At 35.9% G+C, this 1,153,433-nt stretch overlaps 19 protein-coding genes and 5 long non-coding RNA genes across 61 annotated transcripts; 13 read left to right on the forward strand and 11 right to left on the reverse strand.

Moving 5' to 3' along the window:
- Nucleotides 1–32,366: 32,366 nt before the first annotated feature.
- Nucleotides 32,367–520,701, forward strand: LOC143144970 (neural-cadherin-like). Its single transcript, XM_076307878.1, has 37 exons — nt 32,367–32,939; nt 109,670–111,033; nt 112,359–112,403; nt 115,237–115,428; nt 117,475–117,721; nt 119,467–119,686; nt 120,231–120,507; nt 122,317–122,912; nt 123,675–123,821; nt 125,722–125,913; nt 131,714–131,904; nt 148,857–149,046; nt 151,523–151,705; nt 166,773–166,962; nt 498,375–498,518; nt 501,810–501,925; nt 503,578–503,742; nt 505,250–505,387; nt 505,787–505,973; nt 507,559–507,792; nt 508,700–508,872; nt 509,371–509,520; nt 509,648–509,953; nt 511,272–511,545; nt 511,631–511,839; nt 512,681–513,013; nt 513,097–513,303; nt 513,890–514,161; nt 514,243–514,448; nt 514,906–515,048; nt 515,573–516,184; nt 516,738–517,038; nt 517,621–517,810; nt 517,888–518,129; nt 518,808–519,023; nt 519,120–519,275; nt 519,999–520,701. Exons 2-37 carry the CDS (start codon nt 109,740–109,742, stop codon nt 520,106–520,108), a joined length of 9,048 nt encoding a protein of 3,015 aa, XP_076163993.1. The 5' UTR covers nt 32,367–32,939; nt 109,670–109,739; the 3' UTR covers nt 520,109–520,701.
- Nucleotides 520,702–530,864: 10,163 nt separating this feature from the next.
- On the forward strand, nt 530,865–541,936 carry Hppy (MAP4K3-like protein hppy). Of its 12 annotated transcripts, XM_076307073.1 has the most exons (22): nt 530,865–530,924; nt 531,361–531,682; nt 531,758–531,815; nt 532,335–532,490; nt 532,645–532,877; nt 532,960–533,223; nt 533,315–533,510; nt 533,580–533,680; nt 533,812–533,876; nt 534,373–534,456; nt 535,881–535,919; nt 537,171–537,224; nt 538,194–538,261; nt 538,525–538,671; nt 539,223–539,398; nt 540,149–540,353; nt 540,423–540,606; nt 540,735–541,024; nt 541,124–541,207; nt 541,274–541,366; nt 541,459–541,585; nt 541,661–541,936. In XM_076307073.1, the coding sequence occupies exons 2-22, from the start codon at nt 531,569–531,571 to the stop codon at nt 541,758–541,760; spliced, it is 2,838 nt and encodes a 945-aa protein (XP_076163188.1). In that variant the 5' UTR covers nt 530,865–530,924; nt 531,361–531,568; the 3' UTR covers nt 541,761–541,936. The 12 variants fall into 12 exon arrangements, with proteins under 12 accessions (XP_076163188.1, XP_076163187.1, XP_076163189.1 ...); XM_076307072.1 differs by having other exon boundaries at nt 530,878–531,682; XM_076307074.1 differs by having other exon boundaries at nt 530,878–531,682; nt 540,735–541,012.
- Nucleotides 541,937–550,398: 8,462 nt separating this feature from the next.
- On the reverse strand, nt 550,399–639,667 carry Gefmeso (Guanine nucleotide exchange factor in mesoderm). 4 transcript variants are annotated; one of them, XM_076306472.1, is made up of 12 exons: nt 639,125–639,667; nt 558,661–559,182; nt 556,722–556,933; nt 556,549–556,649; nt 556,314–556,430; nt 556,006–556,156; nt 555,456–555,794; nt 554,512–554,607; nt 554,299–554,428; nt 554,069–554,226; nt 553,889–553,993; nt 550,399–553,796 (listed from the first exon to the last, which is right to left on the reverse strand). In XM_076306472.1, exons 1-12 carry the CDS (start codon nt 639,204–639,206, stop codon nt 551,568–551,570), a joined length of 4,242 nt encoding a protein of 1,413 aa, XP_076162587.1. In that variant the 5' UTR covers nt 639,207–639,667; the 3' UTR covers nt 550,399–551,567. The 4 variants fall into 4 exon arrangements, with proteins under 4 accessions (XP_076162587.1, XP_076162590.1, XP_076162589.1 ...); XM_076306475.1 differs by lacking the exon at nt 639,125–639,667 and adding an exon at nt 607,573–607,873; XM_076306474.1 differs by lacking the exon at nt 639,125–639,667 and adding an exon at nt 582,153–582,565.
- Nucleotides 605,974–612,996, forward strand: LOC143144243 (uncharacterized). The gene is made up of 4 exons (XR_012991381.1): nt 605,974–607,627; nt 607,809–607,854; nt 607,941–611,565; nt 612,627–612,996. It is a non-coding gene; the product is annotated as an uncharacterized LOC143144243 (long non-coding RNA).
- LOC143144770 (uncharacterized) lies at nt 625,400–631,401 on the forward strand. Its single transcript, XR_012991511.1, has 3 exons — nt 625,400–625,588; nt 625,660–625,978; nt 631,244–631,401. It is a non-coding gene; the product is annotated as an uncharacterized LOC143144770 (long non-coding RNA).
- Nucleotides 639,668–644,613: 4,946 nt separating the features above from the next.
- Nucleotides 644,614–657,784, forward strand: LOC143143957 (fatty acyl-CoA hydrolase precursor, medium chain). Its single transcript, XM_076305827.1, has 4 exons — nt 644,614–644,839; nt 647,568–647,841; nt 653,947–654,056; nt 655,067–657,784. Exons 1-4 carry the CDS (start codon nt 644,684–644,686, stop codon nt 656,390–656,392), a joined length of 1,866 nt encoding a protein of 621 aa, XP_076161942.1. The 5' UTR covers nt 644,614–644,683; the 3' UTR covers nt 656,393–657,784.
- A 309-nt stretch (nt 657,785–658,093) lies between these two features.
- Rap1 (RAS oncogene family member Rap1) lies at nt 658,094–707,931 on the reverse strand. 2 transcript variants are annotated; one of them, XM_076305828.1, is made up of 5 exons: nt 707,157–707,930; nt 681,611–681,725; nt 662,162–662,437; nt 661,294–661,575; nt 658,094–658,326 (listed from the first exon to the last, which is right to left on the reverse strand). In XM_076305828.1, the coding sequence occupies exons 3-5, from the start codon at nt 662,342–662,344 to the stop codon at nt 658,237–658,239; spliced, it is 555 nt and encodes a 184-aa protein (XP_076161943.1). In that variant the 5' UTR covers nt 662,345–662,437; nt 681,611–681,725; nt 707,157–707,930; the 3' UTR covers nt 658,094–658,236. The 2 variants fall into 2 exon arrangements, with proteins under 2 accessions (XP_076161943.1, XP_076161944.1); XM_076305829.1 differs by lacking the exon at nt 681,611–681,725 and having other exon boundaries at nt 707,157–707,931.
- A 1,033-nt stretch (nt 707,932–708,964) lies between these two features.
- On the forward strand, nt 708,965–710,263 carry Pex10 (peroxisomal biogenesis factor 10). 2 transcript variants are annotated; one of them, XM_076306825.1, is made up of 4 exons: nt 708,979–709,232; nt 709,354–709,415; nt 709,489–709,740; nt 709,811–710,263. In XM_076306825.1, exons 1-4 carry the CDS (start codon nt 709,160–709,162, stop codon nt 710,126–710,128), a joined length of 705 nt encoding a protein of 234 aa, XP_076162940.1. In that variant the 5' UTR covers nt 708,979–709,159; the 3' UTR covers nt 710,129–710,263. The 2 variants fall into 2 exon arrangements, with proteins under 2 accessions (XP_076162939.1, XP_076162940.1); XM_076306824.1 differs by having other exon boundaries at nt 708,965–709,415; nt 709,811–710,253.
- A 237-nt stretch (nt 710,264–710,500) lies between these two features.
- Edtp (Egg-derived tyrosine phosphatase) lies at nt 710,501–715,160 on the reverse strand. Of its 2 annotated transcripts, none has more exons than XM_076307325.1 (7): nt 714,126–715,160; nt 713,343–713,451; nt 712,712–713,268; nt 711,940–712,259; nt 711,400–711,862; nt 710,968–711,306; nt 710,501–710,874 (listed from the first exon to the last, which is right to left on the reverse strand). In XM_076307325.1, the coding sequence occupies exons 1-7, from the start codon at nt 714,176–714,178 to the stop codon at nt 710,706–710,708; spliced, it is 2,010 nt and encodes a 669-aa protein (XP_076163440.1). In that variant the 5' UTR covers nt 714,179–715,160; the 3' UTR covers nt 710,501–710,705. The 2 variants fall into 2 exon arrangements, with proteins under 2 accessions (XP_076163440.1, XP_076163441.1); XM_076307326.1 differs by having other exon boundaries at nt 714,952–714,968.
- A 1,290-nt stretch (nt 715,161–716,450) lies between these two features.
- Siz (Brefeldin-resistant Arf-GEF family protein schizo) lies at nt 716,451–824,008 on the forward strand. 6 transcript variants are annotated; one of them, XM_076307748.1, is made up of 10 exons: nt 775,804–777,550; nt 781,022–781,081; nt 799,395–799,783; nt 814,162–814,506; nt 815,174–815,717; nt 816,129–816,488; nt 816,611–816,984; nt 818,063–818,718; nt 819,077–819,418; nt 819,755–824,008. In XM_076307748.1, exons 3-10 carry the CDS (start codon nt 799,596–799,598, stop codon nt 820,024–820,026), a joined length of 3,081 nt encoding a protein of 1,026 aa, XP_076163863.1. In that variant the 5' UTR covers nt 775,804–777,550; nt 781,022–781,081; nt 799,395–799,595; the 3' UTR covers nt 820,027–824,008. The 6 variants fall into 6 exon arrangements, with proteins under 6 accessions (XP_076163861.1, XP_076163865.1, XP_076163866.1 ...); XM_076307747.1 differs by having other exon boundaries at nt 775,804–777,528; XM_076307749.1 differs by lacking the exon at nt 775,804–777,550 and adding an exon at nt 780,542–780,687.
- On the reverse strand, nt 721,338–724,548 carry LOC143144527 (uncharacterized). The gene is made up of 2 exons (XM_076307032.1): nt 724,369–724,548; nt 721,338–722,979 (listed from the first exon to the last, which is right to left on the reverse strand). The coding sequence occupies exons 1-2, from the start codon at nt 724,546–724,548 to the stop codon at nt 722,803–722,805; spliced, it is 357 nt and encodes a 118-aa protein (XP_076163147.1). The 3' UTR covers nt 721,338–722,802.
- Nucleotides 813,144–816,560, reverse strand: LOC143144881 (uncharacterized). The gene is made up of 3 exons (XR_012991550.1): nt 814,885–816,560; nt 814,745–814,807; nt 813,144–814,641 (listed from the first exon to the last, which is right to left on the reverse strand). It is a non-coding gene; the product is annotated as an uncharacterized LOC143144881 (long non-coding RNA).
- A 2,919-nt stretch (nt 824,009–826,927) lies between the features above and the next one.
- On the reverse strand, nt 826,928–828,430 carry Sod1 (superoxide dismutase 1). The gene is made up of 4 exons (XM_076306743.1): nt 828,194–828,430; nt 828,016–828,112; nt 827,312–827,499; nt 826,928–827,220 (listed from the first exon to the last, which is right to left on the reverse strand). The coding sequence occupies exons 1-4, from the start codon at nt 828,254–828,256 to the stop codon at nt 827,110–827,112; spliced, it is 459 nt and encodes a 152-aa protein (XP_076162858.1). The 5' UTR covers nt 828,257–828,430; the 3' UTR covers nt 826,928–827,109.
- Nucleotides 828,431–829,010: 580 nt separating this feature from the next.
- Nucleotides 829,011–831,275, forward strand: LOC143144335 (NADH dehydrogenase [ubiquinone] 1 alpha subcomplex subunit 7). 2 transcript variants are annotated; one of them, XR_012991399.1, is made up of 4 exons: nt 829,011–829,186; nt 829,611–829,789; nt 830,961–831,150; nt 831,228–831,275. XR_012991399.1 is itself a non-coding variant. In XM_076306641.1 (3 exons), the coding sequence occupies exons 1-3, from the start codon at nt 829,118–829,120 to the stop codon at nt 829,984–829,986; spliced, it is 315 nt and encodes a 104-aa protein (XP_076162756.1). In that variant the 5' UTR covers nt 829,015–829,117; the 3' UTR covers nt 829,987–830,099. The 2 variants fall into 2 exon arrangements, 1 of the variants encoding a protein (XP_076162756.1); XM_076306641.1 differs by lacking the exons at nt 830,961–831,150; nt 831,228–831,275 and adding an exon at nt 829,920–830,099 and having other exon boundaries at nt 829,015–829,186.
- Pi4kiiialpha (phosphatidylinositol 4-kinase III alpha) lies at nt 829,918–839,994 on the reverse strand. Of its 4 annotated transcripts, none has more exons than XM_076306635.1 (22): nt 839,881–839,994; nt 838,323–838,716; nt 837,734–838,248; nt 837,343–837,658; nt 836,527–836,751; nt 836,263–836,449; nt 835,952–836,162; nt 835,596–835,850; nt 835,169–835,518; nt 834,672–835,092; nt 834,504–834,611; nt 834,234–834,440; nt 833,883–834,159; nt 833,315–833,807; nt 833,116–833,251; nt 832,683–833,015; nt 832,308–832,595; nt 832,002–832,229; nt 831,576–831,922; nt 831,223–831,499; nt 830,733–831,139; nt 829,918–830,657 (listed from the first exon to the last, which is right to left on the reverse strand). In XM_076306635.1, exons 1-22 carry the CDS (start codon nt 839,968–839,970, stop codon nt 830,432–830,434), a joined length of 6,291 nt encoding a protein of 2,096 aa, XP_076162750.1. In that variant the 5' UTR covers nt 839,971–839,994; the 3' UTR covers nt 829,918–830,431. The 4 variants fall into 4 exon arrangements, with proteins under 4 accessions (XP_076162750.1, XP_076162748.1, XP_076162751.1 ...); XM_076306633.1 differs by having other exon boundaries at nt 835,169–835,521; XM_076306636.1 differs by lacking the exons at nt 837,343–837,658; nt 837,734–838,248; nt 838,323–838,716; nt 839,881–839,994 and adding an exon at nt 837,120–837,175 and having other exon boundaries at nt 829,921–830,657; nt 835,169–835,521.
- Nucleotides 839,995–840,273: 279 nt separating this feature from the next.
- On the reverse strand, nt 840,274–842,489 carry LOC143144333 (zinc finger HIT domain-containing protein 2). Of its 2 annotated transcripts, XM_076306639.1 has the most exons (6): nt 842,352–842,489; nt 842,003–842,059; nt 841,349–841,646; nt 841,002–841,262; nt 840,699–840,902; nt 840,274–840,623 (listed from the first exon to the last, which is right to left on the reverse strand). In XM_076306639.1, the coding sequence occupies exons 2-6, from the start codon at nt 842,050–842,052 to the stop codon at nt 840,300–840,302; spliced, it is 1,137 nt and encodes a 378-aa protein (XP_076162754.1). In that variant the 5' UTR covers nt 842,053–842,059; nt 842,352–842,489; the 3' UTR covers nt 840,274–840,299. The 2 variants fall into 2 exon arrangements, with proteins under 2 accessions (XP_076162754.1, XP_076162753.1); XM_076306638.1 differs by lacking the exon at nt 842,352–842,489 and having other exon boundaries at nt 842,003–842,193.
- LOC143144334 (uncharacterized) lies at nt 842,244–843,379 on the reverse strand. Its single transcript, XM_076306640.1, has 3 exons — nt 843,037–843,379; nt 842,750–842,891; nt 842,244–842,673 (listed from the first exon to the last, which is right to left on the reverse strand). Exons 1-3 carry the CDS (start codon nt 843,191–843,193, stop codon nt 842,358–842,360), a joined length of 615 nt encoding a protein of 204 aa, XP_076162755.1. The 5' UTR covers nt 843,194–843,379; the 3' UTR covers nt 842,244–842,357.
- A 7,092-nt stretch (nt 843,380–850,471) lies between these two features.
- On the reverse strand, nt 850,472–942,289 carry Ih (hyperpolarization activated cyclic nucleotide gated potassium channel Ih). 8 transcript variants are annotated; one of them, XM_076306650.1, is made up of 14 exons: nt 941,888–942,289; nt 929,963–930,233; nt 884,496–884,659; nt 879,314–879,450; nt 877,734–877,877; nt 873,066–873,140; nt 867,058–867,165; nt 857,148–857,297; nt 856,230–856,448; nt 855,508–855,654; nt 855,311–855,428; nt 853,831–854,119; nt 852,608–852,743; nt 850,472–851,882 (listed from the first exon to the last, which is right to left on the reverse strand). In XM_076306650.1, the coding sequence occupies exons 2-14, from the start codon at nt 930,223–930,225 to the stop codon at nt 851,736–851,738; spliced, it is 2,097 nt and encodes a 698-aa protein (XP_076162765.1). In that variant the 5' UTR covers nt 930,226–930,233; nt 941,888–942,289; the 3' UTR covers nt 850,472–851,735. The 8 variants fall into 8 exon arrangements, 7 of the variants coding, with proteins under 7 accessions (XP_076162765.1, XP_076162762.1, XP_076162757.1 ...); XM_076306647.1 differs by lacking the exon at nt 873,066–873,140 and having other exon boundaries at nt 941,888–942,288; XM_076306642.1 differs by lacking the exon at nt 873,066–873,140 and having other exon boundaries at nt 853,843–854,119; nt 941,888–942,021.
- Nucleotides 942,290–968,987: 26,698 nt separating this feature from the next.
- Nucleotides 968,988–1,043,910, forward strand: LOC143144337 (uncharacterized). Its single transcript, XR_012991401.1, has 4 exons — nt 968,988–969,185; nt 1,008,003–1,008,115; nt 1,008,197–1,008,255; nt 1,043,862–1,043,910. It is a non-coding gene; the product is annotated as an uncharacterized LOC143144337 (long non-coding RNA).
- An 8,643-nt stretch (nt 1,043,911–1,052,553) lies between these two features.
- On the forward strand, nt 1,052,554–1,061,543 carry LOC143144678 (uncharacterized). Its single transcript, XR_012991480.1, has 3 exons — nt 1,052,554–1,052,694; nt 1,052,936–1,053,238; nt 1,061,134–1,061,543. It is a non-coding gene; the product is annotated as an uncharacterized LOC143144678 (long non-coding RNA).
- A 13,169-nt stretch (nt 1,061,544–1,074,712) lies between these two features.
- Oga (O-GlcNAcase) lies at nt 1,074,713–1,084,541 on the forward strand. Of its 4 annotated transcripts, XM_076306097.1 has the most exons (14): nt 1,074,713–1,075,032; nt 1,075,192–1,075,243; nt 1,075,336–1,075,669; nt 1,075,748–1,076,192; nt 1,076,267–1,076,847; nt 1,076,919–1,077,239; nt 1,077,310–1,077,484; nt 1,079,359–1,079,412; nt 1,080,780–1,080,865; nt 1,080,947–1,081,116; nt 1,081,201–1,081,396; nt 1,081,467–1,081,626; nt 1,081,704–1,081,846; nt 1,084,331–1,084,541. In XM_076306097.1, exons 1-13 carry the CDS (start codon nt 1,074,963–1,074,965, stop codon nt 1,081,838–1,081,840), a joined length of 2,781 nt encoding a protein of 926 aa, XP_076162212.1. In that variant the 5' UTR covers nt 1,074,713–1,074,962; the 3' UTR covers nt 1,081,841–1,081,846; nt 1,084,331–1,084,541. The 4 variants fall into 4 exon arrangements, with proteins under 4 accessions (XP_076162212.1, XP_076162211.1, XP_076162213.1 ...); XM_076306096.1 differs by lacking the exon at nt 1,084,331–1,084,541 and having other exon boundaries at nt 1,081,704–1,083,887; XM_076306098.1 differs by lacking the exon at nt 1,084,331–1,084,541 and having other exon boundaries at nt 1,076,282–1,076,847; nt 1,081,704–1,083,887.
- Nucleotides 1,081,758–1,093,493, reverse strand: LOC143144903 (uncharacterized). The gene is made up of 16 exons (XM_076307785.1): nt 1,093,337–1,093,493; nt 1,093,185–1,093,242; nt 1,092,958–1,093,094; nt 1,092,384–1,092,644; nt 1,090,222–1,090,242; nt 1,088,021–1,088,106; nt 1,086,988–1,087,449; nt 1,086,674–1,086,863; nt 1,086,326–1,086,481; nt 1,085,914–1,086,058; nt 1,084,588–1,084,692; nt 1,084,438–1,084,520; nt 1,084,310–1,084,374; nt 1,084,183–1,084,232; nt 1,083,987–1,084,104; nt 1,081,758–1,083,890 (listed from the first exon to the last, which is right to left on the reverse strand). Exons 1-16 carry the CDS (start codon nt 1,093,491–1,093,493, stop codon nt 1,083,816–1,083,818), a joined length of 2,169 nt encoding a protein of 722 aa, XP_076163900.1. The 3' UTR covers nt 1,081,758–1,083,815.
- Nucleotides 1,089,192–1,094,490, forward strand: Spt5 (Transcription elongation factor subunit Spt5). The gene is made up of 11 exons (XM_076306095.1): nt 1,089,192–1,089,527; nt 1,090,243–1,090,325; nt 1,090,394–1,090,649; nt 1,090,719–1,090,951; nt 1,091,028–1,091,526; nt 1,091,603–1,091,954; nt 1,092,038–1,092,624; nt 1,092,705–1,093,057; nt 1,093,141–1,093,542; nt 1,093,623–1,093,798; nt 1,093,895–1,094,490. Exons 1-11 carry the CDS (start codon nt 1,089,304–1,089,306, stop codon nt 1,094,135–1,094,137), a joined length of 3,408 nt encoding a protein of 1,135 aa, XP_076162210.1. The 5' UTR covers nt 1,089,192–1,089,303; the 3' UTR covers nt 1,094,138–1,094,490.
- LOC143144905 (uncharacterized) lies at nt 1,094,463–1,102,088 on the forward strand. The gene is made up of 12 exons (XM_076307786.1): nt 1,094,463–1,094,485; nt 1,094,946–1,095,090; nt 1,097,498–1,098,032; nt 1,098,395–1,098,496; nt 1,098,600–1,098,669; nt 1,098,746–1,098,917; nt 1,099,604–1,099,685; nt 1,099,751–1,099,870; nt 1,099,946–1,100,105; nt 1,101,190–1,101,417; nt 1,101,828–1,101,897; nt 1,101,955–1,102,088. The coding sequence occupies exons 1-12, from the start codon at nt 1,094,463–1,094,465 to the stop codon at nt 1,102,018–1,102,020; spliced, it is 1,773 nt and encodes a 590-aa protein (XP_076163901.1). The 3' UTR covers nt 1,102,021–1,102,088.
- The last annotated feature ends 51,345 nt before the right edge of the window (nt 1,102,089–1,153,433 follow it).

Genomic DNA, 1,153,433 nt, shown 5'->3' on the forward strand with positions numbered 1-1,153,433 from the left:
GGACTAGAAACATACAGTGTCTCTGATAGATTATTACCTCACAGATTGCTCGAATGTTTCCGTCGATGAATCGGTTATAATTAAATTCGATGCACATTTCACGAGCACTTATCGTCGAACTTAGCGCGAAAGAGATTAATCATTGATTTCCAATGACAAATTATACAACACCCGCAAGAGTTTTGTGCGTGACGTTACGGGCTGCATAAATCTATATCCCCTTAACCTGTACATTATAATTACTAATTTCTACACAGGGAACTTTGGCACGGCTTTGAACGCGCTTTCGTCTATACGTTCCGACGATCTAATTAATTTCCATTTCGCACACGCGCGTTAAACTTTACACCGGCCCGTCTGTCGCTAAACACACGAATTTCGGTTAATTCCGGCGACGAAATGTTTCTGCTCGAAATTCGATTGCGCCGCGTTAATAATGCCGTCGCATTCTTCCGTCTTAATAATTAAATCCGCAGCCGACGGTGTTGCGGGAAATTCGTTGAACCGACATCAACCAGATCCGCCTCCGGTTCCTTCGTGCTCTTGTTAACTTCTTTCCAACGAATTGTACGCGGCGACACGACAGAAACATTACACCGGGATCGCGGTCGATAATTAAAACGAACAACGAACGACAAAAGCGGCCTGCAATCGGCCCAAAGCGATTTCACCGCTCACGATGAACGCAATTTACTTCGAAATCAAGTTTCCTGAAATACTCTTTTTTTTTACTTGCACGAGAAGTGAACAAACCGGACCGTTTGTTCGTTGTCGGCCATTATTCGGGTAGACTTTCCCGATCGTCGCGTGAAACACAAACGGACAAGTAAATATCGAGAAAGGGTTGTTTGGAAAGTTATTTTGCTTCTTTTGGTGAAAATGAAACACGATTTTTTTAGAACGTATAAAGATTTTATTAAATTATATATTCTCCATTTTGGAAAACGAAATGAGTTTCCGGACGACTCAGTAATAGTGTGTGTATATTACAGAAAGGAAAGAGCGCGTGTCATGGAACAATGAACGTGAAAAATAGAAGAATAAAGTATTCATTCCCGAGTCAATCTGCAAAACAGTCGCGAGAAATTTCTAGCGTTTTACCGGCGATAAGAAACACGGAAAGAAATAAAGAAACACCTTACGTAATTATATAAATTGGGAAACTCGACTTTCGATGGAATCTGTACACCTTATGCTGTATTTCTGAACCCTTTTGGACCGGATTTTAGATAAATTGTAAATTTAGGAAAAATTGTAACTTACTTGGAAACAGCAAAGATAGATACACACAAGTTGTTGAGAAACATTTACCACTGTTTCGAGTGTATAGTAATTTCTGCGCGCTGTACAAGCGAACATTGAGCACAGAGAGTTAAGAATTATTTTCTAAGCACTTCTTCACTAATTCTAACAATTATTTACTCGTTTCTTAGGTTTTGTGTCGCGAACATATTTTCTACACAATTGTAAAACATTCTGAAGTTTAACCATGGTAGAAAAAAAGTTTACGCGACATGCAATCTCACGTTGAAAGGACTTTAACGTAAACGATTTATTTCGCTAACCATTCATTCAGAATTTGACATTTACTTCGGGGTCATCCCATGCCAAATCGATCACTGTACTCCAGATACTCAGAAATTTTTATGAAATTGAAATACGTTGTAGACACGTGAAATTAAAGGGAGATGATGGTTCATCGTTTTCCTGGTTTCAAATTTGTATAAAAAAAAGGAACAGAACTCGTCAAAATTTGCGATATTTGTCCACTTTTGCGAACACAGATTGTACAAATGAATTTTTATTGCCGAAACTATCAATCGTATCGAATATTTTTTCCAGGTCGAACGAAAAAATTCTTATTTCCTAAATTTCGATTCGAAGATTAGATATTAAAAATCTCGGGAAAAATATGACTCGATTCTGTGAAGCTTCCTCTACAAAATATGTCGTTTCTAGCGCGATTACATGATAATTAACATCTTGATTCAGGTAACCGACACATACGACCAATTGTTCCGGTCAGCGAACCGTTTGCCTCTCATACATTATCATTTTAATGAGGTGCACATTGAAATTGGCAGGTGTTATGGTTATTTTAATGCTGTCATTTGTATCCGAAGAATAATTTTAACGACTATTGCTAAATTGATTTCAAACAAGGGATGTGTATAAAACACTTTAACGCGATTAATTTCTGTTTTCATTTTACTGCCCTTGCATTGACTTAGAATCTTCTGCATAGGATTGATAAACCGAATGGATATTGGGATTTTACCCGACAAAATAAAATAAAACTATTAATAGATTATTAGACAAAATAAAAATATTAATTATAATTAAAATAACCACGTTAGAAATGACATACTTTATAGAGGAAGCTTCAAAAAATCAGGTTATTTCTTTCGTGAAACATTTTAACTCAATTTTGTTCCTTCATATGTTTCATAAATCTTAACTCATTTCGACGTAAAATTTACAAACAACACGAAATTGTTTATAATTTTTACGTTGCCGAAACGACTGATTGGCGCGGAAAAAAATTTATTCCGAAAGATCGACCATTCTCCATGGAAACGAACAAAAAAAAGAGAAACTCGATACATCGTTTCGCTGATGAAAATTCATTCGTGCAGTCCAGTTTTACGAGAATCGACAAAAATCGCACACTTTAACGTTCCGAATTTGTTGAATAAATTTAGAATCGACAAAAGTATGAATTAAAGCTTCCATAATTTTATACAGACGACAATCATACTTCAATTTCAACGAAGCACATGATCTTGAGTACGAGAAAATCAATCGGATTTAATGTAGAACGACTCTTTGATAGTGCAAATTTAAAAAGATTGTCTAAAGTTAATTTCGTCGACGTACACCCCCGTTTACAGATATTAGGACATTTACAGGTTTGGTATAAAAGGTGATATTCGATCCAAGTTGTATAACTTGTGTTAATTTTGTAAAATCGCATTGGCAGAAGTATCTGAATTCATTTATTTGGCGTTTACATAACTTAGTTCTCCCATTTATTGCATTTACGTTATTGAAAATCTACATCGCGTCAATTTAGGTTTCTGTTTATATTTATATGAATTTATCTGTGTCTTTTCTAGTATGGCACAACGTTCGAGATAGTGAAAATGAATATCTGAGAGAACGATTTCGATATTCCTCCACCTGTTTCATTTGAATTCTTGCGCGTTTGTATGTTTGGTAAATTAAGAAAAATGACAGCAAAGAAACGTTTCGAAATTGTAACTATATCAAAGGGTGGTTATTTTGTAAGGGAAACAAAGCAAAAGATAGGAATTTTAAAGTTTTCGGTGGGACACAGTTTAAAAAAGTGTTTTTATACTGGAAGATATACTTGGGGAAAATATTGAGGACATCTCAAGAATATAACGAGTGTTTATTATCGCTCGAATTACAAGTAAACGAATAGACGAAATTGTTCTTGAATATTAGCTGAAATGATTGAACATTGCGATGAACCAATTTCCGTTACAACCATGAAGAGACATCTGCAAGAAGATGGTTCTCGTGCCTATATAGCAGTAAAAAAGTCTTTGTTAAGGCAACGAAATTAAACAAAAGATTGGAACGGGCTAAAGTCCATGGAAATTGGTTAGTGGAAGAGTTGAAAGACGTTTTATAAACAAACGTCTTCGGTTGCTGACGACGAGTGCTTGTCCGTAAGAAATTACAAAATACAATGACTCAAAAAGGCATTGTGTCTGACGGGGCAAATGTGACTGATGATTCAATAAAATTCAACGGAATTTTGAAAAAAGAGAAATATTTAACAATTTTAAATCACTCTATACCATCCGAACGACGATTAATTGACTATAACTTTACGTTTATGCAGGATAACGTTGCGAAGTATAAGGTGAAGATTTTTGAAGAATATTTGCAAGGATTGCAGAATAATAATTAACTGAAAATAATATGTCGACCTTCTTAATTACCAATCTGAACCCAATTGAAACAATTATGGAGGAATTAGACCGGAAAGTTCGGAAGCTCCGTTCAAAGTTGGAATTTGAATTTTAGAATCATTTATCATACAAAATGCATGGAATCAAAGAACAACAGAGACAATAGAAAAACTAATATTATGAATGTTATTGAGAAACGCGATGTATACATCGATGAAAAGAAAATTTGATTTTATTATATGAAATTGAGATTTTGACTACATTATTGATTATTAAGAATTTGTATCGTCCAATGTATCAAACTAGATGACATTTCTGTTAGGTTTTGGTAGTTTCGTAATGATTTTCCAAGTTTGACCAATTTTTTGCAAGCGTCCCAGTACTTATGGACGGGGGTGTATATACCTACATTATAGATACCTACGTTGTATGTCTGCTTAGCTCGTTCTTGTTGTTCTTATAAGCGGAACATACCCTCGAATTTTCGGACTCCATTTACCCCCATATATCATTCCCGAAGGCAATGGAAAACACGGGCGTCTCCCGTATTTTGTGCTTCACGTGAGCTAGGGTCGGTGTTATCTTCGTAGAGACTCCATTGTAACACAGTCCGCTAACGAACACACACAACCAACTCATTACGCCCCACGAACCTGTATTATTATTCACATTGCGTGATAGCGGTGATTGCATTTGAACGACCGTAAATATTCCGTCCCGCGAAATATAGTTGTATTATAATTTTTTGTTAATCTGCAATACGTTGCGATAATACAAAAGTCATTCGGTAAAATTTATGTTCTCCGAAAATTAAGAATGAGCACAATGTTTATATAAATCGATAAAGAGTGCAAGAACATTTGTAACACTATTTACAAGAATTGATCTTCTGGTAAAAAATAATACAATCGATGAAATTGAATATTAAATTCGAGTGTAGTATAATTAGTAAAGATTGAGTTTTTATTAAATAATAGTAATACAATCGGCAAAAGTCAGTTTCATATTCGTGTATAATATGTTTAGAATGAATGAAAAATGTGACGAAATAAATAAGTTACTGAGAAGCAAGTGTATTTTAAATAGTTTGATTGCTGTTCAATTCTTTATTTCTTATTCTTCTAATATTTATTAGACGATTCATAATATTTATTCGTAAATGCTTTTGAGTCTTGAAATTTATAAACATCAGCATCTTCGTATACTTCGTAAAATGAAATACGCTTGCAACTAACATCAGTATTTCTTCGTAAGTGTTGAGAAATAATAATGCGTTTATAAATAATTTAAATTTTTACCAAATTTGACCGTCGTGTGTATTTTACAAGAAGAAAGAGAAAATTTACTTGTGCGTTTGTTGTAATATATCTCCAATACTAAGATGTACCTAGGAAGGTAGCATTTGTTTATAAAATAAAGTATTGCCGGCAACCTGTAATATATAATATTTACATCATTACACATTACATGACATATTGATAGAGTAAAGTGTATCTACAATTTAACGTCATTATATTGTCATTAAGAAAATGTATATTAGCATTAGTAAGTTATATATTGTCATTAAAAAAATGCATTTCTTTAAAATATGTTAAATTTGATTCATAAACTTGAAGCATTCAGTTAATATGTTTTTTATCTTGTGTTTAACAAATATTATCTTTTCTTATTAGTAAAAAATACTTTACTATTCGTATTCAACAAAAATTTAATACCATTAAATTCTTTAATGCTATAAAATAAAATTCATATATCAGAGTTGTTAAAACTATGGACGGTTAAAATTTCTCGAGGTTGTAAAAAATGTTGAAAAACTTAAGATATGTTTTTCATTATTTTGAAATATCAGAAAATTAAAGAAGTTTAAGAAGCAGGGTTGTATTATATAAAAGGTTTTATTCAAAAATCCACGAATTCGCTTCAAATTTCAAGTAACATACAATTTGAAACCGGTGAGTACTTCATAAAATTAATAACTAATTTCCTCCATTTGGATTTTTTTTTTCTGATTATTTCGGTCAAGTAGAAATGGTAGACTATGTACAATTAGTATGTTGTACTTTTCTATTTGATTCATATATTTTATTGTCAACACATATAACAAATTTAATTTTATTATATATTTCTCATACTTGGACTATTTACATCTAACTTCATTGTATTTTTTAATTATTTTTCAATTTTGATATTATTGTATCTTACAAAACAGATCGTATACGTTTAGCGTAAAAAATTTGCATATCAATATTAAACAGCATAACCCGTTTAAACCATAGTGGTATAGATTATTCCGAAGTATAAATTATTTCTCGATGAACGATTAGATTGTAACAACTATGTCGGAAAATCAATACCAACATGGAATAGACGGTGAAGGTAGATATGTATTTTAATCCGAGTTATTACATTATAATACAATCCAAGCTATGTAGACGTTCTTTTGAAACTATTATTGTAATTAATTACAACGGTTTACTTACGTTTATGCCGTTTTACGTTGAGTGAAAACTTTTTATAGACTATTTTACTTCTCCCGTACTTTTCGTTTCACGTCACAAAAGATAGAGATCTAGGAAAATTTGTTAAGCCTCCTATTGTATATCTGGAGAAACACTATTGTTTCTTGCGTAATTATTTTTAAGTGCACAATGGTATGCTTTTATAAACAATACAAATGGAAACGTCGCTTGTACATCTTAATGACTTCTAAACAGACTCAGAAGGTTGTCGTCCCTAAGTTATGTAGCCCATGAAGACAACAAAATGGACTTCTGTAACTTGATGATATCATCATTATTGGATCGTTCAATTTGAGAAGTTAGTGGTATTGGGTTCTACGATTCGATAATTTTATGGCCTATTGTCACAAGCCTAATATCGTTACCAGGCTGTCGTATAATATGGAGAGATGGTGTAATTAACTTTCACGATTAGTTGATAGGTCAATTTTGTTAAACCTGACTCGTAGATAACATTTTATAGTGAATACTTGAAGAGCTTATTTCGAAAATGTTTGAAATCTAAGAAATACGAGGCTGAGAAAATAACGATTTTTTAATTATTATTTGAAATGTACATTTTCACTATGTAGAATGTTAGAGAAATGTACAGAGAGAATCATTACACTCGGTTAAAAAATATATAACGACCACTAATAACGCAATGAAATAAGAAATTAAGGAAATAATACATTTTGATCATTATACGAAGAGATAACATTTCAGTTTAACTTTTGATTCGTGCAGAATTTTTATAAATATTGATTGAGAAAAACCACATAAATGTAATTAATGACACGCTAAAATAATTATACTTAGTATTGCAGTTTTCGCGGTTTTAGAAAATACTCTCGAATAAAAGATCATCACAGAGTAACTTTCATTAATTCTCAATTCTTTCACAAGATGAAATACATCGACGGTTGAATACAAAACATTTTGCACATAAAATACTATTTGATTTGAAACACAATGAAAATAACTATATGATTGTAAATAGTTTCTTTTTTTTTTATAAAATAAATACTTTCAATATTACAAACAAAGATGTATATTCAGAGATACTCTGGAGAAAACTTTTCTAGCATGAGAACCTTTATATTTGATTAAATATGGATAAAAATATTTGGAAATAATGTATAACATGTATTCATATCTGTGTACATATTTTACACTCTGCATTTACAATTTATCCAAAATTTGTTCGACAAAACGAAATAAAAGATCAAAAATTAGTCGAGGAAAGCAAACTAAAAGCCAGGTCCAAGAGATTAATTTCCTCCCTTGCTAATTTCGTTTAATTTTCTGTTGTTTTCGTGGACATGATACATTAAAATCGGTATACGCGAAGTGAGGGTAGGAAATGAAAGGTGACTTTCGTGATGAGCGACTTTATTCTACGAATAAAGGCTCAGTGCTTTGTATACAATGTTTGTTCTCCGTTCTCAGGATCGTTATTTCTCGTTGAGACTGCAAAGAGGAAGGATCTTCATAGCAGTTCCTTTTTTACCTGATACTCCATTCGTCCGCCTAGCCCTTACTTCTGTGTAGTTAGGTGCGCTTACTTTCAATGCCTGTTCACTCATACATTACGATCCACCCTTTCCTGTAGCTGCATTTTGTTTCTATGTTCATTTGCTCGAACTGTGGGATTACGTTTCATTTCATTTCCTTCGAAATCAGGCGTCCTGTTCATTTTAAAACGTAACTTTGGCAACGTTTATCAGCGTTAACGAACACGCCAGTATACTGGAAGAGAATTTTGTTATAATATCGTATTTCATATTTGTATATAAAATATAATATAACGATACTCTGTGCTGCACAGATGCTTATTAAAATTGTTTACGGCGCGTTTAATATTTACGAAACGTTGTATTTGCACATTTTAGATATTTCTTCTCTTTTCAAAGACTTTCATTTGCATTTTTACTCCGAGAACCGATTCTCCATGATTTAACAAACAGAGTTGTATAAAATTTATGTCTCGAAAATTACAGTTGCTTCAAGAACCTATAATCGCATAACAACGGCAATTTTTTGATTCGATTAATAGAAGATAATTTAGAAAAAGATGCACCAGTTAAATATTTCTCGAATTATCTATGAAAGACGTAATGCATCGCTGTTGTTTTGTTATGGTGAAAGCGATCGAGCATATTTGTGAATTTTACATCGTAACTCTTACAAATTTTAATACAAATATTTTCATTTCACGTGTGGTCAACAATTTTCTTTACTCACTGATAAGATATAGTATCGTACTGTTGTTTGCGTAGATATTTGCGGTATTCTCGTAAATTAAGCTTTAATAACATATAAATATAATTCTAATCTACAATGGTGGTGTTGAAATTAACTTCAATGGTGTCAATAAATGGTCTATCTCTTTCATACCATTCGGGATAGGTGGACCACATACTCGATAGCGACAAAAGTGAAGATGATTTTGAAGTCTGAAGTAAAAATCAATGCATTGATTGAGGCGAAGATTGTTAAGAAACAAACGAAACATGTTTGTTCTCGCTGGCTCCTCGAGAAATGTTCTGAATTTCAAAACATTTGATTATCATGGGAAATAATGAAACCCTATTATAATTACCTCGGTAATTATAATTATAGTAATAGTAATAATAGAAATAACAATGTTCTACTCAATAAAATAATTTTTTCGATAAAAATAATTGTTAGTGACCATTTTACTGCAGGAACATAACTTCCATTCAAGCGTTCACGACAACCAGAGGAACGAGGGAAAGATGAACATAGTTTAAAATTTTATTTTTCTCTTTCCGTAACGATTTCTGAAGATATCGTATTACGATAATTATATATTGTTGAGAAGGTAATTAACTGCAGAAAATGACGAGTCTGATACTTAGTATTCTTAAAATATTTAATTTCGAGACGTTTTTAAAAATGTTAAAAATGTTTTCGAAATTACTCTACAAAAAGTATCATACTTGGAAATTGGCACACAGTACAGTTCAAATAGGTAAGAAAAATTCGGAAGATTTAACATGATTGATCAATTACTAATTTTCGTTATCGATTAAATAAATCAGCCGCAAGTATATTTCAATTGTGGATGAAGAATTGTATTCATTTCAGTTGGTAATCACTATTTAAGTTAGTTGTTTCAAATTGCTCGAGATCATAAGTCTGTTTTCCATGATATACTGTTTGAAAGGGTAGTTCTTGGCTTTGTACGTGCATGCACAAATCTCTATTATCGGGATACTGAATAGAGATCCTGTTCAGTAGATTTATGCCTGTTCCTACTTCTGACGTCCTAGTTATACTCTATACGGGTCGCAAAATCGCACAATTCGTCTTATAGCTGAGTCACTTCTATTATCTCACTAAAATCCACGAATGTACCATGCTTCAAAGTATTTTCTAATCACCTGCGGCGGAAATGACGTTAAAGATTAATATTTTTCAATCTCTCGGACAGATATCGACTTATTGTCGATTTATTAAACGTAAACTATTGATAAAACTTTCGGATCGACATAAGATACTCTCGAGGACTCGGCTAAATTATTAAACTATTAAAGTTCGTACTATACATTTGCTAAAAAGGCACTAGTTATCACAGATATACTATAATGTAATTAAAATGAGTAATTTATTGAAAACGTTAATAGTGTATTGACTCAGAAACTAAATAAGAAAAATGAAAAGTACATAACTAACATTGTTGGGAAAAGATCACTGCAATTATATGGAATTATATAAAATACATATTACATATATCGTAAAGCATTTATTTGAGTTTAACCGATCAATCGGTTCTAACGACAGGAAATTAATACAAGTGAAACGCATTTATTGTTAAAGCACTCTTCATTTGCGATTTTCTACCCAAGAATATCATTCTGTGTATCATATCAATGATACTATTAGAGTCTTGAGTAATCTCTCACTTTATGTTTGGAAATTATTAACCTACAATACAGATTAAAAATATAGTTTATATTTAGTGATAATTCACAGATTAGTGATTATTTTTGCACAATTACTTCATTAATCGATTTTAATGAAAAATGAAAGAACCCTACATCATAAACGAAACACCTTATCCGTGTATAAGATTTCATTTCGTCAAATGCATTGTGATTGTGGAAAGATTACTATTTGAGTATAAAAATCTATTATTGATTTGTCGGCGTATTAATGTATCTTTTTCTTGATGCAAACTGAAACTTCTCAACAATTTAATTAATTATAGCAACATTTTTTTTAGCGATTAAGTGATTTAAGATGATTGGTTCACTATCGAAACAATACATATGGTATTTATGTTAAAAGAAATTTCAATAAACGGGCAATAAACGTGGAAAGTCGACTAATCAAATACTCTGAGAATTTGTCTACTCTGACAAGAGATTATGTATACATAGACAGCACTGTTCTCGCTGTGCGCAATGGACTAGTTAAGGTTAATTTCTACGTTCGCCTAGGAAATCAATTTACATGTAATTACCTATCTGAGCTTGCCAATCTTCTTAATTGAAGAGCCCTCTGCGAACAGGAAACGTAGATGTTTAGGATAGCTGACGTAGCCTTGATGAAGGACTGCGCGTGAAGGGGCATGTCTTCCGGTTTGCTGCACCCCAAACCATATGGTAAGCACAAATATTCACAGAGTTAGTTGCAACATTTATACGTTTCATCAGTTTCTTGTATCGTCTTCCTGATTAAGACAGCGACACGTAAATGTACTATTAACCTATGATCAAAGATGGAACAAATTTTATTCGAATAATACGTGACAAACAAGACCAACGTATAGCGATGTATCCGATTCAGCAGTTAGATTTTTATTTATTTATTGTAAAATATTTCACTTCATAATACAAATTTTTATTTTTATTCACCAAGCAATGCATAAAGTATTGTTTATATTTTATTCGTTATTTGAATTCTGTGTCTGGATAAAAATATTGCTCATCACTGCTTGTAACATATAAATTGTTGATTCTTTAAATTAAAACAAAGTCACAGTGTCACAGAGCAAATCTTCTGATAAAAGTATTCAACATTTGTATCGAGGCATTCTTTTCAGAATATTTTATTGTTTTTAGTCGGTTTTGAATATCATCTATATTAAATTCTGAAGTTCCAATTTCTATGAATTTTAAAAAGATATTGTGTACGATTTTTCGATTTTCTATTTGTCAATTTACCTCTCTGAAAAAATTATTCAACCGACAGTGACAAGTGATATTTTATAAAAGATTACCACTCAGAATTATGGGAAATAATTACATATGGAAATATATTAAAATTTAACAATCCATTCGACGTTTTAACCGAAACGGATCAATATGGAAATACAAAATGATCTTTAATCTAGCATAAACATTAACATTGTATAATTGAAGTATTATCCAGATTAACTTTAAAAGCAGGGAACATTTATATATTCGTTAAAACGAACGTGGTATTCGTTCATTGAGAAAAATATGTTTTACATATATACGTATTTTCTCGTGTACTTACAATTTGTACATATTGAATGCAAATGCATCACAGTAGTTAAAATGAACGAAAAAAGTTATAAAATCTGGAATAAATATTTCCATGTTCTACCTTTTACGAAAGTATTTGTTTCTTATCTTCGAGTCAAAAGAATCGATTTTTGTTTACATTTTCTACAAGTGTTTAATGTGTAGAATATGCGTGTCAAATATTATCCTGTCATCAAAATTGTTGATTGGACCAAGTGATTAACTTCTACAAGTATTACTTGTAAAAAAATCCATTTAACAGAGTTTGTTTTCATTTTTGTGCAGAGTAAGCATGCCGATTGAGGGAATCGGTTCAGTTACTTTCGAAATATTTATGCCACGTGGTTTAATAATGCAGTTCGAGAAATGTAAGTTTAAAGTTTAACGCAAGATCATAAGTGTGTAAGAATTTTTTTCTTTTTAATTTTTATCGAGTGAACCAACATCAGGCCTACACAGCAAGCCGTCTGGAAACTCTGGAATGTTTATTCCTGTTTGTCTGCGGAGTATTTTTGCGTCTTTTGTCGTACGTTCAAAGCTTGGCTCGATGGATTAGGTGGTCGTCCTCTGCGGCGATATACTGATGAGCATGTAGCCCCGTAGACATATTCATGTCATGTATAAACTTCGATAAAGATGTGGCTACATTGAAGACCCAGATGGCAATGGAAGCTGCCAATTCGAAGATAAGAACGCCGCCATTGATTGTTTTCGAGATAATTTTCCAGATCATCTTATTGAAACTTATTATTATTTCGTGTGAATTCATCAACACAGCTCCCTAACAAAGTATTCATACTGAGGTTTTCGTATAGTGATCGACTAAATTCTAAGACATCCTGAAATAATTTCATGTAGTTCAGTTTCATTAATTCGGTGTTATACCATTGTGCGTTGCTAACTCTACTACGGTTGTATATCATCAGGATATTTTTCATGTGTGGTTCTTTGTCCATAGAACGATAGTGATAAGAAATTGCCCAAATTGTACCTTTCTTCGTCTAATTACAATTTTTAACACTTCTAACGTTTGATCTACTATTCCGCGTAATATTCTTATGACAAATAGCTCATCCTAAGATGTGTATAAGAATAGTTAGGTGAGAGTTCCGGATGACGATGAGACACCAGGAAGCCAGCAATCAGTAGCGAATGTTCGAATCGCTGGGGAAGGCTCAAATCTTTCTCGTTTATTATTCAATAATCCATCCATCAATCTTCAAAAAATGTCTTAAAAACATTCATGGAATATTCTTGAGTCTGTGTACCTATAGAGAGTGTCTTATCCTGTTGAAGTGCTAAACTTAATTGCTTTATTCTAAGAGTCTAAATAAAAGAAAAATGTTAGATAAACATAGGTTATCTAACGTTTGACACTAAAAATTATAAACAAGATTATTCCCACCGAAATTCGAAGGGAATAATAACAGACGAGGTTACCGCGATATAATGGTGGAATAAATCAGCAATATTTACATTTAGGTTGTTTCTGCAAACCGTGTTTACTATCTGGAATCATTGAAGCTATCAATATTAATTTCTACCGGAATCATTAGTAAGTATTTGGGTTTCGTACCGAAATACCCCGATTATTTATAAGTGAGGAATATGCAGATATGCACATCTACGGTTTCTGCAATGGAAATGGTCACGATGCAGTGAGGGAATACTAACGCAGATTCGCTAATGGAAAAGTACCGTGTCGCAAAGTATTTACAAAATGTCACACACAATTGCGGCGGATAGAGTCATTTAAATAATTTTCTAAGGAAAATCAGTTTAACGTAGCTACCCAGCAACGACATTGTTTCTTAAGAGCATTAAATTTCTTTAACGTTGCACCTACTATTTGACGATAGCTGATAGTAATTACAGTTTGCACAAAACTACACGTAAATATCACTATACTTAATTCGAACTCTTCGAACTCCATATTTTTGTTTATAATTCTTCAATAAAGTGTTGAATAATCAATGTTTATAGAACATTTCTTTCTTATTTAGTTCCATAGAAATAATGATAAAAATTGGCACCGTAAACCTGGGAGCTTGTATATTTATGTATGTACTTTAGTGATACGTGAAAAATCATTTCGACTCTTTGAAATTTGCAAATGCATACGGCCCTTTAAATAATTTACATTTTAATCTGAACGCGTATTAACATTTGATATTCAATCAAATTTAATTTAATAGGGAGGAATAATGTTCTTCGTTATGTATTCACCCTTGTATTAATTCGCGTTACTGCAAACACATTATTCAATTTTACGCTAATTTTTTCCTTTATTATTATCTCTCTTCGTACTTTATTATTCTTTGTTCGAAGTATGCTTTGTAGGATCAAAGAGAAATGCGTCGCGCAGTCTTTTTGTAACAAAAAAAAAAAAAAAAAAAAAAAAGGAAAAAGAGGAAGGACACAAACACGAACGACGTCTAGAAACATGCACGAGCGCATCGTGCTCCTTTCACGATTACATCGGATGCTTATGGATATCGTTTTAAAACATCTGTTCCAGGCAGGTTCGCAGTAAACGAAATGATTTCACTCGTGGATTCTTAAGTACAATGATTCTTTTGTGGACCCCTAAGATATCGTAATATAAAAATCATCTTGTTAAATGTAATGGTAATAACGATATTGCAAATTACGAATTATGAATTTTAATTTTGTACAGTTCCAGAACGAAAATTAAACGATAATAAATGATTAAATATAAATTATGTAATACGATTACGAATAACGAATAACGAAAAGAATGGAATAAAATAATAAAATGAGAATGTCGTTATAAATTTTTTATTTATGGATCAGTTAAATAACACTGTAATTTCACTCTATCGCAAAGTTCTACTTGTTGAATTTATGACATTGGTTAATCTCACATTTTAACCGTTTCAGGAGCTGTCAAGCATTACGAAAGGTGTAATATTATTTTATAGTTTCGAAGTATTCTTCTTATTTTGTAACAATCTATCGGAATTAAAAATGAAGAATAAATTAAGTAACATGATATATAATAGAATATTAGTAATAATAACAATTGTGAAAGTAAATAATAATATACTTCTTCACAGCATAAAATTACTTTTCTCTATAATGAAAAGACACGCGAAGATATAAAATAAAAACTATATTATCCGAGCAATATTGTAACGTAAAACGTAACGCGTGTTCTCTCGATGCATATTCGATAAAAACTGATCCCCAAAATGCATTTCGGTCTAAAACTAAACAAAAGTCTGTCATTGGCCTCGGCGAGAATTCGAAAAAGCTTCTCGTGTCAAAGCTACTTAAGTAAACTAAATCTTAAATAAACTAAAAAAAGGTTATCCCGTACTGGTACATTTCTTAGAAATATATTTCACTGTAATTCGACTATCGTGTCTGCAGAAACCAAACTTTTAAAATCATGCTTCGAAAAATATACTAGTAACCGAAATATCGATATCGTGCAAATATGCACTACGCGGCAATCAACCGTATTAATAAACACAATTGTCTCTATAATGCTTACAATTAGTGTACAGCAGCTATTGAAGCGTTACGTTCGAAAATCTATTAAATTTTTCCAACCGCTCGATCCACGATCGTAATAATCCTGCTATGAGATTCTTTGTCGTCAATCTGGAGCGGGATCGGCGTGGTACAATTACGAAAGATCACACCTGGTCTGTCGTGCCGCCTTGAAATTATTAATCAGAAATTACAATCGCGTCCAAGTAATTCCACGTTACATACCATATTATCGGTTTTCATCTCAAACGGATTATCCTCGCGCCGCAATTATACGAGATTCCGCGCGGCACTCGCGACGTTGCCGAGAATTGTCTTACACAGCACACCGAATACCATTCCGACTCACATTCGGCTCGCATATACCCAACTTCCTGTTAAATCTCTTCACGCTCATCGATCAATTGTCAACTGAATTAGTCAGTTTTCCTAGCAAGAGAAACGCTCCGCATTGAGTCGAAAGAACGACAGAGATCCCAACAGCGAACAGCTTTCTCGTCGATCGTTGGACATGCGGTAGCAATTAGTTTTACAAGAGGGAGAGATACAAATCTCGTGTTTGGATTTGATTCCCAATAGCGAACAGCTTTCTTGTCGATCGTTAGACATGCAGTAGAAATTTTTTACAAGAAGGAGAGATACAAATCTCGTGTTTGGATTTGATTGAACAGCGTTCACGTGTGTAACAGAAAAGCAACACCTTATCCGTGTATAAGATTTCATTTGGTCAAATGCATTGTGATTGTGGAAAGATTACTATTTGAATATAAAAATCTATTATTCATTTGTCGGCGTATTAATCTATCTTTTTCTTGATGCAAACTGAAACTTCGCAACAATTTAATTAATTATGGCAACATTTTTTTTAGCGATTAAGTGATTAGTGATTGCCCAAATTGTACCTTTCTTCGTCTAATTACAATTTTTAACACTTCTAACGTTTGATCTACTACTTCGTGTAATATTCTTATGACAAATAGCTCATCCTAAGATGTGTATAAGAATAGTTAGGTGAGAGTTCCGGATAACGATGAGACACCAGGAAGCCAGCAATCAGTAGCGAATGTTCGAATCGCTGGGGAAGGCTCAAATCTTTCTCGTTTATTATTCAATAATCCATCCATCAATCTTCAAAAAATGTCTTAAAAACATTCATGGAATATTCTTAAGTCTGTGTACCTATAGAGAGTGTCTTATCCTATTGAGGTGCTAAACTTAATTGCTTTATTCTAAGAGTCTAAATAAAAGAAAAATGTTAGATAAACATAGGTTATCTAACGTTTGATTGAACATTCGATTGAACAGCGTTCACGTGTGTAACAGCAAAGCAACGTTTCGAAAGATCCAATGGTTCTCCTTCCAAAATTTGTGTCTTTCATGATCTGACATCGTTGCACAAATACGTTTAATGTGTTCGAGATACTTTGCCAGAAGATTGCATTTTAAAAGTTAATTTTAGTAGCGCCTCGACGAGTACACAAGGACTGTGGTTTCACACTTCGAAGACGTTTATGGGTTTTGAAACGTATTTTAGGACGGTAGCTCGTGACCATGGTCCAATGCGGTTTGAGAATTTACGATTTGACGTGGAGTTTAGGAAGCCGGTTATGAATATCTGTGAGTCACTATTTCTGACTATCGCACCGAAAGTAATTCAAAATTGAACACAACTACGAACTTTATACTCGAGAAAAAGCCATTTTGGAAAATAGGACGGGTCGGTAACAGAAATATGAAACTACCACGTTTACAGTGTTTAACAGGAAACACATCAATGTGAGAATGTAAATTGGTATTTAACCTAACTTAAAGCGAGACGTGTAAATGTAGTATCATCTGTATTAACCTTGACATATGTAGAATAGCAGTGTTGTTTGTTAAGCTTCATTTGATTCATATTCATCTTTCCCCAGGAAATCACAATTTGAGTTTAATGAGATTATTTTGCAGCAATCCAAATTAATAACAATACAATAGCAAATAGTAGTCAACCTTTACACTTTAATTAATTTGAAACTATCAAAATGGCCAAGATAATTCTAAAATATATGTCACTAGGAACAGTGGAAAAGAAAATTGCAAAGAACATGCTGACTTTTTACATTTTTACTGGAACTGTGGAATGTGATCCACTCTTGAATAAAAACCATCTGGTGCCAAAGCTTGAACAACTTATCCTGTGAAAATAGTTCGTATGCAACGAAGCTTCTTCTGAACTTTCCGTCCTGTTAATAATTAAATGAAACAATGAATTTCGAAACTATCCTTTCGAGAACTGGATCTGCGACCACCTGGTAATAAAATATTGCTTATTCGAAAAGTCATTTCGTTTTCCAAAATGGAGAATATATAATTTAATCAAATATTTATACATTCTAAAAAAATCGTGTTTCATTTTCACCAGAAAAAACGAAATGACTTTTCGAACAAACTAATAGATAAGGTAGTAAAGTTTTCGATATTACAATATTTTTCTGCGCTCTTCTACGACTAGTAATGTTTTGTTTATTCTGGTTGACATCGATCAATTTGCACACCATCTTTAGATAGTCTGCTGGACGATTGATTGCATATTCTTAATCACTTTGTTAACATGCCTATGTGATCTGCTTCACAATATTCTGGAATTTATATTCTTCTCTTAACCTATCGAATTCTACCTCTGAGCATTTCCAGGGACATTATTTCTCTTACTCTTATGAATCTTTAAGATTTAGCCGGCTTTGCAGCGTGTGTTAATACGAGTCACATAGGTATCATATATTCGGACAGTATTGTTGACGAATAAAGACGTTTTCAATAAAATCATCGATGAAACAAAATGCATTGTCGTTATTCAAATTTGAAAGATGCCGACATTCGAGGTCAACGTTATTATCAACGAACATCGTCTACGTGTGCTCTTTCCGATCTGAAAATGTATCAAGTTCTGAAATTCTGCGAAATCAGACTTCTGCAAGTGTGTCAAACGTCTGACGCGCGAACGGGAACTAAATGACGGCAGCATAACGCTCGCTATTCGAATCAAAATTGCGAAACTCTCACGCGCCATTTGCACGCGCGCATAAATTCGATTCACACGAACGTTGACGTTCCTGTTCAATTGATTTTCATTGTTCCGTGAAAGCCGTGTAATTTTTATCGTCTGAACACTTGCGTTCCCGTGAAATCCACAGACTCGATGGTTGTCGACAGATTTGAAATAGATCGTTAGAAAATTAACGGAGGAAATTATTGACTGACTCTTTAACGGATGAATGATTTTTCAATGAAATTGAAAATGGTCTGAATTTATTTCAATCTTTTGCCAATCAATTGTTCACCTCTTCTTACATACCTGTTCGGTTCCTATCAGAAATAAATATACATAATGCGTTTGTAAGTTCTATTTTTGATGTTTTTTTAAAATATGATGTCTGATATTAAGTTCAAGAAATATTTATACTTATACATAAGTGGGAGTTGCAACACACATTAGAATGTTATTTTTACAATCTAGTTCGTACTTACAACTACATTACTATCATTATTACAATATTTTTTTGAACGAAACTTGAACTTTAATAAAGTTCATCGGTTAAAAATTTTGTAAGAAGTCGTTAATCGATTTCACGAGGTACTAATGAAACGTTACATTTACAAAGCCACGGTTTACTAAACGTTTAATCTAAACTTTGAAAAATTAATAAATTGTGTTTAATGAAAGCTTAATTCCAGGTACCGAAGAAAACTCGAGCAACGTAAAATTCAAAGTAATGGTAAAGTTGCACGAATGAGAAAAATATATTTTGTTAAAGATGAATATCGATTGACCCTAGAGTAATCTAGTGAAATTCAACCGATTCCAGATGACAAACATTGGTATATAACTAATAAAAATATAGTACTGTACTAACTTTTGTCTACTTTTCAACTGTCTCACTATGCAGGTGTCAGAGCATTGTTAAAACCGGTATATTTTTCATATAAAAAAGGAAAGTGTAGTGGGATCCATCAGACCCCAATGGAGCCCTGACGACATTTTTTTTCTTCAATGTAAGTTTATGTATAAAATGTATACATCTGTATTTAATACTTTATTTATTATGAAATATTTTTATATGTTTACACTTTAGTAAATATCACATATTTGTGAATATTCTACAAAATATTACTGCACATTCTTTATATGAATCAACTCGATAAGGAACTCATCGATAACGACTAAGCCAATGTAATATAAAAATGTATATTACTCTTATTAGATCATTCTATCTCTGTCTCACTATGCGATTTTACTCTATATCGTTATATAAAAGTTACTACTCATCGATCAAAAGTTTGTTTCGTTTACTTTACTATAATCTAACCACAATTTTATATTAATCAAAACCGATCAGTATTACAAACAAATCTGACCAGATGCAATATGAATAAGCAGATACCACATTTTATCATAAAAAAGATTATTAAATATGTGTAATACATTTTTTCCTCTTGTACCCTATTTACGAAACCGTAATCAACAAATTCTAACATATCGAAAAAGAACATATGTACATCGTTTGTATAATATTTACAAAAATGTCTCTCCAGTTAAACAGAGCCCCCAAATTAAATACGTTGGAATTTTTAATCAAACTGTTCTAGGTTCAAGTATATGTTGAAGTAACATTTCAATCTGAACATTTTGTTTTCGATTTCTATTAGTTAATTCTCTGATCGTTTCAGTTTGCCGTTTATGTGTTTTTAAGTTTCACGATTTCGCCAGTGGCTGCGTATATGCAATGCTTTACCCCTCGATCGGTTTTGCGAAAACCATTGCGGTCGACGCCTATTGCTCGCCAGTCAGTTCATTTGTGGCATCGAACAACTTGGCTCCCAGCGGTCAAATTTTCGTGAAACTTGATATCGTTGTGGTATCGATAAAGCTGCTATCGCAAAAATTCGTCGGGCGAATCCAGTTTAGATTGCAATTCGATCGTTTTGGAAGAAGGCCTCTATAAATTTGTTTGAAACACTAGTCGTTGAACTTTTATCGGAATTCTGAAACCGATTACGCGTATCTCTGAAAGTACATTCATTTCGATACGTTTGTTAAGATTCTAGATAACTCATTGAGCTACCTCATTTACTTTCGCAAACTCTGTAAATTTCACCTCGTTTAAAAATAAACAAACGTTAATTGAAAACGAAGATGAAAATGTTCCCCAGATTCGATAACTGGTTTTTCCGAATCAAATGTTTCCTACTGAAACCTTACCTCGCTTTTTAATTTCGCAACTTTATTTTTACGTTGGTCGTTAGACTTGCTGTGAATAGAATCAATCGGTCAACCAACCCTATCGATCTGTCCAAGAGAAGCAAATAACTAAAATACTTCACCGTCAAAGCTACGTATTAACCATTCCGTGTTGTCCTTCGGTCTAATTTAACCCTCACTCGATACAGCTAAATTAATCCTTACAAGTTTGTCCACAGGTATGAACCAAATCGAGTTGTTCTTTGAAACAATTAACTGCACGGAAGTCAAATATTCATTCAATCGTTCAATCGACTCTGTTAAACGGTTCTAAACATTGCTCTTTGAAAAACCACCATAAATGGCCGTACGAATGAAACGCTTCTCGTTCACCGATACTTTCTGTTCCCAATTTCATCAATCTCTGATTAACTGCACCGTCTACCCGGGGTCACGGTTCAAGTCTTGACGAGTGCACCTCCTCGTCGGATCCGTGACGACGGACTTGTCCTGAATAATATTTCTTTTCCTCTCCATTCGAACCCTCGCGGACTTTCTCCTCTGGCTGTCGTAATAACCAGTGTTTCTCATGCGCGCACGCTGAAATGCTCTTGATCTTCAAAGCCAGGGACAACCCTTTACGCGCAGACGGAGTAAGCTGGCACCGTGAAGTGGATGAGGTTGCAATATTCAGATGCCGTTGGGGTGGATTTTCTCGTCCGTGGCGGATGCCTCGACTTCAAGCAGCCAGGGTCCGTGCAGAATACTTGGCCTCGGTGCGGTGACATCAAGAAATAACTGGTTTTGCGATTGTCGTTCTTTAGTGTTCCGCAGCTGACAGCGTAACGTGAGACACAATAGGAGAAACACTTTCCAGAACTTCTTCAATGCACAGGTTCGAGCAACTACAAAAGTGGGCCCCGATGGCTCTTTAAAAGGCACGACGCGATTCCTCGATCTTCGTTTCTTTAAGTTTGTCTAAACCAGATCGCATCTCGGAACGGTTTATTTGTAACTGAACGAGCGAGAGAATTATTATAAGAATAAATACCGTGCGAGGGTTTTATTTGCCGGTGCATTCAGGCGAGAGAAGGCTCGGAAGATATTCTTACGCGGAAACAGTCTCATGCTGCTGAAGAACTGCTCGGTACAGTTTGTCCAGGCCACCCTTGCGTTGGACGACAATTGTGCTTGTCGCAATTGACTCTTCTATGGAGTCATTGTTTTCTCTTCTTTATTATAGCAACTAGAATTACAACTTTGTAATCGAGTAATATTTTCCTTTTTTCTTTTCTCTAACAATTGAAATCACTATAATCATATTATTTTGCTGTAAAGTATATAGTATCGAATACAGCGTAGTAAAACGCAGGTAAAATTCAAGTTGGGCATGTATCATTTTCTTATATTATTGAATTACAATATTTCATAAATAAATGTACAGGACATTATGTACCGGTGTTTGTTTTTATAGAACATTTAATAAATATTTTTTCACCGGTAGTAAAATTTCATTGTGAATATCGTGTGATTTTTATAGATTGGTGTAAATTCGAGATTATGAAATTTGATTAGTGTGTTTGTGTGAAAATTTAGTTAATTGAATTGTTATTTCACGATTCACTTAACGTGGCAAAGAACGTCGTTATGTGCAAATTATTATTTATTTAGTGACTATTTTTCGAGTTGATTTGAATTTTAGAAAATTTCTTGAATTAGAATTTTATTTCTTCAAGAGAAAATTACATACATGGACAAACAAGTGTTGGCATTGTTCTGGTACAATTTTGTTACTGAATATGATTGCAACAATATTCTTTCATGCTTAATATAATTGCGCGCAAGCAACTTAGTTTTAGAATTGTAGTATTTTTTTCAAAAAATACTAAACTGCATTTAACCACTCTTGATTTTATAACGTTGAAAACTCAAGAGTGATTGAAAAATTGGAGATCAAAATTTCTTCAAACGTTATTTAAAGTATTTTACACTTTCAAAAAAAGAATGTCACACTTTCAAAGTTTCAAAAGGAAATGCACTTCTAGCATTTCTTACAAGTCTTTCGAAAATTTAAAAATTTTGTCGAGATATACAAAATTAACAAGACGCAGTGTACTTTTAAATATTGACAAATAGGAAAAACAAAAATAATATGTGAATTAAAACCTGATATGCCCCTACTTTCGTTGATACAGGTGTCGGTATATTATGAGTACAGATGTACTCATGTGTATTTACAGGTGTATAAATTATGAGATATGTATGCCGAGTTATATAATTCGTCCTTTTATTCACAAATAATTATCCTTATATATGTTCAAGGACATATATATCACAGTTCATTTGTCAAAAGTTCAATACGAATAAATAAATTCAATGATCATATACAATACAAGCATTTTTGTTATTTAACGACTAGACATCAAATTGTAAAACATTTTGATCATTTTCATGAACGTTCCATGAATAATTGGACTAATCACACACACATTGAAGAATAATATCAAAATGACTAAATAACCGACATAAGTGTGATACTGATAAGTACTTCTCGTAAAACTACAATAATTTGTACAATAAAAATTTGTAATCAGAACGAAGATCAATATGTGAATTAATATTATACATATATGCAATAACCTCCTGTTGTATTTTCATAATCCACACATATTTTCTATTTTTTTTTTTTTAATAATAATTTTTAATAAAGCGCAATCTTACAAATTTTAAATTGTATTTAGGGTCAAGAATATATTAAATTAAATTATTTTGCAAAAGTACTTCGTCGTTCCTAAACAATATTCCCTAATTTGAAAAACTAACTGAGAACCATACTGTTCTAATAACGAATTGTCATGTAACGAATTGCAACAAAAACCATGACTAATTATAAAAAAAACACACTGTTACAAAAATGAAATCCATGAAGAAGCATTGCGTAAAATAGAAATTATTATTTCTTTAAAAATAAACTCTATCGAGAAACAGTCCACGAATGATAAATGATCCTTTCCTGTAAAGTAATTTCGTTGGAATGCAACGAATCGTATCAAGCAGAAACATTATCAAAACGAGCTAAAACGGGAAACAAAAATGCCAACGTCACTCTCTCGCGGGATGTTATAAAATTCAAACTCAAAGACTGCAATCGCCATATTATGTTGGTACTTGTATCCCGGACGTTTTACCAGTCAGTTGGCCGTCGAAGGGAACTTGAAAATCGTGGTGCCCGCATCGCGACGCTTTGAATTCGCGAGACCGCGACGACGCCGTCTGCTGGGGTGCTGAATGCGAAGAACACCAGCAGCGACCCCGGAAAAAGGGGGAAAGGAGGCGGTTGGGCGTTTTGCACGAGTGAGCAGACCGCGTGTGCCGCCTGCTGCATCCTGTGTTACGTTTTCCGTCCGTGTGCGGCGAATGTCAATAATGGAAGTCGAAATAAAAGCGGTGGCTGTGTGCGGAACTTTTGAATATTATCAGAACTCCCGAAGAAAAATGTATGCGCATTCCGACGTACCACGGAAGCCGGGAGATTTCTCCGATATTTGTGAGTTGTTGCGGGACACGTGCACGCCTGTCGTCTGGAGAGTATTATGCTCTCGTATGTGACGTCGATGTTGTTGAAATTTTTTTTTATTAGGTTCACTAGCAAGTTCGCTTCGAGTTTTCAGCGAAACGTCACCTTATGTTTACACGAACAACGCCCGATGCGCGCACAATCCCAATCCCTTGTCTTCGCGTCTTTTCAGACGTTGGTACTTGCACTGCATTAGCACGAAAACTCGTACCTCCGGTATCTCGGTAAAACTCGAACATCGATATATCGACATCGTCCGTGTACTTCGTTCACGAGTCTTGTGATATTCTCAATCGTACGCTCATATTTCGATCCGTTTGCACCAGGAGAATCTTTGCTGTTCAATTGATAATCATTTTATGAAAGTATTACGAAAATTAAAATTTTCGTATTCGTTATTGTATCTTCGTGGGAGTATTGTCGATGAATTGGTGTAAGTAGACCGAAACAAGTTTTTAATCGAACGATTTGTAATTGTAACGTATAATGTTTCAAAATTGTTTCGGATAATGTATAATTAAAAATAATAAGAACGAGGTCGTGTTTCGATATACCTTCAATTATTCGGGAAGAGAATTCTATCTCTTAAAGTCTAGGAAGTCTTCCAAATTTTCAAAATTCAAAGTAATTCGATCAAATGATCGGTAACCGTTAGTAATAATCGTCAATTGATGATGATTTTATCCAGAATATTCTAACGTTTTAATAGTTTTGCATCGAAACAAATCTCTAATGAAATATCCGCTGAACCTCTGTGCTCGTATTCAAGGATATTTATTAAAAACGGAATTCGCGCATTGTCGAGTGCTGCTTTCTTTAATTTTTCCCAATCATACCATAGAACGTTAAAAGGCGTGAATATAAAAAAATATTTTACGACCGTTTTCCGCGTACGACAAATCATTTTTTGACAATTAATTTTCAGAGGATCGGAGTACCGCTTTTTCCCATTCCAGCGGAATTGAATTCCAACCGAACGCGTAGGCATTTTCGTTGCTCTAATTAAACGTCCTAGTTATTGTTCGTAATATTCTGTGGCTGGAGTTTCCATTTAAATGCATGGGGTGTATTCTATTTGCATTTAAATGCCGATCAAGACATCTGGCTGATATCGTCACGACGTCTCGCTCAATATCGAGATGAACTGCCAGCATCGATCACGTATTTCTGTAAGGTGTCAAATCATGCTAATGCTACGGATGACACTTTGACGTTTAGAAAGTATTTTTTCCACTTTATAGCCAGTCGACCCTATAATCGATGTTTGGTCAATCTTAAAATGGTCTTTCTAAACATAACTATTACTCGGATATAATTTTGGAATACATCGTGAGCTCAATATCGATCAATGAGTGACGTCTATTAGGCATACACAGTTCACTTTTTGCTAGGACCTGATACGATCATTTTAAAAAATCAATCTCCATACTGTAAACCTGGCTGAAATCCTAATTCTATAAAGTTCAGTCTCCGTTTAATTTACGCAGATAGAGTTAGACTTTGAATAAGTATTTGAGTATATTAGTCAGAGTTACGCAATAATCGGAGAAATAAGCAGAGATATTATTCACGAAAATATTCTTGCAATTGATGAAACGTTCCGCAGCTTTATCGCAAATATTAATCACGTTCCTTTGAATTCCTTTTACTGTTACCTATACGTCTTGAATCAACATCCATTTTTGTCCATTGAGATAAAAGGTATTCGCGGTACGTCTTATAAGTTTCTTCGGTTAACTCGACGCGGATAGAAACATGCTAAAATAGACTGAACTGAGCCGATAAAGTTTCATCCTGGACCAAAGGTTTGCGCGAGTGTATGATTTGCATACATTTATGTTTGCATGCGGGTGTGTGTGTACTATTGCGATGAATGGACATCTTTGTTAGGAAAATATTTTCGTCGAATTACAGGGATTATTATTGATTGTTAACATTTATCAAAGAGGCTGGGGAAAATTAGGATGGTAAAAGTAAACATTAAACTGATATATACTAAGTAAAAGAAGAACACTAAAAAACAATTATTTTATAAGTTATTACTTCGAACAAAATTGAATAATAATAATAGTAATAGTAATAGTAATAGTAATAGTAATAGTAATAGTAATAGTAATAGTAATAGTAATAGTAATAGTAATAGTAATAGTAATAGTAATAGTAATAGTAATAGTAATAGTAATAGTAATAGTAATAGTAATAGTAATAGTAATAGTAATAGTAATAGTAATAGTAATAGTAATAGTAATAGTAATAGTAATAGTAATAGTAATAGTAATAGTAATAGTAATAGTAATAGTAATAGTAATAGTAATAGTAATAGTAATAGTAATAGTAATAGTAATAGTAATAGTAATAGTAATAGTAATAGTAATAGTAATAGTAATAGTAATAGTAATAGTAATAGTAATAGTAATAGTAATAGTAATAGTAATAGTAATAGTAATAGTAATAGTAATAGTAATAGTAATAGTAATAGTAATAGTAATAGTAATAGTAATAGTAATAGTAATAGTAATAGTAATAGTAATAGTAATAGTAATAGTAATAGTAATAGTAATAGTAATAGTAATAGTAATAGTAATAGTAATAGTAATAGTAATAGTAATAGTAATAGTAATAGTAATAGTAATAGTAATAGTAATAGTAATAGTAATAGTAATAGTAATAGTAATAGTAATAGTAATAGTAATAGTAATAGTAATAGTAATAGTAATAGTAATAGTAATAGTAATAGTAATAGTAATAGTAATAATAATAATAATAATAATAATAATAACCACAACCATAATAATAACAATAATCAAAAATCAACGGAACTTACACTTGCTACATAAATTACAAAAATATTTTGATTCAATACCACACTCTTGGTTAATAAAAGTACTTCAGATAGGCAAAAGAAACCAGCAACTGCAATAACTTCTGAAACAAACCATGAAAACCTGTAGAATAAGAATCTACACAACGACCAAAACACATAAAATAAAGTCAGATCCGATAAATATAAAACGAGGTTTCTTTTAGGATAACCCTTTGAGTGTATTATGGTTCTGCATATTCCTTAAATCACTATCAAACGCACACAACACAAACTACGGACATGCCGTAAAAATAGACAATACCATACACCATAAAATAAATCACCTCATGTACATGGACGATACTAAATTATATGCATCGAATACAACACACACGAGAGAAATTCTCGGAATAGTTGAAAACGTAACAACAACCATAAGAATGGAATTTGGTGTGAACAAATATAAACAACTTCGCATAGAAAGGTGCCACTGAACCAAAGGAAACGAACCATTAACACTTAATAACGAAATATTAAATGACATGGAATAAAAAGGAAACATACAAATTCTGGTCTTCCAACAAAATACACAAATGTATCATACACAAATAAAATCACACCTAAAGTATACAAAAAGACTACAAACACTTTTGAAAACGAAAGTAAACTGAACAAATTTACTCAAAACAATAAATACATACGCTATACCGATCCTCACATATTCCTTCGGCATCATAAAATGGTGAAATACGGATTTTGAAAATGTCCACATTATTACAAAAACACTCTTAACGAAAATTACACACACATGTAAATAAAGTTAGAATCACAATCAGATAGGGGTTTAGTAAATTAAATCACTCAGAAAATACTTTCATAGCAAATAAATATTACTCCGCAAAGTCATAGCAACACCTAACAAACAATACATGCAGCTGGACTTAGAATTAGCTATACAGATACATGACAGTGACGAATAAAATGAAATACAGTATCATCAACACGAAGTATATTCATTGTCAACAAAAAAACTACGCGGAAAACTCTGCTACCATGTGAAAAAAGAAGAATAAACCAAGAATACATATATAAATGGTTGAAAAACAGAAAACTCTTTTCAAACAAAAGGATTTATGATGACTGTTCAAGATCAAGTTATTGCAACCATAAACCATCGTAAATGTGTACTTGAAGACACTAATATGCAGGACGATAAATACAGAAAATGTAAGTAACAAAGGAAAACAATAGATCACATAACAGGAGGATGAATACATGAACAGATCCAATATTGTTTCTAATATAATATAACAAGAAAGAGCCCGACAATACAACATAATCAACAATTAAATGCAAAATATGTCATATTACAAATACATACTCGCAACCATACTAGAAAATATGATACACAAGCTATACTGGGATTTGACCATACATACAAATAAAACGATAAGGAATAAATGACCTGGCATTATTTTCCAAGACAAAGAGCAACAAATAACATATCTAATAAATATAGCCATATCAAACCATAAGAATATGCAGAACAAATATTAGGACAAAATAGAAAAATATGTACCACTGACAATAGAAATAGAAAGAATTTGGAAACAGAAAAAAAGTATACATAGTTCCGTTAATAATGTTCGCAACTGGAATCACAGCACATACGTTTATTAAAAGTCTTAAACAATTAAATATTAAACGAACAGTGCATCAAACCATACAGAAATCTATGGTACTTGAAACTATAAAAAAGGAAGAGAGTTACTTGGTGCAAGCCCATACTTTATCCTAAAACTAACCAGGAAATACTGAAGAAATAAAATAATAATAATAATAACAATGCTACTGCTGCTGCTGATGATAATAATAATTATAACAAGGATTACTTTATTATATCAGGATTGTGTTTAAATGAAATGAAGTAATGAGTGAAAAAAGAATGAAAATCGAAGAAAACAGATAACTAATGCAGTAGAAATAAACGTTATAAAGAATAAGTGTTGTATAAAGGTGAGGTATAATTACAGATTGTTGTTAACTTAGTCTCAAAAGCAATAGAATAACAATGCAATAAAATAGTGTACAATACAAAAAGGAAAAGAGAAAAAAAGAAAAAACGAAATAATTCTTTTTTGCTATATTACAATTGCATTAATTAGAAAGAAAGAAAATAGCAGAATATAAAGTGCAGAAACAAAGTAACAGAAAAATAGAAAGATACATGGTCGTGCTTCAACTAACTGACTAGACTGTAAATCATTATTTACGTTTATAAAAATAACGTCGAATGATTTTATAGTTTATGGATTGTTAATCTACGATCTGTTAAAAATGTTGGTGAAACGTCAAACACAATATTTCAGACATGTTATCTCGTATCAAAGAGTTTTCGTTCCGCACTTTTCATTCATTTCGTCACAAAAAATTTTTTCTTTTTGGGGGTATCATACCGCGCTTGGCAAACCACATTGTCAGCAATACGTATATACTCTGTTTCTCTTTTTCATTCATAAGGAATATATTTTTTCAACTGTTTACTCCACAGGTTCATTGGTCAATAGGTCATTCATTGATTCAGTAAATTTTGACGTATTGTCAGAAACCAGATTGATCACGAAGTAGTGTTGAAATACGAGAACGGTAAAAATAAGAGTAAAATGTTTTGCTTCAGGTGTCCGGTAATAAAAAAAAGGGATAGCTATCGTACAAGTAACGTTGCCGAGTGTGCACACGTAACGCGTAGAGTGCCTCGAACAAGGGTTCCTTTATACTCGGCTGAAGTTTTTAGTTTTCTGATCCATTTGGACAACCGTGAACGGCTATTTCGAGAAATGGCTGGAACGGACTTCCTTCGAACGTTTGAAGCGATTAATCGAAGAGATACAAGGGGGACTTATTTTACGAGTTACATACGAGTATATACTTTTGACGTTCGGACCAATTCAATTCAATTTAACTTTCTTATTCTACGAATGGTATTTGCATTCGTACTTGAGAATTTCAAAAATGGGAAAAGTGTTGCTGTAATGTGGGGAATTTTTCTTTAATTATTTCATTTAGTAAAATAAAAGCATAGTACAACAAAAATATCATAGTTTCTTTGATAAATACGAGTTTGGTTTACGTAAATAATAGTTCGCATTTGCATTGGGATAATTTCATATTGTAAAAAGTATTGTTAAAAATAGTAAAGGAATAACTATTTAAGAAAGATAAATCGGAATAAATTACATAAATACTGTATATTTATTCTTAGCAAATAATTTTTACTAGTACGTCTTTGTTCGATAAATTCACGGATCGTATAATATCGTCGCAATAAAAATATTGAAGCGAAATGTTGCATTTTTATACGAATTAACCGTGTAACGTTTATTGCACGCAGTATCGTAAACTTGCTAATAGGATGGAATTTATCTCTTCTCTTTTTACAGACGCAAACGTTATGGAATTAAACAATTACGAGCTACTTATTTTATGGAATTTGTCGTACCATACGGATATGAAAATAACAAATAACTCGTAATAAAAAGTGGACACCTAATGTGATAACTCTTATTTCACGGAAAGGCATTGTTCGTTGTTCCTTTCAGGGATCTAGAGTTACAATAAGAAAAATGATCAGCACTTCTTCTTCCGAGGCAATTTATTTTCTCCGGTGTTTAATTTTACTATTCTGAAAAACAGCGCCGTGCTTTCGCTCTATGATCGATTGATATTAAATTTTCTTACCGCGATGATATAGGAATTCATCGAATTTTAAGAATTTTCGCGAGACGATCGTTGAAAAGCTCTCAAGATTCGCGGCACGTTCGCTGAAAAATATGACTTGGAAACTTTGCATTTAATTCCTAAAAGGTCATGCGTACATTTTTTTCCAGTGTGAGCCAGTAAATTACCAGCAGTTCTAAAACTCACGTTTAACGATCGGCGCATTCTTCTCTTTGAGAGCATCGAACGATATAACCAGATTCGTTGAAATGGCTTTCATCTTCGATAAGAGTGCGTCCGAAATGTACGAAGATTTATACATTCGTGAAACCCTCGAAAGTGTTTGTTCATAAAAGTGGTAAAAATTGAATCGCATCTGAAGAAAAGTCCAGTCGAAACGATCGTGCACTGTATTGTTATGTATCGACAATCGAATCGGTACAGTTAAATACCGTGTTTAGTAGGTAGAAATTGATTACGCTGCGCCACAATAGACGCGTAAGGTACATCGAAACAATAACAATATGCGTTAATCGAATATATCATTTTCGAACAATACGTATCGACGACGATCGGATATGTTCGGAACGACTGATTCTCTCGGTTCTAAACTTTGTTCTCTCGTTATTACAATTGAAAGATACGATAACTAGAAAATGTAACATTTATATCGTCCGTACGATATATACAAAAAAACTATGTTTTCTGCGTCCTAAAAGAGGCCCAAGATTCGAATATTTCCCCCTAAAGACACGAGGAGCGCAGGTTCCTTAACCATGGGCGTAGATCGGACCAGCGGTGGAAAGACCCCGGCGCGCCATCATCAATCTCCATCCTCTTGCCGACCTTATCGCAGCTGGCCAATATTTCACGCGTAGGGCCCCGAATTTCTCTGAAACTCCAATCTCGCTAATCGCCGAAAGAAATCACAGGTGATCGTGAAACATCGAGCCCCCGATCTCCGCTCCCGATCGAACTCGTGACATCGCGATCATCTTTCGACGGTTAACGACACGATTCTTCTCGAAGGAACGGACCTCGTGACGCAGCATCGTTCTAATCTCCATCCCCGTTGGCACACGGTGGGTCGAGTGACGCGCTCGGTCAACATTAACGACACACGCCAAGTGCATGACCGAAGCGCACAGCACGGGTCGTGCGTTCGCGCACCCTGCAGGGTCGAGGGGGTGACGGTGACGTTGACGGCGACGGCGACGCGACGCGACGCGACGCGACGCGCCTCGACGCGACGTTCACGGCGTCTGGGCGGTAGGGCGGTAGGGCGGGGAAGGACGGGTGGGGGTGTCGTTGGACGGAAAGAGAGGAAAGACGAGCGAGAGGGTGAGGATGGAGGTGGAGTAGAACGTCGGCCGAGTGCGTGGTAGGGGCAAAGAGAGAGTGGGGAGTTCGCACGCCGACCGGAACGGCCCCACCGAGTTTTATCCAACGATCCGGGAGGCTCGTCGAGGTAGTGGTCCGCGCCCCACAGCCGCGACAACTCGAAACGCGTGTCATTGTCGCGCGCGTTCGTTCTCCGTCTCTTGGCTCGTTTCTTCGGTTAGGAGTTACTTCCGCCAAGTAGAAAGATCGCGCGTCCGCGCGAGACCCGCGCGTTCTCGCGTACAGCGTAACGACTGGCTTCAGTTATCGAGACGGACACCCGGCTGTTGGGGTGGCGAGAGTCCTCTCCTTTCCGGTGAAGAGAAGAGCGCGCGATTCGGATAGGACAGCGAGCCGTTCGTACGTTATCCGCGAGGTGGTGGACAATGAAAACAGGGTAGAATCTTTGAGAGGGGGATTCCTCTCTCGACAGTGTCGTCGTCCTCGTCGATTCAGGATTCGAAGTTGCGGGACGAATATTTCCAAGAGTCTCTGGGTGTACCGGTGCGTGGTGAGCTTGTGCCGGGGCTGGTTTTTGCGAACACCCGAACCCCGGTTGAACGGACGGTGAACGTAATTCGAGTGTCGTGGTTCGTTTCTTCGATCGAATCCTCTATTGGAGCACAGGAGGGCCGCAAACGAGATCATCCCAGCGACGATCGGGCAGGTGTCAGGGCTTTCGGGGGTGGTGACTGACCCGTGCCCTTACGTGCCGATTACGAGCGTCCCCGGGGAAAGTAGACGCCTTGGGATAATCGCACCTGGATCGCGTACGTATTTCCCAACACACCTGGCTCGCGCTACCTAGTGCGGCGGTGCCGTGCTATGGCCTCTCTCCTTAGGTTCTCTCCTACACCCCCAAACAGGTTATTGATTTTGCCGAAGTAAGGAGGCACGGATGTAGCCCGTACGCCCTGCGGCCTGCGACCTGCTCGTTTTTCCACCCCTTCGCCTCTCTTGTCTCGCATCCTCTTTATTTCTCGATCTCTCCGTCTCGCTTGTCTGTCCTTGGTGCTTGCCACCCTCTGACGGCAGGCGAGTTTTACGCGATCTTTTGACACAGTTTGAGATATACATATATATATATATATGTACGTACAGCAGGATGTCCCCTTTTCATTTTTTGCATTTTATCTTCTTTCTCTTTTTCCCTGCTACCCTGAAACATCTCCCCGCGCTCGCATTCTATCTCTCTCTCTCTCTCTATCTCTCTTTTTCTCTTTCTCTCGTTCGTCGAGGGTTACGATGGTACAAAGTGCGGGAGAAATTGTCACGCGATCGAAGAACGATGACACGAGACTCGCGTCGTAAAACGCCGAGTGTCGCGCCAATGCGTTCTTCGACTCCGGAAACAGCCGGTGTCGATTCCCTGAAGCCAGGCCAAAGCCGTAACGTCGTGCAGTGCACCGTGTCACTGAACTGTTGGGCCAGACTGTGCCAACGTGACTATACACGAGACAACGGCCAGGAGATTCCGACTGACAGCGGATCGATCAGCGGTGAACTTTTCACTACGGGAACTTTGCGGTTCTTTCGCGAAAGCGGCGCCTGGTAGTAAATCAATAGAAGCCACGTGAAGTCGGGACAGAAGATCGCGCTCCGGTTCTCCGTCTCTCGCCTCGTCACCCCCATTTTCGCGTTTCTTTCGACGCTCGGAACGTGTTCGCGCGTTTCGCGAATTTCGTCGAACGGGTGCTCGATCGATACGAATGGGGTGGTTGTGGGTGGGTCGGGTGGGCCGAGTTAAGGGGCGAAGGGGAGGGAGGTGCTTCGCATGCGTTTGTCTTCCCACTCGGGACGCAACAAAACGATTAGCGGGGGGAGGGAGGGGGGAGGGGGCGATCGTTCCGATAGCTCACTTGGTTGAATCGCGCAGACAGTGGTTGGATTACGTGCGAATCGCCGGAGAAACTTCGTCGGTCCGTTCCACTCCGAGCCGCTGTGCGCTCGTCAATTATGTAAGATTTCCCGAATTTCGGTTTATCGATCGGTCGGTAACCAGCGACGCGCTCAATTTTTCATCGCTCGGTGCCGCTCGAAACTGTATTTCTGGTTGGTTCGTTGAACCTGGTGTATCGGATAGTCGAGTCTTATTTTAGCGAGCCGCGACGCGAGCGTAAATTTCACGCCTTTTACGAGTCGGCGGGGGTGAGGGGGTATCGTTCTCGTTCGCGGAGTGACTCTTCCACGGTCGCGGTGTACACTTTTATCGTGTCGCTCGCTCGTTGTGTACAAATGAAATTCTTGAAACGTTCCCGGTGAAAAATACGGCGATGCTCGGAGTCGAACGTTAACGGAGACGCGTGACGATTACGCAGACCACGTAAAGAATTCGGGAAAACGTTTGAACGCCGCTTGGCAAATTTCTCGCCCCGCCAGGGCATCTTTGATCGAAATAGGGCCAGCTCGTAGGCGTGTCCAACCTGGCCTGTCCACGGAGGAAGACAACCGTGTTTCCACGCAGACGGACGAGCGTTAGTTTTCTCGTAACGTGTTGTCCGGTTAAACAGTATCGTATTTGTTTCAACTAATGAAAAGGAGAGACGGAGAGATTAACGAAGATTAGATCCAATCCGGGCAGAAATTATTGAGTTGTCACGTGTCGGTGACTTCATCATCGTCGCATTGATTTATCTCTTCGTAGGTAATCGGAATGTTTCTCGAATACCTATCGACGCGTTAAACACAAGGAATTGTTTCTTTAGAACGATACACGGTAGAATGATACGTAAAACACATGAAAAATAATACTGAGATTGTTTCTAAGATATTAATCGGGGAAAACGAGATTTTTTTAAAAATTCAAAAGGTTGTCGTCTTTAATAGTATCGCGATATATTTGCCACGGGACAAGGTGTATTAAATCGTCATAATTTTAACAGTGTGTCCATAAACGTCTATGTTCGAGAAATTGCACGGTTAATACCTTTTCTCGAAAGGTTCTAATTTTAACGAAGACACGAAACTTTACTTTATTCGCCAACTAAACGGAACGACGAGACCTGTAATAAATGAATTATATTTCTCGTCAATCGAAGCGCAACAAGACTGTATTTTGAATGAATCGAGGTTGCTCAGGTCGTTCGCTCGAACAAAGTAACAGACTGTACTTTCACGGTAACAGATGGCAAAATACGGCCAATGAACAAGCGACGCGATGTGCTATGTATCCATGGAAGCCCGCCAGTCCCGAAATACGACGGAAGTAGCGTTCCCCGTAGAAGAACGTTTTTTGAACGGTTCGTAGCTCGTTCCAGTCTGTTCGCGAAAATTCTGACAAGCTGACAGGGAATCTATCGACAAAAAAGCTCGACTGCCGACCATTTCTTGCCGATCAGCGCTGAACTTGCGGTGCAAAGAAACCAAACGTATACAAATCGAAGGGCAAACTTCAAAGCTTCGAAAATTATTCCTCGGAACTTCTGAAAGAGTAGACGATTCATTAGGACTAGCAACTGGCGACTACATCTCCAGAATCTGTGGAACTCTAAGAGGACAATCACGATTTTAAGAAATTATACAATATTTATTGGTCCAGGTTTCGCTCGTGGACTCGTCGATAAGACTGACCTAGCAAACCTTAGATGGGAGTAAAATTCGACCGATCCTTCGGAGAATTTCATGCAAGATGAATAAGATCAATAAGATCTCGATCTTATCGATGATCATTCCTTCCTATCGAAATTCCAAACCTGAAACGAATGACAAATGTAATTCACTGGGCAGACGATTGTGCTTCTAGAGTTCTCTATTAGAATTCTCTTCTTTTTACGTTTTTATCAATTCGTTGGAATAATAATGGTCTTTCTCTCGGATCGGTCCGATTCTACGACAAAATACATTCGCCCGAAGCGACACTTCGTTTAGAAAACTATTTTTTGCACGTCGAATCAAATTTCACGGAATATTCGCAATCGTCGGTTAGCATCGTTTCTTGCTCCTGGCAAAAGTGATCCAAGCACGAACCGAGCATAGAAAATCGCGGGCAGACTTATCGGTAGGCGAATTCATCGCCACATGCAAACGCTGCGTGCTCCCCTCTTAGCCCCGAGACACCCGTCTCGTGGAAATAGGTTCTCCATTTGACACCGGCGTAGTACACGCTCAACGGATACGAGCGGCCGTGTGTGTGCACACGCGCGCACGCGCGCACGCGCCGACGTCCGCGTGGAATCCTCGCCTACCCCGAAGGGCCTCTCTCTTTCTCTCCCCTTTCGCTCTTCAGGCTCCCTTCGGTTAAAGGCTGTTTAACGTTTGCGTGCGACCAGCTTTCTAAGCGGCTACTTAGGTCGAAGTTCATCGTTTGTCGGGGCGACGATCGTGGTTACGACGGACGTCCGGTGAATCGCGATTGCTTCGTCTCTGGGATAAGAATCCTGAGGTGGTTAAGCAGCTTCGAGCCAAGGCACTTCGAATCCGGTAAGATAGAGTTACACGGCCAGTATTCGAGGTTTTGTCCAACCGGGACGCAATTTTCGCGACAGACGACTCAAATCCGACTTGGTGGTTAATCCTCGCGTTCGTTCCCACATCTTGCGCGAAGTGTGTGAAAGTGGCTTTCTCAGCAAGGTGTAAACCGATTTTCGGCAAGACAGTGTTGGTGTCACGAGTGTACAGATTTGTATCGGTACCTTGATCGTCGTTTGACTCGATAGATTGGTTGCCAATGGTCCGTATACTTCAGCCGACGACGAAACGAACGATTTAGCGAAAGCAGATTTTGGTACCTTTGACAGTTTTCAGTGTCGTGTAGTGAACATTGACAATTGCTACGATTGTCACCGCGTGTAATCGTTCGAAGGGTAAAGGTACATACAACGGAAATTTGCTTAGTACATATGCTTTAATCGGTCGCAACAGATATCGTAAAATCTTTTCTCGATGATCGATCGAGGAACGGACATTTGAGAACAATGTTTTCTCAAAAGGAAAGAATCGAAATCTAGTCGAAAGATCATTTTTTCTTTAAAGTTTTCCGAGAGAAAGAACCCTGCTATAGAATTTTACTTCGAGCTACGAAGTCGTGCAGGATCCTTGAAACTGATCGAACGTTTCGAACATCAAACCCTAGAAAGAAAACAGATGGATTCCTATTTTCGAGATCCTTGTATTCAATATTTCGCTGATTATATTTTCGAGTGCTACGAAATATTTCGTTGATTATATTTTCGAGTGCTACGAAATATTTCGTTGATTATATTTTCGAGTGCTACGAAATATTTCGTTGATTATATTTTCGAGTGCTACGAAATATTTCGTTGATTATATTTTCGAGTGCTACGAAATATTTTTCTGCTTATATTTCTGAGTGCTACGAAATATTTCACTGCTTATATTTCCGAGTGCTACGAAATATTTTTCTGCTTATATTTCCAAGTGCTACGAAATATTTCGCAGCCTATATTTCCAAGTGCTACGAAATATTTCGCAGCTTATATTTCCAAGTGCTACGAAATATTTCGCAGCTTATATTTTCGAGTGCTGGGAAATATTGTTGCTCCTTATACGTTTGAAACGATATCCCCCGGCGTTGTGGAAAACGTCAAAGGCGGCGACAAATCGCCATTTCGTGGCGTCCCGTCAGAACAGCCCGAATCCCTCGGAATACAGGGGAAATTTACTTTCTTACCCCTCTCCCGAGAGAAGTTCAAGTTCTTCGCGAGGGTGCGCGCCAGGGCGCAGCCAGTCTGCGCAACCATGGAGCACCGCCACGATGGGGTAACCGCGATGTCGATGGTTTCATGGTAATTTCATAAAAGATTTACCGACCGTCTGGCATCTGTCGTTGTCGTTGCGACGCGGTTATCTTCGTTGACGCGACGGATACGGTCCGCGTTGCAATTCACCGGGAATCAGGAACAAAATTTACATAGTTCGGTGAATATTCCTGCTATCTGTCTTGCCGTGTCATAAACGGGCCATAGAGGACCTTCTCAGAGACACTGTGTCTGGTCCCTCCGTAGGGACGCGCCTAGATACTTCCGTCGTGTTGGAATCGTCGCGCGAAGTTTTGAGGACCGTTACCGGGAATGGGCGTTCCTCTGTGTCCTCGATCCCGCGGCTCGCGCCTCGAGCCCGCTAATTAAGGTTCATTGTTATTTGTGCACGCGCGGGACTTGAATTTTACTTCCTGTTATCTGTTCGCGAATTGCGAAAGACGCTTCCTGTGCTTCCTGTTGATTAAGCTCGTCTTAACGACGAACAGAGGCTCTCTTCATCCGTTCCCGATATCTTGGATAATTTGCAATTTCTTCGCTTATTTCGGACGACCCTCGCGGGAATTGGACACATTGCGGGTTATAAACGTACCGCGGTTATGAGCGATGATCCGAGCCACAATAACAGAACGATGCGACTTGGAACAGTGGAACACTTCTCCGTCTTAGATCGTTCTATGTTTTGGATAGAAATAACTATCAACAACAGGAATTGGAAAATAATACGAAAATACAATTCTTTTTTAGATTTACGATTTTTACTCCGGAGTTTTACGAGTGGTTAGAACTCTGTGCGTGTATTTGTCTATGTAGAATTTCATTTTCAATGAAACGCTTGGAACCATCGAAATGATTATTTTGGTATTCCGGGTGTTTCACAGATTCGTAATAAAGAATATTTTATTGCCAGTAGCTTTCACGACATCGTTACTCGATATTTCGACGCCATTATTACGTTCGAATATGTACTCTGTCAACTTTGTTTTCCAGCATCACGATCGGGGTTACTTTTCACTGTTGAAGAAAAATGTTTTGAGTGTAGAAGGAGTATTCTTCAAGAATATGCTCCGTTGGAACGATAGAGCGTTCGAATGGCAAAACAGTGGAATAATAGAGGTTCTACAGTACCATAAGAAAGTGCTTTTGTAATCGTCAATATCTAAAAGGAACAGTAAAATATATTACAAGATTTAAATATTGCAATTTATAAAACGTAGGTTTTTCGTAACAGAAAATACACGATTTGAATTTTTCGAGAAACGTCGCAATAATAGTAACTTGAACTCCCTCCCACATCAGTATTGCAGAGAACGAAAAGTGGCCAAATTATCGAAAGAAGCTGCAAATTTGACTAACTTTGATCGTTACAATAACAGCCTATCAGCGAGAACCATAGTGTAGTGAAACGAAGTAAATGATAACTGGAACAAAATATGGAAATTCTGATCCAAACCATGGCTAACAATAATTAATAATGACTTCTACAAGGAGTGCATTGCCTGAATTTTACCAAGACACGAGCAAGTTATAGACTCGAGAGTTATAATAGAGACTCACTCATCAATACCTTCTTTGCAAAGAAGAACCCTCAACCTGCGAACTATACAAAGTGTCCCTGATAGTGGATCGCATCATCTTGGACTGCACAAAGTACATTACAGAACGTCTAAAGTGCAATATAAAATCCGCTCTGAAAGGTAACTTGAAGGACAACAACACTATAAGTTGTACACTATAAGTACAATAAGTTGTAACTTATCTCAATCGATAATAATCCACAAAGTGATCGATGCGCCTCTAATTAATCGATTAAAAAAAATTCACAAACACGAATACACATGTTCCTTTCGGTCTGAACAGATCTTCAAACTTTTTAAGGCGATTGACATTTAAAATTAACGAATAGCACATCTGCAGTTCCTGTCTTTTAAAGCTATATCTTAAAGCGTCTATAGAATTTCACAGGATTGTAGTATCGTAATAATCATACGTGTGATGCTAAGCTAATTAGGTTAAGAAACTTGTGCTTGACATCTTGAACTTTCCTCATTCGATGAGGACAAGTACTAGTTACAGATTTAGATGAAGGTTGTTTAGGAGCAATTCAGAGATGTATGTATAAATACACGTGGAAAATGTATTAGTTGCCTATTTCCAAGTAGATTACAAAACTATGCTAGTACTACAAGATTAGTCACTACTTTATTTAGGATCCGAGCTTTTTTGCAAACCTTTCATTATTATACGTACAATTACGTTTTGTCAGCTTTCATTTGTGCAAAGAAGTAAAACAGTACGAATCGTTAATTTTCTTCCAGACAACGATTATTTTATAGGTTTGCGAGCTTTGTAGACATTGTAGGATTTATGTTTATTACGATACTCTTAGTTGTAATTATACTATAAAATTTACTTGATAGGCGATGAGGTAATTGAAAACGTAAGATTAGTAGGTTTCTTTGAAGAGAAAATAAAATGATGGAGAAGATTTCTTTTAAGCAGTAACTTTCTCCAAAATGATCGAAATTGGAAACTTTTATAATTATTTATATTTTTATACGTTATACTCAGTTACATCACAGGTGTAAATTATAATGATTGTACACGTGTAATAGGGTTTTTAACTTTATAGATGAATATTTGAAGTTCATAATGCTTGGCATATTTAACGTGTAATGTTTCTTACCTGAATTTTTTGACAAATTTTTATACACAAGTTATGCAACAATGATTCATACATTTCTTTAAGACGATTTACATCACAAAACTATTTAATAGCTATCTATATATTTTTAAATTCGTTGTGTGTCACTATAGTAGCATCATAATATAGCAAAGAATTCGTACTTGCATTAGAAATTTTTGGGGTTTAATTAATTTACCATATGCGATAACAAATGTTCACAGTGCAATTTTAAAACATAATAGTTCAAACAGTTTATTTTGTTCAAATCAAAGAATGTCGAATACTTATTTAGTTAACGAAGATTTTGAAGGTCATTGTTCAAAATTGCTTAAACTTATAATGATGATAAATTAATCCTCTCTAATAATATTTTAACATAAACACTTAAACGGTTGTTTATATTTTATTCAGTCGTTTGATGAAATAATTTTGTATTTCAGTGATAAACCTTATCATACCATTTTTTAATCTTTTCTCTCATATATTCCCTAATGTTTCCTAAGAAATAGTTACATAATTGCTTTTTAAGATTGTGCAATAACTTGGAAAGAGTAAAAATAGAGGAAACAATGAAACGTTACATTTCGTTCAATTTATTGTATCGGTTAATTAATGCTGGAATTGCCGTGGTTATAACTTGCTTATCACTTAGAATGTTCTGCAGTAACATGAAACATAGATTATTTCTCTTATAATTACCATTAAAACTGTACGCTCTCGAAACTCGGTGCATCTTGTTTCACATGAAATACACGAAAGCTTTTCCTATGCTTGCATTCACGTTGTTCTGCAAAAACCAAAATGGACGCCATCTCCGCGCGCTATACGTGCATAATACGTTATAGATACGCGCGAAAGAAAATTTTACATTTAAAAGTTTTACCAAGTACATTAAATTGAGATTTCCACGACACTGAAAGTAACGTTACTTGCGTCAGTAGTTTTGTTCCATTAACCGAAGACTAGTTTTTTCCTTTTAACCTTACATCTTACTTGAAACAATAAATTTGACCGAAAACGAGATATTTACGAATCGATTAATTTGTACATCCTGTTCTTATTTGGTGTTTGTTCATAATGCTCTATCTAACATTTAGGTATGCACATATTCCATATTTTCAATTTCAGAGCATTTGCGTGAAATATTTATTGTTTTCAACACTGGATTATTTTTATGCATTACGGTATGTTATTGTACAAACGTCAATATAAGAACATTTTTTCTGAATGCTCATCTTATAGGTTGTAATCATTTTACATTGATTGTACAAGAAAGTGACGAACATTTTGCAATTACATTGTGCTTTGTTTCACCAATATGTGATATAAATTATTAAAACTCTAGTGACATTGTCAGATTGAGCATCGATCAATATTTAGCCAAAGTAAAGAAACAAAATTGAGCAACTATTTGTTTATGCAAGGCGCGGTAAATGCAAGCGTGCCTTTCTTCCTTAGTAAGAAAGTAAGTAAATATTTACATTACCATTTGCATTTGTATTTATGTTATTCTTTTTATTGTATACACATTTCAAGCATTTTTTTTCGATTAATTTTGAATCACACATACAATTAAAGAAAGGAAAAGTAATCTTCGTATCTCTTGAAAAGTACAAGTAAATAATCTAAATAAATAAGAGTCAACATTTTGTCAAAAATTATGTTTTGTGAATAGAAAAAAAGCATTGAAATTTTATAGCAGCATTTATATTAAACATCTTGAACATCTATTTTATGTAATGATTTAAAATTATTTAAATAAAACGTTGCTTTTTATTTCATCCTATGGCATTCTTCTTTTTCAAAGTTACTTTACACTGATTTATAATATCTCCTCTTATAATATATCTGTTTTAATTTTTTGTAAAGAAACATAAAATTTAGTAGGGGTAAATTTAAAAACAATAAATTTACTATTACCTATATAAAGTACAGTGCATAACAAAGTTTTAGAATCATATGTGACCGTTATCAAATATCATTCACGAGTGAGAATAATTAATTTAAAATGATTTTAATGGTACTAATTCGTAATGTTGTAATGCTTCCATAAAATAAAATATGAAAAGAAATAGTTATATTGAGCAGCATATACAAATATTTCAAGATTTTAATCCATATTCATGTCTTCTTCGTAAAAATTTTTCTTAATTATACTTGAAATCAATCCTCAAACACGAAAGTATTTCCTAATTATTCGTATGTTTATGAATGAATTAATAGTCGAAAGTTTCACGTAACAACAATACATGACAAAACTTGCTGGGCTATTAGATGTTCTCATAAGAAAACATCGCTCTGAAATCCCATAAAATTTCCTCAACGATTATAGGAATTGTTTCTGGGTGACAATAGAAGATATGTTGAATAAATAATATAAAATTTTACCACCAATTATATTCTCATGGTAACCTGGAGCATTATACTTTTAAAGACTTATCGTGTAGTTTTAAAACATCTAATAATTTAAAACCCAACCATTTCAAAAGATACTTCCATGTATTTCTGAATTTTAATCTACCTTCCGGAGTCATTTTTCGTCGCGATATAATTTTACCATAATCTTGCACACGAGGACAATTTTTTGTAACGAGATGATACTAAGGCACGAAGTTCCAGTGGCTGGACAACCCAGCAAAAGAAATCTTTGGTCCGGCTGAAATCCTGGAAAGATTTAAAGCTCGAGAAATGTCGCGAACGCACCGTGCGTTGCACGCGTACGCTCGTTTTCTCTTTGTTTCACTAGCGAATTTACGAACCCGTATTTTGCATAGCGCCGTTGAAATATTTCGTTCTTTATTCCGCAGTAATTAGAGCTGAACGAAAGCACGACAGAGAAATGTCATCTTTTCAGGACAGAATTAATAGTTTAACGACGCTGTCTCTGTTCAACTTAAATTAAGGAATAATCCTTTTAAGTTGCTCGTTTCGTATTGCGGCGAGTACGCTTTTAAGTGTTTCCGTTCGCCTGGACAAGCGAAATTTTTGGAATTCCATTTTACATTTCCCGCTTTGAGAGTTACTGTTATTTATTGCTACGAAAGGAGATCCAACAAATTCCTTCTAAACTGAAACTCAGCTTCGAAGTTCTAACTCTCATAGAGTTCTTGCTTCCACGAATCCTCTGTCGTGATAATTCAACGTTTCGAATTGTAATAGGCAGCATTATACGTATTTCGATGTTAGCAAATACTAGGTCGCAGGAATGAAATGACCACTAAAGGATTTTATGATGATCGCCTGCATGCGGGGAAATTCTTAATTGTATTCTTTTCTTTTAAATATTTAGGAAAAAAGCTAAACATGTGACAGTATAATGAAAACGTACGATATACTGGAGAATTTTGTGTCGACACTCTAGGTCGAGGAATGTGTGTAAACATTTCAGTCTTGACGATTATGAAAGGGAACTTGACAATTACGTGCAAACGGTGTAGAGAGAGGAAATTTGATTTTTTATATTGTAGACTAACGCCAGATCCTTAAAGATCTAACACGGCCACTAGAACTCAAGTTGGCTGCAGTAGTCAAAGTAACATCCTACCATTGACATTGATTGTGAGCCTACTTTGAGCCCAGAATGAAGGAAGTAAAATAAACGCAATAGCCAAGCGTAGCTACACTACGCCAGTTGTACAGCTCCGATTTAGCAGAAGTTGAACTAACAATAAGTGTTAGGTTCAGTCGAGGAACTCAAAAATTCGATTTTTCACGAGTTGAACCAAATGTTCAGTAAAGTATAAAGTTCACGTATCTATATTTCAATATGGAAGAAATGATATTTCATACGTTACAACTCAATACTTCACATCCAGTAAAAACTCCACTGGAGCAAATTTTACCAAATGGGAAACGTTTAACTTTGTCCTTTGGTTCTAATTTAAATTGTCCTCTAAATTTTTAATGTGGGTTGGAAAAAATGCCTACCGCGATATATTATCGTTGATATATTATAGTCTGTAAAATATGGTCGCCCAGCTATGATTGATGCTTTTATCTACGCTCCTTACGGAAATGAATTTGAATATTTTTTCCTTCGCATTCTTGTAGATAATCTATGATGCTTTTGCAATTTTTAATGGAACGATGATTAACGACGATGTATGTTTCATTTTCTTTCACAAATTATTATTTAGGTAAGATTGTCGTTAAAATTTTTAACATCGATTTCCATGAATGTTCCCCACTTTCTTCTGTTACTTATTGTAACGTAAGATGTTATAACCCTTACGGTTATACATATTTTTCATTTCTGAAAGTCGATCAGAATGTTAACAACGAAAATTTTGTATTGACTGTACTTTGTTTTCTAGAATTAAAACGAATTTAAATCGGAGTACAGCAGATTTTCATATCAAATAATATATTACATATCTTAATTTTGTTTATTTATCAATTTTACGTAATACGTAAATAAACCATTATTTAGTACTGCATAAGTATTACAAAAGAAGCGTGCTATTTTGAGGTTAGAAATGGACGAAAGAAGTAACTAATATGCTCAAAGAGGCGAAGTCAGTGACATAATTACCAAATACTTTTATTAATTAACAAATATTTCCTCATTTCATTCGATACAATAAAAACTCATTACTCTTATTTCTACAAGTATTGTGTAACTCTTGATAATAAATTTGATTTCAAGTTTTATCGAAACAAACGTGAATGCATAATTAATAACAAACGAGTACAATGAAATAATGTCGTTTGACGTTTGAACGAAAAGTATGTGCGCGGTGTGTTCACTGTGTTTACAGAATTAACTGTTAATTAATTATACTGTATTGTGCCTTTGTAAATACAGCTTTCGTCACGGTTATGAAGTATTATTTTTGAATAAGCCGCAAAAAAAGTTCATAGGCGTAAATGTTGCATGAAATCGATACTCACGGTCGCCATTCTTTGAACGATGAACTTTGAAGACACGGTGAGTCATTGGTTCAATTGATTCGCGTACCATCGCTCTTATCAGATGAATAAGCAATTAGATTTGCAACGACGTTTAATTTATCGTCACAGTTTGTTCCCTTCCTTGCTTCCTTCGTTCGTTTCACGGTTAATAAGACCCATTAATGAATAGGGATCGTTAACACATTACCATTACGTTTCAACAGTCTACGTATACTATGTTATATACGAACACACTTCGAACGTGATATAATCTTTGCTCAGCTTTTAGTGATTTTCCGTTGTAAGGTAATTGTATAATTTTAACGCAACTATGAACTTAGATTTACATTCGACCAAGTTGATTTACTACTTGAAAGTACGTTTGGAGATATACGTAGGGGAATGTTGCGTGCAAATTATGCGCAAGCTTTGACCCGACAAGCGCAACACGAGTAATCTTGCAAATCCATGTTGTACGAGCGTTTCCAAATTCATATGTAGCATGGAAAATGTGTTTTACGTACACATAGTTCTCATTTTATGCAAAATGAAACGTGTAGAGTATCTTGATTACAGATTTCTAATTATTTTTCACGTGCCGTGTTTAAAGTTTGAATTTTATATAAATATAAGTATTATATAAATATTATATAATACTTATATAATACTTATATAAGTATAAGTATATTATATATAATACTTATATAAGTATAAGTATATTATATATAATACTTATATAAGTATAAGTAATATATAAGTATATTATATATAATACTTATATACTTATATACTCATATAATACTTATATAAAATATTATATAAATATACGAATATAAGTATTCGTGGAAATTCAAACGTAACGAATAAAAATAAATCTGCAAAGTATAGTTTCTTTTTTAAATATTAAGAACGATGTAATATAGTCATTGAACTTATTATTGGAACAATAAAAATTACAGTATTCTCCCCAAGTAGCATGAAAATTACGTCGATCGTCAACTTTCGTATCTTCGTATAAAGAACCAGTTAAAATAAAGTCCATTTTTCTAGACTATATTTTCATTTGAAACCGAAAAGCGTTCAATTCTTTGTTTATACATCTGCATTTACGAATGTCTTCTTTTCCCGACGCAGACAGGTGCAGTCGTTCGAAAAGGACAATCGAGAGGCAGAATTTTTTCTTTAAAAACTGTTACACGTGTAATGATTTTCGTTAAGAAGAAAGCTTTAATTAATTAATCGAGATTCGAGGGAAGAAAATCTTCTTTTATGCAACGAGAAAACGCGAAAACTGTTTACCAGTATTGTGGTTTTTTGACAGAGGTTTTCAGTAACCGTGCTCGTGGCTTGCAATCAGCCCCGGTTTAATTGCCTCGAATCGAGCGTTTAATTCTTTCTAACCAGCAATCGCCGATAAATTAAGCACAGCCAATATCGAGAATTGAACGCCTCGCTGGTTCATTCAGGTTAGCAACATGCAATTGTTTAAGACAATCGAGGACGTAAAGCCGATACACCGGTCCGTTGTTTCAAATTGTTGATCAAGATTGCAACCAGAGATTTGTCATTGTCTAGACGACGTTAACTACGCGAACCGTTACGATTGCAGCTCACGTAACAGCCATTGTTAACCCCTCGTGGTACGTCGAGGTGGTTTCATCCAAAGAACCGAAGCGAGGAGCGGATGGCCGCCTTGGCAAATAGTCGTTGCCTCGATTACGTCGAGTTGTTACGTTGCACAGTTTTTCGCGAGCAATTTACCGACGGGCGTCCTTTGTATTTGGCCGACTAAGAGGAGCTTGAATTTCCAAGGGTAAGATCGTCAAGATCAGTCAACGGAACGACTCGTCGCGTCGCGATAGTTCATTCGGCCGAAGTTCGTACGGTGTTGCATCGTTTCGTCAAAGAAGCGTTGTCATAAGTTGCTTAACGATACATCGGTCTGCCGGTTAAAACTAACTGCCGTAGCTACACTCTTCGTTGTTAATCCGTCTCACAAGGAAGAAGTTGAAGCTAGCGAGAGCTGTTTAATGATACAGTACGTTCTCACTGTTGTCTTTAGTTTCAAGCTCTGCAAATGAACGCGACTTACGAAGTGCTGCTGACTGTGCAAAGTGTGATTATAAAGTGTAATGCGCCTGAAGTGACGTCCTTGTTCTTGAGAAATTTCACTGCAGAGCAGCAGCCCTGGAACGTTCGATAGAATTGGTTAGGTGTTCTTAGGCAACGGCTCATTTCTTGAAGAGGGGAAGGAAAATAATGCGATCTGTTGAAAGATATCTGTCTCGACTGTGCTTCCTTTAGCTTCAACTTGGGTAAATTGAACGATAATGCGTCGGAAATAATGCCTCTTGTTCTTGAGAGATTTTACTACTGACAGTCCCTGCAATATTGTACGGAATTGGGAGAGTTAGGTATTTTTCAGTGTTGACTCCTTTCATAAGGTGGATATACGTTTCATGTGTGCTTCATTTAGTCTTACACTCTGTAAATAAATGATACTCGTTAAGGGTGCTGAAATTATATAATAAAATGTAATGAGCCAGAAGTGACGACCTTGTTCTTGAAACACTTTATTCCAGAAAACGAATGTAGTTTTTGGTACATTTGGTAAATTTCAGAGTAGTTTTAGTATCAACTTATTTCATAAATAGGGAGACATTGTAACGTGTTTAACACGCGTTTTAAACGTGTTTTATTTTTTTAGTTTAAACCTATGCGCATGCTGTTTCTAATGCAGTATTGGAAATGGGTGTTATGATTGTAAAGTGTAATATGTTGACACGACATTTCTACTTTGAACAAATTTGGTTGTAGAGAAGAAAGATAATTTATATAATATTTCACAGAATTCGTCGATCTTGATGTTTGTTGACAATGTGATTTAATTCGTGTTTGATATGACTTTGTATAATTTTTTATAAGATAGAAAGAAAACGAGCAAAAACCAAAGTTCCTTTTATCTACTTTATATTTCGAAAAATGACACACACTGTGTAACGTGTTAAAGTACTCGTACTTAAATGTATACTCCTGTGTATGAAAATATTACTGGACGAAAAGAAGAAAAATCATTTGCTTAATTTTACAAATAGGATAAACTTACTACATTTTACGATTCTATTTTCAATCTTAGCGAATATATTCTGCTTCAAATATCTATCATTTATGTTTAATCAATTTTCCTACGAAAAATGATTTAATTATTCAATCATTTTCTGTTACAAAAATTATTAATATATTATTTAAAGCAAAGATCAGAGTTGTAATTGAAAAGTAAATTTTGATGTGCTTCGATCTTTTGTTTAAATGTATCGTAAATACATTAAAGCAAGAATTTACACAGAATGATACATATTTGTCCTCGGTGCGATTGACACAATTTCCAATTTGCACGTATGAGACAAACTTGTTACAAATATTACAAAAATACTTATACACGATGATTTATGAAAATTGTAATCACTTTAGATTTTTGAAATAGAAACAAGTAATAGCAATAATTAGAAATTTCAACCGAAATAGGCTAACAATTGTGAATTGTCTTCTGTATAGATATTTGATTCTTCATTATTTTATTTTAGAAACAGATACTATAATAAATAGAAATTTCAACCGAAATAGGCTAATAATTGTGAATTGTCTTCTGTATAGATATTTGATTCTTCATTATTTTATTTTAGAAACAGATACTATAATAAATAGAAATTTCAACCGAAATAGGCTAATAATTGTGAATTGTCTTCTGTATAGATATTTGATTCTTCATTATTTTATTTTAGAAACAGACATTATAATAAATAGAAATTTCCACCGAAATAGGCTAATAATTGTGAATTGTCTTCTGTATAGATATTTGATTCTTCATTATTTTATTTTAGAAACAGATACTATAATAAATAGAAATTTCAACCGAAATAGGCTAATAATTGTGAATTGTCTTCTGTATAGATATTTGATTTTTCGTTATTTTATTTTAGAAACAGATATTGATATTAATTAACAACTGGCAACCTTATCGTTTCTGAGTTTTGCCACGGTAAAAGGAAATTACGATACTCTCCGCGATAACAATCATCTAAACGATTACCACGAGAAGAACTCTCATTACCGTTCAGCCAAGAACCAATTTCTTTTTATACAATCATCTGATAGCTTCTTCAGTGCCTCCCACGATCGTGAAGGGGAAGAATAAAATCCTGTGGCTTATAAAGAAGCCGCAACTTTCGGATCGTTAGGTTTTTACTCGGTCGGAAAGACCGAGACGATTCTTGCAATCGCATCTATTTAAACGATCGCCACTCTAAGAATGGAATTCGCTCTCATAAAGGGACAAAACATTGTTACGAAGTTCAAATAAAATATGAAATAAAAGTATACCCCATTGTACGTTTCTTTGCGATAACTTGCACGAATTCGATCAAATATTGTGAAATATCGACTTCACTCGTTGCGCGCTAATACTTTTCACAAATACGCGAATAGAACTAATTGAAAGAATATCGATTTAGCGAAGATTTCATAAAAATATTGTTTTGTCACGCTGCGACATATTGCCATCGGAAGATTCACATTTGTGCACAAAGAATTCTTAGTTAGACGGCATACAAATTTCTGATGTATAAAAGCATTGGAAACTACTATTCTATTTACATCGTTATTATCACTGAAGAAATATGGGTCAGGGAAGAATTGTGTACTTTCAAACGGAATGTAAGAAAGATCAAATGAAGTCTTTGAAAGTGGAGTTCTGGAGGCAGAAGGCAGCTATAGTTTTTTGTTTAATGAAAACGTTTGGTGCTTCTTCATAAAAGAATTGTAATGTTCGTATTGCATCCAATCATCGCGTTGTTCTATAGTCAAACTTGAGCTACAGAACGCTGGTTTTCAGAGATAATTCATTCCAATCTACGCTGTTGTGCTACACAGAAATAGAGGGAACGGAAGAAAAATATTTGAAGTTATAAAAATGTCCACATAGGTTCTCAAATTAATATTAAAATCAGAAATACGAAAACTAGTGTGGAACAAACAGAAAACAAGGAATACGTTTTAACAGTGCGTTATTGTATCTATATGCATATGTGCGTACACAAAAGTATTATACTAATTGTGTACAGAATGTTCCATCTTCTTGTCTCCCATCACTGAATTAATTTATCGATGTTAATTTATTTTTCAAATTTCGTCAAGTGTTAGTTTTAGTGTGTGCAAGTCGTTGAACTGTTTGTTTCTCGGAAAGCTGCAAAATGTTACCAGAGATTTTATCGATACTCGCACCAGCTTGCATATTATGTTCTTTGTCAAATTTGACAAACTAGTTGTACGTAATATAAATTTTTTTAAACTCTTGGCCGTTTTACACTTTGAACCGATAGGACTTTGAACGATTCGTACAATATCACACAGAAATCCGTAAAAATTTACAATACGCTTGATACAACCTATGAAAAATAATACAAGAAAATACTCGTTTTTCAAGTTGTACGAACGAGGACAAATACCCTCTCACCTAGACACAATGGATTTTCCAGAATCAGTCCAAATATTTAATCGACCCAGCGGTGCAAAAATCATGTTAAATATTTCGTAAGTTCCTCGAAGTTCGGAAATTCGATTTCATTTGTACAAAGTTTTCAGTTTCGAGATACTTGATCCCTGGAAAATTCAATAACGAACAATCGACAGTTCCTTCACGTTTGTGAACTAAAGTTTCATTAATGAAATAGCATTCACTTTTAATCAATATAAATATATACATTAATTTAATTTATAAATTGAACACGCAACGTTCCGTACATCGAAACGGTAACTGTCAGTCCACACGTGTCTTCCGCGTAGTCGATGATTGTGATACTCCAATGATTGTGATACTCAGTCAGCAAAGTTTTCCCATTCTTATTCACTCAATAATTAATATCTCGTTCGATTATTATTATCTCGTTCGATTATCATCTCGTTCGATTATTATCTCGTTCGATTATTATCATCTCGTTCGATTATTATCTCGTTCGATTATTATCATCTCGTTCGATTATTATCATCTCGTTCGATTATTATCATCTCGTTCGATTATTATCATCTCGTTCGATTATTATCATCTCGTTTAATTATCATCTCGTTCGATTATTATCTCGTTCGATTATTATCTCGTTCGATTATTATCTCGTTCGATTATTATCATCTCGTTCGATTATTATCATCTCGTTCGATTATTATCTCGTTCGATTATTATCATCTCGTTCGATTATTATCTCGTTCAATTATCATCTCGTTCGATTATTATCTCGTTCGATTATTATCATCTCGTTCGATTATTATCATCTCGTTCGATTATTATCTCGTTCGGTGGTTGTCCACGACCTTGAACGTAGGGTGTAAAATTCCCGTGGTTCGACGGTTCCTTCGTCGAGAAGTTACGACTCGCCAGATATTCGTATTAATTAGGGTACGTGTCCGCACGCGAGCCAATAACGCGTCGAAGGGTGGATAGAACCGGCGGGCGGGGTGGAATTCCCCAAGCTGCGGTGCGTGTCGTCCGGGACAATGAGCAGGGGTGTCCGCCAGAGGGTGGAACACAATGAGCCGAAGAGTCGAAGAGGGAACAGTTACGCGCAAGGGAGTCGCTGCAATTTTGTAAATAGGGAATAGCGTCGGATTATTCTAGGTGGCGATGATTCAATCCGGGGTGTAGCGGCAGCTGTGCACCGTCGGGGTTAAAGTTACACACAGCATACGAACCGGTGTTTCCGTTCGGACGGTAGTAGTCATATCTTTCACGATAGTTTGATCGTTTGTCACGACCTCATGCGGGCGAACGAACGCAAGCGGGAGAACGATTTCCGCTTCTGGGAAGTATTTCCCTTTTTAAGCAGTTCTCATCCGTGGCCCGAATCCGAGTGGCCGTTCGTGTATTGATTCTGGAAGCGGGTATCGATCGAGCGATAAGATTGCCCCGCAGCGAGCAGAGAAAAGACACCGAAAGAACAATTTTCAACAGGGGTATCCGGAGATCACGGGACGATAACGCGTATCGAACAACGTTTCGATTCAAACGTGTATTGTTTGTAGTAATTGATCATTCGACGCGATAACGAAATTCGGAGAACGTTGGTTTCGGTGTTTGGTTACTCCTGGCTGGAGCATCGGTGTAGGATTCGTCGAGTCGATGAAAAGTAAAGTTGCAAGTGGAAAGTTCAAGTTAAAGGTAGTTAACGTAGCGCCCCGAGTACGTACTTTCTTCAAAGGGTAATATTAACATTTTTTTTCTTCGTAGCTACACTTGGCGAGTAAACGTGTGCGAAATGGTTACCTCGATTACGTAACGATTTATGTTTCGTTTTATCATTTCTCTTTTTTTTTACCTTCACAAGGATATTAATAATCGAGCGTGTGAAATTATTCCCGAAGAAATTAGTACATAAGTAAGACTCTTTATACCTTACTACCGTTTTAGTTCAATTCCTTTCTTTTAATCAAAATTACCACGAGTAATTTTTACTCGTCGTTATCATCTTTCAGATTCTGAACTCTCAAACCCTCGTAGTTCTTCCGTTATTTACGATTCGCATACAAATCAATTTTTTGTTAACTAATTACAGTAAGTCTCTGTAATTTTCACTGCAAGGAGAAATGCTCTTAAGGTGCACTCGTTTCAACAAACTGAAAACACGATCGAATAAAAGAAAATTGCTTCTATGGAAACGTAATTTCTCAAGTCGTTATCAATGCTTTCCAACTGTACGTTCAATTTTTTAATTCCATCAGTGTTATCCGTAACATCTCACTCGTCTAGCGCGACACAATCCCTCGTACTAATTACACCTTAATAGCTGTTATCGTTTGCCATCGCGAGTCCCAACCACAGCCGCAAACAAGCTACGTCTATTTACAACCAGCGTGGCGCGACGACCCCGGTGTATAAATAAATTCTCCGCCTGAAATACACCGAATAGCCTGAATAACTCTAAACATCCCATTCAAATCCGACTTTTTCCGTTTCCATGGAACGTCTCGTGTGCATTCACACCGCGAAGAAAGAAAAGGTTAACTTATGCCGCGACGGCCACCGAATACGCGGAGCCGATTTTACGCGTTCCTCTTTGCGAATTTTTAGACGGAAACGCCGCGGGAACCTTCGAGAAGCTTCGGGGAGTTTTACTTATAAGAACCCGCACGTATCGATCCCAGGAGAGCGTGAAATATTATTTCTATGGATCGTTTGTACTCGTATTGTTACAATTTCGTCAGTAGTTGTACTTGTTTAAACTATAATGGTTAACACTTCGGCAGTCCTGCCGAATTTTCTTCACTATTCGAAGTAAAACGCAACATTTCCTTTTTTTCACTGTTTAAATGTTTAAAGACATTTATGAAAATGTATTTTAACTATTCTTAAATTTCATACTTGTCCTTTTATTTTATTTTTTATATTAGTCGTTGCGCACGATTTTATTTGTTAATTTAACAACCGTGTAATTTAAGTTAATTCGAGAGCGGTTTTTAAATGGTTAGAAGCTTAATCAAATTTGTTATTGTGTTTTTCGGTAAGATTATTAACCAAAGTTACATTTATACGCACTTGTTATACATACGTGAGACACGACATTCTTTTGTATTTCAGATATTTAATTAGTATATTCTAAACTATGAGTTGGGTTCTGTGAGTTTTAATTCGAATACGAGATGACGAATAGAAACAATGTATAATATTGAACAAATTCTTGATCGATCAAATTGTTACCATAACACTACATCTTTTCATAACTTAAATATGGTTGATATAGTATGTGTATTAGATAGAAGAGATGTGTATTACTATAAATACATAATATAAACTAATAAAACTAATAAAAACTTAAATAAAACGAAAGATGAGCGCGAAACAAGTTCATTTATTATTTATAATTGTAGACAAACTAATTATTTATAAATTCCTAAAATGTACTTTTAAGAAAATAAAAATCTGATTTGGGGTAAAACCGACAATTGGAGTAATCACAGTATGGGGCAATATTGAACGAGTTAATAATCAAATTTAATTGTTATAAAATTCGTATACCCACAGATTATTTGACTAAATATAGTTGTTTTCAGTACAGAACACACGACAGCTGCTTTTGCTAAAGATACTTTCTCACTCTTAAAATCTTCTACCGCTCTTATTAAATCCTCTATTTTGTACGTTGTTTCTGTTTTTCGTTTACAATTTCGTGGTACCTTAAAACAATTTTTAAAACACGCAAAAATATATATTAATATATGTTTTGGAGTAATATAGTAAACGTTTGAGATAGCTCTCTAGAACCATTCATGAATACTTCATGACGTAACAAAACTAAAACATAATTTATATTAGAGGTTAGAAATGTGAAATAGAAAATACATGAATATAAAGTACTCAGTTTAAGTGGTGTTTATTACAACTTATACGAATCTTAATTATATAATTTCGATTATAAAAGCTATATAACAATTAATAACAATGAAAAATTACATGAAAAGCGATGGAAAGTTTGAATTGCTTTTATCTAGTGCGGTATGTGCAACATCTCTATACTTATTTATTGCTTGGCATTGGACGTGTTTTCGAATGTTGACCCAGTAGAACTGCTTTCATTTTCTAATAGACTGAAATAGCTGCGTTCACGATTACCCTGAGTTTGTTTACCCCACTCACTCTACGTCTTTCCTTCGGAAAATAATAGGGACTTTTTTTACAACAACGATATATGAATGGTTACCTCAGTCACGTAACAATTCACAAAGATATAAATAATTAAGTATACGTATTGATTATGTCTGTATAAGTTGCATATTGTTTTCTATTATTCACACTATTAATGATAAACCTGAAACCGATAAAATGTTACTAAAACAACAATTTATTAAAGCAATTATTTAGGCATCTTTGTACCACAACAATCAATCAACTAATACCATCGACTTGGTTACATGTTTCTTAAATAATAAATATGTAGTTTTGCGTGTATAGAAAGTACACGAAAAGATATTTTAAACAACAACTGTTTAACCGAATAAATCTTAGCTTAAATAAAAGTGTACGCATCGTTCACAAACACATTATTATTGTCTCTTAGTTTCAGAATAATTAATTCGCAGCTTTTCGCAATTTCGAATAAATCGTTCTTTTTGTTGCAATAGAATAAATATCTTACGAGTGAGTCGATATTTCCTATTTCCTATTTTATGTAGTCCATTATAAAATCCATTTACTTTGTAAAAACTAAATACTGTATATAAATCTTCCTTGAAAATGAGGTAACAGAAATGATTTACATTCGTCTCATTTTTTCGTTTCTGCATACAACAATTCAATTAATAATTTAAACATAAATTTATCGAAGCGAGGATCAGCTCGGTACATTTATACTCGATTTCAAAATAGCCGATAGCGATCAATGAAAATAATACACGAATAATAAATAATTTAAATCTATGAAAATAAAATGTATATATATTTGGCTCTTGTCGCGTTTCGGAAATACGATTTTATTATTGCAATAAAATCTGGAGCGTATCTGGACTTAAAATTTAAATTGTTTACTTGGTGGATTTTTTTACGATTTATAAATTGTATTTGAAAAGTGTTTTCTTTCAGACAAATTTTCAATACAATCTTTAATAATCGAAATATTCCTTTCAGTGCGAATTTGGTTAGAAAACTAAAGAGGAAATTATTCAACACACCCTCTAATTATTCGCAAACAATGAAAAGTACGACATTTCGCTTACCTTTACTTTCACAGTAAAAACGTATACGACAAAAGTTACTCCAACAGAAATTTGGAAACTTTTTCGTTCTACACAAATTGTCAACAGAATCGGTAGTAACCGAGAGATATCGAGCGACTCCTCTTGCCATTAATACCCTGCGAGGGTGAACAGCAGCGTTCTATTTACGCGTGTCCGAGAAAATAAAACGAAGGTTGAATACCCGAAAGCGGTAAAATAATTTGTACGTTGAAACAAGCCGGTTTCCAAGCCCGGACAATGTCGGGTAATTCCGCTAGCAGCGAATCAAATTTTGTCCGAATGATAATATACATTGAAATTGATTCGAACGACGAACCAACTCTGGCCGATCGCAGCGTGCTTCTACGGTGCATCGGGCTTCACGCAGCGAAGATTTTTGCACGTCCGTGGCGCGGGCATTATAATATTGGTCACGCCATATGGTGTCGAGGAGCCGTAAAGGGTCGCCGGTCCTCGAGCTCCTGAAAGCCGCTCGCTTACCAGTCCTTCACCTTGGGTCTCGAGAGGTCGCCATTACAAGGAGATCCCGCCCTTTTATTCGAGCCATCGCTCGGGTATTCGCGCGCGTTCTCATTTTGCGCGTACGTGCTCTCGCGACGCGTCGAAAGATCTTCGTCTCGTCCACGCTCCCCAGGCAATTAACGCTTTTCCAACCCTTCTGCGAGGGTTCATATAAATGAACGGTAAACGCTGTGCCGCTGATGGAAATATGTATCGACTACGTGGCCCGTGCTCGGCCACTTTTTCTTTATCGAGGAAAGCGTTATTTCCAACATTTTCTGGAGTTCTCTGGAAAACGTTATTGCACATTCTATTGTCTGTTCGAACGTTTTAATTGCTTCTGTAGTGTTACTTCATTTTATCGCTAGTCGTACATGCGTTGAATACTTTTTTTTTAGTGACTATTGATACTGTTTCAATGGAAGGTAACAGTATCGGTGAAAATTGAAAATAAGTCTACAGTAAATTGTAAACTAAATTTTTTTTAATTTTTCTTACGTGTTTACGTAATGAAAGCAAACGTTCTTTTTTTTTTACTGTCGAAAAGATGAAAAAAGTAGTCACGACTCGATTAAAAACAAGATTTCAGTTGACTTTTAACATTTTAACTACTTGGTGGGACTTTTTTGCCATATGTCAAGTGATTTCTTTTTTTCCGCAGTGTAGCTTCAATGCGTCATAATTAACAGTCGTGTTTGCAGCTCTTTATTTGGGAGCGTTGCACAATTCTCGTTTATTTTTACATAGTATTTAGTCAGTTTAACGCTGTTGCGCTAACTTTAGAAAATATTGTGAAAAAAAAAACTGTATATGATTGACTTACGGCCCGTATTTGAAGTATTAAATGAAAACAGAATAAGTGAAATTTGTTTTATAAATTCGTATTTAAATATTCTTTTATAGAATTTAATACATCGAAATCTGTTTTTCCTCGACGAATAGCAAATCATTCGGAGAAAGAGAAATAGTAAATACGCACAGTTCATTTATTGTTACATTTTTATAAACAATATGAAATGTTTGTATATACGTATATAAAGGAAACAAATTGATAGAACTTTTGGTAACACTGGCAATTGAATAAATGATCAGAATATCATTTTCCTGTTTTGTTTTTTATTGAAATTCTCTGTACAAATACTAGTATACTCATTAACACAATTTGGTTTATCGATGGTATTTTTGTCCTAAAAGTGTTCTTGCAGATACAAATTATCTTAGAATGCCTTCCTTTCTTAAGGAAGTTTGATGCTATTAATTACAATTAATATAATTTCAATTTTAAGAAAACTATAATTTATACTTAATACAATTTAAGAGTATCTCTTTATTATGGTTCTCGAGTTCTTCTTATTGTTCAATTTCATACTTTTTCGTAAAGTTGATCACATCGAATTAAGTTAAACGACAATTCTAAAGAGTATAAGTCGTTTCTTTAATAATCGTTACTATTAAACAGAAAACCCTATGCGTTTAAAATACCTGTGTCTAAACGAAGCGGATAAAACATCTAGCTCGCTACACAAGTATTCAGGGATCAGTCGATTCATTAGCCCATTAAACAGGGAACAACGCGTCAGTATAATAAAGTATTTAATTATTTCAATAATTAAAGTTTCTCATATCCGAAACTCAATTTGAATCTTCATTTGCATTTTAAAGCGATATATGAAGTACAATTCCCGCTTCGTTAAATACGTTGCAGTTAACTATGAGAGAGAGAGAGAGAGAGAGAGAGAGAGAGAGAGAGAGAGAGAGAGAGAGAGAGAGAGAGAGAGAGAGAGAGAGAGAGAGAGAGAGAGAGAGAGAGAGAGAGAGAGAGAGAGAGAGAGAGAGAGAGAGAGAGAGAGAGAAAGAAATTGTAAGCTTCATTATTTTCCTTCTTGATCACTCTCGTCAATAAATGCAAAACTTTCTCTGCTGTGCAAAATATTCACTCTTACGGTCCGGTTCGGTCTCAAAGCTGACCCTTCAAAGGGTTGAATGGCAGAATAACAGGATGTGAACACAATCAACGACGAATACGCGACGTAAAAGGCGTCGGACACAATGACGCCGTGGACACGGCCGGGCTTCAATATTGTTTTCCTTTGATCCTCGCCTAGGAAGGTTAATTATTAAAATAACTAATTTCCCTCATGCCGCAAGAACCGAGAATGTCGTTGTGATACGTTTCGGCAACCGAGTATAACATCGAACATTATAAATTGCAACCGCCCATAGAAATTTCATCCGCGATCGTTTTATTCTTCAGGAGTCTCGCTTGATACAATATCACTCGTAATTCGCGTAGAAACGAAATGAAACGTAACTGGTATGACAATGTCAACAGCCTTAGCATTTTAAAGTGTTTAGGATTTTACTCAAACAATTAGATTTGCTAAAGAAACGTGATTTAGTGATTTAGTCGTTAAATCTATTAAGGAATTATTATTTCTTATTTCTTTCGTTTTTCTCAAATATTTGAGACTTAACCAGAAAGAAAGAATGGATTTTAAATGTTTTTTTTTCTTGTTAGATATTACTTGCTATACAAAATTATGTTTTTCATATTTTAAAACGTTGTTATAAACACATCTTTTTTGTTGCGTAGCTTGGGCCTCAGTGAGAATACAGGTGCTTTGTAGATGTCCACCTTGGTTTCAGGGTGATCATAAAAGGTTAAAAATGGAACAATTAGGTTCCTTAAGATTACGTGCACACAGTAGACTACAATTGTAGTTAATTTGTTTATCGTGTGTACATAATAATGGACTCGTAAAGAAATGTTTTTTAGCCTACTTTTTCTGACTTTTTTGTAGATTGAACAAATGTTATTTTCGATATTTGGATGATTTTGGTCCATTGTGTGAAAGTTCGTTTGCGGTACATTGGGTTTAAATTTCAAGGCGATATTTTGAATAGTTCTCGTTCGATCGCTTTTTCAAGCGCGAGAAAATAAATTTAATGTTAAAACAACACGTTTAATGTTGTTATACACTGCATCATACACATATAGCTATACAGGGCGGGTCGTTTAAGTGGGAACACTTAAATATCTCTCGTTACTTATGGATCAATGAAAAAATTTTTTAGCACAAAATTGCACTGTTTGAAGGGGCACGTGTAAACGGTAACATCATTCTTTTTCCAAGGTCATTTTTTTCTACGAGAATTTTAGATCATCCATATTCTTTTAAGTGACATCCTATATCCACACTACCGGTTTTCTTAGACCTTGTTGTTACAAGGAAGTACTGAAGTTGTTCGAGATATTTTAAAACTACAAGAAATTGAATGAATACTCGCACTTAAATTATAAACAACTATAGCTCACACGAACTTCATTATTTTCGTCTGTAGCTATTTTTCGTCGTGTGCATCTTTTCGATTGTTCGTTATCATCTTGAGAAAACTGTTTAATGACTTGATACAATAAACAACGCTATGAACGTCATCTAAAATACCGTAAAGCGTATAAATTAACAGCATCATCAGTATTTCATCTGGATTCACCATAATTCAAAATTATTCCATACATAAATACATTTTACCTTGCCTGGTATATTCTTCAAGTAAATTGACTATTTTATCAAAAATATTATTTAATACCGAAGTTCGATTTTGGGTTAAAATGACCCTAACAGTGCACAAGGTTTAGACTGTTTACTTGTGATAGAAGATGCGTATAATAAATAGTAAATAGAAGATGAAAATTTATTGTTGTACAAACGCACTGTTTATCTCAATCGTTGGTTTTCAATAAAAATGAAAATCATATCAATAACGTATTTTCACCAAATTTAAGTTCCAACTTACAAATATTGAAGCTCTTAATGACGAGAATCGTAGAATAAACAAACTTTTTAGTACAAATACACGAATCAGTAACTGTTTGATAACATTGAGCCATATTTATGTATATATTCCAAGATTGAATGCTCGGAACAGTATGTCTTCAAGCTGTGCAACTTTATCCTGAAGAGTTTTTCCACAGAACCATAAATAACGGAGGTATTTAGGTGTCCTCGTTTAAATGGCCCACCCTGTATATCTATACAGTGCTGTCTTCATTGGCCTGTATCTCGGCCGATTTTTGGAATTTTAGCTTCAAACTTGCAAAATACATTCTCGGAGCAATCGGTCTTTAAAATGAAATAAACAAAGAAAAATCAAATTTGTCGAATCCCACACAGTAGAATTGACTCTTAAAATCGTTCAAATACGTTGGTGTTTACTATCATTTCTGTCAAGATTCGTGGATCTGATTACAGAAACTTTATAATCGTAAAGTAAAAAATATCAAACTTTTACTCTTCTAATTCGATAACTTTGCTTCGAGATAGCATTCCCGAATGGTGGGGATGATTTTGTGATACAATGAAAGAAATTGTAGAATTTCGATTTCGAAGAATTCCAAAGCACCTAACCGAGTCCGTTATGTCCATCTGGTCGTGCACATTAACATTATCCGCGATCGATGCATACAATACGCATATGGGCGACACACCAGTCAACGCGTTGGCGCGCATCTGCTGTCTTCCGCGTGGTTCGTGGTTACGCAGGAATCACGGCCGGAGTTGTTTTATTAATGAAACTCGAGCCCCCGCACTGGGTTTCGATTACGGCTGCGGTCGATACGGAATTTCATTTATGGTGTAACTAGCGACGTTACGAATTTCCAAGGAATACGTCGCGTAAGCGCGTTACGACCAAATTTTCTCGATCCACTTAGCTTCAGGATTCTTATTACAGCGATATCGCGGAAGATACGAAGCTCGCGGAAAAGTGGATCAGAGGAGTTTTATAGCGACACGGCCTTCTGGTGCTCGGGAAATTTCTGCGGCATTACTTTCTTTGCTCGCCTCGGGAATTTTTCGAGTATATTCCCGTGACGTTACGAACGAACGTGCGGGTGACACGCTTAGCCGAGGGTAATACGACGTTTGCCACATCCGGGTTAGGTCTAAGCACTAATTAATCGATTGGCCTTCGATGGTGGCAGTTTCGGACGAAGCTGGTGCGGTTTCCTACGTTACACGATAGTCTACTAGAAATACCTTAATGTCTTCTCGATGTCTACTTTAATCTCTGCTATTAGGTCTTTAGAAAATGGATCATTTTCGAGGGCTGACGCAACGTGATTATATACAATAGTTCTTGGGCGTCACTCATTTGTCCAAGTTGTCAAGGTCATTGGTATTTTTGCTTCTTTTTTTTACTATACGTTTCGTTTATCGTGGACGAGTAATAGCATGGTTATGAATAAAAAATAGTTAATATCTTCCAAACACCTCTTCGACAGCACGTTTGGTTTCCAAATTTTCCAATAACATCGTATAGATTATAATACGGTTGTAAAATACAATGTTTGAATAGCACTGATACGTTTAATCAAAATCGCGTGTGCAATGAAAAATTATTAATTTTTTCCCTTAATACCGCGTTAAATGTTTCATCGAATAAATGATATTTAATTGTTTTGCTTACTTCCGCAATAATATTGCTATGAAAATTCAAACTTTCCGGGGGAAAATATACGAATGCTCTTTAATGTAAGCCTTTATTTATTACACCGCCAGATGGTTGAATTAGTAGCGACTTTTTAACGGAAATTCGAGTTTCTCGTCCGTCCTGTGCAATTTATCAAACGAATTGCCACATTTAACATAAGTCCGTATCTTTTCCGTATCGACATTCGCCACAGTCCCCGTTTCTGATCAAGTAATTCTTCTTCGGTCGATTCGATCAACTGCTTGAGTGCTCGCGACTGAAAAATTTACGTTTCAGAGTCCCCTAACCGACAGTGATACAACGAGCCAGGAAAGCAAAGACTGAGTCGCCATGGATAATCAATTTAAATCAAACGTGTCGTTAAAATCGCAAGTCTCGTCGAGCGAAACTGGCATGGGGTCAATGAAACGATTCACGTGGAAATCGTTTCCCTAAGGAGCGTGTAGAATCCCATAAATCTCCACCTCGTGACTCAGCGTAACCCTGTTCGGGTTACGCCCAACTATCTTTTCTGCTTTTTGTGTTCCCATCCGGACGAGGCATCATCTTTCCATCAATTACCGTGATCCATCGAAATACGAAATAGGGCGGGCTGGGTAGAGGGCTGTATGCACCAGGATTCACTAACAACTGCAGCCAATTTTCGTTTATCGTCGATTGAAAACAGTTTATACGATCTTTATATACTCGTAAGAGAAAACTTAAAAGAGAAAAATCAAAAGTGAGAAGATATTTTTTTCAACGAGTTATACTACAAATCACAGGTATCGATAAATTTTTTAACACGTTCGAGACGTGTTGTACACATCACATACATATGTCTCGATGATTTTTTATTTTACATTCGCATAAATCAATCGTCAGCCAGAATATTTAGTTAGTTTATTTACTGTATTTGATTTTTATATAATTAGAAGTATATATTAAATTATATATTATTACTACAAATGTGACAGTGGTAACGAACGTGTCGAAAGATACTTCCTTGGGCTATATATTTTCCAGGTAAATGATGTTACCAGTAGACAATCGTACCATGTATTTTTAAAATTGAATAAGGAAGGTGTAAATTAATTTTTTGTAATTTTTCGACAATTTCGAAAACGTTCGAAACAGATGATATTTACCAGTTTAATAATTCGAGTGTTATACATTGTTGAGATGTTTATATTGCAAAATAAGCCTTAACGAAAGAGACAGAAATGTCTTGTACGCTTTCTCGCAGAAATTGATATTTATAGTTAAAAGTTTGATTCTTCCTTTGGATATCGAACAATAATCAACTCCCGAACACACAGTGGAGCAATGAGTGGAGCGCATAGAACAAGAATTCTATTATTAGTTACAAATATAAATTGCAGAGGACAATTAGATAAGGCTCTTTTGTCTCTTCTATCGAGAAGTATACATTGTACAATGTTTTATCAACATAAGAGCCCATACATTTTAATACTTAACCTCTAAATTTCTTAAATGACACGTAGAATTTTATGATGTGAAACGTGATTCGTTAAAAAAACGTTCTTCCACTTCTCGTGAGAAGTGAAGCTAACCTAAAATCGCACGAGAACATTTTACTTCAACGATATAATACATGACAGCGAGTCCTCCGTAGTTCGTAGTACAACTGAAAGGTGTGTGATTCCTCATCCAAAAAGTAGGTCGAATATGTGGAATAAACTTTTTCTGTGCGAGACCTCATCGTCAAAGGAAACGGTTTTGAAGATTCGTCGGGTACGCGAGCACCTGACCTGAATTTCGACTAAAACGAATCCGAGTACAAACCTACATCTGTTTGTGTTTATTGCATTGACAAAGTCATGTCTTGCTTGATTTTCGCTGACCACTTCACGAGCTTTTCCGCGTAAATCGAGAAGCATGTTGTTTAAAACAGTTCCTTCGTTTATCCGACAAAAGTAGCGCTTCACATTGACGGTGTATTTTACTACGAGTGAAACCAATTTCATTTTGGTTATCATCTCAATTTTAATCCACCACAGGAATAGTGTGTTTTCTAAGGAACACTCGATTTTCCTTTATTAAATTTCCCAGGAATTTCGGTCTTAAAAATTTAACAATCTCGTAACTGAAGACTCCATGAAGTAGATAAAATGAAGTTTGTGGAAGCTGAAAGAGTTGGACGAAAATTCGACGTATTATTCATAGCGCCGCAAAGTGATTCGAAAATAAAAAATTCTGACCGAAATACGTGCGGATTCAATATACCATTGGAATTCACCTGAAAGTAGTAAATTACATTAAAACTAAAAATTCTGTTCTTCGCGTGTTTCGATAAATATCTTAAGGAAGTAGAGAAAGAAATTCGATTTTCATTTTTATAACTGTTTCAATAATACTCGGAATAAACTATATAGAATACGTTTTATTTAATTTGAAATACAACATTCAATTATTTATATTAAAAATATCTGTAATAATTCTATTTTTACGAAACAAAAGAATCTACATCGCTATTACTATTTTTATCAGAATTTCCTTTTCCATTTCCGTTATAAATGTAATTCTCATGAAACGCCTATGATACATCTCCTTGCAACCATTTGTTAAAAATATATTGTCAATAAATTTCATTTATTATACACGTACAACATAGTACTGTATGCAAGATATGCGTGCTGTATGCTCTGTCACTGAGTTATTACAAATTCATAAAAAGTGGAATAACATATACTACAGCTGTTTCATATCATAACATGTTATGGACATTTGGGGTTAATAATTTTAACTAAAATAAAAACCGGACCTTACCGGATAACCGAGTAATTTCTATGCGAATATTTGCATTATGTAACTCAATTCTTTTTATTTCCCGTATAGCTCGATATAACATTTGAAAAGTAACTTATCTTCTGGCGAAGAATTCGTAGTAAAATAAGAAACTCACGCGAAATTTCGTAAGAACTCTGCTGTGTTTCCTTGAAAACAAGAATACCAAAATAAATTATATACATAAAGTTGTAGTTCGAACCGATATAATGATCAGTAGAGTAGACATAATCATGTTCACGCTAGTTTTACACCAATGCTTATAACTCGTCAGACATCAGAATTCGATAAATCATAAACAAAATTACGTATTTGAGAATTATATTATATACACGTACACACTGTGCGCTGGATCAACATATAATATCATCTCTTCCTAGAAGACCTAGTATGTTTGGGTAAGGTGCTAAATTACAGTGTGTCTGTCGAGAATTCGACTAATTGTAAGCCCCCGCTATTATTCTACCGTCTTTTGTGATCGACGAGACGCCATTCTTGGATCAAAGATCGTTCACGTAAGAAATTGCAATAAAATAACCGATCTCGACTAAAACGTGGAACGGACATCGGTCATATTCGTAAGTCACGAAACTCGATTACTGTTTCTCGCTACTCGCTGTTACTACCTACGCTTTTGATAGCTACGTAAGACTAAAAGAAACCGATCCCCGCCGCGTTCGTCGAGCATCACGTTTCGTTTCTCGACATTCCAACACGATGGTTGCTCGTCGGATGGAAGCTCTATTTATTTTATTACAAGAATCCTAATGCAGCTACCGCTGTGAGACGAAAGCGATGTCGGATGTTCGTCTTCGTTATAGAGGGGCCACTGTGCTTGTTAGAAAGAGCTTTACTACAAGTGCTAGTTTAGCGATTATAGCGAGGGAGCCCTTGTGTATATACAACTCCTCTTCTGTTTTTTGTGCCTGACGATAAGTGGTATTCTTATGTGCTTAGAAGACCGAGGTTGAGAGCCATTAAAAGTCCGTGAATCTGATTCGAGGCTTCGTGGACCGTCTGAAAAAAAAAAATAAACGGTGTCAATAATACACCGTGTACGAAACCGCTTAATGCAAATGATCAGGTGACCGAGGCCTGTGATTTGTTCCACGATCTAAGTGTACGGTAGAGAAGATCGAACTTCCGCGAAGACGTGCACAGTTTTTGATAATGAGATAAATAGTGTAACGAAACATTTTTTAAGTCAGTTCAATCCTTACTTTATGCGCCATAATAACGTTCGTTATTAAATAAGTAATGTACAGTTGTTCGACTTGACCACCTAGAGTCATATTCGTCAAGAGATAAATTTTTATCAAGTATAATTTGTGGGTGAAAATATTTCATAAAGTAGTCTATGACACCATATCGCAATTTAGCTTTGTTTCGAGGTCCAATTTTTCTGAACTTTCAATCATATTTGGTTCAAAGTGAGCCATCGCAAATGATTCCACACAGTTGTTCGCGAGTAACGTTTCATTGCTTGTATGATTTTAATGTTTTGTGAATCTTTTCAGTTCGTTCGATGAGAGATCATTACGCGTGAAAAATTTTTAATAGCATTTTCTGCGAAGAGGGGCCAGTATTTGGACGAAATAGGACACACGTTCGTATGAATTATTGTATTTTCATTCTTCCTACGTATTGAATTTATTCACGATGTCTACATTTTATAAAAAGTATTGCAGAGTCGACGTTTTTTAAAGTATGGAATCGTTAAAGTAGGAATTCCTCCAGCGTTGGAATCTAGGCAAGGGGGATGTAAACCGAGTAATATTGTAACAATATATATCGGTAACAGTCCTTGCAATATGCGAGAATTACACCATATTTCGGTGGCTGACATTAAATGACGTTAACTGCCGAGGACCAAACAACTTGATATTGATTCCTAGCATCTCGACTACAAGTACGCTTTGGTCTAAGTGTTTGAATGAATTAGATCTGAGCTACGAGTGAACCATTACCGAGGTCGAGTGGACTTCTCAAATAGGCATCCGATATTTCGAATAGTGTAATCACCCACAAAAGTATGCATCTATTCCATGCACTTAACATATTTTACGTACTTGATCAATTTCAAAGTTAGAATTTTAACACTTCAAATCAACTTGAATACAAACCTTAATTAACATACTTTAAAATAGCGTGCATTCGACGCAGAAATTACACACAATTTATTTAAAAATTATGCTAACAATATGCACGAATCTCGTAAAGAAAGTCGTTCGATGTATGCATAATAGATTAAAATTTAATAAAATGAAAAGGATATCGAAATAAATTTATACAAAATAAATACTGATTTTGCACAAATACTTATGTATGCGTTTTTTTTTTTTTTTTGGTTACTTCCTCGGATAAAAATACCTTTTTCGATAAATTGTGTAAAATTTTTCCATTGAATGCATCTTCAGCTAAAGTGGGTAAATTAATTCAGATTTGTATAAAATTGAAATAAAATTGATCGTTTTAACTTTCGTGTTGATTGAATACGCAAATTATATTACACGTATAGGGCAGATGGATATTTTTAAGAATAACTGCATATACAGGATGCCTGTTTTATGCCAGTACAGTGAAATACTTTTTAACGAAAGAATATTTTAACCAAAGTTGTTTGGTTTGACAGGGGACGTTATGTGGTGTAAATACTTTTATTGTACCAGGTATGGTGAATGAAATTTTAAAATCAATTAACTTTTCATAATGGGATACTATATTTTTTTATACATGGTATAAAATAATAGTGTATGTTAGAACGAATTCAATGAACTACTGGCGAAATTATTTTCGTTAATGGACCAACGCAATAATAAGGATTGTGTGATGATTCGACTCCACAATTTTTACAAATTGACGTCCTTTCAATGACAGAAATGACTTCGTCAGCAACTCGTTCAATTCCTGATGTAAGAATGCACTAGCAAACAGTTCTTCTTAACGTAACTTGCTACATGTAATTCAAAAAGAATTTCATTATTTCTTTTTGCTCACACTTAGTAAAACGCATCGTAACGCTACTTAGCGTTTGAAGATCATTTCGTTTGGTACTTTAAACTCTCCTTCCGTTCTTGAAATTGATCTATGTAGTCTACTTAAGTGTCTGTCAGACAGTTGGGTGTCAATTGGTTTAGATGAGGAAGTCGAGTTACTCGGTTGATGTACAATAATATTTACAGTTTTCCCAATGTTTTCGATGAAATAGTAAACCAGATCAATTGTAAAAATATTATAAATAAACAGAATTTTTTAATTCTATTAATTGTATGGTATGTGTGTGTGTATTTATATCGTGGGCCAAAATTCGTGGTATAAATGGGCATTTGTTGCCCTAGAGTAAGATTCTATGACTCTAAATAAGACAAAAATATACAGTAATAAAATTGCATCGAAAACTTCGTTTCGGAGAAAAATTCATTTGAATGGATTACATTTTAAACGTTTAAAGTGTCTTTTACACATCTTAAGAACGCATTAACAGTAGGTAAGTATTAATAGTAAACAATGCCTGATATTGTACCGATCCAATAGGAATTTTTATACAAAAGCAACTATTAGTCCCCTGTAGTGAAATCTGTAACACTAGTTATCAGTTAGGCACACGTGTGCTAGATTGATTTTCAAATGCAGTTTTCTCGAAAAGGAAGCCTTCGATGCAATTTATTATTTCATATTTTCGTCTTTGAGTCATAGAATCTTGCGGACCATATTTGTACCATAAATTTTAGCTCCCTGTGTGTATATCTTAAAATACAATTACTTGCAATTTATCTTTCAGTTGAAATATGGAAATTCTTTTCATTAAAAATTAAATAAAATGAATATAATATAACTCATAAAACAAAACACATTTTCATCCTTTATACAACATCGTATTCAGTATAGTATACGAAAACGAACTATGCTAAAACAATAATTTCTCGATAATTATATAACGAAAGCTTCCGTTTCATTGAATATCCATTATTTCGTTGGTGCAGAGTTGTTTAAAATGTGCCCCTCGGTATCGAACTAATTCATTATCCTATTATTTACATTCAACGGCTGATATAATTGTCGAAATCGTAAACGCAATAACGATTGAATAAAATTTCAGAAATAGTATTCTCACGATTCTGGAAAACATTTTATGTGGCAATAATAAGTAGAGTGGAAGCTTATCGCGCATCGAGAAAGCAGAATGAATAATAATTGTTTCTTCGCCTCGTAAAAGCAGTTCATGTTCGTACTTAAAACATGTTCGAACTTTGAACTATCATGCAATATTCTTTCGTGTTAAACATGAGCTACTATAATACAATATTTACAGTTTCTCCAGACGTACAATAGACATTTCGGTAATATTTTTCATTTTGCGATACGTAGACACAATATTCTACGACAATTTATTCATATTCAAAATTACGTTTTGTCAATGTTAAAAATTTATTTTTCATTTTGTGCTTGTAGTTAGTGGTGAATCTATCTAGAATGTTGGTAATTATTAGTGTTTATGTTAATCTTGATGGTAACTTAACGATAATGCTATTTAAAAATCATCTGTAGAATCAACTGTTTTTTTTTTTTTTTTCGTAGTTATTGCCAGAACTTTCCTTCGGATTATAAATCAAGGACCGAAGCATAAGATGCTTTATTCTGAACAGTTTTATATTAAAAATGTATCCAATTTTCCGTTATGTGTTTGTATATTCTATTTAAGAAAAGTTTGTGTAATTTGCTATTATACGCAGTGACGAGTAGTAGCAAGTTGTACTGTATGACTTTTTATTGACTTCAATTAACTATGAAACTGTCTCTAAAAATATATTTACGTCTTCGGAAATTCTGTTCCGCTGAAACGTGTTTTACAATGATTTTTTGAAAAAATAAGGAAAAAGTTACAATATTAAAATCTAGAAAATACATTCTTTGAGTAAAAGCAAAATTCTTTGAGCATTATATATACAGAGATTTCTTTAAATGGAATACTCTAGAATACTCTAATTTTTATATCAATTTGGAATACTCCAAACAATGTAAATATGTATAATGTTTATGTTGGTATATGTGCCGAACATTTTGTACTGAGCTGGAAAAAATGCTAGCGAAACAACACAGGGGTAACAACACAGTAAAAGTAACAGTTAATGAATTTCAGCATTTATTAAAATAAATTCAGCAACGATAAATGTTTCTGAATTTGTTCTGAACAAATGCTTCTACAATCTTCAGTGATCTTGAATGAGATTGTCTGGTACTATTCTAAAATCGTCTCGGCAACGATTATCGGGCAGTGAAAATAAAACTATAGTATTCCATTTAAAAGAATATCGGTGATCTTAAAACCTCATAAAAAATATAACTGGACAAAATTCTGTTTCACCATTACATATACTCCCCGAAACAATGTAATTTTATTTTGACAAATTTCTTTATAAGGCAATAAATAATCGAGGTATTCAAGGTGGACAAAGTTTTTATCCAGTGTATAATTTATCCATCGGGTTACAAACTTAAAATATTTGTAACTCTAGGTTTTTACTTCTATTGCATTTGACTTCTGGAGTCATTTGGGGTCGTATTCTTTCGAACTAAAATTTTATTATACTTGCGTAAGATGAATGTTTGTATCTATGGAAGAAAAATACTAGCTACTATTCATAGAAGAAACTGGTATAGTACAGAAATAATAGAAATCGCATGACTGACCGCATACTAAGAGTAACCGATAGTCTTACCTAATTAATGCACGATAAGGAATGTAATTTTTTTTCTCAAACACGCCACGAATAGCATACTTGGAATTCGTTTTCGTGACTCTTCGATTCGGAGCAGTGTATATTATTACCTGTAAAACAATAAATAATCGAGAAATATGCGGGGCGAGTCGAGACACCGGAAGTTCCAGAGTTAACATCTAAGCACGTGCTATTATACAAACTTCTGTCAAGCTCATCCGCATGGGTTTTAACGCGTACCAACTGTATTTTTCAGGCCCGAAACGTTAGAATTTCATAACAGAATTGTACATCATCCGTTGAACTCTCACGGAGAGACTTCTGATAGGAAGATGACAGCGTTTCTTTCTCCCGGTGAACATGGCGCGACTAATTATAGAAAGCACAATCACGTTTCGGGCATTTGTTCCCAAAGTGTCCTAACCCTGTCCAGCGAGAACGATCTAAATTCGGAAAGTTTTAAATGCTGTAGCGGGTCCTGGAACTTTGCAGATTAACTGTCGCTAACAATAACAGCGACAGTAGTAACTATGGTGGCAGTAGCAACGACGAGGGTGGTTTTAGACGCATGCAACCGCTATCGATTGACATCCCTGCTTGGTCCTCTCCGCCAGTACCGCCATAGTAGACACCACCACCGGTGCGGCAGCCTCTAGCTTTCTCTCTCAATCAATTCGAGTAGTTTTCTTCCTCTTTCTCCATCCGCTTCGCTATCTGTCTACGTTTATCCTGTGCCTTACTCTCCATCGTCCTCCTGTTCGGGGATTTCCCTCTTCTGCAGCGTCTTCGCTGTCTTCTTTCAGGGTGAAATCCGCGAAGATTCTCCATCCTCCCCTTTACCTCGTTTTCGTTGCTCTCGCTTCGTCCATTTGGCATCTTCTCGCTTCCTCTGCTATCTCTTCCTCGTTCCGTCTTCTCTTACACCCCGTCTGTCTCTTTCGTCCCTCTTTCTCCGACTCGTGTTCTCGGGTTCCACCCTCGCGCTTCTCGGCTCTTAGCGTTTTCCTGGAGCCACGAGAGAGCCTCTCTCCGTTTCGTTCCCTCCGTCTAGGCGTCTTTTTCTGGCACCGAGCCTCCTCCAGCCAGCGCAACGCGCCACCTTCGCTCTGACCCTCCCTGTCCCTTCTTCTCGTCCCTTCTTGTTCCCGCAGTCCCGCATCACGCTCGAGAGTTTGTCGTCCTCGCCGTCTCGCTTAGCTCTTCGCCGCGGGATTTCTTCCGTGAACCCCCGGAACGAGGGCTCCCCTTACGTCAAGAGACGACACGGAGAGGGAAACACACCGTGGGGAGACCGAATGATCGAGCGAGGGGAAGACACGGCCAGAGAGAGAGAGAGGGACGAGATTCGAGTGGGAGTAAGACCCGTAGAAAGGAAAAACTGAGAGGGAAAGGGACGACAGACAAAGGGGACGTCCTCCAATCGGGAGCTTCCGAAATATTTTACAAGCTAAACTGCGCCGGCGGCTTTTGCACGCCTCTGAGAATCGATGTCCGAAGATCAGACGCTGAAGACTAGCGACGACCACTCGATTCTCTGTGTCGCCGGTTTTCACGCGATTTTTAAAGGTATAGGGCCGCGTATTGCTTTAATTTTAAACGTCGTGTCAGTCATAGGTGAAATAATCTGACACTGTACATATCGTTCAGACTGCGTCACTCATCGGTGACAGTCTACTTTTCGTTCAGGCCGTGTCTTTTTATACCATTTCTTGAATTTTCGAATTATTAGACACCCATTTGATCAGACGTATCAACTGCTGCTTTTCCTGTATTATTATCCAATACAATTCTTGAACGTAAAGTTCTTACCAAAGGAGTATTTTTATTGAGCAATTTCTATGCTGAATCTAAATCCGTGTACTAGTTGTCTGTGCACAACGTGTGTTCCTTATTGAATACATCTCTACAATCAGACATTAAAACATTTCGTTTTCGGAATATTACACAAGTCTCCGGCTGCCAGCATATCGGTGAAATCGGATATCGCGGGTTAAACGGAAAGTAAGACAAAACAGGCTGGGCACTTAACGTGTTAAAGGACTCGAATTAGGGCGTCTCGCGAGTCTTGAGAATTGCGACGTCAACTTGGCACGGACATCATTTTCTACCAGGGGAACTTTACCCTTGTTCAACTTTCGAATAGTTGGTAGGAAAGAAAAACGATTTTGGAAAAACACGATTTAAAAAAGAAACACCTCTACAGAGGTGTGAAAATTGTTAGACTCTCGGCACAATGTTTTCGTATTTGCCAAATTTCCTAGAAAAACGACGAGGATCGCGATTAAAGGTACATGATTCGTTTGGAAAAACACACACGATTGTAAAATATATTTTCTTAAAGATCCGAGACCCTTATTCTGAGGCAGGATTATGGTCAAATTAAATTCTCCGAATGCTCTGTATTCGTCAAGTTACAATACAAATGAGATATCAATCGATACGATATTGATACAATTTATTTTTGTCGCACGAAGAAGCTATAAAATTTGGTGAAAGATACGAATTTTTCGAACTTAACTCGGGCACTTACATGGTTCTCTGGAAATTCATAACTTCCATGCGTAAATAAACTAAATGATACTGTTCGGAAGACATCGAATAGATATCGATATTTTTATCGAAGTATCAAATAGTTATCGATTCTGTTTGATACTGTTCGATATTATCAAGTTATTTCATGAATCCTTCTGTATATTATATTCGGTAAATTATATTCGATAATAATCGCATACAATGATTTCTTGTCGATAAAATAATTCCTCGTATAGTGTTTACGAAACACTAGACGACTTATTTCAAGAAATTTGTTTAACGTCAATTTCAATATGTCTAAGACGTTAAAGAATCTGATGTCCAACAAGGTGTCCCAACTTTGGAATAAACGCAGTCATACATTTTGTCGATACTAGCATCAATTTACGTAACATACTCTTTGTCAAGTGCAGAAATTCTCAGGAGGTTCGTTTTTAACTAATAAATACGCATGGTCTTGTTCAAACTCGTTTCAAACGATAGAAAACAAAATATGAAGCATCGATGTATCTCTCTGTTGATGTATGCCTAGGTTGAGCTAAATGTTTGCACAGTTACGAAATGAGCCGCATCGATAGATTCAAATTCGCGAATTGGTATCGATATCATTGACACGGTATCGTAACCATCGCCATTAATACGTAACCAAGAGCAACGAACGATTTCCAATGCAAGCGTCTGGAAGCCTGTACACCCACCCTCCGCAGCAATCATCGCGAGCAAACGCGACCCAACAGCGTCTTGAGGCCATCGCCTATCGAAAGGGTTCGAGTTGGTTTGCCTCCACTCTCGAGTTGGGTACCAGTGTTGCATGTTCGACAATCGATTAACGCATTGACTCCCGCGTCATCCGTATCCGAGTGACGCTTTTTTTTCTATTTACAAAGGATCGACGTCATAGGCATTTGAAAAGATATTCCGCATGATGTAATAAAGCTATTGAATTGTTAAAAAAGTGATATGGAAATGGTTTATTAAGAAAATTATTCAGAATGTAAAACTTGAAAGAATTCTATGCAAAGTGGTCGGTCAGGACAATTTGGACGAGTTGTTGTTTCCTTTAAATTGTCTCGAGCATTCGATCGGTCCGTTCGACGCCTTTCATTTGTATAACGAAGTTTGCACGCTCGTCTAATGCTTCTTCCGGAATCATGTGTTTCGTCGATAAAATTCTCACGTTTGGTGCAGTGGCATTTGTGGCCTGACGGAGATTTCATTGAAAACGCGCGCGGCAGTCAACGTGTTAAAGGAGAAAGTACAACCCCTTGACCGTAAGGCCGGAAAAAGGGAATTTTCGATTTCCGATTGTCTCGAAAGCGCAAGCCCGTCGACCGCGGCGTTGCGTCGCGTCGAGTCGAGTCGAGTCGTGTCGAGTCGTGTCGAGTCGTGTCGAGTCGTGTCGTGTCGTGTCGTGTCGAGTCGAGTCGCGTCGTATCGTGTCGTGTCGCGTCGCGTCGTGTCGAGTCGCGTCGTGTCGTGTCGTGTCGTTCCGTCGACCCCATTACACCTTCCGACGGCTCGCGACCGGAACTCTTGCCGATCGTGGAAGAGGCCGTCTAACGAGGCGTGTCTCTCGACGGAAAACTGGGTTAAGTAGCGAGAAAACGAGGCGGAGGCGGAAAAGCGTAATTTTCGTCGGCTCTTTCTGTGGAAATATCTTCTTTGAGGGTTGTAGAGACGGTATTGGTAACGGTGGAACGTAATTCTACTCTCCCCGCTGGTTTCCCTTGAAATACACTTTTTTCTGGAAGCTCACCTTTCTTTCTACGAGGGGAACTGATTATTACGTTATCCCTTGACGTGTATTCGTTCATTTTTCCGGTTGGTAGCAACTTCTTTTCATCCCAGATTGGAATCTAGGTAGATGATAATAATTTAATTATCGAATATCGCGTTGGTTTAAAAGCAATTACCGATCACTGTAAGTTATGTTTCTGATGTGTAGTATAAATCTTATTCAAATTGAACGTATTAATAGTTACACATGTGTAATTATTTATTTACATTCTATGTTACGTATAATCACGTACATATACATACGTATATTCACATGTTTTAAATCGATTGGCATTCGTATATTCATTTCTGTTTTTAATTATACTTCGTCGAATAATTTTGTCTTTAGGTAAAATACAATTTTGTATAGTATATCTTTTCATCATTTAAATAGCCCTTTACGGTAGTTATTATATTATTCCTCCGACATATTATTAGTAATGATAATATATTTTAATGTACTGCAAAAGTAGTAAGAAATATATATTCGAGGAAAACAAAATTGCTAGGAATAAAATTACCGTGCCCTACTCGTTTGAATGCTGAATCAACGAACTAAAAATGTTACTAAGAATAACTAGCAAGAGTCACTTACAAGTAGTGTTATTTTAATTTCGCTCTCGATAACAGGTATCTGATGAAATTATATGTATTTGTTAGTACTAAGAACAATAATGAGTATTTTTATTAATTAAAAATTGATGTATTTATTGATAGCGAGAAAAATAACAATCGTTTTTATTATATTATTTTGGAATTTATGTTTTTTTCCGAAGAGTGTCAATAAACATATGCGATTTCGTGAATAACTATTATACCTTCATCAATATACATTTCGACATTAAGCAAGTGAACCTTTGATAACGTATAGATCAAACACTCCACCTCAAAACTGCACATGCACTAATTTGCAAGTCATGAGCAGTGAGCAGTTAATACGATTAGCAATACACGAGTATTATATCAAATATCTTAAAGTTACAATATGACAATTCTGCAAACACCATTGTGCAAAACTTACATCGCATCTTTGAACTATTCACAGAGAAGTTTCAAGGTTAACGAAAAAAGAAAAAAGTTTTGTTACCTAAAATTTACATTAAATTGCGTAAAATTCGCATAGATGGACGATCTTATTTATGTGGTATCTTTGTTGTCTTACTAATATGTAAATTAATTTTGGTTTACATTTATTCAATTAATGTGTGTAAATTACTTTTTAACATTAATATTAACCTTACATGAAGTTAACAACAGTTAGGATCATATAATTATCTATTTACATTCTACATTTTGTTTAATCGTATTTGAACGCTGGGTTCTTTGCAAATATATTTGTTTTTACATCGTTAAGTTGCATCTTTAAATTATAACCACTCTTGATTCTATGTTTCTAAATTATGCAACTCCTTGCATTGTAATTAATTGTCCTGAAATGATATATTCAAAGTAGACCGTGCGTCTTGATTAATATTTTGGAAGTATTCTATAACTAAACGCGTCCATTAAATCATTTTTCATTTAATTACATTTTTGAGATCCCCAATGTAATGTTGGGATTCAAATTCGGGGCTAAAAAATATTGAAAATGTGTTTAAAAGAGATGCAAGATTTGTGACAGTGTTTATTATTTAGTTGCCAGATGCGTTTAAAAAGAAAAAAAGAAGAATTGATTACGGTAACGTGTGTATAAAAACATGAGTTTAAACTATAAGTATCTTACGAACACAACATTGTACAAAGAAAGGCAAAACACAACGTTTTAGGGCCGAAGTTTGATAAATATAAGACATCTGTGCAGGGTCCCCTTCAGACATAACACTGTAGCCGTCTCCCTTTAGGTCCTAGGATTGTTCCAAATATTTTTCACACATGTATTTGAAGGAATCTTTTTCTGTGCGTTTATATGTCATATAAAATTGTTGATTTAAATCCCATAGAGGAATGCAATAGTTTCCCTAGTACATTGTCGTACCAAAGATTTTTATTCATATTACGTAAATTATTTTGTAGAAAAATATTTGACAGTAGAAAGTACCCAATGTCTCGAGTGTTGCAGATTGCAAGTCAAACTCATATCTCGGTTCACAGCGGTGGAAGTGTGTTGTTCAATTTAAGCAGGGCAATCAGTAATGAGGTTCAATCTCGGGGATTTTAACTTAAAATGGAAAAGTTACAGCGTAGCAATTTCGTTCGCGATGCGTTTCAAATTGTGTTTGCGGTCGGAAGTATTTTGAATGACTTCAACAAAGTTAGGAAATCGCGGTTAACTCGTTTGCCAATACATTTTGCACACTCGAAAATTAATACAAAGATGATACATAATAGAACCAATTACACAGAAATGTATAAAGTATAAAAATAACAAATATAAATATAATTCATTCTGTCTCTGTTCCGTTACGTTTTCGGTATAATCGTTGTCCATGCTGATTCCATTTTTCGTAGCTAAAATTAATAGTTTCGTACAAAGTTTCTTTACGATTAAACTTCGCTATGTGCAAAATTTGAGATTATTCTTCGCGAGATTCAAGGACAGGAGATAACATTAGAGTTTGCTCCATATGTATTTGAATTTATATAAAAATGTTAGAAATGTCACGAAATTGATTGCTTGTGTTTAAAGGCTAAAATTCGACTTCATTAATATTGCTTCACAAAGTTAGAAAATGTGAAATTTAATGGATCTATGAAGATCTGCTATATGTCTTTTACGAATGCAGTTAATCATAGAATGAAAACAGCTAATAAAACATTGTAAAGAATGTTTTAACCACATTGAATCGGGTTTGTAAAATATTATATGTTTTAAACCGAAAGGAGGAGATCCGGAAGTAACGTTTGGGTCGGGTCAATATTTCAAGATGTCGTGCATACTTGTGTCGTGAATTATTTTTATGGTCCACCGACGTTGAACTTTTCTGAATATCGGTGGAAAGTTTGTAACTCTCTTGTTATGTTACGGATCTACAGTGGAGCAAAAGTAGTAGCAGTGCCAAAGATATCACGTATTAAAATTGTTAGTCTATATAACAAAATATAATATTGGAAAGGAAGAACTCGTAAATAAAATTGCACGAGTCCACCTGTTACTCAGGTCACGCCTAATTAAATATTAAAATGAATAAAAATCACGAAGCATAAAATTGGATACGATTATGTACAAACAAAAGCCAATATATGAGCATTACAATTGAAAAGTATTAAGTAAGGATTTCATTTCCCTTCATTTTTACCACATTTGTTCCTATTTCATTTCCCTTCATTTTCACCATATTTGTTCCTATTTCATTTCCCTTCATTTTCACCACATTTGTTCCTATTTAATTTCCTTTCATTTTTATCACATTTCTTACACACGAGCAGTAGGAGATTATATCTATCGAAAGACAATTATTAACGGATCGTATTGATTAAGAGTACGTTGGGAGAGTTAGATTAACAATAAATTTTACAGGTATTTTCGAATACACGTATGTAGGATTCGTAAATATTACAATTTTTTCAGTTTCTATTCGAAATCATACATCATTATTTACTTCTTTTGAGATATTCTCTCTCGAATACTATTCTCATATGTACTAGATTGTTCAATAAGTTTTGTCGTTCGATAAAACTTACCGAACAGTATAGCATTAGTTTGCTCGATATGTTTTATCGAACGACAAATCTTACTGAACAGTATAGTATTAGTTTGCTCGATATGTTTTATCGAACGACAAAACTTATTGAACAACCTATTACGTGCCCTTTGTTATCATATACTTTGTATCAAGGATTTTCAGTGAATAGAATTTATTTATTATCACGAACAAAATGTTTGCAACTCTCTCGGTGACCAGTTATCTACACGTGGTTCATAAATCTGGGTAAATTCTGAAACGCGGACAGAGGGATATGTTATGCGTCTAAAATAGAGCGAACATACTAGCTGTAACTGAGATATATGGCAGCAAAGGAGGATGTCTGGAAAGCACGAAGCGCTCCTTGTTGCCAGAAATCTCTTTTTGCGTCTTTCGTCCCTTTTCTATGCAATGTACGAGTAACGGACCAGAAGAGGTAGAAATTTACAAGGATTTGGGGTGCATTTTTATTTGAAAGCATCCCTGTGTTTGCCTTCTTACCCTGAGATTTAAAGTCGACTCCTTGAGATTGCTGCTTGAAAAGTCTTTACGAGTTTGCTCTCGATTTATTCGCGTGCGCCTACGTTGAATATTTTCTAGCAAAATGTTATACGTTTTACAGAAATTCGTTTTTCATTAGAACCATTAAAACCTTTGACGTTCCTTTAACCAATGAGACGTATGTGCAGCATAAAACGTTCGAACATTTCGTACTGAATTTCATACTCCATTAACGAAAGTTTGTTTTAATATGAATTTCTTTTTTGTTTTAACATTAGAAAAATGATACCTAATTTTATTTATTTAGCTCACTGTATCGGTTCTTTCGTCTGCTTTCTCTTTAGCTGAATCCGTTATAAAATTCTTGCTTCAATCGAGGTTCTGAAAATGAAGCTGTTTTAAGTGAAATATTTTGAAAAGTTGTTGTCCTCGTATCCTCCTATTGAATACCACACTGTAAGAATTACATATTCAGAATGAAATAAAATTGTCATATTAATCATTTCTTTAATTTCTCTAAAGCTCAATACTTTTATCATCGTTAAATATTTTGCTATGATATATGTGCAAACTGTTTTGGAAGTATTTGGATATATGAATGAACTGTTTCTGTTATTTTATACATCATAATTTCAAACAGACCTGGAAGTTTTGAGAAATTTTCAAATTAAATAATTTTCAAATTACTCTTCTTCTATATTATACGTTTACATTATTACTATTTCTTACAAACATTATTGCACGCTTACTATAACTGTTACTACTAATCGCTTCTCAGTATCGAATTATTGTTATGGTTAAACTTAGTAATTTTAAGGTATTGTACATACAATTAATGGATAAGTGTTTACAGTTATAGTCAACATCTTCTTATCTCCAAAACTCAGAGTGTTTGTACGAATTAATAAAGTGTTCATTAAATCGTTCGACAATAACGAGATGGAATTCAACATGTAACGTTCTACGAAAATTAAAGTCAATAAAAACTAAAATTAGTGAGGAAGTCAATGCATTACATATAAGTATTCTTTGATGAAATAGATTAGAGAATTATACACGATTATATCTCTTATCTTATTCTTACATTGCTGGATCTAAAGCGAAGAATGGAAATATTATCAAAAAGACAGTAATTCTAAGAGTGAGTTTTCTTTGGTTTTGCTTTACACAGGAATTGCAAATTTGCAAATTCGATTTAAAGATATTTTCCCTTGTAATATACCTGACATTCCATCACAGAATTCAGTAGCTGCTACACTTTCACACCCTCAATTCAAAACTTGATGATCGAAGGTTGTATCTACTACAAACAAAGATGACGTAGCGATCATTATTTTTTCAAACATCTACATCCATAAGTAATTATCAAAGCAACAAATGTAACGTCGGATTCGGCGAGTAAAATACAGGAATATACTATCTTCATCGTTTATACATAGTAATCAAAGATCTATATTAAAAGCTACGCTTGAAGTTTCGAGATGGCTTTTAATCATTTTAATGTAGATTTATTAGTCAGAACTGACAGAACAAAATAAAAGCCACGAGCTCAATTTGAAATTGATATCCAATTTCTCCATGATGATAGGAAAAATTTAGGAGCACTTCGTGATCATCCATTAATTAAAAAAATATTTTTATTATATTTATGAAATATGATACTCTTTTCCTATATTTGATATCGATCGAGAATTCTGTTAAAAGCTATTTTTATAAGAAATGTTTTCCATGACAAATAACACTATAGCAGCTTGTAAATGTCAATAATAATATGTAATATAATGGTTTATGTTTTTATATAATTATTGTGGTCTTTGCTTACATATTATCATAATAAGATATTAATACGTGAATGTAACAAATATTAGTGTTAATAATACCATTACACACTTACTACGATTACTTTTATGTTTATTACCGTTATTATACAATTTTGGATGTTACATGAAAAACAAATTTTTAATTAAAAAAACTGTTATTTTCTCAAATAATCAACTTTCACATAAAATTGAATTGACCAAATAGAGGCCAAAAGATCTATCGAAATACATTACTTACGAAATAATAATTAACATTATTTTTAACTATTTGAAATGAATTTCTCTTAAGTCTGCTTTCAAAATAAGTATTCACACGAAAAAGTAAATACATTGCAACATATTTTGTTTCGATAAATGGCAATATTGTTCATTCGATATTTTAAACTTTTTTCATACGTTTGACGATGTTGTACTCTTCGCACGACAATCGAAACGTACATTAAGTCGTCAAAGATTTTCAAAATATTTAATTACAGAAGAAAGAATACCTGTCTGTGTCCCTTCTTCGATGTGTACAACCTACCTTATTCTACTTAACGGAAAACGAAGTTATTCTATAATTAAAATATATCGCTGATGCATTATTGCACGCGGGGAACAGGTATCGCCAGAATGATAGGTTCACCTCGTTGAATAGTAAAACGATTTTTTCCATGAATTGCTTCCGTTTCCAGTCAAGGCAGAGTTAAAGTCTGTGCCAGTTTCTCGAATTATCGAACGTTCCTAAAAATAGTGTCATTGAATTTTACGTATTGATAGATTCGAAGAATCGGGGTTCACGAGAGAGTACAACGACCTACAATCGTTTTACGTCACAAATCGAGTATACGCGTACTATCAAGCTAAACAGGTACTCACGGTAGGAGTTTCCTCGAGTGCACTCGATAGATACCGATACTCGATAAAGGCTACCAGAGGGATGTCGGGCGCCGCATCGTCATTACATTTTTTATGATCGTTATCGGAAGTTATCGCCAAGACTTCCCCTGAAAGCTCATTAGGGATACTGACAGACTCTCAAAGTGTTCTTTGAACGTATCGTATCAAAATTCCCTTGCTAGTCAAAGGCACGACGTTTATCACTGGGACACGGACTTTGGCTACGATGTTTCGGTAGATTCTTGCTGAATCTCGATCGAGTTACGAGTTACGCGAACGAACTTCTCCTATTCCTTCTTTGTCGTTTTACAGAAAATCGTTGTCGCCTTTGTAAATCGGATAAGTGTTACGATTTCTCACGGAGAGTATTTACTAACCAAAGTTACAGAAAGTCGCAATAACTACGCAAGTATTCTCATAGAGCTGGTCAAATGAGACTTTTCTGTAATTGTTAACCCACCTGTATCTTCGATCCAAATATGAAGCTTGCTTTATAAATTAGAAACACTCAATTGAAAGTCTTTCTGTAATTGTTAATCCATTTGTATCTTCGATCCAAATATGAAGCTCGCTTTATAAATTAGAAACACTCAATTGAAAGTCTTTCTGTAATTGTTAACCCACTTGCATCTTCGATCCAAATATGAAGCTTGTTTCATAAATTAGAAACACTCAATTGAAAGTCTTTCAAGCTTTTGCTTGAAATCAAGTGTAAGAAACAAACTCTTCTTTATATTTAATCCAAAAATTGTACGTATTTCTGAATAGAATCATTTTATGCAATTTTATAATATATAGACAACTAAAAGTAATTGTGCGCGGATTATTCCGGTTAATGATGCAAATCGGTTAAACTAAATCGTTACTAGTAACATCGATCAGTTTATTTACGAAAGAACAAATTAACGATGCGATGAAAAGTATAGAAATCAGAGTGTAAAATGTTTGAACAGTGACGGGCATCACTTAGAGTGATAAAATGTACAAACGATTGAATAAACACCCTATTCGCTGTAAATTGTTCTAGATCGATGCATGTCAGTGACTAAATTGTGTTCATAAACATGGTGCAAAAAAAAGTGGAACCTACACATATGTACAACATATTTGTGTAAAATAGGCCTGTTGGAAAATATGAACAGTAGGTTAAAATATCTCTCCGAGAAACAGTTTTCAGGAAAACGATCTTTATAATTTTTCATAAAGAATAAGAAAGTGCATTATCCTCTTTAAAAGAGCAATGCAACTACGCTTCACAACTACGTGCATATATTTAAATCAATAACGATGACACAAGAATTTAATAGTCTCAGAGCTGTATAATTACATTTATACAGTACTAGATGACAATACTACTATAGTATAACTGTAATATTTCTTGACAATAATTCCAACCACTAGTGTACTCAAGTAAGAGTGCTACGAAAAAAGATAGACAATGTGCCACATTTCGTGGAATTCTTATCGCAACATTGTTTGTGCTGCGACAATATTTGGTTGATTGGCTTCAACAATAACGATCTTCGAAATATAGCATTTATTGAAGGACAACGATACACATTGCCGTGTTACGTCTCCGATACTTGTAACCCTGTCGATAGTGGAGTCAAATATAAACACTTGAGAGCCGCAACTGGCTAAGCGTCTTCTGTTTCTGACTTTCAGTTGGTAAAGTTTCGTTCCAAACATCGGACAGAATGTTTCCGTTCTGAAATGGTATTTCTTATTGTTTCTATCTCTAATTAAATTACCGTTTCACCAAATACGTGTATACCGTGCGCGTTTTCCAACCTTAAATCTACAACAGTATTTTCCAGGGCAACGAACTCAAAACGTCAATATTGCTGAATACCTATAGGGAGCCGTTGTTATTTCTGGAGGAAGAAGTCGATCGCGCGTGCCTGCCCGATGATCGTTGTCTCCCTCGTTCACCGAACGTTGCGACTTGCGCTGCAGCCTGTAACCCCTCATTAACCCCTTTCAACGATTCGAGTACCCGCGATAATAACCCCCGTTATTACCGGTTTTTTGGGCTCCCCACGTTCGCCGTTAAACGCACTCTTCGCCGACCAGACGGCCACGTCACTTTCTTAGAAAACATTGCCCGTCTCGTTAGCATGCGATACTTGGTCCTCTTAATTGGCTTAATTAAAGTCTCCACGTTCATTGCTAATCACCGACACGTTGTCCCTCGACGTCCCTCGAATTCATTCATTTTTACGGAGCTTGAGGACGGATACCATGTGCAAGATCAAAACGTGAAATTCTGTATTCAGAAATGTTTTCCATAACGAATAACACTATAGTGTTACAACTATGTTAAGTTAATTTATAACACTATAGTGTTATAAATATGTTAAGTTAATTTATGACACTATGGTGTTATAACTATGTTAAGTTAATTTATGACACTATAGTGTTATAACTATGTTAAGTTAATTTATAACACTATAGTGTTACAACTATGTTAAGTTAATTTATAACACTATAGTGTTATAAATATGTTAAGTTAATTGATGACACTATGGTGTTATAAATATGTTAAGTTAATTTATAACACTATGGTGTTATAACTATGTTAAGTTAATTTATAACACTATGGTGTTATAACTATGTTAAGTTAATTTATAACACTACAGTGTTATAAATATGTTATGAATAACATATTTACATCTTGTAAATGTCAATAATAATATTTAATATAATGGTATATGGTTTTATATAATTATTGTGGTCTTTGCTTAGATATTATCATAATAAGATATTAATACGTGAATGTAATAAATATTAGTGTTAATGACACCATTGCACACTATAATCGTGGATAATTCTCCAATCTATTTCATCAAAGAATACTTATATGTAATGCATCGACTTCCTCACTAATTTTAGTTTTTATTGACTTTAATTTTCGTTGAACGTTACATGTTGAATTCCATCTCGTTATTGTCGAACGATTCAACGAACACTTTATTTATTCCGTATTCTGTTTTGTTGCACAGGATAAATCTTCTATTTTAATTCTAGAGTAGTTCGGTGGGATACGATGGATCCTTTTTTTTTAAATTAGTAAAGTGTTTTAATCGAAGGTATGGTTCTGAGTACCGAAGAAAACACGAGTATTGTCAAATTTAAAATAATGTTGTGCAAAATTGTGAAAACGTCACTTCGTTAAAAATGAATATCAATTAACTCTAGGGTAGTCTGCCTCCAAATATTAGTTTATAACTGACCAAGATATGACGAGTATGTACTAGCTTTTGCCTATTTTGCAACTGACTCATTATGCAGGTGTCACTGTATTACAAGTGTTCTACAAGGTGGTACATTGTTTGCATTGAAAAGTAAAAATTATTTTCCAGCTCGTTGGACTTCAACAGAACACTGTCATGATTTTTTTTAACTAAATAGGAGAAACTAAACGACAATTTCAATAGTTGTCTTCGAGTGGTCAAAAATTCCATATATTTGATGTATACAGATACTAATGTAACATATTGGAAGAAAATATGAAATTAAGTTTCTTCCTATTTTCAGAGATTTCCAATAACAATCTCATATACATACAATATAATAATAATTTCATGCCCTTACGTCTAAAAATTTGTCACTTAATGCTTCTAGACAAGCTTATGTTTAAACATAAGGACGAGTTCTTAGTGTTCATTTTATGCTGCTCATTTTAGTCAGAAGTTTATTTCTACATTGTTTTACATCATGTTGTGAATCTGTATTAGTTCTCGTAAAGTTTTAACTACAATTTTAACTTGAATCATTTTTTCAATTTATAATTCATAATATATATATTCTCAAGGGTACCAAATTTACATGGTCAAGATGTTGAATTCTATTATAAAGAAAATAAATTGTCGCTTTTATTAGCAAGGAAAGAAAATTAAAAGAGCTATAATTGAAAGAGCAAAAGAATATATTTGGTTGATTCTTACATTTAATACTTACGAACTTGTCAGTCGTCCGTGTTATTTATTTATTTTCTCGTGTTTTAGGAAATCGAAGATCCCCTACACAGCTAATAAATTGATTGAAACGTCATTTTAAATTTACACGAAAATCATACGGGTACGCCCACATGCCTCCGATGATAGCAACGGCTTAAGTCGTTTCAGAATTGTATACATCGTGGTCTCCAATAAACGACAGGAATGTTCCTTTTAATATGGACTCGCCTCTCCAATTGGGTTCCGTCCATACTCTTCAATTATTCTTGGCTGCGTACCCTGTAATTCTCTGGACCGCTTACTGAGAAGTGTGAGTTATTAATCTCGGATAAAGGAAGGTGTAACTTACACCACAGCTCAAAGTTGTACGCGTTATTGTACACTACCGTTCGAAACTCCGAGATTACCTATTTATTTTGTACAGTGGATAGAGTACGTGTAACTGAACGTAATTTTATCGCAACGGTAACGTTTAAAAGAAACGTAACTTTGAAGCTTTATGAAAAACTGACGCGGAAAGACATGCTCCTAATTACGTCCCTTTGAAATAAAAGTTTCTATCTAAAACTTTTTATATTCATGAAAAATAATTTTTATATCGAAGGAAGTTGCGTCTGTTGATTCAACATATTTTCTCTGCAATTTTCAATTCATTTTATTGTCCATCATAGGTATTACAAAATATTTCTTTAAATTATGATCAACTTCCTTCGTTTTCTTCGTTGGTTCTAATTACAGCAGTTTTTATTTTGTTATCGTTGCGTGTTTCAGTCGGAGCAATCATTTATTACAATTGTTTCAGATCGTGACTTTTTGATCATTGTGAAGTTTATACTCTTACATTCTTGAATTTACTCCAATTTCATATGCTATTTGTAATTAAAGAGATAAATGAAAAAAATATTTCAGAATTTAAAAATAATTCGTACTATTATTGGGTTGTTTGGAAAGTTATTTCATTTTTTTTTGGCGAACATGAAACACGATTTTTGTAGAGTGTACAAACATTTTATTAAATTATATATTCTCCATTTTGGAAAACTAAATGACTTTTCGAACAACCCAATAGATGCTCGAATCAAATATTAAATCGAGATATCAACTCGAAAGCTCGAAACCTTTCAGAAGAAGTTTGCTACATTAATATTGAAACATAGGACAAATTATATAAACGTATCTTTACACAGAAAGATTCATTTATGAAAACCTAGCGATACAAAACTAGCGATACGAAGCTTACGAAATTATGCATAACAATATTTACACGCTGTCGTTTCTTAATCTCTTCAGGGGATGAATTATTTCCTTTCGTGACCGACAAAAATGAAAACTAACATTGTCCCGCGATAACTATCGTATTTATGTGAATGTTGCCATATTGTATCACTACTACCTAAATTTAATCATGACCATTTGTCCCAAATTTTAATAATGCTCGTGTTACGGTACTCAAACTTGAAAATCGGTATCCTCGATGTCGTTAACAATGAAACAAAAATTAAAAGAATCGAATCGAATTTTCCATCTTATATATTAATACCGTTGAGTCAGCGTAACCTGTCGTTCGACAATTTTTCGCAGTGACGGAAACGTTTCGCTGGCCGTGCTGAAATTTTATTTGAATTTCCGGTTCCTGAGTGAAACGTTTAATTGCGAAATAATCAGGACCACGACTGTCCCGCAAATTCTGCGCGTTTAAATGTCGAGAGCGAACGATCCGATGTGTGTTCGTCGGTGAACGTCAGTCGCAATAGTTTTCGCAACGTGGGCGTTGCTGTATAACTGGCGTTCAATTTGAAAATTGATACTGACGCTAACAAACGACCTGTCGATTCCTGCTGCATGACCAGTCCCAACCCCTCCCCCCTGCAACTGTGTCTCACCGCCCCCCCCCCCCCGTGTCACCCCAATTTGCCGGCAGCTCATTTCACGTATCCTTCGAATTCGCTGATAACCCTTTTTCGATATCGTCGTTACCGATTTTCGATGATTTAATTGGCGGACCGTATCGTTATAGGGATTCCTCCGGGCGTTACTCCGGACCCTGTATTAATTTAATGCTGCGTTGGCCGGGACGATGGTATCGATTAATACTTACACGAGACTCGAGTAGCGCGGGAGCAAAACGCAAAGGACGCTTTAAAAATATCTTCGTTTCGAGGGGCGCTACGTTAACGACAATGAGGAAAAACACACGATAAATATAGACTCGAATCGACCTTTTCCTAGGTGACATCCCCTGTTTCGGTCGAGGAAATGTCAACTCGGTCAGATTAGAAAGTCGTTGCGGGTGTTGATTTCGTAGCCCGATTTCTAAGAATCTCGGAACAATACTCAGGAGTTGCGCGGAGGTCCGAACATGAACCAGTGTATTCTATTTTGCTCGTCGTTGCTTCTACAATAAGAACGTAGATACGTAATAAAAACTGTTGGGTATTACATTTGGAAACTTTCGGTTTCTTACAAATTTTCGGTGCTGTCGATAGTAATCGAGATAACCCAACCGTTCTTCACTTGAATACGTACCTATGAGATTCGAATAGAGTAAAAACGAAACACCCTTCGAACTTTGAGGATCGATTTCATCCCATTAATGAATTCGAGCAGTATAAAAAGTATCGTATTATTTATTAAGACATTGGGTACATATTTCTACAGTTTCATCAGTTTTGAAATTTTCTTGGTAAGTTTGTTGTACTGTAATACTGATAGATCTGTCATTTACAAATTTATCTTTTATCTTCTTCAAGAAGAAACTCGTTCGAACATATCCTTTCGAAGTATCTGTTCGTTTCTCATTAAACTATTTTTAATCGATGCTCACTCTCCAAAATTGTCCTTGTTTGTAAATTTTAAGTCCAAAATGAATTTCATTTAGAATTCGAGAGTAAGTTGATCAAATGGTCTCGAGTGCTACCTTGGACACACGTGTCATAGATTAATTGCTCTTGCTTAATTAACCGCGAATATTTGCAAATTTATCTTTTGTCTTCTATCAAGAAGAAACTCGTTCGAACATGTCCTTTCGAAGTATCTGTTCGTTTCTCATTAAACTATTTTTAATCGATGCTCACTCTCCAAAATTGTCCTTGTTTGTAATTTTCGAGTCTTGTTTGTAAATTTCCAAAATGAATTTCATTTAGAATTCGAGAGTAAGTTGATCAAATCGTCTCGAGTGCTACCTTGGACACGCGTGTCATAGGTTAATTGCTCTTGCTCCACATTTAACCGCGAATATTTGCAAATTTATCTTTTATCTTCTATCAAGAAGAAACTCGTTCGAACATGTCCTTTCGAAGTATCTGTTCGTTTCTCATTAAACAATTTTTAATCGATGATTAAATGATGATCGATGATCTCACTCTCCAAAATTGTCCTTGTTTGTAAATTTTAAGTCCAAAATGAATTTCATTTAGAATTCGAGAGTAAGTTGACCAAATCGTCTCGAGTGCTACCTTGGACACACGTGTCATAGGTTAATTGCTCTTGCTTCGCATTTAACCGCGAATATTTGCAAATTTATCTTTTATCTTCTATCAAGAAGAAACTCGTTCGAACATGTCCTTTCGAAGTATCTGTTCAATTCCCATTAAACTATTTTTAATCGATGCTCACTCTCCAAAATTGTCCTTGTTTGTAATTTTCGAGTCTTGTTTGTAAATTTCCAAAATGAATTTCATTTAGAATTCGAGAGTAAGTTGGCCAAATCGTCTCGAGTGCTACCTTGGACACACACGTCATAGGTTAATTGCTCTTGCTTCGCATTTAACCGCGAAGCACTATCCGCAACGTCTCTCCGTTAATAATTTCCACGTACTCGGCAGTGAAAATCGAAATTCTATAAATTCCGGCCCGCTTTCGGACTTACGCGAATCCGTGGAAGTGTGGGCGTTGAATGGACAATCAAATGTCGTTTCAACGTGAGAGCCTTCTGGCCGCGGATTCGCGAGCAAACGTAGGTTGAAGCAATTGTTTCCCGACCGGAACGTGTTCCCTTTTCGTAGTATCGCGTTAGCGTTTTCGAGCCGGCGCGTTGCGTCGCGTCGGTGCTTCGTTCTTTCACCGTTGAAACCCATAACTGTAATGAAAGTTCCTGAAAGTTACCGAGATGTATAAAGATTCGGCCGTTGCGACGGCCTGCTCGCAATATACGCGGCGTTCTTTGCCACGTGTAAAAGCCTTCTACGAGTTTAATGAAAGCGCGACAATCTTTGATCCTTTTGTGCCAAACATTTGTAAGATCGTAACGATGAAATTTGGAGTCCTTCAAAGGTAGAAAACGTCACAGAGAAATGGCATTGTGACCTTGTTTCGGTACAAAGAACAGCGGAGCTTCGCGTGTGGATCGTTTTGGTAACCAGTCGCGGGAATCTTTGCGTTAAGGGTCGTACATTTCAACCGTGGAAGCATAATCGAACGTTTCAGAGGTAGGAAGGCTAATCGAGAATAGCTCTAGCGTCGATTTAAGTTCGCGTATAACAACGATCAGTGATAATTGAACGAACGCGAACAACGGATTCTAATTACAATTTAACGAGCGCAAATCCTTAAATTGTCATAACATTTGTTCGCAACATTTTCGTCCGCTCAATTTCGTTTCGATAACGTCGGAGTATTTGAAATCGCGTCTGCGTACCGTGATAATTATTTAAATTGGATTAACGAGGCTTCGTTCATTTGCGTTTTAACGTTTTAAAAACTGCGTTCGTTTAAAATACATTCCACTGCCCGCCATATTTTACTTTAATTATTTAACGGAGAAAGGGGAATATACTTTATCCACTGTTATTTACATTCGTATTTCACGGATCGGTTCAAGCAGTTTGTAATTGATTAATTTGATATTTGTAACTCGTATGTTTTCCGCTTATTGGGAGCTATGGGTTATTAAAAGAAACAACTGTGACCTACTATATTTTACTTTATATTTTATTTCTCGTTTCTGCTTGAACTTTACGCGGCGCGAGACAAAACTCAAGTGTAGAAGAGATGCAGTTAGATGCAGTTTTTCCGAGTCCCCAAATTCTTATTTACAGCGTGAAGTAAACATTTCACGCGTTTCTGGAACCTCGACGCATAGTTCAACCTCGTGCACGTTTCTCTCAACAGATGAACTTTTGTACATAAATACGTTTAGACGTATTTTATTTTCAACACTGCTAATTCGTTACTCTTGTTTGTTATGCGCGAGACGATTTCTCACTGCCGCTCGTGAATGTGTCTAATATTTCGCGTAATGTTTCGAAATGAAAATTAAAAGAGCGATATAACGATATTTATATATATTCTGATTTTCTCCATTTCAATCGTTTTTCTCATTCTATATTACTTCATTCTATTCTCACTACGTCGCTTTCCAAATTAAGTTAATAACAGTATCGAACTACATTTTATTTGTGCATTCTTATATATATTAATTTATTGTATTTCTACTTCTATACATTAAATTTTCTCTCCCTTTCTTTTCCTCCATTCAATATTTAATTACTTCATATGTAATTTTAATCCAACAAAGACGTGTAGATGTTACTGTTTTTATTATTAGTATTATTATTATTATTGTTGTTGTTGTTGTTGTTATTGTTATTGTTATTATTATTATGGAACAAAACAATTCTTCTACGTTACAATTATAAACGGAGCATAATCTGTAGAACACATATAATACATATATAAATAATTTTATAGATTTGAGGTTGTTCTTTATATTTTTTTGACAAACAGAAATTAAATTTTCACAATATCGACTTTCAAATGTAAATTGTTTATATCCGACGATAACTGTCACCTATTGAGCGTATTGTCAAATACAATTCCAGCTGCATTCGTAGTATAGTCGATTCGATTAAAGTTCTAAATTAATTGTAACTATTTATATTCGCATCTTTTTACCGCAAAAATTACCCTGGTCGATGATTCTAATATTATACTTGAAATCGTTCCCACATCGGTTTCCTTTATCATTCAACTAAGGTGTCAATTATGCAGACTTGATTCAAAGAAATTCTATTTACAGTCAATTGGAATCTATGCTTGTCTTCATTTTTTCAAATGATCCTGCTATTTTTATATATAAATATTTTTAGTATTGTTATCGTAATCAAATATTATTACAATTGATACTGCTGCTGAACCGCTTCTTTCTTGCGATGCATATCATGTAACTTATGCACGAATTTAATACTAGGTTCAATTCGGTCGAATAATATTTTGTATAAATACGACTTGAAAAGAGGAAATTATTTTAGAGTTCATGAGTATCCTAGTTTCGTAATTTAGGATGACATTTTGAACAATTTTGAATTCAATGATACAGTACAAGTGTTATACCATTATCTATTTACTGGGATTGAACTATACATACCAAAATATTGCGTAAGAATTTTTATAATAACTTTATATTACCAAAAATATTTTCTTCCCAACTTGGGAAACTAGTTTGTCAAAACAAATTAGCTCGTTGCATTTTCAAACGTAGTATCTTGTACGAACACTATGTATTTTAGAACTGAGTGTCATTGATAAAAAAATTGGAAAAAATGTTTTGCTTCTTTCGTGTAAAGTATTGAAAAATTATTCACAGCAGCTGGTAACGTTAAGTTCTTCTAGAATTTTGGTAAACTCTCGACATGAACCTCATACTTTACCGAATGTTATGTTTTTGAACAAGGATGACACCGAAAATGCTCAAACTGTAACCGATGTATTTACGTGGTATTTCGAATTTGTCATTGACTCTTGACAGCTCAATTCGTATCTCTAACGTCTCTATTAGTATCAGTGACATCTTTTTGTTACTTAAGAGACTAGACTTTAATAAAGGTTCCAAATTGGATGGTATTGTGTCCAAACTGTTACTAGAGAGCACAGATTGTTAAAATTAACTGCGTACAGATCTGGACTCTATATGACCACGCTGTGACCATGATTACAAACGATCACGAGTTTACTAAAAGTAAAATTCCCTGAATCCAGAGAAAGTTCTAACGATGTGCTCTTCCTTTTTAAACTAATTAATAACATAGTTTGCTGTCCATAGTATCTAAACAATATAAATCTCTACGAACGAAACCGAATTTTTAAATATGTGCAAACTTTTCTCTTTAATCGCTATTTGTTTAATTTCGGCTACTCGTATCCTATTAATCGCATATTCGTGCCTGCTAACTCTTTCTGGCTCTATTTCATCATTTAGAAATTTAATCGTTAAATTGGTATAAGAACTTTCTGTAATTCATCCACTTTCTCCTCAATATCTCCACCAATATTTTTTCCAATTTTTTTATCAATGACACTCAGGTCTAAAAAACACAGTGTTCGTACAAGATACTACGTTTGAAAATGCGACGAGCTAATTTGTTTTGACAAACTAGTTTCCCAAGTTGGGAAAAAAATATTTTTGTTAATATATATATATATATATATATATATATATATGTGCGTGTGTAGTGTATATTAAACATCGAAATAAAAAAGAAAGAGAAAGTGGATGGATGGGATATGCACTAATGGGATTTCATCTCGTTCAAATGAAAATACAAATGAGATAAAAATAAAAACTACTTCTTAATTTCGAACCACAAAATCGAATCCGATCGATCGAGGTTTCGGTGTATCTTGTAAGTCTGAAAGGTCAACCATCGATCGCCATAACCATCGAATTGTATTTCAACTCTAACCACACACGCTTTATCGTATTAATCACCGAATGGCAAATATTTCATTGGTCGATTTCGTTTGCCTGCCGGCAAATAGACGCACGGTATGAATCAAGTCTTAACCACGTACCATCTCGTGCCTGCGGACTACGTTTCGCGCCGGACAGTTTCGCGAAAACGACGATAATTTACCTTCCGGCCAGTTATTAAGTTCTTCCATACCGCACAAATCACTTCGTTCAGAACCGATCCGAATCATCCATCGGCTCGAAGGTTTCTAATTCTTGCGACGTTACACACGTTACGATTTATCGTACGATCGGAATACCCCGATACGACGACACGAATTTTCACTCGAAAATTCATTCAGCTCTCGAACCGACTCGTATAAAACACCGTGTTAGATATCAAGAAATATACGTGCTACGAAGCAAACACGTTCAAACGAAACGGAAACATTCACGTACGGTCCTTTTCGCTCGTGTACATATCCTACTAGTCGTAGTGAGTATTATTCAGTGTACGCTTTCACTAAAGTCTCTAGTAAACTTGTACATTTGCCACAGTTCGCGGATTAACATATTCAAAAGCGAGTTGGAAAGATATGAGCGATCAGATTGTACATATATACTTGTTTCTGTCACGAGCCATTAACAACTCGTCAGAAAGTAAGTACGTTCTGTAAAATGTAAAATAGGTTACAAAATTCTTAAGTGGAAAAGAATTTCGAACTTTAATGAACGATCAATTACTTTACTTATCCGTTACTCGTTAAATAAAAAGGAAAATTTGAAACGTAAAACGAATTTACATTTGATATTGACGAATAATAAGATTCGTTCGAATAAACGTTCGATTAAAAAAATGTGGCGAGTAAATTGTCGTACGTTGTTCGACGACTCTTCACTGCTATCAATTCAACTTGAAAATAGATTACTATACTATAGAGAACACTGCAAAAGTTATCAAGGAAGAATGGAACAGAACTTGGAAATCCATGGATAAAATGATGGACAATTTCTATTCATGGATAAAGCAGAATAATTTTAGTAGAAAGGAGCAGGTAATATTTATATGACGAACAATAGGTCACACAAGAGTAATATACATACGAGTAGATCCAGCCATTTGTCAAATTTGTCATTTGTAAAAGGTAATAAAAAGGTAATTACATTCTTCAAAAATATAAATCTATTAAACAAGTTCTAATACATAGATTAAGTCGCTAATAATCAGAGATGGGCACGACTTTATTTGAACAAAGATGATAAGAAAACAACCGTATAACTATTAATTCGCAACGTTTATTCGTTCCAATTTGTTGCAACGAACAAACTTTCATTCGTTCAACATGAAACATAATTTGATCGTATACTTCAGATTCTATTTATTATTGTCCAAATAACGTATCACAAGTTCTTTATCTTTTGTTTGTTATTCGAAATTTGCATCTAGATTCCATGCTCGTAACAGTCATAAACAATTGGTACGACTTTACTAACTTTTCGCTCCTTAATTAACGAGTGACAGAAAAAGCCATTCCGCTGGACAATCTTACAATTTCTTTGGTAACAATTGTATTGATAAATGAACAAAGTATTGCAAAAAATCGAAGAATTGTCCGCAACGATAAAAGGATGTATATATCTCGCGTATTTCTTCAATTTGAACATCTGGGATAATATTATTAACCGCGTTTGAGTACTTCCAAACTCAGTATTTCAAGAGTTAAACGTATACAGAAGGAGCAAAAGAATGCTGTCCAATCATGAAGAATAATGGTGGTACGGAGGGTGTGTTTTTCAATATTTAGAAAATCGTTCGAAGCGGAGCTCCGCGAATCGCGTGGGCGCGCGCACGAGCCCGCCATCGAGCGTCGTCGACCGATGATAAATCTTCCCCGTTAATAGGCTTATGTCACGGTTTAATGCGAGTTCTTCGCATTCACAGCGATCGGAGGGAAAGGCTACACGCTCGGTCTCGTAATGCATCGTGTAAGCGGATTGCAACATCGCGAGAGACCGTACTCTTCGTTGTCTTCCGCGATGAAAACACTTGGAAGGTTTCGGTCGACCGACCGATCGCGATTCATCGCGATATGCACCTGCAGCACCGTCTTCGTGAATATAAATGCGATCGGTGCCACGATGTCGATTGTGATACACGAACTGTTGTACTGTTAACGCGCGCGAGATTCCACGCATACGTACATCTGCATTTCATTTAACACGTGGCATTTTCAGTGCGCGCGTATTTGTGTTTTTTATTTATTGCGGGGTAAAGACCGTGTACACGTGCTTGTTTAACATTTTTTAATATTGGAACAAAGAGCTAGTTCAATTCTCGGCCAATGAACAGTGGTTAAAGCGGATTCAAAATTATTCTTCAATTTTTTCCTGTGGCTATGCACTTATTCTCGCAGAGCCGAAGTCGGTTTGGGTTGCAGTATTATTCGTGATAAAAAAAAATTTTGCGATAACAATTGAAAGGTAATCAATGTCCACGTTTTATAATACTGTACATTTCTTCCACTTGTTGCAATACGTAACCGTACATTCTTATCTCTATGTTTAGGATATTTTTAAAATAATTTTGTCAGTTATGACTTTTCGAGTCAAAATGAATTCAAAATTCCATCGCTTCTTTGAAATTTCGCTCGATCTGTAGGAACATTTTTAATGAAACGGTTTTCAATGCGTTAAGATGGACGTTATACAGTCTGCTGTAATTAGACAGATTGTGCAAATAAATTGCAGTTGCAGTCAAATCTTAATAATGGAAAATTATTAAGTGATGTAATAGTTTCATCTTCATTGGTGATTTGTATTATACAGAGTGGGTCTCCTGAAACAAAACTTACGAATAATATTCTTAATTTTGAAGATATGAACAAATTTTGCGGCCGTAATTTGTACGATTTAAAAGGACAATTATAATACGAGATGAATTTATTTTCAAATTTTCTTTTCGATGCTTTCAAAATTTTAAAGAAGAACTAATCGTGATAAATATAACACTTCAATTTATAAATTATAATTTTACGAAGAAATTACAGTTGATATCCTTTCAAATATAATAAAATGATCTTTTTATGTTTATATTATTTTACATTCCAACGGATAAATTGATTTGTTTCTTTTTTATCGAGCACTTTTGATACAATAACGATTTCTGGGAATAGATTAAATTCATAGATATTGGATGTCAGAATTTTCATATTTTCCTCTCGATACATCAAATTCAATTTCGTTTCGTTAATACAAATACCGATATTTTTCAAAAACACTGTGATGATTGTTATATATATATATAAAGGTTCGAGTTCAGAGCGATGTATTTAAAACAGTTATGGATTTGATTGAAAATATTGTATAATTGTAAAATTCACCGATTGACAAATTTTACAATACGGAACTATTTTTGCAATATAAAACAAGTAAATAAAGAGATAAAATTTATCAAAGACATTCGCGTTTTACTTTTAACAAAATTTGTGATTCCATTTTTTCGTGTTTCGTTAATTTTACTTTTAATAACTCCATCTCGATTTTTGTAAGTGCAACATTAATTGCTTATGTTTTACAATAAAATAAAAGTACAAACTGCATAAACTATGTACACTTAATAGTAAATTTGCATGCTAGGTAGTTCATTAAAAATGTAAACGTATTAATTCAATGACACAAGACGTTACAAGTTGATAAAGGTATACACATAAATACATCATTTTACAATTTATCAGTTTTGTAAGAGTTCTGTACAATATTATGAAAAGGTGTTTCTTTAAACTCTTTGAAATACTTATAAGATTTAATCCAGGTCAGATGATGCGAGGCATCATAAGTAATATGTTCAAGTGTCAAATTAGGTCAAAAGATTACCTTCTATTACCAGTGACAGATCTAGATTATCAGGGTCTAAAGTTAATTACTTTATGAAAATTTATAGTATTTATTTTCCTATAGACTCTCTCTTCGATACATAGTTCAGCTAAAAAGAAAATTCTATGCATACAGTATTGTCTGAGGGACAATTCTCAACAAACAAGTTTGTAAGAATATCAAATTATTCGATTAAAAATTCTACTTTCTCATTCGATTTGACAAATGTATCCTATATCGTTAACAACAAGTTTGAAAATATTAAGTTTCTTTATAAGTCTTCTTTATACGAATTGCATCATTCTTTATAAATAAAGAAATGTTTTTCGATGCTTCTGAATAGTAATTGAATTAAAATATGAATAATTAAGAAACTTTTCGAACGTCTATCTACGCAGAAATTCAAAGTTGAAGTTTCGTTAGTAAAAACATATTTACTAATTATAAATAGCATATGTGTGAGTATTTTAATAAAACTATTATCAACAGTATACACTATATTACGGTAGGAATTTTGATGTGTAAAAATATATTGCTAAACGTATTAATTGACCAAGCTGACGCTTTTGCTATAACGCGTACGCGTCCAATCTAGAGATCATCCTTTTATCTATTTTAAAAGTCACTTGCCAAGCGGAAAATAACACGCTACGTGGGCCACTGAGGAAAGCAAGAATGGAAATAATGTGAAAAGCGTATCGTAAACCTCTGATGCTGCACTTTGCTAATATCTCCACGGTATTCGCCGCATAATGGCGTAATAACTTAATCTCTTTCAGTTTTTCAGCATAAAGCGTCGAGTCTTATTCATAATTATGGATTACTCGAGATGGAAAGTAGCTCGAAAAGGGAAAAGCGTCTGGCGTGGAACACATATCTCTATGAAAGTTCGTCGTTCGAATGGTGAACATTTTATTCAAGTTTTTCATGCATCATAGCGAAGATTCTATCACAGATGAGAAATTAATTAACCATTAATATTATTTTCAAGTATTTTAATACATAATGAATGCTCGACACAGACTTATATCGTAAAAGTATTCTTCTTTGCTACATGTACCATTGTGTGGATAAAATTTTCTTTTATTCGAAATTGTACCCAGTTTGTGCTTCGAAATACACGTCTTCTCACTTTATGGAAATTGTGGATTTTGTACAAGTTGTACATAAAATAAATTTGTATGAATCGATCTAGAAGTGAATTTAGAGATCAACTGAACTAACCAAGAAATCATACAAACACACTACAGTGGCTTATGTAAGTCTACATAGTTGATTTCATCACGAGCGTTTCTTTATCAAGTCGTTCAGTAATTTATTTATTATTTGTTCGTTTCAACTTCGTTCTCGTTTAAACGTATTTAGATCTGACTCCTACCATAATTGCGGAACATTTAAATCCGACTTAAATGGGCTAAGGAAATTCGGAACTGTTGGTAACTTGCATCATTTGGCCCATCCTCTTTTGTTCTTTCAGAGGCTCAATTCACTGAATAGTGCTCTGTCCCATTTCTGGCTCTAGTTCCGTGTTCCAACTTTGCATCACGGAAGTCGGATGTCGCTTACAAGTACATCTCGACTCGGAAGACCGGTGCCGTGAAACGAACCGAGTTTTTTTTTTAGAGGATGCGGGGCTATCGTATCGTTTTCCATGCTTGAGTCCCGCTGGTCCCAACTGAAGGCAGTCACTTAATACGTTCAGTGGAGGGATTAGGTGTCGTGTTTCTACGGACTTGACCGTATAATACTAACTCGACCCACGACTGTACTTCAGTGATGGGATCAAGTTCACACGTAGGTACCTACTCGTGGGTATCAACCAATTCAACACCTAAGTATCATTTCGTTAGAATTGCGTGCTCTCGGAAAAATTAATGCTTCCTGTATATACAGAGTGTTTCACAATCGAACGATCGAGTATTATAATGAAAATATTAACTATGCAAGCAATAGCAGGTTTATTGGCGATGCATTGTGGTAGATGCAGTGATTTTTATCTAATCTGTTTATTCTGGCCTAGTTTAGAGTTTAAAATCATAGAAGATGATCTATCTCCCAACTCTTTGATCCTGAGAGTCACGATAGGACAAACTTGTATGAAAACTCGGAGAGAGGAGGGGAGAGGACGTTTTAAACTAGAAAATTGAAATAAATGCATTTTGTTTAGTTTTTAATGCAACACGAACAAATTGTTTCATTACCAACATTACAAAATATTCTTTTACACAGCCGTTATATAAAACTCCCTAATTTGAATTGTCAACCATCCAAGTACTCTACAATCTGAATGTTCCATAATATTATTTCAACAGAATATAATTTTATAAAATACCCGTCTCAAGTGATTACTAACAATAAAAATGTCTTCGTGAGGAATCTTCTAAGCATTTATCATATTAGAAAAAAAAGGTTGAATGGCCTATGGCATTAAATGAATGGAATTTTACATAGTTAAGTATTTAAAGTAACTTAGAGGACCTAGCAGCTGAAAATATGTAGGATTTATAAATTTTTAAGAAAACCATTTGTTCGTATTTGTCTTTCGTTTCCGCAACTCTGTCATTACTTATCTTAAATGTAAAATGTTAAAATGAAAATTTGCTTCATCGAAGAACTGTGCATTATTTGAAAAAGTGGAGATTCTACCTTACTCGTAAACGGTTCAATGTACTTGGTGTTAAATTCTACTTACAAATACATTATATTGCATCTGCAGAAGTGATGTATACGTTTGTGTTTCGATATTACCCACGATATGCTTGATGCTATCGCTATCCACCACATCTGCTCCCGCTACGAGTGCTGTCCCCAATGATTTGCAGCATTAGATGATACGATACTTCATATTTGTCTCTCTATGTACAGTTACTTTTCAGTCGTGTTCACAGGAGTCGTAGAAACATCGGATGAACGAGAAATCGATTTACGTTATCGTAGTGCTCATTACTGTTTACAGTATTTGAACTGCATTTCACGTTTATATATTTCCATTGTATGACTTCAGAGTCTCTAAGGGAATGATTCAAAGGGACGTATTAGAATTTTGTCACGAAAGACGATAAAACGAGTGTTGTGACGCAGCTATTCTCTTTTTTGCGTTTAGATTGAAAAACGCTGTCTTCTTTTGAGTGTTCTTGCATCATTTGCGTTATTTCAAACAGAGGTGTGCATAATGTTTCAAATATTTAGTGCTTTAAGTGCGTAACAGTTTAAATTCGAGATACGAGATTAAAATACAGAGTAACTGTTTAATACTTGTCACTCGCGCGAACTGTGAATATACGTGTTGTACATAAGCACATAATACTTGTGTCTACTCATACAATATGGGAAATATTGGAAACGTGGAATACTTAAAGTAAGTGTTCATTACAATATCAGAATTGGGATTATTAATCATCTTGAGGTAGAAAGAGTGTTTTATTTATTAGTTAAAATTGAATTTTAGTGACCATTTTATACTAAACTTGTCTCAGAACGTATCTGTACATTAAAGCAATTAAAAATTTCCATATTTTGTCACAAGTTCTAATTCCAAGGCAAGCTCCTTTACAAACTTAACAAATGATTTGTTTATTTTCGAAGAACATCTTGTCAGCAGTTTATCTCGATTAAAAAAAGAATGCATTTACGATAAAATTCAGTTGTACTTTGTAACTAAATTAAGTAACAATTTTTCACGGCTCTAGTAACATTTTGTTTTTCAAAACGTCTTCCAAGCATCTTATACATTTGCTCGTTCCTATTATTTTGTATAATCATTCTGCCAATCAATGTAACATACAGAGTAGTTTGTTCCTGAAAACGTGCACTTTTAAAAGTGCATACTGTGATCATTACTAAAATAACTTTTCGTAACGTCGATTAATGCAAGTTCGTTCTACCTGCTTCAAAGCTGTAACGTCACATACAAAAACTAATTACTTTTTTTAAACATCCGTTCAACTTTTATGCAAACAATTTTTTAATATCGCTGATACTTTCTTAAATATTTCCTTGAATTTATTAAAACGAGGCACTTTATACAAACATGTTTTATTTTTATAATTCACAATAAAGTATACAATATGCGACACGATTGAACTTGTTTAATTATATTTTTCTATATACAATGAAAAAAATACAGATTTCTTTCAAAAAAACTGAAGTAACCTTAAAATGTCTTCGTTAAAATCCTTTAAGATTCTTTCGTTTTTGTTCCATCCTAATTCGAAGTATTCGTCGATAAAAACGTATATATAGATTAAATTAAACGTCCCTAGTGTTTTGCATATTAAGTTCAACCCTAGAGCCACATTCCCGCGTCTACAATGCGCGACGGTGGAAATTACACACGAGACGTCCTTTCTGTAACTTTCTTTACGAACTTTCTTTAAGAAGACACACTTTTTAAGTTCTACGAACGCGTTCTATTCTCCATGCATACAGCAGGTGTGGTTTAACACACGAACGGGGAAAAAATTGTAATTCTGAAATGTTTGGGCGTGTAACGAAATTTGTACGTTCTTTGAAACGACACAGAAGCTCGTGCGTTTGAAAAGCGTCTGAAAAATCCACGCGAGCGAAAATGAAAAGAAGCAACGCGGCCGGAGCCGAAAAGAAATAGCAATCGTTCCATCATTGTCTCCTTTTGTAGCTGAAAATATCAATGCCCTTGATGTCAAAGTTCGCGCGACCAGCTCCCGTGCAGACTGGTTGTTCACCAGAGAGACACCGACGCAATGAACAATGTCCGCAACGTTGCACCGGAAATAAGAACCGGCGCGTACGAGTTGACCATTGTCATTTAGTAACCCCCCCGTTCCATTTGATTCTATTCACGCCCCGGGAGGACCGGACGTGAGGTCAGCCGCGGCTCGTTTAAGTTCGAAACTAACTTCATCGAAAAAAGACCCACAAAAGGACGAACCTTTTCCGTGACAAGGCACAACGACGTTTCGTGTTCGAGTTCCTTTCAATTTCCTCATTAATTTCTACTTTAGGAAGCACTTGAGCAATCGAGCCTCGCTTGATAGTCGGCATGACTCTGTAAACAAAGACTGGGTGGTCCAGGGTGGAATAGACGCGATGAATAAATAAAGATGTTGACACTTGCGTAAGCTTGACCGCCAGTTCCATAAGATAATACGAGATACATCGTTAGAGTTATCGAGAAAGAATGAAATAGAACTTCGAAGTCCAAGGAAGTAACGTACACATCGATAAGATTACAGACAATTTTTATTTCTGGATACAACAGGATAACTTTGATAGAAAAAAAAGGAATTATGGCATGCCCTAGAATAGGTCGTGCAGGATAAAATACGCAAGTATCTTATAAAAGATACAGACTAAATTACGTTTCAAACGTGCGAAAGGAAAGATTTGATTTACAATCGAACATTTTTTAATCTCAGAGGTACGAAAGAGTGAAGATTATTTTCCGGATTATACGTAGATATGAAGAAATTACGAACTATATCGAAAGACCAAACTCTAATATATCGAATAAGTTGCTAATAACCAGATAAGAATGTATACATAATTATGTACACATTATTCGAATAAAATTCTACTCTTCTCTGAAATATTGTAGGAACTTTTCTCAATGGGAATCTTTACTGCTCCTATATATTTATAGTTTTATATTATAGGTTATATATATAAATTTATAACTTGAAATTCATTGCAAAGAAACACTCAATTTTCAAACATATTTTGTCAGTTTCGTTACCATCAGAACTCGCTAAAAATAAAGCTAATTCGGCAGACTAAAATTCCCATTTTCAAAATTAACCGTTTTAAACTGTCATGGAAGTTGATCGTCTACAACCTTTTTTGTGGTAAAAAAAAAAAGATTCTTACAGTATCGAATGAACAAACAAGTTCATGATCTATATATAAATCGGGTTAAAATACAATCATCGTTTCATTTTCTCGAATCTACTGCAGAATTATACTGTTTCACCCATGCTACGCAACATGATCCAAAACACAATAATTAACCGCGTAACATTCGCAATTCCGTGTTTCACGTCAAATTAGCAGCACGATAATCACCAAAGTATCGAAATGTTTATTTAAAGCTGATCTTGGCACTCCACGGATTTTCGAAATTATAGCCTATCTACCGTGTGTATGCTTTTATGCGAAGAAATATCAGTGATATCAATTTTTTGTTAAATTGTATCTGTCCTTCGGAACCATTAGAATTACGATTTAATATAAAGTAATGAAATGGCTGGTTGCTCTCTTCGTTGAAAAATTAAGAGTAGAATTACAGTAATTCCTCAAACGAGATACTTTTTACTAGAATAACACGTTCCTATCTTAATTAGTGTTCCCCATACATAAATTTGCGCCTTTGCTCGCTTTTCTTCTTACTCGTTTTCTTCTAATTAATTTTCTTTTGACATCGACACACGAGCAGCAAAAAACTCACATTTTCCTATATTTCCAGAGAAAATAATTACAACTTTCATACAGAAATGTGCAATCAACGTATAGCGGTTCGTTCGCGACATTCTTACATTTCTGTTCGCGCATTGGGAAGTATTTAATTCGACGATTCAAATTCTGATTTTCGTTCGTGTGCAAATGAAAAAAAAAAATTATTTATCTTCTATCAGTTCGTGATTTTCACGTAGATAAAAGTTTGTCCCACCTTTGCTTACACGTTAACACTAAACCTACCAAGCGGGGTCAAACGACTCCTTTTGAAAATTTACTTTAAATTCGTACATTTATTGTTATTTCTCTCGGTCATTTGACTTTCCGTAAATTCTTATATCATCCGATTATTCAATTTCCCACTTTTTGTTTTTCTCGTAGCTTATTTTTTACCGACAAAAATTCTTTACCTACCTTACGCACCACGGGGGGTCATTCGACCCCGTACGAAGTTTACGTATTTTATTGCAGTTTTCCAACTGGAACCTTAGTTCTAAATTCATACTTAGGACGCGATGAAACCAGACTGACGTCAATACCACTCAGCGAATTTGTCGCGATGAAATTAGTCGAACCTTTCATCAACTGTAGGAGAAATATTACAACCGACAATTTTTTTACGACTTCATCTTTGGCTGGAAAATTATTGGCGAAAAGGGCAACGTTAGTGGGAACAATGCGTGCGAACAGGGGGGAATTGCCCACACTTGCATAAACAACGAAAGATAATTCGAAACTTCTTTCAACAATGACATACAAATCAAATGACTGTACGCTAACGATTTATAAATCAAAACCAAGAAAAAAAGTAGCAATATTGAGTAGCAAACGTAAAACCGTAAAAATCAAGAACAATAGAAAGAAGACACCCGAAACAATCAGTTACTGTAATAAAACCAAATTTGGCGTCGATATAGTTGACCAAATGGCGCGAAAGTATAGCGTCAAATCGAAGTGCAATAGATGGCCCGTACAGGTATTTTTCAATATTTTGTATCTGGCCGGAATCAATTCGTGGATACTCTATCAGGAAACAACTGGGTTGGAGCTATCGAGGCAATCTTTCCTGTTACAATTAGCAGACGAGCTTGTTACAGAGTTCCTCGAATTTTGCGAAGAAGAAAAGGAAAATCAACGAGAAAGAGTATCGAGCAGCTCCAATAATAATTCTCAATCCAGGAAAAAATGTCAAATAAGATTGTGCGCGGGCAATAAAACAACACAAACTTGCATAATTTGTAAAAAATTTGTTCGCGGGAAACGTACGAAGGAGAAACCCATCCTATGTAAAAAATGTAATTAGTCGATTGTTTTGTTCGTAACGATAAAAATATGTGTTTCATTTTATACGAAATCAGAAACGATGTTGCAAATTATTTCCTTTAATAAATAAAGAATTTTTTACGAAAAATCTACGTTTACTTCATAACGGGTCAAATGACCCCCTATGGTAAGATTAGGTATAGAAAAATGCCGGTACGTTTAGTGTTAAAGCGATGTCTCGTGTATATGTTCGCGTCTTGAAAAATAGAGGAGGCAATTAGTTTTTTGCGAGGCAGTCTATGGCATCGGGCGAGTGTCTCCCGTATCGCGGCACAAATTGCTCGTGTAAATTATTTGCGCTCAGCTAGCAACGGAATGACCACAATCGCGCGATCGGAAGCCCATGGAAAATCGTACCGGTTAATGCGAAAATTGCTCGTTGCGCCGGCATTATGTCGCGGGCTGACGTGTGCGTGGTTGTACGACGCGCGCTGTATACGCGCGGTCTGTTTAAAGGCAGACATAAATCTGAATCAGGGGACGAATTACGCCGGTCGAAATAATTTATCGCCGTTTCGGTGCTGTCAGGCGTCGTTTCTCCCGGAGTTTTCGCCGGATGATCGGCATGGGAACGCGACGGATTACTTAGGGCTAATAAATCGCATCGTACCTTCGACCCTCGAACGAGGGAGCCACATCGATCGTGAACCTCGCGAAAATAATGTCCCGATATTTTACGTTTTCCTTCGCCGACGTAAATAAAAAGAAAGTTTCGTGAACTTTACCTTCGGTTCGTGTCGTATAAGCGAGATCCCAGGGAAACTGTTTCTCGCTGGAATGAAAACAACGTCGGTCATTGATATAGAGTGCTCTTTGTCAAGTTGTCAAGATTTTTTTCTCGCGTTAGATTCTTGACAAATTTCACCGTTTCCTGGAACTGATCACGCAGCATTTGAACTGTGTCGTAACTCGTTATTTCTCATTCTCTTCCCCGATGTACACTGCTGTTCAAAAGTCTTGGAAAAAATGTTTTTCTTTCCGCGGTCGAATCTTAACTTTACGAACTTTTCTACGTTTCCTTATGGAATGAATATGTTGGAACGAATGCAACAACCATCTTAAGAGTGCCAGATGTCGATGTCAGTTTTAAGAACTGTCTCCGTATTGGCACGGAATTGTGTATTGGCTTTTCTTTTCAGTCGAGTTCCAAGTCCAGAGTCAGAAAGACCACACGACACTGTCGTCGTTCACATTAAGACATATATCACTGTATACACATTTGTTCGAACTTTATATTCTTATATGTACAATAGCTATACTACTAGATACGCGAGATCCCTGCATATTATAATAAACCAGATATTATAATCTGAACTTTACATCAGAATATATACACAATACATGAAGTTGATAATAGAGGTCATTTTGAGCCAAATCGAGCACTTTCTATATTCGAAGTCATGAATTCACATATTTCAATTTCATCAAAATCCCTAAGTTTGTTTATTCTGAATATGTAATGAATTTTCGCAAAAATGGACTGCACAAATTAATTTTACCTTTAAAGCTATCAACCGTATAGATTCCCTCCTTTTTTCTTCGTTTTCGTCGAGAAGGATTGGTTTCTAGCAATAAATTTTACTTCGGATCGAATAATCGTTTTTTGCAACGTAGAAATTATAAATGAAATCTTATTTTGAAAATTTGTAATCGGATGTCTGGCGTTAAAAATCTCGGTAAGAATATGACCGGGTTATTTGAAAGTTGACCTTCAACATATATCATTTTTAGTATGTTTATTTCACAATTAACATCCGAATAAGTTGTTACAAATTGCGGTGGGTCCCGTTTCAAGTATGCAACTGACCCATGCGACCAGCTGCTACGATCAACGAACCGTATCGTTCTCACATTATATTATTTCGATGAAGTCCACAATCGAAATCGGCAGGTGTCATGGCAGTTGCAACGATGCCATTTGTACCTCCGAAACAATTTTAGTAACCCTCCCATATTAATTTCAATAAAATTCACGCATAAAACTCTTCAATGCGATTATTTTGTTTACATTGTTACCTTTTATTCATCTAGAATCTTCGACATAGAAATAATAAACCAAGTGGTGGTTGGAATTTTACCCAACCAAAGTTTTTGCCCAAAATGGTAATATACTTATGTTTCTTGAACTCTATATATTACTAAGTATCACATTTGAAGATACTTGTATATATTCCTATGGAGCGGTACTGCTTTTTGTAAATTCGTGAATTAACTTCTTCTCTTCGAAGAATATCGCTGAAAATGAATAATCACTTTCTTACTCTTACAAAAGATGTATACATATGCGATAATTATCGTATGAAATTACTGTGTAATAAATACGAAACTGACCGAAACGTTATTATTCGAACCAGAGCCATTTCAATGGTCACCAGCAGTAAATTCCGCAAGTATATTGTTTCTATATGTAGAAAATTATTCAATAATACGTAAATCTTAGAATCTGAAAAATGAACAATCAAAGATGTAGATCACGATCATAATATGCTGAAAAGGAGTTCAGTAGATGTAGAAAGTACTTCCAGTAACAACCTAGAATACATTAATGAAACAGTCGTTCGTTTAACGACAAATTAATAACGTGAAAATCTATATTCTTACAGTTCTTCTGAAATTGTAGAATATTCGACAAATTTGCAGAGAATTTTGTACTATTTGTCAATAATACAATTCGCTGACCGTAGCAGCTAGGCGTATAGGTCAGTTACCTGAAACTAGATCCACCGTGACATTTAATAGCTCATCAAGGTGTTAATTACGAAATAATTACGCTAAAATGACGTAATTTATATGAGAAGTTTCTCAAAGAATAAGGTCGGATCTTGGACTCAAAATTTGCGAAATTAGAATTCGTTTATAATTTTCACGTTGCAAAACAATTGGTCAACATGAATGAAAATTTATCAGCTGAATACGGTTGACAATTTCAGTGATAAATTTTCATTTGTGCAGCCCATTTTTAAAAAATTAAAAACTCTGACGTCTTGTAATCTTTTAAACAAATTGCAAACTAGCAAAATGATGACTTAATCCTCTCCCTCGTCAAATTTAACATAGTCTGCAATGTATATAAATTTTATCAAAATCCTTGATCTCGTGTACAAAAAGCGGCAATCGATTTAGTATGGAATAACTGTAATTGTGTAAAAATGTAATACATATTTATAGCTAAATTTATCGAATCGAATTTTAGTAAATCATGCGCAGGCTCCAACCAAATTGTCATTTTTCTTGAAAATAGAGCACCGTACGAAGCCAATTTATTGTATATTTTCAATTTATTTTTGAACGCTGAATTACCTCCTTATCGATTGCACCACTCATTGCGGAGGAATCTTTACAAAGGTGAACTAGTTCAGTCCAACTAGTTGGAGAGAAATAGAGATCAAATTTCAAGTTACCTCTCTGTCAGGTTATCATCGGCTCAGATCCAAGCCTGTGACTATAAGAGTTATCGAGAAATCCAAAAATATTGTACATTATTTTTGAAAATACAATGTTGATAATATTTAACAGAAAAAATGTACTTAAATTATAATTACAAATTTATTTGTATCGAAAATTACATATAAACTTTTTAAATTTCGAAAATGTATACGTATAAAGAAAAATTCGTGTACATCAAGAAATTATTAAAAAAAAAAAAATTAAGTCATCAATACAAAAGATTCATAAAACATTGCTTTTATAATTTTAAATAGTTTTTTAAAAAGCATAGCAGCTCTAACGAAGTATAAACCGATGTTCCAATTTTAGTTGTGACAAAGTGACAAAGATTGGTATCGAAACAATTTTTTTACAGAGCATTTAAAAGCTGTTGTATATCCTTTTTTTCCGGTGGATTCAAAAATACGAAATGTCACAGTTTTAGTTTTTAGTTTTTTATACTTTTATTACTATACATTTATTTGTTACTTTTAACATATTAATCCGTAAAAAAGCAATTTCTAAACACTACAATTTTTCGTACAACCATGACTATTTCATTATTGCCTGATCGTAAACCTCTGTAATGTTTATAACTTCGATATCAGAATCGCTGGTTGAGAATTCATTTCGAATAGTTTATTATATTCTTACCACTAAATTTCTCGAGAAATACCCTATTTATTCGTTGAGAGCATACGAACTTGGAATCGTCGCGTAATATATAACGTAGAGAATAGACGATCCCCGAGCGATTGTTTCCCTTTTCTTTCTTATCGAAAAGGAAAGCGAGTCAGAGCGTCTTAAAGACAAAGTATCGATATTTGATCTTGTCTCGTTTCTCGTTTCAGTCTCTTTGACTCGCTCGAATCAGTAGTCCATCAAAAACGATAAAGAATGCATCAAAGTTTCAGCGTATCAGATCCATTACTTATCGAATAAATACTATACGATAATTTCTCGAGAAACGAAGAATTGCAATAAAATCGTAACCTTTTCTCGAGAAAAAGTACTGTTACCTGACAGAAAGTAGCAACGAAATTACCTTGAATTCTTGAAATTAACCCACCGTATTAATTTCATTCCGCAAATCTTCTATTCGTCCCTTTGTTTCTCTTTTCAGGGGATGTCAGCACTCATGCTGTAGTAAAAGCGCGAGCGTACTGAGAGCGGAGCGGACAAGCGGCAGCACGATGTGGCGCGTACTCGCCATCGCTGTTTTTCTGGTGGCCACGTCGGGGGCCGACAAGGTGGCCGTTTTACCCCACGATGTTTTCCCGGGCTACGAGGTGATGCAATTCGACACAAAACGGCCGTCGAATTTCCATCTGATGGAAAACGGTTTCTCCGAGTTCTTCACCGTGCTTGGGAACGGTTTAGTGATGACCACGTCCGATTTATCGCCATTGATCAACAAGCCTGTGAATCTGATCGTTCTCGAGGAGCTGGCCAACGGCACCGAAACGCATTTCCTTCATCTCTACGTGATCAATCGTCAGGACATGATGTATCTGCACGATCATCTCGGAGAAGGGGACGTGACCGAGAATTCTGCGATTGGCACATTAGTCGAGGGTTTTCGCGTTCTACGGCCACGCGGTAGGGTTCCTGTGCACTATACGATCCTACCCGACAAAACCGGGGCGAGAACGTTCGCTCTGAGACAGGAGGACACCAATCAGACCGCCTTCAACCTAACGGTGAATAGTCAAAAGACAAGCATCCGTGTGGTGACCGCGAAACCGTTGGATCGAGAGCTGAATAATCTTTACACCGTTGCGATACACGTTTACGGTGAACACTTGTTCCGTCCATCGTGGGTCGACGGTGTTGTACACGTTTTAGACGAGAACGACAACAGCCCGGTATTCGAAAAGGAACGTTACACGTTCGAGGTCAGACCGACCAACCTGGACGCGATTCACAAGAACATCGTGACTCTACCGGGTTGGAAACGTTTCTCCATGGTGGGCAAAGTCCTCGCCAAGGACGCAGACGGTGACAAGGTCGCGTACAAATTGATCACACCCAGTAGTCTGTTGATCATTGTCCCTCAGACCGGAGAACTCATGTTGGTCGGTGAACCGGAAACCTCGATGGACATGGACAGCGAGTGTGTGGTGATCGTCGAGGCTCACGATATACGGACTCCGAGTCGTTCGTCCGAGAAACCGGCCAAGGTTGTTGTCAGATTCCTGACGTCTCAGCCGATGGAGCTGGAGGTGCACCGGATACAGAAACGAAGGGTTACGAGAGCCGTCAGACCAACCAAGAAGGTAGACTTCACCGAGGCGGACGGCGATGTCGAGGGGAAAATTGTGTTTCATCTGGAGAAGGAGAACGAGAAGGACACGTTCAAGATTAGGGACGAGAACAAGTGGGTCACCGTAGGCTCTAATGGATCTGTCATTGTGAAGCAGAAATGGGATTACGAGGAGCTGGGCTCGGAAAAGACCATGGATTTTTGGGTGACCATTACGAATCCAGGTAATATATTCTAACGACAATGAACACGTATTTTTCTATCTTCGTGAACGAAAGAGTCGGTAATCAGTTGCCAGTATTGTTCTACGAGTAAGTTGATTGGATTTTGAGAGTGACTTTCTTAAGTCTCAGCAACAGAGCCAAGTAATGTAAACGCAGTCCTTTGCACTCGTACGCTGTACTTGACACGGTGTTGCAGTTTACTGCAGCAGAGAATTCAAATTTGTAGGTTTCGACCTTTACAGGTATATTTTCTTGTCATCTTATAGTTCTGTGTACCGCTAAGATGAATCTCTTTAAATCTTTTTTGCGTTACACGACCTGGTCATGTTCATACTATCGTATTGTACGAATCAGTGACCAAAAGGGTATCTGAACTGGATTAATACTACGATTTATTTTTTAATAATTATCCGAGATAGCAGAAAATTCATAGAATTGCCGAAAATTTACGAAAGAAGTTAAGAGCGTTATACACGGTGCTTCTTTTTTTATCTCGAGCATTTAAAATAATATCGTTATCCGCGCTCGAGTATACTCGAGCGTAGAAGTTAAAAGGTTAAGTACCTATTCCTGAACCAAATTCGCGAAATTCAATTTGGATTATAATAACATTGCCACTTGTTAGAATTCATATACTGAAGAGAGATTTAACTTGTTTTAAAATGCTTAAAATTTCGAAAAATACAGTGCATATTTCAAATTCAATTCGAAGCTGCTTAAACACGATGTGCAAGAACTACGACATCCAAAGGGTTAACATTATTCGCTTGTGTCACGATAGTCATTATTTGTAGGACAATTCGAGAAGCGTAACATTAAATGTCTTTAAACACTTTTAAGTAAGTATTTTTTTTTCATTAGAAATACACTAATAGCAATTTATACGTAATGTGTTTCGAGTTTTAATGGACATACTTCGAAAAGTTTCTTACCAACAACTACCACAATATTCACCTTTTCCTTTCAACCGATCACGTGTCTTATTTCAACCAAAAATGCGTTTGATTGCCTTTTCGACAATCTTCGTAAACTTTTCCCTTATTTCGAGTGAAATTTGTCCGTTAAAATTGGAAACATTCGGGTATACGATTCAATCTTACGATAAATCTATATTATCCATACATTTAAGACGGAATACCACCTTTCGAGTTGATAAGAACGTTGACAATTGTACGAAATTGAAATGTGAAATTTTAACGACTCGTCGAAAAGGAAAAGATATTTAATCTCTCGAAACGGAGAAGGTGGTGTACCTCCCTTAATGTAAACGTATTGTACAATTTCGTTTGATTAATGTTTATTTTGTTGGTGCCTTACGACCGAAGAACAGTGCTTACAATACCCGCCGTATATCCGGTGTCCATTTCACGGTACAATATTTTATTTAAATATTCGCTTCGACAAACATTCCGTGCATTCGATCGTTCATCCGCCTTCACACGTTTATCTGTGCTATGGCTCGGTTCTGTACGCCTCTCTGATCGCTCTCTGGACCCTTCTTCTGGTACGGGGATGGTAACTGTGCTTCTTTGCACGTCGTACTATTATTCGATCAGCACCAATCGCATAGAAAACTAGTCGTAGAACGTAAGGGAGGCACGGCAAGAAATATTCAGCACGAATTTCCGGCGCGGGCGTCACGTGCCGTCGGCTCGCACGTGGATACAATTTCCTTTCGGGACGGGCAACTATTTGAGCGTTTGTTTCGCATTGTGCGTTGAACGCTAATTACAGCTGGGCCGGGAAGAATGGCCGGGACCCACGTTACGCACGAAGGGACCGAGAGGAATTAAATTACATATTCCGGCGTGTTTAAACGTTATTCAGTCGTGCGTTGATCGCGAAATTATTACGTTGTCGCGAATCGTGCCAAAATGTCAACGAATGTTCTCCAATTAATTTTATTCTTCTGTAGTTGCGCTGCAGAATGATTTTTTTTCACCTCCTCGGGGATATTAACAAGGGTCATTCGTTGGAAACGATATACGATAATAGCTCTGAAATTTTTTACGAAATTCAGTTTCGAGATTTATCGGTACGATACATTTTTATGCTAAAGTTAACGCTGGAAGAATAAAGGGAACGAAATATTCCAGTTATACTAAACAAAACGTTAGAAAGAAATGTAACCGGATCTTTATCGAACCGGTAAATAAAAGTATTAGTCCTGAAGCTTCGTTTTTATTGGATGTTTTTAAAAAGAAAAAATAAGTCTTTGTTCCTTTGAAATATTTACCTTTAACAGAAAACAGTCGTATCCATTTTGTAATTTTTGTAATTTATCCTTGCTTTAAGTCAGCTTCGGTGACAGACAATGTTTACAATATTGAAAAACACTAAATAATGTAATCGAGGAATGGTGTAAAATTTACAAAAGGAATAAAAATAAAATGAAATAAAGCAACTTTTCTTGATTATGAATGGTCGTGGGTATCGATAACATACGTCCATAATTTTTAATGCAACAGTAATTACTCTTTTCGTAAATTTACCCTTTTCCCCGGTTATTTTGTCAACAAATACAGTATTTTTCAATGTTGTATAAGTATTTTGTGCAGCTCTAATAATCGCGATTTATTCACGATAATTTTAACGATCCTCCGTATTCAAAGGATTGATCGTTAGTTAATAGAAACTCGATGACTCGATACAATAATTTTTCTTGCCGTGTGTCCACTCTTTAATTATCTTATACTATCGCTTTTACTAATAACGAAACTTTTTCTTTTCCGCATTCTCGGCATCCCACAGGATTTTCATGTAAGTAGAAACATGTTTCATCTTCATTTTCATTATTCGTACAAACATTTTCTATATTTTAAACGAGAAGCGAAGTATTTTGCAACGGCTTTGGTAGCTGGTAGTTTGCGTAGTACGAAGCAATTAGTTTCGCGCACCAGACGTTAATTCGAATTAGAGCTTGCAACGTAGACCGCCATTGCTGGTTTGGCAGTGTTTATTGGCGGTGACGGTGGAAGATGTACGTTAAGAATTCAAATTTCTTTTCCGTCGAAACGTTAAGAATGAAATGACATTGCAGTAAATCGGTTGGGATTGGATTCGAACGAAAATTCAAAGGATTCGATTGTCGTCAAGTTATTAACAGAAACGAGTAAAACACCAGAGACTAGTTCCAAAACATTGTTACCGTCGTGAATCATTCTCGACTCGCGTTATTACTATAATTTCACGCATTCGTTACGAACAATTTTAATTATACGAAGGTTAACAGCTTGTATTTAACGTTTTCAAGCATTCTTTTGTGCTCGACTTCGAAATACTATGGTTTAATCTGAAATAAAATTCTGTTAACGGATAAAGGAACGTTCGCCTAGAAAATTGTATTTTGAATTTTCATTTATATCGGAAGAACGTTTCGAAGAATCGGTCGAATAATAAATAAAAATGTGTAAAAGTCCAACATTTTAATATTAATTTTTCGGATTATTGGAAGAACGTTTCGAATAATCGGTCGAATGATAAATAAAAATGTGTAAAAGTCCAACATTTTAATATTAATTTTTCGGATTATTGGAAGAACGTTTCGAATAATCGGTCGAATGATAAATAAAAATGTGTAAAAGTCCAAAATTTTAATATCAATTTCTCGCATTTCGCGTTCTTCATAGTTTTGCATGTTTCTCTATTTATCGTTGGCACTATTTTTATTTCACGTTAAATTGTGTATAACGTTTTGAATACGACGATAAAGAGACGATCGACAATTTTGAATTTTAATTTTGCAGATCAATCAGATCCTTGATGATACGAATACAAATAAAACAGATCGGTACGAAAACAGGAAAATTAACTTATATTAACTTCACGGTGTGAACTCTGAAATTGATTTACAGTGATCTTGTCTACGATGTTTTTTTTTCCGTTCCCATGGAACAATTTTGTAATGCAAGATTCTTTTCAATTCCGATGGAAATCGACAAATCAAACCTTTGGAGCATGCAGCAAAGCGCGTTTCGTAACATTCGTGGTATGATACATCGACGTTTCAGCGTATTCTATTCTACCGTGGATCGTGAAATTTCATTTCGAAGTACGCGTTGAATTTAACAGCCCAAAGGTCAAAGCGTCGCTCGAGATAATGTCAAATGCTACTCGGTCACCGCCTTTGTGCATTGTTCACCATTTTCTGTCAATGTGCGTAAACATGGCAAACGCATATCAATAATCGATCGACAATTACAGACACGGACAATCAGCGTGTCATTATCAACATAAAGGACGTTAACGATGAACCACCGTACTTCATAAATCGGCCTCTGCCAATGCAAACGGTCGTACAGCTGAATGCACCGCCGAATACTCACCTGTTTACCCTTCAAGCCAGAGATCCTGACACTGACCACAATATTCACTATTTCATCGTACGAGATCGGAGTACGTATTGAATCTGTTATTACAATCTTACTGGTTGTTAATCGGCGCGTGAGAAACGCTCGCAATTAGCGAATGTTTAATCAATTTAACGTGGCATCCACGAAACAGGTTTAGGCAGTTGGTAGATAATAGCAGCGAGAAGATTTTCTTACTATATTTTAACGTTTATCGTAACGGTAGGGAAGAGGTTTAATAGTCAAAAATTTGTTGTAGAAATCGCTAGCGAATTCAAACATTTTTCGTGTATTTTTGTTTTGGTGAATTGTAGTCGAGGAATATGTATGTGGATGAACAACAGATATTATCCATATAGTAGCTATTTTCTTGTATGATTTCTCTGATTGCCAAAGACTCGTTCAATGTCAATTTTTATACGTACGAATTATTACTTTCATTTGCAAAATTGTCTCAATTGCGAGATGACCGAAATTTTTTACGAAGAAAGAATAATTTCAATGTTTTTCTTACGATAAGTCATTACACGTTCGAAACTAATGAATTTTGCTCGAAACATTTTTACATTAAGTTGGTACGAAGTAACTGATGTTAAACAAGATAAATTTCTTTATTTGTTGCAAACTAGAATGGCCCTGTGAACGATGTAAAATTATAAAGAAAATTAAATATTTGTTTACGGTTGTATAAATTGTACGTTTTACGTTAGTCGAATTCGAATGCAAACGAAATATAATTGATACTTGTGTGGTGTTATTTTGTATTATATAAATGTTTGTCGAGTTAAGCTTCTCAGAAAACGATACTTCTGCTTATTCTAATTAAATTAAAATACACTCTGGAATATAATTTGTTCAAAAACGTTGGAAGTTTATTCAAGAAATAAGAAAAATAATAATGTAAAGTCATACTCCTTCGAAACAGTTACATATAGATTGAATATTTGTTTTTCATCTATCTTGCAATAAAACATGTCTAGAATTTTAAATTCTATCTACGATAAAGTTTAAAAGCTGCTTTGGATTGAATAGCAAACGGTTTGTACGCGGGTCGATGGTATGAAAATTTACAAGAGAAAAATATTACAATTTTTTGAAATACTAATATTTATAAAATTAAATATAGAATTCCATGCGAGTCGATGATATACATTTCGCCTATCGATGAAAATAAAATGTCCTATTCGGCAAATTGAGTTTACAGAAATAAAATGTTGAAAATGGAATTTCAATAACTGTATCGTCTATGTGAATTTTTCCTTTGAGCGTAAGAATTACGTCCCAGAAAATGCAAACCAAATCGAATTGAATGTCGAGTATTAAAGCGAACCAGAGTAACATATGGAAATTTCGATTAATAAGACTTGTCAGAGAGGAAGATACGATAGCAAACGAACGTTATTTCTGTTTTTACTTAGTTTTGAAACGCGAAGTGTCGTATTTTATTTAAAAATAACTTTCGAATCAATTTTCAGTCAATATTTATTTAGCTACATACTTCGTGTTGTTGTTTCGTTTAGAATTTATGTACAAAAATCTTATTTAATGCTACTATAATCTTTAATTATTGTAACAAGCATACTTCCAAAGGGTATTAAAAATTTTCCAAATTTGTAAAATACAATATTACAATTTGTTCTCGGTGTTACGATAAAATATAATCACAAACAATGAAAATATCTGTTTCGTCATCAGTAACGGTAATAACATTCAACGTTCGGAATATCTACTATGCTTCGACGTAAATTATTTCAGTCGTTTCTTTCGCAAACAAAAATCTGTTGCACAATTACGTTAAAATTTCTAAATCGAAACTAGTAACCACACTGAACAGCAATGAATAACGACTCGTGAAAATAGAAACGCAGGATCCAATAATTATGATCGAATGGAAGATCTATAAGAGAATTTCTTCTCGCTCGGACACCGTTGTACTTTTCACTTATTACGTGTAATGGTTTCAGTCGCCGCTGAAACAGTTCCCCATGAAATATCCACGAGTTTCTCACATGAAACATTGAATCCCCCGTTCGATGCCAAGTGCCATGGAATTATCCGGTTGAAAAATAAATGGTGGCCGTTTTGCTTGCAGCTGGAGGTCGTTTCGAGTTAGACGAGCGATCCGGAGTTCTACGCACCCGAGGGACCGATCTATTTCAGTTGGACATGGAATACGTTCTGTACGTGAAAGCAGAGGATCAGAACGGCCGTGTAGATGAGAAGCGTTTTCAGTCGACTCCTGAGGCGCGGTTATCGATCGTAGGTGGAAAACGCGCACCGCAGTTCTACATGACGGCGTACGAGGCAGAGATACCGGAAAACCAGAAGAAAGATTCCGAGTTAGTTGAACGTCTCTCTCAGATTACGTTGCGGCAAATCTTTCCATGATACTTGAATTACGATACACCTCGTATACGAAAACAGAATTTAAAAGCGATAGTTTTCCTGAAATTGAAAAATTGACAACCCTTGTATATAAAATCGTTACCATAGACCTTGTATACAAAAACAGAATTTGAACGCGATATTTTTCGTGAAATTGAAAAATTGACAACCCTCGTATACAAAAATAGAATTTAAACGCGATATTTTTCGTGAAATTGAAAAATTGACAACCCTCGTACACAAAATCGTTACCATCAACGCGATATTTTTCGTGAAATTGAAAAATTGACAACCCTTGTATATAAAATCGTTACCATAGACCTCGTATACAAAAACAGAATTTAAACGCGATATTTTTCGTGAAATTGAAAAATTGACAACCCTCGTACACAAAATCGTTACCATCAACGCGATATTTTTCATAGAGTTGAAGTTAAAGAATTGACAACGCTCGTGTATAAACATTTTTCATAGAATTGAAATTCATGCAAAAATTACACACAGTGGAAAAATCGATCAATTCGCACGAAAATACAACAAATAGATACCGCACAAAGCACAAACACGTCACACGAGAACGTTACATTTCATCTAAAATTTCGGCACAAACCCATTCGTATAAAAATTCAACAAATATGTACCACATGAAATAGAGAAATGCGACATTTTCAAAAAAAAAACGCATACACTGCTCGAATTACTTATTTCGTGCAAAAATGCGATAAATGCCTTGTAAACGTAACATTTTTCATAAAATTGCAAATATCTTTTTGCGAATGAGCATTTTGAAGCACAAACGTTACAAAAAAGCGGTAAAATAACGTGTATCTAAAATTTACTTTATCCAATACATAAATTTCATTTTAGTTTAAGGGATTACGACCGTGCGAAGGGTTGAAGAAGATGGTAGTTTTGGAAAATTTTTTTAAGACAGCTGTAATTTTACTGAATGTTCATTCATTACCTAATAGTACATATAATACATTAAACTGTCATTTTTAGTTTATCCCCCTATCGTAATCTCTTAATGAATTGTTGCATACGTTTATAGAGAATTTTTCGATATATGTACGTCTAAGACTGTAAACGTATGTTGTCAAACATCATTCGTTAAAGTTTATTTTATCGAGACAGCTAATAACATGATTTCGATAAAATTCTTTATACGTAATAAGATAAATTTACTTTAAGTTGAGTCTGGAAACGTGATAGAATTTTAGTTAAAATATTACCAAAGAGAGTACTTCTTTGTCTTTCGTATAAGAAAACAAAAATATTTTTCCACTAATTATCCGTTGAACATTAATACAGAAATCACAGTTAAGCTAGAATTTAATTTTTTCTCACTCGTTGATATTTTATTGTTGATATTACATGCGAAAATTCCCACTAATTCTTGGAGTTTTTTCTGCTGTTAAAACACAACTATACTATCAATGCTAATAAATGTATATGATTCAATCGTTTACATATTACGAAAACTAAATGAAAAGAAACATACTTCTGAACGAATTTAGATTCAAATGCACAATTCAATTTCTTTCTATACAACCCAAATATATTGCAGTATAAGAATGGTGGAGTTACTTACAGTTTGTCGGTGTCCCTGTTATCGGCAGACATTGTTAAATTTAAAAGAAGAATTGGAAATAAATACAGTAAATCGTGCGAGTAAAATGTATCTTGCAATTCGTTTCAGTATCATATCGGTGAAAGCAAAATCGTTCGCTGATCGTGAAATTCGGTACACTCTGAAGGCGCAAGCTCAAGGCGCAGCTGGAACATTCAATATCGGGCCAACTTCTGGAATCGTGAGACTCGCTAAAGAATTAGACTTCGAGGATTTACGTTTCCCCCACGTCTATACTCTAAAAGTGACAGCTACAGAAGATTCCGGCGGTTTCTCAACGTCCGTTGAGGTACCTCATCTTCGTTTTTCTCACACATTTCATTCGGACGTTACACCGCTGCAAAGATAAAAAAAGGGAAGACAAAGTTCTTGATTTATGTGTCAGAGATGAACGAAATTCGTACCTGGAAACAAAATTTTGAACAACGAGTAAAAAATGAATAACTTTTCATTCTTCAATCGGTGAATAAAAATTTGAATTTGAATTAGAGAAGAGAAATACAAATTTAATTCGAATGAAATTCTGCCTATTTGTTTATAGAAATATAAATACGTTGTAATTAATGTGTCAATTAACGTATTAATAACAGACGTTTTTTAGATTAAATTACATAGAAGAAGAAAAGAAATGTATACAATTTTATCTCTAAATGGAGCTAAGGGCGTTCAACAATGTTGGACGTTCGGTAGTTGTTTCGAGAAAACGTTGAAGTGAATTCGCGTTATAAAATACTTGATAGTTAGAATTATGGTAAAACGTAGTGAATAGAACAAAGACTGATTCTCGTGCCCGATGTAAATTAAGGTCGTTGATATTACCACGTTGTTTTCAGTTAACCATTCGAGTCTCGGATGTGAACGACAACGCACCGAAATTCGAGTTGCCGGATTACCAGGCCCACAATGTGGACGAGGACATTTCGCTGGGCACAAGTATACTAAAAGTAAAAGCAACCGATGCAGATTCCGGCGCTAACGCTGAAATAGAGTATTTGGTGTCGGACGACCATTTCAGCGTGGATACGAACGGAATCATTGTTAACAATAAGCAGCTCGATGCGGACAATAACAATGCTTACTACGAATTTGTTGTCACTGCCAGAGATAAAGGTATGCCTGTACTTTTGGAATTGTATTAAAGTAATTGTTCGCGGAACAATTTGTAGGAATTTTATTGTTATATCATTCTTCACGACGCGAAAGAGGTATCGTGATTGTGAGTGTAATAAAATTTTATTAGGACAGCGATGCCTGAAAAATGTACCAATACTTGGAAACAAATAAAAGGACGATATATGTGTGTTACTACTTGGTGAATAAGATTAGAAATTCGACGAAAATCAAATAGAATTTGTAAAAATATTTTACAACATGGTAACGATCATTCTTGCGTAGATAATTGATTTATACAATTTTAAACGGATTTCAATGGAAAAATTAGACAATATTTAATAATGTTGTACGATAGCTTTAAAATTTGTAAGTTTCTAAATTTTCAGTTAATTATTATTTATTTTATTCTAGCCAAGTATCGTAGGGTTGGAATTAATTTATATGTGCAAAACAAAAGTATTTATGAAACGCATTTTTTTAAACGTTGGTGGTATAGTCTTCTAATGGCATAAACGTTTTCAATTAAATTGGAAGCTTCCTTGTTCGGAATAAGTAAAATGAGAAAAAAGAATAGTTTCAAATAAATTGACAAGTTTATACATAGATATACATATGTAAATATGTATACATATCTATCATGATTTGAAACATTTTCCTTTAACGTGAAAAAGTTGGAGTTCTTAACCAATATACTGTAAGAATATAACTTGTACAAGTATTTTAGTTAGTTCTTTAATTGTATTTTAAAAGTTAAAAGAAAACTAATTGCAAAAGAAAATTAGTTGAAGCTTTCATTAAACTTTCCGTATCAAAGTTATTAAATTAATACTTACTAATGATAACAAAAAATAAATTTGAGTCCTCTGTAGAATTAAATAATTTGATGGAATATATTATAGCGTGTTTTTTCACATTAAACAGAATAAATTGTCTCGATATTTGTTAAAACTTCATTTTCTATATCGTGTGATTCAACTTTAACTAAAAAATGGTATCAAATCTTCGATAAAGTTTAACAAGAAATCGCAAACCGTAAATTTGATAAAATAATGTCATAATTGTTGAAGATTTTTCTACTTTATACAACGAAAGATCTCAAAGATTTGTCCAATATGATAAAAACTTTTCCTTTCAACAAGTTTTATTCGTAAAATATTATGAATAATATTCTACACTATACATGTAACGAATATTCCTAAGTTATCGGTGATCCGCAATATTTATCGTAACTATCTTTTTTTAACGTCAATTAGTCTGTTTCAATAGTATATCGGAAAAAAACATACACTATGAACTACAAAGAATTCAAAACTATTGATACTTCTCTACAAATGACTTTTATAATATCAGTGCCCGATTCATTTTTAAGGTTTGATCAAGTTTGATCAATCTTCTCTAAACACTGAGTTTCTTTTCTCCTGGCATATAAGTACAATTTCTATTCATGACAAAGTCTGCAAATTTACTATTCCAGCAATGTCTGTTTTATATTCAGCGGATATCTGAATCGAAACCATTTTGACAATATTTTACATACAATTCCCGAGAAAAAAAATCCTAATCTAAAGACCTAGCGAAAGAAGAAGTTTCAAGGTATCTAATGGAAATTTTGTCTCCTTCGTTCTCCAAGTATCTCAATTTGTTACTTCCCACTAGTTCTCACTAGTACTAGTGGGATAACTCGACTGTTAAATACTCGACTGTTTAACAGTCGTTACGTAATTGACACAAAAAAAACAAAGCTAGTTCCAATTATTGAAATATCATCTTAGCGATCTTCCAACTGATTTCGATCCACTATTTCAGGCGAGCCTCCCAAGACCGGAACAGCGACGGTGCGCATATACACGAAAAATAAAAACGACGAAGAGCCGAAGTTCTCTCAGCAGGTGTACACACCGAACGTGGACGAAAACGCTGGGTCCAACACACTCGTAACGACCGTGGTCGCTTCGGACAAGGACGGTGATAATGTACAGTTCAGATTCGTCGGCGGGAACACCACTTCGGGCCAGTTCGTGATAGAGGAGATCACTGGTGTGATCCGACTTCACAACAAAGCGATCACATTGGACAGGGACAAGTACGAGTTGAACGTAACTGCCCTGGACGACGGTGCTTGTTGCCCGAACGGAAAGACCACTACGCACACCAGCACAGCTGTTGTTGTGGTTTTCATCACGGACGTAAACGATAACAAGCCAGTTTTCAATGACTGTAGCATGTATAACCCGAAAGTCGAAGAAGGTGCTCCGAACGGTAGTACTGTTATCAAAGTGCAAGCCACCGATAAAGATAAAGGCGTCAACGGGCAGGTGAAATACTCGATCGTTCAGCAACCTAATCAAAAGGGAACGAAGTTTACCGTAGATGAGGAGACTGGCCAAGTTTTGACGAACAAGGTATGAATCGATTCAAACCGGTGATTGTGGAAGTGTTAATATTACGTAAGGTGAAACGGTATCTGTTTCAATTGTGTAAAAAAAAAAATGTACGATTAAAGAGTATTGTTGAGAGGAGAAGGGATACTTGATCGACTTGTAGTATCGAAAATTGAAATTATCTTTTGTTTCTGGGAATTATTTCCAATGACGTACCGATAGATTTATGCTTTTGTAATCCTCGTTGTTTCACGTAGTTCTTTAATCGGTGACTCGAGTTTCTTTGACGATTTGAAAAATTACAAATGTGAACATTTAGGAATAGAGATATGTACTTATGGTTATTGATTCTCAGTGCAGTATTTTTAGAGTTACATTAAAATTGTTTCGAAATCTTTATAAAGGTTTGTGTCAATTATATGATATGTAAGATAGATTTTACATCTGTTTAATGGTAGCTTGAGTTTGTCGTGCAAGGCTGATTTAATTTTAATCGGCAGTTTATAATAAATTTGGTAATTTGACATTGAGCTTTAACCATTGAAACAGTGAATGTTTTCGAAACTCAAGGTGAACGTTATTTATTTCGAAAAATTTCGACCATACGAATTTTACATATTCTTTCTGGTGCACAATGTATAAATTTGTAACAAGCGTGTGATTTCAATTACTAAGTGTATTCAAACTTTTCACGACGTAAGATGGAAGTGTTGTCGATCATCGTTGTATTATTTTAAACTGAAATAACGGAAACGTAAAATTATTATATTTTCATATTTTTAGGTATTCGATCGTGAAGGTGACGATGGGAAATTTGTATCCGTTACTGTCAAAGCAACGGATCAAGGTGAACCTTCTTTGGAAGGAGTTTGCTCTTTCACCGTTGAAATCACTGATGTCAATGATAATCCACCCTTGTTCGACCGTCAGGTGAGTAAACTTATCAAGAAATTGTTATTAACTTCACCAATGGTATTATAGATACAGTACTAGTTTAGTGGTTGAAAAAATTGGAATCGAATAGTGTAGGAAGATCAAATATTTAGACTGGATGAGATTTATTTTGAATAATTGTAAACAATTTTACGAACAAAAAAATCAATATGAAAAACCATTTGTAATAAGAATCACCTCGATATATCCCAAGCAAAGTCTCTATATTCTGTCTATTTTTAGCATCAACGACGTAATATTTCTTTTGCATTTATTTGTCAAATATAAGAGATAATTATCTGAATGATAGTACATTTTTATGAATTAAGTACAATGTTAAATACAAACGTTATCTAAACGATTAAACTTAGCGAACGCTTATTAAACTTGAACAAACCTATTTAAACCGTCCGACATTTTATTTCAATATATATGTATGTAGTAAAGCAGCATTTAATTAAAATACAAAATAAAGCTGAAAACAACACGAAATTTAAAATCTAATTCTGTTGAAGAAGTAAAGAAAAGTATTTTCTTTAAATTGTATAACTACATTAAGATAATAAAAAAAGGAACAGAAAGCAGAATATTTTACTTCAATATGACAATTGTTTACTGCTTTATAAACATGTCGCGCGTAACTACTTCAACAGCGAAACCATCTATTTGTCCGATTTGCATTGGCCCCGGGTTTCATTTGTACAATTTTCTATTATTTTCCGCTGTAGAGGAATAGTACTAGTGGGTGTTGTTTCATTGCGAAAAGGAAGAGCGGGAAAGAAAGAACTAAAAGAGAAAATTACCTTTTACATGGCCGCATCTCGTCATTTGATGCTCTTTGAAATCTCAAGTAGTAACTAGCAGAGAATCCAAATGAGCGCATTTGAAAGAAATGCAAACTCTGAATAACCGTGGCATTTCTTTTTGTACTTTGCGCGCAGAATAAATTAACGGATTTTTGCTCGCGATAAACAAAAGGGACTATGGGTAATTTGCGTATTATTCGTATGCCACGTGTCAGTATTTCGCCCATTGTTGGTGCAATTGACCTTTAACACGAAATAAATAAGAAACGCAGCATTCGGATACACAGTCGATGAACGTAAACATTTCGTGATGTTTATGTAGGTTTTCTTGGGTACGATTTATAGAAAAAAATTTCTATCATCCGTTTCGAGAATGAAAATGATCCCAATTTCAAAAATAAATATCATCGCGTACGTATTTAAAATTTGTTTTGGGTAATTAAAATTAAAAGAAATAAGTAGGTGTATTTTCATGAAGAATTCTCACTTTCGAGGAGTATTTTTATAAAGTGTACGACCAATTATACCTCAAATTTCTAGAATCGTGATTAGTAAGAAACGGTGAAATATTACAAATTAGTAAAAAGTATATTATTTAACTACTTCGATCGAAATATTACAAACATGAAATTATTATATTCTAATAGTTTTAGATGTTTAAAAAAATTTTTTCATTTCTCCGTTTATCTAACTGTATGGAGTCACTTGTAATACACAAAGTACATATGTATATTACTTAGACAAATTCCCTTTGTACATACTTTTAAGTGTAAAACCGGCAGTAATGTCATTATTCCAACTCACAAACCCAAGATTGGATTTCTACCGATAGTTCGTGTTTACCTATCTGCGATAAAATTTCCATTGTAACTTTCCTTGTTTGCAGATCGACAAGATTGGTAAAAGATTAAAACCAATTCTTTTGACGGATAGCATTATTCGTTTAAGTATTGCTCGTTGTAAAAGTACCACCGAATCACATTCGCGGATGGCTTTGAAAGGAAATTTATCCAATTTGAAAGAAGTTTACCCTAGAGTTACGCCCCCCTGTCTCTCGATGCATCTGCAACTTGGTTCTTATCTGTTTACAGAAATATGTAGAAAACGTGAAACAGGACGCGAGTATCGGAACAAATATTTTAAGAGTGTCGGCATCGGATGAAGATGCCGACAATAATGGTGCCATAACCTACTCGTTGAGCTCGCCCAGCAATATCCAGGACTTGGAGTATTTTGAGATTCAACCAGAGTCTGGTTGGATCGTCTTAAAGAAGCCTCTGGACGTGAGTATTCTCATTGATGATAATCTACACATGCGTTTCTCTTTAACAGTAACAACAATAATCGTTTTTTCGAGGACTGCCGTGTGTTCTCGAGCAAGAAACATCTGGTCCTTCGTTCGTCTTCGATCATTTGTCGTCAGTGTTCACCATTTGTAGCGCCACGAAACATATTGTCCAACCTGACGGACCATAGTATGTCAGTTTAACGCAGCATAAACGATAAATAACGTGCAATGTTATTATGAAAATTTGAAAGAAAATCTCGCTCGCTGCGAAGCATTAACTCAAAGCCGAGAACGCACGCCACGTTCTCCAGCATTATTATGCCCGTACATATATGCACACACATATACGTACACTTAGGCCTGTTCCTATATGTGCGTGTGTATGTACATATCTGAGGATATATATATATATATATATATATATATATATATTATTTATACAATATGAATACAAACTTGAGTGTACACCTTCTGCCGATATATTGTACGTTTACGTTGACTTACGTTCTTTAACACGAATCCGTTTTGTTGCTGATCGGATAACTTATATACTAATATGCGTTTGGTCGGCAATTATTTCTCTAATTATCACAAATATGCAACGAAATGAGTTTCCTTTTTACGGCACATGTATAGAACTTTTTAATTCCCATTGATATGCACAATGTGTTCACTATGGTAAATACTTAGCTATGCCTGATTTCCTCAAACGCTTCATGTACCTGAATCGATCGACCGTTCGGGCTATTTTTGCAACAGAACACTCTCTCTCTGTCTCTCTCATTCTTTCTATCGAGAACATGCTCGCGGCGCGAGTACCTATTAAAAACAATGGTTCCAAATCGAACTTTCGAACACCTCTTGTCCAGTTTTGTTTCATCGCCGTGGTCGGTCGCCGGCGAACGTTCTCTACTACTTTTCGTTTTCCAATTGTTTCTTTTCTTTTTTTTTTTTTTTGTTTTTCTTCTTTCTCGTCTAGTTTTCGTTCGATCATTTTCTTTCTTTCTGTTGTTCCTTCAAAATTTCGGTTCGATTGTCTGTGTTCCGTTGGCCGTTCGGTTTCGCGCCCGTACAATAATAAGAGAATCTGTCGTTTGTTTTCTTTACTCGGATTGATTTTCCCGCGTGATTTTTCCAACCTAATTGAATCGAATACGGATCGCGATCTTCTCGAGTAACGCTCCGGACAAACTCGACCGGTACCGAAACGAGCGTGTGCACTTTTCTCACTTTCCATAACCTTAGCCAAGGAGAAAGATGTCTGCGTATTTTTGTTCCCCTGTTTTTTTGTTCTTTTTTTTTTTTCTACACGCGTCACAGAGCCGCGGAGAAACAACGGGAAGGAACGAACGAATAACAGAGCAAAAGGAAGGGAAACGATCGATACCCAACTAATTACCTTTAATTATTCTCCTTAAACTAAATACTAATGTGAATGTTTTTCAAAAGGGAAGTGATGTTTTTTGAACTTCCAGGAGCAGGTGGGAACGACATTTTTTGAGCCCCACGTACGGTGTACTTCAACCTCTACGCATTTTGTGGTGCATCAGACATAAACAATTTTTGAAAATGCTTGCATATTTTATATGAATGTGTTTTTGATTCCTTTACAGGAACGGATCTCGCTCTCGCTCCTACATCCTTCCTCTCTGCTCTCTGCTCTCTCTCTCTCTTTCTCTCTCTCTTTATTTCTCTCTCTCTCTCTCTCTTTCTCTCTCTCTTTCTCTCTCCCACTCTCTCTCTCTGTTTCTTTTTTTCCCAGGTCCCAGTTACTCTGTCTCTAATTTTTTTCATTACTACTATCGTTTTCTTCCGTTCCGTTCGCCTTTGTTCATCTACTTCTCTTATCTTGCATCGTGATTCGCGTGTGTTCCGCAAACTTTTGTCTTTTGATTTTTGTAAGAAAAGCTATCCATCGAGGAAGAGTCATTTTTACAGTTTGTATTTTGTTAACACCGACATCGATGAATACTTTCGACGTTTTTTCTCTAATTTCCATCCTCTTTTTCATTACGATTCGATTACCGTTTTCTCGTTCGTTTGCATTTTGTACACTTCAAATATTTTTGTTCGTTTCTCGTCCTTCTTGCTCTTCATCTGTCTGACGTTTCCCGACTTTCGTCCCATATCTTCCCGCAAACCACGACGTGACTGACAATGAGCAAAAAAAAAAAAAAAAAAAAAAATAATAAATAAATAAATAAATACATAAATAGATAAATAAATAACAAAAAGAGAAATGAGAGACATTTTTTGCCGAGAGCGCAATAACGATAAACCGTAAGAAGTCTGTCCGTGGTGTGACATTTTTTCTTCTGTGATTGGGGCGGCATACCACTGTCGTAACGAAACAGAAACTAAACGGAATAATGCGGATCTATAATATACACGACGAGCCAACGTAATAACCAAAAAAAAAAAAAAAAAAAAAAAAACAAAAAAAAAAACAAAACTAATCCACGGTAAAAACGTCCATCGGTTTTTGAGTGTCGTTATAAACGAAAGAATCAGACGAGGGGTCGTCATAATTTTTTTTCCTTCTCTCTGTAACTCCGACCACTCTCCCCGATCCATCCCCCCTCCCATCACCGAGCTCTCTATTTTTCTCTCTGTCTGTTTCTGTCTCTCTGTCTGTTTCTTATTTCTCACGTCACCCATGTCCTCCCGATGCCTCTTTAAACGCATTCTTGCTTGCATGACAAATGCCTGCATTGGTTGATTTCGTAAAGGAACTAATTTGAATTTCTTATTGTTTATGTTTGTGTTCATTGCACCATTTACTTTCTTCGGATTTGATGATGACAAAAAAAAAAGGGCTGTTTTCCAGTAAGTAGGAACAACATTCTTGTGTTTTCACACTTTGCATCGAGAACACAGTATAACATGATAGCATTGTTATACCAGCGCAAGAAAAAAAAAAAAGAAAAAAAAGAAAAAAAGAAAGAGTATAATATTCGTTGCAGTATACTAGAGCGCCTTTCCGTTCGATTATTCAGTGTGTAAACTTATCGTTTCGATTATTTTGTTCGCCTTTGTTGTTGTTCTATGATTATTGTCACTCGGAGACGTCACTCTGTTTTTCTTTTTGTATCGCTATCACTTTCCGTCTCTCTTTCTATCTCTCTGTCTCTTCACTATCTCCGTCTTTGATCAATTTCTATTTTATTCTTACGTTTATAGTATTTGATTACCAAATACGCGCGATCTGTACGGTTTTTACGTTTTTGTTCGTCTCTTTCTTTCATAACGTTCACTCGTGTCGCCGCGCTTTATGTTCGTTCTCTTGTCCTGGTCTCGAGCGTATCCGCAGGTGAAGGACCTCTTCGATATCAACTATCGCCGATAACGATTTTATGGACTCTTGTGACACGTAACTAAGATTCACGATTCTCGGAGATCATTTCTTACAAACGAAACGAAACCAAATTTACAAACTCTCGGAATTTTTGTTAAGAAAACTGTCGACGAAACACGACCATTCAACGGTCGGTACGTTTGTTACCGATTCGGTAAAAGTAGGTTGTATAACATTCTTAAGTTTTTATTCGAGTTAAACGCTACGTAGAGTCGCACAGTGCGACGCACATCGAACGAAATATCAGATATTCAAAGTTAACCGTGAACAGTAAGTTTTTATCGAGAAAAGTGAAACGTTATCGGCGCAGAAGATTGTTCACTTTCGCTGTTCTCGAACATGTCCTCGAAACGACCATGAAATTGTTTCGCAATGTCACCCCTTTCGAAAATTGTATAATTTTCTTTTCTGTGCGCGTAAACACGAGAAAAACAATACACATAAGTATATCGGGGTAAGTATCCCTTACAGGAAACTATGTAACGATAGCGTTCACGTTAAGAAACGATCGAACGTTGAATCGACTGCGATCGGCCGTACGGTACCGCAACCCATGCAGAATTGACTCGATAATCAGCGAAATTTTCAGGTCGATCACAAGATTGGCAGACGCGTCGCAGAGTATGTCTAAACGAGACACCCCGAAAAAAGAGGTCTGGAACGGTAAAGCGGATACCCACGAGACTGCATGGTCCTTCACTCTCTTCTATCTCTTTCGTTTCGTTTCGTGATTAAAAGAAACCCTCCGGGTCGTCCACGACGGCCGTGTGTAACCGCGCTCGCCACTGAGTGACTTATCTCTCCGTAAAACGTCGAGTGAAAAAAAAAATACAAAAAAAAAGAAAACCAAAAAAAAAAAAAAGAAACTATGAAAAAAAAAAAAAACATCCGCCAACAACAGTCCTGAAAAAGTGCCCTGTGAGTTGACGGCCCAATGTTTTGCCACTAGCGTGACAACTATCGCCTGCGAGTACGGGCCTCCGACAGAGGGATGCAAGTCTTGCACGCAGACGTGGACGTTGAGTTAGACGTCGTAGACAGAAACAATAAACCACCTGTGTGGGATGCGAATGTATACGGCCCCATTCACATCAAAGAAAATGTCACAGTGGGTACTGTAGTGACGTCGGTGAAAGCCAGGTTTGTATGCCACGACATGACCGAGACAAGACACGTGACATGCCGTGCCGTGCCATGCAGTGCTACTCCCTTTGCCCTCTGTCTCTCTCGATAACACGTTCTTTTCTGGCCTCTTTCGCCGTTTCCTTTTGTTCTCTACATCCTCCATTTGCTGGTCACGTTCGTCCGTCGACTTATTATGGCTTCACGTACATCTCTCTATCGGTCCACGCCGTTGCGTCGTAGTGCCGTTTGTTTCACCTTACCGGTGTGGTCAGTTCACACGTTACGATCTTGGTCGATTGCGTAAACGTTCTAGCGTTTCCCGTTTCTTTCCACGAGTACATGATGTAATTCACGGGAGCTGAAGCATGCATGGTCAAGCGCGGCGCGGTAGATCGCTGATTGGTCGGACACTCCTACCTACTTACTACCTACTTACTACTTACTACTACTGTTACTACAACTACTACTACCATTACTATACTATTACCACTACTGTCTATCCCTTACTTATGTTAATTGTTACCATTCGACGGAGTCGATTTTCCGCAGAACGTTTGGGAATCGAACCGACACCAAATCACGATCGCACTCCGTAACTCCGAGTGTCTACCAAGAGTGTCTCGATAACACGAGAAGTGTTCCCGTAGCGAGGTTTCGGTGCGAAAGGATTCCCGAAGTAGCAAAGGGAACCGGCTCCGACGACTTTAGCGGAAAACATCCCTAGATGTGTACGAGTTCGGAAAACCAGATGCCGGATTGTCCTTAGCGCGATGATCCGTATAGGGTAGGCGAGGATATAGCGAGAGATCCAGGTCCCTTCGATGGGGGTTATTATTTTTCTTTCACGAGCAGCACGCAGGTGCGGAAGCGGGCGCGAAGCGCATCAGCGATCGCCGTTCCTTGTCTCAGGCGCTTTGGTGTACCTGTGTTCAACACGCTCAGCTTTCAGCTGGCGCTAGTCCCACTTTGCTTAGAGCGTAATCGCGCTAGTAGAGGGGCTAACCGAGCGAGAGCAGCGGCTAAAGCAGAGGGTCCCGGGGAATTATCCAGGCGGACTTATGACGAACTAGCGAGACACGATGATTAATTGGCTACACCAGGGTGCAAAGCAATGGCTGGTGGATATATAAAACGAGAAATAAATCAAACAGACCGAGACACCGCCCTCGCGGGGGGAGAGAGAGAGAGCGAGCGAGAATTTACCGAGAGCTGTCGGCGCTCCTCCGGAGATAAATACTACTGCCACGAGTCATTACGCCTGACACTAACGCCATTGTTTTTTGTTCCCGTTTGTTGTACACGCGGTCTGGTGTAGCGCGAGGTGTACAAGCTGCAGGCGATGGCCCAAGACAAGGGCTTCCCGCCCACGACGCGAAACGTGGAAGTTCAGATTGAAGTTGTGGACCGTGCGAATAATCCGCCCGTATGGGACCACATAGTGTATGGCCCGATCTACTGTAAAGAGAACATAGCCGCTGGGGCTAAAGTTGTGTCTGTTAAAGCCAGGTCTGTCACACTGTTAATGCTCCGTGCGGCTCTGCACGAACCCGCCCTGCACGCAATCTCGTGGCAGTATTGTTCTTGTGCACGTTAATTGATATTGTGTACGATTCCATATACACGCATCTACACACAGACACACGTACACCCACACACGAACACACGCACACGTATACACACAGAGACATACACGCTCGCGTGCAGCGATCATGCGGGTGGGGATGCGGACTCGAGACGCTCGTAACGTGATCCCAAATGTTCGAAGAATTGCTTCGCGCGAGGGCGTGTACATCCGAACTGTCTTCGTGATTCCTGAACGTCTTGAAATACACAGCGTTCGTCGTCGCGCGTCTACTCGTAGAAACCGTGTCGAATGCTTGAACGAGCGAAGCGATGCGATCAATCGTAATTTGCCACTCGCGCGGGAAATGATCGTTTCGACGTGAAATTTCGCGTACAGTCGCGTCGATTTTCGAGTTTTTCGCGCGAACCGCGACAAAGTACCGACACTTCGTCTTTCGAGAGTTCATCGAGACCGTCTCGTCGAAAGTAAATTTTCAAATTTCGCGTTTTCGAAGCGATTCGAGGTTTCAATTGGTCGACGTTACTCGCGAAACGCGGAATCGAACCGTTCGTCGCTGCACGCAATGTTCGCAGCGAACACGCGCACAAATGGACACGCATACACGTTAGGTGGTGAGCACGAGTGTTTGAAGGAAAAGAATATATAAGAGAAAGAAGAAAATATGGGGGAACACAGCGAGTGAAACACACGAAAGCTCGTTTACGTCGCGTTCGTACGAAATGGGACGCGCGCCGAACCGACGCGGTCCGTTCACTCGAGTATCGATACTGTCTGTACGCGCGGAGAACGCTGCAACGAAACGAGCAACGCGCGCTGCGAGACTGTACTGCACGCGCTCGAGAAGATCGCATATAAGGGGCGTGGCTCGTCTTAGGCGCGAGAAGAGTACGCGCATGCGCGACCGAGTCTCACGCTGGATGCAATCTCCTCGCGCGCGTATTGTACACGCGTAGCCGTTTCTCCACGGTTATTGCAATGCAACTCGACTCTACAGCTGCATTCGTTGCGCACGCGAGACGATGACGTTTTGTTGCACTCCACGGTCGAACTTTGTAAACTCCCATAGGATTAATCGGTTTCGCGAAGTTGTCTAATCGCGGTTCTTGCGGATCATGGACAAAGCTTGCGAGAGAGTTTCCCGTACACGTAAAAACAAACGTTCGACGTTCCAGCGACGATGACGCTTTATCGCGAAGCTTGCACTATGTTTCGGATTCTTGGATCGTTGAAACAGCTTAACGATCGTATTAGGAACGGTGCAGTGCTAAGATCTGTTGCTATGCCCCGTGGAAATTGAATCGAAATTGGGATTGAATTTATATAACTCGAAGGAATTATCGTGTAATTATTATTGGTCGACCGAATTATTTTCTTGGACGTGAAAAACAGGGGAAAATATCGAAAATATTAGACTAGTTGTTTCGTAGAGTGACTAAGCTACTAAGATCATTTTTACAAGAGTTATAGAATAATTGGTATCGCTGTACGAATGCAACTTATGATGTATACGAACTCGTTTCTTCGTTACATTGGTTGCTGAATTTTCAATGAACCATAAATTGAATATTTCATAAAAAATTTTCTACATTAAACGTTCTATAACCAACCAGTTTAACGTTACAATATGTACATATTTTTCCTATCTTTTTCCTTAAAGGATCTCTTATCGTTTGAAAATATATTACTCGTACAACACAATGTTGTAATTACATCTGTAATATTGCAGCAACGTGTTTATGCACATACTAATGTTTATCGGTAGATTTATACGAAATATGCATTGAATTAATGTATACTTCGAATACAAATAAATTGATAAAGACCAATCTGGATAATTTTGAAGTTGGAAATGCATTTTTGGAATATTTTACAAATCATTGCACGCAACGTTGTAGTTGCGGTATCTTGGAAATATTTCGACAAATATTTCGAATCTCGTCGAAAAATATTCCCGCGATATTCCGTGTTGTATGGATAATAAGATTTTACTGGGAAAAAAGTTTTCGTTTTCTTTCGACTTCTGTTCTCTTTGGACAGCTCGTTGCGCTTTTCAACGACAAAGAAGATAATTCGGTATTCCATTCTCCATGGATTTAACAATTTATCGAACGGTCAGTTTAACGCAAATGTTTCATTTTTAGAAACGGAGCATTTCAAAGATCGTACTTACAGTCATCCGGTACCGGTGGTTGAGTACTCGACGTACCGTGTTCGAGTGGAACGTCCCAGAAACAGATGGACTTCCGGTACGAACGAATTGGTTAATTATGCGCGGGTTTCAACCAGATGCCGTGAACACGTGCTGCTGATCAAATATAGGGGTCGACGCGTTTCAATGTGCAGACATGGTGCAAACCCCCGCACATAGCGTCACGCAATCGCTCGATCGTCAAACGCGTGCCAATTTCTTCGTGTGGTTTTAGGTCAGACATCATGTGCACGTTACAAGGCAAACTTGTCTTTCTCTCGTGCAGCAATGCCGCAGAATACGATCTACACTGACATTTTATATACTCTTTACGTTATCGCTATTCGACGTTTTCCTGATACGGATTATATTATATTATATCATTTTATAAATAATTATTTAGAAAATGAATTGACTTCAAAACTTACAAATCGTGTACTTTGATTGTTCGATACGATTCTATAATTTACATACACGATATGTTGTATTTTATTTGAGGGTTTTGATAGAGAAACGAGTAACATGAACAAATAGAGGGAATAATTTGAATGTTTTATAATGCTTGATTTATTAATTTATTGATTTTATTTTTAATAGTAGAATATTTAAATCTTCTTAGCGACGTTGTTCGACCTTTTCTCGTTAAGTTTGTTCGTAATGTATCGATGATTTTAAAATCTGATGAGATTTAAAGATCATTGTAACTCATGTTCGTGTATCTGTCGTTTATAAAATACCACTGAGCGATAACGTAAACGTTGTATGTTCAATCCGCATTATACAGGATGAGATACTTAAAAGAGACCATTTGAATAACTCGTTTGTTTTTAATTATCAAAGGAAAAGTATGGAACAGAAGTTGCTTAATTTCGAAGGTCACATAATGTTATATTAATAATTTTTTTATAGCCGGAAGAGTAGGTAAGACATAACGGTAAAGTCTATCTTTTAAAGTAGAACGATCATTTTTTATTTAAATTCTGATAAAGCATAATTGAAGGTTAATTAAGGTTAAACAAGATCAATTATAAAGGAAAATAAATTATTTCGTGGCACGTTTCTAATAATTTCGTACCTTCTCAGTTTGTCGGTATATCGCTCTTAAAAACGTTAAAGCGTATCACTGAGCGTAAATGAATATTCGAAAGCGAAAAAATTTAATACGATGAATGTCATTAATTTAAAAGAAGAGCAATGCGTTTGCATACTGAAAGATTTCTCCATCGTGTTCATCTCTCGCGCTAATATCACTAACTACATACATATAGTTATCAGTTGTTTTCTCGGTTCGTTTGCATTTTTAATCGTCAATGCTACAAGCATTTTACCATGTTTGGTCAAACAAAACGCGAGGAATGTTCACGATTGGGAATTCTTTAAAATTAACATTTTTCCTTTCGTAAGATAAGTACTTTGATCGATAGATAAATTTAAACTAATTAGTGAACACGCATAATGCACTTAGGGCCATCAAGAAGAAAAGACACGAAAATATTTGAGGAAAGTTTTGAAATATACATGATAGAAAAATTTAAACTAATTAGTGAACACGCACAATGCACTCAGGGCCAACAAGCAGAAAAGACACGAAAATATTTGAGGAAAGTTTTGAAACAATTCATTTTCCTTTACATTTGACGTTGTGTAACCTTGCATAACCTTTAATTACAAATTGTGCTGGTCTTGAAATGCTTTATCAGAATGTAAATCAAAAATATATCGTTCCATTTACAAAAACAAATTCGATCGTTAGATTTCATCTACTTCTCAACCTATAAAAAAATTATTAACATCGTATTATCTGTCCCTCGAAACTGAGTGACTTTTGTTCAATATTTCTCTTCTATTGTTAAAAACAAACGAATTATTCAAATAGTCGTTTTATATACCTGATCCTGTATAACACGTAAAATCTGTATATTGTATTTTACTTTTCTACTGGACAACGTTCACATCAGATATAAACTATCGATTATAGGAAATTGTTAGATTTCAAGCGAAAGGTCCGAAGGAAGTTTAAAGCGCATATTGTTCTAACACCAAGGTAATTGGAACAAACATTACAGCGAATTTATAGACAATTGTTCAATTATCGAATTATTATAAAAGTCTTTCGTAATCACTGAAAGTAATAACATAAGTACAAACTTTTGCTTTGAAATTTTACTACGGAATTCTACGTGAGAAAATTTCTATACCATAAACTTTCAAATTTACAACTTTCGTTCTAATAACCAATTTCTTAACATATATATTTCCATACATTTTTATTTTCAATACTATAAAACCAGCATCCTCATAATTTTAAATACAATCGTTCCCTTCGAATAACAAAAATCAGTTTGAATTTCCGTTAACAATTTACCAATCGATAGTTCTGTTATTTGACACAATTTTCTTCGACAACTTTGTGTTTAGAACGCAAATACTCTCGTTTGATAAGTACATCGGTACGCGAAATAAAAATTTACATATTTTTCATTAAATTTTCGCGACAATATTATTGAAAAATCGACGAGATTTTCCCGATGAAAATCAGTGCAAACGTTACTCCGATTGGACAATTTTTAATTACACGTGATTCGAATAGTTTCTACAAAACGTCGACTACGCGCAACTAAAAATAATTCAAACGAAATCGCGTTCAATTCATTCTCATCTGTGGAACCTCATCGATTCATGTGTCGTACAATATTCTCACGACGAAATGATAATAAATATAAAACAGTTAGGTCCAATCAGGGAATGAAATTTAATCACGGTTGCGTATCTTACCGTTTCCCCGCGAGACCGTTGATTGCACGAGCCGATGACTCGCATTACATAAACGCAAACACGCGCTTCAGTCGTGTCAAATCGGTGTAAAAATTGTCGCTCGAAATCGAGAACTGCTGCACACCGCTGTACACTATTAATTTACCTCGTTCGTATCAGTGGTAGACTCTCGCGATTTACCGTGCACGCCTTCGAGAGTTGAGAATATATTCACGGATCGTTTCCCTGAAAGTTAATCCTACTGTTCGTAACTCAGCGAACGAACGCCGTGCGTTGCAACGAGACCATCTCGGATTGGAAAGACACCATCAGGACTACTCGTAAATTGAACGAGGGTAGACTGAAAGTTGTCCCCGATCGCCAATTCGTCGGAAGGACAGTATCGTGTAATCGAGTGACGGATTAACGCGATCGGTGGCGCGCGCAGAACGCGAGGGGCGAGCGTCAGTTGCGTTCGTTCTAGCGATTGTCCCAGGTAATCGCGTAAGCGTTATTTCAACCGCAGAGACTGGTACAGTTAGTATGTGTGTGTGTGCGTGCGTGGACGTGTGTCTGGGTGTGTGTGTGTGTATGTATGTGTGTGTGCCGTAAACATTTTTTGGGCATGTTTTACAAATAGATGCTTCCCTCGGACACGGATCGATTACGTTCATTCCGTTACACCGCGATTCCCCATATTTTCCGTTTCTTCTCCATCGTTCTTCTCTTTTGTTTACGTTTCTTGCACCGGATTGGCTTTTTTCAAAATTCTTTACTATTCATTGTTCTTGTCTCGATTTCGTCGTTTCCCGCGTGATACGTGGATCACTCTCGCTCGATTGTCGCGAACGATGCGAAAATAGGAGCCAAGCGTCGAACGTCGATGATACGTGTAACGTAACGATTACACGGGATTTCGAGCAACCGTGGCACCAATTTCGGGATAAAAGTCCTTACGCTGTGCGTTCACTGTACAGGGTGGCGATCGTCATTAGGAACCGTTCGATGGACCAGTAAATATTGATTTTAACGGATTTTACTCGGAATGTGGTCCCGAGTCTCGAATGTTGCGCGGTTCAAAGAGACCCGCGTGAAACGCTATCAATCCTTTATGCCGGCAGGCGCGTGCATAACTAACGGTAAGAGCGCCCGTGCTTTCTGATAGGGAACGCGGAATACATAAATTTTGTATGGAAATGTACCGAGTCTATTTCGCGATATTCGAACACCTCCCGTGTACAGGATGCGTTGATCACAATCGCCGTTTGAAATAACTCGATCTTCGAACGATTCGTTTGATTTGGAATACACTGTATCAGAGAGAGTTCATCGAAGAGAAGTACTTTTCGTGTCTTATATTTTCGGAGAAGCTAAGGTGACCTTGAATTTTTTAAATAACGCACTTTTTGATACGTTACAGTTGGTAGGAAATGATTCGATGACTTTCAACGACTTCAACGATCTTGAAGCAACTTTCACACTGGAAATGTACATTAGTGGAGTAGTAGATGCGGTTATCTACTTTTGTTTATCATTCATCGTGACTTATCGAAGTCATTCCAAGGTTACTTTGTTACCGAGTCATTGAATTTGTACTTTTATCGACTGAGATGTTGTACCAACTGAGAATAATACGCAGTGTTGTTTAAAAAATTAAAGGTCATTTTGATTTCTTAAGAAACATATGATACGAGTATATGCAACATATTTTGCGCGTAACTGTTTACCAAAATCGATAAATAAGTCACTGCGATTAGGGATTGTTACTGATGCATCTTGTATAGATATAATATCAATAGAGACGTCTTGTTAATCGAATAAGAAATTATTTATAAATTCTTTGCAAAAGAAACATACTCTACATCACCTGTAGGGTATGAGTAAAATTTAGCATCGAAAGTTAAGATTCTTTCAATCGCTTCTAGCTTTCAATACTCCAAGATTATTATTCAGATCGCTTGAACAGAAATATTCGTCTCGAAACAAAAATTGTAGATAATATTTAAACAAATTCGACCATGTCGAATAATACGATCTTCGAACAAAATTGACACAATTGAACAAAGTTTACACATTCTTCACGATAATAAGAAACTAGAGAAGACTATCGCAGAGTGCTCGTTGGAAAAGTGTGATTTCTTTGTACAAGTTAACGAAATGTCGATAATTCTGGAAAAGTATGTGTCATAAATTGAAAGTGAAGAACTAATAGTTCCTTTTGTCATCGAAGTAAGTTTTATTGCACACGAGGGAGAGAATTGACAAAACGTGCAACGATACTTGAAAAAAAAAATGAAACTACAGTAGATTGCACAAATATGGTTCGAAGATCGCATTATTGAACTCGACGGATTGATTTTGAATACCATCGATAGTTTTGTACTACCTATTCGAAATTGTCTAATATTCATCGGAATCGATATCTGGTAAAATGATTATTTACAAAGTGATTGAACTGGTTCCGTGTATCTGCACCCACCTGTGTGCATACGATTTGCGTTTGACGATGCTTTGCGTCCTGTTGTCGGGCATCATTCGCCATTTTTTCCGTTCATCGACCATTTTCTTTTGCAATTTGTTGCGAGATTTTGCATTGAGTATAGATCATCGATATGTATACATATTATATATACTTCATACATACGTATTGTACATTACGTGAATGCCGTATTAATTTTTGGGCATGTTTCGTCAGTTGCTTATCTGCGGTAGGTTACCGTATTGTTCTGAAAGTGACTATTTTTGTTTTTTTTTTCTTGTTTTTTTTTTTTCTTTTTCTTTTTCGTTTCATTTTGGTACGTCCCATTTTGTATTCTCGTTTCCATTGGAACACTGTTTTCGTTACCTTTTTGTTATTTTCGAGAGCGTAGTGTGTTCTCGTAGTGGTTTTTTGCCGGTCAAACTTTTTTGCGCCAATCAGCGGCAAGCTCTGTAAAAATTTAGACACTTGAGAGTTACCTAGTTAGAGCATCTCTCGGACTTCGTTAGCCGATCAGGTCGACCAACCATGGTCGACACGTAAATAAATTGCAGTAGATTTAAGCGCGTGCCTCGTCGCGTGATTAGGTGTCCGTCTCGGTCCACGCTTTGCCGACTCGGCCATAATCGAGCTTTCCTCAGTTGGGGAAAAAAAAAAAAAAAAAAAAAAATAAGACAGGAAAAGGCGAGTGTCAGTTGGCGCGAGGTTGCGATTGAATCTCGAATGCGGTACTTTAGAGTATGGTGGAATAAGAGTGAAAACGATGGCAGGAGATTTTCTTTGATTTGTCGTGCGAGACGATGTTAATTGATAAATATCACGCTGAAACACGGCTACCAAACACCACGCACCATGGTTCGGGGACAATTTGAGCACCGACTGCGGGTAAAACAGGTTCACGCTATTCGTTTCGTGTCGTTACTGATTTCGTCTTCTTGTCAGAGCGATTCGATGGTGTTTTCCTTTCTTTTCTTTTTTTACTCGCTTTTTTGCCACTTAGGGGTACAACAGTTCACACGTACGTTGCACAGACGAATGCAAATTCGAGGTGAGGGGCCACGCTTACGAGCTACTAACCGACACTATCGTTCCCTGATAATCGCTTGCGACATCCTCACTCAGTATCTGTTAGACGTGTTTCGGAGTCGTGGACGAAAAATTTCAACGAAAATGAAAGGAACGGAATTCTTTCTCTCTGTGCACCGACGTACCCTGTGTTTCGCAGACAAGGTGAGTCACCAAAAAAAAAAAAACATCACCCATGAACATCTCTCGTGAATCAAAAAATATACGAATCCGTTGTAGAATATTATTTAAAACGTTTCAACGGGCGAACGTTACGAGCAGATTAGTATTTTTGACTGGAGTTATTTGCTGTAGAGTTACGAAGGTCGTTAATGTTACTTTGAAAAGGACTAGATACCTTGATCTCTTGAGTGTTACAGGTAATACCAAGGCGTGGTGAACCATAATACGACCTCAAAATGACGTTGAACTTAGAAATTTGGAATAGAAAAATGAGAAGATTTTCGATAAACGTCTATCGTGGAATATTTAAAGGAAGACGAAACAAATATGATTTTCAAAATTCCTTTTAGTCTTAGACAAGTAATTTGTTTATTTGCTAATCTTAGTCCTCGTAATGCTTTTAACTCTATTTTGGGTTCCTGTTCGGTAATACGAGCTGAAATTGTCTAAAAGAAAGAATATATTGTTGAGTGAAAATTTGAAAAATTGTTTGGAAGAGATACGACGAAGGAAAAGTTGTGTTAATAATTAATAAAATGAATTTACAAACACGAAACGAATGTGAACACGCGCTCAATGTCTTCGATACGTGAGATCTCAACGCAAAACATTGAAATTCTGTAATTAACGTAGTTACGTAACTCACACCAATATTACTATAAACAATAATATATAATGTTGTTTAGCGAAAGAAGAATTATTTTGATGCTTCACATTATTTGAGGTTTCACGCATTCAACATTGTGAACGTGTGTCCACATCATTTTATGTTTTCATGTTTACTTTTTTAATTCGTACAACTTTCATCTCGGTTTATTTCTTTTTAGATATACGTGAAATTTCTACCGAACAATGTATTTTTTCTTTTGCATAATTTTTATTTGTACCGCTGAAAAGAACCTGAAACAGGGTCGAAAACAATTTAAAAGCATATTAAGGTTCATTATTATGAACGTATTATCATTCTGTTGCCAGCAATAATATGCAATTGATAAAAATACATTTTGAAGAAACACCAATAACTTTGATAACTATGAAGAATATAACTCAAAAGACAGAAGTTTTCGACTACTATGTTCGTTTTTCGAAGTCATCTATGTTCGACACATTTCGTTCAATTTTTAAATCCGAGAGAGAAATTTAGGTGTTTTGTTTCTGGTGATTCGTATTGTATAAAGTAATCTTGATCTCATTTGGTAAAATCGAAACTGCTATTTGTGTTTATTACACGGTAATAATTATCTGCATATCGATGGCTAGTAACGTGACACGGTATGAATAATATCGACGAACAATCTTCACATGTATAAAATTTCTTCTAACATTGGAAGAAAAATTCATCGACCTTTGCAATCAATGCTTCGAGCTGTCGGTATGTTTGTACGGATCAATTTGTAAAATTGCGGACACAGAAACAGAGTGTGCGTGTATTCTCCAATGCAAAAATGTTTGTCTTTTAGTCGCAATCTAAATATCGTGTAACAGCAGGTCGTTACTATTTTCAATGGAAAAGTTTACTGAACCAATCCTTTCTGGTGTGCAATATTAAATGGACTTGTTTCGATGTTTCGAACTTGTCTCGTGAATTTCACTTGCAAGAATATGTGACTCACTCTCTTCCTTTGCAGATTTTAATGAAATTTTACAAATTTTGCAGAACGACCGCATGTATTTATTTTAGTAGTGGTAATTCAAGTTAATGGATGAAACCTTTGAATACTTCCTCTACGTTAAGAATTTTTCCATCTAAATTCTATCTTGAAAACTATTGGAAGTACAGGAAAATTTTGAAATAAATTCTTTATAGATTTTGATGAAATATAACAGCAGTAAAATTACTTAACAAAAACGAAGGACAATCATTTTTACTGCTTACACGTATACATTTATTGGAAAGACAAAGTTACAGTGAACTGTCTTGTTTTTGAATTCAGACTTAAATTGTATACAAATTGACGGTTGAAAACGTACGAAGAATAATTGTAAAAGTCTCCTTTAGATGATAAATCGTTGTCAGTTTTATAAAGTGATTTTTTTTTTCTTTGTTTTCTTTTCGTCGATGTGTAAATGGATCGTGTTATTTTCCACTGAAAACTAAATAGAATTTTTTTAAAAAACTGTTTCGTGTATATACAATAATTTTGAAAGTAGTATCAGGTGGCTGAAATTTTTGAGAGTAGTTTCATTAATCTCTTAAACTCGAATTTAATAAATAAAAGGAATACTCGAGTATCTCTTAATTTTCGTCGCTCTACAAACGTGCAAAATTGTCAATAAAATTGGAGAATATGTGGCACATCTCTATCTTCAATTTCAGACTCAATCATTAAAGGAGGAAAAAGAAAATATTAAGCGTTTTGTTAAATATTAATTTTACAATGAGAGTATCAATCGAGTTACAACAACGGTTTCGTAAAACTAATTCCCGAGAACGTGTAATTTCTTATTATGATAACGACACACGTTAGTTTTCAGTCTCTTAAATGCCTCAAAGAGAGCATTAATAAATTGATCGGATTGTATCAAAGCTACTGGTTTGCCATTCGGTACATTATTTGAAACTAATCCCATTTTATTCTTACGGTTGGTTATTATTAAAAATCGGGTTACGGAATTTTTAATCTTTTTAGTCCGTTCTACAACTTGTTAGAAACTTTAATCCTTGCCCGGCGAGTATTATTAAACCCAGAGCTTACGTTTCAGATTAGCTCGAAACTGAGGATTAGAGAGAGAATGATTCATGATTCGAGTCGGTACAATTGGATTTCAGAGTACGCGATCGCTGGCTCGAAACGTTGAAACGCAGAACGCGAATTATTTTACAAATCCTATCGCTTGTTAATGAGTATTTACATGTATATCAAATATCAATAATTCATTGTACTCCCTCGATATTTGAAAATCGGCTTTCACACACTTCATTCAATTCGTATTTTTAATTCGAAGTTATTACTTTCCTTCGCGTAGGAAAAATTGTAGCGGGATTTATCACGCTTTTGTTGTGATTTTAAGCCGCTTTTATTCGTTCATTTCTTTTTCATAATTTGCCGCAGAGACAGGAAAATTTTAACCGAATAAAGTAACTTCGCACAATCCATTATTTAAGTAATTCTTTTTACCAGTCGTTAAAGCTCTTAAATTTAAACGCACCGTCGTTACGCTATTCGAAATCATTGTATCATTTTCTATATCTCGTCACGTGTTCATTTCAAAATTTTAAGTTACCCAAAGTTCAACGAAACTGGGTGACCAAATTTAGAAGCTAGTGCTAGTTACATTAAGAACGAAGAATGTTTGTACAAACGTGGGTTCGGACATTATTTGTTAACCGACATCGCTAAAAAAATTACTAAAAATAATTTCTTTTCAATTAGACTGTCGAACACGTTGAAAAAATGTAGAGAAATAAATTTCTCTATTTTATTCTCGATTACTTATATCGGGTAAAAATGGTTCACTTTCTCTAGCAAAGAACTCATTTTAATAAAACTATAGACTCATAGTGTGATTAAAAATAAAGGATACGTGTCTTTTTCAAACTCTTGTTTAAGAGATAGATAGACTCTCCAAACTTTTGGTCTTCTGATGCTATCTTCAAAACTATTGAATATACCGCAGACATGCGGGAAGTTGGCCTAGAAACTAAAAAAAATGTCACAGTAGAAAGAAAAATTGTCCACTCGCATCAATCGTAACGCGATTACTACGTCCTTACGTAGATATATTGTCATTCTAAGTTGGACACGTGTAGATGTTCAAAACATGAATGATACAAAACACGACAAAACGAGATGCAACGATAGAGTTCGCGAACGCATCTCAGATACGTTTCTCATCTCATTTTGTTGTATTGTGTTTCGTTCACGTTCCTCCTGAAGCAGTGGACTTCGACACTAGTCCAATTTAGTATACAATTATCACAATGTTATGACATTTCATTATTATCATTACATTTTATTATTATTACAATAATAACAGTGTTTTGCGTCACGATGTCACCGTCGTGTCACGATTGATACGAGTGGACAATTCACCTTTTTCTTGCGACTCTTCAGCTTTTAGGACAACGTCCAATTTCTTCGTAAACTATGTTTCGATCACTATCTTTTGCCCGTAAAATAAATAGAATTCACTTCCATGTTTGATCATGTTACGATTTCACCTTGTACATTCAACACGAATTATTTTTATGTCCACGAAATCGTACAACTCGGAACTAATTTAATTTGAACCATGAATAATTTCATTTGGAACAAGTAAGCTGATTATGCTGCGCGAAGATACGATAATTCCATTTTTTCCACAAATCCGTAAGTCAAACTTATGCTCGCCCCGTAAATAATTTTTACAGTTTTCGCAAGCACGATCCAAAATAGCCCAAGAGTAAGCGGATTAGTCTTGAATTGATAACGTCGCTTGGGAACCACATTCTCTTTTTTGCCCATGAGATAGAGAATAATTTATCGACAGTAAATTACCTCGATAAACGGCAAATAAATTGCGCAAGAAGTGTCCAAGCACGAGTGAAGATTTTCGTAATCTTTCGATAGGTGGCACGGTCCAAGATTGGAAAATCGTAAAAATATGTGATACAAAATTTAAACGATTCATCGTTGAAGAAACGTTCGCGTAGCCGCGATATAAAACGTTGAAAAATACGAGAGAGACATGTCGGTGCACGGCGAGAAAGAGGAATTCACCTTTCTCAAGGGATTCTCTTGATAAAATCGCGTGTGAAATAGCTCAACCCGCTACGGAAGCTGCAAACATCCGCGTGCCGGGATCAGACATCAAATGGTATTAATCGTCGAAAAATGAATGCAAAGCTGGATTTAGTTTCGCTAAGCTGATCGTAGTGTCTTCGTTTATGACCTCTATTCGGACCAGGCGGCTCGCCGTTGGGAATTCACGAAAGCCAGCTATGGAGAGAGACCGCTGCGACGAGTGTTCGCGAATCGGGCGCCGTTTATCAGAATTCTAACAACGCTCGGCATTCAACGACGCGCGGACGTCGGTTTCGGGGTTCCGTTTCCTTCTTCGACGTTCCGTCCACGATCGGACGTTGCTTCGAAGCGATGTTCCGGCGGTCACTCGCATTGACAAACGGTGCGCCATTAATTCCTGGCCTTTTGAGCACTCGACGAGCAGCCGTCCAAACGCTCCGTGGACGTCTAACAGATAACACCACAGCCATGTAGGCAACAATGATGATCGGTGACTGCGTCCAAGTGGCCAATTTATTCGAGCAAGTTCGAAACTTTCCAGTGGAAAATTTATATACTTTTGTACACCATTGAATTTCAATCTTCACTCGACTCTCGTACCGTAGGGATTCGATCAAGTATCCGTGTGGAAAATTATTATTCTATAACAAGATTTTTATTTAGGAAACTTCACGATAAGTTGTTGAGATATCAATGATATATTTTCGTTTGATATATTCTCTCGATTCACGTATCTGTTGGTCGTTACGAGTCGTGTACAATAATAGTTACAGCGAATTATCGTTCGATGGTCCGTTGATGTTTTTTATAACGTCGAACACTGTTGTTAAATTTAAGAAGCAACGAGCGTGGTTAAATTTTGCTTTGCTCGTTATCGATCTTGTATTTTCATGTTGAAAGTGTATTTTGGGTCCTTTTCGATACGTTGGATATTCGACAGTGAGTGGTACAACTGAGAATAGGTGATTCTGCGTGCAAAAATAAATTAAACAGGTGGAGCAAAATTTTCTAGCCTAAGGTTTCGTTTTCGAGAAAACCGGGTATAAAATACCACGTGCATAATTTACTAAATTTCGATCGAGATTTGCCAGTTTAACGCCCACGTGAACTATGTATTTTCGAATTCAAGTTTCTTGAGAATATTATACGACCTTTTCGATTTGTTTTTTTTTGCACATAGAATCAATAGCTTCGCAGTTATTCCATTCATTGCTGAGCTTTCTGTACAAGCATTGTTTTCAATGTAAATGTAAAGAAACTTCATTTTGTACTATTAGTTCAACATACGTGTCAGAAATATTTTGTACGTCGTACAAACTGCACGTTTTTAGTAAGACGTACTATTCATTTTGCAAATTGTCGAGCGAGTAAAAAACGAGGTACATTTAGTGTTTACATTCTTTGAGTAGTAAATATGAATATGTCTTCAAAAAGTTGACCACCAGTTACTTTGTTTTGCTCGGAGGATACATATTATACGTTTAGCTGTTTCTGTATTTATGCTTTTTCATATTCAGTAGTTTTATTTGTCATATATTGTTTCGTACAATTGGCATACGATGAAATACTTTTCCAAATTTGTACACATTGAACACAAAATTTTGTGTCGCAAGAATTCGCGATGATTTTATTCGGCCAATGTTGAATGAATTTCTTAATTAAACAATGTGAAACATAAAGATTAAAACTTGCAAAGAGATTCAAATTAGCGAAGCGAAGCGTACGTCGTCCAATTTATGAGAATTACATTTTTGATATACTTTATTTTTTATCACGGTTCAACATTCTTTAATCTACTTTATGAAAAGGACGAATTTATCTAAAGAACATTGCGGGCTTTTTTTTAAAAATGTACGAGACCAGTCGTTTCGAAAGAGTGAAATTCATGTATCCAGAAACGTTTTGAATACGTTTCAAGAAGAATATTTCAATTTGTACCACTTTAATAATTTGGTCATCTTCATGCACGTTGAAGCGAACGCATAATCGATTAGGTTCCATTACCGCTGCTAGAGTATCCCGGTGAATTTTTAATCGCTTCAAGCATCTCTCTCGAGTCTTGAAGATCTTAAGAATCTCGAAACTTGAATGAAGTTTCGAGTCTCGAAAGGTTTGAGAGTATTTCGTTAAATTTCAATGGTTCGAGTCTCCTTTTACTTTTGTGGACTTTAAAAACTAATGCTCGTACGTTTCATCCTGAAAATCGATACTCTTATTTATCTGGAAATAAATCGTGCATCATTGCGAAACTGTTGAACTTTCGTGGTAATCGACAAATACTTTCTGTCAGGATTTCAAACTTTTTATTTGGATCGACTCAGTTTCGATGAAACCATCTGCATTCTAAATTCATCATTTAAACGTAGCGAAGTAAAATCCGTTTGTATCTCGAACCGTGTAATTTATACCCGGGATTAGAAGAATTACTCAAATGGCAGAAAACCTCTCAGAGTTACGAGGCCTTTTGAAATTCCTTCGAGCTCTCAGCGATTGGAGTTCACCGAGCAAAAATTATTTCCACCGACGAGAATTTTGACGAGGTTCTGGAGCACTCTCCTTTTGCGACGTGAAACAGATCCTGAAAGATCAATACGATACATTGTTTTCAACTTTGCATACGCGGCCCTCAATCCCACAGAGACGAAGGAACGCTCGATCGTCCCATTTCTCGTGCCACGAACAAATTACAGAGCTCGATTGCTCCGCAACCTCTCAGAATTTTTCCGCCAAAAGCATCCTCGACCGATAGTCCCCATAGGATCGCGGAAACACGATAAAACGTACGTACGATGAGACACACGAACTACGCAGCGCAGCGTGACAAGACGCCACTAACGAATCTGCTCGCAGAAAGCTGGGGGTGGTAACTGGGACGCGTATAATGGGCGTAGCTTTAGAATTAGCAACGATACCACTTGCAAAACGCCTTCCGAGACCGTGGTGTGCTTAGGTTGTGGACGTACTGAAACTTTCATTCGGATCACGTGCGTGCTAGACGCACTAGAAACGGAAAAGGCAGGCGACGACGGGAAGTGCGCCGCGTTAGGCATATTATCTTCAATCCTAAATCGTATCGCGGCACACCGACGTACTTCTTTTTTTTTTCCTCTCTCTTCGCGATGTCCGATCAAAGGGTGGGAGCGTTTCGTTTATCGGGGAAAAGGGAAGAGACAAAAAAGAAAAGAAAACAAGTAAGAAAGAAAAAAGAAAAGAAAAAGAGGGGTAGAAACGAATGGATGGTGTACAATCGATGAATCGCATGGTGATCTTTCGTTTCGAGGCTGTACGCGTCCAGTCTCTCCTAGTCGGTGAATTGTCTAGCCTTTGTATTTTTTCGATACACATATGTCTACCCTAGGAGATTTCCGTTCTCGTTTCTGTTTCCGTTTCCCGTTTCCGTTTGTTAAGTCGACTCCGCTGCGGAGCTGATTGCGGCCCTGGCTGGATTTTGTAACATGTGACTCTGGTGTGTGTCGACAGCTCGGGGATCGACAATAATCCGACGGTGTTTTACCGGCTAATGCCCGGCTCCACGGCACAGACCAACAAGATTAACACGTTTTACCTTCAGCAACGGGCCGAGAAGGCCGTCACCTGGGCGGACATCAAGGTTAACCATCAGCTGGATTACGAAAGCATAAAGGAGTACAATCTGACGATACGAGTGGAGGTACGTGCATAATAAGTTGTCGTTGCGCGCGGAGGGGCGCGCTTTTCGAATTCGCAGCCACGTGCGTGGATTTCGATGCTCGAGGCGTACGCGAATACGTGTGTCTGTGGTTTATGAGCTTCCTTTCGTTGCACGTGCTCTATTACCTCGAGCTTTCGAAACGAGAATTAAAAACGTAGTCGCCTCGAGAGAAGGTTACTTACCGGTGTACTTGTGTCTGTACCAACGAACTACGTGTTTGGTACTCTTGCACGTATGTACGTAAGTTATACAAGGAATGTGCTCGGAGCAAGCATATTTTATTTTAGATCATACTTTCGATCCAATATGTTCGAATTTTGTATCGGATGAAATTGCACTCGAAACACGTATGTAAATATACGGATAAAGTAGATACGTGTATGCAAAAATTATATTTATAAGTAGAAAATAGAAAGTGTGTAAAGCTTGTGATTTAGCACGAGAAGGACCGAGGATTTGTATTAACGTTTACTGTTGATATTAACTTGTTAACTTGGGATAAAATGGGGAAGTATCGGTTTTTTATTACGTTGGACAATGACCAATTGTTCTTCCTGTCTAATAAGGAGAAATTTGCTAAATAAATATCGTAAAAAGAATTTCGATATACGAGGAAATGTATATCGAAAATAAACGATTATTTGTTTGTCGAACGAACGTAAAATGTGTTTAAATAATAAAAACAATTTTTTTTCTTATTTTCTTTGTATAAATTGAAACAATTCTCTACCAAAGAGGATCCGATCTAAATAAGGAACCGAAATTTATCTAAAATAAAATATGCTTGCTTCGGTTACGTCTCTTGTAATATTTGGTCTCATAAAATTGATTACCACGTATATTTTTAATTTTCGCATTTTCCGTGTTCACGTATACCCAAAAATCGAAATAATAAGTACGCACAATGATGGTAATGCCACGATTAATTCTCAATGTCAGTTTGCTCGAAAGTAGGGACAGTTACGAAGGATTTTATTCTATTGCGGATTTTCAAGTTATTTATGAGCCGGAAGCCACTTCCTGTTGCAGCGACGTCCACCTCGGTGTAACAGGAAACACGTAAAATATCGACAAATGTTTCGCGTAGTTCGAAGAATCGCGAAATTTCGGTGATGTCGCGGTCTCGGGATATCGTTGAACGATGTCTCCTCTTTTTCGTAGCACGAGCAACGCGATATTGGACGCGGTTAAGACATTCCGCAACGAATGCACTCCCCTCGAAATTTTTGAGTGGTCGCGGAGTGCAATCTCTGCGGTTAAATAACCGTCGTTCTTTAATCCCTTAGAAACTGGGGAAGGAGCAACTTGAAAATCCGCTTACGAATCGCGGTATTATTTATATTCCAGTAGTGTCGTCGCACTGGAATATCTGTAACCTGTATTTCTGAGGCAGTAAGTACCGCCGCGCAACGAAGTAGGGGTACACGCTCTTCACGATTTCTGCGTTAATGCTTATTTGCAAATGAAAAGACATTTCTCTCTTTTCATTCGCTCGGCCGAATTTTTTTCAAATTTATCGTCCTCTCGCAAGATATCCTCAAGTTTCTCTCTAGGTACTACGCGAAACGACGGAGCGAACAATTTTGTGAAATTGAACATTCGCGTCAAAGAATTTACGAAAATACCGAAGATTGTATAAATTGTCCAAATACAAGATTAATCGCAAAATTTCGCAAATTTGTCGACAAGTCCGTGTTACGTGTTACACACTTCGTATAATTGACGTAGAATTAGAAACAGAATTTGGTTAATAAATTTAGTTGAAATTCGAGATTGGGTATATAATTCATAAATGGTACGATATCGTTTTTTACTTTTTATTAGAGCGGTGTGTCGAAAACGGTAATAAACCTTGTAACGATGACTCACTTTATGTTTATTAACAACGACTCGAGCTACTGTGCATTTTATTTATGTATTTTATTGCTTATTGTTTATACTTACGAAAGTAGTTAAAGTTGGAAATTTTCCGGACTATTTAAAATTATGGAAGATGAACTTAAAAATTTATACCGAGGCGATAAGAAAAATAATTCGTATTATTCCTAGATCGTGGTTTTCATTGTGCAAAGATTATATGCGCAACACAAACGAAATATTTCCATTAGAAATTCCAAACAATATTTTTCTTGAATGTCCAATATTTCCTTTCTTCAGCAGAGTCTGATACGTGACTCGTATTTCGAATACAAAATACAATGCCTACAAATATGCGCTTAACATGCATACATAGAACACGGGTGTAACTTACTACCTCAGAGATGAAAAAACATCTAATTCCAAGCATCGATTTTCAACTTGAATTTGTTCGATCGGAACACACTGAGTAAATTGACCGAATCGATCTCGTTGTTCCTAAGCAATTACGATTATGTTTAACCGAAAGGTAACGACGAAACCGAATCGAACGGAAAATACAATGTGTACGCGAGATAAAGGCAATTCTCTCCTGTAGAACAATGGCGCCCAACAACTCGCATCCGAAGCGACCGTCCACATTGTCCTGGAGGACGTAAACGACGAAATACCTTTGTTCACCGAACGTGAGCAAGAAACCGTACTCGAGGGTGAACCAGTCGGCAGTAAGGTTACTCAAGTCAACGCTATTGATAAGGATGGCACTTTCCCGAACAATAAGGTAAGTGCAGATCACGAGTATCCATTTAATCTGTTACACGAAATTCCTCTCCGCGTGAACGTTGAACAACCTCCAGATATTTGCCATTTCATTTGGAGACTTATTAATTACACGAATGGATTCACGGGGTATTTCTCTTTCCTGAAACTTTAAGCAAAATTGAAGCAATACAATTTTATCGTTAGTTTCCGTGGTTCTTGATCTCTTTGTACGAGGTGTTTCAAAATTGTTAGCAATCTTATTGACTCCTGCAGAGTTCGTAAACCCGATTATTTAGCAAATGAACCTTCATTTATGAACGAATAATATTTATTTACCGATAATAAAGAAATGTAAAACAATTAGGAATGCAATGTGACCGATATGATAATTTGTGTGAACGATAAACGATAAAAATGGTTAGTGGTTTGGGATGTTTAAAATCTTATAAAATTCACGAAGTACTTCTCGGTTGATATGTAAGAGGGTTCAAATGCGCCATGATTGAATTCTCAGAGTATCCTAATCTTCTTCCATCAAATCCATTTCGTTGTGATCAAGTTCAAGCTCTCTTCCATCATCCGTGAGAGAACATGTATTAATACCGATGAAAATTGGGGCTATTTTCTCGTTATGTAATATCTAGGATACTGAAAGTAGTCGTCCTGTAAAAAGACTCCAAAGGAACGTTGCACGGAAACTCTTTGCTCGAGGAAATCACCCTATGAAATTGCTATAAGTTTTAACGCTGCTTGTGGGCCTAGGATGCACCGTAAGTGCAAGAGTGGTGCAACTGCACTCTTTCCCGGAAAAAGTTACCTTATACTTCTCAGCTGTACTCAAATCCTTGAAAATAGAGATAAACTTTAAAAATGCTCTAATAACCATTTCAAAAACAACACGATTCTTATCCACACATCGTAAACCAAACTACGTGATCTTAACTGATGAAGAATCTAAATGAACGTTGGAGAAAATTGGTTTACCATTTTTAGGATTTATTCGTAAATAGAGGATATTTGAAGATCAATGACACACAATATGTAGGATTTTATCTAAGGTGGAGAATATTGGAAATATTAATTCAACTATCACGCGAGTTATGACAAACAACAACGGCGTATAACGAGTGAACGAAACTTCTCGAGGTAGATACTTTGAAATCGTAATCGCTATCCTCTATTCTCTGGCTCACGATGCACTAACCTCGTCCAGAGACACGCTAATACCACAATAGAGAAACATCGCTGCTCTGAAGATACTTTGCAATCGTAATCAACTATATTGTATCTATAGTAGACAGCACTAGTTCGCGATGTACCGTTTTCGTTTCAAGTTACACTACAATCGATTACACCCTAAGAAACTCTGGAGTCAACTTCCAGTCTCTCTTCAAAGACACGCTATTATAACACCAACCTTCGTTCAAGGGGACGGCCCCTTTTTATACACCAGAATTTGGGGCCTATGTAACTTATGGCACGCGTCTTGGGGAATGAAGAGAGCATAAACTTAGATCTCTCAGGTGGTCGTCAGACGGTGGACCTGCACTGGGAAATTTCATCTAATATAAACTAAGAATTAAATAATCGAGGGAGAATGTAAGTTTAAATATCGTTAAAAATGATTTTATTCTGGCTTGGTATTTTAGGAATTTATCATTCTATAAACAGTTTCCAATATATTACAAAATGTACTGTAGGGTTTACTTTAAGGGTGGCGAGTGTCAGAAATATTAATTCTACCAATACACGAATTATAACGAACAACAACGGTGTATCCCGAGTAAACAACACTTCTCGAAGTACTTCGAAATTGTAATCTACTAAACTACACCGTATCTACAGTAGACAGCACTTCTTTAGATACTCCACAATCGTAATCAACTATACGTTGCTTTTTAGTCCGCGACGTATCGTCCTCGATTCGAGTCACACTGCAATTGACCATACCCTAAGACACACTGGATTCAACCATCTCTGTTCAGGGACACGTTATTACAACAACCAACCTTCGTTCAAGGCGACGATCCTTCTTATACTCCAGAATTTTGGTAACTTAGATCTTAGACTTAGATCTTTCAGGTGGTCGTCAGATGGTGAGCCTGCACTGTGTCAGTGTTGCGGAAAATCCACCAGACTTACCCTCTACACTTATTGTCGCACCTGCAGGGACCTTTAAGACCTCTCGTAAAAGATTGCTCGTACCTTTGCTCGCCCTCATGCTTTCTCACATAGCAGAGACACCATTCGCTAACATCCTACAGTATTAATGTGAACAACCTTTAAAATTTCTCCCATTAGCAAGGGAATCGATCAAAATTTTATAACAAATAATTAACATTGTCATCAGTTTCGTTATGGATTCAAAATGATTATTTTTTATTTTCTTGGAATAAGTTTATACGACAGCCTTAATATCCATAATCGTTGAATTTACAAAAAACTTGTGCTATCCTCTACGCTCGAAAAGGGTCGCTCGTATCTTTGCTCGCCCTCATGCTTTCTCACACAGACTCATACACACACAAACCATTCGCTGGTATTCTACAGTATTAACCCTTTGCGGTCGTATTTAATTTGGACATGAGTGTCGTATCGTTTGGAATTAATTTCCCTCGAAAAAGCAGTGATACATAACATTTAAGATTATGAAAGATAACCAAGATTTATTAATTCTTTTGTGAACTTTGGATATACGTTCGTACAACAATGTGTTTTAATGTAATGTTTTTATGTAATAATTATATTTTATACTTCTCCATCGTATGGTATCTTTCAAATCAGTCCTGTATGTCCTTCTCGATTACATGTATCGCAAAAATAATTAGTTTGGTGTCTTCCGCTCTTAATCTTTCCGTTTGAACATACAGAAGAATCTTTACTTTTTATATCTTCATAGTGCCGCAATATATGCAGTTTTCCATTAAGGAAAATCATTAAGCCTTTCCTCTTTACTGGATTCCGTTATCTCTAATATTCGTTGACAGATTCTTTAGACATTCAGGTTCGTTCAGAGAAAGTGTAAACTAATACATAGTTGAATAAAGTATAAGATTAGTATGATTCCTTGCTGTGGTGGCTGATAGCGTACATACGACCGTAAAGATCGTTAATGTAAACGAACTTTAAAATTTCTCTCATTACCAAGGGAATTGATCAAAATTTTATAACATATAATGCCATAATAATTTATAACAAGTAATTAACGTTGTCTCCAGTTTCATTATGGATTCAAAATTATTATTTTCTATATGCTTGAAATCTCTCGTTCAAGGCGACAACCCTTTAAAATTTGGGGTCTATACATGACTTATGTCACAGGTCTTGGAGATGTATTACAGTAGATGTATTATAGAGATGTAGAGTGGCCATGTTGGCTCGCTCAGGTGGTTGCTAGACGACAACCAGACGAGATGACCCTCTATTGTGTTCGAAATGCGGAAAATTCCAAGGTCTCGTAGGCTTACGACCAGTTACAACCTCATGTAAAGGGTTGCTCGTACTTTCTCTTTCTCTTTCTCTCACACACGCACACACCATTCGCTAACGTGCTACAAATACAATTTTCTCGTAGGTGAATGTATAGAGGAGTTGCATAGGTCAGCTTTGTTTTCATAAATGGAGTGATTTGGTTTTCCACTTATCTTTCAATAGAGTAAATAATTTCGTATCCAAGTTGATCTTTGATGATGCACACACCATTCGCTAACGTGCTACAAATACAATTTTCTCGTAGGTGAATGTATAGAGGAGTTGCATAGGTCAGCTTTGTTTTCATAAATGGAGTGATTTGGTTTTCCACTTATCTTTCAATAGAGTAAATAATTTCGTATCCAGGTTGATCTTTGATGATTTTCTATGACCTTTAATCGTGGGTCATTTTATGCATCTTACAATGCTGTGTGTTAAAGGGTGAATGAACAATTTATCGTTTCGTTTAACAAAACGGAGTCGATTTTCGTATTTATTCTACACTCTTATCTACGAGAAAATTTTCAACATCGGATTATGAATCAACGAGATTGATCTAATGCATTTTTTTCTATAGCGAATAATAGCTAAGTTTTTTGGATGACCTGTTTCAAATGCTCCATCTTTTATATCAGAGAGTGTGTATTATGAAAGGAAGAAGTTTCGGTATACAATAAAATTAAAAATTCCATTTCAGTCGTCCTCAATTTTTAATACTATATTTCTGTCGTTATTTTTCACTCGTGTTTTCGTTGAAATAAGTCTAAACGAAGCAAAAGGAAACTTTAATTTCTGACTGATCTAAATACGAACTCGATTTGTCGATGGTTTTCAATTTTTAATTCCAAAGGGCAAAATCTTTCCTATTTACTACAATCAACGAAACGTTTTTGCTATAAAATAAACTCCACGATTTTTGCGCGAGAAGTACTTAACTCTAGGTATTAGTTCCCCTATTTGCAATTATTTACTAATTTTATCCGCGTGTGAACATTTTCTTCAATAAATGTATACTCCATCACGGGACAGTTAATCGATTTTACACTTATCAACAGTTGTCTGCTGTCAAATCGATTTCGATGAACTATTAATCAACTCTTGCATCCGGTTGGCAGATTAGACTTAGACATCTATTAAATGCTCTGCTTGTCTCGGTTGCTATGTCGGGTGTTACCGTTTACTCCAATTAGTAGTAGGTAAACTATTTCGTGATTAGTGTTTGGAAATGATTACTAATTATAGTAAAACCTCCATTATCCGAATGCTGTTCTACTCCAATGTCCTATTATCCGACCAAAGCACTTTATTGTAAAGTACTGTACTCTTTTCATTGCTAAATCATTCTTTTTTACTTCTATGTAATTAATTATGCATTCAGGTGTGATTACAATGTGAAATGGTAAATGTATAATTCTAACTGTAAAAACAAAAGGTAAAAAAACTCATAAATTGAAAACCATCGAGAGTGTCGTAAAGGATATATAGTAGCTCAATGGACGAACCGAAGTGCCCGTAAACCGAATTCGATTTACGATGGATTATTTGATAGCTTATTAAAAAGAAAACATAGAGGGGAAGGAGTTATTAAATGGCAAAAATTTTCAATCACATTTTTGCTCAATTTCTCCTACTCTACTGTATACCGAAATTCCTGTTTCATAATGCATACCATATCATATAAAGGATGAAGCATTTAAAATAGGCTATCCGAGTAACATGGTTATTATTCGTGATAGAAAAACATCTATTAGACCAATACAATAATTTCAAAAATATCGAACGCATTTGAATCGCGTTGGCACATATTAGGAAACTTTTCAGATTTTATAATTGAAGATTCAAGTTGTAAAAAGTAAGAAACTCAAAAAAGTGCTGAAAAGTACTGTTTTTTTTTTTTTTTTTTTTATTTAAGCAGTCGCAAAAATACAATTATACTTTTACAGTTAGTGTATACGTTGTTGGTAGAATCGTCGATCTTCCTTAGATTTTTGTTTTGATATCAGTGATTCTGACAGAGAAACGTAGCATTAATCAGTAAACTATTTGCTTGTCGATAAAACGTCAATAATTCGAACCAGCGAAGCATTTACTTGAAATGTCAAAAAACAGATGTCAACAGAACTGGAATGCTAGGAGTCCACGATTTTCAACTTTGCTAAGCCAACCTAGATATTCAATTGCACGGAAAAACAGCCCTTGCAGATGCAACATTGATCTGTTATTAGAACTAAGTTCTTACTTAACGTGAATAGTGATTTTTTCAGGGTCTATGAATTTATTTGTACAATGTGATCATCGTGAGAATAATTCAAGTTTAATTAGCAAGGTATTAGAATTAAGTTCTTAGCTAACGTGAATAGTGATTTTTTCAGAGTCTATGAATTTATTTGTACAATGTGATCATCGTGAGAATAATTCAAGTTTAATTAGCATAATGATCCGAATTACAAAGCACGGATTGTGTAAGAATTTTTATTACGTTATAAATTATAACACTCCTTGAAAAATCTCTAGAGAATGTCCTAAAGAAATTGGCTTAGTAGTTATGTGTGTGTCATAATCATCGACTAAAATTATTTTACTCACGACTTATTTGATCAGCCATATTCTCTTGGGAGATTTAGGAAATGATTGAAATAAATCGAGCACAGAAATTTATTTTTTGTAAAATATAGTAAATACTAAAAGAAGTATAGAATGTCGATAATTATTTTGCTAGAATTTATGGAAAAAATAATCGTTTCTTGATTTTGATAACGATGTTTCAATCTAATTGGAAAATGGAAAACTAGTTTTTCAAGTATAACTATTTATACAGAGCCAGTTTGTAAAATTTCATTTGTAAATTTCCAGTAATTTGATGTTATTTAAAATCTTTGAGCTTTTACTCGGAGAATGGCATAAAATGTACAGTGTGTGTGTGTGTTTTTTTTAAATTAAACGTAATGCAAAACTCTTTACTGATTATATTTGCGCGACAGAAACATTGTACGGTAACAAAAGTTAATTAAAATTGTGATAAAGGTATTGCGTGAATATTTTTGAAAGAGATAATTTTCATTGTATGTGGATTGTCAGGGTGCTAAGTAACAGTGTGGTAATTTTTTTCATTCGTTTAATAAAATCTACATACTTTGATATTTCATAACGTTGAAATTTACTGTAAATAAAATATTGAAAGCTGGTAATGTAAATGACAATGCTTCAGAATATTGCAAAGCTCAAAGTAAATTCTAAAAGTTGCACATCGTGAAATAAAATGTCGATGGAATTTCATTTTTAACAATCCGCGTTATTTCTTTCAAAATTCATAAAATTTCAACATAAACAATGATTTCAAATACAATGCTTCGCTACACAGTCATGCTAGTAACTAAAACTTCAAGTAATCGTATACTTATAAATCAAACGAATTAAGTAAACAAAGATGAAAATTTCACATCTATACAGAGTAGGTGCTGAAAATTTGCATTTTAAGGAATAATATTTAACAAAATTACAATGCTCGAAACGTATTGTTACGAATGCTTTACAATGAAACTCCTAATTGAAATCGACGAGAACGTGCGAGTACTGTTTAGTTTCCCCTAATAAGTATCATAGTTGCGATAGGTTAAACGGATATATTATTCCGACCGAAACTTTGTTAATTTCGCGGAGTGAAATTGCGTTTGTCGAAGTCGCGGTTTTGATGGAAACACCGTGTAACTTTCTTGCGCCGTGTAACACCATCACAACTGCAAAATACCGTAATTAAATTTAATCGCGCGAACCTCGCTGCAGCATAATTTTAAACGTCGTGTAGTCTCATTGGAAACAACGGGTCGCGCGCAAACAGTAACGACACTTCGCGTAAACAAATATTTATACCCGTTGTTCTTCAATATGGAAACACGTTCATGTTAAATGTAATGTTTCCTTTTTTTATTACGCGCGTAATTAAATTGTCGATGCAAATTTCTCCGCATTCGAGAAAGAGAGTATAGTAAGTATGATTATTAATTAGTATGAAGTCATTTTATTACGAAAAAATGCGTTAAATGGATCTATACACAGTTTGCTTAATTAAGAAGATGTATAGTTTTTTAATTGCTTGCATTTATATATCTAACTTGTAACTACACTATTTTTCAAATATATAAATGCTGAATGCCCAAATGTTTAATTAACAGGGATTTAATACACTAATGAGGGAACCTTTTATAATGTGTTACATGCTAATTACAATATCACTTTGTAGATGTGAGAATTAAAAAATATTACACGAGATTTGTTCACGAGTCTTATGTATAAGTAAATTGCAGTTTTGTCCATCTATTTATTTGTTTCTTTGTCGTTACATTATGAAAAAAACAGCTAGAGGAATTACAATGAAGCTGATTGATTATAAAAATGTTTTTCTGAAGAAGGAGCTCGTATGGTGCTAACCATAAAGTATACGATATTTCGTTCACAGTTGCTCCTAAAACAAAACTAAATATAATAAAAGTAGTTGAAAATTCTATTTGGAAGCTTGGTTCTATAGAAATTTTCGATAAAATAGGTAGTAAACGAAATATTAGCTTGTCTCTGCTTGTTTTTAGTAGCCTGCCAGGGTGGTTAGCAATCCTATTTATTTCTACCTCAAAAAGTAAAACGAAAAAGCGCCAACTTTGTAAATCACTGCATTAGATACCTGTACTATAATCATACCTGAGAATTACAACGTTACAATGTTCACTGTTATGCTAGTTTCCATGTCTAGGGATGTCTTCGATATTTACTCAAATTGTAGCGTAAGGAATAGGAATATTCGCCATGATTAAATGGCGCAGTTATTATTCTATAGTATCCCTAAAAGAAGTACTGTAAAGGTTTACAAGTTATTATAACAGTAACATTCTAATCTTTAAAACACTGGTTATTTGTAACAATCACGACAGTCAACATGTTCAAAACAAGGTACCTTCAATTATTTTCACGACAACTTTACCTCGTCCTTTGCAACATGGTTTTACATCGTGACTAACAGTAAGATCCTTAACGCGAAAACTTGATCAAATATGGACGAAATAGAGTCGACAGGTCTAAAGGACGTTCGTTAGCTGAGGAGTAAAATATTTTAATGAACCTTTTCTCCACCTTTCGTACCTTTCGGATGAGGTTCGAGGCAGACGAATTTCGTTTTACGTCACACGTTTCAATTTTAATGAATTACTTAGGAAATCGGTTGTTGTAATAATTCATAATAGATAAAATTTTAACACAGAAAGCAATATCAATATGTTTCATTTAGAATCTACCAATCAGATTCCTCGTTAAGTTCTTTATAAGAGATGTTACCCTATACGTGATGAGACTCGGATAAAATGTATTAATCTTGCTTTTCGTGCCAGCATTTTAATTTTAATATTATTAAATCATAAACTGTATATAAAAACGGAGAATATCTTCTATTTAATCCAGCACAACTTCGAAATATGCTATCCCTATAGTTTGTTTCATTATACAATACTCTTTTAAAGTAAAATTTAACATTCTTGGCTGTGTTTCTTTTTTTTTCATAATTCCATTTCTCGACATTGTGGTCGATGTGTATTATTCTTAAAATTGGAGTTTATTAGGTATTTGTAAAAATCACACAGTATTCAAATAAATTGTAATAATACCAAATAGGTTAATATTATTCTTAATGATATTATATGAAGAAAGAGTACTTTCAATTTGCCAATCGACTAATCGAGCCATTAATCCAATCATGCCTGAACCAGATGTACTTACCAGAAAAGTTACGAGTGTATCTTATATCAAGTACCATAATATTTTTTCTTTACAAGTAATACTCATTGTCTATAAAATTCAGGCGATATCTAAATAAATTTTAATAATAGTACAAAATTTATTCTGAAGGTTTTGTAAGCGGAATTCCAGTACATAATGGTCTAATATTGCTCTCACGAGTTAATCAGATGACAAAAGATTGAAAGACCTTCAGCTTACGTCACTTAAACTGAAATTGAAACACGTTAAATTGGAATTGAGAATCTGTAGCGTACTGCAGAAGATGAACAGTTTTACCAATAATGTCAATGAACAGATAATTAATTGTTGCTATTAAAGTGATATACCTGTTACGAGAAGACTAATAAGCTCTGTGGTTTCAGCTGGAGATGTAGGTTTCAGCTTCTTATGTTCGATTCCCTATTAGTGTTATCACCTCGTTAATGCATTTCCTTCTTCGTTTTTCATTTTCACAAACAATTTGTTTCTGAAAATTATTTTAATTTCTTAGTCTTGTGTTCAGTAACCTATATTATCAGCTCTATAATATTAAAATATAAATTTACAAAGATCTAAGAAAATGAAGAAACTACTTGAGAAATGATCGTCCGATCCACATAATAGTTACAACAAAAAAACTTAAAATGGTCGATATTAGGAGACTTTTCTCAACGCGTGAAACTTTTATTCTTTCCTCCAAATCATATTTTATTCATATGATCATAAATATTATAATTACCTACTAATGCGTTAGACACAGAATAAAGCAAACCACTGTTAATTAACGTTTTTAATCCTCTTTCAGATTTTGCAATATTGAGAGTGATAAAGTGGTTCGTCAAAGTTATTAAGTAGAAATATGTACATACAATTATAATAAACTTCAAATTAAATATTTAATCCTTGATTTTTCATTATTATATATAATATAATTAAATGTCCTATTTTATATATAAATTCATTTTTAATGTAAATACAAACCAGAGAACATTCGAATTATTATTATTATTATTTTGATGGAATGTATACATTTTTTCGTTTAGGATTTATTATGATAAATATTAAATGTTATACATATAGTGCACGGAATATGTACAATAAATACAAATTTTAACAGTGCTATGTTTATCGTAGATACATTGTCACGTTATTTCACTTCTCTATTTCAAATATTTTTATACCCTGTTCCGGATATACAAAATATACACATATATCAAAATAATTCTTGTTAATCGATAGTTGCAAAGTAGTTGAAATGCGATTCATAATCATGCAATAATTGATTAATGGTCTGATTACGTGCTCAAAGTTTCCATTGCCTGATGCTGCTCGAAATATAATCGTTAATGTTATCGTATGATATTATATTATTACTATTTACTTTCACGTATTATTAATCGAGTTCTACCTTTTAATTAATTTAATTGATGCTGCAACCGATATTATTATAACATCGCCCTATCGAATATTCTTGAATTTAGCTTCGAATTTAATGTCGAATGTACTGTCAATAAACGAGCTGAATGCTCGTTGTATTAACAGCCAAATGTTCTTGTTCTGTTTTTTTTTTCTCGAAATACGGTGAACATGGTTCCTTCAATTCACTTGTGTTCGTCGAGTCACACTCTTTTATGAATTTTTCTCTTCGCGGCAAACACTGTTGTATCATAGTTTTGATACACTTCGGTGGATTCTATTTTCATGAAAATTGCGTGCAATCGCTGGAATGCAACGACTGCTTCCTTTTTCATTAGTTTTAAAAGAGTGCCGCGAATGTAGAGAGTTACTTTTTGTTCCGATTAAACTGGATACAATCGGAGGAAAATGCATATCCAGAACACGGAGTGTTCCTTCCTTTTGGAACTTATTGGTTCAGAAAGCTCGGTTTAATGGAAGATCAGAGATACATTGCTATTATTAACGCTCTCTCGTTTATTCGAAAAATTTTATCGAGTTTCAGATTTACACGGCGATCCGTGAAATCCTGCTACATTCTTCGTTGCTTTTTATTGAAACTTTTTTTATCGTTTACCTGTTGTTTTCATTTATTTTCTTCATTCTCGCTATTCCTTTATTGTCTGTAAAGGAGTTTCCATTTTATTATCATCTACTTCGTATACATTACAATATCTTTTCCTCAAATAAGTAGCAAAATTTGTTTTTCTTTTCGAACGATTTTTCTTTCGGCAGCTACTTTTGTGTATATTTTGTGTGTATTTATATACACAATTATATACACATATGTTGTATAAATTTATATAAAATCAATATCTAGAATATACAAATTATTAATATATTATGGAAGATAGCGAGCTAATAATAATAATTTGTATATTCGAAATACTTGACTTATTGTTTTCTATTCGTAAGTTTGATCGTAAGTCGATTTTTAAATTGCACGAATTTATTCAGAAAACAAGCGAATCTACCTGCTATTTAAATGAAAATCAAATTTAGGCTCAAAAATATTTAAATGCGAAAGGAATCATATCCGTCGACTATTGAAATTATTTCCGTTAAATAATAATTTGCATGTATAATCCAAAAAGGCGGGTAAATACTAGAAGTACGTATTAAATTAGACGGTGTGCGTGTTTTTCCTCTAAAATATTTTTCAGAAGCCATTTCGAAAACTCGTCGCTATATCGTTTCATTCACGACGCACAATTAGCGGTATTGACGCTTGATTTTCACAGATTGTGAAAAGAGATTATGTTTTATGTGAAATCGATGTTTGCAAGCAAAACTTTCCCACGAACAAAAACGTAAATATAAAGCAGATTTAATTCATCAAAGAGATACGAAATATCGTTAATACGTTATATTTCTAAAATTGTGAAATACATTGAACAAAAAATTCATATAATAAAATACTGTAGTATTTAGTCGTAAATAAATGATGTCGTTGCTACTATTTAGGGATAGGATTGTTTGAAAAAAATGTTCGAAAATAGTCAAATATTCATCGTATTAATAAAAATGGAAAATGTTTCAATGTTACTAACAAGTCGATAATGTGTGCCTTTGTAATTGTGGTACAATCGGACAGGAGATTATTCTTGTGAAAAAAGAACTTTATTTTAGTTAGAAGGTTAGTACAGGAGGATATTTCTTGTGAAAAAAGAAACCAAAAGTTTAGAATAAAATTTTTGCTATGTAGTATACTATTTAGTATACGTAACTCGTATACTAAAATTATAAATATCGAATTAACAGATCTCCATCTTCTGCTCACGTTTATATTTATGAACAGTATAGTGTTATTGCTACTACGTAGTTAGTGTCGATCTGATAAAGAATTATTAGTCCAAATTAGTTTTTAGTCTAAATTATTCGAGAACACATGGACATAGTCCTTTGTTTAGGTGTATGCAATGGTAATTTGTCTATTGCGAATTGTTTACATGTAAGTAGTTTACATGTATTTATATATAGAGAACGCTATTCGAATCATCGTTATTTCAACAGACGGATAATTGCATAAACAAAGCGAAATCTTCTTGAAAGTGTAACTTTCCAGTCTGTTTGAAATAATGATTTACACCATGGTCGACGAATATATGATATAATGCACTATAAGAACTGCATAATAATTTACTTCAAAAAGCATAAGTGTCCTTGTACATTCACAGCAACGTGATTGACATTTTATATAATTGCTCTATAATTTCTACATTTAATTACTCATTAAATACAAAAGAAAAGGAATTGTTTATACAGGCAGTAAGCAAGTAATAGCCAATAGCAGGAGCAGAGAATGATATTGCCCATACAGATAAATATAAACACAAGTAGAATAAACATCTAAATAAATATTTTCAACTCGATATTTACAGTTAATACACGCATATTTGGTAGATTCTCAAAACCGTTTTTTTTTTGTAAAATGAATTCTCGTACGCACCTTTAACTTATTTTTTCATACCACGACTGCAATACCCCGTATAATATGTACTATTTAATATAACATTAATTGACGAATTTGATAGTGCAATTGCAGTCAATGTCCCAAGTGTAAGATACTAGTCATGAAATTGAAGAATTATATTCGAATTTTTTTCTATAATATGGAACTGCAATAATTACAGTAGTTGAAGTAAAAAACAAGCTTGTGCTTCTACATCTAATTTATTAACCTACTAAAATGTTAAACGTTACACCTAGAGGTCTTTAATAGTTTCAATTTAGAAATGTTCGATAAGAAATAATTTCTCTTGTTTTCTGTTTAATCTGCGTTTAATAATAATAATAATAATATGTCTTTATAGTATCAGTATTGTACATATTAAAAAGGAAAAAATAATAATATAATATTGAGCGAAGAAAATAAAATGAAGCATTCATTCGGTACAGATACAAGGTGTAGATGTACTGCTGTTATTAATCTAACTTTGATATAATATTAATATCGTAGCATAATAATTTGACCAGTACCCAGTGATACTGTTTCAGTCTGCTATAACATAGGTACTCACCTAGAGTTTAAATATCCCTTTTAAGTTTCGAGTCTACTTTTATCGTGATGTACAAAGCTTCCAGAAACTCTTCCCTCTTTAGCTATGCAATGGAGCCTAATTGTACTATCGTACCCTCCAGGTTTTATTTTCAACGGCTAAGCTAAAACTGTAACTATCTCGGTACATTTTATGCATCACTATGAATGCTGCTATTATTTTTAAAAGTACTTAGGATTTGAATGCATCGTGACTCCTATTATTTTACCTCTAAGATTCTCTACTTAAGAATGTAATCGATAATCAATCTTAGAGGTTATGAATTCTGAGGCTCGGAAGAATAGGACTTTCGGTTGTGTGAAAAGTTTAACTTACATTTTCAATTCCCAGTGAATTTCATCAATATGTAGGTGATTAAAACGGTCATCTAATGACCCAAAGATTCTAGTTCGAATCTCGAAGGCTTTTCTCCCACACTGTGAGAAGTATGAAAATGTAAATAATACGTTTAAAGGGCGAAGAAAGAGAAATACCCTGAATCCTGGTTCTTAAATGTTTACAAATTTATATAAAATTCAAGATCGATACGTTTCTGCTTTTTTAAGTAACGTTCAAAATTAAATCAACTATTTACTAACTTTTACGATCATGTCTATTCTGTCGCTTCTTTTTCCTTAGCATTTCAATAGTAATGTGAAGAATCTGTTTATGTAATTCATTAATAACAATTGTAGAGTATAATACGTTATGAGTTTATTACATAAAGTACTGAATTGTGAGTTAAGTTCAAGTAAATATTATCCAAATTATATCCTGTTTGGTATCGTCTTAATTAAAAAAATATTACGAAAATGTTAAAAAAGATTTGGTGCAAAAAAAGAGTAACGTACAAAAGTTTTGCCTTTCTCTTAATATTATCTCACTCGGATATTCGATCTTGAATCGTATACACACGCATGTACACTACTCGGCAATCGAACATCAGCTGGCAAGGAGAATTCCTGCTAATAATAATGATACAATTTACATATACAATGGATCCTTTCGCACACTTACGATGCGAACACTACATATTTTCGATATGCGACACAGTACCTGTTCTAGTATTTTCTTTTTTCTCCAGCACTGACAAAAGATGTCCAAAATCAACGAAACCCCCAACCCTTATGCTTAGAACTTTGCATACTCGTGGATCTTGAACTACGTTTATCGTAAATTGTCGTTATCAATGTTCATCTCCGTAAATATAAAAAATGTGAAACCTCTGTGTGGAGAAATAGAAGAGTTTCCATTGATCTCGAATAAAATATTTTCTTCTCGCGAAATGTTTCGTCGTTCCGTCGAGTTTCCCATTCTTTCAAACAAAGTGCCTGAGAACACGTGGACTGATCCCTGTTCCAGGTGACCTACTACATCGTCGATAGCGACAGGAACCAAGGAAAGGACTACTTCGAGATCAACAGAGAGACTGGCGAGATCTTCACAAAAGTGATGTTCGATCGTGAAAAACAGGGGGCGTACGTGCTGGAGGTGGAAGCCAGGGATGGTGCAGCATCGGCGCGGCCCAACAGCAACGGACAACCGAATTCAGGTACGTTAGATTATCGAATTTCGTCGAATCCCTTCGACGTGACCGGCCACGTCGACGTGCATCCATCTTGAGAGTATCAAACGATTGCACGGAATTGAATCTTCTTGAAAAAGTCAGAATTGGCAACTTGAGCCAGGAGGCGCGATCGCGTTTCCTCGTGGAAAAATGAGAACGAAGGGGGAACACTGTCGTTCCCCTTGAATCGCGTTCGTTCGCTGATTTAGGGACGATAGATTTGCAAATTTCTCCGTGAGAGGAAAAATAGAGAGGTTGGTGGAACAATGAACGCGACAGTGGAAACGAAAAGAAGGGAACGAGGATGGAAAAGAAAATTAACGGTAGAAATGCAACTTTGAAACGTTGTTCCAATTAACGACAACCTTCCGTTATTTTATCAAAACTACGAAGGTGGTTAAAAAATTGAACAATGTGTTTTATCCACGAAAATTCGCTATTTGACGATTTTTTTTATATTGGATAAGTCTTTTAGCAACTGCGACTAGAATTACAGTTTCATAATTGTAGAGCCCAAGATTCCAGGGTCTAACTTTGTTTTTCTTAAATTCCGTTTAAATTCGCGCAGACTCCAAGAATTTTTATTTCTTTCACGGTGACCCATCTTTTTTATCGGAATTCTTCTTTTTATTTTATTCGGAAGGAAAATAAACCATCGAAACACTTTCTCCACGATTTATTATATTGCATTTCTGTGGACGACATTTGTCGTAAGAGCGTTTAGAATAGGAACTTTTCGTACGCCACGAATATGTTACAAACACTGAATGTTGCAAGGGACCAATATTTACGGATGTTTTTTGTTTGGAGAATAATAGTCCAGCATTATTATTTTCCTTCTGAAAAAATTCCGATACGAGAAACGAGTGTTTTTATTTACGAATATTTCTCTAACGAAGGAGTACCTCTGCGTAAGATAAATTCTTTTTTCTTCATAAATTCTTTTGTCTTAATATATTTTGAGAATCGATCGGCGAAACCAAGTGGCGTGTTGTTTATCGAAGTAACGTTCACTGAAATTTAAATAACTCGGAAGTTGACGTTGAAATGATCGCGAAGCAAACAGCGATTTTGTTCCAGAAGTTTTCTCGAGCTTGGATCTTCAAACTCTCAACAAAGAAACGAATAAATGTTGGGAAACTAAGCAAGAAAAGAATAGTGTACTAGGTAGAAATGGTCGTTTCGATCATTTCAAAGGATCGCCTCAAGCACTACGATGAATCGTACAATTACAAAAGTTAAAATTCTTGATTTATACATTTTGTCTTTATAATAACGTTACGAATGGATCGGTGAATGAAATTCTCCCGATGAAAATGAGTTCTAACGCGACATAAATCGAATGAACTTTATTCATAATGAACTTAAATATCCCAATTAGCGAAAATAATACAGACTAGTAGTAACATTTCTTCAATTTATGCCGTCTTTGGATTCATTCGAAGAATCTTACCAGTCCATTGAAACCATTATGATAAGTATAAAAGAACAAATGTAGAAATATAAATTTTTGTAATTGGATGATTCATTGTAATACATGGGAGATTTCTTCGAAATGCTCGAGTTCGATCATCAATTCCAGTATATCTTTTCAGTGTAAGATTTGTTGTTGATCATTTGAAACTATTTTTTCTTACATCATAAAGACTCCCTTGATTTTATTTTTCCAAAGCTTTTCGTGCCAAGTATGTCTGTGCACTTTCTTTTAAAATTTCTATATTATTTAGTAATATGAAAAAACTTTACATTATACGAAAACATTCGTTTCGTAATAGAATTGTCAAAATTATATTTCGTAGAGAAAACAGTTGTTTGATTTAAGAAAAAAAATACATCTTAAGAGCAACGCAAACAAATACCTATATTTATTGATCTCCCAGTCTCTACCGATTAAGAATTCAGTTTTAATAGATATGAATAATATATAGATGTACTAATAATAAATTTGTTGAATACGAGAATGTTTTGTAACTTTGATGACATAACGAACGATTTCAACGCTATGTAGCGATTCGTTGTGAAAATGTAGGGGGGTTATTAAATAACGTAACAATTCGGCGAGTGAAACTTCTTTACAAGTTAACGAAAGAACGTACTTTGCATTTGAAAGCATCATATAAAGCCACTTCGTTCTGTGATACTCTAAGCTTTCTCTAGTTTCTATATATCAAAGAAGGTTCAAACTTTAACGACAGTGTCTAATTAAACGAGTAGTCGAAGAAAGGCAGAAACTCTTTTGAACAACCGGTATTCTCTATTTTAATCTTTCTCGAACTTCACCTTCCCGCGGATTTCTTGAATAAAGGAAAACTTTTGACCGATTCGCTAAAGTAGCATTAAGTTATAATTTTTGTAATATAATTTAAAACTTTTTCCAGAAAAACGTATTTATTCTTTACAAATTTTTATCGATTTTAAACGGTTTCATATTTCTCAATTACAAGTTTTCATACGTTCTTTAGTAAAATAATGCGAACAAGGTAATGCATCCATTCGATGCTATTAAAAATTTTTTATCACTCGACTTTAAGATAAATTCGTATATATTTTCGTATTTTATTACAAACGAAAATAATATTTGGTATCTTTTACAATTTTAATGAAAGCAAAAACCAATTTTTCAAACTTTCAACCTTTTGGTTCCCATTTTTTTCATTTTGTGTTTTTGTTAAAACTGAAATATCGCAATTTGAGGAATTCTACCCTAGTAATTTGACAGTAAATCTATGAAATTTTGGTATAAAGTTACAGTGAAAAATATCCACAACGTAAATATAGAAACATTTCTAAAATGTAAAAAAAATTGTTGATATTCGATCGCAAATAAACTGTCTTATTTTCTAGATATTCTTATTCGTGAATTTCCGTAAAATTAAAAGAAAATCGTAATTCTTGTTCGGTGGGAATTTTTTTGGTCGGAATAAGGCGAAAGAATAACCGAATTACTTATTCGACGAGAAATCGATATTCGTGGATATGTTCAGCGGAAAAAAAAATCTAATCCATGTGAAATCCCACAAACAAATTTTACCTGTCAGATTTATGTACATTCGTCGGAACTTTTTTCTTCTTTTTATCACCGCCATCTGCTCGTGACATTTATCGATTCCGTCAAAGATTTTCGTTTTATGTAACATTGAATTTTATTAAATTTACTCTCCCCGGAAACTTCAACGTATTTCCTCTTCCTGTCGCGCGTGTTTTATTGATTGACTGTCTGACCGATGTAACTTTTTCAATTTCCGTGAAAGGACGCTTTAGATAGCCTTCGTTTTAGTTCTTATGAGACGTAACGCGGATAAGTCTGGAAATATTTGATTGTTGCGACAAAAAATTCATGGTATTTCAAAATTCATGGTTGTGTGTGTGTGTATTCAGTTGGCATGAAAACAGGAAGTGTACTTCTATCCGAGAATCAAACTTTAACCTGGAAAGAATTTCAAATTATCTTCGTCGACAAACGTTGTTGTTTTCACTTCGAGTTTTCTCAAAATTTCTAGGTCAGTGCCAAATCCCAGTATATAAACATTTCTTTTGCAATACTCCTTTTAATATATTAGTGCTGGGACGTTTCGACATTTCGCTTAATTTCTTTAACGATTTTCGCAGCATTTTAAAGAGTAGGTACTCTGAAGAGGAACTGAACAATTAATAGCAATTTATTCATTTATTTTATGACAGGAAAGTGGAAAGTATTAAAATCACTATATTTTGAAATAGAAAACAAATTCTCCTATCGCTGTTTATTATATTCTGGACATTACATTGATAAGATACCTCTCGGTTGCAAATTTATTGGTTCACCGCGATACAGTATTTAATTTCTTCTGTGACATCATAATTCCTCAATTTGCAGTCGTGTATTTCCACAGTAAATTAATCCGCGCGTGTGCTTAGAGAGAGGGCTAATTGGTCACGTTTTCCTCACTTTTCGTCGAAAACGTTTATGTATGGAGCGGTGTACTGTGAGACCGATTGTTCGTCGTGTCATGTTAAATCAATCGTGTAAATTCGAAGTTCTAATTCGATACGAATCAAACTCTCCTGTAATTAGAACTACGGAGTCAAGCTGTGTAAATGGAATTCGTGATATATAGGGTATCGAAGACAAACTGTACCTTTGAAACGTTTATAGATAGAAGAAAGTGTCATAAGGTAAAGTTATAAATGGTTTGATATGGAGCAATGGTTCTGATGTTAATTTTATACAGTTTTATGCATTGATGCATCTAAAAAATCCATACTTTTAAATCCATTGATCGATGTTTTTTCTCTTCGGGAAGAGAGTATGAAGGAACTTACGCCTCGAAACTATTAATTTAGAAGTTATTGTAATTTAAAATTTTTCTAGTCTATTTATATACAAAAATTAATTTACTATAACAAATGTTCAAATGATCCTCTGTCGCACTTTGAACGCTTTTTCCATATATTTTTTTAGATTATTTAAGATACAAATCAGGTTTTCTTCGATTATTTGTTACTCTTTATCCGAAATTTGTTGTTCAATGTTTTGAATATTCTTAACAGGACGACAATAAACTTTTTCTTTTAAATATCTCCATAGTTTGGTTTCCTTGTTAATGTCCGCAAACAAATGTATGCAGTAAAAATTCTTTCACTGTATTAATTTTTTTATATCAATATATACAAATTTCTATAGTTTATTATTGTGAGTTATTTTATTAGCGTTTCACTAAATAGGTATTTCCAGTTGATTCATTTATATGTATTAAAAGCTTACAAATTATCGATCACAAGATCCGTTACCAAGTTGTAGCAATGAATGCCATAATATATTAAGCATAGAAATTAACGTAACAATAAACATAAGAAAAATTGATAAGAATATTGAATATCCATCTACTGCAAATAACGAAACTGTGAATGCTGGGAATTCACATCCTAGGAAATGTCAAAATTGATTAGAGACTTGTTTTTACACTAGAACCAATTAAAATGACACCAGTTGCTCTGAGAACGACCATTGAAAAGAAAATGAAAGAAAACTTGAGAACTACTAAAAACATAGTGTGTAATTACAAAAGTTTAATTTTATGAAATAGTAAATAGTGTGTACAACGTACACCCTAAATAGTATCTAGTAAATACATATGAAATGGAAGAATATCGCAAACGAATTACGAAATACACTAGACGAATGAAAAATAACCAACAAAATAATTTCTATAGTTATGGATAATACTGGAAATATGATAAATGCGATTTCGTTCATTAATAAAGTATTCGATTAATAAAGTACTCGCGGAAGACAGTCTAAAATATCTTATATTCACCTATATAATAAGGTAGTTGGTTATTTTAAGAATTCCAATATTGCAAAACAGACTTTGATTTTGATTTTTTTTTTTTTTATGTTAGGACGTTTATATGCAAATATTGTGTATGGGGTAAGATAGCAAATGGAATTATCACGAATTTAAATACAGTAAAAAGTTTAGAAACAATGAAAAGTAAATGGAAAAAAATAGGGTCACTGATAAATGTTTTAAAGCTGCTTCTAATTATAACTGCGCTTCCTCTGCGAAAAAACAACCTATCCACTTATCGTAGGATCATTATTTATAAAATTATTAGAGAATCGTTGAAATTTTTAAGAAACTAATTATGAAATTATTCGTGAATTCAAAGAAGCAGAACTTTTTAAATTACATAATGCTGTAAAACCGACTTCAACGATTTTAGTAAACATTTTTGAATTAAAATTGTTGCTTTCTTGATCCAAGATAAAAGTACAGAAATTACTAACAAAACACTATGACGTAGATGAAATGTCCGGTATAAATGTTGAACGTAGAAAACATGTACCCGAACCAAAAGTAAAATTTGATTTATGTTCTTTTGAATGGAGGAAGTTGCGAGCAAGTGAATATCCGATAATTGCGAAAAAGAAAAATATACAAATTCGATTAATTGATTTCACGAATACAATAACTATTCGTGTAAGTAAGTACACGGATTTTTCAATGTATGGTTCACGCGCTATGTGTATTCATGCATTTTAGTAGACGACGAAAATCACGATCATAAATCGGAACGTCAATATACTTTTGACTAGAATGTAATATTAGTCACAGATAAAGGGAATGTATCACAATAGAATACAAATAAGCGAAAATATTCAATGATTGACAATTTCCACAATCGGAATAACGAAAAAATACCATTATTTATTACGGTTTACAATCATATATCCGTATCCATATTATAACGGTATCGGTAATTCGGTAATAATCGATTTCAAAATTAGATATGTATAACATATCGGTTACAATTTTTCTACTACAATACCAAATAGTAATGTAATATCAAAAGTGGGAGTATTTATAGAAACCAGAGAAAATTGATACAGTGAACCTAGAAATTGTGTAAATAGTAATATCAGCAATAACCATGCGAACCGCTCATTAATGCAAACCTTTGTCGTATATCCAGTAATTTATTAATAAAATTTTGTATACTTCAAAGGAGTTTATATTCCATCTGTTTCATTTGTAGCTATAGTATCATAATGAAATATAATGTACATAATAAAATATTAAATTACACGGTCGTGCGAAGCGATTCAAAGGATAGTTGTGAAATGTTATTTTTCGACGTTTCGACCAAACCTATTCTGGGGACCTTTATAAGAAAACTGTTTCGTTAATTGTATTTATGATATCGAATAGGATTTCACCTAATATAAACTAAGAATTTAATGATCGAAGGAGAACGTAAGTTTAAATATCGTTAAAAATGATTTTATTCTGGTTTGGTATTTTAGGAATTTATCATTCTTTAAACAGTTTCCAATATATTACAAAATGTACTGTAGGGTTTACTTTAAGGGTGGCGAGTGTCAGAAATATTAATTCTACCAACACACGAATTATAACGAACAACAATGGCGTATCCCGAGTAAACAAAACTTCTCCAAGTATAATACTTCGAAATTGTAATCTACTAAACTACACCGTATCTACAGTAGACAGCACTTCTTTAGATACTCCACAATCGTAATCAACTATACGTTGCTTTTTAGTCCGCGACGTATCGTCCTCGATTCGAGTCACACTGCAATTGACCATACCCTAAGACACACTGGATTCAACCATCTCTGTTCAGGGACACGTTATTACAACAACCAACCTTCGTTCAAGGCGACGATCCTTCTTATACTCCAGAATTTTGGTAACTTAGATCTTAGACTTAGATCTTTCAGGTGGTCGTCAGATGGTGAGCCTGCACTGTGTCAGTGTTGCGAAAAATCCACCAGACTTACCCTCTACACTTATTGTCGCACCTGCAGGGACCTTTAAGACCTCTCGTAAAAGATTGCTCGTACCTTTGCTCGTCCTCATGCTTTCTCACATAGCCAGAGACACCATTCGCTAGCATCCTACAGTATTAATGTGAACAACCTTTAAAATTTCTCCCATCAGCAAGGGAATCGATGAAAATTTTATAACAAATAATTAACATTGTCACCAGCTTCGTTATGGATTCAAAATTATTATTTTTTATTTTCTTGGAATAAGTTTATACGACAGCCTTAATATCCATAATCGTTGAATTTACAAAAAACTTGTGCTATCCTCTACCCTCGAAAAGGGTCGCTCGTATCTTTGCTCGCCCTCATGCTTTTTCACACAGACTCACACACACACAAACCATTCGCTGGTATTCTACAGTATTAATGTGAACAACCTTTAAAATTTCTCCCATCAGCAAGGGAATCGATCAAAATTTTGTAACAAATAATTAACATTGTCACCAATTTCGTTATGGATTCAAAATTATTATTTTTTATTTTCTTGGAATAAGTTTATACGACAGCCTTAATATCTATAATCGTTGAATTTACAAAAAACTTGTGCTCCACTGACGTGTGCATTTAACGACTATTTTTAAATAATAAAAGTCTATCGATGTAATGGAAAATTATTTCTTAGAACAAATGTACTTTTACCATGCCCAAAGTTGTATATTTTCTTAGCAGTGTTTTGTTACATTCTACCCGCGATTTGAAACAAAATCGAAATATTAAAATCGTCGCGATACCAATCTCAAATATTTATCGTTTCGTGCCACGCGAAATATCACAGAAAATGTTACTTCGGCGTCGATGCTTCAATCGGTTCGGGAAACTTTATCGCAGTTGAAAAAAAAACTCAGCAACGAACAAGAAATCTCATCTAAAGCCGTATTTAATGACAGTTAAGTCGGATAAAATCGCCACTCGAATAGTAGAACTACACGGAGGATACAGTAGGAAGTAGAAAGTTATTTTGTTGGATTATTTTCCAATAAAAGTTTCCCGAAGTACGATACATTATCGCAGTTACACTCTGTTTTCGAAGCAAATATACGACTCCAATATACTGTATTTGTTTCGTGCAAGATATATTAGCTTTTTTTTTATTTAAAGAATTCATTTCTTATTTCGGAGATTCTTTTCACTAATACACTTTTGCACAAATTTATCGTCACTCGAACTTGAACAACTTTGAGCAAGTACATATTTAGTCGACTCGTACGAAAATTAGAATTAAATTTCAGATTATTAAAAATAAAAACGGCTTTGTTTCTTTGATACATACAACTGACAAAGCGTGGATAATTCTTTATTTCAAACTGAAATCTAATATTTTTCGCTTTTTCGGAGCACGGAATTATAGTTTCAATTATAAAATTACAATTTCCTTCCCAGTACTGCTGCAAAAGAACGATTTTTCTTGCGATTCGTTCGAAAATCAAACGAAACGAATAATGAAAATTTGAACGAAATTCTAAGTGCAAGACGCATACTTTATTTCAATAGACGGTTTAAGTACAATCAGGAACGAAATTGATTGAAATATTTCCTATTACACTCCACTGAAGATAACAAGTTTACTTTTATCGGCGTTAGTTTCCTTCGAAAGTTTAAACTTCGACAATATTACCGTATTGTCGTTCGGCCATAGATCACTTGTATTATGCAAAAACTGATTAGAATTGTCGACACTACTTTACACAAGGGACGCCCGACAATAAATCCTGTAATGATTGTTCCATTATTGGCTTTTCCTCGTGTAGATTTTCCTCGTTGAAGCGCTGGTGTTGGTCGCTCCGCGAAGCAGTGAAATTTATAACGCGTAATATATTTCGTTAGCATATTTGACGCGTGTATCTACATTATATTACGCGCAACTAAATTTCGGATAATGGGCCGTTTTTCACGAGGGCGGTAAATTCGTCCGGTTAGCTGATTAGCTCGAACGCGAACAACATTTCGCCGTATCGCGCGCTCTATTTAGCGTGAAACGATACAAATGTGCCGCGCGAGGATTGTTGCGAGAAATTAGTATAATTTTCTTGCTATGAGCGGGCCGTTTTATAGAGCGGAGAATCAGAGTCCTTAATAAACGTAATGTCGCACGAAACGGAAACTCGGAATAATTCGAAGGAAGTGCAGAATTGTAAAACGATGTTTGCAAGTTATTTATATATCTTCTTGGATTCTTATTGAATAATTTTATTAAATTCGGTAGAAAGTATTGTCCATTGCTCGTGACTAACGATGTATCATTCGTTACTGTAAGAGATTGGAGAAGAATTCATTAGTATTTTCAAATAGCTTCTTTATCGCGATTGTTTACGACTAATTTGTAGTGTACTTTCGAGAAACGCTAGTAACAAATCGATATGAAATTTTAGAAGAGGATTTTAATAATTTCCGAAGTATTCGTAAGAAACTTTTCATGTTTTATATAGAAATTTCAATTGTAGAGTCGTTATTAATGCGATTGTTTTTGCTGTAGTAGTGATCGCCATCGATTGTCGAATAAACAATGACGTAATAGCGATATCGTCATCGGTATGTATAGAGTGGCCGACTTAAAATCGACCCGCTTATTTTTAATTTGCATCACGTTTTCATTTTTGTGATCGTAAAATGTTAAATTGTATATACTGTACTTATTATAATTTTCAAAAAATAGTATTACAATGCTTAAAGCAATGCACGAAAGGGTGTATGTTACACCATTAGGAAGCTTATTAATAGCAGAATTTAATAAGGGATTTCTAATCTGGAAATATGTTAATGGGTAAAATTATCATATGTATGTATAAACTACGGATTTAACACTTACCTATACACAATTTAGTGGTAACGACGCACCCAATATCTTGTTCAAGGGGGACGATTTTAAGTGGGACACCCAATAGATACTGAGGTCGATATTACTCGACAATCGGCGACGACCATTACGCAGTGAAAACCATCGCATTAGTAACGCTGTGTAGGACGATTTTAATATACGTACACTAACCCAAAGTTTTTCATTAATATCTCGGAAATTATTAAATTTTATTGTTAACAGAAAATATTTGTTCGATTAGAAACATATTCTTGAAGAGACATGTGGTGTAGAAAAACTGTATAATTAATAAATGGAACTGTGTAGCATCCAGTTTCTTAGTTTTTGTACAATATTATTGCTAGATATATCATACGCAAATATCAATTTTTTTTTTGTTCTACTAGTAAATACATACGCAAACCCATTGAATGTACAGTTTATTATTTCTTATGAATGATTTTCCTTTTTCTTATTTTTCTAAATGACGTTTAGACTACGTTTAGACTTACCAGTGACTATAGAAATATTAATAATGATTTGAATGTCATTTTTCAGATATCGTTAAAAATTTTGACATTTTCAGAAAATTTGATTCTACTTTCCTTGTACATTATTATGACATTCTTTTTTCTATCATTTTCTACTTCTTAAACATTTGTTCGTTTAATAGAATGCAAATTTTTGTCAGAATCAAAACTAATACTTGAGCTATTGTTTTAAGTGACTAATATTCTCTTTTATTTAAAAAATAAAATGACGGATATTAAGAGGTAGTATCAAATCAATTCTTGGATTAGATCACAACTCAGGATAATTTTATTATTTCACCTACGTGTAATTTTTCAGAGTTTACAGTAATAATGAAGTAACCCATAAGATTTCCAAAGTATTTCGCGGATTAAATATTGCATTGCATTGAATTCTTTCTGTGAACTCACTTCCTTAATTCTTGTAATAAATTCCAACTGTACTGTTTAAATATTACGGATCGATATCATTAAAGCGTAGTGTATGAAGGAAACACTAGTTTCGCATGGATAGACACGAACTTAAAGGATATCCAATTGCTGGTTTTCTGTTCCAAACTCAGCTCGAACTTTAAAAAAACAACATACAACTTTCCTTTGATCCAGTTGCTCTCGCGAGCGGATTGTAAAGTTGAGAAATTCGTACTAATTTCCAGTTCACTGCGATTACCTTAGCTAGCCAATTTCTGCGGTCGTACGTTTGCATTCTACTTCTTTCCTTAATCCTCTCGCAGTTTAGTCCGTCAGAAGCATAGAAAAGGCAATGCGTCTGAACAATTTAGTGTACCATGGATATGGATTGGTTTGTTACGTATGTACCATTTTCCATAGTCCGTTTAAAGTCTACAGTGACTAATTGTTACTCTACTTTTCAAATCAGTATGGGCATCGATTTTCAATCATTCCACACAAGATATATTTCGTTAACTGTTCGTGGGTTCGTTTCTTCTATGCATAAAGTATCTCGCGATGAGAGATTGTGAGTTTTGAATTTTTAAACAAAAATTTTGTTTCTTACGAAAGAGCTTAAAAAGTAGAATAATAAAATTAGTTTGTGTCATTTATTGACTCGCATAGCATCGAAGAGTTGGATATATTAAATAACGTCAACAAATTTTAAAGAACGCGACCGAATAAAATTTCTCGTATACTTTTAAGTAATACTTAGGGAATTTGTCTATCGATTCGTAAGATTCAATTCTCTTAAGTGTACGTCGGGACACTTTAAATAAATTTGATACTTCCTGTGGCTATGAAAGTCTCCAGTCCTTAAAAGTTGACAGTATTGACGTTCGGGGACCTTTTCAAAGTTTTTCGAACTGCGCGACTTTATGAACTCGCGAGGAATGAACATTGGCAAAATTTATGAATATTAAGCGAATATGAATGACGCAGTTCGAAAAATTACAGCTGCTACCGTTAAAGCAGACATTAATTAATTTATAAATTCGTAATATTTAACACAATGGTTGAGAGAATTTTTTATTTCTAACATTTTACAAATATATTCATTGGTAGTGAATGTCGCATATTGTTAGCCAGTATATTGTTGTAAGAATATTATATAACAGTACCTGAATTCGTTTCGATGAAGATAATTTAAACAAGTATAGCTACTTCTATTATGAAGATTTTTGAATCTCGCAAATCAGTAATGATGCTGTCCAAAACAGTCTGCATTTCAAAATTAGTTAAACTGTAAAATATCGAAAAGTTTTGTATTTCATAAATTTTATATTTGGCAAAAATTGCCAAAGAAAATGAATTTGTAAATGATTAATCGATATCCGAATAACTTAATATTATTAGCGAGATTCTGCTCAACATTCCACTTTGTGTAAATAATATTTAAAAATATATTTTGCTTAGAAACTTCAAAATTACATTTTCACTCACGTACGTTTGCATTTTACTTCTATTACGATAGTACTTCTGTTACTTTTTTAAAGTAAAAAACTCCGTTCCATCAACGCAGAAATACGTAATAAAACAATGTGTACAATTTAATACAGTATTAAATATCAGTAAGTAAAATACCAGCGCCGTAACGTTAAATTTTTGCTGCACACTCTGAACATTCTTACGATACATGTACCACATTGTACTAATTATTTTTCATTGAAAATTCAGCATCAAAGGATGAGAAATATCAAACATGTAAAGTTAGTGTTCTAATACCAAATTGTTCGGGCAAAAAGTATCGATGTTTTACAGATTTCGCTATAAAAAAACTATAAACTGAATAAGAAACATTGGATGAGAAATATGTGTCTGAAATTATCATACGAATATCTATCGTCACATTGATGCGTTTCTTCGGATGTTCGACTTTCACGAATTGTAGCAGCGGTACATTCAAAAGTTTGCCAATCACTGTTCAACCAATCACATGAGCTGCAGGCCACGCATGCCTCGTGATGTGCATTCGATTCGTAATAAATTTCCGATCGATTCGCATAACGTTCTCAGCGGTCGTAGCGGAATCCATTTCTGACCACGAAACGCATAAATCGACTCGCAGAAGTTTCCCCATGGCTTGGAATTCGAGCAACTCCAGCTGTCGGCAACGTTTTATGCACCTACTTACATGGATTTCACGGATGGAAAAAATTGTTGGCCTCTACTTTACCGCGTGCTTTCGCATTAGTGATTTTAGTCGAGCGTTTTAGCCACATTTCCGCAGATTTACGGTCGTTCGTTCAGAGGTGGGCCAAATTTGTATCCATTGCTCGTTGAATAAAAAGTAGAATTCGAATTATAGAACGAAATATTATATGTCACAACAAACAGATAAAAATTTAAGTCAATGACATAAATGATTATTTTTATGCATACGTTGAGTATTGATGGTAATGCAATTACTGGTTGTTGCACTATTCAATATTTTACAATTACGTACAATTAAGTTAGGAACTAAAAGAAAATGTAAGTCAATGAACAAAATAAAAAATATATACCGGGTAAATCGAATATATCATCGTAAGTTATGAATTGAAGTATGAAAATACGTTTGAAAAAGTGAAATATCTTTTTTAGCGCGCATCTGATTTTGATACTTAAGTAAATATACGTCTGTAATTCGGCTTTTCATTATTCAAGGTTTCATTATTCAATGGCACTCTGCGCCATTAATTTGTATTATTTCTTCCACTTACAATTACCATTCAAAATTGATTATTTTGATTTGTAATTTCAGTTTCTTTAATTCAAATATTTGTATGTATTTATTCTTTCAATAATCTCATATTTCAATGTATCCAATTAATGACTGACATTTCAAGAGTTTACAGTATGGACGAGTATAAGTGATCTCATTTCCAGCTCGTTTGAAGCTTTACTTTAAACAGTGTAATGGTACAGAGAGCTTATTTCGGAAAAAAAAACCTAAATATCTTGAATACATATGAACATGAACATTTCCTTTCATTTTTTTATTTTTGTGAATTAATTTGACAAAAGAATACCTCGAAGATAATAGAAGTTTACGAATCGAGTCCCCTCGACTTCTCGAATTTAATATAGACCGATGTAAATATTTATTCAATACTTTGACTAGTTTAGCGAGTGAAAACTTTCCTACGATTTCTTAAATTAACGATGTAACGCGTATTCCACGAAATTTAACCGGCCTTAAGTGATCAAACTAATCTCTTCGTATGGACATCGGGCGTTCAACAAACATTTAAGTCGTGGTCCACCTTAAAACGCAGCTTTAAATTGCGTCCCGTGAAAACCGCAAAGTGATACGGGCAGACGTGAGTTTCGGTAAGTTTAATGGAGAGCAAGATTCGAGTGCAGATAGCGGAACAGGTTAGCCGTATTTATTGGAATACCGCTGGAACTGGATAGCTCGGTCGCTTTGCATTATGAAGAGAGAATTGGGGTTAGGTTTGGGGTGGCATTTCTATTGCTTCCTGCGTCTAATGAAGGGATTCGTGGTTTCGTAAGCGCTTAATTAATTAACGAATACCGTGACGTAATTAACCCACGTCTTGGTGTCTTTGTTGTGTTTCCTCGCGTGGTGTCGTTCCTGTCCCAATTGGTTTTTCAAAGGTCAACGAATATACCTTTCTTGGAAACAAGAGAATAATATAATTCAATTGTTCAATTCGGAACGTTCGTCTCGTGGATTTGCGTAATTGCAAGTCTTATTTCTCGTCAAGTGAACAAATTTCAGAAATACAGGATATACGAGCAAAATACTTGTCACGGTTTCAAGAGATGCAAAATATATAATTATGCATCTGGAATTGATCAAAGAATTAAAACGTGCCATTCGTTAAATGCTATCGACTGAAAGTACACAACCATCTTCGGAAATTAACGAAAGGAATAAATTTAACAGACAGGGAAACATACTAAAATAAATTGCAAGGTGAAACCGAGCATTATTCTAAATGAGGATTACTCACAGGACGAAAGACTGTATGAACTGTGTACGTGCATGGCGTTAGGTACATAACCTTACAAACTTAAATAATCTTCGTCTCTCCCTCTCTGTTTTGTTTCTCAGAATTCATTTCACCGTGTTTCCTTTCGTTATTAAATTTACATCTTCGATGATGTTTACGAAGACACTCGTTACGATTACAAATACTTTTAACGAGTTTAAAATAACAAATATTCCTCCTTTTGATATGTTAAACGAATCCGCCGAAATATTCATTTCGATCTCGGAATCCAAGTTCGAATTTTATTTCATTCCTACGTATTTTATTCGATAAAGGTATAAGAACTTCAAAAGTAATCGTAGATGTGTCTTAGAACGGAAGATTGTTAAAAGTTTCAAGCAACTAGACTGCGCAAACTGTAGACTTGTTTCTAGACGCGAAGCGACTCTTCTATCGTTTCTCTTACGGTAGTATGTTAGACGAACTATAGCGCGCAGATAAGGACAAAGTCGACTAAGCCCCACCCATTGCTGTTACCTAGTAACGAGCTACAAAGTGGGAGAAGCGTTCGGCCCCCAGTAGCAATTCTGCAAGATGTAATTGGCCCGAACTGGAACAATCTTTTATGAGAAAACAATTCGTTTGCGACATTCAGTCCCTTCTGAACATTTTATCCTCTTATCGAATAGAATGTTCACGAATAACGAACAACCTTCGACTTGAAGTTTAAAGTTAAAATGAGATTTGCAACAGGCCCTTTTAACATATTTCTACCGATCTAAATACAAATGCAAATACACCAGTACTTTGTGCAGATAAAAAATGATTGAGAAAACAGACGAGATGATACAATATGTTAAGGATAGTTTTAAAATACTTAACGAATACTAATTAACGAAATTATCTTTTCTTTTGTGCGTTCTATCAGAGCAAATAAAGAACAATTGAGCAACGTTCGTACTCGATACGAAATATAAATGAATAATTATATTCGAATTTAATCAAATACCGTTACGAAGGGAATAAATTAGTTTACTCTGTGAATAATGTTTACGAAATATCAATTTCACATTTGTTTTAATTATCAGAGGAATTCCGAATATACATGTAACATTCTTCGTAATTAGATTCAATATTCGTCGATGTAGGTAATTAACGATATATGTACATTGGCAATTGTTGCCATTGATCGACAATGGTTTTCTCCATCGAATGTTGCCTCGGTATTCAACCAATTTCTACTTTTGTTGGAAATGGCGAATATTTCTTCGGTTAGATTTATTCGATTTTTGAAATAGAGACGCGCTTAGCGTGACCGTTAATTCGTTTTCGCGTTGCAGTCGACGTGTAAAAAAAATTTAAAGCTACGAGTGGGAAGGTTTAATTAAAATGTAACGAGAAACGTCGATGCGTAGATTTGTGTTACGAGGTTAGATCTAGCTTTCGTTTAACCGTTTCCTCGAAGTCGCAGATACGTGACGCTGTTCTTCACTATAAAATTGTACAAGAGACATGATAAATCGGCAAGTTAATCCCCTCGCTGTCGTTGAACCATAAATTCGGTACAAAGCAAAAAATTGTAATGTGCGACTGAATCTGTGTAAGCACTTCTTGACTGTTGACGAAACGAACGAGGTGAAAATGATTGGATGAAAAAAAAGAGCGTAGCTAGGACAGAACAGAGTACAAAGGAAGTAGATTTTTCTACGACACTTTTTATTCGTTTAATTAATCGAGGAGTTAATAGACAAAACAATTCGTGAAATTCACGACGCGAATTACTTTATCATTTTATCCCAATGAATTAAATAATACGCTTGTGTTACTTAGCTCCATATTCTTTATGTAATTCGAAGGAAATGTACGATAATATAATATCATTAAATATATGAAAGTAAAGAAGTACGTATAACAGAAATTTATAAATAATAACATGTAAGTATAGACAAGATATATGTATATCAAGTGTTGAGTGCATAATTCACCGTTAAAGTAACTAACTATTTATTTCAAAGAATATTTCTATATTTTGTATTAATTTTTCAACGTTTTCTAATCGATTTACGAAACGTCCTAATAAATTACGTCGAAGACTAGTAATACTTTCCAAAAATCGTTAAAGTGTTACTTAATAACACGACTGTTGCTATTGATGTTCCTAATAGAAAAAAAAAACAAAGTTTTTCTAGATATTATAGATAAGTTTAGTATGAAATATATTGCGTAATCATTATTCTACGTAATGAGGTAAAAAAACACGGAAATATTAATTTCAGTTGAAACGTGGAAGAATAACTGAAGCAATAAAATAACTGCAGCATAAAGATGGACAAAATTGCTATATAAATAAAAATTTCAGACAACGAATGAAAGATAAGTTTTCATCCGTCATTCGGTAATTAAAAATTGAAATTGAAATTATAAAATAAAATATTTCACAATGAATAAATAAAAATTGAACATTTTGCTTCGGGTCGTTATCTTGTAAACATTTTAAAGTATTTTATATTTCCATATTATTTGCACTTTTAAAAAAAATTTTTTTTTAATGTTCAAGTATCTATTCTTATTTAAAATATCGTCAATGAACTTCAGTTTACCAACTGTAAAATGCATATCTATACCATCACAGAAATTCTTCTGCGTTTAAAAGTTGCTTTAAAATGTTTCGGTTTGAACATTTCAATCACTCTTCGCCACACTATACTTTTCGCATCTGAACAAATAATTCAATATTTACTTTCGTCGGTGAAAATAACGTCCTTCCACCAATCTTGAGGTTCTTTGATAAACTGTTTGTAAAATCAATCTTCTTTTTCTATTTATCTCATTTATATACGGTTTTCCGTATATAATCCAATGATTCTTAATAATGTACGTACTGTTTCAGCATTGATTTTCTTCCAACTTTCATGATAAATCTCTGAAGCCAATTACATAGCACCAAAATGCAGATTTTTAAAAATTTTCCATATTATTTTTCTTTCCTCTCTTTCATTCAAAATTCGAGAACATTATGCTTGTTTCCTAAATTCAATGCGATCTTCTTCATTATACCTTTTAATAATATCAACAACTGTGCTCTTCTTCATTAATATTGATTGTGGAATTTCACGATAAGTTTTATCATTTTCTCTGTGATAAATTACAAATTATCTTTTAAAGAAACTAATATCTTTTTCTTTTCGTGGTATATTAAACATCAGATTTGAACATTTCAAAATACAATTTTATAGCGAAGTGTGAAATACAACTTTGTAATATTCCAGAAGTTTGCATACAAAACAATCTATTTTGCACAAAATGATTTTTTTAATAATCTATTTCACAATTTAAATGGTTTCTAAGAATTGCTAGATCGCAGACGGTACGCTAGTGTCCGAATATTAATTTAACATAAAAATTTGACAACTTTTCGCTTAAAATTTATTGCTATTAATGTTCATAATAAAAACATAGACTAAATAAATAAATAAAACATACACTATGAAAAGAAAGAGAAATAGTAAAATAAACGAAAGAAAAGTACAACATGATCTCGAAAAATGATTTAAAATTAAATTTAACAGCTAAGCAACATGAAACTGGAATGTGTTCATAATAAAAGATACAATTAAATAGAATTAAATACTAAATTGTTCGTGTATTTTCAATCTGCAATAAATAGTCCATCTTTCGGTAGAATAAGCAATATGATACGTAAATCGTTCCTTCAGAGCAACAAATACAGAAATTGTACTCCGTTTGAATATTAATACGAGTTTGTATGTCCCCGTGTGCTGTGTGTCCGCGTTTGTGCCTAAACGCTATGAGAATGCGTTTAAAAGCAAATTATGCTTTAGTCCGACCAAACGTGGGCAAAATTAAAGTGCGACCGTTTCCGCACGATGTTGCGTATTATGCGACTGATTCATTAACAATGCAATTTAAATTAAGCGGCCTAAACGTTTCCGGAATTCTACTACTACTGTGAATAATTTAACATAAATAGCGGCACCACGGCGCCGACGTGCACGCACATGTTCATATCTTTAGAATTTCAAATATAAATTACCAATTCGTTATTTGTTCGCGTCACGTGCATAACGCGATGTCGCAATTGACGCCACAAAGCATTTATTTGTTGCGTCCATATGGAACCGTGAATGAAAAGATCCCGTGGTTAAATGAAACATTAAATGAAGCGTAAAATCGATTCTTGGTGACTTTTATTCGAACGGTAAGCAAAATATTATCGGTGTCCGAATCCACGTAATTAATGTAATTCGAATCGAGCTGGAATAACGCGGAAAATGCATATTCGATGTGTAGTTCTCGGGTTCATTTGTTTTCCTGACCGAGTAACGTGTAAAGCAATTTGAACCCCGGGAAAAGTAATTGCTATCTGTAAATTAAACGAGCTTTCATATCTTTATGACGCTGGAACATTTTCAACGGATAAATGTTCAAGAATCGCGCAGAGAAGACGGAAACCGTCGTTAGAGAGATTAATTGCCACCATCTGCGATGGGGGTTCGCGTCTGGAGACATCTGTTTGGCAGACCTGGACACTTTTTCTCCCAGACAGTGGAGTCTCGATAATTGCAGGAAAATGAGACTGAAAATCCTTGCACATATCGAGATGTGTGCAATTATCGGGGTGACTAATCCCCCTAAGGAGCCCCACTTACGTAATGGTGCATTAATTTCTTAATCGGAGAAGATTAGTTATTACGTCGTTTACACTTGTTTATATCTCTCTGTTACACATACTTTTGGTTCTTTAAGCGTACATTCAAAGACACCCGGCTTCACTTATTCATTTTGTGTTCTTATTACGCAATTTATAAATATAAAACGTACACTATGAAGAGAAAGAGAAATAGTATAATAAACGAAAGAAAAGTACAACATAATCTCGAGAAATGATTTAAAATTAAATTTAACTGCTAAGCAACATGAAACTGGAATGTGATGGAAATGCGAATAACAATTAATAAAGCTCTGTGTACAAAGTAATAATTATATTATTCAATCGTATGATGGTATTAGTATTGGTTCAAAACTGTGTTATATTCGTATTTGTTGCGAGATCAAATTCATTGAGTCGTCTATCTATTGTTAACTAAAGGAACATGGATGTTGATCGAAGAATTTCTCAGTCTAGAGATTGCTCTCGTATGTAACCGTTTGTCTTTTATGAATTAGTTACAATACTATACAAATAGAAGACTTTTGTTGTCGAATAATGTTTCTTCCATTTGCAAACACAATTCTACGAACGAAATCCGAATGCAAATACCGTAGTTACCTTTTTTGTTGCCCATTTTACTGTAAATACTTCAGGCATCTTGATTGACGGGGAAAGTTTCACGAACGAGAGTTTCCATTCTTTACCACACTTTTACTGTTTCAGACAAGTTTAGCAGTAAAAATAATTTAATAAATCTAATGAAAAGTACGATCTTCGTTTTTCTTAATTATACGAAGAATTTGCAATTAGTCGATAACCGAAATATTTTAATTTTGAATTATCCTATACCTAAAATATTTCAATTTTTAGTGATCGTAAACTCAAAATACTTTAGCTCTATTTGTAGATTATTCTGCATTCAAAATATTTTAATTTCAAATCATTCTACACTCAAAATACGTTAATTACAAATTATTCTATCGTATTCAGGGTCTTGAGACTACATACTATTCGTTTTATATGTAGAACTTCATCATTAAACAGGTGTTAGTTGATTAGGTTTCGATACTACTTGAAAAATGCTTGATCCTGTCATTAGTTATTCAACAGAACGAAGAAAACACTACTTCCATTAAAATATTACCCATCTGTCATACGTAAACGGCTTTTATTTTAATTAAAAAAAAATCATCTTCGGTAATTCTTTGACGATGAGTGGATTACAGTTCATAATAAAATAAGAGCTTTCAGAAATCTTACAAACTCTCAATATTTATTTACAAACATAAGGGAGACAATATAAAACTTCATTATTCCATCTTCGAAAAGAATGCATATATTTAATAATTTTATATACATACTTCAAAATTGTTGTACAAACATTTGTACGTAATTATCGAATATACTCAGAATTCAGAATGTTTCCATAAGGAGGAAGTAAAATAATATTTTAATAACACTTTAAAACGTGGTTGAAGAATTTTCAAAATCGATGCCAACTAGTATAGAGAAAACACTGCTGGCAGAGTAAAGAACTCAAGTTATTGTGTTTTTAATCATCAATGTGTACATGTGTATTAACAGCAGACAATGAAAATATTGTACTTGTGGCTAGATATGAATTGGAAATAAAAATAGTTCGTTAAGTCGTTTACTAAAAATTGTTGAGAATTAAAGTGGTAGAAGTATTGGTTTAACTTTTTTATTCATTTTTTTACAAATGTATAAAACGTGTCATGTTTTGTCAGAATACAGAATTTATTTAAACTTAAATTGCTGCGACTAAAAGAAAAATGTACGTGTAGGTGGTGAATACTTCGTAAATGATTATTGTAATTGTCGTTTTATTTTACATACAGTATTACTAATCGAATAATTTTTATTATTTTTCCCAAATTTTATACTTTAGTACATCGGGTCACTATGATTTGAAGAATTAGGGAAGGCCAGGATTAAGGTTCAAAAATAAAAATTATAGTTGCTAGTGCTTTTTGTATCAGACGTGATAACAACGTTAAACTATTGCAGGAAAACCGTGTTCTAAAAGAACAATTATTTACATTATATTGTGTAGTAGTGTACAGTTTATATTTGTTCCATATTCCGTAGCAATGATTCTGGCAAAGTAAATCAATTTCCTTTATTTCATCGTAAAATTTATAGCGTTTTAATTTTTCATACCATCGAGTTCCAATAACACCGTGTTATGTAGACTTGTTATTATTTATTTATTCGAGAAAAACAAATCCGTGGTTAGAGATACGAATTGGCGTATTTAAAAATATTGGTCGGTTTTGTTGTAAAAGATCATGAGGCAAACTGTATTGTACATTTCATGTTCCATGAATAAAAGCATGTTTCTTTTCCTACCATGAAAATATAAAATTGTTAGTTATAAATTAAAAATCTTGTAGGATGCCTGTTTGTTGTAGTACATAACAAATAAAATTTAAATACAAATTGAAAGCTCGTGAATCGTACACTCCTGGTATATCATAATGTATTTGTAAAAACAAGAACGAAGATATTAATCAAATATTATTTCCGATAATTATAATATTTTACACCTTTTCCTATATTTCTAGTTATTTAAAAATTGTCATTTATTTTTCTATAATACTTTCACTAAAGATTCACTCTTTCAGTTTATATTGTTTATCACATTTCATGCGACAAGTTACCTCACTTATGAAGCACGTTGGCATACTTGTCGTCGCGTGTTGCTAATAAATAAATTCGGTCTTCGAACTAAGTTAAAATTAAAATTATTATTATTAGGACACATAGTTAAAGAGCTACCGTGATATTTAAGTGAATCGTTCGAAAGAATAGTGGCTGAAAAAAATTCACTGGAAATTGAAACAAGTTTCGGGCTTCCCTGCAAATGTGAAACGTAACCGAGATAATTTAGGACGACCAGTTCTTATACGGTAGAAACGAGTGGAAAGTTCGTTTGAAAAAAATTGAACAGAATTCCCGTCATGAATTCCAATCGTATTAATTAAATCCGCCGTCGTCAAACGCGGGGCACCGGTAACGTCTTTCGACGCACTGAATTCTAATCATATCAGTGCGATATCGGTTTCATGCAAATGGAGTCGGGAAGTTTTAAGGCACGCGACGTAGGAAGATGGGCGTCGGGAATTGCGGCTAAGTGGAACTCTCTCCCAGGACAAGTGTTAAATTGCAATTATGTTAAATCGTGGCTCGTAGCGGCACGGGGAACAGGAATACGTTACGCGACGCTCTTGGAAAGCCGCGTTAACGATACAGAGAAGCATCGTAAAATTTGCACGTTCCCCTGTTTCGGGCTTGATTAGAACCACTCGCACGTTCAGCGAATTGCCGTCTGTAATTAATCGTGTCCTCACGACGAGCAATAATTAAACGGTAAGATTGTCGTCCGCGTCCTGTTACGACGCAGTCTGAATCCCAAATTGACACGGAGTTGCGTTTCTTTTCCAAGGGCAATTGGAAAATTAGTAGGGTTTTCGGTTCTCGGTGTCAACTACAGGGGGTCCCGTGGAACTGGAGTAGCCTGTGCCCTTGGAATTGTTAAAGTGTACCAACATGAGCTTTTAATTTTCAATTTACAATATTGCACGACGAATTTGTTTCGAGCCAAGATCATCACAAATCCGGAATTAATTAACCAGTTATTAATAAAACCAGACTGAAAACTCTGCGTATATGAGTTTTGTAGTTCTTTTCATTGTAAGAAAATACAATGACACTTCAACTTTGAACAACTGTAACTGTTCACACGTGTTCATCGAACAGTTGTACCGTCTTTAGAAAAATCAAACAACGAACCTAACAGCTTCGTTTCTTATCGAACGACAAAACTTATCGAACAATCTATCGTTATACTTGACTCGTGGAGAGGTTTACGAGGTATTGTTGAACAATCGAAATAACATATAAGAAATATATACAAACGTATTTAACGATAAGTACTCATCTTCGTTAAGAAATTTAATTATTTAACACGCCTTTTGGAAAATTTTGAAAGCCTTTGAAACTATTTCCCTGACAATGGTAGCTGAGTAACCTGTGCCGTTGGAATTGTTAAAGTGTACCAACTCGAGCTTTTAATTTTCAATTTACAATATTGCACGACGAATTTGTTTCGAGCCAAGATCATCACAAATCCGGAATTAATTAACCAGTTATTAATAAAACCAGACTGAAAACTCTGTGTATATGAGTTTTGTAGTTCTTTTCATTGTAAGAAAATACAATGATACTTCAACTTTGAACAACTGTAAATGTTCACACGTGTTCATCGAACAGTTGTACCGTCTTTAGAAAAATCAAACGACGAACCTAACAGCTTCGTTTCTTATCGAACGACAAAACTTATCGAACAATCTATCGTTATACTTGACTCGTGGAGAGGTTTACGAGGTATTGTTGAACAATCGAAATAACATATATGAAATATATACAAACGTATTTAACGATAAGTACTCATCTTCGTTAAGAAATTTAATTATTTAACACGCCTTTTGGAAAATTTTGAAAGCCTTTGAAACTATTTCCCTGACAATGGCAGCTGAGTAGCCTGTGCCCTTGGAATTGTTAAAGTGTACCAACTCGAGCTTTTAATTTTCAATTTACAATATTGCACGATGAATTTGTTTCCAGCCAAGATCATCACAAGTCCGGAATTAATTAACCAGTTATTAATAAAACCAGACTGAAAACTCTGTGTATATGAGTTTTGTAGTTTTTTTCATTGTAAGAAAATACAATGATACTTCAACTTTGAACAACTGTAAATGTTCACACGTGTTCATCGAACAGTTGTACCGTCTTTAGAAAAATCAAACAACGAACCTAACAGCTTCGTTTCTTATCGAACGACAAAACTTATCGAACAATCTATCGTTATACTTGACTCGTGGAGAGGTTTACGAGGTATTGTTGAACAATCGAAATAACATATATGAAATATATACAAACGTATTTAACGATAAGTACTCATCTTCGTTAAGAAATTTAATTATTTAACACGCCTTTTGGAAAATTTTGAAAGCCTTTGAAACTATTTCCCTGACAATGGCAGCTGAGTAGCCTGTGCCGTTGGAATTGTTAAAATGTACCAACTCGAGCTTTTAATTTTCAATTTACAATGTTGCACGACGAATTTGTTTCGAGCCAAGATCATCACAAGTCCGGAATTAATTAACCAGTTATTAATAAAACCAGACTGAAAACTCTGTGTATATGAGTTTTGTAGTTTTTTTCATTGTAAAAAAATACAATGACACTTCAACTTTGAACAACTATAAATGTACGAACGAGTCGATCTGCATGAAACTTCACACGTGTTCATCGAACAGTAGTACCATCTTTAGAAAAATCAAACGACAAACTCAACAGCTTCGTTTCTTATGGAACGACGTATAATATTTTATACGTTTTCTTATACTTCTAGTTATTTAAAAATTGTCATTTATTTTTTCTATAATACTTTTAATAAAGATACATTCTTTTAGTTTATATTGTTTATCACATGTATGAAGCACCATTGTCATACGTGTCGTCGCGTGTTGCTAATAAATAAATTCGGTCTTCGAACTAAGTTAAAATTAAAATTATTATTATGACACATAATTAGAGAGCTACCTACAATCTTATCCGACCAATCTATCATTATACTTGATTCGTGATGAGGTTTACGAGGTATTGTTGAACAATCGAAATAACAATAATGAAATATATACAAACGTATTTAACGATAAGTACTCATCATCCTTAAGAAATTGAATTGTTTAACACGCCTTTCGGAACATTTTGAAAGCCTTTGAAACTATTTCCCTGACAATGGCAGCTTTTAAATCGGAGCTCGAAAGTCAATATGGCCGCACTCTGTCTGTAAGGAAGATAACAGCCGTCAGAACCTTACGTTGTTTTATATTAAATACGTTTACCCCGGTAATGCACAGTAATGTTTCCGAGCATTGATAAAATCCGTTGCTCGGATTCACGAACGGAAATCATCCCCACTACTGTTTGCGTTTCTTGAGCTCGAGCGGATGGCAGCTGTGAAAACAGAAATCGAACTTCGTCCCATTGTATCTCGTTCATTGTTCTCTACGGGCAGTCCGATTGAATTCGTCCAGTTTCGACAAAAGATTCACTATCCGTGCTGTATGGATAAGTAGTGATCGAATATTATGCGGGGCACTATTGTTTTTAAATATTTTCACCGTTGATGTCGTTTTCAATGTTTCGGCGTATACAGGCAAATTATAACGAAAATAGCGAGCCAGGATTCCGCGGAACACGCTTTCAGACTTTCGTTAGAGCGCAACGCGCTTCGCGGCTTTGAAGCTGCCCGTATTGTATCGTTGCTTCGTTAAATACTTGAAATTTGTGTTGTTTCACGGAGATAAAGACATAGTTCGAGTTACATTTCGGGTTGTGGTACTTCTTGTTTTAGTGTTCGGCCGGAGTTAGGAGCGGGGACGAGTCAAACAGACCGTTGGGATAGTTCCCTTATGAATTTTACTTGGCTTTCGAGGGAAATATGTGCGAGTACATGAAATTTAAAAAATTTGCAATATTTTGTTGTTTGTTCTTATAGATTCGTTCAATGGGTATATCGTTGTACGGTAACATTTCAAAGTGTAAATCGTTGATTTTTGTCAAATTTCTGTAAGAAGTAGTTTTTGCAAAGATATTGGACGTGTAGGTTTTTTAAATTTTTCATATCAAACGGGTGAAACAATACTCACAATGAAAAATATATCTGGTTCAATATAGAGTAAAATATTGGGTGCGAGACAAATATTAAATGTGACAATTGCGTACTTTTGAACGTTGAATTTAATCGTGTAAGAGTTTCGGAAAGAATCCTTATGTTTAAAGATATACATAAAGAATGACTACATTTTGATTCATTTCTCTAATAAAATGTCTATCGTGTTTCACGACTGTTCGTGTGTGTAAACTACAGATCGAGAACCGATACGAAGTTATTTTTGAATTTCTATTTTGCGTATTGCAATAGAAATGCTTGCAGGTGGTGGAATTTTTCATTTACTTTTTATCTTAAATTTCACGGGTGAAATAGCTTGGCGTTCCGCAAATAATAAGTTTTATCTGGTATATTTCCGTGAAAAAATCGTGAAACGAAGCCGTTTATTATTAATTTTACAAATGAGCTGGAAAAGAGAGGAAGACGCACAGGTTGCTGCGAGCGTAAAAATGGCGGGAAGTTGTAAATTCGTGAACCATGAATCCGGAAAAGGTGGGAGGTTGAAGTTAGAAAATTGTTCGCGAATAAAATACCTTTTGCGAGGAACAAAAAAGAAATTCTGATTTCCAGAATGGAAGTATCTGTGTCTCTTGGCTTCACGAGTCTCGTTTTACAAGACCGCGACACTGTACACGGTTACGTGTTATCCAAGTGGAGTACTTCATTTTGATAACGAGAACGTTATCCACGTCCTTTCGCGTAAAAGCTGGAACATCTATGAGTTCGGCCCTTTTCGACTTATACGCCACCGACGTGAAATCTTAACTTTAATGGGATATCCATCGGAGCTGTGTGACCCCCTCCACCCCTTTCACGATTCGAGTCGACATCGCGTAAAGTAATTCCCCGTTTCGGAGAGAGCTTCGTGACCGTCTCACGTCCAATCTCTTGCTTTTTCACGTCAACCGTGGTTACGTCGAGGGACGGAAGTTTAAGTTGCAGCCAATGATATCCGGTGTCACGAACCTCTGCTCCTGATCCAATTGTTGCCGACCGATCCATTAAGCTCGCTGCACGGATCTCGTTTCACCGGTTCCTTCCTGGAGACATGTAGCAGGTGTGAAAACGTTGTTTGTCGCTACCCTCGCGGATAAATCCGCGCACATAGGCCGAAGGAGATTTATCTGGAAAAGATTCCACGATATTCGCTTCGATCTTAACAAAGTCACATTGTGCTTATTTTTGTCGATTCTAGGGCGAACAGAACAGAAGAAAACGAAGGTAATCATTGAAATGAGATTGATCGTTTCTGAACGGTAAATCTGTTACGCTTTTCTCAAAACGTAGTTTCAAGAGAAACAAATTTAAAGTTTCTAAACGAGCTGTTATGCGTTTACCAAAACGTTACGGAACGCTTGTATACGAATTTGTTACGATTTTTGAATAAAAAAGATTTTTTGTACAAATTTACAATCTATTTTGATGTCTTCTGTACTTGGAAGAATGTGCAATACAGTTCCATTTAAACAAGTCGAATGACTCGATTTATTCAAGAAAAATAGTATCTGTTTAGCTACTGCAAAAGTAGAACATAATTTCGTTTATACCTTTTACGTAAAGAATGATTTTATTTTATTTTTGTATATGATTTTATTTTATTTTAGTAATAAAAAAAATGAGGGACCTGGGAAAAAAAGAAACAGAGAGAGGGGGAGAGAGAGAGAGAATCCAAAAGGAACTAGGATATTTGAAATGGTCTTGATGTTTGGTGAAAAAATGTCAAGTTTTAAATAATTAAATCGCATAGGGTTACTCCTAGGAGCTAAACTATGGCTTTATTTCGTAATTGATATTTAAAACGCAATATTTTTATTTCAGTAAACTTGGCTAACAATTTTTACAGAGGCCATACTTACAAACGGATTGGTTTTCCACAAACATTGTTCACATTTGGTTATCATACGTTAGAAGATGTCACAGCTTACGTGTCCAAATGTATTCTATCAATCGGGGAAATCGTTCAATCATTTGCAGTAACATAGACAAATACTAATAATTGATTTGGGATTTTCTACAATATATTGTATATATACCTCTGACTGGAAAATTAGACGATCGACAACTTCCTGGTTGTACACCTGTAGATTTAATATTGACGTTGAAGGTAGCCATTCTCAGTTTATCGTGTAACTGGTTCAATCGACCAGTACCAAGTCGAACTATTTTACTTATCGTGTTTGTTTTTTATATTAAATGTCAAGAGAAATTGTATTACACGTTACAAATGTACCATCTATTTTGATGTCTTCTGCGCTTGGAAGAATGTGCGATACAGTTCCATTTAAACAAGTCGAATAACTCGATTTATTCAAGAAAAATAGTATCTGTTTAGCTACCGCAAAAGTAGAACATAATTTCGTTTATACCTTTTGCGTAAAGAATGATTTTTCAGAAACGATAAACGTCATTTCAATGATTACCTTGTATAGTCGTTTCAACTTTGGATGAAATCTGTCGATAATACTACGTAATAAGGTTAAAGAAGTTAGACAAATGATATTTTGCAGCTGATAGAAAAAATCTTCCTTTTTATTCAGAATTTCTCAGTAATCAATGCGAAATAAATACTTTAAGAATCCTTTCTCTGAAGTTTTATTTATTTTATATTTATTTGTTTATTTAACGCCTTTATTGCACAAAGATTGTGCAGTTGAACACACAAGGTGAACATTCGTTTATTGGGAGAAATGAAATACGATAGGTACCAGAAGATAAAGCGCGTAAATCAGGTCAGGGTATGGCTGAATCGCTACTCCGACGATTAACCTCAAAAGTTCATGGTTGAAGGCTCGTAAGATTCGTAAAACGATCTCGTTTTCCCGGATTAAGTTAATAGTTACGTTCTTCAATTTTATTCTAGGAGAAAAATAATATCCCAGTGAATAATTACGACAAACACCGATGAGAATTAAAACTAACGATCCGTGTTAAACAGCGAGTAATTTTATGATAAAAGCATTCTTCCTTTTGTATTTTGCGTAATTAATTTTTCTAAACTGTTAATATATGTCTTGTTCCCTATTAAATTCTCATAGAATATTTTTCGATTGGGCCGTAATTTTGACAGTAAAGAAGTTTCGTATTAAATTATTTGTATGTACAAATACAAAGTACGATATTAATGTTATCGGTACAATCTCTCGTTACAATAATCAAGTTGAAAAATACACGCTCTTAAAAAGTATATAAAATTAATCGAAGTACAAGTACAAATACAATAGTTTTCGGGGGCATTAATAAGTTTGCGCAGGTGATTACGAATTGATAGAAATAATTTAATTATTTTGAAGAACGAATATCAATTTCATAACCAATCGAATAGACACGAATTAGATCATCAGGTTATAGATAATGTCGATCAATCACCAACTTAAATAGCGAATTGTTATAAAACCTTTTATAAGGAAAAATGAAGCAGTCTATCAATGTACACGATTCCCGTCAAACAGGATGAAGTGTAACAAAAATTCCAAAACTGTTATAAACTATAATATATTCTCTAGAGATTGACATTCGAACAATTTGATTTTTATAAAAATTGTAATAGTGGCAGCTACTTGCATTTGACATTTGACAAGTTGAATTTGGACGAAAAATTGGTACGTTTTTGTTTATATTATCCAAAAGAATTAAATCTTTTAAAAAATTGCTACGTCATTCCTCGACAAACCGTTACAATAAAGATACCAGTAAAATTTCAAAGTACTCGGTTAAATATACCTCGAGATATCTTGCTCATCGTTTCTCAAAACAGTTTCAAGAAAAATAAGTTTCAAGTTTCTAAACGAGTTGTTATGCGTTGACCAAGACGTTACTTCCAAAAATAGATTTTTTTAAAGACCGGGACCTTTCACATTTCACTCTTAAGACTTCAAGCTACAATTCAAGACAAAAAGAAGCTCAATTTTTTCCAAATTTGAAACCGTCCGGTTGAATCGAGTCCCGTTGAATGCGGAATGATACCGTCGCCATCTTTGTTCCGCAAACAGTGGCAAAAGCGTGGTATGAAAACGACGAATCCGGTGGAAGCAAACTTCGTTGTTAATGTTTGCTCGGTTCGCGATGAAAATTGAAATACAGACCCTGCACAATTTCACCGTTACATAAAATGCGTTCCAAGGGTGCGTTTCTCTGATCGAACGATTTCCTTTACGATCCGCCATAGACGTGCTCTTCGAGCGAGATACGTTCGCGTTTCTTCGCGTATCGGTACAAATTTTTTCGCGTTGCGCAGTTTCGATAAGTCCGTCACTTTCGTGGAACCGACGTAGAAAATATCGAATGCTGTTTAACCGGTTCCTTGGAAATTTTTCGGTAAATCGACGAATAATCGAAAAATTGTAGATCTTTCGTCACGTGGAACTGCTGTTCGGCGAGTTAAAACCGAGTGACGCGCAAACGTGCCGGTGAATTTATTCCGGAGCATCGTGACTAAAACGCGCGGTCGATTGCTCTCGAATTGTTATTCCATTTAATGAATGTTAGTTTCGTCGTGCAAACAACGCTTCAAAATCGCTCGTACCATCCCCTGATACGAACGGGGGTTTCTTTTTTTGTTTTCTCTCCTCTCTCATCACGAACATATATAATTGACGATATTCGCAACACGAATTTTGAACATCGGGTACGTACGTCGATCGTGTACCGTAGACATAACGGAGTAATGGCTCGGTAAATAGAGGCGATCGGCGGAGTAATATTTCTGTGATCGTGGACGGGGTTCCGTCGTTGGCTGAATCAGCTACGATTTCACGACACGTTTGAAGCTATGAAATGCAATTTTTCTGTTGCACGACGCCCGCGTTGAATCGCTATTTCGACCGCATTCACTCGGGAATGATAAATAGGATCCCGTTGAAATAGGGAAAGTGCCAATTTAAAATCGCGTTTCGAAGCTAGGATAAAGCGTGGCCCGCGTCCTTTGTGCAGGCTCGCATGCGAAATTGAACGTATTGCTGGTCCTATTTAAGCATAACCTTCGTTTGCTGAAACTTTCCGAACGTGAAACGCTTTTTTAATTTCCCGAGGGCACTTTTGCGCCAAGGTTCGTTCATTTCGAGAATAGGGAGAAACTACTTTCGAATCGAGGCTACCTGAAATTCCACGAAAATCATTTTCGTCGAGTAACGAGTTCGATCGTATTCTTTACCAATTATATCATATTTTCTTCGATCGTTCAGTAAGTTACGAGACGTTCGCGGCGTTAACACCAGTAAGATATTATTCGTCACGAACAATGATTTTCTATTTTGTGGAATTTTGTAGAATTTTGTAGAACTCGAAATAAATGAGAATTCGAAGCTATAACTAGAGATTATGAAGTGGGTGGATCTTAATTTATATTATGTATCTTAATTTCGTTACAATGCTCTTGTATAGAAACGAATCGTTTAACACGTACAGCATCGTTGAGTTATTCGTAATTTTTGCAACGTTCCAAGTTTATAAAGTGCATATAGACCATTGGTTCCCTCAATATTCCCGAGTTTCAAGAGATGTAACCAAACATTTCGATGAAACGTTTTAAAAGATACTTTCTTTTTACGTAGCACATTTCATCAAATATTTCAAGCAGCAACATTTCGTTAGAATTATTAATTTTCCGACTTGTCGAAATAGCTGAACATTCACTGGGTAAACATAATAATAACTAATAGGTTGCGTTGACTACGTAAATATCAATTTATGCCACTGATATAATATACATTATAACGAACGAGAAGTAAACTATGGGAGAGAAAGATAAACATGGAAATTTGTACCATTTTGCTATTATGCTCAAAATGTTGGGTCAGGTTACAAGATAAGGTCGGTCTAACGAGAGCAAGGGACAAAATTTGTTGGTCATAACTTTCACGTCTTTAGCGATATTAAAATTAACTCAATGAATACGACCGATCCTTAAAACTGGATATTCATCGTACATCATCTAACATAATCGATTTTTTCCCGTATCATAACCGCATATCCATATCGAAATTTAGGATACAACCTTTTAATATCTGAAAAACAATTTCAGTTCCGTTTGTGACTGTCTGCAACAAATTCTACAGTTAGTAACAGCTTCGTACATTTTTATTCGGGAAAAAGAAAAGAAAGTTAACGAATGTCAAAAATTTAAACAAGTAGAAGGTTGTACTACAGTGGACTAAGATACATTTTTTTTTTTACACCGATATTTTCATCCCCTGCCCAATATTTTGTCACGCATCTTTTTTTCCTATCTTATTGCAACGAAATGGAATGTGTTGAATCTTGAAATAAGTTTCTTTTACAACATATTTCTACCGACTCGATTGACTCTTATTCAATTCCATTATCAAATAATTCTCAGAAAAACATGACACACACCAAGAAAATTTGTAATTGTAAAAATAGTCCGAACAGTTGGACGTTTTCGAAATAAATGAACATGCAACGATATAATGACACACTTTCCAGCCACACAGGTTTAACGAAATGTTGTTTTATTCGTTAGATGTGACAGGAGAAAATCGACAAATGACCAATCAAGCCCATTGTGTATCTTTGTATCAAATTTTGATACACAACGGTGCAGCGTGTGTTCATTCACACTGATACGTAATAATGATACGATTCGAGGATTTGCAACAAATGGATATCGGTTTCAAGACGATCTCTGTAGCGTTTTAGCCATCAACGCGAAACCAAAATTTTACGAACTGTTTGAAAAAATGAAGCAGTAGCAAGTACACCATTGAAAGTAATTGTAAATTTCCTTGTGCAATCTTTTTCATAAAATGAATTTTTATTTCTGTTAACTCTGTACAGATCGATCGGTTTCACAAGTACCTGAGGATACTTTGTATGCTTTTGATAAATTCAATATAACTTTTGAACCAATGAATCTACAAATAGGTTTTACGATGCATGTAAAACAACTTGAGAAATCTAAATCCATATATACATTAGATAAGTGTTTTCGATCTTCATCAAACATCGTTTACGTATTTCATTTATTTTTATTTATTTTCATCCGAAGAAACTTGGAGGACTTGGCCTCCACTTGAAACAAGGCAGCAGTAAATATTCGCTTCAACGTTGATTTACTCTTACCGTGAAATACGAAACCATAAACAGCTAGAACTACCGATTCAGGAAGGGTATGTTTCATAAAGGAAAATGAAGTTTGAGAAAACGTAGATTGACATAGGATAATCCTCCAACAACCTAACCACCGTACTTTATCACGCGATAATTAAATGTATCGTTCTCGTGGTATCGATAAATTTTTATTTTTCAATTTTTAAACGACGCAACGGTTACGTTTACGACTTGTATAGTGTTAATTGTGCATTTTAATTGTACGATTGTGCATAACGTGCGATGTAAAACTCAACCGTGCAAATGTGAGGTCCGAGAACTGATGCGCTCAATGGGGTGGATGAGAACAGAAATTTTCACTAGACTCGTGAATGGGGAAGTAAGTCTTGGCAGCCAGAGGACTCATTTTAGTTCACGGGCAATCGGTGAGTTACAGCTATAGGCTAATTGACGTCACAGTGAAACGCGACAGGTGGGGAGCAAACGCACGAGGTGTGGAGGGGGACTACACTGCGCCAATCGCATTCGCCGGTTTACGCATGCGCATTTCAAATTTCATTCTCGCTTAGGTTATACTTGCACTTATATATCATATATATTAATATATTGTTGCATTACTTACTTTGTTCTCGTTGAACATAAATTTGGTCGCTGATAAAATCTACTTTGTAATTATGAGTCGCGGATAAAAATTGTTTGAGAGCTCCTGATATAGACATTTGAAAATAATACAGTATTACAATAATACTTTATACAGTTATGGTACTGTCATTCTATTCTACTCAAGCAATGACAGTACTATTAGGTTATACTTGCACTTATATATTATATATATTAATATATTGTTGCATTACTTACTTTGTTCTCGTTGAACATAAATTTGGTCGCTGATAAAATCTACTTTGTAATTATGAGTCGCGGATAAAAATTGTTTGAGAGCTCCTGATATAGACATTTGAAAATAATACAGTATTACAATAATACTTTATACAGTTATGGTACTGTCATTCTATTCTACTCAAGCAATGACAGTACTATTAGGTTATACTTGCACTTATATATTATATATATTAATATATTGTTGCATTACTTACTTTGTTCTTGTTGAACATAAATTTGGTCGCTGATAAAATCTACTTTGTAATTATGAGTCGCGGATAAAAATTGTTTGAGAGCTCCTGATATAGACATTTGAAAATAATACAGTATTACAATAATACTTTATACAGTTATGGTACTGTCATTCTATTCTACTCAAGCAATGACAGTACTATTAGGTTATACTTGCACTTATATATTATATATATTAATATATTGTTGCATTACTTACTTTGTTCTCGTTAAACATAGATTTGATCGCTGATAAAATCTACTTTGTAATTATGAGTCGCGGATAAAAATTGTTTGAGAGCTCCTGATATAGACATTTGAAAATAATACAGTATTACAATAATACTTTATACAGTTATGGTACTGTCATTCTATTCTACTCAAGCAATGACAGTACTATTAGGTTATACTTGCACCTTAAAATACGTATATTAATATATTGTTACATTATAGATAACTTTGTTCTTGTTAAACATAAATTTGGTCGCCGATAAAATCTACTTTGTAATTATAAGTCGTGGATAAAAATAGTTTTCCTGATATAGACACTTGAAAATAATTGAAAAATTATAGGTACCGGTCATAGGGACTTTATACAGTTATGGTGCTGTCAATCTAGTCTATTCGAGCAATGACAGTATTATTGAACGACTAAGGTCGATACTGATGGAACGACGGTAAGTAATGATACGATATTGATGTGTATCTGGGTACTCTGATGTCGGAGCGTCAGTATTGGCGAATGTGGGGAGTACTGTCATTAGTGACGATTATGTACGAGCGCACGCGTCATCATTCCATCATTATGGTAGATGCCGCTTTCAAGGCGAAAAATCAGGTTCAATAAAATGGACCAATATTTAGGAATTTTTTATTGACGATATCGTACATTTTATTCGTACATAGTTTCTATAATTATTCACTTTGGTAGTATTTATTTCCAATAAAAGACATCGAACATTAATCACATTTTATCAGCTATTTATTCATGCAACACTTAACACAATTTTTTGCCTCTAAAACTAAAATTACAGTTAAACACTTTCTTTAACAATTGGTATTGAGACAAATTAATAATGATACTAATAGTGAGCGTGTAAGGATGGTATGATCTGTGTAAGGTTCCTAAATAAATCGCACAAAGCTTTTGTGTAACATTGTACAAGGTGCCCTGTAACATATAGAAAATATTTCAGAAATGAATTTAGCACGTAAAATAATTAAAAAATGTCATACATATCCTACTCGATCTCGTTTACTATATATAGTGAACTTTGTTTTCGGTTTTTCTTTTTATTACTTTTACAGAAGATGTCGGAAATCTAACACGTATTATTCTTATTAAACGAAGGTTTTGAACAAAAAAAACTTTGCTATAGTATTTATTGAATAGTGAAATGGTTACACATAAAAGCATCGAACATTATATTAATTTTTATATTTCTCAGTCTATCTTCGTGCGAATAATGACAACAGATTGGTGAGAGGCGTTATATAAATTATTTCTGCATATTATTAAACATAGTCCAAAGTGTGATACTCATAAAAAAATAACAAAAAGTATTAAAAGTTTTTAATTTGCATTAGTGATAGTCGTGCTGATATTCGCACGGCACTGCATTGAAATTCGACCAGCTCTGAACGTAAACAGTGCTGATGATTCGGTACAATTTATCAAGAGACGAACGGAGCATTTTATCGAGGGGTTATTGAATCAGCTTCGTTTGTTGGTAAAATTATTACGGCACAAAACACACTATATTACGTAAACAAGATATAGAACGTATTTTTGCGTGAGTTTTTTTACTGTTTTCAGACGCTGAATTAATCCTTGAAATATTTGAGATATCCTATCCGTTGAGGATTTATATTAAAAGTACAAATATTATAGAAATAATAAAACTAACGATAAGTTTGTTTTAAACTCTGTCGCACGCATTCGAATTCGTGACTTAATTGTCTACGTTTCGATACATGAAAATCAACGTGGAACATATATAATTTTATAAATATGGAACCTAGTTTTAAGAGGATTGGAGAGTAGTGCTTTAGAGTATGATCGAGCCGTTACACTGAAAACATTGTTTCCGTCTAAAAAGCTTCTGAGCCAGAGTCAAAGAGAAAAGTGCAGTTTTTGTGTTCTTTTGTTTACTTTACCATTGGTAAATCGAAGGACACACTAAACAGAACGAACGTGAGGACAAAAACCAAGAACAAATCAGGACACACTTTCTTGCTCCTAAGAGGATTTCTTCCAAAAAATCTCCCATATACACCGGTACAAGAGAAACTGAAATTTTCTGGTCTATATATCGAATCGCTGATGAAATTTCTTGGCAAACGTAACAGTTCGATAGTTTTTCTGTTCCCTAACTCATTATACTGAATACTCTTCTCTAAACGAATGCACTTTAAAATTAATGTATTTTTTAATAATCTATTGGTTAAATCGATTCGTTCGGTTGTTCTTATACATTTCTTAACTATTAATTAGGTCAAACCGTTTAACAGAACGTCGTATTACGTTCAAAAGTTTAAATTATGTTTAATTCAAATTATATAATTAATATTTTCTTTCTTTAATAAAATGTTTGGAATTTTAGTATTTCTTTCCATGCATTAAAATTACACTTCGGTAAGTATTGGGATCTGGTGTCATAAATGAATCAGAATTAAATTGTAAAGTAATACTTATGTTTATCTATCGAACAATACTTTAGAAAATTGAATGCTTACTAATTTATTACATATACCTACTCGTGTTAAAGAATCTCGAGATTCTTCGTACACTTTTATTGCAGTTGTAATGTTGTAAAATTCTAAAAACGTCCATCAACGAAAGATAATACACGAAATTAATACCAAGACGAGGGAAAAGATCCAATTAATTTTGAAAACATTTCGGGACCGAAATCTTACGTTTCTTTGCTTTTTTCAAATTTTAAACCGATTACTTACCAAAATGATATCCAAGATCCTGTTTATTCGGTTCGCTAAATCATTTAAAAATCTTGCTCGTAACGTTTAATTCACCGAATAAACAAATTTCAACCTGTCGGTTAAGTTTCGTAATAAGGTCTTTTCCTCAAAAGATAACTGTACAGTGCATTCTTTCACGGAAATAGAAAATAGAATGCAGACTAGAGAGAAAGTGGCATTAAAATTGCATAATACATAATCAGTGTTCTATCTTTCGTTTCCACATTAATAACGACACTTAGGATCGATTGTAATGCATATTCGATCGAGTGAGAGGAAATTGGTATTGAACGAGTCAAGAAGACGATTAGTCTTGCGTCTACTCTCGATCGATCCACTTGCTGTCGCTTCGTCTTTGCTTGATCGATCGATCACGAGCGAAATCAAAACTTGAATGCTTACGAGCGGAATCTTTCTTTCTTGGGTTCATTTTTCGGTGCAGCTTCGCGCCCGTGAAAATGAAAATTTCGCGCCACGAGCGACGAGAAGCACGATTAGAATCGTGGCTATACGCGGTTTCGAACTCGCGTCCGCGAAAACAGCTACGAGTTATCGGTCCGATGCAATTCCCGTGCAACGGCCGAGAGTGCATCGCCGCCTTGCACTCGCGCACGAATTGCAGAGATGCGTACACGCGCGCCATCGAACAACCGGTTTTTCTTTTGTATCTCGTGTCGTTTCACAGCTTGATTGGCAGGCTTGTTTCAGGACAAAGATTTCGGAGGATGGGAGCCTCGTCGCGTATTATCAACCCGTAGACGACGAGGGCGTGGTGGTGTTCCCATTCGAAGTAACTTTGCGTGAAAACTGTGTCTAGCCAACGCATTGACATTTGTCTTGGCTTTCGTGCATTGTTCCGCGACAATTTATTACTTGAAACTGTACGGCCGTGTATACGGCTCGTGCAGCATGCAATGATTACAATTTACTCGGTTTTTGGACATTTAGATTCCTATGTTACATCAGTCGAGAAAACTGTGGATAAGTTTTAAACGTTTGAGAAATAATGAACGCGGTGAAGTACTTGTAATCGAAAAACAATTCCAGCAATGTTTCGCGTTGCCAAATGATGCGATTTGAAGCGATTCTGTTTCACAGTGGCAAGCAGAGAGGCATTTGGATTGAAACGAATAGAGTGGCTTCTATTCGCAAATGTACAGAGTCTCGTAGTACATAGTCTCTGTTTAGTATACCAGGATGCGATCACAATTTTGTAATAACGTCGAAACTTGTTATCTACTTCTAATTAAACCCCTTTCTTACTCGATTCTCGCGTTAATTGATTTTTTGAACAAATAATTATCTAACCTTCTTAGATTCGCGTGTCAGTTCCACAGATTATCGAAAATGAAATTCATTTTTCAGAAATTATTACGTTCCCAAGTAGTTCTCTATATAACGCAAATACGATACGATTACGTTTGGAACATAAAAGTAATTAGTTTCTGTTTTTGCAATTTTATATCTATCGTATTTTATTTTATTTAGCATTTGTACAGTTTACAACAGAAAATTGATGTTCTTTTAACGTATCTACGGAATGTAATTGTCAAGTTTCAATTATTAAAATCTATTTTTACTCGATTGTAATTCGAAAGCAAACGTTAGAAATGGATTTTATAGAATTCGATATTTATACAACTTGGGCATTAGGTATATTTTCAATATGTAAACATCAGTTTCAGACTTCAAATTACTCGATAGATGATTAAATAGTATCTTGACGTTTGTTATGGATTTTTGGCTTATGGTTACCTTTGCTGGCGAATCTATACTTTCTTTCCCGTTAATACTTGCATACATACATAAACAGGGAATCGAATCAATTTTTTATCGTTACTATTCGTTACAAAATTATTGCGTTCCATTTTAATTTCAAAAAATTGATTCTTGGCCAAGAAATGGCAAATTGTTTTTTATTGAAACGCTTTCATTGCACTTTCAGAATCGGTAGAAATATAAAACTTGTAATCGACCTGCTTGTAATGTTTAGTATCCTATCGATTACGTAACACTTTACCACAAAGATTGACGTTTGTTTACGTGAACTTATTTTTTAAGAAATACCTAATTCTAAATGGTAGCACCCAAAGGCTGAATTTTCTGACGTAATCAAATTTTCACAGAATCAAACATACGCAATTGAACCCGATTCGTTTAACGTGTCTATTTATTAATCATTATCTCTACCAATCGCAATATTCCTAAATAATTAATTTACTTTTCGCATTTGCTTTGCGAGATCGTCTAACATTCTCGACATTTGTCAGACATATTCTCAGTTTTGATGTTACCAATCTAGGTTCGACCTAAAAGACGAGATACCAATGTTTACATTAATACCTGCGCGATCAGTTAAATGATCCGCAGGTATCGTTCTATGTTTACTCTATCTTTGGTGTTAATTCACGGTATACTTTACAACGCGAATTATATTATATATTTAAATTATAAAATGTAAACTATACACTTATAACTCAAACAATCTCCAAATACTCGATACCATTTCGCCCAAATTTCTCCTCACCGTTTCGTTAAAAATCGTTCGATTACACTCGTCGCGTTCTGCAACGATTTTCGTATGGCGCGTTCGCGGGTAACAAACCTAAACTCGGACGTTGACGATTTCGTTCCGGTTATCCCGTGGAAAAATGGTTTCGATTCAATTGAAACCACACGGATTCACCCCGATGTGATTGTCCGTCGTGTACGCGTGCGCGTAAAGGGCGGAACGAAGGGTTCACGTCGAGGTTGGTTCGAGGAGCCCCGGGCGCGAGACTCACCGTAGAACTTTCAACCCGACGCTTCCAATTTCGTGTTTATCCACGCGTCCACTCACCAACAAAGTTACGGGGCTCCGGCGCGGGCGTGGATCGACGCACGGCTAGACCGGGCGACAGAGACGCGCAAACGGAGCGATGGAGTGGCGCAGGGAAATACGAAGGGTGTGTAATAGAGAAGGGTGGTAAATAGAGAGGCAGTTAATGAGCGGGCGAGGGAGGCAGGGAAGCGAAGAATGCGGGTGAAAGAGAAACGCGCGCAAGTAATTTACGCGCGAGCTAGGGTTAATAGAGACGTATAAAGCCAGAGTCGAGGGGGGTAGGGGAGGGGAGACCAGGGGAAGGAGCGAGGGAGACCGAAACAGAAACCGAGTCTGTGTAGGCAAATGGACAAAGAAAACAGTCGGAGCGGATGGACGCGGGGGATCGTGAAACCGAGAGAGCCGGAGCCAGGTTAGACAAATAAAGAGGCAGAGCGGGGACTAACCGAGGAGAAACGTAGAAGGAAACAGAATTTCGTGCCAGAGGCCACGATCTCTGAATTCTGATTGCAACCATACCGCGTCCCTTTTGACTTCCGGCGCGCCGCGATAACGTACGACATTATCAGCTTTGCGCTCGGCATTGTCCCTGGTTCTGGTATTTATGGGCTTGAATCTCGGCCGGGGACTGCGAGAGGAGTAGATTCTTAGCCACGGAGATCCGCTATCGGGCTACCGGTATCTTTATATCCCCGTCTCGCACCGGGCGTTCGCGATAAAAATGCAGAAGTAGATTCTCAGGGTGGCTTCACCGCTCCTGAGAAATGACGGAGGAGGTAACGATCGGTATTCACTTCTTTTTTTACCTTTCGCGTGAATTATCGAGCAATTTGATCGCGCCGAGATACGAATCTCCTCGGGTGTTACCGTAATTTTAAGATTTCTTTTTTTTTTTAGAGAGTCCCGAGGAATCCTTGAAAGAAATAACAGGGAACGGCCGTGCTCGTTTGGGACGTCCCTGGAAACGATAAGCTTCGAACGGATAATGGTGATTTTAATCTCGAATCGGTTAGAATAAGACGTTATTCGGGAGGCTCTCGATTTCGTAGAGCACGAATATACATCGGGTGTATTACGGGGTTAAAAGTGGCAGCAGATCGGTCAATTTTTTATCGATTTACACCAGATCGTATCAGAGATAAGGTAGACTTGTCTAGCTTAGACCACATTTGTATATTTCTCATATACGCAAACCTAAGACGTTGAAAAAATATTTAAAAATGGAAGAACGACTAGCATTGTCTAGAGCTGTTATCGTGTATTTATTGTGTCGAGGAAATATACGATTAGAATAATATTTTAAAAACAGTAAACCGTCGACTTTGGTACATATCGCGAAATCGGTTTTTCTTGCACTGGACCGCTGCTAAAATTTAATGAAATTAAATGTGCGATTTAACGAGAACTAATCAAGATATAACAAAAATTAAAAAAGGAAGGAACAAGTATCTTACCTACTGCAGAGCTTTTTGACCAATAGCATGAATCTTTTTATCTCCGAATGACTCTTCGTCATTGCTTTCGATACTCCGTATAACGTATCGCTCGTTCAAACCATAATCGCATTTGTAATTGGTCTTCGTTTCATTTTCAATATTTTCCTCTTGTCATTTTGAATCTCAATGTTGAACGAAAAAAACCATTTCAGTATACCTTGAAGTATCACCATCGTGATGCATTATTGTAAAGATAGTATCGGAAAAGTATGTTTTTATTATTGAAAGAAGAAAACTTGAGAAGATGAAATTGTAACTAAAATATAATACTTCTTATTTGTACAGTTTGAATTTCTAATACAACTAGACCTAGAAATCATTTCTATACCGCAACGACACTTTTCGATAAACAAATGAACAATGATTTCTTTGTTCTCGACCGTTTCACAACATTGCACGTATAATATTTCTTTATCGAAATGATCGACTATAGAAGAATGTCTAAAATAGTCAACTGTCCTCAACATTGCAACGTATTACGAATTTCAATTTTCCTCTACATCGTTTTCCCATAAATTCGATATTTCTAGTATCGCAGCTGTAACAATTGCATATTAGAGTAAGAAAAATCATTCGACGCGCATCAGTCGATAAGAAGTTGAATTTTCGATAACAGAAGAAAGTTAAACGGTCACATGAAACTCATTATGTGTGCATCACTATGTACTTACGATCGAACGTAAATGTGATATTTTTCATCTTTAAACCAACGAGTTTACGGTTACAATCTGAAAATAGTAGCCTCTAACGCGATACATCGAACCGATAATTACTCATAATTATCTCATCGAATACATTGATCGATTAAAATTACCGTCTGCCATTGTCGTTAATTCTTTCGTTTAAATTTTCTCAAACCGCACGACCAAGTATTCTGTTTCTATTTTCTCGAGTCAGAGATTCGAATATGCAAAAAGTGGCTACGTATCACCGACTACGTTTATTCTCGGTACCGATTGCAAATTTTTATACAAATGCTTCACTCGTGCGTGAAACGTTCCGCGTAGTTCGCCTCGGAGTCGCGACGAGACGATTGCAATGGCTGCGCGATTGCTCGTTCCATCCGATCCAAATAGCGTGAGTATCGGGAGGGATGCTCGCAGGAATACCAACCGTGAGCGAAAGAAGTGTCGTGAAAATGGACGCGGGACGGAAAATCCGGAAATCCGGACTGCTATCGCTGACGCGGAACACCGCGTCTGTAATATAACGCTTTCGAACAGCAACAGGACAGGGGGTAAATTTAAAGATGGCACGTACACGGCTTCTTTAAACTTCTTTAGCCTCGCAGAGGCAAAGGGACACGCATTAAACCAGACGACTGACATTATCGCATTTCAAAGCTCTCTGGGAACGACTGAAGGAAATGGGGAGAAGAAAGCAAAGAAAAGAAGGGAACGTTCTCGAACGATGTGCGCCTCTCGTTTTAGGGATGGACTCGAGACGTCTCCGAGTTCCTCGAAACTTGCGACGAAGGCTTCGAGTCGCTTCGAATTGTTGCACGATACGCAAAGACCTTGTGAAACTTTTATCCACTATTAAACTATTATTCCACGGTTAAACACGGATCTTGAAAGATTGGAAATTCATCGAACTTCCTCGAAGACTTCTTGCAATCGGACGGAGTGTTCTAAATGGCAATATCGATGATATCGACGCTCGAACGATCGATCGAAATCGTGTCATTTCAGGACTTTTCGATCGTGCAAGAATAATCGTTGTATAGCGTGTTGCGTGTAACTTTGACCATTCTGTGAATAACGACTTCGGGAAAAATTGGTAGGTAATTGTAACGATTTTTAGTTGTAGTATATTTGGGAGAAAGTTTTCAAACGCTTTACGATGGTTTCTTGTGAATTCTTTGTAAATTCGTCTTTGTAAGATACCTTCGTCTAAAAATAATCACCGATCGGACAACAATAGAGTTTTACTTCTTCTTTTGCACGAAGGGTCCAGAAGGTAAATAGAAATTCGAAAGTATTGGTTGAACTTCGGTACTTGTATTGGTTGAACTTGTTCAAAGGCTGTAATTGAGTTTATTTCAACACCCTCTAGTACTTTCGTTGTAAAATAGGAATCGCTTTTAATTAAAAAAGTGAAGACGACCGAGTTTACTTCGACGCAAATTATAAAAACGATTTCCAATGCTATTTAATTACACTTTTTCCCTATTTACGCGTTAACATGGTTTCGTATATTTTATTCGCTTATTCCATCGGAAATGAAACTCCAGAACGTGTTTAATTAAATTTTTTGTTGGTTTAATTGAATTCTCATCGTATGAAACATTATATAGCTTCAACGAAGAACACAGTTAGTTTCGTCCTTTTTATTTTCAGAACCGACCATTTTTTTTTTTTTGTAAACGTATTTTCAAACTTGTTACGTTATCGTAGGAAACCTCGAGTTCTAAACTGTTAATTGTTTCAAGAATAATTAAATCGTCTACGAGACTGCGACACAAAAATAAATAAACGAAGCCTTTGTTTGATATGTTTTCATCGGTTTGATGTATTTTAAAATTATTTTAAAGTTATTTTGAAACATGCACGCGAAATATGATAGTTGGGCAGGAAATTGTACTGCAAAATGCTTATGCAGAATACGTCTGCAGAGAATGGCTCTCAATTTGCATTTTAAAGGCAACACAGGTAGTCGGTTTTCAGTTACATTTTAAAATCGAGATTTCCTAAGAGGATTTTATATTATCCATCCACGAAGCGTATTTTCGAAAAATGAAATACAACTCGGTGGCGTAGTTTTTAAAATTGAACCTCATCCAAGTGTAGGAGAAGATATACATTTCATTAGGGGAAATTTTCGCCCACATTTTTTAATTCGAGAATACATGCTCTCGAGTACCAACACGAAGAACGATCTGTTCGGTATTCGTTACGTTAATTGAAAAGATGATTATGGTTTTTATCTTATTCATAATTTTCCAAAAATTACGATATCGTGTAAACGAAGCACACAATTCTATACTGTTCAAAACAATCGAAAGATTCTTTGCTGACACGATTTTATCGTTTACCAAAGAATATAATCCATTAGAAGCTCCAATAGTCTATATGAATTTAATAATTAAAGAAAATTTCCATACAAAGTATGCAATATTTATTTCGTACAATAAACTACTCGTATGTACTTCGTCTGTCGCAACATAAGCTAAAATGACCTTCGTGATAAAAAATACTATAACAGCTTTGTAGTAATTATAAAATAATGCCACAGAACTCTTTTTAATACATACTACCAAAAACAAAAAACAAATTCATTTGTAAATATACCAAAATTGGTATCCGTAATTAGTAATTCTGCCTATATCAACCAATTTGTCATCGACGTTGAACAATTGTAAGAATCGATTTATCTGGAATCGTTTGAAATATTGCAAGCATCTCGTTTAATAAACAATCCCTAATCTTAAATTCGAAAACTCGAAAACTGTACTCAAAAACTCTATATAATATGTATTTCTCACTACGAGAGTTTTTCAAACATTTAATTCGGCCAGTTCGTTAAATAACTGTAATGCATGTACTCAACTGTACTCAAAAACTCTATATAATATATATTTCTCACTACGAGAGTTTTTCAAACATTTAATTCGGCCAGTTCGTTAAATAACTGTAATGCATGCGTCGAGTGAAAAATTTAATCCATCGAAATCGATAAGAATACGTTCACATTTTTCGTCCATGTATCTCAGACGTCGTAAATTCTCTCGTTCTTTAAGGAGGTGCTATCCAAACAGTTCGATAACCAACGGTCGAACGGTTAATACCTAGATTTTAATTTACGGACCGGTATCAATGGTATCGATTCGGTATCATAGCCATCGCTAGCTCGACGACCGTGGAGGTAGTTTTCCCCGTGAAGGGAAAATATGCGATCCCCGATATCACTGGACGGAGATTCCTTGCACTGGCTGCGAGTAAAAATCTGAGCGTCAGCAGCGATAGCTCCCCGACATTCGAACGCCGGGAGCCACGTATTCGGAAGTAGCTATATCAGATAATTTCCGAATTATATGTCCGTTACATTATCTCTTTGCGAACAATTTCGTGAAAATTCGCTCCCGGCGGAGCGCGGGAGGCCTTACAACTACACGTTCTCGTTTCGGGGAAATGGCGATCGCGTCGATCTCGGTCACGGTGTCTGATGCGTTTCGGATTATCTACTTCAATGTATTCCAATCGCCAGGATAGAGGTCGAGTATTTGAAATCGAGGCTTCGCGGTTCCGCAGCGTCGGGCTGAAAATTTTCCGATATCCCCTACACACCCGAAACGGTGTAAAAAGGTGCGATTGATTGGCCGGGTCGCGTTCGTAGACACGGAAGTGAATGCTTTGTTCCAACAACCTTATCGGAGAACAAACCGATCTTGTCACAGTTTCGGCGAAATATCTCGAACAATTCGCACTACGTCGATATGGACACTCAGATTTCGCGTTTGCGGAATGCGTGGAAAAATCAAAAAAAGTGAATGCTTTGTTCGAACAACCTTATCGGAGAACAAACCGATCTTGTCACAGTTTCGGGGAAATATCTCGAATTATTTGCACTCCGTCGATATGGACACTCACATTTCGGATTTTCGGAATGCGTGGAAAAATAAAAGCGAGAGGAGTGTAAATATTTCTAGCAAAACGATTGGCGACACTGATTCAAATTTTTCTTACATTTAGCCTTCACTCGAGCTTGTTTATACGACGTACGCTTTATCCTTTATGTTTTTTTTTATATTAGAAATGCGACGAAAGATGTTTCTCTTTCATTCACTAAAATGATTCATTTACTAAACTTTCAAAACATTTACTAAAAAATTACCAAACCGCCAAACTGCAAACAAAATACAGATCAAGGAAATTCTAAACTTCAAACCAAAATAAATCGTTTATCACCAGAAACTGAACACGGTAAATTGTTTGTACAGAACTAGAGAATCGATCGAATTTTGTGTCAATGAGAATGATTTTGAAATTTATTTTTCCAGTTGTATCTCGAAAGTTTTGTGCGATACTATTTTCATTCCTCAAATTAGTAAGCGTATTTTAAATATTATACGGCTTAAAATACGGGTATGTTAATACACGTGAAACATGTATATGTGTATTTACATGTATATTTAAACATACGTGAGACAGCACACGTGTATTTAAAGTGACAAGCATTGAAATACACGTACATTAAATACACGTGTGCACGTATATTTAAATACACGTAGAAATAGAGATTTCTGGTTATTACTGCTGTCTCACCGTATACGAAATTTATACAGAAAGCTGAAAGTCGATCGATTGATATTTTAAAATGGACCTTTCATCGGGCGCGAAAAAAATGGTTAAATATGCACACGTTAACAGACATCGAATCGAATGTTTCTCAAGCTTATTTTCAATCTTCTAACGCAAAAATTGGACACTTCCCGTATCGCGGGAAAATGTGAAATAACAAGTGACGTTGCTTCACACCGTGTTTTAAAACGTTTCATTGGTCACGAGGGAAATGGTTAAGAAACATTGAAATTTCACCCGTAAAGTATTCGATTACACCGCAGGAAAGATTCGTTACGCGAGGCTGCGCTCATTCCTGGACTCGTTCACTTTCTTCGCGCGTTATTTCACTCCATCTTTCATATTCCGTCACCTTTACACAGTATTCCACTTTATTGTCGGAATAGCGAGCTCGCGTTTATAGCACTCGATAACCCCTGGGCGTCTCTTTGTGCATCGGACAATTATTTGGTTCTGGTAGGCCATTGTGCGGGCGACAATGAAGTCCCATAACAATTGATAGAGCTCCCTTACGTTAAACGGCGATTCTCTGTAACATTTCGAGCCGGTGAGACGCGCATGAATTCGCTTTAAACGGCGCGCGACGGAAACATGGACAGAAGGACGCTTTATATTCGGCTCCGTCTCGGGGAGATTAATTAAGCCGAACAATGGAACGCGTTTCGTCCCTTTCGTTGATTTAATAATGGGACGACTCCCGAGCTTGTTTTTTCTCCGGCCGAGCGCAATATTTCCCTTTTCGAACGTTTCATCAGCGTTTCGTCGCTGTTTGAGCTCGCTCCGCAAAAAAATTAGCAAACCCCGGTCTCTGTCTAGTCGCGCCAATATCTGCGACACACTGCTCCGTAATAATTACCAGTAATCGATGATTAATCGTTTATTAAAATTCTCTTCACTCGCGAACAATATGTCCTCTCGTTTGTCGATTTTTGCCTTAGAAATATTCAAGGCAAAATCCTAATATCAAGGCTAGTTTGGATCCGAAAATTGAACAAGAAATAAATTACAATATTTTGTAGAAATGTCACGATTACCAGTAATCGATGATTAATCGTTTATTAAAATTCTCTTCAGTCGCGAACAATATGTCCTCTCGTTTGTCGATTTTTGCCTTAGAAATATTCAAGGCAAAGTCCTAATATCAAGGCTAGTTTGGATCCTATAATTGAACAAGAAATAAATTACAATATTTTGTCGAAATGTCACGATTACCAGTAATCGATGATTAATCGTTTATTAAAATTCTCTTCAGTCGCGAACAATATGTCCTCTCGTTTGTCGATTTTTGCCTTAGAAATATTCAAGGCAAAGTCCTAATATCAAGGCTAGTTTGGATCCTAAAATTGAACAAAAAATAAATTACAATATTTTGTAGAAATGTCACGATTACCAGTAATCGATGATTAATCGTTTATTAAAATTCTCTTCACTCGCGAACAATATGTCCTCTCGTTTGTCGATTTTTGCCTTGGAAATATTCAAGGCAAAGTCCTAATATCAAGGCTAGTTTGGATCCTAAAATTGAACAAAAAATAAATTACAATATTTTGTAGAAATGTCACGATTACCAGTAATCGATGATTAATCGTTTATTAAAATTCTCTTCACTCGCGAACAATATGTCCTCTCGTTTGTCGATTTTTGCCTTAGAAATATTCAAGGCAAAGTCCTAATATCAAGGCTAGTTTGGATCCGAAAATTGAACAAGAAATAAATTACAATATTTTGTAGAAATGTCACGATTACCAGTAATCGATGATTAATCGTTTATTAAAATTCTCTTCACTCGCGAACAATATGTCCTCTCGTTTGTCGATTTTTGCCTTAGAAATATTCAAGGCAAAGTCCTAATATCAAGGCTAGTTTGGATCCTAAAATTGAACAAGAAATAAATTATAATATTTTGTAGAAATGTCACGATTACCAGTAATCGATGACTAATCGTTTATTAAAATTCTCTTCAGTCGCGAACAATATGTCCTCTCGTTTGTCGATTTTTGCCTTAGAAATATTCAAGGCAAAGTCCTAATATCAAGGCTAGTTTGGATCCTATAATTGAACAAGAAATAAATTACAATATTTTGTAGAAATGTCACGATTACCAGTAATCGATGATTAATCGTTTATTAAAAATTCTCTTCAGTCGCGAACAATATGTCCTCTCGTTTGTCGATTTTTGCCTTAGAAATATTCAAGGCAAAATCCTAATATCAAGGCTAGTTTGGATCCGAAAATTGAACAAGAAATAAATTACAATATTTTGTAGAAATGTCACGATTACCAGTAATCGATGATTAATCGTTTATTAAAATTCTCTTCACTCGCGAACAATATGTCCTCTCGTTTGTCGATTTTTGCCTTAGAAATATTCAAGGCAAAGTCCTAATATCAAGGCTAGTTTGGATCCTAAAATTGAACAAGAAATAAATTATAATATTTTGTAGAAATGTCACGATTACCAGTAATCGATGACTAATCGTTTATTAAAATTCTCTTCAGTCGCGAACAATATGTCCTCTCGTTTGTCGATTTTTGCCTTAGAAATATTCAAGGCAAAGTCCTAATATCAAGGCTAGTTTGGATCCGAAAATTGAACAAGAAATAAATTACAATATTTTGTAGAAATGTCACGATTACCAGTAATCGATGACTAATCGTTTATTAAAATTCTCTTCACTCGCGAACAATATGTCCTCTCGTTTGTCGATTTTTGCCTTAGAGATATTCAAGGCAAAGTCCTAATATCAAGGCTAGTTTGGATCCGAAAATTGAACAAGAAATAAATTACAATATTTTGTAGAAATGTTACGATCTATTGGAAAGAGATTGGACTAGAGAAAGTTGCAAAATATTACTACTGTGAAATTATCGTACAAACACGGAACAATGTGAAACGTTAAAGTTATTCTTCTTACGTTGGACAACCTCAAATACTACTGTTTGTAACAATAGGTATAACTACGAACAATTTAATTGACAATATATTAGATTTCGGTCCTTGTAATCGAACTATTCTTCTTTTTTGTAATTATAAACACGTGCTCAATATAGATCAGTTCCAGTTGAATAATTTGAAAGGAATAAAGCATATAATAACGATTCTTATCATGAGTCTTTATTATTCCAGAATTATGTACATTAAAAGGGAAGAAAATAATAGTGCAGTTTCGAGTACAGAAAAATAAGTAAATTAAGTAGTATATATACCTTCGATACAAACAAGAAATTTGGAATTGAATAAATTGAACGAAAATTATGATTTCCTACGTACATATTTTGAAGAGACTAGGCGTGACTTATGGGTTTAAATTAATGAAAGGTATTTACATCTAATGGACTAATGCATATCTAGTGTTTTATATTCGTTAAATCATTTACGGTTCATAATTCAATTTCAATTAATAATTGAATTTAACCGATTTTTCACGTGGAAATGACGCGATCATAAATTGAATTAACAATTGAAATACTTGTATGTAAAAAAATTATGATCGATTGTTTAATCCCGTGTTCAGTGAACGAAAAACGCGAGAACGAATGAGCACAATGAACAATTATTCTTTTGCCGAAACGAATGATTTTGTTGTTGATAATCTGTGTTCCGTTAACAATTGGAAACTAAAATGTTGTTATCCGACGCACGATTGTGATCACATTGTCAGTCACATGTGTCGTTCAATTAGAAACGATTGAAAACAATTTATAGAATATTTCGAGCTGAAATTGAAATTGATTAGTGTGCAAAGTTACAGAGTTGTTGAAATAGGTATAAGATTGTACGAGCACTTATGTATGTATGAAAAATCTTGTACGATGAATTTCCAATGTCACTGTTTGTATTTTAATGAAAATCATTCGCTCGACTAACGACAATTTACCATAAACGAGGAAACGTGTGTTTAATCTAATTAGAATTTACGGATTCATTTGAGGTTTTTTGTTCATTAAAATTAACATATGTAATTTGGATAATTCATACTTGTATGGTTTAAATGAAACGTTGGCAGTAAAGTTGATTCGAGGATATTATGTTAATGAACGATTTCGATCGATTTCGTTGGTTAATAAACCAGTAACGAATTTCGAATAATGGGAACAATTATACGAAAAATTTGATTAAAATTTGTTTACTTTTTCTTGTTCCTTTTGCTACTGTTTTAATATAATATCGTATAATTGCTTCTCCAATAGTTGTTCTTAATTATTGGTGTATTTGGGTCTAACAATAAACACCAGTATATTATTTTCGAAGAGGACCAATTATACTGGTCGAAAATATTCGATAAACGTAGCGTGCTTGAACCGATGCAACGTTTCATTAAAATTAACACTTCGTACTTGAAAATAAAAAAAAAAACATGCAAACCAAGTTTGTTGTACCGAATTACTCGTAAAAAAATGATTTACTAATATCGTCGAAATGCATTTATTTCCATTACACGCGGAAGTATATTTTCACTGCAATCTAGTACTCGATTAAGACGTAAATAACATTTCTACCTTGACTCGTGGATTTACTTCGAAAGATATTTTTACGTTCTGTTGTATATCTTTCCTAAAATATGGTGTAGTGTTTGAAGTTTTTCGCGTGTAACTGCAGTTCGTAAAAAGTTTTACCCGACGTAACCTTACTTTCGTCTATGCTCTTTCCAACAATTTAAACTTTATATCGTCGAAGTAATTATAGAACGAGAAATTTAACTCTACCCAATGTCCAGACACGATTGTGTGGAAATAATAAAGTAATTTCTAACAAACGGTTAGAGACACGAAGCTAAAACAAACGTAAACTGATAGAGTAACTATCGGTGTTTCTACCAAATTTAGAAAATATAAAAAGAAATATTTCATTAATTTTACTATAATAACAAATTAGTAAGTAAATTTGTCACTTATAGTAACGAAGTAAATGAATTTTTGTTCATTTAAAATTCCCTCTGAAGCACAATTTATTTCGATACGATATTTCGTAAACGATCCCGAATATTGGTATTACAGAAGAAACTATTTTATAATTGTTGTTCGATGTATTGTATTTTAATAAATTGCGACTTACAGCGACTTACAATTCGATTCAAACTAAAGAATGAAAACGCGAAGAAAAACTTTATCGCAATGGAAAACAGTGATATATTTTCACTAGCACTGAGATTCGATTAAAACTGATAAATAACACATGAAAAATGGACAAAAATCTCGCTTCCATACAGCCAATGAAGAGTATAGATCGATTAAAAATAATTTTACAAGATCGTAGAAATAAATTTATTACGATTAGGTGGTCTCTCGTAATCGACGAGACTTATAATTTTGTACAAGATGAAAATTCATGTTTCGCATAGAACCGGATTTGATTTCATTGCGAACAGGTTGAAATAGTTCGTTAAGGGGAAAAACAAATATAAAATGGACAAGGAAGAGCTGACGAAGAGAATCGTGCTATTTCGCTGCACCAGGCCTCATAAGGCAACGATCGTCAAGAACATATTGCAAGAACTCCCATTTCAAACCAAGACTTCCATATTCACCTGATCTGGTTCCCGACGATTATTATCTGTTCCCCAATTTGAGGAAAGTGTTACGAGGGAGAAGATTCAAGGAAAATTCTACGGAAATACCAGCTGCCGAGCTCCACCATCCCTGGAAGGGAATTTTCAGAGCAGACTTGTAAATTGGCTCCAAAAAGAGGAAGAATTTATCGAACGTTGAAAAAGCTGTATTTAAACGTAAAGAGAAATCAAACCTATTTCATTTCAACGTGACAAACAATTCATTTGCCTTGTTTCACACGTAGATTGAATTTCCATTCCTTGAGCTCAAATTGACGAAACATACGTTTAGTAATGAAAAATTATTACGATAGAGTCCTTGAAGAGATGTCTTAACGCTGTGCGTTCTCACACGATTAATTAAATTGATGTGAGTGCATTACTAAAGTGGACTTGTATGTAATGTAGAATATACTGATGTTTATAGGAAGAAACTGGACCGAATGATTAAACGGTCACGGTTAAAAGTATCTTTGAATCTTTAATGTTCGAAAACTCGGCACGGAATCTGTCTTCTCGTGGGTGTTAGCTATTTTATGTACTTGGTATGACGTCTTATTGGTTAATTTGTCTGTGAAATAGGTGAAAAAAATGGTATCTAATTGGTGGATAGTTTGCGTTGACTGAAGAGGAAATAAGAATTTTCCTGTCAGCTGGCAACGTGGAATTCTTGGCAGCAAAAAGTTAACGAAAATAGTAAAATTTGGAAAGATGTCTTAATAGCCTTGCAGAAGGTTTGCAGTTGTCCAAGAACCCAAGTTATGGTTATTCTCGTTTAAATTAATTGTGTAGACATTTTACAAGCCGCAACAGAAATCAAGTTTCTCCCGCTTTTGCTTAGTTCTCGATCAAGTGATAAACAATTTAACGATTTTTCGAGCACATGTTGGGAAAGTTGCAGTGCAAATGGGACCGGAGCGATTTCCTCCCTCGTGGAAAAATAAAGCGAAACTGTAGAACGTATTTTTTCGGTACAAAGGTATGCTTTCAATTTTCTTAAAAATGTACACGACTTTACCTCGCAGGTGAATTTTTTCAATTCCTTTTTCTCGTAATTCAGGGGCTTGGTTGCTTTTTCATATAAAACGTACGTACATCTGCCTCCGTCCAATAAAAACGAAAAAATGTTCGGTGCCATAGAATAAAACACAGCTATTGTGAACTAAGAATATACGAGTATGTATGCGTGTATATATATATATGATAAACTTTTTTCCAAAACTGTGAACGTCCGAATGGGTAAAAAGTTGTATGATATTAAAATTGGTTAAAAATTTCAAAATTCACTCTCCATACTTGGATCGGATAGTATTCCTCTTTGATGGATAAATACGATATAGGATACGCTTACTTTACATAAAATTAATTGAATCAAGGAATACAATGTTGCTCGTAATTTACGTAAAAATAAATCGTGTACTGAAGTCGAACAAAGCGTGCATAAGTTACTTATCCATTGAATGCGAAATAATAATACAATGCATTCAGCATTTACCGATGGGATGAATAGAATATATTTTTAAGCTCCTCGAGGATATCAGCACATAAATGGACGTTTGTTATTTAACTTATTTTAATCGTTGTAACGTAGAATTAATCGTTAAATTTATCATGTAAATTTCCGAATCATATGAAATAATAACGTAGGCGAACGATCGATAGGGATCGCGAGACAGTATCAATTTTTATTCGCTTCGAATCAAATAATTCATCTCTGAAGAGGTTGAAGAGGCAATCGACTCCAAACGAAATATAAATTAGTAAGTTATTCGTCGTTCGAATCATTTTTCATTCGAAGTCCGCCCATTCTTGCACGTCGAATCTGCCTCGAGGTTTCTCTTATGCAGGGAGCGCGGAGTTCAGAAAACTATGTTCGTTGTTGGGCTTGTCTTTGTTGCAGTGTCGGTTGTACGATCACAATGAGCTGACCTATCGTTCCTTAGTTTGCATAGCATCTGCCTGTGCATTTCGATCTCACGATTTGCGAGCAGTTTCCCTGATAGAACTGGGCGTTTTCCTCGAGTTCGTGTTCTAATCTTCGCAATCAGTCTGACAAATACACGGGGAATCGTTGCATGTGCCCATAGAAAATTCAATTATGTACCGCAGTGTAACACTTGAGGATCGACTTTGTTGTTATCGTGACAAAGTTTCGTGCATTTCATTCGAAACTTTACTATTGACAGTTGAAAACGAGAATCGATCTTAATTTTTCATCGAAATAAGACAGTACTGGTTCGTTTACGTGCTAATCTTTTCAATTTATAATTTTATTCGTTAAAAAAACTCTGATACAATCTCTTTCATTAGGCGAGCCTTTTCGTGTATATGTTTAGCGCGATATCAATTGTTCGTAGGTGATTATTAGCGACGATAGTTGGTAAATATTGATCCTTGGCTCTTTGACGTATGTTGCTCAGAAACAATATTATCTCTCAAATTTTGAAACAATCGTTGAAATTCCCTTTCAAAGTTGGTTTCACTTGGTGTTTCAATGATGTTTATTATCGAATATAGAATATAAACTATATTTATTAAGAGTATATTTATTAAAGAGATGCTTTCTGTACTTGCTTTTAAATGCCTTGGAAATTAAAATTGATTTAGTCGTTTAAGTATTCGCTCATAATGATACTAATTATGTATCTTTCATCAAATATTGTTATACGTCTTGATGATTTATTATTGTTCTCCAATGTTTCACTGATCGTGAGTAAACCAATGAATAGAGACGGGTCACTGTTCGTTGGCAAGACAACTAACGAATAGTTTAGACTTGCTTTCGCGATTTCAGAAAGATACGTTTTATTTCTTATTTAATGATTTATTTATCCAATAATTCGCGCCGTAGGCGAAATAACACGTGACGTGCGGTTACAATATGAAATTAAGTAATTGATGATTTTCAGAGTAACCAAAATATAATTAACACGTGAACATTATGCAAAACCAGATCAATATTCGACATACCCAAATTCTAATTTGAAGATTAACGAATAAATTAATTAAACTGTAAATGTCCCGTTCTCGAAATCGAATACACTTGTATATTATACAAGACACGAATCTGAACGATATACGATGTTGTAAAATCATTTTTAAGCCATTTGCCCATTTATTTATTGCTTCTCATTCGTCGTACAAAAAGTTCAAAGTTTTCAAATTAAACAACTGGTTATTGTGTGCATCTGCCATTCGAGAAGTGCGAAATTATAGTTCGAAAGCTTTTATTGTGGCCACGTTTCCTCTTGGCTATATCAGTGTAAAGTTGCTACCGAATAAATAATAACACAATAAAGTAGTACATGGTATCATTATACACAGTATCGATACTATTAGCTTTCTGCATACGTTTCTTTAATACATTTTTTATTAGCGGTGAAACATCTATTTCTTTCCGGAGAAGTTGTCTGTAAAAAATGTTTAATCTAAATTTCGACAAATCATTACAATGTACAGTGTTTGAAAATAGTGTATTGAAGTTTTCGAACGTCTTACACTGGCCTTTTTGAAAAACTTGAATATAGAATTAATGGAAAACGAGGTTCGCGTTGATAAATAGTTGAAATTAAAAATAAATAGTAAAATTGAATATGAATGAGTGCGATGTACCATTAAGATCATTCGGTTAATAGAATTAAGGTCCATAAAGTAATACATTTTAGTATTTTATACGCTTATAGCATAGTATGGTAATTTTATAATGTTTCCATTCTTTGAGTAAAAGAGGCAGTAAAAAAACATTGCACGTAAAAATTTCATATTTCATGTAGTCTCTTAATCCTAATCAAATAACTGTTCTATTGTTTTAAATACATTGATGTAAGAATTGTGGACGAATATGTAGTCTCTTAATCCTAATCAAATAACTGTTCTATTGTTTTAAATACATCGATGTAAAAATTGTGGACGAATATGTAGTCTCTTAATCCTAATCAAATAACTGTTCTATTGTTTGAAATACATCGATGTGAAAATTTGTTCAAATAAAAGTTTTTCTACGTTGGTAGAAAACCAACGTAGTAAGGTAAATGTAATTTTAAAAAATATCGAAAACGGTCCAATTGTGGCAAGTTTTCCCCGTACAAAACACGTAGAATGAATGTATAAACACCTTGAATAACATAAAAGAAAAATCGTTTCACGGAATACAGCGTTCCCTGCTCGGGCGATGCGACCTCCAGTGATTAAAGAGAAAAAATATCCGTGATGTTCACGGAAGATAGGAATATTCCCTTAATCCGTATAATAACCGCATAAATCGATATCCATCGATCCGAATATTTTCAGCGTGGAATGCAAACAATCGCATTTTATTTGGTGCCGATACGAATATTTGGGGAGGAAAGCGAGGTATTAAAAAAATCCGGATTATTTCCGGTGACCTATATTCGAGGTGACCAGCATCCTCGCTTCCGCATAAAGGCGCACCCACATGCGCTGTGAACCGGTCGAAATAAAAGGGCAAAATATCCATAGACAGGAAAAATATGAATTTAAGGGGTTTCCGCGCACCTTTCGATTTTTCCTGACTTTTCTTACAGTTTACTTTCTAAAATACTTGAAAGGAGGTTAGGAAAAAAGGATACAATCGAATGTAAAATAAAAGAAGATGTAAAAGAAAAAAATGGTGGCTCCAAAATTCATAGGATCGTATCGTGGTATTTATCTAAATATTTTCATCCGTACGTAATCTTTTTTACCTTCGATAGGTGTATTATATTTTTATAAAAACTTCCTACAATAGAAATATAAAACACACGATCTCAAAAGTTTGCCCAACACAGAAAATGTTTTCTTTTTAACGAAACCAACGTTACAACGCGACAAAATTGATTGATATTCGTACGTAACTATAATGATTAAATACGTAAAAGATTAAATATGTTGGCATTATGGTGCAAAAAAGTAAAGAAATGCACAATCGTTGATTTAAAAAAAATGGTATCTAATATAGAACACTTAAAGAATTTGAAGAGAAAAACTCGAAAAGCTTAATTCTCTAAAACTACAACGCTTAATTAACACAACTATCGCAGTTAATTGACAATTTCTTTATATATTAATTCTGCTCTTGTAGCTTTCGGCCAATTTATCGCCAATCACGTTTTCCATGCATTCTTCCAAAAAAGAAGTACGTCTTGTTTTGTTTGTTTCGCTAATTGAAAATTGTCAATATTTGTATTCCACCTATTATTTTATATTTGCGTTTATTTAGAAACATTGTTGTCTCGAAAGGACCCACCAGATAAGGTCGAAACGTAAGACTAAACGTACTCTTGACTCTTAGTGAAATTGTCTTTGGCAAACAAGTATGAATCCAAATTTCAACACGGGGAATTCCCTTTAACGAACCTTCGGTGAATCACGACCGTACGCCGTTGTAAACGGGGTCAGAGGAGTCGTAAACGAAACACGAAAAATGTTCAGGACATTCACCGCCGTTGAATGGTGTTGTTTGTCGAAGAGCGTTGAGCGATATTGTTGACGATAGATACAAAGAGACCGCAAAAGCAAACGGGTCCTTTTATGTGCTATATAATTTGATTTCAATTGATAAATGCGCGCATGGAAAGTCCGTCGATGCTACTTCAGCGATGAACCACGTGAGAATGTGTGTATACGTTCACCCTGGTGTTGCATTACTGTGAACAGATAGGAAATTGTTATTAGAAATTACGAAACGTACAATTACGTTGGACCAACGTACAGTAGCGGCGAGTAATATAAAACGGAAATGATATGTGAAACTAGAAACAATACAGAGTTCAAGTATGACAGTTTACATTTATAGCAGCATAATATGATTCATTCGAGCGAGATTGTTGGTATTACAAACAGCAGAAAATTGATTTATACGTTTCCAGCATTGTATCTACACTTCACACTTTTATATTTCAAAATTGTGAAACGTAAATTTATATCACAGGGACCTCGTATCGCTTTGAGTCGCTTTCGATGTGAAGTTACGATTAAGTTGTAACATTGCGATTGTTTTCTTTGTTTGTTGTATCTTACTTAACTTCGATGGTAGAAATGTATTACTGTGATTGTTCAAAAACGAGAAGAATCGTTTTTACGTAGGTCTTCAATTTTTTACGTAGCACAATTTACAGAAAATGAACTAATGAGTTTTGTGTAAAACTATTATACACGTAGAGTAGTTATACAAATATTTATTGTACCTTTAACAGGCGAACATCCATATTAATGATGTAAAAACAGTTCTCGCATGGGAGGATGAAAAACCTTTTTGCTCGAAGATCTCGAAAATTTATTAGATGCAAAAAAATATTTAAATACGAGAATTTTGTACTCTTGACAGATCCAAGTGTGTAAGCAGTTTTCAGAGTAGTATTAGGTATATACTTGAGTATTTAATGCGAAAAGTTTGACTTTAGTCACGAGGCGAGAGAAAAATTAAACTTTACACGACTTTAAACTTTGATATTGAACAGCGAATATCGCGTTGAACGAGTATTGTAGAAAATTACAGCTTGATAAAAATTGTCGTTTAAATTTTCGTAAACCAGGACCAAAAGACCCAACAATATCGAATTTTACTTAAGAGCTCACTTTAAACGAAGTAAAATTGCACATGCACGTAATTTTTAAAACGTACATTTTTATTTAAATACAAATGCTCGTTTAAACGAAGCTTGCGTTAAAAATTTCATATTTTCGTTGATGGAAGCGCGTTTATTAAAATTTCACTTCCATTCCTGAGAAATTAGTTTTGGAAAATAATGCGTTTCTTTGAGTGAATCAATTATGCTCTGCTGAGCGAAATTTAAAAATGAATCCCTCTATATATAAATTTCCGCGTACTGAGCCAGTGTTGTCAAATTAATTGTGTTTCGCGCAAAGGAATTTCTAATACATAGCAACAGTATATACGTAACCGATTAATTACTGGCCTAACAACCATTGAATCGTTAATGGAACATTGATTTATGAATCGGCCCTATTTCAGCGTAGTTTGTAGCAGGTAAATATCAGAGAAACGGAACAAGCGTATTCATGCTATTCGTAAACTAATCGAACCATAGTTTTCCTATTCTACTAATAATACCATAAACGTTGAATTTCAAACTAACCGTGTACAATACAAAGTATTGCTTTCGATTGATATAGTGGAGACACTTGAAGAAAATGTTTCAGGAATAATAGTACCAATGTGGAATTTCACACAATCGATGTACGACTGAAAATATTGTTTCAGTTTGAAATAGTAAAACCTCTTGAAGAGAAATGCTGAAAGAATTCTTTGGTAGCTCACATCTACCAGCTATACACGCGATACTCCAACATTGTTTAGATGAAAAAACTAAATTATAAATCAATAACACGAATCAAGATACTATGTTAGGTTTAGAAACAACGATTTAATCGCACCTTTATTATTTTGCACACAAGAAACTTCTCGAACGTTTACCTTATACAATGTTGGAAACTTTGTGCAATTCAGATGTGGGATAAAAATCTTTGTTATTTCACCTGGAAAGTATAAATAGTAGGTAAATAACGGAGGTGATAATCATAATATTGGCGAGGTAAAAGGAAAGTATGAAAAAACTCAAATTAAACACTGAGAACGTTTACCTGTCAAATAATGTAATTAATGACGAGAAAGTGAGAAAACTGGAACGTATATTTAATAAAAACTGTTTAGTCTTTACAGTTGAATGCATTTTAACATCTGCGCGTTAAACTCGAGAATTACATTGAACTTTGGAATCTAGAACCACCTGAGAAACATTACGTTGAATTATTTAAGTTACTCGAACTTCGAATCACATAAACTACAAAACGTGTTTATGTTTGAACTCTGATTGTTAAATATCAGTCGCGTTAGGAAACGTTCTCGATCGAAAACTTCTCACTGTACGAAAAAGTGTCCTCACCGAAAATGACTCGGCATTTAAGAAACATATTTAATAGAACAATTACTTTTCTCTTGCTCGGTGTTTCCATCGGGGTCTGAATTATCCATTTTTTTAATAGAATACTTAATCCCGAAGTTTGTAATATTATTGCACGCCGAGTGAAAAATGTATTACGCGGAGTAGGTACAGGCCATCAAACATTATTAATTATTGAGGTACTTAAAAACCCGTGGGTAACTTGCAAACAGTTTCGAGACATTTTTCCTAGAGCGAACAGTTTATGAGTAATTTATGATCACGAAGTTATGCGAACCACCCTCTCTATGATTAACTTTACGAACTTTGCGCCAGCTTCACACGCCGGGGTAAAATAAATTGTGCGCCTTTCTGCCGCGCCATGCATATTATTATTATTCACACGGTACGCCGAAACGTTCGGGAATTATTGATCGCGGGCCACCGTTTGAGAAGACACTAGCCAGTTGAGACATCTTACGGTTTCCGCACCGTGGACCGCGTCACTGTGACGGAAAAACAACCTTTCGAAAACGAGCAACGCTTTACAATCTTTCTCGAGTACACTTTCAGCAGCACGGTTTCGCTCGTAATGCCCGTGGAATTATTGTCCCGGTGTATCGCGCAATTGCGAAACAAAGCTCCGCGTTGCTCGATCGAGACCAGCCCGTGTCATTCGTGCTAGAGACTCACGATATAAGCACAATTACAACCGAACGAATTTACCTTTCTTCGTGTCGTTGCTCACGAATAACGCGTTCGTTAACGGGTGGCTTTTTGTTTCGTCGTTGTCTTCGTCCATCGGTTGGCGCCTTTCGACATTGGCGGTTAAACGGTGATAAAATTTAAACGACAACGGCGATGAAATTAAACTTTGCAACAGAAAGATATTTCAATCGTTTCCCGGTTACTTAATTGAGTTATCGCTTCGAGGGCTTGCACCGTTATTGAAGCCAATAAACGGACGAAGTTTGTAATTTTTTCTGGTGAAAAAGTATACCTCCTGATTGAATTTTTAATTAATATATTGATGATACAGCGTTTATTGCAATCGAAAGATAAGTGTTGCTAAAAGTAGACTTTTCTTGTAACTGAAGTTTCTGGAACACGAACTGTTTACAATTTTAAATACTATAATTATTTATTTCAATTTATGATCGAAACACTCGTGAATTAAATATAATATTAGGTGAGAATGGAGGAATTAATGGTCTCTTAAGAAAATTACACGAAAATTAACCTATTTCGTCAGATTTATTTCAAATTTTTTAAATAAAGTGCAAACTTTGTTTCTTCCTTCGTGACAAAATATGAAATTGATGAAACTAATCTTTTGAATACAATCTTAGTAAAAGTGAAACTTCAACAATGTGATAATGGTATTGTTATATCTTTAAATATTTTACTAAGATTGTCACGAAGAAACATCTTTACTTTCGCTTCGGTTGTAAAAGTCCCAGGTATAGACGAATTGGCTCTCTAAATTTCATTTATTTATTTACGGTGTCGCGGTTAAAATTTCTGAGTGGTGCTTTGCTCTGGTCTCATATCTCTTGTCGGAAAAATTTGTAATAGCGGAAGAAAGCCACGATCAGTCGACCGGAATTTCTCCATTGCTTCTGTCCGGGCTTGCTCGAGAAGTACCTTGCATGAATAATCTCGACTGAACTGTTCCGTTAAAACGGTACAAACGATGTAGAATTTAGAGAGTAAACCGCCTTTTAGATAATCAGTGAAACGAAGCAAAATAATAAATGAAAGTAAAATCCGGGGCTTTTTATTTCGTTGAAATAATTACAAGACAAACCTCAACATTTATTCGTTCACATGGGCTAAACGCTTCGACGTACAATGGCCAATTGTTCCACGTTAGTTCGCTCGATTAAAAGTAAAGCGAAGCACCGAACAATATCGTTTAAAACAAAGCAGCATTCTTGATTTCTGAATGTCCCCTCCACCCTCCCAACGATATTTTTAACAAATGTGCGTGCAGCACATTGCTGATATTATTTTTTATTAATTTATAGTGTACGGTGACGATCTGACGATTATTTAACTAATATGTTCCATTGTTCGACCACAACCTCAAGATCTTCGGATTCATAATTTTCGGAATATATGAAACTATTTTTATTTATTTTACAATACAACAAGAGGACTGAGGAAGTATAGAAGTATTCGATCGAATTTATTATTGTTAAGTTTGTCCAAATCTGCGTTTATGGTACGGTCGCTTGATGCATGATATAGTTAAGAATCGGCTGCTATATATATATTGATATTCTGGTCGTTTAATTTTGCGAGGAATTACGGTTATAGAAGTTGCTTCGTTGCCATAAAATATCTACGCTTTTAGTTACCACGTGCATTTCGATATATTGTTGATAGCGACACATACATTGAATATCCACAACGTGATACTCGTTGGTAATCGCCTTGTTAAATATTCGACTCTAGGCTCTAAGTTCTAAGCAACATCTCTTTACATTGTGGCCCAAAGGTTTTAGGGGAATTTGTCGTAAATTCAGATTATAATATACAGTTTAATATAACATGCAGGGATCTCGCGTTTCCAGTAGTATAATGAGTTGTAGATACAAGAATATAAAGTCAAAGTGTATAAAGAAGTGTATAGTAATGCAATTTAGTATCCACGACGATAGTATCGTTTGCTTCAGCTTCCTGACTTTCAGCTTAGAATTGAAAAACCTAAAAAAAAAATAACCAAACCTTCGACCGTGTAACAGACGACACCAATACAATGGTAGTTCTTAAAATTAATGTCAGCAATTGGCTAACGACGTCTGACACTCTTGAACATCATCGTTGCATTTGTTCCCACATTAACCATAGTGGGGAAAAATAAACATTTGGAAATTTAAGAATAATCTATACAATATTAAGTATTAGATTTGTAGAATGTATTATATCAGCACATCGTGTAGTTGCTTTAGATGTTAGTAGATTAAATGCAGAAACACACTTATTTTTTACTTCAGCTACTGTAATTATTCCAGATTCATATTATAGAAAACGTTCAAATATAATTCTTCAATTTCATGATCAGTATCTCTTTATTTACACTTGGGAGGATTAACTGCAATTATATTACGTTGCAGTCGTGATACAACTGAATAGGAGATAATTACACGTGAAAAAATAAAATAAACTTGCAGAATAGAGTTTTTACGTGGCAAGAAAAACTCGCACATTGACATGTCAATTGTGTCAGTACACACTTCTAATGGTGTACTATATATAGCATGTTCCAGAGTCAAGCTATCTAACTTCATGACTGTATTCTATGCATTTAAATAAAAGAAAAATATTATACAAACATAGGTTATTTAACATTTTATTACAAAATTATAAACAAAAATATGAAATTCGAAGAGGACATTAACCAACGTGGTTAGTACGATACAGTGGTTAAATAGATCAGCAATATTTACACAAGCCGTGTTTACTATTTGCGGTCGTTGAAGGTATCAATATTAATTTCTACCGGTACCATTAGTAATTATTTGGATTTTCCATCGTAATACCGCAATCATTTACAAGCGAGGAGTATGTAGATATGCACTTTATCTACGGTGTCTGTAATGCAAACAGTCGTATTGCAGTTAGGAAGTATCAATGTAAATTCTTTAACGGAAGAGTAGCGTATCGCGGAGTATTTCCAAGATGTCGCGTACAATTACGAGGGACAGAGTCGTTTAAATTATTTTCTAGAAAGAATCAGTTGAACGCAGCTACACGATAATGAAATTGTTCCTCAAGAATATTAAATTTCTTTAAGATCGGGTCTATTAATTCAAAACACAGCTTGCACAAAGCTACGCATAAAAATCATTATATTTAACTGTTCCCTTTGAATTTCGTATATTTGTTTATAACTTTTTGATACAACGTCGAATAATCTACGTTCCTATAATATTTTTTCCTTACTTGGACCTATAGAATATACTAAAATTTGCTAACTCACACTTCAGACACTCTGTATAAGATCACCCAGGCACAACCTATTATAATAAATTAATAGACGAGTATTTATCGTTAAATATGTTTGTGTACATTTCTCATATGTTATTTTTCATATGTCCATGAGTCAAGTTTAATAATAGATTTCTAAAGATTATTTTTCCAAAGATGGTACTACTGTTCGATAACCATGTGTGAAGTTTCGTGCAGATCCGTCGACTTGTTCGTATATTTACAGTTGTCCAAAGTTGAAACGTCATAGTATTTCTTTCACGATGGAAAAAACGACAAAACGCATCAAAGAACCCAGTACAATGCAAAAACCTATGAAATCTTATGGAACATTCGAACGCAATACGACCTTTGATCCACTTTCCCAATGTATTCGTCCCACAGACTTATATACAATACAATTGCAATATACACACACACATATCCGTTATTATTTAATAAATATCACTTGAGATGTATTTACAATCTGCCGTGTAATCTCCTTGGCGAGCTTCATGGACGCCAATTTAAATAACATCAATTGTACCAAAAATACTAACGTTGGGTTGAAGCGATGGGTCGACAAAGACCCGAGAACCGGGTCACGAGTTTAAAACGCGACGAAACGTGCCCGCGCGGAGTTAATTACGTTTTCTCCGTCCCGTATTCGGGCGTTATTGCCGCAATTAAGAGCAACGAATTCGCTAAAGGGACCGAGCAATAGTAAACGATCGTGGCCACGATGTTCGGTGTACCGGAAGACCTGTTACAGCGGGCAGTCGCTGTCTGGAAAATGCTCAGAGGAACTCGTTTAATTGAACCGGTGCATTTAGCGTCTCCCGCCGGAACTGCTCGGTGCGCCTACCGCGAAATTAATACAACGACACGTGGAAGGAAATTGGTAAATCGAGGCAAATGAATCGACACGGGAGGGGGGGTGGGAGGGGGTGGATGGTAAACGCAGCTACGTCGAGGAGGCTCGTTTGAAAGATACGCGTACCTTCGCGGTGTGTGCGCGCCTGCGGAACGCAAAAGAGGGTCATAGCAAATGTTAAATGGCCGGTCATAACGGCTCTGCACTCGTCGATGCACTCGGAAACTCGGGAAATTCTCCTCCTCATCCTCCTCCTCCTCCCCCCTCTCCCATCCTGCTTCTGTTGGTGCTCGTAACGTTGGTTGTGGCTTAATGGCACTTGTCCAGTTGCCATTATTAATTGTCATTGTGATACACGCAAGGTAGCATTAACAACGGGAGTCTGGTTGCTGGTTTGGTTACGCGCGTCGAGCACCCTCCTCAAAAATCGTATTTTCATGGGAGATTGCGTCATTAAACGCATAGGTGGTAACTGGCGCTGATTGGCCAACGATAATTTCGTTTACGATTTCATCCGAGGTGTTGCAACAACGACGCGATAACCCCATGGATGATTCGCGCTGAAGGTGAATAGAATTTATCAGAAGGGTGTCTGTTTGTACAGGGTAATTTTTATTTTTTTAACATCGAGGTATCTCGGTAAGAATCATTCGATTCGTGGAGAAAGTTGTGGTAAATTCATCTGAACGTTGGAGTACAAGTTGACACGAGTTGTCAAATTGATACTCGTTGTTCCTGATTTCTTTGTACGATGCAAGGGGACATTTGTCATCAGTCATTCGAATAATTCATTTACTTTTAAAATGTTGGAATTTTCGTGTTGGAAAATTTTAGCAAAGTGAATACAATTCACAATCACCAACCTTGTTTTATAATTATTGGAAGAAATGTTGCGATAGCGTGTCTGTTTGAACATGTTTGCGAAACAATGTTACATCTATTCATCAGATCCACTGCTGAGTTAAATATAATCTTCGTTCCCCAAACTTATCTAACCGTAGAGCACGTTCCTCGATCGAGCGATTCGTTTGTAACTTTTAAAGACCCTTTCTTGATTGTACGAGAACGGCACCAGTGAGAATTTCGTAATCGAGTGAGAAACTTCCATACTATCTCGCAAGACGCGCGACTTCAAAGAAATCTCGTAATTACACGAGCATTTGATATATCTATTATGAAATCCATTACGTAGGTAACTTCCATCGGACACATCTCAAACACTTGGGGAATAATTCGACGTTATCGAACTTTTAATAACCCAAAAGCAATTAACGCACGTCGCGTTTTATTCACCAACTTGTTTCTAATTGCAAGTCGAGTGGCCCTCTTCAACCTCTGCGAAAAACCCTGGGCAATCGTCTATACTTTAACGTCGCCCTAATTCCGTGGCCTCTCGATTTCTGAGCATTAATATTTTTCGTCACCATGGCCGAGAACTTTCGATTGATGTTAGCAATTTTGAAAAATGGAAACGAATAACCAGGGTCAGCAGTTTTCTTTTTAATATCCCAATGTTTTAATTTCTAGGAAAAATACAATTTCGTAAACATTTCTTTCTTTAATGAATAGGGGACGAAAAATATTCAAACATTTTCGTTTACGATTCTACGGTATGCGCGTCGCATTATTGCGAGTCGTGTATTATAAATGCTAGAACCCAAAATTTACAATGTTTTTTACGAACATCATTTGTTTCTGAAAAATAATTATCTCTTTTTGGAAATAAGGATCTCTTTTCCATACGTAACTACGATAAACTACAAAAACAAAAATAAATTTTAATTCAAATTTTGTATCTACATCTGGTTAAATACGAACCGAGGGACTTTAAAACTTCTCTGCGTTAGTTGTAATCTTATATAATGAATATTTATACTCATTCATGAGCTGTGTAGAGTATAACACTTTAATGTTTAATTATTTATGTTTCAGGTAAGGAGAACTTGTAATAAATATTTTACCTTCACCCTTGAAATATATTCGAGTGCCAGATTCGTTTAACGAGTAAGTAAATTGAATAAGAATCAGATTTTTTTTTTATTACATTTAAATAACACACGAATTTAATTATTGTTCGTAGGATGTTAATACGTTGATCGCCATACCAGTTTTCCATACTTAAGGATGTCTATGATATTTATTCAAACCGTAACGTAAGAAGTAGAAATATTCGATAATTTGTCGATATACTTGTTGTTTTATAGAATTGCTAACAATAGTAATATTATTTAAAAGTTTACAAGTATCAGAGTTCGTGTCTTGCAAGTGCTTTAGAGAAACGTTATAACTTTGGAACGATAGTCACCATGGCATTCAACGTGTTAATAAACATATACATGGAATGTTCTATAACGAGTGAAAGCTAGAGGGGGGGGGGGGGGGTGAAGTCTACATGGACCTTGTGAGTTTTTTTATTTAAATAATAAATTTTTGAGGATGTGGTCGTGTTACAATTCACGCCCATTCTTGTTTTCTTCAACGTAATAGGTTGTTCAATAAGTTTTGTCGTTCGATAAAATTTATCGAGAAACCTAGTACTATACTGTTCAATAAGTTTTGTCGTTCCATAAAATTTATTGAGCAACCTAGTAGTATACTGTTCAATGAATTTTATCAAACGACGAAACTTATTGAAGAACCTAGTATTTACACTTAAGTGGAACACGTTTGGAAAACGCTTGTGACGATATCGATTTATAGTACATTATTTAACATACTTTTTTTAAGCCATAGGAAGACTTCTTCTTAAACAGAATGTAATAGAAAACGAAAGAAATACATGCAGCACTTATCATAATCACACCTTCCCAACAGTTACTACTTATTTTGATTATAAAATGTAAAAATTCATTTGATCGCATTTCTACACTTTTATAACGCGTTGTCTAAGAATTAATTACCTTCATAACTCTGGGAAAAGATGCCAATGTATTTAGACATTATTTTCCACAGGTCATTCTACGTGCTAAATTTCTTGCACATTTTCATGAAATGAACAATTTATATTCGTTTCTTTGTGTACATTATTAAAAATGAATAAAAATAAAATCAATTCTGTACCGAATAACGTGTAAATAGATACAATGTGCTCGTATCAAAATTTATTGGAAAATGTTGAACAGTGTTTAATTTGTGAGAATTTAAATTATTACTGTGTTGCATCCTACTGCACATTTAATTCTTAAAGAAGAAAGAAAGATATATGGAATTGATGTTTAAAAAGGATTGTACATTCTTTTAGAACACCTTGAATACTACCTTTACATCTTTCAATTTTTTACAATTTTCCAAGAAAATAATCGATATTTGATTCTCCTCAAATTCTCTCGATTTAATTTGGAACTGTTAACGTGCAATACAATGTATTGGGTTGTTTGAAAAGTCATTTCGTTTTCCAAAATGGAGAATAGATAATTTAATAAAATGTTTATACATTCTAAAAATATCGTGTTTCATTTTCACCAAGAAAAACGAAATAATTTTCCGAACAACTCAATAAATACATAGTGTGTTATTTAATTTAGCACACTACTTGCATCTACATGATCGTTTTCTCGAGAGATCTCTCTCGCAAAGTATTTTTGATTCACGTTTATTTTCAAGAAGTGACGTGCTTTTTAAATTTTATACATACAATGGATATTATTTAAAATACGAACGCATGTCGATTAAATTGTCTCGCGCGATATAGATTAGCCTTTAGTGTGTGCTTACGTTGTATTTCTTAATCCCATGTATGAAAAATTAGCGAGACTTGGTATTTTGTACTAGATCCGTAACAATTTCTCTCAGAGATTTGCAGGATTAAGTGATGTATATTTTTTGAACTCGTCGATTTATCTCGTCGCAAAGAGGTTCTGCGGTAGCTATTTCTTTCAGAATTTTCTACGGTTAAATCGTCTTTCAAGCAGTCACATCGTAATTCTCACGAGCGGTTCTTATCGCAATATTTGTGAAATGTTAGAACGATACCGAATCTAGAGTATTCTTAACTATCTGCTGCATAAAAATGAGAATCTCGCGCTTTCTTTCGTCAATCGACATTTCATTTGATCTCGAATGATAAATAAATAACACGGTCTCGACGCTTTCATTAAATTCGAGAGGAATATTTCATTCCAGGCTTTCATTAAAATTCGTTGGCTCGTTTCACTTTCCATTAAAAGCAAAAAATTAATAAAGATTGCTTTGCGTAACGCGTTGCAGGATCTATGGGGAAAAAAAAACACATATCCTATTCGATGTTTCAGTTCGGCACACAATCCTGTCATTTGTGTGTACAAATTTCATTCGAAGACAATTCCCGATGTTACGGGAACACATTCACCAGCTTCTTGTAACGTATAAGCAGATACTGGCATAATCTTATCTGTATGAAAATTTCGAACGAGTACAAGATATTTTCCTGGAACAAAAATGATAATTCTAGTACGAAGCGTTCCGTATCGAAAGAATACAAATGTAACATTCCGATCGAATAAATGTCGCGAATAAATCGTTATACGTTGATTTTATTCGCCATCTTTTATCCGAATGAAATTCTACTCGGCTCCGCGTACGAGTTTCAAAGTTATTTTTTCATCGAGAGACACCGAAGAGCAATTTGTCGAAAATGAAGACAACAAGAAGATATTTAAATCGTTCCACTTGTTTATGGTTGAAATTCTTCTCATCGATGTCTCCATTTCGCAATTAACGGAAGATCTTCGACATGGTAGAAATACACGAACCGTGACACAACTTTGCAATGAAATTTCTCGAGCAACATTACGACACAAGGACATGTAATGTATGTTGATATAATTTCGTTCGAGTACGGCGGGAAAGAAACGTGGATAAAAAGATAGCTCCGAAACTTTGCCTCGCGGCTACGTGTAAATGGATTTTCCACTTTTCGTTGAAGAGGCGATACCGAGGCCGGGCATTCTGAAAATCAGAAACTTAAACAATGTCGGTACATATTTCCTTATGGTAATTCCCCGTTCCGTCGTTCTTTCTTTTTTCGTGGAAGTCACTTTCGCGTCTCGGTGCTTAGACTTCTTGCACGCTCGCCCGCTCACCAATATTCTTTTAACGCCCTCGCCTCTTTCTTCCTTAACGAAGGAAGATGAAGAAGTAATTTTCTTTCATGTCACGAAAGGAATTTTACATTAACACATTCAGAAGAGCACTCGGGGATTTTCGTCCCTTTTTACGTAACACGCGGCGAGGCGACGACTACGCCCGGAACCTACCGTCTTCTTTTTTCTTTCGGGGCCGCGTCGAGGACACCGCGCGGAAATTTCCTCCCTTTATTCATCGCGTTCTGACGATTCTTCGTTCTACCAATGCCGTAATCTCGATTCGCTTTGTCCTTTCTTCCGTGATAGCGTTGCTCGAAACGTCGTGTCGAAATGTTACTTCCCGGAGGTGTATGATAATTTAAAATGGAAATGAAATCGTTGTTCGTCAAACATGAATATGTGTTGTGGAATAATACAAGTTTGGCGGCGCTAAATTCGAAGATGTTTGAGAGAGGGAAAACGGAATTATAAGGAGTGGGGAGAGGCGTTTCATCCCGGGCCTGCTAGTGGACTCGTCAAGTAAGGCATCCTAGCAGGCCCTGCCTTATACGCCGGGACATTGGAAGATCGGTAAGAGGTCGTATACTACCTTGATCAAAAAGTTTTAGGACTTTATTCATAAAATCAAAAATACAAATTTATTCGTCCAAATCGATATGGTCCCCTTCAAAGTAGTCCCCATTGACTGCAATGCACTTGCGCCAGCGCTTGATCCAATCCTCGAAACACCGCTGGTACTCAATTTTCGGTATGTCCATCAGAGCCGTCTTCGATTTTGTCATCACCTCCTCTCGGGTACTGTAACGCGTTCCGCGAAGCGGTTTTTTAATTCGGTTGAACAGAAAAAAGTCGCAGGGAGCCAGATCTGGTGAATTTGAAGGCTGCTGGATAGTGTTCGTGTTGTTTTTCGTCAAAAACTCGCGGATAAGGATCGCATTGTGCGCCGGTGCGTTATCGTGGTGCAAAATCCACGAGTTGTTTGCCCACAAATCTGGCCTTTTTTGACGAATTGCTTCGCGCAAACGTCTCAAAACGCCCAAATAATATTCTTTGTTGACTGTCTGTTTTTCTGGCAAGAATTCTTGATGCACAACACCATTGTAATCCATGAAAACCGTGAGCATCGCCTTCTTTCTTGACTGAAAACGACGTGGATTTTTCGGTCTCGGCTCTTCCGGTGCACGCCATTCACTCGCTTGATGTCTGGATTGTGTGTCATACTCATAAATCCACGTCTCATCTCCAGTGATGATACGTTTAATAAATGTTAGGTCGGATTCGGCCTTGGAAATCATGTCTTTCGCGATTTCAACGCGGTCCTTTTTTTGCATGAAATTGAGGTCTTTCGGCACCAGTTTTGCAGCGACACGTCTGAGGCCCAAATCACTAACCAAAACGTCTTGAACGGATCCATAAGCAATGTTCAAGTCCTCTGCCAGCTCTCTGATGGTCAATTTGCGGTTTTCGGACAACATTTCTTGAATTTTATCGATGTTTTCATCGGTTTTCGACGTTGTCGGCCTGCCACTGCGTTTGTCATCCTCGGCCGACTCACGACCACTTCTGAAGCGTTCGTGCCATCGAAAAACATTTGATCTCGAAAGAGTATCGTTGCCGAAACACTTCTCCAACATATCCAAGGTCTGCGGACCGTTAAATCCGTTTTTTACACAAAATTTAATGCAAACTCGTTGATGCTCAAATGATGCCATTTTCAAAATCGAAGACACGAACAAAGGAGATGTGCTCAGTACAACGTAACTTTTACAAATATCAAGCTATGATGCTGAAATTGGAAGGAAGTGTTAATGACAGATATGGTAACCTAACAAAAAAAAAAAAAGAAACAATCGGGTGATTGACAGCGACACACGGGGGGGCAGTCCTAGAACTTTTTGATCAAGGTAGTATTTATATAGCGATCGGAGCAGGTACGGGAACTTGCGGGAAACGGTTGGTGGTGAGTTTCCCTCTGGTGGCAAGCGTGGGTAGTGCCGCCACACAAGTATTCCGGGGATAATACTTAGTGTTGCTTCCAATTCCCTCGTTCGATATTACTTTCCACTTCGTTGACTAATTAAACATTTCTGCCATTTTAAATTTAAAACTATCTATCAAATTTGAATTTTGGCGCAGCGAACCTTCAATTAAACTTGTTATTATACTTCACAATGGTGATTAATAACTTAAAAATTGCAGAAAAATATTAATTCTGTTTTTAAGAGTACACGATACAATTAGATGGTTCTTACAAATTCTTCAAATGCCTTCTCTGAAAAAAACGACGAACCGATTAATTCACGTTACTGACGCCTAGGGGAGAAAAATATTTTCCAAAATTGCTTACGGAAAATGAAGTACCAATTGTGATACTTCTTATGCAAATTACTAAACGAATGGTGACTATATTGAAAAAATTATTGTTCATTTCATTTGAAATATTGAAATTTCTCTTTTAATACTGCAGAACTAAATAAATAGTTTTTTGATCGCTATTTTTCAGCATTTTTAAACACGTATTTGTTATGACTTAATGCAATTATGAATGTTCTTTTCTATGAAATGAAAACTATTGCGAGAAATAATAAATACGACAAAATGTATAGATTTATGTGCGAATATATAAATCAATATTTTACAAATGTATGTAAATTACTTTTTACAGGATTGTCTAAAATTTATCTTAATAGAGTTAAAAACTGTGCGAATATTTTCTAGTTAACGAATTTATACATTTTCAGAGAAGACATTTGAAGAATTTGTAAGAACCGTCCAATTGTATCGTGTACTCTCAAAAACAGAATTAATATTTTTCTGCATTTTTTAAGTTATTAATCACCATTGTGGAGTAAAATAACAAGTTTAATTGAAGTTTCGATTGAAAGTTCGCTGCGCCAAAACTCAAATTTGATAGATAGTTTTAAATTTAAAATGGAAGAAATGTTTAAGCATCAAAATTTTGAGTGCGAAAAGAATTCAATATTCAATGTTTCCATCGATGTGAGCTTTTATCATTTTGAAGTGTACTTAAACGTAATACAAACGCGTATTTAAAAAACGTTTAAGGATTTAAAAATGACACCATATTCGAGACTAATGATAATAGAGACTAACAATTCCGATAAATAAAAAGGTAAAGTCCTACTATAGTGCACCGATTTATTCTTTTAATTTCGCGTATTTAAAAAACGTTTAAGGATTGAAAAATTACACCATATTCGAGACTAATGATAATAGAGACTAACAATTCCGATAAATAAAAAGATAAAGTCCTACTATAGTGCGCCGGTTTATTCTTTTAATTTCACCGATTACTTTTAAAACTTATATTAAACTACACGAAACGAGAAAATATGGAAACAAACTTCCCAAAATCTCGTTCTATTCGATAAATTGGTGAACATATCCTGTTATCATTTCCAACGCGAATTATTATACACGAGTCCAAATGAATAATTTTTTTAATAATTTTTCAATTTCCAACCATAAAGAAACGTTTCGGGAGAATATTTTCTTTTCGATGGATATTTTAATGCATAAAAAGTGCAATATATTTATGAGATTTTGGTAAATTACTATAAAAATCGTTAACAGCGAAACAAATCCGTAACTATCCGTTGTAAATCAATTCGAAGCTTAAAGCTAGCTGAAAATGATACGATAAAAAATTATTCATTGATACGGTACTAAATTGCAAAGTGCCAAACGAAACAAAGAAACAGATCAAAGTTAAATTCGGATATATTTTTTGTGGGAATTTCAATTGGAAAAAAATTTCAATCGAATAAAGTAACCTCTGACGATTCCTTATTTAAGTAATTCTTTTTACCAGTCGTTAAGACTCTTAAATTTAAACGTACCGTCGTTACCCCATTTGAACTCATTTGCATCATTTTCTATATCTTAGATGCAAGTGGACGAGTCCCCTTTCTACTGTGATTTTTTATCTTTTAGGCCAGCGGCCAACTTCTCGCCTACCTATGGTAGTATTTTAGAGTATTTTAGATTTAAACCGACAAACTCTGCTAATGTGTTTGTAAAGTCTTCTTAGCAAAAAATGTTATGTACACCATAAGTTAATTCGTCTTCGTTTTCGAGGTATGAAAGTGAGAGTAGCGTAAATCAAAGTTACTTAATTTTTTTAAATAATCATTTCTTTGGAAGTATATTTCACACTTATATACACCGGTTGTAAATATCTCTTGCTTATATGCACGCAAATAGACATGTTTACATGAATTGCATCCACCGAATATTACAAAGAGTAAAAGCAATCTGTCTGATTTTTGCTATCAATTCATCACTTGTATTAGATTTTTCATCTAAATACACCTTCGATTTCATACATCGAAAAGAATGGTCAATAATGATCTCTCTTACCGATAAAAAAAACGTAAAAGTACCGATAAGTAAACAATTCGACGAGTATAGAAATAGTAGTACCCTAATTCGGCAATCATCAATATTTCTGTTTATATCTCGAAAACGAAGACGAATTGATTAATGGTATGTATAACATTTTTTGCTAGGAATCATCTCCTAAATACGTTGGCAACGTTTGTTAGTTTAAATTAGGAACACCTTGAATATAGAAGGAATTTGTCCAGTTCTCCATTGTAGATGTTTTTTCATTAAAGGAACTTGAACTTGAACTTGATCAGGCCAAACTGAGTTTGATGGAAGAAGGTTAGAATACATCGAGAGTTTAACATTTCGATATTATTACATAAATATGAGCCGAACAATGTTTCGTGAATCCGTTAGATTTCAAGGGTCAGTAAACACTTCGCTGTTTACCGCACACACGAGTTATTGTATCAACAATTATATTACATTTGCATGTTATTGTTAAATAAATATTTTTGGTTTACAAATGAAGTTCTATTTGCCAAATACTCGGTTTCGCGAACTCTGTAGAAATTCACATTGAATATACATTTAACGAGCGAACAACCGTTGATTCTGAAAATTTCGATTGAAAAGTAGAAACCTGCAAAATGAATACTGTGGCCGACGTAAACGAACAATTGACGAAATATGTAGATTTCTTTGATAAAAACATAAACGTGTTTACTTCACGATGGTCAAAGTAAATTAAATCCGTTGAATAATTCTGTACAGATTGATAAACGATATTTTAAATTATAAGTACGTGCACTTGAAAGTTTCATTGAGAATACATTTAAAACGAAATTAAATTGTATTTGAAAAACGACAAGTTAAAAACAAGCACGAGCCATCCAGAAACTAATATTAACTATTCGATGTACCGCCTCAAACGTACTACATTTTAATTGAAGAATGTTTTTATTGCTTCAAAACTAAACGAGCAAATTTACTAATTTACGATTACTCGTCGTGCATACTTAACACGAACATTATTAACGAATAGATACATTAACAAACATGATTTTCACCGTTTGCATTGTACAACGATCGTTCGAACAATCTCTTCCCCTCGATAATTATTGTATTTGTACCGCGCAACGCGTAGTAAAGTATTCGGAAAACGCTTGAATAGTAATTCATTTCTAGCGTAGTATCCTGTTTGCGCTGATTCGATGTCGATTCGATACATTATCAAATAGCTGTCACGGTTTATTGCCAATTAATGTCACGTTGCGCGTAACTTCGGAATAAACTATTCTGACAGTTCGTGGATGGACAGATTAATGTACGACGGGTGCTATTAGTTGAACATTATGGAACTCGAAGTTCAGCAAATGACAGTTAGAAGCTATATGATAATTGTATAGTTCGCTGTAGGAGCGGCAAAAATAAATTACGACCGCATACCGATCTATCGTTAGATAGTCCCTTATATCGAAACCCCCCGTTATACTTATGTCTACACGTCTCTTAAGTTACAAAAGATGAAAGAAAATGTTTGGAATAAAAATTGTACTGTTTTTGGACGCTCAAAAATTTCTGGAGAGGAAATAATTTTCGAAGAAGAAATGACAGCTAGTTGTGTCTCGAGATATAAATTTTCCTTCGAGTAGTTAATACAGCGAATGCATGATTACTGTCAGTGAATGACACGTTAAATAGGTTTTTGGTTTTTGGACGAAACACGCACAGTACGTCTTATTCGCTCGGTACACACATCGGGAAAAGAAGAGAAAGACGATCGCTCGGGTATAAACAAAAGAGCTTTGTTAGGTGAACGTACGAATATTTTCATGCTTTTAACGCTAAAATTATCGATAGATTTTGATATATTTCTCATACGTGTCTCAGGAAAATCGATGATTGAGGAAAAAGAGGAACTAAGAGATTGCTTATATGTATGGAATAAAGTAAGTCATAACGTCTTTTGAAAATATGCTATGGAATTTAAAATAAATTTCTGAAAGTTCAGAATTCATTTCCTGCCTTTAACACCAAAACTATCGATAAATTTTGATATATTTCTCATACGTGTCTCAGGAAAATCGATGATTGAGGAAAAAGAGGAACTTACGAGATTGCTTATATGTATGGAATAAAGTAAATCATAACGTCTTTTGAAAATATGCTATGGAATTTAAAATAAATTTCTGAAAGTTCAGAATTAATTTTCATGTCTTTAACACCAAAACTATCGATAGATTTTGATATATTTCTCATACGTGTCTCAGGAAAATCGATGATTGAGGAAAAAGAGGAACTTACGAGATTGCTTATATGTATGGAATAAAGTAAGTCATAACGTCTTTTGAAAATATGCTATGGAATTTAAAATAAATTTCTGAAAGTTCAGAATTCATTTTCATGCCTTTAACACCAAAACTATCGATAAATTTTGATATATTTCTCATACGTGTCAGTAAGTCATAACGTTTTTTGAAAATATGCTATGGAATTTAAAATAAATTTCTTTGTAAGAACTTTCGAAACCAGTTATTTTTACTGGTTGGTAAATCTAGTGTTAATCCAATAGTTAGGATGAAAATGGGTCGATGGATTTACTTGATCGAACAACACGCGCTTCGAGAAAATTTGATTAAATCGCGGTCGTAACTTGGCGCCCTTGATTGGTAAACTTTGTCATCGCTTTAAAGTAGTTATCATATACGTACATTTGTCGCTAACTAAGATAACTAATAGTTACTAAAGCTGGTCGAAATCTTATAAGAAACGTTGGAATCTTTTTAATCAAATCGAGAATTAACGTACAATTTTGAAGAAGATGCTAATCTAGATTATTGTTTCAACGTTGTAGAAATATCTTGACACCAAAGCTGATAAAAACATAAATGTGTTTACTTCACGATGGTCAAAGTAAATTAAATCCATTGAATAATTCTGTACAGATTAATAAACGATATTTTGAAGTATAAGTACGTGTACTTGACAGTTTCATTGAGAATACATTTAAAACGAAATTAAATTGTATTTGAAGAACGACAAGTTAAAAACAAGTACGAACCTTCGAGGAACTAATATTAACTATTCGATACAAAACGAGGCGGACAATGTTTCGAATAAATATTCTTCTTCGAAATATCTTTATATAAAATTGCTCGATTCAAACAGTAAAATTGTAATTTTGATTTCCCGCGAGCCAGTTTAACGTTAAAACATGTAATTTGATTTGTAATTTTAATTTCGTTATAATATTTAACGCATAGGATTCTAGACATTGTACCGGGCGTCTTAGTTAAACGAAACCACCTAAATATTTGCTTAATTTTTAACGAGACAAAAAATATTTAGGGCATAATTTAAATGGTATCGAAGTTGGAATACCATAGAAGAACAATTTCTTTTAACCGATGATTTTTTCATAGTTTTCTCAAAGTCGTCAAGTGTTTTTTTTTTATTCCATTTTGTGATAAAAGATAACGATGATCTTGAAAAAACAATGAAAAAATCACCGAACAAAAACATTGTTCTTCTATGGTATTCCAACTTCGATACCATTTAAATTATCCCATAAATATTTTTTATGCCATTGAAAATAAAGCAGATATTTCGGTGGTCTCGATTAGTTGAGACACGCGGTATAATAGGTTGTTCGATAAGTTTTATCGAACGACAAAACTGTGTTGAATACAACAATCTAGTAGTTACAAAGAATGTAAAAAATTTTCCGAAGAAACAATCCCTTATATCGAAACCGCCCGTTACACTTATGTTTACACGTCTCTTAAGTTACAAAAGATGAAAGAAAATGTTTGAAATAAAGACTGTACTATTTTTGGACGCTCGAAAATAACATTTCTGGACAGGAAATAATTTTCGTTGGAAAAAATTAAATATTTCTGCGACTTCGAAAAAGTAAACGTCTTCTTCCAAACTCTCGACCAACAGATCGATTTTCTTACCAATCGAAGTAAAGTCTATATAAATAATTGTCAGTTTTATACGATTAACGGATAAATAATTTGATTCTCGGATCTTAATTTCACATCTATTTGCATGCAATTGTCTTTCTGTTTAAAACGTATTAACTATTCACCAACTGTTAACCGTGTATTCCGCGTCCTGGTTTTTAACGTGGAAAAACAACGGCCAGTGGAAAAACGAGGCGTTTAATAAAACGCGGTAATACAGAAAATACGTGTTTACGTGGATTTTGCAAGATCCGCTCACAGATTGGATTTCGTCAGAAATGCATAAACGCGATGTGCCATTCGAATTACCGTGTCCTGTTTTCACGCGAAAATTTACAGACAACATATCATCGATTCTTCGTAACACCGGTATTAAAATATATTATACGATTATTAGCAATACCGAATTTAATTCCGAGAAAATAATCATTTAAAACAACGGAATTTGTTATGTAAAATACTAAATAATATCGAGCAAATGGAAATATATACATAGAAAAAAAAGCAGGGAAATATTGGAAAAGTGATGCATTTGATACAATTTTGGAATTTATTAAGAGTATAAATAAAAGTTGTTTCGATGTTGTATCGTTTCTATAAAAATGTGCAATTATCGATCAAAAATATCTTTTATTCATCGAAGCAGTATTTGTTCGATTCGAACTACCAACCGCTTTTTTTTTCTCACACAGAATGCAATTTAGGAAAAATCGTTCTATACCTGATTACGAAAATGTGAACGAATGAATTCTTTACATTCCGTTTGAAAATCTCGAGTACCTATCCTAAACGTTCGCTTGTAAATTTGTCGTGCAATATAACATGACGGGAAGCGCATCAGGAATTTCCAATAATTAAATAGAGCAACATTAAATGTTTATAAGTTGCGATACTATCGAAATAAATTCGATTCGCAGAGTAAGCAAATAATATAGATCCGTGCAGAACGTCCGACAGCGAATTAATTACAAAAAATTGTACTCGTTCGATTTTCGAGATAACTTTTAACGTGCACAGAATGGAAATGAAATATTCAGTTTTGGAACCTTTCGATTCTAAATTAATTAATCGTAAGGAAAGCCATCGTACCGCAAAAATTTCACAATTTACTTTGTTGTAATTATACTTATAAATGTATGTAAAATTTTACTAAAAACGTGACAAGTCTCATAGCATTATCCACAAAAGTAAAAAAGTTGTATATACCCGGTGTTTCCTTAACTTTGAGCATTTATAATAATATTGTCTTCTATTTGTATTCATCTTGGAAATTATTATCAGGCAAAAACTGAGAAACATAGATTACTATTTAAAAAAATACAGATTACCTTCATATTCTTTAAGCGACTTACAAAAGTGACGATATGACTATATGATGACCGAATAATTTTTGTTTGAAATACTATTCTGTTACTTTTATAATTTAAAATAAAATTAAGGTATTAATTTCTACGTAACTGTGCTCGAGGCGAGATACAGCTAAAAATGCTGTTATAAAACTTAACCTCGGGATATCTCGTCCATAAAAATAATAATAACAATAATAATAATTTCCAGTTGGTTGTTAATCGTGAAGTATTAGCATATTTTGCGTAATTTATTTTTTATGAGACGAAATAGAAGTAGAATCGCTTCTTTATTCTTGTAAAATACAAGAACACGGATATGTAAATCAATATATTATATTATTTGGTATAATATCAATATTACACCAATGCGTGATAATTATTGCGAAAAAGATTTCTCGTTTAAACTTTTCATTTCTCGAGAAATATCGGTTTCGTTAATCTCCATGTTTATCAAACTGGAACGTAAATTCATCGAGATGGTTCCGGTAATATCGTCACTTTCGTTCGATGTTAATTCACAATAACGATAAGGCAGAGGCATCCTTAACATTTGGATGTCGAAAATGCATAATGGACTGCAGTATCACGAGCGATAGTAACTTTGAATGATCGATCAAAAGTTTGGAGCGTGTTCCAAATGCAAATTATTACGACGGGTCAACGGCTGTAATGAATTATCGCAAAATGCGCGGAAATTATTCAATAGTAAAGCAGACGTAGCGATAAATTTTGGTGGTAATAGTTCCGTCACAATTAAACGCACAGATAGCAGCCAACTAGTGGAACACCCCCACCCAACACTTTAACCACGAGAACAACGATAAATGTAATGGGAATTCCGCTTCGCTTCGAAATCATCGTTTTCGCTTTTTAAATCCAGGTTCTAGCAAATTGTGACCTGGCGTGCTTTTTTTAAAAAATAATTTCAAAGTAGTTTACGAGACCAGGTGATCTTCACAGACTAAAGAGATTTTATTGCCGATCGGTAAAACTGATCCAGCACACTCTGACTAATTAGGATTGATTTTTCATACCTGAATTTGACATGTCAATTATCAGTGTACATACACGTGAGATTTATGTTAGTTTTCTCCTTGTAGATTACACAACAAATGTTGTTCAAGAAATGTGTTCAATTTTGGATGACTTTCTTAGAAAGTTCAATTATCTGTTTAAATAGAATGTCTCGAAGGATATTCTGGTTCGTCTTGCATCTTATTAAAGAATTTGTACGATTGGAGTTAAACAAATATTTTTAACCAATTCTGTAATGTATATTTACTTTGCGTCGAAGGTATGCATTTACACGTAGCCAGTAATAGTACTTTCTTTGATTTGTCGAGTATGATATCAGGGAAATTAGTTTGCATTACGCGCACTGATCGACTGTTATTCAACAGAGTGATTTGCTCATCGAATCTGTGGAAATAGGTTTAAAGAAATAACCTTCGTATTTTGGACAAAAGTGTTGCAATGAAATTAAATTCAAGTATTTAGTCATCGTAATTTGTACGGTAACAGCGAAGCCCAATAGTCGAGACGTTTAATTACGTTACTGTTGTAGAGATCATGGCGGCAAAATATTTGAATTGAATTTCGATTTCGTTCTTGAAAATGTTCACGTATCGCAGAGTACGCGAGAAATCCGAGCGAGTCGTGGTTTACGATGGAAAATTGTAGCCATTAGGAACACACGTTTCGAAATCCAATAACATATTCCCGCGTCATTGGAACGGCATTTTGCAACGTTTTTATTTTCATAGTAAATGCAGCTAAAATCCGAATATGGGTCAGCGTTTGCTCGCTCGTCTTCCCGCGTTTTATATCTCGAGAGATAAAAGCAGGTATGTATTCCGTGCTACGTTTTGCGATGTTCACTTTCTGTAAAACGGAGCTCACGCGTGTTTTTAGCGCGGGAAATATCACGGAAAGGCCAATTCAACCGAATACGATTAATTCTAACTCTTTCTTTTAGTCGTAACGCTCTTCGGAAACTGAAAATTAATAATAGTCTTTGGTGAAGCGCGGTTGGTACACGTAACATCGGAGTTCACCCTGATACTTTACAGGCAGGTTTACCCGAAGTTAAGGGAATAAATGAAAAAAATATAAATAGAAACTTTGAAAATGTTGAAATTTTAACGATCCTAATAGCGACGTTCCGGTGGCTAAAAGGGAAAAATATTGAAGTTTAATGAAAGACCGGTGGAAAAAATCGGCTGTAGAGTGAGAGCAATATTTTCAACTGCTCTCGATTTTTGCAAACGCACGCATACCACTTTCGAATGCACGGACAACGATCCCGTTCTCGAAAATTGGAACTTTGATTATTTAAAAAGGTAAAAGTAAACTCGTAGTGATCCAGGAACAGTGTTCGCGTAGCCTTACGCGCGGTCTGTACCCAATGGACCGTATTGTACGAGAAAATCATCTTGAAAATACATTTGATCGTCGAATCGATCGAGAACTGGAGCATCTGTTGTGAAACGTGGTAATACAAATTGAACCAAAACATCGGCTCCCTGTAAAGTGTATTTGGAATTTCTACCCCGTATATTTTCCTTTTTACGCTTCGGGGGCAAGAAACCAAGGGAAGATGAATGCACGTAGCGTGGAAATCGATCGTCCTGAACTTAGAAACGCGCGACGCGATGCAACGATGCTTCCCCATGGCGTAGAATGACCGTGTTTGCGCGTTTGCAACCGAAAGTACGGCCAGGGCTTACGTCGATCGAACAGGCGTCGAGAGGGCTCTCGAGCTTCGTTCGGTATTACACTTCCCCGGTCGAAAAATTCGTTTTCGGGGCTGCAGTGTCCATGGGAATGGCGAGCTGCCCGAGCAGATTAATTTCTGTGAATTTTTCGCCGGCAACGGTGTCACGTGCACGACAATCAACCAACGAACAGAGACGGCGCGAATTCTGCTACCGATGGTGGAGCAATTCCACGACAAAGCGAATTTCATCGACCACCATTTCCGAGCATTTTATTTCGAACAGAGACAAACCGGACCAGGTAACCGGCCTTAGCTTCGATAGCGAGAACCCGTGTACACGCCAATTCGAGAAGAATTTCCACGCGGTCGTTTACCTCGCTTCCCAGTGACCACGACGATACACAAATTGGTTTGCTTCGCGTCAATATCGACGACAGACGAGTAATTCGACGTCTGGATCGAACGACAACGCATTGGTTAGCGCGTACACTCGTACTGTATCCTACTGGGGAACTATTCGAACGTTTACATATTTTTAACATTTAACGAGTTTTTTTTTTTTATTATAAATTCCCAAGTGTCTTTGCAATTTGTTCAGCGAGAACATTCGGTAAATTGTGTGAGGTTGAGGTTGATTAACACGTGGATGTTATCCTTATGGAGAACATCTGTAAAGGTAAGGTGCCTTTAGGATAGTAAATCCTTAGGATGTTTCCTGTTCAGTCTGCGGGGCAGACTCGTTTCGTATTGCTTTTTTGCTAATTCGTTAGGGTGATTGTCTATTCTTTTCTTGTAATTTTTGCAGTGGCTGCTGATTTCGTAACTGTTGACATTTAACGAGTGAAGTATCTGTATCGAACCGAGGCATTTGAAACAATGTGGTAGATGTACCAAGGAAGGGCAATTCTCAAGATTATGTCGGTTAGATTGGGTAATTATCCAACGACGATTGTAGCTTTTACGGTCTCTGAATTGATGTAATTACAGTACTTATTCAAACTAAACTTTTTCCTTATCAGGTTGTGGTATTAAAATGTGCACGTAAGGCTAACTTTAAATTAATAAAATCTGACTTTATAGTCGATGTAACGTTGGAAAACAGTAGTAAGCAATGAAACAAAATGCTGATTCTCCCTCGTAATACTTATTTAACGGATCTAGACCTTTTATATTACCATTTATTTCGATCACTTTAGTATAATTTAACGGATACACGTTTCAAAATGCTAGAAGGGGTTAATAAAAGTATTGTGAATTTTATCGGATCGAAATCGCCATATTCTTTCCTAGAGAACAATATTTATAAATGAATATTGAATTTATTTTAAAGAGGCCGAGAATTAATTTATGCACGTAATATGTAGGTACGTTAAACCGAAGCCTTTAGAACATTATTATATGTACGACAGGGGTAAATCTCAAAATTATATCGGTAAAATTAAAATATCATTAAACGATATTCATGAATAATATTTACAGTACTTTATATATTACAAACATTGAATACGCTAACTTTGACGCAGTATTTACATTTACAGACTGCCACACTTTGATAGTATTCCGTTTTAATGTTTCCTTCGATGTAATAATCGTGTTTCTCAATCCTCCTACCATCTTATTTCATAAATTTTCTAATTTTATCAATATAATTTTACCTATATGTATATACCATACTGTTCTAAACGCTTCGGTTTAACATACATATTTCCATCGTTAAAAGTTGTAAATCTGAGCATTCGAATACTTTTTACGACAGATTACCTGCAAGTCTTGATTTCTTTTAAAGATAATTTAGCAATTATCAATATTTAGCAAACGTTCGATTTTATGGGGAATATAGTGTAGTGACGTTTCATTGGTTCCAGATGATACGCCAAGGATATTTTAAGTGGAACGATATATTTTTTCATTTACATTATTACAATGAGTTGTACTTCAAAATTATCCAAAGTCACTAAAGAGCAGTTACGAAGAAAATATTTGGTCTCGAAAAACAGATGTTACTGTTATTGTAGTAACTATATTATTCACATAACATTCATTAAACAGTAACGAAATGACTGTAAAAATAGGATTAAAAAGAATACAATGATTCAGAATTCAATATTATACCAGTTCGTTATATAGTATTTGCGCACGGTGAAATTATTCTTAAATATTCAAACGCATTAAAATTCTGACAGTGCACAGTCTGTATAATTTAAAGAGTTCAATATCGTTGCGATTCAATTCAATTCGTAATTCTGTGGTCGTAATTTCGAAGAAGTTTTGTCCAAGTGATTTTTAAGTATAAAATCGCCTAAAATAAATAGTATCACATGCCACAATTGACAAATTGACTAGTGTGAACAGTGATACAATTAATACTATTAAGCAGTGATTTTAAGCCTACAGGATGCAATAATCCATACTTGCACCGTTTTGGTTTTACAACAATAACGGGTTCGTACTTGTTGATTCTTATTTGTCATAATACGCGATTCGTGCCTACTTGTTGAGTCCTCGAAAATTGTTCATATACATACATAGAACGTTTTATACAAGCGTCGAATGACGAGTATATCGATTACCGTTTGAAAAATGAAAAATAATTTTGTAAATAATTCTTTCTGTATTTTTTCTACCACTTTCCTTTATACAAACACAATACCGATAAGATGCGATAAAATAATCCACTATCGAGTTAGCAGATGGATCACAGTACTCTTTGTCAGGGTGTCGCAAATTTGGAAACAAGCAATGACAATTTGACGGTGAGGTCTAGCTCGACCTGTATACATCGGCGAGAAGAATAAAGAATACCGAGAGCAAACGAGGAGCAGTTAACAGGAACAATTTCACGACACGATGGGACTTTCCGACAACCTGACGTAGAGAAATTGTGACAACTTGACGGAGAGGAATCGTGACGATCCAACACAGTATAACGGGTAGAACTGTTTGACGGAAATTGTGCGCGACTTCGTAACACACACGTATGCTCGCTTCATAACTGTACAAGTGTGCGAATGTGTTCGAGAGTTGTATAAATTCTGCTTGTGAAGCATGTGTCCACTTTTGAGGTTAACATAGCACCATGATTAGCCGTGTCTGCGTCTCATGAGTATTTGCATCGAAATGTCGTTGTCATAGGAGAAAGGAGGTTGCTGATTCTTTTTACGCGTATTATCGTGGTATTCTTGAAGTCAATTGGGTGAACGGTTGGAAATAATCGAACGAAACGTACCTAGCGTAAGCTTATTTTCCAAAAAGGACCAATTTACGAGACGTCGACGTTAACACAATTTTCGCGGTCTCATGATCGTCTAGTATTCAATTTGAACTGCAACAGCTTTCCAACGATATCTTATCGCTTTTCAATCGAAGGCTCGCATCTGGTAAAGATGAACGTAGAAATACTAAGTGTAGAGTCCCTAGAAAGTAATTTTTGTTAGCCAAAATCGCTCGTATGGAAAAGTGTAGATTAATTGGAATCGTAGATTAATTGGAATCGTAGATTAAAATTGATAGCTGGATAGACTGCTCTCGAACCTTTCTTGTAACTTTGTAAACGTTTTGGAATGTCGAACTCTGCTTCCTATCGGTAAAATTTTAGAGATAACAGGAATATCGTCTTTTCAACAATTTCATCGATCGTTGTGAAATAGTGTCTTCTCGTTACGATTGAAAATCATGGGAGTTGGTTTCACACTACCCGCGCAGTTTATTCAAGAGGAATTTTGTTAATCTTTTATTCCACTTCCACGTACTCGTTTTACGTGCTCCTGAAACGTTCATTTGCACTTGGTCGGTTTATTAGATCGATCGTGACGATGTAAAGATTCCAGCGAACTGTAGGTCCGCAAATGTTCACTCGTCGAGTTACAGACGTTCAAAGTTGTACATTAGCGGAACGATTCCGCATGAATATTCACGGTAAAAATTCATATTCAATTGACGTGTTTGGACGCGTAAGGGGATTTGAAAGAATCGAAGTAAATGTAAATGAAACAGCCCCGGGAAACTCTCCATTGGAAATTACTCGTAATCAGTTATTAAAGGGGCAAAGACGAGTGCAAACAAAGGGATGAAAATTCATGGTAATATTTCCATTTAAACAGGGAAATGAACAGAGATCTCTGAGTTCTTATTACTCCAATATTCACTACTTACGTGTATAACATTATAGGCACGTGGTTCGTAACGATGACCTATCGGCGTGGTAACATATTCGATCGTTCTTCCGGTGTAATTACGCAAGCGTTACATACATTAACCTATCGATCAATAACGACGTGTTTGCGAACGAAATATTACAGATTTTAACGATACAATTGACCGTGATACAAAGGTGTTCTTAATCATGGACGATACAGCGTATATTTTTACAATTAAAATATAATACAAAATATTTTTACACCCTCGTACGTGTACATCGAGCATCCTGGCGTAACGCGCGAATAATATTCCACGATGAAGCTCAGCGTAGCGGATTTTCGACGAAGTTCGTCGTTCCCTCGAGCAACTGGATTTGTTTGCGGGAAGAAATTCGTCGCGTCCGTATACTGGATTCAGCGACGTGGAAACCACCTTGAAAAAGTGTCTCGCTCCTAATGGATTCAGAATTTCCTCCCTCGTTTTAATTCCGTGCCCTCGGACCACGCGTTCGTGATTGCAATTCAAATGATCTCCGGCGCGGTCGAAACTCGATTGCGGCGATTGGGTTCGACTACCTGTATCTGCTACGGTTTCGTTCCCGTTTTCAACTCGGTATCTTGGCCACGGCAAGAAACGTCTAGTTGCTTGGTCAGGTATCGACGAGAGCTGGCTAAAAACGAACGAAAATTTCACGCTGTTTCGTTAACCCTTCGCGGACCGAACGCTCTTTACCGTTTCGTTCCAGCAGGACCGAGCTGTATTCGCAAGTGCGTACCATGTGAATTAGTGGGTATATAAAATAAAATTATAGCCGTATTCTTTAGAAAATAAAATTTTCTCGTAAAAATGTAAGTTTCGAAAATGCTTTCTTCTGCCACGACTTCGAACTGTACACTGCGCTGTGTACGAAAAGACTAAAGCGAAGGCGTGAAGTTCAAGATGCGTGGCTCGTTTGAAATTTTCTGTCCCGTAGCTCTTATCTTATCTTATTTGGTCTAAAATTGAGACATGGTAAAAGTTAAATACGAGTAGAACTTGATACAGGACGCGACAGAACACAAAACTATGTCGAGTGTGACTCGACATCGGACAGCTAAGGGTTAAGGTTTACGCGATCGTCTCTACGCGCTGCAATCGTTCCACTTTTTTTTCTGTCGCAAATCGTTGACCACAGCCAACCACGGGAATCGTGTCTACGTATTTATCGTCTCCGCCGGTTTGGAGAAAGAGAAACCCTTGATTATCGATCGTAGAGGTGAGACGGAGTAAGGCAGATGGAGAGTCTCGTTGACGGATCACGTTATTGACAGTGCACATAGTACACGGGCAAGTTTGCGTTAGCTATGGATTAGATCTAATGAGTTGGAGAGCAGTCGGCCTGGTTCAATCCCCGAGAAGCACTGACTGTATGATTTTCCGAAATCCGACGTGTACGTTATAGCGAACCGCATGCACACACGTCAAACATCGTCGGTTCTGGCTTACTGCGTGCCCCGGTTCGAACGAGCCGCGTAAATTACACCGTTTTCGCGATAACAACACAAAGGGTGCCTTTAGAAGGTAAATCAGCAATGCCCGTACCGATCGAGATTAGTTTTCTATTACGGGATAAACGATAAGTTTCGAAGGAAAATTTTGTGCACGTAGCTAGATACATTGCGCGCAAGTAAACAAAAGGGCGTCGAAACCGACGTGGGTTGATGTATTTGGCTCCAATGGTATTTGAAAATTAAAATTCGAATAATATTATTTTCTTCGAATGTATTCCGTATAGAGATATGGAATTTTTTGAATTCCAACGATCGTAGAAATTACGATGTTTAAGATACAAGAAACGTTTCTTAACCGACACTTTTTGTTTTATATTCTGGAAACTAATCGCTGTAGGTCACGGTAGGAAGCTTGATTAAGAATATTGGTGTTGAATTTCATAAAAATCGGTTCAACGATGTTCGAGTTATTAACGACGCCGAATTAAAGCATGTTTCCCGGGCAAACGTGTTTAAAATGGTTTTTAGTTCACTTTTCGCGTTAATTTCCGAACTTTTTATCTCACTTTCGATCAGGCAAACTTGATTCGTAATGTAATTTTTCTTTAAATATCGAACGTTGCGGTTAATGAATTTTGTTCGTTTTTTAGCAAAAAGTTGCCAGCAACTGTTGGAAAAAATTGAATTTCTTCGGTAAATTTTCTTGCTTTGTCGAGGGAGGACAAATACGTTTTCGTAGATATTGAGTTTATTTTAGTGCAAACGATGGAGGGGAAGTATTTACTTTATGCGCGTGTAAAATTTCAAGTTGATTGGTTTATCGGTTTCGAAGAATTCTTTTTCTATTCTGCCGAAACACCGACAATAAACAATTTTCAGAAAAAAAACGGCCTTAAAATTTGGACGCATAATGTTGTTTTCGAACGAAGATACAAAGAAATGGAAAAACGAAGAGAAAATCAATTCTTTTATCTCTAAATGTTAGACAGATGCCTTGAGCGATTCAACATCGAATTTATCGTTACGATAAATATTGCGAAGAGAAAGGAAATGAATGAACGGTGGATACTGCGATGAACCGTATAAAAGAGTACTGTCCATTGACGGGGTTTTCCAAATCAACGAATGATTTGTACTGTTGTCGACTATAAATCGAAATTGATAACGACTGAATGGAAAACTGGTAATGCCTGCGGACAGCTCGTATTTTCTTGGCATTTCGAGATGGCTGATGTTACAGGAAAACGCGAATTCGCGTTTTTTTTTTTCTATCGATGATGTATTTCAAGTATTAATGTCAATATTCTTCAATTATTTTCGTCGATTAAGGCTCAACGATCGGTATTATCGAACGAAGAATAAAATATTTCATTTGGTTATGTAAACGTGACGTTTTAAAAGCACGCAGGTTCCGTTGATATTTGATGTAGCATTGAAATCTGTAAATAATGGCATTTAATACGATGAAAATGTAAATTATTTTTGTTCAATTCGTTCGTCTTTTACCATTGATATACCGAAGGACAGATTAAACTGTGATATTTATTTGATGTTTTAGGTAATTTTAATCGGTGTAATAATTTTGTTTCTGTGAACTTAGAAATTGTGTTCTAAATTTTGTGAAGACAAATAATTACTTTAGCAGTATAACGTAATGATTATAGTGGTAATAAATGAAAATTCCGGTGATAAATTAACTTTTCAATGATTTTCCAACGCGTTTTGTAATAATAATTTTGTTTTTACCAATGAATGAATGTTCAAAATTGATCGAATTAAAAATATATTAATAATATTCCAATATCCTGAATAGTTAGCGTGTGTAAAACCAAAGGCGCTAAGAAAATATCCATTAATATTAAATTACAATTAGAGTGTGCAAAAACATAATAATAACGATATAGAATGTGATCCTTCTGTCGTTAAAAACGGTTAAACAAATGCGGTAACTTTGCTGTTATACAAATAAAGATAAAACCATCGAGAAATTTACTGGACAAGAAGAAACATTATTAAATAAACGAAGAATCAGTCACGTTAGATTTACACATTCGTATAATACTTAATTTTCAAAACAAACCCTCTAGTTTCTGACAAATGCAATATTACAGTAAAACATATTACCTCTTTCTACAACAAATATTCTGAATCCCGGAATAAACATATGTTGCAGTCAACCATGCAAGAAAATTTCAATAATTACAAAATTGATCGGTAATATCATTTCAGAAACGTTTAATACTTCGTAATAGCGTTTGATTCGCATAGTATCCCTTCACCTAAACTATTCATGTCATATATATAACTTTGTCACCATAAAAAAAAGAACATCCTTCAAGAATTTATTCAAGACCAACATTCTCATAAAATGTTCATGGAATATACTTCATACCGTATAGAATTAAATAAGCAAACAATAAAATAATTTCTCTTTATTTCATAAAGGTGTACGTCACCGGTCGCTAATAACCTGAGCATTTACATTGAAAAAAAAAAAAACAAAAACACGTCATACTTTTTCTATACGACTGACGTTTGTTCTGGATTTTTTTCATTCGAAAGTTTCCTCCGCGGCGTTCAGAACAATGGACGCGTTGTAATATTTCAATTAAGCGGGCGCTGGGTTCGTGTCTCGAAGACATTTAATGCCTTATGGTCTGGACAAGCGTGAAGAATGTCGAGGCAGCAGCTTTTTGCCAGCGCTGGTGTTCTCGTTGCACCCCTGAGAATTTAAGTGGATCGTTTTTTCCTCGTGGTCACTTGGTCGAAGATACGGAGTCAGCAGATTTTTTCCTTCAATCGCACGGAACCGCCGAAAAATGTCTAGAAGTCAATAGCATTCTTCGAAACCGAAGGATTCGTGGTTCACGATTGAATTTTAACGATTCGAGTTCGATTACGTTGTTCCTGCAACGAGCCGCCAATAGAAACATACGGACGAGCGATTAGTCACGAGAGTAACTTCTTTGAAACTTTTCTGAAACTTTTTTCACTCTACTCTCCGCGTGCAAACGACGAGTCAGGATCATTCCGAGCCTCTTATGCTCGCAGAGCGAAATAGTGAGTCAGTTTTTAATGACACGACATCCCCACTCTTTATTACGGCGCAATTAACCAAAGCCTCGTACAATTTATTCTTAAAATGTCACGAGAAGGTAAGACTAATGATAACATTTTATGTACAGCGAGGAAAAAAATTGTTATATATTCATAGTATTCGTGATATATCATAGCTGGGACGAGATTCAGTCAATTGTTGTTTTACAATTTCATCGTGGAGTTAGAATCCAAGTTGAAGATTAGATGGACGAGAAATATAAGAAGAAAATATAAATGGAAAATTAAACGTACGTTATGGCATCAACATCGAGAAGTAAATTATATATAGAATATATACTGAGCACTATATGTCTAATAATCATTTACACGTTTCTGAAAAATGGGAACAGTGTATAAAAATATCACAGTAAAATGTGAACAGTATGTAAAAATATCACAGTAAATCCCGAATATATTCTCGACAGTTTCTACTGAATATTCCAATACTCTAGTTCGGTGAAGTAATTTTCAGACGCAGAATATGAAATATACAGTATAGTATCTGTGCCAATGTCCTTATTCTACTTTTATACTCAGGAGGATAGGAAGAGTCGAATCGTATAAGAAGACTCGTATGATTTTATTTAAAAAAAAAAAACCAACGCTGCAATTTACTGCCAGGTATGTTATTGTATGTTTGTAAAAATTAAAATCAAAGGAAGAAAAGATTTCATTGAATCGTGTAATGATTTTCTCTAACGATACTTTCTATTTTCACAAAGATAGAAGCTGTAGCAAATCGCAGTTCGAATTTATAATATATTTCAAGAAATTATTGTTATACGTCTACATGTATTGTCGAATAAAGAATATCTTGTGCAAAGGCGAAATACAGTTAGAGATACTTGCTTTCAAACTTAACTTCAAATGTATCGTGCACACGTAATAAATTACATTAACAAAATCTCTGTCTTGTTCTCAGTAATTTTCGCAAGGAAGAAACGTTGGTGTTTCAAAAAGAATATTTTGTTGTAAATTCCCGTTTAACTTTTAGTTGCTGTATTCGTGTAAACTCGAACACGGTTAATATTATTTTAAAGTCGAAGAAAATACCGCATACGTAAACTTTTGATTTTTGTGACTTCTTTAACAAATTCTTCCGCGAAATTACAAGTATTGTCATTAGTAGATCGATCGTAAAATTAATTCACCGTAGAGAGGTTTTCTACCATTGATCTAAATAAATTTCTAACGAATTAAGACCAAGGTTTCTTTATTACAACACACGTAAACGATTAAAAATAAGTCAGCTAGGTAAATATCGGGTTTTATTAAATTATAATTTAATAAAAAGTTTATACACTCTAAAAAAAAAATCGTGTTTCATTTTCACCAAAAAAAAGAAAATGAAATGATTTTCCGAAAGATCCAATCCAAACGATCCGATAAATCGAATAAGACGAACATCTAAGAAAGAAAAAGTGTTGACGTATAAAAGACACACCTGGTGGGAAGTTTGAAAGTAAAAACGATCGACGGATCAATTTCGACGCGGAGTCGCAATAATGAGAAGAAAAGTAAAGAAAGCGAGCTCCGAAATATAGAAGTACTCTGGAAGCGAAGTGAAAGTGTACGATAATTGTGATCGTTCGAGACGATAGTTAACAGAGTAATACACGAGACAGTCACGGATGAAAACTGATGAAAACTATCGTGTTAATTTATCGTTTCGATCGCGTAACGACGTATCAGCTGGTGAACGCGTTCCTAGGCCGACAATTTCGTTCGGAAGGGAAACTACGTGTACACGTCCGGTCCGAGAAAGTGTTAATAGAACTGGAAATAAAGCACCTGGGGTACCGGCCATTCGAGCAACTCCCGCAGGATTGTTTCGCGCCTTTCAAGATTCCACTATCCCGGCGTTCCTCCGTTAAAGTCGTGGGACCGTTTCAGCAAGTTACGAGCACCCTGCGATCGAAATAAATAAAATGAAACTTGGAAGCACGTTGGGAATTCGAGTTCATCCCGGCCCAACGGCCAAACAAAAATGAACACTAGCGCGCACTCGATCCGCCATCCGGCTTTTCCATGCCGGAGCTTTCCGAGAGGATCCAGAATATCCAGCACTCGGTACGCCCGAGTGCTCCCTGCCAATGAGGTCGTCATTTCACTGGCGATCTTCGGCAGACGTCGCGGTTAAGCCGCGAGTGGTCGCTCTCGAAGTGGTCAGAACTTAAAACTGCAAAATCCTTCAACGTCTACCGTATGACATCATTCCTATCGATCGAGGGAACGCGCCAAGTGCCGTTTTCTCCTCTTCGGATGCGTGGATAGGTGGATACATTCACCAATAAAAGCCCCTCTCTATTCTCGAGCGTTCCTCGCTGGTGTTCCAGGGATAATAACTAGGTGAACACGACGTTCCATCTTCCGACGTCTGTCGACGTTGAATCGCGACCGTCGAATTCCCGAGAAACGTTTCGACGAGACTCCAACACCTTCAGAGATAAATTCTTTCGTTCGAAAGATACAGTAATTCGAACCGATATCCATCTAAAGCGATTCGTCAATTTCTTGACAGTGTTGTATCATTCAGAAATTTAATTAAGAATATTTAGGTATGTTTTTAACGATTGTATTCGCGTTGGAATATTTTTAATGTTTAGAGTCGACGTTGCGCGTTTCCTCGCCGATCACGAATCGAAATAAAACGATAAAGGTGTAACTTTGAATTCTATCGAAGCAAATTCAACGACGTTTCGGGATCTCCTGATCACTAGTGGAACATAGTTTCTGCTGCTTGTGTGTCGATGTTGCAGCAATTACGTAATGAATTATCTAGTGAACTGTTTAAAGAACTTGTTTCCGTGTCTTCGTAATCTGCTAAACTGTATTATTCTTGATTAGGCGGAACGATTTAAGAAACAATCTCGTATGGTAATTATTTTACGTTTAGATTACTTTGACACTTTCAAGATTAAAATATATTTATAACTTCTATCTCTAAGTGACTTTCCAAAACGATTTCAAACGGAAATATTGCAAACTAGTTTTTCAATCCTTCGTAGAATTCAACTCTAAGTTTCAAAATTAACTCGAATTCAATGTACAAAGTATGCGTCGAATATGTTTCATTTTCAAATGATACACGACAGCGTTTATACAAGACGATTTTTGTCTTCGGAGTAACTTATGGATCTTGAACGATACAACGAATCGAAACGTCGAAGCTTCACAATTGTTCACTTAAATGGCACAACAAATGTCCAAACGTTCCCAGTCCGTGTCCCGTCAGATTTTTTCGAATCCACGGGAAACGATTTAAAAGGGAATTCTTTTGTCGTTTGTTTGTCAATGGTTCCAGTTTTCCCTGCACGGCAGTGAATTCGAAAACACATGAATTTGACGGGCAATGGAAATGGTTGTTGGCGCTGGAGGCAATCGTAGAATAGGGTCTCCTGTTTAGTTGAGAATACGAAATTCGTATAAACGGTGACAAATAATGAATTTTCAACGTTATGTTTCAATTATTTTCAATGTGACGGCTGTTCAACTGCGCATCATTGTTTGGTACTCGCGATTCGATTTTTTAAACTACTCTGACAGAGATGAGTAAAGTATTTACATAAACGAACAAAAGATAAACAACTTTTGACGAATCAGTTGTTCAATAAAAATTAGAATTTAAATTGTACGATTAAATTATCGTATGTATCATATTAAAAAGTATAGAAGCTTATCCGAATAATTTTCGATCGAATAAACGTTGCAAATAAATAATCATGGAGTGTTTTTATCTGTTATCTATTATTCGAATCAAATTCTGTCGATATCTGTCTAATACCACTTTATATTAGAATAGGTAAAAAATATTGCGCGTGTCGGAAGTTTAATTTATCAATTCGTATCTACACCGATCACGAAAATTTTATTAACACATGTATTATACATATAGTTTATTTCAACAGACAGTTGAAACTCTAACGTTGGTACTGGAGCACTGTGCATTGTGCAAAAAAGGATATTAACTGTATTATCCGCGATGGATTTTTCATTCAATCAACGTTCCATAATATTGCGTTCTACCAATTCGCAAATTGTATAATAAATACGACTCGGATCCTTTTGGATACTTTATCTAGGATAACTGTCCGGAAATTGATCAAAATAGGTGTAACAGTTTTGTTACAATACGTGTAACAGTTTTGTTTGCATTAATGCGTCGGATGCATATTCTTCTGTGTAAATTCGCAGTTTGTTTTCAGAAGAAGCAACGAAGCGAGAGAAAAAGTCAATTAAAGTTATTGCATTGCATGCACAATTTATCGTATCAGAAAATTCGAAATCATATTTGCGCAACAGTACGTAAAAAGTGTATTTATATTCCGTAAAGAAAAAAGCTGGACGAGATGTAGAAATTAATTCTTCTTGAAATTTGCTGATTATTTATCATTAGAAATTAACACCTGTTCCATTAACTAACTTACGACACAGCAAGTGTGAAATAGTTTTAAGGGTATCCGAGATCTAATGCGATTTAGTTGATCGTAAATAGTTAAATTTTGATCAGAGTGTCATATATCTCAAAATTAGTGCTTTATCTTGTTCGATAATTGTAGAGCAGAAGTACTATCGTTGAAAAACCGCTAAGTATAATTGTCAGTGATCTAGAAAAAAATACAGGGTGGTGCAAACGGATAGGAGACGACTCTGCTTATAAAACTGTAAAATAAAGTTTGTTTGTACAGGGCGTCATTTTCGAGAAAATTGATTCGAAAGATGCATACCTAACACAGATCTACTCGTCTTCACTGTCCTAATACATAGAGTGTACAAGGTTGTTTATAAACGAATATTATTTTTGATCATGAATAGTTACTTCTACGGATTTTTTACGAAGGTGACGTATATCTGTACGTAGATATCCATCAAAGAGATTTTTATAAAAACGATCACATACCTCGAGCTGTTTCCAAATCAATTTTCTCGAAAGCAATGCCTTGTACGATATACTTTTATTCTACGTTTTCGATTTATTTTTTCACGTAGAATCGCCTCTTTTTCAGTTGCACCACTCATTTCGAGACATGTACGGGTATGTAATTTCATCCTGAATTCGTGCATCATCGAAACACGTACCGAACGTGATCTACCGAGTATGTAGGTAATACTAGGCTGTCCTAGAAAATATTGCGCGATTTTAATCATTTTAGTTTCCAATACTTTTGAACTGTCTGTTGAAATAAACTATATGTAAACTATATTAATAAAATCTTCGTGATCGGTGTAGATACGAATTGATAAATTAAACTTCCGACACGCGCAATATTTTTTAGCTATTCTAATATAAAGTGGTATTAAACAGATATCGATAGAATTTTATTCGAATAATAGATAACAGATAAAAACACTCCATGATTATTTATTTGCAACGTTCATTCGATCCAAAATTCTTTAGATAAGCTTCTATACTTTTTAATATGATACATACGATAATTTAATCGTACAATTCTAATTTTTATTGAACAACTGATTCGTCAAAAGTTGTTTATCTTTTGTTCGTTTATGTAAATACTTTACTCATCTCTGTCAGAGTAGTTTAAAAAATCGAATCGCGAGTACCAAACAATGATGCGCAGTTAAACAGCCGTCACATTGAAAATAATTGAAACATAACGTTGACAATTCATTATTTGTCACCGTTGATACGAATTTCGTTACAACGGTGACAGATGAACCATGCATGGAACGATAAACAACGCCTCTCGCGATGGTTCAGTTACTTGACTCATTTTAACCGTGATTGGTGGTTAATGAGTTTCCCTTGTCACAAGAACGGAACAGCATTATATCGTTGAAATCGTAGCTAAACAAAGATGACTGTTTCCGTAGCTCGGTGCTCGAATTCGCTCCATTAAAATTTAACAATCAACCGAATAACGTGGTTGGAGTATCTGTGATGGTGCAACCAACGATCAGCAATAAGACATCAAAAGCTCGATAAGAAGATTCCGCAAGCAGAGACGAGTAGAGTCAAATATAATAAGCGGTAAACCGTTAACTTCGTCTTATCATTATCTATTTCAGCAAACCATAAGAACATAGTTTATATCATTTTCCGGTTGGCAAGAATTTGCTTTGTTTTCAAGAATTTTATTCGAAAATAAACATTCATAATGCACGTATCCATCATTTTCTGGAAAGTTATGATGGAAAATGTTTATCATACGTTGAAGTTACTCCAAATTTGTGTTACGAAAAAATGAGTTTTGACTCGTTCGAAATAGCGTTAATTGTTTCGTTCGTACATACATCCTTGTTTTTGAAAAAAAGGACATTGAATATGTTTCCGTTTGTTCTTAACTTACAATATCATTTATTATGGTATAAACGAAAAAGTTTAAGAATAAACTTCGTTTACAAAATGCAAATGAGCGCGACATTTTTTAAACGTAAGTCGTCTTTCTTCTGAAAAAGAAAGTTCTGATGATAAATGGTATAATTTAATAAACGGAAATAAAATACACATTTAGGACAATACTCGACAACTATTTCAGTTTTGTTGTACCCTACGAATATTATCACAGTGATCAATTATCCAGAAAAAGTTTTGAATTTATTAATTAATCGCTATCTTTAGAAATAGTATCATCATTCATGATTATATTACATATATATACATATACATACATATACGTAACGTATACTATTTTATGTATATGTACATTCATAAACTTGACGTTTATGAAACCGATTATTTCGCGAATAAAACTTCATTTGCAAACACACAATATTTATTTAATAATAAAGAAATATAAAAGAATTAGCAATGTGATTAATACAACTTTGTGTACGGTTGTTTACTTGCGCAGAAGTGTTCAAATATGTCATAGTTGAACTCTTATGATATTTTAATCCGTTTGCATGAAACTCGTTTCGATGTCATTCAGTTCAATCTTCCTTTTATCATCCACTTATTTATCATAGTTATTATTATTCGCGTTATTCTTCTTACTATTATTATTTGTTGAATGTAGCATAGCTAAACCTTTTCTAAAATAAAGTTAGCTATATTTAACGTAACACTGATAAAAACTGGGACGGTTTTCTTATTATGTAACGCCTGCAAGATTGAAAACAATCGTCCTGGAAGACGGCTGGAGAAAGACGTTGCACGGGAAGTTGTTGTTTGTTCGAGAAAACCATCTTGTGGCATTACTATAAGTCTACCTGTCAGATATAAGTCTACGATACGTTACTCGTTGTTAAATGTAGCATGGCTGGACCTTTTCTAAAACAAAGTCAGCTGATATTTTTGAGCCATACCCAAGTTCTTGAAAACATAACACAACTTCTGAATATTCGAACGATTGAAAAATGACACAATTCGAATAGTCACAACGTAAACCCAGTGTTACGCTGGGTTAGATTCTCAATACTAATGTCGTGATTAGTCGAAAGACTTGGTGACTAAAAAGATTTCGTATTGCACAGCGTTAGCCAATATTAAAAGTGTCACTTATCAAATAAGTATCGCTGCACGTGTATGCCGACGGGTCCATAAAAAGCGGAAGTGATTCCATTACACGAATTGTCACATTAAAGCCTGAGCTATTGCACTATTCGATGCGAAACTCTCTTTGTATTTCCACTCGAAAAGTTTCCCCGAAGGTTTTCGTCGAAGATTTTCCTCCAGTTAGCCGAAACTTGGACCACGTTACAGTTTAACTGAGTTATCGGTCGAACGTTGTAAGTTATGTTGAATTAATGTTCGGCAAACGCGGCACCAGCGCGATAAACGGCAGAGCAAGTTGTATTCGCGAGAAAAGCGGGCGAAAGTGCGGGGAAGTTTGTACATTGGGTCCAGATTCGGTTGAACAATTTAGGAAACAGGTTGGGGATCGAGCAGAATTTAATCAGCCAAATTGTACGACGCTGTAGGTTGAATTTACAGCGGGGATTTAGGAGACACCGAAGTTACAGTGCGCTTAGAACACCTGTTATTGGAAAAAGTTGCTTCTGGTTGATAAGCGTGAGTATACCACTGCATACAGACATCGTGGCAGATACATGTGGAACATTATCGAAGAACGGGTAAACTTCTGATATTCCTTGTGTATCCATTCGCGTGGCAATTCAAAGGCACACTTGTTAATACCGATACACATCAATTACCAGCCATCGTCTTGAGATATCGAAATAAGTTCTCATTAGTCAAGACTAAGTATGTCTTACTGATAGAGATACTTATTGATATTGCTTACAGTATCGATGTTAATTAAATGTCAAATGTCAGATGTAGCTATGTGGGGACCAGTACATCAGAATTGAGGATTCTTTGAATTTATTCTTCGTATATATCACCGTTTTTAAAGTGTTTTTCACATAATCTTGGAGAGACTACTACTGCTAATGCTGCAACTATGACTACCAAAACTTTTATTATTATTTTGTTGTTCAGTAATCATGTGTTTCACTTTGAAGGTTAGATTTTTTATGGTAATATGCTTTAATATAAATGATGTTACATAAAATTCAATTTTGAATGTTTATCATCAAGAGAATACGATGGCTTATGAGATGGTACAATTTCGCGATATTACTTCCAAGAAATTTCGCGTTTAAAATTTTCGGGATTTTAGAAAAATATTTTGACCGATTTTAAAACTTTGGCAACAGAAGAACATGGTGAAGACAGTGTTGGCACAATTTCGTGGATTCCTGGATGTATGATATTATCAAGAAATTCCGCGAGTGAAATTTTTGGAGCTTTGGTGAAGTTGTGAATGTTGATTTTATGTGCCCGAGTAAGAATGAATTTAAATGGGTGAAAATCCCTTGTCTATAGTGATTTTGTATAATTTATGGTGTAAATGTTATAATAGTTTATTCAATAAGTTTTATCGTTCGATAAGAAATGGAGCTATAAGGTTCGTCGTTTTACTTTTCTAAAGATATTTGATGATTTTTCTACTATTGTTTGATGAACATGTGTGAAGTTTCATGTAGATCTGTCGACTCGTTCGTATATTTGCAGTTAAAGTGTCATTGTATTTTTTTTACAATAGAAAAAATAATAAAACTTATTGAACAACCTAGTGTATGACCGTTCTATCTAAGAAAGAATAGATGCATGTTTGGAAGAACCGTAATCGAATAGTGGAAGAGAATCAATCGTTATTGAAGAGTGAGAGTCTGATAAGCGAAACAGAATACACAGTGAGAAAGACAGCAGAGTATGTCTCCTGGAACTGAATTGTTATATCACTAAATATTATATTATTTTGTGTGAGTAAATAAATGATTCGTCCCGTTCTACCCACAAAAGTTTCGAATGTAATTTCAATTTCGTATTTACTCTTACTCAATTAAAGAATTACATAACATAAAGAAACGATCGAAGGAAAGAAAGAGTAGATTCTAAGTAAAAAACATTTAAAATACTTCAAATTTCTATTACTTATTAATACAAAGTGTACATTTTGCATATGTTGATAACAAATATTTTGTATAAATGTTTACACAATGATAAATACATATACGTTATTATCGTATCATTTTGAGGATGCTTTGACAACAGAGATGATTCAACGATATTGCGCTTTTGAAAGTTTAAGCACGAATCAAGGGCTAAGTATGCCCTTGATATACGTAATTTATTCTTATGAATGGACCCTAAACGTTAACTGATGACTCACAGGTGCGCAGTTATTGGATGATAGATTATATTCTTTAGGAGACTTATCTACCACAATGTTACTTGTGAACAAACTTAAACGAATTAATAAATATATATTTACAAAATTGTTAGGTTTAATTTTATGTATTCACAAGGTTCAAATCCTAATACAGTAAACACCGATGAATAGAAATTTTGCGAGTCTCCGCATAAACTTTAAAATCCTAAAAAGTTTGAGATTCATTAATCTACACAGATCTTATATTTTTGATAATTTTTCATGTAGCAAATTGACGCGATTCTTTGTACTTGAAAACCAATTCCATTATTTTACGTCAATTTTTCTTATCGTTGTAATTAATTTCTAATATACTTGTATTTATCAAATTATTATTCCTTTTTTCCAAATTTGAAAATTTTAACACGATCAAGCTTGGTAAAATTTGGCGAGATTCTAATCTTGGAAACATACCAAACAATTGTTCGACGTTCAGAAAAACTGTCGAGTGTATTATGTATATCCAAAAGCTGGAGAGAATACAATCTGAATCCAGCTTTAGTAATCCAAATTTCTGGAAAAGGTTACTAAAGGTTATAAACTATTACCTAATAGCATTGTCAGAGCCATTCTGTATAGTTTCTCGAACGAGCAAGCGAATTATTCAGTACAATATCTCGTTACATGCTACGTGTCGCTGTTGTTTAAAGTAATGTGCGCAGACGTTTCGAAACAATCCCAATATACATCAACGTAAGTTTCTCAGAGCTGTCATTAAAAATCCCAAGAGAAACTTATTTATGTTTTCGATCGAACAGTTCTCAAAGTTGACCTGTAAAGAACTTGCACGAGCTGTTTGCCAACAATAGTGTGACAATGCGTGAGAATGAAAGAAATTGCGTGTGGACCGGAGAGAATCCGAAGTGTTTGGAACAGACGAGCGAGTGAAATGTCTTCAAAACATGAAAGAAGAGCGATGGAGATGGTATCAGACTGGGAAATTTTGGGCGAACGTGACCAGATCTGAGAAAGAAGAAAACGAGGGAGTGAGAGTGATTAAGGATTAGAATGAAAGGGAATGATGTAGTATCGGATTTTCGGCGTCCGCTTAGGCCTGCTTCGAGCGTAGGCCTAAACAAGATAACGTGCGCGGTTGGACTTGAGTTAAAGTAAACATTTGGCGCCGATCGGCCCGCTAGCTTTCCTGGAAGGCACGAGTATCCTTTACAGGGGGTCTTGCTCTTGCGCGACGACCGAGCGTGAGAATGCATGGGGATGAAAGGAAATACATGTGGTTCGGAGAAAGTGAAGAGTGTTTGGAAAAGACGAACGATTAGGATGGCCGAACGCGACCGAATGTCTGAAGTGAGAGAGACCGAGGATTGGAACGAAAGAGAATGAATGGGAATGACTATATAGAGCGCGAGAAGAACGCAGTATGGGATAGTATGACAAAGTATGACGACGAGAGTATGTCCGAAGAGTGTGTCGCGGACAGTATGATTGAAAAGACGATAAGACGAGACAATTAAAAGATGTACCAAGCGAAACTAACCACTGACGCTACATCTGACACTATTATCATTGTAATATATAATATCATTAAATATACTTTAATATACCGCACGAGGGCAACAGTTATTTGGGGGCTCGTACGGGGATCAATCACTCAAAGACCTCTTCTCCAGAGATCCAAGTGATAGGAGGAGAGAAAAGAACAACAATGAGAAGAGTGTTTAAGGGCAGTGATTGTTGGACAATTATCGAAGCGTGTCCTACCGCTTAAAATAAGAATATTGTAGTCACCGTAGTCAGCGTAGTCACTATTTGTGTGCTTTGTTAATATTTTGCTCCTATTACTACTTCATTCAATGCACGTATATCCTAAAACATTGTTCACCTTTATTTCATAATAACCACCACCAGTATTATTGGACAATTCCTACAATAGTAAAAAGATTGACGTTGTTGCTCGTGTTATGGGTTCTGTAAATCGACGCAACACGGTTTCAATCGCGTAGACCGGTGGCCCAGTTTTCGATCGGCCTAGAAAATCAGAAATTAATACGGCCGGCGATTATCGAACTCCATCCTTGTCTGTCGGCGTCAAGCAATCGCGGAGCGACGCTTTCCGGCTTCAGTGATTTCCAGGGATAGATGCCACGGGGACTATCCCTCTTATTGCACGTATTTCCTGTCACCGCGTGTTGACCTGGAAATCCATAAATTCCGGCGAAAATATCGACGCAGATCGGAAGAGACGAACAGAGAAAGAAACGTTCAGATAGTACGAATATGTTTTCGGATAATGTTCGGATCGCGACCCTATCGGGCGTAAGATTTAATGTACTATTTGGAATCGTCGAACTCTGTCTATGCGCACCGGTCCTCGATTCTTCGGTATCTGTGCACAAACTGCGCAAATCCTCGTTAAAATGTCATGTTTCTCCCTTTAGAGAACGTACCGAATCATCCCGACCACTGTTCATGTTTTTCAGCTCGAGCGACTAGTATCGACTCGAGCGGCAGTTGTAGATTTAAAAACCAGCTGGCCAAACTTTAATGCGTTGTCGAACGCGTATCCGTATTGCAGCTACCGGTACAAACTAAAAGTTTATATATTTCTCGTGTCTTCGTGAAGGTATTATCAATCGGTGAGGTTGGAAGTGAAGTCATACACGATTTACTTACAACTATTTTTAATTGCAGTAAAAGGTTTTGAAAAAATGATTCGTGCAACGTAAGGGATAAAATAATCTTATTTCGATCGTGTTTGATTTTATTTTCATCGGGAGTCTGTCGTGAATCTATTGATAATATTCTCGTGTTACATGTTGCATTTGTGGTTGGCACATAGATACGCGTGCGAGATCGTTTTGAAGTTCGGTGATGTAGCACCTGTAATATGAGATCAATTTGAACATCCTCGACAGTGTATGTTTTAACGAGAGATTGTTACATTTGTTTACACTTCGAAATTCCGAACTCGCTCGTCTGGGATATTAGTGATTTTACACTTGTGTGTAAAAGATCATTTGTAGACGATGATAATGGTATTACGAAGCGTTTAAATGATTTCAAAGCTTACAGAAATCATCCAAAGTGGGTTCGTCGTTTCCCAACCACTCTGTACTTCATCCGAAAGTAATAAAACCATCTTCGTTTCAAGAAAACCAAATATTGACGTTTACCAGAAAATAGGTAAGATCGTTTTATTTTATGGTCGAAGGATGTATAGGTAACAGAAACCCACGATAAGTGAATTCGAAAGTTCAAAATTACGAATTTCATCGCGATACAATTTTCTTTTAGAGCAGACAGTATAACCACTATCGATTTCAAGTCGATTTTCCTCATTCGTTGAAAATATTTCACAGTTGTCGTTCAACGGTGTTTCGTACTTGTGTTTACGATTTTGAGGTTAAATACATCGAAGTTTTTTCATCGACGAAGACTTTTCAAAATTAAACGTCGGATACACCCTAAGGAGGTTCATCATAGATGAATGTTACCTTGCAAAGTCAGAGAATGTTTCTACATCTCTAAAATGCAACTTTTAAATACTGAACGTAGCGCTACCTGTCATAAAAATGATGCATTTTGTCACTGTACTTTCAATTGGGACTCTCGACGTACTCAATTTTCGCGAGTGACCAAGTACTTGACCCAATGCAGCCATTTCTTGAAAACGAATGCAACAAATGTAGTTTGGTTTCTTTTGTGTCCCGGATAGAAGAGATATACGTCACGTGTTCCGTTTAGAGTAAATTAGCGCGGTGTAGACGAAACAATCAATACTCTGTTGCTGACCAGTTAACTATAATCCGATCGAACCGATTTCCATTCAGAGGGAACGAACATTTTACTGACACTAAACTGATATTAGTTCCAAGGTGAACGATCTTCGATATCCAAATTTTTCAATATTACCATCGAACAGTTGGCCCAATTTATGAGGCAGAGCTGGAACAGGGAGACTGCATACCTTCTAGCGATGTATGCGCTATCATAAATCTGAAGCGAAAACGAAGATATCCGTGACAGGTGTTAAACTGTGTTTGCAGACGTTTGATCCGTTCTGTTAATAAAACTGAGAAAGAAAGCACCAGAAATGGTCTATCGTTGCATCATGTTGAACTCCAGGCAAAAGCGAGGTCACAGAATTTAGGAGAAAATATGAAAAATTCTTGGGAGAAACTCGAACTAGATCCAATTCGTTTTCATAAATGGCGACATCAATTCCACTTGGGGCTTCTGGTCTTTACGTAGCACTTTGAACTTGATGACGTAGCTTTCGTTAGAAATGTAGTTCGGTTGATACGGTACAAATACGTGAATACGTATATGTAAACATGTATGCAGAATGTTTGATTTCAATCTTTAAATGGAAGCTACTTGTAAACTACCTGTACATTGAAAATGGTCCGGATAAAAATTGAATGGTTTTAAGAGGAATATAATCTGCTGTAATTAGTTTTTCTATATACGAACGCGTAATATGTATACTTTGCGCAATCATTGGTCGATCATTCTTTTGCCAAGTAGTTTCTCGTTCTACTAATTTAAACGAGCCCGAACGAATTTGAAACTCAACCGTAAACGATTAGAGTTACGGTATTGCTCTTTTAATTGCCACGAATCGTGATATAATACAAACCTAAATAAAAAAAGAATGTTTCAAAAATAGAGCGCTATTATCCATCTCTGCCTCGGTTCCCTTTAACGACATTGGCTAATAGAATAAAAGAGCTATTTTATTTATTTCTCAACAGTTTAACCATTTGGTGGCTCTCTCAAGGAAATACAAATTAAAAATTGTAACAGAATTCTGCAACATAAAGTAATACAAATAATAGGAAAAATATATTAAAGAAAACATATTAATAATTTTGACTTAAACTTACATTATTCAAAATTCTTTTTCTAATTTCCATATTATATTTCTATCTTGTTATTCTTCTTGTGTTTTTTTTTTTTCATTGTAGATATAACGTGCGAATATTGAGGTTAAGCGCAAACATTGGGAATAATATAAATCTGAGTTAAAATTATTCAAATACTTTTGTTTTATAGTTTCTTTAATATGTGTTTTTCATCATTTTTTATATTATATCACACTACAGAATTATATCATCATTTTTACTTTGTCTTTACCTTGGGAAAATCTATTGCACTAAATTTTGAGAAAGAAGTTTTGTTTTAGACTTAGGATTGGGTTAGAATAAAGTTAGAGATTAACGAAATATAATAGAGCATCGATGCTACAGTTTTATCCGTTTATTAAATAAATTCATCGTTATTACCCAACTCATCCTGCTTCCACGTTCAAAATTTCTACACTTCCAATAGCATCCTCGAAAAGCCTCGGTTCTATTCCTGATTTTCGTAACAGTTCCATTCGTATCTAATCCTTCAACAATGCCAGCGTGAAACAAAGTGAAAAAATCTTCTCAACAAGGGGATGCAAAGGCTTAAACAGGCGTGCAAAGGGATTAAACCGACAGCACTAAAGGGCAGAACGAACCGCAGGCACAGTGGAGTTAGGAATGAAAGAAAAACCGTGTATTTCCTTATCTAGCGACTTTATCACCCCGTTACCCACGGTCTTATTCGCGTCGTCGTTATTTCGAGGCTCGTTACTGTACAGCGCTGTTCTCTTCCACGGATCATTCTAGCGAAACAAGAACACCAGAATTACGACACAATTTCGCTTTACGAGCAATTTTAATTTCTGTCGCTGGATCTTATGAAGTGCATAGGAGATCCGGTCCCATTCGGATCTTAGAATCGAAAGCGGGTTTCTTTCCACGAATTGCAAATCTTTATTGAAACCTCGGGCCGTTTAATATCTCGTCGACTCCCGATTTGCGTTGTTTCTTACCTTTTCTTCTCCTCTCGAGCGTTCGCGGCACAAATTTTTACACCTTCGTGGATAAAAACGAAAACGAGTGTTTGAAAGATCGATACAAAACAGCCCTCGAGGAATACGTGGATTTATTTCACAGAAGTTACGAACATTCGAATCCAATATTGTTGATTACACTGCGGAATGAAAGTATAGCACGCTATCGAAATTAATTTAATTTCGGTTCGTTTAACATTACAAATTCAATTTTTCTTCGCGCATGTATTTTCAAAGTGTCTTTGTTGACATACAAATGAAAAGAAATTACGCTTCATTGATCTATCTATGTTTATTTAATGGAACAAAATTATTGGCGAAATGTAGGACAAAATGATAGCACACTTAACGAAAAACTTGAAATTTAATACAATTAATTAATAATGTTTAATGATTAATGTTTTGTAACATCTCCTTTGTAGTTGATGGTCATTTTTCTTAGTGAATATTTATACAATTGTTTCACCCTTTTTTTTGATTTATACTCTCACACTCATTCAGAATGCACTGTTTTAAATCATTCGTATCTTCAAATGATTTGCTACCTTTCCAACAATTTTTCATAATGTTGAAATTGAGGAATTTTACTGGCCAATCCAAAACACAAATATTTTTTGAAGAGTAGTGTACCTCTATATGGCATTCGTTGTGTGATCTGTGGAATTATCTTGCTGAAAAATATATTTTTATAGCATATGTATTTATTTGTTCATTTATCATTCCAAAGGTGCCGTTCATTATTCATCCGTCTTGTTATACATTTTATTTTTGTTTTACCCCGATATCCAAGTCCAAAAAGTGTTATTTCTTTAAATTATGATAATATTAAATAATAATATAATTATAACTAAAACCGTCTACACCAGTTAAATTAAATACTGTTCCAACCGTAAAACAGATTCTTCGTTATTTTATTTCTATATTTGTATGCTTTTCAAGTAATTATAAGCGGTACACTTTGGACTGCTTATTTAATCAAGGTTTTTTCTACAATTCCTTTCGCATTAACTGCTTACATTTTTGTAACACGCAATGTATATTCTTTACGTTAGTATTTACATCAACATCTTTTGCAATTTATTTTACAATCATTCTCGAATTTGACACTGTTCGCAAAATTGCACGTTTATCGCGAATAATAGAACTTTGTAGGACTCTCCTTCTTTCCAACAATTTTTAAAATTCTTTTTAACAAATTCGTAATAACTTTATGACTTCTGCTTACAACATTTGATGTTTATATAACTGTATTCTTTTCTTCTTTTAATTTTAATATGATATATATTTCATATTCATTTAGTTTCATTCCTCGGCCCATTTTTAATATTTTACCATCTTACTTTAAAGTAATAAATACGAAAAATAGTAATACACACTTTATTAATTACATTTTAAAATAAATATTTGCTGTTCAGTAGCTCATACACAACTGACTATTAGAAACGTAAATCGACTATTGATGCTACCATTTTCTCCCACTTTAAAGACACAATATTAACATTTACATTCCTAGAATTCTTTTGAAATAAATATTATGGATGATATTCAGTACATTATACATACAAATCCAAAGATATTGACATATTAAAATATTCATTTTACTGAGTTAATGTTCCTAACAACGAAAAAATGAAGATGTGCTCTTCTTTCCCTGCCTTTTATTTTATCTAGTGTATTTAGTCCCTTTCATCACATTTCATTTAATAACTCGACTATTGAACATTTTATATAGTATTTTGAAATAAATTTTACGAAGATCCAGAAAAAGTCCCGAAAATGATACAGTAGAGTTAGTTAATAAGAAAGAGAACATACAGAATATTCGGATGTTAATTAAATTTATTCGAATAACGCAAAAATGAAACAAACTGACAAAGATTAATTAGGGAAAAATTTAATTCGTGAGAGTTGATTGCAAGCGTTTCACAAATATTGTAGCTCAAACATTTGAGAACATAAATTACTGTAACAAAATGAGCAAAACCAATTATATTATTGTGGAATCCAACAATATTTTATTTCTCTATAATTGCTTATAAAATGTAGATCTCGATTTGCAAATACAAATGATTAAATTTTACATCTCACAATTAAACAATATAAATTTACCAATTACTTTATGCACACACATACCAATTCGATAAACTACAAACGTTTCCATAACGTCTAAACAATTTTCACCTAATAATTATTATTACTTTTCTCATGCTCGTCGTATTGAAATTATAGGAACATGGTACTCATAATAATGGTATTAAAGTACCATTACTAACATTAATAATGTTTATACTACGAATTTTCCAAGCATCGATGATGATAGAAAAAATGCTTAGATGGTTTGACGCCCAAAACAAATACAATTCTACAAAAAAACTGTCTAGAACCTAACAGGCAAAAAGATATGGAGTCCGTAAAAATATAACATAAAATGATACCAAGAAAGAAACAATTCTACGATTAAAAAATCTTCCTACAATCGTGTATTTCTATCAGTTCGTACACAAGAGAGTTCTACTTCAGTTCCACTTGCCAAAACATTCTTTAAGTTTGTAGCTGCTCGTGGTAGATCTCGAGGATCTTTCGAGCATTGAATGTGTTTGCACGATGGGTGCCGACTATAGATTACTCGAAGGACCACCTTCCCGTTGGAAGGACTAACTGTTGTTGATCGTTGTCCGCTAGGCTGGACCGATGGAGGTTGTAATGCCGCCTACAAGGTCTCCGCCGCTTGCTGCTCTCACGTCCAGGGGGGTGTTGAGCGTTGTCCTCGCACACGGCGCCTCACTGGATGCACAAGCCGGCTGCCGAACTTCCTCGAAGGTCCAAGATTCCGTGGAGGCTCGAGGGATTGCTGGTAATTCCCTCGAGGAGTGCAAGTTCTTTATGGGAACTAACGCAGGAAGCTTCACACGTCAATCCGTGCGTTCAGGCCAAAACTCTAACCGTGATCTCTTAGCTGTACTCTGTACGCTCTGGCTGTAAACCCTTGGCGATACTCTGTACACTCTAGTCGTGGACCCTTGGCTCTATTGTCTTGGTGGTATTCTGTGCACTAGTCTAAGATTTCTCGGGTCAGTGCAAACGTCGCCTCGGTTCGCCCTACTCCCTTGAATTAAGGGTCGGTGGCGACGAATGCCTGACCAATTACGACGGGTCCTAGTCCCGCCGAATCTAAGACATGCCCATCGCTATGGGGCTTAGGTGGGGGTGTCGCGACGTAGACAGGGTGTCCAAACCCCTGCAGGCCTGGGCTGGAATTTTCCAGCATCCCGAATGACGCAACAAGCGGCGCTAGGGCCTCGCGTGCCAGGCTATGCAGAGGGTCCCTGTCCAAGTGCCTGCAGTGTTTTATGACGGAAAATAGCTATCACTCGCTCTGTGCCTCGAGTCGAACAACAAATAAACTGACCCACGGTGACAGGCCCTTGCCGTAGCCATGTGGACAATTTCTCTAACAAACTCGAAGCACGGTCCCGCCATAAAACGCAGCTGCAAGCCTCTACAAAGTTCGAGGAATCGATAGAGCACTGTTGCTGTATCAACAGGACGAAGATCCACAGTTCGAAAGAAAATTTATATAAAAATCCATCGGACCACATTGTTGCGAGCAGAATTTCCCCTGCGGGGAAATTGCGAGGCGAACATCGATTCGAGCCGGATTTCGAGCTTCGAAAACAGTTCTGTCAGTGGGCGAGTTTGGTACAGACGTCAGAAAAATCGATCGAAGAGCAAGTGGCTTAAAGCCAGCTTCCGGAGACAACCGGACCTGATCATACGTTTCACTGTAACGGGCTGTACGTTATCGAGTAATCCTGGAAACAACTTGTTAAAATAGTGAACGGTGGTTTCGTCGCCTGTCCCGTGAGTTAAGGTGCCCGTAACTTGACGACATTCTATGGCCCTTGGCTTCGCGTCCATGGCGTGCTCGCCCGACTCTCTCGTTCCACTCCACATTATTGCAATTGGTTTTAAACCGTCCGCTTCGAGGATTTCTCTCGGCGGCAGTTTTCTTTCGAGCTTTCCCTAACCCCCCAACCCGAATAGTAAGGCTTTCGGGTTTTACGATTCGAACTAATGCAATTTTTGTTCATCGTGTTACGCTGGACGGGAATATAATTTGCAAGGTAATCAGAAAGGGGTGATTCTTCGTGGAAAAAGTGAGTCAGGGACGCGGAATAAAATCATTACGGGCGAGGCTTCATTTTGAAGCGAATTGGCTTTGAAAATTGATCGGCTACACGAAAATTCATGGCGCGACTTGTCCATCTGTCTCTGCAACTATTAATCGACGTACATAATACTATCGGTGAAGATACTTTGTCGTGTGCGATTAATAATTACAAAATGAAGTTACTTGTCCGGTTTAGAAATGGTCTTAATTTTACCAGTTGGAAAGTAGCTCGGGGACGGTTCACTTAATATTTTTCTTTTGAATTTAAACTTTCTTTTGTATTTACATTTTCTTTCGTATTTAAACTTTTTATGTTAGAGTATTCTAAGAAGGATCCCATTAGAACGTTAAATACACTATAGTGAAAAGAATACAGCAACGAATGTTTTTATTTCATTCTACTAGCTTCATTCTGGTCTTTTCGGATAGGATGACAATTGTAACGATTTTTCGTACAATAATTTGTGTAACATTAGTCATAAGACCGTTTGAAGGATAAAATTGCCAAGTGTGTGGTATAATTTGTCTTTGACTGCTATACGATCAGGGTTGCAAGTAAGTGTACTCGATCGATCGTTGAATAAATCGTTGTGTCCATAGCTCCTATTAGATTTTAAAGAATTATTACCACACGATACAGCAGAACATGGTTTTTCAACCATGCTTACGTGAATTAATCGATAATATAAATCTATGGACAAATATTGAATGCAAATAGTATATGTGGAAGAAACTCTGCATGTACAATTTGTTACATGGAAAGAAAAAATCAAGAACGAAAATTTCAAGATGAAAATTCAGATTTAAATGGATTCGATGGATTTGTAATTAATTAAACGTGACTCTGTATCAACAGGGGCAATATCTTAAAGAAATCGTGCGGCAATGAAACTTGGAGAATAAATAAATTCCAAAAATCCGTTATACGATTTTCAATTGACAGAAAAAAAATGTTATTCCGCGTTTCATACACGCGAATCTAATAATCGTTTATCTTGTATTCGAAATAATGAGTACAACTATTGTGTATTGCGCCCACCAATTCGTATAATGTGTTTAAACAATTATTGACATTTATAGACTATTCGATCGCGATAGGTTGACCGGTTTACTCGATAATTACGTCTTGAGGGTATACGTATGAGTGAATACGAAACAATTAGTAAAATAATGAACACTTTTTGTTTTAATTATAGTACGTACGTTTACCGCAGAATAATTCGTTCCTCTAACGAAGTGGTGTTCGATGATTGAAAGTTTTTCAATGCGCGCAAATAAATTTAAAACAATGCACGGAACTCTGTTTCCAATTTGCAACTTCCTAGAAAATTATCGCAAAACGATTTGTTTTGTTCGTTGAACAATTTTGGGATCTGTAAATTGGGTAATTGCATCACGAAGCACATGGGATATAAGTGGCATTGAAACAATTACCAACTTTTTCTCCCGTGAATTTCTAGAAAATTCTAACGGTACGATTATACTGTTTAATGGAAATTGTACCGTTGAAAAACATTTTCTATACTTGAAAATAATGATTTTTATTTTAAAAAAGTCAAGATACAATCATTTTACGGCAAAGAATGTAGTAACTAATACAGACACTTTAATAGTTGTAGAAAAACGAGGCTGAAAATTCATGTAATTATTAGAGTAACTAATTCAATTAGGAGTTCCACATACCACACTTTCGTGTAATTCTTTATCAATGATTTCTTGTTGTCTCTAATGAATAGACTTTCAGTTTTGAACTCCATTAATAAATACGTTTCTTTTTAAAACGAGTATTTGTAATTGTATCGAATGTGATCGTTACTTAAAAAAAAAGAAAATATTAAACTTGTTATGTAACAAAATAAAGATTGTCTAATAATTTTAAGCTGTGTCACTGTATCGTCACAAATTGCATATAGATGTGTCTAATAATTATCATGCTCCAAACGAAGCTACAATGACTCTTGCTAGATAACTGTAATATGACAGAATGTTCGCAATATCGTATAACGTAGCTTGGAAAGACATTGTTAAAAATCGTGAAAGTTGCAACGAGATGAATCCATGAATATTTTACCAGTTGAGTGAAGTACATCGTATTGGAAAAGTTGTATAAAAATGAGAATACGAAAATTATAGAAAAGTGGAGTGGAATAGAAAGGACGTTCTATAGTGCACTCGAAGTAACCTATGCAGTTATACCGTTGCCAATGCAATTCCTCATTAACACACGTGGCCGAACTTTCGAATGGCACTGTTAACGTTTCTCGAATACGAATTGCACACACTCGGAGTGTAGACGCTAAGAATTCGGTGGTGCAGGAAACATATTTTCTAAGTAAATGGACCGAAAATTTCTCTCGTTACTATACAGCGAATTCTGTAAATGAAGCGGATGATTAAACGCGAGGGAACGAACCGAAAGAAACTACGCGCGGGAAACAGAAAAGTACCCCGCTACGTTAAACAAATAATCGCGCGTTCGGACTTCTAAATTGCTGCCGCAAAGCCGGCGTTGATAATACCGCGCACTGTAATTTTCGTTGGGCAAAGAATTCTACGAAAATTTAGATTTGAAAATTTCCGTCTGCAAACTTTTCCGTGCGAAACTGGCTCTTGTGCACTCTCGCTGCTTCTTAGCTTATTCCGCCAGCGTGTTAGCACTTTTAACACATTTATCGAGGACGAAATCGTGTATCCGGATTAACAGGCTCCGCGTGTAAGGGAAAAACTTTTATTACGTCGCTGGAAATAAGATAAACAGCGGTTCCCTATTATCAACACCTCTGTTCGTTTCTCCGCGAAACCGCCCGTATTACGTACAGTCGTTGAGCTGATCGACGAGTTAATTGTTCCTTGTGAATATTAAAATTTCTAAATCTTTCAACAGTAAGGAAACAGTTGTTGACCTCGTTTCTATGATTACCTCTTTGTGGAGTTATTTGAACGTAGATGAGTTTGCAAAATTGTCGATTGGAGTGTAATGTACATATTTCTGGACTTCTTCAGAACAAGAAACAAGTAGTTAAAATATAATGAATTTGAATTTGAATTGTAATAATGTTACCGTAGTATTGCTGCAATTTCACGATCGAAAACTTTTCTGCAATAGGATTCATAATATTTTAATCATCATTAGTACTGTTCCTCGTAACGATCCACACAGTACTCTAACTTAAAATATTACTCCTGAAGAGGTCCAAAAAATATGGAAGATGTGTAGAGTTCTATGTTTAACAATTGTACAAACCAATTGCCGAGGAACGTTCATCTAACAATATCTTTATTCGTAATATTTAAATATATTCTGAATATTAAACGACACAAATAAAATTTTAGAGTAAAGTACATGCAATATAATACAATATAAAAAATGATTAGAGATAGAAATAAAATGATTACTTTTGAAAAGTTATTACTTACTAAAAAGTGTACCTTCGTAATCAAAAAATCCTCATGCTGACTCTAAATCGGTTGAAAACTTGTTTAACGATTAGTGTGAAAATATATTTACCTTAACTAGTACAAATGAAAGGAAAACATTAATTCTAACTTTGAATATTTACAATATGAATTATAATACATTTCCTCGCTTTTATCGCCAAATATGTATTACTATTTCTCGAATTTTTTTGTTATTATTTATTACTAGTACAAATGAAGAGAAAACATTAATTCTAACTTTGAATATGTATAATATGAATTATAATACATTTCCTCGCTTTTATCGCCAAATATGTATTACTATTTCTCGAATTTCTTTGTTATTATTTATTACAATGAAACAACAATTACCTATTATACACGTTTGTAACATCGATCGGACATTTTATAACATTGCATAAACAATTACTGTATTGAACTGCGATCCAAAATCGGGGTCTACACGCAAGGATTCCTTCTATTCTTATACGCGCATGCATCGAATATTTCGACTATATCTTCGGCATACTTCCAATGCGTAGATGTATGGTTAAACCTGTTGCGTTGCAAGTCCAGGTACACAGCTTGTAACGATTTCGTTATCCGTGAAACATTTACTTGCCAGTCTGACTCACAAATCCCGAGTCAGTTGCCAAAGTCAGAAATCAACATCACCTAGACGACGAAGCAAAGACAAGGTCTCGTCGATCTGGAAAAAACCTTATGAATATTTTCTTTGTAGCAGAATTTATCGACAATATCTGTGTTTACTTTACTCCTTCTACGACATAACTAACGAATCAATAACTGTACTAAGGTCATCTACATCTATAGCTATTCACTCTCACCGAACATATTTTCCACGTAATCTTTTCCACGCAAAAATTTAAATAGAGTTTAAAAAGTTCGTATAGTCCCTCTGCGTCAATCGTAAGACCAAGTTGGTATAACTGATGCTTTCTCGATCATCCATATTAATAAATTATTTAGTTGCGCTTTAACCACTTCAATCGTGGTTTTTTCAAAAATTACACAACACTTCAGTTCCTCAGTCTCTATAGTTACAAAAATAAACAGCGTCATCCCAGATAATATCGCAAATTCATTTGCGTTTTTAATGCAGCTCATCTGCGTTAATTTACAAGTGAAAACGCTTATAATATATCCGAAATGGAATAACGTGGATATGTTACGAAGTGACTATCTTATAATATTTCAATCAAATGGACTCTGAACAAAACCTAATAGAATAGTTTCAATAATTATTTTGTTTCGTTGAGGTTCAGATTATTAACTTTCATTTTTGTCTCTATTAATTTGTTCGGTTTGGAAATTGAAAATTAAAATGCGACATACAATTATCCAAAGCGATCTTACTACCCCTGTTCGTTGTATTTAATTATTTTCAGTTATTATTCTATCGTAAAATATGTAATTCAAAATAAACATGTTCAAAATTAAACAAGTAGAGTTAGAGAATATTGCACAAAGGTATTTACAAAGAACCATTAAAAACGTTTTTAGAAAATTTAAAATTGTTCATTGATTTTTTGGTAAAATCTTTAACACACAATTTTCCCTGTAATGTACAGAATTAATAAGCATTACTATTTCATAATGTCAATTTTTTTTTATTCCGCATTTATGTAAGTCTATGTGCCCGCTACAATTTATCTACTAAAAAAAGATATGAATTTGTCCAACAGGCGAGATACTTAAAACAATCGTTTTCAATGTAATATATTTTGTTACATATTTCATAATTCTCGAACCATAAATCACGAAATGTGTTATTATTTATCCGCAGCAATTCTAGGCGTTGAGTACTCCGGTTTATGACGGTCAATATGGACTCGCCTAAGTGTGCTATGATGAGTCAACGAGGAATGAAAATAATCAGTTTCGGTGGAACCGCTAAATCGATTGATCGATCAATTAATTAATAACATACAGTACTAGACGTAATTCAACATTCCTGCATTATCTAAAATTGATTGTCAATGTTCGATGAGCATTGCTTACGTTTCAATCTTTCGAGTTTCGTTCGTGAAAATTCCTAATCATTTGTTTAACACTAGAACTACCGACAGATTTCGTAACATTAAGGTATACCTTACACATATCTAAAAGAAAATCAATCGATGTGGTAAAAGAAGAATTTATAAAATTGATCACATGCTTGGAATAGAAAAATCATCAAATTTTCAGAAAACGTACCACGTAATTTAAAGTAAATTTTATTATGAAAGCAATTGAAACCAGTCATTTTGGTTTGTAAATCTAGTGTCAATACAAAACGTAGAAAGATATCGAACCTTTTTGTTCTTTCAGTTATTCACGGATCTACGAAACTTGTACGTAATTCAGCGTAATAACTTTTAGAGTGATACGACCGGCTCGTCGTGGGAACATCATGGTCGAACGTTCTTTGTTGAATTTTTATGCGAAGAATGGAAGTTTGCGGGAAAGCAGCTACCCCAGAAAACTTTTACATCTTTTCGCGTACAGTGTCCAAAGATAAGGTCATCACGGTTATGAGATGAATTCGTCTTCTGTACTTGATATAAACGTACGAGCTCACGTCTAAGTACGAAAGTTCTTCAAGAAATCGAAATTTAGTCCTCGACGGTGTAAAGTAAGATTGCAACTAAGAAAGTCGTTTCGTTTGGGAGATGTTCATTGTTCCCCGTTTACTAGCCAAAAATAGAACTGTAATTTTACTCGTTGAAGCTCTTCGTCCTTCAGTGATCATTGTTTAAACGTCTCTGTGAATTTTTTTGCAGCAGAAGAATCTGTGACACGATTCATCGTTCACTGTTGGATCAGGTCTACATCTACCACCTTCGAGTAACAAATTAGTACGAGTTCGTGACATCGAGTTAATCAATGTTCAATGTTTATTTGTAAACTGAATTTCATTTTCAGTTTTCAAAATATTCGACACACGATTGTACTTTACATTCTATCTCCTGATATACGTGTAAACTGAATATTTTGTATATAAAGGATACATTTCATTATTTAAACTAAACTTTCTTTAGAAAGTATAAAAGAAACGTGTCGAACTTTCGATTCAATCGAACGAATTTCTGTAATTCTTCTATTTTTATTTACAAATCGTTTTAATTATGTCAAATACGTGACGCAAGTGTGGATCGAGGAACACATCAAATGACACATATTTCATTCAGTGCATAAATTAAATGCCGCTGAACTAGTCGAATGTTCATTGTGTAAAAAATCGAACAAGTATTCCGACAGGACGAATTTTTTTTATTTTGGAATGTATATGGATACAGCTGTCTAGATGAGGGTTTCTACGCATCAATTTAACAATTGGACGAATTCTGTTAATAAAGTGAATATTCACATTTAAGGTCAATGCGGGTAGTATTCTATTGTTTATTCTTTATATATTCTTATATATTTCCGGTTATATAGATAGGCGGTAAATGTTTCGTAGTATCATTGATAGAATTTATAACTTGTAAATATTACTTCAGAAGGTTATAGTTTTAGGAAATGAAAACTTGCAGAGGCTAAAGAATAAAAATAACCCCTGATAGGATCAGGACGTGCTTGGCATATGACACTCCAAAAATCCCAATTCGCGAGTTTTCAATAATGCAAACTGACTTTATGTAAAACTTAATCTTAATCAATGAAAATTCTTTCGTAGGTAACTCTACTTTCGAGAAAATCGATTTTAAAATTCGAGATTAAAAAGAATCCGTAATTCAACAGAACACTTCTGTGATTCAAATACTCGAATTTGAATTTATTTGAATTTGGTTTGCACCGATCGAGATTTACAAAACCTAACTGAAATAGATATAACGACCAATGTAACCAGAGCTGGAATATTCAAGTATTTCATAGGTGTTCGAAAACTCCAAATAACCATCGAATAATTGAGTATTCAAATATCGTTAATCAAATTGAATAATAATATTCGAATAATAATATTTTGAAGTTTAGTCGTATTTAATCGAATACGCCTCGATTTAGTGTTCGATCACTACTGGTTGAATAGTTAGTAGGTCGTATCTATAATAAATGAGAAACGGATAACACCGTATTGAAATCAATATTTACAAATACCAATACGAGTTAAAGTAACGAGAAATTGCAAACATTGTTAACTGATATTTTTCACAATTCGGTTACGAATAAAACTCCCCCTCTCTCTCTCTCTCAGGCAGTTTCTATCCCCACCGTTCTACGATATTACCATAATGAGCCGTTCATAATAACACCACAAAGAGAAACAAATGAAAATTGAAACGACCACCGCGAGTTGGGAGGAAAAGGAAAAGGAAGAAAAACTGGATAAAGAAATGGAATCTTCTCCGTGTCGTCACAAAGGAAGGCCCTCGTTCGTAGCTTTCGAGGATCAGCGGGGAAAACGCTTTGTCGCGACTCGCTCTTTAATTCCCTTTCAAACGCTGAAATTATTTTATCCCGACGCGGCGTCGCGGCCAGAACTGCGCTCTGCCCGAATTTGCATAACAATCTCCGTCGGTTCGGCCGTCTGTTTACGCGTTACTCAAACGTCGAGCAAGCTACAGACCGAACGCGAAGTAGCGGGAAGTATTTTCGGATATCTGTTCACGCTACTCGTTTCGCTCGGTTTGATGGGTCGAGGGCTTATCCAGTGAGTTATGTCGCGAAACTTTCGCGCGATTTACGTCGGATCGTCGTTCGTTTTCCCGCACGCGCGAGCTCGTGACTTTTAACCGCGGGAAGAAGTAGAAACGTTCCATCACCTAAAACTGCAACCTTTCGAAGTAATACTCGCAATATATCAATTCTCTCAATGTCATTACGATACATTTACCGACTCTCTACACCGAATAAAATTACATTTACCATCTCTCGAAAGTACAGCCTCGTAAAATAATACTTGCGAAAAGATACGAATTCTATCAATGACACTAGGAAACATTCATCGTCTATCTAGACGGAATGTCTTTATGTTTGTAAATGTGCCTTAGTGCCTATCTAGACGGAATAAAATTAATTATTGGGTTGTTCGGAAAGTCACTTCGTTTATTTTTTTTTTTGGTGAAAATGAAACACAATTTTTTTAGAACGTATAAACATTTCACTAAATTGTATATTCTCCATTTTGGTAGACTTTTCGAACGACCTAGTATATTACTTTTAAACGAAACTTTCCCGCGTGCTTGCAACCGGCGGGATTCAGTTTCGAGAAATCTTCGATCGATCGCAACGACCCTTCAACCGTATTGTCGCTTTTCTTTCCAACTAGCGGTGGTTCCAAGCTGTGATCATCTACGGCCGTTCCCGGATCTCCGCGCCCGGGTGCAATTAAGGTCGCATTCTTGCATTAACGTACACGGTAACTCGCCGCTCCTTTTTCGCCCCCGTTGCTTCCACCTTCTCGGTCCTGGTAAGGCTAGGGTGGCGGCTAGAATCGCTGGCGGAAATAACCCGGAGCGTTAATCTGGTAATTGGAAGTTCCGTGGAGTGCCCGGATATTATTGTCGGCCAGTGATAATTGAAACTTGTGCATCATTGTAAGTGTACGGTATATTGTGCCGAGTAAGTTGAATGCGATTCATCACGTTTCGTCCCTTTCAACGGAGTAACTGGGACACCTTAATCACTTTCCCTCGACGCGAGTGCGGTGGAATCGCAAACTCCGATGAAAGAAAGAGTGGTTTGGATGTGTGCGGGAACGAGTGTACAACGATGAGGCGAATTCGTTATCCTTTGGATGGAACAAGGCAACCCGCATATTTCCGCGCAAGATGACTCGGCAAATGGAAAAAGATGTCAGTTGGTTACCACGCGTGAGCGGGGATTCTTTTTACTGTCGCCCGGTTTCCTTCAGTTCCGACCGCGTTGTAAAGTTTTTAATAGCGTTTCGCGCCACCTTTGAACATTTTACTGTAGAATCGTGAGGACATCGCGTTCGAGTAGGGAAGACTCGTTCGACGATCATCTTTTAGAGTTTGTACCTTCGGTCACGATAGTTTTCATTGAAATTGTCGGAAAAGGAGGACTTGGCTGCTGTTTAATTTTATACACAAGGTGTCGTAGCTTTGATGGTACGATCAAGAAAATGGCTGATTTTACGCGAAGAAATAAGTGTACAAAATACGTAGAATATAATATCTACATTCGAGACTGTTTTAGAGAAAATCGACTTTGAATATTCTCCGAGTACGTGTTCACTCAATTATGTAAAAAATACGTAATTATTAAATACACAATTATTAAATTATATTGGGTGGAAGGTTAATTATTATCGAGACGTTATCTAGTGAAAGACACTGGAACTTTTGTGTTTCGCTGGTTCTATGTTTACCTTGGTAAAAAAATTCCAAGTAGCAGAAAAATATTATTGCATCGGAGGCTCCTCTTCGTAACAACTTTCCTTCGATACATTCTTTTACGTAACAAATATAATTAATTTATGATATAAAATTTACAGATGGTAACGCACACGGAATTTTATTTATGAATTATGATAGTGTAGGCAAGAGAGAGAGAGAGAGAAAGAGAGCACGAGAGCAAGTAAAGATACGTCTCGTTCGACGATCATCTTTTAGAGTTTGTATCTTCCCTCACGATAGTTTTCATTGAAATTGTTAGAAAAGGAGGGTTTGAGTATTATTTAATTGTATACACAAGGTGTCGTAGCCTTGATGGTACAACCAAAAAAATGGCTAATTCTACCCAAAGAAAGAAGTATATCAAACATGTAGAATACAATTTCTACATTCGAGGCTTTGTTTTCGAGAAAATTGACTTCGAATATTCTACGGAAAGTTGTAACTAGTCGTAAGCCGATGGGACCGTGGAATTTCCCTCAACACGGACCCAATAGAGGCCCATTGTCTGATTGCTATTAAACAACCACCCGAGTAAGTCAATACGGCCGGCCTATTCTTTCTACATCCCCAAAAAGCGTAACATAAGCCACGTAGGTCCCAAATTCTGGGATATAAAAACAAGTCATTGCCCTGAACGAGACGTGGTGTTGTAGTAACGTGTTTCTGGAGAGAGGACGTTGAATCTAGCCTATCAATAGGGTGTGGTCAACCGCGAAGTACATAGAAAAACTTTGTCTACTCTGGACATCGTTATTGTTGGTTATTACTCGTGCGTTGGTTGAAAAATATTTCCGATACATCCCGACCCTTAAATAGAAATCCTACGATAAACTTAAAAAGATCTTATCGTATTCTAAACTAACGAAATTCGCACGAGAAACATGTTCATACTCCGTCAAACTTATCGCTCGTATTAATACTACTTTCACCGTATGAACAAGTACGTTTGTAAACGTCGCTGCAATTTACCGATCTGTTAAACCAAGAAGCGAATGACAACTATAATCGTCACGCATTTACCAGTAGTTACAGAATGTTTAAAACTGTAGGCAATTTGTCGAGCGAAATTGCTAACCGGCGATAAACCGTTAATAGAATAAAATAGTTGCGTCCGTTTTTCCAGTACACTTCCGGGGCGCGTTTGCAACGGCTGTTAACTATATCTCAAGAATTCGGGCCAGATTATTAACCGAATTACAAACAGTAAGCCATTACGGGGTCTGCGGATTCGTAATAACGCGGGCGTCGCTGAACGTGACCGTGGATATGGAAGAAATTTCCGCAGCATTGCTGCGTTCCATTTCTATGTGCATGCATACAGAAACACGGTGAAATGCACACGGCGCCTTATTTCCGTTGCATTCCTCTCTTTGATTTGTATTGGAAATTTAACGTGGCATCAACTAGCGAAAACTTGATAAGATGTTTGCGGCGAGGCATAACGAGTTTGCAACGTTCTGTCCCTCGCTAATTGTCAAGTAGGTTTGTTTCTTTTAAGAAAATTCTCGGACCGTTTTGTTTGTTCGCATTTTTATTGTTTCGTATTTAAGTAATTTTTATTGTGGAAAAATATCACATTGCTGCATTAATTCCGTACGTCAATATCGCGTACTGTGTAGAAAATAAGAATATTGGTTTGAACGAATAGGTATTGATAATAAATCGGTCGATATTAGAGTTTGCATGGAAGCATCGAAGTATTGAATAATTGCACACTGCTTGGATACGTGACCAATAATGTTTGATAAACTTTGGGTCGATCCTCAGTATAGATATAATTTCTGATTTATTCTATAAAATTCATTTTGGGATTGGATATCAATTTCAAAGATTTATTTATTCGTTAGCGTCTTGACCGAACACTATATGTAATAATACAAATATAAAATAAACACATGGAACGCAAAAACGCGAGTACAGTTAGGAGGCAGGAGTGCTCAAACCTAACTTCACGACCTAAAACGTAAATTGAAATAAATATCTTGTATGTCAAATAAAAATCTTATTGTATCTAAATAATTCCTGTAAAAAAGATTGACTGTAGACCTTAAAGGTAACTGGCCAAAGGTAACAATTTTATAATCGATTAAACACAAAAAAATGTTGGAATTATTTTGATAGGACTGACTTTTACGTAGGCGTACTTCATACAAAAAATTAACAAAACAAAATACCCAAAGATTGATAAAGTGTTTATAAAACGATAAAATTGATCAAAATTGTTCTAGTTGTTTATAAATTATGAATTTCTAAGAAATGTTGCATAATAAATAACGTGTTTAACGTTTGTATCAACGATGTAACTCCACCATGATAGACAGCATTTTGTTAAATATTTGTTGCTTGCAAATTCAATAATTTTTTGCCGAAGGTGTTAACTCAACCCTTCGACTATATTATTATTGCAGTTTAGAGTTCGATGCCGGAGTTATTTCTGACTCACACTGACATTTCATTAATATATAATTTTGATTATAGTCGTTCGAGTTTAATGTTTCTACATTTTTCGTTGTGGATTTATGGTAACACGATGTCGAAATAAATCGTCTTAATTATTTTCTAACATACTTGATTAACATACGCTCAGTTCCGTCACTGTACATTTTATATGACGATCAAATCCTTTAAAATATGTTTTTAAAAATTAATTTTTAAAATTATTTTTATGTTAATCATCAATCTTCTTAAGTATTTCTCAACCAAACCCCGTCTCTCTTTTTCCTTCGAAATCTTGACGAGTAAAAAAATGATTTTATCGGATTTCGGTCATGTTATAATTTCAAGTCGTTAAAAGATTTTCACAGAAATTTTCGTTCCTGCGGTATTATTTCATTGTTCTTGATTTTCTTTTGCATTACAAAAGGAGACTTACTTACTTCAGCACCAGATATTCTCCGTAATCAGATTTATTCGCTTCTAGAGAAAAAAAGGTAAATCTGCTTCGAACAGTATGGAGCAAAGTGTGCGTAGCTCGAATGGTTGCCAATAATTAACCTCATCTTCAGCGAATGTAAAATTTTCATCGAATTAATTGTGGTCTTATGAATGAAACCAGCCAATAAGAAAATTCAACAAAATTTTTTTACAGAGAGCGAGCTGTAATTTCCATCATATAGAAGACAGGAGGTGACTGTACAAAACTTATGTAAAACTGTGACGACAATTAAGAACAATATTTTCATACGAGGTTTTCAAACAATTATCATTAATGAAAAACATGTTTCGTGTATAATAAACACATTAGTAGTAATACACAAAGCATAGAAGAAAATTCCAAATTTTGTGTTTTGTAGAACTAAAATTTGTCAGTATATTGCTGCTACTTGTCCATGCAGCAGAATATTTAACTTTTTAAAGTTAATTTGATTTCGATTATATCATATAAAGCGTATGTCGATTCGTTTCAGAGAAATTGTTCTACGTGATTAACAAAGCAAGTATTTAATTTATTGGCTAATATTTTATGTTTGGAAAGCATATATTATCTGTATCGCGTTTGTCTATGACAGAGCAAAATTTATGGATTTTATAAGACATCTCGTAATCGCTGGCTGAACGTATGTCTTTCTTTTCGGTTCCAAAATAATTTCGATGAATGTTGCACTCTCGTTTGTCATACAGTAAATAAGATTAAATTGTATCAAATGTAATTCAGATTAGGATAAAAACGGATTAAATATGATTAAATCTAGTCACGATTAAACGTAAAGGGGTATTACGAAATTTAATGAAGATTAAGCGTAAAAGGGTTAAATACTATTATTACATTTAACATGCACGAGCTTCACATGGCGAAGAAAGTTAAAAATATAAATGCAGCTACTGATAAGTCTTAATCGATACTAATTTCTCACGACACGATGAGTAATTACACATTATTTAACAAATAATGCGTATTACAACTCCACAATTTTTATATATTTTCCTCGTTTCCTATTATTCTATTGTAATTTTCAGGCAACTTTTCTCTGACTACTCTCAACTTTTACATAACATCAATACGTAAATAACTAGAATTATAATGTCCTTATGCAAAACACATTAAATATTAAAAGTTGTGTATTAAAAGTCAAAGCCTACTAAAACTACAATCAATACCTTATTAAACTCTAATCGTACTGTAAAGCGACTTTACCAATAACGTAGTTATCGACATAATTTATGTAGTTTTCTGAGAATAACTCTTCGTTAAGTGTCTGTATTTTCCAAGATTTATTTCTCTATATTCTATAAATAATTCTATAAATAATGAGCTACATCCGTCTCGAAACCGTTCAGAAGATGTAAACGAGCGTACCTAACATTTTGATTAATCATAGAGCATTCGTATTGTCTCCACAGTTTAAATTGATGGTAGAACGATTTTTAGATTCTCGATATGTAGGAATTCGTACGATGTTTGTTAATTTCGTTAAATTCAGTTCGCGGGGTGTCACGTATTATCGTCTGTGAAACGATTTCTAAGCGCAGCATGCTTGCACGACTAGCCTAGATCTTCCAATAGAATTAAATGCAGTCCTCAATTTCTCAATTTACTTCCGCAACGCTTGACACGTTACGTATAGTTGGTTTAGACGTTTCTGCCTTTCTATGTTACCATTGGTTCTGTCATCGATCCATATATCAAATTACAAACGAGAAACATTCGATTGAACATCTCGATTAGAGGAATAATGAATTTCCAATATCGTATACCTGAGCAGAAACATTGGTAAACATTGGTTTCAGCACTAGAAGTAGTTTCAATTAAAGCTGGTAATGAACGCAAATACAACAAAGTATCTTAAATTCGTTCCATTGTTATACTGTGAAGGGTTATGTCGCACAATACACGCATCGAATCTCGACGATGATGGTCGCCTCCTCCTAGTTAAATTTATCAAGCAGACAACAGACAACATTCAATGGAATGCATATAGAACGGACACTTTGCAGCATCAATAGCAATGCATATAGAAACAACGTAAAGCGTGTCGTACCATTTTCTCCTCGGCTTATAAATCAAATTTCACTGTGATTGATGTCGTTCTCGTGTCCAAATCAATACATCGATAGTTTTAAAAACGTATTGCGAACAAATAGTTGAACGGAATGTGTTTGAACGTATTCACTGTATTTTACACGTTTTCAAACGTGTTTCGAAGCTGCAAACTGACGCAAGGGTCTCAGTAAACGTGAAATGTAAATCTTGAATTCAGTTCTAAGGTGTATTGTACGTGAGATTGTACTTTGACCGAAGGAATCGGTTCTCGCAGCAGAATCGAGAGGAGTATAAACACGATCAATCTCGAAAAGTTAAATTAATTTTCAACTATAATCGCGACACGACGTTTCGATCGATAAACTCTGGTTTCTTAACTATTTAATAGGCAACATTGTACGTAGCTGCTTTAACCTCAATGCTTTCTTTCGTTTGATTATACACTCAAAGTCTTTGGGTAGAAAATGTTCCGAATGTATGAAACTTGTATTTGTAATTTTATAAATGCAACGAGGTGATTCTAGGAAAATGCAGAAGCGTTGAGTTGTATTGTCTATTATATTTTGAACGGAGAAAAACAATGAAAGTCACAGCAAAAATGGTACATCACGTATCAGAAAATGTTTTTCTCGTGAAAAAGTTCAGGGATGATTTAGAAAAATGAATGTGATAGGTATGTAATTTCAATATATCTATATTTATCATATAGTAATGCAAAATCAAATGAGCCTCTTTATATACAAAAAAGAACGAAGTAACTGGAATTCAGTTTGGAAAACGCCTTGCAGCTAAAATTGTACGTTTAAGAAACAGTTGTTTAAGAACTCTCCTTACTGTTTCCGAATTTATAATTCTTTTAAATATCTTTCAATTTTGTTGGTAAGTTTAGCGACACTAATCTTGGGATTTTCTTTTTGCATTACCCATCTTTTATCATACGCGTTCAATTTCTTGTTTAAAGTTTCTCTTGCCTTATTAATTGTTCCATCCTCACTTTGGTATCGTTTTATAATACACTACACGCTATTGGCACCTCTATTAATAATTTTCGGGATAACTTTTACCATCTTTAAAATTTCTAATAACAATTAATCGCTTTTCTATTGTAGTTTGCTGAATCTTCGTTATATTTCTATTTTAATTTCAATTTTGGACTTTACAACATGACTCGATTTCTTGCCAATGAGCTAAGGAATTTAATTTTTCACATGTTTTATGATTTTCATTTGTTTTCAGGTGTTCCTCGCAATAAATAATAGAGTATTAGCCGATTTTGGCTGTAAGATGTTTTTCGGATTGAATTCTGATAACTTTATTTATTTCAATGCTTAGTAACGTTCATTTATTTATACATTGCTGTATAATAAATACAGACATATTGGCATTATATATTTGTCACATTCGTTTTTCCAAATCATCCCTAAATTTTTTTATCAACATTTTCCAATACTTGATGTACCATTTTGGCTGTGACTCACTGTATGACGATGCTGTAATACGATTATTCTTTTGGAAAATTACTGCTGCAGCGAAATTATTGCTCGCGCAAATTTATGATCCATGACGAAAAACCAGGCGAATAATATTACAGAATTAATCTCTTATTTTAGCAACTGGTGCTTGTAAACTCTATTTTGCCCGAAAATTATAAATGAGAAATATTTTTCGTCGCGTCCTTGTCAAGCCTTACACGTGTTCTCTTAATTTTAAAACAATAATCTTGTATAATGCAAACGGGACAACAAAACAGAGGTCGAAACGTTGTTAGAACGAAAAGAAAAAACAAATTAAATTGCCCTTTACAATCAATAAAAAAAATTGTTTCACTTCCAGCCGATCGATTGCTCCAATTGTAAAAAGAGCAAACAAAAATATTTTCCAAATTTATATTTTGAATATAAATGAGAAAATTATATAAAAATACAGATAGAATTGGATCGTACTATTCTTGAAATTCAAAATACAATAGTGCCTCGACTGCTAGTTGAAAATTGGAATCGCCAATTATTAACATGCGAAACACGGTTAAAGCATTTTTCATCGGAATTGTTCAAACTCGAACGGATCGCAAAGAATAATAAATGAAATGAATGAAAATATGTGATTGAAAATGACGGTCGGTGGAACTGCTGCAACACAAACATTAATGATCCCTGATCGCGAATCCGAGCAATAGATTTGATCAATGACCGAGAAGTGTATTACAAAATCCTCGTAGAACGATTAAAGGATTGGTATCATTGAAAAGGTTTCAGATAATCCAGTAGAAACAAGATTTACTTTGTTTACCTCTATAAAATTCCCCAATAGGAAAATAACGAACTCGTATCAAACACCGCATCTAAACGGACCCAGTTTGCTCATCTGCTATCAAACTCGAGTAATTAGTTCAGACCGATCGAATGTTTATGAATGCACCGTGTTGTCGGTGAAACGTAATCTCTTTCCTCCGTGGCCACCGCGATTGGATGGCAGATGGTTGCGCAGCCTGGAAGAACAATTTGCTGAATTTTCCAGCGACGTGAGACGTACATCCATCCGGAATTGCGTTCGCCCGGTACACCGTAAAATGTAGTCGGTATACAACTGTTCCGGGCCCTTAACTCGAATCATTTACTTTCATGAACGATGCCTCTTGCTCCTACCCTAATTTTTTGCCTCTGAATAATTACAGCGAAGCCTTATCCACGGTGGGCGGGATTAGTTTCCTTTTTTTCATTCCTGATGAAAAATTTGTCTCTTTGAATGCGGGTGGATTAATTTTGTTACTGGAAAGACTCGTATTTGGAAAACTCGCGAGTAATATCACCATTAACCCCAAAGTACTGTGGTCTTTTTTAGGTACACTCGGTGACGTTGATTCGTACCGCGTGAGAGATCAATGGCTCACTTTATGATACTTTTCTTTCTTCACGGTATGCTACCATTTTGGTTGCGCGACGGTGACCAAAATTATGTTGTAGCGAGTTTGTATTAATTGGTACCAAACTCGTGAATTAAACGTAGAACCGCATTCGCTGACTGAAGAAAATTAATTAATATTTCCGACCGATTAACTCAAATATGCATTACGTGAAAGTAGTTTCACATTGGCGGGAAAAATGAATGCTCGTAGAAGAATAAATTACAAACAAATGTAGATTTCTCTAAACAGAAAAATAAGAGAGGTTCAGTTACAAATTAATTTATAACCGATTAGCGGCGTTAGTAATATAATTTAAATTGCAATGAAATATGTATAATATGCGCAAATTGAATACACTGTAATATTGATATATCCTGCAGTGGGACCTGGCTGTATAGAATCATTATGTTAAAGTTGCAGTAACTGTTACGAAACAACAATGTTCTGTCAACAACCTCGTAACATTTAATAGGTTCAACGTAGTCGGTATTTGACTGTAATAAAAATTGCTACTACTTAAATGCATATCATTGCATTTTAAGTGGAAAGACGATATACATAAATGCGTGGAGATAGATTGGAGTATATTGAAAGTTAATGTGATATTCTGGGGTTAATATAATTCATTAATGGCATTGAAATTTTTCAATTCATTTATTCATCTCGAGTTATTTACTGCGACATTAATGTTCACACGAACGAAATAGACGATTTAAAATAAATACAATTGAAAAATAATAGAAATCGTTTCCATTGATTATTAAATTGCAATTCCGTTTGTTATTTCATACTGGCATGGGTACAGTTTTTATGAAATGGAAATGAGGTTACACGATACGTGTACTTTTAAATTCAATGGGTGAACATAGTGTTTAGTATTAATAATAATTTTTACTCGTATGACATACTTTACACAAATTTTCTTATATTTTTATGATGATAACTGCTATGAATGCAATTATTGAATGGATACAAGTTATGCTAATTGGAAAATCGAATAGAGTGCCAAGATTCATTTCGGTAAAGAAATTATAAAGAAATTGGGAACAATTAATCATCAAACTGCCAAGGTATTAATGCAAAGCATAAATTAATTTACTCGAAATTTGATTTCGAAGGATGCATCTGATTTCCTTGTCTAATGTTCCTATCGAGTTTAGCAGATAATTCAATTGGGGTCTACGCAGTGATAAATCAGTATGTAAATGATGTCCATTAATCAAATGTCATTGTATTAGATTGGACGGAGAAACAAAATGGAGTGTACAATGCAGCGAGCTGTAATCAATTTAGTTATTGGTGACAAAAATTAGTTCCGACGTGAAGACAAAACTAATACACGGTAACGATGTAAAATCAATATTTTAAACATTTATTCCACTAAGCACACTTTTGCGAATTATCAAAGAACGATTATAAAATCGTGGCAACTAGCCACTTTTGAACAAGAATTTAGCGAAAAATTAATCAGTTGAACGCTACAAATGTTTATGCACGTTCAGTCGATCGGTTCAGTGATTATGCTAAACAAATGCAACTTCAAGTCTTGTTATAAAAATTCAAAACAAAACAGTGTACACTGCAACAGACTGTTACTTCTAAATACTAACTTGGTATGTAGTATGTGAAAGTATTTACATTTTCTATACTGTAAATATATTAACGTTTTCAATATAAAAATGTTCACGTTGCTAAGAAACTGTAAATTAAAACAAATAAACCACAAGGATCGAACAATTGAGCTGACTGTTCGAATAACTAATATTTTACAAAAGTCATATCGTGTGAACGAAATCGAGCAAGTGAATATTTTTCAAAAATGAATACGTAACTTAACACATTGTCGTAATATTTAACAAAATAATCGGGTAACGTAGAACAGTTCAACTGTTCACGGACAGCTGAAAAATATTATTCGCGCTCTATTTATCAATCGAGACGCTCTGGGACCATTTATATAAACGAGAGAGTGCACGTTACGTTCGCAAATACAATTCCACAAAAATATGTAATGCCCAACAAGAAAATACAAAGCTTCCGGATCAGCTACTATTTACTGAGTTTGAATACCGCGGCTTACCCATAACACTTGGTAAAATACGTTTCCTGCAGGGTACAGGGTCCGATAACCAAAACCCTCGTCTTCCGCAATACCTCGCCTTTACTTATCCTTGCAAGAGCTGTTCTATTCGACCTAAGCAGCGAAGTAGTGTGTCCACGGACATCGACCAACGGATCTGCGGTGCTACGAGACAAACTTCGTTCGATACTTCGGCATCGGTGTCCGTTCGAAAAATCTCGACAACCAAGTTTCATTCTACCCGAACTAGAATTAAGTGGTCGCGCTTGGATCAAAATGAAATCAAGCATAGGGACGACGAGAGGGACTGTTTCGATTGAAATCGATGTCGAACAAATTTTCGAGTACCTCTCGTTTGCAACCGACGACTTCCCTTCGTACGAATGAAATCGAAGCAGCCCCCACCACTATTATTATTTCCTCCGCGCAAGCAATCCATTCGATTCTGCGCGCATATTTTCTACTCGCCCGAGACCGATACGACATTACTAATATTTCGGTATTATTATCGGTGAATGTTCTCGTACGCAACGTAGATACGTAAATACCAGTGTTTCTTTACGGTTCGTTCCATCTGTAGAATTTGTATACGATCGAATAAATTTAGCACAGCTCGGAGAAAAATATTATTCCACTGTAAATCTCCTCGTCAGATACGTCGTTTAATGTTTTCACGTGTTCAAGATGGTTGATAAATATCTAGTAACGCGATACGGTTTTGGACATTGTATACTCAGACGAACGTATGATGAAAGGTATTGTATAATAGACGAATATACGATAAAAGTTAAAGCAACGTAGTTTTAAAAAACGTGGACTATATTTCGTGATACACAATCACTGAAAATATAAAAAAACAATTCTCAATTGTACACTCAGACGAACATATGATGAAAGATATTGTATAATAGACGAATATATGATAAAAGTTAAAGCAACGAGGTTTTAAAAAACATGGACTATATTTCGTGATACACGATCACTAAAAATATAAAAAAAATAATTCTCAATTGTACACTCAGACGAACATATAACGAAAGACATTGTATAATAGACGAATATATGATAAAAGTTAAAGCAACGTGGTTTTAAAAGAACATGGTCTATATTTCGTGATACACAATGACTGGAAATATAAAAAAAGCAATTCGATGAATTTAAACTTTGTCTTTAATTTATCTTTTATTTGTTTTTGGGGTTAAGGATTTACTGAGTAATTTGATTTAATATGAAAATAATTAAATTAATAGAAAATGTTGTTTCTAATTTATATTTTCAAAATATATGCTTTTTAGCTTATTAATTATTATTCTAGAGGATTTAATTGTTTATCTCATAATAGATTTATAAAAGGGGTTACAAGAAAGAATATGAAATCTATTCTTGAGATGATTTTGTTTAAAGTTGTAAATGGGTATTCAATTGGTTGACCTCCGAGTCATGTTAATAAAATAAATGAGTTAATGAATATTCAGAATATAATTTGATATAATGTAGATATTGGAACGAACTGCATTGAAGCTTCGTTTACAGTTTGAAAATCTTTAACCAAGGCACGATTCAATATCTTTGGAACTACTCGAAGGCAAAGTGGCAGTTCGAAAAGGACAGTGAATGAGATACAATAAAGAGAATGAGAGAGATACAGCAAACGAGTCCAGCATGTATTTAAATACTTGCATGTGTCGCAACGCATCTGTAGCTTGAAATTCGATTCCTCGTGGCCGAAACTTCGAAGCGATATCAAAAGCACATCGATTTAAAGTAAACTTAAATTCGATACAATCTCCATTGTACCTTCATTAGAATAATATTCAATAAGAAATCTCACCGATTCGTTGATAATACCTTTGCAAAGACATAACGAAGAATAAAATAGTTTCTAGTTTATATTAGTACACCTTCATGCATGCGGTACGATTTTTAAATTCATAATCGACCGCTTGAGCCTACGATCGAGCTGAAAAAATATAAACGGCGAAAATGACTATTAATTCTTAAAACAAACTTCATCTTTAAGCGGTACACTACTGCATACGAATTTACGTTCATTCGGTAAGATTGATATCCTATTTCATCAACTGACGACAATTACAATTTCTGTATTTGTCGTTAAACCTTCGCAAAAGTATCGTCGATGAATCATTGAGATTTTCTCGATGAAAATAAGTCCAAACACGACCCTGCTCGAACTATTTTTTATCACACGTATCGAACATTCTCTTTTTTTCAGAAATGATTCGAATTACGGTACAGTAAGAAGTAGTGCGAACGAGGTCTCGTTTGAGCTCGTTTTCATCGAAAGAATGATACGTTATTAACATTCTTTCGCGAAGATGCAAAGGAAATTGTAAAAAATGTTGTTTCTCGATTACACGTCTTTTGCACGATGGAAAAATTCCTCTCGGTTCACTTGTTGCTCGGTTCGGTTCGCTCTCGGCCGTTCAGTATCCTCGTCGAAATTGAAACAGTCGATAGCTGGAAGAAAATCGAGATCTTCCTTCGATGTACAAAAGCTAGCGAGCCGAATTCGATTGCTTACAAGTCGCCAGTTGGTGAACGCGTCTTTCGACCGGTCTCTTGTTACCTTAAACGGTTCACCGACCAATGTAGTTACGAATCTGCTCGCATGTCGGATCGTGCTGACATCGATCGGTGGTTCCCTTTATTACTTTACACCGGGCAGCCACGGTCACACGTAAGCATATCTGGCAACCGGCCGACACGTAGACTACCGGCTGCCGGGATCGTATTCCGGGCACGTGTGCTTTCAAACTTGAGGAACGTATTATTACTCGCGATACTCGTATCACACCGATGCGCGTGAGTTCCGGCCGGGCCGCAAATCCCTCGACATTCGCTCCGATGGATATGTGGAAAAATGTTTCGTTTATACGAGTCGTTTCACGCTGTTCGAACACACGGATCGGAAGCGTTTTGAAATTGTTCGAAATTCGTGAAAACGTTCCGGCGGAAAGGCGACGCGATCACCTCTCGCACCGGTTCCGTTCAAACGCTTGTTAAAGATCGGGGATTCGTTTCGATACGCGGAATCGTAATTCGCGTATTTGCGCAGAAATGATCGCGGATGGTATATTTCTGTCGTAAATTGACTATTACGTCGGTCCGTCCTCCCGAGCCGGGAAAACACGACGATTTATCCGTGTGCTTCAATTTCGATTATGGTTATCAATTTTTGAAAGGCTAAACGGACCTAGATTTTTTCCAAACGGTACAAAGTTATTCCTGAAAGTGACTCGTACCGTTATACCAAACCGTAATCATGCTACGATACCTACCGCGTTGCATTCTTAGGATTAATCTCTGTTCCCATGCGAGCCAATTCATAGAAGTCGGATAACGTAAGTCAGCCAAAACACTTCTTGGACCAGCCTAAGTGACTCCTCGTGGGAACCTCATGCTGGGATCGAACTCTTTCTTTAAGTCATTCTTCTCTAAGTCGTGTCCAAGTGCTAAGTACGTCCGTGAAATTCTTGTCAGTCGGTCTATTTTAATAATACCTCGGTAAAGTGCCAAGGGATCGTTGAATTCTACACGAGTGTTCCTTCAACCCTTCCCTCCTGCATAACAGTACGCAGCTCGTACGACGGAATACGTTACGCGGAAAATAGAAATTTGTAATGTAAATTGTTGCGGCACGCAAAAATCGGCGCAGTCCGTCGAGCCCTACATTTTATGGCGGGATTAGTACGGGTGCCGAGCATGTCATCGGCGCACGTGCTACCCCCCGTCAACTAACTACCCTGCCTGGGTTCTTGGAAGGCTGCTAAGCAGCTGCAAGTAATTAAGGCGACTTTCGCCGTTTTACGATTTTTAGTAACTTTGACTTCCAAGAACCCACGGTTTAAACTAACATTCCCACTCCTGGGATCCCTCTCCTGCAACTCCGCTGTCCACCTCCAAATTTCCTCGACCAATCAGATCCTGAGCCAAGTGTATATAGCGGAGGGTAGAGACGCGAAAAATGGCATTAAACACTTAGTCATTACACTACGTTACACTCTACGTCATTAGATCACTTCATTACTACGTCATTACACGTTACAGTCACTACGTCATTACACCATTACACTGTTACAAGTGACAAGACTCTTACAAGTTTGCCACGAGTCACCATCACTTGCAAGACTTACAAGTTTGCCACGAGTCACCATCACTTGCAAGACTTACAAGTTTGCCACAAGTCTACCACTTACAACTTACACACGAAGTCACTGACTTACATATTTGCCAGAAGTCACACTTGAAACATTCTTACACTTCGCTTACACAAGTCGAAACTTGAAATACAACTGTGCCAGCAAGTTCGAACAACATTCTTCACCATCATTGTACAAAATATATTATTGTTGAACCACATCGACAATAGTGCATTTTTAATCACCAACCATCTCGAGACCTCTAACGAGCTGTCGAGAAGCGCGGACGACGAGAATCTACAACCATCGACAACTCCCGTCGTCCAAGGCGCAACATAAATAATGCGGTAATGTGAGAGAATGAAAGGGATTGCGGGTTGTCCGGAGAGCATCCGAAGTGTTTGGTATAGACGAGCGAGTGAAGAGTGAAAGAAGAGCGATTGAGATAGTGCTGTATTAGGAAATTTTGAGAATTGGAGAAAGAAGAGCGATTGAGATAGCGCTGTATTAGGAAATTTTGAAAATTGGAGAAAGAAGAGCGATTGAAATAGCGCCGTATTGGGAAATTTTGAGAATTGAAGAAAGAAGAGCGTTTGAGATAGCGCTGTATTAGGAAATTTTGAGAATTAGAATCAAAGGGAATGAATGCGTGTGAGTATATAAGGTGCGAAAGAAGAGCGTTTGGGCAGTCATTGAAAGTTATTGGCAATCAAGAGCAGTCGTTGGAAAATTATCGAAACGCGTCGTGTCGTTAAAGAACAGCGTAGTTAGGGTAGTCAGCGTAGTCAGCGTAGTTATTAACCGTTTGCACTCGAAGCGTTTTTGCTACCTGAAACTGGCGTCTCGATGAAATCTTTTCAATCGCAAAATTAATACGGAATGGAATATTTTTAATTCAATACTTGACATACATGTGTTTACATCTTAAAAGAGTGTAACACCTAATTTCCAATTTGAATTTCAAGTCACAAAATTTCCCCGAATTGAAGGAAGTACACTGAATCGAGTGGTGATCGAGGGTCTCCTCTCGAGTTCAAAGGGTTAACTGTGTGTTTCGTTAATATTTTGTTCTTATTACTACATCATTCGATACACGTATATCCTAGAACTTTATTCACCCTTATTTCACAACCACCACGAATTAAAATAAAATTCCTACAATAATAACATAAATGAATAGACTGCAGAAATATATGGACCGAGACGACATTAAGTTGAAGAAAAAGTTTTTTCTTGTGTTTTTCAATTATTTGAATTGTGTAGTATTATCTCACGAGAGCCAAGTGTACTTCATTTGAAATTATTCGATCTACTCTGTAGACTGATAGTAATGTAAACTGATAGTAATTCAGTTTAGTACTGTTTCACGTTCACCGATTATAATACAAATTTTGTTAAAGCTTTAACTAGTGATCCCTTTCGTATGTGTGCGTTCCAAAGGTACTTATTATGTATTGTGCATGACAGACAAAAAGATATCCGGGATGGTACAAAGGCAAGAGAGGTTTCTCGATCGTTTCATCTATTCTCCAATTCAGAACTTCCATGGTCATTATGTTTTGATTCCTGGCGTTCACTATTGTCATAGTAGTGTAGGATCTCTGTATTTATATGAGTTTCATTCGATTGTTTATTGCCGATAGACAGCGAATACGGGGATCCTACTACAATTTCTTACGTGATTATTTTCTTTATATTTCTATTTATTTATTTATTCATTTATATATTTAGCGAATGTTTATTTTATTAACTTTTCCCTAAATCGACTTGTTTTCCCTGTTATTTTTAAACAAATGCTGTATTTTAGTATTAAATGGAAATATAGATTGCTGGAGTTTGAAAAACTAATATGATTTTGTTAGTTCTCGTTAAGAATCAGAAGATTTATAAAAATTGCAAAATGAATAATTTTTATCTGAGCAATAATTGCCGCTTTGCTTTAATTTTCGAAATAGCTGAAAATATTTGTTCAGCTAAAAAAGGACAGTTAGTGGTGGATTCCGAGTAGAAATTAAATCATTATAATAATAAAATTTAATACCTCTTGAACCCTTGTTGAAGAACGCATTAGATTAACTTTAAATTGTGAATACAATAAAAATAATTTATACTAGACGTGTTTTTTATATTCCAACAAAATTCATGTAGCTTCTTTAAACATTTCAAGTAAAAGTTTTAATATTGTGTTATGTTGTACATAATTACAGTTTTAATTTATTCTATTATATCATATTATTTATATATTTATTTATTTATTTATATATTCTGTAAATATATACAATATATATTTCTTTTATCAGTATCTCGAAAACTATAACTTCTATAAACACGCCTTTCTTCTTCGTTGACCCAATAACTAAAGTAGAACTTTTGCATTTTTCTTCGTGAGTATCGGATCGGTAATAAGAAACGTATTTTTCGACTCGAAGTTAGGTTCACTTGTTATATATCTTAATTACCGGTCGTCACACGAGTTTATAGATACCGTAAATGAGCGACGATCCTACGCTTACGCATACGCTGACATAGATGGATAGGTACTATAAACGTGGTACCACATTCAGTGTGGTACCAAAGGAATTTTGCTAATATCTCGGAAACTAGAGCCGAAGAGTAGTTACACATACCTATAGGAAAAAGTTTTTCAAAATGTCGATATGTTTTACAACGTATTTCAATTTCCTATAAAATATTTATATTTATTCATACAAAACCTGTTTACTGAAATTTCTTTATTTACGCGCATAAAATATTATACCCCCACTCTCTGCCCCCTCCCTGATCATTATCTTTCTTTAATCTTTTTACCGCTGAATTAATTATCGATCGCTGATTAAACAGCCTCTGCGATGAATTAATTACACAATTTACTTTTTCATACAAAAAAATTAAATTTAAAGAATAAATAAAAAGGAAGTAGAAAATCTTGCGTAATTGTTTGCAAAAATACATCCAGTGCGTTCTTCGACTCGAGCATTTGGAATGACATTGTTATCGAACCTGGTCTCTACTCGAGTGCAACTGGTGAAAGATTTAAGAGTAGATCTACTACCTTTCCAACGATTCGAGAATGGGAGTCTCGTTTAGCACGATCGCTGTACAATGAAAATATAATTTTTCGTAGGAATTCGAACCGTATAAACCGCCAATCGGGAAATGTTCCTCGTGGAAAACATTCCCCTAAAGACCTCTTCGATATCTCATTACGTTAATCCTCGATAAATCGTTCCCTCTCCTCCCCAGACACCCTCTCCGACGTCTCGAGTCGCCTTAGCTTTCGATCGACAAGAACCCTCGTTCCTCGCCGAGCATCGACGAATCGACGAAATTAACTCCCACGTTTACGCTCTAATCAGTCTCTTCGTAAACGTCGTTCTGGCCCGATGAAACTCAACGAACAATCCGATTACCACGATGACTTCGAGCGACGCTTCGTTAGAAGGTGACGCGACTAAGGTGTCCTCGACGAATTAAACCGATCGTCGCCACGTTTTTTTCCGTGAAAGTTCAAGCGAGGGTGTTGGAAACGTTTCGAGGGGCTGGATTCCCCCACCGCGACGTTGACGCTCCGCGGTTGGGATTAACGTCTCGAAAAGTAATTCGTATTTGGCAACGGCACACCATTTGCCTAAGTGCCAGTTAACCGTAGGAGAGAGGATAGGGGCCGAGTCCTGGGTTTTCGGATTAAATAGAGAACGATTATTCGGGCGATCGTATCCTGGGGACGATATCCGATTACCATTTGTCTGATAATCGCGATACAATGGCTAATTCTGCTCTTCGTGTTTCCACGCGCCACGAGGCGGCCCGACCACCACAGACGCGCCCGAAATTGTCTGGGGGTTGCGTAATGGAGTTTTGGATCAGTTCGCTCGCACTGTGTCGGCAGTTGTTCTCGTCAACGTCGTCAGACGTGGAAACCGCATTCCTGGCGTTCCGTGCATCATCCACTCGGTGGCGCAGCAAATTGAGCGATGATGGTTAACGTTCCCTGCCTAGAAATATCGATGCAGCTGAAACTCTTCGATCGGGAATACTCGCAGGGGTGTGCGCCCAAGCGAGAAATTAAATCGTTGACGAATCCACAACTTTTCCCCGCGCGCTTGAATTATGCAACTCTATCGTCCGTGAATAAGAGACTGCGGGGCGTTGTTTTCCTGCTTGTATTTGTATGGCAGATCACAAAGGTGATCTACACCTTATAAATTGCTATATTGAGGACAGTACAGAAGTTTTGAAAACTCTACTGGTTCCCTAGGGTGTCTGGGCTCTCTAGTTAGTTGTTTTCCTACTTGTATTTGTATGGCAGATCACAAAGGTGATCTACACCTTATAAATTGCTATATTGAGGACAGTACAGAAGTTTTGAAAACTCTACTGGTTCCCTAGGGTGTCTGGGCTCTCTAGTTAGTTGTTTTCCTACTTGTATTTGTATGGCAGATCACAAAGGTGATCTACACCATATAAATTGCTGTATTGAGGACAGTACAGAAGTTTTGAAAACTCTACTGGTTCCCTAGCGTGTCTAGGATCTCTAGTTCGTTGTTTTCCTAGTTTTATTAGTATAACAGATCACAAAGGTGATCTACACCTTATAAATTGCTATATTGAGGACAGTACAGGAAGTTTTGAAAGCTCTACTGATTCCCTAGCGTGTCTAGGATCTCTAGTTAGTTGTTTTACTATTTGTATTTGTATGGCAGATCACAAAGGTGATCTACATCTTATAAATTGCTATATTGAGGACAGTACAGAAGTTTTGAAAATTCTACTGGTTCTCTAGCGTGTCTAGGATCTCTAGTTAGTTGTTTTCCTACTTATAGTAGTAGGGCAGATCACAAAGTTGATCTACACCTTATAAATTGCTATATTGAGGACAGTACAGGAAGTTTTGAAAACTCTACTGGTTCCCTAGCGTGTCTAGGGTCTCTAGTTAGATCTCTGGTGTACATATAATCTCTTGTTGAACTATTAATGTATTAAATTGTTAGTTAAAATATTTTGAGCAAAGGATAGTACTTGTTCGACTCGTGTGTCGAGAATCCTTGAGAAATACAAAACACAATGTGATAAAAATATTTAGTAAATTATTATAGCTATTTTAATGTGTCCAAACTTATAGTTTGTATTAGTATGCATAAATAATCCTGTTAAAATACAAATTTTAAAGTTTGCAACTCGTTCGGAATCTCATGGAAGATCATTCTCTCATGATCTTATAATTTTGAATGCTGCATCGATTGTGACAATGATGTGTTTGACAATTAACAAATTTACTAAGAAAGTTAAGAAATCCGGATTTACATTTATTAAATATAATGAAATTAAATGGCATATTTAAATTTCAGTCTTGTAGAATATTATACTTTTCATTGATTTATTCGTACACCAATAATTTAAAAATTTAATTGAACATATACTTTGACATTCGCAAATTTTGTCCTTAAATTTGTGAAGGTAAAGTTTCATTTGCAAGCTGACATAGTGTAATTGTACTTTATACACAATATCTACCCGTTCATTAAAATAAATAATTGTGCAACGCACAGTAAAAATAATGTCAATTTATTTACGTGTACAAATTTCAAAATTGTTTTAAATGAACTGAATATTTCATGGTTAAGGAAGAAGGAAAAAGGAAAGTCGTGAACATAATAACTTTTAATTAACGCTAACAGAATTCGCTTCAAGAATTCGTAAATACAGGTATATACGAGTACATCAGAAGTACATTACAAATTACATTGTTTGCGTTCAGTTGTGATACAATAAAACCTTAACAAATTTTATTAAATGCACGAAGAAATTTACAGAAATATTCTTAATTGAAATAGGTAAAAGTAACGCAATTACCTTAGATTATCCTGTTATCCGATCAAAATTTTTATACGCATGATGTAACATGCTTTACAAAGTCCTTAAAAATTTTTTTCTCTAAATTTTCAAAGTTATCTTTCGTTTCTAATAGACTGGCTTATAATTCATCTACACCCATCTTTTAAAGGACGTTTAGATAAATTCGATAAGCATTGTAACAAATTTTTTTCTCAATCTGAAAGCTACTGGGATACTGAATACTGTGTTTTACTATTTCTCTAGTTTAGATACAGAACAATTATTTGTTACTTGCCAAATTCATCTTAAAATCCGTTAATAGATGCGTGCAAAGAAATTGTAGATGTATCTATAAAAAGCTGAAGCTAACATTGAAAACTCTGAAATGAAAACAACCGTGTAAAAAATGTACTCCAACCATTCTAAAGGTCTCTTTAAACCATAGTATGCCAGGCATAATATTTCAGTTGGTCTACTAGCAGTAGTGTAATCTAAAGTGACACAAGTTATCAGTAATTGTGTTTACGTTCAAGTGAATCGGCTTCCTCAAAATCAAAACAAAGAAAGAAGTACGAGCATTAGATGGGCAGAAATATCGAAATTTCTTCAATTCTACTAGATAATCATTTTGTAGATGTTTCTTTTAATATCTCTTAAAAATGAAGATTTTAGAAGAAAAATGTTTCACACAAAAGTTAAGCATATATTTACGTAAAATAAAATTTCAAAATGAAAAATATAGGATTATAATAAAAAATAAGAAACAAATTATATTTCCCTCTCAATATCATAAAAGGCATGTTCCACCATTTTTCTTTAAATAAGTCGTCTACGAGATATTTCGTTGTGTCAACTTAAAAAGGGGCACCCTGTACAGGGCAGAATTGAAAACTGTATTAAATAGCTGTCCTAGAATGAAATCGAATTTTATAACACAGGATATCGAGCAGAGTTATTTCCACGGGATATCATTTTTGTTTTCATTCCTAAAAATTGACTCCTGAGTAAGGTATCCGTGAGCTTCTGTTCTTAAACGTCGAATAAACTTCTGTCACGCGAAGTATAAGTAATACATTATCGTAAGTTGAAACTTCTCAAGTATGAAACTATTTCAAGTATACCTTGTTCCGTAAGAACCCTTTATAAAGCGCGGGAAGTGGTGTGGTATCGCAAGACGTGCCCATCGCGAAGTATCAAAAGTATTACGCTTTTATAAAGAGAAACGCTTTTCTTGTAAAATCTTATAAGTGGTGGCGCGGCACGGAAAGAAGTGCTCCACGCGGAACGACAAAACTCGACAATTATTGCAAATGCGTTTACCGACAATTTCGGTAATACCGCAATTGGATTTCACGGTACATTACATTTGTGATACCGTTAAGAACAATCGGTCGCGAATAGGAGTGAAATTTTACGTCAAATTGTTTTTTCAACGACTGGTCAAAAGTATTGTCGCCTCGCGAGCGGAATTATCCACTTAGCCGAAATCGCTGCGCAGCTACAAAGAGAATCGGTAATTCCGAAGCCTTGGAGGCGCCGTTGTGCAATGACAAGGACCATTCGTTTAGCAAATGAACGAAACTCTACGACACTCGGGAATACAGCAGACAACAGGAGTGCAAAGTACGATTAACTTTAAAAATTGTTCGAACTGTCACACTGTTTCCTGAAGTCCAGCAATTTCTCGAATTCCTCTTCGAAATTATCTATTCTTTTTGTGATACCTAGAAACATTCTGCACGAGAGTCACGATTCACAGTAATTCTTAGTTTCAAACAATATTCCAATTATTAACTGAATACGAGTTATTTCGTCACAAATGAAAAAGGATATTTACAAATATAATTCGACGATCTACTAGAAATATTCGATAATTCAACAGGCGATATATTACGTAACCATTCAACGAATAAAAAGTATCATTTTAATTTTAACCTTTTAAGGATTAGGTATCTCGATTGCACGAGATACAAAACTAGATAAAACTGTTTGCTTAAACTGTTCCTGTAACGATTGCGTATTAATTCAAGGATATCGACAGTTTGCACATAATTTATATTGTTTCATTTTAATTCTAATAGCAGAGGAAAATTTCGAAAGTAAAGTTAGATCAATATCAATAATGTACATGTAAAGTTATTAATTCATAAGGTAGGAGTTATTTGTATTTTATTTTGAATTCGATCAAACGAGAGCGGTAATTTAGATGTATCCTGAAGGATACATCGATCAATTGCATTGATTTAATTTCTGTATACGTTACAATTGTATGGATTCGCAAATATAATTGTAAATATTGAATGATATTTAAATGGAAAGTAACGGTGCACAATCTTGTAGAAAGTTCTCTATAACACACTACAGAGAAAACTTAAACTAGAACGTCTTGAATACTCCTGGATAACAGTTTACTCGCTTGAATTCTAGCCGGCGTCACGGATAAGATTTCGGCACACGACGGTCGTCGTCAAGGGGTTAACGGCGTAATGGTATTGAACCAAGGAAAAGAGTATTACGAAATGAAACGGTCTGAAACTATTAATATAAAAAGTTCCGACACAGTGTAAATTTACAATTAGAAAATATATATTTAAGGAGCAACCATGATTATACAATGGAAAAAATAAGAAAAATGATCGATTAAATCAGAAAGCAGAAATAATCGAGCATCACGTTTGTAAATATGTTCTATTATAATACAAACCTCAAACCGCTATTCTCTCAAGTATAAAAAATTATATTTAACTGTACTATTTATTTAAAGTTTCTAATATTCTTATTGCAAGATAGCCATAACTTCACAAATATATTTCATTCATAGTATATTACTAATGAATTATATATACATTCTCGTTTCTATAAACAGGAGTAACAGTGATGAATGTATTCTTTAACTTAACTGCACAATAACATTATGTATATGTATATCAATGGGATCTAACAATGAGAAAAAGTGTAATTCTTCAAATTTATAATTGAAAATTGTGATCTAAATTTTGCAACACTGTCATTTCTATATATAGACAAGATGAATGATTTTTGTAATATAGTATTATACACGTCTCAATTGCAATTACAGTTTTACTTCATAACAAACTAAGTACATGAAAGAAGAATCTTTATTACCATTCGGAGATTAATAATTATTTTATTTTATAACGTAGATTAATATTATATCTGTAACTTGAAGAAGACCCACACCTACAAATCGATAAGTTAGTTCCAAATATACACTCAGTTTAATTAAAATAAACACGTATAGGAGTTTCCGAACAAACATGTAAATTTCGTACACATTATTATACTGTATAAGAACTTCGGGAAAAGCATTCAATACAATGGATCATTGTGCAGCTCAACGTTATCCACGATGGGCATACACGATAACGCGTTACACTGGATAGGTAGTTACTTACCCGAGCGTCTACAAGTCATTGAGATTAATACCTATTTGAGACCAATTAGTATTCCCTCCAGTCTACCAGAGAACATCTATCTTATTCCACTGTTCTTCTTGCTACTTACAAATGATATCTTTGGAGTGCACGCCAGCAGGAAAATTAACTAACAAGAAATTAAATCTTATTTGAATGCATCAGGTCGTTAGAGAGTTGTTCACCTAAACTATGAACTCCGATAAATGTAAAACAGCCAAATATACTCGAAATTAAGGTGTAAAACTATTTCCATATGCATTCGTCGATGTAGTATTATTATTCGTCCAAACTAACCGTGATTTCGGCCTATTATTCATCTCCACACTGAGTTTCTCGAAACATTATAATTGTGCAGTTAGTAAATCGATCTAAGCTCTTAGTTTTCTCAAAACATTCATTGAAAACATTAGAATCCTAAAATGATTTAGCAATGTCATTTAGAGAGGATTCAAGTGAAAATTTTCTGCTATGGAACCGTCGAATCAGGCCACAACTAGAAGAGAGAAAAAATATCAAAAATAATACACAAGAATTGGATCTTTTGTTTCTGTACAAAGTATCGGATAGATGCCACCTGTTTCGTATCTTGAAACTAATTAGGAATGAACTTAGACTCGAATGAGAAAGTTCATGAACTTTCAACGATTTATTTGAACCTAATCTATAGACTTCCATCAGGTGGAAAAATGAAACATTTTGGAAGATCGTTTATACGGTTTCGTTCAGTTACTCGAAGCTCTTACCAACTGTTAACTCGTATATACATTGTTCGGGCTGCGTCTTATGTACTACATTCTAACGGGTTTATCTTTTGTAACTAAACAAACTTCTCGTTGGATCGAAAATCAATACTCCCTATACATTTCTATCAAATCTATTTTCGTATTACGCGCCGGGACATTTGGTAAACACTGATCGTTTATTGCGAAATCTTTCCTTCTTTTTAGCGGTTTCTTATTCTCTTTCTTGATTTCCCTCCTTTACATTTCCCTTTCTATGATCTTCTTTATATGCACCATTTCTTCCGCGATATCTTTCGCAGTTTCTACGAACTCTGCTAGACCAATTTAGTATTTTTCCTTCGTGAATTTCAATTTTATGCGTTCGTTAGTAATCACTAGATCGTTAGATTATCACCGATCTTCAACGACTTTGGATTTACAAACCTTCGCGCTCAGATTAAAGCCTGAATCGTTTAAATCTAATTAAGCTTTTATTTTAAATCGCGATATTGCTTTTTCAGCGAGCATATACACCTTGAGAGCATAGAAATGCTTGAAAAATACCCCAAGCTTTCTAAAAGAGACGAATCTTTGCAACATCTAACCGCTAATCTCTTCGCTAATAATCGAACAGTTAATGAGCCAAAAAAGAAAATGATACAACAAGAAAGGAAAAGAAGATTGATTTAATGACACGACGTGTATGGAATATTGGTTTCCATTCGTTGCAAATGACTCACTTCTAAAAGAAGTGATCCAAAAGTTTAACTCTCTTCTCTGGTAACCACTGCTCACGTAATACGATCGTTCGTAAAATAAAGCGACGTAAAATAAAGTCATATAAAGAAAAGAAGAAGATCGATTCGCGGCACGTGCAGAATATTGCTTTCCATCACGAATGACTCGAGTCCAGAGTAAATGATCCGAAAGCTTGACTCTCTTTTCCAGTAATCAATGCTTACGTCACACGAGTGGCCGAAGCGACGTAAAATAAAGTAATATAAAGAAGAGAAAAAAAGAAGATCGATACGTGGCACGTGCAGAATATTACGTTCCATCGCAAGCCGCGACGGTCGAGATGAATTTAGCCAAAAACTCAAGTTCTCGTTCCTAACGAGCAATTTTCACGTTCGATACAAGCAACGAGAAATAATCTTAAAAAAGAGACGAATTCGAAGCACGTACTTGGAATGATACGTTCCATCGGGTAGCGGTCGAGCCCAGATGCATCAAAAGCCTGACAATTCCTTCCGTGGTAACCAATTTCCGCGTAATCCGTGCGATCAGAGCCTCGATATAGATTCTACACCTTCGAGTGACCGATCAGCTTGCAAAGTATTCTATGCTGTGTTCGAGGGACCGTGGCTTCTCACTCTTGAGCCCGTTCTACACGGAAACCGATCAATCCTCTAATTGGTCCGACGTAGAACGCGGAACAACACTCGGTATAATCTGACCGCGCGAAATACGCCAAGTCGATCCATTTCGGTGCGATTTATGTGATAATCACCGGGCAGTGTCTAGAGCCATCCACCGTGTCACGGATCCGGTAGCTCGTGGTCGTGTATGAAATTGTTCCCGGATTACGTAACGAGACGTCCGGTGGTGTGTACAGATCCGACGTCTTGCCTGTCAGCGTTGTCGCGACCCGTGTTGTCAGTCTTCCACGTCGTATCCGCAACGATGTCGCGTTGCTCGGCCACATCGCGGCACGCTGAACGTAAACCAGGTCGTCGTCGACGTGTGTGGAATGAACGTATGCTTTTTAACTGAAATCGAAGGGAACATAAACACGGGGACGAGGCGGAGGTTTAAAGGTAGGTGGTATCGAATAAACCGTGGCGAACTTCGCGACGGTTTAACGACACGGATGAATAGACTCTCGGGGGCTTTTTCACGAGGTTCGCTCGGCGGCCAGCGATCGACTTTCGATCCCATCGGAAGGCGATACGATGTACAGCCGGGTAACAATGCGGGGCTTAATACGGTTCGACGATCTTGTCTCGTATCGCGAGGAAAGTAGAACGTTCCTGAGACGAGAGTAAGATCTTTGTAAAACTTGGAACCGTGGAGGCACGTTAATTCTCCCCATTGTACGCGTATCGTTCCGAAGGATTGGCCCGGGAGCATCAGAACAAATGTAAAAGCAACGTCTTCCGCGCTATTGTCGAACGGGTACTCCCTGGCACGACCATGTCTGGACATGGATCGATGCAATCATCGTTTCTTTACATGTTTTAAACCTTCAAGCCCGTGAACCGTTACGGTCAGGAGTTTATCTCTCGTGCGGCAACTTTTTGTTCGTATTCGTTTCATGTGAGACAAAATAGAGGGGGGTTCAGCAATTAGTCGATCGATGTAAAGTTATGAGATTAACCCTCGGAAAACATGTCCACGTACTTGATCCTCGTTTGAACAAAATCGAGATATTTGGAGAAAGGTACCGTAAATCAGAAACGGGAGAAAATTTATTCGATCGTTTAAAAATCCTGTAGAAAACAATTTTTGCGTTATCTTGGGTAAAGATTTGCTTGGTACGTCCAACGATTTTAAGATCACGTATAACAGTGCTTAAGAATCGACGAGTATAAAAATTAAGTTTGCGAACTATTTTCTTGTATAATTTCATTTCTAATTTTTATTTGTTCATTGTTATTCGAAACTTTTATTCAGATAGAAATTGGCACCATTTCTGGGATGGACATCGAGAGGTGCAATAGAGATACGAGCCAAGTCAATTTTTTAGTTCGATACGAGTGCAAGTAGAATATTTTACGCCCGTTGACAAATACAAAGAATTTCTCCGTTCGGCGAGCATCTTGTTTAAATCAGTTTGGATATTTTTTAAAGAAAATTAAATACGTATCCTCGAAACCGTGCAATTTTGAATACGCATGTTCGAGGAGTTACATTTTCTAATCGGTTTTGTCGAGCAATCTGTAAGAGTCTCAAAAATCCCCGATAAATCCACAAATCTACAAAGAAGTGTAGATTGTTCATCACAAATCGAAAGAATCGTAAAATGACAGGAAGTTTTTAGAAATAAATGCAAACATTTGTTTTTTATACGACGAGAAGTAACTCGAGAGTTTCGAGAATCATGGATTCGTTTCTTCTTTGGATTCGCGTTCGTGTATCGACGAATAGTTGCGTGAATGGTGAGAAAAAATAGAGGGAGGTTCGGCAATGAGTCGATCGATGTAAAGTTAAATGAGATTAGCTCTCGGAAAACATTCTAGGAGAACGCCATGGAACCTCACGTTTCTCGCCAAAATTGGCGTCTGTCAAAACTTACCGTATTGAGTTACGAGAAAAGAAAAGTTCCCGTATTATCGGCACTAACGCAATAGAAAAGTTAAAAATGAAAATTGAATGGCTCGCGAAATAGCAAATTTACAGATGATTCCACGGTTTCGAAAATTCATCGTCTGGTTGCTGTTTCGTGTAATTTATCGCGTCTCTTGCATCGTCACGTATACCGATAACAGGAATCGATCGTTGTTTTCGTAGTCGTTAAACGCGTTCGAAGCGGTGTGCCGTTCGAATTGTACATTTGCATAAAACGAAAATATTTCTACGCGCCAAGTTCGACGAACGAGACGAAAGAACCCAGAGGAAGAAATAGGATTCGAACGGGTGAATCGAGTACAGAACCGGACACGGTGAGTTCAATTTGATGTGTAAACAGTAAACGAACCTATAGAAAATCATGCAGAGATAGAATCGCTAAACTGTTAACGTGCTCTTTCGATCAAAGTTGTTGCTTTCATACGAACATGGATAAAGCGAATTAAACCAGTTGCATCGTTTGATATCCTGGGACTTCATAATCTGACTTTCAAATATCACGAATGTCGTTTTGGTATGGACGAGAGGGATCTACCGATTCATCGTACACGCACACGTACACACGCACACGTTTCAAAATTGTACACATACACCGACGAAATATTCGAAAATAATATTCGCATCATTTTCGGGCGATTTGGTACATTTAGTTGGATCGGTAGTCCGCTGTTAATGGGCAAGGATTTACTCGCATCCATACATTGTGTTTCAACCAACCGTTAACCAATCGGCGACGCATTCTCGCGATCAAAGTCTTTACTTCGGTCCGAACACCGATAAAGCGAATATTTACCGTTGTTTGCACCAGACCTTTCACACCGTTACACCATTCACACCTTCCAGCCATGTTCGTAAGAACAAACAACCAAACTTCGTATTCGCAAGCATTGCTCTGTACGAGAGTTAGAGTTCTCGATTAAGAATGAGATTAGAAGGGATTACGAGCAACAAGTTCCGAGTCATTTTCAACTAATACGAAATGCTTCAGAATCGACCGAATCCTTGGCGTTCTCATCGTAAATTTTATCACTACCTAAACATTTTTGTTTTCTCGTTCTTGATTAACGTACGACCGTATATTGCAGCGAATGCAACATTAACGTCGTCTTTGTCCGTAGCTCGTTAATTATAATCGACCACGAGTCAATGGAAAATGTTTCCAAGAGTAAACATCTTGTCCGTTCGTTCGATGTTTCGAGAGTGTTTTGTTCGACGAACTCGTTTTCGAAGTAAATAAGTTGTTCGAACTCGCGCGCAATTATCGTATTTAAACGGACAACTTACGACTAAAGTTTCCTCGATGCCGACTGAACCGCGATCCTAAAAGTTCAACGATACCAACGAGGGTGGCGTAAAGATGTCCCCGACTTTAATCAGAAACCGACTAACCCCTAGCATACGGAGAACCATGTACCCGGTGTCGCGATCGTCAACTTCACAATCAACCTACAATCTACATAAATCGTATTGGAACGATTTCTTGAATCGTATTCGATTTTCACGAACGTCGAAGAGGCGACATCAATTTTCTCCTACATCGAACGTACATCTTACGTATGGTACGTTACTCGCGTGTATTTTCAAAGAAACAAAAATACCGATTTTTCAACGCTTTGATTCCAATTGAAAGAAAGACGCTCGCAGACTCGTTGGACGATCGACAGCGTAGATCGTTCAACGTTAACTCCAAACGTAACCCAAACCTTAAAATTCAGTTACATCGCCCCGGTAAGAGTAAACGTATCTTCGATTTTAACCAGAAATCGACCAAGCCCGAGACCGATGTACCCGGCGTCGCGATCGTCAACTTCACGATACTTGTTCTACAATCTACATAAATCGTATTGGAACGATTTCTTGAATCGTATTCGATTTTCACGAACGTCGAAGAGGCGACATCAATTTTCTCCTACGTCGAAGGTACATCTTACGTGTGGTACTCGTGTGCATTTTCAAAGAAACAAAAATACCGATCTTTGAACGCGTTGATTCCGATCGAAAGAAAGACGCTCGCAAGCTATTGGACGATCGACAGCGTAGATCGTTCAACGTTAACCGCAAACGTAACCCAAACCTTAAAATTCAGTTACATCGACCCGATAAGGGTAAACGTATCTTCGATTTTAAGCAGAAATCGACCAAGCTCTAGTAGACCGATGTACCCAGCGTCGCGATCGTCAACGTCGCTACATCCCACGTCCCATAAACCGCATTCCAACGATTTCACGTTCCGTACACGGTGACACAGTATATTGACTGAGGGTGGACTCTGTGCGCCCCCGAGTGATTTGCCGCGGCTGCGCGAATCTGGGCTCGAGCTGCAACCTCCATATACCCACTGGCCTGGTCGTGGCGCGTACGTGCGTACTGTACCCTCGTGGCCCGTTCGTACCCTTAGCCGTGCCCGTGAGTGCACACCGTGCTTACCCCGCGTACGATCCAGCCGCCGTCGACGCCGACGCCGACGTCGACGCTGCCGCCGCGTCGGGCTCTCACGCTGCCGCTCCACTACTCGGCTGCCTGCCGCCGTCGCCGCCACCGCCACTTCTACCACCACCACCATCACCATCGCCACCACCACCGCTCTTCTACCACCACCACCACCACCACCGGCGCCATCGTCTCCTCCTCACCCTCTCACGTCGCTCCTACCACTTTCTCCGCGTTCGAACACCCATAGGCGCGCACGCTGGCTCGCTGGCCGGACGAAATACACCGCGATAAAAACATGTCGATGACAGGCGCCACGCAAGACGTACCGATACGTCAGTACCGGCCCGCTACCAGATAACGCGTCGCGGTATAGACGAACACCGATCCAAACCGAGAGGATTCCATCCACGCGGCATCAACGACACCTGGACACGAGCAAGCACGATCCGGTGATATCACCGAAAGAATCGTTTCGGTCATCCGCGAAGTGTTTCACAGTGACGAAGCCGGTCCTGCACGCTCGCCGTGTTCGCGCGTCGAATTCTCTCCGTCCCTTTCCCTTTGTTCCCTGCCGGTTTCGAGCGTTGTTCCGTACGCCGTGCTCGCGTGTGTTCCTTTTTTTCTCTGTCTCTCCATCGGTCTCCCGCGGTGATCGTTGTCGGTGAAACGGCTCAGTGGACCGGAAGTGGAGCAGTACCGAGGGACGGTGCCAGTGCGCGGAACATCGTGTGCGTCAACCGTCGATCCGTGAACCGCGTCGCGCGTGTTAAACGGTCACGGGTGTTTCGTGGTCGTGCACGTCACGACGTCCCGGCTTGGTGGCCGGTCACGCTTCTCCATTGCGACGCGTTGTTCATGAGATGAAAGTGGTTTAATGGTTGATCCGCTAAAGCTCTTCTGGGTTATTACCAACAGCACTTACTTAGGTACGTGTAGGCTACAGAACGGTTTGTTGTTTCTACGCGCGCGACACATGGCAACACGGTGGGGGACGCTCTTACCGCGAGCATCGCGACGAAAAACGACCGTTCGTCCTCGAACGGAGTCTCCTTCAGGTTAAGCTTCTTTCGAGTCGCGAACGAGTTCGTGCTCGTGACAATTTCACGAGATTACGAGGTTGCGTCGAGAAGAACGTTGGTCTATAGAGTACCTCGTTCTCTGGTTAATTTCGCGGCTGTTTATCCATTTTGCACTCGCAACGCGAGAATCATCGAGCGTCGGAACCATCACCGAGCATGGAAACGAGACTGTTTGGTTTGGAAAATTCTCTGGGTCGTACGAGATTCGTCCTAACGTAGTCTGCCTACCGGCTCCTCACGTAGCAACGATTTTCCCGCGATGCCTAGCCCCGCTCGTAAAACGATCCTCAGCCGGGTATACTTGGCGCGTGATTCGATTCCCAAAGAGAAACCGGTGTGGAAAAACGATCGAAATTCTGGGGCATCGCGCCAACGATCAGATTCTCGTTAGGTTGTTTCTGTCTTCTTCCCCATCAGCGATGAAAACGAGGGCGTACGGTTAACGTCGTTCGGTGTACGAGCGTAATCCGTAGTTTCGGCGCGCATGGGGCCATCGATCGAGGAACCGGCGTTATTTTCAAACGGAAACAATGTGTGTATTGTGCGCGTACAACGGCACTTTGGCCAGGCTCCGGTGTACGGGCACAATTGGGATATCGTTCCATTCAACCGACGGAAAATCAATTCGGCTTGGGGTAATTACAGGTGCGCGTTGACGATCCAGTTGCGCGCGAATCGGTTCTGGACCGTTCGTTTCTTTTTTTTTCCAGTTATCGCGAAGAGGTACAATTACCAGTTTTCCGTGACGAAGAAGCGTCGAGAACCGTGGATCTTCGAGGAGCGAAATTCTAGGTCGAACGCGCGGCGACGCGAGGCGACGCTCGCGGCGACGAGACGATATTCGACGAGGATTTACCCGGCACACGGGGATGAACGTAGGATCGCGAGATTTAATTTGACGGGACGACGATAAAAGTGCGCTCCTCGTGAGGTAAATGGGCCGGGGACTCGGTTTATCGCGGTGTCTCTGCCACGGCTGGAAAAACCATGTCCTGCTTGAGCAACGAACTGTGTCTCTTAGACATCGTCGAACGAAACCGTAGCTACACACTCGGATCGTTTACATTTCGTCGAATAACGAAATACTCGGCTATTTCGACCGTTCGGGAACCAGAGAACGACTCCTGCGAGTGCTTCGGTACACTCTCGTTTCGTCGAGGATCACCTCGTAGGAAAATCACCGATTACGCGTTTTTCAATTATCGCGTTCGTAACGGACGAACTCGCAACGCTACGGAAAAGTTATCGCGGCGCTCGAACACCTCGAAATGTATAATTGAAATGTTGCGCGCGAACGAGAACCTCGAAGCTCGTGTCGGAGCGAACGTTAACGCGAAGATCGATCGGAAGGATGTTTACTTTTTGTTAGAACGCGTGTGCAAATCTAGGAACGATACAGGTATAATACTCGACGAAAACGGTGTATCGTAGAAGATACTCGGTGCTATCGACATTGATTTCGATGAAATTTTCGGTAAATCGGGACAACCAAGCAGGAACGACACAGAAATCGTTCGGTTTGGAAATATAGGTGAAACTTCAATTTAATAAAGATCCGATCTCTGTCTTAAAAATTTACATATTTTATTCGCTCGGTGAATAGTTACGCGTTTTGGAAGTCGTAAACCGTCGTGGCTAATGCGAAATTGAAATGTTCGTAACAAGAGTTCGCAAAACGATCCCTTTTCCGTTTATGGGTGCGTTCAATTGGTGAAATTTTAATCATCGAACGAGCAAATGAAATCGTCGATAGTTTTGCGTTTCTTCGCAACACTCGAATCATTTCTACGCGTTGCTATCAATTCAACGGTGAATTTCAAATGAAATTTATGTCGGGTATTAAAATCGATGGGTAGGGGCGTTAACAATTCTTTTTGGATAACGATTTTTGAAATTTCGTTCAGAATTTTGTTGCTGCGTGCAATTGACGCAGCGGCTCGTAATTTATAGCTTTTTCTCGAAAAATGGTGCTTCGTGTGTTTCGTTTATAAAAATATATTTCTCGATATTGATTAAACGTTGGGACAATTTTTTTCGCGACGCATTCGAAAAATGTGGTGTGCGCTAAGAAAGCGACGATAATTCAACGTTGTTGGATTTATTCATTCGTATAATTTTCAATTTAGCGAACGTAACGAAGTTTGAAAGTTAGTAATAAAAATCTATTCGCAATTTGTATTGTTCAGCTGGAAAGACATTTCAAAATTAACGTGCATTATGAAATATATTCATATTCGGAAGATTAAATTAATTTTTTTACGAAAACGATCGAATCGATTATTTCGGGAAAGCGCAACGAGACATTTAACAAAAATTACACGTTTAAAAGGAACACAGTGGTTGTTTGTATTACGAAATTTCTTTGATTGAATACATTTCCGGATTTGTAAATTTAATTCGGATACAATATTGTAATGATAAAAAAATAACAAAGAGCCTAATTCTCGTCAGTGCTGTAAACGAATCCTTTGCAATGATCAATAAAATTATCAAAATTATTAACAAATGTATTGTTACGGAGAACGAAACAGATTTAATTGAAATTTTATTTTTTTCCTATAAAATTTCACCGCTGCTTAGTAAAGACACGGTGGAATTTATAATTGGAATCATCTTCCTAAATATAATAAAAGCAGATGCGATTAGCATGGTGAAATTTAATTTTGTAGAATTAATGGGCGCGGGTTAAATCATGATAAATTTCTCAGCGTAAAATTTTTTATCCAACGGGAAGCAGAACGACGAAATTTATGATGAAAATGAGCACTACAAAAGGAAAAGTGAAACCGAACGCGATCGGTGCACCACAATTTTTCACACGCTTACTAATTAGTGAATGTGGGTTAACCACCGATGAATCTCCAGAAGTAAAATTTGTAACGATACATGCACCGATACGTGCGGACAAAATATACGATCGTAATGCGAATACGGCAAATGGATTGAAACACAAACGAGCGTTCGAATGAATGTTCAATACCTTGTTTTCCAACGGTTTATCAATAATATCACGAGCAATGATCTAGGACGTGTCATCGAAGTCGCAGTTATTAAATATTATTACGACCGAAGTGAAATAACTTCAATTTTAATAACCAGATTCGCCTAAGCACAAATCAATCGAATCGATACGTTCAATTATTCTTCCCAAATAATTGTAAAGGAAGTTCGCGAATTCTACTTTTGTACATCGAGTGGTGTCGCGATAGAAATTTCGAAACATCGTATTTACTTGTGCTTTTTCTATTTTTCGAATGGATTAAATTACGACGCGTCACTTTCCGAAAAGATTTGCAACGTGTACGCTATCGGTTCGATATCATTGCGCTCCAATAAGAAAACAAGAAGGATATCCCGTGAAAGTTTTCACGAAAACTGACGAGATCGACTTTCTGCTTCACCTTGCTCCGGTGTATGTAATAAGTTCGGTGAACAGAATAAGTATCAACTGGCGAGTTTCACTTCCAGTTTCTTGCTATTTAACCAAGTTAAATTACAACGTACCATTTTCGTAGACCAACACTGCCGAAAGCTCGAACGAATCCAACTCTCTGCTAACGGTATCGATTCAGTGTCACGAAATCTGTCCGAGGAAACAGATAACATTTTATCGGCATAGCTTTCCAGAAAACTGTCGAGATCGACATTCCTATTCATCTTGCTTTCGCATATCTAAAACTATCATCAAGCCGAATATAAATTCCGGATCGTCCTATTCGTCTCTGCATTTCTACCGTTCAGCTCGCCTAAATTATAACACAGTTTCCTTGTATACCTTCTACGCGATCATCGTGTTCTTGGATAAACGGACTCGTTCGCAGCATCGTTTTCACATCATCGAATATAAATGAAACGTAGAAGTTGAGTTAATTACGACATCGAGTTAATCACGAGATCGACCATTTTGTTTCATTTTACTCTGATTCGTCGACTATCGTCCAGCAAGATTTTAATTATATTCGTGATAGAAATATCATCGTAGAAGTTTCCCAGAAGGTAACAAAATCCACATTTTCATTTACAGTTGTTTATTCGTTATACTCGATGTATCGTACATACAATGTTAAATCGTTCGCCGTTATTTCAAACTATTCGACCAGCTTGGATTATAACGTAGACTTTTCAGACACTTTAAAACGTAGGAAACGTTTTAGGGAACAAGTCGCAGAGTTAGTGAGATCGTTTCGTTTGTCTTGTTCCGGTATATCGAACATCATCCAACAGAAGGCAATCTCGAATCGTTACGTTCGCTTTTATTTTTCTACTACTTACTAGTCCAACTTAATCCAGGCTAGTGTCAAACAGCGTTCGCGTGATTTCGCGTTCTTGAACTATCTGTCGAGAATATCGATCCCCGGTACTACTAAACCCACCCAAGAAAACATTTAAAGCAACGAGCCAAGTAGTAGCACAACACTAGAGAAATCCCAGGAACGCACTTCTGCTACCAAATTACGACTCCCGAGTAGAGATCGATTCCCGCGCACGATGGAACGCAAACTTTCCAGACTTGGCAGCACGTAGCCTGGCTTTACTTCCACCATGAACTAAACAAACACGTTGTACTTTATCTGCAGTGTGTTTCGAAAAATTGTTCAGCGAATTGCAGTGATATCATTTGATAATTGTATCGTTGAAAGAAAGTGGTACGAACGTAGATCTCTGCGAACATTTCAAGCTATTGGGATTACAAGTTATGGATATCGTTTGACATCTTTGGATAGTGAAACTTGGACAATCGTGGAGATAAGGACGTATTAGTTGCAGCGCTCGTAACAGCTACGTTATGTTGTTAACGGAGTGTAGTAATTAACAGTTTGCATACAAGTTTCCCGTTTTTGAATTCCAAGACCTGTACAAATTTGAAGGAAAGGTTGAGAGTCACTTTATGTGGTTAATTGTAATTAAATCGTCTGAATTGTATATATTGTTCGAGGAGAGAATTTTTGGTATTATTAGGACACATTTTACAGCTTTATTGTTCCAAACATTCTTGAGAAATATTATCCTAGTTGTGGAGTAACGGAAGAGTATCGATATCATGACTTGTACATTCGCGAAACCTCGATCCGTTAGTATTCTTGGCTTAGGCAATCTCGGACGGATCGTTTATCAAACATCTATATAAGTTGTTGATGTATATAAACCCAGTTACAGCATCGTGAGGAGCTAAGTCGGAAATAAGTCAAAAATGTTCAAACGTGTTCGATATCTTACCATATCAATGAGACGACGTTCTGCAACTTGTGTATCTCCTTTAACGATGACCTCTGTACTCAATATAAACCTTGGCAGCAGTTGTATTGATCAAAGTATCATTGTTCCTTACGAATGAATACCTACAAGAAAAATATGTTCGGAAGAAAATTGAACTGTTCAAAGGGACAGATATAACAATAGAGAAATACGAGTTACTTTCATAGGATTTCAATATCATCAATATGTTTTTATAAACTGTAAAGTAAAATTATTATTGTTGTTGTTATTGTTGTTATTGACATTTTGCAGATAGAATTATTAAAGAAACGTGTTTGAATATTTCGTACAATATTTTGAACGAAAATTCTGAGGAAATGATTAGGAAAATGTTTATGCACCAATGGAATATCTTTGTTAAAGCATTATGAAATTTATTATGAAATTTCGGGTATCTGGCTAAGTATTCGTTTTTCAAACATTTTCCCTTCGTTTATATTAAAAATGACGAGAAGAATCGATTCGTTTAAAGGTGTATGGTTTCGTTTGAAAGAACTTCAAGTACCTTGCAATATTGAAACAAACGACTTTTGGTATCTTCTTCTATCGCCATGCTTGTCCCTCCGGTAGGTTTAACGTTGTCTCGAGCAGCTTTTTCATATATCCGTAAACCAGGGAGATATTTCGGTGATCTCATTTATCATTGATAAGATGACAAGAGGCACTGGGAAATTACCTAGATAGTCACGAATTCTTCCACGTGAACGTAACAGTGAGAACATTAAAGTCCCATAACATCTGCATTCTTCTCCTTTCGAGAATCAGAAATTAGCAAATCTTCCATAATCGATCCATCCGAATGTAAAATTATTAAAATACGATAAACGTATTCTTTCATCGCTACGATCGGTAGAACGTCTCGACGATGTTCGACCATCAAACGTTTCAAATATAATCGTTCTTAGAATCACCATTACCGAGTAACTTAGAATTAGCGTTGCTCGAGTAGCAAGTATGTATAGCTCGTTAACGAAGGTACTTCGCGCTCGGATAATCGATTCAAAGCGAACCGCCAGCGATCAATCATCGACGATGGATAGACCAAGGCAAGGGTGAATAATCGGTAAGCAACCGGAAAAACGATTCGCGTGACAAATACAAGGGTGACTGGGTGTATCACGATTTATTTCGTGGCTCCACAGCCCGTGGATTATTATCCCAGCTTCGAGGATTTTGCACGGAGAATCTGTCTTTGTTACAGTCGCTCATTAGCTCGACGTAGCGTCGTGGATGCAAACTAATTCCAAAAAAAAAGAAAAAAAAAAAAAAGAAAAAACAAACAAACAAGAAACGTGGAAAGCCGTAAAGCCGAATTCGGTGCATTGTGCGCCGGCATTGTTTTCTCTCCGTCGACGTCACGAAACGAAGCCCACGACGTTCATGAAATTGGAAACGGAGAAGCTCCCGCATTCAACAGGAGATAATGTACGCGGGGTATCGTTCGTAGCGAGAGCGTGATCGATGCTGGCCGCCCCCGGGATCCACGTTACCAGTGTGCACCGGGAGAGGATCCCGTTGGAAAAAGCATGTACCGCCGCCTCCCGCCTTAGCGATAAATCGACGGGAAGTACTCTCGAAAGATCCGTTGAACGACTTTCGAACGGCGAGATAAATCATTCATATGCTCGCGTTTGTCCGGAAACGAGTGAAACGACGTTCTCGAGGAGGAATCAGTTCGCTGGCGGGTCGAGACTCGCTTCCTCTTTTTGACTACCCCCGTTGTTCGTGCGCTGGTTGGGCGTCGTTGCGTGTTGACGATCGCATAGAAAAGTAACTCCCCTACCACCCATCGGACACCCCCACCCCCACCTCGTCCACCGTTGGTGTGCTTGAATATCCAGGAAACTTTTTGTGCTCGTATTTCTTGCACGACAGCGCCGATAATTCACCCTCGTTTTCAAACGAAGATGAAGGAATACAGGATGTATGAATCTCTTTATCGATACAGGCAGAAATGCGTGGAAGAAACTATACGGAAGTATCGAGTCGCGGCGAAATGCAACATTTTTACCACTGAGATGTTATTCACGATACTGGATTCAACGACGTTGTATTGTTTAATAGCACGAAAAGAATCGCTGACATTTTCACAGATACAATTATTAAAGAAACGTGTTCGAATATTTCGTAGAATATTTTGAACGAAAATTCGTTCTTTCGAATCTTTTTATTTGTTTAAGTTGTATTGTTTAATAGTACAAAAAGAATCGTTGACATTTTGCAGATAAAATTATTAAAGAAATGTGTTTGAATATTTCGTAGAATATTTTGAACGAAAATTCGTTCTTTCGAATCTTTTTATTTGTTTAAGTTGTATTGTTTAATAGTACGAAAAGAATCGTTGACATTTTCACAGATACAATTATTAAAGAAACGTGTTCGAATATTTCGTAGAATATTTTGAACGAAAATTCGTTCTTTCGAATCTTTTTATTTATTTAAGTTGTATTGTTTAATAGTACAGAAAGAATCGTTGACATTTTGTAGATAAAATTATTAATGAAACGTGTTTGAATATTTCGTAGAATATTTTGAACGAAAATTCGTTCTTTTGAATCTTTTTACAAACAAAATCGAAGGAGAGACAATTTCTCTTCCATGGAAACCACTGGTTCTCGAACGGAGCCTTTTCTAAAACAAATAAAATTTCAGTAGCTGAGACAACTGATAGATTTTAAATAGTACAAGGAAAATGTACATAAAAAATTTTCTTTCGTCTCCTCTAGGATCGTGCATACCAATTTGAAAAACACTGGCGTAGTCTCTCTTCGAGATGTATGAACGTAACATTGATAAAAATTCAGGGTTATAGACAAAATAAATGGGAAAATAAATATGCGATTAATAATATAAATAAATTGAAATGTATAATATACTAATTTGAATTAAAGAGTAAATAATGCGCACAATATGTATGAAAAATCAAATTATTCAAATTATTAAAATTCAAAAATATTCTTGTTTTATTCTACGAGGATACATAGGGTGGGCCACATAATACGTTATAAATAATTTTTTCAAGAAGCATTAGAGATGGCGATCAAATTTGTGTTCGATACCTTCAAGTTTCCATTTTTTGAACTTAAATTCGTATACATTTTCACAGTTACATACGGTTCGAAACAAATAACATTTGCACGAAATATCTATTTTTTTATTTAACACAGCAGAGATAATAATATATTCTCCGCTAAAAGATCGTTCCAAACAAAAATGAAACGCACTGGAACGATTTCGTTTGAATTAGAAATAATTTTATTATATCATCAAAATTAATTCATTAGCATCAATCCGACCACCTAACAACATCGCCCGATATTAACGTTTGAAGCGATTTCGAGAATGCTTCCAACGAATCAAACTGAATATTTCAATATATTTTCTCTTCTCTGTGAAATATGACACAATATATCAAATGAATGTTGTTCGTGTTCGGAAAAAACTATTCGAAACTACAAAGATTTATATGAATATACAAAAATGAAACGTATACCTATTTGTCTTCTCGATGTACCTGAACACAATATCCTATATATTGCATAAAAGAACTCGAAGAATTCAAAATACAAAGAAAAATATTTGATATCGTGTATACGCTACTTTCGTAGTTCGAAGAAACTTGATAACATTGGTATGTGTTTATATTTATTAGCTTTACGATTTTCGTACAATGTACTCGTACTGGAAAAGCAAATGTGCACTGATATTATAGACTACACGTTATAGTCTTCTATCATTTAGAAACACTTAAATATAAAATGGTAGTTCGAGTATACTTTGGGTGTGTCTAAATTTCCTCTACTTATTAATACAATGTATAAAGCAGAGCTCTAGAAATTAAGCTTCGAAATTTACGATTAGAGAACATCTCTCAGTCCACCTTCATCACCTTGATAGAAAGTCGTTAACTGGTAATATGCATTCAATGCACTTAATGTCCGCACTTTTTTTATTTCTTTCTCATTATCAGACAATGCATAGAAAACGTGAAACGCAGCAGTATGTGACGATGAAGGGAACTCTTTCTGAACAATCTCTGTTTCTTACAATTAATGATAGTGGAAGATTAAAGAGTGGTTGATACGTATGTTAATAAATATTGATTAGTATCGATAAGCTTTCATAATATAAATATTGATTTTAAGAGAGTTTGGATTATATGTATATTGTATAATTCAATGGGGTAAACGTAATGCATTATTTCAACGGTTCCTTTATTTTAAATTTTTTAGTTTCCTCAATAAATATCGGTTCTTTACGTTCTATTTAGTTTGATGAAAAAGACACATCTTATAATAATTTAGAATAATTTTAGAATAAAAATGTATCAGTGGGATAATATTTAAAAAGTTTTCATTCGCAGAGAAAAGAAAATCGCTAAAACGAGGATTTAATATTAGTCGAAAACATTCAATGATGAATTTTTCATTCAAGTTATTAAAAATGTGATCCTCAACGAGCATAATGTTTCCTAAACGACTATTACAAGAAACAATATAATGTTCTACTTTCCTAAATGCGTTTTCTTAATTCTTTTACAATTCTATTTCTCTTCTGTCTCTCCTTTGACATTATATTATTCTTCATAATATTTTCCTTTATACCCAAGAAGGTATAACTACTGTCCTATTATCGAAACATCGTATTAAAGACCTTGCTTACTCGATACACCAAAAATGTATCGTGTTATCTCGAATGCCTACACGAGCAAAAATAGAACAAAACAATTTTTCCTTCTTAAATCATTGTTCCTTTTCAATTATCCGAGAACCATTCCAACGAAGAATATTTCAAAAGATCATTTCCAAGTTCCACGAATATTGATCGTACGCTAAGCTTTGACCCAACGAAGAAGCAAATTGTCCAGCTCTGAAAAAGAAAATGTCCAATAACGAAAGTAAACCAAGTTCTCGCGTTCGATGATTGCTACGAAACCGAATATACTTTTCGTTTGTTGCAAGGAACTCGCCACTCTGGTGTCACCTCTGGCTCTTCGATCGATGACAATTTAACCGTAACCGGGATTTGGAATCGAGACGATTCCGGATCGTTATTAATCCGAGCGATAAATCGTAATTAACGCGACTCCGGTTACACCGGAGCGTATTTCAGAATTAATACGAGGAGATATCGTTCTTCGATCTTCAGTTTTCGATACGTACCGCGTGTATGTACGTATGCACTCGTATGAAGGACGCGTCTCGACACCAATGTCGGTAAAAGCCAATGCCTCGGCTACGAAACCCTGACCAATAATCCTGCTACTTTGATCTCGATGTCTACAGTCAACGTCCACTGTAAACATCGGGGCGATTACGCTCGTGAAGCGTCTCTCTGCGTGCCTCTCTGTGAAATAACTATCGTATACATTATCGCGGCTCCAACGGGCCACAAGGGTGCTACCTCGAGCGAAAATTCCTCGGCTGAAGTAAGTCTCGAGGAATACGCGTTGCCTCCTTACGAAGCCACACGATCGATCTCTTCGAACCACCCCCCGCAACAATCGATGGGCAATGTTTCCCAGTCTCGCGCGTTTCTCTATTTGCAGACGCGAATCCTTTATTTGCGGACGCAATTCCTTCGCCAAGGGTATTTTCGACTCAGTGCTCGATGTCGTCTATATCAAATATCCGCTGCAACAGTCGCAATTCTTCGTTTTCAATGAACACTTCCTTTTATCGATACATCCGAGCATTACCAGCAAGTAGGTTTATCGCTCGCCGATTCTATCCAATAACTGCTGAACTCTTTGCATCATTTAAAGGAGATATGTCGCGAACAAATGGACAGCCTCTGACTTAACAATTTGTAGACCACTTAGCAACTTTATCGAGTTCGTAGGTAAAACGAGTAATAGAACGATTCAGGGTGTAGTTTTGTAATACTTAACTGGTGTTATTATCGGTTAACTGAACATTACGCGAAAATATCGGGACGAGATATTTGAACAATGAATACCATCGATGATATCTCAAATTTCTTGATGCTAAAAATAGGGTAAATCGTTTAAATGCAAATAGTGTAGGCAAATAGAATAGAAACGATTCGCTACATATTGGTTACACGATGGTTACAAGTTCGAGCATCTCTTTGAAGCCATACACTTTGTTGAGGTTTTATCTCTATCTTCAAACAACAAACGCAACTTGCCTCAATTGCGTGACTCACGTTCGGTTGTCGTATAATAGAATCTTGACAAATGCAGACTCGATGATTGCACAAGAACCTCGTTAGCTTATATCAAAGAGGAAAAGAGATAGTCACTTAATATCAGGTAAGGTTGAACTGGTGGAAAGTTGGTAGTAAAAGGATTAGTAACTACATGTAACGGAGATATACTCTGTAAATGCGAATCCTTGTTATTGGATCGGTTATCTTTTTCCTTTTTATTATTGGATTGGTTACTTCGATCACCGCATAAATCACAATACTTGGAAATATTTTCAGCCCGGTTTTTTTGCAATTATCGGCTTTCTGTTGTATCAGAAGGCATCCTTCGTTTCCAATATATCGTTACGTATACATAAAAATCTCTTACAAGGAAATTATAAATATATACTTAGAATTTATATTAGCTGCTGTTTATATTAACTTAAAGTAGTAACAATTATAAATTATTTAATAAAAATCATTACACGTATAATACAAATTATTGCTAGAATCTGCCTTGGTCATTAACCGTGTTATTCTTTATTATGTGAAACGATTCAAGGAACAACCTTCTGTAGTAATCGTTCTCAATATTTTCAAAACGAAAATCATGGTCTGAATCTTAATTATGCGTTGCGTAACCGGTTTAATCGCGACAGTTTTACGTTCATATATTCTTCTTTTTAACTGATTTTTGTTTTTACTTTTATTTCCTTGTCTCGATTTCTTTAACTTACGTCTCGTCGACTTTTTTCACACTTGTCGTGTTTCAACGATTCGATGTACCGGCAAAGATTAACTCGTTCGATTACCTTTTCGCTATCACATCGATTTTGAATTTTTCTCCATTTCCGAGGGAATTAAATTCTTTATAAAATCGTTCCCCTAGGGACGAAGCGTTCACTGTTTGGACGACTGCAGCATCGAGTCTGAAGGAACTTCCTCAAATTGTACGCGATTTGCACAACCATTCGTCGTTTCTTGCACGTAATAGCGGCAAGAATTACGAAGCATTAAATTTACCCTGATGGCTCGGTTTCGAGCGACATTAACGCGAATCGCAGAAACAATTGACAACGTTGAACCGAGTCTTTCAGTTTGTATACATTTCCTACCTAATATACGGTGGAGAGGGGTCTGTATTAACAACCTGTGGAATTATTCGAAAAAGATCTTTCATCGAGGATCACGATTTTTATCGCGAAGCATTATCCAAAATCTTGGTACACGCTTGCTCGAGCAACAGCACCTCAAAATACACCGATTCAGATATTTTCAGTCGTTTGTGTCAAACGTTAAGAAACGAATCGCTTCTTACTGGAAATTGTAAATAACGCTGGTAGATATTGAATCTGTTTTTCCTCGAATCGCATTAAGGTACCATTGGAAATATTTATGAAATTCTGTACTTCGTCGATGCACAATACTGTTACATCGAATAATGTCGATAATGATCTGTACATAGTACGATATCAGTTTTTTTTTTTTCTTTAACCAACGTTGTTCAACGTTTCGTCGTTATTACAATGCGTTGGAAAACGAACTGTTGCTGTAATTAGCACTCTAAAAACATTCGTGTAGAATTTTCTGTAAATTATTTTCATTTTCTTCGCTGTACCAAGGAATCATGAATTTGTTGGCAACCTTTTAAATTTACAGGTTTCTCGAACTGTGTCATTTAGAATCGTACACCTGCACGAATGTGTGTAATCACTGGACTGAATAAAAAATGTTTATTGAAGGTAGATACGCAATCCTTTCAAAATAAACAAACATTTTCTATTTGAACAATGTAAGGTATTTATTGGTGTGTATTCGTTGCTTGGAACAGAAACACGAAGAATCATCGAACTGATATTTTCGACTTGAGTTGGCCCTTTATTAGATTAGGGTTAGAGATTCAAGGGTGTAAATCAAGTACATATTTACACGTTGAAACAACACGATAAGATAATCTGCTATTTCCGTACCATGAACACACATGGATAACCTGCATTATATAAATAGAAAATAATCGTTTACTCTGAAGGTATCGATCTGCCAACCTATGTTGACCAAGTATTGTGTATTCGGTATAGTATCCGTCTGATAAGTTTTGAATCACTGTTCAAGGACACTCTGTATATAGTGGTGAACCCAGATTCGTAATCAAACTGTGACAATTAGAAAGAGAGAATATTTCAGTAATTCTGAGTACCTCGGAGACAAAAGCGAGAAACTATGAGACATGGTTTGAAGTGTCAATTACACGTTAGTTAGAGAGGCACTGCTCCAGTGGAAACGTAAAACTGATATCAGATTTTGTTAAAAGTTCAACGAGTAAAATCCTCTTAGGTTCAATAATGGTACTTCAATCTTCGCAACGACCTACGAGCATTTTAAAAAAATTGCTTTGTTGCAGCCTTTAACCGAACTTGACACTTTATAATCGACACTTTGCATCAGTTATTTAGTCAATAATTTGACAGGTCTGCAACAAGCAACAGGTCTATCCAACCTTTTATGTAACATTTTGAAGTTTCAAAGAGTCAAAGCGTTTTGACTGAAAATTAAGCGAAAATTATAGCAAAACTAGTTCCACGTACACGTACACATTTTCACATATTCATCGAGGGAATATATTGTTACGTATTTGGTAGACTCACTGGCATTGTTCATTCTTAAAGTTGTATCGCCTGGGAACACAATAACAGCATGCTTTTACACACTGAATGGACGATTGAATGTGCAAAAAGCAAGTAAGACTGTTGAATCACGAATGTGTACTATTTGTTTGAAACAACGCGGATCTCGTACATCTAGAGGAATGTTAAAAAGATTTCAAATTTTGATTAGGAACTTCTATCTTAGATAGTTAAAAGCTACCATTTTGAACGTATTCAAGACGAATCGTTTCGAAATGAAGATCGTTATTATCATACATCCTCTCTTTTTCCTAAATTATTAAATCACTAGCATACGTTAGGGTAGTCCTTATTTAATTTCTAATTAGTGTTGCACTACCCTCCCAAATTATGACCCAAAGTGAAAAAGTTACATAAGCAAACTTTCAAAGTAATTGAACAAGTAGAAATCGTGCTGCATTTAAATTGAAGTTTTAGAATCATAATAATTTTAGGTAAATTTAACAGCATACGTGACTATTTTATAAATAAAAATAAATTGCATATACAATGTTCTGGGAAAGATTACAATCATATGATTATGATAAGAGTATAGACTATTTTATAAATAAAAATAAATTACATATACAATGTTCTGGGAAAGATTACAATCATATGATTATGATAAGAGTATAGACTATTTTATAAATAAAAATAAATTACATATACAATGTTCTGGGAAAGATTACAATCATATGATTATGATAAGAGTATAGACTATTTTATAAATAAAAATAAATTACATATACAATGTTCTGGGAAAGATTACAATCATATGATTATGATAAGAGTATAGACTATTTTATAAATAAAAATAAATTACATATACAATGTTCTGGGAAAGATTACAATCATATGATTATGATAAGAGTATAGACTATTTTATAAATAAAAATAAATTACATATACAATGTTCTGGGAAAGATTACAATCATATGATTATGATAAGAGTACATGTATAAAGCTGTCGTGACTAAATTCAACACTGATCAAAAACGCTTATCAACAACTACCAACCATGATTCTAGACCAGAGACACATTGTTTTCTTTCAACGACAGGGTTCTCTTTATATCCCTGATTCTGAGCCTACGTGACCTAGGTCAGGAGGTCATGGTCGTCTCGAGGGATGCGAGAGGTGCAGATCGGGTGCACTTGTCTTCTAGAGTGGTCGCTGGGACGATAAACAACCAGTGGGTTTGCTTCATATAGTTATCGTTCGAAAACTCTACTATCTCAGCGACCAGTCCTCTTTTGTCGGTTACGACCCCCCACGTAAGGTCGCACATTCCTCTTTCTCACACACACACACATACCTGACACTCAAACCGTTCATTTGTCTCATAATTTATGATACTACAATATTAATGCTAACATGTGACACAATGCATGAATTACGTTGCTACGTGGTCCACCTACCTGAAGAACGAAATCACGTTATTTGTCCGGTGACACTTAGGAACGGATTTTTTTTTCTCCAGCTATAGTAAAAATAACTATTACCTGACCATCCATAGTAACTGCAAGCTGAGAATTCAAAGTATACTTTGAATATCGTGGAGTTATTCAAAGTGAATTTATATATAATAGAAATGAAGATTACTGACAAAATATATTTGTTAAACGGGAATAATTTTCAGAATAGTATTAAAGAATGAAATTTTGTAGGGCATTTTCATTCTTTAAACTTGAGTTACCGCTAACAAAATACCTATGCTTTATTTTTGACTATTCTAAAGAATTGTAAAGTTTCATCAAAAACGAATATTCCTTGTCAGTGTCGTACTACTTTTTAGAAACATTTATTCATAGAGAGAACAATTTGCAAAACAATAATTCCAAAAAGGGAATTATTGTTAATGTGATACATTTTACACTACTTTATTTGTACTACTATTATTTGTATATGATGAAGTTCAAATTGTTGGTTCGAAGCTTACTCAACAATAAATGAATCTTGCATGTGTTATTTTACAATTTGTGGAAAATGAAATTGGATCTTGGATCAAGTGCCACGGTAGTAATAAAAGAAGTTGAAGTTTTTTTGGGAGAAAGTACGCATCCCTGAAAGAAAAATTTGTAATAGCATCGTAAAATAATTAGTGTCAAACTTGGAGAAATTTGCAACGGTCACAAACACGTCAAAGTAAATTATAGGGGTGAAGAGAAATTTTTTTTAATGTTTCTTCAGTATCGTACATGACGATGCATCAAGTATGATGAAAGTAGAAGAAGTAAAATTTTTGTTACTAATCGAAGAAAAAAAGATCGACAAAGATCAATGTTTGGTACGGATAAAAATATAATGGAAATGTGTATGGGTTCTCATTATGCAATTACTGTGAAATTTTGCAGGTATCAATTATTCACCCAGTGTAATAATTTGGGAGAATAACACAAACGAAACTCGAAAACAAATTTTTATCCCTCTGGCTATGGTCCACCCTAGTAATTTGTAATTTATCCAACTTGTAATTTATTTTTTAAATCTATATGATTTACAGACTACATTATACATATTAAACACGACAGTTTTTTGATGTTTCAAATACATGTTTTTATTTAGCTGAAATTGTGGAGATTATTGTGTTCACTTCATTTATTTCGGTACCGTACCAGTCACTAATTTGTTTTTAACCATAACTTGTCGTTAATCTGCAAGTTTTTGTTCAATAACTTAAATTTCTGAAAAAGCCATTTCTATTTACAAACCTAACATTAAAATGGGATTGAAACATAGTTGTTTAAATCAAAAAATCAAGAGATACATAAAAAAAAGTAGTGTAAAATGTATCACATTAACAATAATTCCCTTTTTGGAATTATTGTTTTACAAATTGTTCTCTCTATGAGTAAATGTTTCGAAAAAGTAGTATGACACTGACAAGAAATAATTGTTAAGTGTTCTCTTTCTTCATTTTTTATGAAACTTTACAATTCTTTAGAATAGTTAAAAATAAAGCATAGGTATTTTGTTAATGGTATCTCAAGTTTAAAGAATGAAAATGCCCTACAAAATGTCATTCTTTAATACTATTCTGAAAATTATTCAAGATACAAAAAATTTGCTTAAACGAATTTTGTATTGTATTTGACAAAAAATAACATCGCTAAAAATAATTAAGAAAAAGGTTGCTTTCACAACCTATACTCTCAAAATTATTGGAAAGACGATATAGTGAAGTATTTTTATTTTGAATGCACAATTAATCGCTGGTATTTTTATCTTATACTAACGTTCTCTATATATTGATGATTAAAGACATGAGTGATTTTAGAAATCTCAATTAGACTTTAGACAGTAGTTACCTTCATGTACGTTACGTAACGTAGATAACAATGTTTATTCTGATGTTTTACGTCAAAACTATACAGAATTTAATAAAAAGATTTCCTTCTATATTTCATCCCTTAAACTTGAGTTACCGTCGTTGAAAAAAAAAGATATATTCTTTATTCTCAGTTGCTCTACAAACTTGAGAAATTTCATCAAAATCGTACAGGTGACACGTCGCGGATGTTCCATGCGAGTAAGTCACACAATACAATCTGTAACACACAAAGTTAGGTTTTATAACAGCCTTCTTCTTATCGTCGCCTACCGCCTGCTTCTCGCCTCCTACATAAATACGTGTGTATTCTGGTTGTACTTTATTTCTATATATATCCACGTATACGTAGCAAGAGCATTTAACAGTAATAATAATTATTCACTGCCTATATTACCTTTTCATCATGGTACAACTATCACCTGGGAGGTTTTAAACGAAACATTCTTCAAATTTCACTTGGAGAAGATAATAAAACATCGAACGTTGGAAGGTGTTAAAGTATACGGGGTTAGAAATGAATAAAACAAATAATTTCCGAGTAATTTGAGAGGTGAGTGCATCTACCGAGTGACTCTTTATAAATTATACAAAATTCAGATAAAAACGCGCATTAAGCGTAACGATAATTTTGTTAAGTTAAATTTCAAATCGTATGGTCAGTTTCCATCGATGTCTTCCATAATCAACCAGCTTATACAACTTTTAACCCAGAACAAACTATCTAAAAGCGCAATATCCGCCCGTGGCAACGATGTTAATCCAGGTCACTTCGAATAGACTCAGCAATGAGTACGCGTGTATACTTCGTAAATAATGCGTACATAGAACGTGGCAGCGAAGGGCAATGTCCTAACCGCGTGGAAACCACGTTGCTTATGTGCAGAATCTGATGACCAAATTTCGCCGTTATTGCGCAAGGACACGAGTTTGTTCAAATATACGTTTTGTCGGAAATATTATCGCTCCAGGCGCGAAACTTTTGGGCGACATTTAATAAAGCCGAGCGATATTTAATCAAGCACGATTTAAATTGAAAAATTTGTCTACGATTCGACCGTAATAACACGGGCTCGTTGGATCCTCTTGAATAATTTTTATTTTGCCTCGCGGATCTTCTAGCAAGAACGAGACTCCCCGGGGACGATCGACGAGTAAAAATTTAAATAATAAACGGCAAATAAAGCCCTGGATAAAAAGGAGTTTTCTCTGTTCGTTAACTGCGCGCACAACACTATCGTCGATGATAGATATGTGCGTAAAGAAACGTAATTGTAAATGTTTGTTTAATGTAAAATACTGTTACAGTACGACTTTAATTAACTCGTTGGTATCAACAATAATCCAGAAAATAAACGTTCAGAGCAGTTACAATTAACGAAAAAATGATAGTATATTTTGAAATTTTAAATATTCCTTGTTCAAGATTTTATTACCAAATTTAGAAAAAATAAATGAAATCAACGTGACAAAATTATACCGCGATTCTATAAATTATATACACGGTACGTACCGATCAATGATAATTTATGGTACACCTATATAGAAAAAATGAATATCTGTCAATTTGTTGTTATTTTTTAATGATTTGTGCGGCCTCTATTATTTTCTATCGCTTTAATTATCTTGCTCAACGAGAACATTTTTATGACATTGATGTCTGTAGGAAAAGCTATTCACCATAATGCTGTTGCACGCTTTTGTCGAAAATATTATTTAACGTATTTTAGAGTACACATTAATGCATTATTCTCCTGGTATGTAACGTGTTGCCCGATTATTCACGTGTCATATTCACGAGTTTGTTCATCTTGTAGTTTATACATTCTTCACCATTTAATTTATCATTTATTACGTTTATCATTTTATCGCGAATTGTTGGCCCATTCATCGAGTATTGTACGTCAAAGAATAGCAACATCGTTATTATTTGTTAATTATTTTTACCTTATTGATGCGAAATGACAGTATGCATTTTACATTGTTTCGTAGCTAATTAATCACCCTACGAATTAAAATAATTTGTAGTCTTTCTAAGTATTAGCATAGCTTAAATTTTTGGTGATAAAATGTTGAATTTAGAGTAAACATAGGAAAAAAAACATTAAAATACTAATGAGTCAAACAATTGTGTCTCGGTCGTTGCTTTGTCAACTTTTATAGACTTTGTGTTTACGTGGTTGGTGAATTCTTGCGTTATTAATTTTGTTTACATCTAGGTACTCCTTTTCCAGTACTTAGTGATATTTTTATTACGTGTCTAATTTGCGTAGTATGTTGCTTTCCACCCAGAAACATTGTCCAATCGACAATCTTCAATTCTGATGAAACTTGTAACTCAGTTACAGCGAACATCTATAAGTACATTATCCAACTAACAATCTTCAGTTTTGAATAAATTATGAAACTCGACGTTGTGTCGAACTTGTGATTGTTTTAATCTGTTTATTCGTGTTCAAGATATGAAAAATACGATCAAAATTACGAATAAAAGACCTACGTGGTCAAATATTTCAAAAGCACATAGGAAAAAATGTTGAATACAAAACAAATTTGATTCCTAACGTGCAGTCGCAAAATTTGAATAAAAATTTCACCAAGTTATAACCAATTGGATCTCTGTGCTACGAATATCCGATTAGCTTCAATTTCGTCAATGATGACTGCGAAATTTTAATTCCAAAATATTTAAGAAAATAGGTATTTCGTCCATAAATTTGAGAATACACTCCACCTTTTGAACACGAATTACTAACACGATATACTAGAACAAATATCTTCCAATGTCCCATGTCTATTTGAACGTGTATTGCACAAGCTATTGAACACTTTGACAATATTAAAAATATTAAAAAGTTATCTGTTATCCCTTCGAAAGTTGGAACAAGTGTTGCAAGTATTTATGAAACGTGGTCAGTACGAACATTCACGACATTACGACTCAAATTGCATTCAACTGAGCCATAAAAATGAAAAATGATCACTCGAGTGATACACTTTCTAAGACACTCGCTGTATGAAAAAACCTTACGAGTAATCACCGAACACTTATAAACGTTCACCGCAGAAAACGCATTCATCGATCGAACATTTCTAACAAATCGTAGCACTTAGATGGCAAAACTCTGAAAATACTTCACTAAGTGACAAAGGCACTCGTGCAAGTAAATTCCCCACTTTATCGAACAGTATAATTCTAACGTCGGGTCATCTCGTATTCCGTGCTGTAACACTGAGAAACTTCATCGTTGTTCCGTAACGGCAAGTTACTAGAGGATCAGTGTCCAGTCGGGCAGGCAATTTATCCGATATGAGCCTTCTGAATTTAAAAGGTACCGGTTTACCGTAAATGTTCCAGAAATCTGGAAAATATGGGAAGCCAAGTTATTATTGGAGCTTACCTGGCATTTACACCAGACCCTCGAAAGCTGCTCGATGCACGGTACTGATAATTTCGTTCTGATTTAATTACACATTTCGATAGGTGTGTATCGTAGTAATTAATTATTCCAAACTCATGGTTGCGGTTAATCGATCACGTTGGAATGAATGCAACAACGATCTTAAGGTCTCTTATCTTGGTTTTTCTTTTCAGTCGAGTCCCAAGTCCAGAGTCTGAAAGACCACACGACACTTTTTTTTTTTTTTTTTTTTTATATTTACGCTATGAACCCAGTACAGGGTTATTAGCAGCATGCACATTGCTGTGCATACTAACAGTACAAAACAAGAATGGAATACATAAGTTAAGATTACCCGAAGATACATCGTTATACATAAATAAATGCTTATTACTAGTGATTGTACTTAGTGCTTATAGTTACATACTTATAACTATGGGCAATGTATAATACTTATTACTAGATGCTTATAACTTGTAGCGGTTTATCAATATGGTATACTTTATATAAATAAATTCATAATTTTTTGGATCAGTATCAAACAGACAGACAGACCTCACTGGCAGTCAGAGATTTACGCCATGGTCTTTCAGAAATTTGTGAATGCACAGTAGAGGAGGAATATGCAGTTTACTTGTGAAGAACTCAATTGAGTAGGGCGGGTGGTAGCCCATGTTACGTAGTCGATTTAATAAAATATAACTGTTACTGTTAAGGATGGGGCATTGCCATATCACATGGTTGGGATCCTGGACTGGCCATCCACACTGGCACTTTGTGTCCGGAGCGAGGTTGATTCTAAACAGGGATGCAGCTAACTGGAAGTGGTTAGCCCGAAGCCTGTTCGTCCAGCAAATAAACTCTCTAGTAAGATTCTTGCGTGAGAACCATGGGTGGGATGAAGAGAGATGATAATGATCAAAAAAATGTTTACCTTTAAATTTGGCTTCCGCAATAATCCTCCTTTCTGACGCTACATTGGCCTGTTTTTTAAAAATATCGGAAAAATCGCAATACGGAACTAGAATATTGAAAGACACATTGGAAAGGGATGTTTCTTTTGCTAAGGTGTCCACTTTTTCGTTAAAGGTAATACCAATATGAGAGGGAATCCAGAAGAAGGAGAATTTCTTATCGTCTGTGGAGAAGTTATTTATAAGATTACGAATATCAAGGATGATGGTATTAGTATTAACGTTACATGGGCATTTGTTTAAGGCTTGCAAGGCAGAAAGACTGTCTGAGTATATAAAAACATTGTTACTGGGGGCGATAGAGCGAATAAGGTTTTTGTACAAAATAATCAGTGACCACACGACACTGTCGTCGTTCACATCAAGACACTGTATACGCATTTGTTCGAACTTTATATTCTTATATGTACAATAACTGTACTAGTAGATACGCGAGATCCCTGCATATTATAATAAACTAGATATTATAATCTGAACTTTACAACAGATCAGTATTTGGAAAGATTTTGTGAGTAACTCGACGATTGGTAATTCGAATCGCGAACACACTTGAAACTCGGCCAGATAGGCTCGTCGGTGACAGAATGATCGATCCGTTCGTAAAGAAATGTTTATTGCGCCGTGAACGGTCGCGTATTATTCTCCGTTCGAATTAGCAATTTAAATATTTTCGGGAAAACAACGAGCGACAAAATTTCCACATAATTCACAACCCCTCCGACGAAGATTAAAACCAGCGGAATATACAGAGAACGGGGTCCAATTGTTTCCTTTCTTCCCTATCTGCACACACAAACAAACGAGGACGCGCACAGTACGTACGTACATTTAAATCAAAGACTCGATTTCCGCTTCTGCTCCGTAAACTGTGAAATTAAAAATTCCTGTCGTTCGTTGCCCTCGTGCAAAGTATGTCATACTCGAACGACGAAATAGGGAACGTTTTGCGATGGCTTATTCGATTCCCTCGCGTGAAGTATGAGCGATTTTTATTGTTTCCTCCGAATCCTCCACCCCTCGCTGAATATCTGCTTCTCTTCTGTGTGCACTGGGATTTTTAATGCGCGATACGTGCAACACGCGAGTATTTTATAGCGATAGAAATATTGCGAAATGTGTACGAATTTGGAAAACATCGATAGTACAGATTATAAGTACAAAGATTGAATTTAAATATGATCTCGTATAAATAGGATTTCACACTTTTGCAAAGTGTTAAGTAGCAACGAAAAATACAAATATCATATTATTCGACGAAAAGCATATGGTTCATGTAGGCAATAAATAGTATTTTATTTAATTTTTTTTTTTTTATTGGAGAAAATAGATAGACAGTATATTTATGTTTATTATGTCAAATTTAATTCTCTATCTACAAATCTGTTTGAAACGTTTTTCTACACTTTGTAAATAACGAATATATATGTACATATATCAGCAAACCAAGGATCTACAAGAGTTAATCATTTTTATCCATGAACCGATTTTGCATAAAATTAAATCAGGTCTTGAGAACGAGAATATTAAACTTAAATATTAAGATGTTTCTTAAGTTCGTTCATACTTTTTGCATTACGTTTTATAAATACACAGAGATGGAAGTATTTGGGTGACTAAACTTTTATGCTTCGGTTTAAAATTACAAGAATTGTATATCGAATACCGGATGAAATAATGAGTGAAATGTCTATTTTCATCATCTCATGTTGTATGAGTTCCGGAAAGGGAATACGGTAACAAGTGTTGCAAATAATATTTGTCTCGTTTATGGGGAAGGTGTTTTAACTTGGACTGGAAAAGAAAATTCAGCAAAACAAGTTGCAAAACCTGATTCACATCCTCGCAAAGGTCTTCTTTCTGTATAATGGGGTTATCAAGGAATTTTGTCCTATCAGATGCTTCCACAAAATCAGACAATTAATGTCGACCTGTATCTCGGTCAGCTTGAAAAATTAAAGGAAAAAATTTCAGGAAAACGTACAAAACTTATAAATCGTAGTAATATAATTTTGCATAACGACAACGTCAGACCGCAAGTTGCACAAAATATGCAAAAAAAATTACATGAATTTGGTTTGGAAATATGATCCCATTCGCCTTACTCTCTGGACATTACAACATTATTTAGCTGGCAAGAAATTTGAGTTTTAAACACAATACTTTACAAAAATATTTTGATGATCAACCAAAGAAATTTTATACTAATGGGATCATGTCGTTGCCCAAAAAGTAAGAAGAGGTTGTGCAAAGAGATGGCGATTACATTTTTTTGTAAGCTTCGTAGATAAGATTAAAATAATATATTACTTTATACGGTGGAAGTTTAAGATTAAGTTTAAGTTAAGATTAAAATATTACTTGATAAATGTTACGAATTTTGAGGAATTTAAAATTTAATTTTTAATCGAAGATCGAAGAATTTTACTTGAAGTTTTTATCAACGATTAATTATTCAAAATTAGATTACCTTTGTATAATTATATGTGACGTGCAAACGTAAGTTAATATAATTCAATGTTACAATTTACAAAGTTACTAAATCATTGGGAATAAAACAGGATTTCGATATTTCTGTGCGAAAGTAATTTTTTAATCGTTGAATTTACGAGCAAAAGTCTGGCATTAGTCGAAACAAAGGAAACACAAATAATATTAACAAAAAAGAGGAAAACAAAAGCGCTTCCATATGAATACGATAAAGGACAGTTTATAATATCGATTGACATTTGAGAAGAGAAGATTTATTCACGAGTGATGCATTGATGGTGATTTGATGAATATAGTGACGAGAGGTAGTGCGCATATATTTTTATGAAAAAGTACAGTTCTGTCATAAATCGTGTAACTAGTTTCCTGTCATGATGCTTGAAAAATCGAATTATTTTTGTCGTCGATGATTTATAACCACGCGATTCAAAAAGACGACACTGCAATTTGTTTCTTCTGTTCGTAAACGCCCGTCAGCTATGAAATCGGTTTCGCTACTTCAGTATTATATTTCACAATGCTTCCGCAGAGTTAACGATCTAACAAAGAAACGATTGGCCAGTATCAGCTTATTTTGTTCTATTTTCGTACAGTCTAATATCTTTTAATACAGTCATTGAATTTATTTTCTATCCAAGATTATTACCAAGTTCCATTTAAGTTTACGTAATCTCGATATCAAAGTGAAACAACACCTACAAGAAGAGAAACTTACATTTTCAGGTACAACTTTTAATTAAGCGAAAATTGTAAGAGATTGCCATAGATCTTGAGAATTGTGTTCTCGTCAGGTCGCTCGAGAGACCAGATTCATTTGAACGTTCATAAATTATGGAAATTCCGTGCGGTGGAATTGAAAGCACGGATTCTGCTCGCGATACCCGATATAACTTTTTAAATCTCGCGGGGAACGCTTGTTTCATAAAACCGGGATTACAAGGAGGCGTCGTTTCCTTTGCGTAATCCGTACACGCCAAGTTTTGAGCGATGGTGTTTCTCCTTCTCGAAGCCATCGCTATCAGCGAGATTGCAGATTTTCATCCTCGGCCTAAATACACGTAAACGCGATCGATCGTGACCAAACCGAATCATCGAGAAAATGTGCTTTTTCGGTGTGTTTCCGTCTGTCAAAAATTATTTCGTTACCATTTCGATGGAAAGCTTTCGCGCGAGAAGGAAACGTTAAATTTTTCTTCTGTCTAGTGTGGATCGCGCATGGAATTTCACGCTCGGTCGACCATTAATCATTTTACTTTTAGTAGCGCGTGAATCCCCTGCTGCAGTTACGCTGCACACCGAAATTTCACGATAAAAAGAATGTCATTTAAAAAATGACATTCGTAAATTTTTTGGAAAATTGAATTCGTTGCTGGAATTAATAATTGCTCCGGAACTGAACTCGATATGTTTCTACTGTGCGTTTAAATTATGAATACATCTGTGGAACTTGAGTGTACAGCCAGCAATGATTAAATGTAGAAATTCACTCGGAATAAGACAATTTTGAACAATTTAAGAAATGAATGATTCCTAAGTGAAACACTTTTTAACTTTTCAATTATTTTATTCTGGTCCTTTTCGAAAATAATAGAGAAAATTTGTCTGAAAAATCAATATAATATAAAGAGGATTATGCAGAAAAACTGAAAATATTTATGTAAATGTTTGCGATAGGAGAGTTATACAAATTACATACGGTTGGACAAATTACTCACGCAATAAAGTATGAGAAATTAATAGTCACAAATTTTGGCACTTTGTTAATATTTTTGATAAAATATGAGTCAAAGAAAATTGAAATACATAACTAAATAATATTAAATGATACTTAGAACTAGGCTAAATTTACCTTACAATTGTATCGATTTAAAGTAATGAAAATATTATAAAATTTCTAAAAAGGATAACTAAACTGTACAAAGTTAGAAATGATAAGCAAGAGAAATCGTAAGAGAAAATATTTTTAAAAAGCAAACTTATTTACAATGATTAGTTGGATGTATAGTAGAAGCTTAATTCTTGAATGAAAATCGAAGTGTAATGTTCAAATTTGACGAATGCAAATATATTGTTCCGGAATTTATAATACATCAATTTTTATCTGATATCCGTACATTTTTCTACGATCTAGCAGTGTAGAAAATTGCTTTCCAGTCGTATCAGTTTGAAAACAAATTCATACATCCAATATCGCATAACGACAGTAAATTATTTTATTCTGGAATAACTCGTAATGAATGATTTGACAAGTAGAAGAAAAGTAACCAATATAGTAATCATAAATATTTACAACACTTGAAAAGTTTGAAACGAGTAATACTCTCTCGAGGGATCAAGAATTTCTTACTTTTTTAATGGTTTTAACAAACCATTTCACGAATTGAACCTTTGAAACTAACTTTGGGACATTTACTGCTAAAATACTCTAATATCAATTTCTCTTTATCTGCACACTGTATCTATATTATCGATGCATTTAACTCATAATATTTCTAATAATGTTAATGATGCATCTATTCGTCCTTTTCGAAGGACGAAAAATGCCATTGTATTTTCTTATAAAATCTTCATGGCTCTCGATCTCTTGAGAATTTTACATTATAGTGCTTCAATGCAACAGTTGTTCAGTGGTATGCGAGGGAAACAAGTGGTTTGTGTATTATACATGACCCAACGTACTTATGCGGGGCATTATTTATGATAATAAGTTCCATGCATCCTACACGATCCATCTGCACCATGAATAAAACGAAGTAGAAGTGTCTTGCTGCTGTAACGATCGCTGAGGGATCTGAAACTCCAATTCTAATGCGGTACAAAATTATTTGAAATGGAAATTATATCATTTTCGTGCGCTACTCGACTCGGAAAATGTTGGAACAATATTCTTGAATATGGTAACGAAGATCCCTTAGAAATGCCGGGGGAAATATACGACATGTAATAAAAGATTTCTGAAAATATTTTCGGAGAAACTACGTGACAGTAGTTGCAGTTAAAATTTAGTTAGATTTATTCCACTAGATTTGGTATTATAGTAGATGGTTCATTTGTTGACGAATTTAAACGAACGAATCTTTGGTTATACAAACTCGTATAAGATAATATTTATTATTTAATAACAATGTAATTTCTTCTCCTTCGTGGGTTTTATTTAAATAAAGATTGTTTATTAACACTTCAATGGTAGTAAGTTATCAGAATTTTATAAATATTGGACGTTATAAATATTTGTGCATTATTAATAGCGCGTATACTTGTTATTAAATAAAATTAAACAGATTTCCCTCTTTTAAATGCTAGAAACAATTTTATGTAATATGCTTTTTTCAAGGAAAACAAATTTACATATATTCGTACATAGATTAAATTGCTTTTAATATCAGAAAAGGGAACCATACTGCAAACTAGTTAACGATATTGATGAGAAAAGGCGAGATTACTTTTCGTAATCTATTTATTAATTTATATAGCCCGCATATATCGCTGCAGATATCGGAGAATTGATGTTTATTTTCGCAAGACACGTAATTATAAATTTATATAAACTAAGAATCATGGTTAACTTTAATTAATTGTGAATTTTTATTGATAAGTTAGAAAACGTTTTAAAAGATTTAGTATATAATAAACATCTTGAGACAATTTACTGGACAGATTTAGGTTTGCAAACCATGGCAAGATACACGAGGATGTTAGGAATATTATTATAAAGAACTCCAAATATAGATACCACGATAACCGAAGTAATAAAATCATGAATGTGTAACAACAATCGTTAAAGTGTTAAAATTGATGTAGGAGTAGACTCGACTTCTGTTCAAAGAGTTTCAACCAAAAGAAACAATTTAAAAAACGGAAAAATTAGATCAACGATGGATTATTCCTCGCGAATGAAAAATTCAGAAGATGAGGACAAAGACCTGCATAGAGCAATTGCATAATTTAGTTTCAAAATTACAATAAAACATCAACTTGAAAGGATTACAAAATAAATCGTTATTTCGTTCAAGTTAGTCGATGAACTCGCCTGTAAGGCTGACCCAGCGAACGTTACCTTAGATACGACTACAGAATTTAAAGGTTGTGGAATATTCACGAAAGGTTCTCCAAGACGACGTCGCCTAGAGTACTCCGTAAAAACTCAAGCGATTGAACTAATCGGAAACATATTGCAAATACCACGCGGTCCATATCTGAACTCGTGCAATTTCCGAGGCAAGAATTTTCTAAGTCAAAAATTTGAAAGCTGACAGTCTAGGAGTCGAGCTTCTTAGAAGTTATTAAAGTTTCAAACTGTTCGAGAACTTTTATCGTTCTCAGTGACATTCCTTGATTAATCTTGCGTAAATAATGCTCTCTTCGTGGTTTTTTCGTGTTCCCACTACGTTTCTACGATAGGACGTTACCCTGCAAAATTGTGATACCTTCTGTTTCGCGTTATTCTTTCTTCGGGATTTCTCGTCGTGTCGCCGAATTTGATAAGGCAGTAGGAAGAAACTCGTCAACTTCACTGGGCATCAGTCGATCGTTTAGTGGAAATTGATCGTACACATTCCGCATTTAATATTAACCGTCGTCATTATGCGAACGAAACGGGTGGATGGAAGCGACGTTATGCTTCTCTCGATGAATTTTACAATGTCAAACGTGATTCTGCCCGGCGTGCAATAATTACAAAGCTGTCACACCAGCCACGTCGAATGTTCCAGGCTGTGGCTGTTTTCTGTCAACGGATGACGGAAGTCTGAACGTCGAGCTGTAGCGATCTACGAATTAATGAATGAAACACGCGGAACTGAAATATCACTAGACACGTGCTTTATGATGTAGTTCATCGGTAAATCAATTCTACTTTCTAGGGTGACAAGAAGTAGCGACTGAGCAATGTCTCCCTTGATTTTCAAGATGAAATTAACCGAGATGAAAAGCTCGCAAAATTTTCCGATGAAATAATGTGTAAATAATGAACAAAATTTCATTTAATTTTCCTTTCATCAGAAAAAACAAAGACGAGATTTATTCGATATTTTTACGTAAACTTTAGTTCTCTTCGAGATTGATTTAAAATACTTTAGAAAAATTGTAAATAACGAATATGTATTTTAAAAACCAAGAGTATTATCCATAGACTTATTTTAATTGGAATTTTTGTTACAAAAGTTAAGAAAATTTTGAAAAATTGTACGTAAGTAGAATAATTAATCTGTAGCTGAAAACTATTTTTTTTTATGGGTTTCAGGGGATATAATTACCCTTTGGAAAAATGCAAATTTCTCCTTGAGGGATATTTCCAGAACGATGAGGAATATGGAAAAGAGGTTTCGGTTACCAATAATTATAAAAAATAAAGAACTAGAGAAAATAAGTATTAAAAAGCATGTGCTTTTCGATCATTAGTGGTTTCCAGTGGTATAGTTACAAAAAAAGCATTCAACTTTTGTGTAAAATCTTTTCGATATCTCCTGGAGATAATCCACGAGATAGAAAAATTTGCAAACTATTCTTCTTCTGAAATATGTAAATATAGAAGACTTGAGTCGTTCGAATATGCTAGAAATTGGAAATTACGAAACCTGCTTACTATTTCACAAATATAATTAGTTAACCTGTTAACTAGGAAAACGAATTAACTCAATAATTGTTATTTGTACTCGTTTACATTTTATAACATTTTTGTACTAAATTGTCTTCATTCATTCTTAATTGCGCGTACATTCGATTTAAATTATGTACTACTACTACTACAAATGCATGTAATTATGCATCATCAATTTCATTGTACCAGAAATGGGCAAAATTTGATTCGAATTATTGACGACGAATAAATTCTATAGGAATTTGTTCAGTTCAACGGTAAAATTTGTATTTTTTCATTGGAAAATATTTCATTTTATAATTTAAATTCTAATTTTTATTCGACGAATAACAAATAATTATAATTGTTCAAAATTTGTATCTACAGTCGGTTCAACGAGATGAGTCAGTAGTTGTAAACAAATTGCTTAACTTTGAACGTAAACGCCTACGCTACAAGTTCATTCCATATCGTCAACAATTGACTATCGGATGGCAGTCAATAACTGCAACCGCAGCATCGATTACGTGAATACCACGTGAACCTTTTGTTTATATTTCCTAACTCGTCTCGTTGCATCAACTATAGATAAGAATTTTGCTCCTCTCTGCATTCTAGCAATAGGAAGCTTTATGCATTTATGACAGAATGAACAGAGTGTACATAAACGTATGTGAGCATTATTGAGAAATTACGTGGTCTACAACTTGACAATTTAGAAAAAATATTTTACATTATTTTACATATTTTTAAAACTCTCAAGATGCTATATTTTAATGAATACCTCTGTTTGTTGCAGGTAAGGGACTCTTGTACTTATCGCTTCACCCTTTACCTCGAACATTATTTGAGAGCCAAAACTGGGTAAGTAAATTAAAACTACACGATAGTGAATGAATTTCTATCGTTCATTGCACCATAAGCACTATCGTTGCCTCATAGAATATATTCTAACCTTGGCACCTGGAAAAATATTTTCACTTCGGATAGAATTACTCTGGAAGTGGACCTAAATTTACGAAACGAAAAATCTATAGGGAACTCGTATAATTTCATGCTAATACAATGGTAGTTTGCATAAGACCAATTCAGTAAATAATACCGACGTATCTTCAAGAACAATTGTATTAGAAATTAATCAATAAATGGATCGGTTTATACAATCTTATGGTAGCCAGATACGATACAAAATATGTATACTTGTTTCGTCAAGTTGTTAGTCTTTTTGGAGCTGTGAATGAAAGGATGGGGTAAATAGATTGTTGCTTTCTTTCAATACAAAAACGTTAATTTCTTTTCTATACGTAACTGGATAAAATAAAAATTCAAATGTAATATTTGGAAACAGGTAATTAAAACAACATAGACAATGAATTAGTAAATGAACCTTAAACTTTATATTGCTCGTGTACATTGCAGGTTTCTCTAAATATTCTGTGCGAATTTGTTTCGATATTTAAGAAAGAAAGAGCACAAACGAACATCTATATAGGCAGCTTACAAAACAAACTGAAACAGAAGCTAAAGAATGTCAAAAATAATGTCTAATGCACACAGTGTAATAGTATTCGATCCGAAATACATTTACCTTTTGTTTCCACGAAATTAATTATTCCTTAAACAAAATGTTTGTCTACTGAACAATTTTTGGAGAAATTTTCTATCGATAGTTTGACATTTTATCGACGAAACTAAAGGAGATCAGTATCGTACTGAAATCTCGACCAAAAGTAGAACTTTGACTATTTCAATACAAGGAAGATACATATTTCGTATTAGCTTTCGAAATATCGGATTCGCGTTAATAAATGTCACACGATTCAACGGGAAACGAAACAATGGATTCAGTAACGTAATTTCTTCTTTCCGTTCGGTGGCAATGTGAGATAAAAGCAAGGAGAAATTCTCCGGTCCCTTTCGTACACGCGTGGTTCTGTTTTGACGAGGACGATTTGCTGCTCCGCTTTAGCGTATCTCGTTAATTCCCCTTGATTACAGCGGCAAACATTTCGTTCCCGTATCTCTTCCCTCTTTCACAGAATTCTTTAGCGGATTGAAGACCGTAATTTCGACTTATCTTTTCACCTCGATCGAGTGACGTTCCATTCGTCTGTTTTCGTTTCTCCGTTAGGTTTTCAACCTGCGTCGTTACTCTCGCGGGAGAAATAACGACGCGGGAAGAACTCGGTGGCAACGAAAAATAAGAAAACCGGAAACGGAAGTAAATCAACGACGAGCTCGAAACGCATAGGCGTCTAAAATTTTAGCATTTCTCGTCGTTTGGTTTATCGAACGAAACCATAGAAATGAGTAACGTTCTTTACTGGATAAGAGTTTCGAATAACGTGTACGAGAGATGAATTATTTTCTGGCCATTACTTGTTCAGTAAAAATTAAAATTTGAATTGCAGTATAAAATACTTCGTTATGATGGAATAAAAATTTAACCGTTCGACTCGAATAAACGTTGCTGATAACATTTTGCTCGTTTCGAATGAAAGTAACCGTGACGATTTTAAAAATAATCTGTACAGTAATGATAAGTAACAAACAATTATTTGTTATCTTTTCGAGCAGCATATGCTTGTGATCTTTATAAAAAATTAATTCGATTTGTATGAATATTTATTAAAAAAAAGAAAGAAGGGGGATATTGATTCAATGATTAGAAATTAATTATGGAATTGTTAAAATTATGTTAGTTAATATTCACATTGTGATCGTTATTAAGTAAACAGTAATACATTCTTTTTAACCACATTACTGTTTGTTTAATTACTTCAATGTAACTATTGAATACCATAATGTGTGTCATCTTCATTTATTGGCATACTCAGTAGAAGATTAGTATAGCATAATAAATCATTTGCATATATAACAATGTACGTATTGTAACATACTAATATATTAACACTCCTTCCATTTTCGTTCTTCTTTTATAAATATGTGTACGTTAATCGTGTAAATTTTTTACGAAAACCACGATATTAATATCATAAACATTTACAATTATATTGCTCGAAAGATTAGTAATAAAATCAACCATTATGGTAGTATCCTTTAGGAATAACAAAGTTCCATAAATAATCCTTAAAAATATCAACGTGTGTTATGGTGTATCCTATTAAATTATTTGGTTGCTCTAATTAATGATTATTGTAACTGCTGCTGTTACCTTTGTTTTATCTTATAGTATTCTATTTACTTGTTCAATGCCTGTTGTATAATTATCACCGGTTACTCAAATAAATATTGTTTACTTTGTACTTTTTAGACATCTTACAATTGAATATTTAGTAACATTTTTGTTATAGTCGTTGTATTAAGATTTTTATTCCTAAAACGAACAATTTTTGTTCGGAAAATGATTTCAGTCTCTAAATCAATTTCTAAGACAAATATTATTCGACGAAAAATGCATAAATTAGAAATACCATTTGCTTAATTGTTCCTGGACGTCTGATTGTTGAATCTATTAGTCACGGAGTAATAACGTTCCTAAGACGTACAATCATTACTTGCGAAATGACTTGAGTAACTTCAAGAATAACTTTTCAACGTTCGATCGATTCCAATCTACTTTCGCGATAGACCGCAACGCGTTTTCCAGAATATTCTACAATTAGAAAATTAACGAGCTCGCTCAATTTTAATATAACACAGACGAACGCATTCTAATCGTATCAGAACTCTCGGCTCAACTTCATCTAAATGATCATTCGAGCGTAGAACGAGACCATATCTTTCTTATTCCACGGAGGTTGTAGCGGTAGAATCGATACTCTGGGAATCTCGTAACGAGAAACGTTATGGGTAACTAATTTTAAGGAATCACTGATGTTCGAAAGTTTGAGTGAAACAATTGCATACAGTGACTCGAAAGCGAATGAGCAATTAACGGACTCGGTAGATTTGGAATTTCAAATCTGTGGATTTGGAATTCAGCGCTTCTGTTAGATATCCTTCAACGTACGAGCAATTTCCCTTCTTAGAACAGGAAATTCTAGTAAAATTAGATGCCTCTCTCGACGTAGCGATAATCTGACTTGGTCCAATTTTGATCCCAATGTTCTTATTGACTTCTACATAAGATAAAAGACAAATAGTAAAACACGCAAGAATAGATATTCAAACTTTGTAAATATTTCTCAAAATTTTTCTTATCCTGTGTCGCTCGACATTCTGACAATATTCTATTGAGATTAATGTCAACAAAATTTACATATACCCGTACATAGATTAAAGTGCTTTTAATATCAGAAAAGAGAAACATACTGCAAACTAGCTAACGATATTGATGAACAAAGGCGAGATTACTTTTCGTAATTTATTTATTAATTTATGTAGCATGTATATATCGCTGCAGATATCGGAGAATTGATGTTTATTTTCGCGTGACACGTAATTATAAATTGATATAAACTAAGAATCATGGTTAAGTTTAATTAATTGTGAATTTGTATTGATAGGCTAGAAAACGTTTTAAAAGATTTAGTTTAGAATAAACGTTTTGAGACAATTTTCTGGACAGATTTAGGTTTGCAAACCGTGGCATGGTACATAAGTATGCTAGGAATATTATTATAAAAAACTACAAGTATAGATGTCACAATAACCGAAGTAATAAAATCATGAATGTGTAACAACGATCGTTAAAGTATTAAAATTGACGTAGTAGTAAATTAGACTTTTCTTCAAAGAGTTTCAACCAGAACAAACAATTCCAAAGTAAACAAACTTAGTTACCAACATATTTGTTTGGTAGACAAGTGTCTGAATGTGAAATTATTATGTATTTTTATATTTGAATTATTAATTGATCTCGGTAATTACCTCTTAGTATTCGATCATCGCAAAAGCCCTATTGCTTGTTTATTAACAATGGCTTTTAACAGTTTCTAAATTGTTTTCATTTAGATATTTATTTATTCAAAATTTTAATGTCTTCTATGTGCAAATAATTCAATAAACAAAATGTATCGAAATTATTTCGGCATAATGGAAATAATATGTGGCAAATTTAATTAGCTATCAATTATATGATTGAAACATTCTCTGTGAATACGTTAAAATGAGATACAGGTTTATTGGAAACTATCAATACCGGTTTTTAATCACGAAAATGTATATTGTCGAGATTCAATACAAAATTTGGCTTCTAATTTTACATTTAGTCACTACAGAGATTTTTTATCTCTGCAACGACAAAATATTGGCCGAATTTTGTCGCTAATAGTTGATTCATTGATGCATCGTTGAATAAAACCATACTAAAAACAGGAAAAAATTAATCCTTTTGGTAAAAAGACTAATTTATCCAAATATGAAATCGGATGGATCTGATTCAACATTTATATCAAACGAACTAATTTACAACAAACACAAATTAGTTAAAAAATACAATGAAAAGAAATCAATAGACAATTTATCTATTCACTGATTCATTTTCGATGTTTATTTCTAAAGTCAAAAGACACTAAAATCTTAATAGGTTTATTAAAATGTTTAAACAAATTAATCAGTACCCTTACCCGTACAACGTATATCAAAATCAAGATCATTGGCGAGGTGTCCACCGATATAAATAATCCCCAATTCTCGTAAACGAAAAACGGAAAAAAAATGTCATACAATAGGGTAACAATAATAATTAATGCAACTCTACCTGGTCATCCGCAAGAAACTATTTGTTCTATTTCTTGACTTGAAAATTGCACGATATTCGAATCAATGTTTCCGAATGTCCTCTAAGACACTAATACGTGACGAGTGGGCGCCAAATTTGAAATTTAGCTGACATTCCACCATCACTTTTTTACTCATCCTTCGCGCGATCTGTTTACGTTCCTGTTGTTTTTAAAATTACGAAAGGAAATGTTATCCCAGCAGCAATCGAGAACCACGCAGCCGGAAGATCTCGTACACGTACAAACAGTTTCGCAAGGCCGGGGGGGAAAAAAGGTTGTCCGGGTAATGAACGTGTTTTATTATTTTATCCCCTTAAACTCTTCCAGATTATGGTACTTGCGCCGGCCCGTCCACTCGCCGCGCCGGTGGCATCTCCGCGCTAATTAGCATCCATGTTCGTTGGTTTCACCTGTCTGCGAGCCGCGCTTCAAAACTCGTCCCGTCTTTCCACCGTGTTCCGCGTGTTTTCGCATTTTCAATTCAGTTTTTACCAGCGTAGCTAATTTACATAAGTGACCTCGCGCGGTCCGAGGAGCGATGCTGTAGTAAGCTCGTTCACGAAATTCGCGGAAACGTAGACGATACACGGTCTCGTTCCTCCATTTTACCTTGCTCAGTTCGACAAACGATTTACGACGTCGACGGCCGACGGAAGTGTGACGGGACTTTCACGCGTCACTTGGTAAAATGAATACAATTCCAACTAAGGATTATTTCAGCCGACGAATCCTCTCGACTGAGAAAAGATTCTTATTGTCGCGCGTGTCCACTTGACTTTAACATTTGGACCGTAGTGTAGGAAGGTTTAGCAAGGGACACTACTTATATTCAATTTGAAGGCTAGACTTAGACTTGGGTTTTATTTGTACGAGGATCTATATGTATTCAGTATTCTGGACGAGCGTCCAAAATTGTTCATCCTGAACGAAAGACAAAATTGTTGATCCCCGTACGAGCCTCCAAAACATTGTTGTACTCGTGCGGTGTGTTGGTGTATATTTAAGTATATTCTAAGTTACAGTGTTATTAGTATTGGACGTGGTATTGGCAATTGGTTTCTCTTTTCACTAAAGATGGATCAATTGTGTATAAAACTAAGCTTATCGTCTTGATGCCCTCGGTACTCGTCTTTATCGTCTTTGTCGCTTACGTCTGTTAAAAGTCTTTCGTCTTAGAGCGTCTTTTCAACTGTCCTGTCTTATTACGTCCTTTTACCCATACATACTGTTACGTACTCTTCTTTCTTACTATGACGTATTGTGTCATACCACGACATACTACGACATACTTCTCGTGATATACTGTCCGTGGCATACTGTGTCATACTACGACATACTACGACATACTTCCCGTGACATACTGTGTCATACTACAACATACTTCCCGTGACATACTGTGTCATACTACGACATACTTCCCGTGACATACTGTGTCATACTACGACATACTTCCCGTGACATACTGTGTCATACTACGACATACTTCCCGTGACATACTGTGTCATACTACGACATACTTCCCGTGACATACTGTCCGTGACATACTGTGTCATACTACGACATACTACGACATACTACGACGTAATGTATTTATGCGTATTGTGTTTACTAAATATTCGCAATCGCTGATAGTGATCTGTGTCTCTTCTATTAGTACTAGTAATTATCACTTACAATTAGTTGTACAACATAACTTCATTTGTATATAATATTAAATGATAATAGTAAAAATGTTTCACTCCATTTGTATATAATATTAAATAATAATAGTAAAAATGTTTCGAAGTAAAATTTCTTTTCATTGACGAATTTAACTTGTTTCTATTTCAATGTAACAAAATGTAATCATTGAAACCGACATTTTCGAAATTTCAGTGATAAAAGAATATTTAAATTTCAAATCGATCAAAATAAGAGTTTTCGTGATATTTTACCAAACGCGATAAAAAAATACAATTTTAAGAAAAACGTGTTTAGTTTAACATTTTTAGCTCACAGTGGTCAAACCTCGGCCGAGCTTCGTTGGTTGCGGTCTTACCCACTGCGTCAAGTTAACTACAGTTTACTTTGCCTATTTTTTGAAACATGTGTGTTCCTTCGTTCGTCGACCGCACTGGCGGATATAGTTTTGTTTATGAAAGCAACAATGTAATGTTCTGAAACTACCACGCATCACCTAATTTCTTTTGCGCACGACTTCCATGAAATGTCCGCATCGCTGTTATTTGGCGATATTTCTACAAACGGTTCAAGAGCATATTTTAAAAACTACCCGATTTTCGAAAAATGTTACAAAAGATCGATTTCTTTAAAGCGACAAATCAGAATGCCTAGCTTTGGAGCTTAAAACTCAGCTAACGTTGCATTTCTTTTTTTTGTGTAAACAACTATTGGACATATTAATTTCAAACTTCGTACATATCTTTATTTATATTTTACCGATGTACAGAAATTTTTCCAAATATAAATCATTGACTTTCTTACACAAACATTTATAATCCATGTTTGACATTATATTTCACGTTCTGGTCACTTTGAAAAATAAGTTCAGAGAGATTGCTATACTGCACAAACAGCTATCATCTAAACAGAAAGAAGTGAGGAAACTGGGAAATTGTTATAATTATAGTATTTCGAAGAAAAGATTCGATTTCTTCGCTGGATTTTATTGGTTCTTCGAGCGATAAAAGAAAGTTTTACAGATATCGAATGTATTTTAATTTACACGATATGGGGGTATTTACTTTATATGTGTATCAAATTTGAAGTCAATCGATTTATCTTCTGAGATATCATGTCAAGCAACTTGAAAAACGTCATTTCGAAAGAAACGGTATTAAAGTTTGGCACGCAACATTAAAATATGTACATATATATAGAGTTTAACGTCCTATAAAATTGCTAATTTTTTAAATTTCGCTACAATTCTTTCAGAATACTCTTTTATCTCCAAAGTAGGCAGACCTCTTAAAGTATGCCGTATAATGTCAGTAGAGAGTTCAGTTAAACATTCTATGACAATGCTAATTTCTCAAATTTCACTCCTCCTCCTTCAATCCTCCTACTATAATGTGTTTAAACCTTGAAACTTTAAGATATCGTAAAAAGAAAAAAATAATTTTTTTAATTTCCAAATAAGGTAAATCTTTAAGACTTCCCTCACAGACATATAAGCTTCTGAATATAATGGTGTATCGTGACTAAAACCCTTGAAAAAAACCTTAAATTCGTTTTTCTTGGATTGAAATTTCATAACCATACCACCATGATATCTGAAAAACCAATGAACCAATCGTTTTGAAATTTTTGTTAAATGTAAAGTGAACATTTAGTTTTCGTCTGAATTATTATAGAATGAACTCAAAATGTTAAAAACTTTTCTTATGCTCCTATTATCTCAATTGTTTAGTTTACTAATTTGTTCTATTGTAGTTTAGACAAAAGCTACACTCGTATAAAATAATAATTTATTCATACTTCTTGTTTCTAACTAGTAGATGAAACACGATTGTGATCATCCATACAATATCGAGACACTGCTGGTATTTTGCTCCATTTGAAGAGAGTTTGAGTAGCAGAAAAAAATATTGTATTATCTTTTGAATTTCCAAAATTCTTATTTTATAATATTTCGGAATATTTTCTTCTTCTACAAAATCATAAATCTGCCTTCTTCTATGAAACAAATAATATAATTCATTACTGCTTTGAGACAATATATTTAATGTACAATAGATCTAATGTAATTTACAAAGGCATTCACGTACATCCTATAGAAAGTATTCGATAGAAAAAGTAATATTAACGTAGAAAATGTTATTAAATGCTCAAAGGGGGCACAATATGAAGCATAATTAAATATTTATAAAGCGTATACAAACGTGTAATTTTGAATTGAAGCGAGTTTATCCATTCGTTTTAAAATAATTCCAGCATGTGTATTATATAATTCCTTTCATTCGGGTATATTTGTAAAATGAATTTTTAAATATTCAATCGGTGTAATGTAAAACGTTTCCATCCTATTCATTGTTACTAATCATTTATTATCAAAAATGTAGTATTCAACCTATGTATCGAATATTCTATCACGAAGAAGTAATTGAACATAAACAATATACGTATAGAATTTTTGTTCATATTGCAATCAATTTTCTAACTTTCTATGCATTTTATAAACGAAAGAAAACAGTGCACCACAGCATTTATCAATTTTTAACAAAACTATTACCTTCGGGTTTTATAGAAACAATAATATGTTTTCCATTTCAAGTAACATTTTTTCCAAATTTTATAGAAGTTAAATACCTTCAATTTTACAGAAAAATGCAGTACAAAATAGTACACTAGAACAAGATTTTTTGTCCGTTGAGCAGTTTTCAGATTTTCAATACATATTTGAAGCAGTCGTATTTTTTATTAGCATCGATTAATAAATAAACGACTTCTCACTGTTTAAATATTTTAATCGTCATCATTTGGAAATACATTAAACAAACCGTAAAAAAGTTAATTTCAAATAGTTAAATGTCTGAAAAAATCTTGCGTAATATAAAAGAGCTAAATAATTATTATTATTTTTTATTTCTATTACTAAGATCGACTGCAAAAGAATGAGTATTCTATTGTCTGATAATTTCTTTACTCGGCAGTCTTTTTCTTAAATTTACTTATTTAACGACGCCTCAGCTTAAGAGCCATTACCAACTACTGTGAATCATATTTTTAACATCGAATATAAATTTTATATAAATCTTGCATATAATTATCTACTTACATTCTACGGTATGGATAATGATATTTGGATTTTTACATTTTGGAATCAATCGGTATTATTATATTAATTTTTCCCTTTATTTACAATTTCGTCGAATACTTTTCGACAGTCTTATCAGTCTATCAATACATGCTGTATTGTAAGAAAAACCTTTTCAATCGACTGTATAAATTTCTTCGAAATTCGTTGAAGTGTGCAAATTGGCCAGATTTTTCGAAACGATTCGTGACTATTTTTGAAAGACGACTACCAAAAATATTAACGTTTCGGTTGCCAAAATTTTAATTGTAGAAAGAATCCAGACCTTAGAAGAGACTTAATTGTCAAAGAATTTCAACGCTTCTGATGATCACGTCTACTTCGAAAGTTATACTACCTCACCAAGTGTAAGTTCCACACATAGCGCATATGGGTACGGAAGCTTTCGCTTCTAACTCTATTGATCGGAGATTACGAACTATAGAAGTATCTATCCCCCTAGTATTCACCACAACCAGGGAGTTTAACTCCGAATAACTAGTCCTTTCATCGTATTCGAATCACCCAGGATAGTTAGTGAGGACCTTTGATTCCAGTCTCCAACAGTTGCAAGGATATTTGCTCTTGGTTAATTTTTGCTGCTGGAGTTTAACAAACCATTCCATCAAGGGATACGAACCTCAATCCTTTTGTTGCAATGCTTCTCTCCGCTAAACTATCCTTATTGAACAAGGCAGCGTGTTAAAAGTACACACATTTCACGTGGATAGTTGTCAGTGTTTAGATTTACATTTTTCGTTTAAAAAAGTTGCTTTCGCAATGATTTTTGGAAAAAGGAAATTTTCTTTCATGCAAGACGTTTATAATTTCTTGATAAACTTATTTTGAAAAACTATAACTTAAAAGCGAATAGTCTCCTATAATGTACAAGTGGTGTCTTGTGTAGAGCAACAACATTCACCTGTGGTAACGAAAGGATTAAGCTTCGTACTGTATCGCCCACAATAACGATTGTTGTATCATAAATTCATGCCAGTGCCACTCGCAGGCAATAGCCTCGCCAAGTGTAGTATTCAATGATGAGAAGTTGGCGGACTATCTAGAAACTGAACAGCAGAGGGACCGAATGGAGTAATCCACTCGCTTCACCCAATCCCTTTCAGAAAGCTACACTTCTAGGTTCATAGAGAACAAATTGCATAATAGTAGTATATACTTTGTCTCGGTTAACAATGACTGTACGTATGAGTAGAAGCATCGTTGTTTTGCTACAGCCAATTAGACCTGTTAACCATCTTTTCAACATTGAATAATACAACTCTGAGCTCAACTCTCGACGCTCCTCCACATAGCAGTCTGACTATCCCCACAAGCAATAAAGTGAATAGAGATTGAAGACTGTCGCACGAAAGAGATTAAGCACCCATTTGTCAATCACAGATCTCGGTAAACGCGACAGGTCCGCGCAAAATCTGTTCACAAAGAATTTTAAACAAACGCATCGTAGAACTTGTCGACAAAAAGTAGCTGTTATATAACACGGTGAATTTCTAAAAGTTAATTGTAGAATACTGGGTGGAGATATTAATGTGCATCGTGTACAGCGACAACGTCGATAGTTTTATAAATGTAAAATAAATATTATTTCAATTGTTCGCTTTTTGTTTTCATTCGACAGCAAATAAACACTTACTGACAATATTTCGTTCGGTAATTATAAATCGCATTTTGATAAAATTGATCATTCTTTGCATATTGGTATGATTTCTTTCACAACAATTTTCTATGTATCACAAATTTTTAATATCTCTGAGACATTACACCGCGACTATTTGAGCAATTCTAAGAGCTGCGATTTCCATGTAGTTAAGAATCACCAGGATCGAATTACACAAAATTACGTATTGCATTGAATTACCAAAGACGTTAAGCCGTTGAAATTATCGGGATTTTGCGCTGACGGAATTAAAAGAACTGTGGTCGTATAGATAAATTCTGGACTTTAGCTTATCGTGTACTTTCAATTGTGTTTCACCATTTGATAAATATTTTCTTCTTTACGAATAAGATATCATCTGTCGAATACTCCGTTTCGCGAATCCTGCGAACCGTGGACCCGATCTATTCGATCTTAAAAGAATCGTCACGTTGGTCCCCGACAATTGTCGCGCGGTAAATTCAAACGATATTTAATTAAAGCGGCGAAACAAACACTGTGACCGAACCTTTAATTCGCACCGGAGGAAATCGAGTTAACAGCGCGAGACGGATCGGGACGATCGATCGTTCGTGTCTCGACCGACCGATTCGTCAATCTCAAGTCGTATCATGGACTCGTGAATTTCTTTCTCTCTCCGAAACACCGACCATAAATATACCGAGTTGCGAGCTCGCCTCTGTTGGAAATTATAAATTTAAGCGTCCGTTTCGAACTCAATTCGCCAAGTAAACCCACCCTCACCCCCGACCGTGAATTACACACTTTTCTTCTCTCCGTCTGGTTTCTCGTTTTCGAGGGCTTCCGGTCGACTACGTTCAATTTCTCGACACAATAATCCGACCTGGTGCATAACGCATGTGCAACGGTGCACCAGCGGATTCATTCGCCCACTTCTCGGATTAAGAAGTTGCGCCACCTTGACGATGACAAAGCAGAGTATATATATTTACGAATTTTTCACAAGAATTTTCTGAAACGATTCATTAAATTATAAATAATTGATACTCTGACAATAGCCAGGTAAATAACGTGATACAACTCTCTACAATGCTTCGTGACTCTCGGCTCAACACTCCTCGACTCTTCACTGCCTTTCCTTCCGAAAAAGAAGTCTCTTATTCACTTTTCCACACTCCCACCACACACTCTCTCGCACTGTTACTCGTTGCTCGCCAAATTTCGCTAATTGTAAATTTTACTTTTTCGTTGGGTCTGTTCCGACCCCTGCTGACCCCTACTTTCCCTTCTATTACCCTCTTTAATGCATGATCCTTAAAAGTGTGTTCTCTTCAAGTTATGTTTTTCTAAACCTACGTTATGCTAAAATTACGATACAAGAATATCATTTTTGTAAAAACACCCGATTGAATAAAATATTCCATATATTTTACTACGAATAAGAGATATGTTAAGCTTCTAGAGAAAACGTTGGTTTGTGTATTTACAATTAATTTGGACAAACAAAATGGCGTCCATTCGAAAGTATGGTAATCGAGAGAAATTTGAAAAAATTGTTTACCAAGGTACACGCTTTAGAACTCTCCGATAACGTCTCGATAATTAGAAAAGAAACATTTTTATGAATGCACGTATGTAAATACGTCTTTAATAACGATTGAGTTTATACTGTACAATGTTTTATATTTTTATCTGAAGAACCGATTCTATGAGGAAAATCGATTCACGGATAATATTAACACGGAATTAATACAACGATGATTAGCTCTTGTAAATTTTAAAGGAAATTAAATTCTTCGTAAAAAAGTTAAATGTAATTTTAAATAAACTTGACTATCGCACGACGCACAGGATTCTTAAAATTCGAAACATCGTTGAAAATACTGAATTTAGAAGAAAACTATTATGTTTCAGAAACTAATTGCAATAAAAAGAATTGTACGTTCTACGATGAGCAATACTATTAAAAATTTCTTCCTCTGTTGATTGCCAATTCGAGGGAGAAGTAGATGTGGTTCTGTCGTTATTCACTATTAAAAATTATGCACGAATAAAATATTATGATCGAACCAACACAAAGCAATTCATTCGAATTTATTCGCGTTTATTCAAGTTTGTTCGACTTAACGGTAACATGTCTATGTGCTCGTTACGATATATTTCGTTCTATATCTCAAATTTTCATTTTTCTCTTTCATTCGGTACACGAAACTTTCATTCGCGTAAATATTTTTTCCATCTCTATTTTATCCGTAACACAAAACCATTTTTCGTTGGTGCGGCAACATGGTCTGAGAGGGGAAAATCATTCTTTTAAAGTAACGCAAATATTTCGTTTCCACGGAATAGTTGTAGAACTATAGGGGATATCGAATAAACTTTAAACAAAAGTTGCATCCTTTTTTATATCTACAAACCTGCGTGCAAATAGCTATTGAAATGACACCACTGACCGTTAAATAGTATTTAAATAGTACCGAAGAATATGTAAGTGAACATCGAAATTGTGCAAATTATTAACTACGAAATTATTAAAATACTTCCAGTGAACATAGTTTGCGAAAGTACAATTCGATATCAAAACGATTGAAATTTACAGAAAATTGTCCTCGAAATTTCTTCGTATCGTCTTGTAGAAAAATGATGAATTGTTTTTTTTTCTCACCGCTACTGGTTATAATTAACGTCAATTTATCCACGTCGCTGCAGACTTTGTACTTCGAGCGGCGATGTATTACGAGTAAATCATGCGTGAAGTTTTCGTTCGTTTTTCTGCTGCTTTATGAGAAACTTTAACCCGACATCTTTGTAAATCGGTCGGTCGGAAAGTGGATAATTCTTCAATGTCCCAAGTCTTGCGTGATGTTCATACGATGCTCCTAGACAGCTAACGACCCATTATTTATGAGTTACACAATACCGGAACATTAATGTTGCTTCGTACGACGCGGAAGTCAGATACAAATGACGACCGAATCGGCGAATGAAGATTTAACTGCGTACTTGTAAACGTCAAATACGACCGAATGATTTCATTCAACCGTTTCACTTACGATTGCTACACGAAGCTTGATTTTCTTTGCTACAATAACAAATTTGCAAATAAAATTTACAAGTGAAATACAAATAACAAATTTTTCGTATATACCAATAATTAAACGTTTGCTCCAACATTTTATAGATTACGATCTGCTGGAATAAGTTTGCCTATCGATAATTTAATTTGTCAAAATTTCTCTCGGGTAACAGTCTTTAACAATCTTGTACTTCTTTCGTGTTTCTTGAATATTTGTACTTCATGAAAAAGTATTTTTGTGTTAGGAAAGGGGAATGTACATTGAGTTACAGTAGGTCAAATTTTACTCATTTTATTTATTTGTACATTGAGTTATAGTAAGTCAAATTTTACTTATTTTACTTATTTGTACATTCAGTTATAGCAAGTCAAATTTTACTTATTTGTACATTGAGTTATAGTAAGTCAAATTTTACTTATTTGTACATTGAGTTATAGTAAGTCAAATTTTACTTATTTTACTTATTTGTACATTGAGTTATAGTAAGTCAAACTTTACTTATTTTACTTATTTGTACATTGAATTATAGTAAGCCAAATTTTACTTATTTTACTTATTTGTACATTGAGTTATAGTAAGTCAAATTTTACTTATTTTACTTATTTGTACATTGAGTTATAGTAAGTCAAATTTTACTTATTTTACTTATTTGTACATTGAGTTATAGTAAGTTAAATTTTACTTATTTTACTTATTTGTACATTGAGTTATAGTAAGTCAAATTTTAATTATTTTACTTATTTGTACATTGGGTTATAGTAAGTCAAATTTTACTTATTTTACTTATTTCTACATTGAGTTATAGTAAGTCAAATTTTACTTATTTTACTTATTCGTACATTGAGTTATAGTAAGTCAAATTTTACTTACTTGTACATTGAGTTATAGTAAGTCAAATTTTACTTATTTTATTTATTTGTACATTGAGTTATAGTAAGTCAAATTTTATAATTTACCATTATATAAAATATTTAGTTAATTTTATATATATACTTACTTTTATACATATTATAAAATAATCGACACTTCTGAAATTTCTAACTGGTAATTACTTATTCGTTCGCGTATAAATATTCTTTTCTACGTATACAATTTTCAATATTTTTGTGTACCTTACTAACCATCACTCACATTACGTACTATTTTAATTTCTTCGATACATAGAATATTCTTCCACATAATCCTTGTATTTTCTATATGGAATTTTCTTTTGTTACTAAGGGAGACCGAATAATAAACTTGCTAAAGAAGTTCAAAATTAAAGAACGAAATACTTCTAATGTAATATAACACTTCTGATATAAATGTCAAAAAATGTCTATTCTTATCAAAAAAAGAAACTTGTCAGAATTGAAGATACTTTACACAGTTTGTTACATACGTCATTCAATCGAACGAAAACCTCTGTGACGCACGTCTAATACTGTCAAATATTGCGTCGTCCAATGAACCTCGATATTCTGTCAAATAACAGGACAATATGACCGAAGAAGAACTTGATCGCTAGGCAAAAAAGGATTCACTGACAACTGTGCGAGGCTCGGTGCGCTCCATTGCGTCCCCTTTTGGCTGAAAATTTCAAATTGCTTTAATCCCGATCGCGACCTTAATCCACGACACGTGCAAAACAATTTACACGATAAATCCTTCGTAGCCGTAGCCCGGGTGTGGCTGCAGCTTCGGCTCGATCGCAGCGTATATCTGACTTTTTTACGCGGAACAGCGACCAATACTCGTGAAATTTCCGCGAAATCAAGTTGTTCTACGCGCGAATCGTTTCTGCTCGAATTTCGTTCTCGTATCATGTATACACACCGTCGTGTTTTCCCGCGCTGGTCGTGAAATGCTATTGAGGCTTGGGAGGAGGGAACCGGCCACTGAAATTTTATTCCGCAGTTGGCGTGTCGATTTTTATCACGTCGACGTCACCGCGCTCAAGGAAGATGAAAGTTGGGCAACATTTTGATAGCCCCGACACCTTAAATATTCTAGAATCAGGCATCGTTTCACAGATTCCAAGGAACGGTTAACCCTACGATTATTTAATGTATATATTATGGGAAAGTTAGTCAAAGAATGTGAAAGTTGGGCAAAATTTAGATAGCACGACACCTGAAGTATTGTACAATCAGGCATCGTTTCACTGATTGCAAGGAACGGTGAACCTACGATTATTTAATGTATATATTATGGAAAAGTTATTCAAAGAATGAATGAGACAACAAATGCGCGAAAGGAAAGTTTTGAAATGGTCGATTTCGAACGATCGTGACTTCGAAACTAATTCATGGAATGAAGAAATTTCAGGAATCTCTTTATTGATGAAAGGCAATATTTATACTATAAATAAAAAATATTGAGATTATTCTAAAATATTTGACTGTAATCGTATCATAACTTACACATATGGTAAAATTTAACATAGTAAATGGATAATCACTACGCCTCGTCGTCGTCTTCTTCGGAAGAAAAGTATTCAACGAAATAGTTATAAAGAAATTTCGCCGTTTACGGTCGTTAAATAGTATTTTTTTTTTTTCGTAAATTTGTTTCGAAGTCAACAGTTTCAAATTTTTCACTCTGCGTGTTTGTTTGTTCGTTTCGTCCGATTTTATAACTTTTCCATCGTCTTTACGGTAACCAATCGTGGGTTTATAATTGTTTAGAACTTGTCGAACGATGCTTTCTGAATGTTTTTGGTGTCGAAGCTAAATCGAAGTCAAAATTTTGATCACTTTTATAATATCTTTTTCACGCCCCAGATCGTTTGTCCGTGCAAAAAAATATGCGAATCTTGCCTCGTAAGCGGCCTTTAATTTGTATCGAGAATTAATTCCCGCGGCAACAGCGATGAAGGTGACCTGCAGTTTTTAATTTTAGACTGCAATAAAACAACCATCGCCGATGCAGCGAATATTCTACCTCGTATGCGTATCTGTCTCGCGATATAAAATTGTAAAAATCGTGGTAGGCGTTAATGAAGCGATTCATTGAAATTCATGGTCGGTCGAACTGTTAACAATAAGTTTTCATCGGTCATCGAAATTCAGATACGATTTTCTTTCGGTTCAAGTTACAAATTTAACGATCTTTTGCGTTTGGTGGAAGAGTAGGTTTACACGCGACTCTTTATCGAAACAACAAAATATTTTCATTAATTTTCTTGCTTCGTACGATTATCGAACTTTACATATATGTTGCCTGGTAGTAAAAACAATCGCGAATCATGGAACAAATCGTCAAGTATCCATTACCAATTGTGAAATCATAAACAGGAAACATGAGAGAAATACAAATACTGAAATAATCAAATGAAGAATAATTCATCGGAGGGAATATATAAAATACATAGAAGGAGTTTCTTTAATGACGAATACTCAAGGTTTTCTTTAACTAAATAGAAAAATATAAATTATACATTTATTCTTGACGAATTACTTAGACCACAGTAACACGAATAATCGTGCTTACTATAATTTTTAACATAAAGCATCATTATTCTTTGGTATATGATTCTGAAGGAAAAAATATATAAATGCAAATAGAAATATAATATAAATGCGAAACAGTTTGAAAATAGTTTGCAACAATCATAGATATTCTGGTCCGAGGATTCAGGAATGTTATCACAAGTTTGCTTCTAAGCAAACTACACAAATAGTTTTTGTCCACTATCCCTAATTTTTCAATGTCAGGACTCTGGCTTTTTTTATACTTGCCTGATTGATTTGTTTTCCGCTTTCGTAAATTCTTCCCTTGCTTTTCGAATCTTTCAGTTTCCTTTTTCCACGGTGAATATCTTACAAGGTGACGTAGCAACAAATTTAAACACCGGATTAAGATTTTTCGTCCGATGCAGACGAGCGATTTCTTACAGCACAGTTGTATGGAAAACAAGAACTTTTCCTTGTTTGGAAAAACAAGAAAATTTATACATCGGAAAATCGCTCGTCTGCATCAGGACTTAGTGTCCGGCAATAAGGGATAATCTTCAGTCCGAAACCGGGGGACAGTGAGCTTTTTAAAAGAAGACATGTTTGTGGACATCAGTCCAACAAATACGGAAAACAAATTGGCAATTAAAGGAGTACTTACCAAGAGGTATAATAATACAACTCGGGTTCTTTTAATCACTTTTTATTTTAAACGATGTAGCGTTTCTCTTGTCGAGCGGAACAGTGAACCAATTGTCTCTCCTATGAATAAACGATTAGAGCGTGACGTGATCTCATCATCTTTTATTTTATCTTTTTCAATTATAAACCATCCACAATTGGTACACTCAGCTGGTGTTAAATTTGAAAGATATTTTTCGGTGTTAGATACTATTTTCTTATAATTTATAATTAGTATCTTTGCGTATTAGAATATTTTATCGCATTTCACTTTCGATTTATCTTTATGTGTAGTACTGCTCGTTAGAAGACACTCTGTATACTTTGAAATAATCAAATATCGTACAAATGGACAAGAAAAATAATGGAATTTATATCACGTTTATGAAGCATGGTTCGACACGAGTGAACATCGAAAAGAGACAATAGTGTATTAATCGAAAAAGTTCGGTCGACTCTGTTATATTACAGTCATGAATAGAACATGTTATCGCCGTGTTTGTCTCACCAAATTGGCAACTTGAACAAGATGCTACGACTGATTATACCGGTATGGTGTATATATATATTCAATCGAACTTGTAATAGGATGAATTTGTGGAAACTGAACTATAAAGTGAAACAGAACTAGAAACTATTTTATGTTATATGTTATTTTATAGATTGTATAATTATAGAAGTACGTATTGGTTGCTACGTAATTTTAATTACAATTTCAAAAATTAAATCTAAGAAATATGCTCGTCAATATAATAAACGAATAATCACTAATTATCAGCATTAAGTAAACTATTGTTATTACTGACATTTTGAATCCTGCGGTTTAAATTACATGCATACAATTATGTGTATAATATATAAACATAAATATAAATTATAAATGTAAACATCGAAGGGGAATGGTGGGGGCAAAACCAATAGTATACAAATGCGAAGGAAATTAGAAAATACAATCTTCCCAATTATTTTATTTTCTAATTTCTTTCGTACTTGTATATTATTGTTTTTTCTTCCACCATTTCTCTCTCATGTTCATAATTATGATTTTAATTTTGTAGGTCATATACATAAATTGCGTTTATTCTATGGCGATTCAACATTCAAAACAAAACTCAAAACGTCGATAATAAAAGTAACTTAATTAATTGGTAATTAATGATAATTAATAGGTAGTTACGCAAATGGAAAAGTTAATTGTTTGTAAAACCTATTCGAGTTACTCGGAGGAAATGAAAAAATTCGTAGAATAATACAGTGACTGTTGAAAAAGCGATTTTAAAAGAATGCTAGAAAAACGTAGAGATAATTAACGAGTGTTCGTTTATCCAAGTTATAAACTTTAGAATTTCAACATGAAACTATCGGTGGGTCAAGTTTACGCAAGGTTTGTAACAAACGGATTTTCTTAATTCCTCCTAGAATTTGGTTTCTGCTTCCCGTACATAATAAATGTCTAAATAATAAGTTTCCGGAATGAAATGGGCGAAATTTTTAAAAATCATTGCTCATTTTGGTTGCTTCTACACTCTGAACGCATCACTGCAGTATAATGCATTGAGAATGCACAAGAAGAGAGAGATACAATAAAACGGGAGATGCAGTGGCATTTAATTATCACCAAGTATGCATACATTTTGCTAGAAAATTGCAGTAACACCAGCTGCGAATGATCCTCGGAGAAACGCGCGCGATAAGTGTTAATATTTATCCTGTTTATTATAGAATCTATTATCCGATTATAATCATTCTTACGCCGCTTATCGCGCGGTGGATTAATGAGGGGCTGTTTTACCAGCACTGAAACTATGTTTAGCAATTTGTTTGCTTGCAACGTGGCCTTAAAAGTATGGTTGAGCGATATAATTTAAGATAATGCAAGTTTATGCTTAGGTTCATCGTTCAAAATAATAATTAATGAAATTTCTAAAGCTCCGCTGTCATCTGAATTTATTATAATTTATTTTCAATGCTCAAAATTTCTTTCCCGTCTAACTTTTACTTTCTGATTTATAAGAAAAGAAAGTATTGCAATCAGAAAATATTCCGAAGAAGTTATTTTACGAAAATGTACGTTTTAAGCCACCCTAAAGATCTGACAAGAAATAAACAAAATTCGTCGAATAACAATGGTTAAGTAAAAACTACCTCTTGTAGTTTTTTGCTTTTTTCAATATATATTCCTTATTCTTAAAACTGTTAACATGCATTTGTAAATGAATCTTAGAGAGAATTTAATTCTGCATAAAAAAGTTGAATAACCTCTATGTTTTCTAATGAAAAAAAAAAAATAAAATTAGATATTATTCGTTTCCTACTTAAATCAGTTTTCTCGTCGAAATGTATTATATCTCTGTTCATTTTACTTTTAAATCGTTCATTGTTGCATGTACATTTGATATAATTATATTTCTATCGGTGAAAGTGAAATTCTTGTTCAGACACGAAAGTTTCAGTCTCGAGAGCATCGTGAAAATATTCGTCGTTGTTTCTATAGACATGTAACAACCACCGAGAGATCCAAATTATGTTATGCACTTACAGCCGCGTGTTTTTAACTTTTAATTGCGACCGATTCACATATTATTTATCATTTGTAACTTTTAAATTCACCGACCACTTCCTGGCTACCTTCCCGCCGAATACAAATGAGTCGGAGCATTTAATTAGTTCCTGTTGTTATCGTATCGAAAATTTACGGACGATTATCACACGAGTATTTTAATGGAAAATTAATCGTACAGAAGCAAGTGCCATAAAGTCGATGATGACTAAGAGTTTCACTTGCTCGTTTCAGAATTAATTACTGTTATTTAAATTTACAACAGAAATCCGTTACTGCTTGAAATTAATTCAACGGATTAGCGTTAACGAGTATCATCTAATCGCATATTCCAGAGATTTCAAGTGACGTTTGAATGACCGTAGCATGCTCAATGTCAATTGATTTGTACTGAATGTTATGGAATCATCGATATCATTTGGTATAATTTCATATTGGCAGCATTAATATCGCAGTAATTTAATTAATTGGTTTAATAATTATGCGTTAATTAACGAAGTGTTGCAAATAATTATTATATTTATACCGTGAGCTATGTAACTTGCGGCGCAATCAAAAGAGAGAGATAATTCTTTGTGGAACAGTACAGCAAAAATTCACAATGGAAATCTTTGGAAGAATATTCTTTTTGAACAAAATAAAGTTTCAAAGTTTGTCTAATGCTTATGAATTTAATAGGTTGTTCGATAAGTTTTGTCGTTCAATGAGAAATGGAGCTATTAGGTTCGTTTCATAATTTTTGTACACAAATAATAATACACCGAATAATAATTTCAATTCATAGCTACGATATGTAAATATAATAGTTCAGTTATCCATAAACAGAGTTGGTAATAATCGATTACATTTTTAATCATTCGATTAATCTGAATTGAAAAATCAATTCCAATTAACTTCAATCACAATTGGGAAGTCAGATTTCAATGGCAATTAACTTTAAATGCAATTGATACCGAACATATCAATTCTGACTACAGTTCTAATATCAAGTTTTCGTAATACAGGTTCTGTAACGATATATGTTACTACTGTGGTGTTCGATTCATCAAATTTGTTATAAACCTATACATTTTATCTGATCTACAAAATATTCAATTTGTAAATGTATTAAAATTATATTATATAAAACTTTTAAGCTAATCTCAAATTTATAAACAATTTGTAAGTTTATATAAAATTTAAAAGTAAATAATAAATTTTTTCATAAAATATGTTACGTTATAAACAATAGAATGGGTAAACACAACCCTAGTAACGTACACAGTTTCCAAGTTTATTCCATTTCTCTTTAGCATTTTTGGCTGAAATAATTTGTTTCTGGTACAAACATTTAACAATTAATACTAAGTAATAAATGTTCGTGATTCTATATGGAACCATTTAAATTCAATTGTGATATCTCAACCGGAGGAGCTTCATAGAAAAGCTGTGGAAAGAGATAGAACATTATGGAGTTTCCTCAATCGCAATTGTCAGCAAACGCGTTACTATTCAATGTCCTATTAATTCTAAATCAAAGAGGAAACATTGCACAATACTCTCAGCTTTTGTTGTTATTACTATTAATGTTGGATCCTATGGATGGAATAGCGGTGGCAGTGATTTTATATAGAATAAAATTCTATGTTTTCTTAAGTGTTCTATAAGCAATTCTTCAATTTTTGAATTCACACGAAAATCAAATTTAAGAATAAACATGCAACAATTGCATGCGTAATTGGTATAAGGCAATGAACAACGCGACGCGATTACAATGTTTGTTTCCAACAGATTCAGAACAACGGAAATACATCGACTCGTACTTTACAAATGTCACTTGAATTGCTATAATAGTATGTGATTTCACATGACGTGATTATTGTTTCTACATTTAAAAACCAACACGACAGCCAATAGATAGTAAAATACGACAGCTAATAAATAGCCAATAGTAGAATTGTAACCAAAATCGATACAGTCAGTTTACAGAGAGTTTTAATATCTTAATTGTTAATTGTATTTTAAAAGAATTAATGTTACAATTGGGAATTGCTTAATTGAATCATGCAATTAAAGAAATTAATCATCACTTGTAAAATGAATCAATTATGATCGCTGCAAGTAATTGATTCTTGCAATTGAAGAAGTTGCTCGTTAATTGCAGCTGCAAGTGTCAGTTGATCAACTGCAATTGCTGCGAGTAATTAGTTTTTTCGATTAAAAAATTTAATCGTCGATTGCAATTGAAATCATCAATTGTCAAATCAATCACATTTTGCTCAACGATACCTGTAAGTGTCCTCAAAGTGCTGAACCACGGTTTCGTTCAAATCGACAAAAATATTTCAACGCTGTTAAGTAATATATTTATGCCACGTTGAGGAATCAGAGACGTCTCGCGTTTCGAAAGGACATATTTTAAAACGGTACACTTCGCTCGTCGCACATGAAAAATATGTAGATCCGCAGCACGTATGACTTTTATAGTTCAGCTGATCCGTTAAAGGAGCTGGAAAGTTTTTCAAGTGATCTTACAAGACACCCTGTATTTTCTTCAACGATTCGTGTTTCTACAATCGCATTGATCTTTCCCTGTCGCTGTTCCTTCCAGCTGCAAACTATATCTAGTATTCAACCAACTTGACCAGAAAATGTATCTGGAATATTTCTGGCAGTCGTCAGCATTGTCTATACTTCGACATTTATTAGAAGCTGTTGCATTGAATTAATTTGTAAATCTGGCAGTATTTTTCCTGCGTAATGGACTTTTTCGTGTTCAACGGTAAAAATGCAGTTCCCAAACGTTTAGAAATTCCAAGTTTCAGAATGCTCACATTTCTAATTCTACAATGTATGATCTCATGCCGTATTGGTATGTACATGATTGTGTACTTTTCGAATGAACTTTTCGAACGACTTCAGACACGGATGAAAAGTATCGGGACATTGAAACGGAGTATGTTTACATTCGACTGTTGATCGCCAGAATGGACGAATTCTTAGAATGTTTGTGGACTTTCGGACGTTTGGTGACGAGTAATCGGAGTGTGTGATGTATTATCCGTCCACGAGAAGAAAGCATGTGTTTACATCCTCGCTCCGGCCGTGGTTTGTTGTTGCAAGCAAGAATCACCATTGGCTAAAGACTGGGACGAAGATCAATAACAACCGTAGTGAGACCGAGTGAGAGACAATACTGGGTCATTGGCGTAGTCTTCTAATAAAATGTTAACTATCAAGAAAGAAAATGATTTCGTTCTTATTTAAATACTATCATTAATTCGATAAGTTTCTCGTATTGAAGAAATGAATGCAATTTAATGTGCGTAATAATCACTAATATTTCTGAAATTATTAATAGTGAAAAGAACTAATTTGTATTTAATAAGAAATAATATAAATTCACTTATACTCATTTCTGTCTAAATAAATTCTATACAATTACAATTCGTACAAAAACAAGTCATATTAAAATTAAAAGAAGCATAACCTTTATGTTTTCTTACATTACAAATCATAAAAGTTATACTGGTTTTAATACTAACTTAATGACTTGTTTTTGTGTAAATTATAATGATATAGTGTTTATCTTGATAGAAATAAATATAAGCGAATTTATATTATTTTTAATAAATACAACTCAGTTGTTTTCGCTAGAAATAATTTTCAAAATGTTCATGATTATTATTCGCATTAAATTGTATTCATTTTTTCATTCGACGAGCAACTTATCGAATCAACAGTAGTACCTAAATCGTAAGCAAATTATTCTCGAACTTGAAATCACCGTCTTTGGCTAACGTCGATTCTTGTTTGCAATCGCAGAAGTGGCAACGAAGATGTAAACAAATTGTGCCTACTCGTGGACAGATAGTATGTATCCACATATCTGTAAGAGAACGAAAATTGAAGACCTTCGGTCAGTGGGACATAAACTGTTAACCAGAACCAGTGAAATTGATTTATTAATCGAGGCGAAGGTATCAACATTTTGATTAGTTTAATTTCATTTAGGTAGTTAATTCAGAATAAACACCATCTGACCGAACAAGAATGTGATACTTGAAAATTTCTTCCACCGATACGAAATAACTAATATAAACATTTTATATGTGTATTAAAAGTACATATTTCGAACAATATTTCTAGCAATTTTCATGAAAAAATATTATCGCACGTAGAAAATATAAATGTCTTCGCACCACTGTACCCGAATTTTTTAGCAGCGTAATGTAGTGGATTTCTTTGGTCTCTAAGTGAAATAAAATTAGAACTTTTAGCAACTACATAAATAAGAAAGTAATTTAAATTGTACTTTCTTTAAACTCTAAACTATACTTAGAGTATAGTTTAAATTGTAAGTCGTCGAAAAAATTGTTTGCGAAAAATTGATTTACCCATTTGGAAAAATGTTTCATGAAAAACGGAGGCAAGCCTTAAGTACCTATTAAAAAATATTATACTTCTGATACCTTAAAATTCACCTAAAGATTTCAGAACGTTGTTCTTAAAATGTTCAAGTTTCCAGTTCTTTTAAATCGAAAAGATAGTATCACCATTTAATCGACATTATTTATTACGAAAAATCTCCCGATCGTTCACTTTCTGCAACTCATTGTTCAAAATACTTTAGATCGTGTTTCATCCAGTTTGGCGATTCGCAGCACTATCGCGTGAAAAGCTATCGCATCGCCAACCAGCACTTAAACAAAACCTGGAGACTTCACTATCATCGCGATGCTACTTCAGTCGCGGATCGATCACAGAACTATTACATTTCAAACAGAAAAACTCGATACCCCATTAACTAATAGGATTCCATCGATCGGTCCAGGGAGCTATTACAAACAACGAGTAGCGATTAAGTCCCGACAAGGGAAAAGGATCCAGATCTTCGCTGTTCGAGGAACGAAGCTCTTCTGTAAAATAGAAGCCAGCGAGACCGAGGCACAGAGACGATAGAGAGGAATTTTTCAGGTTGCTGATCCTCCTGGGGAAAGTGGAGATATTTTGAATCTGCCAAGTAGTCATTCCACGATAGTCTGAGCTTTGAGGTAGTAAAAAAAAAGAAGAAGAAGAAGAAGAAGAGGAGGAAAGAAGGGTAGGGAAGAAAGCACCGAGTGGATCTTAAGAACGGTTCTTGAATCCTATAGAGAAAAGCTCTCGGAGAGAAAAGGCTGTCTGTTACGTTTATTCGTTACTGGGATGCGGCTGCACGTCGGAAACTTTATTATGCTCCGGCACTGTGTCGCGTTAAATCCGCTCGCATATAAGAGGGAATCTATGGTGGTCGTTAATGTTCGCGCGAAACGCGTCGTGCATCCTGTAATGCATGCGGTGCATGAGCCGATGACGTACTTGCATACTGCACACGTTAACTCACCGGAACCGGCTTTGGTTGTCTATTTTTACGTTTCGACCTACAAGGAAGAAAATGGGACGGTCGCAATTGGGACAAATTTTAAATTAACTTCTTTTCATACACGTATGCACAAGTGCATACAACGTGCGATTATGACTAAACGGCTGAACGAATGTCAATGAATCTTTATGTTTCAGTTTTGTATACTCATATCAGGATCTGATCAGATTTCGAGTAAAATCGGTCTGTCAACAATGACGGTCGCCTCTTGTAGTTTTTCTATTCTTCGAACACGTATATGTAGTTGTTACTTGTGATAATTTTTTTTAAATATTAAGTATTCAATTTTACACAAAGGATTTAAATAACTTGTTTCTCTGTCTTCTCTAGTAAATGGAAAGTTTTATGAAATTTTATTCGTTGCGTACTTGGATCACATTTCTCGCTCAAATGGAATATTCCAAGTGGCTCAACGTAACAACAATAGCCATCTTTATAAAAAGTTAATAATCCTTGTATCAAAACGTTGTAAAGAAATTCTTTACAATATCTATAAACGTTTCAATTAATATATGTATTGAAATATTGTTTCGTTTAAGTAATTATAAAATAATTTATGTTTCGAAACCATTTGTCGGGAAGCATAGCGACGTATTCGTATCTGTTATTATTATTGCATCTGAGACAACAGTAATGCTCTTAGGTACGTTTGGAACCTTTTGAGGATCCCGATAGTTTCACGAGAAGTTTATTCCAGGCTGAAGTGGAAAATAATGTGATTACCCATAGGAAATTTTGTTACTTCTTTATATTCCAAAGTTTAGCTCGTGGTACAATAACTATAATTGTCCTTTCTTAATTGTGACACTATTATGAGACATTTAAAAAAATCCAAACACAAGGAATTGATTCAAAAACACAGAAAGGTATGAAACAAGAGAAACACGACACTGCTTTCTGATCATCGGTTGAGTTTTCAAATCTAAATTAAATGTAAAAATCGTACCCATCTGCATTATTTATTACCGTGGAATACATAGAAGAATCTGCGAGCGACTGTATTTCTTCTTGGATTGACACTTCAGCAAATACTTGCACCATTGCATCTTGAATCGATCGTAATACCTTACCTGACGTAGGACACAAGATTACGTAAGCGACTAATTACCTTCGAAACGAGCTAGTAAATGCGAATCCTCCGGAGTTAAGCGTTCATAGCTAATATCCCAGCCTCATTTTCGACCGGAGAGCAGAGTTCACGAAGTTCCTCAGGCCTGTTTCATCGTTGTCGCTGCGTGGTGCGCTAAAATTAGTAATAGAACGAAGCTATCGCTACTAGTACTGAAACATAATCGTATACGTTTGACAATAATGTATGTTGGAACTCTATAAATGTACCTCGAATAAAAATACACAATACTGTCCCAAGGAACACTGTTTCTCAATAGTATATATATATTAAAGCCACGTAAAAGTACCTCGTAGAAAGAGACTGGTACTTGTAAGCATAATCAAAAGCTAGCCAAACGTGTTCAAATTCCGTATGAAAATACACATCTTGAAATTTTTAGACAATGGAAAACGTTCAAAGATGTAAACAGTGCCCTCGTGGGGAAGTATACCAATGTTTAGCTAGAGTTCCACTTGTACGTGTAACTTGATCAGTAATGTGGTAACATACCTTGAGATTATCTATTTGTTGTACTTCGTGTAAAAATATTCCCAATTTTTGCCAGCATTGCGTATATTTACACGCATGGTTTCGTCAGGAATGCACTCAAGCACCGATATCGATGACCGCCTTGTGTTTATTATCTATTCACAATAGCCATACTCTACGTGTCACGAATTATTGATCGTGGACCAATTTTTAGTTGATTAAATCTTGGCTCAAAGAATGGTAGGTGGATGTTGATCGGTATGTAGTGTATTCGCGTTATCAGGCTGATTTAGTAACGCCATTGTCGAATAATGTTCCCTGTCCCCTGTCTTTTAGTGTTTCCTTACCTATGAGTAATTAAAAAACCCCATCCAATGTTGCCCTCATTCCCCTTATAGTCATGTGCTTACCTTCGTTTCAATTTTTCCACTGTATACTTTCGTATGTGAGTCAAAGAAAATTCCAGTCTCCCGATGAGAATATCTGTGAATGTGGATCAGCTGAATTCTAAGGAAACGAAATGTCAAAAGAGTTGTCATTGCACGAAGATTGGACACGTGTCATCTCTCTCGAGGATCGCTCGGTAAGATTAGATGTGGATTTATCATGTCTTCATTTTCTCTATTACACATGTATGGCTATGTAGGATAATATTGAGCTTCGGAATAATATTCCTAAATTCACGATCTTTTAGGTACGTACGATGTCGTTGATAATCCTTGCACGTTTGAATACTTGTAGCGCTGTCTGACAGAATGCGACGACTAGATTACTTTTCGCCCCTAACTCGGAGTCTGTGAGTGGAGAAGAGACGAATATTACTATCGATACTTACTTTCGTTGATCATATGTTCATTTATTTCTCGACAAACGTGCCGAATCACCCTCTTTGCTATCAGTCCGCCTCGAGCGACCTGTGGATTTAAAAATCAGCTTGTCGAACTTCAAAGCAGTGCCGTATTCGTATCGGTGTGACAACTACTGCTGCAAACTAAAAGCTTTTATATTTTCCATTGCATTTTTATGAGAGAGTTATTAATGGTTTGGCGAGATTCTTGCATAAAGAATAACTTCAAATACGACCTTATGCGGACTATTTTTAATTATACATGGTTGAAAGTTTCTTTAGAAATAACATATATAACATATGTATGTAAGTGAACACGGCCATGTTTGGTTTCATTTTTATCGGAGAATCTCATCAATTCGTTGATATTGCTTTTGTTAAAATACAATGAGAAATATAATAATTGTTAGACAGCATTAACGTTGCCACATTGTTACGCGTGGAGTATTGTTTAAATTTTAATGACAATCGTTGCGCTCATGTTTGATACATCTCGTTCACTCTCATCTTGTGACAATTTACACGTGGATGGATTTCATTCCTAGATTCGAAAAGTCGGAACTAGAAACGAATTCACTACAGTTAATTAATTTATCATTATTAATATTATTACAATACATTATAATATATTATTAATACTAGCCGCTAACAGAGTTTACGTTACAATCGTACAATAGTTGAAATTTATAACTTGGGGAATTTTAGTTTTCTCAATTTTATTGGTACGTCTTCGCCGAAGATGTAGGTCACACTAATAAATGATTATTGTTCGACATTTAGAAATTTACTCTTTTCGCATTAACGATAGCAAACAAGCGTATTGCAAGACTTAAAAGTTTCAAAGCGGAAGGTAGAAATTAAGTTTTAACGGTTCTTGAGAACCAACGTACCGAACAGAGGGAATTCCATTTTATTGTCCAAGTTTTATCCACTATCAAGTGTAAGATACGTATCGTTTCGTGAGATCTTCGAGGAAAACGCGTTAAGGGCGATCAGGAATGAAATAGTGGTCACGATGTCTTTAGAAATTCTTCGTCATTAGCAAGAAGTTATTCTACAGAGGTCAATTGCTACCATTCATCGGTTAGTCAATGAACGTGGACACAATCTAGATTCCAATGGTCGATTAACTAAATAATCGTTTAGGTGGTTTGCTTGTTGCAAAACATAAACACAACTTGTGTTTAGACTCTTGAACAATATATATTTTTTTTGGCATTCTCGAGTTTTGTATCGTCACCCTCGTCAAAAGTTAACAAGACGATCCATATAAATCAGTCGAGTGATTTTTCTCAGCAGATTACGTGTCTTCTTTTTGTAGATTAAACAATAACACCATCAAGAAAGTATTGTATCTTCCTTTTAACATCGATTCAAGGATGTACGTTGTAAGAATATTAATTCTTTTACTGATAAGTAACGTGATGTTTTCTACAACTCTTACAGAGAAACCTAAAGGTACAGTTTCATTAAACCTGTCTACCTCGAGTCTGATTTCCTCTATCTTATTTCGATGCATTCTCATAACGAAGATGTTACCGCAAGAACAAAATGTTTCTATTAATTGAAAATCTGTACAATTATTATACATCGCTTAAAATTGCTAAGTATAAAGTATATTTTTGTTAGATATTTCTGAAGAGAGCTTGTAACAAGAAAATAGCATCACTATTCTCTAGAATGATGAAACAAAATGATAATACAGGAACGAGCGATAAAATTGTCGAGTGATATCTAATAGACCGAATAGAACACGATTAAAATTATTTTATCCTTTAATAAATATTCCCTAAAAGCTGAAACAACGACTAACACGGTAGTTTTCACATTTAGAGTGATGGATTGCGCGAGTCACATTTAAAGTGACGGATTACGCGAGTCGCATTTAAAGGGTGGAACGAGACAATTATTTTTGTCTCTATTGCTCAATTCTAACAAAATGATACTCGTCGAAACGATTGGCATTCGCAAGTACACGTTAAACGTGAGCCCAGGACTAGTTGAAATTAAATATTCCCTACAAGCTGAAACGATGACTAACACGGTAGTTTTCACATTTAATGTGACGGATTGCGCGAGTCACATTTAAAGTGACGGATTACGCGAGTCGCATTTAAAGGGTGGAACGAGACAATTATTTTTGTCTCTATTGCTCAATTCTAACAAAATGATACTCGTCGAAACGATTGGCATTCGCAAGTACACGTTAAACGTGAGCCCAGGACTAGTTGAAATTAAATATTCCCTAAAAGCTGAAACGATGACTAACACGGTAGTTTTCACATTTAAAGTGATGAATTACGCGAGTCGCATTTAAAGTGACGAATTACGCGAGTCGCATTTAAAGGGTGGAACGAAACAATTATTTTTGTCTTTATTGCTCAATTCTAACAAAATGATACTCGTCGAAACGATTGGCATTCGCAAGTACACGTTAAACGTGAGCCCAGGACTAGTTGAAATTAAATATTCCCTAAAAGCTGAAACGATGACTAACACGGTAGTTTTCACATTTAAAGTGATGAATTACGCGAGTCACATTTAAAGTGGTGGATTACGCGAGTCGCATTTAAAGGGTGTAACGAGACAATTATTTTTGTCTCTGTTGCTCAATTCTAACAAAATGATACTCGTCGAAACGATTGGCATTCGCAAGTACACGTTAAACGTGAGCCCAGGACTAGTTGAAATTAAATATTCCCTACAAGCTGAAACGATGACTAACACGGTAGTTTTCACATTTAATGTGACGGATTGCGCGAGTCACATTTAAAGTGGTAGATTACGCGAGTCGCATTTAAAGGGTGGAACGAGACAATTATTTTTGTCTCTATTGCTCAATTCTAACAAAATGATACTCGTCGAAACGATTGGCATTCGCAAGTACACGTTAAACGTGAGCCCAGGACTAGTTGAAATTAAATATTCCCTACAAGCTGAAACGATGACTAACACGGTAGTTTTCACATTTAAAGTGATGAATTACGCGAGTCGCATTTAAAGTGACGGATTACGCGAGTCGCATTTAAAGGGTGGAACGAAACAATTATTTTTGTCTCTATTGCTCAATTCTAACAAAATGATACTCGTCGAAACGATTGGCATTCGCAAGTACACGTTAAACGTGAGCCCAGGACTAGTTGAAATTAAATATTCCCTAAAAGCTGAAACGATGACTAACACGGTAGTTTTCACATTTAATGTGATGGATTGCGCGAGTCACATTTAAAGTGGTGGATTACGCGAGTCGCATTTAAGGGGTGGAACGAGACAATTATTTTTGTCTCTATTGCTCAATTCTAACAAAATGATATTCGTCGAAACGATTGGTATTTGCAAGTACACGTTGAACTTGAGCCCAGGACTAGTTGAAATTCACTGCGTCGCTGCAATTTTCGCCGTGGAAAATCAGATTCCACGTTCGAAGCGACGAAACGTGCTCGCACGATGCCGCGTTATCGTCGTCACGAGCATTGTACCCGTTGAGATTTCTTGTTCGTCGCATGACAAACGGACCACGGAGTTCGTTACAAGCTTGTTTATTATTTAAGCAACGAACAGCGGAATAATTCCAACACCGTGAACTTTCTCGCGCATTTTTCCAACTGCTACATTCGCACCTCGCGGCACACAGAACTATTCCATTTTAACCTCCTTGGTTCCGAATTTTTTCATTAAGATAAAAACATCTTCTTTGCGTACGTGAAATTGCATAAAGCTCGATAAATTTAACCGACTTAAAGAATTACAATACATGTACGCGGGAATTTCGATAATTGTAACATTCCTTGATTTTATCTGCATATTAAGTAACTCATTTTGAATTGGGAATTGTTTGATTCACATTTAAAGTGATGGATTACGCGAGTCGCACTTAAAGGGTGGAACGAAACAATTATTTTTGTCTCTATTGCTCAATTTTTAACAAAAAGATACTCGTCGAAACGATTGGCATTTGCGAGTACACGTTGAACTTGGTTCTGAATTTTTTCATTAAGATAAAAACATCTTTGCGTACGTGAAATTGTACAAAGCTCGATAAATTTAACCGAATTAAAGAATTACAATATATGTACGCGGGAATTTCAATAATTGTAACATTCCTTGATTTTATCTGCATATTAAGTAACTCATTTTGAATTAGGAATTGTTTATTATTTAAGCAATAGTATTAGTATAAAATATTAGTATAAAACATAAATATGTTTTCTCTATAAAACACAGCACGTTTCGCAATAGAATTATTATTTTAAACTTTTTCCTTACGACTCGATATATTGCATTGACGTCAAACTATTTCAATGTTTCTTAACAGAAATCACTAATAATAAAAGTGTGAGTATGCGATATTTATTATTGAAAGAAATCAATTATTTCGTATTAACCCTTATTAGACCACCATGCGGAGTTCGTTGATTAATTATTTTGAATTTATCGAATTTTAAATTTATCGAAATTTATCATGGTGCTGTACGTATTAAACAAATTGCGTGCAGACTCGAACTTAAAAACTTTTCACTTCTACAACTAATTACTTTCGTTCTGTTGTGTTTGCAATATTACTTCCAAATTTTTAATTTTATTATCTTTCGATTAATTTGTTAGATATCTCGCGTCGAATACAGAGCCGTAAGTAATTCTCCAAATATACTAAAAAGTTTTCTCAAGGACTCTAAAATATTAACGAACACGTTTCATTGATTCGAACGGTCTCTAAAACCACGTATTAATCTTCCAACCTCAAGTATAACAGAAATCCTCGAACGAAGACCCCGACGAAAACTGAATAAATCTTAATATCTCTCGGGAAGATTATCAGCGTGTAACTTTCATCGTTGGGGCGTGTTACAGATTCCACCGAGTGCTTTACACGGGTGAGAAATCTGCGTGGGTCGTCAAAGGGTTGAAAAATATTCTTAAAGTCGAGGTATATTTTAATGTACGAACCGAAGAAGTTAAATAGAGCCGTTCCGAGGAAATTGGTTGGCGGGTACAGTCGCGCGTTTCGACCGTGTGGATCAAAATAATACGAATTTCGAGCTTGATGTTTCCATAAACTTTTTCAATTTCAAGTTTCGAGGACCGGTCGAAGTTCCGGTCGCAGGGCCACCGACAGCTCGCCGGGAAAGACGATAAATGGTCGGAACGTTGCCGTCGTTTCGGAATTAAACTTTACATCGCTTTGGTCAGCGACTCTGTAGATCTCGAGCACATGCAATTTTACACGCCTCGTTCCCAACCCGCCCGGTTCATAGAACGGGGTCGACATCTTCGGCAAGAGCTGCCATGTTTCGTGTCGAATTCGGAAATTTTATCGGGCACATTGGATCGATCGTCTGAGTCGTAAAATTGAAACGTGGAATGGGAAAGCTGTGGGTGCTTGAGTCGTCAAAGGAATGAAATTTTTGAGCCCCGGGTAATTGTAAGGTAGCGAAAGGGAGAACATTTCTCACGTACGTTTATCCTATTTCGGTGAACTTTCTACAAATTTCATTTCGAAGGCAATCTAGAATTTCGAAAGTGGAGCAAAGTAGAGGGAAAATGAAAAGAATAGTAAAGTTAATACTTTGGAAGAAATAAGTTTCTATATAGTGTAAAATTGGCCATCGAATTCTAGAATCGACGTTTAGCGGTCGAAACTTCTAAAGACAGAAATACGAACAAATAAATACGAAGTATAGAATCGAAAAATGTAAAAATTTGTCGCTACGCAATCGTTTCGCGTGAGAATTTACTTACGGACGAAAAATTTGTTATAAATATATCGTAGTCTCCTAACGATTCTCATTTGACCATAGAAAATATAAAGTTTAATATTTTACTCATTGGTAGCGTTTTTAACTGAACGAAAAAGCGGTAAAAATACTACTTTCGAAAATTCGAGAAATTGAAAAGAATTTCCTTTCAAGCCATGGTAATTGAATTCACGAAAATGCGATAGATTTAAAGTAATATTTTAAAAGTACATTTAGTTCGGACCATATTGTGTACATATTTTTATAATTATATTTATACCGATAATTTCATTAACCTTGCTGCAGAGAGCTTTTAAAGAATGGATTCGCAATCGTGACATGTAAAACGTTTTCATAAGATAAAATTCAGAATATCGTAATACCATATACAATAAATGTTGGATAACCGTGGGAAATGATCTACGGTATAGCTGTCAAGTATTCATTCCCACCACTGAAGGAAAATCCCTTGACAGGTCACAAAGCTTGACAGTCGAGCGATGTAATCCGTTCTGAGCTCGAATATGAATAGAACAGCACTGATTTAATAATTAAACTCTTTTACGTTTGGTTCCTTTTGAATAAAACTTTCACCGACGTAGTTTGTGAGATTTTTCCGATTAAAATGAGGTTAAACACGATAAAGTTTAATGAATTAATATGTAATATAAACAGTATTGATTGAATTATTAAATAAGTGAATGCAATCCGAATTGTAACGCATTTGATTTCATTTTAATCGAAAAATCCTCAGAAATACAGTGGTAGAAATTTCATTTAAAAAGGATAAAAAATAAACAAATTTCATCATTGCATTATCATTATCTCATCTATGTATTCTTTTTCTCGTCTCGAGTTTTCATCCTTTTTCTCTTTCACCTATTTTCCATCACTGCGTTCAGTAACAACAAAGGCAAACTTGGAAGCTTGGTTTGAACCATATCGAATGTAAAAATCACGTTCGTTGGGTAAGTGTCTGACTTAAGCCCCAATTTTCATCCAGTTATTAAACTTTTACTGTATACAGTGATCGTAGGAACTGGAGTGCGATTAGATTATTTTTATGTTGAAAATAGAAAATAATGTATAACTGAACGAGATTATTCAGTTCGTTTGTCCTGTCATCGTTTTTAACAATCAAATGCAATTAAAATTTTTGTTTAAAATCTAAATCTAGATATTAGAATTATTTTACGTAATTTTTATCATTCTTCCTATAAAAATATCAATCCAAGGACAAAGAATAATCACTAATCCGTAAAATATTTCAATCTCAATAATAAGATGTTTATACGTTTTCGTTACAAATTTCTGATCAGGTATTTCCAGAATCGTAAATGGTATTTGACAATAATCTGCTGAACTTTTTAATGTTAAGATTCTATCCTTAACTGAAACAGTCTATAAAAAGGACAGTAATTCTTAAACATGATGCAATAAATAAATTATCGATTGCTTCCTTCGAATATTTTAATGTTTGGTGTAGTAATTTCCTTGCATCAAATATGAGATACATAGTGTCCATTAAAATTAAAATATTTATTCATTTCGTTTCTATTTAAAACGTGCAAATTAAATTTAGAAATCACGACGGATCTATGAGAGAATTAATTACAGAGTATTTTTTTGGATTCTGACATTTGTTCCGTTTCTCAAAGTTCTCTGGAGACACGATTCTGTACTTAGTTTGCGAGAAAGCTTTGCAGAATGTGACGCGGTGCAACAGAAACCTCATAAACCTACAGAGTCCTGAAATATTTTCTGCAAAATTCTTGCAGACCTTTAACACGTTAAACTCCACACCAGATTTCTATACTTAAGGTTTTCTCCGATATTTGTTCGAACCGTAATATAAAATATCGTAATGTTAAAATATTCGATAATTTGTCGATGTACTTGTTATTTTATAGTATTACTAACAAGAGTAATTAAAAGCTCAACAGAACACCTCATAAACTAACTAACAGAGTAGAACCTAAGCAGCTAACAGAAACCTTATAAACAACATAAAATATTGTAATGTTAAAATATTCGATAATTTATCGATGCACTTGTTATTTTATAGTATTACTAACAAGAGTAATTAAAAGCTCAACAGAACACCTCATAAATTAACTAACAGAATAGAACCTAAGCAGCTAACAGAAACCTCTAACAGAAACCTCATAAACAACATAAAATATTGTAATGTTAAAATATTCGATAATTTGTCGATGTACTTGTTATTTTATAGTATTACTAACAAGAGTAATTAAAAGCTCAACAGAACACCTCATAAACTAACTAATAGAATAGAAGCTAAACAGCTAACAGAAACCTCATAAACAACATAAAATATTGTAATGTTAAAATATTCGATAATTTGTCGATGTACTTGTTATTTTATAGTATTACTAACAAGAGTAATTAAAAGCTATTTAAAAAGTTTACAAGTATTGGAGTTCATGTCTTGTAATCGCTTTAGAGAGTCATTCTAACTTTGAAACACCGGTCCCCAGAAACCACCATGGTGTTTAACGTGTTAATAGATATGCATATGATACATATACTCAACGATCTATAAATTCTATGACCTACCAATCATTTCCACCAGATATTATATTTTCATTCAAATTCAATCTTTATTTACGTCATCTAAATTCTATCCACTATGTCATCTGAACACTGCATCGTTCGAGTTTTGATTAATTCATGCTTGGGTATACTGTGTCCCAAAATAGTCATCCTCTTTGAAGACGAACTGCTAATACAAATTGAATAAAAAATTCTAATTAATATTTATTGACTCATGACACTTGTCGATCTCGTGACGACATTTCTGTGTTATATCATTGAAAAATTAAGAACAATCTATTTTTTATCCGTTGCAGGTGCCATGGAACTTAAATTTTTGATTATTCTATTCGCGTGGATAGGCTTATCAATAAAGATCAGTGAAAATGTTATCGTGTTATTAGGTATTTATTAACCAATTTCCCTTCATTTTGGACATATGAAAACTAATACAACATATGGCAGCATTTTCCCTCGTACTTCTTTTCTTTGCAAGATAACGACACGTCTCTGTTTGACTCCCGAATGAATAATTTTTAATGTCTGAAAAAAATAGAAAAGAAAAAAAAGAAAAATACTAGTCCGATATATCATCTGAAACAGTTCGGATCAATAGTAATTACGATGTGGTCGTCTACTCAGTCATATCGTGCGAAATACTGCAAAAAAGATGACACACTAGTCACACAGGCTTATGTTGGCACGTGACACGGTACACTGTGTCAGCAATGCACTTTTATCGAAAGAAATTATATAATAGAATCGATACATTGAAATCTTTCCATTCAAAAAACCCCTCAATTACAATTTGCAAATTGGCCGTCACTACGGAAAAAGTACCACCACAAACAAATAAATTTCATTTAATAATGCATCATATTCTCCTATCACCTTTCTCTACCTCGAATGCTACAGTCTGTCCTAATTTCTAAAATCGCGTTGTATATTGTAACATCTGTATTAACGAAAATCGTATCACAACAAGGGATTAATATAATCTATCGTGTGATGCTATATTAAGACCATAAGCGCCTTAACAAGCTAGTTCCAGAAGCTTGTCGAAAGGGGGGCGGGGTTGTATTGGACGTGCCGTATTATCCTCAAATGACGTGGATGGCAAATATGATGATCTTATCAAGCCAGTGTCGAGAAAATTGTGAAGCGATAACCGTGTTAGGCGCTAAAAATAGGTATTTCCCAGCGAAGTGACCGGCTAGAGAGCTGTCTCTTAACCCTTGAATCCGGGTTAGGTTTATTTCGATTTTTGTATTATGAAACTTTATCTTTCACGTTTCGTGAAAAAATTCTTTTGTGTAAAATACAATATCGTAGAATCCGTCATCTCCGCGTTTCGCTCTGAACCCATTTCAGAATGTCTAGAATGCAAAATCCTAGAACTCGAAAATAATGTCTCGAAGTCAGTTTTGAATTATTGGAACACTATAGTCAGTCGCACTACCGTCTTCGTACACTGTAATTTTTCCAAAGTCGCTACATTCCTATTGACATGTACAATATTTGTTCATTCAGAGCTGAGATTAACCTATATGCTGAGAGTTGAACGCTCTTCTCATGGTTTCAGATGCACTCCTAGACGCAAAGAACAAAATGGAATGAAAATCAGGACGATTGAAAGCGAACAATGCGAGACAGACGAAGCATCGATAACGCAATGATTCGTTCGTCTCGCACCATTTCTCTCTTTTAGTAAGAAAGAATCTAGGAATGATCGTTTTTGAATCATAGTCCCTCTACGTTTATAGCACATGCCTGTTCCAAGTTACCTCCACTTAATTAATGCACATACAACGATGATGACGCGAGAAGTCCACGGTGCGATATCACGTAAACTACATTCTTAAATATACTTCTGAAATGAAGTATAAGTCATGGAAATTTTCTTCATTTGTGAAATGAAGATTATACTTATACTTTCCCTTAAATTAATCTCTCTCGTCATGATCTCACCAGTAACGCTCAAGCTACACCTACGATTTATAATGAATTTTTTCTATCGTCCTGCTGTCACATGCAGTATTTAAATCTGTAAATTCTAGTTTCTGATCAGACACAGAATTTCAAATGATAAATTCTACCTGTATCAGCGTATTCGTATATATTTGTCAAGTATCGTTTCATTTCCCATACCCCGCGCCAATTGCCTTCAAACGTTCATCACGAAAGTCTGCCCATTTCTTTATGAATTACCTTCGCGGACAAATATTTGTATTTTCCTTGTCACGTATTTATCATGGGAATCCATTCGCGTAGCTAATAAACGTATCTACTTATCGAACGAATTATCTACACGCACAAATATTGGTCGTCCAACAATGAAACACGAGCGATTTAATGATAGAAACGCGTTGCGCAAATAACACCGATACGTTGTCGCCCTTGTTTATGAACGATTGTCAGACACGGGTCAACAAACGACGTTCAACGTTTTAATTAAACACGTCTCCCGAAAATTGCACCCGGTACACGATTTTCGGCCGATTACGCGCGTTTCGTATTTTGAAAATTCAAAATACTTGTTCAGGGCTCAGAAAAACCTGACACCGTATGACGTCCAGCTGTCGAACGATTCGATTAGCATTTCCAACTTAATTCGCATCGCTCGATGAAATGTACGGCGAATCGCGCATTAAGCTATTTCTGGCTATGGAAGTACGAAACAAGCGATCCTTTTCGTCTTGTGTTTTCATAACTGAACTTCATTCGCATATTCTGAATATTTATGTCGAATGTATCTAGCAAACGGACAGACCTGAATTGCAAATTGTGTATTAGTTTGAAATCGTTTCGTGTAAAAATTTATTCCCCAACGAATATCAGATTTACCTAAACGAAAGCAACAGAGATCATACTTGGACGTAAAATGGTTTCCAATGGATGTTCGTGGTAAGGAAAATTAAATCAAATTTGGAAATTCACGGGGGGGAAGAAATATAGATAAAATCACAAATAATTTTCATTTTCTTGCAAGAAATTTTGATAGAAATGAACAAATCGATTAGCAAGATTTTGAATCGACTGCACCGGAATAACATAGTTATTCCGTAGAAAGGGTGGATCCATCTAATTGTGAAACAGGAAACGTATGTATAATAATAGGTAATAACGATTGATAGTTGATGGAAATATACATAAATGAATACAACGAGAAGGACGAAAGAGAAGTAGAAAGCAAGAACAGAGGTTAAAAAAGGATCATCTTGATGGGAGTTTCGACCAAAGACAACTTTCTTCGAAATTTCGAAGGATTTCAATCTTCGACGCAACTTTTCTTGATTTTCCTCACATTTTGAGCTATAGAATTTCTCTGACTCCATTTATACCACCACTATGAACCATCCTGTACATCAGGGTTGCACAGCTGGCGGCCCAATAGCCCCGTTTAGCTGTTGCGTTTATTCCACTTCCTTCATTCGTAACTCAGGGTAGGCCCGACGTCAGTGATGGAGGATGTTATTTTAATTACTGCAGCCAGCCTGGGTGACACAATCCTGTGGTGTCTACTCAAATATATATTTTGTATTAAATTCTGCTTCAAACATCTTGTACAGAATATTAAGAAATGTTTGCTCATGATCAGCACAGTCGAAATCTGCATTGTCAGATTGGTGGAGATTCAAATTCAAAATCAAATTTTGTCTTCGTTGCATCGTATTCTACTCATAATAGTAGTCATCAACTGTTATCATAGAGAATGCTAAAGAAGTGTTATCGTTATTGAAATTGGTATTAATTACGTAAATTCTTCATTTCCTGTCAAGCATGTAATCAGTGATCTTATTTGCTGTTTATTGGTGTATATTGACACTGTAATTATGACGAAATCAAATGTTTCGCTGGATTTTATACTTTTACAGAGTGAATTATGATATGAGAGTGTAAAAAAAATCCAATTCGTTTACAATGCCGGAATGTCTAAATATTAATTTCTTCTGCCAACATGGGTGTTATTTCAAAAGGTCTCAGCTTGTGAAATTTGATCTGAGTGTACAAATCGTACACGAGAATATAAACTAACTGCTCTAAATTAACCGTCAAAGCATACGAGAGCAGTGTTAAATAGAATTGAATGTTAATAATGGTTCGAAAATATATTAATATTCGTCTAATGCTTCGTACGATAGATGAGACTCTTGGAAATTATTCTAAGGCACGTGATATTATATATCGTATCATTTTCATATCATTATCATCACTCATCGCTCATCGTTACACACACACACTCACATTTTCATACATGTTATGCCGATATTCTAGATTCGGGTGTTACAGACTTACAGGTGATTATATGTAATTGTATTACTTCGCATATAGGATGCAGCTTATACAACGTGCAAGAAAATTTCCAGATTAGCGATGTTTTCTATGGTTAGAACAACGCTTTGAAGATGAAGAATGTGTGTTGAATTTTATCCGAAGGTATAGCGAAGCAGGTACATAAATACTCGACCGCCAGTGCACTGACGCATAGAAGAACAAGTAATTACTCTTGCACGTTCATACCCGTTAATGAGTTTACATCACATTGCACTTAATGTCAGTATCTCACACGTGACAGTGCATCCTATTATTCGCGAGGAAGGATTTCGATCGAGTTCAACGAGTGCAAGCACTTCGAAACAACGATAACGTTCAAAGTAGAAATTATTGTCACTGGATGCTCGAGAGGTTGCAGAGCAATTGAAATTTCTTGAAAAATATTCCGTTTACTGACGAAACCAGTTTTTCGAGTCACGGTTCATTAAACAGACACAATGCTCCAATATGGAGTTATCGAAATCCTCGCAATGGAAAATTTTAATCACAAACGTTTCTTGGGCAATGCTTGACCAGATATTGTGAGATATAATACAATTGGAACTTTTTATTTATCAAATCGACTCACAAGTTTCATTTATTTTCAATTTCTGCGTACTCGATTACTGAACGTATTACAACAAATTATTTCTTTATTTTTTTATTCCTTTATTTCTTTATTTCTTTATTTCTTTATTCCTTTATTTCTTTATTTCTTTATTTCTTTATTTCTTTATTTCTTTATTCCTTTATTTCTTTACTTTTTTATCTCTTGGTAAATGAGTTTACAGTAAACTCTTTAGTAAATAAAAATGCAAAAAAAAGAACAGACAAATTATACCGAACCAGAGACCAATAGTCACGTAATACTATTTTTGAAAGTGACAGGAAAAAGTTTAGAAAATCTATTAAGATTAATAAAAATTCTATTAAGGCTATTGAACTGACCGTAAACAGTTCAATGAAATTTAGAACGTATTAATAAGTGGTGCCTTAGTGAAGTCCGAGATGTATTTAAATATAACTTTGACTTAATAAAATTGAATATAATACGAACCAACGGTTAGTTTTTATGAAAATATTCTTAGGAAATGAATCAAAGTTTCTTGACGAAAATAAGATCAAACACGATGTGATTTGTATAATTTTTAATTACTCTAATATTAACAACTTTTACGACTCTAGATTGAAGTCTGTTAAAAAAAGTAGTACGCCTTCTACCTTATGTATCACTCTCGCCTAGAACTTCACTTCTTTATGTAAAATAGGTACACATGATTTCGTTCAATCTTTGAATTTAAACATATAGAATGCACGAAAAATCTATATGCATCCTACTAATTCTCATTTTTTCCAATTCGCCTTTTTTTCTTCCTCATTTGAATTACTAATCGCTCGCATTATTCATGATGCTCTGCCCAATATCGAGTAACGATCTTACAACAAGAATTCACTATTCTTCACCGTTCTTTGTTGACACAGTTATCAAATCTTCGTGTCACGAGCTAATTGTATAAATTTTTTAAACGAACACTACCAAATTTATAAAGTCCAAGATTGACCGTCACGGACACGTTCAATCATCTTTATTGTAAAAGGAGTGTATTATCGCAATCTGTCTAAATGTCTAACATACCTCCACATTAATAATATCCATTTCTCGTAAAAATCGAAGATAGATCATGCTCGCTCTTAAACAGACCTACCGAATTTCCCGCGACGATTGTACCACGGTTTGGTGACGAGTATTCGGGGGATTTTCGAACGTGATTGGCCCTTCAATTTCCTGGAGAAGGAAGCCAGACGTTTCCTCTGGGACAAAGCGTAGAACGGTTTGCTAATTAAAAGCGCCAATTCACAAGAGGTACAACGGCATCTCACGAATGTTTTAACTGCTGAACAATACACAGGTTGTTCCCAACACGAATGAGACGGTCACCCTTTTTATTTGTCTGTTTGCAAGGGACAGAACTAGGGCTGTCAGCTTTCAAGCAAGTAATATCCGGTTTTGGATGATGAGTAGAAGAAATAAGGAAGAAAGGAGGCGTGTAATCAGTACAGACTTATTTTAAGATTAATGCATTAATGGAGAAGTAACAACAAAGGAAATAATCAATTATTTCTTAAGTTATTCTTTGATCTTAGTCTTTGGTATATTAATGCATTAATCGACAAGTAACAACAAAGGAAATAATCAATTATTTCTTAAGTTTTTCTTCGATCTTAGCCTTTGGTATATCTGTATTCTTTGGTCAGTTGATAAATATATATTTATATTTTTTAACTTAACCATTTTATTTCCAAATATCTTTCCCTTTAAATTTGAATCTGTATCTTGCATTCGTATTTGCAGCGTTCAATTTGTATTATTTTTTATTTTTTTATAAAATTCTGAATATTTAATACTGAAATTTAAACCTATACATATTTCAGAATTCTAAATGGCTAAAAAGTACTTCCTTTCATCCGATCACAAACTACTATGTAGTTTCTACATATACGTTACTGTATACTATAGCAAGGGATACTTGAATAATATTTTTGAAATTTGAAGCTTTATTTCTTTTAAAAAAGGTTATTCATTTCCTAATATTGACATGTCTTTTTCATTAATTAATATGTCTCAATTTGATTGTAGGGATGTTAATTCACCTAAATCAGTTATTATATTATACATTTTTTAATTATATAAAAAATTAATAGTAAGTTTTAATAATTTGTAGATATTGATATAAAACTTGCATTTCTAATACTCTCAAGATATTCATAATACTGTACAGTGTAGGTTGTTTATAAAATTTTTAAATTTTCAATTTTTCAAGTATAGAAGAATTATTATTATAATCGAATTATTTTTTCAAATACTTAATCGCTCGTGTACTTCTATGGCCTCTACTATTTTGGCTATTGAACACTCTTTAAAATAATTAGTAAGAAACTCAGTGGACAGATGAATTGAAACTTGAAATCAAACCAATTTTAGTACCATATAATCATTCCTACATGGGAACAGTACCCAATAATGCGTTCTCCAATTTTGCATCCACGTAAATGTGCAAGTATGGCTACCAGTGCGGTTTCACTTTTGCCAGTTAACACACATACAAACTATTTAAAATTGTTTGAATGTCGTGAATGCAGTTTCGTTTTCAATAAAATGACGTTAATTGATTCTATTTATCTGGTATTTTTAAAATCGATATTATGTGATGGTATCATTTACTAAGTGCATGCTTCATTTTATATGTTTCGCATACGTATAAGCACAAATCTTTATAACCTAATCTTGGTAAAAATTTTAATTTTGTAACTTCTATAGGTATGTCGAAATTGTGCTCACTGTATATTCATGTTTTTCGCTTGAATCAATGGTGACATTAATTCTGTTAGAACATTTCAAAATTCTATTTGTAATTAGACGATCAAGAACGAATGTTGGTGGTCGTGTAAATGTTGCCTTTAAAATACCACAAGCTATTTTAAAATCGTGTTCATCACATTTCATCAGAATAATTAAAACGACTTTGTATACGTTCATGAATCACTTCTGCAATGTAATGATTTTTCGTAATGAGTCGCGACTGATTGTTCAACTATTAATAGTTTCCGAGGTGCATCTGCAAAGGATGGTATTTTAGCAATGTATAAACTGCAGTATACGATTCTCACCATAAATACATTTCCAATATGTCGTGATGGTGAAACATTGAGATATAAACAAGAATTAGATTTCAGAGCTGAAAAAGAAAACAGGTCTGATTATTTTAATTGCAATATCTCTTTCCTCTGATTCTTCACAATTTCTATTTATTCCTATGTAGGAATATGTCCAATGTCCAATTATTATAATAGGTTGTTCGATAAGTTTCATCGAACGAAAAAACTTATTGAGCAACCTAGTATACTTTCAGTCTGTTCGATTACTAACTTTAATTCATTTGTCCATTGATTTAGTAGTAAGTTTTGGTAGTAGTAATACAGTAAGATTTATTAGTCTTAACTAATGATTCTTATTAACTATTAATAAAGCTATTTCGATACTGTCGACTAAGATAATTTGAATCAGATGACATTTTCCTTGCAGATCGTGGCTTTCGATACTCTGCGATAGAAACTCGGAAATTATTAACAGTTGAACAAGTAAACCAATCGAAATTTATTACACAATGTCAATATATTATCGAAGTAATAAAGGAACGTATAAAAAGTCCCTAAGTTCTCGGGAAAGTGATAAGGACAGTTTTTGTTCCTTTGGAGATCCTCTATGAATTTTTCATTTCTATTCGATGTCAAAAAGGGCCATTTTTTAACACTCTTCTTTCTTCATCGTTCAAAATGCAAAGGAAATGCTGTAATTGTGATTGTTTCCCAACGAAAGATTCGAAACTCGACGAATTTCTGACAGTAAACCCGAAGGGGAAACGAAACACCTATCAGCCGTTAAACTAGAGCCCGAATCCCCATTAGAATGGCCGATTGCTCGCGAAATGAACACGATCTAGATATCCCCAGTATCTATGATCGTGAATTCAGGATTTTGTTAAATTAAGCGCATCAGTTTTGCCGGAACAAATCGGATTTCCCGAATGAATGTGCAATAACGCCGTTCGACTGACGCGCCCGATTAAATTTGGATGTGCAACAATTTATCGTTACTTTATTATTCCGAGTCTAATGCTTCCGAACGGTTCTCTCGATTAAATACCCGATTGTCGAGACGTGACTGGAATCGTTCACGCGACGATAAATATTTCTTTTCCACGGTTTCGATTTTTACGTACGACAAATCGAAACGTCAAAAGTTATTTTCTAAATTACTGGTTATAGTCAGAGATAGTTCAAATTTGTGTCCAAATAGAAGCGGGTAGTAACGAATAAACGAGAAACAATCTTCGATTCGTTGAATAAAGAAATTTATTGGTTTGTTCGAAAAGTGATTTTATTTTACAAAATGGAGAATATATGATTTAATAGAATGTTTATACGCTCTAAAAAAATCGTGTTTCATTTTCACCAAAAAAACGAAATGACTTTCTAAAGAACCTAATAGAATTCGATTTATAGTATGAAACATATTGCGAACTGATACAAATTTAACTGTTTGATGGAATAAACGTCGCGAATAAATCGTTATGGGTTAGTTTTACTTGTTATCTTTTATTGAAATACAATTTTACCCGTCCGATGAGTCGTTCAGAAACGTTCTATTCATTTGAAAATTATCTTTGAAAGGTGTCATATAAAAGTATATAATATTTTTTCATATGAAACATCAGTAAACAAACATCGATAAATAGTACAAAAATGAATGATTAATAGAGATATTCTTATGGTCTGTACAGTTCATATTTTTTATGAGACGTTTTAAGAATGATCAGAAAAGTAATAGCTTACGTGTATGGCAAAGGTAAAAAACCTAAATGTGAAATGTTTTCATCAGCTCACATTAGAGTTCTTTAATTATTTGCAGCTCATACAGAAATTTGTACATTCACGCTTTGATTCAAAATTTGTTAATTAAATATGAAGTTAATAAGTTTTAATGAGTTCGTTAAAAATGTTATCCGAAAAATTTTATCCGAAAGCAGTCTTTAATTATTTTACAATTCAGAATACAATTGGAAATCAGCGATATAGATTACTTGCAAAAACGGAACCATCGATAAAATATAACAGTCGGTAACATCGTTTTTGAATAAATCTCCATTTTTGTTTGCAAAATTTAAACTCTAAACAAATTCATACGCATAGTGTACATGTGGCATTTACCTTGTTTAAGCGTAAAAAAATCTCATTTTTTATTATTCTGTTATTAATCATAATTACATTCATAAATACTATAGTAGCGGTAAAGTTAAAACTATAGAAAAAAAAAACACATACATATATGTCAACTTGAGATAATATAATATAATTCAAGGATCTATTATATCTTATTCTAGAATGTTTCATGCATTAGATAAATATGTTTTTTCAATTTCATGTTCCATAAATAAAAACTCAACGTACATTAACATTTATTTTCGATAAATTACTTAATCTTTCAAGGAGGGTAGTGACAAATAAATCATAGTATCGTTGTTTTAACCATTAGTTTCTTGCACAACTTTAAGGCCCAATATAACTTGCGATTATTTATATCGGCATAAAATATATTCCTTATCATCTTAATCATATCATGTTAGTATTATGCTGCGATGTGAGTCTACATAATAGTTATTGACTTGTACAATGTAAATATTCTAATATAATTTGTAAAATACACATGATAAAACACACGTACACTCGTCATATTTTATAAATAATTTATCTTTTCTCTTCTTCTCGTCTTGCGTGATATTGGTTGTTTAAGATATCTATTTTTAATGGGTTAATATCATAAATATAATCATTTTCGAAAGTCGTTTGATTTTGAAATTGTTCAAAACTTCAGGAAGTCGATAAAATTTTTATACGATGATAAACATGTCATTTTACGAACAACAATGGTGCAATCCTGGAAGAGATCGTGGAGTTTGTTAAGGTAAAAATTATTTTCCACCCATTTTCGTTCAATAAATTCACATGGAATTCGGAGTACGTGAAATATTGCTAGATACCTATATGGAAATATATTTCACGGTATTATTGATTGTATCAATCATATTTTATCCGGTGTATAAAATTCCCAGGTGGATCTTTTTATTATCACGAATAATGACTATCATACGATCACTATAATAGACGTTACCTTTGCTAGTAGTATAAACTACAATTTTCCTTAATAATAAATTGCAATCGGGAAAAATCATTTGAAATACAATGTGTCTTATTTGTCATATTAAACGATTTGATACATTTTCACGTATAAAGTAGCTAATAACATTTTCATGTATGTCAATTTCCACTCAGAGTTTCGTACATTATAAATGCTACGTTCTGTACAAATTTTTGTATCTGGGGACCAATTATTGACGTATTAATTTTATCATTACCAAATTGACTCTTTCATTTCATACGCTACTAAAACGATATTATTTCATTTTATAACAGTGTGACGGAATATTTTACAATATTTGGTACGTTCGCAAAATCGTTAAATTCGAAGAAAATATAGAGTAAATTTGATCTAAAATTACCATCGTGAATACCATTTTGATGCTCTGTGCGTTTCTCGACATTAATGACACGTGAATGGGAAAAATAGACGTTCAAAGGTCAAACGATCAGAGGAGTTACAGGGGGTTTAGAGTAAATAAATCACTGGGTGGTTAATCGAGCAAAACGTCAATGCGTAGCAGTGGCGAGAGCCACAACGAAACCATCAAAGGAAAAGGTACGTTTACCTAGAAATCAAGACTCGTTTACGAGCCCAGAATAACGATTTTGTCCGTGTCTCATGGAATATTAATGATTCAGATTTGTATTGATTTCGTGGACAAATTTTACGACCAATCTATTTAACGAATAATTCTTCACGAGTAGCTTTGTGGTCAATTTATTGGGGGTGAATTCACGAAAACAATGTTACTTAACCACCACACGAGGATACAGTAGTTAACGAAGCTTTTGTATAAGTTAAACATTCTTTTTTTTTTCGACGAAAAATGGTACACCTTGTGAGACGATGTTTTATCCAAAACTGAGAATTGTTTTGAAAAAGGGGAAGAGTCTATGGATTCATTAGCTACAAAATAGCCGACGATTATAGAATTTCATAGTAATTTTCATTGATGAAAATTGATGACCAGGGTATCGTTGCATTTTCAAATTTTAATATACAATTTTCTCGAGATTTCTCTTCCATTGTTTCGCCAAAACAATAGGAATCCATTTTCTCGTTGAGAATACGACTATATAGGACACCTTTTGTCATATTTCATAAAATCGCTTTATAAAATCATTTTTACTCAACGAAAAATTGTTAAACAAGAGCCCGTGGTAACATTACATTCAAACGATTTGAAATTTTTAAGATTTTCATCGAACATGGTGCACATTTGTATATTATTTTATTTCATTACGATTAAATAGAATATGACCGTCATATAATATTAACGATAATTGTCCGGATAATACCTATAAAAGTAAAAATAATTTTCTCTTGCGCTTTTTTATTTACGATAGATTCGAGGCTATAATTTTGCTGGAATACCTATATTTCAAAAAACGAAGTGAAATAAAAAAATGCGAAATGCATTTTCCTATTCAGTTCTTTGGAGTAAATTCTCTTTTAAATGGTAATAGTAAGTATAAAAATGAACAAATTTTGATTTTCGCATGTTTAATTAAAATACATATATTATAGTACTCAGTTTTTCAACTGCGTCTACTGCTGGCTCCTTTGTTTATCAGATCGAAATACGTTTCATCCGTCTTCTCTATGGCGCTTTAAATAAAACGCAGAATTTAATGAATATCACGTCGAACATTAATTAAAAGTAACGAATATCTACCTTTCGACGAAAACATGCAAGCCTTAAAATATATACGCAAATCTGTTTTAAAGGTGAGCTATGTATTGTTTCGAGATGAACAATTTATATATATATTTAAGAATAAATTTAAATATAATACGTAAAACAATCGATGTAAATATGTATGTTTATTAGATACAAAATTCTTACTTAGTAAATGTTGATTTCATTATAATCTTGGTTAATTACTTTCAATTTTTTAAAAGACGTTAGTTTTGTGACGCAAACATAAACGAAGAATTCGAAGAATTTGCATTTCATTTTTTTAAGTATTGATTTTATATGCGTCGTATGAATGAGTTTAAATGAATGGGAGTCCCTTGTCTATAGTGATGTTATGTAGTTTATGGTGTAAATATTATATGTGACTGAACTATCTAAGAAATAGATGTATGATTGGAAGAGTTATAATCGAAGAGAGAGAGAATCAATCATTCTAGAACAGTACGAGTTAAATAAACGAGTACAGTGTGAAAGAGATAGAAAAGTGTGTGTTCTAGAACTGAATTAGATCACTAAATAATATATCAGTTTGTATAAGTAAATAAGTGATTCTGTTATATATCCACACATTTCATATTAATTAATGATTTATTGAATAATTACTTATTTCAAAAAACTTCGTTTAATTTGTAAATAGTAATACCGTTTACATATTTTATAAATTTTGGATATACCTTAGCCATTATTTAAACGAGAATGCAATATTGTACAGTTACATACAGAATGCTTTCACGAATAATTTATCAAAATTATTCGGTCGTCGAGTTCTACATTGATTGTAACTTTTACAATAACAAATATTCTTCTCGCGCGTAGTTTCAAATCAAAATTGTTAGCAAGAAGTCTTCGGTACAATGAAGAATCAAATAATGAAATTGACAATTGAAATAAATTTAAAAAGAAAATTTCATTTCCAATTAAATAAAAATGATCATTTTTTACAAGGTAGCTGCAAAAAGAGTTTATACGAATGATACTGGCATGATACATTTTTAACATACATGACTTCACCTTTTATTTTGCAGGAAAGTGTTATAGAAGAATATTTTAATATTTGTTTTAATAGAGCATATCGAATATCTGATATAAATCGGGTTTAGCTGTAAAACAGAAAATTATAAATTATTGTCACAAACTAAATTATCAGATTTGTATTAGCTGGCAGTCACGAACGAAACTATTATTTAGATAAAAAAAATAAACAGCTTCTTATCCGTTATTCATTGAAGAAAAATTAGATATTGAATTATAAAATTAAATATTTCACATAAACATCACGAATAAATCATTGTTCTCTGATTTCATTCGTCGTCTTTTATTCGAATGATATTTTGCCTAACTCTGTTAGCGTAGCACAATTTTTCTGTTTTTTAATACAATATACTTCTAACGATTCTGAATCTCATAAATCTTCTTATTTCTTCCGAAATAATTTTTTCTTAATTGAAAAATAAGAAAAATCACGTTTTGTGCGAATTTATCGGGTACTTCGTTTTATACATGGTTGTCATTCAAATAAATGATCAAATTTAATTCATAATGTATTCTACTCGTCTTAAGAATTATGAGAAAATCATACATTCTAAAGGTTCGAAACTTCTTTCTATCCGAAATATATGTACATTTTGTACGTAATATAGATTAACAAGAGTATTCATTAAGATGAGAATTAAAAATACTGTTACCATTTTTGGTCTGTTAGAAGTGACCAATAATGGTACAACATCGAATAGGTTGGATTAACATTGCAATCACTGTGTGCCGTAGTAAGTACGAACACTAACGATTTCAATCTACCCATTTGGTAGCTGAAATAGCATTTATCAAAGTGGTAATTTAATCTAACATCAAGTACCCAGACACTACACGTATGGGCATACTAATTGAAACTGCAGAGAAACTCAGTGTCTTTATCCAGAAACCTCGAAGACCAAGTTCTGCTGAAATTTGGTTCGGTTTATTGACAACTTGCAGAAACTGTATCGTTACTATTTAATAGTGTAGCTACGAATATTCGCAGCCGAATCGCGTGAATTAGCGACTGTTTTCGGTAAATCGATAAACAAACAGGAGAATTTGAATTTAACCAATGAGGAATATACATTTATATCCGAGGAATTATTCCATATTAATTCTATGAACATATTTTGCCTCTCAATAATAGGTTGTTCAATAAGTTTTGTCGTTCGATAAAACTTATTGAATAGTACTGTTCAATAAATTTTATTGAACAACAAAACTTATTGAGCAACCTAGTAGTATACTGTTCTATAAGTTTTGTCGTTCAATAGAACTTATTGAAGAACTTAGTAGAATAAAGCAGGGACGAAATAGACAAATACATGAGAGGAAATCATTCCCAACAATTTGTTTAATAAAGTGACTAAGCAAAAGGTGTTTTTCTCCTAAAGAGAATAATTTTCGGAATCATGTCGATACGTATGTACCTTTTTTCAATTTTAAAATGAATAGAAAAAGCTCTTAAAAATCAAATTACTTATTTCATTCAGAGCCCAAATTTTATTATTGATACGATGAAAATGAATATTTGAAATAGAATATACAAGAAAATGTTGACAACCTTGAAAGAAAATTTCAATAATTTACAATAATCACAAAATTAAACACATAATATTGTTTTTGTAAGACGCAACGCTTCTCGATAACATTTGATCCATACTGTGCCTAACATTTAAACTATTTAAATATCATCGTCTAGCTGCAATTAATGCGACGTTAAACATATGCGTAAGAAAAATAACGCGAACAAAAATGTCATATTTTTCAATATAAAAATGTGGTTTGACTATATAGCGAATCAAAGTTTATTTAATTTAACTTTTCTTTTAGTAGAGATGGCAGAGAGAAAATTTATTCAACTCTTTATTAATAATGAATATACATCAAGAAATTAAAAAGCTATAAAAGGTAATCGTTATTATTAAACTTAAATATAAAGTTTCATTGAAATCGTCTTTTAACATATATACATTTTTTTTTTTTTTGTAAATACGTAAAAAATTGTGTTTTATTTATTAGGTGAAACGAAGTCTGGAAGTTTTTAAACACGTTTTCAAAATTTTTCTCCAGTGTAATATTTTTCTACCTCATGGGTTGCAAAGTAAAAGTTATACCAACAAATCGACACTAACAAAAGCATACGTTACAAGTAGAGTTAATCGTCGATAATATTGCTTTCGATTCTCAGATGCAGATCACGGATAATTAATACGGTAATATTCGCGAAGGGGTATAATTGTGAAACCGAATAACTGCTGCCAGCTAATTATAATTCTCTCTGATACTCGCTTACCGCGCGAAGCACAGTTTCCGGCACTAAAATCCTTAATTATCTTCTTTAATATATCTGCCAGCATTAGAGGAAGCAACATAAGCCGGATGTAGATGTACACGGCCGTTTCCCTGTACTTTGCCCTTCCGACCCCTTTTTCGAGTAATTTATAGGAAATTTCCCGGTGAAAAGCTAAGGCGTGCCAGTTTAGCGAGTTCACGCGGTATACTTTGCTGCAATTCCTTTCTATAAATTACCAAGCTTCGGTGTCTCAATTCCAACCCCGTCGAAATGGTGCAGAGCTCTCTACTCGATACCAAAGTGGAACGCAAAAATTGTGGTGACTTTTGTTTTTCATTTCATTCGAAAGTAAAGGAAGCTCGTCGACGTGCAATCGAGGATTCACGTTTATGTAACGTGATAACGCTGTGACCATCTTGTATAGTTTTTACGACCCCTGTAAGGTCGACAATATAATATACAACGAAATTTTGTATTTTGGACAAAATGAAAGTAACTATTGGTATTAATTCGTTTGAAAATAAAATCAGAGATAAATTTAGAGTGCTCAAACCTCCATATATTTTAATTCAAAAAGCTAGTCGGTTTATCTCTTTGATACGTTTCGTTGCTTTTAATATTTTCGCGAAGGAACTCGACTAGTGCCTTCGACCTAATTACCTCATTAAGGTATAGGTAAATATTATTTAGTCGTCAAAAATATTCAACAAACAGCTTCCATGGTGATATAGCCTTGTAAATAGAATGTCTCTTTGAGTTTTATTGCTTAATTTGTTAAAAAGTTCTCAGGATGTTGCGAAAAAGTATAAACGAATCAAATTTTATACGAAACGTAAACGATATAATATATCGGATGAAGTAAGAACAATGATTTTATTTAAAAAATAGGAACAATTCTTAATTTTTGAGTTCATTTTGTCCATTAAATTCGCAGAAAAATATATTTCGGTATTTCAAATATATTTATTGTAATCCTCGGGATTATATTTGGTTTGCGATCCACTTTTTTCTTAAAGAAGCTTTTTCAGATTTTATATTTATTGGTCGATTGATAATTAGGAAAACGTACACCACTTCTTTATTTTTATCTTATTTTTGCTTTATGAAAGTATAGTAAAAGTTGAACAACTACGAGAAACAATTTATTGTTCATCCCCACTACTGAAGGATATTCTCCCTAACCGTCGTAAAACTTGACAACCGAACAATTTAACTCGATCTGATTGTGAGCTCGAGTATCGATAAAATATCACTAATGGAAAAATTAATCTTTTTTATTTTCAGTTTCTTTTTAATAAAACTCTTATCAACGTTTTTTGTGATTCTTTTCGGTTAAAATAAACTCAAACACGATCAAATTTGATGAATTTCAATGTTTAATATAAATAATGTTCATTGAATTATTAAGTAAGTAAATATCATTCGAAATGTAATATATTTGGTTTCATTTTAATCGGAAAATCCTCAAAAATGCAGCGGTAGAAATTTCATTTAAAAACGATCGAAAATAAAAAAGTTTTTCTTGCCCTGACTCTCGGACCTCCTTCTCTGTCATTTGTTTTCCTTTTTTACGTTCAGCACAATATCGATTTACAAAGGCGAACTTTCAAGCTCGGTATGAACTCTATCGGATCCAAAAATCAACCGCTCCATTGAATAACAGTCTGATTTCATTTCCGTTCTCCATGCAGTTATCCAACTTTTACTGTATACGAATTTTGTTTAATAATTTACGTTAAATAATTAACTTTTATTGCATGAAAGTTGATTTTCCATTGAATAGTTCAGTTTCACTGTAAATTTCTTTCAGTAATGGCTGTGTAGTAATTAAAAGCAAAACTTGTTTAAATTTGCACGTTTAGGCGTAATCGTGCGTAATTCGTCATACACGTGAGGTGTGTTCGTATAAAAAATATATTTTATATTATTTTTCGACAATAAAATTACTAATATCAAATTACCTACACGAATGGCGAACTTTCAACAAAAATTTCAAAAGAATTGTTCGTCATCTACCGATATTACCAATGTTGCCTATTAATATAAATAAGAAATTTTTCATCATTTAAACCCGAGATACCTAATTCCAGTTTATGTCCCAAACCACTCGCTGAATACTTGAGATTGTTTCTCGATCGACTATCAATTCTTAAACATTTACAACAAACTACACGCTTCCTCTCCTTCATATTTTTCATTCTTAGGAATAGTGCACATTGATTACGCGAAGAAGCCTCCTTATTTATTTCTCAACAATAAAATGACTAATACCAAATTATCTATAACGAATGGCGAACTTTCAACAAAAATTTCAAAAGAATTGTTCGTCATTTACCGATATTACCAATGTTGCCTATTAATATAAATAAGAAATTTGTCATCATTTGAACCCGAGATACCTAATTCCAGTTCATGTCCCAAACTACTCGCTGAATACTTGAGATTGTTTTTCGATCGACTATCAATTCTTAAACATTTACAACAAACTACACGCTTCCTCTCCTTCATATTTTTCATTCTTAGGAATAGTGCACATTGATTACGCGAAGAAGCCTCCTTATTTATTTCTCAACAATAAAATGACTAATACCAAATTATCTATAACGAATGGCGAACTTTCAACAAAAATTTCAAAAGAATTGTTCGTCATTTACCGATATTACCAATGTTGCCTATTAATATAAATAAGAAATTTGTCATCATTTGAACCCGAGATACCTAATTCCAGTTCATGTCCCAAACTACTCGCTGAATACTTGAGATTGTTTTTCGATCGACTATCAATTCTTAAACATTTACAACAAACTACACGCTTCCTCTCCTTCATATTTTTCATTCTTAGGAATAGTGCACATTGATTACGCGAAGAAGCCTCCTAGTCATATTTCTCAACTGCTAACGCGAAACTCTCATGCCTGTGAACTTCTGTCGCGCGTTGTTGCGTAGCTGTCGATATCTGAAATATACGCGTAATTGTGTTCCCCGCGTCACTGTTCGATCGTTTTATTGACAACCGTACAAGTACAAGTCATACGAGGATTAGAAATTCTGTAATCAGGAACGAAGCCTTTTACACGCGACTGTACTGTTGGTTTCCATTTGAAACGTCGCTAGTAAATTCCTTTGAGATTCGTTTGCCAAGATTTGTTCAGTCGCTGTTTAATGTTTGCTATATAGTCATTGGAATTGGTGGCGGGCTGTTCGGACCAGTGTACTCTGTGCGTGAAACTTGTAACGGTGGATTGCTTATGAGGTACTGTGGAACACGGACTTGAAAGGGCTATTTGTGCAACATGGCAATTATCGGCTCGTTTCAGAGACATTACCGATAGGGGTCGCAGACGTGACGATTTAACGTACGATAAGTTGTACGAGTACAATTGATACGACTGCTTCAACGATCATTGCAAAATGTGTGGGACTGTTGTACAACATACTGTACGAGGCTGTCACATCCAATGATAGTACCTACACCGTTACCATAATAGGGGTCAGAAACGTAGAGATTTATTACACGATAAATCGTATGACAAGTGTTCTTGTACATCGTTTCTTACATAGACGTAAATATCGTTTGATCGTGTTCGATAGAGCAAACCTACTCATTAATCTACGTTTAATGGATCTAACCCAGACCTCACCCTTTAAGCAACAAGTATAATGAAAATCCACCTGATATTTATCATTATTACATAATCATGCTTATATCGAATAAATAAAAGTAACTTTCTTGAGACCGATAATCGAGATCAGACGTAAAAATAGCTCCTCTGTTCCATCGTACCTCTTTACATTTTCATCTTTCCTATACCGCGTTCTTCCAAGTAAATAAATTACTTTACAAATACAATTACCCCTTCTTTATTTATTATACCGACAAGCATATTCTTTACCAATTATTATGTGTACAGGTTCACGTTCTTATCCGTGCAATTCATCGCGCGCATCAATCATCTTACGACCCGCGACGTTTGAATAGCCGCGCGTCGTCGGATTTCATTTCCCTCCATTTTCGAACCGAAGTTTCATCGTCCTTTGTCTCGATAGGTTTATTACAGACAGTGGACCAGGTCTTAACGATGCAACGTTACACAAACAACGCTTTGTACCTTCTCTGACTCTCTCACCAATTAAACCCACTCGCTAAATACTTTCTTGAGATTCTTAAGATTGTTTCTCGATCAATTCCTAAACGTTTACGACAAACTTTACTTTCTCTACTTTATATTTTTTACTCTAATTACCAAATTACTGATACCAAATTATCTGTAACGAATGGCGACTTTTCAACAAAAATTTCAAAAGAATCGTTCGCCTTTCACCGATATTACCGGTGTTCCCTAACTTCTCGTTCTTCAGTCCCTCCGTATAGTTTCCGTTTCACATTTGTCGCGGTGTCACCAAGAACGAACGATACTCATCGAGCATTAAACGCGATTAAATGCTTCGAGCACGGCACGTGTTCTTTGATAGTCACGCAGCCGAGAAACGTTCAACACTTACGTCGAAACTCACGTTCGTCGCGTCACCGCCGTTTCTACGTACCGGTAATCTGGGATTTACACGGCCCGGACAACATGTCGGCTAAGTTTGAAAGCGTCTTAACTATTCCAGGAAGGAGCCTGGGCCTCCGTCTGTTAATGCGTCTCATTATCATAGTCGCCTGTAAGCTGGCTATGGTGCGCCGTACGGAAACCACCAGCAATGGAATGTAACAGCAGAGCGTTGATAGTAATTTCGCGCGCTTGGTAGCTGACGGAAATGTTTATCAAGCTGTCGTACTCAGTCTGGTAAGCGAATGCGGTCTCTCGAGTAGCTGAGTTAAATTTCTGTAACACGTGGTTATCGCTGCGACGCGTGTTCCCTATATTGGAGCGTTTCAAAGGATGGCTTTACTATCGGAACTCTTGGGGACAGGACATTTTTCGGGAGCTAACCCGTAGGAATATTCGCAATTCGATTTACCAGTTAAGCGAGTATCAAGGATATGGAAGTCGCTTCCAAATGTGCTATTTTTGAGGAGCTACTCCGTAGGAATATTCGCAATTCGATTTACTAATTAAGCGAGTATCAAGGATATGGAAGCCGCTTCCAAATGTGCTATTTTTGAGGAGCCATCCCATAGGAATATTCACAATTCTATTAACCAATTAAGCGAGTTATTAGGGATCTGAAAGTTGCTTCTAAATGTGCTATTTTTGAGGAACTACTCCATAGGAATATTCACAATTCGATTAACCAATTAAGCGAGTATCAAGGATATGGAAGTTGCTTCCAAATGTGCTATTTTTGAGGAGCTACTCCGTAGGAATATTCGCAATTCGATTTACTAATTAAGCGAGTATCAAGGATATGGAAGTCGCTTCCAAATGTGCTATTTTTGAGGAGCCATCCCATAGGAATATTCACAATTCTATTAACCAATTAAGCGAGTTATTAGGGATCTGAAAGTTGCTTCTAAATGTGCTATTTTTGAGGAACTACTCCATAGGAATATTCACAATTCTATTAACCAATTAAGCGAGTATCAAGAATCTGGAAGTCGCTTCCAAATGTGCTATTTTTGAGGACTTACTCCGTAGAAATATTCGTAATTTGATTTACCAATTAAGCGGGTTATTAAGGGTCTCGAAGTCGCTTCCAAATGTGCTATTTTTGAGGAGTTACTCCGTAGGAATATTCGCAATTCGATTAACCAATTAAGCGAGTTATTAGGGATCTGGAAGTCGCTTCCAAATGTACTATTTTTGAGGAGCCATCCCATAGGAATATTCAAAATTCTATTAACCAATTAAGCGAGTTATTAGGGATCTGGAAGTTGCTTCTAAATGTACTATTTTTGAGGATGTGTTATTTTTGAGGAGCCATCCCATAAAAATATTCACAATTCTATTAACCAATTAAGCGAGTTATTAAGGATCTGGAAATGATCCAAATGTGCTATTTTTGAGGAGCTACTTCATAGAAATATTCGTAATTTGATTTACCAATTAAGCGAGTATCAAGGATCTGGAAGTTGCTTCCAAATGTGCTATTTTTGAGGAACTACTCCATAGGAATATTCACAATTCTATTAACCAATTAAGCGAGTATCAAGGATCTGGAAGTCGCTTCCAAATGTGCTATTTTTGAGGAGCTATCCCATAAAAATATTCACAATTCTATTAACTAATTAAGCGAGTTATTAAGGATCTGGAAATGATCCAAATGTACTATGTTTGAGGAGCTACTCCATAGAAATATTCGTAATTCGATTTATCAGTTAAGCGGGTTATTAAGGATTTCGAGGTCGCTTCAATATCACGAATTTTCAAATTCCCAAGGAACATTTACGTTTCTAAATTTATAATCCGTGTACAGTGCTCGGTCAAGGACACTTTCCCGTTAGCAAAGACAGTTCTTTTATCTTCATTCGGTGTTACTTGTAAAAAGTGGGTTGTTTCCACTCACTCCATTTTGTAAAAAGAAAAAACATGCCTGGTGCTCTCTTTCTTGAGCCCATTGAACCTTTAGTCTGTTTATAAATGTGATCTATTGACTCTAACAAGTGAGACTTGACTATTCGTTATATAATACAACCGTGTACAATCATTATCATCGCTTTGTTTTCTTCTTCCTTACTTCACTCAATACTATTGGATTGTTCGGAAAGTCATTTCGTTTTCCAAAATGGAGAATATATAATTTATAGTAATAAAATGTTTATACACTCTAAAAAAAAACGAAATGACTTTTCGAACAACCCAATATATTATGCACTGTATATAATCTTGGAACGTCGATAAAGGCACATTATTATTACCATTACTATTAGTGATTCAAAGGAACAGTAATTCGACATAGCAGTAAATGAACATTTAAATTTATGTTGATATGGTGTAAGTCAGATGTTGTCTTTGTATAAATGATCCATGTTCAAGTCTCATGCTCTGGGTAACAGTATTGCAAATATCGTATTTTCAATCTTCTATACAGGGTAGTTGAAAAAGAAAAATATCACCGAGTATAAGACAATTCCGCGTGCAAACATAAATAAATAAAATGCAAAATGAACATTTGTTACACGAGCCTTTGTTGAAAAGGATTTAACTTCTATAACTTATGTACCTAGAACTCGAAAACCAACGAGTCGAAATGTTAAATGAAAAGCTTGTTTGAGACTGCTCCATTAGTATTTATTTATCGATATGTAGCACGTTTCATTAGGTTGCAAGATAGCGTACCGTTTAATGAAAATTTATCAGAAAACAATGAACGATGAATCGTTATCTCCATAACGACGGAAGAATTTTTTTATTTAACGAAGTGTAAGGCATTGAACATGCAATCGACGTTTAATCAATCGGTCATGGATATTTGATAAACCTCTATATTTTATTTGTTTAGTAATTCATCAATTTAAAATCTATTATGCATTACTGCACTTTACATTTTTCATACCGAAAAATGAATACATTGCATTTGGATTATCAGATATTTCGAACATACATATGCGTTAAATAAACGTTAATACCGGGTTAGAAGATATCTCGTTTTTTCGCTGCACTATATGCGCGGATGGAAAGCTTCGCAAATTGAAAATAATTCGATTTGTTCGTTACACTGTCGAGGTAACAAAGCCTTGTAGCCATTTCTGACAAAAGAATCATGAAATAAATGCATGTCGAAATGCCAAAAGAGAGGAGAATAATGATTGTGTATCGTATTGTACAAGGCATTCTTCTCGTTTTATTATTATACGTTACATAATTTTATCATTTGAAAACTAGCTCTCCGATTTCTGAATAAATAATTCTTATTTCAGCTTATGAGATAAATCCTAACACCAAGAAACTAAAAGAGTACTTCGTAAGGATATCAAAATTAAAACAAAAGTCGAGATAAACTACTGTTAAATGATTTATCGGTTACACCAAATGATATTTCATGAACTGAAACTGAACTTAGCGAAGGCAGCGACGTTGCTGTAGCAACTAATGTTACATACATTAAACTAATTCAAATACTGCAAGCAAGTTGGAGAGCATAATGTCGTACACAGTGTGTTAAGAAACTAACAGTTACGCATAATTATGTACTTATATTTTACATCGTGTATAGCGATATTATAATGTCTGTATTTTATTATTGGAGTTATTATACAGTACCTTGTTCAATTATTATGCAACCATCATAATTGCTTAAGATAGATCGAAATTATTGCCGCTGTTACATAAAAAAGAAAAAGAAAAGAAAATTTTGCGTCTTGAAACACTTAAAGTTTGCTCAATCGAGTATTATATCATCCTAATTTTTGAATATATATACACTTATCGCGTTTTGCGTATCTCGTCCTGTATAAACGTTGTTTCAAACGAAATATGTTAATAGGTATCGCTTTTTTCAGAAATATTCTAGGTAAAGTATATATTTCGAAGAATTTAGTTATGTAGCGATACTCAGACGAATACTTACGAATAAAATACAAGAAACTTGCATCAAAGGACGAGTGCACCGTGAAATTAAGATTGATCGAACCAGTGGGAAGCCAGCTCGGTAAATTTCAGATCGTTTTTAGTTTGATCGATGGACGAACGATATGGGGATTGCAATTTGTCCGCGTACCTTTATCAAGATGGGGGTTTTAAATCATTTCTGTATGTTCAATTTGCAAAGTGGCGCTCGTTGAATCGGCTTTCCGAATTGCCTCGTGCCAGAGGTCATGTGTAAACAAATATTTATACGTACAAATGTTTGGGCAATCAATCGAATTTCAACATTACAAAGAGATAAAGTATACGAATAAAATGATCAAAGATTCATTTATGTTTATAAATCGATACGTTACATCACGATGCAGTGGAAAACTAGAACTTTGCGACAAATCAACGAACAATTTAAAACGTTAATATTCTTGAATGACAATAGTGGTGATGTATTGATGAAATTATTGATGTAGTTTTTACGACGTAAGTTACGTATTTATCGCTAGTTTTTCTATGTAGTTAGAAAATTGAATGTAACGTGACATTAACTTAATGTATGATTGAATTTGTTCAAGAATTCGTTAGGAAAATTTCAAATTTCAACGCGCTTTTATAATCTCCGACTACTCGATAATAATAAGCTTCAATTTCACAAGCTTCTAATCAGCTTAACTACTTTTATACTTCGATCAATAAGATCCGGAGTACCCTCCATTTAGCGTCAAACTAGTTTACATATTCCCAACGCTATAAGTTAATTGAATAATCTACGGGACTTCTCGATAGTGTGCGTAAATGGCAAGTTTAAGCAACGGGTACTTCGATCTTGGTAACGAGGTTCGCAAAACTTTCGTTTAATAATTCGTATCGAACAATACCCGAAGATAACGTAACATTTGTCACAAATTGATAAAGAACAAAGAAATGACTGGAAACGGTCAAACTTTTTTCGTAAATATATTTGAAACACTTTGAAAATTTGAAATGTTCTATAAGAATCTCCGACATTTCTCCGAGAGTTTCAAAAGAGTTTATACTTTCTAAAAAGGAAACGTGGTGAAAAGTTTTGAGCTGAACTAAAAATATATATATATATATTTAAAGAGATTAAGCACTCCGCGTAAGCTTTCCACAAGATTTAAAGCATCGAGAACTTTGGACACTTCTTTAAGTGTAAAAACTATCGACACTTTGAAAACCGTCTAAATTTTTTAAAGCTTCCGTAATTTCGAGACTTTCGGAATATCTAAACATTAGGAGTTGATAGAAGTTTGAAGTTTGAAATTCATAAAAAAAGTCCTAATGGAAGCTTATAGATACTATTTAATACCAAGACGTGCTCGGTACGTCTCTTCCAAGTTTTCTAATTCTTAACAACTCTGAACACCGAATCACGATGCACAAGTGTATTTGAAAGTGTACCTTATCAATTCTTCGACTGTCTTAAACATTTCCAACCACCCTAATAATCTAACCATTGTCAGTATTCTTCACCATTCTTCGCTGCTCTCGAAATAAGTTCAAAACTGTGGAACACTCACCCTGGAAAAGCCACTCGAATTCTTTCAACTTTTCCCAAGAAACTTTACAACTCTGTTCTAACATACATCAGCCGGGACTAAAAATTACCATAGTGTCTATCCTCCGTCGGAGACATTCCTCGCAGGAATATATTTTCACGTTCGAACATTATGTCTCCTTTCGGGGTTTGAAAAGCAAAGTCTCGAAAGTAACTCTGACAGATTTAAATTTCCAACCGATCAGAAGTTTCGGCGCAGTTACACATCGTCTACGAGTATGTTTTTCGTTGCGAATGTGGAATAAAATGGCGACCGTTACACCAATTCTTATTTCCGAACAATGTACTCGGGAAATTATGGCCAGGTCGCCATGTGTTCGTTGGATTCGGTTAAAATGTATTCTCTCACAAATTGTAAGTACGGTTGGATAGAATTCTCCTGGACGGATTTTAGATAGAGCGGTTCAAATTTTAGAGAAAAGTCATTTCGCTATTGATCAAGAATTTCGTCACGTAAACTAACGACTCTTTAATGTGTAGCCATTATCATTATCATGAAAACGTAATTTATGGACTGGAAGACGAATCTTTCTCACACCTTGAATACGAGTCAGGTGCATTTCTTATAGCTTCTTGATATATTCACCGATGAGTAATCGATACTTATAGTTTTTCGAGAATTCGTTGACTTTTAATACGTAAACGTGCTGCAAAGGAACGTTCCTAGAATCACGCATAGACATTGGGCTTCCAATACACATGTCGTTTATTCGTTCATCGTACAGTGGAGGTTTAGTTTTTATTTTTAACGACGAAGCTTTTAATTAAATTTTTTACACTGTATCATTGGACCGAGTGTAACGTAATTTAACTTCGTCTCTTTTATTTTATTTGCGAATCAAATATTTAATGACTAAAATTTATCCGACGATGTTATTGAAAATCAAAACGATATTTTTATAATGTAAACAAAGAAAACGTATCGCTGAAGAAAGTGAACACATCGATAATTGAAAAGTACAAGAATGTGAACACGATTGTTACAGAAAGTTGATCATTTCAAAGATAGATGAACACCGATACAAAGAAAGTTCTTTCGTTAAACATATCCTTAATTGCATCAAATATTCCAACTCTTGAAATAAAAATCAAATGGAGCCAATCTTAAGGGAAAATTCCAACCAGTGTTGCAACATACATTGAATGAAGGCCGTTAGATTAAAAAATGGAATGTTTAAAACTACATGTATTTATATTCGGTAAATTGAGCATTGATAATTCCAAGGCGAATGATAGAAAGTAAAACCAAGCAGGAATAAATCGAACGATCTTCGTTGTTGAAATAATACCAAAGAACGATCAGTGCCGAGAAACTTGGTCCAAATCTCGATGCAGTATAGAAAATTGTTGCAGAAAATTTGTACGTGCAACTGCCAAGAACGTTCGAAAAAATGTACGTCACGTACCAAAGACACATCGAAACGAAATGTTCTTTAAAAATGTTGGGACAACTTCAACGAGTCGCTGCAGCCTCCCTATTCCACTGATCTGTCACTTTGTAACTTCCCCTTGTTCCCGAAGTTCAAATTGCAAGTGAAAAGCGATCATTTTGAGACTGCTGACAACGTTCAAAAGTCTAAGAGCGACGTTAGGAAGAGTCTCGCAGAAGTTTTGACTTCCGAACCTGCTACCAAGGGTCGGAAACTTGCTGGCGTAAATATCCTCTATCCGAGTATTGCTATGATGGAAACTAGACAATTGTTGACTATTAATACACCCCTTTAAAAATATTAAGTCTCATTATTTATTCCGCTCGTCTCGTACGTTCCTCTCGTATTGTCGCAGGTTTACGACAGCAACCTTTTGTAAATTTCTTTCTCGTTAACATCTGTAAAGTAACTTAAAAGGATATTTCAAAGCTTTCAAAATATTTTCATCGTTTGCGTTGACTACAGCGCGGTAAAATTTTGCAAATTTCTTTTCCGTAAACATTCGTAGATAAAGTTCCAGGGACATTGTACGTCAGAACGTCAAATGTTCTCTATCCGAGTATTAATTTGATGGACAGTTGTTGACTATTGATACACCACTTTAAAAATATATATCTCATTATTTATTCCATTCGTCTCGTACGTTCCTCTCGTATTATTACACCAACCTTTCGTAAATTCCTTTCTCGTTAACATCTGTAAAGTAACTTAAGAAGATTTTTCAACGCTTTCAGAATATTTTCATTGTTTGTCTCACTCGTCTCGTGTGTTCCGTTTGCGTTGACTACAGCGCGGTAAAATTTTGCAGATTTCTTTTCCGTAAACATTCGTAGATAAAGTTCCAGGGATATTGTACGTCAGAACGCTGAGAGCAGTTTAGAGAGAAAGGGTAAATTTCTCATCTTCTGTCAAATGTTCTCTATCCGAGTATTAATTTGATGGAAACTAGACAGTTGTTGACTATTGATACACCGCTTTAAAAATATATATCTCATTATTTATTCCGTTCATCTCGTACATTCCTCTCGTATTATCGTACCAACCTTTGGTAAATTTCTTTCTCGTTAACATCTGTAAAGTAACTTAAGAAGATTTTTCAACGCTTTCAGAATATTTTCATTGTTTGTCTCACTCGTCTCGTATGTTTCGTTTGCGTTGACTACAGCATGGTAAAATTTTGCAAATTTCTTTTCCGTAAACATTCTTTGATAAAGTTCCAGGGACATTGTACGTCAGAACGCTGAGAGCAGTTTAGAGAGAAAGGGTAAATTTCTCATCTTGTGTCAAATGTTCTCTATCCGAGTATTAATTTGATGGAAACTAGACAGTTGTTGACTATTGATACACCACTTTAAAAATATATATCTCATTATTTATTCCATTCGTCTCGTACGTTCCTCTCGTATTATTACACCAACCTTCGTAAATTCCTTTCTCGTTAACATCTGTAAAGTAACTTAAGAAGATTTTTCAACGCTTTCAGAATATTTTCATTGTTTGTCTCACTCGTCTCGTATGTTTCGTTTGCGTTGACTACAGCATGGTAAAATTTTGCAGATTTCTTTTCCGTAAACATTCGTAGATAAAGTTCCAGGGATATTGTACGTCAGAACGCTGAGAGAAGTTTAGAGAGAAAGGGTAAATTTCTCATCTTGTGTCAAATGTTCTCTATCGGAGTATTAATTTGATGGAAACTAGACAGTTGTTGACTATTGATACACCACTTTAAAAATATATATCTCATTATTTATTCCATTCGTCTCGTCGTTCCTCTCGTATTATTACACCAACCTTCGTAAATTTCTTTCTCGTTAACATCTGTAAAGTAACTTAAGAGGATATTTCAACGCTTTCAGAATATTTTCATTGTTTGTCTCACTCGTCTCGTGTGCTCCGTTTGCGTTGACTACAGCATGGTAAAATTTTGCAGATTTCTTTTCCGTAAACATTCGTAGATAAAGTTCCAGGGATATTGTACGTCAGAACGCTAAGAGAAGTTTAGAGAGAAAGCGTAAATTTCTCATCTTTCATGTCCGATAACGCGAACCGGACGATGTATCAAAGATACGCGGTGAGCTACACGGCTTGCGGTTTTCCGGTTAATTCACGGGAAATTTCCGGGCAACAGAGTGGCGAAGTCGCCACGGTTTACGGGTTTCTCTCGGGTTTCCCTCTTTCCAATTTCCTGCAGGTTGCGCGATAGCAACGACGAAAGTTACGCCACGCGGCTCCCGGTCAAAGAGGGCGCACAGTTTGCTACGATCTGTGTAAGATCATTCCGGCATCTTTAACTTGTGGCCAGTTTGATAAGCATTGCTGGAGAAAGCAAAGTAGTTTTCGAAATTTGAACACTCGAAAATAAGTTTTCGACCTCCACGTACTGTTCGATTGCAATAACAGACTGAAATACAATTTGGATAATTGTAAGAGGATACTAATGGTCTTTAAGACAAGGTTTGCTGAATCGGCCTTATCGATGAATCGATATTTTACCGAGGAACATCTATTTTCATAACATCTCTTTTAAACTCTTCTTAATGGAGAATACTTTTAGATTTCGATGCATTTCTGTATAACTTTCGAAGCATATAATTCGCATTTTAACTTAAAGTGACTGTAGTTTAAACACGAATAGTTTTAGAAAGTGTGCATTAATACTTTTTTGGCAGTTTTAGACCGAAGAATGTGCACGTAAATTTTGTGGTAAAATTTCAGACTCTCTTGGAAGTATAATTAATTCAAACATCACTGACGATATACTCGGCCAATTTACATAGTACAGTGGCAAAGTTGAGCTCAAGCTGCTCAAGGATACTTTGTACGTAGTGTATATATGCACATGTACGATACATTTTAACTTATTCTAATTACTGTGACGTGGTGGTAGTTGTGCAATTGTAAATAAGTATTAATAGATCAATTTTACAATGATAGAACGTTTCATATTTTGAGAGTTAATATTGGATGTAAAAGTAATTCGACCCTGAAGAGATTAAAATAGAAACATACCAGGTCGTGGACCATTAAAATTTGTATTTACGTTGTTACAAATAATTGACAACATTCTTCCAATTTATTGTTCCTTGTAATAATATTTCAACTAATGATTTAATTTTGTTTGTTGCAGGTAAGACAGCTTGAATTATAGAAGCGCAAGATTCGTTAAAAGAGTAAGTTTGATCAAAGTTATCGTTTAATGCATCAAATACGGAGATTTTGAATATTTATTGCATCGTAATTTTAAACAACAAGTAATGAATTTAAATGACAGCCAATGTAAACATACGCACTGGATAATGTGTTCACAAGTATATACATATTGCACATTATTATTTGTCATAAATCAAACCTTGAAGCTCGAACAAGCCAAGTTTCCATTTAAAAAGTTTGCTTATTCAATCTTAAAGTATTTGCAAGATCGTGTTACAGTACACGACTATACTTGATTCCGAGCCAGTTGTAATAGGCAAGTGATGAAATTATGCAATTTTAATCGAAGTTTGCTAGGAAAAGATTTTCAACTTTTGAAATTACATAAATTTAAAATTCCAAAGGATTGTATCGAAACATCTCAATGTTCTGTTTTCAATAAATGATTTTTTGATACAATACCTCATTTGCCGTAACAAAAATACCAAATTGAAAGAAAAACGTAATATTATTTACGTTTACCTGTCCATTACTACAATCTACAATTTTGCTTTTTCTCAATTTGAAATTAATCAATACAACCATAGAAATAATCGATCAGTTTACGAAAAAAGAGCAAATAAATTCGCTAATATTGATCAAAATTGTACAACCATAAACCGTATCAATTTCCTTACTTACAAATGCTCGATTTCTATTATCACACCCTGTCGCCACAATCGAACGTAGTAATAAAAATTACGACAATAGATACCAGGGGTAGTTCTCGATGGTAATAATTTTGACTAATAAATATCGTTGTGGAAAGTATGCAACTTCCTGTCCAATTCTTGACACTTTTCATTCCTTTATATACTCTACGTACATACTCGAACGTCATCGTTGTTCGTCCCTTGTACATTTTCGTATACTCGCGAAGAAGGGTGTTAAAATGCCCTTAACGCTCGAACTATCGACAGATTTCTTAACATTAAGGTATATCTTACACGTATCTAAAAGAAAATCAATCGACGAGGGAAAAGAAGAATTTATGCAATCGATCACATGCGTAGAATAGAAAAATCATAAGGTCTTCGGAAAACGTCTCATGAAATTTAAAGTAAATTTTATTACAAAAGCAATTGAAACCAGTCATTTCGACTGGTTGGTAAATCTGGAGTTAATAATACTACAATCTCGTCGCTTCGAGAAGGCATCACTTTCAACGATGTCTCCACTTCCGGACCATAAGTCGCACGTCGGTGTTCACGCGTTCAGAGGTGTCTCTACCTCGATGAACAGGGAATAAAAGCTTGTGGAGTATGTAGAGAGTTAGAGGGGATTCAAAGTATACCGATAATGCATTAGCGCCATTAAACCTAATAACAAACCAGCGCTGGTCATCGCGTCCTTTTTACTTTCTGCTCCGCCGAGAGCGCCGTGTTTATCATCTTCCCGGATGGCAAACGAATGGGGGTAAATCGATTTAACGATTATCCACGAGTGTATAAATTTCAACCCTCTGAGTCAACTTTCACGGCTGCAGACCGAGGTTCTTTCCTCGCGTTTCTTTCCATTCGATCGATAAACAAGTTTTTGTTACCCCGGAACGTTCGAGGTCGATCTCACCGGTCCAAACTTATTTACATGCTGTTATCGTATAACGATGTTCGCTGAACCGACCACGAGCAGGTAAACAAAAGTTTGAAACGAATTGGAATGTTTTTCATCGAGAAATAATTTCCTTCTCTTGCAAGCATAGAAATTCAATTTTTCTTTTCTTGCATCCACGAAATGACGTATCAATAATTATCGAAAGGTATAATCAGAAAAATATACATTTTTATGAGAAGAAATCGGAGTAGATATCGGAGAAGGATCAAATGTTTGCGTAAGCTTTCTCTCGACAGGAAAAAACAATGAATTTTTTCCAACGGATGAAAAATGGTTTCGTGTTGCGAACGAACTACTCAACTTGGGCACGATTTTTCCAAATTTTCTGAATTTCCGAGTTCCCTAACTTCCCTTGACAGTTCGGTGAGTGCATTACGCTGTAGTATTAAAGCAGCCATTGAGTTGCCGCGCGAATTTCGCGTCAACGTTGATATTAAAAAGGAATATTTTTCGGTAACGGCGTGGAACATCGATAGTGTTGAAATTTCGAAAACTCGAAGAACCGATGTATACCGATAAATGCATCGAATGATCAGTTATCGGGCCAAGGAAACGAGTCAGCGTCGAAATGTAAAATGAAAGTGTGGAATAAAGTTTTCGAAACGAGTTTTCAGTTTCGTGAAAAACAGGTTCGAGTGGTTGCGAGGTGCGCGTGCAATGGACTAATTGGAAGGATCGTTTCCATAGCAAACGTGCAACTTTTTGATGAAATTCAGGGAGCAGTTATAGGAGGAGATTGAGAAATAAGTTCAGATGAATCCTTTTAATGGAATACTTGACTTTCAGATTTGGCTTCGTGTTCTTGTTGTCTAACGGTGAATTAAAATACTTTCCTTCGAGAACTTACTAGGTAGAGGTTGACGGTTACGCGTCGTCAATTTCAACTTTTTTCATTTCACTCGTGGAACTTGAAAAAGCAAACGGCGTTTTCCGTTCGATGATTTGTCACTGTGAGAACACATCCGATCAAGTAGTTTCAAATTCGACGAATCGCCTTTCAAAACCCGCGTACCGTGCATACTCGATAAAACCACGAGTAAAAATTGAAGTTTTCGTCAAATTGGAATACAACGTAATCCGGATGAAATTAGAGTTGGTTCGAGTCGTCGTTCAGCCGGCAGAGCATTATGGTTCAAAAATGCAAGGTATCAGGGTTTTCGTATTTTCGTAGAAACGACACTGCGCGTGAATTTTTCATGCATATTTTTTCCGTTGCGTTAATTGTTACGCAACGGTACACTAATTCTGGGTTGTACGGGAAATGGTCGTTTCGCGAAACTCTCTGTGAAAAATTACACTTTTCGCAATGGAACAATCGACCGTAGATGAAATTATTTTCCAATGAAAGTTTCGTCTCGGCTTTGCGATGTCTCTTCTCCGTTCTCGACGCGTTTTCTTCTCCGTCTGGAATGTTATACGGGCTGGCATGAATTGTAAAAAAGCGTAACGATAAGCTTATTCCAACGTGGAAACAATTTCTCCCGACCGCGGGGAAGTTTTCGCATAAAAACTATTCGTTGAACCGCGTCGTTCATTCTGAAAACTATCTGCTACCGAGCGAAAGCGCCGAACAATTTCCATGTTTTTGAGCTCCAGTTGGTAATATAACTCGGGGGAATGGCGGACGAGAATTTTATGAAACGCAGCAACGGTATCTGTCAAATCACGGTTATTACGAGGCGGAATAAATAGATCAATAAATAGAACGGTGTATCGAGAAATGTAAAATGGGATAGATAAACCAACGCACTGTTTCGGTACGGTTAATGTCGTTCCAATTGTCAGCCAATATTGCAGTATCGCGAAATATATACGATTGTAGCTCGTGAAAAACTAAAATATCATTCGTACTGTCAAATATACTCTGGCTCTATTGTATCATTGTACACTGCCGTATAATGGTGACGATCCGCGAGAGACAATTTTCAGGATAATAAATTTGACAATTTTTATTTTACTCGTTCCTCTTTGCGGATACTTCGCGAAGTTCAATTCGCGAGAGAGAAGTTTCCAGAAGGGAAACTTAACTCTCTGTTAAATATAGAATTTTCAAGTTCAATGTTTCGATATTCGAGAGTAATATTCGAGACCTTGGAGAATAATTAAAAAATCGAGAGCTTTGAATCTCGATCGATAATAATTGAGTCAAATTTGTAATTATCGTGCATATGTTTAGAAAAGTCAATAACGCACGAAACAGAGGTTGTATTATAAAAGCCATAAGCAATTGCTCGAGTAACTTGTTTCAGAACTTGTACGTAAAATCGATTTTATTTATTTTAGTAATCATCGATGCGTAGTGAACCCAAGAATGTGTATAATGTACGGAAGCAGAAAAAAGGCAAATAATGACACTAGAAACAATGAATCGTAGAAAACGTTTCGAAAATCCCCTCAAACGATTGTTTTTGTCGTAAGTATAGCTTCAAAGTTCAATGAAAAGCAAAATGTAACGTCTCGAAATTCTATCGAAGATAATGGATAAATGGAGGTGATATTCACCCCTAAATTGGCTTCCCAATTTCTCGATAGTATTTTATTGCTTTGAACGGTGACTGTACTGCTTCTCGATAATGGATATCGTTACGAGTAATTACAACTTATCGCACAAATCGTCTTTCATAAAGTAGTTTCTTCGATGAGAAATAATATCGCTAAGAAGCTTAAGATCGGCTAAACTCTGTTATAATCCACGATACAATATTACGCGAAACGAGAATCATTTAATCAGCTTTTAACTTCAATAGTATCGAGGTAACCTTTCAAAAAAAAAAAAAAACAATAAATTCATCGAAAGTAATTATTTTGTGTAAATTGTTTTGTATACTTTTATCGAGAAAATAAACCGAAGCAATTTATAGAACATTACGAATGTGTTTACGAATAACTGTAAATAGCAATAGATCAGGTGGTCTAATATAAAACGTTGATAACAAACAACACAATTGAAGTTGTGCTACGCTAGATCAAGTTGCAATGAGAATTATTCACGTACAGAAGTGTCTGTAATTGGAAAATCAAATCGAATCAGTCAAGGACCTAGAATTATTGTAGGTCCTTCGAAGGTTCGAGCAAGTTCCTCGTGAAATACATTTGAATCCATTCGAATGATTTTCACAGTCACTTTCTTTTCTCTTAAAATAAACCAAACATTTTTGAGCTCAACCTCAGAGTTCCTGAAAATACTTGACCTAATTTTCGCTTATGGAACTTCTCGTTTCGAATAGCGATCAAATTCCAGGCATATCGTACCCGCTTAAAACTTTCCTATTTTCTAAGGAACGTTCCCTCTTTTCGCCAAAAATGATACCTTCCTTCAATATTTGAAACTTTATTAACAATGATTAAAATATTAAGGGCAATAATTACGTTTTCTGTTTAACTATCCTAACATTGTCTGCCCAACCGAATTTGATACGTTTTGCGTGAAACGTGTTCAGAATTTTTGTCTTCGATTCTCTTTCTCCACTATTCGGTACTATTGGATCAACCTGCATCGCGATAAATCAGGCTGGCTCAACACGACATATAGGTGAATCGTAGACCTCTGTTGCCTAGTGTACAATGTCCTCTACAAACCTTTGTATTTGGGCAACATGATACACCTTGACTCTGAATTTCATGCCATCAACTTCTGTAGCATGCAATCCGAATCCCTTTTGTCCATTCTCGTCTTCCACTTCGCCAAAGTCTCTGGTTACTTCTCGTATGCTACATTTCGCTGTTTAAAACTTTTATGTACTTATGCCCGTTCGTTCTTCACATTCTTCCCTCGAAAAATGTTCGAATCTTCTTTCTGAATTACTCCTCTCCACGTGCAAAATTCGTAATGTATATTACTGAAGAATTTTAATAAATACGTCAAATATTGTTTGTAACTATAAAAATTATGTATAAGTATTTAAAATATTACCCGACGAAACTACTATGTGTGTGTGTGTGTATCTTTTTGTTACATTGTGTGTACAACAAAGGATCTGTTTATATGTTTTGAAATTTCTCTTATCAGATTGTATGATTATTGATTAATTTAGACTTTTATTTACCGAAAAAGGCTGAAATTATGATCGAGAATTTTATATCAATAATGATGCTTGGTTCGGGACTAAAATAATTACAAAAATTTACCTACTGTGATTATTCTCATTTACTTCGTCTCTCGTGTGAGTTGTTAATTAATAATTGAAGTTACGCGAAATTACCTTAACTTTAGAGAACCATAATTTTAAACCGAAACGTCCTACTATATTGCTCTCACGGTAAAAAAAAACTATGTTAATCTGATTCTCCTTTAAAAAATTCGAGCAAACGGGATATTATTATTGTAGGAATTATTACTGGTTATTAAATAACGGTGAATACAGTTTTAAGATGTACATATATCTATTGAATGAAATAGTAGAAATAAAACAAGACACACAAACTATAACTACGCTGACTATGCTCTGCGCTGACACGCTTCGTCTAATTTCCCCAATAATTTATTATTTATATTATATATATAATATAATTAATAAATTAACCTTATTTTAAACCTTATTTCAAGATTTAAAAGTTTCTGTCCGAAAGAATCGCTTAATTACTCTTTATAAAACAACAAAATTTCTTTACAATCGACGTCAAATAATATAATAATATAATATTTATATAATATAATATATTATATACATATAATATAATTAATAAATTATTATTATTAGTAGATAGGGCACACATTGATACAAGTATTTAACGTCGACTATATTATATATATAATATATTATATTATTATATTATATATATAATTAATAAATTATTATTATTACTAGATAGGTCACACATTGATACAAGTATTTGACGTCGATTATAAACAAATTTTCTTGTTCTATAAAGAACGATTAAGCGATTCTTTCGGACAGAAACATTTAAACCTTGAAATGTAAACTTTTACCATTTCAAGTTACAAATAATTGCGTTGAACGAAGAAGAAAAGGAACGATCGAAAAAGGAAAAACGGAGGGCGAGAAAAACAGCAATTAAACTTATCTGGAGACTGTACGCGACGTATATAGAGTAATCGTATCCTGCTCTCGTAAATGAGTATAAAACGACCCCTCATTATTTTTGTACGGCGAATTTACCTTTGAAGTTCGCGCTCATTATTGCCCACACATTCTGACACACTATACGTTCGTCCAAGTCAGCGGACAGTGTCGCTGTAAGCGTCGTTTCGCAAAGTTCGCGATCGTGGACCATCCGTTGAATTACAAGTGGAAATTTTAATATCGGCCGCGCTCTAAATCGGCTGGAAAATTTTAATATCTTACAGCTAGCGAACGTGGAGGATCGTAAAGAAGCGACGATAAAGTTACGATCGAACCCGGTCGCGACGCTTGTCCACGCAGCTCGGGGAACTCGATAGTTCTTTGGCGGCGCTAAATTAAAGTATGTGAGGAAGGGAGAACGGAAATATAAGGAGTGGGAAGAAGCGTTTCATCCCGGGCCTGCTAAGTGGATTCGTCAGTAAGGCATCCTAGCAGGCCCTGCCTTATACGTCGGGACATTGGAAGATCGGTAAGAGGTCGTATATATAGCGATCGGAGCAGGTACGGGAACTTGCGGGAAACGGTTGATGGTGAGTTTCCCTCTGGTGGCAAGCGTGGGTAGTGCCGCCACAGTTCGAAGACACCTGCCGAACTCTATCATACATCCTGTCGTTTCACATTTTATTCGATATTAATGACCGATCGATAATCCCGTTTGACGCGGAGGTGCTCGCAATTTGCCTTGTTTAATTAACATCGGCTCGCTTACCTTACCGGTCAAAGAGGAGAATTTCTCAATGCTGGTAATTAGTGTAATTAACAGGACGCGTACTTGCCACGTAATAGCTCTCGCACCACTCTTTGGCCACGCTTGTGGCTGCTGAATGGATAAATTGTTGTATCGTTTTGTGAATAATACAGAGCAACGTTCCGGGAATTATATTACTACAGAAATGACTCGATCATGGAATATTAATACTAGGTATGTTTCTCGATAAAAATGATCATTGAACGGCGAACCAAACCAGAGTCCGTTGTTCTCATTTAACCGTTAACAAAGCATAACGAGCAAACCTGTGTTTCGTACTTATCTGGAATACCTGCAAAGAGCTGTTTCGAAAATCTTTGTTGCAAATTACTGTAACGAATTGAAAATAATTATTGACTTTCGTTATTCCGTTTATTCGAACATTGCGTTTGAGAAACGATAACGAGATTGTTGCATAAGGATTGGTTTGTTTAATGAATGGTAAATTTCTGTTAGGAATGGTCGTTTAAAAATTGGAGAAAGACGAATGTATTTTTGTATAAAGTTTTATATAAAAATTTAATTCCTATCGAAATTTCGTGTTTGAAATAGAAACATGTGAACGTATTTACACATATACCTAAATACATAGGCTCGTACAGAAAAAACTTTCTATTTTAATAGTTAAATGGTTTCAAAGGTCTTAAAGTATGTTTCATCGTAAAAGGAGCTGTTTCGAAATTTGTTTTGATCACAATATTTTCCTTCCTCATAGATTAGAAATAATAATTCTCTCTCGTATTTAACAATTTGTTATCGACAGAGTATATCATACTTTTCTTTACAATTTTTAGCTTTATAAGAGGAATAACAAATTTCGAATATCCCCTGAAGAAAAATCCAAGAATTTCCTATCAATATTTACAAATTTATTAATAATAATTAAAATATCAGCAGCAAGAATTGTAACAGAAACAATGTGATTGAATAATAATTATTTATATAGATACCTCATATATAGTAATTGCGAGAAACTCATTGGTAAAATATTTTGACAAATTTTGCACAAACCCAACAGTCAATCAAATATTACGTTTTCCTATCCGTTATCGCCATAAAATTGTAAAATCGTGTAATGGTAAATTGTTGTTGTTGCCGATCGTGAACTCCGATTACAGTGTCACTACTTCTGGGATATATCGTTAAAAGAAAGTCGTTGGATAATGAAATGATCGATTGAAGAACATTACAGAATATCACAATCGAGAAGATTGAATGTTACAATAGCCACGTGAAATTGTTCGCAAGGTTTATCTTCGTAAAATTTACCACGCAAAGTGGCATAATATCTCCGTTCCCATTTACGAGGAAAGTTTCGAGTCCACGACGAAAATATCGATAAAATGATACCTCTTCGTTCACGGTACATTCGATTAATAACCGAGACAATGGTTTCATTATAAACGCGTTGATAATTCCGATCCAACCAATTCCAACTTCAACTTCGGTTCGAAGCTCTCGCGCAATCGTGCCATTGTAAAGATCTTTGCGGGCAACTTGCATTATGAAGTTTCCATCTTGCAGCGAAATGAACTTTGCCGGCACCGCGACTATTAAATCCCTGGAATTTCATTCTCTCGGTGCGGTGCATCTATCTTATTTCGATCAATCTCGGTTCGAGACCTCGGGCTCCCGAAATCAACCGATTCCTGACCGATTTCGATTTTTGCCACGGCACCGATCTCCAGAATTCCAACCAACGAAAATAGGGAAATCGGGTCGTCCTTTTAACAAGGGCGATGGGTAAGACTTAATCAGCGGTTCTCCGCCCTGACGCAGCTGGAATTTCGCCGACTTGCCCGCATTTCTACTTCCCATGTTCTTCGTCTTTCGATTGGCAGATAAACGACGTGTCTGGAAGGCGCGAGATTTATGGGAACCGAACGGTATCGAGATAATTACCCTCTCGAACGACGAATTCGAATGGCTTCGTTGTCTCGTGCAAATACAATGTATTTTATTTTTATGTCCTACATCTAGAACTATGCTAGGTGGTTATTAAAGATGATAGTTTAATAGTTTAGGTGGAGGGGAGCAATACGAATCTGTGTACAGTAGAATCTTCGTATCGAAATACAAAGTATTTTATTTTTATGTTCCACATGTAGAACTATGCTAGGTGATTATTAAAGATGGTAGTTTGATCATTTAGGTGGAGGGGAACAATACGAATCTGTGTACAGTAGAATCTTCGTATCGAAATACAAAGTATTTTATTTTTATGTTCCACATCTAGAACTATGCTAGGTGGTTATTAAAGATGATTGTTTAATACTTTAGGCGAAGAGGAGCAATACGAATACGTATATAGTAGAATAATCGTATCGAAATACAAAGTATTTTATTTTTATATCCCATATGTAGAATTATACTAGATGCTTATGAAAGATAATAGTTTAATACTTTAGGTAGAGGGGAGCAATACGAATCTGTGTACAGTAGAATCTTCGTATCGAAATACAAAGTATTTTATTTTTATGTTCCACATGTAGAACTATGCTAGATGGTTATTAAAGATGATAGTTTAATCATTTAGGTGGAGGGGAGCAATACGAATCTGTGTACAGTAGAATCTTCGTATCGAAATACAAAGTATTTTATTTTTATGTTCCACATGTAGAACTATACTAGATGGTTATTAAAGATGATTGTTTAATACTTTAGGTAGAGGGGAGCAATACGAATCTGTGTACAGTAGAATAATCGTATCGAAATACAAAGTATTTTATTTTTATATCCCATATGTAGAATTATACTAGATGCTTATGAAAGATAATAGTTTAATACTTTAGGTAGAGGGGAGCAATACGAATCTGTGTACAGTAGAATCTTCGTATCGAAATACAAAGTATTTTATTTTTATGTTTCACATGTAGAACTATACTAGATGGTTATTAAAGATGATTGTTTAATCATTTAGGTGGAGGGGAGCAATACGAATCTGTGTACAGTAGAATCTTCGTATCGAAATACAAAGTATTTTATTTTTATGTCCCACATATAGAATTATACTAGGTGGTATTAAAAATGATAATTTAATACTTTAGGTAGAGGCGAGCAATAAGAGAATTTTTACGAAATAGAACAAGTGATAAGCACGTGAGTTTACTTAATATTTGAGATATAATGAATACAGTTTTTTTTTGTAGGTAACTTCATGCATAAAATACAAAATCGAAAAGAAACAATATTATTCGATCCTTCTTCATTTGAACAGAATTAGAGAAATTAAACCTATGGGTGTAAAATTCTTTTGACAGCTAAATTAAATACATAATTTCTTCGATACAATCGGTTCAATGGTATTGCATTCTTTTTGAACCGTATAAGTCTTCTATTCAAAGCTGTAAATACATCGAAATGAGATTGCCTATCTTCATTGCTATCATTGGTTTCATCTTGACTATTCAATTTTTGGGCAATATTTAAAATATTGGTAATATTACAATATATGGTTACATGATTTGTAGTACAATTACTTGTACTGTGTATGTCAACTGCATATTAAATTATTGTGAATACAAAAGAGAATAAACATTTTGTGTTTCCATAAAATATTGTGCAATAATAGGTGATGTATACTATTCGTACAATAGAATTTTCACATAATAGAACGTTCGCATAACAGATGTTCACATATGGGAAATTCTACTGTACTGTCGAAAAGGATTATATTTTTCACAAACAACATTGTTCGATCAATTTTGCGACTATAGTTAAATGTTTTCTTTAATTGGTTCCAATTAGTGTTCACTTCGAGATTCAAACTATTTGTTGCAGTTGAGGATGTTATTTTGTGCGTTGTACTTTTCAAGATAATTTTCTTTTCTCTTAGTGTTGAGAGTTATTATTACACGATGGGTTTATTAACTCGTCGTTTTTACCAAAGTTTATAGCCCTCGTTCTGAGAGAACAGTATTAGAGATTAATATGTTAAATGCATGTAGGGTGCAGATATTGTCCAAAGTTTGAATCTACGACATATACTTCACAAAAAGAACAGACAACTAAATTATTGTGTGCAATTAAATCTAGTATTTACACCAATATTCTATTCTGCCGATTTTTTTCCATAAATATGATACAATATAATGGAAAACACAAGATAAACTATTTAGTAGAATAATCACTAAAAACGACTGAAATATCACTCGTTAAATAATAAAAATAATATCTGGAGATTATAACATTGTGCATTATTTTTGTCCTTTTTAAGTATTACAAAACAACTTAGGAACTTTCACGATGAATGAAGTTCTTTTTAAAATGAAATTTAGGATTGTATAGAAGGTATTTAATTACAAATTTAATGCATCTTATTGATAGATGTTTAACGATTTGACATATTTCCCACAGTGTAGTGTCCTGTTAAACGTGCCACGAGCGTACGTGAATTTCATGCGTTTGATAAACATTAATTTTTCATTATAGTGTTTCCAGAAAGACTTTTTCTATTCTTTGTTACAATGTACCTTCATATGATTCGGAACAATGTTTAACAAGCCCTCAGAAGGGAACAGAACTGTTTTCTTAATTCCAACTTTGCTGTTTCATTACTTATTGTGCTACAATAAATATATGATACAATATCGAGTAATATTTTATTTTGGAGTATTGCCTTCGAAGCGTGATAATTTTATCTATTCGAAACTCTGTATTTTAGAATCTTAATATTATTTAATACCAGATCGGGCATTACTCTGATACCTCCAACGAATGACGATTATATCAAGGATATACGTTATCTGCGGGAAATTGTTTATTTTCGGTTTCAATAGAAATTGGCCAACTCTGGTCCAGAGTTTTCCAGATGGTCTTCAAACAATCCGCAGGCCTCGTTAAACACGAGCACGCAATTCGGTGCAGCTGATTTTAACGACCTCGTCCAAGAGACAAACTCGAGTTTGTCTCTCGAATGATTATCTAGAATCCAGCGGATCGCAAACAGGCGTGGTTGAGAGGTCGTCGGGATTTATGTGCATCTCAGCAACACTAGCAACAAACTTAATAATACGAGGAGCTTTCGTTAACCATTTTCTCAGGACAGCGTGAACAAGACGTAGGGTTGGAATCTGCTGTTTAGAATAATTTTCGAGAAAATTGAAATCGTGAACAAGACGTAGGGTTGGAATCTGCTGTTTAGAATAATTTTCGGGAGAATTGAAATCATTGCAAGCATTCGATGGAAAATTCTGTCAGTGATTAAATTTAATATCCTGTTTATGTCGCATGAATTGTGTTTACAGTAGCTAGGGATGTAGGATTTATGAAATTGTAATATTCTTCGATTTGTTTACCTATCCTTGCTTCTCGTTCGCGTATGAGTTTCTATTTTGAAAACAAAAGTTTCAGCATTATTGAATATAAATTGACTTACAACAGGAAGCACTATCTACGAAGAAAATTGTGGACTTTGAAGTTATTGAAGGTGATGTCTATCGAGTATGTCTATCGATTAATTTTCAATATCAATCCTAATTTTTGAGCAAAAGCAAGGTATAAAGTAATTATTATACTTAATGTAAATTGGAAAAGTGAAATATATTCTACACATTTATATCTATTTATTCATATTTTAAAATGGAAGTATTTGATTCATACGTGTACAGGGTGTATATAAATAAACTGTAGGTACAAACTTTAAAAATTAGAAATAATATTAAATATTAAAATTAGAAATCTTAAACGTATGTTCAGAAGTTTAGTTTATAGTTTCAGAGATAATCAGCATTTTAGTTTATAACAAATGACTTTGAAATGATGTATACTTATGAACAGCATGTAATATAATTCAACATGAATATACGTAATTGTACAAAGAGTATTGCTAAACGAATTTATTAAAAAGCTGACATCAGAAACATAACGAAATTATTTTACGAATTCTTATTAAGTTTTCTTTTCTGCTTTCGTCAATAAGTCCTATCAACAAAAGTTTGAACCTTAAACATACATATGTCCACCTCGGGCATACACTTTTCATAAAAAAATAATGAAAAGCTGTAGAAGTTTCAAGCGCAGGTCGCTAGATATAAATTTCGTTCCTTTAAAAACTGGATTAGTGGATCCCCTTGCTTCAATAGATTAATGAAAAAGAAACTAAAAACGAATTACAGCTGATTCTTTGACTCTTGGAATCTCCTTTCGGTATAGTGTTGAAAAAAGACAAAGAAAATGAACGTGACTGAACATTTTTTGATACTTGAAAAGAATTGGTACTGAATTCCATTAGGAACAGAGATAGGTGAACTTTGAATCGAATAATGTATAAAAAATGAAGAAACTGCACAGTGAGTTATTCGCAATGTTTATTTCACTAAACAGTTGTGAAGATAAGCTTCTATTCGTTCACCGTGAAATATAATTTCATTTTCTAATTCAGATTAGAATTTTTATTCAACGAGTAAGAATCGAAAGTTATTCACCCTTTATTCTTAAATAAAAAAGTGTAATTTTATTCGACACTCTGCTCTAACAAAATTGAAAAACAAAATTGCTAGAATTAATATCAGAATACGTGTAAAAGTTTTCACATTATTAACATTTCTTGACGCAAATGCCTTATTCTACTTACACAGTCTTCGTTGAAAACGTTTATTCGCTTATTCAAGTTACAACGGTGCGTTCACATTAGTTTCCAAGATGTTCAAAAACACGACTCGTATTTATACATACGAATTGTATTCAAAATAATACACGTCAGTGGTTTACCGTGAATCTCGAATAGGTGTGGCCGAGAAAGTGCAGCGTCGAGAATTTGATATATCACTGCAACTCCCGCTCGAGTTTCGTTATATTCTTTCGAACTTTTTTCACGGACTCTCTTCTTTCAATTCAGCTTTTTAACTGTCCGTTCCAGCGTTCATAAATCTTCGCGCCCGCTTGCAACCGTGTTATTTAATAAAATAATTCCGACTACTATCCAACAGATTGTATTAAAATAATTATAACGTTGCAATTGCAACGAATCACTGTGAAAATAAAAGAAAAGGGAGGAACTTGATTAATTATTTTCTCTCCTCGCATTATCGTGTCGTTATCAAGTTGCAAAATTCGATGGTTCGTATTTGTAGAACACGATACGTTACGTTTCATTGCGTTATTACTAATTTTACTCTACTTTACTGATTGATATTTCTGTAAATATCTATCCAACGAAACGTAGTAGTTTGAAATCTGAACAAACGATTAATCGTGAAGTGCTTGTTTGTTTGATATCTTATGAAGTTATTTATAAATAACAGAAGACGTGTAGACAGTAAAATTAGTAAAATATTATATATACAGGGTGTTTTCTCTAACATGATGCACAATTTTTCAGCTACTTGCGGCCGTATAACAAAACATTTTTGAAGAAACATTGATCGGTATTAAGTGTACAATATACAAGGATAATAAAAATTTGAAAAATGTTTTCATAGCAAAACCAAGGTCTCTCGAATAGTACCAGTTTTTTTCTCGTCATATTGTGAAAGATATCGAAACAAATTCAAAAACCATATAAAATCATACTTTTATTAACACAATATTTTAGATACTGTAAACATAGTACTAGGATTTTATAACGTTGACTAAAAGTAGTCAAAAACTTTTGCGAAATAACAAACTATTGTTTTGTGAAAAGCGGAATGCAATTTGAACGTGTATTAGAATAAGGAATGGATTTTTATGTTCAATTTTCAATTTTTCTTTATCTTACGACATTCTACTATTATAAAATTCTAGTTCTATATTTAGATTTAAGGTCCAAAGGTAATTTAAAGTCTAAAAGTACAATAGAAAAAGCTAAATAGTCCATTTTCTCTATGTTATAAACATAGTATTGTGTTAATAAGAATACGACATTATGAACCATTTCGTTGTTAATAATCGACTTGAAATCTACACTTATAATCGTTTTCATATAATCGAGAATCTTCATTTAATAGGTTGAACAGTATTAGGACAACAGAAATTTTTTCGTAAACGATTCAAAAGTGTAGATAACACGAATGTTAACAAATGTTCTCATATTTTAAAATCGTCAACTATGTGATACTAATTAACAAAACGTGCCTCTAAATTACAAGTTCGTTCATATATTTCACAAAAGAAACTCAAGATCTCATATCCGTGGTACCTAAATAGGTGCACAAATTTGTATTCACGAAAAAGTTTCAACGCGACGAAGGAAAAATAGAATTCGAAGTTCAACGTAACAACACGTTATCTTGTCCGTAAAGCAACATTTGTTTAGACAAAACCATTACATATAACAATCCTTCTCACCCGTAATAAAAGAGATATCAAAATTATGAATAACAAATTGGAAGAAAACTGTCGCGTGATAAAGGAAATAAAAGAAATCCACCGCAGCTGTAAGCGATACCGAGAATTCTCAAGTTCAGCGATTAGGGTTCGAAATGAACGATAAACGTTCCTCTCAAGCTGTCCTGTTTCTTAGGAAAGTAAGTCCTCTTAACGATAGCGGCTGCTCGCGTCGTCTCAGTATCCACGATACCGAGAACAATCCATCCAACGATCGTTTCCGGTACTTTATCGCCGAGTTTTGGTGTTTACGGCCGTAAAACGGCGCTTATATTAATTAACTTTACGACGCGCCGCTGGGGTTAACACGGTGTTTCCAGGCACCTGAGAAATTACATGAGTGAATACAGCCCTTGGTAGGCAGTTATAAAGGAACCGAAGAAATGTTGTTTATGCAGACGACGAGCACCGTGACTGGATTAACAAAGTTTACTCCGCGGTCTGTTATTCATTTGCAATAATAAATTAACCACGGTCTCGAACGACGATTCTTCCGAGAACGATCCTACGGTAATGTTTCCCTGGTTGCATCTGTTGCACGTTTTTCGTTGCACCGTGAATCTTGCGATGAAAAGTGGCTCTCGTCTTTCACATGCCAGTTTAACTTTTGGAGGGAAATAATGATTCTGCGGATACAGTCATCGTTCAGCTGCAGTTTTTGCATTGTTATTCGTTTGTTCCAGTCGAAGAAGTTACTATATGTTTGTATAAGAAGTAGAGGTAGTCTTCGACACGATTAATCCTAATTATAAGTTTCACATTATAGATAAATATATATTATATCTTATAGATAAATTGGAGGTAATTATTATTTAGAAAAGAATTCTCTAGGAATTACATTATTTGAAAAATTCAGTAGACTTTTCAATAAATGTAATAATAACGATTTTCAAACTAAAAAATTAAGAATAAAAAGACGATTAGAGTTAGTAATTGGGAATAGCTTACGAGAAATCAACGTCAACTCGGGAGAAGATAAATTTCAAATTCTAAAAATGAAATTCTATATTTTTGAATCTTGTGAAAAAAGGAGACCCAATTCGCAACAATTTCTGGATGTTCTATATATGATTAAGCCAATATCTGCACAAAATGAAAGAAATTTTTCTATAGCTACAGAATTCGTGACAAAAAAGAAGAAGTAGATTGGCTGACAAAAAAATCATTTTAAAATTTGTGATGCGTCAAGGATGATTAGCTGGCGTGTTCAGAGATTCAAATTTCAGACACGTTTTTAGTATATATATACGTATGTCAGTAACAAATTTAAAAAAAGAATAAAATCTATAATTGAGTTATATATAGGTGCCTTTAAAACGTACCTTATAATAAGTATTTATTAACAATTACACAAGAGCAACCGTAAAAATACATGTAAAACATTATTCTTAAGACTTAAAATTACATTGTCACAAATGGTTACATTTTTTACCATATTTTATCATTTTCGTAGCAGCAAAGAGGTTAAGCATTCTTAAACCAATTCAGCGTTCGTTATTCAATTTTCCTCGAGTTACATTCACTTTTTCAAAGTAATCAGAAGCATTAATGGGTTTCAGAAGTTAATCTAAATTCCTAACTGCAGTAATTCATTTTGTTGGTAATTTAACCGACTGAAAAGATAAACTTGTTATAAAAAGCTGGAGACGAAACAAAAGCAAAAGTAAAGTAACTGCGTTACTCGAGGTGTCGTTAGTTAAGTGAATGTAAACTGGTTGAACAGCCGAAGTTAAATAATTTTACCGACTCGGAAATATTTGTAACATTTTTAACTCGGAATTATGAATTTGGTCGTAGATTCGTGTCACACTTTAAGACTTGAACCCTTAAATTGAGAAATAGTAAACTAAGCGGGTAATCACATTAAAGTGGAAAGTACACAGCTTAAGTTAATACCGGAAAAACTTTAATTACCGTTAAGTCGAGCAAACACGATGAAGGTTAAAGTTTCGATTCCCCTGAGAAATTAATTTTGTCGTGGGCGAAGATGGAGTGAGAAACACCGCAAGTTGTCACATATTTTCTGCGGTCGTGGTCGTTCATTCTCGAGGCAAAGAAATATTATTTTCATGAAAACTGCTATTAATCGTAACTCTTCGTCGAAATTACTCAGTTTAGTCATTTCTTACAATCTTCTTACAATCTTCGAACTCCTTTATCGACATCATTGATACTAATCGAACGTAGCCCGATCCAGTGATGTCAGAAGTTTTATTTTTGTATATGGTATACCTTCTAAAGTATTACATATACCGATACTCTTACCGTATTTGCTGCAATAGAAATTTGAACAAAGTATAATATTTCCAGAAGAATGAAATCAAATTTCAGGTAATTCAACGAGGTATTTCTTACATTCCTCGTCACAAAGTCTCAAAGCAATTTCAAAGTCAAAAGTCTCGCTAAACGTTAAAATAATTGACGATTTATACTTTTTACATTTATTTACTGGAAACTGGAAATATTTTTATACAGAACTTGGTCTTCATTCCACGATATTTATTTCAGAGCTTTCTATAAATACACATAGATATACATTAATGACGATTCGTTCTTAAATGAAATTACACCAAATTTTTATTATCCGTACTTCGACGAAGAAGATCCAATAAGCGGGAGAACAAGTTAATATTGTCAAAGTGGAAAGTTGATCCAATATATTATTCTGACTACGCGGAGGCAGGACACAAAGTATTTATCAATTTCCTATTTACTTACTTTCCTACTTCCAGTGTTTGTTTATTCGTTTCTCTTCCTTTTCCGACGTTGCTGTGATATCAGTTTCCTTTGGTCTTCCAAATTAACGTTCGCGCTCAACATTAACGGAAATTGAACCTCAAAAAGACAAAGGATCCCATTCATTCTGATGCACGGGATCTTTCTTTTTCTTTTTTTTTTCTTCTTCCGCGGGATGAGCTTTTCCTTTTCCGCAAACGGAAAATAAAGAAACCGAGCAGAGAGTAGATGTGACGCGAGAAATTCTGTCTCCTCGTCGAAAAAGGAACGACGTGGTCTTTGTTCCGTTCACGTTCAAATTTGTGGCTCTATGGATCTTCGTGCACTTGTGTATGTATGGGTGGCAAAAGTGGTCCCAAGAATTGTGAATTATCCCAGGCTTCGCGGCAACAAACTTCGCGTCACGTTCAACATAAATACAATTTTTTCACGACTGTATTTTCGAAGAGCGTGTCATTCGTTTGCGTTACTAAAAACAAAAAAAAAAAGAACCGAAATAACGATTCAAATAAGCATAATAAAGAAATAAACTAAGCGTCACGGAAAACAATCGTTTTCGAAAGTGCACGAAGTCTTACTAATTATGGATCAATTAATTAACGACGATGAGAATCCAAAGTACAAGAACTATAATTTACTATACAATTTACTTATAATTTACTTATAATTTACTTATAATTTACTTATAATTTACTTATAATTTACTTATAATTTACTTATAATTTACTTATAATTTACTTATAATTTACTTATAATTTACTTATAATTTACTAGATAATATACTTATAATTTTATAAGTGGAAACGCGAATGACATTCGATGATCGATGTCATTCGTTCGAAGGAAATATCCAAAGTATTAGATTGTTCGAAAAGTCATTTCGTTTTTTTTTTTTGTGAAAATAAAACACAATTTTTTTAGAGCGTATAAACATTTTATTAAATTATATACTCTCCATTTTGGATAACGAAATCACTTTCCAAACAACCCAACAATCTGACTTTTCCGACGAAAACACGTACAAACGTAACACAATTTGCAATATTTTTACTTATATGTTCCTTGAATCATTTCTACAAACATCTATCAATATGTATAACTGAAAGTAGTTCGAAAATATTCGTACTTGGATTCATTTTCATCGGGAGAACCTCGCCAATTGGTCGACAATGTTCTCATAAAAGATGATTATCAATAATGATTATAAAAATGATAATTTCCATAATTAAACGATACTGAAACACTAGGAGAAGTGTATCAAACAATCGAAGATTACTATACAGCAGAGAGTAACATTCTCCTTTGATTTGCGCGAGATTTCTCAAGAAATGTGTCGCGAACGAATAAATTCATCGGTAACAATGTCAAAAAATTAATAATGTCGTTCCAATATTTTCACACGTTTCTTTCTATCGGCGTTACCCAGGCATAACCAGAAGATATCGCTAAATTCTCGCTTACTTTGTTCGAGATGAATCGACCCTTCACAGCTCACCGAGTTTCGTTGGATTTCACGAGAATGTCTGGCGCTTCTACCTATTCTTACGGTCGCTTTGTGAATCGTACACGCGACGATAAGTTTTTACTTGTGATCGTTCACCGCGCATCCATTGAATTTCTTCGCTGGACATCACGGCGAAACTCTGCTTCAAATCTGCCGTAAGATAGAAAATTAATGCTGCGATTCACTCGTGGAATCTGCTCGGTTGCACGACAATCGACGACGGTTTTCAATTTGTTAGGAGCGGTGTACATGCAGTTGACGAAACGTGTTTAAGAAGCGAACGCGATGAAAAGTGAATTGTTTTCCGCTTATCGGGAAATTGTGTTCTTTATTGAAGCAATTACTCGACTTTCGATGTTCGCGTGTGATAATTGATCGGCGTATAAGTGTACGGATACTAATTTTATTCACGGTTTATTATTCGTTTATTAAATTCTGTTATTACGTTTTATTTCATTTAATGTTTCGAGTTAAGTTAGAGATATTCGGTGATTATTGGTTTAGATCGGAACGAAAGCAAGAAGCTGGCGAAGTTACTTCAAAACTGGTTTTTATTAGCTTGACTAATGGAACAGACAGATTTTAATTTTCATTAAAATTATTTGTAAAGATGATATAAAAATTGTCTCTATTGGTTGCGTTTTCAGAATAAAATAATCGATTTAACAGTAAGTTTGACCCAATTTTTAATTTTATTCAATTAAACTAAGTTTCATGAATGTTTACTTACTCCTCCTTCTTCGAAAGCAACACAAATTGAACTCGTGAACTATGTTCTTCGTTAAAACAAATTGAATAACTCGTAAAATTTATCAAATAATTGTTGGATTTTTAAATAATATAATCTTAGGGATGAAATCCGACACTAACATTTTTAGTAAAAAATGTCAAAATAGAAAGCTACATGACCTGAAAAGAAAAAATATTGGAACATCAAAATTTCATATTGTCAGAAATCAATTTATAGATACACAAAAAATCGTTTCAACCGGTGGATGAAATTGTCAATCCATTTATATCCATAGATTGTCAAAAGACAATGTTAAAAATAGAGAATTGATGATGATTAATTAATCCATAGTTAGTAGTTAGTAAGATTTAAAAAACATTTGGAAATCGAGAATAAAAGGTTTTATCACAGCATGATTTTATACGTGCCAAATAATCAGAAATGTAATTTATAAATAGTAGTTTATTCGAAGAACGATGAAAAACGGTCATGATTAATTTTTCTTATACAACGATAAATTTTTAACAATTTATTTTCGTTCGATAAGTTTTGTCGCTTTTTCGACTGTAAAAGAATACTATGACACTTCAAATTTGAACAACTGTAAATATACGAACGAGCCGACAGATCTACATGAAACTTCACACGTGCTCATCAACCACTAGTACCATTTTTATAAAAATAAAACAACGAACCTAATATCTCCATTTCTCATCGAACGACAAAACTTATCGAGCAAACCTATTATAGGGAAATCGTAAAACATAAAATTACCCAATACTTCTCTCAGTGTAATTTAAACCACTACCACATTAAAAGTAAACAAATTAATTGAAAAAAATACAAATTTAATACTACTTTTAATACTCTACAAAATCATGCAAGTGAATCGTTCAAAATTACTATTTCAAAATTTCAAGAATTGCTGCACCGTACTTTTTACAACCTTCCCATTACTTTTCAGATTAATAACGATTATATTTTCAATTTCGTAAAATTTGTCTAATTACTCTGAAAAAGAATTTTCCAATTCCCAATGACATCGAAAATTCGATTATTTTCCACACGGTCTTTTTCTAAGGCACGAAATCTGGTTCCTCGTATTTGCTCTTTGTTCGATTCCCTTTGTTCCAATCTCTTTTAAATCGAGGACGAAAATTCGAGAGACCATGGAGATGCTTCTTTACCGATAATGCAGAAGCGACAAAAATTTCCCGAGCATCTGGAAAAAAAAAACATTTCCACCGCTCGATTTCTTGCACCTCTGGGTTACGTGCGCGACTGTCCGTTTACCCCTCCTCTTCGCCAACTGGCAAACAACGCGAGCACGCGGAACGTAAACAAATGAAGCGGAAACAAAAACCCTCCCGCTGTTCCGAGAAAGGATTTTCCAGAGCGAAACGCGTTTACTCGACATTTAATTTTCCTGGCGACGCGGCCGACCCTTTCCCGTTCCCCCTCTTCGCGAAACTGGACTGTTTTTCCCGAGGAATGCAACGAGGACCGAGACCCATATTCAGCGATGAGCTCTTTTAAATTGCACGAGGCCTTCGATCGTAGCGACAAGTGTTGTCGCTCAATGGCCCCGATTACAGTCGCGCAAGGTGTACACGGAACGTTTAAAAACAGTGGTACTGATGTGGTTTCATTTCACACCGTGTGATTTGATATGAAACTGCGCGCGAACGTGATCGACCACTAAAGTTTCCACGCGCCGAATAAAATGTTCAATTTGCTCTCGTCGATCGATTAGAACCGAACGGAACTGTGAAAAAAAATGGTTTAAAATATTCATTCTTTCGAGAGAATTAAACATTGAAGAATAGTGCAATAATTAGACTCGTCGGGCTGGAGCTAACTCGTGATACCCTTTGCGTTTTTTTGGAACCTAGAAGATCGTGAGAATAATACTAGATACACACAAATTGCGTATACACAGTCTTGTACGGGGGAGAAATTCTCGAGAGAAGTATGTGTGAAAATATTATACAATTTGGTAAATTATTCCACTTTCTTAACAATAAGTACACTTGGTTATGTTTGCAGATATTAAGTTTTAAGTAGGAACAGAGGTTTGTTTACACGGATCGTATCAGTTTTCAAATAAAATTTGTCTTCTATGTTTAGGTATCACTGTTTAATTAAACAATCAAATATAAAGCTGTTACGAACTCCTACGTTGGTATCCGAAGCTACTGCTTCGTTAGTTCCATGGTAGATCCACCTCTGGATTTAGCGGCGACAAATACACCGAGTGTTTCACTAATAACTGTTCAGACTTGGAGAATTTATTCTACTGATCCTGAGAACGAAGGGAGATTTCCTGTTCTGTGTAAGAGTGGGCCTGTAACGAAGGATTTAATCGTAATCGAAACTAGATTTTATTTTTACAACGGAGTCACAAGTAACCAGATTCTTTTTTGCGATTATCTTCTTACGCTTTCTTTCATCCTATACACCGCACACTTCTTAACACGTGCCATATAACTAACACTTTATGACACGCGTCAAAGTATATCACGCACATTCTGCACACGCCGTAGAAATATTACAACGCTACATAAACCACATGTCACATAAATATTACACACACCGTACAAACATCGTACGTATAACACACACGTCACGTATTTCACGTATATCATACGATGATACCACTCAGATACACATCGTACGGTTCATAGCTCAAATATTACGCGTATGACACACAGATGCATATCAAGCAAATATCGTAAATTTATAAACTCCCGCGTATTTTAATATATTTGATCGTAAAATGAAAAAATAAAATATGGATAGTACGTATAAATACGCGCAAAATACACGAAAAACGTACAGAGTGTATACTAAATACGGAGATATCGGGAATATGGAAAATAAAATAAACGTTTGTACAAATTCGTGAAAGACGAAACGTATTTTTCCGTAAAGTATACTTTTGCATCTCATTTGCAGTGTAAATTACTTATAACCTGTTTTAAATAGATTAACCTACTCTTCGCACTATTTAGGAATTTCGGTTTGCGGTTACTACGAGTTACCTTAACCTCAAATTGGAAGCTCGGTTTTCCCGCTTGAAATAGAGAATGGTTGCAAGATCTGTGTAGGTTTCTCGAACATAATTTTTACCCGAATTATTTAAATCTTTATCAGGGAGATATTTCTGCCACGTTGTGAGTATTGTGCTTTCACAAGTCTAACGAAATCCTTTAAAACAACACGTAAATATTTCAAGCTCCAGACCTTTTAGGTTAGGAAACGTTTCGACTCGAACTTGTTTCTCTGGCACAATAAAATTCTCATGTTTAAATCTTTGTTTTAAACTATCTAATAAGTGTAAGTGACAACCACGATTGTCCACGATAAGCTTGAACAGATTTGTGCCTTTTAACGAAACAGTCGTTTGGAACTTGGAGCGAAAAATTTCATTCCCCTCCCGCATCTAGAAGAAACTTCACGTTTCTCGAAAAGCTTGAAATGAAATACAGTTTAACTTTAGCGGAGTTACTCGTCGCGCGGTCGAGAGATGAGGATTATTCGAACGAAGATGATAATGGGGTGAAAAGAAGAGAAGGAAGAGAGTAAACGTTCAAGCACGTTTCCTTCCTCATTAATGCAAACGCTGCATTCTGCCGAAGATGACCTCGGGAATCGATCAAGAACTCGCTGGAAAAATACACAGAGATATCTTCGATTTCATTAAACCTTTGATTTTATTTTGAGACCTTTTTTCGAGACTTTAATGTCGACAATTAGAACGGAGGCAGATGGTCTACTTCAGCCTTGGTATAAAGTGGCGGAGTTTCTTCCAAACACTCATGAATCTGAGATTAATAAATATTCCAGGTGGTTTAATTGAATAGGTAGAGATGTTTTAGGAAGAATTAAATTTGAAAGAGCAACATATAAGGGTAACAATTTACCAAAAATGCGATTTTCTAAAAGGTAAATTTTGTCTTCTATCGCTCCAATATTACTACTATCCTCTATTATCCTCGTGTTTAATTTTCAAAAGAAACTTTCAGTGGTAGAGTATTTAAATTTCGTTTTGAATTTTTAAAAAATATCACGCAATGATTCGGAACGTTCAAAATTTAACAAGTTCGAATTGCTTCGATACTGAAAATAGGCGTGTTAACGAGCAACCTTAAATATTTTCAAACAAATGAAAATAACACGCGTATCGCGGTATTGTGAAATAAAATATTTTCATTTATAGAACAATGCTCTTGTTGTCCATTGTTCTCAACTGTTTTCATTCATATAATTTTCGTTTATGATTCTCAAATCTCAATCCTCTCGATGTATGGTAACAAGGTACACACTTCTAATTTTAAAATCCGGTACAGTGGCAAGGAAGTATCATTTGGCGCTCAAACGAAAAAAATGTTTAGTTACACGAATTGTGAAACACGATATTATATCCAAAGAATAATATTTTCGCAAATTGTCACGGGATCCTGAATTGTTTACCTGTGCGTCTTGACAATAATTGAACGTTGGGATTTTCTGTTCCAAGGTTTAATTAAACGTCATGTTCAAAATTGAATTCGTACTTTCTGTTTGGCTGTAATGGCAAAATCCCAGAATTTGCGCAGCGGAAGTTCCAGTTGTTTCTGTATAACGAGCAATGCTACGTATACGCGTTTATTGAAATACGTCTCGCAGTAACGAGTAACGGTTGTGCTGCGATACTGTACATAAGACTGGAGTGCGATAATTATATTAATAGTCTGACACGAACCGCCTAACAAAATAACACCTCTTTGGCCAAAGATAAACTGAGATCAAAATATCTTTCAGTTGGAAATGAGCTCACCGAAAGACTTTAATCTTTTTACCGCTAAATCAGTCAGCAGTTAGACAAATAATTACACGAAGAGCGTCTGTGCTGAATTAATTTCATAATTTTTTAATAATTACATCTGTTTAAAGATATACGTAAAACTTAAATAAAGAATTACAGAATTGTCCACTGAAGCTAAAAAGTTTAGCGTTCTCTTTGACTCGAGCATTTAGAATAATATTGTTATGTGTACTCGAATGCAGCAGCTAAAAAGCCAAAATAGTTGAAAAAATTGATGTCAATTGTTAAGCAGCTCGCACGAATATCGAATTTTATGCGCTTCGTTTCTTACAAAAGTGAATCACCATTATCTGGGTATCTATAAAAGTAGAATGATAGTCCAAGGATTTCTTAAGCGAATTTGGTTATTGTTTAAACGAGCAAACTGAAATGAATGAATTGATTTAATACGTGACATATGCAAGATAATTTTTCGACGTAAGAAGACGGTAGTGTATGGTTTTTGAATAATGGTACTCTTGTGGTAGGATAGATTGTAAGGCAACAGCTGAAATTTTGTTCGTCGTTGAAAAGTAGTACGAGCTGAGGAAGCAATTTTTCAGCACGAAGGAGAGCAAAATCTGCGATTTATGAAGTGTAGGCGGTAAACAAGTCCCGAGATTATAGGGAAACATAACTCCTAACATTTGTCTCGAGAAAAGCATGAATTACTGTTAAATCGTTGAAAATATACCACTGTCCTAAATCAATAAATGGGAACGATATTTTTGCAGAAGAACTGAGAGTCGGTAATGCGATACTTATTGTATAATAGAAACTAATTTTATAGTATTAAAAGCAACATCGTCGAATTTTCAATTCGTTCGAGACACTTACTATTTTTTAATTCAAACATCTTCTCTGTGTTAGAAATATTATTACTGATAATAATAATGAAATCAAATTAAACTCTGAGGATTTCCAAGAATTAAATTTTGTAGAAAAATATGAGAATTCGTAAAAGAAAATTGTTCAAATTATTACCAAACTTTCAGTGTCCACCAAAAGTGTGAAAACAGTTTGTAAACTGAACAATAAAAGAGAAGAAAAAAGAATCTAGATACTATGTTACTGAAAGGCAAATACTCAGCATCTGCATCGCTCAGCCTTTTCAACACTCGTGTCAATTCGATCTGCATAGAGATATTTTAAACGCGGAATATATCTTTCTTGCAATAAAAAGTTAAAAACGTATAAAATCGTTGTTTTGATTATTTAAATAATCCAAATCATAATACCAAGAATTGAAATAAAAATACTGTTCATCACAATTACTGTAGACACTGTAAAAGCATATATCGTGGGAAGAGTGCAATTTAACGATGGTAAAAGTTGCATAAAATGCAAGATAGTTGAGTAAATGTAAAGTAGCGATTAAGAAGATAAGAAAATATTTTGAGAAAGAAGCTAGTCGATAATAAATACAGCATACTCTGACTAAAGTGTATTATTCTACGTACTTTTATGTACTTCTTCGTATTAGTCGCTTTTAAAATTGAAATCGTTAAATAATTTAAAAACGATTACTAAATCTCGATATATTTCAAAAGTTATTCTAAATCTCCAACAATAATATGTATCCAATTTTTGAAATTAATGTAACCATTACTATATTATATAATTCCTAAAATCGTGAAAAACATAAAATTGTACATAATAATTATTATATTTCGAGTAAATGTTATCGAATAAAAAATTTCTCAGAATATTTGCACAAACGTTTACTGGAATTTTTATCTATGTAAAATATTTATCCGGCAGGGTCTTAGAATTTTCGTTTCGTTTGCCGCGTACCCGGAACGTAAAGTCGCGATCAGAAAAGAAATGCCGCGGTTCATTTGGAAAGGAGGACGTTTAGAGTTCACATAAAAATAGGAAACGACGCGTCGCGACGTCTCTTCTCCGCGAAAACGTTAAATTCCCGTCGAACCGCTTTCTGTAGCTCTCGAGCGTGTCTTGAAGCAAGGCAGCTTGTACAAATTAAAATGCAACGTTCGTTGGCAAAGCAGTCCAAAGCTTTGCGCGTAAGCTATGCACGAGCGAACGTGCGCGCATGAACGGAGCTTCCGGTGGCTGCTAGTGTCGAATGAAATTATGTATGGAACAAGAGCGGTCAGAGTGCGGACAGACATGAGTTATATTTCGCAACGTACGTGTTAAAAAAATTGAAGTTTTGATTTTAATTCTTTACTAAATTACTAGGCACGAATATCCTGTAACTGTGATTTAAGTAGGGATATCTTGATAAATAAAATAGAAAAATAATTTCTAAAAGAAACCTTTCCTTAGTTGTACTCGTATTTCTATGTAAACGTCACTTCTATTAGGAGAATAGACAATGTGAATAGGCTTGGCTAAGAAAAAGAGATTGAATACTGAATTACTAGGCTCGAATATCCTGTAACTGTGCTTTAAATAGAGATACCTTGATAAATAAAATAGAAAAATAATCTCTGAAACAAACATTTCGTTAGTTCTACTCGTATTTCTATGTAAACGTCACTTCTATTAGGAGAATAGACAATGTGAGTAGGCTTGGCTAAGAAAAAGAGATTGAATACTAAATTACTAGGCTCGAATATCCTGTAACTGTGCTTTAAATAGGGATATCTTGATAAATGAAATAGAAAAATAATCTCTGAAGCAAACATTTCGTTAGTTGTACTCGTATTCCTATGTAAACGTCACTTCTACTTGGAGAATAGACAATGTGAGTAGGCTTGGCTAAGAAACAGAGATTGAATATTAAATTACTAGGCTCGAATATCCTGTAACTGTGATTTAAGTAGGGATATCTTGATAAATAAAATTGAAAAATAATCTCTGAAACAAACCTTTCGTTAGCTGTACTCGTATTTCTATGTAAATGTCACTTCTATTAGGAGAATAGACAATGTGAGTAGGCTTGGCTAAGAAAAAGAGATTGAATACTGAATTACTAGGCTCGAATATCCTGTAACTGTGATTTAAGTAGGGATATCTTGATAAATAAAATAGAAAAATAATCTCTGAAACAAACATTTCGTTAGTTGTACTCGTATTCCTATGTAAACGTCACTTCTATTAGGAGAATAGACAATGTGAGTAGGCTTGGCTAAGAAAAAGAGATTGAATACTAAATTACTAGGCTCGAATATCCTGTAACTGTGATTTAAGTAGAGATATCTTGATAAATAAAATAAAAAAATAATCTCTGAAGTATACATTTCGTTAGTTGTACTCGTATTTCTATGTAAACGTCACTTCTATTAGGAGAATAGACAATGTGAGTAGGCTTGGCTAAGAAAAAGAGATTGAATACTGAATTACTAGGCTCGAATATCCTGTAACTGTGCTTTAAATAGAGATATCTTGATAAATAAAATAAAAAAATAATCTCTGAAGTAAACATTTCGTTAGTTGTACTCGTATTCCTATGTAAACGTCACTTCTACTAGGAGAATAGACAATGTGAGTAGGCTTGGCTAAGAAGAAGAGATTGAATACTAAATTACTAGGCTCGAATATCCTGTAACTGTGCTTTATAAAGAAAAATAATCTCTGAAACAAACATTTCGTTAGTTGTACTCGTATTCCTATGTAAACGTCACTTCTACTTGGAGAATAGACAATGTGAATAGGCTTGGCTAAGAAAAAGAGATTAAAGAGTTGCGTTATTTTGATTGGACGTTACTTTTCTTTACGCTAAAATTCAAGGTGATACGAAAAAGTGATCGAAAAATTTAAAGACACACAGTAATCGTGAAAGTAGAGAAAAAGATTGGGGCAACGGTCTTTAGATCCACTTTAACGGAGATGCAGTCAATGGATTTTATTTGTGGAAACCAATTCTATAGAAATTACAAAACATCGTGGCATGGCGCAGAAATTGACCTGTAACATTTATTTATTTCCTCGATCAATCCTATTTCTATGCTACAAAGATCTGTATTGAGGTAGAAGGTAGAAGCATCGAGCCATTGAACGTCTTCCGTAGAAAATTGAAACAAAACTCGCAATTGAATTAACCATTTGCCTTTATTTTGTCTCGTTAAAGATGATGCAATATCTTTCATTTAAATCCTTCGACCCGATTTTTTAAATTATATACAAATATATCTTTAATTGCTTGAACATTAAACTCGACAAATTTTGCAAAGAAAACTTAATTTACAAAATTAACTACGTCTCAACTACAAGTACTGATTTAATCACACGCCAAATATTGTTTGCAACGATACTTGTAAACTTGTCTCATTAGCGATAAACATTGCCCTTTTGTTTTACTCTCAGCTGATCGCATGAGCTCTACAAGAATTGTATTGGATTGTTCGGAAAGTTATTTCGTTTTCCAAAATGGAGAATATGTAATTTAGTAAAATGTTTATACACTCTAAAAAAATTGTATTTCATTTTCACCAAAAAAAAAATGAAATGACTTTTCGAACAACACAATATTTGTATTTTATTACTTCTTCGACAAATGTTTACTACTCACGAAGGTTCTCCTTCAATTTTTATTAAGAATAAAATAAAACGGCTAGGTTAAACTTTCCAATTATTTTTTGGAGCATGGAGGATAGACTTAAAAGAATTTCCATCGTACGTTTTGGGCCCCATCTTAACGATCGTATTAAAATGAAAACAATTGCCAGGGCCTGATCGATAAGACAGAGTGTATAATTTCTCCACGAGGAATTCAAGACACGTTGTATCGTCGTTGACACAATTATGTGTATACGGTGCTGATTATGCGATAAAGTGAACACAGGTAATAAAGAAGCTCTTGCAAGGATTATTCACCTGTTTCATTCATCACGGTATTCTTACTGCAATTATACTTATGGAGATTGTAATATAGTACACCTCAATGTATACCTTTTTCATAGCAGCGGCATTAGCTCACACCGTTTTCGTTTATTTTGTAAAACGACAATTTTCAATTTTCAAACAATCGTACCACTGCACTGAAATTGACGCGGGTACAAAAACATTTCATTTCCATGCGTCGAAAGTTTATTAATTTAAGGTCACTACGGTGAACGGACGGTTTATATCTGATACATCGAAATGTTACAATGCAATTTGGAATCTATGTTGTAAAAACGACCATCCCATTGGCAAGCTCAATATGGAGAATGGTATTGTTATTTGCTGGAATTTTTAAGAGAAATGTTTTTAAAAACATAAACGTTTTTATCGTTTGTTATGGTGAAAATAGATACTGATATTGTATGATAGTACACACCGGATTTACGTATCAATTGGCCCCTGAATAGTTGACATAAGTCGAGGAACATTTATAAATCAGGGTTTTATTCTATTAAATGTTAAATTGAATGTAAATCGGATATATTGAATACAAAGATATGAAAAGAGAGATTGCTCTGAGAAAATTGTATTCGATAAGTTTGATATATCAAAAACGTGAAGATTTATAATATCAGTTCATTGTTTGCAAAAAGCTGCAGTACTGAAACAAATTTTGTTGAAACGTACTGGTTTAAATATACATAGTTGAGTATTTTTAGATAGATTTTCGTACTCTTGAAGAATATGAATTTTTATTCGTTTGTAGAACGTATTCGATCAGCTATTTATATCTTACTAACAATTATAGATAAGTATATTATAAAATTTATTTCTCCAAATCTTGTCCTAGTTCAATATAAATTACACCATAGTCTCGTTCTATTTTTTATTCTTTTTTTATTAGATTACCATCTTTCCAATGGTTCCATGTTAATTAAAACTTAAACATCAGAAGCAATTTGGAATACTTTATTCATTCGGATCATATAAAAACCCACTTTGAAAACTATATCGAACATTTTCCCTTAAAATAACTTAAAGTCGATGAAACTGTGCGAAATTCGCAATTTGTGTAATTGAAATTTCATACGTAACTTAGCGTAAATTCAATTCATAGCAATACAAGTTGTTCGTGATAGAATTTCTTAGCTACGAAGTAGGTGTTAAAGATCAAGGTTCCAAAACTCGTTGCAAAATTGAATCTATTTCGTATTTCGTTCTCTCGTGGCGCGTACCGTCATTTTCATTCTAACCGAAACAACTGAACGTTCTTCGTTTCGATATAATTCGAGAGAATTCCATTAATACGTAATTTCACGACACCACGAATGGCTGCTGGAACTTCTCCATACTCTCGAAATCCCGTGGCTCTTCGAAGGATTCGAATATCGAAAGTTGCGATGTCCTCGAAAAGATGGAAAGTCTTCGAAGTCTTTAATAGAGTGAAGGATCTAGAACGCGTTGGTATCCCCGCGAATATAGTCTCAAGAATCATAGAGGACTTCGACCTGGCTGACGCTTGATCCTTTGATACTTCTTTACAAGCTCAACGTCGACTTAAAATTTCGAAACTTTCAAATATATGGAAGTTAAAGACGGAACCTGGAAAATGGATTTACGTTTACGTTTACGTTACGCAGATCTAATTCTTTCAACTATTTTACCGCAACGTTCTCTCACACTTGTTCGGAAATCCAATATTTGACAATTTTCCTTCGCGCTACCAATGAACTGAATTATAATTGATGCGATTGTGAAAATTATACAAAGTCAATGCTACTGATCGGTAAATAACGTTCACTTTTGTTACATAGAAATATTAAATGTATATTATTTTGTAACATTTAATACAATACTTAGAGTTTTAACGATCTTGGAATATCTTTTACACAATGCTTTATTCGAAAGATGATTCGTACGTAAATTGAAAAATAGATTGTGTTTCTCTAACGCGACATCATCGATAAACGTTACAATTATTCATTTCGTTTGGTAGTTCGGAATCATTGAAAATTAATATCATTGTATTTCTTCATTTGTACAGTTCAACTCCTGTTGTCAGGAGTTAATTAATATTATCGTGTTGTACCATCCTAACTCTCGTTGCACGTATATTCTATATGTTACTAGATATACTATGGCTCAATATTTATATTTTCGTTTAAATAAAAATTTAGCAAATTAAATGTTAAATTGAATGTAAATCGGATATATTGAATACAAAGATATGAAAAGAGAGATTGCTCTGAGAAAATTTTATTCGATAAGTTTGATGTATTAAAAACGTGAAGATTTATAATATCAGTTCATTGTTTGCAAACAGCTGCAGTACTGAAACAAATTTTATTGAAACGTGCTGGTTTAAATATACATAGTTGAGTATTTTTAGATAGATTTTCGTACTCTTGAAGAATATGAATTTTTATTCGTTTGTAGAACGTATTCGATTAGCTATTTATATCTTACTAACAATTATAGATAAGTATGATTAGCAAATCTTTTCAACAAAAATTGAATTTTTTAACCGATAACTACAAAAATTAAAATTTCTAATGACACGAAAAATGTACTACAGAACAAAGCGGCGAGTTGTTGAATTTCACAGTAACGAAAAATGAAACAACTAACAACGATGAAAAGCGAGAAGAAACTAAGATAGTGATTTGTATTGCACCGAACATGAAAAGTAAACGTTGCGATCGTGCTCGTGTGATAATTTTCTTAGTTTCCTTGGTTCGTTTCCTACTAGAATATCCCGTCAGTATCGTATAAATATTATAACAATATCGATATTTAATACAATCCACGCACCAGTGCATGACGCCGAAGTGACAAATCCCCTGTTCAAATTGTCAGTCGGAACGAAAAATGTCCAGGTTTGTCCTGTCCCGATGAAATTCCACGCCTCGGATATTTTTTTCATTTTCATTCGTTACACCGCCTGAGAAAAATCAAACGAGACTCGATTGCTACGATAAATAGAAATTATTGTTAAAATTGGCGGAACAGTGTCTCGTCGACGAAAGGGAACCAATAAAACCGACGCTGATGTTATTCCGTTACTGGGGAAACAGCTGATGGGAATCGATGCTCAATATTTACTGTCTCCGTTGCCTTTCTATCTGCGCCAATAGATATAACTAGATTATAAAACACCGTTCCGCAAACGCTGCCAGCGTCATCGAATTAGATTTATGCATGGATATGTTATCAAATTCCTCGATGCGCGTGCAGAAGCCATGAAGGATCGACGTTTCGCGACAACTGCGATATCGCGAAAAATACGCTTTTTCGCCAGAGCGGAACGATAGGTGTTTTATCTCGTTTTATATATATATATATATACATCTCTCTCACTCACTCACTCTCATTTTTTGTGTGTACCTTTTCGCATGCCGAAATCGCGGATAAACTGGGAACTGAAGTATCAGCGCGGCGATTTAATTTGAAAACTTTGAACGAGCCGTTTTATGATACTTTCGAATGACCGAACTCCTCTCCTAATGCAAAACGATAGTACCGGCCGTGACAGGAACGAAAATTTCACGGAAACACGAACAATGCCGAATGATAAAGCTGAATTTTCAACCTTTACGCAGCGGGGCATCAATTTTACTTCGCGCGGCGATATTACGCGGGAAACGTGAATTTGCATGCGTCAACATGAATATGTATATAGGTCTCGTAATTCGGATTCATGGGAGGGGGAGGGAAGATATTTCTCGTTGGAAAAGTATGGCATTCGTGGTTTGAAGAAATTGTAGCAAACGGAACCGATGAATTTCTGTGAATAGTTTGGATTGGTGTCAATTACTTTGATCGTGTGTACATACGGATTACTTTGAAATCGGAGAACTTTTTATCTTCGACGAGTATGTCAACGTGACGTACATTTTTGAAGAAAAACGTTGCAAAATTTGTTACCTTTCCGTGAATGTAACGATGTATCAAATGCAGTCAAATTTTTAAAAATAGAACCGTACGCTTTTCATATACGTCGTGTTGTGTGTTCATGAGTGTTAAACGTGTTGTATTTCTTAACTAAATATAAAAGGCTGTATTACCTATTGTATATGAAAGGTACTATATATGACAAAGTTTACGTTTTAAATGAAGACAAGGGTCATTTTCAAAATGATCTTTACTCTAGTTGTCACTAAAATGTTATCAAAATCGTATAGATTTAGTATTTGAATAACATTTAAACGGACTCGTTAAAATGTTCATATAATTCGTGTAAATTATGGTAATTATTCCAAATTTAACTATGTACCTATATAGTGTATGAAAAAATGAAATTCGTATATATAAATAAATGTATATAAAGCTACATAATTATTATTTTCGTTGATTGTGCTTAAATACACTATATTATATTTGAATCTACGTATAAAATATATAAGGGACAATTGAAGATAGTAAAACTATAAATATAAATATACTCACTTTCGGTCACTTTGTAAAATTCTCGTTTTTCAATATCGCGACACTGAGACTTTTATACCGAAAGTGATGAAAAAAAATCGTATCGTGTACAATAATTATACAATTTCGTTTAACAAAAGCAGAGCAATTACATGCAGTTACATGCATACTGCAGTTGCAGTGTTACGATCACGAGAAAAATATAGTCATAAGACGAACCGCATAAAAACATGGCACATTTTGCAATGTTTATCTTCACGCAAAAATAACTTGATACTATCCTCTGAAAAGATGAGTATTCCATACATGGTGTCCTGTAAAGCGACCAGCCAGCTTTTCCAACATGTTATGGAAATGTATTCTGCACGTACTTGCAACAAAGTGGCAGTATTTTATTTTATGCCTGTTTCTTGTGGGTTTATCTCTTTCAACGAAGAATTTAAGGATACGGTTCACATTGGAGGTCTTTCGTCTTCAATATAATCTTATTCGTTGTTAGAATGACCGGTGTGAAAAGCGGAATGACGAGAAACCGATATTCAATTTCTGTCGTCCTAATAAAAACTGCACACGAGTACAATACGACTGCGTTCTACCTTTGGAAATATGCACAGGTGCAGTTCGTCTCTTGTGCATGTATACGTTCCTTATCAAATTCATTGTCAAGTACACTGTGCATCCGTGCTCTCGCATATTACGCAATAAAAGAGTGAAATGAAAATAAAATAAGTACAAGTAGAAAATTACTCTACGTTGTCCATATTCCCTTTACACATGGTTACTATGTTCCCCTCAATTTAGAAACGTTATTTTCAATTCTCAGTTATACGTAAGTACCAATGCAAATAGAAATCAATTATATGTTGGTATATATAGCCTGATCACAAGACACGGAATATAAAGTGGTAAAATCAAGATTGATGTTTGGTTTACTTGTTCATTAATATCGCCACACTTAACGTCATAGTCAAACCATCCAGCAACGAATATATTATACAATCTGACCAAGCGTGAGCAAGGTTCCAAATGTGTATTCGTAAACCACTTTATATTCTGTGTCTTACGATCAGGCTATAAAATACCAACATATAAAATTCTAATCCTCCAAACTAAAATTCGAACGTAAAAGCTAGTCTTTGTTTAAAATTAATATTTATGAAACTTGTTTCATTTCGACTCACTTTAAGTTAATTTTTCACGAAATAGTTACACGTTTACAAAAAAAAAAGATTCTAGAGAAATACCTTAAAGTTGCTTGGAAGAGAAAATTTGTTACAGTGTTACAGAAATGTCTACTATGCTGAATCTATAAATTAATATCTTAAAACGAGCATGTATAATTTCAATAAATAGAAGAAAAGTATGAAGTAATAAAAACATGGTTTTATTTTGCTCAAAAAGTTTTTATTTTGCTCAATTGAAATGAAATACAAGTGTCCTTGGAAAATGTACTAAATTGCTTCTATACAACGTATATAATTGATTTCTATTTGCATTGGTACTTATGCATAACTGAGAACTGAAAATATCGTTTCTAAGTTGAGAGGAATATAGTAACCATGTGTAAAGTGAATATGAACAACGTAGAGTAATTTCCTTTAGTTCTGGACCTTCAACGACCAACTAAAACCTCTAACTCAATACGATTCGCGATTTCTTCCAAAGGTCGACTTCTCAACTCCGCACAGTACTTACCACTTTTTATTTTCCAGTAGTCACGTTTCACTGTGACAACAATTGGCCTATAACTGTGGCCCATCGATTGCCTGTGAACTGAAATGAACGCTGCAGTTGGCAAAGATATCAGATACCCAACCTCGAGTCTAGTGAAAGTTTTCGTTTATTTGTTTCGTCTCTTGCCTATCTCGATCAGTGTGTCTGCTCATAGACTTCACTCTCGCTTGACCAGGCTATATACACCAACGTATAATTGATTTCTATTTGCAATTATTATTAGTCACTCGTAAATATTTACAATTGGTCCGCCAATTGTACTGCAAGCCGTAATAAATACCCTCGAGTTTTGAGAAACCATTGTAAATCTTGACAAAAGCACCGAGTCTATTCGGTGTATTTATGGTCGATGTTTATCAATTACAAATTCGAAAGAGTAAGAATAAAACTTACTTTCAAAAGTTGACATTTTGAAACGTCACACTTCAATCGTCACAGATGGAAGTACACACCCAACTCGAACGATGTTCATGGTTCAAAATGATGAACGATGTTCATGGTTCGAAACGAGACACCTTGTATCTTATTCTAAACTTAGCAAAGCATCAAAAATAAATGTTTCGTTGAGTTTCACGAAAAATAAAGAAACAATGAAAACACTTTGGGTCGTTATTCGATACGTCCAATGTCTATGGTTGTCAACACTACTGTACACTTTTTTGTTACGTGTGGAACTTCAGTGTAGAAATTCAGTTGATTCGTTCGTCGATTTAAGTCGAGAAGTCATGAATTATTCTAGAAGGTACTTCGTGGACGGTGAAAGCGAAGCGGGGAACTGTGATTCGAAATTGAATTCTCTGTCGTTTAGAGGTTAAGTCGAAATACCGTATAACGTGGCCTAGGAGTTCATCTTTTATTCGCAACCCCGGGGACTGTACTTTCGACGACATAGAAAAGCATTAAGCCCAAATGAAGCATTCTTCTTCTTGCATTTTAATGCTTGCTTTTCCAATGATGTACGATTCTCGGTCTTCTGTGGTATCTTCTGCGATGGTTGAAGTTAGGTTTCAACGGCATGAATTTTAGCTACACCCCTCTAATGCACATTTACATCTTTCAAATGCATAAGACACACGCCTAATAATATTACTAACTAAAATTCGAACGTAAAAGCTAGTCTTTGTTTGAAATTAATATTTATCAAACTTATTTCGTTTCGACTCACTTTAAGTTAATTTTTCACGAAATAGTTACACGTTTACAAGTAAAGATTGTGGAGAAATATCTTAAAGTTGCTTGGAAGAGAAAATTAATCGGTTTACAATTATAAGGTGTTACAGAAATGTCTACTATGCTGAATCTATAAATTAATATCTTATAACGAGCATGTATAATTTCAATAAATATAAGAAAAGTATGAAGTAATAAAAACATGGTTTTATTTTGCTCAAAAAGTTTTTATTTTGCTCAATTGGAATGAAATACAAGTGTCCTTGGAAAATGTACTAAATTACTTCTATACAACGTATACCTTTAATCTTGAAAACACCAATATCGAAACTTCAATTAGTTCCTAAATAATTATTACAATATTCCACAAAATGTAACTTTATGCAATCATACAATCACCTCTCCGTATTTCAAAAAGGCCTTATGTTATATAAGTGCAATAAATCGAGTAATCCGCAATACATGAACGAAGACGAGATTTTTACAATAGAAGTGTCCGTTTAGTAACATTTTCTCTCAACTGATTATATATTACAATCCCATAGAAAATAATATAGCTAGCGAATAATAACTTTTGATTATTCTTTAAATAGAATATAATCATCTACATTGCTTAATTTATATGTAATAGTCATTGATAAACGATAGTTGATCAACTATTTAAACTGGAAGCAAATATCTAAACTCTACATACATGTGTATTGTATATTGTAATCAGTGACTACCCGGTTCGTTAGCGAGCATCAAATAATTTGATAAGCATAACTCCTTCGTGTGACGACCGTTATTTCACGGAAAGTGATTATCCACTACATGATTATTCCAGGCGCGTGCTACGGAAGATTAGTTACGTCACATTTATGCTACCTCGTGTGTAAGCACGATTAACTAGCTCCTGCTAGGTGATGGTATGACAAAGAACTGTTTCCTGTTTGTGTAAACGAAATCGTCCTTTATCCTTGTATGCAGTGCATTAACGGCTGTATCCTTTGTACGTGGTTTTTCTTGGCACGAAAACACGTATAAACTAATTAGGAAGCTCGAGTACAATGAAGTTAAAAATTAGACGGTTACGGGAAATATAACTTCGAAGAGCAATGAATTTCGTAAATACAGTATTTAGGAATGTCGTGCAATTAGGAAAGGAATTGAGCGAAAAATTAATAAACTGCCGATAAACAATTTACTATTTACGATTTGATGATTAAGATTTACGTGCTTATATAAATGTTAAAATAGAAAGGTCTTTATGTATCTACGAAAAGCTGAGAATATAAATAAGAAATACTCGTAATTCATATATAACAAATTAAAAATTCATAAACAATAACTATAAATTCTCGTACTTTTTAAAAGTGAACAATTACAGGTATTATACCAGGTTCCATATATGAATTTTGAATCTATTTAATGATACAAATAATCCGAATTAAAATAAATTTCGCAAAGAAATAAAGAAAGTTGGAATTAGTCAAGAAAATTGTTACCACTGCGGAGATTGCTTTTCAAATCAGAAAAAGGACATCTGATTTCTACATTGTCAGGCAAAGTTAAAAGGAAAGAAATTACAAGAAATTAGTATTTTATTCTATACAAAATAAGGTAAAACCTAAAACGGACGTAATTCATTGCCATTTTGTGAATTAGAATAATCAATATGAACTTGGAAATGTGTGTTTCGATGAAAAAAATTGTACGTAATGAATGTAATCAGTGTAAACAAATCTATTAGAATACATTCAGTTTTAAGTAAAGCTGAATATAAGTTCATATTACAGGGGCTAAAACACTGTTAATTTTTAGAAACACTCTGAACTGCTATAAAAACATTGATTTATGTATTGTGTATTGTTAGTTCTCTCTTAATTGCACAAAGTATTTCTATGACACTATTAATAGATGTACAATTGTAGGAGTGAATTATACTTATTGGAGTGATAAAAAAATGTAACATAAACATGTCAAATTGCATTTAGTATTAAAAACAATGCTCGAAGCGATGCAACCTTCACGAGCATCGCTTCGTGGTTTGCTAAACACCTTCGAAAATTCCCTAAATACTTCGAATTTCGTGTAGATTTTCTATGTTAACAAATGCTTTCCGATAGCCTAGATAGCTATTCAAGGTATTCCAGAGCAACGAAACCATAGCATCGAAGCCCTTTGATACACAACTTTGAAAAACTTTAACTTGGAGAAGAACGCTTAATAATGCAGGTTTACATTGCACTTTCTCGATTTCCAGAAATACAATACATTCGTAAAAGTGAATACTTTTGAACAATCTTCCAAAGTACCTTGAATACTAATTTAGAAACATTTTATCGTTAGAAACGACTTTTAAATACCAGTTATGTTGGGTTTACTGATGTTGAATGATGTCTAACGCACGATATTATTTATAAACACAACACGCCTTACATTGCACTTTCTCGATTTCCAGAAGTACAATACATTCGTAAAAGTGAATACTTTTGAACAATCTTCCAAAGAACCTTGAATACTAATTTAGAAACATTTTATCGTTAGAAACGACTTTTAAATACCAGTTATGTTGGGTTTACTGATGTTGAATGATGTCTAACGCACGATATTATTTATAAACACAACACGCCTGTGCAAGTTCAACTTTATTTGAAGCTGAATCTCTAATAAATTTGTTTACGTTAATTATGCTCAAGTTTCTTCGTTTAAGTTCTCTGTATAGTTTATTGTAATTCGAAAGCGAAAATTTCTATCGGCAGAACAATAAAAACAAAAGCGATTCATTTGGGAAAAAAGTTGGAAAGAGTCGTAAATACTGTTTCGTCACCGACTCGGTAGCCGGAAATGGAAAAGTTTTTGTTTCCCCTTTTCATTCTTCTGGTTTAATGAAACGTCCGTATCTAGAAACACGGAAACTTAATAACTTCTTTTCACCAAGGAACATCCAATTCGTCGCATCTTGAAACTTACTCCGCCGCATTGAAATGAAATAACTGCGGTGGTGATGTAACTATTATCTAGAAACTCCTTTCGAATACCCGTAACACTCTTTGCAGCTTCGACAAGAGCAACTCTCTTGTAAATTGTAATCGCAGAGAGAATCTCAACGCAACAATACGGAATATATCGAATTGCGGCAAGTCTAATATCAGAAATATAATAACAATACGGCACTGTGTGAACAACAATCCGGAAAAATGATCTCACAACTTTTCGACCGAAGGCAGTCGACCTCTCTTTCGAAAAATAAATATTTTAAGATAAGAACTTAAGTATTTTAATTTACCTGTTAAGTTACGTCAAAAGTTTCTTACTTCTCAAACATTGCTCCACGGGATTGCAACTTGTTTCGTTGTCTGTTAAATTATTTAATGGGATGAAAATTTATAAACAAAAGGAACAGCGTCTGACTAATTTGCATGAAAACTGGAATTCTCCTATAATGGTATTCAGAACTTGTCCAAAAGATGATATAGCGTTGTTGGTAATGAAGGGGCACGCATACATACATTCACGATTGCTTAAACACGATAAAATTATTTGCTTCTCCTTGATTAAAATACAATTGAAAGTGTAGCGAGTACTTGTACGTAGTGTCGTGCAAAAATTTCGTATTACGTTTATAAATAATTTCACGGCAGATTGCGATACCAGGGCAGTGAAAAATTAATTAAATGTTTCGAGTAAGAAAAAAACGAACGTCTTGTACACGTATCTTTTTAGGCGTTCAGTTTATATGTAACTCTGATCGATTATTAAATCTAGATAGGCAACCGAGACTTCTTCCGAGCTTTTAATTAAATTGAAATGTGTTCGAAATATGTCGGTGTTTTCTATTACCTAGGAAGCATTAGGTAATTGATCCAAGTTAACATTCTTTACTGAGTTCCGTAAAAATCTGATATATAATACAATTCAATCTTCCTAAAAATATTTACTTCGTTCGGAGAACAGAATACTGAATAAACCTAAAATAGAGATACGTAAACTTAGCAGAACATTGACTTTTCCACCAATTATGTAATATCAGCGTTTTATTTTTCTAAGACGGAAATTAACAATCATCTCGACTTACTTTAAAATTAAATGAAATTGAAAAATATTTTCAACAGTTCAGTGAAAACAAATGTGCTGATATTTATTAAAATATTTTCAGCCCAGGAGAGTGGACCTTTCTTTAGAAAAATAAATATTTTAAGATAAGAACATAAGTGTTTTAATTTACCTGTTAAGTTACGTCAAAAGTTTCTTAATTCTCAAACATTGCTCCACGGGATTGCAACTTGTTTCGTTGTCTGGTTGGCATTGATAAATCAAAATTTGCACATCGTTTATAAATTTCTACCCATATTCTACATATATAGTCACAAAGACTATTTGCTGTCTACCATTTTCTTCGCCACAAGTTATTCCAATTTTTCTATAAGCTCACGTTCACATTTGATCGCGAGTAGCATCGAGCGAGGAGATTCATTCACCGATTTTACGGGATTGGAATATACGATTATCCTCGAGTCTTTCAATCCAACCCGAAATAACTCGTTTCTGTAAAGACAAGGGGTGAAATTACGAAAATAAGTTTCTGTTGCGACGTGAGCATAATGGAAGCTCATACGCGGTTAGAGAAAGCCCTCTGGCAATATTGCTTTCAAAATCGAACGTCTTATTCGAAGCTTCTTAGCGATGAAAACGGATATATCGAAACAACTTCGGTTCGTGAAGCTTCTATTTCCCTTGGTGGTAGTCGTTTCTTCGTGAATCTTTCGCCAGGAGATGCATGTGTGACTTTGCATGATTCGAATATCTTTCATGACTCGAGAACGTTCATGAAAATGCCATTTATCGATGAATTCTATTTGCCAAACGCTTCATCAGCTTTTGCCTGTTCTTTTTCTTCGAATAACGAAAGTAATAGTCATCTATTGTTAGTGAAATATTTTTGGTAAATTTCTACGTAAAAGGTGTTCGTCGTGCATATATCGAAGCAACAACTTCAGCATTTTTGTGTGTTGCTTATAAAACTATGGAATAGCGATTCCCTTAGGCTAATCTAGACTGTGTTCAATTTGCAGAGGGCCATACAAAGTTCGTAAATCTCTAGAGTATTTGTTATAGGCGATCGATCTTTAAGATCGTACTCTAAGGATAGAAGGAGTCACTCACTTCAAGGATAAACAAAGTTTATACAAAGAAGGATTTAGTAAATTCTTCTTCTTCGAGATATAAATACCTTTCGTGTATTCTTAATTCGTTACCGAAATTGTTGAAAATTATTACCTCCTCCAGCATGCCTCGCATGTCCATGTTAATTGTACTGGATAAAAATGATTTAATTTTGCTAAATCGGTGCTAAACCGAACTAAATAAACTCTTTCAAACATTCTGAAATGTCTAGTTCGACACTTGGCAAACATTCGAAAAACTCTAGTTCCTTTGGTGTCTTGATGATCATTTTCCTGTTATATCGGATTGAATTTCTCAAATATTTCGTTCTTGTTTTATCTTAAATTTCTTCGCGTCATTGCTTACACCAAATATCTAAACACTGCAGAATATCAGCCTTCTACTTCAATTTTCGAGATATCAAGTCTCTATTACTCAACATATAGTACAACGTTCAATTCTTGTCATTCTTCGATAGTTCCTTTAAATAGTATCAGACAATACACGATCTTTTCTCCTCCTCTCTCAAACTTCTCCGCCAAGCACCTTTTCCAAATAGTCGAGTTATGATCTATCGTTCGCGCTAAAATCTCACTAAATCTAACGAAAAGATTCTTGAACAGGACACTTCCGCTACGGATATTTTGTATCGACGTCTCCTCTAAGGAAGTCTTATTTTCTAAAGAGAAACGACTCGTCAAGTTCCCTACGCTCCAGAATCGAATGATCTGGGGAAAAAGGTGGCTCGAAGTATCGTAACACAAGTAGACTCGTTTCCAGCGAACGGAAACAGCGAGAGATCCATTAGATTCATTTCTCGCTCTTTCTCTCAATTTTGTTTGTCTCTTTTCCCATTTTTACGAACATTCCGGGCAAACTCGGCACGTATCACGTGGATACCGGTAAAAAAAAGTTCGAGGTCAGTGTAGTGGTCGTAAATCTGGCCAGTGGAGTCCTTTCGAGCGCCACGGGATCGTTTAAAATTCCAGATTGGTGCCGTTAAAAAGTTTGCTCGTAAGGATGCCGGTAACCGGCGTCGATTCTTCATCCTCAGATACGTCTCGAGGGCTGCTCGTGGCTTTACGATAGCACGCGCCGCCAGCCGTTGACACTTTTACAGTGTCCTAATTCATTCGATCAATGCGCTCGTAATTAGGCGGCATTATGCGAGAAGATGAGTCGTCAAGTTTGGAGTTCCCTGACCCGGATTCGTTTGAAAGGGTTGAGGCGGATGGTAAATGTTGAGGGAAGTTTCGGGGCCGGAGACGGTGTTGAACTTACGAAAGTGGATTTTCAACGAGGTTGACGACTCAATGGAAAATGTGAACAGAAGGCGCTGAAATTGATGGGGATTTTTCTCCCGTCTGTGAGCAATCAATCGCCTTCGCGCGACTGCTAGCAAAATGATACGCGTGTTGTGTAAACTCTCTCTGTGAAATCAAATTCCTTTTCGGATCATACTTCTAGCTTCGCATCTATGATCCATAACGATTCTGGTAAAATCGAATCGAATTACGAGTCGATTCAAATTTGGACTAGTATTTAACCTTGTACAATGACTTGTAATTACTTATTGGAAATTATTTCCGGAGAATATTGGGTGTAACACGAATAGTGAAATTAAACGCGTGGAATTTGGAAGTATATTTGTTTTCGTTCAATTCTATTACACTTGTATGTATAATTATATTGTTCTGTAGTTTATTATATACTTTAACAATAAGGAATGATTTTTATCTTTCTCTTTAGAGAATATGGAAGTTTAATAATGAAAAAGAAAAATAAATTGTAGTGAACAATTTAGTTTATGTTTCTTCCATTTTTTCTTTCTCTTTTTTTCTTTTATCATTGTAATTATTCCTGGTCAGTTGAAACTTGTTCTTCCTAATTCGATCTACTCTATTCTATATTCATTCTGAAAATTGAACCAATCGTTAATACAGATTTCTCTTAACATTCGATTGACTTAATTTCAGTGTTGTTAATTGTAAATTGCAGCGTAACGTTTATTTGCAACCGACGGTATTTTCCGAATTTATCCGGCCAACTATTTCAAACATGCAAATTCGTCGAGAATGGTCAGAATTTGCCACGTTTTAGTCATAAAACGTATTTCGCACTATTCATTACACGGTACCGCAATGTGTTTTCTGTTATTTATTTGTCGTCTGAAGTATTTCTTCTTTGTATATGCGAACGAAGATAAATCGTTCGTCTTGCAGAAACTTCAAGCGTGCGGTACGTTGCAAGTTAATGCGAGCTTTAGCGTTCCTTGCAAGTACCGTTCATAAATTGTGCTGTTACTCCGCACACCTTAATTACGACACTAAGCTTGAAATTGTCTCTTAACAATATACACCCGCGTTACATTGGTTAATTTCTACCGTGACTACCATAAAATCGGAAATTCGCAATCACGTTCGTTCGTATCTCGTTCAACTTTCGAGACGATTCTTTATAAATTTCTAACACGCGATCAATGTAAACCGGAAATTTTGCGTTCCCGAATGTTCAGAATCGACAAACGACGATTTTACGATCCAGTAAGCCAATTATTTTGTTCGTTGACAACGTACAAATGGTATAAAACTTTTCGACATTTTACGAACCAATTTTTAGTACGATACACTTATTAAATTATAAATGATATAAAAACTATGAAATTTTCGAGCGAAGAGAATTGTTTACCGAACCAAATATCCTTTATCGAATATATATTTAACTCATCATAATTAAATACTTTGTATCTTTCCAATCGTTTGTGACACGATTACGAAAATTCGTTGCGAATCGCTTTGTATCGAATACAGATATTCAACGAACAAACAAAAGTATAGGAAATGAACGTAACATCGATTATCTTTCATGCACACTGATTGAATTCATCGGAGGTTACTAAAACAGCCCGAAGAAAGTCGTAATGTATTATAATTCGCTCCAAAGGAACAACGAAAACGTATCAACCTTTTAAGTATTTGTATACTCAGATTAATCTATTGCAACTTGTTGAAATGTAACAGTCGAGAGTAATGGTAACCACGACATCCGTCAACGTGAATCGTCGACCAAGTGCCATTTAAGCTTTCAGGTATCACCGTTACACGTGGCGCTCCTAACACTCTGTTTCTGACTACTATATGACATTGAAACGTTGTTTCGTACCGATTGCAATATTGAGCAATAAACCAAGTCTTCCCCCACCTGTACACACAATTACGAAACAACGCGTTATTTCCACTCGCGAGCGAACGGAGCTCGCACGCTGCACAGAATCTCGATGGAAATTAGAGTTTTCGAGAACTTTTGGAAATCCTGTACACAATTCAGTACTCCGGTTTCGAACGGTTAAATTGTCACGGGTACCGAGACGCAATCATCGCAACAATGGCATCATTTTCCACCGGAATGTTTAATAACCGTCTTCTATTAGGGATTCCGGTATCCGCGGCAGCGTACGAATTTTAATCGCGGGTGCCGCAAAACGAACATTTTCCGGAACCCTTTCAACGTAAATTTTCCGCCATAATTCTATTGTTAGCGAAACGGTTCGAATCGCTTGGCAACGAAGCCAATTCTTGCGGAGTCCGCTTGGTAACCCAGATTCAAGGCGGAAAATTCCTCCGGAAAATATATATCGGGATTCAGTGATTCCGCGGAGCTAGACGAGCGGAATTTCGCGGATTCCGTGATTCTTCGCGCAAAATGCTACCTCGTCGCGGGTAGTAACTGCGAAGGAGGAGTGACATTGTGTCTCAGAATGCCCGGAGGGACCGAATCTCGCGTTTTCGACGCGCGACACGACGGAGGCTTCACCGGATACCGTGGATTCCGGACAAATTCCGAACGGGCGACGTGTGTCGCGAATTCTGTCGCCGGAGTTCCGTGATCCTTCGATTCCACCTTGGTTAAACACGCGTCAGTCTGTCATTCGACGATTAGAACATTGCACGGTCCACGAGCGAAGTCGAACCGACGATTAATTTACTTGCGTAAAAGGGAACCACGATATTTCGTAGGGAACCACGATATATGTGATCTCGACGAAATCGATATCTTTGTATATTCCTTTTAAATGTAATATTTCGAGAATATCGCCTGGAAATATTCAATTGAAATTCGAAATATCAACGAAGATATTCTTATACCGTAGATGTACACGCAATTGTAATAATAATTGTAATAGTATAATAGTAGTAGTAGATAATCTTTTCTTTAGAGAAAACGATATTTATGTTTCTGTTTTTTATACGATCGAAAATAGAGGACTGATTCGTTGTAAGTCGTGTCTATAATTTACTTGCATAAAAAGGGAACCACGATATTTGTGATCTCGATGAAATCGGTATCTTTGTATTCCTTTTAAATGTAATATTTCGAGAATATCGCCTTGAAATATTCAATGGAAATTCGAAATGTCAACGAAGATATTCTTATGTCGTAGATGTACACGCAATTGTAATAATAATTGTAATAGTATAATAGTAGTAGTAGATAACCTTTTCTTTAGAAAAAACGATATTTATGTTTCTGTTTTTTGTACGATCGAAAATAGAGGACTGATTCGTTGTAAGTCGTGTCTATAATTTACTTGCATAAAAAGGGAACCACGATATTTGTGATCTCGATGAAATCGATATCTTTGTATATTCCTTTTAAATGTAATATTTCGAGAATATCGCCTGGAAATATTCAATGGAAATTCGAAATATCAACGAAGATATTCTTATGTCGTAGATGTACACGCAATTGTAATAGTAATTGTAATAGTATAATTTATTCAAATTTGTCTAAAGGTAAATAACCTTTTCTTTAGAGAAAACGATATTTATATTCCTGTTTTTTGTACGATCGAAAATAGAGGACTGATTCGTTGTAAGTCGTGCCAATCCCCTAAGTGTAACTTTTCTCAGAAACTACTCATCCCGTTAACTTGAAATTCAAATTGTCTATTCGCAATAACAATGTCCACCTAGTTGTTTAGGAATCTTTTTTTCTCTAACATTCTTTTGGAAAACTCCAGAAACAGTCGAATTCTTCTACAAGACAAAAATTTTTCTTGTTTTTGAACTTTCCATTCCTGAATAAATTAATAAGATCAATTTCTTACGCACGACGATGGTGACATTCATCTAGATTGAAAAAATTCTAATTTTGTTCGATTTTGACTATCAGGAAAATCCACTCCACTATGCTATTTACTAGGAAATTTGATTAGTTTAGTACGAAAACGTTTATATTTTCTATATATGTTAATATATTTGTACAAAAATTGACAGAAATATTGTCCAAAGTATATACTTTCCATATAATGTACGAAACGTTTATATATATCAGACGTTCCATATTGTCATAAAAAAATTTTTAAAATCAACTACCCTCACCCCTCTTTTTTTCAAGGAAAAAGAAAATTCTTTTTTGTATAAAATAATGACTTGATCCATTAAAAATAATATACAACAGATCTCGTTCAAAAATTGTAATAACGTAGGATTTATATCTCGGACCAACCCTCAATTTTAAAGGAATTTATTGGAGGGATTGTTAAATAAAAGTGTTAAATAATACAGTTTTAGGATATAAGGTAAATGCTATCTCAATTGCTCGTCTTTCGTACCTCGGTTCGGACACTTCAATTCAATTCAAACGTTCCTTTTTCACGCCTCGGAGACACTTCACTCGCTCGTCTATTCCAACCACTTCACATTTTCCCCGAACCACACGCATTTCCTTCCTTCCCAAACATTACCACACACAACCCTCCTGCACTATGTCACGTTACGAAAAACTTGTCTGACCCATCGTCTAGACTTATTGTCGAACCTCGGGTCGTTACGACCCCCACAGAGGGTTGCTTGTGCCTTCACTCGTTTTCATGCTTTCTCTCTCTCACACACAAGCACACTATTTTCTAGCATTCTGCGATAATAAGAAAAATATTATTGAATTGTTCGGAAAGTCATTTCGTCCTTTTGGTGAAAATGAAACACGATTTTTCAGAGTGTATAAACATTTGATTAAATTATATATTCTCCATTTTGAAAAGGCGAAATGACTTTCCGAACCACCTAATATGTCTAAATAGATTGGTATACAGAAATGTATACAGAAAACATTTTTCTCGAAATAAATAATAGCTCTTACAAAATTAAATCAAATTTAGCAATAATATTCTTAATCAGATTGACTATCGTAGTCTGGAAAATAAATGAAAAATATAGCAATATAAGATTTGAATGATCTCTAACGCTGTTGGAAAGATCAGTTGATCTGTTAAATATATGATACAATAATGATCTCGACGTTGGCTACATCGTTCTGCCTTTAGTGTTCCATGCCAAGAAAAGTCCCTATTCAGACCGGTGGTCTTAATTATATCCCAATTTTCGGGTCCTACGTGACCTACGACACAGGATGCGCATGAGGCGCCGACTGGACGCCCTAATCCTTCGTAGATGCTCGTCAAGATGCTAACCAGACGATGAGCTTGCATTATGTCCGCTGTCGGATACTCAGCAGCCCCTTTGGCTAGTCACTCGTTCGATATGACCCCATGTGTCAGGTCGCTCGTACATCCCCTCGGTTTCATGCTTTCTCTTCCTGCAAGCACGATCCTCGCTTGCACACCACATTATCGTACACAGCATTATTTTGCGCGAACATACAACTAGCAAACGTTGTATGCAACTGCAGATTTTATTTATATCTACGAATAAATATTGTTCGGATGTTTATGTACGCAATTTATGATGAAGTGTGACTTGATCTCACAGCACCACAAAACAAATTACACTTTTGTCGTAATGTTGCGATTGACTCTCGTGTAAGCTGTACGTGCAAGCAATCAAATTTATCGTTTAATTACTTCCGAGGTCTGAGGGAAATTTCAAATTGGATCTGTCGATTGTTACAAAATTGTCGTAATTTACTATCGTATCTTAACGCTCGATGAAACGTTCTCGATTAAGGTACTATTAAGACAAATCTGGATGCACTTTCTGCATGGTAAACGTAAGTAATTGTTGAACAAAATTCAAACGATTAAAGTACTTTGGAGAAATTCTAAACGTGCGAACGAAGACTTTATTATACGAGTGGAAGTAAAATCTTGGTATCAGTTTGTGGAATCGTATCAGTTCGATAAGATACGTTAAATTCAAACTTTCAGTAATGTTTCCACACGAAGTTTTCTTCAAGTTATCAAGTTTCCTCCATATTTAGTGTTCGAGTACCCTAAAAGTTGAAACTCTATCTCCGATACCCCATATTGGTAATATTTCTTCAAGTATGATCACCTGCCAATTCATGAATGCGATATTATACACGAACTGCTATATCGATGAGATAATTTGATACCATAACTTAGGGCAGTCTCGTGCAACTGTTCAAAGTTTCAATATTACTTTCGTGTTTATCATATTCGATTCTTTAGTGGCCATCTCTAGAATAGAAATATAACTACAGGGTGTTTCAGTGATCATAGCATAACCGAGAAGGGAATGATTCTATGTGAAAAGAATAAATAAAAAATTTTAAATAAAATTTGTTCGTACGAGATTTTGTTTTCGAGGAAATCGATGTTAAATATTCCTCTGGTACGTATGCATTTTCGTGGTTGAACAAATTTCGATACAAACAATATGTCGTTTACAAATCGCGTTAAAATTATACGTTATGTTAATTTTTTATTAGTCTTTGTGTGCTATTATTTACTTATCTCTGTTTTTTACAAACAGTTTTTTACACATCAAATGATAAGTCATATCACTTTCTAAATTTATTTTATTAATGTAGGAATTGTTCACAATAATGATCATAATGCAGCGTACACAGCTGTTCTCTCCGAATTAAATTATTATCCATGCTTTCCAACGTATTTTGCATCTTTAATACTTTAAACGCTAAAATTAACCATTGCTTTTAATTGATGAAGGCTACTTTGATCTTCGAAATAGAATTATAATTCGATAAAACCCCATAAAGAGACGAGATATGTCAATTTAGACAATTAAGTATATCGATTCAAATATCGTTCGCTGTATAAGCGAGTCGCGGAAACTGATAAATAAAACTGAGGAATATATAGTATAATAATAAAACAATATTGAATCATGAGCACATGAAGTGACATCAAGAGACACCACTTAAATGTGAATAGTCGATTTGAATGAAACTTACATATAGTATAGTTCTTAGAAAAATATTTTACACGTATTGTTTTTTATTTGCTATTATCCATATCTAGGGGGTGAAATCATCCCTCAATGTTGGGGGAGAAAAACACATTTCCCTCGATATTTCGAAAATGATGAGATCTAGAAAAAGGTTGCTTAAACAAAAGTACATACTTTTGAATAATAAATTTAAGCTTCCAAACAGTTTTGCAAAATATCAATTGTTTAAACAACATGTTAACAAATTTTCTTCATTTAAAGATAATCTAATAACAAAATATTTAAGGTATTGAATATAAAGTGCAATCAAGTATACTCTTCAAATACTGACTTGAACTTTATGTACTGGTCGAATATCTTCTTTTGCAAATACATAAATTACGTATAAATTAATTTAAAATTTTGATCTTCGAATGAGCGTTGATAAGGTCAATTCTGACCCGTGCTAAATATTTTAGCATGTTTCGGAACGTTTGTAGCAATAAATGTGTATTCCGCTACAATTATAAATTTGTTTTCCTAAGAAAGCTAATCAATTTCTTAGCAATATTAATTATACTCTTCGGTAAAGAATAACCACGTTCGCTCTTTCACCAGGAAATATTATTTTAACCGTCTGGTTAAATCTAATAATTCAGGATTAAGTAACGAACGTTTAAATACAATAATTACGGTCAATTAGAAACGCCTACGTATGCCCTACAAGTATAATTCTTTATCGATTAGAAAATGTGAGATGTTAAGAATGAATGGTTGGATGTCGCGAGAGTCAAGATATATATACATACATATATGTATACACATTGGTTAGGATGACTATTAAAATAATTAACAAAAGAAAAAAAGAATTGAGCAAAAATAGAAATATTTGTTACACTCCTTTAGGTTGATGTGAATACCAACAAAAAAATAATACAATGTCGCGAAACTTCGTATAAAATCTTCGCATAAAATATCCGAGAAATATCGGCTATTAAAATAATTAACAAAAGAAAAAAAGAATTAAGCAAAAATAGAAATATTTCTTACACTCCTTTACGTTGATGTGAATACCAACAAAGAAATAATACAATGTCGCGAAACTACGTATAAAATCTTCGCATAAAATATCCGAGAAATATCGGCTATTAAAATAATTAACAAAAGAAAAAAAGAATTAAGCAAAAATAGAAATATTTCTTACACTCCTTTACGTTGATGTGAATACCAACAAAGAAATAATACAATGTCGCGAAACTACGTATAAAATCTGCGCATAAAATATCCGAGAAATATCGGCTATTAAAATAATTAACAGAAGAAAAAAAGAATTAAGCAAAAATAGAAATATTTGTTACACTCCTTTACGTTGATGTGAATACCGACAAAGAAATAATACAATGTCGCGAAACTACGTATAAACTCTTCGCATAAAATATCCGAGAAATATGAAAGTGTACAGTTACCTATCATTCCATCTTACAAACGTAATCAACGTTATAATAGGCTGTATCCTATCGTATCGTATCAGAGCGGTATGTATATCTCTATCGCCGTCTGCATAACCAAAGGAATTAAAATGCAAAAATCTCACCGTAATCCGGAAACCTCTATCATTCACGGGCAACGTCGCGCGACATTTTATCCGCGGGAAAGCCCCGTAAGTAAATACGTGGCGCGCGAAGATATAACTCCGGTAGACCACAACTCGCTGGAGGATACAGAGCTTGACCGCGGTGAGATTTTACGCGGAAAGTACGCGCGGTGAGATTTTATCCGGGAAACAGTTTTCCCCATGCAAATTGCAATGCGATCGAATCGGCCGGTGGCAGTAATTCGCGGCACACCCTATGCACGGGTACGCTTAGCCACGTATGAACACACAGGTGCGCGGCTCGTAAGCCGAGTGTGCGGACGTGATATACTTGGCCCCGTGCTCGCAACGTGACATTATTTTTCCTTTGCGATTTATTACCGCGAATTTATCACCGGAGATTTATTTCAACGGAAAACAAGAAGGAAATTAAGTCAGGAATCTCGCCTCCTTTTCACCATCCGCTCCATTCCGTTCTAACAAACCGTTCCCTTTACCAATTTTTTTCCAACCTTGGACACTTTTATCCAGGCACGATTGTTCACGGAAGCGACGAGTTCCGTGTTCGTGTGGTACCGATCTGAGGATTCATACAGAAATAAGCGTTCTTAGCAACGTTATATATCATTCGTTGCGCGTGCTTTGCCTTCGGGTGAACCGTCTTCCTACCAAATCGGAGCGGTACAACCACTTTCTTCTTCCCGGGAGAATTGAATCCTCACAATTATCCGTTTGAGCAAGTTAGCGCCATTTAATTGTACTCTTGGGGTCTACGAGAACTTTCTCATGGAAACGGGACTCTCGCGTGTCCAGCCTGGAAAGTAGGATTTTTTATGCGTTCATGGTGACTCGGAGCGTTTTTGAGGTCAACAATTGTCGCACGTACGATTAAATAAAAAACTTCTCTGAAATTGTGAATTGTAAATGTAGCAGAGCATTTTTGAGTTCAATAAATATCACACATGCGATTAAATAAAAAACTTCCCTAGAATTGTGAATCGTAAGTGTAGCAAGGCGTTTTTGAGTTCAATAAATATCACACATACGATTAAATAAAAAACTTCCCTAGAATTGTCAATCGTAAGTGTAGCAGAGCATTTTTGAGTTCAATAAATATCACACATACGATTAAATAAAAAACTTCCCTAGAATTGTGAATTGTAAATGTAGCAGAGCATTTTTGAGTTCAATAAATATCACACATACGATTAAATAAAAAACTTCCCTAGAATTGTGAATCGTAAATGTAGCAGAGCATTTTTGAGTTCAATAAATATCACACATACGATTAAATAAAAAACTTCCCTAGAATTGTGAATCGTAAATGTAGCAGAGCGTTTTTGAGTTCAATAAATGTCACACGTATAATTAGATAAAAAACTTTTCTAAAATTTTGAATCGTAAGTGTAGCAGAGCATTTTTGAGTTCAATAAATATCACACATACGATTAAATAAAAAACTTCCCTAGAATTGTGAATGGTAAGTGTAGCAGGGCGTGTTTTAGTTCAATAAATATCACACATACGATTAAATAAAAAACTTCCCTAGAATTGTGAAATGTAGATGTATCATAGCCACGATTACCAACGCTGGGAAAATTTTAGTGTCGTAGAGGGACTTTCATTCGTGCAATTAAACTGGTAACTGGTTGCTTTTTCGAAACGTAAGTACTGTGTCACAAAGGAAATAATGTACAATATATCGTCCAGAAAAAGAGGTACTATATTTATTGCTCAGAGAATAGATAGCGGTATTCACGTTTATAAGCGCGCTTAATAACGAGCTAATATCGTGGAGAATATTTTTGCCATTATTCCGTAGACAGATTTATTAATTTTTCTATGAAAAATGAAAATGAGAAATATTGATTGCTCTTTATAAATTGACCATGTGAAATACAGAGAATAATACAATGTTTTTCTCAAGTTTTAATATTATATGCAACAAAACTTACTATTAATGGAAAAAATATGGAGTCAAGATCACAATTCTGGTCGTAAAAATATTTGAACAAAATCGTTTATTAATAGATAAACAGTAGTTTCTGATCTACACTATCCTACCATAATGTGGTATTATTATGTGAATCATTTAACAGATAAAGAATCAAAGAAAAGCAGAAGATTACAATATTTCTATATCGCACCTTTAATAGTTGCATAATAAAAAGTATTATCAAGAACGAGGTGGTATAAAGCCATACGTTGGTCCGATCTGCATACATAACAAAGTGAATCGATAAAAGGAGCAATATTCTGTTAGTTATAAAAGTCTCCACACACTTTATAAGTTTGCGATATTATAAAAATACACGAGTATTCCATGTGCATTAAATTGATTATCCCTTGAAGTTACAAATATTTTTAATAAGTAATACTATTCATCAGAAATTAGTTTACGAGAAAATATGAATAAATTTAACATTTAATGCGTCCAATTCTTTATAAAAATAACACAAGTGCATTGAAGATTATAAAAATGGTTCACGCCATTATATTAATATTTTATTGACCATCCGTTGTAAACAAAAGTATTCTTCTGACACTATGTGTGCTCAGATTACTCTAATTTTACGTACAACGTGTGTGTGTGTAAACTTATGTGAAATCTATAAAGAAGGAAAAAAGAAGAAAGTACAAAGAATAAAACAATCTAATAAATATTTATGTCACTCATATTTTATCACTTATATTTAGATTAAGAAAGCACGTGGATAAATAATTGTTTAGACTATTGACTTTTACTTGTAACTTATCAAGTATCTCGAGTACTATTGGTCTCTTTTTCATCCTCTCAGAATCATCGTCTCAGAATATACAAGTAAAGTTCTATCGCTCATTTGCGAGACACACTGTATACACAAGAGAGGAATGCCTTATATACGATCACAGTGTGATGTGAAATGAAATTAATGAAGCAGCAGGTGCACATTGTCCTTAAGATTTAAGCACATCTTATGCACGCGTTCTCTCATGCTTTAGTTAACAAGCTTCGTAATTCCATTAGCTTAGAAAACGTCAGACGCATGTTCCAATATTGATAACTCTAACATATCCTAAAGTTGCCATGGCAATTGTAGTTTTTAGCATTTACGGACACGAATGTATTATAACAATGAAAAAATTTCTCTGCTCGAAAACAATAAATTATTAAGAACCATAGCTCAACGAAAACTCATTCTTAAAAGATTTCTTTCCGATTGGAGTACTATTATATAATAATATCTATTCAACATTGATTAAGTAGCGATCAAGTACCGACAGATTATTAAAATTATTTAAATTCAACTTTTGTTAAATTCCTTTGCAACCCAAAAACTGATTTATTAAAATGCACGTTGCTCAAAGCGTTAAATTTATTTTTATTATTTATTCAAAATTTCATTATTTATTATTTATTAAATTTGTATTATTTATTTAAAATTTGAAACGTTATTGTAGTTGAAAGGTAAGTTTCGAAAAAATCGAATCGCGGGAGATTCAGAGTTATTAAATGTACACTTTGGAACGTTTTCTACTAATAAATCGATTGATTTATACCGTACTGAAATCTGGTCCGGCATTAATTATCAATTATCTAATTATCGACAGAATTAATTTCCGAGGGTATTTGCCTGTTTCGCATTATTATGATAAATGAATAACTACTCGTGTTATTACGTGGTCGTAACGATCATAAAGATCTACAGTGTGGATAATTAATGTTCGCATTAGGAGTTTACACTTGAATTCCGAAAAGTACTACGAACGTTCGATTCAGATCCGATTGATAAAACACAATACAAATACAAACAAATTTTTTCCACTGATTAAAAGTATTTCTGATCGGAGAAAGTGTCCTTTGAATTGAAAAATATTGTTAAAAGGAACGCAGCATACGTTTCAAATTATACGAATGTATAAATAATTCCGAACAAACCGGAACACTTTTAAGCACACTTCTGTCCCACGTTTGGGATCAGATTTAACGAATTTTTCTTTACCAAGAACGTAATGAGAGATCTGGCACGTTGAAAACGTGGTAGACACGTCGAGATGAAAATTTGTTAAATACATATCTTACAAGAAACTTGGAAGAAAAGTACTCAATATATGCGTTTCGTGTAATTCACGTTAAATGGAATGGTCATTAAATATGAATCATTTCGAATGAACCTCGAGTGCATAAAGTTATGCCCCTCACGAGCTGAAACCGCGCATGTAAAAGTTACTTCTTCCGTGAAATGTTCAAATCTTGAGTTAAGAATTTTTTACCGTCGAGCACTTGCCGTGTTAACGATGCATATTTCTTAATTACATGAACTGTGATTTTAAATAGCCATCAGAACCTGAATAATAACGTATAATATTTATCAAATGTCGCGTCTTATTTCCTCTTTTATATAGGATTCACTATGGAGCACTTGGCTATAATAAAACCAGGTCGTATTGATATTCACTTCGAAGTACAGGTTTCATAATTTTGGTTTCGGTAATGGCGTACCGGATTCTAATTAATGCAGGATTATCTCGTGCATGATTTGGCTGACTATTTGCAAATACGTTCATACTCTTCTACAAATCACATTGTCCGTTGCTTTAATTTGAATTTTATATGTAAATAGTTTGAAATAGCACTTTTTTTACAAACAAATGGGCTAATACAATTCAAACAAACGAGTATAGAAAACCAGATAAAAGAAAACAAGCATTTACATGAAATTTCTCCTATTATTCTTGAATACTGAATTCGTACATTGCATACGAATTATTACAAACAAATAGGCTATTACAATTCAAACAAACGAGTATAGAAAACCAGATAAAATAAAACAAGCATTTACATGAAATTTCTCCTATTATTCTTGAATACTGAATTCGTAGATTGTATACGAATTATTACAAACAAATAGGCTAATACAATTCAAACAAACGAGTATAGAAAACCAGATAAAAGAAAACAAGCATTTACATGAAATTTCTCCTATTATTCTTGAATACTGAATTCGTACATTGCATACGAATTATTACAAACAAATAGGCTATTACAATTCAAACAAACGAGTATAGAAAACCAGATAAAAGAAAACAAGCATTTACATGAAATTTCTCCTATTATTCTTGAATACTGAATTCGTACATTGCATACGAATTATTACAAACAAATAGGCTAATACAATTCAAACAAACGAGTATAGAAAACCAGATAAAAGAAAACAAACATTTACATGAAATTTCTCCTATTATTCTTGAATACTGAATTCGTAACTGAATGTTGGAATAATTCTTTTCTAATTTACAAAAGAATAAAAATTGTTGTACATTCTTATTAAATCTGTAAAAAAATTCACATGAAATCTATACAGTAATATACTGCTATAAAAATATTATGAGTTCCTTTATCAGTGTTACAAAATACATCTAAAGAGTAAGCATTGATAAAACAATAATCCCGTATTCGATTACATGACACCATTTCCATCAATTAACGCTACACTGCTTTGACAATAAATTGCCAAACAATGCGAAACCCGACAATAAATTACTAAATATTTAATTTGTCGATATTATAATAATTTACGACCCACGATGTTACAATTCAACCGTCGAGATTTGAATATAAAGTGAAGAACGCAGAAGAAAATTTTCTATGTAGAAAAATGTTAACTTGAACATTCTCTTCTGCAAATATATCAATCATTTCAGTTTGGTAACCGTGGAAGTATATTGTTTCTTTTAAACGTACCACTTATCTCGAACGAGAAAGTTTTCTTTCCTCGGACCACTGGTTTAATGCGTTTAATTAAAAACGATATACATCGAGTCTCCAGCATTCCATTGTGTTAATTGCAATTTAAGCTCTATGAAATTTAACGTCTCGCGAAACTTACCCGCCCAAGATTATTATTTTCAGAAATAGTTAAAATAGGTTCCAAACAATTTCCTCTGAATAGGAAGAATCGATAACCGCTAGCCTTTCCAGTCGTGTTTCCACTTCTCCGGTAGAGTCGCTCGTAAATGGAAAACGTAAAAATCATTTCCCGGTCTCTGAAACGTAAAAACTTCGTGTTCTATCGCGTCGTGAAGGGCGACGCTAACAAGACAAGTAGAAAAAATTTGTTCGCACCTCCTCCGATTTCCGCGTTCCTTTCACGCGAGCAAGCAATCTCCACTCGATTGGATACTCGATTACATCATTGTCGCAAACAATTCCAATTAAGCGCGAAACCTAGCAATCACGTTTCGAGTTCGGTCTTTTTAGAAGTCTGTCGCGCTACTGGCAAGAAAGAAAAAGAACAATACCATCCATCCATTAGTCTCTATTCAGCATCTTCGGTCTCCCTGGTGGCCATTGAAAGTTCCCACGGACAAAAAACTGAAATTTTCGATCTGAATTTCATTAATGGTGTTCAAAATATCGCAAATAAATACCGATGCTGTCTACCGCATTTTGTATATACAAGATGCATCCAAATCAATCTATGGGAAATACACATATTGTTGTTCGAAGGTATTGATAAAATAGAAAAATATGTCCAGTAAAATTTAATTTTATACAGTTGCTTACAGGAAAATCGATTATTATTATTTACCAGTCGAATCAAAGAATCTATTATTACACGTATATATGAATGGTTGTTAAATTAGTACAAAGCTTCAAATAGTTACTCTCTTGAAATATTTAATAATTCTTTTAGGAAAAGGAAAGTAAGACTTGAAGCAAACACAGCTTATTTTGTATCGACTAATCTATTAATTGTTAAGAACATGTTTTATATTGTTTAAAGAAACGAAACAATATTATTTTATTCTTAATAGTTTTTCAATGCAATTGTGAGTTATTCACAATAAATTATCCCTTATATAAATACTTCTTCTCTTAATAATTATACTATCTTGTATTATTATTTTGCAATGTTTTAGAAGTGATTGTTCACTCGAGATTATTTGAAACAAACTCGAAAATATTTTGAATAAATAACCGTCTTCGAAATTATATTGAATTGCTCGATTCAAATAATGAACCATGAATTTGGATAAAAGTTGAATAATTTCAAGAAAGATATAACATAATGTAAATAGTTTCTTTCTTAATTCAAGATATAGATTAGATAGGAAAGACAACTTTGATTTTTTAAGTGAAATTATGTGCTTTTCAATACATTATAATTATAATATAGTAAGATTCTACATTATAAAATATATTAGAGCATTTCTGCTGAAAAGTCACTAATTTAAAAGATATTTTAATTTCAATGTTGTGTATTATTCGTTATACATCTACTCGTAGCTTTGAAAGAAACGATGTATAGAACGCTTTCGAATGATCAATCACTTGTGATTTATTTAATTCGCGTTATAAAGTTTGCTTCTCGGATTATTAAAAATTGCAGAAACAACACAACGGTACAAAATGTATTAAATTCAAGTAAAACCACCTAAATGATATTTAAATCAACGGTATGTGAACGACCCAAAGCAGAGGATCCTTTAAACGTGTAAACAAATTTACAATGAAGAGCTTGACAGAACTGATACAGTATTTTTTGGAAATTCCAACATTTCGAATATCAACTTTTAGAAAGTATTTAAAATGTAAAAATTTCCTAAACTACCGACTTTTGGACATAAATATTTAAATATTCTAATATTCTTTTATAATGGATGAATAGCTGCACACATTAATCTATTCTACTTTAGTTATTTAATTTTCTTTTTTTATTTAACCGTTACGTGAAAACAACATATAGTAGAAGAATCAAAGTGGTAAAACTGAGATTTTGCAATTGCTGTTATACAAAACCCAAGTTTGATTAAAAAGTGTACGATATTAAAAACTATATGGTTCAATGTTAAAAAACAAGTTGACCTACATATCTCTTCTACACTACCATGTACAGAAGAATTATTGACATTGAATAATATTTACTTTGAAACCATTCAAAGTTTATGTGAAACATTCTTTGATGTCACGAGTAGTTTCGATGATATTTGTCTGTTTTGCTAACTGCAGTATGATTCTATCGTGATACTCAAATACAAAGAAGTGTATGCACCAATTTTACGGGTGTTCGAAAGTGTAGTTTTTGCAAAAACTTCGGACCGGGTCAAAATGAAGATATTCGGTTAAAAGTAAAATTTCTGAAGAAAAAAAAAGCAAATTACTCCCCTGATTTGAAATTGTACGAAATTGGCTAGAGAAACCCTGGGCTATTCAAAATAAAGATACTGCGTTAAAAGTTGAAAGGTACATTCCGATAAGATTCAAATTATTCTCCAGATTTTTAGTTTTACAAAATCGGTAAAAAACTGTGCGATAGGATTCGAAATAAAGATGTCGCGTTAAAAATATAAATTCTAAGAAAACGATCAATCGTCGGCATGTTAATATCGTCGGTAGAAAATAAAAATATTGCGTTAAAAGTTGAAAGGTACATTCCGATAAGATTCAAATTATTCTCCAGATTTTTAGTTTTACAAAATCGGTGAAAAACTGTACAATAGGGTTCGAAATAAAGATATCGCGTTAAAAGTTGAAAGGTAGATTCTTATAAGATTCAAAATATTCTCCAGATTTTTAGTTTTACAAAATCGGTGAAAAACTATGCGATAGGATTCGAAATAGAGATATCGCGTGAAAAATATAAATTCTGAGAAAACGATCAATCGTCGACATGTTAATATCGTCGGGTAAATCACCGTTGGAATAGCGAGAAAAAGAAACCAAGAAGAAGCCGTTCCCGCGTCCCAAATACTCCAAGAATTAATTGGCGCGCGAAGGGTCCATTAAAGTGGCCAATTAATTAGTATCAAAGTGGAATTTCCGTGAACCGAAATCGCTGTGATAATTTCCGTTAATCGTTCTCTTGGCCATTGTCCAGCCGGAATGTCGAGAAACATCTCGCGAGAGTTGGTCGCATGGGCGCCGGTCGGACAGCCACTGTCACCCTCGTAACGTCTCCAGCTTTATTTTCTTAACCCCTATTGAATAGGCGATCGCGGCCAAGCGAGTGGAGGCAATAGAGATCAAGTATTTTCGAAAGCAATCGGGTGAATCGGAGGGTGCGGCCGCGGGGGCAGGTTCTCCGGACCGTGGGAACTTCGAAAGTGGTTGCAAAGGGGTTGGAAGACAGGGTGGGGGGCTTTATCGATTTCTTACACGTGGCCCAGTAACGCGTTTTGTACATCTAGCGTGGACCCTCGTTGGGTGTAGCCGTTCGCTGGCCGTGTTACGAGAAAACAAGCCCCCAACCCTCAGCTTCCGATTCACGCCCGATAACCAATGGCCTCTCGAACTCGTTAAACTTTTGTTCCGTCGTTCTTTCGTGAATTTAACGGCTGACGCGCGACGCCGATCCCACGTTCCCGGTTTAAGTGCACGGTAAATTTGTAAACCAGTACCCGTGCCAGATCGTGACAGCCACGAGTTTTCTTGCCACCGTGAACACCAACCGGGTGGATTGCTTTCTGTACGCGTGCAGTCATTAACCCTCGAATGACCGGACTACGAATCGTCGCATTAAAGACGGAGAACTCGGTCTCGCGATATCCTTATTTTATCTTTGAAAAACGATTTTTCAATCGATCGTTATACGATTAATCTCGCGCGTTAGGAAGCAAATAATAAGCATTAAAAGGAACATTAAAAGGAAGGTGGCACTTGTTAGTAACTTTCCCTCGATTCGAAACTCATATTTACATATCTACGTAGCAGAAATTCTTTATACAGTCGTAATCATTTATTTGCTTTATTCTTCTCAGAATTTCACATATCTGGTTAATTATCTTAATCGGATTAGATTATCAATATCAGTATTTCTAGTAAAGCTAGAGATTAGGAATTAGATTGGAGAATGGACACGTCGAGACCATCGGTTAGTTGGTTAAACTATTGTAATTAGACCATTGTAAAAAAATGTTATTTTTGTTGTGTCAAATTTTTCCAGAATATTATCTATTTTCGCTCGTGTCTTTAAGATTGATGTCGCGAAATCGGTTTTTATTTAGCGACAATGCCGATGAAAAGGAAAGCAATCGACGAAGAAACGCCTGATCTTGTAAACGTGGGAATTGAAGCTGACCTTTGGAAATATTTCATAAGTTGGTAAATATTGTTGCTATAAATGTATGGACTTCGTCTATGACGTTGATTGGAATCTTTCGAGAAAGTAGGCGACGGATGTTTTTAAAAGAAATAGCCAATGAAATAATTAAGAAGCAACTCGGTAACAGAAGCTTGAACTTGATCGAATTACAAAATCGTATTAGAAATGCTGTAAAACATTAAATGTTAGGGGAAAGAAGCTAAAAATAAAACTAATGGATATCGAGGCACCCATTAGAAACTGGAGATATTTACTACGAATAATATGTAAGAATATATGGCGGTACTTCTCATACTCGCCACTAGAGCTCCGATCGATATATAATCATTATATTTACTCCAGGACATTGGCAGATCGGTAAAAGTCCGATATATTGGGTTGTTCGGAAAGTCATTTCGTTTTTTTTTTTTGGTAAAAATGAAACACGATCCTTTTAGAGTGTATAAACACTTTATTAAATTATATATTCTCCATTTTGGAAAACGAGATGACTTTCTAATGTAAGCCAATGTCCTGGTGTAAATAATATTATAATGCAGAGTCTACTAGGATGCTTTACTGATGTGTCCACTAGCAGACCTTTCCTTTCTTTCTTTTTTTTATTTCACTCGCTCCTTTTCCTTCCTCCATTGTATTAGAAGCCGTCATAAATAACATTTAACCGATGAAAGCAGGTATGTGTGTAAAATGCATTCGAATAGTGCGATAGCAATACGTGGCATCGGGTGTATAAAATTCTAAATAAATGAAAATAAACAATTCACGATAAAGTTATGTCAATTGTATATAATTTAATTTTACAGAATTTAGTGAAAGAATTTACTAAAAGAATTAACGTGTTTCGTTTATATTATTAGGTGATATAGGTTGTAAGAACTCCCATTCTCTTAATCAGTAACATAACGGTTCGTGGAGCTCATTGTCAGTCTTTCTTAGGTTAACGTGGATTGTAATTTAAACGTGAGACGGGGATATCTGACTGGCTTTGTTTGCATTCTGTTTCGATGCTCGTTGCCAACGAGTTGGTTTCGCCTGAAACTATGGCCGAAGCATTTTAACTCCCCAATGGCGGACGATGGCTGATAATAATCCAGTTTGACGCATCTTGAATAAGTTTGATCTACATTAAAATTTAGCTTTAACTCACCTCGAGTGAAACTTTGTCGATTAATTGATTTTTATGATTGAACAAATCCGTTCCAAATACGTTAATATTGTAGGTATCGGTATCTTAGGTCATCAAATAAATAACATTTGATCATTTTTAATCGATAATCTTTAATCGCCTGTGTTCATAAGTTCGTATATGGTTTTATAAACTTTTATTTAAAGGAAAGCAAAGATTTATTTTTGTTTGATGAATGTGTGTGTCTTACTTTAATAAGGTATATAAGGTATGTTTTAAATGTCATTGTGAAAGAAGTGCTTAATGCACTGTGTTCAGAATAGTCCTTGTATCAATAATATTACGATTGTTATTAATTTTTTCTATGGCTTTTTAACACTTAAAAATTAAATACTAAACTGTGTTATTTAGAATCAGTAATATTTTGTATTACTGCCTGTTGATTTTAGTTTAAATTTGATTGAAAAATAAATCGACGGTCATATTGCAATTTAAATCAATTATTTAAATTAAAAGAATTCAGGCTAGAAATAACAACAGTAAAAATCGATATCAATTTTATTTTAAATAAAAATATACACCAATTTATAAACCTGGTACATTCGGTATAATATTTTGTTTACACAAGTGTGTATGTCTGTGCAACGCCCCCCGCTCCTACGCTCTTAAATGTACATCCATTTTTTTAAGTCTAAATTAAAAATTTTTTAGTCCAAATTAAATGTACATGATTGATATTTTCTGTTTGAAGAAAAATATCGAAAAATGTGAGTAAACGAAATTCATTTGGAACGTTGTATATTTCAGTAATTCGGATAGTTTAATACTATTAAAATGTAATTAAAAATATTTTCGAGGTTCACGAGGAACATATTTTAATCGTGAAGGAAAAATCCCCAAAAAATGATTTCGTTGGAAAATAGTTTAATAAACGGATAAATCGATTAAAATTGGTACTGAATGAACGTTAATTCGCATAATACTAAATTTTTTAAAAATTCACTCGAGAATTAAAAGGATAAAAATAAAAACGTCTTTGTGGAACAATACTTTTGTAGGGTGAAGTTAATTACTCAAATCGAATATGTTGAAAGGGGCAACAGAATGGTAACATTCGATTATACATATATTTTTCGTCAATTTCGTGATATGCGAATACATTTGTTCTTTTTCTCCCCATTTCCATATTAACATTCAGAAAATTTAAAAAATGCAGAGTTTCTATGAATATGGAACGATAACTTTCTGTTAAAGGATTGTACGCTTTAGAAGCTCGTTTTTATCCCAAGTTTCCATTTGGATATTAAAATTCAAAATTTATAGAAATATAAGATGAAGTTTCCATCATCTATGTCCAGAGCAAAAGCGTGTCGATCTATTTACGAGACAACCATTCTACCATTAAATTTCAGTGTCAAATATCAAATTTCTGTTGAAAGGTTTTTCATCGCGAGCACGCGTGAATTTTCGTAGAGTGAAACCCGTACATTGGCGATTAGATTTTAGTAATATAAAGTAGCTGAATTTTCATGTTTATAATTCCAGGTTTAACATTAATAAAAATTCGTAAAAACATCCAAAAATATCTTGTTGCAAATTTACATTACACAAGAATTATCACTTTAGGTATGAAATGTTTCTTTTCAAACATCGTAAATAAAAAAATTAAATTTATAGGAATAGCAGCCTAGACACATCAAAAGCTGGTAATTAAAACTTTCGTTTCAAATTGACGCCAATTTTGTAAACGATAGCGGCAATTTGCGTCATTAAAAAGGCAGTCCAATATTTTGGTTCTTTAAAATTCTCATCTTATATGAAAGAAAAATTAGATCAAAATGTATAGCATTTTTTGTCGTTTTTCTTAATTCAAAGCACGATAGCTTAACATGATCTCGGCTATATTAATCTGAGAAATAAAAATCAAGAAAATTATTAATCCAGACAAGTGTATTTATCAATTAAACCAATAGGAAGTAGAAGTTTTCATAAATAAGAAATGTTTCTCGGTATTTTCCTTTTCTTTATATCGCTTGAAAAACGTAAATATTCAACAATTTTGATCGATGGTGGTCCACAGTGTAGATAAATGTTTTTTTTCTACTTAATCAAATTTTGAAATGGTATGTGCATTTTATCAGAAGATATTCCATCAAAAATAGTTTTCAAATATTAAAACTTATCAATCCTGTAACATCGTTAATTTTTTATATTTCACGAGGATCTTTACAAAAGATTTAATTGCTTTTTCGTATGCTTTTAAGATATGAATCGTTGAGAAAATGTTTAAGCGAAAAGAAATTTTTGTATATGAAATTACCAGACTGCCCTCTAAATTGAAATTATAAGTTACTTGTGTCAAATTTTCAAATTTCACGGTAAAATTTGTACGAGTATTTTAAATGACAAAATTTATTTGTGCAATAAACTTTTCAAAAGGCGACGCCTTTTCCACGATGGGAAAAGGAGAAACCATCTTCTCTGCTGGTTTCACCCAGTTGTGTTGGTTTCGATCGAGCTTTAAGGGCTTAAAGTGTATTCAAATGTGCTCAGGCGATATCGATATTCACTTGAGCCAAAGTTTGCAATAACTGTTTCAAATTCCAATAGTTCGGTAATTGAACTTTGTGAAATTGTACATGGAAAACTTTGTACTGAATAACATAGAATGATCAGTATACAGTCCAAGAGACGTGATACCAATGTTTACATTAATGCCTGCGCGATCAGTTAAATGGTCTGCAATTATTGGTCTATATTCTTCAGCTCCAGATACGACTCTTACTCAGTTCTAGATGGCTCTTTGAACGGTTTGAAAAATCATTCGGAATTTACACTGCACGTCTTCTTTCGAATCACTTGGGTCAATTCGAATCGTTTGATTTACCTCAAGTTGCTCGATTTATTCGTACGTTTCGAATAAACTATTAATACAGTAGTAGAACTTACTATTAATAGTAGTTCAAACAGCAATTCAGAATAAACTTTTAATAAAGGTAATTACTTTTTCGAATTTATTTCATTAATTTCGTTATTATCCTATGTTTGGTATATTTTTTAAGAAATGATTGTTCGAAGAAATAGTTTCTTTATTATATGTGTCGTTGATTATACAAGTAATTTAATTGTAAATCGAATAATTCAAATTACAAAAAAATAAAAATGAAATTTAGAAAAATGTTCTAACTCAAATTTAATATAAAAATGGTAAACCATTTATCTTCGTTTTCTGGACGTTTCATTAAACTGTGTAATTAAACATCGACCGTATCTGAGAACAGTAAAGAAAAGGAAGCCCTTCTCACTATACTGCTGGATATTGCAGTCCGAGATTATCGTACATTTTAATTTTACATTTTAATCGAAGGAATCTTTTCTTTCACTGTAAAAATATGAAATTTTATAACTACATAATTTATTTATTTTTAATGCAAGGAAAATAAAAAAACGAATGGATGTAAATTAAAATTAAAACAATCTTAAAAAATATCATATTTACTCGGTGAATACAAATTGATTTCAATTTTTTCTAAATTTTGAGTTATACATTCCACAGCACGAAGTCTCAGTTAACTTTCTTTGGCCCGATATGTACAATAGTATTTATTGAATACGAGTAATAACAATAACACAGATTTGCAAACAAATAGTCCGGTAATATATATTCAGTTACACGAGACATACATGAATAAATTGTTAGGTTTAGTGACTAAATATTGAAACATTCAAAACATATATACAGAAATGCTTCTTTTCATATTATTTGCACCAAAGTTTCCATTTACATCAATTTGTAAGAAGTTATTCGCAAATTTGTATAATACGCGATAAGAAAAGAAGGACTGGTTATATTTAACTTTACAGTAACATATTCTACCAAAACCCAAAATTTCGTAACTATGATTCTAGGGTTATTTGTAACACTCCATTTATTTTCTCTTTATTTTTTCATGCCACTTATATTTTTCATCGCGTTGTTTAAACTGTTACACTTCCTGTACTCTAATAATGACTTATTTTCACTTCTTTTTTTCTATTTCAGACGTCGAAAGAATTTAGTGTCCTCTCTTTTTTTTCTTGAATTTTTCGCCATTAAAAATATATTTCTAAAGTACGAAACTAAAATTTGCAAAATTGCTTAACATATTTTTTCTACAAATTCATATTTCTTGTTGAAAAAGAATGTATACTTTCGTAAAATATATGTAGCTGCACATGAATATGCAAGGTTGGAAAAAACCATTTGAGGAAAAAGATTGAAAAGTAAACGTTGTTATTGATGCTCCAGAGTAGAAAGCTTCATTAATGAATCAAAGAATACCTGTATCCGAACCAACGGAAAAAAACAGACACGCTTCATTCATATTTCCATACTTGGCGGTAAAAAGTTTCGATCGCTCGATTTTCATTCTATCTTAGAAGCATTCGTGAGAATATCGACCCTAAGTTTCACGTTCATTTTCATTTTGTCGATATATTTTTCCAATTTTCCGCACGGTGATATATTTACGAATGCATTGGTTATTGCAATCTCGGCGAATCTGAGGAAATACTTTCGAATGTGGAGTTTCGGAGGGCCACCCTTTCGCTCGACTGAACATCTCTTGCTCAGGGATTTTTTCTTTTTTTTGTTTTTCACGTGACTCGTCGTAGAACGTGTATATTTACATATTTTTTTTATTTCTTCCTTCGCACAGTGGTGTATATTTATGCTTACTCGCCTTGGTCTTTCCGGCGTTAGCGTATTTGCGGAAGTACTTCCGAATGCAGACTTTCGTAGGTCTGGCCGGATGGTTGTTTTTATTTCGAGCGTATATCTCGCGCCCGGGAATTTTCTTTCAACGTGTCTCGCCCGTTTCGCGCGGCAAGCTTTCGATAAGAGTGATCGATACTACTATTGCTTGGCGACCAACGGTTTAAACTTCTGGCGAAATTCACGGCTCGACCTTTTTAAATTCTAATAGGGACGCATTCCACCGCTAATGAAGCGACCGTACACACTGTAAATTTCACGAACGGCCGGCCGTAAGTCTTTTTAAACATCCACCGCCGCGGATAGATAGATAGTCACGTTGCACTGGCCATTTAGTTATCCGCCGTATGGATTGCCGTTCTGTTAAAAGTTAACGCGGGTCCCCATGAACACCACCTCCCCACCCCACCCCCAGCGGTAAATTTTAAATTATACGCGCCACGAGAGGCGAATTTATTTTGCCGCTGTGGCCTGCATATTTACTGCAATCCCTGTTTCACGATCGAGGGGAATTAGATTTCCCGAACATTTCAACGAATCGCACGGACTTGTTTTATCTTGACTCTCAGTTGTCGGGATAACGGAGAAATGTTACTTATTAGTAGACCGCTGATCGTATACATTCATGGCGAGCGTAAATACAAAAAACGTGTACGAAAGGTACGTAGAGTATACTCGATGGGAATGGTACTAATATTTGTATAAGTTTTCCATATTCGCGTTTACCATAAATATTTTCAGACACGATATATAACATCTCTGAAGAGATTTGAATCTTCAGTTTTGTGAAATGTTCCGATTCTTCTCGGCTTCTGATCTCGTGATTCATTGATAGAAGAAATGTTTGATAATTGTAAGTACGTTTTAATTTTTATCTTATTTGACAATATTGCAATACGAAGATAACTGATACGTAATATCCAAAATTGAATTTCACGTGTATATCACGAGGGAACATTATTCTCAGCTTTTCTTTATTACGACGAAATAATTCGTCCCTGAAGATATTTTATAAATTGATCGAATTAATTGACTTATCGGTTAGGTACATTCGTCTAAGTCATTGGTTAATTCAGAGTTTAATGTCGCGCTAACTGCAGTAGCCATGATTAATTTTCACGTGGAAACCATATACTTACAGAGACAGAGACGAATATTACTTCTCGCGGTAAACAAAACAAATTTACTATCTCCTTAAACCACATTTTCATTAAACTGTGCCGTACTGCTTGCAACCCGTAAATAACGCTTTAACAGTCTCTGGTTGAAATTACATTAAGAAATGTAACCACTCTCTTGCAATTGTTTCAAAGAAACTCTGCGACCGACAAGTAATATATTAGGTTAAGCTACTAACATCAAATACACAAACGACTAGAAATACTTACGATAATACTATTTAAGCTTATGAAATATGAACAAGACAAAGAAACAACGATGCACGTGTAACATTCTAACAAATCAAAAATTTTACGTATTTATTTTTAACACTCGGGAGATCGTACTTCTAAGTCACGTCGAAGGTTGCGATAAATATCTGAAAGATACAAATATTAAAAATTTTCACTACAGGGTTAATTTTCGCAAAAAATTATACGATTGTATGGAAAATGTTTTGTTTGAAAGTATATTTTACACATTCTCGACCACGAGTGATGCACGATTAAAATTTTAATGTATCGTACAATAGATAAGTTATCGGTAAGGTAAATGATACGTCTATTTAAAGATGTTTATAAAAAAATTTTGCACGTTTGTATTTAATAGGTTGAGCAACCCAGGACTATACATAGTATTTCTTAGATACACCGCGACTTCTCAAGGGTTAAGAATAAATCGTGCAAAATATAATGAATTGAACATAATTACGAAATATATATCCCTAAATTTCCAAAATTCGCATAAGTTTCCTCGCAGTTTTCTCTTTATTAAATAATTCACATGAGTCACACATTTAATTCTGACACAATACGATATATTTACTTAACTAAATGACTAAGTTTGCATATCAAACACTTATAAAATATTGCAAATTTTTATTCTTAAATATATTTAAAAAAGTATTCAAATAATAGTATAACAATAATTAAAATTACACGAGGGTTTGAGTTTTTTTCTTATTAGAGAAAAAAAAGAACAGTGTTGTAAATAAACTCGATTATTTGTGTAATAGACCATTCTTGTTCTCACATTTTGTACAAATACTTGAGGAAGTATACCATTAACGATTCTCTAGACAATGAAAAGTGAGCCAGAAATGTCGAAGAACATTCAGATAAAAACGAAACACAAGTACTAAAATAGATCCAATTTCTTCAAAAAGCGAACCACTCGAACATTCGTCGAGTACTTCTACTCTAGCATTTGATGCTCATTAAAAGTCCATTTTTTTCAGGGAACAATGGCAAGAAATGGAGAAGAAGAGGTACCTTCGAAATAGCTCATCAGGGGCTATCGTTTAAAGACTATTGTGAACAAGCAAAATAAGTTAGTCTTATAGTCTTTTCGTTGTATGTTCTTCCCCGATTCGGAGGAATAATCAACACTCTACTGTATTTCAAAAGTTCAACTATAAACAGAAAAATTCTTAGTTCTAAATGCAGACAATAATGTGTCAATGATGGTAGGAACAATAATACCAAAAATAGAATTAGCTAACCTAAGAAATAAATTTTAAGATCAGAACCACTGACATCACACACAAGTATAATGTAAATTATGTTTCTTATTCTTTTGCATCATTGATAGTATAATTTTCAGCAATTAAGAGAAATCGAGCATAATTACTACTACTGTATGTAACATATTATTGCTCGTACCGTACCCAAAATTTAATTTCTGAAAGGGACAGATAAAATTGGTGGAAAACATCAAATAAGTTGACCTGACTTCATTGAATCGTACGGTTGACCAATTAATCAAATTACTACTTGTCTGCAACTCTAGATCGTTTGTGAGAGGCATCTCGATACTTCCTCTATTTTACCACTTATAGAGTACTTAAACATTTCTTCCTAAACGTATAGACTCATTGGTCTCAGAATGATTCGCGTAACAGTATCAGCTGCTTTATAATTCCGTCGTTCTTTACGAATGCCACACCAATCTCCCCAAGAGATGTACTCCAACGTTAAGAATTCTTTATCGATAAGAATTGGACAATTCTTGCACAGTTCTCTGATTTTGTTCACAGTTCGCCTACCTCTACTGGCACCTTTCGCAGATTACTCGAGTCGTTCTCATTACAGTCTTTTACCTACCGCATGGTACGTGCCACTTGCACGACTGCCTCTTGCCCTTCTTTGCGCGCATTCTTCTAATCAAATTCTCGCAATTTTTTTCCAACAGCTACGTTGCTTGTTCGTTCCGCCTCGCGTACATTATTCACTCATACGTATCCCACGAAAATTCGTCATAAAAACGTCATCCAGACGGACATAATTAAACTATTCTGCAAACATCACTCTACCAGCGCGAAGTGAACGTAAAAGCTAAATCTGAACATGGAAACCCCGTGCAATATTCGTCAACCTTTGTCACTCGAATTAATCCGACTGTAGTCGATCCAATTTACCTTCTGTCAGCTTGTAATTATCACGATGTTCTCCGTTTTCCACTGATTGGATTAAAGTCAAGGTATTTGTTTTCCACGTCATGTGGATGTAACATTAAGGAATTTTCCTCGCGATCTATATTCGTGACTATCGCTTTAAATTTTTACCAATATACGGTAGGACACGAAGCCAAGAATTTGTCATTTTATTTACTCTCCAATATGTAAAATATTCTTCAACGTCCTTAATTTTGGAGAAGACGGAACGTGTACTATTACGTGGGGTATTGAAAATTACAATAGAGAAAGTGTAGTTTTAAATTGGAATCCTCGTTTTAGTGAATTCTTGTGTGTTCAAGATGTTAAAATATACCTTATCGTCTTTAAGCTGGGATAGGAGGTCTATGTAGGAATAACGAAAGCGCTAGATGGATTCCTAACTTCAATTAACAAAATAAATTAATTAAATTGACCACACTGTCCAAAGTTCAACTGATATACTTGTACAATTTTCTTGAATAAAAATTTAGAAATGTATTACATAGGATCAGTAGTACGTATAACCTCCTGAAGGATACTGTCACGAAAATAGATGACAGTATAGGTGACTTTTCATAATTTAACTTTCCAGTAATAATAACAGGGCAACATCATCACAGGGTTGTTGAAGGTTATGGTTCAATGTCAATTACACTTTAAATTTATTTCATACAAAGTAATTCGTCTCTGAAAGTATTAAATTCGTTAAAAAAAAAAAGGTAATTATTTAGAAAAAGAGCGTCTCACCAATTTCGACGATTTTTTAATACAACGGTTATATGTATGGGAAAAGTTGTTCCAAATGTTCATTTCTACAACATATTCAAAAATCGTTGAAATCGATGAGACCCCCCTCCCTTTTTTTAAATAATTACAAAAAGAAAACTCTCATAGCTAATAAATTCTGAGATCGATGATTAAATTATTTTACAAACAAGAATTTGGGAAACATTGCCAGGGTATCGATCAAGCTAGAAGCAACGCGAGATTTACCGAAAACCTGATTCTGGTAGTTCAATCAATGGTTTGTAGCGCCTTCGGATCCTTGATATCTCCCACGGCTCAGTTTACTACTAATGAACGGATGATAATGATCCAAGGTAGCGCAATTCGGTGTCTATTTGTATAAACATCAATAGCTCATGATACGCAAGTATCGATCTATGAAATGTTGAACCTAGGAAGTCTGGGCCAAATCGATTGATCGGTCAAGTGACATCGCATTTACCCCCTCTTCTTTCCGGTTACAACGAGAGATGCGTTAGCATAATCGTGAGAGCACAATCTAACCATCATTAATCTCGTCGCTATCAAGAAATAAAATGTTCGATAAAATGAATACAATTTAATATGCGTAATAATCGTTAATAGTTTGACAATTATTTTTAGCAAAAGGAATTAATTTCTATTTATGAAAAATAATATAAATCCGCTCCCTATCGAGATAAATTCTACGTAATTACAATTTACAGAAAAACGAGCCATAGTAAAATTAAAACATGTATAACCTTCACATTTTCTTACATTACAAATCGTAAATGTTATACTTGTTTCAATATCAACATGACTTGCTTTTGTATAAATTGTAATTATATAGAGTTTATCTTGATAGAAATAAATATAAGCGAATTTGTATTATTTTTAATAAACACAAATTAGTTGTCTTCGCTAGAAATAATTTTCAAAATGTTAATGATTATTACGCATATTAAATTGTAATTATACAGAGTTTATATTGATACAAATAAATACAATTGGACTTGTATTATTATTCATAAACGTACGAATTACTTCTTTTCGCTATAAATAATTTTCAAAATATTAATAATTACTGTGGTTTGATCCCAAATCCAATGAGAACGAATTTTTAATAAATTGTTTAGAAGGCTACGCCAATAACACTATTCTCAGAAATTAATTCCGACCAGTACGACACCCATGTCCAAATTTAATAGGACAAAGAGTGAAAAACAGTCCGAACGAGATTCTATTTGTACTCATTTCCAAGGGAAAGACTTGAGAAATTCATTGGTAACGTTCTCCTAGAACTAGAGCATCGAATAGAAAAATTTTCATTTTCATTAGCGCCAGGAATGATACCCTCGCGCATAAGATTCGATGGAGATCGACAAGTCGTAATCTTTTAGAAACGTAGAAGGAAATCGGTGTAACCTCGACGAAAAAATCCGGGTATTAGAAACGTATCCGTATCCGATTTTTGCGATTTCAACCGCTCGGCTACCGCCTCTGGTTACCAATAAATCGTCGAAAGCCGCGCATTAAGAATTACGGTCGACCGAAAGTGGGTCGCGAATCAATCGAGGGAAGAAAACCCTCGGAATTGTTGCGGCTCAGTCGGGGCGGTTTCACCCGTTGGAAAGAGTAATCACTGCGGAAGGGGCCTGCCAGCATAATTAATTCCTCAGCCGAGCTTTAGGGTCGCTCGCGGCGTAAACGTTAACGCGTCCCCCGTTCACCACCCCCACCCCTTTTTCTTTTTTTTTTTTTTGTTTTGTCGTTCCTGGACGCTCGACGGGAATTAATTTGATGTAACGTCAAACGCGCGGAAGAGGCAAACGACGCTCGAGGATTGGTGAAAAGCCGAGCTGGCGAATCAGAACTTTGTTCGTCGATGTCCCCGCGCGTTTACTGTCCCACGTGTCCCCAGGGAATGTCACGTCCTTCGTTGTTTTCTCTATTTTTCGGTTCAAACTAACGACTCTCGGTGGTTCGTGACCATCGATTTTCGAGCAACGCTGATAAGGGAAAAGTTTGACCGATTAAATTCTTCGATGTGTTTTTTTTTTTTCTTTTTTTTTGTGGACGAAAGGCATACGCGACAAAGCCACCTTAAACTTACCAAACTGTCTCGAACGATAAATTAAAAGGGCATATTGATTTCTCGAGGAAGACTTGGAATTAGAATTTAAATCAGGAGGGGCTTTTAAGAGTACTTTTATGGATAATACGATTACACCTCGAAGATCTACGTATCGTTCGTTACGATAGTGGTGGGAATCCATTTTAAAGAAATTGAATTCTTGCAGATAATAAGAACGAGAAAAGTATTCGTTATCAGTTGTAGAAAAGTATTCGTTATAAGTAGGCATTGTAAGTCCACGAACACAAATAATCTTATTTTGCTTTGATCGGAATGAAATGTCCCGGTATCTCTAATATCGGCAAAATATATGAACATGGTGGTCTTATTGGCAATCATACCGTTTGTACACTACGATTATTTTAGTAAGTTTGATTGCAATGAAAAATAAGAACATATTATCTATCCACGAAAAGAAGGCATAAGGTGTTTACATCCTTGCTCTGCCTATAGTTTGTTGCCGCTCTTGCGATTCATAAACAAAATAATTCGCTCAAGGTTTAGGTACTACAACTGACTCGATAAGTTGGTAATGAAAAAATGAATAGAATTTAATATCCACAATAATCATGAATATTTTGAAAATTATTTATAGCGAGAAGAAATACTTGAATTAACGTAACTATTAAAAAATATTCATCACACGATGTCATGCATTACGGCATGATATTATCGAATATATAAATTAATGAACGAGGAGTATGACATCGTATTTCTTAGACATCTCGAGAGCAAAAACAGATCGTTAGTTGACTTGCCGACAACTAAGAACTGCACATCTCCATTTATCGATATACTCGGTAAAGCATGATAAATCATGTATAACAATACATTCTATGAGTCAATATTTTTTAATAGTTACGTTAATTCAAGTATGTATTATCCGTCCACGAGAAGAAGGCACAGTATGTTTATTACGATTTTCGAGATGTCAAAGAGACACGATCTTTTATTATTTATTCACTAATTTATATATCGTTACAAAATTTAATTACGAATACAAACTCGCAAGTTCAAATAAAAATGGATATTTTCACGTCTAAGACAAGTATATAAATTGCATTAATCATTTTAAAATAAGAATTTTCTGTATCGATGAACTATCTACAATTTGACAAGAGAATCTAGCGTTTAAATTTCAGTACATAAATTGTTTAACATTGTAATAAAAAAAAAAAAATGTTCAAAGAAGAGTGTTGCTCCAGTATTACGAACGAACGTTGAAATATTAAAAAATCAGAGCCTTAATGTTACAGAATAAAATGCGTGAGAGTATAACAACGAATGTTGCAATATCGGAATTAAAAAATAAAACTTTCTTTCTGACCGTTGTTCTCCAATAACTTCGGTATACAAAATACCATAGTCGGCTGCGTAAAAATAAACGATAACAACGTTCACTCTATGACCAAAAAATCCTGTGTTTGTTCACCTGAAATATTTAATGTTTTGTTTGAAAATACTCCGGTGGGACGAGAACTGCGGTTATTGGACAGAATACCGATGCTGAGAGCGATCTCGATGTTCGCGACGCGAAAGCCGTTCAAAATTCGCGGAACAATTACAGGCTCTGTGTTGTTTCGCCATTATGTCTCGGTGAAGTAACGATTATCATAGAAGCCATTCTGAAGCTCATAATAGTTTCTTCGATCGAAAGCTTACCATGTTATTGCTTTCGGAGAAGGTGCAAAGAAACGACGATGAAAGAATATCAAGAATTTCTCGCTTACGCATACATTACATCGTCCCTTTTTGCGAGACAATGAATATTTCATTGTAAAATATCTGGAGTAATGATACATCTTTATTAGTTGACACGATCAATTATTTAAATACGTATCAAATATAGAATACCAATTTTTGTCACAATCGTTCTACTTCTTTCACGGTTCACGTGAACTATCTCAAAAGTAACGAGGACGATGTTTGAAAAATGCTTTTATTCAATTTAATAACTCAACGCGATCCTAAAGTTGCGTTCTTTGGAAATACATATTCCAATGTTCTCAGTGTTTGCACCATTCGTGGTAGCAGTACCGAAAGTCTTCTTTCGTTAGAGTGTTCGAAAGTTTTTAAACGAGGACTCGAATCATTCGTATAATTTAATACACGAATACTTTATAGATATTCGTGTTCTACGAATGAGCTTCAAGTATCATTATTTAAATGTGAAAGTATTTATCTATTTGTACCAGAGATACACGTATATCCAGCATTAGATAAAAGAAAATATTTGGTTGTTCAAAGATTTTAAATAACGAAGAACATATAAACGTATAAACCGTTAAATGTTTCAATGATTTCCATTACTTTTACAGTTCTTCGCAACAATTTACTCGATATCTTGTAATTTTTTAGCAGAGATGTATATTCCGGGCAAGTTTTACGTGTATTTTATGAAATTTTATAATTTTCTAAACCACGAACCTGAGATAAAAGATATAATAATTAAAGAACGTTATTTTTAATTTTCCTTTTCTTTAAGTTATACGATCATTTCAATAATATTGTGTATCGTTAAATGTATTCGCATAAGTTATTTAGTTCTAATCATGAATACTCATTGTTTGTCATAGTTACCTATGATAAAATGATCCGATATGAAACAGATTTCAAATTTCTTCTCTATTTCTTAAAAAAAAAAAAAAAAATACGATTACAATACGAATAACACAATATGTTCCCAGCGTTACAAATTAAACTGTTAAAAATGCATTCTCGTTATTTCTAAGGGGTCATGTATACCACTCACGAGAGGGTCTTCCTCTTCGGTGAGGCGTCTTGGTCGGTGCTGAAATCCTGGTTACTTTGTTCTAAAAAATTACCCGACATCAGCGACACTCTTTTCGCAACACACGGTACACTCGTATCTTTTCTTCGTCGCGAAATTCGACGTTGTCGAATCGGCGTTTGAAGTTCTTGGAAACGTCGTACTTGATGACAGTACTTAGCGGGTATCATTTTTGGATCGGAGTTAATTCGGTTACTAAAGCGTTCCGACATGCTGGGCGTACCGTGCGAGTTAACTTAATCAGGTGGGTATTTGTCGAGTAAAGAGAATCAGGCAAGTTAAATCCCGCGTCTCCCCAAGACACGTCGTGCCGCAGCGCACCACGGCAAATTGCCTGCAGCGATGTATCCTGGCGTTCGCCAAATTGACGGGCGGATTTTCATCTTAATAATCCACCTATTACCAGTGCACGGACATTTCGAATACACCGTTCTGCCGATTACGCGCTTACCAACCAGGTACACGTGAATTCCGGTCCCCTGGAAATGGAGATGGAAATGCAACCGACATGTCTGTCGTCAGGAAGATGGTTTCTGTAGTAACCGCAAGGGCGGTTTATAAACCCACGTTCGCATGCGTTCTAAATACGAAACGTTCGTCTCTTGCACCGGTAGTATTTATTTTTGGAAAACGTGTACCGCTTCTTTCTTAATTCATTTATAACCGAAATGAAGAATAATTATTAAAATTTCCGACCGAAAAATAGTCCCATTTAGATGTCAACGTATGATCAGGAGTGACAGTTAACGCATAGAGTAGAACTTTGATTATTGCGGAAGAACAGGTGTGAATAACAGGTGTACAATAATCGAGGTTACAATAAACTTTACTGTATTGCTGAAAAAATTATTATTTTGTATATACATAATCTGTAACTAAAATTATGTATATACGAAATAATAATTTATTTAGCAGTACAGTACATATATATACATTATTTGTAACTAAAATTATAGTCGTTTATTTTGAAGTATTACTTTTACGAAGTTATACTTTCTGCGCGGTTAATTATACCTTATAATGGGAGTTTTTCTACGTCATGCTGCATGGTTATTACCGATAAACGATATAAATCGGACAGATGGACAAAGCAATGGAAATTAATTCTCTTTAATCAAGTAGACGCAACTTTAAATAACCTGCGCGATATAAGAATTTGTATTATTCATAATCACTGTTGTGTTTGTTATTGTAAATTGGTGCTTGATATAAATTTGTATTGAAATGATATCAATATTGATAATGCACTTACACGTCGACGGACTATTTCGGAGTTTATTTGAAAAATTGAAACTGACTTAACAAATCCGTTAGAACGCAAACCTGGATTTACTATTATTGCAACTTTTATCACATTTTGATATTCCCAAAAGAAATATTCAATCTGATTATCAAAAGTAAAGTGGAACGCGCGTAAATATTTTTCTTGCCGCGTATGCTATGCAAAGGTTCATTAATATAATTTCATTTTACTCGACAAAGGGACAATACTACAGACCAGATCTTGTTAAAAATACAACTACCAAATTGAACATTTTATATGGGAGATTGTTGAAAAATATTAAGTAATATTAAGTAGTAATATTAGATATATAATATTAGGTAATAGTAAGTAATATTAGATTCGAAAATATTAATAAAGTATAAAGTGACATTCGCCCATTAAAACATTACACGGTACTTTTTATCCGATACACTTTTTGGGCATATTATTTAGAAAGATATATTGTTTGACACAACCTGTTAGTCATAATTATTGATAATTGAACATGTTTTGATAATTCAATATACTTACTCTTTTTTTATCAAGGAAACGCTAAATGAATTAAAAAGTAAATTAGAAAATATACCAGTTTAGTTTTCGTTGCTGTTATTGTAACGAATTTCTTTCTTCGTATAATTATTTCATAGCAACGATACCTGATTTCTCAAACCTCTGGTCCACAACTCAAGCTAATTTTCCATTAAGTTATCTACGGAAATTAATTATTTCAAGGCTCAGAACAATCGATAGACCATTATTTACTTGATTAAAAATAAAAAAAAAAAATCGACCAAGACTTCCATAAACCTGTACTCACTTACATAGAATATTAATTATAAGAAATACAAAAAATAATTAATAAGTACGAGTTCGTAAGTATAAGTTTTATGATGATAGCAAAAGATACTAATTGTAAGAAATTAAAAATAGGAAACCGCAAATGGACTTTCAGCACAATGTAGAATATTATTATTTAGTATATTTAATTTGTATGCAAATCATCGAAAAAAAGAAATATGATAAAGTACCTTTTTTATTAAACATATATACATCGTGGTAATAAAGATACTTGAAGATCTTTACTTGTAACGTATAAATGTGCTTTAATAAAATTCGATTTGGCTACAAAAATTTCATGAGTGATTGAGAATGACCACACTCGTCAGTTTTGCAATAAGTAATTGTATTTTAAAAAACAAATAGATTAAACTTACTTCGTCTATTAAACAGAAATTATTCAACAGTTTCCAAAGTGATTATTACAGTGTTATACCATATCATTTTACGTGTTTAAGGAATGAAAGAGTACCGAGTTTCAGTATTCTCACCTATTCCCAAGTTTTTCGTCCATGACTGCACGTGAGCTTCTGGAAGTCAGAGGATTTAGGAAAAGATGAAAAATTGAATTTACATACCCACGATATATATGATGGAAATATGAAAGGCTATGCATTCTTCAAAAGGATTTCAGGCGATCCATATTCGCAGACTTTCACATCACAATGGAACATAAATAAAACGAAATTTTAATGTGCTAACATTTTGTCTGTTGTAGTAACGAAATTCATCCGTATTGGAATAGCTGACAAGAACGACAATCCGCCTTATTTCGACAAAGGCCTCTACGAGGCAGAAGTAGACGAAAATGAAGATATTCAGCACACGGTTCTCACTGTCACCGCCAAAGATCACGACGAGTGTAAGTGAATACATCTGTAAATAATGTAACGCTTTAAAATTTAAAGCGGAGATCCTTTCTTTCTTAACATATTCCTTCTACAAGAAGATGAACGTTTCTTACTAACAGAACGTTTCTTACTAACGGAACGTTTCTTACTAACGCGGCGAGAAATTTTACAATCAATTTATTTTAATATTGATCTGTCAATTTGTTTATTCTGGATTGTGAGAAATATGAAATATCTATTTAAATGAATAGAGCTATTGAAATATTTGAAATTCGAGTAAAGAAGCACGAATAATTTACAATTTAATGGTACAAATTATAGTTCCTTATAATAACGAACATGACGGACACTCTGTACCGAATAATATTCTTCGCATGAAATAATAAGCTTAACTAAAAATGTTTCTCATAAATGGAAAAGAAACGGAAGGATAACAAATATTTAAAGTTAAAAGAAAACTTGTTTCATAACGTAACCGTGTTTTCAGTGGCAATTACGAGAGACATTTTTGAATTCTTACGAAATTAAAAATTCTCGTTTAACCGTAGAAGCGTGCTCTTTGAAACAGCAGCTTTTTTCATAGAATTATCGTTGCATCATATAGATTAAAGCAGAATTTTATCTAAAATTTTTATTTTTCTAAAACTATTTAGTTTTATATAGTTGATCGTAGCCCTTGTTAGAATCGAACGTTTGTCTTATTTTTAGTTGATTATTTAGTTCCTATTTTTTTTAAATTACCGTTTTTTTAGTCCGTTCACGTACTATCAAGTATGTTATACATTATTTTTAACCACAAAAGAAATCGACACAGATGTCGCAGAAAAAGTGTTATGAAAACATGATTTAGAATTACAGATTTTATATAATATTACAGAATACTTGAAAATTCTATAACGTAATCGAGACTAACATGTAGATCAAACGTTATGTGAATATTTGAACATTTCTCTTCAATTTTAATAAAATTTATATGTAGATCGCCGATAAAAGCGGATTAATTTAATACGAAATATAATAATTTTCAATTATTATTAATATAAAAATAAGATATTACCAATAATTAATTATTGGTACGTGGATTACGAATAATTAAAATGACATACGTTTATTTTTATACTAGTAATCTATACCAAAGTATATTGTGCATGACGAATAGAGCTGCAAATATAACCAAAACTAAAATCCAACATTTTTTAGAAATTATATTTGTTCTTCTTAAAGACGATCGGTTAATTTTCGTTTTGAAAAATTGATCATCGAATCGTCCTCATTCTGCTGTTTCAAAGAACAGGAAACATGTAATTATAATTTTCTGTTTGCGAGATTTTAAAAACAGAAACATATCTTTTTTCAGCCAACAGAACTTTATATAAAACAGTTATACGAAACAACTTTCCGTTAATGTGTAAAATGTGTAAATGTCTCAGATTCAACGATTTCACCCGCAATAAAATACGGTGACGTGGTTGAAAATAATTTTCCGTTCGTGCAAGCAAATTTTCGCCAGACAGCTGAACTTCTTGGCGCGTATCTTCTCTCTATTTCGCGTAATGATTTTATACCGGGCCAAAGTTCCGTATCTTTAACCAGGGTAACAAGTTACATCGGATAAATCCATCTACCACTCCGTGACTTACCTCGAAGTCGCGTTAACTGCTTACGGAAGTTTAAATACCAGATGGCTGAGCGAAGTCGCGAAACATATTTATCCGTTGGGCCCCAATTGAGAATTTAGACGTACGACATTATTAAATTCTAATGAAACTTGTTTAAGGATATCGTTCGGCGACTTATCCGAAATGACGTCACTGTCATTCATGAACGAAAGAAACCAGACGAGGAAACTAATTTTACTGGCAATTACGATTGCATACGTTCTCTTGGGAAATTTTTCACGGTGAAAATTTGAGGAGTGGCTGGTTTAATGAATCTGGTACTTAAAATTAAACAAGTCTGAAAAGTTTGAATACTTGATTCGATTTGATCGTTTCAGAATTATTGATCGTATTAGGAACAACCTTACGTTCTACTTAAAACAATACATATTTACGATCAATGACATCAATGAACAGAATTATTGATCGTGTTAGGAATAACCTTACGTTCAACTCAAAACAATACATATTTATAATCAATGACATCCGTTCGGATACGATAAGAAAAAGTGTCATTTAACGCGTTCACGCTCGCTAAAATAGCACAATAATTCTCACTCTTGATAGAAAAAATTGAAAGTTTGTAAAGTTGGATAAATTGGTTAAAAATCATTAATACTCTTACTCTTAAAATCATTAGCACAAATAATTCAAATAGCACAATAATTCTCACTCTTGATAGAAAAAATTGAAAGTTTGTACGAAAGTTGGATAAATTGGTTAAAAATCATTAATACTCTTACTCTTAAAATCATTAGCACAAATAATTCAAATAGCACAATAATTCTCACTCTTGATAGAAAAAATTGAAAGTTTGTACGAAAGTTGGATAAATTGGTTAAAAATCATTAATACTCTTACTCTTAAAATAATTAGCACTCGTGTGAGGAGAATGAATCCTGGAATTGAGGTGGATCCTATTCGTTCAGGCCACCTTTTTAAACGCACAACTCCAAACGCAATCTCTTTGAACACATACTGTATATAAATGACACGATGGAATAAAAAAATCGAACCAGAATAAGAAGTGTCGGAAACATTACTAAATTTCGATCGTAAATTACAATCGTTATGTAAAATCTTTAATTGTAACGTAAATTTCGTTACAAATACACACCCCGTGTACTATAAAGAGCCGGTAGGCGAATGAGACGTCAGAGAGATAAAAATGGTTTCAATACACTGGTCACCAACGAAAGCCCAAACACGGCACCGTACCGGTGTAAGAAAACGTAAAAATATACAGTTTCTGAAAATTCCAAGTATTCGGAGTTGATCCCGATATAAATGAATTTAACGGCGTTCTTTAGACTTGCCAGCTTACCAGCTATCTGTACTACAGAGAGCAAAACACCAAATGAAATTACTACGAGAAAATAGCTTCCTCGAAATTGAACTCCGCGGCTTGTTACACTGTAATGGAACCTCATTTGTTCGTCAAGCAAAAGAAGGAATTTAATTTCCGTTATTTAAATCAAGAGAGATCTCGTTCCACGATTCAGCCAGCCAGGCTTCTTTCACGGTTAAGCACGAAAGTTTCCGACGTCTTACCGGTACACCTTGACATGGCCGAACAGGCGGAAAGACCGTCGTAATTTTTTTCCAGAATTCCATCTCATAGGATCCTTTTCCCGCATTTTACAGCCTCGCGTATTCGATACGAGATTACGAGCGGTAACGTAGGCGGTGCATTCGCTGTGAAGAATATGACGGGTGCCATTTACGTCGCAGGTGCATTGGATTACGAGACGAGGAAAAGGGTTAGTGCATCAGTCCGACGAAAAAGTCGCGGTACCGGCAAAAAGAGCTAAAAGGTCCCTCTGTACATCCACGGTTAATCCTTTTAACCGCCTTACCGTCCGTTTTATTACCCCGCGGCCCAATAAAACTATGATATAGTGTTGAAAACTTTCGCGGTTATTACCCGGTTTTCTGTCTATTCGTTTATTAATCTTTTCACGGTCGGAAAAAATCAACGGGATTATCTTACAGATGGATCTATCATTTTACGTCTGGTTTTTATCAAACTCCGTCATGGAATATTGACTGTCGTTCGGGATAGTTTTTCGCGTTTGCATAATCTTCACCGCGCGCTAATTTCAATTTCGAATTGAATTTCCAGAAATAATAATTGTGTACTACTTTCATCGTTCACTGCTCGAACGATCTGGAAATATTATTAAACGGCGTTGGACAGTTGCAGATGAAATGGCCGAACGAAAGATAATTCTTGATGAAATTAACAACAAGTACAGTTTTAACGGGAAATATTATTTATCGATCGAAATAAGATCCAATAGATTAAATACACTTTGACCATTCTGAAGTAAGTGCTCTTATGTCTTGTGTTTGATATAAAGTCATAAAGTTTTTTATTAATAGAAAAGTTTCTTTCGTAGAAAGGTGCTGCATTTGTGAATACGAGTAGTCTTTGCGAATAAAGTAATTGGTATTGTTACACGTTATCGTCAAACTTTGAAAAGTATCAACAAAATTGTTTACTTTAGACACAAATTAGTCAGAGAAATCTATATTTTATCGCTCCTTTAGCTATAATCCGAAATTATTAATGAGTTGTCATCGCGTCGCAACTCAATTTAAATTCACACAAGTAACGTGCACACTCGAATTTTCCTTTGATCCATTTTCATTTTGCTTCTCAAGCTGCCATTTTCTACTAAAACCGTAGAAGAATTACGAATTACGTCGTATTCAAACAGCTTTGAGGTTTAAATTAATATTGTACGATAATTACCATTGGTAATAATTGCACATTTCAGTGATAAAATTGTGAAGAATTTTACGCGTTTATAAATTCGGCCATTTCGTGTACAATAATCGAATAATTCAACGTATATTTTCCAACCGTTTCACTTTGTATCGCGAAAAGATTGATTTGAACGATACTGGAATGGTAAATCCATTCACGAGTTACAAATACATTTTCTTAATCTTCGTTTATCGCCAACCGAATATGTCTTTTTATTTGTGTATTACCATTTTATGAAATTTTCCTCCTCGAGCGTATTAATAATTCAACATTTTCATTGAATTTATTAAAACGAAAGACTATATTTCTTCCAAATTTCCGTTAATTCAGTGACCCCATAAATTCTCTCCCGCAGAAAACTTTTATTCCATCGAAATTCCTGCACCGAGTTAAGGGTGTCGTTAATTTCCTGTATGCATAAAGCCTGTCGAAAAGATGAATTCCCATTCCTTAAAAAAAAGTTCGTTCGATTAATTTCGTACATTTATATGCTTTTCATTCACGGTACGAATTTACCAATCCTTTTAACTCGTTTTATCCTTAAAACACTGATTACTCCCGAGAACAAACGCAGTCGAGTCAGTAGCCCAGTTCCGGTTGCTACGAACGCTTTTATCCACTTGTTCTTCTTTAATCTCGTAGTACGAGCTTCGTCTTACCGCATCGGACAACTTGAAAGAAAATCACACAACAGTCGTGATACACGTGAAGGATGTAAACGACAATCCGCCTGTCTTCGAGCGTCCGAATTATAGAACCCAAATCACCGAGGAAGATGACAGGACCCTGCCAAAACGTGTCCTTGGGGTAATTATTCTTCTTGTTATACGGTTAAGGCTGTCAAATTTTCATCAAGTAGCATCAAATTGTACACACACGTTCTTATTCGTCAGAATTATCGGAATAATTTGGTACACTATACGTCTTCGATGTCTTTTAGGTCATCTTTGAAACATTTGATAAATTTGTAAGAAAATTATATAATACTTTACAGAAAACGAAGAAATGATACAAACGTTTTAAATATATAACGAGAAACGTGACGAATTTTAGAAAGTTACATTAAATTGTGTAAGTTTATGTTCTAAAATTAGTTTCACTTCTCGTTCTCGTCTTCGAAACATGTTTATTGGTCTCTCACTTTTTCTAAAGTATTATACTTCTTGAAGATTTATCAAATTTTATATTCATGACTTAAGAACCGTCGAAAACGTTTATATACTTCCACATAAAGTTCGATAAATGAACAACTACTTGTTTGACCAAAATGAATGCATTTAACTATGACAAATGTTTATCTATTTAGTTACTCGATTGTCTAAATTATTAACCGAATCTTATTCGTAATTCGTTTTATTTGTTATATCTAATATTGGTTATTAATGCATAAAAATGACGAGTAACAATTCATTCGTTACCGGCGAAGATATTTTTCTTCGTATGAAAATTAAATCGATTGAATTTCTAGAAATAATAATTGTGTACTATTTTCATCGTTCAATCGGCTAATATAAATTCTTATTCGTTGTAAATTGGATAGACGTGCTTAATTTTCCAAAAATATATTGTCTAGATCTGGACAAAGTTAAGAAAAAGTATTCGCATAATTCCAAATCGCTTTAACAGATATTTCGCGTTAATGACCTCATCTATATTCAATCGAACAAATTCCAATAAGAATGCAATCGTCAGTCACAAATAGATTATTACTCCCTCTTCGTATTCCATGCATTTTATGAAATTGTTCAAAGTGAGGTTTCTATTCGCTCATTATGGATACATTATTCGAATGGATGATAGACACGAGTATAATTCTTCGATTCAATAAATCCTTCGATAAAATTTTCTCTATTTCGATTCGAGACGAGTTAAGATAATTTTGCAAAGTTGGTTTTCAGACGGCCTAAAAGTTCATAAATTAAATAACGGCTTATTTGAATGTTACGGGTATACATTGCGGGCTACCATAGACTTCAAAATGCAGAACTTAGGATATAGAATGAAGAGTATCAGACATAAAGTACGAACTGTACAATATAGAATATATAATGTGGCATATAAATTATGGAGTATAAAGCACCCGGAACAGGGTGCATGGGATATGACACGAAATTTAAAATATTTAGTTTAGAAGATAAATTTAAAGTGTGTAGTCTCACAAAAGGAAATTTATATCAAATATTACAAAATTCGCGTGTAATGTGTTTGTAAAAGAAGAAAGGAAGCGTACAAAATCTTTCTACACTTATAGACATTTTTCTTATCGATAAAAGAGTAATTATACATGAACCTTGAATTTTTATCTTTCACGCAGGTTATGGCGAGTGATGGCGACAAGGACAGGCCGCATAATATTGTTTATTTCCTGACCGGTCAGGGAATCGATCCCGACAACCCAGCAAACAGTAAATTCGATATTAATCGCACGAGCGGAGAAATCTTCGTTTTAAAGGTTGGTGAATCTCTGAAAATATGTATGATTTTTATCCGTTATCTTAAATCGACTCCCTTTTCCTAGATAATAATTAAACTCGCGGTAATCCCTAGCTTTTGTGAGATTTTACTCGATTTGAAGAAATTTTTCCGCAGGACTTGCATTAGTGTTATTTATATTTCCATACAGAGGACCGCGTTAAAGTTTTAAATACGTGTGCGTCACTTTCGAGAAGAAAAAAACGTGTCGGTCTTTTCACGATAAATCGTATTTACCTTGTAATTCACGAAAATGTGTTTTTTCTGTGATAAAGTGGATAAAGTTCCGCGGAGCTTTGCTGTGCTTCTTGCTTTATTAAATTTCCCTCGTGTCTTTGGTTACTCGAGGCTGTAATCCGTTGGTTTCTTTTTTTTTCAGCCGCTGGACAGAGATCAACCGAATGGAAGACCACAGTGGCGATTTACCGTGTTTGCTCAAGATGAAGGCGGTGAGGGTTTGGTCGGCTATGCTGACGTTCAGGTGAACCTAAAGGACATCAACGACAACGCTCCGATTTTCCCGCAGGGAGTCTACTGGGGCAACGTCACAGAAAATGGCACAGCAGGTACAGTTGGAACCATTAACGTGTTGACTTTCGCGTCTATTTTTCGGTACTAAAATGTCCTCAATTTGTTCAAATTATGACGGATCCAAACTCATCGGAGCCTGAAGCTAATTACTTCGAAGGGCTCTTTCCATTTCTGAAATATTTTATGAAAAAGAAATACTATTACGCTCCACTGTACTGCTGAGAAAATTATTATTTAAATTTTTTCGTAATTTAATATATATCTATACATAATCTGTAACTAAAATTATATTCGTTTATTTTGAAGTATTACTTTTACGAAGTTACACTTACTGCGCGATTAATTATGCCTTATAATGGGATCTTTTCTGCGTCATACTGCACGGTTATTACCGATAAACGATATAAATCGGACGGATGGACAAAGCAATGGAAATTAATTTTTTTTAATCAAGTAGGCACAACTTTAAGTAACCTGCGCAATATAAGAATTGCGAAATTACCTATTAGTTCTCTTCTCGATGGATCGTTGAGCTATGAAAACAGTACTAAATATAAAATATTTGTGTATATACTATTTTTAACACCATTAAAAAAAAACAATTTTCCTTCTATGTTTCTGAATAGTAATTAAATTGAAAAAATCAATTTTTCATGATAGATTCGTCTCTACAAATTACAATACAAAAAGTAAAAGTATTCGATAGGTTAATAATGTACCAGTTATTTTTTAACATTCCTAATGATAGTGACATTATTTAAAAGTTTACAAGTACTCGAACGATTATTTTATTCATTTTACTAACAGCTTCAACTGCAAAATAATCGGTGCTATTTTTACAATAACCACTTCATATAGATCTCCCTGTATGTTTTCATTATACTTCAACATTTATTATACAAAGTTATTCTGCTTAATGAAAAACGTCCAGGAAAGTCACGTAGCTTGCTGAGGTTTTTTATAATGAAATTTTGAATCAAAAGTAACTTTTAAAACATGGAAACTAAACTGTTGGATAACTTATTACGGTCAGTACTTCGCACAAACTACTATTTCAACTTTTTAGTATCGAAATTTAATATAACGATCTAGAGATAGTAAAAACTAAAATTCGGTCTAACATACGAATTCCTCCTATAATATTTTAATCAAGTATAGTTGTTATATACATTTGTAGCGTTCCACTAAATTAAAATAAATATTATATCGTAGTAGATACAATTAATTAAATACCGTCTTTCTAATACTATATTAAACTTGCCAAATTATACGAGACCTATAGTAATAAAAATGATTCGTATTTATAGACGTGTTAATTTTTTTCAAATCGTGAATAATATAAAACACGAAATAAAATGGGAAATAGATCAAATAGAAACGCAAAAGAACTTTTAAAGTTATCTAGTACTGTCGCGTATGTAAAAGTATAATTCTACAAAAATATATCGACTTTTAATGACTTTTTATATTCAGGGAAAATTGATAGTCCACTGTTATTCTGGTCTTTTTTCATGACACGGTACTTTAAAAGAAAACGAAGTTCAACGTCAAGCTTTTCTTCTTCCGAAAAAAAAAAGGAATATTCAATTTACGATTAACACTTTTCGATACTTGTCTCAGGAATGCTTGTGATGACTATGACAGCAGTTGACTATGACGATCCGAGCGAAGGCACGAACGCTAAATTGATTTACTCTATTGAAAAGAATGTTATCGAAGAGGAGACTGGTTCGCCGATTTTCGAAATTGAATCGTCAACCGGTGTAATAAAAACGGCCGTATGCTGCTTGGACAGAGAACGCACGCCGGATTATTCAATACAGGTCGTTGCAATGGATGGAGGGGGGTTAAAGGGTGAGTTTTTAAATAAAATAAGCAAACCATTAAGATCTTGATTGCGAGGAATAATAACAAAATTTGAAAATGTTTACTACGATTATTTTTGCAAACGATTATTACGTGATCAAAATTTTGTAATTTCTTTCCATTAGATATGAATAGTATTGTAAGGCAAAGGTCTTGATATTATTACGATTTTGACTAGTTATGATATACTGTATATGTTCTTCCTAAACTCCAATGAATGAAAGAAAATTTCTAAGCAGCAGGTAATAATTGTAAAGTAACTAAATTATATATATTATGCACCGTATAACTTTATGTCTGCTAACATTCAACATTACGGTTTATACACGGTCTTTTACTTATCACCGGAGAATTGGTAAATTAAATTTCAAGATTCTCTTAAAGCATCTCCCAATATTTCTCAATTTTTAAAGAAAACTCCAATAAAACAATGCAATTTAAATACATATTTTTCAAACATTGTATTATGTAAATAATAATTATATTAACTTTTAGATATTGTATTTTTCGCATTTTAAATTGTACATTGAGTATTTCTAGTTTCAATTACTCTTTTCTGTGTATACCTCATCAATTTATGTTTCCCCTACGCGTAAGATAAAACTGTAAATAATTTAATTGTAAGTACTATTCACTGTTAAATAGTAACAATAAATTTACCAAAGAATTTACCGTGCGATGATACTACATATTGGAAACGAGATGTTAAACGCTTAAATAATTAACGACACTTCTTTCATGTTCGTTACAATTTAAAAAATTAAGAATACCTTTCAATAAACGTAAAAATTACGACAAGTTCTATCAAAATAATAAATAAATATATGAAAGAGGTGTCCATACTTTGTTTCGGCAGTTTTTTTACACTGTTTAGATAATTCTTTATAATGTTTAGGAACGGGGACGGCATCTATACGAGTGAAAGATATAAACGATATGCCCCCGCAGTTTACAAAGGAGGAATGGCTCACAGAAGTGGACGAAACGGAAGGTCCGGATTTGCCAGAAATGCCAATTCTTACAGTTACTGTTCACGATGAGGATGAGACCAATAAGTTCCAATATAAGGTATCTTCTATTACATTTGACTTTTTCTTCTCTGATATTTCAAATCAAGTGCATTAATGTGCAAATTAGTAGGGAGAAGAAACAGAGCCTCCAACTGTCTCGATACAAATAAACTTTTACGATAATAAACTACAACCTTATAACAATTCCATAACATTACATATACGAATCATAGATACATATGCAAATATATGTAAATGTATTGCACATGTATGATTAAAGATCAATGAAAATATAGACAAGTACTTTTGCACAATATATTCCCTCTCTCGTTCGTTGTTGTTCTAACAACTCTTTGGCTATTCTACTTTTTTCCAAAAATTTTAGACCTTCTTTCTCATCGTTTTATCAACCACGCATCAATTTTAACAGTTCGATACTTAGAAATAATTAAGTTTAAGGAACGTACCCTGAAACTGTCCCTTTCTTGTTTCTGCAGTGGCAATTAATTTGCCGCGATTCTCTGAAGAGACTGCGCTAACTATTGTGAATTGTCAGGTGATTGAAAGCAGCGGTTATGGCGCGGACAAGTTCACCATGGTGAGGAATAACGATGGTACGGGATCCCTGAAGATCGTGCAGTCGTTGAATTACGAGGACCAATTGCAGAGCAACGGTTTTAGGTTTAGAATACAGGTCAACGATAAGGTGCGTCGAAATATCCAATCTCGTAGTCGATAACTGTGCATCCAACTTTAAGTCTACTTTCAGTTTATTGCTTTTATTCGATAACGGTCTTAACGGCAATTTCCTGTTACTCTCGACGCTGTTCCAGGGTGAAGACAATGACAACGATAAATATCACGTTGCCTATTCCTGGGTAGTAGTGAGACTACGCGATATAAATGATAATCAGCCGCAATTCGAGAGAGCAAACATCGAGACGACGGTGCCGGAGAACGCTCACATTGGAAACAACTTGGAGACGTTTACGGCCACTGATCCCGATCAGGGTGGTAAGAGCAAAGTGTTCTACTCGATCGATAGGAGCTCCGATCGTAAAAGGCAATTCTCGATCAACGAAAATGGCACCGTATCGATCCAGAGGAGTCTCGATCGCGAGGAAACCCCACGACATCAGGTTAGTCACCGAACGATACGCTTCCAAATTTCCCTCCATTTATTAATTTCCTTATTCACTGCTTACTCTGCGCCTCGAGCATCGTTCGTTTCAAGCACCTTTGATACATTGTTACTCTGACATTCATTTTTCTACTTTTATCGCGACTCTTTTATTATAAACGTTAAAAGTATAATACAAATTTATTTTTCACCGGATTGTTGCTCTTGTTCACGATTAATTTTACCCTCGTAGTTTTCTAATACTCGTGGGATAAAAAGAAAAGCGAAAAAGATTCCGTTTCGATGTATTATTTCATGTTCTTTATTTAGAGGGAAAAGTTTCATATTATTGCACCCTTTTATTTGAACTTTTACGCGACTGTTTCTCCTCGGTTACTAAATTTCTACTTCGGTGTACATTATATTGGAGTTTGCTTTCACCATTTGTAAAAATATATTTTACTTTTCCTGGCTTCCCTTTATTTTTGTGTTGCTGTCCCGTATCCTTCGTACACTCTACACAATCTACACCATTTCTGATTCATAGTTACAATCTCCCTTACTATTTACTGCAACCCTTCAGCCATTCCCTTTTAAATCCACAAGTTACGCGTGTTATTGTCTCTCACTGTGCGCACATAATAGTGATCTCGTTATTAATGCTCGTTTAGCGAGTTTAGCTGTCAAACAGATCTATTCATTTAATTCGTGATACGCTATTGATATTTTTCAGTACATATCGGTTAATAAATATCCGTAATTTTGACAACTGGTTAGAATAATATTCTTGGTTTCTTGATACAGTTATAAAATGTGCAATAGTCTATTTCTTAAGAATTTTGTACAATAATCTACCTTTCCAATTACTCTCATTATCGATGAATATTTCCATTAACACTAAGCATTTAACTGAATTAAGTAGCACGTTGCTTTCTTCCCGAGTCTTTATTCTTTTCAAACACTTATATTTCCTTCTCGTTATTGCCACTATCATTTTCCTCGTATCAATTATATTTGATTTTACTATCAATTGTAAAACGTTGTTCCTAAAAACAACAATTTCGTTCGTATTTCTATCCGTCATGTCCCTCTCTGCTGTGTCAAGAATATTTCGTGCGTCGATGAAAATTTAACAAATTCCTCACAATGTCACCGTAAAAACAAAAAGCTTACGTACCCAACGAAAGGCACGCAAACGATTCTAATCTCGTTAATTTAATAATAACTCGCAAAGAGATTGAATATTGGCAATGATTCGTCCGATCTAAGGATTACAATAAATCGATCTCCGAGTGTACAATGCTCTCAATGTTTCGTCACGACGAAAATGCTTACAGGTGAAGATTTTGGCTATCGACGACGGTATACCGCCCAAGACAGCAACAGCCACGCTGACAGTGATTGTCCATGACATAAACGACAATTCTCCACGATTCCTGAAAGATTATCGGCCAGTGCTGCCGGAGCATTCGCAAACGAAAAAAGTGGTAGAGATTTTGGCGACGGACGACGACGACCGATCGAAGCTCAATGGACCACCTTTCACGTTCAGAATGGACCCGAAAGCAGACGATGTAATTCGTGCCAGTTTCAAAGTTGAGAGCGATAACAGTAAGTTCTCGAGGCAGCTCCATTATTCCCTGAAAAGATACGTAGTTCGCGTGAAACAAACCCCCGGGATTTTCTGTTCTTTCAGAGGGAGCAAACGGGGATGGTATGGCCATTGTGTCGTCGTTACGATCATTCGATAGAGAACAACAAAAGGAATACTTGATACCGATCGTTATCAAGGATGCCGGAAATCCTTCTATGTCTGGGACTAGTACCTTAACGGTTATTATCGGGGACACTAACGATAACAAAATGCAACCCGGCTCGAAAGATATATTTGTATATAATTACGCAGTACGTACAATTAGTATTTATACATCAACGAATTCGGATTCTCGAGTGTTTCATAATAACACGAATTTTTCTTTTATTTTTAATCACGTAGCCCAACTTTGGGTAATTTAATAATAATCGCTAAAGCACAGCGAAGCTGTAACGAAACTAAATGTAATCGGCATTCGTGTTTTAATGTTACGATAGAAATTAATTTGGGGTTTAAATTTTCTTCGGTAATTTGATCGAAGCTGACCAAACTTTTCTAATTTTTCCGGTATATATTGTTCGTTTCAATTTTGTACTTAAACCAAAGTGTTTCGAAGCGATGTAACTTTCAGAGAATTCACAGAATTGCAAATGATTTACAGTAGATACTTTCTTGACATTTCTCTTCTTCTCTTTTTAGTTTCACAACTTCTCTCAATGCTGTTTGCATCATTTTTAATCTAGATATCTGTCTTTTTATTTCGATAATATGGATTGTCTTCGGAAGTCGTTTAACGTTTTCGTGTACTTAAAAGTAACATGGCGTTGAGATAATCTAAAGAAAATGGATTGAAATAAATTTTCTCGACGTAAACGTAACTTGGCGAGAAATATTAAATATAAAATTAAAATGTCAACGCGACCCAAGAATCAAATCGTTATTAAATCTGAAAAATGTTCAAAGTCTTTCGAAAACTTCTATCGATATTCCAACTAATAGATTCAGTTCCAAGGGTATCATTTCGTAAAAAACAAATTCATTTCACCTTATGCAACATTTTTTTGTGTTTCTCTCGAAATCGTTACTTTCTTGCCATATCTTCTTAGTGCAATTCAATCAAATGGAAATCGTAAATACGAGTCAATGTTCTAGGGACAATCACCGGACACCGAGATAGGCAGAGTTTATGTTTACGACTTGGATGACTGGGATCTACCGGACAAGAAGTTTTATTGGGAAGGTCTGGAGCATGCTCAATTCAAGCTGGACGAAGACACTGGTATGATCTACATGAAATCAGGGACGCACGATGGTAGATATCACCTGCGTTTCAAAGTTTACGATCGGAAACACACGCAAACGGACGTTCCTGCAAACGTGACCGTCACGGTGAAAACTATCCCACACGAAGCTGTGTTGAACTCTGGATCAGTGCGAATATCCGGTATAACAGACGAGGACTTTATACGAGTATGGGATTATAAGGTGGACATTTTATTCTTCTACCGATTGTTAACACAGTGTTTCTGGATCGATAGAAATCACCAATTTACCGTTTCAATTTCTAGTCGCAAACATTGTCGCGCAACAAAGCGGAATTGTTCAGGGAGAAACTGGCTCATTTACTAAATATCGATAGAGAGAACGTGGACGTGTTCAGTGTTCAATTACGCAGAATACATCCACCGTTGACGGATGTCAGATTTGCGGCCCACGGATCTCCGTATTACAAGCCTGTTAGGTTGAATGGTATCGTGCTGATGCATCGTGAAGAGGTAAATCACAGATTCGTTTCATTTTTCAATTGCAGTTTGATCGATTGAAAATCGTGTAATATGAAAATTGAAGAAAATTTGATCCAACTACTTGACCAAAATTTAGAATACAATAACTGTATATATTGTGGAGAACAATTAGAGTTTAACACCTTACTTTCGATAAATGAGTCTTTAAACATTATAAATTCAAAATTGCTTAAGACGTAAGTATTTTTATTCGTGGAAACTCGTTCAACAGTTTAACCTATGATGGTTTTCAAAATTAGAAGAAGAATTGAGATAAAAATAGTTTCTTTTTTATAGCTTAAAGAGTGGTAATTTTATATAAGAGGAACAAATTTTAAATGCTCAACAAGTCTCATATATATTAAATATTATTATATAATATTCTTTAACTACGGTATTTATAAGACGCTGGCTCAGTTTTTACAAAGAACTTAGCACATAACGATTTAATGTATAACGAAAATAAATGTTACTAACGAGCATTTCTCGCGAAATAGCTTCTAGAGAAAAAGCGGGGAATTTTTTAACGCGTAATACGTGACGAATAAATATTGAAATATTATTTTAAATTAATTAGATCGAGAAAGAAGTCGGAATCAATATAACGATGGTGGGCATCGACGAATGTTATTACGAGAACGAAATGTGCGAAGGTAGTTGCACAAACACGTTGGATATCAACAGCTTACCATACACGGTTAACGCAAACAAAACCGCCCTTGTCGGTGTACGGGTGGATGTAATCGCTGAATGCACGTGCGGAGCACGTAACTTCAGCAAAGGAGAGTCTTGTAGAAGCAGCCCTTGTTATAACGGTGGTCGCTGCATGGAAGGACGATTTGGATTATCGTAAGCATCAGTTTATGGAGATTCGTACAACGAAGGCCTGTTGATCCGGATTAATAATTGTTTCGTATCTCTATCACGCAGATGCCAATGTCCCTCTGGATACAATGGACCAAGGTGTCAACAGACTGCGAGAAGTTTCCGTGGTAATGGTTGGGCGTGGTACCCCGCCTTAGAGATGTGCGACAATAGTCATTTAAGTTTCGAATTCATTACAAAGAAACCTGACGGTTTACTTTTGTACAACGGTCCTATTGTTCCTCCCGAAGCTGACGAAATTATGGTTTCCGGTGAGCTATCACAAGACACAGTATCGTAACTTTCGTACGATTAAATATTAGTTCTTTGAACCTATTATTCTATTTACATCGATACAATTGACCATTATGACTTTCATTATGCTCTTCATTTTCCCTTCAACGTCTTTTTGTCTAAATAATTTATGCTCTACTAAATTTTGTATCGTATGTATAAATGAAAATCAATTTGAAATAAGTGAAGCCAAACCGAAGGGAATTAATATATTTAATACTGCGAGACACTATTAATTTGGCATACTTAAATTTTATTGTACACTTAATACGTATATTTTCGAGTAATAGCTTTTTAAGTCTATTTATTTGAACATATTTAAACTTTTAATACTGAATTATATCTTTAATGAGGGCTGTATCTTTAATGAACAATCATTTCTGTGACGTAGAACTAATTTATGGTAAAATAATTGATACATTATTGGTTTTACAGATTTTATATCCGTTGAGCTAGAACGTGGAATACCACGTTTGTTGATAGACTTTGGGTCTGGTACTTTGGAATTGAAAGTTAAGCCAAAGAGAACTTTAGACGATGGCGAATGGCATAGACTCGACATTTTTTGGAATACAGAGGTGAGAATATTTCTTTTAATTGTACTGTGATCAATTTAGAGTAATAGTACATAAAACTTTGCTTCGATAAATCAGAAGAATACAAAATTACATCGGTTCACAGTGATGTACGAAAGATAAAAATATAGAATTGGAAGTCTACTTTTCAATTATCTATCAAACCCTTTAATTAAATTGTACCGTGCTATTGAGTTGCTACTCAATTTTTCATAACAGTTGCTTGTTGATCAATTTCAGAATGATCGATTAACCGATTTATCTATCACTTCCTAGAATTTTTTCAATATTTTATTGCAATATCCTTTTAATATAAAATATCCAACATTTTATTGCAACATGAATAACTTTTCGCGAAACACTGATGCCCATTCGAAGAATATCTTTTATTTACTTTTCATCAAACTCGAGTGCCCTTAACGAGCATTGCAATCAAACATACCCATGTCTAAAAACACTTTGTTGAAGAGATTCGTCGTGTAATTTTTTTGCTCGAATCCAATTAGCACACTTTCCTTTCTTTACAGTCCGTGAAGCTCATCATCGATTACTGCAAGTCCGCGAACATTTCGGAACCAGAGGACGGTACCCTACCGGAATTCAATGACACCAGTTGCCAGGCGCAGGGCATCATACCGCCATTCAACGAATACTTAAACGTGAACGCGCCATTGCAAATTGGCGGTCTATACGTGGAACAGTTCGACCCGACTCATTACAAATGGAAGCACATGCCAGTTGGCAAGGGCTTCGATGGCTGCATCAAAAATCTTTTCCACAACAGCAAACTGTACGACCTGGCTCACCCTGGCCTCTCGAGAAACAGCTTAGCAGGCTGCCCTCAGACCGACGATATCTGCAACAACCAGGAATCCACGTTCCGATGCTGGGAACACGGCACTTGCGTAGGTAGCTTCACCGAAGCGAGATGCCAGTGCAATCCAGGATGGACTGGCCCCGGATGCATGACACCTACCATTCCATCTACCTTCAAACCACAGAGCTACGTTAAATATGCCCTGTCCTTTGAACCCGATAAATATTCCACTCAAATTCAATTGAGATTCCGTACTCGTGAGGTTCACGGCGAACTGTTCAGAGTTAGCGACCAACACAACAGAGAGTACGCCATTTTGGAGGTAAGTACTCGAATCGTTGTTCCTTTACTTGTGTATATATTTTGTTACTTAATACAAGTTTTGAGAAAGTAATTTCTAATTTTGTAAACGTAAGAACGGAAAGTCCTCAAGTCCTACGATTTTGCTTGTTCTAAACTTTCCGCGGAACGAACATCGAACAAAATACGAATCGACATAAATGTAATTAATTGTTGGTCGACAATGAAGTATATTTAAAGAGGAATAATTAATTGCCTCGTGGAAATGAAAAGTATTTCGTTCTACTTATCATATTTTATTATAATTCCTCGATTAGTGTATCCTGTTGAACAAATACTTATGTAAATTTATAGTCGATTTAGTACAACGTTAATAGTACAATTCGGTGAATGTTCAGATGGAAGTGTTTTGACGATGCGACATATTAATTTGTAAGAGTTAAAATTCTTCCCTTTCGAATAATAAGTTCAGATGCATATTTAAATATTTTACATTAAGTTAATGATCGAGAATTAGGTTCAAGTGTGTAAAGTAAAGTAACTAATACACGGTGGATGGATTTTTCAACTGTTAGATCAAGGATAGCAGACTGCATTTCCGCTACAATTTAAACAGTCTGAGGACCGAAGAACGTGATATCTGGCTGACCGCTATAGCAGTTGACGATGGACAATGGCACACGGTCAGAGTTTCGAGATATGGATCGGCTGCGACTTTGGAATTAGATGGCGGCGAAGGAAGAAGGTTCAACGAGAGTTTCTCCTTCGAAGGACACCAATGGCTGCTGGTCGACAAACAGGAAGGTGTTTTTGCTGGTGGCAAGGCCGAATACACTGGTGTTCGGACATTTGAAGTCTACGCCGATTATCAGAAAGGTAACATTTAATAAAGTAAAATGAAGAATATAAATATCCACACGAGTAGACCGGGCTAAATTCTCCTGTAATTATTTAAACATATAGTATATATTATATTATATCTGAATACGGAAGTAAGAACAAAGAAAATATAATTTTAAATGGTATTCAAAAAGTAGGAACATTTTCTTATTTGCGACTGGTCGGAAACTTTGCATCGGTATAGTAATACTTTAAAGAAACACATACAAAATGGAATACAGTTAATTCTTTTCGCCTTGTGTTTTTCACACAATATATGCTTATATGCAATATAAATAAGAATTGTTGAAACTTTTTCACGTGGAATAGATTTTGGAAAATTTATTTGACCGGAAACTTTTACACGCCACTGTATACGATTTTGGAGGTATTTTACAAATCTATATAAAAGATTTAATTCGACGAAAGTTAAATTTACACAAGTACGGAAAATATAATTATCATAATTTAACATTTAAAGCTTAATTTGTTTGAATTTTATATAAAAGAGGAGCAATCGATAAATATGAATATAAAAAATGAATGAATATTTTAACGTTTGAAATGTATTCCGATCAGGATGTCTCGATGACATAAGACTAGAAGGAAAACATTTACCATTACCAACTGCGATGAATGGAACACAATGGGGTCAAGCAACAATGGCTAGAAATGTAGAAAGAAATTGTCCGTCAAATAAACCCTGTGCCAACGTCATTTGTCCAGATCCTTTCGAGTGTATCGATCTCTGGAACGAATACGAATGCACGTAAGTGTCGCTTAATGGCTAATATATTGTTTGTCATAGAAACATGTTCATAAACACAATCTTATTCCTGTCTTTAGATGCGGTGAAGGAAGAATTCCATCCCCAGATAATAAAGGATGCATGGATAAGAACGAATGCATAGATTATCCTTGTTTAAACGGAGGTAGATGTATCAATCAGGATCCTCGGTTCCGCTACAGATGCATTTGTCCCGATGGTTTCTGGGGAGAGAATTGCGAACTCGTGCAAGAAGGCCAAACGCTGAAGCTCAGCATGGGAGCCTTGGCAGCCATTTTGGTCTGTCTTCTAATCATTCTTAGTAAGTATTGTTCGATAGTTTTTAAATCGTTTAAATATTAGGTTGTTCGAAAAGTCGTTTCATTTTTTTTTTGGTGAAAATGAAACACGATTTTTTTAGAGTGTGTAAACATTTTATTAAATTATACATTCTCCATTTTGGAAAACGAAATGACTCTCCGAACAACCCAATAGTATAGAAAGGAGAATTATGTTCGAGTATTTCGGATTAAAAAGATTAGAAACAAGGTCGAAATATAATTTATCAAGATTTGGTTACTACAAAAGTGGATCAAGTTAGTTTATTTTGCAATACTCGTTTCTAACAGAAAATATTAAATGAAATACGTTATGGAGCTCTTTCGAAACACATAAATTTCATTACCAGACCATCTAAAAAAAATGTGAAAGCTCACTGTCCTGGATAATAGTAGAGCACGATCCATATTTAAATTTAGAATCTTAATTTAACTGCTAAAGGTTTAATTATCGAATAGTACAGAAATAAGTACCAGCAAGATTAATAAGGATATAAATATTATTTAACACTTAGAAGTTCCTGTCTTCGTTATGCAACAATTTGTATTTGAAGATTTAACATTTAATAACGATAAAACGAAGGAATTTTTACGAAGCGAAAACATGGAATGTACAACAAATGTAATTGAAATTATTACCATTATCTTCCCTTACTTTACAGTTCTCGTCCTAGTATTTGTCGTTTACAATAGAAGAAGAGAGTCTCACATCAAGTATCCTGGACCTGACGACGATGTAAGAGAAAATATTATTAACTACGACGACGAGGGTGGTGGAGAAGACGATATGACCGCGTTTGACATTACACCGCTTCAAATTCCTGTCAATGGGCCGATACCGGAAATGGGTGGAAAATTGCCACCATGTAAAATACCCTGTACGTTATTACGATATCTTATTGTTAAAATGGTTCACGATATTGTAGGCGTTATTTATCGATAACGCTAACGATTCTCTTGGGGACATTTTCCAGATCCACTAGGACCGGAACCAAACGTGGGTATCTTCATAGAAGATCATAAAAAGAGAGCTGACAGCGATCCGAATGCACCGCCATTCGACGATCTACGAAATTACGCTTACGAGGGTGGCGGAAGTATCGCGGGATCATTGTCATCGTTAGCTTCTGGTGTGTATGGTTGTAACTTATTTTATCTATGAAATAATCTCTGGTATACCAGTGTATACTTAAAAAAGTGTTTTAAAAATTACTCAACGAAATCGTTACACATCGTAACGTTATTACGTTACTTGTGTATATTTTAATCTTAAATATGAAATTATTTGACTTCCATTATTAATTTTCTTTGTTCGTTTTTACCTGGAATCAGTTTGAAAAAATAATTATAGATTTGTTGGGTAACAAGTGTATCGAACTGTTAATTTCAAAGGAAACTTGACATAGACCTTCTCTATACATTTACTCATTTTCGTAATCATACACTTCAAATTAATAGTAAAAATGAAAAAGAAACAATAAGAGTAAAAAAATTACAATTTGTACAAACATTGAAAATATATTTCTGTCCTGAAGAGGACTTATATATATTTTCCCCGTTTTCATTGTCCAAAAGTACACAATTATTTTTTTTCAACGATCTTTACCATTTACTTGAATATCATACGCTTCCCACAAATTTGTTACTAGAAAAGAGAATAGTATAAAATCCCTCGAAACGTGGAAATCGATATCGTCAAACGATCATTTGGCTCTCGTTATCGAATCAAAAAATATCTACATCTTTATATTGTTCAACACCTGCAACGAGTAAATTTAAAACACCATACGCATAATGCACAATATTGACGTAAGTGTGTGAAGTAAACACAGAGATCGGTCTGGATCCAACAGGTACGGATGACGAGCAGCACGAGTACGAGTACTTAGGTGCCTGGGGGCCCAGATTCGACAAACTGGCCGACATGTACGGCCCGCCGGAGGAAAGTGAGGAAGAGGACTAAAATATCGCGATGAATCCTCGAAAGTTGTAAGCCCGCACGATCTGCGCACCATCGGTAAACGTAGTGTTCGTGTGACCTTAAAACGAAAGAAAACCACAAAGAGAACTGTCCACTAAGGAACGCAAGTTCGGACAAACTTTCCAAAGAGTATGAGTGAAGACAAGGAGGAAGAACGGGCACGAGAAGCGAGAAGATCCGTGTACGCCGGGAGTGATGTTTTCGTTACCGGAGCAACAAACAGACGCGTTACGATTCGTTCAATAATCATCGAGCACGTCCGCATCGCGGGACCGTTTCCTACGCGTAACGTTATCCCGCAATTGAAGGACGGGGCGTTCGCGCACAGGTGCTCTAATAACGAGAGAGAGAGAGAAAAAGAAGTTGCTCTGATCAACGAACGCGACCGCTTGTCGATGGTGATCTCAGAAGTTAAGAGCTTTCAAAAGCCCGTCGCGTCACGAATCTTGTTGCAATAAATCCTCTCGAGTCACAGTCACAACCGGACGGCGTAATCCGTGAGCGGCGCGTTGCCCGCAAAGGGTGCACACCTATCTGTATAGCACGTTACGCGTATACGTAGTGAATTCGCGTGTGTGTACCTACACGTGAGACTTTTCTATTAATAAAACAAAATATATATACATATATATATATACATATATATAAATATATATATATACATATATATATAAATATATATATAGATATATATAAATATATATATATATATACATACATATATAAATATATATATACATACATATATAAATATATATATATATACATATATATATTATATATACGATTCATTATTTTTAGTCACAATCATAGTTACTATTTATCGATACCATCGACGTTGATGTCTTGGTTATATTATCATCGGCGCGACAGCATCGGTTATCCGGAAGAAAAATGATTCGTCAACGTTTACTACTGCCAGTATCATTGCCGTGCGCGTGATCGTCGTTTCGTTTCATCGACAGCCGCCTAACTCGCGGACGCGTCGTGTTTTAAAGGGCATTTCTCATTTTACCATTATTCTTCCCACCCCGCCACCATTCCTGTCTCCTACTTCAACAAGTTCACTGACAAAGGGAATGTCGGAAACGACTCTCACCGGTAACGAAACTTCACCGACTCGTGAATTTACGTGCGCGACGATCTTAATCGGAGTTGTAGCCTCAAATAGTCGTCTGGTTGCGAGAAAAATAAGTGTAAGGTTCGGAAAAATTGCCTAATCGAGTATACTTGAGCAATGGAGCATTCTACCGACAGTAACTGCGGTGCAGTCGCAAACGTGAGGGACTGTTAATAATTTCGTTCTCGGCTTCAAATCCCACAACGTCTGGAATTTTTTTCAATTAATCGTATTTTATTATATTACTTTTTTTAAGAATTAATCGATACTTGATAATACTTGGTAATCATTTTTTAATACTTAATACCTTCGATAATTTTCTTCTTCTTTTTTCATCTTTTCTTAATTTATTGCATTTAATAACAACTGTACAGTTAATCGTTCCTTTTATTGACTATAATTATAAGTAAATAGGCGAAAATAAAAAGATATGTATAGTTTGGGGTATAGGGAGAAGAATTGTATTCGGTATCTGTATTTGAATTTGTTTGAAATTCGTCATGAAAGCCACGAAGAGAACGAAATATTAAATTTCGTTAAACTACGGTTCTACTATTGGTAGAAATGCTTTACTTTTCGAGTGTATCTGATTCAACGATTGTTCCAAACTTTACACTCAATTTTTTCATAACTGACCGACCATTCCGTTGGCTAGAATTCCTTTTACAATTGTGGCATATCTAAACCTATAAACCCACCAAGTTTCGATAAGATCGGTGAGTCACTTTCGACATTCTTCTTGTGAGCCAAGTTCCGGCGCGATTTTTCCGTTTCGTCCAACGAACGCGCACCGGCTCTCAGTCTCATATACACGAACTTGTATCGTTGAGTGTAAAGAATCGCAAGAAACGATACATTCGCGACGCCTTCCTCGTTCGCGCGAGATGCGGACGACGATCCTACCGTAATGTGGTCTGTCGTAATAGAATTATTCAAGACACGTGGGACATTGTTTTGCGAGTCGAGAATCATCCTCATCGTTGTCATCGTCACCGTCACCACCATCCTCATTAATTATTGATAGTATTATTATTGACATTACGATATATATATATATATTATAAATATGGATTTATAAATAAATAAATAAATATATATATAGAAGGTATATACATATATATATATACATATACATATATATATATATATATATATATATATATATATATATATATATAAAATAGAAAGGGAGAGAAGCGTAACGTGGAAAACAAAGGGTACAGGAATGTGGAACGCGCGCGAAAGTCCGCGAAACAAAGAGAGTTACCGCGCGTATATGTAATTATTATGATTAATATTATATAGCGGTATAAATATAAATATAAATACAAATATATATATATATATATATATGTATGTATATATATATATGTGTACACACATATACATAAAACATATAAAAGGAATAAAACACACAGGCGCAGACACACGTAAAGCGACGAGTAAAAAGTAAAAAAAAGAGAAAAACACGAACGGGAACGCGAAATAACGGGGGGTGGGTGGGGGGGGGGGGGGCCGGGCCGGCTGTTGAAAGAAGCTCACGGTAAACGTCTCGACATAGTATTAATATTTATTTTCTGCCAATAACGAACCGGCCGGAAGTCTCAATTATAAACGAAGAGAAAGACAAGAAAGCGAGAGAAAACGATGAATCGGCGAGCGAGCGAGCGAGCGAAGAGGGAAAACGGCGAAGGTCCTTTCTTCGCCGCGACGAGCGGATTCGACGCTCGGTGCTTGCGCGTCGCGACGACAGTGGCATCGTTGTCGGTTGCATCTCCATGCGCGTGTCTCGACTAATTTGTAAAATTCTCTACGGAAATATTAATAGTCAATTTATCGGTTAGGCGAAGCCCCGTCGGATCGAGTGATCCGGGCATAGTGTAAGCACTTGTACGAATATTGTAAGTAACGTGTATTTCGGTGTGCCGGTGCCGCTCGTACTGCGCCGCGATCGGTACCGAGCATCGCTGTATATTTGTCCTACCGATTGTCATCTTGCGTATCGTTCCCCCGGTGAATTTGTGATATTACGTTTCTCGCGACCATATGTTCTACGTGTACGTACATCCGTTTCCACCCGAGATCTCCAAACACCGAGAAACGCGTTGCGCCATGACTTTCATCTTACTTCGTTTTTTTTTTTTTTTTTTGAATTTATTCAACGAGCTATTCGACGAAATATTTTCGTTCTTTTGGAACGAATCTTCGATGAATTAATTTTCACTTTTTACCTGGTCGAGTTTTGTATCGATGCACAATCGGTTGCATTCAACTTCCACGATTCGATTCTTCTCGAATAATTTTTCAATTCTGGCTCGTTCCACCATCGAATGAATTTCGATCGCTTTCGTTCAATTTTAACAAGATTCTTTCGACAAGTGACAACGATCTCGTCGAGTTTCAGATTTTTGTCGAATAATCGGGGTCGACGTTTCTCGGTGTTGATAGATTCGTTTCATCGAGTTATCGTGTTTCATTCCCTCATCGTCCTTCGTATCACACCGTTTTGTTTCTCCGGCCATTCCTATCGTCGATTTCACCCCGCCAAGTAGATTCTAAGCAGAGACAGTATTCGACGAACTAGCGCTGTAGGAGGACGAACGGTTCATCGTTGAATAACCGACGATGGGTTGAGTAACGAGCGCGAGCGCGCACGTGTGTGTGTGTACAGTGGCAAAACGGTTGGCGCACGATTGTTCACGGCGGCGAATCGCACACCATCGTGAAATCGAAACGATTTCGGAATTCTTGGAGATTGGCTTTGTGCGACGAAATTTTCAAGCCACGACATTTTACCAATTCGTTTAGAACGAACCTCGCGTAAAGTCCACGCGATTATTTATACAATAATGTAATCCGAACGATGTGAAAATAATTTCGAACGTTGGAATAATTTACGGACCATTCGATGCGGAATTTTTTTCCCGGGAAAAAAGAAATGAAATTTCAACGAAAATATCTAATACGCGAAACTCTTTGGTAAATATATTATCGAGGATAAACATATTGCAATTCTTCGATGTATATTTGTAATATTCAAGGGAGCGCTACTCTTTCCTTTAAATGTCTTTTGTATTTTTTCGACGCGGTCGAATCGGTGCACCAGTATGCAAAGTCGACCTCCGAGACTTTTTCTCTGATAAGCGCAATTAGCATAATTCGACGTACGACACATAAAACTGTTGAATCCCTTCGCTCGACCTAGGCACCTGAAAAACTTTGCACGACACTCGGTAATATGCAACGTGATACCCTTACACGAAGTACGATTATAATTCTTTCCCTTTGAGAAGGAAGAAAGGAAAACTCGTATTTCTCTCGGTATTGTAAAAGTGAAATGCAATTCGCGTGGAATCGAAAACGTTACTAAATTCGCGACCGTGTTCGTTAACGAGTAGACTTGGGCTGCGATGTCACAACGATAATGGAAATCCACGTCGGCGTGTATTTTCGTGCAGATACGCTAAAATAAGTGTTACAACGAAAGCTGTTTGCAATTTGGCGAAGAAATTTCTTTAACCGTCGCGAGGTTAACGAAACGTACCGAAAATGGGACGCGGAATAGAATCGTTTCTGAAATTTCTTTGGAAGGTATATGTGTTGCGGTTTAATTTGCCACTGACGGGAAGTATTTACTTTCTAACTAAAGCGCGCAAAACGGAAGAGACATCGTAATACGGAACAAATGGTGAATCGAGCGTGAAAAGAAGCAGGAAGAAACACTCGTTCCATAAGTCCATTATCAAGGTTGTTCGAAAACGAGCATCGCTTTGAAACAATTACCAGCTCAAGGAATTCTTCCCTTCTTTTTACTCCTCGTAACAATAATTTCGTACGATAACTCCTAAACTAACGAAAGCCTAAAACTGTTCCTTGGATTTTCGTTTATCCGGAATTATCGATCGCGGTGTGGAAACACGTTCTTTGGAATATCTCTTGCGTGTTGCAAGTGCTTAAAAGCGGACAAGCGAATAGCGGCGTAAATGGTGCCGGAAAACGGAACCTGTAAATTGTGTAGAATAATTAATTGTGAATATTTAATGTTTTCTTATGTACGTAACGAACGTTGCGCAGCGCCCGTGTCATCCGTATTTTAAATTCACGCTGTAACTTTCATTGAGTAATTTTGCGCGAACGATAGACAATGACTAATTTACAACTTAAGAGCGAGACGATTCGATCGAATCCTCGCATACCATTTGTACAAAACGAAAAGACTCGGCGAGGCGACGTCGGTTTATCGTCGGCACTCGTTTACACGTTAAGAATTTACTTCTTTTAGCGATACCACCTGTACCATACATAGCATTCGAAATCTTCTGAAAACAATCAATTTACAACCGTCGATTTACTTTAATTAATTACTAAACACCGTCGAGCAATCGGTATTAATTTAAGGTACTCTGTGTAACACACGGCTCAACTTTTTTACCGAGAACGAGTTTTGGCATTTAAAATACCGAGGAGAGCGACGAATGAAATATCGATGCGTACTTGTCCTCGAAGAGATCTCGATGCCGCGTTCGGGAATTGTACGTATTCTCGTCGTCTTCCGTGGTAAGTCGCGTGATCTAAGAACGAACGACGAATCCGAAGCCCCGTGAAACGCGAACGTGACAAACGGCGGCCACGCGAGCTCATTCTACATATCTGCAAAACTTTTTCCAAGCACTGCCCGATCGTACACAAAGTAAACGCGAGGCCGCGGCAGGTTGAGCACTCGCCCGAAAACATTTGAACAAGAGAAAGCGTATCGAAAGATCGATTCATTTTAAAACGGCACTAGTCCGCTCCCTAACTCCTCTGACTGCCTCCTCCTCCCCCTCCTCACAATTTTCCTCGCTCGCTCTTTCCCCTTCTCTTTCACTCCATTTCTCCATTTATCGCTCTATTTATCTCTTTATTTATCTCTCTACTTATATCTCTAGATATATCTCTAAATATATCTCTAGATATATCTCTAGATATATCTCTAAATATATCTCTAGATATATCTCTAAATATATCTCTAGATATATCTCTAAATATATCTCTAGATATATCTCTAAATATATCTCTAGATATATCTCTAAATATATCTCTAGATATATCTCTAAATATATCTCTAGATATATCTCTAAATATATCTCTAGATATATCTCTAAATATATCTTTAGATATATCTCTAAATATATCTCTAGATATATCTCTAAATATATCTCTAGATATATCTCTAAATATATCTCTAGATATATCTCTAAATATATCTCTAGATATATCTCTAGATATATCTCTAAATATATCTCTAGATATATTTCTACCTACCTCTTTACACATCTCTCTACCTATCTCTCTACCTGTATCTCTACCTATATCTCTACCTATCTCTCTATCTATCCTCTATCTGTCTCTATGTATCTCTCTATCTATTTCTCTATCTATTTCTCTATCTCTCTATCTGTTTTTCTATCTCTCTATCTCTCTATCTATCTCTCTATCTATCCTCTATCTGTCTCTCTATTTATCTCTCTATCTATTTTTCTATCTCTCTATCTGTTCTTCTATCTCACTATCTATTTCTCTATCTATTTTTCTATCTCTCTATCTGTTCTTCTATCTCTCTATCTATCATCTATGCCTCACTATTTATCTCTCTCTCTGTTACTCATCTCCCGACATTATTAACATAAACTTGTATTTGCGATTACGAGCGAGCGAGATGTGTATATCGAAACGAAACGTTGCTCGCGTTGCTGGAAATATTCGGTTGGGTATCGTTAGACTCAGTGTACGTTGTTTCTTCTGTTCGAGGAAATAAAGTGAATTCTTGTACTACCACTCTTGGCGTTTCCTTTGAGAAAATTTACTCGATTTTTGTTTCTTTGGTTCTTCGAACGCTACATTAAAGGATCTGTATTAGTCCTGTAAACAATTATCACTTAAGAATTACGCGACGCGTTTTGTATCTGTTCACTGTATTAGATACAAGTTGACGATTTATAAACGGTTCAGTTTCACATTGACGATACGTTAACAATCAAATGAACTTAAACCAGCGTGTTAATTAATGTTACGTTATATCCAACTGGATGTATTTCTGGACGCCGAGCAAATATATTCCCTGCGTTGTCTTGGTCGGTGCACTCATTTTTCAGTTTGCGAAAGTATCGACAATTCGAATAACGCGCACGTCTATGTAACGCGAGATAGGACAGGAGGAGAATTATCGAGGAAATCAAAAAAAAATAATAAACGCATAATTGAGAATCTGATCTATCGCCGTCGGTCAGCGAGGATGGAGTAACCACTGTAATATATACACTTCGATTGTAATGATGTAACTCTGCCACTGAACACATCCCGTGTAGTACAATTACCGTACATATAATATTCTGCAGTATACTGGTACACACCGTATTATTAATTGAATTGATATTTATTAACGATTAATTATTACATTATTACCACTATATTATCTATACCATTTGTACTTTATATTTCAGTTCGAACGAAATAAATGCCTTCTTTTTCATAAAAATAAGGAGATCTTTGTGCTTTTAGAAGTATATTTTCCCCGCAAATATCCATTTCTTCTTCCAAGAATCATACGTTCTTCAAGATCGTATGTTCGTTACATCGGAAACCTCGATGATAAAATATTCGACTAAAGTATATCACAATTTCATCAATCTGTATTATAAGATTCCTCAGATCACAATTTCATAAATCTCTATTATAAGATTCCTCAGATCACAATTTCATAAATCTGTATTATAAGATTCCTCAGATCACAATTTCATAAATCTGTATTATAAGATTCCTCAGATCACAATTTCATAAATCTCTATTATAAGATTCCTCAGAAAAGTCAAAGTTATGTAGGAAAGGTGTAGTATAAAACAGAAGTATGCTTCGTATAACTTATTGGAGGGTACGATTATGGACGAGATATAGCAGAAATGCAGAAAATGTTTCTTTGTGTCAGACAAGACACATACTTTTAATGTTATTGATTCAAACTGGAATAAAATGTCAGCGGTCTAAAGCATCGAAATTTAGAGAAAATCACGAAGGATATCAAATTAATTTTACAAGAATCAGAAAAATAGGTGAGATAAAATAAATATTGAGATATAGAAATACCAATCTCGTAAAATACCAATGGTTTTGCAACGAACTTCTACAAGGGACATTACTTAAGCGTAAATCGCCAATTACATATGATATAATTATTTGATAAATATTTCACACTTATTTTCTTTTATGATATGTGCTATTATCCATATCTAGGGGGTGAAATCAGCCCTCAAAGTTGGGGGCGAAAAAACATTTCCCTCGATATTTAATCTAGACCTAGGTAAGAGTTGTTTAAACAAAAATTACTTGCTTTTGAATAATGCATTTAAGCCGCAGAATCGTTTTGCAAAATATCATTTTGTTTAAACGATATGTTAAAAAATGTTCATTTTTTATACTTTTTTTTTATACAATTCATTGTTTATGTTTCGCATCTTTAGAAATTTGCCAATATAAACTAAAGACCAATATGGAAAATACGTATGTTTTAAAATTTTTATTTGATTCTTTCGATAAAAGTTAGCGTTGATACGATAAAATCAGCTTTAATGCAAAACGAGAATTTTTGGAGCGTATGTGAACAATTACAAAATACATGATATAGTAGCTGTCTATATTATGAACATAATAAACGTTTTGTCATAGCTATCACAGGCGCATTCTAGATTTTCAAATCCGTGGAGATTTATTAAAAAAACTTTTTGCAAAGTGACCTTGACAATTTTTTCAGGGTAAACATTTTTTTTTATTGTATCGTATTTTACTAAGAGAGGGGAACAAACTTGCAATAGGCACCATGGATCGGAAATAATTTTCTAAAAAGTAGTAATTTATCGTATCGGAGCACTAAAATGTGGGGGATTGCAGTATTGCGCTGTCGTATAACATATAACGTATAACGTATAACGTATAACGTATAATGTATAACTTATACCATACAACGTATAATGTATAACGTTTAAACATATAACATATAATGTATATCGTAAAGCGTGGAACGCATAAAGTATACAGTATAACGTATAACATATAACACATAACATATAATGTATATCGTATAACATATAACGCATAACGTATAACTTATAACGTATAGTGTATAACGTATAGCGTATAACGTATAGCGTGTAACGTATAGCGTGTATCGCATAGCGTGTAACGTATAACGTATAACGTATAACGTATAACGTATAACGTATAACGTATAACGTATAACGTGTAACATATAACGTATATCGTATAGCGTAGAACATATAACGTGTAACGTATAATGTATAAAGTGTAACGTATAACATATAATGTATATCGTCTATCGTGTAACCCGTAATATAATACATAAAGTTGTATAAAATTCATTATATAAAATTCGATTTACATTTGTGTGTGAACCACTTCGCATTTCTAATACAATTTGATTATACTGATTTTTAATCTTTCTTGAACAAGTCTCAGTATTTTTTGTTGAATGTTGGAATTTTCGCACACTTGTTTCATACGCATTATATATCAATTCTTGATTTACTTTAAATAATATCTATCTACCGTATAAAATGTGTGAAATACAAGGTAAAATTCTCTTTATACATTAATCATAAATAATTAAAGTATGTATAGCTTCATACAGTATATATAATGAATATATAATTTAATACCGATCGAATTTAAATGAGCACTTTTTCGCATTTCAAGCGCTGTACCTATAGACTATTGCTTGGAACAAAATAAAAAAAACATTCGGAATATCTTAATTAATATACTTATTTGCGTCAAAATAATCTTTAATTTAGCGATTATTAGCCGCTTAAAAAAGAATGTGCAGTGAACGCCCATCTATCGGAGAACGTCTCAACTATTTGAAAACATATAAGCAGTACCGTGGATAACAAAACGGCCAATCTTATCGGTATGTAGTATTCTTTTGTACAATTAGATGGTGCAACCAGTTTTTCGAACATTTGATTTGCGAACAAATAGCTTGACTAACTGACTGTCACACAATGTAATAATTTACATATTATTCGCAGAAAAATGTGGGACAAAAATCAATTTCAAAATTTTGCATAAGCTGAAAATTATTAAATTCTTAAAACTTTATTCAAAGAAAAATTGCTTTCGTCCATTATCTGTTGTTTAAAAATTACATTTTAAATTATACAATAAAAATTATATTTCTCGTTGAAGGAATAAAATCTTTTTCGAATTACTGTATTAATAAATACGATAAATAAATGGCTGTATGTTATTTCTATTAATCATGTATTACTTGAATAAAATATCGCTATCTCGACACGAGTGTATACAATCAAAATATCAATAGCTCTACATATTTAATTTTATAACAGGTTATGAACCTAATAAGGAAATGTTTACAAAGTATGATTATATCATTTTTAGAATATATTCTGATACATCTATAGAATATTTTGCATATTTTATTTAAATGACATCTACTCAAATTTAATAAATAATAATTTGCTCATCAAATTGATAATTTATTTGAAGTGTATGTCGCGCCATCTAGTTTTCCAACCGCGTAATTAGTAAAAGTTTGTCACGAAGGAGAAAAGGATGCGTTTCGCGCGCCGTATTTGTCTGAAACAGAACAAATTAATGGATCTCTGTGTATGTACACTACTGTAGTTTATGCGACATCTTGTCCACTATTATTTATTAGCACAGAATGGTGCATGTCGTTATTTAACCCCTCATATTGCAAGGATAGATATTTTAATTCGCTACCCAACCTGTTAATAAATTACATAATAAATCATTGTAATATTGAAAACTTAGTTCAAAATAAAATAATCACTTTGAAAATCTTATCTAGAAACTTGTTATCTAACGATGATAATCACTATTGTTATTGCAAATTTTATTGAAAGCAATGAATCGTTCAAATCTAATTCATTTATAAGGTCGTATTAAATGATTTACTTTAATTTTCAAACTTATAGTAGTTGGACAATTGTTTTCTGTAAATTTAAAGGTTTTACGAATATTAAATTCCTTAAAAGGTTGGAGAAATAAATTAAAAATATTTCATTTTCTTTCTTACAAGGTATGTAATAATCGATTCCAGTTGATCGATGTATCGCAGAACCGCTTACTCGGTCGTAACCAACCTCAGAGCTGTTGTGCACAATGGCGACGTTTCGACGAAAGTGACATTCTAACGAACAAATGTGTTTTTACACTTTAACGTTAATCTTCTTTTGTAGATAATTAATTACGCTCATTAGGTATTAGCTCGGAAGCATCTGTGTTTTATGATGGCTTTGAACGCGAATGTGTTGTCCAGTGACATAAGCCGAAGAAATCCACAAGACGAGTACGAGCTCATTCAGAGAATAGGTAGTGGAACGTACGGAGATGTTTACAAGGTTCGTAGTCTCCTTAATTTCGGTCTTCATTATGAAACGCATTGAGTATACGCGGTATTTTATTTATTTTTTCAGGCCAAAAGACTTTCCATGAATGACCTCGCCGCTATTAAGGTTATCAAGTTGGAACCAGGTAAGCTTTTTCAAGTTTTTCTCTATTTTTTTTTGGAGAATGTGTCACCTTTTTTCGTTCATTAAAGATTTTATGAAAGTATTTTTTATATGTTCGACCTAATAATATTCTTGATACATATTGAACAACATAAACTTTCAACTGAATTGTATTTAAATGCATCTCCTTTTGTTCTCTGTAACAAAGTTGCTTCCTCTACTTTCATGCATTTATATCTCTGTGTGATAAACATACATTTTAAAATGAAATTGAAATCTTGCCCACTTAAATTTGAAATTCCAAAGTAGCATATATTGTAATCAAAAACAAATTAATACATCTTTTTACATTGATTGTTGGCAAAAGAATTAAAACAATTGTGTGTACTTTTTTGTAATTTTGTAATCACTGATAATTGTATATATAATAGTATAATACATGAAAATATAAAAAATAAAGTTTGGGCTTAACTTTATAATAATTTTTTGATTCACAATTTATAATTGATAATTGAAGTGTTAATAATTTAAAATGTTTTAGGAGATGAGTTTGCAATTATTCAACAGGAAATTTTGATGATGAAAGATTGCCGACATTCTAATATAATTGCATATTATGGAAGTTACTTAAGAAGAGATAAATTATGGATTTGTATGGAATATTGCGGAGGTGGTTCTTTGCAAGATATATATCACAGTATGTCTCTTGCCTTTATATCTATTTCATTTCCATATTCTACATATAATTTATCATGTTTTTACTAAGATATTTATGTAATCACATTCATAAAGTATACATTACAGCATTAAAAACTTTATGATAACGCATAAGAGTTTTAATAATATTATAGTAACTGGACCACTATCAGAAATACAAATAGCGTACATGTGTCGAGAGACACTTCTAGGATTGGCTTACTTACATAGTATGGGAAAAATGCATCGTGATATTAAAGGTGCCAATATATTATTAACTGAAGCTGGTGATGTCAAATTAGCTGACTTTGGAGTATCTGCACAAATTACTGCAACCATCAATAAAAGGAAAAGTTTTATTGGCACTCCTTATTGGATGGCACCTGAGGTACTTTAATTCTTCTGGCTGATTATTTACATTTGTTATCGTACATCTAAAGGTAGAAAGTTTACATTTTTATAACTCACAGGTCGCAGCTGTAGAAAGAAAAGGTGGTTATAATCAGCTTTGTGATATTTGGGCATGCGGGATCACTGCAATAGAATTAGCAGAACTACAACCACCAATGTTTGATTTACATCCGATGAGAGCACTTTTTCTCATGTCTAAATCCAGCTTTAAACCACCAACATTAAAAGATCGAGATAAATGGAGTCCAACATTCCATAATTTTGTTAAAGTTGCTCTAACTAAAAATCCTAAAAAACGACCGACAGCCGAAAAGTTACTGCAGGTTCGTTTTCCTTCTTTAATTTTTACATATATATTATGATGAATTAGCATAATTATGTAGACGAAAATTTAAACAAAAACTATTATTCCAGCACGCATTTTTTCAAGGCGAAATGAGTAAACGTTTAGCTTTGGAATTGTTGCAAAAGGTATCGAATCCTAGTCATATGTTTACTGATTTAGAAGCTGATGAAGATGGAGCTGTACCTAATGTTCCACAAAGGATTGCATCTCGTCATACTGCAAGACCTAGACCAAAAAGCCCCATACCACAATTAGATAGCGACGGTAAGAGAGAATATAGTCTTAAGTATATATGGTGTTCATATGTAAATATAAATTGCGTACGCATTACAGATCAAATTAATCTTGATGGAACATTACAAAGAGATTCAATATCACCATCCGTGGACAGTAGTCCAGCATGGGATATTATGGATATCATGAATAATGTTAAGGTAATTCATGGTCTTTAAATATTCCTGATAATAATTGATAGGTGAAAGTTCTGTATTTATTTAATTCAATAAATTTATAAGTATTTCAAAATAATATTCAAAATGTAATTTTTATATCTATATATGTTTAGGCTGTTCATAATTGTGTACATCCAGACTGTGGTATTGGCACTGCATTCGAAGACGTGCAAGAAAAGTAAGTAATTTTGAAAAAAATATATTTCATTATGTAGTTCTATATAGTAGTCTAAAACATGGGGAGGGTTAATGCTTTAAGGTCCTTCCACTAATATGGTAACTGCTGTTTCGCTAATAATTGTATAGGGCAGGTAAAGCAAATTGATTCCTTTACAAAGAAAAATTCGTAATTAATTATTAAATAGTTTAAAATTATGTATAGCGAAACAGCAATTTTATGCTAAGCATTGTTAAGTTACATATAGCACGTCTGCTTCAGCTTTGCATATGTTACATTAGTTATTAATAGGAAAATTTGTTTCTTTTTTTAAAGATGCAACTTTTTTCATACGAAAAATTAAACTGCATTGATGTAATAACATGATAGAATACATTTGCTATGTATAATAGTTAATCTAATATTAATTTATGAACCTGTAAAGTTTAATTTTAATGTTTTACTTTATTCTAAATTTTATATTTCCTAGACATGATATAGTTTATTTTTGTATCAGTACTGTTGGCGCTAACGTTACAACAGATAGTAGACAGTCACGTCGAAGCAAAACAGGCACAGAAATATTTCATATGAGTTTAAGGTAATTCATACAATGCAGGTAGTTTAATATGAAGATGTTATACAGTTTTAAATCTTACCCAGCGAAATTAACATTCATATTATTGCAACTGTATGTATCTATGAAACCAGGAACAGAATGGACTGATTTCTATCTGATTTAAGATAATGTATAACTTATTAGATATAATACAAAAAATATTTCTTACTTTTTTTTAAATAGATATGTGTATAATTGCATGATATTTTAATTATGGTCATAGAACAGCGCTGTTTAGTATTAGGGGCCCCTCATGTGTCTACTTCCTTTTGCAATCATTCCTTCCCTATGTATCATATCTACATTGTCTGAAAAACCACGCGATATTAAAGAAACAACCATGAAAAGGCAGTATTTTCGTCATAAGAAAACTCACAGATGTTATGCACAACGTATGTGTTAGTGTCGTGTTCAGATTAGAGTGGGAGAACCCCAAAGGATATGACCTGGCTTGAACAGCGTTGTCGTTAAATATGACTAAAGACTACAATTGTATTATTTGTTAAAATTATGTTTTCCAGAGGAATATGTAATTAGGCGAATTTTGCTTTTCTTATTTATTACTTTAAATTTGCATGAATTAAATTAATAATTATATATAAAAATATAATATTCTAATTACGTGAGATTTTTTTTTTGTATTCATTTAATTTTAATAGGCACTTTAACAGTAGATAAAACAAAAATCCTTTTCATATAAAGCCATATCATTTATAAATGATAATAAATATAAATGTTTTTATATTTTTTATATAGTAAAAGTTGTAACATACTTTGTTAAGGTGTAAATGTAAATATTTGTAACAGTATGTCATGATCCTGCATGATAATGATTTATGTAAATTACTATGAATGTGCATGCTTAAAATAAAAGTTCAAAAAGGTCTTGATCTGTTCACTGCACCTGCTCTGTAAGTATAGTTATATTTATTCTATTTAATATGCTTAATGTATTTCTTATATAAAGATCTTTTTGAATTAATAAATTTATTTTTTAGCATTTACTAAATGTTACATATCCGATAATTAACAAAATTCTGAGTTACAAATAATAAAATCTAATACATAAAATTAAAATTTCTCTAAAACTGGATAAAAAGAATATTTAATTTAGGGGTATTACATGTATCGGATATGGCACATGTCTCAGGATACATTTTATTCAATTTGAAAGAACATGTTTTACACCTGAATAAAATTTATATAGAATGAAAAATTAAGTATTCTATACAGGTATTATTAAATCGTAATCTTGAAATAGTACAATATCTTGAAATAGTTATTTCTTAATCCTTATTTACATCTAACACTTATCCAGATTTAATTTCACAACTTATTTCTATTTTAATTCTTTGTAGCCTTAATTTCTCTGATCAGTTTGTAATTTTAATAATTTCTCCCAACAGGAGTCTATTGCAGTACATTGATGAGGAGTTGTTGCTAAGGTATTGGCAGGTAACCCTTTTCCCTTGCACCTTGCACCTTGCACTTTTATTTCCTAATGCTGTGCATTAAACTACTTATTTTTTCTTAATAAACTTTTATATTAATTTGTTGATTGATCTCCCAACTTCCTTTAACATTTTTTTTTTGCATTATAGTAAGAGCATTTGAATTAATTCAGTTATTTTGCATTGTGTGTTTCTTTAATCCTTCTTATTATTTAATTATTATTTATCCCCTAAAATGTTATTATTAAAAACATATACAGGGTGGTTCACCTAAATAAGGTCACCTACATATCTCCTTTAATTATGGAGGTATAAAAAATATTTTGTATGCTGTTTGAATAGTTTGAAAAAACCATCGTATTGCAGATAATATTTTTTTCTAAGATAATTTTTTTCAGAACTTACAAGATTATTAATGTTTTCTTGTGTATAATTGTATAATTTTTTTTTTTTATTGTATTATATAGCTGATGTAAAAATGTGTTCAAATATGAACATATGTACTTCATGACCTTGAAATGACCTTTGAGATAAAAAATTAAATGCAAACAAATACGTGTAAATAAACATATTTATTACAAATTATCATACTACGAATGACTTTTGATACAGTAAATATTTAAAAAAAAATTTTTTTATACTATCACAATTAGAGGAGATATTTAGGTAATCTTATTTAAGTGGACCACCTTGTATATGTAAATAGTGTTTATGTAAAAATTCATATTTTCAGAATATGCTTCTTTCTTGATAGGTGCTCCTAATGTTGTTTACTGCATGTCAGTTTCGTTAAAGAATTCATTTCTACTGACCATATTGGTGGTGGAAATTCGTGTATCTATTACAGAGATTACGATTTTGAATATGATATTTATACCACAATCTTAATTTCTATGGTCTAATTAGCAATAGAAAATCAGGTATAACAAAAGCAAGTGAAATAATATATTAGTTAATAACGGTAAGACTAGACGTTAATAAATGTAATAATCTTTATTAATGTTTACATTTACAATTTGATATACTGTTTTCTTACACTGACTTGTTAATTAAAATGATTATAAATTAATTTTTCACTGAATTATTCATATATTAAAGAAATAAGTGGATTATTTCATACATTACAAGTGTATAGGAATATACATATAAATTAAATAAGTGAGCTAAATTAAAAATTCAGCAGGCGTAGTAAGAAAAAAATGTGTAATCGTTTTATAGTATATGATTATAGTTTCATGTGTGCAGGGGGAATGCAATGTCGATGGTTGCTGGGCATTGCGACCAACTATATTCCCTGCAGTAAGTAAATAACAAAATGTAATAGTAGACTGTTTTACCTTTGGTTGTACATACAATTCAGTTATTCACGTTACTTTTGCATTAAAGTAATAATGGGCTTCTATTTTAAACAATTTTTCGATCATTTATATTTGAGGCTGGTTTTAAACAATCCATTGAGGAACACTAATTATACACTGGTAGCTTCCTGTAATATTTTGCCAGTCGGATAAGCATTATAATTAACAATTATGTAAGTTGATATGTAAAAATGTATTAACATATTCAATATTCTACATTCTTTAAATTCATTATACTTCCGGTATTACATACGTAGTTTCACTTGCATGGGGATATATTTGAACAAACAAAGGTAATTTTATTTGTACATATGTAGAACATTTTTTTTCAAAGTAGTTTTATTTAGAAATTTGAAATTTTTCCCATGAAGTGTGCTTATTAGTAAATACCCTGTACATTTAAACAATAATATATTTTATTTCATAATATTCCTTTCTTAAAATTTTCATTTTTCCAATGCAGCACCTCCTACAAGACGCTATGTATTTGATACTCTTTTAAGTACTTAATAAATAGTACATTATAGCTGAATTTTGTAAATCCATGTTATAATAACATTCTAATTATAATATTATGTCTTCTTTAATAATATAATTATAATGAATTTGTACACATTCGTTTTATCCAAAGTTATAGCTTCTTTACTTTCTAACATATTACTTCACTACATATTCTTTTCTTCTAATAATCAATGATATGTGTTGAAAGGTTTCGCGTGGTATAATATACATGAGCTTTCAATTCCCTGCTAACTGTTGTTATCATTGATATGTATTCTTTTATTCATTATTTATGTATTATCAATAATTTACTAACCCTAGTAGCACATATGTTTTGACAATAAATTTTTAATAACTACTTTCCTAGCAGTTTATTATGTACTAACGTTTGTACATTTTTTTTTTCCAGAGCTACACTTCCTCTAGGAGAATCATCGAACGATTGTGAAGTGCACTGTCCATACTATAATATGTCAGGTAAGGAGTTATGTACTTTTTATAGCAACACTTATATTTACTATATTAGAATATGTACACATAACACATAACACATTTTGTTCAAGACTTCCATATCAATACGATGATATTTATATATGCAGTGGTGTTTAGTATTTAATTTGTTAAAATATACTAGAATATTTTAGGGTGTTATTATTAATTGAACAATATAAATGATGTGGAAGTTCTGAAAGGTTTGAGCATATGGTGGCTGTAGTATAAAAAGTAGGTTCGGTGCTTAGGATCTCAAGCAAGTCCCAGGCGTCACAGCTCTGTGGACGAGTTGTTTGGTCTGGTGAGCAGTACCCAGTCCTTAGCTGCTGTTAATGGACAGCGTCAACGATCTCTCTCGGACAGTGGTCCTCGAGACGAATCCTCACAATCTAATGGTAGGAGCATGATAATCTTGCAGTTAAACTCATGTTACACAATCGTTGTTCTTTGACAACTTCTCTATGATTATTTCCATAGACCAAAAGGAAGCATGGTTATTTCCTTAATTGTAATTATAACTAATCTTTCTTTTAAAAGTAATTACGAATAAATGATTGGTGGCTTTAATTCAAAGCATGTTCATAAAATTCTAGTTCTCTAAATTATTCTAAGCATTTTCTTATACAATTCATATTCAACATTTACAGATTTAAATAGGTACCACTAATTCTAAAATGTAACACAAATATGAATTAATAATTGTAAATAATATAATTAATTTTTATTTTCTTTCACTGACTGCTGCTTCATATATCAAAGTATGTTAGCTTAAATCAATGTTTATAATTTATTGAACAGCAATTGTTGTCTGTCTTTCAAAGATTCCTTGTATGAATGATTTATCATTGAGCTATGCTGTATAATTTACTATTGATCATGATAGATAATTTATTGATAATAATAAGAATAAGTTCAATTTTCCATTAGTAAACAAGTATTTTTGTAGGTCAAAATGAGACACCAGGCGATGGAGATGGAGAAAGCATGAGCCCAGACTTATTATCTGATACTCCACCTGTTCCTCCAAGAAGAAGGGACAGAAAACGCCATACACCTCCCAGACCTATCAGCAATGGTTTGCCTCCTACACCCAAAGTTCATATGGGGGCATGTTTCTCAAAAGTTAGTATGATTTGTTTAACTTTATCGCATTTTTTGTTATCAATAGTATCAAATTTTCATTGTATGGTAGCCATATTTTGTTCATTCTATGATCATTGCTATCCCACCAGCTAGAATGAGCCTCATTAAAATCAGTGAAGCATGAAATATGATACAAACCGATGACAATCTTTGTAAGAAACCATCAGATGACATTTAAATACCATAGACTCAATAAAAAATGAAATTTAAACATTTTTAATTTTATTCATACGAAAATATTTTTAACATGTTAATAATTTTTTTCTGATGAGAATAAAATCAAACACAATTTTAATTATTTTTAGTTATTTTAACATTAATCGCCTTTATTTTATTTCACAATCACTTTGAATAAATCACAGGAACAGTTTATTGATTATACAGGTAACTTTTATACGACAGTTAATTCAAATGGTTCAACAAAGTTTAAAAGTTTGTACTACAATTTGTTATGGAATAACTCAAAAGTTAACAGTTTTATTAAATTTCTAATTTTAAAGAGACAGAACAGACAAAAAATCTATGTGCATCTCACATGCTATCCTTTTTTTCGACTGCTCTTGTCAGTAAAATATGAAGGCGACAGGATCACTCGTACTGTATGGCTGTATCCGGCTCCGTAGGGCGATCGATCATTCAATGAAAATTTACTTTAAATTAAATATTTCGTGAATTATTTCTGAACAACAATGACTTGGAAATTTGGAAGAAATAAACATTTGTATCTAGGTATTTAATGGTTGTCCACTGAGAATACACTGTACCGCAAGTTGGATTCATCCAGACACAAGGGATCAGCACTTATTGATTGCAGCAGAAGAAGGAATTTACAACTTGAATCTAAACGAGCTTCATGAAACTGCAATAGATCAACTGTATCCAAGACGTACGATTTGGATGTATGTCATTAAGGATGTTCTCATGTCCCTTTCTGGTAAAATATTTCTAATTAATTGATATAAAAAGGTATATAAATAATGTATGAAAACAAGTCAATTTTTAGGGAAAACTCCACAATTATATAGACATGATTTATTAGCAATGCAAAGCAAACAGAGCCACAGGTTTTCACTGCATATGAACAAAATACCTGAGAGATTAGTACCTAGAAAGTTTGCTCTTACTACTAAAGTACCAGATACGAAGGGTTGCACCAAATGTTGTGTTGGGAGAAACCCCTATAATGGGTGAGTGCATAATTGTAAATCTCTTAATTTCTATTGATATTAAATTGGTACATATGCATGTCATTTCTAAAATCCATTTGTAGAAGGAAGTTACATCTTTTGTATAAAATATATGATATTTAATACAGGTATAAATATTTATGTGGTGCAATGCCAATGGGAATATTTTTAATGCAATGGTATGATCCCCTCAATAAGTTTATGCTCTTGAAGCATTTTACTTGTACTCTACCAACACCACTGAATGTATTTGAAATTATTATCACACCTGAAATGGAATATCCAATGGTGTGTGTGTCCGTAAAACAACCATATCAACAAAACAAATTGAAATTGGATTTAATTAATATGAACTCAGGAGCAAGTTGGTTTCACAGCGATGAACTAGAAGACATGGATGGTTCGGGTACCGTTATATGTATTTTCAAATATTACGATTTATATCGAGAAACTATTATATTACTTCTATTAAGTCTAAAAATCGTGTTTCAAAAATGTGATTAAAAATATTTTTTAGCCACTGTGATACCAAGAAGGGAAAATCTTCACGTTATCAATGTTACACAATTAGAAAAAAATGCAATATTAGTATGTTATGACAGTAAGTACATCAGAAATAAATAAATACCGTACGAAAGTGTGATTTATTTGTATTTGCATCTTACAGATGTAGTAAAAGTGGTGACATTGCAAGGAAAACCTAGATCAAGTAGAAAATACATGTCAGAATTACATTTTAACTTTCAAATCAAATCCATCAGTAAGTTCACCTTCAATTATTTTTTCTATACTATTCTAAAAACACTTAAGCGAATAATATTATTCTTCACAATTCATTTGTTGTGCTTTTAGTTTGCTTACCAGATAGTGTACTGGCATTCCATAAGCATGGTATGCAAGGTAGAAGTTTTAAGAACGGTGAAGTTACACAAGAAATCAGCGATCGTAATAGAACATACAGATTACTTGGTTCAGACAAGTACGTCTTTATTATTTTCTAAATAACACTATTTATGCGTAACTAAAATAAAATTTAAACGTGTGCTTTCCACAGAGTTGTGATGTTAGAGAGTCATTTGGTTCAGTCGGGCACATTAACCGAATCCGAAGGAGCGGACTTGTATATACTTGCTGGACATGAAGCCAGTTACTAAATTTCATCTTCCAACTATAAATGTGCAGACATAATGTGTCGCAAGTGAATTGTGATTTGCACAGACTGCATGTAAAGTAAAATGTGACTGTACTGAGAAGCAGTGGTTGATGTTGGTAAGAGAAATTGTTAATTAACCTGTTTAAAGTGCACATGAATGAAAAAATTTATTACCGACATACATCAGCGTACACATCATTTGTCACTGTTCTCCATATAGTCAATGTTACATAAACTGGTTATTTACCAACAACTTTTTAACGAAAACAGATTTAGAATTAGTGACTGAGATTAAATGAGAGAGAGAGAGAGAGAGATCACAGTGGGACAGAATATTGAGAAGAACCGCGAATATATTTAAAATAATATGTAAATTTGCCCTTATGCCTCACAAAATAAAGCTTATACTGATCAAATCTTCTCACAAAAAGAAACATACAATGCTATCGCAAAATTTATATTATCTTGTTGTTTTACTGCAAAACTATAGCGATTATAATGGGATATATTTTATTAACGATTATAAACGTTTTTTTAAATATAATAATATCGAAGCATGATTTTAAAACCTCTTTTCACTTTTTAATTCATCTTATTACATTGACGAGTTTCAATACTCGAGAACCACGCGTACAATATTTCCGTGTAGATATACGAATACTTATATTTTTAGAATGATTGTATCATGATATGAGAAATCCCGACATCCTGGATATGAATTAATTGTATCGCAATAAGCTTCTCATCGAAACTTTGTATAACTCCTATAATGTATTGGCCAAAGATAGTTTAAGTAGATTAATATATTTGAACATTGAACAGCAACAAAGACAACGATTTAAATATAAATTAGTTATTGAATATAGAAAATTGTAATGCTTGTCGAATTGTCAATCAAAAATATATTGTTTTTGTGAAAAATAGTATGAAATTGAAACATGTACAATTCAGTACAATACGTTTCTGTTATTTTGTATAAGTTTTGCTTTGGTAGGCATTGGGCTGTTGCATCAAAGTTATTTTAATAAGACATTGCGTTCATCAGTGTCTCTAATTTTGGACGATTGTACTATGAAGATACAGTATAAATTGCAAAGTAGTTTATGATGGCAATCATAAATTATTTATTTTAAGAGGTATATATGAAAAGGCTTAGCAATTAATTCACTCGAACAAATCTAGAAAGATCGTTTTATTAAGTACAGAAACTGGTTTAACTATGTACACCGTGGAATGTTTTATATTATGTAATTAATTATCAAGTTACATTCATAATCAGACTCAAAAAGAAATAGAGTCAAAATAATACTCCTCTAATTTGTTTAGCTTCAGTTTCTTTTATTTTTTTAAAAACATATGCCTTCAATTAGTATATATACATACATTATGAATAACCAAAAATTCTTTTATATTGTATGAGCACAATATGTCTAACTGTTTGAAAACGAGATTATTTCCATAAACGAAGCACGAATATCAATGGAAATAGATATCTTGCTTCTGTGAAATACTAATGAAATTAAGTGCATTTTGTGTGATTGGTTCTTAAGACTGGGAGAAATACAATTTCTCATTTGCGAAAGACTTTTTTAATACATGAACAATGTATTCAGGAGGAAGAGTGCTGGATGAATAGAATTTAAGAGCGAACATTGATGTGAAAGTTGCATTAAGTATTTCTAATTTCTGGTTCGCTTTGAAATTAATTCGTTTTTAATAGTTGAATTTTTGTATTTTATTTGAGACAAATGGCACAGTATTTTACAATTCATAAAGTTGGAGGTTTATCAATGATTCGATTGAAATTAGTATTAACCAATAATATGTGATATATTTCTGTAATTTCTTCATGTAATTAATACAGAAACAAATAATTATTCTGCTATGTTATATATTACGTGCAGTAGATAATATCGTCAATGTTTCTAATTAACATTTGATTAAAAGGAACATTGAATTTTACTAATATAAAATTAATATAAATCTAATGACATTTTTTGTTATTTATCTATATTTTAAGAAAATGCGCTTTGTATATAGATTTTTTATTTATCTAGGAAATATCTATATCGTTTATGTAATTTAATATTATCCATTTAATATCTTTCTGTTACATTATCATATTTTAAAATAAATATCAAAGTGACCAATTTCAATAAAACTTCAACAATACAAGTAGAAAAATATATACATTTTGCATGCAGCAATTAGCATAAAATAAAAGACACGCTAGCGCTTAAATATTTATTTTAGTTTATAAATACATTACTCACTGATATATTAAGTTTAAAGAACAATTTTTAAATTTAGATATTTAGATTTCCTAATTTTGTTTCTGTATGGAATTTATAGTTATTGTTATATACTGACCATTTAAGAATTTAAGAAGGAGCAATAGATCTGATTTTGAAGATTATTTAAAAATACTAAGCATAGATAATTATATTATCAAAAACATAATTGATGTATCAATATTTATGCAAATAACGATCAGATAACAGAAGAAAACATTTAGTGTAATGGTTATTTTCAGTGATCTAAAATTCAATCTAATTAAATTAATCTAAAATTACGTTTGACATATATCAAAAAGAAAGCGTTTGATATTACAATTTTATATAGTTAATGAAAAAAATTAAAGAAATATTTTTTTGTATAGCTTAAATTTTGTTAGATTAATAATAATTAATATTTTATTGATAGTGTCAAATAATAAAACTATTTAAATTTAATGTAATTTGGTTAAGAATACTGATAAGCATAGATTGTTTAATATTCGTATAATCTGTGCTTTTGAAAATTGAATATTAGACAAATATGAATATTTAGTAAAAAATTTAAAGAGGTTTATTAAAAGTTTGTCGCTTTTGTAACAAATTGATTATAATAGGCAATTATTTTTTAAAAATTATATTTAATGAATTGCATTCGAACTTAAAGGTGTCCTTTAGATGTGAATTAGAAAATTTAACAAGTATTGTATCTGGCACTTTTCCATCCACTGTCGATACATTGGTATCTTGCAAAGCAAAGTCATTGATTCGCAACAGTAAGAATGAACTGTAAATTGAACGAGAAAGGATTGACAGAGTAAAATTATCTTGGAAATGTTGAGATATTTTGGTATTTTATACGAAGATTTGCTCTGTAAATAGGAAGTAGGTTACTGAAGAAAGTATTATGCTATTAAAGGTTTACTATAATAGTATCATATTTAACTGCTTATTAGGATAAATATTATGTTACATTGATTAATGTATTCAACATCGAGGCATAAGTGGTGTAACATAAATGTTTGACATATTCAATTGAACTTTTATTGCGAGTTAGATATTTCTACATTCCAAAATGTTTGACTTAATACATGTAGAAAACATGTTGTGTCATTTATGAAAATCTCATCTGTTGTTTGAAAATCATTTTCATTTGTTCTCACATATCTATTGTCACTTACTCTCACCCACTCACTCACACACATCGCTAATTTTATGTTGTTTCAACAATGAAGATGTTCATAAATTACTTACAGGTGTATTTTCTTCTTTAATCCTTTTTTAATTATGGTGAATAAAATTTTTGTAGTATGCATTTACGCCACTTATGTTGTGACATAATTTAATACATAATGTGAGATTCATTATTATAAAATGTAGCAAAATCGCGTTTAACGAAACAATATTTCATGCTGGCCATTTTTTATAAAAAAACAATTGAAATGATTGTGTTCAAGATATGTCCAAGATAGTTCACTTCACGATTTTAAATATCACTCTTGTCTTTATATCGTTTTATATTAGTTTTATATACTTTATTTAAAATTTTCATTTCTGAATTAATAAACTTTACACAGTAAAATTTATTTGTTCACTACAAAGATTGCATGGGTATGTGTAAAATGTACAAAGTAGTTCAAATATAATTTTATTGAGATGTAAATAAGTTCAAATATTAAATATGCCTAATTACTTATATTAAGTTTTATTATTTGCAAGGATATATTTACTACGCGCACATACATATATCTCAAATACACCTATTCATTTAACGTGGCATTGAAGACAAGAGAGATGTTTCAGGGAATATAATTAAGCAGGTCCATGTTACAGTATATTTATATGCATTTGTGTCAACAATTTAGTATGCAATTACAATCAATGCTTAAGCAATCAAATACCGAATGAAACGTTTAATCAAACTGTACAATTTGGTTAAAAATTTACTAAAGTGTTGCTCATACAGATTGGTAGGTCTTATAAAGAAAAAGTGTATAAAGCAATGTCTTCCCTGTATTTGCAATTATGCATATATTGTTAGGAGATATTCAGTGCTCGTGGTATCATCAAATATATGTAAACGATCTATTTTGTAAGTTATCATTTAAATTTTTCTCGTTGCTTAATTTGAGTTGCTGATGTTCGTAATTAGTCATATTTGTTTGCAACTTTGTTATACAGTGTATAGTATTCATACCAGGATGCCTCTTTATAAACTTACAAGTACTTGAAAAGTAAGTACTTTTCATCAACAAAATGTTTTTAACACATATTATGTTTGATAATCAATGCACATGGAATGTAGAGTGCATTTCATTTTGTGTGTTCGTGTAATAATTGTTAACAACGAATTATCAGTATATCTCTAAATTTTGGATCGAGGTATAGAAGTTTGTGCTTTGTAAACATTAAGAATAATTTTCAGAAAAGCATGTAATGGTGTGATATAGATTACTAGAACCAATGAAAGATGTGAAAATTCTATACATGCTTTTTAAGCATTCAGAATAAATATATGTGTATATGTAAAGATATAGTTGCATTAGTAATATAGCCAGGAAATATCTTGCAGCAAGTTGCTCCTGAATATAAATGTTATTTTACAAGTCAGTTGACTCTACGCACAATTAGATACAAGTACTAATCCTTTCACTTGTTTTTTTTCTCAAAATATTACTTAAAAATATGGTAGTCAGTATGTTAATATACTATAAGGAAAAGTTACATAATTCCCGGATATATTACCAATTTTTTGTTATCTTTGATATACATATATTCTTTTAATTTGCTTAATGTATCAAACGTTTAATCAATCATTATAGTATTCTGTGAAACATCTGTGTACCAATGTCAATAATCTATTTCAATAATGTCGTAAATAGTTACACTGCAATGTTACCTGGCAAATTTTTGTATTATTGTAAAGACAATAATTTCATTTATAGCGTCAAATATGTATTTCAAAAAATGTGCAACTATATTGGCTAAAAACAATAGAAAAAATCATTTAGACTAACAATGAAATGACTCCAAAGTATTAGAAAAAGAAAGAGGAATGTAATTATACATAATCCTTGTCAGACCAACTATTAGGAAACATATAGTTTAGGAGGAAAATGCAGGAACACAGAAACATCTTACATGCAAATTTTACATATCCGTGTTCTACTTATGACCATAAAATTCTAAATACAACCCTTCATAGAGTTTTGTTGAATGTAGTGCATAGCTGAAATATTTAATTTTTGTTGGATCTCAATGTGCGTATATATTGTCTATGAATTGAATGTTGTGTGAAAGTCAAATTAATAACTCTGTAAAAAGTCTTTTTATAGAATCATTGGAAAATTGATCATTTCCATGTTCTTGATCAATTTGCACACAATGTAGATTTCTCTAGTAGTAGGACAAATAGTACAGAGATAACATGTACCTGTCCATATTGACCAGATCAGTGTCTTTGCCTCTATTTAAAAATGGAGGGTATAAAACTACTTAAAAGGGTTACAAGCTTACAGTTCCGAACTTATTACAGCTACAAATGTTTATTATTATGTTTTACTCATGTGGAATTTAATTCCAAAGAAACTTTTCAGGACGAAGCATGGCACTATGAAGAAAGAAAGGTTATCATCGAGAATTTAGATAAAACGTATTCAGAAGTAACTAGATGGTTCTTCATGAATAAAACGCAATAATGAACAAGTTCCTGTCCACGATAGGTTTAGGAATAGTATTCTGTAACATTCTCAGTTTTATATTCTGTATAATTTCGTTTATAATATCTTTCCTTTGATACAGAATGGGATAATACAAATATAATTTATTTTTGTCTGATCCTGAGAGCGACAGTAAGAAAAATATACTTACATGCTTCAGTAACATGGTCTCTAGAAATAATATATATTTTACTAACTTATATTGATTCTACTTTTTCTACTATTTTCGCTTCTCGAAAGAACAAACTTGCTTTCAGAATCCTTGACTAATAATTCTTTTATCATATTTCTAATTACTCTTCACTTATTATTATTGATCAATGTTTGTGATAAAAACAGTCGCTTTAAGGATTTAAATGAATCATGACTTGCAGGTGCTGTTTCATTATTGTTAAGTTAAAATACCAAGACCGATTCAATGTTTATCAGCTATGTATTATGTTTTCCATAGAAGTGCAAATATGTAACAGAAAAAATATTTTAAGAGGCAAGTACGTATTGTAAGAATGATAAGGTGACCTAGAGAAGACGAGACAAACAGAAATATGCAATGGAAAAAGAGATATATATATATATATATAAATCTAAATATAAATATATATATTTAATAAAATCCTTTAAAAAAAAAAATGTAAATTCAAAGAGGTATAAATTAACGTGAATAGCAATACCGAGATTTCGTTAGTTTACGCCGTTTCAAGGGAGGACTATAAAAATTGTCAATATATCAATAGCACATTATTAACCAAAGCTTTAGCTGCAAATAGAAATGACGATTAATGAAATTATTCTTACAAATGGAATCATAAATGAATTATGTCTAAATTAACTATTACGTTTCAGTTTATCTATTCATATCAATATTTTTTAATTGCTTTTCTATCATGGAGAATACCTGAAGGTATGTTCTTCAATTCCAAGATAACCATTAGTATTATATTAAACTTCAAGATTTCCTGTAAAATTTAGGTATACGGAATTGTTGATGTTTTATTTATCATTATGTTTTTATAGGCTCTGTGTACAGCCTCTGTTCAAAAACAGTGATTTTGCCCGTTTAATTCAACAAATTTGTACAATTTATCACAATTATATAGAACAGATCAGATGTGAAGTAACTTTGTAATTCAAATTGAAACAATAGATGACTGAAAATTCTCTTAGCTGAACTTGTGCAAAGCAGTGATTAAAATTTATTGTCAGTTTTAATATGCAATCATGTGATTGATCTGTAGTGTTGATTAACAGTTGTTTCATAACAGCTGATTGTAGTTACTCTCTGTAAGTAACAGAAAACGACCTATCAAAGTTGCAACTTTGATGAAGAATATAATGTTGATCGACACTTTTGTTAAACAAAATAGATCAGCATCTTCGTATCAAAATTCGTATTTGCTCTTCTTTTCTTCTGTGTTATGTGATACTTCTTTGTTACTTGAACCAAGCGTAGGGACGAACAATCCTGTGTATATCTCTCAGAGAATGTAGAAACTCTGTAAACGAGACGAATCTTAATTTATTCTTTACATTTATATTCGTAACCGGAACTAACGAAGATTGAAAGATTTTTCTGCATAGAAGGTAGATTCTAATCCAAAATAATAATGCGGTTAAGTGTATTATAGTTGCTACGGTTGTATATAATGTGTATAACGGATGATTGTTTTTCAGTTCACTAAGCTTCTCGCCCTTTTAGTCAATTTTTCTTTTTATATAAATACAGTATTGCGAAGCTAATTTATGAACATTATGTATTATTTACTTGTATCTATATAAGCACGATTAGCCAATCCTCTGTAAATAAACACTCTCGTAATAAACCTACCTGGAATAATATTTGGAACTATGTATTTACCTTCGAATCCTCGTATACAGGGTGTTTTTTGAGCCTCTAACCAATTTTTTAAGTATTTCCGTTAATATGATAAAAAAATATTCCGAGCAAAAGTTTGTCAGCTTTTGATCAGGTATACATTTAGATATAAAACTTGAAAAAAAGATTATATATAATTTTGACATAACAAATGATGTCAAGACAAATTTAATTTATATATATATATGCATTATATTACATAATTATACATATTATTTTTTCAAATTTAATATATAAACGTGTAATCAATAACATTTGTCAGAAACTGACAAATTTATATTCGAAGTGGTTAATTGTTTATCAGATTAACAAGAGTACTTGAAAAATGTGGTTGAAGTATATCTTCCTCTAAGATGGCGTCCAAGTATTTATTTGAAATTTTGTTCACATTGCACATTCATTGTGGATCACTGTATAGAGTACTAAGATGTTGTAGACACAAACTTTGCAAATTGTCTAGAAGATAAATTGAAATACTAAACAATATAAAAGAACTGGTAAAAAGAATCTTCCTATCACTTTTATCAGAGAAGGAGTATGAAAAGTACAAATATAGAAGGAAAACCGACAATAATTAGATGGATTTACTGCAAAAATACTAATTCCTCTGTATAGTGTAATTGCAAATAAATCGTACACTGATATTGTCTACATACTGTTAAATATACCATGAATGTTCTTTTTATATAATTAGACAATAGTTAACCCGTTAGGTTCAATGAATAAATAAAAAATAAAAATTTTTTTTCTATTTAAATGAATTTTTGTTTATTGTTCAGAAATAAAATAATAATTCGAATCCTAACGAGTTACTGTATGTTTATCGATACTTACAATATTCAGTCGATATGCATATTGATTTACAACAGTTTGACCAACAATGTTAAAATAGGTGAATTTTCTTCATGAAACTTTGTAACAATACAGGGTTATTATAATTTTTATTATTAATATGCCTTCTTAATAAAAATTTCATACAAATTTCATAAAAGAAATTGTTTAAAATTATATCTCAGATGTATATTAAAATCTCCTTCCAATTACCCTGTATTATTGGCATAAACTTTATGTATGACACGGATTAAATACGGCATACATTAATTGAAATTATCACTTATAACATTTTTCTATTTACCACTAGTTTACACGATATGACAAATTATACGGCAGTATTTGTTTTTAATGTTGTACAATCTATATGTACTTCAACACTAGAACTTCATGTTTGCATAGGAAATAGTTTATATAAGGGACAAATAATATAAAAGAAAACATAATGTGTACATAACAATTGTCAATGTTTTTTCTTTGTTTAAACAATATCAATGCTATTTTATTTAAAGATTACCGTTGACGTTAGAATGAACCAACGATACATACAAAATAGAAAGTGTTACCTGCTTCCATATATAGAAGTTCCTTATGTACATATTATACTTTCTATTATAGTATCTGAATTTCATCTAGATCAATGTTACTCTTTATGTATCCTTCTTATTCGTTTCATACAATTCTCGAATGAAAACTCGCGATATTACCTTCCGTCTTCACTCTCGCCTTCCATTGTACTAATAAAATATAATCTCAAATATTGTACTTTGTAGATCACTGAAAGACAAACTTTATTGGCTCTGAATCATACTTCTAGCGAGTATTATTGATCCAGACATTGATCGTTTAACCCTTTCAAGATGTACTTCTTTTGGAATAAAATATCTTCTCGATCTATGACACGTTTGAAAATTTTGCATCATTTTGGAATCACCGTGAATCGTCCCACCAGGTATAATTATCACCATAGTGTAACTCAATGGTGTAACGTCTATTCGCTTCAAGACTTTCGTGGTTCACCAATCTCAAAAGGGTTAAGAACGTCGACAAACGTGAAATTCATGCGTTTTAGGTTCAACTTCACAGGATTTGTACACTTTCATTGGTATAAATTACGTTTCAACATGACCCTGCAGCTGGCCCACTATTTTCCTCACCCAGCCAGCTTGGCTCTGTCCTGCAGACACATCGTCCCTCTCCTCTCCATTGTTTTCCATGCATTTACTTTGCAAACTACTCTTGGGATACTGATACGTCTCACATTCAGATAGAGGGGACTTCATTGAAACCTTATAGTCCAATTCTTGCTGTTCCTTCAAGAACATAGACTTAACCTTCAAATAGTCAGGTTTCTGAGCAACGCTCGGCTTGCACTTTGTCGTTGCACTGTATGCAGGAGTAGTCACTGTCAACTCTGTTCTCTTTTTCGCAGGAACTGGTGGAGCGACTTTGCTCTTGAACGACGACTCCTCTGTAGCGTGACACGAAAATGGCCTCACCACGAGTACCTCTTCTATGTCACTGAATATTGCACTGTCCCTAAATGCGTCATCAACATCCGCGTCCACGTAGTTCTCTATCGTCTCGAACGATTTCTCATAGAAGCTGTCCGTTTCGCTCTCTCGATTCTCCAAGCTCTCCTCGTCATCCTTCTTCTCCTGTTTGACCTGGATCATGCTGTTTGCCAATTGACCAAGTCGTTTGCTCTCCGAGAATAGTATGGTGGGGTCCGCGTAGTCGGACTGAGCGATGCGAGCACCCAGACTCGAGCTCCCTTGCTTGTAGTAGAGCGAAGGAACTCTCGAGTCCGAGGCTCTAGCAGCGCAGCCAACCAGCTCCTCCACGTCAGATGAGGACTCCCTAGAGTGCTTCAGTTTGCCCTTCTTCTTCAACTTACCTGTGCTCAGGGAACGGAAGTATTTAGTTCGTTCGAGCTCTTCACTACATTCCAGAGTCTCCGTGCTCATCGTATTCCTCAGACCCTGTAAACGGTTGCCAGCTCTTGAGAGGACGTTCTTGAATATAGTGGCGCTGCCAGTCGCGTTAGCCCTGTAAATTTTATGGTCAGGATGTATGTGGGCGGTTGTCGACGAAATATGGATCTCGGAGTACGCATCCGTTAGCGTTTCGTCCAGGGAGCAGAAAAACGTCGAGGTGGATGTGGAGACGGACGTGGGGAACTTGGCGATCCTACCCTGTGGTTCACAAGTAGAGGCATATCTCTCCATGTCCTCCAGATTGATCTCCGCCGGTTTGTCCGAAGCTATCGTGAACGGCCTTTCGCTCATTGGTTTCCCGTCCCTCTGCAAGAACCGTGATTTGGTCACGTTTTGAGTCGAGTTAGGATTGATTTGAAAACTGCGTGGAAGAGAGCCACACTTTTGAGGGGACGTAGGTAGTCCTTCGCAACGTTTCGTCAGCCAGACTGCTGGACGAGTTGGGCTGTCGTTCCCGTCTAAGTTTTTCTCCTCCTGTAAACCCTCCCAAACGTGCTGCAAATTGTCATAATTGCCAAAGCCTTTACTGGATTCTGTGACTTCCTGAGCGTCTTCACGTGCGCGGTCGCCATTCACGGCTGTCCCCTTGTCGTTCTCTAACATCTGAATCTCGGTTTCCTTGAGAACAGGTGTCTGAGCAGCCTCCTCGTTCCTGGACGTTGCATTCTCTCTTATCCTGAGCGCAGTCTTGATCACCTTGCTCTCCGTGACGATGCTCTGCCTTTTGAACGCTTCGAACAATGCTTTCTTCTCCTGGACGCGGTTGATCTTGTTCTTCAGGCTACTATCCGCCAGTTTGTTATTCTCTGCCTTGCTGAGGTTGTCATAGAGCAATTGCAATGTAGGCTGATGGTCCCGCGAAGAGGACAACGAGTTCCAGGTATTGTTCGTCCTGACAAGTCGATCACGTTGGGCAGCGCGGAGACGCGCCATCCTATTGTTTTTAGAGTTGTCTGTGATGTAATTAGTGTTCTCGGAGTCACTATCGTCGGACGTGTCGGCAGATCTGTGTTTGTTGAAACGTTGCTGCTGCCTGACATTGAGTATGCTGTTCGTTCGTTGCTTCTCGAGGAGCTTTTGGAATTCTTGGTTTTGCATGAGAATGTGTCCGACTATCTCTTCGACTGTTTGCGCTTGGGACTGTTGCTCGGTGTTCTCTTTGGTTTCAGGCGGCGGAGAGTTCGATGTATGCTTGTCGTTCTCGATGATCGTGCACTTGGTCTCAACTGTGGTCGATCCTGTGTCACACGTGTCTTCTTCCTTCTGTTCCTCATCAGACTGATTGAGACACACGTACGATTGGAAACCTGGCTCTGACTTTCTCCTCCAACCGGTGAAGCGATCCTAAATAAAAAATAACCAAAAATGTGACATTATTCTGAGCATACCGTATGTAAAAATTAATACAAGAGTGTGATGCGTATATTCTGTAATACCTTGACTTTTGACCCGCGTCCATCCGTAACTCTAAGACCCTGTTCTCTAGAATCATTGATGCTAGAATCTTCGTTCTGATTTTTTCTTGGCGATGCTGGAGAATCCTAAAGAAAACAACATAAATGGAATTAAAAAAACGAAGACTAGAAATACAATATTTATACAATTTCTTTTCTTACCTCAGTTGTAGTCTCAGACTTTCTAACACCTTTTTTGAATTTTTGCCTAAGCCCAGTTTCAGACCTCCGTCTTTCTCTCTCTTGTTTACGTTTCTCTAAATATTCTGGTGGTGCAGAATATTGTTTCTTTCCCGATCCTTTATCTGCCAGAGCGTCATCTATAAATGTTTCGTAACTAGATGCAATAAATATTAATTAAACGAGATTTTTTACTTCGATGTATTATTTACCCTCTGGTTGCGTCTGACCAAGTTGCAAAACCAATTGTCTCGCATGAGATGGTATAACTGCATTGTAGTTTTCAAGAATCACCCTTTTTATCTGCAAAGTCCATTCTCTTTTCTGTTCCAAGTTTCTTGCCTAATTGAGACAAATATAAAGAACTGTAAAACATAATACATTCAATTGCAAGGAATCAGTAAACGTAACAGTATATAGTTTACCTGTAAGGTGTACTGCAGTCGAGGATTGTTGAAAGGAATAACATGGAAACTGAGTGGTTCTCCTGGTATGCTTTCAATGAGCATTAAGTTTGAACACTAGAAACACAATGTTATGAAACATTTTAGCAGTATATTTAACGAAAAATGAGAATAATAAGTTTAACCAGAACTGATGACAATTTTATAACACAAGTGTGAATATTAACTTTTATTAAGCAATAAACAAAGTGCTAGTAAGTTTCTAACCTATAGTGAGATTTAAATTAGGGATTTCTAAAAATTGAGCACTGACAAGGGAAGGACTCCAAGTGGTCAAGTCTGATTATAATGTGCTTTTGCAGGATGATAGCGTATAAATCCCTTACACTTAGATCCCCCCACCCCTCTTCCTCCAATGATACGTGCACAATATTAGGTGTAGATACTTGGTAATTTTAAAGATATAAACGATTAAAGTTCCCGGTTTACCAACCACGTGATCATCCTACGATACCAAAGTTACCTCAACAACGTTGCTTCTATTTTGTAGCGTATACCAAAGATATGCAATCTTGATCGTTTGTATCTTTAAAATTATAAATCATATCTAATAAGTACTCCTCTTAATTTCTAAGGAATGTGTACTAACGATACAATTGAACAATACAAAAAGCTTTTCGAGTCCGAAGAGAAAATGTATTCGATTATTATTAACTCTCGTAACACCTGGGTCCAAACAAATCCGTAATCTCGTTTGCAAAAATATTTTGAATAAAAATTCCATTATTTTATCATACCTCTCTTCATTTCTAAGGAACGTTGTACTAATGATATCATTGGGCAATACAAAAGCCTTTTCGGGATTGAAAAGACCCAGGTGTGATACGGCAAGGATTAGGGTAAGTTATTCCGTGACCTCTATCGTCGAAAGGTTAAAAACGAATCGGTGAAGATAGAAGCTATACCATGATGTGAGCCTTGTAGACTAGAAGTCCATCCTCTTTCTTCTTGGTGAGAAGAAGCATACGGTCGAACAAGAAAGCGTGCCTAGGAGCTTTCGCCCCACGCATTCTAAATCGTCCTTCCGCAACTAGTTCTCCGTTCGTGGTTAAATCTGGACCAGGCCAACCGTACAGAAGCGACTGAATCTCTTGAACACGAACAGCGTGCTCGTGTCTTCGTTTCATCGCGTTAATATGCTTTGCAATGCCAGTCATCGCTGCCAACGCTGCTTCAATCGCTTTCCTCCCTTCAGCCTCATTTTCTCTTAACTCACAGTCCGCTCCATACTCCTTCGATAAGTTCTGCGAATTAGACAGTTCAGCACATGAGACATTAACTCGTATTTCTCTTTTCTGTGACCGCTAAAGGAAAAGAAGACGCGTTTATGTCGAAATGTAAACACCGACTTCATTATTTCAAGATGAAAATTAACTTTCTGCATTGAACTTTGCAACGAGCATAAGTAATTCCGTGTCGCACTTGAAACGAGAGAAAATTGACTAGAGAACTTGCCTCTAGAAGCAAATGATACTTGAGAATCCTTTGAACAGGTTTGAGAAGAAACGATCCAAGGGGTAATGCATGTCCCAAAGCTGCTTGCCTCTCCCGAAATGCATTTACAGTTTCTTCTTGGCTCATTAAATCGGTCAAAACAGAAACTGTCCTGTAACGAAATGCATTAATTTCAAACTAAAGTATATGGGACTTCGGATAATGTCTACATCCCTTAAGTATCATTTAACCTTCGAAACAGGCACTATTTGAAATTGAAATTTTACTTCAAGAATTCCATCTTTTAAAGCAGACATCTAGCGATTTACCTTGGATAATTGGTGCAATACTCTGTGTACACTTTGAATCCTGAGTTGTGTTTTATAAATGTGTTTGCCATGCAAACAGGATCCAAACCACATTTCTCTATTTCTTTAAGGAACTCTCTGAAATCAGATTGTCGTTCACCAACTATTATTCGGTTGTAAAGTTGATTTCTAATAATAGTTACTATTCTATGCAGCTTAACAATATGTTGAAATACATAATCGAAGGCCATGTTACCTGTTGAATTGGAAAATATCCTCAATATTACTAAATAAGTCACTTAGTTGCATACGATGCGCAAACGATGCCGGATCGTTTCTCCAACATATAAGGTAACCCTGAAAAACGGATAAGATAAATTCGACGATCGCGACACGTGAGGTGGTTCGTATGGAGAATACAATATTCACCTGGATAATTTGTCGTAAGTGTTCCACGTATATCGATTCGGTGTCGACTATTTCAAGGAGCACCCTTTCCATGGGATTTCGATGGGGATCGCAGTAACGGGGTCTATGAAACGGTGAATCCTCCTCTGCACTGTTTCGTCTTTGACCACCGCCATCGTTTCCAATTCGACAATTCGTTTCTGAAACCGTCACTACTCCGCTATCTCCAGAACCTGTTCGACCGTTAAATTGGTCATTAGCTAACAACGCATGGCTTAATTACTATTCAAACTTAATTCTTCGGAAAGAACATGGAATTTGGTCGAAGAAATTGAGAGTAATTGAAAAAGATCAGTTTATGTAAAGAGAAATTGATAGAGATCTATATTATTATTTCCTTTAAACTGTATAATAATTTATAATCTAACCTGACCCAATGGAAAGAGAATATTCCGGTTAAAGAAATTGAGAGTAATTAAAAAAGACCTGTTTATGTAAAGAGAAATTAACAGAGATTTACATCGTCATTTTCTTCAAAGCGTACAATAATTTATCATCTAACTTAACCGAATAGAAAAAAAATATTCCGGTTAAAGAAATTAAGAGTAATCGAAAAAGATCTGTTTGTGTGAAGAGAAATTGACAGATATCTATACTATTAGGCCGGCGAAAAATTTCGTGCGGATTTATAGTGAAAAATTCAAACGATTTAAATTTGTTTGAAATATAATTTTACTTGACAGAGTAAAAAATAGACACAATCTTTTAACGATACCACCGTTGCAATTTAGGAAATTAGATTTCGATTTTTCTCTGATAAAAAAAAACCCCCACGCGAAATTTTTCTGGTGTTTAATATTATTCTCTTCGGATTAAAAATAATTTATGATCCAAACTAACTTAGCTCCATAAAGGGAAATTAATAAATATTTCTATTAATAGTTTCTTTGGACCACGATCGAGCCGACGAGTATGTGGATGACTTGTAAAACTCGTGACGCAACCCGAATAATCCTGCGCGATAAAAGAACATTCTTATTACATTCTGAACACGTTTTTGCATTGCCAGGAACAGACGAGCACTCGTTTCGTCAGCTTTTACAGCTCCCGCACGGGAAACGATTACGCTCCAAAGCTTGAAATATTTTAGAAATCTGTTTCCCAATGTATCGGTCGACGGAGATTCCAAGGACTCCGACTTTCTCTCCGCTGTAGCGTAATAACCAGCAATGACAGTAATGATAGCAGCGGTGGCAATAAAGTTCTCTCTCGGCGTTCCGTGATCATCGAGGAAAACGTCGGCTTCGCGGCCTGAATTGCCACCAACACGAGAAAATGCGTGCATTGCGAAGACTATAAAAGAGGGCTCTGCTGATCACACGTTCCTGCGTAAAAACCTGCTTTACACGCGAGTCGCTTCGCTTTCGTTTCACTAGAGCGAAATGCAAGAAATCCACACAGTTCCGACTTGGTGAATGTTTTCATAATTCGTGAAATGAAATTTGATGCAAAGAGGAAAACGTTGTACGCTACTTCTCTTTTCTCAAATACTTTCGTATTATAAAATTTTGTACAGAGCTCTCTCTTTTTTTTAAATTTATTTACAATAAAAAAATAATTCTTCTTCATTGAATTTCAAATCCGAATCCAGAAAGTTTCTTTCAACGATCATTTTTACACGGGAGTATATTTTTCCGTATACTCGAGTGTCTACGAATTTCTGTTCCGTGTTACTGCAACGCGTAGGGCGGAGCAAAGAGCCGGGAGGCGGAGCAACGGCCGGTAGCGGCTCGTTAGGCGGGGAGACGGTGTCGCGGTGATGCGCGATGGGGGTATCGACGCTGAACGACGTGGTGGGGGTGCTGCGTTCGGTGACCTTGAGCGGCCAATATAGTTGGCCGCGTCTCACGACTACCGAGCGCTTCGATCGCGATTCTGGCTCGAAGAGAAGCGACCTTACCTTGAGAACTGGCGCAAGTATCGGCCAGAGACTCGACGGACGCCAAATAAGGATTCACGTTGCACGCGTTCCCTTGATTGCTGCATCCACTAGAGGAGGTGCTGGACGCCACGGAGCTTCCAGAGAGCGGTCTGCCGGCGTTTCTGCATCGTCTGTTGTACCTGAGTCCGTTGCTCTCTCGCCGATAAGGCTTCTCCACGATCGTACGGACGTTTCGATCGTCCTGCTGGTTGGTCACCGTCTCGTAAACGTTGTCCTCCTTCTCGCGCGCGATGTCCTCGACTACGACGTCTACTACGTTACTCTCCGCCCCCGACTGATCGTTCATCGTGTCCTCCTGCTGACTCTTCGTTATCTCGGGACAGAATTGATCGAATATGGAGCCCCGATGGGATTGGGACACCAGGCTCAATCGTTTCTGCAACACCGTCGGAAGGACTACATGATCATTGTAGCCATTGCCGCGACGCGCGAGCTCGTCGAACATCCCCAGCACTTGGGGCACAAGATCCGTGCTCGATCCTGCAAAAGAAACAATAAATCGCGAAGGTCAGACGATTCTTTTATCACGAAGCAATACCTGCTTCCTTCGTCTAAAATGAACATTATCTACCTGCGCTTTACCTCCTAAGAACGTTATCTACCTCGTCTAAAATAACTTACACATTGCTTTCATATTAAATTAGAGACTTTGACAAGTGTTTTAGAATTTTTTCATTTGTTTTAATATTTAAAAGGTTAAGTCTCGAAATGAAAGATGCAATATGCCGACAACGTTAGTGAAAAAGAAATTTGCCGGTAGAAGGTTAGGGTTAAGCGGGGACATCACCTTGACGAGTCCAAAAAATCGAATTTTTTTTATTTTCTTAAGGTTTGAAAGGTGTAGAATGTCATGTCGAAAAGATATTTCGAAATTCAAACATCTAAAAAAGATATCTTAAAACTTTTTTTACGTTTTCCTCAAAATTACATTTTTCAATCTGGTCGTCACGAAATCTCCGGAACTACACATCCGATTTATTTCAAATTTTATAAAGATATTCTGCACAGAGTATTCCATACGATTTTTTTTTATATGTATTATAGTTTACGATGATAATAGTTTCTAGTTTATGAATCGACAAAATTTTGTTATTTCAGACCTCCCAGTTCTTAACAACTGTAACCGCCACAAACAATGTTCCACCAGAAGAGGTTCTAAGAATAGGGAATAACTTCGTCATTTTGTATGATTTTTACTTTCATAAAATTGGAAAATAAAACTGAAAGTTATATTAATGTTCTCTGAAAAAAGACTACATTTCTCATTTAGCAACTACTTATAAAAGAAATTCTCAAACTTTACCCATTTTTTGACACCTCAGAGTGGTGTTCCTCCTTAATATTCTGTATCCCCTTCTCGAAACAAAAATAAATATATAGTATTCTGCAGAAAAAAATACAGTAGACTTTATAATGACCTTCAAACAAGGATCACTTGAAAAAAAGAAATACAGTTGACCCTCTCAAAAGAAATACAGTATTCTGCATTAAAAAATACAGTAGACCTTATAATGACCTTCAAACAAAGATCACTTGAAAAAAGAAATACAGTTGACCTCCTCGAAAGAAACATAGTATTTTTCAGAAAAAAAAAATAAGTTGAGCTTAAAATGACTTTCGAACAAAGACGATAAAAATATACCTTTCGTTCTAATTTTTTTTTAAATATAATACCTTGGACATTTATCTTGGCACGTACGTATATTTGGCAGTAAAAGTTGAACACATCTGTTTAAAAGAAAATTGGCTGTACTATGAAAATATAATTCTTCAAGGTGTAGATTTCGGCGGAGACAAAATTCCTAATCCGTTGTCGAAGGAGGAGGGAGAATTCCGTTTATTGCAAATATCGCGTTTCAGACACCGATGCAGCCTGGTTAGCAAACACCGTGCGCTTTTACTCGCGCAGCTCGTGAAACATAACGATATTGTATAAACAAACGAGCAAGATGATGGTTTCCAATTCCCAGCGAGGCAGACGTGAATCAACGTGCAATGAACTTGTCCGCACTAACACACGGGTGCATCGATGCGTTTTAGCATTTTACGTACCGAAACTGTATACAGGGCCATCCAAAAAGAAAATATCGATAATTTATTTTCAGTCTGCTCAAAAGGCTGTGCGTTCCGAATCTGCTGTATTCGTTCAAACGAGTTGTACGCAGTATTTTGCTAATTCAACTTCAAAAAGTCAATTTTCTTTTTTATATTTTTTATGAAACACGAACTACGGGCTTCAAACTTTGATGTTTTTCTCTAGTTTATCCAGTACGTTAAATGCAAAACGGACACAAGGAAATCTATATTCAAACATTTAAAGTCTCCATTTTTTAAATTTTGAAGACTTCTTTCCTGTAGCTTGTGTCTGAGCCTCTTTCATAGTAATCAAGATGTTCGTTGATTTTTTTCGTGATTAGGGAATCACGTTATCAATTCGGACCAGCTTTTTTAGAAGACGCTTTACCTAAAATCATACATCTCTTACAATTTTTCTTATTTTTATTTATAAAAAATCGTGAATCTAGTACAAACCTAGATAAACGTGTATGCGAAAACTCCGTAGCGAAAAATCTTATGGTTCCTTTGGGAACAAAATCAAGAAGATGTCGATGTTTTTCAGTTAGACTACCAGAATATTAGTTTAAGTTAAGTGCCATCTAAAAATTTACAGGAATATTCCACGCTTTAGAACTGAGAAAGAAATTCTAATAAGTAACAAATTTTAATAAATATATGAATAGTTCTACTAATAAATAAATAATTTCTGATAAATGAATTGGTTCTAATAAATAAAGAAGCTTTAATAAATACGTTTGTTACAATTTCTTTTCTTCACTTTTGCACAATTTCTGTCGCTAATTATCCCGTATGTATACCGAACTGCCAAGAAGCGATACATTTGTTTTACATAAATTGAGGACACTTTTGAAATTACCTGTTCAATATGGTATCGTTCGCACTAGTAACGGTTTGTTTTATTTTCGCGCGCATAACTTTTGCGATTAAACACGATCTATAACAAGAACGAAAGCAGTGAAGCCACGAGAGTAGAAGCTCTTGGTAAAAGCCCCTGACCAAAAGCGGAGGAAGTTATTCTTTCGGGATTTGCAGCTGTCGGATATAAATGCAAACATCTCTCGTAAAGAACGCGCAAAGAAAGCAAAGTATATTTTTGCATGTTAAGATTTACCGGTGGACCAATTTGCTGCCAATTATTTATGTATGCGCGTATGTATGTATCGAAGACAAAAAGGGGTTCATTATAGCTTCGCGTGTACGCAAACCACTTCCCTCGAAAGTTTTCGAAATTCTAAACTAGCTTTGTGGATGCAACTAGTTAAAAACAGGAAGTGCTGCTAACCAGGTTGACGAAGAACAGCGAAGGAATTTACAGTTTGTTTATTTGTATGGTTCTCGGTTCTTCTCATTTTACACGCAAAACTGTTTGTTTTTGGAAAACACCCGTGGCTCCTCTTTAGACGAAGTGATTCTTTCTGTTCTTTGCAATATAGTTGAAGGATTTTAAGATATTTGTGACTTCCAAATTCTTTTCATTTATGATTGAACACTTTCGAAATATTTATAGTTGAAGGATTTCAAGATACTTGTGACTTGAAGTTCTTTTCATTTACGATTGAACATTTTCGAAATATTTATAGTTGGAGAATTTCACGATATTTCTGACTTCCAAATTCTTTTCATTTATGAATGAACACTTTCGAAATATTTATAGTTGAAGGATTTCAAGATATTTGTGACTTCCAAATTCTTTTCATTTATGATTGAACACTTTCGAAATATTTATAGTTGAAGGATTTCAAGATATTTGTGACTTCCAAGTTCTTTTCATTTACAACTGAACATTTTCGAAATATTTATAGTTGAAGGATTTCAAGATACTTGTGACTTGAAGTTCTTTTCATTTACAACTGAACATTTTCGAAATATTTGTAGTTGAAGGATTTCAAGATATTTGTGACTTGAAGTTCTTTTCATTTACGATTGAACATTTTCGAAATATTTCGGACATTCTGGATTTTCAAAATGTTCAAAAATTCGAAACATTCCAGATTTTCTGGACATTTCAGACTTCGAGACTTTTGAAACAGTTACATAAACCGATAAAACATTATAATTGTTATGGATATATCGGTTCTGGCTCATTTCGGTTTCAGTTTCGGTTCTTCAAAATTGATATAATGGTTTTACATAGGTTCTGTAATTGTTATTTTTCGATTTTGTATCAATTACAGTTCTAAATAATATTAGTAAATATATTCTTATACGAAACAAAATCGAATTATAACAGTTTGCATCTCTGTTTAACTAAAACTTTTCAGGCTGTCGAGACGTTTAACATTTTACAGATTTTCTGGACTTTCAAGAGTCTCTCAAGGACTTCAAGGACCTCAAGGACTTCCAGTACTTCATTGAGTCTGTGAAGTTCTTCAAACTCGTTCGAGAATTCTTACAGGAATACGAGAATTTCCTTAACCCATTTGCATCACACGAAAGAGTGAAAACTATATCTTTATTACAACATTATTTTTATAAAATTCAGTCATGCTTAGTTTAGCTTCAATGGGGTGGAGGTATATGTACAGTGCGTGAAATTTGTCTGCTACTTTTGTATTAGTTTTATATCATAAGAATTACATAATAAAGTTTTACATAATAAAGAAGCCAAAGGGAGAAACATCAAAAAGAACATTTCATGGAATAGTTTTAAATTGGCAGATTAATCCTAAGTACACACATTTGCCATAAAAACACTATCGATTTTCCAAATGATTGTCATATCTCAAGTGCTAGTTGATCGACTGATACCAAATTTGAAAGAAATCCTCAACACGTGTATCTTTATCGCCCGTACCAGGATTTTAAAAATTTGTTGCTTTTACTTTGTTATTTTTTTTTAACGTACTAAAAACGAAAAAAATCTACAGTCTAACTTTGAAGTACTGCCAAATTTTTGATTTTCAATATTTTCTCCAAATTTTAGTATCTGTAACCACGTCCATCCCGAATAAAATTGTTTTCGAATTTTTCATTTCAAGTAAACTGAACAGCTGAAATCGTAGCAACCGCGAAGACATTTTTAACGGAAGAGACGTCTACCAAAGTAGTCGTAACTCCTGTAATGTTGATTACTTTTACACGAAAAAAATTCTACTCGCTCCTGAAAATATAGGTGAAATGTATGTGTAAAAACCCAATACAAAAATGTGTTACAGTTTCCTTTAAAAAAAAATCTCAAAAAACACTTAAAAAGTTACAGTTAAAAATAGAAACATCCTCTGAATTCTTTGGGGCATAATGGGTTAAGAAATGCCCCACCTTTTCAATACCCTGATATGCATGATAGGATATTTTTCAACTCATCACGAAAAATTAAAGCAACTCCGTACAAATTGCATGGTGAGACCGTTAATACTGTATCTTACAATTAAATATTCGATTAATCTTTCATTTTTGGTTACTTTGTATAGTTTCACAAGTTTAGCAACTGTGCCTAAAAGAGTTCAATGTTTTCTTTTTTTTGAACAGAGTCGTCTATGTTCTCAATAGACAAGGTGTTCGTAAAAGTAAAATTCGAGTCTGTAATCGAGACCTTAGGAAATTTGTAAGGCGGAGTACGAAATGGCCAACGAGACACCACGCGTGATCCCCAGCCTCGAAACGGAGAGCAGACCGTTTCTCTCTCGGCTTCTTTCCGCTTTGCTCCGCTTCGCTCGTTGCTGGCCATATGCGTTCCTCCCCGATCGCGATGTTGCACTTGGCTGGAACTCGGCTAATAATAGAACGGGACCAACTTTCGTCTCGGCCTCGCGTGCACCAGCTTCCTGCGGCTTGTCACGTTAGAAGCCGATGACACGCTTCGGCCTTTCTCGCTATGCGAAACAACGCGCTTCGTATTGGGTCATCTCATGGAAGGGTACAACATTTTTTTCGCAACGTGTATACCATACTGATCGCATCGAACACATCGCGAGTAACATATGGAACGATACAGTGACACGGTAGTTCACGTTTCACCGCGACAAAAATAAAAAACCTACTCCGCTGGTGGGATTAGAACGAACGGTGCGGCACGTGCGGTTAACACCTATGGGCGTTTGGTGAATGCACTTAGCGAACGTGGCTACCGGATTCCCGCACAGGGTGACTGGGTGTCAACTATCTAAAATAGTTGGAGATGTTTTCTCGATTTTTAACAAATGGCATTTATCACGCGTAGTACGATTAGCTTCAACTTCAATACCTTGTACACTAATAGTTGACATTTAACGCGTCCTTTGACACTACTCTGGTCTTTTTCGACTCATCCGAACCTTATGATGAAATTGTTTTTGAAGAATTGGAACTATTGTAATAGCCACTCCGATATTTCTTTAGTCTTCTCGTTGTGTTATTTTTTACTAATTCCGTTAAGACGTGTCACACCCTTTTTCCATGTTCAAGGATGTCCTCGACATTTATTTAATCCGTAGCGTGAGAAAATAAAATTTGTTATTTTATAGTATTGTTAACAACAGTAACGTTATTTAAAAGTTTACAAATATTACAATTCCTTCTTTAGAAGACATTTAAAAAAACGTTGTAAGTTTGGGGCGTTGATCACCAATGGCCACTCAACGTGTTAAGACATTTAGAAGATTAGCCATTACTATGGTGCGAAACTCATCTTAGGTTTAATTATTATTCTCATTGTACTTGTACTTTGTGCTTCTTTTGTGACAAAACTTTTTCCTCCACAGATATAAATAATATTTAATTTTCCTCCACAGATATAAATAATATTTAATTTTCCTCCACAGATATAAATAATATTTAATTTTCCTCCACAGATATAAATAATATTTAATTTTCCTCCACAGATATAAATAATATTTAATTTTCCTTCACAGATATAAATAATATTTAATTTTCCTCCACAGATATAAATAATATTTAATTTTCCTCCACAGATATAAATAATATTTAATTTTCCTCCACAGATATAAATAATATTTAATTTTCCTCCACAGATATAAATAATATTTAATTTTCCTCCCCAGATTATTATTGTTATCATTCTCATTATTATCATTATCATCAGTATCATCAGTATCATCATCATCATCATCATCATCATCATTATTCTTATTGTTTGTTGTTGTTATAAAAATACCAATTTCATACATTCGGAACATTCTTGACCCAAAGATTTTGAGTATATAGTTGAGCGAAGGAACGCATAAGGATTGATACGATCGTTTCCCCGTTTCGTAGAATTACGAGAACGCTCGTACAAATTCCATAAAATTGTCGTGACGCTTAAACGATTCAAAACGTCGAGCACCGATAGTTTTCAGTCCCGGTCGTGGGAAAAGTTGGAAATCGGGTAGCACGCAAGTACATTGAACTTCACTGCCACGGTGAAGAACGGTCGCGTTGACGTTTATACACTTTTTATCGTCAACGGGGTCCACTGTGCAGCCTCTGCAGGGCGTTCTCCAAGTACTTAGCCACATTTTCGATACGGTGTTGCACCGATTTTAGAAACGGGCGAAACACCGTGACAAAATCGTGTTGGGTCTTGAGCGTTTCTACTTCGAATTAGAGCTCTTTATGATTGGATACCAGGTTCTATTAATTTAATACTGAAATGTATTGGATTGTTCGGAAAGTCATTTCGTTTTTTTTTATTTTTGGTGAAAATGAAATACGATTTTTTATTAAATTATATATTCTCCATTTTGGGAAAGGAAATAATTTTCCGAACAACCCAGTATTAGATCGTCAGTAAACGTTCGTTTTGCTTCAGGTCTAGCGAGTTTGTTACCTTTTTACTCAAATAATAAAACGCAGACGGTGTTTTTCGTTTGTAAATACTATTTATAAAGGGTAACTGACTTTTTGACCTTGCTTCATAATTTTAAACAAACATTATTGAAACTATTTTCAACAAATATTGAAATACACTTGTTATTAATTTATTTTCCTTTTATCTTTTAATATGTTCCTTCTTGAATGTTGTAATCATCTTTCCGTAGTAACTATTATGTAACCCTTGCTCAAAAGTCATAGAACGCTTACGCATTGTAACAAATTTCAATTATATAACGTAAATTATTGAAATTATTTTGCTTCACTCTTGCGTGTATTCACGGACGTATGTTTGGTATTAGCTAACTACAAGAAAAAACTATTTAGTCATTCAAGTGTCTTGAATAATGAGGAAGTTTCTCTTATCAATTTTACACAGTAGCAGAAACGTATATTTAAACTTACGTATCATCGGCAGTTTTACGAATCGAAAGAAACGGTTTTGCACGCATATTTTCAAAGTCACACATTTCAAAAAATGAAATGAAAAAAAAAGAAATTGATGTCTTGAAATTCTAGACCGCAATATCCCCTTAAGTCGATGATCTCCGGTTTGTAACGAATTGCATCGTCGAACACGCGATCATCGAACACGCGATCATCGAACGGTTTAATGTCCCGTCATTCGTGATCAGGGCAATCAGTCTACACAATGGACCATTTCCCACAAAACTACACCCGCGTAACTATTGGGTTGTTCGGAGAGTCATTTCGTTTTCTTTGGTGAAAATGGAACACGATTTTTGTAAAGTGTATAAACAGTTTATTAAATTATATATGTAGTAGTATGTCGTAGTATGTCACGGTATGTAACAGTATGTATGGCCAAAATGTATGTTGTAGTATGTCGTAGTATGTCACGGTATGTAACAGTATGTATGGCCAAAAAGTAGTATGTTGTAGTATGTCGTAGTATATCGTAGTATGTCATAGTATATCGTAGTATGTCACGGTATGTCACGGTATGTCACGGTATGTAACAGTATGTATGGCCAAAAAGTAGCATGTTGTAGTATGTCGTAGTATGTCGTAGTATGTCGCGGTATGTAACAGTATGTATGGATAAAAAGATATAATAAGACGAGAGACTTGTAAAAGACCATACGAAGACCATAAAGACGCGTGCCGAGGGCATCAAGACGATAAGCTTAGTTTTATACATAGTCGATCTATCTTTAATGAAAAGAAAAACTAATTGCCAATACCACGTCTAATACTAATAACACTGTAACATATAATACACATAATATACATAAATATACACCAACACACCGCACGGGTACAACAATTTTTTGGATGCTCATACGGACATCAACATATATTCTCCATTTTGGAAAATAAGTTTCCGAACAACCTAATACATTCCTTGAGAATGTAGAACCGATCGAGAGAGTCTGCTCCAACGCGAAAATGGTCCCAGTGGAACACGGTTCGTGCGATGGTACGCTAAGGGCAATTAAGTAACCGTTTATCACGGTAATTTACCCCGTTATACGGTAGTTACGAAACGATTATTCTGCCGACACAAGCTCGAAAACAGAGAAAAAACCGCCGATCCGTGAATCATTCCCAGAAGGTCGTTCATTGATAGCCGTTTTCACGGATATTTAACTCTCCATGTGGCTGTGGATCGTGATTTTTCTTCGATCGGGTGTGTAATATCCCGAAGGTACCTGGAACGGATACCTTACGGGCATCTTTAGAGCGTTTGGACGCGTGCTGACCTGTTCTTAGCGAAATTGATTTAACACTAGATTTATCAACCAGTCAAAATCACTGGTTCCAATTACTTTTATTACGAAAGTTAGTTTAAATTCTGTAGCATGTTTTCCGAAGACGTTATAACTTTTTCTATTCTACATATATGATCAATTTTATAAATTCCTCTTTTTCGATTGGTTCTTTTTTTTTTTTTGAGATACACAGGAAGTACACCTTAATATTCCGAAATCTGTCGACAGTTCTAGTGTTAATCTTCAAGTGGTGACTACTATTTTCATAGCACTAGTGGTAACGTGACAGCAAATTGACTCCCTATCAATAATGGTGACTTGACGTAAAATTGATTCCGTATCGTCAGTGGTGACATGATGTCAAATTGATGTCGCTAGTAGTGACATGACGTCAATTTGACATATCCTTAGATGGAAGTATATTCTGCTTGTATTAAGACGTTATTATTTATTATTCTCTAAGTAATTTTATTATATTTATAATATTTCATGGACAAAATATATTTTTGTGAATACAATTACAATAATGAATTTTATTTCGATACATTTAAAAATAATGAAACAATACATTTTAATGCAAGATTTTTTAAGATGTTAAGTCACCATTAATTGATACGGAATCAATTCACTTCCAAGTCACCACTTTCGATAGAGTCAATTTGATCTCAAGTCACCACTATCGATAGAGTCAATTTGACTTCAAGTCACCACTATCGATAGAGTCAATTTGACTTCAAGTCACCACTATCGATAGAGTCAATTTGACTTCAAGTCACCACTATCGATAGAGTCAATTTGACTTCAAGTCACCACTATCGATAGAGTCAATTTGACTTCAAGTCACCTGTTTGATACGAAGTCAATTTACCTTCAAGTCACCACTATCGATAGAGTCAATTTGACTTCAAGTCACCACTATCGATAGAGTTAATTTGACTTCAAGTCATCACTATCGATAGAGTCAATTTGACTTCAAGTCACCACTATCGATAGAGTCAATTTGACTTCAAGTCACCACTATCGATAGAGTCAATTTGACTTCAAGTCACCACTATCAATAGAGTCAATTTGACTTCAAGTCACCTGTTTGATACGAAGTCAATTTACCTTCAAGTCACCACTATCGATAGAGTCAATTTGATTTCAAGTCACCACTATCGATAGAGTCAATTTGACTTCAAGTCACCACTATCGATAGAGTCAATTTGATTTCAAGTCACCACTATCGATAGAGTCAATTTGACTTCAAGTCACCACTATCGATAGAGTCAATTTGACTTCAAGTCACCTGTTTGATACGAAGTCAATTTACCTTCAAGTCACCACTATCGATAGAGTCAATTTGATTTCAAGTCACCACTATCGATAGAGTCAATTTGACTTCAAGTCACCTGTATTGATACGGAGTCAATTTGACGTCAAGTCACTACTATTGTAGGGATACGAAATCAATTTGACGTACATCACTACTAGTGTTAGGAGTCAATTTGACGTACGTCACCACCACTCTAAGGTTAAAACGATAAGCAAGAGACGTAAGCGGTTGACCGACTTACTAACAAGCAACTAGGCAATTGGAAAATTCCAAAAAGTTTGAGACTTTGTGCAAACGTAGTCTCAATGTTCTCAATAGAACTTTTTGTTTTAGCATAGAAGCGATTTTAGGGGTGAAAACACCCCCTTGTTGAAAATATGAATTTGTATATTATTGTAAATATCTTCGAAACCATCTAAGATATGAAAACAAAATATAATATAAAGTTTTGTAGAATTTCCTCTCCTCTCCTCTCGAAAATGCATTATACCTTTTTTTACATATCTTAGATGGTTTTAAAGATATTTACGATAATAAAATGTAAACTCACATCTTCTATAAGGAGGTATTTTCACTTCTAGAATTGCTTCTTTGCTAAAACAAAACATGGATTCATTAATAGAATCATTTGGACTACATTTGTGCAAAGATTCAAATTTTTTGAAACTTTCGTGTTGTCCAAGATTTTTCGTAAGTTACTCCACTGTTTCTTATTCTCCTCTTCAACGTACACGAAGGAGGTTGACGTGGATAACTTTGTAATATCTTGGAAGAGAATATTATACACGACTGACTAATGAGAAAATAGAAGAGAATCCGTAAAGGAAGTAGAAAGGAGTACGTTTAGCTTGGGACTGCTCTAATGGATTCGTCAGCAAGGCTACCTAACGGACTGCATCTTATAACGGGGTGACAAAATGTACCGCTCGAATTTAAACCAAATTTGATAGGTGCATAAAGCATCAAAGAATATTTAACCTAGCTTCAGTCGTAGGTGTAGATGGCCAAGAGAGTTAGCGAAGTATTTAACAATAAAAACAATAAAAATAGTGCCACCATCCATTGATGCATTTATACTTTCTAATTCTACCGTTCCTCCAGATTAGATGGTAACCTGGTGGCAATAGTTGGAGAGCAGCTGGCCAGAGTTTGTATTCCACTACGTTGTGTTTAACAGTCTGTGTCGTATTTGAAAAAATGTTCATTGGAAATACGTGACTTTTTCTCGATCGTGGCGTGCATCGTTATCGAACTTTTCTAAAAGTTATTCGTGCCGGAATATTCTTATGTCCATCGAGAGGTACAAATGAGGATGACTACAACCTAATTTGACAACGATATCTATCACCTTTTACACGTAAAAGGGCAATTATACACACGAGTGGATGGCTTTTCAATTCACCGGGATTGAATTGCTCTTGTTTTACAAGAATTCGGTTGAAAGTCCCGCGAACGTGGTCTCGAATCGATTTCTCCCAGTTCCGATCCGATAGCGAGAGAAAAACAGGATCCGGCAGCGTGGCGCCAGGTTCCCTCGGTCAGCGTCGGGCAAAAATAGCATACGGGGGCCCCAAAAGAAAGGGAAACGTCCGTTCATTGACGAAAAGCAACGCGAACGGCCGCTGAAAAGTCTCAAGTGGATGCTCCATCGTGAGTCTGTATGCTCGCCACGTTGCTCTGACTCACGGGAACGCAACACACGCATTCGTGGACGCCGTCGCCGGCGAGAATGACAAGGAACGATGATGACTAACAAGCTTGCATTGAAGCTGACCAGAAAGGCCAGTGAAAATACTCGTACGAATACAACGGTGAGAAACTCGCGCTTTCGATACAGAGACGCTTCTCATTTGCGTGCATTAAAATTCAGTTTAAGTAGCGCGCACCTCAACTCCGTGGGACGATCATCAATTCTCGAGGATAATAATCACGCTACATTGTGCTTAGGTATTAATGCGTTGGACGATGTCTTGCAAAGACGATCTACAATTGCTAAATTGTTCGCGATAAAATAAAATGGTCATGTTTTATCGAGTTAACGGTACAGTACCGACGTTACTTAAACAGTAGCTTGCGTTTAACTTGTAATTAACCTAACTTAAATTTGAACGATTGCTGTTCAAACGAAGTCTAACTGACTCATACCTGGTCTAGACTTGAAAGAGTGTTTTCTAATTGAGATTTAATCTAAATTCAACTCAAATTTAGACAAATGGTTTTTGAACAACACCTATACTTAACTTGTGTTAGATTTGGACAACTGTTAGAATGAGACTTAACTTGAATCTGATACTTTGCTCAAACCTGGTCTAGACTTGGAACAGTGTTTTCTGATTGAAACTTAACCTAAATTCAACTCAAATTTAGACAAATGGTTTTTGAAGAACACCTATACTTAACTTATGTTAGATTTGGACGACTGTTAGAATGAGACTTAACTTGAATCCTATACTTTGCTCAAACCTGGTCTAGACCTGCAACAGTGTTTTCCGATTGAAACTTAACCTAAATTCAACTCAAATTTAGACAAATGGTTTTTAAGCATCACCTACACTTAACTTATGTTAGATTTGGACGACTGTTAGAATGAGACTTAACTTGAATCCTATACTTTGCTCAAACCTGGTCTAGACTTGGAACAGTGTTTTCTGATTGAAACTTAACCTAAATTCAACTCAAACTTGAACAATGGTTTTTAAACAAAGCTGCTAAGATTGTTAAGTAGGAGAATACCGTATTGTAGGAAAGATATTTGATCGGTCGACGAAATCATTGCGAAACCTTCTCTTTCTTCGCGCACACAATGTCGAAAAGAATGCATTGTGATCTCCCTCTGTTGGCCGTGTAAATGTCCTGACCGACGAACACGTGCAGTTTGTTTTATGGTGTCCAGGTGCGAGACACAGTCACCGAAACCGAGAGACTATCGCTTCTACTTGCATCATTGTTGAATCAATCCCAGATCGAACAAAAGGAAAGGATCTAGCGATGGTGTACTACTAGTTTTGAAACGCACAGATAGTTTCTGTAAGCAGAGACAGAATATTTATTCCGGTGACTCGACAAAGTAACCTCTTTGATATACCGCTACAGTTGCTTGGCAGAGGATCTATAATTGTGAGTCTCGAATCTCTAAAGACACAAAGTGCCTAGATCTAAACACTAGTTGGGTCTAATCCAGTTCAACTTCGAAGATCAGAAGAGAACCGATGCTTTCTGGGTGATACTGTAACATTTCCCAATGGTCGATCTAAAGATTATCCGATTGGATATTTGAATAGGTAAAGCAATACTTCAGCGAAGAAAAGACTTTTTTCTTTTCTAAGAAATCTTACAACCACTCGTAGGGATACATCTTTCGACAGACGCAGTTCTCTGTTGTACAGTTAGCCAAATCTATAGGAAGTATGTACTGTGCACGATTCACAAGAAGTCCTGTAAGATGGCACAACGTCTCACTTTGTACTATCTAACTCGGTCTCGATACGTCTCATTTACTTTCTTCGTCACTTGACCCAGTTGGTGTAGATCGCTTTAGCCAATAATACGCTACAGCGAAAATGCGTACGAGTCGAGGTGTGTTGTTTTGCACTCTGTACAATTAGACCCCCATTCCTTCCGCAGGATTTCTTGTCAGTCTTGCGCAGTACGAATATACAGGGTGATTCAAATACATACATGTATACAGAATGATTCACTCATTCATGTATTTTACTAAGCCAATATAAGTAAAAGTATCCCATGAATGGATGTCCTGTGCATCTTAATTTTCGAGTCATGAACGAAGAAAATGTTTAAAATGTCAAAACAAAATTGATTCTCTTAAACCAGATTATCAGAATACTTTCCTAAGGAGAATATAATGCCATGTTATAGAGGAATGTAGACAGCGTCGAACAATTTTTACTTATTGTTAGCTCCAGGCCTTCGAAGACCGATTAAAACATTTGACGATTCTCACTTCCTTCCAGAGGTCAACTTCTCAGACTCGCACAGTACAATTATTAGCTTCTGTTGAATAAAATATCGAATTACCTATAATTCGAGAACTAAGGTATACAGGTCATAGGTTCGTATGACATTTTCTACTCATTTAAGTATATACATTCACTATCTAAAGTATGGACGTTCCTTAACCATCCCGTAGACTTGGACAGAATCTACCTATAGCCCAGACAACTTCATAGGTGAAGTAATTGTCGCGGATATCCGTTCTTAAACAACGAATCGTTCAACAATGCATCGAAACTTCAGTGATCGGGCCAATCCTCCCCACATGGAGCGACTAATGGTGACAAACTACCCACAAGTGCGATACAGTTTAGAAACGTTAAACCCAAGGGGTAGAGAATCTTCCCATGGCCTAGATAATCGAATAGGTGGAGCATTCGACCAATGCCCCGAAGATCCTCCTTTTCTCCCTGCATAAGGAATCGGACACGTGGAATGGACTACAGATCAGCCATCGGTAATGCATCCAGGTGCATCAGACATTCCCTACGGATCACGAAACGATGGAACAGCGCCAAAACGAGCCCGGTTCACGGGACGTTAAGTAGGCGACCGCGAAAACGTTAACAGAACTGAACGAGGAACGTGGATCCCGCTGATTCGGGGATGATCGAGTTAATTGCGCGATTCTAATGCAAATGGGTCAACGTGCCAAGCGTCGCAACACCCGATGGGCTAATACCGGTGGCTCACGCACGTCCACTACCATTCGTGACTTAACCGACCGTAAACTGTCTCGTTATCGTCGCTCTCCTATCAGTCGCGACTATTGCACTTACGTCGCGAGCTATCGGACCGCCATTCCCCACGCGATTCGCCCGATTATGTCGCCTCCCTTCTCCCCTGTCGTAAGAAACACGAGCCGATTCGTGACTTTCCCTCGACGCCCATTCGGCGTCCGTTCGCAGCGTCTCGGTGCCTTATCTCGGATGCGATGTACCCGGAAACTCGCACCGACAATTTCTTGCTCTCGTCGCGTCGGTGATTTCAACGGTGTGGCTCGAGATTGTTCGGAATTCACGATACGGTTAGACCGACAGGCTTCGTGGACAGGGGATCGAATTTGGGATGGGATATCGATCGCTGCTCACGTTGGATCTATTGGCTAGACACCTTTATCTTGGGACCTTCAATTCGCGGTTAAATGAACCGAATCTAACGCAAGGGGATTAAAATAAATATAAATATTGTATTTTAATATTGTAAAATATTATATTTCGTGAATTAAAGTTATCGATAAATTTTCAGTTTGAATAATTTTCAAACAAATTAAATCAATTGGATATACTTAATATTCCAAAATTGGTCTTTCAATTAAATTATGATAATATTTCATTTTAATATTGGGTTGTTCGGAAAGTCGTTTCGTTTTTTTCTTTTTTTGGTGAAAATGAAACACGATTTTTTTTTTTAGAGCGTATAAACATTTTATTAAATTATATATTCTCCGTTTTGGAGAACGAAATGACTTTCCGAATAACCTAATATTAAAATTGAATATTGTCATAATTTAATTGAAATATTAATTTTGGAACATTAAGTATATCCGATTTATTTAATTTGTTTGAAAATTATTCAAAGTGAAAATTTATTAGTAACTTTAATTTACGAAATTGATACCTTCTTGGAACTATTTTAATTTTATGATAAAAATTTAATTTGATAAAATACGAATTGTACGACTTTGATTTTAAAATGGTTTTGCAGAATGATAGCAGTGTGATCTATTTTGATGTATGTAAAATATCAGGTGTAGATGCCGAATAGCTTTTAAGATAAAAATAATTAAAGTTACTTACTATAATACACAAGATGCGCGATATAAACCTTGCGAATAGCGAATAGACATAAGAAATCCATTGGATATTAATACAAAAGGTACAAAATACGTTATTCAAGCAGAATAAAGTATAATGATAGTATATAGGCAGATTACATCAAAATCTTTCTTCCTTTCGAAAAGAAAGAAAAATTCTGTACGTAATTAACTAATATATTGGCAATATCGTATATTTATCATTCTAGTACTTCTAATGGTATGTATGATAATTATGATGGTTACCATTTATTATGCAGTACATTCTCGTATTAATGAGCAAGAAGCATTGGAGAATGAAACAAAATATATTATTGCCAAGGGACTGGTTTGTATAACTTTGATTGTTTATATCTTAGAAACTATTGACTGTCTACACATAATGTTTTGCATGCATCAAAAGCAATCATTTTACCATCATTCTGCAAAAGCACGTTAAAATTGGAGTCGGACAATTCAGAGCCCAAGCACTGTACACAAGAACTCACCTGGATACGTACCCAGTACCTCTGTACCTGGATACGTTCTCTTTCTTCATGTTTTATGGTTCTGATCAATCTTCACAATCGTATGACCTATCTTTACAATGGTATTGGAGAAGTTAGATCGGTAATCAGTCAGATCCGTGTTCCTTTTAAGTGACTTCTTGTAAACCGTGTACAGTACCTATCACTGGCAGCACAATCTAGAGATCATCAGCATTTTATTGCTTTTTGAGCGAGCTAATTTCGGATATAGTCGAAAAAAGGTGTGTGTAACCAAGTCTGCTGAACTACTAGGGGATCGGATTCACGATGGGGAGTTGATTGCTTCTTTATTTTTAGATCTATGTGGTGTAGACATTTTAGTGTTAGAATCTTTCAGTGGACGGGCAGTCTAATTGGGAGATGAAAGACTCGGTGTTGGGGATTTCCAGAGATTTTTTTTAACGAACTAATTATTACGCGTGTTGTGAAAGGGGGTATAGCAAGGTCTTCGGATCATATTTTTGACACGGTGGTTCAGTCATCTTTTTCTCCGTAGAACTTAATTATTTTTCGTCTTTCGTTCTAGCTGGTCTACAGGAGACTGAGTAGCTTTATTAGTGATTGCTTTTTGAAGCCACCAAGCTACCATCGGTAGCCAAGAAACGGAGTCCCGCATTCTTGAATAATTATTCTATTACCGGTTGCAATTGACAGACGACAATATGATATGTGTTAAAGCTTCTCTTGAGCTACATTTTCACTCGTTACTTTCATCACTTACGTTTTAAAGGTGTCGCGATTTCCATTTTCTCTGATCAAATACCTTCGATTTGCACGAAAGAATTGCTCGATCGGCTAGTTTGGAAATCATTCTCGCGAAAATCGGATCGCAAAGTCAATTTTCACGGACGATTTCTTCGTTTATTTATTTACGTTCTCTCGGATGCTGTTGCATCGTGCCAGTATTAACGGTGCAGCTTTTCCCAACGCGTTCAATCTTCCTTCATGAGTCATTCGAATTCCTTTGCATTCTTCCTCTGTGGTCACCTCGAGCATTCCAGTCACGGATTTATCAATCACTGTCCAAAGCCAATAAAAATAATATTCTTCGGTATACCTCGGCATTAACCACTTTCCTTCGTATCATTATACAAACGTTTGATTAAATTGTAAATTTGTTCGTTCTCAGAAGTCCAAGCACTTTGGCCAACATTTTATTCGTATTGTGAAATTAAGATGCATCGATACTAATCCCGACTACGATGGACCGATCTAACCTCTGCTCGATCCGCTCGAATCGAGCGAATAGTTAAATTCGTTTATAATTTAAAATACAAAGTTCATCGAGTTCAACTCCAAGCCCGAAGTTCGTCGATTAATTGTTCGAGAGTTCGAAATAATTTGATGAAATGCAAGCGCTACAAGAAACGTAACTTAGGAGCCCTCTGGTGCGCTATTTTTTAACTCGACGCCCTCTAGCAAACCTACGGCGAAACGTAACTTCCCCGCGTCACTAATAGATGGCAGGTGGCGACGGTGGCCATATTGATACCTCCAAGACCGATATCAATATACAAAAACGAACTTCTGCAGAAAATTTTAGATCCCGTTCGTACAGTCCACGCTCAATTTAACGCTTGTAATCGTCAAATTCGTATCAACGATCTGTTTTTCTTTCGAACGGAACACCCGACACGCGCAGAATACTCCTTCCACTCGTCAGCGCGATGCAACGAACGATCCTCGCGCGCGAGCATCGGGGTTGCATCTATCGAGGTTTCACTATAAATCGTCTCACGCGCCGCGAAAGAGCGTTCGTTTACGTTGGCCGTGTTCCAAATTTCTCGGGTGATCGGCACGATCGTCAACTAATGGCCCCAACGAATCCGTCGGCCGCGAACCACGTCACGTAGAGGAGTTCTCCGCATCGCGGCGGCAGTGAATGCCGGAAAAGCAGAAAACCGGCGACGAACCAGAAAAGGAAAGATCGCATTCGCCTCACGTATCCGCGGCGACAAGTACAGGGATCACGTTGCGCCAACGTGAGACTCCGCTGCCCCGGAATTCCAGGCTGCCTTTTGTGCCTCTTATCTGTTCCTGGAGATGCACCCGGAAATGCGCTGCCCACCGAGGCGCATTCCAAAGTATGCATTCCGAGGGACAAAGCACCGTGGCGTGTAGAAGTGTCTACCCTCGAGAAAAGAGAGAGAGAGGTACCTGCTGGGGTTACTCCAAACGCGAAAACTCGTTCGAGGATTGGACGAGATTAAACCTTAGGTAGACCCACGTGCAAAGGCTGATTCACACTGTACAACTAGTTCGTCGAAGGGACTGACCAGACGGAACGGTGTCGAACTTGTAAAAGTATAGGTAAAACTTGTCAAAAACTGTTTAGACGATTTTGAGGTTAGGTTCTTATAACAGCATTTTAACTCCACTTCTTAAATATGGGTAAAAGGAAATGTAGGTAAAAGTTACCGGAAACTGTTTAGACGATTTTGAGGTTAGGTTCTTATAACAGCATTTTAACTCCACTTCTTAAATATGGGTAAAAGGAAATGTAGGTAAAAGTTACCGGAAACTGTTTAGACGATTTTGAGGTTAGGTTCTTATAACAGTATTTTAATCCCACTTCTTAAATATGTGTAAAAACAAATGTAGGTAAAAGTTACCGAAAACGGTTTAAATGATTTTGAGGTTAGATTTTTATAACAACATTTTAACCCCACCTCTTAAATATGAGGAAAAAGAAATATAGGTAAAAGTTACCGAAAACTGTTTAGATGATTTTGAGGTTAAGTTTTAATAACAGGATGTTAGCTCCACCTCTTAGACATTTTTGTAAGGTATTCATTGCAATACTTCAGTGACAGAATGAAGGAAACTGGTCACGTGTTGGGAGAAATGTATATGTTTAATCGGGGACCACGTTGAAAAGTAAACGTACCATTCTGAGGTCAATGAATTGTTCTTTCATTTCTATTTCGATTTTCTTAAATGACTCTTTTTGTTTCTGAGATGTATGCGAGTGTGCATTGCTTTTCAACTAATTTTCGTATTTCTTATTTTATTTTTCTTTACGTTCGTTTATCTATTTTCTCACAATTATATAATATAGACGTTAAATAGTAAATAAACACGTATAATATATATTTATGTGTAATAAATATACATTGTACGTGTTTACGCAAGTGTAAAATAAATATGGACGCGCGAACATAACATAACCTTAATCTTTTAAATATTTTTAGATAAATTTTCTATCGTATGTAATACCTTTGTGGAAAACTTATCGAAGAATGTTTCGACGATATTGAGGTTATATTTTAATAACAGTTCGAGACAGTATTGCTAGATTTATTACTTGAATCCGTTTGAACTCCCGGAGGTCCCTCAAGAAGCTACCATCTATAAATTGTCGTTCAAGAAGATCGTCGAACGATTAGATAGTTTTCTATTAAAGTCGGACACATTTACGTTAATTGTGCATCCCACGAACGAGTACACTGTAGTCAATTATGGTCGAGTTGTATCACCAAGATTGATCTTGATTATCAGAATAATCTGGTCGACCAGAGGTGACATTACGTTAGCCTCGCAGAAAAACTGAAAAATGTGGCTGTGGAATTCAACAAATAGAATGCAATCGTGTTTTATAGACTCGAGAACGATAAAGAGTTTGCACAAATGTGTAATCTAGTTAACCTTATCTCTAAGTTGCAGTCATCGTTAGAGTCTGGTAAATTATTCTAAAATCTGTATTGGAAATGGATATTTTTCACGCGAACATTAGTTATTGAACGTTATATTGAAAATCTCATTTGTTCAAATAAATAATCAACAGGTATCGAAACGTTAAATAGCTGAAAAGAATCGATCAGACATATTCGATTTGTCGACAGAATGATTGAAAAATGATAATTATCGTGACATCTGTTACTTTTCTATTTCCTGTTTATTATTTGATAATTCTTTGGACATACGAAGTAAAATATCGTACATCATATGTATCGTTGAAGGTAGTGAGTATACGGGATGTTTACCTTGAGTCACCTAAAGCAAGCAATCCTCGTAAACCCATAAATGACGTATTTTTTGTTTTATCATTAGAATCATCAAATCGCCACTGATAAGTACAATTATCAGAGTGATTACTCTAGAAAATTTATTCATTTTTAATTCAAAATTTTTAATTCATTTTTTAAACTTAATTTTGTATCGACGCAGGACATACGGAAATCATAATAATTTATTCTCACAAAATAGTATTCGCATAATTTTCTATTTAAATTTTAAAATAATTGCACCCGCGTATTTTAAATTATCAATTTTGTTTACTTCGGTAATAATTTACCGTGATTTATTCATCGGTGATCTTCTTTCATATTTATCGTATTTATATTTTTTATAAGATCAATTTCAGCAATTGTTCGCACACGTTGAACAAATATAATTGTCCTTTTATCATTATCTATACCTATTTCCTTCGGTACTGGGATTGTCGCGAAGCTTTTAATGAACGTGCCAGTCAGAAAGCGATGACCATAGCGTTACAATGTGCTCGGTGTACCGTGGAGACATCCACTGCAATTAAACGCGTCTTCGGCGAATTTGCGTGGATTATCTTCCACGAATACACAATGTCAAGAATGCCAGCACTGTATTTCACGATTCTCACGCGAGCGAAACTCACGTCGAAACGAGCCGCGCGAAAACTCGGCCGAGTCGATGTTTGAACGACGATAATCGAATTGACGCTGGTCGATCAAATAACAAATCGGTGGTAGCGATAAGCGATATTTACGACGAAAGATAATCGTCGTAAAATTTTTTCATTTCACACGTCCACGTTTGATTTCGATCGTTACTTCCGAAAGAAGAAAAAAGATAATACCTCGTTTAAAGATAAAATTTCTATTCGTATCCATGAGTGTTTACGTTCACTGGTATACACCTATTCATACCCTTCGCAGTTTCGATCATTCGTTCGTTGTCATTCTGTCTCATTCATTCTCGATGTTGTAATCCAATCACTATCCTCTTCTAGCGACTATTTGTTCCGAGAGCTAATTCCCTACTAACCCTCGACTAAAAATAAGCGATAGTTCCGATTTTCTACCTTCGAATAAGGAACCTAGCGATTACTCTTACGCGAGACACGTTTTCTTCTGTCCACTGATTGCAAATTAATTATTGTACAATTTCACTAGCTATCCTTTTGATACTTTCCATTCGTATTTCGTTGTTTTTGCTGCGTTAAATTACAGGATCGAATATTGAAATTCCTTTTTATATTAACACATTCCTTTAGCAGGAAATGACACATTCCAGGCATCCCACAAAAACGACGATTTACATGGTGATTGTCTCAGTGAATCATTTGATCGGAAGGTAGGAAGCTAATGGTCGAAGTGTCTCATCGAGAATGATGATCTTTTTCAGTATTTCATTTGCATTAACTGGTCGAACAAGTTGGATAAAATGTCTGGTAAAACGTATAATCGAGAAGCTACCTATTGGCTCTTACAAGACTGTGCTCTCTCAATTACTCGATTGATCCTTTTTTAAATATAATACCACCAATAGCAACAACCTGCCTATTAGCTGTTTGCAAAGATACATTACAACTTAAATAAACCGGCCGGTGCTTGGAACGAACTCTTTCAAATATATATTATCTAATATCAACAGTTTAGCTACTTTTCCACTGTACCTCAATAACGTCGGTAATCTCTTATCTGCCCCCAAGCTGCTACTGTTTTCTAAGCTGCTTTCCAAAATCGATAACCTGGCCACCACTTAAACTTACAACGAACCTTATCTATAATATAATATCCAATGTCGATTAGTTTAGCCGTGTTTCCCAGAACTACATCTGAATGACGTTGATCATCTATCTTCTAGCTGTCGCAAACCTGGTAATTTGTGTCGACCGAATAAGACTAAAAATTCTTCAAAAATTGCGATCGAATAGTTGTACAACTACACTTCGTTGCGAACAATTTGCCTGCTGTGCCTTTCAATGTTGTGTTTCAACGGTAATCTTTTAACAGTTTAATATTGCTCGGACCACTTTTGTACTCTCCCCCTCTAGTTACACTTTGTCTCGTCTCGGACAAGTCCAACAACGCAAAATAAATTCCACCGTTAAGGGGTCAGCATAACCGAGCCTGTTAGCTCTGTCACAGCTGCACACCAATCTTAGGAATGTTTCCACCGTGTGTCCCAAATCTACTCACCGTAATAGCTGACAGAAGATCTCCAAGAAATCCAGGGGCACGTCAGATACCGTGTACACGCACTGCCATTCTAATCGATCGCGAGGAACACTCATACACTGCGTGGCCGAGGAAGCAATTGATTCGAGCAACGAGGCTCGATGATCACGTCCGTCACGATCACTGCATCCACTGATCAGCGTTTCACGGAAAAGAAACACACCGTTTGCGAACGGACGATTCTGATCGCTGGGATCTGTTCACTCGTTGGGAAACTAGACGACAATGAATGTTCGAGAGACGCTCAATGAGAGAATTCCGTGTTCGATTGGAAATCGTACGAACGAAGAGACCAGGTCAGGTGCATGGATGCGACGTATTCAAGGCAGCACGGCATGGAGCAGGTAGAGCGTAGCCTTCGCTGCTCGAGCAACAGGTAGACACTGTGGAGAGAGGCGAAGATGGGAATGGAGCGAGTGTGCCACTCGGATAGACGGATCCGAATGCCGACGAGCGGGACTAAGCGTAAAGCGTCGTTCACACTGTTCCGGCGTCGAGGAATTCGTGGAATAATGGATGGAGCGGAACTCGTATAATAGCAAATGAAGAAGAACTCGTAATGTAGTGAACGAAGAAAACTGGTGAACCGGTAAATAGAATTTGTAGAGTAATAAAGAGAGAAGGATTCGTAAAGTAGTGAATGAACGAGAACTTGTGGGAGCTCTAGATAAAAGAGAATTCGTAGAATACTAAATAGAGGAAAACGAACTCGTGAAGTAGTGACTAAATAGATAAGTACTCGTAGAGTAGAGTCTAAATAGAGAAGTACTCGTAGAGTAGAATCCAAATAGAGAAGAATTTGTGGAGTAATAAATAGAGGAGAATTCGTAAAGTAGTGAATGAACGAGAACTTGTGGAGCTCTAGATAAAAAAGAATTCGTAGAATACTAAATAGAGGAGAATTCGTAAAGTAGTGAATGAACGAAAACTTGTGGTGCTCTAGATAAAAGAGAATTCGTAGAATACTAAATAGAGGAGAACGAACTCGTGAAGTAGTGACTAAATAGATAAGTACTCGTAGAGTAGTATCTAAATAGAGAAGTACTCGTAGAGTAGAATCCAAATAGAGAAGAATTTGTAGAGTAATAAATAGAGAAGAATTCGTAAAGTAGTGAATGAACGAGAACACATGGAGCTCTAGATAAAAGAGAATTCGTAGAATACTAAATAGAGGAGAACGAACTCGTGAAGTAGTGACTAAATAGATAAGTACTCGTAGAATAGTATCTAAATAGAGAAGTACTCGTAGAGTAGAATCCAAATAGAGAAGAATTTGTAGAGTAATAAATAGAGAAGAATTCGTAAAGTAGTGAATGAACGAGAACACATGGAGCTCTAGATAAAAGAGAATTCGTAGAATACTAAATAGAGGAGAACGAACTCGTGAAGTAGTGACTAAATAGATAAGTACTCGTAGAGTAGAGTCTAAATAGAGAAGTACTCGTAGAGTAGTATCCAAATAGAGAAGAATTTGTAGAGTAATAAATAGAGGAGAACTCGTAAAGTAGTGAATGAACGAGAACTCGTGGTGCTCTAGATAAAAGAGAATTCGTAGAATACTAAATAGAGGAAAACGAACTCGTGAAGTAGTGACTAAATAGATACATACTCGTAGAGTAGTACCTAAATAGATAAGTACTCGTAGAGTAGTATCCAAATAGAGAAGAATTTGTAGAGTAATAAATAGAGGAGAACTCGTAAAGTAGTGAATGAACGAGAACTCGTGGTGCTCTAGATAAAAGAGAATTCGTAGAATACTAAATAGAGGAGAACGAACTCGTGAAGTAGTGACTAAATAGATAAGTACTCGTAGAGTAGTACCTAAATAGAGTAGAGTAGTATTCAAATAGAGAAGAATTCGTGGAGTAGTAAATAGAGGAGATATAACAAAATGGTAAATATTAGGTTGCTCGGAAAGTCATTTCGTTTTCCAAAATGGAGAATATATAATTTAATAAAATATTTATACACTCTACAAAAATCGTATTTCATTTGCACTCAAAAAAAAAAAAAAAAAGAACGAAATGCCTTTCCGAACAACCTAATACATGGTAACTAATAAAAGAGTAAATAAATAACGGGTAGAGTAGAACTCTTCAAATAGAATATCACGTGTGTGGGAGCATAATATTTTTTACCTGGGGACACGAATGATGCATATACGACTTTATTTGTAGAATAGAAATGTTTTCACAAAAAGAAACCGTGGATTCCTGAATTCTTCGTTCGTAACGTTTACAAAACCGTAGAGAACTTGTCTCGGTGGTCCGCTCTGTGTAACACATACTCTTATCGTGCTTATTAATCATTCAACGGATGTAACGCAGTTGCATAAAATGAAAAGAACATTTGTACGTAACAAGAAGGTTAACAAATTGTGACTGAGGATGTCGTCTATCAGATCGACTCCAGTTACGATTATCGTATAATCTGTCTGAGCGTATCGGATACATCGACATATTATGTCTCTTTCAGAAATTATATAATCCGTGTTATAAATCGGCGCACACTCGGTCATTACGAACAAAAATTTTTACTTGACAATTGAACAAAAAATTTCGAAATTTCAAGGAAACTTTACATTTCATTAACATCTACTCTTTCCTAGAAAATATGAAATGTTGATGGAATACTAGTATTACATATTTAATATCGAAATTAAATAATAATAGTTCAGTTTGCAATAGTAATTTGCAACGATTAATCTTTTCTTAAAAAATTCTTTAAAGAATAAAAACTGTCCCATGACCGAAGACAGAAAAAATATTTTTGACAGCAAAACGTGTGAAATTTTGGTCTTTCGTGTTCTTGAGATTTTTCGTTTAAAAAATTTGTAATTTAATTAAACTTATCATTTTTCGAATATGAGTACGTATATTTTAATAGAAAGCAAATCCACGTCGGTCACGTACGACGCCTCTCAATTGAATTTCTCGCTGACCTGTTACACAGGTATTACCTGTACAAATCAACGGGGCCTACTTTTTATCGTAATTATGAAATCTCCGTGAAACTCGGTGAATAATTAACCCGTTACCTTTACCTGTAATAAGTGGGCGAGTAAACTGTTTCCATTTCCTACTAACTATTAAATAATAATTGTAACTGACTTTAATTCACGTTTAATATTCTCGATGAAAGAAAAGTATTCTTATTTGAGAACTATCTCCGATTTCCTATCGCCTACCAAAGAAAGTATTTTTCTTTTACGATTTAACGAGACATCGTGCAAAATTAACAAAGATTACAAAATTTAATTAACCGTACCTGAGCCACGACCGTATTTTTCGGGAAGAAAATTTCAACACTTTGGAATAACTAACGATTTTGAAATTCCAATTTTAAACACTTTTCACTGTTATTCTATTCGCAGAATAATTAAAAGAATCTACGTATTTAAAACCAGAATAGTTTCATTCAGATCTAAAAGAGTTCAAATCTCGAAAAAATGACCACAGGAGAAGTTTCGTCATCGTCGCAATATTTATCTTCTTGAACAATTAACTTCGTCGCGAACAGTTTTCTCGTACATCCGTATCGAATAAGAACATTCCGGTGATCCCGTTAAAATGATCCGTCCTGTATAATACCGATGATCTCAGCGATGAAAGAATGTAGTCGCGCGTTTTCATCCGAGAAAACTCGATTCGGATTCTGGAAACTCCCAATTGAGAATACAGACACGCAACAGGCGACTGGTCCCAGGGTCAGCGCTCCTCCGATGTGAATGAAGCCGTACTCCATGGACGTGGTGGGGGGTTCAATCATCGCAATGAATTACAACGAGCCAGTCACCGAGAGTGACTCACTGTGGTGCTCTAGCTGCTGTAGCGGCCCGCTAGAGCTTTTTTTCTCATTGCCCTTCCTCACGGGGAAGGAATTCGAGTCAGGGGGAAAAAGAGCTCGCGGTCCTTCTGGAAAATATGTAGGGCCTAGGAGGCACACCGTATTCATGAATTAACGGAGCGCACGAGCAAAATGCACCCTAGGTATGTGTGTGTACGCGTGTGTGTGTGTGTGTGTGTGTATACTTTCATTCGCGAGAAATCGAGAACCAGAGATAACGGAATTTCTAGTGCTCGTAATGACTTTTTTTTTACGCGGGGAAATCTTTTAAAAGACTTCATTCTACATTTTTCTAAATCTTTCATCTCGCTCGCAATGGCTTGGTCTCCTTTTCGTTTGGATTTTGTGGAGATCAGAGTTCGCAATTGAGACAATTGGACGAGATTTGTTTCGTGCCACGATAAAATTTCGAGTCACATTTCGATACTTCTGGTACCCCCGGTGTGCTTTGGCTTTCACTCTGATTTAATCTTCCGGAGATCAAAGCAATCGTGATCATCAAAACATTCGTGAAAAATTCGAAATTCTCATTAACCGAGAAACTTCGTGTTCCCATCAGTCACTCGATTAAACGTCCCAGATTTGGGGCATGTACGATCAAAATTGGACTCGAGATTATGGGTCGATCGAACTTGCAAGGTTGACCATATTTTATCACGTTTTCGATCCTTTTGTAAGGCTCTAATTTGTAGGAAGAATCCTTTCTTAATTTGTTTGCTGTATTAGCGAGCAATGTTACAATTATCCGCAGAAATATTTTCGAGGGCGTGTACTTTGAGAAAATGAAGTAAAAGGAAAATCGATTTTTTGATATTTCTGGACAAGAATACCCTCTTAATCCATTTGCATTTTTAATATCTATATATAAGTGCAATTTTCTTGGATGTTATCATCAGAGCGCATGTATACGCGCATCTACGTTGCGATAACAGTGGCCAAGGATAGAGATTCCATTCCATATCTAGGAAATTCCTCGAATCTGTTGCAAAAATTTATTTCACTCTTACGATTAGTTTCAATGAAACTGGAAGTGTTTTTATATTGTACTTTCTTTACAGTTTTAATTACATTTATTTATCGGTTCGTTTCTCTAATATATCTACCGTGTAAAAATTGGAGATATTATATAAGTATGGAGTGCGTTTTTACCAAAAACAGAAGACAAAAATATATATACATATATATTATATATATAGTAGATACATGTGAACATTATTCTTCATTTTCATACTTCAAGAATCACTCAAATATTAAATTTGTAATACTTTTCGAAATATTTGTATTCAAATTTGATAAAACGAAATTTGATGGAAGCATATTTTGAATTCTTTCGTACAATACAAATTCATTAATGAATATTAGTTTCGACATCGGAACTGCTTGCAAAGTACGAATAAAGATCAACTTGATGTAACATTTTTCTTTTGGGTCTGTTCTGACCCACGCTCTCAGAGGTCGCGTCGATCTCCGCGACTCGTGATAAGTAATTTTCTTAAAACTGTTCCTTTCAGAACCGAAAAGGCGATCTATAGAATGACAAAATAGAAAAGAAAAGTTAGAGTCGGGTCTATACCGACCCCGACATGGTTGCCAACAATCGTTAGAAGAGTTGATCGACGGAGTGTTGATTACTAGACAACCGATTGTAACCTGAGAAATGGTCATTGAATTCGTGATTCAAAAAAGTGGCCAAAAAATTCCTATCCAATCCTTTGCATCGAATAGCAACCCTTCAAGGGTCCTCCAATTTGAAAGAAAATTTGGAATTCTTTCGTACAATACAAATTGATCGATCAATAATAGTTTCGACATAGGAATTGCTTGCGAAGTACGAATAAAGATTAACTTGTAATAACATGTTTCTTTTGGGTCAGTTCTGACCCACGCGAAAATAATACTCTAGTAATATTTGAGCACAGACGACTTGGCCAAATGCAATTTGGGACTCGTTGGTACTCATGGCGAAAGGAATCGGGATTTTGTCCAGGCTGGAACTGAATTATTGGACAACGTAGAATGTTACATTTGAGGTTAGGATTTCCAGACTCGTCGATCTCTTTCTCGATAATTTGCTGGTAATTATCTAGTTCGAGACCAGAATTTAACGCTCCGCGAGCCACGAAAAAATCGAATTTCACAGCGAGGCGGGTTTCAAAGCATCTTCAACGGTGTCTAGTTTCTTTTTCAACGAACACTCTCTCGCTCTCTCACTCGCATACCGTGCCAATTATTCTCCGCACGGAAGTTCCACGGCCTGGCGTGAGAGATTGATGCAAGTCGATGCACTCGGCGTATGTTTTATTCATACCTTTCACCGGATCCGATAAGAAAATTATATTTAAACCGGCGCCCCGTGATGTCGCGGGAAAAGAGAAAACCGATCATTCGATTTGTCTCCCTCCGATGGAAAGTAATATTCTCCCATGCATTCGACGGACCACTGATTCCTCGTCCAGTCTAATTGTTGCTTTGTTCGTGCATTTAGCGACGCAACGAATTCAAGCACGACAATAACAACATTCTCGGGACTGTGCTATTCGGTCACGTTGGTTGGAAGTATCAATGGTTCTCAACGATAAATATTTTATGGATTCATAAATAAATTTGGAAGATTGTCTCTAGTTTTTATTATAAGATTTAAAATATAACTCGTGGAATATAAACGATAAACTTGTCCTGTGGAAATAAAACAACCTGTGGAATATAAAACATAATAACCCATATGATATAAAAACGATCTGGGGAATTTAAAACGTAGTAACCTGTAGGATATAAAACCGAACTTGTATTTGGTTGTGTTTTATCGATCACATTCTACTTTAGACTAAACCTACATATTAGTAATAAAGTATTGTTAATATTTGTCCCGGTTATATTCGGTTAAGAACCGAATAAACAAGTTCTGATAAATGAAGCAGTTCTCATAAATGTCGTAGTTCTAATAAATAGAAAAGTTCCAATAAATAAACATATTCTAATAAATAGAACAGCTCTCATAAATGTAGAGGTTCCAATAAATAAACACATTCTAATAAATAGAACAATTCTCATAAATATAGAAGTTCCAATAAATAGAAAAGTTCCAATAAATAAACAAGTTCCAATAAATAAACAAGTTCCAATAAATAAACAAGTTCCAATAAATAGAAAAGTTCCAATAAATAAACAAGTTCCAATAAATAAACAAGTTCCAATAAATAAACAAGTTCCAATAAATAAACAAGTTCCAATAAATAAACAAGTTCCAATAGAAAAGTTCCAATAAATAAACAAGTTCCAATAAATAAACAAGTTCCAATAGAAAAGTTCCAATAAATAAACAAGTTCCAATAGAAAAGTTCCATTAAATAAACAAGTTCCAATAAATAGAAAAGTTCTAATAAATAAACAAGTTCCAATAAATAGAAAAGTTCCAATAAATAGAAAAGTTCCAATAAATAAACAATAATATTCGATAAATTTAGAATTTCTAACAAATAAAAATGTTCGGATAAATCTACCCACTTAATTCGCACAGCAACAAAGTGCAAAGTATATATATATAGACACCTGAGAGTTACGTGTAATAATGGTAGGCTTCGCTAATGTGCGATCGAATGGCAGTTTGGGACAATTGTGGGCCTAGACCAGCATCGAATGCGCGCTCCACGTTACTTTTTAAAGGCACCTTCGCGCGCGGTTTCGAGAGTCTCGAGGGCCCTGCGATACGGGCCGTTTAACGATAGGTCTCTAACGTCGAAAGTATCCAGCGCCGGTTCTAAATAAAGCCGGGGCTTTTTCACGCGAACGGAATCGAGGCGAGGCGAGGCGGAACACGCCTCCGTGGGCCGATTAAACGACGCGAAATTATAGTATCGTGTCCGTTTCGCCGCGGTGTTAAATAATTCTCGTAAATAAGAGTAAACCGCGCGAACGAGATACTTTATTAGCCATCGCCAAACTACCGTGGAAACGTTACAACGTCTAATATACATTCGCGGGCGGAGTAAATCGGCGGTAATTTTTCTCCGTTCGCGGAACGACTTATCGTGTGAAATTGGTTATCGGAGGGAGGGGGGCTATTACGTCGCCCATAGTGATTGAATACTAGCCGTTAATAAAATTAACGCGATCCCCTGGTTGCCACGGTTGATCGTAGGTATTAACTGGATCTCTGTTCCGCTAATCTTGATTATCGCTGGGCGACATCTAGAGGTAGTTGGGTTTGTGACACAGAGCAATGACGGACCTCTCCGAACGTCTCGTTGGAATTTGCTCCGCGAGAGACTTTCAATTCGTTGGAATGGAGGTCTTCCGATGCCATTATTAGTAGCGAAACTTTCTCGCCCACAGTTACCGGTCAATATTTGATATAACCGTTAGACTTCTTCGACCGACCGAGAATCTGCACAGACACTGACGAAGGTTAGGATTTGTAGGTTAGTTGGAAACGTGGACATAAAATTGTTACGGGATAACCTACTCAGGTATTGCAAGGAGCTGGTAAGTCGACGAGTCTGACAAATGCTGTCGGGTTCAGTTTTATCGGGGTAAAATCTAAATAATTACAATTTTCGAAAATTATAATTTTTACGCTTTTTACGCTACTTTAATGCCGTGTCTGGTGTTTTCATTGGAAACTGAAGCGTTAAAACCCTGCTTGCCCTTGTGACGTCCTTCTAGCGAAACTTATCAGCTCGTAGTATTCGAGGCATCGGTTTTCTAGTATCTAGAATGGCAACAGAATCGGATTGAAAGCAGCGACGATGGTATCACGAGTGTCTCACTGTGACTTAAATTTTACTATGCGTAGGAACCGATAAAAGAAGGACAGGATCTTTGACAATTAGTTATTGGGTTGTTCGGAAATTCAATTCGTTTCTTTTTGGTAAAAATGAAACACGATTTAGAGTGTATAAACATTTTACTAAATTATATATTCTCCATTTTGGAAAACGAAATGACTTTTCGAACAACCTAATATTTCTTGATTCATTAGGGACTGCTTTAGGATCGTCAGGGTGTCTTTCCAATTCCCAATTTGCCACCATTTTGTTCCAACGGTAGAGAAACAAAATTAGGTTAATAAAACTTCTCGCCTCGATTAATAGGGATACAGGTGGCTTGTAAATGTTGCGGAGACGCAAAATATAGAACAGACGTATCTGAAATTTAGGCAAGAGAGTGTTGAAAAAGGCACGCATTTTCCAGGGGAACATATTAGGACGACAATATGGCCGTCGTCGACGTCTGCCCTCTATTAGCAGTCCAGGGAAGAAGAATCCTAGGTAATAGAGACGTCGGTAACCCGTACCTAGCGGACGCTTCAATAATACGTTTGCACAAATAAAAGAAAAGCTCTCGACCTCAATATCGTGTATTCCGTGGACGAGACTTTTGAATAAATCCCCACGAAACACAGTGAGGTCGATTATGCGTCTTCGCGCACCTCTGTCTCGAGACTTTTCCAGATCCATGTGGGCTACGCCTGTAAAGTTCGCAAGACTAAACGAGACGTGAAACGCTCAAAGACGAAACGCGCGAAACGAGTGAAACGCTCAAGACGAAATGCGTGAACGCTGAAAGAGGAAACGCACGGATTGAAAACGTGACACGTGAAACGCTGAAAGACGGAACGAGTGAAACGCTCAAGACGAAATGCGTGAACGCCGAAAGAGGAAACGCACGGATTGAAAACGTGACACGTGAAACGCTGAAAGACGGAACGAGTGAAACGCTCAAAGACGCCGAAACGCGTGAAACGCCGAAGGAGGAAACGCACGGAACGATTAAAGACGAAGTACGCGAGACGGTGAAGGAGACGGAACGCTTAAAGAGGAAACGCACGGAGCGCGTTCGTAGACGAAACGCGTGAAACGCTCGGAGACGAAGAAACGTCCGAGTTGGCATTAGCGGGAAGGAATCAATCCCGAAGCGCGGAACGCACTCGACACGTTCGATGATCGGCAAGCCGCCTCTATCGCTCGAGGCAACCTGTTGTCCACCGACATACGTTCGAACGGACGGAATTCGATCGAGTGTACGCGGTCACGTGCCAGCGCGTAGCTTCTCCCAGAAAGCGGGCTAAGCCTCGTGCCACGGCACGGAACGGATTGACGCGGAAAAATGCGTGCAGCAGGACGGCGCCAGTGCGCGGCGCCCCGCGGCCCTCTTTGCCCCTCGGTGACGCCGCGGCCCGACCGACACCGGTGGGGGGCTAAGGGAGTGATGGTCGCGGAGGGAAAGGAGAGATCAACGCTGAAACGAATCGAAGAGAGAGGTGAGATGAACGCCGAGAAAGATTCGTGAAATCGAGACAACGTTCTCCGCAAAGGTATAAACTAGTCTACGAGTATTACATTTTCAAAAGTATACACGTTCTTTCTATACGGAGAATGCACGTGGATTCAAATAATAATAATAAATATTAGAGTTACACACGGAAGCGTCGAACTCCGGTTGGACGAGTATTGAACGAAAGTATTGGCACAGGCAATGTGTTTTGTAATAGGATCGTATGTAAATCTGAAACGAGGAACGATATTTTATGAAATCTTTTTCGAAAAATATTTACTTGAGCCTTGAAGTTGTATCTACGAAAAACTAGGTATGTGAAACAACTGCACGGTTAGTGTTAATAGAATATGTATCCGGTAAGACGTTTTTGCCAAAAGTATTGACCCAGTATCGTTTGTAATGTTGGTGCGCATGTCAAGGTGGGAAATCCCAATGATCGACAATTCGAACTGATCGTTATTTACTACCACTGGCAAGCGTTTTAGAGGCAAAAAAAAGAGAAAACACGAATAATGTAGAGGTACACTTAATGTAGAGGTTAAGGCAATATTTAAAAAAAAGATTTAATAAAATATCGTTCTTTCTAATTTACACACGATTGTATTACAAAACATTACCTGTAACGATACTTTTGTTCGGCACTATACACGTGGAATCGCAAAAAGTTATCGAAATAGTTTGTTATTTATACACGGATGATTAAGGAACAAACAGTGAAGAACACTTGGCGAAACCGGTATGCCTTGCTCGAGTAACCTAAAAAGGAAAAAGGATGTATAATAATAATAGTAATAATTAAAGCAACTCGTTAGAGCCAATCGTAGAAGGTATCTACTTTTTCTGACAAATACGAGAATAATAATTAGGTTTGAATGTACGTTGAGGCTCCGCGCTAAACATTAATTTCAGTCAACCGCAAGCTGATAGGCCTGATTAGCCTCGTAACAACAGTATTACATCTCATTGATACTGACCTCGGACAATTATCAAAAGCAACGTCACGTTTATAAATTTAATCAATTAGTGTACTAGCGCCGCGTTATCAATGAGTTTACATAACAGGAAGTATCGTTTGTTGTCAGTCTGTCCCGACTACATTCCGAGAAATCGATTAGTTTCGTTTTAAACAACAAAAATACACAACAGATGATTCGAATGGAATGTTCACTTTTGCACGGTTTAATTCCAGATTGCAAGTATTTGAGTAGGTCTGTACCGAAAATATTTTTAAAAAATTACTCAAATTACGTACAGTGAGCGTCGATATAAAGTTAACGCTTAAAATTTTCAAGTTTTCTTCGAAAAAACTTACAAGGTATGAAAGGAACAATTTATAAGATATTGAAAGCTCAATTTGTCTTCTACAAAAAATATATATTTTTATTAGTAATAAGTTAAGAGTAGACAAACTTATAACGAAAAGAAGAAAAAAAAGTCCCTACTTCTCGACTCAATGTAAAGTTAACACCCCTGTTTTTATGTTAGTAATTACGACTGTCGTAGTAAATTTTTATTATGTTGGCATCACTGTTTAGCAATACGATCTCTTTTGTTTCCATACCGTAACATCGCATGTTATGCAAATTAAAAATCAACAATCCTTAAAAGAAATTGCAAAAGTTGTGAAAAAAATTCATGTGGTTGTGAAAAAAATTATTGACAAATATAACGACCTCGGATTGTTAAATAATATTGATCACAAACAGCGACCAAAAAAACTCAAAAGTTGGCCAAAAAGTAAAGCAAAATTCTTTTTCGATTGCAATAAAAATATCAGAAGAACTGAGTAATTTTAAGAAAAAAGCAGTTAGTGCAAGTATAATCTATAGAACACTAAATAGAGCAGAGTTATTTGGACGAATTTCGAGGAAAAGATCAATGATTTTTTAAGTCAATAAGAAGAAACGGTTGCAATATACCAAAGATCACCTAAATTATACTGAATCTTTGTGAAATGATATTCTCTTCACTGATGAGAGTAAATTTGAAGTTTATAGGAATAGAAAATCACCGAAGGTATGGAGAAGTAAAGATAGTACCTTGAAGAAAAAGAACTTGGTCCATACAATCAAACATGGCGGAGGATCTGTGATGGTCTGGGGGTGTATGACCGCTTCCGGTGTTGGAAATCTCGTGTTCATTGAAGATTCAATAACAAAGGAGGATTATGTTGAAATACTGCGGAAAGACTTGGAGCCCAACGTTGGGAAATTGAACTTATCAAGAACATTGACATTTCAAAGTGAGAACAATTCGAAGCGTACATCAAGCATGACAAAAGAAGAACTTTAGCGTACAGCAAAACAATTAAATCCAGACTTCAATCCCATAGAAAATCTATGGGATCATCTAGATCGGAAAATAAGGAAAAAAGATATCTTTTTCTTAACGTCTTTGTAACGTCGATAGAAACTCTTACGAATTTAATTTTAATTAATTTAATTTTAATTACATTTCAGTAAGTTATACATATTTATTGGTCAAATCTATGAGAAACAGATTGACCGAAGTTAGAAAAAACAACGGAAATTCAATACAGTATTCATTTTACGAAAAGAAAAAGGAAAAATTCTTATTGATACCTATAGATGTTAACTTTATATTGTTAACACATAATTCAAGATGAATATACTTCTTTTGTTCTTTGCATTATAAGTTTGTTTACTGTTAACTTATTACTAATAGAAATATATGTTTTTTATAGAAGACAAATTGAGCTTTCATTATCATACACATTTTTCTTGTTTTCTTTCATAGCTTTTAAGTTATTTCAATGAGAATTTGCAAATTTTAAGCGTTAAATTTATATTGACGCTCACAGTATAATTAGAAACGAGGTTATTTGTTTTCATTTTCATCGACAGAACCGTATCGATTCATTGGTGACGTTCTTATGGCAGTATGAGTAAATATACGAGTAAAACCATAACATTGTTTTACCATATCAGTGCCGCGGAAAGTTCTGTCGTTCCTTTTGTATCTCTTTCTTCTTAATCGTGTATCTCGGAACACTTACTCCTGGTTATCAAATGTCATATATTGACAGATTTGTCATTTGTTTAGTTCTAGATTGAACTGCGTCATTTGAGTCAGTTACATCTCAGATACGATTAGTTGCTTCTGGTTATTAAATTTCATATATTGACAGATTTGTCATTTGTTTGGTTTTAAGTTGAACTGCGTTATTCGAGTTACTTGAATCTTAGGTTGATACGTATCGATACCATTTTATAGCTTTTGACCTTTTATCGAACTGTATCGAAGTAAGTACCAAGAAGAATCAATACTCTTCGGTGTATACTCGAAATTCAATACTTCTATTAATATATCGATATACAATTGATACTATATGAAATTATCGATACCAATACAGTGGTAACGAAGCATCGAGAAATCGATTCAGGTAATGTAATTTTTAACTAATTTATATTCAAATACCTGAAATAAATATACAAATTTAGCTCTTGTAAATAAGAAATGTCATAGAGGCATACAGAGGTATTTGTTTAGTCTCAATTTGTATATTAATATCTAATATTACATTACATATATATTAATCTTTTATCCATATACGTCACAATAAAATATTGTTAAGAAGTACTATTTTATTAATATTCTCATCTTTTAAACGTTTTATTTTCTTAGTTTACTGTTAATATTCCATCTCATTGTCAAATATCTAATTAATTTATTTTTTAGTTTCAGTCATTTTGTATAATTTCACACGTTTAACAACCGTGCCTCAAAGTGTTAAATGGACAAAAGTCAGTACAAATGGTAGAAGAGAAAATGTAAACGATTCTGTAATTTTCCCCATCGGTGGAAATGTGTGAAAATGACGAGTCTTGTAAACGTATCGTTAACTCTTCGGGACTTAATGACTTCAGAAATGTTCCATCTTTTTAATACCCGTGAAAAATTCAATCTGCCATGAAATATTAAAATAACTTCGTACAAATTGCACGTTGAGACTGTTAATATTCCGTCTCATTATTAAATGTGCAATTGATATATTTTTTAGTTTTAGTTATTTTGTATAATTTCACACGTTTAACAACCGTGCCTCAAAGAGTCAAATGGACAAAAGTCAGTACAAATGGTAGAAGAAAAAATGTAAACGATTCTGTAATTTTCCCCATCGGTGGAAATGTGTGAAAATAACGAGTCTTGTAAACGTATCGTTAACTCTTCGGGATTTAATGACTTCAGAAATGTTCCATCTTCTTAATACCCGTGAAAAATTCAATCTGCCATGAAATATTAAAATAACTTCGTACAAATTGCACGTTGAGACTGTTAATATTCCGTCTCATTATTAAATGTGCAATTGATATATTTTTTAGTTTTAGTTATTTTGTATAATTTCACACGTTTAGCAACCGTGCCTCAAAGAGTTAACCGACTGCACCTGCAGGCAAGACGCTCTACTTGCCGGACGGGTATTCAGGTGGAAAGAGGTGACCGGCTTTTAAAATTGTGGGTTAACGACGCGAACGCACCTTTGTGCCCTTTTTTGGAAATCGGCGGGGAGACCCGCGAAAAATCGATTCGAGTTATTTTCATGACCGAGCCACTACCAATCGTCGCTCGGCGCTGTTCGTTCGCGGTTAAATGATTTTCGACACAGGTGAAAGTGACGCGACGGTGATTCTCTATGCCCTTTTTCCTTGACAAATTTCACCTCGCAACACTGTCGTTGGCTCGCTTGATTTGGCGCCGCTTCTGTGTTCTATGAATTCGTAAATGAACGCTGAACTGAATGGCGTCGCGAAATTTAACCCGCGCGGACGTGTAATTTAACCCTTAAATTATTTACAGCATTAGCGTATATTATACGGGCAATTTTCCTGACCGATATCACCGGAGCGTACGCAAGGTGTTTGTTTGGAAACTTTACATTTTAGGAAGAAAAGTATTATTATTTTGTGAAATAGCTTTTTAAAGCAAGATTGGATGAAAAAATATTCCATACAAGAATTTGTTCTTCCTTTGCGTAGAATTTTTATGCAAGGTGTTTATTTGGAAACTTTACATTTTAGAAAGAAAAGTATTGTTATTTCGTCAAATATCTTTTTAAAGCAAGATTGGATGAAAAAATGTTCCATACAAGAATTTGTTCTTCCTTTGTGTAGAATAAGAATTTGTAAATAGAAATATAGGTCTCTATTTAAAAACACAAAGTTACCCTTTAAATTGTCTTGAAAGCGTTTGATGGATAAATAATAAATGAAATAGTCATATTTTCGACTCGAAGGCGAGAAACTTTTGTATTTAACATTTTTCCAGAAAATGTTCGGGCCAATGTACCCGAATTTGTTGCTAAAATACACCGACTATACACAGTGACCGTATTTGCCAACCAAAGAAGAGGACGAAAATTAAATTTTTATTCGTCCATTGTAAAATATTTCAGTCCATAATACAAACTCTAATAACGAGTAACAGATCAAAAATTGATTTCTTATTCCTTATGCGAAACTTTTATCCAGATACAAATTTTTCCCGTCTCTGATTTAAATGTATTAGTTTTCTTAGAACCGGACGATATTTTGTTAGTTGACTCAGCGCTACAAAAAATTTGTTGAATTTTTTACAAATTCCTGAAAATTCTACAAATTCGATTTTATCTGCACAGTCTTCGATTTCGACATCACGAGAAAAATACAATAACGAAGAATTTACTGTTCCTTGGAGTCTCCAGTGGGTCTTCGATGTATTAAAAACCAACGAATGCTTGTTGTAACATTTTCCATTTTTTGCGCTTTTCGTTAACGTACGACAAAAATAAGAGGTTCACGAGTGAACGTAACTTTCGCTTCTGGAGAAGTTTACACGCTACACCTTTCCTGCAAGTTTAATTAAAAAAATATTAGATTTTAATATTCACGGAGCAATTAAATGCTTCCTTTCATTTTCTTCGTTCGCGTCCACGTGAAGAAACAAGCGAACAACTGTCTGCCTTCTCATTGGCCCTTTTAGCACTTTCGACGCTGCGCTCAATAAATACGACAATTAGAAACGTCGCGCTCGTTCGAATGCAATTTTTATTACTGGCACCGTGAAGCTTTTATCCAGAATATTCAATAAATACTCGGAACACGCAAGCGATAAATAATCTTCTTTTCCGTTAAATAATCAGCGAGCTCGACAGCTACCTTCCAAGAATTTCAGTTTCCAAGCACATATATTGCAAATTTATATTCGATTCTCTTACGCAGGATGGCCCGCTTCAAACGAGCCTTAATATCTTCTGCCGGGTCGATGGTAGAAAAAGAATCAATTGAAAAGAGCTGAACGGTTTCGAAGAAAAAACACGACTAAATAAAACGTTTTGTTCCAAGCTGATCTTTTTTTTAAAAATATCAAAGTCGTCGGTACATTTTTTTAAACAGAATCGTATACTTTTTACGTAACAGTAGCGAATGGATCGAGACATATTCAATAACAACAGTTACATCGATATCTTTATCTTTAAGTATACGTGAACTTTTAATAGAATCTCGATAATTGCAGTAAAGCGGACAAATTCGTGCGATTATCGAGACTTGTACAATTATCGAGGTAACTGGTCCAATAAGATGTCTCACTTACAGAATATATCTCTACCTCGAGCTCGTTATTAAGCAACCATTCTACTCGTCAAACCGATGCAATAAACGAGATCTTCGTGCAATTATCGAGGTTTTACGATATCGCTATTTAATTTCCCATGAACTCTCTTAGTTGCATTTGATCACTCATACAATTCCTTCTACTTTTTCGTACAAGAGTAAATAAACCAATTCTGTATTACAACGTTTCATTATCGTAAAATTTTAGCTCACTTTAAAAAATATCACGGAGAAGTGTACTATATAGGTCTCTGTTTAAAAACACAAAATTACCCTTGAAATTATCTTGAAAGCGTTTGACGGATAAATAATAAATGAAATAGTCGTATTTTCGACTCGAAGGCGAGAAACTAGAAGAATAATAAATAAATTTACAAACTTCTTCGGATCGATAAATGTGGTAGTAGTTTATCGTCGAAATTTGTCTCTGAACTAACAGAATAAGAGTGACGAAAATGGAGGGTTTCATCCTTTCAAAGCGAACCAGTGACCCGAATCGAGTCAAGCCACCCTTCACACGTGCCCAAAGTGTTGCGGTTCATTGAATTTCCTGAATCGTCCAGGGTGGTTCAACGTACTGTCACAGGAAGAGAAATAGAAAACTGGCCGATCGGATGGAATTAGCCTAAGCAGTTTCCGACTCGCAGTAATTCGATCGGCTTGTTACGCGAAGACACACTGTCTCTCTCTCTCGCCCGTTCCTCTGTTTGCTCTCTTTTTTTTTTATCCGACACGACGGAGAAGCGATGAAAGTGATTTCTCACGTTAGGGTTGCACCGTAAACGTGGCTACGTTTTTCGTCGACTTCGTCGTATACAAGGTGTCCCGTTAGAAATGAGCGATTTCTCGCGTCAAGTGTGCACTGTAATCGTGGCTTGGTTTTTCATCTAATTTGTTTACAGATACAGGGTGTCCCGTTAGAAACAAGCTATCTTAACATGTAAGCGATTTCTCGCGTTAAGGTTGCAACATAACGGTGGCTACATTTTTTTTTCCAATTTCTCTGCACGTGTAAGGTGTCTCGTTGGAAACAAGTTATCTTGTTATCTTATTATCTTCGATATTTTTTCAATAATAGACAGAAGCGTGATCCTTAAACTTGCACAACACCAAGAAGGGCGATATTACGATTGAGATGTGTTTCTTAAGGTTGAAGACTCGGAGGACGTTTGAAGGACAATTTTGTTTTCCTGCTTGCAACGGTCAGTTTATTGCGATGGAATTCAAGGGAGAAATTTTATAAATAAAAGTAAGAAGGCACGTTTATTTGAAAAGTAATTGTCTAAAAGTGATTGTATTAGAATTGTATTCTTTGAATCGTTGTATGGTGTGTGAGATAAAAAATGAATTTTTATAGGTAAATCGTTCAAATTATACAACACGTTGGTTTCATATGGAACTTTATACCGATAGTTTATTATAGAAAATGCTTAAATTTGTTGTCAACGCCTCACCCTGTATAGATCAACTTGTATACAGAGGTCACTTTTTACAGATACGATCGATCTATCGTTCGAGATCCCGTGACCACCGGAAGAGCAACGATTAGGATTGCTAAATACCCAAGATAAATGTGGCAAGCCATTAATTAAGGACGCCGATAGATCACGCTTCGGCTAATGTCGAATTTTGCATATCGCCGCTGTGGGAAAGATCAATCGCAATGCAACGTCGGTTTGCCACCAATCAGCTCGACTAATTAAAAGAACCAAGAAATTACCGAAACGCTCGTATAAAAATAAATAACTCTCGATTTATACGATATTATATTATCGCTTTGAATTTGAAATATTCTTCATGATCAACTGTCGATTTCTAACCTCAAAGTAAAAAAATAAATAATACATTTTGTGTAAATGTGAAAAAGCTACTTCTTTCAAACGTGACATTGAAATTAGTCTGCGAAATTAGTCTGTGAAAGTTCGATAAATTCGACGGGGTAAGGTTAGGTTAAAAAATTCTTCGATCTACGAACATCCCTTGAAAAGTTCACAGCTTTCTTCACAGATGGTGATAGTATTAGGTTGTTGGGAAAGTCATTTCGTTTTTCAAAATGGAGAATATATGATTTAATAAGATGTTTATACACTCTAAAAAATCGTGTTCCATTTTCACCGAAAAAAACGAAATGATTTTCCGAACAAGCCAATATTTAAAAAAGTTCGTCGAAAAAGTTAATTCATCGCTGAATAAAGTGCATTGAAGTCGAGGAAGATTATGTCAAGAAATAACAGCAATTTAAAACTCGAAATAGAATGTCTTCAGTTGCAAATTTTTCAAACGATCCTCGTGTATTAAAAATGGCGGGAGATATTGAATTTGAAATTCACAAGAATTACTTTGCTGGGAATAAATAGAAACGGAAATAACAAGTTGATTCTTTCTTCGATTAGACTAATAAAATGCATTGAAGTCGAGGAAGATTATGTCAACAAATAACAGCGATTTAAAACTCGAAATAGAATGTTTTCAGTTGCAAATTTTTCAAACGATCCTCGTGTATTAAAAATGGCGGGAGATATTGAATTTGAAATTCGCGAGAATTACTTCGCTGGGAATAAATAGAAACGGATATAAATAATAAGTTGATTCTTTCTTCGACCAGACTATAATATTTTGAACGATTACACGTACGTAAGTGGAAAGCACAATTGGTACGCTTCTATGCAGAATTGCCCCATTAAATCGCAATATGGCGACCGACGTTCGTTTTGTAATTAGCTGGGTTACTCGTCTCGAACAATTGAATGGCCGCCCGTCCCAGTTTTCTAACAAAATCTTTACCATTTTTCTTACGCGCCACGATATTTCATACTCGAGGACAACGAAAGACAATGTGCTTTGTCAACGGAGGATAATTATCGGTCTCGTTCGATCAACTTAATTCACTTTCATTGTCTCTGCGCCTCGAGGACTTGCTTGTGCAACTTGCAAAGAATATTATCCAAGTATCCAATACCAATTTTGTTCTCCGAGAGACACGTTCCATGTTAGTAAAATCCAAGAGACACGTACCTACGATTTTACTAGCATCTAACCTCAAATTTAAAACTGAGAATGGTATTTCCTTAAATTACGAAGTATACCTCAATAAATTTCAAATATCTCACGGACCAAGTGTATTTTAAGATAAACACGAATCGTGCTGCGAACCGATCGTGATTAATTTCGCACGAAAGTGTACACAGGTGAGGATTTACGATTACAATATGGCCGCCGTCAGCGCCTGCCCTCTATTATCGACGCAAGGAATCAAAGAAAAATGGCGTTCTATCTTGGGTCTGCTCCTCGCCTCGACGATACGGCATATCTGGCAAACATTCGAACGATATATTTATATAAATAAAGAAAGGTTGTCCTCCAACGAGAAGAAACAATTACTCGACAAACGAGAAAGATGGATAAATTCTAGTGAAGAAAAGTGTGGTTATGTCGTTGTAATTTAGAATCAAGTTCAATTTAGAAGTCGTTACGTCTACATGACGATTCTAGAGACAAGTCGTTGGGTGTACAGGGTGATTCTAAAGATTGGCTCCGTGCGACCGTAGTTTCTCGCGTACGAAAATGATACGTACAGTTGGTCCAGCCCAACAACAAAATGACACCGACCACATTTGAATAATAAATTCGATATTCGTCGAGTCGTTTCATTCCCATTGCTAACGATCGACCTTAATTTCACGCACAGTTCGAAAGCGTTTGTACGAGCGCCGGGGGACCAGTTTCCAAGTAGCCAGAGGCCACCATTCACGTTAATCATCCTCCCCGTCTTACGTACGCGCCTAAGAACAATGACGACCAATTGTCCGTAATTAGAACGCCGAGTTTACCGTACGAATCAAACGCAGCTGTTCAGCCGTACGCTTGCAGAAATTTTCGAGGATGGCGCGTCTCTCGATCGACCGGTCTCCACTCGAACTTGGAAACCAAATATCACAACCTTTAGCCGAGTACAGTAGATATCTGTCGATCGATCACATTATTGGAGGTTGACTTTCGTTTCTGACTTGGAACCCAAATACCATTATCTCTTGTTGGATTCCAGAGGCGCTAAGTGAGCAATGGTCAGATTGCAACACTGTTCCAACGAAGAAACGAAGCTGTGCATAAATCTCTCGATACTCCGGATTATCGAGAGAAACTCTTCTCTCTAGTTTAACGAACACTCGCCGTTGCTTTCGGTCACGTTCGAAAGATACTACTCGATCGAAGATCGGACTGTTACTTTACACGGTAGACTTTAGGTATACGAAAATTTGTCGATGACCGGATTGTTAGACATCAGCTAGCCGAGGTGACGTCTAGAGATAATTGAAAATCCACCGTTGCTGGCCATGTATTAAAAACACCATTCTCGTAGAATATTTTTCACACTGTTAGATAACACATCCATCATTTTACTGACGAAGAGATATGACGCTACGCACAAGTTTCTCGATTGATGAGATTAGTGGAAGCCAATTCAATTGTTTCACGTCGACTCGACGACGAGAGAAGATGCAGCAGTGTTTCTTTTTCTTTTTTCTTTTTTTCTTTCTTTTAATGGAAAAACACTGCAAGTATTCTATTTAATTCAAACATTCCGTCGTGTGAATCTCGAGGAAGGTGTTTTTCGGTTTGTTCGGAAAGACCAGAACCGGATGTCCGTATCGATCGGTGGAAATAGACGAACGAGTGCGAAAGGTTAAAAGCTTCGCTTCCGAGGCAACGATCTTATGCTGCAAGACGTAACAGCGACGAAAGCCTGCCTGCCAGCCAAGCTCTGAATATTTTAGTCGAGGACACCCGGCCTTCTGACTCTCGAATCGAAGTAGCCACGGTGGTTCAAAGCTAATGCAGCCGGCGTAAGATGGAATGGAATGTCCTTTGTGAACCGGCCGTTTCACCTCCATATACGTACTCGGCTCCGTTCGCTTAGCTAATATCTTTCGTACCCGACGAAAACCAATGGATTCCAACACGGAAAACGATCGCGATTAATCTCCTCGGTCCCAAAATAAAATTCTAATTGGCGAATAACTTGCTACCGTGATCTATCCGTGCAATTTTCTTCGACAAAGAAAGATATTAAAAAACGATGAAATTTTTAATAGCTAGATATTAAAAAACGATGAAATCTTTAATAGGTAGATATTAAAAAACGATGAAATTTTTAATAGCTCCGGCACCGAAAATATTCACAGAGCATTTTTTCTTGTACACCAAGGACCCGTAAGCTCGCGATTATTTACCGGTAGCGCGGATGGTAAGTTGTCAAAATTGCAAAGAAAGTAGCAAGCGCGGAAAGTGAAGAATTGTTAATCGTTCGCGATTGAAACGATTAATTCTTTTTTTTTTTTGTTGAAATAATCATAATTTTAAAAGAAACGCGCGAAAGGCAAAAATTCGAACTTTCGATTCTCCGAAAGTTAAGAAAACGTGTTATTAATGTGCCACGTGATGCTACGTGGTTTTTAAGTTACTCGTAGATACACCGTGTTATCAACGATGCACGTTACGCGTCGCCCGTGACCGTGCAGATCGGTGCCTCGTGCGTCTACTCATTTTCCGTTAACACACTTTCTTGAGTCGTGAGTCATAAACCATGGCGGAATTGCTCGTGAAAAGTGTATGTATGTATGTATGCACAAGGTGTTGTACAATATGAAATTTCGTGATTATACCGATCGGAATTCTCGACAGATAGTATGTGTGTATACAGGGTGGTCCACGCGACTCTGTAACTTTCGAAATATACGTGCATGAAGAAAATGTATATAAAAATTGCATATTTTTAAGTTGTACACCACATAGTGCATTTGTTTCTTTAAACGAAATGCTACATCTTTTATATCAAAATATGGAAGAATATCGAATTCTCAGTAAAAAATTATTGACCTTTATTAATCTTAAACTTAATAGTTAACGAGTAATTTCATTTTATTTCTTGAAAATTTTCTTTCAGCGATATCAAGTTGGAGATTCAACCTTATCAAAGATTTTTGCAGAACAACGATGTTTACGCGACAATATTCATTATCGACACAACTGTCAATATGATTCGAGATCTATCACGTTCGTGATTCAGTATCGAAGTTACCTTCGATGTTTGTGTGTGATTGTCAGATAGATAAAAGTAAAAATGAGAATTTGTAATAGCAAAAAACAGCTGTGTGTGCCGAAACGTATACCGAACGAAATCAGCCATCTCGAGCCGCATTTGAGAGACCGTGTGAATCGTTTTAATTACTAAACGTAACGTTACGAGCAGAGATTTAGAAATGGAAGATTACGTGCAGTGTCACGTGACGCGACAATAACGCGATTCGATCTCCATACACGCGCGTGCAATGAGCCAAAACACGCTAACCAGCCGTCGTGGAAAAGAAAAAGAAGCAGTTGCGTTCGCTTTCTCGGTGTGTTTACAGAGGTTACCCGGAATCACTTTCGAAAAACGATAAACGAGGGATATGAATACGTACCTCGAGATTCCAGATTCTGGTCGCTTTTGCTACAAGGGACCGTGCCGCGTCTCCGGTTGCAGCACCGGTTGCGAAACGCGTTGTGTTTACAACGCGGCTTTGGGGGCCGGTGTAATGTATGCGCATGCGCGCGTGAAAGTCGTCGCCGTCGTGCGGCGATGAAAAAAGTCACACGCGTTTAGTAATGACCTAATACCGTGTCGACTGGCATTAAAATTTGAACGACGCCCGTAAACCGACTGTCGAACCGATATCCAACACCGTGAGCCACTTGATACGCGGCTGACTAGCGATCACGAGGCTCTCGCGCCACAAGTGCTGTTCCGTCCTTAGACCGGACCAATTTAAGGTTAGGTTTTTGATAACGACATTTTAGTTTCGCGTTTCTTGTACGAAAGCTGTACACTCGTGTTTCAAAAATTATTTCAATTCGGTCGATAGAGTTTGTCAACTTTGTCAATTGTTTCAACATTTCGAAGAGTAGATCGTTTTGTGGATTATTCTTCAGAAGTAATCAACTTTGAAATCAAATACACAACTTGGAATTAGGTCTCGATAACGACACTTTAGTCTCACGCTTCTTACACGTTGGTGTACACTTTTTCTTTTAAAATTGTTTCGATTCTGATCATCAGTCGACGGAATTATAAACTTTGTCAACTTTTCTGACATTTGGAAGAGTAGATCGTTTTGTGGATTATTCTTCAGAAGTAATCAAATTTAAAATCAAATACACAATTTGAAATTAGATCTCGATAACGACACTTGAGTCTCACGCTTCTTACACTTTTTGTTTTAAAATTGTTTCAATTCTGATCATCAGTCGACGGAATTATAAACTTTGTCAACCTTTGTGACATTTCGAAGAGCAGATTTTTTTATCGGTTATAATCAACGTTATAACTTCAAGAAATCATTCATACTATTGGAATTTATAGACTATGTAGACTTTTGAGAGTCACTATACACTATACTACTCCTTGTGATCGTATCCAGATTTCGTAGAAAATCTAATTCTCTTAAAATCGAAGCAAAGTCGATTGGCCACTGAAGATTACTACGTAATCGTCCCCACTCTCCGCACAGGTGCATAAGCGATGCGTGGCGCGAGAGTGGGGGTCGCGCAACTTTCAAAGATGGAGGACGTAGCCTTGAACAGCCAATTTGTTTCGTCGCACCTACGGTCTCGTCGACGCATTCAATATCTCCAATCTCGCGAGTTCCTTCCGTACGATTTTGATCTGCAAATTGAAACGAATCTAAGAACGGTTCGACGTTTCGCGAAATTCCGGTCGCTTTTCCCTCTTTTTGTGAAAGCGCGAATATTGTGTTTCGCGTTGCACGGAGTTAGAGACGCGACGCTCCGTATCGTGTTACATTTCGTCGAGAGACGACGTCGCGTTGCGTTGCTCCGGCGCTTCTTTTCTCTCGAATGCTGGCCGAATAAATTCAGTAATTTTATCGACCGGCTGCACACAGATTAACCTATTTCACGTTCTCGTATCCCATTATGTCTCATAACGCGAAAGCAGTTATGAATGAAACATGAGGTGCACAACCGATTACCATTGTCGATGAAGTTCAGCCCCGCTGACTATGAATATTCATCGAGGACGCGCGTGTTCATAATAATAATAACGGTGATAATAATAATAACAACAATAACATTGCATTAGAACGGGCACGGGGAACAGGCGAAATAAGTGCAGAGAAACGAGAAGCACCACCTTGAGGGGTCGCCTACGATTTCTATAATCTTTACCAGATGGTACCTCGTGGACTATATTAATCGAACGATCAGCGTGACTCCGTCATCATCGCGCGTTTCGAACGACGCAGTTTCAGTCTCTCGCCTGTAACGCATACGAAATCAGCCGCAGGTAATTACACCGAGGTATATACGAAGTGTCTTTAAAGGCATGCGACGATTCGTTTGGTTGTTCGAGGCAGGTGTGGTATTCCTTCGCTAGCTGCGAAGTTCGATAGAAGAGAAGACCTACCTAAATGTGAAACTAAAGTAGAACATGTGTGTCAAGCACAAATGGATTAGTAACCGTGTCGAACACAACGCTAAGAAAGTTATCGCATTCCTTAAGAATAAATAAAAATGATAAGCGAAGTCCAACGAAGACACGTCGCTAACAAACATTAATCGATTATAAATACGTATAACCATAACAAACTTACCAAACCGATTCTCCACACGACCGTACACAAGACACCTCTCCAAGTGGATCTACAGGTAAGTTAGTATTCCCATAGAATACAAAGCTAGCCAAAGATACTCTCTCAAAGGGAATTCTACTTGTTAATTCGGTAGTTCCACGGAATAAAGATAAAACATTCGAATATTTTGTTTCCGTGGAGTCAAGTAACAAAACCTAATACAGTTACGGAATCAATAACCGTGATTTCACTTTCAGAGACAAAGGATTCTACTTGTTGCTTCGGTAGTTCCACGGATCGAGGGTGAGAGATTCCAATATTTCGTTTCTCTAGAATCGAGTAGCTAACATGGTTACAGAATTAAGGTAACCGTGATATCACTTTCACAGGACGAAAGATTCTACCTTCAACTTCCGGTGTATCGAGAAATAGAGATCCTGGCGAGGCGCGAGCGCGAGATGAATCATGGAAACGAGACACGTCGTCGGCGAGACGTCGCGGTAAACACTGTCAGAGGATGCACCAATGCGGGAGAGTTCTAGCCGGTGCACTTCTGGTCGCGTAAGGTTCACGTGGGACAGGAATACCACCGCGGAGCCACCGGGGTGCGGTCTCGTTTCGCCGCGGCACTTTTCTGTCTCTGGCTACGAGTAGAAACCGGTCTCTACGAACGAACCAACGAACGAACGAACGAACGAACGAGTCCGTGGATCGACGGGTCACCCCAGCAAACACACGTACACACGCCAGCCGTATCGACAGCTCTCGGCAAGGATCAGCTGCTGCCTGCTGCTGTCATTGCACCCACGATATCTTGCGTCAGCGATCGGGATAGAATGGGATTTTTCCTTTCGTTCGGATCCGTTCCGCCGAGGAGTTCTCAGTTTGGTCCGCGATCGATCTGCTCGACGGATTTGTCCTTCGACACTGGCCTGGGTATACGTATAGTAAGCCCGAAAAATAATCACGTTCCACGACGTAACGTAGTCAACCCTTCCATCTCGATATTTCCCCTCTATCGCAGGTGTTTCGTGTTACGGATTACGGTATTTTTTGGAAATTGAATTCAAATCGTCGATTCGCGTGCTTGAACCCGATAAGTCAATATCGAAAGAGTCAGTCGAGTTGAGCGAGCCAACCTTTCGATCGGAAGGGGGCGGAGCGTCCATAGACACGCCCATCGTAGAGTATGATGGGGGTGGTACGCCTTAAAGTGACCTTGAGCAATGAATATTTTCTGCTTCCGATTTAACAGATCCTACCTTGCAGTTACACGTGATTGAATATTGGAAGAATTCCTTACACGTGTGTATCTTGCTTCGATCTTAGACTATATATATAAATGGCAATCGAATATGAATTATTATTATTCCTAAGGAGCGGATAATCGAATGAATCGAGATGTTCCACCGCGAGTTGCGTTACTACTTCTATTATCGTTTCACGCGGTGATGATAAACAACATCTAGGATCACGGCTCATTATTACTCGGTCGTCAATGAAACGAAACGAAACGAAACAACCAATAGGTCGCACGCATGTTTAAACGAGCGTCGCTTCCTCTGTCTCTCTCGTCGCGCATAAAGCGATCGCTTTTAATAACCCGTTTCACGTTTCGCCGATAACAAGCCAACCGAACAGGTTTATTCGTAGGGTGTCCTTCTTTTCCGAGTTTGTTTACTGGTTACGCCACTGCGCACGAGCGCATTCGCCGGTCTAGGATCGCATTTATTTCGCCTCCCACGTGTGCGCACTTGGGCTCAGCTCGCTCGAAATACCGATACACACTGGCGATCTCGATCTCGAGCAGAGAAATCGTTGCGCAGAGGTTGCTCGACAGTGCACGTGCCGATTATATGACAAATTGGTGTCCGCTTCGCGGCGCGTTTTCGTCGTCAGGAAATTGCGAAAAGTCCCTCAACTCATAGGAGCGGAGCGTGACCGCGATTCAAGCCAACAACTCCGATAATTATCGGTTTAATTCTATCGGAGACTCAGGATTGGGTTCGTGACGGCATCCCTGAATTCTTTACTTCGAGACTGTTGCTTTACTCATCGCTGATTCTGAACTTTGAGAGTTTTCAACGGAATTTCAAATTCCTTGCAACGATCTTTCTATTTAACATCAAATGTCTGCGTAATTATGGAAATTTGAAAATATTAGTCGTTCAAGATCATTGAACACCCATCTCTCCGTTATACTGTTGGCCACTCCCATCGTTCCGCCTTTCTTCTCTTGCCTCCGCCCCTTATACTCGAGGAAAGAGAACTTGAAGGTGTGTTTGGCAAGATTAAGAGTCAAAGGTGAGATTTTGACTTCTTTACTTTGGCACTCTTGTTTTACCGAAGCTGATTCGTAACCTTGTAGACACTCCCACAGTTCCGCCTTTCTTCTCTTGTCTCCGCCCCTTATACTCGAGGAAAGAGAACTTGAAGGTGTGTTTGGCAAGATTAAGAGTCAAAGGTGAGATTTTGACTTTTTTACTTCGGCACTCTTGCTTTATCGAAGCTGATTCGTAACCTTGTGGTCACTCCCACCGTTCCGCCTTTCTTCTCTTGTCTCCGCCCCTTATACTCGAGGAAAGGGAAGTTGGAGGTGCGCTTCGTAAGAAATGAGATCTTGATTTCTTTACCAATACTCTTGTTTTCTCAAAGCTGATTTGTAACCATGTGAGTTTTCAATGAACTTTCAAATTCTTCGCGTTGATCTTTTGATTGAATTTCTGCGAAACTGAAGCAAACTTTGAAAATATTTGTCGCATAAGTTCGTTTAACGCTTATCTCCCCACTATATCTCCGGTCACTCTCACCGCACCGCCTTTCTTCTCTTGTCCCCGCCCCTTGGGCTTGAAGAAAGGGAATCTTGAAGCGTATTTGAAGAGATTGAAAGCCACGGGTGGGGTAGGGCCTTCGGTCGTCAATAATTCCTATCACGAATGGGACATGTCTTTAAAGCGTTAGTATCGTATACAAATTAACAGAATTAATAGCGTAAGAAGATCAAGGATCAGGATTAACCAAGATCAACAAACCGTAGATTATTCAAAGTTACACGATGAAACAAATTTGCGACTACACTCGTTAGTGTAAATTAGAAACTAACTGTTCTTTCAGGATACTTCCTACCGTATTTATATAATCGGTTAGGTTTGCACCGCCGACACGACACCGCTGTTTCCTGAAAATAATCTTAAAAATGTACTTTACATAACCGATACTCATAATGAAAACTCTGGGCGGAAATTTCCAAACAGATAAAGATGAGTGACCAATGTTACACAACAATCGATTCGAACGATGACTGGATGAAGAAGAGTTGGCAAAGAACAAAGTGAAATCATTGTTTTAACAAAGATGTGTTTCTGTTTCGTGGTCACGAACAGAACTTATTCACCGTGACTTTCTAAATTCAGAAACGTCAACCTCGATGGGAATATATTGCAAATTGGCGGGAAGAACAACCCATACCATTGGATAGGTTTAAACAGCTCGTACTCATAATCTGATACCTCGATAGTTAGGTAACTTTGATCTAACGTAGACGCGCGTCACGGTCTACAGTTATTTGTATAAATGTTGAAATATTTGATTCACGGTGTACGTGAACGGGAAAGATCATGCGCAACAATGAAACGTGTTCACGAGCAGGTACGAAGTGTGTTTATGGGTGAAGCGGGCGACACGAGAAGCCGCAAATCTCTTCCGACAGCAGTAGAATACTGTTAACCCATTTCGTATCCAGTAGAAATTCAATGGATTACCCTCGGATTTGTATCGCTTTTATTCGAGTCGTTTGCCTTGAAAGCGGTCGAGGAGTGTGATTTAGAGAAAATAGACTCAAAACAGGCTTCCATGGTTGTGAACCATTTAAGTCCATCGCGATGAGATCTTCCTACTTTAAAACTTGACACGGTGCTCCGTGGGTCACTGGTGACCCGCGTGATTCTACGGTGTCCCAGCTTTAAGATGTCAAACTTTATCGATGCATCTTATGAATCTAAATAAAAATAAAAGGTAACGCAGACATAGATTACTTTTTAATAACGTTTTAATAAATAATTGTAAGCAAAGATACGGTGTCTCAAGTTTAAGATGTCAAACTTTATCTTTATATTCTGGGTGTTAAATAAAAAAAGAAAAATGTTACAGAAACATAGGTTATTTAACTTTTTACGTTTTATTCAAAAGTTGTAAAGAAAAATATGAAATTCGAAGGAAACGGTAACAGATGCGGTTACTGCGATACAATGGTGGAATGTATTAGCAATATTTACATTTAGTTTGTTTATGCAAACTGTATTTACTACCTGCAGGTTGTCCAAGCTATCGATATTCATTTTTATCAGAACAATTAGCAAGTATTTGGATTTCGTATCGATATGTCGCGATTATTTACAAGAGAGAAGTATTTATGCAAATATGCATTTCATCTACGGTTTCTGCAGTGAGAATGCTCGTGTTGCAGTGAAGGATTACCAAGGCAGATTCCCTAATGGAAGAGTTTCGTGTTGCAAAGTATTTACAAGATGTCACGCACAATTGCAACGGACGGGATCATTTACATTACTTTCTAAAGAAAATCGATTTAACGTAAATATGCAGCAACGAAATCGTTTCTCGAGAATATTAAATTTCTATAACATTATGTCTCTTAAATTGATGACTGCTGATAGTAGGCACAGCTTTGATAAAACTACATATAAATATCACTATATTTGACCGTTCGCTTCGAATCTCGTATTTTTGTTTATAACTTTTTAATAAAGCATTATGTAACTTATAGGATATTTATATGTTTATACAACTTTTTTTTTTTCTTTTCTAAACCCATAGAATATACTGATAAAGGATAAAGTTTGACACCTTAACTCTGGGACACTCTATATATTAGATTGTTCGGAAAGTCATTTCGTTTTTTTTGTTTTTTTTTTTTTTGTAAAAATGAAACACGATTTTTTTAGAGTGTATAAACATTTTATTAAATTATATATTCTCCATTTTGGAAAACGAAATGACTTTCCGAACAATCCAATAGTATCCCTTCTTGCAACTACAATTATTATATCTTTTATTAGTGACAACTTTAAATGGTTCAATCGAAAAATTACAAAACAATACAACAAATGCACTGCACAGCACGATTATGCATCGAAAAATACGATTACGAAGGGTTGGGTCTGGGTCAGGTCAAATGCATGATTATGGATTAGGAAATATATTATTGTGGGTCAAAAATATAAGTACATAGACAAACTATCGAATATCTCTATTTTTCAGGCTACGGAACAAATGTCGAGAATATCTTTAAATATGGAAAGTTAATAATGTAAATTTGTAATAAATATTCAAGAAATCAACTACGTTGTAAATTTGTAATGAATATCCAAAAAAGCAACTATATTGTAAATTTGTAATGAATATCGAAAAAAGCAACTACATTGTAAATTTGTAATAAATATCCAAAAAAGCAACTATATTGTAAATTTGTAATAAATATCGAAAAAACAATTACATTGTAAATTTATAATAAATATCCAAAAAGTAACTATATTGTAAATTTGTAATAAATATCGAAAAAAGCAACTACATTGTAAATTTGTAATAAATATCGAAAAAAGCAACTACAATGTAAATTTGTAATAAATATCGAGAAAAGCAACTACATTGTAAATTTGTAATAAATATCGAAAAAAGCAACTACATTGTAAATTTGTAATAAATATCGAGAAAAGCAACTACATTGTAAATTTGTAATGAATATCGAAAAAAGCAACTACATTGTAAATTTGTAATGAATATCGAAAAAAGCAACTACATTGTAAATTTGTAATGAATATCGAAAAAAGCAACTACATTGTAAATTTGCAATAAATATTGAAAAAAGCAAGTGAAATCAATTTTTCATAAAACCGCACTGTGGACCGACCCAATAGTTACGAAGAGTTACACGATATTGTATCTCCCAGCAGAGAGTATATCGATCTTAGTAAGAAGTCCTTCGTGGGTTACCGGTGACTAACACAACACGGGACGCGTTAACCGAGGATACTAGCAGAGGTTACCAGCTAACCAAGAAGAATCGAAAGAAAAAGTGTCTCGAGGCACCGAGGCATGGAAAGGAAAGACACGGTGGACGCTGCAGTGGCCGATTGTGTTGCGTCGCGTTGGTAAACCCAAGAAGCCTCGGCGAGCCTGGCTGGTTGAACCGTTAGCCGACTCCTGAATCTCTACTCGAGGTGGAACTTCTCACCTTTGCTCATCGAATCGTCACACACTTCTAGTAGAATTTATAAGGAACAATTCAACCCTTGCTTGGATCGTTTTACTTGTATACACGGGTTAAAAACAATTACAATATCAGTTTCGGTTCTTGAAACAGTTACGAGAACCGAAAAAATGTTACGGATATGGATATATCGGTTGGGATACTTCAGAAGCGATATTATACGTGTAGATTCTATAACTGTTATTTTTCAGTTCTGTATCGATTACGGTTATATATAATACTGGTATATATACTCTTATATGAAAATGACAATTACGTTTGATAACAATTTGTCGCAACATTAACGATATATTAATAATAAGATTAAGTTATAATGAACAAAATCATGAATAATTTGAATATTTGCAAATAATTTGCAAGAATGAATTTTTTTGAATGTTCCCTTAAAATATTTAATACTTGGAACATTTTACAGAGACATTAATATTTTCATAAATTCGGTAAGAATTAAAAACCGTAACAATATAAGAATCTATTATATTATATAGAATCGAAACATAACCGATACAGAAAAGAAAAGTAACAGTTATAGAACCTGTACAGAACCAATATATCTGTAACAGTTACGACACTTGTACGATTGCCGCAACCATTTCAATCAGAACCGATATATAACAGTTCGAAACGTAAATCTTATCTTTCGTTATTTATTTATTTTTTTGTGAAATACGTCTCAATTAGTGGTTCTCAAGCTTTCTCAATGCCTTCCATCGACGCTATTAGTAGTAATTGGGATCGAAACTGAGGAATACCGTGATACAATAAATGTGACAACCGGACAAGGAATCGAGTTAGCACCGTATTAGTAGTACTAACCCAATTCCCTCGGGTTGTCACGTTCGTTTCTCTCGCTCTCGGTATTTCTCAGTTTCGATCCCAATCCACACCCCCCTCTTAGATTATCCCCGGTCCGGTTCCGAGGCTTGCGACAACCTGAAAGGGTATAACTGTATCCGAAGACTCGAAACAATTTCCTGTGCGTTACACCTATAAATAATACTTTTATTTCGTTTTTAATGAAATTCATATAAGGAGCGATATCCCCGGGTACGAATGTAAAGGAAATTGAGACGTATAAATATCTACGTATACATAAATTTTCCTTTTCATTAACTGCGAACCAATTACACCGTACAAACGAAAGGATGCGGGGAATCGTTGAACCCGATTTAATGTAAGAAATGAAAAGGAATGGCAATCGATGGTCATTGTGAGGCCACTGAATGCTAAAAGAGGAAACCCACCAGACCGCTACGTCGAAGATTTTTGCTAATACGACGCTAATTGCACCGTCGTGGCTTGGTGTCGACTTTGTTCCTGTGATCTCGGCGAACAAAGAAACGCCCAACGAGCTGGACACGCGAACCCGTAATAAAATGTAATACTCTATTGTTGTTGGTCGGAGACGGGGATTTTCGTGTTAACTAGGCCGCTCTGGCCTGACATATATTCCCACCTATTAATAGTCGAACTAGACTGTCCACTGGACCTCACTGAGAACGAGAGACGAGACTTTAAATTAGAGAAACATTATCGACTTGCTCTGGTAACCGGTTGCAATTCTAGGAACAATTTTAGAGAGTTGTAAAATTTTGTACATCTTTGGAAAATATTGTAAAAATTATAGTATCGACAAGTTTTTACATTACGTAAACATACTTCGGTGATCGAACCTCTGAAGTAAACTATGGAAGTTCAAGGGTATCACTGAGAGCGAGAGACGAGACTTTAAATTAGAGAAACATTATCGACTTGCTCTGGTAATCGGTTGCAATTCTAGGAACAATTTTAGAGCGTTGTAAAATTTTGTACATTTTTGGAAAATATTGTAAAAATTATAGTATCGACAAGTTTTTATATTACGTAAACATACTTCGGTGATCGAACCTCTGAAGTAAACTATGGAAGTTCAAGGGTATCACTGAGAGCGAGAGACGAGACTTTAAATTAGAGAAACATTATCGACTTGCTCTGGTAATCGGTTGCAATTCTAGGAACAATTTTAGAGCGTTGTAAAATTTTGTACATCTTTGGAAAATATTGTAAAAATTATAGTATCGACAAGTTTTTATATTATGTAAACATACTTCGGTGATCGAACCTCTGAAGTAAACTATGGAAGTTCAAGGGTATCACTGAGAGCGAGAGACGAGACTTTAAATTAGAGAAACATTATCGACTTGCTCTGGTAATCGGTTGCAATTCTAGGAACAATTTTAGAGCGTTGTAAAATTTTGTACATCTTTGGAAAATATTGTAAAAATTATAGTATCGACAAGTTTTTATATTATGTAAACATACTTCGGTGATCGAACCTCTGAAGTAAACTATGGAAGTTCAAGGGTATCACTGAGAGCGAGAGACGAGACTTTAAATTAGAGAAACATTATCGACTTGCTCTGGTAACCGGTTGCAATTCTAGGAACAATTTTAGAGAGTTGTAAAATTTTGTAAATCTTTGGAAAATATTGTAAAAATTATAGTATCGACAAGTTTTTACATTACGTAAACATACTTCGGTGATCGAACCTCTGAAGTAAACTATGGAAGTTCAAGGGTATCACTGAGAGCGAGAGACGAGACTTTAAATTAGAGAAACATTATCGACTTGCTCTGGTAATCGGTTGCAATTCTAGGAACAATTTTAGAGCGTTGTAAAATTTTGTACATCTTTGGAAAATATTGTAAAAATTATAGTATCGACAAGTTTTTATATTACGTAAACATACTTCGGTGATCGAACCTCTGAAGTAAACTATGGAAGTTCAAGGGTATCACTGAGAGCGAGAGACGAGACTTTAAATTAGAGAAACATTATCGACTTGCTCTGGTAATCGGTTGCAATTCTAGGAACAATTTTAGAGCGTTGTAAAATTTTGTACATCTTTGGAAAATATTGTAAAAATTATAGTATCGACAAGTTTTTATATTATGTAAACATACTTCGGTGATCGAATCTCTGAAGTAAACTCTGGAAGTTCAACGGTAGGGTGTAACATTACAAGGTGCACTCGTCATAGTTTACACGAGAAAGAACACCAAGGATATGTGATAATGGTATCTCGCATAACTCGCATCACCGAGCAAACTTTTATTTTTAACGACTATCGTGCTCTGTTAACTTTTGTAACACTATACCGTTTAAACGAGCACGAAAAAACGAACCAGTAATTTGATCTAGCTCGCGCGAGTATTTCGAAGGAAGATTCGATCACTTTGTCGGGCTTGCCTCGATTTCTAAGGAAAGCAGTAAAGAATTGATACGAAAATCGTTCCGCTTTTGAAATAAAAAACCGCCAAGGAACACGAACGTTTCGTTCGACGTTGCTTCATCAAAGTTTGTAAATATAACATCGTGCACAAGACTGCCAAGCCCATTGACCGGCCGTCAAATGACAGTTTTTCTCGTTGTGCCCACTTTCCACCCATATAATCCTCGAGATAAACGCAATACTAGCGCGCCAGTGCCCACGCGGTATTAAATAACGTTTTTTTCATTGAAAAGCTGAATCCGGCATCCGCGTTTCGATCGCTTAGCCCGTGTACACGGTTGAATTATGAAACAAACATAATTCAAACGCGAAAAGTAGATCCTGCGGCCGGGTTTGTCGCACTCGATGGAATCTCGAAGCTTGTATTTCATTTTTATCGGTGCCAACGCTCGAAGGACGTTCAACGAGACGATAAAAGAAATTCGTCGAAACGGTTACGCGCGTATTAAACGAGAGCCCGTGTACACGTTCGAACGACGAGACGTTCCGTGTTTCTCGGCTTAGTCGAAAGCTGGATTTACGAGACGATAGGAAGTCAGAAAAACCTCTACCTTCGCAGACTTTCGCGAACCGAGAGAATTGCCACGATACAGTGCGGATTCGATACGTGTTACGTGTGGGAAGGTAATAGGAGCAAACGGAAGCCGTGCCCTTTGACGCGTGGGAAGTAGACAAATTGTAAATAAGACTCGACAATGGGTTCTCACAATACTTATTAGGCGGTGGTCGCGACTGACGATTACAACCGACGTGGTTTCTCATTTTACTATTGGGAAGCGCGTGTTATCCTCAAAGGACGAATCTAGACCGTGAATTTTAACAATAGATCTACCAACACGACAAACTGTAAATAAAATTCGACGATGGGTTGTTACAATATTTATTAGCTAATGATCACGACTGACGTTTCGAACCGACTTGGTTCGTTATTTTATTATTGAGAAGCGCGTGTTATCCTCAAAGGACGAATCTAGACCGTGAATTTTAACAATAGATCTACCTAGTGGACAAACTGTAAATAAGATTCGACGATGGGTTGTTACAATATTTATTAGGTAATGATCACGACTGACGTTTCGAACCGACTTGGTTCGTTATTTTATTATTGAGAAGCGCGTGTTATCCTCAAAGGACGAATCTAGACCGTGAATTTTAACAATAGATCTACCTAGTGGACAAACTGTAAATAAGATTCGACGATGGGCTGTTACAATATTTATTAGTCACGACTGACGTTTCGAACCGACTTGGTTCGTTATTTTATTATTGAGAAGCGTGTGTTATCCTCAAAAGATGAATCTAGACCGTGAATTTTAACAATAGATCTACCTAGTGGACAAACTGTAAATAAGATTCGACGATGGGTTGTTACAATATTTATTAGGTAATGATCACGACTGACGTTTCGAATTGACTTGGTTCGTTATTTTATTATTGAGAAGCGTGTGTTATCCTCAAAAGATGAATCTAGACCGTGAATTTTAACAATAGATCTACCTAGTGGACAAACTGTAAATAAGATTCGACGATGGGTTGTTACAATATTTATTAGGTAATAGTCACGACTGACGTTTTGAATTGACTTGGTTCGTCATTTTATTATTGAGAAGCACGACAAATTGTAAATAAGATTCGACGATGGATTGTCACAATATTTATTAGGTAATAGTTGAACCGACTTGGTTCGTCATTTTATTATTGAGAAGCGTGTGTTATCCTCAAAGGACGAATCTAAACCGTAAGTTTTAACACGAGATTTACCAATCAGATAAAAAGGTTCCAACTGGTACCAACAGATACCAACAGATACCAACAGATACCAACAGATACCAACAGGTACCAACAGGTACCAACAGGTACCAACAGGTTTTATAAAGAAATTTACTTGAAATTTCATAGCATGTTTCGCGAAGAAGTTATAACTTCTTTTTATTCTACACAAGTTATCAATTTTATAAATTTCTCTATTACCTAAGAATCATTTCCATTCGAGTAACTTTTCAAAGGACAGCTGCACTGATATTGGACTTCGTTGTACATTTTTGATCAATTGGTGCACAATTCATCGAATTCAACGTATAAGAAAATTTTCACAAATAAAAAAAACGTTAAGCAATGTTGTGGTCCAATCTGAAGCAAATTGTACGTTAAATTACCGTGAAATAATTAAACAAAGTTACCCAGTAGGCTTTTCAATACCCTGATATGTGGCAGATTTTCCAACCTGACATGAAAAATGAAAATAACTTCCTACAAGTTGCACGGTGAGTCTGTCAATATTCCATTTGATAATTAAATATCCAATTAATCTATATTTTAATTTTAGTTATTTCGTATCGTTTCGTACGTTTAGCAACCGTGCCTCGAAGAGTCGAAGCGACAATAATTGTGAGTTCTGCTCTACGATCTTGAAAGTTGCACGCAAGCGTCTCGATCGCCGAGGCAACGACACTTCGGCAAAATTCAAAGTTTCGAGCGAGTCCACGATGACAAACTAGACCGTTCACGGCGGACAACACAGTCGTCACGCGCGTGACAACGCCCACACTAATTGCATTCGAAACGATTTGAAACGGGGCGGCTGGGGCACACTGTGCACAAAAGACGTACAAACGGTACAAAAGAGTCGCGCGTTCACCGCGAAATCGTTTCAGTCCGCTCCGTTGCGGCCTCTTAGCGAAACGCTTTGAGCAAGTCAACGCGTTCCTAGAAATACGTATTCGGCCTGGCACGTGCGCTAATAAGGGGATCAGGTTGACTCGGGTCAGGTACGAAGACCGAGGCATCTAATTTAACCATCAAAAGTATTTTTTTTTTTATTTTTTTCTTACCAGCGGTAACCAAGCACCAGGCAAGAAAGTCGGAGAACGAGTTTCTCTTATTTCTAAAGGCGCGGTAATAATGTGATTTCTATTACTGCAGAAAGTTTGAGACACGAGTAAGCTCGAAGAATTTCCAGTCTCACGATCCGACAAAACGAAAACGATTACGTCGAAGCGTAACGTTAAGGTAATTTTAGCAGAGGACCGCTCGAGGGTCTAAAAATGACCGTGAAATCCCGTCAAAGGCGGGTTCTCGTTTCTAGTGACTATCGAGAGAACCTGGGAGGTCCGTATTGAAACCCCGTGAAGCGTAAAGAGATCCTGGCTGAGGATCCTAGATCGTCACAGTTTCGTTAGAGCGTTCAATCGACACCACGCGGCTACGAAATTGCTCTTTTAACTCGGATTGGAAATTGCACCGATCGCTCTCGCGAAAAATACATCGATTTCTTTGGGTAAAAACTCATCGATAACGTCGAACGAATTTTTTCACGAACGAGCTTTCATTGCGGAGAAACTTTACTTCGAAACCGTATGCGCGCGCAACCGTATGCGCGCGCAACCGTGTCCCCTGCACTTTTCGAGCACGACTTTCTCGAGAACGAACACTCATACGAGATTCGTTTCTTCGCGTTTTCGGTTCTTTTTTTTTTTTGTTTTTTTCTTTTTCGCAACGAATAACGCGCCACGGTGTTGCACCATTTCGGTGGAAATCGGTGTACGAGCAGTTTCTGGAAAACGCGAAGCGCTCGCACGTTTCAATAAGCAATTCTTTGTTCGCTCGTCCAAGGGGACCGTGCTATCGCGGTTCTGCTAATTCTCACGATTCAGTACCAGAACGAGCGCGTAGGAAGCGCCGTAACTAATGCGCGTAAGCGGCTTATACGTTTTCCTTCGACACCGTGAAACACTCTGGACCGCTTGATTTGCATTTTAAATATCGCGCGCGCCCCTAGACCTGCTCGCTGCGACATTATTTGGATTACTCGATGAAAAATACTATTTATCCCGCTGCCTGAGTCACGATACTCATTATTATGAGTATGTACACACGATCCTTTATTAATATATAAATCATTTATTCGATAAATAATAATTATTTTATAAAAATAATATTCTATAATTATTTTTATAATCATAGGGATAATTATATTCTTTGTATAAATAAATATTACCTACTGTTATTTAAATAATGGTAGAATAAATTTAATTTTCTTTATACAAAATTAAATTTAAATCTAATTATATAAATTAATTTTTTAATATCCGAGGATACTAGCATCTCGTTCGTTCGTTGCTCCACGAGTGCAAGTGATTTAGAAAGCGACGCGATATTTATTTTCTCGGATGACGAGGTGTCGCGTTTCGATGATTTTTTTCCCAACCTCTCTTAGAACTTCCAATTAAATTCATCCGATTAAATTCAACGGTGGAAATTAATTCACCGCGCCGATCAACATTCACGTTTAACCCTTTGCACTCGAAGCGTTTCTTCTACCTGAAACTGACGCCTCGATGAAATCTTTTCAATCGGAAAAATTGATACGCAATGGAACATTTTTCTTTCAATACTTGACGTACATATGTTTACATCTTAAAAGAGTGTAATACCTAATTTCCAATTTCAATTTCAAGAAACGAAATTTTCCCCAATTGGAACAAGTACACTGAATTGTGTGGTGACCGAGGGTCTCCTCTCGAGTTCAAAGGGTTAATATTCGACGAATAATATTACCTCGATCAGTTTCGAAGTAGTACAATCAACAAGCAAGACCAATCAAACACGAAATTAAACGAACAGGAAAATTCACCGTACGTTACTCCTGGTTGCTTATTCGTGTTTAAGAAATTTACAAAAAGTTTCTACATTCGTCATAAATGTATTTCATAATAATGAAATACTTTTGTAATTCTTCTCAATAAACTTGACTCGATATTTACCCGCAACACGCGATACGCAGTTGTTAGAATAGGTCGATGAAATTTAAATTATTCACCATTACGCGTTACAAATACCTATTTCTCTGAGGCCGCGATGTGCCTCTGTACACGGTCGCGAAGAAATCGAAAACAGACCACGCAGACGCGTAATTGCGGTGCGCGTGGAAATCCGCGATGAATCGCGAACAATTAACGTTACAGTCAGAAATAAATTCGACGTGTTCGTCTACCGGTGTGTAATACCATAGCAGCACGATAATTGAATACCACGGCGGGGCAAATAAATTAAACAATCGGCAGAAATCGCGGATCGCGACGCGCGCTGGTACACAATTACGCGCCGATGGTTGATTTAGAGCCGCTCGTTACTGCCTGTGTGGCAAATTTACCTGTCGGTACACAACCGTATTGACTCGCGGGAATCGCGATGCGTCCTCTCGGAGATCACGATAATTGGCCTGTCGATGATGTCTCTCAAACTCGATACAATTACTCGAAACAAATTAAACTACTCTATCAACGGTCGGTCGAGCCATCGCTGTTGCTTTCGTACCGCAGGAAGAAACCGATGGTAACGGTGCTTGGGAATTAATCACGATTAACACTTCGAACCGAGTGATTCGTGACAACGAATTGTTTCGCGAAGAAATTCGATCCTCGTTCTATTTTACCGTAGACTGTCCGAGATCGTTTCGAAGAAACGAACCGTGATATAGAGAGAGGTCGAAAAATATTTCTCGGAGACAATGTTCAGAGAATCGGTTTTTATAACGACTTTACACGAGCTAGTGATACGCGAGCAAACACTATTTCAATGGTCTACTGTGCGTGGAAATGATACGGAAAGTAACGATTGAAATAAAAATAATAACGCGAGAAATAGAAAAGTTTGAGAACCAAAAATATAGGTTTGTAGACTTATGAGATTAATGATAAATCTTGAATGTGAAGAATGCAATGATAAAATTTTTTAATGAAAAATTTCAGGTTTTCTGTGAAAGAGGCATAGAAAATCTGGTTTCCAGGTGGCGAAAGGTTGTGGAAACCGATGAAAATTATTCAAGTGATTGAACAATCTTAGACAAGACTAATTGATTTGTAGAAATTGTAGACAAGATTTTGTAGAAATTTCAATAAACTTTACTAAAGAAAAATAGCATTACTTCCCGGTATCCCTAATATTAATTATAATGTACAACTGGAGTAATCATAAGCTGTATCCTACACTTTCAAATTTTTGTTCTTGTTCTTTTCGCATTATCTTTTCGTTACGCGTTATTGCAAATGATTTCTATACATAGCAGTAATCCAAACAATTTTTATTCGTATCGCTCGTTCGTGCAAAATTGCCGTCAAAATAACTAGGAGTAGAAATTCCTCTTTCGATCCGTTGTACACTTTTCGCTCGAATTCCCAATCAGGAATCATATAACCTGTCTCTTCGACTCGAACGGCCCGTTGCAAGAAAAATTTCTCCAGCCGTGCTTCGCATATTGATAATCGCGCAGTCTCGATTTTCCAACGCCGTGCGAGGCACCGTACTGCAGGGATAAATTCAGGCCGATAATACGGCTGGGTTTCGCGTAACGTAAATGGTAGGTAAATGCAAATATCTAGGTGATTTCGATACGTGGTGAGAGCGTTGGAACATTTTTCGGGACACGAAGCTTATTGGAACGCGGTCGCGGCGATGCGTGCGCTTCTAACGCGTACGCAGACAAAAGCGTCCCGACGTTGACGATTTACGAGTTCATTCACACTCGCGTTGCATATTAGGAGCGACACTACCGACGCTCGCGCGTCGTTCCTTCGCGGCGCTCTGTCCCGTAGATACAATAGAGGATCCCGTTGAATAATCAAAGTTCAATCTTGCGGTTCCGACGATAAGCTCCGCAAAGATATAATGCGGTTTATCTGTCGCGTCTCCATATCATTAACCCACGAACAGTCGCGCTTCGAGCGTTTCTCTTCGGACTATTTATAAACCTACCCTCTGACAAGGGGAATGTCCGAAGTGACTCTCACCGATTTTAACGAGGTTTGGTAAACTTGTAGATTTGTACTTGCAACAATCGTAGTTGAAATTATGGACGTAGATGGGCAACCAGTTATGAAAAAAATGAGTGTGAAGTTTGGAAAAATCGCTTAGAAGGGGAACGTCCGAAGTGACTCTTATCGATTTTCATGAAATTTAGTAGACTTGTAAATTTATATTTACAACAATCGTAGTCGAAAGTATGGACGTATATGGGCAACCAGTTATGAAAAAAATGAGTGTGAAGATTGGAAAAATCGCTTAGAAGGGGAACGTCCGAAGTGACTCTTATCGATTTTCATGAAATTTAGTATACTTGTAAATTTATATTTACAACAATCGTAGTTGAAATTATGGACGTAGATGGGCAACCAGTTATGAAAAAAATGAGTGTGAAGTTTGGAAAAATCGCTTAGAAGGGGAACGTCCGAAGTGACTCTCGTCGATTTTAATGAAATTTAGTAGACTTGGAAATTTATATTTACAACAATCGTAGTGGAAAGTATGGACGTATATGGGCAACCAGTTATGAAAAAAATGAGTGTGAAGTTTGGAAAAATTGCTTAGAAGGGGAACGTCCGAAGTGACTCTCGTCGATTTTAATGAAATTTAGTAGACTTGTAAATTTATATTTACAACAATCGTAGACCAGTCAGTTATGAAAAAGATAAATGTAAAGTTTGAAAAAATCGCTTAGGTATACTCGAATAGTAGAGTATCCCCACCAACGGTAACTGTGACCTACTGGCAAGCATAGAAAAATGATAATACTGCGATATAAGATATTCGTAGTGTAATATACACTTATGTTTTTGTTGTTTTTACGCTGAATTTTACCGAAATTCCCACGTTTGCTGCTACAACAATTATCGTTGATCAGGACCTATTACTTAAGTATATCTAAATAAACGATTTCGTAAAACTGTACAATTATTTGTTTCATTATTGACTGGCCATTTACAGCTATAAGATTCGACTATAAGAAACCGACTATTGTATATTTAAACCCATAAATCTACCGAATGTCATAAAAATCGATGAATCACTTTGAACATCCCCTTGTGAGAGACTTTTTAACAAGATATTGTACCGATCGGTTGTTTCCGAATCGTTGTGAAATTATTTTCGATGACCCTGCGCGACCGATACGATTGCAAAACAAAGTGAACGAATGTTACACATTTTCGTAATAGTGACGCAACTGTAGACTTTCCCGCGGTGCTTGCGTGTTTTGAATAACGTCACGCAGAGTTTGCGGAGCCTGCAGAAATTCATGCGGAAAGACGTGACGTTTTCGACGATGATAACGAATTGCAAAAGTAACGAGCCACGTTAAATGTTGTGTGCGAAGTTGTATAACGAGGCGTTCCACATATTTGCCGCGTTAGTCACACACCTTTGTGACCCGTGTTATACATACGGACCCAGAAAGATAAAGAGCGAAGCGAGAATGACAAATCCTGTTCAACTCGATCTTTAAGCGGACCTCCTTTCGATAACTCTGATTGAAGCATTCTGTATGCACATTGAAATTCTAGTGAACTCTTGTAGTACAACTATATGGCATTTATACGAGCTCCAACTGTATCGCGGCTGTGACAACTGAGCATTAACCACACTCGAACTACGAGTACGACTATACTGCAATTGGACAGCTATATCGCAACGCTGTACAACTATAGTAGGATTTCATTTATTGGAACGAAATTTTCGTGTGTCCACGATGGTAGAATTAATGTTAATACATTTTAGAATCGAAACTTGCGGACGGTGACCCGAGATCCCGCATTTCTGATGGATGTTGTACCATTGAACAAGAATCGCTAATTTCACAATGCTGTATTTCGTTGTTGATCCCCGCGCTTCATTTTGTAGCATCGAGACAAGCTGGCACCACTTAGGACGACCTCCGTCGGTGTAAATTTCCATTTGTTCGAGTACCTCCCCATCGATCCATCATCCCAGAGTAAAGAGGCCCTCGAAGTATTTCCAAGAAACCCCGGACAACGAATATTCCTCTTGAATCGCGACTCTTCAATTAAAAGCTACAACTTGGATATCAACGATCCACGTGAGTACAATAGTGATCATTCTTTTCCAAATGCAAGGTATTCTGTCTATGGAATATCTGCAACCCTTTTAGAGATTTTAGAGAAAGTACTCGTCCACGTGAATACAATATTGGCAATTCTTTTCCAAATGCAAGGTATTCCATCTGTGGAATAGCTGCTACCCTTTTACAAATTTTAGAGAAAGTCTTCGTCCACGTGAATATAATATTAGCAATTCTTTTCCAAATGAAAATAGAATATCTGCTATGCTTTTAGAGATTTTAAAGTTCTCTAAACTTTTCAATTAAAAGCTACAACTTGGATACCATCGGTCCACGTGAGTACAATAGTGATCATTATTTTCCAAATGCAAGGTATTCCATCTATGGAATAGCTGCAACCCTTTTAGAGAAAGTACTCGTCCACGTGAATTCAATATTGGCAATTCTTTTCCAAATGCAAAGTATTTTATCTGTGGAATATCTGCAACCCTTTTAGAGATTTTACAGAAAGTACTCGTCCACGTGAATACAATAGTGATCATTCTTTTCCAAATGCAAGGTATTCTATCTATGGAATATCTGCTATGCTTTTAGAGATTTTAGAGAAAGTACTCGACCACGAGAATACAATTTTGGCAATTCTTTTCCAAATGCAAAGTATTCTATCTATGGAATATCTGCAACCCTTTTAGAGAAAGTACTTTTCCACGTGAATACAATTTTGGCAATTCTTTTCCAAATGCAAAGTATTTTATCTGTGGAATATCTGCAACCCTTTTAGAGATTTTAGAGAAAGTACTCGTCCACGTGAATACAATATTGGTAATTCTTTTCCAAATGCAAGGTATTCTATCTATGGAATATCTGCTATGCTTTTAGAGATTTTAGAGAAAGTACTCGACCACGAGAATACAATTTTGGCAATTCTTTTCCAAATGCAAGGTATCCTATCTATGGAATAGCTGCAACCCTTTTAGAGAAAGTACTCGTCCACGTGAATACAATAATGATCATTCTTTTCCAAATGCAAAGTATTGTATCTATGGAATAGCTGCAACCCTTTTAGAGAAAGTACTCGTCCATGTGAATTCAATAGTGGCAATACTTTTCCAAATGCAAGGTATTCTATCTATGGAATATCTGCAACCCTTTTACAAATTTTAGAGAAAGTACTCGTCCACTTGAATACAATAGTGATCATTCTTTTCCAAATGCAAGCTATTCTATCTGTGGAATACCTGCTATGCTTTTAGATATTTCAAAAGAAGTACTCGTCCACGTAAGTAAAATAGTGATCGTTCTTCTCCTGCTGCAAGGTATTCTATCTATAAAATAACGCTCTTAGTGATTTTAAGTAGAGTACTTGTCCTCGCGAGTACAATAGAACATTCCACTCGAATCGAGGCTCTCCAATTAAAAGCTACAACTCGAATATCTTGTTCGCTGAATGAAAATCCTCAAAACCGAAACCAATCGAACAAAGATCCTTGGAAACGATTGCTCCAGCGGACCGTCCTATTTCTGACCTCACCCACGACACCCAGCCAGCCATTTTTCCCTCATTAACGGCATCATCGACCCGATCGGCGAAGTAGCCGAGTAGTCAGGCTGGCTTAAAGATGTCCACGACGGAGTGTAAACGTACCTTTATCTCAATCCGCGCACGGTCCACCGGCAGCGTGTTACATATAAGGCATTAGGCATCGGTCGGTATCGTGTACATGGCAGGAGTCAGCTTAACCCCTCGCACGGAGATCCGGTTTTATCAGCCATATTGGATGCACGCGAGTCAATTGTGGACTTAAGAAGCGTGGGTCGCCAGGCCGACCCTGCCGGATCGGGACATCGGGCAACTTTTTCTTCCACTTTGCTCAGCCACCCTGGACTCGGGATTCGGTCTAACTGTAGTGCTGAATGCTGATCGACGTGGAATCGCCGTGTTTACCAGCTCGAGCCGGTTGATGGATCGAAGGAGGATAATTGAAGACAGAACAGATCGTGGCAACTTCAACCGAGACCGAGTCTTGGGGTATTTAGTACTCTACGAAGAGGAGGTTCGATTCGTGTGGACATTCGTCAGAGTTGTAAGTAATAGAACCGATTCGAATTGGTAAAGGTAACTTTAGTCGTTGCGATGTTTCTCAAGCAGAAATTTCTATGAATATTGACGGTGAGTATATACGTGTAGCTTCTGATGGAGAGCAATTTGATCCAGAGTCGCGTATGATAAACTCGAAGCTACGATTTTACGCGAAAGTCTTCATCTTCGAGAAACAGAATGCAAGAATTAGACTCGGAATACTCTAACTTTAGTTTCGATAAGTAAGCAGTACAGAGTCCGATAAGTAGGCATAGGGTAACTTGATCCAAACTCGAGTTTGTTAGGCTTGGAATTGTGGTGTTACACGAATGCCTTCGTCTTCGAGAAACAAAGTATCAGACTCGTAAGACTCTAAGTTCAATGACCCAAGTTTGGAATCCAGCTTCGATTTCGAAGCATCGAAGCTCGAGAGTCGAAACTTCGGAACTTCTATCCTTGAAGATCCAAGTACGAGCATTGAGAGTTCAGAGAGACGAGAGGTTCCAGAGCGGTTAAAAGAACTCGATAATTTCTACCTGCCTCGAACGATCTAAATTCGTTTCGGGCTTCGTTAACGACGATCTGTACGATCCGTAGCGAGTCACTCGCGAAACACTAGCAAAAGAGCATAACGCGGATGTAAGTCAACGAGTCAACCAACACCGAGTGACGAACACTCACTGAACCATAACCGACGATAATTTTCTCGTCGAAATGATATCGCGTGCGTATGATTCAACATGTGGGCGAACAGCGTTAAAAAACCAAGGGAGATACGTGTCCCTGGAGAAACAAAGCCCGTAAACATCCTCCGAGCAATGTGCTCGCCGGGCTGCATTACTGTAAAGGAAAAGGATGTACCCCGATTCCGTTCAGATAACCGTTATCGGTGCGAATTCATTACGGAAAACGATTCTTTCGCGGCGACTTTACGAACGAAGTGCAAAGTCCCGACGTGTGCGGATTTCAATGACGTCACTCGATTTACAACGAAACACGTCTAAACCCTCGTCGTACCGCATCCGGGTCCTTTCGGACCCAGAGACTCTTGCACCGTTTAAAAATGTACAATCAACCCTTTCCACTCGAGAGACGATCCTCGATCGCCACTTGATTCGGTGTACTTTCTCCAATTCGAAAAACCATCGTTGTTTGGAATCGAAATTACTCCAGAGAGTAACATACAAGTAATTACATCTTACTTGCCACGATCCCGTGGCAAAGTACCATTACGGAGTACTTTAGCAAGTAATTACTCGAGAAAATTAATGTACGCATTATACGATCAATTCCAAAGTTTCGGTACAGTGGAAACCCGGCTTTATCGTACGAAAGCACCGTAAAGACTCGTACTCGTGAACCACGGATTTGTAAGATACAATTACTCCTTTTTTGCAAGGTGTAAACAGATGTATACGAAATGTTGAAAATGTTCCGTTTTAAATTAATTACACGATTCGAAGGATTTCGTCGAGGTGCTAGTTTCTGATAAGAGAAGCTTCGAGTGTAAATGGTTAAGAAAGGTGCGATAAAATAATAGAATTTTTATTCGAGATATTTGTGCAAGATTGAATTACGTGTGGACTCAGGTGCAGTCTCTCTCGTAGTAGCCTGAACCCCTCTTATTGCGAGGGTTGAAACACCCAAAGCATCACCGACAAGGAAGACGGTATTACGTGATTATTTTAAGGTCAACACTATCAAAATAATGTATATCGTTCCTGTGCTCGTATAGTAATTAAAGATGAGCGACAATGGTTCTTGAATCGAATGTAGGCTGCAGACGTACGGGAGATTCGATCGACTATAATCAACGTATTGAGTTACGATGTAGAAACTCGGTTACGTAAAATAATGGACACGCGAGATAGCAAGTAACCACAAGACAATACGAGCAACGAAATTCGAAGAGCGAACTTTCCACGCAATTAGTAACACTCGTCCATTGTACGATCACGGATCCGTGGGTGCGATCATTTCCCTTGAGATTAGCCTTTCGATTACAGAAGCGTCACCGTACTTAACAAAACGTAATCTGTATTATGCATCGTTGTTATCCCGTGGCAAATTACCATTACCGAGTACTTTCGCAAATAATTACCGAAGAAAATTAATCTACGCAATTATACGATCAACCCAAAAGTTTCGGTACAGTGAAAACCCGGCTTTATCGTACAAAGGCATCGTAAAGACTCGTTTAAAGGTGTAAACATATGTATATGAAATGTTGAAAATGTTCCGTTTTAAATTAATTACACGATTCGAAGGATTTCATCGAGTACTTTCGCAAATAATTACCCAAGAAAATTAATCTACGCATTATACGATCAACCCGAAAGTTTCGGTACAGTGAAAACCCGGCTTTATCGTACGAAGGCACCGTAAAGACTCGTACTCATGGACCTCGGATTTGTAAGATACAATTACTCCTTTTTTGCAAGATGTAAACGTATGTATACGAAATGTTGAAAATGTTCCGTTTTAAATTAATTACACGATTTGAAGGATTTCTTCGAGTACTTTCGCAAATAATTATCCAAGAAAATTAATCTACGCATTATACGATCAACCCAAAAGTTTCGGTACAGCGAAAACCCGGCTTTATCGTACAAAGGCACCGTAAAGACTCGTACTGGTGAACCTCGGATTTGTAAGATACAATTACTCCTTTTTTGCAAGGTGTAAACGTATGTATATGAAATGTTGAAAATGTTCCGTTTTAAATTAATTACACGATTTGAAGGATTTCTTCGAGTACTTTCGCAAATAATTACCCAAGAAAATTAATCTACGCAATTATACGATCAACCCGAAAGTTTCGATACAGTGAAAACCCGGCTTTATCGTACAAAGGCACCGTAAAGACTCCTATTCGTGAACCTCGGATTTCTAATCTCCCGTAACACGCGCTCTGCCAGAGTTGTTCTTCTCAAGGTGAGCAGAGCTTCTATCGTACGATCGAGCTCACAGTTTCGGTACATTGAAAACGTGCCTTTATCACCTGCAGACCTTACAAAGAACAATACTCGTTAACGTTACATTTCTAATCTCTTACCCTACACCAGAACAGGATAATACAGTCTTTTCTCTTGGTTAACGAAGCTACGTTTCCAATTTACCGAAACTCGAACCGTTTAATACCATTTCTAAATACTATAATCGTAAACACTCGGGCATGTATCTGTTTGTATTCACGGTTTCAGGTTCATCGGGAGAGTTACAACCAGCCATCGAAATCTAACTTCTCCTCGTTAGCAGAGACTGGAATAGAAACAACGAATCGAAACCACGTCCTCGCGGATGGATTTATTCGCAATCGATGAAAGCGGCCGGGACGGCGGTCGGTTCGTTATTCACTTGGTATTCGATGAATAATAATAAAACACGGTTATGGCAGAAAAAAGAATCCGTTGAAAATCCGTAAGACCTTCGCACGACCCGTTCCCAAGATCCATATGCAATTCCAGGCTTCGCATACGTGAGACGCCGCGGAGGGCAACGCCGCGTTCGCCTTTAAAGTTTCTGCACGTGCAACTCACCGCGAGGAGCTACGGTGTCGGGAAATCAAGTTCAATGGCGTCTCGTTGGACGATGATCGAAGCTCCGCGCTCGTACCGGCACCATTTCGTACACGCGATCACCGAAACAATCTGCCTCGATCGAACCATGCTTGCACACTGGGCATTATACTCGTGACTTATACGGTGATCGTGATCACTTATATTCGATACATATTAACAGTTCGTAGCGTCAATACCTATTAACAGTTCGTAGGATTTCATCGAGTACTTTCGCAAATAATTACCCAAGAAAATTAATCTACGCATTATACGATCAACCCGAAAGTTTCGGTACATTGAAAACCCGGCTTTATCGTACAAAGGCACCGTAAAGACTCGTACTCGTGAACCTCGTATTTCTAATCTCCCGTAATACGCGCTCTGCCAGAGTTGTTCTTCTTAAGGTGAGCAAAGCTGGTATCGTACGATCGAGCTCACAGTTTCGGCACATTGAAAACGTGCCTTTATCACCTGCAGACCTTACAAAGAACAATACTCGTCAACGTTACATTTCTAATCTCTTATTCGTAGTGTCGGTACGATGTGAGCAAATTTTCTGAATCGTTGTAATACGTTTCTATACCGTATTGTTCAGTTGCAGGAGAGTTTAAGTAATTTGTTCCTGATTATTTCTGGTGCAAACTGGTGTCACATTCTATGTATAAAAAAAAAAACCCCTAGGTAACATAATACACGTGTCTCATTACGGGGTTCAAGTAACCCCTTGTTGATGGAATTACTTCGGTCACCTTCTTCTCGGTAAATATTCATACTAAGGCTTCTCGAACTTTAACGCGCCGGACGAGCTTTCCCCGAGCTTGTCTACGGTATGTTTTACATCTAATGGGTTTACTTCGTCGATGCAAAGCGAATTTCATTTTTAATCGCTGAACGGAATCTTTGGACGACATAGGTCTTGCGTTTGGAACACTATTGTACTCACGTGAACCGATGGTAGTTGTATAGGACCTCGACAGAGGTCTTGAACGACTGTACGAAAAGAAGTTCAGGAACTAAAGAGACGAAATGTTTGATCGAAAGAAGTTAAAGAACTGAAGAGATTATCTCGATAAGATCAAACTTCGACAGGGCAAGTTTTACGCTAGAATTCGGTTTGTCGTTTTCAATGTTACGTTGCTTGGAAGATAAGTGTAATTTCGGTAAATGATTTGCGCGATTCTAGCTGTTGGTGCTGGCAGATCGAGTCGATCGATGACATTCGAGAGCACCGGATGCTGACATCGATAATCACACGAACATCAAAAGTGCTAACCCTTCTGTCGGGCATCTCTGCTGTTGACAATATTGGATGTTGTCTATCTGTGCCGACAACCAACTGGTCGCCTAAGAGCGCATTATTACATGCCATTTCCTGCGTGTGCTGGCATGTGGGGTATGAGACCGGACGAGATTGCGCACATCTATCTCGCCCACTTGTTCCCGAGCATGATATACAGGTTGTCTTTTCCGTGTGAGCTTGGCTCACGTAGAGTCGCCGAAGACGCTTGCGTATGTACACACGACTTACAGTCGGTTGATACAAATGTCTCTACACGGTCCTATGTAAACTCCCGACTAAAAAGAGGGATTTCCGAACGACCTGAAGCCAGACTCCTCGACGATGTCGCGGACCCCAGACTCTACAGCCTAAACGAATTAATTTCTGTAGGTCTAGGTCCCCCATGGACGAAAAAATCATAATAATAATAATAATAAAAATGAACATAAAAATAATAATAGTAGTAATGGTAGTAGTAATAATAACAACAACAATAATAATAGTAATAAGAATAATAATAATAGTAATAGTAATAATAATAATAGTAATAGTAATAATAATGATGATGATGATGATGGTGGTGATCATGATGATGATGATGATGATAATGATGATGGTGATGATTTCCGTATTTCTCTTCTTGTGGACATTACTGTCTATTTATGTTCCCAGTTAGCCGTTTACCGAGAGGCGAAAAATAAATAAAATGGATGCTACGTAAACCCTGGGAACTACGCCTATTGTGACGCAGTAGATAATACAAGTCCGCTCAAGGACACGCATGACGCATCTTACGATAAGAGCTGAATGTATTTTTTAAGCAGGGGGGGCTGATAAAACCACGATTATCGTGTACACACAGGTGACTCATTTTATGGCTGCTCTCTAGGAGGATTATAGCTTCATAGTTCAATTACCAACACGTAATACAGGAAACGGCGACGTTTCGTGAAAAAAGAAACGGAGATACGAATAAATCAATTTTCAATAGATGGAGGCACGGATAGATTCGTAGCTAAGAGATGAAAAACCATTGAATGATTGATAGAAACAACATCGAATCGCGATACGAATCAGCCTGTAGATGCACCTATAAGTCTATTTCCTGCGCAGGCACTTGGCGTTAGAAATGCAGCTGGAGAAGCACGATACGCCTACGCTTTACTAAGCCCACACGACCAGGGCCGTAGGTATCTACCCAGGTGTCGCGTCTTGGAATGTTATCTATGAAAATGTTACCGAACCGACCGAAACAAAAGGAAATGTTATATACCGCCTTTGGAAAGGTCGTCAACTTTGACAACACGTGACCTGTTAACACCGCGATTGCCCAGGTGGCTTCATCGAACTTTTACCGGGGCTGGAATGTAGATTTTTACACAAGTGTGGTTCATCGTGAGCATTCTTTACCGACTGCAAGGTATTCTATTTGTAGAATAGCTGCTACCCTCTTCGAGATTTCAGGGACAGTACTCGTCCACTTGAATACAATAGTGGTCGTTCTTTTCCAAATGCAAGGTACATCTGTGGAATAGCTACTACCCTTTCAGATGTTTTAAAATTAGTACCAGTCCACGTGAGTATCATAGTAACTGTTCTTTTCCAAGTGCAAGGTATTCTATCTGTAGAATATCTGCTATGCCTTTCGAGATTTTAAAGTTCTCTAAACTCTTCAATTAAAAGCTACTACTTGGATACCATCGGTCCACGTGAGTACAATAGTGACACCATTATTTTCCAAATGCAAAGTATTCTATCTGTGGAATATCTGCTACCCTTTTAGAGATTTTACAGAAAGTAGTCGCCCACGTGAATACAATAGTAGCAATTCTTTTGCAAGTGCAAAGTATTCTATCTATGGAATAGCTGCTACTCTTTTACAAATTTTAGGGAAAGTACTCGTCCACGTGAATATAATATTGGCAATTCTTTTTCAAATGCAAAGTATTCTATCTGTGGAATATCTGCTACCCTTTTAGAAATTTTAGAGGAAGTACTCGTCCACGTGAATTTTATACTAACAATTCTTTCTCAAGTGCAAAGTATTGCATCTGTAAAATATCTATTATGCTCTCAGAGATTTTAGAGAGACTACTTAACCACGTGGTTATAATAGCGACCATTCTTTATGCTAACTATTCTTTCCCAAGTGCAAAGTATTGCATCTGTAAAATATCTATTATGCTCTCAGAGATTTCAGAAATACTACATAACCACGTGGGTATAATAGCGACCATTCTTTTCCAACTCCAAGGTATTCCATCCTCAAGATACTCTTTTAGAGATTCTGGGTAAAGTACTTGTCCACGCGAGCACAATAAAACCTCAATAGTTTCAGCTGCAATTACCAAGACCACCGATCCAACAAGCAAATATCCCCGCTACGAGTGCGCCTCGTACTTGACCTTCCACGCAATTTAATCATGCAACGAGTCTAAAATAAAAAGTGCGCAACTACTGCGACGAGATTATGTATATCTCTGATGTAATCGTCGGTCTCTTACCAACGATCTGCTGTTATCTCAAACGGAAGACATTCACTTCCAATTTCACTTGTTTCCAAGTGACCATCGCGGCCGACACGATGCAACGAGTAAACAACCACCAAGGTTGCATTTATCGATCCTCTGTCGTGCATTAAAAACTATTTTCGTATATCTCGTCATCGATTTCGGTTGTATCTACGTTATCTTGCCACCCTATCGCAACAGTGAAAATCGTTTCTAAGCGAAACCATCACGAATAGAGACATCGTGGATCTACAGTCCCGTCAACTTTCTCAAAATTTCTGGGCTCGACCTCGCCGGTGCCGGACAGGCCCATAAAAATCCAGACGGAACGAGAGAGCCGGTTGCTCGATTTTTGGGCGTGTGCACAAGACAGGAATACACGCGCGACACGCAACCAGGCAACACGCTAGCGCCCGCGCGCGAGCAACGGCCTCTCGTCGCGACGGGACGCACACCAGTCTGAGGAAAGCGCAGGCCTCTTCTCGACGGTCTCTAAGCTGCATCCGGCAGAGCGAGTGTTTTTTGCGCGTCGTATCGCATCCTTAAGTTCGCCACTTGTCCCGCGAGTGGTCGGGAGCATCTTCGTGACTATCGTGCGCGCTCACGTAGTACGTACTATGGGGCATGCAAATGAAAATCAGAAATTTCCTCGCGGTGATAGATCACCTCAGTCACGAGAAGAAACTGCTCCTCGGACTCGCGGATCCAGAATATCGCCTCACTCTATATTTAGATCCCTCCTTGGTTTTTCTCGATTAAATGGAAACTCCTGGGCTCGAGCTACAATCCGATTAAACTCAATTGGCCGCTCGTGGACACTTATTCGTTCGTTAATCGCGCTGGACGCGACGTTGCGCGCGCAGCGAGCGACCAGTGACGAGAAACGGAGAGGAGAGGGGATGATCGAGCTCTGTGGAGGGGATAGCCACCGCCTATGACCTTGGCGGCCAATACAGCTTGTCCAGACGCGGGTCTGACGACTCTCCGACCAGTACTCGACTACTGTTCTATTTTTTTTTTTTTTTTTTTCAATGTCACCGACATTGAGAGAAGGTTAACAATTTACGAAAATTCCTACCTAAATCGGTGTCACTGTTTCTCGATTAAAAATATATTTAACGAGACAATTTGTGTATATCGCGTATAAGGAATTGTAAAATTTATATCGAACTCAACATCTTGCGATAAATATCGAAGCTTGGAAACGTACGGATTCTACATCGAGAGCAACACCTTGAAAAATTATGAGATAGTTCCGATATAAGGGAGGCCACAACTTAACGTCACTTTCACGTGTGTACACACGCGCGGCTAAAACCAGTAGACAAATCGAATCGTAAGAGGTTCACGTTTTCTCTTCCACGTGAAATTCCGTGAAACATGGTACTGTTACTTGCCTCGTGTATCTCACTTATCTTCGTTCTAGTCCCTCACGCTCACCACCTTTTTTATACCACGCGGATTTAGAAATGCTGGTTTACGAAAGACGAATACTTGGAAACGATATCTGTAGGATACGTAAAAAAAAAAAAAAAAAAAAAAAGGTAACAATAATCGGAGAACAATTAATTGCAACGATACATTTTAGATAACGTTTCTGATCCCTTTATCCGTGATTTCAATCGTAAAAACAAAAGAAATTGAAAATTTCTTTGTTTGTTAATTCGATTAATAATTTTTCTTATATTCGTTATTCCTTTTTTCTTTTTTTCGAGGCAATAATTAATTTTGTAATCTCAAAGTTTAACCGTGATGTTGATCGATGAAATAATAACGCGCTAAAGTGACAATTTTTACTGTTGCGAATTTTTTAGTTACACGAGTTTCAAAATATTTACATCGATGAACAGAGATAATAATCGATATTACACAAGGTGTGCATACGTTGCAATATCAATTGCAAATGTTTCGTATGACAATAATGTCGATAAGAAAGGAGACCATTGCAAAACGACTTTAGCGAAACCGCTTATCGCCGACACTGTCTTTATAAATAAGTCATGTCTGAAATACTAATGTCGATGATTTTATTGTATTATGCTTTCAGGCTTTTTCCTACTCGACTAAACAGGTGCACGCGAGGTACTTCAGGTGTACCAGGACATCGTGTAAAAAAGCAAATTGCAAGTTGTATCGTTATCGTTTTTCTTCGTTTTACTGTAACAACTTATTGACTTCCAAGATCTAAACAGTCGCCTTAGTAACAAGGACATGTTTGCTACTTGCAGATAAAACAGGATTTATAACGATACATGTATCAAGTGTGGCATCGTGATAAATGAGAATCTAAAGCCTATACTTATTATAGGTATACTATTTTTACACTGTACACTTTTTTTAAACATCTTCTGTTATCACTGCAGTGCATCCAGACTTTATGCCGATATAAATTCTGAATCGTCTGAATGTCAATTCCTTTTTAAATCTATACCGTGTAATTTTCAATGGTAAAATTTTGTATCACAGGTACAGAAATACGCAAAGTCCATATTATGCGAGCTGAAAAAATAATACCCTGTGATTTTTCTAAATCTACATCTCCGCGTTGTACTATTTTTGGTTTGCCCTTAAGTAGCGTCGTAGTACCTCGAGCTCGACACTTCCAACATTTTTTCATCGAATCAAACGCCATAAATTTCTCACTTTTTTCCGTGACACATGTTTCCTCTCAAGATATCCTCCCCCCGAACAACGAGACGAATTATCCACTCGAGGTAAGACGCGCGAATGCATTACGGACAATGAACATGCGACGATCGTTTATAAGGCGTTATGATTGGTGCTTTCTTTTCGCTGCCTTCTGTGAATTGGCGCCAAGACGCGACGAGTAAATAGGTTAATTCTCCGCACTGAACGTCGACCAGCGAAGCAAAATTAAAAGTGTTTCAGTGCCGTTGATGTGTCTCGTTTAAGTACGCCCGAAATACTTTTCAAACCCGTAAAAAACATGAACCGAAAGGTGTACCGAGACCGAAACGAAGAATACCGGTTTTTATCAGTAGCGAGCACGAAATCACGTTGTGAATATTTTCACCGTAATAAATGCGAGAGCGTACATACCTACATACGCATTTATAAGTAACGATCAAACTTTTTCTACTAAATCAAACTATGCACACATGTACGTAAACCCTTCGAGCTATTGTTCTATAGATCTTACGTGAATAACCCAGATGTCTCCAAAGGAAATTAAACAAATGTCGCGAGACGCTAGAGGTTATCGAAAGCATAAATACGATCGCACTTGGCGATAATTCGTTTAAATAAGGGGCATTTTCCAAACCGAATATCATTACGAGGAATATTACTCGGATTACGGCAGAATTTCGATGCAATATTGTTTAAGTGTTATCCTTACCACGTGACCTTTGTCCTAAAAACCTACGTCCAATTTTCAATTCCTCGTCGCTTTTCGATACCTCTCCCCTGATTCCCAAATAAAATTACTTACCGACTTGCGTGCAAATATATTACGTACCGTGTACGTACTACTTCGCGGAAACCTGAAAACTGTTGCCGGTCTATAACCTTAAGAAACGATACTGACGCGACGTCCCGTGACAAAATCAAAACACTTCTCAATGTTTCTAACGCGACGTAACCTCTCGTTTATAACCTCAAGAATGATCTCTCCACGTCGAGTAAAACGAGATACGATTTCCCATGCATCCAACTTCAGCCCTATAAAACTCGAAACACATGCATCGATACCGATCCACCAACGGGCGAACTTACCGAAAAACTTCTCCCAGCTATCGGATTCGTCCGAGTCCACGGCGTTGGCACCCGTGGTCTCCGGGTCTGCCTCGCTGCCCATCTCGTTGCATCAACACTCTCAATTTTTTCCCCACACAGACGTGATCACAGGATTACGGAAGAATTTCTTCTTCTCACACCGAATCTAACCATAAGACCGACCGTGGCAGCAACGGTACCGTGCACACGTGTCGCATCGCGCGCGCCACCGGATCCTCCGTCGCCTATTCGGCCCGTGAAATATCCGTCGCGCACGATCTTAATCGAGATCACGGAAGGAAGAGGCAAACAACGACGACATCCATCCCCTTGGCACGCGGTCGCGAGACGGACTGAGAGAGCCGGGAAGCCTTCGACCCGACCGACCGACCGTCCGTACCGGCGAGTCAACGAATCGGCAAACAGCTCACCGACCCATACCAATGCACGCCACTCTCTTGCTTACGTTCTTCTGGCCTGGCTGCCTCCTCCGAGCCGCTCAATGCACCGACTGTCCTCGCCTTCCTCTCCCGAGCGCCGTTCATGTAAATCGCCGTACGCTGCCCGCCTGGTCATTGAATTAGGACCATCCGATATATTTTTAACCCTTCGCGGCGCGCCGCCCGCCTCGTGTTCTTTTTCGACGCGGCGCTCGGCGCTCGGCGCTCGGCGAACGTTGCGCCGCGCCGGGTTTTCGGGAGATAAAGCGACGTTATCCAGCGCTGGTCGGTACTATTCATCGTTATAATTTTCACTCGAAGCCGGCCGAAGTAATCTTCGACGCTTCGATAATCCTTTCTTTTCAAAGAGACGCGTTTCGACGCGAGACACGCAATCGTTTTTGTATTATTAGCTGTTAACGAGAAATAGAACAATTGATGGTATATGTAATACGTACGAAACACGTATATTGGAAACTGTCCAATTTCGTGTTTCACGATTATGTTACAAATTTTGAATTTTGTTTCTATTATTAAGACGGTGCGATTATAGTCCGTTGTTGGGTTGGTAATAAGCATTGCGCCAACGAAACGGGAGAGGCGCGTTAACGATATACGAATGTATATATACATACATTAACGTGTTTCGAACGATGGTCAGATAAGTGTGTAGATTTTTCAATTGCAGGAAACCCGTATCTCTTGAAATGTACACAAGATTGTAGCTGAAACAAGCATTATATTTCTTTGCTGTTACTTTATCAGAATTCGTAATCGTTGCAAATTGAAATTTTTTAATTTACACATTGTTCGAAAATGTAACCTCTTGTGCTCTCCGCGGAACGCTTTGGGTATTCGAGGCAATGTGAAATTCGACGAACAGAGGAAAGAAGATCGATATTTGATATTCAAATGTGTTGTAGAATGTGTAACTGTAAAAACGAAATCTCACATTTAATGGATATTTGGTATAGAAATCGTGGTTTTTAACATACGTTACGTATTACTTGCATCGCACGGAGTTAAGTAAACAGTTCCACTGCTTTGCACGTAGGGATTTGGACGAATAAGGATGTTTGCAGACTAACAGTAACCTTCCCCTACCAAGAGGACTTGTTCTCTATTCGCTCGCTATTTACCGCCGAAACGCGTCGTGCATTTACGAGACGAATTACTAAGAACTGGTCCAATCGTCGTATTTAAAACCATAAAATATCGTAAAATCACATACAAACATGATTTATCGTTCGAATGCTTTAGAAGAACCTTTCCCTCTTACGAATTTAAAATTTAATCGAAACTATTCATTTATATACCGACAATACTTGTCCACCTGGCGGCAACATCTGTGAACTAAAATGACCCCTAGAGATATGCAGCCGGTTGTTGTTGTTTGTAGTAAATAAATATCACGTATTACAAAATTTGTATACCCTATAATTAAAAATTATTTCCATTAACGTTATTTGTTAGAATAATTTATAGTTAGATCGTAATAGTTTCATGGTACAGTAGGGATCTGTACAACGTATAAAATCGACAAATATCCATCTGGTGGTCGTACCTACGAACTAAAAGAGCTCCTAAAGATATGCAAAATATTCGACAAAGAAACGATACCAAAATAAATTATTTAGAATAACACAGTACAGCTCCAATATTGTACAACATTCTGAAACATTTTACAACAAATTGTCCAATATCGTGTTGTACTGTCGAGTAATGCAACTTTGCACGACACTTCGTTATACCACATTGTTTATAAATACTAAACCTCTAGAATGTGCTCTTTGTACAACGTTGTGTCACTCTTTGATGCATCGACTCTTTGAACAATATATGGTACGACGTTGCATATTGCATAACGTGTGTTGTATCGGTAATTCGAAAATAATCGTTGAACTCGGTAATGATTTTAACGCAATTCATTGCAAAATTGCTCGAAATTCGTGCGACTTTGAGAAAAGTCCCTAGTTTGGCACACGTTGATAACGCTATCACAGCGTAGATCCAGGAGCAACACCCCTTTTGCAACTCTCGATTAATGCGATAACCGGGCATAAATCTGTCCGTGGCTCATAAGAATTGTGTCTACGGTTTTATCACGAGCGTACGTTGTAAAGTTTCCACTCTGACGGACCAATTATTTTTCAGCTTTATAGATATTCTTCTGCGACACGACGTTCAAGGTCGTACTAGTTGGAGACGGTCGCATGAAGATCGCATCTTAATGATAGCGTGCTGCTACGCCACCGAGGCGAAAGACCCTTGATATCGATTTTCAAGGACAGCACATAAGAGACTATTCACAAAATTGCTGCTTACTTATATCGAGAGTTTCGTTTGTGAACCAGTAGACCAACTAGAAAATGTTTACCATTTTCAACTATTTTTGGTTTCACGAAAATTACATTCTCGCTTGATTCGAGATTTTAGATCTTCCCAAACGTGGTCGAATTACCTCTAAATATTATATATAAATATATATAGCGAACGTAGAATATTACTAGGGAATTTTCTGTACGAATTTTTTTTTACTTAAAATTTTTACTTAACCTCAAAGTTTCGTCTTGAATATTACAACGAAAATCACGCAAGCCTCGGTTCGGTGCTATTAACTTCCTTCAATTCTAAATTCATTGCCTCAAATGGCTTCAATCATTTCGTAAACTATAATATCGCCTTTCGTCAATATGTCTGACGTACACATTACTTAATGCTTTCGCTCGTTATCTCTTCGTTTCTTCGATTTTTGCGGTCACGCTAACTGCCACCCTTTTCAATCATCCATTCTTCTATATTTCTTTAATCTCTTTCCGTTATCGTCGAGTACAGAAATAAAATTTAATACCACGTTTGAACGTTTCCTTTGAAAAATTAACGGAAATTGGAAATCTTATTCAGGAAAAGGGAATGAAATTGACAATGATTTAGCGGTAAGTTGCTCAATGAAAGGATCGTTGAATTTTATTCGTATTTCGCAAACGTCACTTTCTATTATCCGAACGATGCAACAGAAATTAATTTTACTGTATTTTATGCCCCTCGAACGTGTTCCAAGTTCGTCGTATCACTTCCACTGACTGCACACTTTACCGAGAGCGAGATTTGTTGACCAAGAAGATTGTAAGATTCACTGAATCGTGGAAAATTAAACTGACTGTTTAAGGCCACTTCTACGCCCACGAGTGACGTCAGACTCGAAGAAAACCACCTAAAGACACACTTCCACTTACTTATTCTTGTTGCGTGTTTATCAAAGCGAAATAAATGAGTTAGATTTAAATCAAATATATTGACGTAGAAATGGTTTGAATATGCACGTTTCACAAGTAATAGTGTAACTTTAGACGATTTGAATCATGTCTGAACGAATCACTGTGATACTCGGACGTTTCCTAATTTATTATTTCTATAATATACAATATATAATTTATAATTCAACGTACTCAATCTAAGTTCCTTATCTAGATGAGTTGTTGGAATTTGAATTTGATTGTGCCTAACTTGGACACTGATCTGTGCAAGGTTATCCAAATTTCACTGTTTCTACAACAGTAAACAAATAGACATAATTACGCTACAACTCCCATAGTAAGCTTTACCCCATAATATGAGGATCAAAGCTATTATGGTGACCCATTCATCGATACAGATTACTTAATCTCTGATGTATGAGAGAGGCCGAAGAATCAACCTAAAGGTACACTACCCAGACCTCGTCATGACTATAGTACAATTTAATTAATTGGTTTTTATTATTGGTCAATGTAAAGTACACGAATTCGTATTTCACTTTTTAAATATTTAAAGGCAGTTACTTAAATGTATAACAAATTTCTACTTTCAACTTTAGATCCTTTTTATCTTACTCTTTATTATTTTGTTTAAAATATAGTTTCACATTTCAATCTGACGTTTATACTGCTCGAGTAATCTCGTACGCGACGGTTAGTTGTTAATTTATACTGAAACTTAAAGACGTATTATATTTGAGCTACTTTTTGCGTATAAAGTTATTAATGGGCTCGTTTTATGTCCTCGAACCATAGAATTATTTCACTTTAGGGCATATTCTTTTATTACGAGAATACCGTTCTATGCTTTATGGTGAAAACAATGTCATCGATAATTTATTCATTGCTATCAATTGATGCTGTACATGGTTCGATATTTGTTCAACTCTTAATAATTTGAAATGTCAACGGAATCGCTCTATATTCTCCTATGTATAGATTATTTTAAAAAAAAATTTGGTTTACACTATTACTTCATCCCGATTTAATTGATTATATTTATTTCTTAGCAAGAAAACAATTTACCGGTAGAAAAATTATCGAATCATTCGGTGATGTTTCACTTTCGTTCGAATAAATCTACCTTTCCTCCACAGCCAGTGTACCATCCAGTTAAGAGTCTTCTGTATTTCTACAATAATTACAAAATTCTTTTCCACGCTAAAGGGTTATACCGAACAAAAAAATAAAAGAAATGAATTAAACGAAATATGACTCGCAAGCTTCGTCTCATTCGTCCTATCGTGCAATTCCCAGAGTCGGTTCTGCATCCCGGTTCTACTAATCACAATATAGAACGAGTGTATCGAATTTCACAGGTTAAATTTCATTCAATCGATTACTTTTCCTACCGAAACTAGCGTTTCGTTTCCGTGAGTGTACTACTTCCCAACTGGCGCCGTGACAGTTCCACGATGGTCGGTCTGCCATCGGATCGCTCCGCGACACCGGCCGAGAGTGATCGGAAAAAGTGGTGGGGGACGATCGTCGAACGGCCTTGAGCGGCCAATTCATTCTATACCAGCTGTGAAACCCGATCCAGATATTTCATAACGCTCGAGCGTGTCCCGCGGTGAATCGTAAGTCTCGCTAAGGACAAGTGTGTTGACCAGGAAGGGAGGTCCGGTCAGAGGGGGCGAAGAAAACCCAGGCCAGGAGAGCGCAGGCCTCGACCTCCACACCGCGTCGTTTCGAAGCTGCCCGAAGGAGGAGAACCTGGCCGAGGGTGGTCGGCAGGAGTCACGCAACAGCGAACCGAGACCCGAGAGGCCACCTCGGGGGTACTGCCGATTGTTTCCGAAGCAAATCAGTCAGTCCGCAGAATGAAGTGTCCGACGTGGCTGGTTTTCGCTCTGCTCCCGCGTTTCTTCGCCGGGATACCGGTCATACGATCGCAAAGGACCCACGCGAAACAGGGGTTAGGACGCGAGCAGCCTCTGGTCAACATCCCGGAACAAGGATCGGTTGCTGGCAAGGAGGTGCGACAATTTCTTGCGATCATCGTCGTTGCTACTCCCTCCACGGGTGCCAGCCATGGATATGGTTGCTATGCGATTAAACGAAACGTTTTTTGGGGTCGCGACTGTGATGGTTTCTCGTTCGCACGAGTGTCCTCCGAGGGGTGAAATTTTTCATTTCAATGATTCGGGTTGTGAACGGGGAACGAATTGTGTCCACGTACGATAATGGAGGATACTTTCGGGAAGTTACCGGTAGTAGAATTTCGACGGAAAATTTCTCGAGGAATGAATATTTTCACACTTGTTTTCAAATATTTTACGTAAATGGTTTTACTTCGGGGGTAGTATCTTTGAGTAATTTTCAAACGAAAATTGTACTAATGCTTGGTATATTGTGGACACAGTTCGACCATCGACTTTTTTAGACGATTACTCTTCTCGCTGCTGTTCGTCGAATACAGTATTTCTCGGAGTAACTTTTTCGGAAATTTTGAAATTCGAATCGGTAGAAATTTTGAAATTCGAAGCTGTGTCGTAATCGGTTTTAGAATCTCTATTAAAATTTGATTGCTATTTTTTAATTTGATCGAAATCAGTGTGAATCTGGTAAAGTATAACAATAACGGTCATGGCAAAATTAAGAATTTTTTTAACGAGTTACAGTCACTGCATTCTTTTGAATTATTATGTACAAGTAAGACAAATATTCTATTAGATTTGACTTTTATATTTTTCAATTCACACTTATTTAATTTTGATTTTGATTAGCGGTTGCGTCATCCACCGCTCGAAACTTTACCTTTTTCCTCGAGCAACGCTCCTTTGGAATTTATTACACCCTTTGTGCGTAAGATTTAACGATATACAACTGAAACGCATACATCACTGTCTAATATGAAAATACCGAAGCAGGAAAGCCACGAGTTGAATAACTATTTGACATTTTATCCGCGCGACGGTCAAAAACATGCAAGCGCCGTAAGTTTCAATTGTTTGAATTAAACACATGCAGATAACATGCACGATGAATATATAACCAGAGGGGAAAGGAAGAGAGAGAGAGAGAGAGAGAGGACATTTATGAATTTTAATATTGTAGAGTATTTTTTTCTCCAATCTATTGAAGTCGAAGTCACGGTAAATTTACAATTAGGGAAGCGTGGATAAAAGTTTTTCAAACTGCGGCACTTCAAACTCATTTCAAAGTATAATTGTGTCCTTTAACATACTCTTATATTTCTGAGAAGAAAATTTCTATCGAGAACTTAACGGAACTTAAAACACAAATGTTTTGTTATTCAAATTCGTGTAATGCAAAGATACGAATTACACCTACGAGTACACTCACTAATTTTTTGCCTTTATCCTTGTTACAGCATTGAAAAAATACCGAATCTACGATTCACCAGAAAATTGTATCGAAAGTGTTTCTTCCATTTCTTCGCGCCATTTTTATACGCTATCAGAAATAGAAAAGTATTTTAGATAAAAATCGCAAAGAACAGCGAGATACGAGTAATGTTATTTTAATTGCGTCTCGGAGAACAAGCGAACCGGCAATTCTTGCAAAAGTGTTCTCGAACCTGAGTTTAAATCTAAGTAACCAGAAACTCTGATTGCAGGTCATTTTAGATGATTACCTTTAACCACACACACGAACAATTTATCAGATTTAATTTTAGGTTATCGCGGAGAAACCTTGTTGAAGGTTTAGCTTTTTTGTTAAGAATTCACAGTAGGAGTGAATAACATGAGTTTTTTTGCATTAAGTGCTTCTAACTTCGCTGTTGTTTTGGACCACCTGTTTCAGATTAGTATTTCTTTGGCAACATCAATTTCCCACGACTTTTCTCTGTTCCTTTGAACGATCCGCGTCGGTTACACTTCGTTGATGTTAAAGATGAAACACTGACTTTTGATGGCACCAATCTTCTAGAATTTCTTCTCCCTTTCTGTGAATCACCTGTACCAGTTACTGTTCTTTAGACTTCAAGAGAAAATATTAAAGATTCATTTGTCAAACACATGTCTGTAAAATTCCAGTCATCCATACTTCTTAATCGTAATACCTCTTCAATTCAAAGTGTATTCGAATTAACAACTATTTTCAAAATTTCTTCTCTCGTTCTTTGAATCATCTGTACCAGTTACTGTTTTTCAGAGTTCAAGATACAACATGAAGGATTCATTTGTTCCATACGTCTGTTAAATACCAGTCATCCATACTTCTTAATCGTAATACCTCTTCAATTCAAAGAGTATCCAAATCGACAACTATTTTTAAAATTTCTTCTCTCGTTCTTTGAATCACCTGTACCCGTTACTGTTCTTTAGACTTCAAGAGAAAATATTAAAGATTCACTTATCAAACACATGTCTGTTAAATTCCAATCATCCATACTTTTTAATCGTAATACCTCTTCAATTCAAAGTGTATCCGAATGGACAACTATTTTTAAAATTTCTTCTCTCGTTCTTTGAATCACCTGTACCAGTTACTGTTCTTTAGACTTCAAGAGAAAATATTAAAGATTCATTTGTCAAACACATATCTGTTAAATTCCAGTCATCCATACTTCTTAATCGTAATACCTCTTCAATTCAAAGTGTATTCGAATGGACAACTATTTTTAAAATTTCATTTCTCATTGTTTGAATCACTTGTACCAGTTACTGTTCTTCAGAGTTCAAGATACAACGATACAGTCATCGATACTTCGTAATCGTAATACCACTTAAATTTCAGGTGTACCTGAGTCCCACTCAAAAGGTGATACAGTATCTGGGGATACCCTACGCCCAACCACCGTTGGGTAAGTTACGTTTTTCCGCTCCTGTCACGAGCTCGCTTCCTTCCTGGAGCGGAATACGAAATGCCACGCAATTCGCACCCTCTTGCCAACAAGTGACGAACCGACTGAAACTCCACGAAAAGCATTACAAGAAGTTGCTTCCATCCGATCAGTCCGACCCAGGAGTCAGCGAGGACTGCCTCTACTTAAATATCTTCGTACCAGACGGTGAGTCGAAATAATTCCTTGTTTTTCCTTACCATTCTCCCCTCGTTGATTCTTTTTTTAGAACTGGTTTCGTATTTGCTCGACAGGGTAGGAAACATAAAAATCATATCTCCAATCAAACCTTCGCAAGGTAGTTCGGTCTCAAGTTGAGCAAACGTTAAGAAATCACGTTGCATGTAAAACATTATCGACGTCTATTTTAGGGAGGAAGAAAGATCGGTATGGAAATAATTACGAGTCACACTGAGTCAGACGTCTGACCTTCCAAGGTCTGTGACTAAGCAAAATTTACTCGACATTGTCCATACTCCCCTTACTCCAAACGCCACGTATCCCTAAGTTCGAAACTGATCTTGCCTTCTCCCCAGAATAGGTAGAAGTGGGTTCGACGATACCGGTCAATCTTGCCTTCTCCCTAGAATACATAGAAGTAGCTTCGACGATACCAGTCTCATCAACGCATTCGTTAACTTCCAAGTCCAACCAATTAAGCCCTGCAACAAAATTGATTCCCTTCGTCGAGTGTAAGTTGTCGTTCATTAGCCACTTAGTGTAACCGCGTCATTAGTAACCGTTAGGAAACGCTACAATCACCAGCGAAAGGTACTCGTTTGACACAGAGACCGGTATGGCGTCGTAATTTTCGCTTATGTTGATAATAGAACCCGATGAAAGTCCTCGATATTCGACACGACAGCGTTTTCTTCCACGTAATATTTAACTTTCTGGAACACGCGAACTCCGAGTAATGATGATCACCGACGGTGCTCCTTTCTTTTTTTTTTTTTTTTTTTTCGTTTCCCCCCGATATTTCACGGGGCAGCCTGGTGCGACTCGATCGCTATCAGAACTCAAAGAAAAAGCCGCGATTATAAAGTCGACGGTTCGAAAAAAAAGTACCTTTCTTTATCGAACGAAAGACCCGTGTGCATGGTAGAATTAATAACCGTAGCTTCACGAGTATGGTGTACGGGCCGCGCGATAACCTAGCTACGAAGGGGGTGACGCACACCGAACGATTCTGCCAAAAATAAATCGTACACGTAGCGAGAAATTTGGTCGTTCCGTGGGTCCGTTTTTCGAGAGAAACGACTTCGAGAATCGAGGAACGCACGCGTCGCCATTTGTTGGGTCCCGGTAGTTCCGATTCTGCGCGTTGTACGCGTCACGTGGTATGTCTTGTGCCCTTCTGTTACGCCGAAGATAAAAATATTGCGATACAGGAGAAGGTTGAACGATACAGCGAGATCTATCCCACATTTTTCGTAGTGCAATTACGCTCTAATCATCTGTTGAAGTACTTTGATCTTTTTCATCTTTCGCGGTAATATTTCATTCTGGAAATCAACCGTAATTATATGCAACCTCCTGTATTTATTTCCGAGGGGCTGTAATCTAACGATATAAAGAAATAATTTATGCATACTATATTGTATTGAATATTGTACATTATACAGAAAAATAACCCCGATTATAGAAATTCTAATCGCTACGATAGAAGAAAAAAAACTTCGATACGCGCAATGTTTGTTGCATCGTAACACGGTGACAGTTTGTGCAAAGAACAACGAAGGCTTCACTGTTAACAATACATTAATCGTTATATTCGATATCAATTTTCTCAAAAACAGAGCATCGTTTACGAAAAAAGTTTACCCTTCAATTTTTACTTATTTTTAAAACGAGGAATGCTATGGTGTAACTATTGGGTTGTTCGGAAAGTAATTTCGTTTTCCAAAATGGAGAATATATAATTTCATAAAATGTTTACGCACTTTGAAAAAATCGTGTTTCATTTTCACCGAAAGAAAACGAAACGACTTTTCGAACAATTCAATGAATTGAAAAATTGATAAACCACATGGATTTGTACAATCTACGGTGTACTAACATTTCTGTAAACTATCGATCCAAAATGTAATACTTGTTAACGCGACCTTTAATTATATTCGACAGCTAGTGTGCGATTAATAATAATATTGTATCCGCAGTAATTTCCTGTTCCAATTTCTCGATTGACAATAAACGCGACCTCTGCGTGCCGGCAGTACGTTAATCTCGCTGTTTAAGGATGTCGGTTAAGGGCCTGGCTAATAGCAGCATTACAAACATCATTTAGAACTAATTTTGAATGTCTCGTATCATGCACTCGCAATATCGTACATCGTGAAGAAAAAAAGAAAAAAAGAGAAGAGAAGCAAGTGCCTGAAAGCTGTATTGTGCATCCGCTTTCGAACGATGAGAATCGATATGAAATATTGCGGTGACTGCGGACAAAGTATTCTAAATCAGACGATTGAAACGTTACTACTCTTTTATCGATCAGTTTGTACATTTATCAAATTACAAAAGTTTCCTTACAATTTTTCACACGACACACTACGTACCTCGAACACTACGATTATCAAGATTAAACGTACTACTACCGGGCGAACTTACTATCAGCGCAAAAAGTTTAACATTATAATTTTCCGTACCACGGGACAATCTTCGATAACCTTCAACAACGTCACCGATCGTATCACAATTTTTATAAATCTCTAATATGGGTCGAGGACGTTACTCATTACGGGTTACTCTCTAATTATTTTCTAACACCTTCCATTTTCCGTAAAATTATATCGAAGGTACAAAAGAGAAGGGTTTGTGACCTTGATTTATACCGCGCAGAACGCTATTCTATATTAAACATTTTACTAAATCTTAAATTTAGACGGGAGCTGTCTAATTCAATTTTTATACTATTCCATCGATTCTTCTAATAAGTATGTCGTTCCATAAACTTCATAATCAATGTCTTACGTCGATACCGGTAACGTTACATTTCTCCTCTTATATTCTATAAAATAAGAAAAATCTATTAAAGACAAATAATCGCTCGTTTGTGAGAAAATTGTCCAAATGTCATGGTTTTTATACCGCGAAAAAGTTTTGCATCGATTTATTCTAAAATGAATATTTATAGCTAAAAGTGCACTTCTGTCATCGGATGACAATATTGAACGCGTGTAAGTGAAAAATGGCGGCGAGTTACGAGCCACCGATCACTGATCAGGATGTGCAAGCTTCGAGTTGCATTTTCAGCTATAAATATTCACTTTCGAGGAAAATTATACAATACTATATTGTTCGTTTCATCGAGATCTATAAATCAATATTGTTTGTTTCTCCGTGTAACCACCTTAAAGTTTTAACTCTTATACATCTTAGAAACGAGTGACCGTGTATGCCCAAAATTGAAGGTGTTCCTTAAACGGTCTATCAAGAACCATTACTTGAAACGTGAACAATTAAACAGACAGATTTTCACGTTTGCTCCTTTGCTTGGATTTTTTCAATCGACAATTCTCCAATCGGTACCATACGACCGGTTTATCGTTCTAGATCGCGTCTCCTTGAGAACCTACCGGTGCACGCTATCTGTAGCTGTCAAACGAAGAGCCAGAACGCGAGACGAATTAAGAAAAATGTGTGTCAACTACGCGCGTCACGGGTGAAAGAAGGGAGGAGGGGGTGGAGGGGGTGGATAATAGGAAATGGGACATGTGAATCGGGAAATCGTGCCGATCCGCAAGCCACCCTCGGTCGATATAGAAACAGTAAGAAGTAAGAGTAACAGTAACTGGCGCACGTCGTAGCACGCGATCTTTTAGGGTCGGTCGAGATGTTAAGATACTGGTGAGGCCGGTCACGAAACCATCCCCTCTTTTTCTCTGCGCGTGGCTCCCTTTGTTTCTTTCGCGTACCTCTGCCAAATCTGACAGAATCGGTCAAGTGTTTGAATATTCCAGGAATTTTCCATAAATTTTCCACGCTTCGAAGCAGAATATCCACTCGAGCAATGCGCCACTCAAGTGGATAAAGAACCTACCGGTTCGAGCACCATCGGTTTCCGACGGAGTCCATTGTTCGATACGTTTTAAAAATTCTATTTCTTCGTACTACGATTACGAATAACACGCCGGGAGAAACTTTTCTCGAATCGTGATATCGAATCGATCGAAAACTCTCGAAACGATCCAATTCGATTGATTTCGTCCAATCTTTTGAACGGAACGTGTTTACTGTTTATCATATTCAACGACAGAGATAATCGACTACTTCGAATTTATTTTCCGCGTTGCACAATCGAGTAATTTGTACTTTGGTCTGTAATTAAGCTACCTGCCGAAAAGAAACGTTAGAATCGAAATGTGTATCGTTTAACCAGTATTGAAACAATTCACTCGACTTCTAACCTGGTCTCGACTAAGATAGATCCGGACTAAACAGGAGTCTGTTGTGCAGTCGGTGGTAAGAAGTAATAGCCTCAAACTATTTGTCAGCCGTATAGAAACGGCGTCCAAAAGATTCGTGTTGCATGAAATCGCGATAAACCCCTAATGAATTGTTGTGGCGGGCGTGTATCCTGAGGCTGCTATTTCTGGATGTCTCAGACGCCATCAAGCCGATAACGAAGACCACCCCAAACTTCCTGTTAGCACGGGCCTATCGTTTTTGTTATCGCGTCATCTAAAGCTTCCCACCGTGCAATGGCCTGAATTTCTACGACCTTGGCACGCTTCAAAAACCAACCTGAGGACGTCGAAGAAATCGGCGGAATCAATTATTCAAGCGTCAGAAAGTGGTGGTAAGGGATGGTTACTTCATGCCTGTCGGCCATGATTCATAAAAGATGCGACTTCGGGGCACGTAACTGGAAACATACTCGATCCTTCGCGAATCACTATCGCGACACTGCGCGTTCGAGTAAAGAATACATACACGAGGCACTTATTCGAGGATGAGGTGTCCAAATAACTGTCGTTTAACGTAACAAACAATTATTATTCGAATACACAACACATGGTTTCCTTTGACAAACACGACACGTTTGCCAATCAATTATTTAACAATGGAATTATTATTCTTCTACCCCATTTGACGTTCCTTCTTCGTGCGATATTCCTTCGGTAACATCGTTTTAGTACATTTGCGACAACTGTAACAAATTCTTCGTATTGGCCAAGTCTTTCAAAATCAATCCTTATTCAATTTTTGTCTTTTCGCATATAATAGCAGTTATACAGCTGCACGAAGTGTTTGTAACTAATTTTAGGAGATAGGGAGTTTCTATACACTCCTCGAATACCTTATAGATCTTGAATCCCTGTGCAGTTGATACCAGACGAAACTTTCAGAGATTCAAAAACACTGGAGTAAGATTCTACAATTTGTCAAGGTTTCCAAAAATTGTCTGGCTTTGAATAATGTTCTAAATGGCTAGAGATGTTTTAGTACATTTGCGACAACTGTGACAAATTCTTCGTATTGACCAAGTCTTTCAAAATCAATCCTTATTCAATTTTTGTGTCTTTTCGCATATAATAGCAGTTATACAGCTGCACGAAGTGTTTGTAACTAATTTTAGGAGATAGGGAGTTTCTATACACTCCTCGAATACTTTCTAGATCTTGAATCCTTGCGCAGTTCATGCCAGACGAAACTTTCAGAGATTCAAAAACACTGGAGTAAGATTCTACAATTTGTCAAGGTTTCCAAAAATTGTCTGGCTTTGAATAATGTTCTAAGTGGCTAGAGATTGGCGTGACGGTGATCAAACTTCAGAGGACTCATCGCTGGCAAGGGATAACGCTATGCAAATTCTGTCACGATCGATTCACCGGATTCACCGGTTTAGCCGGAACCGGATACTCGCGAGCACGCACACGGTCTCGACGATCTTCGGAATTCGCTCATTTAGACCGAATGCGAGTCCATTAATTCCTTGAATGCCAGCCACGGTTGCTTATTTGGTAACGAATTTACTTAGAGCCAGAACTCACGATCCAAATTCCAACAACTGGTTCCAACTCGTCGACAGCACTTTGTTCTTTCATCTAGAATTTTTCTAATCGCTTCTAAAATAAGAAATAACGAAACAGTTATTTTTCTCAAACCGAGAAAATAAATATAATAGTAAATAGTTCGATTGGCATGGTCTGTACTTAAAAAGGGATCAGACTTAGTGGGATTCGGAATGCAAATTGTTGTTGGTCTAGCCGAATCAAAAACTAAATAGTAATGTAAATATGTATTCTATTTAATTGGTTAATGTTTGTGCAGGAAATCGACCGGATGATGGATGGCCAGTAATGGTATGGTTTCATGGAGGTGACTTCAACACTGGCACACCAGCAATTTGGGATGCATCCATTTTTGTCAGTAAACAGAAAGTAAGATTATTAAATATAATAATAAAAAGCTTGTAAAATTGTAATTTCGTTAATGATTCGATTCCGTGAAAAATAACGTCAAACGTACATAGTGGAATAAATATTAAGTTGCAAATATCGAAATATTAATTAATGAATCTCAATTGGAGTTCTTGCATTATGAAGTTGAGTTTACGGTTGTAAGTAATAAGAAACTACTGCTGATGTTTTGACCTTAGCACGTATTCTTGGAAAAAATTCTGATTCCGAATCAATGAGGCGTATGTTAACAGTCGACAGAAAATCGAACGAAATTAGGGTGTTTCTTGCGTGCCACTTTTCTCCAAGGTGAATCCAACCTTTAGAATTGCACTGCCTGCGGTCCATCTATGATGCATACTTTACATACGGCTATAAATGCTAATTCAGGACCTTTATAAGGAACTCCTACCGCGAAATTCTTACCGACTATTGCTACGAAAAAATCACCGACGAGAATATCATCAATGAATTGCGTTTAAAGACTGTGTAAATTGTTGTAAATATAACAGCTCGTTACATAGAAATTGCACGAAAGATTTCAAACTTTGCTACTCCGTTACTTGTACAACTCGTTTATGTTAACTGCAATAACTCTCTGGCTATTATTATTAGCTGAGCACTATGGGTCCCCAATTCTTGAACCACTTTTATATACCATCCTTCATATTTGATGACTTTATACGAGTGGGTGTTCCAAGTTTAATCTTCCACTGTTCTTTATAAGCACTGTGTATGTTCCTTTATGTAGAACTCTTCGTTTGGATCACCTTCTGTACACGATGATCCCGTTCAAATCATATTCCAAATTTAAACGTAACAGAACGATAGAATTCGTTTTTCATATTGAAGAATTCAAGTGTCTATCGAAAATGTACTGCTCGATCTTCCTTCAAAAGTTCTATGTACCAGTAAAACTTGCTTCAATACAAAATTCCTAGAGTTCCCGAAGTGCCAATCTGTATTAACACTATAATGAACATTCTACGTAGATCTTAGTCGTCACGGTAGCGTACCGTTTGAACATCTTGGGCTTCTTCACAACAACAGACTCCGAGGCGCCAGGCAACTACGGTATGTTCGACCAGATCGCAGCTCTGGACTGGATACAGAGGAAGATCCAATACTTCAATGGTTCCCCATCCAACGTAGTGATCTATGGCCACAGTTCCGGCGCAATCAGCGTGGGTCTGCATCTGATCAGTCCATTGAGCAGAGGCAAATTCTCCAAGGCGATCGCAATGAGCGGTGACGCGGTGAGCTCTGTGGGCTCACCTCAAACCGAGCTACCAGTGGTGGACATCATCGCTGAGAAATTTGGCTGCTACAGACGTCCCACGTTTGCTCTGATGGAGTGTCTGCGTCGCGTCGACGTGAGCATCCTGGTGCGCGAATCATCGACCATAGAGACTTGGGGCCCGATAGTGGACTATGAGATCATCAACACAACAGACCCCTTCCTGCCTATGCATCCTAGAGACGCGTTGGATGGCGGTGGCAACCTGAACAGTGTTCCGCTAATCGTTGGTTACACGAACAACGAGCAGGCGTTATCGTACATGGACTCTCTCGAGAAAGAAAACACTGATGGGATTCTCTCGTCGAGTGGCTTCGAGTCGTTGATCACCGACGAGTTCGTTTCGATGATCCAGAATCCAGACGACAACAGTACATGCGAGAAAAGACCAGAGACGGTGGCAGGGGCGGTGGTGTTCTTCTACAAGCCTCATCCACCCAGCAAGGATCAAGGTGTCTTTCGTAACAGATACCTGGACTTGCAAACAGAAAGAAACTTCGCGGCTGGATTAACATTACTTGCCGGTAAGGTATCCAAAGAGAAGCAGGCTTTCGTTTACAGATTTGACTACCGACCCAAGACACAATTTGTCACAAAGGACGTACCTGAATGGGCAGGTGTACCCCACATGTTCGAGCTTCCATTCGTTTGGGGGCTTCCGTTTGTTGCCGGTAATTCTATCCAATGGAACTTTGCCGACAAAAAGATGTCCGAGATGATCATGACGATGCTCGCCAGCTTCGCCAGGGCTGGTAATCCGTCTCTAAACAACGTTAAGTGGGAACCTTACACGGAGGAAGAGCCCGGTATCTTAATCATCGACAGAACCGTTGACATGGCCGATGCTAACGCCGTTGATTACAAGGCGCTCGCTTTTTGGAACGAGTACTATCCCATGGTTCTTGAGCAAGCGACGAACAATTGCTGCAACGTGACCAGTTACTCCACCACGTGGAGAGAAGCTTCTCGAGGCGTTGTTTTCAGCAGTCTCGCTGTAGCTGTGGCATTACACTGCCTTTAATTGCAGTCGATGACGAAGATTGTCCTCTGGATGTGCTCAACGGGGCCTCTTTTTCGCAAACGTTATTGAACACACGTTACAAATCGAGATAGATATTTTGGTATACGAACGAAGTGATTGGTCCTCTCGTGTACGACGCCGAGTATTGAAAGTTTCGATCCGTCAAATTTTATTTAGAGACTTTTCAATGTATCCGTTATAACGATAGAATTTGTACTAACGTTTCGAGACGACGAGTCACGCAACTCGAATAGGCTAGCTAGTGCAGCTACTTAACAATTTCAACTCCGCTTTAATCGTCTTCGTATCTGGCTTCGTATGTATTAGAAATGCAGAAGAAATACTCTACAAAATGGATCACGTTTCCAGCACACTGACGCGTGCATAAAAGAGGCCTAAATATATATATAAACAAAGAAGAAAAAAAGATATACGGATGCACCTGCATCGCTTAGCGATCTACAAAAAGGGAATGATAAATTAATAATAAAGACAACCAAAACGCTCAAAATATTAAAAAGAAAATAGATTTAATCGAAACGTTTACGGAGCTAGGTGGTTTAAGTTCGTGAAATTTTTATCCCGATATTATGGTAATAATAACTTCAACGGCAAGTAATTAACCGAGGAATGTACTGTAAGAATAGATTTCAAAATTCCGCAGAAACCTCAAAGTCAGCCGGAACCAAGGGTGAATGTGTTAACACTGTTCTTAATTTTTTAATGTTTACCGTGCCCCGTAACCGGAGGTTTCTAGACACGGTCCACATTCGAGAGCTTCGAACAGTGTTAATTCCATAAACCTGAATCACGAATTAAGGATCTCGATTACACTTACACCACTCAGCCACCATCGAATCCGAACAACGAAAGGAAGGGGTCGTTTGATAGAGTAAGGGTGGAGAACCAGCCTGAGCTTTTCGTCTGTTTTTTTTTGTTGTTTTTTTTTTTAACATTCACTGAGAGATTTTTTATTATTTGCTTTAATACGGAGAGATATAGAAAAAACATATATTGTTCGAGAAACAAACGGTTGATATAACTTATGAATATTTTGATGCTTCGATAATAATTAATAATAATAATAATAGTAATAATAATCATCGTGTTTGTGTACCGTCTATGTATAATTATTATATTATATTTAAGAGAGAGGTGCGCGGCGGGCGATGCATGGGGGCTGGTGGCCCGCGCACGCGCACGTCCAAACATTTCTTTTTGCTTTTTCATCCTTTCCTCCTAAATATATTTATATATTTATATATTTTTATATATACATATACATATACATATACATATATATATATGAATATACATATATATATACATATATACATACATATATATATATTTATATATTTATATACTATCATTAATTAATCATATTTTTTTCTTCCGCCTCCTCGTCTTCATTTTCTTCTTTAATGCAAAACTCCTACAATGATAACCGACGCCACGGGGTCTCGTTAACACTAAAACTCTTTGTGCGCCTGTGTGTTGCGCATGCACACGAGCCACCCCGGGACCAACGTATATACAACATTATTAGTTTTTCCTCGCTGTTCCTCTCCCCCTCTCTCTTCTGTCCTTCCATCTTCTTCCCGTACTCTATTTCTGTCTCTCCTTCGTCTGTATCCCATTGTCACCTTCTCCTCCTGGTGTTCTATGACCATAGGTATTCCCCGTTTCTTCTTTCCTGTCATGCTTCTGTTTACTTGTGATTCCGTCAGCCCCCTCCTTGTCACCAGTATTTGCTCCATAGTCGTCTGAACCCCTATCCTCCATTGGTATATCCGGATTTTTTCTTCACGCAGGAGAGTATGGGCTTCTGCTAGATAACTACCTTACAGAAGTAGGCACAGCGATTTCTTTTTCTGCTTTATCTTCTTCTCTGGCGACTTTTTGTTGATTTGCCGCACGAGATCGTAGAAGACCTGCAAGCAAGGATGTGATCACGGTTAGCGAGGCCACCGATGTGCATGGTGAATATTTAAAGGTATGCGTTTCATCAAAGGGACTCTATGAAACGAACGATGGTTCGGATATTGAATCAGTGATGGACTGGGTTGTTGCAGGGAATCGCCACGTGGAAGTTTTCAATGAAAATTGTGTTCTGTAATGCAAACTGGGTTACGAGTATGTTATCGATACTCTTTGGTAACATTTCAAAGTATTCTAATGTCAAAATGGATGGGTTCGATGGGGAGGAGATACTTTCGTACGAAACCAATTCCTTGGAATTAGAAATGAAACATGGTGTTTTAGTTTCACGATAAAAAAATCATCGGGAATTCCCGCAGCAACCCAATTAACAATTGACATTGCAAAGTAACGTGAGGTGGACAGATGAACGTAAATGAAATTTATTTGAAACGGTTATTTCGTAGAGCGCTGTTGGTCGTTGATTCAATCCTGTTCCGTTGTTTAATTTAAGTTCAACTTCTCTTTAAATTTAAATTACGAGTAAATTTGATCTTCTTGTAAGTTACTACGAAGAAACGAAGTAGAACTTGTCTTGTCTACGCTTTAGCTGTGATAGTAGAGAAACGTAACGATGTCACCGCGTAAAAAATTGATTCAAATGTTACGATCTGCGAAGTCTTTGTAAATATAAAGAGGATAACGATGAAAAGATACAAGATGACGATACATGGATGTAAATAAAATTTCCTTGAAATGATTATTCCTGTCTTGTGTCGATGTTCAACCATTTCCATTTATTCTACCATGTACGGATGTAATTTTGTCTACTAACCGCAGGCAATATTATTTACACCCGACTTTCGTTACACTCATCGATTTCACCACCGTTCCAATTATCCCCGAACAAACTTTTCTAAGCGGGCTTTTAATTACACTCCATACAGCATTCAATTTTCCTTTATTTGCGCCAAATAATTACTGCATCGCGCTCTGGACAAAAGCCGTGCAGTGTACTTCCCATTCATAGCCGGCAAGAAAACCGTGCTCCAATTGCACAACTGAATTGTAGAACGAACGAAATAACAAAAGTAATCAAACGCAGAAACGAGAGATGAATTCTCAAGAGAAGAGAACTTATTCAGAACTGCCTGAAGTGCGGTTCAATGAAAAATCTTTAAAACCGACTCGACAAAGAAACAAACAGTTCTTCCTAAGAAAATACACCGATGGTGGGAAACAATTATTATTGTTAACAAGAACCCCTATTTGAACTCTCTGAGAGATACAGCTTTGGAATAACAATTCTCGACGACTTCGGATACAACAATTTTATGGAAAATCCTTTTACAAGTGGGTGGAATCCTTTTAGGATGCAAAGAAATCTCCTTTAACCGATACGGAGATTTCAATTTCGTCTATTTAGAGACGAATCTCTTGTTTGTGTCTTAAGTGAAAACTATAGAAATGGAATCAATAGGGAAACAATAGTAAGTACTGTAACGAGATGACTCGTGGTCGATCGAATCGTGTTTTGTATTGGGTCTACAAGTCGATGAATTCAATTCGAGCTATTGAAGCAAGAACACTCTATTCGTAACTCGAGAAGTGACTTATGACGAAAAAAGAATGGAATCCTCTCGAGTTGTAGGTTTCTGAATTTTAATTTACGATCTACGCGTTATAAGCTAGACACTGGGAGTAAGTGGCGCATAACCGGGAGAGCGAGTCGTACTCCCACACTCCCACATTCCCACATTCAATTAGAATATCTCGGCCTTCGTAACGGTCTTGAACTCCCACACGTCACACTAATTAGAAAATCAACAATGGTCTCTTGAACGGGCTACTGTTATTGTGTAACAGCGCAGCTATCAATTTTTCAAAACTTTGCAACAACTCGATACGTTGCCACAGCACTCGGACGACAGATCTCGGCGAGCGAGATTGATGTTCATAGCTCGTGTAACACGACCGGTGAACGTTACGTGAAAAATGATAACGCTCGTTTAACGTGGCGCAGAAATTTAACGACGCAACTAACGAGTAACCTTTGTTCAGATTTAAGACACAATTCCATTCCGATCCACCTGACCGATCCATTGCAACTTAATTACCACCTACGACGTTCCAGAAACAAAACTCCATTCTGTACTCTGTATAAACAATATTTTCTTATTCCCATTTTTCTTAAATTATATTTTCAGATGATCTGATCGAGCATCTTTAACGCGATCCATTTCGTTCCATCAGCGTTCCTTTAAAGTTGTACCAACAGCGAATTTCACGTTGTTACTTCCAACATCCAAAGAACTTTTGTTCTCAAACGAATAATTTTTTAAGAGCGAAAAAAGGCCACTTTTAATAGAACCTGTTCTATTCCATTCGATGGTACAGTTTCAGCGTATTGTTGGCCGAGAATCGGTACTTTTCAATATTACACCGTCCATAGGGACGAAAGACATCCAAAGAACTGTTCGTTCTCAAACGAATAATTTCTTAAGAGAGAAAAAGGGCCACTTTTAATAGAACCTGTTCTATTCCATTCGATGGTACAGTTTCAGCGTATTGTTGGCCGAGAATCGGTACTTTTCAATATTACACCGTCCATAGGGACGAAAGACATCCAAAGAACTGTTCGTTCTCAAACGAATAATTTCTTAAGAGAGAAAAAGGGCCACTTTTAATGGGATCTGTTCAATTCCATTTATGGTACAGTTTCAGCGTATTGTTGGCCGAGAATCGGTACTTTTCAATATTACACCGTCCATAGGGACGAAAGACATCCAAAGAACTGTTCGTTCTCAAACGAATAATTTCTTAAGAGCGAATAAGGGCCACTTTTAACGGGATCTGTTCTATTCCATTCGATGGTACAGTTTCAGCGTATTGTTGCTTTTGGTACTTTTCAATATTACACCGTCCATAGGGACGAATGAGAAAAGGGTCCGTGTGGAAGGTAGAGTTCACAGCCTACTCACATCGTAAACATTAATTTTGGCTTTGGCGGAGGTCTCCATGAACGCGCAGTTAAATTGCCGGGCAAGGTTGGCGCCCTGCTCTTTGCCCACTACCCTCTCGTCCTCCAAGTCGCACTTGTTGCCCACCAGCACCATCGGCACGTCATCTGTGTCCTTTACCCGCAGGATCTGCTCCCTCAGGTCCTGCAGGTCGTTGAACGTCGACTGCGCTGTTATCGAGTACACTAACAGGAATCCCTGGCCGTTTTTCATATAAAGGTCCCTCATGGCTGTGAATTGTTCCTGCATGGAAAAACAATTCGTTAATACGCCACATCTCTCTCTAAAGGAGCAATAATACACGTGATCGTTCCCGTAGTTGAACTTTGAGAATTCGAAACCGGGTAAGTTATCTAAAATGAACCCTCGCCGTACCACGCCTGGGTCTTCTCGGACCCAGAGAAAATTTCCCCATCACTGTATACCCGTGATACAGCTTTGCTCGAAAATTGAACGAGGATACGAAGAAACAACAGAATTTTTATTCGAAATATTCGTGGAAATTCAAATTACGGGTCTGCTCGGACCCAGACATGGTCCTCCAGCGATCTTCTAAATCGGTTGTGTCGCGAGGATTGAAATATTCTTTCTCGAGATTCCATTTTTCGTAAACTTCAAAAATTGATTAGAAATGTTCGAGTTGGTACTGTAATCGAGGCGTTCACTTCTCACGAATGTTCGTCACTTGCGAAATTGTGACACGATACGCGGGATCCTCTAGATTTATTCGAGAATTCAAACGAACACGAAACTCACTCCGTGCGAACGACAATGAACAGAAAAACAACGAAACCGCGAGGAAAGAGCTCGTAGACGTGGAAAAACTCACCGTTCCGGCTGTGTCTAGGATTTCTAACATACATTGTTGTGCGTCGACCTCGACCTGTTTGCGGTAGCTGTCCTCGATCGTCGGATCGTACTTCTCCACGAAGATTCCTTGAACAAACTGGACAGTGAGGGCGGACTTGCCTACGCCTCCACTACCCAACACCACTATTTTATATTCACGCATCTCCCTGCCCTAATTCTCTGTGCGCCTGGTCACAGCCAAGGGGTCACCGAATCCGCCACGTTTTTGCTCCTCGTTGCGTTCAGTCGAACGAACCTGGAATCGAACAAAAAGAATATCCATCCTTATCTTCGATCGATTATTCGAAGGTTCGCGGTGCCTGTACGAAAATAAACGAATGCAGAGAAAGTTCGGCACGGTTCAATTCCAATTTTAATGGACAGATTACAGACACGAAAATAACTAAACGAGAAAAGAAACACGAGGGGAGATCGGGGGGTCGGGTTTTGACTTCGTTGAAACGTGAACGACTTCGTCGATGGTTGAACCGTTTGTTCAAGGGGATATTCTAGTTTTGGGAACGAAAAAGAAGTACTTTTTTTTTGGTATTATTTTGTGAAAAAAAATCATAGTATCTTTTTAATACAACGGTCTTGTCACATATCGAGGGCACTCAAAATCTTTTTCGATAAAAACTGATACCAATCGTGAAAATTGTCGAAATTCACTTACAAGGTGTTTTGAAAAACATGCACAGCGTGTCTTTAAAATAGACGAATCAAAAAGCATTCTCTTTGACAAGGGTTAACGTCAATTACCCTCGGAATTGAATAAAAATAAAAAATGTACAGATTTGAAAAAAAAAAATGGCAACACTTTCAATTTGAAATATCGATTTTGTACAAAAGCAAAGAAATCTATATTTCAACTTTAGAAGGTTGCCATTACTTTTAAATCTGAAGTTTTTTCATTCTTTTTATTTCCGACCGTAACTGTATCCTTGCCGAAGAGAATGATTTTTTATTTGTCTGGAGATGTTTCAATATGTGACAAAACCGTTGCATTAAAAAGTACAATGGTTTCTTCAGAAAATATTACTAAAAAAAAGTGCTTTTTTCGTCTCCAAAACTGGAACACTTCCTTAAAAGAAAAAATGCATCTCTCTCTCTCTCTCTCTCTCTCTCTCTCGTATGCACTCGAGGTGGGGCACTTAAATGGGAGTATCTAAACGAAGTATTGTGACTCAGGTTGTCAGAGGCTTAAGCCTAAGTTATAAGAGGGTGAGGTACCGTTAACAGTGATGTGGTAACTGTGACAACCTGTGGAACAGAAATTGTAACAATCTGAGAAACAGAAATTGTAACAATCTGAGAGACAGAAATTGTAACAATCTGAGAGACAAATTGTACGGTAATAGACACAATTTATGATAAATAAATTCCAACAGTCTGTGAAACAGATATTGTGACAACCTGAAAGACAGTGCTGTTATACGTCTGCTGCTAATTTTTTCGAAGAGTTCCATACGTTCAAACATCTTTTCCTTAATTACTATTCCTTTGTAATTCGAGCGTCACTTTCTCGAGAAAATAAACGAAATTGTGTCGATTTTTTTAAATTTTATCAATTGACATTTATAGGCGTAAAGAGAATTCGTACGTCGCTCGGAGGCACGTTAGAATCACAAAATTTCATTTACGACGAATGACAAAGAGCAAGCCACGCGGATTTCGCGGATTTTTTTTCCTTTTTTTTTTTTTTACCTTCGTTGTCCTCGCCTCGGAAACTTTTTCACTCCGAACCTTTGTTTGTAAATGAAAGATGGCTGCCGGAGGGTTCACCCACTTTTTCAGAGAACTATGGAACAATAAAACGTCGCGTTTCCGGTTCCCCTTTCGAAATGGACGGTAATAATTATTGTAAATCACCAGACGCAGCTTCTTTTGAATTATCGCTGCTCTTACTTTTACACGTTAATTAGAAAAATGTTTTTTGTGCATTAAAAAAAAAAAAGAGACTTCATCCACTCGTGTCTCCTGCTCTCTTCGCTTGAAAACGTGTGCGCGGTTATTGTTCGAACAGTTTCAGCGTTTGTTCCGACGATGCATATATCGATGTGTATAAATATCGGAAAGAATATATCAAAGTATGTTTTATTCCATAGAAAATTCTTTGTTAACAAAATGACACAGTTTCGCGTTTACAAAAAAGGCGTAGAAATACACGGAGAAAGCGATAATGAATATTGCATGGATTCATCTGAAATCAATTGTCTACATTCGTACAATGAACAAAAATTCTAATTTGCACTCGCAACAGTTTCTCCCGCGTGCTACGGAACACTTCCTGGAAAACGCACGAAACTGTAAAAATTGTTAAACAAATGTGAACTCCATCGTCAATTTATCGATTTTAAATTCACTCCAACAACTATTGATCACACACTGATTACTCAAGGTACACAACAAAATGTACCGTGCACGAATACGAATTCATTTCGTTAACAAATAACCGATCAACGATTACACTTTAATCGCGACCTCTTCGATAATTAATCGTTAAAGTACTTGGAAAGTAATTAAATTCCCACCGACTCGAATCCGATTAGTTGGTATAATTACGATTATTGTAATTAATCGTGTACATTTAAACGCGACGTTTCGGAAAGGTGTTCTCGAGGTTACGCGGTTTAAAAAAATTAGAAGACCGAAATCGATTGTTCGAAAAATGATCAGGCGCTCGTAACCACTTAATAATCGTTTAAAATTCATGGAAATATGGTCGCGAATCCGTTTTCCAAGTTTCTTCGTTCGTTCTGTCGTTTAACTAGCGCACTGCGCCTGCTTCGTGCACGCAATGCGCCATTTGTCTTAAAAAGTAGACAAACTCAGTTGGATTTCAGCAAAGGGATCTTGTTGAACAACTAACATTCGTTACTAGAACGCTATTAGCATTCGTAACTTCAACAAACCAAAATAATGTAAGCAAATTCAAATGTAAGTGAGTCCAACATTGTTCCCGAATTACAAACGTTCCTGTAGTATAAATTTTGTAGCGTTTCACAGCGTTTACAGTCTACGTGATCTATCACAATTTAAACTATTCGTCCAATCTAATTTTTCATGCCACTTCTACGGAATTCAATATTGCACGATATTCCAAAAATATATTTCAAATAAACTTGGAATTCTTTTCAGTAGAACGACCACAGTGAAATGGGACCAATTGCGATATCGAGTAATTTTTATATTTTTACTATATTTAAATTATTCTCGATATTTCGTTAATTACGTATCTTCAATAATTTCGAACACGTCGCGACAGATAGTTCTCCAATTTCGACGATTTGAAAAATAAATATAAATAGAGCCACCAAGAGTCTGTTATCATTTAATGCTTCGTGGTCGGCGATCGATTTACTCTTCCTCAATTTTTCGTAGAACCTTCGTAAAGACCCGAAAAGAAACGGGAATGTGAATTCTAATTAATTTTCTCAGCGAACGTGTGTACACGATCGTACTATTTTTTCGAAAATAATTACACAGTCAGGAGTTTAAAGGCAGAGGAATTTACAAGCGAGAGGGAGAGAACTCGCCACGAGTACACGAGTACGAGAAAACAAGGCGCGTTCGCCGATTGGCCAGCGATGCCATCATGGCGACGAGGCGCGACCAATCCGTGGCCGCGGATTTCTTTTCACCGATTCGTCATTGATTTTAGGTTTATGAATGGGACCGCTTTACGCTACCCCGTCCCTTTCAAAGATACTACGAGCGCTCAAGTCCGACTTAAAGAGAATCTTACGCCGTGACAGACGAATTCTGACGTTCGGTTCGCAGACATCGAAAAAATTCATGCGATATAAAATTGAAAACGATTCTGAACGATACTTCGAGACATTGAAGAGAAAAAGAGAAAGAAAACACTTTACCATATTCCGAATCTGAATTTTCATTTACACGGGAAATCACGTTGCGTATATCGTACACAACAGCTAGAATCGCAGAAAATTCATGTGATACACGAAATTGAAAAAGACACTGAACTATATGTTGAGAGATTGAATAAAAAATTATAAAAAAAGATTTGACTAAACTGTGAATCTGGATTTTAATTTACACAGGAAATCACGTTGTGTATATCGTACATAACAGCTAGAATCGCGAAAAATACATGTGATACACGAAACTGAAAAAGACACTGAACTATATGTTGAGAGATTGAATAAAAAATTGTAAAAAAAGATTTGACTAAACTGTGAATCTGGATTTTAATTTACACAGGAAATCACGTTGTGTATATCGTGAATTTTAATTTTTTTCCAATTCTAAATATCAAAATGCAAAGATTTGTATGCAAAGTAGGGCCTCGTATTCGAAGTGAATTATGAAAAACTTAGAGTAACCTTCGATAAAGATTTTACGAAATAGGTTCGGGCCAAACTTTTTATATAAGATGTTCGTTATGAATAATACATAATACATCGGGATAAAAGTCCTGAGCTATTAAAAATATATCTCGATTCTCTATGGATTATTCATAAGAAGCAGCTATCGTAAAAGTTTACGACTCATCGCAATTGGTTGTTCGACTGTTTCTTATTTGTCGAATCTTTCGGTATCTCACTATCGTCGAACATATCTTACCTATAGTCATTTATCACGGAATATTTCAAGCAGTTTTCGACCAAAGTTCGTACGATATAAATTGTCTTAAATTAGACCTCCGTTATAAATAATACATAATAAAATCCACAGCAAACATCCAACCTACAAAATATTATCTTGTACAAAGCTTGATCAAAAAATGTTTAAAACATTCGTCACCAAATGTCCAATTTTCAGCTTCTTAACGAAACGCGAAACAAATTTGACAATTTATGCTTCCATAAGAAATGCTAAAAGAGAAACGAATAAATTATTTTCTCGTTCCACTGTTCGTTCATGCTACGCTACAAATATTAAATCCAAAAAAAAAAAAAAACGACATTTTTTCACAGAGGTAACCATCAAGCAACAACGTATCTTTCGAGATAACGACTGAAGTGACGCAAAATGCGACATGTTTTCGGTTCAACCGACCCTCTCCGTGAAACCGTGCAGCCAATCAAGGGGTTAAGCGTTTCCAGCTTCGCTGGGGTTAGAACCTCAAGTGTCGGAGTAGCTCCCATCCGGGAAGGAAGATGGTCTATGAGTTCAACAATTCCATTTGCTCGCGCACACAGGCGAAGTCTGTACCGGAAGGGTGGCGAGAATCGAGGGGAAGAGGCCGATAATATTGAAGAACGAACCGAGAACCTAGACACGAAATCTACAACGCATCAGCGAGACGTCCAGATTCTTTAAATTCTCGATCGAAGCGATTCTATCGACGTGTACTCTCATCGGTTGGCGTTAACAGAGATTACAAACTGAACATCGAATTTCCAAATCACGAATAGTTCATTTCCAACGCAGATTATTCGTACTGGGAAAGTGCAAACTCAACGTCGAATATTTCACGTTTTCGAGTGCACTTAACCGAACTGATAGTTTGTCTTCTAAAAGGTTGATAACTAAAAGTGTGTTTGATCGAGGAAAAATAGCTTCAATTGTAAAAATAGTTCCAATTGTAAAAATAGCTGAAAAATTGGCAATAGGTTGCAAATGACGAAAATCCAGTCGATTCGCTCGAAAGCGGGGTGAGTAGCGATTTTGATCTCGAACCGAGTATATAAAAAATAACTTTGAGCAAAACTGTGCTAGTAAATTCAAGACCGAACGCGATAATTCACTTATAGTCACCGATAAAATTACATTTCGCGTAAATAAGTTAAGAATATTCGTTCTTTTCTTTCCAATAAAAGTTTCGTCGGATTACCAAACTTCGATCCTATTAAATTCAATTTAAGTAATTGCAATAATTTTACACGTTGGACCTTGTTAAGCCCCACATTGCTGTTCACTATTAAGAATGATACAATAGGATTCGCACAAACATAAACAGTAAAGAGAATCATTATTTGATTCCGTTGTAAAATTTACCAATTGAAAACGAGAAATTTATCTGAAAATTTATCTTGTTAATTTGAATTTATTAGATCGTTCGAAAAGTCATTCGTTTTCCAAAATGGAGAATGTGTAATTTAATAAAATGTTTGTACAGTTTAAAAAAATCGTGTTTCATTTTCACCAAAATAAAACGAAATGACTTTCCGAACGACTCAATACTTCTAAGGGCTCTTTCCATTTCTGAAATGTTTTATAAAAAACAAATACTAATATTAAGAATTTATTAAAACAAATATTAAGAAATTACCTATTAGTTCTCTTCTCGATGTATCGTTGAGCTACGAAAACGCTACTAAATATAAAACATTTGTGTATATACTATTTCTAACACCGTTAAAAAAAAAAACAATTTCCCTTCTATGTTTCTGAATAGTAATTAAATTGAAAAAATCAACAAGAGCTCTCGATGGCAAGAGGGGGGTTCTAAAGAGAGTTCAATGCTTTCGTGATAGATTCGTCTCTAAAAATTACAATATAAAAAGTAAAAATATCCAATAACAAATCAAATTCTCAAATCGTACTGAATAAGCGAATATGCGATACAGGTTTACGTTACATCTTTAATCTCTGTCGAGGTTAAAGCCTCGATCGCACGTGTGCGACGCAAAGTATAGTACACGGTTTGCACGTATCCTTAGAGTACATTGGCTTCGAAGAGTCGAACACGTTTCATCAATTGATTCGAGTACGTTCTGCGTTGCGTATACGAAAACGTGACTCGGGAACTTTTACAAGGAATTCTTCAACCACGTGTTAGAAGCGTGGCTCAAGTGCAAGTCTCGCTAAAGAAATCCTCGAATCTCGCGCGAGAGCGCTATTTGAAACAGAGTCCTCTAGATGAATCCTTAAGTGACACGTGGAACATGTCCGTAGACAAGATCTCTTGGAGAGATTCTTCAACCACGTGTGAAAACGTAACTTAAGGCCGCTAGATTATGGACTTGACGGGCATGTGGGAGTGTGGCTTGAAATAGGGGCACAGCTAGATAAATCCTTAAGTGGGGCGCGAGAACGTGGCTTAAAACGGGGTTCGCCGGATCGCGGTTAACAAGAAATATTCAACGACTCGAAAATCCGAAAACATTTTAAAACTTGGCACAAACGTAGTTCTGGTGACCCGATTAATGGTTCCATTTTTTCGTTTTGGCACAGAAACGATTCTAAGGATAAAAACACACGGTGGAAGGTAATACGAGTTTACATATTATCGAAAAATATCTTCGAAACGAGACACGATACGGAAAGAAAGTTTAATACGAAGTTTTATGATATTTAATGTCCCGTAGTATAACCGTGAAGAATTTGTGAATCTTTTTCTTTTTTTTTTTCTCAAAATTTGTACTCTCGAAAATTCTTCGCGGTCGTACCGTGAATCGATCGAATAGGTATCACGAAAGCTTCTATTGAACTTTTTTCCATAACTTATATCGTACCAAAATAATATGCAAATTCGTATCTTCTTTCAGGGGATGTTTCCACCCCTAGAATCGCTTCTGTACCAAAACAGAGAACGGATCCATTAATAGAGCTACTAGAACTAAGTTTGTACCAAGTTTCAAATGTTTTTGAAACTTTTCCAACATTACTTGCAAGTCACGCACGTGCAAGTGTGGCTTAAGGGGACATTGCTGTCTAGACTGTCAACTTTTCGGGGTTCCTTTTACGATTTCTTTTTTAATGGTAAGCAGATTATTTTACGGCAAAATTTTCCAGATACGTTTATCCAGCTTATAAGTACATGCAGTATTTTTGTCGTCCAGAAATATTGAAAATTATTGGACTTGTAGGTTCTCGTTTAATGGTTCTTTTAAAAGATGTTTCATTGGCTTTCACGATTTCAGCCCATCTGCTAATCAGAAATAGAGGGTGGAAAAATATCCGCATTAGAAGGGATACAATTATACTAGAAACTAGGCAGAAGTCAAAATCTTGATAAATGAACAAAAAAATGGCGAAACTTTAAATTCTGAATTGATATTGTTTAGCTTTATTCTGTGTTTAGCACGTTAAAAGAAAATAGTAAGACTCAATATTTTAAGAATCTCTAATTCCGGTGATTAAGGCGCATCCACGGAAGATTCTCTCCAAATATGAAGTCAGTCGGTCAACTAAATCTTAAGATATAATGAAAGTCCGTTTAAAAGATAAGAATTTAAGAAAAACGCGTTTAAAGTTTCCCTTATCAACTTCGCACGTGGCAGGAATGTATATTCAAAACCTCTACGTCGTCGTTATTTTCACGAATCGAAGTAAATGATTTTGCACGCGTACTTTCAAAGGCATACGCTTCGAGAAAATGAAGTGAAAAAAAAAATAAAAACAAAATCAATAAAAATTTACCAAATTCTTCATGCACTGCATATTTCGACATACTCTCCACACTTTGATCAACAATATTTAAATATATTTTCGGCGTTTCGATCGATATTTTCGAAATTCTAGACCGCACTATTTCCAGAAAATGAAATGAAAAAAAGAAATAAAAACAAAATCAATAAAAATTTACCAAATTCTTCGTGCACTGCATATTTCGACATACTCTCCACACTTTGATCAACAATATTGGAATATATTTTCGGCGTTTCGATCGATGTTTTCGAAATACTACACCGCACTACTTTGAGAAAATGAAATGACAAAAAAAAAATAAAAACAAAATCAATAAAAATTTACCAAATTCTTCGTGCACTGCATACTTCGACATACTCTCCACACTTTGATCAACAATATTGGAATATATTTTCGGCGTTTCGATCGATGTTTTCGAAATACTACACCGCACTACTTTGAGAAAATGAAATGACAAAAAAAAAATAAAAACAAAATCAATAAAAATTTACCAAATTCTTCGTGCACTGCATACTTCGACATACTCTCCACACTTTGATCAACAATATTGGAATATATTTTCGGCGTTTCGATCGATGTTTTCGAAATACCACACCGCACTACTTTGAGAAAATGAAATGACAAAAAAAAATAAAAACAAAATCAATAAAAATTTACCAAATTCTTCGTGCACTGCATACTTCGACATACTCTCCACACTTTGATCAACAATATTGGAATATATTTTTGGCGTTTCGATCGATGTTTTCGAAATTCTAGACCACACTACTTCGAGAAAATGAAATGAAAAAAAGAAATAAAAACAAAATCAATAAAAATTTACCAAATTCTTCGTGCACTGCATACTTCGACATACTCTCCACACTTTGATCAACAATATTGGAATATATTTTCGGCGTTTCGATCGATGTTTTCGAAATTCTAGACCGCAATAACCCCTCGAGACGCACAGGAGACGCGGCTCGTGGTTGAATGGTAGAAATTCTCCATCGATACGTCGGAGACTTCGACCATCTTGATTCCTCGTTCGGCGTGGTCGATCGATTGAACCCCGTTGGGGTCCACGTGTTCCGCGGCGTATCGTAAACCGAACCACCGAAAGTCTCCGCAACGAGTTGCCCCCGTTACTCGGGCACACGACGATAAGGGAACTACGGCCACGCAGATTCCTCCACGGTGTGCACGTAGGACAAAATCAATCGGTGGGGGAGGGGATGATGATTAAATCGCAGCTCGCGCGTCAGCAACAAGTCGACGGGTATCGTGTGACGCCATCGAACCCCTGGCCGGTGTCCAAAAAACTTTTCCCCGTTCGGGGAAAATATATCGGTATCCGCATACGTCCGCAGAGGGAGAGGACTGTTCGACCGGTGACCCAGTTATTGCGACTCGCCGGCAGCGGTGTGTTCCGCCGCCCTTTGCCCGGCCGAAATTCGAAGCTCCGCCCGCGAGAATTGAAACCTCGAGAAATTCGGCTAGCGGGGGGACAGGGGACTCTTTCGGCGGTCTCCCCGCTACCGTGTACCGCGATCGAACCCCTGGCCCAGTTATAAATAAAACGCGAACGTTCTTTTCGCATTATCGGCGCGTTCCGATGCAAACTGTGGCGTAAACGGAGAAAAATAGAGCGAGCGATCGAAGCGCAAGTTATATTCTTGGTTGGGGAAACAAAATTATGGCCGTGTTGTGAAATGGACAGTGGTGAAGAACCCAGCCCGATCGAACGTCTCGCGAGACATCGCGGGAGAGGATTCACTTCTCGGACACCGGGTAGAACGTTCAAGGATCGGGCATATTGACCCTTGCAATACCGGCGGTTTAGGCGAGCACATGCTTGGATTCGAACGGACTCGTGATCTGACCTTTTGCGAATATTTCGAATACGAAATTTTATCACTTTATCGTGCCTCGGTTCATTTACAACTAACGATTGTACCAACTAGCGATTTGTACTAACGAGTATTATTGAGCGATACAAAAGTTTCTCTGGGTTTGAAAAGACCCAGACGTTTAGGCGAGTATACGCTTGGGTTCGAACGGACAGGTAGTTTAACCTTTTGTAAATATTTCCAATAAAAATTTCATTGCTTTATCGTGCCTTGTTTCGTTTACAACGCGAGTCGTACTAACGGTATTATTGAACTATACAAAAGTCTCCCCGGGTCCGAAAGGACCCAGACGTTTAGGCGAGCATACGCTTAGGTTCGATCGAACTCGTAATTTGACCTTTTACAAATATTTCGAATAAAAATTGTATTACTTTATCGTGCTTTATTTCATTTACAACGCGAGTCGTACTAACGGTATTATTGAGCGGTATAAAAGTCTCTCCGGGTCCGAAAAGACCCAGACGTTTAGGCGAGCACACGCTTAGGTTCAAACGGACTCGAAATTTGAACTTTTGTAAATATTTCGAATAAAATTTTATTACTTTATCATACCTTGTTTCGTTTACAACGCGAGTCGTACTAACGGTATTATTGAGCGGTATAAAAGTCCTCATCGGGTCCGAAAAGACCCAGACGTGGCACGAAAAGGGTTAAGGGGTGCTACGAACCTTCCAGTAAACTTGTCTTCCGGTGGAAAATAAATTCAGCGGTTCGTAGTCTGCGGAACATCGCTTTCCATACCACTTGAGTTTGCCTCGAGTACCTCGCTATATTCCAATCACTGAGAATACTTTGGAGAACGCTGGCTTTGGAATTCGAGGGATGAAGTGAAAGTAGGGGAGCGATTTTTCTCCGGATTACGAGGGCTGTTCCAAGAGTTTTGTGAATGATAGGACCGAAAGTATGTCAATGCGATGTACGCACACACATATGGACAGATAGTCAAATTCAGACTTTTAGTTGCATTGAGAATACTCGAAGATCTTGATATGCTTGAAAATCAGAAATGGCTTAATAGTATTGTAACATTTATCCAATGTCTGTGCATTGATAGCCGTCGAAATTTTAAGTTTCTCGAAAGTCGCAAACGTTTTAATAACGATGTCTATCATTGACAGCCAAGAAAATCTTGAATTTCTTAAAAGTCACAAGTATCTTAATGTCTATGTATCGACAGTTGTGAAATCCTTGAATTTCTTGAGAATCAAAAATGTCTTAATAGTGATATCTTCATTGACAATCTTAAAAATCTTGAATTTTTTGAAAGTCACAGTATCTTAATAGTAACGTCTGTCTAAACATGTATTGACAGTTGTGAAATCCTTGAATTTCTTGAGAATCAAAAATGTCTTAATAGTAATATCTTCATTGACAATCTTAAAAATCTTGAATTTTTTGAAAGTCACAAATATCCTAATAGTAACGTCTATGTATTGACAGTTGTGAAAATCTTGAATTTCTTGATAGTCAAAAGTGTCTTAATAGTAATATCTCTATTGACAGCCTTGAATATTTCGAATTTTTTGAAAGTCACAAGTATCTTAATAGTAACGACTATGTATTGACAGTTGTGAAAATCTTGAGTTCTTGATAGTCAAAAGTGTCTTAATAGTAATATCTGTATTGACAGCCTTGAATATTTTGAATTTTTTGAAAGTCACAAGTATCTTAATAGTAACGTCTATGTATTGACAGTTGTGAAAATCTTGAATTTCTTGAGAGTCAAAAATGTCTTAATAGTAATATCTGTATTGACAGCCTTGAATATTTTGAATTTTTTGAAAGTCACAAATATCTTAATAGTAACGTCTATGTATTGACAGTTGTGAAAATCTTGAGTTTCTTGATAGTCAAAAGTGTCTTAATAGTAATATCTGCACTGACAGCTCTGAAGATCTTGAATTTCTCGAAAGTCACGAATGTCTTAATAGTCGTAAATGCTTTAACAGTCTCCAATGTCTTGACAGACTCCAGTGTCTTCAGTGTCCCGAATAGCTTGAATTGCTCGAATATCTCGAGTGCTTTGACAATCATGAATGTCTTCAAAGAGAATTTTCTAAAACTCTCGTCAGTGCTAATTCTCTTACCGGCTTAATTCTCTCATCGATTCTACAATAATTGAGTTTTTCATTCTTTTTAGAAACAACAGCCAGCTGTACGAGATTCGAAATTAGTTCACGAAAAGCATCTTTGATTTACTAAAATTTCAGCGACCCGTTCATAGAAACGGCAGTTCCATTTGCCAAATTAATACCGAACGATCCCCTTCAGTGTTGCCAGACGTAACCGAATTCAAAGTGTTAACCCCTTTATACCCGGCGTATGACGTTCGGTTAGAGTTGCATCGAATTCGCTGGTCAGAAGTACCAGAGAAATTTCGTTAAAGCTAATCAATTACTTTGTTAACAGAGCATAGACCGGGCTTCGTCGATCGCGGTTGTTTATAGTAATTGGTTCGCTTCTAATGAACAATTTCAACCAGTTAACTGGGAAATGTTCTTACGGTCGATGGAATAATCGAATTGACAAATGCGACAAATACCACAACCGTGGGTCCACACTCTACAGCTCACACCCACCATCGACAACAGAAAAGTGTATAAAACATTTTTGGACTTTCGTGGTTGCTCCGCGTTCTAATTAATTTTATCCGGCTCTTCGGTAATGGTATTCGTTATTGCTATCGTTCAGGAACAAGTATTCAATGTTCATTTGTTCACGAACAAGAATTCACGCGAGACGCTCGAACCCGTCGCTACTTTCATCGAATCCGGCCGAACTCTGAACATTCGAGTCATCGACCAAGGCAAACAAAAAGGAAGATTTCCTACGCAACTCGAGGTAGAGTTTTGGAAATCATTTTTATCGTTGATACGACTGCAGTAAAAGTCGGTACAAGCGTGACGAGCTGTCTCGGGAAAGGATCGATAAACTTAACCTCGGATAGTTAATTTTTATTCGGCGAAGAACACTCTTTGGATCCGCCATGCCTGTGCATTCCGAGTCTGCAATTGTCTCGAGTGGACGTCTTGACACTGATGCGTTTAATTAAAGGCGATGAAGGTTGATCAAAGTTCATCAGAGTCGCGACGAGAGTAACACGGAGAAGCGTCGTTGAAGCGCACGAGTCGTCCACTTCCGGAATATAATAAAAAAAAAAAAAGAAAAAAGAAAAGAAAAAAGTAAAAGTTCGATCCTCGAGGCAGCCATGTCGGTCGAGAGGCGTGTCGCGAACGTGCTCGATGGTCCATTGATCGTTCCCGGCTAGTTTTCTACGAAAATAATTGCAAATATACAATTACACCGCAAGCATGGTTAATTAGAGATTCTTCGAGCATATTTCGGCGAAGTTTCGTAGATGCGCAATTGTCCGCAGCGGCACGATTATCGTGCCACCCGTTCCTTGCATTATTCTGGAAACCAATTAACGGTTCATTGATTCGAGAACCGCACAATTATGAGCTTTTAAAGCCAGACGCAACTCCGATACTCTCGATGCTCGCGAAAATTGCGAAACCCTCGTTCTAAAGCGGCCATTATTGCGGGAAAAATCGGAACACTTCACTTCGGACTACGTATTTTTCGCTCGAATAGTCAGGGAAGGAAACTGCGTGAAAATTTCGTCGGAATTTCTAAAATTTCAATGTTTTTAATATTTTCACCGTTTTAATTCAATGTACAGATTAACAGTTGCTCCGTGTATATCTCTTTTCGTAGTTCTTAACGATCCTGAATCGATTCCGAGTAAAAATTGAATCGAATTGAACATTGAACGGGCAGATTACTTTCCAGTCGCATCGGTCCGCAGAATTTGCTCCAATCGTGAATCCAAAAATATTTTACATTTCACTGGCACTTTGAGATCTTTTAAACAGCGTACAAGAAGAAACTATAAATAAATCGTGCAAGTTTTCAAAAAAAAAAAATGAACAAGACTCTGCTAGATCAAATTCAAGACCAAACGCTGTAATTCGCTTCTAAGCACCGATAAAATTACTTTTTACGCGCTAATATGCAAGATTAACAATAGAAAATAAATTAAAAATACTCATTCTTTCTTTTTTCAGTTCAAATTTTTGCCGAATTTCCAAACTTCAATTGTACGAAATTCAATTGAAACGACTGCGAAAGCCTCGCGCTGGACCTTGTTAAGCTCAACATCGATGTCCTTCTCTGGTGAAAATGCAAGGATTGAATGAGAAAATAAAAGAATTCGGTGGAAGATTAACACGCGAGAGAATATCGAGAAATTGTTACGCGGCTAGTCTGAGAGGTACGACGATTAAAAATGAACATCAGCCCGCGAGGCCGGCCTTTAAGAATGAAAAAGAATGGCGCAGAGCCTCGGTAAAAGCGGTGGACTACTCTATTGTGCGAAACTGTGTCACAGGGACTCGGCGTTCGTAAGGTAAGAGCGAAGTGAAGAGTGCTCTCGCCGTCCATTTTTCATCTCCAAATGATTTCTGCGTCGTATCGTTGTGCACGAAACACTTCTAGCGACCGCGAAAAGGATCCGCGAAATCTCCGACGACTGAAGTGCGCGCCAAATATTTTGGCCGGTCAGGGCCACCGTGACGTACACCAGTAATGGAAGAATCTCACTACACCGTTTGACTACTGCTGTGTCTCTCGTCACTTCGCTGCATCCAATTGGTTGCTTCAACTCTGTAGAAATATTTGAAATAAATGTGATCCGAGTCTGCCAAACAACGCTTATCTGTTAATAAAAAGTTCGAATTTTCCTATTGTACTTATCTTCGTGAGAATATTATCAATGGATCGATGAGATTCTCCCGGTGAAAATGAATCCAAACACGATCTTATTTGAACTGTTTTTCAATTTATATGCAATTAAAGGTGTTTTCAAAATTATTCGAATAACGCATTGATGAAAATAGTCCGAATATAATCGTGTTTGGACTCATTTTACTCTGGAAATCTTCTTTACTCTACTGATACTGTGTTTAAATAAATATCGTAATAAATATACAAAATTTATTTTCAGTAATTACACTCCGTGAATGATAGAGATCGTTCGCGCTCAATACGCAGAAACAGTGGAGGATATGACATCGGTTTCATCTATGCGGGGTAAAATATTTTCTTACAAGCGGGAACTACTGTTCTGTATCATCCGTCGATAAAAAGGAAAATGATCGTTTCGTACAGTTTCTTATCTTTCAAGGGTAAAAATGGTCTAAACTATTTTGCAACAAAGGCGAAAAGTATGTGGAAGGATAAAATTTTCAAAATATTCTTTTACTCGAAGATTCCACTTATTCTGTAATTCTCGCTAACGAGTTCAGATTATACGAATCACCATGGAGATAATAAACGTTTGCAATACTTCATCCCCTCGGAGATACGGAGACTGATGTGTACCCTCTTCAGAAAAATCACAGTTCGCATAGATTTAACAGGAAAGTACCCTCGCGAGAGAAGGAAAGGGGAAATTTTCCTACTTTTTCCAACATCTACGATAAGTGCTACCAATGTAGGAACACATATGATATACCTCGAAATTATTTCAATATACCATCTGTTAAGTCTGTTAGATATTCTAGTGCACGAGTATTATTTATCATAACAAAACAAAACACAAGTTCAGTCGAAGATGTAACATGTTGCAGAGGAAGAAGAGTAGAAGTTTTATTTGACATTTATTAACATTTAGGTATCGCGATATAATTAATGTTTGAATCTGATTGAATTTGAAACAGAAAAAATATGAAAGTTTTTTATTTCCATTAAAATATATGCTTCAGGATTTTTATCGTAATTCAATATGGGAGGAATTTTCTGTAAAGTTGATGATGAAGAGTTACTATATCCATTTTTCTGAAATTGTAATTAATTTCGAAAACTTGGAAAAATTCATTTCAATTTGAAAATTCAAGATGGTAGAAATTTCTGACTGTTAAATCGTCAGAACTGTTACGGAACTTTTTTAATGGGTTTCATTTGAACAGTTTAAATGGAATTAAAAAAAAAAAGATCTTCATATTACAAGCTGCAACGAGAACAAATATTTAAAGTTCTTGGATACAAAAATGTTCGTCCGTACAGTATTTATGAAACAGAAATAAAAATCTTGTACAATAAAAATAGATACACTTCAACACTGTGAAAAATACCACTTTGGCTAAATTATTATTTAGAAATACGTTACTACGGTAATAAGTAGTAACTTATTTCTAATAAAAGTTTCGAAACAACTGTACCCGTGGAACTTTTATTACAAACTTTCTAAAATATTTGTTCCGCAGGAACAATTTTTTTAAAAAGTTCTCCATGGTAAAAGTTTTTTTTCCAATAAAAATACCGTACGGACAGATATTCTTGTAAACAAAACAGTTCTAGCAGAATTTTTTTAAAAGCGAACTGTTTCTTTCAGTCTCTGGGTAAAATTGTACACGCTGTTAAATATTCGTATCAGAAGTGTCGACGTTAAACAAAAAAAAAATTGCTCTATCATCTTCCTGAAGATTAAGACCTCTCCACGCGTAAGACGTACTTCTTATAACCGGGGTCAAAGGTCGCGTATCTAAAACAATTTCTTTCCACGTTCTGTTTTTCTCCGTTCGCTCGATAATACCGTGATTTCTTTAACTCTATGAATACACAATGTCAGACAACGACCGTATAACGTGATACATTTAATTACAGTTCCAGTACCGCGCAAGAAATAATTATTACGGACCGAGCGGTAACGAATTTTCAAAATTCGTACTTTACGATCGATATGTACATTAAATCAACGTCAGCGATAAAGAAACAACAAACGCGGTTCAAACGTTCCTTTCTCGATTATTTATGTTAATTACGAACGAAGGAACAAGGTGAAACACGGTCTCGAGACACTTGAGAATGCAATTGGCTGCACTGCAGCGCTCTTCTCCTGCAAAACATTATTAATTCGAGTCTCTCGCGAAAAGAGGGGAGAGAGTACTCGAACTTCTAACGAAGCAGAATTAATGACGGAACTATCGGCTTTTCGCGACTTCGACGTATCCCTTTACGAGGCTGGTAAACCTTACAAGCAGTCGATGCTCGTTCTCGACGTGTTAGACCCTTCAATCGTTTCGTTACATTCAGTGGCTTTTGCAAGGGAGAACTGTGTGTTTCAAGCTCGGTGTAAAAGAGAAAAATTGGAAGGAGTAGTGGACCGTGTGTGAGAATGCTGCAAAGTTTGTACGTGTGTTACACGGTACAGCAATTTACACTTTCAAATGATGAAATTAAGACCGCCGGTTCACTCGAAAGTTGGGTCAATGAGATGCACCAAGATCGAGCGAGATAGAGCAACAACGAGCGAGTCTCGCATTACACGCTCGGTGTCAACGATCAACGCGAAATAAAATTGTTAATATTTCACGATATACCTTTATGAGAGTATCGTCGATCGATCGAGGAAGTTTTCACGATGAAAATGAATCCAAACACGACTTTGTTTCGACGATTTTTAACAATTTCATTTCTTTTTTTTTCTGAATTTCTGGGAAACATTGTAGTAGGAGTAATTGAAAGTACGATCCAAATAAGGTTGTATTTGAACTTATTTTCTTCGAAAGAATCTTGCCAATCTCATCGTCCCAATATGTTGGGACTTCGCGACTCTCCTTATACAAACAAGGACAGCGGACGATCGGCAGTCACCAAACCAACGCGAGACACAGCAAGCATCACTCATCGGGCGGCTAGGCCTTTGGAAAATAGCGCCGCGAGGAGCGGATAGTTTCAAGAAGAGCGGCATGAGTTACAAATAGGAAACGATTTCCAGAAGAAGCTATGAGATCCCGTAGCCTAAACAATACGACACGACCGTCGAGAACCAAGGAGATAGCCTTCCCAGAATTCGAGCGGACAACGGCCGACGCAACGCAGTCCACGTGGACTAACTGATGGGATTTGCACGCGACACCAGACACACGACACCAAGCACGCATGGAGGGGGAAGGACCACTTCCTTTCCTCCAGGATGTGGCCAGAAGAATTCGACAGTCTTTCACAATCGATCCGAACGAACAGATCGAACAATAACAAACAAAAACGTTACGGTCTTAGCATCGACGCCGACGGGCGGGTCGACTACGATCACGAGCAGATCAAATATTCAACCATCGCTTTCTTATATGCGTATCCATTGTATTAATTATAAATATTATATTGTTTGAAACTAAAATTTTGTAACTTCAACTCATTGTCTCCAGCGACCGTTACAAAAGTCGGCGCGAGGCGAAAACACAATAAAAAATTGCATTATTAGGAATTTTAATTTTCGTAAAATTGAAACGAATTCGGGAATAGAACTCCGTGAAGTGGAAAGAAAACCGTATTCAAGCGAAGCACAATTTCGAAAAAGGAACAAAAATGAATTGAAAAGTTCTATTTGTAAGCAAACGTATTTACGTTTTCTCGCAGAGTTAAACGATCCGGAGAAAAAAATTGCGTAATAGTAATATCACCACGGAAAACTTACTTCCGCAAACACTTAGTAAGTGCAATTTATTTCTGCGATGTGAAAATAAAAAGAAAAAGGGGTGGAAAAAAATGAGAAAAATGTCGGATCAGCCGGGCGAATAAGTCGCTCTCCGCTTGTAATGCGAATACTAACTCAAGTTCCGTACCGTGATAGGAATTGCTTTCAGGATTATATGATTTCTTGTGAATCTTCCTTGCACAAATGGAAAAGTAAATTTTTCGATAAACCCTGCATTATTGATACGACTAAAAAATGACGATTCGATTTGTAAAGATTCATCTCATATTTATTTATACAAAATATTTAAACGAAATTAATCAATTTAAAAATTTGATACCAATAAAAAATTGTAAATTGTATATCAATATTTGTGGGGAAATATCCAATTTACAATGGATACGATTTCGTTTCGATTTTTTTTTTTTTAAATGAATTTTCTATATCGAAAATGTAAAGAATGTTTGAACTGAAATTATTCATGTCGATTTGAATAATTTGTTTTTGTTTATTTTATTTTTTTTTTTTTTAGGAAAGTAAAATTCGGTGTACGATAAAAATTGCAGCAGTAAATGGAAAATCAACGTGATTGTAATGTGTATAATTTCGAGATCTTGAAAATGAGAATATTAAACACACTGTGGAAAATTTTTTTCATCAACGAAAAGCTACAACACTACTAATTTAGACAAATTGGTGAAAAATTCAAGGGAGGACTCACCCACTGGAAATTCAGGAAAACGTTATCGGTAAACCACTACAGGCGTGTTCGAGTCGAGTGCCACCCCCGTTCAACCTTGCACCCTCTTTTTGTTAATTATCGCGACGCCACTTCCCTGAAAAAAGAAGACCACAAAGACATGAAGAGATCTGTCGCTAAAATATTTCGATAAAAGAGGAAAAGAGACGACTCAACGAGAAAATATTGAATGCTTTCGTGTTCAGATTCAACCATACGTTCAACATTCAAAAGTAACTAATAAGAAAACTATATTTTTTTATTTGTGTAATATTGTTTCATTGCTCTAACAGAATTATTATTATTATATATATATATACTACGAATACAATAGGCTCCCAAAATATATTATTTGGGATTATATTGATATTATGTGGAATTATATTGTTGAAAATATCTTGCCTGTAGAATTAAATCGTATCTATATCTAACAGCACGACTGTCCTTGTTATTTACCTATTATTATTCAAGTTTGACGACAGAAAAATATGTAAGAATTGAATCAACACTAATAATTGTATACGATAATCTTTTCGAACATTGGTATATAGTAATTAATATTACGAAATTAAAATTGTGTAAAATTTTTGTGATACGTCTCGAGTTCGTTAGATATAATTTCTAAAATTATGATAACTGCGATTCGTTTCAAATCTGTAACACTTACTTCCTGTGGAAGGAAAATAATTGTGGGAAGGTTTTCATATTTCTATCTGGATATTCTCCTGTATAAATGGAAACGAAAACCAACGTACTAAAATAGCCGGAGTATAGATGGTCAGATAGATTAAAGTAGCGATCTTGGAGGAAAGATACCGCTAAATAGCGAGTACCTGAACCAGAAGTAATTTTTCTACTATATACAGATTTCTGGCTTTCTTCGTATCCCGACCGTACAGACCGGATTTATCTCGGTTCGACTACTTCCTGTACTCCATGTTTCTCAGAAAGTTATTCGTTTCGTTTTACAAACACAAAAACCACTAGAGTTACAATCGAACCACACGCGTATAAATTTTAATATTATAATATAAATGCCGATACGGTTACGCGGAATATTAACAATATCCTGACTTTTCTAAATTGCGAACAGATGAAACGATATTAACGATTATTAGCGATAGTACGAGCGACAGATTGAACGACTGCTTCCAGCTATCGACCGTCGAGTGTATATACAGCGAGGCTCACTCGCCGTTGCTATATCTCTCTCACTCTCAGTATATCCAGCCCGTTCTCCTTGTCAAACGATTCTTTGCCCTCTACCCAAAATGAAAAACGTTTCTCACAAGCGGAATTATCATCGAAACAGCTCACCGACGATTATCCCGACGATATGAAAATTCCAATTTTCGTATCTCTCGATATATCTTCACAAAACTATCATCAATGAATCTGTAATGTTTTCTCGCTGAACTTGAGTCCAACCACAACCGTATACTTTTCCGTATAAACTGCAGAAGGTTTTTCAAAAATTATTGGTATTACGTTCAATTGAAAATCATTCGAAAAAGGTCAAATCCATCGACAATACTTTCGCGAAAATATTCTGAAAGAAATGTAAATTTCCATTTCGACGAACGGAAGAATGAATGTTTTACTTGGGAGATGAGAAGATACAAGTGAATCTCTGGAATAAAATCGCTACGATCGTTTGACACCGTTCAAAGGACCCGAATTTGTTGTCGAGGAATCGCTGTGCATCGAAGCAGTGACGTTCAACCCGTTTCCTGAACAAGTCACCCTCTATCGTTTCCTTCGAAAGGAAGAACGGATTGACGTCGTAATTACGAACACGGTCAAATTCATTTCGTTTCCCGTCCGTCGGAAGGAAATAAAACGGCTGTCGGTAAATTAAACCGGCTACCTGCCAGCGATCCGCGAAATGTCAAAGAAACACACTCGTCGCTGTGCGTTCCGCCCCTTCTTCCCCCACCCCCCACCCCCCACCCGTCGCCCCTCTAGTGAATCTGGATTCTGAAGCAACTGGGTCAATCCATGTCCCAGAAGCACGGGAGTGCCTGCGGCCAATTGGTGACGCGCGGATGCCGGAAACTGTCGTCGAGAACCGGAAACCGTGATGGTATGTAAGATTGCCCGCGCGTGGAACACAGGACGCCCGCGGGACCGCTGACCTGCCGTGAATCGATAATCGTTCTCTCCCTTCGAGATATCGATCCAGAACGCGGCGAGTATGGCCGATTCGAATTGTTTTCGAATTGATAAATTCCACGCGGTGAGCTGGCTATCCCGGGTTCTCGACTGCTTTACATATTTCTTGGCCCTCGCGCGAATTTATATATGTATTCACGTATCCGTAGATCGTACACGGAAGCACGGACACGGTAGAATTTTTTTTAGCTCGGAAACGATTCTTTTTCGAAGGAAGAATTTTACCAATCGGTTAAGTTTAAATTTCTATTTGTTTCTGTTCTGCTTTACATGTTTGTTAGTCCTCGTGCGAATTTATATATGTATTCACGTATCCGTAGATCGTATATGGGATATCACGGAAGCACGGACACGGTAGAATTTTTTTAGCTCGGAAACGATTCTTTTTCGAAGGAAGAATTTTATCAATCGGTTAAGTTTAAATTTGTATTTTCGTATTTGTCTCGTATACCTCATTCACGAGGTGAATAATGCGACCGCTGTAAGTGTACAGAGTGTTTCAAGTGTCAAGTAAATTACGATAATTTGACGGTAATATTTTTGAAAAACAAATCAGCAACGATCGTTACAATCGCTCGGTTAGGACGATTTTTTTTTTTAAATTCGTAATAAATGTTTCAACATTGTGCGTGTTTTTAATACAATAATATGGTTGATTTAGTACCGAGCATGCACCGAAAAATAATTAAAAATTCATCGAATTGATACTTGTTTTTTTATCCGAGTGGTCGTTTTAAATATTGAATGAAATATTTGAATACAATAATATGTACGACCGGTCTTTCAAAATCTGAAACAAATATAAATTGGATGAAAATGTTTGAAGAATTTTGAAAGCATTTTTTAATTATTATTAGAAACACCCTTCGGCGCGTTTCTCGGTGCTAAAGAAAACATTTCGTGCAGACGCCACCCAACACGATCCGATTCGTGTATTCTGAAAATATCTGCGCAAAATGGACGAGCGTAACGGGGTCGAAATCGAGCCGACTGAATATTCACTTGACACTTGCCGAGGACGAAAATAAAATAAGAAATACTTTTATAACTAGCGCCGATAGATGTGTAGTATTCTATTTTTATGAATGTTTCATTCCACTTGTTGGCTAAACTCTGAAGCCAGTTCGAGCAAGAATGACCCGACTTGAAATGTTAATTAATATCGCATCGAATTCTCCACGGCGTTGGTTTTTCCATCGATAATTCTTCGCGATATCGTTCGATAACTGTGCCGGAAATTATGAATGCGAACGAATATAACGCGAGATTCGCGATTGGAGCGAGTTTCGTTTGCGAACCGATGCGACTGGCAAGCGACGCGTCCCCGGAACTTGGAAAAATTGAATTTTTCACGAATTTTGCGTTACAAAAATAACTGAAGAAAGAGAAAAAAAAAAAAAAGAAGAAGAATTGATTCAAGCCACTTTCATAATCACCGTCATAACTATGTCCATGACTAGGCGCTAGCCTGTCGTCATTGTTAAAAGTCTTCTGGAGCCTGAGAGGCCGCGATGAGCGCTGAAACTTGCTTCTTAACATCGCCAAAGCGGCTATAATGCTTTAATGGACCTCTGACAGCGTTCTTAATTACCAGAGGGATGAAAAAGTCAATAATAATAGTCTTCCACGAGGACAAGCTTCCACGTACTACGACAGCACTGTACAGAAACGTCAGATTACATTGGGTCTGCTTCGCCGAGACGAAAGCAATTTCTCACGATGTAAGGAAAGGAGACACTTTCAGTCAAGAATTCGGTTATTTCGTAAAGTAACGTGGAACTCCGTCGAGAATTCTTTCAATTCACTAAAATGTGTAATTGTTGCAACGTACGCTACGTATCTCCCGTGCTGTGACTAAATGTACCGATCCGTTCAATTTCGATCGGTTCACTGTGTGCGAGAAACGCCCATAGGCGTTCCGGGCGCACGGTTCGTAAACGTAACCGTTGGATTTACGCACAAAGGGTGCGCCGAGCATTCGAATTTCAAATCCTACGAAGATTAACGAAACGTACACCACGCGAATCGTTTCAATGGCTGTAATTAATTGAAAATCGCAATAAGCTCCCTTTACACGGGAAATTGGAAATTACATCGAATTACCATAATTAAACAGTCGCTGTGGCACATCGCAGCCGAGAATTTCGAAAATACAATATTACTTTGGTAAATAGGTCGCTCCGGAAATGGATGGAATATTTTTGACAATACACAGTGGAACGATCGATCGCGTGGTAATTCTATTACCTCGATGTTCTTGGTGTACAAAACTAATTTTACTCATTGTTTTAGCGAACACTCGCTACGGAACTGTGCTACGGTACTTGAATTCCATATTTCGTTGTACCGTCGTTACCCGAAATGACGAAACGAAGTTTCGAAAGTAAAATCGCGCCTTTGAGAACACTTGGGAGACCGTGTTCGATATTTACGCAGAATGTTTCACTCAGCCTTGGCTGGTCATCCGCCACGTCGTAAAAGGGAGATCTATGTTTGATTAGCAATGTGTTATTTTCAACGAGTCGTTGATTCCCTCGAGTCGGAATAAAATACGACGAATACGGTTTACTTAACAGAGCTTGCTTCAAATTCGCATCGATTGTGTCTCATTGAAACTTACAACCGTTAAAGAGACGTATATTTTGATCGACAAAGGACACCAAAGATCTACATATTAACGAGCACACTGTCCACTCGACTATAATACTTTATAGCTCCTGATCGATTAACCAATTTCGTTGATAACGTCCGCGGAAGATTTATCGCACAATTTCTTCGTAAATTGATCGAGTTAATCTGAGCTTCGATTTACGAAGTCGAGTATTATACGACGATTATTCGAACCGTTTTCGTCCCACGATCTTATATTCTCTCATTGCTTATCGATTCGTGGGTCCCGTTGGCGCGATACGATCGATCGTCACGGAATTTGTCTATTTTACCGAATCGCGTAAAAGTTCAACGAGCAAGGAATTTGCGTGCTCAAGAATACATAAAGTGGCAATAACGTTCGAATCGAAAGCTGTTATGCAATCGTCGGATCAAGATAAACGTGTGTTTACAAACGTATGTTTACTTTCGCGCTTCGTGGCAAAATAGTCGCTAAACGTAACGCGGCTATTCCATTGAAACCTGTTATTCAGCCGCGGAATAACTAATGGGACCTCGAAATTCTTCCCGAGCTTTGCGGTTTTACGCGTAGAGAATCACGTCGAGAAGAAAACGAAAGAAATTTCGAAATTAAAAACTCGGCGATGAAATTCGGTAAATTGTATATCAATTTCTCTGTTCGGACAGGAATAACACGGTACCGCGTTATTTTCCGGTTAAAACCGAAAGATACAACCGGTGAACGCAGTGCTGGAAACTTTTCTCGAGATCTGAAAACGTGGTAGTACATTTTTCTTTTACCTTAACGTGCTGGTACGCGTTCCGGGAAATACGACCGAGAGTTTTAATTCAAACGTGGTACCCGCGTTCTTTTTGCCAGCTGAATGCGATAACCCGGTACTACGTTCACCTCTTTAAGTAATGGCCGGCTATCTAACGTATTGCTACGCTTTTTACTTCGACGTAATTCTATGCAATTTGTGAACTATCAACCAACAACTCTAAGTGAAACACAAGTAACGTGTGCTTTGTTAAATTAAACCTCGGAACGAAATACTATCGTTCACGAGGTACACGTTCGAAAGAATTTCTCCTGCTACTCTATGGAATAAAGTTGCTAGCTACATGTTTTACCACGCGTCTTGTAAATATTTATACAAAATGTCTATAAGGAAATTTACTCCGCGACCGTGTCGAGATATTTCAACTCGCGATCGGTAATTCACGTGGGAACGTATTTCGGTGTCGGTGTTTCCCACACTTTTATAAATTACAAAAAGGTACCGAAACGTAATATTATTAACGAATTTTACGATCGTTTCGACCGATTCTCTTCTCTATAGAATATTCAAACGTCGTGCACAGCGCTGAAACACGGAGTGACACACACCGAACAAAATGAGGTAATCGTACAAGGTATGGTCGCGCGTTACGAAGAATAATTCTTCAAGTTGTTATCGAGACGTGTCAACACCGATGGTTTGCGAGAATTAAACGGAACCTGTGCTGCGCGCTACAGCGAAAATACAGGTTTCCTGTGTTCCGTGTACACAGGCCTCCATTTAACATTGTTAGAGCAACCTGTGCGTTCGAAACACCGACTATAAAGACTCCTTGATCATTTCCAACGTGGCTAAGTAAACCAACGTTTCGCATAGTCGCGTCACAACGCGATTCGATTCTTGCGCCGCGCGGGTAATCTTGGCGAGCAAGTTTCGGGGAGGTTGGGTCGAAAATGACCCATTGGAGAATCTCGGTATAAATGTAGAAAAATAAAACGTTTTCATTCGGTGAACGAATACATTGGGTTGTTTGGAAAGTTATTTCGTTTTTTTTTTTGTTGGAAATCAAACAAGATTTTTTTTAGAATGTATGAACATTTTATTAAATTATGTATTCTCCATTTTGGAGAACGAAACGACTTTTCGAACAAACCAATAGTTACACCATAATATTCCTCGTCCAAAAATAAGTAAAAATTGAACGGTAAACGTTTTTCGTTGGTTGTTCGGAAAGTCATTTCGTTTTTTATTTTTTTGGTGAAAATGAAACACGATTTTTTTTAGAGTGTACAAACATTTTATTCAATTATGTATTCTCCATTTTGGAGAACGAAATGACTTCCCGAACAACCCAATACTTTAACGTTCTTATTCGGTGAACGTGATAAACCAGATACATGAAACACAAGGCAGATAATAGAATGTAAAAGACGTGCCTATGTAAAAAAAACATTTCGTTTTCCAAAATAGAGAATATATAATTTAATAAAATGTTTGTACACTCTAAAAAAAATCGTGTTTCATTTTCACCAAAAACAAAATGACTTTCCAAATAACCCAATACATTCGTTTTTTTTATTTTTAGTAAAAATGAAACACGATTTTTTTAGAGTGTACAAACATTTTATTAAATTACACATTCTCCATTTTGGAGAACGAAATGACTTCCCGAACAACCGAATACTTTAACGTTCTTATTCGGTGAACGAATACAATTCAACGTTCTTACTCGGCGAACGTGATAAACCAGATACACGAAACACGAAGCGGATAATAGAATGTAAAAGACGTACCATGTGTAAAAAATTACCGGCCGTTTCTCGAATTGAGACGCGCGAACGTTTACATGTCCTTATGAACGCGATTTCTCGCGCAAACTAGTTCCTTTCACTGGCGACTAATAACCTGTATATAATCGCGATAAATCTACACCATCTCGGCTGTAAACGGAATCGTCTGAACCGCGTAAATCATTGTCAGCGAATTCTCGAGCGAAACGAGCACCGATTGCTCCCCGTCGAAAATATTCAAAGCGATAAATATTCGCGAACGGAACGTTGCAAGTTTTTATGGCGCAATGTTAAATACGGAGTTAGTAGGCGAGCGAGGCATCTACGGATAGCTGCTTCAGCAATGATTAAACGCTGAGAGAATCAGCTTACTCCTGACTCGTCGCGTCATAATACGGAGAATAACGTGTCAGCCTTCAGACACACGACAATTCTCGCGCGACGTTATAATTAAACTACACTACCGGGAGAAGTTTTGTGCCCCAAATCTCTCTGTCCGGTTACCGTCGAGCGAATTTTCGAAAATATTTCGAGAAAGATCGATACAAGTCTTCTTTCGATTCAAAAAGATGTAAGTTTTATTTATTGTAGGAAACAATGTTCAATTTTCATGAATTATTTCAGAGTTTCGTCGTCGAACAGGAACTACTATTTGTGGAAGAAATTATTATTATTAATACTGTTATTTTATTATTATGTATTACTAAGCGTCCATATTCCTTCTATATATTTATAAATATTCGGAAAGATTCCTTCTTGGTTTTTGTTGAAACTTCGGTGATATTTTGAACGCATAGTGGCGAATATATAAATTATTTTTATAAATTTAACTAAAAATTTTGTTTTTATATATCAAATAGTATGTAATTGAATACTTTGTATTGTTTGGATTACTTTTGGATTTCTGTGAACGTTTCCTCTTAAATCATGGTACTCGTTTAGGAATAAATAATAGATACTTTACGCGAACAAATAAATAGGAACACACTTTAATATTAATATATACTTTTTACTTACACGATAGCAGAGGTTATTATAATTTACAAATATTTACTGTAAAATTAAGTTAGTATTTTGTCCCTTTGCTTTTCATTTTCATACTTTATGGACGACGTTGAATAAATTCTTCAGATTAGGTGGATTTTTTGTTTTGTAATTGCCTTTTTCACATTATTTTAAACCATGTTTATTGGATTTAAATCCAATGTAATTTCATTACATCGACACAATTGTTCTGTTCTGCGAGAAGTGTGCTCAGGTAATTATCCATTTAAAATGTCTAAACCTTGCACAAATCATTACTCGCGTAATAATACATTTTCTGAAGCATTTACATAAACAATGTTAATCCATTATGTCCTGTATGCGACGTATTCGTACAACTCCATTTATTACCATTGTTTCCCAAAACATAATCGATCTATCTTCTTTTTTCAAAGTAGTCCTTTCTTTTATTATTATTGTATAATTTAATACATTTTTAATCGAAATATTCTCTTGTTCCATCCGATCCGACGATTAAATTTAGACTTGTCCATAAGGTGAGTAGATAAAACTACGTAACTTCATTCTTCTTGTGTCCATTTGATATACTTCTTCCACTGTCAACTGTTCTTTCAGATTGTTTATAGAAGTAAGTGGTTTTCTTTGCGAGCGACTGTTTCCATTAGTCCAAACTCATTTAGTAGACGACACACTGTCTGGACACCAATACTCACATTCATTTTTGACAAAATTTCAAAACGAATGTCCACAGCTGATCGATGACGATCTTTTTCGGAAAGACGATGTATCAAGCAAAGTATAGTTTTTTTTTAAGGTCTGTCGGCACAAGTTTTACTTTCAAATACATTTAACTGTTCTTCTATATTTTCATTTCGATGTCGTAGAATTAAATTTCACTGTTCAATAATCACGTGCAGCCCTCTGTCCATTTTTAGCGTCAACGTGTACGGAGTATACAATAAAATGAATATTTTACATGTATTTAATATATATCTGGCACATTTATCAAAACTTTTTTCAATAAATTGTAACTGTTAAACTACCAACCAAGTAAAACTGAGTTTCTGGGTGCGAATAGTGAAGCCATGAGTATCGTATAAAAATTGTTTCGTTTCAAAGAAGAAATTTACAACTATTTCTTTAACAATTATTTTAAACAGGCACTATGTTTTAATATTTCTTAACTATTTCAAACACGGGCATTCAAAGAATCAAGTACCTCTTTGACGGACCTTTTTCGCAATATAAAAGCAAATATAATTTATCGAGTATCGAGCTTTCGTTTCAAAGATTTTAAAATTAATACAAACTGACATTCTTTTTTGCAATTTCACCTTGCCATTCAAATCAATCTTCACGGATCAATAAAAAATCAAACAACAATGTCACAGAAATCATTCGATTGGGCGTTTGCAAATATTGAAAAAATTAATTTAAAATTCCTCTCGGTGTAAAAATATATCGAACATTCAGAACTATTATTAGAGAGACGCGAACTTGCCAAAAACAATTCATGAAACGCGATATTTTTGTACATTTGCACCAACAGATACACTGTCGGTTAAAATTTATTCTTACAGGCAAAAGTTCAAAAGTCAAAAATTAATCGAATCGATTTATAATTGTATAAATTAAGTAAACGCGCAACCGGTCATTTATTTAATTAAACGCTCATCAATATGGCAGAACTTTTTTCCGTTAACTCGATCCCGTTAGATCTCATTTTACCTCGATGGAAGAATACTCAACGCTTTCTCATAGTTCCATTGAACAATGGCAATATGAATGTTTCCAACAATAAGTACCATTAACAAAGGACGTGGTCTCAATATTTATTTAACCTTACTGCACCCTGCAGCGGTCGCGTACACCATGTAACAATGACAGGTGTAGCCACCTGGTCGCTGCTACTGCACAATCGGGCTGCACCGATGCACTTTGATGCAACGTTAACTCGAATCAACGTTCACACCGTTAATTTTAATATCTCCGTATGTTTGAAAATCCTTTCACGACGCGTTGAATGTCGACCACGGTGGTCACTGGTGACCGATGCTAACTTAAAACGTATATTTCAAACGCTTAAAAAAAAATGCACCCTAATATAATGGAACCTCGATTATTCGAGGTAATGTCACAACCTCAGATTTATTTTTTAACGGAAATAATTTTGATCCGGTACTCCTATGTACGTGTTCATTTTCGATCGTTTGTTAGTTCAACCGTTACGATTATAAGAAAAGAATTAACAACGTACTTCGAACAGCTGTAACAACGAGAAATTTGTAAAAATCCTTCGAAATAGGTTTAAATAGAGCTGAAGTGATCATGCTGAAGTCAAAATGCGAGATAATATTTCAAAAAGTATCCATATTTGCACTTAATGATTCTATAATGTAACTAAAAAACCAAATGTACAAAAGACGAATCACACAATTCGAATGACTGCATCTATTGCACGATTGAAAATAGAAAAAAATGGCAGCACAAGAAGTTAAATGGCCTAATGTCTATTTTTTTATTAACTTATATCTTTCGTTCTTGTCTACGTTTAAAACTCTTCGTTTTATTTCGTCTACTCCCCTTGCCCACGTTTAAGCAAACATATTTATTTTCATAAACAATCCGAATGCATCCCTCGTGATCTATTTTTTTACTCTGCTAAGCAACTTAATCCTTTCATATTTTAAGTACCCCAATTTTCACATTCAATTATTCACACCACTCTTGTAAAATATAACTACTTATTATTAAGTTAAGTTGACCAAAGTCAAGTTCCAAATGTGTATTATTTACTATAATACATTAAGTTGTTCGGAAAGTCATTTTGTTTTTTGTTTTTTTTTTTTGATGAAAATGAAACACGATTTTTTTAGAGTGCATAAACATTTCATTAAATTATATATTCTCCATTTTGGAAAACGAAATGACTTTCCGAACAACCTAATGTAATAAATAATACACATTTGGACCTTTGTCTTGGGTCTTAACTTAATAATAAGTAGTTATGTTTTACAAGAGTGGTGTGACGTAAATAATTGAATGTGAAAATTGGAGTACTTAAAATATGAAAGGATCAAGTTGCTTAACAAAGTGAAAAAAAAAAAAAAAAATAGATCACGAGGGATATATTTGATCAGTTTTGTACTTTTTAGCACCATGAAGTTCATATCGGTTCGGTTTCCAGAAAGCTCATATATCAAAACAGCTGAAACAGCGCGCAAAAATTTGAAGAGTCCGCTGCGAGCGGCTGGCATGGAAAGGGTACACACAAAGTAGGGTAGTTTTACCCTCTATTGGCCGGAGATTACCCGACCCTCTTAAGGGAACATTAGTCCGCGATTAACGTCTTCCGCGGAGCCCAGAAAGTGGAAGCACAAAACTGTTTGTACACACTTAACCCAATTAAACGTATACACGAGTCTGCAGAAAATCGATGTATCCTGCAAAGATTACCGAAGAACGATTACGTTTGTTTCATTCACGGTATCGTTCGTCCAATTGTGAACAGATTTGGTTTTAAATAGTCAAATGTCGACCATATTTCTCATATACGACAATTCCCGCGTTCAAGCAACGTAATTGAGGTCCCCGATTCGCTTAAAGGCAGAGTCGAATGAGAGTATCATTTTCATGTCTTTATTATTCATACTAGATCAATGCTACGATTGGAATTATTTCCACCATCGCTGAAGAGTAACTCGATGAAAATAAAAGCACTCTGTAAACACATATTTCGTCCGGATAACAGAACGTTGAAATGGTAGAGGTACGTTCTATGGATTTGCAATAATCCATTAGGAGGACAAGGGTTAATTGCGTACAAGGCTTAATTACTATTTGAAAACTGAGAGAAAAAATTCAATTTCCTACGCGCAATGGTGTGTAGAAGCGATGCAGCTGTTAATTAAAATAGTTTACAGAAACCAAGTTCTCCACAGTCCGGTCGAGCAAAGTTTATAGGTGCGCGTTGCGTTAATTACTTCAGTTTCCCGTGGATTCCGTCGAGTCGATTCGTTCCCTTGGAAATACCCTAACCGGTACGGTTCCCGGTCCTGTTCCGCGCGATTCACGATTCGATGCGAATTTCGACCGCGGACCGATGTGACTGGAGAACGATAGGTCTGCGGAACTTAAAATGTCCGACCGGAGCGCGCGAGATTCGATTCTCTCGGTAATTTACAGGGTGATCTACTTTTCTGTCCGCTTGCAAGTGTAAACAAAAACACCCAATGGTTAAATACAACATTGAATTTACCATTGGGAGAATTTTTCCTGCGGACCGATGTCACTGCGGATCACTTGTTTCAATTTTCATTTAATTTCGAAATAATCGATCGAAATTAATTCACAACGTGGGAAGCAAACGTTCAGTCGATCGTGACAAAAACATTGGGAAATCGTTGTTCGACAGCACTGTGACGGTAATTCTTAACGAATATTTTTCCAAAGATTCTCTCCATTCTTGTAAACGAAATCTAGAATACCTGAACGAGTAATTGAACCAACTATTAGTTGGAATAATCGTGACCCAGATTAAGGCTTCGATTAAACAAAACCCTCCTCCGACAAACGCTCGTTTGAATTTATTCGCACAATGGCCGCCCCTTCGAAGGAGAACGATGAAATCTCTAAAGTCGATCGAAGATCCGATTTTTCAAGTAATTCGGCGCGCTTTTAGAAAGACAAATTGACCACTGATTGACGTTCGTTATGAGATCAAATAAGAAGGCATTCAAGCATTAATTGATCGGACCTGATTGCACAGGAAGTGAATCGTTTCTGTGAGGTCGGCCTCGCGCATCTGGGGCACACACATTACACGTCGTCGTCGAGGAGGATCATTTCAAACTGCTTATTAACGTCTGGCCTCTTTAGACGATTCTAATAAGTTTAGATAATTCGATGATGATCGTTTCAAACGTGTTACCAATCCTCGCGATTCCCATTCAACGATTATATACATTCTTTTCCACGCGAATTGAAGAATATTATAAAAATCAAACGACAAAATGATAACTAAAGAAAGTGACATTTATTACTTTAAGAATAAAAACGATATCTCAGCCTTTTTATTCTTTTATTTTATTTCTCGAAGGTCTATAATTTAATTTCACTTCTTCTTTCAACGACGCTAGATCATGTTTAATATTTCATAACTATCGTACGTATCATAAAAATCAAACGACAAAATGATAACTAAAGAAAGTGACATTTATTACTTTAAGAATAAAAACGATATCTCAGCCTTTTTATTCTTTTATTTTATTTCTCGAAGTTTAATTTCGCTTCTTCTTTCAACGACGCTAGATTACGTTTAATATTTCACAACTATCGTACAAATTAATTCAGTTTGGACGATTGAATGGTTACTCAGATCATAAATTATCAAAGTAAATATAGCACAAGTTGAATAAAATAAGTTCGATAAGTGTAACGCGTAACGCAAAAATAATTCCCATACGAGAAACTTTAACTATCGATAGAATTATATAAAATTGAATGAAAATCGAGTTCACTCGAGGATTACAACTTGTCGAATAATCGACAAAGTATACCGTTCGGATAATGGAAGTTCACGCCTGGAAAGCAATACTAATTACCAGGAAGTGGCATTGTCGCGCATGAAGGAAGCGTTCAGAACACATTTTTCGACCCCCGTATTATTTCACCTCAAGTCACGGCGAGACATTGGATCGACGGATATAATTAACGTCTAATTAACGGTTCGACGTAATTGTCGGACCGGCTCGCGCCTTAAGCGGGGCAAAGTAATCTTAATTAGAAGTTCGAAATCTCTGTACGCGGTATTCGCATTTATTTACCAGTGACACGGAAAACCGTGAACGCGCACCGCTGGAAATCCATCGCATTAATGGGATTAATGAAATCCACGGCGGCGGCGATCGGTGCGCGAATTTTGCAACGAATACTAGTAGTCGAGCGACGATAATAATTGATACGAGGCCCGCAAATAATCGAACGGTGCGCAGAAAATTGAATCGAGAACGAACCGAAACCGACACGTAGCGATACCGCGTAGTTTACTTTGAACTCGGTAAATATCGAATTATTGTTTTCTCCAAATTGATATTTATTTTCTATACTGCGTGTATCAAAATATTATATCAAACCGTAAAAATGACCATTTCAAGGAGACGAAGTAAGATTTGTATCCAATACCGAGATACTTGTACTTCTTTTGCGAAAAATTATGGTAACGTAAAATTAAAAATTAAATTTTAAGAATTGTGAAAATTAAAATAATGAAAATTAGATTTATTAATTAAAATTTCGGATACTCCAAAGTGGAATGAATATTTGATATTGCCAAGTTTGAAGAAGTATCTTGTGTACTCTTTTGTTATATCTGGGGATGGTTGTACTATTGTCACGAAAAAATTGTAACTTTGTTACGCGAATTGGTGTTTAATTACGTGTATATTTAAACGGACGTGACATTCTTGTACTCTTTCACGAAGACGACGTTGAATCGAGCCTCTAATAATTTCTAATTCAGCCAATAAAGACTGCTTCCCAATGGCGGATGTAACATCTCCAGGATGAACGCTATAAATGCCTGCCTTGTTTGGTTTATTATTAGAGCCTTGATTGATTTATTAGTCAAAATCTGTCGGAGCATTAGAATCCTTATTCGTTTATATTTACGATCGCGTCGACTACTGGATATTCTTATATAAATGTATTTCTGTAATACAATACGAAAGAAAATTAAACAACAACGTTTAAATAATTGAGAATTATACGTTCGCCGAAAAACGTTGTCTCGAATGATTATTTCCTAAAGGAAAAAATGAAATTTTATCTGCCAACTTTTCAAAACTGCTGAACACCATTTTCGTGCGTTCTACGCGAACGACAAATGATCGTAAAAATTAACCCTGAGACTCGTACGTATCATTTTACGTATTGTAAAAAAAAAAAATAACGAGCAATACTTTTCCTTTACTCGTGTACCGCCGCCTCTTCTTCCCTCTACAATATTTCATACGCTCTGAAAAAGTAACAGGCGACCTCTTCTTCTCTTGCATTTCATTTCGTAACAAATGAGATATAACGTAACAAGTATCTCACATATCTCGCACGAAGACCAATATTTTGTTACATAAAACGCCACTTCTACCGAGCCGTACCATTATAATAAGAGTTTTCCTTGCGCGGTTTAATGTAACCTATTCCCTGGCGTTCGTTCCTTAAAGTCAAGTGAAATTCTCGAATAACTTCTGAAACGGTACGTTTGTTCAACTTATTCCACCAGAACGAAAGGAATTTCAAAAGATTACCGAGTAAACACGATCGACGTAACCGTACAAAAAATGTGTCAATCGATTCGAATAATTCCCAATCTTGATTTACCCGTAATATGTAAATAATTTCTGTCAAAATAGACCTAACGAGAAAACACCTCAACGGTGACAATTTTCCGAGTTATTTTTAACCAAAGCCGTATTTACAAGTAATCCAATTGAGGAAGAAGACAGAATCAGATTAATTAAAGCTACTCTGTTAGATGATTGCTTTACGGCGATAGCTTCCGCGATACAAAATCGATAGGACCTACTGCTAACCGCATTACGCTTTGCATTATCAAAATTACTATCCCTATGCTTCGCTTAATATTGTCATAGCACAGCATCTATCTATTACAGGTATTATACAGGGCGTCTGATATTTCCCTAATGAAACCGATACGTCGGCGAGCTGGGAAATTCCTTCATGGAGCCAGTAATCCATCGATTACCTGTTCCCCATAAATCAAAATTTTGCGTATCGTTTGTCTGACCCATGGATTTACCAGGAAAATCGTTCAGTGGAAATTTCACAAGAGAGAAAGCCTCTTCGTTTATACCGACCGAAACAGCTGCAGCGAAATATTCGAAACAATTGGGACTGAAGAAATATTTAAATTTGTGTATTCGCAAACAATAGCGTCTCGAATATGTAATTCGAAGGGAACGTTAAATTAAATACGAGATAACTGTCGAGTCCGAGACTCGTGCAAACAAATGTGCTCGCGAAATGTTCAAACCCATCGCTACTTTTGCTGAATGCTGTCGAAATCTGATTCGAGCCATGCTGATTCAAATCATCAGCCAAGGAAGTAAATGGTGAAAGAAGAAATATTTAAATTTGTGTATTCGCAAACAATAGCGTCTCGAATATGTAATTCGAAGGGAACGTTAAATTAAATACGAGATAACTGTCGAGTCCGAGTACTCGTGCAAACAAATGTGCTCGCGAAATGTTCAAACCCATCGCTACTTTTGCTGAATGCTGTCGAAGTCTGATTCAAGTCATCAGCCAAAGAAGTAAATGGTGAAAGAGTCTCACTTAATGGTGAAAGATCTTTGCGGTTAATTTTGTCAGCAATTCGTGTATAAGAAATTTTACGATATAAATAAAATTTGAAAAACGAATGATCGGTGATAAATCACGTTTCAAATGTGGATTCCATTGAATCTCTCGCCGATGAAATAATAGTTTGAGAATTTGAAACACACCATCGCGCTCCCACTGTACACATTGATCGTCCTCTTTGTCGAATGATTTATTAATAACCAATGTACAAGAAAACTAGAAAATCCCTGAACTTCGCGAGTGGACTTCGTCTGATGATAAAATAATGCTTCGAAAATAGACCACGGCGTGTCTCGAGACTCTCAGCCTCCCACGACTTCTGAGCACTCATTTATTAACCTACCGGTGCATCCAGAAAGCGAAGAATGTCTCAGCGAAGGCAAAACTTTGTTAGTTGGAGTCCATTTTAAAAAATCCAATAGCTACGAAGAAGTCGCTGATACAGTTTCCGAATACTTTTAGCCGGAGCACGACAAACGTACCTATAATAGACATCGTGTTTCACTAATAAAAATATAAATAATACTTGACATATTATTTATTCTTATCCATCGTAAATTAATAATAATAAAATGATATTTCATCGCCCGTACAGGAATACATGAAGTTAAAATTAACCGTGACGTAAAAGATGAGAAAAGTAAACCGATGTTGATTCTACTCACGAATAAACCTGGTTTAATATTATTCCATAATAAATAGACAAATACATACCAGACGTTCAAAACGTTACATAGAGTTACGCAACTGTACGTAATATTGCAATGTTATTTTGTAAGTTATTATTTACTTTTATTCATTGTAACTTGAAAAAAAAAAAGATGAATTTTAAAAATACACCTCATGGCACTCTAACCTTTCATAGACTCGACAAATTTTCAAACAACCGTTAACCCATCGATGCACCGGGCGAATAGGGATCCTCCTCGATCGCTGGGCAACGTACAAGAATAAAAAGCGGTGAAACGAGTACTCGATGCAAAATCGAGGGGTTATCGTATCGCGTCGAAAAGTCAGGGCGAAAAACATGAAAAAAGAAGACGAGAGAACGAGCGTACGAAGGGAACGATATCGTCGTTTCTTGGAAGCACCAGCGATGCGTTACACGGTCAGTGAAGAAAATTGTGGGGCTTACATGGCCGGTGTCATTGCGTGACACGAAATGAGTCACGGGGTTCGTGAACCTTATGGTAAGTAATGGACTCCCTTGGTCCCCTCACCATAAGTCATTCCGATTCCTTGTCGAACCTTTGTGTTCCTTTTATTTCTATATGCATCGGGACGGCCTCTTTGTCGAGAAAAATACCGAGAATATCAACGACTAAACTTCATTCCGTGTCTTTCAGTGGTTATTTTTAGTTTAGCTTCAAAGGCACTGATATTATGGCAATTTTCTTTTTTCCATTCCTTTGTTATTAATTTGTTTACCCCGTAGTGACATCTTTATTTACTTGTCGTCCTTCGTATTCTCCCCTCTTCTTCTTACTCTATATTACATCATTGAATTCTCATAAAATTGTTATCATAATTGAGTCAATAAAAGCACAGAGTTAGAACCTCGCTTCTGTACCGAACGAAATGTTCTATTTTCTTCTTCTTCCTTTTTTTTCTTTTTTTTTTATTCGATAAATATTTAATTTCTTACTACATGGATCTTGGTACAATAAACGCGTATAATAATAATAATTATTATATTTTTTTTCACACTTTCTCAAAGTCAAATGCCCGTTCTTCGCTGTTATCGTAACACTTTACCGACCATTATTGCTGTTTTTAGTTGCGTTGCTTTTTGTATATAATTATGGGTGCAAGTCTGTCGTTGATAAATTATATAGAAATTTCTTTCGTGTAATGCACGTTGCTGGTACAACTATGGTTACTATTGTAACTGTTTCTTGATTCTACATATTATCATCATCATCATCATCATTATTATTATCATTACTATGTAGAAATTTTCTTGACATGGATTTTCAAACATTCGTTAAAAAATGAAACTCCTTAAATTAAGAATTGCGATAGATCCGAAAAAAATCGTCGATAAAACTTTTCAGCTGCTGATTGAAAACATTGAATAATAAAAAAAAAAATAGCTCAATGTTCTTTCACTCTCGTTCGTATACTTCGTTAGCCCAATCTTTTTCGCACGATCGCATTAGCGTTACGATGATTCACTGGTCTCAACGTGTTTCTGCACAGGGAATACACCGATAAGACGTTCCTTGGCAGTAAAATCCGTCGACGAATGTAGAAAAACAATTGTAAGCATCTTTCGATTCGCAAAGTCGATAGACCTTTCGGCTGAGCGTCGCAATTAAAAATTAAACGCTCATCGAGAGAAATTCGCGCGCGTTCGCCGCTAACTAGGTCAGATTTACGTAACCGTATCCTCGATTTTCACGATTCGCATTTCACTCGATAACGACACTATCAAAAGGCGCTCGTCCGCGCCATCGATCGTTCGTTGCGAAAACACGAAAATCATCCCCGCGGTGATCCGTGTTGAAAATTCGACCGTTCCGTTTCTTACGTTTCGATCCGAACGTTTATGAATCACTGTTGGAAAAATTCTTACGGATCCCCGATGTTGCGATAGGACCGATCCAACGAGGTAACCATTAGTACTGACACGTATCAGCTCCCAAGCATCGTGTTACGGTATCGAACAGGCATCGAAGTAATTGATCGTTCGTTTGGTAACACGAATTCACTCACATTTCTCGATACAACGCACACAGCAAGTATCATTGAGACGTCAATGTGTCCAATATCGAAATTATATTCTTAACAGTGTAACAGTATTCTTAACAGAAATTATATTCTTGTTCTTTTCGAGTATTACAATTTTCGCGTCGTTACGCTCTCGGTTAAACGCAACGGTGGGGCGTGGCCTAAGAGGCGAAAGACGGTGTACGGTAGGAGTAGCCAGAGTATCGGTAACTAGAAGGTACAGCGGAGGGGGTGGGGCCGTACCGCTCGTTGACCTTGAATGGTCAATATTTTCTACTCACAATGTAACTACAAAGGAGTTCAGCCGAGATCTACGGCGTAACGTGGTATCAGATTTCTCTGTCGCGGCAAATCGATACTTGGCGGTGTATCATCATCGCGTAGAACGTAACGAAATCGTATTGACTTTAACCTGCAGTCTGCGGTATCGAGTTCAGAGTCGCGACCAGTATTCTTTTCACGGTGAGTCATTCAAGCCGATTAAAGGCAGATTTACACTGTCCATCGACCGTGTGTTTTCAACAGGGGTTACATGGAAGCGTTCACGCCTTCTGTCATCGTTTAAGAATTTCGTATATCGTTGCGCGAAATAGAAAACTCGACCGTTCGGTGAGGTAACATTTTCTCTTCGATATTAATACATAATACTCGAATCAATTTTTAACAGAGGTGATAAAATTTGTCCCAAATATTATAAATGGAACATTGTTTAAGAATTTCGTATATCGTTGCGCGAAATAGAAAACTCGACCGTTCAGTAGCGTAACATTTTCTCTTCGATATTGATACATAATATTCGAATCAATTTTTAACAGAGGTAATAAAATTTGTCCCAAATATTATAAATGGAACATTGTTTAAGAATTTCGTATATCGTTGCGCGAAATAAAAAACTCGACCGTTCGTTGAAGTAACATTTTCTCTTCGATATTGATACACAATACTCGAATCAATTTTTAACAGCGGTAATCAAATTTGTCCCAAATCTTATAAATGGAACATTGATACATATCGCTAAACCTAACGCTACTATTCTCCTATTCTCCCCGTTGCTAGTTATTTTAAGGACACCGTAAGATCAACGGAAAGGCATAAGAGGGGATTGACCTCTCCGTGGCCTTGAACGGCCAATTGAACGTGCGTCTACCGATTCGTGACTTTAAAAACAACATTCGGAGTTGATCGTGGGAAAGAAATTAACTACAACGATCGATAAACTGTTGTTTCGGTATCCGTGGGATGATGTCAATTGCACGACGAAACGTCCTCGTAACGCGCGCGTCTATTTTCTCGTTTCGCTCGAGCAAGAGTATAATCATAGCGTTGCGATCGAGCACGTAGTCCGGGCTAATCCGAAACTATCGATTACAAAGCATAACGCGTGCATCTATATCAACCCTTTTAGCGGCGAACGACGACGTATCGCCCTTTAAAATATACGCCAGAAGTGCCACGAGCGATATACATGTACACCGGTCTCTTCCGTAACCGTTTAAACGAGCGCTTGTAATTTAGTGTCCTTTGTTGGATCTCTGGAATAGGTGCCTTGATTCTGACACGGAAGGAATGCAATTTCAACTTTCAACGGATCTCCTTTTCTTTCTTTCTTTTTTTTTCCGCTTCAATCTTGGATTTTTTATTCTTTTTCCACTCGACCAAGTACAAAGCGCCGTCGTTCGTTAATACAAGACGATTGAACGTTCCTGTGAATTTTTGGAAACAGTAATTTGACTACGTTCTCCAATTTCGTGCTCTCGTAGAGCGAATTTGACGGTCGAAAATATATCGTGGATTGTTGTTAACGTAACGCAAGCGAAAACAGTGAAGATTACTTTCCTGTAATTAAATATGGCGATTTAACGTTCGTTACGTTTTGAAATATCAGAAATTAATTCAACGAGATGATAAAGTGAAATTGTAACAAAATATACCGGACGATAAAACTGAATAAGTGGCACGGTCGCGTGATTAAAATTTACGAAAATAATACATGAACTATGCGGATATGACGCGATACGCTGTCCTTACGTCATTTCTCGCATAGTGAGCGTTACAAATGATTGCGTTAGTTTATGAGTCATTCTCGCTGGACGAAGTGAACGCAATAGTAATTTTGCATGAAACTATCAAAACAGAATTCTATCAAACTATCTGTATGTTTGTAATCATTGTAAATATCGCTCTCGGGTATTTACATTTCGCTCGTGATTCTTCAAACGTTGCGCTAAACGAATTATTTTAAAAAAATTACATTTTTAATGGCAATTCTAATTCACGTCGATGAACGTTATCACGTGCAAGTGTGCAACCAAATACCGTTGCATTAAATTAATATCGAATTTTCTCGCAGCTATTTCGACGGATATTTTTTTATTTAATTATTCGTTTAATTATAACTTTTGCTCGAAAAACTCTTTCAGTCGTTGCGATTGTTCCATGAAAATGGATTCACTTGTAGCAAGAAAATTTCAATTTTAGGAAAAACCAATTTCGAGGGATTGGTAGTTAGAAATTTAAATTTATCATTCGGTCCCATCCTCCTGATATTTGTAACAACTAAGGGCGATATTTATCATAATCAGCGTATGCTACGATATGCAATGAAATCATAGCTATTTTTATTACAGAATACATAGAATCTACTTTATTATGAAACAGTTACACTGATTTAACAGCATGTGAAAATAATACTTTTTAATTATTCCTTTGTTAATTGCTCACATATTTTTAACTCTTCGATAAGAATTCAAATTTATTCGCGATAAAAGTGGTTAGAAAAATGATTAATATTCTTCTTACAATTTTTCTCTAAGTAAGCAGACTTGCTGTAAAATTTAAGAAGTTTCGCATTATGAGATTAAAAGACTAAGTGTCCTTAACCCTTCGAATGTTGCGGGCGTTTATAAATGTCCAGTTGGGCGGTGCACTGCGTGCGGTGAACGCCCAAGGGCGTTCGGATAATGTGTTCAACGATAATGGCTACGGGATTTCCGCGCACGACGCGTGCTTAGCCTTCAAATCCCAACACCGACAGGGTTAATCGGCTTAAAAGTTGATTTACATCGAAATAAAAATGCAGTACAATGTTGAAATTAAGCAACGTGCATTTTGAGAAAAAGTACATGGAGAAATTTGGGAAAAAAAAAATGAAATTGTATACTTATAAAAGTGGAAAATATTAAAAATATATCGGTAAATTTTGTATAGCGATCGTTACACTTGCATAACGGACTAACGAGTAACTCGTAAAATAATGAAACTTATAGGAAGTAACGCTGGAAACGAGAATGGCGAAGGTGCCAAGTTATCAGAAACAAAGCAGATAACGAGTTGGGACGCCGTTGCGTACCTAATTGAACGCATTTTATTTTTACTTGTCTTTTAAAAAAATTCAACGGTTTCGTTCGATTTGTATACGCATTTCGATGAAAAAATCGCACTCAAGTATTTCATGTTACGCGATTCAGTTTCAATTATCGTCGTAAATAATGACGATTCATCGGACTGTATCGATAACATTTCTTTCGATGCAGCGGAGTAGGGTTTAAGGTTTGGTTAAATCGTACGTGTAATTTCAGATATGACGCAACACCCAGATACGAAACAACAAGGTAGAAAATATACGCGAAGGAATTCGACGAAAGACTCGCGAATCTGAAAATATCGATTGTCCCGCGAGATATCGATATCGAATTGCGCGTGCAAACACGTACGGTGAAAAAATAATATTAAAAGCCGTACAGGAAATTCAACGAGATACGAACTTTTTTCAGCGTTACGAGTGCAGAACGCACCAATCAAATCCCACGATAGCAAGTCACTAAACACGCATCAGATTGTACATTTGGTGCGATTGATATTTCATTTATCTATTAGTCGTTTATCTGCAACAAAATACTGTACACTGAATTACGGCGGTTTCCATGAAATGGAAAACGGATCGGTTGCACCTATCGCGAAACCAGAATTTACAGGTCACGTGACACAACACATTGCATTCTTCGTCACACTGATTCTACACGACACTAATTAACCACGCTTCTAGCTTTGTCACCGAATTGTGTCAACGATAAATCCACGCAGCTTATCTATGCGTATTAAACGCCAGAGAAAGGCGAGTATAACCTTTAAAAAAAAATTGTGCGTCATTGAACCGCAGTCAAGCCACAATCTTCCCACGAAATGCAACACGTTGTTCTCGTTCGTATAAAATTCATCCGAAGTCTAGCCAGATGAGGCACTATCCAATCTTTGCGAGAATTCTGAACGCTTAACGACGATAAGCTCAATTGCGTTGCTTCTAAATACGAAAGAAACAAATATTCGAGGCACAAACGTTACACGTTACCGAGTTTCTTTCTTCTCGAGTCACTTCCTGCGCTGCAGTGACTCACGTGAATCACCGACCAGTCAGGAAGACGAAAAGGGGAAAGTGTTGAGGCTGTGCAACCACAGCTGAATAAAATTTGATAAAATGGAAATATTAAAAATGCTATTTTAAATTGGTAAATACGAGTAAAATAACATTTTGAATATAACATATAAACCTAAGGAGTAAAATATGTCTCAAAGCCAGAGTGGAATACTTTGTGCTTGGACTCTCAAGATACCAAACAATGTATTCTGCTTACAGTCTTGAAGTGTTTGAAATATTTTGTAGCGGTAAAAATAAGATTACAGTAAAATATAGACTATTAAGAAATATTATTGTATATCGTGTCTTAAATATTGCACGACAAAATTAATAAAAAGAAAATAGTATTTCAAATATGAGATCAAGACTAAAGTAATAAATCATAATCGTATATCTAAACAGTTAAATAATAAAACGAAAATATTTTGTTGTATGCACCCTTGAAGTATTATATAATGTAAAGTGTTATTTTTTTAATGTTTAAATATTGAAAATATTTTAAATACATTATGATGGCAAATATGAGGCCAATATAGACTATAAACCACAGCAGAATATTATTTATGAAAAAGTAACGTTTTATATAGTGAACGCCAAAGTGAATGCAAATAAAATATTGTTACAAATATAACAAAAAACCTTAAAAAACAAAAGAAATTTGATTTAAATAGCAAATAAGAAGTGCAAAGAAATTTTAGTTTAGAATTGAAAGCAGCCTGAACATTTAAAACTTCTCATAATAATGAAAAGAAAAAGACAACACATAAAAAACATTTCAAACCTTAATAATTGAAGATATACTACTTAAATCCTTATATTTGATTCAATAATTCCTTAAGAGCACACAATATAAAATTAGTTCTTTGTCTTCTCGCAACTTCTACAATCTACAGCCTTGAAACACAATAAGCTGGAGCTTCAACTTAGATCCTTGACAATCTAATGCAAAATGCAACACAAGATTGCTGGACTCTAATTTGCAGTCCAGTTTAGTTTAATTGGTATTGTTGCAAAATATTTATATATTTTAAAACTGTCATAACAAATTGATACGTTCACAATAATGTAAATAAAACAGTATTTTATTAAGTACATAAAACTAGTATTTACCTTCAATCACAATAAACCAGACTCGAAATTAAAATAACCTATTCATTACACGAAAGATATATTTTAACCAGGTTTGCTCTGCAAGGTTTTTTCTTGCTCGTTTATCCAAAGTTTCTGCTTTTCGCGCGAACGAAACGACTGGTTTATCTAAACTACTCGATAAGCCGATCCGACAAGATAGACGAACCTAACCTACACGAAAACTTGATCCCTTTTCAAGGCATCGAGAGGACACCATTTGACACGAGAAACCAGCATGTGTGCGGAACCACAATGCCGGATAATACAATCGGGCGACAGGCTCGGCTGTCGAGAGCGAAAATATGGAAGAAAATGGACGTGATACGGATCCTCTAAATCAAAAAATATACGGTGAATCGGGCACCGCCTGAGAAAAACGCGCGGGCGGCCACCGTGCATGATTTCCGGCGGCGTTTGCCTGGCGTGCCACGCCACAAAGACCTCACGGGGGGGTTGGACGGTGTTCTTTTTTTAGAAACCACATATCCCTATAGAGACATCGGTTTTCCCCTTACCTTGGCGCCTTCAAAATATTCGTTGAATCCGTTCAGCGTACTTGACTATCCGTACCCTCGAGTCTAATGGCCCTCTGTCGCACTCTTTCCGTCTCTCCCTTTCTTCCTCGCGCACTCCTTCGTTCACTACTGTGTGTGTGATGTGTGTGTATGTCTCTCTCTCTCTCTTTCTCTCTCTCCACTCACTCTCTCTCTCTCTCTCTCTCTCTCTTTCTCTTTCTCTCCACTCACTCACTCTCTCTCTCTCTCTCTTTCTCTCTCTCTCTCCCCGTCCTTGTCCACGGCCCACTATATCCCAATCTACAGAGATTCTCCGGCGATTACTCGCTTCCTACTCCTGTGCTCGGTTCGTCGTCCCGTCGGCGTAGCGGACACATCGAAAGCTAAGGGGAGGATCTGCGGACTGGTGTCGGTGTACGGAGGCACGAAACAGAGCGAAAGAAAGAAACGAACGTGTCACTGGCCGAGAAATTCCGCGCTTGTCGAGAGTCTCGCGCGGCGCGGCGCGGCGCGGGTGCACCAAAGCTCTTCTGGGCACGGTCCTCCTTTCGGTCGCCTCGAACAACCGATACTCACTGGCCTCAAGGCGGCCGTTCACACACTACCGGAATAACCTCTGTCTCGACGACTCTTTTTTACACCGCGAGAACGGTTCGCGTGTACGTTATCCCTCGATTTTGCAACACTCTCGCGAAAACCAGCGCGACACCAGCCCACGATTCTACCGTTATCTAGGGCGATGCCTCTCTGCTGCTCGCCGCTTTGCCCTCTGTCCGTGACTATGCAATTGCGAGCTGCGCAGATGGCGTGCTCGATGTGACAAACGCGATACTTGCCTGCTTTATCTACCGGGAACATCCGCAATTAATCTATACCAATCGAAGCATTAGATTGGTGCACACGAAATGTCCTTTTTCTAAAGTTTTTATTTCGCAATGTTTAAAATACATTCTATAGAATTAAATTTACTAATTCTAGTGCGAATAGTATAAATTATTATAAGTTGCACCGTATTTTAAATATCAATTGTAAATCATATTAAAGAGAAAAAATGTTAGACCACGTGAATAAAACAATTTCTTATAATTTTTTGTTACGAATTTCCATTGGATAGGAATATTACGAAAAAGGCGCCAAAAATAAATTTAATACCTAGAGATATCTGTATAAACACGAAAAACGTGTAACGTTTGTTTTCAATATACAGTATTATTGATATGTTAGAATTAAAATTTGATATCATCATAACGAGTATTAATGCTATGCTAATAGTATTTCTTTATTTTTTAAAGAAATATCTGTTTGTTTACGAATATTCTTCGTAACGGATCTTTTAATTTTTTTGTTTCAATAGTGCAATATTTTGTATTTCTCGTTCATGTTGAAATCTTTACTTTCTCTTATTCATAACGTCATGTTAAAATATTGAATATATAATATACTTTTATACATATGTACAAATGCGCCCCGCTTACAAAATGTTACAATATTTGTGCGTGTTACTTACCTTAAAATAACCATATAATGTACAAAAACTAACATATGTTAAGATTATTTTCAAAAAACACTCTAAATAAAATGTATTAAAAATTTATACAATTGTACATGCCATTAACATTACTATTTCATACCACTGTACGATGCATTTTGGTGGCGCATTTTAATTCTTATAAAAGATTTACTTGATTTATTTCGATCCTTCAATACTTTACAGACAAGTACTTATTATTTTTATTAAAATGGTAGCATTAAAAATTGATGAGACTAAAAGTGATAAAATTTTTTTAAATATTTGAGGTTATGTTTACTAAAAGCAATTTTTTTCATTAATATGCTTGTGTCAAGTATTCTCAGTTAATTTTATATTGTGCTTAATATTCGTGGTTGCATGCTTTGTGTTTGCTTTGTTAAAACAGCATATTTTCACGATTTATCGTAAATCTAATAGCATTAAAAAAGTATTTATCTAAAATGGAAATAAAGAAAAAACATACTAAATTAAAATGTGCAAGTCAGGCAGAAATTCTTCGATCATATCAAAGGGACGACGATTTTGTCAAACACTTGCGAGAAAAGGTTATAGATCTTCTACAGATTGTTGGAAGACAAATGGGTACCTTACCTTTTATTTATTCTGATGTACCATTTAAACTGATTTACTTCTTTTTTACGTCGGGAATGGGAAATCAAACACTAGGAGAAGAATACACTGGAATTGTACAAGCCAATTTAGAAGCTCGCAAAGTTCCATCATTACTTGTACGTACTTAAAATACTAATGCAAAATGCATTGAAGTATCTTATTAATATTTGGAATTTAAATGTTATTTAGGCAAGGGTAATAGCAGTAATTTTAGAATGTTTAGGAGAAAAGGCATTGATAAAAATATTAAAAAGATTACAGTTATCGATCAATCATCCTCAGAATAAATTGACTCCTGTAGCTGTTACCTTTTTAAATGCATTTATATCAAAAATGTATAGCATGTTACCTATTTTTATATTAATTCATAAGGGATTATTTTATGTCTATGGCCGATATTACAGCCTAAGTAAAAGATTGACAGGAATTGATTATGCAAAGGTAATTTCTGCATAGTGATTATCTTTTGATGTAAATGCATTTGTTCTTTACAATTATTTTAAATTTAAAGGTATATGGTCATTATTCAACCAATAATATCAGTTGGGGATTAAGGTTATTGGGAATTGCTACACTTGCAGAATGCATATTGAAGATATGGCAGAACAGCTATAATGAAAGCCATAATGATAAATATATGCCATTAGATGAGAAGCATACTAAATTAGTATGTCAATTATGTCTGGAAAAAGTACCAACGACTACCATGTCCTGTGGTCATTTGTTTTGTTGGTTTTGTCTTACAGACTGGCTAAACTCTAAACCACAATGCCCTTTATGTAGAGAACATGTCATACCTTCTAGAATTGTACACATAATAAATTTATAATTTATAAAATATTTTGAAGTTTAATATTGAATCAAAAAACTATGAAGTATGCAAACAACATGTAGTTCTTCTTCTTTCATTCAAATAATTAACGAGTTAAGGGGTAAATGATCTACTAGAGTTAGTCTTTTACATGTTTTAACATTCTTATAATTTTTTTAACCCTAATTACTACACATCTGTGCTAGTAGTAATTTTATACAGATGTTAGTAATAGATACACTTGTATGTAATAATTGTAAAGCAAACAAGTAGATGGACACATATTTACATACAGATATACATGTAAATATATATATATATATATATATATATATATATATATATATATATATACATATATACACATATATACATATATACATACACACACATATATATATATACACAAATATCAATTTTTTTTTATTTATGTCACGCGTATATACGCTGCTTCTTGTATAACAATGCGTTATTCACATAAACGATAATGTACAATTATTTTATTTTCATTGCATAGCGTTTTATAAAATTCTGAATTGAGTCAAGGAATCAATAACAATGAACTCATGATTGTGGGAAGTTAATGATATTATAGTCACAAGGATGTGCGTTGAACAGAAAGAATTCCTACTTTTTCGGCAAAATTGCCAAGTAGCTGACCGAAGCCGCTCGATTCAGAATTGTCTTTCATTCGAAATCCAACTGTATGGCTATAAGCGTTATAAAATATTCTTCTTAAACACTGTAACTTTTCTCTGCGGGATCTAAAACACATACAAATATCTATAGAATTTACAATTTCTAATCATTAAAGATGAGAATTTTAATGTTTTTGATAAGAATTATTTATTACTTACTGTGCTAATAATGCACATGCTTCATCTTCAATAATCGTCGTGCTGGATTCTTGAGACGTGTGGCCTGTACAAGTTTCGCAAAGAGGTTTGCAAATTAAACTAGAAGACGTTAATCCATCTGCGAGCGGAGCATTGGCAGTCGTAGAACCACGTAAACTTCCAGTTCCTGATATCATCTGCCAAGAACCACCAGATGACGAAGATTCGTTTCGTTGTCGGAGACGTCCGGGTACAGGAACCGCTACAGGAGAAGTCCGATTTGGAGGAAGGGGCGATCGTGAACCATGAGCAATACCTTCTTTATTTGGAGAAGGATAAAATGACCATGATACCACATTCCTAGAGTGTTAGTTGTAAGAGAAACGAATTATTATATACGTACATCATATATGTTTTTAGAATAGCAAATCAAACAGTAGAAAGTAAACGTACCCATTACTATGACAATCGTCTTGACTCTCCATGGAAGCACAGTGAAATACCGCTGGTGGATTATTATCTTGACTATCTCTGCTATTTTGACTAACAGAGCTACACCAACTATTCAGACTTAAGTTGGAACTGACCGAGCTTAAGGTCACTATGGATTCACTATCAAACATAACATTATCTAATTGTGAGTCACTGTCATTGCGTAGAACCGTATGCCTAGATCTGCTATGACGTGGATGAACACTAAATTCTTCATCATGAATATGCTTTAAGAAATAAAAACAGAAAAAAAATATTTCTTCTCCTTTACTTAATCGATCTTCCAAATCATGACCAAATAGCATCCAATCATATGCTATTGTATAATAAAGAATTTGATATGCATTCAGCGATGTATGAATTGCACCATCAGCCCACAAACTTATCCTCAATAATGAAATAAATAATGGTGTGCGATCCCAACCTGCAAGTAGTATTTATTAGTTACGTCAAATATTTATTAAACCAGAGATTGCATTAATTATTAACAAAAATATATACCTGAGATACAATGTATCAATATTCCACTACTACTATCGCTCAAATATCTTAATATCAATTTTAAATAATTTTGAGAAAGCTTGACTAGATCCCAGACTTGATATTGTTCCCAATTGATTCGTAACTGAGTAGAAATTAAATCCTCAGGCACGCCAATTTGTGCATCTACATGGGTCTGGGACCAATCGAACACTAACCCCTTAGCCAGATAATCATTTTCTCTAAATTCTCTGAAGAATTCACATCCAGGATATGGCAGTGAAATTAGGGTGAAGTCTGAGTACCTCTTCTCTTTGTCTACTTTCTCCGAGGAAGTCACGCTGAGTACCGAACAAAAGAGCTTTGTTTAACGTCCTCTAAACGTGGATTCATAGAATAAAAAAAACTGATCATGCTATTAACCGCTATGAAACTTCACTGAATCTGTGAAGAACCGAAAACTGTATGGTAATTATTCTATTTTTAGCATTTTTCTTGATCTCTGAATAATTATATTATTGCAATAAAACTAGTCAACATTTAGAACATGAATTCTAAACGTTAGATGTTTGAAAATTGTCAACAAACAGGAATTTATTTATTTGTATATTATTAACAAATTCATAACAGATAGTTCTTATCTATAGTTACTGTGACAATATTACCAGTTAATGTTTTATTTCGGGTTATAAAAAAAAAAAAAAATATTTGGAAAGGAAATTATTTCTTTAAAGTCGTACACTCTTTTAAAAATACGTGCATAAAATATTATCATTCAAATGTGTTTACTTACTTCATTCCAAACTTGACCTTCTTCTTTTCAACCATGAAATCAATAATTGTTCCTACATTAAGCGTTTTTAAGAGTTTGATATCTTGATGCCTAACTTTGTCAAATAATTGCCAATCACTAAGTACAGAATCACCTCCTCGAGCTTCGTCCACTTGTTGCTGAATAGAGACTATTCCTTCACTACCAGCAAATAAATAATCTAGTCCAGATCTACCATAAATTTCTGGTCCACCAGACAGTGTGGCTGATCTGCATACATGTCTACCCTTATATAATATTACTGGCAGTGGAAATCTTGAACGACATCTGGCAAATCTAGCACTTTTTATCAATTCCTTCAATTTATTTGGATCGTACATGCTTTCATATATAGTTTCTGTTGCGCGTGGCAGTGGCGGCGGTGTATCACACATATTTGGATTTTTATACTTCTCATACTCTAAAATGATAAGATGGCTAGGATAATGGGCACTGAGATCACCTCCATTATTATTTATTATAGAGTGTGTATAATCTAAATCAGTGAGTAGCAGACATCTTTGCATAATTGTTTGGCTCTAAAACAATAATATTCTGTAGAGTCAAAGATCTTGGAATGTACATTATATCACTACATATGTAAAACATTTACCGTACTGTCTGCATCCTTAGCTCGATAAGTATTTTTTGAGAAGTATATGAGAAGCTTTTGTAAATCTTGAATGGTGATTTCTGTCATGATTGAAGTGAAGTTTCCTACCCTGTATTATTCAAATTTCAACTAAAAGGCAACGTTTTCTAAGGAGGTCCTACATTTCTATAATTTTCATGAGGACACTCACAAGGCATTAATTGTGACCAATGTCTTGCATATAGAAGGAATGGCACAAACACTGTATTTAAAATATACCACATAACATCACAGCTTAACATTTGTTATATTCTGTCAAAATTTGCTTTAAAGCATAAATAACATGACTTTTATCACAAACACAATGAAACAATAGGTTTTCGAGAGCATAATATCAGCAGTTAAATAGACAAAGTTTTCATTCTAAAAGACATTGAAGATTTTATTAATAAAGTTTTTATAAAATAAGCTCGCGCTGATTTAGAAAATAAAAATATTAACTATAAGACTTATACAGCAGAAAGTATGAATTTTACCTCAATGTTTTTTAAATATCTGTACAATGCTTCAAAATAAATATAAATTAATATTCAAAACATTAATAAACAAATATTATACAACTGTCTGTTATTTTAATAGCACCACACTTGAAAAATTAAACCTGTATTGCTTTGAATTCCTATCTAATAAAAGTAAACATTTTTTTAGTTTGTGCTGATGTACTATGATAAATAAAGTTGTCTTATTTTTATAAACTGCTTTAAAATTGGTGTAAGTTTACAAACTATATGTAACAAGCTTTACTTTTCAAGTACAAAGTATAGCAACGGTGAAACAGTCAGTAATATCTTGATCATTGAAATTCAAACATTATACAATATATTTCGTTTATCTCGTTCAGTTCGATAATTTCCACTTATAGTTTCACTGTACTTTATTATTATGTATTTTTGCTTTTTAAGTCAAGTTTTACATTCAATTTTAAACCGATTTCCCTTCTTCGTATCATAACATAAATTTAAACTCGTCAATGTAGAGAAACGAAACAGACACTGTATTGTTTACAAAACTTTTTGCAGGAATCTGAGCAACAATTTCTTGGGTAACAATGCGGATAATGCTTCGGAATGACTTAACCTGATTCAAGTCATGCACACTGCTTTCATTGTCGCGGACACATTATTCATGTCTGAAGAAATTTGTAAAAGTTTCGTCAAACAAAAATTGACCATAAAATCAGAAAGTTTTTCGTGGGAAATATCCATGGTATCTCATCGTGTGCCGATCTCGATGATAATCCAACAAGATAACCTAAACATCACTCCCGAGAAAATGTATTTCGCATTACTCGCAGTGATTCGAACCTGTCTCGAAAACACTGTCATTCTCCTTCTCCTTGCTTACGATGTTACCCTGAACGTACACTAAAAAATCTGTTATCCCGTTATCACAGTCTCGCGTCTTATTTAAAGGTCGCTTTAGTTAAAGGACAGTCGTGTTCCTGTTCTTGGCTGTCGATTTCATGTCGTAGGCAGTACGTTGTCCTTGATTTCTGTCCTTTCACTCACGCAGCAATAAATACGAAGAAAAAACCGGAATTAACGAAATAATTCGATATTTTTTTTCTTACACTTCACGAGCAAAGCATGTACCAGTCGCTTGGCAGGACGAAAGTACGAAGTGAAATGCGGCGTAGAAAGATAACCTATTTTTGCAATGTGGAGAACGCGTGCTTTGCTCGGACGGTATCGGGAGAATTTCGCAAAATTAATAAATGCATAAAATGTAACGAGACTTTCCTCTACTATAATGATTTAATGATTTATCCAAGTGTTATTATTATTTCAATTTTAGATTATTTGAATAAATTTAAGAATAATTAACCTCCACAATAAATAGTTTATTTAATCTAAATTAATTATGTTTTACTAAGCATATTTATGTAGTTTATTAAAATACTGTTATAGCTATTTAAATTCATTACAGTAAATAATGCATATTTTTGGATAAGTATGAACTTTGTTGAATAGCAAATTAATTAATGCACTACAATATTTTATTAACCTTTAAGTTTATTATAATTTGGATGGAAATTATTTAATAAATATTTTTATATTCAAGGTGATATTTCCGTTTGTGTAAAACAATGTTTATAGGAAATAATCGATATTTCTTGCTCATCAAACTTTTTTGTATGAAAACTGATATATTTAACGTGTATATATTAAAGTATCTATATTTAATACTTTGTAAAGGAATGCGGAAATTGAAACGTCGTGGACAAAGTACACTCTGTGCAACCTTGTTTATTCTTGTTATTTTTCAAGAATATACGACGCTTCAGACCACTTCATGTAATGAAGAGCATGTTTTAAGTACGAAACGTCGCACGAGACTATGTTTCCAGGGATCTATTTTAGATGTCGCATACTTTTTCATACTTTTTTTCGTAATAAAATTGGAATTCAAAGAGTTACATCCACGAATGTTTCTACTATATAAAATTTAAAAAATGCGAACGTAGCAAATAAAAGTATAAAATATGAGTAAAAAAAGAAAATTGTAAATTTACATAACAAAGGTCTTAGCCTTCACATCAGTACGAGTTTATTTAAAAATTTTTTAATAACTGTAAAATCGAACTTCATTATTTTATAAAAGCGTAGTGCGTTATCGTTCTAAAAATACGTTTGCTTTTATTTCCGTAGTAAAATGAGAAGGCATAATTGTTTCCTTGAATTCTTAAATAATTAGTCTTATATGAGGAAAGAATTTATTTGCATAAAGCTAGCATAGTAACACGTGCAGCATTATAAATATTTTCAACGATAAAATGTTTCGAAATTTGCCGATTTTACAAAGCGATATTAAATAATATATCAAACAAAAAACAAAAAAAATGAAAAATTTCAACCAAGCAAATTTAAAGTAAAAATTAAATTTAGTTACTGACGTGGTATAAATTAGAGGAAAATACGAATCAGTTTAAACTTTCGTTCCCAGATGGCGTTGCCCACCCCACGGAACTACTCCAGTTCCAGGGCGGTGCGCATGCGCCATTGGCGCCACATTTCTGGACAAACGATCCAGTGGAATTGGAACAGGAACGATCGTGAATCGGGACTGGCATGAGCGAGAGGTGGTAAGAGACGCAAGATGGCGAGTACGCGATGAAACGGTGTTGCGTCGTCGATGGATTATCGTGTATTTTTCACGGACAAATCGTCCGTTCTGTGTGATATTCGCGCTGGTATGGGGCCGGGGGCAGTTCTGCTTGTGCCGCGTGCTGATAGCCGATGCGCGTGCAGTTCGTGATTACGCTGATTGCCGAAAGGAACGTTCGCGAGGTGAGCAAGCACCGAACGAGACAGGGTCGACCGAAACGTGTGTGTGCGCGCCTCAGTGAAAGTAAACAAACGGTATGAGTGCGGTACTGAGTAGTGTCGGTGACCCGGCCGGTCTCCTGGACCCCGACGTCGAAAGCATCCTCGAAGAGAAGAATCAACTGATCAGCCGGCAATATGCAGAGATCGAGAGGCTGCAACGCGAACTCACGGAGGTCATTGGTGAACGGGACGCCCTGCTCTGTGAGGTGTCAAAATTTAAGTTTGAGCGCGAGATGACCGACCTAAAGCGCCTCCACGATGACAGGTATCTATGCGCTTGTTTTTGTATTTATTTTCGATTTATCGTGATACTTTTAATTTCTAACCTTTCACACCGGATAACGAGGTATCTTATTCTTTCCTGTTAAGTCGACAAACCACTACATTTTGTTTGAAAACAAGTTTAATTTCATACATTTGTTAAGTTTTTACGTTTTTGCGATTCATAGATTCGCGCTCTAGGCGTGAATTATTATTCGAAGCGTAGGATTCACGATAGGCTGAATGACACCGACGGCGAGGAAACGTTGACGCCGGTCGTGTTGATACGGTTATGTGCGCGACTGGCGTAGGTGAAGGTTTCGCATTATAATTCGCTGTGTCGAGCGTTCGCATTGTTGCGTATACGCGTATCAGCGGAACGTGGAAACACGATGTTGTATAAATAATGTATCAGCGACTTTTTCGCTGGTGTCTTTCGTGCGATACTTATCAGCGTCTCGAATTATCGCCTTTTCGAGCCACTATGTGATCGTATAAGAATGTATGTACTTGACGCCTCGTACAATCTATTACGCTTGTCGGGGATATCGAACCCTATTATTCGCAGTGTGGTTTTAATAGTTTTTTTTTTTTTTGTAGATGAAAAGTTTATATTGTTCTTTAGAATTCCTTGCTTAGTTAGGTTTATTACCGCGTTCTAAGAAATTTATTATACCTTTATAAAATTAACTTGAGCGTGTAACTGATTTCAATTCACCGGTGGCCATTATACACTGCCTTCTCGTAACTAATGAAAACCAAATGAGTATACGATGGGGTATAGGTTCTATATAGCTCGAAGTACTCTTTCGCAAATATCGTGTAGGAAATTGCTATTCTAACGTTATAAAAATGGTCAAAACGAAATTAATGAAAGAATAAATTTCTTGCTTCGCCTGTTTAAAGCGACTGTAATAATATGATATAATGAGTTTGGAGTTCCCGTTTGTAGAAAGTTATGCACCAGTTTCCCCGACTAATTTTATTCCAGCAATTATTATGTTATGTAATAACGTATTTAAGAGGAACTTCTTGTTATCCGGTGAATGTATATGCATATTACGTAAACGTTTTAACAATGCAAAAATGTATAATGTGTTTTGCAGATAATGTTTCGATTTCACATTACTATTTCTAAGTAATTTACCATTTGTATTATTTATAAAATTTCCCGATACCATTTCTTTTTCGGAGAATTTCAAGCAATTACGTTATTGTTACATTGCTGGTAGTCTCTGTAACAATCATTAAAAATGTATGTCTCTAAGTTCTTAATATTTTAGTTAAATATGACGAACATTTTTGCTTTCCGATTTACAAAATATACTAAAAATTATGTTATTTAACAAGATTTTTCCTAAAAATTTTACATCAGTCTTTTCTATGAATTATACCGAAAGAAAAGGTTTCAAAATAGTATACTCTATCGATATAGCAATTTATTAAGCTTTTAATACTTTATCTAGGTTTCAATATTATTGAAGTATTGCAACACTAAAGAAAGAAAAGTGTACAGTATATATATCATGGATAACAGTGACTAATAGTCGAGCAACAATTAACCTTGGTGCAGACTGCTGTTCCTATCGATTATTGCGACATGAGAACACAGGAAACCTCTCATGCTACATTGTTATTCGTCCAGAAATTGGGTCGATCATTAAATTGCACTGCGTTATCTAAAATCGTAGCATTCAGACAATGATGTGCACCTGTAATAAATTCGGGAAAAGCTAACTGTACAACTTATTCGGTATCTAATCGATCTAATCGATTTGATACGTGTATTTCTCGTAATAAAAACTAAAAACGTGGCCTTCGGTGTGTTTATACAATGTAATAAAAGCATTTGTAATTTGTACTTCCGTACGATCCCTGTTTTTGAGATTACAGTCTTTATTGCGAGTTTCGTGATATTTCATCACAAATACAATGCACAGGTAGAGATAAATATCTAAGCCTTTATTAGCCCAATTTGGAGTTATATGCATTTTAATCGACGAAAGGATAAAAAATTCAAAAAAGACCATACTTCGAAAATGCACCGTTTCCACGCAAAAGATTGTTAAAGTTTCGACCAATTAAATTGTACAGAATAGCTTCTGGGGACAAGGCTCTACCCCCACTTTGTCATTCGTTACTCTATACACGTGATATCGTGTCACGTTACGTTCTCCGCCCGGCGCATGGTGCGAGGAGGGACGCGAAGTCGTGTAGGGCCCCTAACCTACAACTAACGAAGGTACGAAGGTATATCGAATCTCTTTGTGTATTCCTCGAAACTAAAACTCTTTAAACGTTTGCAAGTTTCAAATGTCGATCAATGTTTTCTCCTCTTAAAAAGACTTTTTAGATATTTTGTAAATAAAATTGTTTTAATAACCATTCTCCAAGCTTTAAGACGACGATCAATTCGATCGTGATTCATATTCCAAGCGTGCTTCGTAAAGGGATTTCCCAATTAACAGAGAATTTCAGGAACACTGTGGAATGGCTTCACCTCGCGTTCCACAAAATGATTAATTAGTTTTGTAGCAGCGCGAGCACTCGGGAGACGTATTATAGTCGCATCCGTCTGACTCAATCTGTGGGAACAACTCGCTTCTGCCATTTTTCTCTTTCAAGCGGACGATACGCACTTTGAAGCGTGTTCAACCTTGCGCGTTGCTCTGTGAGAAATCGCAAGTGTACGCATGTGTGAACGCGCCTTCGCTAGATATGGCATGTTTCTCCGAATTACCCAGCATCTTCTGGACGAGCGTAACACTAGTTATCTATAAGTATCGGTAATTTACTGGTCGAGTAAGAAGTCGAACGGGTCGAAAAGGATAGTGATTTCAGTTTGAATGATCTCGCGCGCGCTAAAAAAACTGAACGCTTTCGGTTGCAATATTGTGCAAGTACGTCGAGGTTAACCGGTCACGTCAAATATATCCAACACATCGTAATTGGCCTGCCGCAATTGGAAACTCGGAGAAATTTGACACACATTCACGCGTTTATCTTCGTTTCTTTCTTATTTTTCCATCCCTTGCGGTGCATCCAATGTCAACAACTTCGGAACACGATCGTTAGTTCCGTCATATCAAAGCACGCTGAAAGTCTCGGAACGCCCTTCTCCTTAATAGCGGTTTTATCGTCGTGCAATTGGTCGTTTCTATAAGAAGACCGGGTAAAAATAGACGCGATCCTGTCTTAAATTGCGACGCGGTTAAAACATTAAATCAACGATGATGACGAGTCGCGGAATCTTTTTTTTTTTTTTCAGATATAATTTAGAAAATCGAGCAACGCGTTAATGGTTTCTAAAAATAACTCTTACGTTCCGTGTTTAACTGGAATAATAAGAAAAGAAATAAATACTAAACTTGTCTGTGCTAGCGCGGATGCACCGACCGGCGCCAGCCGCGTTTTCATTGGCGGAACGTGATCGATGATGGCGTTCTTTACCGATCGGAGGTCAGAACTTTCGTCGTATCTGCTGTGTAACGTGGACAATTTTTTCACGTCGCGTGTCTCGTTCCCTCGAGTATAAACAAACAGTGGAAAGTGTTTACACGCTTCTTTAGAAGCTAAATATCTCTGAAACGACCGATTTTAGAACAGGTATATACCATTCCTTAATACATTTATTCCGAAAAATACCGCCATCTTGGCCATCGTTTTATAAATCTATTTATAACATTTATAAATATTCTCGCTGTATAGTTTGAATGTTCTGTCGTACGTAAGAGTGACAATGGTCGCAGTTAATCGACACCAGGAAGTTTAAAGTTCGTAATGTACGTCATATACCCGAGGTTTGTTAGAAAACGACGAGTCTTCTAAGACTGTTGAGTCGCAGTATGCGGGAGTCGCGTTTTTGTGACCTTCTCTAGGAAAGATACAGACGCGTACTTTCGAACATTTTTGGAACTTTGCCATATCGATTCTGCAATCGACACCCGTTAGGTCACACGATAAACCACCCCTACCAGGTGTTGTACGGAGAGGGTTGCTTTAATGCAGTGACTTTCACACCCCAGTACAACGAAATCTCTATTATCCGAACTGGTACAAAGATTGCTTAAAAGAGAGAATTTTTCGAATCATATGTAGCAGTTTATTGCTGAAGGTTAGATTAATAAGAACGTACATTTGTACCGAGCGTATATTTATTTTTACTTTTATGCAATAACTTTTTATTTTCATCTCTTTCTCTTTCTTAGTAATGTCATTTCTTAATACGTATGATCTTGATACGGTAAAGACATTGTTATTATTATTATTTCTAATAACAGTATTAATATTTGTACTGAATTTTGGTATTTTTAAATTATTGTTAAGATACCAAAGGATTTGAGTACTTATCTTAGAAGCACGTGCGCGAATGAAATTTTGGAAGAAAAGGAAAAAAAAAAATTATGAAAATTCACGTAACTTTCCACGAGTCCTTCGTTCTCCTTCAAGATTTCTGCCACGAGCGTGTGCATTAATATTTATTCAGACGTTGAGGTCGTGACTATCTCGAATCTGTGCTCGAAAATTTACGTAGCCTTAACGTCGTTTACTTTGCAAACGCTGGATAGACGCGTACAGAAGCTGCTATGACACGGACAAACAAATTTATCGGGGAGAAACAGGTGTTCCTTGGTACACGCGTGATCCACGATAATGGTAATTGTATTAGAAAGGAATCGAATAAAAATTATTATCGCAAATGAATCATACGGTACGAAGAAACCAACGATAATCGTCGAATTTTTAGATATTGCGATCGAATTGAGGAAAGCCACTCGAGGATCGAAATACAAAACGTTATCACGGTGCTCGTTAATTTTAACGTAATAAAATTATCTGTAGAAATTGCGTACACGTAACATTAACACGCGAAACTTAATATCTTTCCTTTTCGAATCTATTCAATTCCAAAGAACCAAAGTTGACTTTCAAATGTCCTCCACGCCATTACCTACAGAGAATGTATCGCCACTATAGCGTAATCTCTTGGAAACCGTATAACGTTTATCAGCAAATACATTCTTTTCTTATTTGAAGTAGCAAATATACAAGCTAATTCAATATTCCGTATACAGGCTGTTCCAAAAGTATACAGTCTATCCAAAAAAATATACGACCAATTTATGTTTCATTTAACATTACGTTCGTTCACGTAGCAACAATATCGAACAGAATATTCAAATCTCTTTCTGCGAAGTAAATATCGTTCGGTGTGTCGTTGTAGGGTTTTCCTTTCTGAAAGAAAAGCACAGGATCGCGGAAAAGATACGAGGGTAACAGGAGAACCGTAACAAAACCACTGGGTTTTCTGAAGATCCACCACGTGGCCGAAAGGAGATTTACGGTTCTAAGAACTCGTAGTCGCGCGCTGTCCTACATATTTTTCACGAGCGTGCAGCCACCATACATCTGGAGGGAACGTGTCGGTCCGATGGCTGCTGCTATGGCTACGTCCTCGACGATTCGCTGAAGATTTGTCTCTGCGGAATGGCCACAGAGTAATTGCTGTTTCGCACGGTCGACAACCTACACGCGTGTAACAGATGTGTCCTTTTTCATTTCGCATCGCTTCGTGGCACAGCGAGTAAACTCTACCGAGTCTTTTCTCCTTTTAAACAGTAGGCGTTAATGTACAGTGACTTACAAAAGCATTCGACCTTGCCAACCATTGGATCATAATATTTACGGTCTTCGAGCTTCTATATCTGGTTTCGTGTCAATTTTCAACCGACTTAATCTCCAATCGAATCCTATTTTTTCTTCTTTTTTTTTTTTTTAGTGCTAAGGTTTCAATGCTTAGCGAATACCCGGCGGAAATCCTACAGTCTCGTTTACTAAGCACGAGCATCGAACGCCCATAGGCGTTCACCGTACGACTTATACCGATCGACGAGCGTTTGCCAGCTACGTTGTTCCGCATTATAAAATACGTACATTCGAAATGGAAATTTCGTGGAAACTTCAACTTTAAATACACACGATATCTCTGCAATCGTGGTACAATTGGACAGCTGGTGTTTTTCCATGGAAAAAATAAATAATGAAATGTAGAATAAAGAGACTTCATTTTGGGGAAATCTGTCAGGTACACGTGTACTAACTGTAAGTTTCGAGTCAAAGAATCTTTATTTTCGTTCATGTTTGTATTCATAAACACGTGCAATATCACTCTTCATTTGTTTTCATTGCTATTATTATACTTCTTTACGAGTGGAATGATTTCATGAAAATAAGGATAGAATTGTTACTTCTTAAAATTCGTTTTGTCAACGAGGGTGTTGCTTGGTACACAATCACACAATCACGGTGTTTGAAATTAATTATTATGCAGTTCTTGGAGCGGATTGTATGTATTTTTTAATTTGTCACCATTTTGATATCTTTACTTTGTATGTTATCGCGTGTTCGTCGAGCATCGCGTAAATCATCATTACAAACAAACCAAAAGGAAATACATTCGAGAAGATTTAGCTCTGTCTTTGCAATTACGTGTCTCTCGGGATGACCACGATTTGGATAGGGTTTTCTGTAGCGGATACGTTTCCATAGCATGCTTCTAAACAAAGGACCGTGTCCACGTATTCTCGGGTAGTTTAGACCAGTGGTGCCAAACACGCTGTTTCTAGGTCTCTAGGATGTATCTCGAAACCCGAAAGTTGATTTTGTTAAAATAATTATTGACAAGCATTATAAAGAATTATTTAGTAGTCGTAATTTTAAGAAGTATACTTAAATATTCAAAAATTATTGCTTGAATATGAAAATCTAGGCAAAGAATCAAGGCACGTAGAAATGAATTTTCTTTATTTAATATTCCGCTTTATTTTAACGTCGAGTAAGCCAAAAGCAATATTCAAATGGAATCGATCGATACTTGCCAGAATATTCGATTAAAATGTGTCTGTTTGCAGCAAGAATTTTGGTAATGTTGGTAGTACTATGTGAACAATTATTTTCCCTTTTAAGAAGCAATAAATTTTCACGCGGGGTGAGATTAACAAATAAGCATTTAACGTCTATACCATAAACGTCAATATTGCAAAGAATTATATTCGATATTGATAAAATGATTTCTAACGAAAAATGTCAAGTTTCTAGTAAAAAGATATGAATTCTTTTACCCTTGATATATTATTTTTTAATTCGTACAAAGTGTAATTAAAGAAAAAAGAAATGTAAAATTTTGGTAGAAAATATCGATTCCCTCATTTTGAATGTATTATTTTTTAATTTTTTACAAGTGTAATTGAAGAAAAAAAAATGTAAAATTTTAGTAGAAAATATCGATTCTCTTATTTTAAACGCATTATTTTTTTAATTCTTTACAAGTGTACTTAAAGAAAACAGAAATGTAGAATTTGAAAGAGTTATCGAATTGCCAAGATTAATTTTTAAAATACCTTTTTATCGTCCGAGTTCTGTGGATTCTGTACAACTGTACTTCGTGGTTCGTGTTCGTATATAAGCTTAATACCACTGTTTCGGACTAAACGAAGACTAGTACTACGTATCAACGGTAAGTACGTAGTAACAACGATATTGCTCATGTTTATATTTATGTTCACAACGACATTGCTCATGTTTATAAATACAAACACGAACAGAGGGGTTCGTCAACTCAACACTTACAGTTAGTACACGTACATACGTATCTTGTATATATAATATTTTCAAAGTAATTTTTTCTCGGAAACGGAGCCTCGTACGCGAAAACTTTACTCCGTACATTCGACTCCGTACAAACTATATTTTCTTTTATATAAACGAGACAGTACACAGTATATTACGAAACTCATTATTTTATAATTTAAAGCGCTTCGGTGCGTGGATATCGTGACATTCGAAGAAAATTAATATGAAAATTCATGTCCCCGGTTGTGTTTTTTCTTGCAATTTTTTCTCCCCCTTACTCCACGGAAGACACTAGTGGGAATAACCCGTGGACGCACGCGAGGACTATGGAAAATGAAAAATTCATGAATGAAGGTGGGGAGGGGAACGCTTTACACGGAAACGGCCTGGGCAGAGAACCGAACAGGAAAGAGGGAAAACGGAAGAGGCGAGCAGGAGCACATTCGGCTTTAAAAATCCAAAGTTCTCTTTGCAGTGGTCCACGGAGAAATGAACTATTTTTATCCCGCTTCGGAATACGAGATCCGCGCGTTGCCGTTCGAGGAAAGAAAATGAAAGAGGCCACGCGTTCCGAACGGTTCGCTGTGCAACGAAAATTAACCTCCGACGTCGTTTCTAATTAACCTCGAGACGCTTCGGCGGCTTTAACGCGTCTCAAAGACGCGCACCTCGTTCCTTGGACGATGAAAGAAACTGTTGTGATTATTGTCCGTCTCGCGCCTTTTTCATAGATATTCTGAACAAATTAAGGAATTCCCTCGTACATTTCGCAGATAACAGTATCCTCTATTCACTTTTCTAGATTTAAATTGCTACGTAATTTTTAGATAACAATTTCTTTACACCGCTTGTACTTTTGATCGAAATTTACTTATACTATTTATTTTTCAGTTCAAAAGTTTCTTGTACTAGATATTTTTTAAATCAAAATTTGCTTATATAATTTTTAGATAATTTCTTTACACCACTTGTACTTTAGATCGAAATTTACTTATACTATTTATTTTTCAGTTTAAAAGTTTCTTGTACTAGATATTTTTTAAATCAAAATTTGCTTATATAATTTTTACACAAAAATTCTAATCTTGTTAACAATATCGTGTAATTCTACCTTACGTTTGTCCTGGACATGTACATCTACTTTTACTTTGTATGTATTACTTTCGTTTACTCGGTATTTCATTTCATATTGCATAAAACACCGATGCAGCGAACCCGATGAAATTATTGATTGAATTAATTCGAAAATCAGGTCATTGCTTCGAGAAACGTTACAATACTCAAGTATTCTCTATTCATTTTTCTAGATTAAAATTGCTATGTAATTTTTAGATGACAATTTCTTTACACTGCTTGTATTTTAGATCGAAATTTACTTATACTATTTATTTTTCAGTTTAAAAGTTTCTTGTACTAGATATTTTTTAAATCAAAATTTGCTTATATAATTTTTAGACAAAAATTCTAATCTTGTTAACAATATCGTGTAATTCTACCTTACTTTCGTACTGGACATGTACATCTACTTTTACTTTGTATGTATTACTTTCGTTTACTCGGTATTTCATTTCATATTGCATAAAACACCGATGCAGCGAACCCGATGAAATTATTGATTGAATTAATTCGAAAATCAGGTCATTGCTTCGAGAAACGTTACAATACTCAAGTATTCTCTATTCATTTTTCTAGATTAAAATTGCTATGTAATTTTTAGATGACAATTTCTTTACACTGCTTGTATTTTAGATCGAAATTTACTTATACTATTTATTTTTCAGTTTAAAAGTTTCTTGTACTATTTATTTTTTAAATCAAAATTTGCTTATATAATTTTTACACAAAAATTCTAATCTTGTTAACAATATCGTGTAATTCTACCTTACGTTTGTCCTGGACATGTACATCTACTTTTACTTTGTATATATTATTTTCGTTTACTCGGTATTTCATTTCATATTGCATAAAACACCGATGCAGCGAACCCGATGAAATTATTAATTGAATTAATTCGAAAATCAGGTCATTGCTTCGAGAAAGTTACAAAACTCAAACTACCAACGAGAGTCAAGATCGTTGAACTAGTTAAACTGTACAGGGTGTTTCGTAAAACTTGGTCTCACCTAGCTTCTAAATTATAACCGTTTTTATAAAATAATCATTACTTCGTCTATCTCGGGATTAGTTGGTACACCCACGACCGAAAGTAACTTCGAATGGCTCGATGATTCATTAACACGGAGTACGGATGTTTCGAAGCGACCACTGTCCCAATGACTAACTTCGAAGAAGTCGAAAACAGTTTGGAAAGCGAACCGTGTCGGTATAAACGTACAATAATTCAACGAGTACCGTAAAAACCAAATGGACCCCGGGTGGATGTCGTGAAATGGGAACCAAAACAAAACCCCAACGCCCTCGAACTCGAGGAATCGACGTCGCGGAGAATGGATCTAAAATTAAGCCTCTTCGATAACCCGAGCGCTTCGAACTCGTTCGCTCGGTTAACCCTCGTCGTATAACGCTTGGGTCTTCTCGGACCCGTAGAAACATTATCGTTCAATTATACCGTCAGTACAACTTTCCTTAGAAATTAACACCTTCACGATGAACGACTCACTATTCCGCATCAAAACGAAAACTACCGCTGATTACAATATATTTTCGCGTTAAATTGAAAATTTGAGGATTTCCATAGAATTTGTATTCAAAATTTTACGTACGCCCATAATATCATTAATACCCAAAATATATACATAAATACATACATACCCAAAGCCAATATACATGCCCGCAGATTACGCGAATAGTCTTTTATTAATAATGCAAAGGTTGAGAGTACTATTTTTTATCTTCCTTAGTATTGCCCTCTCCTCGGTGAACGTTGCGCGAGATTACTCGTAAGCGGGGTGTCGGTTCTTAGGCGACTCTCCTCAACACGAACAATATATTTTTGCGTTAAATTGAAAATTATAGAAATTTCATAAAATTTCTATTCAAAATATTACATACGCCCATAATATCATTAATAATGCAAAGGTTGAGAGTACTATTTTTTATCTTGCTTAGTAGTGCCCTCTCCTCGGTGAACGTTGCACGAGATTACTCGTAAGCGGGGTGTCGGTCCTGAGGCGACTCTCCTCAACACGAACAATATATTTTTGCGTTAAATTGAAAATTATAGAAATTTCATAAAATTTCTATTCAAAATATTACATACGCCCATAATATCATTAATAATGCAAAGGTTGAGAGTACTATTTTTTATCTTCCTTAGTTTTGCCCTCTCCTCGGTGAACGTTGCGCGAGATTACTCGTAAGCGGGGTGTCGGTTCTTAGGCGAGTCGGAACCGTGGCGCGAGGCGTTGGTTCCGGCGAGCAATCTCCTCGCGGTGTGGAATCTGATTATTCCCGTACGGATTATCCGGTTTCAGGATTACTTGCTCACCGTCGTCGTCGGAGGGTGCTAGAAAAAGCGGCCGCGGCCGCGGCCGAGTGCACTCGTGGCTGAAGCGCTCGTTAAAGCTGCAGTTTACCTGCGCGCACCGGTGCACTCGCTCGCGAGTGCGCAGCCCTTGTCGCATCTGTCATCGCTTAATGAAAAGCGTAATGACGCGGTGGTTCTCGATACCTGCCGGTGAAATCACCGGTATACTCTCATCGGGATTAGCGCTTTGTTGGTCAATGGATCACCGTAGGGGCGGAGGGACTCGAGGGCCTCTTCTGTTACAACGCGTCCTTTGAGACGACGAGGAGTTCGCGAAACTGTTTTCAGTTGAATTGCGCGTTTCTTTGTCCCGTTGGAAGTGACTGTTTAATTCCTGGCGCACCTGGGTCTGTTATTTAAACGCTGCTTCTACATCGCGAACACTGGGATCTAGTCTTGCCTTCGAGTGACAATTTTTGCGCAGGATTTTCCAACCACTTTTCCGTTCATGTTTATTCAACGACATGTACGAGAGAATTTCATCGTTTAACGAAACTTACCGGTTTTTTAGATTTGTCATTGTACATCCGCGAGAGTTTTACCAATAGATCGGTTAGGTTCTCTCGGTGAAAACGAATTCGAACACGACCTTATTCGAACTACTTTTGATCGTATTAGGTTGTTCGGAAAGTCATTTCTTTTTTTTTTTTTTGGTGAAAAGAAAACACAATTTTTTTAGAGTATACAAACATTTTATTAAATTATATATTCTCCATTTTGGAAAACGAAATGACTTTCCGAACAACCCGATATATATTCATAAGTTTTGGAAAAACTAAACGAACGATTTATCGGAGATCGTGTTTCGAATCATTTTTATTGGGAACACTTTGAAAATTGTGTAAACATAAAGATATAACGAACAATACATAAGGTGTCTAAGTTAGTTCTCGGTCTTTGTTTAAACTAAACTTTTTTCTCGTCACGTGAGGGTAGTAATGTATACGTGTAACGTAACCTTAAAAAATACCGATAAAAATGATGGTCTTCGAAAAACAACACGTTAGACGCCTAAATGTACAGAAACTGCCGGAAATTATTTCGAAGATTGAAGTGTGATTATTTATAAATAAACTTTAAATTTATTTTAGAAAGGCCGAGGATTAATTTACACACCTAATAAAAAAAAGTTGGCTCTGCATTATCGATCGACACACCGATACACCTATGGTAAATAAATAAACGAATCTAAGGACGTGGCATAGTGTATCGTTCGGGGAAAATTATTTTCAACCGATTTAATGTCTATGTAGTGTACGATGTTAAAAAAAAGATATACTTGTATCGGGTAAGACGATTCGTGGAAACTGTTTGCCTCTTGTGCACTTCCAGTTGGAAGTGGCCCACTTGTACGGTTCTAAAGTTAGACGAAAGATTAGGTGGACAAAAAAAGATCCGCGGGCCATGCCACCCAAGTTTTAATATTGACCTAAGTTTAACCGGCGTCACTCCGAGATTCCTGGAAGGAAATACCCTTCTGTTAAGTAGAACGATTGTTAACGTGAAGTGGAACACACCGAAAAGATTATTTTAATTTAAACAAAATACGAGAATGTGTGCACGCGTGTCGACCTTGAGACGACCTTCGCGTCCCCGCAAATCTATTTACGCAAAATTCGTTCGATTCGATTTATTATTCTCCGTGATCGTTATTTAAATTCGCGATCGTGTTCATGTTCGCGTTCAAGATCGGAGATTGCATAATTCGACACGATATTCTGTCTACAGGGCGTTGAAAATAATCGAGATCAACATTTCTGATAATGTTTATTCAAGTTAATCAGAGAATTTTATTCATTTTTAACGGTTTAGTTCTGGTAAGGGTTGCACTGTCCTGGTCGAATAAAATTTCCTCCAACATTGCCTCTACTTAACTCTTTCAGGCACAGTTGCTAAACGTGAAATTATAGAAAATTACTAAAAGTATAAAATAGATTAATTAGATATTTATTAGGTTGTTTGGAAAGTCATTTTATTCCTTTTGGTGAAAATGAAACACGATTTTTTTAGAGTGTATAAACATTTTATTGAGTTGTATATTGTGCATTTTTGAAAATGACTTTCCGAACCTAATAGAATTCACTAGATACGTCATATCAGAAATCTCTTTAAATCTGTTACTAATATGAACTGTAGGATTTTTTATTACGAGATGGAGTATTAACAATCTCACTGTGCAACTTGTATGGAGTTATTTTAATTTTTCATGGTGGGTTGGAAAATATCCCATCATGCATATCAGGGTATTAAAAAGATATTAGGGTATTTCTTAACCCTAATATGCTCCAAAATCGAAAACGCCTCGTGATACGGTAATTCCTCGCTTAAAGATAAGACTTTGGGACAAGACACGCTAAACTGAATTAACTATGCGAAAATAATTTTTTTCTCCCTACCAACTAAGCTTCGAAGCAACGTTGTACGTGCATCAGTGTGATAACAATTGTAAACGCGAACTACAGTGAAATTCGTTTATTACGAATGTGACGTGCAATTCTTGACAAGGATAATCGACTATTGATATCACACAGAGAATAGAGAATGTTTATAATTGACCTCGATTTATTGCAAATAATTATTATGACATTTGTACACAGATCAAAACGCGGTACCGATTTTTCATGTTACCTCTTACAATGTCACGTGCTCGTGTAAAAGGTAAAAATTATGCTCGGGTTGAAAGTAAATTTTAAAGTCTATTTAATACGAATTTGCTAAAAATTCTTATCGTTCGTTTCGAAGTGTAATTATTACGATTGATACCTATAAGGGAAGTTCGATTCTAATGGGTGGAATATTATGGAATATTATAGATCAACTACTGATTCATATATCATATATATATATAGATCAACTATTGATTCACATATCATATATATATATATATATATATATATTATAGGCTTTATAGTCTATATAGTTTATATAGTCTATATATATATATATTTAATTAATTTTGTACAAAGTATTTTGAAAAGAGTGAACGAAACCTTCCGGGTAGCTCTCGTACGATCGTCAACATTGAGCGAACGCGAGCGAAAACAGTTCGACAACAAAGGAAAGTGTAGGAACGTTGTTCGCTCCGCGACAGCGTTTCGATAAACCAAAGAGAGGATTGAAAAAAAGGTCGGCGACCTCGGCGACTCGCGTGTCCAAAGGCATTTAAGTGCTCGCGTAATTACGTGCGGCGACAGAAGGGGTGGCACTTCGCTTTTCTCACGACCTTTCTCTCCCCCTGGACGCTGCAACCCTGCGCGCGCCACAGACTTCGAGTCCGAAGGTGAACGCGTCACGTTCCGCGTGCACTTAAACGCGGAAACACATTTCTATCGCGTCTCGTGAGCCAGCGCGATGTCACGAAACCTCCGAAACCCGGAAAATCACTTACGCGAGCATCGCTCAACGCGCGTCCAATGGAACGCGTGGTGAACACCCACCACGTGGATTTTTTTGGCGAGCCGCGTCGCGTCGGATCGACACGAACGAACGATTCGACCCAACGGGGGAGACCAGAGCTAAACGTTCGGATAAAAATAATTTCCGGCAAGTTTTTCTTTACAACGTAAATTCGCGATGAAACTTTTCAGCATTTTCATGTATATATATATATACAAATTTATATCTTGGAATATTATAGAAAAAAAAATATATATATAGTATTGTAGGGACGAGTTTTGCGCGAGCGAATTGCCTGAAGTTTCGATCGAGTGAGCGACTGTTTCGGTAAATCGATAGCTCATTGAAACCCTGTGCGAAAGACAGAAGATGAGTTGGAATGTAACCAGCGACCGATACGGACGTGAGTCGACCGGTATCGAGAAAAAGTTTAAAAAGAGTTTTCGAGAAAACGTATGTGTGTTCCGCGGTGCGAGCGAGTTTGACTTTTCTTTTCGTACGCGTCGTGGCCTTGCGCAGACCCTATATTTCCATCTGTAATCCACAGGGAATATATCATTATAATAGAGGAATAGGCATATTTTCCTATACATATATTTCACTCTACAATATATATATATATATATATATATCAATAGTTGATGGTCGCCACCTAATTCAGTGTACTGTTTTCGATCGGGGAAAACTTCGCGGTTTAGGATTTAAATTGGAGTTTGAATATCACGTTCTTGTAGAGTGTGAACGCATGTATGCGAAGTACATAACAATGTTCCATTTCAGATTAATTTTACGACTTAAAGAATTTTCCCAGGCGATGGTTTCCGGTAGGAAAGAAGCCTCGAGTGCAAAGGGTTAAACCTTGTTTAAAAAATATATTTCAGATATATATATATATTAGGTGGCGAATGAGGATCTCATCTCGAGTCCAAAAGGTGAAGTGCATACGATGCGCGGTTGTATTACGAAAAAAAACTTCGTTTGATTTTTTATTCTAGATCAACATAAAAAATGCTGATCTATACACCATCGACTGGAAGGTTCATGGAGAATAACATTTATTATTATACTTCGCAAAAAATCGATTGTTTGCCAGAAGAAGGCAAATCAATTTATATCTTGGAATATTATAGAATATCCAGAATATTTTGGAATATTATGGAATATTATAGATCAACTACTGATTCATATATCATATATATATATATATAGATCAACTATTGATTCACATATCATATATATATATTATAGACTTTATAGTCTATATAGTTTATATAGTCTATATATATATATATATATATATATGGTATAGATTTCATTGAATTCGGATACCAAATTTTGGGAATATTCAAAAGGTACTTTATGAAAGTACAGCAATATAAAAAAAAAAAAATCAATATCTGACCTCTCTGAACGGGGACACCCCTTTGAAGTTTTTCTTACGTAAAGGTCTACAAGTTCATTAATATTACGAACTGGAGGAAATAATTTTGCATGTATATTTTCAAAGCTATGTATTTCGAGAAAATGTAAGAGAAAAAGAAAACAATCTTCCAACGGTTCCGATTGGGAATACCCTTTAAATTCACGATCGGAGGGAATTTTGTTCGCGGATCGATATTCCGGACGCTTTAATTATTTCCTTACGGGGATGTATAGTATCCGAAAGGGTCGCTTACCGTTTCCTTCGAGTATCCATTAATTTATGGACTTTAAATAACCAGGGAACAATTTCTCTTTTAATAAAATGAAATTCGTGCGGTAGTGGTTTGGCACGCAAGCCCCCATTTATAAGAAAAGTCAACGAGGCCGGGATTCCCTTACCACGTGATACCCCACGGGACAGTTTCCTACGGCTCCGGAGGATTCCTTATTAAAACAAAAAAGTTTTAATACTTTCGACCGAGTTTCGATGTAGTTCCTCTGAAAAAAAAACGGAGAAAGCCCGGTTTACAATCTCCGGGTATTTTCCCCCAGAAAAATCGGCTTGAAAAAACGCCAGGAAAAACGCAGCCAATATCGTGCACGCGCGCAGTCGACTCGCGCGGAATACGCGAACAACCGAACCCTTTCAGGTCGCGAGCCACTCGAACAAAAGGGTTAAAGCCGACGTGCACACGAGGCGGCGTAAATATTTGCGCGATTGCTCCCGCGAGAATTGCCTCGCGAACGGGGGGAGAGGGGGAGGGGGGATATGAGCGTTTTCGCGGATACACGCTCGCGATTATCATGACGATCGCGTCGCGCAGCTCTTTTCATCACCGGTGGCGCGGTATTAGCGCCCGATCGAGGACCAAGTTCTATCGAGAACTGTGTTGGGCGATTCTTCTTTAATAATCGTCGGAATACTATATAGTCTATATATTATATACTCTATAGTCTATATAGTCTATATATTATATACTCTATAGTCTATATAGTCTATATAGTTCATATAGTCTATATAGTTTATATATTATAGGCTCTGTAGTCTGTATAGTCTATATATTTTAGGCTCTACAGTCTATATAGTCTGTATAGTCTATATATTTTAGGCTCTACAGTCTATATAGTCTGTATAGTCTATATATTATAGGCTCTACAGTCTATATAGTCTGTATAGTCTATATATTATAGGCTCTACAGTCTATATAGTCTGTATAGTCTATATATTATAGGCTCTACAGTCTACATAGTCTATATAGTCTATATATTATAGGCTCTACAGTCTACATAGCCTATATAGTCTATATATTTCTATTATAGACTCTATAGTCTATATAGCCTATATAGTCTATATATTTCTATTATAGACTCTATAGTTTATATAGTCTATATATTTCTATTATAGGCTCTATAGGTTATATAGTCTATATATTTCTATTATAGACTCTATAGTCTATATATTTCTATTGTAGACTCTATAGTCTATGTATTTCTATTATAGACTCTATAGTCTATATATTTCTATTGTAGACTCTATAGTCTATATATTATAGACTCTATAGTCTATATATTTCTATTGTAGACTCTATAGTCTGTATATTATAAACTCTATAGTCTTTCTAGTCTGTATATTATAGACTCTATAGTCTACATAGGCTGTGTACCATATAGAGTAGCAGTGAATCAGTGTTCGACAAAGTCGCCGAACAGGAAGGTAAATCGTTGCGAGATCTTATTGGATTTACGAGTCTCGGTTCGTACAAGGTTCTAATTTGTTCTGGTAACTACTAAATTGCTCTTTTCCCGGAAAGTAATCTTAGCCGCTAGGAAGAAGTAACTTTCTCCCTCGAAATCGTTTCGTAGCCGACCGAAGATCAGACGAAGAAACATGGGGGAAAGTGTTAGTAGTGATATTTTGAACGATCTCGGTCATTTGTCCCAAATCAGGCGTTAATTGTTACGTTTCCTGGACGAAAGTAACCAAGACATCTGTCGGAAGTTTAATCCTCGACAGCTGTACTCGTAGCGTTGGGGTAGCCGCGTGGTCAGTGTCATTGGATTTCTAGTTTTTCGAGTAGCCTGAGATTTCATTGTCCAGACTTTCGTTATCTTGGCCTCCATTCGTGACGATGTTCTTCGATAAGGCTCAAACTCTTCGAAATGGTATCGTATCGATACTGGACACCTAATATATTAATAGACATTGACGATCCTATCCATTTCAGTGCAAAGTAAGCGTAGCGTATAGCCTGGCACCAGTTCCTGGGACGTTCAATGCGAAGTCTTGAGAACTGACATTGATAGTCCTATCCATTTCATTGCAAAGTAACGAAGTCCCGTTATTCATCGATCTCTGAGCTGAGCGTACATCTCGGCAATAGTTCTTGGGACAGTCGACGTCTTTGATAAAAATCTTGAAACTGTATTATCTTGGAAATAGCGTCGTGGACGTTCACCCGTACCGTAAATTCGAGCTACGGTCGTAGTTCTTGGTACTGTAACCCCACTCGATCACCCAAACACCCCGGTAATATCGTTCACGCACGGTGCACCGAGATACTCCCGTAGTTCCAGAAATCGTGAGCTGGCTGGCGAGAGATTCGATACGAATTCTTCAACTGGAGCTCTCCTCGCGAACCTAATCTATCGTTGCAGTACTTAACCCATTTGCATCATCGGTCTGCTTAGGCTACCGCGTTCAAACATCAGCGACGTTCAACCGACGACTGACCCGTATCACCGCTCGCGGTTGATCGTATGTGCAATAACGAGAATCAAAATTATTTACGTAGTTTATTAACAATATACCGTTTGAAACGATTAGTACACAATATTGTATAGCAAAATATTTTTTTATAGGCTTTTTTGCGTGCCACGCGGATTTTTGCGTACCGCAACACTCATAGTGGCAGTTTGAAAGATTTTCACAAAAGAGTAAAACTTATTTCGAATACACTGATGTATATCGAACTAATGGAACCGAAGAGTTCTCAGAAATGGTTAAACGTACCAGTTGCAACTGGTAAAATGGGAGTCGTAAGCTCGCGGACTATTCCGCGCTCGGTGATAGTGTACAGTGGCGACTCGCGTATTATTCCGCGCTTTGATGCAAATGGGTTAATACACTCGATGGTCGAAATACCGTGGTAAGATCGAGCCAGGTCCACAGACCCTCTAACCGCTACCGTGCCGCGTGTAAACCTTCGCTCTCCCACAGTGCGAAAGGTCCAAAGCCTTGGCAATAGAGCGTCCTATCCGGCGCGTCACCGGACAATCAATCTGCCTAGACCCGTTGAAATCTCATATCCCGTGCGCGGTACGTTCTCTGGAATCCCGGTGGAGACCGAGCCTCGCTCACAAAGGCTCGTCTTCGCGTTGAATTACACCGTGAGGCAGCGGTGCGCGACGGGGCCACCGCCATCGTTGTTCCCCCAGGAGCGTGCCGGTTTCGCGCCAGAGGTCTCGATGGACCCCCGGAACAAAGGGAAAAGAGAGTCACACAGGGAGACGATGTTCGAGGCGATGCGTGGACGCCATGGACAGAAAGGGGAGAAATTCGTGGGGGGACAAAGGGACGTCGCGACGGCGCAGGCTCGGGGTATGGGCGTCGCGACGCTACTCCTCGTCCCCTTTACGCCGACTGCAGCCAGTGCCGCTCTAACGATTCACGGTTGTCGTGCTTTTCGCCATTCACGCGCGTCGCTGGAAAACTGACGTCGATCTTTTCCACATACACGCACACACACACTCTCTTTCTCTCTCTTTCTTTCTCTTCTTCTTCTTCTCGCGTCGTCTTTGTCCAGATACTACACCCGTACGCACGCACACGGTCATCGCGGGGACTATGAGGCACACCTGTGCACACAACCGGCACACCTGCACAATCGCGTCACTGTTCGCGCGCGCGCCGTTCCGCACGTGCAGCTAGGCGTAGGCGTGCACACCAGGGAGTGATCTCCCTCTGTACACCGCGCTGGAGAAGTCATCACGTACGTACGCATCCATGGAACTGTGTCGAAACGCTTTGTGTGTTCGTTCTGTGCCGTGTGCAAACGAGACTCCCGAGCGAGGCTGACATGTCGCCGCCCTGACAGGGGAGACACACCGAGCTCCACGAGCAGCGCCACGGACGATACTCCACGCTTTGCATGCCGTCGCCTGCAGGAATTTCTGGGACGCCTCGGCGAAGGTCACGCGGTTCGACCGACGCCGACGCTTCTCCCTGGCTGGTCGAGCTAACGTCGATCGCCGGTAGCTTGTCTCTCGTTTGCCTCCGGTTGCCGAATTGTTGCTTCACGGTGTGCTCGTTGCTCGTATCCTCGCTTCGAATCGTGCCACGTCTCTGGTTCGCGTCACACGGGCTATCACTTCCGAGTACAACAGGTTTTATCGTATATTTGTATATCGATGTATAGTTTTATATTTGTATATCAGTGGCTCGAAACAACGATTCGTTACAAGGAAATTCTCCAACCTACGAGTTCGATCTCGACGAAAGTTTGCGCGCACGAAGAGCGCAATAACGGGGACATACCTGGAGAAAGTTTTTCTTCACGGGTGATTTTTTGAAAAATGTGAAACCGTGCACGTATATAATCTTCTTGCAAAAAAAATGTTCGATATTTCAGCGCTTCGTCGCTCCGTTACGAACAAGTTGCCAGAGAAACGTTGCGTTGTAAAAGTGAAAGAACGTTGAATTTTCGTCGCCTCGGGAATATTTTTTCTCGACGAAAGAATCGTGTCGTCTGTGGTTCAGTGTGCTTTACTTGCGCGCAAACTTTCATTGAAATCAGATTCTCGGATTAGGGGACTTTCCTTACCATGTAGCGTACGAACACTTTTTTCAACCACTGTGGGATCATTTCTATATCGTACCAGGACTCTCAGAACGGAGAAGGAAACGCGACACTTGGGAGATTATTCTCCGAGTTACGATAAATAAACTCTGATGCACCCCAAGCGATGATGGGAAAATTATCGAAACGCGTTAATTTTGAATTATCGTGTACAATGGGCTATCTTTACACTCGTGGTGGATTTAGGACAGGAGACTTTTTATAACTCGGGAAACAAAGCTTAAAATAGTTGTATTCGTGTTACATTTCTTCCTTGTTCTAGATTCACCCTCTCAAGTGTTGACATTACACGGATCGTTCTAGAAATATATAGATTTAGTTGCCCGGGGCTGGATTTCGATTCGTCGGGGACAAGAACTTGACGCGTAATTAAGAATCACCCGTTGGGAAATATATTTAGCTGTCCGGAACCAGATTTAGGTTTGTCGGGGATCAGACGTAGATCCGATCCTTCGAATGGTATCGGTGCTCGTTCGATCGTTGTACCATGAACGCTTATGAGTGTTCGCGAACACTGTGCACAGTGCGTGAAAAGGTATACCGTACAGAGGATCGACTGCTCGGTGTTAGGTTTTAATAACGATGTTGTAAGTGGAACTTACTTTTTACACGTTCACGTACTTCTTATTCGCCTTCGTATCGTATGTCTGTACGCTAACATTTGCACAATACGAACGGTGAATAAATAAATGGCGAACGAGTTTCGCGTAATTTACAATAAAGAGGGAATCTGTGACGCTTTGAACGTAAAACTCGATGGAGCGCGCGGACCCTTGTTATTTTCTCCTTCGGAAGATTGTTTCAAGGTTAAGTTCATTTTCGCCGATATCATTGCCGTGAACGATCGTTCACGTTGCGAAGGAAGTTTGATCCCGCTGAAATTGGACATTGGGTACAACGCGAAGAAAAATTTTACAGGACAAGTGAAAAGAGAATTCGTTCCACTTTGAACGTTAAACGCGATGTGTCGTAGGGATTTCTGTTGTTTTTCGTTTTGTTCGTTTGAAGGACATGTGAAGCTCTTTCTTATTGATATTATTGTCGCGAATATTGTATGCACAGTATGTTATCGATATCATTGTTCTGTTCTCAAATTGGACAGAATGTGTAGTACGAAAAAAGAAAGTTTGTAAAATGTACAATACACAGAATTTCTTCCATGAACTATACTTTACGATGGTGCATAGACATTTTTGTCGTTTTCTATTTAGGTCATTCCAAGGATTTGTATCTACCATAACTCAACTTGGAATAAGTGTGTATCTACCAGAACTCAACCCAGAATAAGTGTGCATCTACCAGAACTCAACCCAGAATCAGTTTGTATCTACCAGAACTCAACCCAGAATAAGTGTGTATCTACCATAACTCAACCCAGAAAATGTTTGTATCTACCATAGCTCAACCCAGAATAAGTTTGTATCTACCAGAACTCAATCCAGAAGAAGTTTGTATCTATCATAACTCAACTCAGAATCAGTTTGTATCTATCATAACTCAATCCAGAATAAGTGTGTATCTACCATAACTTAACCCAGAAGAAGTTTGTATCTACCAGAACTCAACCCAGAATAAGTTTGTATCTACCATAACTCAACCCAGAAGAAGTTTGTATCTACCATAACTCAACCCAGAATAAGTGTGTATCTATCATAACTCAACCCAGAATCAGTTTATATCTACCAGAACTCAATCCAGAATAAGTTTGTATCTACCATAATTCAACCCAGAATAAGTGTGTATCTACCATAACTCAACCCAGAATAAGTGTGTATCTACCATAACTCAACCCAGAAGAAGTGTGTATCTACCATAACTCAACCCAGAATAAGTTTGTATCTACCAGAACTCAACTCAGAATAAGTTTGTATCCACCATCAAATTTCTTTTCTCGCCGATATTAGTTATCGTGAATCATGAAATTATCGTAATTTAATTGTGATTAATTATCGTGATTAATTATGAAAAATCTTCCGCGTAGCGAAGGAAATTTCACCGCGCTGGAATCGAACACTGTATATAGTATTTACGAAGAAAAGTTTCCTGCGCCTCTCGCAAAATTACCACGCAAGGTATCGCAGAAACTCACTGTCCGGTGTCTTTCGCATTTTCTGTGGTCCGACCGAGTCGTGTGTTCGATTCTCTGGGTCGTTTCGAGAAAAGGAGAATCATCGAGTCCGTTGAATCCATCGTCGGGATCGGCTCGTCGTGGAAATTAAATTTCATTCTATTCCGAAACGACGAGCCTCTGATCCCGATCGTGCGCGTTAGTTGGTATCTGGCACGGCATCGAGCACACGCGTCAAATAGCGACCAGCCACAGAAACTGGTTTATTCGCGTGATTACACGAGTTGCCATTTAATATCGCGTGGGTCGCGGTTACGCTAGGTAAAAGGATCGCCGTTTCGATTGCATCGCGCACCCGGTGTAATCGAAAGAACGCCTGTACGCGTTTGCTGAACTAATAACGCGCGTTGAACCGGCCGTTTGAAAATTTCATGACGTTCTCTGCCGGTTTTCGTGTTTGCTTTCCTCGACCACGTTCCGCGGACGCGTATTTGAGTTAACAGCTACTACCACTTCGTAGGCATCTACAGGGCAGGCAGCCCGCGTCACCGATACCACTCGAATAGAGACCTCATTCAATTGCAGCGATAGTACTTGGGAAATTTACTATCACCTATAACGGTGCTTAAATAAAACGGTAAATACACAAAGTGGAAGTATTCGAATTCAGATGTTCGAATTTTTATCGACATTCTCTTACGGACAATTGTAAAGGGAAAATTATTAACATCAACGCTTGGTTGGTATTGTAGCGTAAGTTTTTACGCGAACGAAAACGTTTCGTAGAATCGCTTGGAAAATCGTTCGTTAACGATCAAATAGCAGTTTTCTTTAACCTCTTTAGGTACACTTGCACGCACGTGTAAATTTATATTTTTATCTTTCGTATCGATCTACGGTACGTCGTGGAATTTGTACCGATCTTTTTTTTCTTTTAGCGAAAATCGATTTCGGAATGTATCTATGCAAGATATCCGATCGTTCGTTCGCCTAATGCTTTGCATACCAACCGCGAGGTCGCTCCACCTTTCACGAAATCGCGTTATTCGCTCTAACCTATTCTCGAAATTGAATTTCTCGATTCAATTGCAGAAAAATAAGAGAGAATCAACCGATCGATTATGAAGAACTGCTTGCGCCGATCGAACAAAATTACTAACGTTACGTTCTTTAGTTTAGACGACACGTAAATGTAGCACCAATACCGTTAAATTGATCAAATATAACCAATATTAAGATAATAGTCCGGCAATTGAAATTAACGAATCGATGGACGAAGAAATGTGAAATTACGTAATAAGAATTCTACTCTTTCGAAGTAATTAACTCGCACTTGATATTATAGAATGTAATTTTCTGATCGATAGACTTACGACATACAAAGTGGCGCTACTGTCGAGTCGAAAGTGAGGATTTAGCGTTACATAAGCAATACGATAAAATCGAAACGAATTAATATACACTTGCTTCGATATTAATTAATATTTGTCCACGTTCATATATTATGGAGGGGATAGGATCCAGGTAACCTAAAAATTCCACGTGATACGAGACTGTATATATTTATAACGAAGTATTAACAAAATATAACGAGGGGAATACTTTCTTTAAATTTCGATATACCTGCAACGATACTTTTATCTACGTTTATGTAAATTTTTTGTTTTTCCAGAGTATATCAATATTTGTCGGTATCGTGTATGTACTTTTGTGAGTAACTGTACCCACTAGACAATTATCGAGGTCCAAAGTCTCATACTTTCACAGTTTCGTAATTAAACATACATGTAAACGAGCAATGACGTCAAGAACCGATCAACGTTACAAAAGAACGTTTCACTCGACTACACGTTTCTTCGTTGAAAAGTATTAGTATCGTTTCAGCCTCGTTGCTAATCCTCCGCGTTTGCGTAAATGATAATATATATGTATATGTGTGTGCTCTATTTGCCTTTGCTTTCTCGACGAATCGCGATCGCCTATCATCGACAGTCGCGTGACGGAAGAAGTTGGAATACTTTCGACACATAGTTAATCAAAATTGGACCGCGCCTGTTTATTATTCCCAGAAAAAGCATCGACAATGGTCAATCAATAGGCAATCCTGCACAGACACAGGATACAGGAAATGATGTCGTTAACGACCACGTCTAGAGAAAAGGAATTGTTTTCGATATCGAATTGAGAAGTTACGATGGAAAGGAATTTTTTGAAAAATTTTCTATCGTGTTTTGTCGTTAATCGATTCGCGCATATATTGAAATATAATAGTATATAGATCGAAGATTATTTATATCTTCGTTCGATGATAACGAACTTTGCGAAAATTGACGAAAATAGATATTTTTTGGTTCCCATGGAGGATTTTTCTGAAAAATGATACACGATTGTTCAAATCGAAACATTGGAAATTACTTGTGTCTTCGTCTGGTAATAATAACATCATTAAAGTTGGCTGAAATATTTCTTGGCATTGCGTAGAGCAATTCTCTGAAAAATTTAAAATTACTTGTGCCTTGATCCAATATATTTCTCAGAACAATTCATTTTAAAAGGACGGAGCAGATTTATGCCAGACTATATCGGATCTATGATATTACATCAAGTCTGGATTTTGTTATGACAAATATAAATTTAGTCCGGATTAAGTTACGGTAGATACAAACTTATTCGGGGTTGTGTTATGGTAGCCACAAACTAGATCAAGGTTAAGTTATGGTAGATACAAACTTATTCTGGGTTGAGTTATGGTTGACACAAACTTATTCTGGTTTAACTTATGGTAGATGCAAATTTATTTTAGGTTAAATCATGGTAGATACAAACTTATTCTGGGTTGAGTTATGGTAGATACCCACTTATTCTGGATTTAATTATGGCAGATACAGACTTATTCTGGGTTAAGTTATAGTAGATACAAATTTATTTAGGGTTGAGTTATGGTAGATATAAACTGATTCTGGGTTGAGTTATGGTAGATACACTCTTATTCTGGGTTGAGTTATGGTAGATACAAATTTATTATAGTTTGAGTTATGCTAGATGCAAACTTATTCTGGGTTGAGTTTACAGTAGATACAAGCTAGGGTTGAATTAAGTTACTGTAGATACAAGGTAAATCAAGCTTGATGTTATGTTAGATAAAAGTCAGTTTAAAACGAGACGAAACGAACAATAAGAAATCGAGAACCGCCAAAAGATCAAACTTTTTGAGAGAAATGTACAAGGTGTCCCGTTTTCGATCGATACATGTACATATAGAAACTCGATCGAGAAAAATCGGAAGTTACCGATGTTTCCATCGGACGATAATAGCTCCATGAAAGGCACCGTTGGCTGAAATATTTCTTGCCGCGGTTGTAGTACAACCGACAGCAAGTGCTGACGCGGGAATAACGGAGAACAGAGCTGGCTCTTTTTACCGATACATGGGAGAGACAAGCCAGTTACCACACGCGTGCTTAGACACACGCGTGTGGTGCGGAGGCTTGCGGCTTCGGAATGACCGAACAAGGCGACTTCACGTGGGTTGAACATCACCCACTGACGCCAGTACGAGCGCGTCGACTTCTTCGTCGTTTCACCTCGATGGAAATAGCCTCTCTATGGCAGACATTTCCAATTTGATAACCTGAACTATCGCCACACCTGCCACCGATCGATTCGCGTTATTTATGGAAGATATCGTTATTATCGCTACTCGATTTTCACCGTTCAGATTTCGATTGCTAGTTTAGTTTTCCACGTCTTGCTTTTAGACATTATTAGCTACCGTTTGGCAAAATTATTCTCGTAAGAAGATACCAATCGTACGTAAGGATTATAGCCGAGCAGAGTGGTCAGAAGTATCTATCTATAAGTTGATTTCGATCTGGGATTGGTTACTCGATAGCTTACGAAGAAAAAAAAACAATTTGTGTCGAGTTTCAACTCTGTATCTCGACTTGGAGGACATTAAAGGGCAAAAATTGAAAATTACGTTTTCCCCAGTTTTTCCTATTTTATCGCATGAGTAATTTGGACAAGAATTGGTAGCGTTACAGTTACAGAGGTATATACTAGAACAATTTTTTTTTAGAGTTTTTAATTGAAAATCATATCATTGTTTGACATTTTCTACACCAAGTTAACACAAAGTTTATTGTCAAATCTCTTACCTTCGACAATTATGCATGGTTGCATATTACGATGTTTTCAATCTTCATCGTTGTCTTCACCGATTATTTAAAATTTTATTAAAAATATATAGTACCGGGCGTGTGTTGAGTAATGAACTATTACTGCGCGTGAACAGTATTCGACGGCGCGGTTAACATTTGCATATTCGTACAATGACGTTTAATTTTGGAATAGCCTATTGAATTTTGTACACAGTGTGTCTCGTTGAAATTGACACGACGAAATATCTGGTACATATTTAATACGAAAAAAAAAAAAAAAGAAGAAGGAGGAACACGTTTTTCGTGATTTTGAACAAGAATTCAAATCGTATTATTAGTTTTTTAACGCGTGAGCGTTTTCAAGGTTCGTTTTTGTCTCTATAATTTTTATTTTGCAATTCAATTCTACGTAAAACTATGCATCACGTTTGTCTGGAACATGTTTTTTTTTTAATATAGAAAAACTGTTACTCTATATTTTCGACATATTTTTTCATGTAAATTTTTCATGCAGACTGCACACACACGATTATATACACACATATATATATATATATATATATATATATATATATATATATACATATATATACATTGTATCAATTTTTACAAAGAAAAAGACGATGCGCATAAAAATTGCCTAAAATCATCACCCGTGTAGTCTTCTTGTCAGTATCGATAAAAGTCCGATGTAAATTACTTTTTTAAACACACACGGACATTATTTAAGTACGACTGATGCAAACGAACCAGTATCGTTCGATTTTCGTTATTTCCCCTCGCGAAAGATATTACCACAGTTCGTTAATTCGGATACACCCTATGTATGGTTCTCGCTGGCAAATGAATCACCCAGTCGTCCGACGGTGGCCAGAATATGCAAAACGCGCGATTAGTCGTTGAATTATTTCCCGACCTTGAAGGAGAATTCCTTTTTAACGAAGGGTGCATGCTACGCGTAACCTGAAATCACACGTGCGAGTACTATCGATTGCGAGCAACGTAGGGGCTTTGCGAGCCTCGTATTGTCAGTCCTCGGCAACCCTCTTTCCTCTTGGTTTTGCTGCGCGATATCTACGAAAATAGAAGGCTACGCGCACATGAAAATAATACGCGGGAAAATGTGCTCGTATCTGTGGAACCCTCGAAACCGATGCAAAATCTCCTCGGGCGAGGACTTTGACGAAGTGAAGATCCCTCTTTGCGGGAGAAATAAATGAGCAGAGTATTGTCCCTCAGGTTGTCACTACGGAATAACAGGTACCTGTAAAAGTCGATGCAACGCAAATATGTATAATTGTGTGTGCACGGTGTGCGATTTAGATGAAAAAATAAATCGAAAACATACAGTAACAGTTTTTCCCATAAATTTTCATTTCGCATTGATTTATTTTGCATTCTGTGGATTAGTTTCGATTGCTTGTTTGTATTTATAAACGTTACCAATGCAGTGGCTCGTAATAATTTTCAACGATCGCTATTATCTCCCACTCGCTTTGTACGCGTTTGGCGAGTGACAACTTGAGAGTCAAGAACAGTGAAACGTCTGGAGGTTTGAAATTGTGCAAATCTGGGAAATAGAAGTGAAAACTTGAGTTTCTTGTTAATTCGTAATTAATAATACAAGATGAACCATCTTTTAATGGAAACACTTAAATATTTTCTTTACTTATAAATATACAGAAAACAAGTAAAACTATTTAGAACGTTCTAATGATACTAAATCAAGTATTTTGTATAGATTTAATAGTTATCGATTATTTTTGGAGGAATTATATTTTTGTCGATCTTCTTCGCGCAGTTTCGAATTATACGAAATACTAAGCAATATTGGAAGCAATTATTCAAATTTTGTATTTGTTACTAAATTTCTCAATGATACGGTACGGTGATATTTTAAACGATACAAATCGTCCTTAAAGAAGTCGAGCCTTTTTTCTTGTTTGAATTTTAATTGGCCAGGGTCTGTGACAATGACGGTGCACGTTCGTCTAAATTTTGGTTGAAGGTGGAACGAGCGTGTGACGTGAAATTTCACGAGGCTGCATCATTGATAAAAGAATGTCGTTCGCGTGTCACAGTGAACCACTGCGAAGTGTTTGCAACGGGTCGGCGACAAACGTCTCGGGAGCGTCGTGAACGTCGACTCGAGTGAAACTTGAAACTGTGCCAATCCTCGAAACCGAGTTCCGTCGCTGCATAATAAAACAATTGGATCTCGTGGAAAAGGGCCAATGTCAATACCTTGGATCGCACGCGGAACGCGCGTGGGCTCGTTCGCTTGTTTTGCACGCCTTTCCTTGTCAAATATATACGGTATACTGGCAAAAGAATCGGAAACGATCATCCGGTGTTTTCGCGAGGAAATTTTTGCAAGTTGTCGAGATCGAGGCAAAATCGAAACGTTAAAAATGTGCGGTGTACCGGTGAAATAATCGAAAGTAAACACCGTCTCTTTTCGAACAATTTTCGAGAAGTTGTCGAGGGTAAGAACAAACTGAACCATAGAAAATAAAATAATCGAAGAATTGCTTCTCGGTATAATGAAATAAATAATACTTGTTCGATTCGACAATTAGAGGCTGAAGCATCTTATTCGTTGAACGCGATAATAATTCTATTCTACGATTCAAATTCAAATTTTTATTCAATAAATACTTCGTTGTCGATTCATTCAATACATCGTGAAATGAAACGGCTCGCATTTTGTCAAATTCATTCGTTATATTACCAGTCTTCTAATTAGGATTAAGTTTGTTCGTGAAACAGCAATTAACTTGTTCTTTTATCGTTGCTTAACTGTGTTTATAATTTTCTTCTTCTATATCATCGGGAACGTGTATTTTATTTTGCTACAGCGAACAAATTCGTAAGTAAAATGAAAAATAATGAACGATAAATTGATTTCAACTGCGAGAGAAAATTATTTATTAAACGAGGTATAAAACTTCATTCTAATATTTCGTATATTGGTAAGATCACTAAACTGGTACAACGACCGTGGTTTTCAGGCCACCCAGAGGCTTTATTATGAAAATTATCGCTTGATAACGGACACGCTACTATTTGAACTGTTGAAGATAAAAATGAAGGTAACTCGCAGATAAAAGCTTGTAACACGGGACGAGAAAAAAATGTTGTATTTAGAAAAGGGAAGTAACTGAGAAAGTTGAGAAGAATTGAAAGAAAATTGAAACAGTGAGATTCGAAAGAGGCTTGGAAATCAAAATTGTAGAGCAATCGAGGTACTAAAATTGCAATAAAAATATTCACGATAGAAATTTCATCGAATTATTTAGTTTCGACGCTTCGATGATTGAATTTTCAATTTCCACCGTGTCTTGTACGACGTATTTATTCGTTTAGGAGAAACAGTCGTACAATTCAACGAAATTCGAAGAACGTGATACTGTTTCGTTATCGTGGCGGTAGAAAACACGTGGAAAAGTTCCAGGAATCGCGCTATTGATTTTTGGCTGCTCCTTTTTCGACCCCATCCGTCTGCGATTCTGTCCCCTCGAATCATTCGCCGTTACTTCCCTTGCACCCTCCGTTATACATGCATTTTATACACCGCCATGTGTTATTCCGTCACGTTTGGCAAATGGCAGCGAAATAAGTGGCATGGAAAGAACAGCGTCTTTAATTGCTCCCCGGTACCTCGTGTCTCGAAAGAAAAAAAAGAAAAAAAAAAACGACTAAAACGCATTGCATCGTCCATTTTTATTGCGTCTGGCCTTGTTCCGAGCAATTTCGACAATTTATCGCTACAACGTGGTATAAAAATTTCTATATATCGATATTTGTGTATACTCGTACTTATTTGTGATACCGAAGTATTTGGAGTAACATTTTGGGTCATTGCATTAAAAAGTATCTTTCGTCGATAATTCTACTTATGATACTTTTGCACGTGTGTACTTATTCTGTCTGTAAAGTAGTTTTTCAATTTTGTTGTTCGATAAGTGAAGAGGAACTTTTTAAATATATTGTTGAATCTTATTCTATATCAGTTTTAATACGTGTTGTACGAAGGATTTTGAATATGGCGCCTATTAGTAATTTTACACCAATTTTTAATGGACATCCAGTTTCGAAATTCATATTGTTTATGAACTTGTACTTATTTGTAAAACCGAAGTATTTGGAGTAACATTTTGGGTCATAACTTTAAAAAGTAATACACTCGACTTTAAAGTCACGAAGAGTAATTATTTAACAAAGTAGGATCGTTCTACAGCGTAAAATCTATTTGTAAGTTCTAATATAATGTATACGTGATGTTTCTATAATAAACAATCAAACAGTGCTCGATACGTGCAATGTGTAAAAATAAGAAAAACAACATCGGAGGAAAGAGATACTCGGATAATTATAACAAAAAAGAACCAATTTTCAACGATATTAGTTCTAAATGTAGATCTATTCTTAAGTAAGTATAATGTAAAACATTTTATCTTCGTTTCTTCTTAATATTGTCACAGTTTGATAGTTTCGTTTCGAAACACCCTGTAGAGACGAGTATGGGTTAGTTTCGAATAAATATTTATTTATAACCATACACAAACACACGCACGCACGAGTACATAAAAAATAGTGTCAATATTTACATATTTCGAATTAATTTGAACCAAATGAAGAATAAAATTTTAATCGCATACATTCTGATGCAAATGAAAATAAAATCTTACTCGCCGCGGACAAATAAATGTTGTTCCGAGTAAAATTCGTTACTCGGAGTAAAATACATTCGACTCTGATGAATATTTTGGTTTGCTTCGTTGCATAAATATTATTTAAATTTACCTATTACCATTCCTGTTATTATTAATGTTATAACATCTCTTTATTACGTGACTGTAAAGATACGGATGCACAAACATGAAATAAATAAAATAAAATGTATGTAAATACTTAAGAGACAAGGTGGTAGAATTCTTCTTATTTAAACCTAACCTCGATTAGTATTGGCGTTACTTACAAAAGTATTCACAGTGAACAAATTTCATCAAGCATATAGTGTTTCGAAACAATTGGAACAAATTGAAACATTATTATATTTTAATCGTCTCCAGTAACGAACAATATGTTTGGATAAGAATTTTTATTTTTATTCAGATTACCATAAACACGATAAGGATTTTTATTTTTATTTAGATCGCTGTAACATTATTAATTTCTTTCTTATTTTTAGTTAAAAAAAAGTCAAATTCGTACTCACCTGAATTTCCATCTTTATTCGTTGTTTTGGGTTCTCACGTAAAGGCATTTGAATTTATCGAAGATAACTAACACAATTAGATTATTTTAATTACGAAAACGTTCTACAACGAATTGCACGGTTCGATTAATTCTGTCTCGAATATTAAGAGCATCGATACTCATCGAAACAAAGTGAAAAGTTTCGCAAACTACGGCGCACAGTGTATATCGACGAGTTCATGGGAAACAAATCGACAGACGGAGAAACACTATGGTGGTATATTGATCGACGAAGGCTTTATAACGCCCGTACACCCTCGCGTTCGTGGGGTGCAACATATAATTTTCACGAAACAGCCACATAACGTGTTTCCTGTCAAACGCACAAAGTTATCTCGAGCATCGTACGTACGTGACGACTAGGCGATTATTCGCAGCAATTACGGTTTATTTCTCCCCTTTGTGTGCTTCCAATGTACGTTCAATTTCGATAACTTTCGAACTCAGTTGTAACTATTCCACTAGTTTAAATAGCCTATGTTCTATTCTCTCTACCAGTATAATAAATTACGCTCCATTTATTCCAAAAGAATATTTTCTTTTTAAGGGTAGACTCCTTTAAAGAACTCAGTTGTAACTATTCCATTAGTTTAAATAGCCTATGTTCTATCTTATCTATCAGTATAATAAATTACGCTCCATTTATTCCAAAAGAATATTTTCTTTTTAAGGGTAGATTCCTTTGAAGAACTCAGTTGTAACTATTCCACTAGTTTAAAAAGCCTATGTTCTATCTTATCTATCAGTATAATAAATTACGCTCCATTTATTCCAAAAAAATATTTTCTTCTTAAGGGTAGACTCCTTTAAAAGACTCAGTTGTAACTATTCCATTAGTTTAAATAGTTTATGTTCTATCTTATCTACCAGTATAATAAATTACGCTCCATTTGTTCCAAAAGAATATTTTCTTCTTAAGGGTAGACTGAAAAATATTCCACGTAATAATGACAGTAATTCAAGGATCAAATTGTAATTAATTATTCGTCTTAGAAGAAGGAGTATAATAGTAAGATCGTTTACCTTACAATTGATTCCAATTAGGTTGACCGTGGTAATTTCAATATTTTATGATTGTACGTCGTTCAGTATTCTATCGACTCGAGTGGACCACTATCTGAAACATGTTACATACATCAAATGTTTTCAATGATAATAATTATTTGATTTGCGTCACTGGTGGGAGAATGATTTATTGGGGGCGTAATAGCCAATTTGGTACTTATCAGTGACGATACAGGGTATCAAATAATTCTCGATCTCCATGCACTGGGAACAAAACGATACCACGGGGCAAATAAGTCGATATCGTTCTCGTAATCGGGGGCGTTTTAACATGCGAATCACTGATTTGGGAAGCGGAAAGTTTCATCGTGACTGAAAAGTAATTTATTCTTCTCCTAGTTGTAAAAATTCTATAAAATCGTTTCGCGGTAAGTTCCAGAATATAAATACCATTATCATTTAAATTGGTATTTCGCGAGTTCTGAAATTACATGAAAAGAAATCAAGAGAAAACTCGAATGTCACGGTGTAACGTTTAAATAGGTTGAATGTCAAATCAACAGAGGTCAAAACGGGGATAAGTAATTGGGGCAGAATGAAATAGTTGAAGTACATATAACGAAACGTGAAATACTTTCGAAAGATCACAGTCACAACTAATTTGAGAGAATAATGTATTAATGGAAGTTTCGAATTACTATTTCTTATTTCGAAATATAATATTACAAATTAATTTGCGACCGAACGTTGATCATCAAATATTATACACATGCAGTATCATTATTTAACTCATTTAATGTTACATAACACCCGGATAACAGGTGTTTATCGAGGTAGCATCACTGTTTCGAAAATAGGACGATAGTATTCTATTATTTGATAATATGATAAAGCATAAAGATAAGAACCGAAGTATTTAGAATCAATAGTTCCGAATAATGAGATATCGCTGTATCTATTGTCTACGATAGGTAACTTATTTTTCTTCGTTACTTCGTTTCATTTTACTTCCTTACAATATTTTACATTTCATTTTTTCAATATTGATACGTAAAACTTTTCCACGTAATTGTACGTTCTATTTCCTCGCTGAAAGTGTACTCGTTTGTATTTAATTTATCACCGCTCACGATATAAAAAAAAAAATGTTATACTTGTTAAGTATAAATTTAGTCGTTGAACGGTGAATTAATTAATTTGAACAGTACAGTAGAAGCTCCATAGTCGCAGGAAAACGAGATTGAAAGTAACCAAGAAGGATCTCCACTTATACAATACACGATCATTATCTGTGAACCGTAATTGGGCAGTATTCTGGTTACAAAGGAATCTAATGTCATTCCGTTTCTCGAATTAAGTCATTTATTTTATCCGCAATTTAAAATATAAGAACGGGGTATGCCTCCACCATTTACGAATCATACTTAACCTTTCGTATTATCGTCCTTCTCAATGCCTTGTTTCTATCTTGAATAAAAGATTCTAACATTGAATTTTATTTCTCGCTGAATAATCGTCCCGTACTTTTTTCTCCCCACCTATGAATATTACAATTTCACTTGTTTCTGACCGACCGTGTCCCATCCTTTCGTCAACAAAATGCAACGAACGAGGTTCACGTGCAACTATCGAGACTTTACCGTTACTCCGTACTCCCATCAATTTAAACACGTATAATTTATTACCAAATTCCCTCTTGGACTCATCTTGGTCATTGTTCTCGATCCAAATGACATTTCCAGATCTTCTGGATCCCCCTCGGTTGGCCTGGATCTCGCTCGGCTTTCCTCGCATCGAACGCGGAACTGAGCGATTTTCCCGCGGCTGAATTCCGCTCGCGAGGACAAATATATCGCCGCGATAGAGCAGATAAGATAAGTGAAGCGTAACATTTCTTTTTTTTTTTTCTTTCTGTTGTTTTTTCTTTTCGGGGAGAAGCTCGCTCACTCGCCGCGCACAGAATCGCGAGCGTCGCCAAGCGCCGCCGAGCGCCGCATCGCGTCGCGTCGCGTCCTTCCTTCCGTCACGGTCGCTCGAATCTCGTGTTTTTTTTTACAACGATCGACGGATATCCGTGTGTTGATCGCCTTTTCGCTATCATGTACTTCCTGAACGTGTTCCACCGGAAATGCAACTACAGGTAAACTTTACGCGGTCCTTTCATCGTTCATTTGTTTCGCGAGCATCGTTTCGTTAGAATCTCTTGGGAATTGTGCAGTTTAGTGACTTTGCTATAAATGTGTTTATTTTTCCTTTTTTTTTTCGACTTTTAGAAAAAGGCTATATTTTAACATCGAAGAGAATTGTAGATCGGAGGAGCTTGAATGAAAATGTAACGTGCTTCTGATACTTTTTGAACAAAGAAACATAAGAATTGTAATAGCTACAGAATGCGTGGACCGATCCCGATGATTTTTGAGTATGTTATAGAGGACGAGATTCCGAAGCACTTTTATTTGAGCAATAATTGCCGTTCGGTTTTTCTTTCGGAGATATTTGCATAGAACGAGTGCTAAAACTACATCGAAATTTGCCTATACGTGTTTCGCGCTGTTGCGATGACCCGACGTTTTTTTGCCAATTGTTTCTAAATCTCTGTACAAGCAGACTCCACGAAGAACGGTTGAGCAGTTGCTTGTTGATAGATTGCTCGATAAGTTTTGTCGTTCGATAAGAAACGGAGCTATTAGATTCGTCGTTTTATTATTCTAAAGATGATACTACTGTTTGACGAACATGTGTGAAGTTTCATGTAGATCTGTCGACTCATTCGTATATTTACAGTTGTTCAAGGTTGAAGTGTCGTGGTATTCTTTTACAACGGGAAAAACGACGAAACATATTGAACAACCTAGTGTATACGAAGCTTCGCAGAATTAAAAAACTAATTATAACTGAAACTTAATCGAGTTTCGATTAATAGGTTCGAGATAGGGCTAGTTCTTTAACTCGTGACACTACGTATATCTAGATTCGTGTATCGTTAAAATTAGTTAAATTTAAGCATTTTTTCTACTCGTCACGTATACCCATGCTCGTCTGGCGGTTCTTATGATGTGTTTATAGAAACACTCGACGAGCAGTGATCGTTGGCAGACGCAACGCGTCTGTGGCACACCTACAGGTAGAATTACCGTGGTATTTTTGCAAATATTTCGAAAACAAAGGACGAACGGCAATTATTGTCCAAATGAAAGTTATCCAGAATCTCATCCTCTGTAACATACTCAAAAATCATCGGGATCGGTAGACGTATTCTATAGTTTTTATAATTTTTTTGTTTTGTTAAAGTGAATAGCAAAGGTACATTACTTTTTCAAACTTTTCCTACCTGTATTTATTTTTAATGTTAAAATATAGCCTTTTTGAAAAAATTAGAAAAGAATTAGCTCATTTACAGTAAAGTGTCCTCTCTCTTTGTCTCTCACTTCCTCTCTGTCTCCTCTCCCTTCAAATAAGCTTCTAGCTGTTGCTTCGATAATTAATCAGCATAGAAAGAATATAATCTGTGATACTAAGATTTGAATTGCGATGCGATTGTACAGCGATTAGGCCGTGTTATCCCTTGGCAGACGTGGACGCATAAATTAAGGAAAAGAACGTTTCTAGCGATGATTCATTCGAGGTCGCTTCGTTTGTCACGGTTATGTGTGTTCGAAGCTTTCTTTTCCTGCATGTCTTCTGTTTTAACTTACACGTTGTGGAGTGTCCAATAAATAATGAGAATTTTGTTATTAAATGTTACCTTTCGTCGATAACTCTACTCACGATCCTTTTGCACGTGTGTACTTATTCTGTCTGTAAAGTAGTTTCTCCATTTCGTCGTTCAGTAAGTGAAGAGGAATTTTTTTAAATATATTATCGAATCTTATTCTACGTCAGTTTTAATACGTGTTGTACGAAGGATTTTGAATATGGCGCCCATCGGTAATTTTGCACCAATTTCAAACAGAAATCCAGTTTAGAAATTCATATTATTTGTCATCGATGTCGATATTCATGATGAAATTGTGTAATATAAAATATAAAAGTTCCCGATTTGTTAAAAATATTTTCTTTTCTGTACTAGAATAAATAACTTTGGTATCACCAAAGAAAAAGGTTTACTACTGTTGGAGGAGTGTAGAATTTAAAATACAGTTATTTTTGTATTGTATTCTTTACGTTCTAATAAGTATCAATATAAGTAAAATGTTCTTACATCGATTCTAAATGCGCGATATTTATATATTTTATGGAACACAATAACACAGCGAGATCATCCTCTACGAGTACGGATCTCGGTTCTCCATTGCGTCCTTTAATCGTGTGTTATTTCTTTTTCTTACAGGTAAGCCTTCGACGAGTTTAGTCGAGAATAGAATTGTACGATGACACATGCACGGACGGTTTGAACAACTACGAAACCAACGTGTAAAGTGAGTAGTAGCCTCAGATGTATAATATTTCTTCAAACGTGAAACAAAACTCTGTAGGTCTAGCCAGTTCTCAGTTTATTGCAAGCTGGAATCGGTCACTGAACGCGGCCCGTGGCTTACTAATGGGCCACGTGACTGCTTGGTGGACCACAGTACCAAACCGATACCACTGGGTGGTTTTACTTAATTTTTTCGATAATATGTACGGCTAATGTTTCTTTTACTTGTATGTTGTGCGAAGGAGACGAAAAATTCAAATATAACGTCGTATTTACAATTGGAGTGAATTTCATCTGCGGACCGATGTTACTGGAGTTACGCGCGCCGAACCGATGTGACCCAGGAGGTCTTTTACTTCCTGTACACTACTCGTCGTCGTATTCTCTACTAAAGTCTGAAAATAACATTAGAAAGTATTAATTCTTGCATAAATCTTTGAAATCTTATCTCTACAAAAATTTTCCTTTTAAATAGTGAAAGTAGATCCCGTCGAACGTTAATATAAAAAAAAAACTTATTTTTTAAACTACACGAATTCTAAATATAGTAATACAAAAGACGTTTGCAACATCATTCGATGAAATATTAATGATAGTAATACTTCATGCTTTACATATTAATTGATGTTTGGCAAGACAATATTCATAGAAATAAACGAAAGTTCACCATAATCAAACTTGACACTTTCATATATGTAGGTACTTATGAGGGTCACATCTACAAAAAGTACAATAGTTAATTGATTTCCATAAATCCATCAAATATCTCAGTGGTTTTCGAATGTAAATGTACATTCAGTACATTTGATCGTAGGTTATCCTACCTAACCTTAACGTGAAATGATTTTCTTCAAACTAAATATACTCTAAATATAATAATTACTCGTGAAACGAATTTCAAATTGCATTCCAATGGCACATTAAAAATAGCACTTCGTACACTCCAATCGATACTTGGCAGCAGGAAACGGCATCTATAAAATTAAATAAGTATTTCTAACGAATTTACACGAATTCGTCAAATGCTTCAGTGGTTTCCAAAATGGCGAACGATTTCTATCGAGTAAGTCGTTGAACTTTACGAGGAAATTCGTTTCCGTATTTATACAACAATTTCACCGAGCATTTTGAAAAGTATCGATCGAAGATGGAACGAAGATGGCGCCAAGTCGGTCGCCGAACAAAACTGAGAATCGTTCGAGAACAAGGAAAGGGAAAATTACGATTTAACCAGGCTCGCGGTTGCGTTGCGAATCAGCGGCATACGTGAACGTAATACAATGAGCGTGCTCGCCGCGAAACGGCGTTACGTGTTATAATTTCGTGGGAAAGATGGAATTAGTTTAGACGGCGGAGCTTAATTACACCGGAGCCAGTTCAGCTCGTGTCTGCTCAGCGGTTGATTTGCTTCGGCTGCTGTGAAAATTGCTTTCGTTTCTCTCTCAATTCATCGATCTTAATTGTTTGTTATTGTTTACCAGGATGTTTGACGGTTCGTTGTCTTTGAAGTAAAAGGACCTCGTTCGTCGGCGTGTAACATTGACAGTCGTGGCAGAAACGGAGAACGATCAAGGACGTGTTTTGCCTCAATCCTTCATAGACCTATAGTAATTTCGAACACGGGTCTACCTGGAGGCAACGAGTCGTTTAGAATCAGCTTACCTTTTAAGAGGATCTACGTTGCATTTTTCCATTAATTTCTCCCCGATGAAAAACGAACGCTACCAGTATCAATAATCATCGAGAATTTATTATTCATCTTCGTAACTCTTCGGTTACGATATTTTGTTTTTGATTATTTTTGTAGCTTTTTTACGGGAAAATTTAGTAGGTGCAACGTAGAAAAAGATTTTGGTTTTTGATCAAAGAGACGAATTGACAAAGAAACGTGGTTAACTGGAAAGTTGAGATTCCCCAAGCGTGAAATAAAATTACTTTATTTGCAAACTCGGTTTCATCTACGCGCAGTACTCGGTTTCGAGAGTTTTGAAACCTTTCGAGTCGTGGGTTCTCGAGCTGAGGAAAAGACTCGAAAATAATCTTCGGGGTTGCAACACATTTTGACAAATACAAACCGTACACTTTATTGTATAAAAATGTCAGGATGCTTTATCTGTGTATAAAAATATAGGCGATCGCTATTATAAATTAGATTAGTTTGCTCGTCAATAATAATGTGACTAAAATTGTCGCCACTTTGTATAAAACTTCGTCTATAGATTTGACGAATCTGAGGGTAATCAATAATCTCAACTTATGAGAAGTGTTTACGAGAAACCCAGCATTGGAAGACTTACCGCGTCTATAAAAAATTATTTAACGTTTCCAGTCCGAACGAAAAAGGGCGTATAATACTCGAGTTACAAATAATCGAAAACTGTCTCCGGAGAATGGATACACGGTATGCGCGCAGAGTCGAGATTAAAAATTCTTCTTTGAAGTTAACACCGACCGATATCGAGCGGTTTCGTACCTCCATCCGCCACGATCCTTGCCTATAAGTAATCAGATCGGTGAATGGTCCGTTCGGACTAGGTCACTCTATAGTCGTTGCACTATTATAGGCAAGGTCGTTTTCCGCCTTTTTCTACCTCTCTCTTTCTCTCTCTCTCTCTCTCTCTCTCTCTCTCTCTCTCTCTCTCTCTCTTCCTCTTCTTTGTTTCCTTGTCTCGAACGGTGCACAGCAACGCATCGTAATGCTCACGGAGCCTTGTACGAGCGACGTGCAATACCATTGGCGGAAGGAGCGGGTCTCTTTGCGCTTTCGAAAATTTACGTCGTAGAAACGAACGGCTTGCGAGGCGTCGACGAGAGGCTGTCGCGGCCGAGACCGTCCTAGAAAGCGACGGATTCGCTGGAATCGTGGCGATATTTTATTCGTGTCACAGCTCGCGCCGTTGCCGCGATCGATCGATCGATCGATCGATCGACCGACCGACCGACCGACGTAACACGATTTCGTCGATGGAATCGAAAATTTCATCCGGAGAAAATTCTCCGGCGTGAAACGGGGGCTCCGGTACCGTTTCGTGTTATTTTCGAAGGCTTCTGTAAACTCAAGTCCATCGCGGCCTTACTTAGCCGGTCGTTACACCGGACCGATGCGACCGAGCTCCTCCGGTTGATTTTCAAGAATATTTTCCATCGCAACATACGTATCCGTTTATTTTCAACGGACAATAGTCCATTCGAGCGTCAATTTACAATGTTTCTGCTTTTGGATGGTCGAATCAATTTTACATAACCGTGTGTACACCGGGTGGGCCAAAATTCGTGGTACAAATGGGAATTAGGAGGATGGCTCGAGACGAAACGAAAATAAAGAGTAATGTTATCGAAGTAATGTTATTCCTCGAAATCGACTTCGTTTTCAATCGTTTTCGAAAATCAATTTAGTACTCGTGTACTTAAATAATGACGCGTTGTAGATTCCACTAGAGGCGTTTAATGTGTTTACAGCACCCCTTCAGAATGCAATAAGTAGATATTGATAACGAAAAGTGAAGTGAAACGACAAAACCAATCACACTAGCCGGCTGTATAAATGGTTATTGGTTAGGTGCACGTGTATTGGAATCGATTTTCAAATGCATTTTTCTCGAAAACGAAGCCCTAGGTGCAATTTTGTTATTTTATATTACCTTCGATATATTTCGAGCCGTAGAATCTCCTTGAACTCATTTACATATAGATACCACCAACTTTGGTTCACAGTGTATAGTTAAGTGTACGATCGAAGCGAATTTTATTTTCGGACCGATGTGACTGGGCAATTTTGTTTCATTGTATCGAAAATTTTCACTATAATTTACAAATTTTTCGCTTCTCTGCCGTCAAATGGTCGCAGAAAATATCGAAAGCCGTAAAATATTTACGATATTCGATTATTTTCAAATCTCAGAATGTTTGATCCGTATATAAGAAATATACTTGCATTGTGATCGTTATCGTAAATTAAATTAATTTACTCGCCAATAGTAATATATTAGTTGTTATATTATTAATTTACTCGTTAAGAATAATATATTGGTTGTTTATAATTTCAGTAGCCCACAATTTCTTTCATTTAGGTACTGTAAAATGAGTCTCCGAGCGATCACAAAATGGTCGATGCTACAGGAATAAGTAAATGTGTTCTTCTTTGTTATACAGAAAAATAAGACAACGTATCGAGGTTCCAGATGTTTGACTAACTGGATTACAGATAAAATTCCACTTTTTACAGCTGACAATGAGTCGAAAGCGAAGAAACATTCAATTATTATTGCGAGTCGAGAATATATATATATATATATAATACATTAGAAATGGAAAATGTAATTCGTGAAAGACTTACTTGTTTTTCAAGTAGACTGTTTTTAATTGGATCCTTTCTCAAACAAACGAGTAAAGACGAGTTAACTGGACTTGTCCACAGCAAATACGAACGTGACGTAATTACTTCTCAGTATAATTGTAATGATACAATTGAAGACAATGATATTTAGATAGATAAATAAGGAATGGAAAATTCATAGGGAAATATAATGCTCTCGTAATGAGAATAAGAAGCCAGCGATGCATTTATTCTTTCTGTACCAGAATAATTATTAGACTTTCGCATGAAGAATCAACTTGGCTTTCTCAGAACAAATTAAGGTTATGCGTGGAACGCGAACCTTGTATCATTAAATACCTAAAGTTTCATTTTTTATAATCGTCAGAGAGATTCATGGATGTTATTTACAAGGTTAGAAAGGCATTAAGATTTTTATCGGCTTACGTGGAAAATTATTCTCTTCAATATTGGTGTGTTAGCAATACATGTTTGGTTTACTTTTATAATCGCAACTTAAAATTGTATTTCGATTCGTTGATTTCATTAATCTTCTTTACGCTATTTGTAATTTTAAATTCTCCGTTATAATAATTACGAAGTTGAAGGTAGCAAATAAAAGATCCTAGTATTATAATATTACTTTCAGAAAATTTACGAATTTTCCTTGCAAACTTTGTTGTTCTTGAGTTATCTAAAGTGACCTAACATAATCGGTGCAGACCCAAGATTGTTCTGACCCGATTGCCGACGAAATTTTTAAGTTATCCACAATATTATAGTAATTGTTGAAAATTTCAAGAACATTGACTAAATCAGAACGAACCATGAATATCATTTACCATTAATATATGTGTTTTTAGTTTAGTTAGAGTTCTAAGAAGTTTTGGTTGAGGTTGAATAAATTGACAATTGTAGTGGTTGATTATAAGACACCAGAATAGAATTAATAATAATTAATTAATAATAATTTGTAAAACTATGAGTAGTAGCTTTTAATCTTGTAATTGATATTTAAAAAAAAAATCTGTAGATCTACATAGATTCAATGCAAATGTAGCTTTCAACGTTGTAATTTATACTTGGAAAATAAATCTCCAGATCTACGAAAAATTACGTAAATATGCGAACTGTATAAATTACAAGGTTAAAAATTACATTTACATTAAACGGGTTTTTTTTCCAAGTATAAATCACAACGTTAAAAGCTACTATTCATAGTTGTCGAACGTATGAAATTATACAAATTATTTTTAATTCACCTCTGGAATCCTATAACAAATCACTGGTGATTTACAGACTTTTTTAAGAGAGATCTATGGAATTCTACAGATTTAGAGATCGTTGCTAGGGACTTTCATAAATCCAAGGCAACACTGAAGGCTTCGGTAAAGACAATACTGTACAATGAGGTTTTCCCCCATCATATTTCGACAACTAAATAATATTGGATTGTTCGAAAGGTCATTTCGTTTTTTTTGGTGAAAATGAAACACGATTGTTTCAGAGTGTACAAACACTTTATCAAATTATATATTCTCCATTTGTTTGGTGAAAATGAAACACGATTGTTTCAGAGTGTACAAACACTTTATCAAATTATATATTCTCCATTTGTTTGGTGAGAATGAAACACGATTGTTTCAGAGTGTACAAACACTTTATGAAATTATATATTCTCCATTTGTTTGGTGAAAATGAAACACGATTGTTTCAGAGTATATAAACACTTTATGAAATTATATATTCTCCATTTGTTTGGTGAAAATGAAACACGATTGTTTCAGAGTGTACAAACACTTTATCAAATGATATATTCTCCATTTTGGAAAACGAAATCACTTTCCGAACAACCCAATAGATAACGCGATTAATTACGTTTCAACAGTATCAGTAATCGATTTCTGATCTAAAAATAAAGTAATAAAAGTACAGTTTTCAATCGAATTTGATGAGTCATGATTAAAACGATGGAGAAATGATTAAGGTAGCAGCCTTGAATCGAAACCTTAGGAAATGCATCGATTCGTCGACGAACGAATCGTTCGGGGGAGTTAGGTGTATTAGGCAGCGAGTAGCTTTAAACGCAGTTACACGTTTTTACGGGGGCCGTGAATTCAACGACGTGTAAACGCTGTGGGAATCGCTGTTTGCACGCAGGATCAACGTTGCACCGGTAGGAAGCGAATAATAGAGCAGAAAGTGAGACAGTTCTCTTCCTTGAGCAGCAACGCGCACCTGTAATCTTCGCGGAACGATCGCTTAGCATCGCTCTGCTAAAAGATCGTACGGTGGTTCAATTGTTACGCGTATATTTATACTGTGTTGCAAGCTTGTTAGACCAGGCTGTACGAGCTTAAGATAATCGCGAAGAAAAGATGCAAACGAGATTAAGATCGGTAGATTTGCAAAACATTGCAGTTTGCAATTGGCCACCGCTCGTAAACTTTTCGGTACAGTTAAGGTCGGTAGATAAACGGAGCTCGTGATCTGTTCTGTAATTCTTTTCACGCGTTATTATTTAACTATACTTATTCGTTTGTTATAATTTCAATGAGGATTTTTCATTCGCCAAAGTTTTCTCGATGTAAATAATTCCAAACGCTGTCTCGTTCGAATTGTTGTCGATTAGGTGTGTGTCATTATTTAACTAGACTTACTCGTTTGTTATAATTTCAATGAGGATTTTTCATTCGCCAAAGTTTTCTCGATGTAAATAATTCCAAACGCTGTCTCGTTCGAATTGTTGTCGATTAGGTGTGTGTCATTATTTAACTATACTTATTCGTTTGTTATAATTTCCATGAGGACTTTTCATTCGCCAAAGTTTTCTCGATAAAAATAATTCCAAACGTTGTCTCGTTCGAATTGTTGTCGATTAGGTGTGTGTCATTATTTAACTAGACTTATTCGTTTGTTATAATTTCCATGAGGACTTTTCATTCGCCAAAGTTTTCTCGATAAAAATAATTCCAAACGTTGTCTCGTTCGAATTGTTGTCGATTAGGTGTGTGTCATTATTTAACTAGACTTATTCGCTTGTTATAATTTCCATGAGGATTTTTCATTCGCCAAAGTTTTCTCGATGTAAATAATTCCAAACGCTGTCTCGTTCGAATTGTTGTCGATTAGGTGTGTGTCATTATTTAACTATACTTATTCGTTTGTTATAATTTCCATGAGGATTTTTCATTCGCCAAAGTTTTCTCGATGTAAATAATTCCAAACGCTGTCTCGTTCGAATTGTTGTCGATTAGGTGTGTGTCATTATTTAACTATACTTATTCGTTTGTTATAATTTCCATGAGGATTTTTCATTCGCCAAAGTTTTCTCGATATAAATAATTCCAAACGCTGTCTCGTTCGAATTGTTGTCGATTAGGTGTATGTTATTCGAATTATTTAAAATATGAACGCTTGTCGGTAGGGCTAATTAAAAAACACTATGAGGTCACGTGTAGACTCATTTACGCCCGGAGAACCTCGCCAATAATATTATCACTAAGATACAATGAAACACGCGACAATTGTTATTTTGCACAAATGCGAAACTCGTTTCTCTGTTGCTCTATCTCTCTCATTTTCAGTGTATTACATTCACTTTCTTCGTTGGATGATACGCGTCAAGTTGGATCTAAGGAATAAATAAATGATCGTATAGAAATTTAAATAGAATTTACAACAGATGTAATATTGACAGACAGATATAATATTTCTTGAATTTTTGGCAATCGTTCTGCACGAGTCGGTGGAACGAATTCAACTTTATCGATGCAAGCCCGATGTATCTGTAATTACATATTTCGTTCGATATTTTTCAAATTTGTATTTCTTAACTCGAAACACAATTCTCCGTTCAAACGTGATCATATTATCGTCAGAGCGTTTCAAAGAATTAATCTACGTTTTTCTATCGTCTTTATCTCCAACACTTTCATAGATAATTCGTTAAAAGTACTTGTGAAATCAGATCATTGTACAATTCGTTGCGTCGTTTCATAACGAACAAGAGGATACAGAAAAAAAGCAGGCATAAATGTTTCCCAGTTTGTTTTTTTTTTTCAGCTCCGTTCATATTTTTCAGTATACATTAGTCGTCGTAATTATTGTCATTTGCTGTACGCCGTCCTTGCATCCAATACGCAGAAATAATAAATAAAAAAATCCATCAACTTAATGCGAAGATGAACGCAATTTATTACGCTTCCGGGTTGATTCATGGCCTGGCCATCAATTATGTCTTCATTATGCTTCTTCGTTACCTTCGTCTGTCAATTTGCACTATATATTTACCTGCGTAATTTTCGTCCTGCAAATTACTTGTTCTCTGCCTGCTAGAAATAAAAGTGAAGGATAAGAAAAGAGAATTGCACGCGGTTAAATTCTTTATGTGGAACAGGAAGAGAAAGTGCTTTTACACGGTTACGTTTGACTAAATCTTCCGGATGTTGGAATTCGTGTTATTAATTTGCTCTCTGTGTTGACTTTGATTGCACGAGTCAATATCAAATTGAATATTCAATTGAAAATCATGGTAATTGGAAGTGGTTCAGGAGTCGAGCAATTTTTTTGTTAAATTGTGAGTTTTGGTCTCAATTTTTGTCAATGAAAATTTATTCGTGCATTCTGTTGGTAGAGTTTACAATTATCACGATTTTTAGATTTAGACAGAGTTTCGGGTGATTCGGTCGTACTGTATTATTAAAATGATCGAAAATAGAGGAAAGAGTTATGAGACAAAATTAAAGCATATACTACATACGATTGTATGTGTTGATATAATTTTTTGAAATTAAGTAAATGAATATGAAACCATTTTCTAACGAAAAGAATGAAATTTCTCAATTTTCACACCAATTCTTCAAGTTTAAAATATTATATTCGTACAGTGTATTTTTCTTCATATTCTACTAAACAATTATACAATACTTTATACTGTTAGACAATCTACAACCTGGAGTTTCTCTAGAAAATCAATATAGAAAATATCAACTGTTCCATTCATGTAACACACATTGTATCAATGATTTTCAAATTTTGTTTACATTCTTCGAAAATAAAAGAACATCTCTGCATTTTAGATAGCTGATATCTTTAAAATGTTAGAAGAAACAAGGTTCTTCTATAGTTGTTTAATTATACAAGTTATCCACATTTTTTTTCTATATTACAAATTGTCCTTTACAAAATTTAATTCTATAACTTATCGACATTTTTCTACATTAAACATTTTCTTTGAAAAACTTCCGTTCAATTCATCACCGACGTTTTTCAATTCAATTCAACATCGACGTTTTTCAATTCAATTCACCATCGACGTTTGTCAATTCAATTCATCGACATTTTTCTATATTAAAAATTTTCCTTTACAACTCCTTTGGATTGCAAGACACCTTCTCTAAAGACAACCCCCATCTGCGACCTTCCATTTTGGAGAACACTGCCCTGTGTATTAAAAAAATAAAAGAAACCATAGTGAACAGAGACGTTGAAAAATTGACAAGGTGTTCGAGGTTAATTTTCGTTGTATCTCCAAAGAATTTGGATCGATTCCTGTATAGATCGGGCACATCTGACCATGAACGAGAAAATTCTTCGAGTAACGCGATATTATTCTCTAAAGTTGGCCCGAAGTCAACTTCGTACAATTATAGCCAGCGGCTCCAGTCGCGATTCCTCTACGTTTTCTTTTTTCATATTAAAATAGAGCACGGCCCCCTTCCTCTTCTCACCCTATCAACAATGATCATTGGGATCTGCATTCACGAGTACGCGCACATGGACAAGATGCTAATTAGAATTTCGCTAGAACGTACGATCGTATGAGAAGATAGAGTGAGGATAACTGCTGGACGAGACCTAAATTAACGGAAAAAACTAACAACAAGATAACAACAAAGTAACGTTTCGTTTTATGCACAATATTGGATCGACCAATAAGTCGTTGTGTCTTTTCTCAATAGATATCAAAACAGTTTTTGTAATGTAACTAACATGATTTTATACGGCAAATGAGCTGTATATTCTGATAAGTTACGGTTTAAGTTTATTATTAAAAAGGATCTTTTGCAATTTTCGTTGAAAATTGTTTATTTGGCATTGATTTTAACGTGAGTAAGAGAACATTTTTCTCATGTTTTGATCTATTACTCCCAAAATGGAAGAAATGCTATGCAAACGCATAAAAGGTGATGTGATGTGTACAGTGAAGACGTCTTACAAATACAACAGTGTTAGAATTGGTTTACAAAATTTCAGTTCGGAGGTTTTGATATTTGGAATGCTCCACGTTCGAGAGGATCAATGGAAGTTGATGACAAAATACAGGCAGTGATCTGATCGATATTTGACAACACGAGAGATTGCTGAGAGAGTGAACGTATCAACATCGAGTATTGAACATCATTTGAGGAGACTTGGATTAATAAGGTCGATATTTGAGTACTTTATGAGCTCAGAGAAATTCACTTCGCTAAGCGTGTTGATGTGTACGATTCTTTGCTGAAACGTGAAGAAAACTCAACCCAATAAATTTATTTACTGGACCCCTTTGTAAGCCACTCTTTCGTTACACTAACTTCTTAGAATAATGCAGAAGAGAGGTAGTTTCCAAACGACGATCGAGAATTGGCAAATTCAGATTATGTTTAAGTTGTAATTAGATTTCATTTGCAACACTTGGTTGCATCTTACGCGTTTACGTACTTCTAGTTTTATTTATTTTTATATTCGTGTATACCAAGGCTTTCCAAAGTAAGGGGGACGTCTTACAATTTAAGAAGAGCACGATCGTTCAATTTTATTTATAGTTTAAGTTATATAGTTGAACGATTTATTTGTTGTTATTGATCGTCAGAGTACAACACCTTTAGGAGTACGTTTTCCAAGTGCTATTTTCAATACATCGTTTATCTTATTTAATAAATGTTTCCACTACAATATTTTCGAATCATAAATTTTACAAATATAATAGAATTACGGAACACGCTATTCATTATGGTCAGTATAATTCATATATTACCGCGAGGCTCTCAGAATCAATAAAAACAAATTGATTGTGAATCAATTAAAATAAATATAACTAGTATTTGGTTTGTAAATCTCGAACACAGAAATTCTCTCTTTTAGACGATCTTTCAAAAAATTTGGAAATCACTGATCTGTACATTTTAGTATCAAAGATGTCACGATGTAAAAAAAATTAAACAAAATTCCACTCTTGGTTCATCGAGTGAAAGTGGTGGGGGATAACGAATAATAGGAAAGTTACGAGAAAGGGTTAGAGGTGTTTCGAAGAAGACGATCTTTCTTTAATCGAATACATTTATTAATAAATTATGTCAATATTAATAATTAAATATTGGATTGGAACAATAATTATTAATAACAAACTGATGATAAAAGGGCATTCGGTGACAAAAGCTTGAAACAAGGAGAAAACGTAAAAATTTAAATCCAGTTGAATAGAATAAACAAATATATTAGGTTGTTTGGAAAGTCATTTTGTTTTGTTTTTTTTTTTTTGTGAAAATGAAACACGATTTGTTTAAAATGTATAAACCTTTTATTAAATTATATATTCTCCATTTTGGAAAACGAACAAAGCAACATACTGGGTTGTTCGGAAAGTCATTTGGTTTTTTTTTAGTGAAAATGAAACACGATTCTTTTAGAGTGTATAAACCTTTTATTAAATTATATATTCTCCATTTTGGAAAACGAACAAAGCAACATATTGGGTTGTTTGGAAAGTCATTTGGTTTCTTTAGTGAAAATGAAACACGATTCTTTTAGACTGTATAAACATTTGATTAAATTATATATTCTCCATTTTGGAAAATTGAAACGTCTTTCCGAACAACCCGATATGTTGCTCCTCTGTGGTTTCATTCTAATTCGAAGCTTGTTACACATTGAAAGTTTTCTCGTGGCCGTAAATTGCAATGGGCGAAGAGACTTTCATCGGGAAAACAGTGCGTGGATCCGTTGGATGCCCGGAAATTGCGTACATTATAGTCATTAAAGTTTTTCACGTTTGTGTAACTTTCACCCGCTGCACGTGACGTCGGGAACACGTGTACCTGCGTGACAATGATGATCTTTTCGTCGAACGTGCCGAGAATGCCATTAACTATTGGTACTGACAAACGTAAAGGGCTCTTTTCGTGCGTGCTGCTATTTAAAACAACCTTTGCGTAACCTGGAAAATTGTCTGTCCCACCAATTACAGTTGTTATTGCGATTGCGCAGTACCTCGTAACTAAACGTTTCGTTTATAAGTACGACGAATAAAAATGGAAAATTACTCAAGACACAAATATTCGAACATTTATTTAAATTTTTTTCTCATCTACCTAGATCTCTTCTATTCATAAAATAAAATATTTCAGGCTGTTACAATTAGGATACGATCGGTAATTTTCTGAAAGAAAACTTTGTAATATTATTATTGATAGCGTAAAGGCAAAGCAAAGTCAGAGTATTATCATTATTAATAGCGTAAAGTGAAACCAGTACAACCTCGAAGATATTTCAGAATTGAAATTACAATTGTTTGTTTCACCGCGTCTTTAATTAATAAATCTTCACATGGAAAGTGAATAGTTGCTTATCTTTTCGACGTTGAAATGTTGCGAAGGTCCTCTTCAGATAATGAAACAAAGTGATATACGGCACGGTAAATTATTGTTTTCAATACTCGTCGAAAAGATAGGTTGTTACTCTGTTAACGCGGTAAACAATTTTTTAATATCACCGGCGAACGGAATAGTATCAGTATTTCTGAATTTTAATTAATGTTTCATTTCTTCTCAGCCGTGATCGATTTATATTCCCAATGTCTGGCTACCGTACCCGGTATATGCGTTCGTTTAGGTCCCTCTCGGGTTTTCAATTATCACGGCCGGGCAGGCGGCGAGACGCTCGTTGCGATTGCGCCTTAAAGCTCGTTTCACAGCTCGCGTATCACGACCTCAATTCTATTTCACCTGAGTGAACGGACTTCCTTGTTTCCGGCTTTGCCTATTTCCGGCTGTAACTATTTCCGCTGATCAGACTTTAAGACGATTTTTTTCTCGCCAAATTTTCCCATCGAGAATCAAATTTCTGCTTCTCGAATAAAACAATTCTTATCGTTTCAATTTCGGCAAGGTCGGTATCAATTTTCAACAATTTTCTGAGGTTGTTTGTGCACTTTTGAATAATTCCTCGCTGCCATTACGCGGTCCGGGATTAATGAAAACGACAAAGGATAGAGGACACGACACGGCGGTAGAATTGAATTAACTTGGTTTCTTAAGCGTGCTTAACGAGATCAATTAAGGGAAGATTACTTTATTTACCAAAATTGCCCCCCGAGGCTGTGGCACTTTGATTTTTGAACGCGTCGGGAATTACTTCACTTCGGGGCTTTAATTTACGATGTTGATGACATTCCATCGAATTAACTTGAATACGGGGAATTTCTTTGGGTTGACATTCAACCTCTCGAACTGCACTCACTAAATACTGAATATTCCTGAAATGCATTTGCATATACGTACGTGCATCTGCACGGATTTTATAATATCATCATTAATAACGTAAACGCAAAGTGAAGCCCGAATGTTATTGTTATTGATAGTGTTGTTGCAAAGTAAGACACGCGCGTGCATACACACACACACACACACAGAGAGAGAGACACACGGTGTCTTACGCAACTGGCACAAGCAGTATTTTCAAAACGATTAGACATGGATATTTATGTCATAATGCAAAATAAAATGTCATCTACCGATCACACAATCTGAAAATAATTATACGCAGTCTTGTGCATTGTTGCACCTTGTAGATTCAATTACACATTTTTTTTCTTTTTTTTTTTTTTAAGGAGTTTTTCAATTTTTCAAGAAGAGTACTAAGTATCTTATGCCCTAAACTTAGTAGATGAAAAGTTATTACAGTTAAAATTTTACTGAATTACATTTCTGTTTATCGTCATACTTGCATTGAGATATTTTCGTGCACTATTACGCATTATAAACTACGCAGTACAATGTTTCTAAGCACGAATTCACTGCTAATATCGAACAGTATAAGTTGAACAATCAAAATTCCTTTGGTAACTCGTTAGTTGAAAATCATGGCATTTGCGAATAATAAAAGAACTAATATGTTCATTTTGTTCATTAAACGTAATCAAACTGGTTCTGATGTTGCAAGACTGTACAAAGAAAGGTATCCTAACCGAAAACAACCGATATGTACATACTTCTGCAAAATAGAATTTAATTTACGCGAATATGACTCGTTTCGTGAAAATAAAAAAAAAATGTTCTAAAACCAATTTTATAGAATGATGAATGTGTAACTCCAGTGTTGGAGTATATCGAAAATAATAATACACGTGGTGTATATCGAAAGAATATGATTTTTCAAAAATTTCAGTTCGAAGCGTTCTAAAAATGCATTCAATTCGTCCTTATCGGTTTTCTACTGCACGCACACTCTCCAGAGACGAAATTCAGTGAATAAAGTGGCACTGATATTCCTTACGGCGTATTTAAGGAAATGCTAATTTTGTTTTTGAAATTCTGTGGACAGATGAGGCGAACTTTGCTAATAATGGCACAGTCGATCCTGTGCACACATACAGAGTGTCGCAAAACATGTGGATATAACATCAGAGACAAATTCAGCACGCTAAAAGACAAGAAAAGCGAAAAAGAATTCGCACAAACGTTTATTTTTACGATTAAACTGGCCTTTTCCACGAACTGTTTATAAATAACTGTTTTTGTCTCACGTGCAACTTTACTGTCCGTAATACAAACTATTTGTAATACGCTCGAATCAGTTTAGTGCATTCTCTCGGCGATAACGGTACGTTTGGATTTTTATTTGCGGTTGCACCTAAAGTCTTCGGTTTACAACACACAAGCAGATAACGCTGAGGTACCCCGAGTGTGTATTCGTGAGTGTTACAAATGAATTCGAACAATGCTTGGTACATTTTAACCGTTGAAGTCTATGATAAGATATTTAAAAGTTTTGGTTCGAGTCGAAGGGGTCTATTTCGAATAATTTTCACAAAAATGGTTCAACAACTGATATAATACAAAAGTAGCTGTAATTCAGGACAAAAGTCGTATTGGCCAAGTCGTAACCTCGACTTATAATAAAACCTCAAGATTTATAATAGGACCTCAAGAGTTATAATAACTCCTTTATAAAGAAGTAATCCATAAAATGGGTTTGGGTATTGTGGATTGTGCGAAATGCCCTGACAGTGGATCACATCATCTTGAATTGCAGAAAGTGCATCAGAGTGCAATAAAAGATGCACTGAAAGATAACTTACAATTAGTGGACAACGACACACCTGAGAACCTATTACGATATTTGAAACAGACTAAATTGTACAATAGGCTATTATCCACATCTATGTCGCTAATAACATATAAAGCCATTAATTGAACATTAAATAATAAATTAAAAAGAAAAGAAGATTGTATTGGATGCACGTTTGTATAAATTTATTTTTCTTATTTTAGTGTGCTGAAATTACCTACGACCAAAAAAAAACTACATGAAAAAATACATCGAATATGTAGAATAATATTTTTTTCGTAGAAAACTTTACACGCGAATAATTTAATGTTAAGAACGTGCACTTGTGTATTATAATCTCACGCCTACGTTTAACAAACATCATCGTAGTTCTTGTATCGTTGTTCGGATTTTTAATAAAGTAAACGCACTTTCTGTCAAATATTTGTTTTGTTAATGTACAAATGGTTAAAAAAAGTTTCTCTTTTTGTCTTTTTCTATTCGTTCAAATGCGAGAATAATTTTCTCGTTCAATCGACAAAGGCTAAGAGTTTAAACTGAAAATTGCAATAATCCATGGAATTAATAATGTTTATAAATTTGGACGCAAAGAAAATCATTGGATGATTCTCAGTATAGTACAGAACGCCTATAATCAACGAATCTTCAATATGGATTTACTCGAAAATGAAACTTTATGAAAAAAAAAACCATCAGTCTACATTTTCGACTTATTTTTCCATGCATAATTGATTCGGTTCTTTTCAAACTATGCTAAAAATTCGAAAACATCCTGTATATCTATCTAACGACCCTATTGAATTATTTATACACACGTACTTAAGACACTCTTCTTCTTTGTGTTTTATTTGGCACTAAAGAGAACCACGAATCGTAGGAAATAAATGAATAAATAAATTAGCGTCCAAACTTAAGGAATATAGCCCATTGATAGTAATAATAAAAATGTGTCATATAAACATATACCTGGAAATGTTTTCCTTCCGAATTATACTCCTTTAAAGTTATTAGGTGAAGAAAACCCTCCTAACTGATGTTATTATTAACATTCTTAACAATACTCAGTGTAAAGCTATGATTGTTTACATAGTATTATTTCGATCGAGCAATAAGAATTATTTCTAAGCATGATAATTTATTTAGACGCATCACTTCGAAGGTCTGCAGCCTCTCTAGCACACGACTCGTATTTTATCATTACACTGTTTAGAATATGTTTCTTAACTTTAGTTATTTATTTCAAGAACACCCTGCATATTAGAACAAGGCCGGTGTGTTGTCCTCTTACAAACTTACTTACAGCACACGCCATCCTCTGAATCGTACTCGTGCCCCTGGTAATTCCTAAATGAACAAAATTCATCTTTCATTTGGTTCTCCAATGTCATTGAACGATCCATACATCGAATCCATTCCCGTTTACCCGAAAGAAAACAAAAATATCCCAAGTGTGTACCTAAATACATTCAAAGTACTTACAAAATCCTAGCGCCTCCGTGGATAAGCGTGGCACACCCCGGGAAGTTGAATCGTCCATTTTGGATTTATGGAATCGCGGAGTGGGGGAAAAGGACGTCTTGAATAACGAAAAATCGAAACGAGAAACATCGTGGTCGTACGTTTTACGCCTCGTTCTCGCGTTCAGATCGAAAGGATAGGATCGAGTTCCTTTTTCTGCCGCAATCCATTAACCTCCACAAATGCAAAATGGTCGTCGCGCAAAGGCCAGGCTCTCTCGTTCTTCTAGACATTCTAATCCAAAGCGAAAGTCGCCGCGTGTCTCTTTTCCTCTCTGTCGTTCACTTGCTGGTTGGTTCTTCCACTCGTATAGCTCTGTCCCTTTTTTTCCTATCGGGTTTCTTTTTCCACATTTTCTCCTGTTTGATCGGCCGCGGTGTCCTCGACGCACGCGCGTGTCAGCGGTTACTCTTTGGGCGAATTGAAGTTCGCGGAACGCTTCTTCTGTCGCGAAACGTCGCTCCGTCTCCGCCTGGTACGAGCTAATCAGAACTCGTTACGTAAAAGACACAGCCAGAGACACTGCTCGGAGTTGGGAATCGCTCGAGCAAATTTTTACTCGAATGACCATTCGTTCCACCGTTACCTCTTGTTTACGAATACAATGAACATTTTTCACGAGGACGATCAATAATTTCGAGAAACGTATTACCACGTTTTCGTCGCAACGAACGATTTTCTTATTTTTCGACCTTTGGTTCGAGGCCATTTTCGATCAATGGAAACAATGTACAATCTGAAAAATAAAAAATTTAACGAGTTCGCAATACCTCCGTCCAAAGGTCGATACGTTACGATAAAAGTCTCGTACGAACAAAACAATGCGCAATTTTTATCTACAATTTTATTTACAATACAAACACACAGCTTATGATCACCAAGTGACTTTTTATTCCAATGAATTGGTTTCGTCGATCCCGTTCGAATTGTTAATAATTGTTTCTCACTTCGTTGGTGTAACTGAATCTTGTTTGTCTTTGATATTATATCTTTTTTAACGCCTCCTCTTTTTCTTAAGTACTTTTATTACTCGTTTCTTTCTATATTAGTTTCCTCCATATACTCTTCGTGCAAAAAGAGCTCGATTTTTACTACACTCGTACAAAAAGAATTCATATATTCGTTCGAACAATACTATACAACGAAGCTCAAAAATTGATAACCTTCGTCCGGTTCAGTCTCCTTTACAATATAAAACCGAAAACATTTATTTCTCAATAAACTTCAGTCAAGTAAAAAATGACGTCTAATTGATATATTCTTTTGAACAATACTATACAACCAAGCTCCAGAACTGAACCTCCGTCTGGTTCAGTCTCGATTACAATATAAAATCGAAAACATTTAACAAACTTCAGTCGAGTAAAAAATGACGTCAAATTGGACCTTGAGGTGTCGAGGGAAAACAATCTTGAGAATTTTTTTCCCCAGTTGTTATGCTCTTTTGGAACAGCTCAGTTTGTTCGTGTATGTGTGTGTATAAGCGAGGAAAATATTTACCTGTCCCCGTTCGAATGGCTCACCCTGTATGCTTACCTCGCCTGAATCCTCAAAGGTTAATCGTAATTGCTTTGTGGATGGAACCATCGAACCCGATAAATTCCGGTGGCATCGAATGGCTGGGAAAGTCCGTGACACGCGCGGAATCGCGTTATCGATTCGATCCTCTCGGAAGCGTGCGTTGTCGTGGTTATGATACCGGTGGTGGTCTGTTTTCCGTGATTGCACGATTGGTTCCACGATCGGAATCGTTTCGATCGTTTTAATCACGAATGGATCCAATCGCGTTCAATTGCCGGTTAGAACTACTCTGCCCGAGGATTCCCCTTTCGGGTGATTTGTCCTACTAGTTTAAAATGGCAGAGATAGTAAGATAGCCCATTTTAAGTAGAACAAGCTGAGTGTACACAGAGTGGACCAGGTTTCAGTGCTGAAACTTTGTTGGCATGTTCTATGGAAATAAATAAAAAAAGGGAACAAATTATTTTGCGTTACATTTAGTACTAAAACTATGTTGGCATGTTCTATGGAACTAAATAAAGGAAAGAAAAATGTTGTAGGAACATATTATTTTACGTTACATTTAGTACTAAAACTATGTTGGCATGTTCTATGGAAGTAAATAAAAAAAAGAAAATGTTATAGAAACATATTATTTTACGTTATATTTAGTACTAAAACTATGTTGGCATGTTCTATGGAACTAAATAAAAAAAAAGAAACAAATTATTTTGCGTTACATTTAATACTAAAACTTTGTTGGCATGTTCTATGGAAGTAAATAAAAAAAAGAAAATGTTATAGAAACATATTATTTTACGTTACATTTAGTACTAAAACTATGTTGGCATGTTCTATGGAAGTAAATAAAAAAAGAAAATGTTATAGAAACATATTATTTTACGTTACATTTAGTACTAAAACTTTGTTTTTTTTTTTCGACTTTTTTTTAGTACTAACACATGTTCTATGGAAGTAAATAAAAAAAAGAAAATGTTATAGAAACATATTATTTTACGTTATATTTAGTACTAAAACTTTGTTGGCATGTTCTATGGAACTAAATAAAAAAAAAGGAACAAATTATTTTGCGTTACATTTAGTACCAAAACTTTGTTGGCATGTTCTACGAAACTAAATAAAAAAAAAAAGAAACAAATTATTTTGCGTTACATCGATCGAGGCGAAATATCAAATACAGTATTGAAACTATAAAATACAAGTACGAGTTAAGCCATTTTCATAGTCACTTAACCGCGTAACGTGTCAGTAATTATGAAAACGTGTCGACCAAACGACCAGGAAACGTGACATTAATTACTTATTTTGCGTTACATCGATCGAGGCGAAATATCAAATACAGGACTCAGAGTGCAAAATACAGGTACCGGGATAAAGGTCGATCGTCCAACCTTTAAAATATGTGCCATTAATAGTGAAAACCAGTCGAATAAAAAGACCAGGTATCGTAACATTCATTATCTATTTCGCGTTAACACGATCGAGACGAAGCATCGAATGTATAAAATTAAAAATTATAATATGTAGGTCGTCTGTGTCGTCGATGGATCGAATTAGATTCGAAATTCGTCTCCATCGACGTTGAGAGCGTGTATCGTTTATCGTGCAGCCACTGGCCGGAAGTAGCCCGGTAACAGTCACGATCGTAGATAAGAGCAAAACGCTAGCGTTTCAACGCGAAGACAGCGAGGACACAGCTTGTTTCGCATTTGCTTTCGCTACTTTCGCTCATTGTTACCGACTTCACGCTCGAATTCACCTGTGTGGACATCTCGCGCGATCTCGATTCATCGGCTGTTGCGGACAATCGAGCGCGCGTAAAGTGAAAAAAAAAAAAAAAAAAAAAAAAAGAAAAAAAGAAACCAACGAGCGTTTCGCAAGAGATTCTCTGAAGGAGTGAAAAGGAGATAGGGCGCGAACATTTCAACGCCACTGCCCCGAAAACGAATTTACAGAAATCCAGTTCGGTCCGCGATCCTATCGGAATGAATTATTCACCGGTATAATTATTTACTTCGATCTTCGAGGGAGCCTCGATTCACAACTGGAGGATCTCGACACCGGGTTCAATCGAAATTCTGTGTCATCGAGAGACTTTGGCGTGTCGAGTGTCATCGAGGAGCGATAATAACAACACTGTTGAATAAAGTAATATCGAATGGATCGGACCAAGGTGTCGTCGAATCCGAGAGCAATCCTCTAAGAGCGAGATATTCGTCTTTCAGAGAGACGTCGACGAGAGTATTGTTCTCGTTACGATTGTTAAATTTGAGCAACTTCGTGCTGCGAACGCACAAAGTGAAATATATGCGTTTAACGATCGTTCCATCGGTTACGAAGAGCAATTTGATTCGTGTTATTAGTCTGGGAAAATTTTGGAAACTTTGAAAGTTTCATTTGTTGTTTTTTTTTTTTTTTTCGAAGTTCGAGTGATTTTTTCGGTTCCTTTTACGAATTTTTGTTCTCAATGGTAAGTAACCTATTTTGTAGCGAGATTTTCCAGATATGTTTATCCATCTTATAAGTACATACGGTATTATTTTTGTCTAGAAATATTAAAAATTAGCAGAGATGTAGTTTCTTGTTTTAATGACTCTTTTCAGCCTAACCGCTAATCAGGAACAGAGAGTGAGAAAGTATCTTCATTAGGAAGGATACAGTTATAGCAGGAACTAGGGGGAAGTAAACATCTCGGTAAATAAACAAGTGGCGAAACTTTGAATTCTGAATTTATATTTCTTAGCTTTATTTTGCGTTTAGCGTGTTAAAGAAATAGTGAAACTCGATATTTTTAAGAATCTCTAATTCCGGCGATTAAGGAACGTCTGCAGATGATTCTCTCCAAATATGAAGTCAATCGGTCAACTAAATCATGGAAGCCCGTTTAACTAATAACGGTTTGAGAGAAACGCATTTAAAGTTCCTGAAACTTCTATATTTGGCATTTTCACGAATCGAAAGAAATGAGAATGCACACTTATTTTCAAAGTCGAATGACAATGCACAGTTATTTTCAAAGTTGTACACTTTAAGAAAATGAAATAAAAAAAAAAAACAGTGCAATTCTAAATCGCGATACCCTCTTAACTCTTTGGGGCACAGTTACCAAACGCGTGAAATCGTACGAAATAACCAGAACTAAAAAATAGTTTAATTAGACATCTAATTATGAAATGGAATATTAACAGTCCAACGTTGGAATATTGACAGCCATACGTGCAAATTGTCCGAATTCGTTAAAATGTTTCATAGTCGAACGATATCCCACGGTGCGCGTCAGGGTATTGAAAAGTTGAAACATTTCTGAATCCACTGCGCCCCAAAGAGTCGAGTGCGTCCGTTAACGATGGAACGTTATTCCTTGGCCAAGTGCACGCCGACGACCTTCCCCTGTTACACCCCGTCAGCTCGGTAGAAAATCGAATACTATACTATATGTATAATAACAAAGCATCACGCTGACGCGGCGCAGCGACATCGTACACGTTTTCGCTGCGCGCTGGCTCTGCGCTCCGTGACGAGCGTGACTCGCCGTTACGAAGTGCGCGGGTTGCTAATCGCTATCCAGACGCTGAAACGGCGCGTGTCAAAACACCGAAACTCATCGTCCCGCGAACGTTTCCGCGAGACCGCGCTCGCCGTATCCAGTCGCGGGGAAACCGTAGGTATCGCGAGCTACTAGTGCTCGTAGAACGCCGCGGCTCCGTAAGACCCACGTCACGTCGTCGTGTCCATCGAGGTGGGGTGGTAGCCGTTCGTTCGTCGGTTTCGCGGCGAACATCCGAGCGAGCGAGCCAGCCAGTCAACCTGAAACCGCGAGCAACCGCGACAGCGCGCGCCCGTTGCTCCGTGGCTCTCGCTGCCGATTGGCGCCAGGGCCTCTCTCGGCCGAGACCGAATCAACATCCACCGCGACTCGTGGATCACCGGTGACAGCGCGTACCGTACCAAGTCACGCGCGGACCGGACCAGTGTTGTTTGGATCAGGATCGAGACTCGGGCCCGAGTCTGAGCAGCGTTGCGCGCGCGCACGGGCGGGATCGCGGGATCGCGGTCGGTGCCGCGCGTACGAGACTGTTCGAGGAAATCGGATCTGGCGAAAGATATCGTGGGAATCGTGCGCGGAATCGAGTGTCCGATACGTGAAATCTGTCGAAGGGGGTCGACAGTGTGAGTGAAATTTACGGTTAAGGTAGAGAGATCGTCGATCGAATTCGGTGCGAAGGAATTGCCAAGAGTCGAATTCGGTGAGGAAAGGGAGCACCGTTCGAATCGGAGAGGTACCAATTGGGTCCAATTGGATTCGAAGGAACTGGAATTTAGTGGGATCTTTGGAATAGTGAATTCAGTACGCGAACGAATTTTCGAGCGTCGAGTTTCAACGTGCGTGAGAATTTCTTCGGTATTTTCGTCGAAATCCTTCCGATGGAATTTGAACGCCAGAAATTCGGAGATGCGTAGAAGAATTTCAAGTTTCACGAGCACCACCGAATGAATTCTCGCGCGAAACTCGGCTCGAAAGAATTACCGCGCGTTGAAATTCGACGCTCGAAGGAATTTGCGACGATTAGGAGACGATTCTGTGGCTTCTTCAAGTGTGGAACGGACCTAGACGGAATTGGAACGGATCGAATTCGGTTGATAAAAATTGGAACACGTGGAATTCGACTCAAAGGTACTAGAGAACCCGTGGAATTCCGCTCGTAGAAACCGGAACGCGTAAAATTCGGCTCAGAGGAACCGGAACGCTTAGAATTCAGCACGGAGGAATTGAAACGCGTCGAATAGAGCCTCTAGACTAATCTCGACTCCTCGAAGTGTGGAACAGATCTAGACGGAATTGGAACGGATCGAATTCGGTTGATAAAAATTGGAACACGTGGAATTCGACTCAAAGGTATCAGAGAACCCGTGAATTCCGCTCGTAGAAACCGGAACGCGTAAAATTCGGCTCAGAGGAACCGGAACGCTTAGAATTCAGCACGGAGGAATTGAAACGCGTCGAATTGAGCCTCTAGACTAATCTCGACTCCTGGAAGTCGGTTAAACGGAATTGTCACGGCCAGAATTCCTCCCGAAGAGATTCTCGCTCGTTCGATTCTTCTCAAAGGAACAACGAACTCACCGGACATAATCTTTCGGAATGTTCGTCCATGGAATTCAATCGAGAGAAATTACTGAGCATCGAGCTCGGTGCAAACGAAACGTCGAGCCATCTCGATCGTTCGGATCGCGACGAATCTGAACAGCCCTCGAAATCGACCGAGTTGAATCGTCGAGCAGCTCGCGTCTACTCGAACGAATTCCAAAGCCTCCGTATTCGCTTGGAAACAGTGACGAGTGTCCCAAGATCGCGGCAGAGGAGCTCGAGTGCCGTGGAAATCGCCTCGTGACCGAAATTCTTGCGTAAAATCCCTGAGAGGCGTCGTGTCGTTCGGGAAGCTTTTTCGTTCAAGTGAACCGTAAACCGTGGAAAATTCACGGCGAGGTCCCGTGAATCGAATGGTGGAAAGCGAGCCAAGTCGCGGCGGGGCGTTTCAATATTGAAACCGTGACCGGGTGGAACGAGCTGGTGAAATCGAAGATGCGGCGAAAGCCCGATCGCGAGTTCAAAGGATACAGCGGCTCGTCTATTAAGTGTTTTGCTCTCGCGTTACGCCCGTGGAAAGTCAAAGTGAGGGAGGGGAAGGACGTTACTCGCCTCGACTTTCACGCCGAGAGGTTTCTGCTCGATCGCGTTACGAAAATCGTGGCTGGTCGACCTGTCCCCGCTGGTGGATACACCGTGAAATAATAGAAACGAAAACTCGTCTCGAGGAAAAGAAAAAAGAAAAGAGAAAAAATTAGAAATGGAAATAAACGTAGAGGTTCCTCGACTCGGTAAGAGAAAACGCGTTACAATGAAAGCTTGAAAACGAGATATGTAGATTTCGTATTAATTTGATAATGTTCGCGCGCAGTTCGCGAATTAAGTGGGTCTTGGAGAGTTGTTTGGTCGCAGAAGCGTGAACGTTGACAAGAAGTCATTTGTCAGATAAGCGAGCAGGATTTTTTGGGAGAAATCGAGCCGAGTGGTCTCTCTCTCTGCGACGCGAGACGACTAATGGTCATTGATTCCGTGTCCTTCATTTCGAGATGTTGATTTTATGAAAGTGCACTCGTTCCGAAGTAAAATCACTGTTAAGTTTCTCGGCTCGGCGACTAGAAAAGAAAGGAACCGAACTCCGCGTGGCCCGGAGGTTCCACCGAGACCGATCGAGAATTTAAAAAAAAAAGGGAAAAGATCGAGGAGAGAACAAAGCAATCGTCTGAAACGGAAATCGAGCAAGATGGAGGTTCGTCGTGTTATCGATTATCGAACAAAGTACAATCACCTAACGACGCGGACTTTGAAGCAAAGAGGAAGAAACTCGGACGATACGAAGGCTGATCGAATCTTCCTCCATAATACGGAAAGGAAATAGAAGGAACTCCAAGTTCTCGGTGCAATCATTTTCTCCGCTAGTCATCGGGAAACATTTCCAGACTGTGATCGTATACATTTCACACTCTCTGGAATGTGCTAATTTTCTCAAAAAAAAAAAAAAAAAGAAAAGAAAAAAGAAACAATCGAAAACTTTGCGCGTAGATTTACAGTTTCGATCGATAAAGACGAGGTACAGCAATGGAAATCATCGAAGTCGATCGAGCCTTGAAAATTCGGAAGCGATAGCGATTATTTGCCCTGACGGCCGTATCTTTATGATAATGACGCGCATTATATTCATGACTTGTGCGTCATTAGGCTTCGACACTACGCCGCGACGCTGACATCAATTTAGAAACTGTCCGCGGCGAGTAAATCTAATTATTTAACAAGCGAGTGGGCGTAACGCGTTTAGAGCGGCGACGCGAAATCGCGTGGAAGAAGAAGACCTGCGTGCCTCCGCGCTTCTGAGCACTTTTCTGAAAACAGTTTCGGTGTCGTGTCGGTGGAGAAAGGAACACCGTGTGATACCGCCAGTGATCGGTGATCGATGTACCAGCTGCAACGCGTCGAATCCCATTCAATGGAGTCGTAACGCGACGAGTTCGGGACCGGTCGAATAGATTCGTGCGAAAGAATCACGGCACGTTGAATTCACCTCAAAAGGGATTGAAAATCTGCTCGAATTCGACGTGAAAGAATTTACAACGCACAGAGAATTAGAACGCAATGCAAAAGGAACGAAAGATTCATCGAACTTAGCGACCTGGAGGGACTTCAAGCTCGCAGATCGAGCTCAAAGGAATTCTAACGCGTTGAATTTAGTTTTGAGAAGCTTTAGAGCGCGTTTCAATCGACTCGAAGTAAGTGTCGCGTTTCGAATTCAACGTACGAATGAATTTTTATTCTTCGAAGTCGACTAGACGGGATCATTACTCGTAGAATTGCAACGCGGTAAATTCAGCGCGCAAAGGAATCTTTTCGAAGACGAGTGAAAGGAATTGTCAAACGTGAAATTTCTTTTCGAAGAATTCCAACGCATCGGATTCGACTCAATGGATTTGTAACGAGTATCGTTACACTCGGAAACTCAAATACACTTTTCGAGCAATTCCAACGCATCGAATTCAACGGTGAAGAAACAAAAGTGTTGTGGACAGTGTTCAGTGATCGATATTTTCTTCTTCCTTTTTCCAGTGATTTCTATCAAGGTTTCTTGAGACATCGGGTGTACAAAGTAAATAGAAACTAGATCGAGTAAGTTTTAATCAATCGCTTCATAATTGATCGAGTAAGTCAGAAATGTCCGGCAATTTTAACAATACCCCAAATACAAAAGGAAATGAAACGGAACAAATAAAGTTTTATCGATTGTGTGACTCATGAATAAAGTGACTCGTGCTTTTTTTTTCTTTTTTTTTGAGAATTTTAGTATTTTGAACGGATTAAGTACTTTTCTACCAAAAACAATTTCTTTGTGAAGATCAGTAGCTGTCAATTTGACTGATCTTAACGCAAAGATATCGGATATGTTATTTTTATTCGTTTCATTTATAGATGTACGATCGATAAGACGATTATTTAACAAGTGTCGAATAATTATTCGATTCTTATCATTCTTGGAGATTCGTTACTTCGATATTTGGATATCTGCAGAGAACAATGATCCGAGAATAAGTTAAGTTTTTTAACAACACTCGATTCGTGAATAAAAAAAATAAGTGTAAAATTACTACGAAGAAATATACATAGTTTTTAACGAAACAAAGTTATAGGAGAGTAAGGACAAAGAATCGTAACTCGCGAATAGACGAAAACACTTTATTGTTTCTTAATTGCGCAAATGTCAGTTTGACATTTCGCGTTGTCATCACCGAGTCACTTAATATATGTTCAATTACGTCACTGCAAATACAGGACTATTTTTACAAACGTTGCAAGCGGACAATTTTTGTCCGTGAATGTAAATAACGTTTGTTTAAAATTCAGCGGATATATCGCCGCGCCACGTCTCCATCAACGAGTATATTTATCTCTATCAAATAATATATTGCATAATAAATTGTTGCACAAATTTAAGATCGCTGACTCACGTTCCACTATTGTCGAAAATAAACACTTTCGATGAATACACGAAGTGTGAGCAGTTTCGAAAAAACTGTATACAGAAATATATTATATATATATATATATATATTTATGTATATGTATGGGACTGTGTATATATATACACAGAATTATATATATATACACATATATGTGTATGTCTGTACGTTTGGTGGGTCGAAGATGAAATTAAATCGAAATTTACGGTAAACTATAATTATGTATACGATTGTTGGTACGAAGATGAAATTAAATTGAAATTTACGGATGACTGTTTGATTAATTCTAAGTACCGTGGTTGTCACGGTGGTAATAGGACTCCCCGTTACGAGGGGGGAGAGAAAAAAAAAAAAAAAAGAAAGAAAATCCCGCTTCAGTAATCGTACACAATATTACGGAAAAGAACCATTCCAGGCGCTGAATGATCCAGAATTCGAAATGATTCTCTCCTAGGAATTAGTTTCGCACGATTCAGCGTGAAACGCAGAAGCTTCGAAGAGTCACAGCGAACCGTTTCCATTCCAGTAAGACAAGTTCGCATTTCACACCCGATAATCCATTTCTCGTTCGTGTTTTTCATTCGCAGTTGTGTATTAGAATTAGAAAGCCACCGAGAGCCTTTTTTCCTCTCGTTGGCCTTAATCAGTTTACTCAAACGGACGTCGATCCAACTTTTAACTTCGATCAATTAGAAACCCAGCAATGGCGAGATTGTTGACCATTTTTAAAGTGTCACTGATACACGGACGATTGGAATCGCGATGTTGAATGTTGAAACTGCTCGGTCCGTGGGAAAGTTCCGTCTTTCTCGTTCACTCTTCACGGTGGTGCAACGCGAACAAATAGTGGGATCGATTTATGGCACAATGTTCATTGTTGTGTAGACTCGGTTGTCATTTTGTCGATCGTTCGTCCGCCCATTTCCATAGAAATCTCAATTCTTTAGCCAAAAGTACGAGACGTATTTCGTAACTGTTTTTCGTTTTTTTCTTACGATTTAAGAAACTTGACAACGACCGTGTTGTACTCTTGTTCTACTTTACTTTTATTCCACTCTGTTCTCATTATGTTTTACTATGTGTGCACTCGTTTTACTTTGCTCGTACTATATTTTACTTTACACGAACTCTTGTTATACTGCTCTTATTATACTCTACTACATGTGCAATCTTATTCTACTCTGCTTGTATTATGTTCTACTATCATATACAATCTTATTCTACTTTGCTTGTATTATATTCTACTATATATACAATTTTATTCTACTCTTCTCTTATTATATTCTAATATACATTCTTCCTTATTCTACTCTGCTTATATTATATTCTACTATATACACAATCTTATTCTGCTCTGCTTGTATTATATTCTATTATGTGTAAAATCTTATTCTACTCTGCTTGTATTCTATTCTACTATATATACAATCTTATTCTACTCTTCTCTTATTATATTCTAATATATATTCTTTCTTATTCTACTCTGCTTCTATTATGTCCTACTACATATACAATCTTATTCTACTCTTCTCTTATTATATTCTACTATATATTCTTTCTTATTCTGCTCTGCTTGTATTATATTCTATTATATATACAATCTTATTCTACTCTGCTTGTATTCTATTCTACTATATATACAATCTTATTCTACTCTTCTCTTATTATATTCTAATATATATTCTTTCTTATTCTGCTCTACTTGTATTATGTTCTACTATGTATATAATCTTATTCTACTCTGTTTGTATTATATTCTACTATATATACAATCTTATTCTACTCTGCTTGTATTATATTCTACTATATATACAATCTTATTCTACCCTTCTCTTATTATATTCTACTATATATTCTTTCTTATTCTGCTCAGCTTGTATTTAAATTTCACTTTACACGTACCCTCGTTCCATTCTGCTATATTCTATTACCTTTTTCGAAAAGTTATTTTTTTTTTTTGCTGAAAATGAAACACAATTTTTTTGGAGTGTACAAACATTCTATTAAATTACATATTTTCCATTTTAGAAAACGAAATGACTCTCCGAACAACCCGATATTTTATCGAAGTGAACGATCATCCCGTGACGTCGATTCGGTAGTCTGTACCTAATAGTCAATTCTTAGCTAATCAAAATTGCCATCAACTGTTCTCGCGAAGCGTGAAATACGCCTATAATACATGAATTTTGCAACGCGATTTTTAGTTCGGCCTGTATGAGCCAGGATAGACAACGCTCGACGACAGCCCATGTATCGATAACCGAATGCGATAACTATGTTAACAGACAGTCTACACAGGCACCGGACACGTGGCGAGCAAACGAACGTGGTAGTACGGATAGCATTACTGGTACCGTTAAGCGTACAGTACCGTTCATGAAGTAGGTATTCTGCGTTGCGTTCAGATTCGATGCATCCTTTTTCGGTGGATCCGGTAAATTGATCGAACCGATGGATTAAATTGTTTCGTTTATCGACGAATGGTCTTTTCTAGGACGGGTGGATATTACTCGTGATCGATTTGACGGATCAGTCCATCGAACGATACGATTAAATTCGGATCGATATTGTCGTTGATAAATGAAAATTAATGTTTCACTCTTCTCTTTATTATTGTTCTCGTTGGCGCATTTGGTGTCCACGTAGAAACAGAAGCATCGTCGATTGTGAAGCACGGTGTCGCGTCAAGAAATTGCATATGTGTATTATATATACCAGTGCGCGACAAACGTTTGGTGACGCCATCTCCTGCTTTTTCCTTGTGAAGCAGCCTCGGACACAATGCAACGGCGAACAATCGAGTTCGTACTTTCGTTTTAAACGTTATTGCGCACGACCGTTTACCTTCGAAACGCGCCGTTTCCTGGTATCCTGGATCATTTTGTGGGAATCGCGATGAAAGTTGAATTCTGACGGCTCGAGAGCCGCGTCTCTTCTACTGTTTTTCATCGCCATTCGCTTGAACTGGATCGGTCGTACATGCCGGTGAACTAACTCGATGAAAGTTCAGACAGGATACAAAACCGTGTCGTTTGCAGTTCGCGATGGGAAACGGATCATTCGTATCCGTTTCCTTATCATGTGTCGCACTCTGGTCCACTCTGATCCATTCTAATTGATACTCTGCTCACTTTCTTTATTCTGTTTCAAATTTCACTTTACCCGAAACTCTATTCGTTACTCTACTCTCTTCTCCTCGAGTCTTTATTCTATTGACTTTTAAGTAAGGGGTTTTAAGTACCCCAATTTTCACATTCAATTATTCACACCACTCTTGTAAAATATAACTACTTATTATTGAGTTAAGTTGACCAAAGTCAAAGGTCCAAATGTGTATTATTTACTATATTAAATTGTTCAGAAAGTCATTTTGTTTTTTTTTTTTTTTTATGAAAATGAAACACGATTTTCTCAGAGTGTACAAACTGGTCCACTCTGATCCATTCTAATGGATACTCTGCTCACTTTCTTTATTCTGTTTCGATGAAAAAAAATGTCACTCCGTTGAATATACACGTATTTCAAATTTCACTTTACCCGAAACTCTATTCGTTACTCTACTCTCTTCTTTATTCTATTGACTTTTAAGTAAGGGGTTTCAAGTAGCCCAATTTTCACATTCAATTATTCACACCACTCTTGTAAAATATAACTACTTATTATTAAGTTAAGTTGACCAAAGTCAAAGGTCCAAATGTCTATTATTTACTATATTAAATTGTTCAGAAAGTCATTTTGTGTTTTTTTTTTTTTATGAAAATGAAACACGATTTTCTCAGAGTGTACAAACCCCTTTTATCGAATTATATATTCTCAATTTTGTAAAACGACTTTCACGAACGACCTAATATTTCAATCGAAACAATGTTACCACGTTGAAAATTCGATTATTCGAAACTCCATTCGATCTAAAATTGGCTCGGGAGTCCCCTGTCGACTGTTTCTGATAAACGGTCCAAAACCGCTTGCCAATCGGGACTGCTAAGAATTGGCGATACGTGTCTCACGTCGTAACAATTTGAAGAATGTTGTCAGAAACGCGCTAGTATTCTCAGACCGACGAAAACAGATCGGTTGGATAAAAGTAATTAGAAAAATGGTTGAGCAACGATCGGTTTAGAAACAGTGTGCACCGTGACGCGGGAGAACGTAAATAACGATGAGAAGAATCTCAGTGTTCAGCAACGGTCGTTTTAGAACCGCGTTGCAGAAGCGTTTAGACAAATGAGCCGATGACTCATCCAGACTTTCGCAAGCCAACGCTGGAAAAATCGTGGAAAAGACAGGTTTCGCCCGATAGGGACGTTAAATCGGCACGAAGAAGAAATGGCGGTTCGCGATCAACGCCCGCAAATGCGAAATCCACGCGCTTTGTGACGTCTGGGAATCACGTGATTCTCGTTCGGTTCGTCCTCGTCGTGTCACTTACGGTGCTCCACTTACGAAAATCCCTGGTCCCATTGAAATCTTACCGAAAGTACGTGACATCGGTTTCCTTGCTTCTTTGTCCTCCATTTTGTGATCGCGAGAGCGCGAAAATTCGAATCCCAGATATCGTACGAACCGTGTTAACGCGTTAACCTTCATGCCGGTTTTCCGTATTTAAAAGAAAAAAATATATAAACCTTCTTCTGCATGGGTTATAGCACACATAGTTAGCTACGTTTAAGCTATGCAAAATTACTTTTTTAAACCAAAAATGATAAATATTGCACGAACCAAGTTTGGCTGGAAAAGTATTGTAAATGTATCTTGTTTTGTATGAATATGACTATGATGTAAACCTTTGGAAATGAACAATTTTTATCATTGATGAAACGACGACACTTTGAAGTTTAAATATCGTTTCTTTTGTTTTTTTTTTGTTTTCTTTTTTTGTCCAGGCGATAACGGATGCGTTTGCTGAATAATTGCTATAATTCTATTATAATTTGAGATATCGTTGCACACCAGTTCAAGAGATGAGGTTTTGAGTAAAACGCGTTCAAAATTTTACTCATCAGTCCGTTACAACTGTCAGTTGTGCTCTTTGAACGGTTGTAATTTCGTAAATATTACGAATTCGAGCAAATCCTGTTGCGTACATATTTTCGACGACACGTACTTTGAGAAAAATCAATAAAAAAGATCAATTCTTTTCAAATTCTAAACAAGAATACCCCCTTGAGAATGTCCACGATATTTGTTCAAACTATAATGTAAAAAGTATAGGTATTCGATAATTGATCGATGTACTTGTTACTTCATGGAATTACTAACGAGGGTAATGCTATTCAAGAGTTCACAAGTATCAAAGTTCGTGTCTCGTAAGCGCTTTAGAGAATCAGTTGTAACTTTGGAGCACCCGTCACCAGTGACCACTATTGGTGTTCAATGTGTTAAATAGAATCTGAACGTATCAGTTTCGTCGTAAACCGTGTTACTTTTTGATTACATTGCGAGTTGAGAAAAACGGTCGGTTTCGTGTAACCGTAATCGTCACTCGGACTGTACAAACTCTGTTCTTGACGAAATTTCCGTATCTACAGAAGCATCGGGGGACTGTTAGGTGTTCCTTTTTAGGCGTTTCGCTAAGTAATTGCGGTCTGGTAGCGCTTTTGTCGACGGTCGACGCGTTAAAGAGGCGTTTCGCCGTTTCCTTTTTCTGTGGCTCGCTTTCCATGTATCTGGCACGTCAAACGGGAACGTATGCAGAAATTCTGAGTTGCAAGGCTGCATAGCTCCCATCGAGAAACGTGTCTGTTTCTTCGCCTTCGCGTGCGAGGCTTCGTTCGATTAAACGCATCGTCCCTCGTGCGAGGAGAAGAAAAATACAACACCCGGACACGTTATTAAGATAATGTTATACCGGAGAGGAGCGTTCTCGCGTTCAAGAAATTGATTATCCGAACTGCGGAGCCTCGATACACGTGAACACCGTTTATTGCACTGTGTCGATACGTGGAAGGGACGACGACGAACCGAGAAAGGGAATTCGATGATAGACCCAGATCGTACGTTCGCGAGTTCGTGAGTTCGTTAGGATACGTGATACAGTGAAACCTCCATACTTGTACACGTACCTCGTTTCTTGCACTCAATCGACAAATGGAAAGTCATTTATTAAGGAATCGAGAGAGATTTGGTGATAGATCCTTCTTGTGAGTTTTAGATATTGGTAGTGTACGTAGTACAGTAGAACCTCCATACTTGCGTGCATACCTCGTTAATTGCACTGTGTCGATAAATAGAAGGGACAGTCACTTAACAATGAATCGAGAGAGATTTGGTGGTAGAACCTCCATACTTGCATGCATACCTCGTTCATTGCACTGTGTCGACAAATAGAAGGGACAGACACTTAATAATGAATCGAGATAAATTTGGTGATAGATCTTTCTCGTGAGTTTTAGATATCGATAGTGTACGTAGTACAGTAGAACCTCCATACTTGCATGCATACCTCGTTAATTGCACTGTGGCGATAAATAGAAGGGACAGTCACTTAACAATGAATCGAAAGAGATTTGGTGATAGATCCTTCTCGTGAGTTTTAGATATCGATAGTATACGTAGTACAGTAAAACCTCCATACTTGCATGCATACCTCGATTGTTGTTCTGTATCGATAAGTTAGAAGAAATACTACGTAACAAGTACAATTATTGAATACCCAAGACAAAGGCAGTTCGTTAATAAGAGATCGATTAAATTGAGAGGTCAAGCACTATCTATACTCAGTATATCGATATAGTGGTCGTGACAGAGTGCTATCTACTATTCTGTGGACGATTCCCCCCGTAAATGCACACCTTTCCGCTTTGTTTACTGACCGTGCTGTTAGATCGTTCAACATTGAATATCCAACATTTCTTCATTCCCCTATTTCCTATTGCTCGATATTATTAGGTCAGGAAAATGAAACACGATTTTTTTTAGAGCGTATAAACATTTGATTAAATTATATATTCTCCATTTTGGAACACGAAATGACTTCCCGAGCAATCCAATACCTCTTTTTTTTTAAGGGTGGAACTTCAAAGTTGGCACTTTCTAGCGCCTCGTAGACTTATGGGTCTATGAATTCACATTGCGTCTCAGCAGTGTTCCCCAATTAGTCCAAGTGATCGAAGTTTCAACGAACGAAGGTCCCCAGACGATCGGCGACCACAACTCGACGGTGACAGTGCGCCGAGCGAATGGAACGTATCTCGTTGGTCGAGTCCCTGGTTAGAAATCGAGCGAGGCAGCGGGCGGGTGGTGTCGTTGCTCGTTGCGATCCGATCAGTTCGTTAAAAGGAGCAAAACCTACGGAGAACCGGAGGAACCGTGGCTTGACTTTCTTGGATCGCGTGCCCGTTTCTTATTAGCCTACATCGAACCGAGCGTCTTCGACTTCTTATTAGAGTGTAACGTATTATCGTCCAAGTGAACTTGAACGACGCTAATTCATCGTTCGGCCGTGTCCCGGATGAGAGTATACAAAGGAATTCGGGGAGTCGTTGATCTTGCTCGCGATTCCAGCCACTTGCAGCTATTTCGCTAGCTTCGACTTGCATCCCTCAACTGTGGTGCAGGATCGTTCGTTGCTGAGAAACTCCTCGAAGATCGATCGAACGTCTTGTGTAGCCCAGAAAGATCAATGGAAGTCTACAATTCATACAAGTAGCGAGTTTGAGAGATTTCTAGCTACGTTGCTAACTTTGAATCTTTGAGAAACTCTCCAAAGATCGATCAAACGTCTTGTGTAGCCCAGAAAGATCAATGGAAGTCTAGAATTCATACAAGTAGCGAGTTTGAAGAGATTTCTAGCTACGTTGCTAACTTTGAATCTTTGAGAAACTCTTCAAAGATCGATCGAACGTCTTATGTAGCCCAGAAAGATCAATGGAAGTCTAGAATTCATACAAGTAGCGAGTTTGAGAGATTTCTAGCTACGTTGCTAACTTTGAATCTTTGAGAAACTCTCCAAAGATCGATCAAACGTCTTGTGTAGCCCAGAAAGATCAATGGAAGTCTAAAATTCATACAAATAGTGAGTTTGAGAGATTTCTAGCTACGTTGATAACTTTCAATCTTTGAGAAACTCCTCAAAGATCGATCGAACGTCTTATGTAGCCCAGAAAGATGAAGAAGTCTAGAATTCATAGAACTGACGAGTTCGAAGAGATTTCTAGCTACGTTGCTAACTTTGAATCTTTGAGAAACTCTTCAAAGATCGATCGAACGTCTTGTATAGCCCAGAAAGATGAAGAAGTTTAGACCATGAAGTCTAGAATTCATAGAACTGACCAGTTTGAAGAGATTTCTAGCTTCGTTGCTAACTTTGGGTCTTTGGTAGGTCTGGTAACAATTACCTCGTAGAACCGAACAATTCGAGAAATGTAACGATGATCTAAAGTTTCTAGAACTTACGAGTTTAAAATATACGAGTATTTGTTAATTTTACTAGATTTGATCTTCGTCGTCTCTGGTAACAATTACCTCGTAGAACTGAATTGGGTCTTTGTCGTCTCTGGTAACAATTATCTTGTAGAGCCGAGTAGTTATGGGGGATCAACGAAGATCTAGAGTTCATAGAACTTACGAATCTTACAAAATACAAATATTTGTTAATGTTACCGTATTGGATCTTTATCATCTCTGATAACAATTATCTTGTAGAGCTGAGTAGTTCAGGAGGATCGATGGAGGTCTAGAGTTCATAAAGTTGACAAATTTGAGAATACTTCTGATATTATTACTAGTTCAAGTTTTTAATAACAATGATTGTATAGAGTTGTACATTCCAGTAAGATCGATAAAATCCTACAGTTCGTAATAGTAACAGATTTAAAGAGATTTCTGATACGACGTATCTAATGAATTCTATTAGGTTGTTCGAAAAGTCATTTCGTTTTCCAAAATGGAGAACACTCTAAAAGAATCGTGTTTCATTTTCACCCCAAAAAAAAAAACTGACTTTCCGAGCAACCCAATAGATAGAAATGATCCAACTGTACAGTTCAAGAGAATTGTTACCAGTTCGATGAAATGCATACTGGATTTTCTAAGGTCATTTTTGCACGAACGTACAGCTACCAAATAGCGAAGCAAATTAAATTAATATAGATTCTAGTGGCGTACCGCATTAAACGAGAAGGTTAATCGAAGTGACCGTCCAAATATCTCGGTGGGAACTGCAACTGTTCTCAATGCTCCACTCTGATTGAAACCATCGCTTTGAAAGAACAAGCGTTATTGGGTACTCCGAATACCCAGTGGCTTTCTTCTGATCGTCTTTCAGTGCTCAATTCTCCAATAATTGCACACATTTGCAATTAGCGCTCGCTTAAGGAGCAGGAAGACGAACATGGAACTTTCTCCCTTCCTCTCTCTCTCTCAATCGGATGTTCCGACTCGATCTTCTTTATTTTTCAACACTGGGCGTAGGCTCGAGTCGTTACGAAACGAAACCTATTTCTTTATTTACATAGTTCCGCTGCTACTTTATCAATTCTTCAGTACCAACGGCTGTTCTATAAATCCGAAATAAATTATTTAATTTTCGACGTTCCGGTTTACGTTCTTGGCGATTTATACTCGTCCGTCGTTCTTTTCTTCCAGAGATTCTTTCCCTGTAAATTTTGACAGAATTAATTTATCATCGACAACAACTTCGATATTAATATTTTCGAGAATTAATTCACGTCAATTCATCCCCAGGCTTCCGCACGAATTTTCCCCTGGACAGTTACATCAATTTGTTCTCAAACTTTCTACACTAATTTAGGAAGAGATTTATTGATTCATCCCCAGAATCTTCTATAAATTTGTCTCTATAATGTTCCATTAATTCGTTCTAAAGTATGCTAATTCATCCCTGGACTATGGTTCGCAATTATTAACTGTTCCTCGCGTCGAATGGTGCCCGAACTGTCGTGTAAATTATCTCCCACAACTCTCGCATTAATTTATTCCCAGACGTTCTAAATCGTCCCCGAAACTATAGTAACTTGTCTCTAAGCATGCTAATTTATCCCCAGACGCCTCTATGATTTTGTCTCCAGATTCTGGTACAATTTTCACCCGAAACTGGTATCAACTCGTCCCTGGACTCTCGCGTCAATTCCTCCCCGAAACTTCCACATTAATTCTCTCCCAAAGGCCGCAAATTCGTCCCTAAACGTCCATATTAATTCGTTACCGACTACACTAACCAATTTGTTCCCAAACTCCGATACTAATATCCTCCCGCGACCCTAAAGACTGTAAATTCGTTGTGGAAAACTCTGTCGCGGGTAGTCCTTTTCCCAAACTTCTAACACTTTCTCCCAGATCGATGTAACCACCATAATTGGCAACGTCACGAAGCCACGGACGTTTACACGGCCTAATTGTGCTTTCGAGAAAGGGACGGACGGTACACACCGTAGGTGTGACTCGAAATGGGTTAACCTTTGACGAACCGGTGGTAACCTCTACGAGGCTAGGATGTCTAGGCCGCGCGTGAAGAGACAAGTCGGAGCTTTCTCCAGATGGCTGACTTTTACTTTTGCCACGGGCATATTGAAGATCCCGACGCCCCGACCACACGATACGCGTGTGTATCTGCAGCCCGATCTGTGTACAGGTATCCTCGTAACGTAGTTACGCAGGCGTGAACGCAGCTACGCGAGTTATTCGTAACATCGCCGAGAAGAGAAGTAGCGCACCGTAAGAATTTCAAATTGGCCGAGTCGTTGGTGAAAATGATCCGCGATGGAATACAATTTTGGAACATTTTCGAACGTTTTGGAACATTTTGAAACATTTTGGTACATTTTCGAACGTTTTGGAATATTTTGGAACATTTTCGATCATTTTTGAACATTTTGGAACGTTTTGGAACATTTTGGAAAATTTTGGAACATTTTGGAACATTTTGGAAAATTTTAGAAAATTTTGGAACATTTTGGAACATTTTGGAACATTTTGGAACATTTCAGAAAATTTTGGAACATTTTGAAACATTTTGGAAAATTTTGGAACATTTTGAAACATTTTGGAACATTTTGGAACATTTTGGAAAATTTTGAAACATTTTGGAAAATTTTGGAACATTTTGGAAAATTCTTACGTCCATATTGCTCAGAATTTCGAATCAAACTAATAAATAATAGCGTGATTAAAAATACTAATGGTATCGTACTTGCGGTACACTACCTCGTTAAGCGGTGGAATCCTTACCTCGATAACCGAACCGGAGTTGTTTTAGCATTGTTACTCTACCTTGTTCGATTCTCCTCATTGGACTGTATATTCCGATATCTTTGAACAATCTATAACTTCGATGCAAACGTAAAGTTTGCTGTACTTTGATGTTGCTTAACCTTGTTAACCCTTCGTATACTGTGTCGGAGTCATTGGTCTCGCTGACGGGACTCTTCGTCTCGAGAACGATAACGCGCACAATGACGAAACCGTTTGTACGTCAGTGTTAAATAATCGAACGACGATCTACTTTACACTACACTAAATTTGCAAGAAAAAGTGAAGAAACAAAGGATACAAATTGGTGAAGTATCGACGTGAGTCGAGAACGACTCCAACTACAATAAGTCTCTGGTTATTTTCCTTTCAATGTTGGTGTTCATTATTCGTAACAATCGCGGGATATTCGAATAAATTTTAATAGCAATGAACAAGTTTCTCCCGAACGTCTTATATATAGAATATTGATACACAATTACTATCATTCGTTTATAAACGGATCGAAGCCCTTTATCAAAAGTGACGACAAAGGGTTAACAAGGTTGAGCAACATCAAAGTATAGCAGACTTCACGTTTGTATTGAAATTATCGTCAAGTCCAATGAGGAGAATCGAACAAGGTAGAATAACAATGCTAAAACAACTCCGGTTCGGTTATCGAGGTAAGGATTCCACCGCTTAACGAGGTAGTGTACCGCAAGTGCGATACCATTAGTATTTTCAATCACGCTATTATTTATTTCATAGAATAAGAAAAACAAACAAAGTACCCATTACGTAACAAAGAAGAAACGTGTACATAGACACGTTATAGGAGAAAAACTAAGATTAACCAATCGACATACGTAATTGGCTTTTGAAACGTTCAGAGTATCTCCAGCTCGGAATATCGTCTCATGTTTCAAGTCTACCAATCTCACGAGCCACCTTAAAAACGTGTATTCGGTGTCGAAACGGTTAATTTGTCGGAACGCCCTTTCGCGTAAACGCGAAATCGTTATCGCGACCCATTAACATACGTGAAAGTGCAACACCGGTTAGCGGAACGGTAATTTTTCTATCCTCAGTTCAGTTGCTGGTCTGGGTTAGACTAACGAGTGTCTCGTGAAAAATATTTTCGAGCCATACGATCACCATAAGCTCCCCCAACGCGAGAAGTCGCGTCTGTTCGCCGGGAATCGTTTCGTCGATTCGTTTCTTTGAACAGTGAACACTTTCACGCGCCATCAACAACGCATAAAAATAGATTTCTTTTTGCAAGATAGCGTGATAGAATTTTACGGACGAAATCAAACTTATGGTCGCGGATCGCTCGACGTTCGGAGAAAATTGAAAATTCGTCGACGAGAAGAGAACGCGACGATTGAACACAGTTTTACAGAGCAACAAAAGTGAATTTTATTCTCCTCTCGTATACGTTACTATTTGTCATCGATGTCTCGAGGTAGCGGTAAGCAAACTTTCAATGAAAAACGAAGCTCGGATTCGATTTACGCGTGAAAATCTCACGAGTGCAAAATTACTTCAAATATTCGAAGAGAGATTCGTTTATTATTGCAACGCGGTTAAACGAACAGGTTCCGATCGAACGATTTGGTATATTATTTTCATAACTGATTATCATTAAACGCCTTTATTGTACAGTAAAGAGTCGCGGATAAATAAATATGAAATAAATAAAAAACGAAGCAAACGAGCACGTAGAAAGCTACGGTACCGTAATAAGTTAACTTATTATATAAGTTTCTCAATTCTTTTATTCGATTACCAAACATTTCTTCATCGGAACAACAGTCCCTATTTTCTCTCAATAGAACAGTATCATATATACATTGTTCGGGAAGTAATTTCGTTTTCCAAAATGGAGAATGTATAATTTAATGAAATGTTCATACACTCTAAAAGAATCGTGAAAATTTCACACAAAAAAAAAATGACTTTCCGAACAACCCGATATTGTTCTTTTTCGTAACTTCTTCGGCAAGCAAATGCACCAGGAGATAAAATCGTACAAGACGCGTAGGTACTTATGTAAAAATCTAGTACTCATCGAAGAAATTGCCTCAAAGTGTTCGAACACTGTTCTAAAACTATCTCGTATCGATGAACGTTGATGTATGAAAAATACTGTTATCGTAGAAATTACCTTACGATACTTGAACATAATTTAAAAAGTATCTCGTATCGGAAGTCTGTCGAGTTTCGATGTAAAAAATTCAGAGCTCAATTTCTGCAACGAACGTCGGAATTCCTCCTGTGCAAATTGACCTCTATTCTCCAACGGTAGAACGCCGCCAGGAATACTACGCTATACACGCGTTGAAATCACCGGTGGGAGGCCTCTGCTCCACCTTTCGTTTGACTTTGACAGTTCCATTATGGTATCGAAGCTAACGGCAAACAGTACCGTGCTTGACGCTAGCGAATCAACGTGTGCGGCGATATGTCGAGGTACTTCCCTCGTTATTTCCTCCGTACCGCGATGGATATCAGCTTCTACGCTCCGATAAGCATTATTGAACGACGTCTACGCGAAATATCGTTCGTCGATCGTTGTATAAACGTGTGTCACGAACGCGATTTCGACGTCTTACGTAGCGAAACGAAGCTGAAAAGTTGATTATCGATCGTTATCGAAATTCTTTGTATCGTGCAACGTGATCAACATCGGTTATGAATTGTTCGTTAAGAATTTTCGCGGGAGTGGGTGGGGGAGGGAGGCGCGAGGGGGCGTTGAAAGAGTGTTGGTGATTACGAGTGATCCTAATCGTTGTTCTCGATAATTACTGTTACCGTATTATTGTAATGCAATGCTACGTAACAGAAAATATGTGCGATAAATGAAATTTTTCCGAACGTTTCGTTCAGCTTTCGTAATTATTGGTATAAATGTTTTACGGGCGTTCGAAAGTTACGATGTTAAAAAGTGCAATGCAGTGAAGTGGCGACGATATCGTTTGTCGATTATTAATTCGTTTTTCATTCGATTGGTATTCGATTTACGCGATACCAGTTTTCATTGCATTTATTTTTTTTTTTTTTTTTCTCGTATATTCTTAATTCCTCCACATTTATATCGTAATTTTATTTTGGGCACTCGTCGATGATTCGTTGCAAATGTTTGCAAAGTGTGATATTTCTAAATTCGTTGGAAATTGTTCTATAATAATGCAGCCTGCTTTTTCAAGCAACGGTGCATGATTAACGATCGAAATGTACACGTCGGTTAACACTTTAACGGTCAGTGTTCTTTAATGGGAACATCGTTTCTACCAGTTCACCGTTTTAATCACAAAATTATTAAGAATCGCGATTAACTACAAACTGAAATTTGATTTAACAAAAGATGAAACCTATTTGTCAGACTTAACTGCATCTTCTGCAATCCAAAGTGTGCATTATTAATTATTCAGCTCTTCGTTTCGATACAATGGAATTATTTTTCTATCAATTTTTGAATAGGACTCGAGTTCCATTTTATTTCAAGAACGGAAATGAGGAATCTGCAAGATTTCTTTAAAAGTACTTTTTAACTTTCTTTTCTACTCGAGAAATATTTATATATCTCCATTAGCAACCGCCCATGTTTCTTCTTTGAGATTCTTCGTTGAGCAAGAGGTGAATTTAGATAATATTTAAATAAGAGATAACAGAGAAGAGAAACTAGAGGAGTTAATTTCTCTGTAGAATATAAATGAATTCTTAAACGACTTACAAATATAGTTTCGCTGGAGTAACAAACTTTCGTATCCGAGTAACAGATGGTTATAACAATACGTCTTTATTACGCACAGATACAAGCTACTTAACAATAATACATTGAATTAAATAATAGAAAAGAAACTACTGGCAAATACAAAAAATTAACTTGAATAATCGCGTAAAGAGCGAGATTGAAAAAATAAAATTACTGTTAAATCTAACCTAAAAAAAAAGAACCTAACCTAATATTGTACTACTGATAAGTGGACAAGAGTATACCATTAATGAAAAAATTACAAAGTAATGATTTTATATACGAAGAAAGGTATTCTCAGGTGCTGCGGTGTTACTTGAAATTAGTTCAAATTATTTTTATCGATTGTTAAATGGTCAAAACGCGCGAGGTATCGACGAGCGAGCGCTCGTTGTTATTCCAAAGCTTTTTCGTACGTGAGTCCTCGATACCGCTGAGCTAAAGAAGAACAAACGGTATCCACTGACACGTTCTAGTTACACGAGGATAAACTAATTACCACCGAACGATTTTTGTTCTTTTATTTCTTTCGGTATGCGGGCTGGGTAAAATTCGTGGTATAACTCGAGAGAGCAATAATTTTTCGTATAAAAATGAATAAAACACGACGAATGCAATTTTTTCACGCGAAATTTCGTTTTAAAGAAAATCGATTTTAAAATTTCGTTAAGTGTCCACCTTGGATCGGGTACAACTTGATCAACGTACTTGTTCATTGTTAATTATTTCTCGCATTGATGTTCGTAAGCTCGTTTCAAGGTAAATTCAATCTTTCGTCTAGATGATCTGTAACCTGAAAGAAAAACAAATTCAAAAAATTAATTTAATATACATTTAAAGGATTGGGTGGATTGAAAAACGCAGCCTTGAAGTTTTCTTCAGTTGACCTCAAAGTGACCATCCAAAAATTGAAAATTAAAATGTCACCTCTGTCCAATAAGATTCCGTGTTAAAGATACAAAAAGTAATTTCCACTTTTATTATTTTTTTAACAATGAACGACCACCGTTGTCGTTACGTTAATCGACATGTGTATCCAGAGAAACCGTGTATATTGAATTTACTTTTCGTGCAAATACAAACAAGGGAATACAATAACGAAATGCGTGCAATAACAGTACGACGATCGTTGCAACATTAATAACAAACATACGGGATATAATAAAGAGACCGTAATTATCGAAGCACCGAATGTAATTAAGTATCATAACCGCGGACTAATTGCGCGCGGAAATGTTTCCACAGAGTCGGCCGGTGTTTAAGTTGGCGAGATAAAAAGGGCTTTAATTCACACGTTACGCGTGGTTTGCAAAATATCGTTAATTACAGGGAATCGTCGCGATAAATTGTCTCGGTGTGTCGCGCTAACAAATCGTAGAACTCGATTACCGAACGACGAAATCAAAATGTCGTCCGTGATAACTATCTCGTAACGAATAGACAATATTTCGAATAAAAATATCAAGAAGTGTCCTTGCATCTTGAAAGAACCGTCTGGTCGAATATTCAATCGCGAAGTAGCAAAATGGCGACCGGGTAACGAAATCGAGGAATTTGTAGGTTAGGATTTCAAAAGTTACGTTTCAATGAGCTGCGTCTTGCCACTGTTGCACTTGTGTGTGCACAGTACTTTCTTTACTTACGCAACGTAAACGATACAATAACAATAATAATATATGCATAACGGTTATTTGAGCGCATAATAGTGAAGCAAATGATAAAAGTTTCGTTTTCTGCGGTTCGATCCGCGCCATTTTGAAAATGTCGCACGTATTTGGCTCGACTCGTGCTGATGAATATTGAATCGCGTATCATTAGAAAGTCGCGATCGGTTGTCAATTAACCGGAAAAGAGGAACGAGTGAAAACGTGCCGTATCGCTTGCCCATATAAAACGGTGGGCTCGATCGAGCCGGGAAAACGCACGAGCGTAAATAAAACGTCGATCATATCGGCAACTAGAGCGTCGTTGAAAATTAGGACTCCGCGTTGAACAGCCTCGACTTTCTTCACGGTTAACTCGCGAGCGTTAAATTACATTTTATCGACACCAGATGCGAATATTTGCATTTTATCGACAAACCGCATCGATCCTTACATTGAACACCAGAATTAGATCTTCTTGTCGGAGAGCAGAGGGAATAAATTACATTCTCTCGAGACAGACAAGTGCGTTGTATTTAACTTATCAATTACTGATAGTTTGGATGGTAAATTAAAATCTATACATTTATCACATGGTGTGAAATACACGATAAAATTGCCGGACATTTCTATTTCCCTTTCTGTTCGTTTGCCGAAAAAAAAAAAAAATAATCCTTTGAACCTTTTGGGTGTTGAGATTCGCTTGGTAAGCACCCTCTGTGCGGAAATGTTACGGTTACGTTTGTTGGCCGTGTTTGCGGAACGCCCATGGACGTTCACCGCACGCGTTGAACCGCTTAGTCGACTGTAAGCGTCTACAACATCCAAAGGGTGGAAGTGCCTAACTCTGAACAACCGTTATGTTTATTTAGGTCTATTGGGTACCGAAATGTACCTCGGATAGTAAGACACTTGCAACATTGCCCGACAAACCAAAGAGTATTGCGATAAGCAGAGTAAACAGATGTAGATTTATTCGTCGCGATGAAAATGAACCACGAAGCCGCAAGTGAAAACAGTGAGACTGCGTCCGGTGATAGTGATCCGTTCAACAGTGATCAGTGAAAGCAATCATGTTCACGATGATCGAGCCCAGAAGCGACAGGATGCCCGCCCAAACAAGGCACCACTGTTACCAAGTGATAAGGACCACCAGGGTGCACCAGAGTTCTCGGAGCTCAAGGATGGTGACTGTTCAGGAGAAGGTCATCAGATCTCGATTGCAGTTGGGTTATTCCACGCCCACAAACTTCATTAACCGGTATCTATCAGCTTGTTTACATGATCTTATTCGAATGATCTGACGATAACTAGTCGTTGGATCAGTGGTTGAATCGACTTTGATAAAATAGAACAGCGATGGTACATATACCATATATATATATATATAATTCGAACGATTCTTTCAGTTTAATGTTCTTAAAGAAGTAAAGAAATAGATCACAATTCTTAAGATTTAAACAATGCTTCCAACTATTTAAACTAGATGTGTGAAAGACTGTTAGTCTAAATGTATAAGACCCAGTGGTAACCATGGTAGAGATGCACTGAGATTAATCCTTGACTAAAAATGAATTAAAATTGTAGAATGAATTTTTTCTGTACGAGGCTTGATTTTCGAGAAAATCGGTTACAAAATTCTGTTAAAGGTGCGAGCCAAAATCAATTAGCCGCTCAAGGTTATCGTCTATCCCCACCATGACAATAAGTTATACCGAGTTGAGACGCTACAAAGCACTTTCTAGACGATTGTACGCGGGTTTAATATTGAGTTGTTCGGAAAGTCATTTCGTTTTTTTTTTTTTTTTTTTTGGTGAAAATGAAACACGATTTTTTTAGAGTACATAAACATTTTACTAAATCGTATATTCTCCATTTTGGAAAATGAAATGACTTTCCGAACAACCTAATACATTTTCAAAATTACTTTTCTTGAGAACCAAGTTCAACAAAGTCGCGTATTTTGTTTTTTTTCACGAATCTTAAATTATGAAACGTCGACTCGCATTATCGAAGAAAAGACGGTAACATTTCGTAAACGTAATCGAAACTTTATAATTATTTTTTCATGCCTCGTAACAATATATGGCCTAATTTGTAGTAACTTCCGGGTGTACGGTCGTTTCGAGCTCGCGCTGCATGCTTCGAGTTACGCAAACAGCTTCCGGCTATTTTATGGAAATTTTTAATCCGAAGAACCCTTCTGGAGCGATTCCACTGTAACTTATTCGCGTTAATTATATGCATAAAAGGGAGTGGAGCATTTTTCGAGCGTAGATCGCGTTCCCACGCGATTTCTACTCTACATCTCCTCTCGTAACTCGAAGACGTATTCGGGAAACTTGGTCTTCGAGAAGACGAGACATTCGATTTATTAAATAGAATATTTACTTTCGTAAATATTCTATCGATCAGTGTATACGACACCGTTGCGAGTAATTGATCGAACTGCGCTACATTATTATTCGAGAACGTTACGGTGGGGGATAACCTGTCGGTCGAAGCGGACGCTGCAGGTGTGGTTAGCGCACCGCACACAGATGTCGCGCGCTGCTGTCGAACGCACAGTCGCTGAAACTCTAAAGGCTCCTTGCGTCGCGCGGTTGGAGAGGGGGTAGCCCGCCAGCTTCCAGCGGCCATTTGATTCGGCGCGTACTTGTCGCGCTCGATGCCATCAGACACGTAATCGTTGAAACGGTAAGAAATTGAAGCGAACCGCGACAAAGTGCGTTTACGCCCACGTGTTTCGCAACCAGTATCGATGTTGACGGCGGTGGTTCGTTGGCTCTTCCATCGCGCGGTGTCTCGAATTCATTAAAGGAATTATTAAAGCGTACTCCATTACCGCTGGAGCCGCGGCGCCCCGTCTAATTATCATTGAGCAATTAACAACCGTTGATTGCTATTAACGGTGCGGGAGAATGTGTTAGACACCGCTCGATCCCTTCGCTGCGCGATGTAATTTCCTCTTCTGCTACCGCCCAGCACGCGAGTGAGTATCTCGAGCGCGAAGGAAAACCGGTGGAAAATCGCTCGTTGAATAGGTGGATCTCGCGGTGTCGGTTCCTTTTTTGTTTTTCAAGCGAGCTACATTGTTATCAGTGTGGTTTCGTCCGTACAACAGCGAAACGAGAGCATGAATAATGCAAACGCATGCGCGCGCCCAGGTTTTCAGCTCTAATTGGGACCGTTTTCTTACGACAACTCGAACGGTGAGTTTACCTGGTTTTTTCTTTTCTTTTTTTTTTCTTCTTGTTTTCATTTTTGCCCCTCGTCGCGCGGAGGGCAACGTTTCTCTTCGCGACTTAAAAACACCACGTTATTAAACGATGTCGAAGTTCGGGAAGCCCGTACACGAAATCGCGAAATTATTTTCGTTACAAAGTAAAAACAAAAAATCGATAGAAACCGAAGTGAAGTAAATTTCTAATATTCCGTGAGAACACGGCGTTCAATTAGCGCTTAATTAGCGTAAGAGCCGGACTCCGAGAATAATTAGAAAATGTGGTCAATTAATAACAATCGGTTTAGAAATACACGTGGTAAGTTTAATAATTCCCCGGTACGATGAATAATAATAACATTGTTTACAGTTACCTTACGATCTTCTTCTTTTTTTTTTTTTCAATTTTATTTGCACGGAGAGAGTGATAATTTACGACAACGATTCAAATTGACGATTCACGTTTACGTTTAGTTCTAATATCGACTCAATTGTGTATTTTCGTACGATTCGTTTCTCTCTTAGCAACTGCGACATTCGGAGTACTTCTTTGACGATTATCGAACAATTGTAATCAATAATTGACACCACGTTAATTATAGTCGAAGGGCAATTCGATGTAACGGTCACTATACACGTATTTATTCCACATACATTCACAGGTAACGCGATCGATAAAACATTTCGAAGCGTCTCGTCGGTTCCGTTAATAACCGAATTTTCTCCCGGCCGGTTTCTAGAACTACCAATTTTCTGGTTTCCATTGCCCGTTCGTAAAACACGCAAAAAGAGTCCAATATTGTTCGTTGCCCATTCACGTCAGACTACTCTCGTTGAATCTTTTCATCGGTGGTAATTCTAGAACACCCTGTACATCGTTCTCGCAGCACCGAACGCTCCGGGCGGTCATTGCTAGACAAAACGACCGCTCGAGCACTTTGCGATTGCGTTTTCCTTTTAAAACAATCTGAGAGGATTTTTTCTTTTTTTTTTTTTTTTCTTTCTTTCTTCTTCTTCTTTTTAAATCCTGTCTGCGCGCCGACTTTTCCGCGGCACGAAGAAAAAATCTAAAAGTCTGAAAATCGTGCTTTTATAACGAACGAGAGCACCGCGGGGTCGATGTGCGCGCGAGCGCGAGCGAGCGCGCGCGCACGAATTCACTCGGGCGCCATTTAATTACGCGACGTTAATCTCACGGCGCGCGTAACGAGCCGCGGGTTCGCGAAAAACGACGAGAGGCTTGTCGGTGTCCCTGTGGCTTCGATGAGCAGCGACTCTTGAGGCCGTTGGTCCCTAACCTCGTTGGAATTAAATGTCGCCGAACAGCGCTAGTGTTCTCATCTGAAAAGTATTCGTATCTGGACATCGTGGAGTTCATCGACGAAATCGCTTAAGAAATTAACCTCTCGCCGTACGGAACCGTAATTTCACCTTGCTTGCAAGATCAAATATTTCGAATAAAAATTCTATCGGTTTAATCTGTGTTTTTTAACACCTAGCGTTGAAGGAACACGACGCTTCCAGCTCGCATAAGAACCGACACCCCGCTTACGAGTAATCTCGCGCGACGTTTAACGAGGAGAGAGCAAAAAGAAAGAAAACAATGAATATTCATTATTAACCTTCGCATAATTGATAGAAGATTAATATATAATATTTTCGACTTTAAAAATATTATAGGCATATATAATATTATTTAATACTACAAGCATATATAATATTTTTTAATATTATAGGCATACATAATATTATGAATAAAAATTTCTACTACTTCATTCCACCCTTCTTAACACCTTTGCTTCAGAGCGATTTAAGCGACCGCGGAAGACACCTCGCCTGGGTCCAAACGGACTCGTAATTTCATTTTGCTTGTAAAGTCAAATATTTCGAATAAAAATTCTATCGGTTTAATCTGTGTTTTTTAACACCTCGCGTTGAAGGAACACGGCGCTTCCGGCTCGCATAAGAACCGACACCCCGCTTACGAGTAACCTCACGCGACGTTTAACGAGGAGAGAGCAAAAAGAAAGAAGACAAGAAATATTCGATTATTATTAACCTTCGTATTATTGACAGAAAATTAATATATAATATTTTTGGCTTTAAAAATATTATAGGCATATATATTTTTGGCTTTAAAAATATTTAGTCATATATAATATTTTTTAAATTATAGGCATATATGATATTTCTTAATATTATAGGCATATATAATACTTTTTAATATTATAGGCATATATAATATTTTTTAATATTATAGGCATATATAATATTTTTAGGATTAATAATATTATATGCATATATAATATTTTTGGGATTAATAATATTATACGCATATATAATATTTTGGGGATTAATAATATTATATACATATTTAATATTTGGAATAAAAATTTCCATTACTTTATTCTACCCTTCTTAACACCTTTGCGTCAGAGCGATTTAAGCGACCGCAGAAGACACCTCGCCTGGGTCCAAACGGACCCGTAATTTCATCTTGCTTGCAAAGTCAAATATTTCGAATAAAAATTCTACTATCTTATTCTACCTTTCTCAAACGCGATCACGACCACGTTGTTGCTCCAAACAATAGTAATTACTAGGATCTGACTCCGATTAGGCCCGGAGTGCTCACTATAAAAGTATAACAAGTAACATAATAAATATAACAAAGTACTCTTCGGTCCATTGATGAGAAAATCACTTTATAATTTTCTGTGTAATTATATTTATTTACATATCTCTGCCTGTATATATATGTTATATATTTTTCAATTAATTATAGTATGTATGTATTTTTGTACATACGCTATTATTCACTGATACGACTATTAAAATACGTGACGAGACATAAACACGTAACAAAAATTTGTATACACCGCCGAAAGAAGCTTGCTCGTCAAAGAGTTGAGCTTCAAGGAGGATATGAAACGTATTAATTTATATTCGAGGAGTGTCTCGAACTATAAGAGTTATCGATCCATAGAAGCCTAAACGATAGTTACTCGAGAGATTCCAAAAATCGCACAAATTCTACGATAGTCCTAAATAACGAACCTACAGAGTTCGTTAACCCTCTAAAAAGGGTGCTTTCGAACACTAGAGAAACGACAATGGTCCCTCAGTACCGGCGGACTTTCCGGAACTTCCGTAGCCTCTGAACTCTGCAAGTGTCCCGAGTCGCCAGCAGTAAACAACAATTTCTCAAATTGCTTGTAACGACATATCTCTGGCAGTGCACTCCCACCCACCCACCCACCCCGTGTCGCGTCTATTCCACACGAGAGAGTTGCGCGAACATGCATGGCTGCAAGAAAAGCAAAAGAACCAGGAAGGAAGGAAGCAAAGCGGTGAGAAAGGGAAGAAAAGAGGAAACACAGCAGAGGCTTCTATGGCGCGTGTCCAAGTGGCAGCTGATGCACTCCACCTGAAGCCTACACGTCTGAGGGTTTTGTCTTCGTATAAACGAACGAGTGGCTCCTGCTAGACTATCTCTTTCAACCCTTCTCCGTCTTCATTGTCCCTCCCCCCCTATGGGCGCGTCAGAGTCAAACGGCGTTTGTCGCCCGTAAGACAATGGAAGTCGCCGCTGAGAATTTATCGAGGGCACGAACTGCGAGCAGACTCCCTCGCTCAGAAAGGGCTTTGCTTTTCTCTGAAACGGAGAGCTGTGATCGTTCATTTTAATACAATTATACCAATATTTTAATATCGGTGCATCACGGTGGTTGGCTGACTAATGGAACCATGGCTTCTACTCGGTAAGGGTACACCTCTCCTCGAGTCGGTAGAAATTTATCAAGAATGTATCTCGTGACTGTGTGCAACTGTAAATAAGAATACTCGAAGAAGAATACCAGTTTCATCCATTGTTTCGCTGTATGCAGAATGAAGTTATCACCAAGTATTTATTTTGGCTGCTCGAAGGCGCTTATCTCCCGCAAATCGGACAAAATCAACGCCAAATACTTTGGCCGCTCAAAGCCATTTTCCAACTGTGTAGAACGTCGCGAACTACCTCTTCTCTCAATTTATCGTTGCAAACTTCAACTTTCTTCGAATCTATGGGCGGGGACATTTCAACTTCTAGGAGAATTATGGGAACTACTTTCTCACTCTTCTTTCGCAGATGTTCGTTTCGTTCTGTTTTTTTTTTTTTTTTTTATTATTATCTTTGTAGGAAAATATTAGTCGAAGTAGCCAAGCAGTACGGTGGGATTTACTCTTTAATAACCTCGAGCGGCCAAAATATTTGGCGTCAACCTCAGATATTATAGATCGGTAGAAGTAAACATGGAAAGTCTCTCGGTAGTCTCGAATGTACAATTAATATTATCTCGACTTCAACACAGAGGAACGATACTATATAAACAATCATTCAAGAACAATCGAATAAAATAGTTTCATAATTCATCGTATTATTTACAAAAGAGGGATACCATTATCGGTATTCCCCATACTTTCAAACATACTACAAACATTTCCACGCTATACTGAATAGCTTATAATCTCCCTTGGTAACGATAAACACCAAAACCTGACTACTTGAACCTAATAATCTAGCCAAGTATAAACACACACACACACACACACACACACAAGTATGATAAATATTATAATTTTCGTTTATTTTATCCACTTAATCACGCAAGTGGAAATACATAGATAAATACGATAAACGTAATAATTTTCGTTTATTTCGTTCACTTGATATTTTCATTACGCGAGTGTAAACACGTGTACGGGTATAAAAAAAAACGAAACAAATAAAACGAGGGAAAAAGTGCTCGCGGAGCAGCTGAAATGCCCTTACTAAAACCTAACCCGGCAACTATCGTGAAACACGATGCAACCGTGTAGAAGATACCCGAACGAAACGCATAGAACGTTTCTTTTTCGAATGGCTCGCGTTCGAGGGCGGTCGCCGTCTCGCAGGAAGAGAAATAAATTGGAGGTTAGAGTGGGGCGACATTCAAGCCTCCCAAGAGGCGAAACATCTGCCTGTCGGGTGTACAGGGACTCGTGCCGTGGTGCACGCGTGCTGTTGCCGCACCGTGCCGTAAAGTGTCTCGAAACATGCACCTGGCGTCGTGTTCTTTTTCTTTCCTTTTTTTTTTCCTTCTTTTTTTTTTACACGAAGATTAGCTTCACCAGTCAAACACGTACCCTCTCGTCCTTTCTTTTCTCAATGGATCACTTTGTTCGAAGTATCTTTGGGATGATACGTTGCACGGTTGCTCTGTTACTTTCAGTAATTACACACTGCGAAATACCACGCGGAAATGGCGGTTAAGTCGTTCGTTAATTCCCGAAGAATCGTACATTAGGGTCGTTTCAGAAACGATGCAAATCCTTCTCGTATTTGCGGAGCTGATTTACCACTATTAATAATGTATTTGGTCGGGACGTGAACGATTTTAAATTCGGATTGAGCTGTTTTATACGGATTCAATCAATACGGAAACACCGTGTCCGTGTCGTAATATGGGAAATTATTTATGAAGAAACGTAATGTTCGGTGTTTACGTAACTCGACGATCGGTCTTTCGGATCGTTATCGTTTGTAAATGTTCGTCTTTCGGATCGTTATCGTTTGTAAATGTTCGTCTCTCGATAGAAACAAATTTCGCCGGGTATTTGACGAACGTTCGTTGTTTTTTATTCAAATGGTATCGCGGACCAACAGCTACTATTGTGGGCAAGAGTTTCTCGTTGAAATACACCGCGAAGAAGGTAATCACGCTTCGAATTTCCAACACGCGATCGCGAACGCTGCTTTCTCGAGATACGTGATGCAGGTGATCGTTGATGCCTACACTTTAACTACAATTCTATTTGCCCGCGCCAACTTTTCCTGCAATTACGTTTCATTTAAGACAATCGCGCAACGTGGCCTCCGCAGAGTGTAATTCTGCGAATTGAAAGAACTGTGCGAAAGTGACGCAAAGACCGTCCATGCGCGGGAAAGTAAACGTTTCAGTTTCGAAAAGGAAACAGACGAGTACCGTTCGCCACAGTTAAGAAATTAACAGAGGAAATGTTCCCCTGGTACGGAAAAATATGAAAATTCAAGTTTCTTCGTTGAAAAAAAAATGAAAGACGAGAGAGCAGAGACGCGTTAATTTATGAAACTTTTCTAATTTATCGCGAGGTGAAAGCAATAATTTTCTCTGTTTTAGGAAACGGGAAAACCAGTTTTTCCCTCGAAGAGAAACAAGAGAGATGGAATTTCCTCGTGGTAACAAAATAAGAAAATAGTCATTTTTCTTCGCGTACCTTCTCCCCGTAAGGAAATACAATTTTCCTCGATAAGGGAGAAGAAAATTTCCCGTTGCGCGAGAAAACCGAATTTTGTACTTTTGAAGTGCAAGGTAACGTGAAATAATTTCTTAGCGAAAATCGATGAGGAAAGGAATTTTAACGGTTGGTTGAAAATGATCGGGAATTTTTTCCCACCAATTTTTTTTTATTGTAAAACGAAAACTGATGCGTCCCCGTTGCGTGACTTGAACCCTAGCGAAATCCAATCAGCGCAAACTCTTCGAGCCTCTGGTTGCACGGAACGTTGCAAAGTGTAAACACATTTACTTATCCGGTACATCTTGGAGCTTATATAAGGTGCTTAATTGTCGCGCATTGCATAAGGTGTGGAAGGTTGAGTGTCACGGTCGTCGTCGTCATCGTCATCATCGGTAGCCTCCGTATACCTGCTGACATACACGTGAAAGGCGATACACATTTTCGAGGGCTGCTCGAGAAGGAATCCTCTCCTTTCACGAAATAATGTACCTTGCACGTACAAACACACATACATGCATCGTGTGTGTTCGTCAAGTGTCTCTTAACCCATTTCAGGGTCGAGATTAATTATTTTCTTGACACTCTGTGTATTTAATAGGGTACCATCAATGACCGTAGTAGAAGTTTGTCTGCTTTAATTGGGGGAAACAGATTTAGACAATTGTCAAGCGAACATGACATTTCATTCGGTGGTTCGGAAAGTGATTTCGTTCTTTTGAAATAAGTGTATAGACATTTGTACGCTCTAGAAAAATCATGTTTCATTTTTACCAAAAGAAAAATGAAATGACTTTCCGAACAACCCGATAATTACGCGCAAAATGAAAGTGTACGTATCGTGTATCGAGTGGAACAACGTTACGCGAAAACGAGACACGGTTAAAGACTGCTTTTAAACCTATCGTCGAAGATATCGCGGAAACAATGAAATGTAAAACGTGTAAAGTAGTTCGTTATAGTCGAATGTAGTTCATGGCGAATGAGTCAGAAGACACGATTGCGGAACGAAACTTGAAATTGTATTAACGAAATTCTTTCCGTACAAAGAAGAAAAACTTGGTCGACACTGACAGGGAAACTATCCTCTTTAAAGATCACGATAATGTGATCGTAACGGTGCAACCTTGGTACGATGATTCGGTAAAAGGGGGTTACATCGATCTTCCTGTTGTTCGCCACATTTAACAATTTATATCGAGAAAGGTCTTCCTACTTGGTGAAGCAGAATGTAAAAACAAACATGTAGGTTAATTCGTTGCTTTATTTCTTAGTTTCTTTTTTCTTTTCATTATTATTATTAACAGGAGAGTTCACTCGATGACTCGAAAAATCGTTGGTCCATATGGTGGGCTTCGAGCAGTTAATAACGGACAAAAATTCCTGAAAACTCGTAACGTAACCTTCGCGCGATTATTGGACCGAGATGTGTGTGGGGGAGGGGGGGTAAAATCGATCCTCTTCCAGAAGGTTGCTCACCACTGTCGAGGCCGGTGTGCACGTGCTCTCACACCCCTCGTCCCTCTGCACTCACCGTTCACTGATTTCCGATCCTCGTGTCGAGGACGAAGAATGCCTCTGGTCGCCAGCTGCTCGTCATCCTCCTCGATCAGTCTGTCCTGCGATCATCAGAGTGTCACGATCCGTCCTCCGGTTCGCGTCGACCCCGAAACTCGTCTCTTCCACGTTCAGTCGATCTCGATCCTCCAACTGTGTCACCTAACTTTCCAAAACTCGTCCCTCCTTGGCCGATCTCGATCCTCTAACCAAGTAACCTTACCTCTTGATTCACTGAAACACGTCTGCCCTTGGTCCAATCGATCCTGCAGCTGCATAACCTCGCTTCTCGCCACAACTTGATCTTCCCGATTCTAAATAACGATCCAACTGCACGAAAATTATCTCACTTGAACATAACCTCACCTTCTGAACCTCGAAATTTCATCCCACTTCGATCCTACAATTACATAACCTCACATATTCGATCGCATAACCTCGCTTTCGAAGCCCGAAAATTTGGTCGCTTTTCGATCCAATCGATTTCAATCCTACAATTACATAACCTCGTTTCTTCAACTACATAATCTTACATTTTGACCCCAAAAATTTCATCTCTCTCGATTACACAACCTCGCTTCTCGACGACTTCAAATTCGTCCCTCTTCGATCCAACCGATTTAAATTATCCAAACGCGTAACCTTACATCCTGATCCCTGAAATCCTGATCGTTCGTAATCTGAATAATCTTTATCGTCCCGCTACGTAATCTCGCTTCTTGACTACCGAAACTTGCCCCACCCGGAGACTAATAATCTCGATCCTCCAGTTACGTAATCTCGTTTCTTGACCCTCGAAAGTTGCTCGACTCCGATTACACGGCACACGGTGGAATATAGTTACTTCGTTAGCGAAACTGTGGTGATCCATTTGAGAATGAAGAGATAGTTCGCGACAACTACACAGAAGTTTATCAAGGATCCTCGAGGACTCCGCAATCGAAAAGGATCAATATGGTCGCCTGGGTGCCTGGTTTTCTCACGGGGTACGTTGCGTGAAATACGCTCGGTGTACATTCGTACGGGGGTGAATTTCCTATGGTGATTCATCGAGGCATGATTCATGAAGCGTGAAACGATTTCTCGAATGGTAATTGGCGGCAGCTGGTTGGACAAACTCGAGCATTGTTTTGTGGCGAAGTTAGAAGGATATTGGCGCGAAGGATCGCATCTGTTTACGGATCGTTGTGTGAATCTTGTCGATCCGAACGCGACAATATCGTCTTTCGTTTATTTAATATTTCAACATTTAATAACGATAAGTAACATTTTTTTGCGCAATGCGCAATATTACTATGTCTTTACCAATTGGACTCAACGGTGAGGCTTATTTAACAAATTCTGCCTTGGAAATTCTGTCTTAATCGATTTATCGACTTTTTCGATTTATCGATGCGAGAATGAATCAATAGTATAGCTGGAACTTACTTTTATACGTATACGTAAATGTATATTTATTTTTACCAATGTGTAGAATATCTTAAGGGAATTTTCCGATTTTGGAGATGAAAAAAGAACATTTTTAGTCATTTCTAGAGAAACCGTTTTTTTCAATGAAAAATAATAACAATCGTAAAAGTTACCGAAACATATTTACAAGGTGTTTTAAAAACATGTATGCTGACACGATTGCGATTCTCCTGTGAATCTAAAGCAGACGAATCAAAAAGTATTCCGTTTAGTAAGGATATAGTTATGGTTGGAACTAAAAAAAATTAAGAAACTTAAGATTTCGGAAAAATGGCAACACTTTAAAGTTGAAATATCGTTTTTGTGTAAAAGTTGAAAAAATGACAAGACAATGATACGCTGAAAACTTTTAGTATAAAAATCTCTGTAGTCCTTCCACCAAATTTTCCTTCTATGTTTCCGCCTTGCATAAAATTGGCTGTTGCTTTCACAGATTAACGAGTATATGTAATGAACTTAAGCAACTTGGGAACTATTAATAAATTTCACCGTTCTCTGCAAACTGTGAGACCACCATTTAAGACAAAACTCGTGGGTGGTATTTAAACGATTGTCAACGAGCAACGCTCAAAAAGGATAGACGGTTCGTTGACTCTCTGATTTTTCGTGTCAATGACTTCCGCACTTGTACCATATGTATTTACGCATGACATAGCATAAAATTGAATTTGAAGACCATTAAACTGAACACGAAAAACTTGGATCGTTTCCATTCATCTGGCAATTAATTTTTCTGAAAGGTATAAGATTGCCAGGAAACGAGACATATGTAAGTAAATGAGAAAATAAATAAATAAATAAATAAATAAATAAATAAATAAAATCGGTAGAGAAAAATTGTCGGTAAGAAGTCTTACGAATGAAAAATATATTTCACGACTGAGAGAAACGATGTAAAAATTCGTAAGAGAAACTTTCTCGTTAATGGAAATTAAGGTGAACGATGAATGTTGCAAATAGTGCTCTCTGCAGGTCAGGAAACGCATTTCGGTGGAAATCGTAGGCCTATCTCTCGCGATAAACGAAATCTCCGGAAATCACGTTTGGCAACCACGTGCCGAGCGGATATTGAATAAAGCGGTGGCAGTGCTCTGAAATATAATGAAAAGCAAGATGAGTCCGCGAGATTACCTTGCAAATTGCGCGCTGTAACTCTGCAGTACATTTTTTTTTTTTTTTTTTTTTTTTTTTTTTTTTTTAAACCTGTTACTTGAGGAAGACGAGTCGACTCATCGTTTGTGTTGCGTGTATCCGTCTAGATCCTTTGGTATTCTTTCGGTTTTCTATTCACCGAAAAATCCGTATCTCTAACCGTGCCGTAATATTTGCATTGGTATGAACGATGTCATGTGTCGATGTCGTATGTTGCAAGGCGGAACACGTTAAAGGGTCTCTATTCGTTCGTAACTGCGCGTACATGGGCGTTTATGATCGAGAACATTATGATCGAGTGGCATTTTCAGTGGAGTTGACCAGCGAGCGTTTAAAGACTGTGCGACGACCTTATCGGACAGATACAGGGTCGCCATTGAAAGACCGAAGGGTTTGAAAAAGTCACAACTTGTTCGTTTTCGATCTTTTTTATTCGGTGGTTGTTCGAGGGATGCTATTTTTCGCACGTAATACTAAAAAAAAAATTTACAGACGCTAGAACTACCGACAGATTTTGGTATCTTAAGGTAATTCTCGTACGTGTCTCGGGGAAATCGATGATTAAGGAAAAAGGGAAATTTATGAGATTGATTGGATGCATGGAAGAAAATAAGTCGTAAGGTTTTCTGAAAATATGCTATGGAATTTAAAATAAATTTCTTTGTAAAAACAGTTGAAACCGGTCATTTTGACTGGTTGGTAAATTTAGTGTTAGTTATATTTCCAGACAAAACATGTGTTTGTGAAATGTATAAATACATAACTGTAGAAATCGTTCGCTCTGTACTTGATTGGACATAAAGCAGGATACTTTCTTTTCCAAATTCGGTGCGCGCTTCCCTCGAAAGAGAAGTTAATTGTATCCGTGAAATCTAGGGGAAAGGTGTCCGGCAGAGATATCGCTACCTAGAGAATTTTATGATTTTACGACTTTATTGGAAGTCGTATTCCAGGAAAGGATCAAATCTGCCGAAGGTGGCATTCGACGTTCGATATTAAACACTACGTATCAATTATCATATTTTATGGTTTATGAATCAAATTACACAGCCTCCATTCACATAATCCACACTCCCATAACTTATTTTTCATTCCACAATTCAACATTACGAATTCCTCATTCCACAATTCAACATTACATATTCCATATTCCACAATTCAACATTACATATTCCATATTCCACAATTCAACATTACATATTCCATATTCCACAATTCAACATTACATACTCCATATTCCACAATTCAACATTATATACTCCATATTCCACAATTCAACATTACATATTCCATATTCCACAATTCAACATTACATATTCCATATTCCACAATTCAACATTACATATTCCATATTCCACAATTCAACATTACATACTCCATATTCCATAATTCAACATTACATATTCTATATTCCACAATTCAACATTACATATTCCATATTCCACAATTCAACATTACATACTCCATATTCCATAATTCAACATTACATATTCCATATTCCACAATTCAACATTACATACTCCATATTCCATAATTCAACATTACATACTCCATATTCCATAATTCAACATTACATATTCCATATTCCACAATTCAACATTACGAGTTCCTCATTTCACAATTCAACATTACATATTTCATATTCCACAATTCAACATTACGTATTCTATATTCCACAATTCAACATTGCGCGTTTCACATTACTCATCGTTCCACATTCTACACGATACATTCTACATTCTGTATCACGTTTTATCGAACGACAAAACTTATCGAACAGCCTGGTATATTCCACATGCCACATTCGATGCGTCACCGTATACATTTTTCATTCCACTTTCCTACGTTTCTTACGTATTTCCACACGCTCTACGTTGAAATGTGTGCATTCTCCTTCAACATTTAACTCCCCTACCATGACTTTCTCCATTCTGTTACAGTTTCCCGTCAAAAATGGAGAGGCCGTCGCAGCACACCTCGAATGTGAATCAGGTCCATGCTGGAGGCATGCACGGAGTATACTCATCCGGCAGTCAAACATCCCTAACGACGTCCTACATCACCGGCCAGTCGTACATTCAGAATCAGAATTACGCTCACGGTCCTTACAATTCGTCGTCGAACATGCGAGTCTACTCTCACACGGGATACAACCAGCCACAGAGTTATGGCACCATGGTGCAGGGCTACGGTGGCCAACCTCAGACAGGGTATCAACAGAATCACCTTAAAAAAGGACCTATACGTAACGGAGACGTGCTGAAGAGATGCCGGCTGCAGACTGCGTAAGGGTCCATTGATTTAATCGTTTACGAAAATTCGCTATCTCGAGACCATAATGCGCACGTCTTCGTTGCTCAGTTCGGTTCACTTTAACAAGGGGAGAACCGAATTTGTCCTCATTCGATGTTAACGTGTATCTGAAATATAGAAGAGTTCAAATCCCTATCAATATACGTGGAACGTTACACGTGGATACTCGATAATTTTAAATAAGACACGAACAACCGAAGTTTAACATACTCGTATATACGATAATATTAAATAACCACATCTGGAGAGTCACAACTATATGTATTCCTTTATCTGCAACAGAAAATATACTCAAAGTATGTATCGTATACTGGGGAAGTTACATATTATATAACTTCAATTATTTATACCTTTGCAATTATCGAGTATCCACGCTCAATATTTTATACATTGTATCGAGGACTTGTCTCCTGTCATCCTGCACGTTCAAATCGGAGGAGGGGCAGTTGGGTACTTCCCTTGTAAATATAAATAAATTCTATTCTTTGCTCGATTTCTTTTACATCTACGATTGTTTCTCCCGATGATTGAAAATGTCCGTAAAATATGAAACTGTAAGGCAGATGCAAACTAAATCCCCAGTGTCTGTTTCAAATTTATTTTGAAAACTTCATCTGACGATCCTCGCTTCTGAAACAGATACGAGTTATCTCAAGACCTCCTGGACAAGCAGATCGAGATGTTGGAGAGAAAATATGGCGGCGTGAAGGCGAGGAACGCCGCGCTGACGATCCAGCGCGCGTTCCGGAGATACACCCTGTTGAAGAAGTTCGCGGCGATCACCGCGATGGCCAAGGCGGAAAAAAGGTTGAGCAGAAAGCTTCAGGAGACGACGGATCGATCCGTCGGTATGAACGAACACGAGAGGATGGTCTACCACAGTCAGATTTACATCCAGCAGCCGCAAACCGCGAACAGACCGATGCCCATCAGAAGCATGTCCCTGAGAGAGAGGAGACACGTGGAGAATTCTCAATCGCCCATACCCAGAAGCCAAAGCGGCAGATGTGAGGTCCAAGTTGCTGGCCATCAGCTCACGAACCATAATCTTCATCAGAGCGGCAGACACACGCCTTCTCTGGCCCCCAGTCCCTGCAACAGACATCAACCGTTACCTCCAAGTCCGTGTTGGGAATCCAGCTCCCAGGAGAGCGGATCCAGCATTCATTATTACAATCCACAGGTGGTTGAGACTTTCGAGGGTACTGTTCTGATCTTCTTAGCCCCTTGCTCGACGCGCGAACATGGAGAATAGTTTTTCGATTCATTTTAACCGAAAAGTATAGCATCGTAAGTTCAATACAAGATCCCTGAGACAGTGGTCCGAGCGCGGAACAGCGATAGAAACGAGACCGGACTGTAGTCTAGCTAGCTGACAGTCTCTTGACTTCGGTGTACCGTTTAAAAGAGAACTGTCAGAAGGTAACGAGTAAAACCGTATTCAGAGACCTTATTTAAATTTGGAACAATCTGAAACTAAGAATTAGCTTCGTGTCCAAGGAACTAAGAAACCAAGAACAAGTTCTCTTGTAAGAAATTGTAATTATTCGAGGTGCGCGTCAGATGTAATAAACAACGCTTCAACCGTTTCCAGGAAGCCCTCTGCGGCCTCAGACAAGAGACACCTCCGCGAGACTTGCTGCGGACGCCCTGCACGTCGCCCTCGACGCCACACAATCTCCAGACACCGGTGCCTCAGAACTGGAGCAATGCCAGTCACCTGGGTTCCGGCGGCAGATCTCGTGGCTCCGCGAAAAAGGTCCCGCCGGAAGTACCAAAGAGAACGTCTTCCATCACCTCCAGGTCCATGGAGCCGCGTCACAATGGTCTCAGCAAGAGCGTAGAGAATGGAAGCCTCAGCTCGGTTCAAAGCTCTGGCAGCGATTCCACCAATTGCGAGAGCTCCGAGGGTGACGCCCAAAGAGGATCACCTGTGTGGAAACACAAAGGAATCGTGAGTTCTGTCGATTTTCAGTAACATTTAGACTGTGATCGGTACCGACACAGTGATATCCGACATTCGATAATGTTCATTCTCCTACCAATAATTAACCAACACGATTTGTTTTCTTTTAGTCGAGCTCACCGGAACACCAGGAATGCGCTAACCACGCGACAGACTCGAGCACAATGATGAACAGCGTGAAGGATCTTGGTCATTCGCACGCCAGTTCCGGTTATCAGCTTCCACTGATGGACCATCCCGAGAATATACCTCAGACCAGCTATAAAGTGTCCGAGACTGTCAGGAAACGTCAATACAGAGTCGGCCTAAATCTCTTCAACAAGAAACCCGAGAGAGGAATTAGTTATCTGATCAGAAGAGGATTTCTAGAAAACAGTCCACAAGGCGTAGCGAGATTCTTGATCAGCAGAAAAGGACTGTCCAAGCAAATGATAGGGGAGTACCTCGGGAATCTACAGAACACCTTCAACATGGCTGTGCTTGAGTGAGTAACTTGTCCCCTTGCGTTTCTTTAGCCAGAGGGTGGGGAGGATAGTCACGAAGTTAACAGACGTAACGGTGCATTCGGTGAAAGTTAATTTATTTGTTTACCACAGTGATCGGTAACCGACGTAGTGGAAACAGGCGGTATCGGTTTGTTCACTATTATTTACTGTGGAAAGTACACCGTTTTCACATGTCGCTGTTCTTCTAGAAACGAAACTTTTCCAATGGAGTGTAGTCGCCTGCAACTGCATATTGCTTTTACGTGCGAAGCTAAGACGTGTCGTGGACCTTCGAAACTATCTAAATTGCGTCCTTTACATTTTTGTTTCTTTTCGTATTGTACTTTCAAGTTCCAAGGAAGATGTTCAGATATTCTGTTTCTTCTGACTCACGCTTTACATGAAGCAACGGTTCTCAAACGTGTTGAACTATTTATAGTCGCCGAGTTTTGCAACTCCAAAAAAAGAAAAAAAGAAAAAAGAAACGAGGTCAAGGTGGATCGGTAGAAGATAGCGCAACTCACGGTTCTCTCGTTTGTAGTTACGACTCGTAAAGATAGCAGTCTTAAAATAATGAGAAGAAAAATAAGTTGTACGGCATTATTCTATTTTTAAATAGAAATTAACGTGCAGTGGTTTTCGAATAGTGTTAGAATATTTGTTAGCGTTTTTATCGGAGGCAAATCTAAGTAAACGCAACGCGCAATGGGAGGTATTTTACGAAATAGCCTCAGGTTCGAATTCCGAAGTAGAACCTTACCAGCCTCTGTGTTCTTCCACGAATCCTACAATTAGGGTCACAAGCGTAAGATGAGCCGCTGCAGCCGGACCACACAAAAGACTGAAAAGTAGAACACGTGTTAAGAGGACAGGACACTCAACGACTAATGTTGCATTTAGCTCCAGTGAAGTGGGCCCAGCTTTGCATTCAAAATATTGCATCGCAATCTCTTTTTCTGTTCTTCGAGCGTCGTTATTAAACAAGCTTATCTAGGGCTAATTAGTTTTAGAGATATAACAGATTCTATCGGGGTACCGAATTTTTTTAGACTAATTTGCGATAAAATAATATTTCAGGTGCTTTTCTCAAGAACTGGACCTCTCTGGGATGCAGGTGGACGTCGCCCTGAGAAAGTTCCAGGCGTATTTCAGGATGCCTGGTGAGGCTCAGAAGATAGAGCGACTGATGGAGGTCTTCAGCCAGCGTTATTGTCAATGCAATCCCGATGTGGTGTCCAGGCTGCGGTCCGCGGACACGGTCTTCGTCCTGGCCTTCGCGATCATAATGCTGAACACTGATCTCCATACGCCCAACATGAAGCCAGAACGTAGAATGAGGCTGGAGGATTTCGTGAAAAATCTCAGAGGCATCGATGATTGCGGTGATATCGACAAAGACATTTTGATGGGCATTTACGAGAGAGTAAAGGAGAACGAGTTCAAACCTGGCTCTGATCATGTGTCCCAAGTGATGAAGGTTCAAGCAACAATTGTTGGGAAAAAACCAAACATGGCTCTACCGCACAGAAGATTGGTCTGCTATTGTAGGCTGTATGAAATTCCAGACATTCATAAGAAGGAGAGACCGGGTGTGCATCAGCGAGAGGTCTTCCTTTTCAACGACCTTCTCGTCGTAACGAAGATCCTAAGCAAGAAGAAGAACAGCGTCACTTACACTTTCAGACAGAGCTTCCCACTTTGCGGAATGATTGTCACGCTGTTCGAAGTTCCTCGTGAGTCCTACATCTGCGTTACTTTATTGTAGTTTAATTACAGTTTAAGGTGTTTAACGTTTATCGTGAAGGCAAACGTAACAATTGCCAACAGGTTGAAGTAGTACAACTGTCGTGACGTTTCTGTAAATTAAGATTATTGTTCTGCTGAATTACTATTCCGAAAGCGTGTCAGGCAGTACTATAAACAAGTCGCTTCCTCGTGTTCCCAAGATGTAGTAGTATATTAATACAGACTCTCAGCTATTGTAAAGTAAGGATGTAGCACGTTTGCTCGCTGTTGTGTACATGTACAGAACAATGTTCAACGACTATTTCATGGAATCGTGTCTTTAATTGCGGTCTCATCCTTTGCTAGATTATCCGTACGGAATTACACTCTCTCAACGCGTGGATGGAAAGGTATTGGTCACGTTCAATGCAAGGAACGAACACGACAGATGCAAGTTCGTGGAGGACCTCAGGGAATCCATCAGCGAAATGGACGAGATGGAAACCTTACGGATTGAGACGGAACTGGAACGACAGAAGAGCAGCAGGAGCGCCAGAGGGGGTGCAGAGAATAGAGACTCTGGCGTGGCGGATGTCGAAATATGTCCTTGCCCGGGGCCTTGCTCTGACAGATCGGAAACCACCGATATGGACACGCAGTTGAAACGCTCTGCTCTTAGTAATTCGCTCCTTGACATACACGAACAATGTGAGTAGAGCTGCTTTGCATGTTAAAAACGAACGACAAAAGTTATTTCATTATTTCAAATCACGAACGTGAGCTTACGATACTTCTGGCGCAATATTATTCTTTAAGCTGAAACCTGAAGCTAACTGTAATCAATTTTTATAATTATCACACTTTCTTTTGTACTCGAAGTAACAATTAACAACCAAAATGTGTACTTATTGATAACTATTTTTACCCATACACGTAACTCGGACTCAATTTGATCTATTTTGATCTGTGTTTTATCAACGGTAACAAATTCATATCTGCTATACCTTTTTACTGAACTGACAATTTTTCTTGCTTTGTTCACAGTCGCCGGTGAAAAACCGCAACGCCGTGGAAGCGTGGGCTCGCTAGACAGTGGTATGTCGATTTCTTTTCAATCTACATCTGCCAGCTCAATGAGCCAAGGCATTAAACATCCTGGACAAGTTCATCCTATACATCCAGGGGCTACGATCCCTGGTGGTGCTAAGGGACTGGCTCAGCAGCCGTCTTTTTTAGGGGGTCTATTTGCCAAACGGGAACGAAAGCTATCACAATCGGAGGAATCCGGCCCCTACAGTCGCACCACGGAAGTATAATATATCCTTCCAGTGGTATCTAAGAGATCTCTCTGTACATTTGATTCTCTTCTAGTACGCTTCATGATCACGTAAGGTGTTCACAGGCCACTTAGAAACACGGCAGTTCAATTTTCCCAAATTTTGCACACTGTGTGTAATAATGTAACAAACGCACAGGGTACATACTAGACAGAAGCTAGAAAACCATAGTTAATATTTCTACTTTTTATATACTCGATACTGATTCTTAATCATTTAAATTATTAAATATTTATATTATTCTTAATTACACGTACGTTTATTAAATATTAATTTCAAAAATTGGTGTGCATTGGAAACGTAGAGTTAAAAGACTAGGAGATAAATGTGTACATATACTATTTTTAAAATGTGTGGTACATTGTATGAATTTCATTTACTATTGTTGTTGTAATACCAATGCACTTCCAACCAATATGGAGGTAAGCTATTCAAAATCATATGATTTTTCTCGGCTATACTTCACAGCAAATCAAACTCACAACATTCTGGACAGTGTCAAACACGTGTCCACTGCGCTACAAGCACATAGAAAATATACAACTCCATAATTATGAGCAATGTACCCTATGTTTTCATTATACTATTACTAATACACCAAACGTGTGCAGAATTCGAGACAAATGGATGATCTGGATGTCATACAATCCACTCACTGGATGAAGCACGTGATATCTTTTATTTCCCTTTAAACTGCAAGGAAGAGTACGTTGAAACTAGAAGAAAGAAGATAAGTTACCCGTTAACAGTCAATGAAAACAGCAAAAGAAAAATAAAGATGTTAGAAAACCCGGGGACAACTGGTCACATGATGTAAATTTATCAGATTGGGCAGGATCCAATCACGGTCACATGATGGAGAGAAGAAATAAGAAGGAGAGAAAGAGAGAGAGAGAGAGAGAGAGAGAGAGAGATTTGGCACGATAGAACGTGAGGGTAGCCCCTACTGGCACGTGTATAGTATTTATTCATCCAAAAAGTCGAATCGATCCGTTCTTTCTTATGATATTTATAATTTCCACTGTGGAAATCGCTCGCACGATCCGCTCGTATGTAGATAATCGTTTCGTTCAGCGTATGAGCCCCATGAACCGATTTTTAAATGAAATCTTGGCTTGACGAGAAAGGATGCTGGAATGAAAAAACGGTTTATGGAGAGTGCTCTAATAATGTCGTGTTTTGCAAGTATTGTCGCCGTAGTTATACTTAAATAATTGTACATAATAGATATATAACGATAATTGTATGATTATAATGATGATTCTGTAACAAAATGTAGTTTAAGGAAAACGATAAGCAATCCCTCTCAATGTTAGGTGCATGTCGATGTCTAACAAGTTTTTAATATCACAGCGATGAAGTTTGAATGTAGCAGTGACGTAAGGATTAACATTTAAAGCAAAGAAAGGAAAAGGCGTTTCTCATTGTTGCGATACATTCATAATCCTCTGCAAGTTGTAGTTCTGCTTATGCGTTTTGAAATGGAACAGTTTTCTCCAAAACAGCGTACATGAAAAGTTTCAGCTGAATTAATTAGTTCCTCGTCTCATAGTATGTAAACTTTCAATATCATCTTAGCAATGTCGTAAGAATCTGTACAAGCCTTTTTAGGCTCTTGAAAAGAGAAAGACAACTCGTATGCCTTATATACTGCCACAATTCATCATCCAGAGGCGAGAAACTCACTTGCAGATTAGATAGTAGAGACCTTTTGAAGGCTTTAATTACACGGAGAACTGAATATTGTGTATATATCAGTGATTGCAATACCAAGTAATAGTAATTAAAAGAATATCCATTAATTTCAATTCAAAGCGTCTAATCACCGAAAATGGATACACTGCAAACCACAATTTGTTTTGGACTTTGGGAGTTACTTTGTATTTTCATTAGTAAGAGCATAATTATATAAAAAGAACGGTAATTATATAAATTCCGAAATTTAATTTCGTAATTCTTTGGCGACATTTTCGCACTATAGTACATCATATAAAATCACCCATATATTTGAGATGTAATATTAAAATGAATATTTTAAAAGCTTTTGTGAGGCACCCAAACTTCTGTTTCCAAATTGTACTTTATTGTCTCATATATCAACCCTTCAGCTGCTACAAAATACTTTCTTCAGAACGAGAGTTTATGTTTTCGCACAAAACTGTTCAAATTATTAAAAATAATAACTTTACTAGAGCAGCTGAGGGTGTCTACATCTTATCATTGTATTTGTTAACCCTTCAGCTGCTGCAAAATGCATTTTTTGAGACTTCAAAGAGGTGATATTTACTCATATTATTGAGATAAAAGTACTAGATTTCCTAGAGTAGTCTACGAGTTCCTACATTTAATTGTCTTCAATATTAACTCTTCGACTGCTACATTATAACCACCATTTTCAAAAGAATCATCTATTGTTCTACGAATAAAGCGAAGAAAGAGCAATAATGTGCTAACATGCATCGTACTGGTTCTAATTATTGTAAAACTGAAACATAGTCATTCTCAAGATACGCGTTAAGAGTTTTGCAAGCATGCGTGCGCGTATGTCCTTCGCAGCTGAAGGATTAAAGAATTAAGATAAGTAGAGAGTTGGCGAAACGTTTCACTGTAAATGTACATATAGACTCCCATTGATCCGCTACAACCCGTAGTCTTCAGCGTTATTAATTCTAGTCTTTCTCATCAGGAGAGCTCTATAGTACGCTCTAATCGCGAGAGAAATAATTCCACGGATACTTGAAACCTGTTGGAAAAAGAATCTTGATGTAGCTTGTAAGGGTGTGGATACAATAAGGGTGAAATATCGACCGATAAATTAATGTCTGCGGAAAGCTAGGATCGCGTCAATTTGCGTGACGAATAAAATCGCTTGTTCGGATTCCCGGCAAACAGATCACTCAACGGAAATTCTGTGATAATCTTCTTACGAACGAAAAAGAAAAGACTGATTAGGAAGACCACCTCTAAGTCGCCGTATTTCACAGGAAAGTTCTCGAGAAGGTAAAATCGTTTTTCCTTCGAGAACAGGAGTTTCTTTGCTTGATAACGCACGTGTCAGTGTTTTCCAAACTTGTTTCCGTATCTGTATTATATAAAATATTTGCCTCTCCTTGAAAACTAATTCAACTTGTTTAATTCGAGCTGTTCTTGTGGAATCTTGTATGCAATTAGTAAAATAGTAAAATTACGCTTTGACGTTAGCCCGTTTGTAATAACAACAAATGTTGCGATCAAATTTATAGTCGCTTCATCAAATAAAAATATGTATCGTTATTTCGATCATAATTCTTGTTAAACAATTTGAAAATTTCGGGAACAAAACAATTAAAGCGATTTTACGACATCGATGCAATAGAACGTTGCGAAACATAGTCACACCGAACTATCGCGAGCCTACGGTGACTAAATTCGATTCAATTTGACGCGATCTTTAAAAAAAAAGGCGACGCGCATCGAACGAGTCGCTAAATTCAGCACATTCTATAATTTGATGAGAAAGTAAATAACTACGTTATTATTAAGAAATAACAATTGCTCCCCGTATGAAAGTATCGCCTCCTTTGTTAATCTAACGAACGCTGTATGCACATTGTGTTAATAAAGAACTATGAGTCTGAAACGTGTAAATGTGGCCAACCTAAATTGTTCCACAGTGAAATATAGTCTTACAGATGCACTTAATGACAGAAACTGGCCAATCCTAAGAGGAATATAGAATGACAGTAGAGGTCTTCTAAGCAAGAATAACAAGCGATTGAAGCGAATGGGATATATGTAAATTCCCGCCAATTAAAATAAATTGGCCTGCGGTCGAAGATTAATATATTACTTGTTTTTCGCAATTAATTCTTGAACTTTTACAATTGTAAATCAAAATATACACTCTCCGTAACATTCACATATAACTTGTGTCAACATTTTGTTTCAAAATAAATAGTTATCAATAATTGTTGGAAACGGATACATTTGTAACTTTATTATTACTTGCTTTAATCAATAATCAATTAATTTTCCATTGCTAATTTATGCATTTTTAAACATGTTTTATGGAGTATAGTTTCATGGTAATATTAAGAGGGGATTTTTTAAAAGTTTTACCTTATACTTAATTAGTTATCAACAATTTTTGGTATTGACCATTTTTTTAGTAATTGTATAACCAATATTTTCAATCCAATATCGTGTCGCAAACTTCTTTAATTCTTGTTAGAAACTGCCGATGTATTAGAATCTTTATGGTGCAAGTATTAAATAAAATGCATAATAATCTGGGAGAAAGATAAGAAATAAATTAATCAATTTTACTTTTGTGCTCCTGTTCGAGAGAAGTCGATATAACAAAATTATATAATAGTATTGAAAAATAGCAAGGATAAGCTGTTGAAGCAAGAGAGATATGTAAACTCCAACCAATTTCAATAAATCAAACGCAGGTTAAAAATGAATAAATAATTCGTTTTTTATGAACAATACATGAATTTTTGTAGTTATAATTTACAATATAGCTCCTCTATAACATTCACATATTACTTTTGTAAATATTTCGTGCCAAAATAAATAGTTCTCAATAATAGTTAAACACGAAAACATTTATGACGTTTCTAGTGTTTTAACAAATTTTCTATGTTAGCCCAAGGGGCATTTTTGCAAAGATTATCACTCTATTTAATCAGTTATCGACAATTCTTGACAATGATCATTATTTCGGTAATTACATAACCTATTTGTTTTGATTTATTATCATACCACTAACTTTATTTCCTAAATCCCTATTAGAAACTACAATGTTAATAAGGATATAGAATAGCGGTAGAGGTATTTGACGAAGAGAGCACAGTGTGTATAAAAGATAAATACATTATTGTAGATTATTTACCCCCGTTCGACGGAACTGTAATGTTAACAAGATCAAGAATGACAATAGAGAACCTAGATAAGGACAAAATGTCATTGAAATGAACATTTCTACATATTTCCATAAAATGATTCTGGTTGAATATTAATTATTTATTCATTTTATGTTAAAAGATTAAAATATGAACTTAGTGCATCATTCGCACGTAACTTTTGTACACATCTTGCTTCGAAATACATAATTATTAAAAATTGTTGGAAACGGATAAATGTATCGTATTATTAGTGTTCGCTCCGGTCAATAATTTATTAACTTTCTACCCTTAATTCATAAATTTTGATTTAAATAGAACGAATCTAAGAAGGTTTATTTATATAATGATTATTAACTCCGCTGGAAATCGATTACAGAATTCATGTTGCCATCTATAGTCCATCCAAAGAAACAAGATATCAATGTTACATTAACGCCTACATGATCAGTAAAATGATTTGTAGCTATTGGTCTATTTTCCTAAGTTTCAAGAACAACTTTCACTCAGTTATAGAGGGTTTTTCCTCTGATTAGAATAAACCGAACGGTTTGAAAGAACTTTCGAAATTCACACTACATGCCTTCTTTTGAACCATTCAATTTCCCTCAAGTTGCTCGGTTATTGGAACGATTCGATCTTTTTTAAACAAATCAAACATTATTCGCAGTAGTAGAAGTAGTAGTGGTAGTTTAGACGGTGATTCAAAATAAACTTTTAATACAAAAAGTTATTTTATCTAACTTATTTTATTTATTCCGTTATTATTCTACATTTATCTCATATTTCTTTAAGAAGTGATTGTTCTAAAACATTGTTTCTTTATTATGTGTACCGTTGATTATACAAGTCAAATAATTTAAATTACAAAAAAATAACAATGAAGTTTAGAAAAATGTTCCACATAATCGTTGGGTTCAAGTATTGTGAAGTCAGCCCCGATTTTCGATAACGACTCATCTCGTTAAACGAATTATAGAGACTTCGCTAAAAAAAACTAGTTCATTTTTCCTTATGAGAAAACAAAATCATAGTCGCAGGTACACCAATGAAATTATTAACAAAAAATAATCTGCAAAGTTGGTATTTTAGATCATGTGATACCAACTTCTGTAAAATTAAGTATCTATTCTATATCTAATTTACATATTTCAAGCAATATAGTTAACACGGTCAATCACAGAACAATTATAAATTTCATACAAGCATTTCTCTGACTGAATGTACTACATCACAATAGGCCGTGCTCACATATATGATTTATGTAAGATACTTGACGCTAGTGAAAAGTACGAGTTACTAATTCCTCGTGTTTTTAGTCTTAATAAACAAAAACAAACTTATATTCATTGACCGATTGAACATATAATTATGTAATATATAAATAGTTGTAACTGCGTATGAAACTATTTAAAATAATATATTTACATATATGTATTAATTATGAAAATAACTGAACACAAATATATTTTATAGATATAACGTAAATAGAATTAATTCTTCAATTTCTATACAGGATGACTTAGTAAATAGCACTTTTACTGTATTTAAAATACGATTTGTTGATAAAAACATTTTTACATTGATAAAAAGGTTACCGCAATCGTACCATACAATTATCGTTAGATAACGATTTTATTTTTTGTAGTGAAATTACTTGAAAGATATGTCACCCATATTTCTTTTACATTTTAGATATAGAAAGATATAAATTCATTTTGTATTACATGTAGCAGTCTAAAGACTATTTCAATAATGTGATATTTCTGACCAAATATTAAACACATGAACAGTTTATATTAGAAGTGGGATTAAGTAACAAGTATCCTTAAAGTCCTTTATTTAATCAAATAAATATTACCTTCATATCTAATAGACTTTAATGTCTTCGTAACTGCTATAATTTTGAATACAATAAGAATAGTTATAATTACTCTACCAACTTATATTTAAGAAAAGTTTTTTGCAATCATATTATGTAATCAATTTACAAATACATTATAGTATGTACTTTATTGAAGATCCAATATCGGTGTACCAAATATAATATATGTAACATATTTCTATTATGGAAAATCAGGAATGATATTCGAACTGATATTCCAACTGTAACAGTTATAATATCATAATTCTAGTAGTTTTGTATTTTTTCAATATTGTATTAGATTATATGTATTTAGGCTTTTGCAATGCCAACAACACCACAAGCAAGACGAGCACCAGCATTTCCTGTTGTTTTTGATAGCTCGTGACTAGTTTTACCAAGGTCATCTTGGTCAGCATGAACCTGTTATCCCAAAAAAAGAAACAATTATACGATAAAATATGTACTATAATTAATTATAGGTCTACATAAACATTATTGTGCAATTTCTTACCACTAAAGTTCTACCAATTATATTGTTTGATCCCTGGAGTTGAATTATTTTATCTGTTATGTTAACATTAGCCACACCATCAGCACCTGCTACAACATTTCCTAAGTCTCCAACATGACGTACATCTGAATCTGGTGCACCATGATCCTTTCCTAATGGATTAAAGTGTGGACCAGCACTTGTGCAACCTATTTAATTTAGAGTAATGAGAATATAGTATTTCTTAATTACTCTGCAAATTAAATATCAAGAGATCAACTTATACAATAACAAATTTTATTTTCTAAAGTACGCATAAGAATAGATTGTATCAAATAATGAATTATTATAACAATATTAACAAATAGATCCAACAAGTTAATTTTTAATTAAATTCAGAGATTTTTGGATTTGGAAATGTAGAACCTCATTACCTTCAAACTAAATAATTTGATATGTGAAAGAATGTACAAGTGCTTAACAATTGTTAATAAAGAAATTAAAATAATTGATTCATATCTGGAAGAATATAAATTAGTCGACTTGTAAATTTTGCTTTCTCATCAAACTGAAATAATTATCACATTATTATCTGTTGACCTTTAAATTCACCTTTCCAAGTGTACAAATTGCTGACCCATTAACAAATAAATTCGTAACTTAAATTACAGTCGATTACTTTATTTAGATAACTTCAGTAATAACTAATTCATAGTAATACATACCATTAGTGTTGTCGCCAAATTCGTGAATATGGAAACCATGCAAACCTTTTTGCAAGCCGGATACTTGACCGGTGACCTTTACTTCACTTGAATTTTCCTATTTAATAATTTTTATTATGAAAAATAAAAATCGTATCGTAAATAAAATTACGGCGAATATTCTTGAACAAACGCTTACCGTTTGTTCGAAAAATAAGGTGCCTTTGGCATCACCCTGAAGAACGCACACGGCTTTAACCATTTTAAGAAGTTTCTCAACCGTCTGGAACGACAATTGCAGTTAGAATGAAGTTATTTTGCAGTAGGTACCGACAAGTTATAGGGTATAATTATCGTTTTGCTGAATCACGGGCGCAAACACGTTGTATCATTTAACTCGCACTTCTACAGATAAAGTGGTGACCTTACCGTTGATGAAGTAATGGCGTATTATACGAACCGCGATCAATTGACCATCGATGCGCGAAAATCAAGGTTGAGTGCAAAAACATAAAGATTTTCATGAAAAGAGGGATTAAATGATTTGGTTTAGGTGTTGTACCCGAGGTGGCGTACCGATTTCTTTTTATCAGTTACGGGGGAATATCTGATAAATTATCAATGAGTGAACGAATAAACATTGATTTCATATTTTTTACAATCTAGGAAGATATAAAAATATACAGTTTCAGTTTAATTAATTAGTTTGAAATCTTCATCTTATTTTAACGAAAATATAAATATATGTAAGTTTTAAATAGAGACCTTTGTCGTATAGATAATCTTAAAATAAGGCAAAAATTAATTTCTTTTTTAACGGTAAATTTATACATCAAATTATTAAAATAATTAATATATAAAACAATTTTTACGTTTTCACGTGTGAAACGTTTAATATATCATAATCAAATTTTCGATTATTCTAAATACATCGATAACTGAAAATTAATATCGATATATAATCGATTATCGAAGTTACGTTTAGTTATCGAATTTGACATACAATCCAATGGTACCAGTCTCGAGTTTATTGTGATATGAATCAGTGTGACTATTGTGTATGATACGTATTCAAAGTAATTTGTTTATTTAAGGTTAAACGATTAATTGAATAAATTAAACAATGCCAGGTAAAGTGGAACACCGAGCATTGACTCCTGCTTTAAAAATATTTCGAGATTTTATACGCGGTGTAAGTAAATAATTTCTATAGAATTATATATAAACTTTTTTTCTAGAAATTACGTAATCTTAAGTTATTTTATTGAGAATATTTTTACGCGATAATTTAACATAGTACAATTTGATTAATGATAATCATTTAACAAAACTGAAACCTTTAATTCAAGATTACAATCTTGACATACTTGTCACTTTATTGGTTATGTATAATTCGTATATAAATTTTGGAAAACTTACAAGTAACAACACTTAGTTGATTACTTATCACTTAATTTGACAAGTAATTTATACTATCTATAATTCATATATAAATTCTGTAAATTTACAATTTAATGGCATCAAGTTTAATAATAAATTTTGTTGAAACCAAAATAATATTAATACTGAATATACAACAATATAATGATATCGATTTAAAGATATAAATATTGCAGAAAGAAATTGTAGAAGCAGCAAGGTATGCAGATGGTATAGCTGCGCGTACACAACCACATCCTCATGTACCTGGTGGGCCATATCATAAACTTTCCAAAGTTTATTATTATACGCGCGATGTCAGGCGTCTTGTTGAGCCACCTATTGAAGTGGTTACACAAAAACAAATAGAAGCAGGGTGATTATATTCTTAATTCTTTATTTGCATGAAATACATAATAGGTTATAAAAAAGTACCTTAATAGTTTAATATCCATATAAAATTTTAATCTTTTGCAAAAATATAACCTTCATCAAATTCATTCTAGGAAGAGTCTATCCACTAAATCTAAGTCTATTACACCTGGTAAAGTTTATGAACCCAATGATCAATGAACATTATACATTTCATTGAATGTTAGTCATGTTATAGTTGAAAGTATTGAATGAGAATTATACGTAGAGAGTAATACTAAGGTTTATAAATAAAGCAGATGTTTTAAAAGTAATTTTCCCATTTAATGTTTAATCAATAACAGTGCATAAATAATAAACAGAGGAATGTTTTCATATACACATCTCCTGCAAACAGCAGGTACATAGAATTATTCTTGAGTTTATGATACATTATTACATACATACAGACCACGACACTTTCATAAAATTTCTGTGAGTCTAAGTATAACATTGACACTGAGAGGTTTGTACAGTTAGCAGATTAAATACTGCCATATCTGACAATACAGTACACAATGTACTTGTTCAACAATCTTTGTAGAAACAATGACTTTCACCATTGTAGACTAACAATCATAAACTGAAATCTCTCAAACATAATAATTTAATAAGGAATTTGATTCTGATAATACTGTATCATGTCGTAAGTTTTCGTACGGAAGTTGAGGTAGCTACTACGTATTATATTGAGCATAAAGGCAGCTGCTTCGCGATCGGTAGCCGTCGGCACAAATCGACTGCGCAAAAGCTTTATTGTTTGTCCACGGAAACACGGCAACCCAGTATCGAGCATTAGAGAAACCAAAGAAATGATTGCCTCTTGATAAGGTCTGCAAGAGAATATCATAATTTAGATCAAATTTTTATGAAGAGCATTAACTAGTGACAGTTGCGAATATATTTACCTCACTGCAAGAAAGGCCTGTACACATAGTTCCATGAACCAACGGAAGGGAGCAGCCTCCATTTTACCTCCCATTACGAGCACCATTTCATCAGTCAGTTTAATATCGGGTTCAAACCCTAAATTACCACCTGGTGAACTTTCAAACATAAACCCAAAATCAATATGTATAATATGACCTTCTGTGTCCAACATAATGTTGCCATTGTGACGATCTTTTATTTGTAAGAGATACGTGATGACACTGTAAGCGGCCATTGACCTCACGAAATTACGACGGACGTTTTGGAATTCCTTTGTTGTCTCATCCCCATAACGTGTGATGAAATATTGATACATGTCAATATCAGTTGTTCGGCCAATCTGGTCCCGTGATGTTGCATTTGGTACGCATTCTATAACTCCACACTGAAACATGGGTAAATATTTTTTAATACAATACTCTCAAACCATTTATTTATAATGATTTTTATAAATGTAAAATGAATTACTCCAGGTGCTGTAGCTACTACTCTATACGGGAATAAAAATAGATTCAATCCAACTTTTTGGAATATATTCTTGAAAATACTGATCACTTGTAAAGCAAGCATATCTTGTCTAACATCGTCGCCGACTTTGAAAATAGCTGCTTGCCATGTTTCCTTTGCCAGATCCCTCTTAACTTCCACTTTTCCACTAGCTGATACCGCCAATGCAATATTTTCTAATTCGTTAATTCCATACTTTTGTACTTTGAAACGCGCCAAAAATGGTGCTTTTGCGGCACTGTAAATAATAATGAAGTATCAGATTCAAGTAACTGACAATATTATAAAAGAATTGTCTAGAACAAGTCACTCACCTCTGCATAGGAGTTCCACTTTGATAATCAATATCGATAACCATAGCCTCAGGATTAGATGGTAAATAGCAACTAGGTTGTACTTTAATCTGAGCCAAAGCTCTCAAACATGCTGATTTGCGTTCAGGACCTTTAGGATATGGCCTTATAGCGCCAGAAATATTTGTAATCTTTTCGAAAAATTCGAATTCTCTTTCATAGAACTGTTTTGCTGGACCAGATAATGATCCCAGAATATTTTTTACTAATGAATCTAATATATCATAGAGAATGGGATCTTTTATTTGTTTTTCCTCATCCATATACATGTTTGTATGCATATTCCAAATTAATTGATGCGCCACTACCTGTATGTAAGTAATAAAAATTGAATTAAATTTAAAAAATAAATAGTAGTTTTTAAGTACTACACTTGTTGCCAGTCACCTGTGAGCGTTTAGCAATCTTTTTGATAAATTCTATTACGTAACCCATAGTATCATGACGTACTGCTTGAACAAGCTGTGGTATATAAAAAAGTACAGCATCTGCTGGATAACTACTTAGCACTTCTACTGCATACTGTGCAGAAATTGGATGATGAGGAAACTGACGAGAAAAGTATGCCAGTGCTTGAATAGGTGATACTCTTTCCCATGATAACATGTATACTAACTAAAGCATGATCAATTAATAAATTAGAATGTTTAATTGCATAAAATTTTTTAAACTTTTATGTAAAAGATATCTTACTTCAGGTACGTCATTAAGTAACGTATCAGTGGTAACCAAATATTGTAAAGCTTCTGAGATGTGCATGACTGGTACAGGTTTAAGACGTACTAATACACACACTTCTTTAATAATAATTTCCGAGTTCTTCAGTCGAACTGGTAAAAATGTAGCAAGAACAGGACTGATCTGCCATGCAAGACGCGTATATTCGCGCCATCTGTCATTCATACCCTTAGCACGCCATTCTGCAATGCTTGATTCACCTGCAAGTGCAAGTTCCTGTCTTCCACCAGGATTTCTCCATACCTATATTAAAGAAATATTAAAGCAACAACATAACTTTATTTACTAAGAAACTTGGGAAAAGGACGTAAAATATAAAATTAAATTTACCAATAACATTTCTATCTCCACAGCTAGTAATTCCAGAATTAAATTTCTTTTCTTTATGTAGTCTTTTACAAAAACGTTGGCATTCATAACACGCTTGCTACGGTTACTACGTTTACCCAAAGTGTTGCTACTGGTGGACATAGGGACTGTATTAATCCATACATTTGATGGTGTCTTTGAAAACTCACTGTTTGTTGTACCCAAGGCTGTACTCAGGGAGCCAATTGTCTCACTATGCCCAAAACCACCAGTTGTACAGGATTGAGGTGTTAACATTTCAAATTCACCTTCATTACCAGTCATCACCAGATATTTTTTGTCGCTGTGCATAACCTATGATGTGATAAGGTGGAACAAATAGGATTATTGAGATAAAAGATGATATTAATTTTTAATTTAACATAATATTTTTAATTGAGATTAATCTATGTACCTGCCAAAAGCGTATGAGCGTAACTAAATCTTCACGTAGTTGTTCAAGTTCTTGCGTTGGTACTTGACGCTCCCGACAAAAGTAATCCAAACAGTTACAATAAACGCGTTCACGTAATACATTTTTGCTCAACGTCCTGCGGACGAAACTCGTTATTCTCCCGCTTATTCTCTACGCTGTATTACATCCTTCACGATACCTTGGCAAAATATCTCCTTGAAGGAGAAGTAATCCACAAGAAAGTAGTTTAAAGCGCACCCCAACTGCAGCAACATGGCGACTCATTCCAGGTTCCTCGCCAGAAGCACCAACAGTCATTGGCAGCGTGCGGTGTAGCAAGGTGACGATCATGTCGACTGTTTCCTGACAGCAATACTTTGCAGTTTCAATTAATTCCACGATAAAGGTTACCCAAATATCGTGCGGCTTTACATGAGGAGGATTTGGGCCTAATTTACATCCTTCATACACAGCTAGTGGACTCACTTCCTCTTCATTTGGTGCAAACAGACCCATTCTTTTATCAACAGTATATTGCCACGCGACAAGCATTTCTTGTAAAAAGCGTAACTTGAGATCTGGCCTAACAGTAAGTATCCATTGCCAACATTCAACTGCTGTGGTCATGGATGCAGATGTGAATAATTCAATCTGTGAAGAAACTATTGTATGCAGTAAACGCCTGTGCACACCTAAAAATATAAATTAATATTTGATAAATTAGAAGAAAAAGAGCAAGTAATTCAAAAGGAATTATTATAAATTACCAGGCATAGAGATCAATAACGCAGTGGCACGCCATAGAGCACTGCGATGTTCGAGATCATTGCGAGCACGACAGCTGATCCAAACGGCTTCAATTAACAAATCAATAACTTTATTTCTACTTTCTTCTAAAGGTATCTCTGAGGTAGAAGATTCTGTTCGTGCTAAGTAAAGTATTCCAGCTATTTCTCCGGCATATCGTGATCGTGTCGACATCATCGACAAAAGCCACGAACTAGCTCCTTTTGGACAACGAGGTCGTTTGTCTAACGAATTAGTCTATGACATGCATGTTTTATGATTTTTTAATCAAGACGTTTTAAAGTATTCGATATTAAAGAAAATAGTCTTACATTTGGCAAGGCAGATGTTGGAACTGCAAGGTCTACAAATTCAAGAACCGAGTCTGTAGACAAACACAAACCAGAATGATGTTTCAATCCAGAAGATGGTATTTGATTCACATACTCCTGTAAGTGTGATCTGGTGGCCTGGGGTGCCCACTTCATGGCTTCTTGTACTATACCTTTGCACCTCGCGGTAAAATCTTTTACAATGATCTGTATTATAAAATTCGGTTTCAATCTTCGAATTGTTCATGTGCACAATAATTGTGTACATACCTCTCTTGCTTCTGGCGAATCCATAAGTTCAATACTATATGGTGTACCAGGTATTCGTAGAATTGGTGTTTCTTCATTTGGATCAATTTGTAACGAGAAGGATAAAATCTGTAAAAATAATAATTACATAAAAATAATACCATTATGCAAAATGAAATAGTATTGTACCTGTAATATGTCCAGCATGCTCCAGAGCACCTTGCAATTCCATAGAAGATGCGGAAACGCATCTACCAATGCACTAAGATACTTATCGGCTATTCGTCTAATTTGCTTATGTACATGATTAAAATGCACCAGAAGAAATTGAGCATGATTCTCAAGTTGCATTTCTCGCCTCTCATCCTTCGGTTTACGTTGCATAGCATCCTTGAATTTCACAAAAACGGAATCAGCAACACAACATATGCACTGCCACATACCACTCTTTTCCTTCTGCAGATCAGTATCGCATAAATATTCCATGATTGGTTGCAAACTTGGCTCGGGGCTGTTTCCCACCCTTAATGTTTCTAGCCAATATACTGATAATAAATATGTGCACTGTGCAAACTGCAATTTTGTTACATATTGCGATATGTCATTGGTCCTGTAAAACAAAACATTCGTCCATTATGTTTTAATATAAAATAGATAAATAAGAATTAAAAAAAAAAAATATTCACCGAGTGCTCAATTTTAATATTTGACTTCTTAATTCTTGCAATTCATTTAAGGAGACGCTATCGTTGCGTACAGCTGAAGTATATTGCAATTCTCTCATTTCAAAGCGTGCACTGGTTTGTGAAATAAGATAAGGCGATTTTACAGCTATTTCTTTAACTCCTTCGTACCACTCTGGAGGCCAAAATCTCGATGCTTGATCACCAACGAAACCCATTACAACACAGTATAACCAGAAGTCTTTGAAAAGTTTCAGAAGTCTTTTTTCTGGATGTCTGATTGGTAAGAGTCGTCGTACTAATATAGCGATCACAGGAATAAGTACACCCAAGTTTCCCGCGCTACTTGCCGCCTTCTAGTATACAACGTAATAGTTAAAACCGAATGTATAGGTTCCGTGTCATTGTAGAAGTTACTGATTCAAATTACCGTTGCAATAGCATTGTTTGACACCTTGTCACTGGCACGTTTACCTTCTAATCCAAGTTGAACAAATAGTTCAAGTAAATGAAGCAGCAAATCATCCAATTCTGTTGCACCTTGTAGATTTGCTGCTATATTTGCAAGAGCGTTTGTGACTGCTTTAGCTACGTGACAATACTGTTTGCGATCGTCATTCGAAGCATAAGTTGCAGTACTTGAGCCTAGTGACATAGAGAACATTTCCATTATGTCTCCATAAATCTGAAAAAAAAAATGCATTCGTTTATATTTTATTACATTACGGCTACATAGAAGGATGTTGCATATTAATTTAATTATTTATGATCAATTTTAAACTCAACCTTTGACTTGCATTTTGCAATTATCATACATCCTAATTGATCGACGATTAGAAAATCAAGATCACTTGGTGTACGGCAAAATATTTGCTGAAAAAACGAGAATATTGTGCGCATAGTCTTTGGAGTGTCCTTCAATGCAACAGCAACGTGTCCTAACATGATTACTATGTTTTTTGAAATTAATTCACTATTTGACTTCTCATCAGAATCACTAGAAATATCGAAACAAATAATTTAGATAACATAGAAGCTGATATGAAATGTAAAGGAAGTGATTAAAACCAGTTAGATAAGTTTATGCACAACTATACCCATCAGAAATATCGGCAGCAAATAATCTATTTGATACACTGGCAACTAATGCTGGTACACAATCTGCATTCACAGAGTGAGCAGCTTCCAAAGCAATGCAAAGATTGCTAATAGCTGCATCACGTAACTTTTCAAAGGCCATTTGTATAGATGATGTAGTTTCTTTTATATCTTGCATTTCTTTTCCTTAAAAAGAAACATTTGTGTCTTGAAACTATATGTGAAATAATACTTAACACTAACAGTTAGTAATTTTTTATTACCTTTCCCATGTTGCTGTCGATGTAGTTTAAGAAGTATGGGCGATGGAACAACAAGAAAGTCTCGAAGGTAATATATCGATGTACTTGCTATATTGGGGAACTTTTGTGCTAACTTTCCTAACCCTTCTAAACACACCATCAATAGAGGCATATGTGCCAGCACTAATTTTGGTCCATGATTGGAATTAATTTTTTCAACTAGGCGACCACATAGACTATCAGCACCTGTAAACAATCGCGTTCACTGTAGATAGCGTTTTAGACGTTTATGATAGGCACGCAGTTATTCATGAGTCGAATAACTGTTAATTTTCATTAATCCTTTCAAAGAATAAGGAAGTCTCTATGAAAATTAATCTCTGAATGGCAATGCTCTAAAATACACAAAAACGAATGAAACCAATGAACGAAACTTCATTGTTTACTACGAATTTAACAAACAGTTAGCTTAAGGTAAGAAACTTGCATTTAGTAGAATAAAAAAACATAAGGCCAGCGAGGTCAACGGGTGTATTCGTTAGTTAAAACTAGTGAAAGTTATCGTAGATATAGGACAGTCAATCGAAATATAAAATTAGCTAAAATTCGAATACCCTCGCCGATTAGCATCGAACTGATATCTGCAAATAGCGCGGACAAATCATACTGGTCTCTCACTGTAAAAATAACGTAACAGATCTATACATTCTACCGATATAGAAGATTTTAGTTTAAGCAACAATTTTACCATAATAATATAACGAAATCATTAAAATATCTCTACTTGGTCTTTGAGCGTATATATAGATCTTGATTTATAGTTTTGTTTCTGTTTACCAGTTTCATCGCCGATTGCCCATACAAGGAGGTCAACGCACGCAGAATTAGCCATTACGTTTACTTTAAATCTATTTACAGTTCGGAAATTAGTGTCCATGTCTTCGCGCTCACTCGCGTCATGTTGACGCGATTGTAATTCCGTTTGACCCGATAAAAAGAGGCCTTTCACAAATTCTTGTACATCTCTTGTGAAAGGAGCAGGCAAATCGCGTTGATTTTGCAATAATTCTCGCAACAGAGCAACCATTACTAGATTCATTGTTTCATTAAATGTTCGATAAGGAAATATCTGCACCTGATCAGAATTGTAAATCTAAACAGAGTGTAAATAAAAATAAAGTTAATAATAAGGTATCACAAAATTGCATTAGAATATATGAAAACTAACTTGTTGTGCTTCTTCATCAAGAAACATTAGAATTTCCTTAGTAAGTAGTTTCTTTGCCAAAGCTAATACACTTTGTAAATGTACCACACTAAATTGCATCCCAGCTCTCCTTTCGGGACTTTCGTTACATCGCATTTGAGGAAATTGATTGAAGCTTGATCCGTATCTGCTAAAGAAGTATGTAGCTGGATCGTAGGGTACTGATGAATATGATTGTAATGATGGTCGTTTAGCACAGGAAAATTCATAATCTCCAGTCAGAAGACTTGGAGCATTATCAATGGCTGGATGAGGATTTAGGTTACCACTTAGTGATCGAGGAATTATTGGCCGGAAGTTAGAAAAACTGTGTTGCTTCTTATCTAATGTTAAATGCGTTTCTGCATTTGGTACTGAAAGCGGTGGTTCTGGTCTTGGAAAAATGCGACATAGTAGAGGTGGATCTGTACATGCAAAACGACCCATCGATCGAGCTAAACCAATCAAGACTGGAACTATGCATTTGCACAATGACACTGGAAAATAAAAGTATAATTAAAATTATATACAGCTAAATGATATCATTATCAATAATATAAAGAATAGCTACGCTTTGCTTGCATTCCTCGGCTGCCATTTTGATCTTTGTATCCTCTTATGAGATTTGTCAAAGCTTCTAATATTTCTACTTGAGTAGAAATGATTTCTTTGCGTGCAGGTTCACATCTGACAGCTACATCACTAAGTAATGTGTTTAAACAGAAACTAAATCGTTCGGCAACAGGAATACGTTCAGTAGGTGAACATCTGATTTCATCTAACCACACAGCTTTGGGAAGACTGCGTAATAGTCGTAAAAGATATGGCAATATTCGATTCCGATGTTGTAGACCAGATTCCAGAAAATATATTCCCAATGCAATGGTTGCATCTTGACCTCTTTGATCTAACCGATATACACCTTGAGCAGATTCTTGTGGACATAATTTGAATAACTGAATCACCTGTATTTAGAAAAGAGATTTGTTTAAAAATTATTTAAAAAATAAAACAATCCTTTGTAACAAGAATAGAATTGTAAAAATTAAATGTAAATTTGAATACATAATTTCTTGCCACAAAGATTATAAATTATTTTTCTTTAATTAATACTAATAATAGCTAAAATCATTAGGTAAGATTTTATTAGTATTGAATTAATCTATATTAAACAATAATATTTGTATATGTGTAGATTATATAATTGTAGAAGAATATATGAAAGGCACTTTGAACGAAAGATCATTATTTAAACCTAAAAATATGTATAAACATTAATTATATAAAAACATTAATACATTATCTTGTACACATTATGAAAGCATCAAGCTTTCCTATGTAGAATTAATGTTGATTTTTGGAATCCTATCCTTCTTTAAATTTTACACTTTATTTTAGTTTTTCCGTACCATGAATTTATGTTTATTAGTTATGTTCTTATGATGCTATGTATAAATTTAAATCAAAAAGAATTCAACATAGTTTTTTTTTATCTTATCTTAGCATACTAAAAAGAGATAATGATTATGGACTAAGTATCAGATTTTTTATACAAAGATGTTAGAAAAAAAGGATTGTTTTCAAAATTATATATGAACAAGTAAGCTAAGTTTTAATTCTTTCAAATATATGTTTTAATGATCATCTTAATGTAACTCAAAAAATTCTTCATTTTAGATCTAAAATACTTCCAATTATTGATTCTGTTTCTAAAACATGTAATTGCAGATCCTTATAATATGTATTGAATTTTTTCAGCGACATCTGTGTCATAATTATAATTGTAACAACTATATATTATTGGTATATCTCATACATATCAATAAATCAGTAATATTCGATTATTTCTCGCTCATAAAGTCGTGTTTGAAAAACAGTTCTATACATAATGATTAATATGACTATGACTTATGACAGATCTTTTTTACAAGAGTAGCAACACTAATTAATATCCACAAATGTGTCATTAATGTACAAAGTAGTTGTTAAATTGTCCTTCGAATTATATCACGAAATGACATATCAGGATGTAGCTGACACATCCTTAAACCCAACCTAAACCTGATCGAATAAACATAAAATATTAATTCGCACGTAAATAATTTTAAGACGTTTTAAAATTGACGCACCTTTCCCCATGGTGTAGGTTTAATTGCTGCTAGACATCTGGCTAAATGTTGGACAGTTTTCGAGAAAAATAACTTCTCGTCTGCCACCATTTTGTCTACTGTCCACTTACTCCTCGATTGCTGTAAATATCGTCTGCTTATCTCATTGACAGACCGCTTCTTATGTTCGAGATATCGATATCTCGAAGTTGTCTCGAAGGACTATTTAAAATCAAATCGTTAATCATTGTAAATATCAATGAGTGTGTAAATCTGTTTTAGGGATTTACCAGATTTAGTTTTTTTACCGTAAAGTACGGCGAAACAATGACAATGAAATTTCTAGAAATTCTTAGGAGAAAAGGATTTCGGTAAACGGATTTGTTAAAAAATTATTGAATTCCGACATTTAAAAATAAAAAGTATTTATTTAAATCCACTTATGTACACATACTTAGATGACGACTTTTAATCCATGATAAGTAGTACTCCAACTTTTTACAATACAAAAGAAGAGCCTTTTTTGATAGATTTATATTATTCATATTGTATCTTTGTGCAAATTTTGTTGAAAATTCTTTATTTCCAGCTCTATTTTTATGTTTCGATATTTCCTCTTTTGTTGCTGTAAGTAATCTGTACAATTCAGAAAGTGTAATAGCAATATAAAAATATTTATTTCTTTTTTCAGGTCCTTGTATTATCAAATCCCCAGCTTCCTTGAAAGCTGATAGAGTTTGTTCATCTTGGGGTAACCAATTACACTAGAAATGATAGTAATATTTTCCATTTCATATATATATATATAAAGTAAAAATATAAAATTCAACTGTACATACATTAACAATATTACGAACAACAGAAGATATTGCTGACTCAACATTTTCATATACTTTGTTTAGTTTCATATTATCAGAAAGATCAAGAAAGACAACTGTAGCTTCTATCGGACAGTTTAAATAATCACCATTGTAATAATTTGCTATATATGCATAAGCATAAATTACATTTATTAAATTAAAATGAACATTTGAAGAAGCTTTCTGTAAAAGATAAAATATTACCTCCATTATTTATAATGAAATTATATTTAAGAAATTATATGAAATTCTATGTACATGTAATTTTAATGAATAAGTTACCTGTAATTCATTGAATATTGGAACATCTATTAAAGGAGGCAATTCTGTTTTTTGTTCATTATCTTGCTCATCCATATCTTGTACAAGTTTCTTTTTAATATGATGAGTCCACCATGGAATCCACTGTGGTAGCAATTTCTCTATATCACCATTTTTTAATAATGCTTCAAATTCTTGTTTCTCTGTAATAGTTAATGCAGACCATACTTCATCCGCATTATCCAAATTCACATTATGCAATCGCTGCTCTAAGTCTGGTATCTAAAAAGAACATTGATCAAGAATCAGGAGAAAACGTAAAAAGAAGATGAAGGAAAACATTTAATATAAATAATAATTTTATTTACATTTTCTTCATCATCCGAATCCAACAATTCTTCTGATTCTTCTATAGTTTCTTCATCACTTATATCATCAGTTTCTAAATCAACATCTTTTAAAGTTTCCTTATGTACTCTTCTAAGAATTTCAATCATTTTCTTCCTATCTTCTGGATCATTGCCATGAGATTCTAACTCTTCTTCTACACATTGCCGATAGAAACTCTCTGAACATTCTAAGTGAGCTTCTGACTTATAACAATCAACATTACAATATGCTATGCCACATCGTGGGCAAGTGTATACCCTAGGACGTGTATTGCATCTATAATCAAGAATAAAATATTACAAGCGAAATATCTATGTTATATTTTGTTTAATTATTTCTTAAAAGTTATTTTTATTGTAAGTCATTGAAAAGTTTGAAAAATTATTCATTCTATAATATACTGTAAGTTGCAATATGTTAGGAAACATTTAAAAAACAGATTAGTAATATACAATATATTAAAACATAAGATTTCAAACTGAACTAATATTGTATCCATGTATAAAATAATTAAAATATTATTTTAAGATGTAAATGTAATTTTTTTATACCATAATGTGAAATGTTAGAAATGAATAAAAATTGACATTGTTTGTAAATACAAACTTTGAGGTTACTGTTTTGATACGTACAATTTGCAAAAATTATTTGTATTTGTCGCACTTGTCCCTGGACTGTCCATATTTTTGCTGCAAATATGTTTAAAATTTGCATCAATTAATTTACTTTTCGTATCTAATGAATACGAAACCACTTTCTAATGAATTTTAGTGACACAAGAACTTTTTCGCGTTTCAATAACCGTTTTCTAAACGGACTGTAAGTTCTGTATGTTGCGGTATAAATTAAAATATTATTAATTACATATTAGAACATTACATTAATGAAAAAAATATAGGGCATTAAAAGTTTGAATTTTACACATCAAATTATTTATTTTTTAATTTTTACAAAACAACTTTCCAATTAATATAGTCTAACCTAGTACTAAGTTTTTTCAACTAAAGTGCCATTTTTTAGTCTTTTATATTTGAATTCAGGTTCCTTTCGCTTACACTTCCAAGCTTTAGTATCTGCTTTTGATAAAATTTGTTTAGGATCTACAGCAACTTCTTTACATCTTATAAAATTTGTTTTGTCATCTATTGTTGATTGAACTTTTCTCCTTTTCTGAGGTTTTTCAATTTCTTGTTTAGTTGTTAGAAATTCCACTGAAGAATCAAGAAGCTTTATACCAATATTACTTCTGGTGCTGTCTGTGTCATTTGTAAAAGAATTTTTCTTCTTCTTTATTTGAATAGATCTGAGAAAATTTTATTATTATGAAAAAAAATGATAAAAAATTTGTTGAAATTTAATATTAATCCTGATTTATATACTTCTCTATTATTTCATCCAATTTTTTTGCAACATAATTCTGAAATGAGGAGCTCACTCCAAAGTTTTCAAACTGATCCTTCTGTTCTAAGTCTTGTCTTAATGATTTGACATTTTTTGAATTCTCAATGTGTATTGAATTATCTAAAAGAAAAGAAGGTGAATAAAATCGATGATTAAATTCTAATAGTTATTTTACAATTCTGTACAAGACAAAATAAAGAAAAGAAAACTATAGTTTGTAATTCAACGTGTCGAAAATAAATGAAAGTAAGGTTATAATACTTACTGTGTTTGTTGGTCTCTTCAGAAATTTCTAAATTTACGGATTTTGTCGTAGATAAATACGTATCTTTGAAAAATTGATGATTTGTTGCTTCTTTTAATGCATTTTTCGATATTTCATCTTCCGAACTTGTTGAATCATCATTGTTTTTGTTTAACATCGTCGTTACTTGAACGATACGAGTCAACTATCGATAAGTGAATTTAAATTGTTTCAAAAACGCACTTCTATCAAATTTTGTTTCATACTTTAATCAACAATTGCAACATAATTCGTAATATATCGGATATTTAATATATTAAAGTATAGAAATAAGAGTGTAAACATTAATTTAAATTTAATTAACTCATTGCCGAAATTTGTTTATTAGTTAATAGTTATAAATTTTGTACAGGATGTGAGTATTTGAAATGTGTGTAAAGATGTTGATATATTGTACAATTATTTACTAGCTATAATACCCTTTGATAGTAATTAAAAACATAAGTCTTGAATATTTCATAAAAAATTACATTAGAGAAATTTGCTTCATTGTTTAATAAAAGTATACAGAGTAAATTAACTAATAACTATATTTTAATCTAAATTTCAAGCTAACAAAAGCAAATCAATATTTAGTCGTTCTTTCCATACATTTTAAAGGAAAACACTGATGATATTCTTTTACCAAAATGAAATAGCAAGATAAAGCATAAAGAATAAAAATAATAACAAAGGGATGATAAAGATTTCTATGATATAATAATAAAATGAACAAAATATAGACTCATACGTACAGACCATCATAAGAGTATTAGCTATCTTAGATTTTCAGTTGTATCTCATACAGTGTTATCAGATTTCATTCATAAATTTATTTTGATTGAATGCTATTGCATTATTATAAGATGTGCTTAATACCACACATACAAAAATCAATGATTGAATAACTGTTTTTGTAACGAAATGATTGTTGTCAAAGGAAGTGCAAAAGATAAAGATGAAGATGATAATGAAGAAGAAAATGAATATGGAGTACTTGGAAGTGTGTCTTAAACATAAACAATGATATATTTTAAAATATTATAATTATTCTCTGTCCGAGAAGAAAACACTTTGACTAAATTATGTCAATGTGTTAACGATAGATTAACAAGAATTACAGGCGCAAATTATTTCAATCGTTTCTGACCTATTCGATGCTGGCTCGAAAGGAACAATCGTAGAGACATGTGGTCTAGAAACTAAATGGACGGGCGAAGTCGAATATTGCCAACGATGTTTATGTACACGATAATGATCGTTCTCTCGTCCCCTAATAATTCAATCTTAATCTAAATACATTTAATAATATATTCTCACTTTGCATCATCATCTCTTACTTTTTTATTTTAGTGCGCTTCTGAGAAGGTTTCATGTACACTGTTTTTGTTTTTTAATTATAACCACTTGCTGCTTGCTTTTAAACAATACGTTAAATGTATAAAATATACAAGGAGCAAAGTTCACGGGTACATTTTATACAGATAGACGGTTTTAAACGTAAGGAATATGTGTATGTATATCTTTCTTTTCCTTTGCTACTAATGTATCTTTGATGTGTGCATTGGCTTTTGGCTTGTTTGTCAATTTGTTTTTGTTTGTATATGACATTGCGTGTACTTATTATACTTATATATTTATCTTCTTCATCTCGTACTTCAATGTACAGTAATGTTTTTTTTTTTTGCTAAGGCATTTGTTTTGGCAAGTATATTTTAAAAGTGCTGATGTCTAAACGCGCGTGAATACTTATTTGTTTTTTTCCTTTTTTTGTACAGTTTATAAAAGTATATTGGCCAGTTATGTAACTTCTAATTAGCCAGCTACGTGTCAAATCACTTAAAAAATGATTCGCTCGTTAGAAAAAGAACTAATCTGCTTTTTGTTCTCTTTTCATGTTAAATTCAATTGCGCCTTATAATCCATGGCTACTAATTGTTTACTCTCTATTTTGCATGCAACTTTACTTATGCTCATTATTCGGTTATCTGTTTTATACCGTTTAATAAAATATATTTAACCGCAGACTAGAGAACCGAAAATAAGAAGAAGTATACATATGTATTTCAAGAAGTATGTATGTATTCCGTTGTTAGATTCTGTTTTTTTCTTTTTTTCATTTTTTCATTTCGTCAACTGGGGCCAACTTCTGCAATTAATTGATGATCGTTACGAAAATTGTCCACTTCATTTTCATTCGTTTTTCTTTTGTATAATCCCGACATAATGAATGGAGACTTTCATTGTGTGTATACTGAGTTGCAGATGGTGGAAGTTTTCAATTAAAACCTCTCGTTCGAACTGACGTTTCGACTTATTATTATTTGCTCGAGCCACGAGCTGGCCTAAATGAAGTGCATCTTTGTACACACGCGCGCATATACACTTACATGAACGTGAATACACGTGTATTTTGCAACAGCTATCGCCCAAGCGCGCTGGATCACTCTGCGAACAATAGTGTAGCGCTTAACAAAGATCATTGTCAGTAAAATAATTCGATAACTCTCTAGCCACTATTTTTAGATCGTTTCGTAACGATACTAATGTTAGTTAAACCTACAGAATAATAGTCTAATCTTATTATGTTACTTCGATACAATGTAACTTTGCTAAAAGCTCGTCTGAACGTGTAATATCGAATTGTCGATTGCTTGTCGCGATAGAGAGGCAAACGAAGATTGCAGACTCAAAGAAATCAGTGTTCTGCGACTAGAGAGTCGGTATGTAGTCTTGCGTACAGAGCTTCCTGGGAGTTATTGATCAAATATTCATTGTTCGGATAGAACTAAAATTGTACCATGCTAGAACGAATCATTGCAAAAATTGCAAATTCGTTCTAACGTCTGTCGATACTGTCGGTAATTTAGTACTACACTACTGAACATAGGTATATAACGGATTTACAATTGAACGAAATTGTACATATTAATCATTATAATCGCAATATCGCTTTTGTTTGAACGCTTTTATACTCTGTGTGCTTTTTCAAATGATAACTTGACTATTCTTCCCAGAGCGATAAGAATATTCAATCGATTGTTTAACCTCTGCACACTCGATTGGCAAACATTTTGTTCCTTTTGTTTCATGTATAAAGTGATCATCTATATAAAATGTTCAAAGCTACTGCAAATTTCGACAATTAAATGAATAGGGAACTTGAAAAGAGCTGCGAAAGAAAATGCGTATACCGAGTGCGAAAAGTTAAACACCGATATAGAACTCAATAATTGAACGATAGTTATAATTGCTTCACTTCATTTTTATCTGGTTCATTATTCGCTTTACAATTATACTGTGTCTCGAACAAGCATCTATGAGGTTAATTTAATCCACTACTATGCTTGCTTGGGGCTGCACTCTCAGTTTACATTGAATAACAGATTCACCACTCTTAAACATTGGTAACAAACTTGGCCAACGATATCTAATAGAAAAACGTCAAGATACGTACGCTGGCAATTCGTACCAGCGCTTGTATAGCATACATACAGATTCATACAATAAGCGCGATGTGACAAATACACGCTTATGGTGTGAATTTTGTAGAAAACTCTTTCGTAGAAAATTGACGCTAGGGTAATGTTATTTTCTCTCTCTCTCTCTCTCTCTCTCTCTCTCTCTCTCGCTCGCTCGCTCTCTTATTTTTTTGTTTCTTTACAAGGCGTTACTACGCAGGTTTCTCGCATGACGAAGATGACTTCTACGTGGTGCCACACTACTGGATTTTCTCGTTAATAATAAATACATTTAATTTGTATCCGACAACTATATTAAAATTAAAACATTCCACTAGAAAACTAGATTTCGTCGAGATAGAATTTCTATGATTAAGATGACTGAAAATTGTGATAGAAAGTTGCTACCCTACCAGAATTACCTGTATGAGATCTACAAGGCAATCAAGGTGTAAGTTTCTGTGTCAATGACTGTTAATATCTTCGATTTCGTTGTTTCAATCACTTTGCGGCTCATAAACAAAGATTACACCCAGGAAATCATATTCAATCTCATTCTGGATCACAGAGCATAGGTCTACTTAGGATCTAGGAGTCGCTGATGCTAAGCCAGTCTTGTGTCACCCTGTAGAGATCACCGAGAAACGCTTGTCAGTGTACTGTCTAACGAAGCTTAGCATTCTACTTGGCATTGGACAGTCGCATGTTTCGTTTATCAATCGTTTTTATATCGTGTTTGATCCTTGAAACCGGAAACAGAGGTTCAGTCTATACTGTGTCTCCGCTAAAGTTCGGCTCGACTAGGCTCAATTTTATAGGTCCTGGGAGAATTGTTTAACTCAGAAACCAATGATGTCGAATAGAGAATTTCGAGAATAACATGAATTGCGAGATTGGAAGGTAGGGAGGTCTCCTGCGAGCGAAGGAAATTCTGCCTAGTGATGGGCAATTTAATTCTTTTGTTTCGTAAATTTTCAAGCAATTTTATTCTACAAATGTTTCCGCAACGTTACAAATATTATTTAAAATACAAGCATGTAATAGCGATGAAGTGTATACTTGTTTTGTTTTAAATAATATTAAAATTATTCTCAGTGCAAATAAAAGGGTGTAGTAATTACTTTCAAATATTGACAGAACTCTTTTATCCAAAGGATTTGAACATATCAAGACATTCGAGATTAGATCTTGTTCAATGATATCCATTAGTTAATAGTTTCAAATAATATTCAAAGTGGCTCGAAGAGTCTCTGTGCCCATCACTAGTCCTACCTAAAAGGTGTTGCACTTTATCGTACAGCCATTTTGTTCGCTGATCAGCAAAATCTCGCTGCAAACGTATCCTTAGTCGCTCAAACGAAACATCTGATATGTAAGATCCGAGATACACATTCATGGCGCTACAGTCTTTTGTATTATACTTTTACGTGGCTCTAAGATAATTCTAGCGTTGTGTCTGTAATTCCAACCGCGAACTGACGATCTCGCAATTCATCATCAATGAGATCGCACGAGAAAGAATTTGTGGAACGCTTTTGCCGTTTAATTGAACTTTGTCTTCCCTTAGATTCGTTCCGTTGTTACAAATATACGTACCATTTCCGATTTCCGGACCCCTGATCGTGATCGTTCCGTTTCTGCTAAGCCGCGAAACTTATCTCATTGATACAAAAACTATTCGCCCTTGTATGTGTTTTTTTTTCTTTTGTATTATTTTTCTTAATTACGTCTCACTCTTGTCGCTTAGCGATAACGTGCACACACCATGTGCACCAGAAATAGCCGCGCGAATTTTTAAACATTTTTTTTTACTTTTGTTCAATATAATTCTAATGTTGTTTTTGCATATTTTCTTTTTTTGCTTACGCACTTGTCCTCGCATTCTTCCACAGGAATGCCATGCTCTTCCGCGATATATGTACACATTAGGTATGCACATACAAGTTACAATGCGCAATATTTATGGTTAGCACTTCTTTCGTCGCGTTTTGATCGTTTATCAACATTAGCAGACAGTGGTTAAATAGTTGTCTATTAGTTAGCAGTGATAGTAAAGAGTACAACTTCTTTTCACTCATTTCTTCTCCGCGGTTTTTTCCCTACGAATAATTGCCTCGTTCAGTTTCGTTCTCGCTCTCCTCCCGAAGCAGTAACAATAATCTATTTCCCGTCTGGTTTTCATTTTCTTGTATTCGTTACGCGTACACCTTAGGCCCGAAACCTTGTTGGCAGATTAATCCTAGACCGGTTTTATATGTATAGATTAATCTATAAAAACGTCGGTCATGCGGTCTACGAGTATTCTACCATTTTTGGGATTGCCTTGACCCTTAATACGCAAATCATCCTTTCGTCGCTATTATAATATTATCATTATCGTTATTAGTATTATATATTTAGGATGACGTGAGGAGATGTAAAATAATGACAAATCTCTCTCTCTTTCTCTCTCTCTCTCTCTCTCTCTCTCTCTCTCTCTCTCTCTCTCTCTCTCACATGAAAAATAGGTACTTTTGTTTTCCTCGCACGTGTGTAGGTGTATGTTTACATATGTATATGTATGAAACGCATGTATAATATTTCTATTTTTTACACATATATATGTATATATATGTATATATATATATATATAAATAAATAGATAAATAAATATATATATATACACATATATATATGTATATATGTACATGTATGCATAACCACATATGCTAAAAAGGTGTACACGTTCAACTAGAAAATGAATGGCACGTTTCTTTCAACTGCCATATGTCAGTGAAGAGTGTCAGAGTGTATGTCAAAGTAACAAGTAACACTGCTATTAAATTAGATTCTTATAGCATGTATTTAAAAGAGAGTATTATTGTTAACAGTTCCAATCTATATTCTGCCAAGTAATATTTAGAAGAGTGGTTCCTGAATGTTTAAAGAAGAGATTTTTAGAGATTATGCAATTGTTTCTTTCTAATGGTGTAGGTGAGAAAAAGCAAAGCTTCTTTTTCATTAAAATAGGAAATTATGGAATTTCGTGTAGGAAGCGAAAGATTTATATGTTACTCAGAAGTTTGTAAAATATATTTGTACGAGTTTCAAAATTAAAAGATTTAAATTCTGGAAACATGTTTGCAAATTTCAATTCAGGAACCACTAATCCAGCAAATATTCTCTTAGAACTGAGTTCTTACTTTCGGTATGAGTATAGATATAGCGGAAAATTCAATAGTCGTTTTAAACTTTTAAAGACATAAAGAATACCACCGCTAAAACACATCACAGCTAGAAAAATAATACATTTTGCTATGTAAATGGAATTATTTAGTCGATTGACTTCGAATGTATTATTCGCCTCAAAAGTATCAGCCAATTGAAACTCATTAGAAGAAGCTCTGGGAATTGTCACGTAAAACTGTCCGTAGATATTAGCGTTGTCGGTGTCGCCCTTTTTCGCATTACAGTTAAAATATTACATAATATTTTGCAGCACTGTATTGACCACTATGCATAATACCTTGTATGTATATGTATGCACATATGTGTTTGCATATATATATATATATATATATATATATATATATATATATATATATACACAAACACGCATATACATACACATATACTTGTGTGTATTTGTTTTCATTTACTTGTTAATAACTGCCTAATTTATGCGGTAGTGGATGTAATAATCATTGCAATGATGATCGTAACAATAATAATAATTTATTACATAATATTTATACCTTTTGGTTTTTTTTTTTATAGTACATCGCGTCTTTCGCCTGAATAAAAAGGTACTTCTCTTGCGTTCCACTTAATATTTTAATTCATTGACGTTTTAGTCGTGGTAGCCCAAAGGACTCTTAACAAGTTAACACGGTCTTTGGGCTTTCGATTAGACTTTTATAATATTATTTTCTTTTTGTAGAACGACTTAAGCATCCCCCCCCCCCCCCTCCCCCAATTTTCGTACCTTTATTTCCTTCTGTTCCCGTGGCTTGGATTTCATTCACGTCTCAGGACGGTCTTCCTAAACTCCGATTATATAGTAGAACTTGTATACACAGCTCGGCCTTATAATGTTATCACTACACTTTTCGAAGCGACTCAAGACATATTAGAAAACAAAACTGGAGCTATTTTAAATAAGCGAGTTCCGAATACAAGACTTTCTCTGTCGATCTCGAAAGTAGGATAGGTTTCCCGCGGTGAAATGAGAAATCCTCTTTTCATATTCCCATTCCTAGGATCTTCCGTTGTTCGTCCGATTGCCACCTTGGAGTTATTGTATGTTAGTTGTTCGTTCATATCTTCTTTCTCTTGATCATTCGTATGGGACTATTTACGATACGAAGCTAAATTTAAAATACGTTAACAAACTTAACTGGAATATTCTCGTTTTACGAGTATGTTCTCTTCTATGTTAGTTGTCTTAAAAAAGAAACAAAACAAAAGAGAATCCTAATTGTTCGTATAGGTTATACTCTGTTTTCTTCTCTCCACTCCTTCTCCATCATAAAGTGCGAAATGTCGACTTGCAAAATCACAGAGAATTACGCATCGTTACACTGTTGTTTAGGATTTATACCTAGTCCACGATGGACTACATACGCTCTATAAATTTCTAGGCCTGCTCTTCGTCGTCGATAAGATCGTCATCCATTGTCGTAGCTTTCCCTTCGCCGTGGTTGACGTTTGTCATTGACATTTTGATGAAGAGTCTCGCGGCAGAAAACGGCTCCGTGTCCTCCAACCGGTGACACAGCGTCCAATACTTCCGTGCCCAAAATAAATCCTTTATAGTTTCGTCCAAACGTTGATCATTCACACCCCGAGCCGGGGGGACGATCAAAGTCTCCAAGTGTTTATACTATTCTCCCTTTGAGTATCAGTTGCTATTTATTGCTGTTAAAAGTCGAATTTTTCACCGAGAAAAAAAGGTGTCCAAATGAGCTCCTCGAACTGTGTCACCATTGGAGAATGGAATACTTTGGTCCACACGGTTTTACGCACAGATCCTGGACAAATGTGCCATCAGGTTAATATAAGGCGCTAGAAACCGATCGCTACAGGACTACTGGCATGGCGTATATCTATGTATAGATTGCTTCTAGAGTAGCGTCCAGAATCTAGGCTTAAAACGGTCACCAACAATCCTACTGACAGCAGAGACCACTGTCCCACATGGAGCCGTTAGTATCTCTCTGTATGCTAGTATAACGAGTGTCGTCATTGATACGAGTCCTTGTGGAAAGTGTCGCTTTTATGGAAGATCTTTCGTCCCTCTCTTGAGAGCTCCTGGCTCGCGAAATTGTTTTCAGACTTTGGTCTGGGCAACATGCAAGCTGGAAGAGTCCTCAGCTCCATGCTGTGTACCTGGAAACACATTCAATGCTGTAGAAAATATTGTGGTATATCAATACTTGCCCGCGCATTTTGCTTTCTCTGACATTACACTAGGGCAGTCTTGAATTTCCCTTTTATCGAGGCATCCTTTAATCTTTGATTAAGGTGAAGTTCAACATTCCAAGCGAATAAATAGCCAGAATTCTATTTAAGAGAGGTCGATTAATTTTTTCGATATTTTAGTACGTACACATTGTCTTTGTGTTAAATTAAGAAAGTAGATATATAAGATTATTGTATGAGATGCAGTATATTGAAAGACACAATGGCATATAGAAAACTGAGCGATGCTTATGCAAGTAATCGATTAATTGAGACACATCGAATCTTCTACTTAAATTAAAATAACGGTGAACAAATGAGTACAACGTTCAGCAAAGTACGTCAGTGTGTTATTCTTACTTTTGTTACTATTATTGGTTACTATTGGGAGAAAAGGAATTGTTTTCAACGATTATAAAGAACGATCTAAAAAATTTTTTGTTCAAAAATTTCGTTATTATTACGTTTGTTTCTTTATTTTAAAGTCAATTATGTTGCGTTGTGGTGTCTATATCCAATTACGTATACAGATTTTTGAAATGTCGTGTGTCGATAAAAGTGAAATTAGATTTCTCTCTATAACCATTGAATGAAACATGTTTTTAATCGTATCCTGAATGAAACTTATTACCGATCTTATAAAATCTATTTACCGATTCTTCGCTAGCGCTAGCATGCGCAGCTTGCTCCGCGAGCGCGTTCACTACGGCATTTATCGTTTTCGATTCGCTGCCAAGATCCTCCTCGCGATGAGCTACCAGGTTCGGATTCTTCCCGATTTTGTTTAACCTACAAGGAGAGCACAATTAAGCGTAGGGAATGTTGCACGGAACACAACCAACGATTATTCACATCGATCGACTTACAAACCGTTTAGCAGTACAGGTTTTTCCTAACCAAATATATTTATTCCGTCACGACTTGGAACAGATTAGTATTATTTGTTCTAATACCACTTGCACCGCTAAAGGTTTTACAATGTGAGGTACAAGATTGGGTAAAAGAAAGTCAGTAGCTTTGAAATGCAGCCTGCAGAATCACACATCGATCGATCCAAGTGACACAAATGCGTAAATTAATCGGTGATAGGAAAAGTTTCGGCGTTGAATTAATCGTACAATTTATTTCTTAATAATTATCTATTGACGTACATTGTATACCCGGTGTTTTCCTTAACTCGTATAACTGATAAAATAATATTGTTATTCGTGCAACGGTTCGAAGATTGAGAAGAGATTTCCAAGAAATGTGATTCTGCGAGGATGCAGCAAAGAATACAACTCATTTATAAAGAATGTTATGCAAAATTATGAGTAGAACATTACTATGTAGTGAATGTGTCGAGAGTGTGAAAATATTTTGTCGCGATGTCCCATATGGTTCTTAATTATTTCTTTTAACGCAGATCGTTCGACACACGGCACCGTGCGATAACCACGGTCGCGTGTTGAACAAATTTCGAACCGAGAAAATATTTGTCAAAACCCTCTCAACTCATTTCGAACGCGTATCCGGAGGATACGCGTCCACTTGGTCGCAAGTTAGTGCGCTTTCGTTGTAAACTTTCTCCCCCAAAAAGATTCTGCACTGTCGCTTGTCGATAAAATACAAATTTCATTTCACCGTTAAATTCCGAGGCAAGTTTCCTTTCTGTGTGTGTAAGGTGTATGTAAAACAAGCACATCGAGTCCAAACCAGCGTATACAGAGAAATTATATTGAATAACAGGTTGAAGAGAAGCGACATGATGTTTGGACAACAAGAAATGACTGATTTCGCTTTGTCGGACAGTACACAATGTTCAACAAAATCAACATGGAGGTGGGAGTGATGATTGACATCTAGTAGCACACCAACTCGATAGAACAAACCTAACCAAAGCTTATACCTCTCGGCGGCAACGCTTTCCATCGTTCTGCGCATTAGTGGATACTGGTCCAACACGGCGTTGAAGTGATCCACCGAGAGGCTGAAGAGATTGCAGTAGGTCTCGGCTCGGACTGATGCCACTCTCCTCGCGTTTGTCAGCAGGCAAATCTCGCCAAAATATGAACCGTCTGACAGCGAGGTCGCAACGTCGCCGTTTGCCATTACAATATCGACTATGCCTTCTTGTATGAAGTACATTTTCGAGCCTATTGTACCTTCCTTGATGATGATATCACCTGTAACGCGCAATTACTCTGGCGTCACCTCACCTTCTCCGGGACAGTAGGTTTTCTCGATGCATAATGATACTTGATTTCTTGGGGTAGATTAACCGACCATACGAGATCAAATTCTGTGGTTATTTATAACAACTTATACCTCACCAATGACCTTGTTCTTGAGATACATTATACAGGTTGAAGTCCCGAGTAAACTTATACTTGGACCTGAACTAATGCAGAGGAAGAACCAGGTTGAAAATGGAACCAAACCAACTCAAACTGTTATAAATGGAAAGTAGCGATGGTTGAATCCGTTTACAAAACGATAACGACGAATAAAATGAATTCTAAATTCTAAATAAATTTTAACCAAATATTTCTGCTTCTTAATCGATCGGGATTACTCAGGACTCTATTCTTCGCAATATAATAATAACAAAAACGTGATAATTTATGAGGTGTAAATTTTTGTAAATAATTACCCACGATTCTTTCAAGCATTTTGCGATTTCAACTGTGGAGTACGTACTAATGAAACATAAAAAAATGGCTACCGGTAGCACCTCAGTTTTAATTGCCGAGAAATAATATTAGTGTTTGGGGGATTGTTGATTTAATAAGGTCGGTGTTCTAATTTATCTGTGGTGCACCTTAATAAGAATATTTATACCTCATAATCATTATGAGTTTCTAGAATTATTAGGCATTCCTAACCGGTAACTCGCTTTCTAGATTGTCATTGTTGCAACTATCCTCTCTAAAGGATTAAACTAAACTTTCAATAACCCTGTAATTCTATTATTCTCATTGAATTTAATAACAAGAATACGTTGCATTCTTGTCACGTAACATTCTTCTATGTCTCATATTCACAAGACTTTGAGAATTTTTGCAAAAGGTTATTTAATTTGAATTTCCGAATCTGTCGTAAATTCTGAATTATGCCCCAATGTTTCTTAACGAGGTATAACGTTGATGTCGTATTTGGAAAACTACTAGAACTTCTATGAAGTGAGTTACATCAAATTGGCTTGTTTTAGAGGTTATTAGGAAGTTCTAATTTCTTTTCAGAGCTTCTTAACAAGATGTAATTGAAAATTACGTTTCTAAACTGGTAACAATCCGCCGCTCAAAAGGCTTAAACCAAACTAAGGTTTGCATCATACGGTCCACGAAGTGTACTCTTATGAACTCAATAATCAATACCTGGCTGGAAGACTTCGTATCTCAGTTTAGTAACGACGTCCGAGACAAAGTTCGAATCGGCGTTGGCAAAGAAGGGTACGGATGCTACTAGCGATCTGCAGTTGTAGTTGATCACGTCCTGAAACGTAAGAAGAACGAATTAAAAGAGTGTACGCAGTTAATGTTGGTAGACCAGGGACTGTTGTCCCGTGGCGTACTTCTCTTAGTTTCTCCGAGAGCTCTCCAAGAATCAATTCCTCGTCGAAGAATTTTCCCTGGTAGCGGTGCTCGAAGTACTCCGTGATCCTTTGTCTCATTTCTCGTGGTAGTTTGCGATAGGCCATGTACTCCTCTACTTGTTTCACCTGGTTTGAGCAAAAACAATTAATTGGCTCTTCTCGAGGCAACATTTTCTGGTTTCGCTCGACTAAAAATAGTAGTTTCTTTGTCGTTGAAGGACTACATCACACTTAATAAGATAGGTGTTCTACCGTCCAAGATTTAGATTACTTCCAATTTAGTCCCTTGGACAACGAGGATGTTTCCAAGGTAACAAATTGGGATTTTCTGTTTCGATTTTGGAGCAATTGGTAACGCGAGATAAGGACAATTAAGTACTTCAACTGTTTGGGGCGTGATCAGATTTATATGAAGCATTACTGTGAAAAATACCGAGTGTGTGGTATCGAAAAAGAGATTTAAGATTTTCTCGGTTAAAAAAATTAGGAAGATATATGAGAACGTATTACTTTTGTAAGAGAGTCTTACTTTGCTTCTCCTAGAGAGTCGTGAATTAGTACGTGTAGCTACAAGAAAGACATCGCTGAAAATGTTTAAAAATTCGACCTCAAAGGACTAAAGGGTAAACCTGAACGAGGAAGATGAATTTAAAAAGGAAAGTTAAGTCGTTGGTGCTGTTTGCTTCCTGAATGTTAACTACCTTCTCGCGGTATTGTCTTCTTGAGGAGTCGAGAGATTGAATGAGATTCGTCGCGTGTCCGAGGAAAAGTGCGTAACAGGTAGCACCGCTGATCATGCTGAGCATAGTAAGCCACATGTCGGTCAAGGACTGCGGTGGAAACCTTCCGTATCCTATGCAGAGCATGTGCGACATGGCTTTGAAAAGGGCCCACGAGTATTGTTCCAGCCAAAATGAGTCCTGGAAAAATAAGAGTAGAATATTATGACAGTGTCCGCTACATCGTGTCCACATTATAACTTAGTACGGTGTTGCAATGGTTTTTTATCACGAATGTCCTATCATCTTTCGATTGCTTTGAAAAATTTGAAAGTTCTCGTAGTCCTCTCGTGTTTAGAACTTTCCTTTGTTCTTTCAGACTTCCACGACAAAGAAAGGAAATCAGTAATCGGGGAAAGAAATTACAAATGGACGGATGATGTTGTTAGAAAAGTTTTTCAATTTCGTCTTCAATAATGGAACGTGTTGTATTCCATTTCTCAAAGGATAGTGTCTATAATAAGTTACAGGCAGAGATCGTTGAATAGCTGTTCATTATTTTTGGTTCCTTATCCATACAAAATTGAAGTCTACGTATTTTTCGTTAGTTAAGATTTAAGTAAAGATTTGAGACTTTTATGGCCAAGATCAATTTACTTCCAGGTGTAAGATGGATCTAAGCAAAATCGAAGCTAGATCCATGCATAATCTTCTCACCAACATTGCAGCTAACTTTATCAGGAACAACAGAGACTGATAGTTACACCTAGAAACATCAACTCAAATGTTTTCTGTTTAAACAAAGCACTTGTCCGTACGTGAACAAGTTCCAATTGGAACACAGTTAAGTTTACAGATTTGATCAATCTCTAAGAAGGTTAAGAAGAGCAGTATACTTACTTGCAACTCGTTAATGGCGACCCATGAGTTACTAGGAAACCCTTGGAGCATAGGAACCAGGAATTGCAGACAACCACTCCAGTGGCCAATTAAGAGCATCATGCAAATCAGGTTAAAAATCCGCATGAACACCGATGCCATATTCAGGAACTGCCAACAACAACGACAAAGGTTTATTTTCGTGCCAGCTCCGGTAGCCGAGATGTTGTTCACACTTTAGTTAAAAACTTCTCTCGTTATCCAAAGCTCCGGTTGCGTAGTGTACAGCAAATAAGCGAGTGTTGTACAAAAACGCGTCAAGTATTAATTCACTGAATACATGGTCAAAACTATCTTAGTAATTGTTATTCAAAGTCTGAATCAAGGATCAAGTAAAACTACCTGACGTTCAGACGTTCAGACCTGAACGAGTCGTCTTTGAATCCTACGAAGCATCTACCAACATTGGTCGATGTTGATCAACATTGGACAGTCCTTTTCATCTGGATGGAGACTATGAAGGTAAAAAAACACGTCTTCCAATCATTCGGATGTCAACATTCTTCTATTGCACTACCGGTTTGGGACTACCCTTTTGGTCCAGATGAAAAGTAGGTTGTTTTCAGAAATTGGACGATTAAGAATTATATCTATATCTCTCTCTCTTCTTATACGCCCCCCCCCCCCCCATCCTTTTCCCATTCTGGCAAGACGACACTTCAGATCTAAACGCGAACGATCTCAGTGTCTTTTCTCTCCTAAGTAGTTTTCGCTGTTCATACTTCCGGGTTTCAGTTTTCAGTCCAAAAAGCATGCTACATTAGAAAATACGCATCACGTGGCACACAAAAGAACAAGTCAATGTAACCTAAAAAACGTTTATAATAATGATTACTCTACGAATGCTCTAAACAGAAGAAACAAAAAAAATGTATACAATCAATATATATATATATATATATATATATATATATATATATATATATATATATATATATACATATACATATATATACATATATATGTATGTATATATGTATGTATCAATTTGCACTGCTGGCCAAGATTCGCAGACCCCGCTTATAGGCTGGACCTGTTCAGAAAGTTCTGGCGTTCAATATTGGCAAATTACGACGCCATCGAAGTTGCAATCCGATCGATTGCAACGTGAATTGCAAACTGTTCAGCTGAACAGTGCGCCATAAGCACGATATGGGAATCTAAGTCTTTACTAAGAGAAGAAGCTGGAAAACGCAGAAACTACTCTGACGAGAGCGAGCTACAACTCCAGATCGCGATGTATTCTTTTTCTTGTATTTTTAAATAACATTTTCTTTTTCAATTACGTCACAACGGTACTGTTCATAATTTTTTTTTTTTTTGCGCGCTACAACGAATTTACAATTGGTTTCAAGACCGAGTTGGTAACTTACTTCATGCTTGATAGGCGCGACCAGTTTTTCAACACATCGTAATTGTGCAATAATGTATTACGTTGATTTAGATACCTCCGTTTGCTTCCTGACTCTTTATCGTTATGTTGTATTGTTACGTAATACATTATACAATCGTGGATTCGTTACAACTAATTAGACTCTGTAGTTCAAATTCAATTGGCAGTTTGGAATCAGGAACGAATTAATTTCTATATATTCAATTAGCGAGTTATTTACTTGTGACCAACCAATAATAAAGTTGCTTCGTTTCTGTTTAATTTTGTAATACTCCCATTTGATTTTTACATAAAAATGATTCTACGTAACGTTTTTATGATTTTTCTCTCTAAAGAAGTTGTTACGATTTTTCTCTCTAAAGGAACGAATTAATTTCTATATTTTCAATTAGCGAGTTATTTACTCGTGACTACGTGAATTACAACAATATATTTTATATACGTGTTTCTGTGTATTACTTGATATTTGTGCGGTGTGTTATACTAAGAAAGTACATGTAAACATACTAATGTAATGTATTATGTAATATACGTAATATATCACATAGTAATGTAATATACGTAATACATCGCGTAATAATGTAATGTACGAGATACCTACTTATGTCATAAACTTAATCTTGTACGGAATGTGTGTACGTTTAATTTTCTAGGTGTTGCAGTCTACAAGTAATCACTATAATTGTAAATAGATGTTCGTAATTAAATTTATTATCGACGTAACGCAACAACATTGTGAATTTGACAGATGTCACGAGTAAATATCAAAGTGAATTTTTGCTTATTTCGAGTAAAATATTCTTGAAAAGGCTAACAAAGATTTATTCGATCAATGCTCAAGAACACTGTGATACAATCACGTCGAATTTCTATGTTCACACCACATTAATTCGTTTCTCTACTTAAGAGACAGAGAGCGTACAAAAGACGAGAGTGAGTGTAAACAAACAATAAGGTGGAAACAGTCTCTTGGTAGCCTTCAACGGCCAATTGATTTTGATCTTAGTAATTTTTAACACCGACGTTTTGCATACGTAAGTGTTTGTTCTTTCAGCGTTATTTCACTATTACGTTATCCGATGCAAAAACGAGTAATGCTTGTCTTACATTATTTTTGTCGTTTAATTATCGTTATTTCAATTTTTTTAAATAAAATATAACAGTACACTTGTCTTCGAATAATTATGAACAGTACTATGTATATTTATAAAGTGGTATTACACATATCTATTTAGCGAACCTTTTTATTCAACAATTCATTGTAATTCTGGGAAAACATTGATGACAATATTAATCGTTGAAAAATATAATCATCAAATACATTTAACTTTCGACGAGTTTCGAGTTAATTTTTTACTGTCATCCTGGGTTCTTTGGTAAACTAGAAAATGCTCTCGTTTGAATCTAACAGCGTAAATAATTTTTCAAAGTTTCCTCGAATAGGTTTTTCCCCTGCAATAAGTTTCCCGTTGATCCACGAGTTTTATCCTCACATGTTCGGATAAAAACTGATTGCAAAAGTTGTAAGGAAGTAGCAAAGAAACAATTTTAGAGAACAACTTATGGTTAAAATATTCCTCGAACAGTTTCCGCCTCCGACCAGCTCGAAGCTCCATTTTTATGTACAATTTTCTTTTCCCCGATTTTGAATAAAAAATCATTTCGTAACGGTAGATTTTAAGTTAAAAATGTTGCTCGACGAACTGTGCATCGAAAACGCGATAAATGTTTCAATGTTTCGTCAAGTAATATATTTTTCAACATGTTCCAAATCGATCCACGATTTTCGTTCCCGCAATCGTTCGTTTGTTTTTCGATTAAAAACTAGTCGTTGGCTGTTGAGTTAATTGAACATGTCAACGAGAGATTTATCGGGATCGATTAACCGACTGATTAAAGATTCATTAACACGACTGGAATAAAACACGCGAGACCGATGTAAAATGTTCTTCTTTCCGGTTTCAAAGCGCGAATGACGTTGAAATTTCGACACGAGAGTATCGTTTATCGAATTATTCATGCAATTCGACTGCGCTGGATCTACACTGTGCGCAATTTGAATTTCAGAATTACGGATGAGGTCGTATCTGACTCGTTCATCTATCAGCATACCGGCATTCAAAGTGCTTTGAAAATTATTTACAACTTCTTGATCGATTTTATTTTTCTTTATTTTCGAACAATTTTACGGCGAGTTTCCAAGCTACCAAGTACGGTACAAATAATCTCTAAATTGACATTAGCTTACACAATATGAGAATACGAGGTATTCTCGTCTGTGTCGTGAACTTATACTTATTTGTGCATATATATATTATATATATATATGTGTTTGAATTCATATTTTTTATTTTTATTTTTATTGTTACCATTATTATCTAGACAAACAGCTGGCTAGAAAATATTTAATATGTAATTTAATACATTAAATGTTATTACAGTACAATCCTTCCTATTTAGAAATATAATTTGTTTGTTGCTATTAATATTTATTCAAACCTTTTTGTAATAGATTACGAAAAGAAAATGTTATACTCGGTAAAAGTTTCTTTTTAATTTTGTAATACTCCCATTTGATTTTTACATAAAAATGATTCTACCTGACGTTGTTATAATTTTTCTCTCCAAAAAAAAAAAAAACAAACAATCTACGCAGAAACTTACAATTCAGTCGTTCGTTTCTTTACTTCGAACAAGTGTCTTATTCGTAAGACACGCGGTAATTTTAAAAAGAAATTTATTTTTCTGTGAAGAAATTATTCTTCAATCCAAATATCGTTGCACAACAAGTCGAAAAACGGTATCGGCGAGTAAAATTGTGCAATTTCGTAATTTTGTCTCAGAAACTATCGACCTGAATCAAAGAACAACCAGCTGACAATTAACTCGCTCTCTCGTAATTCGAATCTCGTCGAGGGTGCTCTCTGCGCTCTCCAATCGATCCAAGGGCTAGAGTCTAAGGATCGGTTGTCAAGGGTTCGATGGTATGTGCGTATCGTGGTTATGTACAGCACACATTTCACACGGGCGCGCCCGCATGCGCGCGTTTCCGTTCCGCGTTTGGAAACGCGCACCAATATAAGCCCGATCGCGGGAAACGATCTTCGACCCCGGTTAATCTCAATAAGTTTTCCAATTTGAACTGCGAACGCGGCCCGATACTCAGCCAAGGCCTTCGATGCCGCGCTGTTATCGTTTTTATTGTCGTTTAATTTCCGACACAACGAGATCTTTTCAAACTTGGCCAATCGGTTTGGCATCTCGGGATCCGATCGAGACACGCTATTTGCTGGAGCCAAAATCGAGTGGATCGTAAGGACAATCGACAAGAACGCCATATAGGAACACATAGGGTGGAGGATAGTGTGTCGGCCTTATGGTTCGTTGTTTGCTCATGGAAGAAACAGCATCGATTTTTGATTGGACCGAGAGGTAGGACGTAGTACCACGTTAACTGTCAGTTTATCGTTGATTCGAGAGAAACGTGGTGCAACGATATTGCGCGAGGACTCTATTGTCGCGTGCGCCGCGCGTGAATATTCTAGTTGCTTGCGAAACGTAGTTGAAACGAACGGAGACACAATACTAGGTTTGTTCTCCGTTTATTGCCAATAGTCGTAGGAATAACTTGGTATTGAATCGTTTAAAATAAGCGTTACGCTATTGACATTAAAATGTAAAAAATTACACTATTGACATTAAAATGTAAAAAATTACACTATTGACATTAAAATGTAAAAAATTACACTATTGACATTAAAATGTAAAAAATTACACTATTGACATTAAAATGTAAAAAATTACACTATTGACATTAAAATGTAAAAGATTACACTATTGACATTAAAATGTAAAAAATTACACTATTGACATTACAATTAAAAAAATTACACTATTGACATTAAATAGTGACACTATTGACATTAAAATTGTAAAAAAAAGTAGTGTTACGTGATTTATAGTTCGACTTAACGGAGAACTTGATATCACTTTTATGTTTACCCGTGAATAACGTTGATCGTAGTGATAATTAGCGATTGAATAAAAACGTAGTACTACGTGTTACTACGTCGTGGCGAACGCAATATCGCAAAATCGAATCGGTCCCGCAAAGGACGCAGTGTATCGTGATTTTCGTTGTTACGATGCAAACGCAAGTAGCAATACGCGATCGACTGTACTGCACGTGAATGTAGTACTACGTGATCGATGCTGCTACGTAAAAGGTGTCGCGTTATAGATACAACCGACATTGTTCTATGATAGACGTAATGCAACGCTATTATAATGCGGTGCACTCGTATCAATAGATGATCGATGCTGTTCTGTAAGGACGTTCGACTCCAGAGATAGCGTCTAATTGCGTTCAGAGATTACTATAACGGCGCAAACGGAACGTGTCAAGAATGGACTCCCCGTTAAAATAACAGTTATCACTCGTTTCCTGAGTATTGGGCAACCACTACTCATCTCGAAAGCAAATGGTGACGATTCGTTCTAGCAGGGGGCGACGGTGTCCCATAACCTCAATTTCGAATCGACACAGTCCCGGAATCGTCGTTCGATTTTGACAAAAAAGCACACAGAGTTCAACTAACTACTAACGGGCTGTAGAATGATCGCGCGTGTCTCTATCGTGATGATCCATGGCTGATAAAATCGATGTATTGTATTCTGCGCCTACTGGACAGTCGGGCAACAACGGGGGCGGGCGGGTGGGGTTTGTGGGGGGCGGGGGGCGATGAAAACTTACTGCTAGACCACAACTAGTTTCAATACATTACCTGGCATTAAAAACAAAAATAAAAAAAAAAACAAACAGAACAAACTAACAAACATCGTCATGCGGTACACATACACGGGCGCGCGCGCGCGCGCTACATAGAATCGTTGGTACACACTGGTTCGTTGCGCACGTAATATGGCACGTGGTTCTGTCACGCATGGGAGCGCGCGCATAGTGGATATGCATACGCATGGTATCGAATCATTCAGTAAAACAAAAGACAAAAAAGGAAAGATAACGAGACAAACAGAGGAACGATATACATATACATATACATAGAAAACTGAACATCCAACCTTCTGTTCTACAAGAGACAGTCACAAGTCCATTTAAAGACGAAAGCTTTTGTTTGGTAACAACTCTCCACGTTAATAAATGAACAGCTAATGATCCAAAATGGTCGGTACGAGTAATAATGGCGTTTCTTTTTTTTTTTTCTTTTTTTTTTCAAATATCATGTACGCGCGCGACGTGTGCACGCGTATACCGCGAGTATACGCGTACAGACGCGCGCGCGCGCGCGCAGGTGTGTTTGGCAACAGCGTTACTAATCAATGGAATTACACAGAAACCAAATGTAAAGAAAAGAAAGTAAAGACAACACAACGAGAACAAATAAAACGAGGCACTGACACTGGTACGAAGGAGCGATCACCAATTCGGGACCGAACGTTCTCCCAACGTTCAAGCGACTAAACGCGCATAGGGGAGACGAAAGAACGTAAACAAGACGGAAAACAAAAAGGTGTTAAAGATAAAAGAAAATAAACGAGAGAACAAACGATGCGAAACGAGAAAGGAAACACAGAATCGAAATGAAAATAATAGGAGATGGAGAGAGACAGAGAGAGAGAGAAAGAGAGGGAGGGCATAGGGAGAGGAGAGAGAAAGAGAGGAGAGAGAAAGAAAGAGAGATAGAGATAGAGAGAGAAGAGAGAGAGAGAGAGAAAGAGAGAGAAAAGAGAGAGAGAGAAAGAGAGAGGGAAAGGGAGAGAAGGAAAGAGGGAGAGAGGGAAAGAGAGAGAAAAAGAAGAGAGAGAGAGAGAGAGAGAGAGAGAGAGAGAGAGAGAGAGAGAGAGAGAGAGAGAGAGAGAGAGAGAGAAAACGTAAAAGAACGCCAGCTGCCAAGTCAAACAATCATCAAGCGGCGAAAAAGCCAGGCTCTAAGCAACGAAGCAAGCCACCTCTTCCTCTCGCTATATCGTTTACAGTCTTTTCTGTTTCCCTGCGCCTGCTTACAGCCACACAGATAGTCAGCCAGTATCACAAAAGGGGTGCATTTTCTTGGCCGAGAAGCAACAGAGGCTCAAGGGGCGTGGAACAAGGAGGCGAGAGAGAGAGGGTGAAAGTCGTTCGCAGAGCAGCGGTAGGGGTAGCGAGCTCTCTACTCTCATTCACTGCGCCCTAATTGTTATTCCGTTTCCTTTCTGGTTCGTTTCATTTCCGTTTTCGTTACTCATCTAGGAAAAGAACAGCGATGCGCCTTGTACAGGGGTGGTGGGTTGGCGGGACAGTGGGTTCGTAGGTGGAGGTCTCACGATGATGGTTAGCGATGGGCTCGATGTCGAATCGCTCGATACACGTGTAACCGGGGCATCGAATCGCTTTGAACGCGTCCTCCGATATTAAATGCACACCGAGCACTTGGTAAACCGTCTTCGTGCCAGTCTACGTGGTCTCGAGGGTCTTGGGGCCATCGAGAGCTACATAATGAAGCTTCTAGCCGAGTTGTCGAGCTTTACTCGCGACGAAAGCTAGATTCACTAGGAGGGTTTCCATCTTTTTCGTAGATGCAGATGCAAGAAAGAAAGTATACCATGTAAAGACGTTCCAAGACTCTTTAAGTAGCTTTGAACTTGTTGACATCTTGCTACTGAGTTCAGTACGGCGGTCCTGGAACGTTGGAAGCTACACGAATGTTTGAACTAGTTTAGTTTCTCGCAAAGTTCAGTTTACTATTCATCTGCCTTGTAAGGAGCCGTTGCTGTTCGCTGACTCTAAACATCTGATTAATTTCGAATGCAAAATGGAGAAACTATTTGACCGTGGGTATCTCGAGAGGAGAGTCGATGGTCCATCTTGCTTCTAAGTTTGCACAAAAATTGATATCCCGTGACCCGAGTGTCCGAACGTCAGGATTCAAATCAACGTTCAGGTGGAGCAGTCGAGTTCCGTTCACGAAGTGCCCCGAGACTTTCGAATTTCCACGACCGCTTAGACCCTCAACGGACACGAGACTCCAGGCGATATTCAAAGCGATTCGGGCGAGTAATGTAGCGCGCGAAAACTCGCCGCGGAGACGACCACCCATCGCCAACAGCGGCACAGTGTGCGATTTGCAACAAAGCGACAGAGAAGGGACGCCCAATCAACGTGCGCTCGTTTCCAAAGGATCGTGCACACCGTCTAGCGATTAAAAAAGCATTTCAAGAGACAGTGCGTGGACAGTGGGCTGGTACAGAGTGCGGCCGCCTGTTCTTCCGGCTCGACCGTCCCGAAACGTGGCCACCAGGGTTGGATACGGAGAACGCTGACGGTTCTAGGGGAGATCTCGGGTGTGAAAATTGGGAACGGAGCGTGGGTCTATCCAGGTTGAAAAGAAAATATCGTCACACGGAAACGGAAAAAGACTGGACAGTCGTAAAAAAAAAAAAATACAAAATACAGCAAATCAGGCAGAGCAACGTGAGAAACAGACGAAAAGAAAGTGAGAGACGAGAGGGGAGGGATCGAGACACCAGCAAATATATATGGTGGTGGGACATACTGATCTTGATCGCGACCGATTATGCCGCAGGTTTCTATTGGCTCGCGACACACGGGGGTCGCGGTTAAGGTCGTTAACCGGTTTTTGACGAATCAGCTCTCCTCGAGAGCGGGGTCTCGGTCTTTTCTGTCATTGGACTTGGTGAATTCTTTTACTCTAATGCATGGGTAACATGTCACACATAATGGCTTATATATATAATATATATATATATATATACATACACATACATATACATACATATATATATATATACATATATACATATATATATACATATTTATATTTATATATATATATATATATTTTTTTGAACACACTTTGGTACTTTCTCATCGCTAGGCGGGTGCCGATGGTGAATGTATAGAAGCATAGCCTATTGCTGCGGGTAATATGTAATGTATAATGCGGCGGAAAGTAGAAGCGAATGTTTGTAATAAACCAACGAGCCAATCAGCGTACAGCTCCTGCGTCCATCGTCCTCGTGATCGCCGTGCCTGTTTTCCGAGACGTCGACTGAGGGACCGTTCGAGACTCTTTCATTTGTATATTTTTTTTTCTTTCATCTCTTATATTTATTCGTGCTTTCACCCATCTCAGCGCTCACGACGTTCAACGTCGACTAACTTCGAAACTGTCTCGCCGTTCCCGCCAGTTTTCCCGCCATCGTGGAAACTGGTCTCGATCTCTCAACGTCCGTCATCCGTTCTTTAGCTAAGGAGAGCTCCGCGTCGGCGTGTCGCGATTATCTCTTGGAGTTTGGGTTTAACCGACGGGGCCGTATCAGAACGGTACCAGGGTCGACAGAGTCGGTGTCCTTCGTTCGGGTCTCATGAAAACGGGACGGGACGTGATCTCGAGGTGGGTTCGACGGTGACCGTGAACCCCGTGGACGCGAGCTCGCGCATTCGTTAGGGCGGGTTACCTTAAAAATAAGGTCGCTTTTGCTGAAACCGGACTTCTTTTTATTCATATTGTCAGAACTTAGGCGCCCCCTCCGCTCAGTGCGTTTTTTTTGTAGGTTCTGCAATATCTAGAAACAAAAGAAAGCGGGACATAGCAAGACGTAGTAAGAAAAAGGCCAGGTTATCAAGAGATTCGTATAAAGAACTGAGAGAGACAGAGAGATTGACAGTGAGAGATAGAAAGAGAGAAAAGAGAAAGATGAGAGAGAAGAGAAGAGAAGAGAAGAGAAGAGAGATAGAGAGATAGATAGATAGATAGATAGATAGATAGAGAGAATAAAGGAAAAAATGAACTGAAAAAAACAGAGAGAAGGTAGTGTACAAAGTAAGATCGAAATTTGTGGAGAACGAAAGATTGTCAGGCTTCGATTGGTCGACAGATGTGTTGTACAGTTTAATAGAGACGAAAAAACAGACAGTGACGAAGAAGGAATAGAAAATAGAAGGAGCAGATTTGGTGTGAGGCGACAGGATCCAGTTTCCTTTTCCAATTTTGCTTTTTTTTCCTTCTTTCTTTCTTTATTATTTTTTTTTTTATTTTTTCGGTGGGTTTGGGGATCTGTTTTTCGTTCTCCCGTCGAGCAGAAAGTTCCGTGTGCAACGCTAGGGGACACACGGAGCGAGAATACCGGTCTCCCATCTTTCGTAAAGACAGATCTCGACGGATTCCATTCGCCCATTCGCTCATTCGACTGCGATTCGTCCGCTGAAAGCATAATCGTGATATGGATGCTAGTGATCGGACAACGGAGCAGCTTTTTCTCTCGTTTTTTTTTTTTCCCCCATCGGGCTACGCTCGTCGTTCGTTATGTGTACGCTGTGTCCATGCACCGACGGAGATCGATTTTATCAACCGAGGGACCCGGGGGCCAATACTCGATTACTCCGTTTCTTTCTCGAACGTTGGCTCCGTGTAGTTACGTGGGTACATAATGAATGAAAATAAAAAAAAAAGAGAGAAATACAAAATAACGGTAACAGAGAGACGTGGGTGCTTGGTGTTTCGTTCCGTTCGTTCGTCCATGTATATGTAATATGTGTCTCTTCGTGCCGTTTTTTTTTTCCTTTTTTTTTTGTTGTTCCTATTCAGTTTTTCTCTTTTATTATATCTTTACCGAATCAGGAGTATGAGACGCGATGATAGGGTTGGCGTAAGTGTGGGTTGAGATACAGTGTGTGGAGAACGAATTGTTGCGATAAATTGACTGTCAACAGCACATAAGGATAATCATAACAATAATAATAAATAGAATAAATAGAATAAATAGAATAATAATAATAAGAAGAAGAATAATAATAAAAAATGGTTCGTGAGTTAAGAAATAAGAATCAAGAAGCCATTCGTTAGTATCAAGCTTTCGTTGCAGCAGTCGCCCCAAGCGTGAAGCCGCAGTCTCTGGTCAAGCTCATATAAAGGCTCGAGAGATCGATTTAGCGGGTAGCTTCGATGAACAATCGAATAGTTGTTTTTTTTTATTATTTTTTTTTTTTATTTTGGGTCGCTGGAGCCTTCGTGGCCAAGCAAAGAGAGTCAAATCCGCGCCGATTTCTCGCCTCATTTGCGCGGTCGATAGTCATCGGGAGTTCTGATAGGCTCGAATAGGTTCAGCGAGAGGCGAAACTTGGTGTGGACTTTCTTGGGAAAATCAAAAATGTCTGAACGTTCGTATTTCCTGGGGGAAGACAATGGTAATTGGACGATGAACACGGGATATGATCAAATTATAAAAGTGTCATTGAAGGGGGATTAGGTTAGGGCCAGTTCAGGTTTGTTATCCTCTTGCACAAAGTTCTGGCCTTTTTAATCTGTGTAATTTCCTAGTATTCGTTCAACGTAAAGACGAAGTGGAGATGAACAACAGAGCGTCACGTGACTGGTCTTACGCGAGGGTATCACGTGACGGGATCGCACGATTAGAACCACGTGATGAAATCACGAGTTTGGGATCACGTGATTAGAACCACGCAATAGGAATCACATTGGTCCGCTATGTCGACACGTCGTTACGACCGGAGATGCGTTACAAGTCCAACGCACAGTGGGTCTAGAACTAACAATATTATTACTTATGTACAAAAATAGTAATTTACATGAATTTTATCGTACCCGTGTCTATTCGGTGAATAGCTTTCCACCAATAGGGCCGTAACAGTCACGTGGTTTTGTTTCTTCACACTTCGTCTCTGAGTTGCCCGCACAATAAACTAGTCAGAGTCTCTCTTCGTTCTTTTAGTCCACGCTATTAATTACGAAGTCAGATCTTAACTACCAGAGTTTTGTGCACGCACGATGTTTATGATTTCTGTACAAAATTGTGCCAAAAACGAGTAATTAAAAATTAAAGAAAGTCTTATCAAACGACTGGTTTGGGGTCGGTTTAGGTTAGGGTTCCCTTCTTCTTGCACAAAGTTCTGGCTTTTATCTCTTCGGCTCGCAGGGTCTCTAAGCTTCGACACTCGAGATTCTGTTACCAGACTTTTGTGCACGGATTAAGATCTACAGAATTCGAGAAACAGTCGTCGAGCGAACGAGTCCCGCAAAGAATATCGCTCAACGACTGGTCAGAGTCTGTTCAAATTAATATTTCCTCCCTTTCCTTTTAGTTTACGTCACTGTTCAGGTCAGACTCCATGAAACATCCTGACAAACTAACAGTGTTTTATGCGCATTCGATGTGTACGATCTTCGATGTATAAGAAGACCGTACTCAAGAACAACTGGTTATCGGTCCGCTGAGATATATTTTCCGTTGTATAAAACACCTATTTAATATTGCAAATATTTTCAACCAGATTTGAACCGATCCTGTTGCTCGTAGAACAGTACGTACACGGTGATATCGTGTGCTTCCTCGTCAGGGTGTGTCCCGCGAGCGAAAATCGACGAGCAAAGGGTGACACGTATTCGTGAGCAACCTGTAATTTATCACATATCCGCGACAGCTACGATTAATCGTACTCTAAGGTCCATTTTGGTCAGGGTTCTCGAGGCGGCGTTCGAGTGGGCGTAGAGAAAGCAACGTATTATTGTCCGACGTCGATTTCGCGCGTCGCGGGAACCTCAGAACAGAATGGAAATCGAGGACAAGCGAGGAAATCCCTCGCATAATCGTTCCTTTCAAGGCTCTGGCCAAGGAACGTCCCCAATTTCATTGACGCTCACCGTGGAACGTTCTATAACAGCGCTGTCCAAGTCAGGTTTCACGAAGTCTCCGAGGTTCCCCCACTCTTCCTTATGACCGAGACGCTGGCTGTCATGGTTGTCTCTCAGCGTCCTGTGACTTCGACAATGACACAGGTGGGAGTGGGGGCATTTGGAAGGGGAAATAGGTGTACCAGGTGGGAGGTCCTTACTCTGAACAGCGCTGTTCTACTGTCATTCCCGCAAGCTCTGTCCGCCCTGATCAGTTATCCGGGGAGTGAGATTCGATCATTTAGCCAACGAATTACCGTGTTCGGTATTCTCCCAGGTGGGAGTGGGGGCATTTGGAAGGGAAAATAGGTGCACCAGGTGGGAGGTCCTTACTATGAACAGCGCTGCTCTACTGTCATTCCCGCAAGCTCTGTCCGCCCTGATCAGTTATCCAGGGAGTGAGATTCGGTCAGTTAGCCAACGAATTACCGTGTTCGATATTCACCCTTAAGAGTACCATCGAGTTAGACATCAAGAGGCCGAGGAACTCTTCGGGGCCAGTTGATCTCGTTTCGCAACCGATCGAGCAGTTTCGAAACGATCGAATCATTGGTCCTTTGCGCGTCTGCACGCGCAACTCGGTCGAATAGAGAAGGCGTCTGCGCTACAGCATTCCCATTAGCAGAAAGAACCATAACGAATGAGCAACCACGAAACAAACGGCAGGCTTGGAAATCGATCGTCCAAACGGTTTCAAGCGAAACAAGGAACACTGATTGGGTCTGGGTTGCAACCGTCGCGTGTACTAGTACAACAACGCTCGAGGAGATCGATCGATCGTCGAACATCATGCTACTTCGTCAGTGGTAGGGGCTAACAATCTAGGATCGTCCGACGCGACGTAAAAACTACTGGATCTATGGTGGAACCGACCGACCGACGTCTATCGTTGTCTTCCCCGAGCTTCGAGAATAGAAACGACGCAAGGAATGAAAATAAAAACAGGAAACCTTCAAACTTCGACAAACCAGGCATCTAAACAACGTTTGGGAGGAGCAAGCAACTGGACAGGATGGTTGGAACGAAACGCAACCGAGAAGAATTTTCGTGAATGGGGGATGTCCTCGGGAGCGTGAAATGAGGCAAGGTAGGGGGAGGAGCTGAACAAAAACGGGAGCGCACACTGAACACGGGCACATCGCCAAAAAATTTCGGGCAAATAGGGTTAATGTACACCTAACACTCACAAGCAGACCTACGATCAGTCCAACTTTCTCGTCTGTAGAGCAGCCACGTGGAGCGCGTCGTGCCGAATATCTCTTGCCCATTGTCCCAGGGAACTTTTGTTACGATGGGTCTACTTTTTTTTTGTGTTTTTTTTTTGCTTTTTCTTTCTGTAACCTGCTCAGTTTCTAGGTCTTTCCTCTGTCTCGGCCGAGGTGGACAGATTCTTGATTCTTAATCATCGCCGCGTCCCGCTGCGTGCACGTGACGAACGTGCCGCCATCGTCAACAATATGGCGCACCGTACGCCTCGATCTCGCGGGTTACAGTTGCATGCATACATTGTCCTATCATATGCAGAACTCGTTCTCGCGTGGAATAACGTTTAATGGCCAGCCATCGATTCACACGGTTAATATACATGCGCACCGGTGTTTGTGTCAGGCCAGTGAGAAAGTTAGGATGCAAGGGCGGACGCGACAATGACCAAGAACGAAGACATCGGAACTGAGGATGTCGTTAGAAATGGTATTCGACACGATGCGGCGACTATGTTAACAAAACTGTTGATAACCTAACAAGAAATTCCAACAAGATCCGGACAAACAAAATGTGAGGGCATGTCATATATCAAATCGTTCCCAACAACTCCCATAAGGATCGAGCTAATCAGTGTAACATGGATTCGTTGGGATCAAGTTTGTGTGTCTCTCTTTACATGCTTTCAATGTTTCATTAATGATTCGTACGGTCGTAATGTTTTTTTACAATTTGGTATCCGTGATCCATGTGACACTCTGCATCGCCAGGACTACGGAACTAAAGGCGAGCCTGACCAAGAGCTTGGTTCATCCGTGTTTGATCGTTGATATTGTGTTTGAAAATTATCTTCTAGATCGGAAATTTCAAGGGGCGAGCACTATCCATATCGAACATCCAGGAAACCTTTACGATGCAAAAAAAAAAAAAAAAACACACACACAACGAATAAAAGAAAGTATCTATCCTCTATTCTATTCGTCATTTCACACCTCTATGTATTATGATCGTGCAACATCGACCTCTAAGAACGAAACGGAAAAATACGATAAATTAAAAAATTTCAGGACGTGGGGAAGCTCTTGATCGGCCGCGCTTTCTGAAACAGGTCTAACAGTGGTTCGGGCTTTGGTGTGGTGAGTAAAAACGTATCCTGGTTATACTGAACAAAACAGAATATAGGTATACACGGCAAGACTATACACGTTCTCTAGAGGAAACTTCCAAACCAAACGAACAACGATAATCAATCGATAAAACGATAATAATAAACGGTAACCAATAACCGTAACAGAAAAACAATATAGTAATAATGATCTAGCGTATATATATAGGTATATATATGCTAATATAAATACACATGTGTATATATATATATATATATATACACTTATATATATATAATATATATATATTTATATGTGCGTATATATTTATATATATATTTATATTTAAAAATATTATATATTTATATTTATATTTATACGTAGAAACATTAAGTTTTAAGGTAACGAACGCTTGAATCAAGAAAGGGCATTTGGCCTTGGTTTCGGGGTTACTAGGCAGGCACACCTTGCTGGTTCGGTCTGGTTGGGGCGGTGTCGCCCGACGCTCGTAGTGTCTCTCCGGCTGTTGATAAAGGGGGATCTGCAAACCCATTCGGAAACGTGTTCTCGCAATACGCTTGGTACTACATTTTGTATATTGTTCTTTGTGTCTTGGTGTCAAGAGGGAGTCGCGGGGACTTTCAGGTTGGTGACTATAATACTTGGTTCGCGTTAGTGGTCCAGTCTCGAACTGGTTCCAGGACATTTAGAACTTAATCTATACTAGGTAATAGGTGACGGTGTAATCAATTATCCGAGAAATCTAAGCGAGGACTTTAAGAGCTATCCAAACTATCGCCATTGGTGATGTACGGTTAATAATACTTGGGTTCGAATTAGTGATACAATCCCAAAGTGGTTCCAGGACATTTAGGATTTAATCTACATTAGATGGATAAACGACGGCACAATCGGTATAACCCATAAAATATAATTGAGGATTCGACTTTGATAGTCCATAAGCATCGGTGATTTGAAGTTAATTTGTATTAGTGTTGGAGGAGTATAACATTTGAGTCACATCAGTGGGACAATCCAAAACTAATCCCGGGACGATCAGGATTTGATACACGAGCTGTCGAAGCTGTGGTAACATTTTGAAGGATTCTTGAGTTGCGAAAGGTTCATTGGAGCGCAAGTTGGATTGAATTGAAAATCGGTAAGAGTACTAGTTCCGATTTGTATAAAAAAAAATCATCGACAGCGGTTGCAAATGGTATTCGATAACGGCAATTACCGAAGAAATAACTGAATTGTAATCTTAACAATTTGTATTTACCCACATTCCAGAAACCAAGTTCAAGGCTGAACACCAAAAGCTGAATAATATTTGAATAATATATACTACCGCTACTAGTGTAAATTAAGTCCAAATTGTATCCCTGGTCTGAAGTATCATCGAACAGCAGTCATTTCGAGAGAAAATCGGTCTATTCTCAATTCAGCCCACGGCCAGATTTCACAATGAATAGCACCTGAACGATTTACGAACGTATCGCGACTGGACCATTGGTATAAATGAACTAAATCTAAATCTAGAGCTAATCTCCGGAGTATTGAACAGTGTCTAAATTGAACTAGTGTGGGTCATGTTTATTTATATGCCCAAGTGTGTCGTGTTTCATTAAACGATCGGTTTTAACTAATTCGTCAATGTTGCTCAAGACAGAGACACAGTTAGCTTTCGTGGAAACACTTCCACTAGCCTTGTTCCTGGAACGATCCCTGATGCGCGGAAATGGCGCCGCAGAGTAGGATGATTTTCGGGGGTAAACGCCACGCCGGGAGAAGCCTGATGGCTTCACGGAATGGCACATTGATTTTTCGGTAGCCCTACGGGAACGGCAGTGTATCAACATTTGTAAACACTCCTTAAGGAATCCTTAATAGTGTCATAATCCTCTGATAAGACGACACTTCACTAACTGGTACAAGATCGATTTTTTCTCGTCTAGGATGAACGTCCGAGTGAAGGTTAAAAATTTTTAGTAAATACATTTATTTCTGCCTAAGAATCTGCTCCGAGCGGTACAACCGGCGTCCGTTACAGGTTAATCGAGTCAAGATAGGATAATCCCTGGATTTGAATTAGCGAAATGGCTCTCAGTCTATAATTATTGGCATCCACTGTCTCGAAATCTGATCATCCCAAAGCTTCTTCTTCTGTGATCCACGGTGTGTCTACGATCAGCAATTCACCACTAGGATTATTAAACGCTTGTTAAGCTGAATCCGTGAATCGATTCAACCAAGACAGCCGAGGACGCTCTGGAGCTTGATTAAGCTAATTACCACCTAGACGTTTCTTTCCTCAATTTCTCCGTAAGAAAATTGATCCTATCTTTATCCCGATCATCGCTGAGTACTGCTCTCGAGTTCAGCTTCAAGAACAGTTTCTGAAATTAAACTTATGGTTCTAGCTTACGACCAGTTACAGTTTCACACAATTGCCTAACTCACGTCACGTCCAGAGCGGGACGTCCGTTCAAATGTCGCGACGAAAGCACACCTTGGGCGGATCTCGCTCGTCGAACAGAACAGAAAATAGAGGAAAAAAGCAGAGGAAGGCAACAAGACGTTCTCAAACGCAAGCGCAAGTAACATTCAGAGTGTACGCGGCAAGGTTGCTCTCTCGATCGGATGAAAAGCCTGATTGATTCGTTGGTCTGTTCGCTGCGCCATGCTAAACGGCAAGACACAAACTGACACAAAAAAAAAAAGGAACTCTTTAATCATACGTGACGCAACGTATCGACGTGTTTTCTGGGAGGTGGGATTGGAGTATGCGGTTCCAGCCCCGTGACTGAGATCCTTTGACGTCGTTGGTAACCTCGCCATCTTTGTTTACGTTCTGTTAACTCATTACGTACGAATGGTTCCATAGTTACGGTCTGTTCGGTCCATCCCGCGAGTAGAATAGTTACGGTCTGTTCGGTCCATCCCGCGAGTAGAACCGTTTCTCAATGATCTCTAACCGAGTGTAAACGAGTAGTGTCTTGTCTCTTGAATTTTGCGAGCCCCGTCGTTTGTTTTTCTTCTCAGGGTAACGATCGCAGAGAAACTGGGACTCGTACGTAATGTGTTAATTCGTGGCTCGTTACGGCCAATTCTGCTGTAACGTTCCTGACAGTTCTCTCACGTTTTACGAAGAATATGCTTCTAATTGCGACGATTATCGGTCAGGTGTGTTACCCAGTCGATCCTCTCGTTACAGCAGAACTGTCCGCGCCGCGTGCACGCTGAAAAGGAAAACAGACCTCGCTGAACAATGCCTTCTTGTGTGGTACACCAAGATCCGATTACATTCGACTGGAGACATTTCCTCGACCCGTTTCAGAGGGGAGACGATCAGGATTTTCGGTTCGTTGTTGCGCAGTTAGGGGGATGCACTGACTGGACTCGAGAACAATTTCCCCATACACGCACCTAATCGGAACGATCGCGTCGAAGATCGAGCCCTGAGGATTTCCAATTCGAGGAGAATTACTTACCTATCGCTAACGAGACAAGTGAACTCTCACGAGAACGCAATCAGATTCATAGTCCTGTCCCGTTAGGTCTCATGCATTGTGTTTTCCTTTGTTCTGCTAGGACTTCGTGCCACTTGTACTTGTGTTCGTATAAAAATCAAAGGGAAAATATAGAAAATAACAAAAGGAGGATCGAGCAGATGGTTGCCTCGATGAGACGACCGAACAGGTGGCGATGGGGTCGAGATGCTACCGAATATTTAGAGAACTGGTCACTTTGAATAGTGCTCGAGGATAGGAGATTTCGAAGACATGGAGGAGATTCTCGGCTTACCTGTACCGATGAAAGTCTTGGAGATGTTGGAGTGTTACATATAGAGCACTTTTCTTAGGGATCAAGTGGTTTCGTTTCGTGTAGTCGTAAGCTTGACAACTTGTAGAGCCTAGGTTTTGATTTGTGTAATTTACAATCCCTCGTCTTTAAATAGATACAATCATAGATGGTTCGTGAATTTTTTTCTTTTTTACAAACAGTCCTGATCGTTCTTACGTACAATTTATAAATAAATCGGTCGTAAACTATTCCCACCTACACACAATTTATCATTTTTAAGTTTCGTATCGGTAGCGACACGACTGGTCCAATGGTTCAATAATTGTCAAATGCCTTCAGAAGTTTTCTTATTCAAACTTCAAATTTCCAAGACATTCATCTTCCGGTTTTCCAATCTCCAAACATTCTCCGATCCGAATGACCTTCGACGTGACACGTGTCACGAAAAATTCTACGAGAACTTACAGAAGAGAGAGCTCATCGCCGTGAGCAAGAGGAGCTGACGAGGTCGGTGTGCGAGTGGTCGTCGAAGAGGCACAGAAAATGATCGGAGATACTTTGCGTTAAATTTGGAATAGTCGGGATTCAGTAGAGTCGGGGGGAACGTATTTATTCGGTATACATATCGAGCAGACGGCAAGTGAGATGTGTGGTCTAACAAGTTCGCCTTCTGAGGAATTCCTCGTAGTGGTGGAAATGTGGTTGTCGTGTCGGTTCTCGGTTGCCTAACGAAACTGAGGTAGATCCGGACGTTGGTGAGTATGTTTTGGAGGGACACTCGAGCTAAAAAAAGTTGTGGTACCGTCCCGGTGAACAGATGGGAGATCCATCACTGAGTGTGAGAGGTTCGCTTGTGTTTCGTACACATGTACCTATTGTTTCGTTGCGAGGCAGACAATTCGGAGGGACCTGCTTTTCGGCTCCCTTGCCTTTGTCTCTCTCTCTACGGTCGCCATGAACACGTTTATTTAACCCTGTGGGAACGCGGCAGTGGACGGCTCCGTAATGCAGACAGTTCCAAAAAGACTGACCGCGTTGTGATCGTGGACGCGGCCCAAGCCAGGCCCTCCAAAAAAAAAAAAAAAAAAAAAACACACAAGGGTACGGGTCCTTTGCGCGATTAAACGGTGTACGCGAACGCTGCACGGGACGGATCAGCGCGGCCAAGCGCGGCTCAAGAAACAGAGTCAGTCACATTTCGAAACTGACGAAAGATAGACGACGAGACGCTTGGTTTCTTTCTTTATACAAGGATCACACGAGCTGTGGGTATTATATGAGATACCAAAATAAAAACGGTGCTTGTATAAAATATTGTGGAAACACTCACATAGACCTCTTCCCATTGCGAGACATACCGCACCAGTCTTGACAACCGTAGTAACCTAACGAGCGACAACAGTTTCGCAAGCCTGAGGATCCTCAGAGCACGGCCAGCATGCAGGATCTGGAAGGACTCGCTAAAGTCCTGAAACTGAAATACACGAGATCGTTACGTGTTTTGAATTTAACAGTCGGTTAAATTCGGTTAAAAGTAACACCCTCGATAAAGACACTTTCGGGTCCGTGCACGGAACGCTTTAACGGGGGAGGGTAGCTAATTGATTCTTGGAATTCATTTTTTTTATGAACGAATGTAACAGTAGGTTTTTCTATTACGAGCAATCGATCGCTGAACTTCAAAGCAACATCGCGTGGATATCGACGTAACAAACGCCAATGTTATTTAAGAACTTTGATATTTGACAATAAATTTCTGTAACGGTATTGTCCACGAATTGGCGAGATTATAACGATTGAAACGAGACCAAACACTACCGTATTTGCACTATTTTTTCTTTTAAGCGATACAAATCAGTTTTGAAACATTTTTTATTGCGTTCAATTAAGAACAGTCCAAATAGGGTTGTGTTTAGACTTATTTTTGACAGGAGAACGTCAACAATCCATTGATAATGCTCTCACGAAGGTACAATGAGAAATATCGAAATTTTTCATTTGCATTAGCAACCGCCATACCGATACACGTGCAATATCATTTCGAAGTTAGGCTAGTCGGTTTTTCAATTTATAGCTACTGGTCGTTCGAGATAACAATGATGGTAAAGAATCGGTTCGTTTTATAGAGAGAAAAGCACGGCGTTTTATCGAGGGATTACTGTATTTGATTAGGAATTGGAGCGAGCTGTACAGTTTGTCGAAGTTTATCTAGTTCTTTCAATTTGATAAAAATCAATTGTGTACACAAGACCATTTCCACGGCTGTGTACCGTCTTAAGTATTTTCACACTTTTATCTTAAGTCAGCTTGTCTTCCAATTGCAGAGAACGCGAACGGAAATGGAATTGATGAGGATAGCCAAATTACCCACTTATGGTGGGGATACTGATTAAAGACTGAGCTCTGAGAAACGAGTTGACTATTAAAAATTTGAATTTACCGAATTTTCAGTAATGTTTTACATTATTACTTTTTTATACTCGTAGTATAAAACCGAACATCTAGATTCTAACTCTCCATGACCAAATTTTTTGTTTCATTTGAGGTAAATCACACAATAAGACATTACCAAATTTGAACAATATCATATAAGGTTATAAAAGATTATACGTTTAAGAAATGCGAATTGATCCATTAATGTTTAAATTTTAACAGAAAATTCATATACTAAAGAATTTCAAGTACTCGTATACTGTTTATTTTTCCTTTAGTTATTTAATAAAATACACGAATTATAACTCGGTGCAGAGTATAATGTTCCACATTAATTCAATATACGTTTAAATAAATAGATTAATCGTATAAGTGGAGTCAGTCTGGTCTGAGTCGAGGAATTAATACAGTGTCGACGGTTAACGAAATAAAGCAAGAGACATGTGCTTCAGGGCAGATATATTAATATGCACTTACTTGATTAAATATGAGGAAAATGTAGTCTAGTGGTATGGAGGAAATGAGGTCGAGAAAGAACCATGTCCTGAAGTAGTGTTTCGCGATTGACTTCGGGTCCAAGATCACTTGCTCGGCATTATCCTGCTGCATTATACCTGAAGAGAACACATAAGAAAACATATCTTGACTTTGGTCCAATAAAAATACTACTCGGTGATTTTATCGCTATCAATTTTCTGGAATTATTTAGACTCGAATAAGTAATTGTACCGATATTATTTTTGACTCACGTTTATATAATAGAACAGAATAGAGATGAAAATTAAGATATTTCAGGGCTGTTGGAATATATTTCTTCAAATGCGAATACGAGAGATGAAAGATAATAGAAATAAATAATACGCGGAGGAGCGATGATCTAACAGCAGCCGTTCGTTATGAGTAAGATACATTAAATCAAGATAAAAATCTTGATATATCTGACAGTGCACACTATGAAAACCGTCATAATTTACAGGACTGTTAATTGGTTTCTGTAATCACTTCGGAAGCGTATAATAATTTTAATTGAAGAATTGATACATAGTTAACAGACTTTGATTTTCGTTGGATTAGAAATTCTTTACCAAACATCTTCTGAATATTCAAAATAAGGAACAATTAAGAAGATTTCCCTTGAAACATAAAATATATAAGATATATTGACACTGCCGATCTTAATGACATAAATATGTACGATAGAGATGAACATTTTTTGGATAGAACCAAGGGCACCGTGTAAGTAACGATAGACTAAAACGATAGACGTGTTCAGTAAGATTCAAGAGAACAATAACACGATATAGTAATGAGAATACGAATAACAATTCTACAAATTGATACGTATGAATCGTATCACAACAAGACAATAATTACCGACAAAACAATTCCTTTTCCAAACTGTAGAGACACGTGTCTTGCTAACAGTAGAAGGACAGTGAAGGACCTATCCACCATTATCATACCATAACAACAACGTGTAGAGATTAGTTTCGAGCAGGTAGTGGAATGTTCATTAATGTTTCTTATAAAACACTTGTATGCACCGACGCGAGTCTAGCCGACGAATTAAGAAGAAAAGAGTAATGAAAATTTAAGGACACTTTCACGTGTAATAATATCTCCACATTGGATATTACGATGTAAATATGTACACGTGACACAAATAAACGAGGGGATTTAAATAATTACCGGTGTGTTTTACACACAGAATGCATAGTACTCGAGCACTGATGAATAACCGATGAGCACCATAACAGAAGAAGGACAATGATAAACTCATCTGTTCACCGCTAGCGAACCACGCAAACTGGGTACGTGGAGAAGATGGTATCGAGCAGGTAGTTAAATTCTTGGCGCTCTTTTTTATCGAAGCTTCCGTACATAAAACAAAGAATATGGAAATCCATGGTGCAGAAATAGGCAACCGGTCCGGTTCTTGGCTAATTCAATGGCCCCAAACCCGGTCCTTTCCCGGAAGTGACTGCCTCATTACCATACAAATATTTCATCCCTGATCAACACGGGTCATTGGATGCATCCAGGCGTTAGTATGCAGCTCGTGGAACGTAATATTGGTCGATGGTCGATAATCTAGATTAAGAATTCGTAACAATCGCGAGTGAACGTGTAGCTCGTGAATACAGTTCAGCGTCTATAATGATTTTCATCGGACACGTTACGTGACTCAATTTCGCGTCACTGGGACCGACTCGAAAGCGTTTTTCGAATTAATCCAACGTTCTGTTAATAACGAAACGTCTAGGAGCCGCCACGTGTGTTCCACGAGCATTGAACATTACGATCGTGCGTGTGTGTGTCCTGGTGGACGAGTCTCGATAAGTTTCCTCGATGTTTCTATTTCTCGATGATGGAACCAACCGAGTGAAATTAATTCTATCCAATTACAGTAGACTCCCGATTATCCGGCTCCTTCGGGACCAGACCTCGGCCGGATAAACGAATGGCCGGTTAATCCAACGTCATGTCTTATAGGTTGTTGTGTATGTACTAAAAAAGGGATTGATATTAAATATATTTATAATGTTTATCATTTACATATACGTACGTATATACGATCACGTTGTCTATTATAATATAATGATACATAGTACGTGTGTAGTAAATTAATTATGTAATAAATCGATAAAAATTGAACGTCACTCTTCACAAAAATGCGCGCGATTTTCTTTCGTTTCTTTGATTTTGTTTCGTTCATCGATGCGATGTCACGCCACTCTCTTGAAATGAATATTTTCCATTTTACTTATCAATTGTCTCGTCAGTTACTGATGAATTTTCTCGCAATCTTCCATTCTGCACGACTCACTTTTCCATTCATATTTGTACTCGAAATTTTAATCTTGCCGTTGATCTTGGAAACGTGTATACAGTTGTAATACACTGAGATACATTTCGTGTTCTGTTTTGAATATAATAATATATTCTTCGTTTTCTTGTTATCACTCGGATAAATCTTTTGGTACGAAAAATGTAATTTGAATAAATGAAAGTGAAAAGTGGCAGGTATGAATTAAGGAAACACCTATTGGAAGATGTAAATTTCTCACGAAAATTGTGCTTTCAGCGTTGAAATTTTCCAGTCGTTTTCCACTTGGTTGATATTAGGTAATCTTGTTGCAAGAAGGCTTTGAAGTACCAGCCGCTTTTCAGATAGCGCCAGCGTGCGGAAAAAGCTCGGACGCGTAACTTTGTAAAGAAGGAAGTTCTAATTGTTGACATTAAAGGGCAGACCGCTGTCGTGGTGCGATGAAACGAGGAGAAAACGAACAAAAGGGACTCGACGAATCGCGGCTTTCATAGCAGTCGATCACAATTTTTTGTGAAATTACGTTCTCGTGTAACATCGAAGGGGCTAATTTTGTTCCTTCCGAGCACCTGGAATATGAATAATTCCTCACAGTTGAGCCTTGCAACAATGGCGACGAAAGTGTTCTTTACTTAAACCGGAGGACACGAAGCTGACGTATTAAAACAACGATTCGAAATTAATTATCAAATTTTGCGGACGTTAATTTTATTTCTACTCGGTCAATTTGGAGAATTATTATCTATAATAATTTATATTATGATTTGTATATTGTCAATCTATGTTTGAGTATATAATCTGTGTATGATATTTTGAATCTGTATTATATTACAAATATAATATGTAGTCTTATTTCATAAATATAGTATTGTATCGATACAATTATGATCTGTATTATACGATATAGATTATAATTATATTATATAATACTACGTATACGTAATATAGTAGTAACATAATAGTAATTGTTCTCATACAGATAGAATATTATATAGTTAATGGAAGTTTGATATAAGTTGGTGTACTGATAAATATTTCGATAACATTTATCATAATCTAATATAATCAATATGGTATCCACATAATATAATTATATTATATAACTTTTGTAGATACCGTGTTATATTATATAGATATAGGTATTTCAATATTACAGACAACAATTTAATAAAATTATAATCTATATTATATTACGTTATATTATGCACGTATAATCTAATATAATCAATATGGTACCCATATAATATAATTATATTATATAACTTTTGTAGATACCGTGTTATATTATATAGATATAGGTATTTCAATATTACAGACAACAATTTAATAAAATTATAATCTATATTATATTACGTTATATTATGCACGTATAATCTAATATAATCAATATGGTACCCATATAATATAATTATATTATATAACTTTTGTAGATACCGTGTTATATTATATAGATATAGGTATTTCAATATTACAGACAACAATTTAATAAAATTATAATCTATATTATATTACGTTATATTATGCACGTATAATATATATCGATATATATTAATTGTATTAGATCATGGTAAATAACAGCGAAATATGTAACAGTACTCCAATTTTCATCAAACTTCCAACAGCATCCTTTCATGTTCCTTTCTAAAATTGATCTTCCACCCCTAACCAATTGATAATCACAGATCGTTTATATAAATGATTAATTCCTGATTATAGGACATGATATTAAACCGCGACACATTTTTCAACGTGGTTCGTGCGGAAATAAGGATGCGAGTACAGTTAACCGAATCGTCCGTCGTTTCGAAGGAAGGCGGAGATTTGGGTTGGCCTGATGAGACCAAGCTAGAACCAGAGAATAGTGTGGGAGGAGGAACGAGGTCAGCCATTCTTCCCTGAATGTCTTTTTTCCCGGTGTGCACGCGACAATGTAAACTTTGCGTCGTTTTTGATCCTCTTCCTGCGAACACGAGGTTACTATTAGTCCCAGAATGGGAGTCCTTTTGAACTGTGTTTTGTATCTTTGAATGGAACGGTCTTGGGGCGAAATGCACGGCGCACCGCCGATAACGCCTATAACGACAACGTGTACCGATTGTAAGACGAATTGGGACGGAGAATATTTTCCGAAGTGAAATGAGATTCCCATTATCGACCAACCCCGAGCGTGTGCCTCTATTCGCTTTTTAAACGTATTAGTTTGAGTAATTGCGAATATACATAGGGTGTTCTGCAATTCGTAGCTCGAACCTCTAGTAAATTTAACGTCTACCGAAAATGATATACCATACGTAAATATGAAATTCGATGCTAATTTTACATCTCCGAATAACGATTACAAAAGTTACATATACAGTACTTTAGGAATTGTATACTTTTTTTTAAAAATAAAACGGAATCACTTTTTGCAAAATTTAACACGGTGCATTTTTCAGAAAAGTTCTCCCAGTTTGTATTTCATCTCTTATTGCGTCAAATGTGTCGTTAAAGAGAACTTAAAATCTCGATTTGTTCAATGTGCAATGAAAATAAGGAAGAAATTTCCATCCTCTTTTAGCTTACAGTGATTATTGCAGTCGGATTAAGATCATGTGGTCGCTCAAATTCACAGAAGGGCTACCCCCACCATACCGCTTGACTACGTTAACGCCATCTCTTGTCTAAACGAGTAACCGATAGAGACACAATGCCCTCTGTCTCTCAAATCGAGAAGCAGGGCAAAACACGAAGATGTAAATCGAGTTTTACTTGATTCGCAACAGGGGGAAGCGGATTTGGGCAACCAGTTGATTTTGATCCGACCATTGGGGGTAGTTTCAGAGTTAGATTTACCTGTCCTGAAGTTGACGACAATGTCTATGAGGAATATCGTGTCGGAAAGGCAGTTGAAGGCTATCCACCTAGTGCTTAGGTCGTCATTGAAAAAACTAATGGCGACTGGCAGAATTATCAGATTCGCTACCAGCAGGAGGAGCATGCAGAGATCCCAGTAGAATCTAAAATCAAAAACAAAGCGTCTGATGTTAGTATAATTATTACTACAATTACCAAAATTACTGCATACTAAAAATTCGAATCTTCGTAATACTTTTCAGAATCCTTCTCAGTTTATTCAGATTAGATTTTAATAAGAACAATTTTAATGGTATCTCGAATGGTCAGAATGTAACGTTCAATAAACAACATTCACAGCGACAAGAATCAATAGATCGATAGAATCGGAATCACGACAAATAATATTCCTCTATCGTAAATAATTTCTCGAGTATTTTAATACTTGTATACCGTTACTTGAACGTAACAATGGCTCATAAAATCTTTAAACAATGATAGTTCGTATGTATCACAATCACATTTAGAACAACGTCTATCAATAGTATCGAGTTGTTCCGAAAATCGTTTCGTTTTCCAAAATGGAGAATATATAATTCAGTAAAATGTTTACACACTCTAAAAAAATCGTGCTTCATTTTCACCAAAAAAAAAAAAAAAAATAACGAAATGACTTTCCGAACAACCCAATAGAACGAAATACCATAATGCAGTTAGTGCCATCGTTGAAATAATACGATTTAGTTTAACAAGAAAACGGGGATTGCAAATTAATTTCTTCCGTCGCCCGAGCCACCTAAAGCTCGAGCTTCCTGTTTCTGTAAGAACGTCAACCGCTTCCTCTTTTATTCCGCGTACAGAATAAGTCAGGCTTCGCTGAATTTTGCATTAGAAATTTGCATTCCGGTTCCAGCGCGTAACCTACTTACGACAACGGCCGACCTTCCTTAAACCGGGCATTTCTGAGATTGTCTTTACGAGCCAACTTTGCTCAATTACCAAGACCTGAGCCAACGTTTTAAGCGGCGCGTGGCGACGTAACGGGCCGCGGGATTTTATTTTCATTCTGTTTACTTAAGGGCCGCGTTAACCGAATACATTTTTCTGCTAATACTGAATAGAGACGAGAAGAATGAATTCCATTCGCGAGTTCGTTAGAAACTCGTAGAACGATGGATTCCTCTGGACATCAATCCTGTGGTACACTTTTCTCGTTCCAATTGAAGAATCGGTTGAGCCAGTTTGACTGTGAACGTAAGTTCGATGATGGTGAGATTTTTTGAGAAGAGGAAGTAAATGAATATACATTATCCTGTGTAGTCTCGTTTAAAGTACGCTTTGGGGCTTGTTGACGAGCTACGTGGAGTTTCTAATGGACCATTGCACCGGACCAACATGACTGGGTGAATTGATTTAATTTTATCGACAATCTGCACAACCTACGGTGTCCTTTGCTTGTATGTGGTTTAAGAGACGTAAAATATGTGAATATGACATTGGTTTTACGATTGGAGCGATTCTTATCCGGGAACCGATGTGGTGGTGGGGATTTTACTTAATTTTATTCGAGAACTAGTATGATATAGAATTTTTTAGTTGGTACATGGTCTAACAAGCGGTGTTCGCGTAAGGTGGGTCGCTGATTTTGCACACAATTATCGAATGTAATGAATAATAACGTAATAAATGCACGGATCGTGCTGTTTAATATTTTTCCAAAAAATTGTATTTCTAGTCTTGATACTTTCCGTGTAAACGGTATCTTAACGTATATATGAAAAATCACTATATAAGAAGTTGGTACAGCGATAACGTTTCCGTTTGTCGACCCTAAATATTTACGTGAATTCGAATCTCCATGGATTCACCATATGCAAACACCCCTTATAAGAGAAGTCAAACAGCCAAACATTAGATGCACGATTGTAATAAATTCAATTTTCATTCGATTTAAATTTTAGTCGGAATCAGTTTAGGGCTGACAATAATTGCAAATATTGTTAATTAATATTTTTTCACAGGTTAGTTTCTTACAGTACTGTCAAGAGCTTCATATACTTGAGTGGCCTTGAACAGTCAATATATTTGGCGTTAACTCAGTCAATAATTTTACGATACGAATAGGTACGATGGCCCTCTGGTGGCGATTACGAGAAGCTTCGCTACAACTTCGTGCAGGTGCACCTATCGATTGAATCGCACGAAAATATGCATTCTTATTGTGATTCGATACAAAATTATTCAGAAAGAATTGAATATTTAAAAAATGTATTATTCGGTGAATTTCATACGGAAATGTAATTCGAATAAACTTTCGATGGATCTCTGACAGTTATTTTAGAATAAACTTAGTCAAAAGTTAATCAATTTTTACGATGCTGGTAGATTCTCTTGGAATCAGCCCGTTTACCGCCATTATTGTAATCCGTGCATTTTTACAACGAGAAAAACTTCCAAATGCTACCTCGTATCCTCGAATTTAGCACGAAATGAAAAGTGTGTGGGCGATGGTTTCCTGGTTCGACCGCAACTTTTACTCTGCTATTAATAGTGGCCGAGCACCCGCTTAATTTTAGGCTCGATAAATATTTACAGAGCTAGCAGAATGATCTTACACTCGTGTTATTTCAAACGTTTTTTCGCCTATCCTATTGGCAAATAACTGAGTATTTTTCTTGGAAATAATACGGTACACATGAGAAGCGATTTTTTAACACTGAGAATACTTCGAAAATGCGAATAGTTCTCGAAATTATTGAGACGTCTTTCTTGATTCATGAGTGCATTATGCTCGGTAGATACTTTCAGCTTTACTACATAAGTATGTAATTAATTTCTTGATAGTTACGTTCGAAATTATATGTACGATTTATTTTTCTTTCAAGATGTAAGAAGTTTCTCAAAAAGAAAAGTTTCGAGTGCAAAGGGTTAATTCTGAACTAACTTTCAAAAGAAACTACCTATTATTTATTTTTCGATATCAATAATAAGATGTATGTATGTGAAAAGTGATTTTTAAAAATTTGTAGAATATTTCCAAGATGTAAATAGTTCTCGAAATTATTGAGATTTCTTTCTTGATTTATGAAATTCTCCTATTCGACAGATGCATTTAGTTTTGCTATATAAGTATGTAGCTAATTTCACGATAGATACATTTAGTTTTGCTATATAAGTATGTAGTTAATTTCTTGATAGATACATTTAGTTTTGCTGTATCAGTATGTTAGTTAATTTCTTGATAGTTTCGTTCGAAATTATATCTACGATTTATTTTTCTTTTAAGCTGTAAGAAGTTTCTCAAAAAGGAAAGTGTCGAGTGCAAAGGGTTAATTCTGAACTAACTTCCAAAAGAAACTACCTATAATTTATTTTTCGATATCAATAATAAGATGTATGTATGTGAAAAGTGATTTTTAAAAATTTGTAGAATATTTCCAAGATGTAAATAGTTCTCGAAATTATTGAGATTTCTTTCTTGATTTATGAAATTCTCCTATTCGACAGATGCATTTAGTTTTGCTATATAAGTACGTAGCTAATTTCACGATAGATGCATTTAGTTTCGCTGTATGAGTATGTCAGTTAATTTCTTGATAGTTACGTTCGAAATGATATGTACGATTTATTTTTCTTTCAAGCTGTGAGAAGTTTCTCAAAAAGGAAAGTTTCGAGCGTAAAGGATTAATTCTGGACTAGCTTCCAAAAGAAACTACCTTCGATACCAACACAAACAGCCAAGAGCGAAATCTCACGGGGCGGGGCAGCAAGTGGGGTCGGGAATGAGGACAAACAGCTACTCCAGACTTTCCTCTGAAGGTGTCGCGGCAAGTGGAACCGCGAAAGCTCGGCGTTCATCGGTGCGTGCCGGTTGAGAAGCTCTCTCACAGCTTTCGAGCACCTTCATCCGTACAAGCTGCAAGCCGAACCCGGCTAGGGCAGCTTTATGCGAGCTACAAGCACATTTATTGCCCCGATGTAGCAACGTTATTACTCGCCGAAGTGGGCCAATGTTGCCTGCTCGGCCTGGAATCGAACTGATTAAAGCAGACCTTTCAGAACTTTAAGCTCCCCTCTTCTTGTTCTTCCGGCTATTTTTCTTTGTTTTTTTTTTTTCCGTTCCTTCCTCTTCTTTTTTTTTTTTTAATCTTTCTCGAGATTCCTTAGCTCTCCACCATGCGATGGTGGAACGCTTTATGTTCTCCAATCCAGAGGTGTTTGGGCGGGTTTCCACGATACGGTATTCTTCTCACCGTGAGTGGAAACTGACACGTTTTCGATATTATTTATTTAAGGAAATTAGTAAATTCTAATGTGAGATTTGGAATTATTCAAAATTGGATAATAAAAACACGTGGTTAGTAATTGTTTGAAAGTAGGGAATAATGATGGGAGGTTAGGAATTCTTCCAAATTAGGAAATAATTGTGAGATTATGACATAATAATCCAAGATTAAGAAATAATTGTGCGAGGATGGGAATTATTTTAAATTGGGAAATAATGGAGTAATGTTAAGAATCGCTTCGAGTTCAGAAATAATAATGCGAGGTTAGGAAATATGAATGTCAGGAATTATTTGAGGTTAAGAGATAATTATGTTGAAACGACGTTCAAAAAGTAATTAGGCGTTGTGGGGTTGAATTTTAAATAACGTGTCTCAGATAATGCATACATGTACTAAATAAATTGTATAAAATTCGTGATAAAAATTAACATATAGTGTTTGTGCAACCTTGAAACAATATGGAAGGAAATTTTGTTAGAGATTAGAAATCGATGCAATCGATTATAACGAATTCATCAAATTGTTTAGTTATGAATGTGGCCAGATTTGCAATACAATCGAAACATTCTTATGGAATTATAATAATAATTGGATTGTTTTTATTCATCGATTTGATCGGGCCCATTAAGAATTTCAACACTCTAAAAAACAACTTGAAGATAGGTTTAATAACCATTACCTTACTTTAGTTATTCTTTTATAAGGATCTTGTAATGTGAATGAAAAATTCAAATTCAATAAAGTCATACAAAGTAAAGTCTTTACATGTAAAACTGTGTACATGGTACAGTTTATAAATGCAAGAGTTCGTTTAATTATTACAACATTAGAGATTTGTGGAAAGTTAACGAGACGTTTATCGATCTAATGTATAATTCGACAACTTAGAATAGATCCTAAAGTGGATGATCTCGTTGTGATGGGAATAAATAAAAACTGGAATAAATAAAGATCTTTTCCAAGTTATCGAACTACACATCGATACAAGAGATAAATACGATATGTTAATTTCTATTACAAAACTTTCCTCAAGATCATCAATCATCATCAGGTCAGTCACAACGTTGAGAATACCAATTCAATGCAATTCTTGATTCGATTACCAAGAAAGAATTCTTTTAGCAAAATTCTATTAATAATTTTTAAATTATAGATACCGTACGATTGGATATAAGATCGAAAGTGTCTCTATCATTTTCGATCGTAGAAAAAAGCACTTCAGAAGAATAATTAGACGAATTCTAAAATATGTAACAGGACGAAACCCTTTTTTAACCAGATTAACCGAATTTCGAGATTTAAAGAGTTGTTGTGTCTTTACCATTCGAAATCGAGAACGAAAATCGTTAGGGAAATATTAAAAAACGCGGGAACATTGGGAATGAGTTGAAAGAAAGATTCGAGCCTGTTAATTAAACTGTCGCCCTTGAAGAAGAGAGAACCGTGTCTTCGAGAAAAAGCAATGCTCTCCCTCCACTTCGCGGTTTGAATGCTGCCAGGATCTTCTACCAGAACGACGATGAATCGCTGTTTTTCTTATTCACGACTGCTTCTCCGCGGCGTAATGATTCACAAGTCGGTGTAGGTCAACCGAAAACGAAAAACGTATCTGGTGCGTGAGATCTTAACGCGTTTACGATGGAGGAAATGTTAAAACGTATTTTGAGATCGAAACAAAGTCTCAACTAGCGTTTAATCGAATGTTTTCACTAGCAAAGGAGAACCTTGAAATGTTTGAATTGTTTTAACCCTCTCGCTGCTGTGGATTCGTAAACGCTCGGTTGATTGGTGAAGTGCAGGCGTTGAACGCGTATTAGACCTTGGAAGAATATGGCGGACAGATACGACTCGCTGACCGTTCAAATCTTACCACTGAGAGAGCTAGAGGTAAAAACTTACATGTTTGTTTTGTTTTCATCAATTAACAACAATGTTCGCAGTAGAGTTGACTCTCTAGATTGTACACGTGTCGGTGAATTCGAAAGTGGACCAAATCGATACTTTTTAATATTTTCTTCTCGGTACTGGATATTGTAATGTGGGTATACGAGACACAAAAATGGTAACTTGAAAATTTTTAACGATTCTCATAATTACAACATACGTCCAAGAGGGAAATAAGTGTTACGGGCGCAGTAACTAGATTCGTGGCAAAATTAACTGGTCATTCAACATCATTACCCTCGACACACTGTTTGGTTACTCCAATCAACTCGTGTCACTTGCTGCAAACCTACATTCATAATAGACTCGAGTAGTAATTATTAAATATTGCATTGGTAGAATATTGTATTGTCTATATATCCAGTATTGATCGTAAAATATTTTAACCATTTCAGGGACGAAGTATTATATTTTGCTTGAAATAAATGGAAATTTAAACCGATATAGATCTGTAACATCTATCAACGCTTTGACTGGAAAGTTCACTGGGAATGTCATAATTATCAATTATGAACTATCAATTTCTTCGCAAAATTAAACTTTTTAGTTGTTAATATCACTACAATACAAAGTAACTGCAAAACTGAACGTATACTTTATAGAGGTAGTATCCTTCGAGATGTTAATTGGTGATATCTGTCTGTTTGCACACGTGTAAATAATACTGTATTTCAGAAAATGTTAAAGAAAAAATTAAACTTTTAATTATTACTTTTAAACTTTAATTAAAACGCTATGCGTGTCGCGAAGGACTCCTTGCTATCCAATACAGCGTCCAATTAATTCTGTCGTCGGTTAGGTGCTGTATGAAAACATTTTGGTTCACGTTATATTCCACTGAAAGAGTTAAACGATATTTTATGCTTTTTGGCGATCAGTGTACGATCATAGACGTAATTTCTTTCATCCTCAAGGTGACCAGAATATGTTGCCAAACTTTGCCGGTGGTGCAGTGTTCCACTGGATGGATAAGCATTTTCACGATTCTTCTTTCTCCGATTCTACCATTCGTCTTCATTTGCTCCGGACAATTCAGCAAGCAGAGAGGCCATATATCAAAACTTTCCTAGTTACCTGCTACAATTTCAAACGAGGAGCTTCCTTTTCTCGTCGTCGAGACGGCGATTCGTTCAAACCACGTTAGAACGATAACGTTCCATTCTGTGTATCGAATCAGAGATCGAAAGAAACAGTTAACGTTTAATTTTTTCACTTTTATCGAAACTTACAATTCTTCGAATTCTGTTAAAACTTTTTCAATTGTTCACATTTCGTCGAAACTTATACCTTTTCCTCAAAATAATATCTGTTCTACTGGTATTTTTATTCAAGTTTCAAAATATCTGTTTCGCGAGAATTTTTATCTTCATATTTTCGTAAATTTTACAGGAATTAAGTTCTTTACTTCCAAGAACTTGAATTTAAGATAAACAAAGGGTGAACAATATTTGTTTCCTGAAAAAATTTTGCAGAACTCTCTGAAAATCCACAAAGGTAAATTTTCTTTTAACGCAATAATAAGTCTAGCATTAATGATAAATTTGTTTTTTTTTAAATCATTTTGATACTCCATATTTATTCCTTTCTCCCTACTCCCTTTATGACCTACTCTCTACTCCATTAAAAGAATAGAATATTATTGATAAGTATAACCTTATTTAATAAACCGAGACCTCGATTAATAATCATGTATCATTATTCATTATTCAAAGGCAAGCATCTAATTAATCTGTATTACTTTCATTTTCATTGTGTTGGTATACCAGGTGATCAATCATGTATTCATTAAGTTTAAGTATATAATTCATCAGTATCCTATTACTACCACGGTTAATTATAATATTTAACGATAATATATTATTTTGAAAAGTTCTCAATCATTTTAAGCAATTGTCAAATATTCTACATTCAGTCAAATATTCTAAAAATTAAAAAAAAAAAAAAAAAAATTGAAAACATGGAAAATGTAGCATAAAATACCAGTTCCTTTTTTAACGTGACAATAAATTTCACCCCTTCGGCAATATACTTTGTAAAAAGCACCATATGTAGCGAAGTTTGTTAATTTTTCCGGAGCGTTAATGGGATTTTGAAATAACAGCGTGCAGAATAATGCAGTCGCAGTATGCGCCCTTGATGCAGGCAATTATTTTCAGACTCTATTGGGCGATCAATGCATTTCCTACGAAGCGATCGTTTAGGTATATTCAAGAAAGCACAATTCGGGCCAGAATTTCGCGCAGTTTTGCGAATGATACATTATGCATTCTCAATCAATGGAGTGGAACCGTTTCTCTGTTTTCGCGAAGCGACGTGTAGCGATCCCGGTGTGGAGAACGTCCAAAACGAACGAAAGATCGTGTAACTTGTATTTTCAAAACGATTGGAAAATGCAAGAAATGTTGAAAAATTCGATGAAAATAGAACAATTTAGAATTGGTTGAAAATTTCAACGTAAACTAAAGGATATAATGAAAGTTGATCGATACAATAATCGATCGTGGAGTTTAACGAAAGATGATCGATTCGACAGTCTCTGGGGTATTCGACGACAGTTTACAAACAAATGTTGAAGAATTCAACGAAAGTTGTAGAATTCGATAAAACTTGGAAAATTCGATGAAAATAGAACAATTTAGAATTGGTTGAAAATTTCAACGTAAACTAAAGGATATAATGAAAGTTGATCGATACAATAATCGATCGTGGAGTTTAACGCAAGTTGATCGATTCGACAGTCTCTGGGGTATTCGACGACAGTTTACGAACAAATGTTGAAGAATTCAACGAAAGTTGTAGAATTCGATAAAACTTGGAAAATTCGATGAAAATAGAACAATTTAGAATTGGTTGAAAATTTCAACGTAAACTAAAGGATATAATAAAAGTTGATCGATACAATAATCGATCGTGGAGTTTAACGAAAGTTGATCGATTCAACAGTCTTTGGGGTATTCGACGACAGTTTACGAACAAATGTTGAAGAATTCAACGAAAGTTGTAGAATGCGATAAAACTTGGAAAATTTAACGAAAGTGGACCGATTCGACGAACGTTGAGGAATTCAACGAGACTTGAGAAACTCGACAAAAGTAGATTTCAACAAACGTTGAAAAATTCACCAGAAGTTGAAAAATCTATAATTGGTTTATTAATTATACAATTCACTAAAATAACTAACTTGTAAAGTTATTTTCATTTATATCTTTTCGCGAGCTCCATAAAGAAGACAAGTTAGTACCTAGGGCACCCTATATACTACAATGAAACCCCGTTAGGCATACACTAACCTAACGTTTTGCTTGAAGAAGTAGCGAAGTCAAAGGTATATTTGTTGAAATGTGCTCCATAGTCTCCAAAAAGTAAAAGTTCTTCCTTAAGATCTTGACCCAATGTGGAAGACTGCACGCGAGAAGTGCCTGAAGAATGTTTCTCAACTTTGGGATCGATTAATTTGTATTTGTAGTTTAAAATCTCGATCATTTATCCGATCTCACTTCGTTTTGCTCGGATGAAACAACTAATTTAATTCTATTAGAATTTTAACTATAAAGTTCCCTGAATTAAAGTTTAATCATTTCAGAGAATTCAGTTTCCTGAATTAAAGTTTAATTTATTTCAAGTATCGTAATGTAAAAATGGTGAATAACTACATATTTATAATTCAATTTCCCGGTGATACAAAGCGGTAAAATCACCACAAGATTTATAGCCAATGTCGGCTTTTATTTTCGTTTCTATCGAATAAAATAACTCGACCCTGAAGAAGTTAAATTTATTCGATGTGCATTAATGATCTGTTTAAGAGTTGGAAATACTTTAATTGGCACAATTGAATCGAGTATGTAAAATATGAGACCCATACGGGCGCCCATTTAACTTGAAATCACTTAGCACCCTAAAATAAAACACAACTTCCTTGTATCACTAATAGGGTAGACGCTGATGGCGGCCATGTTTGGAATTTAAACTGTGCTTCACACACTTGAGACTCACAGATGAAGTGCCATACGTTCTCACTTAATATTTTTCACGTTTCTATTTATATTTACAGTCACTTTAACTATTTTTTAAGTTTTCATGACAAGCATTTCTTTTATTAAATATACTTAAATAATAATTCAAGTTGTTGTTGATCTGTAACGTACACATGTATCAATTTTACGATAATATTATCGGGTTACATCATTATTCCTTCTCTTTAAACCTAAACTATACGTTAACCATAATATTGGCTATCCGATAACTAAAATATGTAATCCTATAAATCTATAATGTAGTAAACTTGTCTACTTGTTAGATAAATTATTATAGTGTATTTATATTTCTTAGATAAATTATTATAGTGTATTTATATTTCTTAGATAAATTATTATAGTGTATTTATATTTCTTAGATAAATTATTATAGTGTATTTATATTTCTTAGATAAATTATTATAGTGTATTTATATTTCTTAGATAAATTATTATAGTGTATTTATATTTATTAGATAAATTATTATAGTGTATTTATATTTCTTAGATAAATTATTATAGTGTATTTATATTTCTTAGATAAATTATTATAGTGTATTTATATTTATTAGATAAATTATTATATTATAGTGTATTTATTAATATATTTATTTAAATACTTTACGACTCTTCGACGATTCTTAACTACAATTTTAATTCTATTATGTTGTCCGAAAAATGGATCTTCAAATTGTTGAAGTTTTCGTGGCTCGCGTGCTCTTAATTCAGCAACAACGAAGACTGCTTTATTTTTCATCGACGTCGTCAAAATCAATTTTCCTAAATACCTATCTGTGTACGGAAGCCTCGCGAAGCCAGAACACGACGACTTACTATGAAATATTGAGGAGCAGGTTCCTGTTAATCCAGAAGACGTTGATTAATCCCCGCAGATACTTCATGCAAGTTAAACCGAGGCCAAAGTGAAAATATAGCTAGTGACTGTCTCTCAATAAAAAGCTAAACTACGAGATATTCTTTGGAACGAACTCTTAGCCTTTCTAGAACGTAGTCAATATATTTCTTGTTTATAATTTTCAACCACGGTACAAAAATGATGAAATTCAATTTTTTCGTTAATAAGCAGAAATTAATTTTTCTTCAATGTTCGTAAAATAGTGTGCACGTAAAACCGATGAATTCAATCATCACAAAACTGAAGATTTCTTTTGAAAATCTTCTGAAGATATTTCTTTTTAAAAATATTTCCCTCCTTAAAGGTACCGCTTTTGAGAGATTTTATGTTATGAATTTTCGTGTTTCATTGCTCATCGGCCGTATTGTGTTTTATTAATTCATAGGTTTCCATAGCACAATTTGTTTTAAGATGATTAATCTGTCGCAGGTGTTTCTACGTTTCCAGGTGCGCGTTAAATGATTCAGCCAACTTTGTTTTCAATTATGGTGATTTATGCGTCTAGTTAATTAAACAGCGAGCTATTTTCACTGGAAAGACTTTTATATAACACGAAGCTTAATTTTTTTTCGAGTTACGTCTTTCCGGAAAGTTATACTCGCAAGTACTTACCGAATTCTTTTTCAATTTCTAGATGTAATTACATTTTTGTAAATACTTTGAAATATCGCTAATATTAATATCGAACGATGTTAAAACTAGCGTACTTTGGTACATACCAATGAAATTTCGATAGAAGTATTTTTCACAATGTGAAGAGAAATTCGAACGAGTTAATAAAATACTTTGAGTTATATTTTGACTATCTTTACAATTTTCTCAGACGAGGAATTTTCTCAACTGGTTTTACAAGAAACATTGGAAGCAGCAGCATAGGAAAACAAGCAAAACATTGAAACAAATTCTTTCGAGGAATGGCTTAATCTATATCCTCGCGCCGCCACATCAATTCTCTTCCAACACCTCATAAATTTCATCACAAATATTTATCATGAATCCTCGTAAATATCCAGTCATGAATTCACAATAAGTAATCGAACAAAACTAAACACCTTGTATTCCATTCACACTCGTGTTTACCGAGTACTTAAATTTTTATACAATATTGTATATACACAAGGTGATTCAAACGTGATGTCACAGCATTGGCGTAGACCTCGTCAGAAAACAAGAACAAAATTCAAGTTACGTTACATCGAATAGTACAATCTAGTCTCGACAATATTGAAGCACGACTAGTCGCAATTTCGAAAATTTTTCATTTCATTAGCACTTGCGAACGTTGTTTTAATTTTAATTTTACGTAAAATATAATACTATCTTGTACACGACTCGGAGCCACGTAATACTCAAACTCGTTTAAACTATTCTGAAACTTGAATATCTCTACTCGCATATGCGATATTAAATTATCCAGGTTCACCTAGATAAATTATTATATATTTATATCTTAATATAAGGTATATTTGTTGTATAAGTACTCTTTTTAATTCCACGACTAAGAAAATTCTACCTGGAACGTTACCTTATCCCGAGTAGACACTGTCAGTCTTCAAACTTAGTAATATTATCCAGAACCATAAACACTGTACCTCCAGCTGTAACTTCAAATCTGGTAAATTTTAACTCGAAATTCCGTAACTTCAAATCTGGTAAATTTTAACTCGAAATTCCGTAACTTCAAATCTGGTAAATTTTAACTCGAAATTCTGTAACTTTGAATGTCTTGAAATTCACGTACAACAAACATCTACCTTGATCTTCGTACACGGTACGTTGATATTTAGTCTACAAAATTCCTACCGTCACTTATAACGTCGAACGCCATTACTTTCGTATGCAACCCCATAATTTTTTAACGCCACCTCTGACTTTTTCAATCTTTTTAATTCCACGCGCAGCGTTAGTTCCACCTGAAATGTCACCATTAAAGAAACATCTCCCTCTCTCTCTCTCTGTTATACATATTTCTTCGAAAGGTTATATACCGGAAAGTAGATTCGTCACTCGACGATAAACCCCGATAAGCCCAATTTACGAAACACGTGCGCCATCAGAGATAAGCGAGACCACCGACGTGTGTTCCTTCCAACGACCACGAACGATACACGAGCGTAACGAGACCGTAAACGAAACGAAGTTTAAGGTAACGATTTAAGGTAACGAAACTTATGGACGGTAATGTACATGGCTGCACGTGGAAATGTCTGTGGCGCATCTACGTACACGCGATTACATCGATTAGTAAGAATCACCGTGAAATAGTAGCCACACACTCGGTCAGTGCATACAGGCGTGCCGAACAATACTGCGGGGTCGTCCATTGTCTGGCAGAGGATGCTGACATAACCAGAAGCACGGTAGCATGCGTGCCATTTTATAGCACGATGCAAATTTCAGCCTGGTCGATCCTTCTCTCTCTCTCTCTTCTTTTTTCTTCTCTGTTCTCTTTTTTCTTTTCTCTCGTCTTTCTTTTCCCTTCTATCACCCCCTCTTTTTCACTCATTCACTCGTTCACCTACCCGTTCGCTCACTCGCTCGTTCACCCGCTCGTTCACTCGCTTGCTCGTTCATCCACTCGTTCACTCGCTCGCTTACTCTTCGTCTTCTCCCTCTCGTTCTCTCTCGCGTCGATCACGACGCCGCGATTGCTTTGGCCCGTTTAACCGCGTGATTCGTTCAGATGCTTCCTTATAGAGAAGTCAATAGACCGAAGACCGTGGTTTCTCTGTTTGCCTAGCTGTGCGTTCTCTATGCGTCGTCGTAGCTGCCAGTGGTATCATGAATAGGTTATTTTCGGTTCGTAGGCTTTTCAAGGGATTCGAGGGTTCCCAGAGGTAAGTTGTTTCGAGGGTTCGAGGTTTGATACGAGACGAAGGTTCTTGTTGAGAGTAATCAAGCGATATAGATGGAGAAAGTTTCGACGCGCGAATTCGAGGTCCGTTGCAAGGAACTGAACTGTTGCACGAGGGTTTCGAGAAAGGAAGGTTCTATCGAGGGGAATACGAAGAATCTAAATGTAGTGGGATATTAGGAATGTTAAACTTTTCGGTGGAGTGTACTTAAACAAATTAGAAAAAATTTACGTTCTAGAATCCAACATTTCTGTACGGTGTTCGTTCGATGTAGGAGTGAATTTTTGGACAGGGAAGGTTTTTTGTGTAAAATTGGGGTATTATTGATACGATTGTCAAAGTTCTTGGATGGATCGTGTTTGGGCATGTTTGAGTACGAGATTAGAAAGATTTACATTACAGATCAGAAGATTATCGAATGGTGTATGTTTGATGGGAATGTGAACTTTGGTATAAAATATGGAGATTTTGTTCAGGGAAATGTCAATGTTTACAATTGTCGACGATACGTATCGAAGTATATCAAAGTATGTAATTAATTGACATTTTATAATGAATTTTGATTAATTAATTTATTCGAGTATTAATGGTTTCCAAGTTTCCACCACAGAGTATCGAAAGTCACAATTTGCAAGGGAAATATCGTAATCATTAATTAAGATTCATAAATCTTACCGACTTGTAAATCAACGGACAAACGAATTAAAGATAGTAATTGAACAAACTGAAAGTATGTAATCATTGCTACATAGGAATAAATGGAGATTGTGAAGAATCGAAGGGAAGAGATATTGTAATTAAAATAATAAAATCTGTTTTCTTTTTTGGCTCTGAAATCTAACTTATTTATATCCCAATCTCTCAACATCGCGATGTATGGAGAATGCGTTTATGGTGAAGATCGTGTACTGCAGCTTGTACATTGTTGAAATGTCATTTGTTTAACACACGAACAAGTTAATCAGTCGCGACTAATTACGAAAAATCGTTACATTGTAGAAGTAATTAGTCACCTGCATCGTTTTACGATGTCGAAATAGCTTGTGACATTTTAAATGCAACATTTACATTATCATCTACATCTGCCCTTGATCAATTTGTAATTGATTATGCAATTACAAATGGAATTTTGCAATATTCGAACAGATTTAATCATTTGTAACAACTGATTCAAGCGGAAAACACGAATATAAACCGAGCACAATTCCAACGTATAAAAGTCACAGTATTGAAAGTTTTACCAAGATTAAGTTACAGAGATCTATACTTATCTAAGATCTAGGATTATTAAACGAGGCAAGCACCTTGTCGTTTTTTCCATTGTAAAATGAAATACTGTGACACTTCAACTTTGAACAACTGTAAATATGCGAACGAGTCGACAGATTTGCACAAAACTTCGCACATGTTCATCAAACAGAGGTACCATTTTTAGAGAAATAAAACGACGAACCTTATTAGCTCCATTTCTCATTGAACGACAAAACTTATCGAGCAATCTATTGTATGACAGCGAAGATTTTGAATTCCATTTTGAATGACAACATCGTATAATATTGATTTTCAAAAATATCAGATCGATGGAACCGATTAACGCCATTTTACTGAAAACGAAACTGATCTTATTCAAACTGTTTAAAATACTTTGTATGCGTATTAATTGACAAAAGTAAAATCGTTTTGGAAGCCATACTTGCACACTCGTGTTCAATAATTATATGGTATTTTGGATTTGCTCGATTTCAAGTTTCAATTCATCTGCTGAGTTTCTTGTTAATTATTGGGTTGTTTGGAAAGTGATTTCGTTTTCCAAAACGGAGAATATATAATTTAATAAAATGTTTATACGTTCTAAAAAAATCGTGTTTCATTTTCACCAAAAAAAAAAAAAAAAAAAAACGAAATGACTTTCCGAACAACTTAATATTTTAATGTAAAATATACGTTAAGTTCGATTGTCATCGTATTCATACTTTGAACGCATTTGTGACAACTTTCCCATTAATTGTTCCCACGAAATTGTTTGTTCCTTGGGAGACACTTCGAAAGATCCTGTACGAATTTTTCATTTTCAAACGATGCTAACAATGGTAATTTTTTAACATCCTCCTTTGATATTATCGGATAGTACAGATGCTTTTAATTGCAGCACATTTACGTTATGTATGCATAGCACTCTTTAAACGCAGTGTGTTTAATTCCAGGAATGTAAGCTCTCATCAAGTGTAAGATTCTGTTGAGTGAACTACGAAAGACTCTTGATGGAATGTGTTTGAGTTTGCCGGTGTATGAATACAAGCTTCCAGATGGGAAAGATTTGATCTGAAATAGAGATTCTTAAGCTACAATAAGACATTTAGCACGGAGATGAATTTTAGAATGAAAGTATTAAACATTTGATACTGGATGAAATTTCTGTTGCAACGAACGAGAGATTTTAAACAAAGATTGACAATCTTTAATTCGAGATAGAATTTCGAAGATAGTTTTAGCTCTATACATCGTAACTGAAATTGTGTTCTATGGTGGGTTCTGTAAACCTTGTAAACGAAGAAAGTTTCACGTCAAATAGAACTCCTCTAGAAAGTAATCAGCATGTTTGAGTAACAAAAATACGGTACAAAGCTTTTCTAAAAAGTAATCGGCACGTTTGAACAATCTAAGTCTGATATCTGAGGAATGTTAGTTTCTAAGAAAAGGTTTCGACGAAAATTGTATGGAATAAATAAGGAACGATAAAAAGCAATCGAATCTGTTCGTAGACACAGTGACATGAACTTGTGTTCTATAGTGGGTTCTGTAAACCTTGTAAACCAAGAAAGTTTCACGTCAAGTAGAACTCCTCTAGAAAGTAATCAGCATGTTTGAGTAACAAAAATACGGTACAAAGCTTTTCTAAAAAGTAATCGGCACGTTTGAGCAATCTAAGTCTGATACCTGAGGAATGTTTGTCTTTGAGAAAAGGTTTCGACGAAAATTGTATGGAATAAATAAGGAACGATAAAAAGCAATCGAATCTGTTCGTAGACACGGTGACATAGGAACGTGTATCGGCGACAGGAGTAAAACACGTGCACAGTGCCCCTGGAACTCACTTCAATACGCAGGGCCGACGATCAACGCTACTTGAGAATAATTAATTGAGTCGTTATAGCGCGCAGCGAACGATCAAACGTATCTCGTCGTGCTCATTAGCCAGGCACTTCGCGAACGTTCTTAGAGGACAGGAGACACGAAGAGGCCTCTTACATTTTCAAACGTTTTGCCGGGGCTTTTCCACCCAAAAAACGTTATACGCTCAACCGTGAACGCTATTGTTCAGCGTCGCTTCAATTTCCAGTATCCGTCGTCGAGACGACGTTGGACAATCGCAAACATGTCCAAACTGACTCACTCACGATATCAAACTTTCTTCAACTTACCTAGAGACCTTCGAAGTCAATTTGCGACTGCAAACATTACAACTCGACGCGCAACAAGTATCGCAACCTGTTCAAACATGTTCAATCCGCAAACTTTTATACAGTTTTCAAGAGAAACTCAATTTCACTTGCAATCTCCTTTATCCGAAAGCTTACAATCCAACTCTATCGAACTGTGTACTCGTTCTCCATCCTTCGATGTCAGACTGTACGTCCTCGAACCAACCTTCGATAGATTCGCTCGTCGTTTTCAATATCGGATCTCTCGAATTCCATACCCGAAACGCGAATATCGTTGATTCCGCGAATCAATTTTTCAATCTCGGTGTCAAGTTTCACAAATCTTCCGATCCCAAGTTTCATCTATTCTGTCCACGATTTCTGTGCATCGCTCTGATGCTGTCACGGAGGTTTGTACCTCCGGTTCGGGGCCCGTGGATCCAAGAGGATCTAGCTGTGAATAGAAGGAACGCACGGTTCGAGTGAGGCGTTACAGTAAAACCGCGAGCGAAGCGGGAAAAAAAAGGCACGATGATGAAGTGGTCGTAGGTCACGGTCGTCGCGGTTTCGCGCCTCGGGGAATTAACGCAACAATAGAGACGAATTAATTGATTAAGTCGTCTTAATTGCGGACCTGGTGGAATTCATCCAGCGACGTGTGGGCCCGACTAATTGCACGACAAAAACCGACGAACCTGTTGTCGGTTCACGTGACGCCCGCCATCGACAGAGGCCAACTTTTTCTCGTCTAGGCGAATAAAGCGTCGTGGACAATTTAGTCGTCGCGAGCCAGCAATTAGCCGCTGCGACTCGTGTCGCATTGCGAATGGATAATCGTGCCAATGGGGAATCCTCTGGCTGTGTTTACGCGTGTCGATTCGAGAACGCAGAGGATGATTCAGAAATACATAAATGTATTTCAGGGGACGAATCTATACGCTAAGATGTGTAAAGAGTGTCTATAAGTTATGTACGTATGTATGCTTTAGTTTTTCAGTTACATCTGTGGACTAAGATGAGTAAAGAGTGTTCTATAAGTTACGTACGTATGTATATCTTGGTTTGGAGTCACATCTATAGACTAAGATGAGTAAAGAGTGTTCTATAAGTTACATACGTATGTATATTTTAGTTTTTTAGTTACATCTATAGACTAACATGAAAAGAGTGTTCTATAAGTTACATACGTATGTATGTTTTAGTTTTTGAGTCATATCTATAGACTAAGATGAGTAAAGAGTGTTCTATGAACGTACGTACGTTCTATATATAATACTTTACTTTTCGAGTTATGGATGATTCAAGAAAATGTTCAAAGTGCCCCCTTCGTTCTTCAACATTTTTATTTCGGACTGTTTCGAATCTATCTATTCAATGGAAGTCAACAATGTACTGTGCCGAGCTGAGAAGTTGACCTTTAGAGAATATTGAAAATTGAATCGAGTCGAACGTTCAAAGTGTCTTCTTCCTTCTTCAACATTTTTATTTCGGACTGTTTGAAATCTATCTATTCAATGGAAGTCAACAATGTACTCTGCGGAGCTGAGAAATTGACCTTCAGAGATAATTGAAAATTGTATCGAGTCAAACGTTTCATTCGGCCTTCGAAGAACTGCGATTAACAATGAATAAAGATTACTCGACGTTGTTCAGATTCTTCTATAAGATGGTACTACATTTTCCTTAATTCAGGATTTATTTTTACAGTTCCTAACTATACACGAGAATAGTTAGGATCTGCGAGAAAGGATACAAAATGGATTTGAGACTATTCGTGGAAATTTGAACATTTTTCCAACCTTTCACAACTCGAAAATTAATATAGGCCATTTAGCACGTAAATTCACTTCTTAAAGTATGGACGTGTATTTATGAAACACTCTGCAAAATTACTGGTCGAATGCCCTAGAACGCGTTTTCCTTAGGGGAAGAGTATTCACCTGTTCGAGAAATTACAACACAACGATTGTTTAAACGATAAAAAATTCCTTTGGTCTCGTAATTGTATAGTTTACTCGTGTAATAAGAAGTGTTTTATAATCGCGAGAGATTTGGTTATAGAGATGAGATTTCTTGCTTGTAAATTTTCAAGCGATACAAGTGTAGGGAATCTTGAAAGTCTCAACAGCTTTGAAAACATGCAAATTATGAGACCGGAGAATTTGTACATGTTTACGTTACGCAACCAGATTAAAAGATAATATTGTCGACAGAATCTTGTTTTTACTTTTCTTGCGAATCTTTCTTGCTTTATTTCCCCATATTTTGAGATGTACAACAATTTCAAAACTCGCAAAAATACTTTCAATTGCAATAATGTTTTGCAAAACATTACGAAAATTCTTGAGTTCCATTTTTTGTTCTTGGAATACGAAATGTTTTTTTTTTTACCGAATTGTGTGAATTCTTGACACAAGGTGAAGTGATAAAGGAAGCAAATTATCGTGAAACTCCGAAAATATTGGTTACACAGGGAAGATAGTTATATCAATAATGATTATTGAAACAATGGCACGGATACAGTGTGTAAAACTTCGTGAAACCATTCATCAATCCAAACTAAAGGGACATCAATCTGTCGATACCAGGGATAATAAATTCAATGCGCGATAAATCATAGTTCCGAATATTGTTTGAACGAAAATTGTAAAATTTCGTGTCAGCTGTCCCACTCGCGTGTAAAGTTATCATCTCGCGATCAATTACACGGCGAATAATGGAAAAATGATGCTTTGTTTTTCGAATCACTGTTTCTGAAACAGACGTCGAATGGATTGTATTGTCTGGTGGCAGATGGATAAAAATCTAGGCTTCGAACAATAAAGAATGGAATAAATTTGTTGGTGGGTATCAACCTGACTTAACACACGAGTATTAAGAACGAATTTTCCGGGAAACGACAACGTATGGTCATTATATCGATGTATCGATAAGAAGATATCAATATATCGATACAGAAGTACGATGTATCGTAATACCATAACATTGACGTAATAATATCGATATATCGATACGAAGGTAATATATTAATGCAGTAGTATGGATATAACAATATCGATACATCGATAAAACAATATAAATGTATCGATATAACAACATCAAATACATCGATATAAAAATATCAATATATCGATGTGACAGTATCGATACATCAATGAGATGTTATCGATAAACTTACATAACGATATATCGACTTTAATACACCGACATATCCCGTTTACGTGCACGATGTACAGAAAATCAAAAAGTTTCATATCTATGAATAAATTATTATCAGAAACACTTCGTGCGAGTAACCACTCCGTAAGAACTCAACAACGCGAGTAACATTTATTGTTAAACATCTTCGTCGCAAATTGGAACTTTTGTGCGCCGCCGAAAGCAATCTCTGTTCAAAAAATTACCTTTATCCTTTCACAAAGTCAAGACCACGTGGAAGCTCAACGAAAGACGAGTGAAAAGGCTCTCTTGGAGAGAATATTGATAACGTTACTTCCGTTTTCATAGTCCAGCTTCAGAATTCACCGTTGCATGCAGATTAACGGCCTCGTAGTCGTTACGAATCGAACAGTGACCAGAATTTCGGGTTTATGGACTGGTAGAGGCCGACCATGTTTACGCAGCCCGATGGCCCCGTTGAAAGTTTCGATCTCGAGTTTTACGCGAAATTTACGAGGAACAACCGTCGCTGGTTTGTCGCCACTAAATCTTCAGCTTCCCAGTTTATGCCTCGCGCGCTTTACGACCATCCATTTTGTAACGGCCGCGCGCGCGGCCATCACGAGATTGAGATTTTCGTCCCGGTATAATTAACGAGACACTCCGCGAAATTGCTTCTTCCTTCCGTCTGGAGAGGAAGTCTTTGATACCAGTGAGATTATTCTTATCGAACCTGTTTGTTAATCGGTGGTGATTTACGCGACGTTTTCGCGAATAAGCGCACGTTTCTTTCGTTCGCACGATGATTCATTTTTCTCTGTCATTCTAGTTCGTTATACGAATTTTATCCAGTTGGCTCGGTCCCGAGTCTGTGACAACTCGAGAGACAGAAGGTAAAGACATAATAGCGAAGATAATTTATTGACAATTTATGAGACAGAAATTGTGACAACTTGAGGGATATAAGACGTAATAACGAAGATAATTTCTTGATAACTTATGTGACAGAAATTGTGACAACTTGAGGGACATAAGGTAAAGACAATAGCGAAGATAATTTCTTGACAATTTATGAGACAGAAATTGTGACGACTTGAGGGATATAAGGTAAAGACGTAATAGCGAAGATAATTTATTGACAATTTATGAGACAGAAATTGTGACAACTTGAGGAACATAGTGTTAACAATTAAGGGAATCTTCCGGTGTAGTGCACTAAATATAGACGTTACTTCATAAATTGTTTTTTCAAATACAATTGATTATAGTTTCTTCAGATTTTGTATATTTATTGATATATATTACAAGAAAATATTTTTCAACGCGATTGGATAATATCGTCACAAGACCGATAGATATCGTATCATTTATTTCAACCAAAATAATCTGTCTCTAAAGAGGTTAAGTTAGCACGGTACATAATCGAAATCGAATTGGGACGAGTGGCCTTGAACAGCCAATAAAGATCAATCTAACCTGATCGGCATTTTGCAAGGTATGTTCGCAAAAAGCAACTTTCCTCTGCTACCATTAAACTTGTCCCCTCACTTTCTTTGACAGAAATAATGTATCCATATAATATCGATAGTAGTTTAAACTACTGCGTAGCATACGTAGAGACCCATGTAAGGGTTAAACTTTGGTCCATTGTACTCATCGAACCACCGTAACATTACCTAATTTCTGAACTCCGAATCCGATATATTTATCTACGATTCTGACAAAATTAGAGGTTAGGTTCGCAAAATCAGCGCCAAAATCACGCTCCGGTATCCCATACCGCTTCCGAAGCCAGCTCCGCAGGGAGGAGGCTGTTAATCTTGGACTAATAAAATATTTGAACCGTCTCCTGTTCCTTATAGCTAACCAGACGGCCATGGCCCAGTAAGACCTAATGCGCAGGGTCGCACCGACACACGAACGCCCATCGGATACCTGCCCCCTCGATATCTCCTCGTGCAACACACGACACGTGCGCGCCTGTGACACTCCGATGAAACTCCCGCGAGATTACCTGGTCGCGGTGAAGGTGACATCGAGAGAGGGAAAGAGGGAGAGAGTAGTTCGTTGGGCATATCAACTTGGAAATGTCGATCGGAGACGACGGTTGACCTTGCAGTCTGTAGGGAAGTTTTTGGGACCTCTAGGTCATCGAGTTAGCCTCGTTAGTTTCTCACTTTTCAATTATTCCTGAAATCTTCGACTCGAAGATGAAGGCTCGCAGAAGATGAAACTGTGGTATTCAAAGTAAATTTTCAATCCTCCGAAGACTTTCGGGTCACTTCTTCACCGATGCAGAAATTTTGCCAATGCTGAAAATCTCTTACGGTGACAATTGCCCGAGCCAGACAGTGGCTCTCAATGGATTAATAGATTTAAGGAGGATCAAGAATCTACGACAAGGTCAGCTTCCAACAGCCGGTAACGAAGGAACAGATGCTCCAGTTTGTAAAAAAGAATTCTTGCCAAACGTCTTTCAACCATTTCAGAGATTGCTGACGAGGTGAGTGTCTCCTTCGGTTCGTGTTGAGCACCCCTATTCGAAGATCTTGGCTCGACGCCCTTTCGGTTCAAGAATTTCTTCCTGAGAAAAAGTTCCTATGTACCTCATCGTTCCTATTCCCTTGGAGTTTGTCTCTAGAGACTTTTTCCTATTCCCCAGAATCCAAACGAGGCTAAATGGGACAAGATTTTGTAACGTTGATGCAATTAAAGCAAACGTGACAAAGGAGCTCAACATTCTCTCAATGGGATACTTCTGGCGATGTTTTCTAAAGTGGAAGAGATGTTTGATACAATTTTATTATCATTGTAAGACTGTTGAAGCAGATTATGATAGGAGACTACTGGAACAAACTTTAAAGGGGGCAAAGTTTGATCACTTTTGGTTTCGTTTGACATTGTCTCAACAAAGATGAGATTTCCAGTGGGAATAACAAAAGCAAGCATAGCAAAGTATTTGTCATCTCCAAAAGACTACAAAGTAGACTATTTCAGAAGACTTTGATCGTTCTTTGAATTGTTTGGTATTATCTCAGTAAAGATGAGATATCTTATACAACAATGTCTTCTATCGCTGAACAAGATGATTCGGTGAGAACAGGCAGTCACAAGTCTTCTTTATTTTAAATAAGAGGAAGAATTTGATCTAGACCCAACTAATGTCCAAGTGCAACATTCAATTATCTATCAAACACTGTTGAAGCAGATTGTGATAGGGGACTACTGAAAAAGACTTTAAAGGGGGCAAAGTTTGATCACTTTTGGTCTCGTTTGACATTGTCTCAACAAAAATGAGATTTCCAGTGGAAATAACAAAAACAATTATAGCAAAGTATTTGTCATCTCCAAAAGACTACAAAGTAGACTATTTCAGAAGACTTTGATCGTTCTTTGAATTGTTTGGTATTATCTCAGTAAAGATGAGATATCTTATACAACAATGTCTTCTATCGCTGAACAAGATGGTTCAGTGAGAACAGGCAGTTACAAGTCTTCTTTACTTTAACTAAGAGGAAGAATTGAATCCATACCCAATTGATGTCCAAGTGCAACATTCAGCTATATATCAATCCTCCTTAATATCGTTCTACGTTTTCAAAATGATCACGGAGATCGTATTCCCTTCAATCAGCGATCGAGCTGCCTATTTTCGTTGGGGATAATGTGTAGAATATGTTCGAAACGAAATTGTATACTTCTATTTCCCCCGGGGAAAGCGTTGCACCAGCAACAGGATTAACTATATCGAGCGGAATCACACGTTGCGTTGCACACTCGCGCTCCAGACATCTTCAAGTACCCGGAGGCTAACCGGAGGATCGATAGCGTCTCGAAGCTTCCGGGTTCACTCGATTAGACTAAATTAAGCTCAGTGTGTCAACACTATACATAAACAGCAACGCGCGGCTGGTCTCCTGCGTGATACGTCGCGGGACAATGATACGTCGATTGTATTTTCAAATTTATGGCGAGGGACCCGCGACATCCACGCGAAATGCCATGCATGTCAGACATGCACGGTATAACGGGATGCACACTGCTGCATTACGATGCACCGGAACCCCGTTGGGAATTTTCACGGAATTTTTTCTACGGCTCGAGTTTAACGATTTATGGTTCGTTCGATGACGTGTATTTTCATCTCGATAAGAATCGAAAATTAAACGCGTCGACCTTGAATATCGCGGTCCATTGGTATTCATATTTTGGTCAGTTTTCACGTTGATAAATGTAAAATAAATACGCAAGTGCGAGGAGAAGATAAATTTGAATAATATCGAGGAGAAATGAAAGTAGATCTTGAATGTACGTCGAACGATCGAAATTCAAGCTGGTCTCGTTTGTTGGTTGAATAAACGTTGTTATAGGGTATTCTTTTCTGACGTCATCACAAGCTCCGGGTAGTCAAATCTGCTTCAGTGCATGTAGAAATGGTGACGTAGGACCGGTTTCCTTTCATTCGAAGGGCCTAATAAGATCGGCAAACGTTCTGGCGAGATATTCCGGAACGCGAGCCGCTGACTCGGCCAGGAAGTAATCCCGCAACGTTTCAAGTTTGCGCGGTCATTAAAGTCGGATCAGCCGAGTTTACGAGATCGATCGCCGTTCCTCTTACCGGGTTCATTGATATACCTTCGTTGATCTTTCGCGATTCTACACCCTTTATCTTCAGCCGTTAAACTCGGTCTGTGGGTATCTGAATAATTTTATATTTGAATATACTGTTGGTACTCGATTTTCGTGAGTACACTTCGAATATTTAAGTATCGGAACATCACTTTTAGAGTATTTCAGTGTTTGAATATCATTTTCGTATGTTGAACAAAGGTTAAGTTTAACTTGGAACAAAGAACTAAAGGAACTCGGTTCGTGGTTGACATCGTCAAATACTCGAATATCATTCGAATAGTTTGTTGTTTGAATTATATTCGTCGAATGTTTGAATCACTGAAACGTTCGAGTATTCGACAAGAAAGTTCAACGATTAGTCTCAGCCCTAATTCGAACCCACTAATGTTCCTGAAAAGTCTTGAATTTTTTTTAATACGAAATAAATAAATCCAAGAGATGAGAAAATTCATAAGAAGTAAGGTAAAATGCTGTTATTAGAATCTGATCTCAAAAATTGGATTTTTCGATTTTTTGAATTATTTTCATATTTCTTAATTTTCTTTTTATAAAAATTTGTCCGACTCAAAAAATTTACAGAATATTTCTGACGTTGTTTGCATTATTTTTTCTCTCCATTTAAAGAATGTTGCATACGTGACCAATTATAATAATATTTTGACGTTCTTGCGAATAACAGTCTGCACATTTTTAGTACTCTAATGTGAATACTTTTGGGTATAAATAACAAACTTGATTCTAATGGCGCACAAATCATACACTGGCATTAATTGACACTGATCGATGACGAAAGGATCGTTCGAACTATCTCGATTTACTGTGTAAGTAATATTTTTTCCGTCCTGCAAAAGAGTGATTGCGTATTCATTGATTTTCGTTAATGGTTTCTCGATTTTCACCGTATTGGTACTATAATTTATCGCTCGTTTCTCCGCTTTAATTCAATCGAAACCTGCTCGTTCGGGTATGAATGATTAATATATTCAACGTGGGTGTTTTCCATTAATATCTATTGACAAAAAGAAGACCGTGACAATATCGGTGACATTTCGAATCCTGGCCCCATGGGATAGAACTGGACAAATTTCTTTTCAATTTTAGAATTAGTATAATTTGTAACCGATCTAATTTATACATTGAACTTCTCGAACTTTGTAAATTAAATTTTGTTCAACTACATTTGTCCAACTACTTGAGCTTCATTGAATTTCTCGATACTGAGTCAATCGAATCGAACTCGACGAATTCATTTTCGATTATATACATAGCACTAGTACAATTTGTAACCGTTCCGAATTTTAGTCCGAATCTCTAGGATTTTGTAAATTGAACTTTGTTCAACCGTACTTACCGAACTGTTCAAACTTACGAAGTCTAATTCAATCGAGTCGAACTCGATAATTTTATATTCTATTTTCGAACGAGTCATATTCGAAACCGTTCAGGTTCCTGAATTGTACGTTGAATGATTCGAACTTCGTGAACGCCTATCAATCAATCGAACTGATAATTTTATATTTTATTTTCGAACGAGTCATATTCGAAACCGTCCAGCTTCCTGAATTGTACGTTGAATGATTCGAATTTCGTGAACACTTATCAATCAATCGAACTGATAATTTTATATTCTATTTTCGAACGAGTCATATTCGAAACCGTCCAGCTTCCTGAATTGTACGTTGAATGATTCGAATTTCGTGAACACTTATCAATCAATCGAACTGATAATTTTATATTCTATTTTCGAACGAGTCATATTCGAAACCGTCCAGCTTCCTGAATTGTACGTTGAATGATTCGAATTTCGTGAACACTTATCAATCAATCGAACTGATAATTTTATATTCTATTTTCGAACGAGTCATATTCGAAACCGTCCAGCTTCCTGAATTGTACGTTGAGTGATTCGAATTTCGTGAACACTTATCAATCAATCGAACTGATAATTTTATATTCTATTTTCGAACGAGTCATATTCGAAACCGTCCAGCTTCCTGAATTGTACGTTGAATGATTCGAATTTCGTGAACACTTATCAATCAATCGAACTGATAATTTTATATTCTATTTTCGAACGAGTCATATTCGAAACCGTCCAGCTTCCTGAATTGTACGTTGAATGATTCGAATTTCGTGAACACTTATCAATCAATCGAACTGATAATTTTATATTCTATTTTCGAACGAGTCATATTCGAAACCGTCCAGCTTCCTGAATTGTACGTTGAATGATTCGAACTTCGTGAACACTTATCAATCAATCGAACTGATAATTTTATATTCTATTTTCGAACGAGTCATATTCGAAACCGTTCAGGTTCCTGAATTGTACGTTGAATGATTCGAATTTCGTGAACACTTATCAATCAATCGAACTGATAATTTTATATTCTATTTTCGAACGAGTCATATTCGAAACCGTCCAGCTTCCTGAATTGTACGTTGAATGATTCGAATTTCGTGAATAGATAATTTTATATTCTATTTTCGAATCAGACATATTTGAAATCGTTAAAGTTTTTGAATTGTACTCAAAATCGCTCGAAACTCGTGAACTTGTAGAACTTCGTAAATTCAATTTTGTGAACCGTACTCATCGAACTGAACCAACTAATAGATTGCTCGATAAGTTTTGTCGTTCGATACGAAATTAAGCTACTAGATTCGTCGTTTTATTTTTCGAAAAATGATACTACTGTTTGGATGAACATGTGTGAAGTATCACGTAGATCGACTCATTCGTACATTCACAGTTGTTCGATGTTGAACCGTCACAGTATCTTCTTACAATGGAAAAGCAACAAAACTCGAACGACCCAGTACATCGACGAGAATTGTTCAATAATTCGAGATACAATTTTACAACGATTGAAATTCGTAAACTGTACATTGAATCATTCGACTACCTAGGAGCCAGAACCAGCACCCATGTTTCCTGGATACCTATCATCGCGCCAAGTGCGATGACTCTCCTGTCGTTCTAAAGTTAGCAGATGTGATCGGAAACCGACTGACAGTTGAAAATTGCAGAGGCCTTGTTCGGCTCTGTCCTATCATTAGGTAGTTTGCAAATTTAAACAATGGTTTCCTACCGCTAACACGGACCGCCGGTATATGGCACGGTCAGACCAGGTTATGTAATGGCTGGCCACGTGACGAAGCTGATTGAAGTCGAAGCGCGTCGACGAGAAATCGTTGAACGTCGGATCATCGACAAAAGGAACGATGGTCCTGCTCGTTTATTCGAAAACTCGTCGAGATATGACGCCTTCGAGCCAAATGATCCGTGATGGAATAGCGCGAAGTTCGATAAAGTTATCATTTCTCTGTTCATCGAGTTACTTCTGAAACGACGTCGATAACGCACTGAACGAGCCAGAACGAGAAACCACGCAGACATATTTTCATAGAATAAGAAATGAGATTCGATTCCTTCCACGAAGGTTATCTCGAAATTGCGGTGTAACGAAAGGTTCGATGTTTATTTAATAAATTAACTACGATTTTTGTAACTTTAGACTAATCACACTTCTAGATTTGTTCGTTTCGTATTAATTATTCGATCGGTTCTGAAGATACGGTAGACGAGGTGGTTTTTATAAAAATTGTAAACTTCTTAAACTGGTGATCGATTTAAAACGTTTTTGAAACCAAACTGAACATTTTTGTAAAATAATTGCCGAAAGATTTCGGATTATTTTTTATTCTTGTTTATTTTTCTTATTAGATTTAGTGTCTCACTTTTCACACTGTATCTTACGGAATAATTTTATGTTCCTAGAACATGTAATCGTCTGAAATGTTTGGACCACGGTTTACAGCTAATTACTAGACCAAGACAGGAAGTACTCTCTTTTCTAGCCTAATGTAAACACACGACGGTAATTTTCGCGATGATTATCATACAACTATGACATTTATAAGATCAACCGGATTCAAACACTTCTGTTGCAAAACGTTCCTCTTGGATTGTCACTTTTTCCCCGTAAAACATAATATATTAGCATATTCTCTACAATATATCTACTTGTGCTATCATCAATAAAAGATCATCGATAATAAACTTCTGTTTTATACATAGTTTTATCGCTTAAAAATCATACTAAAATACTGTCATCTCTGATGTGAAAAACTTTTGTATTATGTTTTGTATTTTTTGCTTGTTAATTCTTGTTGTTTATTACTACCTGTTATTTCTTATTGTTTGTTGTACTTTATTATTGTCTATTGTTTCATTCTATTGTTGTGTCGTCAGCGTTTGTCTTTGTTTGTTATTCTTCTATTCTCACTTATTGTTTTATTTATTAAAAAGCAATCTCCTACTACAATTATTATACTAAACTGTGGTAAAGTAATTTGTAAGTTCCTAGACAACTCCGTAATTTATAAATCTACATACAAAAATTCAGTTTTGTTTATTTGCTTGTAGTTACAAAACAGAAAAACATCTGAAGCGGTTAATATAAAACTTAGAGTCCATCTATTGGATAACACGACATAAAATCTGCTCTACATAATATCATTCTTACCGGAAGGATGCGTCCGTCATAAAATATACGATATCATGCTTATCGTCGATTTTGGGGAAAAGATTTATATACGAAAGTTATTGCAAATTAAATTTGAAAACTTCTTTACTATACATAAAATTTTAATAGAATCGATAGCAAACAAGATATAAATCCTACCTTCTATCAAACCCTACGAGAATGAACAAAGTTATCTATCTCTATGCTCTAGAAAGTAAAAGAGAAACATATCAAAAAGCGTAGAAATCATTTTTGTATTCGAACAATGTTTTCCAGCTTGAGAAATATCAAGTAATCCAGCTGGTGCAATGTATTACATTTGCACAAAGGTCGGATAAAGAAAAGATTGATCTAGAGTAACCTTATGTACCTCTATGCTCTAGAAAGTAAAAGAGAAATATATCAAAAAGCGTAGAAATAATTTTTGTATTCGAACAATGTTTTCCACTTTGAGAAACATCGAGTAACTCAGCCAGATGCAAAGTATTACATTTGCACAAAGGTCGGACAAAGAAAAGATTGATCTAGAGTAACCTTATGTACCTCTATGCTCTAAAAAGTAAAAGAGAAACGTATCAGGAAACGTAGAAATAATTTTTGTATTCGTACAATGTGTTCCACTTTAAGAAACATCGAGTAACTCAGCCAGATGCAAAGTATTACATTTGCACAAAGGTCGGATAAAGAAAAGATTGATCTAGAGTAACCTTATGTACCTCTATGCTCTAAAAAGTAAAAGAGAAACGTATCAAAAAGCGTAGAAATAATTTTTGTATTCGAACAATGTTTTCCACTTTGAGAAACATCGAGTAACTCAGCCAGATGCAAAGTATTACATTTGCACAAAGATCGGACAAAGAAAAGATTGATCTAGAGTAACCTTATGTACCTCTATGCTCTAAAAAGTAAAAGAGAAACGTATCAAAAAGCGTAGAAATAATTTTTGTATTCGAACAATGTTTTCCACTTTGAGAAACATCGAGTAACTCAGCCAGATGCAAAGTATTACATTTGCACAAAGATCGGACAAAGAAAAGATTGATCTAGAGTAACTTTATGTACCTCTATGCTCTAGAAAGTAAACGAGAAACGTATCAGGAAACGTAGAAATAATTTTTGTATTCCAAAAATGTTTTCCACCTTGAGAAATATCAAGTGATCCAGTTGGTGCAAAGTATTTGCATAAAAATTGGCAAAGAAAAAATTGATCCAGAGCGATAAGTTCAAACCGTTCGTGGTACCGTCAAAATCGTGTTCCCTTAAGGTTTGCGTCTGCGCCATCGTTTATTATCGTCGTTCAACGATGGAGAAAACAATTTCGCGGCGATTATAATTCCAACGGGCGAACGCGAACAACTACGATAGCCGGAACAGGTGGGTATTAACAAAACGGCGCAGTTTCCCTTAAGCGTTTTTCCTAATTAATCGCTGAATAAAACTCGATAGCCCGCGAGGTGAAACAGCCGTGCAGTTAGGGAACAAGCAACACTTCGCTTCCCCGGTCCTATTGTACGGACTTCGATAATAACAGTTTGTACTTGGGCCAGGGAAACCAGGCTAATCTTGGCTCCTTTGTCTCGCTTGGACATTCCAGACACGCGGGACGAAAGTTCAAACGGAGCTGGTGATAAGAGATTGACCATATGGAACGATGATCGAACGATATGCAACGATTGGGACACACCGTCACCTGGTCTTTGTTTATTAAATATTTCCTGATCATTTATTTTTCCGACGTTTCTCAAATTGCACACTCTTACAAATTTTACGTTACTCGTGTTGATACAGATGTACGTCTTTAACGTTATTATGCGTTTCAGGTATTTCTGCTGTTTTTCTTACGTACCCATTTCCTTACACCCACGCACCGAAGACGTTAAATCAATAGAAATACACGAGTGGATTGTTCATTCTTCGTACTATCCGCGAATGTACCTTTCAACGGGAGATCTAGAAGATAATAAGATTTTGTAACCTTTTGAAGAGAAAGAAACAAATCTGAGAATTTTTCTAAAAGTCGCAGAAAAAATCGAAGACAGCTATCGTCGTAAAGTTAGGAATTATGTTTAAATTTCGATACACGCAAAGATGAAGCATGGTCGAAATAAAGAGGAATACATATCTCTCGAGGAAAAAGCATATCGGTGCCTCCCTAAGTGTCAGAGTATCTGCCGAGTTAACTGTCGCGGAGTTACCCCCACCAGTTTCTGCAACTGACGATAGCGACGCCCCGTGGCTATCGTGGGTACTATATAAATAGCACTTAGTCGCTCCTACTATTTTTACAACTCCATGCCTGATTTCAATCCACGTATCTGTATTTCCAAAAATCTAATTTAATCTCTCCACCATCGTGCACTACTATCGTCGGCAATAGTGTCCATTTAGCATCGAGCTATCAGAGAATTTGTAAAAACTGTCAATTACGCCAGGATTTCTCACACAAAATTCAACACACTTGGATGTTTGGTTTCCGTTAAAAGTTACCTCTTGATCTGCACTTGTTTCGCATTGTTTTTCTCACGAGCCGCGATTCAAATTACGGAGGGTTAAAGATGAAGAAGAACACGAAGACAATTGCTGGGATCGGTGTTCGTATAAAAAAAATCAATGCGCACGACTTCATTAACGGTTACGTTTCATATTTGCGACAAAAGTGATCAAATTAGAGTCAACCAGCGGGATCCATGAGGATTCACCGACGGGACTGAAATAGACGGGCCAGGCCTGCGTATGGCGTTCAACGCGGAATTGCATAACCATGCCGGGGTCGGGAATGATAGAATAGCCACGAGACGTCTTAATTGACCCGAGGGAATGCGTGAATATGAACTGCGCGAGATGCGATATGCGTGGTCTTGCGCCGACCGACTAATGACGCCGGTCGTCGGGACGCCTAATCATCCCGCGCGAATGGACCTGACGCCTGGCTGGTGCTGTTACCAAACCTGCACGAATCGAGTTGTTCCCGACCCTCTGATTGTAATCGCAGTTTACGTCGTAACGTTACAGAATGCCTACACGTACACGGTGTACGTCAGACGGTTTTTATCTGCCAAGTGCAGTTACATTTTTTATTTCCCGAGTAACAATGGAAACATACTTTTTCACGCGGATCGAATCTTCTTGTTGTTCCAAGCACGAAAATATTAGGTTTCGATGTATTGGGTTGTTCGGAAAGTCATTTCGTTTTTTTTTTTTCTTCTTTTGGAGAAAATGAAACACGATTTTTCTAGTGTGAATAAATATTTGATTAAATTGTATATTCTCCATTTTGGAGAACGAAACGACTTTCCGGATAACCCGATGTATAAAGAAAATATAGTTTCGCCTATGGAAAACAGTTTTTGATTTATCTATTAATGTTAATAGTTAAAGTTCATCGATACAATGTCTCGATGTTTTTAGCCAGGGCATAAGTTGTTGGAGAATGCTGATGATAAGATTTATCGTGGTAGTTCCCGCTTTCGAGTGACCGATTTACTTGAAAGCGGGGTACGTAAGATATTTACCTCTAATTGAGGCTAATAAGCATCGTTCTCTCCGAGCGTACTGTATAAAAATAATTAACGGAAGATGATCACTCGAATCCGGGGTAAAAATTGTCACTCGTAAGCGAAATTACTCTGCACTCATAGATAAGGTATTTATTACTATTATTCGTTAATCGTCCTGTAACTGAATTATGCAACACTCAACGAACTGAACGCTGAAACGATTAAACTGTGCCAATTGCGTCAAGAACGATAAACATTTTGAAATGGAATAACTGTTGACGATTTTAAATGGTAAATATTATTATCTCTTTTATATTTCACATTTTTGTTGTAATTTTTTAATAAACTTCCAAACGAACTACGTTTACGTAACATTTCTCGTTTTATTCAGACCCATAGAATAAACTGACGAAGTTTGAACACGAAAACCTGAAGCATCTTGTATACACGTGTGTATTTACCTTCTTGAATATTCCATTTCGCGTTGCACCGCATTCTTCTTTTAGATCGATCGTTTATTATAGTTTCCGAAGATGACCCGGTATAAAACAGCAGAGACGTAAAAAATGCTCGGTATGACTTTGACTGTACCTTGTAGTCATTTTTTCATCCACTTCGGAAATATAGATACGTGCCAGGTCGTAAATCGGAGATTTTAGGAGCCTCGATGGACTTGTAAGGTGCAGTCGGAAAAACCATAAACGCGCGACCATGCTGAAAACAGCGGAGGGAATCGGTGCACGCGTAGAGAGCTACGAGCACACGCGCGACACGTGCGATCCTCAAAGCAACGTGTCCGTAGTGACACAGTAGCCTCCTCTCGCTTAATCGGATGATTATTCTGAGATCATTCTTACAGCTGATTCCAGCCAGAATGATTCTAACTGCCATTATGCCGAACATACCGCTCAATCTACCTCCTCTTCCTTCTTCTTTATCCTCTCGGTTCCGATTATTCCTCGAGAGGATTCTATTGTGAGAACCGAGAGATTCGATCTTCCGTGCCTCGCCGATGATACACATTCGATTCAATTTCGTTTCGTTATTTCTTTCTCTTCTCGATGGTTCTAATGCTTTCAGAGATACTTTTTGGAAATAAAAACTCTCCTTCGAGGTTTTTCGGTTTGTATAATATCCGTGTGGTGTATTTTTGATAATGCGATCCTTGCGAGGGAAGTTTGCCTTCAGGACGAATGATTTTGTGATTTGATTCAATGGTAGTGGATACTGAGTATGAATATATTCTGGAGTAAATAGTGCTTATCGATGTCTAGACGTTTTTATACAATAAGGTTCTAAACAGGCTTTGACAAGCTTTGATTGAAAAATGTTAAGTTAACTTTATGAAAATGGAAAGGGAACGTCCTGTACTGCAATTCTGATCACTTTAGATTTAATATTGCGTTGTATCGAATTATTGCAAAGTTGTACCATTTTTTCCTGTCTTTCGCTTTAGTCTACAGTGTATACACGTCCCTCTTAGGTTGTCTCAGTTCCCAATTTCGAGGTTAGGACAATCCGAAAGGGAATACACTGCGTTCAATGTTTAACCCTCGATGACCTTGAGAGGCCAAACTATGTGTCGCAAACTCAGAAAACAGTGGGCGTATATTCATTAAGCTTTCATTATTTATTTACGCAACTAACACTTGTAAAGAATCTAACAACGCTACAGAAACGTCTGTAAAAATAAAGGTTACAATGAAAAATTGATTTGAAAGAAATTCATTTATCTGTGATGGAAAATAAAATGATATATTCTACATTACCTTTAAAACGAGTATCACGAAACGATTCGAACGTGATTCTTTGCTTTGTATTTGAAATCGTGGTAAATTCACTTTTAATCAAAATGGTTAAGATCGATGTTTGAAAATACACGTGACTGTAAATCCGACGCGTTTCATAAGTAATTTGTTTACCAGCGCTCCAAATATTTTAGACTTTCTAGCACGACACGTTTCAATTTCACCGCTCCTTAATTTCGCTAATGGCTCGCAAAGGTAGGACGAAATAAATTCACGGTTTCGTCGAAAGCGTCTTTCGTGGAAGTCTTTACCCCATTTCGAGCTTCCTCGACTGGTACGAACGTATTCTCGTCGACTGACAATCAGATGAAAGGGAAGATTTTACGCGAAGGAAAAATATTTGCCGGTTCCTTCTATCGTGAAAAGAACTTCAATCGGACAGTGAAATATTTTTAACGTTACAGTTAATGTTTCCCGACAGAATCGTTCCCATCTATTTTCTGGCTTATCGAAATTGTTTTGTAGATTCTGTCGTTTTCCACTTTGAATATCAACTAATTTGATACATGGTATTGTCATTGGGTTAGGTTGTATTTTGTCTCTATATTAGGCTATTAAGTTAACATAAATTTAATTCTATGTATTATTTAATTTTATTTATTTCATTACTACCGTGATGTGAAGAAGACTTATTATTATTTTGTCATTTTATTATTATCATTGATTTCAGACGAACTGATTTATTACTGACTCTATATTAGGCTATTAAGTTAACATAAATTTAATTCTATGTATTATTTAATTTTATTTAATTTCATTACTACCGTGATGTAAAGAAGACTTATTATTATTTTGTCATTTTATTATTATCATTGATTTCAGACGAACTGATTTATTACTGACTTTACAAAGTCATATTTAAAAAGAATAAACTGCTTTTATTTTAAAGAACTGCGGTATTTTAAAGAAATTGTGCATTAGTTTAATTTCAGATAATTGGACAAGATTCGATACAAAGATTCCATTTAAAGTACAGAATTTTTAATGTAGAAAAATACGAAATTGCTAATTTCGATGTAACAATAATTGTTCGTTTTCTGTTCAAATCTACGAAATTCGTTGTAACTTATAAACTGCAAACTTTCATAGATAAAAAATGGTTTTTGAATTCAGGAAATTTCGTAAACATCTCTATAATATTCAAATTTGATCTTTTAATCAACAAATATTTATCGTTTAATGAATATTCAGTTCACACGTTGTACAAATTCTGACGCCATTTTAAAGTGTTATCGATTATTAATTTGATTATATTTCATTCGGTCCATCAGTCGAATTTGCATAAAGTTTGGTTTATTCATAACTGATCCATTGGAAGGGTCACGAACGATGACCGTAAAGCGTTAATCTAACACGGAAGAAACGAAATTATAAATCGAAATTACGGAATCGAACCGGATCATTAATTAAACATTCGAAGTTGCTGCGCTACTACGATTTCATTGATTTTCTCGATTGGCTAGTGTTTAAAAAACGATCGACCAACTTTTAACCTTCTTTCTCCGACGGCCAGCTACATGAAATATTCGAAACGCAATTTTAGTCGATAATTGAATTTACATATGAAAAATTTCGTAGACTGTGCAACGAATCCGAAATATAATAGAAATTTACATAACTCAAAGAGTCTGTAATAGAGTATATAATGACTACAATAAAAATAAAAATAACGTATTCAATTTTTTATATCAATAAAAGCAAAGTATACAATCTTTTATATTATTGCGAGAAAGTAATCAAAAATTGTTCATCATTCAATATTTTAGATTTTCAAAGAAATACAAGTTGTATATTGCAAACGTACAAGTAAAATTTTTTTCAGAATACTAACTTTTTTAGAATACCTACTCGATTTTCTCGCGAAGAATCTACTATGTAGATAATACATAGTGTTATGTATTAAAATATATAAAAAAAAACTATGAATTTCCATATTAAGAATGTGCAGTTAAGTATGCATACAAGTGACAACATACAAACGTGAAACATTAGATACTATTTGAAATTAGCATTTCACTTTTACATAATTATGCAATTACTTCGGTATGATCGTGTTCTTACACTTTTAATCAATTTGTGCAAAAAATGTGTTAGAATACTAATAATGATAATTTAATATTTTATTTCATCATTATCCTCGTATTTCTAATTGCTTTGGCTATTAGTCTCTTTCATAAAACAACATTGCAGCATTTCCTTATTTAAACCGGTATAAACGCTTAAGAAATTTCAAAGTATTAGACACGTATGTTACGTGTAGTTGAAAAATTTCACTGGAATGTTTCGAAGCATACACACAGTTTGTTCGAGACGTAAAATCTTTTAATATTCTTCGCATATTGTTAATGCTGTTTTGCCATAAATATCACGAAGTGGATTTTTGATAATAAATTTTACGAATTATATAATTGTTTTGTATCGTCACTGATATGTAGGAAGTAACACAACGTGTATGTAAATATATACAATATATGTATATTTTTATTTTCAACGTTTCAATCCTTCTAATTTTGGGCCCTCAATAGAGTAATGTAACATTACATAAGTAGGTCCTATCGAGGACCCAAAATAATACCTGTGTAAGTTGTATATTGCAAGCATACAAGTAAAATTTTTTTCATTGTTTAATACTACTCAATAGAGTAATGTAACATTATATAAGTAGGCCCTATTGAGGACCCAAAATAATGTAATGTGATATAATGTAATGTAATGTTAGATAAGTAGGTCCTATTGAGGACCTAAAATAATGTAATGTAATATAATGTAATGTAATGTAATGTTACACAAGTAGATTTTATTGAAAACCCAAAATTAAAATGGTTGAAACGTTGAAAATAAAAATATACATATATTGTATACACATATATGTTGTATTACTTCCTACATATCAGTGACAATACAGAACAATTGTATAATTTGTAAAATTTATTATCAAAAATCCATGAATCGGTATTTGGACTTTCTCAAAAATGATTGAGAATTAAATATTTCTTTTTCGCTATTCAACTGCGAAACTCGAGTAACTTCCACTTGCGAAATTTTTCGAAGATTATTTTGACTGGTAAAATTTGAAGAAATGATTGATCTCCATAAACTATTCGTTATCAAAAATAAAATAAAAGTATCTAATACTCTGCAACACTTGATAAAATTATTCTATTTTGCAGTCAAATAAAATTTCTAAAACTCACGTGACGTGCTCTTGTATACTAAAACGTGTGACTAATTTATCGCAATGGTTCACAGCGGTATGTCGTAAAAGACGAATTAGAATATCGTGTTTTCTCTCATCAATTCTCTCAGTCAAGTACCCTGTAAAATAACCGAGATCGAAATAAACACGAAAGTGTTTCGAATGCAAGACGTGCACACAAGAGCTTGGACGATGGCAATGTGGTAAATTTCGATAGACAATTCGACAAAACGATGAACGTTCGAATAGCACTCCCCCCACGCGTAACGAAATTCCACGTTATTCAAGTTGACGAGTTCCACGGAGTCATTGCTCAATCTCGCGTCTCAAAATTCCGCGCAATTATTGGATTTCCCTGGTGATGAACAAGGTTGATCTATTCTGATTCAATTCAGGAAGCAAGACGTATTTACAGTCCACGGAATCTAACTATAAAAATGACCTCCGATCCCAACGCGTCAGATGTCAGATGCTCGTTTAAAGGTTCGGCTAAAAATAGTGAGGTTCGCGCGCGCGCGGACAGCTATCCCACCGAGTGATGGTATTTATAACGGCGGATTCTTGAAAAACACACGTCCCTTTCGTTTCCAAGAACTGCATCGGTTTTTGGCGACGCGACACCGGAGGCTGTTAACCCCATCGTTAATCCCGAAGTTGTCAGATCGAATCATCTTTGACGAGAGTCGAACATAGACTAGATTTACTTTTTTTTGGATACACACTGTATTTTGAATGACTCGTTTGGAAGTACACTCTATGGTCATTTGTCGATAGGAATCCTACTGTTTGATGAAAATGAAAATGAATAATCAAATGTAATGTAATTACATTGGGAGGACCCAAAATGATAGCCAAATGAAAATTGTTAGGTCCTTACGACAGAATGTTCTAAGATTCTTTAGTTTAATAAATTGTTTACTTGGACCTATAGTTTCTAATCTCGAAGTGGTCAAGTCGAATCATCTTTCATGAGAGTCAAACATAGACTAGACTTACTTTTTTTTGGATACACACTGTATGATTATTATTCATTTATGACAGTAAAGAGTGACAGTTAATATATTTTGAACGACTCGTTTGGAAGTACACTCTATGGTCATTTGTCGATAGCAATCCTACTGTTTGATGAAAATGAAAATGAATAATCAAATGTAATGTAATTACATTGGGAGGACCCAAAATGATAGCCAAATGAAAATTGTTAGGTCCTTACGACAGAATGTTCTAAGATTCTTTAGTTTAATAAATTGTTTACTTGGACCTATAGTTTCTAATCCCGAAGTGGTCAAGTCGAATCATCTTTCATGAGAGTCAAACATAGACTAGACTTACTTTTTTTTGGATACACACTGTATGATTATTATTCATTTATGACAGTAAAGAGTGACAGTTAATATATTTTGAACGACTCGTTTGGAAGTACACTCTATGGTCATTTGTCGATAGGAATCCTACTGTTTGATGAAAATGAAAATGAATAATCAAATGTAATGTAATTACATTGGGAGGACCCAAAATGATAGTCAAATGAAAATTGTTAGGTCCTTACGACAGAATGTTCTAAGATTCTTTAGTGTTTAATAAATTGTTTACTTGGACCTGTAGTTTCTAATCCCGAAGTTGTCAGATCGAATCATCTTTGACGAGAGTCGAACATAGACTAGACTTACTTTTTTTTGGATACAAACTGTATGATTATTATTCATTTATGACAGTAAAGAGTGACAGTTAGTATATTTCGAATGACTCGTTTGGAAGTACACTGTATGGTCATTTGTCGATAAGAATCATAATGTTTTGAAGGTTATGAATTGTTCAAATGAAAATTGTTAGGGTTACGACAGTGTTCTAAGATTCTTTAACATTTAATAAATTGTTTACTTGGACCTATAATTTCTAATCCCGAAGTGGTCAAGTCGAATCATCTTTGACGAGAGACGAACATAGACTAGACTTACTTTTTTTTGGATACACACTGTATTTTGAATGACTCGTTTGGAAGTACACTCTATGGTCATTTGTCGATAGGAATCATACTGTTTGATGAAAATGAAAATGAATAATCAAATGTAATGTAATTACATTGGGAGGACCCAAAATGATAGTCAAATGAAAATTGTTAGGTCCTTACGACAGAATGTTCTAAGATTCTTTAGTGTTTAATAAATTATTTACTTGGACCTGTAGTTTCTAATCCCGAAGTTGTCAGATCGAATCATCTTTGACGAGAGTCGAACATAGACTAGACTTACTTTTTTTTGGATACACACTGTATGATTATTATTCATTTATGACAGTAAAGAGTGACAGTTAGTATATTTTGAATGACTCGTTTGGAAGTACACTGTATGGTCATTTGTCGATAAGAATCATAATGTTTTGAAGGTTATGAATCGTTCAAATGAAAATTGTTAGGACCTTACAACAGAGAGTGTTCTAAGATTTTTAAAAATCTTAGATTAACAAATTAGATTTAACTATAAATTGTTAGATTTAACAAATTATTTACTTGGACTTATAGTTTCTGGTCACTTGTAGCCAGAAAACATAATTTTCTGAAGATTATAAGTTACATCGACATGTTATTTAAACAATATTTCTCAGTTTCTTACAACAGAGAGTATTCTAAGATCCTTTGTTGTTCAACAAAATGTTTATTTGAGCCTACAGTTTCTCGTCACTTGTAAATAGAAATCACAGTTTTCCGATGGTCATAAACTACACTCTAAAGTCATCCAAATGATAGTTCCGTGGTCCTTTGATGTCTTTCAAATGGCTCGTTTAGAACCAAAGTTGTTGATCATTTACTGATAGGGATTATACGACTTTGTTGGAGGTTAGAACTTCTGAAAGCTAGCCAGACTCTGGTGAATATTCAAGCGTCTCACATCGCTTGAACATTAGAAGGCCCCATCACACAGGGAGCTTGCAGATGCATAATTGAACAATTTCTCCTGCGTTAGTAACTTCGAGTCGTTAGAAAATAGAATACTAGGATTGTTAGCAGCTGTTCGAATGAAAATTTCAGGTTTCACGGAAACTAAAGACAATATTCTCATTGTTATAGGTAATTAAGCAAGGTTCTCAGCGGTAGGGCAATTTCAAACGATTGGAACGACGAGCGCTTGGTGCAAGCATTCATGAATGGATATGGACAGTGATAAGACTGAGACGTGTTTCGATACCATCGTTGCATTTACGTTTGAAACTGATACTCTCGTATCAAACTATTTGAACACGTTCGCCGCCGGGTCAATTTCAGACAACTTTCGAGTCGTGTGGGTCGTATGCCTTCCACATTATCCGGATTGCTAGTTTTGCTTACGAAACATACTTTGCAATATTAATAATATCGAAAAAATCATTATTACGAAGAAAAAGTTGGCGAGTTTCTATTATTCCACGATTATCTAAGTTCTCTCTATGAAAATGAGTCCGAGCACGATCTCGTTCTGGCTGTTTTTAATTACACGTTATTCGAATCATTTCTGTCAAATCTTGCCACTGTTTTAAGAAGAAACGAATTAACAGCAGTCCGAGTAATGTCGTGTGAGGATTCATTTTCATTGGAAAATCTCGCTAATCAATCGATAATATTCACCTAAAGATACATTGCGAAATAAACAACTATTAATCTTCATTACTCGTCATAATGAAATGTAATCTGCGGTAGGTATAATTTGCATCGTTATGCATTTGTGCAATTTAAAAGTAATTAGTTTTACTTTACTCACTAATGTCGGTGACAATTTATTTTAATATCTTTAATCATTTTAATATACCTGAACTAAATGGTTTGAGAGTTTCTACAGGTTTGTACCAATTGAATTGGTCCCGTCATCAGTCATGGTGCACTGTCCAAGGCACAATTCCACGGTTCGGGATCCATCGGATCCACGCTGCATTTACCGATAGAAAGTTCGAATTTTCAGAAAATTCTAGCACTTCCTGCAAGAATAAGACCAGACCGCGTCCCGTATAAATTGTTTCAAGAAAGTACGAGCCGAATGTCACCGGAAACAACGATTTCCTGCTACACCTTTATACCAAACTAGACCAACGTCGTTGCGACGACTAGAATCGATCGACCATGCCCAAAGGAACGCGTTATCCTGCTCCCGCAGGACGAATACCTTCTTTGTTCGGTCTTTCTTCGAAATATGTCGCCGTGGAGAGACGCATTCCAGTTCTCGAGACCAGGCCGGCCGAGGAATTCGACCCCGATACGAGAAAGTGCTTTATCCTGTCGCGGAAGACAAAGGCTAGGTATCCCCAAAGTGTCTATAATTCTTCCAACAGGTCTGACACGCAAGGATATAAGTAGGGCCTGGGAAATTTTAAGACCGGATGACTTGCTCGTGGCAAGTAAATCTATTAGGTTGTTCGGAAGGTCATTTCGTTTTTGCTTCGGTGAACATGAAACACGATTTCTTTTAGAGTGTATAAATATTTTATTAAATTATATATTCTCCATTTTGGAAAACGAAACGACTTTCCGAACTATCCAATAAAATCTTCAAGCCTAGAAAGATAATTTTATTCGATAACGAAAACGCTAACACAAACTGTTAACGATTATTATTATTATTGTAAATATTATCAGCGACAAAATCAGGACAATCAGTGGGTGCGAGAGCAGAATAGATTGCGATTTTCATCTGGGGCTGAGACTCGAGACTATTCGATATAAGATGCATAGATAACATAGATAAGATGCAACGAGAGCGAGAGAGATAGAGCAACAACGAGCGAGTCTCGCTTTACATGTACTTGATGATCGAAATGAAATTTTTCTTTCGTCATATCTTTGTAGAAGCGTTATCTGTCGAATGGCGAAGTTCTCCCGATGAAGGTGAGCCCAAACACAAGATCATTCAAACTGTTTCAATTATACCAAATTGAAACTTTTTTTTAGAAATTATTGGAATAACACACAATTAAAAATAATCCGAACGAACTTGTGTTCACACATATGTATTCTCAAGGAAAGAAAGGAGAATATAGTGACGAGTGTACAAATTTTAATTTTTATCAAAGGATGAAATTGGGACTGAATATATATAAATAAGCGTAAAAATCATCACTTGAAAGCGTGAATTGCTACACGATTTAAAAGCCAGGGCAATTTTTACATGTGAGGTCACCTAAAATTTATGATCTACAGCACAATGGTATTTGAGATTATGTTTGAAAGCAGCTCTCAGCAGATAATCAATTTATCACTATACACTTTGTTACAATATGCCCAAATAAAGTGTTTTAATAATGAAAAAGATACTAATAATAACCCAGTGACGAAAATCAGCGAATCGTAATAATGCAAAAAATTTTCAACCGCGTTAGGTCAACGAAAAGACGTTCAAGTCGAAGCGAATCGTTTCCAAAAATTGTCCACGAGAAATGGCTTAGACGAGAACTCTACGTTAGCTCAGATAGTAACGAGAATAATTGAAATACAGAAATCGATGCGACACCTAAACAAGGTCAAATACGATGAATCTGTAGAGGAATTATATTCCTCGCGTTTGATCGTAGAATTCACTCTTCAAGTTCCGTTCACGTGTCTTGATACACCCTGTACAGACAGCTGTTAAAAGTCCCTGAGGCTGGCGAAGTTCATCCAAACATTTTAGAAGCGTTCTATATTTTTACGCCACTGCCGGAAGCGTGTTTATAGGAGTCATGTGTTATTCAGCACAGCCAGATTTATCATCGATTGTTTTCTCCGACGAGATTGCGAACTAGGTCAGAGCCGATCAGCGCACAATCGCGACGAAGAAACACGTTCGATGTAACATTTCGCTCGATTCGAATTCCTGCTACCGTGGCAAAGCACTTTAATTAGACGTTTTAATTGGTAATTAGGACAGGTACGAGTGGTCCACGTTGTCGCGCGCAAAATCCTTCAAATTCACTCTCCGTTAACGAACGTGCACGTACGGAATCTTACTTTTACCGATAGACTTCGACGGTCTGTGTCTACAACAATCGGGACTCTTCGCGGTCTGCTTTTTAAACAAATCAAACCGATCAACGAGGGCGCTTCAGCTCCCGTCCCAGTTCAAACCAAACTGGTCAGAGTCAGAAACAATCATCTCCCCTTCGACGGTACAATACATGAACTTAATATAAGGCTTCGGCAATTTGATACTCCGTGTGGAGCATTTTATAATTTATTCGAAAAGAAAAGCTGATTGTTCAACGGTGCAACGGTACGTGGATCAGATCAATAGGTGACGTTTTCGAGGGATCAGTTTTGAAGATTCATTGAATCGACGCGTATGTAACTTCACATGTGTACGTTTGCGTAAATAATGGGCTTTTGTTTATAGTTGGATCAAATTCAATTGCTGGCTCAAGGTCATTTCTGCTACAGAGTGGTACACCAGAAGTGATTCCTGAGAGACTCTCTGAGAGACAAAGAGTGGTGGGGATAACTCCTCAGTAGCCTTGAGCAATCAGTTTGGTTTGATTCAACTGGAGGATCAGGACAATTTCAAGGACATGTAGTAACTTTTAAAACGAAGCAACAAGTTTTAACGGGTGCAAACAGTTTTGATAAAATAGTGAGAATTTCAACAGGTAGAGCATCTCCAATGTTTCTTTAATTAATTGGTAAATATAAAATATTTCAAATAAATGTATCTCGAGAACTTGTATTCCAAAATCTTGTGTTCAATAACACAGTGACTCGTACTGAGATTCCACGAACCTAACATTCCACCAAACACTTCTATACTCAATGCATTTTGCGAATCATATTTCCAGAAATAAACTCCGCTAGAGACAAAAATTTGTTCAACGTTTCGAATTTACTTTTCAACGAGGAATCAACTTAGGTGATACTAATTGTGACGTCTCCTGTACACAAGTTGCACGGATACGTTAGGAAAGTATATTAGATCACTTTGTCAGCACATTCTGTCTGCTAGTTAAAGTATCAAGATTGAAAAGATTGTTGTACCGTGTCCTCTAAAGATCCCATCGCCAAAATCTGACGATTCATCTTGTTCTACACCCCTATATAGACCACAGATCTCAATGTAGATCGCTACACCAACTAAAACCTGGTCTTCCAGGTTGGGTGTAGGTCTTTCCAGGCTTTGTTGGGTGCAAAGTCTTCGAGTTCATCGCGTTGGGGACTCCACGCGGTCGATATCGTTGCCTGTCGGGGTGAAATAGTTTGATAGGCTGCGGAAAGACTCACCGAAAACTGGAACAAGGATGGATGACCCAGTGACCTGCAGCCTTTTGCCTGATCCGTTCCTTCATTAGGGCCTTCTTGCTGCCGAACAGCTTCATAGCCAATTTGTTGTCCGTTGGCTGGAATAGGGCTTGAAGTTGATTCTTCAGGAAGCTCTGCTTGACTTCCTGGCCCGGTAGACCCGGGCCAGGCTCCTCCTTCGGTGTCCCATAGAGGGACACATCGTCCACTCCGAAGTGGACCTTCCCACTTCCCTTATAATTCATCTCGTTGCCTAAAAACAGAGAGTCCTTGCGTTAGTATAGTTTCTTTCAGCGAGATTCCGAGTCAGGTCTGGGTTATATCTAATCTTCAGAACTACCCTATGTACTTAAACTGTTGGACAATTTTTGGGGACTTTAAGTTAGAGTCGTCCTTTTTGCGAGATTCCGAGTTAGGTCTGGGTTATATCTAATCTTCAGAACTACCCTATATACTTAAACTGTTGGACAATTTTTGGGGACTTTAAGTCAGAGTCGTCTTTTTTGCGAGACTTTGAGGCAGGTCTGGGTTATATCTAATCTTTAGAACTACCCTATGTACTTAAACTGTTGGACAATTTTTGGAGACTTTAAGTTAGAGTCGTCCTTTTGGCGAGACTTTGAGGCAGGTCGAGGTTATATCTAATCTTCAGAGAAACGTAAACGGTCGGGTAATTATTTGTAAAGTTTGAGCCACTAGATAGGCAACTAACGATTTGTGAATATTTTTCAATTGGGAGAGGTAGATAAGATACAGTGTGTATACGTATGGGTGTATGTGTATGATAAATTTTGCTTTCTGTTTCTATTGTACTTTAGAATTTGAAATACAGCAGTGATTAAGGGAATTGATTGTAACTCGGGAGTAAGAACACAGTTGAGATAATTTTAATTATTTTTATGGAATTTTTTCTCCTATTTTTGTCCTTAATCTAGCTGTAAAGTTTAACCGGTTATTATCGTATCAATTCAAGTCTGAAATGGATATTAAACATTTCTGAGGAATCTGTACGCTCTCAAACAGTATGATAATGAAATGTAAATTTGTGAAATATTCACTGATTTTTGTATATTATTTCCCACGTTGTGTTTCACACAATTCAACATAAAACAGACTGCTACGTTACACGACCTCCCCTCCACAGTCATCGACACACATGCGAGCTCATTCCAACCTCTCATCGACTTCCTTTCTAGCTCCCAAACACACCATACGCACCATCAACAGTTATATGTGAAACGTAAAAACCTCCAGGCACCGTTCGTTCTATTAAATACAGTTACTAAGAGAATTCTCTGCAATTATTCTTCTGTTTATAATGTATACAACACTCACAAATGGAGATCAGAATCTAAAGAATCGTTTCTTGGGTTTACTTTTATCTCAAATTTTGGCTCAATAATCGATGAAAATAAACGAACTGTAGAAAGTAGCAACGAATATTTGATAAAACTTGGTCATAGCTTCAAGGATACAACGAAAAAAAAAGCTTATAGAAAGTTTTGTTTTATCTACTTTTGAACCGAGTTATAACTAATTTTATATTGCTTCACTTTACTTACTTTTACAGAAAATTTTCATGAGAACGTTCAATATTAGAGAAGAAATTTTTGTATAATTTCTGAAACGTTACGAAAGTGTTTATAAATAGCAAAATTATGTATCTGTTGTTGAGTATAAATACCTGAATACTATCTGAACACTACAAATAAGTGTGACACAGTGTAAGTGTTCAGATTAATCTTTTTTTTATTAATTCTATGTATTTAATTTGTTCTAAAACGCACAGTGTAAAAATAAAAATCGAAGATTGAACCTTTTAATGCTAACCTAGTTTTATTAAAACGAATGACGAAATCGACTTGTTACGAAGATGTAAATAAGCGACACAATACAAGTGGTATTGTGAATAAAATATTGGATCGATATGCAAATTTCTGAAGCGAAACAAAGGAAGCTCTTCGAAGAAGATGAATACTGGTCAACAGATGCACTTATCGGAACAACGATCTCTCAGAAACAATCGTTGAATTTCGGAAAATCTGAATTGGAACTTGACTGTTATTCACTGTACATGTTGAAACGGATTACGTAGCATTGGATCTTATGCATCTCATTGGAAACTCTCGAGCGATCGGTAAACCAGGAAAACAACTGTACCCTGGTGAAAGTGTAACACCGGAATCAGGAAAATCATCATTTCTCGCGCATGATCCGGTGAAGATATTGTGAGAACGATTATTAAAGGGAGACTGTGTTTTCTGTTTCGAATCAATAGTTTCAGAAAACAGTGGGATCGACTCTATAATTTTGTAAATATTACGGAGCCGCTTACTATAAAACTCATGAAAGTATCATCATCTCGTTCGTATAAATATGTATCACGGTGAGAGACAATTTTCAGAACAGTCATATTGTCTGTACGAAATTATATCCGAAAGTAGTTCTCAGAGAGGAAAAAACTCATGAAAGTACCATCTCATATACATGAATAATTATCAGGATACCGGGAAAACTTCTGAAGAACTGCTGAAACGTAGCTCAAGTTTCTTACCGTCTTATGAGATAGCTCCAACAGAGTAAGAAAATGATTACCTTGAAACTGTTTCGGAATTCGTTAGTCGAGCATTTTCTACACGTGAATAATTACTACAACAAAAGGAATGTGCTGGAGAACCCACCAAAGTAGAAAAGTATCCCAACGATGGGATTTTCTAAGAAAATACAGTTCTTGGAGTTCGAGAAGCTGAACACCGAAAATTGAAGTTGATAAGTGGATAAATATTGCAGCGTTATAAATAATAACGCGCAAATTTGGCTACCACACGACAAAATCAAAGAATCATTTTATACACACGAAGAGCCATTGCAAGAAATCATACTACCGTCTCAAGAGACATGTTTCAGAAATTGGATTCAAAAACTAACATTTTAGAACTATTGGAACACGAGAATAGTTTTCAGAGAGCAAGAATTTGATCACAAACAATAAATAAATTACTCAGTATATGTATAAAGAATTACCAGAGAAGTACAATGGTTGTAGAAGACCTACTGAAACGATATGTCTCTTTATTCTTGATGTTTATATTTTATTCTTAAATCTATAAGAACTGTCCCTTCAAACTATATCGTAGCTAGATATCCTGTATAAGATCTTCCAACGAATTCCTACTGTAGCAGTAATCGTGCATACTGTACAGATCAATCTATTCATGAATTCAATGAAACATTGGGTTGTTCGGAAAGTCGTTTCGTTATATTTTCTATTGAAAATAAAATACGATTTTCTTAAAGTGTATAAACATCTTATCAAATTACATATTCTCCAATTTGGAAAACGAAACGACTTTCCGAACAACCCAATAGAATACTGTCTAGGTTCCAATAGTCCACGAACCTACTGTCTCCACCACTTAAAAATTGATGCGTTACTATTTCACTTATCCAATAATGGAATTTCGATTCTTGATCCATCGATTGAATTTACAACGAATTCGAACGTTTATCGTTCAAATTCTCAACAACAATAAGAAACGAATTCTCGTTGTACGAGAGCTACCCAGGTTCCCGGTAGTCCTCGGATCTACCGTTTGGGTACTAAAACGTTCACGTAATCGTTCTACTCTCACGGAGCACGGATCGAAGACCATCAGAAGCAGAAGGGCACGTACAACTCACCAGATCTCAACGTTTTACGCGAGTAAAGTTCCGGCCAGCTAGCGATGAACTTGGGGCAACCCTTCGAGCTGGTGTCGTCGTTCAGCTGTCCCTGTTTTTGCAACAGCGGTCTCCGCAGCTCGTTCAGTGTAGTGACGCGCGGTGGAACGTCGGCCATCGCCCGAAACGAGCCTAAGGATCGCGTGTACGGGTCTGCCCCGTTTTACCGCGTAACTGGTCCCCCGGAGCAGAGGTTGACTAATGACGAGCGGAACACGAGGAAAAAGAAGCGACCGCTGGCGAAAGCAGCGGAGAAGGTAGAAAGGGAACGGAGAGAGAAGCACTGACCGGTTTTATTGTGGAACCAAGGAGTCGCTTATTTCGATTCTTAGCAACCGGCCGCATGCAAATCCTCGCGACAATCCTCCGTCAACCTTGACACTGCCAGCCGGCTGGAATGTTACGAGCCTCCCCACGCTGATGCAAATTATCTCATGTGGCGCGCAATACTTCGCGTTTCTGAAACGGTGCACTGGTGTTTCTCGCGCGTTTACAGGGGGGGAACACCACGTGACTGGTTGCCGAAACGTTTCGGTGAAACTCGACGCGCCGAGTGTACTTTGAAGTTTTCGGATCGGCGGGACACGGTTCGCGTGCGGAGAACGCCTATACGCGTTGAAGGGACACGGATAGGGTTACGAGAGATGGGAGTCCCGCACGGTGTGTATCATTCGGTGAAGGATCTTTGTTCATGGATTTTCAGATTAGGGTTAGGGTCTGTTTTGATGAAACTTGGCGAGTTGGGCGAGTGTCCCAAGTATCGATGTGGTTTTTGATAAACGTTGCTCCGAAATATAGACAATTCTGTGTAATGTTCCTCGTTTGGATTGTATTATGGGAGTAAAAAATATTGGTATATTACAATACTTTAATTTGTTTTATGTATGTACATATATTCTTAATTCATCAATGTGACTAGGTATTCCGATCATCGTCGTATCAATGTATAAATATGTAATGAAAAGGAAAGTGATCCAAATAATGTTAATAAATTAGAAGCAATTGTAATAAATTAGAAATATTATGGGAGTAAAAAATATTGGTATATTACAATACTTTAATTTGTTTTATGTATGTACGTATATTCTTAATTCATCAATGTGACTAGGTATTCCGATCATCGTCGTATCAATGTATAAATATGTAATGAAAAGGAAAGTGATCCAAGTAATGTTAATAAATTAGAAGCAATTGTAATAAATTAGAAATATTATGGGAGTAAAAAATATTGGTATATTACAATACTTTAATTTGTTTTATGTATGTACGTATATTCTTAATTCATCAATGTGACTGTAGGTATTCCGATCATCGTCGTATCAATGTATAAATATGTAATGAAAAGGAAAGTGATCCAAGCAAAGTTAATAAATTAGAAGTATTATGGGAATAAAAAATATTGGTATATTACAATAGTTTAATTTGTTCTATGTATATATATATATATATATATATATATATATATATATATATATATATATATATATTCTTAATTCATCAATGTGACTAGGTATTCCGATCATCATCGTATCAATGTATAAATGTATAACTATGTAATGAAAAGGAAAGTGATCCAAGTAAAGTTAATAAATTAGAAACAATTGTAATAAATTAGTAGTATATAATTTAACAAAAGTAAGAAACGTAATGTTTTTACCAAATTTGTTAATAGTCGCATTAATTAAATAAATTGAACGATACCATAGTGACAACCGATAGCTACGTGACTTTAAGTATCATCGCTAGGTTTCACGCCCACTAGTCCACCCAACCATGCTCGACCCACGCATCTCAAGGATCGTTTTTAAGTTGTTGAGTTGCATTTTAAGTACTGGCGGACAAGACACGATCTTTACGGCTCGAAATATGACGAATTATTAAATGTGAGAAGCGAACGACAGAACATGGATCAGATATTTTTCGATTCTTCATTCAGTTACGAAGTTTTGTTAAAATTGGTCTGTAACACATCACGCGTTGCTCGAAGACTGAGATTGGATCGGATCATTGTTTCAAGTTACGTAATCTTGAGAGTCTTCGAAAGCTCTGAAGGATTTCGGTGAATTAATAAAGTTGGATGCGTTGTATTGAAAGTCTCGAATGTTCCAACGAACTTGGAAGACTTTAATTATCCATGTTCGACGTTTCGAGATATGTGAGAATTACTTTCCCATTTATATCTTGGTAGTATCAATAGCAGTTATGGTGATTAGATTATCTCCAAAAAGTATACGATCGATATTTTAACGATTAAAAGAATTGAAATTGTTGGGTGGTTCTATGAATAGAGATACATACTAGTTTAACGAATAGAGAACTATACTGATTGCTCTATCATTCTTGTAGTGACCTGCACCTGTCGTAAGAGTACACGAACGAACAAATGATCTAAAATACCAATTTAAAGCAGTTCAAATTCTGGAAAATATAGGATTGTTTGAGTAATCGTACAAGGCTTTGCAAATAGAAATTACATAATCGTTTAAGAATTTTACAGACTTTTAAGAGCTTTTAGTTTCATGTGATTCGCATAATTTTCAAAGTTTCATCTCGGTAAATGATTCCTAATATTTACATTGTGCATGGAATTTTCATCAAGAAGATTAATTGTTCTAAAATAAACTTTTCATGATTCTTTGAATTCCTAGAGACTTTTTCCAGATGAAAACACTTGTAATATCAATGCATTATTATTATTTTACTATTCGTGACATTCTTCCTTCGTTTGTATGTTTTTATAAATTGCTGACGATAATGCGCGGACAAAAATTTGCATTATTTGATTTATTCGTTATTTCCTGTTCGCAGTCTTGAAAACTCCGTGGATAAAACAAATGTAAATTCGACAATGATTGAGATGGTAAAATAACACTGCGAATAGTGTGGTTGCCTTTGAAATTTCTTCGGACAATTTAAAAAAAATATTTCTACTACTTAAAGAAAAAAAATTGAGTACATAGTATAGACGTAATAAACGTAACGTTTATTTTTAATCAAATACAAAAACTGCAGTTGTTTCAGCCTAAATTTATTTCTCAATTTCATGGTACATTATATATATATATAAATGAAAGACAAAGAAAAAATCTCTTTAGAAATTTTGACGTCAACTAAATTACAAAGGGCTTTTTTTATCTCTCGGGTTTGGTAAATTCGTTCAAGATATTTGTAACTATAATTTTCAACGAATCGTATGTCATGTTAGAAATAAACGTAAATATACATAGATGCGATTAGGAGACTTAGAAGCGCGAGAGGTTCGATGTTGTACCATCTGAAGCTCGTAATCGTTAATCATTCAACTTAATAGCGGTGCATGGAAATAGTAAAAAAATATTATTTAATGGCTTTTTGTAAATCCGTCCACGAAAACCAGTATGTTAATCGACTCTTATGAAACGAATAAACCGTCTGCGGAAAACAGGCTCCATAATTCACCATTTTTATTTAGCCACGTTTTATTTGACGCTCGAAGGTTTTCATATTCAATGAAGCTTTGTGATACAAGAATCAAACAAATCAACTTCGATTATCGTACAGTAAAGCTATTCTAGAGAGATCGTTACAAAGACGTAAGGAAACATTTATTTATTTATATCTCAATCCTTAATACCGTGTCGAATCAGTTTAATTTTGAATAGTTTTTATTTTAATTAAATATATCGATTCTGTTTTAATTGAATGCAACACTTACTTAAGTGGAATGGAAATTTACTTTTAAAAGATAGATTTATCTAACCCTTCCAGTGTTCAGATTTGAAACCTCAGCATACTCAGTGAGGTGGAAATCCTGTAGTTACATTTGTTGAACATTTTACCCCTAACAGTACACTGATCAACCGAACTAACTAGATTTTTGTTATATATTCAGCTTCCATACATTTAAATTTAGACTTAAACAAAAATTGAATACAAACTTTTTTACTTTTTTTTCGTATACTTGCATTTAACTTTTATTTACTTAAGTATAAAATTTTCTAGTTTTCCGTATGTTCAGAGTTGTTCTCTTTTAACATTTATATTCTATTTTCATTTGAATCGAGCAAAGAATTTCCCACGAAAGATGCGCTTTGGCATGCTACTTCGAGTAACGAAGTAATCGTATGTAACATTATCCCTGGAATCTATGCTTTTTATCTGACAAACCACAAGAGAAACCGGCTTCCCTGCAACCACAAACGAAGGTGTCACAAACAACGCAGTTCGTATAACATTACGCGTTCCTTTGGAGCATTTTTTGTTATCTATGAAAACACTGAATTATCCACTAAATATGCAAAAATAAGACAACGTAGCCTAGAATTTTAGAAAAGTTGGTAGGATTGACAATTCGTCATTTTTATCTATGGAAAAAGAAAATTGAATAACCACTTTGAAATAAACAAAAAGGGCTTATTGATAGTCGCTTTTGAAAGGCACAGTTGCATCGAACAGGAGCTTCAAGTGCGAACGTGGCTTAAGGAGAATCTGAAGAAATATAATGCTGAGAGAATCAAGAAAATACCAGTTTAAGTCACGTTCCTATGTGTGTATGCAATGTAAGTAATGTATATATATAATGTATGCAACGTATGCAACGTATGCAACGTATCCGACTTATGCAACGTATGCAACGTATGCAACGTATGCAACGTATGCAACGTATGCAACGTATGCAACGTATGCAACGTATGCAACGTATGCAACGTATGCAACGTATGCAACGTATGCAACGTATGCAACCTATGCAACGTATGCAACATATGCAACGTATGCAACATATGCAAAGTATGCAACGTATGCAACGTATGCAACGTTTGCAACGTATGCAACGTATGCAACGTATGCAAAGTATGCAAAGTATGCAACGTATGCAACGTATGCAACGTTTGCAACGTATGCAACGTATGCAACGTATGCAAAGTATGCAACGTATGCAAAGTATGCAACGTATGCAATGTATGCAAAGTGAGAATGTGGCTTAAGAAGAATGTGAATAGAAACAAATTTTCTGTTCAAAAAAGCAACAGAAAAGAAAAAAAGACTTAAAAGCAACACTTAATTAAAAAGATTTAGTTGAAATATTTAAGAAATACTGCCTTAAGCCACATTCCTACGTATGTAGTGGATACGAGAGAAACATGTTTAGTGTGTTCTGCATTCCACGTTGCAAAAGTGGGACTGTGGCTTAAGGAGGATTAGAAACGTGAACGATTCTATTATTTCAGACTTACGGGAAAAATAAATAAATGAATGTAATATATGAAAGTAGGAAATTAGGGGGACTAGAAGACCAGAAAAGAAAGTGATGCTTAATTCATCGATAAAAAATCTGGAGCCAATTCTATAGTTGAAGGAAGTTCGCTTCTTTATGTTGTCACGTGTCGCTCGATTGCTTCCCTATATTGCAATAGTCGATAATAGACTCGTTATGCGCATTTGTCGATGAGCAAACGAGTGATTCAACGAGCATTCTTACGCACACGTCAACAGTGCTCCATATTCACGCGCGGACACGTGCATCAGCTTCAGTTTCCTGATTTTTATTCTGTATTTACTTTTCAATGAAATTGTACCGAAAACTTAAAAAACCATATTGTATTATATACGAACAATTTCACTGAAATGATATTAAATACATCACTCATGATTAAACAATTTAAGTAAATAGCAGTATAATTAATAGATAAGTGGTATAATAATTTTATATTTAAAAATTAAATTTCAAATGCTTTTTTTTTATTAATTCAACAGCAAAATTAATAATAATCTACACGAGCAATATTTTAGCAACGTTTACAACCTTCAGATTTAAAGTTATTCTTTTAATATCTAAAATTTGTAAAAATAATACAATATTAATGCAAAGAGAAACGTACGAATTAATGTATCAACGTTTCGAAATTTTTGTTACGAAGACCGACATATGTACGAAAATTAGTTTTCGAATGAAGCTTGCACCCAAATGATTAAATTATTATTAATACTGTAATTACTTGGACCGATGTCAGAGAATATGGTATTGAGAATTTCGTTCAGAAATTTAAATACATTTCAACCCCTATTTAAACTCGTTTGATATCAAATGACGTCTGTATGTCAATAGTCCGTGGTAAAAGATTCAAAGCTACGTCCACCCACTCGTTTTTCATGAACCTCTCGTGAAACGTGAAAAGTATACGTTGCGAGCTAAATGATCAAATTTCCGGCGAGCAAGATTCAGTAACACAACACCTTTGAACACAACGAGATGTATACGTCTGTTAGGGTATTTCCATCTGACAATATATTATTCAAATTGCTCAACAAAAACTACATTTCTTTCAGAAGGATTCCGACACAATTCCTATACAATTAAATTATTATGATGACCTTTAAAAATTAATAATAATTTAAGATAAATTTTACCAAAGACTTTTGTCAACCTTCGTTAGTATTTTCAACATTTTTAATTTATTTTAATTCATTCATTTTATTGTCTATTGTATTAAAAGGACTGAGTCAATTCTGAGAACTCACATTGTCATTAGCACCTGGCACATTCCTTTAAATATCAGTATGTGCACTCTGGTTAAGGTTCACCTAATGTGATAAACGCGAGTGTTTTGAAAATGTGTCTATCTTAAACGTAAAACCTGAAAATAGAGGAGAGTTTGGGCTATGTTAAATAGGTAAGCTCGTAGGTCAGAACCCTTTGTGTTTATCTAAACACTTGCCACGTGTAACCAAGTAGAGGTAAAGCAGTGGAATAATTACTCGGGTCTGCTAAACTTAAGTCTCATTAAATAAGTCTCCTTAAAATATATAGGTGGCATATAGAAGGCATCAATAAATTTCACCAAAAAAAAAAAAACTGAAGTCTTTCAGGTTCATTCAGACTTCTATCGATCTACCCAGGTGAAGTCTCATGTACTTTATCATTGTCAAGGGCCTTCAAAGACATCTAACTTAATTAGAACTTTTTCCACTTAATGTCCGAGTACTACAAATTATTATGAATTACTTTCCATGGAAATAATTGCAAACACATTCTGCCAACTAATTTTTAAACGAGTGACCTATAAGGCTTACTTAATCTACAAGATGTCACGAAATTGGGACACGTCGTATTTTTTGTTTCGTCGAGGGTAGAAAATAACGGACGAGAGAAAAGTTCCTATGACCTTACTTTTTTTCACAAATGTGACAACGCATTTGCAAAGTGCAGTTGCATATTTTTAAAAATAGAACCGCATATTTTTTTCACATGTTTTCCATTTGAAATGTTTTCCAAGCTATTAATTTTTCAAACACATTATCCTAACACTCTCGTACAGAGAATGACGAAAAGAATCGATATACCTTAACAAAAAAATATTGTTCCATTTTTTAAAAAAGTACGATTGCACTTTGTAGCTGTGTCAGTGCAGTGGCGAAAAAAAGAAAAAAGAAAAAAAAATGGGGTCATAGAAAAATAGATCTTGTTATACCGTTCAACTTTCCCCTGTACCATTTTTTTTTATCTTCAACAAAACATGAGGTACGATCCGTCCCAATTTGGTGGCGCATTCTATATATCTACATGCCAGTGGTTTTTAAACTACACACTGTAGGATTATTTAAATTTTCCCGGTAAACATTTTCGAGCATTTAAAACTTTTATTCAATATTCTCATTATTTCTTTTCTGTATAGATACCGATAATAAATATCACCTTTTTTTCAGACTTGCCCGATTAATTTCAGTGGTTCTCAAACGGTGTGACGTGGAATATTTGAAATTTTAGATGGAAATATCTATAAATATTGTAAACTTTTTCAAATATTCCAAAAAAATAATTATCGAATTGTTAAAACTTAACATTTACAAGCATTTAAAACTTTTACTCAATATTCTCATTATTTCTTTTCTGTATAGATACCGATAATAAATATCACCTTTTCTCAGACTTGACCGATTAATTTCAGTGGTTCTCAAACTGTGTGACGTGAAATATTTGAAATTTTAGGTGGAGATATCTATAAATACAATTATCTATAAGTATTTAATAGAATTGTTAGGTATTTTTCTAGGTCTATAGGTTTTGTCCAACACCTCCTGAGACATTAAGGGTGAAAAGAAAAAGTTTGAGTACCTCGGCTATATGCTACTAGAGGACACCTAAAACTGCTGGTGTCCGGTTGGATAACCGTGACAGTTGCCGTCAAGTGATATAAACGAAAGACTCACCTGTGTCGCCCAGGAAATCAGTGATGAGCAAGGTCTCGTCGTCTAGAGCAGTGACGAGGCTGTCGGTGCAAGTGTTCGTGTTCTCGATGCTGATCTTAATGCTGTCATCTTTGTTAAGCCGTGGATGATTGTTCGCGGCGGGGTTATTACCGACGTGGCAGTTATTGTTGTTGTTGTTGTTGTTGTTGTTGTTATGATTATTGTTGTTGTTATTGTTGCTGCTCTGCTGCTGGCCGAGGTGGTGATGGGGTGAACGAACGGATTCTGTGCTGCTGGTGTGCAAACTGACCCCTGTAGTCGCTCTTCCGTTCACCAGGCGTAGACTCGGTGCCCGTCGACCTCCACCTCCTCCTCCACCCCCACCAGCGCTGGTCACGGAACGGCCGCCACCGCCGCCACCCTCGCCCTCCCTGGAAAAACGTTCGATTTTTCATTGACGACCTCCGTATTACAGTCTGAAAGCTTTCCGGTTATGTGACATGGTACCCGTGCGGGAAACGCCTATGCGCGTTCAGGGAACATGGCTAACGTTATTGGAAAGTGGGAGTTCCGCACAAGATGCACTCTCGTTAGAGAATTATATTGGGTTGCTCGTAAAGTCATTTCGTTTTTCAAAATGGAGAATATATGATTCAATGAAACGTTGATACGCTCTAAAAAAAAATCGTGTGATCTATTTTAAAGGTACAATAGAACTGGTTATTTTCTTTCGAATTTGTTTCGATCTAATTTGAAACTTCGAACTATTGGGTTGTTCGGAAAGTCATTTCGTTTTCCAAAATGGAGAATATATGATTCAATGAAACGTTGATACGCTCTAAAAAAAAATCGTGTGATCTATTTTAAAGGTACAACAGAACTGGTTATTTTCTTTCGAATTTGTTTCGATCTAATTTGAAACTTCGAACTATTGGGTTGTTCGGAAAGTCATTTTGTTTTCCAAAATGGAGAATATATGATTTAATAAAATGTTTGTACACTCTAAAGAAATCGTGTTTCATTTTCACAAAAAAAAAATGAAAAGACTTTTCGAATAACCTAATAAACTTAAAGAACAACCTAAAACGATTTTAACAAATTAACAAAAATATTACGTTTGCTCGTTTGAGTATAGGTACGATAGCTGAAGACAAAATTAATCGACCGGTTAAGGTCACTTTCTCCGTCATTGATCTTATCAAATACCATTTTCAGCATTTCAACGTACGAACTTATCTCTCTATTCGAAGGATAGAGGTCGTGCGTTTACAAATTGGCGCGAAGACGCAACAGCGCCATCTTGACAAAGTATGGTGGAAATAGCCCTTCACTGACAATGAGCGGTTAACCGATTCGATCCCCGCTTAAAAATTAGAGCTCGATATTCTCGAAGATTAAGCCTCGGAGAAAAATATTCTATTCAACATTTTCGACATATTTTTACACGTGGAATCATTTACATTCTGGTTCTATCATTCATTGCGAGACACCCTGTAGATGCAATTTAGAGAGACACGTTGATCACTTACCATTGAGATTAGTATTCCCAAAGGACTCACGAGTCCTCGAATTTCGCTTAGAAAATACTTACAGGCCCCCAAAATTATTATTATTATTTGTTTATTATCCTACTTGAACATCAGTCTCGAGTATTTCCACAAGGTATACCTAACGTATTCTTTTCTTATGCTAATGAAGAACTTTCTCCAAGTTTAGCATCTATGTTATTAACCCTTGCAGGACGAGCGTGGGTCATTCGAGACCCAAGTTTTATGACAACTAAAACTTCTGCCGATCGGGAAGGCTTGATGGTAAATCCTCCAAGTTGGCGAAAAGTAATTTATAAACATTCGGCGTAGAAATCATTTGTTTGACAGACGTCAGCTGTTTTACCGACCTTACGTTGATCATCTTTCATAAATGCAACAGAACAGTTAAAGTATTTCAAGAGTTTTTCCGTACGTTTAGAACGGCTGAACGTTTGAATAACGATAATTTTGTGCAGAAAATTAATAAATATTATTTATTTTCTAAATATGCTGGTTGTTCTTTTTTCTATAATAATCCTATTTTTTCATGATAATTTATAAATTTCCTCTAACAAATCTATATTTCTTCAACAAATTTTCTATAACAAATCTATTTCTTCTCTATAATAAGGCTACTTTTTCATGACAATTTATAAATTTCCTCTAACAAATCTATATTTCTTCTCTGTAATAAACCTATTCACCAAATTCCAGAAAAAATATTACCTTTCGGAATCTATTTATGCGTGATTTTGTCATGGGTCAAAAATGATCCAGCTTTACGAGGTCCGTCCCCCGAGGGTTAACAACAAAAGGAATCACTTGCCCAGTGATTACTATCAGAAAGTGGTACATTAGTGCAATTTGCAGCACGGTGGTAGGTTGATGTATCACCGTGTACACGTGCCGGTAGTCAATTCCTTTCGCAAACGACCAGCAACGTCGTCGACGAAGGAGCAACGCTTGTATCTTAATCGTTATCGGCGTACATATCCTGCCTCCGGCTTCCACGTTCTCATAGTTACCCTTGGAACTGTCTGGCCCGTTCGCAAACCCGTCCTCGACGCGCGTTCCACTTCTTAATCTTTCCATCTCTCTCGTCCTTGCGATTCTGGACACTTCGCGCCTTATCGTCGCGTTTTATCGCTCTCGACAAATTGCCCGCCGATTCTCACTCCTCGGGTCCCGCGGCTGGTGAATCGATACCCTTTAACGATGCCGTGACCCTACCCCGGACAATTAGGAGATCGCGTTTCCGGACAATTCGAAAAAGCGAAGCAAATGTCAGGGATACAAGCGTTGTATATTTAATACGCGGTAATTCCTTTTAATCGATTCACCGAAATACCATCGAAATTATTTACGACGTTGAAAAATGTTACCGGAGTAAATTAATAGGTTTTGAGAACAACGTTGGATAACGACTAATTGTTTACACGTAGATGGTATACGTGGTTTCGAATATTACACGTGGCAATGAAAATGGAGGGATGTTCGATACTAGTTTTGGCGGGAAAGCAATAAGCCTGAATAAAATTATTTTTTTTTTGGCGTACATTAGAGAGCCTGTTCAGGATCAAAAGTTAAAATTGACACTGTTTTCGTAATCGAAGTTAAGTTATAATATTTGAGCTTACGTTTGATTAATCGAGAATAGATTTTAATAAGCGTGGCTTGGTTTAAATAATTGAGGTTAGGTTTTAGTACGTGATTTTATATTTTACTGATGGATATTAGGTTTCGCTAATTGAAGTTCAATTTTAATAAGCTGAGTTAGGTTATAGTATTTGTGGTTATGTTTTACTAATTGAGAGTTTAACGAATGGAGTTAAATCGTAACGATTGAGGTTAGGTTTTGATATTTGAGATCACGTTTCGCTAACTGATGTAAAGTTTTATCAATCGAGATTAGATATCACATTACTGGATCCAAACTGTAGTTGACAACGACCATTTTCCCTCGATTAATAGAGTTCGTGGTCTCTTATAGGTATTTGAGATGCTTCAAAGTATCATTTTACAATAATTTAGGAGAGACTATTACTTGAAAAGATAGATAAGCGCGAAAAATTTCATCTAATACAGTCGAAGAAGAATTTTCGGAATTACAGTACGGTCACGTTATTTTCTTCGTGAAAGTTTTCAAAAGTTTCAATATCATCGCAGCTTTAGAAGATATTGGAATTGTTTGGAAGCAGTTTTTGGGTTCTCCTAAGACCGGTGAGACTGTACTATGGTATTGATTTAATGTCGTACAAGAATTTCTAAAATATTTGCAATTGTAACAGATTCAATTTTTCATTGCACTTAAAATTTGAACTTCTCTCGTGATTTCCAGAGATGTTCCAATAGTTTCAGTAGCAGTTCTTCAAAGTAATCGACGCATGACAAGGAACTTATCGATAAAGGTAAATCGTAAGAAGATCCAACGACAAGGAACGCGGCATAACGATTCCAGAGTGCTGTTATCGACAGCTCGTTTGGCAGACAACTATTTCTCCTGCTGTTACTAAAACCTCTGATTCCAATACCAGATGAACGTTTACCATCTATGATACAACAACCTTTTGCAAACCTTTTGTTTCAAATTATTTTTTCCTTTACTTTTCGCATTACATACACGTACAAACACGTGTAACTTAAATTTCTTCAACTCTGTCACAGTACTGAAAAATATGTCTACCTATTTAAAAGAATCGAACGAATTCGAAAAATTATTTAAATAATTTTAAGAAATTTAAAACTCCGGAAGGACAGATTTGGAAAATTATAAATACAGGCTGACTAAAAAACAATTGATTGCCACCAAAATTGTTTTTTCAACGAATCAGAACTTTACAGTTCGACATTTTTCATAACACTTATTTAATTACTTTTTTTTTAATTTACGACTATCTAGGTTCGTTCTGTTTCGCATCTCACCTTAAGGATTAAAGTTTACGGATTAAACAGTTCGAAAACCGAAAAATTGGCACTATTGATTGATTTTTTTGCATTTTTCTGATCTCAAGAACCACATTGTACGAACGAAATAAAATGGCCGCTCAAGGTTATCGATAGATTCTCCCCACCACTTTTTGAACGACGAACTGCAGACAGTATATAACATTTAATTTATGAATACTAACGTACATTAAAATTAACCTAATGTGAACCTACGTTAAAATTTGTTAAACGTTTACTTTATCATACTTCAGAAATTATTTTGAAGGTAAAAACCAATTAATCAACAACGTATGTGTGAAATTTTTCGAATCCTCGTGAATATACTCGTTTTCTTATTCGTATTACAAGATTAGTCGAACAATTTATGAAAAGCGAAAAATACGTACAATTAATTTTGTCGTCATTTTTTATTCTCAACGAAAATGTGAACTTTACTAGTATAGTTTTTCCTCTTGACCACGTCGTCAATCTTATCGAAAAATTTATTCAACGGTTACGTTATTACTCAAGTTAATGTCGAAAGAACGAGACAGGGTGTAAGTAACAATTTCATTGCGTCCTTCTTGTCCAGCCACAAGATATTGATGTTCACTTCGCGAGAGGTAAATACGTAGCGATTTGTATTCTGAATGCTTCGTCGTAGTCCCTTGATTTAGTGCTAATAAATATTCATTGGTGTACTTGAAACTGACCTCAGAGAATTGAACGGCATTATCGTGTGCACTCTTTGAGGATTAACCGTGATTATTCGCTTGCAGCTGTGTACAAACGGATCTGTTGGAGTGTTTAAACAATATCCCTCCCAGCCCATATGCTGTCTATTGCCTTACAATTTACAAAAATTAGAATCTTTTACGCAAGACGATCAAAAAAGAATTGGACCAATTTAAGGTTAGAAAATATTTATGAATATTTCTTAAATTTATGTTTTAAGGTTGCAATTATTACTTATATTCTAAAAGAAGTTACTCGTTTCGTCAATTTTAATTGGCTCAGAACTGGCACACTATTTTTGCCAATTTTACTCGATATAGATCTTAAATTTCAATTTTTGTCATCTGGACATAAATTTCGGTCTCGCGGGCGATCAAGTACGAACAAATGAACGCGACCGGATTAATATTTCACTCGTGTGATCTTTCCAGCTCTCGAATTTTAATTCATCAAGGATCAGATTTAACTCTCATCGATCGCAGAAAAAATTCCATTTCGCGCGGCGTTCAGCGCCACTCAACGAGCTTCGCGAGCCACTCGATGAAGTCGACTTAATTTCACTTTCATTGAATGCAAGGAAACCTCGTGTCGCGGATAAATTCGCAAATTAATTCTATTGGCTCTGTGCGTCGCGAGATGAATATGGCCTCGCGCATTTATTGAACCGCGCGACGATTGTACTGTCGTGAAATATCCGCGATTCCGTCGAGTTCGCGGACCGTTAGAAAATATACAATTCAGGGAATCCAATATTCGTCGTTGATCGCTCTGTTTCGACGTACGAAGGAATATTCGAATCCCGATAAAGCACATGCTTGGAACATACCAACGTTGAGTGAAGTTTAATTCGCGTCGACTTTAAAACTTAAACGTTATTTTTACTGCCGATACAATCGGTCGTGTTTCGCGACGAAGAAATTCAGAAGGGGTGGGGGAAACTCACCGGTGACCTTGAGCGGCGAATTGATTCCGTGCCGACCCAGTCAAGCGCACGCGTGACCAGGGAAAATTTAAAATGGATTTTCTCGAAAACCGAGCCTCGTGCGAAAAAAGTTTACCCTACAATTTCGTTTCAATTTTGCAAGATAAATCATTCCGTATATGTTTGGACTACTATTATCACTGCATTCATTACGAAACAAACTTTTTAAGGTTCTCGGAAGTGAAATTTTCAATCGTTGATTAGAAACGTTTACACTATTTTTGTACCTTCGCGAGAAAAATTACAGCGATTGGATTCTTTTAACCTACAAATTCGTGAAACACGAAATACATTAGAAACGTACGATGAACTTCGTCGAGATGTCTAAAATGTACGATGTTTACTCGGTTAGTTAACGCAATAGTGAAATAACTCTAGGAATTTGAGAATCTATCGAATCATTGCAAATACAATTTCACTCTAAGTGTCCACTGTGATCAACGAATGAGAATCCAAGTTTGTAGCGACATCTGGCAAGTAAAACAAACACAAACTGCACCGTTCCAATTCAACATCCTTTTTTTCTACAGAACGAAGCCTCGTACGAAAAAAAGGTTGTTTACATTTTCGATTAATTCCTCCGGAAAAATGACTTCCGTAACCGTTTGTATCGCGATATTCGCTTCTTGCGTCGTCTAAACTATTTTACATCGCTTGATTGTACCACGTTCAGGATGCAGAGCGACCTAGCGCCAGTCAGCGCGCGACAAACAAAACGGTATCCCCCAGAAAGCATAGAATACACACGATTTGACCGCGAAAACACGTTGACCTAGTTCCCAACCGGATCAGAAAGCATGTTACCACCTATCGAGAGCGAGAATGCGCGCGCGACCCATTGTGATCATTCTTACTTCCAGCGGAGCGAGTTGCGCGACCCGAGCTCTGATCGAACACTAATTATCCTTCCCCCAATTAACAAGGGCCGATACGGGCCGTGAACAATACAAGCTGGGTGGCCGGGGGTGGAGGGTGCGCGAAAATAGCGACGAGTGGCTGTCTCACCTTGTGTGCGAGGCTGCGTTCGCACGTTCCTCTTGCAGACTCGAGAGAAAAAGAACGACGGACGGGTCAGGGAGACGGGACACGGACGACAGACATCCAAGCTGAGACACGTGAAAGGGACCAACACGGTGAGGTGAGAGGGCGACGAGAAGCTGGAAAAACACGGAGTGCACCACGGTGCCTATCCTTTTATACGCGACCGAGTCATCGTTGAAGATCAACTTCGGATCGTGTGCGTGCGTGGGTGGTGCGCGAGGGTGTCTATAGCCGCGTACACACTTGGAAAAACAGTCTCATCGAGCAGTATGGTCAAGTACGGAGCGATGCTTTGTATAATAAGCGAGGAAGATTCTACCGCGAGGTCTGCTGTTACGCAATATTCGTCGCTAGATTTTGAATTGGTTACAACACTCGCGGAGTCCTCTTTAAGCCACGTTCGCGCTTGAAAAGAAAGTCGATAAATGTTACCGAGGAAAAATGATGGGACGAGAGGTAGCTATTACAATATTTAGTCGAAACGTGTACAGTACTGTAGAATGTTACTACGGAGCATCTTAAGCCACTTTCACGCTTAAAAAGAAGTCTCGATAAATGTTATCAAAGGAAGATGATGGGATTAGGATTATTTGGTACGAGATTTAATTAAAACGTGTAGAGTATTGTACTATAAGACGTTAGGAGGGAGCACCTTAAGCCACTTTCACGCTTAAAAAAAAGTCTCGATAAATGTTATCAAGGGAAGATGATAGGATTAGTATTATTTGGTACGAGATTTAGTTAAAACGTGTACTGTACTGTAAGACGTTAGTATGTTACGTAATATTCGTCGCTAGATTTTGAATTGGTTACAACTCTCGCGGAGTCCTCTTTAAGCCACGTTCGCGCTTGAAAAGAAAGTCGATAAATGTTACCGAGGAAAAATGATGGGACGAGAGGTAGCTATTACAATATTTAGTCGAAACGTGTACAGTACTGTAGAATGTTACTATGGAGCATCTTAAGCCACTTTCACGCTTAAAAAAAAGTCTCGATAAATATTATCAAGGGAAGATGATGGGATTAGGATTATTTGGTACGAGATTTAATTAAAACGTGTACAGTATTGTACTATAAGACGTTAGAATGGAGCACCTTAAGCCACTTCCACGCTTGCAAAAAATGTCTCGATAAATATTATCAAGGGAAGATGATGGGCCGAGAAGTACCTATCATGATATTTAATCGAAACTTATACAGTACTGTAGGATGTTACTATGGAGCATCTTAAGCCACTTTCACGCTTAAAAAAAAGTCTCGATAAATATTATCAAGGGAAGATGATGGGATTAGTATTATTCGGTACGAGATTTAGTTAAAACGTGTACTGTACTGTAAGACGTTAGTACGGGGTATCTTAAGCCACTTTCACGCTTGCAAAAAAGTCTCGCAGTAGATTCGATATTATGCAATGACAGAATAAAGTTTCGCGAAGAAATTTGATTAGAATACTCTTAAAGCCACGTTCACATTTGTAGTCAAGTCTTAATAATGATTATTCTTTAATAATAATCTACCTTTCTTTCAAAACGACGATATCAGAGGCTGTTACGTTGTTTCGTTAAAATATGTACACGGTAGTAGAACGTTCGCATGGATTATACAACTTAAGTGTCGTTCGTGTTTGTAAAAGTGTCTCGTAATGTTATCTTTGCACCCAGGATGGTTAAGTTGAGGGTGATTTTATTCTGGATCAGACTCGATATTGCACAATGGTATTCTGTTACAAAATTTGGTTAGGACGCTCGTGTAATAAAGCCACGCACACACTTGTAGGTAAGTCTGAATTGTAATATTCGAGGAAAGCTGACGAGATTAGTAATCTCTGCTACGAGCCTTTGTTAAAACATTTACGTGACCGTAAAACATTCGTATGTTGCACCTTAAGCCACGTACACACTTAATGAAATGTCTTGTGCTGCGATCTCGTTGTGCATTATGGTCAAGAATGGGTTTTAATGGTGTACAATGTGATCGTTACAGGTTTCCTAATGAGATTTTGTTGCAGGTTTGCGATTATACGAATCTCAATCAGTTGTATAGTTCCAATTAAGCCGCGTGCACTCTTGCTGTACAGTCGAAATTGTTATGTCCAAGGAGAGAAAACGAGATTAGAGGTATCCGTTACGAGACTTCGTCAAAATATGCACGTGGCTGTTGAGCATTCGTACAATCTACCTTAAGCCGCGTACGTACTTGGTAGAATGTCCCATACTGCAATCTAATTGCACTGTACGATCAAGAACGGGTTTCAGCGATACGCAACGAGATTATACGTTTCGTTACGAGATTCTGTTTAGTTTTACACGCACCTCGATCAGTTAGATTCCAAGTACGGCCTTATTCGGGACACGTTAAATTATAATCCTTAAATCCCGATGACGAAGTCTCTGTTACTTGGCCTATTTGTGTACATAACTGTAGAACGTTCGGATATCGTTAACTTCAGCCACGTACACACTTGGTAAGAAAGGCTCTTAACGCAACCTAACGACGTAAAACAATCTACAGTAAAAGATATTACACAACGAGGTTTCGCGTTTTTCTTTCAAGGCATTGTGCGCGCTACCGGCGCAAGAGAGAACACACGCGGATGCCTAGGGCGACTGTGGATTTTACAACCGTGTACATACTCACAAGTGATGTCGGTTCGCGTAATTCCTCGGAAAGGAAACGCTGTTGTCCGGTTTACGTACCAAATATTCCGCAAACGTCGACACAGCTTAACGAACAATGTCTTCGTCGATCGGATCTCTTCGGACTTCCGATCGCCATCGATACTTCCGCGAAAGTATTACTAAACGTCCGTGACTTGACGGCCACGTCACCGACGCGACTTGAAATTCGATGAAACCGAGCCGCGTCTCGCAATTCGCCCGAGCCTCGGTTTTAAATTCGAAACCTCCGTAACGCAACAAGGGAGGAGTTACCGGAGTAACTGAGAAGAGGCTGTAAAGCAAACTTCCGCGACCCTGAGAAAAACGATTGTCATACTTAAATACGACGCGAGGCGGTGTTCAACGGGACTCGCGTGCCTCCGGAGCACAACGGAGACATTCAGGCGTTCCCTCTCGAGTGGCTCGGGGTCTGTGTACATTCAATGCACATGCACACAGACACCACATCCCCCTCCCGCGGGCTCGGCACTAGAATCTATTTTAAGAAACTTCCCCGCTGGCTGATGCGGTCGACCGAGGAGGAAGGCATATATCCCGGAGTCGAGTGTGTGCCGCCTCTCGAAAAACGACCATCAAGGTGGATAGGAGAGAGACACCGGGACTGAGTGGAGCGAGAGACAGAGAGGGAAAGTGGGAAAGATGTCAAGGTTCGCTTTCGATTGCTACGTTTCCAATTTGTCCGAAGAGGAGGGGGGGCTCGTGCCGTTCCAGGTGACGTTCCAGCACGCGCTCGAGATCAAAAGCTCCGTAGGGGAATGCGCGTTTGTCAACGCGAGGCTGTTGTTGCCCCGCTTCCATGTCGCTGGTTTCGTGCGGTTGCTTTTGTACCTAATTTCACCCTCGTTTCAACCTCTGTTTGTTCTCGGTGTACGTTTTGTTACGTTAACGTCGCCCGGCTCGAATCCATTTTCCTCCAACGACACGATGGACAACCGTGAGGTACCAGTCCAGGGTGCAGGAACAGGGTACTGTGCTGTAGCATCTACCGTGTGCTCCAGTCACGCCAGAGAGGTTTTAATGGCCACAGAGTGGACTTGTCACCGGTAATTAGAAAATATAATTTTGTCCAGCTCGAAGCACATGGTAGGTACTTGTCATTGCGCTGCTATAATAACGCTTAACCTTTAGCTTCGCGACAGGCCCTTGGTACGGTTGGTTACGGCTAGGGAGCTCCTGATGCGGCATCGCTGTGGAACTTTCCAGATGTTGGATATTTCCAGACCGGGTCTCTGCACTCTGGCCAACCCTGTCAGCGTCGCGTCACCCCCTCCCAGACCCTATCGTGGCGAACCTTTGGTTATCCCTGGTGGTATTTCGAGTCCGTCGTGATTCGTCATTTGCTCGTTGCCTACCACCCTCAATTTGGAAAGGTTGGATCCGGGTTGGGAGATCCTTCATTAGTTGGTAATTCGATTCGATTCAGATTAGTCGGTACACACGATTGGAATCGATTCAAGTGGGTATATACGGTTCCATTCAAGTCAGATTAGTCGGTATATAGGATTTCGAGTCGATTCAAACGAGTTGGTACGTTCGATTCGTTTCACATCGATTTGCAATCTTTAGAGCCGATTCGATCGTTTTGCCAACTCACATCTAAGCAATCGTCGACTCGATACTCGGGACGGTTTGACCATCGAAGTGTCGTTGTTATTGAAATAAAGTTTGCGTCGCATCATTTAGTTCAGTTAGATCCTACCGTTGGGAAGGTAGACGACTGAGCAATCGTCGACTCGATAATTGGGACAGTTTCACTATCGAAGTGTCGTTGTTATCGAAATAAAGTTTGCGTAGCATCATTTAGTTCGATTAGTTTCTCCCGTTGGGAAGGTAGTACTTCGAACATTGAAATCCTTAGTCGGTACACGTTGTGTAAACACATTCGAAGCTACGAAAGTCTTAGGATCAACCACGAGCACGATGTACGGCTGTTGGGTGACTTGGTTTGTTATTCTACGATAGTGCGGGTGGTACAGGTATTGATCCGGACTTGGCGAAATCATAATACACGTGAACTTTGATAGAAGTGGGAAAACATAATAGCTAAAGAAATTAGCTAAAGAGCTAAAGAGATCTCATTGTTGTCTAGATTGAGTGTAGAGGTTAAATGACGTAGAGGTTAGAAAATAGGAAGCACATCAGGGGTCACAAATATTTTCCACTTTAGAAGTACTAAGAGTTCAAATAAGTAGCACAGGGATATTATAGATTTCAAATTCACCAAGTCAACACACTGGCTCAACAACTGATTACTGAAAACTAAGCCAGAGCAAAATATGTAATCATTATACGTAGTTTTACATTAGGGGACGGTAAGACAATTGATGAAAGTGGAAGACTGCAAATAGTCTCTATTAGTCCATAGCTAACACCAAGACTCCAATCTAGGATTCAGTAAAAGTCATGGATAACAATTCTAACTAGCCAAACACAAAGAAGCATCCAGTAGCTATTAGTTAGGGATCTTCTCATAGTAAATATATTAATCTTATAATAAAGTATCAAAACTAATAGTACTGATTAAATGATTGTTGAGAAACACTTAAAGCTGAGGAGTATAACAACTTCCATGTCCCCATACTTAACCCAACTGAAAGATCAATAGAGTATTTCTGACCAAGATACAACTGAAGCACCCCAACTGTCTCATTGTCCCGATAGTTTGTAAATTTATATATTATGACGATTAGCCAAACATTAGGGGACGTAAATATTTTCCACTAGTCATTACCTAAGAAACTCTCAGAGTCCAAATCTCTTGTTTATTAGGAGGCACTGTGGAGTTCTCACTAGTTAAAAATAAACATAACGATTGTCAAGATCCCTGTATTATTAGAATAGTACTTCCAGGACTAAACAAATAGCTCTAAATCGCTGTAGTTGACACGATCACTGACTTCTGATTCAACGTAGAAAAAAAATTAGCCGGAGAAACATTTACATTAGGGGACGGTAAGGCAATAATTGATGAAAGTGAAAGACCGCACATAGTCTCTATTAGTCCATAGCTAACACCAAGACTCCAATCTAGGATTCAGCAAAAGTCATGGATAACAATTCTAACTAGCCAAACACGAAGAAGCATCCAGTAGCTATTACTTAGGAATCTTCTCATAGTAAATATATTAATCTTACAATGAAGAATCAAACCAATAGTACTGATTAAATGATTGTTGAAAAACAGTTAAAGCTGAGGAGTATAAAACCTATCCAGAAGAGCAGCATCCACTTAGAGAAAGTGGTAAAAATGATGGAAGAAAATTGTTTCTTACAAGACGATGTCCCCTCCCACTAACTAGCCAAACACAAAGAAGCATCCAGTAGCTATTAGTTGGGGATCTTCTCATAGTAAATATATTAATCTTACAATGAAGAATCAAACCGATAGTACTGATTAATTGATTGTTGAAAAACAGTTAAAGCTGAGGAGTATAAAACCTATCCAGAAGAGCAGCATCCACTTAGAGAAAGTGGTAAAAATGATGGAAGAAAATTGTTTCTTACAAGACGATGTCCCCTCCCACTAACTAGCCAAACACAAAGAAGCATCCAGTAGCTATTAGTTGGGGATCTTCTCATAGTAAATATATTAATCTTACAATGAAGAATCAAACCGATAGTACTGATTAATTGATTGTTGAAAAACAGTTAAAGCTGAGGAGTATAAAACCTATCCAGAAGAGCAGCATCCACTTAGAGAAAGTGGTAAAAATGATGGAAGAAAATTGTTTCTTACAAGACGATGTCCCCTCCCACTAACTAGCCAAACACAAAGAAGCATCCAGTAGCTATTAGTTGGGGATCTTCTCATAGTAAATATATTAATCTTACAATGAAGAATCAAACCAATAGTACTGATTAATTGATTGTTGAAAAACAGTTAAAGCTGAGGAGTATAAAACCTATCCAGAAGAGCAGCATCCACTTAGAGAAAGTGGTAAAAATGATGGAAGAAAATTGTTTCTTACAAGACGATGTCCCCTCCCACGCAATGCGACACGGTGCAACTCGTGTACAGCTCAATGCAGGTTGCTTTGATTCAACTTTGATGCGGTTACGTAGTCAATTATCGGATTAACTGGCTTCCCCTGTCATCGTAGCAGTAATCTCGATTTCGCCGCGAGTTAATTAATGCTAAACAATATACCGTTCCGCTGTGACTCGATTATGTGGTAAATGAAAATACATTTGGTGGCTGTACGCAGATTATCCAGCAGGTGATTTAACTTCTTGCACGCGTGTCCAACTAATCTCATTAAGGGAAATAAAAGTTTCTCCGACCGATGTTCCATTGTATTTTAAATGACAAATTGATCGTTGTTGCTTCGGTCTCGGTATTCTTTTTCAAGAATACCGTTTCGTATCGCCGATGGAAATAAAATGTTTTAAAAATTGTCCCTCGACAAACGAAGCTCTATTGATCGTTCGAAAGGTTAAAGAACGGAATGCAATGGCGTAGCTTATTGAAAAATAAACTGCGTTGCATCAGCATCTTTTATTCCAGAAGAAGAATTTATGGCTGCGTTTAATTGCGGAGCTTTATTGTTTACGTTCCCTCGTAGAAAAGAAAAAAGGTAAAGGAACAAAAAGTGTAAAAGATAAGTGGGCACGGAACATTGAATTTCGTGTTTTCAGTGTGTCGCAAACCCGCATTTTGCGTTACGTGGGCAAAAAGCTTGGCAATTTTTACGAGTAAAAAAAAGAAAGACCAAACCACGCAAGAAAGAGTATTTACGCGAATGCTCGTTAAAGTCCTGCGTATTTTATGAACAATTCAACAAAATGTTCGCCATCGATACGGTTCAATCGAGCCAGTGGTTTCGTTAAAATTCTCCGCAAGAAAAAACATTTGGTTTGTGTGCAATTGATCGTGAGAATTATCAAAATCAAACAATGTGTACTGTCCATCGTCCGATGATTTGGTCGATAGCATTTTCGAGTAAAAAAATGTCAAAATTGCACGTCGATTATTCTGGTTATCATTTTAACTCTGAATATTAATCATCCTTCTCTTAGAACAGGCAAGAGCACTTCTACGATATTGAAATTGTTGGTAATTCTTTATTCTCGTTATTTTAAGATCAATGTTCGTATATCTGTATTTTAAGTAAATTGTAATACGTATTTTGATTTATTATAGTATGTAATTCGTCACTCTACCTATGAAGGGTATCAGATGCTTGGATTCCTCAGTCTTATTTTATCCAGGGCTATTGACGATCTGTCACTTTCATTAACTATAGGTATCTCGAGGCAATTAGTGTCTCTCAAATTTTTATCGGACAGGGCAATTGATAATCTTTCACTTCGCTAACAATGGATGTTGAGACGGTATCCTTCAGCTTTTAATTAATCAGAATTACTACTAATTGTTCAAGTCCGTTAACTACAGGAGATATGGAAGCTATCAATGTCCTTTTGTTCTTGGATAACCAACTGGTGGGTCTTCACTTTTTCTCACGATGGAGGTATTGGTACTGGGAAAATCCTTCAAATTTGACACGATCGAAAATATTACCGATCCTTCTAACCTACATACGAACTATAGATAACTGAGTGACAACTGTCTTGACTTACACTACTGGCATTGTTAGTGAACTCCTAAAGCGATCACTTATCTTAGATAGGATTCTAGCCAGAACTTGAAACACACAACTTCAATATCCCTTTAGTTAACAAAACTGAAGAATCGCCAATAGTCCTGGTAGCAAGATTCAGAACCATTGGTAGCTTCAATATTTCCATATTTAGAAGAGGATTCCACCGAAGTCAAAACTTAAGATACACAAATAGCCTTCACAGCACAAAAGAATTGCACACACTAAGCGTATCCATGATTCAACTAAACCAGTATTTTACTTTCGTAACAAGAAATTCTAAAGTATCCCCTACAGTGGTCCAATATATCCACAGTTGAACGAGATAGAGATCGTACAAATTCATATTTCCTCTGGCATCGTGACAACAGCTCGTGGCCTTCATCCCCCGCGACACGAGTAACGGATCTCCAAAGATTTCGTGTTTTGTAACCCACCCCTCCGTCATCATCCCCGATCTGTTCACATTGCAGCGAACTCCTGATCGGCAGTAAAACCTGTACGCTGGTATTTGTGACCCGCTTAGTTCGCTAGCGATTCATTCGAGTTAGTTGCTGCCCCAGCTTTGGACCACCTGGCTCCTCGTAGGCGTTTTTTTCAAGTTTCTGCTTCGCTCTTTCGTACATTCACCTTTCCCTCCGCTGCGTTGCGACGACACTTAACGAGCACCTCGTGCTTCCCCCAATTTCCACAACGGGCGACGTTTACCACAGCCCCTGATTTTTAATTCCAAAAATTATTTCCACGAATGCAAAGAAATTTAACAATTCTCTTTCTTTTTTGACGTAGATGACATCGCACAAGTTGTTTTTGTACATTTGGTGAAAAATTCTTTCGCATTAATCTGAATATGATCGCGATTAGATGTTATTCTTACAAATTATTTTCACGAATGCAAAGAAAGTTAACATTTCTTTTTTTGACGTAGATGACATCACACAGTTGTTTTTGTATATTTGGTAATTCTGTTGCGAGCATTAATCTGAATATGATCGCGATTAGATGTTATTCTTACAAATTATTTTCACGAATGCAAAGAAAGTTAATATTTCTTATTTTGACATAGGTAACTTCACAGTGAAGTTGTTTTTGTACATTTGGTAATTCTTTCGCATTAATCTGAATATGATCCCGATTAGATGGTACTCTTACAAATTATTTTGACCAATGCACAGAAATAGTTATTTTGACACGATGTCACAGAGAAAGTGTTTTTGTATATTTGGTAATTCTTTTACGAGCATTTATCTCGAATATGATCGCGATTAAGTGGTACTCTTGCAAATATTTTGGCAAAATTGTGTCGCAATGAGAAGTAGAAGGGAAGATTCAGTGAAATTGTCATTGACATAGACTTAAACTTTGCTCGAAAAAAAATTCTTTTGCTAATGAGAGAAGTGCTTGCAAACGGGTAATGACTGCATCGCGCTGCTGCGTCATTAATGATAAATGTAGCAGGGAACGTGACTTTGCTGTAATGACTTTTGAATGAGTTTGGAATGCGACATACAAGGCGTCGAAAGAAATCAATAGCATCGCTGCAGTAAATTCTTCAATGTTGCGATATTGAATCGTGTCATCGATTAACAATGTAACGAGTAACTACTTTAAAATAGATTTGAGAAATAGAGCAACAAAGTATACAAGTTGCGACTAAAAATTAACGGTCAGATTTTGAAGTTTCTTTTATACCAATTTAGAAATTTTTCATTAAATCGATCATCAACCGCACGAAGAACTACATGTACGATGACTTTATCCTAATATAATAATTTTAAAATGAGATTATTTTGAAAATTTTGGATTACCTTTCACTGAAATTAATTTCGAAATGTTTCACCGTCTAACAAAACAAACCATTAATTTCATGTTTGTAACGATAACTCTGACATTATTTAAATAAGTAATTGCACGCTTTGAAAATAATTATACTTGGTCACAATTCCAAATTAACTGGAGAAATTCTTAATAAATGTGTATGTGTGTGTATGTGTGGTCTTAACCGTTTCAAGTCGCGATTCGTGTTTCTTTCATCGGTTAAGGAAAACTGGAAACGCAATTAAACAACCACTGGAGGTACGGCTAACAATTTTACTTTCTAGCGGTCGCTTTCGAATCCATTTGGGAGCGGCGTAGTACCGTGAAAAAAAATTTACATAAACCCGCGAAGATTGTAAATATGCATAAGACCAGTTGCAGATGTGCACCGGGTCAAGTTGCATGGTTTGACATTCGACCACCAGAGGAAAGTGGTATTCTGCGTTTATTCGTGTAATCGCTTCGGTATCATTGACGTAATTCTGCATATATTACACGTTTGCGAGTATTTCACGTGCGTCACAGATACGTGAATATTTCCGGAAAAATAGAGTCTCTGCAAGTCAATCACATTTTTATCCATTGCCTCGCAAAGTTATTCATATTTTTCTTCGAATTAATCGCGAGGAGCGTTGTTGACATTTAATATCTGCACACGTGACCGTTTCTTTTTTCCATAATCGAGCGTTTTGTAACATTTTTATTCGATATGCATCGCAGCTTCGCAACTCCTTCACACATTTAATGGGAATTTTGAACGGTGTACGTACGCACAATAATTTATACACATGGAGACCAATACAGAATTGGTAAATTGGCAAGGAAATATGAAGAAGAAAGTTAAACCTTTCATGATTCGAAAAATGAGAAGCTTTTAAGCGACGAATTGTTGCTACAGGTGATACGAATTATCGTTAAGGTAAATGTTTTTACGAGCGATTAACAAATGTAAAATGTTCTCGATTATGAAATGTTTAGTTTTACTGTATGTAATATTAATAAAATTTATCGTAATATTTCATTTAGGGACGACAATGAATGATTTACTTGTGAATCAATTATAAACTTTTATTATATTTCCCTTGAAAGTAATAGTTCTAGTTACAGGATCCGTCATTCTTAATCTTCAGTTTTTTCTACTTAATTTGTTGCTCGAGGAATAAGTCTATCTTTCAGTCATATTATTCTTTTAATCACTGTTTCTACCTAATTCCTTCTTTTCTTGTTACCTACTTTCCCCACTTCCTTGTATATACATGTATAACGATCTTCCCGCCCTTTTTTCTAACCTCACTTTCTAGTCTTTCATCTGCTCTACTTTTCTTCTACTAAATTTCTTTTATACCTGAATTATATTATATATAAATATTTGCATCGTATAGTAAACAATATGTCACTTGCAGACCATCATAATTTTAACAGGTTTCAGACTTTTAAAAATTGATAGGTGTTCGAAACGAATATAAGATCATTAATAAACAGAATTATTCACAATTTCGGGTGAATCTTACGAAAAATTAAGTAAAAGAAATAAATTAATTTACAAATATGAAAAAAATCGTACAAGAAGATGATGATAATTCCAATGATTAATCCTCGAATTAATTTGAATGAAACGCATATGTCTGAAACAAAATGATACTTTACAGATCTATTTGCCAACAGGTATGCAGAAGAGCGTAACCTATGCAATTTATGAACGTTTGATGTGATAAACTACTCCTCCATAAATTATATTAACTTCGTAGACAATTCTAAACAAACGAATAATGTTAAAAAAAAGTATTCAAATCATCGTGAAATAAAATAGAAGTATACCAATCTCTAAGATCAATAAACACGAGAAATAAAATTTTGTTATTACTTCTGAAGTAGAAGAGGGTAGAAAAATAATTCTCGTTCGTTAAAAAATGTCTGATGTTGTCGAAAGAAACATGGAAAATGGATTTTAAAATTCCGTTCGCAATGTTTGCCGAAGTCTTAGCGAAGAATTATCGTCGGCTTCGCGCATAAGAAATCGATCGAGCGATCAAACATCTGTGAGGAGAACGAATTCTTTGGCGGCACGCGCGAACACGTGCTCACCAAACGAAGATCGATCGTTATGAGCTAAATTACGTGAAAAAATTCGCAAACGCTGCCCATGCAAAAATACGTGGCGATAAATAGCGAGGTCAATCGTCTAACTGGCCGCCTTTAAAAATTATCAAGCGCCTCTGGAAATATATGTCAACGACCAATTGCTCGGGATTCCACGAGCTTCTTTCGAAACGAGCGCAAATCTTGTGGATGATACACTCGCGAATCTTCAGAAAACTATAAATCGGCTTAGGGCACGTGAACGAGGATACCATGTATTTAGAGAGGGGTACATGCGTCGAATTTTTCTATGATTGAAAATTCGATCGCTTTCGTGATTCAATTATTCGGCAAGTATAATTCGACTACCACTTAAACACTGGCAGAGTAAATTTTATACTAAATTTTCGAGTATTATTCGTATACTTAAGGATTTGAGTAGTCGAGTGTTGGAATATTATTTCAAATTTAATTGAATGCTTGATTGCAGGAGTGCTATTTGATTTTTTCTATAATTGAAAATTCGATCACTTCGATGATTCAATTATTCGGCAAGTATAATTCGACTGCTACTTAAACACTGGCAGAGTAAATTTTATACTAAATTTTCGAGTATTATTCGTATACTTAAGGATTTGAGTAGTCGAGTGTTGGAATATTATTTCAAATTTAATTGAATGCTTGATTGCAGGAGTGCTATTTGATTTTTTCTATAATTGAAAATTCGATCACTTCGATGATTCAATTATTCGGCAAGTATAATTCGACTATCACTTAAACACTGGCAGAGTAAATTTTATACTAAATTTTCGAGTATTATTCGTATACTTAAGGATTTGAATAGTCGAGTGTTGGAATATTATTTCAAATTTAATTGAATGCTTGATTGCAGGAGTGCTATTTGATTTCTACTCAAACACTTGAGTGTTGGTATACTATTTGAATTCTATTTGAACACTTGAGTGTTGGTATACTATTTGAATTCTATTTGAACACTTGAGTGTTAAAGTTGCATTTGAATTCTACTTGGACATTTGAGTGCTATTTAATTTCTACTCAAACACTTGAGTGTTGGTATACTATTTGAATTCTATTTGAACACTTGAGTGTTAAAGTTGCATTTGAATTCTACTTGGACATTTGAGTGCTATTTAATTTCTACTCAAACACTTGAGTGTTGGTATACTATTTGAATTCTATTTGAACACTTGAGTGTTAAAGTTGCATTTGAATTCTACTTGGACACTTGAGTGCTATTTAATTTCTACTCAAACACTTGAGTGTTGGTATACCATTTGAATTTTATTTGAACACTTGAGTGTTGAAGTTGCATTTGAATTCTACTTGGACACTTGAGTGCTATTTAGTTTCTACTCAAACACTTGGGTGCTGGGGTTTTATTTGACATTTACTTGAATATTTGAGTGTATATGAACTCATTACTTGAATATATGAACTCGACTATTATTCGAACTCTACTTCAATAATTGAACGTCAGAATATTAATTGAATTCTACTCGAATAATTGAGTGCTCGACTACTATTCGAATACTTGAGTATTCGAGTATATTGAGCACTAATCGGACATTCGGATATTCGTATTCTCGTTTGAATAATAATATTCGAACGATGATACTTGCATAACGATATACGTGTAACTTAAATATTCAAATAAATAAACACTTAATGATTCAAACATTTTACGAATGTATTGGATTGTTCGGAAAGTCCAAAATGGTGGAAAGGTCCAAAAGTTCGCTTTCCAAAATGGAGAGTATATAATTTAATAAAATTTTCCCAAGAAAAAAAAAAAAGAAATGACTTTTCCAACAACCCAATAATTCGAGTACTTTTCGTGTATCGTTTGTACACGAATATTTGTGATATTCGTCCACGTAGAGTAGCCACTAGAATTTGAAATTCGAATTAAATGCGAAATTTGAAATTTTCAAGAAATCAATCCAACTCGATATGACGTTTTTGTGAGAGAAAAATCGAAGCTCCGACAGAACCGCGGTTTATACATGCCTAGTAAGTACTCGCCTTTATCCCGAAGTCGAGGCGAAAAAACCTGGCTGCTTCTTTGTGAGATCCGCGCCAGGAAAATCGGATTTAATTAATTCCTATCGATCGACGATGGCTGAATTGTCCGCTCTCCTTGTGCCGCTTTTCGGATTAAATCTGACGCGCTTTTAAGAGATTGTTCGTCGCCCTCCGATGCATCGACGACCGCGGATTAAGGTTTTCTTTTTATTTTTCAATATTTCCTGCATTTCGTTTCGGCTGGTTGCTCGCGATGCATCATGAGAGAAGCGGGCGTATAATTGGATCGATTCCAGGCGTCTCGTGAATCTACGAGACGATGAATTATTTAATTTGACGATTCGTTCGCGCGATGTAACGACGATAATCCACAATTATATTGTTGTCGAGCTCATGGTGAAGTTAATTAAGTATTAATTTCTTGTCTCATAATTTCCAGAATTACTCATGATTCATGGCTTTTGCACACTGAACAGAAACCTGCTAATGCCATTTAAGCATTTCTAGATTAACAGCGACGAGCGCGCGACGTTAATATCATCTCGGACGAACTGAAAGATTATTTAAAATTTCGAATATCCCTGAGTAATTTTTATCCTTCTAATATTTGCTAATTATTTTTAAATTATTTAATTATGTCTTTAAAAATTTCTTGATAATTATACAGTCATCCTATTTGTTAATATATATATTTTTTACGAATTACAGCTTTGAAAAGATGTTTCGGTATTATTAGAGAAGTATATTGGTTTCCAAAATGGAGAATATATAATTTAATAAAATGTTTATACATTAAAAAAAATCGTGAAAAAAGAAGGAATGACTTTTCGAACAACCCAATATATACAAAGGGTGTCCCGATCATCACCGGTCGATTTACATTTTGAACAGAACTCAAACGGTTAAAGTAATCTTCGTATCTTTTCTTTTATTTAAAAATACAAACTTGGGAGTTAACGACGGAACAAGATATCTTCAAAATGGCCGCCTCGGATTTTTTTACAGAGCACCGATCTTTCCCCAAAATTTCTCACGACGTTTTCGCACAAACTGGGATCAATTTCACCAACGACAAATTCGATGTTGTCTTTCAGCTTTGGAATTGTTTCTGGATCATCGACAGAAACCTTACCTTTGACGTGACTCCGAAGAAATAAGTTCAAAGGCGTCGAATCGTATAATCTTGGTGGCCAATTGACATCACCACTTCGAGAAATTACGCGTTGCAGAAATTTTGTTTGCAAAAGTGCCATTGTTTCGTTTGCTGTGTGGCAAGGAGCACAATCTTGCTGAAACCAAATATCGGCCAAGTCAAGACCTTCCAATTGATGCCAGAAATAGCCAGTCAACATGTCGCGAGATCGTCTTCCATTCACAGTAACCACTTTACCATCATCATTTTCGAAGAAAAGTGGTCTCTTGACCAAAAATCGCACCAGACAGTGACTCGTTTCGAATGCATTGGCAACTGTTCAATCTGTCGTGGATTTCTCGAGTTCCATATGCGACAATTTTGTTTATTCGTATATTCATCGAGGTTGAAATGCGTCTGGTCGCTGAGGATAATTTTTTCGAAAAAATCATCGTCACCTTCTTTCTTCTGCAGCGAATTCGTTTCCAATCCGCGAACGTACGACGTTGGAAATGGTCCAATGGTTTAAGTTCTTGGCATAATTGAATCTTATAAGTGTGCAAATGAAGATCTTTGGTCAAAATTCTTTGCAAACCGGTCCTCGAAATGTTCAGTTCCCGAGAACTATGTCGAATCGATGTGTCCGGTGTTTCTCTTACACTTTCAGCAATAGCGGCAACGTTTTCAAATTTTCAACTGAACCAGTTTCAACAAATCTGGCAGACCGAACTTCGCACAGTGGTTTTTTCTGGGCAAACGATTTCGAGGGAAGTGATTACGAAGTTCCCGAATCGTTAGCATCAAAGACCGTGATTTTTCATTATGCGCTCGTATAATAATTTGCACGCGATCGTTCATCGTGTACTTCTCCGTGATTAATTTCCCATCTGTCCAGATGACAGATGTCAAGTTTCAGGTTAATCGGTTTGACGTTTTAAAAATAGGGCGAAATTGAAATCGACCGGCGATGATTGGGACACCCTGTGTACGATATTGTACCGTGTGTGTAGTTATATTATCAGGGAGTTATTTTCAAATGATTTTGAAGATTTATCATGATGATATCATATGAATTTTCATGATTCAAAAGATCCTCGTTGCTTCAATGTCCTGCTATCTTAGAGAAACTATATGCTTTGTAAAATATTTGTTTATGAAAAAAATTGTTCCTTTCGTTTGGAAACGTATTGTAATTCGAGAAGTATGAAATCGTCGTTCTGTAAATGAGTATAAGACGAAGGTTTCGGTAGGATGGACGAATTCCAATTCAAGTATTGAAAGAAACGAGTCTAGAATCGGATTCGGTGCACGTGACGTATCCAAAATTCATGAAAATGCACGAGAATCGCGGACAAAAGTGAGGAAGCGCGCGTGCATTGGAAGACAATCGCGGAGAGAACGATTCTGTTCCGGCATTTTGCAATCGATTCAATTCATGTACATGGCAAAAGTCTCCGCAAGAAAATAGTAAACGTTGGTATGGTTTTATCGACTTTTCACGCGATCCTTTCGATTTTTCGATTCGCAATTATTTTTTCGACGAATCGAGGACACAGGATGCCCAAAGAGTCTAGAATTTTTAACGAAACAAGATGTATTTCAAAGAAGAGGTTTTCAATGAAAATGTATATAGGTACACTTTTGTGCAAAATACAAATATGTACATGTTCAAATTATTTTTATAAATTTTATTAATTTTTCAGATTCTTAGTTATTCAATGAACTATATAGTTCAAATTATTACTTAATTTGCAAGAATGTATTTTTAGAGTAATATGTTACAACTTGAGAGATAATTTTTAATAAAATAATTCTCAAGAGAATGTTGTAATCCGGATTCTGAGTAATAGTTAAATTTAACATTGATATGTTGTAAAAAAGTACACGTATAAATATGTCATTAAGAAATTTGTACAAGATTCACTCTACTGTGTCGTAACACGCAGGAACTTTTTGGACTTCCGGTATTAGAGGAGAACAAGTTGAGACAAGAGCGAAACTACCCCGCGGGAAATATCCTGTCGCAGGATTGACCCCCTTTAATCGTAATTTCGGTGCACCTAATCTCGTGAGCTAATTCCTATTATCCGCGATGATAGTTTGGCTTGGAGGAAAATTATAGAATGGAAGTATGTATCTGGAAATGAAATTAATAAGTAACGTAAATGTTACAATTTTGGAAATGAAATTAATAAGTAACGTAAAAGTTACAATTTTGGAAATGAAATTAATAAGTAACGTAAAAGTTACAATTTTGGAAATGAAGTTAATAAGTAACGTAAAAGTTACAATTTTGGAAATGAAATTAATAAGTAACGTAAAAGTTACAATTTTGGAAATGAAGTTAATAAGTAACGTAAAAGTTACAATTTTGGAAATGAAGTTAATAAGTAACGTAAAAGTTACAATTTTGAAAATGAAATTAATAAGTAACGTAAAAGTTACAATTTTGGAAATGAAATTAATAAGTAACGTAAAAGTTACAATTTTGGAAATGAAATTAATAAGTAACGTAAAAGTTACAATTTTGGAAATGAAATTAATAAGTAACGTAAAAGTTACAATTTTGGAAATGAAGTTAATAAGTAACGTAAAAGTTACAATTTTGGAAATGAAGTTAATAAGTAACGTAAAAGTTACAATTTTGGAAATGAAATTAATAAGTAACGTAAAAGTTACAATTTTGTAAATGAAATTAATAAGTAACGTAAAAGTTACTATTTGGAAATGAAGTTAATAAGTAACGTAAATGTAACAATTTTGTAGCTTTTAAAAATCCTAATTTCTTGATCACAGAAAAGATAATCTTTGTGAAAAAGATTAAAGTGATCACAAGTGAAACTATTATTAATTTCAAAGGTGGATTCTTGTCGATTGTCGAGATAGCCAGTAAACTATAACGAATGGAACTGATACGAGGGAAACCACATACAATTTGTATGGTTGTTGAGACTTTTATCAGCAGTTATTATAATCATGAATGCAAAATTAAGACTACCAGTGAAATACATGGTAGTCCAGACTATTGTGGAAAATATCAATCGAACTTGACATATCCATGGTTACAGTAATCGTTTATATTGTAACTATATTACATCTATAACAATTATTGTAACTATTACAAGCTGATTTAATTGCAACTGGACCTATAGTATTCTCAGTTATTACAAGACAATTATCGTCAAGTGTATCGTATAATGAATATTGGTATTTGTTACAGCCGCAAATAGAACAAGTAATAATTGTTAGTGTCACAACAGCAACTTTTGACAAATAATATTATCGTCAAAGTAACTATTGTAAGTTGTTGCAACGCCATTACAATCTTATCTAATTTTAATGACTATTGACACAGCTATCGCCAAATTGTACGGTTGTTACAACTATTTACAATTAGCACTAACACCAGTGGGATTATAATAAATTATCGCCTATTCTGGTGTTTATGTCAACTATTGACAGTTATCGTGAGCTTCCTATGTCTATCGCAAATTGCCACAAATGTTGTTACATTCGTTAATTTTATTTGCAAATTTGTATAAATAACAGTACAGTTATATTCAACTGTAACAGTTATCGATACAATTTTTATTTGCATCGACCACCATCAGCGCAACTACTATTGCAACCACTGATGCAACTGCAACTAATTGCACAATCGTTAACGCAATCAATTGTTAATGTGACTATTACTAAATATAACAATTGCCAAAGTAACCATTACCAGTTGCAGCAACCACCAATGCAACTATTATCAATTGCAACAACTACAAATACAACTATTACCGTTTCTTACTATGAGGATTACCATTTTCAACAACTGTCAATGCAAATATCAATTGTCAGGATCTATTACCAACTATTACCAATTGCAACGATCACTGTCATAATTATTCCCAATTGCAACAAGTACTAGCACAATTATTACTAATTGTATCAACCGTTATCTAAAGTAAAACCGATTGTCAAAATCAGCAGCGTAACTGTTAGAAGCTGCATCCATTGCGTCCTGCAACAATTTCCAATGCAATTACTGCACCAGTGCAACTCCTACTGCTCCGATGCAATTATATCATCAATGCAAAAAACAACGAATAGGAACAATCCATCCAAAATGCTACGTATATTATTCGTTATACTAATACGTATATATACGTATATATATATACATTATATATAGGTGTGTATATATATATTATACGTTATATTAATATAACGTGCCACCATTTTCTGTAAATTGTTCACCTGCTCGTCGGCCCGACCCAATTTCCCGATTCTTGAACAGACTGTAACTCTCCGCCGATAAATCCAGCGAGATGCAACAAATGAACCGCCGTAAATCTCGGCCCGCAATAAGATTTATTGAGTCCGTGTTCCGACCCCGTAAACCTGGATCAATTTATTCAAAACAATAGCCCGAGGTTCGCGAGCCACGTTTGCGTAAAACGTGAGCGCCGCGATGCATGACACATCGTCGGCACACGGAACATATACACGGCTACTTTTTGTTTACACGTACGTACGTCTCCGCGGGTGGCATTAGTTCATTTAACGGAGCGGATCGTGCAGTCGATATTAAACCTGAAATTATCGCGCCACGTAATCGCACATCGAGTTAACGCGTCGTATGGGCCGGGTAGGCGTGAAAACTTCGGAAGCAGAACGAATCGTCTTGGTAATGACGAATCGCGTGAGTTTGGATAACAGGTCTAACGAGGAGGATGCAGTCCGTGGGGGTCTTTCGAAGTGTCATTTCTTGGGTAAGGTGCACTGGACCATTCAATTGATCGTATATTTTGTAATCGAGAGAAGAAATATTTTTTTAAATATTAAGACACATTGTGATTTGTGAGGCTAGGTCTAACGAAGAGAATGTGGTCCATGGGGGTCTTTCAAAGTGTCATTTCTTGGGTAAGGTGCACTGGACCATTCAACTGATCGTATTCATCATCGTGAGAAATGAAGATTCGGATCATTTGTTAAATCTGGAAACGGTAGGACTGCTACACCTAATTTAATCTTGAATAAACATGGCTGCAGATAGAGCTGGTTCATTTACGTTTCGTATATTTTGTAATCGAAGGAAGAAATATCTTTTTAAATAGTAAAACTAATTGTGATTGGTGAGGCTAGGTCTAACGAAGAGTATGTGGTCCATGGGGGTCTTTGAAAGTGTCATTTCTTGGGTAAGGTGCACTGGACCATTTAACAGATCGTATTCATCATCGTGAGAAATGAAGATTCGGATCATTTGTTAAATCTGGAAACGGTAGGACTGCTTCACCTAATTTAATCTTGAATAAACATGACTGCAGATAGAGCTGGTTCATTTACTTTTCCGTATATGTTGTAATCGAAGGAAGAGTAAAGGCTTCTCACTTTTATTTCGAAGAAGAAGACATTAATTACGGATCTTTATATGCGTGGTACATCAAACAGGAAGGAATTCCATTTACGGAAGTATTCGAGAACTATGCGTTCCGCGTTCGAATTCCTCGTTTATGTTAATTTCCCTCTTCCACCCTTGACCTTAAAAACAACACCGCAGCTTCGGTGCATACGTGATGTGCCAATAATTTGAGTACAATTTTTTGCAAACCTGTGATCGATCTACGCATATTATACTACATTTTGAACTGCTTTGTGTAAGAAAGTTTTCTGTACCATATGAAAAGAATTTTATACTCTTAACGAAAACCTGAACAAAGTTGCAACTCAGAAATCTCAAGTAAAATTACCAAACATTCAATTATTGACAATCATTGTTAAATTCTTATTAATTTGAATACATTTCACAAGAAATTAGTAAAGCTGAAACTTAAAAATCTCAAATAAAATTACCGAACAATATTGACAATCATTGTTAAATTCTTAATAATTTGAATACTTTTCACAAGAAATTAACAAAGTTGCAACTTAGAAATCTCAAATAAAATTACCGAACAATATTGACAATCATTGTTAAATTCTTATTAATTTGAATACTTTTCACAAGAAATTAGCAAAGTTGCAACTTAGAAATCTCAAATAAAATTACCGAACAATATTGACAATCATTGTTAAATTCTTATTAATTTGAATACTTTTCACAAGAAATTAGCAAAGTTGCAACTTAGAAATCTCAAATAAAATTACCAAACATTCAATATTGAAAATCATTGTTAAATTCTTATCAATTCGAACACTTTTCACAAGACATGAAGTTCAAAATAATGCACTTGCACAAATTATGGCAAAAAATATTTTTGATTCGCAATATATGTTCGATAGAAGTCGAGCCACGCTCTCTGATGCACTTTTTCCCCCACTCCCTTGCACGTGACTACTCGCTTTAGTGGCATTCGTCGTGCATTGTTACATCTTATTGTAACTTTCGATACGCGCGTCGTATCGGGACAATTTTCGAGTAAAAATTGCACAGATCAATAAAAGCTTCGAGTTGACTTATCAATTTACGTAACCTCGTTCGAAATTTTCAAGTTGCTCCACTAATTTTCCCCTTCAAGGGGTTATGAAATCCTTTTCTCCATGTAATGCGAATTAAAAGGAGAAAAAAAAAAAACAAAGAAACCATATCGCGAGTATATTTGCAAAAACTTCACGTAAAGGTGCTAGTCAAAGTGGCCGTAGACGACGTGGATACGTGCTGATGGCGCCTGAATGCACAGTACGTGTGTTGGTCCCAATGTCAGTGCGCCAATTAAAACTGAACGCCTGCTTAGAAGTCCCCCCTCCATTTCTCCTTCGTGTCGCTCGCTGTTTTTACGCTTTCGAACAGTTATTACCAGCAGAGTCGGGCATTACTGAATTCGGTTAACAAATAACCGGGTACGAACGTCGGAGAACTTTCTATACGAATTTCATCGTACGATTATTCATTTCTCATTCAAGGTGTTGTGTCTTAATTTGTTCGTAATTTTCGTTACGCGTACAAGTCTCTTGTGGAATATTAATTAAGATCTTTATTCTTTATTTAGCGTTCGTTATTATTCGTAGAAACACGAAGCACAACGAATAAACGTGTTTCACGTATCTCTTCAATTAATTTTATACTGCATTATGTTTCTATAGCATTCTTTGCTGGAGAACGTTGCACAATATTTTATACGTTATAAAGTATTCAAGTGATTCTTTAGACAAAATTTCAAAATTAAACGACACAAATCTCAGCGCAAAAATGATTAAAAATTATTTCAAGTACACTTTAATTATGTTGCGTTAAAATTCTTCGTACGGAAGAATCGTTACAAGAATAATTGTACACAATTTACTCTCGTGTGGTTGGTGAGCAAAAAGAAGTTACAGCGAAATATCACTATTCCTTGAATAATTTGTTAGGATCTTTTAAATTCAGAGAAAGCAAAGGTGCGACGAGGTTTCATTTTGGAATGGAAAATGTCACGAGTTTCCTCGTTCGGATGAAAATTGTGGAACGACGTTGTTCGAAAAACGTAAATGAGACCACGATCGGTGGATTGCATTATCAAACGTAACGAAAGGTCAAGAGTTAACACGACGCATTATCGTGAAACGAAAGAAGAATTTCCTTTGAAATATCGATACTGTAACAGGATGTTTAATGTTACTTGAGCGTTTCTCGGAACTCTTCAGACGCAAACTGTTCGATAACGCGACATAATATCGGATACCTCGCGCACAATAAAGGTAATTGTTCATGAAATTAATGTTAATAAATGCGCGTAAATAAAACTCAAAGACAATCTACATACAATGAATCAGAGAGACGCAGTTTCGCAATTTTGAAGGGGAACTTGACGTCGAGCAAGACCATTAATTTTTTTTTTCTCTCTCCCTATTTAATTTAAACTGCGTATCATTTTATTCGATTCCGGTAATTGCTCACTGATGGTATCGCTCTCCAAAACTGATCAACAAGACGAATAAATCGCTACGATTTAACTTCAATTAGCGATCGATTAAGTGTAGAAAAATACAAACGAGTCGAATGAAATCGCGAACGTTTCCGGTATTTTTCCTCGTTTCGTTGTTAACAGAAATTTCTTCAATGTTTAAATATTCCGAGCTTTTCGTATTCGTGAATTTATCCTTTTCGCGTTTCAATTTCCTTGTTTCTCTGCCAATGTTTCCGAAGGTTTCGTTTTTAATCGAAATAAGAAAGTTTCCAAGTTCTCGACTCCGAAACTGTATTCGATAAAAAACAAAAAAACATTCAATCTTTTCCATTTACTTGTCAAAACACGCATTCTCGCGACTGTTAATTAATTCCGTTGAAAACGGGAAACGAACAGGAAAAATGACGAAATAAATTTCACGCATGAGAAACAGTGTCTCGAATTCGCGGGAAGCAATTTAACAATTGAATTTTCCAATGTACATAAATTTGAATAGCCTCCTATATCGAGCAGTTCGCGATAGAAAAAGAAGTTGGTGGTATGTATTTCAATCGTTTCGCTGGCAGAAAAAAAAAATTGAAAAAAAAAAAATTCATCGAATCCCGCGCCTATTAAAATTTAATTCCTTGATACTCGCGAGCGGTAAAATTTCTGTAAAATTCGACGAATGGTTTCACCGAAATCCAACCGGATGAAACGACAAATTCGTTATTTGTGAGATACCATTATCGAATTATTATATTATTTTATCCCTTTTTCATCGTATAAATACCGGGCATAGATTTCTTTTTACCTCTGCGCGATAAATTTCACCTATCCTTTTACGTTCTACACGATAATATCTCTCATTTTGTTTCGTCCCGTACTTTCAGTTAACATTTCATCGCGTGGGACGTAGCGTACAGGAAATACGAATTTCGATTATTCGTTTACGAATTTCTCGTCTCGCGAAACGATGGAACGCAACCGGGTACAGACACGCGTGAAATGAATAAAAACGAGCGAGTACCAGGCGGGAACTGAAACGCTGTTATTGAAATCTAACCTCAAATACGCGTCTGGATGCGAGTTAGCGGCGCCGGCCGCGCAATCGCACCGAGTCGCTTTAATTGAAACGAATAATGAGCACTCAGCGCGGAACGAGAAGGTAAGAATCGCGGCGATCTCGCAACGACTCGCGGGACGAATTACGAGCGATGCTCCAATTAAATCCGGATTGAACTTGATGAAACGAAACGGCGTCGTTGGAACGGACGGGACAACGCGGAACGAGAATGGAAAAGGCGCCATTGTGATCGATTTAAACCGCAGCTCGATTTTTATCTTATCGCTTCCGTTGCGTTCTGGCAAACGCGCCGCCTTGTATAACGATGCACGCTAATATTTGTCGGTTTGCATTGACCTTCCGTTGTGTTTGGTCTATCGTATGTGCGCTCCGTCTCAGCTGGACCAGCTATGCAATCGCGCGCTCCGATTTCGCGGTTTGTTTTCAGTCTCGCTACGTGGCTTGATATTTATTGGACACTGTTTATATAATCGCAACAAACAAGCCCTTTAAGTGGGTGTTCACGCATGACACATCCATCCGGAGAGACGGATGGGAGACAACGCGACGTGTTCGACCATGTTTCCAGTCGTGGAACTCGATTGTTTGTTCGTATAGGTATTTGTAAGAAATTTAAACAATTGTTGGAAATAAGTCAGAAGATTCGAGAAGATATTAAATTCAGACTTAACCTTTTCTTACAATTTCTACGTCGAGTGTGGCTCGACATTTCTTAGACCAAGTCCAATGTCGAGCTAGACTCGACATTGTACAACTACCTTACTAAGTAGTAATTGTTAAGTAATATAAATGAAAAATATATTTGTTGCACAGTCTGCATTATTGCAATAAAACGATGTATCGAGACTCGCTTTTTTCACCTAGTTTGTGAATTAATCGAGGAATTGTTAGTAGGTAAAAGAAAAATATTTAATAGTGCAAATGGTTAAGCCACGTTTCCATTCTTGAAACTCGATTGTTTGTTCGTATAGGTATTCGTAAGAAATTTAGAGAACTGTTGGAAATAAGTCAGAAGATTCGAGAAAATATTTCATTCAGACCTAACCCTACTCGAGCTAGACTCGACATTATACAACTACCTTGCTAAGTAGTAATTGTTAAGTAATATAAATGAAAAATATATTTGTCGCACAGTCTCCACTGTTGCAATACAACGATGTATCGAGACCCGCTTTTTTCACCTAGTTTGTGAATTAATCGAGGAATTGTTAGTAGGTAAAAGAAAAAAATTAAATAGTGCAAAGGGTTAAGCCACGTTTCCATTCTTAGAACTTGATTGTTTGTTCGTATCGGTATTCGTAAGAAATTTAAGAACTATTGTAAATAAGTCAGAAGATTCGAGAAGATATTAAATTCAGACTTAACCTTTTCTTACAATTTCTACGTCGAGTGTGGCTCGACATTTCTTAAACCAAATCCAATGTCGAGCTAGACTCGACATTACAGAACTAACTTACTACTTAATAGAAATAAAAAATATATTTGTTGCGCAGTTTGCACTATTACAATAATACATAGAGACCTAATTTCTTGACCTAGTTTGTAAATTAATCGAGAAATTGTTGGTAGGTAAAAGAAAAAAATTAAGGAGCGCAAAGGGTTAAACCAAGTTTCCATTCGTGGAACTTGAACGATATTTGCATGGTAAGAAATTTAAGAGCTATTGGAAACAAGTCTCGAGATTCAACTGCCAGATTCGAGAAGAGATCAAGCCACGTTTCTACTTGGGTAATTTAATGGACATTTTCATCCATGAAACAGTAAGAGGTACACGGAAATGTTCGAACGAATAAAATGTAACTGGCGGGAATCGGGAAACGATTTTCGCCACGCAATAAACCACGATTTGAGCCATCACTTACGTAATGCATTAATCGTTTATTGGTTTTCTACGCGGATTCATAATGAAATACGAGACGTATGGAAAAGCTATTTATCCGTGAGAATCGGCAGTCTGCGTTATGTCACGTTCTCACGTGTGTGTGATTGGTTAATTCTTTATCGGTTTCTGTTCGGTGTCTTCGACAAAAAAAAAAAAGGAGAAAAATGAAAAACACAGGCAAATTCGAACAAAAGTTGCAAAATTTAGCCAGAAGGTATTCAAGCTACGCTCCCATATATATAAAACTTGTGACACGGAACACGCTTTAAGTATGTAGGAAGAGTTAGGGCCGTGTCAAAGAGATGTCTCAAGTATGCTCTGCACTGCGCGCAGCATGTACGAAAATGTGACTTAACACTGAACGTTGTAACAGCTAGCCAGTATATCTATCGCTATCACAGATAGAGTAATGATCCAAGCTTTATCTAGATTCTCTGAGCAGTATTAGCGGCTATCCTTTTTCATCGATCTGTAACCTTCGAATCGCGCCCAATCCACCTTGCAGAATTGCGAATTACCGTTTAATAGATTCATTCGTAACGCTGCTCGAAACAATGACATTTCTGGACAATTTACAACCGATCGACCGTATTATCGATCGCGATGGCTCCATTTAATTAAATACATGGCGATATATTTCTCGACTGTTAAATTCGTACAACGTACGAGAACTCGTCGCGTATTGGATACTTTAGGGAACAATAGAGTCATTTGAGTGGGTGATCCTATTGTTCCGAGTAACCAAAGAATATTTCAACCAGACCAGAAACGAAACTATCGAAAAGCTATACTGAAATAAGCGCAACTGACAAGAGCCCCTTCTCACGTCGTTGGTATTGGATCGTTAAGGGGATTTGTGGTTCGGCATTTTAAAAATCTCGATTCTTTTCGTTTCGTTTTCTTAGAGTGTACAATTGTAAAAAGAAAACATCTGTGCAAACGTTTTGCTTCGATTTGTGAAAATATCGACGATATAGAAATTTTATTATAAATTTCTGCTGTCGGTGAAATTCTCGAAACGTTATTTTATGAATTACGTTATTAAACGTTATTTTATATTAACTTCCATGATATCTCAAGGTCTAGTTAAACGATTGACTTCGTATTTGGAAAGAATCTTCAGAAGATATGTCTTTATCGCCAGAACTAGAGATTCTTAAAAGTATCGAGTTTTAATATTTGTTTAAACATGCTAAACACAAAATAAAGCTAAAAAATATAAACTCGGAATTTAAAGTTTCCATTTTTTTCATTATCGAGATTTTGACTTCTCCAAGGTTTTGCTATAGCTATATTCTTCTTAACGAAGGTACTTTCTCATTCTTGGTTTTTGATTAGCAGATCTGCTAGAATAGTGAAAGCGAATGCAGCATCTTGTTTAGAAGAGTCATTAAACAAGAAGCTATAACTCCAATAACGTTTAATCATTCTGAATAAAAAAGATATTGTACGTACTTATAAAATGGATCAACGTATCCGAAAAATATTGCTACAAACTAGTCTACCTATCATTAAACAACAAAACATAAAACGGACCGAAGAAATGACTCGAACTTGAAAAAAAAATGAAACTTTGCTACAACAAAGTGAATCTACGATTACGAATATCTACAAAGCTATACCAAACATCGAAAAAAGTATTTGATATACGTTTTATGGTTTTTGATATGGTACAATATGGTGGAAAAGAATTCTGGAAGAATCTAAGAATTTCCTTATTAATTTAAACTACGTTTCCCTAAAATTTCACAATTTTCCACAGAGCAGTGATTAACTTTAATTAGACTATTCTTTATAAACGTTGAAATGATCGTCAAACATATAACTTTGTTTATTCCCAGCACGAGAATTGAACCGATAGAAATCAAGAAGCTATAACTCCAATAATTTTTAATATTTCTGGTCAGAGAAAATACTGTATAAAATAAATAAATTTATCAGGAAAATTTCACTACAAAATAGCCTACTTACCTTAAAAAAAAAAAAGAAAAAATATAAAAGAGACCTTATCAGGAAAATTTCACTACAAAATAGCCTACCTACCTTTAAAAAAAAAGAAAAAATATAAAAGAGACCTTATCAGGAAAATTTCACTACAAAATAGCCTACCTACCGCCAAAAAGGAAAAATATTAAAAGAGACCTTATCAGGAAAATTTCACTACAAAATAGCCTACGTACCGCCAAAAAAAAGAAAATATATTAAAAGAGATCTTATCAGGAAAATTTCACTACAAAATAGCCTACCTATCTTAAAAAAAAAAGAAAAAATATAAAAGAGACCTTATCAGGAAAATTTCACTACAAAATAGCCTACCTACCTTTAAAAAAAAAGAAAAAATATAAAAGAGACCTTATCAGGAAAATTTCATTACAAAATAGCCTACTTACCTTAAAAAAAAAAAAAGAAAAAATATAAAAAGAGACCTTATCAGGAAAATTTCACTACAAAATAGCCTACCTACCACCAAGAAACAAAAAAAAATATATAAAAGAGACCTTATCAGGAAAATTTCACTACAAAATAGCCTATCTACCACCAAGAAACAAAAAAAAAAATATTAAGAGACCTTATCAGGAAAATTTCACTACAAAATAGCCTACTTACCTCAAAAAAAAAAGAAAAAATATAAAAGAGACCTTATCAGGAAAATTTCACTACAAAATAGCCTACCTACCGCCAAGAAAGAAAAAGAAAAAATTAAAAGACACCGAAAAAAATGACAGTCTGGACAATACTCCCTTAACAAGGAGAAAAGAAATACGACCGAGCAAGTATTTCGTACGTTATTTCGGAGATTCGACCGCATCTTTCTTTTCCTGCGCACAATGATTCGCACCAGCGTCGTTCGATCCAATTCGTCCGTCAATTGAACCGGCAGATGACATTCGACGAATTTACTCGCAGCCCTGGATAGCCGGGTGGACGCAACGGTCTCGTTAATTTTGCGACGAAAACGGTCGTGATTATTTTTAATTGAGCCCGAACCGAACGACCCATGGGGGAGGGAAAAAGGCAACGGCGGAAATATGTATATCGGCTGCTTCGAACATTTTCTCCGCAGTTTCCTTTATTTGTCGGAGAAACGAGCACGATTGCCTCTAATTGGCTTGAAATGGGACACTGTGGACGCGATGGATAAATCGTAGTATGTGGGACGCTTCTTTTTCTTTTTTTCTTTTTTTCTGTTTCTTTCTTTTGATTTTTTGTCGCCGTCTCGGTTCTACCGACTGTCCTGAAATGCGTCTATTTACCACGGAGAAATTAACTATCGGGGTCTGCTGGTGGTCTTTGTAGTTCTTTCGAAGTTCAACTTAAACTTTAAGCAAATCCTGCCTCTCCTCGATCGCGCTGATTAACCGCGTGATTTTTAGTATATTTGTGCGTTTAAAAAAAAAAAAATCGATCACTTTTCGTTCCTTGGGAATAGTATTGGGTTGCTTGGAATGTCATTTCGTTTTCCAAAACGGAGAATATATATTTTAATAGAATGTTTGTACACTCTAAAAAAATCGTGTTTCATTTTCACCGATAAGAATGAAATGACTTTCCGAACAACCTGATAATTTATTTACTTCCGAGATTGGACCGATACGTTTCTCGTAAGAAATTATGCAAACTTATTCGGTCCTGGACACGCTTGAGTTAAAACTGAGTACGTTTTCATTCTATGAAAAATTAAAATTGAAAACGTGGAATGTCACTCTCAGTGTGTACAACCTTTTTATTTTCAAACGAAATGTCCATTTTTTTTTTATAGTAAAATAAAGAGTACCTAAGGTAGACAAGTACCAAAGTATCAAAATGATCATTAATTAATTATTTATGTCTCGTTGTCTTGGATGTAAAGAAACTAACGACAGTGTCCTAACGGATGTTGAATACACGAGAAAATATACTACTTTAAACGAGAGCGAGTTCAATGACTTATGATTCTAGACAGTACATGATTAATCAAGTTCGAATTAGGATCACAGACTACTCCATAGTCCTTTTGTCTTCCAAGCTGCTGATCTTTAATAAATGCACAATGGGACACTATTTGTGGTATCATCGGGTTAATATGCGATATTATAGTTATTCTCGCGTTCAAGTGATAAAGTTGTTACCTCGTGTCAACTCGAAAGCGGGGTAGCGTTTTTTATCTCGAGGGGAAACCAATAAGGACAGCATTGCACGAACACGAACAACGAGCAAGCTGATTCCGTTGCTTGAATCCGGTGTAAAAATCGTTACTCGAAAGCGAGAATTACCATACTTGAAAAATCTATACTGCACTCCTTTCAGAGAAATTTGACGATCGTCCATTATGTTCCAAAATAATGGAGCGATACGAAAAATGAAACTGTACTCCGCGAACCTCGCCAACTGAATACTTTCCGAGTTGAAGTCAATTCTTTTTACGTCATCTGAACCCTGAGTCATCTTCGTCTATGCATCGTTTAATTTATGCTCTGAGAAACACATTCTTCTGAACTTCACTGTCTTCTAGCCTCACTGTTTCTTTCAAAACAGAATCGTTTAGTATCGTACTACCGCAGAATAGTAGTACGGTTATTAGTCCCGCTTCAAATTCAAGTTTGGTTTCGGTTAAATATCATAATGTTGTATTCGTACCTTTCATTGTTAGTTGAGTAAACGTTTGTTATCGAACCGATTGTTTTTGGGTTCATTGTACAATACAATAATACTACTATTAAAATAGTAAACGTTAAAGAAATATTTAGAGATCATAAGTACACAGAATGGAGTAAAAGGCAATTCTTTGTAAAAAATTAGTCCCACTTCAAATTCAAGTTTGGTTTTGGTTAAATATCATAATGTATTTGTACCTTTCATTGTTAGTTGAGTAAACGTTTGGTATCAAACCGATTGTTTTTGGGTCCATTGTAAATTACAATAATACTACTATTAAAATAGTAAACGTTAAAGAAATATTTAGAGATCATAAGTACACAGAATGGAGTAAAAGGCAATTCTTTGTAAAAAATTAGTCCCACTTCAAATTCAAGTTTGGTTTTGGTTAAATATCATAATGTATTTGTATCTTTCATTGTTAGTTGAGTAAACGTTTGGTATCAAACCGATTGTTTTTGGGTCCATTGTAAATTACAATAATACTACTATTAAAATAGTAAACGTTAAAGGACTATTTAGAGATTATAATTACACGAAATGGAGTAAAGGGCAATTCTTTGTAAGAAATTAGTCCCACTTCAAATTCAAGTTTGGTTTTGGTTAAATATCATAATGTATTTGTACCTTTCATTGTTAGTTGAGTAAACGTTTGTTATCGAACCGATTGTTTTTGGGTCCATTGTAAATTACAATAATACTACTATTAAAATAGTAAACGTTAAAGAAATATTTACAGATCATAATTACACGAAATGGAGTAAAGGGCGATTCCTGGTAAAAAAATATTTTCGAACGAAATAAAATAATTTCTATTGAGAATTTCGTTGAAATTTCTCGAAAAATTTGCACGATTTCTCCCATGGCGTCGTTTCAGTATACCGTGTGTCGCTATCAGAAATCGATGTTTTTTTGTTTTTTTTTTGCGATTCCGCTTTTGCCGATCACGTGATTAGAAAGTAGACAGACAAGCGTGTCCGAATGTCGAACATAATCGAAGAAAACGAAGGAGCTTGGCATCGATCGAAGTGTTACGAATTTCGAGGACGTGAACGACCAAGAATTTATTCGACGACATAAATTTCAAATAATTATACACATTCCGTTACACGGTGAATTTTAACAAGTATTCGACCGACTCGAACGTCAAGCCACGTCGAACAACAATAAATATATGTTTCGATTATCGAACAGATTCTCATCGCTGCATGTGCAAGATGATTTGAAAAATGAATTGTAAACTTTCAATGCTCGCAGAAGACTGCAACAATGTATTAGAAAAAAATTAATTAACATTTCGAATGAGAAACGATAAAGAAACGGTGCAGTGATGTGTTTTTCTTCGTGAAATTCGGTAAATTTAGGTATAGCACTCAAAGAAACCGGTATACTTGGCAACCATAATGTTAACATTAACTTACACATACGTCATAGATTCAGCGGAGTTTCTTCAGCTAACCCAGACGTAACACACAACCTAGACTTGTAACCGTCCCTACATCGTACAAATCGCACTAACTCACAATTTCGACAATCCCAGGTTTCACAGAGTTTCCGTCTAGATCCTCCACCTAACATAGACCCGAAGATCTGCTGCACGGTGTACCATGTATCTAACGAAGTTTCATTATCCGACGCTCACCCTGGCATAAACTTGGCAAACCCAGTGCATAACATTAATACTAACTTACGCGTCGTGCGTTATAGATTCGATAGTGATTTCTTACCTAACCCAAATCAAAAGCATACTTGGCAATCCAAATCCATAATATTAACATTAACGTACACGTGTTACAGATTCGATAATGTTTCTCCGGCTGATCCATCTAACCTAGCGCTGGCGATCCAACAGCATGTTATTAACATTAACTTGCGCGTCGTCTGTCATAGATTGCGTAGGTTTCCATTAAAAAAAGACCGACCAGGCTAATAAATGACCGAGCCTGTATATTGTCATTAAGCGATCGCTAACAGCTATCCCGAGAATCGTCTCGAGAAGCGTAAAAACACGCGGCGATCAGGCGACAAACTCGAGCCAGCGACAACGTCTGTCGGTTCATCGGGCACAGTCAAAGCGGAGTAGCCTGAGCTCCATCGCGCGCGCTGTACGCCGGGAACGCGAAAACATTTCCTATTACACGGCTATCAATCGATCGTCCTCCGACGGGACTCGATAGAACGCGCGCCGACGAGAATAATAAACTCGCGAACAGCGCGCGTCGCTGGCTCGCGAAACCCGTGTTAAACCGCGTGTGCGGCCGGAGAGGCGACGCGGTACGCTCTCCCTCTCATTGTCCCGTGACGTTCGTAACACACCGTTTCTATTTCTGCCCCGGCGTTCCCATTCATTAAACGTTGTCGATAAGGCGCTCTTCGCGACGGGAAACTAAAACTCAGATCCCGACGCGGTCCGTTGGTCCGCGGACGGATCTAACCCGACACTAATCCTCACGCGGCGGCCCATTGACGACGGAGGATAAATATAGAACGCTGCATTGTAATTTCTATGGTGGTGCAGGTCGGATTCTAATTTCCACGGCGTGAGACATAGAAGAGAAATTTAGAATTTACTTTGTAGATTGTACGTGAAACAATCGACACTTCGTGTGGTGGATCATTGATGACGGAGGATAGATATAGAACACTGTATTGTAATTTCTATGGTGGTATACGTCGGATTCTAATTTCCACGATCTACCACATATAATAGAAATTTAGAATTTGGTAAATTGTTCATGAAACATGTGGTGGACCATTGATGACGGAGGATAAATATAGAACGCTGCATTGTAATTTCTATGGTGGTGCACGTCGGATTCTAATTTCCACGGTGTGAGACACAGAATGGAAATTTTGAGTTTACTAGATTGTCTATGAAACTAAACTTCGCATCGATGATGGAGGAGTATTGTAATTTCTATGGTGGTATACGTCGGATTCTAATTTCCACGGTGTGAGACACAGAATGGAAATTTCGAATTTAGTAGATTGTCTATGAAACTAAACTTTGCATCGATGACGGAGGAGTATTGTAATTTCTATGGTGGTATACGTCGGATTCTAATTTACACGGTGTGAGACACAGAATGGAAATTTAGAATTTAGTAGATTGTCTATGAAACTAAACTTTGCATCGATGACGGAGGAGTATTGTAATTTCTATGGTGGTATACGTCGAATTCTAATTTCCATGATGTAACACATAGAATAGAAATTTAGAATTTACTAGATTGTTTATGAAATTAACCTTCACATTGATGACGGAAATAAATACAGAACAAGTATTGTAATTTCTATGGTGGTGCACGTCGGATTCTAATTTGCACGGCGTGAAACATAGAAGAGAAATTTAGAATTTACTTTGTAGATTGTACGTGAAACAATCGACACTTCATGTGGTGGATCATTGATGACGGAGGTTAAGTATAGAACACTGTATTGTAATTTCTATGGTGGTACACGTCGGATTCTAATTTGCATGGCGTGAGACACAGAAGAGAAATTTAGAATTTACTTTGTAGATTGTAAGTGAAACTAACCTTCGTGTGGTGGATCATTGATGACGGAGGATAAATATAGAACACTGTATTGTAATTTCTATGGTGGTACACGTCGGATTCTAATTTCCATGATGTAACACATAGAATAGAAATTTAGAATTTAGTAGATTGTCTATGAAACTAAACTTTGCATTGATGATGGAGGAGTATTGTAATTTCTATGGTGGTATACGTCGAATTCTAATTTCCATGAAGTAACACATAGAATAAAAATTTTAAATTTACTTGGTATATTATCTATGAAACTAATCTTCACATTAATGACGGAGAGAAATATAAAACTAGTATTGTAATTTCTATGGTGGTATACGTCGAATTATAATTTCCATGAAGTAACACATAGAATAAAAATTTAAAATTTACTTGGTATATTATCTATGAAACTAATCTTCACATTAATGACGGAGAGAAATATTGAACTAGTATTGTAATTTCTATGGTGGTATACATCGGATTATAATTTCCACGAAGTAACACATAGAATAAAAATTTTAAATTTACTTGGTATATTATCTATGAAACTAACCTTCACGTGGTGGATCATTGATGACGATGATACGTATAGAACGAGTGTTCTAATTTCTATGGTGGTATACATCGTTGTTGAAACAGAGGATTCTAATTCTCAATAGAGAATCTACTTGATAGACTGTCGATGAAATTAAAGTGCTAGATCATTGATGACGATGATACATATAGAACAAGTGTTCTAATTTCTATGGTGGTATACATCGTTGTTGAAACAGAGGATTCTAATTCTCAATAGAGAATCTACTTGATAGACTGTCGATGAAATTAACGTGGTAGATCATTGATAACGATGTGACATATAGAACAAGTGTTCTAATTTCTATGATGGTGTACATCGTTGATAAAACAGTAGAATCAGTTTCTAATTTACACGATGTAATTACATGGATATGTAAAATAGAAGTTTAGAATTTCGTTAGTGTATCGTCGACGAAGGGGAAACTAAATTGTCAATTATGGACAGCATGGTGTTAGGAGTTTTACTCTCATCGTCATCCGAATATAGAATGAGAGTTTTAAATTGTTTGGTAAATAACGAAGTTGGAGTGGAAGGCTTAACTTTCGCAGTGGATCATTAACGATGAAGCTGATCCAGCAGAGAGGTTAGAATTTATTCGGTAAATTATCGATAAAGGGGATGTAAATGAAACACTAATTCACTCGATAAACCGTCAATAATAAAAACAAAGCGTTAAGACCCGGAAGTCTTTGATATATTGCTGTTTGTTCAAATGTAGAATAATTCGCGGAGGTATTAATATACTTGACGAATTTTCGACGAGGGAAATGTTGAATGGAAAGTGTAACACGGATGGTGGATTATTGATGATGGAGGTGCAGTGATTCTAGTTTATACGAAGGATCATTAATGATAGGAAAGTGGAACTGATGGTTAATTAACATAATTGAATTCTCAATCATGAATATGTAGAATAGATGTTCGAATTTATTCATAGCATCGTTGATCGTACAATATTGGATTAAAGACCACAGTTTACAACCTACAACTAACTCTAACTTCTTCCATTGGTTCGGAAAGAAACGAGAGGACCTGACTAACATAAGGAGTATAATTGACAATGACAGAATGGGGACTCTATTTTGTTTTCTGAACGAAGAACCAGAACTAAGATTTTAAACGTACACCTGTGATTTATTTCACTTTATTATCCGTTGTTTGGTATACCTTCGATGATGGAACGGGGTTGGAGACTGAACTCGTTCGAAAGATTATTATTATCCACGTACAGAGTAGAAGTTCGAATTTATTGAGTGAATTGTCGATAATGAAAATACGCGATGGTGCATTTTTTTATGCAGACGTGGAACAGAATTTGCAGTTTGTACAGTGAATCATCATTAACCATCCATGATCTCGTGTGACTCTGAGATCACACACCCATACACTTATATTTTCAATGACTGATGTCATCTTTTTTACCACCGAAAGCTATTGTAGTTTTAAAGGCATATTCATCAAGCGAACTGTTTACAGCAACTAATACAATTTCTGCCACGAGGTTAGACACACTCGAAGAATTGTCCAATAATAATAATATCCGCTCGTATCGTTTTAAAAAGTTGAAAATAATCCTGGTACCGGATTGAAAATTGTTATCTGACTTACACGATGAATCCTCGATCATGGTGTTAGGAGTTTGGAAATGTAGAATAGAAGTTTGAATTTATTCGGTGAATCGTTTTTAACAAAGAAGCGAATCAGAGACTCCGGTACATCAGATAGATTATTGATAATTAGAAAATTCAAACTAAAGAATGTAATTGTATGGATTCCTAATAAGAAAAAAGTAAAAGCACGGTGTGAGTCTGTCCAGTGTAAAGATTGAAATAAAGCGGATCACAATAAGGAAGTAAACTCAAGGCTCTAAATTACTCCGAGTAGACAACGATTGATACGAGAACCGAGAGGTTAATCCATTTGGTGAACAGCCAATGATGGGAAAACAATAGACATACGACATCGAAAAATGTCAGAATGAAAATATTCGAGAAATACGTCGAAGACGGAGAAACGATACCGACGTTACATTTCAAAAGTCTAACTGCTCGAATTTCCAACGTTCGAAAAATAAAATTGAAAATCTAGCTCGGTCGGAGTTGCTCCAAAAAGAATAAAAATTAGAATTAAAAATCCAACCTAGCGAATGAATAGTCAATGACGAAGCAACGAAACCTCGACAATAGAAGACGAGATGAATGTAACCTGCTTCGCGAGTAATCGAGAACAAAAAGGAAAAAGCTTGAAGATTCTGGCTGGCAAAGTGGATCGCCGAAAGGAGAAGGATCCACATTTGCCCCTTCGTTTATCCAAGACGGGAAATTGTGTTGGATCTACCATCGAGTGTATCCCGCACACAGTCGATCACCACTACCGTAAAAATAAGAAGCTCAACTTGCCACTGATCACCCGAGTGCCACTTCATAACACACGAACTTCACCCTCCCTCTCCTGAACTGCCACGATCGATCACCGAAGTCGTCCAAGCAAAAATCAATGTGTCGAAACTTACTGCGCCGATCGTCGACGATCCTACGATCGCAACACTCGTGATCTCTGGTCGGTGCTCCAGCAACTCCCATCCAAGTTCTCCTTGTTCGACGAACAAGCGGCGAGTTCCTCGATTCTCTGGTCTATCACAGCTCCATTCTACCAGCCCTGGAGGTCACGACGGAGCAGCGTCTCCTTCGCGCGCGACCGTTCGGGACGCAACTACCGAAACAACGATCGAACACTTTAGAGTCGACTCTCGCACCGAGTCATTCCACAAGTCCTTCCGCGCGTTAGGTCACAGATCCGCGGCCGAGAATAACACAAAACAAACCTGTCGGCAGCGACGTAGAGCCAAGCGGTAACGAACGTACGTCGAGAAGACACTTCGTGTAAACGAGGAACTTGAGCAACGTGGACACCGTGGTGTGACCAGTGGTGTGGCGCAAGGAAACGTATCGTGAAGCGCAAGGAAACGTATCGTGAAGCGCAAAGGAAACGAGCCGATGGTAGCTGATCAGCCGGCGCGGTTGGAATGAAAACGTACACGTGCCGTCTGGCTGGTTTCGCCGATCTGCCGCCACCACCACCACCAGCTGATCGTCCGGGAGTGACTACTGCCACTGACTCTGTGGCCTGGGCTGACTGACTAACTGCACGGCCGACCAGTTTCTCCGGCAGAGGCTGCGGGAGCAGGACGGTTCGAATTGCGCCTGCTGGTCTGTGACCGGGAAGAGGGGGTAAGGGGCTGGCGGGGGAGAATGTTTCCCTGGCGGGCTCCTTGACACGTCCCGCGGTGAGCATTGGTCATGGATGGCCCGATGCCCGTGAGATGTTTTTCTTTCGAAATGTCACTGTCGGGGTTATTGTTATTGGATTTTCTCGCGACCGAGATAAACTTACTCGATTTAACTCCTCGGGGCACGGTTAGTAAAACGTGTAACTTGAACTAGCAACGGTTGCTAAAACGTGTGAAACGATACTATGTAGCTTAAATTAGCAACGATTGCTAAAACGTGTGAAACGATAGGATGTAACTTGAACTAGCAACGGTTCTTAAAACGTGTGAAACGACACAATGTAACTTAAATTAGCAACGGTTGCTAAAACGTGTGAAACGATAAAATGTAATTTGAAGTAGGAACGATTGCTAAAACGTGTGAAACGATACGATGTAACTTGAACTAGCAACGGTTGCTAAAACGTGTGAAACGACACAATGTAACTTAAATTAGCAACGGTTGCTAAAACGTGTAAAACGATAAAACGTAATTTGAAGTAGGAACGATTGCTAAAACGTGTGAAACGATACGATGTAACTTGAACTAGCAACGGTTCCTAAAACGTGTGAAACGATACTATGTAGCTTAAATTAGCAACGGTTGCTAAAACGTGTGAAACGATAGGATGTAAATTGAAGTAGGAACGATTGCTAAAACGTGTGAAACGATACGATGTAACTTGAACTAGCAACGGTTGCTAAAACGTGTGAAACGACACAATGTAACTTAAATTAGCAACGGTTGCTAAAACGTGTGAAACGATAAAACGTAATTTGAAGTAGGAACGATTGCTAAAACGTGTGAAACGATACGATGTAACTTGAACTAGCAACGGTTCCTAAAACGTGTGAAACGATACTATGTAGCTTAAATTAGCAACGGTTGCTAAAACGTGTGAAACGATAGGATGTAAATTGAAGTAGGAACAATTGCTAAAACGTGTGAAACGATACGATGTAACTTGAACTAGCAACGGTTCCTAAAACGTGTGAAACGATACTATGTAGCTTAAATTAGCAACGGTTGCTAAAACGTGTGAAACGATAGGATGTAAATTGAAGTAGGAACAATTGCTAAAACGTGTGAAACGATACGATGTAACTTGAACTAGCAACGGTTGCTAAAACGTGTGAAACGATAAAATGTAATTTGAAGTAGGAACGATTGCTAAAACGTGTGAGACGATACGATGTAACTTGAACTAGCAACGGTTGCTAAAACGTGTGAAACGATAAAATGTAATTTGAAGTAGGAACGATTGCTAAAACGTGTGAAACGATACGATGTAACTTGAACTAGCAACGGTTGCTAAAACGTGTGAAACGATATTATGTAGCTTGAACTAGCAACGGTTCCTAAAACGTGTGAAACGATAGGATGTAAATTGAACTAGCAACGGTTCCTAAAACGTGTGAAACGATACGATGTAACTTGAACTAGCAACGGTTGCTAAAACGTGTGAAACGATAAAATGTAATTTGATGTAGGAACGATTGCTAAAACGTGTGAAACGATACGATGTAACTTGAACTAGCAACAGTTCCTAAAACGTGTGAAACGATAAGATGTAAATTAAACTAGCAACGGTTGCTAAAACGTGTGAAACGATACAATGTAACTTGAACTAGCAACGGTTCCTAAAACGTGTGAAACGATAAAATGTAATTTGAAGTAGGAACGATTGCTAAAACGTGTGAAACGATTCAATGTAACTTAAACTGGAAAATAGATCGATTAGATATTTATTGGGTTGTTCGGAAAGTCATTTCGTTTTTTTTTTGGTGAAAATGAAACACGATTTTTTTAGAGTGTATAAACATTTTATTGAATTATATATTCTCCATTTTAGTAAACGAAATGACTTTCCGAACACAATAATTATGAGACGGGGCATTAACGTTCTCGTTTAATTACGAGATGGAATATTAGGAAGTCACAATTGGTAAACGTGCGAAGTGATACAAAATAACTGAAACTAAAAGATAAATTAATTAGATATTTAATTATGAGACGGGACGTTAACGGTCTCGTTCAATTACGAGATGGGATATTAGCAATTCACAATTGCTGAACGTGCGAAGTGATACGAAATAACTAAAACTAAAAGATAAAATAATTATATACTTAATTACGAGATGGAATATCAACAGTCTCATCGTGCAACTTGTATGGTGTTATTTGAATTTTCCATGGTGGGTTGAAAAATATCCCACTGTATATATCAGAGTATCAAAAAGGTGGGACATTTATTAACCCATTGTGCCCTAAAGAGTTAATATTGTGTTTTTCGAGACGCGACCATTTCAACACATTTCGAGTAATAAGAAAAATTACAGAAACCATTTACATTTTTCTTCTACAACTTGTACTGACTTTTATCCATTTAACGAGACAAATATATATCGAAATAATAAATGCGTGAATGCTTTGGAAATGATGTAATTATAAGTTTCTTAACATAAAATATTACACGTTTTATAAAGAATTATTGAATTTTGTATTAAAAAGTTATATATATATATATATTGAAATAATAAATGCGTGAATGCTTTGGAAATAGTGTAATTATAAGTTTCTTAACATAAAATATTACACGTTTTATAAAGAATTATTGAATTTTTTATTAAAAAGTTATATATATATATATATATATTGAAATAATAAATGCGTGAATGCTTTGGAAATGGTGTAATTATAAGTTTCTTAACATAAAATATTGCACGTTTTATCAAGGATTATTGAATTTTTTATTAAAAAGTTCTAATATCAAGAAGTTGTAAGAAAAATCAGAACGAACTTCCTCTTAGTGCGTTATAGCGTGAATCGATGGTATTTCTTGTAATCTGTTTATGCGCGTTGTTGTTTATTATTTCACATCGTTGGAGATGACGTAACTTTGGTTAATCTCTAATCGTTACTGCTACGTTTTAAAATGATGGCCATATTTGTCGACACGAGACCGAGATCGTTGAAAAATGAAGTTAGGTTGTATAATTAATCGATAGTTAGCAGTACTAATGGAAACGACAAGGATCGCCTTCAGCGATTTCAAATATTTAGTAAACATAATGCGCATGAACACATTACACAAGTATTATCGATATGTTTATACGTTATAATGGAATTCCTTCTACGAGGAAGTTCGTCGCAATTTCATATTTATGTTACTTCAACGAAACGTTTATTTGACTATGTTCGAAGGACTCTTTTTCTTATTTATACTCATGGAATATACTGGCATCGACTGGCTGTTAAATTCTAGAAATTTTTTTAAAGAAACCACGCAGATGGTGGTGAATATATTTCTCATATGCCTTTCGAACCTGGCAATAAGATACACGTGTATATTTTGAAGATAACAATTATGTGATTTGTAATGTACTGGGTTGGAAAAAATATCCATTTGTTACAAACACGTTTGAAGTAAAGTTAAAGCAGCAATTTAATTGCTCTTTTCTTTAATACACGGTAAACTATGTCGATAAATGCAAACTTAATCGATTGAACAGGTTGTTATGTTTTGTAATATGTATATTGACTGCAATATTTACATATATGATATTAATAATAATTGTAAGTAGTAAAATTCCCTTCCCAATTTCATATCCTATGAAAATTATAAAGTATTTATAATACAGAAATATTGAAGTTATTGTTGTTTGTTATGAATTACGTTTATACTTAGTGACTTACAAGCCTTTACTTTTCTAACAATTGGAACGTACTACAACTCTATCTCGAGTAAAATTAGAAAAAAATAGAGAAAAATTTGCCACTATTTAATATGCTCTATTATACTACTGTACAGTATTTTTCACGGATGCATCGGTGCAGTTGCAAAGTGCAATTGCACTTTCTTTTTTTGTATAAATCGACTCTCTGTGTTATTTTACATATAAAAAGTATGGAAGATCGTTAAAAATTCAATACTTTTCGAGATATTTTACATTTTTGGAACAAATTAACTTTGACTACGTTTGCACACAAAATTTAATTGTTGTGTAATAGATTATTGAAAGTGTCGATTCTTTCTGAATCACGTTGCAAGACACCCAAGGAATGCAAAAAAAATTATTTAAAATTACGTCGAAGAATGTACCTTCTGAAAAAACTAAAAAGATTCTAAATATTATATTAAAAACACTTCAAACTGTACTAGTTCTAATAAATTATACTTAAAGAGGTACCAGTGTCCTTCAATCGCTTTCAATCGTAAAATTATTCAAGTTGTAGTATAGTAGTCAAGGTAAGTCAAGGTCAGATGTTGAATTAATACAACACGTGTCAAGAATGTTTTTCGATCTGAATACTAACAAAATTCTTCTAAATCTACAAAGAAATTCGTTATGTAATGTTTCCCTCGAAATCTTTCACCTTCGATTTCAGTGAAATAATTCTAATTTGACAAATTTTGTACAACTATTTAACGTATCTAACAATTTTAATAATATTTTCGTAAATTGAAACGAGACAACACTCTGTATAATTAATTCCAGAGAAAACCATACATTTTCGAAGAATTACTGAAAAGTGATAATGATGGACATTATGCGGTGCTTAAATACATATAATTAATTATTAATGATCCATCAATGATAAAACTGACAATCGGTTTCATAAACCGACTGTTTTTGTACTTTGAGCATATCGTTCATTGAAATTAGTTGTAAATGATGTTATTGTTTCGTATCGATAGTCGTGAGCATTTCAATGAGTTGATAAAATATAGAATTTTGAGCAATGAAATAACAGACCCATTACAAAATTGCCCAATTTTACAATTGTAGAAAAGAACTTAATGTCATCATTCCCCAATCTATTTTTAGCTTTGAGAATTTTCCTAACATAATCAATTAGTGTGCCATCAAGTGAAAGGAGTTTATCAAAATTGAAATTTATAAAAAACATATTTAAGAACGTGAATAAATCAAGAAGGATTTAATGATCTAGAACAATTATCTAAAGAAAAGGAATTGTGTGCAAGTTTAGAATTATCAAATGTTATTGATAAAATGGCAGCTAAGAAAGCAAGAAGAGTACAGTTCTAATTTCACGAATAAATTTTCTTATTCTTGTTTAACGTTCTGTACATTTTTTATTTCAACCAAATTAAAATAAATGTATCAAACATTTTTATGTTTTTTTTTTCTTACTTCTATTACGGAACTGTCGTACAAACATATTAACATAAGTAAGTTTCCATGGCTCGAGTTAAATTATAAATCTACTCGCGATTTGCATTAATAAGGGCGGCCAAATATTTCTAGTATGTTGACTGCTAACAACTCAGAACCGGGACTGCAAATAACGCCCTGTACTCTTTTACTTACATACAAATTTTCATCAAAAATATATAACTAAACTTCCCTGACAAAAGGTGTACAAATAACCGCCATATTTTTGCGGCCGAAGATTTATGAGAAGAAAAGAACGCTTCCTCTTTTCATACCGAGTACGAGCGCAGTAAGAGGGCCACGGACTTCTTGGAATTTTTTCTCGTGACAGATCGCGCATTTCAATTTTCAAATTGCTTCCAGACCTTCCCTAGAACACGATTGATTTACGACCAGTGAAAGTTCGAAGAATACTTCCCGTTAATACCTTACACAGATCATTATTTTCACATAAAATGAAGTTTAATACGTGAACCCTTCCAAGACAAATAGAGTAACACGTCCAATATAGATTCCTTAGATTTATTAATTGTTTTGTAGTAGTGTTTGTCAAACATTTTTGACAGCAGCTCGTGTAAACAATGGTGTTTAAATCAGTCGTTTTTCTGATCTCTCTAAAAAATATTTTACCATGAAAATAAGTCCACAAATGTTGCTTTAAAAAAATAAAAATGATGGATCTTTGGCATTCGCAGTTATTGAGGGTCCTGAATTAATTACGATTAAAACTTAAGTCAATTGAAAATTAGATTCATCGATATATTAAGGTACCTGGAGTCTTTCAGGCCTTTCGTAAATAGAAGAAAATGTAAGTTGTGAACATTTTTATGAGATTTTACCGTACAGTCACATCGGTTTGAGGCGCCGAGTGACATCGGTCCGCAGACAAAATTTACTCTAATCGTGAATCTGATCTATTCACCTGAATGGTATCTCTTCGATCGCGAAAAAAGGATAAACTACGATACAATTTTTCGAAAAAATGAATGCCTAATAAATTGAACTATAATAATTACATTTCACGTTTTTTAAACGCGAACCGCAAATTGTTCAGATAAATGCAATGTAAGTTACTCTGGAAATGATAATTAAGAAATAACAAAGTACAATTAAAATTTTATACGATACAAAGTCTTCTAAACGTGAACTATCCAAATTTCGAAATAAAATTCATGCCTGATATTTTGTTAAAAAAATAAAAAATTCCCAAGACACATTTATATGTTTAAGATGACTCGTCGACTTTATTTCCTGTAAAAATACCTGGGTCTTCGAGTTGGAATATAATTTACGAAATAACGACGATATAACTTGTTCTGGGTAACCATAAATGCGAGATTATACTAAATCTTTCTGAACTTTAGAAACCAGGCGCGCCTATTGTTGGAATAACATCTATTCTCTTATTTATTACAGAAATGAAGATTATTTAGTAAGAACCTAAACAATGGAAGACATCACGATTGTAAAATTTGAACAAACTACGTACTCAAGTCATTCATATTACATTCAACAAGTTGATACGTTATAAAAGTATAATAGATGCAAAGAGTAACTATATTTTACAATTGTAAAACATGAAAATAATCATACACTGTTTACCAAAGAGGACCCAAACGAGGGGTGAGAATCTTAAATATATAATTCTCCAAACTATACTTACACCGACCATTGTACCTCATTGAAAACTGCAAAGAGTACTATACAATTTTACAATTGTAAAACATGAAAATAATTATACACTGTTTAGCAAAGAGGACCCAAACGAGGGATGAGATTCTTAAATATATAATTCTCCAAACTATACTTACACCGACCATTGTACCTCATTGAAAACTGCAAAGAGTACTATACAATTTTACAATTGTAAAACATGAAAATAATTATACACTGTTTACCAAAGAGGACCCAAACGAGGGGTGAGATTCTTAAATATATAATTCTTCAAACTATACTTACACCGACCATTGTATCTCATTGAAAACCGTTAATATTTGTTTTGTAACGTACATACGTAAGATAAATTAACAAATTTCAATCTGTAAGCGAGTTATTTATACCGACCATTGTATCTCATTGAAAACCGTTAATATTTGTTCTGTAACGTAGATACGTAAGATAAATTAACAAATTTCATTCTGTAAGCGAGTTAGAATATTTTCGTTATTTAGAGAGTGCTGAACAAAAATCTGATCAGCTTACAGACTGAGAAATTCTATAAAAATAAAAAGAGAAAGAACGATTTGTTTTCCGAGGTCGGTAACAAAGATAAAAGAATCGATGTAAATAATTTCAGAGGAATGTTACGAGAACAGGAAGATAGTCAGGGCAATGTAACGAGACTTGCGATTCGCTGTACGTGGCAATGATTAATTTTCATGGCGCGGCAGAACGGAATTGATATGCCTAGTGCGGTGCTAACGACGTTTGGTAAATAATAAATAGATGACGTGTCATACTGCCGGTGACATATTTCCGATCACGATGATAACGAATGGACCAGGTAACATAAACTATCGAAGGACGATTCCTGGCTATTTACATTGCGGAATCGACCACGAAATGTCTTCGTTGGCGAACAATTTACTGATACGAATCAAGACAACTGTGAACCACCATTAACATTCATCGATCATTCTTATCAATCGAATTTTTCAAAATCTGAATCCAAATTACAAAGGTTGGATAATTGTAACTGCAACTGCACTGTAACTGCAAGCAAGAATAAAATTAATTTTTAACGCTACCTAATCTACAACCATTTTTATTTTATTGTTCGTAGTACGAATAAACAGCTCTTGTAAGGTACTAAAGTTAGAAAGAGTCGGGTTGATGTCTCGTTATTATTGATTCTATGCAACGTTTGTACAGGACAGAGAAATTGGTAAATTTATGTTTCTAAAACTACTCTTTTGTGCGTTTTCTAAAGCAGCGGTAAGATATTGTTTATTTTATAGTGTTTCCATAACTCCACTACTGGTATGGATTTTACGATCAGGAAGAAAGGATTAGGTCGATATCTCGGTTATCGTCGATTCGGTCAAATATTTCTATAGCGTAGAAAACCTTAAAAATTCAATTTGCAAACACTTTTATCGTGTACTCTGACTAATTATATTCTTTTAATCGACTGTATCGTTTATAACTCTAATTATATCCTTTTAATCGACAATCGTTAATAAATATATTAATTAGAATTCAATGTTTTGCACTATTTGAATTTTTTCAAGTATTTATTTCGTGTAACACAAATGAGAATTAAAAAGCTAATCTCAAATAGATTCTGACGCAAGAAGAGATACTAATAGTCACCAGTATCGAAAATGAATTTTTTCAAAGCTACGAAATAATCGTTTCGATCTCCCATTTAATGTCAAACAGCGGGAAAACAGTCCCGATTATACTTCACTATATAATTATACGAATGTCGTTACGATTATTTGTATCAATGAAAACAGATTATGATTTGTCTTCCATACAAACTATGCTCGGTCAACTAACGCCTGCTCCACTTTTCGTACCACTCTTGTCCATCTGGATAGCGACGATTACGAAATCGTTCTCTGGAATATTCAGTTACATCGTAATAAACTCGATCGATGCCGTGAGTCGGGCGAGATAGCGAAACTAATAATAAAAATAAAAATGAAACACACCACACCGCGGCAAATGTTTACAAATACAAATACAAACAGAGACGACGGTTTGCAGAGGGATACGTTAATCGAGACTCTCGAATCGCGAGTTTCGACTCGATCGAGTGTGCATCTGCGCTTAAATTTTGCAAATCGATTCTCGCGGATCATAACCTCACATAAACTCGTTTCATTCGAATATTTAGCCGTGAATTTATAACGTGTATTCCGAAATCCTTTTTTTAAGATCAACACCGAAGTATTGATAATTCTTGGTTACAACTTGAACATTACAATGTCAACATTGTAACAGATCATTACGATTTCTAGAGATGTTTGCATTTTACGGTCAAATGCGATTGGGCGGGAACTTCGTTCACGGTTACGTGACGAAACTTTATGGCGCCCTAAACTATTGTAGAACCAACGATGATTAGCGTAACGACATTTTATCAATTCGAAAAAACCTCCAAGACTGTGATCACATTATAAACCAAATCGTTGACGAGAATGTTTCTTCTTTGGTTTACGATTTGTTGTAAACAGTCGTGAAAATTATACTGTTATCATTCGTAACGTAATTTTACCAATTCGAAAAAACCTCCAAGACTGTGATCACATTATAAACCAAATCGTTATCGAGAATTTTTCTTCTTTGGTTAAAATTAGGTAAAAAATTATACTGTTATCATTCGTAACGTAATTTTATCAATTCGAAAAATCTCCAAGATTGTGATCACATTATAAACCAAATCGTTGACGAGAATGTTTCTTCTTTGGTTTACGATTTGTTGTAAACAGTCGTGAAAATTATACTGTTATCGTTCGTAACGAGTGTTAGGGATCTCCACGTGTATTTAGATTCCGTAATCGAACACACAGCCGAAAGAAACTTTGTGAATCATCCTCGAATACATTTCAACGATCCATCGAATCTCGAAGACTTAACCTATAAGTGGAAAGTTTCTGAATTGAAAGTAGGGGTCGTATTAGGTTAGGTTGACCGCCATGGCAACAGGTCGACAGAGACGATTATCGAAAAGAGCGGGAGGCCATATTATCTTAAACCATCGTAAATAAAATAATCACCTATTTATTAGAAAATTGTAGATCGCCCGAAACGGTTTAAATCGTATTAATATTATTTTCTTATATAACTCTGTTTAGACGATAGTGAAACCGGAACGAAACCCGCTAGGCAGATTATTGAACCAGTAGACACTGGTCCACAAACATTGTAAACTCGATGGTCAATAAGAATTTCTATGTTTGAAATCGTGTGTAAAATTACATTATCGTCGTCTTAACGAGTGTTACTATTTCCACGAACATTTCTGACGAAATTACATTATGCCTCTCAGCTGGTAGAAACAATGACGAGTATCGTACGATCGACATTTTAACAATTGCCGGAAATATTGCGAGCCAGCTTTGTTTATCCGCTCGTCTCCAATTGAGACGAGCAATTCGCGCGGGAATTCTTGGTAACACTAGGCGGTGCTCAATTTGCTTAAAGACCAGCTTATGTGCCGGTTAATAAGGATTAAATGATCCCGTGAACAGTTCGAGGCGTCTTGTGTTTCACGCGGAATATGTATATCGTCCCGTTTCGTCGTACAACTCACGCGCTAACCAATTGACTAATTGACTTTCTCAAGGAGAAGAATAACCGCGTATGCAAATGAATTTAGTTCCTCGATGTCAGAAACCGAGTGTATCCATCTTGAGCGCTTTGCACGATTCGCGAAAATTTTTCGAATCGATCGTCACATCGAATTTACCAAAGAATTTTCCGTTAACAATATTTTACGTCTCGACGTCATTACGTAAGAGGTATTTTTCGTTTCTTTCGTGTAAATTCTTGTGACGATCGTTGGTCAAGTTTTTACGATTTTCCGAGGGAATTTCGAATTTTTATACGCCACGATCCAACATGGTAAACGTGGTAACAATTCTCCGAATATCTTTAATCGAAAAACTCGTTTATCCGGATTTGCCATACGTAGATACGTGCACTCGAATGCGTAGTTCTTTGATGAAAAATGTAATTTAAAAGGGGCATTGATATTTTCCAGATACGCGACAGAGATAAACGATTTCCAGGAAACGGTTGCTGCAACGAATCTCGAAACCAGTTAAACGAGTTTCAACTTTGCAAAGTTCTCTTATTTAACGTCCGAGTAAAGTGGTATCGACAAATGAAACAGCAGCAAGTGAAAACGAAAACGTTGTTGACGCTCGTAACCAGATGGCAGCATGTGAAACTTCCTACTTTATCAACCGATTAAGGAACATTTACTAGAAATAGAATATTTTTTATATTAGAAACATATTTTTTCTAAGTAAATTCGAGAAATTAAATTTAATATGTATTTGGTTGAAATGTATTTTTCTTAAAAATAGGATTGTCGCGTCTGTATCATTGTAATTGATTCGATTTGATAATTTAACCTACAAACGACGTTTTTTCATTCGTATAGAAAAAAAAAAAAGAAAAAAATGGAAATGAATGGAAACAATGAACAACGACGTTGGAAAAATAATGATGTTCTTTCATTGCTTAACACCTACAGTGAATTATGTTTCTCGGAATAATTAATTTTTCTTCGAATGGAAGAAAAATTAATGACACAGAATTGTATAATACTGGTGTATATACGTTCGAAAGAAAAATGATAATTTTATTCCTACATCGTATGAAAATTTATTTGCATTATATTTCTGTATTAGAAGAAAAACAACGTTTTCAATTGTTCTGCAAAAAGTATACAAAAACAAACGAGTATCGGTGTCGTGCAAACTATTTGCATATAACACATTGAAGGAGACGTTGTTTATTAAAGTTTGTCATTGCTTTTCTGTCGCTCCAGAAACTTTTATAACGAATACCTCATTAGGAAATATTTTCTAAAGAACTGAGATAGCAATATTATATCCATTAATAATGAAACATTAAAACTAGAATAATAGAAACAAATATGCTACACATAATAAATTATAAGCATAAAATATATGTAAAGATAATATAAGATTAGAATAACAAAAGATTATTGTTTCCATTTTTCACTACCATACGATTACAATTATTAACACGTCTTGAATTGTATCATAAGCAACTGATAACTCACGAAGGATTGTTATTGATGACACAGTATCAATAAACAAAATCACATAAAATAATTACCCCACAAATGTTCAAAACAGTAGATAAATATTACTACACAATGTTGAATATGAACAAATTTAGTCTCAGTAGAATCTATCTAAAATAATTCTACAAATATTTATTAACGAATATCTGTACAATTATAAATAATATAATTTACACAATATAATTTTGAAGAAACCTATTTTTGCAGAATATAAAGAATATCGCAAAATATTATTATTGTTCGGAAAGTCGTTTCGTTTTCCAAACTGGAGAATATATAATTTAATAAAATATTTATACACTCTAAAAAAATCGTGTTTCATTTTCACAAAAAAAAAAAAAAAACAAAATGACTTTCCAAACAACCCAATATATTGTACTCCCCAAAAAGAAACATATTATACTTCGATCAAATTCCATCAATGTAATTGTCCAATAAATCGTCCAACAAGGACATTGAATATTTAAGAAATCTGTAACAGCAAAACAGAAATATTTAAGATATTGCGCGAACGTGAAGAAAGATCCGACGGAAATTCGAGTAAAATGATCCCTCAGAAACGTGCTAACCAGGATCCAAGTAACTCGAGAGTTGTCTGATTAGTCACGGGCTTCCACCACTTGAAGTTGATTTCAAAGGAGAAAACTTGAAAGAGTCGGGAAACCACGCCTCCGAAACTTCCTCAATATCTTAGCCAGCGTCGAATTAGCATATTCCTACTCGAATCGTGTACAACAATTCCGTTCAATTCACCACGTGGAAATGACACGACGTTTTACGTAAGAAACGATTTTATTACATCGTTACACGCCTCACCGATACGAAGGGGGCGAGCGTGGCGTTTATAGCGATACACGAGCCTATAAAATCCAGCAGGTTATCGATTGGACTTCTGCCTACTGCAAATCTGGATGTGTGTTCTATTCACCTGGATATATCCGCGGTGAGGTACCCGATTTAGGTCACTGGATCACATAACCGCATTTTTTCCCTTCCGCGACTCAATTTTTCAATTAAGCGGCCCGCTGCGGTTCCACCGGGGACATACTTTCCCCATTTTGAAAAGGGCGCGCGCACCCGCTCGACCATACATTATCGTGTAATATTTTCATCCAATTTCGAAGGATTGATTCCCGTTCTCGGCTTGGAACACGTCCATGGAAACGAAACGGATCGCCTTCCGTGAACGAAACCTGGCGTCTTTCACTTGTACCGAAAGTAACGTAATCCACGGTACAACGACACCAACAGGACTAAGTGAAATTGTCATTTCTCCGATTCCGTAACTTGAACCATTCAATTAATATCTTTTCAAAATTGATATTATACTCGTTATACTCGAAAATAATTTATACACCACGAAATATCATTTTTGTTACAGTGTATTCTACTAACGGGAACCTCGTATCGTGTAATGTAAAATAACAAAGAATAATATTTTGTTTCAGTCATGATATTGTATTAAAAATATTACAAAAAGTACAATACACTTGTTCAAGTTCTTTTTAATACTCGTGCATGCTCGTGATATAGAATATTTGAAAACTCGTACTATATTCGAACAAATTTTAATATCAGTAAAAAAATGCTAACTTCCTCTGAATAAGACACTGACGCTTAATAGACTAATTGTAAACATTATCGTGAATGAAACAGAGATAGAATAGTAATTCTCGTAGACGAATTCTTCAGAATAAATTTGTCCAAAAACAATGGATTCATTCTAGTTGTTTCATTTCGTTCATTTGCGAACGAATATTTTATCATTTTATTAGAGGTCGCACGGTTAATATCGAAACCTATTAATTTATCATTTGCATCGATTCTCTTGACAACCAACTACAGTACTTTTCGTTTTTACGCGACAAAAGTCCAAACCATCGTTTCGCTCGAAACCAGTTATTTGAATCGAGGGTAACAACTGTCACTTAAAAACGGGAATTATCGTACACAATTTTATTTCTAAATAAAGGACAAATAACGTCCTGTCGATATTCCAATAACGACCGGAGAAATTTTTCTTCGTTTCCAATACCTTGTCACCTTGTTAAGTTCGTTGATTAATACAACTGTGATTCTCCACGAAATTTAAACAAATCAAGTTTCACGACACGTATCCTTTTCCGTCAAATCTGACAATAGAATTTGAATCGTTCAATTTTAACTGAATTTCAATCGTTCTCTTTAAACTGTCAGCAACGTTTGCTCCAACGTGATTTATACCGGGAATAAAATTATCCTCGTAATTCGATGATTATCCGGAAAAATGAAATCTCTAGAACTTCCCCCGCACTTAAACACTACGGTACCATAAACTCGTGCAATGGAACCAGTAAACACGTTTCACCGGAAACGGTTACTTCCCACCAGTTTCCTTAGCGTATACTTTTTTTACGAATGTCTCTCCACGTGGAATAGCACTTTAAGCCCGACCGTGAATCGTAACTTTCACCTTTTCGTGATCTCGACTTTAGTAATACGTGACCTGCGATATTAATCACGTGCTCCACCAGGGCTAAGGTTGCATATTGTACATGTCGGAAGTTACGCTGGAGCACGGTTTCGTGCCACGTGCGCGCGTATGTGTGTGTTTGCGTGTGTATGTATGCGCGTGTATGCGCGCGTTTGCGCGTGTGTGTCGCCTGTCGCGCGTACCACGCGTGTGTCCCTCGAGTGGGCGACCGTTTCTGGTCGCGTGTCGTGTTTACATTTTTTTTTCTTTTCTTCTTTAATTTTTCTTTTCCTTCTTTGTTTCTACTTTGTACGATCGAGCCATCGCGTGATCCCAGTGTTACATTTCGAGGGACACGCGACATTTTGACAATACGAGGAACGAGTTCGTTGAGAATTTTCACGGTTTCGAATTTCATACTGAGCTCGAACGATTTGAACGAATGGAACACAATGTTAAAATCGACATTTTGTTTTTTTTTTTAAATCGGTTTATCGGCAAAATTGACGTACGATAAAATTGGCGCTCGACGAAATTTGAATAATTTATCGCGAAGTACAAACGAATATTTCACGAATTGCCCAAATTGTCGTCGGTACGATTCGTAAGCGTAATAGAGAATAAAAATGTCACGTATTATTGAAAAAAAATATATTAATCGATGTTGTATTCTTCTGTTTGTATATTTTAATATGTTAACCCTTTGAACCCTCGGTTAGCACACAATTCAGTGTACTTCTCCAATCTGGGAAAATGTTGTGACTTGGAATTGAAATTGGAAATTAGGTATTGCATTTTTTTAAGATGTAAACATATGTCAAGTATTGAAATGAAAATATTCCATTCGATATTAATTCTGCGATTCGAAAGATTACATCGAGGCGCCATTTTCAGGTAACAAAAACGCTTCGAGTGCAATGGGTTAAATAGTACTTTTAGTATGTTTATTTAATATTTTATTTTGCTATACGCTAACCTGATCTTAAGAGCGAATTGAATATTTTATCCGTGTAATATTTACGCGTTAATCGTTTAAGAGATATAACTCAATTATTAAGAATAGTCATTCCCGCTTTCAAATGACATAATCGAGACTTTTTACTTGCACGAAAGCGGAGAAGGTGGTGATTTTTATCTTAAACTGAAGCTCAGCCGAACGTGTACCATTTGACGAGGAATACATCGAAAACGAGCGAGACAGAGCAACAGCAAATGAGCCTCGCATTACACGCGCTCAAACGTGCTATCTTTCTATCTGGGAGCTGTTATGTTCTATCTGACCTTATACCCCAGTTATGGAGAGTTTTGTGTTACAACAACCTGTATCCAGGATTTGCTAGAGACCTTGTTTAATGTTTTGTTGAAGCAGTTCGCCATTGTCAATGAACTTTCTGTAAACAATGAATTTAAAGTAACACTACTAGTAGAAAGCCAATCTGATTTAAATCCTTTGAACAAACCCAATGGCGTGTTCAGTATGGTTTACAAAACGATACGTAAGAAATCGAGCATTGATCTTTGATTAAAAACAGTTATTATACAACACAAAACTCGTTATTACGTTTTGAACGTCGAATAAAATGGAATCTTGGCTGAGAAGTTTCGATCTATGTGTAAGAAATAACGAAACTCTTTTATTCCGAATATAAAATTTAATTCCTTGTTTAATTCCAAAGAAGAAAAAAAATATGCAAAACGGATCACGCAATATACGTGACAGGTAATGGCCACGTGTAACTTACGTAGACATTTGCGTGACGAAAGTGAAATTGTACTTGTACCAAGCTTTAATTAATCGACTTCTTTTACAGTTACGTTCAGTGGTCAAGAAACGTCTAAAGAAAAGGGAAATATATAATAAATTGTAAATGAAATCAGTCAAGGGAAGCAAATATACTACACATACAAATATATAAATTTGAAAGATCAATTACTCGAATAATTGTAACACTCGGTAAAGCAATTATTTTAAAACTTAACACGTTATAGTAAAATAATTATCGAAGTATTCGTTACTCTATTAAGTATTATTGTATTGAAAAATTATGCTATTACTTTGAGTAATGTTTCAATTGAAAAAGTGTACAATCTTTACTTCAATTATTAAGAAACTTACCAACTACGTACTAAATGAACTTGAGACACGTAAAAATTGATCGAAGAAATAACAAAATTTTGCAGGTAATGTTCAAAGCCATTAAATTGTTATAATGACGAAACTAATTGTTTATAGCAAATATGTGTATCTATAAAGGATCGAACGAAGTAAAACGAAACAAAGAATTAAATCCAGAATTTTGTAATCAATTTTGGGGGCATCCATTTTAATTAAAGATCCTCGAGGAAATTAGAAAGAATTGCTGTCTCAGGAGTGACGCAAACTGTCTACAAACTGTAATTATTCTTTCCGTTATCTACTAGAACTTCGTGAACTTTATATCAACTTCGAACTTTCTGCTGCAATGACATCTAGTTCGCCCTATCTTAACACGCACCAATTCCTCGTTAGTTTCTTCGAACCGATATTTCGTCAATCATTAGGAAACAAAGATAGGCGCATATTATTTGAAATTAACCCACTATCCTCGATAGCAGTCTGAGAGTTAAATCCATTCATCAACAGTCGTCTTAAAGACAGCTATGGCATTTGATAAATTAAAGTTAGTATTCGTAACAGTACTTTTAACTATATCCTACCCATAAACACACATGCATTTTGACTATGTTCTATTTTTACACCTGTGGACGATTCGATGTTTAATAATAATGCTATTTTTTAAGATTAGATCTGAATCAGGTCAAATATGTATTTTGTGGTACTAAATAAAATTTTAATTCCATGGATAAGTTTTTACCAAATGTTAGTTCTCCAGAAAAATAACAATGAACTTTATTTACTTCGTCAAATGCATTTTTAAATGTACAACAAGGTGGGCATAATAGAGATATTTTTAAAAATATAGAAAACATCGAAATGTCGTTCAGTAATAATCTCCAAAAAATTCAAGATCATTGTTATACTTTCTCCTCGAAGGTAAACAAGTTTTTGGATCTTCAACGATTCGAGAAGTTCTAAAATTCCAAATCCCTGGAAAGATCGATAGAACCGCGCGAAAGCCAATATTTCCGAGACCGTGTTCATTGTATTTTAAACTCCAAGGTCAGCGTCTAATAATACCCAAAAATGGCAAAATTATCAACCTATAGTTCCTCAACATGCCATCCACACATAACAATCCCTAAATTTCAAATTCTTAAGAAGTACAATAGAATTTAACAAACTTAACAATTTTAAAGACAACGTTTATCGTATTTCGAAATCAGAGACTAATCCTTAACAGTGTCTATAAAATAACGATTATTAACCTGCAGCACATAGTTGTGTCGTACAGAATACTCTCGAAACTTTGGCATTAATAAAAAGTCCAATGAAATTTAACGAACTGAACAATTTTATGGACAATGTTTCTATATTGAACTTCAAGATCAGTGTTCATGAATACCTAAAAGGAACAATGATCAATTCACAATACCACATAGTGCCTAACGAAAGAACCTCAAAAATTGGAACTTTAAATTTCGAAGGTTCAACAGATACTAAAAAACACTTAACAGTTCAGTGACATTTATCACATTGAGAAATCCAATTCTGTTGTTTAATAACAATTAATACAGTTCTGAAAACATCGACTTACAACTTGAAAGACCATCATGCCACAATCAACAGAGGAAAATGTTTCAACCATATTCTCCACGAAACGTGGAATTGTTTTCTGACCACATTTATTCGAGTCTCTGAAAATTATTAAAATAAAGGGAGGGGGCATTGCACAGGTATGCATATATGTATGTACTCAGAGAGGCGGGAAGGTGCAGAGGGTTGCGTGGGGGTTTATGGAATGTGGGGTGAAACTAGATCAATACGGGCGAAAGCGTAGCACGGTCGCGAACTCGCGACACACAAACTAGGAAAAAGAGCAAACTCGAACAGACGAACAGTCAGACAAACGTAGGACACTGGAGAACACTGACAGATGGATCACTGGTGCCCCGAAATATTTTGGAGGGAAAAATATTTTTTTTTTTCAAGTAGAATCATACTGTTATGATTGACCTATTACTAACACCAGTTTCGTTAATATAATAATTTTCTAATAAATATTACAGTGTTCTTATTGATCGTTAAATTTAGTTGAGTTACCGTTAATATCACTTTTGTTGTAATAATTACTTTTTAATAAATACTACAGTACTGTATGTTATTAACATCAGTTTCGTTAATATAGTAATTTTCTAATAAATATTACAGTGTTCTTATTGATCGTTAAATTTAGTTGAGTTACCGTTAATATCACTTTTGTTGTAATAATTACTTTTTAATAAATACTACAGTACTGTATGTTATTAACATCAGTTTCGTTAATGTAGTAATTTTCTAATAAATATTACAGTGTTCTTATTGATCGTTAAATTTAGTTGAGTTACCGTTAATATCACTTTTGTTGTAATAATTACTTTTTAATAAATACTACAGTACTGTATGTTATTAACATCAGTTTCGTTAATGTAGTAATTTTCTAATAAATATTACAGTGTTCTTATTGATCGTTAAATTTAGTTGAGTTACCGTTAATATCACTTTTGTTGTAATAATTACTTTTTAATAAATACTACAGTTTTCCTATTGATCGTTAGATTTAATTGACCTACCGATACTAACACTTTTGTTAAAGTAATTACTTTTTAAGAAAGGCATTGCTATTAATGTTGAGAATTAATTGACCTATTGTAATTTCACTACTTTTCTAATATTTTTGCTTTACAGCGAATGTTAAGCTTTAATTCCTCTGTCATAATATTGTATTTATTTTGTATTATTATACATTTTTCCGTCTAATATTTTCACTTTACTGATTCAGAACTATGTCTGTTCCCACTTAATGTATCGTACAACTAGATAATATAATACTTATATTTTTAATTGTGTCCTATTGTTAGTAGGAAACTGTGCAATTATGAAATTTTAACTCGCGTATTTAACGTTTATACTTTGTGAATAAGATTTTGCCAGAAAAGGGCAAAACGAATTGAAACGTGTGAAAGATGTTTTAATAATAGATAACCAGACATAAGCGAGTGTGTATATCTTGGACTGCTATAAGCACTGTGAAATGTAAACTGTCCATGACTTCTCAGCTGGTAGTGAATAACGTTGAACGAAGTTATTATATGAATCACAGCTCGGAAAATGTTCGTGAATTTTTCACCGAATCAATTTCAGTCACGGAAGGTATAATGTTAAGAAACTTTCACCTAGGCTAAATCTAAAGGACAGTGTGGTATTTACGATAAAAAGATATTCAAACATTCGCAATAACATCGTGATATATTAATCCACCATTGGTTGATTTGAAAACGTACAGAATTGAAATATATTTAGTTAAACAATAACGATACAATGACGATTGTCTTCGAGAAATGAATCGAAATTGGAGTCAAATTACATATTTATAAACTTTTATCATCATTGCGTACAGTCATCTATCATATTTGTATTGTATGTATTTGTGGAACTATACCACGTTCGTGTGGAGACCTCTATCATATTTGAGTGCAGACTTTCACCATATTTATGACTTTCAGAATTCATATTTATTTACAGACTTCTATCGTACTTGTATCAATTTATTCATGTGTTTATAAAATATTCATATCCAGACCTTCATGGTATTTGTATACAGAGATGTTTTTTATCTATGTCATATTTTTATACAAATTTCATTACGTTTATACCTAGATTACATTTAGATATAGACTCATATCTGTACATAACCATTTATTGTACTTTTAGCATATTTGTATATGTATATCTATCATATTCGTGTAATATATATTTGTAGAAGTAGGTCTAACAAGTCCCTGCCATATTTGTACACAGTACACCTGAGAGATCAGACTTCCATCATTCTTCTTTGTAAATACTCGTATAGTTACCTATTATACTTTTATCATATATGTACGAGCCTCTTAAAACAAAGGTAACGCAATGATAAAACATTGGAAAATTGAGTTACCTATAAATTACTTGTTCTTTGTCCGAATATAAGATTTTATCACTCTTAAATTATATCACTCACGTCCTCACGATCGTGTATGCAACATTCGTACTAACTCAAGTTCTCATTTCTATTTGTGAGATTACCATTACTTTCGGATCGTTTGAAAATTTATCGTAAAAAAATATTTCTTCTAATTTCCAAAATAAAATAATACTCTTTTACTAAATTCATTTCCACCAAATTTCCTGTCTTTCTTTTTTGTGTAGCTATTTGAAGTCCCATTCACGTTCCACGAACGGTTAATAAACAATCGAATAAAACAGCAGAACGACTGCAATGGACGTGATGCGGAAAACAGAACGCTTACGAGAGACAATGGGTAAATGCGAAAGGAAGTGGAGCATAAATCGGTCTGGTAAACATTTTTATCGCCGTTTATGTACCTTTCTGGATCTTTCAGGGACTCTAGAAACCAGTGGATCTACTACAGCTGTTCACCAAGCTAATATAGGCGCAAAGGTCAGTTACTCGATTAATCATGCACTTTCCTCGGAACTTTATAAACATCATCCGGCAGTGTCTATAGGATAGTGCGAGGTGTATAAATATTTATCGATTCGGATCAGCTGATCGCATAACACATTGCTGCCGCCTGAAATCATTTTTCTTCCGGGGATTTTAGTGTCGTTTCTCAATTTTCTATACTTTTCTTACACCTTAGTAGCAATAGAGTATTATTTATCATACTCATTATTCATAATAGAAGCAGTATATATACTTTTCCTGTAAAGGAATATTTGTTCAAATTTTACGTAACAAGTGAACGACAGAAGCGATACAAAATTTATAAACAAATAAAATCAAACGTGGAATTAGACTCGAAACTATCCTTGGTGACACAAATTATATTTTGGAATATTTCTGGTATAATTATACAATAGAAGATCTTTGTTTACTGTACGATTGAGTATTAGATGTAGAATCGTGTTTGAAACTCTTAATGACAAAAAGGAATGTTAAATTTCATTATTTTTATAATTCATGGATAGTACATACTAATGAAAATTGTTTGCAAATATCTCATTGCTTGATACATTCTCTGCTCGAAATATCACGAGAGATAAAGAATATAGAAAAATATTTTCAACAGCAAATGGAAACATGAAATGTTTACAAATATTAGAATTCTTGATGCAACATCTTTGCACTGTACGAAACGTCATACTTTTGGATATTCCAATTTTTCGATGCTATACCTATATAAGTAATAATTCCTTGGAAGAAAGGCAACAAAGTTTCAGTCATATCACTTTCAACAATTATTCTAAAAATATCTCGTGTAACGTGTGTCCCCCACGCAGAAATGAAATAAGTGAGTCATAAAACGTCCTTCGATGACCAAGGTCTTCAACTATACCTCGATTACCTCACATGTACAGAAATTCGCCTTGTAATTCCGTCAATTTTATAGATTATTTACTCGATGGTAACAACACACGATTTTCCATGATTCTTCCTCTAGACCATATGCATTATCGGAAAATGAAGTTTAAAGCAAATTTAAAAATTCCTTTGAAAAAAATGAGAATGTAATAATAATGAACAGAATAAACAATAGGGAATATTATTAATAAACTAACATGGTTTTGCGAATGAAAATGAGCCCGAACACGAGCTCATTCGTACTAATTTTAATTATATGTTATTTGAATCATTTTGCTGAAAATCTTTCAACTGTTGCAAGTAGAATGAAAAATCAGTCTTGAAAATAATTGCAATTCGTGTTAGTTCAGAAGTTACAATTGACCTTCGTAAGGGCCACGATTAAGAAAATATTAAATTACCTGATGCTGTCCACATTTTATTTATTCATGGTATCGTATTCCCCTTACCTCAGGACTAATATATTTCTCCTTAAAATACATCTAATTAAAAATGCATTCGAATAAGGTAATGTTTGGATTAATTTTCATCGGGAAACCCTCACCAATCTATGACCAATACACTCGTGAAGGTACAATTGTAAATATAAAATTTGTTATTATCGTTACGAAATAAATGATAACTTTGTCCGCATAATTTTTCATTCTGGCTGAGATCATTATCCATCCGAGTTGATGGATTGCTTTAATTGAAATGGAAAGGACTGTCGCTCGAGAGCGAGAATTACTGCATATTTTCTTCAAATAAATTTTATGTTATATTCGATTGAAATTTCGCTCTACCGTGGGCAGAAATCTGATACCCTCGTTTATCGATTACGTTCGTCGAACGCTCATACGCGTTCACTGCACAGCACCGTTCAATTGCTTATAAGCACTGAAAGAGTTAAGGTGCACGATCAAGCTAAAGCGAGTTGATGTAATTTAACAGGACTGAATAAAAGAAACGGTAAGTCGAAGTAAAGAAACCTATCGATGCAACACTCTGTTTTATCGGAACTTGGGCAAATAAAAATGGTCGAATCGCAAATCATATTCTCCGACAGCGATATCCATCGAATAAGAGAATGAACGTTAGCCGACCGTGTAATCGATTTGATTATTTCAGCAATCGGTATCACGTGTGCGTTAAATAAAGTATCCTCATCAATCGCTGTTCCGACAAATCGTACATTATTTGGACACGTAATAATCAGATTACATTTGTATTGTAAAAAGATCAATTTGTATATATTTTAGTCATCATAATATTGTTAACGTACACATTACCGTACACGGATACATTCTGTTATTAAAACATCCTGGAAATTTTATTTTGATCGTAGTTAACCTTAATAATTTACTCTCTTTGTATTCCGTGGAAAAGAAAGAGTTCTTGTCAAACAAAAATTAGCACAGAATCATAATTATCCTTATTATTGAGGATCATAATTATTTATAATTTAATTACAATTTTTTATACTTTTTAGTTCACCAGTTATTTATAAAAAAGTATATACGTTTCTCCTTACTAGAATTTAATTTATGTATTCTTTTAGTTTAGTCTTAGTAATCGGTCGATTATTGCTACATATCTATACCAAAGAAAACTAAATTAGCAAAGTTGAGAATTTTTATTAGAAATAATCGCGACGACTCCAATATGCCTACAAATTATTATTTTTATTTAAAGAGTTTCAGTACCTGAAAAAGCTTTTCATTACGTAAACAACGTTCCATAACTTGTACGAGTGTGTATTGTTTAATATTCTTTATTTTTCAGATATTTTATATTCTCCTTTGTCGGTACTTCGAATGATAGGGTACGATGCAGCGTGTTTCTGGCAACGTTTCGTGATTCGGTGAATCGTTTTACGATCTACATGCGTGATCGTTAGCGTGCCCATTTTCCCTTCAGCATTTCCTGACGTTCTCAATGCTGCATACACACAAAGCGACAAATAAAGCGCAGTTGTATACACACATACAAAGGGAGAAGGAGAAACTTTGGGAACGGGATGACAGAGCTAGATGAAATAATACGCTTTGAACCAAATTTTCTTCTCGATAGAAAATGTATAACAATTGCTCGAATGATTTTCTAAATTTTCCGTAAAAATATTTTCGAAAAGGAGAAAGAGAATTCTGATCAAATCTTTTCGTACCAGGCTTCGTTTTTCTAAAGAATTAACTTTAGAAATTCGTAACATGGAAACTCAACGCATCTGACCGTTATTCGTTATTTCTACTTGTATCGGTGTTTGTAAACATCGATGATAATATACCTGTTCTCCGTTGATCGCGCTAACTACTCTTGGAATCGTTCAAACAGATAATAGCGTACCACGATCGATATTTACAAACATCGACGTTAGCAAAAATGCTAAAAAAAAGTTGACACGTTATCAATGTTGTACTCGATCCCGTGAATTTCTTGAAAACAAAGCATCGCGTAAAAAAATATTACGATACACATTTTATTCACACGGTAGCAAATTCTTCAGGACGCCTCGAACGTATAGAAGGAAATAAATGGTTTTCAAAATTACTTTCGTTCCAATTTTATTATTTTTATTCGTTCAATTTTAATCGCTCGATCGAACAATTTCAAATATATTGGATTATCTAAAAAGTTATTTTGTTTTCCAAAACGGAGAATATACAATTTAGTAAAATGTCTATACACTCTAAAAGAAAAAAAAACCCTTTTTCATTTTCACCAAAAGAAAAAAAAAAACGAAATGACTTTCCGAACAACCCAATACATAACGATCGACCATCGATTCTCGATTTCCACCCTTAAAATCGAGTTGAAAATCGTAACCTCTTCGTATATACCGAAGAATGAATTTTACCCCGTATTCAAGTTCAAGTTTCTCGCTCTAAACGATCGAACGTTTACCAAATCTTCGGCTCCTCGGATAAAACAAATCCCAAATATTCCTTCTAACCGACTAGCTTCGAAGAACGCGATATCTCCTCTCACCCAGCTCTGGCGCGACAGTGCAAGCGTAATCAAGCGACAGAAACGAGGCAAACGAAACATCGAGTTGCTTTATTAAACGACCAACTGTACAACGACATGTTCGCCGGTGAACCACAAAAGCACTTCACAACGGAAGCCAACAGCGGTAGTAGCAGCAGCAGCAGCGACTGCACGAACAACAGTGTTCTCTCTCAAACAACATACAACAAGCTGCTTTCGGCGTACATCAGGGGGTTATTCTCTTGATGATTCGTTGGCTGGGACGTGACCGATCTCCGCGGCCTCCACAATGCCAGCCTCGTCAATCCGTACTTCGTCATGCTTTCCAGGATGTCTCGTGCTCACCACGCTTAAATGCCACGTGGTAGTGAGTATCCCGGCGATCACCTGCTGCTCGACACCGTCCACGTCATTGCACGTGATCCCGTTCAAGGATGTTCAACCCCCGGATGATCTAACCGCAACGGTTCACCTCTTCAGCGCGTGACCTATTATCTGACGCGTTCTATCGATGCACTTCCGCAGGATGTCGCGGAACGACATGTTGAGTAACACGCGGCCCACGTGTTCGTAAAATAACGGATCGATTCGAACTGGACGACGATACAGAGCGTTTGGTCCGCAACACGTGATCTTCGTTTAGCTACGAATCCTCTCGAGTCGAACAACGACCAATCGAGTTGAGAATTGAATCAACGATGAATGTCACATTACGGATGATTCTTATCCAAAGACGATCACGTGTACCCTGTGTACACTAGAAAGTATCCAAGCGAGTTTCCACTCGTTCGAAGACCGACCCAGACACCGCCGAATCCTCAAATCTGAACTCGAACAATTCGAGTCACTCTGTGGACGATTCTCGTCGAACGATTAAAATCTACCACGCGTGCTTCTAACACCAGGAAGTGGCCCTGGAGATCTCCTCTGGTCAACTTCGACACGGTCGTGTCCTCGTATCTGAACGATTTCTTTGCGATCCTGTTACAGATCACGTGCTCGACGAATAGTTAGAAAGGACGTAGCAAAAATATCTCTTCTCTGTCTTCGTCGAAGGATCTCTACGGTTTATTCGCTAGTTAAGCTCTGACGATGTAAATAGCACAGCCAATTGGTAATTATTTATAGAGACTCGTCCAAGTTGATCGTTACTCCGCAAAGGAGACTTCTCCTCCATCCAGCTCGACGATGAACGTGTCCACCACTGTTTCGTCCTACGTTCCAACCGTTTCACCGTCCAGTCGCGAGTGACAGAGCTTGCTTTTTATCGCGGCTACTTTATTCCGAGCACACGGCGAAGCTTTGATATGTGCGTCTCGCCTCCTCGCCCGCGCACCCACCGCGCGCCCTAATGGTTCGCGACGTCGGCCAAGGTACAGGCGTCTCGGTAGTCAAGGCACTGGACATGCGCGTTGACGATGGTCACTCGAGGAACCCTCGCCTAACCGAGATTCAACGAAGACGATTTTTGCGAACACCTCGAGACCGAGTCGTGAACGTAGTTGCTACAGGACGAATTCGATCGTCGAATCGAAAACGTCGTTTCTCGCGACACCAGGTACACTTGGACGAGTTAAGTAAACTTGGTGGTCGTTCAAGGCTTGTTCAGAGATTGACCCGCGATATCGATCCTCGAATCGGCTGAACGACGCTAGACTATGCTAAATACAAAACCCTGCTCGTAGAAAACTGAACACCGGGTAAGCTCTGGGTGTATCACCAAGCGTTTCGTCGTCCGATCGATTTGAGCTTCTCGGAGGACAGTTGGACAATTCGGCTGGGCTGAGAGATCGATCAGATTCTGGGGACGTATCGATTGATATCTCAAAGACGGATAATTGAACGGACAGTGAAACAGAATAGTCTTGGGTATTCTTCGGTGTCGTCATCGATCCGTATCGGGATCCACGAGATTCGAGAACACTGACGTCATGGACGAAACGCAAATTCTGATCCGCGCGGAGAGCGAGCACGCTTCGATGTTAGCTCCGAGGAAAGTGTATCCTCCGCGATCGCCATTGTTTCGCGGCAGAAGAGTCGACGCACTCGGTGATTAAATACCGGGCCGATTTTCCGCTGAAACGTGATCACAGTTCGATATTGGTTTCTCGAGGACAATCGTGAAGAATCTTCACCAAAGCGTTACGATCCGTGCGAACGAAAAACATTGTTCTCCTAGACGAATGTTACGTCTCGGTAATGAACGTCACGATCGACGAAAAGAAAAGAAGAGAAGAAATGTCATAGAACCCTGGAGGTTGAAACTCGAGTAAATCGGAACACTGGTGTTTTCAATCATTGAATCCTAAACGACACGAAAGGTAGATCCGAGGATTCGTCCTCGTAGAGAAGAGAAACCGATGTGAACTCTGTGACGTAAGAATCGAGCAGAAACTAAAAGTCATCGTGTTACAAAGTACCGAATCCTCTATACAGGAGAACACCGGTGCACCGGCTGGTACGTGGATACCAGTCCCTGAGAAGAAACCTCTAGCCTCCCAGTAGCTAGCCAACTACTCTCGTGGATCCGTAGGGCAAGTGTCGAGAGGGTCGGTCCACAGACGTCATAGACGCGTCGTCTACGCGAGACACCAGCTACGGTCTCGGTTCGTTTCTCTTGCCGAGTTTCCCGCGGGCCGTATCGATCCCGTCTCCGGTGGCAGTGTCGCGTTCGGGCCGGAAACCGGAACGGGGAAAGCCCCGTGACGCGTGAACGTTGGAAAGTTCGCCGCGGCGCGCGATCCCCGTGATCGATGACCAGTCCGTCTCGCGAGTCGGAAGCGCTCGTGTATCGGTGACTTGCGTGTCGGTTCGCGGCACACACGTGACTCGAAGGTCATCCTCCGTGGGATCGATCGTTCGGGGAATGCTCGGAGAGGTCGCGCGTATTCTCCCGGAAACCGCAGGTCTGCCCGTACCGACGATCGGTCGCTCTACCCGCGATCGATCCACCAGGTCTCGTGGATTCCAGCGAGCATCGTCTCGAGGATTCCACGAACTCTCGAGAATTCTCTGGAAGCGACGTAATCTCTAGGATTGGACCCGGTGTAGACGGAACCGCGACGATGGAGGTCTCGTTTCACCGTTCGTACTGCGGTGTCTCGTCCAGGTGATTTCGTTCAAACCACTGCCGTTGCCCATCACCGCCGGTGTCACCCGTTCCGGGTAGGTTCGATCGAGTCCCAGCGGCCATGGAGGCTCGCGCACGTTGCACACAGGGGGTATACGGTGATCAGCCGGCGGCGCTGATCGCTCGTCTCGCGTCTAATTGACCACTGCCTCCTCAGCACTTCGAGTCACCATTTCCCTGTCACCAATTACCCGATCCTACGACCGCTCCTCACGGCCGATATATACGTGTACACGCGGGCCGAAAACTCGTTACTCTCGGCGATGACTGCCTCCGCGACATCGAGCGGTCGCGCGACTGCGCACACTCGATCCCCGTTCGACCCTCGATTTTATTCGCGTGCCCTTCTTTCCTCGTACGCTTCCTTTTAGGCGGTTTCGAACCGAACACCACCTCGGTGGACAGAGGGGAATACGACCGGGAACGATCATCGATGACGAAAGCTCGAGGTCCTTCGTCAAGATTTCACTCGACTTACGTTCCAGGAGTTGCTAGGCGACAATGGTTTTTCGGTTTGGTCGTTCGTGGGCTTGCGTGCTCCGACGGTGTTTCGTTGGCTTGGATTGATGAATGTAGGATGCGTCCTGGGTTAGCGAGTCTTTTATGCGACGTTTAGCTTTAATTGCATTCGTTAAACTGTATTTTAAACGCGAACGATTACGATTGAAGTTCACGATCGTTGAACGGTATTTTTCAGCGAATCTGGTAACAACGATCCGTCAAATTATCGGGTGCTCGGAAAGTCATTTTCCAAAATGGAGAATGTATAATTTAATTAAATGTTTATACGCTGTGAAAAGATTGTGTTTCATTTGCACAGAAAAAAAAACGAAATGACTTTTCGAACAAACTAATATTAATGGGTAAAGAGTGATCGAAATAATTGAGATTGAGAACTGAAAGTGGAAATGGAAAATTGGTCTGGCAAAAGTTTTGGAGTATAAATATAAAGAAAAAGTCTTCCTAGTTTTAATCGAATCATGGTTGAGACACGGGTAACTAATTTTATTTATAAATATCGATACGGTAAACTATATCTGGATTAACCGTCAAATCTAAGTCTATGAAATTAAGATCACAATTTTAGATCTGAAAGACAAAATTAGTAAATATTACCCGTCAATCTTTACGTCACGACCTATCGTATATAGTGTACTGTATATACGTTTAATTTCTATCTACATACGATGGGTTATAATGTACTGGTCGACAGATAATATTTATTCGCTTTATCGGTACAATTTTATTTCTATGCTACGAAGATCTCAATGATAGATCCGGAAAACCAAATAAATATTCTCTGTCAACCTTTATGTCATGGCCTATCATGCAGGCTCCTTGTACATCTGGTTCCCATATATGTATGATATATCATGGCATACACGTTGGCAGATAATATTTATTTGTAATTTTCTCTAGATCTAATACTGAGGTCTTCTTATCGTAGAATTAGAATGCATTGACAAAATGATTATACCTTTTCTATCGATGTTACATCATAAATTACTATACAGTATCGGTACTAGGTATCATTAGTATCGGTACTAGGTATATTCTTGGTTAGTACTATCATAATCTTATGTTATAAAACTGTTCGTTTCAAATCTAGAGAATAAATAAATGAATACTTGTTGTCAACTTGCATGTTATAAACTGTCATACATATAAACCAGTTGCATACAGACTACGAATGATAGAACAAGGTGTACATATGTTGACAGAAGATATTTATTCACTTTGTCACTTATCTCGTCACTTTGTAGCAGAAAATTAGAATTACATCGACAGAATGAATAAATATTTCTCGTTAATCTATACGTCGTGACATTCTTGACACGTAGTGACCGACAAACACGACAAAACCAGTCACGAAACAGAAAAATCCCCTATTATAATCTTATGTTACGATAACGTATTCAATGTCTCGTTGAAGAAAAATCGAACGCAGTGTATAGCCTCTGTTTAAAAATTTCTATCAATCTGGGAGGAAAGTTTTCCAGCACACCTACGTAATCACGAACATTCGTGAATCCAACTCGTACCTGATCGATGACTATGTTATCGCGTCGACGCTTTCGAAATAAGAAGCATCCCTTACCAGAGACGTGGAGGCGTTTCTCGCGTTCGAGAATGACCATTAAATAAAGAAATATTTGCGGGCAAATACTCTCGTCGATGCCAGTTGCTTGCGTAGACAGAATTTTCTTTGTCCGCCGCCGAGTGCCCCTTCACTCCATTGACTTAAATAACAATGAAGGCGCAAAGACAACAAGAACCATCGACTTTCTTGCTCCAATTATAGGTTCGCGCAGCCGGTACACACTCGTCGCGCGAACCATTCATTCGCGAGACAATAATTCCCCAAGGGCGGCGATTATTTTGCAAGAAAAATGCACAACCGATCCAAGGCGACACGTGGACGCTCGGGTTTTTCACGCGTGTTTCTTATCTGATCTCGCAAGTTCGGGGAAGTAGGTTACATTTTCCGGGAAAAAATTGTGAACATTGATCGAAACGATTATTCTCACGGTAGAACTATCAACGTAGGTATCGATCTACCGTATCGATATTTATAAATAAAATTTGTTACCCGTGTCTCTACTATGATTCGGTTAAAGCTAGGAATATTTTTTCTTTATGTTTATACTCCAGAACTTTTCCTAAAGTAATTTTTTATTTCTACTTTTAGTTCTCAACGTCAATTTTTTCCTATCGTATGTAGATAGAAATTAAACGTTTTATTATAACTGTATATAAACGTATTATATATATATGTGAAAAATATATATATGTAAAATATATATGATAGATCGTGACGCAAAGATTGACGGGTAATATTTACTAATTTTGTCTTTCGGATCTAAAATTGTGATCTTAATTTCGTAGACTTATATTTGACGGTTAATCCAGATATAGTCTACCGTATCGATATTTATAAATAAAATTAGTTACCCGTGTCTCAACCATGATTCGATTAAAACTAGGAATAATTTTTCTTTATGTTTATATTCCAAAACTTTTCCCAGACCAATTTTTCATTTCCACTTTCAGTTCTCAATGTCAATTATTTCGATCACTCTTTACCCATTAATATTGGCTTGTTCGGAAAGTAAAACATCGATAAATAGGTAGTTCGGGTAAAACATCAATAAATATCGTTTGTTCTTCAAATTCTTGCCACGTTCAGTTCCTTTTTGTCCTATTTCCTTTCCCGTCTCGAATCGAAAAATCCAAGTCGTTTCGCTTAATAAATATTCTATTCTTATATTGTGGGTCATCGATAACACACGCGGCACGCAATCGGTTAATCAAACTTTTGAAATCTCATTTTTCCTTCGCGTTGTGTTTCATATAATTGTTATTAATGTTGCCCGGGCAATATTCAAAGTTTCTTTTATTGTTGTCTTTGTCTTTGCAGGTGTCGTGATATTGTTATCGTTAACTTTATCGTCAGTCGTCACCGTGTGATATAATAATACATCGTTTTGGTGTTGTTGTTATTTGTTGATATATTGGCAATATTTATTTATTTATTTTAGTCGTTATTATGTTGTTACGTACAACCTTACTGTTGTTTTTATCGTTACCTTTATTTGCATTCGTCACCGTGTGATATAATAATACATCGTTTTGGTATTGTTATTATTGTTGTATGTAGACAATGTTTATTTATTTTAGTGGTATTATGTTGTTACCTACAACCTTACTGTTGTTTTTATCGTTGATATCGTTATGTTATTATTAGTATTCCAATCACTATTGTTGTCATCGTATTATTATTATCATTATTATTATTATTTATTTATTTATTCAGAATCGCATTAATGGTGAAGGTTATCGACAACTTTGTATAAAATTTCAAACAGATTAGGGGGCAGCAGAGAAATTTCTTTCTATTTTGTTTATACAAGGTGTATCATATAAATTACGCATACATTATTAATTTAATTCCTGAAACCACTATACACAGTTGACACATCGAATAAAGCCTTGATTTTGTTTAATGTTGTTACATAACGACCGTTTATTCGAATTAATGATTTTTTTTCTTTTCATGCTTACAGTGGATTAGAAAAATCGATGCAACTATTCTGTACGTAACTGATGTCTCGATTATGCGGATATTAAGAAAACAACTGTGCAATGGACGTATATCCGCGCGATAGACGCGTTGTGTGCACGGCTACGAAAATGTTGAGTCAGACTTATAAATAAACCGTGTTATCAGATGCTCGCCGGGCTATTTTAAGGTATCGACCAATCAGTGTTAAGGTCAAGCGCGCCTACGATAATTCGAGGACTATCAAAATTTATCTGGTAGACTAAATCCTTGACTTCTTGGTCGCTCGATTGAAACCACGTTAAAAACGGTTACTCGGAACAACGATTCTTATAGCATTTAAAAGTGTCTCGAATACGAAATGGGTTACCGGTGATCAAGAATCGTTATCGAGGCTTAAATGAATGAAATGTTCAGCGATTCAATTCGAAAAACTGTACCAGCATGGAAATTATCGATTAAGAAGAACACAACTTTTGGTAATTGACAATTGAGTAATCTAAGTTTGAAAAAGTGATGAAACTAGAATTCGAACGATCGAACTGGGGCCATTTTTAATTGGTAGCTTCAGGACTGAGTAAATTAAACATTTGGGGAATTGATAATCGGAGAATTTCGGTTTGATAGGTGTAACTTGAGAAAGGGAAGCTGAAATTTAAAAAATTCCAAGCATTTTCGAGATTCGAACGACTTTGGTTAGTTTTAGACTAGATCGTTAGTTCAGACGATCGAACTGGGGCCATTTTTAAGTGGTAGCTTCAGGACTGAGTAAATTAAACATTTGGGGAATTGATAATCGGAGAATTTCGGTTTGATAGGTGTAACTTGAGAAAGGGAAGCTAAAATTTAAAAAATTCCAAGCATTTTCGAGACTCGAATGACTCTGGTTAGTTTTAGACTAGGTCGTTAGTTCAGACGATCGAACTGGGGCCATTTTTAATTGGTAGGTTCAGGACTGAGTAAATTAAACATTTGGGGAATTGATAATCGGAGAATTTCGGTTTGATAGATGTAACTTGAGAAAGGAAAGCTAAAATTTAAAAAATTCCAAGTATTTCCGAGACTCGAATGACTCTGGTTAGTTTTAATTCCCTAGATGTGCAATTTCCATCGTAGATTCTGTTACGTCATCAATTTCGTAACCGACGTTCGTTTCTTTGCATAACGTCCACGCGTCTATATAGGAATTGGATGCAATACCCGAGGTGTCATCGCGATGACACAGAGATGATGTATTGTGATATAAGCGCTCTGATTATTCAACTATATCGCTTTATGAATTTATAACGAAATGTTTGCTCCGCGTTGCGTTACATCATAATTATAATTATACGCGATATTATTTCTAGAATGACGTATGGGACACAGGACTTATTTCGGAAAAGAGAAATTTTCGTTTAAAGTTAACGGTCATTGTTTGAAATCACGATTACAAATGATGAAAAATATCTGAATCTAAAATTTGAATATTATTTTAAAAATAATATTATAAATTGCAGTCTCGATTTTAAATTACACGATTCTCATTTTAAGATCGAAGTGGGCGTACTATTCGATACCACAACTACGAATAAATAATATTATTCTTTTTTGAAGAGTAACAACTATCGTTCCTTCTGGTATCGAAAAATTCCGTTTCTTGGAAAACTGCCCATGAATTGTATCGTGTAATAAACTACAGTTAAACACGTGATCGTGTATTATATTTTACTTATCGCCACTAATACTACCATCAGTTGCGAAATAACGTAAAAAGTGAGCTGGATATATTACTCGTAAAAAAAATTTCATAAAAGATCTACGACGTCGTTAAAATCAACCAGTCGACAGTAAACATCCTGAGAGGCGTTCTGTTAGCTGGTAAAAATGGTTCCGTAAAAAAATTGCCTTTGATCGCATCATGAAAATTTCCGTCCGCCTATTAAAATCCCCCCCAAAAAAAGTTACCTATCAACGTAACCGGTGAGAAAATATCATTAAAGAAGAATTATCGTGTCGGAGTTTCCCTCTCATTGCCAAAGACTCGAACGCGTTACGTTGAGCGGCAAACGAATTTTTCGAGATTCGTACAATTGAAAATTGAAGGGATTCGAAGTTCCGGAGGACACGAATGATCGAAAACTTTGCTTCGAACGCGAAAGTTCGAAAGATACGAGGCGTTGGTGGTCCACTATTCTCGAAAAAATGTCATCCAAGTAGTTACATAACGAGCGTCACATTACCGATTCGCGTTCCACATGGTAAGGAGTCGACGCGAACTGACCCCGTTTGGGTACTTTTACTTTCCATCAATCCACGAGGAATTCCGTGTATCATACCCGAACCGTTTCTGGGCTGGTGAAAAGGTCGACACAGTGAGTGACGAATAAATTTCGCGACTTGAAACGGGAGCAAGAAACCAGTGATAGAATGCGACGAACAAAGAGCCTCAGCCTCGTGGAAATTGGAAACATGCCAGTGGCGCTATCGCACGGTGGGTGGCACAAGTTTCAAGGGGTGAGGGTTGGCCGAGTAAGAGGTGACATCTAGTCGCGGGGAAATATTGACCGTAAAAATGGCGTCAACCGGAATGCACACAAATGGAACCCCATTGAAAAAATTGCCGACGAGTATCGTTAAAAAGTTTCGTTACTCTCTTCGGTGATCAATGTTGAATTTTTATTCAATTTTTTCGATTGCTGATTATACGAAAATTAAATTGCGACGATATTTGAAACATTGACTTGCAGTTGATTCCATTACGAAGGGGCAATTAACACGTGACCCAGAGAGGTTTGAGGATTTTTTTGACAACGAAAATATTTAGACACAGCGTGTCTTAACTTTTCGAAGTAATTAAGATGTTTTCAGTAAAATTGAAAAGAAATGTCACGTACACGTACGTCGATAAAATTGTTTCTTAAAAAGTTATGGAAACAAAATATTCTCACGTTTAACGTGTGACCGAATATCAATAATTTCTAATTATTAAACGATCGATCGACGCTTGTGTAATAAAAGTTTAATTTTTAATTTTTGTGACAAATGGAGTCTCTCTCGTTTCCAATGCTTGAATCGTCGTTAATTATTCTCAATGTTAAAAATATCGACGATCACGAAGAACTTTTCACGTGGTAATAAAAATATTAATGTTCCACCACTGAAAAATGTAAGGGACGACGAAATGGTACCACCTTTCGTTTCGAGAAATCATTTTCTTCTTCGATTCGTGGCAGATTGCCAACTTTGCGAATTTTTTTAGAAACTATTCGAAAAGTTTCTTCCATTTGGAAATTGTTGGAAAAAAGATTGTCCCTGTATCGTGCAACGCGAGTCACTGGTGACCCACGCGTACTTTGCACTAGTTGGTCCCGCTTTATAAGTGAATCGAGTCTCATAATCACGACGAAGTAACTCGGTCCAAGAAAGCACAGAGTAAGTAACTTTCAAAAATAATCTTGTTGGACTTACAAAGAAAATGGCCAGGAAGTTTCGAGCTTCTGTGACGGACGCTTTTCATGTTTCGCGGCATGTCGGTTCTCAATTCCATGGCAACTATATAAAAGGGAAAGAAAAGGTCAGAATTAATTCGTCACGTTCGACGTAAACATACAAACTTCGCGGGTATCGACGTCCAATAAAACGTTTCTTCTCTTTATTTTTTTTCTCAACACCAAGTTTTTCAATAACCTCGTTTGCCCGAGCTTCGATTCTTATGGTTTTTCGATTGCCAAAAACACGTGTTTGCAACAACAACACACTGGAACAAAATCCCTTCTGAGCGAAGATAAAAAATTCATTGTTTGAAAACGGCCCTTTTCTCCCCCGATGGAACGTTTTGTGCAACAAAGCGCTTTCAATGAAAATAAAAAAAATTTCTCTCCTAAAATTCCTCTCTTTTATCGTATGACGAAATTATTTATAGTTTCGTGATCATTATACCGGGGGAAAAAAAAAAAAAAAAGTATACAGTTGAAATCATTTTGTCAACAGCAAAAGGTAAGAATATTTTATAAAAAAAAGAGAGTGACTTTAATGTATTCTCTTTAACTTTCGAGTATTATTTGGTTCGTCTGTTCCACTGTTTGATGCAGTTTGAACCGTTCGATCGAGATTTTACAGCGTACGAAGCAGAAATTTCAGCTTTGTGGCCTATTCTTTGACACATTGCGGTAGAAGTTCTCCTGTTCTGTGTAACGTAACTTTGTGCAACTTGGCGTAACAGAATCTCGAAGAGTGATACATTGTAGACTCGATTTGTTTGAACAAACGACGCTTGTTGCTCGTGGAGTTTCGTAGATGCTGAGTCGATAGTTCGAAGACACTGTGGAAACTAAAGATTTAACGTTCCTGTCAAGTTGTCACACACTTCAACTTCTCGGTGTAAATTTCGAAATTAATATCACTTAATAAATTAATTTACAATGAAAGTCGTTCTGAGATGAAATCTCAAAAGACTACAGAAATAATTATCCAGATGACTAATCAAATACAAAAAAGAAACATCACTTGTGTAATACAATATATTGTAGCTTACAATCGAGAGTACAATTAACAAATTGCATTACAATTATCGAAATTCATCCGCGATAATACGATGTGGGAACATTTTCAAAATTACTTTCACGTAACGTTGCAGATAGATCATAATAAACGAATACGTTTATCATTCTCTTCGAAGAATGAAATACACATTTCAGATTTACGATTCGAGTCTGGTTGGATATTCGGAAAATAACGCAAAATTCTCGAACGAAATATTTCACGAGATTAAAGTTTCTACTTAACCCAGACCTAACCTAGATCACAAAAGTCACAAAACTTGATTTTACGGAACAGACAATATCTAAGAACGCATCAGTTGATCCCTCTGAGTTATCGATTCTGTCAGAGTACACAGTGTTCATTGTGTCCGATTCAAAGGGTGGAAACTTAAAGAAACCCTAAAGAAACTTCATTCAGAGTAAAAGGAATGAAAGCAAAGTGTCTCCAAAGCTTGGTCCCCAATTTTCAAGCATCCGCAGAATAAACTCGCGACACTCAACAATGTACTAGTCAAACCGGGTGAAAATGCAACAAAGGGACCATCGACATCGAAGAAATTTATATGTAACGTCCCCCAAAGTTGAAATACAAAGAAACTTTAAACGGAAACCGAAAGAAATCCGAAAGAGACTTTATTCAAATGAAAGGAACGAAAGCAACGTGTGCCCCGAAACGCTTTGTCCCCGGTTTACGGGTTTCCGCGGAAGAAATTCAGGACAAGTGACAATTTACCAGTTGATCCGGACGAAAACGCATCAACGGGACCGTTTAATTTCGTACAATTAACAACACCTCTTCGAAAGTCGAACTACGAAGGAATAAACGTGTCTCCGTGGAAAATGAAACTTGCATCCCTCGTTGCTCCGGGTCGATCGAACCGAGCGAAAATACGGTAAACGAGTTTTCGATTCTGCGTAAATTCGTCGAAATTTAATATTGTTCGATGACGATACACGAAGAAGGTATCATTGCGCGGCACAGTTCGCGAACAAAGCGCAAAATTCGTCGACACCGGCTGAGAAATGCGTGCGTGCGAGAACAGAGATCGCGAGGTACAAGGACAAGATGGTGGACGCTTAAATAATTCATTGGTCGTCAAGCAGTGATTTGCATGGCGGCAAAGAAGCGTGCGAAATCGGCGAACGACGAGCCGGAGAACGAAGTACTCGACTGGATGAGAGAAAAATAGAATGTCGAAGATTGTCGCGGTGTAAATTTGTTCAACCCCTTCGCTACGGGATACTATGATGACAAAGTGTGAGATATACAAGAAGAACTTAAAGCAAGGACATTTTATTTAGGGGACACTTTCACGCGTTGAGCGGATACCAACACTGTGCATTCACTATACGGGATGTTACCGGACGAGTGGTATTATGGGGTAGATAATTATTCTACGTACGAAAATAAGTTGACGAAAAGGAATAACATTTTTCCGTTTGAAGTTTGGTTTATAAGGAAATCGAGTTTGAATGTGTATAAATATTATGTTGGTTGGAGAGTCGTTTCGTTTTCCAAAATGGAGAATGTATGATTTAATAAAATGTTTATACACTCTAAAAAAATCGTGTTTCATTTTCACCAAAATAAACGAAATAACTTTCCTAACAACCGAATAATATATTAGGTTTGTTATTATTAGTCATAGGGCAGATAGTTATTCTACGTACGAAAATAAGTTGAAGAAAAGGAATAACATTTTTCCGTTTGAAGCTTCGTTTACAAAATGGAGAATGTATGATTTAATCAAATGTTTATACACTGTAAAAAATCGTGTTTCATTTTCACCAAAATAAACGAAATGACTTGGATCCTAACAGCCCAATAATATATTAGGTTTGTTATTATTAGGTAATACTTAGCCATCGAGTTTGGAAATTTGTAGTTAATACATTTTTAATTATTATCGAGTAACCTTCGGTTGCCAAGTTTGAAAATTTGTAGACAATACATATTTATTAGATGAACGGACCAACAGTAAGAGTAGCCGGATACAGCCGAAGACAGAATGTAAATATTGTGGAGGACAACGAATACGAAAGTGTAAACGAAAATGGTCGTGCTACAATTTTCAAACTCGCTTTTTTTGTAGACGAATTTTCAAATGATAAAATGTTATTCCTTATTTCAACTTATTTTCGCATGTAGAATCACCATCTGCTTCATGATACCACTCATCTGGTAACACTCTGTATACTATGTACCGATCAAGGAAGATATATTATATCTTTTCTCGTAGATTGTACATAGCTGGAAGCTGGAAAGATTACCTCTGTATTAAGGGGTATTTGGACGATGAGTAATAATTTTCACTTATAGTGGATATTCGAATTATTATGAACACTTTGCAACTACTTACTATTTATACGAGGTTTGGTTTAAATTGGAATCGTAAAAGCTCTTAAGCTTTTTAATGTTTTTAAAATCTAAGTTTTTTAAATCTTACAGCTATTTTAAAGTTTTTACAATATAAAAATATATATGTATACATCAGTATTTGGTCACGCCCCACTTCGCTCCTATAATTGCCAAAACATTTTTTCTGTAGTTTCGGAATAAATAATAATTTAAATAAAAAAAAAACAAAGTAATGAATCACAAATATCAAGACACGTGTGCGAACGATTCACGGTAGCACGAAATGATAATTTGTTAAAAATAAACGGCTCTTGTAGTACATTAATTAAATAAATAGCCGTTACGTACACATGAAACTATAATCGAGGCTTGTATCTTTATTGTAAGAACGAAAGAAAGTATAAACTTCACCATTACACGTGATATGCCATCGAAAACATAAAAGACTATAAATTTTCCAGGAGTTCATAATAATTTGATCATCCATTGTATAATTAGTCGCAGATCATCGAAGGTCGAGTAAAAGGCTCGACCCAATTCAATTCTCAGTTTCCTTCAAAGGTCAACTTCTCAGTTTCGTACAGTACATTGTTGGCTTCCGTTGAATACAGAATACAGATTTTAATCGACCCCAAAATACAATGAAAATATCGAAGGACCGTTTGAACATTTTCTTTAACCATTGATATGTTAAAATCAAGGTATATAGAACACATATTCGTACGACCTTTTTTATTTATTTGAGGATTCGTATATGGTTTACGTAAATAGTTCTCATTCGTGCGAACGTGTGCACACGTGTTTATCGTGTGTGAGTGCACGTATGAGCGATTTAACTGCGATACAGATAAGTCGTTCGGAAATTTATATTGGTAAATTTTAATTGCACATATATATATATCGAATATTAGTTTAACATAAAAAATATCCCCAATTTTTGGTTAATACTCTGTGGATATGAACAACATACGGCGACTGTACCGAGCGTCTGTGGACGCCATTTGCAATGGACGGGTGAAGTTATTTCGAAGTTTCCAAAATATATCTATTTCGTGGATTGAAATGGGTCACCCCGTGTATGGAATACAGTTACGTCTACGTTCAGAGGACTGAGATCGCGCGCCATTGTTTTAAGCTTATCAGAGGCTGAAAATTATAACAGGATGTACCAGAAACGTCTGCTACCGCATGAAGCGCTTTTTGACCCAGAAAACAAGCTCGCGAGGCTGGTTTCCTTTTCCTGTTTAAGGAGCTTATCGCTGGGAACAATGACTTTTGGAAAAATTTTTTACGCGTGACTAATGCTCCGGATGTTTATCTCTGCGTAATTCATTTTTTTCGACTGTTAATACGATTTCTAGATATTATCGTAACAGCGATTTAAACGTCTTGTTTCAAAGATGAGAGACACGACTCTTCGAGAATCATTACGGTAAATTTGTAATTTCTCTGAGTTAATTGTATTAGAAGCGAATGTATAATGGAAACAAAAGGGGTGATCACGTAGATTACAATTTTCTAACGAACCTGCCCTTCTTGTTGTATAACGTGATCGATCGAAGCAATACAAAAATCCCTGTTAACTGTGTTTCTTGTTGTTGTTAATGGTTTGATTCAAAATTTCTTTTGTCCGAAATGTTTTGAGAAATTGGACTTACACTTTTTTAAAACAAATCAGCTGAATTGTATTTTATATAAGGATATACAACTGGTCAGAAAACTGTACGTACATCCTATGCAGTAACAGTATTGTAAAAAAGGTGAGTTTCGATAACTCCAAAGGTATTATATCGTTTTTCAATGAAAGTTAGAAGCATTCTGCGAAAATATACAAATCTAAAATTAACAAAATGAATGTAATATACATACAGATATCACAAGCAGAATTCTGAAAATAATGTCACAAAATAGTATTACAATAACATATATAATTGTACGAAAAATAACGAGAATATACATACAAATATCATACGTAGGAGTATCCTGTGAAAGTATTGTTAACAAACATCTAAAAATCATGTCACGACCTAAAAAGTCACAAGAATGTATAAATGTACAAATGATTACAAGAATTGCATATCACAGGCAAAAGCATTCTGAGAATAAAAATATAATCATAAAAATATAACATAAAAATCACAAAGATATATATGCATAAATATCACAGTTTCAAGAAACTGTGTATCATATAATCATAAAATTAAAAATATCAAAAAATCATAAAATACACATACAAATACATACAGGTATATTATTGTTTTAGAAACTCGTTTCTATTATTATACGAATATTTAAATGTCCTCTCATTGCAACCATAAACAGTCTACTACTACCGCTCTTATTTTGTCTCGACTTTTTGTACCATATTAAACAAGTATATTCAGACTTATACCACAGACTGTACACACCATCCAACCGTAAACAGATTTGTTTCAAGTTCATAAGTAGCAACGCTTTAGACGTCTTACGTATAATTTACCATCTACCAATCTCATAGTCAGAATAATATTTTTTTAGGATGTACCATAGATTTCAACCGCACCCTGGATGTTTACGTGCGAGTCGATGGTCTGGTGTGTACACGTACGTTTCAGGGGGTGTGCACCCCTGTAATTTAATATCGATCATCCCGTGGGCCCGAAACGGGGCTGCATCTTACCATTGGAATGTTTTCAACCCCGTCTCTAAACCGCGGCGCGGGTCACCCACTCGCTCGTCGCCACGAAAATAGAGTTTGTCGGACAAGTCTCGAGTGTGTTTGAAATTGGGGCTTGATACGGAGCTCGGTGATTTATTTGTCAGCTGAGCTCGTGCTTCAAGAGGACGGTCTCTGCTCTGAATTTTTGCGAATTCTTGGAAAACAGGATTGTTTGGCAGTTGGACTTTCGCGAAAGTTGCAGCGACTTATTTCTAACCAATGCGTTCGCATTTATCTATTCGTAGAAACGTGGACTCTATAAGAAAAATATATCTTCAACGTGAAGTCGTGTCATAAAAAATTCCAAGTCACGACATCTACCGATCTTGCGACAATTAAGTATAGATATTCGTATCATTTGTTACCTCCGTTTTACGATATTTAAAATAATTTAAAAATTGAACGTATATGTACACACGTGTCAGGAACTCTCGGGAGATTGAGAATTATGGCGACTGAAAGTCGTTATTGGTAGCGTTGAAAGGATGTGATTACCTAGCCACTAGGATTATTCTGATCTTTTCTGGAAGGAATTGTTATCTAGTGCTATCTTTGGATTAGTATAGACAAAAGAGAGAAAGATCGGTCGTGGAAGGACTTCCAACTCGTGTTGGATCAGACAGTTAAAACGAAACTTCGACCAGGATTGAACACAGGTCAACATCTATGATTATCTACTGTTGTCCTTTGGGTTACTATACTTTGGGAGGAGGAGAGGTCGGTTTTGGAAACACTTGGAAGTAGTATTGGGTCAAAAGAAAAAGAAGAAATATCAGAAATTTAAGCTGTGGTCGCCTAGGATTGTTATAGATGAGTGAATGAAAGTTCTTAGATCACCTAGAATTGCCCTAGGGTTAGTATCAGTCCAGACACAGGAAAAGATACTTTAGTGATGGTCAGAAAAGGTCAATTCCTGTGGTCATCAAAGCTAGATCTGAGATTGATATAGTCGAGAGAAAGATAGATCGATTCTGGAAGGAATTGAGACTACAGGAGTCAGACAGAGAATAATAAATTTCAGTGACGATTGAAATCTGACCAATAGTTAGTCCTATTCTCAGGTTAGCATAAATAGAAGAAAGAGAGATCAGTCTTCAAAGGAATTTCGACTCGTATTGGGTCAAATGGAGAAAGAAAAACTTGTGAGTGAAAATCGAAAATGGGGTTGGTATCTACTATCAGTACTTTAGTATTGTCACAGATTTAGCATAGATGGGAGAAAGAAAGATCAATTCCGGAAGAAACAATGAGTATTGATGCTAGACGTATTCAGAATCATTTTCATTGTCAGTGATGTCTACGACCGCAGAAAAATCACTCGACTCTATCCACGTGTTTCTCACTCGTGCCACCACATTCCCCTTTAACTCTTCGAGGCACAGTTGCTGAACATGTGAAACGTTACAAAATGACTGAAACTAAAAAAAATAGATCAATTAGATATCTAACTATCAGGTAGAATATTAACAGTCTTACCGTGCAACTTGTACGGAATTATTTGAATTTTTCACGACGAGTCGAATAATAATATCCCACCATACTGTTAAGTACGAGTACAAAAATATCCCACCATACGTTATCTGGATATTAAAAAGGGTAGGACATTTCTTTACCCACTATCCACCGAACGGTTGATCTCTATATTCCTTTCTCCCAATCTCTACAATTCTTTGGTTAAAAAGCCCAAGTTTTTTCAATCCCGAAGAAAAGAGCACTTCATGTATTCCGATCGACTGGATTCCAAGGGGAGGTACCCAGGAACGGCCCGCGTAGCCGAAGAAATGACTATACACAACGGTGCTGGACACACATTGTAGACGTCCAGGATGACAAGAAGTGCTTCATTGTCTGGCTCGGAGGACGCTTGACCTTCCGCAACGGTATCGAGCACCCCCAGCTGTTTTCCTTTCGGTTGATCGTACGTCAAGAACGAAAGGCTCGTCGCGGCCATATTGAAAAAGAAAAGAAGAAAACCTACTTACAAAACGAACCGACCCCTTCTCCACGGATATTAGATATTGTCCCTTGTCGCCCCACCATCGTCCGATGTCACTGAAATTCATCACTCGATCGTCCCGTTCTCGTTCAGATACAATGTTCGGGTGTGTGACACACATAACAGGTTGCTAGTGCAAGTTGCTAGTCACCCACACACGGTCACACCGCGCCGTACCACGGCCCGGTTGCCACCTCGTACGAGGTCGAGCGCCCTTTCGAAATTTGCCGATGGCCAAAGGAGGCCTCGAGGACTGCTTGGCTGACCTCGAATCCGAGATTCTTATCTTTGAACCGAAAGACGTCGTTTATCGAACGACAGTACTACTCACGGCCGTCCGCGGCCGGTTTTCAATAGACAGACTACTGAACACACCCTGCACAGGTTCGTATCTCGTGGCCCAGAAACCGATTCACAATGAAAATTCTCAAATATAAATATGCCGGCCGTGTTCAGGCGAGGCACAATCGACGGTGCCGGGAGATGGGAATCCGATCATCGGGAGAGAATCGAGGATATCGGGCAGAAATATCAGTTGAATAGCGCGCGTCTCTATTCCGTGAGTGTGGAACGGTTGTGACGAGTCTGAGGACCGTTTCGAATTCGGATGTATCTATTCTTACGCGTTTCTTGTACGAGAGGTCAATCGGAATCAATCAGAGATCACCCAGAGATCAGTACCAACGTAAAGATGGCTGATCGACCGAGCAGGATTCGTATGAATTAATCGAAAGTCGAAATTTTGTATCCGATGTCAACATCCTTTGATTTTGGAAGCTTTTCGTAACTCGTAGTAATTGAAAACTGTTTTCGATCCAACCGTGTCGAAGAAACATTTAATAGTAGAATATGTTTTATTGTGTATAGAAAATGATTTTGTAAATAGTTCGAAGCTTGGTAAATTTCTTAAGAATTTTGTAGTAGAATCTTTTTATAATGGTCTGAAAATTATTTCGTCAAAAAATTGTAAAAATGAGGGAAATTGAAATACAATACGTACTTCAATCGGGTACATATTGGACATTCTTTTTATCTAATTTGTATCATTGAAGTGTGACCAATTTTGAGTTGAAAAATTGAAATTGCAAAAATTTGAAAACCTAGACGGTGGGGAATAGTCAATTTATTGAATGGAACTCAAGTGATTTTAATTGAAGAGATAGCAACTTGGTGGAATAAAGATTGAGAAACTTTAATTTGGAAAATTCGAAATTGTAAAACTATAATTCGATGGAATGGTACTTTACTTGTAAAGACAGCAATCTGGAAAAAATTTAACAATAAAAGCCAAATTCAAGAAATTAGAACTCGAAGAATTCTTTTTCGGAGAACTTCACATTCAAAAACTATAACATTCTAAACTGACATTTACAGAATTTTAATCGAAATCATACCAACTTAAAGTATTATATTACACGCGGTTGAACTTAAACTGATCGAGTTGAAATTTTTATTTTAGTTCATTCAAAATCTAATAACTATAATTTGTTAAAGCAGAAACCTAAAAGATTTTATTCGAAATAAGGCACTCGAAAAATAAGAGAAAAAACTCTACGTTATAGTACTCGAATTTAAAGAATCTCAATCTAGAAAAGAGGAACTCGCAAAATGAAAATTTACGAAAATGCAATTTCGTAATATTCGAATCTGGGATTATAAAATTTGTTTGGCTCCAGCGTTTAAATAAATCGTGTTACTTTTTTAAATTAATTTTTTCACACGTTGGGTAATTGGTAAAGGAGAAAGTGTGAAACACAATATTTATCAAAAAATGAATATCGTATCACTCCATTCGGAGTGACGTTCTCGCAGATTGCCACGATATCCGGACGATTGAGTTATCGCGATAGTTTCGAGGAGTTCAGAGAAATAACTTGTCGATTAAATACACACCACTGGCGTCTAAATACTGTACACCGTTTGTCCGATTTTATCATAACCGTTTTTATGAAACGTATCGCGTCTTTATATCGATACACAATGAATCGAACTGATCGATTACGTTTCTTTTTGATGTCACAATGCCTCCAATGTATAAAGTGACATTACTGACACAATTTCCACACTTGACATCTATATCGAACGAATAAGTACAACAATAATGAAAACAATAAATACATAAAAGTAAACGAATTTTACTTTTTGAACAATTTTAATTACTCGTTTAAAATTCACTACTGAAATATTGACGTTTATAAAGCATACTTTTTTTCTTTTTGTAAAAAATTAATTTTTACAAAATTGTGAATGAATTTTTTTCCATTTAAAAAATTTGATTATCCAAAAATAGGATATTCGAAATAAGAAGCTCTAACGAATTTCAATTCGTTAAAATTTGTTTTCCAGAGGCGGTAGCTTAAATATGGATGAAGATGCTGTGAAGTAAATCGACATGATTTTCTTTATGCGCAGCTTATGAAGCTCACTTCCCGCTCGTTTGAAAGCTAATGAAACGAGTTGTGCAATGATATGAACCGTGCTAATCTTTAATATTCATCATGAAATCAAGTGAATTGACTCGACTGCGTACCCATCTTGTCGTTACTACGTGAAAACCATCACCAACCGTTCAATGCCTTCATAAATTAACGAAAAACAATTATATTCAAATTTTGACCGAGTGTGTTTGACTTATACTGTTCATTTTAAAAAATATTTTACTTCAAAGCGCAATGTTAGATCGTTTATTATTTCAACAAACATGTTGAAAATTTAACATTAAATTTGTACATATTTAAAAAAATCATTAAATTAAAAATTCGATGTTAGATCTGTATCTATTTAAAAAATATTGTTAAGTTCAATACCTACGTCAGATTTTTAAAATGTCTTCATCCTTTAGGAACCATCCTAAAAACCATGTAAACATTGTGCCAAATTTTCTATTAAAGTTTTGAAATATAATTCTAATCAAATAAATATTTCTTTGTAAATGTCGTCTCTAAATCCACAGACACTGTACCTACAGAATTATTAACAATTGATATTAAAACTAAAAATAAAATACAAACAGTAATACCAGAATTACAGTTACCTAAATAAGTTCAAAAAAGTGAATAATAATACTGCTAAATAAACAAAGATTTAACCTACTACAACAGTAAAACTGGATTGGTGTAGCTATAAGTGAGATCAGTTGCAAGTTAGAACAAGTTAGAATGTTAAACCTGAATTGCGCGAAGTTAGGGTAAGTTAGCTAGATTATGTCTGGGTTTACGTGAACAAAGTAGTTTAAATGAAAATTATGCGGGTCAACCCATAGTATCATCGATTGAGACTCCATGTTCGATATTATAATTCGAGTATTTATCTTTCTAATATTGTTTGATGGCTCTCAGAGAAATTCTAATCGAAAATCATGCGTAAATGGTTCTTTGACAGCGGAAACTATCCTTTAGAGAACAGGATAAATTGCACCATGGTTTGCCCCTGTTTGTTCAATGGAGCTTCACCCCGTTATATGTTACAGTCAGTATGGTAGGGCAATATGGTTCAATGGGCAATAAGTTCGTTCAATGCTTCCAACACATCGCGTGCCTGTATATACATGTACGCGTAATGATCATCTGATTAACGTGCACGATCCTTTTATAGCGAATAAACCAATAGGAACCAAAACGTGCAAGCAAATCGAAAGCTCTGAGTGGCCAATCATCGAGAGATCGTTTATTATGGCAAGAAATAATAATTACTTCTGAGATTAAAAGAAAACAATTTCAATTATTAGATAAACTAAACATTGGCAATGTTCTAACAACTCTGTAAAATAACAAAAATTTTAATCACGTGAAATTTGTGTTACTTGAAATTTTTTAAAAATTCAATGTACATCCTTAAACTTATTTTTATTAAGTTTTCCGTACAAAGACCATTTTGTTACGTAAAGTTTTAATATACATATATACTTTGATATTTTATTTTATAATTTTGAAGTTCTGTTTGTTTTGCAATATTAAGAAGGATTTAGAAAACCTTTGAAGATAAGTTAAGCAGGATCAGGTCTATCTGCAACCTAAGTCAAAACTGAGATCAAGTATAGATACATATATACATAAGTATACTCGACCATAGGAATAACCTAATTCAATTTTTTATTAAGCCTAATGCAAACTGTCAAAACTGAATTAGGTTATGTTTGAGTAAGGACAAGGTTAAATATATACGTGTTCCTCGTAGATACTCTGACCTAACCTAATTCAGTCTGAGTAATTTGATATTTTTTATTAAATCTATGTGCAGCCTAAAACTGAATTAGACTAGGTTCTAATATGGACGAGATATCTAACTTAATTTAAGTATGACTGATTCAAAAACTTGTATTGAATCTATGAGTGACATAAATCAATACTAAACTTAAAACTGAATTAAATTAAGTCTGAGTGCAAATGAAGTTATATCTAATCTCGCCCATACTCAAACTTAACCTAATTCAATTTTGAGATAGGCCACACATATACACAATACAAAGTGTATCTCGATATACTCTGAAACTTATCTTTGTAATTTTTAAGCTTACACGTAGATTTGAATATTTGAAACGATTCGTCGCTTAAAATTTTACTGACTGAAAAGCATTGGATATTCCCTTTCTATGTAGAATATGTAATTTCAATGTCTCCGTTTTTCAAAATGTTGATGAACTTCAGTACTTTAAAACGGCCGAACTTTCGCTCGGCACATACTATATAACTTTTTTCGCACTGAAAGATAAAATGATAGAAAAGAAAAGGTAACTAAAGAATTTGAAACCCTCCTGCTCATTCCCCTGAGTATACACTGAATAATGAAAAACTCTGAATCTTTTCGTAACTTCAAAGTTTAACTCTGGACTAGAACTGATTAAATTCATCTTTCAAACATCCTCCAGTCATGTAAAATTTTCCCAGATTGAAGAAAAATTCAATTTTCCTTACTGTGCACAGAGTGGTCTAAAAAAAAGGATCAATGACTCTAGGATCATATCGTATAAAGGATTTCATTAGACTTTCACGTAACTGCACACTACATAGTAATCTAAAAATTCCCACACCATTTGCGAGCAAGCAACTAACATTTCCTGTTTCAATTTTCATCTTCGGAGCAATAACGTGAAACAATTTAAAATAAAGTTCGAATTTAAATAAAGGTGCATATACGAATACGTAAAATAAAGTAAACTAAAAAAATTGTACAATTATCACTCGTATTATAAATGCAAATACAAAATCAAAATTAAAATGTAACGTAATCGATAAATTAAATAAGATACATAGATTTATACGAACTAAATAATAATTTTACCTCTGTGTTTCAATTTAAGTCAATACTGAATAGCGTAATTTCATTGAATATTTATTATTAATTATTATCTCCATTTATTTTCTCCTGTTACCGGTCTGCATCTGTATAAAATAAAAACGTATTAATATCGAGAAGTTTTCCTTGTTATCTCGAATCGATCAGATGGGGGACGCAAGGAGCTGGAGTTCCTCCATGAATGCCCACGTGATGTGTGAAATGTAACGTGTATTTAGGTACGTGTACGTGTACAGGCGATATCCAAGCGCAATCACGATTACCCTACGCAACTTCGTTCCTCAACCGCGTCAGTGTCGAGCAATTTCCTTAACTCACGTACAATACCACTTCGAGAGTTCGACAAAGGCTCGCGTCACGGCGTCTGAAGGGGGAAAAAAAAATGCATCTTGCAGCGCTAACGAGTGCCGGAGAGAATACCAGCTAAAACCGCGCGAGACGCCCCATCGCGTCTCGTTTCGTTTCTATTCATCCTGATCTCGTTCTCGAGCAACAATTTCCCGCGATTCTTTCGACGTTAATTGTCCGCGGTTCCAGCACTCCTCGCCGCGTTTGCTTTTCCTCTCTCACTGTGTGCAATTTTTTTCCAGGGAATTGCTTCAACGTCGGTGAAAGTAACGTATCGTGTAGTTATTAAAATATTTAAATTGACCAAGTATTCCGTGCACATATTTATTTTAGATCGTTTACGTTCTTCGACGTTTATGAAAAATGTTCTTGTAGCTATCCAGTGGCGGATAACGATTTAAAACGCCTCGAAGTCTTGATTACAGTGTTTAAATTCTTCCTCTTTGTAGCTCAGTGAACGCGATTGCAGGACACTTATTGTAAATTGGAAAACGTTTATTAAGATAAAAATCATTCTTTTTTAACGAGCAGAATGACGAGAGATCCGAGAAGGGGTGATTATTTGAAAAAGGCAGTTTAGTGAAGTATCGTATGTTCTACACCTATTTATTACTGTTGAGACTATTCGAATAGTTTAATATTCAAACATTGTACAGGTATTCGCATGCTACCAATAAACACCAAATATTATTATTCGAATACATTACCTGAATATCTGACTATTCGAATAGTATTATTTGAATATTAAACGGAAATAAAGTTTGAAAAAGAACGACGAATTTGAAGAACATGATTCATAGTCCACACCTTACCATTTAAACTCTACGAATATCTAGGTATTTGATTAATGCACAAAGTATTTGAATATTCTAGTTTTCGAATAGTAACAGTGTAGACAAGTATTCGAATTATATTCACCGAACATTTGAATCACTAATGAACCTAAACTCAATTATGATTCAATTCGATATCATCGACACTGTAGGGATTAAAAACCTAGACTCAATAACGAGCCAATTAAGGACTCATGGCACTCCGATGGATATTCCAGATCCCCTGGAGGTGTAACTGATCACTCTAGACCTAGTAGAGATTCAACTTGTGAACCTAGTCTGAGTAGTGACTTGACTAGGAACCTATGACACTTCAGTGATTAGAGATTATAGGGATGCATGGTACCTTAACGGTGCAATTGAACATTCCCATTACAATAGAGATTTCACTAGGTACCACCCATACCACCCTAATCATCCAAGTACAGACGCCAGATCCACTAAAGGTGCAACTAAAACTCACAGATAACTAGTTAATACGCTTTCTCAAGTGCCATCTGATAAACCTAGATAAATTAGTGATCCAACTCGATTCTCGTTCAACTACTGAACAAAAAATACTTCACGTCGACACGATTCTATCGATCAGGCAGATTGTGTCGGAAGATCGATAAATGAATTTAAGCAGCCACTTCTTTTCTATCACACGGAAACTCTCTACAGTCTTGTGAAACATCGTAACCGTAAAGTTCGCGTAAACGGAGGTTTACTATTTTCCACGATGCTCGTGCAGGATTCAAATGTAGCCCGTGTCGGTTTTCTATTCGCGATACGCTTGATTTCATCGCTAATAAAGAGCGCCGTGCAGCCGCGGAGAGAACGAGAAAAAGAGAGGGAGGGACGCGCGTACCAGGGGTGGGCTGGAAGGTAGACTCGAGAGTCGAGAGCTTTTATACGTGGCTCAAAAAGACCATCCCGCCTATCCGCGCACGGCCGGTCGAGCACACCGCGAGCAATTTAAAGGCGACAGGCGCGAAAGACACTCTTGGCGGCGTTTCATGCCCGCAATTTCTATTGTCGCCGCGCCACTGTCAACAGCCCGGCTTAACGCATTCAACGTTGAACGGATTCCGTTTGTTTTCCCGCCATCTAGGCGAGTCTGAAACGTATCAGGTCATCCATCGTAAGTAACATGGTTTTTCCAAGAACTGTACGATGAAGCAACCTCGCTCAAAGCGCTGTTCATTGATGTGTTTCGAGTCTCTGTTGAGAAATTTTCATCGGGCCGAATCCTTCGAATCGGTTCAGAATTTTCAACTCGAAGTTCAACGATCAACGAGTTTTTCACTTGACTAATGCGGGACTCGCGCTGGTAAAATAGAAGATATCGATGAAAGGAAGTTAGGGGAGGGTTCTAACGGTCTACTGACGTATGTGCACTGTCCAAGTGGACAGAGATCAGAAAGAGAGTTATGGAAGCTGCACGTGGTATACAGCTACTTGTTCGAATGAAGCTGTCCAGGAGCTTCTTGAGCACTTCGAGGAGTAGAGATTTGTAAACCGTGCACGCTTTTACAGACGGAAGATTGAAAGATCTGGCCCGTGAATCCTACAAACAGTATCGTGTATCGAAGCTAGTGCAACGCAGGTTCTTCATCCTTGGACTCGAATCCCACAAGTGTCCCCTAGTGAAATCACTGGTGAATCTGGGTACACCAATTGGATCTTCACTTGGTCTAGGTTCACTAGTTGCACCTTTGGTGGATCTAGATTCATTAGTTGCAGCTATAGCGGATTTAGTATCGCTGATCATAATTGTGTCACGGAGCAAGTTAAACTACTATTGGATCTCAATTTACTAGTTATACCTCTACTTGGTCTAGATACACCAATTGTACCTCAAATCGATCAGAGAATCTCTAACCACACAGATGCATTATTGAGCCTGATTTTTAGACCACCAGTTGGTATAGGTTCACCAATAGCGCTTTTAATAGGTTTAGGTTTACCAATTGGATCTCTAATGGATTCAAAGTCCCTAACAACTAGAGCGTCATGAATGCTTAGTCGGATTACTTGAATCCCAGGTTTATTGGTTGGACCTTTTCTAGTAGATCTCGGATACCTAGTTGTAACTGCAGTGTTCAAGGGTATTGAGTCGACTATCTTTTAACAATAATTATAGGCAGTCTCGTATCTTCATTTGCCTAAGAAATGTCTGTTGTGAAAGCAATATGGAGACAGTGTCATCGACATTTAAAAAGAATCTTGTTTTCCAATATAGCCTTCCAATTTTATACAAAGCTTTTCAACGCAATTTAAATACATTTACCATCGGGTACACCTGTTCTCATCGACGCTGTAATTATTTCTTGAAATATTTTACTCGCGCACAAAACACTCTCGGCGAATTATACACGTTGAAACGAAATAATACTAACGATCATAATGTCGAGTTAGTCGCGAGGGGCGCGAAGATCGAAAGGTGGATTCACAAGTCGCCTCGCAGTGCTCGATCGCCGGGATTCCACGTCGAAGTAAAGCGGGAAACATTGTTTTTCTTTCTCTGTTCACGAGGGTTGCGTCGACACTCGCATTACGAGCCACTTAAGCGACGCTTAACGAGAAGCCTCTATGTCGCTCAGCCTTTGTTGCTCGGTGCTTTACTTCCTTCGAATTGGTGCAATCGTACAAGTGTTTTTAGATATAACTCGACGAAGTTTTCAGCCTCTTTCTCATCGCTGAGAATCGAACAATTCTCGGTGTCTGAAGGCATCGGTGAATAATTAACCCTCTGCGATCGTATTGAATTTGGACATGGGTGTAAACTGGTCGGAATTAATTTCCCTTGAAAAAGCAGCGATACGTAACATTTAAGATTACGAAGGATAAACAAGATTTATTAATTCTTTTCTGAACTTTAAATACATGTTCATACAAAAGTGTGTTTTAATGACTTCCTGTACAATGTCGGAACATTTGTAAGTTCCTCGATACTATTTTTCAATTATTGTACACGTATTTTTCTTGACGCTACGATATCGCTGTCGTGTAAATTCTATTTTGATATTTAATTCTTCTTAATATCGATAAATGATCTGTGTAATTTTTTTCATATCGCATAATCTCACAGCAGGATCATCGGTGAATCGTAGTCGTACATATGAACGATCTTCATCGACGTATTTTATTCGATTAGTCAGTTAATGGACATTTAATTATCAATTTTCGTAAGTACTACATATACATTTGTAAGTTCCTCGATACTATTTTTCAATTATTGTACACGTATTTTTCTTGACGCTACGATATCGCTGTCGTGTAAATTCTATTTTGCGCTAGTTCAATCTATGAACGCAAGAAAAAGATCAGAAGTAAACTAATCACTCCGATGAAATATTGGGGAGTGTCAAAGGTCAAGGGATGATCAATCGATATGCAGCACTTTGTTATGCAGTTCTGTATAAAGCTGGCTACACAGTGCTCAGAGTCTGCACATTGTACAGGAAACGTTTGCCATATTGTCCTGAAGTTCTCTCGCGTTTATGAAAAGAGTAGCCGATTATTGCTAAACCTGTCGACTCCCTTAATCCAGCTTTTCTCGTGCAAGGAATTAAAAACTCACAATTACCGGAATTACTATTCTTGGCGGAAATCGATTCAATCTGCATATGAGGATTTGTCGTCTAATAATGGCTGTAAGAACAATACGATAGAACCACTATTATCCAAACTCGTAAAGTGATATTTGAAATTAACTGATTTCTAATACGAACAAAGTAGGACTGACTGAGACCATTCGAATTTAATATTAGAAAATTGAATAGGTATTTGCAGCGAATGAACTTCGAATTATTTGAGTATTCGAATATTTCGTACTCAAATATATTCGAGTATTTTCGTATCGTTATTCGAATATCATTATTAAAATAAAATGGGAATAATGATTAAAATGGAACGATGAACATCAAAAATGTATAATTTACATCACACTGTTCAAATATTACAATGTCCAGATGCCTAAGTCAGTGCACAAGATATTCAAATAGTCAAATCTACAAAACACTCAAGTACATATTCGAATAGTCGAGTCTGCGAATACTATTCGAATAGCATTCGAATACTATTCGTATTATATTCGTCGAATATTTTAATCACCATAGTGTTCGATTATTTAAATCCAGAAAAATTCAACCAAAAAATTTTCCAAAATTTCTGCAAATTGTAACAAACATTTTACATTTATTCTTATTTCCCTGTAGAAATATTGAGATCCTTTCTTCTGTCAATTGGTTACAATTGGTCAACCAAATGTTCTATACTATACTTCCTACGTTAACTAATTTCAACATTCTTCCCATTTGCAACCAACTAACCGAAAGATGGAAAAATTTCGACGATTTTCACTAACGTGGAAGAATCTCTTTTTAAAAAGATTCAACCACGGTGGAGTTTGAAACTGTCTACTTGAGAAATCACTGTCTACGTGATTCGAGAATCAGAATTAATTGTTTCAAGAAAGTTTCTTAATTTCTTCAACGGGGGGGAAAAAAAAATACGTAATAACATTTCCTTTCTTTTTTAAGAGTAATTATAGCCCCGACGACAGAACGTACACGCCTCGTCCCAACGATAGATACCGCTTTCCATCGGAAACTTCCGGTTCAGGAAGCTCTGCCCGGAGTAAGCAAGCGGAATCGGTGCCACGTTTAATCACCGGGATTTCATTAGTTGCGCGAAGGAGACTCGTGATTCGATTCGATTCGAGAAACGAACGGACACCGTGGCCACGCGGAATCGATACCGAACGCTTGATTTCTGCGAGAATCTTGCATGTGTGTATTGCGTTAAATAAACGGCTATCTCAGCCCCACCGCGTCTTACACGTGCGAAAGAGTACAGTATTTGCGTGGCAAACATTTGGACGAAACTTGCAAGAAACATCCACCGCGTGGTGTACGACACCAATTTCGATGAAACTTTGCAGGTTTGCAGAGTGGTAGAAAAATAATGGACGCTAACTTTTTTCAGCTGCCGATACTGAAGCTCAAGGGGTGAGACCACCCTCCAAAGTTTCACCTCTCTAATAACATCTTGGAAACTATTGGAGATGCAGAGAAGTTTTTTAAATAAGTTCTTTACGGGTTTTTGGCGGCAAATAGGATGACGTGTCGGTAAAAATAATCAATGTTCGTACAACGTATAGATACAGGATACGTGTGACGGGTAACTCGTATTATTGAAATAGAAAATCGGCGTTCAGTATGAAACGATCGATTCGTGAACCTGTTCGCTGAGTGCTTTTTATTCAGTTTTCATCTTGCGAGAAGTTTTTGTATTGTGTGAACGGGGCTATTTCTCGTCGAATACATCGATAATTGACCAAGTTTTGATACTTGGGCAAATTTCGGTAATTGAAGGAATCTGGATACTTCCAGCAACCTCGAAAGTTGCGCAAAAATCAGCCCCGTTTATCTGCAAGTATCGTATCAAGTTTGTATCGGACCGTTTCTAACTTGAAAGAGTTCAACTTAAATTATTGCATTGCGTGAACAAATTACAAACCCATTTAAAATCGCTTCCACGGATGTGCATACTTTGGAATACAATTGAGCGCTGTTACTGTCAATATTTCAAATACTATTATCGCTCAAAGTAACGTTCCCTTTGTTCAAAAATTGATCGCATTCGCGTATACGCGCGAAACAGAGTACATAGAAAAAGATATCATTGCGTATATTTTTCAGCCGTTCTTTTATTTCAAAATCGCGACGGTATAACAATTAAATTTTTCCATTGTCGGTGCACGTCTGTTTGGGTAAAAATATTGAATTCGCGCGTCCCCTCGGGACTCGACTAAATTCGCGTTGATCTACCCTCCAATTGTTTCCAAGTTGTACATATCGTTATTTCTAAAAGTGCACTGTCACATCATAAACACGATTCTGGGACCACTTCGAATCCACAACGAATTCAAACTCCCGGGAGTTTAAACGTTTCTACTGAAACACACTACGTGTACCGATCCGTCCATCGCGTCAGATTGTTCCAAAAAATATTTCCCAACCCCGAGGGGTTAGCTTTAACTGCGATCGGGAGTAGCTGCCCTCGGCCGAAAATGGCGCGAATCTCGCCCCGCGGTGCCAACTCTCACCATCGAGACACTTTGTCCTCGTGTTTTCCGTATCGCCACAAAGGGGTTAATCATCATCAGACCGCGATAGAGGGTAGGAGTGGGTCTTGCGTTCATCCTCGAGAAAAAGCGCAAGGTGCTGGGGGTCGCCTCGGGGCTGTCGTTGGATATCTCTTTCCTCGCCCGGTATAAAAGGGAACTGTTCACCTATACACACGCTTCCGCATAAACGAAGGCTCAACGGGCGCTTTAGAGTGCACGAAACTGCAAAACGAACAAGCCTATTGTTTCGCTCGGTGCTCGACTATTTGACGCTTCTTTCACCCCCCACCCCTCCTTTTTTTTTATCCTCATCTTTCTCTTGTCTTTCCTTTTCTCTTCTTTTTTTTTTTTTCTGTTTCAGATACCGCCGATCCCGACCGTCGCTTTGTGAACGATTCTGCCGGATCGCGTCCACGTGACAAAGCAAACCACGGGAACAATGGATCCTCGGGGCTTATTTGAGAAGTTATTGGGTGATTTTTGGGAACGATATGCACCAGTGGTATCGTTCCCAATCAAAGAATTCTTCGATCGTTTGCAGTCGGAACTCCCCTCGCGGATAGCGGCCACCCTTATCGCTCATCGATCGCTCGTACTTGTTAGCGGGGATTGAGACCACTTTGGAGTGGATTAAATGTAGAATAATTTTTTTTTTGGGTAAGTGGAAAATTTAATGCGTTGATAACGGTATGCTTCGAAATTCTGGGTTCGTTGAATGTTTCGGGACAACGATCGAACGAGATCTGGTATTACGGATTAATCGTTCGATAACGGAACCTGGAATATGTCTCGATGGTTCGTGACAATAACGTCTTTGGAGTTTTGGATACGGTAATTTCCGCTTTCAAGTGGTCACATTGAGATCACCGGTTCGTTTGAAAGCGAGGTGGAGATTTTTACTTCGAGATTAGACCCAGATTCGCGCGTACCATGTGACGAAGAAAGTGAGTAGGGTACACAGAGTAAACGATGTGTGTTAACTACTAACGTGAAATGAAAACTTTTATCGTTTTCATCGTTTGCTTACGCGAGTGTTACCAATGAATCGGTGAGGTTTCCCGATGAGAATGAGCTGAAACACTATTTCGTTCCAGCTACTTTTAATTGTGTGTAATCTAGGGAGAAGGATCAGTTCTGAAAAGAAGAGCGGCTCGTATTGAATCAGCCGTTTTAATCAGCCTTTGTGAAAGGAACAAATAAGCAGAGATTACTCGACACTGTTCGTATTGTACTTACTCATGATACTAGATTCCTCTTATCTCAAAACTGATTTTTCTTTCTCACAAAACTGCACGTAATTAAAAACAGCTCGGAGATAATCGTATTTGAACTCATTTTTATCACGAAAACCTCATAACTCCATCGATAATATTCCCATGAAAATATAATAACATTCGATTCAAGATATTATTTTTCTTTGTCAAGTGTCAATAAAGAGAACATTATGCGTGACTATCAGACTTGTTCTAATACAGTCTACAACACCGAGATGAAGTAATGACATGGTTCCATTTAGAGAAGATGACCTTGGTTTGGTGAAAAAACAATGTATATTTTTTTAATCTGCATTATCTGCAGATTACTAGTGACTAAAAACCGATTGATTTCATCTATTGAAAACTATGAACGCTATGTAAGCTTATATTTTAAAGATACTACGAATAATTTTTCGATTATCAATAAGGTTTCATTCAATCGATAAATATCGGTTTTGCGCTCCTCTTGAAACAAACTTACCTTCACGAGAGATCGAATCGTTCATGAACAACGTTAAAATAAAATACAACAAATCATAATAACTATAGTGATAATCATAATGATAAATACAGCATATTACAGTGTAAGTATCGCTTCTCTTGGCGCATGCAAATACGATAAAAGAGAAATTCAATAATGAATACAATAATGTGCCTCCTACGAGATATGTCGTATTCTAGACGCTTGAATGCACTATGTATACAGTGTGAACGTTTTACAATATGCATATATATATATATATACAGGTTACCTCGGTCAAATAGGATTACCTAAATATCTGTCTTATTTCTTGCTGTATGAAAAAAAAACTTCCCACGACAAAATTGCACTATTTCTAGAACTACGTGTAACCATAAAAAGAATTTTTTGTCTCAATGTCATTTTTTTATAAATTTTCAAAATCATAAAAACACAAATTTATTCTTGAGAATATCGTAGCAAAATATTTCAACTTTTCTGAACATTCACGTGAAAAATATTAAATATAATTAGATGGAATGTTTAGTGGCCACTGGATTGGTCAACTTGTTCTCCTAACATTACCCCATTAGATTATTATCGATCGGATAAACTAAAACATAGAATTTATCATGAGAAATTCACAATACCGGACGATACGAAGTAAAGAATTGTAGCTGCATCATCAACAATAATATCGCAGAAATTGGTTAATGTGCAAGAAGCATTAATTAAAAGATTTCAAGTATACATCAAAATCAACGATCACCATTTTGGGCACTGTAGTCTTAAGAATTGCAAATGGAGTCTAAAGTATTATACCTTATCGCTTTCAATAACAGCTACCATTTACGTACAGATGTGAACGAATAATTCAATCTGCCGTGTAAATGTTTAAAAAAGTTGAAACATCGTCCGAAGTAAACAATTTGATAACAAATGCTAGAAATGGTACGGTCGTTAAGATCGTTAAATTTGTTTTTGTACGATTTGTAAGGATAGGGGGAAACATATAGGGTGTCGTTGAAAAAAATATCGATGAGCTTGAAATATCGTAAAAAAAATGACCTTGAGAACAAATCCTTTCCGTGGTTACACGAAATGATGAAACTTTGTCCTGAGATGTTTCCTCGTGCAACAATATGTAAGACAGGTATTCAGGTGATCCTGTTTAAGTGAAACACTCGGTATGTATATGTATATATACACATATATATATATACACACACATGTGTAATACAATACAAAATAGTGAACATGAAAAAATCGATGAGCATGAAAAGAGAGAAAGTTGATGGCATGCGAGATACATCAGAAGGCCGTGAGTAGATCTCACAGCTAAAAATTGAAATATTATACTTCTAAAGAAAAGTAGATAACAGAGACAGTACGAGAGTAATGGTGAGAGTAAACATGTAGGAATAAAAATAAATAAATGATACCGACTGGCTAAACAGACCGTACAAGTATAATAGACATATTAATCAGTAAAAAACAGTAAGAAGAGAAAAATCCAAGCAGAAAGAATAAACGTGAAGGGGAAAAATTCAGAAAAAAGAGTCAATGTACCCTATTGCTCATAGTCTGCGACGCTGATCGGCCGGAAGCCCCGACAATTCTCCGATTCCTACCAACACAACAACAGAATGATCAGTGACTTTCCTCATTTTCACGGACGCAGTGCGATTAGAAGTGATATCATTAGGTCCCGTGACACGATTCAGAACGCAGCTCGTCGTGGAGCTAATATCATTCGCCCGAAATAATATCTTTTGTTGCCGGACACCATTTTGTACGAGATAAATGATTTAAAAACAGAATTGCTCTCTTTGATTGCAATAGACTTATCCACTTTGATCTTCAGAGACATAATTGTCACGAAACTAAAAAAGCTAACAATTCGCTGACGAAATGATATATTTACCTAATTTAATTGGTTAAATCGAGCTTCTCTATCGTAGACTGTTGTCTCTCAACGAGACGGTAAATTATAAATAGCCTTTTCGAAGTAATAAACTTTTTGATTGACAAAAGGTAATAATACAGTTCAGGAGGATTCAGGTCCGATGACCTAATGTGTGTCATCGAGAACAATTTTTTGAGTAACCTCCAAACAGTTTTACCAGTCACTCAATTCCAGTAGAAAGTTATTAACCAGAAAAGTTTGAAAATTACAGTAGTTATTTTCGGTAATTGTTCGTTACGGGTCGTCATTTTTAACAACTTTTCCCTATACGGAAGAGCTTTGCCTGCACCCGCACCCCAAAATAATCTAAGTCCAACCTGACCTAACCTAATCCACCTACTAAGTTAAATTAGATTAGCTTGGGGTTGAATTATTTTGGAATGGGGGTGGAGGTAAAGCCAGTGTCAAACTTTCAAACAAATTGTAATTTACTATTATATTCACTCAATAAATAGGAATATTACTTAAAATAAATGCCATATTTAAAAAATAATCTAACCTGATCCATCTATTAAGTTAAATTAAATTAGCTTGGGGTTGAATTGTTTTGAAATGGGGGTGGAGGTAAAGCCAGTGTCAAACTTTCAAACTTAAAATAAATGCCATATTTTAAAAATATTTTTTAACCTACAATGAGCAACAACTGAAACCTCTTGGAGATTACTCAGGAGAGTGTGCTTGAAGACATGTGTCCAGATCCAGGACACCGGAGCTGAATTCCCTAAACTATATAATTACTTGGCTGTCGATGAAACGAGCACATCAACTATAAGAAGTCTTTACAGAACAAACTTTACTCATAAAAAATTATAGTAATTCTCGCTTACAAGTGACAAAATCGGAATTGCCAGTTCGCTTGAAAACGGTGTAATAGGGATTTCTATTTTGAGCCGAAGCCAATAAGAATCGCGTACTGTTTCAGGAAGAATACGAGCGGGATACACAGAAAATGAACGGTATGTCAACTAATAATAGAAAACAAACATTTTTCTATTTCTCATCATGATTTCATCAGAGCATTACCAATGCTTTGGCGAAATTTTCTCCGTGGAAATGAGCCCAACCACGATCTCGTTCAGACCATTTTTATTTATAAGCAATCAAAAAATTTTTAAACTATTTTAAAGAGGGAGGAAGGTCGGACTTGGTAGAAATTACGATTAATATTGAATCGAGCGTTTTATTCAGCCTTTGTAAGGCCCGAGACTGAGCAAAAATTACCCAACGATGTTCGTACATTTTATTTACTCGTGATACTACATCCCCTTAATCAAAGACTGATCTTTCCTCCCATAAAATACATATAATTAAAAATAATCCAACCAAGTTCTCGTCTCGATTCATTTCCATCGGTAGACATCACCGATCCGTTCGTAATACTTTCAAGAAGATACAACTTTCGAGAAAATTGCACTTTTGTTACTTAAAATTCGACGCCACTTCCGTATCTCCTCTTACGCGATCATCGACCGCGTGCATCGATAGGATTCCATCGTTCGGATCCAGTGTAAAAATTGTCACTTGTAAGCGAGTATCACATGCACGATAAATACATTCTACCGAAATTAGCCAATCTCGTCGCACGAACGCGACGAACCGTGTAACGCTCGCGTACAGCTGACGATTAAAGTCGAATGATCCCCTAGCGTAGACGATAAACCATCAGGATCACCTCGAGTGCTCCCAGGACGTTGAAACAGTCACAACGATCCGCGAACAAAGTTTCTAAACGCCGCCAGACGTCACGGCGGGACATTTCGCTGCATAATAAATAGACTAGATATCTCGCGACCACGTGCTTCATCTCAACCCGGACCGTTCGCCAGTTCGGCCCCGGCATGTGGGTTAGGAACGCAATATTAAAGATTGTAGAGTCCTCGAGGGCTGCTAGCTGCGAACCTCGACAGAGATTGCTGAGATATGAACCATTCCAGCACTTCTCCCGGCGATGGTCCGCTTGGTTTTCAGGCCCACTCGAAAAACGCCTTTGGCTGCCTCTATTTAGGCGACAAGGCCTGCCCGCTGCCAAAGAGAGTGAGAGATCTGGGTCGGCGATTCCGATCGGATGGGATCGCCACCCTCGTACAATTAGCGAAATTGTTGGGACGATCCTTGTTTAAAACACGTTCGCGACAGCATGATCCACCGGTTGGTCAGACTGCGACTTGTTTGGTATTCACACGTCTCTGACGGTCGATTTTTATTGTCGATCGTAATCTACCACCGCATGAAACGGATAGCTTTACAGATTTTTCTGTCGTTTTTGGGATTCCGGCGAGAGGTGGTTGTAAGAGGAATAAGAAGAAATTGAAAATATTCATTTATACGAGAAATAATTTAACTATCTATTATTTTTGCTGTAACGAAACCTGTGCAGGTTGGTGATAAGCTGCGCAGCACTTTCTTCTTTGCACTTTTTTCCAGCGATTCTAGATTTTCGCGCAAAGTGCCTTTGGTTCTTCAGAGATACTGGAGTTACTAATAAATTCTACCGAATGATTCGTTAAAAGATTGCAACGCTCACTAATTTCGCAAATTTGAAAATATAAGATGAATTCACGTTTGAATCGAATGCGACTGAAAATTAAATACGTCACGAATATAGTTTTTTTCGATTTAATTTTCAGTTGAAATCAAAGTATGATATATCGATTGGGGATGAGGTATGAGGGGCTCTGGAAAATCCACAGGGTTATCTACTTCGTCCAAGCGAGCCACGCTTGGGAAAGTTTCAGGCGCTCCTGTTTACTGTAATTCCCGCCTTCAAGTGAGAAAATAAGAACCACCGGTTCACTTGAAAGCGGGGCAGGTAACGAGTTTCATCTCGACCTAAGATCCAGACTCGTGTGTACCGTCGAATATTTTCTGTCCGAAGCATTATCAATAAATTGGCAAGGTTTTTCCGATAAAAATGAGTAAACACGACCTCATTTCGTCTATTTTTAATTGCACGTTATTCGAATGGATGCTGAAAATCCATTAACTACTATAGGGAGGAAAGAGAAATCAATTATGGAAGGAATCGCGATTCCTATTAGGTCAGACGTTTTCCTCAGCTTTCGTAATGTCCGAGATAAATAAAAAATGACTTGATACCTTTCACATTCTTCTTACTCGTGAGTACCACGTTTTTCTTAACTCAAGATTGATATTTTTATCACGCTACGATAAGTATATTTGAAAATAATCTGTAATCAAATGCGTAAACTCATTTTCGTTGTGGATAACCTTACTAATTCGATGTTAACACTGCCATGAAAGTGTAACGAGAAAAATACAGTTGGGCATTCTATAAGGAATGATCTTGTAACGAATGAATACTGTAAAAAACAGTTTTTTTCATTAAATCAAACCGACTAGAACGAACGAATATGCGCTAAAGAAGCAGGAAGCTTTCTGAGACAACAATGTGAATGAATGCTAAAAAAAAATTCACGATAGTCCAAAAGAAGACCTTAAAACATTATCTTCCTACTGGCACAGACTAGCTGACATTATGAAAGAACGTCATACAGATATTGTCACTGCTAAAATGGGTCTCGATTATTCCAATGATACTTTGATAGCCTATTTCTCGAAAGTTAAAAATTCCAGACTGAAACAGACATCTTTGAACTTGTTTTTCAAACAATCTCCAACAGATGAACCTGTCACAGTTATTCTCTAAGAGAATAATTTCTCTTCATAATTTTTTTTATAAATTTACACACTTGCAGCGTACATTACGTACAATCTGCAATGTATAAAACTTAAGTGTAATAAGTATAATACATTAAGTATAATAAATTAATACGTATATTTGTACATTCTTATATTTTGTACCCATTTCGTACTGAGGATGTATCTACTATCTTTAAATACGTATACGTACATGTGTACGTGCTCACACGCATACAGATATATCTATCAATGTATTCTACAACGAACAAGGTATTGGAACGAATTTGGTTCGTTATAGGATACGTGGATACTCCACTCTACAAATAAATTGTAATTTCCACTAGTAAATGAAATTCGACTCAAATGCTAGACGAAGAGCTGTTTCGCGATCTCCTGTCTATAAGTATAGACAGTAAGTATATGATTTCGTTACTCGAATGCGGGGTAAACATTTTCACTTGAAAGCGGGAATCACTGTACAACGTGCATACATCTGTTACTCGATTTCTCGAGCTGTGTCATTCAGCGAGGAATGTAGGAAATCATGCACCGGTTTGCACTTATTAATAAACCTGATCGTATTCATCTCGTCGAACCCCATCTGTCCATATTCGAATAATTCAACATTGAATATATGCCAAACGATGGAACGACTAGTTGATAGTTGAAATCTCACTAATCCATTGTGGGTTCTTGTTAGAACGGGCCGAAAAACGCGTCTCCTCTGCCCCGGCCTTCGAGCAGGAAATTCTGATCGGAGGTTGAAAGGGATCCGGCCCCGGAAGGCTTTGATCGCCAGCCTTCTGCTCGGCTAGGCAGTTTCCTCTCAGCCACGAGGGGGAGTGTAGGTTTTTTTGGTGATCAGGAACGGTGTGCATATACGTGAAAATAATTTTAAAAAAAGGATGTCGAGTGTGGCAGTGACGAGCAAAGTAGAATGCGATTTTTCAAACGAGTAAGAGAGTTCTGTGACGGAGGAATAGATGATACTGATTTTAGTCTGTCTCTGATGGTAAAATGAACGTTCGATTGTATTCTCCTTGCGCTTTTTCCACCGACCAATGTAAAAGATTGGAAATGTTGATTTTCGCTTCGTTGATTCTCAAATCGACCCATTTTGAAGCTACAATAGAACTGTTTATTTCGATCTAATTTGTTTCGAACTAATTTGAAACTTCAAACTATTGGGTCGCTCGGAAAGTCATTTCGTTTTCCAAAATGGAGAATATATAATTTAATAAAATGTTCATTTTCACCAAAAAGAAACGAATTGACTTTCCGAACAACCTAATAGAACCATAATTACAGTAATGGAGTGAAAAAAGTAAAGAGAAAAATACAATACATAATAGAAGGAATAGAAAAGTGAAAGATATTTTGTAATGCATTTATTATTGCGGCAATATGTTGACCGAATGAGGTTAACTTTTGCATTGTGCTTCTTTCATTGGCAGTGAAAGTGTTTGCTCCTTCTAATATGCAAATAGCTTTCGCTATAGTCGTGACAATTCACTCGATCGCATATATTTTGACAATTCGTAGAAATTTATTTCGAGAACGCAGCCATTGTTGCAGCCCAGAAATTGCGTCCACTCGTTGAGTTAGAACAAGAAAATTCTAAAAATACCCAAGTGATGCGTTCGAAGATGAAACAAGCAACAGAAACAACTGAAACCGGCAGACGTTCAAACTAAACATAAACTAAAATGGCTCTCGCGAAACAAATATATTTTAATACATCACGAAGCAGAAAAGCTTCTAAAAGTGTGAATCGGTCCTCGTATCGATCAACCCAACTCACGTTGCTGTTGTAAAATGCAGAAATTAACACGGACCCAAAAATACATGACTCGTGAGTAAACATCAGATTGAAAAATTCAAACTCAAATAGAAATAAAAAAAAATAATACAGTGACCTCTTCAAGGGCGATTTATTTCATTCGAATGAATCAAAACTTTGCACGGACAACAATCCGCGGCAGGTAGCAATTTTCTGTCGATATGACCGTATTATTATATTATCGAGAAATTCAATTAACGAATATTTATTGACGATTGTATTAATTAAAAGCACATCGAGTTCTGTATTCCAGCCACGTGAAAATACGAACGAACCGCCTACGATCGAAGCCACCCTCACCCGTTCCCGAAACGGCCAGTACCTCCTACGTGGACAGAAGTCGAAGAAAACGCGAGTTCGCGCAATGATTCGATTTTCACGTAGCTCGCGGAGGTGGGATCGACGGAAAGGAAAACGTTGCGAGCAGAGTCGAGTGAGGGTGAGAAAACAACGAAGGGACGGAGAACGAACGCGCGTGCAGGGGGTTGCGAAGAAGGAACGAAGAGAAAGACGGAGAGAAGATAGATGAGAGAGTGGAACGAGGACTGCAATATGGGTCAGTTATTGATTGCTCCCTGGTCGAGTCTCTGTAACCCTACCGTACACCTCCGCCGTTTCTATCTTGTTATCTTAGATTCCGAAACGCAACCGCCACTTACCACCCTCTAACGTCACGTGGTCCTCTTTATTGGCATGCATACGGGTGTTATTAGAGGAGCCGCAATAATGTTTTCCGTCGTCCGTTGTGCATTTACGGTGTTTACCAAGAGGCTATTGAAACGAGTTTCACGCCTCGTTTTCAAGGGGGGAGGGTACGATTTATAATCGATACCGGTTCTGATGCGATTACGAAAGCGAGGAGAAACGAACTTTGGATAAGGAACGAGAACTTAGTGCATCTTCCGCGGTTTCACGAAACACGAAATCTAGAACGAGTGTTGAATTTCGAAGAAAAATAAACATACGGATCTTGTACGTTAGAAGTTTTAATACTGTCTTGGTAACGCCCATGGCTGAGCGAGATCTACCGAAATTGTGATCTATTGGTCGGAGCAGCCGACTAACAGACACGTAACTGAGGTGTACATAGACGTCACTGGAGACCCAATCCACACTGGCACCTGCTCTAGTGTACATAACCTAACCTAATCATTCGTCTCGAATGTCAGTAATTTATGCTTGCTAATAAGTCCCAGAACGTTTCCCCTATTGGTGATATTTATTCTAGATTTTTATCGAATTACACAATCCCTGATAGATTTATACCTCGTGTTCTACGTAGGTATAGCCCACCTTTAAAAAACATTCTTTCTATTAATAGAAAATTTTGTACCATACATAAAAGAACTCTTTGCGGATACAAAAATCATTGTTTATGAATTGGAGGCGATAGCTTTGTTCTACCTTATCAAACTTCAGAAAATAAAAAAAAAAATGTTCTTTTAGGGATAAATAGGTTAATGGCTCGTTGGTAACCGTCACGCGTCACTTGAAGACATAGTAAGTATCGCTTTCATGTGACAAAATTAGGAGCGTCGATTCACTTGAAAGCAGAACAGACAGCGATTTTTATCTTAAATTAAGGCTCAGTCTTGTATGCACCGTTAATAGTGAATAGTACGGTACACCGAGAGTGAGCGAGATAGAGCAATAGCGAGGGAATCTCGCATTATGTGCGCTCGGTGGGAATTTTTAAATATTTTTCTTTTTATCCTCTATTTTTTAAATATTTTTCTTTTTATCTTCCATTTTTTAAATATTTTTCTTTTTATCTTCTATTTTTTAAATATTTCTCTTCTTATCTTCTATTTTTTAAATATTTTTCTTCCAATGAAAATAAATCCAAGCACGTGTTCATTCGGTTTATTTTTAATTATACGTTATTCGAATCATTTCTGAGAATCTGCCAATAAATGTAAGAAGAAAGAAAGATCAGTTTTGAAAAGAATTATGCATTATATTGGGTCAGACATTTTCGTCAGCTTTCGTAAGGCCCACAACTGGGTAGACATTACCCGATAATGATCACATTTTATTTACTATGATACCACATTCTTTTTAAACCGAGACTAATCATTATTTCTTCCTACAGTAAGTATATTTGAAAATAGTTGTAATAAGGTTACGTTTGAACTCAGTTTTATCGGTTAAACTTCGCCAATTCGTTAATAATGAATCCCAAATACATTGGGTATAATATAAAATACAAGATGTAAAAATATAAAAATTGTAATTTTCGTTACAGGATACAATTCAATGAAGAGGATGATTTACTCGAATTCACCCCAAAAATTATTATTTGAAAGTAACCATATCTTGTATATTTTAGTTATTATTACATTTTATTAAAGAGGTAAAAAATATAGTCTCGTATAATCTGTTTCACTTCTCCAGGGAAAAAGTGAAACAACTGTTTCGATTGTTTCTAACCTATCAGTGATCAATGCCTGGAAATTATAATTTATAATGAAAATTCTGGCTGCTCCAGAGTATCTCTGTGAACATAGATGTTTCCATATTCTATACTGCACTTGGTATGAAATACAGAGAGAGTATATGATGTCAAAGTTAATTCGCACAGAATTGAACACGAATGAACCCAGTGTTCGTGATTTCTCTGCTTCACAGTGTTCCTTTCTCCCCTTTCGGTTGGGTGGCAAATAAAAAAAAAAAACAGAGTCAAACGTGAGTCTCTCGCTTTATCTTTTAACTGTGCCATTGTGTATGGAGTAAATCGTTCGTTTTTGAAACTCGCTGGCACGAGTTTTTTTTTTTTTTCGCTTTACTTAATAAAAACATTTTGAAACCCAGAGATGTATACTGATAGCTCGTATTTCAACCGAAATTGTATAATCTCGTGCGACTGCAGAATAAGGTCCCAGAAATTTATAAATGTACGATAATTATGAGAGACAAATATTCATCTTTCGACTAGCAACAAATTTGGATCGACTTTTAAAACGTTTTAAAATGATTGATATATTTTCAAATTGCTTTCCAGCTGACGAGTACTTTTTGTAAGAAATTAATTCTCTTTAATAAAGTAAACATCGTGTTATCCATACTGCTACTGTGCAATATTAAAATTAAAATATCTACAAAATTAATGCCACAAAGAAACTTTTCGACACAAATACTCTAATATGTTTTTATCGGGTATGAAAAGCTGTCGATCCAAACCGTGCATCAGTCAATAGATTAATAAGTATACAGTCTCATTAAAAAAAAAAGAAAAATCAAAGTTGACCTTCATGTCTCTTCTACACTCCCACACACAATACCCTACATAAATATTGCTTTCGAGGTACACGTAACTTTCACGGAACCAATTCATTACATAATGTAAATCGTGATTTAACTTTATTTACATCCCCATGAAAATGTAGAACTCAATGCTAATTGCGCCTCGTCGATTGTTTTTTCACAACATCGGGAAAATGAATACAAAAGGGGGTGATTTCACAGAAATTGGAAGATTTAACGAAGAGAAACTTGATTTGTCAAAGCCACGCACAGGGACACGAATTTTACAACTGGCGTTGTTCGTCAACCCGTTTTCGGGCACCGTAAATTAATCACCGATGTGTACGCACGCGCGCACGTATGTCCGTGTATGTATCGACATTATGTAAATTACAGGTGGATTATGCAAACTCGCCGAGCGCACGCTCACCGCGTAATCATTTCGCGAGTTATTGCGCGCGGCGACTAGCACGAAAACGAGAAAAAGATCCCACGTGAAATTTATCCCGAACGCCGTGAATAAACCGATCCTTAAATCTTGTTTTCACACACGACTCGGACATGAACGAGAATTAAACGTACTAATTAACGATGTCGAGCAAAGGAGCGAACGAACATGCGGATCGTTCCTAACCGTAAACATAGAATTAAGAGAATTTCATTTCACTAAATACTCCACTCCATTCGTTGAAGGTGTTAGTCCAGACAATCGTTTTCGCGGTAATGTTTGCAAATTTTAAAAAAAGAAAGAAACTATTAAACGTACAGAAAATATTGGCGCGGCATGAACATCGATGCGTGCTTCGAGTAATTGTAAAGAAAATTTCAAATGACACAGACGAGGGAATAAATTACGCGATCAACGAATCAACAATACGGTCACAAAAGCACACCAGAAGAACACATTATTTTTACTGTTCCCCGAAACAGGTCATTTTAATATATTGACTATTTTAATTAATATATTTTTCTTGAAAAAATTTCACAGCTTTGGAAGTAGACGCAATATAATTGCAATAAATTAGGTATGTCCTTCGTGGGTGAGAATATTTAAAGGTCAACTTCGGACGCATTCTTTTAAAATGAACGATCGTGATTTTATAGCACTATTCGACAGAGTAACGAATTTGGAGAATAAGAGTACAAGAGTGTATCTATCGTAAAAATTTAGTATGCTTTTTTCTAATCATTTTCATTTTCCTGAAGAAGAACATCGATATTTACTAAGAAAATTGAGACAAATTTATTTGATCGGTAAAGATCGTTCGAACAACCGAAGAAATTTTTTATTTTCATGATTGGTATCTAAATAAAAAATCAACTAGGTAGTCAACTACTTTTGAAACAAGTCTGTATTCGACCAGAGAAGAGCTATGTGAAATTTATCCCAAACGTCGTGAATAAACCAATCCTTAAATCTTGTTTCCATACTCGACTCGGACATGAACGAAAATTAAACATACTAATTAAAGATGTCAATAATATTTCGTGTCATACGTCTACATCGTATTCTTAACACGGTAAGCAATATTTTTAATATCTGTGAACCAAAAAAATATCGACCAAAGTAAAATATTCGCATTGATGTTGGAAAAAAATTACATATTTTTTCTCGAAAATAAATAAAACTGACACAGTCAAACACAGCATTCTTTATCGAACAATGTCACAGACAAGAAATTGCAATGTTAGTAAATATTCTTTTAAGTTAGGTCGCGACATAACGTGGCCTTTTTATTAATTCAACATATCTCAGAAAATGATACTTGAATATTTAAAATTTCCATAACATTTATTTCTCATCTTCTACTCCAGATTCATCCCTCGAAATATTACTAACTCGCAGAATAATCATTACAACCTGTACAGCTTATTTTTTATAAATACTTTATTCGTTAATCTGGATCTCGATGCAATAAAAATGTATCATATCAAGAATTCAAAATATTTAGAAAAAACAAACTTGATTTGTTCGAACTATATTTCGTCTAATACGTCTACATCGTATTCTGACCACGGTAAGCAATATTTGTAATATCCGTGAACGAAAAAAAATATCGAGCAAAGTAAAATATTCGCATTGATGTCGGAAAAAAATTACAATTTTCTCTCGAAAATTCAAAGTTCCCTTCGTAATTTTTCACCAAGGAAGTATGGGGTTCTAAAGTTTGACCGCGTTAATGGAGCGGCTCGACACGCATTTGACGCATCATTTAACGCAAGGATATTTGCATAGGCGCGATAAAGCAGATCAACCGGCAAACAAAGCGATCGCGATGACACGAGCAAGTGTGAAATCGGCCCGGGGCTACAATTTCGTTCTTCAGCGACGCTGAACGGAGGAAGAGGGCCACCGTTACCAACGGGAGAAAATAGCAGCGATTGACGAACTGGTGGGAGTACATATAGTAGTAGAATCGAGGAAGCATCGCCGTCTTTTTCAGCGGTTACGTAACCGCGTCGTTCGCCAAAGCGCCTTTCGATCGCGCTGTCACGTGATTTCACCGAAAGTGAAGCGATTTCACCTCTAACGTTTGACTGTATGGATTTGAGTGACAAATAATATTAAAACATTTTTAATGATTGGATTTGCGATACGAAAGACCCAAATCAAAGGATTGAAAAGTTTATGATAAAAGCTTGAAGAGATTTTCTACTGAGAAAATTATTCCTTTCACTCGAGCCCTTAAACGAATGTTTTTTTATGAATAAAAATGATTGATTCCATGAACGATTCCACCACTAACGTTTGACAGTGTGAATTTGAGTGACAAATAATATTAAAACATTTTTAATGATTGGATTTGTGATACGAACGACCCAAATCAAAGGATTGAAAAATTTATGATAAACGCTTGAAGAGATTTTCTACTGAGAAAATTGTTCCTTTCATTCGAGCCCTTAAACGAATGTTTTTTTATGAATAAAAATGATTGATTCCATAAACGATTCCACCACTAACGTTTGACAGTGTGAATTTGAGTGACAAATAATATTAAAACATTTTTAATGATTGGATTTGTGATACGAACGACCCAAATCAAAGGATTGAGAAGTTTATGATAAAAGCTTGAAGAGATTTAATGCTGAGAAAATTATTCCTTTCATTCGAGCCCTTAAACGAATGTATTTTTTATGAATAAAAATGATTGAATCTACCACTAACGTTTGACAGTGTGAATTTGAGTGACAAATAATATTAAAACATTTTTAATGATTGGATTTGTGATACGAAAGACCCAAATCAAAGGATTGAAAAGTTTATGATAAAAGCTTGAAGAGATTTAATACTGAGAAAATTATTTCTTTCATTCTTGCCCTTAAATGAATGTTTCTTTATAAACAATTGTGAATACGGAGGTAGACCTCCGTGAATACGGAGAGTCGATGACTTCTGTCATCTGGGCTTGATAAAGAATTTTAACAATTTATTTCTATTCCACTGAAAACACCGGATAGTTGCAATCAACTGTCTGCCACCTGGACTCGACAAAGTTTGAAACAATTCATTTCAATTCTATTAAAAATATGAAACTGTTGCCGTTAACTTTTGGATATACGCCTGACGCTTAGGACAAGCTAAAAATGTAACAATTGCTTTCAATTTCGCTGGAAATGTCAAATAATTTCATTTAACTTCAGCGTAATTGTCTTTTGTCTAGACTCGATAAAAGACCCAACAACACACATTTACCAAAACCGCAGTACTCTTTTCATTACGTAATGAATATGACGCATGTTTGGATATCTCCATTAATTGTTTCCAACTAGTGCAACAGTTTATTTTACCTTGTTCGGTAGCAACTTTACTCGTGCAAAAATAAACGTTTATTTCTCTCCACTGATAAACGCGTTGCATTCGCAAACCTATTTTCGCAAAGCGCCGTTTCTTTTCTCCTATTGGCGCGGAAGATACCCAAAGAATGCGTGCATCCTTTCTCGGTTAAAATCTGACAATACGAAAATCTATAAAAACGTGAAAATAGTTGAAGGGACTTTGAAATAAAGCAGAGAACGAGATAATGTCAGCGTTAACGGCGTTATTCATGAATGAAATAATAATCTCGGAATACGACGAAATGTATTTCGCAAGTCAAAGTTTGATAATGGTGATAGAGCTCTCGAGTAGAAATAAATTATAATTAGATATTGTTAATAGTTCAAAAGTTCTAATAATGCAAATGGAAGATCGTAATTAAATCGGATGGGACAAAACGTCATCTCTTTTGATAAATGGAGTTTTTGTAAAATAATTATTTACAGTTTTTTCATTATATATTTCTCAAAGCATTGTCAATTCATTAGTAAAGTTTTCTTGATAGAAATGAGTCCAAACACGACCTTCTTTGAACTATTTTTTAATTACACGTTATACGAATCATACGTTTAAATCTTTTGAACTATTGTACGAAGAAAGAAAAATGAGTGCTGGAAAAATTTCCATTCGTATTGACTCAGTCAGCATTCCTAAGACCTGCAACTGAGCTAGAATTACTCGACATTGTCCACATTCCACTTACTTGTACTTCCATCTTCCCCTGAACCTAAGACTGATCTTTATTTTTTCGTATAATACACATGATTAAAAATAGTTCGACTAAGGTCCTGTTTGGACTTGTTTTTAAAAAAAAAACCATACAAATATATCGATAACATCTTCATGACAATACAACGATAAATATACAATTTTTAATTTTCTTTTAATTGAATTTCTCAAATTCAGTGTAAAAATTGTCACTTGAAAGCGGGAATTATTGCAGCCTGAAATTCATTTAAAATGAAGAACTCTTTGCTCGAAACAATAAAATAACAGAGATTGTAACCGTAACAGTTTCGATTATCGGTAACCCGGTGTAACCCACGTAACCTAAAGAACTGGTTATTAAATACTTTCAAGTAACCCGGTTAACCCTGTAAGAATGGGTTTTGAGTAAAAAATTTGAACTTTCTACTCATAACTGCACAAAACGATTTAATATGCTCCCAAAGAGATTTCAAATGATGCGAAAATCAACGTCAACTTATTATTTGTACAAAGTAATTTCTATTTTATGTAATTTATGTTAAAATGTATATTATTGCTAAATGAAATATAAGTATCTTATTTTCTATTTCCCAATAATACACATAGTATTTCTACTTTTCTACCGATGATTGTTTAATTAATGTTATCATTTTATAATACAGTGTCATATATTTTCGTTCCAGAAAAAGGATCCTGTATTATTTGTGAATGTACGAAAAGGAAAAAGGGATTCATATAGACGTCAACACAACTTCCACCACTATAAACCGAATCCAATACTCAAGTAACCCCTAACGCGCATGGCCCGTGACCATGCGTGATGGCACTTTATAGCACTGCCGATAAGCTCGATGTTTGGCATTTTGTTCCCCAAATTATTAGAGAGAAGCAAAAATCTTTTGATACATTGGTAACATGGAAAACATATTTATAGAGAATTATATACGCTTTCAAAAATTGTAAACGCTGTGCTCGTCACTCGAGTATAAGTGGAACATGTATTTTCAGGACTAAAATTAATATTAAACGATCAACGATTACAGTTTGTGATTTTGTAGACGATATTACAATAGCACGAACAAACGGGCCTGTAGTTAAGACCAAAGAATTGTACTATTGTTATTATAATTATTTTAAAATTACTGATATTATTATCATTACGATTATTATTATTAGAGATAGATGTATTTAATAATTTCATTTAAAAAGTTCGTCAATATTATCGTTATCACATTGTATACTATATATTACTACCACCGACACTGTTCAAATATCTAATCCGACCGAGCTAAGCTACTTCGAACAGTAACCATTTTTTAGTACTGCGTTACAGTAACGCAGCGACTAGTCTTTGCTATCTTATCCTTGTAATCCGCCCCGAACGGGTTAATCGGCTACCTAGCAGCACTTGGGAATCGTTCTCTCGCAGTTACTACGGGTTACTATAACTTATAGGAACCTCTGTTGGTTAACCGGGTTACGGTTCAGATTAGACAGCGGAATAGAATCCTTGTATAATAGAAATGCATGTCTTCGTCACTATCCTCGATCGTGATTATTTTCGGACGACGAAATTCTGTCACTTTCCAGCTCCGTGTAGACAGAGGTTCATGTTCTACGATCGATAGACGAGAACTAATTGTTAGAGTCGCGAGTTTGAGCGAAGCAAATCTAATACATGCACGTGGTAACTAAACAGAGATCCAGGGATCTATGAATCGACGAAAACTGGCTCGTTCAAGTTTTCCTAACTAATAAAACATTCGACCCTTCGAGACGTCCGCGAAGTATCTGATTTCGGCCGCGACATTTGACACTGTTTCGTGATCTGTTCGATTAAATAGTTGCCGTTGTGCCTCTAATATTTTTACATCGGCGGCTAGAAAAAACGTGGCTCGACAGTTGCATTTATAGGTGCACCGTTCTGAAACAAATTCTCGAAAAATAGACGAAGCAGAGGGAATCCACGTTCAAAGCAAACGCGGTCCGGAATTAAACTTCGAATTCAAGTTCTGCCTTCATTTCGAGCTTCGAATTCGAATAATCGAGTTTCGCGCGCGTCAAAGGGTCGGACGCTGATACTGTGAGCTAGCGGTCTGAAGATGGGATCAAGAATATTGCAAATATCGCAGAGAATACTTAAATTGTAATAACATCGGTATTGCATAATAAAATTTCATTATCGGTTTTGGAAAATTTTGGTATTTGCTCTGAATTTGACACCAAATTTATTTTATTATCATTCGGTATCTGAATTGTAACAACTCGTACAGATTTTCAAATAGAATAATTAAAAATATTCGTCATTTATTTCTTGCAAGATATAACTAAATAGTATTATTATATCAAGAATCGAATGAAAAATGTGATAAATTCGTCCATATTGTTGAAACTATCATTATTCTGAGTAACTTTTATCGGAAACAGTTTCCGAAATGATACACGAGCATGAAATTGTAAAAAAGTATTACGATATGGTTGACTTGTACTACTGTAGCGGGACAGACGTATAAAATAGTGGGGAGAACACAGTCAGTGAAAACGGTCTGCCAGTAGTCAGACGTACTTAAGCCGCGCACGTGGTCAGCAGAAAGTGATAGTGGTCTATCTATAGTCAGTCGTGCTTGGGAAAGTAACATGCCTGGGAGCTATATCTTCCTATAACTTTTAATGCCTGCATTATTTTAAATATTGTTTCCAACGAATGTTATATACATTAATATAGACAATTTTTTCCATGATTCATTCTATGTTAACTTTTGCATATTTTTTTTACGTTTCCTATACAAAAAGCTTTATTAGACAGTAATTTTTAAAAGTGTACTGTAAATGTATTTTAAATATTTTTCCTGCCCACGGTATAACATATTATAGCTCTGAATAAACACAATCAACTAAGAGCAGCCCTACGATATCTAGTGAGAAACACATTTAATAGCTCGTAACCGCAAGTATATCAATTTAACAGTTGCACTCAGAGCGCTTATGATATTTTCAACCAACCATCCTGTAATTACTCCCTCTAACGCAAAATGTATACAAGGTGTCCCGTGAAATAAATAACAAACTTGTCCATCATGTTTAGTAGATCATTTAAAAGAAAAAGTGTCACATTAAGTATGGTAAAAGTAAAATAAACCTTGCACCTGCGAATATAAATCCTACTCGTTATTAAAATAAATGTTGTAATCGTGTTTGTTATAAATGATTTTTGATTTACCACTATTATCAATTTTTGACTACAGTATAGTGGTCCAACTGTAGAAATATACTGAGCGTTATAGATTGTTTATAGCTTTATGAGTACCTGCCACATAACATCATGATTGCACAATGCTTATCTCGATAACAGATGAAAATAAACCTTTAATGTATGTGTATAGTTCTAGTGGTGAAACTCTATTCATAGTGATTTGCCAAACATGCTAGACAAGTTTGATATATACATAGCTTACTGTATGATATCCTAAAACAAGTGTCGATTGAAATAATTCTTGAACTATCGATTTTGCAAAATATTAATAGAATTACAATCTTTTCTATTTCTAACGTATAATCCAACGAGGTAAACCTGATACTTTCTTCTATTTTTATAAAGGTCATTTTAAAGTTAACTTCCTTCGACTAAAAGAATACTGGTAAAAAACCATAGTAACATTCCGTAGCAAAAAAATTGAGTTGACTGTGAAAAAAGACCTTTTAAAATAGCAACGAAAAATATCGCTCTCGTACCATCAGATTCTATGTTAAATATTGAAAGAATTTTGCCTATACCGTTACTTTTTGCAACTTAATACACGGTCTGACAAGACAGCTTGAAAGATCGGTCCTGGAATCGATCTCCGTAAGGCCTGTAACCAACATCACCCAACACAGTGGTCGTTCCTTTTAACCCGGTACTAATCTTTCAATCTTCTATATTTACCGCCTACAATTGTACAACACCGTGTTCCCTAAAATCGTCGCCTACAAGAAAAGTTTCAATTCTCGATTCAAACTAAGCAAAACAACCAAAACCAATTAATCTTGATACCATCCAAAAACCGCAATAATGTAACAAAACGATCACTTACGGGTGAGAAACACGCCGATGAAGACTCCTCATGGACATGGCTCTGTTCTTGCGACTGGAGCTGGAGGTCGATCCGCTGACGCTTCCGTTCGGCGTATTATGGCGTGGCGCAGCTGCTGGGGGAGCGGATTGCTCCCCCGTGGCCGCCACGACCACCGCCGCCGACGTGAGGCCCCCCGAAGACGCCAGACCGGTACGCCGAAACGGGCCCGAGCTAGCTGCTAGTCGGCGTGCTAATCTACGGGCGAGCCGACGGGCCAGGCGCGCCCCTGCAGCACCGGCACCCACGCTGACGGTCTTTCTGTCCCACCCCCCGTGGCCAGGGGGTGGTACACAATGCCTGGTGACTGCTCCGGCGACGCTGTGTTGCACTCTCTCTCCTCTCTTCGCCGCCTGTACTCCAGCACACTCGGCTTTACGTGTAGCCGATCGAGATTCGGTGCTATCTCGCGTAAGCCTTTTCTGAATTCCCCAGTGACGGTACTTTCATCAATGGCCGCGTTCGTCTCGGAAAATTTTCCTCGGTGGCTTTATTCGACCTTCGGTTATTCTTTGGAGATTGCGATTGGTTCGGCTGCTGACTGAAACGATTGCAAACGAAAAATTAATATCCGGTTAATTAGGGCGATCTCCGATTTCAAGTGAGGAAAATTAAGAAAGCGGGACGGATAGATTTCTATCTCGAACTGAGATTAATGGGGATACGTTGCACGGTGTACGTAAATGTAAACAGTGGAAGGGACGATTCGATTACTTAAATCCGATTTAAATCTGTTACTTGAAAACGAAACTTACTGCATAGTTCACCGTTCAAATGGAGGCTTCTTTAATCGTATTCACTAGTAAATCGGTACGTAAACTGATTTCTCCGATAAGAGAATATTAATCGTAATTTTACTTGTAAATTGATACGTTTACTGTTTATATTCAGTAAAAGTGTACCTGTTGTTTAATTTATTTTTGTCGACCGAGATCATGTATACATTTATTGGTGGGTGACTATTTCAGTGAAGTTTCTATTTTAAGTATAACGTATGCCGTGATTGTGTGAAAAAATATTCCCAACGCTGTTCATGCTCTACATCGAAGTTTCTCATAGCGAGATATAGTCATACGGAAGAAAGAATTGACTTGAAAAACGTACTTAATTATTCAAGTTATCGTTTAACTCATCATATCGATTAGGTATCAGACAATACTGTTAGAAGCTGATAAGAACTGTTCTGGAAGGAATATGACTCATATTGGTCCAAATTTTAGCATTTCCAAAATTGAGAAAAGTTCCTTTTATTTGATGGCAATCGAGTGATGAGATATTAATTATGGCATGAGTAGAATTAAGACCTGATCAAACATGTGTTTAATCGTTATTTCATATTAGCAAATTAGTTACGATTATTATACGTTTATTTGAAATAAAAATTTGTAGGATATCAATTGAGCCCCTCAATTGAAGGGTGGTATAAGTCTAAAATTAGGAAAAATGGGTTTATTATAGATGTAGTATTAAAAAAGCTCGCTTTATTAACAATATACTTTGTCCATAAAAAATAAGACTTAATTTTACATAGTAAATAAAGTGACTATAAAATTATCTAGTACAGTGACTCAAGTCCAATTTTTTAGATTTATTCTTTGGTATCACTATGTAAACTGCCTGATATTTCAATAAATTGATAGTTTGTGAAATGAAAAAAAAAAGGAATTGCGATAATAGTTCCTTATATTATTGTTAATTTATTATTGAAATAAATGTGTTTTACTTTAAATTATATCATCATAATTACTATGTTTTTATGTTGTTTTCTTCCAATAAAGTTATATTCTATTCTTAATTTTTTGTCAAATATCACACGAAAGTCAAAATTTTATAATATTAAGAAAATAGACTCAATTCCCTTGTCAACTAAGGTGCTCAATTGACTGTGATCATTTCATGCATTTAAAGGAAACGAAAATATAATGTTTCTAATACTATACTCAAAATGAGCGTTCCCTTCTCCTACTAACCAAGTTTATTCTTTCTTCAGTCAGACTATAGAAATTTACGTTTGATAGCATGGTTTTGATAACTAAGAATCTATGTTTACTCAACAGAACTACTTTTTATACTTAATATAGTTTGAACCAAGATGAACCTACTTTCGTATTTTTATTATACCGAGCAAAATTTATCTAAAATAAATTTCCTTAGATGTCATTTCATTTGAACTGTGCAATTCTACACAACAACGAGAAAACTTAATATAATTAACATAGCGAGATAGATAATGTATTTCAGCTAAATGGGATCGCCTAAATATCTATCCTTATTTATTTTGGTATGAAGAAACTACTTAGGACAAAGTTACATCATTTCAAGGGACACACGTAAAAGTAGAATTAATTTTTTAACGATTTTTTTAGATGGAATTCTATATTTTCCGATATTCTTATAAAGTATAAAAAAAAACAAACTCAAAACGTCAATCACCATACTGTTCCCAGTATTTAATTTCGAAATATATACATCCGAAGATAATTAAAATTTACTAAACATTCACGTGGTGTATTAATTCACATATTCGTTTTCAAATGTAAAGATTAGCGACTCTTGGTAGCAATAACCCAACAAATAATTAGTTAATATTTCTTCAGTGTTATTCGATGTGTCAAAGCTAACAAAATGAAATGTTTACGAGAAACTGTTTGTTCGTGTTTATCTTACGCATCGCACAGTTTCAAATATTATAAAACAATTTCAACAAACTGGTAATATAAACGTAAAGAAAGACGATAGAGAACAAAACGAATGATCAAAATAATGCTACAGTATTAGCTACAGTTACTGATCATCTCTACATAAATTGCTGGCAACTATAAAGTATAATTAGTATTAATCGAGTCAGTGTTTTCCGTATATTTAAAGTGGTTAAATTTTATCCGCATCGCTTAAATTTACACCAAAAATGTGTAAGATATTTCAATTACCTTCAGACGTAAATATAATATCTTGAGATTGAAAGATTGGAACGACTTTAAGGTCCTTGAATTAATTTTTTGTATACTCTATACAAATATCGGAAAAATATAGGCTTTCGTTTAAAAAAGTATCGATGGTCAGATTTTTCGTACTAAAGAAATATTTGGGTGATTCCATATAGCTGAGACACTATGTATGAAAATTTCATATATAATATTAATATACAAATATTAATATACAAATTTTGACTTCCATTTTATTGTATATAATTTTTATTACGCGAATACAATAAATTGCCTTTGTTTTCTCATATATAATTTATTTTTATTGCATAATATAAGATGGAAACTTCGTACATATATTGAATCTAATCAAAGTAAGTTTCAGTCTCCATTTCGAAATAGTCACGAATAGTACCTACAGATTTTTTATGGTAATAATTTTTCCATACAAAGTAGGTTCATCTACAATTTGTACAAAACCAACACAGTTTCGACATGATTTTATAAACTGTCTAGAGCTTTCCCTGAATTGTATTAAACATACAATAAATAAACAGTTTAAATATGTTTCGAAAGCATAAGTTGAAATATTTAAGGCTAAGAGGTTTAAAGTTATTCAATGTACAATACAAGTTGAAAGTTCTGTCATAATATTTGCAGCTGCATTTCAGAGATCAAACCGAACAAAAGGGAATGGACCATTTGTGCGCTAAACTATATTTTTTTCTGACACACAAAACTCGTGTCTATTAGATTCTTCCTGTTAGTTTTAAATTGTAGAATATACCCTTAAATAAAAGGATCGTCAATTTACCTAATCTATACGAATAATCGTTTCAATCTCGCGTCAGTTAAATATGGTTAAATCTATTAATAAAACCCTACTTTTTTCCAAAAGTTATACCCGAGACTTAAAACTTCATAACTTGTTATTTTTACCCTCCTTAAGAGTATACCAACCGTGAAATAAACTATATTCATCGTAGAAAATGATACCAAAATTTTATTTCATTTTCTAAAGAAGATTATAAGTTAGAAACATTGTGCAAATGTTAATAAATGAAACTTAACCTTGTAATATTTTGTATATTTGTAACATTATGCTATGGACGCAAAATAATTGTCTCAAAGTTAACTAATATTTTTTACAACCTTGTATGTTTACACCACACAGTGAAAGGTTAAAAGAGTTTTAATTAGTTCCTAATGTCCTTCTTTCGTTTCTACGTTACGTGTATTTTTTTATCTGCGTCAATCGGTTTTCCTGTTTCTAAAGAAAATGTGTTTATTTCGTCAGTTCCGTGCTGTGCGTGACAACCAACGTATACGCGTGATTTTTTCGCATGTAGTGTGAGTGCCACATTGATTCATGTTTCGTTGAGCCAGGGACATTTTCGAGTTGCGTGGACTCATTTGCAATGATAACACAGAAACAAAGTCAAGGACGTTCAAATGTCAAATACTCAAATAATAAACACATTCGATTAAAATTGTTCTCTGTAACATAATTTCCTGGATATTGTTTCTTTGATATTCCCAATTCTACGAGAAAGAAAATTAGAATCAATTTTAATGAAGGTCCATTTTAAATCTCTGTTACATTTATTCAAAAGATATGCTAACATTACTTCAATGAGTTCAAAGTCTGAACATGAATCGTTAATTAATTTTCACGAAAAGTCTTTTAACTTTTCAACAATTAAGAAACTTCTCAAGATTTTGTTTTAATTATTTTAGCATTGAATATAGTTTATTTCACAAACACATTATGAATTTACTATAAAATTCAAAATAACATAGACACTTCGAAATAAATAACTTTTGGCCGTATTAAACTTCTGCAATCTATGCAAAGCATTGTTTAACGATCGTTTAAAAATTACCAAGTTTTTCAACAATTGAAAAATTGATACGAAGAACCTAACCAATAGTCTTTATTCTCAAATGCACAAAGTTCGTATATTTCAAGTTAAAAGATAATAGTTTTTAAATTAATACATATAAATGTATTTTAGATGAATGTATTACAAGAATTTGCATTTCATAACAATTTTATAAATACGGTTAGATCAAAAATAAGAACAAGTCAGATGCTCGCGTAACCAACGAATCTTCAACCCCCTTCGTTGTGATTTAATCGCTACGATTTACACACCCAACTGAATGTTTTCTTAGCTTCAGATAGATACAAATTTAAATCTAGTTTGTACTCAATATATTGAAATAACATAGTCAACCCATTGAAGTACTTTGACTTCTTCAAAAATAACGTACACATACGTTTAGTTTTTATGTTAAAACTATAAACAAAATAGTCATACAGGACGACCATAGTGACAAAATTCATAAATATCACAAATTAATATCAGTTTGACTTCTTATTTAATGTAAACGCAGTAATAAAATTCGTCTCTGACAAAATTAAACTTCCTAAATAGTGCAGTGTGTCGCTCTGTATTTTGTCACAGAGAACCAACGAGAAACTCGAAACTTGTCATTTCGTCACAAAAGGTTGAACGAAATCGTTCTCAGGGAAAGCTCGACAGAATCGTGATGAATCGATGGTTGTTTTGTTTCTTATATCAGAAATGTAAAAATGATCTACAGAAACAAAAGGAATTGAAACAATATACCTGGAAACGTATCACGAGGCAGCCGAGAACGTGATTCCGAACCGACGATTCATCCCACTTTGTTTCTCTCGTTCGGTTTGGTACACGCAAATTCGACGTCAGTGATCGAATATCAGGCTCCAGTTGTGGTTATCGGTGTATCACAGTTTGTAGATCCGACGCATGCCCCGCGATCGACCATCGTTTCCATTAATTACACTCGCATTTCATCCTGGCACCACTGTGTGTCGCGCCCCCTTTCATTCACACCCATCTCCTTGAGCGCACGTGTTCACCTTAATATCTTCGTTAATATATCTTAGTATCACAATGGGACGATTTGTTTTATCTTGCCCGGCGTATAATTTCCTCTTCCACTGGCTTCCTTTAATTATTATTCTTCTTGTTAATAATTGTTTAACCTTAAGCTTATAAATCACAGTCGCGAATTGATACGGATCTCCGTAGCATGTGCTGCTGTTGCTCGCTCGATCACACCACCTCGTATACCAGGCATGCCACCCTCCCTTCCTCCCGCCCCTTTCTCGATACTGTACACGATCGGTACGAGCAAATAGTCGCCGATTTGTCTCCTCGGGACGCGACGGTTGGCGTTCAAAGTTCCATCGAACAGTTTCTCGCTTGATTATCGTTTCGTTCTGGGACGGAATGCGCGTGTTCGTCGAGTCCAGCGTGACCCGTCTGTCTCACCTGTTCGACGCAGAAACTCGCGAGAGAAAGCACAAGAGATTATATTCCGCGTATATCTGGTTGGAAGGAATTTCACTATCGACCATCAATGCGCACGTGCGGCCGACGGGCAATGTGCCGAATCCACTCCCTCGTCGCCGTTCTGCCGAGGATAGCATAAAAACGTCAGATGCCTCTCAGAACCGAGATACGGCAACGAATCGCGTCAAACGATTATTTACTTTCGCGTACTTTGTTTCGCGTTGTTGCTTTCTTCGGTTCGTCGCGGCGACGCGGTGCTCCAGGTTAGGCTGTGCCACGCACGAGTATCCAAATGCCATTCTCTCTCGCTCTCCTGTATTTTCCCACCTCTCTCCCCCTTTCTCTCCCACTCTCTTTCTCTCTCTCTCTCTCGCTTACTTTCTTCCTTTCTCTCACACACTCTCGCGTCACTGCTGATCACCGTGTGCTCTGTCTCCCTCCTTCGACAAACTACCGAGCATCGTTTAAGATCCAGATGTCGTGGCGACTGTTCCTTCTCCTTTCGTCGATCCTATTGAAAATGGCACATCTCAGCTTATGTATCGTCACTGGATATCGGTGTGAATTTTCGACAGTTCGGCGGCATTGCAAACTGGACGTAACTGGATTCGATAGCGCGATAATCTCGATGCCGTGCAACCACAAATCGACCGAAAATCATCGGTTTGCCCGTCTCAAGTTACACTTCTTCGCTCGCTGACACGCTTCGACACGATCCAGCAGTTTCCCTCGCGAGCTCATCGACACTTTGTCGCGGTAAAATCTGAACTGACGTTTGTACCCGACTACTCAATTCGTTCCAGCGGTTTCACTCGACTGCCGCTCCGTCGCTAACGACATATCCGTTCCGGGGTTCCGGCAACGGCCGCTAAGACCATCTGATTTTCTTCGATTACGATCCCGCCGTTTACCCGGCAGTCCTTTCTACTCTCTCTCTCTTTCTTGTTCTTTCCTTTCTCGTCACAATCTTCCCTCGCTGCCCTGTCGCGCTGCTTGGATTCTCTCTCTCTCTCTCTCTCTCTCCCTCTTTCTCTCTTCTCTCTCTCTCTCTTTCTCTCTCTCTCTTTCTCTCGCTCACTCGCTCTCTCGCTCACTCGCACTCTCTCTCTCTCGGTCAATCGCGACCAGCCATTATTACCGAGTAATCCCGTGACTGCTTAATTACTCTCGATACCGCACTCACCGCCAATATATCTTAATGCTCCATCCAGAGCATGAGGCACCGACAAACGCGGCTCGCGTGAATTGTTTCCGTCCCGCAGTTTTCTTACCCACGACGACACCAGCTCCTTCGTCCTGTCGACGGTTCACTCACTCTCTGGTGCCCGCAATCCGCTCTTCCGGAACCGGTGTATTCGTTTCGATGTGGCGACGGTGATCCTGCGACTGTCAAACGAGAAAGAAAGCCGTTACGAAGAGTCGCGCACGGTTACGTTGTCGAGTATCCTTTTCTGTATTGGTACTTCGTCAGGCACACACGCGCGCGCGATCTTCTTTTCGTCTTCATCCCCCTCTGGCCCGCGACTTTTTCTCTTTTACAACACAACACGCACGATTTTTTACGTTCCCGTCTTTCTCTCTTTCTTTCACCTCGCTCACTCCCCCTCTTCCTCTCTCGCTCTTTCACACTCCCTCTCTCTCTCACTCTCTCTCTCTCTTTCTCTCTCTTTCTCGCGCTCTTTCTCTCTCTTCTCTCTCTTTCTTTTTCGCTTTCCTTTTCTCCCGCTCTTAGAATCTCCCGTGGCTTTCATTCATTTCGACATACTCAAAGGGCGCGACGTTTCCTTTAAGACGATCCCATACACGCGCCCGCTCTCTCGTCCTTATCGATTACGACGCATACTGCATGGAGAAAGGGCTGCCCGCCCGTTGTCGGCCAGAAAGGATTCCTCGCGTGAACAATTCGCAAATCCCTCTGCTCGTTCTAACCACGACGAGAGAATCCGCGAGAATCCGTGCCCGGCTGTCGCGAGCGTGTGTTCGTGTGTGTGTGTATATGTGTGTGCGTGTGTATGTGTATGTGTGTGTGCGTATGTATGTGTGGGTGCCTGCGGCAGTCGTGTTACGTGTGCAAGCGTAACCCCGACCTCGATGTTAGGCGGCTGATAGCCGGCCTCACACTGATACGGCTCCGTCGTGACGACCACGGGCCATACCCGCCCCTTCACCACCCCCACTACACCACCCGAAAAACTACACCCCTCTTTGGTGGTCCGATCGCTGCGCTGTCGCGCGGCGGTCTCGTCAAACGATTCGCCAACCCTTCGATTCCGACGTAGCGCGCACGCGCAAAGCAACGAAAATACGCTTTTCGGACAGAATTGTATCGTTTCGCGTCATCTGGCATTTTCTTCCATGAACAGAGTACTGTAAACATCACGATCGATTATTTTGTCCGCAACTTTTCGACAGTTTAACTCCTCAGGGATTTGCGGAAACGAATTGTTCAATTTTATATTCTGTGAACTATAATCTTCGACCGTTGGACGAGGAACATTGTGCGCAACATGTTCTATAACAGAATTGTATAAGTTAGAACTGTTAGATCAAGAACTGTTAAATCAAGTGAACAAGCAGAAGTACATGTATTAATTGTTTCACGAATTCAACTACATATTTTTAAACCATCACATATATTTTTATTATACTGGCGAATGTTCATATTTAGTATGAATACATAATTCGAATCAAAAATACTTTCGATTTCTAATGTGGATTATCTTCTTGCACGTACATGCGTGTATAGTGAAATAATAAAAAGATGTAAAAAGTTTAAAATTTCAAATTGTTGTATAATTCTAACCTTTCTTTTTCATTCGATCAATAAAAAGTATTATTAATAAAATGTAATTCCTTCTGTTCATTTTTAGAAACATTACGTCATTTAAATTATGTTACTCGCGATACTACCTTGCTATTTGTGTTTTCCTTTCATCGATTGAAATATTTTTCCTCAATATTTGATTTCGTTTCTGTTTGAAAGCATTCATTTAAATGTTCGTTGCGTGTGCAAACAAATATTTACGGAAGGTCTATATTTTATGTGACGTTTCCTGTGGTAAGATTAACTAACATTGAGGTTATGCGATACTGAAATTATGTATATGTTGACTAGGTTTAATCGATGCCGCAGATAAAACTAGTATAAATATATAGGACAAATTTCGTTCGCACTCTCATAAATTTGATCTTGCGGTTGATATAATGATTTTTTATGTCGATACCATTAAATTTATATTCTAATGACTTTGCTTATAGACACATGAAAAAAGTATTGTTAAATAGCATTTTCTTTATATTACTTCGTCTACTGATTAAATAATAAATACCAGTTAGGAAAGCAAGAAAACCAAGCGTAAGAAAATAAAATTTCTCAAACAGGTTATCTTAATCTAATATTCATGCATTTTCTAATTTTGAAATCATGAAAGTGGTTGAAATAGTTCAATTACTTACTATATGGGCTGGAAATTTTGAACGAAAACTAATAAAAACATGCAATTTGATTTTCACTCCTAACTATGCCATAAATATTTATTTATAAATCAATTATTATACATCACACTATAAGTTTGGTCGAAGATTATCCGAAAGGAATAGTCAAACAAAAAAATGTATAAAATTATATATCATACCTGACTATTGTTTTCCCAGTATACATAATTCTGAGAACTCCAATAAGTTTAAATATTCGAGAAAATCGACAATTTCTTAAAGTTATCTCACGATATGGTATCGGCAACTAGAAATCTGTATTCGAAAACGTATTCTTAATTCGAATTCCAGATGGCGCCATCATTCAACAGATCTTTCCGTTAATCGCTTTGCATACAGTCGATGGATCGAGACATCGTTCAGTATCGACCGGGACATCGGGTGCAGTCTGTGTCAAATACAAGAAACGGTATTTTTGTTCCTTTCGAATCGCACAGTTCTAACTGAATTCTTTCCTCAACTTAGAATACAAGTAATGCTGTCGTGACATTCGTAAGAAAAAGTTGCGCCGCAAAGAAGACAGTATTTAGCTTGGTTTCTCTTTGCATTACTTCAAAAAACGAAAGCATTTTGCAGTCAACTCGTTTAGCCATTTTCGTGGACCGATACTAAACAAACGTGCCTCTTGTAGTCCGCAATGGCGGAGACAAATGGGGCCGCGAATTTAAATACGAAAAATGAGAATTTTATCTGCGGCGTCGTTGAAGGTATCTAAATTACTATTAAACGATACGAAATATTCGTTATGGCATATGTATATGGTCATCGTTCGTGGTGGCTCCACGTAGGAACGGAAATGAATGGAATGCACAATTTATTACAATAGCTCGTTTTGTTCTGATAAAAAATATATTTTGTTTTTACAGGTTTTTACGGCCGACCTTGGACCACCGAACAGAGAAAGGATCTGTTTCAAAAGCAAGTATTTTATACTGATTCTAACTGTATTCGTATATCATATTAAAATTTTTGTTCAATTGTATATAGCTATGTCGTTAAATGGGTTTTAGATTGAAAAAATGGGGAATGAACTCATATTTGTATGCACCAAAAGACGATTACAAACATCGTGCATATTGGAGAGATTTGTACACAGTAGAAGAAGCAGAACATTTAACAGGGCTGATAACAGCTGCTAGAGAATGCGGTATTACATTTTATTATGCGCTATCACCAGGATTGGATATTACTTATTCAAGTACAAAAGAAGTTACTGTATTAAAAAGGAAATTGGAACAAGTTAGTCAATTTGGTTGCACTGCATTTGCATTGTTATTTGATGATATAGAACCAGAAATGAGTGAAGCAGACAAAGAAGTATTTCAATCCTTTGCTCATGCACAAGTGTGTATTAAATGTGTATATTAGCATGTCAACTATGACATATCTTTTTCATAATTAATTGTAACATTTGGTTAACAGGTTTCTGTTACAAATGATATATTTCAACATCTTGGTCAACCTAAATTCCTTTTGTGTCCAACACAATATTGTGCAACTCGTGCAATGCCAAATGTAGCATCTTCGGAATATCTTAATACACTTGGGAGTAAATTGGCACAAGAAATTGATATAATGTGGACTGGTCCTAAAGTGATATCAAGACTTTTAACTATTGAATCCATTGAGGAAATTACTGAGGTTTTGAGGAGGCCACCGGTCATATGGGATAATTTGCATGCTAATGATTATGATCAAAAAAGAGTGTTCTTAGGGCCATATTCTGGACGATCGCCTGATTTGATTCCAAAATTGAGAGGTGTTTTAACAAATCCCAATTGTGAATATGGAGCAAACTTTATAGCAATTCATACATTGGCCCAGTGGAGCAAATGTAATGTTGATGGAAAGAGAGACTTAACCTTGAGTTTGTATTTTATTATTTCTGATGTTGTATTATATTATAATTGCCTTTTTAGTTGTTTATTATATACTTTGTAGATGATTCTGTCTCAGCTGATATCAGATTAGAAACTGAAACAGAGGATGGTATGCTGGGTGAAGATGTTCCTTCCACAATGTCTCCAAATATGTATCATCCTCGGCATGCTTTAAAAAATGCTATTAATGACTGGTTACTGGAATTTAACAAAAAAAGAGCTGCATGGGGTGTTATAGCAAAACCACAACCATGTGTTGCTCCAACAATACCAATTCCCATAATTCCTTCTGTAAATACATGTATGAGTCTGACATCAACAACAACTACTACTGTTTCATCAACACCTGCACCAGTAAACAGCTCCAGTCATCTTCAAGCATTGGCTGAAGTTTGCTCAAACGTGACGCCTAGTGATAATTTTGTATCTCCTTCTGGTCCTGTTATGAATTCTTTAGTATCTGATACAACTGTTGTTAGTGAACCTATTATTCCAACAATTTCTACTACTGCGGAACATGTAACGACTTCAAATACTTTGTCATCCATGGAACCAATGGATTGTAATACGACACCTAATAATTCTCCAGCACATGCAGCCAAGATTCATACAGAAGACGATGTTATGATAGAAAATACTTCTGTAAGTATTTTAGGGTATGAATAATAATTACGTTTATACAATTTATATAATTCTTCAATTTCGATTTATAGACATGCAGCGAAGCTTCTGGCAGTATGCAAGTGGAAGTAGACAGTACTTCTCCTGTAGTAAATGGTACTCAAATGATTGTTGAACATGATAGTGAGAATCACGATACTGCTGATAATGCAGATCAGGAGTCTCAGGAGTCCATTGATGTTGATAAACAGTTGACACAAGAAGATCTATCTTTATTATGTGACCTCTTTTATTTACCATTTGAACATGGTGGTCAAGGTATTCAATTGCTACAAGAGTTTAATTGGTTGAAAAGTAACGCCCATGTTATTATGAGAAAGTCAAAAGAAGAAGAGGCTGTGTCTCAATCTAATGTAAGTGATTCCATTCTTTCATACTGAAAATAAAATATATATCTAAGTATTTTTTTAAACAAAATGTTAGATTGAAGAATGGCACACACGGGCGGCTAAATTAAACGACATGTGCAACGCTGTAAACAGATTATTTCAACGACTTACATACTGTAATAATCGTGAGTTACTATATGATCTGTATTCATATGTTTGGGATATGAGAGGGGTCGTATCTCTCTTAAACAGTTACGTGAAATGGTTGGGTAAGTTATATTATTACGTATATAGCATATTTTTAAAAAGACATTAAGAGAGGTGCTCCAAAGCATGTAGAAAATAGTACTAAAACCAATTTATGTTACAAATGCAATATCATTTTTAGTATGATTTAAGTATTTTTTAATCCCTTACATCATTCATTCTTGTAATTATAAAATGTATAAAAACAGTAATAGTAAAGTATACAAAGAAAGTTTATTCAAGATGCTAGTATGCTGGTACAATGATTGATATAAAACAAATTATTTGTATCTCTTCAAAATAATGTCTTATTTTTTTATTTCATTTTTTGCATTGTCTTGATTAGTAGAGAGTTGTATTTGTTGTGCTACAGATGAGTGCTGTTATTAATTTTTCTCAAAAGTATTATAATTTACTACCTATACTTATATTTCAGAACAAAAGTGTCTCGAGTATCGGTAAGTGTAATGTTCTATTCTTTTTTTTAACTCACTCATTTGGTCTTTTTACAAGGAAGATGTGTTTTTATATGAAATGTATATGTTTTATCATTGAAGATATCATTTTTACATATAGCAAGAATTTGTTTTTAAAAATTGGAAATACCTTTATAGTACTGAAAAATAATCTTGTATGTATTGTTTATTGAAACACTGTTTCATGTTTAATATTGGAAAATATTTATTTAATGTATTTTAATAATGTACATTAAATATCACTCTACACTTCCATGTAAAATGACATCATTTGTACAATCATAAAACACGCAAAGAACACATACTAATTTCGAAAATTACTGATACTTTGTTAACTTGCAATTATTAGAAAATGAAATAATAGTTTGCCTCCCTTAATGAGGAATAAATATTTTGCAAACATTATTTCTGAAGTATAAATTTTCCATAAAGTAATAAATTATTATTCTAACAATTAAATTAGAATAAAAAGAAAGAACTTTTATTATAACATTAGTTACAACATTTATTAATTCCAGAAATTTCAATACTTTTTAAATGACAAAGAAGTGAACAAACATCAGTAATAGTTGGAATTAAAATATTACATAGATCGCATATCTATGGAATCGCATTTGTGCATTTGTTTCTGCGCTTTAGAATCAAATGTACCGCGTAGCGCGCGAAACGAAAAAATACGGTTGCCGTAAGTCAAAATCAGAATAAGTTAAAACCATAAGTTAAACTTTTGGTTTATTACTGTATCTTTTTGATCATTCGTATTTTTTGCAAATACTATTATATAATTGCAAAATATGTAATTTTTTATATAAAATAAAAATTAAAACAAAAATTGAATAATTTATTCAACACTGAAAACCAATTAATAAGGCTTTTTATGTTCAACTACATACAAACCTTTTATGAAATGATTTTCTTATTTTTAGACTGACGGCTTCCTATTTATAATTCTGTTGGTAAATAAAGCAAGTCACAACACTTCTCATTCTTTTCTTGTTATCTTCTAGTAGCAAACATTACTTGGTTCTGAAAAACTACATATATGCATAATACAAGAATAAAAAGAATTGATGTGGCTCTCTAGCGCAATATTTGGCAAAACAATTTTCCATAGCAAAGACTTTCTTGGGAAACTATTTAACAGCATCAATGTGGACCTGAACAAATACTGTTTTAAATAACCTTGTGCCAGCTATTAACATATTGGTTGACTTTCTTTCACAGATTGTTTGGCAGAAATGTATTCGTTGCATTAAAATTACATAATGTTATTTCATATGTGTAATATCTAAAAAAATAACATAAAAAGAAAATAATTCTTGCAGCGAATAGTTTTTGCCAGCAGTATAAGTGTATGAGGAACAGTACAGCTTCAATTCACTGACTAACGTGCATTTCTGTGTTTTCTGTCTTGTTGGTAGCGTTTGGCAGATTCCCGTCGACGATGACAACGTTTACCCAGGGCAGCTACACATGTATGCAATTCACCAGTCTGAGTAATCCAACAAAAAGCGCGCGACTAACAAAGCTTCAAACCAGCGAAGACAGTCGCATACTATCAGTTTGCGTTTGAAGCTTTGTAAAGAACTATTATTATAATTAATGCAAGCAAAAGATTTGCGCGTAGAAGCAGCGTTCTGATGCCTTGAAGGATCTATCTATACTCAACACAAATTCGACAAATATCTTTTACATATAATATAGTTTGATATGGGGTAGACGGACATACTTTTTTACTTTGCAAAAATTTCATATATACATAATATTTGCACATATATTTTGATTTTTATATTGCTTTATAAAATTTGTCTGTAATTATAGATAACTTAAACTATTCATATATATTCTATTTTTATATTAACCATTGTATAAAAACATTGTGTAAAATTCACATTCTTTACACTCTGAAATTGTATTATGATAAATGTTATTTCTTTTTTCAATGTAGTTGCACAGTATGCCAATGAATTTCATATAGTAACAATTTTTGCATTCAAAGTAAGTCCATCTACAACATTTACAAAATTGGCAAAGCTAGGAAACAATTTTATGAACTGTTAAGAGTTTTTCCTGAATATTGTACTGATCAAACGCAACCAGCAAAAGCTGTGTGTTATATGCTTTCTTAAATTATTTTTCCGAATTTGCGAAGGTATTTATTATTTCGTTAAAGAGCACCTTTCGTGAGTTGTGAATGACCAGTAAAACATCCTCCTTTTGCCAACTTGCCTGTACTAATTTCTTTTAGTTCCAGAAACTGTTCTTTTCAGGAGTAATAGGAGTTTTATCTCAGGCGCATTTTGGCAAACTGGATTACCATTCCACCAATCCTATTTTCCTTCCCATTATCTCAGAAATTTATCACTGCGCGAACTTTGGTGCAACATACTCCAAAATTAATTTTTATTGTTAGTTCATGTTCATAATAATTAGATTCAATTTGATATTAATACAGAGTTTTAATAAGACATCTTGTCTCGTTTCTTTTTAATTTGAAAGGTGCTCAATTTTCAGCCAAATAATCATTTTCAACGTGTATATGTTGAAAATATGGTTTTATTAATCAATAAAATGATGCACCATAGTTTTTTGATTTGATGGGTTTCTTTATTTCGCAAAACAATTTTTTCAATTTTATAAGTAATACTCTTAGTAGAGTAGCGAGATAAAGAAAAATAAGGTCCCATCAATCGAAATGTACTTCTGCATGTTACAAATTTAAGCAAAATTAGTGCTCAGAGCAATGGAGGTCATTTCATAAATTTCATAAATTGCATTATCGCGCGTACATAAGTTTTATATTTCACCGTTTATTAAGGCCAAATACTATATCTTGGGATAGGGTTCTCAAATGGCTGGAAAGAAACATTTATGAGTGGGAATCAAGAACCATGGGTGTTTCGTGGAGGCCTTACGGCTGATCTACAGGTGAATTGAAATGTAGTATTTTTTTATCGATAAAAACATCCTAGTTAAAGAAAAATAATAATATGAATTTACTTTTCATAGAGATTAATTCCAGTGGACAGTGGAAATGATTTATTCATTTATAAAGCACCAGAAGTGCCCAGTAGTAAAATCTATACAATTAGACCTTATTTAGTAAGTGATGAGGAAGAGGTTTATGCTGTGTGCAATAAAATTTATGGCTGTACAATATCATCTGCAGTAGCAGATAGGTATAAAGAATTTGAAATTTAGAAGTAACATATAAACCTTCTATTTTACATTAGTTACTTATCAGTACTTAATTCTTATTATAGATTCCTTAGAGGTTTCTTAACTTTGAGTCCAGAAATGTGTATGGTTGTTGAAGATGAAAGTGGTATAGTGGGTTATGCATTGGCTGCCTTGAATATAAAGACTTTCAATCAGAAAATGATTGTTTCTTTAATTCCTGAATTGCGCATAAAGTACCCATTAGATGACAATATAAATGATTTGCCACAGAATGTTCAGGTATTTATATCTTACGTTAACCTCTAATAATTCAATGTCTGATGTATTCATTTTTTAATTTTCTTTGTAGGATGCAATAGAGTATTTTCATTCGTTTCTCCCAGATGTCTCCGAACAATTGTGTAAACAACATCCGTCAAAACTTTTTTGTGCAGTATTGCCAAGTGTAACGGACCAATCTATTCCTAAAAGATTAATCACCTGTATTCTTGCAGCTTTAAGAGCAAACGGTAAATAATGTTTTTGTGTAACCATTGTTATGGAAAATGTAGTTGAAATTAATCTAAATCTCTTATAATATTTTTAGGTTCCTTTGGTGTACACACTACAATGCCGTGTACAGAGAAGGAATCGCATGAATTCTATAGTAAATTAGGTTTTGTCGACCTGAACCCAGCATATGAGGAACATTCTGGGATCAAAACTATGTGTAGAAGCTTCTAACAAAGAGTGAGTACACCAGTGATATTTGTGAATAAAGTATACTTGCTTGAACCATCTTCAAAGAAAGCTTCTATGACTTAGAAGCATACAGATTACATAGAAATTATTTATTTCTAAAATCTGAGAACATTTCTGTCCATTATGTGTTCCTGTACAATGGGCAAAAGATTATTTATCAAAGAAATTGATACTATTCTGTGAGAAAGTGGAAGATAACATAGACAAATTTTACATTATACAATCCTTGATGAGTCGTACTTGCTTTCTGAGAATTGTCCCAGAATATCTGCCTTCTTAAATTATAAAATCACAGAAATGTGTTTTACAATATGTGCGTACATACAATGTATATACAGTATAAATTAAGCAGCAGTAATGTCTGCACTATTGAGCAGAGAGAGAACATGAAAGTGTAAAATGTGCAATAGTAAGGATTAAGAGAGTGAATTGTCACAGAATAGAGAAGAGAAATCTGTTTATTTTATAAATTTACATTTATGTGATATAATGCTATGGGACTTCACAGTATATCCAGTATGCTTGTGTATTAATAGGAAGTTTTCTTGAAAGAAAATGTATATAATGTGTTGAATGATGTAAGGTGAAAAAATACCAGTATGCGTGTTCAAATGATAAATTATTTAAGCTTTTTATCCTGTTAAAAAATATTTTCTTATTAGATACTGTTGCTACAAGAATGCAATAAACAAGGTTTAGTTTTAACTTTTGGTCTGTGTTTTCAAGAAAGCTACCTATCTATAGGTATTTTACTGTCCCATAGTAAAATTTTCACTGCATAATGTACATAGTCTTTTTATTTTCAATGTATTATCCCAATATTATTGTTCTTAATTAGATATCGGTATTACTAGCAATTCCTAATTGGCTCTATGCTTACAATTCATGTATGCTTGTGTATATATTGCCACAGAATGTGATACGTAGAATTTTGTATAGGGAATATTCATAATTTCATTAGCATTCAAATGTATCAAAGCAGTTAACTGTTTGTAATCTAAGTAACATAAGTTACATTTTGTATGATTATTTGTTTTAATGATACTATGTTTGTTACCATCATAAGTAACTTAATTTTAAAACAATGTCCTGAAAAGAATTGGTCTGATAAATTATAAATTAATAAAAGATCAATAACAATTAGATCACTTGCTGATTAGGTAGTAACAAATTAGTTGTCCATATTATCTTTTATGCGTCAATGTATCAAATGTACAAAGCAAAAAGAACACGCACATACATACACACAAAAGAAGAAATGAAATAAAAATGAAGATTTTAGATATTTGCCTTATAACTAGTGTCAGTATTACTATAAAAACAGATGTATCATGAACCAAGGTGTGATTCTTTGATTCTGATTAAAACAGAATTTTACTAGGATTTGATGCAGGGCCATGTACAAAGTGAGGAGATTCGATCTTCGTAAAAACTATCAGTGTCATTCGAATCTATCTTAATTCGAATCACCACTTTTTAGGATTTTTATACTTGCTACGTTTTTACGGCAATCGAACAGAGAAGAAAATTGTTCTGACGGGAAGACTGGAAAGCATTTTTCTTCATATTTTTCGTTACAGACTTATTATGATTCGTTTACAGCCATATTTTTCTCACGGAAAGCACGTTAATATATCTTCACAGAAGAGCAAATAAATGTAATTGATTTTATGGAAATCAATTTTGTAAAGTAGCAAACTTTTTAATATACATATGTTTTTTCCTTTGATGTTTTTTAAACTGAAATCTTATAATGCGAGTACAATAATATTTCCAGTTATCTCGTCGTGTATTTTTAAGTAATGTATATGTAGTTCACTATGAAACAATATGTGATTATTACTGAGTTATTTAAATAAATATGTCAAGACTGATACTTCTGGCTTAATCAAAATTGAAATGACAGAATGCTGTGCTGCAATACAAATAATTATTTTAAGAGGCATATTCTGATTGTTCAATACTTTAAAGGTACTGTTGCAATGTCATTGTATTTTCGCAAATTTTGAATTTCAATTTGGAATTGTAATATCTGAAATTTCAAAGAAATGCACGAGATTAATGTGTAAAACGTATTTCCTTTTTATAATAACTGTTTTATTTTTACTAAAATCATTATATCAAGTACCTTTTCCATTTCACTTTTTAGTAAGTTTTGTTTGGTTCTAGGAGTTATTTCATCTGTAATTTTTATTTCAAGCTGATTCATAGATTCCAATACTTCATTAATTCTCTGATTAATATTCCTACAAGAAATAAATATTTGAATTTAATTTTTTTTATATAAATTTTTAATGTAATATTGTTAAAAATTCTTCACTCACTCTGGTGGAATGAATTTTTGTTTGCCTTTTTTCCTTGATTGCAAATTTTCCTAAAGTTCAAATATTTAGAGACCAATTTTTATAAAAATTTACCAATTTAAAAAATAAGCTGTGGAATAAATCTCACCAATTTGGATTTTTGTTTAAGTATGGAAGCATAATCTTTCAAATCGAAACCAAAAGGAATGTCATCTATCAAAGAAATATTTTATTCAATACAGAGATAAGTACATATAGTGAACTTTGTTATGATACCTGTGTTTCGTCTCATTGCTTTTTCCATAGCTACATTAAAACTTCTTTTGTCTTGTCTCCATTCTTTTAAAACATTTTGATCTCTGAACAATTCAAATAGCTTAGATAATTGTACTTTGTGTAAAATGTTAGGAATATAGGAACTCTTACTTTAATTTTTGAAATATTAATGCTTGTTTGCTAAATAATTCTTTTACTTTGGAATAATATAGCATGTGATGTTCCATCAAGATATTTGTACCTTTATTTTTACACCTGAATAAATTACAAAAACAGAAAACATTTTTAATTTTAAAATTGGTTTAATGTAATCAACTTCTAAGATTCAACTGGATATATACTTTGTAATTTAGTATGATTACTATTAGTATCTCAATGCAGTAATTAACAGAAATTACTATTTTTGTATAAATTTTTTCATAGTGGATTATATTTTTTGATTAATTGCCCAGAATGTAATTATACTTCTTTATTGTGTTCAAAATAAAATACTAAATGAATATTATGAGTCAAAACTCACTTAAAAAATGGTGATTTGTGGCAACTTACTAGCAATGCATATTTTAAAAGAAAAGGTAAGTTGAATACAAAACATTGTTTTACTACTTTTAAATTTGTTATCAAAATAAACGTATTAATCATATAAAACTTTCTTAATGAACATTTAAACTGCTTTCATATTTTAATATTGAACACTACCTATTCAAAGTCAATTTGCAAGCCATATTTTGGGAACCTCTAAATATATTATTTATTCTTTTTAATTGAAAAAAGTGGATCTAAAAAAAATTAAATTTTTTGTTTTAAACACTTTAAAAGTTCACGTTCTTAAAAATATAAAATTCTTCTTTTTTAAAATGCAAATTTACATAATTTACTTTTTATGTGAAAAAATTTTGTAACTGTGTACATAAATGATTACTCTACTTTATTATTCCTATATAATTTTCTAAACATGACAAAATCCAATCTGAATTACTTAATCTCATTGGATATAACTTAAATCTCTTTCCATCATTTGTGATGATATCAAAAATTTGTTCAACATTTCTTATACTACTACATTTTTCAATATTTTCCACCAATGAAAATCTACTTTTTATCTTTGGAGGAACAACAGGTTCAAACTTATTGATAGGTAAATTAAGTTGACACTCTTTTTTTAAAGATTTAGCATATGTTTTCAGAATTTTTACATTCTGTCTCACATAAAGAGATCTCGGAGATGGATCCATCAATCGCAAAATTTTGCTACTGATGTCATTGGTTTCATTATGAACACGATTATCCATTTTAGTCCAACAATTGTTTACAGTTTCTAAATAAGTATATTTTGTTTTCTGTCAGCTATTGTTTTGCTTTTTATTGGTTTCTGAATCAATTATTTCTTTTAAGCAGGAGTTACAAAGGAATGTTGATTTCTTTTTAAATGGGTAGTTGATGTTTACTAAGAAACTGAGTTCCTTATCATAATACCTGTTACTGGGCTTGTAAAATTTGCGTTTTTTGGTGGTAGATACATTTCTATTGTGAACTATATTTTTGCATGATGTGATTTTCTTCTTGCACTTTCTTGGAGACTGATAACAGAGAATCATTGATAACTTTGGCTCAACTTTATCTGAAATAGGAAATAAAAGGTGAACTTTGTTAATGTTTTGAATATAGTTATGATTTTGAACAGTTTGTAAATATCTCAAGTGTTATAATATAATGGATCCAGTTCTTTCTATCTATCAAATTGTAATATATTGTATAGTACACAATCTATATTTCCAAATCTTATATATATTACAATAATAATACATTCTCTAACTCTTTACAAATCATAAAAGGTAAGTATTCATTAAAGTAGTTTCTAAAGGAGGTAAATATATGCTATACTCACTTTCTTTGAACTCTACTTGACGTTCAGGGTGTGCATTATTCCATTTCGTTCTCAAATATTCTAAAATTTCTCTACAACCTAGAACCAAAATATCTTTTGGCGGTGTTATAAGAGGGTTCTGCATCACTTGAAGAGTTTTCAGTTTTGTCAAAGTGCCTGGAACATGACAAAATGATGTCTTCTTTTTTTAATTTTTAAAGATCAAAGATTCAATTTAAATTCAAAAAATAGTAGCGCATTACAAGTCATGAGTCATCACTTAATATTAAACGAATATTAAACTAAAATCTAGTGTATAATTATATGTCTTTGTAGTTCCACTGTGTTCCTTAATTAAATAAAGCTTACAGAGTTCTAATGGTAGTTCCTCTATTTTATTTCCCTGAAGAAGAAGCGTTTCTATACATGGATGTGATTCTATGCTCTTTGGTAACGATGAAAGTTGATTATTCCTGATATCCAACCACTCTAAGTATTTTAAAGATGTGAAAACTTCCGCCGGAAGTATAGTCAAATTATTATCTGCTACGTACAGCATCTGAAATCAACGAAAATGTTCAATGTTTTGTAATATTAACTCTAAGAATCATTACTAAAAATTCAATAAGTCACGTGAGAGTCGCAGGAACGTCTCAGCGAAATTACTTAAAAAAGCAATATACCTTTAATTGTGAAAATTTGTTCAATATTTCATTAGGGAATTCTGTTAACTCAGTATTGGAGAAATCTGCAAACGTTTCGTTACAGACAGGTACTTTTTTTGATACTTGTAGCACAGGTATACTGATTTTCGAAGATTTCTGCGATTTTTTAAATGTTGCGTCAGAAACGTCCGAGACGTTGTCCAAGAAAGTATCCTCCAATAGTAGACTTAAGTCACTTCCTGTTGTGTCCTTCAAGTTATATTCTTTTGTTTTAGTAACTGAATTAATATTTGACGATTCTTCGTGTACTGCAAGTTGCGTATTTTCAAAAGCGTCGCATAAAATGTTTTCTCCGAGATCAATTTCTAATATATCCGAATTTTCATCCGAGGCGTATGCATCTTCTATATTATCGAAAACTCGTGACGATCTTCGATATAATTCACTCGCTTCGCTAAATTTTTGACTGTCCTCATTGTTCTACGAACATAAATTATTTTCACAGTATTCACTTCTTTCTTCTAGTACAAATTGTGTAAATATAAAATGTGAACAAGTTTTAAAAGAAGTTAAGAATTTAATTTATTTTGTTGCACTTAACATTGTTGTATTCTTACGATATACGTATACAATTATTTTTTATTTAAAATTTCTTTCACCCATTTAGTCGAAAAATAATAAACAATTATTGATAATTATTTATCATTTTTTAATTGATTAAAAACTTGTTGCATATTAAGAGGCAAAGTTTATTTATTATTAAATTAAAAATTTTAAACAATTATTGTGAAAGAAAAAGAATATGCATGACAGATAACTGCATTACCAACTATTCATATAGTGGACAACTCTTTTTCTCCGTAGTATCGTAACTTACAATGACTGTCAGTCATATTATTATTTACGTAATTATTAAATCCATTGAAAAGATTACACATAAATTGTGAGTTGCTAAATAGTCAGGTAGTAAATAAGTAGACGAATTAAATTTTATCGATTGCATGAGCATAAATAAAGAAGCGTATAAAAATTGCAAAAAATGATTTACTACCTGAGATTTATCCTCAGTCACATTTTCTTCATTCGTGGATAAAGAAGTTTGCTCAGTAACCTGTTTCTCTTCTTCATTCTTCGCATCTTCAACAGATTTGTGAATTGATAGAAATCTCTTGTCAGTTGATTCTGAATTGAGTCCATAATATTGTGTTAACAAATTCTTCGCTAGATCAGACATATTGTAGAACAATAAGTTCACTCGATTTATACACGATAGAGTCGTTTTTGGAAGTTGAAAGCGACAGTTTCGACAATTGTGAGTTCAATCGATAATTCTTGTTTATTCATTGCCCAGGTAACGAGACTATACATACATTGTTACTTTTATTAAAAATGGTAATTGAAGTACTATCTATTTTGTTCTAAATTATTTGTCATCTAAATCGTAATGGTGTAATTCATTAACATAATTTGTTTTATTTTTGGAATTTTTTAAATGATTTTGTAGCTATAACAATATAGATGAAATTTATGTGTTTAATGATTGTAACGTTACTTCAAAATTTGTAAGAAATGAAAAGCAATTATGTGCTTAATAGGGATGTTGATCTTTTAAAGGATCGATTTTTTACAATGGTAGATTAATGTCGATTTGTTCAATAAGTATCGGCATCCTTAATGCTTAATGGAGATTGAGGAGTTAATTATGTTAATTAGATATAACGCAAGCGTCAATGAAAAATGTACTCAACAAATTTTATATCAAATAAATAAAATAAAAACACACGCCAGGTGTTACTAAATGGGGGAGTGCTCGTAAATTTTTGAAGTAGGAATTTATATTCTTTGATTTCTGTTGTTTTAATAATTTTCTATTAAAAATGTCATAATTTGGTAATTTTTTCTATTAAATATTTGATTACACTATTTATAATCAAGAACATTTTACTAGGAATTAAGCAAAAGAGATTTATTTTTGAATAGTTCATCTGCACTTTTATTTTTGTACAAATTATTGCTTTTCCTTTAATAAATAATTTCTTAAAATATATATATGTACAGTTTTCTATTTTCTTTGGTGAAGAAAAACAACTCAAAAATAAAAGCCAATGTTTCGCGCATAAAGGTTAATAGTCTGATACTAAAAAGTACACTTGCACGAATTAACTTTTGTTTGTAGCTCTCTGGCGGTAATTTCACGAAGCGTTACCACATAACCTTTACTCCTATTTTGTATCAGTTATTCCCTGCTTCGTGTGCCTCATGGGCTTAACCAAGCTGTCGTGTTTCGTGTTCGACAATTTGTATTTGACGAAAGTCGTTTAATTTTCGCATGAAATGTCGGATTCAGAAGCGAGTAATCTATCCGACAATGAAAGTGATCGAGGCGGTGGTGGTAGCGAAAGTGATCAAGAAGAAAATCGCTCCGTAAAATCTGCAGCTGGTAGTGATGCTGGCAGCGTTGGGGAAAGATCACACAGTGTTTCTCGGAGTAGAAGTCCATCTAGATCACGATCCAGGAGTCCGTCAAGATCACGATCGCGATCTCGATCAGGGTCTGGGTGAGTAAAATTCGTCTTTTGCATATTATATAAATTATCGAGCTTTGTTTCGCAACTAGTGATGTATATTTGTTGAAACCCATTGGTATTCTTATATGTTGGTTTGCATGACAGCGGCATATTGAAACATTTCATTATAGATTAAATGTAACCTGTATTTATATTCTTGAGATTTATGGAATTAGTTTTAGCGTGTTTGTGACTTACATTGTTTAAGGAAGTATGATATTAATATGGAATTGATACGATATTGTTTTATAAATACATATGCAATATTTTTTAAATATAGGCTCATTAAATAGTGAATAATGGTATTAGTTGTACACATTCATCAGAAAAAAAAGTATATCATTGTAATATTCTATATTTTTAATTATTATTAACATTTGAAAATAAATATTAAGAGTTATACATATAATTAAGAAAATAAATGCAAGTTGTATCTATTTGTAGTCATTGTTAAACAAAATTTGGCTACACTACTACAAATGCATAATCATTATTTGTAAAGAAGCAATTCTTTCTTAAGTGCGATGTATGTAATGTGTGAAGAGAAGTATATATAATGTGAGACTATTGTTCATTTACAATAATGAAGTGAGGTTTCTTTGACAGAATGTGCATACATGAATATTTGAAACTATAATACACTGCAAGGTATGATCTATAAAATAATATATTTATCAGAGCTTACCAAAATTTGTTAAATCTTCAGCTCAGAAGATGGCAGAGGTGATGAGGCAGAAGAAGCCAGATCTGGGGATGAAGAGTTGGTGGAACCTGAAGAAGAACCTGAAGGTGAAGTATTAATAAAATTATATTATACATGAACTTTTTTATTACTTTTCCCATTTATATATATCCAGGGGAAGATTTGGATGGAAGCAGTGAATATGATGAGGAAGAAGAGGAAGAAGATGACGACAGGCCTCGGAAGAAAAAGAAAAAAGACAAATACGGTGGTTTCATTATAGATGAGGCTGAAGTAGATGATGAAGTTGAGGATGATGACGAATGGGAAGAGGGAGCTCAAGAAATTGGTATTGTGGGAAATGAAGTAGATGAATTAGGACCAACTGCAAGAGAAATTGAAGGAAGACGCAGAGGCACCAATCTTTGGGAGTAAATATCTGTATCTCCAAAAATTTAAAAATTGTTTTTTCATAATCTAACTTTGCTAATTTTTATCAGTTCTCAAAAGGAAGATGAAATAGAAGAATATTTAAGAAAAAAGTATGCTGACGAGTCCGTGGCTGCTCGCCATTTTGGAGATGGTGGTGAGGAAATGAGTGACGAAATCACTCAACAAACTTTGTTGCCAGGTGTTAAAGATCCAAATTTGTGGATGGTGAAATGTCGCATTGGAGAAGAGAAGGCCACTGTACTCCTCTTAATGCGAAAATTTATAACTTATCAATTTTCAAGTATGCAATAATTTTATTATTACATTTTTTATTAAAGAGTTATAATTGTTTGTAATCGTGTAATTGTATTCATCAGATGAACCTCTTCAGATAAAGTCTGTTGTTGCTCCTGAAGGTGTAAAGGGTTACATTTACATAGAAGCATATAAACAACCACATGTAAAAGCTGCTATTGAGAATGTAGGAAATTTGAGAATGGGTATTTGGAAACAGCAGATGGTACCAATCAAAGAAATGACTGATGTGTTACGTGTAGTTAAAGAGCAAACAGGCCTGAAAGCCAAACAGTGGGTTAGACTAAAGAGAGGCATTTATAAAGATGATATAGCTCAGGTTGATTATGTTGATTTGGCACAGAATCAGGTTCACTTGAAACTGCTGCCTAGAATTGATTACACTAGACCTCGTGGAGCTTTAAGAACAGCGCAAAGTGAATCTGAAGCCTTAAAACGCAAAAAGAAAAGAAGACCACCAGCAAAACCATTTGACCCTGAAGCAATTCGCGCTATTGGTGGAGAAGTTACCAGTGATGGTGATTTCTTGATTTTTGAAGGAAATAGATATAGTCGAAAAGGGTATGTTTCGACATAAACTACTCATTTTATTGTTCAACACTTTAATTTTTTAATAAAAATATAATTTTTGATACAGATTCTTGTACAAAAATTTCACGACGAGTGCAATTATTGCCGAGGGTGTAAAACCGACACTTTCCGAACTAGAAAGGTTTGAAGAGGCTCCTGAAGGTGTTGAAATAGATTTAAGTGGAGCTCCAGGAACTGGCCTTTCTGGTAACAAGGAGGATGCAGCAGTGACTCATTCTTTCAGTACTGGAGACAATGTCGAAGTATGTGAGGGTGAATTGATAAATTTGCAAGGAAAAATTGTTTCGATAGACGGAAACATGATAATGGTTATGCCGAAACATGAAGAGCTTAAGGAGGCATTGGAATTTCAAGCGTCAGAATTACGGAAGTATTTTACTATGGGCGATCACGTTAAGGTAACAACGAGAAGATTGAACAAGTATAAAAGAAAATTGTTTTTCATAAAAAATGTTAACTACACTTAATTGAATGTTTATAGGTTGTCGCCGGAAGATACGAAGGTGATACTGGTTTGATAGTTCGAGTAGAACAGAACAGAGTAGTATTATTTTCTGATCTATCAATGCACGAACTGGAAGTTCTCCCAAGGGATTTACAACTCTGCTCAGACATGGCGACCGGTGTGGACAGCTTAGGTCAATTCCAATGGGGCGATTTAGTTCAATTAGATGCACAAACGGTAGGCGTAATTGTTCGACTTGAACGCGAAAATTTCCATGTGCTTTCCATGCACGGAAAAGTGATCGAGGCTCGACCCCAAGGTCTGACAAAACGACGCGAGAACAGAAACGCGGTGGCGTTAGATTCTCAACAGAATACTATACAGAAGAAGGATATTGTTAAAGTAGTAGATGGACCACACGCTGGAAGAGGCGGTGAGATCAAACATTTGTACAGGAGTTTTGCATTTCTACATTCTCGAATGTTCGTGGACAACGGTGGTATATTTGTTTGCAAAACGAGGCATTTACAACTGTCTGGCGGAAACAAGTCCAGCATAACGTCCATGTCGCCAGTGGCAGGATTTATGTCACCGAGAATCGCCTCACCGATGCATCCTAGTGGGTTAGTGGTGTTTCGATACACTGTTATATTTGACTTAATTCACATAGCCCAGTAATTTAATAGGCTTCATTTTATTACAGAGGCGGTTTTGGAAGAGGTGGAGGTGGAAGAGGTAGAGGTCGTGGAGGAGGAGCTCGTCGTGACAGAGAATTGGTAGGTACTACAATAAAAATTACTGGTGGACCGTACAAAGGAAACGTTGGTATCGTAAAAGATGCCACGGAGACAACTGCTCGCGTTGAATTGCATTCCACCTGCCAAACTATCTCCGTGGACAGATCACATATAGCGAATGTCGGCGTACCAACGAAGGATGGAGGCTTCAGTAGTTACAACAGGACGCCAGCATACGGTATGGGTGGCCAAACACCGATGTATGCCAGAGATGGGTCAAAGACTCCGATGCATGGCTCTCAAACACCCATGTACGAAAGTGAGTACCTTCAATATTCAAACTTCTTAATGTAAACCTTCAAAGAAGTGAATCTACTAATTCCTAATATCTTAAATTTATAGATGGTTCCCGTACGCCTCATTATGGTTCAATGACGCCGTCTCACGATGGTTCACGCACACCAGGACAGTCAGGTGCCTGGGATCCATCGGTCACTAATACTCCTGCAAGAACAAATGATTTTGACGGCTACAGCATGGAAGAAGGTGGATCTCCTGGTTACGCACCAGGTTATCCTCCTACTGGCGGACCATTTACGCCACAAACGCCTGGCACAATGTATGGTTCGGAGCAGAGTTTCAGCTCGTATCAACCGAGTCCTAGTCCAGCGGGAAGTGCAACTGCGAGCCCTAGTCCCGCAGGCTACGTTGCTACTCCTTCTCCAAGTGGTACTGGCTATACCACCAGTCCGCATGGTGCATTTGCTACGCCTTCACCGATGGGTTATAGTCCTATGACACCTGGTATGTGTCATTCTTTATGATTAATTTCTTTCTTATGTAGTTTTTTGTCTTTTGAATATCTTTGACGTTGTTTCTTAAAGGTGTTGCAGGCAGTCCGTACAATCCACAAACACCAGGTGCTGGTCTAGATACCAGTGTCGGGTCTGGAATCGTAGGAGGAACCGAGTGGCACACCACGGACATCGAAGTTCGAATTCGTGATTCTCATCAGGATCCTGCGCTTGCAGGGCAGCAGGGTGTTATTCGAGGAATATCCGTAAGTGGCGTTGATTATGTTCTGAACATTTTTCGATCTGTAAACTTAAATTAAAAAAATAAATTTATAAACGTGATTTTCATATTTTGTCGACAGGGTGGTATGTGCTCCGTTTTCCTTCCGGTTGAAGACAGAGTCGTGAATTTGGTCTGCGAAGAACTGGAACCGGTAGTTCCGTCCCGAGGCGACCGAGTCAAAGTAATCATCGGCGAAGACAGAGAAGCAGTTGGCACATTGCTCTCCATAGATAATCAGGAAGGTGTCGTAAAGCTAAATAAGGACGAGGTGAAGATGTTGCATCTGCGGTTCTTGTGTAAAATGAAAGCTCCGAATACATAATTTTTCATTCCAAGACAGTCCTCCGTGTCAAAAAGCGAAGCTGCGAAGATAATTTTAACGACGATAGATAGAATTATTCGGATGACGATAAGATTTCGTTAACCACGACCACTTCGCGTTATACCCCTTATTATGTTCGAGTAGTAAGCATGTTGTGTAAAGTAAATACATACCATTTTGTAAAAATCATTTAACTCTTTTTTTTTGTAGTAACTTTAAAGACACAATGATTGTAACCATTTCTGAAGAGGTATGAAGCTGATAAAGCGTTTTGTATAAAGTGTTTGGTTGTTCTATGGTAAAGTTGCGCTTATCTTGATGTCAAATGAGATTAAAAGGCATAAAACCGTAAATTGATTTTTTCTCATTAAAACTATGCATTATAACGCGAGGAAATAATGTAACAACTTGCTCTGTCAAGAGTTTACACAGCTATAGTGTAATCGTTTATGAAGATTTAATAATCTGAAATTAGTCGCGTAACAAACGCGAGATTTTTGTAACGAGATAATGATTGGGAAACGCTCAAGAGATCGATGTAAATTTTCCGAAATTTTGCAAGGAAACAGCGCATTCATTCTGAATTTACCGACTGGAGTATGAAATCATGCCTTCTATGGTTTCTTCTGTTGTTTGCGGTCACTACCTTCGTTAGCATAAAAAGGTACTCGACCAAGTGTCATCAGTACCATATCTATTCCATTTAGGAATAGATTACGCAGTCTTGAAGAAAATCGACTTACTTAACAAGTTTATAAGGATATAATGATCGCTGTTATTGAATTGAATTGTTATGATATGTTATTAGAGTGATGGGTGTCAAGAATTTCAAACATCAACAAAATATCGGCACGGTGTTATTTGAAAAAAGTGATTCCATTAAGCATTGCTGGTCTGCAGAGGATTTTATTATGTTGAACAGTAGACGAATGTTTCAAGATTTATTGCCCAAGGTAATAATCTAGATTTAACCTTGCATTGGTGATTAGAAATTGTTTATATTAGTCTAAAACTTTATTCTGACCAACTGTTTTTTCTATTAGATATGAAGTTGTTTACCGTTATTGCTTTCTTACTCATTTCCACGAAAATGATCATGACATTTATAATTGAACAAGAATTTTTAAATTAAATGTTCTTTCCAAAGTTATATTTTTAAGTATTGGCATGCAGTATCGTCCGAGTCTTAGGAACTTCGATACTGATAGGACAAATTCGGGCAGGATCTTAATATTTTTATATTCATTCGTGCTACAAGTTTGAGCGAGTAATGTAATTTCAGATTTGTTCGGCAAACATCAGACACGATCGATTTGAGATTTAACCACCAGCTACATCTCTCTGTAGTTATTGCATTTACTTTATTTTCTTCATTCGTAGTTTATGGTAGACCGGTGTCAGTGATGGGGATGTTACTTTGGCTATCACAGCTAGAGTTACATAGCTCTTGAACGTTAAACTTTGCGAGAAATTCTTTTTATATATAAGGGCAACCAACCGCCTTATTAAATATATGTCATCTTCGACGTCAACGATTCAGACTGAAATACAATTTGAGCTCGATTAGGTATAGGAGTAGGAGTATGCAGTATCATCCGAGTTTCAGTCTGTCATTTAAAATATTAATGGTTTAGCGGCGATTTCTGCATTTAAGAATAATGATTCCGGAAATGATGTATAGTACCAAACATTAACTTTCGTAGAGTTTCCTTGCAAATGAGATTAAAAGGCACGATATACATATATATTTAAAAGATGCAATGTAACTTTAAACAAGATAGCAACAAACAATATATAAACAATATATATTTGATATTATAATACAATTCTTAAGAGTGAAAATTAAATATTATTTTAATCTATTGCAATATTGGTATTTTGTTGTTTTACCATCTGTTTTAACGACTGCTGCACAACGACTTTTTACAGATTTTATTAAACAAATACGTCGATCGATAAGAGTAGATTGCTATGGACCCTTTATTGTTTTGTATAATTTGTTAATATTTTTTTTCAACGCTTTATTTCCTTATCTATATTAATTCAAAATATTTCTACAAAATTTAATTTGAATTAAGTTTTAATATTTCTAGGTTAAAAAATTCTTCAATCGAATACGATCATAAATATAATAAAAGAAAGCCATGCAACATTAAATATTGATCATTATTAATAGTTACTTTACTTACATTAATACTTATGTTAATTACATTAATTTCGAATTCTGCTTTCATAACTTGAGTTATAAGGTCGTGTGGTGCCACCTAACGGTAAAGGTTAGAACTATTTTTCTTTAAACTTGGGCGTTTTGTCGTAGATGGCGCAACCATCTTCAAATTACATCTCTTTTTTATTGAGAAAAAAGTTCTAGATTACATTTATAATTGGTATTTTTAAGTACAAGTAAATGTATCTTATGCTTAATGTGAAGTAAAACTGTGTATAAATTGTTGAGTTATAAGAAATATAATCTCGACAAAAATTTGTTGCAAACAAATTTTGAGGAAAGAAATGAGAAAACAATCTCTAACGCTTTATATGGCACATCCTACATATCAGGAAAATAGACTATGAAAATGGATTATAATGTCGATAACCGACAAATATTATTGGCGCTATCTGGCAACGAAAATAGAAACTATTCACTTATAAATTTAGACAATTTATCAACTTGTTTGATCCTTTTACCGCTAGATGGCCGTACCATTGCATTCTCTAGTATTTCTGTAGATTACTGATTCAGGCAATATAATATTATTTTTGAACTATGTGCGACTGCATACTGGGTAAGTAGCAATTAAAAATACTACTTGAAAAACAGTTCTACGCTATTTAAAATTCATAGTAAATTTAAAATTCGATTTATTAAATAAATTTCATTACGTACAAAGGGAGTGAATTTTGCACATTTTATTCGATCGATGCATACGCGTGTATTAAATTAAAACGATGCGTATTTGATAAGTAACCCGTTGATTAACCTATTACAAAACTTAGATAATACCATCTGACGTTACATTCACGCGACACTAGCGAGAAGAAGAGGTAGCCATGGTCACAGCGATATCGGTTGGCTGTTCAAGGTCACCGAGGACTCGTCCCCACCACACCACCAGTCACGCCTACTTTTCCCCCTCTCGTAAAAATAGAAACACCATTCGCGATAAAAGAAATGGTCTCGAGCGGTCAATTCAGTTCGACACATCGCGTTCAATTTTGCATAAAAAAAGTAAAATTTAACGAAACCACGGTTGCTCGTTGAATCGTCGTTACGTTTCTTTTTTTTTAAACAAAAACTACTCGCCATCGAAACTCTCAAGAATCCGTCTGATCGCTCTGCCCTCAATTTTGATTTCACAGGTGAAAGTTCTAAATTACGAGAACGATCGGTACATCGCACTGCTGATGGATTACTTTCACATTTGTTTGGAGAGTGTGCGCAAGCTGTCGATAGGAAAAACGAAGCACCTGATGTTGAAAGCCCTGGCAGACACTATGGGAGGCTACTTGCAAGTTTACATCCTGCCCCTCACGAGGCACTCCTATTACGCCGGGAACATAAAATATCGAAACGCGAGGAAGCTTTTCGAGCTGTACGACGAGTTGAAGCTTTTCCTGGGCAGCAACGGGGCAGGCTGGCTGAAGCCCTCCAAGTGTACGGAGAGCGCGAAAATTCCACCGATCGTGATCACACCGCCGAGAACGTCCATTGCGTGTGAAGGCATTATTACGTACCCTGCATGTAAGAACATTGTTTCGATCGAAGTTTCGTGGAAATTGGTTTCATTTGAGGGTCGAAAGTGGCGCATTTCAGAAGCAGTCTTAATTCAATTGTACACCAAAGATGGTTATGGTTCTTATCTATACTTCGCTTTGGAAGTTATCCTTGAAATTTGTACGATTATTTTACAGAAACCGTCCGAAATAATATTGCTCCTGGAAAATAATTTTTGAAATTCGATATATTGCGATTACAAGCACCCATTGAATTTCACCTTGAATATTTTGAATACAATATTGTGTTTTAACTTTGGCTCACCTCGTTAAAAGGGACTTTTATATCGCTTATTTGGTATAATGTTCCTTAGAAATTGAAATAGGTACGATAATGTTAATATAATTATTATTGGAAAATATTGATGCAAGTTGAGTTACGGGTCAATTTGGACCCAGGCGTGGTATTTCTCGTGATCGCCTAAAGATTGTGAGAAACGTAACTTGAACCGTATAATTCTTTCGTTATCGTTCGTTCCATAGCTTCGACCAATCACAACAGACGAGAGCTTCAGCGTTTCATGTTCAAAAAGATGAAGAGAACGACGAGAAAGAAGCACAAGGCATCCAGAAAAAAACACCACAGTGAGTTGTCAAAAATGAATCGACCTTGACTTTCAATTTTGAAAGATTCTTTTTATTCAAAGATGTAATACCATGAATTTTGCTCTTGTTTCTCGATTCGAAGATGCATCTCCGAAGAAAGGATCGATCGTCATACCCCTTCCATTTTTGGACGACGAGGTGGAACCGAACAGGTATCAAATTCACGAACCATATTCTCTCATTCAAGAATTTTTGTTTATATTATAGTAAAACATAGTTTCCATCTAGCATCGCGTTGCCATTCAAGAAAGATAGTTTGCAGTCTCTGTACGTTGAACATTCGGCTTTCGTGCTGGTTAAGTACTACGTGGGCAGTGTGAAGTGCATCATTTCAAAATCGAAAACGAAAACCGAGTTGGAATCGTTCAATCAGGAGTTTTCCAATTGGCTGCAGCAATCCGTACGTTGTGAGTCGCTATGATCGAAAGTGGCAACCTTTACTTACATATCACGAATTATGGTTTCCATTTTTATTTCTTCTCTTCAGGGGTATCGTGGTTATTATGAAACTACGATCATGTAGAAACACGATAAGGGAATTTATAAAATAAGAAGTATATAAACGTGCAAGAGGTGTAGTTTAAGAGTTGTTACTCAAAGATAACCTCAAAATTCGTTTATCAGTGTCGAACGTACTCAACGTTCAAAGCTTCAAAGGGCCTAATTGGTCAGAGCATATGTACTATAGTAAAACATAGTTTACCATAGTTTACTATTAGCACAAACAGACTAATTGGGTCGACTAACGAAAAAAGTAGACGAGATAGCGCGAAGCGAACGCCTGTGTCTTCTCGGGGGACATTTTGTAAACCGTGCACAGTACTTCCCGCTTTCAAGTGATTACTTTTACACCGGATTCAAGTAATAGAATAATTTCACCACTGTTTGTACTTACACGGTATAAACAATCATTTTTGGTCTCGAGTAAAATTAATAGTTTTGATTTTCTCAAAAAGAACGAAGCAAAATAATTTCTAATTGCTTCCTCTCGAAAGCGGGAATCACCGTAAGAAACGATTAAAAATCATTTGCAAGAAATAATTCTCTCTAAGAAATTAACGCGACGTTGCCGTGACCTTTTTACAGGTACGACGACGCCTCGACGACGAGAAATGGTACCCGGCGTTCGGTGGCGTTTTGAGGGTGATCTCCACGCTGGAGGAATCAGGTACTCGGTAATTTTCTCGATTGACAATTTTCCAAGCGCCCTTCAACGTCGTTTTCCCGTTCCAGGAGCGGAAACCGGTCTTACGGCATGGAGAAAAAGCGGTACCCATCAGATGATGCCCAAAATAGGCGTGCCACCGACCATCGAGGTTGAGGAAGTCGTACAGCCGTTTTACAAATCCGAAGGTGAAAGTGGTGTTTCCTTGTCGAACGTTCGTATTATCAAACGGTTTGCTCTTTAATGTTCGTTTCTTAATACAGACGGGGATACAAGGGTCACGTTGGGAACGACAGAATTGATATCGATCGCCGTGGTGAGCGCGTTGCTGGTGTGGTTGCTGGTCGGTCTGAGCCTCGTGTGTTACAGATTCCTCGTGAAACATTCGGACGAGTGTGGTCCATGCGAGCCACAGCAACCTCCGTACGTTCGCTCGAGTCGTCTTGGTGCTAGTTTTCGCAAACCGTTCGTTAATTAGGTTCAATTAACTCTGTAACGTTCGCGTATACACCCACTCTCAAAAGTAACGGAACCAGTCGTCTATTTCAACAAATTTCAATTTTTGAAATTAAAAAATTTCTCGAAATCTTGTGATTACTGCTAAAATTAGCTAAAATTCATTTTATTCGTTTTATTACTTGTCTGCTATTTGTTTACAGGCGAAGTACCCTATAAAAATAGTAAATTTTAAAACAACTGTATTGTGGTACTTTTACCAAGCACAACAAATTGGTTGTCCCATTTAAAGAAACAAACTTGATCTCTGGATCTCATATTTTGTTTAAGATATTTCACTTTACTCGTTTTATTACTTGTCTGTTATTTATTTACAGGCGAAGTACCCTATAAAAATAGTAAATTTTAAAATAACTGTATTGTGGTACTTTTACCAAGCACAAAAAATTGGTTGTCCCATTTAAAGAAACAAACTTGATCTCTGGATCTCCTATTTTGTTTAAGATATTTCACTTTATTCGTTTTATTACTTGTCTGCTATTTGTTTACAGGCGAAGTACCCTATAAAAATAGTAAATTTTAAAACAACCGTATTGTGGTACTTCTACCAAGCACAAAAGATTGGTTTTCCCATTTAAAGAAACAAACTTGGTCTCTGGATCTTCTGCACCTACCATTAACCTCTTCAGGAATACACATTCGTGTACATTGATTAGTTGGATTATTTTAAATATTAATATGTAAAATTACCGATATTCTGAATAAATATTCGCAATTAAATTTTTCAATTACGTAGTACCTAGCGGCTATATATAGCCAGAAAATTAATAAATACCACGAGTCGATATTAATTGTAATTTTTATTTACTTCGAACAAAGTGATTTGTCCCTGAAGGGATTAATGGCACGTCGATACACAAATATTATGATAACGTATGCATCTTTTTTACTTTCATTTTGCACAAAAATATAGAATACTGGTACCAAGACATCTCTGAGTTAGATTAGGTTAATTATCATAATAATATGTATATAAATTTCTTTATTCTAGTATTATTGGTTTATATGAAAATAAGGAATTCTGTCAGCAATATACGTGCAGTACGCGAGCGCCACGTAAAGGATTGTTCGAGAAATTGGTGGGAAATTGGAGAAACAAGTTTGGTAAATGTCGCGGAGACTGTCAGAATCATTGCAACGACGAAGAACGATGTTTAGCCGCTATCAGTTACAGTAGCAAAGATACGGTCGACGTTAGCACCAGTAGCAGAAGTTATCAGTGAGTATTAATCATTGTGCACCAACATTGATTAATTATGTATCCGAACATTGATTTATTATTGTTGGAGGTCAGGACAGAACTTTCAATTAGTACAGGGGAATAATTGATAAATGACAAATTGAACAACGTCGGTCTTTGAAAGTGTTGTATCTGGTTGTATTTTTTAACTCGTAATCTTTTACATTGATTTTGCAGCATACAGTTTGATAAGAAATTTGCTCAAGATTGACGTAAGTCGAGTCGTATATTTAATTAAATAAAATGTGTATTCGTAAATAGGTTGAGTTAACTTTTAAAGGTTTCTTTTATAAATTAGAAAAGTTCAAATTTGTTTTTAACGAAATGAAATTATACGAATTTAATATTGTTCAAGTCGACTTCAAGAAGAAATATTTTCTTTTCCGTAGAAAAAGAAAATTCACCAAATCCGTTTCGGCGACCTTTTCAAGTGTCCGAAAGGGACGTCTACCTATCAAGGTACGTAATTATAATAATTGAATTTTTCTTGTTATTTATTAATTTCAATGCGTGCAGAATGTTCACTACAGCTCTGATGGCTCGTTAACCACGAACACCGAAAGTCCTGGAAAACTAAGATAATAAACTATTAAATTATATTTACCAGTCTTAGCTTGTACGTTATGATAAATAAAATTGACTACATTTATAACAGACACTATCTTCTTTACAATAACCATTGAAATCGACTGTCTCTAATGTTGCTCCAAAATAATAAAGAACGAAAAGTTGAGAACCACTGCTAAATACTCTATAACCGTCACTAATATAGTTCTAAATAAATTTTTTAAAAGGCATGAAACACTGAAACCAATCATTATTATCGTCACTAAAAAAGGAAAAAAAAACAAAGAAGTTGTGAACTATTATCACGAGCTGCATCCTTTTATTTTCTTCCCTATTACTAGAATCAATTTTTCAAAAGATACAAACCCATCGATATTAAACAACTCTAATATTATTTTAAAAAAAACGTACACGAAAAATTGAGAATCACTTACTCTATTCTATTACTATTTCTTGTATTAATTTCCCGAAAAAGTCGAAAGCAGTAACTATCCAACATCGATGCTCTTCCTGAGGAAAATAAAAAATTCGCCTCTTTAACTTTTCCATCCTAGTCCAAAATGAAAAACAGAAAACAATTATTTCTTCGAAAGTCATGAAAAGGTAAGAAATTATTTACACGAAAGATTATCATTGCTTTAAGCTCCACCGACATCGAAAATCGTGCCCCTTGCACATTCGGAAGCTACAAGCAGTCATTTTAATTTTATTACACCTGCATTCGACAGGGAGACGACCTGCAGTCGATTGCACTTCGTTACGCTGCCCGCGTACGTGCCGACTGCATTCAATGAATGCACGTTCCTGAAGCGTGCAGCTCGAGCCACGCGCTGCAACTTGTTGCAAGCGGGCCGTGGAGCCGAATGCCGGCGTCTGCTGGTTTATCAAATGCTTCAGGAACGGCAGCGCCATCTGCGCATTCAACCGTGTTGGCCGCGACGAGGGTCGACCAGTGTCGCGCGATACGTCGAAGGGTGAGGGTGATTCGTGAGACTCCCTCGGTGCGTTCTCGATCGTGACACGCGTTCTGTCACCAATGGTTAAACACAGTGACCATTACGATACGCGTTGTGAAATAATTGTATATCATTACTTACATTTTATGAGACTGCGAGTCATCGATCGTCGTTGAACGATTCGAAAAAAGACACACCAGAGATTGCCAATCATTTTCGAAGACACGTGTTGATGGTCCGTTGCTTCTCCATTCAATTTCCCGAGAGTTATCGTGGTTCGAAACGAAGACACAGTGCGAATCGAATGTGAGAGGGAGTAAATGTTTCCCGCGAACTTGTGCTCCAACGTTTCTGTCTACGATAACTCGGGTTCCATTAGTTTCGTTCCCATCGAAACGCGAACCGGAACGTTCCTTGTCTACGAACAATTCATTCGTCGTTTCCGATAGAATAATAGATCACATCTATCGAACAGTGACGAGTGTGAAGTTAATTGCGCGACGATACAAAATTCGTGAATCGATTATCGCCAATCGTGGATTTTTCGAATCTTCTTATTGACCGTGGAGCTCGCGAGTTGCATCCCTCGCGCGTAAACAAAGAAACCGTTTGCGGCCGCGATTCCTGGTGCGACGGTTAAACGCGCGCGCGCGCGATTTTTCGGCGGTTAACCTTAAATCGAAGGGGGGAAAAAGTGCGGGAATGCGGCGCAGTTGACTCGTTCTTGAATTAGTTCGTGCAACGATTCGCCCGGGACTAATTTCGACCACCGAACGATGCTCACTGCGAGCAGATTCTCGTCTGGCGTTTCGCGCGTCTACAATTGACTGTGCAGTGGAGTATTCGCCGTAAAGGACACGATGGGACAACGAAATTACAGGAAGCTGTGTCTGCTGTTCTCCGTGATGCTCATCGCAGCTGTCTTCAAAGGTAGGTGACATTATTTTGATACATTTCTGCGACTTGAATTTTGTAAAAAACGTTGACTTGCCTCGTGGATTTAATTACCACGAGTGTAAAATCATTGGAGTAGTTACATACAGATACATTTGAATATTCATATGGAAGTACAATGAAGAAGCTTTTTGGAAAAAGAGCTTACGAGTCTATGGGTCATATTTCAGTTAATCGTCTTCAATTATCGGCCATACGATCAAGAATATTTTCTCGAAATTTCGTTTTAATAGTTCACCGATTAAAGTTCGAGTAATATTTATCGTTAAATCTTGTACAGTCGAATTTGTAGTAGACGAGTGATTATTGCCACGTTGTCATAAGCTCGCAATCGTCAATTCAGTTTATATAGCAGTGGATTAAATTATGCATCAGTGATTTCCTATTGATGTTTTGCAAACTGACAAAAATAAAATGGAGTTAAACGTAAAAAAAAAGGAGAAAGCTAGTACTAGGTCGTAAAATTTGTCAATTGATTTATGTTTTCAGAATAATATTATTACAAGTTATCTTTGAAACAGCAGGAAAATCTATTAGGTCGTTCTATAAGTTCGTGTCGAATAAACACACGTCCAGTTCGTGTGTTCGTAAATGGGTGGGTGACGAAACTGTTTTTATATTTTATATTTAATACAGGATAAAATAATGAGTGAGATGCGTATCCATTTTTGTCATCTCCATGGGATCAAAAAGAGGGCGATTACATTTTCTCGAAAGCTTCAAAGATTAAAATATTACTTTAGAAAAATAAACAACACGAACTTATGGGAAGACCTAATATTTAACTCGTTTCATAATTAACAAATTAAGGAATTACAAGACCCTTATTTGGTTCCCTGTATGAAGTTAAAAACCAAGTAACTTTGTAAGGTTGAAATTTGTCGTGCAGTTCTTTGTAAGATTTTTCGAAAAGTAAGGTACAAATTAAATATTGCAATAATTATTTATAATACTATAGAGTATTTGTATTTGGCGGCGCTAAATTAAAGTATGGGAGGAAGGAGCGAACGGAAATAGGAAAAGGAGGTGGGGATAAGCGTTTCATCCCGGGCCTGCTAGTGGACTCGTCAGTAAGGCATCCTAGCAGGCCCTGCCTTATACGCCGGGACATTGGAAGATCGGTAAGAGGTCGTATATATAGCGATCGGGGAGCAGGTACGGGAACTTGCGGGAAACGGTTGATGGTGAGTTTCCCTCTGGTGGCAAGCGTGGGTAGTGCCGCCACATAACCCCCTTGCCAGTGGTAAACGATACTTTGAAGTTCCGTCCTGATGTCCCAGTGGCGTAGGTATTTGTTCCGTAGTTCGGTTTGGCACAACAGGCACAGGAGGAGGTTGTCCAGAGCGGTGGAAGAGAAGAATGCTTCTTTTTTCGTAGTAAGGCCCAGCTGCTGTCGATTGCGGAATACGCGTGGCGAGCATCGTTTGCTCAAGCCGCGTTTTCGCTTGTTGTCCGACGTTGATGCGTGCGCGTACCAGTATTTATGAAACGCATCGGTGTGGTCGGTGAATAATGTCGACAAGCTGCCTGCTGTCCTCCTGGGGTTGATCCTGATGGTTAGCCGGGAGTATAGCGTTCGTGTCGTCGCTGGCAGGTCGAGGAGTCAACCCTCGGAGAGGGGGATTTACGAAAAATCGGCCTTTACACGTTGCGTTCCTTCCATCGTCTTGTGCTGCACCTGTACTGCTGCTGTGCTGCTGTCCAGAAGGTTGCGTTGGTTCTTAGACGGGGTCACCACTTTGGCGGCGCTAAATTAAAGTATGGGAGGAAGGAGCGAACGGAAATAGGAAAAGGAGGTGGGGATAAGCGTTTCATCCCGGGCCTGCTAGTGGACTCGTCAGTAAGGCATCCTAGCAGGCCCTGCCTTATACGCCGGGACATTGGAAGATCGGTAAGAGGTCGTATATATAGCGATCGGAGCAGGTACGGGAACTTGCGGGAAACGGTTGATGGTGAGTTTCCCTCTGGTGGCAAGCGTGGGTAGTGCCGCCACATGTACGTTAATTATTATCGTGTCGCTGCTCCTTTCTGATTAGTGAAAAAGGCCCTGTAAATCAGTTAAAATATATTCGTTTATTTTTCAAACGGCATTATTGCAAATAATGAATTCATATTTTACAATTCGTGAAAATAATCAAATTCTTCAAGAACGGTTATTTGTTATTAATATAAACGTAACTACGTATTAAAAGAAGTAAACATTTTTTATCTACCTAACAGGAAACAAACTGTTGACGGATAATTTTATTGTTAGAATTTTTTTCATGCCAATCGGAGCGATTTGCAGTTACACGAAACTATTTATACACAGTTACGTGGAAACACTATTATCTCTATAACTTGTAATTATTCACACGTGATAATATTGCTAGTCGAATCATCATCCATGAAGAATAATATAAAATTTTGTTTAAAAACACTCGAACATTTTTACGAATTGATTTCTTTTGCCTTTTCTTATTTTTTCTACAATTGACGAATATAAGTAACAAAGAAACTTTAGACTTTCACTCGTGAAAATAGTGTCGATTGGTAATGGACAATATAGATGGATTTTTACACAAAAGTTGCATTCAACAGATAAGAATTGTTATCGAATCGATAATCCCGCTTTATTTTTGCTGTAAACAAAGGAAGGTCATCACAATGGGGAAAATACATTTAAATACGACGTTCTAAAGGAATTCTCTTCTCACTCACGATGATTGTGCGCTTTTTATGGGGAACGGGGTGGGGGAGCGTGAAAGGTTATGTTTACATTGGAACGGTGATACATGCAAAGAGATGACGGAAGCAGTAAGAAGGAGAATCCAAAACACATATTTATACAGGCTATATTTGTATCGAGGACAACACAATACAGCCTGCGTTCCATTGTTTTCGGGACCCGTTTTGAATATATTTCGACACGTTATTTTTTTTCAAGGCAGATGCGAGCCAAGGGTTGTTTTCTTTATCGAATATTCAATTCTTCCTTGAAACCGAACTTTAGAGGTAAATATAAATTTCTCATTCGGTCGGTTTTCCCTCGTCGTCCTTAAGTCACTACCAATCGCTGGATTCTTTCTTAACAATACGATCGTATTGTATTATAAAATAATAAATTCTCTAATATAATGTAATCTTGCAAGTTAAAGAAAGATTTGAGTATTGAGTATATCTTTTAAATAAATTTCACATCTTTCTTTAAAAAGAGTGTAAAATACACTTTTTAAATTAGTATTGCATTTCCAATCTACCAATTGGACATTCTTCTGGAAAGCAATAAAAAATATTCTTTTTAAATGAATTTTACATCTGTAACGTATCAGTTATATATTCTTCCAAAAGTAATATAAAATGTACCGTTTAAATTAATTTTACACGCACAACCTGTCAAGTATATATCTTTCTAAAAAGTTATATAAAATATACCTTTTAACATGTCAGTTTTCCATCTATAAGAATGTTCTTGGCATTTGTTCAAAGTGTAGCGCGAAAAGTAAACAAATTCGATAGTTTATCGGTACGCTTTTTATTTCATATGAACGCTAATGACAGTAACGTTGGTTAAAAATTGACGAATAAGATCCATTACTTGCAAGAACTTCGAAGAAACATCGTAAGTTTGGAGCGCCGGTCACCTATGACCACCGTGACATTTAACCGGAGTTAAATTCATTTTAAGTCCGCAGCCTGCCAATCGTATATATTTCTAAAAGTATTTTTCCGTCGACCGACTCCGAATGATTTTTTGTCTAAATCGAATCAGAAAAGCTTCTCTCCCGCGCGTGTCGAACGAAAGTAAAGAAAGAAAAATTGTATTTACGTCACCTTGAAAATAAACACCGGTACGTGCCCCGGAACGCAAGTTCTCGCATTTCCCGGCCGCACGGACATTTTGCATGTAAAAGGAACGAAAAAAAAAAAATAAAAAAAAAAAAGAAATAAAAATAAAAATGAATAAGGGAAAAAGGGAACGGTCTGCGTCGAAATTCGAATGGGAAAAACGTCAGCACGAGGTTCATTCCACGCTGGCCGTCGCGTCGGTGGGAATCCCAGTCCGGGTTCCGATCTCATTCTGGACACGCGTGATCCGGATTAGAAATTTCTAGTTTCCCTGTTTCGGGTTATCCGGTCCGTTTCGTCGTACAAAAATCAAAATCGTACATTCAAGCGGGATATACACCACAAATATGCGGTTTAATAGTGATTTGGTTTTTGGCGGGAAAAATTCCAACGTCCCCGCGACACGGGCTCGTACACCGGTTTTAAAAAAAAACACGTACATACTGTCGCAAATTGTGCTGGACGTGCTTCTATTACCGATTGATAGGGCGTGGTTGGATGTGCCGGGTGATTGGCGGTTACTTCAATGCGTTTGCAACGGTATGGGAAAATATTTTAAAGCTACTGTAGATTCGACTGTAATTGGAAAAACAGCAAAGATGAAAAATGCACTTCAATGCGTTTGTAGACTTGACTGTAATTGGAAAAACAGCAAAGATGAAAAATTCACTTCAGTGCGTTTGTAGCGGTATGGGAAAATATTTAAAGCTACTGTAGATTTGACTGTAATTGGAAAAACTGCAAAGATGAATAATGTACTTCAATGCTACTGTAGACTTGACTGTAATTGGAAAAACAGCAAAGATGATAAATGTGCATCTATACTACTGTAGATTTGACTGTAATTGGAAAAACAGCAAAGATGAAAAATGCACTTCAATGCGTTTGTAGCGGGATGGGAAAATATTTTAAAGCTACTGTAGATTTGACTGTAATTGGAAAAACTGCAAAGATGAAAAATGTACTTCAATGCTACTGTAGACTTGATTGTAATTGGAAAACAGCAAAGATGAAAAATGTGCTTCTATACTACTGTAGATTTGACTGTAATTGGAAAAACAGCAAAGATGAAAAATGCACTTTAATGCGTTTGTAGCGGGATGGGAAAATATTTTAAAGCTACTGTAGATTTGACTGTAATTGGAAAAACTGCAAAGATGAAAAATGTGCTTCAATGCTACTGTAGACTTGACTGTAATTGGAAAAACAGCAAAGATGAAAAATGTGCTTCAATACTACTGTAGATTTGACTGTAATTGGAAAAACAGCAAAGATGAAAAATGCACTTCAATGCGTTTGTAGCGGTATGGGAAAATATTTAAAGCTACTGTAGATTTGACTGTAATTGGAAAAACTGCAAAGATGAAAAATGTGCTTCAATGCTACTGTAGACTTGACTGTAATTGGAAAAACAGCAAAGATGATAAATGTGCATCTATACTACTGTAGATTTGACTGTAATTGGAAAAACAGCAAAGATGAAAAATGCACTTCAATGCGTTTGTAGCGGGATGGGAAAATATTTAAAGCTACTGTAGATTTGACTGTAATTGGAAAAACTGCAAAGATGAATAATGTACTTCAATGCTACTGTAGACTTGACTGTAATTGGAAAAACAGCAAAGATGATAAATGTGCATCTATACTACTGTAGATTTGACTGTAATTGGAAAAACAGCAAAGATGAAAAATGCACTTCAATGCGTTTGTAGCGGGATGGGAAAATATTTAAAGCTACTGTAGATTTGACTGTAATTGGAAAAACTGCAAAGATGAAAAATGTACTTCAATGCTACTGTAGACTTGATTGTAATTGGAAAACAGCAAAGATGAAAAATGTGCTTCTATACTACTGTAGATTTGACTGTAATTGGAAAAACAGCAAAGATGAAAAATGCACTTTAATGCGTTTGTAGCGGGATGGGAAAATATTTTAAAGCTACTGTAGATTTGACTGTAATTGGAAAAACTGCAAAGATGAAAAATGTGCTTCAATGCTACTGTAGACTTGACTGTAATTGGAAAAACAGCAAAGATGAAAAATGTGCTTCAATACTACTGTAGATTTGACTGTAATTGGAAAAACAGCAAAGATGAAAAATGCACTTCAATGCGTTTGTAGCGGTATGGGAAAATATTTAAAGCTACTGTAGATTTGACTGTAATTGGAAAAACTGCAAAGATGAAAAATGTGCTTCAATGCTACTGTAGACTTGACTGTAATTGGAAAAACAGCAAAGATGATAAATGTGCATCTATACTACTGTAGATTTGACTGTAATTGGAAAAACAGCAAAGATGAAAAATGCACTTCAATGCGTTTGTAGCGGGATGGGAAAATATTTAAAGCTACTGTAGATTTGACTGTAATTGGAAAAACTGCAAAGATGAATAATGTACTTCAATGCTACTGTAGACTTGACTGTAATTGGAAAAACAGCAAAGATGATAAATGTGCATCTATACTACTGTAGATTTGACTGTAATTGGAAAAACAGCAAAGATGAAAAATGCACTTCAATGCGTTTGTAGCGGGATGGGAAAATATTTTAAAGCTACTGTAGATTTGACTGTAATTGAAAAAACAGCAAAGACGAAAAATGTATTCGATGGACGAAAACGGTTCTCATAAGTAAAGTTGTTAGTAGATTATTTAAATGCGACTATAGTACAATTTCATATTGATCTTTTTTATCGGTATTTACCCCTAGGCGATAACAGTCGTCTCTTAGATGGCTGTATTATCGTTATTATTTCTTAACGATTTTTGAGAAATGACAGCATGTGTTATAAATCGTTTGGAAGGTAATCACCCTCTGTACATAATTGAACACACTTTGATTGGAATTAAATTAATAAATTGTCTAGATATTAAAGTACGACACTGAAGTAGATATGAAAGTATTTTTGTTGAGAAAATAAGGTGTGTACCGTTAATTGTGAAAAAAAAATGAAAATTTCACCTGTGAGAATATACAGAGTCTGATGTTATTTATGATAAAGTCCACAAGGAACAATTTCGCGCTTCAAAAATACGTAGCTTCTGTGACGGTTATGTATGTATAATAGTTTTCGAAATCATTCCTCTCGATAGCTAAGAATCAAAGAAATACAATACTGATCCACATTTTTGAATTATTTTTAAACACAAAATAGCTTTTAAAACAATTTCGAAACATTTGAGGTTTTGATAAATATTGGAAATTGTTAGTTTCCATAATAATATAGAAAGTAACGATTGTGCTACCAGTGTTGGCATTAGTTGACAATACTTTAAATCAAGCGTTAAATTAGTCGTAATGTACAATAATTGTTAATGACATTGAAAAAGCTATTAACAATAATTTTTTGAAGTTTGAGTGCAACATTGTTCATAAATATTTTAAAATGTGTAGTGACACTCTCAAAATTGCATTCTACAATTGAAAGTTACTGTAACAATTTCGACATATATTTATTTTGCACCATGTTTCGCAATACGTTAATTATACGTTTCAATTGTAACAAAATTACAGGCAATTAGAAACGGTGACTACGTTTAAAATTAACAAACAATTAACCATTATTGATTTATTACTACATAACGCATATGCTATAACCAATACCTAACCGTTGTGGAACGATTTTAGAACCGAAACCATTTTCACTCGTAATTATTTCAACATTGAATCAAACTGAAAAGTTTCTATAATTATTTCCAGAACCGAAACCGATACCATAACAATTTCTAATCCCTGGTTATAACTCGTAACTCATGGTTTTCAAGTCGAAGACTTCAATACGTTAAATAGAATTGAAAATAATCGGTATGATGATAAGCACGATGAAATTTGGTAAAGTGTAAATATGTTCGATCAGAAAGTTCAGGATTTAAATAATTTTTTGATATTATTAAATGCGGTCTGCCGAGATCACTTTCCCAATCGCAGCCATGTTTGCAAGCGTGGTTACTTGTTCGCGTTGGTCACAATAAACACGCGCAATAGAAAGTAGCAGGAACCAATCTTGAAGTCGCATTCTGCTTTATAAACATTCAACAAGTGGCAACGGGTCCATCGACTCCTGGAATTTCTCAGTTCCTGAGTGTTCCTTTTAAAATCGATCGAACCACATAAGTAGTCTTCGCTCGGCTGACAATGAGAACGAAACGAACTTCGTTGTTCGGTTAGTTGAATTAAACGAGATTCTTTCGAACTGGTTCGTGCCAATGAATTCAACATTCGCGTAGAATCGATTCACGATTTATCGTAGATTACTACTGCGAAGTTCCGACGTTAACTTTTTCTCAGTGGAAAAATAAACTTCTACCTCAATATACTTGTATCTCTCAGCGACCAAACTGTTTAACTCGACGAAAAACGAAAAGTTGAGAAAACGATCTTACAAGTATCGTTCCTTGAAACTAAATGTTAAAATTGAAAAAATTTCTAATCAGAGTTAATCGACTCAATTGGAGCTTGTAATTCCATTTGGAGTCGATGAGTTTGGTTTCCGTAAAATTCATAATTATTCTTGAAATTCTATCGCTCTATTTAAATCACTTGGTAAACATCAACAGTAGTAAAACCGATTTTCTATCCGAGACTAGGATACATTTATTTCGCAAAGGGAACCATTTATTAAGATTTATTTAGCAACGTTATGATATTCCTTAAATCGTCAATGCTCCAATTTACAAAAATAGAATCTCGAAATGGATTGAAATTTCTTTACGAGACGAATATTTAGTAGATAAGACAAATATTTTTCAACGCGGAGAGCAATAATATCGCTATAAAAATGAATGTGAAATTCTCGGTGGTACGAATGGAGAAATATTTGGAAAAAGCTGTGCAGAAATGATGTGCAAAATCGCTAATGAAATATGACAATTTTTGTCCGTACTGGTATGTTCAAACATCCCGAAACGTGGCCTTTGCCAGTCAAACGCGAGCTTCATGGAAAATTCGAACGCGGTCCACTCCGCGAGCTTCCGTTTCCGCGCAAATTTTATCAGCAGTTCTCGCGAAATATTTCGACCGCGGGATCGATTCACGTTTGTATTTATTACTCGTTTGTCGCGTTAGTTTCCTAATTTCGACTGCGATCCGGCACCAGTTGCCCGTAATTACGAACATTTAAAACCTGCACCGACGTGTGCTTTAGTTTGTAAACAATTTCAAACGTGCCGGGCCCCGGTAAGCCGAATTAATGGTCTCACTTTTAATTACCACTCCGCGCAGCTGGAGCTCGCCCCTCTTTTTGCCGTTTAGTTTAATTGTTCGTAACGACTATGCACGGTCTTTTTATTCGACCCTCGACGAGAAAACACTGTTGCAAGATACGAGCTAGAGCGTCTTGTTTCTGTTAAGTTAAACAGAATTTTCGAACTCTGCACGATTTATTCAAATGTGTTTGATCTTGAACTTAAGGTTCTGCTCGGATTCTGAGTAATTACGTTTTACATTCACGGTGTAGTTATCGGGTATAGTAAAGAAAAATGTATAATATTCTGGCAGTCGTGAATTAAAAAATTGTTAAATCAAATTCAGAGACGATACGTGAAATATAAATATAGTTAATTACCGATGAAAGATAGGAAAAATTGATTTTTAATCAATACAAAGATAAAATGCATCAGAAATTAAGGTTACGTTTTACATTCACGGTGTAGTTATCGGGTATAGTAAAGAAAAATGTATAATATTCTGGTAGTCGCGAATTAAAAAATTGTTAAATCAAATTCAGAGACGATACGTGAAATATAAATATAGTTAATTACCGATGAAAGATAGGAAAAATTGATTTTTAATCAATACAAAGATAAAATGCATCAGAAATTAAGGTTACGTTTTACATTCACGGTGTAGTTATCGGGTATAGTAAAGAAAAATGTATAATATTCTGGTAGTCGCGAATTAAAAAATTGTTAAATCAAATTCAGAGACGATACGTGAAATATAAATATAGTTAATTACCGATGAAAGATAGGAAAAATTGATTTTTAATCAATACAAAGATAAAATGCATCAGAAATTAAGGATGGACTGTGTTTCAAACCTAACCCAGGCTTAGCATCGCATTCAATTATTGGGGGAATGGGTTTTAGGTTTTCAAATAAATCTTTCACTGTAAATCTATACACGCGTAAAATTTATTCGGACAAAATTTCAATTAAATCGGGTAGTTAATAACGAAAATTTATTAATGTTTACCCGCACAGTGAATAATAGTTCGTTAAAGTATTCAATCAAAATTTCAATACTTCGCAATAATTATTCAGTATTTCGTCGGTCTACCCTTGTACTTCATTATCTTCTTTAAACGATTGTGCATATTGTTCTATAGTATTCCAAACATTAACAATTTCTCTTTCATAGTTGATTTATCGGAAATTGTCAAATTTTACTTCGTTTTAATTAATTATCACAAAACGATTTTAATTGTAACAGTTTCATTCAGTGAAGCGTTTTAAAGTAACGTTCGAATATCGATAATGTCGTTCGAAAGTACGTTCTAATGTGTATCTTCGGCCGGTCGAGCGAGAAAACAATTTTAAAGTTTTCGTATAATTCACCGTGAAGACCCGAGTCTCGGCCAGTGAGTTTCTGTTCATCGTTCGGAACAATCAACAGAAAGGAGCGATTTTATCGGTAATAAAACGCTCGAAGGAGTTGCAGTTACTGGCTGATAACGCACGTCCGTAAATAATTGAGGCCCCGATGCAACGAGAGTTATCGTTCATTAACCGTATCGGTGCTCCATCACGCGGCTCGCTTAATACACAGCAAAATGGTCACGCTTAAATTACTAATTCTCGCGCGCTGGAGAAATAAACGCGGCGGTAAGCGTGTAACTACCTGCCTTACGTCGATACTTCGCTCAACGTTTACAAGCGCGTTTCTCGTGTACGTATGACCGTAAAAAAAAGAACGACGATCCTCGTTACGTCTTTGTAGGGCGACTCGAATCGACCGTGCTCGCATAACTTCCGTCATAATTTTCTTTGAGGTGCTCAACCACTGAGAGGAATACGCGATAATTAATTCGACGACGAAAGACACGGTTTTCGATGAAAATTTTATCGTACTTTAAGTTTCAGTCAATCTCTTTCGGGACGAATTATTTGGTGTGAAATGAATAAAGATTGCAACCGATATTGTGACTATATGCCGTGCGGTATCATTGAGAAATGTAATTATGAGTATTTGCACTTATTTATCATTTTAGCGATCACTTTCGTGTTATAATATTGGGTTGTTCGGAAAGTCATTTCGTTTTCCAAGATGGGGAATATATGATTTAATAAAGTGTTTATACGCTCTAAAAAAATTGTTTTATTTTTAACAATAAAATGAAATGACTTTCCGAATAATTTAAGATTTAAGGTAACTTGAGAATTAAACGTAGATGTCTGTTAAAGGCAAAGCATCGCAAGCAGTATGTCACGTGATCGGAATCCGATTGGTTCGCTACACGGATATGGGGTTCTACCTAGAAGTGTATTACAGGTTCGATGTATGGTGTGCAGAACGTGAAAAGACACATCAATTGGTTAAAAATTGATGGCAGAGCTTCCATTGACCTAATTATTTAATTTGGTTCTCGTTCAAATGTTTCTCTAATGTAAAATTGTCTTCAGGGATCGGTTAATCTTAACCTTCATATTTTTCTAATACAAAAGTAAGCATTTGTTGACCAAACAGTAAGTTTGTAATCATGATACAATTTTTAAAGTTGATCCACTTGAAAATATTTTCCAATTACAAAATAAATCATTCATACTCATCGACCAGTGGGATTTTAACACAGATAAAATTGTTGCTCTCAACCTCTATATTTTTCCAATACGAAAGTAAACATTTGTTACGACCAACCAGTAAATTTGTAATCATGATACAATTTTTAAAGTTGATCCACTTGAAAATATTTTCCAATTACAAAATAAATCATTTATACTCACCGACCAGTGGGATTTTAACACAGATAAAATTGTTGTTCTCAACCTCTATATTTTTCCAATACGAAAATAAGCATTTGTTACGACCAACCAGTAAGTTTGTAATCATGATACAATTTTTAAAGTTGTTCCACTTGAAAATATTTTCCAATTACAAAATAAATCATTCATACTCACCGACCAGTGGGATTTTAACACAGATAAAATTGTTGTTCTCAACCTCTATATTTTTCCAATACGAAAGCAAACATTTGTTACGACCAACCAGTAAAATTGCGATCGTGATATAATTTTTTGGTTCGCTTACAAATATTTTCCAATCGCAACATTAATCATTAACCCTCGCGGATCAGCGAAATTTTAATACAGATGAAATTGTTGAAGTCAATCCCAACGCCACTAGCGTTGTAATATCGTAGTCTGTTTGACGCGCAGCGAATATTGCAAATCCTACTGTAATGCCTGTAGTTTCGAATGCATAATCCACCACCTCGTCGATCATCGAAACGACAGAACGGAGGCGCACCACATCATGTGGAAACATTTATATAGGTATCGGTCGCGGTGCAAACGATCGATATAGACATCTACGTTGACAAGTTTGAAAGAACTTCGGTAAATTATGCAAGCAAATCGTATATTTTGACGTTTCCCGGTTTTTTTTCCCTTCTGCTATCTGCGTTTCAAGTCGAACAGTTTGTGACACAATTTAATCGTACGGACTAACTTCTATCGATGCGGCGAGGGTCGACATTGTCTTTATTATTTTATCTGTGAGACACACAACACAGACGGTGTTTCTGGATCTAAGCTTTTGAAGTATAACGATTTTTTCATTCACGACTACCAGAATATTATACATTTTTCTTTTCCGTGCCCGATAATTATACCGTGAATGTAAAATGTAATTACTCAAAATACGAACTTTAAATTTAAGATAGAACACATTTTAATGAATCGTATAAAGTTCGAAAATTCTGCAATAAATACCGTATAAAGATATACAACAAAGGAGTCGAATAGTGGAAATAATTTTGCAAATAAAAAGTCTTTGAGTGTTTCTCTTTTTTATTTATTAAAACTTTCTTCACCTTTGGTGTTGAGCACTAGATTAGCAAATAAATAAGTCTACACTTTGAGAAATTTAATTCTTTTGGATCTACAGTGGTTCGGTGTAGCTTTTTCGGTTGTTTTAATACTGAACGCTATCGCTATGATACTGGTCGCTATTGCATATGCGTGATTTCGTTCTAACGATCGGCGCTGGAAAAAAACACGGACGATATTGAAATTTTGTTTTGAAAATTGAAATTTCAGACAGAGATTACTTTTTTAAAAAGTAATTACTTCCTCGTGACAGTCTATACATGTATACATTTACTGTGAAAGATTTATTTGAAAATCTAAAATTCATTCACTTGAAAATGTAATAAAATAGATATGGACTTACGACTGAAAATAAGAATTGAATGTGATGTTCGGGCTAGGTTTAAAACACAGCTCAACCATAATTTCGGATCCATTTTATTTTTATATTATTTAAAAATAAATTTTTCCTACATCTATCATCAGTAACTACCTATATTCATACTTTAAAATGTAATTACTCAAAATCCGAGCAAAACTTTAAGTTCAAGATCAAACACATTTGAATAAATCGTATAAAGTTCGAAAATTCTATTTAACTTTCCAGAAACAAGACGTTCAGGCTCGTATCTTTTATTTGCGGTATATTTACGGTAATCCTGAAAAAGGGAGACAATTTATACATCAGAGAGAATAATCTTTTCCAAATCGTAAATACAGTTGGAACAAAATTTATATCTAATCGTTCAGAATAGATCAGTCGTTCTCAATCTAAACGTTCTGTGAATAATTCGAGGATCCTTATATATATATTTCGACACGATAATTATTCGTTACGAAATTTGGAATATTTCTTACAGCTGTAAATGAAAACTGTAAGTAACCAAGTGGTCCAATTGGGAAAATTAAAATTAAAATCACAACTGTAAATAAAACGTCATTTTGTGACAACAATCATTCCCACAGTTTTCAATTTCTCCAAATATACATTTCTCTATTCTCCATTTTATTCGACAATAATTTACCGGAACCATTTTGGTAGAAAATTGTTCTTCACTTGTTCTCGTAATAAAAATAATGAAGCAACTCGAAGGATTTATTATTCGAAATATCATCTTTTACTTCGTGCTCCGTATGATATACGCCCGTGTCTGCAGCAGGAATAAAGGGGAAAAATGGTGAGTTAGAATCACAGCCACAGAGGGGGGTGGCGGCGGTGGGGTGGGGACCAGGAGGGGGCAGGAAAGCGCGCGCGGGGTTGAAAGCGAGTCCGAGCAAAGTCAATGGCCGGCGAGTGAGGGCGTATAAATCTGAAACTTAAATTTAGATCGCCTCTAGAGCGAGACTTTTCTCTTCTACACGCTGCTCTATTGCCAGGGACCTTGTCGGACAGTGCTGCCATCGTGTCGGGAATGTTCGAACTTAGAAACGCGTTTTCACGACACGGTGTTTTACGACAATCGTTTTGAATCGAATGTTTTCCTTGCAGACAGGCTCACGGTTCGGTTTTATATTTTAACATTGCGGTTAATTTCTGACTGTTACCAAATGGTGCCGAGGATCGAAAAAATAAATAAAAGACATTGGAATGAAAGTTTTTTATACGAGACTGTTCCCTTTTCAAGAAATTTTGAAAATTCTTAGTCATAAATTTCTACGTTCAATGTTATTTTAATGTTACGTTCTGATAGAGGATTGAATTCAAATTGCTACCAGCTGTAATAAATAAGAAGCACGATACTAATTTGTCGCTATACTTAAACAATCGACGATTTTGAAAATTTTGAAAAAAGAACTTAATGAAAAGATTATTGTATAGACGTTGTTTTTTAGTACTTGGAACAAAAATAACCGTAAGAGTTTTGCTAATAGTATTTGTTTTAGACTGTATTATCTTTCTCAAGAGTTTTATTTGTGTAAATTTAGATTGAATTTGGCATCGAGAAAAGGATCTCGATAGGATCCATCTGGTGATGAAAATCTTAAACGGAAAGAAAAATGTTGAGATTCGATATAAGAGCGGTCGTAACATAACTATGGGGGGACAATGTGTTAATCGGAGTAAAAATTCATGAGAAAACTATGGAAATAATTAGTTGCGCTCCAAATAGAATTTTCTAGAAAAGCTTTACAATTTCTTTGACTCGCAAGAAACGAATAAAAATATCATTTATTTAAAAAAATTTTTCTGTTCGTCGTATTCACTCTGGTTAAATTTTTTAAACGATGGAAACTATTTAAGCAGTTCGAGCTACGAATCAGGAATTCATTTTGCGAGATACATTCTTTATTCTTCTTTTACTAACTTGTTGTCTAGAGCATTTTAAAAAAGGATGGAAAAACCTTTGCTGTAAATACTAATCTTAAAATTCTTTTATTTCGTTTATCAAATTTACAAGATTTTATGTTAACTTTTCGTGTAGAATTATATTTGATTTTTTCTGCTATTAGATCTTTCGTATTTACAAATTCCACCGAGATATTTAGATCGAGATTCTCGTGATTTGTCCTGCACGTTGAAAAATGCGCAAAAAATTTTGCAAATCGCCCCGATAGTAATAAAAGTAAAGGACAAGTGCTGTATTCAATTTGATATGGTAAAAATCACGTTGAAGTAATATTATTCTTTCCCGGGAGAGAAGAAAGGAACAATGCAAAATATTATTAAAATATATGCGTGTATGAGACAAGATAATTAAAACCACGTCTACAGGCTGTTTCGAGGGGATCAAGAATAAAAAGGGTAGATTCGACGAAGCTTGATGGAAATAACGACGGAAAATGACTCGCAGATGTTAAACCGGTGCTTGGCGAGCAAGGAACGAACGCTTTATTCGCAGATTGCACTAGTTAAAAACTGTCGCCAGAAATAACAGTAACACGCGGCGAGTTGTATTCGTTTCGTTCGAGCGACGAACCAAGAGTTAAATTTGTAAGATGCGTCCTTTATTCTTCTTTTAATAACCTGTTGACTGGAGTATTTGAAAAGCAGTCGGGGAAAACTTCTGCTACCGATTCTAATTTCTAATTTTGTCTGTAAAATTTACGAGATTTTACGTTGGCTTCTCGCGAGAAATTTCATTTTATTTTTCACTTATTTAGAATCGCCCTGTAATAGATTTGTAGCAATGTTTAGATAGATTCAATTTTACACGGTCTCTCTCTGTGCGCACTTTATTATTTCTTCTACTCGAAGCAATCTTATAATCATAGATTTTTGAACGATTTTTAATTGATTCTGCACGGACTGCGGAAATTCTAATAATTTTCTTTTTATATCGTAAACAATATAGCAACTTTTCTGAAACGCGTGAATCTGTTTTCAACACAAGAAATAATCGACGGTTAAATAAATAATTTCACGGTTTCAGAGCTGTTAAATTTCACGATCGACCAAGTGTATTTAATTATTTTTAATTACTCTTACTAAAAACTTTTACAGAAGTATTGCATACATGAATATAAAAAAGAATATCAAACAAGTACGAATCTTAAGAAGGCCCAAGTTGAAAGTCGACAACGTCTTAATAAGCGAAACTGAATAGTGCAAAATGACTGAATTGAGAATACGAAGGACAATTATATCGATGATTGATTGTTTCCTGTTCTCGCAAGTTTGGTGTCGTTATAATGGTCCCGTAAGAATGCCTCGATATCGTACCCCACGTATCTTAATCACCGCTGTGACTGTACCATTGCACGAATTAATAATCTCGAACCGTTATTAAGGCTGTCGATAAAGAAATGCCGACGCCCGGACCCTCACACTTTTCCAGAACAGTTTTTCTCGGTCCGATAAACTTTGTAATTACGAAACTTTAGCGAGTGCAGTATATCAACGACGACGAATCAAAGCGATACTCGAGATCACTCGGTAAAAGTTCTCTCAATATCGGTCGGAATATTACACGAAACAAAACACGAAGTTAAATACTCTCGAGAGTCCCTTGAATTTCACCTTGCTGGTGCAACTAACCTCAAAAGAACTCGACACTTTTAACAATTGTTAAAGCAAATTCAATGTTTACCCTCGGTAAAGTAATAGTTGAAAACTTTGCACAATGTAAAGTACAAATTTGTATAGACCGAATAATTCATTCCTTTGTAAACCTGTTTAATGATATTAAGGTTGAAGGTAACAAAAATTGAGTTTTAGTAACGAATGTAACGAATCAAACCCTAAGAACGGATTATTCTATAATACATGGGTAGGATTGTCGAAATAACAATTTTTTTGATCCTGTGAGCATAAGTGAGGAAGAAAAATCGTGTAATTTGAATATAAATAATTTTCAATGTTTTCTTCGTGTTTGAAATCTTAAAAGAACATGTCTAACTATAAAAATTAAATATATAATTTTTGTAATCTTTTATTTCACTTTTATATAATTCTCGTTGGGATAAATATTAATAAATTGTATCGAATGAATATTTGATATTCAAAGCTTCGGATAAACGATTCGTGATTTAAAATTTGTACGTAATCAAAGTTAAAGTTTTTCACTTTTTTTCACGTCTATCGCGTTAGAGTTATTTTTTAATACACTTGTCATACCAGAGCATACATTCTGAGTACAACATTTTATCATATTTGTAAATATCTTCTTTCGAGTGTGTATAAAATAATTTTCCATTCTGATCAACGTACGTAAAAATAAGATTTTCAATCGTAGTATCGATATTACGAGAAATTAAACAAGCTTTATAATTTCTTCGATGGGAAATTAATATTTCAAATGACGATCGTGGGAACGTTTCGTGAATTCACATTACAAATTCAATTTTTCCCAGGTCTTCCTTATCGAGGTACTTGACCCATTCACTAGCATAATTTTTAAATCGGTCGAATCATCGCATAGAATCGACGAGTCTACGCTCGCAGGCTCTCTTAGTGTGACTTGGTGATTTTATTGGAGACGTACGTCACAAATTTCTGCCTTCGGTTCGTTGCATGCATGCCCACGTACAGACACTCGATAAGCGTGTACTCGGGCACGATACACACTGACACGCTCGCGGCCCGACACCGTCTGGTGTATGGCAGACGAGCATTTCGTGATTTAATTAATTAGTGCGAATTAATCCCAATTAGCGAATCTTGTCTGACGACTGTGAGATGAGTGGGCCCTCTTCGTTATGCACGAATGGCATGCCGCTGCTTTCACACCGAGACACGCACGACCCTGTGTGTTTGGTCTTGTTGAATTTATTTGTTCTGGCCTTTCTGATGGTCGTTAACTGTCGAGGAATGCGGATTGAAAAACTACTGGACGTCACGATATCGTATTTTAGGTTAACTTATTTGCTGATACTATACTATAAGAATACACCGACCGCTACAGCAACACCGACATTTACATCAACGACACCAAGAATAATAAGAACAATAACAAAGACAGTAGTATCAACGAGGAAGGTAATGGAACAACTACCAACTACTTCACACAATTCAATGTAATAGAAAAATAGAAAAATAAGAATACAACGACCACTACAGCAACAGCGACATTTACATCAACGATACCAAGAATAATAAGAACAATAACAAAGACAGTAATATCAACGAGGAAGGTAATGGAACAACTACAAACTACTTCACACAATTCAATGTAATAGAAAAATAAGAATACAACGACCACTAGAGCAACAGCAACATTTACATCAACGACACCAAGAATAATAAGAACAATAACAAAGACAGTAGTATCAACGAGGAAGGTAATGGAACAACTACAAACTACTTCACACAATTCAATGTAATAGAAAAATAGAAAAATAAGAATACAACGACCGCTACAGCAACATTTACATCAACGATACCAAGAATAATAAGAACAATAACAAAGACAGTAGTATCAACGAGGAAGGTAATGAAACAACTACAAACTACTTCACACAATTCAATGTAATAGAAAAATAAGAATACAACGACCACTACAGCAACAGCGACATTTACAACAACGATACCAAGAATAATAAGAACAATAACAAAGACAGTAGTATCAACGAGGAAGGTAATGAAACAACTACAAACTACTTCACACAATTCAATGTAATAGAAAAATAAGAATACAACGACCACTACAGCAACAGCGACATTTACATCAACGATACCAAGAATAATAAGAACAATAACAAAGACAGTAGTATCAACGAGGAAGGTAATGAAACAACTACAAACTACTTCACACAATTCAATGTAATAGAAAAATAAGAATACAACGACCACTACAGCAACAGCGATATTTACATCAACGATACCAAGAATAATAAGAACAATAACAAAGACAGTAATATCAACGAGGAAGGTAATGGAACAACTACAAACTACTTCACACAATTCAATGTAATAGAAAAATAAGAATACAACGACCACTACAGCAACAGCGATATTTACATCAACGACACCAAGAATACTAAGAACAATAACAAAGACAGTAATATCAACGAGGAAGGTAATGAAACAACTACAAACTACTTCACACAATTCAATGTAATAGAAAAATAAGAATACAACGACCACTACAGCAACAGCGATATTTACATCAACGATACCAAGAATAATAAGAACAATAACAAAGACAGTGATATCAACAAGGAAGGTAATGGAACAACTACAAACTACTTCACACAATTCAATGTAATAGAAAAATAGAAAAATAAGAATACAACGACCGCTACAGCGACATTTACATCAACGACACCAAGAATAATAAGAACAATAACAAAGACAGTGATATCAACAAGGAAGGTAATGGAACAACTACAAACTACTTCACACAATTCAATGTAATATAAAAATAGAAAATATGGCTCACACAAAACTTTTAGAAAATACTGTTTTCATTGCATCGTGGAAATACAATTATACACTGCACGAAGAATGTAGTATGTCTGTGACTATAATTAAGTACTTTATGAATGAAAATTGCCTCCTGTTTTATGGCTAATTCTCATTTAAGCACATTTCACGGTATCCGGAGTCACTATGAATGCATATACCCGCACGCGGTTTATTTTGTTTGTTAATTACATTTTCGTTATACAGTTTCGAACTTTACTTCAAACTTCAAGTTTCGATCCGCAATATCGTGTTTCCGATGTTAATTAACGCTCTGTAGAGGGCTGAAGTATCGATCATTATTTGTTTGAAGAATATCAAGCGGTAGCTGATGAAACTGTAACCCGATGATGAATTGGAATAATAATATCAATGATTAGTTTATTTAATATCCAGTAACGTTTGATGAAGCCGTAATGCGATTGTGATTCGCAATCATGCCATCGAAGATTAATAGTTTTTACGGTACACGAAAAATTAAATGAAAAATATTCATTTTGCAATCAAAAGAAAATTTTTGAAAAACTATTGGATTGTTCGGAAAGTCATTTCGTTTTCCAAAATGGAGAATATATAATTTAATAAAATGTTCGTACACTCTAGAAAAATCGTGTTTCATTTTCACCAAAAAAACAAAATGACTTTCCGAACAACCCAATAGTTTTTCGAAAATTAACCCAATACTTTACATTATAAAGTATACCTATCGATTGATCTGATCGACAATAAATTGGACATTATTTAATTTGAACACAAATATCACAAATAATGCTCAAAATGAGAAAAATGTTACTAAATTCTAGTTTAGATCGTGGTGACATAATTGTAATTGCTTCGTACGATTAAAAATTACCGAGAAATATAATGTCGGTATTAAACAAGTAAATACATTGTGTAATTTGTCACCGCACGTTTAACCAGATTGCAAGTATAGTCTCGTTCAGCGCGACAGGCGGTTCTCCATTGTTGATATCTGAACGCGATACTTCACGATCGTTCATCAAAATGTTTCCCAATGACAGTGGGGATTCAACTTTGACATTCGAATACAAAGTCGACGTATCGTGGTGATCGAATTTTACATACTTACTCCAATTTCCCAGAGAAATTGCATTTCCACGTCACTTCGGAGACCAAAGCGAAATAAACACAAATAAGCGTGAAACACTCGTTGGGGAAGTAGCCGTTTTCGCTGTGACGTATAATAACACTTTCGCGCAGTTTTAATTAATATCGGCGTGGACAATTCAAATATCGTCCCGGGCGGAATGTACGCGTTACGCTCGTCGCGATAATTAATACCGTCTGATTTAAATCTACAAAATGCTGATAGTAAAATCGAGTCTCGTGCGCTCGATACGCGTCGAGAATTTCTAGGGAAATATTGAGCCGTTAATGTTTTTGCACGACGAGGATCTTGCTGGATGTGTAGCTTGTTACGGAACAACGTTTAAAAGAAACGTTTCTCCTTGAAAGAGTATTTTTTAAATTTCATTTTACGAGTGTTCTTCACGGTAACTCCGTAATAGCGTCGTAAAATTTACAAGCGTATTTTATAACTCGAATCCAATTGTAAGAGGTGGGTTGTAATCGGCATGAGCCGAGTCCAACGTGGTGCAGCTAGCCTCTGATGGAATGCAGCGCGCATTAACAAATCGCGATAGAACATAAGCCGCAGACACGTGTGCGCCTAGGCGTTGGATCATTGCTACGTGTTTTGTCCATTGTGAAAATATATGGCTTTATTTAGAAGCGGGGTTACATTGTGTAAGAACCCACTCAAAGGAAAACACGTTACAAATGTGTTTGTAAATGGGTTGGCAAATTTCTTACTCCCAAGTTACAGCCCGTGTAAATTTCATCGTTGCGATAGATTTTGCTAAAACTCGTACACTTCAGCTAAACGGTGTGCAACATTTTAATGCTTGACATAAGCGAGTAGTATTTATTCAGCGCTGGTTTAGATCATTCAAAGGCAATGGTACTATAAATACATCTCTCAGAAGTTATATCAACTCTCTTCTGTTGCAAGTGACATGCAGAAATCGGGAATGAAATTTCCAGGAATCTTATAGCGAAGAGACGAACGAACACGCGCGAACCTCTTTTAAGACACTTCACCAGTTAACAACTCGATCGATTATTTACAAGTAATGTACGCGTATCGCGTAGCCGTAATGTAGTTTCGGCTAAGTACCGTCGATCCTGTATCATGTTTCATAGCGAATTTACGCTGCGCGCAAATTTAATAGCAGCCATGCGTGCGCATCAATTACGATTATTCGATGCGACGTTATATAGGATTATCGATCGACTCCCATACATTCGTGATGTTGTACGTGTACCTGGGACGATAATAGCGCCGGAACCCGTCGAATTGGGAGGATATTACTAACGATTTTAATTAATTCCACGATACAGGAGGAAGTCCCTCGCGAAATGATAGCCCTCGTCTTGCCCGGAGGGTTGGCGGTGGTGACCTTCCATCCATTGTGGCTCGTACTTTGGGCCCTGTCTTTCTCTCCTCTTCGAAATTGAAACGCGCCAACTGATGGAACAGGAGGAGAATGGGGAGACCGAGATTGATATGGGATGCATCGGCGAAGATTGAAATAAAAAGACGTGAAACGGTCTATAGACCTAATATAGTCCTGTTTCCTCCCGAGATAGAGTAATCCTGAAACAGCAGCAGGGACAAGTTGGTTCACTAGAACTGGACACTTGATTTTATAGGTAGTCATGCGCAGTGAAATACTTGAATACCTATTGAAGATTTCTCCAAGGTGAGATTCACCGATTACACCAAGACTGAGTTGAGTATTCCTAATGTGAATATTTCGAACGTGCGATTTTTGTTAGCGGGGATTAACATCTGTGAAAACGACACTCTTACGTATACACTTAGATCGTGCTTCGATTAGATTTTCACAAATGGTTGCAACGGTTCTAATTGTACTTTTCGTGATCAGGAGTATGGGATGATAGACTTCATCTCGTGATGCATCCTCTTCTTTCTTGTTACGACAATTTGATACGGTGAGAGTTGTTTAAAAAATGGAACATTAGCTTCCATGTATTTGCGTTGAAGTAAAGCAAACTAGTCAACCTCGAAACGATCACGACCAATCACAGACGACATTCTGGAATCAAACGCGGGAATTAATTTGTTTTTGAATATTCACTGTCGTTTCATCGTAAATTAATCGGAAACTATTTACCACATCTACCTCGACGATACACTATTACCCGGTTACGAGCAATCGTATCAGTTCTGTTTGTTTTCATGTATCCGGGGAGCTAGCGTTTCTATTCCAGAAATCGACCTTTGGTAAGCAAAACAAATTCGGATAGAAATTTTTGAATAATAGTGCTCTCTTCGAACCTAATCCTATTTAGTCGTCCGGAAAGTCATTTCGTTTTACAAAGTGGAGAATACATAATTCAATAAAATGTTTGTACACTCTAAAAAAATCGTGTTTGAATATTCACTGTCGTTTCATCGTAAACTAATCGGAAACTATTTATCACATCTACCTCGACGATACATTATTACCCGGTTACGAGCAATCGTGTTAGTTCTGTTTGTTTTCATGTATCCGGGGAGCTAGCGTTTCTATTCCAGAAATCGACCTTTGGTAAGCAAAACAAATCCGGATAGAAATTTTTTTCGACGAAATAATCGTTCGTTTCATTTTCACCGAAAAAACAAACAAACAAACAAACGAAACGACCCAATACATCTGCGAGAGAACAGGTTAGAATACCTCCGGTCATCGGATGTGTCATTTGTGATCCCAAATAATACCATGGTAGATAATACCGTTACTGACGTTCGTTGATACTTATCTCGGCAAAGGTAGCAATTATTTCAACGCAAATACACGTAGCCCAATGGTTCGCTGTTGCATCAGATTTTTGAAACAACTCTCACCGTATCAAATTGTCGTAACAAGAGAGAAGAGGATGCATCACGAGATGAAGTCTATCATCGCATACTCGTGAAGCTTTGCCAGCGCCATCCGCCTCATTTTAATCGGGCTCTCGTCGGCTGGATTCCACTGGGAAGCCACGCGGAACGCCCGCGATTCATGAAAGCGCGATTTTTCCTCGGACTGAAGCTTCCTCTGTTCGCAAAGGGCTGAAACGCGACGCTCAATTAAAATTGGTCGTTTTTCGACGGTCGGGCGGCGCTAGCTAGGAAGGGTCGTGATATTTATACGATGGCCGGGAATTATTCGTAAACGGCTGTAGGCATAACCTAGGATTATTACGTTTCCCTGGATATGTATGAATAATATATCGCGACGGAGAAGAGGTTTTGTACTTGAGCGACAGGAACGATCGAAGGGGAATTAACGTTGAAATTGGAAAGCGAAGGTTGGACGTGATGAACTTTTCTTGTCATTCAACGAACATTCTGACGGTTAGCGGTAAACTATTAGGTAATCCCATAAGTAATGTCGTTTCTTATCGTACATTAAATGAACACTTGAATCGAATCTCGGCGATGTGTTTATAGAAACTTCTTTCTGGGTAGTTTAAAGAGTGCTCTCTCGACAGTTTATCGGTTGCGTTTGATGCAGTTTGATCGGTAATTTTCACTCGAAAAGAAATTTTAAATTGAGCATGTGCGAACTTCGTTTGCGGTATTGTACGCTATATCAATTTAAAAAAGGTAGTACACCTATAGATACGGTTAAAAAACATTTGCGAAGTGTACGGTGAAGATGCTTTGAACTTGAGAAAGTGTCAATGATGGTTTTCCAAATTTCGAAAAGGTGATTTTGACCTTTCCGACGAACAAGTGTAAGTATTAATTTTTTTCACCGAGTCACCATCAAAAACGACATTACTTATGGGATGATCTAATAAATCAAGTGCAGCTTTGGTACACTTTATGCGGTTCAATTGGACGATGTGTGTGCTCAAGTCGAATTGTCTTCAATTTGGCAACACGATACGTGAAACATGTCACCTCTAATAGTGTCTGTCGATACTGTCGATACTGTCCGTATCAGTTGGTCCAGTCCAGTTCACCGGATTCAGTTGAATCCAATTTAATACAGTTTAATCTAGTTGGTCCGGGTCAGGTTTAGGTTGCGTTCAGTTAAACCCAGTTTAATCTAGTCGGATAGATTTCGATGCAGTTTAATCCGAACAAGTCCGATTTAATCCAGACAAGTTCAGTTTGATTCTAGACAACTTTAGTTCAATTTACATAAATCTGGACAACAATGATTCGATTCAGTTTAATCCAGACAAATCCAGCTGAACGCAATTCACTCTACTCACGTCCAGCTCTATTTAACTCAGTCGAGTACAACTTACTCCAACTTCGTCCAATCGAATCGTGTTCGACCCAACTTACTCCAGTTGACTCCAGCTCGATTCGATCCGGTCCAGTCCAATTCAATTTGTATCCATTCCTAGCGATAATCCAAGATTCTCCCGGTATCTCGAGTCTTTCCACAATACCGCACTCGACTCGTAGATACGAAAATCACTTAACTCTACTCACGTCCAGCTCTATTTAACTCAGTCAAGTACAACTTACTCCAACTTCGTCCAATCGAATCGTGTTCGACCCAACTTACTCCAGTTGACTCCAGCTCGATTCGATCCGGTCCAGTCCAATTCAATCTGTATCCATTCCCAGCGATAGTCCAAGATTCTCCCGGTATCTCGAGTCTTTCCATGATACCGCACTCGGCTCGTAGATACGAAAATCACTTAACGAATCTAATCACTTTCAAGGAAAAACCCGTACACGATTGTTTCCACGCGTTAAGTTCGAGCATAGCTTCTTCTCTCGGTTGTCGGTTCCCGTTGAGTGGGCACTTTCATCCCAACTTTCAAGAGAACGGTTTCGACCTTCGTTGCCTTTCCTCGTTAGGTAAACGGTGTTCGATCGGTACGTCGCCGAGCGCGTACGGATCCACGCGATCAGGGGTTAACCTTGCTGCTTGAATATCTCGGCTTGGCTATTGTGTTCCGTAGCTGTGTACGGTCCGCTTCTTCCTTTTTGTCGGCATGCCACGTTTCGTGCGCGACGCTCTCGAGTTGCGATCTCTCCCTCCGAATGCATCTCGTTGATTAACTCGCTCGGGGGTTGCCGGCCGAAAGGAATACCTGGCAAACCCTGTAGACCCCTGCCACCGATGACTGCGTGCCATCGCTAATATGCGAGCCGCGAATACCGTTCTCGACAAAGCTAATCGAATTGAACGACACGTTCGTCTGAATGCAGTCCCTCGCTCGACCGCTATGCGAATTCTAGCTCGCTGGAGGCTCCCGTTGGTGGTTACTCTGTCTACATCGTTCGGTTTCGCTGGAAACTGTCGGGTCGCGCTAATGAAAGAGATATTCCAGATGTTCTCCCCTTTCGATTTGTTTTATCTACCGAAAAGGAGAGCAAAGTGATTTATCAAAAATACTAGAGCTCTACGTTTTAAGTTGGGTGTTTTTATCCATCGTGGACGAGAAATTTCGTCTGGCTGTATCAGGACGAAAGATCGATGTTATTGTAGGCTTCGACGAGCAATAATCGTGTAGTTAATACTAGCGATGATCGGTGTAGCTCTACGTTTTAAGTTGGGTGTTTTTATCCATCGTGGACGAGAAATTTCGTCTGGCTGTATCAGGACGAAAGACCGATGTTATTGTAGGCTTCGACGAGCAATAATCGTGTAGTTAATACTAGCGATGATCGGTGTAGCTCTACGTTTTAAGTTGGGTGTTTTTATCCATCGTGGACGAGAAATTTCGTCTGGCTGTATCAGGACGAAAGATCGATGTTATTGTAGGCTTCGACGAGCAGTAATCGTGTAGTTAATACTAGCGATGATCGGTGTAGCTCTACGTTTTAAGTTAGGTGTTTTTATCCATCGTGGACGAGAAATTTCATCTGGCTGTATCAGGACGAAAGATCGATGTTATTGTAGGCTTCGACGAGCAGTAATCGTGTAGTTAATACTAGCGATGATCGGTGTAGCTCTACGTTTTAAGTTGGGTGTTTTTATCCATCGTGGACGAGAAATTTCGTCTGGCTGTATCAGGACGAAAGACCGATGTTATTGTAGGCTTCGATGAGCAATAATCGTGTAGTTAATACTAGCGATGATCGGTGTAGCTCTACGTTTTAAGTTGGGTGTTTTTATCCATCGTGGACGAGAAATTTCGTCTGGCTGTATCAGGACGAAAGACCGATGTTATTGTAGGCTTCGATGAGCAATAATCGTGTAGTTAATACTAGCGATGATCGGTGTAGCTCTACGTTTTAAGTTGGGTGTTTTTATCCATCGTGGACGAGAAATTTTGTCTGGCTGTATCAGGACGAAAGATCGATGTTATTGTAGGCTTCGACGAGCAGTAATCGTGTAGTTAATACTAGCGATGATCGGTGTAACTATCTACTTGTGTTGTCTCAAATGAAGATATTAGGTTGCTCGGAAAGTCATTTCGTTTTCCAAGATGGAGGATATGTAATTTGGTAAAATGTTTATACACTCTGAAGAAATCGTGTTTCATTTTCACCGAAAGAAACCAAACGACTTTTCGAACAACCTGATGTATTTTGGCCATTATTTTTTTATCTCTACTACATCGATACTGTAGTATCGGATTTTCGGCGTCCGCTTAGGCCTGCTTCGAGCGTAGACCTAAACAAGATAACGTGCGCGGTTGGACTCGAGTCGAAGTAAACATTTAGCGCCGATCGGCTCGCTAGCTTTCCTGGAAGGCTCGAGTATCCTTTACAGGGGGGTCTTGTGCCACGACCGAGCGTGAGAATGCATGGGGATGAAAGGAAATACATGTGGTTCGGAGAAAGCGAAGAGTGTTTAGAAAAGACGGATGATTGGGATGGCCGAGCGTGGCCGAATGTCTGAAGTGAGAGAGAATGAGGATTGGAATGAAAGAGAATGAATGGGAATGACTATATAGAGCGCGAGAAGAACGTAGGAACACAGTATGACATAGTATGACAAAGTATGACGAGAGTATGTCCGAAGAGTGTGTCGCGGACGGTATGACTAAAAAGACGATAAGACGAAACAACTAAAAGACGTATCCAGCGAAACTAACCACTGACACTACATCTAACACTACCATCATTGTAATATATAATATTATTAAATATACTTTAATATACCACATCAGAGCAATAGTTATTTGGGGGCTCGTACAGGGATAAATCATTCAAAAGACCTCTTCTCCAGAGATCCAAGTGATAGGAGGAGAGAACGGGACCAACAATGGTTTTTAGTTTCTTTTTAAAATGGCAATATCATAGTTAAAGCATCTCTTTTTTGTCGATGAGATTTGACTTATTTTAAAGGCAAACGATCATATTTTCGTTTAATATCGATAAAAATGGTAAAAATATGCAATTTGCAATCCACAGGGCTAGATAAACATTAAAAACTTTTATAGTTTCACACCCCTCACTTAAAGAACGGATTTTACCCTTTGAACACCACTTCGATCAAAATGGTTTATGGCGCAAAAAGTGGAAAAACCGAGCTTTAAAATTTTGTTTGTTTCATCGACTTTGGCTTGAATTTTAGCAAAGTTGTGCCCCTCTCGAAATGCATACTCATTTTCCTAGAAACAATCAGTTGGCACAACGCAGTCATCAATCATTGTCTGCTGTCAAAATTTAGTTTTCTTCACTTGCCAAATCAATGGTTGGAAGTCGATAACCGTGTATGTATTTATAAAATTAATCCGAAGAGAAACGAACTTAAATCTCATTTAACAAAGCAAAGTCGAGTTAAATTTCAGTATCTTGGTAGTTCATGTGTCTAAATCGTTTCTACGATTCTAACGTCCCTTTGGAACTATGGGACACCGTTGTTCCCAGTGTGGAAAGTGGGAAATTGAAATAGACTCCGATGACTAAGATATTTCAATTTCAAATAGTCGTCTGGCAGGCAAAAGGAAATTTTCTTCCGACCGAGCACCGACACCCGATCCTCCTGTTTAGAAATTCTGCAGCCGAGATAACCTAACCTCGCGGGCAATCAGACGGCGCGATTGTTGTGCAACTCACGAAAACCCCGGGAATCTGAAACGAGAGTAAAGTTTCAATTATTAAAACGCGTCGTGACACCGGATACGCGGAGCCAGAAGTTCGAAACAAGGGTTTCACGAGAGATAGGGATTCACCCGTGACTATTAAATCGTGGTGTTTCCGAGTCTCGGTGGAAGCAGGCTTGGCTGTTGTTTAATCGAAGAAAGAGTAAATCGCCAATTGTGGATACGATACTTATTGTTGTATCCTGACAATTGGTGTTATAAGAATGTACAACATACATCGTTGAAAAAATGCAAAGTACCACGCCACAAAAATTAGTTTTTTTAAAACCATTTATGGTACCCTGTTTGGAGTTTATCCTCGACAGAGGTATATTCATCTTCGTTTCGTGTGAAATGGTAAATTAAAAACGATTTGACTAATCTGGTTCGATAATACGGTATCATTCGGTTATAAGAAACCGAATTGGATGCGCTCGTTGCCGTATATCCGTGGAAGGTAGAACATAACAAATGGATGCAAGTAGAAGTAACAAGTCATGGTCAGACGTCGCGCAGCTTATTCAAACGTACGCGTGCCCCGCGAATTTTCAAATTCGATTTCTTCGAAACTGAACCAACGTACGAAAGAATTTTAATCTACATTTTTTAATTCATTTTACTTATTCTACGTTTTTTATTTATTCTTGCACGAAGAATCACACACTTACCGATTGTACCACGAGTTTTTGCCTGCTCTCTATACCCTGTATATTTGTGTTGTATATAAACTAAATTACTATTTTTAAAAATGTATTAACAATGTTCCAGATGGAATAATCTTCTCTTTCTTTTTCTTTTATTATGGAAGTACATATATAGAAATAATATTTCCATCGCGTAAAATTGAGATTTTAAACAGGTTAAAAACGTATTTTTGTACATTCCGGATTCTAGAGGTCAAACAGGTTGATATAATATATTTTGTGATAATACTTATAAATAAGTATTTATATTTATGCTTATATTTATAAATATAATACTTATAAATATAAGAATTATATTTAATAATATTTAATTAATCATATTGTTATGCTTGTTCGTAACTTTATTCATAAGTTCACGATGAACCATGCTTTGAACTTTATCGTGCCAAACTTGATTATCAATATCGTGTTTGGCTTTAAATACTTTAGCAATTTCGTTATATTGCATCAAAAAATATTACACTAGCATTGTAACATCATACATACAAAAATAAATTAAAATTACAAAGTTTTATATCTTATAAAGTAAAACGATATTACCAAATGTAATAAATACCATTGTGAAATTTCGAGAACAAGAAACGACTTCTACCTACTTCGTACCTCAGTGTCAACTACTCGGTAATGCGTCCCGTTCACAGCTATCGCGTTATCTCGCTCCGTAGCGTAAGTGTCAAAGAGAAAATAATAATTTAATCCCTCCCCGGCGCAGTTTGAGAAATACCCCGGTAACGTGTTAGAACCATGGCCACGGTTATCCAAGTTTTTTCGCCGATGATACACGGTGAACAGCGTGGGAGGAGTCAAACGATTTTTGTTCAAATCAACGTTACCAAGCCCCAAGTTGGTAGCTCCACTCGTCCGCGAACAACGAGTGCCAAACAGGGGAGGAATTAAAACTGCCGCACAAAGGTGCGCGACTCGCAGACAAAAAACGGAAAAATTCTTGTCGAGCGTGTCTCGAATCGGGCTTTGATCTCCCGGATTACGTCATTTTTACAAACGACTTACCCTTACGTCGTGTGTTCCGCGACCCCCTTCGCGTCCAATGCGTTGGTAAACTGTAAAACTCCGCGCGGTGGTCGTTGGAGATTGTTCCCTAAAACGAGCGAAGCGCGTGCTTGTTATTTCGTCGAGGAATCAAAACGACCGCGAGCTCGTTCCGGTTTATCTAAGAAGAAGGGCGTCGGTGCGAAAAGGTGCGAGCCGATGTTCTCGCCACTTAGCTCTCCGCTTCTCAGCTTTTAATTGCTCGAAATCCAAACGATTTCTTTGCGACGTGCCCCCGAGATTCTCCTTTTAGCCTCGTTCGAGCGTAATCCCATCCTATCGGGCCCTAATAAAGCTACACCCCACCGCGGAATTCCCGCGTTTTATGCGCTCGGCTGTGTACACACGAATTTTCAGCACAACGACCGAGATGAAAGTCTTGGCGCGGATTGGTCGCGATTCTTCCGGAACGGATCGTAATTGGTGGAATTCACGAGGTTCGTGCGAGCTGTCAGGGTTAGGTGGTGGAATTTCTATGGAGCGTGGAGGAAGTTGTTTGGTGTGTACGGGGTGTCGTTGAATTATGGATGGAATTATGAATAATATTGAAATCTTCTCTACGAGTTTTCAATACGGTGGAGAACAGATAGCAATGTTTTTTTGAACATACAAATGTTGTATTTTTTGGGCGCTGATTGTTCATACCGGGTGTCTTGAAATTATGAATGCAAGATTACGCGAGGTTGGTAGGAATCGTCGATTTGGAAGAAAAGAAGGAGATTTATAATTAAATTAACATTCTGTGTAGAATACTCCAGTTATATATGATCGATCGAGAAGAAAGACTTTGTCGTATTTACACGGAGTGTTGACGTAGTTATAGATACAGGTCGAATGAAATTACAGTTTTTTAAGCGATTTTTCAATTTTTTTCTAAACAGAGAAATCGATAAACATGGTTGTCTACTAAAAATCGTACGATAGAGGGTGTCGAAAATGTGTGACCTTCGTTCGATCTAATATCCAACGAAAAAGAGAAACAGTCTTTCTCCATTGGGTAATCCGAAACTCTGATATCGAGATGCAAGCAATTCAAGTTTGCTTATGTGATTCCCGGAACGCATTATCTGCATCTCGCTCGAGTGATTGCCCAACCCCACACATATACAACACGTGTCCGTGAACCGTGGAAAAATGTTAACTACCTGTATCTGAACATCGAAGCTTCGGATTGAAAACTGGTAAATGACTTCACGGTTAATATTTTCACGAAGAATCGATTAAAAGTGAAAATGTTCCACAGTTTTTTCTTCGTATACCCCATAGAACACCGGAACGATTTCGAGCGTGTTCCCATTTATTCGTTTGAATTTCACTCCGCTTCCAGCGGCGTTGTGACTCTCCCCGCACCCTGTATATACAAATAAAGCCCGAAGAGGGTTGCGAGGGAAAAGAGGGGAAAGGGCAGGCGTACGGTTGGAACGGTTCGGGCTCATTTTCCAGGAGTGTCATTATGAACTAGCAGATATTAAATTTGTGCCGGTCGGTCTGGCCGTGGTTACCGTGGAGACCCCTTTGCGCCCTCGTGTACAGCTTTTCGTGGCTTTGAGATCATTATTAGTGCAGCAAGTGTGCGCGCGGCTGTTTAATGAATGCCGACCGCGTCGTGGTCGCCGATTAAATTCCAACGAATGATCGATGGGGTGGGGAACAGTTGTTTGATAGTGTCGAGAGGAGGAATGTATTTTTCTTTCTTTCCACGGGGAGAGGCACACGTTCGCCGCGATTGTGATTTCTTTTGTATTTTAGAACACCGGGTATTGATCAACGTGCACGTGGTCACGAAATCGAATCGAATATTTCAAAAGACTTCTCCCATTTTCTTCGAGAACGAAAAAGAAAAAACGGAACAGGGAACGTCGGAGCGTTTTAAATTTTTATCGCAAAAAAATGTAATTACAGTTGACCCACGAACAACGCGGTTTTCGACAACACGGTTTTCATTTTACACGGTTTCCTCGCGGTCTTTGAAGTCGCCACCGCAATTACGAAACGATCACAGCGGTTCCGTGTGACGATAGTTTCATTTTGTAATTAATTTTTTAAATTTAGTCTATTGTAAAAATTGGTAATAATAGATAAAAATATGTAGTACATATTGGAAAATGAGAATGAAGGGTCGGGTACACGTGCATTCATTCAATAGACACGATATGTATACTATTACATCGTACGTCAATGACGGTTAGGGACCAATATTTGCCGGCTAGAGTGTATTGTTTCATTGTAATCAATTTGTGCAAATATCGTTGAAATTATCAACAATACGAACGTGGTATTTTGAACATTGATCGAGTATCAAACTTCAATGCCTCAAAATGTGTGATATTAACGAGAGTGTTTAATTTCGAGATATATGTTGATTAAAAGATAAATTTTTCATATTTGCGCAAGGTGTATTAGAATTACTCTAAGATGAGAGAATGTAAACAGTTGAAATTTTTAGCAGAGTTTAAATGTCGCGTAAAATGTTTTTGAAAACAGATTCTGTAAATTGTATTATTTCTACGTTTAGTAGATTCTGAATGTCGCGTAAATTATTTTGAAAAATTCTTTTCAGAAATAATTTAATGAAGATGATTTTGAAATATAATTAATTTTCCTTAATGGAATCAAATATTTTGTATTACACAATCCGATTTAACTCTAGTTATTTTTCACAAGAAAGTATTAGTCGTGTTTCCCAAGAGAACAATGTTCCAGAGGTATTAAACTTTGACATTCTTATTACCGCATACAAGAAACACAATGCGAACAGAATAATAAAAATCAGAAAATTAAGTCTTTTCTTGAAGAAAAGTACACTTCCTTTTAAGAAAGCAATGCATACATTAACACACGAAAACTATTGTAATATTCATTTCAGAAAAATTCTTTTCAGAAATAATTTACGCGACATTCAGAATCTACTAAACGTAAGAATAGTACAATTTTGTATCACTCGGTATACATCATTCTTATGCGTTTGGAAAATGAAAGTTGTGGTCCAGATTAAAAATTCATTCGAAATTTTCGTTCTTCACGTTCGATTCTTTTCTTCACAAAGATTTTCTACATTTCGGTTGAATGACGAACGAGACCATTACTGTCTTTTCGTTAATGATCATTTTCCGTTATTATCTTCTTTCCTTCGTAGAGCTTCAATCTCGAAGATCACGAAAAAGGGGTGATTTTGTCGGAAAGAAGACATTGCCTGGCGCCATAAACTCTGTTCCCTTTTTGCCTCTCGATATTCGTAAAGCATCTGCTTGCTCTCTTCTCCATGAAATATCTATCTCGACGCGCGTTGACACGACGAACGGCATCCTAATGGGGAAATCATGAGTTCGAGCGGTTGATGCATGAGCTTCCGCGTGGCAGATGGGCGCGTCGGTTCCTCGAGCCTGTAAAAACTGTACCACCCCCTCGCCGATGAGAAATATCATCCGGTAGACGGTATTCGGATGATTAAACTGTCGTTTACGCTCCTCGATGAAATTTTTGATGCCCGGAAGACGTGACTACCGAAGCTGATACGAGTCCCGGAGTAACTGCATTCATTTGTCGATCAGGAAACCTCTCTCGCTTCTATTAACGACTTTATCGGTTAACAATTTTTTCGTGGCCCGTGAACCCCTCCCCTTTATTGATTTCCATTACCATTTCCTTGCTGCCTCGATTCGGAATTTCTTCGTTGGTATTTTTAAATCGAAATTAGCGAAGTCGATGTATTTTACTCTTTTTTTTTTATTCAACGACTGTATTCGTTAGAACGAGATCGAAAATATAAGTACATGAAATAGTTTCCTATGAATCATGAAACATAGCCTATGTAACTCTATATTTATCTATTTTTTACCGCTGATTTGAAGTAAAGAGGGATCCGAGCTCATTTTGAGCCTTAGCCACGGTCCCTGCCATAGTAGTAGGAATAGATTTTAATTGCGTTTCTATTTCGATTGAAATATGAATATAAAGCTTGGAGAGTATAAACTACTGAGGTTTCGTTTATGTTTATATTTAGTGCACAAAACGTCTGTTTTATCTCATAAGAGGTGTTTAATATCAAATATAATATTAATAGTTTTTCTGTTGATAGGGTAATGAAGATCAATTTGAAATATAATTGATTTTCCTTAATGGAATCAAATATTTTGTATTACACAATCCGATTTAACTCTAGTTATTTTCCAGAAAAAAGTATTAAGTCGTGTTTCCTAAGAGAACAATGTTCCAGAGGTATTAAAATTTGACATTCTTATTACTGCATACAAGAAATACAGAACGAACAGAATAATAAAATTCAGAAAATTAAGTCTTTTCTTGAAGAAAAGTACATATCTTTTCAAGTGCATACATTAACACGTGAAAACTATTATAATATTTACCAAAATAAATTATTTTATATCTACATTTGTAGCGGACCAGAAACTGATTAACTTTTATTTGAAACATTTTCTCATCAGACTATTGGAAGTGCCTGTATATAACTTCTTTTGAAAAGAATAAAAAATTCACATTTACTTACTTCTAAATTATATTTTTATTAAATTATTTCTGTTCCTGAAAAGAATTTTATTTACTTCCACTAGTAATTATATAACCAATGCTTTCCTAGCATATTGTAAAACAAAAAAACAGCAAAAAATGTTGTCCTGTATTAAGTATAATTAATGTATAATAGTAATGTGTTAAAACTACTCCAATGGGGCTCTGTTTCTCATTATCTCTCTCTATTTTGTTACCTTCTTCGTCACTCAGTCCACATGTGTTTGTAACTGCCGCAACGAATAACGGATTAAAATTAAACGTGTGCGTGAGAATAAATATACCCCTTCCACTTTTCTCGCATTCCTGCCACGGGACTTCAAGTCATCGGTGAAGAATACGTTGTAGAGGAGTATGAGTTATGGTTGTTGTCTAGTACTGATGCAAGGAAGTTGCGTTTCATTCCAAGTTGCTAAAGAGCCTTGGAGTCAAATGTACGAACGTCAAAGGGCTCAAAAGATTTTACTTATTGTACCGTTAATGTGACTATATTTGAATAAATTACTTTCAATTGTTCAATAATTAATACTCGAATGGAGTGGATGTGTGAAAGGGACTTGTATTCGAATGGAACTTAATATTCGAATACAAGAAGTTTAATATTTTAAAACAAAACGAGGTTAGATTCGACATGGATTGATCAGAACTAGATTTAATTTTTTCCATGGCCGGAATTGTTAATAGTAATTAAGGAGGGATACTTACATTGTAGGTAATAGTCTCTAGTTTGTGAATCAACAACATTTTTTTATTTCAAACCTCCCAGTTTTTGTCAACTGTGGCGGCCAACAAACAATACTTCACCAGAAGGGGTTCTGGGAATAGGGATTAACTTCGCCATTTTGTACGATTTTTACTTTCGCAAAATTGTAAAATGAAGCTGAAAGTTCTATTTATATTCTCTGAAAAAGACTACATTTTTCATTTACCAGTTCGTTTTATTTTTACATAGATCGGTTATTTTTGCGACAAACTGTGTACGATCAGAATTTAGGATTCCAATAATGTACAATTAGGTTAGGTTGATCTATGACTGAAATTTGCTATACTAGTCGAGCACAGTTAGGTTAGGTCGCACTATGATTTGAATTTTCTATGCTAGTTTATAACAGTTTGGTTATATCGCCCTTGAAACATACAATAACATTCAATCACATCGCAGAACAAGTTTCGAGAGCCTGTGACTTGAATCTGTAAAATCAAAGAAGGAATTAGAATCTCCAAGTAACCGAAATCCCTTTCACACATCCTCGATCGAACATTCAATTTCCCCCAACCACGTTGAATAATGTATACACTCGAGTTCATACTCGTAAACGAATCGTACGAACACTCGAACCGGAGTCGATCGTAGGAGCCTCGTTAAAACATTCTTCGTTACTGGGTCTCGTTACGAAACATGGGGAATCAGGCTTATTACGGGGTCCGAGGAAATAATTTCGTTTTCGTAATTGCAGAATATTAAACGAGCCGTGATGCAGTTATTAAGCGACGAAAAATGAGAAATTTCGTGGAAAACGGTATATTTCGCGCGATGACGGACTCGCAAAAACGCAATTATCACGGACACTCATTTTGGGTGGGGGGGGGGGGGCGGAGTGGGGCGGAGTTGGAGAGAGAGAAAAAGAGGGAGAGCGATGAAAAAGAAGTTCGATACGAGCCTTGTATTCTCGAGAAAACGCGATGCCAGCGGGAAAAATTCAGACAACTGCGATTAAATACGCGAACTGCCGCGGATAATACGATTCAACGGACAAAAGGAATCAGATTAATTAAACGGCCGCGTTAAAAAGTAGTAAACGTCTTTGCGGAGTCGACCGTTTCAGCGTTCACCGAATCGTGATCGATCGAATGCCCATGCGAAAGTTGACGCAATTTTTGTCGACAAATGTTTTGGAATTCTAAAATTTAAATACTTGAGGTGGATTCGTTGCTTAAAAACAAGTCGAAAACGTGGAATGAATTGTGATCGATTGAAGGCCCATGCGAAAATTGACGCAATTTTTGTCGACAAATGTTTTGGAATTCTAAAATTTAAATACTTTGGGTGGATTCGTTGCTTAAAAACAAGTCGAAAACGTGGAATGAATTGTGATCGATTGAAGGCCCATGCGAAAATTGACGCAATTTTTGTCGACAAATGTTTTGGAATTCTAAAATTTAAATATTAGAGGTCGATTCGTTGCTTAAAAACAAGTCGAAAACGTGGAATGAACTTTTCCTGTACTCGACTTGGTCTTCGAGAAAAATAACAATGAAGGTTTGAATGGGGCGCGTGCTCTTACAAGTCGGCCATGTCTCGTTCCGGGTATACTCTACAAAAGTTCTGTTTTCTTAGAAACGAAGCTTTATACGGAAAATGTTCACTCTACATTTTCGATTTATTTTTGCACGAGGAATCCATAAACACCATTATTTTTCTACTATCTTCTCATTTTCACGTTATAAATGATTCTCATCGAACCTACGATTTCGTATGAATTTTTATTTCGTACGATAATTCGAAGATCAGACTTAAAAACGACTATTCACTACCTCTCGTTTGCACAATTGTACAATTGGTCTCTATTATCATATTTACGCTCTCATTCAGTTTGCGTGTTGAAGCGTTGCAATAACAATGATAATGATACGGGCAATAACAATTTTATATCGCATTGTAAATATCGGTTCGAACAAAAGGATATGTGCAGTATCGCGAAATGTCTGGCCCATTTTCTACAACACGACGTACAAGTAAATTGAAACGTCGCGAATATAACAATGTTAACAACGATTTCATGTAGGTATTCTCCATGTAACGAGAAATCGTGAAGCCGAAATGTCCTTCATTTACGTATCCGAATGCCATTAACAAACCGCATTGTTACTATAATTACGCTTGCTTTATGGTCCCGACGAAAGACAATAATGAGCACTTTAAGCTTAGCTGCAGATTGATGTGCTAAATTGAATTCTCCACGGCATACGTTTGATTCTGGCTAGGCAAAGCGGCTTGACCGACGGGGGATTTATGCACAAAGGAAGTTCAGATAATTACCTTCGAGTCGGTTGTGCCTTGAATATCAATTCGGACGAAAATTGGATGTCAGATCTCGTCGAATCCGTGTGTTCGTTTCGATGAATTTCATCTTTCGCGAATGCGACTCGTTAGACGTCTGATCGAGCCTGTTTCAATGTATTTCATTTCCCCTTTTTTATTCCCGGTTCTCGATTACATTTAACAACAGATATCGTACGATTGCAGTTTTTTTCGGATATTCAACGAAATGCTTCAAGATCGATTCAAATCTAAGGGATGGTAAAAGTTATAACAATAAACGAAAGGTAACAGGATCGTTCCTCGCGCAATAACAAATCGATAACGTACAATGGATTTCGATTTTCTCCATTCCCGAGAGAATCAACCGAGAAGAGCTAGTGACATGTGCTCTTTTACATCGGTCGTGTATTGTTCAGGGTATATTAAAAATAAATCCTGTTTTCTTGAAAACGAAGCTTTGCACGTAAAATATTCGTTCTACTTTTTCCATTTGGTTTTGCACGGATAATATTCATTCTACTTTTTCGATTTGATTTTGCACGAGGAATCCATAAACTTGCGTTCATGGTCCTTGTATGTACAAGTAATGGTACTTGTACACGTTTCCTATTTCTACGATCTATAAGTAGCTCTCGTATACAGTAGAAAGAAACCTTCTCAGATGAAAAGAGACTCTCGCCTCGGGTCTCGAATACTCGAAATTACATTTTCAGCACTAGCTTTCGTCGATAAAATAAATTCGGATATATGCAGTCCGTTTCAGTTATTATAGTCACCGTGTATATCCGCTATCTCCCGGAAAAACACGACGTGCGGAATCGTTAATGTTTATGGGTATCGAAACCAAATCGATACGATACCCTGTGTCGTCGAGATTCTACAGTATCATACCAGTCGGTGGTGGAGTGGGCGGGTGAAGGGAGTAGAATGTGGCTACGAGTCATCTTAAGAAAATTACCGTTCGCGGACATTTTGCCAGAATGGAAAATCGATATGTTACGACGGTGCTCGAATCGCGCTGCAGGGCGAAAGTAGTGAGAGCGAGGGAGAAAGAAAGATTCTCGTTTCACGACGAAAATTCCAGTCGCTCCGACATTACCGGCCCGTTATACATTCATGCCCTTCTAATTTTCACATTATTAAAAGATTTATCGGCCACTCGGTCAGCCGTGATACTGGCTGCGCCCGAATATCGGGACCATTAAGAGATACAGGCAAAATTGCGTCGGGATCTGTCGATACAGGGTGTCTTAAAAGTTCGCGTTATCGTTTTCGTGTTTCATAATTATGAAAAGGAGAAAAAAAAACTTTGGCAAGGGTTGGTGAGTGAAACGTTGAAAGGGTGTTTTAAAAGCTTGCGTTATCGTTTTCAACGTGTTTCATAATTATGAAAAGGAGAAAAAAAAACTTTGGCAAGGGTTGGTGAGTGAAACGTTGAAAGGGTGTTTTAAAAGCTTGCGTTATCGTTTTCAACGTGTTTCATAATTATGAAAAGGAGAAAAAAAAACTTTGGCAAGGGTTGGTGAGTGAAACGTTGAAAGGGTGTTTTAAAAGCTTGCGTTATCGTTTTCAACGTGTTTCATAATTATGAAAAGGAGAAAAAAAAACTTTGGCAAGGGTTGGTGAGGGAAACGTTGAAAGGGTGTTTTAAAAGTTCGCGTTATCATTTTCAACGTGTTTCATAATTATGAAAAGGAGAAAAAAAAACTTTGGCAAGGGTTGGTGAGTGAAACGTTGAAAGGGTGTTTTAAAAGCTTGCGTTATCGTTTTCAACGTGTTTCATAATTATGAACAGGAGAAAAAAAAACTTTGGCACTGGTTGGTGAGTGAAATGTTGAAAAGGTGTCTCAAAAGTTATCAGAACAGTTTTTATAAGTTATACAGCGTGCTGCAAAATTGTCTAAAGTTTGTTGACGTATTCTTGTGAGCTGTATACGATGTAAGGATGTTGATTTTAGAACAAGAACGTTTTATCGAACAGTTATATGAATAATATTGAATGTTTGTTATAAAATCAATCATACAGGGTGTATTGAAATTGTTTAAATTTTATTAATAATGTACCGGAGAAATTGTATTCGGACAAATGATTCTTTTTAGTATATTTACATTATTCAACATATTGATATTGTATGTATACAAACACATGGTATTAAAAATTTTCAGGGCATGCTTTTTCTTCTACAGTTTCATATAACTTCGAAAAATGTTATACAAACGTGTAAGTACGAATTGTTATAAAGTGACAATAAAGGCATTAAATACTGTACAGATGAAATTTAATTCTCGTAAATTATTATAAAGAGCGACGTAAAAGTTTTCAGGCTGTGTTAGTATAGTGGATGTACGATTTTAATATTTAAGAGTACTTTGTTAAAAAGTTCCATCGAAAACATTGAACTTGCAATTCAGTATCATAAAAGTGTTTCATTTTAATATATGTTTAATATACATATTCTTAAAAGTAGAAGAGCTTCTTTTCATTACTTATACAGGATGTTTTGAATATGTTTGATGAAGTAGGAACAATATGTTTTACGATTATAAAACAAAAGAAATAACGTTACATAAATATCTCTAAAGTTTAGGAATATTTTAGCAAAATGGCAGGACAGATGCGAAATTTCACGTTTAAACAATATTGAATACAAATCACCTTTAAAAATACAAGTGGGATTTGTATAAAATTTTGAGAGTTCGATAGTTGGAGTGATGTTAATTCAATCTCGATATGAAATTCGTAAAATTGTCGATAGAGCAATATTAAGGATGGACCGGTATGACATTAGTTCAATTTCGCGGTTACCGTACGAACGACACGAAATTTGTGCAAACTTTAGGTGATGTAATGTTGAAGGTAGACTCTCACAATGGCGTTAATTCAGTTTCGCGGTTGCCGTGGTAACGGTGTGAAATTTACGCAAACTTTTGGCCCACTAATGCTTGGGGGTAACCCTCCATTTGCATAGGGCGTGATTACTCGAAATTGCAACAATAAGTCTGGCCAAAAATCGTTGAGTTGGTTACCGTTATTTCTTTCTTTCTCCCAACATTGTTGTTCGTTCGTTGAACGAAAGTTTCGTCGCAGTGAAACGCAACAGTTTCGCGATCGATTTGAAAAATTTGTAATTATTTCCTTTTTCTTTTTACTTCCTGCGTGATGTAATCTCCAAGGTGAGATATATTGTGTTTTTAAGAGGTGATATTCGAGAGTGTTATTACGATCTGCTATCATCTTACGCTTTCCTCGCGCTGTCAAAGTACTTCAGAATCCCCCGACTTTAAGCCGCAGGATTAAGTGTTGACTCTGCCATCGATCTAGCTCTTTGCAAATTCAGGTTACATTCTCGTCTCCGGTTTCGCGAAGAAGACTCGCTTCTCTCGATTTCAACCCTGGCAAATTTGTTCGATTCACGGTTCAGTAAAGATATTAAATTGTGCAAACGTTTTTTCTTAGTTCGTAAATATGTTTCGCGGAAGAAAGTCTGAATGGTTAAAAACTATATAATCGGATTTCAAGGATATGCAACTTTATAGCACATTGACTGCCACAGTGTCATCGGATGAAAGAATTTCCGGCGGTAATCTTTATACAAACGCCAACCACGAGGCAACGTGTTGTTTATTTTATTTTTCAACGAATAAATACGCGGTCCTCTACTGCATATTTTTTTTTATTCTTCTTCCAAACGTTCAATATTTGTTACATTACATTACATCACACTATTTATTATTACATTACATTACATTACACTATTTATTATTACATTACATTACATTACACTATTTATTATTACATTACATTACATTACACTATTTATTATTACATTACATTACATTACACTATTTATTATTACATTACATTACATTACACTATTTATTATTACATTACATTACATTACACTATTTATTATTACATTACATTACATTACACTATTTATTATTACATTACATTACATTACACTATTTATTATTACATTACATTACATTACACTATTTATTATTACATTACATTACATTACACTATTTATTATTACATTACATTACATTACACTATTTATTATTACATTACATTACATTACACTATTTATTATTACATTACATTACATTACACTATTTATTATTACATTACATTACATTACACTATTTATTATTACATTACATTACATTACACTATTTATTATTACATTACATTACATTACACTATTTATTATTACATTACATTCATTGGTCATGTTCGATCCAGATTTGAAGTTTCTCTTGAATTTATTTCGTAGGATATATATGAAGGTCATCATTCTGAACACTTACTAATGTCAATGTGAATTCACAAAGTTTAGAATTGTTCATCGAGGTAACACCATGTTTCTAAATGGCTTCGATAGACCTTGAAACATGGACCGTAGTTATTGTGGCGATAGTCTTTCTTAGAAAATAGTTTCGAGTGCTGTGACAACTTGAAAGACAGACAGATCAAATTTGATTCACCCTTACGTCTGTAGCTTTCTCGACTTTGATTGAGAGACGATGGTAAGAAAGAAGTTAATATTGTTATAAACAACTCTGGAACAGCTCGACAGATAATACTTGTGACAACCTGAAAAACAGTATCAAATTTTACGACATTCCAAGGGACAGAAACTAAATACAGTTAACAATAGTCCGATATAAATCTGTGACAACCTGAAAGACAGAGAATACAATCTAAGAGTACAGTACTTCTTCGTCATATTCGAATAATTATATCTCGTCGATGTCTCTTATTACCGGTTAATAAACAACAATAATAATAATATATTCCTCCACCATAGGACGAAATGCTCTTTTTGAGGAACCACCAAATTCCATTGATCAATATTTTTTAAAACTTTTTGCAAGACGGTTGCACCGTTTTAAACGAATCGTTTCTTATTTGTTCATCTGTGTGTAACACCGGGCGTCACAAGTGTCACGATTCTTCGAAAAAGAACAGATAGATGGTAATATTTTCCTAGCCGATAAGATCGATTAATTTCTTCGCCGGTTTTTTCCAGGAAATGATTTAATGTTTACACGGGGGCTCGATCAATTAAAATCGTTTCCAGTCGCGGGATGCGCGCGCAGATCGTATCACCGACGGACGGGGGACAGATTATTAGCGAGCACACACGCGAATTGACCGATGTCGCGCATCGGGTAACACGATGTCTCGTTACCGTATTACACGTCGCGCAACAAGATAACCAGAAAACCCAGCCGCGTTGTAAATCATTTGGCTAGTTTGCGTTCCCTCCGCCAGCCAAGATAGAACCCGCCGCGACCGCGACCGTTGTAAATCGCGTGGCGTGTTCTTAGCTTTTATTCCGTCGCGTGCTTCCTTTAATTAGATTCCACGCGTCGTATTTTTATTCGCAGCAGCGAACGCGTTTCGTCCTGTACGGTGCATAGCTGGCCAATGTTCGCTGGTTTGTCAGGCCGGGGGAAATAAGTGAGAACGTAACAATCGAATAAGTAATTTTACCAAGCACGGTTTATCTTCAAAAATTTTAATCCTTTTATCGGTAACTCGTCTCCAAAGTATGGGAAGATATATCTAGGGCAAAAAGAATTGTTCGAAACGTATCGAATTTACCACGACACACTGTGAAAATTTACATTCGTTTGCTGAATAGAATTTTACCACGTAACGGAAATATCCCTCATAAATGATCGACATACATGGCACAGACTTCGTGGTATCTGAATTCGTTACATTTCCTATATTTATCTTGATAATTATCCATATGAAGATACAAAATAGTTGAATTTTTGTCAAAGTGTAGAGTATCAAAATAACAACACTTCTAACCGAAGTATCCCTCATAAATGATCAACACACATGACACAGACTTCATGGCATCTGAATTCTTCACATTTCTTATATTTCGTATCTTGATAGTTAACCATCTTGATAATGAAGATACATCATCTTGATAATGAAGATACAAAATAGTTGAATTTTTCTCAAGATATAGAGTACCAAAATAACAACACCTCTATCCAAAATATCCCTCTTAAATGATCGACACACATAGCACAGACTTCATGGCATCTGAATTCTTCACATTTCCTATATTTCGTATCTTGATAATTATTCATCTTGATAATGAAGATACAAAATAGTTCAATTTTTTTCAAATTATAGAGTACCAAAATAACAACACCTCTATCCAACATATCCCTCACAAATGATCGACACACATAGCACAGACTTCATGGCATCTGAATTCTTCACATTTCCTATATTTCGTATCTTGATAATTACTCATCTTGATAATAAATATACAAAATAGTTGAATTTTTCTCAAGATATAGAGTACCAAAATAACAACACCTCTATCCAAAATATCCCTCACAAATGATCGACACACATGGCACATACTTCATGCTATCAGAATTCTTCTCGTTTCGTACGAGACATCGAGGTAACGATACTCCCCACGACCGAAGTAGCAGTCTCCAATTTGTCCATTTCTACTGAAACGAGCCATTAACCTTCCAAGGAACACGGTTTCAATTCCATGCCCGAAAATGACGACGCAATTAAGGGTCGATCGGCATTGCAGGGCGCGCAAACACATTGTCTCGTTACCGTATTACAAGACAAGGGGCAGGAGCGCGGTGCACAAAGCCCGCTAGAACAACATTGTAATCCTTGGCCCGTGAGGTTGTCTTTTCCTTTGGTCGAGCATCGGGTTAGCGCTAACAAGATTGCTCGAAGGGATCGGGCATAATCTCTTCTCTTCTCTCGTCTGCTTCGCTTCCTCGTCTCTTTCGAGATTACATCTTGTGCGTCGGGCACAGAATCCATCTCTGAGGACTCTCTCTTGCTCTTCTGCGCCCGCGTCTGCGTCTCGCGGAACGCTTTCCAGGCTGCGAGCACGTTACAGAAATCGTTTTCTCCCTGTCCCGACGAAAGGTAATCGACTTTTAAGCACCGTCGCCTTCGCTGTAATTGCGAAAGGAGACGCCGTGGCACGGGGCAAGGGGTAAGGAGGGGGAGGGGAGAGGAGAGAAAAAAAAAGAAAAGGGGGACGAAGAGGAACTCCTTTCGAGCGAACGAAACAACGCCGCGGCCTGCGCGGGGACGCCTTTTAATTTGCAATTGATAGGAGGAAATTAAACGCGTTTGTTTTGCTCGGCTGGTCCGTGGATTCGTTGTGATTGAATGCCGGTTGGTTGAAGGTGGGTGGGAGATTATGAAATTGAAATTGAGAATTGCAGCGGTAGTTCCGTGTTGTTGAGAAGTCGGGAAAGGGGGATCGGGACTGGTAGGTTAATGAGGTTCCAAGGAATTACGTTTTCCACGGCACGTCGATCTTTTAGGTAGCAGTGAAGAATTCCTCGTTGCTGGAAAGTTCATCTTGCTCCTTTAGAATGTCATTTCTTCGAAAGTGAAAGCGAACTGGGGCATGCTACGTGGAAAAATTGAGAAACGGAAAGTACCGTGGAACTAAATCGGTTCACTCGAATCTCTCGTTCTGAACAATTCGGAACATTTAAATGAAATTTCACCGATTCCTGAAACCGGAAACTGAAGAGTATTTTATTTTTAGAATTGACGATATTCCCAAGCTGAAGATAATAAAAGGTTCTAACGATGTACGCTTTTAAGTGACAATTTTTGCCACGGTTTCCCCATTTTCAAGCGAATCGACGATCACGATTTAACGTGACCAGCGAGACGTTGACTTTTTATGATCCGTTATTTATACTGGTACTCTATAATCGAATCGTGAGACGAACGAGTGAATCGTTATCCGACACTCTACTCCCAAAAGAGAGTATTCCCACGATCTTAACGACTCTCCCTTCGTGTCAGGTGACCGAGTTTAATTAGTGGCTCGAGTAATTCCCTTGTGTTCCATTAGCATTGGCAATTGAAGGTACACGCGAAACACATGGAACCGAGAAATGACTGATGGTGCACCGAGGTTTCTTCGTGCGACCGTAGTCATCAAGGTTCCGCGGGGCCTGGCTTAATCGACATCCGGTCGAGCTTCTAGTTAATTACGAGTTGCACCTTCGACATCGTAACGAACATCTGTTCGTGATTTCTTCGCATTGTACGAACGGGCTCAAAGGTTCCTTTTGACACCGTTGTTTGCGCTGCGCGATGACGCCGGAGAGATAGCGCACGTACGAGAAACCTGGCATCGGGAGTGAATATTCATTCGTCCCTATCAGATCCGGAGTGCTCGCGAGAGGGCTGTGGTTCGGCATAAGAGGAATGCCCTTGGTGAGTGGGAGACAGAGGAATCGTTGATACGTTCAGATACCATGCTTTCCAGAATATTTCTCGGATAAATATTAATGAGAAAAGAAAGCTTCGGGCGGCCCGAGAGACACACCCCACGCAGAGAATAACGTTTCAGTTTAGTATTATTCAGTTTCGTGGAGAATGTTACGGGCTGGTAAAATGTTTTCTGGAGTATGACGTGTATATTAAAATGGAGCATGACATTCGATTGTTCCACATTCTTGTTAGAGATAGTTTTCCGTTATCGCATCGCTGCGTTTCTGAAGTCTCTGGGTTATAGGTGTAAGAATTGATCTTCTGGAAGAGAGATACCGCAACGTTACTATGGTAATATCGGTTAATTGTCGACAGAAGGATCTATTGTTTTTATCGCGATTAGCGGTAAGTAGCTATTAATCATTTTTATTACGATAAAATCAGTAATTAGATACATAGATACTTTCTGTTGCTAAAAGCATCGCATTTTGCTTCTATAGAATATGTTGGCTATTGGTTTGCTATTACTCTAGAATCTTCATTGCTGCGAGACGTATTATTATGAAATCTTCATCGCTATGAGATCACAACTGCTATGGAATTTCCATTTGCATAGGATCACTGTTCCTACGAGATCAATAGCACTACAAGACCTCTACTCCGCTATGATTTCTACTACTATAAAGTCCCTCTATGTTTAGGATTACTGTTGCTATAAACCGAGCAACGTTATTGAATTACTATTGTTATAAAATCTCCATTTACATAGGATAATTGACGTAGAATTGGCGTTGTTATGGAACCACTATTTCTCTGATTTTCCCACTGCTGTGAATTTACCATCCCTATCACTAATCTATTACGTGGCGTACCAACCCAAACCACCGACAAGAACCGCATTTGTATACAATATTCAGAGGTACAAATGAACTGAGCAACGGACGAATCACTAAAAGGTTGATCCAAACACTTTCAAAATTTTCCACAAGCTTCTCCACAATTAACGAAAACAACTTTTCGCGAGTCTTAGTCTAGCCGAGCATCTTCCGGTGCACTCTCTTCGCGCAAGCGTAACTGCTTAGCTCGTAAACCGACTGAAATTTTCTCTAACTGCCGCTCGTAAGGAAGAACAGCCCGTAGAGAGGCTGCACTTTAGGATATGCAAACCTTGAAAAGAGAGTGTGTAGCTTCCTCTCGTGTACGTGTACATGCACGCAGATGGAGTTAAGTCCAGGATTGCTGCAACTTTGCAACACTTCCCTCGGTTGTTGGAGCTGTTGTTTCAAGCACTCAATGACGCCATATATGTGCCAGTTTCGTTAAGAGGCGTTCTGTTCCTAGTTGGTTCTAGCACTAATCAGCTGAATCTTTGATCTCAACGGAAAATTAGAAAACTGTAAAGTAAACAGGAGGATGATTTATGAACCACTTGAATGTTGCTCTTATAGGAAACTTCGTAATATCTGGTTTAACTCTGGGTTAGTTGTGGGTTATTATGGACTTTTACAGAAATTGGGATTTGTTTCCAGATTTCACTGGAATTGATTTACAAGTGAGATATTTGTATTATTATCGAAAGATATTAGCTATCCAGTATTAAAATACACTAGCATATTCGTAATATCTGAGTTAGCTCTGGGTTAGTTGTGGGTTACTATGGGCTTTTACAAAAATTGGGATTTGTTTCCAGATTTCACTGGAATTGATTTACAACTGAGATATTTGTATTATTATCGAAAGATATTAGCTGTCCAGTATTAAAATACACTAGCATATACCATGGACAGTGCTGTCTCGAAGGATCTTCTGTTCCCTTCTTACTAGCCCTTCCCTTCTATTAGGATATAAGAAATGGATCCACAATCTCCATCAAAGGAACAACGATACTTTCTGAAGGATGAAAGCAGCCTTGAAACGAGACCAGTCGTTTCCAGCAATAACGAAAGGAGATTTCCGTACATTGTTATTATGTAAGCGTACACGTGTGCAATTGGCCGCGTGAACACCGGCTACACGTATGTAAATGCGGTTTGCACGCATATATATGACCGGCTTTGCGGAGTTACTGCAAATTGCGCGTGCGAATACGCGCCCGTGTATATCTATTCCGCACGTGGGTACACACAACAGGTACCAGTACTATGGACGCAGACACACAACGTAATTCTGCCCAAGGAGCTTCTTTCCGAGCCAGGCCATTGTTATTAATGAAGATAGAGATATGATGCTAATGCCTGGAAATTACATACAGGTGAACATTTCTACAACCGCTCGTTATCTCCGAGTGTGGATGGCATTATACAAACTGGTTAAAAACGAGTTGCAAATGTCAAGAGAATTCTGTTACATCGGTGTCCATTCCTGAACGAAAAGGAATGGTTCTTGCATCTGTACAGGAAGACCAGCTAAAGGAACACTATGTGTAAATAAAAAAGTGATAGGATTTATCCGAACCAGCTACGATTAGAATTGGATATATCGATGTCAAGTAATTTCTAATATCTTGACTACTACCAATAAACGAAAACGAAAGGCGTCTGACGAATACGTAGAATCACAGTGAAGGGATAATGAATCTAAATAAAGATACAGCTTGGATCAGAACTGTGATTAGAATTGAGCATGTCGTCTCATCGCAAGTACTAAGTTTCTAGAAAAATGATTACATCCGACGATTTAACTTGCACATCGCGATCACACCAAGTTCGAGGTGATCTTATTCTAAATATGTATTTATTCTAAATAGTTCGACTATTATTTTTCTCTGTTGTGGCGTGTTAATTCGAAACAGAGATTAGAACGGATCAAGAGCTGTCTGCAGCTTCGATAAACCACCACGCCAATTACGAACATCATTTTTTCTCGACCCACCACCTAGAGGTTCGCCTCCATCAACGAGTCAAAAGGGCTTGACCAATCGAGATTGATCAACGTTGCAAGCCTGTACACCTGAAATGTGATCGCGTAGCATGCGAAAATGGGTCTGTGGGCGCAAGATCTGCGGTGGAAACCGGTCTTAACCGACACCACCTCGTTCTCTTTCTCACGCGGGTTCAATAGCTGTACAGTTTACCACTCGCATGGCCGGATCGCCACAAACCACACGAGCTTCTTGCTTTACGGTGGTTCTTAGAGTGCTCTAGGTCGCCATAACGCCGGTGGTTGCTCTAT

Source organism: Ptiloglossa arizonensis, chromosome 3 (genome assembly GCF_051014685.1).
Source record: "Ptiloglossa arizonensis isolate GNS036 chromosome 3, iyPtiAriz1_principal, whole genome shotgun sequence".
NCBI classification, from domain to species: domain Eukaryota; kingdom Metazoa; phylum Arthropoda; class Insecta; order Hymenoptera; family Colletidae; genus Ptiloglossa; species Ptiloglossa arizonensis.

Excerpts from the sequence above, each read along its gene's own strand:
- Siz (XM_076307746.1), top strand. The coding sequence starts at position 716,743 with ATGAGTGCGGTACTGAGTAGTGTCGGTGACCCGGCCGGTCTCCTGGAC. Across the intron at positions 814,507-815,173 it reads AGATGCCGGCTGCAGACTGC|ATACGAGTTATCTCAAGACC; the intron begins GTAAGGGTCCAT and ends CTTCTGAAACAG. Across the intron at positions 816,489-816,610 it reads TGTGGAAACACAAAGGAATC|TCGAGCTCACCGGAACACCA; the intron begins GTGAGTTCTGTC and ends GTTTTCTTTTAG.
- Oga (XM_076306097.1), top strand. The coding sequence starts at position 1,074,963 with ATGGCGGAGACAAATGGGGCCGCGAATTTAAATACGAAAAATGAGAAT. Across the intron at positions 1,075,670-1,075,747 it reads AATCCTTTGCTCATGCACAA|GTTTCTGTTACAAATGATAT; the intron begins GTGTGTATTAAA and ends TTTGGTTAACAG. Across the intron at positions 1,076,193-1,076,266 it reads AAAGAGAGACTTAACCTTGA|ATGATTCTGTCTCAGCTGAT; the intron begins GTTTGTATTTTA and ends TATACTTTGTAG.
- Ih (XM_076306650.1), bottom strand. The coding sequence starts at position 930,225 with ATGAATTATAAGGGAAGTGGGAAGGTCCACTTCGGAGTGGACGATGTG. Across the intron at positions 873,141-877,733 it reads CGCAATGGGAAGAGGTCTAT|ATCCCCCTTTATCAACAGCC; the intron begins GTGAGTGTTTCC and ends ATGGGTTTGCAG. Across the intron at positions 855,655-856,229 it reads GAAGACAATACCGCGAGAAG|GTGAAACAAGTAGAGGAGTA; the intron begins GTAGTTAACATT and ends TGCTCAAACCAG.
- Gefmeso (XM_076306472.1), bottom strand. The coding sequence starts at position 639,206 with ATGGGCAGCGAGGCAGACCCGGAGACCACGGGTGCCAACGCCGTGGAC. Across the intron at positions 554,608-555,455 it reads TCTACAAGGCTCACATCATG|TGTTCAAACTTAATGCTCAT; the intron begins GTATAGCTTCTA and ends TTGTGTTTCTAG. Across the intron at positions 553,797-553,888 it reads GACGCGGGTCAAAAGTCAAG|GATCGCTTCACCGGTTGGAG; the intron begins GTATTACAGAAT and ends TTTTTTATTTAG.
- LOC143144903 (XM_076307785.1), bottom strand. The coding sequence starts at position 1,093,493 with ATGCGGACTGGTGGTATAGCCAGTACCACTTGGAGAAGGAGTAGCAAC. Across the intron at positions 1,093,243-1,093,336 it reads TTGTGCCAGGCGTTTGTGGC|GAGTATTAGTGACCGATGGA; the intron begins GTAAATGGTCCG and ends TTGTTCTTGCAG. Across the intron at positions 1,084,375-1,084,437 it reads AGCAATGAGACGAAACACAG|ATGACATTCCTTTTGGTTTC; the intron begins GTATCATAACAA and ends TTTCTTTGATAG.
- Edtp (XM_076307325.1), bottom strand. The coding sequence starts at position 714,178 with ATGATCAAGATATTACTGACTGTTTCACCGTTGCTATACTTTGTACTT. Across the intron at positions 711,863-711,939 it reads ATTGATACATTGTATCTCAG|GTTGGGATCGCACACCATTA; the intron begins GTATATATTTTT and ends TACTACTTGCAG. Across the intron at positions 710,875-710,967 it reads GCATGTGCATTATTAGCACA|ATCCCGCAGAGAAAAGTTAC; the intron begins GTAAGTAATAAA and ends TATGTGTTTTAG.
- LOC143144970 (XM_076307878.1), top strand. The coding sequence starts at position 109,740 with ATGTGGCGCGTACTCGCCATCGCTGTTTTTCTGGTGGCCACGTCGGGG. Across the intron at positions 117,722-119,466 it reads AACCAGAAGAAAGATTCCGA|TATCATATCGGTGAAAGCAA; the intron begins GTTAGTTGAACG and ends AATTCGTTTCAG. Across the intron at positions 516,185-516,737 it reads GAGAGTACGCCATTTTGGAG|ATCAAGGATAGCAGACTGCA; the intron begins GTAAGTACTCGA and ends TTCAACTGTTAG.
- Spt5 (XM_076306095.1), top strand. The coding sequence starts at position 1,089,304 with ATGTCGGATTCAGAAGCGAGTAATCTATCCGACAATGAAAGTGATCGA. Across the intron at positions 1,090,326-1,090,393 it reads ACCTGAAGAAGAACCTGAAG|GGGAAGATTTGGATGGAAGC; the intron begins GTGAAGTATTAA and ends ATATATATCCAG. Across the intron at positions 1,093,543-1,093,622 it reads TTATAGTCCTATGACACCTG|GTGTTGCAGGCAGTCCGTAC; the intron begins GTATGTGTCATT and ends TGTTTCTTAAAG.
- LOC143144527 (XM_076307032.1), bottom strand. The coding sequence starts at position 724,548 with ATGAGCAATGTCGTTGTGAACATAAATATAAACATGAGCAATATCGTT. Across the intron at positions 722,980-724,368 it reads AGAACTCGGACGATAAAAAG|CTGTCCAATTGTACCACGAT; the intron begins GTATTTTAAAAA and ends GAAAAACACCAG.
- Pi4kiiialpha (XM_076306633.1), bottom strand. The coding sequence starts at position 839,970 with ATGGTGGCAGACGAGAAGTTATTTTTCTCGAAAACTGTCCAACATTTA. Across the intron at positions 838,249-838,322 it reads CCGAGGAATGCAAGCAAAGC|TGTCATTGTGCAAATGCATA; the intron begins GTAGCTATTCTT and ends TTTATTTTCCAG. Across the intron at positions 833,016-833,115 it reads CGCTCATACGCTTTTGGCAG|GTTATGCACAGCGACAAAAA; the intron begins GTACATAGATTA and ends ATCACATCATAG.
- Pex10 (XM_076306824.1), top strand. The coding sequence starts at position 709,128 with ATGGAAATAAAGAAAAAACATACTAAATTAAAATGTGCAAGTCAGGCA. Across the intron at positions 709,416-709,488 it reads GCAAAGTTCCATCATTACTT|GCAAGGGTAATAGCAGTAAT; the intron begins GTACGTACTTAA and ends AATGTTATTTAG. Across the intron at positions 709,741-709,810 it reads CAGGAATTGATTATGCAAAG|GTATATGGTCATTATTCAAC; the intron begins GTAATTTCTGCA and ends TTAAATTTAAAG.
- Hppy (XM_076307073.1), top strand. The coding sequence starts at position 531,569 with ATGATGGCTTTGAACGCGAATGTGTTGTCCAGTGACATAAGCCGAAGA. Across the intron at positions 533,877-534,372 it reads TTCGAAGACGTGCAAGAAAA|TACTGTTGGCGCTAACGTTA; the intron begins GTAAGTAATTTT and ends TTTTTGTATCAG. Across the intron at positions 540,354-540,422 it reads TGTTCTCATGTCCCTTTCTG|GGAAAACTCCACAATTATAT; the intron begins GTAAAATATTTC and ends GTCAATTTTTAG.
- Sod1 (XM_076306743.1), bottom strand. The coding sequence starts at position 828,256 with ATGGTTAAAGCCGTGTGCGTTCTTCAGGGTGATGCCAAAGGCACCTTA. Across the intron at positions 827,500-828,015 it reads ATTTGGCGACAACACTAATG|GTTGCACAAGTGCTGGTCCA; the intron begins GTATGTATTACT and ends TAAATTAAATAG. Across the intron at positions 827,221-827,311 it reads TAATTGGTAGAACTTTAGTG|GTTCATGCTGACCAAGATGA; the intron begins GTAAGAAATTGC and ends TTGGGATAACAG.
- LOC143143957 (XM_076305827.1), top strand. The coding sequence starts at position 644,684 with ATGAAGTGTCCGACGTGGCTGGTTTTCGCTCTGCTCCCGCGTTTCTTC. Across the intron at positions 644,840-647,567 it reads GATCGGTTGCTGGCAAGGAG|GTGTACCTGAGTCCCACTCA; the intron begins GTGCGACAATTT and ends CTTAAATTTCAG. Across the intron at positions 654,057-655,066 it reads TTTTTGTCAGTAAACAGAAA|ATCTTAGTCGTCACGGTAGC; the intron begins GTAAGATTATTA and ends CATTCTACGTAG.
- LOC143144905 (XM_076307786.1), top strand. The coding sequence starts at position 1,094,463 with ATGAGATTAAAAGGCATAAAACC. Across the intron at positions 1,099,871-1,099,945 it reads GCCGTTTTACAAATCCGAAG|ACGGGGATACAAGGGTCACG; the intron begins GTGAAAGTGGTG and ends TTCTTAATACAG. Across the intron at positions 1,100,106-1,101,189 it reads TGCGAGCCACAGCAACCTCC|TATTATTGGTTTATATGAAA; the intron begins GTACGTTCGCTC and ends TCTTTATTCTAG.
- Rap1 (XM_076305829.1), bottom strand. The coding sequence starts at position 662,344 with ATGCGTGAATATAAAATAGTGGTGTTGGGTAGTGGAGGCGTAGGCAAG. Across the intron at positions 661,576-662,161 it reads TCCTAGACACAGCCGGAACG|GAACAATTCACAGCCATGAG; the intron begins GTGAGTTTTTCC and ends TTTTCCATGCAG. Across the intron at positions 658,327-661,293 it reads CCAAAATTAATGTTTACGAT|GTCTTCTACGATCTCGTGCG; the intron begins GTGAGTAGGCTG and ends CCTTGCTTGCAG.
- LOC143144335 (XM_076306641.1), top strand. The coding sequence starts at position 829,118 with ATGCCAGGTAAAGTGGAACACCGAGCATTGACTCCTGCTTTAAAAATA. Across the intron at positions 829,187-829,610 it reads TTCGAGATTTTATACGCGGT|AAAGAAATTGTAGAAGCAGC; the intron begins GTAAGTAAATAA and ends TAAATATTGCAG. Across the intron at positions 829,790-829,919 it reads CAAAAACAAATAGAAGCAGG|GAAGAGTCTATCCACTAAAT; the intron begins GTGATTATATTC and ends AATTCATTCTAG.
- LOC143144333 (XM_076306639.1), bottom strand. The coding sequence starts at position 842,052 with ATGGACAGTCCAGGGACAAGTGCGACAAATACAAATAATTTTTGCAAA. Across the intron at positions 840,903-841,001 it reads CAATATTCAATGAATTACAG|AAAGCTTCTTCAAATGTTCA; the intron begins GTAACTTATTCA and ends TATCTTTTACAG. Across the intron at positions 840,624-840,698 it reads TTGTTCGTAATATTGTTAAT|TGTAATTGGTTACCCCAAGA; the intron begins GTATGTACAGTT and ends TATCATTTCTAG.
- LOC143144334 (XM_076306640.1), bottom strand. The coding sequence starts at position 843,193 with ATGTTAAACAAAAACAATGATGATTCAACAAGTTCGGAAGATGAAATA. Across the intron at positions 842,892-843,036 it reads TGAAGAGACCAACAAACACA|ATAATTCAATACACATTGAG; the intron begins GTAAGTATTATA and ends CTTTTCTTTTAG. Across the intron at positions 842,674-842,749 it reads TTGGATGAAATAATAGAGAA|ATCTATTCAAATAAAGAAGA; the intron begins GTATATAAATCA and ends AAATTTTCTCAG.